The sequence below is a fragment of the Armigeres subalbatus genome, chromosome 3, assembly GCF_024139115.2.
Source record: "Armigeres subalbatus isolate Guangzhou_Male chromosome 3, GZ_Asu_2, whole genome shotgun sequence".
Taxonomy (NCBI): domain Eukaryota; kingdom Metazoa; phylum Arthropoda; class Insecta; order Diptera; family Culicidae; genus Armigeres; species Armigeres subalbatus.
In genome coordinates this window covers 159,781,619-160,813,222 of record NC_085141.1, presented here as the reverse complement: position 1 = coordinate 160,813,222, position 1,031,604 = coordinate 159,781,619, and the positions used below count along the sequence as shown (strand labels likewise).

The following is a 1,031,604-nucleotide window of genomic DNA, read 5'->3' as shown; positions in this document are numbered from 1 at the left end:
GTGGTATTTTACTCCTCATTCCTCTGATGGGTTGGAAGAGCATATCTTGCCGGCGAAGCAGAACCGATTTGAACCTGTGCTGAATAGTTCTGCGTTGAATGTCGTTGTGGATCAAACATTTCTGCCATACGCGGGTCGATCGCTTCATCTGCACGGATCTCGTTCGCATCTTGAACCCACTGCCTGACTCGATTATGGGAACCGCTGTACTCCGATCCGGACCGATTGTGAAACTGCTGAAGTAGTTCATACTTTTTCTCCAAGTAGGCGCGGTGCTTTGCAGCTTGCTGTTCCTCGAACTGCTGTTCTTCTTCTAGCCGCCTTAACTGCAGTTTTAGGAGGGAAAGACCAGATGACGATGAAGAAATCGATGATGTTTTCTTATCTTGATTGGAGACTCCACGGTTTAAGGTGAACTTCCCTTCTACTGGTTCTGAGCGCGTGTTACCGCGAACAAATTGTCCAACTCCAAGTGATGCTTTAGAGATGAGGTGTTTTTCCACTGCAGGTAGCTCCTGTCGTGCTCCACGATAATTCGATCCAGAGGGCGGGGGATTTAGGACAGAAGGCGTTGGTTGCTGGACCCCGGTTGTAACTGCACATTTGGGACAACTCCAGCTTTCGTTCGCAATTTCCTCAGTAACCCCGACGCACTCAAAGTGGATCCATCTGTCACATTTGTCACATTGGACCATCTGATCATTATCCGAATGCTGACAGAATGTGCAACTTTGCACCTGCTGATTTTCCTTCGGATTCTGCTCTTCCTCCGTGACCACCACTACCACACCATTGTCATCACTTCTTTCAACCACTTTTAACTGTCTGTCTTTCGACCGCGCACCTTTCGAACCGCTCTTGCCATCTTTTCCACTTTTCCGACCCGACATCGTTCGCGATAAACGAATTTTATAACTTGTCGATTAACGCTTCGACTGGACTGACAGGGGATTCTTCCGTATAATTAATCTCCAGAGCAATTTGTTTCACACGGCTCTTTATTTGGGAGATTATAAAATTCCTGTATAGCATAGGAGTTTGTGATAGTGATGGGAAATACATTTGAGATTTCATTGTAATATAGATGATAGTTATAGCATAAGTAGCAATAGGACATAGCATATTTTTGTAATTTGGGATTGTTTAAAATAAGGTAATTCGCACTTACGTTTACTTCCCCTAGTGTAATTCCCGAAGGGTCTTAGAAATTCCGGCGTAGTAGATATTTATTGGCAGCTGTAAGCAATGCTTATTTAGTTTCGAAGCTAATTTTATAGTTCACACTAGCAACCCTATAACCAGAGACCGGCGGAGTGAAAAACTGTCGAAATGGCAACGTATGAAAATGCATGAAATCGTGAAAATGATACTGGCAGCACTTGAACTTTTTAATTGCTTCTTATGGGCGCAAAAAGTAAACAAGTCGAAATGGAACCGCTTTTGACGGTTCGATTGGAAACAAGATGGCGTCTTCGCCGATCTCTTATTCTAGTATTTCTAGTTCACACTATCTTACCGGTTCTGATTCGGTTTCAGAAAAATAGGTTATATGCACTCTTTAGCGTTAAGTTATACGGTAGTTTAAGCACTAATTATAAGAAATTCAGTTAGTTTTAGGTACACATTTGTGACGAATTCAAATTACCTGGTATAATTCAATTTACTTAGATTATTAATTAGATTTCTACTTTCAAATAGGAGAAAACGACTATTACTATTAGCAACGTGTTGTGTAGGTACGCTTTAGCTCTTGTTTTCATCTACTCACGAATGTGACAAGCGGTAGCTATGTCACTCCAACACATTGCCGAAAGAGCAGCGAGCAGGGCTGTTCTTCAGGCACATTCAAAAAGGGCGCGTGCTGCTCTATGGGGCAGCCAACAACTGATTTTGAAAAAGGGATCAAACCCAAAATCGCCTTATTCCGGGCAAACGTCTATTTCTAAAGAAGGAAAAACATCCACCGATGCCTTATTCCGGGAAAACGTCTATTTTCAAAGAAAGGATCACATTCATCATCCAGGAGGAAACACATTAATCATTGCTTTTCAATGGGCAAACCATGATTTCGATGAAGTGTTGAGTTGATCGATATCTAAACAATACAACTCCCACACCCTCCCCTTTTCCATCCTTAACCCACTATTTTCGTCTCCTTAATATGAAGAATGTGTGTTCCAAATTTGATTGACATAAGCTAAGCAGAGATCAGAAGTTACACTGAGGTGATTGAGAGCTGAACAATGCCAGTCCCTCTACAACCTTCCCATTTTCTAAATATCATCCCTATCATCTTCGCCTTCTAAAGAAAAGAATGTTTGCTCCAAATTTGGTTGAAATCGGGCAAGGGGTACAAAAGTTATGCTGGAACATTGAATCATTGCATACCTTGCTTTTATTCATTAATCTTTAATCATAATCATGTAATTTTTATACCTTTTAAAATTTGGAATCGAGTAACCTGATTATTGATCACTATGCAAATCATTCAATTTGATTATTCATAATCAATAATCAGTGGCGTAGCCACGGGGGTGGTTTTGGGGTTAAAACCCCCCCCAGAGACAACATTTTTGGAAGAATTTTTTTTTTTTTTCGAAAAAAAAAATGTTCAGAAAACCCCCCCCAGACCAATTTTCTGGCTACGCCACTGTCAATAATCATTAATCATATCGATCGTTAATCATTAATCATGCACATAGTGTGTCAACATTTAACCACGATCGGTGATCATTATTCATACTCCAACGTTTTTTTTTTCATTATTCATAATCGTTAATCATTGTTAAAAATGAATTTGATTGTTAATTATTATCAGTCATCATTGTCAAAAATGAATAAATCATTTAATCCGGTTGGAATTGGTCCTGGAGGTTGGGAGCTACACTAAATTGCTCGTTTTCTAAAGACAACTCCTTCCCTCTTACCGTCCCTCTTTTCTCAATGACCATTTCACTCCCTTTGTTATCTTCTCCTTGGGATAGAGAATAGTGCTGTCCAATGAGAGCTTGAAGTAGCTCGAAGTTTCTCCCTGTCCTGCTCATGCCCATTTGTTGACAAAAAAGAACGAGCAGGACGGGAACAACTTCGAGCTACTTCGAGCTGCTCATTGGACAGCACTAATGTGTGTACCAAATTTGGTTGACATCGGTACAGGGGTTCATAAGTTACACTAAATTGCCCGTTTTTTGAACAATACCCCTCCCTCCAGACCCCCCCTTGTCCTAATTACCCTCCCGTACGATCGGCTCCTCATAGTGAATATGTGTACAAAATTTGATTGAAATCGGCCCTGTGGGTTAGGAGTTACATTGAGTTGCTCGTTTTCCAAAGACAACACCTCCCCCTATCCCTTCTCCTTTTTCCCAATGACCATCCCACCCCCTTTGTTATCTTTTCCTTATGATATAGAATGTGTGTACCAAATTTGGTTAAAATCGGTCCTGGGAGTTGAAAGTTAAAAAGAATTGTTCGTTTTCTGAACAAAACTCCTCCCACCACCCCTCCCCCCTTTCCAAATGACCATCTCACCCCTTTGTTAACTTCCTCTGAGGATAGAGAATGTGTTTACCAAATTTGGTTGAAATCGGCCAAGTGGTTCAGAAGTAGTTAGCGAACATACATACATAGATTGGTTTTTATATATATGATGATGAGAAGAAGAAGAAGATAGAGGTCCCAAATGTGAGCCCTGGGGAACACCGGAAGTAACTAAAATGGGTTTTGATCTATTGTTGGTAAATTTTATAATTAATTGGCGATCAGTTAAGTATGATTGGGTATACAATAGGCTGTGGGTATACAATAGTAAAGCACATGTGGAGATTGGACAAATCAAGCATCCGAAAGATATTCAATTTGCAAAAAAGAGAGCTAACCGCGGTGGAGGTTGGTACTCGGATTCTGATGGCTTTTCCGCAAACGTGACCTTTAAGTGGTCTTGTTGTGTAGGGGTTATCACGCCTATCTAGAGAGTAGGAGGATAAGGTTCGAGTCCCTCCAAGACACGTGGATTCTTTTTCACAAATTTCATATCAATTTGTCCATTTCGAAACATATGCTGTGCATATGCACAGCCAAGATATTTAACAAAAAAAGTTAAGTATGATTCAAGCCATTGAAGGAGTCCAGGCTCAATTCCAGTTTATTTTCAATTTGAATAGAAACATGGGTATATCTATGCGATCAAATGCTTTACCAAATTCCGTATAAAGAGCTTCAAAGTGGTTTCTTTTATCCATTATAAGACGCATTATTAAGTGCATTAAGCGTATAATCAACAAATTCAAGTAATTTGGTTGAACTTGAACGCCCTTTGAAGAAGCCATGCTGTTTAACTTGTTGGAATAATTTTTCGTTTACAATGGCCTCAACAATTTTTGGAATACAAGAGATAATGGCTATTCCACGATAATTACGTATGTCTGATTTTTTGCCAGATTTGAAAATGGGTATCAAAAATATTTTTGTTTTTTCTATATACATATTTGGGAATTCTCCAGATTCTAGTGACATTATTAGACAAAATAATAGAGCGGTTAGTTCCATTGCTAGGTGATGTATACCCACCTTTATAGTATATACTGTGGTATTCAATGTATCTACGAAACTGAGGAATATACATTTGGGTCGATCTGAACGAGCGAATCAGTTTTACATCAGACTGCCTAGAGTAAAGAAGTGTCTTCATCTCTAATATACCGAACCTCCTAAACTTCCAAACTGATACTTAATAGTGGCGACGAGACAAAGGCATTTTACCATTGTTCGCGTGTGAAGTTCAGTTTCGTCATTGTACTAAGTACAAGTGGTCATCACATTGTCTTTAATTGAATTAACAGCCATACTACGAGTGCAGTATCCATAGGCCGAGAAACAATAGAAGCGGCTGCTGAAACACGTGCTACGTGGCTATCGTTCGTTTCGCGCCAACGGATTGATTGGATCAAGGCTAATACTGCAGAGTGCGGATAAAAAAAAAAGTTGAGCAGTGTAAGCTTAAAAGTTAACTTTTCAATATAAATTATTAAAAAAAAAAAAAAAGCGTTAATACTAACTAGTACTAATGCGATATTAACAGACATTCATTTATACAACCTTACATGACACCATTTTGGAAAAAGTGTGATATATAGGTATATTCAATAGAGAGCGAGTGTAAAGAGCAAAGTGATCAAGCTAAACCAAAAAGTTGATTTAGCTGTTGAAAGAAAATTGCTAGTTTCTATTATTAACGGTTTCTTCTCTAATTCATCTAGGTACTGAAATCAAATTCAGGAGTATTGTTGGTAGTCCGTAAATCATCACGTTTAACTTCCAATCCAATCCAAGTGCTCACACCATTGAACCATCTCTGCCAGAAGGTAGATTGTCCTGCTGTTTGCGGCGAAGGTCGACAGCTTCTTCAACTCCGGTAAGCTCATTCCACTTTTCCCTTTTATTGGCCCTACCGTTGTAGAGAAATCAGATTGAAATCAATATGGCACAATCCAATGTTTCTTTAACAATAGAGCCATTTCGTAAAGGTAATTCCTTCGCTGATTGGATTGAACGCCTAGGATATTTTTTGTGGTAAACAATGTGGCAGAAGATATGAAAAAGCACATCTTATTACAATGAGTGGCCCAACCGTATTCTCCGAACTAAAACTTTTGTTTCCCAATGGTGAATTAAACAATGCGTCTTTTGAAGAATTAGTGAATAGATTGAAGTCGAGATTTGATAAAACAGAAACAGATTTAATTCAACGATATAAATTTAATAACCGTTTTCAGCAGCCTGATGAATCGATTGAAGATTTTATTCTATCTATCAAATTGCAGGCTGAATTTTGCAATTTTGCCGACTTCAAAAATTCAGCCATTAGAGACAGAATAGTAGCGGGGTAAGGGACAAACTACTCCAACAACGTTTATTCAATGAAGAAAATTTAACTTTAGCGTCAGCTGAAAAAATTTGTACAACGTGGGAAATGGCTGGGACTAATGCACGAAGGCTACAAGATGGTGTAAATTTCGCTCAAATTGCTCCGATAAGATCTCCTAACGGCTCCGCTCTAGAAAAGCTGGCGGCAGTTTATCGCTATAATAATTCTGGACAATCTGGTTCAAATAGAGGACCCGTGAAAAGTAGGTTGGGTTTTAATAGATCTTTTCGTGGAGCACAAACAGGAAGAGGTTTTTTGGGCAGAAATGAACAAAGGCATTTCAGGAGTAACAATAGTGTGAAGCCTATGGAGTGGAAGAGGAACATTAGTCGGCCTCATGCAGATCTAGTGTGTGATTTCTGCAGTGTGAGAGGTCACATTAAACGAAAATGTTTTTAGGCTGAAGAATATGAAGCGTGATGCAGTTAATTTTACGGGGACAGTTGACGAAGACGATTACCAGCAATCTAATCAGGATCTTTGCGAACGGATGCAGTGTATGAGGACGGATGACGACGATAATGACAATTCAGGTGAATTACAGTGTATGATGATGTCTTGTGTTAACAAACTTACTGACGCCTGTTTTGTACAGGTTGAAATTGACGGGAAATTATTTAAAATGGAGATTGATAGTGGGTCATCCGTTACTGTAATGAGTGAAGATCAATATTATGCAAATTTCAGAATACCTTTGAAGACTAGTGATAAAAAATTAATTGTTGTGAATGGTTCAAATCTAAGTGTTGAAGGAGAAGTAGAGGTCATTGTCAAACTAAGGGATAAATTGGCCAAATTACAGTTATTGGTGTTGAAAGGCAACTATGCTTTTGTGCCATTGTTGGGAAGAACTTGGTTAAATATTTTCTTTCCAAATTGGAAACAATATTTTAATGGTTCAAGTAATATCAATTGCATGATTGATCTTCAAGGCGGTGACTTAGTGGCACAAGTTAAGAGGAAATTTACAAAAGTTTTTGCGAAAGATTTTTCGACACCTATTAAAAATTTTGAGGCGGATTTGGTCATGAAGGAGGGTTCTCCTATTTTCAAAAAAGCATACGATGTCCCATATAGATTGAGGGAAAAAGTTTTAGAATATTTGACTAAATTGGAAGAGCAGAAAGTTATCACCCCTATTAAAACTAGTGAATGGGCTTCACCAGTGGTAATAGTTATAAAAAAAAATGCAGATATTCGTCTTGTAATTGATTGTAAGGCATCGATAAATAAAATGATTGTCCCAAATACGTATCCTCTACCAGTACCCCAAGACATTTTTGCTAAATTGGCGGGATGCCGGGTATTTTGTGCATTGGATTTAGAGGGGGCGTACACACAGTTGGCATTGACTGATAGATCGAAGAAATTTATGGTGATTAATACCATTAAGGGTCTATATATATATAATCGTTTACCACAAGGCGCATCCGCGAGTGCATCCATTTTTCAACAGGTAATGGATCAAGTGTTAGATGGAATTGAGCTTGTTTCGTGTTATTTAGACGATGTTCTCATCGCAGGTGTGGACCTGGAAGATTGTAAAAAAAAATACATATGGTTCTGCAAAGGCTAGAAAAATTCAACATTAAGGTGAATCTGGAGAAATGTAGTTTTTTTCGTTTCGGAATTACCTTATTTGGGACACATACTGAGCGAGAGAGGGCTAATGCCGAGTCCGGATAAAATATTGACTGTGAAGAGTGCAAAAGTGCCTACTAACGTAACTGAACTAAAATCATTCCTTGGTTTAATAAATTTCTATAATAAGTTCATTCCTCATTTATCCACAAAATTGCATCCTTTATATAATCTTTTAAAAAATAACGTTAAATTTAATTGGGATGAAACATGTGATAAAGCTTTTAAAGTTAGTAAGAAATCATTGTTGGAAGCCAAACTTTTAGAGTATTATGATCCAAAAAAACCCATAGCTGTTGTTACAGATGCTTCTGGATATGGACTGGGGGGAGTGATAGCTCATACTATAGCCGGTGTAGAGAAACCAATTTCGTTTACTTCGTTTTCGTTGAATGACGCACAAAAAAAATACCCTATCCTTCATTTGGAAGCATTGGCACTCGTTTGCACTATCAAGAAATTTCATAAATACTTATACGGTAAAAAGTTTGATGTTTTTACGGATCATAAGCCACTAGTTGGTATTTTTGGAAAAATGGGCAAGCACTCTATTTATGTCACAAGGCTTCAACGTTACATATTGGAATTATCAATATATGATTTTGAAATTCAATATCGACCTTCGGATAAAATGGGTAACGCGGATTTCTGTTCGCGTTTTCCTTTAGAACAAAGTATTCCTGAAAGTTTAGATGTAGAACAGATTGGTAGTATCAATTTTTCGAAGGATTTTCCGATAGATTTGAATGTGGTGGCCAAGGCAACGGAAGCGGATGAGTTTTTACAAAATATTATTTCATACACATTACAAGGTTGGCCAGAGAAAGTTGATAAGAAATTAGCAGATGTATATGCAAATCAACATGATTTAGAATTTATTGATGGCTGTTTATTATATAGGAACCGAGTTGTCATTCCATATACATTGCAAAAAGCTGTGCTTAAACTTTTGCACGCAAATCATTCGGGCATCGTAAAAATGAAAAGACTGGCTCGTTTTTCCGTATTTTGGTTTGGAATTAACTTGGATGTAGAAAACTTTGTAGCTAAATGTGACATATGCAATAGCATGAGAATAGTGCCGAAGCAGAAAATTGAATCTAAATGGATACCCACCACAAGGCCTTTCAGTAGGATTCATATTGACTTCTTTTATTTTCAAAGACATACATTTTTACTAATTGTTGATAGTTATTCAAAATGGATTGATGTGGAATGGATGCGTAACGGTACAGATTATGAGAAAGTATTGAGGAAGCTAATTGGTTTTTGCACGATTTGGATTGCCCGACGTGTTGGTATCTGACGGAGGCCCACCATTCAATTCCTATTCATTTGTAGACTTTTGGAAAGACAAGGCATTAAAGTGTTTAAAAGCCCTCCTTATAATCCGTCAAGCAACGGACAGGCGGAAAGGTCCGTAAAAACAGTTAAGGAAGTTTTGAAGAAATTCTTATTAGAACTGGAAATTCCAGAATTAAATTTAGAGGACCAAATCAATCTTTTTCTTATCAATTATAGGAACTACAACTTGACAGATGATGGAAAATTTCCATCAGCAAAGATATTCTCGTACAAACCAAAGACCTTAATTGATCTATTACACCCTAAAAGTAATTATAAAAATCAGCTCTCTTTGTTACCCGACAATGACGAATCAAATTTAAGGGACGATACTTTGGCAAATTCCAAAGTTGATCCTTTTGACAAACTGATGGCCGGAGATGAGTTATGGTATAAAAACCATAACCCGCACCATCAAGTTAGATGGCTAAAGGCAGTTTTTATAAGAAAATTTTCTCTGAACACCTTCCAGGTACAGCTTGGAAGCGCGGTCACTATGGCTCACAGGAGCCAACTGAGGATTGCGAAAGACTCTGAGACGAACGACAGACCCAACGTAACAATTTCTACACGACGACAAATGCAAACGATAACGAGGCAAAGGCCGGGAATCGAAAACGGATCGAATGGGTCGGGGGAACGCGATGGCCAGGAGTTTGAAGAAATGGTGGTGGACTCGGGAGCTTCGCCGTTGCCAGTCAGACGGAACAGAAAGCGAAAGCAAGTTGCAAGCGACCGGAGCGATTTGAATTTGAGACGTTCCAAACGTCTACGCAAATCGACTAGACAGGAAGAATTTTGGTACCCAAGGCCATTGGACAAGGACAAGTAATGTTTAAATAAGTGAACTATTATGGTGATTAATGTCACCTTCGAATTATAAGATGTTTGATGTTTTCTATTATTTTGAGTTTCATGCTTTCGAGCATAATATTAAGTATAGATCCTAAGTAAGAAAAATGAAATGAATGAAGTTTAACTTGAATGAAGTTCTCTGCTTTCCAAAGGGGAAGATCTGATGTATACCCACCTTTATAGTATATACTGTGGTATTCAATGTATCTACGAAACTGAGGAATATACATTTGGGTCGATCTGAACGAGCGAATCAGTTTTAGATCAGACTGCCTAGAGTAAAGAAGTGTCTTCATCTCTAATATACCGAACCTCCTAAACTTCCAAACTGATACTTAATACTAGGGTTTTCATAAATAGAGGATAAAGAGGAGGGATTCCATCAGGTCCAGGATCTTTCGAGGCGTCTAAACTTCAAAGGGGGGCCTCCTTAGCCGTGCGGTAAGACGTGCGGATACAAAGCAAGACCATGCTGAGGGTGGCTGGGTTCGATTCCCGGTGCCGGTCTAGGCAATTTTCGGCTTGGAAATTGTCTCGACTTCCCTGGGCATAAAAGTATCATCGTGTTAGCCTCATGATATACGAATGCAAAAATGGTAACTTGGCTTAGAAACCTCGCAGTTAATAACTGTGGAAGTGCTTAATGAACACTAAGCTGCGAGGCGGCTCTGTCCCAGTGTGGGGATGTAATGCCAATAAAAAGAAGAAGAAGGAAAACTTCGAAGGGCCTGCAAAATATCCTGGACTTGAAGCTTATTCACTCCAATATCATTTGAAAGGTCTAGGTAAAATGCAAAATAGTCACGGTCGCGATCATTTTCCGAAAATGATGAATAGATTTCTTAGAAAAAATCTACAAAAAGATTACATTTTTGTTTTCGAGCTATCCCCAATAATTGATGGAAATTTGCTAAATTTTCGTTTAGTTTTTCCGTAATTAAAGAAGTTCTTTGGACAGATCGCTCTCAGTTTTTGAATCGTAACCTTCAAAATCGTTACTGATAGCGTAATTCAGCTGATCGCATAAGTCCAGGTAAAATATTAAATTTTCATTACTTTTATGATTTTTGTAAATTTGGTGTGCCTTTTGCTTGCGATTTCTTAAGCTCGAAAGTTGCGAAAAAAATGAAATCGGCTAGGCAGCCCCCACTGAGAACTGGGAATCATATTTTTCACGCAGCTGTGTAAAACAAGTTGAAATGCATCATCAGAACCAATGCCCCCCGCGTTTGGACCCTTTTGAAAAAGATTTGGAAAGAAAGATGGGGTTTAGCCCATATATTTATCTTAAAACACCTACCTGCCTCCGTTCTGTTTGTTTCCTAATTGCCCTATAAATAAATTAATGAATAAAACTTTATGACGCAGGTTATTCACATTGGTCAATTTAGCACCTGTTCACGGTATTCAAAGTTCAATAACTGATTTTACATGCCTGCTGCCGAGATATCAAAAGGTATCTAACCGTTATCTTATCGAGTCACAATTTCGGAACTGCACTAATCATTGCATATGCGTTTTGTTTTTGGCAACAACCGTTAAGTGCAGTTTAATCACAACGATGAATCGTAGTGGCACCAGAAATCAACCTGAGGAAGCAGATATCCCTCTGCGACGTCGTAATTCTGAACAGCGGAACGACTCAAGTGATGGCGACGTGGAAAGGTTCGCGCAGAAAATCGACGTCCACAGCTACACAGGACTAACGACCATCCTGGCCGTCAATCTGCAACAGCTGTATCTGCTGTTTACCGTAGGATCCGACCTTGGTGCAATGTTTTATATTCTGACCACATTGTCTTCTATCTCTGCCATTCTTGTGGTACGTCATATGAGCTACACATTAGGGTGGCGCAAATTAGTATGGGAAAAACTTTTTTCAATTTTTTTGATTGGCCGCCCTCTTATTCGGTTCTATTCGATGCCTTGATGCTCTGGACAAAATTTCAGCCAAATCGGTCAACGTTTGGGCGGTGCTAAACTCGTTGGAAGTTTATATGCAAAAAAAATGTATGCAGAAACATCCATAAACAGTGAATAGCAGTTGGACGGCACAACTTACGATGAAGAACTATGATACTCATTCAGATTTTGAAGAATGTAATACAGAATGTTATGCAGAAAACCGCGAGAAGATTAGAGTTTGCCCGGCTAAGTTATTAGCATTTCTCTGAAGTGGGGTTTGAGCAAATTTCGTTTCTTTTACCTTTGAAAAGAAATAAATTTTTCCCTACAACACTCCAGTAAAATGCTAATATCTTTGCCTAATAAACTCTTATCTTCTCGCGGTTTTTAGCATAACTTTCTGTATTTAATTCTACAAGAACTGAACGAGTATCATGGTTCTTGACCGTAAATAGTGCCGTCCAACTGCAAATCACTGTTTTTGGTTGTTTCTGCATACATTTTTTCATATAAACTTCCAACGAGTTTAGCACCGCCCAAATGTTGAGCGATTTGGCTGAAATTTGGTCCAGAGCATCAGGGCATCAAATCGAACCGAATAAGAGGGTGGCCCATAAAAAAATTGAAAGTATTTTTTGAGCCACCCTACTACACATAATAATGATAAAAATCGTTGTTACCAAATGTTCTCTCTATTATTCAGATTACATTGATACCCATCCGATACGTTTTGGAAAAAGGAAACCCAGCCCAAATTCTGTACTACACAAGCCTGGCGCTCAATATTATAATTTTAGTACTCAATCTAGCCTTGCAAACTTTTGATCAAACCATTGAAAAATGCCAAGTGCTTCTGAATCAACCATTACCTCCAGTGCAGATTAGTGATAACATTCCAAAGAAGTAAACATTCATGTTTTGAAAGGTTATTAGTAAGGAATACACATTTATTGAACAATTTTAGTAAAAGTCTGTTGATTTTGGTGTAGTTTTGTTAAATTAGAAGCATGAATAAAATTATATAAAGAAGTATTCAGGGATACATAAAAACTTATAATTCAAATAGAATAATTGTCTTCATAAAAACGAGTGATTACAAAGAACACAGAACATTGCTTAAAACATACTAGAATTGTTTAGAATTTTGTTTTTCCTGACCTTCTGCATCTTGCAAGCATTCACCTGTGATGCAAACCTTAACGATTTCACGGTTTCGTTAAAACAATCCTGGAAAGGCGAAACATTGACGAACATAAGAGTTTTAGAGTTGCCACCCAAACTGGGCATCAGAAGGTGCGTGAGTTTGGAGTTTCTGTATGGGATATGTTCGTTCTTTTGCACCAAAGCCAGAATGACGTTGCTAAGTTCGCTGAGTGATCGATTGATGTTTTTCGTTTCATCCATTCTGGTGCTTGTCTTCGGGCTTTCAGAACCGGCCAAGTCAACCAGGTTGATGGAGCCAATGCTAAGTTCGGTCTTCTCTTTATGGGTACCGATCAGTTGAATTTTCGTAACTGCGTGTGACCGAGAAGAACGTTCGTTTCCTACCGTGCAGGCTGTGGCACGATTGGATTTCGCAACCGCCATAAGTTGACGCAAATGATTCTTGGTTTGTACGGTTTCCTCGATAATATTCGATACGTAAACATCGGTCTTGTTTTTTGCGTTAGCCATGCGGATTTCGAGTTCCTTTGTGGTTCCGGATGAATCCAACAGGTCATACAAGATTTCATTGTAGATTTCCAAGAAGTTTACACGAATCTGAAAGAAAAGTAGAAATATCGATATTGTACAGTCAGATATTGCAAATGCGCTTAAAAAAACTAAACAGTCATGTAGTTTCATCCTACTAATAAAGTGCTCACCTCGTACTCCCATCCGAGCCGCTTATAGTCTTCGACTGCATTGAAAATCAGATCCACTGTTCTTGGAATAACTCCCACGTTATCCGTCAGCCCGTCCATAGTGTAGGTTTTGCCACTTCCAGTTTGGCCGTACGCAAAAATGCATACGTTATACCCATCCAGAGCTGATTGGATTAAGGGTGCCACGTTTTCGTAGATATCCTCCTGCGTTGTTCTCGAGTGGAACACGTGGTCAAAGCTGAATTCCATGCGCTTGTTGCTTCCATCCGTGGCACCGATCTCCAGTGACTGCTCGTCCAGATACTTCCAAGCACACTCCAAACGATCTGCCTCGGATGCCAGTGGTGGCCGTACCCGGCAGAACACCCGAATATTTCCCCGCAAATCCATAATTGTGTTGTGCAAATCCTTCCGTTCAATGTTGGCCCGAAACAGTATCTCTGCCTTTCGGTCATTATCTTCTCGTAGTACTTCATTATGCTGCTCCAGTGCGGAGGATTTTTCCTGCAGAGATCTTACCAACTCTCGCAGCTGCTGCCGTTCTGTATCTGCCGTGTTGAATCGTTCTTTGAATAAGCGCAGCTCACACTCTGTTTCGTTCAGACTTGTGGAGAGCGAAACGTTCTTCAATTTCAGGCTGTCATTCTCCTCAATGACCGAGCCATATTCAACGTTTAGTTTTTCATGATCTTGCTTCAGTTTGCTCAATTCCTTAGCACAATCGTCATATTTTTGCGGAAGCGATTCCAAGTCTGAGTTGATTTGGCGGAGATTTTCAAATTTTTCTTTAAGACTCTGATGCTTTTCAAGCAAATCATGGAATCGAGCCTTAAAATCATACGCAGGGATACGTTTATTTATGACTTTTCTCGCTGCTCCTCCACTGGATGTGACGGATTTGGTACTGGATGTGCTAGAATTTGCTGAGACCGTCGTCTTAACGGGAACCACTTTAGTTTTGGATACAATCGTAGGTTTTTTACAGGGTGGCGCGGTACTGCTAACCGTCTTCGTAGCAAAAACCTTTCCCGTGGCACTCGCCGTACCATTAGTTTTGTTAGCCTTTGATGGCAATCCGGAAGTGACTGACGAAATCTGCCGTTTCATTTGAAGCCCGTTATTTGTGTTCGTTGAAAAATTAGTTGTGGGAACTTTCATGACAATGTCCCCAGCTGAAACGCTCCGTCGCAGGCTTGTAGGTTTGTGTACTTGTCTGACCAGGTTATTCTGAAGCATCTGCGAAATACCTGCCGAATTTAGACTGTTTTTCACCGAAGAAATTGGTTCCAAATTTGGCACAAACTTAGGTCGATGAAAGTTTGGCCTGCTTAGGTCGGTTGCCGAGCGACTACGACGCAACTTTCCTCGATTCAGCACGGCAGCATTAACAAGTTCCGGAGAGGCGAAGCGTTTTCCGCCGAAATCCAAATCTGCCGGAACATTTAGCAAATCTGTTAGAGGAAGTCGAGCATTACCAGGCAAACTGGTCATTCCCATCGGTTTTTTGATAAAGTTTGGTTTGGGTATTTTCGACTCCATCATGCTCCTTGCAAACTGTGAATAAAACCGATTTAGTTCGTTTGTGTTGATATCTACGCTAATCAATATTTTACTTACCAGTTCCTGTAATATTTGTTATCCAAACTACACTTGAAAACGTTATCTAAACCAAAAAAACTTGTTATTTAAGTAAGACTACAATATTTTTACGATTCTCCATGCAGATGACCGTTTTATTTTGCCAGTAGAAGCGTCGCCGAGGACGAGAGAAATCAAAATTCCGCGGTTCACTCATCGAGAGCAACCGTCACGCAAAAATATTACAGCCAGCGCTAACCGTGACGAGCACAGAAAGCAAAGCAGTTGAGTTCGGTGAGTTCCCATCACAAAAACAAAACTACCCAAAAGTAGATTGGAACTCAACTTTAAGTACAAAGTTCAAATTTTTAACTCAAAAGTACACCCAAAAAAATCTGAACGTTGTTTCCACCTGAAAAAGTACGTAGATCTTGTCCACCTGAAATTCACGTAACTTTCACTTGATTTTTGGATAGAATTTTCATTCTACGTGAAAATCAGGTAAGTTCTACCTGAGTTTTGGATAGAGTTCACCGGACACGTAAGTTTCACCTGAATTTTCTGAAGCATTTGCAGTTACGTGTGCACGTAAAATGTACCTGAAAATTCAGGTGGAAATAACACCCCTCTGGCGTCCTATACTATCACAAGGGGTTTGACAATAGCCACCATGTCCACACGGAAGAAAAAAAGTACCCAAAATTGAGTATTTTTAAACTTACTTTTGAGTTATTTTTTCTCTTCTCTTTCATCCACTCTTTCTTTTGTTGTCAAAAACAAAAGAGCCAAACAATCCAACGACGCCAGTTCAATACGGGAAGCCAATGTTGAGTTTTATTACCTGAGGTCGAAATTGAGTGAATTAAACTTAAATTTGGGTCAATAAATTTTCCGTTGGGTACTTTTTTAACATGGGAGTAAAGGCAAACTACTTCGACCCTGCTTACTCAATTTTGGCTTCCCGTACGGATGTTCGAGGTTGGGTGAATTAAACTCACTATTGGGTAGTTTATTTCTTCCGTGCACGGACGGTAGCTCATTACCGTCCGTTGTTATTGTACGAAAAGAAAACAACATGGTTTTGTTTACTATTTGTTTTGGTTAAATCTGAAAATTGTTTTCAAAATAATTTGCAAGAATTACATCTTTGACCATGGGAATTATGTTATTTGATGATAAAATATAATAAACTTACGAATTGGAGTGAATCGACAGGTGAAATCGAACGCTACACGAAATCATATTTCGTAACTTGTTCTCCCGCTCCGAATCAAACAAAAAATATTATTATTGTTTATACTGTGGTGAGCATCACAGTTGAAATGGTCCGGGGATGCAAATCGAACAACATTCATTAGTGAAATTGAAATGAAATAAATGGTACGCGGAAAGATGTTTTAGGATTATATTTAAATGCCCATAAAAGCTGGTATTATTTTCGATCAAATTAAAAATGTGTAGCCACCAATATTGTAGATAAGATCTAGTTGCTTGTAAACGCACGATTCGGGAGAAGTACTTTTCAAAATGTATGCTGGACATATTCATGAAGATGTTCGCTACGCTGAGAAGCATCTCTTGCCACGGGGTTGGGAAATAACGTTTAGATTATTTGGAGTGTAGGTAGTTTTCTCACTCCCTCTCATGGATGATATCACATGATATTATAAACAAAGAGGGCTGCATCGACCCAACGTGCGCTGTTCCGTGGAAAAATCCAAACTTGAGTTGTTTTCACCATAGGGCACTGCACGGACTGCTTTGTCTCTTTCTCGCTGCAAAGAAATTACCATTATCATTTTTACCCAATCTTTGCTGAGTTGCACAATCTAGGAGTGTTTGTTTTCCTTTTATTTACACGGTTAGAAAAAAGTACCTAATTTTAGGTACTTTTTTTCTCTTGCATCTCCCTTCCTCTTCCCTTTGTTGCACCCAAAATAATTGTCACGTTATAGCTACGTGAAAACATACGTGGATTTTTTCCACAGCATTTTTCACGTAACAATTAAGTGATTCGAAGGTGCAGGAACTCAGTTCCACTCAATCGAATGTCACCAGTATCCCACATGAAGGTTACGTGACTGCTTCATGACTTTCAAGGTTTTATTTGAAATGGTTTTATTTATTTTATTTTTTATTTAAAGAAATAAGAAACAAAAATATAATTCGTTTTCAGTTTTTATTTAAAGTAAAAAAGATATATTTATATAAAGGTATTTGAAATATTTTGATGAACTTCCATGTGGTAGGTTTTTTTTGTTGACCGGGAAACGGATCCGAAAGCAGGGGAAGCAGTTGAGAATTTGGGCAGTTCATATGGCGGATTTGCACATGACCGATGATTTTGCTGCAAAAGTATACGAAAACATCATTACACAACGGATATATAATTAGAAAATAGTACTAACCTTATGAGGAACTGATTTCGCGTAATGAACACTTAGGAAATTATTTTGTGCACAACAATGACTTGCAAATGTTTGAATGGTCGATTCTGACAGCTGAGTGAGTTCCCAGCCAATGTTTTAAAGACATGAAATTCACGTAAATCGTACCGTTTATTTTGGCGAATTTCAAGAAATTGTATTTGATGTTCACTGTATACCATTACGTTTTATAAGTATCAGGTGAAATAAATGGTGTCAGTGAAGTTTAGTGGTAACGTGATTTTTCACGTATGGTTGACGGGTTTATTATTCTGAGTGTGTCATAAAATGAAGAGCAAAACCACTCAACAAGGGCATTAAAGTGTGGGAACCCAACGTTGAGTAATCTCATGTTTACAATTGAGTGAAATTTACATAACTTTTGGTTAGTTTCTATTCAAAATTAAGTATATTTTGCGTAATATTAAGTGAATTTCACTTGATTCCAAGAAAAAATTACTTAATTTTGGGTTCCCACACTTGAATGAAAAGTACCTAATATTAGGTACTTTTTTCTAACCGTGTATATCCAGTTTTCCGCGAGTAAAGTAAAGAGCGAGTACTCTTTAATGGGTAAAAAAATACCCATTATGAAGTTAAATAGTTCAACTCATTAAAAGAGTAAACAGCGTTTACTCATTAATGAGTAAAAGGCCTATACGTCAAATTGAGGAGTAAATTTTATTCATTATTCAAAACGTCAAACTGCCGAGAATGGATACTTTTTACTCTTGTTGATAAACAAAAAATCATTTATACTTTCATTTAAGTATTATGTAATATTAAAACAAGCGACTCATTTACATAGGGTGCATGGAATAATCTTTATTTAAGTATATTTTAATAGTAGTAATAATATGGTTACCGGGCTCCGAGTCCCACACTAGATTTTTTCAAATTTTAAGACCAAATTTTCTTTATGAAGCCTCTCTCTTCCCGGTTCTACCACCGGCAGTCAAAGTACTCCCAGCGGCTGTCTCGACGGTTATTCCAGACAGTTGTGGTCAGTGCGAAGGTTATTCCCGACGTTATTCGATTGCTATAATATACAGGAAATAAGACGATCCCCACCAGTGCGTAAATAAAGCCAAAATAGCAACCTCTATCATGACGCGAACTCGCACCGGTCGTTGGTAAACGGGTTTGGGAAATGTAAACGCAACCTTCGGTGAATAGCGAGTTGGCAAATTTGGCGACCCGCTCCAACCGTTGCCAAACCATCACACGGAAATATAGAGTAACGCATAAATAAAAAATGTGCCGCCTTCTGAAAAATTGTTCGGTTATTCATCAACAAAATCATTGTGATGGAGGTCAGTTTAGTTTGGATTTCAACTGATTGGCGGCGCTAGTGCATACACATCAAAAACAAAAATTGTTTTAATAAGTATTTTGCCTTTTTGATTTAAAAAGCTTTAGATTCTCTTCAATATAAAAGTAGAATTGATTAACGTAAAAGTTATGCATTAAGATTAAAAGTGTTTTTCACCTACTTAGATTGTGTATTTAAAAGTTTTTCTTTTCAACAAAAACATTCTAAAATTGTCAAAACACTTATTTCGAATTATAATTTTTTCTGTTCTGACAGCGTCATTTACTGTGACAATGACAGTGTCATTATCGCTTGCCGGCGGATTTTGGCAGTTTTGACTTTTTGTCATAAAATTTCGTAAAATTTATTAACAAAAAGTAAAATTTTTCACTGATGTCTTACACTACAAAAAAACTAATATTTTTTTATATATGTAGCGACACATAAAACCACAAGAAAGCATAAACCATACATTTTATTAGTGCTTCATAAATCACATATTTATACAGTTACCCTTAATAAACCATCGTTATCAAAAATACTTGCACCCCTTTTCAAGAATATGTGTAGAGACTAATGGTTAAAAACCATAACACCTCACACATAAAATTGAACATGCGGGAATAATAAACTGATTTTTACGAACCATGCGAAAAAAGTAAAACAGAAAAATAAAAATGGTGAATCCAACGTGTGCGGCAACGACATATCTGGCGAAGATTTTATTTTTCGCAGTCTCGTTCTTAGGTAGGTAAAAGGCATCATATTACCAAACTGCTTTAAACATGAATTCCTGTTTCATTTTCTTCATTTTAAATAATACCTAGATGCAGCACCATGGAGGAAAGAGGCAACAGCAAGAAACTTGATCGTCGTGAAATTTTGTACACCGCGTCCCTTCGAAAAAAAAAAAAATCTAGAGCGCCTGTAGTTCGGAACATTACGAAAGTATGCCGAAGCTTGATTACCTGTTGCTCCTAACAAATCCGAGGATTCAACAAAGATCTGCTGGTTTAGTCAGGAAGAAACCGGAAGGTGAGCGGTGAACAATTGGCAAACAAGAGGTGTCCGGCGTGCTTTAAAATAATGTAGAGGCAAACCATCTACAGGACAAAATCTGGTAACAATCTGATCGAAAACATGCAACGTTTGCGGTTTGGAACATAACGGGTGTGCTGCAGCCCGCATCTTCACTGCTTTACACATTTTATAGCCAGGACTCAACAATATTTAGCTGGTTCGGAATGGAAGACACCGGAAGATGAGCACAATTTTAATCGCCAGTGAGAAAAGGCGTAACCAGGATGTAACGAAAAGTTTATGTCGTGGAACGCGCATCGCAGTGCTGCAGTTTTCGGTGGAACAAGGGAATTACCTTTAGGTAATTCGAGAAGAAGAACGGTTCTTGGTTCTGTATGCGTTTTCGGTGCCGAGTTCAGGTCATCTTAATCAAGTGCGAAAGAAAAATAATCTTCAAATCGGTGACGAAAGAGTGCTGCTAAGGGAAAGTGGTATCGCTAGAATACGTTTCTGTCCGGGAAAAAATAGGCGGAGGAAAAACATCAGAATCCAATAAACTGCTTCTCCAGCTGGCTGGAGGCGGGTGCAGTCGGGTGGCGGAGGAGGGCATGCAGCGAAAAATGGTAACGGAACCAGTCTACTGAGCTCAGGGATCTCACGACGCAATCCGGAGGACGAGTACGAGCCTGCTTGCTGCGGTTTACACATTCTATGGCCAGAATCCAACAATGAGTAGCTGATTCGGAATGGAAGAAACCCGAAGATGAGCACTGAAAATGGGTTTGCCAGAACTGAGATACGGAGATACTGCTTCGCTTCTGCTACTATTATCCCCAGTTATCCGCTTTAATGGTGTTACATATCTGCATTATGCGCTACGAACTTGTAAATGATAAATGCTAATAAAGTTTGCAAATAAATAAACTTCGACTCGTTTATTATTTATTACATTTCATTTCATTCTTAAAAGGTTAAATTGATGAATAATTTATATAAGGAAACCTCCTTCCAAATTATTAACAAGCGTAATAGAGTGTATGATTGATACTTATTAAGTTTTATGTGTGATCACAAATGCATTTCCTATATGGCCCACACATAAAATATATTGGTTTGATGTAATTGCAAATATCTATATCGGTCACACATAAACATTATATAGATTTTTTTAGCAGTGTAGTAAATCTGTGGTAAATCCTTACGACACAGGTAAGTGAATAATTATAATATTATACTGCATGATTAATTGTTTAGCATAATGCTTCATCGAATCATTGTTTGCTAATGTTTTGATATTTTTCTTTTCCAGGGCCAGATCTTTTATCATCGGATTTAAAATGCTCTTCAGTTTTGACGAGAAACATCGATGTGCAAAATGGTTTCGCAGAAATTATCTTTCTGGGCCTTCTGACTTACTTATCGCTTGGAAACGAAAGGTAGGTAATTTTTTTTAAGTTGCATGAGAAGCACAAAACGAAAGATATGGAACTATTTTTTCTCATCTTGGCAGGCAAAAACTCCTTCTAGATAGCAACGATGTGGACCCCGGATTAGGCGTTGCATAACATCTTGGGAGCATCCTTTCGTGTTTGCTATGTTATCGAACCCATAATGAACGAAATAAGAACATTTGAAAATAAAAACAAAAACCATTACGATTTATTTATTTAAATTAGAAAAAGATAAAAGGGGGGTTAGGATTAAGAGGTTTGGTTATATGGAAATTTAAACTACATTCTAAATAAAATCAATTCTCTCTTTTGATTTGACAATCCTACAATTTTATTTCGAAAGTTCAAACTTTTAATTTCAAAGCGGCATGCTATTCTTTAACACTGGGCGTAACAAAAGTTTACGTACTTTTATTTTGAACATACGCAACTCTCTACGAAAAAGAACCAACGCAACTTTTTATTTTTACCAACGATATTTTTAATTTTAATAATGATTTTTCTTTCTGTGTATGAAATAACCTGATAGGTTAGATATCTCGAAATCTGGAATTTTTAGAATATTGGCGTCTTCTACAAAGTTGTTCGGGTGATCAAAACCATCATGAAAAAAACAAGTTTAATTTGAAATACAACCGCTTGGCGGCGCTAGTGAATTGGAAATAACCTAAAAGGTTAGATATTTCGATAGTTGAAATCTCAAGAATATTGCCGTCTTCTACAAAGTTGTTCGGATGATTAAAACCATCATGACGAGAGCATGTTTAGTTAATAATACAATCGCTTGGCGGTGCTAGTGTATCACGGATACAAATTTCACTCATTTGCTTCAAAAATATACATGTTTATTTCCAAAATGGTAATATGTTTGAATCAAACATATTTATTTTTGAAACCAAATTAAATCCCTGTTTGTTTTATACATACACTAGTGGGCAGCCCCTCGCTCGCTCTTGCAAAAGTAAACAAAACTCGAGTTCGGATCGGATCCGATCGGAAGTCAGCAGAGGAGCAGGAGCAAGAGTGGAATCATATGCTTTCTTGCTTCCAAATTGATAATAAGGATGTTTTTCAGGTACAGAATGGTAAGTAAATGAAACATGAACGTTTGCAATTGTGAAATCTGGTAGTCAAATGTTACCAGAATATGAAAATTGGTAGAATTGATAAGAAAATATTATGAATGGTCGAACAAAAACAATAATATCCATATTTGCTTCAAACATTCAGCTGGTTGAAACAACTTGAAACGCACATTTGATTCAATAAAAAGTTTTCGTTCGCTTCAAATGCAACAATATGTTTGATCCAAACACATTTATGTTTGATGCCAGAACAAACTGAATTTATGTTTGGTTTTACCTAGAATATGTTTGTTTATAACGTAGTTTTTTCTGCGTGATTGGAAATAACTTGATAGGTCAGGTATCTCAAAATATGTAATTTTTAGAATATTGCCGCCTTCTAAAAAGTTGTTCGGGTGGTCAAAACCATTATGACCAACGCAGGTTTAGATTAAGACATAACCGCTTGGTGGCGCTAGTGTATAAGAAATAAACTGATAGGTTAAATATCTCAAAATCTGGAATTTTCAGAATATTGCCGTATTCTACAAAGTTACTTGCCATAAGACGATTTCGTTCAATTCCATTCAATTCCACCACTTGGTTGTACCTTTGACAGATACTTATTTCGACTTCTACAGTAAGGCCATCTTCAGTGTCTCGTACTTGACTCTATTCGACTCAACTGGAGCACCAACGAGTATTGCGGTTTCAAACTAAACTTTTGGTTTTGACTACCCTTTTAAATCTTACATAATAACCAACCTAACAGATAATTCGGAAAACTTTGTAGAAGATGGCCACTTTCTAACTCTAACAGATTTAGAAATATTTAACCTAATAGGTTATTTCTCATACACTAGCGCAGATATGCGTATGAATTCCAAACTAAACTAGTCTCCATCATAAATGTTATGGCTACCCGAACAACTTTGTAGAAGACAAAATCTTTCTAAGTCTTATAGATCTCGAGATATCCACCTCACTAAATTATTGCATATAAGCTAGCGCCACCTAGCAGATGTGTGTCTAACTAATCTTATAATCACAAAATGCATTACGCACATATTTATATTACAAAAGTTGGAGCGCGTTCTGAAAGATTTGAAAATAAATAATATTTTTTTCGTGATTTTATTTATTTCCGTGTTTGCCTCAATAGCAACCGGATATTCACCACCGGTGCGAAGCATGATTGCACTTCAACAACTTTGATAGAAACAACCGGTGCGAGAACAAGTGAATAAATAAAATATGAACGCATTTCGTTCCTATACTAGACACTCATTTGGATACACATCGGTGGGGATCGTCTTAGATTAGAAAAGCGATAACTGAGAGTATCACAATTACCTTGAAAAATTCATCCTCCGGATGTTGAATCACCAGAAGCCGGGTGATTAAACAAATAAGCACCGCACAGGATCTCCAGATTTGGAACCGAATGTAAGCAACATATTGATCCTATCACGGAGCGTTTTATAAGTGCCGGTGGATGTTCCGCAGCAGTCTAGCTTTTGTCCGAATCGCTTGGTACATACTTGCAACGGGTCTACCCCAATCCATTCGGGTTATGAGGCATGTGTACATAAAGGGCTCAAACTCCTGGTTCTTGACAGCGTTTGTGAACTGAAATAGATATAATTTATTTAAATATTTCAATTATTAATAGAAAAAACAAAAACTCTTACCATTCTTCCGCCAACAGCTTTTTCCATCGTTTGTTTGAAACTGAACTTGTTTTTCACTCATTAATGAGTAAAAACATGGAACATGGAAATGGGCATAAAATACGCATTATTGTCAAAAATAAATTACCCATTATTTTGACAGCTCCATATATCGGCGAAAAATGTTCATTTTTTACTCTTTAAAGAGTATTCCTGGGTTTAAAGTGAATGGCCGTCATTTTGCCTGCGGGTTAGTCTCTGATTTGACGACTGTGGAGGTCAACTGCACCCACCGCTCCGAGCATTCTGACCAATGCAGCATATAAAAAGGTGCTGATTCAGTGAATTCAAGCCTTCTTATATCCAACATTGATCAAAATAATCGAATGGTGGGTGCAGTTGACCTCCTGAAACGTCAAACCAGAGACTAAGGTGCCCGCCAGAGTAAACGCGACGAAAGCTGAATAAAAACCTTGTAAACGTGCTTCTGACCAGTCCGAACCTATTTTGGATGAGTGACGAATGTGTGAAATTGATGAAGTGTGCTCGGTTCAAAACCACCGTCTTGTCGTTTGGAGACGCGATGAATTCGATCACTCAAAGTCAGGAGTTGGCCCACGCGGAACTTAGAAAGGAGATAGGGAAGCAAGGTGAGCTAATTGCTCGTTTATCACGAGGAATCGTCCACTCAACTCCTATTCATCCTGGGTCTGGAGGGCGCCTGCGCCAACCACCACTGAAACGACCTCGTACAGATGGACTGCTACCATCCAAACCACTCGCTGTCGGTACCAAGGTATATAGTGTCAAATAATGACATTGTGACTGAGGTCATTACAGTACCTGAGCCCGCAGCGATGTTCTGGCTGTACCTCTCCCGTATTCACCCGAGCGTCAAACCGGAGTCTATTGAGAAACTGGTGAAGGACTGCATCTAGTGTGAAGATTCGGTCAAAGTGGTCCCGCTGGTGAAAAAAGGAATTGACATTAAAAGTATGAGCTTCATATCCTTTAAAGTTGGGATTGACCCCAAGTTCCGTGAAGTCGCACTTAATGCGAATACTTGGCCTACACGCTTAGTTCAGTTTACCCAAATATGGGTGAAGAGTACCTAGAATCACCAAAAAGTGCACATACCTAGATATGGGTGAATTGTCGTTTACCTATTTATGGGTAAACCCAGTTCACCCATATATAGGTACTTTAATAGGATCGGTTTATTGGTAAATTTCACCCATATTTGGGTAATGTTTTGTTTTTGTTTTTTTTTATCGAGAAAATAAAGAGAAACAAATTTATTTATAATCAAAGAACCATAATATAAATTTATTCAAAAAAATAAAAAATAAAAGTGAATAATTTAAGCGGACCGAAATATGAACGTATCGCTTTTAAATTCGGGAACACAGTAGCTGCATTTATTTGGATTGCTGCAATCATCGACGTACTGCCGGAACTTCCCCTCTGTTGCATGGATAGAACGGATGTCCAACACTTCGCAGTTCCACATCCGGTGTTCTTACGGCTGCAGCTGTAAATAGATGGAGAACTCATCATTTCTATTGCAGAGGTGCAGATCGTTATTGAAACTTACCTGAGCACGAAAAGGCGGGTACGGTGGCAGCTTATTAACAGGTTTCGCATTGTGGTTCAAAAGCAGCAACGTTCCGAGAGGATTCGGGGTCATTTGATGTGAATTCTCCACTAGCGTCATCATATTCGATTGATTCGTTCTTATAGGGACTATGGGAAGACCGAGAGGGCTGAAGGGATGTAGTCTGAAGTGAATTCTACACTGCTTCTTGGGTCGTTATTGCCGCTCAAAAATCAAGTTGCCAATTGCGGAAAAAGTTTCTGTTTGAAATTGCTTTGCTGTGGTCATCGGTTTCCTGAAAAACGAAATAATGAAACCATAGATATAAACAGTAATTCTTATAGCACTAATCATTTTTCTCCAGCATTACTTACCGTAATGAGATTTCGGAAAACTTGCTGGTGACAACAAATGGTGAACAGTAGGAACTGCACTTCTTCGGATACCGTCGGGAATTCACCGCTGACCGCCAGCTGAATGCATGCCGAATTTTCCCAGTTCCGGCACAAATGAGACTGAACTTCCGAGCAAGATTCGACTTGCACAGTTCCACGATTTCTGTCGTTCCTATAAGGATGACGAAGATAAGTGTCATTAGAAAGTAGGGGCGGATCATTATTTAAATTCACCTATAGACCGGGTGCGTGCATTATCGGCTGCTATTTCGACGGGTTTCCGTATCCGTTGACGGTGGAGAAGCGGTTTATCGTACACGTTCTTACTCTTCACTGCGTTGGAGTGAAGCTGATCCTGATTTCACTTGGCCAAAACTCCAAAATTATAAATTTCAGGGACAATATGACAAGCACTTCAAAACTGTGATTTGTTTGATCTGGTCGTGGTTAGGATGCAAATGTTTATTTTTTCATCCAAATATGAGTAAATAATTTTACTCATTTATAGGTTAAGTCATATTATCAACAATATCGGTGAAATTGACTGATTTTCTCAGTATATTTCACCCATATTATGAGTAATTTTTGTAATACCCAAATATGGGTGATTAAAGTACCTATAAATAGGTAAACTGATCTAAGCGTGTATGGTTCTTCTATTTCGGGAATTCGAGGATATCAGCTCAAAAAACATGTGGAAGCCGCTGCTAAATACTCCAACCGTCACAGTTTCTCCTGTTTGCGGAATCTTCCCGTTATCGACACCTACCTCTGCTCCGGAACCAATGAGCTAAATTCGGCAGCCACGATGCACGTGACCCTTCCACCAGGACGCACCGACAAAAGCATTTTGGGAGTCCCCAGTTCCGCTGCCAGCGACCAACAGCCGTCCCGGTCCTGCGTCTGAGTTGGGAGACGGGGTCTTCCGAAATCCTATAACCGGCAAGTACAATCAGTTACCAGTATCTTCTGTACCTGAGAGCATTCCGATTTCCAGTATTGCTACACCATCTCCACGCCAGTTCAACTCCATGTTACCGGATGTTTCAAATGATAGGCGTGCGGTTCAAGAATCTTCGAATGTATTGATATACTACCAGAACGTCGGCGGGATCAATAGTTCTCTTGCCGATTATCATTTGGCCCTTAGCGATGGCTGCTACGACGTCTATGCCTTCACCGAAACCTGGCTCAACAATAATACCACCGTAAATCAACTCTTCGACGAACCATACTGCGTTTATCGGCAAGATAGGTCATCTTCTAACAGTAACAAAAGCACTAGAGGGGGTGTTCTGTTCAGAGTGTAAAATAATCGAAATTTTTTGGTGACGTCCACCTCGCTTCACTTGTCAGCTCACTTCCAGACACATTCATAGTCGGCTCTGGACTGTCAATATTCGATTGAATATTAGTCATTGAATATTTATGTACGTTCTACAAATCGATAAATTATATGAAATCTGAACAAGTCTTAACTGAGTAAAGTAGTTTATCACATAGAACTGAATCCGATTTTCATTCACGAGGCACTTTCAACGGTAAATATCAATATAAACAATGCTAATTATGTTTTTTTCTGCACATAGTAAGCACATTCAGTGACAGCCGAATGAATGAGTTTGTGGAGCAGTCGTCTGACTATGTCATTCTATGTTTTGAATAATCATGCGATGTTTGTCAAAATTCGGACTGAAATTGTTTCATGAAGATGAATATTTTATGCTCTGGTTCTGTTAGCCGTTCGCTCCTGCTTCAAATCTTGCTTAGTGAGTCCTCCTGGAAACTCGTCGGTTGAGCAATTGTGGGTCGCTGTAACTACTGTTGATGCCGCTCTCTTCATCTGCGTTCTTTACATCCCTCCCGATCGAATCAATGATGCGGAGTTGATCGACAGTCACCTCGCTTCGCTTAACTGGGTGGTCTCGCAATTAGGTCCAAGAAGGGACAAAATGATTATCCTCGGTGACTTCAACTTGAGCACAATCAATTGGCAGCGCCATAAATCAGGATTTCTCTTCCCGATTGCATCGAGATCCCTGATCGGCCAGACGTCTCGTTTGCTGCTTGACGCGTATAGCACAGCTGGACTGTACCAGATGAATGATGTGGAAAATGAAAACAACCGAATACTTGACCTGCTTTTCATCAGCAACGAACTCCGCGGGAGCTGTTCGGTTATGCAGGCCCCATCACCGCTCGTCAAGATTGTCAGACATCATCCTCCCGTCCAGATGCAACTCAAGATAAAACCGCTCCATAACTTCCACGAGCCGTCTGAAAGCATTTCATATGACTTTTACAAGGCCAATTTTAACGGGATGAATGCCTTTCTTGCTCAGGTTGACTAGGATACGGCTCTTCGAGATTCTGACGTCAACCTAGCTGCTTCGACCATGTCAAACATACTACTTTACGCCATCGACCAGTTTGTTCCCGTGAGATCCACACCAGAACCGGTCAAACCAGCCTGGTCTAACGCTCATCTCAAAAATCTGAAAAGAGTCAAACGCGCGGTCCTCAGACAACACTGCAAGTATCGTACGGACTCTACAAAAGCTAGCTATATCAAGGCCAACTCCGAATATCAGCAACTCAACGATCATCTCTATAATGCCTTTCAAAATCGTTTGCAAAGTCGTCTCAGGAATAATCCCAAAAGCTTTTGGCGGTACGTCAACGAACAACGGAAGGAATCTGGATTGCCCTTAACGATGACTGACGGTTTATCTGAAGCCCAAACTACCAACGACATTGCTAATTTGTTCCGTACTCAATTCAGTAGTGTATTTACTAATGAGTATCTCGACCCGCAAGATGTAGTTATTGCCACTAGGAATGTTCCCAGTCTTCCTGTCGCTAGGCAGCCATTGGTCATCACAAACGATTCAATAATAGCTGCCAGTAAGAAGTTGAAATCCTCCACGGGATGCGGCCCAGACGGTATCCCATCGCTTGTTATTAAACGTTGCGCAGAGTCGCTTGTCAGACCACTTACTGCAGTATTCAACCTCTCGCTGACTTCCGGGGTGTTTCCGGTGTGCTGGAAGCAGTCATATGTATTTCCAGTTTTCAAAAAGGGGTGCAAGAGGACCGTATCAAACTATTGGGAACAGCTGCGCTGTGCGCCGTTTCCAAGCTATTTGAGTTGATTGTTCTTGGCGAATTGACTTCAAGCTACGCCCATTACGTTTCAAATGACCAACACGGGTTTATGCCCAAACGTTCAACGACCACTAACCTGGCGTGCTTCACTTCCTTTGTAATAAGACAAATAGAGAATGGCCATCAGGTGGATGCAATCTATACAGATCTTTCTGCTGCATTCGACAAAATGAATCACCAGATTGCCATAGCAAAATTTGACAAATTAGGCATAAATAACGCTCTGCTCAGCTGGCTTCAATCCTATTTATCAGATCGCAGTATGGCGGTGAAAATTGGAGATCACATTTCTTCACCGTTTGTAGTCCGATCCGGCGTTCCACAGGGTAGTCATCTTGGACCGTTTCTGTTTCTGCTTTATATGAATGACGTCAACTTTGTTTTGAAATGTCTAAAGTTATCGTACGCCGACGATTTGAAACTGTATTATTGTATCAAGCAATCTCAAGACGCAATGTTTCTGCAACAACAGTTTGAATCCTTTGCAGAATGGTGCCGTATTAACCGAATGACGCTCAATGTTGCTAAGTGCTCGGTCATATCTTTTGGACGCAAACACTCACACTTAATTTTTTTCGACGAGCTCGGTAAACGAATTACCGAATTCTCAACAGCTGAGCTCTCGGTAGTCACCTCAGTAAAAACATCACCCTTTTACGGACTGCTCGGTTCTGTGCGCTCGAAGGCAAAATGTCAAATATTACTGAGCATACCGGTAATCTTTACCGGGCACTCGGTGAAAAAGTACCGACGAATCTTCATTTAAAAGAACTGGGCTCGGTAATAAAAAATACCAACAAATTTCTCAATATTAAATAAAACATGAAGAAAAGTTTTACCCATTATTATTTTTGTATTTATTCAAAATTAGATATTTCATCTTATGCACACACTTTGATAAGTAAATTATCTCATAAAATTTTCTAACGGCTGCTTCTTCTTTTGCAAGCTGCTACCCCTATCGCAAATCTACCGCGTTCCACTAATGTTGTCTTCAACAGCTCTTTGTAGCTCTGGAATTCCGTTAAAAATTCTCTGCGCAATGTCTGGAACAGTCTTGCAATTTTTTTCAATCGTGCTGACAATGGCATGAACGGGTGTTAAAAACGCCATTTTCTCCATTGTGCTAAAAATTCAAAGAAAAGTTTTATTGTTCACATTAAAGACACTTACATTTTTTCACTCGATCTGGCACTCGAATCAAGCCACAGATTATCTCGAAGAAATATTATAGTTCGCAGAGCTCTAAGTATGGCGCCATATTGAGCGTCGCGTAATTCCCATTGGGTACCGAGACCTCAGTAAATATGCTACCGTAAGCTCAGTAAAACACATATTTTTTACTGAGTGACCGGTATTTTGTTTTTGACAAGTGTTGACTGATTTGGATTACCGAATGGCTCTGTAATTTTCATTACCGATGTATAGTATATAAATTAGATTTGCTGAGACATCGGTATAAATGGTATAAATGATTACAGATATCAGTAAACTCTAGAAAATGAACTGATCTATCAGTAAAAAAATAATTTTACCGAGTAAAATCTGTAAAAATTATTACCGAGCTGAAATTCTGGATTTAAGTGTGCTCTCTTCTCCAGCATGAATACGCTTTGGCAGATAAAAAGCTTCAACGAGAGTCGACAGTCAAAGACCTAGGTGTTTTGGTCGATACGAAAATGACATTCAAGGACCACGTAGCATACATTGTTTCGAAGGCATCTTCACAGCTAGGTTTCCTTTTCCGTTTTGCTAAGAAATTCCGGGATGTGTACTGCCTAAAATCATTGTTTTGCGCCACTGTTCGACCAATATTGGAATATTCTCGCTTAACTTTTCAAAAGGACCTAAGTAACATTCTTTTCATGAATTAATTTGAATAGCGCAATAGCGAAATTGGGTGCTAACTAACTTCGGAAGTGGTGCGCTGAATAGCGCTTAGCGATATGAAAACAGCGCACCACTTCCGAAGTTAGGTTTAACGTACGGATTGTGAGAAAAATCTAACTTCGCTATCCCCCAATTCCGGTTTTCAACTGGATTGAGAATATCTATATCATGGAATAATTTTCTTGTCCTCTTGTACCATACGGAAGCTCTCAAGAACCCATTAATGGGTACTTTCGTACCCATTTTGAAGAAAAGTGACATAACTCATTAAATGGGTTAACTCGATTTACTCATTAATTTGGGGACACACTTGTGGTATTCGTACCATGGTACAAAAATCTTGAAGTGAGTGCCAGAACAATTATTGTCTTCATTGAAGATAGCCTTGACATTATTTTCTTCCTGTCATAAGACGAGTTTATACCATCCCATTGAATTCCACCACTTAAGGTTGTATCTGTACAGACTCGACTTAGTCGACCTCAAGTACGAGACACTGAAGACGGCCTTACCTTTGAGGTCGAAATACGTATCTGTCAAGATACAATTAAGTGGTGGAATTCAATGGGATGGTATAAACTCGTCTTATGACAGGTGAAAACATTCCACTAAAAAGCTCAAAATAATTTCCTTATCATTATTTTCTTGTCGCCTTGTACCATGGTACGAATACCACAAGTGTGTGCCCCATATAATGCGTATTTCCCCTGAACTTCATATAATGGGTAATTTTTGTTCTTGAGATTTATTGGCAAAATGGGTAAATATGTCCCATTTTTCATTTTAGTAGATTCGAGGTTATGTTATTATAAATTCAGTAGAAAACCGAATTATAGCCGCTATTGAAATTGGATTTTTCTTAAAAAACCATACGTTAAACCTAATTTCGGAAGTAGTGCGCTGTATAGCACATCACCAAATGAAAACAGCGCACCACTTCCGAAGTTAGGTGTAACGTACGAATTGTGAGAAAAATCCAACTTTGTTAGCGGCTATAATTCGGATTTGCACTGAATTGATAATACATAAAAAATTGTGTGCGTAATCAAATTAACTCAGATTGGATTATACGAGCAGTATCGTAATTAAAGAATGGTACACAGAAAAAAATCCGTGGTAGAAACTACTATTTTGTAGACTACGCTCTGTTTTAAAAACTACCATGAAATTTCAGTTAATTTTACCATGGTTTCAGTTAAATTCACCACTGTTCCAGTTCATGTGACAACATTCCGCATAGGCCACAGTTGATTTTTACTGCGCGCATGGTAAAATCAAACGGGTTTGTTATCTGCTGAAAATCGTCGGTGCATATTCTTAAAATAACCCTCGGAATGGTAGTTTCGACTGCAATATTTGTTTGCGTGTAGGAATAAGTTAAGCATTTATTTCAGTTATAGAAACTTCTTCTTCTTATTGGCATTACATCCCCACACTGGAACAGAGCCGCCTCGCAGCTTAGTGTTCATTAAGCACTTCCACAGTTATTAACAGCGTTTCTAAGCCAAGTTACCATTTTTGCATTCGTATATCATGAGGCTACCACGATGATACTTTTATGCCCAGGGAAGTCGAGACAATTTCCAATCCGAAAATTGCCTAGACCGGCACCGGGAATCGAACCCAGCCACCCTCAGCATGGTCTTGCTTTGTAGCCGTGCGTTTTACCACACGGCTAAGGAGGGCCCGTTATAGAAACAATTTAATTAAATTTTGGAGTCGACAGCTGATCATGGTTTTCTCTCTTCTTCTGCAAATGGCATATTTTCCCTCATTACAGGCAGAAGATGATTTTGTTTCGTCGGGCTCCAGACTTGGCATCATATGCAAGACCATAATTCTCTGCAGGGGATAGTATTCCTGTTCACACAAATCCGGAACCGTATTTGCTGTAATGAACGGAAGAAATAATAGAAAAGTCTATTTATATGTTTTAGAGCAAGATTACCGGTGGTGAGTTTAAGCCGTTTGGCAGCGCACTATCCCCGAATAAAATGGAATTGTTCAACTATTTTTCTTGTAATCGTTTTTTGAGTATTGAATTATTTGAGGAATCATTTGAAATACCGTACATTAAATATACCACGAATGATATTTACGATAACCCTTAAAATATTTAGCTTTTGGATGATACATCGAATAGGTTGTTAAGTATCGTTACCATTCAGAAACACCAATTTTTCCATGCGTTTTTGCGAAGCAATTTTACCATCATTAGTTTATCTTCGTTTTTGTTTCGTGCGATCATTTGGGGTTTGATTATATACAATAAAGACGATGAATAGTATTATTTTTTGATAATTAAGCTATTCATCTAAATTAAACGCTGTGCTATAATTATTAAATTATATGATAACTATATTATAATATGTATACTATTTTACAAACCACAATATAGAGTAATATTTAAATTTGGGTGGTTCTCATTTTTCTTGAAATTAAGCCAACACAGGAAAGTTGCTATTATTGCTCCCAAGCAACAAGCAATTTTAACTAAAAGTTAAACGAATCGGTGGAATGGTTCACAGCTTAATTATTTTCCGGTCCTAGAGAAAGCTTTCCTTTTTTCGGCTCAATTTATAAACTACCGCAGCTGTCATTTCATGCTTTTTCTTTGTCGTTTTGCATGGCATACTATGATGACAACACCGAATATCTGATTTTTGTTTCAGTGTTTCAAAGATTTTCAAGCCTGCGGAAGAATTTTGACAGCTGCGGAAGAACTGTAGACTGCCAAAAATATCTATATAAGATATATGTGTCACCGTTATAATGTTTTGCAATAGCTCCACCCTAATATAATCGATATAGAACCACACATAAACTAAATAATTGCTTATTCGAGACCACACATAAAATTTATTTGGATATATATTTTATTAGTAGTTCGCGTGGAGAATGGTTATGTGTGCGCTGATATACATCATAAGTTAAATCTATGGATTTTTGCCAATAAATATGTGTGAATTTTTAGTAGTGTACACACTTAATTTTTTTTACAGGGATATCAGCAAAATGTTGAACTTTTACCGAGATTTGCACAGCCGTGCCCCAGTAAACATGTTTTTTGCCGAGATTTCTGTAGTTGCTGAAAATCAGCAAATAATTTGCCGAAAATCAGCTAACAAACCTCATTTTGCCGGAATATCAGTTTTTACCCTTCTTACATCCTAAGAAGGGTATAAAGATCGCTTGAAAAAACGACTTTTTATCCGAGGCTCGGAGACCCAAGTCGTATATACCAATCAACTCAGCTCGACGAACTGAGCACATGTATGTATGTGTGTGTGTGTGTGTGTGTGTGCGTGTGTGCGTATGTGTGTGCGTTACAAAAATGTTACATCAAGATCTCAGCCGTCCGTGGACCGATTTGCACGATTTTAACAATTAACGAAAGCTATGACTTTGTCATTGTACAAGTTCATTTTTTTTGCAATCGGACATTTGGTTCCAGAGATATGTGAGAAATACGAACATGAAGTGTATTTTCAGAAAACTAACAAAATAATGTCACATGAATATCTCAGCCGTCTGTAAACCAATTTACATGATTTTATCTTTAAACGAAAGCTATGCCATTGAACCCATTGTATTTTGTTTTTGCAATTAGACATTGGGTTCCGGAGATATCTCTGAAATACGAACATAAAGCATTAGACGTATCAACTTCACACATTGGTAAAATATGTCCCATCAAGATCTCAGTTGTCCTTGGACCGATTTGTGTGATTTTATCTTTAAACGAAAGCTATGTTTTTGTCATTGGACCCATTAATTTTTTTCTGCAATCGGAAATTCGGTTTCAGAGATATCTGTGAAATACGAATATGAGACATTGTTTCGTCCAGGGTGGGACGACCCTACGTTGTGTTTTTTCTTATGGTGATACTCTGGGCGACGATTAAAGAAAACTACTGCTTGATCGAGACTTCTGATTTATTGCCTCCGAGAGGCAGCGTGCCAACTCGGAGGTTACTTTCGAGACACTGTCCATTACATGACATTGAGAGTCGCCTTTTATAGGCTTTTACATAAACATTTAAAACAAACGGATTTTACATAAACATTTATTAGGGACGTGTGCACAACATTCAAATTTAAATTCTTATAGGACTAAACAGCGCGCCAAACGCTACGCATATAACGCGACCACTTGGCGCGAGAAGGGAGAACAAAAAATTACACAAATGAAAGGCAGCACACACGCTGCTTTGCTTTAATCCAGCAGCAGCTACGAGTGTAACGTTCGTGCCCGAACATACTGCCCCCCAAAACGAATGTTTTTAATGTCGTTTTCGTTTATTCCGAATGGTGTACACCGGCGGTGCAATATTTGCCACCGCAAATACGAACGGTTTGGGTGCAACTTTTTGACTGCCAACACATGTTTTCAATGGTGTTGGTGATGTCGTCAATCAAATCTATCAAATATCATATAGCGAGTAAATATTATTGAGATTTATATAAGGATGTAATATTTGTAAGGATGTAATATGATTATGTAATATTTTTGTCTTGTTTTTAATGTTTTTTTTTAATATCTACTGTATATTACACAAAGTATTACACAAATTTTGTAATTTAATTTTGCAAATTAAAAACGTATAGCATGAGCATGAGCATGAGCATGATGACCGTGCATATCGTAGTTGCTACTCCGTGATCGACCAGAACAATCGCAATTGCACAGGGAACCAATGGATGGAAGCATGGGATTTGCACTCCAACCTCAATGTGCACAGTCCGAGAGCTCTAGTATTTTGGAAGGTCGATAATGGCGCTGGCCACGTCCTCACGGTCATCGGGGATGGGAAGGAATTGATGATGCAGTCACTCGCCCACTGCAAGCCGAGAACACCTCTGCACTCGCCACGAGTTCCTGTGGAATTTTATTGGAATCTGGGGGTTAGGGTTTTTATGGCAGAGGTTCGTCTTGGTTAACGGGTTGCCAATGTGATAGTAATGAAAGGGTGGTGTAGTATTCTAATTCGATGCCGAAACGAACTTTTCGCTCATTTCGAATTCTAACAGTTACCTGCTAGAACTAATCAAGTTGTAGTTATAGGGGGATAGAAGATAGAAATGGTATGAAAGCCCATTTCCAGTTCTAGCGATTGCTAGAACATGAGAAATATATGAAAAGATACAAAGTAGGAGAATGGAACGGGCCTGGGATTGAACCCACGACCTCCTGCGTATGAGGCAGAAGCGGTAGCCATATGACCACCAAGCCCGTTCATTTTGCAAATTAAAAACGTATAAAGTAGTTTCTTATGCGTTTTGTTTATTGTTTGTAACATATTTGAATGTAGAAAAATCTTCAAAAAAAAAACAAAGGGCCCTTGTAGAATTTGATAAATTGTGAATGTTAGAAATTCATGAAATCTAGCCGTTTATATTTATTTGAAAACTATTTGAAACGAAGATCGATTTCAAATACCGCCATCGGGGGTGACGATGAGTTAAGAATGAATCATCGCTGTTACTGGCAGCCAAGAGGTCGATAACAAAATCGTTGGAAAACGACTGGGTAATTAGTTTTGGTTAATTAGTTTTCTTGCTACTAAAAACTTTTTAAGTTGTTGACAGTGACCTATTTTCAATCCCATTTGATTCTTTGTCACCCCCAATGACGGTATCAAAATGATCAATAGATTTTGAGTTTTACCAGAAAATAATGCAATACGAGTTTATTGCGCAGATTCCGCCTTATTAGACTCCTGCGCGAAAATTATTTGCGTGAATATTTTTCCCGTATCACACACACAAATGAATTGACACTGTTTATTGTTTATTTGAGTAAACAAAAACATGTGTGTTCGATAAATAACAACAACAAAAAACAATTACGAAGATAGTTTGAATGTATTGGAGTGCACGCTAAAAATTCGAAGTAAAACGAAGTTGCGCCAGAGTCTAAAAATTGATGCAACGGGCAATATGGACTTCAACATAAATTTTCACATCTCTACGTGATTGATTTAAAAAAAATCTAATACGTTATGTTACGGATTTACTTCAAAGCTGGTCTTTGGAAACTTGATATTTTTTCCTTTACTTCAATAATTTCATATGAATTGAACATATTATACAATTCATTTGTATTCATAGTACAAAATATCAAGTTTAAAAAAAGACAAAAACACTATTTATATCATTGCTATGAAAAAGTATTGATAAAAGCTAAATCAGAAGATAACCGGATATGGCTGAATCAAGAACCGCATATGTGTAAATTTAAATTATTTCTCGATTTAAAAATAGTTATGTAAATCGACTATTAATTTGAGATCAATTCCAGAATTTCACAGTCAAACCTTCCCGGATAAAAATTTACAGTAACTTGTATGACATAACCCATTGAAATACAATAGATTGTGTGGCAAACATTACAAACTATTGTATGCTTATTGTAAAATATTCACGGTTGTAAAAGATCTTTATTGTACGTACATTAAAATAACAATATATTTAAATGTTTCCGATATATTCTATTATATTTTTATTGTTCGCTTATGTTTAGTATTGCTCATCCAAAAACTAAACAAATTTTAAAAGTATTCGGTTTGGATGATCTGGAAATCCGTCTAATGTTATTGAATTAATATTTTGGAATATTTCATGGATTTATTATATAGATGAAATAACAATTGAAAACAATAAAATTACAATAGCTTTGTTTGTTAAATAAATAAAAATGTTATACCGATTCTCAAGTATATATTTTCATATTGCAGGTCTTGTTGCAGGTCTAGAAATGCTATGCAATAAAAATTTGATTTCAAAAAAATGAAAGGGAACAAAAACTTTTGCTTATCATTTTACTCGGAGAATGGCTGGATTCATTTGAGCGTGTACAGTTTTGTTTATAATTAGTGAAGAGTATTTTGATCACCCTCACTGTACATACTCTCATTTTAGATTAGTCACTCTTTTTCGCATCGGTCACTATTTTCGGTATTTTCGGTTATCATTTTGGTGGCTGCATTCCGTATCGGTGACGTTCGACGTTTGATAGTTTATCAAATAGTAGCGCTGTTATCGCGCTGTCAAATTTGGTCACCTGTCAGCTGCGCTACTGTTTTTGCAGCGCGTTTAGTAGCGACCGTTAAAGCACAGAGAAACAGACGTCTCACTCAACACATGTTCCATCGTTCAGCTTTTTAACGGTGGATTCAATTTTTTGTAGGTGGTCGATCGGGCACCGATGGCGCTTCCATCGGTTTTGTTTGTGTTTGACGTTTGCTCACTACCGCCATCTGGTTGCCGCTTGACCACACACAGGGTATTTAGCATTGGGCGATAATGTTTTCATGACGATGATTTTGATTGCATTTTGTTCTAAGTGAGACGTCTGTTTATCTGTGGTTAAAGTCTCAAGTAATGATACTGCGCTGACAAACGGTTCATGCTCACCATCGGTAATCGTAATCTTATACAACAAAAGTTCAAGGTACATAATGAACGCAGTGGTTCATCCCGAACAAAAAATAAATGAAAATTTTATCATCATAATACCTGATGACATGCCTGGTAACATGTATCCTTGTTCCTTTACAGAAATGAAGCTTATGATAAATAAAATACTGCTGCTTGCTGGTCACTGATTCAAGATCGTTCAGTGGCTACCATTGGCCAATCTCACCAACGGGATATAATAAGAACTGATGCAGGTATTTTTTTCTTTTCTTCTCGACGTATTTTTTCTAATAAAACTGACATTCTTTTATAATTTACATTTTTCACAGGTTTATATCTACAGTATCCCCCCGCTTATCCGGACCTCGCTAATCCGACGACTCGTTAGTCCGGATCTCGCTAATTCGGAATTTTCCGGATTAAAAAGTTTCAACACCCATTTAAACACATTATGCTGTCAGTTTTCAAATTTGTGCTGTGATTTTGTTTTGGTTCATTTGTATGGATTTGACAGTCGGATTAACGAGAGAAACCCCGATAGTCCGGCCATACATTTGTCGGATCAGCGGGGGTATACTGTATATGTATTGTCTATTCGGAACAAAGTTAGTACCCTTTTAAACCGATGTTGGATTTTTCTCCAGATACAGGCAACCCACTTAACTTTGGAAGTAGAGCGCTGGATTCGTCTAAAGATAATCTAAACAACCGGAGGAAAATAAAATAATTTGTAAAACAATTAATTGTATTGTATTTTTATTGTAATATTGGAGTATAATCACAGAGAACAGACGTTGAAGCTCTACTCGCCACGTTGTGATAACTTTTTACTGTTCATTTTGAAATTACTTTGGAATGTCGCCGTTATCTCGTGCATAATCAGCGCTAGCGTCATAAAAAAATGCCACTGTGCGCTAGTGTCGTTGTGCATGCAAGAGCATGCCAGCGCCATCGTGTTGTCAAAATGAGATTGTGAGTTGCAATGTCGACGTCGATGGCGTTGAGGTTCGGTGTGTTTGTTTACACATGTTTTGCAAGAAATTTTGTTCGAGCCTCCATGTCTGTTCTCTGTGGTATAATGTATTCTAAATCCTGTTGTATTTCTATTGTAAAACAATAGAAACAGTAATTGAAAACATTTAAAACACAATGTTTTCTATTGTTTTGTCGCTCGAAATCATCCCATTGAAGAACCGTAAAATCAATTGTTTTGCCCCGAATTTTGTATGGAAAATTTTCGATTTTTTTATTGTAAAGATACATAACAACCCCCCTTTTTAATTGTAAAAGTCCCATTTACCATTCATTTTATCGTGGAAAACCATTATTTCTCATGTGATTTTATTGTCAAAATTCCATTATATTCAATGGTAAAAATCATGTTTCAAATGGTGTTGTAACAATAAAATTTATGATATTTTAATTATATTTTTTATCCGGGTTGTTACATCATGTCAATATTCGTTTGAATAAAGTTAAAATATAATGTTGAGGAAAATGAACAAGTTTGTTCTATCTGACTATTCGATTTACTACATTATGAAAAGAAAATATATAAGTATTGCCGATTTCACCAATTTGAAGAGTTATGTGTAGATTGTGATTTGCCCGCTTCTTTTTCTCACACTCACTCTCATTTCGGGTTGATCGATTTTTGTTACTGAAATTTACCCAAATATAACCCATTACTCGTTAGTCACATGTAAGCGTGTACACTAAATCGATTCCCGCCAAGATTTGACGTCTTTTTGTTCACGCTAATCTGAAACAACCCAGTGGCCGGGTCATTTGTACCCGGATTTTTTCGATGTTAGCAGTTGTCATAATCTGGGTATGTCAACAAAATGGATATGAGTCAGCCGAACCCGAAATCTTGGTAAACGAGGACTTAAACATTTTCGGATATATCAACATGGCGTCGACCAGCGTCAAAGTCGCATGTTGGAAATAATGTTGGGTTTTTTAACAGAATTCAGCAAGAAACAGGTAAGAATAGTTGAATGTATCATGGCGAAGCATTGTCGGCACAGCCGACAAATGTTTTGCGTTGGGGAAATTGTTTTATTTAACTTTTTTAGACAATAATAATTTTCTAGAGCGAAAAAGCTGGGTACCGGTTACCCAGATTTTTTCGCTTGTACTGCTACCCAGATTTGAGTTAAGGTACCCGAACCCAAATTAGAGTAACCACGGTTTCGCTGAATCTGGGTCACTTTGACATAATTCTGGGTAGGTTCAGGTTAGCGTGTTTTCAGATTGAGCACTCACACACAAATATTATACACGGAAAATCAAAGTTTTTTGAGTGTATTGAGTGTGAGAAAAAGATGACTGTGAGAAAAAAAATCTCGCAGAACTCTTATAAAGTGCAAAAAGCGCAATATAAATAATGAATAGTTTTCTAACTATATAAATTTATTAGAATAAAATAAAAATAGAAAGGTTTCTCTCTCTTTTGTTGATTTTGATATATATATAATTGTAATTGAAAAATCCCCTAGCCAAGGTCACGGGGGTTGACGGTACTGAAGATAATATTCATCTGTGTATAATATCACATTTGGAGCACTTCAGTGCGCCTCTAACGATTCACAGTGGATCGGCTGCTTTGCAGACTGAGCCCCTGATCGTATGTCCCGGCATACTTATCAGGTATAGCTCTTTACATGGAGGATCCGCTAGGGCAAAAGATATTTTAGTTACTAGATAAAGATTGTCGCTGTCGTCGCTGTCCGGAACATCTTTGCTGGCGAGGATAGGGGAGCTAAATGTCAAAGAAGGAAAATCCATACGATTTGACAGGTATGTACCACACATGTTTCGGACAGCAGAACAAAGGGAACCGAAGCGACAATCTTTATCTAGTAACTAAAATATCTTTTGCTAGGGCTCATTAGCACTCTCCAAGGGGTCGGGAAATTAATCAATTTCTCGTCAACTGGAAGTAGCGAAGCCAACGCGTGGCCATAGGTAGGATAGGATAGGTTGTAATATAGATTGAAATTGAGAAGTCTACTTTGTATTTTAGAGACATTCAATTTTCAGAATGTTTTCAATTGGGAGTGGAGAACTATTTAGACTTATCAGGATTTACATCAGGTTGAAAAATTCAAAATAGTAATGTCATAGCAAACCAGAAATCAGCCAAGAAAAAACGTAGGATTAAAAAATAGATTGATCACAAAATGAAATAATAATATTGAACATTTTAGATTCAGTAATTAAACAGAATTTTTTTTTTATTTTTGTTTCAGAAATGGTTTAGAGCAGCCAAGGTAGAAGTTTACTGTACTATTGGATAGAAAAATATTAAATTGAAAATCTGAGATAGAAGAGAGACAGAAGAAAAAAGTGGAGGTTGAGATTATAAAAGAGAAAAAGAGATTGATAAAAGGAGAAATCAGATATTGATAGATAGAAGAAGGACATAGGATTTGTAAGGCAATACAGTGAACGTTCGCTAATTGGGGTTTTTCTAGTTGGGGTGCTTTTTAGTTGGGGTTCGCTAATTGGGGCGAAACCCAATTAAAAAGCAGCTAAACGTCAGAATGTGATGTCAAAAACGCGTTGACGTTTTGTTTCCGTGTTCGGCGGGATCGATATTTTCTGGCGCGTAAAATTTTCATTTGTTCAATGCAAAAAGTAAACAACATTGACGCTTGTCAAAACGCCCCAATTAGCGAACGGCATTCGCTAGTTGGGGTGTGGTCGTGCCCCAATTAGCGAACGATCACTGTACTCAACAATTCTTTTGTAGTTTTATACATACTGTATCTAACAATGACTAAAACACTAATAAGACAAAGTTATAAAAGACCTTTATGTTGAAACATAACAGACAGACAACCGACAACAACACAATGACAATAACAGATCTAAAATATAGAAGACAAGTAGTGTTTTACATTAATTATACAACTCACAATAATAGAAATGACTATCCAACGAGTAGTACATATTTTTAATGATGTTATTCATATAAATCAATGCTTCATAATCGTAAAATTCATTCATTTAGCTAGGAAATAGACGCAATGAAGCATTACCATACCATTGATAACTGAATCTTGGACCAGACTTTGAAGACTTGAATTTTGAAGAGCGGAATAGAACATGACCATTTGACTACTGAAATTTATGATATCAGACAGTACTGTAAAGGATATGACGCCATAATCTTGATCAACCGCCAAAATAATGGAAGCTCTCAGATTAATATGTCGATTTATTGCAATAGTACTTAAATTAATTTATTGTTTATTTACGATACCATTTAAATTATTCCATGTTGAAACAAAGTCCACTAGTATGATCCCATCACATTACATCAAAGTGTTATGGCTCGGCTGCGGTGGTGGGCGCGGTGGCGCGTTTTGACAGAGAATACAGAATTACTGTCAAGATGCGCCGTTGCGTTAATCGCTGTAGAACGGCCTTTACTTGGAGATGGCATCAGTACCACCCGTTGTCAACATAGACTACTATTCGGTATTGAATGTCGGCTCCAAGAAAACATTAAATCAACTTTACATGTTAATTATTCGGAAAACATTCATGCGCGTGATGAGCTTTCATTATTATTATTATTTGTTTTTAAACTGACAGACTGCGGGAAGGGAAATGTATCGGTATGATCACAATACGAACCCAGACCGCAGTGACCTAGTGAGCAACATAGCTTGAGTCGTCTGCTAGTATTGTGTATCACATGGAGAGCCCAGTCGAGATACCAGTCTATTAAAGAGCCCCGCACATAGCACATTGACGAATACATAGACCGAAATGTCCGGTACAAAGCCATCAGAAAATCGGGCACCATGTCTTCTTCTTCATTTTGAAGAAAATACCCCTCGTGGGTGACGAATTACATTATACATAAATATTTTACGAGCGCTGACTTACCCCTCTTGACGTTTTGACAGTTTGTCTGTTTGTTTTTCTGCCTTTCTGCCTCACCTTGCGACGTCGTTTCGGTTTTGCATCGTGCACAAATATTAATCCAAGACAACATTTTCAAAACGACTTGTCTACTTGTAAACAAAGATTCAAACGACGATTTGACGAATATATTTGCTCTCCACGCAAACCAGTACCATCAATAGGTAGATGAAGGTTTCCGCTACCTGTTGATGGTGTTGGTTTGCGTCTATCCGATTCGTCAAATCGTCGTTTGAATCTTTGTTTACAAAACAGATAAGTCGTTTTGAAAATTTTGTCTTGAATCCGTATCGAAAACATTACATGAGCGTGAGTTCGACCGTTTTGGTGCCATCAAAAAGATCGAATATAACAAAGGGGACACCCAGGCCTACATTCTGTACGATTATATTGATGCTGCTACGGCTGCTGTGAAGGAAATGCGTATGCACCGATTCACGAGCAGCTATCGAAGGCCGCCATCAAGCACTGTCGACGTTTACCCTGTCACCACCATAGCGGCTCCGGTAATGTAAGTAAAGTCAGATGTTTATTTTGATGATTTATTCATAAGTTCATCACTTATAGGTAGTTGTTCCCTCGTCGAATCGGGTTGCGAAATGCTGGAACTGACACTAACCGTCAAGTCGGAAAGCCCCAGGAAAACGAGGACGGAATCTCGGGCCACTGGAAGGGAAGACCAGTCACCCCCGCCAGCCAACGATAGGTCCCTCCATCAGGACAATCCAATAAACTGATTCTTCATGCATCCACCGAAGGCCGCATAAACTGCCGTCATCCGGTACTGGCTCGACTTTTCCCCGACTATTCCTAGCAGTTCCGTCGTCGGCTAGGTTGCTGAATGTTTATTCTGCTGCACGTACGTAATTTGTGATTTAATAGTGATATAAAAATCCTGATGATTATACCTTATTTTCAGGTCAATGCAAAAGGCAAACCTCCGCAACCAAAAAAAACAGCAGGAGACAGAATCTCGTGTGACGGAACGATTGCCGTAAGCTTGAGAACCGGGTGGAAACGGATCTACTCGAGGAACTCGACTTTAAGGGCCGGATGGAACTGTACTCCCAGTCTGGTAAATCCGTGAAGTTATCAAGCGCTAGAACACTTGGACACTGCGGAAGGTGGCCCTCGTCGTAGGAGTCTGGCGAGCAACGAAAGGAGTCAAGCAGAATATATTGAGCACGATAATGCTGGTACCACCAACGTATTCATCATTGGTTATACGCAACCACCGGACGACAGTAGCAATGGACATTAGTGCACACAATTATCACATGGATTACAACCGCTACGTAGACTGACCGATACACCACCAGCACAACTATCGCAATAATGTTAACGGCGGTTATGAAATGATGAACAGCAAGGATATGGCACTGGACTTCGGTACTGTTCAAGACACACAATGAGCATATAAATGCAATAATTATTTTTAAATAAATATGTGAATTTAATTGAAATTGAAAATGCACAAATCTTGTTATTTCGAAAGTTTCATTGTTGATTCTAATATAAAAGGCACATTTAGTTTTAAAAAGAAAATGTTATTTTAAAAAGTTAAATTAACGTTGTTTTGAGAGAAAACTGTTATTTTAAAAGGTTGGCTCTAGTTGAAGTTCATATCAAAGTAACATTTTTACAATTGTTATTTCAACAATGTTATACTTTCTACTGAAAATCACTAACTGATTTTCTTAATTTTAGCAACGATTCTTTCATTGTTACCAACGATTTTTTTTGTGTTCCATGGGTTCCTGTTAGGGCACCGGATCGTCGTATTCGTATCGATTTTGCTGATAACGGAACAACACCATCGTTCTCGAAGAGCAGTGGTAGATTAGTTGGTTGGTTGCTTGATTTGTTAGTTGGTAGAATGATTGATTGATTGGTTGATTGCTGCTTGATTTGTTAGTTGGTAGAACTGTTGAATGGTTGATAGTTGGTTGGTTGCCTGACTGGTTGATTGATTGTTGGTCGGCTGGTTAGTTGATTAGTTGTTTTGTTATTTGGTTAATTGGTTGGTTATTTGATTGATAGGTTGCTTGACTGGTTGGTTGATTGGTTTCTTGATTAGTTGGTCGGCTGGTTAGTTGATTAGTTGTTTTGTTGGTCGCTTGGATGGCTAATTGGTTGTTTGCTTGATTGATTGATTAGTTGGTTGGTTGCTTGATTATTGGTTGGTTGGTTGATTGGTAGCATGCTTGAATGGATGGTCGTTTGGTTGATTAGTAATTTGGTTTATGGGTTGCTGCTCGATTTGTTAGTTTGTAGAATGGTTGGTTGATTCGCTGGTTGGTTGCTTGATTGCTTGGTTGATTGGTAGCTTCCATTAATTGTTGGTTGCTTGATTGTTGGTTGGTTGCTTAACTGGTTGATTGATTGGTTGCTTGATTGGTTAGTCGGCTGGTTAGTTGATTAATTGTTTTGTTGGTTGCTTGGTTGATTGGTTAATTAGTTAATTGGTAGCTTGCTTGAATGGTTGGTTGTTTGATTAGTTAGTTGATTGATAAGTTGGTTATTTGGTTAGTTGGTTGCTGCTTGATTTGTTAGTTGGAAGAATGGTTGATTGGTTGGTTTCTTTTTTGTTTATTGATTACTTGATTGGTTGGTAATTTGGTTGATTGGTTGCTTGACTAATTGATTGATTGGTTGGTCGGCTCGTTAGTTTATATGTTGTTTTGTTGGTTGCTTGAATGGTTGATTAGTTGGTTGGTTGAATGATTGCTTGGTTGATTGGTAGCTTGCTTGAATGGTGGGTTGCTTGATTGCTTGGTTGATTGGTAGTTTGCTTGAATGGTTGGTTATTTGATTGATTGCTGCTTGATTTGTTAGATGGTAGAATAATTGATTGGTTGGTTGATTGCTTGCTTGATTGTTTGGTCGGCTGGTTTGTTGATTAGTTGTTTTGTTGGTTGATTGGTTGCTTGATTGGTGGCTTGCTTGATTGGTTGGTTGTTGGAATCGTTGACTAGTTAATTATTCAGTTGTTTGGTTGATTGATTAGTTGATTGGTTGATTAGTTGGTTGGTTGATTGTTGGTCGGTTGCTTGATGGGTTGATTAGTTGTTTTGTTGATTGCTTGATTGGTAGATTAGTTGGTTGGTTGCTTGATTTGTTAGTTGATAGAATGATTGATTGATTGTTTGGTTGCTGCTTGATTTGTTAGTTGGTAGAACTGTTGAATGGTTTATAGTTGGTTGGTTGCTTGACTGGTTGATTGATTGTTGGTCGGCTGGTTAGTTGATTAGTTGTTTTGTTAGTTTCTTGGTTGATTGGTTAATAAGTTGATTGCTAGGTTGCTTGATTGGTTAGTTATTTACTTGATGGGTTGGTTGGTTGCTGCTTGATTTGTTAGTTGGTAGAATGGTTGATTGGATGGTTGCTTCATTGTTGGTTGATTGATTGATTGGTTGGTAATTTGGTTGATTGGTTGCTAGACTGGTTGATTATTTGGTTGCTTGATTAGCTGGTCGGCTGGTTATTGATATGTTGTTTTGTTAGTTGCTTCAATGGTTGCTTGGTTGGTTGATTAGTTGATTCGTTGCTTGATTGATTGGTAGCTTGCTTGAATTGCTGATTGCTGGATTAGGCAATCAAGCAACCAATCAACTAAATAAACAACCAAGCAACCAACAAACAAAGAAGCAATCAACCAACCAATTAAGCAACCAGCCAACTATCAAGGAACCAACTAATCAACAGTTCTACCAACTAACTAATCAAGCATATTCAACCAATCAATCAATCAATCAACTAATCAATCAATCAAGAAACCAAAAAAAACAACTAATCAACCAATTGATTGTTGGTTGGTTGCCAATCCAACCAACCAATCAGGTTATTTGATTGATTGGTTGGTTGCCTGGTTGATTGATTGGTTGGTCGGCTGGTTAGTTGATACTGTTTTGTTCAACCGTTCAAGACGAGTTTAGGACTCTCCATTTAATTCCACCAATTATTTTGATATCTTTGCAGATACGTATTTCGACCACAGCTGTGTGGTCGTATTCAGTGTCTCGTACTTGACTCGATTGTTTTGTTGCTTGCTTGATTAGTTCGTAGGTTGGATAATTGATTGGTTGATTGGTTGGTTGATTGATTGGTTGGTTATTTGGTTGATCGGTTGATTGGTTGCTGCTTGATTTGTTAGTTGGTAGAATGGTTGATTGGTTGGTTGCTTATTTGGTTGATTAGCTTGTTGGTTGATTGGTTGATTAGTTAGTTGGTTGATTGGTTGCTTGCTTAATTGGTTGGTTGCTTGATTGGTTGGTTGGTTGGTTGCTTGATTGCTTGGTTGATTATTTGGTTGATTGCTGCTTGATTTGTTAGTTGGTAGTATGGTTGATTGGTTGGTTGCTTAATAGGTTGATTGATTGGTTAGTAATCTGGTTAGTTGATTAGTTGTTTTGTTGGCTGCTTGGTTGATTGATTAATAAGTTGATTGCTAGATTGGTTGGTTATTTATTTGATTGGTTGTTTGATTGGTTATTGGTTGGTTGCTTGATTGGTTGATTAGCTGGTTGGTTGCTTGATTGCTTGGTTGATTGGTAGCTTGCTTGAATTGTTGGTTGCTTTATTGTTGGTTGGTTGCTTTACTGGTTGATTGGTTAATTGCTTGATTGGTTAGTCGGCTGGTTAGTTGATTAGTTGTTTGGTTGGTTGCTTGGTTGATTGGTTAATAAGTTGATTGATAGCTTGCTTGAATGGTTAGTTGATTGATTGGTTAGTTATTTGGTTGATGGGTTGGTTGATTGCTGCTTGATTTGTTAGATGGTAGAATGGTTGATTGGTTGGTTGCTTCATTGTTGGTTGATTGATTGATTGGTTGGTAATTTGGTTGCTTGGTTGATTGGCTCGTCGGCTGGTTAGTTGATATGTTGTTTTGTGGGTTGCTTGGTTGGTTGATTAGTTGAGTCGTTGCTTGATTGATTGGTAGCTTGCGTGAATGGCTGATTGCTGGATTATCCAATCAAGCAACCAATCAACTAAATAACCAACCAAGCAACCAACAAACAATGAAGCAACCAGCCAACTATCAAGGAACCAACTAATCAACAGTTCTACCAACCAACAAATCAAGCAACAACCAACCAATCAATCAATCAATCAACCAATCAACCAATCAAGAAACCAAAAAACAACTAATCAACCAATCAGCCGACCAACCATTCAATCAAACGGTAAAGCAATCCATCAACCAAATAACCAGTCAATTAAGCTATCAACCAACTAATCCAGCTATCAGCCATTCAAGCAAGCTACCAATCCAGCAACGAATAAACTAATCCACCAACCAAGCAACCATTGAAGCAACCAACAAAACAACATATGAACTAACGAGCCGACCAACCAATCAATCAACCAGTCAAGCAACCAATCAACCAAATTATCAACCAATCAAGGAATCAATAAAAAAGCAACCAACCAATCAACCATTCTTCCAACTAACAAATCAAGCAGCAACCAACTAACCAAATAACCAACGAATCAATCAACTAACTAATCAAACAACCAACCATTCAAGCAAGCTACCAATCAACTTAATAACCAATCAACCCATCAACCAACAAAACAACTAACCAATCAAGCAACCAATCAATCAACCAGTCAAGCAACCAACCAACAATCAAGCAACCAACGAATCACCAATCAAACAACCAATGAACTAAATAACCAACCAATCCAGCAATCAACTTATTAACCAATCAACCAAGCAGCCAACAAAACAACTAATCAACTAACCAGCCTACTAACCAATCAATCAACCTGTCAAGCAACCAACCAATCAACCATACTACCAACTAACAAATCAAACAGCAATCAACCAAATAATCAACCAAGCAATCAAGCAACCAACCAACTAATCAAGCAACCAACCAACCAACCAATCAAGCAACCAATCAACTAAATAACCACAACCAATCAATCAAGTAAAGCAACCAAACAAGTAACCAACCATCAATCAATTAACTAATCCAGCAACCAACCAATCAAGCAAGCTACCAATCAAACAACTAACTAATCAACCAATCAACCAACAAGCTAATCAACCAAATAAGCAACCATCCAATCAACCATTCAAGCATCCAACAAACCAACTAATCAACTAACCAGCCGACCAACCAATCAATCAATCAATCAAGCAACCAATCAACCAAATAACCTACTAATCAATCAATTAGGCAACTAATTAACCAATTAAGCAAATAACAATTCAACCAACTAACAAATCAAGCAACCAACCAACCAACCAGTCAACCAATCAAGCAACCAATCAATCAACTAACAAATCAAGCAACCAACAAGCTAATCAACCAAATAAGCAACCAACCAATCAACCATTCAAGCAACCAACAAAACAACTAATCAACTAGCCAGCCGACCAACCATTCAATCAACCAGTAAAGCAAACAATCAACTAATCCAGCAATCAGCCATTCAGGCAAGCTACCAATCTACCAAACAATCAAGCAACCAACCAACTAATAATCAACCAAGCAACCATTGAAACAACCAACAAAACAACATATGAACTAACCAGCCGACCAACCAATCAAGCAACTAATCAATCAACCAGTCAAGCAACCAATGAACCAAATAACCTTATTAGTTGGTAAGATTGAGAACCAATCAACAATCAAGCAACCAACCAACCAAACAACCATTCTACCACCTAACAAATCAAGCAGCAACCAATCAACCGATCAACCAAATAACCAACCAATCAATCAAGCAATCTACCAATCAACCAATCAATTATTCAACCAACGAACTAATCAAGCAAGCAACAAAACAGTCGAGTACGAGACACTGAATACGACCACACAGTTGTGGTCGAAATACGTATCTGCAAAGATATCAAAATAATGGTAATAAAACTCGTCTTAGACGGTTGAACAAAACAGTATCAACTAACCAGCCGACTCGTCTTAGACGGTTGAACAAAACAGTATCAACTAACCAGCCGATCAAGCAACGAATTAACCAATCAAGCAACTAACCATTCAACCAACAAAGCAACCAATCAATCAAATAACTAACGAATCAAGTAACCAGCTAACCAATCAAGCAACTAACCATTCAACCAACAAAGCAACCAATCAATCAAATAACTAACGAATCAAGTAACCAGCTAACCAATCGAGCAACCTACTATTCAAGCCCACTTCCAATCAATCAAGCAACAAACCAATCAATCAACCAACCAATAAACCATTTAAGCAAGCTACCAATGAACTAGTGGGCCCTCCTTAGCCGTGCGGTAAGACGCGCGGCTACAAAGCAAGACCATGCTGAGGGTGGCTGGGTTCGATTCCCGGTGCCGGTCTAGGTAATTTTCGGATTGGAAATTGTCTCGACTTTCTTGGGCATAAAAGAATCATCGTGCTAGCCTCATGATATACGAATGCTAAAATGGTAACCTGACTTAGAAACCTCGCAGTTAATAACTGTGGAAGTGCTTAATGAACACTAAGCTGTGAGTCGGCTCTGTCCCAGTGTGGGGATGTAATGCCAATAAGAAGAAGACCAATGAACTAACCAACCAATAAGCATCTAATCAATCAACCAACCATTCAAGCTAGCTACCAATATGCCAAGCAAACAATGTACCAAGCAATCAACTAATCCACCATTCAAGCAACCAACAAAACAACTAACCAGCCGACTTACCAATCGACCAATCAAGCAACCAATCATTCAACCATTCAAGCCGGAGGGGATTCTTTCGGGAATCCTGGGGAAATTCATTCGGGATTATTCTTTAAAACGAGATAGTTTTTTTTCTCTGTACAATTCCTGAGCGTTTCTAAATTCCTTCCAATATCAATAAACCTAACTGCCAGCGGTTCCTTTTCGTGCTTTCCGATAAATTGCACACGCAAAACAACAAATTTACTTCGTTCCTGTTGGTGCAGGACATTCGAATCGTGCGTTTACTGTTGGAGTTGGTAGTAAGTCTTTGCAGGAAAGTTTTGCCGATTACGTTGGTGAGTCGCCTACGTTGGTTCCGGCAATGGCATATGTCGTACTGTTACGGGATCTGGATTGACCCGAGTGGGAAATCGATCGCGATGGAATATTCCTGGGAAATGCAACCGGTTGTCTGGAATAATTAACGGCTGGTGTAAGACTATTGAGATTCACCATGGTGTTATCCGTGATGGCATTTGTCTTTTCCGTCGAGGACGTCTTCTCGTACAGCGTCGTGGACCGCCTTGGCATCATGCCGCCAGTACTGGGCCCAACCGTCCGGTTGCCGTTGCCGGGGTCGAACTGGTGCTACGCGGTTTCGCCGGGATGGAGATCGATGAATTATCTGCCGATGTGAATGGTTTGGAGCGGTTTGGTTATGCTCGACGCCGGCCTCTGGTTTTGTGCGGCTAATCTGGCAGTGTTCTCCTTCTTCTGTCGTTTGAAATTACTGCTAACTGACATCCGCTCCGAGATGCCACTGCTGGCCTTCGAGCTGTGATTATTACTGCCGGAGTTGTCAACCGCCGTGGGACCGGGCCCAATGGCTGCCGATGCATCGCGTTGTTGCCACCGCCACCAGGCAGCGGTCACTGCTGCTGTCGGTCCGACACGTAAGGTTACACTGCCACTGGAGGCTCGTTTGATAGGTTTTGTGCTCGATGCAGATATTAACATTATACTTCGATGCACACCTCGGTACCTGGGACTTTGCTCTTGGGGGTAGCTAGCGGCGGCACCCTCATTGCCGGCGATATTACGTAGTGACAGAGACGATCCGGGCCGGGAGCCGTCGGACTCGGGGTCCGTACTCTTTCTTCCGAGTAGCAGATAAATGGTCAAAACATCAACAACGCTCACGACAAGCAAACACTTTGTTTAAATAAAATGAATAAAATCAACCGAAAAAGTTGTGGGAAAAACATTGAACTGTCATGAAAGATGATGTCATGATGCAATAGACTCTGATCGTAGCCAAAAACATATCAGAGGTAAACAAAAATGAAAATGACAACTGTTGTCAAACTGACGTGGTTCGAATTGAGGGGCTTCTCAATGGTCGAGTGATTGTAATAATTGTAATCCGTCACTCCCCAGGGGTATATAGTGGTGCCCGGAAAAATGGCCACCCCTCCGTCTATGTATTCGTCAATGCATAGCATACGTTTGCGTTGCGTTTGACACATTTCCCATGGGAAAACTGTCAAACGCAACGCAAACGTATCCTATGTGCGGGGCTCTTAATAAGACTACAACTGGTCAACTCTCGAAAAAAAAAATAATAATTGTAATTGAAAAATCACTAATAATTAGAATAATTCATTAATATTATAACAAATTGTACAATTATAGAAACTTCTTTGGATACAGATTCTTTGCAGCTTTTGATTCTACTTCAACAACATTGATAAACATTATTGAATATAATATCAATGAGGAATAGATATCAGCAGATAATAAAATAAAAACAAAGCCATCCGAAGAACCTAATAAGAAACGGAGTAGGAAACTTATGACAGCTCCGCATCGCATAAGTATTGGTACCACGCGGTGCCTACCCGCTACACTCGCTTCGGGTAGGGTGTAGATTTTTCTGCACCGGTGGCAAAAAGGTGCAAGAACGGAACTGCACCGTTTTTAAAAACGAACGATTCCAGTGCAAGTTTGCCTACACCGGTGCAAGCGGTGCGAATAAACGAAAACGACATAAATTCCGTTTTCTGATCATCTGCTGCGTTTGTGCTGCGCTGCTGCAGCTGTTGGGTGCACACAATCGATGGTCTTTGATAGGATGTGAATTGCGAAAGCGGCATGGCTGTTGATGGCTTATTGGTGTGGATGGATTGTTTGACGGTCTCGTGATACGGCGGCTACGGCCAATCGAGTTTGACGTACGGGCTCGAGTTTGATGCAGGGTCTAGCAATGCGCCGCTGGGGCATTTGAATTTGACGCTGTGGTCCGCAAAAATGACGCTGACTGTCCGAGTGTGACCACTGGGTCCGGATGTGACCACTGGGTCCGGGTGTGACCACTGGGTCCGGGTTTGACCACTGGGGTCCGGATGGCGCTGCGGCCGGGAAGGTTGACCCTAACGGTCCGGATGTGACCACTGGGGCCCGACTGTGGATGCAGGGTCCGGTTGTGACCACTGGGCTCCAAGTGTGGACGCTGGGTCCAAAATGGCGCAACAGCCGGATGGGATGACGATCCCTGGGGACGGATGGTACGCTCCGCTCCCCTAACAGCCCTGTAGCTCGGCACAGCAGCTTGGTGGCTTCTTCTTCTTCGGTGATTTGTAGCAGTCCGGCTGGAACGGCAGGCTGGCCGATTGGGATGCACGGCATCCGACTAGGCAGCACGGGTTCGCTGGGATGTTCTCCAAAACGATGAGCCGAAGAAGAGATGCGATCCAGTGTCCCACTGATGTCAGCAGCTTCCTTCTCTTCGAAGTCCAGAAATCCACTCAAGGCACCATCCTGGTCACGGCACCAATGTTTCGTCCAGGGTGGGACGACCCTACGTTGTGTTCTTTTTTCTTATGGTGATACTCTGGGCGACGATTAAAGAAAACTACTGCTTGATCGAGACTTCTGATTTATTGCTTCATTATTTATTTATTAATTTCGTCAACCGTCGTAGACTAGTACATATAAATATACATAATTTTCATTTCTTAATGCTAATATACATAAATTGTGAAGTATTTACCATATATTTATAATAACAAATTAACTAGAGATTAAATAGTACAGATAAAAAATGTTATATCTTTTGTCTTATGTGTTGCGATTTCGAATTCTATTAAAATATGTTTTAAGATTCTGCCGAGACATTGTAAAGTCGATAGCTTCGCAGTGTTGATTGTAAATGTTCATTATTCGATTCAAAGGTCCAAATTTGGCATAATTTGTTCGATGATAGTTTGTTATAAATAAGGTGCGATTACGAAGTTGCCTTGAAGGAATATAAAAGTTTAATTTAGATAAGATTTCAGGTGAATCAACACGTTGCGAAACGATATCATTTACGAAGGAAACCATTGCTATTTCACGCCGCTCTTTCAAAGTCTGTATGTCAATAAGCATGCAGCGTGCTTTGTATGATGGGAGTGGAAATGATGTCCAGCCTAACTTACGAAGAGCAAATAGTAAAAATTGCTTTTGTACAGATTCTAATCTCTCTTCGTGCGTGATTGAGAAAGGAGACCATACAATACTGCAATATTCCATTATTGATCTAACATAAGCTACATAAAGTGTTTTAATTGTATATGGGTCATGAAAGTTATAGCAGAAACGCTTTATGAACCCTAGCATGTTATTAGCCCTGTGAATGATTGTGTTGTAGTGGTCTACGAAAGAAAGTTTAGAGTCCAAGATTACTCCTAAGTCCCTTACTCTTTCACATTTTTCCACATTCTGATTTCCTAATGCGATTGAAATGTTTGGTATTGTTCTTTTTCTGCTAAATGATATTAAGTTGCATTTCTTTACATTCAGTTCTAATAGGCTTTTCTTGCACCATATGTAGAATTTGTCTATTTCATTGCGGAATACATTGATGTCGACTTCATTTCTTATTTCCATAAAGAGCTTCATATCATCGGCATAAATTAACACTTTAATGTTTTTCAGAATGAAGGAAATGTCGTTTACGTACAAGATAAAAAGAAGAGGGCCCAAATGAGAGCCTTGAGGGACTCCTGAAGTGACTTGAATTGGTTTTGATTTGTGTCCATTAAATTTGATAATTTGTTGGCGGTCAGTTAGGTATGATTCAAGCCATTGCAGGAGTCGTGGTTCAATTCCAATTTTGTGTAGTTTAAAAAGCAGCATCGGTATATCAATGCGATCGAATGCCTTGCTAAAGTCCGGATATAGAGCTTCTACATGGTTGCCGTTATCCATTGCATTCAATGTAAAATCTACGAATTGAAGGAGATTTGTTGAGGTCGAGCGACCTTTAAAAAGCCGTGTTGTGTGTCAGTTACTCTGGTTTTGATTTGCAAAAATAGCTTCTCGTTGACAATTGCCTCGAAAAGTTTTGGAATGCAAGAGATAAGGGCTATGCCACGATAATTACGTACGTCTGATTTTCGACCAGATTTAAATATTGGTACTAGAAAAGAGCTTTTCCATATTTTTGGGAAGATTCCAGATTCCAGAGACTTATTCAAAAGCCAATATAGAGGAGTAGTGAGTTCTTTTGCTAATTTTTTAATAAATACTGGTGGAATCGTGTCAGGGCCAGGTCCCTTCGAAGCATCCAAGTTCATTAGAGCGTCGAAAATTTCCTGGACTTGAATTTGATTTACACCAACATCTCTGAAAAATTCTGGATAAAACGCAAAATAATCGCGATCGCGATCTTCTTCCGAAAATGTAGTATAGATGTCTTGGAAAAAATTGGGAAATAAATTACAGTTTTTTCCCGAGCTATCGCCAACATTTTCGTCGAGGTGCATTACAGATGGAAAATTGTCTGATTTTAATTTTGTTTTTACGTAATTGAAAAAGTTTTTTGGACAGGACTTTATTTCAAGCTCAATTTTTGAATTATATTTTTCAAGTGCATTACTGATGGCTAGATTCAGTTGGTCGCAGATTTCCAAATATTTCGCTAAGTTTTGATCACTCTCTTCTTTCTTGTAGATTTTATGTGCTTTTTGTTTGCGATTTTCAAATTTTTTATTTGACTGTTGTACCAGCTTGGACTTTTTGTATTTCTTTGTCGTCGTTTTTCTTAAGTGGAATTTTTGTTCAATTATTTGCTGTAAAGTTTCGTTAAAAGTGTATGCAGCAGTATCGATGTTTCCTTCATTCCTTATAATTGACTGCCAATTAATACTATTTAATCTTAGTTTAATTCTTTCATAGTCTACTGAATGGTATTCGAAGACTTCCTCGTACTCATAGTCGTTGGGTCTTTGGTGGGCGTGAATGATTAAAGAATATTCGATTGCTGTGTGAAACGCTTCATTTTTCCACAATGGATTTAATGATTCAGTCACACAGAAATCTTCATATACGTTAGTTAATAAAAAGTCCAAATAGCATTGCTGTCTGTTTTTTATATGGTTAATTTGATTAAGCCCAAGTTTAGAGGTTGCCTCCGAGAGGCTGCGTGCCAACTCGGAGGTTACTTTCGAGACACTGTCCATTACATGACATTGAGAGTCGGCTTTTATAGGCGACTCTAAGTACGGATTTTATATAAACATTTATTAGGGACGTGTGCACAACATTCAACAACAAAAAATTACACAAATGAAAGGCGGCACACGCTGCTTTGCTTTAATCCAGCAGCAGCTACGAGTGTAACGTTCGTGCCCGAACAGACATATTTTCAGACTATTTATGAAGAATTGTCACACCAATATCTCAGCCGTCTATGACCCGATTTGAACTCTTTTGGGCTTAAACAGAAGCTGTAATATTGCCATTCAAGGCGGCAAATCAAATCTGCAACCTTTTTGTATTTTTTAAAAATTGTTAAATTTCCAGAAATATCCCTTTTTTATTTTGAAATCATACACTCAGCGAACTGGACTATCGAAATTCATAACTGGCGCCTTATGAATCTTAGACTGATTATTCCACCAACAGTGCTTCTTATACGCAGTTACCTTCCCAAGTATTCAAGCGTCGATGGGCGTGTGGTCTACATACCGGCCTCCCAAACCCAACGTCCATGGTTCGAACCCAGTCTGCCACGCTTAGCTTTTTTTTAAAATGAAAATCATCATTTATAAGGCAACATATTGAAATTCATACCGATTTCTTGTGGCAAATTTTCATAAGGCGTTTGATTGAAAATCATACGTCCATTTTCCTCAGTGTAGGTCATATGCATAGAAATTGTAATATGCACTGGGCACACACAACCATTCAAAAGTGTAAGAAGGGTTGCGTTCACTGTAGGTGGATTAAGTCGGGTTTTTTATTTTGCTGACGCACGGCTGTGCGGATTTTTGCCGAGCTGCAGAAATAAAAAAGAAATAAAGTGTGTACGGAATCCGTAAAATGGAAAAATTTCAAAAGATCCGCAATACATCAGCACGAATTGCGTCGAGACAGATTATAATTATTTTTGCTGTGTACTCAAAGTTGAGTTTATTAAAGAGTGAAATCAGGAGTGATTCAGTTTCATTCCAAATTTTCGACCACTATTCTAGTTTGAATCTGGAGCCAAATAGAACAAACTTGCTGGTTTCCCCAGCAGTGTTCTATTCATGTTTTTCAAATTTTCAATTAAATGAAATCATCATGTTGGCGCCAAGAAAGGCGCCGTAATTGCAAAGTGGATTGATCCGTAGATAAAATGACGCATTCATACACCAAAACAATTGGAAAATATTTGAATCTCGTGATTCAATCGTGGTTCAAATCTGCAGAAAATAGAACGGAGCGTTATACCAGTTTTATTTTTTTGACATTTGACTGGTATAAAAAATGAATCTAGAACAGCTGCTGGGAAAATGAATGTTTCAGATTCATATTCAAACTGACAGCCCCGAACGATTTGAATCACTGCTGATTTTACCCTTAATCTTTTTTATACACGTAAAAAAATTCAATGTTATTTATTATTAATATTTCTATTACTTTTTTCCAAAGCAGGCGCTTAATGATATGTATAAGAAAAAACTTATACATCGAATATACTTATACAGTCACATATACATTCGGAAATTTATACTTTTCATTAACTTATGAATGTTATTAGCTTTTTGATATTGGATCATTCATTAGCTGGCATAATGAAGAGTATTATTTTCGAATGGTTTTTTGCCATAACATACACGTAAAAAAATAACCTTATATGTTATGGCAAAAAACCATTCGAAAATACTTATACTCTTCATTATGCCACCTAATGAATGAGCCCGTATCAAAAAGCTAATAACATTCATAAGTTAATGAAAAGTATAATTTTCCGAATGTATGTGACTAATGCGATGTATAAGTTTTTTCTTATACATGTCATTAAGCGCCTGCTTCGGCAAAAAAGTATTAGAAATATTAATAATAAACAACATTAAATTTTTTTACGTGTATAAGGTTATTTTTTTACGTGTAGGTTCTTCATTTTTTCTGTGTATGAGTGCACAATGAGTTCCTTTAGTCCGTATCCGTTTAGATCTTTTTTTTCGTGTACTATTTGACATTCCGAGTCGAATCCTGATCGATGGCTACACTGTTTGCCATCGTCTGTCAGCATCCGAGCTTAACTTTTCACGTCCTCATACTTTCAGTCGTCTTTTCTAGTTCGCGTGCGAAAGGAATATTTTTATTAAATTTATACATATTTCACCGGTATTACGACCATTTGAAGCAGATCGCGTTGTTCACTTGAGGCGAGTGCTGATATCCAAAAATGGTACAGAATTGAGGGGGTATAATCTTCCGGTTTCACCATACATCCTGATCCTTGGACTTGCCTACCACTCCAGTTAGCGGACTAGGCTTGCCATCGGATTGCTGTTCAACCTCCCACACTGTCACCGTTGCATTTGGATTTTCGGAAGTGTTCCAGCATCGATCGCGATTGAAGCCCAAACACGGCTGCACCGTTCGGCACGGTGGCAACGTTTGCCCTTTTAGTTTTTATCATTTTATTTTCTTTTTGAGTTGCAATTTCAATTTTTGCCAAAATTGACGAGGAAACGCTGGATTCCATTGTCTTCGAAGCGATGGCTGACAGACTAACCCAGCTTCAGGACACGGTCAATCAGGTAAAACGTACTAAACTGTCTGTTCTTAATCCAATCCTAATTTGAATCCAAATATAATGCATTACTATTCAAATATGTACAATACAAATCAAAACCTTAAACAAACCAAATCTAATCCACTTGCTTTCAAATAAATTTTGAATACCTATATATCCTATTGGCTCATACATAAGTTAACGAACATTGTGCCTTATCGCTATAAAATTCTTCATCTAATAGGTAACACATTTTTTGTCTTATTTTCAGCAAGCGGAACATTTTTGCAACAGCATTGGAATACTGCAGCAGTGCTCGGTTCCGAGCAAATTTCCTGGTTTCGAACGAACTGGCTCACAAACTCCACAACAGAACCAACAAGAAGATTATGCGCAACTCTTTTCCACACTGATTTCACGATGCGCCAAGGACATCGACACACTTATCGAATCTCTGCCCAGCGAAGAAAGCTCCATCGAACTGCAGGTTCAAGCATTGAAGCGATTAGAAATAGAAAACCAGGAAACGGCGGAAAAGCTTGAAGAGGCGGTGCGGAAAGGTGAACTATTGCTGGAAAAAATTCAGGCTGCCCTGAGCGATATAGCGCAATCCCAGCTCGACATGCAGTATTCGTCGTCACCGAAGAAGCAATGACTGCCGGCCGCAACAGTTCTCAGTAACGACTGGGCGGAATGACTTACGGGCGCGCCCGGCTGCTGTACTGTCACCGGTACATCTAAGAGGATGCACCACGAAGGAAATCGACGAATGTTTAAGTTATTTTCAGCTTCTCTGTTGTTCGGTACTTTTCGTGTGCATCAAATGGAAACTAGTGATAATATTTACATTTAATGAACAAATGAAATAAACTACGGCTTAATCATAAGAAATGAATGAAAGCGTCATTTGAAACTGTTATACAAAATTAACTACACAAATATTTGTGGCGAAATACATCTGAAGTAACTTGCCATAAGACGAATTCGTACAATTCCATTAACTTCCACCATTGGATTGTACCTTTGACAGATACGTATTTCGACCCCAACAGTAAGGCCATCTACAGTGTCTCTTACTTGACTCGACTTAGTTATTGAGGTCGAAATACGTATATGTTGAAGGTACAATCAAGTGGTGAAATTAAATGGAATTGTACGAACTTGTCTTATGTAAAGCCATTCCACAAAAGCTCAAAATAATTTTCTTTTCTGAAGTACTTACTTAAGTTTAAAAAAATGTGTCATCTTTCTAATTTCTAATATTTGGTATCAGTTTTTGCATTTTTGCAAATGTCCGCTATACTGATTCAAAAGAGTTCACCCTCGATGTGCTGCTCCGCATATACCTATCCTATAATAAATTAATCGAAAGCTTAGTACATTATCACATTACCTTATACTATGCTGTAGCCACCTGAGTAGCAGTACAAAGACTACAAACAAGACTGCTGAAAAAGACTATAGGTTGGAATCCGTGTTCGATCTGGAAAATTGTCTCGACCTCTGGGGAATAAAGCAACATGGATATATGAACGCATAAATAGTGGGCCTTGGACCGGATTCCACAACCCACACTCACTTCCACCTAACGATCACTTCACATTTGTTGCCCCATTACCGTTACCATAAATAGTGAAGTGGATAAAATGAACTGTGTGAAACGAAACTTAATACTTTTAACGTAAAGTGACGCCCATCCCACGAAGTGTGGAATCGGTAATGACTCTGAAATGAACCTTCCCACTAAAATAAGGGTGACCACTCTAGTCGATAAAATAAATTCCCGGTTTTCCAAAATTTCCCCGGAAAAATTAAAATGTACCACCGTAAACCGTAAACAAAATTCTTGAGAAACAATTTTTTACATTTCCAATTTGCAAAGCTAAACTACAAAATTGTAACAATGTGTGCAATATAGAGAAGATATTAAAATACATCAAAAGCATGATAAAACATGACATAAATCCCAATAATAATTACGGTTCTATACTATTCCTTAGAAAACCGTTCCCCAGAAAACCATACCCCAGAATTCCATTCCCCAGAATGTACCATTTCCCAGAAAACCAATCGCCGGAATGTACCGTTGCCGTTCCCTAGAAAACAGAATGGGAGCATTAGGGACTATGTCCAAAGGCTTTACGACCCCTTCCCATGGCCTCTACGAGTTAGGGGGCTTGTCTAGGACGTAGTGGGGTTTGGCAGTGGACTCTGTTAAACCTCTACAAAAAGCTACATGTGTCCGCAAGCAGGCCCTATCAGTGTGCCGCTCAAAGCGCACATGAGCCCAGGGAGTGCCAATTGGCATGGGGAGTGTCCCTACTTCGGTAGGGAGGCGTGTCATAGTGCGTCTCCACATGCTGAGGCGTGTCGTAGCGTAGAATCGTTGATCCCTACATACCACTATTGACACCTCGAGGCATGCTAGTGGAGTGTTAGGGTGAGCACCCAAATAAGACTCACCAGAATGCAACCGTCACAAACGTCATACCCAGTTGCAATGGAATAGTTACAGTAGGACTGCTTAAATGCATCCATCCAAAATAGTGCAATGGAATAATGAAATGTAGCTAAACTATGTAATTAGTGATAGGGTTAGGTTAACGATAAGTACTCCTGTCAATGGTCGGAATGGAAAAAACATTCTGCACGTACCGATTTCTATTCTGAAATGTAAGTTCATTGGACAAATAGTCCCCGCTGGTTCTATACTATTCCCCAGAAAACCGTTCCCCAGAAAACCATACCCCAGAGTTTCATTCCCCAGAAAACCAATCGCCAGAACGTACCATTCCCCAGAAAACCAATCCCCAGAATGCACCGTTCCCCAGAAAACAGAATATATAGATGCACATGATTTCATTTTCTTGTATTCTTACAAATATCATCGCTAGACCATACATAAAATCATTTGTCTTGATGAGTTGGATGTGCAAGGGCCATTGTGGTTAGAAACTATACACCCATATTCTTGTTTACGTACAAACGCGCTTTCGAACGAAAGTTGAAGTGCATTCTCGTTTACGCCAGCAAAATCAAATGGAGGAACGGTTCGAACGAATCGCATTCGTTCGAAAGTATCGTTCGTCCATAAACAAGAATAAGGGTGATAGTTTCCAATACAATGTGCCTGTTGGCATAATGACCATAACCCAAACAGCATAATTGATGCAAATTTGGTTGCTGCGACTTATTTGTAACTGAATCTGGTCGTATAGATGTTGCAGTGATCTATTTGAAACATGGGTGCTGCTCGTGAAGGTGCCGCCAGAGTAAACGCGACGTGCGATGCGACGCGACCCGATTCACGCAAAGGAATAACAATTATTATCAATGAACTGTTAAACTGCACTGTCACGTCACGTCGCACCGCATGGTCACGGCTATTCTGGCTTAGCATAGCCATAGCATATGATCACGTCTATTCTGGCTTCACCCCAGAACAGGAAAAAAATTCTTTGAAGCACGCCTTGATTGGGGAAACAAATAGGGACCCAATCATTTACCCGTCGATGATTCCTTCTTTTAAAAAGCGCATTTCCCTGAATAAGGCAAATAAGTCTATAATTTATGTGTGCTACGCTAAATAAAGCACCAGAATATAAAAATTAGTAAATAATTCCTTCTCTAAAGGCACGAATTCGCCCGAAATAATGTTAACGAATGATTCCTTCTTTTAAACTACGCATTTGCTCGTAAAAGGGCAAATGAGTGATACATTCTTTTGACTCACACACTTGCCTGAAATACGCCTTCTTTCAAATCACGCGTTTGCCCGGAGTATAGCAAACAAGTGGATGATGCCTTCTTATGAAATATGAATTTAACCGCGAAATAAAAATCCACAGGTTTATTGGATAAAATTTAATTAGTTTTCAAATACTGTCGTTACACGCAAAACTGTCTTATGCAAGTAGTAATCCCATCAAATATGGGACAAATATACGTATGATGGCAGCATAGGAGAATCCACATAAAGGTTACTATAGGCATTTGCCGGGAATAAGGTAAATCATAATTGAACGCTCCTAGAAAAGCACACATTTGCTCAAACTTACTTTTTACAGCACGCGTTTAGTAGGGGAAAAGACGGCTTTGGCAGGTTTTGTTCTATTATTGGCAGGGGGGTTTTTGTCGACCGAGCTTTATGAAATTTGGCCACAATATTCTTTGATATGCGAAGAATGTTTAGGCCAAATTTTAGCATAATCAGTCATGAAAAACCCCCCTGACAATAATAGAACAAAACCTGCCAAAGCCGTCATTCCCCCTATATCATTGCAGATTCTACATTTGTTCTTGCAAAGTTCGCCTATACCAATTAAGAGTGACCATTCATGTAATTCGAAAATTGGCATGAATAATAAGGTCCATTGGTTTAGGCTTATAACGGGTGGCAACCCAAAAAAATGGAATGACTTCAATAGGGGTGGTGGGGGTAAATTGAACACCCTAAGAACTGCTGCTGTTTATCAAGTGCCTATCAAGAAATTTCATTTTTCAATGCAGGTGTGTCGAAGCTTATCTTATTGGTTAAGAAAGCCTGTTGTGGAAAAAATTTGAAAAAATATTTAAATATGTAATTTTGATCATTTAAAATTAGTCCAAAAAAGTTCAATTTTGTTTTGGGTGGGGTAAAATGGTCAGGCGGTGGGGTAAAGTGAACAATATTGTAAATAAAGCAAATAAGTCGATCAAAATATTTTAAACCAAATACATATTCTTAATAATATTCAAAATGTTACCTGACATGTATAAACCCTTCGTTTTATCACAGACAAGCAGACGTACCGGGCTTGGTCAAAATGATGGGGTGGGATTTTTTTTTCAATATTCAATTGACTATTGCTCAGTAAAATATTACCGGGTTCCCTTGGTTTTGGCATGGTTCGGCAGGAAATTCATCTAGTTTTGAAAAACGGGTTAAAAATCATGCTCTGGCCTCAGGAGAAATTCCTGATTTTTTGAGGGCATGTCAAAAATACTAGATTTGTGCGCTTATATTATTAAAAAGGATGAAATGTTGACCCTTGTTATACTCTTTTACATAAACTAGAGCTTTTATTGAGTTTAATGATATATGGATATCACAGATTGGATGACAAACATCTGAGATATGGATGTTTCTATTAACGAGGTGCGTTGTAAGGAAATATTCGCTCAGGAATGTAGAAATTGTACGAAAATGTGTGTGTGGAGCGTAAATGACCAGATTCCCCATTTCTTCACCCCTGATTGATGATTGTACTGTCAGCCGAACCGATTAAGGTTGAAATTTGAGCTAGTTTGTCTCTATTTCTCTGACAGAACATTGCCCACAGGCGACATGTCCAATTTACCCCCATAGCTAAATGTTTTTTCACATAACGCCTGAACTGAGAAAAAAATTAAAAAACGATCTCCATCAACCAGTTCCGCTTCATAACAAGCAAAATGAACGATGTGAACGATATTTTGGTTTAGAACTACTAACTCAAAGTTTTCATGGCTTAAATTCAACAGTGCCGAAATTACATCAAACTAGCATTTTGCGAAAGGGCGCAACATTTTGCTAAAATCTAGCTGTTAAATAGATAATTCATGGTTTGAAATAGTTCGGAGAGCATGAAATGCTTGATTTATGGTGTAGTATGGAAATAATATGAGAAATCCATAAACAGGGGATAAACAAGCCGTTACCCACTTTACCCCGCCTGTTCACTTTACCCCCGCTACCCCTACTTTTCTATCATTTTTTTTCTTTATTAAAGTGTTTTTTTTTCTATCAGAATAATGATGCTTTCACAGAAATATGACACACACTTTTACTCCAGCATTGCTTAACATGCCGTCGAAACAGAAAGTATTGCGGCGCGTATTGTACATGTTATCAAGCGAACCAAGATCATGGGAAAAGTGTATTATATCAGATTGAACCTCGGATTGAACTGTACTTCTTTTTAGTTTTTTTCCCGAGCCATTCTTTTCATTCCAGTTTTTTTTTTAGTTCCCAATTTTTTTTTTCTTCATTGCAAGAATCTTTTTAAATTATGAAAAAAAATTCTGGGATATGGTGCATTCGGGGGAATGTTTCATTCTGGGAAATAGTTTTCTGGGGAATGGTACATTCTGGGGAGTGGTTTTCTGGGGAATAGTTTTCTGGGGTATGGTTTTCTGGGGAATGTTATAGAATCGTCCCCGCTACATGGTTCCATATTGGAAAACGTTTGACGTATGAACACTACAGGCCTTAAAGTGGCACTAATGTAGCTGTTCCATTGCACTTAACGAAAAACAACATTGTGCATTCAAAATGCTATTGTAAGACTATGGCTCTCATGATTGCTTTGAAAATGCTCATTTAGAACAGCCAGGTTTTCGAAATGCTTATTTACAGCATGGAGCATATTCAATGCCAGTATAATGCTACTGTAGTGCTTACTTTTATGCTTATTGGTTACCTGGGAATAGGAGCGTGTTGAACGACGGGTGGCATTCGTGGCTGCTAGAGCCGCTCTGAAGACTGAGATTAGATCAAGCAAAAAACCTGCTTCGAGGGCCTGTGTCAAAATGTCAACGCGAATCCATGGGATGAAGCCTATAGGGTCGTAATGGTCATGACACGTGGGGCGATGGCCCCTACAGAGCAGTATCCAGATATGCTGGAGAGGACCATCGCGGGGCTCTTCCCACGTCATGTGGGTCAAAGAGTTACAAACTTTGTGAAGCTGCCAGGGGCCAGGGTGGCCAACGTGGGAAAAATAACTGTGGCGGAACTTGCGGGGATTGCACAGTCCCTTAGTGTAGGTAAGGCGCCATGACCGGATGGTATTCCGAACCTGGCCATCAAAGCGGCCATTGTTGAGGCTCCAGAGATGATCAAATCTGTCATGCAGAGATGCCTGGACGAGGGAGTCTTCCCTGAAGCATGGAAAAGGCAGAGCTTGGTGCTATTGCCAAAGGCGGGGGAAAACCACCCGGACCGAATATAGACCAATATGCCTGCTTGATACGGCGGGGAAGGTGCTCGAGAAGATCATCCTCAACAGGTTGTTGATACGCACGGAGGGTGCGGATGGTCTATCGAGTAACCAGTTTGGCTTCCGAAAGGGTAAGTCGACCGTAGACGCTATCTTGTCGGTTACCAAATCCGCGGAGATAGCTATCCAGCGTAAGAGGAGTGGAGATCGCTATTGTGCAGTAGTGACTCTCGACGTGAGGAATGCATTCAATAGTGCCAGTTGGGCAGTTATTGCAGATGCGCTCCTGCGTCTTGGAATTCCACAGTACCTGTACAAGATTCTAGGAAGCTACTTCCAGAATCGAGTACTGGTATACGACACGGAGGCGGGACGGAAGTGCGTTGACATAACCTCAGGGGTTCTGCAAGGTTCCATATTGGGTCCGCTGTTATGGAACGTCGTATACGACGGTGTCGTGAGGTTGAAGTTCCCGGAGGGCGTGGTAATCGTCGGCTTCGCTGACGATATTACGCTGGAGGTCTAAGGCGAATCGATCGAAGAGGTGGAGTTGACTGCAGCCCACTCGGCCGCAACTGTGGAGGAGTGGATGAGTTCCAGGAAGTTAGAACAGGCTCACCACAAGACTGAGGTGGTTGTTGATAACAACCGAAAGTCTGATCAACAAGCGGTGATAAGGGCAGGCTACTGCGCGGTCACCTCTGAACGCTCCATCAAACTCTTGGGGATAATGATCGACGATAAGCTCACCTTTGATAGCCACGTCAATTAGGCCTGCAAGCGTGCCTCCACAGCTATAGTGTCATTGTCCCGGATGATGTCCAATAGCTCTGCGGTTTGTGCCAGCAAGCGCAAGCTTCTGGCTAGTGTCGCTCTGTCCATACTGAGGTATGGGGGGGGGGCAGCTAGGGGCACGGTCCTGCGTATTAATTGCTACAGAACGAAGTTAGAAAGTACGGTTGTATGTCAATGCCCAGAATACCAATCCCCAGAATCAGTTCCCCAGAATGGTATTTCCCAGAATTCCATTTCCCAGAACGACCAATTCTTCAGAATGATATTCCCCAGAATGCACCATTTCCCCGAAAAGAAATCCCCAGAAAAAAACCCGAATGACCCATTCCCCAGAAACCAAAAACCCAGAATGACCCGTTCCCCAGAAAAAGGCATCAGTCTAAGAAACTATGTTACTAGATACTAAAAAACTAAAAATACTAGATACTATATTTATATGCAAAAATACTTATATTGAAGTACGCATTTGACCGGAATAAGGCAAAACGACATATGCTGCCTTATTTTAGAGCACGCATTTGACCGGAATGGAGCCCTTTTGATATGTTTGTTAGGGCTCACATATAATACGAAGGAGCGTATAATCCATTATACTCGTTGTTCATATTGGGGGAAGCCCATATGGCATAATACCATTTGGCATAAAGCCGTTTGGCATAATGACCATTTGACATAATCGTTGAAAATAGTATGAAATGCAATGGGGATTGGGAGGATTAGGACATTCTGGGGAATGTATTTCGGGGGATGGAGGCATTCTGGGAAATGTCTTTCGGGGGATAGGGGCATTCTGGGGAATGCCTTTCTGGGGATTGTGGTATTCTGGGGAATGGTTTTCTGGGGAGTAGTGCATTCAGGGGAATTAATTTCTGGGGAATCACTTTCTGGGCAACGGGTTTCTGGGGTATGACATACAATCAGAAAGTACGTATAGGCTCATGTGCCTAAGCGTTGCGAGCGCGTACCACGATGCACTTTGCGGCATCACCGGTATGATATCTATTGACATCGTTATCGGTGAAGACATAGAGTGCTCCGAAATGCGCGGCACGAGAGGCATCCGTAGGACTGTCAGGTTGGCCTCAATGGTCAAATGGCAGCGTGCGTGGGACAGTTCCACTAAGGGAAGATCCATTAATTACGTAACGCAAAAATTGACCATTTTCAACCCCCCCTCCCCCCTATGTCACACTTTTTGTATGAATCATTGAAAATTTTTGTATGGATTGTCACACTTTGCTCAACCCCCCCTCCCCCTCTGAGCGTTACGTAATTTGTGGATGCTCCCTAAGGGTACATGGACCCATAGGTTGATACCGGAGATAGGTACGTGGGTCAAGAGGTACCATGGGGAAATCACTTTCCATCTGACCCAGGTCCTCACAGGCCATGGTTGCTTCATACAGTATCTACACCAGTGTGCGCAGGTTTAGAGGAAACGGCGGAACACGTGATGTTCGTGTGCCCACGTTTTCGCACAATGCGTGAACACATGCTTCCCACATGTGGTCTGGACACTACCCCGGACAACCTAGTTCGGAGGATGTGTAAAGATGAAGTTGGCTGGAACGCCGTTTTATCGGCTATCGTCCAAATCGTCTCGGAGCTAAACAGAAGGTGGCGCGTGGACTCGAGGAATGACTAGTTCAGGCGCAAATAAGAGGTGGTCCAAGGGTTCGGAGTCGGCTTCATGGGTCATACCGGTGCCCTGTGGTCGAACTCGATCCTTTTATCGAACAAGTGGCCGCGTGAAGAACAACATGGTATCGTCGCTTTCGCGGCGTCAGTCAACCGGGCGGGTTCCGAGCCCGAGGACGGAAAGGGGTCCTCGTCAAGGCTGGGGCAGGCGTAGGTACCACGTCGGCAAGTCCCTCTGTGTATTGGCGAATAGGCCCTATCGCATAGAGGTCAATTTGGGGTGCACGCGGCATCATCATTCTTGATACCAGTCGTGCAGAGGGAAGCAGGCGTGAAGTCGACCCTTCCCACCTTCCGAGGACATAGGGCGTGGTAAGGCCACCTGGAAAGCCGGCAATGCGCTGGCACGATACCATGGTGTTCTTCTAAAAAATCGAGTCACGATGTTCGATGCTGCAAGGACACGCAGCTAACCTCGAGGGTGCGTTGTGCACTGGCCCCCCTTTGAAGCATTACTTTCTGGTTGTACCGAAGGGACGATAGGCTTGGCGGCAATGGAAACGGTTTAGCGGGTCGGGGATGTAGTCCTACCTCCCTCGTTTGCTGTTGGAGGTGGTCCCTAACCCCGCACTTCCTGGACAACCCAGGATGTGTGTTGAGCAGATTCCCCCTCCATTGCACACATACACACGGACAGACAGACATTTGTTCAGCTCGACGAGCTGAGTCGATTGGTATATAGACCCATGATGTGGTCTCCGAGACTTCTATAAAAAGTTCGATTTTGGGGGTGAAATGATGAAAGGATCAGGAAATGTTTAACACAAAATTATTTCCAAAGCTCGTTTCAAGAAATACGCGTCAGTGCCGTGAAATCTCAATGTCAATTGTACTTTTTGAACCAAATGTGAACTTAGCCTACGTAGATCTCAATTGAATAACAGGGATGTCAATTGAGAATTGAGTAGCCCCACTGGCATACAAAAACAAGGCACTATCGACACGTACGTAAACATCAATTGTCACTGTAAACAATTGACGTCACTGCTATCGCTGTTAATGACGAAGCAAGCCAACGCTCTACGATTGAGTTTGGCCTTCTTTTGCACTCGTTCATACTGCGATACCAATCACGTCACTTTTTAACTGTCATTTTCTTTACGAGCCTACCTTGATTCTGTATACCGTGGAGTAGCCCGATCTATTCAATTGACAGCAGCAAACGCATTCATACGATTAACTATTAGCGCATATCATGTCAGTTTGAAAATGAGCCGTGCATCAATTTAGGTTTACCACAATAGGCACACATATCAATTCGGCTTCAATAATACACTTGAACACTTGAAATCAGGAATAAGGAATATCAGTTCAATCAAAGTTAATTGGTTATGTATTAAACCACCCGACTTGGAAATTAATTTGCAATGTTCTGAAAACTCAGATGTGAATATGTACATTATGTGGAAGATTTTGATTTGAAAAATGTTTTGGAGGTAACCACTTTCCCTTCAATGGGACTTGAACCCACGATTATCAGTACGCTAGACTGGTGCTTTAACCAACTAAGATACGAAGGACCTCCGTCGGCCTTTTTGCAACATAGTGCAATGACAGCCGGTATCAACTGAAAAGAATTTGTGGCAAACACTTTTCTCTATTTGTATTTGATTACTCTCAATTTTAGCTAGTAGATATTTTTTTCATATAAAATGTTTGTAAGCTCTCAATATTGTTCCACGTTTCCTTCAGTTGCTTGTCACTAACCCACGAAGGCATTCGAAGAACTCCACAGTTGAAAACTACATAAACTGTTGGTTTAACTAAGCATAAATTGTTCCTAAATTCTGTTTCACAGGTTCTTAATCTAACTATGCTATACTGTGTTCACCAACCTCCCGCTCGATCAACATCAAATTTCTTTAATGAGCATTCTCGTTCTACGAAGAAATATAATACATACTGCGATGTCCCCGTCTTTCTCCGAACTTTCCTTAGTTGAGAGTTCCCCGGCAGCCTTGAGCACCGCAAAGACAAGGGATCTTCTCATCCTCCAGGGGGAATTTGTAGTCGTAGGTGATTTCCTCATTCACCCCGATCGCCTGCTTCGAGTAGATGACGATCTTTTTCTCGGACTCGATCGTGATAACTTTTGCGTAGCAGTTGGGCTAAAAGTAGATAACAATAACCATTATTAGTCTGAATTTATTCATACATTTAAATGCGTTACTTACATTGCAGCTGTGATTGATGAAGCGCGCCAGGTTTCCGCACTTGGTCGCATCGATAATGGTCTCCATATCGATACGGAACAGATACGAGCTACCAATACCGATAGCTTCGTATTTGGTCTCCCGAAGATCCGCCACCGAAGGCCTAACCATCTGCCCGACGTACTCGATCACCATTTCGTCGGCCGCTATCGGTTCCATAGCGAATAGACCCCAATCGTGGATGGCAGACTTGGCAAATTTGAGTTGCTTCTTTCGGAATTTTAGCTGGTTGAATTTTAGCAGCTCAGACTCGGTACTGGCACCAAAAGCGGTCAATAACCGGCGCTGGTTTGAGCGAGCTTCTCGGGAAAGACCTTGCATTTTGGTGACCGCTTTGGCCGTTTCAATGTTGTTCAAGTGGTTGGCAGCAGCAGTTCCTTTCAGATGATGGTATTTGTATTTCGCCTTTTCCCGTGGGTCAATTTTATAAAAGCCTTGGGTTCGTGCCGATCCAGTCGAGTGCTGTTTGATGTCCGACACATATTCTTTATCCTTTTTCCGCTTTTTAGCCGGTGGAGGCAGAAAACTTCGTTCCGTCGTACAATGATCCACCCAATGTGTTGCGTTCAGCCAATAACTGTTGGTGTCGTCACTGAGCAACAGTTCGTAACTTTGCTTTATATACTGAATATCCTCAGCGTCGATCCCCCGCGTTAGGAAATCATAGAATATGGCCATTCCGGACCGAATATCACGTTCGTAATACTTTGCCACCGGCACAAATGATTGCGGTTGACCCAAGGGGACCAACATTTTGGAAGCATCAGTAGCAGTGGATGCTCCAGTAACCGATGGAGTAATTGCTGCTTTGTCCTGCTTTTCGGACCGCTTCTTGTGTTTGGCTTTTGGGGTGCTGGGATCTTTTTTGGGTCGACCTACTGGTCGCGTTGCCGATGGTGAAGGAGCAGGAATAGAGGCTGCAACAGTAGTGTTAGGTACCAATGGAACGGATGAAAGTACATCTTGTTCATGCGTAGGAATCGATCCACCTGGTGTTCCGGGAATTGCACTGTTTATTACGTCATCGTTATTCGTGTACCCATGGTCGTGCGCTAAAACATCGTCGGATGATGGGGCGTATTTGTTGACAGATTTTGCGACCGGCGCGTATGAATCTGACTGTGGATGAGGTGAAGAAGACGATGGGGACGCTGATGGGGGAAGAGAATAACAGTGATCGAGAGCCACTTGACTAGCTTGACTGGATCCACCATCAGACGATGCAGGCGATGCTTTCGCTGCGCGGCGTGCAGCTTCTTCGTCAGCCGAGAAGAAGTCTTCCGAAGAGCTTAGCGGAGCTGTGCCACCAAGAGCAACTACACGAGGCGGCATAACCATAGTAGTAGGAGCAATGAGAGGAGGTAGAATTGGCGGTAATTCCACCGGAGTTGGAGGAATTTCTGGTGCGGGAACAACATTGGGTGGTACTCCGTTCGTATCTTTCGTTTTCTTGCCGCCCTTGGCTCTCGATTTGGCTGGCTTTTTAGGTGCTTTTTTACCAGTCGCCGTTGGGGCTGGGACTATAGACACGCTGGGTAGAACTGAACTGAGCGGATCTTTGACCATGTCCAGTATACCGGCACCAGGCGTCGGCGGCGGATGCGTTGTGAGTGGTGTACTTGGATCATCAAGACTTGGAGCTTTTTCCAACATTGGAATGGAAGTATTTTTCTTATTCGTGCGGGACCCCTTGGCAGGAGATTTTGTGATGGCAGGTGCTGGAGGCGCATTTGCTGCTGCTTTGGCTGCTTCCTCCGCTTCCAACGCCAAACGCGCCTGTTCTTCCTGGAACTCGCGCTCAATCTGTTCCAGATATTCTGCTTTTCGTCTTTGCTTTTCTTGATATTCACGTTCTTCTTCAGAATCACTGTAGATTCGATCCAATTCATAGAGAGACTTTTTGGGAGATTCGCGACCCGGCGTCCGTGGTGGTTGCTGCGGAGGGGGACTACCGTCCACATCTGGCGATAGATCTTCGTGTAATTGGTCGAGTGGCAGCATCGGTACTGTGGGTTTCAGTGAAGTAGATGGGGTGGGTGTTGTTCCCCGATCCTGTGGCCTGATAGAAACAGAACCCTCTGGACTTCTGCTTCGCGCTTTTTCGGTAGATACGGGTGGAAGAACTTCTCTGCGGGGCGGTTTATTCGATTCGTCAGAATCAGAATCCGAGTATATTTTAGCTTTGTTGCGTGATCCGGCGCTGCTGGATGGAAGTGAGAATTTGCTGCTCGGATGTTCCAGATCGTCGTCGCTATCGGAATCCGAGTATATTCGTTTTTCTTGTTTATCACGAGGTACTGACGATTGATGTTTTTTGTAGGGCATATCCACGTCGGTGAGCGACGCTGAATCACTACTTTCCTCCGATTCACTAGCACTGCTTTCTTCCTCACTTGATGAGGTGAAGAATGATGATACACTGGGCTTTCGTTTTTCCGTACGAGACACTGCAGATGTGGAAGACGTCCTGGACACGGCAACAGGAGCTGTGGATGCTCCTGACGGAGGAGGAGTTTTAGCTCTCGATTGTGATCCACTCGGTTGAAAATCAGTTTCTTTTTCGGAATCAGAACCATGCACCATATCCTCTTGATCACTGCGCCGTGAATCTTCGTCGTCCTGTGGAATCGGACTCGGTTGCTTTCGTATTCTCCTGAAACTGGGCATTTTTGGGATAGTGGCTCTTAACCCCAGCCCTATATAGCTGCTATTGCTGTCCAGGTTATCGTAATTTTGATTCAGCAATTGGTTGATGTCAGGAGCTTTATCTACCTTTGCTACGGTCAGCGGAGTTATATCGTTCATTACATCCTTATGTTTTCCTTTGCTCTTAAGTTCCTCCTCATCCCACCACGCTTCGTACTTTTTGTACGCGGTGTTTTCAATCATTTTCTTGTTGAAATCTTTCTTCAGAATTTGCTTTAGCTCAGCGGTGACACGTTCGATTACAGCAGCGATCGCGTCTTCATAGCGATCCCGTTTCTTTCGTTCTCGTTCCCGTTCTCTGTTCGAACTGGAATACGATAATCGATAACGATCGTCGTTGTAAGCGTCCTTTTTGTTTGTAGAAAAGCCGTAAGATTGGGATGACGGTACTTGATAAGGATAGGCTCCACCTGTGAAGCCCGCCATGTAGGGATGCATGTAACTGTTTTGGTAGTAGCCTGATTGGTATTGCTGATAAGAGCTTTGTGAGTACGTTTGAGAATAGTAATAGGATGGATCGGTACCAGGTGGAGCAGGGGGATATCCCATTCCAGGTCCAATGCCGGGTGGATAGACGTAAGTGAATGATTGAGTTGGTTCTGGGGGAGGGGGTGCATTTGGTGCCGGATCAGTTGGGAGTGGTGGTGCTGTAGAATCATCGTTTTTACCGTCAGTCGATGATAGACTAGAAAGCGACATCTGATCGTTATCACGTTTGATAATGTCTTCCATGTACGGTTTGGTCGGTAGAGGTGGAGTGCTTTCCTTAGCAAGAATGTCATCTTCGCTGGATGAGATATCACTTGCTCCTTCCTCTTTCGGTGGTTCCAACTTTTCTTTCTTTATTTGAACCTCCTCGACTGGACTGGGAGGCTTTTCTTCTTTGACTTCCTGCTTGATCAAAGTGTCCTGACTATCGTCACCCGTTTCGCCTTCTTCTTTTTTATCTTCCTCTTCGGCATCACTAAGTTGAAGAAACGGGGCACCTCCAAAGGTTTTATCTTTGAACATCATAGCGATCCTCGTGTCCAAATCTAGTGCAGATCCACTATTATCGTCATCTACGGCTGGTTCGTTTTTTGGTTCAGGAGGACCTGGAGGGGTTGCCGGTGGTTTGGGGGCGGGATCCGTCGTTTCCTCAAGATCCCACATGTCAGAGTCGTCCAACACGGTTTCTCCCCCTACATTTGATTTACTCGAAGGTGGAGGGGGAGGAGCCTTGGGCTTTTCATCAGGTGGCGGTGGAGGTACCCACGAGCTTGGAGTTGCCACATAGCTGCTTGTGACAGTTGTTGCTGATGAAGGAGGAGGAGGAGGAGGGTATCCATATGTTCCATAGTCAGAAGCTCCATAACCATATGAATATTCGTACTGTGGATAACGATTACTACCATAGCCGCCCATTTCACTCGTGTAGTTTCCTGACTTGCCATACCAGTAGCCTCCACTTTTACTTCGCTGTCTATCTCGATCCCTGCCGTAACGATCGCGATCTCTGCTGTCCCAATCACGATCCCTGTCACGAGGCCTTTCTCTGTCCCACTCACGTTCTCGGTCTCGGTCACGATCTCGATCCCGATCACGCTCTCTTTCTCTTTCGCGATCCCTATCTCGCCCGCGTTCATAGTCACGTTCGCGATCGCGATCCCTATCTCGCCTGTCATCCTTAAAATACTTCTTATCTCTGTCCTTACGATCGTAGTACTTGTCGCGGGACTTATCCCAACTTTTACTATCGTCTTCTCGAGCGCTTTCGTATTGAGATCCAGCTTTACTAGTTGAAGAATATTTGTCTTTGCTATAGGAGAACGAGTCTGCACTATTGCCAGCGCTTCCGGAATATTCGTCAACATCCCACATATCTTCTTCGGTTGCTAATGCATTTGAAGGCTTGGAAGAAGGAGGCGGTGGAAGAGGTGGAGGTGGCGCAACTTTTGGCGCTTTCTTAGTTGGAACTACTGGCGCAGAACTATCACAATCCCAATTGTCGTCATCATTTAACATCTCTGTGCCAGAACTGTTGCGACTACCATAATGGGATGCAGAAGATGATGCGGCTGGTGGTAACGGTGCTGGGGGTTTTACCGGCTTTACCAAAACCGGAGGGACTGCTTTATGTACGGGTGCAGGCGGAAGTGGCGGAGGAGGAGCGGGTTTTTTCTTCTCGGATGTTCTTTCTTCTATCGCGCGTTTGCATTCATCTCCGAAGGGATCCTTGAAAACGTTCAACACTTTGCCCATCACCGAGGTCCCGTTTAAGCGCTCCACACAGATACGTGCTGAACGGACGTTTTCAAACACGATTCGAGCAATACCGAGATGTTTGTTAGTTACAGGATGGTAGTAGATATAGAGCTCAGTGTATGTTCCGCATTTGGCCAATAGATCCGATAGGAAGGGTTTATCAATGTTGTCGTTAAGATTGGTAATTGTGATTTCAATAGCCGGCGGTTCTCCGATGTAGTGATCGTCAATCTTGAACCTGTTAATAAAAAAAATACAATTTTGCATTTGTTATAAATTTGACATAATTATCATACAACACTCTCATATGTGCATATTAAGGGACATAAATATTTTTAGATTTATAAAAATGAAAAAAATAAATAAATAATAACTTTGGGAGCTAACAAATATGCAATTACCTCGGGACAATCATGTCGAAAGGCTCAATGCGTGTCCGTATCCTGGCCAAAGGATTCCGAGGATCTCTCGGAATAACCGGTGGATACGTTGGATCCCCAGGAACAATACCATCGTAACGGTATGTCTTCTGAACGCCACCTTTGTGAATGAATGGATCCACAATTAGTTTATAATTTTTGGGCGCTTTGTGCAGATTATGGGAACTGGTAGTTCCTCCACCACCACCCCCACCGGAGGATGAAGATGATGATGAGCTTGTTGACTTTCCATCGTATGTTCCGTTCATATCTGAAAATAAATCATTTGACATTTTTAAATATAAAAGTTCTGTTTGATCGCATTAGCTTTGTTAAACATAAATAATGAACTCGGATTTCGAATACTTTCAAACATAAGTTACATTTATCTGCCATTAATTAATTATGTTGGATATACAAGAATGGCTCAAGACTAAGAATGACAACTTGTGTGCTTGTTTAAAATGATTTAAATAAACAAAATATACATTCAACAAATCGATGTGACTTAGATTTATACATTTTTGAACTGATGCTGATCGTCGAAAAAAATAAGAGGGTACTTTCCAGTCGAAATAATGATTTTCATACCTTTCTGGGCGCAAGTGGTTATTGATTATTGCATAAAAATCTGAGTACACACAGCGAGCCACATTCCACAATAATTGTGTGACTAATCAAAAAATGTCCTCCGATCAACTTCATGCAGGAATACAGGTTAATTCCATAAATATGTATATAAGTATGTAACTATAATCAATAATCTTTTTTTAATTATCAAAAATTAAAACAACACTATTACTGTCACCGGGGGATTTAGATGTTGCTTCTTCTTCTTCTTATTGGCATTACATCCCCACACTGGGACAGAGCCGCCTCGCAGCTTAGTGTTCATTAAGCACTTCCACAGTTATTAACTGCGAGGTTTCTAAGCCAGGTTACCATTTTTGCATTCGTATATCATGTCATGAGGCTAACACGATGATACTTTTATGCCCAGGGAAGTCGAGACAATTTCCAAACCGAAAATTGCCTAGACCGGCACAAGGAATCGAACCCAGCCACCCAGCCACAAAGCATGGTCTTGCTTTGTAGCCGCGCGTCTTACCGCACGGCTAAGGAGGGCCCCTTAGATGTTGCACAAAATAAATATCTGTACTGTTTTTAGTATTCTTTTTTTAGCTTCATATTTATACAAATGCTCCTGATTATTCCCAGAGATCTATAGTTGGAATTTCTAATTGTACTTAGAGGACACGAGATACTATTCGACACCAATCATGTTATCCACGGCGAAATTTCAAGACGGTAAATATGCATGCAAAAAATATTGACGAAGACATTGTTTACGTTTCCTAACCAGCTCTTTATGAACTAGTCAGGTAAAAAGTTCCAAAATTACTTGTGCGATTCAGAACAGAAAAGAATGATTATGCAGAATAATATATTTTTAATATATGCCGATCGCCAAAAAACAGGCTAGCAGTAGAGAAAAAGGTTTGCTAATTACGGAAGTGCAATCGTGCGAAGTTCCAAACAAAACATTGACTAATCTGGTCGCAGTGCAACCTAACCTTGAAATTGTGTATTTTGACAAGACTTGTGTCAATCTATCGAATCCTTCCAATCAGCCCAAATACGAAAAAACATGACAATTTTTTCAAGCATTTTTGGTTCCCTTATCTGCTAGAAGAAAACTTACCTCAAGATGATGCTTCAGTTTTTGCTGCTTGTCAATATACAGCACGGTTCATCATAGCATCAGTAAACTTCCTCCCAAAAACTGCGGTCCCGTTTCAGACGGCAAACATTGCTCTGCAGCTCGAACGGAATGACCCAAAAAAGAATTCAATTTTTCCGCAAGGATTCCGCCCGAAATCGCAAAACTCCAACGGCAACTGCTGCAGACTGTATCCGTCGATGGATTTTTGATGATTGTGTCCGATTCTGGGACACTTTTACTGAAAAATTTCACGAATAATAAACTATCAAGCTGGACTTGAAGGAAAAAATCCCTGTCGCAAGTTTTATGACCGATATCGAAACATCAGTGCGTCGGTGTTCGTGCAATCGTGTGTCATCAACGCGCGACTTTTGCTTTTTTTCCTTTTTCGATGATGAGAATGATGATCGATTGTGACAAGTAAATGATGATGTACACGGAAAACTGAAAATATGCTCTTTTTCGTGCACACTTACACGCTAATCTGAAACAACCCAGTGGCCGGGTCATTTTTGTACCCGGATTTTTTCGATGTTAGCTAACACTCATATTAGGGTCAAGTTAGAGTAACCTTCCTTGCTGGGAGCAGTTGTCAAAATCTGGGTATGTCAACAAAATGGATATGAGTCAGCCGAACCCGAAATCTGGGTAAACGAGGACTTAAACATTTTCGGCACAGCCGACAAATGTTTTGCGTTGGGGAAATTGTTTTATTTAACTTTTTTTTAGACAATAATAATTTTCTAGAGCGAAAAAAGCTGGGTACCGGTTACCCAGATTTTTTCGCTTGTACTGCTACCCAGATTTGAGTTAAGGTACCCGAACCCAAATTAGAGTAACCACGGTTTCGCTGAATCTGGGTCACTTTGACATAATTCTGGGTAGGTTCAGGTTAGCGTGTATACTAAAGACACACTGGTGGTACAAGTACCACGGTTAGGGTAAATGATATATTTTGGACATGTACATATTTTGGACAAGCCTGAGCTTCTTCGATCAATATTAGATAATGTGTAGGAAATTTTTTATCGAAAGTATGATCATTGCATACTTTTACCTCAACTCTAGCGGCTTCTGATGAGAATTCACAAATCAACTATTATTTATCTTTAAAATTATCTAAAATGTAAAGCTTTCTACCAAAGTGCCTGCTGGACGCCAGTATGCAGGAGAACATGCATTATAGGACTCTTCGTAACATGCACCTGAAACACGTTTAAATTGGTTCAAACGGCAATCTTGAGGTCCTGCGGCCAAAGTTTGATTGTAATTGAGATACTACTAACATATTTCAATCGCTTAACATGAACTTGATACGGATGAAAAAGGAGTGACCAAAATGTTATGTTTTATGCATCAGACATTTATTGGTCACCCCATGTACAGTACATGGATGAACCATTAATTGCCAACTTTCAGGCTGTTTTCAATGATATCGATAAGATTGCGAAACAATGTTAATTTCTGGTTTAATCTATGTCAGTTAAGCAAATAAATGCATTTAAATGAATGTGGATACGTGTAGGTAAGTCATACCATTGAGATCTGTATGTGGCCATTTTTAAATTAGGAGAAAATGACTCTGTCCAAAATATATGCAATTTCCATGTCGAAATTATATATTTGATGTCCAAAAAGAAAATATTTCAGTTCACAGTATATCACAGTTTACACCTAGTAAACGTAATTTATTCAAAAATTGGGCAATGGAGACAGAACCCGAATAAAAAATACAGTAGAATAACAATACAATTTATTGTAACACTACTATTAATAACATTAAATTGGCAATAGATTGTATTGTAAATGAAACCATAGAAATACATTAGAATGCATTGTTATGAACCATTTACTCAAATGTAAATGAAGTTTTCGCAATAGAATGTACGGGTTGTTAAGTATCGTAACTATACAAAATCTGAGATTTTTCCAAACATTTTTTTCGTCACACAATAGAGTGTATGGTTAATATATTGTTGAAATATCCGAACAAAACTGTTCAAAATACAATGGATTGTATTGTACTTGTATAGTAAAACAATACGATTTTTGATTTCTCAGTTGTGACAGCTTTACTGTTCAACAATGCAATTTAAAGGGAAAAATGCATATTTGGCGCTTTGAGGCAAATATTGTTATATAGTTTATATGCAATGTAAAGAAACGTTTCAAAAGTTATCAATGTATGAATCTTATGTACGAAAATGTTTAAAAAAACAATTGCAAGTATTGTTACATTAGTGAAATATGTTGATGTATTGTATCCTCAGTGTGGATACAATCTGTGCAACCATCAAGAAACAATATATCCTATTGTATACCGTACATTGTATGGTAATTCAATTGTTTACACAATTGAACCAATAGTACATTTTTATCCGGGAAGACTAATCATAGGTTATGTATTTGGATGAACCTAGTGGTTTTCAATTGGTTTATACTATTCGATCTCGATATATTTTCTAATGAATGTCTTGCGCTTGTTCAAGATACATCATTTACCCTATATACCCTACACTACTAAAAATCCACACATATTTATTGGCAAAAATCCATAGATTTAACTTATGATGTATATCAGCGCACACATAACCATTCTCCACGTGAACTACTAATAAAATACATATCCAAATAAACTTTATGTGTGGTCTCGAATCAACAATTATTTAATTTATATGTGGTTCTATATCGATTATATTAGGGTGGAGCTATTGCAAACATTTATAACGGCGACACATATATCTTATATAGATATTTTTGGCAGTGTATACACGCTTAGTTCAGTTCACCTAAATATGGGTGAACAATACCCATAATCTCGAAAAAGTGCACATACCTATTTATGGGTGAAATGCCCTTTACCTATTTATGAGTAAGCCCAGTTTACCCATATATAGGTACTTGGACAGGAGTGCTTTATTGGTAAATTTCACCCATATTTGAGTAATGTTTAAAATTTGTTTTTTCTGTAATTTATAAATGAAATGAATCACTAATTTATCAACAAATAATAAAACATTTATTGAATATAATAATAAAATCTTAATGGCTAATCGTACAATTCAGACCGACCAATATATGATTAGTCATCGACTGATTTTGAAGTCGTCGACGGACAGCATTTACAATCTTCAAACCGGGAACCGTCTCTTCAAGAGCCGCATCTGATTGAGAACAGCTGGTGTAAAGGATTAGTGTTCGATGTACTCCGCCTCAGGCTTAAGGTTTATCATAGCAAAGCAAGTTCTAGGTCCAAATCGCATGTGCATGTACGGACAACTGTTAATAGAGAAGAATACTTTACATGTCTATTGCAGATATAGAGGTCATAACTTAAACGTACCTGAGTGATGCGGTTTTAGTAACGGCTGTGGGAGAGCTAATGGGCTGATGAGATGTGGTCCGCTGTGGATTTTGCGCTGCTGCTGGGATCTTTGAGGAGTACACTAGCCATCCTAACTTGGCGACGTTTAAAGGAAGCAACTATATTTTGGTGTTCCGAAAAAATCTTGCTTGAGATAGCCTTTGTATCGCATCATTAACCGGTTTTCTAAAAAAGAACAAATTGAATATAGTAGGTTCTATGTCTAGTTCTAAAAATATTGCTCCCATATCACTTACCGTTATGCCGTTCCTCTTCGGTGTTTATTCCGGGGGGTTCTTGTGGCACCAGCTGGTTAATGGATAGATAGCTGGAAATCTGCTGGCCATATTGATAAACAGTAAATCAAAGACAGTACTAGCAGCAATTGCACCGGCAAATACCCATGAAGTTGACGTTTCACGGTGTTGGCTGCTCCTAAAAAAGTGAAGAAGATGAAACGTCACTGTGAAAGTTAGAGAAGAGGATCATTATTTATTGAAACTTACCCGATTGCAACGGATGCTGATTCCGTTCCGAGTACCGCTGGCTTACACATCATGCGGATCGTTGAATCGGCTGGGAAATGAACCGTATTGATGATCACACTCCTCCCAGGCCAGTGCAGTACTTGATCCATGATCCTGCTTCTTTAGTATAATCATGGGATCCGTCTGTCGAAGTAATGACCCCCATGTTTTCGCGACTGATTCAATACCAGCACTAATTGACCGTAAATCGACAACGATTTTAATGTTCTCTTTTCTGGTATTTACTTAATTGAATATAATAAATAATATAAGTTTTGGAAAAAACCATTTGCAACCTTTGGGGAAAACTGTAAACAACAAAGTCAAAAATTTTCACCCAAATATGAGTAAATTCATTTACCCATAAATTGGTAAGGCCGATTTACCGATAATATGGGTGAAATACTTAAAATGACGCCAGAAAACTGAAATTTGTTAAAAATGAGCTATATTTAGTACGAGTTGATTTATACGTGTACTCTGTAGGCTACGCTCAAAGTGCTTACAACCCAGCTTACAACCTCTCTCGATGCGATGGATACTTTACTTACTGACAGCTTACTTTGGAGATCTTTTGACATTCGTTTTGACTCTATTAACCTTCTCTATTAACAGTTGTCCGCCGAATAATCAAGCACATAGGATTTGTAAAAAAACATCGCGACATCGTGACATTTTTTTTTGCCGATGAAGCAAACTGTTTTTTTGCTGTACGTTAAGGTTGGTATCGTGTTCAAAAGAAATTTCTTTTTCTATCTCAATCACATGTTAAATTCCGTTCACTGAATCGGAAAAGTAAAGAATCGAAACAAAATTCTTACAGCAGTATCCAAATGAAAAGAACAAAAAACAAAATTGGCATTTGTAAGGTTCCCACGCAAAGTAATAGAGCTGTCACTTTACTTTCGGAAAAATATTCTGCTCGATTATTCCGTAAGTAAAAGTGACAATTTGCTCCATGCAGATCAGTTGTCAAAATTCCTCTTGGTAATATTGAACAAAATTCCGTAACCTCTCTACTTTTTAAGTCGATACTGGCCTTTAGAGTCGTGCCGGCGTGCGGTCAGGATTTGCATGAGATTTTTTGTTTCGGCTCGTGCGCAGCACAAAATCGAGTTTTATTACCTGTTAGGAGTGCGCTCCGTAGGTACTGATTTATTTGTTCTTATCTCTAAAATGAGCAAGGAGTAATGAAATGAATTTTTCCCACCAAAAACGGTTATACGTGTGAAATTATTGTACGAAAACATTAATCGTGGGGAGAGAAAATAGTAAAATCTTGTGCTGACTGTCATCTGCTTGGTGTGGCTGCTGCTGCAGCTGTCGTGGTTTTTGTTTTTATTTTTTTGCATGGAAGAATGAATGGTAAAAAGAAATGTCAACCATTCCCGTCCCTGCTCTTGAAGAGACGGTTCCCGGTTTGAAGATTGTTAATGCTGCCCCGTCGGCGACTTCAAAATCAGTCGATGATTAAGGGCCGATGTCCTCGTAGCGGTTTTTTACGCTGCGTGCACGTTCACGCAAGGTACCCAGCATCAAATGGAGCAATGCACACGTCAACGTATACACTAATGTTACCCTAACGCAGACGTTTGGAATAAACAAACGCCTAACACGATGTTGCAATATAGCGTAATTTTAGTCGAGGTTTACCCTAACGTGAATCATTTTCTTAGGCTCATGAGGTAACAGGTTACCCTAAAGTTCGGGTCATGTTAGGCTCATTCTCCTTGCTGGGTATGCACGACTACATTTGATGCTGGGTACCTTACGTGGACGCGGCGTGCACCCACCCAGAAAGGAGAATGAGCCTAACATGACCCGAACTTTAGGGTAACCTGAATTTGCGGATAAGTAAGTCTACGAAGAAAAAAATCTTGAAATGCAAGGCTTCTGAAGATAGAGATTCAAGCGATGACGAGGTATTAGCGTTCAAAGCCAAACGAGGTCATCGGCATGGTTGGCGAGGCGCAGCTATGGACAGAGCGAAGGGAAATGATGTTTTGTTGTACTGCACACCGTTTGAATAAATATTATAATAAAAACTACAGCTATTCATATTGTATGTCAAATATCTATAATTACCTACCTTAGCTTTGCCTGAAAACCGTTTGTGATACCACAACGGCGAGATTTCGACATCGTCTTTTGTTGAATCATTCGAGGGTGCCTTGGAGCAGTAGATTCCAATATAGCACGAAACATCTTCTCCATTACTATCAAGCAATACTATGTAGGTAATACAAATATCGTGACACACATTCCGTTTTTAGGCTTTCCCTCCCACTCACGATTCAAAATGCACTGATTGGACTTCCCATTAAGAACATTAAGCATGAGTTGGCTAAATCTTGCTCCGTCCGGCATATTTTAACCCAATCTCACTTACAGACACATTTCACTGGGTCTATCGAAACTGCGATATATTTGCAAATCGACTTACTTCGATGGGGGATATGAAGAGGGGGTTTGAGCCAAAAGGCTCTCGACTCTGAACCAGGTATACCCTTTTGTTTTTGACCCCTGCTATAAAACTTTATCTATAGATTACTGTATCACTTCTCAAGCACATATTTTCCAGGTAAACTTCATCCTGCCTTACTGCCCACACTTTTCACACTCCATGAATTTCTTTTCTGGAGATATTTCTTATCTTAGCTGCTAAATGCATTAGAAGCAGCGGTTCTATCGGAAGATAAACATGAAAATTAATTTCCACTTACGATTTCACCAGACACCTTCCACTGAAAACCGACCGGTTCGCGGATGAAATACTCCGCAACGAATTCATTTTTAGGACGCAAAATTATTTTCCACGAAAACCCATCACTTATCAAATATTCAACCATCGATCGATGCAAAAATTCACTAGTGAAATCAAATTTTGCGGAATAATTACTGGAGCACTACATGGCGCATTGGTGGAAAAATAACAACAAGGTTCAAACGCTTTAATCAAACGTTTGTTTTTTTATCCTCAGTCACTCACTAGTGCCTAACGAATGCCTCACGACTCACATTTTATTTGCTGGGCAGCTTGAGAAACCGCTACGTGGGCATCGACCCTAATCATATATTGGTCGGCCTGAATTGTACGATTAGATTTTAAGATTTTATTATTATATTCAATAAATTTTTGATTATTTGTTCACACGCTAACTTGAAATAACCCAGTGGCCGGGTCGTTTGTACCCGGATTTTTTCAATGTTAGCAGTTGTCAAAATCTGGGTATGTCAACAAAATGGATCTGAGTCAGACGAACCCGAGATATGGGTAACCGGGGACTTAAACATTTTCGGATATAACAACATGGCGTCGACGTCGTATGCCGGGGTAAATGCTAGGAGATTTTGCTGAATGCTGCAAGAAAAGGGTAAGCATGGTCAAATTAATGGCGGCGGGGCATTGTCGGCACAGCCGGCAAGTGATATGCGTTTGGGGAAATTGTTTTCTTTAACATTTTTTACACAATAATAATTTTCTGAAGCGAAAATAGCTGGGTACCGGTTACCCAGATTTTTTCGCTTGTTCGGTTACCCAGCTTTGAGTTTAGGTACCCGAACCCAAATTAGAGTAACCACGGTTTTGCCGAATCTGGGTCACTTTGACATGATTCTGGGTAGATCCAGGTTAGCGTGTATAAATCATTGATTCATTTCATTTATAAATTGCAAAAAAACAAATTTTAAACATCACCCAAATAATGAAATTTACCAATAAGGCACTCCTGTCCAAGTATCTATATATGGGTAAACTGGGCTTACCCATAAATAGAAAAAGGGCATTTCACCCATAAATAAGTATGTGCATTTTTTCGAGATTATGGGTATTGTTCACCCATGTTTACGTAAACTGAACTAAGCGTGTATAATGGGGTCAAAATGCTCTTTTCTTGTTGATAAAAATTTACCCATTATTTGACATTTCAGTATAGCCCTCTCCATCCCCATCAGTGTTGGTGCTGTGTTTACAAAATTTTCCTTTGTTTGCTGTTAGAACTGTCATATTTTTCTTGTTTGCTGTTAGAAAACAACAAACAATGCGTGGAAACACTAAGAAAAATATCGCAAATTTGAACTAGACATCAGGTGAAAATTATTTTCATTTTGATTCACTGTGCAGCAAAAAAAATCACTCTGTGATATACACGGTTAGATGACTTTACCCATTAATGGGTACTATGTTATTGTTGATATTATTCCCACCGTGAAAAAATCACCCATTTTCTTGAAAAAGCGCCACTAACCATTTTAATGGGTAGTGGCGCTTTTTCAAGAAAATTGGTGGATTTTTCACGGTGGGAATAATATCAACAATAACATAGTACCCATTAATGGGTAAAGTCATCTAACCGTGTAGTGTTGGAAAATCTGCTTGGATACCTCAATAAGGCAAAGACAAAGGTGCTGTTTGAACGAGATGGCGCCACAACATTTAAAGTAAAATGAATTTCCTTGTATGGACAAATCATCCGTTCTCATCAACTACGCATCGCATCAATATGAAAGCTAGGTCAAAAAGCAACAAATATTTTTTAGATTTTTTGTACCCACAACTTGTTTTACAGTTCTAAACAATAAAAGAGATTTCATTGTACCTCCATACTAAATTCTAGCTGTATACTTTCAATTTCTTCAAGACTGTTCTCCACCTCGTGTGTGTGGAAGGAACATTGAAAGCTTACGATATCGAACAGCAGATGTCGGTAGTGTATATGCAATATTACATTGATACAAACACGCAGCAACACCACCTGTCGCCTGATAATGGAAATATTGCATTTATACCATCAGGTGTAGTCGCTGTTGTTAAAATGTTTTGAAAGGGCCTCAAGCGGATTTTTTGCTAGAATGCAACTGACGATCTCCTATTGATGCAAAAAAATGGGTACATGAAATCCATTAAAATGGGTATTAACCAGCTTCCGTGTAGGTTTAAGCGTGTGTGGTGATATAATGATAGTAAATAATGATGAAAGAGAAGTAATGATTAGAATAAGTCATTGGCTGTCAAAGTAGCTGTCAAAATTGTCATGCAAAAATCGAGAACTGAGTTGAAATTTGTCCAGAGTTATATCATCACTTGGTATCGACTAGTTTTGGCGATTTTTTGGTAAAATACGTGTATATTTCCCAATTGATAGTCTAAATTGAGCTCTTTTCGTTTTGACAATAGTAGTTCAATTAGAAAACATCAAGCTTTGCTTTCAGATAGCGTACATAGTAACGTTTAACTTTTGCAGACTCGGTACTTCTACGGAGAACGATGGCTGCAAAACGATTCTGGGCATCCTTTTTCCCAATCGTGAAGGCTCAGGAAGAGGACGTTGTTGACCCACAGGCTGTGCTCCGGGTACGTATGCAGTTGATGTTGCGAATAATATCGGTTTATGAAGATAAATTATTTTTATGTTGCATACATCAAGCTCTATCTGGTAAAAGGGCGAATGTCGCAAGAGAGAATTCTCTTCGTCGACTTCCCCTGTTTTGAATAAAAGTGACAAGCAGAGGATTTCTTTGCAGTTTATCACCTCAGAATGCAAGTTCGCATTGTTTTCTATCGTGCTGAGGTGATAAAACACAAAGAAATCCGCTGCTTGTCACTTTAATTAAAAAGAGGGGAAGTCGACGAAGAGAATCCTCTCTTGCGACATTCGCCCTTATTCCAGATAGAGCTTGAAATGACGAAAGTAAACAAAAAATTAAATACATAAGTAAATGAATCCACCACAATTCTCCATCGGATATTGGCCGCCATGGAGTCAGATTTCTTATTTTCTATACATATATATATATATATATATATATATATATATATATATATATATATATATATATATATATCAAGCTCTATCTGGAATAAGGGCGAATGTCGCAAGAGAGGATTCTCTTCGTCGACTTCCCCTGTTTTTAATAAAAGTGACAAGCAGCGGATTTCTTTGTGGTTTATCACCTCAGCACGATAGAAAACAATGCGAACTTGCATTCTGAGGTGATAAACTGCAAAGAAATCCTCTGCTTGTCACTTTTATTCAAAACAGGGGAAGTCGACGAAGAGAATTCTCTCTTGCGACATTCGCCCTTTTACCAGATAGAGCTTGATATATGTATATATATATATGTACCTTCAATCCCACCTTTTTAAAACGCATGGGAACGAAATCCGTGGACCAAATTTCCGAGCTATGATGAGGCTACCTCAACACATATTCATAACTCTTGTGAACGTTCAGCGAACTTTGCCTCCGCTCCGGGCATGTTTTGACTTACATTACGTCTAGGGAAGAGTCGCATACAGGGTGACAAATGAAAATTTCCAAATTCGAGACCGTCACGAAATTAGGATAGATTTCAAACGCTAATAGCTCCTTTATCTTTGATGGATTTTCGAGATTTTATTATCAATCAAATCGGAAATTTCCAGCAATTTTTTATGCCCATTGGAACTATTGATTATTAATGTAAAAACATTGAAAATTCTAATTCTTCACAAACCCAGTAAAATTTCAGGGTTTCGTTACGGCCGCCATCTGGTGTGGTTGGTTCTTGCGCTCTACTTTTGTGCGGTGATTCGCACAAAAACTAGAACAAAAGAACCAAAGCCATGACCACGGTCGAAGCAAAAGAGTAATGTTTATGAAAAAGTGCTTTAGGTGCTGAACATGTTCTATTAAAATTGATTATTAACTCACTAATTAACCATTTGGGCAGCACCCCTTAAAATAACACTTCAAAGAATTTAATAGCCATTTATTAGCCAATTACCTTTGAGATGCATTAACCACTGTAAGTCAAATAATAGTCGAAGAAAGGCATCATCTCCACTGGGGAATGAATTTGGGTTTTTTTTGAGTATTTTGGACCACCAGTTCGATGGCTCATATTTTAAAGCACTGAGTGCAAATTCCTCTTAGTGGTCCAAAATACTTCCTTTACCCTAATTTTAAATTGTCGCATCCAATTATTTTCATATTTTGAATTTCATCAATTTTGTTCGAAATCAGCAGCATAAGTAATAAAAGAATTGGTATGCGAGGTATGCGATCGAATATGATTTAGATGTGCAGAACAGTCTCAAGACTTGCTTTATTTTGTTCTGCTTTGTGCGGTCGAAATAGTAGTTTGTGCAACAAGTTGCAAAAAAATGATAATTTTCAGCACGAGTTGTACGTGTAGTGCTGGAAAAATCGAGTTTTGCAACGAGTTGGACACGTTTTTTTTGCAATGACGAAAAATGGACTTTAATATGACAAATCTGTACCAAAATTATACTTGTACTTGTATAATTCCTTCTAGCATTTACTCCACATAATCATTCTCGATAATAAATTATGTTGCTGCAGAGATTCCATGTTGCCGTGCCACATTGCATAGTTCGATAAACCGTGAGGCGATAGATGAACTTGCTTTTGGAAATTTTTGATGATGCTAGTGCTGATTATGTAAGGGTTAACGGCGACATTCCAAAGTTATTTCAAAATGAACAGTAAGAAGTTATCAGGAATCGCAAAAAGTTAGGAGCTGTCCAGAAACCACGTAGACTCTTGAATGGGGGAGGGGTTTCGAAAAAGTCTACGTAAGTCTACGAAGGGGGACGGGGGGGTATACCAAAAGTCCACGTAGACTTTTTTTTGATAACAATTTGTGCAGCAGCTTTGTGAGAAGTTCACTTGTTTGATTTTTAAGTTTTTTTTTACTGAACTACGGCTTTAAATTACCATGTATTTCACATGGAAATTCTTCTATGTTGATAAGGAAAATTCTCTGAAGTGTTCTATAAAAACTATAGATTTTTTTTAAATTTCCTCTCCGATTTTAATGCACATTCTACTATGTAGAACATCTTTCGATTTTCGGCAGGAACTTCTAGGGAAACGACAAGTGATTCTTAAGAATTTTCACGGGAAATTATGTCGTACTGCAACGGAAAATTCTTTGGAATTTACAAAGGAAGCATTTTAGAATATCAAAGAAAAAGTCATTTGTATTTCCAAAAGACATTCTTTAAAACTTGTCAGAATTTCCATTGGAGATTTTCTAGTAATTCCCGGGATCCCGGGAAATAAATTTGAGCGCTTTGATAGACAGAAATGTATTCAAAATTATTATCAAAAATAAATTTAAGAGTTCAGGTTATTTCTCCTTATGTTAGAACTATTTTGAAACAGATTACACTGCTGCGTGCTCAATGTTGAAATACCTACATTACAAAAGTAAGAAATTTGCCAATTTACTTTTCAACAGGGGTTAGACAAAAAGGTTGATTCATGTTTTCCCAAAACGATGAATATATGATCTTCATTAAAGATATATTTTGAGGGCTGTAAGACTCTCTGGTCAATTTGTAGCAGGTTCCGGGTATTCTGCGAAAGTAAGTTTATTCAGGGTATATGGCATACGGAACTTCTCCATTGGCCAGGGGCCAATCTGAGGTTTTGCATGGAGACAGTATACTAGAAGAGTTTCCGCGACGGTGGTTCCGGTTTCATCAAAATCGGATCATTCTACGCAAAGTTGAATGAATGACAAAATTATTCAAGTATGCCGTATACTTTATATCCATGTTGTAGCATAAAATGTAAGTATTCCAATCTTTTGATAGATTTTTTAAGAAGTCTGAGAAGTCAACAACCAATCTATTTTAGCCACCTCGAAGTTTTGTCCAATTTAGTGAAAAAAAAATATGAAAAGCATATCTCATCATGCAAAAACGATTATGAGCAGACGCATAGAATCGCAAATATTTTTCGAAATCATGAATACGTCTAAAAAAATGGGAGCTTAGAAATAAAAAAAATCGAAGAATTAACCATATGACTAAAGATAAATACGAAACATAGACTTGAACGACTTTCACAGCATATAATTGCTGAAAATGAAAATAATAATAATATAAACATAGAATTGTTGACGATTCTGAATAAGTTTATCGTCCATATCCAAAAGCATTATCTCTTTTGCACCAGAGAATTTGGAGATTTCATCTTTATTTTGCAGATTCTAGCTCTTGTTCAAGCATAAGGTATGCGGTGTCCTGATCAGATCTTCTCTTAGGCCCATTGTCGCCTTCTAAAATATGACATATTCCTAATCGATCTGTGATCTGTGATATTGGAAACATGCCGCTCTGCACCAGCATCTGCGTTCTCAAAAACACTATTGCTTTATTCCGACTCCACCTAAAAGCTTCAAGATTGCATCCCACAAGTCATGTAACTCTTGTTATGCATGACTTCATTTCTTATCAATAAGTGGGGAAATTAAAAGGATTTTCATTTGTTTATTGGAAGAAGACATTTCCTCCATCAATTTTTAAGACGAAGTTTTATTAAGAGAGCAAATATTAGTAAAAATATAATAGATCAGTTCCTTAGATTAAGTTAATAAAGCTAATATTTGTATCAAATTTAAAACCCGTAAAAACATTTCCTGAGAAATAAGGGAAACTAATGTTCATATCCCGGGAAATCCTTCCTGATAATGGAAGCTCTATTTTCTAGGAAGTCCCTGGGAAACTTTTCTTAATTTCGGTAATTCTTCGGAATTTTCGCTAGGAATTCTTTAGACAGATAAGCAAAACTTTTCGGAATGTCCATAGGAAATTATTAGAAAATTTACGGCAATTTATTCAAGAGTTCTATGGCAAATTTTTTGGAATTATTGATGGAAAATCTTCGGAATTGCTGTAGAAATTGTTGAAAATTTCCACGAGAAATTATTTTAATTTCCCACCAAAAACTATGAGTTTCCACAAATAAAATATTTGCAATTTTCGTAAGAAAGCCTTTATCATTTTCACGAAAATGTATTCAAAATTTTTACGAGAAATTCACCAAAATTTCAACAGAAAATTCTTCATAATTTCCATCGAAAATTATTCTGAAAATTATTTGAAATGTGGAAATTGCTCCAAATTTGAAACAGAAATTTAAAAATATCGTAGGAAACCATTCTAAAATTCCACGGGAAATATTCGAAATGTTCGTTTAAACTTAAAATTACCTCGGGAAATGAATTTAAATTTTCACTGAAAATTACTAATAACGGGAAAACTTTTGGATTCTAGAAGGAAATTCTTGGGACTCAACTCGAAATTTTTCAAAGTTCTGAAAATTGTTCGGTTTTCTACAAATTTGAACCGTTCAGATGCGTTACAGATTTGAGGAAATGGCGTGCCTATGCAAAAGTGTTGGCGGTGCGGTGGTGGCGCACACCTCTGTGAGGAATCGAGTTCAACAGAAATTAAATTGGCTTTAAGATTTGGTTTCTGGAGCTATGTACAAAGGATTAAATTTTATTACGTTTTAAATTGATTTTTGTTTTGTTAGATTTTGTTCAGCTTAATTTTGTTTTTGAAATTCGAATTTTATGGTAATATTTACATACAGAAATTGATTTGAATAGCTGAATTGCTCAAAACGTGGTTGATCTCCATATTTTTTAAGCCGCATATGATATTTTGTAAAATTTAGAAAAGTCTACGTAGACTTCAAAGGAGGGGGGGAGGGGTTTCGGAAAAGTCTACGAAAGTCTACTAGGGGGGACGGGGGAGTTTGAAAATGTGAAATTTTGGTCTACGTGGTTTATGAACAGCCCCTTAATTACAGACGCCTTTCCACATCTCGATATTAAAGGGACCATCGAGATAAGCAGAGATCGAGGAATGGAACGAAAATTGAAATGGGTAGTAGATAGAAAACGAAATGTCATTTCTTGTGTTTGATGTGTTTATTATTGTCCTAAGGTTGTCTAGTAGACTAGAAACTTGAATATATCGACATAGAGAGAGTGAATCCTGGACAAAACATAATCAGAACACATCGAGATAGAGATACCGAGATAGGGAGGTTATCGAGATGCTGAAAGCAAAAATGTATGTAGTTCGGAGGGATGGAGAAAAGGGACATAGGGAGATATATCGAGATATAGAACATCGAGATGTAGAGTGTCGACGGTAATTGGTGCGCGATCGGTGCACAACATACTAGCGAAAATCAATTTAACACATAAAAGAATTACATAAATACCAATAATGAGCAACAATCCGATCGCTTCGGAACAAAAACTGTCTTACATATTAGGAAATATTCTATGAAGTCTTCGGGTTGACTATATTTAAAAAGTTAACAAAACGATCTTACACATAAGGGGCGATTTCTGCTCGTGCTCATGCTCAGTCAAATTACAACCAATTCAGTTAAAAATGTAGGAGGTTCATTAAAATAGCAAATGTTATAATTCAAGCATAGGGGAGCGAAAAAGTCAAAATTTGAATCACTCTAAGCTCATGCTCAAACCAGTGACATAGGCAATCAAGTGAATTATCTTATAATCTGTTTTACGTAGTTTACGTCGGGCGGTCGTATCTTGTATATAACCCTTCTGATTTTTTATTTCAAAGTACCTAAAGACGGGGGAAACCCATATGGCATAATGACAATAATGCAATTTGATATAATGATCATTTGACATTTGAACCGTTTGTTTGAGAAACTGCATATGTAACATTTTTGGCCAAAATGAGATTTTTATATTTTCTGAATCCTCGTCCAAAAATACATATTCTGGCAAAAAATACGAAAAAAATTTTTTGTTCAGGAATGTATGATTTTTTTCGTTTGTTTGAGAAACTACATATGTCCACGTACTTTGAAGAGCAATTGTGGAGTACTGCTTACAATTTTTGCACTGAAAATGCCCCAGGATGTTGAGTTTTGCCAAAAGCTATTGATCTGTATCGAAGAAATTGAAAGATTCGATGCAAATTTGTTAAAAAAAACAGTTTTTTGTTGTTTTCTCGAAATAGTGTAAAATGGACTTATGCAGTTTCTCAAACAATAATGATTCATTTGTGTTGGGTATTTATGTCGAGGCCATTTGGCATACTCGTTGAAAAGATGTATCAAATACAGTGGGCCGTTTGACATAATACCCACTGAAAAAAAATTCATGAATTCGATACTGTTGTTTCATAAGGGCGAAAGTCGCAAACATAAACAATGACTTTTTTTTCGCAAATTCCTCAATAATTAGGACTGCTGCTTGCTAACTACCATCGGAAACTGATAGAGCTCCGCGCTTTCTATGGAATAGAAGTGGAACATGAGTAGGCCACAATATTCTTCAAATCTACGAAAAAAATCATTGTTTACGTTTGCAACTTTCGCTCTTCTGAAACAACAATGCGATATGATTCCATTTTTAAAAGTATGTTTTCGCCCGGAATAAGGCAGAAGTATATATGACCCCTTCTTTAAAAGTACACATTTGCCGGACGAACGATAGAGAAAAGATTGTCGCTGTCGTCACTGGCGTCACCTTATAATGAATCGCCTGCTTTGAGCGTGCTAGGAGTTAACTTTCGGAAATCAGTAGGCGAAAAGAATCTAAGGTTTAATATCTCGAAAATAATCAACCTAATCGAAAAAATACTTGGTAGGCGTAGCTGCAGACACCTTCCTACATAATGATGATCCTTCCTTCCAAAGTACGCAATTGGTCCGGAATAAGCCGAAGGAATCATTTACCTTTTTATGCGTACGCTCTGAATAAGGCAAGCAGGTGATTCCATCGTTCAAACTTACATAATATCTCTTTAAAACGTGAAAGATTAATTAACACAAAAGCAGAATTATAATGAGTGGATTATTCTTCCATTTGAAGCACGCATTTGCCCGTAAAGTGGCAAAAGAGTTAATTACTACTTTTCAAAAAATTCGCCTTCGTCCTTTGTTTTTTCTCATATAAATCACGAATTTAGTCTGAATTTGTCGAAAGTGTAAATTATTTCTTAAAAACACGCAGGTGTCCAGAATAAAGCAATAAGGCAGGCTAACTCAAATTATTTTCCCATTTGATTTGGTGGTGTAAAATAAAAGTTTTTATAAAAGGGCTTTAAAAGCTTCTATGGAAAGTATGAGAGAGAAAGAGAAATGAGGTATTCTTCTAAAAGTTTTAAACTATTGAAACTGATCGATTGTTTTAAAAAAATAGGTGTTTCGAGGGTTGGCCAAATTAGCCCCTATAAGGTGGCCAAGACCAGTAATCTCCCTCACTCCCCTATTGGTAACTAAACTAAAAACATACCCTCAATGATTTATCTAATAATGCTCTCCACACCGGAATAAGCGCCATGCTCATACATTATTCCACAGTCCTGTAAATAGGAAGCTCTTGTGGAGGCTAGCGATATTGGTTTATTGTGCATACTTCGGGCATTAATGGTTCAACATTTGTTTTTTTATTTTTAGGAAAAGTGTGCTGAACACGGAAAGGCCCCACAGCTATGGGAAAAGTACCAGACCTGCAACGATCGCGTCAACGGACGATCAAATACTACCGAGACCTGCGTTGAAGAGCTTTTCGATTATCTCCACGAATTGGACCATTGTGTAACGCACACTTTGTTCTCCAAGTTGAAGTAAGCACTTTGAAGCACAGTGTGGAGGCTAACAACCGTTTATTTAGTTATACTATGGCCATCAAACGGAACAAAACTCTGGCGTTTCAAATAGTTGAATACCCCACTGAAATAGCCCCGTGAATAAAGCCTTCTATTTAATTCGTGGATATTTCGCATTGTATTATTTTGTTAAACATTACTAAGACAAGCCCTCCGTTATCACTACAAAGGTACATACATAGAATCATCCTATTCCCTATTATAGACAATTTTCAATAAAGATTGTTAGTTCGTAATACACCCCGACCCCAATAGACATTTCCCTTTAAATGTTCCGCTGACTCCACCTCGCCTACACATTCCGGGCAATCCGCAGATTCTGTGAACCCGAACCTATGCAAATACTTCTTGAAACAGCCATGGTTAGACAACACCTGTGTAAGATGGAAGTTGATTTGACCATGCTTTCTATTAACCCAACACGATAGGGGAACCTGGGGCAAGAAGGTCACCTTAAGAATTTGAACTATTGCATAGTATGTAGTCAGTACTGAAAAGCGTCGTGATCGTCATAAGACAGAGAGCAAAGCGCCTTTTTCTATTTCAGGCGACCAAACGAAAGAATCGTGGGTTCTTTGATCAATTTTGCTTGAAAGGCAGTCATGAAAGGATGTTGTGCTTTATTTTAAATTTAAAATTTCCAAGTTTTTTAAATAGATACATGCGAAAATAGTGACAATTCGATAAGTTAAACATACTCCTTTAATTCACCGAGTTGAATGTGGCAATTAACACAAAAATAAAGCAGATATTGCACACTTTCAGGCCGGTTCTTCAACTTCAGCATAATCAACGTCCATAGCCCACACTCCGGAAGCACTGATGATGATAAGGACGCATTCTACGCGCAGCTGGAACGTGAGTACGACAGCTGCCCAAGCCACGACGTCAAAATCATCATAGGAGATTTAAACGCTCAGGTTGGACGAGAGGAAGAGTTTAGACCGACTATTGGAAAGTTCAGCGCTCACCGGCTGACGAACGAAAACGGCCTACGACTAATTGATTTCGCCGCCTCCAAGAATATGGCCATTCGCAGCACCTACTTCCAACACAGCCTCCCGTATCGGTACACCTGGAGATCACCACTGCAGACAGAATCACAAATCGACCACGTTCTGATTGATGGACGGCAATTCTCCGACATTATCGACGTCAGGACATATCGTGGCGCTAACATCGACTCTGACCACTATCTGGTGATGGTTAAACTGCGCCCAAAACTATCCGTCATCAACAATGTTCGGTACCGACGACCGCCGCGGTACGACCTAGAGCGACTGAAGCAACCTGATGTCGCCACTGCATACGCGCAGCATCTCGAGGCAGCGCTGCCGGAAGAGGGTGAGCTCGATGGGGCCCCTCTTGAGGACTGCTGGAATTCAGTCAAAGCAGCCATTAACGACGCAGCGGAGAACAACGTCGGGTATATGGGTCGAAGTCGACGGAACGATTGGTTCGACGAAGAGTGCAGACAGATTCTGGAGGAGAAGGACGCAGCGCGGGCGGTCGCGCTGCAGCAAGGTACCCGGCAGAACGTGGAACGTTATAGACGGAAGCGGAGACAGCAGACCCGCCTTTTTCAGGAGAAGAAACGCCGCCTGGAAGAAGCGGAGTGCGAGGAGATGGAACAGCTGTGCTGTTCTCAAGATACACGTAAGTTCTATCAGAAGCTCAACGCATCCCGCAAAAGCTTCGTGCCGCGAGCCGAAATGTGCCGGGATAAGGATGGGAGCATATTGACGGACGAACGTGTGGTGATCGAAAGGTGGAAGCAGCACTACGAGGAACATCTGAATGGCGTGGAGAGTACAGGCAGTGAAAGTCAAGGCAGCGGAGGAGATGACTACGTCAGTTCAGCGGACGATGGAAGCCAACCAGCCCCCACCTTGAGGGAAGTTAAGGATGCCATTCAACAGCTAAAGACCAATAAAGCAGCTGGTAAGGATGGTATCGGAGCTGAGCTCATCAAGATGGGCCCGGAAAAGCTGGCCACTTGCCTGCACAAACTGATAGTCAGAACCTGGGAAACCGAACAGCTACCGGAGGAGAGGAAGGAAGGGGTTATATGCCCCATCTACAAGAAAGGCGACAAACTGGAGTGTGAGAACTTTCGAGCGATCACCATCCTTAATGCCGCCTACAAAGTGATATCCCAGATCATCTTCCGTCGTCTGTCACCTTTAGTGAACGAGTTCGTGGGAAGTTATCAAGCCGGCTTCGTTGACGGCCGCTCGACAACGGACCAGATCTTTACTGTACGGCAAATCCTTCAAAAATGCCGTGAATATCAGGTCCCAACGCACCATCTGTTCGTTGATTTCAAGGCGGCATACGACAGTATAGACCGCGTAGAGCCATGGAAAATTATGGACGAGAACAGCTTCCCTGGGAAGCTTACCAGACTGATCAAAGCAACGGTGGATGGTTTGCAAAACTGTGTGAAGATTTCGGGCGAACACTCCAGTTCGTTCGAATCGCGCCGGGGACTAAGACAAGGGAAGATCCATAAAGTACGTCACGCAAAAATTGGCGATTTTCAACCCCCCTCCCCCCTTCGTCACACTTTTTGTATTAAAACTCCAAAATTTTTGTATGAGTCGTCACGCTGCTCGAAACCCCCCCTCCCCCCTAGGAGCGTGACGTACTTTGTGGATGGCCCCCAAGGTGATGGACTTTCGTGCCTGTTGTTCAACATTGTGCTAGAAGATGTCATGCGGAGAGCCGGGTGTAACAGCCGGGGTACGATTTTCAACAGATCCAGTCAATTTATTTGCTTCGCGGATGACATGGACATTGTCGGCCGAACATTTGCAAAGGTGGCAGAACTGTACAGCCGCCTGAAACGTGAAGCAACAAAAGTTGGACTGGTGGTGAATGCGTCAAAGACAAAGTACATGCTTGTGGGCGGAACCGAGCACGACAGGGCCCGCCTGGGAAGCAGTGTTACGATAGACGGGGATACCTTCGAGGTGGTCGAGGAATTCGTCTACCTCGGATCCTTGCTAACGGCTGACAACAACGTTAGTCGTGAAATACGAAGGCGCATCATCTGTGGAAGTCGGGCCTACTACGGGCTCCAGAAGAAACTGCGGTCGAAAAGATTCGCCACCGCACCAAATGTGTCATGTACAAGACGCTCATAAGACCGGTTGTCCTCTACGGACATGAAACATGGACAATGCTCGAGGAGGACTTGCAAGCACTCGGGTATTCGAGAGACGGGTGCTTAGGACCATCTTTGGCGGTGTGCAAGAAGACGGTGTGTGGCGGCGAAGAATGAACCATGAGCTCGCCCAACTCTACGGCGAACCCAGTATCCAGAAGGTAGCTAAAGCCGGAAGGGTACGATGGGCAGGACATGTTGCAAGAATGCCGGACAGCAACCCTGCAAAGATGGTGTTCGTTTCCGATCCGGCAGGTACAGGGCTGGTAGCGATAAATGCCGTTCAAAATAGTGACTTTAGTGACCAACGATGACGAAAAAGTGACCAAATAGTGACTTTCAATTGCAGAAAAAGTGACCAAATAGTGACTCTTGTATGAAGTTGGGTAAAGAGCTACAAGTTGCATTAGCATTGTTACGGTATAATTCGTAAATTGCAAATTAAAGTTTTATTTTTGAAAGCGTTGTCTAGAATGCTATCAGAAATCAAGGGAAAAAATACTAGCAAGAATCCAGTGAGTGACACTCTCATAAGTACCACGGAGTAGGATATTGAGGATGGTATTCGTTGGATCAGCCAGAAGCTAGGAATGTGACCATGGTACCTCATGTTAAGTAACCCACCACGAGAAGGTACCCGGCGTCTCGGGAACGGGTAGTGAGTTACAAGTAGGGTCACAACATTATGTTGATAATTACAACAACATTATTGTATAGAATGATATAAAATAATCTAATAGGTTCCTAGACGATGAAATTTTTGGACTCACAAAACTTAGAAATCCTTTGTAGGACCATTTGTTTAAAAAATATAAAGTTATTAAAATAATGAAGAGATTTTAAATGTACGATTTGACCCGTTATTGAACTATGGTTGAAAAACAAATTTAAATTAAGCTTCTGAGATTTTGAGATCGACGTGGCATTCTGAGGAAAATTTTTGAAAATCCAATAAAACCATGGTCTTTAGAAATCCATAAATTTTAATAAACTTTAATTTCAAAATGTGTATTTTTTCAATGCTCTTTTCATAAATCTAGCAATGAAGCACGTGAAGTATTACCACTGGCGGGGTCAGTTATTGATATTTGATAGAGCACCACTTGGCGTAAGAACGCTCCATTTGTGAACTACAGCGTGCTTGCGACAAGTGGTGCCCACCTCTGGGTCTGCCCATCTTCAAGAATAAAATATGTTTGTTGTGTGCTGTGCGTATGATCTTTCTTATGTTAATCTTCATTCTTTGATTATTACTTACTAAATTTTCCGAAAAGATGTACTTTGTTTATTTACTTCGACTATATACATTTGCCATATTTTTATGTATTATTTATTATTTATTATTTATTACATTTGCCATAGGACAATATTAAAGTCCCCGGATAATGTGTTGTAATATCAAATGGAGCGGATCCAATATACCAAAATAACTACCGGTCTGATAAGCGTTTTGTAGATAGTCAATTTGGTACGGCGGCGATTACGGAGTCCAAAGTACGTACGTTTTCCTGCCATGATGCGTCTCCGAATTTCTCTGCTGGTATCGTTATCGGAGATCACGTGCACACGCATCCACGGAGAGTTGCTGTCATATATTCGTTTCGGCCATTCAGGGCTATCACTAAATAGTTTGAATGTGATAGATCACTGAACAAATAACATAACTTTTGGCAGTAGTGTTTTGTATTGCAGTTTTATTAGAATATGCGGATATTCGAAAATTGTTATACAATTATAAATACTCGAGTATATTCAATATAATAGAATTATAATATGTTCGCACAGATAACCGTACACACAAGTGTTGGCGTTATCAACGGTGCACGCAACTGCAATCAAAACAATGCAAAAATATCATCATATGTACTTCCTAATCGTTTTCCGATTATACTTTGAAGAACTCGTGTTTTACAACATATTAGTCAACAATCAGTATTTGTTATAGCACTGAAATTAGTTTATGGTTTTGCATCAATTATATATTCTTAATTAATTTGTAAATGTGTAAAAACTAAAATGGAGAAAAGCTTAAAACACTGTCTTAAAACTTACGTCCCGCTGCCGACTTGCAGAACTTCGAAGCAAACGCAACACACTCGAACAGGCTTGTTGATTCCGAACTTAATGATCGGGACATCGTTGTTGGAACAACGACTGCAGAGGTTCCGTCCACAATGACGGCTATGGGTGTAGTTTTAAAATATAAATAAAAAAATATACAATGTTCATTAAACGATGAATCCGCTAGGGTTACATAGTAACTTCTACTCACCAATGGTGCTTCCGCATAGTGAGGGTGAATTTTGTTCCACACTCTTGACACATCTCGGATGTAGCCCACTGAGATTCCTGCGGCAGCTCGTCTAGCAATCGGTGCAAAAGCTGATTGGTGGCTAGTTTAAAGCTGAAGATCGTCACTCCCTCCTTATTTTCCGCTCCCATACAGGCTCCATTCTTCACCAGAATTCGACAAAGTTGAGCCTGTCCTCGCATGTATGCTAGCAGGAGTGGTGTGTTTCCTTGCAAGTCAGTAGTATTGATCGGATACTTTGGCATACACTCCAGAAATAATTCTAGAATTCCGGCAGCGGTATTATCTTTCCCACAACGACAAAGCTCATGTAAAGGATTTCGGCCTTTCATATTGACTACTTCAGCATTCAGTTCGGACTCAGTCAGCAGTTCACGGACTACGGATATGTGGCCTTCTCGGACGGCAATGTGGAGAGCATTGTTGCCGTCTCCATCGACAGCGTCGAAGTCGGCACCATTTTGTAGCAAGGCGGAAACAGCCCCAATCGTACCGCGTTCAGCAGCAACGTGTAAGGCAGTTTTCTGGGTAGCATCCCTATCATTGAGGCGAGCACCAGCCAGAATAAGATTTCTAATAAGCATTTCATTTTCGGAACCAGCCGCAAGATGGAGGGGAGGTGTTTGATTAACGTCGTGTACCCGAGAGTTGACATCTACGTGGATCGATAGCAGAAATAGGACGGACTCCAGGTCATCCCTCATAATGGCCAAATGGAGAAAATTACGACCTCTCTGATCCATTTGCTCTGCAGCATTCGGCAAGCGTTCCAGAATATTCTGGGCGGCCTTATTGTTTCTCACTTGCAAGGCCGCCGCAAACGGCGTATTGCCAGATTTGTCACGTATTTTAAGATCAATTCCTGGGTGACACAACAGAATGCCAATGATTTCTTCGTGTTGGTTTTCGATTGCTACGTGTAACGGTGTTTTCAGATCACAATCGACAGCATTTACATTCGCTCCATGGTCGATTAATGTATGGAGAACGTTCCGTAGTCCCCACTGGCAACACAAATGAAGTGGAGATGCCTTATCTTTTGCTTCTTCGCCTCCTTGCCCTTGTGGGCCTAGTTGTCGAGGAGAATCGAGATCGCAGCCACTTCTAATAAGGAATTGAGCGGCCGTTTCCTTATTTTCATCAATGGCACGGTGCAACAGGGTATGAAGGCATCCGTCGGGTCCTGGGCCCCAGCAGTCAGTGTCCACGCCATGCCTGACCAACACAGATGCTATTTCAAATTGTTCTGATTGTAGCGCCGACCAAAGAGGACAGTCGCCTTTGTTATCCGGTGCACTGAAGGATACTCCTCGGATGCACAAAGCATCCACTACCTCCGGCAATCGACAGTGGATTGCTAATTGTAAAGGCGATTCTTGGTCTGCCGTTAAAGCATTCATGTCAGCCCCTTGGTTCAGAAGAAATACCGCGGTTTTGGAGTCTTCTTTTAAAATCGCTTGATGTAACAGAGTCATGTCTTGTCCGTTACGAGCGTTTAGGTCTGCGCCACCTTTTATTAGCAGAGGAACCAGTTCGTTGTATCCTAATGAAAGAGCTAGGCTGAATGGTGAATCACCAAGGGTATTTTTCAAGTTGAAGTCTACCCTATCTGTAGATTCTACCGCTGACTCCATGTATTCGATAAAGGCCGCTATAACCTCAGCACTATTCGCCTCTACTGCATAATGTAGAGCTGATTTCAGATCGGATACTACGGATTGTAAGTTGGGCGATGCTCCCTTTTCGAGTAAAGCACGTGCTAAATTCGATAGGCCTTGGGACGCTGCCACGTGAAGCGGTGCAAGTCCAGCTTTGTTAATGTGGTTCAAATTAGCAAAGTCAGCCAGAAACACAGCCGCTTCTTCCAGTTTACTCTTGGCCAACATGTGGATCAGACTATCGCCGGTATCAGAATTGATTGGATTGGGTCTTGCTCCCTTGTGCAGTAAACGTTGGGCCAAATCGAAAGGAGGGCCTTCGGTATGAGGTGGCATAAGAGCAAACTGCAAGGCACATTTTTCTTCCAGTGTGCGTATGTTGGTGTCCAGATTGGGAACTTCGTCACTTAGCAGTTCGTCAACCATATCCACATGCTGAGAGGTGATTGCGATGTGAAGTGGCGTGCTGAAAATGAGTTTGTATAGCGGGTTTTAATCAAAAACAGATAAAATTTAATATTTAATATAGTACAGGATGGTTAGCAAACGATATTTGCTTGGTTTTCGATAACGGAATCCTTTGCCACGATATGTATTGGCTCAAAAGAATCAATTGGATTCCTACGCGCTTAGTTTCATTCACCAAACTCGGGTATCTCGGTATGTATTCACACCATTAAAACTTAAACTGAGCTTCAGCTAACAAAATGCTAGTTAGCCCAGCAACAAAGAAAAATTAGCTGATCTTCAGCATTCGTTTGCTGAGCTCCCATTGGAATATAAATACTTCTGGGCAATTAGCTCTGCGAATTTCGGCCTATTGTAGCCGATATTCTTAAAATTAATTATGTACATCATCTTAGTAGACATTTAATTATAAATGCCGAATCTCGGCTAAAATAGGCAAACATATTATTTGATAACTTTGTTTCGATACACTGCATTTCTTTTTAGTGATACGAGGAATAGATGACAAGTGTTTATATTATTTTTGGTCGAATGGTTGCGCAAATAAAAATTGTAGGCTAGGACGAGGTAGGATGAGCACACTAAGAATGATACTTAATGCATTCTCAAGCTTGCTTTTCTATACAATACGAGTTTTTTTTAATGCATTCTATCTAACATCTAGACTAAAGCGCGAGTTTTAAAAAGAACGGTAATCTCGATAAATGTGAATTAACTGAAACACTGTTTTTGACTGACCCGTAATGCTGGGTAGACACCTTTACGTGGTGTGTTACGGGGTTAGATCTACCACGGTTACATTGCCAGCTACAGGCAAATCCTGACCCAACGAATACCTTCCTCATTATCCAACTCCGTGGTACTTATGAGGGTGTCGCTAAGTCGGTGGCCTCTCGTTAAGTAAGTACTACATCAACACTTCCTTCCTCTCCCTAGTTACGGTGAAGATGGGCGTGGCCAGGAGTAGTAATCCTCATGCTTTTGTTATTTTTGTTTAAGACTGTAATCAAGGACCACTCCCCTTCTTGATTTCTGATAGCATTCTAGATAAGGATCTCAAAAGTAAAACATGAGTATCACTAGTGTCCAATCTACGAATTACACCGTAACAATGCTAATGCTAATGCTAATGCTAATGCTAATTAACTGAAACACTGTTTTTGACTGGTTCAAATATACTACGGGGCAAGATGAGCATCCATACGGGGCAAGAAGGGCACCCTCCTAAAAATCAATTTTTCTAACTGATTATTAAATTATTGTATTATTAAATAATAGCTTTTAATGCGCATTGGCTAAATAAAAACAATAAAACTATTTTTGGGATTGTTTTTCATTGATACCATCAAAATCACATTGGATAACCGAAATCAGTTTAAAATTTCAGTAAATTTGATAATGCTCGTTACTCAACAGATTTAGCGCATAGCAGGGAATCAATTTTTCTTGGATGCACATGCAAAATAGGCGACAAAAGAGAACCAACGACAAAGCTTTGTTTTTGTCGGAGATAATAATGACAAAGATACGTAAAATTTTGTCAGCAACAAAAAAGAAGACAACTTTGTTGCTAACTTTTCATTCCGTTATTTTGCATTTAGTTCTACAGGAAATTTCGGTTTTATGCTATAGTAGTTTTTGCTTTTATGGAAATAGTCTAGAATCAAACTGATTACAAAAATAGCATCGTATTTTCCGGAAATTTCAGGGCATGCAAGGGAAATGATTCTTGTCATATTAGTGCTATTCAATGAGCAGCTCGAAGTAGCTCAAAGTTATTCCCATCCATCTCATGTCCATTTGATGACAAAAAAGAACGAGCAGGACGGGAACAACTTCGAGCTACTTCGAGCTGTTCATTGGACAGCATTATTGTGTTCGGGTTCTGATAAATACTTGTTGCGAGATGCGTTTGTCAGTAACAAAATCTGTTGACGACAAAGGGTATATTGTTAGACGTTGCACGAATATTGATTCCCTGGCTTGGCACATAGTACAGTAGACGTTCGATAACTGCAAGTCATTTAACTGCAATGCTTTTTAATTCGATAGTTGCAACAGTTTTGCAGTTATCGGACCGCTAAACTTCAAACTGATGTCAAACTCAATGACAGCTGCATTGCGCTGCACATTTAGATGCACTTTTATTGCATCTGACGTCGATTGACAACCGTTTGAAGTCTAGAATGCGTTGTAGTTATCGAACGGCATTCGTTTACTGAAAAGTAAACATTTCAAGCTCTATCTGGTAAAAGGGCGAATGTCGCAAGAGAGGATTCTCTTCGTCGACTTCCTCTCTTTTAAATAAAAGTGACAAGCAGAGGATTTCATCGCGGTTTATCACCTCAGAATGCAAGTTTTCATTGTTTTCTTTAGCTCTGAGGGGAAAAACCGTAAGGGGTCGTTCAACAATGATGTCACAGGTTTTAGGGGGGGAGGGGGTCTAAGATTTTGTGACACTGCATATACTAGGTATACAAAAAAGCGTGACAGAGCGGGGAGGGGGGGTCTAGAAATCTCAAAAAGTAGTGGACGTCATATTTGAATCGTCCCTAACGAAATCATCTACTTGTCACTTTAATTTAAAAGAGGGGAAATCGGCGAAGAGAATTCTCTCTTGCGACATTCGCCCTTATTCCAGATAGAGCTTGATTTTGCAGTTATCGAACGGCTACTGTAAATCATAATTGCAGGTTTTGCTAAAGATTTTTAATATTGAGTGTATTATTTGATTGTTTTAAAATGGGGTGCTCATCTTGCCCTAGTATTTAAGATAAATTATTCAAATCTAATGAATCGCCTGCTTTGAGCGTGCTTACAGCGGCACACTAGGAGTTAACTTTCTAAAATCAGTATGGCGAAAGGCATCTAAGGTTCGATTTCTCAAAATTAAGCACTTTAATCGAAAAAATATTTGATAGGTGTAGTAGCAGACACCTTCCCTCATAACCGGTACCAAATAGTTTTTCATGAAAAGTTCCTAATTTTGAGAAAACCAGCGTTAGATGTCTTTCGCCATACAAATTTCTGGCAGTTAACTCTTGCTGGCTATTTTGTGCATATACTATAGCGCCTGGATGTGGCTGCGGCGAGTAGAAAATTAGCCACTGCCAATAATTCATTAAGCATAGTCAAACATTTCACTGTACTTTTTTTTTGAGTGCCTATAAAATATTCTTTCAGACATATAGTAATTTGTGTAATTCGTATTAATTTTCATAAAAAATATCTATGTTTTTAAAAACCTTTTTTTCTAATGCTGATTTTTTAGAAGAAAATCCAAATTTACACCAAGAATTACCAACACCAACTTCAGATTCATTTTATTTTTATAATATTTTTTTTTGGTTGGACTATAGTTTAACAGTTATTTAGAAAGAAAAAGAAATAATAATATGGGTAAAATTGAAGGGTGCTCATCTTGCCCTGTCGTCCCCAAGGTAGTACTCCACTTTACTAAGCAAAACGAGACAAAATATTCGAAATATCGTCGATATTTAGTCGAGATTCGGCAAAGTTGATTTTTTGCCGAGTTCTCGGTAACGATTACTGATTACTCAGTAAAGTTTACCGAAACCTCCTTAAAAATTTTATCGAAATTCGTCGAAATTATTACCAATATCTCGGCTGTTGGATTCTGGCAATCAGTAAAATTAAGTGTGCAAGATGTCATTGTTTAGACTGTCTATTAGCATTAGCATTAGCATTTAGCAGTTCGCACACATTCGTAGGTGGTACAAGCCAAGACTATTGTATGAGAGTTGGATACCTACTTAAGAAAGATGCAGAGAACTCTACGACCTCTCATAGGTGCCACGGGAGGTATTGGGATTGTGTGGAAGGTTATAACAGTAACGTTTTGGTATAACGTGAAACACAGAAAGAACTAAGATAGAAATACAAAGTAGGAAAGGGACGAGCCTGGAATTGAACCCACGACCTCCTGCTTATAAGGCAGAAGCGGTAGCCACAAGACCACCGAGCTCGCCGTCGTCATTGTTTAGACTGTCTATAATCGCATATTAGTCCCGTATTTGCTGGTGTTCCTAGTTTCCTATAGGAAATCCAGCAAAGACGGGAGTGATATGCGATCATATGTAAATTATATATGCGATTCTAGGCAGTGGAAATCGGAACCGAAATAAAGCCTATAAATATGGAATACATACTATCCCCTGATGTTTTGAACATTCGTATCGGCTCGGCGTTTTAGCAGTTGTTTTCCAACGCTCAACATATCGCGGAATGTTTCGGGGTCAGTGCTCTTCTCGGCATAGGTGCACACCAAATGCAATGCTGTATCTGACGTATCCTTCGTAACCAGGTCGATGTTACAACCCTTGTCTAGAAGGAATTGTGCGGTGAATCCATCGCCTCTTTTGATGGCATCGATCAACAGGGTGCAGCCCTAGAATAATAAGGCATTGCAAAATACAGCCGTATAATGAAGGTTAGTTTTGTATGGTGACCAAGTTTTACTTACCTCTGAAGAGAAAGCGTTGATATCCGCTCCACCAGTTTCCAGCAGGGTCTGAGCAATTGCTGTACTACGACCCATGAGAGCAAGTCCCAGTGGAAGATGGCCTTGAGGTGACAAACTGTTCACTATCTCAGCGAGCTGTAATTGACAAAAAAAAACATTCACTTTATAAAATTGAAAAAAAGGGGTCCATAGCGTACGTCACGTCAGAAAAATTGTGATTTCCATCCAACCCCCTCTCCCCTTCGTCACATATTTGTATAAAACCTGGGTGGTACAACTATATTATAAACACTGTAGATTGCAAAAACTTTACTATAGTCTGTCCGGTACAAGAAACAAATCGATTAACATAGCAACGCCAGGGATCACGGCAAAATCTTCAAACCAACTCATGAGTCTAAGGCCGAAGACATACTCATGTGCATGCGCGAGAGCGTCCAAGACAAAAGAATTTCTCATGCTGATATTCTGCTTTACGAGTGCTTGAACGCGCTCCGCATCGCTCGACGCCTCAGTATGTCATCGCCCTAAGCTGAGCCTTTATCAAACAAACGCTCAATGTTTGTTGAAATCATTACTTTTTTCACATGTGATAATGCATCTAACGTTTGATTTCTCAGAATTAGGCACCTTTATCGAAAAAATATTTAGTAGGCGTAATAGCGAATACCTTCCTACACACTTGGTAGGAACCATTTTTTTTAAGTTCCGAATTTTGAATAAACCCACGGTAGAAGTCTTTCGCCGTAAAACGTCCTATCGTTGTGGTATGCCCTAATGTTGCGGTAGTGTTAAAATAGTCCATTCTGGATATAATACCATTAAAAACAATTGTGGGTACGCTAAAACTCTTCGGATTAACAACTAGAACAGCTTTTGTTTGACAAAATTCCGTTCAAAATGATGAAAATCAACATTTTAATTAAAAATTTAAATCATTTGAGCCTATTATTGCGGTATTGCTAAGGTCCTATTGTTGTGATATAGCTCTCCATAAGAAATACATGCAATACCGCAACAATAGGACTGACCTTCAACAAATATCGCAACGATAGGCAACTGCGTCCTATTGTTGCGGTAGTTTGATTTTATTGTGATAAAAACATAACAACATAAGTTCAGCACAATTGACGTAATATGTACGGAGCTATAGTTAACGAGCATCCTATTTAACTACTACAAACTAAAATCTGGCTGCCCATGCTAGCTATTCTCGCATATACCGTGAAGTGCCCTTACTCCGTTTTTTTTTTTTTTTTTTTTTTTTAACTAATTTTGTTTGCTAATTATCTAATACATGCATTCATCTCTTAGACTAGGTGTTCCGTGTTTTCTTAACACTATCATCCTTATTTGCTATGTTATATTTTTAGTTATTATTAATACATTTCAATTGCCTCTGGCAGTTAGGATATTTCCTCTGGTTGAATTAAACCGTGTAGGAATTACAATGTTTTCTACTTAAACTAAACTTAACCTATTTTATACTAAGGGTACAAGGAGTTAATCGTTGCAATAGAAGATTGCAACGATTTTTGTCTAAAATTGGAAATTATTTTGTTGGACATTTGTTTTTTTTTCCAAGTTCGTTTATTTGGTAGGCTTAGGCGTGTATAACACTTTACGGAGCCATGGTTCTTTGTGATATATACAATCAATATCATTTTATTTTACAGTTAATAAGAGAGGGGAAGGAGCCAGCGTACTCGTGGTGACTCGAGGTTAGTTTACAATGTTTAAGGATGGACGGGGCTTAGGATTTGGGATAAGGAAATTTCAGCTTCTCATCCGGGCATTTGGCGTCAGTGACGATGTGGCGTGTCGTCGAGGAATGGTTCGACTGGGAGCATCTTCCGGATGGCAAGAGCTATGGAGCTCTACGGAACAAAAAGGCAGAGACTAAACAAAAAAAACTTTGAAGAAAGAAGAAAAAAAACAAAATATTAAATTTTGATGTCAGAAGCACAAAGAAAACTATAAATGGCCTGCATATAGACAACATCACGATCTCCCAAAACACCTCGAACTTCCCTGAAGGGTTGTTTACCTCGGGCCACAAGGGTATCCAATAATTGCTCTCTGGAGGCGTCATTTTCCGAGCAGGACCAAACTACGTGATCGATGTCATCATAACCGGCTCCGCACCTACATAAGTTGCTATCGACAAGGTTTATTCTGTACAGATGTGCGTTTAGTGAATAGTGATTGGACATAAGCCTCGACATCGTGCGAATGAAGCCTCGACTTAAGTCCTCACCTCTGAACCACGCTCGCCCAGAAACTTTTGGAACTATGGAAAATAGCCACCGTCCAAGTTCGTTGTGTGTCCAATTCCTTTGCCAACTTTGAAGAGTACTCTGACGGACTAATGGGAAAAACTCGTTGCTCGAGAATTGTCTATCATAAACCTCACCTTCCTGTGCGCCCACCTTTGCCAGCGAGTCTGCCTTCTCATTGCCGTAGATTGAGCAGTGAGATGGGACCCAAACAAAGGTAATCTTGAATGATCTTTCGACCAAAACACGCATCTGCTCTCTTATGTTTGAAAGAAAGTAAGATGCGTGCTTAACAGGTTTCATCGACCGGAGTGCCTCGATAGAACTAAGACTGTCCGAGAAGATGAAATAATGGTCTACGGGCTGATTGGAAATTATCCCCAAAGCGAAGTTAATTGCTGCCAGCTCAGCAACATAAACCGAACACGGTTCCTGAAGTTTTTGGAAGGAGGTTGAAGCTACATTGAAAACACCGAAGCCAGTGGATCCGTTGATGCGAGAACCATCAGTGAAATATCTGTTGTTGCAATTGACATGTTCATATTTTTCAGAAAAAAGTGAGGGAATAGATATTTGTCGAAGATGATCTGGTATTCCTTGAATAGCATGTTTCATGGACAGATCGTATACAATTGAGGAACTGTCGTTGGTGAAGTGAACTCGAGGGGGATTATAACACGGAAGACAAAGATCTGACGATATGTAGTTGAGATAAACTCTCAGGAATCTTGAACGACAAGTTAGTTCAAGCATATTATCGAAGTTATCTAGAACAAGTGTGTTACTTGTTCCACATTTGATGAGTATTCTAAGTGAGAGCTCCCAGTAACGGTGCTTTAAAGGAGTGACTCCAGCAAGCACCTCCAGGCTCATGTTATGCGTTGAATGCATGCAGCCAAGGGCAATACGCAAACAACGATACTGAATTCGTTCCAATTTGATCAGGTGGCAATCAGCTGCTGAGAGGAAGCAGAAGGAGCCATACTCTAAAACAGAGAGAATAGTCGTTCTATAGAGTTTGATGAGGTCTTCCGGGTGAGCACCCCACCATGTTCCGGAGATAGAACGTAGAAAATGGATCCTTTTCCGGCATTTTTGTATCAAATACTCAATGTGGAGTTTCCAGGTGCATTTGGAATCAAACACGACCCCAAGGTATTTAGAAGATAAAGATTGGTTGATGTCATCATTCAACAGCTTGAGTTTCAGTTGAGCAGGATACCGCTTCTTAGTAAACACAACCAATTGAGTTTTTTGCGGTGAAAACTCGATCCCTAGATGTCTGGCCCAAACAGTCAGATTATCCAGGGTACTTTGCAATGGTCCTTGCAAGACAGCTGCACATGGACCTCTTAGAGAGACCACGGCATCATCTGCAAGTTGTCTGAGCGTGCATTGTCCTTCCAAACAATTGTCAATATCTTTAACATAGAAATTATAAAGCAAGGGACTTAAACACGAACCTTGGGGAAGGCCCATGTAGCTATTTCTGGAAGTTGTCAGAGTGCCGAGTGTGAAGTTCATTTGTTTTTCTGACAACAAATTGTACAAGAAATTATTCAAAATAACGGGTAATCCACTACTGTGCAGATTGCCTGACAGTACTTCTATGGAAACTGAATCAAAAGCGCCCTTAATGTCCAAGAATACTGAAGCCAATTGCTCCTTGTGCGCAAAGGTCAGTTGTATATCTGAAGAAAGCAACGCTAGACAATCGTTTGTTCCTTTCCCTTTTCTAAATCCAAACTGAGTATTTGAAAGCAATGCATTTTCTTCGACCCAATGGTCGACTCTTGAAAGGATCATTTTCTCCAATAATTTTCTCATGCATGATAGCATGGCAATCGGTCGGTATGAATTGTGATTAGACGCTGGTTTTCCAGGCTTTTGAATAGCTATTACTTTCACCTGTCGCCATTCAGGTGGCACAATGTTGTACTCCATGAAACAGTTGTACAGGTCAAGTAATCGTCTTTTGCGATATCTGGGAGGTTTTAAGAAGATTGAATTTGATGTTATCGCATCCCGGGGAAGAGTTATTCGATGAAAGAAGAGACATAGATAGTTCCAGCATTAAGAATGGTCCACCCAATGAACCGGGATCAGTGACTGATTCTCGAAATAGCGGTTCTGCTGGTACGGAATCTGAATATCCATCGATTGGAGTATTCTTCACTCTCGTTGGTGGAAATGCGGTTCCGCATGTTGCGGGCCGTTTTCCAAAGTGTTGTCATTGAGGTTTCTCGTGATAGTCCCTCGACAAAACGTCGCCAGTAGCTACGTTTTTTTGCCTTGAGAAGATTTTTGAGCTTTCTTTCGAGCCTCAAATACTCTTCAAAAAGCTCGGACCTTCCGTGTTTACGGAAGGCCTTGAAGGCATCAGATTTCTCGGAATACAACTTAGAACATTCATCATCCCATCCAGGAGTGGCTGGTCTTCTTATGACAGATGTACTTGGAACGCGTCGTTTCTGAGCTTCTAGTGCGCTTTTTTGAATCAACTCAGTAAGGAATCGATATTCATCCAAAGGTGGAAGAGTATCAGTTGATTCAATACCAATTTTTACCGCCGATGCAAATTTTGGCCAGTCAATGTTTTTCGTGAGGTCGAAAGGAACATTAACTGGCTCAGATTGTTGATAGCTACTTTTAATTGTGGTAACTATCGGCATATGATCACTACCATGGGGATCTTGAATTACCTTCCACGTGCAATCTAATGATAGTGAATTTGAACATAAAGACAGATCAATACGGCTTTGTTGACCATTTGGTCCTATTCGAGTTACTTCACCAGTGTTCAAAATATTCAAATTGAAATCGTCACACAAATCATAGAAAATAGGCGCTCTATAATCGTCATACGTTTCGCCCCATCCAATACCATGTGCGTTCATATCACCCAATATCAATACTGGAGATGATAGGAGGGAGACTGCGCTCCAAAAATGTCGACGATTAATAGAGGCATTTGGAGGAATGTACACTGAAGCTATGCAAAGATCTTTATTCTTCACATTTACTTGGCATGCGACGATTTCTAAGCCGGGAACAGTCGGAATGGAATTCTGTAGAAGGAGTAGCATTTTTGATCCCTAAAAGAACGCCACCATAATGATCATCCCGATCTTGGCGAATAATGTTAAAATCGTGGAAGTTGATTTCATCTTCAGAAGAAAGCCATGTTTCACAGAGTGCAAATATATCGCAATCGGAATTGCGAATCAAAAACTTGAACACGTCTAATTTATTTTTCAGACTGTGACAGTTCCACTGCAGCACAGTGATTGTATCTTCGGTGTTGGCCGTATTATCCATCGAAAGATACAATTTCTGCAAGAAGGGGCCATGAAACAGTCAATTGCTTCAGATAACTTTCTACTGTTGGTATAAAGAGGTCAATGATTGGCCTCAATGAATTCGGAATATTGATCAAATTCAAAAAACGGTCCACAAGGTCCTTAAAGGAGATCAATCCTCGCTTGGACGGAATACTTTTTCTAGAAGTGCGAATTTGTTTTTTTCTTTCGTTGATTCTCCTAGCCGGATGTTTCTTCGAAACATCGGATTTAGGTAATGGCGGGAATGCCTTACTGCAACTAGGATCAAAAGAAGCAGTAGGGACAGATTGCTTCGGGATTTTAAATAAACCCCCATTACCTTCAGATTTTGGCAAGCTTTTATGGATGACTTTTGTTCTCTTACGGCGCGATCCCGGGGAAGACGGTTGCTTCCTCTTTTCGGGCACGTGTACCTCCGCAGAATCATCCATGTCGGCTGCGTCAGAGTCCAATTCGTCAATTGATATGGAATCATAATAATCACTTACACGAACGGTGGCTGAAATAGCAGTCGATGCAGTGGCTGTGGCGGATGTGTCTTGCGACCTAACCATTTCCGCATACGACTGCTTGGAGCGCTGTACCAACGAGCGCTTCACTTTTTGGGTGCGCTTTTTGTACACAGGGCATTCTTGCAAACCATGGGGAGGGTTCAAACCACAATAAGCACATTTTGTTGCTTGTTGCCGGCAGAACTCCTCCCGATGTCTTTCTGAGCATTTGCCACAACGTGGTTTGTTGTCACAAAACTCGGCAGTGTGACCAAGTTGTTTGCAGTTGGTACAATTAAATACCCTTGGCACAAAAAGACGCACCGGAAACAACATATTTTCTATATCGACATACTTTGGAAGCATCGAACCGGCGAATGTCACCCGAAGCGAGCCTGACTTGGAATAAACCTTTTTGCCATCTACCGTGGCTGCTGAATGCAATTCCTTGCAGTCCAGAATATCCACGGTAGATTGCAGGGCGTTCTTTAGGCGACCTTTCCCTGCAAGCACATCCTTGCAAGTCAAGCTCGCTGCGTTGATTACGCCTTCTATCTCGACCTCCCGCGAGGGCACATAAACTAAATATTCAACATTGTACGCCCTGTCACCAGCAATTTCATTCGCCACCTGGTATGTAGGTGCGGTGATACGTAGTTTGTTCCTGTTGATTTGGCTGAATTCAAGCTTCGTAAAACGACGCGTCAAATCTCGTTTTATGCCCAGAAAATCTAGGCTCTTCACTTTCTGCCGAAAGTAAACAACCCAAGGCCCAGGCGAAGCCGCATGGTACAATCGTGTGCGCCCTGCATCTTTTGGAGGCCCATTGCCTTCCACAGTCTCTGTCTCCATTCTCACCCCGCAAGGTGGAAGGATGATTTTGCTTATGTTAACTTAAGACTAATAGCTAATCAGAAAAAAAAAACTTAAAAAAAAACTAATTTTATTTATTCTATCAGTCCCACTCCGAATAAAGCAGATGGGAGAACAATGAAAACGTTTCTACTTATCTGCCCCTGCTGCTGTAGGTAGCAGCAGTAACAATAGCCTGCTTCACTGGCGTCGCCAGAAGCAGCTACTTCACTCGCCGACAGCGATCGCCTTGGATCCGTAGGTACTTAGGCACCACACAATAGACTCGCACTACCGAACACAATCCGCGATGAGACACAGCACACACGTCTGGCTCGTTCGAACTATCGGCACGGAATGGGATGGACATTTGTTGCAATGTCTCAATATTAGAAATTCTATGAAGTTCATTGGTACTATACCACGGAGGCAACTTCAGAATCATTTTCAAAATTTTATTTTGAATCCTCTGGAGTGCCTTCTTTCTGGTATTGCAGCAACTAGTCCATATTGGCACAGCATACAACATGGCAGGTCTAAAAATTTGTTTGTAAATCAAAAGTTTGTTCTTAAGACAAAGTTTTGATTTTCTGTTTATAAGTGGATATAGACACTTAATATATTTGTTACATTTGGCTTGAAGGCCTTCAATGTGATTTTTAAAGTTAATTTTTGATCTAGCAGAAGTCCTAAATATTTAGCTTCGCTAGACCAATTAATTAGAACCCCATTCATAGTGACAATATGTCTGCTAGAAGGTTTCAAATAAGAAGCTCTCGGCTTATGTGGGAAAATTATAAGCTGAGTTTTGGAAGCATTCGGGGAAATTTTCCATTTTTGCAAGTAAGTGGAGAAAATATCCAAACTTTTTTGCAATCTACTACAAATGACACGAAGGCTACGCCCTCCCTTATTCCGTTTACCTAAGACAATGCGCTATGCCTCAAAACTCTAAAATAATAGCCGTTTAGTATTCTGAAGCTGCAATTTTGTTACATAGGGTAAATGGCTCAAACCTTAGCCTATTATGCTGCGGTTGAGCATATTTATTGTTGTACATCAGCATATATTGGAGCTCTAACCAATATTATGCCGTCAGGCGACTTGCCTACTTTTGGTTGTTGCGTTAAAAACAACGATAATTGCCCACAATTTATTATTTAAGCCACCAAAAGTGTCGAGCGATCGATCTTTTGACAAAAACAGTTTAATGATTAATTCCCCCTAAAGCGAGTTGAGAAAATCATTTTTCCACCAAAATGAGATGGACACGTGGGGTCTTCAGCAAAGCTGTAGCAAATGTTATTCTGAACATTTTTGCTGAATATGCCGATTCTTTATCTCTTATAAATAACAAACTTGAGACGTTTTATGTGAAAACCACTCAAAAAGAAAGTTACAATGTTGTGAAAACATGTATTTTTGCTTGTTTAACAACTTTGTAGAGGAAAGAAAAAATGAAAAAAAATCGTTGGAAAGAGTTAAAATGAAAAATATTTTTTTAAGGGATTTTCACGTACGAGATGAAACGGCCTAGGGCCTAGAAAATCTCGTAAATAAAGATAATATAATAAAAAAGGTAATTTATCATATGGTATTTTTACTGAGCAAGTGTCAAAACTATATAATAATAACATAACACATCTTAAGTGTGTTATATATATATATATATATAAGCGATAGAGACTCGGCATGTTCAGCAAAGTTGTTCGTAATAAAATTTGCTACAACTTTGCTGAAGAGACCTACTACTTATTCTGATAGAAATTTTTTTTTCTCAACTCACTTTTAGAGGGATTGATCATCAAACTTTTAGCCTTCAAGGCTAGTACGCTGCTGAAAAGTACTGTGCAAATAGATAGAATACGGAATGATTCAGCTAGAAGCGATTCAAATATGATGTCCACTACTTTTTGAGATTTCTAACCCCCTCCCCTTCTGTCACGCTTTTTGTATACCGAGTATATGTACTGTCACAAAATCTTAAACCCCCTACACCCTAAAACCTGTGACCTCATTTTTGAACGACCCCCTAATGAAATTCCGTGAGCAGTAGTAGTAGTAGTAGTAAAATTCTTCTTTATTTAGTCATTTTTTGTTCGTGATAGGCCGGCTGGCCCTACAACTTCGATTTGATTTAATTTTTTTTAATAAGTATTGTTATTTCAGTTTTAAGATATGATATATCATGACGGATTTTAGGAGGCGCTAGTGTGTTTTTAAAATTTGATAAACTAACTAATATGTACACTAATATTTACAATAAAAAATTGATAACCTAGATTGGAACTAGCGCCCCAATTGGAGCTTGATCCGAATGCAAGCAACGGACCATAAACTTTCCTTTACACTCACCAAAGCGTTCATGTAAGGTTTTTATCCCGGCCAGACGGTGGACCTCGGATGTTTTTGTCCTGGGAGGGGTGTTGAGGATCATCCTCAGGAATTTATTTTGGACCCGTTGATGTTTGAGGTGGTGGGTTTTAGCGCAGCTCTCCCACACCGGCATGTCGTATTCGATCACAGGGAGGATGCTTTGCAAGCTTATTTTTCAGGAACAATGACGACCGACGTGCTGACTTGCCTGAAAATAAGCTTGCTGTCGAGAGTCAAGCCAAGGTAGTCGGCCTCATTGGTCCATTCCACTGTCGTGCCATTGAGGATGATTTTACAGTCCCCAGGCGGAACATGTTTAGGGGATTTAGAGCGGGGATAATGATGACCAGGGTCTTCGCCGCGTTGATACAGATCTTCCAGCTGGTGAGGTACTCTGTCAGGGCATCCAGGCCTCGTTGGAGTTTTGCCACTAGCGCTCTGATCACTCTACCGTTGTAGACGATGAAGGTGTTATCTGCGAACAGAGACAGAATGCCGCCTTCTGGAGGTTCTGGCATGTCGGAGGTAAACAGATTGAAAAGCAGGGGCCCTCGCTCCGCTGATTGAGGCCCGGAATGTCCTTGCCGACAGGTAATTGTTAATTATTTTCACCAGGTAGCTGGGAAGATTGTAGCGCTGTAGTTTGTACACCAGGCTATAATGCCATACATTGTCAAATGCCTTCTCGACATCAAGTAAGGTCATGGCGGATGTTTTTGAGACAAACTTGTTCCGTCTGAGGACGTTGGTAGCTCGAGTCAGTTGGTGTACAGTTGACCGACCGGGTCGGAACCCAAGCTGTTCCTCGATGATGGTGAGATTTTCGTCAGACTCAAGTAACCGGTGATAAATATCTTTTTCGAATAGCTTGGATAATCCTGAGAGAAGGCTGATGGGACTATGACTTTTGGGAGAGGAAGGATCCTTCCCAGGCTTTCGGATGGGGATGACTTTCGCTGACTTCCAGGACGATGGGAAGTAGCTGAGCCGGAGACACTGATTAAAGATCAGCGAAAGGTGCTCAAAGAACGGAGCACTCATGTATTTGAGCTTGAGATTCAGGATCCTATCGAAGCCTGGGGCCTTCATGTTCTTCGATGATTTGATATAGGCCGTTGATTCGGGATTAATTTGCGATTTGGGCGTAAATTATTTTGTAAACAAACATTGATTTATTGATTGCGTAGATTGCAAGCGTTTTTCTCCAAAACTAATTCCCTTACCTGATAGAGGAGGGCCTATTCTATCGGATGCATACCGTGGTTTCCTTAGAAAATGCTTACTTTAGCAGGAATTCGCCTTCCAATGTTTGTTTACAAAATAAGTTACGCCCAAATCGCAAATCGGTCCCGAATTCGCCAGCTGAGATCTCCAACTCCTCCGAGAACTCGTTGGGAATCAAATGAATGTCACGATGCACGGGCCGGTATCGCTCCCAGCCGACGACGGTGTAGTTGATTACTCCGATCAGTTCCCTGAAGGAGATGGAGCCATGCTCCAGATGGACCAGGTAAAGCTGATTTCGGTACTTTCTGGCCTTGTCGTGGCGAGCGATTTTGTGCACGGCGATAGGCTTGAGTCCACTGCTTTCTAGCTCGGTGATAAGCTCTCCCGCCTTCATAACGTGGAGCCCTCGCAGCAAAGTCTTGAGCGGCTTCGTGCCGGGGAGGTTTTGAGTGTAAAACTCATACTTGTGGATCTGTAGGAACTCTACGATAGATTTGTGGTGATCTGGATTGGCAGGCATCACCTTGAATCCCTCACTGCAAAGCCGGAACGTGCACTTGAGGCGCTTTGCAATGAGCTGGCGGATTTTCGGCCGCAAATCCGGTGGATGCCCTTAACGAAAACAGGCGGGCACTTTTCCATCCGCTCAGTTTGCACCTGCGGCAGCAGCGATTGCTACTTCTTTCTCTTTTTCGGCGAATGGCGTCATCAAGCGGCAACGGCGAGAACATGTTGCTCTGCAAAAGCTGCTTGGAAGGGTTACCCGCGCCACAAAAGCAGTGCGCTTAGGCACTTTTCCAGTGACCGAGTCGGCCACCGAGTCTCCCATGACGGGTCAGGAGAAAATAACGCCAACGCAACGAAGCGAAAACGTAAACAGCGAACGAACGAGAAAAAACACTTGGAAAAAATGCGCGAGCGAAAAAAACAAGTCCGTACTTGCTGCTGTCTCGAACTGGGTTCTGGAATAAGCAGTACGAAGCTGACAAGTAGAGCAACTTTCGTAACGCTAATAACGCCTTCTGGGTAAAGTAAATGGAGCTGTCACTTTTTCTTACGAATAAATATTCCGTATCATCATTCCGAAAGTGACATTTATCCTATACTGAATCAGTTGTCAAATTTACTTTGGTAATTTGATCAAATTTTCCGTAAAGCCATTACGTATCAGCAGCGTACTAGGGTACTAGGCTTTCAGGTTCAGACACACGCAAAAAGTAACTAACTAAAACCCCACGACTGTGTAACACTGCTAAAAAAACATTTAAAGTTGGTCTACATTAGAAATACTAGAATAAGAGATCGGCGAAGACGCCATCTTGTTTCCAATTAAACCGTCATAAGCGGTTCCATTTCGACTTGTTTACTTTTTGCATCCATAAGAAGCAAGCAAAAAGTTCAAGTGCTGCCAGTATCATTGTCACGATTTCATGCATTTTCATACGTTGCCATTTCGACAGTTTTTCACTCCGCCGGTCTCTGGTTATAGGGTAGCTAGTCTACATGCTATTCATAATTGAACGCATTATGTTTGATATCGCATTTATTCTATTATATTCACCCTCGCGAATTAAGACGCACATCAGAGTGTATGTAATTAAGAGTGGCGACACTGTCAGAATGAATCACCCACTTTGAGCGTGCTTACAGCGGCACACTAGGAGTTAACTTTCTGAAATCAGTAACTTTCCGAAATCAGTATCAAAATTTTTCTTTTTGCGGAATCCGTAAAGTTCTTCCGCGGCTGTCAAAGTTCTACCGCAAGCCTGAAAATCTTCAATACACTGAAACAAAAATTTGATATTTGGCGTTGTTATAGTAGAATGCCATGCCAACCAGCAGAGAAAAAGTATGAAATGACAGCTACGGTAGTTTAAAAATTGAACCGTAAAGAGGAAAGTTTTCTCTGGAACAGCAATATAGCGCCTGTATATGACAGCGACGGGTAGAAAATCAGCCAATGCCAATAATTCATTGGAACATAATTCATCTGTCATTCCCATACAAATGCGTGTTCCAAACGAGCAGGAGACCTGTCAAATGCGGCACATGTCGCCACTCTTAATTACATACACTCTGACGCACATGAGGTCAATTATCTTTCTAACTTTTTGCTCGGGCTGCCCATTCAGGGTAGTATGATTCATTATCTGCAATATTATGTTAAGCAACACGAATCTGGTCCGCTTCTTCAAATATTTCCTTTTCTTCCGTTTTCTGTTAACTGATTCTCTCTTGCACTGCTTTTCTCATGCGGTTGACCGCCTCTTTGCTCGCCTTGTGTGCAGCATAGGGTAGGCAAGCAAACGTATTTTAGCCCTCGACGCAACGGCATCGGGCTATCGGACCCAACGATTGAAACGAACGGGGTACTGCGTTGAGTTTGAGTGGCAAGTTGTCTCGACCCGGCATATGTAGCAGGAACGCGCGTCTCAGTATCAACCTAGCATTCGAGACGATAACAGCCTCATTGGACAACATAACAGCAGTGTTTACACGCGTGTTGCGATCATAAAAGAAGCGAACATCAGCTGTGATCGGTTTGAAAACTTACGCGAAATTCCGTGTGTCATAGCTCTAGTCATAACAGAGAACACCCACGTGCGTTCAATCATCTGTGAATGTGTTTTATTAGTCTGAGACAAATCTTCTGAGCGCTAAGTACCGTTGATGATGATGAGCTAGGAGAAACAGTTTAGCGCGCCAATGATATTGTCAGAACTCCGTTATGGCTAAGTAATCCCGGGAAAGTAGATTAGTGTCTATCGAAGATTAGCAACAGGCATATGCAGGTGAAACAAATTAATTTTGCAAGCAATATTGGGTCACCGTAACAGTGGTAGTGCACATTGACTATAGATCTTATTCCGGGTGGGATGAGTGAGGGTGATTAATATGAGACCCTGAGTGCAGCACAAATTGAAGTGCAACTAAGAAAAGTCAACAAAAGGTGTGAGAAGAAATCGGGTTCATGGAGCAACGCTTTCTCTTGCGCGGATCACGGTGTTCCGGTAAACGGGTGGTGGTGGGTGCATAATGCGAGAAAGAAATCGTTTTGGGCAAATGAAAATAAAATTGAAGGAAAGGAAAACGAAAATAGGCGGCACACGGCATATGAGAAGTGTCTGACCTTGATTTTTGTTTCGGTCGTCGAATCAAATGGGCGGTTACTCGATGTGGATGGACGAAAAATTTAGATGTCGCGACTTTCGGTTCGGTTTTTATTTTTTGTGCGCTAGCCTGTAAATCATTAGAAAAGAAAAAGCGAAACGAAGCAGGGTGCCCTTAATTAAGTATTTCTAATCATTTTTTTGCCAAACAGAAATACATGATGCTAATATACAAAGCAATCGTTTGTTGAATACGTTCATTTAGCAATTTCGCCGAAGCCGAGGAGAAGTGTGGCAATTGGTTATTGTGACTAACGGGAATAAAACGGGAAATTACGCTACGCTTGCAGCCGCAGAAATCAGCAACGGGCATTCCCGTTGACTTGGTGCAGAACGTTTGGCCTGGAGAGATTCGAGTCGGACCAGTCGTTTGCAATGGATAAGCAAACCGTAGCACTGACCACAATATTTCTGTTGCTGGTGTTAGGTAATTATCTCGCTCTTCTTACTTCTACGCTAGGTATATGGTTAAAGGTGTATGTACAATGTGTACTTTTCATGAGATGTATTTTTACGCGTATGAATTCAATAAAAAAAAATGAAATTTTGTTTAAAGTTTAGTATCTATAAAAATATATATGCAGTCCTTCATAACCATGTGTTAAACAAAATTAAAAATCGTTGGTATAAAAAGGGCCTGCATTGCATTGGAAATATGTATATGTCATACCTACTCATAACTTATTTCAAATAATCAGGAAAGCATTAATTTTCATTCAGCTCTATTTATACTTGTTCACGGACTACCGAACTTTCGAACAAATCTGATTTGTTCGAATCATCTACTAATTTGATTTTCATACGCGAGTAGAAGAATAAACGATGTCTTCAGAAGAAGGTTAGAATAAAGAAAAAACGTTGATATAGACGATAATAGGCCATTTAGGAAGCAATCTGAAGAATAATTTTAAAAATAACATAAAAAAGTGGAATTTTGGCCTCTGATTATCTCGAAAACACTGCGCTGAGAACAATTTTCGAAGAAATCTAATTTTATAATTTTTCAAAAACATTTTGAAGTTCAGTGTCTAGTATTGTATGGCTGTATATTTGAAAGCACATTTGTACCAGAGTGTATGTAATTAAGAGTGGCGACATGTACCATATTTGACAGGTCTCCTGCTCGTTTGGAACGCGATTTTGTATGGATGAATTTTGTTCCAATTCTGACAGTGTCGCCACTCTTAATTACATACACTCTGATTTGTACGTAAACAAGAATATATTTTACCTGCTATTGTGAATGCTCAAAATAGAAACAATTAAAAAAAAACAAATTGCGCAAGAATAGTATACAATATGGTCGACACAATCAGAAAAAATGGGTCACAATACGTTATAATTAGGGGTGGTGGAAATTCGCGATTTCGCGGAAGCCGCGAAATTTGATGCTGGCCGCGAAATTTGATGCTGGCCGCGAAATTTAAACATTTTAGCGAAAAACCGCGAAATTAACCTTTCCCGACAATAATTTTATTCCATTCTATTGCCTCAGTCGATTTCTTGACCTAGTCAATACACTCGACAAAAAACGCATTTTTTGACGTCTCGAAAATATATATTTTTTAAGTGCAAAGTCCGAAATTGGTCGAATGTTAAGCCAAAATCAAATTCAAGAACAAATTTGTTTTTCTTTCAAATTTTAAAAATAGTTAGAGACGTAAAAAATATTGGTTCTTTAGGAAAGTTAGAGATTCTCAAAGGGTTACTACCAAATTGCATTCACATGACCTGCAATACTCACATTCTAGGATTGCTTGGCGAAGTTTAGAGAAAAAAGTCTCCCAACGTTGATCATCTCGTGGCATGTTTCAAATCTATTTTTCTCATTCGGCCTCTTTCCACTTTTCTCAGCTCTTCAAAATAGCGGTGAAATATCTGTCTATTCCTGGAAACTCGGTAGATGCTGAACGTAGTGTCTGCCAGTACAATTTAATCAACACTTCCCAGCGCCAAAAGTTGACGAAAAAAAATTTGGCTTTTGATCAGTAATGCAAAGAAATAATAAAATAATAATTTGAAATTAATAAACGCAACAATTTAAATAAATATGTAATCTACATTGTCTTTTTTATTTTTGGTACCGAAATACAGTTTACCTGGGAAATTGCCGCAAATTTTCAGATTTTCTGAATTGACTGTCCGCGAAATTTTGAAAATTTTGCCGCGAATTTCCACCACCCCTAGTTATAATCCACAATCGCATAACCGGGTGTTGCCGTTTATTGAATTATTAAAAACAATCAGTGACTGTTTGGACACAATAGGATGATTCGCTTGTGAGTTATGGATACAATGGCCACGTTATCCTATCGGTTTTATCATTTTCCAATTGTACCGGTAACTGCAAAATTAAACTGTCAATTTCGGACCGGGCCTGGTGTATACAGGTAGTAACTTATATTCATTAAATAATTATACATTATTTTTCCAGCGCTTGAGAAAGTAAGGATAAAAATAAGGAAAATAAGGATAGCAATTGGAGCATTTGATGAACTAAATAGTCAAGAAATTAGAAAATTAAGAGAGATGACCAAATAGTGTCTAAATATTCTCAATCATTCATCAAACATCAATTATCAGTTGATTTCTGTGGTCGTGAACTGCCATTACGGCCCTTAAAGCATCCCGGTTTCTTTCATTTAACGGTTGAGCGCTTGCATATTTACTTTGTTGGTTTAAAAATCTATAATTATGAGACATTTCTCCTAAATAATAGGGCGTGGATGGCACTACATGTTTTGCTAGATGAACAGAGATAGTCTCAAATGCAAAATGATTTCATCGATATCTATTTAAATCTCAGTTTGGTTAGCTAGTTTTCAATACATTTATAGTTAACGCGCTTGCTCTAATTTATACATTGAAATCATGCACATGCAGTAAACTGTTTCTCGTATGATAGTGTTTCGCTCCATATTAGAATTACTAAATATGCATGAGCCGTATTTAACTGAAGAAGGCTGACATTGCATGTTTTTATCTGCCTTTTTTCTCGGGTTTCCATGTTTTCTATCTTGTTCTATCAACCTTGCATCGTGCGCCGACACATTAGATAGCACGTAAATAGGTTAGCTAGCTGAATGATAATTTGTGGAGCACAGAGTTTCAAATAAGGCAGCTGATTGATTACTTACGTAGCCCATCAGATGATAGCGAGAAGGACTACTTGGGCAGCACCCAGTATTTTCCATTCCAACGTTTATTACTAAGCCGCATTCAATCCAGATGGCCTGAATTTTTGTTACATCACTAGAAACCTACATATAGTTTTTATGCACTAAACAAGTAGAATAATGCGTCCTACGATTCAACAAACCATTATTATCAGATATAGATTCAAATCTTATCGCTAGTTACACATATTGACTTGAAGAAGGTACGATAAGTCGATGGTTCGTGTGATGTAGTAATTTATGTTTCAGAGACGCTTTCTGATCTCTTTGAAAACAGGAGTAGATAATTTACGACGAGGTATGATTTTTCATATCGGTGGTAACTAGATCGGGGTAGTCAAAAAGTATGGTCTCAGTTGACGACCGAATATGGTATTTATTAGCAAAAACCCAGATTAATCCACCTAGCGGTGATGGTGCCTTTCTCATTTTTTTCGAGTGAGTAATTTCTACACACATTTTGTATGAAAAAAAAAGTATTTTGGCCATAACTTATGAGCCCATAGTCCGATTGGGGCAATTTTCAATACGAAACAATGAGACAAGATTCCGCGTCGAATGCAACTTGTTGCGAGCAAATAGTTTAAGGATAAGTGCCTGGAAAATGAGTGAGATTATTTTGCGCACACACATACACACAAACATACACACACACCAGTCGTGATACCAGTCGTGCAGAGAGAAGCAGGCGCGAAGTCGACCCTTCCCACCTTCCGAGGAAATAGGGTGTGGTAAGGCCACCTGGAAAGCCGGCAATGCGCTGGCACGATACCATGGTGTTCTTCTGAAAAAGCAAGTCACGATGTTCGATGCTGCAAGGACATGCAGCTAACCTCGAGGGTGCATTACTTTCTTGTTGTACCGAAGGGACGATGGGCTTGGCGGCAATGGAAACGGTTTAGCGGGTCGGGATGTAGTCCTGCCTCCCTCGTTTGCTGTTGGAAGTGGTCCCTAACCCCACACTTCCTGGACAATCCAGGATGTCTGTTGAGCAGATTCCCCCTCCATTGCTTAGGAAGAAAAAAAAACACACATACACAGACATCACCTCAATTCGTCGAACTGAGTCGATTGTATAACACTATGGGTCTCTGGGCCTTCTATAAAAAGTTTGTTTTGGAGCGATCATATAGCCTTTACCGTATACTTAGTATACGAGAAAAGCAAAAACAGGACTTGTACTGTAATAAAAAGTACAACAGTTTCAAAAATTGCACATTGCACACCTAGACTCTTGTCTCATTTTATTAAATTCAAATTAAATTTAAATTCTTAAGTAAGTCCTTAATTCAAATTAAACTTACAATAATTTCCTTGCTCACAGAGCAAGATTACTTTTGATAGATATCGAATTGTGTTTGACAGATGTCCTATTAGTTTTATCGAAAGGCACATGTGATTCTAATGACCAGGTGATGTTCAATTTTCGAACTGTTACAAATGTAAATGAAAATCATGTTATCGCTTTTTCAATGTAATTGTGCGTTGAATATCATGCACATAAACAAAGCACGAAATAAGGTGTATAAACACATTACCTTACCATTATAACTACACTCGACCGAAAACAATACCTTGTTCATTCTAAAAATTCAAAACCATTAAGTTTACAAGAAATAATGTGAAACGAAACAAAAGATGGCTACGCTTGCGACGTAGCCAAAACAACATGAAACTTTGAGGTCATGAGTAATGTAAAAATAAAATGAAATGGTAATTTCTATCGTTTATCATGCTCCAATTATGTGCATTGAAGTAAATTTACATGATTCTGTTGAACAGTTTTAGACGCTTCCTTATTTGGCATAACATAAGTGGAACTACGTATGTGACCGAGGACCTTTCAAGTTCTGGAATGGTAAAATTCACAATTGGTCCCTATCGGTATATTCTATGTGGTATGATGAAAATGAAAAAGGTATCGGGTGAGGAAATATGTATTGTGTTTTTTTTTCGTGTACTGTAAGGGGAGGCGTAGGTAGCAGACAAAGGCAGACATTTAGGGACGTCCATGTGAAAATTCGAAATATTATGTCTTTATTAGAGAAATATTCGGCCCGAGGCTGGTTCATCTCAAAATATTAGAATTTATGTTAGTGTATTCACATTGTCCATAAATGATAAACATAGTGTTATTTTATATGCATAAAATAAGCATAGTTACGGTGTACTTCGTTTGTCTTTTGAAATCTTCATTCAGATGGCTATTAAAAATCAAGGTGGATGTGGTCCTTGATTTCAATCTATCTATCTATCTATATATCACAAAAGCACGAGAATTACGACTGCTGGCCCGCCCAACTTCACCGTAAGTACTTACTTAATGAGAGACCCCCGTCTCAGCGACAACCTCATAAGTACCACGGAGTTGGATAATCTCATCTAACCAGTTATTCCTTTCCCGTGGCGGTCACAGATATGCAGAAGATTCCTCGATCTCTTGTAGCAATGAGTGTCGAACTAATTTTCCTCTCCTAATCCTACATTGACTGTGAGAACGTGGCCTGCATCGTTTTTCTTCTTCCTCCATGGCTCTATAGGCCTTGAAGATGTAAAAGAAGATCATGAACTTAAACTTCTTTTAATTTATTATCAACAAACATTTAGGTAGCTAAATTTTGTTTCGATTCGTAGAACTTGCGAAACAGAACCAGTTTGAGGAATAAACAGACGCCATGTGTAAGCAGTCATTCTAAAAATCCCTGCTAAATGGTATGTTAATTTATAAACCGGCTAACATACTCGATAATACATCCGCATGAATACAAATCAGTAATCCACTCTAGACAATGTGTTTCGCGCAAAAGTTGATCTCTCAGAAAAAATCATTCGAAATTGGTTTACATCGTACACGAATGCTACTAACTGAAGAGAGTATTAAATCCGCGCTTTCTTTGGGTTGCGCCCTTTGTTGTTGGTCGCAAAGCAACCGCGTAGCGGCCTAACAATGGATATGTGCCGCTAACGATTTATCGACTAATAGAAAGCGAAAGTGCAATTAATGCTAATAACGTGGTGACATTGTGGTTGCTTTTAAGCTTTGTTGTCATACTTAGACGCTATTATTGAATAATATACGCATTGTAGACAAACAGTTGCAACATTTGCAATAGGTTTTTACTTTTGTGATATGGCTTTGAAGATACAGAAAAAGAACGAAATTTAAAAAAAAAAACCAGGTTAATCCACCTAGCAGTGATGATGCCTTTCTCGTGCATTATAAAATATATTGAAAGAATAACAATAGAAAGTATATCTTTCTATATCTTTGGGTTGTTGATTTTTTTCGGTGAAAAACGACACACACAATTCCCGTTTTTTAATAACGTTTCGGCTTACTCCATTCAGCCATCATCAGATCTGCGAAAATGATTTATTAATTACTTTTAGTTAAATACAATTTTCTTTTTCACCCACTTACATTGAATGGTCAAAAAAGCTTTTTAGGAGAATAGATCACATTTTTTCGATCATTTTGCATGTTTTTACATTAGTTAAAATGCATCGCCACCATTTTGGGGAAATTTTTTTTTCCAAGGGGGGACCCTTGGAAAAAACAATGATTTTTCAATAATTCCGAAATGCTATGTCCGATCGAGCCAATTTTCAATAGCAAACAATGGGACCGCATTCCCCGTCGAATGCAACCTGTTGCGAGTAAATCGGATAATGCTAAGTTCCAAAAAGTGTGTCTACAAAATTTGTACACATACACACATACACACACACAAACATACATACATACACACATACAGACATCTCCTCAGTTCGTCGAGCTGAGTTGATCGGTATATAATACTATGGGTCTCCGGGCCTTCTATTAAAAGTTCTTTTTTGAAGCAATCATATAGCCTTTCGGTACAACTTTGTTGTACGAGAAAGGCAAAAATACATGGAACAGGATACATATGAAGAAACTTTCAGAATTCCTAAACATGATACAAATTTAATTAGAAACAGTTTGCCTTGTGGGGTTTTAGTCGTCTTTAAGTACTTTATAAACACTTATATTTTGATATCACAGTATATACGCATTATATGAAAAGGCCAATGTCGTACTGCTAATAAATTATAGCTAAATTTCTTCCAATTTTTTTGAAAATTTAACAATTTTCCTATATTTTATAGATAAGCCCTTTTTTGTTTCATCTCCTTTTCGCAACGTCAAATCGCCAATAGGCATGACCGTATCAAATTTTGGGCGCCGTCCAGATAATGAAAATTAATCTGAATGTTTGCTCCCAATTGACGCGATCGCGGTCGGCGCAGACACAATGAAGCACGAGATCACTTCCGAGCCGTTGATTGCAGTGGACAGCGTGCATTGTCCGCCCCGGAACGGAATGATGACATCTCACGAGACGAGACAATAAATAATTCAATTTGAATATAACGCAAGCGGTTTTCTTTCCGTATGGTGGACGCGTCGAATAAATAATAGGTACAGGATGTGCTAATAGCATCGAAGTGAAACATTTTCCAAGAAATTCGAATCACAACGATTCATGACATTGCTCAATTGTGATTACGATTATTGTTCATCCCATTTTCTTTCTTTGAAGAAAAAACAATTTCGGAAAAATATTTAAATCCTCATAGTACAGTAGTACAGTCAAAATTTTAACGATCAAAACCATTACTTAGGAAGAATATAAATATCATTTTTTTTACTTTGCTAATGTAATGCCAATAAGATGAAGAAGAAGAAATACTAAACTTTTATTGATATTGAGCAAACAGAAATCTTCAACTTTGACTATTATTCAAGTTACAATAACTGTGCAGATTTCCAAAAATGTTAGCATTGCTCAAAGTGAGAGATATTCTAAAGCCATTATTCAGAATATCCTTTCCTTCCCTACCGAAAACATCCTAGGACCGAGGATCGAACTTGCTATCTCTGTATTGGTAATCCTACGCCGTTGGTTGCAAGGCTAACTGGAGATCCATAATAACTTTACCCTGAAAATCGACTTTCTTCACCAACCCTATTGGAATTTCAAGTAGGGTAAGACGGTATACTATGACCCCCCCCCCCGTGAAAAAATGGATTTTAACAAGTGCCTGTGCTGCCGTAATCTGGAAAAGTGACGTATGCGCCATTTTACAACATACATGTTTTCCATTTTTCTGTTAAAGAGTACGATTAGTACTACTCGTTAACACCTTTTTGGAAAATGGCGTATACGTCACTTTACCAGATTACGGCAGTGTGCAAAACGCCCTACCTTAACCAAAAACGTTTCATTAATATTTTATGGTTGTAGGCGCATTATACCGTCTTACCCTAATTACTATTATGAAATTTTTAAAGTCTTACCCTAATTACTATTATAAAAATTAAATTAAGTATACTTTGTCGTACAAATACGAGGAAGGCAATAACATGATATCGAACGTCAAGATCTTTATATATGTGAGGTCAAATGACTTCGTTATTCTTCTTCTTTATTGGCATTACATCCCCACACTGGGACATTGTCGCCTCGCAGCTTGGTGTTCATTAAGAACTTCCACAGTTATTAACTGCGAGGTTTCTAAGCCAAGGTACCATTTCTGCATTCGTATATCATGAGGCTAACAAAAAGATATTTTAGTTACCAGATAAAGATTGTCGCTTCGGTTCCCTTTGTTCTGCTGTCCGAAACATGTGTGGTCAAATCGTATGTATTTTTCCTTCAATGACATTTAGATCCCTTATCCTCGCCAGCAAAAGATGTTCCGGACAGCGACGACAGCGACAATCTTTATCTGGTAACTAAAATATCTTTTGGCTAACACGATGATACTTCTATGCCCAGGGAAGTCGAGACAATTTCCAAACCGAAAATTGTCTAGACCGGCACCGGGAATCGAATCCAACCACCTTCAGCATGGTCTTGCTTTGTAGCCACGCATTTTACCGCACGGATAAGGAGGGCCCCGACTTTGTTAGTAGATAGGAATAACCATCGCCAATTTTTTAAAACAAAACACAATCTTCCACTCATTTTAACGACGCATGTTGTGCTACGCGTCGCGGCAGGCAATGTTTATTTGTTACGCAGGCAGATTGGAATGATAAGACAATGGATATGTATTCGATTGTGACACACTTTAAACTGACCGGGAAAATGGAACGAAGCATAATCGATGCCTTTGCCAAACTCAATAGTCAAAGTGGATTGACAATCCAAGATATTCGACCGGCGGTTTTAACATTTTGCGATCGGTGATGATGCCATTATTACTGTGACGACAGAACGATGATGAGTTTACATCTTTGTCGGCAGCATACAATTGAGTTTTATCAGCGCTTCCGGGATGGGTGCCGTTAGTGTTGGGCTCTAACGATGCTATATTATTAACAGTGCCGTTATGTTGCAGTTGATTGTAGGTTAATAGACTGCTTCTATATTAACCATAATAATCATCGGGATAATCAGCACATTTGAATAGCGTTTTATGTACGTTCGAGTGTGAATGTTTATACACAATGGTCATCACTGATTTTTGTTCATAATGTTATCAAGTAAGATTAGATTTTTAATTCAAAATGTGGGAAATTTTCGAGACATGCATTTCGACTCGATTTTGACACCCAAAAAAAATGTCATTCTTTTTATTTTCGTAAATAATACCACAAACAACATTGATTTTCATGGAATAACTTTCACCGCCTGTAGTTTATTACAAACGACTTCTAAGCACCTGCAAAATATTCTGTAAACAATTTCGACAAGAAATAACGGGTACCGTTCATGCATTTGGCCTTTCCAAGGCATACAATGGTTCATATTTGTGGAATGAATTAAAAAATTGGAAGTATTTTTTTTTTTTAATTTTGTCACATACCCTGTTTTATCACCCCAAAATTCACCACGGGTGTGATAAAATCGGGATATTACTGTACCACGTGGACCAGTTTTGGTCAGATTTAAATACCCAGCGTGGACATTTGCTCATAAAAATTTTCAAAAAAAAATATGGACATTGGACAATCGACATACTTCCCCTCCCCAGTAAACTGTCCACGTGGTATATGGACAGCCCTAATTAGTATTTGTTTAACTTAATTGATTTTTTTACAATTCCAGATCATAAAATCTGGTTTTATAGATCGTGTTTAATATTGTAATAATATTGTCCTTTATGTACCAACAAACCAACAACTAGTACCAACAGTCCGTCTTGTTAAAAATACGCGGAACAAGTTGCCTCATAGAAGTAGCTAGTTTTCGAAGAGCGCCAAAACGCAGCTTGCGAAATATAAATAGAAAAGTTTCCCATGTCACGTAGAAATCGACAATTGTTCAACATCCATCCCCTTTGAAAAACCTTTAAATTTGTAATATAAACGCTCTTCGGGATACTCATTCCATTTCAACATAAATTTTTAGATCGTCGTAATTATGGCAGAAAAAATGTTTCTGAAAAATAGCTTACCCCTTAATGAAGATATAATTTAAATTCATCAATCCCGGTACAGTTAATAAATCCGAGAGGACACATGATCTTCGCTGAACCTGGATATATGAGAAAGGCAAATCGAGCTTCACCGTGACTAAGCACAATATTGGCGATGCCAACAAACTTGTTTTTTGCTCAGTATGCTTCGGCGTTTCCAACTGTGCCAAAAAAGTTTGCCTTTCACAACATTTTTTGCGACTTGTTGTGTAATAATTACCATTGGCATCAAATACCTGTCATGATTTGGTCCTGCGAATGTTTTGAAATGCTTTGTTATGAATATTCATTCTTGCAAACATGAACTACTGAGCTGGAAATTATACAATTCGGTCAGGGGCTTGATTAGCTAACGTAACATTTATCTAGACGTTCAGAAATATGTTGAATTATGTGTTCCTAATTTATTGAGATAATAAGTAATGCGATTTTTTTTTGTTTTATTATGGACTCACATAAGAACAAAGAGCTATATTTCATTTACGCACCCCTGTTAAAATATGAAAATGATAATTAAAGCCAAGGATGTTTCCGATCATTTAGTAATCTGGGTTTGATTATCTAAGATTTTGTCAATAACTCATACCAGAGCAGGGCTGGTAGCGATCAATGCCGCTCAAAATAGTGAGTTTAGTGACACTGGCGAAAAAAGGGACCAAATAGTGACCTTCAGCTGCAGAAAAGTGACCAAATAGACTTTTCACACTTAAATCATTTCACAGATTTCGGTGAAATGAAGTAAAATTCACCGGGAACTGTTCACTGACAAAAATCTAATCATATTCATTATGTGTGGCACACATAAATTTTGACTATAGCATTTCTCACATAACGGCTATGTGAATTTGCATATCATATATGTGGAAACACACATAACCCTTATTAACTAATAACCTTTATGTGGATTCTCCTATAGCAGGGCCCTGTAGCATAATCGGACTAATAATATTAGCTACAAGTTACAAGTTACAAGTTAAAAAATTACAAGTACTTATAATTTGTGTTGCATAATAATGTTTTGCCAACTAATAATACCTAGTACTTCTATTATTAGTAAAGTTGAAATGACAAGTCCGTCATTTACCTGTCAAAATTCATCCGACAGTTCACTGTCAATGCAGAGGTAAACGTAAACAAATCGTTTGTTTGCTAAATTTGCCTGCGATAGGCATACACGGAGCACGAATTATCTTTCTCTTTGTAAATTTAATGATTCGGGTTCAGTCCAGTTTTGTGGTACATATTGGTATCCTTGACTAAGCCAATATGCACACTGGATTAGATTTTTACGTGATTTTTATAGGCGGATTTCGGGATTGACATGGGTTTTAATTTGATGTATACGTTACGTGAGCTTACCCTCCTTTAAAATTTTAATCCCGCTAAATTCGTACGACTCGTGTTTTTGAAGCGGATCTCAATTTAAGTGTATTGTGAGACTCATGCGGGTTTGGATTACAGTAAAACTTGACTTGACATATAAATCATCCTAAAATGAGGTTCAAATACTTTACTTATTTATTAGAATACCTATCCAATACAATTTTAGTCAGATTTTTTTGTGATTTTTCCTTTTTAGTTATTTTTTCAGTAGTTATGGGTTTCCATGTAGTGCATAATTGCTAATGAACTTAAGCGCTCCCCTTATTTGAAAACTTGATGTCAGCACTTAAAGTATTTCTGCTATCTCCAGAGTCATTTCATAATTTTCAGTTTTGTATTGGAACGAGATATTTATTCTTAGTGCATAGTATTACACACTATGGTAATTTGGAGCACTGTGAATACTAGTTTCTTTCTCTGATAAGTCATCGAAACCAATAAAACGATGCAAATTTACTTCTCATAGCTGAAATAATAAAATAAAAGCTACTTGTAAAATTATTTACAGCACCATTCATACTTGTACAAAAAACTACAAGTCAGCGCTAATAATTTCTACTTGAATTTTTTTTATGCAACATTCATTCATTCATTTATTTAGTTAACATCTAAACAGATAACACTGAATCAACAATTTGACGCCACAATGCACGGTTCGAGGCCGCATCTCTCCATCCTCGGATACGCCCCACGCTCGCCAAGTCGTTCTGCACCTGGTCTGCCCATCTCGCTCGCTGCGCTCCACGCCGTCTCGTACCTGCCGGATCAGAAGCGAACACCATCTTTGCAGGGTTGCTGTCCAGCATTCTTGCAACATGTCCTGCCCATCGTACCCTTCCGGCTTTAGCTACCTTCTGGATACTGGGTTCGCCGTAGAGTTGGGCGAGCTCATGGTTCATTCTTCGCCGCCACACACCGTCTTCTTGCACACCGCCAAAGATGGTCCTAAGCACCCGTCTCTCGAATACTCCGAGTGCTTGCAAGTCGTCCTCGAGCATTGTCCATGTTTCATGTCCGTAGAGGACAACCGGTCTTATAAGCGTCTTGTACATGACACATTTGGTGCGGTGGCGAATCTTTTTCGACCGCAGTTTCTTCTGGAGCCCGTAGTAGGCCCGACTTCCACAGATGATGCGCCTTCGTATTTCACGACTAACGTTGTTGTCAGCCGTTAGCAAGGATCCGATGTAGACGAATTCCTCGACCACCTCGAAGGTATCCCCGTCTATCGTAACACTGCTTCCCAGGCGGGCCCTGTCGCGCTCGGTTCCGCCCACAAGCATGTACTTTGTCTTTGACGCATTCACCACCAGTCCAACTTTTGTTGCTTCACGTTTCAGGCGGGTGTACAGTTCTGCCACCTTTGCAAATGTTCGGCCGACAATGTCCATGTCATCCGCGAAGCAAATAAATTGACTGGATCTGTTGAAAATCGTACCCCGGCTGTTACAGCCGGCTCTCCGCATGACACCTTCTAGCGCAATGTTGAACAACAGGCACGAAAGTCCATCACCTTGTCTTAGTCCCCGGCGCGATTCGAACGAACTGGAGTGTTCGCCCGAAATCTTCACACAGTTTTGCACACCATCAACCGTTGCTTTGATCAGTCTGGTAAGCTTCCCAGGGAAGCTGTTCTCGTCCATAATTTTCCATAGCTCTACGCGGTCTATACTGTCGTATGCCGCCTTGAAATCAACGAACAGATGGTGCGTTGGGACCTGGTATTCACGGCATTTTTGAAGGATTTGCCGTACAGTAAAGATCTGGTCCGTTGTCGAGCGGCCGTCAACGAAGCCGGCTTGATAACTTCCCACGAACTCGTTCACTAATGGTGATAGACGACGGAAGATGATCTGGGATATCACTTTGTAGGCGGCATTAAGGATGGTGATAGCTCGAAAGTTCTCACACTCCAGTTTGTCGCCTTTCTTGTAGATTGGGGCATATAACCCCTTCCTTCCACTCCTCCGGTAGCTGTTCGGTTTCCCAGATTCTGACTATCAGTTTGTGCAGGCAAGTGGCCAGCTTTTCCGGGCCCATCTTGATGAGCTCAGCTCCGATACCATCCTTACCAGCTGCTTTATTGGTCTTTAGCTGTTGAATGGCATCCTTAACTTCCCTCAAGGTGGGGGCTGGTTGGCTTCCATCGTCCGCTGAACTGACGTAGTCATCTCCTCCGCTGCCTTGACTTTCACTGCCTGTACTCTCAGCGCCATTCAGATGTTCCTCGTAGTGCTGCTTCCACCTTTCGATCACCACATGTTCGTCCGTCAAGATGCTCCCATCCTTATCCCGGCACATTTCGGCTCGCGGTACGAATCCTTTGCGGGATGCGTTGAGCTTCTGATAGAACTTGCGTGTATCTTGAGAACGGCACAGCTGTTCCATCTCCTCGCACTCCGCTTCTTCCAGGCGGCGTTTCTTCTCCTGAAAAAGGCGGGTCTGCTGTCTCCGCTTCCGTCTATAACGTTCCACGTTCTGCCGGGTACCTTGCTGCAGCGCGACCGCCCGCGCTGCGTCCTTCTCCTCCAGAATCTGTCTGCACTCTTCGTCGAACCAATCGTTCCGTCGACTTCGACCCATATACCCGACGTTGTTCTCCGCTGCGTCGTTAATGGCTGCTTTGACTGTATTCCAGCAGTCCTCAAGAGGGGCCCCATCGAGCTCACCGAGCTTTTTATGCAACAGTTACTTGTAAATTCCACTAATATTATTAGTGCAGCTTACTTGTAATATTAGACTTGTAAATTCATACTTGTGAATTTTTATGCAACGGAAAAATACAAGTTACAAGCTACTCTACTAATATTATTAGTAACATTTCGATTATGCTACAGGCCCCAGGTGGTTATTAACGCACACATAAAATTTATTTGTAAATTTCTTTAGATTTTTACCATTAAAAATGTGTGGATTTTTATTAGTGTTCGATTCACCAGCAGATAGTTGGGCTTATTCTACGAGTCGAGTGACGTGAAGTGAGTCGATTTTAGCAATTCTCACGTGAGGTGACCATGTTATTCAAATGGGGCTATACGACTCTTCTCACGTCATTCGAGCAATCTCACGTCACTCCACTCGTAGAATAAGCTCAAGTTAATTCGACACCGATTTTCTGGTATTTTTCTTATGTTCAACTATCAAAACCACCTAAAATATGTAGAAAATTTTACCGAACAGTTCTGCTGTTGGGATCTTGGTGAAATTACACAGAAATCTGCGATTTATTTTAAGTTTGTTAATTTGCAGTGGCAAAAATTTACTTATATATGAAATTAATAAGGTCCCTTATATCTTTTGGTCGAAAATTCAAATTTGAAGGGGCAACAAAATTAAAAAAAAAATGAGTTGCCAAAACATCATTCAACAAATCCGATGACATGGGAACTGTGTGGTTATTTAGTGGAATGTCTTCACTTTTCATGAATCATTTAATTCCATTACTTTGAAATCTTTACAAGTATACGTATTTTGACATCAACAGTAAAGACGTCTATAGTCTCTAAAGTCGATTCAACTAAGAAACAATGATCAAAGTTTGCAAAGTGATGGAATTAAATGGAATAGTCTTATGACAAGTAAGATCTGATAAGTTTGATTTATTTGATTCTTTTTGATATTTTTATTTTAAATATTTTCCATCCCTTCACCACTGGCAAAGCACAACTTTGAGGCAAGTCATACGGAATAATGTGCAATATGTAATTTTTATATGGATTCGAACTTATTCGGAAAATCTTTGCTTGTGTGTGAAAATGGCACTTTTTTATGATGGAAATTTATTTAAGTTTTAGACATAGGGGTAACGGCTCAAACCTTGGCCCATTATGCTACGGTTGAGCACATTTATCGTTATAAATCTTCATATATTGCGTTTCCAACCAGAATTATTCCACCAGCCGGCTTGCTTACATTTGGTTTTGACGCCAAATAGCAAAAAACGACGACGAATGTCCGCAATATCTCATTAAAACCACCGAAAGTCTCGAGAGAAATGGACAAAATGTCGGCATCCTTGTCCCTATCAAGTGGATAATTTTTCAGCCCACTTGGGACGAGTGATTGTTGATTTTGAACATACGAGAGATAAAGATGGGTTGCTGTTTATAGTACCAGTCATTTTGCTTGCGTTGAATAAAGGCAGCATGCAAACAAACAGAGAAAATCAAATCATCTTATTGAGCGTGAATTCTAATTGGTTGCATGTAAAATACTACCACATTGATTGTGATAGTGCGTTTCAGATTCCCCCTATAGCACGCTTACCAAGGACATGCTAACGAAAATACTATTATATGAATCATTTATTTCCCAAATAGGGTTTCTTACCCCATTCCCGGCCTAACATGCATACGACTGCATTATTTAATTGATATTTATGACAGGAAGCATTTTTTCCTCAATTTCGTGGGCCGTGCAATACTACAATGGGGTTCACTTCTGCTTAAAAATAGCTTTTCTTGGTAAACATCGTTTGAAAAGGCTTTTATTTGATTTAAATAAACGATGTCCAGCACTAATTTCAGTCATAGCGATTTCAAATCCGGCCCACTTCCAAACTAGTTCCCGGCCTAAGCAAAATTTCGCTCAATCTCTCAACATCTTACTCTCATCCTCTCTCGGGACGATAGAAAATGCGACGTAAACAAAAATATGCACGTTCAACGTCGACATGATGCCAGATGTTATTATTTATAATATTTTTTATTTGGTTGAAAAGATATATTCGCTCATTCAAATTACTTCCAAACGCTTAAAAACTATATTTTTTTCACTTTTTGTAATCGAGAGAATTATAAATAACATGATAGCGTCAACGTATTAGATAGTTTTCCTATGAACGATGAAGGATTTTTTTCATACTAAAAAAAAATCCTGGCCTTTTGGCAGCACGGTGCGGCTAGAAGTTCTTATGCCGAGGTGAATTTTTGTTTGGTTTGAGGATACATTTTCAAATGTATTCTAATATGTTTATATTAGTTCTAGTGAAACGAACAACTAGAAAAGATGAAAGTGCGTGAGTTTAGAATTATTGTGTGGTGATTAACAGCTTCAACCAATGATTGTATCGAGTACTGTGACGATTTCCAGGTAGGTGTTTATATGAAAATACTGTTTTGTAAAAGTGGAAAGATTCACTTCGGCTCAGTGGTGCAGCAACGGAGAGCGAATGTTCGAAATCTACATTTTTGTTTTCTATAATTGGACCAATTAGGAGTGAAATAAATGGTTAAAAAATATTGAGTATCGTGCGAAATAAACGGGAGACTTAAGCCTACGGCTTCCAAAAAGTATAAATCTTTAGTTTTCTGTTCAGTGAGCCGGGAATCGGGTCCATAGGCCCAAGTAGTGATTTACCCTATTCACCATATTTGCAAGTGAAAAAGTTTAGAAAAATGAAAACTGTATTAAAAACTGCAATTGCAAAAAGGCTACATGTTCTAGCCCTCATGGTGTGCCTTCAAACAAATTGCTTACGTTAATTATTGGCTGCCGCATAATTTTGAGATTTACTGCTAGTTGAAACCATGGCAGTTGTGTTGCTCTCGCTCTCGTAAACAATGCTTTAGATGGGGATGATGCATAACGCATTACTGAAGAAAGCCAATTGTAAAAATTATTCAAGGTAATTCATTGCATACTGTACTGTGCATAAACAGTCATAACTGTGCCAACTACCTGATATTATTACACAATTATTCATAAATACAATTATTGGATGCTTGTTTTTAACTCTGCCTGCATTGAAGTTTCATGATTGGTACGTGCGTTTGATTCTACTCCTCTCTATATCGATCAGCTGTTGTGAATCCTCTCAAAACTCGCACGTGTTTCAACTTCCCGAGTTGAGAGAATACTTTTTCGGTATCATTCTACAGATCAAAATACTTTTTGCAAGCAATAATAAATCTAAATTATGATGAAGGTATTTGTCAAGTAATTTGACTTGAAATTATTCCCATGAAATGATGTTAAAAGTTTATCTAATGAAACATACGATCCATTGTATCTTTCCATTATTCAATGAGAAATGGATTCGTGCGAAAGATGATAAAACCAAATATTCATACACTAATTGAATAATTTATTTGCGAAATTATGAAGAAAATGGTGTATCGAACCACGAAAGGTTGATGCTTGAATCGTGTTTGGAGGCCGTAAGGTAGGCAATTATTTTTGGTATGTTCTGCGAATGAAAGCGATTATATCGTGATTCGAGAAAAGCATCATGAGGGCCCATTTACAAACTACATGACGTTTTATGTTGTGGGAAGGTACTTGTCTGAGCGTTAAGGACTTTAACAATTTCAGGACCCTACCATACATGAAGCATTACTAGAGGCTTGGTGTGGGTTGAGCTTAGCGTTATGTTATTTGCGAATGAAACTTAACCACTGAGTAGATTAACCTGTTTTTACAAAAAATTCTTAGCAACCTAATCGCAAGCATCGGATATTCTATCTGCAGCTTTCGGTTATTTTCTCCAGTACGGGTTATTGGTGAGAATGTTTTGATTTTAGAGTTTCACCTATACTAACGTAGTGCTACAAATCGAAAGCGCATGTCACCATTTGGCTACGGGTGCCCCCAGTATTGTCCAAAAAAGTTTTGGTTAATTATGTCGCTATACTAATGGAAATTGTGAAATAAAAATGATAGCTGACATAGTGTGGTTGTTATCCATTCATCTGATGTGCGAAAGCAGGTATGTTCATTCAGAAAACTCTTTTATTGGGCAAAAGAAAAACTCTAGCACAGCCAGCCTGCATAAGTCAACAAAATATGGCTGCTAAAAAACCGAGTCAAAGTGATTTTTCACGCAAGATAATTGCTTTTTATAAATTAAGAAGTGTATAAATCTAGAGTTATGAAGCAGATATATGTTTGATACACTTTTCTAAAGAAGCAGTGGTTAATATGTCCCTACAAATCGACGTATTATCGCTAAAATATTGATTAATTTGCGTGATGAGCCAATGTTACATCCAGGGCCAACATTACCGCCGGTTACCCTAAATAGATTTATTTCGACTCACAAAGTTTAAAAATCTGAAACACAAGAATAATTTCGAAACCTAAATATTTTTCACAGGACTTTAAAAAGCCTAAACAAGATGTTCGAGCTACCAACCAACAAATTCACAATTTTTTCTCGATGAAATATCCAAAGTTTATGCAGCTTCAAATGTTTAAATTGCCATATTATGTAGTATTCATCAGAGAAGATGTCGAGAGACCATTCATTTTTCTCCCTACGAAAACATTTTGGAAAATAATCTTTCTATGGGGGATCCCTTACACACTTGGTTTTTATTTCTGCAGCTCGGCAAAAACCCGTGTGCCCTGCAAAATAAATACTGATATCCCGGCAAAAATGATCTTTGTTAGCTTTTTTTTGGCAAATTATTTGATGATTTTCAGTAACTTTGACAGAAATCTCAGCAAAAAGAAACATGTTTGCTGAGGCTCGCCTGTGCGTTTCTCGATAAAAGTTTCACAAATTCCAGAGATCTCGGTAAAAAAAATTAGGTTTGTACGTAGAAATGTTGCACCCCAAAAGTCCATTGCAGTATCAAGCAGAGATGCGAATTTTCTCATCTTGATTCAAAAATAAATATTTTGTTGAGCATTATAGCAAGTCCTTGCTCACTAATGCTTCCCAAAACAACAGTAAATGTATCTAAAATTAAAAAGATAAATCTGAATATTCAACAGTTCAATTGATAAAGTGTAGAGTTTAATAGTTTTTAAAAGAGATTTTGAAATCAACAGAGTCTGCTATTGGATATGTGAAAATATTTAGATTCTCAATCCTCTGTGCCCATCCTAAACTGCGACAATTGATCGCTGTAGAAAATCTTATAAGAACACAGAAGGTCACTAAGGTCACTAAGAAGTTTCGAACAGCTTTCGGGCCAAAAAGTACTAAGTGGTCATTTTTCCTAAATCCGTCATGAATAAAGCATCTTTCGACGAAGATTCAAAATTTTCAACATTTTTTCTCATTCCACGACGACGTTCCTAACAATTCATAGTAAAAAGTTTCAAAATAGTTAAAATTAGTGACTTTTTCCTAGAAAAAGTAACTTTAGTGACTTGAGTTCGAAAAAAGATACTTTTTAGTGAATGACCCGAAAAAAGTGACCAAGGTACTAAAAAGTGACCCGTTACCAGGCCTACATAGACTAAACTTCAAAATGTATGGTGGACTTCTAGTGGGCAGGTTTTTCTACAACTCTGCCTAATAGTTTGCTGTTTGAATTCCACTAACAACGGAGTTAAAGCGCTAGTTGCAGTAACTTTTACTAAGGGATAACGAAAAGTCACATTTCCAGCTTCAGACTAATGCTAACCCAAAACCACCTTCCTCAAGTTCCAGGTAAGGGGTCGTACACATATTACGTAAGTATTTTTTTCTGGGTTTTTTTGAAACCCCCTCCCCCCATGTAAGATTTTTTTCATACAAATGATTTTTTATTTATATGGTGCGTAAGAAAATGACGGACCCCCCCCAAAGTGCTTACGTAATATGTGTACGGCTCCTAAGTAGTAATCCACATGTATTTTTGCTAACATTGGAATCAAGAATCGTTATTCTTTATTTCTGATAGCATTCTAAATCTCGGGTACTTATTCAAAAGGACGTATGTGATTTTGTAAACAAATATTCCAACGTCGATTTGTCCAATCTGATGGCTCTCCCACGCAAACCGACATCACTAACAGGTAGCCGAAGGCTTCCCCTACCTGTCTGTGGTGATGGTTTGCGTGGGAGTGCTATCAGATTGGACAAATTGACGTTTGAATCTTTGTTTACAAAATCACATACGTCCTTTTGAATAAGTACCCGAGAAATATGGATTTCAAAAGAAAAATATGAGTATCACTAGTGTTCAATCTACAAATTAGACCGTTACAATGCTAATGCAAAATTGTTTCAGAAATTAGTGATCGTGTGTAACTTTTGCATCTTCCGTATTCATATTTTTGATGAAATTTATGTAACAAAATAAACAAATTATAGCCAAAAGTCCAAAATATATTCAGATGTCCGAAGTACCATCGTTACCCTTTGCACCTCTCTCCGAGTGCTCGACTCATCTATCTTTTATCACTAAGTGTACGTAAAGGCTATAGGAATAAGATCAACCAAGTTTTGATAGAAGGCCTGTAGATATATACTCTTATATACCAAGTGACTCAGCTCATTCATATAATCTAAAATCCACTAAAAAGTATATGGACAACGTTTCCTTACATGACAATAGAGTAAGAATTATTTTAAATATTCGCCTGTAGCATGGTATTGCTTCTAGCTGTGCACATTACTGCTGAGTAAGTCATTAAGATGATGTTGCTATGATCTGATGGATAAAGTCGATCTCCAGTCAATAGCAGGAAAAGAAGCACCTTTTGTCATGATTCCGCCACAATCACCGGTGTCGTTCAGAGTTCAGTCACCATAACAGCCCAGAGATCAAGTTGTTCGCAGGTCACTGAACCATACTGAGTCAGTATTACTGACTGAATGTAACTACGCCACAATTCATATGCCGACGTCGATGACTTTTGCTCTGGTTACGTTTACTGGACCGTCGCGTCGGTCGTGATTATTCTGGCATGAAAGCAAAAGAGTGCAGAATAATATCATCAGCAAACGAAGAATAACATTATCTCGACGAGTGCTTTCTTCGCCTGCGGCAGACTCCGATCGTTTTCAGCTGGCACAGCTGTCCGTTCGACGATGTCGATGAAGTGTTTCGAATGGTTATATTTTTGTCCGTCAAGGGCAATTTCGTTCAAAAAAACTTAGATTGATTTTTCGCCTTTTGCACAGTGAACGGGTATCAATTCCTATGTGGTGTTGACCATCTGTATGGTGGTCTTTCTTCAATTTCAGACTTGAAGACAACACTTTCTTTGTGGTTCCGTTTTTTTGCCTTTCTCGTACAACAAAGTTGTACCGAAAGGCTTTCATTCAAAGCAATTTGTGCTCCTGTTTTTTGTCTTCAGTAGCGGTAACCTACAAAGAAGACAGATAAAACATTGAAACAACATTTTTTTGTCCCAGAACAAAAGAATGCTCATAAAAAGTTGAATTAAAATATATTTTAATAAAAATTCATGCACAATTTTGATTAATAAAATAAACAACTAACCTTTTTGTATTGCCATTAAACACATTTTGTATCAACTCCTTTTACTTTCAGTTGTCCAACCAGGTATTACCAGTGATGCTATGATGGTTGCACAAGATCTGGACTGGAGCATAATGTTCTCATTACCGGACTATAAAGTTTGCGCCTACTATCCCAAATTATGATTGTTATTTTTGCCTTTCTCGTATACTAAGTATACGTAAAGATTTCAAAGAATAAGAATCAATCCAAAACCGAATTTTTGATAGAAGGCTCGGAGGCCCATAGCTCTATATATCGACTCAGCTCGGCGAATTGATGTAATGTATATAAGGACTGTTCAGTTTATTGAGAGGACACTTTTACATAACGATATTATACAGACAGATTGGTCAATTTCGATGGAGTTTGCTTTATCGTATACTAACTGTAATTTTTGAAAAGAGATAAAACAGTTTAGATCCAACAAAATGGTGCCTACTGTCAAAGCTTCACGAATTTCGCGTAAACATAAGCTTCCCAACAAAATTTTTTATAAGCAAAATTGACAGTTTGTAAGAAAATTCTAAATCGGCATGTCAACAAAATCATCAAGAAGATCGGAAAGAAACACACTGTCAATGATTTGTCAATAACTAGAAAAAGTAGAGCCTGTGGCAGCCCGAAAGCGGAATATAAACGGTTGAAGCTGTTGGAAATCCAATAAATTGAGATTGTTATGAATATCCCAAATTTCTGAGTTAGAATTGTTTCGTTGATAATTGGATTTCATTTCTAGAAGGTCAGATAATATATTCAACGAAAAGAAAACAGATTTCGAAAAAGATTGATGATTTAAAAAACATCGACAATACAAAGTGTCCTCTTTATAAACTGAACAGTTCTTATATGTGTGTGTGTGCGTACAAAACATGTGAGACACACTTTTTGGTACTTAGCATTATCCAATTTTCTCGCAACAAGTTGCATTCGACGAGGAATGCCGTTTTTCGCTAATGAAATTTGGCCCGATCGGCCATTGCGTTTCGGAGTTATTGTTTTTCTCCCGCTTTTTCCCAAGGTTCCCCCCTTAGAAAAGATAATTTCAAAATCGAATGAATTTTGAAATGCGCGAGAAAGGCACCACTACTACTAGGTGGATTAATCTGGGTTTTTAAATTAAGTTTTCATTAAATAGATTTCGCCTAGATTTCTCCTGAAGATAAAATATTTGAATTTCATTTAATAATAAATAATTAAATTTTCTCTTATAATGTGTTCTTCCGGTTAATGCTGCATGACAGACAAATCAAAAAACAAATTCTGTGTTTCACGACTAGGTTATTGGAGGTCTAACGAAGCTCGTCAATATTCACCTTAGCTATGTCTTTAGCACAAGTTTTGCATCCCGGTCAACAGCTCTAGACGTAGTACGACGCGCTCCTATATGTAACAGTGAACCGGGAAACATCCGTTCTTATTCCGAACAGATTGTTGGTGAAAAAAAAACCCGTTCGATGCTGCCCTTACAGAAAAACATTGAACTTGAAATTGTGCTGGGAGCGGGACTGTGCCAATCCAAGGACAGACAAGAGCGCCATCGTTCTTCGGATCCATTCCACCCATGATAGAAGTAGCACTGAATTGCATTGGGATGCACTCGTTGGGTGAGCACTTTAGAGGGCTTGTAGTTTTGCCGGTGAACTGGTTGGAATGCATCAGGAAGTGCGGTGTTTTTTATTACTTACAATGACAAATGTTTACCCAACCCATATTGACGTGTTGTGTGCTAGATTCAGGTAAAACAAATCTCGGTTAGTGTGTTACTGTTTACGAGACTTAAAATAGAATTTCATTTCAATATAATGCGTGGCATTTTGGCACGTTGAATGCTGCGCAGGGTGGATGCAATTTTAGAAATAAATTTGTGACCTAGATTTGGATTGGGGGCAAAGTAAAATAAAATCATAATCATGAGTTGATTTATGTTTGATACATTAATCGATCGGTTGCTCCCAACTTTTTATTCGCTATGTTATGAGCCAGGTTCAAGCTAATAGAATAAAATAAGGGGCAAAATAAGCATTATTAACGAGACGAGCCAGCCTTGGGCTGGAAGTCTCCCTAATAAGGATATAAAAAACATTCTTAACTTGATATAGGATACCGTGACCTGCCCTAATTCCGCGCATCGCCTAATACCGTGGTTTTTATAAAAAATCAGAACCTGGCTATCATGGATTTTTGATGAAAACCACGGTATTAGGCGATGCGCGGAATTGGGACAGGTCACGGTACTAACAGAATAGCAAAAAGTTTTATTAATCCACTTAACTTCGTTCGTGCATTAGAAAAGGCAAAAATTTGAGTACAAATTAAAACTGATAGTTACTATCCATCTGTCATATAAAGAGTTTCGTACAATTCCATTCAATTCCACCAATCCCTTATCATTTTCCCTTTTCGCCTTGCTTACTTCCGCCATATGTTCCTTAAACCTTAAATCTAATTTTTTTTTGTCTTTATTAGCGAGACTTTCAGCCCTGGGCTGGCTCGTCTCGAAATCTAATGGTCTTTTTGTTTGGTTTATTCAACATTTCTAAATAATCTGTCGTTAAACCCAATAAAGACTTGTTTTGGTTGCTTCTGCTGGAGCTGGTTGGTGATGTGTTGGTCATATGAGACCGAAACTCTTTTAGTAAAGTTGATGTCTTAATGTACGTTGTATATCGCTTCCAAAATCTTGGAATGATCCTTTCGGTTGATGATGCTGAAAAACGGTGAAAGCGGATATCTCATCGATGCTTTTTTCGTCTGCTTGTAGTAGTTTCCACGAAATGTGAAGTCCTTCTTCGTCATGCATAGCATTACCTGATTTAGGTACATATTCACCTTTCCCCGCGGAGCGTTTTTCACTGGAACGCTTGGGAAAAATGTCGCTACGTCGAATGATACCATTATGTCCTCTTCTCCGATGTGTCCTGATTCCAACAGCTTTTGGGCGAACTCCTGGGTGTTGATGACTGACCAGCTGGGGAATGGGTTCGGAATACTTTGGAACTCCACTGATCAAACTATCTCTCGCATCTCGTTACCGGGTTTATGGATCTTTGGCAATCCTTCAATCCTTGGTAACACCGGGTTTACTGTCTTCACTTGAGCTTTGCCGATGATCGCCTTTTGCTTTACATTCCTTTATCGTTTTCTCCGTTAGTCTTATTAATCCTGGTAGTGAATCTACTATCAAATGCCTGTAGGGTTCTCTTTTGATTTTCGTCGTCATCTGTACGTCTTGGTCGTGGTGGAATACAGCGAGGAACATTGTAACAGACGCCATTAAAGAAGGACAGATTAGATTTAAGGTTAAAGGTACATATGTATGACTGAAGCAAGTAAGGCGAAAATGGAAAATTATAAGGGATTGCATTACGAACTTTGATATAAGGTGTGTATAAGGAAAACAACTCTATACCGACATCAAATATTACAAATTTTAAGAAATGTCTTTTCACCGTGGAAACTTAATTTAGCTGAAACCTGGAAAATCTACCGGCCGATACAAACATCAACCCGGGCCCTAAGTCCTTCTTTTGTGGGCTTCGTAGCCGTGCGGTTAGCGACGTCAATAGTCTAGACGCATGTGCTGTAGAGTGTGGGTTCGATTCCCGCCCCGATAAGGAGAAAACTTTTCGTAAAGCGAAAAGTTCTCCACTGGTCCACTGGATGTTGTGTGAAGGTCCTGTCCGTTGTCTCATGCTAGATTTTAAGTGTTCAGTCTGTGCGACCTCTGGTCGAAGATGGTGATTCTGGCTTTTCAACTACAAGTCTCAATTAGGTCAACTTATATGTTGAGAGTTTTCATAACCCCCAATGTTTATGTCACCTCACATGACCCCGTTTTCGTTCCCTGGTATCATACTTACAGCCAAACAAGTTCAACTGCAGTGTAATCCGAAATAGTAGGAAAAACTGCAGTGTAATCCTACAGCATTCTGATTTTCATATGCCACTATTTGTCGATAATTCTGGTGATCTAATCAACAACTCCCAACGGGGGTAATCTGGCGCTCTTTGTTCCTTTAGCCATCGGAAATACTCCAGATTCGAATATATTTTTTGACCGAAGGAAAAATGGGGTGGAATCACGATCTTTTGGGGTACGGGTCAAACCATAACTATGCATATCTCAGGAGAGCAGCGCATTGGAATTTCCATCAGTTTGTCTACAATCTCCAAATGACCAGCGGATACCAACAGATCGTCTGGTTTCTTGGCAGCTCAGATTTACACCAAAACTTACCACGACGAAATGCGGGGGTGCATTATGCAATGTTCTCCCCCAATTTATACATACAATACCATTTTTACTGAAATAAAATACGCTGAAGCAGGTGGTCGTGGAATTTGTCTACTTTAAATCCTTGCTAATGGCTGATAATAATGTTGGTCGTGAAACACGAAGGCCTTTCACGGGTCCCAGAAGAAACTGCGATCAAAACAGATTCACATCCGCTATTTTAATATTTAAACCGTAACACAACCTTCAACCAAAGGGAGCGAAATGTTTGAGGATGGTCTAGAAGCATCCACAAAAATTTCGTCGATAGGATTATAAAAAAGGTGTAGAGGAGGACGATTACTTCCTAATCTAACATAAATTATGCAATATCAAATAAATACTCCATACAACGATGGAGCTCCGATCATTGCAAGCGGAAGAAGAAAACAGGAAGAAAACACCACACTTGGTGACAGAACTTAGAATTACTTAACTTAAATCTGGGTAAGTGAAGAATCTTGTCCTCAACACCTGAGTTACAACGTTTTCGTCGGGGAGCCATATTACAATCAAATTTAACAGACATACAAATAGACAATCGTCACAACAATCAACGAATTAAAATAGCAGACGTTCTCTCTGTGCCCGAGAGAAACATCCAATGTGTTGCCCATGATGCTGAAAACGGTGCCATCAGTCAAATCCCACAAATTCATTTGCGCATTGCTTTTTGTCTACAGCAATTCGGTTGCTGTATTCATAGCTTGATTTCGTTTAGGATTCCGATCCTATTTGGGCACCTCGATAGAATCGAAGCCACGATTGCCTACTTACAGGCTTTCGAATTCGATTCCAGACGCAGAACATTCGTAGTGTCACAAATAATGGTACAGTCTCACTTTAAGGTGATTATACAATGAAGCCAGAAATCGGCCATTCTGTAAACCACGTGCGTTTCCAATATTTTTTCTAGAGCACGAGATGAAAGAACCATAACGCGTAAGGGGTGAAATAATGTTTGATCGTTTGCTTAGTTATGCGGAACAATCATAATTTGATTATTCATAATAAAATCATAATAATAAACCGTAACACTGCACCAAATGTAGCATGTACAAAACGCTCAAAAGACCGGTGGTTCTATACGGAATCTAGGACCATGCTCGTGGAGGACTTCTAGCACTCGGGGTATTCGAGAGACGCGTGCTTGGGACCATCTCTGCTAGTGTGCAGGGGTAAGGTGTGTGGCGGCGAAGGATAAATCACGAGGTCGCCCAGCTCAGTATTCAGAAGGTGGCAAAAACCGGAAGAACACGATGGGCAGAGCATGTTGCAAGCAAGGATGTTATCGATCATTTAGTAATCTGCATTCGATCATTTATTAGTTTTTCAATAACTCATTCCAGACGCTAAATTTCAAAATGTGTTGTATGGTGGACTTCTAGTGCAAAGGTTTATCTACAACTCTGCCTAACAGTTCGTTGTTTGAATTTCATTAAGAACGGAGCTATAGCGCTAGTAGCAGTAACTTAGACTAAATGATTGCATATTTGGTTATCATTTAGTATAAGTATAGCAACTAGCACCGTAACTCCTTTAGCAGTGGAATTCGAAGATCGATCTGTTAAGGAGAGTTGTAGAAAAACCTTCGCACTAAAAGTCCACCATACAACACATTTTGAAATTTAGCCTCTGGAATGAGTTATTGACAAACTACTAAATAAACGAACGCAGATTACTAAATGATCGATAACATCCTTGGTTGCAAGAATGTCCTACATAGATGTTCGCTTCGGAGCTGGATGGAGCACAGCGAGCAAGGTGGACCAGGCACAAAATGACTTGACGAGCGTGAGGCCTAACCGATGATTGAGAAACATGGTCTGAGTAAACTCCTTGAACCGCGTATTTCATTTCTCTTGATTCCGGATTCCGGTTGATTTTTGTTTCTCAACTACTCTGCATGTCTGCACAAAGTTGGCACAAGCACAAAGTTGGCAATGTTGATGTTTTACATTCCCTGTGCTTGTTACATGCTGCTGTAATTGAATAGTAAGATCTCAATTAATAACGTTGTAAGTAAACCAAGAAAACCCGATTAAGAGCCTACAATACGATAATTGTCATAAGCAAGCAATAAGAGTGCAAGTGCTTAAACGAAGCAGTTTCAACAAAACAAATTAACGGACTGTTCAGTATGTACCAACTACTAAACCAAGGCCTAGATAGCGGTAAAGCGGTGTTCCTCTAAGTGTCAATGACATTCAAGCCATGCGTGCTTACGCCTCTTCCTGTTCTCGCTGTTAAAAACGCCTTGCAACCTGTCTCCGAAGCCATGTAGCTTCTTTAATTGTACATATGATATAAGCGTACAATAAATTTCATGATTGAAATCTCTCTACCGGTTCATGTCAATAAAATCTACTAACCCATTCATCTTAAAGATACTCAATGGCAGAAACAGTTTTCAATGCCAAATGTGCCATAACCCGATGTGACATCTCCGTCAAACTGAAAGTGTTCAAACTTCCATCTGTTAACCAAACACGTCTGCCCAACCATTAACCGGAGTGTATGTTGTAATATACTTTGCGTCCGGTTGTTATAGCACACGAGTTTCGTATTATGAACATTGGCGCTGAAAGTTTAAACAGACTCTCATCACAGCACACATGATAGGGCCACAAGATGGGAACAACTCTCGCCTCGTCATTGTTGAGACGCGTTTTTTTCGGTTACTCGAAGTTAGTCTGTAGCCCGAGCAGTGGGAAAAAATATATTCATTCAAAATGTATTAACGGACAAACGGTAGTGTATATAAAAAATAAAGAATAAAATATTAATGTAAATCATCTTCTGGTGCATTCTTTGTGCGTTATTAAACATTATTAAACATAATGCACAATAAAAAGGTAGAAATAACACTTTAGGGATAACATTTTATTACTTTCATCAATTCGCTTTTATTTGCATAAGAAACAAATGTTTAGTAATTTAACCAGAATACAATTACCAATATATTCAGTTTGCAATAGATAACAATGGAATCAAATTTACCCTCAAATGCAAGTTGTTGCGACCAAATCGGCCAAGGAAATATGCCCAGAAAACGAGTGCACAACACGTTCGTACACTCATACACATATGCTACTAAAAATCTACACACTTTTATTGACAAAAATCTATAGATTTATTTTATGATGTATATCAGCGCACACATATGACATAACCATTTTCTACGCAAACAACTAATAAAATATTTTTTTTTTTTTTTTTTTTTTTTCGAGAGTTGACCAGTTGTAGTCTTAATAGACTGGTATCTCGGCTGGGCTCTCCATGTGATACACAATACTAGCAGACGACTCAAGCTATGTTGCTCACTAGGTCACTGCGGCCTGGGTTTGTATTGTGATCATACCGATACATTACTCTTTCTATCTACAGTCTGTCAATTATAAACCGAACAAATAATGGAAGCTCAACATGTACATAGATGTTTTCTGAATAAGTAGTTAACATGTAAATTTAATTATTAGTTACTTGGAGCCGACATTCAATACCTAATAGTAGTCTATGTTGACAACGGGTGGTACTGTTGCCATTTCCAAGTAACAATTTCGAATAAAGATGTAATGATATCATTCTGGTAGGGTAATTTCAAAATAGATTAATTTAAGTACTATTGTAATAAATGGACACATTGAAGAGCTTCCCTTATTTTAACACGGTTGAGTATCGGATGTTTGTCAATACGTCGTCGAGTTAATTGTATCCTATCAATCACAGTAATGTCATATGTTAAAGTTTCAGTAGTCTAATAGTGATCATTATACAAAATTTCTGTCCAGTTGTTCCGTAATTGCTTTTTTTTGGTCAAGTTCTATTCCCTTTTCTAATATTCAAACCTTTATTATTTATTAAAATAATGAGGTCTAAAATTCAGTTATTCAGATTCAGGTTATACAATATTCAATATAATAGTGGATGAACGCATCATATGGTCTATCCTCATTTCCGTAAGTGGTCAAGTTATTAGTCTTGTAGCAATAATAGTGGTACTAATTATTCTCTATCTTGTGAGTGCAATGGTCTCAATTAACTATTCTAAACAGAACTCTGTCTCTTGTCTTTCTGTCCACCGATGGTCATGTATTTATTTTCGTTTTTTATTATTTATTTGATATCATTAAATTTCAGTCATTTATTTTACTATCGGTCATTTATTTTATTATAAGGTAAAGGTCAGCGAATTTGTCTTAATACGAGAAACACTAAGTCATGTCCCTTATATATCCGCTAATTTTTCTAACTAACCTAATAGAAGGAAGAGAGAAACAGTTTTTGCGTTGATCCATGCAGCTAGAGAGACTAAAATAAAAGATTATCGAGAAGATATAATAGATACATTCACTATCTCCAATGCCAAATTAGTAAATCTACAAATTCTACTTTTCACTACTAAAATTCTACTTCAGCTATAATACTGCCGTCATACGCATAACCGTCCCATGTATATAGGGAATCCCAGCAAACATGGGACAAATATACGTATGACGGCAGTATACGGGTACAAAATGAATTATTGTTAGCTACTACTACAAGTATAAATAGATGTATGCTATTTGGATAAGCGTTTGTTTCAGGGTCTTGTTAGTATTAGAGTTATGTTAGTTAGACCCCTACTGAGCCCTGCCGGCACCTCCAAATTTACCAATAGGCAGTTGTTGTTAGATCGTGCGACACTAACCATTAGTTAACTTGGAGGCATGGTACCTCAAGTGTTTGGTATAACTGTTGACCTTATTTAAGTAAGATGTGATAAAAGTTTCTCTACGGAGCTTATTTTCAAACCATTACCATTAAAATAACGATATTCTTGTGAAGGAGATATAAAAAATGGAAAAATATCTTAATTTTTTAATTTAGTGTTGAACTTAACCTTTGTTTGAAAAAAGCACTATTGAACAACAAAAATAAAAATAAAATAAAAATCTTTTTAAGACACTTGAAATATCAACGTCAAGCCCCTTATCCATGGACAGGGCAAACAACTAATAAAATATATATGCAAATAAACTTTATGTTTGGTTTCAAATCAGCAATAATTTAATTTATGTGTGGTTCCATATCGATTATAATAGGGTGTTGCTGTTGCAAAAGTTTATAATGGCGAAACATCATATCTAGATATTTTTGGCAGTGTATAGACATCAGAACATTAGCCATAAAACCACTGGCTATCTTTCAAAAGTTCCTTTTTGGGGTAATCCTACACTACTAAAAATCCACACATATTTATTGGCAAAAATCCATACATTTAACTTATGATGTATATCAGCGCATACATAATCATTCTCCACGTGAACTACTAATAAAATATATATCCAAATAAACTTAATGTGTGGTCTCGAATTAGCTATTGTTTAATTTATGTGTGGATCTATATCTATTATATTAGAATGGAGCTATTGCAAAAATTTATGACAACGACACATATTATCTTATATAGATATTTTTGGCAGTGTATAGCATTTAAGTACTTTTATAGTTGACAAGAAAAGCAAAAAATGTTACATATACCCAGCGCAAAAGATTTGTCATTTCCTCCGATTAGGGAAGAAATGCAAAAAACCGGTCCTTGCTCGACCGGCAAAGCGACTGGTCTTCTCGAAATTAATCCGCCTTTTTTTGGGATACGCAAACGTAGTCCGTTGATTGGCGTCGTCACCGACCGGTATGATGATGGGAACGCAATCGAAAGTGAAAGCGCTGCACACAGCTAGATCGGATGTTGACCTTTTATAGATTGAGCATTGACTGCTGCACTGTGCACTGTCGTCGCGGTGTTTGCCAATTTAAGTAGCTGCACATTCACTTTCATCAACTTTTATACGATGGTGAATTAAAAAAAAATCCAAGTCATTTAAAACCTGGATGATAAACATTGTGTAACATAGCTCATGTAAATTTATTACCGATTCAGAATTGGAAATAATAATGATAATGAGTACCTATTAGAAATGGCAGAGCAATACTATTAAAATTTTGTACGAGAAATTTTAATACAAGATACAGTGAGTCCAAAAAGTATTCGTCTAGCTGTGCATTTTCTACAAAATGTCAAAACTAGAATCTAGTAAGCTCAAAAAAATAAAACTGTCGATTACATTTTGTAACAAAATAATCAATTCATATTTATTGTTAAAAATCAAACAGAAAAATAAAACAATAACAAAAACAAAGGTAACAAAACACAACAATTCATTAAATACGGGCTCAAAAAGTATTCGTCTAATCAGGTTTAGCGCGCTTTTGAAACGAAAACAGGAGTTGTAAAATGGAATTCAATATTTCGTTGGATTCCCCTGTGTTTCTATGACGGGCTGTAGTTCTTGTGGCATGAAACTGACCAAATTAGCCGTAACGGGGGACGGAATATTCTTCCATTCTTCTTTCAACACTAATTTCAATTCGTTGTTGTTGGAAATATGATTTTCACGAATTTCACGAAAAGTTTGTCGTTCCGAACCTTCAAATGGAGTTAAATTGGATTCATATGTTGGCACTGAAGAGGCGTTTTGAGTTGATTGGGGTATTATAGAGTAGCTACAGCTTAGTACTTTGGGCTGTGTGCTCGAGGTAATTATCGCCCCGTGAGATGTATGTTCTCTGTAAGCCTAATTTCTCAGCAATGGAGTTCAAATTTTCTTTCAAAATGCGGATGGACATTTTGTGATACATAATTCCTTCAATAATGTGAAATTTTCCCACACCGGTTGCGCTCAAGCACCTCAGAGACCATGACGGAGCCCCCACCATGCTTTACTGCTCAAAAGAGATTCTGCGGCTGTATCTCAATATTCCTTTTCCACCATACCATACATCGGCCAGTTGATCCAAATATGATGTACTTGATTTCGTCAGATAACATGACTTGATTCCGAAAGTCATCCTTCTTCCAGCGATATTTTTAGCTGAAATCGAGCTGTTTTTGATATTTTGATGGCTCACTTGAATTTTCTTCCGTGATACTCGCCCATTATACCTATACTTTTCACAAGTATTTCTGTTCGTATTGGTTCATATCTGAGCACTTCTTCTCTCCAACTCACTTGCCTATATGGGTGAACTCGTTTTTAAGGATTTTTTTATTTTCCGCACAATAAATCGCTCATCGTTATCAGTTTACCATCGCTGATGAGCACTCTGCTATTTGTTTTGATAGATTTTTGTGGCGCTAATGCGACCAATCCCCAATTAAATGGTTGAATTCTTGTTACCCTTGGTCTACCCACATTTCATGCAAAGTCATAAGTCAACTTGCACTAATTATGCAGGCGTAGAATAAGTTTTTTTTTCATTGGGACTCATCTTTTTACTTTTCCCACCCATGGTGCTTCTGTTTTCCGCGCTAAGTTCAAACAAACAAACAAAAACATTATTTGATCTGTCATTGAGTATTGACAAAATGTTGCTAGACATGACTAGAATGTGCTACTGTAATTACATGCGAATAAAACTATTATATTCGTGTTTCGCCCGATTATTTTCTGAATAGACGAATACTTTTTGAGCAAGCGAAATTGACGAAATTTAGATATTCTCTACATACCAGAAAAAGTAATTGAAATTTCTATTTGTTTTTGAATAATAATCATGTGTTGATAAGTTTTCTACCAAATTTAGAAGAAAGTTTTTTGATTTCATTTCTATCACGCCTAAGTTTTACATCTTACTAAAAAATATGCAGCTAGACGAATACTTTTTGGACTCACTGTACATATTCATGTTATGCCAGGCATAGAAAAGTTTTCCATTAATAACTACCGCAATGCTTATAAAAGTTGAAGAGCAGGTAAAGTTCCAGTTGTAATGTAGAGGCATTGAAACAGGACGAAATTTGAATCTACAGTTAGAAACTATGTTATAAAAAAATTACATCTTATTATGAATACATCACATACGGTGGTTGGTTTTCTACCCGCCGCTGCCGTATCCAGGCGTTAACTGTTGAGAAAACCCGCGTTAGATGTCTTTCGCCATACAAACTTCAGGTGGTTAAGTGATGCTGGCTATTTTTACATATACGATAGCGCCTGGCGGGTAGAATACCAGCCACTGTATTGTGATTCATAGTAGCTAAAACATACAGCAATCTATTGAGATCTACTAATAGAAAAATCCAATGGTTGATCGATCCATACGTTAGGTATGACAAATAACCAACAACCAGAGGAGAAAAACATGACGAATCATAGAGGCATTCTAAATCTGATCGCCTTTTATGTGAGTCACACTTATGTATACGTTAACAAGTGGGTACGGAAATGCTGGTTAAAAGGGGTTTCTGTGATTCTAAATTACGAGAAGCACCCCGTGCTCCTCTTCTGTATGGAGAGTGCGACTGATGTAGTACCGTTCTCAACTTTTACAATGAATTCTTATCATCTGAACAATAGCATACCAATAAAATATAAAATCATTCGTCGGCGGTAGGCTACGTTGGTACATGGAAGAAGTTTTGAAGGACAGTTAACGGAAATACAGCAAAACCGATTAATTTTATACAAGCGAACCATCAGGGCAGAGGAAAAGATTAATTATATATATATTTATTCCTTGAAGCAATCGGTAATTCTGAATAGTCTATGTTGTATCTTTTTCAACTTTTTTTTAAATTTTGTAAAGCACTACTTACATTTAATTTTGTTTCATTTTATTTTGTAACAGTGAGTTATCAAAAAATCTAATTCGACTTTTTTACTTTCGCTTCTGCCGTTTCCAGAATCCAATACCGCCCTCGGAGTAAAGTGCTTCCGGTGCACAGTAGCACCGCCAAATCGCTACGCGATTAACAGTACCAAAACCCAGCTGTGTTCCAAGTTTGACCACTCCGATTACTACGCTGTTGACTGTCCGTGGTCAACGATGTGCGTGAAGCGAGTATACAAGATTCAGCTAATGAACCGGGAGCAGGAGACCATCAGCCGTGACTGTGCACAGCAGAAGAAAACCGAACAGGTATGTTGGTAACTAGTGACACGTGGTCACACCTCCGTGAATAACGCTAATTAATTACTTTGTAATGAATACATGGGAGCGTGAAAGCGTAAAATATCACTTCTTTGCATTGCAGATCTATAAAAATGGTAACTGGACGAAGGAACACCACATAGAGGAACCCTACGAAGAGGGTTGTCAAACGATAGACGACACCACGTACTGCTTTTGTCGGGGGTCGATGTGTAATGCGGCAACTAAAGTTGAGAAAAATAGTTATCACACGGACGCGATGGCAGTCATATTTGTGTTCAACGTGATGAAGTACATAAGAAATATAGAATACTAGCATGTTAGATAGGTTGTTCAACTTCCGTGAATTAGGTTAAGAGATAATAGACTAGGTATAACTTAATTGCTTATTTTTGACTGAAAACTCAAGTCACTAACGAGAGAATATTTTGTTAAAATGTTATTTTATGCTCGAAATCGATGTGATATAATAAATAAGTAGACATTATTATGGATTGTATGTTATTGTTGTAAAAGTACATTTTCAATTTCATCAATGCATGTAATTTTCCGAACAGTTTTATACAAAAAGGAAACCCTAAAAGCAAATCTGACCTACTTTGAAATGTGCTGTTTGAGATGACGTAAGTACTGCACGACATTCAATGGATGCAACGCAACAAGCATCGGCGTCACTGGAGTGCGAGTGAAGGGTTTTTTTTTCTCAGGCGCTATTGGTGCTTTGATGTTGCATGAAGAAGAAGATGCAGAAAGATGGTAACCGAAAAAAATCTCCACGGCAGTGACGGGAAATGTCATATCGATGTCATGGGACTAATTTGTTAATAACTTTTTTCACAAGTAATTTACAATCGTATGTTTTATATAAACATAAAGCACTCAAAGGATACTAAAAATTTGTCTAATAGGTCATTGCTCTAAAACTAAAATTGGCGGCGTGAGAGCCGAATTAGTGTCAAATGACATTAATGTCATGACATTCCGTGACATTTTTTTAAATTCGTTATCATGCCTCACACTGTATATTTGGAACAATGACCTGTTTGGCAAAGTTGTAGGATCCTTTAAGCATTACATGTTAATAAAAAAATCCGAATTGTAAACAACTTTTGAAAAAAGTTATTAGCAAATTAGTAATAGCAACCCCATGACATTTTTTTGACATCTCCCATCACTGCTCCACGGGAAAGCATACGGAGAAGTTTTTAAAAATGTTCTCAAAAATTCTAAAAGCAATTTAATTAAAAACGGTAAACAGTACGGGGTTAGACTTTTCTTCCAGAGAATTTTCTGAAGGAACTTCCGGATAAATTTCTGGAGCAACTTCTGGACAAATTCCTGATAAAGCTTGTTATTACTAATACTAATTTCTTCTGGATGGAGCTTCTAATTACTTCTGGAAGACTTCTGAAGAAATTTCCCGAGGTATTCCTGTTGGAACACTCAAAGGATTTATTGAAGCAACTTCCGGAGGAATTGCTGCAGGAATTCTTGAAGGAACTTAAGAAGGAATTCCGTTAGAAACTTTAAGATGAATTCCTGTAGGATTTTCCTGATAAATTTCTGTAGTATATTCCTGAGGAATTACTGAAGGAATATTGGGTGGCATTCCTGAAGAAACTTCCGGAGTAATTCTTGGATGTAGTTTTGGATGAAAGCTTCTTGAGGTATTGCTGTAGAAATTTTCGAAAAAAAATCCTAGAGGAAATTCGAGAGAAATTCCATAGTATACTTCCGGAGGCATTCTTGGAGAACCTTTCGGCGATATTCTTGGAGAATCTTCCAGAAGAGTTCCTGGAGAAACTTCCGAAGGAATTCATGAAAAAACTTCCGGAGGGATTCCTGGGGGACCTTACGGAATAATGTCTGGAAAAACTTTCGGAGGAATTCGTGGAAGAACTGCTGAAGGAATTCATGAAGGAACTACCGGAGGAATGCGGGAGGAACTTCTGAAGGATTTTTTTGATGTACTTTCGCAGGAATTTCTGGACGATCTTACGGAGGAGCTCCTAGAGGAAATTTCAAAGGAAAAATCCGAGAAATCAGAGAAATCCCTGAAACTTCCGGACAAATTCCTGGAGGAACTTCAGGAGGAACGATTTTTTTTGGAGAAATTCTTCTCTGAGAATTATTGGAAAAGATATGTGGTTTTTATGTCCTCTTGAGTACGTCATCAGTGACATGTTCAAAAGGACTTTTCCACATATACGCCCCCATTAAGATCACTGTTAGATGAGGTGTGAACAACAAATAAATGATTGATCGCCCACGGTTGCTACTCCAACAGATGAAGTTTGGGACTAACAATGTATAAGAACTGGTTAGTAAGGGTATGCGATAACACACTTTTTTCCAACGAAACGATACGAAACGATATTTGAAATGTCTATGTTGATTCGGAACGAAACGAAACGAAATACAGATTTACTTCCGAGATATCGAAACGATACGAAATCAAGGTCCATTTAATTCGAAATTTTTCGAAACGATACGAAATTTTATTTATTTTCCGCGGAATTTTTATTGAATTGGTTTTACATTATGCGCGCAATTCTGATTTCATTTTTTCAAAGTCAAATAACTTCTTTGCGATCAATAGAGTTATTGCCGAATTCCCGTGTATATACCATTGGCGATAAAGTAATACCCCATTCATCGTGAAGTATGGGCCCCCTAATCTGATCAATTTTATATCAGTTTAGTTTTATATCAGTAGGTATATAAAAATATAGAAATTGTGGGATTTTTTTGTGTTTGAATTCAAATTCTGTTAAAAACCTTATTTTACTTATATTGATTTTTGACTATAGGCTTGTTTGTCAAATCCATGAATTCAAATGAATATATTACTGTCATACACATACAAAATATGATTATTTGAAAAAAAAAACATGAACGTAGCTGCAATGGTAAGGACTGAAGTAGGGGTGTTTTATATATTTAATCTTAAGTCCATGAATAAACTATTTTCTCTATAACATGTTCACAAACCTCTCGCTTCAGTTACTTTCCCATGGAGGTCTGTTTCCTCTTTTTTCTTCCATGCAATTACTTGATCGATTATTAATTAAGCTGTTGCATTTGAGATAAAATCTTCAGATTTGCTGTTTATATCAATCCAATGTGGCTCCAAAATTGATGAAGCAGTCACTCATTCGACATAACAAGGATGGCCGAATTCGCTCTTTATTTATATTTCCGACGATAGACAAGAAGCCTAAAGTTTTTTCGATCATAACAAGACATGAAGAAAAATGCTCATCACCTGATACAAATGCGAAAAAGGGCAGAACAATATTTCCCCCACCGTCGTTGTGATAAAACGGTACATTCTATTACAATTGCCATTGAGGACCATGTGTAAAACAAGTAGAAATGCATAATCAGAACCGATGTCCTTACAATTGGAGGTTTTGTAAAGGAATTTATCTTGCAGAATATCCCCCTATAATCCATTAATTTCGTAACGCAAAAATCGACCATTTTCAAACCCTCCTCCACCAAACAGGTTCCGGAAACCCGGAATATCCGGTATAAAAGGCCAACATAGAATCACGGAATATATTGGTTTTCCGACAACTTCTCAGAATCTCATAAGTAACATAGAAAACACCATAGTTTCTTGCTAGGGTGAAACTGGCCATGCGATGGCCACGGAACAGGTTCCTGGAAATCCGTAATTTCTGGTAAAAAAGGACAACATAAAACTACAAAACAAACTGGGCTTCCGACACTTCAATCCTCTCAGAATCTCATGAGTAATCTAGAAAACGCCATAGTTTCTTGGTAGGGTATAACAGGCCATTCAATGGTCATGGAACAAGCTCCGGAAATTCGGAATTTCCGGTACAAAAGACCAACATAAAACCACAAAACAAATTAGTCTTCCATACATTAGTATACATATTAGCAAAGTTTTTACGGCAGCAGCTTGCCAGGTATGAAGAAATAATTTTCCCTTTCTCATACAAAAAGTTGCACAAAAAGGCTTCATTTCCTTCCAAATTAGACTTTTTTGTATAAGGCTCGGAGACCCACAGTCTTATAGATAATCAGCTCGACGATCTACTGTTAGGAGAAGAAAATTAGTTTGACACTCATTGTTATAACGTTATTGTAAACGTAATTATTTTGAAAACTCAAAAATGAAAACCGTGTTTCAAATCAATCCAACCCAAAATCAATGTGAAAGAGGCGCTCTAAAAAGACTTCACAAGAGCCCTAGCAATCAGCGACCGACACTGCTTTGCTTTTTTGACAAAGTCATACTGATATGAATCATATATCTAAATACATTTACACTCTGAGCCTGACGTATTCAATATTAAGTCGGATCACTTTTGAAAAAAAAATAGGATAGAATTAGTTAAAGATACTTTTCGTTTTCTGTTAGACATTTCTAACAAAACATTGAAGATGTATATTACATATAGACTCAGAAAAAGATTATGCAGTAAGCGTTCATAAAAAAAATGTATAACATTGAGTTTTGAAAAGAGCTTTAGGATTTTGTTCAGCGGCGTAGCCAAAATTTTGGATAATACACGACCGTTCGAGGCAGTATGATTTAGGTTTAAATTGCTTCCGAAATTCCGTTTAATTTCGTTAAAAGTTAGTTTTTTCTAGCGAAATTTTTGTGATTTTATGAAACGGAACGTAATCCAAAAATCAGATTTCGCCGCTCAAATTCCGCATGATATTGTGCAAGGATCCCATGGGTTTTAATTGGAATGAGGTCTGGGGATTGGAAAGGATGTGGGATCTTTAGGCCTTTAGCCATTAGTCAGCCTATATTTTTTGACGTAGGACTACGTCTGTGTTTTCTATATTGGGGTACACTTTACGATTGCGAAAATCGGGGACCGTCACGAAAATATGATAGACTTTAAACTTTAATATCTAAGCCGTTTCTCGATGGATTTTCAATTTTTTTGGACCATTCGATCCAGGATGAGTCAACGCTTCTTTGTATTTATTTGAAAATACTGATTTTTAACTATTTATTATCGAAAATTCATAAAAAGTTTGGAAATAGGTAAACTAACCAATCACGTACATGCATCACTAGCACAGACATCAAAAATCAATCACTTGCGGGTTTGGATCTAATCCTCAGTTTGAACAAGATTTCACGCATAGCAGACGCATCAAAGCGATCGTAGCGGAGCGGACACAGCATCACGGAGGCGCTAATAACATTTTCAAAGAAAATCCATCGCATTGGTGGTGGTGCTCGATGTGTTGCTGCAGATCATTCAACCTCAACGAACCAGAATTTCATACGGTTGAAGGAAAAGGTTGACCATAAAAATAGCACTGAGGCGATCCCGCACCGCCGATGCTGAAAATTTATTACAAATTGTGGTGTCAGTTAGTTGGAAAGGAACATTGGGAAAAGAAAATTGGTTCTTCTCAGGACCAACATTTTATAAAAAGAAAGAGTTAATTGCGAAAATGGACTGTTTCGGTGGCATCGGGTTTGGCGTGGTAGCTTGGTTGCTGTTAGTGATTCCATCCATTAATTTTTTCTACGTCATCTCCCTCCGACGCGCTATCAAATTCGCTATTTACACTGCCAAAAATATCTATATAAGATATGTGTGTCGCCGTTATAAATTTTTGCGATATAGAACCACACATAAATTAAATAATTGCTAATCGAGACCACACATAAAGTTTATTTGGATTTATATTTTATTAGTAGTTCGCGTGGAGAATGGTTATGTGTGGGCTGATAAACATCATAAGTTTAATCTATGGATTTTTGCCAGTAAATATGTGTGGATTTTTAGTAGTGTACGATTGAGTTTTGAACTTTAAAGAAAGTTTATTTCGAATCAACTTTCTTTTGTATAAAATCCATGAAGACGCCACCTTTGTGAAAACTATCTACCTACAGCAACTACCGATTAGTGAACGTCGCTTGAACAGACAGATGTCAAGAGATAATGTTTGGTAATATGAAGAAACTTCGTCTTGAGTCAAATTTCTGTTGTCATTCCTCGCAACAATACGCATCTTAGATAAACAACATCTCATAACCAAATTCAGAATCTTTCAAGAAAGTTTCATTGGATTCTTTGAATTCATAATTCACTGTGGAAACCCGATCGAAATGGCTCGCGCGCGCCGAAAAGCAGCTTTCTTATATCTAATGAAGTAATTTCATTAGCCCCGCCCCTTCATTAATCGTTATGAGTGCACTTTATATTTACACCATATCAGCTCACAAAGGGACGGGTATTACGGGTTTAATTTATTAAATACAAGAAAGCTGCTGTTCGGCGCACGCGAGCCAATTTGATCGTAATTCCGCAGAAGGCGGTTCAACATTCGATGCAGCGAAGCGGACACAGCAGCACGAAGTGGGTGGCAGTGTGGCAATGCTGCAAATTTACACAAGCGATTGGATGCAGTTAGTTATTGGAATGGGAATTGGGAAAAGAAAATTGGTTCTTCTCAGGGCCAACATTTTACGAAAGGAAAGAGTTAATTGCAAAAATGGACTGTTTCGGTGGCATGGTAGCTTGGTCGCTGTTAGTGATCCCATCCATTAAAATTCACTACATCATATCCCTCCGACGTGCTATCAAATTCGCTATTTACGATTGAGTTTTGAACTTTGAAGAAAGTTTATTTCCGATCAACTTTCTTTTGTATAAAATCCATGAAGACGCCACCTTTGTGAAAACTATCTACCTACAGCAACTACCGATTAGTGAACGTCGACAGACAGATGTCAAGAGATAATGTTTGGTAATATGAAGAAACTTCGTCTTGAGTCAAATTTCTGTTGTCACTCCTCGCAACAATACGCATCTTAGATAAACAACATCTCATAACCAAATTCAGAATCTTGCGAGAAAATTTAATAGGATTCTTAGAATTTGTCATTCTCCGAACGGTCCGTTGTCTGCGGAATCCCGATCGAAATGGCTCGCGCGCGCCGAAAAGCAGCTTCCTTATATCTAATGAAGTAATTTCATTAGTCCCGCCCCTTCATTAATCGTTATGAGTGCACATAACATTAACACCCATATCAGGTCACAAAGAGGCGGGGCTTACAGGTTTAATTTATTAAATACAAGAAAGCTGCTGTTCGGCGCGCGAGCCATTTTGTCTTTTTCTTGGAATTCCAGTTCGAGACAGCAACACGTACGGACGTGTTTTTTGCTCGCGCATTTTTTCGAAGTGTTTTTTCTCGTTCTTTCGCTGTTTACGTTTTCGCTTGTCGCGTTGGCGTTATTTTCTCCCGGACCCGTCATGGGAGACTCGGTGGCCGATTCGGTCGCTGGAAAAGTGCCTAAGCGCACTGCTCTTGGAGGCGCGGGTAACCCCTCCAAGCAGCTTTTGCAGAGCAACGTGTTCTCGCCGTTGCCGCTTGATGACGCCGGCAATCCGCCGAAAAAGAGGAAGAAGCAGCAATCGCAGGTGCAACCGGAGCGGAAGGAGAAGTGCCCGCCCGTGTTTGTGAAGGGCGATCCGCCGGATTTACGACCAAAAATTCGCCAGCTGATCGCTAAGGGGCTGAAATGTACTTTTCGGCTCTGCAGCGAGGGCGTGAAAGTGATGCCGGCCAACAGGGACCATCATCAATCCGTCGTGGAGTTCCTCGAGGTCCACAAGTATGAGTACTACACTCATGACCACCCCGGCACGAAGCCGCTCAAGGCCTTGCTGCGAGGACTTCACGACATGAAGGAGGAAGAGCTCCAAGCAGAGCTTGAAAGTTGCGGACTGAAGCCAGTAGCCGTCCACAAGATCGCTCGTCACGACAAGGCGAGGAAATATCGCGACCAGCTTTACCTGATCCATCTGGAGCACGGTTCCACTACCTGGAAGGACCTGAAGCTGGTTGGCGTTATAAATTACACCGTCGTTGACTGGGAGCGATATCGGCCAGTGCACCGCGATGTCACGCAATGCACCAACTGCTTCAATTTCGGGCACGGCACCAGAAACTGCCGCATGAAGCCGCGCTGCAACAAGTGTGGCGAACCCCATCCGACGGACGAGTGCGACAAAATGGAGGTGGCCGAACCCAAATGCGCCAACTGTGGCGACAAACATCGGGCCACCACAAAGGGCTGCCCAAAGCGAGCCGAGTTCCTGGAAATCCGGAAGAAGGCTTCCACCAGGACCATTCCGAAGAAGAACCGTGTTCCTGTAATCAACGAGGTGAACTTTCCAGCTATCCCGGCTCCCCGTCGTGTGATTCCAATACTCCCACCGCTACAGCCGCACAAGCGACTGGCAGCGGCAGCTGCATCGGTCCAAGCTCCAGCATCGTCGGCACCATCCACCAGCGAATGGCCCCGCTTCCTCCTCCTGGGTTCCGTCGGCAGTCGGAGAACGAAGCCGTCCCACCGGAAGAATCTGCCCCGCTGTACACTCCGGAGCAACTGATGCCGATCTTCGCGCAGCTCGCCACTCGACTGCGCGGCTGCAAAACCCGATTCGACCAGGTCTTCACACTTGGCATGTTCATCATTGAAAATGGCTGCTAGGGTGGGCCTGGTCAACTGGAACGCTTGCTCGCTAAAGAGCAAAACAATCGAGCTGAAGGATTTCCTTGAGGAGAAGGAAATAGACGTGGCGTTCATCACCGAAACGCACCTAAAACCGGAGGTGAACATCAACATCCCGGACTTCCGCATCGTGCGACTCGACCGGCAGACCAGGGGAGGTGGTGTGGCCATCGCTCTTCGCTACAACATCAACTGTCGTCTGCTTCCAAGTTTCCAGCTCAGTGTCATTGAGGCCATCGGTGTCGAAATCACCACTTCGGTCGGCACAATCGCGCTCATCGCGGCGTACTGTCCAACGCAAGCCAAAGCCGGCGATGGATCATCGGCTGCCCTTCGGAGGGACATCGTCAAGCTGACGCGGAGGCAAGGCCAGTATATCATTGCCGGCGACTTGAATGCCAAACATCAAGCCTGGGGCAACAGTCGCGGCAATCGAAACGGCACCATCTGGAGCAACGACATGGAGGAAGGCCACTACACGATCCTGAGCCCGGATTCCCCACTCGGCTGAGTCGGTCCGGTGCCCACGCAACGCTCGACCTCTACGTAACAAACCTGAGTGACCACGTCTCGCAGCCGGTTGTATACCAGGAGCTCAGTTCGGATCACTATCCGGTGGTGGCGGAACTGGGCTCCTCGGTCAATCGGCACCAGCAGTTACGGCGGAACTACCACCGAGTGAACTGGCAGCGGTTCCAGCAGTGCGTCGATAACACCGTCGACTACGAGGTGCGTCCGGAGACGCCGGAAAGTATCGACCGCCAGCTGTGCGCTATCGAGGAGGCGATCACGGCGGCTCGAGAGCAACACGTACCGACGGCTCGGCAGGTAAGCAACTCCTTAAACATCGATACACTCACCAAAGATTTGATTCGATTGCGGAATGTCACTCGCAGGCAGTTTCAGCGTACTGGACTGCCTGAGCTTAAGGCACGCTGCAATCGAATCACAAAAATTATCAAGGCCAGAATGGTGGACCTCAAAAATAACGATTTCTCGAATAAGATCCGCACTCTCCCAGATTATGCTAAGCCGTTCTGGAAAATGACCAAAATTCTAAAATCCAAGCCTCGGCCCATTCCACCTTTGATCCCACTAGACAATAATGGCTCTAAGGATCGCTTGATAACTCCTGCAGAGAAGGTCGCTGAAATAGGTCGTCACTTCGTCAGCTCACACAATCTTGGGCAGAACATCGTCAGTCCACACGAAGCAGCCGTCAACGAGCATGCTAACAACATCCATTTGATTCCCAACGACTTCTCGGAGGAGTTGGAGATCTCAACTGGTGAATTGACGGCCTATATCAAATCATCAAAGAATATGAAGGCCCCAGGCTTCGTCAGCATCCGTAAACTCTTTCTCAAACAAATGAGTGCGCCGTTCTTTGAGCACCTCTCGCTGATCTTCAATCAGTGTCTTCGGTTCAGCTACTTCCCATCGTCCTGTAAGTCAGCGAAAGTCAAATCCATCCGGAAGCCTGAGAAGGATCCTTCCTCCCCCAAAAGTTATCGTCCCATCAGCCTTCTTATCCAAGCTATTCGAAAAAGCTATTCATGACCGGTTACTTGAGTCTGCCGAAAATCTCAACATCTTGCTCGAGGAACAGTTTGGTTTCCGACGCGGTCGGTCAACTGTACACCAACTGACCCGAGTTACCAACGTCCTTAGACGGAACAAGTTTGTCTCGAAAACATCCGCCATGGCCTTACTCGATGTCGAGAAGGCATTTGACAATGTATGGCATGATGGCCTGGTGTACAAACTACAACGCTACAATCTTCCCAGCTACCTGGTGAAAATCATCAACAATTACCTGTCGGCAAGGACATTCCGGGTCTCAATCAGCGGAGCGAGTTCCAATGCGCACAACATCGTCGCAGGCGATCCCCAGGGCAGTATCCTCGGGCCCCTGCTCTTCAATCTGTTCACCTCCGACATGCCAGAACCTCCAGAAGGCGGCATTCTGTCTCTGTTCGCAGATGACACATCCATCGTCTACAACGGTAGAGTGATCAGAGCGCTAGTGGCAAAACTCCAACGAGGCCTGGATGCCCTGACAGAGTACCTCACCAGCTGGAAGATCTGTATCAACGCGGCGAAGACCCAGGTCATCATTTTCCCCACTCCAAATCCCTAAACTTGTTCCGCCTGGGGACTGTAAAATCATCCTCAATGGCACGACTGTGGAATGGGCCAATGAGGCCGAATTCGTTGGCTTGACCCGCGACAATAAGCTTATTTTCAGGCAGCAGGTTGACAAGACGGTGACAAAGTGTAACGTTTTGTTAAAACTACTGTATCCTTTGATCAACCGTCGGTCGTCATTGTCCCTGAAAAATAAGCTTGCTGTCTACAAGCAAATCATCCTCCCTATGATCGAATACGGCATGCCGGTCTGGGAGAGCTGCGCTAAAACCCACCACCTCAAACGTCAACGGGCCCAAAAGAAATTCCTGAGGATGATCCTCAACACCCTCCCAGGACAAGAACATCTGAGGTCCACTGTCTGGCCGGGATAAAAACCTTCAATGAACGCTTTGGTGAGTGTAAAGAAAAGTTTAGGGTCCGTTGCTTGCATTCGGATCAGGCACCAATTAGGGCGCTAGTTCCAATCTAGGTTATCAAATTTCTTATTGTAAATATTAGTGTACATAGTAGTTAGGTTATCAAATTTAAAAAAACACACCAGCGCCTCCTAAAGGCCGTCATGATATATCATATTAACACTTAAATAACAATGTAAACATAAAAATTTAAAATTGAAGTTGGAGGGCCAAGCCGGCCGAGCACTGTACATGTAAAAAATAATTGTAGAACAGAAAATGAAACAATAAAGAAGAATTTTACTACTACTACTAGCGAGCCATTTTGATCGGGATTCCACAAAGAGCGGTTTGACATTCAATGCAGCGGAGCGGACACAGCAGCACGAAGTGGGTGGCAGTGTGGCAATGCTGCAAATTTATTTCAACCTTTGGAGGCTTAGCGAAAAATCATCAAGTGGCGGTCGGATAGTTGCAACGCAAGGTGTCAACAAGCAATTGGATGCAGTTAGTTATTGGAATGGGAATTGGGAAAAGAAAATTGGTTCTTCTCAGGACCAACATTTTATGAAAAGAAAGAGTTAATTGCGAAAATGGACTGTTTCGGAGGCATCGGGTTTGGCGTGGTAGCTTGGTTGCTGTTAATGATCCCATCCATTAAAATTCACTACATCATCTCCCTCCGACGCGCTATCGAATTCGCTATTTACGATTGATCTCAACCAAATTCAGAATTTTGCGAGAAAATTTCATAGGATTCTTTTCTTAGAATTTGTCTGCGGAATCCCGCTCGAAAAGGCTCGCGCGCGCCGCAAAAGCAGCTTTCTTATATCTAATGAAGTAATTCCGTTAGCCCCGCCCCTTCATTAATCGTTATGAGTGCACATTACATTAACACCCATATCGGGTCACAAAGAGGCGGGGCTTACAGGTTTAATTTATTAAATACATGAAAGCTGCTGTTCGGCGCGCGCGAGCCATTTTGATCGGGATTCCACAAAGAGCTTTTCGACATTTAATGCAGCGTAGCGGACACAGCAGCACGAAGGCGTGGGGTGGCAGTGGCAATGTGGAAAATTTATTCCAAATTTTGGAGGCTGAGCGAAAAATCATCAGGTGGCGGTCGGACAGTTTCAACGCAAGATGCCAGCAAGCGTTTGGATGCAGTTAGTTATTAGAAAGTCGCATTGGGAAATGAAAAATTGTTCTTCTCAGGACCAACATTTTATGATAAGAAAGAGGTTATTGCGAAAATGAATTGTTTCGGTGGGATCGGGTTTGGCGTGGTAGCTTGGTTGCTGTTAGTGATTCTATCCATTCAAATTTACTGCATCATCTCCCTCCGATGCGCTATCAAATTTGCTAGTTACGATTGAGTTTTACACTTTGAAGAAAGTTCATATCGGATTGTCGGATCAACCTTTTGTATAAAGGCCTTTTTGGAGGACATCATCCTCAAAAATTGACGAAATAAAGGAGAAATAAGCAGTGGCGTGGAACCAAACGGGCATATATTTATTTGCAACGTTTGATTTTCGCCCGGGATGTAAGCGTACGTGGCAAAGTAAGGATTGTGATGTCCCCGACTGAAAACCAGTCGAGTGGCTTTAGCGGCCGATGAGTCATGTTAATTCCACGGTTAGAGACTCAAAGTCGATCCAACTGGGAACAACTAATCGACTTCTTGATTGAGTTGACCTCCGAGCAGTTTGCTCAATGTTAATAAAATGAGACAAATTATTATGGCAAATACCATCATTTTCGAATAGCTACGTAGTCCTACGTCACCTTTGCGTACAACCCGATTGGGCTGCACCTTTGAGTTTTTAGATGGGAAAAATGTTTTGTACCGTTGTTTTGGATTAATACAAAATTGGATCTATGACTCAATTGAACGGTGCTGGCTTTATCCTTCAAAATGTCCAAATGAATTAAACGATCAGTGCCGTTTGCACTGAAATCACCCCCAAACCATAGAATAGAGTGGTTAACGTCCGCAGAAATAATTGTGCTGCGGAATATTCGCAAGAACTCGCATATTTCTGCTAAAATACCTATACGAAGAATTAGAAAACTATGACGTTTTCATATCGATGAATGAACTGCTGACGCGAATTCACAATTTATTAAAAAAAATATGGGAAAATATTGTGTAATACTCATAAAAATTACAGTAACAGTTTATGATTTCTATACATTTCGATGAAGAATATGGTAGAATGGTGGTAGAATCAGTTTCAAAACAAACTGTCAAATAGATACAACAACGGTGAAAAAAGATGTAGGTCATCTTGCCACTGTACGCGTACAGCGTGATACGAAAATCATTGTGCAGAAATCATATGTCTGTCGATAGTATAAGCGATGTTTTTCGTTAGTGTTGTACAAAATACAACAGCGTGCGTGCTCGAGAGTTAAAGAGGATTACAACAATGGATCATTAGCAGTGGCTGATTTTCTACCCGCCGCTGACACATCCAGGCGCTATACTGCCATGAATCACATATTTGTCCCATATGAATAGGAAACCCAGCAAAGATGGGACAGGTATGCGATTCACGGTAGTATAGTATATGCGCAAAATAGCCAGCATGAGTTAACCACCAGAAAATAGTATGGCGAAAGACATCTAACGCGGATTTTCTTAGAGTCTTTTCATAAAAAACTATTTGGTACCGGTTATGTAGGAAGGTGTCCGCTACTACGCCTACCAAATATTTTTTTCGATCAAGGTGCTTAATTCTGAGAAATCGAAGCTTAGATGCCTTTCGCCATACTGATTTCAGAAAGTTAACTTCTCTAGTGTGCCAATGTAAGCATGGTCATAGTAGGGGATTCATTATTTTTAAATGCGATTTAAATTTTTTTGATTTTTTCAGTGAACTGTACGTACATTTAGTAGTTTCTATTCCGTGATTGACCAGAAAAATCGTGATTGCACAGGAAACCAATGGATATAGGCAAAGGATTTGATCTCCAACATCAATTTGCACAGTCCGAAAGTTCTTGTATTATCAAGAGTTAATAACTGCGCTGGCCACGTCCTTACAGTTTCTCGGAGATGGGAAGGAACTGATGATGCAATAACTCGCAACGAGTTCATGTGGAATTTTCTTGCAATCTATGGGTTAGGTTCTATGGTTATTGCAGTTTTTATCGGAATAGTAGCTGATGTATCTAACATTTTTCAATTTTTTAGTGAAGATAATGCTATGCTGAGTAAAAAGATTGAAATCCGATATCACCTACAAAACATCGTAAAGGTCAAATATCGAACACCAAAAAATGATACAGAATATCGAAAAATGGAAGCGAACATATCGATACTAGAATATCGTATCGGTATCGCTCATCCCGAGCAAAGTCTGAAAACATAATGAGAGCAAATTGGAATCATAATTTGTTTTCAAATATGAATCATCATGATTGATTACATATTTTGATATCATTTTGCCGTAGATTGCTAATTTGCATGATATGACATCAAAATGATGTGTAATTATTTATCATAATCGGCGATTTCAAAACATCAAAACAAGTATCAATTAATTATTGGCAGTGGCTGATTTTCTACTCGCCGCAGCCACATCCAGGCGCTATAGTATATGCACAAAATAGCCAGCAAGAGTTAACCGCAAGAAATTTGTATGGCGAAAGACATCCAACGCGGGTTTTCTCAAAATTAGGAACTTTTAATGAAAAACTATTTGGTAGCGGTTATGAGGGATGGTGTCCACTACTACGCCTACCAAATATTTTTTCGATTAAAGTGCTTAATTTTGAGAAATCGAACCTTAGATGCCTTTCGCCATACTGATTTCAGAAAGTTAACTCCTAGTGTGCCGCTGTAAGCACGCTCAAAGCAGTCGATTCATTAGCTTTGATCGGGATTCCTACCCGAAACATCAATTTGTTCGAGAATCCGGACTGATTTTACGATAACGACTCTTAACACGAAAAAACGGACACGAAGAAGAACATGGAACGTTTTAACCCTAGCCCAGCAGGGTAAATTGGCCCAACTTGCCAGTGGCGAACGCCGCATCAAGCTTAAGATCTTGTGACAGAGTGAAGTCCGTTGGCCAAACTTTGGAGAACACGGAATGCTGTAAGGACAAATTCTGCTACATTCTGGTTTACGAGTTGAACACGCGCCAAGGCACTTTACGCTTATGAAGTGGGAATTTTTAAGTAGAAGGGTAATCGTTGACAGATTTAAAACACGGATCCGAAACCTTAGTGTAATACAATGTTAGACGCCAACCGATGTTGCCTATCTGCAAGACAAAGAAAATATCTACAGCTAACTCAATGCCGTCGTAGTTAGAATTCCGAAAGGTGATATCAAGAATCAAGATCTGTATGGGCGACTTCAATGCGAAGATCAGATCGGACAACTTAAATCATGAACACATTATGGGACGCCATGGTCTCGGAGAAATGAGCAAAAACGGAGATCTGTTCGCAGAATTCTGTGGTAATAACGACATGGAGATCGCTCTTCCCTCATCAACCGGTTTACAAGGTCACGTGAATCTCCTGTTGTAGTATATAGATGAAACGTTTAGAAAAATAAACAAATTGTTAATAAAATTATCAAATTATAATTATTGAAAACTATGCCGGAAAAAAAATACTTAAACATCCCTTATTGCAAGTCAGAATGACAGCATCCCTAGCAAGAAAATGTTTAGTAAATGTTATTTCCCCTCCGTTCGTTCTCATTGGTTGAAGGGTATTCTGCCTCGCCTATAAAAGAAGGCGCATGGCACTGGTTAGGTCATTCTTCACTCGGACGCGATAGACGAAGCATCGCATAGGAGCTGCAGCGGCCTGGATCGGACAGCAGAACGGAACGGAAGGCATCTCGTGTTTCAACACGTCAAATCGTGTTGTGGGCTATTTATTCGATCGGCGGAGCGAAAGCGGAGAGCGGCGGTTTGGATCGGAGGCCAACAAGATGCGGCGTGGTGGTCAAAAAGTTGCAGAAAATTGTCCTTTTCAGGACTAAGAGTTAATTTAAATGATTCTCTGGCTGGTAGTGAAAGCCCTCTTATAAGATAAGCAGCGCATTCCTACCAGCAAGGTTAACAAAATTGAGCGTCAAATCACGACACCTGTGAAGGCTTTAGAAAATCAAATTGACTACATCTGCATAAGTCGAAAATGGAAACAAGCGAGAACAATTTGGGTGAATTGCGCACCCAGAGAAAACAAAGACCTGGAGGAAGATAGAGGAGAGAAGAGAATTCTAAGCCGCGATAGAGCGAACAAAAACCAGATGAGCCAAAGCCTGTCATTGATACTAGGCTCTGGAGAAGAAAGTGAAACGCTCATGTTGACGGGACAAGCGAGCATGGGTGGACTCTCTGGCCGACGAATGAGAGAGATCAGCAGAAACGGGGGACATTTGCCTCCTCTCCGATATCTCACGAACTTAAGCGGGTCGAAGATGAATGCGACGATGCCTGTGAAAGACGCGAGTGGTCAGTTATTGACCGACCCAACTGACCAGCTGAAACACTGTTTCGAGCAACAACTTCAACTTTTCGAACAACTTTTTCAAGTGCCAACCAGGCCACCGATGCATGATCTGCCTAGGATCCGAAGTATAAAACGCGTCAATACCGAAGCTCCATCACTGCTATAGAGATTCAAACAGCCCACTAAGGGGTTACTAGACCAAAATCCTGGCCAAAATTATTTTTCGACGTTTTATGATAGGTTTTGATTCTATGATGCAAAAACATAGTAACAATCAATTTTGGAACATTTCTGCTAGCGCAAATTCACCTACCAGTGATATATTACCTTTCCTGATATTTTCAAAAATTATAAAAGATTATTATAAACTGATACAGAAGAGACAGCTCCATGGCAGTTCATTTGTTCACTCGGTTTTGTTTTTCATAAACTTAGGGAATGTGAAAATTAAACAAATCTCGCGTAACATTTGAAAAGGGCCTATTACAGAACAGTAAACATTAAGCGATTCAAAACAAATCTTTAGATTTTATCTTCCTAATTCACATTCATTTCATTTATTTAGTTTATATTTCGATTTAACATGTCGATGATATTTTAAGCAGCTAAGGCTTCACCGAATACTCACGAAATGAGTGAATCAAAAGTCTGCTATTGTTTTTGCACTTATGTGGGTGCCTCTGTAAATCATCTTGTCTACAAAAGCATGGGATCGATTATGGTGAGAATTTTTTTTTTTTTCTATGGGTTTGAGCCGTTCACAATTCCGGAAATTTCCTGTTTTGGTCCCGATGTTTCGATTACAAGATTGCTTAATGTGGTTACTCTACTTAAGACAAAATAGAATGCTTATTGGACTTGTTACTATTTAACTGAATGTGGCACGTGCCCATTTAATCCTCTTCCCCTATTATATCTATGCCCCTACCTTCCTATATAATATCAACTATAATGTATTCAAGTTGTGGGTCTGCAGTTGGTCTTGCGTACAAAGGCGTAGGATTGCTAATCCGGAGAAGGCGAGCTCGATTCTGGATCCGGTCCAGGATGTTCGCGGGTGGGAAACATTCTTGACTCGCTGGGTATAGTGTATCCATTGTACTTGCCACACAAGATACTTACTATGCATTGGCGGGCATAGAAAGCATAAAAATTAATAACGGTGGAAATGCTAAGTTGAAACGCAGAGCATGTTCCAGTTGGAATGTAGAGCCATATAAGAAGAAAAGGATGAAGAAGAATGTATTCAAGTTATGTCGAGATTAATAAATATAACTGTTTTTAATGCAATCGCCAAAAGCGAATCAATTTAATTGATATTATGATTTTCTATGGGACTGGATATTGGGAAGGAGGTGAGAGAGAATAGAGCTTGAGCAATGCTACGGAAAGATTAAAGTATGTTAAAGCAGCTGGCACCCTAAAATAACATTATTGTATAAGCGTTAGGCTACAAAACTAAAAAAAGGTTTTATTTTCAAAAATCGGCTCTGTAACGCACAACAGCACTTGAGCCTTCGAATTGAACTAAAGAGAAACAAAAAATAGACACTGTTATCACTGCAATTAATTCCGCATATGTTACAAATGCTTAGAGAAACTAAAAAAGATATCTGCTGTAATTTTCAGCCTATACACAGTTAAAAACAATGACGGAAAGTATGAAAACAACCTATTTTGAAGTTACTCGCAAATTCGTTTGCGGACGAGTGCGGATGATCTTTAGCTTGCAATAGAAAGATGAAAACCTATATTTTTATGTGTATTCAATCTCGTAGCGCAGAGCTTCCCAAACCTTTGGGTATGCGACCCACCTAGCAAAATTCTATATGTCTCGCGACCCACCTATGAAAAAATGCATTTTACCAAGTAGTATTAAGCATTAATTGAATCAGAATGTCATCTGTTTCGGCTTCTTCCACATAAAAAATATTCACGTTACCTTACATGTACAAATGCAAAAAATGACGAACATGGTATTGTTTGTCAAAATGTTAGCGTTTTTATTTTACTTCATTGAGGGGACAGCTTTTAGGCATAAATGTTTAAATAAAATAGCGTGGTGATGGATATTTAAAATAAAATGCGGTTTGAACTTGAAATAATGTTCCTGAAAAAAATTATCAAAAGGTTCGGCATTCGAGCTGCAATTAATATTTGTTCTGCGCGACCCACCAACAATCCGCTCGCGACCCCCCTGGGGGTCGGGACCCACAGTTTGGGAAACCATGTCGTAGCGGAATACGAGGGAGTAATTGTACTTTTTTAATAACGAAGTTTGTCAAAAAATGTCAAAAACTCCATGTTGTTTATGTTCATGAAAAATTAAATTAATGTTAAGTTTCACCAATTTCAACTTATAGAGGAACAAGGTTGATGCATAAATAATGTTTTGTGTACTAAAAACCCAACATTATTTGTGTTGTTTAGATCTGGCAGCAGTCACTGATCTATGTCTTGCGGCACGCTATAAACATTGAATTAACATGATTTTTAATAGGATGTCATTAATACTAAAAAGCAATAAACGGAAAAATTTCAATGACACATAATGAAGAACATATTGAAGAATATTCTAAAAATATAATACCATGCTAAAGTTCAAAAATTAAAAATGGGGTTTTGGCCAGCCATTTTTTCTAGCTACTCCATCGTGCAGCCATCCAAACAAGCATCCAAAGTATAAAATTGAACAAAACCCCAGGGGTCGAACGCATATCAGCCAAAATGCTCAAAGCTGACCCCATGACATCAGCTCAACTACTGCATCGTTTATTTTGTAATATCTGGGACACCGCAGCTTTCCCGATTGACTGAATGCAAGGTATCTTAGTGAAGGTGCCCAAAAAGTGTGACCTGCTGTGTACCGTTCTCAAAGTTCTATGCAAAGTTATTCTAGCTCGGAGAAAATCGATGCGACCGAATTCCGTGCCGAAGATCATGTGTGGACCATATTGTCACTCTCCGTATCATTCTGGAGCAGGTCAACGAGTTCCAACAGTCCCTTTACTTGGTATTCATCGACTACGAAAAAGTTTTCAACCGTCTCAATCACGAGAATACAGTCAACTTTCACTCGTTGGGCTAAACTCGTAGCCCATCTTGCTTTCGTTAGTTGTGCTGAGATTTCATCTGTCAAATCAGGCGAATATAATAGGAGTTTAGAGCTCCCAACTACGAGAAAGACAAATTTCTAGCTGTTGACGTCGTAATTTGATGTCCAGCTTCGTTTTAATCGAGCTATAGCCCAACCAAATCGTAGCCCAACTAAAGATAGCCCAACGAGTGAAGCTTGACTGTATGTAGGGCGCCCTGAGACGCAAGGGGGTTCCTGATAAAATCATTGGCCTCATCGAGGCACAGTACGAGACCTTCTCGTGTAGCGTGCTACACAATGGTGTCTTGTCCGACCCTAACCGTAGTTGTTGTAAAACAAGGATATAGGTATTCTGTCACTGTTACTATTCCTCCTCGTAATCGATGAGATTATGGTAGGTGCAACTGACCGTGAACCAAACCGCGGGCTGCTATGGCAGCCTATAACCATGGAGCACCTAAACGACTTCGAATTGGCTGATGACGTTGAACTCCTCGCTCAACGGCGCTCTGATATGCAGAGTAAGCTCAACGACCTTGCCGAGCACTCTTCTTCGGCTGGTTAAGTCATCAACTTCAACAGAACCAAATCGTTGGATGTAAACACGGTGACCCCTTCTAGTTTCATAGTAGCCAAGCAATCAGTGGAACATGTTGAAAGCTTCCAATATCTTGATAGCCAAATGGCGTCAGACGGCGGTACCAAGATCGATATAGGCGCACGGATCAAGAAAGCAAGGGCTGCCTCTGCGATTTTAAGAAATATTTGAAAGAAACAGGCAGATAAGTGAACGTGCCAAAATACGAATTTTAAACTCTAACGTGAAATCTGTGAAACATGGTATGTATCAGTGGAGATTCAGTTGTGAGGCCACCAGGCCCGAATTATATATTGCATGCATCTGTTAATGAACACCTGCTGCAAGAATAGGGCCGGGTGATAATACATATCTGCCATTTTTTTATACAGCTACTTTCTTGTAGGTTATTATCAGCGTTGTATAAGATCCATCTCACATCTTAAAGTGTAATCAATGGGCAGGATCTCATTAATCCTACTCACAACTCTACAGACTAAAAGTCCTTAACATTATTTTGTGGTTCATCCACATAAAATAGGTCTCTGTTGTCTCAAACACTGTTGTGTTTTATACATTTTTGTGTAATCGAATGCCAACGTTTTTCGATGAGTAAATACCACATAGTGAGATATTGGATAGTTCGTCAAGTTGTGACCTTTCAGAAGCCTTTCCATTTGTTTCGATTGTAAAACAAAGAAAAATGTTGAGAAAAAAACTCCCTAAAGATTAGGGCCGATGTCCACAGCGTGCACGTAGTTTAAAAACACGCTACGTAGGCATCTGCCCTTAATCTCTGTTGCGGTGGCAAACGCGTTCAGCATCATGACGACCCGAATGGATTCTGACAGTTCAAAGCAGAGTCCGTGACGCATATCTGGAGTATGTAAGGCAGTAGGTACCGTACATATTGCGATTCGTTCTAGGTGTATCCATTATGCGATTTGCAGATGATATTTTGCAAGAAATTCAGAAAATGTACTTACCGAACCGTCATTTTCCACCAGGCACAGAAAAACAACGTCCTCGCGCAGCAAACGTACCGCAGCATGGAGTGGGTGTTTCGTCTTACTTTTCAGCATTTTGTACAACAGTGGACCTGACATGTGTTCGAAGTCTTGCGGCGTGAGATCGTCCCAGTGAGTTGAAATCAATCCGGAGCAATACTCTAGTAGATTGGATGCGCCCACATCCTCGGCGACACAATAGAACCGGACGCAGGACCGCACGGAAACTGATGAGACGAGGGCACGCTCGCAAAGACCCATTAAGCCGGGCAGCTTGAAATGGTGGGATGTTTTTAACAAATCTAGCGCAAGCGAATCGTGCTGTAGATCTACAACGTCGGTGTAGATCCAGCGAAGAAGTGCAAAACCAACGTCAGCGTCTAGATCAGACCAATCTAAAAATAACATATGAGGTTTCAGTCTTTTTGTTACAAGTATTTGTAAAATAAATAACTACCTAGTTCTGTTTTGTCCGCTATGACTTCCTCGCGCCATTCTTCACTGCGAGCATTCAGTACAAACTTGTGAGCAGGCATAGTTTTGTCCTTCAACTTGACGGTTACGTCCGAATATGTCCTTCGGCCAAACAACGTGGCAACAGTCATCACCAGGCGTGACGCAAAGCTGCTGAATTCTCCCAGGTCGCGATCATCGCTGGATGCGGCAGCTTTGCTGTACTTCCGTTCCAGTTCTGCATAATTCCTCTGCAACTTGGTGTATTCTTCCTTAAGTAGCTTGAGATGCTTCTCAAGCTTGATAGAATCGTTAACTGAGGCTAAAAGTAGATATAATTAAATTAATAATCAGAAATTCAATATAATGCTTAAATTAACATACAAATTCATACTGAAAGTGATTACAATTTACTTCCAGCTAACAAAAAATATTTCACCTGTCATAAGACGAGTTTAAACAATCCCATTGAATTCCACCACTTAATTGTATCCTGACAGATACGTATTTCGACCTCAACAGTAAGGCCGTCTTCAGTGTCTCGTACTTGACTCGACTCGTCGAGTACGAGACACTGAAGACGGCCTTACTGTTGAGGTCGAAATACGTATCTGTCAGGATACAATTAAGTGGTGGAATTCAATGGGATTGTTTAAACTCGTCTTATGACAGGTGAAAACATTCCACTAAAAAGCTCAAAATAATTTTCTTATCAAAAAATATTTGTAGTTTAGTATCGGTAGTCAATAATTCAATACGGCTGTTCATATATGTTATACAAACATACATAGCACTAGTTACTAGTCAACAAACGTCTACATATCTTGTCGGCCACTTCATATTAATAATTTTATTGCTTTTATATAAATAAAAATAAATGACATCACCACTAGGTGGATGAATTCCTGTCTTCAAACCGGCGAATGCTTGCATGTTTTGGTCAAACCAGTGATAAGATAACAACGCCAGAGAGCCTAAAGAGAGGCTAATGTTACGCTCGCATAATTCGTTAACACATCACCAGCATAAACGCCTCTCGTCTTTTCCTGCGTACGGGTGCGTGAACGAGGATAGGTGGGGAATCTGGATTTTTTCAATATCTGTCATGTGGAACGATTGACTATTGAACTATTTGATTTCTAGCATGTTTAGTTATTAGAATTAACAATCCGTATTAGAATTACCCGGTAAACACGCAAAATCTCCAAAAAATAATCATCGTAATCATCGCATTCAACTGTTCAGTTCTTTGGAAAGAATCAGTATTTTGGTCATTCTTTATACGTACCCATAATAAACGTGCAGATTCCAACAAACTTAATCGGATATACTGCAATCGCACACTTTTATCACCGAAAAGCAAGCAATTACAATAAAAACATAACTTTTTAATGCGAAATACACTTTTTGCACTTTTTGTTGTCTCCTGTGATCAATCACTGCAGCCTGCATCAAAAGAGGAAATAAATTAATGATGATGATGGAGAAATTTTTAAACTGTCACAAGAAAATGACGTTTCTAGCACATGCACAACCCAATGTCGACTTCACTCAACAGGTTGGTTTGTATACATGATACGCTACGTCGACTTCAGATGGCTGGAGCCACCTCTTGTTTGGTGTTTGAAGCTATATACGATGCAAGCGCACAAGGGCCATGCATAAATAACATAAAACGGGGATAAAGACAAAAGCAATAGGCAAATTTGAGTAAAGCTCATCGATCATTTCGACATCTGGTGGTCGTCACAAGAACCACGAAAAAAGTGTCGTTGGCCAAAAAAGTGCATTGGCAGCATACGGAGGGAGTACGATTTTCGCGTTTTCTGGTTAATCGAACTATTTATGAAAGCTGAAATAGTCGCAAATTGGAAGAAAATTCTGTTTTCTTTGGGATGAGCTTCCATCCGGTGGGTGGTTGCGTATGATTTTTCCCATTAAATAGCACATCTCTTGCAGTGCCTCTAACGCACTATCTTGGTTATAAATTCCCGGATTTCTAATTCGCGGCTTATTTGGGTAGGATTCATCGCCAACAGCTGCTTTAAGACTGTAAGAAGCCATTGTCAGTGGAAAACATGTGACCATATACCAAAAAGTGAAGTAAATTTGATGGAGAAAATTTGATTTTGAATGTAAATAATCGCTTCTGACGACTTTTCTCCCAAACTCTCGCAGCGCACTCTACCACTGGATCCTTCTCGAATTCGCCTATACCAAACTTTCAAAACGATTTATTGGATTTATCTGCTTTCCTCAACGTCGATTTGGCGAATCTGACTGCACTCCCCCGCAAACCAACACCATCAATAGACCAGTGCATGATGACGTAGGTTGACAGTTCACAGAGCTTTTTCGCCTCCGGCGAAGCTTCCGCTAAAATTGTTTCGTCATTTTATTCAAAAGATATTTTAGTTAACCAGATAAAGATTGTCGCTTCGGTTCCCTTTGTTCCTCTGTCCAAGGATGTTAACGATCATTCAGTAATTTGCGTTTGATCATTTAGTAGTTTGTCAATAACACATTCCAGAAGCTGAATTTCAAATTATGTTATATGGTGGACTTCTAGTGCGAAGGTTTTTCTACAACTCTGCCTAATGGTTCGTTGTTTGAATTCCACTAGTAACGGAGTTAGAGCTATAGTTTCAGTAACTTAGACTAAATGATAACAAAATTCCAATCATTTAGTTTAAGTTACTGCAACTAGCGCTCTAACTCCGTTATTAGTTGAAATCTAATAACGAACCATTAGGCAAAGTTGTAGAAAAACCTTCACCGCAGACAGACGTTCAAGTTCGACTCACTAACTTGTGTAAAAAACATGGCCGTTGGATTTCCAAGTAGCAATAAGCGAAGAGATGGCGCCACATGTCAAAACGGCAAACGTTATTTGCTGTTTTGTTTTGATTTTTGATTTCATCAAAATCTTGTAGTTTCTTGATCGGATCTGCTCGATTGGACTCCTTATAAAAATGCATGAATCACGCACACACGCGCTGTTCAAACATGAATCGAAAAATGGTCAGCACGCCAGAGATGATATTTGTTACTCAGAAGGGGTTATTTCATTTTTGATTCTTTTCCATGCCCTACTTGACTGGACAATTCGTTAGTTTTGCAATGAAAAAATCTACGATTTTCGGTCCAGGCACATGTTTTCAAATCACAATCGTCAAAACAAAAACCACGCATGTGAAAGCAGAACGGATCTAAAAGAGCCAACGCGAAATTTCCGAAAAGATGGTAACAGCATACACACATCACAATTCCTTTACTACATCGAGGCATGAACTGCAAGTAATTCTTTTAGCTACATTGTAAAAGTCAATTGTAAAGTCGTTCAGATAAAAATAATGTTTGCGGCCGTGCGGGGAGATTTTTGTTGAGTGTTTCTGTTTTGCTTCCATGATTCGATGGGTGGCAAACGCGGGTGGGGTAGAAGGCGATATGGCAAAACGTCAGTTTTCATGTAGCAATAAGTTGTATAGGCGGTGCTAGCTTGCTATGCAATTCCAACGTATTTAGATTTGAAAATTTACACAAGAAAATCGAATTCAAATGTATGAGCTTAAACGTCTGTCTGCGCCTTCACACTAGAAGTCCACCATACAACATATTTTGAAATTAAGCTTCTGGAATGTGTTATTGACAAACTACTAAATGATCGAACGCAAATTACTGAATGATCGTTAACATCCTTGCTCTGTCAGAAACATGTGTGGTACATAACTGTCAAATCGTATGTATTTTTCCTTCATTGACATCCCGCATAATCATGAACCATACGTAGAACGCATCTGTTATAATTAGAAAGAATAAGTGTTACTGGTGCGATGGTCTCACTAATAGTAGTTAACCATAAATGGACAGTCTCATATACTGTTTCAACAGTAGCTCAGATGGTAAACGGCCAAATGACCATATGAGTAATAGGCGGTTAAGTATAATTAACATTTAAATCCGGTCGTTTTTTCGAACAAAATTTTCGATGTACCATACATCAGTTGGTAGATGTACAATTGAAGAACTATATAATTACACATCGACAGCGTGGTATGTATTAACAGTAAGTGTTGATGTAGGGTTGGTATGGTAAATCAAGCTTAAAATTGTATGCTAACAATGAAGCGAATAGTGACAATATATCCTATAACGCATATGCAATTCTGACTGCATGGTATGTCGTTTTTCATTATGCGGGATGTAGATCCCCTGTCCTCGCCAGCAAAAGATGTTCCGGACTAGAAATACTAGAATAAGAGATCGGCGAAGACGCCATCTTGTTTCCAATCGAACCGTCAAAAGCGGTTCCATTTCGACTTGTTTACTTTTTGCGCCCATAAGAAGCAAGCAAAAAGTTCAAGTGCTGCCAGTATCATTTTCACGATTTCATGCATTTTCATACGTTGCCATTTCGACAGTTTTCACTCCGCCGGTCTCTGGTTATAGGGTTGCTATTCCGGACGGCGACGACAGCGACAATCTTTATCTAGTATTTAACTAAAATATTTTTTTTTATTCGCATGTAGACGTCCTCTGCGATTAATTTCATGCTGAATGCAAAGAATATCACTGAAATATTCGGATGACAGCAATTATGAACTAAAAATATGAATTTTAATTTTCCCCTCATCGTTTTTTCTTCTAACACCTTGTAAACAAGCTCTGTGAACAGTCAAAATAAGTGAGGTTAAGTTAGAGTTTGCATTGCCCCCCCCGCCCCCGCTCTTGTTTAGTGTCTAATACTAAAGACCCACTGGTGGGACAAGTACACGTGATACCACGGTTATATACCCTACACCACAGAGAACAGACGTTGAAGCTGCACTCAGTACAGATGTTCAGGTTTGAAGTAAACCACAACAAGGCAAATACAATACTGGTTGGATATCACAACGAGTGGAAAATAAACCTCTAAGTTGTTTTTTTTTGTGCGTATTTATTACCCGAAGGATCTAAAGCCTGGTAGGCTCGTAATGAATATTCAGCTACGAATTAAAAACTGAAATCAAAAGAATTGAGATAACGTACCTGATTTTTTATTTGATGTGCCAGATAGCTGCGGGAAAACAGAAGTTCTCTACATCTCTCCTTTTTCAATAATCGCCTGCTTTGAGCGTGCTTACAGCGGCACACTTGGAGTTAACTTTCTGAAATCAGTATGGCGAAAGGCATCTGAGGTTCGATTTCTCAAAATTAAGCAGCTTAATCGAAAAAATATTTGGTAGGCGTAGTAGCGGACACCATCCTTCATAATCGGTACCAAATAGTTTTTCATGAAAAGTTTCTTATTTTGAGAAAACCCGCGTTGGATGTCTTTCGTCATACAAATTTCTGGCGGTTAACTCTTGCTGGCTATTTTGCGCATATACTATAGCGCCTGGATTTGACAGCGGCGGGTAGAAAATCAGCCACTGCCAATAATTCATTGAGGCGTTTGAATAAGCCATTTCATAGAAAGCTCAAATGACAGGAGACCAAATACTAATATTTACATTTTACAAGGAACATTTGCGAAAATGAAATGAAATGATGATGATGATGACGAAATGATGATGGTTTACATGCAAATTTACCAAAACAAAGACCGAGCCCTCCACTCAAAATTTCGATCAGCTGTTCGAATCTGTCTCATAAAATGGCTTATATAAATTCTTTGGTCTCCCACTGGTAGGATTCTCGACAACATATTGAGGCTTCAACAGAGATGTCTGTCTATAGTTGTAAATTAGCTCTCAAGGCCGTGTTTCTTGAGTGGGCGAAAACCGGCCCCGGAATCTCATGGATGAACTCCTCATAGATGAGCTTCAATACCGGTTAGAAGAAATGCTGTGACTGAAATAAATAAAGTTAAATTAATCGATTTGATAATAATAACAAGAAGGCGTCTTTTGAGATTAAAATTCAGAAACATTTTCTTGTGTCTTTATTGGACAATTGTAGAAGTACAAGTATTTGAAATGGAATATATGAGTAAACCAAAGATCGCTAAATATTTTAAAACATTAAAACTGTTTAATTTAAATCCATAGGAAAATTACAAGACAAACGGACTCGGCTGATCTAGCGAAAGAATTAGAGGAAGAAAGAAAACGAAACGCGTCTCTGGTCATGAAATTAAAAAAAGCCAAATCGAACATAAAATCATTCGAAAGATCTGGAGAGTCAGGCAGTTTCGCTCGCTTGCACTCTACTATGCGCGATGACATTTCAGCTGAAGCTCACACTTCAGTACTTATGTCATCTATGAGTAATTTATCATTCGCGTCGCTTCAAGTACCGGAATGTAAGCCTGTGGATGGGGAGGAGGATGTTGATCGAAAGTGCTATGAGCAATGGAAATTATTATTGGAAGCCTCTATGCAACTAGCTGGAGTGGTAGACGAGACAACAAAAATGAATATATTCAGAATCAAGGCAGGATCCAAGTTATTGGATGTCCTCGTTATTGGACATCCAACGCGGATGCTCCCGACATTGCACTCTCCCCATATTCGAATGCGGCACATCGTTTGGACGCTTTTTTCGGATCAAGAGAATATACTTTCATGCAGCGGTAGAAGCTAAGATCGCTGACGCAACAACCCGGAGAGAAGGACGTTGCATACGTGAAAAGAGTTATCGCAGTAGCGAAACTCTGCGATTTCAGCGATGCTAATCTGGGAGAACAAGTGGCAGACACAATCCAGTCCCATGCGTTAAACCGAAAAGTTCGAGAGATCGGAAGGAAGATACTACGGAAAGGAGGCTCCATTGCAGACCTTTGGAAAAAGTGAGAACAGTGGAAATGGAACAATTGAACGAGGAAATATTCGCCAAGAGTCACGGAACAAAACAGGCCGAGGTCTCAGCTGTTGCCTATGGTCAGGCAAGAGATGATCAATCATGGAAAAACAACGAGAACACGACAAGGTATCGCCAGCAACAATTTTCACAACCAAGATACTTCGCGACTGCTTCGGGTAGCGGCGTAAATGCGACGAGGTACCAAGCGGTCCAAGAGCAAAGGAAGAGCGGAAACTTCAGAGGAAATCGAGGAGGCAGGGGATTCGATTGGCGACAATTCACCCGTAATACGACGACACGTATCGAGTGTTGGCGGTGCTTGAGCAGGTATCATCAACCATCCGAATGCCATGCTATTACCAAGCTATGCCGTAACTGTCAGCGTAAGGGACATATTGAGAGAGCCTGTCATCAGCGGCTATCGTCAGGAAATGCTAAACGTTGGAACAGCAACGATAATAAGGACACGCCACATTCGAAAAAGATCGCGATTGTTAATAAGGATGAGGACGACTCGGCCGATGAATCCGTAAGTGCCCCTAATACAGAATGATTTGATGCTCTAATATAAATTTGCTTATCATCTATATATAAGAATTGACTCGAACTTACATGTGAAATCGATTGCTTCATGATGCGTTTGTTATTCTTTTTGTTTTTTAACTACAAACTGAACTGCGTCGAAGAAAATTTTGATTTGTATCAAAACGTAATATTTTCTATTATTTTCATTAATCGATTATAGGAGAGCGGTTTACCAACACTGATTATAAAATCGGAGATTGAAAACGTAGAGCTTATTAGGCTTATTAGCTTATTAGCTTATTAGCAATCGTGTACGTACACGCACGTTTCACTCACACTTTTACTCGGTTTGTTTGCAACCACGAGCAGCTGTCACGGCCAAATCGAATGGGATTGTTTGCAACCACGAACCTGCGTTCGTGTTGGTGAGAAATGTCGGCGAGACCCTAATTGATGTTTGTAAACCCCAAGACAGAGAGTCATGTATTGCTAAAGAGACAGAAATAAACAAACAAGACAAATCAGTAAAATTGGAAAACTCCACGGTTGGTTAACTTTAATATTACAGTGATCGTTCGCTAATTGGGGCACGACCTCACCCCAACTAGCGAATGCCGTTCGCTAATTGGGGCGGTTTGACAAGCGTCAATTCGCGAATACGAAAGTAATGCCTCTACTCACTCTTATGGCAAAATCTCATTGCTATCTGTCAGACTGTGCGTGAAACATGGCCGCCAATCACCCATTCTTGTTCCTCCACAGCAAAATCCCATAAGGAACTGTCAGACTGTGCGTGAAGCATTTACCTTCGTAGTCGCGAATGTTGTTTACTTTTTGTATTGAACAAAAGAAAATTTAACGCGCCAGAAAATATCGATCCCGCCAAACACGGAAACAAAACGTCAACGCGTTTTTGACATCACATTCTGACGTTTAGCTGCTTTTTAATTGGGTTTCGCCCCAATTAGCGAACCCCCAACTAAAAAGCGCCCCAACTAGAAAAACCCCAATTAGCGAACGTTCACTGTATAATAGTATTGTGCGATTATTAGTTCTCATATGTTTCAGACAAACCCCAAACATATTCGAAACTTTCAAAATTCTTCATATATTGGAAAACCAGATGGAATCATAGTAGGCAGAATAGCAGGTGTAGAAGTAACCTTCCTAATAGATTCTGGGGCGGATGTTAACACAGTAGGAGCTGGTACTTTTGAAGTCCTCATGAACAAAGCTGAGTCGAGACAAGAATTGTTCTGTGTGCAAAACGGGAGTGATTTGCCACTCAAAGCCTATGCAACGTCGGCAGAGATTCGAGTATTGGCAACGTTCGAAGCAGAACTTGTCATTAGCGAAGACCGTCCTCGCTGCATGGAGAAGTTTTATGTTGTTCAGAACGCGCAGGCCCTTCTTGGTAGAAATACAGCAGTGAGGTACAGTGTACTTCAACTCGGATTAGATGTCCCTTTGCGTATGGAGACAAAATCCAATTTTCCGGGAGAAATGTTTTCATTAAACATTAGTAGGGAATTTCCCAAGTTCAATGTCGCCCCAGTGGTCCTAAATTACGATGAATCTATGGCTCCTTCACGAAAAATATTTACCAGCATTCCTCCATCGTTCCGAGCAGAGACAGAACGGCGGGTAAATGAGTTATTGCAATCAGGTATAATAGAGCATGTTGACAATACCATGGACAAATCCTACTGCTCGTCGCTTTTGGTCGTCCCAAAAGGGAAACATGATGTACGGTTAGTGGTAGATATAAGGGGACCAAACAAGGCCATTATTCGCAGTCCTTTTAAGATGCCTACATTGGAATCGATTATGATCGATCTGCTCGGTAGTAAATGGTTTTCCACAATCGATCTCACCAGCGCATTTTTTCATGTGATGTTGGATGAAAAGTCACGGCATCTGACGAATTTTTTCGCTGGTAACGGTATGTACCGTTTCAAGAGGCTGCCATTTGGGCTCACAAATGCTCCGGACATCTTTCAGGAAATTCTCCAGACTGAAGTTTTAGCTGGTTGCACAGGCGTCCGCAATTATCTCGACAATATATTTGTGTTCGGTTCGGCAAAGGCGGAGCACGACGAAAATTTGAAAGCTGTAATGGAAAGACTCAGCGAGCATAATGTGTCCATTAATAAGGAGAAAAGCGTTTTCTGTCGACAATCTGTCAAGTTTATCGGGTTCCAAGTTGGCCAAGATGGTTTGAAATTCGAGGAAGAGAAACTTAAGGCAATCCGTCAGTTTAGAAGAACGGAAACACAACAGGAAGTTAAGAGTTTTTTGGGCCTCATGAACCTTGACGAGAGGTTTATTATAAGCAGAGCCGAAAAAACTGAGAACCTGAGAGTACTGGCTAAATCCGACCATTTTTACTAGAATATGGACCTAGAGGAAGAATTTTGATTCATGAAAGAAAAGGCCTTGAAAACGATTTCCAAGCTAGGCCTTTTCGATATTCGTGACGAAATGGAGTTGTTCGTCGATGCTTCCCCAACCGGATTAGGCGCGGTTCTGGTACAGTATAGCAGCAATGGAATACCTTGAATAATTTCATGCGCATCGAAGGCACTGACTGTGACAGAACAAAAATACCCCCAAACCCAAAAGGAGGCGCTAGCAATAGTTTGGGGGGTGGAGCGATTCACCTTCTACCTGACAGCAAAAACGTTCGTGGTGCGGACGGACTCGGAAGCAAACGAGTTTATTTTCGGAGAAGGATTAAAGACAAACAAGCGATCAGTGTCCAGAGCAGAAGCATGGGCATTGAGGCTGCAAGGCTACGATTTTTCAATTAAACGAATTCCTGGTCACCTCAATGTGGCCGATGCACTCTCCCGCTTGATATCGAAGTCTCAGGTTGATGAACCCTTTGATGAACATGATGAAAGGCATTTGCTCTACTCATTGGACATTGAGGGAATGAAGATTACATGGCAAGACATCCAGTTAGAATCAGAAATTGATGTGGAAACTAGCGAAGTTCGGAGTTCCATGGAATCAGGGTTGTGGTCAAAGAAGCAATCACAGTACAAACTACATGAGAAAGATCTTCGGTTGCTAGGTTCGATCATATTCAAAGAGGATAAGATTATACTGCCTTTGAAACTTCGAGAAAAGGCGCTGCTTGAAGCGCACCAAGGACATATAGGTATTCCTGCGATGAAGCGTATTCTGCGTGAATACTTTTGGTGGCCTGGAATAAGTTCAGACGTGGAACAGTTTGTCAAAAATTGCATCACATGCGTAATAATCTCCAGGAAGAACCCCCCCATACCTCTGTCGAGCCGTCCACTTCCAGAAGGGCCATGGGAAATTTTGCAAGTGGATTTCCTTACCGTTCATGGATGCGGTTTTGGCGAATTTATGGTTCTAGTCAGTGGCGCCGGGAGTGGGTGGGACAAGTAGGACATGTCCTACGCATGAAAATACCTGGGTAGGACAGTCGAAGCATTGTCCTACCCATGATTTTGGTAAAAACATATATGGATAACTATAGGATCTAATATTATCAATATTGTTCTAGATAAAAAAATATCAGAGATTTCAAATGGTTTCCGTATGACCATAATTGTAAAAAAAAAAATCCGAAAGGCTCCTCAGAGTCTGTGAGGATTCCATTTCAAAAAATGCTCAATGATGTATTAAAATTTTCCAAGAATTCTTGAAGTTATTAATAGTTTCTGCTCTTCCATACAATTGTTGAAACATTTCTGCAAGTCAGGGAGGAGGCTAAGTGAATTTATTAAATTTTATGAGATATAGCGTAGCTTAATTTATCCTAGATGATTGTACTTCTCAATGCTTTCTACTCCGGAACTGATCAGAACTAGTGTAAATTGCATTACGATCCAAATGCAGTGTTGTCCTACACTCAGTGCGAAAAATTCTGCTCTTTGATTTTACTCCATCTAAACGATTTTAAAATCTTAGTTAAGTAAGTGTAACTAATAAAGGGATATTTGAATTTTCTAAATGTCATGTCAAACTATTGAAAAAATGACCACCAGAGCCTCAGGAGCGCGCGCACTGAAAATACACTGGAGTGTTTTCACTGGAGTGTATTTTCAGCGCGCGCTCCTGAGGCTCTGGTGTGAATTTTTTCAATAGTTTGACATGAGATTTAGAAAATTCAAATATCCTTCTATTAGTTACACTTACTTAGTTAAGACTGTAAAATTGTTTAGATGAAGTAAAATCAAAGAGCAGAATTTTTCGCACTGAGTGTAGGACAACACTGTCCAAATGCATAAAAATTGGGATCTACTATATTCTGGAAGAACACTTTTCAGCAGCCCTCAAATATAGAGCACTAACGAAGCCAGTAAGGTGGGAAAAGGAGAGGAATGTTAGTTTATAGTTATTGTTGCTACTAAAGACCGAGAATACTTGTGCAAACCCACGATATCACAGAAAGTTTCGTTATTTCGTTAATTCGATAGGATAGAGATCGAGTATTGACTAAGAAAAGTGATGTTTAGTCTATGCCACATTTTTTTTTCAAATAGGGACGAGCCTGGGATTGAGCCCACGAGCTCATGTCTGTAGTTACTAGACTAGTGAGCTCGTTTCCAAAAGCTCAAAAACGTATAAATATGCAAATATGAAGTAGTTTATGGTAATTGTAGCACATCCGGATGTGAGGTAGCAAGCCTATGAGAAAAACAGCTCTGGAAACTTCAAATAGTGGATTGAAATCTGTACAAAAACATAGGTATATACGTTTTCATGAAGTCTTAGAAGTTAAATATTTAAAATTAAAACTAACATAATTCTCGAGATTTCTGAAAATTTATTCAAACCTCTAAATAGTACTGAACACCCTGAAAGATTATTGATCGTTCTTTCCTGGCAAATCGTGCGGTTTTGACTCAATTTCCTCCATATGATCTTGCATTCTTTTGCAATCTTGATCTTCCGTACGATAAACTAACGAAATTATTAGTTTTAGGGTGCTGAAACGCCAGTGTTCGGAATATGAGTCATGTTCGGGATTTGAGTCAAAACGTTAGCAATGTTTTTGAAGGTGCAAATTCCTAGAAGTTAGTAATAATTGCTTAATGATTAACTATTTTATAAAATTTTCAGAAATCCTTAACCACTTCTAGGAACTTTTTTCAAATGGGCGTACATGATTCTAAGCTTGATTTTTGGAACGGCGACTGTGCTCATAAATGGAACTGTTTTGGTAAACTTATGTGCCTAACAGAAGGAATAGATTCCGATCTATCTGGTAGTACCGTTAGCTGAACGAAATATGCTGAATTAAGAGAGTATTAGCCATTTCAAATTTCAAGGTCAAACACAGTTACGCCTATTTGAAAAAAGTTCCTAGACTTCTAGAAGTTCACCCAAAAAACAGATCTTACAATAATTGTATAAAAACGTAGCATATACAAATCTGTAAGGTTTTTATACAGAAATTGTATTAAAATCTAACAAAAATTGTATATGCCCAATTATTATACAGTTTCTGTAAAGTTCTTATGCAGAACTGTATTAAAATCTGCCATCCGCTGGTTGGGTGTTAAAATGCTCGAAGATATTTTTTCTTGTAAATGCTCTATAAACTCTGGAATGCCTGTAATGTTGCCTGAGAACTTGCACAGCTTTGCTACTTACTAGCTAGCGACAGTCTAAAATAATGTTTCATCCATATTGAATAAGTTTTAAATCATTAGTTCAAATTTCATTTTTCTTTATGTCAGTAGGATATAGTTTCAACGAAACACAATTTGTATTATTGTGATCTAGAAAATGACATACGCGAACTTTTTCATTTTTATTATTAGAGTTTTTTGTCCTACCCACGTCTCGGAACGTGGCCGCGCCTCTGGTTCTAGTTGATACGTATTCACGATTTATATCGGTAGTGGAAATGCGTTCAATTGATGCAAAAACTACAAATGAAGCTTTACAAAAGATATTTTTCATCTGGGGCCTTCCTTTAGTCATTCAAAGTGACAATGGCCCACCGTTTCGCAGTACTGAATTTATTGAATTTTGGGAACAGAAGGGTGTCAAGATTAGAAAATCAATTCCCCTATGTCCGCAAACGAACGGAGCAGTCGAGCGCCAAAATCAGGCTATTGTCAAAGCCCTGACTGCAGCAAAGCTTGAAGGTGTAAACTGGAGAAAGGCGTTAGAGATATATGTACACGTGCACAATAAAGTTAAGCCTCATTCAAGGTTGTATGTTACACCGTTTGAATTACTAGTAGGCTGGAAACACAGAGGTACGTTTCCAGCCTTGTGGGATTCGAAACGAGAGAAGATAGACCGTGAAGCCACAGAGAAACAGACGTCTCACTTAGAACAAAATGCAATCAAAATCATCGTCACAAAACATTTTCGCCCAATGCTAAAACCACGGTGTGTGGCCAAGCGGAAACCAGATGGCGGTAGTGCGCAAACGTCAAACACAAGCAAAATCGATGGTAGCGCCATCGGTGGCCGATTGACCACCTACAAAGAATTAAATCAACCGTTAAAAAAGTGAACGATGGAACATGTGTTGAGTGAGACGTCTGTTTCTCTGTGGTGAAGCCATTCGAGAAAGAGATGCGCTTACAAAGCTTCAGAGTGCAACGTATGCTGATGCTCGCCGAGGAGCAAAGCATTTAGACATCACCGTTGGCGATGTCGTGATAATGGCCACCTCTAAGAAGAATAAGACAGATCCCTCTTTTTCTGAGGAACGTTATACAGTTTTAATGAGAAACGGAGCAAAAGTGGTCGTGAGAAGCAGTAGAGGAGTACAATACTCTCGTAATGTTCAAGACTGAGTACAGACAAGACAGTACTGTACTCCTACCGACTGCGCCATTGTCGGGTGACGCCATTTTATTTTATTTCACCACACTACTTCAATTTCACTGCACTTAAGTCTGTCCGCACTACTTAATTTCTGTCTTCACTTGACAACGATCATCTCAAATCTGACTCTGAATCCTTGCTGGCGTTTGCCTTTGCACAAGGCAACTCTCCAAAACTCTTGCTTGCTGTCCAGACATTAGAATCAGTTTACTCTCCGGAGAATGTGCAGTTTTGTTCATATTCTCACAGGTGGCGCATTCCTATGGTTTGATATTAAGAGCTTTCGTTATGTCAAGAGCTTTTGCCTTCACTCATATTCAAAGATATGCACACTGGTGCATGCCAGTATTTTTGAACTCCTAAAGTGACGAGATATTTTTATATTTATTTTATCTATCTCTTTATCTACTTACCTACAGCTATGTTGTGATAACTTTTTACTGTTCGTTTTGAAATAACTTTGGAATGTCGCCGTTATCCCGTGCAAAATCAGCGCTAGCATCAGCAAAAAATGCCGTTGTGCGCTAGTGTCGTTTTGCATACAAGAGTACACCAGCGCAATCGTGATGTGAAACAAAGTTTGTGAGTTGCAATGTCGACGTCGATGGCGTTGAAGTTCGGTTTGATTTTTTACACATGTTTTAGTCGAAATTTTGTTCGAGCCTCAATGTTTGTTCTTTGTGCCTATAGGCGAATTCGAGAAGGATCCAGTGGTAGAGTGCGCTGCGAGAGTTTGGGAGAAAAGTCGTCAGAAGCGATTATTTACATTCAAAATCAAATTTTCTCCATCAAATTTACTTCACTTTTTGGTATATGGTCACATGTTTTCCACTGACAATGGCTTCTTACAGTCTTAAAGCAGCTGTTGGCGATGAATCCTACCCAAATAAGCCGCGAATTAGAAATCCGGGAATTTATAACCAAGATAGTGCGTTAGAGGCACTGCAAGAGATGTGCTATTTAATGGGAAAAATCATACGCAACCACCCACCGGATGGAAGCTCATCCCAAAGAAAACAGAATTTTCTTCCAATTTGCGACTATTTCAGCTTTCATAAATAGTTCGATTAACCAGAAAACGCGAAAATCGTACTCCCTCCGTATGCTGCCAATGCACTTTTTTGGCCAACGACACTTTTTTCGTGGTTCTTGTGACGACCACCAGATGTCGAAATGATCGATGAGCTTTACTCAAATTTGCCTATAGGCACATATACTATATATACTATAGTACATATTATAAGTACCAAAATATGAAAATTTTTGATTCATTATATCATTGGAAAATTAACATTACTACATCATTTCCAAGCTCAGAATCATTGAACTATATTATTTCATAGGTGAATTTGGGCAAAAAAGTAAGAAAAAAGAGTATCTCCCATCACCTCCTATCTATGATCACCAGGCTTGCCAAAAACTCCTCGCCGAGTAGAAAATGAGCAAGAGCAAGAGTTTTTTTGAGGAGCAGGAATAAGCATCAAAACTCACAACATTGTGCATCAATAAACCCGAGCTTGTGCGTCGCAAAACAAGAGCGAGTCTATCTGTTCATCTTTTTCTTGTGGTGCGTCACTCTCTTACACTCACACTTAAAACAGCCTCCAAGATTTTTTCACATACAAAGCGTCGGTCCGGAGGCTCAATGAATGCTCTTTCGCCCGACGCCTCACTCACATGTGTTTTTATTTTGATTTGCCTCACTCTGCGTATTTGTACCTCTGATTTTTTACGCTTCCACTAAATTATGAGGATGCGAAGGCAGCATTTTGCTGATGATGATTTTATTTGACTCTAGCGAGGTTGAGGAGTTTTGTCAAGCCTGATGATCACATCAAGACTCATAACATATGACTATTCTTGTCTAGTTGTGCTATCGGGTATGGTTTGGAAATGTTTTGCATCGGTGCTATTCGAAAGTTTCTAAAAATCGTTTTTTACTCAATAAATAACCAAATAAAACATTTGTGAAACGATTTATTTCATTAATTTTTGTTCGGCAAACATTTGTCAATATCTGTCCAACACTTTGAGATAATGATATCAAGACTTATCTGTAAATATTACTATTTTTTTACAGAATACATGAAAATTGCACATAAAATGCACTTTGTGCTTATTTGGCCCCAAAATCCCTTAAATTTCCAACTTTTACCAACAAAATATATGAATTCTTCGCAAAATTCCCTTTTGAATAAGCTCTTGATCTCTTCTGTAAGTTGTTCGTGAAGAAAGTTATCAATTTTATCGGATTTCCACATTGTGCAAGTGTGTCATAAGTATTAAGATCGAAAATTTTTTGAAATTCGAGTTTTTGTGATCGTGATATCATAGGTCCAAATGGACCCCAATGCACAATGTGTCATTTTTTATTTCCAATGCACTAGGAAAATTAATCGGGTTAATAGGCTTACGCGAGACTGGTTTATCGGAAAAGCAGATCGGATTCAGTAAAGGCAGATCGACTGGGGATGCAATTAGGACAGTCATTGAAGGTGCAGAGAGGGCGTCCAAAAAGAAGAGGAGTGGCAATCAGTCATGTGTGGTAGTGACGTCAAAAACGCGTTCAACAGTTCCAGCAGGGAGGCCATCAACGCAGCGCTACACAGAATGCAGATACCCGACTTCCTATATAAGGTCTTTAGGAGTTACTTCGAGGGCAGCAGGGACTATGTCCGGCCCTCCGACGAGACAGGAGGTTTGCGCAGGCCCAATAAGCCGCCTAGAAAACCAATCATTACGAACAATATAAGAGATAATGCGACTCGATATAATCGGCAAAGACCTAGGCGACGAATACAGGATCACGATTGGAAGCTTGGAACATGGAATTGCAAGTCGCTAGGTTTCGCAGGTTGCGACAGGATGATCTACGATGAATTACATCCCCGCAACTTCGACGTCGTGGCGCTGCAGGAGATTTGCTGGACAGGACAGAAAGTGTGGAAAAGCGGGCATCGAGCGGCTACCTTCTACCAAAGCTGTGGCACCACCAACGAGCTGGGAACCGGCTTCATAGTGCTGGGTAAGATGCGCCAACGCGTGATTGGGTGGCAGCCAATCAACGCAAGGATGTGCAAGCTGAGGATTAAAGGCCGTTTCTTCAACTATAGCATCATCAACGTGCACTGCCCACACGAAGGGAGACCCGACGACGAGAAAGAAGCGTTCTACGCACAGCTGGAGCAGACATACGACACCGTATCGAATGACAACGGCCAGCGATGCATAAACTTCGCAGTCTCCCGCGGAATGGTAGTCCGAAGCACCTTCTTTCCCCGCAAAAATATCCACAAGGCCACATGGAGATCACCTAACCAAGAAACGGAAAACCAAATCGATCACGTTCTAATCGACGGTAAATTCTTCTCTGACATCACGAATGTCCGCACTTACCGCAGTGCGAATATTGAATCCGACCACTACCTCGTTGCAGTATGCCTGCGCTCAAAACTCTCGACGGTGTACAACACGCGTCGAAGTCGGACGCCGCGGCTTAACATTGGGCGACTACAAGACGGTAGACTAGCCCAAGAATACGCGCAGCAGCTGGAAGTGGCACTTCCAACGGAAGAGCAGCTAGGCGCAGCGTCTCTTGAAGATGGCTGGAGAGATATTCGATCCGCCATTGGAAGCACCGCAACCGCTGCACTAGGGACGGTGCCCCCGGATCAGAGAAAAGACTGGTATGACGGCGAATGTGAGCAGTTAGTGGAAGAGAAGAATGCAGCATGGGCGAGATTGTTGCAACACCGCACGAGGGCGAACGAGGCACGATATAAACAGGCGCGGAACAGACAAAACTCGACTTTCCGGAGGAAAAAGCGCCAGCAGGAAGATCGAGACCGTGATGAAACGGAGCAACTGTACCGTGCTAATAACACACGAAAGTTCTATGAGAAGTTAAACCGTTCACGTAAGGGCCACGTGCCACAGCCTGATATGTGTAAGGACATAAACGGGGACCTTCTTACGAACGGGCGTGAGGTGATCCAAAGGTGGCGGCAGCACTACGAAGAGCACCTGAATGGCGATGTGGCAGACGAAGATGGCGGTATGGTGATAGACCTGGGAGAACGCGCGCAGGACATAATTCTACCGGCTCCGGATCTCCAGGAAATCCAGGAGGAGATTGGCCGGCTGAAGAACAACAAAGCCCCTGGGGTTGACCAACTACCAGGAGAGCTATTTAAACACGGTGGTGAGGCACTGGCTAGAGCGCTGCACTGGGTCATTACCAAGATTTGGGAGGAGGAAGTTTTGCCGCAGGAGTGGATGGAAGGTGTCGTGTGTCCCATCTACAAAAAGGGCGATAAGCTGGATTGTAGCAACTACCGCGCAATCACATTGCTGAACGCCGCCTACAAGGTACTCTCCCAAATTTTATGCCGTCGACTACCACCAACTGCAAGGGAGTTCGTGGGGCAGTACCAGGCGGGTTTTATGGGCGAACGCTCCACCACGGACCAGGTGTTCGCCATTCGCCAAGTACTGCAGAAATGCCGCGAATACAACGTGCCCACACATCATCTATTCATCGACTTCAAAGCCGCATATGATACAATCGATCGGGACCAGCTATGGCAGCTAATGCACGAACACGGTTTTCCGGATAAACTGACACGATTGATCAAAGCGACGATGGATCGGGTGATGTGCGTAGTTCGAGTTTCAGGGGCATTCTCGAGTCCCTTCGAAACCCGCAGAGGGTTACGGCAAGGTGATGGTCTTTCGTGTTTGCTATTCAACATCGCTTTGAAGGGGTAATACGAAGAGCAAGGATTAACACGAGTGGTACAATTTTCAATAAGTCCGTCCAGCTATTTGGTTTCGCCGACGACATAGATATTATGGCACGTAACTTTGAGAAGATGGAGGAAGCCTACATCAGACTGAAGAGGGAAGCTAAGCGGATCGGACTTGTCATCAACACGTCGAAGACGAAGTACATGATAGGCAGAGGTTCAAGAGAAGACAATGTGAGCCACCCACCGCGAGTTTGCATTGGTGGTGACGAAATCGAGGTGGTAGAAGAATTTGTGTACTTGGGCTCACTGGTGACTGCCGAAAATGACACCAGCAGAGAAATTCGGAGACGCATAGTGGCTGGAAATCGTACGTACTTTGGACTCCGCAAGACGCTCCGATCGAATAGAGTTCGCCGCCGTACCAAACTGACAATCTACAAAACGCTAATTAGACCGGTAGTCCTCTACGGACACGAGACCTGGACGATGCTCGTGGAGGACCAACGCGCACTTGAGTTTTCGAAAGGAAAGTGCTGCGTACCATCTATGGTGGGGTGCAGATGGCGGACGGTACGTGGAGGAGGCGAATGAACCACGAATTGCATCAGCTGTTGGGAGAACCATCCATCGTTCACACCGCGAAAATCGGACGACTGCGATGGGCCGGGCACGTAGCCAGAATGTCGGACAGTAACCCGGTGAAAATGGTTCTCGACAACGATCCGACGGGCACAAGAAGGCGAGGTGCGCAGCGGGCAAGGTGGATCGATCAGGTGGAAGATGACTTGCGGACCCTCCGTAGACTGCGTGGTTGGCGACGTGTAGCCATGGACCGAGCCGAATGGAGAAGACTCTTATATACCGCACAGGCCACTTCGGCCTTAGTCTGAATAAATAAATAAATAAAGGAGTTACTTACAGAGCCGGATTCTGGTTTACGACACAAACTCGGGGCAGAAGTTTATCAGGGTTACGGCGGGCGTTCCACAAGGGTCCATACTCGGAACCAGTGTTGGTAAAATCATTCATAAAACTCACTCATCGAGCTCTCCCGCAAGAGCGAACTCGTTTGCGAATTTAAAGATTTGCATCACGCCTGAGTTTTTCATCCCAAAACGCATCATTTCACTCATTTGCCAAAAAATCATTTCGCTCTAAAAAGCGTTTAAAACCAATTTGCTGGCAATTTATTGTTTACACAAGCAAGAGTATTCATTGTTCTATGCGACGAACGTCAATTAACGGTTTTTAACGTAGGAGAATAAAAAAAAACTTACGATGATTCAAATGGATGATTCAACTCAGCCATGAGTTTTTAGGTGCTGAGTTGATGCGTTTTAACTCACTGTTGATTTGAATCATCCATGAGTTTTGAGATTTTGAGTTTTTCCCAACACTGCTCGGAACAACGTTATGGAATGTGATGTACAACGTGGTGATGACGCTGAAGTTGCCCAAAGGTGTAAAGACAGAGGCGTCGCGTCCGCATGTGCAACCTGTGCACTGCACATGTGGCAATTCTATCCCCAACATTTAAACTCTCGATAGATTTCTTGTCTTTCTAATCCAAACATATATTTGAATTATGTGCATTTGATAGATGTTTCATGCAAATTTGACTATTAGATACATAAACGGAAAATATGCATGCTTTTTATAGGCGGCATGTAATGTGAGGCAACCAAATGCTGCGATGGGGGCGCGTTATATTTTTCTTTACGATACCGAACCGACCCACCGACACCACATGTTGATTCAACACGGAGCTTCCAGCCGAAAACGCTTTGTCATGCATCATACACGCATTATTTTGTATGTGTGGATCATCTGCTGTAACCGCAATCGGCGATGTATAGGTAGTCAAAGCGTTCTTCGCTGGCAGTGCACGGTTTGGTGCCTATCGAGAACCGGTAAACAGCCCATGCGCGACTCGGTGAAGAGAGCGCGATCGGAACAAAATCGAAAGAGAAGAGTAAAGGCTCCCCCAAACACACGCGACGCGACAGTCGCGACGCGATTCTATCGCTTGGCGACAGCGATCCTGTCGCCTTTGGTGTGGAAGCGTAAATAGAACATTGCATGCAGCGATCCAACGATAGAATCGCGACGACTAGTTGTCGCCGTCGCGGCGATGAAATCGCTTAGGTCTGGGGGAGCCTTAAAGCGCGCGCAATTCTGCTCCTTCAAAGCGTTCCATGACGAAAGTTCCGCGTTTAATAAGCACCGCGAAGCAAAAGCGCTTTTGATATTTGATATTGAATGCGATGGCCAGTTTACATATCCACTAATCCTGGCGACAATGCACTGTCCGGTAATACTAGCGCGACATTAGCTCAATTGAAACAGAAATTTTCATCTCTAACAAGCGTTTGCAGTAAAGCCTGTTTACAAATACGCTTATTATATTCGACATTGAATGAAGTATCCAACAATATTAACATAATGTAAGACATTTCATCTTCTGATGAAAATCAAAATTACCGAAAATGAAACGGGTCAACATTTTCAAAGGAAATTATTTCTCAAGGTTTTTTTTTCGAGAAATCCAATATATTTAGTTAGGGAGGGGGGTACGTCAGATGTCAATGGTCCACACAAATTTAAGAAAAAATTTATGAGGAAATGTCCATGCTGATGGACGGAAAATTATTCGACATCTATCCAGTCCAGAATATTGATCAAAGAAATAAATTGTAAATAGAATAATTATTAATTGAGAAGAATTAAGGCTATGAACTTCATTGTTTATTGTATAGACTTTATTTTTCTGATGTGACATGCTAATTCAAGTTATTATTAGTAACTTCGCATGATTGATGTAGTCCAACTTCCTTTTCTCTATTTAAAACTTCGTCTTATTTTATGAAATAACTCAAATTAGATTTGAAAGTGCCAGCTCAATAATTTCCGAATAGATGTATGTCTTATTTGTCACATTGAAAACGATTCTGGTGATAGTAATTTTAAATTTTACGAACTATCACTTTTAAGCTTAGTTTAGTTTGAGTGAATTCAGAAAATAAGAAGTATTTAAGAACCAGTTAGATGCAACAAAATTAGCAAAACTTATTGAGAAATGCGCTGGAAAATAACTCGTTTATCATTTCAGGTACCTTTTATGTGTTTTTCTCGAAATATTAAAATAGTGCACAGGTTGAAGAATTGATCACGCGACGCCTCTGTGTAAAGATGGACGAATTCGCGGATGATGTCGTCCTAACGATAACCGGTTGTAACAGGAGAATCCCGGGTCAAGACCGAAACAAAACGATACGATACGCTACTAATGTTGCCAAGATAGTCCGGTGTAGTCTGTTACCAGATCCACCTGACTTTTGTAGTGCGGGTCGGAACTGTAAGTGCGAACTCTTTCCGTTGTCGGCGTAGCACCAACTTAGAATTCGGAAGTCGGGAACCGAACTGATCTTTCTTCCGAAGTTTTATCTGTCAAACTAATTGATGCGTTGTTTAGCGCATGTTTAGACGAATCCAGCACACTATATGTCGGACGACGATGGGCCGGATGGTATTAGCTAGGCAGGACAACAAGAGCATGTCAGACGGCCAATCGATGACGGTCGATAACGTGTTCGACGGAGGAGTCTCGTTTCAACCGTCTTCCAGTGCGGTTGGTTTTTGCGCTCTACTTTTGTGCGGTGATTCGGCTAAAAGTAGAACAATTGAACCAAAGCAGTGACCGCGGTCGAAACAAATGTGTAGTGTATAGAAAAGTGCTGCAGATCCTGAAGACGTGCGCATGTTCGTGCTTGCAAGGGCTGATCGATTGTTATCAAGGACAATGCCCTTGCTAATATTACGATCAAGCCTATGTAAATGCTCAAACATGTATAGCGTCAGAATTATTGAGGAGAGGTAAGGTTTTGATAAACTGTAAATTTATTTAAATACCTCGCACCCACACAAAAGCACACACACATTCACATATATATATACACACATTCATACATATACTGATGGACATGAGTATTCGTCATGTTTTCATAGTAATCTCTATTAAAACTTAACGAATACTTTTGTCTATCAGTGTACACATATAAACACACATAAACACTCATATACACACATTTAGATATACACATACAAACTCTTATACATCATACATACAACACGTACACGATTTTTATTATATACTAGCTTTATGTACCCGGCCTTGCTCGGAATTGCCAGTTTGGTTTGCAGTTTTCTTTTACAATCGGAAAATGATAAAACCAATTGATCAACAGGGTAGCTGTGTTTACTTATTCATACTTTATCATTTGATTAAAAGAAGGCTTTTGGAAACATTGACTGATTTTGAAGAAGGGATCGTGGGTTTGAAAGGTCTTATTCCGGGAAAACGTCTATTTCTAAAGAAGGAAAAACATTCATCGATGCCATATTCGGGCAACGCATATTTTTAAAGAAGGGATCACACCCACCATTGCCTTATTCCGGGCAAATGCCTACTTTTGAAGAAGCAATCACATCCACCATTCAGAAGGAAACACATTAATCATTGCTTTTAACTGGGCATACAATTATTCCGATGAACAACAATACCCAATCCCAATACCCCCCCCCCCCAACCCATTCCAAAAGTCCCTTCCAGCCTCTCTATAATAGTTTCCTTTGGGTAGGGATTACGTGCTTACGTGTTTGGTTTGAATTGACATATGCGATAAAAAGGTATACTAAACTGTTCGTTTAATGAATATACCCTCTCTCTCATTTAGCTATGGCACTCATACCCAGTCTGATATAGTCTTCCTTAGACAGATAATATGGGTTCCAAATTTGGTGGACATCGATAAATGGGTTCAGAAGTCATGCTGAATTGATCGATAACTAAACAATACCCTCTCTCCCACACCCTCCCTTTTTTTTAAATTACTTAACCACATCCACTTAAATCGCTTCCTTAGGACAGACAATATTTGATACAAATTTGGTTCAAATCGGTCATGAGGCTCAGGATTTACATTGAATTGATCGATTGCTAAACAATACCCCTCCCCCCATACCCTCCCTCTTTTGTAAAGAAGACCCCTCCTCCCACACCCTCCCTCTTTTCCAAAGAGCATGCCTAACCCCCTATCGTCCCCTTCTTAAGATAAAGAATTTGTGTTCCAAATTTGGTCGAAATCGGCCAAGGGGTTCAGAGTTTGCACTGCGTTGATCGATAATTAAGCAATACCCCTCCCCCATACCCTCACCTTTTTCAAAAAGCATACTTAACCTCCCTATCGTTCCCTCTGTAAGATAAAGGATTTGTGTTTGAAATTTGGTTGAAATCGGCCAAGGGGTTCAGAATTTACACTGAGCTGACCGATAACTAAGAAATATCCCTCCCCCACACCCCTTTCCTTTTCCAAAGAGCATGCTTAACCCCCGATCGTCCCCTTCTTAAGAAAAGGAAATTGTGTTCCAAATTTGGTCGAAATCGGCCAAGGGGTTCAGAATTTAAACTGCGTTGATCAATAGTTAAGCAATACCCCTCCCCCCATACCCTCCTCCTTTTCCAAAGAGCACACTTAACCCCCCTATCGTTCCCTCTGTAAGATAAAGAATTTGTGTTTCAAATTCGGTTGAAATCGGCCAAGGGGTTCAGAATTTACACTGAGTTGATCGATAACTAAGCAATACCCCTCCCCCACACCCTCCTCCTTTTCCAAAGAGCATGCTTAGCCCCCTATCGTCTCCTTCTTAAGATAAGGTAATTGTGTTCCGAATTTGGTCGAAATCGGCCAAGGGGTTCAGAATTTAAACTGCGTTGATCGATAACTAAGCAATACCCCTCCCCCCATACCCTCCCCTTTTCCAAAGAGCATGCTCAACCCCCCCTATCGACAATCCTTAAGATAAAGAATTTGTGTTCAAAATTTGGTTGAAATCGGCCAAGGGGTTCAGAATTTACACTGAGTTGATCGATAACTAAGCAATACCCCTCCCCCCACACCCTCCCCCTTTTCCAAAGAGCATGCTTAACTCCCTATCGTCCCCTTTTTAAGATAAGGTATTTGTGTTCCAAATTTGGTCGAATTCGGCCAAGGGGTTCAGAATTTAAACTGCATAGATCGATAATTAAGCAATACCCCTCCCCTCATACCCTCCCCCTTTTCCAAAATGCATGCTCGACCCGTCCCTCCTTAAGATAAAGAATTTGTGTTCTATATTTGGTTGAAATCGGCCAAGGGGTTCAGAATTTACACTGAGTTGACCGATAACTAAGCAATACCCCTCCCCCCACACCCTCCCCCTTTTCCAAAGAGCATGCCTAACCCCCCTATCGTCGTCTCCTCAAGATAAAGAATGTGTGTTCCAAATTTGGTTAAAATCGGTAAATGGGTTCAGAAGTTATGCTGGAACATACATACAAACATACATACAAACATACAAACATTGAGTTTTATATATATATAGAAGAAGATAGATAGATAGATAGATAGATAGATAGATAGATAGATAGATAGATAGATAGATAGATAGATAGATAGATAGATAGATAGATAGATAGATAGATAGATAGATAGATAGATAGATAGATAGATAGATAGATAGATAGATAGATAGATAGATAGATAGATAGATAGATAGATCAGGTATCTATATTATTGGAAGCGTTTGGTACGGGAGGTCCACGCTTTCTTCCTTTCCCCTCGATTCCAAGCTATTAAGTGACTTTAGGTATTCCTGAAGTTGCTCAATATCTAGGAGTCATCTCTGCGGTACATACTGCGTAGTTAGCCTGGCCATATGAAAAGAAAAATGACGGAATTCAGAAACCGTCATTTTCCAGGATGCTTTCAAGTATTGGCTACGCATGTATGAGATTAGATTAGATAGGACCCTAACGTGTTCGACGGCGTGGAGGTTGATAGTGTGCTCGCCTCGCGAGGAATGGTATGGCTGATGACTTACGATTCGTGGATTCCGGGTACCAACTTTACAAGCGTCTCCCTACTAGTTCACCACTGACGTCTTGAGACTTCTTAATTCTCACGTTTTTCGTACGATGTACGCCAAGGGGCGATAGCGAGTTTGGTGATTAGTGCACAAACCAGCACACGACACGAGCGTACGAGCGGCACCACAGCGCACTTGAAGAACGACGGTTCCGGGACCTTCGTAGACCGCACAAAAAAAAAAACCTTCACGTGAAGGTTTAGCCTTCAAGCGAAACACTTCCATAAGCTACTGAGCCACTAAATATCAAACCGACTATTACCTTGTTATTTTAGTTCGATAACCCGTTTGTATGTACTTTTTTAAGATCACTTGATTTACTTGCTCGTCTTCGACTACCGATCACTTTAAGTAAGAGGCTTTGAATCTTTATTCGTTTCTTTGTATAATCTACGGCATGAATACCCTAGATAACAAAGGGAAGCATTGGCCAACTGATGAGGCTTATCAGATCATTTTTAGTTTGTTTATGTAATTTGATATGCACAAAACTGTTATACGCGGCACGAGTAGGGTTGGTGTTTTAACTAAAAAGGGTACGCTAGTGAGCACTGAGCAGCTACCGTAAAGGTAGTGTTCATAACCGCCAACAATTACCATCAGTATCTGTGCTTTGTTGTGAACACAGCTTACCAAATCAAACTGTTACACGGTGAGTCGCCGGAGGAGTTGGAAATGCTGGTGGCGGAGGCGACCGACGCAATGGAGTTAAGCTGCAGGTGGCTCACCACAAAACGGAAGTTGACAAGGAACAAATGGTGGCAGACAATCTCATACGCATTTCAAAGTAGAAGCAATTGACCATGATTTAATACCTGAACTGTCGAGGTGTAAGCGGATGTAAGGTATGTTTAATCAAAAACCATTTCCTACTGTTCGAAGCAGAAATCAATCCTCGGTATTTTGCCAGTACTCTTGTGGAACTTCAAGCAGGCCTTAACATAATGCCATGTTGTTTTTAACATAATTTCATGCAAATACTCTCTCACTGGTATGCAGAATATTATAATCCTTTAATTTTTGCACAAAAAGTTTAGTTCCAAGAAGTTGATGAAACAATGCACCATGCATCTCCATATGCCTGTATGCTTATATGAAGTTTTGCTACATAATTTGTGAAGACACAAATTTCGTATACTGTAGGGGAAGAGGCCCCAAAACGCCCCCCGGGCACAACGACTTTCGGGTATTCACTTATATTTACCGTGTTTGAGATAGCTTTAGTAAAACTAGACGTGAAATTATGTAGGTTAGGCGAAACAAGTGTCAAAATAATAGATAGGAATGTAGGAAAAATTGAAATTTTCCACATTTTGATGAAACATCTAACATTTCGACGAGGCAAAACGCCCTAGTGGAACTATCCTACAATGTACTCGCGTCTCCATGCACTGTCCATACCAGAATGCTGATGTGCCGACGCATGGTACGTTGTTTCCTAAGAGCTGCCGGCTAAAAGGCGTTTTGCCTCATGAGTTTTCCGGGACGAAATATCACCACTTTTTTGAAATGTGAATTTTATTAAAATGATTGAGATTTTTTTCTAATTTTAATATGGCATCAGCTAGCTGTCTAACTGTTGCGTAAGGTAGAAACACCCATGAAAATCGTTATAGCTAAGGCATAAAAGCAGTCTATGCTTAGCTAGGGCATATTGCCCCTCCTTCCCCTAAAGTGAAAAAAATATTTTTTGCAATTCCTGATCATAATACCTGGTTTACAGTTGTCATTTGAGTGATAAAACGGCCTACTTTTCCATACCAACAGAATGGGTGCTTTAATGACCATTATGCAACTCAAATGGGTTGCATAATATTCATTATAGCACTCATTTGGGTGCTATAATGAAAAATCTACATTGAGACAGTAGTTACTTGACTACATTTAGCTGAATAAGTTTGTGTGAGTGTTTAAATAGTGTACTCTAAGCGTCTCGTAATAAATGAAATGGTTTGTTGGATATAACATCACAATTTTCCAAAGGCAATTGTATTCATCGCTTCATAGCTTTTCAAGCTACGCAATTTGGCACGATAAGATGGAATCTTATTCTTCTCTGCCGCAACATAATTTATTGGCATGAATGATCATGTGGAGTAAATTCGATTGTACAATTTTGGTATAGATTTATCTTATTAAAGCCCATTTTTCGTCATTGCAAAAAATAGCGTGTGCAACTCGTTGCAAAACTCGATTTTTTCAGCACTCGTAGTATTTATCCAACTCGGCAAGCCTCGTTGGATAAACGTACAACTCGTGCTGAAAAAATCATCTTTTTGCAACTAGTTGCACAAACTACTATTATTTCATCTCACTTTTAGGGGGATCTATTATTAAGCTGAATACTTCCTAAGAAATGTATTAATTTACTGATGAAATATCTGGAAGTCACTGTCGTATTTCAACGTGCCTGCACCAGCCGAATTGAAACAGATGATGCAGCCACTGTAGAAATAACAAGCACGATGCGTTTGCCTCAAAATCAGTCAGTAAACTGAAACCCAACCTTCGTTGGCTAAATTAGGCTAAATTGTATAACAAAAGTATTATAAGATAAACGCGCTAAAAAAACGATTTTCGCCACAGTGCATCGGGCAAGTCAGTGCAGTGCGTGTTTCAATCGTCGCGAAATGGTTGAGATACCAAATCAGTGAAATACGTTACACACACATAGCGCTTTCGTCTTTGCATCATTCTGAATATGGCGTCGATAAAAAAATAGTCGCTTAACATGGCGGATTACTAGATTTCGTTCCCAAATAACATTTTATGCAATGAGTGTTAAGCTAATTTTCCTCCCCTTATCCTAATTGACTGTGAGGACGTGGCCGTCATCGGCCTTCAATTAAAGAATCTCCAAAGTAGGGTTTCTTATCCCATTCCCGGCCTAACATGCGTACGACTGTATTATTAAATAATAATTAAATAATTAAATAATTAAATTTTAATGGATATTTATGACTGGAAGCACCTTTTCCTTAATTTTGTGGGCCGTGTGATACTGCAAGGGGGCTCATTTCTGCTTAAAAATAGCTATTCATGCTAAACATCGTTTGCAAAAGCTTTTATTTGATTTAAATTAATAATTAATAAATTCATAATTCAATTTATAAGAAATAGCACGTATACCGCTCTTTTATCAGGACAATAATCACGCAGAGTTTCATTGTCGCACGCTATAAAGCTGCAATTTATTAAGATTTCAGTAAAACACATATAGAATACAACTTCGGTGTTTGTTATACAAAACCGAAGAACGGATTACGTTCTAATTATAAGCACCCATTCTGCTATTTATCGCATCTTGTCAACAATATTAGAAGCAAAACACTAAAGCTAACATTTGGACGCATACAAACGAGATAGACATTATGTCAGGGGTTTACAACACAATTCTCACGTAATACAATTACCTTTTGAAGCGATTTTCACTCAATCTCTCAACCAAGATTTTTTTTATGTCCAGGTTATCCGACTTGTCAATATCCCCAACTCAGCCATCTTGGATTTTTGTATGGAATTTATGCTCGTTTGTTAACGTTTTGCACTGAAAATGTATGTTTCCCCCCCGCGCTGGTTATTCCCATTTACTGACGAAGTCGGATAACCTGTACATAAAAAAATCTTGCTCTCAACAACTTATGGGCCAAACACAATTGATACGTTTGCGTGCGTTTTGACAGTTTTCCCATGGAAAAACTGTCAAAACGCACGCAAACGTACCAATTGTGTTTGACCCATTAATCTCTTATTCTCTCTCGGAACAGTACACTGAACCAAAACTTCATCCCGCCAGCGACTGAAAACTGATTTGCTCACGCCCCTTAACGATGTGTAGTCGAAAACCGGATGACAGTCATTCACTCGGATTCAACCGGGATGATGATGGGTTGAATGAAATTCATCCGAAAAAAGGAGGAAATGCATTCCAGTTAGAATTAGCATCATACGGTAAACAAATGTAAATTTTACGACAATCAGCTGACACGTGAATTAGATTCAGAATGTTTATGTGTATGGAAAACAAATATTGAATAAATTAGATTTCTTTGATAAGATACAGTGATCGTTCGCTAATTGGGGCACGACCTCACCCCAACTAGCGAATGCCGTTCGCTAATTGGGGCGGTTTGACAAGCGTCAATGTTGTTTACTTTTTGTATTGAACAAAAGAAAATTTAACGCGCCAGAAAATATCGATCCCGCCAAACACGGAAACAAAACGTCAACGCGTTTTTGACATCACATTCTGACGTTTAGCTGCTTTTTAATTGGGTTTCGCCCCAATTAGCGAACCCCCAACTAAAAAGCGCCCCAACTAGAAAAACCCCAATTAGCGAACGTTCACTGTATAATCAAAAGACATTATAATGAGTGACACATTTTAAAGAAAATTTATTGCAAATAAATTAAATACGTTTATCACGTTTTTTACATTGTTGGCCTCAAACAGAACACAGTGAAAGGGCGATGAAATAGTCAATTGGAAAACACGTTCAAACAGTTTCTTTTATAACCGCTTCTGGCGCTGATTCGATGCATTCCGTTTGAGGTATAAAACTGTGCACTGATCTCAAGAAGCGTTCTGAGCCTTGTTCTAACCATCCTGGCCCTGTTGCGTTGCAGTAATCGAAACCAAGCAATTTTTTGTGATGCGTCGTTTGCCTGGGAAAAATAATGCAGTTTTGTTTATGCCGTATCTTTGAAATGCAATTGATTTGTTCGTTAAGACTTTTAAGAACACGAATATGAACTCACAATAAGACCAAAACACCTGCAACACTAGATTCCTCTAGAATGATAGCACCTGGAATGGTCCCGGCCCGACTACGATGTGTTACAGAACTTTATTCTTTAAATGAAGGTGTTTTTTGTTTTATTTCTGAAAAACAGAAGAATGGGATCTTATACTCTCTTGATGAGAAATGCATCCAAAACAATAATACTTACAGTTTTTCTTAAAATCGAAAAAAACAAACGCCAATCCAATGTTCCTTCCGCTTGGCTTTGAAATTTACAATGGCGATGTTCCATCCGATGAACCGTGTTCTCAAGGTGTATCTGGTGCATCGGGTGCAACTTTTGTTCATTCCAAAATCGAATGATTTTGTGTTAAGGGGCAGAATCAAAACAACAATCATTCGATTTTGGGATGAGAATCAGCCGGTGTTGAAAAGATTATCTTTCGAAAAAAGGTGGATTCTGCACATGATGAATTCATAATTTGAAAATGTATCCTTTCATTGTTAAAAGCTTGCGGTAATGATGATTCAGTCGTATTTAGGATTAGGCTTTAGTTCAGTGTAGAAAAGGCTATGTAAACAAAAATATGCACGTTCCACGACAACATGATGCCAGATGGTATTATTCATAATAATTTTTATTTGGTTGAGAAGATATATTTACTCATCCAAATTCCTTCCAAATACTTAAAAACAATATTGTTTTCACTTTTTGAAATCAAGAGAATTATATAGAATAACATGATAGCGTCGACGTATTAGACAGTTTTCCTATCAATGATGAAGGATTATTTTCATACTAAAAAAGGTTCCTAAAAAGGCTCTTTGGCGGCACGGTGCACAATGGCAAGTTGAGGATCAAAGGTCGGTTCTTCAACTTCACTCCGGAGGCACTGATGATAATAAGGACGCATTCTACGCGCAGTTGGAACGTGAGTGCGACAGCTGCCCAAGCCACGACGTCAAAATCATCATAGGAGATTTGAACGCTCAGGTTTGGCACGAGGAGTAGTTTAGACCGACTATTGGAAAGATCAGCGCTCACCGGCTGACGAACGGAAACGGCCTACGACTAATTGATTTCGCCGCCTCCAAGAATATGGCATTTCGCAGCACCTACATCCAACACAGCCTTCCGTTTCGGTACACCTGGGGATCACCACTGCAGACAGAATCACAAATCGACCACGTGATTGATGGACGACACTTCTCCGACATTATCGACGTCAGGACATATCGTGGCGCTAACATCGACTCTGACCACCAGCTGGTGATGGTTAAACTCAACAATGAACGGTACCGACGACCGCCACGGTACGACCTAGAGCGACTGTAGCAACCTGATGTCGCCACTGCATTCACGCAGCATCTAGAGGCAGCGTTGCCGGAAGAGGGTGAGCTCGATGGGGGGTGAGGACTGCAGAAATACAAAGCAGTCAAAACAGCCATTAACGATGCAGTGGAGAACATCGTCAGGTATGTGGGACGAAGTCGACGAAACGATTGGTTCGACGAAGAGTGCAGACAGATTCTGGAGGAGAAGGACGCAGTGGTCGCGCTGCAGCAAGGTACCCGGCAGAAAGTAGAATGTTATAGACGGAAGCGGAGACAGCAGACACCCGTTGGAACAGCTGTGCAGTCATCAAGAAACACGCAAGTTCTATCAGAAGCTCAACGGATCCCGCTAATAAGCATATGCGGTAAGGTACACTGGAGGAAGTGGAAAAGGAAAAATCGATAGTGCGTGTTTTAATTAGTGTAAAACCAGTTTAAATGACCTAAATGCGTTCAATCAAAATTGGCTATCAAAAACATTCAATTTTGCACCAAATGTGCGGTAATTCAAACCATTTTGGTCGCTTGAAATTTATGGAAATAGATTTTAAAATTAGGAGTCGTTTTTCCACTTACCCTAGTGGGATGGGGTAAGTGGAAACCTCATGTTACCTTGACCTTCAATAGTGATGAGTAGTTACATAAAACTAAAATCAATACGACAATTGCCTTGAGTATCTTTTGTGGAATAATTTCATTACCTTAACGGAATAGATCCTCAAGGGATTCTCGTAATAGCTAGGGGATGGCTCGTTTTGCCTTCTCTAACACTAAGTGTTCGTAAAATCTATATGTTCGCCAAAAAGATGAACTTTTTAAAGGAAAAATGGGACTTACAGGGTTATAAACTAATCAACTTAGTTTAACGAATTGAGATGATGTCTGTATGTGCGTATTTGTATGTATGTGTGTGCGCAAAGCACGTACAAAATTATCAGCTATTCGTAAGCATATGTCCTTAACCAATTTGTTCGCAAAAAAATTGCATTCAACGACGAAACTTGTTATGAATAAAAATTAATGTGAATTATAGAATATATTTACCTATCAGTGCTATTTTTACCTTTCTTACACATTTTTTTGACGTAGGACTTACGTCTCTCTTTACTATACCGGGTGTCATTTCAAAATATTCAAATCGACCGCGTTACGCTGTGTTGAAAGATTTTAAACGTTAATAGCGTTCGTCTCAGTGGACGAATTTCTGCGGTAAGCCCCTCAATCGACAGATTTCAAGTATGCCTTTCATGTCCATGCTTGATAAGACCCGAAAACTTGTTTCAATAGGCATGAAACTGTTTTCAATGAAAAACATTGAGATAAAGGGAACCTATAAATATGGGTACCGCATAATTCTTGCATCATTCCATTGCCACGTTCTGATTGGTGCAGACACCAGCGAATGGGCAGCCGCTGGGTCTGCCGAGAAGCCATAAAATAGCGCAACGCGATTTTTTCCTTTCATTCTGACCGGGACAAGCGAAGCAATCGCATCATCGATTGAACAGCACTCACACCTTTTAGCAGGGAATGAAGTCATCGAAACCACCATCATCAGCCGAAACCTAGCCAGTACAGCAGCAGTCCTACAGACCCGACAAAGCAGCAATGCTGAGCAGATACCGGCAGCAGCAGCAGAGTCGAGCCGAGACCGGCCGCGGCCGGCATCGTTGATGAGCCGAGACAGGCTGAAGAAAAGCCACATGATGCAGCATGTATGTCCAAAAAACAAACGGTTCTTCAGAGAGACAATAATAGAGATCAATATCAAAGCTTTCAATACCCTTCGGGATAGAAATTGTGCTTGGGTGCCAAATCCAATATGCTAGTGATAAAATTTTATGCGTGATTTTCATAAATAGCGTCAAAACTAACAGTGGATAATTTTTCTGATTTAACCGCGAAGTGAACGAAGGACTTCGCTTGACCTTGCCTAAACAAACATAAGATGTCCAAATCTCTCATATAATATTTGGATATTTGGATTAAAAAAACACCGATAACAGCTCAAATATTAATAAACTATTAATCGATTTTTCATCAAATGTTGGATTTTTTGGCATTGATCAAGAAATATCTAGATAAACATTGTTTGATACTGACCGCACACAAAGCGAACGTGACTGAATGATCGTCCCATGTTACAAATTCTAAATCTTATCACCCGAAATCCCATGTCCGGGTGTTTCCTTCCATCTACTACTAACAATGTTGTCTCAGAAAAGAACACGTACTTCTCACCTGAACTGCAATTCTAAGCTCGCTTGCCCGGCTTATTGGCCTGTATCAAGCGAAAAGTCCCGTTAGGAAATAGACGCCAGCAGCGAGCAACAAGCGTAAAAAAGAAGAAGCCCTTCTCGAACGTGTTGATGATGATGACGCTTTGGCTGACAAAGAAGCGGGATACAAGACACTGGCTTATTGGCCCACCAATTGGGAAGCAGAGAAGATTCAAAATAAGGTATAAAAGAAAAGTGCATTCGCTCGCAGAGCATTCAGTCTTTTTTATACCACCACTAGAAATTCGCGGTTATTTGAAAAGATCGTTTTCTTACTTTTTGGACTTAGCCGAAGCAAACAGCCTTTTTCAAGGCTCTAAGAGTTAAAAATAATGTTCTCCTTCAGTCGCTATCGCACGGATTAGGAGGCCCTACAACCCCTGCTGGGCAAACTTGTGGCTTATTTCAGGCAGTCCTTCAGTGGGAAGGTTGCCACTGTCGAGGCTAATATTCCGTGATCGGACAGATACTTCCGGAATTGTTTTTGATGGTTCTTGTTCGAGGTAGATTTGATTTCTGTGTCGGTTTGATGAGAAGATTTTGCCAAGGAATGGTATGCAACGCCGATTATTTATCCAAAATAGTTGATGTGAGAAATTTGGACATATTATGTATCTTAAAGGCATGGTCAAGTCAAGTCCTACGTCCACTTAGCGGTTATGTCACAGACATTACCCACTGTTCGTTTTTCATATGTAAAACATGTGAAAGTCATCAATACCGATAGGTGTATTAATTATGCATTTTCTCATTTATATTAGTCCAATCACCACTGGAATCACAATGATAACAAAAAAGGAACATATTAAGATTCACAGCTATCGAAATAAACCCTGGAGGGAAGAAAAAAATTTCGTAATTAGAACATTATCCACTTCCCCCACAGTGTTTGATACCTGGGGTAAGTGTAAAATCTTTGAATTAACAGCTTTCTTGGTACAAACAACTACCAATTGAATGGGATTAGTTTAATAGTATTATAATGGTCACCTGTGATACAAATTCCCTTGAAAAAGGGACAATTGATGCAAATGAGAATTGATTTTATGAATGCAAAAATCATCTTTTCGCGAAACCTAAAATTACAGTTCAAGCGTTAACCGTGTTAGTGTATGTATTATACAAATTTCAACTAGGGTGGTCGGTATTGGCCATTTTGGACAAATACCGGTATTCGGTATTTGGTGGAGTCAATACCGGTAATACCGGTAGAATACCGGTTTTGTGAAAATGTCAGGTACTAAAAGAAAAACTTTTGATTTGGACTTTTGGATGAAAAACAATATTTGTTGACAAGCTTCAGATGTTAAAATCATTGCTTGTTGAGCTGGGCAAAGCGAAACTAAAGTGGACATTACATTAGGGTGGTTCCAAAAATCGATTTTGCTCCACAGTGCTCATTTGATTCTTTACCATGTTCTGAGTGTCCTCTGAAAATTTGAGCTCATTTGGATTAAAACTGATTTAGCACAAGCCGTTTCAAGTTTGCATGCAAATTAGTATGGGGAAATATATTTTTTTATTATACTGTTAATGACGTTTCCCCATTAAGCGCAGGTTAAAAGAAAACCTACATAGCTAAAAGGGATACTCAACAGCTTTTACCCAACGAAAACCGCATGTTGATTAATCGTCCCAATAATTAGTAATCGATTTTAAGACAGGTTGCGAATCTTTAGTCATGATCATTAAACTTCTTTGAGGGCATCACTGAAATGTGCAGTGCAACATAGTAGCCTGAATTTGTGTGTGCTATCTTTCGGGCCACGAGCAGCAATGTTGCCTGTTGATGAGTTATGCAATTAGCTCCAGAAAACCACGGTATAAATTAAATTCGATTACTAATTATTGGAACGATTAATTGAGATGCGGTTTTCACTGAGTGAAAGCTGTTGAGTATTCCTTTTAGCTATGTAGGTTTTCTTTTATCATGCGCTTGATGGTGAAGCGTCATTAACAGTATAATGAAAAAAATAAATTTCCCCATACTAATTTGCATGCAAACTTGAAACGGCTTGTGCTAAATCAGTTTTAATCCAAATGAGTTCAAATTTTCAGAGGACACTCAGAACATGGTAAAGAATCAGATGAGCACTGTAGAGCAAAATCGATTTTTTGAACCACCCTAACATTACATACTAAGCGACTCATCTCCCAATCCGAATTGGATTTTGTTAGCAATGTTGCCAACTACTGAGAATGCCCTTTCTGGTTCAAACGAAATTGGATGAATGGTTCCAAGACCGTCAAAAAACAATGTCAAATACTTGCGCTTAATCCCTTCAGATTCAGTGTAGGAGAATCCCTTACAGATTGCATGCAAGGATCCTGGCGTCAACGTATTTGCCACCAGCAACTCAAGTGTTTTGCTCTGCCACAGTCTCTTCACAAGTTGTTCTTTAAACGATAAACCAGAAAAACTATCCATAAAGGCATCTTCTTCTTACCGATCGTCAGATATGGTCGTTGTCTCAGTTTCAACTATTGCATCAGGAATGATTAGACGCTTCAAAATCCCGTCCGCTTGATTAATCAAAGTAGCTCTGGATTCCTCGAAAAAAAAATGCCAAAATCGTTTCTGATGATTGCTTCACGGCAGAATTATTCAAAAAATCAAAAAGATTGGCGTATTTGGATCGTCTGTCTTGGATTCGCTCCTTAAAAGCATCGAATAAGTGGAAGAAATTTCTGTGGTTTGATTTAATATTTTTACCAACATAATTTGGAGCGCCACGTTGGCTTCATATAGAGTGCAGAACTCACTGAGGTGTAGTTCCACAGCAGCTTGAACCGGTCCGAGGGCTTGAATTATTTTACCAACCACCAAACAATCATCAGTGAAGTTGAATTTGTATTAAAGTTTCAACTCATGGACCCATTTGCGCATAGATAACATGTTATTCTATCGTACTATATTGCTAAATCAATTTTTTCTCCGAATTCAAAACGGATATATTTTTGCAGAAAATCATTTTTCAAAAGTGATCTCCGGGGAAGAACTATTACGGCTTGTACCTTTTTCATAATTTTATACATTGCGGGAAAACTCTCGACGATGTCAACTATGTTCATTGAAGAAAAAAGGTCATTCGTAGTTTGACAGATGGCTGAGAAAATGAAGCAACAGGTATGATTAATGACCATGTTGATCGATTTTTGTTGTAGTGTGAACGTCGTCAATAATGCTTACTCGGGCAAAGTATTTTTTTCACGATGAGTCTTTACTGCTTGTAATCGAATATTTGTGCCAGCTATGCTGGGTTTAATATGGGACAGATATGCGATTACAGGCAGTTAAGCTGATACATCTAGGTGAAAATTATTCGAGATTTTTATACTGACAGAAAGATTTGAAATACCGAAAATACCGGTATTTTCCGTCTCTAATACCGGTATTTTCGGTACCCAAAATTGACCGGTAATACCGGTATTACCGGTTTCGGTACTACCGGTTAGGGTCTGTTCACAAATTACGTAACGCAAAAATCCGAGTTTTTGACCCCCTCCCTCCCCCTCGTAACAAAAAGTAACATTTTTGGTACCCCCTCCCTCCCCCATGTAACGCGTAACTGTGAAAATTTTAAAGGCATTTTTTTTCCTTCTCTGAAGCATTTGGGTTTTGTTACACTGTTACTGTTAGAATAGGGACGGCATATGATCAAAAATCAAGGATATCAATGCAATCACAACCATTTACATACATAGTTTTGCGGAACTGTGGTGTCGAGAAATACAATATTCGCTTGGTATTTTCACGCATATCAGCAGGCTTGATTTCTATAATGACTAATATACGATAACGATAAACAGCAATTAATTCAATCAGTGATTAAAAAAAAGACATTCAAATAAATTTTTATTTGCGTTATGCGTAACATTTGGTAGTACCCACCTCCCCCACCTTTTAGTGTAACAAAGTATGACGCAAGTTGGACCTCCCCCCTCCCCCCAGAAGCGTTACGTAATTTATGAACAGACCCTTAGACCACCCTAATTTCAACATAGTATTAGTGTGAGCATCAAAGTATATTCTTGCATAATGTTATGATGTGGTAAAAACTGTAAAGTATTTACAATTCCAAGTATTTACAATCAAAAGTTAGCTTTTAACGAAATTAAACGGAATTCCGCGGAATTTCTAAACTAATTTGAACTCATATCATACTTCAAATAACTCAAAATTTTGGCTGCGCCGCTGAAAAAAATAATAAAGGTTATTTTTAAATATTTTTGACAATATATTGACGCCTACAATTTACGAAACCCCATTCCGAGTCGTTAAAAACGTATTTAATTTTCTTCTAGAAAACCTTCAGTGTTTTGTTGGAAATGTTCAACAGAAAACGAAAAGCATCTGTTACTTTACTTTTTGAGGTTATTCTATTTTTAACGAAAATGCGTCGAATTTAACGCAATTTTAGTACGTCAGGCTTAGAGTGTAAATCAGTAAGGGACGATTCATATATGACGTCCACTACTTTTTGAGATTTCCAGACCCCCCTCCCCCCTCTGTCACGCTTTTTTGTATACCTAGTATATGCAGTGTCACAAAATCTTAGACCCCCTTGTTGAACGACCCCTAAACAGAATTAGTTATATGTACTGAAAATTTGTCTAGCAGGCAAAGTCGTGGATTCCTAGCGCGTTTGACGAAGTCTTTTCTGGGCGCCTCTTTCGTACTGAAGGCCTTCACCTCCACTTAGGCCAGGTTTAAGCGTATGAGTAAGCACAGTTCAAGAATTAAGCGAGCATGAAGAAGACCTTAAGAAAAACAAACTGTGCAACATTTCACATTCAAACTACAATTTGAATTTCACCGAAAGTAAGAATAAACTTTTTAGAGGATGCTCCATGTAACTTATCTGTGATATAACAGTCAATATTCAGCGAATCTATTAAGCTTAGCTTAGACTGACTGTACATATCAATGGTTGCTACTCCGTGATTGATCAGAACTGGTGCAAACTGCACTACGATCCAAGTGAATAGTGGTTGGGGTTTACCATCTATTCTCGAAGTACACGTTTCAGCAGCTCTCAAATGTTGATCAATAACGGCGCCGGCCAAGTCCTTACAGTCAGTTGGGGAAGGGAGGGATTATTAGTGTGTGGTTATTGTTGCTACTAGAGACCGAGAATACCTCTGCATCTCCACAATTACCACGGGAAAGAAGTTGTGTTACTTGGGTGGGGTAATCAGTAACATAGATCGGGATTCACCATGGAAAGTGATGTGACTATGCAACTTCTATACTACAGTATTAGCATTTCATTGATTTGTTCAATTGTTTATCCTTCGCGAGAATAAACAATTAAAGAAACGGGATTTAAATTGAAAATAAAGTAATAGTCACGGCTGTTCAACCAAATTGATAGTAATCGGAAAGCTAATTATGTTATCTCTATTTGACGTTAAAATAAGAATGTTCAGCCAGACATATATATTTTGACAATATTCAGCGAATCTATTAAATACACATACAGTCCTTAAGAAGGTTTGAAATTTTGTCATATCGACTATTTGACGTCCAGAACGGATTGAACGATTAGTAGAATTGCTGAAAGTAAAGACACATGGTTGCCTTCAGGTTCAGCTCATACTGTCCATAGCAGCTGTTTCTTGCATTTAAGGGGGAACAAAGATTGGCATCAAACCACTACACAAATCCGTATTTTTTGAATGAGTGTTTGTGTTGCCCTACTGCAACACATTCGAAGGACGAAAAGAGACAGACGACACAACGTCGGTGGTAAATCATTCAGGAAGTACTATTCATCGTCCAACTTTTCTTGAACCTTAATTGAAGAAGTCGACGTACTTAATAGTACATCGAGGAGAAGAAAGCTTGAAAAACATGACAAATCGTGACAAATCATATCTCGCGCATAGTTTCATAAGAGCGTAACTGCATTGATCGATTTCCCTTCATAGATTTTTTCTTTCGTTAATAACGCAAAAGATTCAGAACTACAAAGCTACATCCATTAATTACGTAACGCAAAAAATTGACTTTTTCAACCCCCCTCCCCCCTATGTCACACTTTTTGAATGAATCATTTAAAAATTTTGTATGGATTGTCGAGCCGAAATGTGCAGGGATAAGGATGGGAGCATCTTGACGGACGTACGTGTGGTGATCGAAAGGTGGAAGCAGCACTATGGGAAATATTTGAATGGCGCTGAGAGTACAGGCAGTGAAAGTCAAGGCAACGGAGGAGATGACTACGTCAGTTCAGCGGACGATGGAAGCCAACAAGCCCCCACTTTGAGGGAAGTTAAGGATGCCATCCAACAGCTAAAGACCAATAAAGCAGCTGGTAAGGATGGTATCGGAGCTGAGCTCATCAACTACAAGAAAGGTGATAAGCTGGAGTATGAGAACTTTCGAGCGATCACCATCCTTAATGCCGCCTACAAAGTGCCGCCAGATAATCTTCCGTCGTTTGTCATCAACAGTGAATGAGTTCGTGGGAGGTTATCAAGCCGGCCGCTCGACAACGGACCAGATCTTTATTGCACGGCAAATCCTTCAAAAATGCCGTGAATGCCAGGTCCCAACCCACGCTCTGTTCATTGATGTCAAGGCGACAGTATAGACCGCGTAGAGCTATGGAAAATTATTGACGAGAACAGCTTCCCTGGGAAACTTACCAGACTGATCAAAGCAACGGTGGATGGTGTGCAAAACTGTGTGAAGATTTCGGACGAACACTCCAGTTCGTTCGAATCGCGCCGGGGACTAAGACAAGGTGATGGACTTTCGTGCCTGTTGTTCAACATTGCGCTAGAAGGTGTCATGCGGAGAGCCGGGTGTAACAGCCGGGGTACGATTTTCAACAGATCCAGTCAATTTATTTGTTTCGCGGATGACATGGACATTGTCGGCCGAACCTTTGCAAAGGTGGCAGAACTGTACACCCGCCTGAAACGTGAACCAACAAAAGTTGGACTGGTGATGAATGCATCGAAGACATGCTAGTGGGCGGAACCGAGCGCGACCGAGCCCGCCTGGGAAGCAGTGTTACGATTGACGGGGTTACCTTCAAGGTGGTCGAGGAATTCGTCTACCTTGGATCCTTGCTATCGGCTGATAACAATGTCAGTCTTGAAATACGAAGGCGCATCATCTGTGGAAGTCGGGCCAACTACGGGCTCCAGAAGAAACTGCGGTCAAAAAAGATTCACCATCGCACCCAATTCGTCATGTACAAGACGCTGATAAGACTGGTAGTCCTCTACGGATATGAAACATGGACAATGCTCTAGGAGGACTTGCAAGCATTCGGAGTATTCGAGAGACGGGTGCTTAGGATTATCTTTGGCGGTGTATAAGAATACGGTGTGTGACGGCGAAGAATGAACCATGAGCTCGCCCAGCTCTACGGTGAATCCAGTATCCAGAAGGTAGCTCAAGCCGGAAGGGTACGATAGGCAGAGCATGTTGCAGAATGCCGGACAGCAACCCTGCAAAGATGATGCTCGCTTCCGATTCGACAGGTACGAGACGGCATGGAACGTAGCGAGCGAGGTGGGCAGACCAGGTGCAAAACGACTTGGCGAGCGTGGGGTGCATTCGAGGATGGAGAGATGCAGCCTCGAACCGTGTATTGTGGCGTCAAATTGTTGATTCAGTGTTATCTGTTTAGATGTAAACTAAATAAATGAAAAATGAAATAGCAGCAAATTAAGCTTTTTCATGATTCCATTGGGCGCTTTTTAACTGCGCTGATGTACCAAGCGCCTCCACTCAATTTGAATTTGGCAACAAAGACAATTAGTCCCTCTTTATTTCATTTACTGAAATATGACCTCAATGGACGGCTTTCGGATACTTTTTACTACTGAATAAATTGTGGACTCGCTGAAAACCCGATTAAATAAAATTGGTAAAACTTTATTAATAGATTTGATTTGAGTAAAAATTGCATTAGAAAAAACGTTGTGCTATTTATTACTGAAAAAGGAATGGACCTATACTGCATACGATGGGTGCTTTGCATGTTTCGCAATTATACCGTACCTTAGCTGCTAGCACATTCAAACAACTATCAATGTAATTAGAAAAATATTGTCCACGAGAAAGTATTAATCTTTAACATAATAACAATTATTCGAAATTTATGTTACATTCTATTCTTAACTCATTGGTTGAATCACATTTCAATTTATTTCCATTATGTTTTTCACGTTTGTTTCGAGGATAACCCCTTCATGTTTCTCATATGGCGATTGAAACCCTCTCAAAATAATATTCGCATTTAGTAGGGCATATTGAAAGTCTTATTTACAGATCTTGCCAGCCTTGCAACTCGGGAATTTGGCCCACGGAAAACTTAGATTTCATTCTATAGGAGTATAGCAACGAATAGGCTGAATAGAATAGTAGAGGTTCCCAAACTTTTGGATATGCGACCCACCTAGCAGAATCCCATATTGCTTGCGACCCACCAGGTACCAAATGCATTGATTTTGTGAAATTAGATAAAAATGAGTTCGCGTTCGATTGGACAAATTATAATAAATTGCTTTAGGGGGAATGACGGCTTTGGCAGGTTTTATTCTATTATTGGCAAGGGGGTTTTTTATGACTGACTAGACTCAAATTTGGCCTAAACATTCTTTGCATATCAAAGAATATTGTGGCCAAATTTCATAAAATTTGGTCGACAAAAACCCCCCTGCCAATAATAGAACAAAACCTGCCAAAGCCGTCTTTCCCCCTATATCCCATCATTGTATTTGTCAAAAATTCGTCAATTTTTTTAATTGGATTTGAATGCAATTTGAACTGAATTTGGGTTGGATTTGGATTGGATTTGAAATTTATTCAGATTGGATTTGAGTTGGATTTCAATTTGATTAGGATTGGATTTGAATTAGAGTTGGATTGGATTTGAAATAGATTTGGATTAGATTTGAATTTTTTTTTATTTCTTTATTAAAGTGATTTTTAAATAATAAATAAAGTTCATCACTAGATTTTAAATAGATTTGGATTCGATAGATCGGATACGAATTGGATTAGGATTGGTTTTGGATTGGGTTCGGGGCTTACATTTGGATTGTATAGGACTTCTTTCTACTTGCCAAATATCGTATAACCAAAAAAAGCCGTTGACCTCGTCAGGTTTGTTGTTCTTTAATCATCCCATCATTAGTTAGATCCTTATTCAAAATATGGAATAGATTTGTGGGACAAAAGAATAACAAAGTCATGAATTAAGATTTTTCTTTCGTGACCCACCACTGAACAGCCCACGACCCCGCTGGGGGTCGCGACCCACAGTTTGGGAACCTCTGAGTACAAGTACGGTAGTACCGTTTCAAATTTGAAGGTCAAATACGATTTACAGCTATCTATTTGATAAAAGTTCATTGAATTCACTGTTTTGAATCTAGAGAAGATAAGTATTATAGCTGTAATACAAGCAGTAATTAGGGTTTTTAGTACTGACCCTTTTTGGTGAGTCCCGGTACTACGGTACTGAACCCATCAGTACCGGGAGCACCGGGAAAATACCGATACTGGAAGATTTTTTTTCGAAAATCATTAAAATCAATAAAAATACAGAATTAAATGGTAACGATTCAAACTTTATTCACTGCTTTGTATGTATTCAACACTTGTCTTGGAGCTTGTCCTTTTCCTTGAAATATGCTTTCAAAACGCACAGCATATGCAATGTTTCGTCAGACATAAGGGATCGTATTTTAGTAGCGAAGCTTCCAGAAACAGAGAAAGCTCTCTCTGAGTCTACAGAAAAAAGATATTTTAGTTACTAGATAAAGATTGTCGCTACTGTTTCCTTTGTTCTGCTGTCCGAAACATGTGTGGTACATACCTGTCAAATCGTATGGATTTTCCTTCTTTGACATTTAGCTCCCCTATCCTCGCCAGCAAAAGATGTTTCGGACAGCGACGACAGCGACAATCTTTATCTAGTAACTAAAATATCTTTTCTACAGAAGTAGGGCGAACTGTTGCTATTGAATCATGAAGCATTAACAAGTATTTTCCTTTCAGTTTTTTCTGAGTCGTTGTAAGTTAACTTTTGTCTTACAATCTTTACGAATCCTGGTGCAGTAATCGAACTTACAGGAACACTCTTGCCTCAAGCGGGGACGAATGGAAAAAATACTGATGAAGTGTGACGATTTTTTTGGATGTGACGATGTCGTTGCGGTTTGATTGTCTTGAGGTACGTCATCGGACGCCTGACGTTTGTCCTAACTGATTGTCGCTGTCGTCACTGGCGAAACATCTTTTGCTGGTAAGGATAGGGCACTAAATGTCAACGAAGGAATAATTAGTACGTTTTGACAGATAGGTAGCCAACATGTTTGGGGACGATAACAAAAAGAACCGCAGCGACAATCGTCCTCTATAGTTTATTACCTCTATTGTCAGGTGTTTGAAATTTTAGAAAAAAAAATTATATCTTTCTTACTAGCTGCTGCATTCAAAAATGAGGTTTTAACCATCGGAAGTTTTAACCAAAACTTTTTCCTTAGTACCGAAAATACCGGTACTTTCATTAAGCCAGTACCGGTATTTCGGTACCGAAAATTGGGCGGTATTCCCGGGAATTCCGGTACCGGTACTCCCGGTACTAAAACCCTAGCAGTAATCCACCTTACATTAGGGTGGCTCAAATTAGAATGGAAAAAATATGGACCGCCCACTTATTGATGCTCTGATGATATGGACACAATTTCAGACAAATCGGTCAGTAGAGAGAACAATCTGATGGAGCATTGTGTGAGGGCACCTACGGCAAACATTATTTTTACCAAAAAAAAAATCAAATAGTAGGTACGTATGTAATTTAAATGGTACCAACAATGTTGTTGTGTTGTTTTGGCCGGCAAAATCTAAATATTACTTTATTTGATTGCATGGAAGTAAAACGAAGGTTTCGCAAGCTTCAGAAACATTAATTGCGACTATGATGGTTGGTGATTATTTTGATTTTTATGGAGTAAACTCATTCTTATCTGTTGAACTGCGTGTGGAACATGACTTCTTTACTCTGCGCTTCTACAAGCAACTTTTTTGCGACATTTCCAGCAATTACCGATTAATCGCGAATGAGATTCATAGTTAAAAAAAATAGTGATGTTTCATACTTGCTAGGTTTGCCAAAATGTTCTCATGTGGAAGAAAAAATAATCATAACATTCAATTGAAGTCAAACTCTAGAATTGAGGTCAAAATCTACGTCGAGTTTAACAGAGTGTGAGTTTAAATGGTAAACTGCGAGCTCGTCTTCTTGATTTGTAAATATGTGAACAATTTGGAATCCAGGTTCTTTCTTCGAATTGTATTAATCTCTTCAAATGCTTCAAATCGAAAAACGGTCTGTTCTTTACTACCGCCTTTTTCGCATCTAATATACTTTGAACATAGAAATATGTCTACGACTTGAAGAGAAAACATTAAAGATTATTTGTGTACATTTTAAAAGTGTTCAGTAGAGATAACAATCGTAAGTATGCAAATAGAGTATGGGGCAATTGTTACATGACCATGGATCATGGATAAGCTCTTTACGAGAAATAATTGGTTCTAAATATTTGGAATTAGTACTCATGGACTCAAATAAAATATTTTTATTTTTGCACCATATTGTTCGATTTTAAACCCGATTTTTTTCTCCTAAATCTCTGTAAAGATATTCGAATGTAACATTCTGGTTGATATGCTTGATATTTTTTGACTGAAATGATTGGCCCTAATTTGTTTCCCTTAATTTTTTTTATCTTGCTCATACCTACCGAAACTCGTGATTGAAGGGGGTATAATCATGCTGACTAATTAAAGCTTCTAAGTGTTTTCTTAATGGTGTTTTATATACACTGTATAACAGAAATACAAACATTCCAAAATTGATTTATTAGTTTTGGATGATTTTTTCTACATAATGGTAAACATTTTCTACTCTTTCCTCGTTGTATTTTGAGTCTGTATATATGGGCTGGAATGATATATTTCGGCGTTAAGTAAACTGCATTTAGTTACTTCACTATAGTTTGATGGAATCAAAACCATTTGACTTTGCAGCAAATAAACACGGCCTTCGCTGCTAATTGTCCTGTCCTTGGGTTTGTTTATCCTTAAAAAATGCTAACAAGAATATTAATATTTGTTGCACTTATTACGTATATTTTAATTTGTATACACGTGTGAAGAATATTTCATTTTCAGATTGGATTTCAGAATCGGCAGTACACTGCTGTTATCCGCCAGACTATAGCAAAGTGACTGAAGAGTGAACTTTTACTTGTATTTTTCTGTTAAGTTGAAGTTCATGGATCATTTTGTCGATACAGTATTCCCCCGCTCATCGTCGATAATTCCCAGTATCAACACCCTTTTAAACACATTATGTCAGTTTTCAAATTTGTGCTGTGAGTTTGTTTTGGTTCATTTGTATGGCTTTGACTGTCAGATTAACAGTTGAACCATACATTTGTCGGATTAGCGGGGGTATACTGTATATGGGAAAATACTTTCTTTTTTTTTATAATATAATGTAGGATTACTGTTTCTGGATTCAATATCATGAACCCATACCGTTCATTTACAAAAACAAAGGGTGATAATAGCAGGGACAGCATGCCATGTCAGGGGGATAGACGAATCCTCTCTCTGCGAGCGGTGGAGGTTGCTCAGCACGTGGTTCATGCGAAATACATAGTTATTCAAAAAGATCGCTTGCCAATTATTTGGGCTGAGTCGAAACAAAAAGCATTTTTCAAGGATATAAGAGCTTATTAAGTCAAACCTCCATGAGTCGATATTGAAGCGACCATCGACGATCGGCGATTAAGAAAGACGGAACAAATTATGTAGATTGGGTAAAATCTTCAAATTTATAGATAGGAGTATATGACAAATTAAGATTTTCCACATTTGGATGATACATCAATCGTGGGAGAACGCCCTTGTAACATTAATGTCCCAACCAGCGGATGGCAGATTTCAGTACAGTTCTGCATAATGACCTTACAGAAACTGTATACAATTTTAGCATATACAATTTCTGAAGATTTTAATACAACCATTGTATTGAAATCTTACACGCTTGTATTATTTTAATATAGAAACTGTATAAAAATATTACATTCATTGTATTACAACCTTGTCGAATTGTATATGCCAATATTTTATACAATAATTGTAAATTTGTTTTTTTTTGCTTGGCATTTACAGCTTGCACACAGTGCATAATTGAAGCGGCAATTGCGGACGCACGGTACATTGTTCCTAAGACTAGCCAGCTAACAGGAGTTTTGCTTCCATGAGATTTTCGGGAACCAAACGACTTTTCAGGAGTTCTAGTTTTGTCTGTCAGTTTTACGATTTATGAAATCGAGTGCGCGATCAATTGTATTTCGTTTGGGACACGAAACATGTTCGGGATCCGGGTGATTTTGTTCTGTTTTGTGCGGTTATTGAGCAGAGTATTCAGTGCGCGATTAATTGTGTTTCGTTTAGGACGCGAAACATGATTATCGAGATCCGAATGATTTTGTTGTGTTTTGTGCGCGTGGTGAGCAAATTCATAATTGCGCGATCCATCTTGTTCCGTTCAAGACGCGGACGGGAATGGTTGAACATTTCCTTCTACCATCCATCCTGCCATGCAGTTAAAGAAAAAAATTACGGATTACGGCTATATTCTCTTCCCACAATTAATGTTTATGTAAAAAAAATTCACAACGTATAACTTTTATTTTTTTCTTAATTTTTAATGTTTTTTAAATTTAGAAATTAAGTTCAATACTAACATGGCACGAGACTCTCACGCAGCAGCAAACAAACAGTTTATCGATGAAGAAAAAATGTCAAAATGTCGTTTACATTTTATTTTTAATAAACTGTCTCAGTTTGTTCGGTGTCAATATTCAGTTTTACTGTACTTTTCTCAAAACTGGACGCGGAACATGTTTGACATCCGATTGGGTTTGTTCTGTTTTGTGCGTTTAATGAGCAAATTAATCAATGCACGATCAGTCGTGTTCGTTTAGGACACGAAACATTTTCTTCTGGTGAATTTGCTCTACTTTGTGCGGCTGCTGTGGCAAATTATTAGTACGCAATCGATCATGTTTCGTATAACAGAAAGCGAATTTTATTGTGCTCTGAACAGCATACAGAACGATTGCGCCATCTTCGAAATAATTTGTTCTGCTTAGTGCGGTCGGAAAGTAAATTAGTTATAGCGCGTTTTATTGTGTTTAACAGTACGCAGAACGGTCACATTATTATCCGAAATATTTTGCTCTGCTTTGTGGGGTCAGTAAGTTAATTAATAGTGGTTTGGTTTGGCACGCGATTTGAAATATCCTTTTTTACACATTACCCTTTCCCAAGACAATTGAGATGCAGGTGATTCATGTATGACCGTAATGACGTGGCTTGCGCTGTTATTGACTGAAAAGCTTCAGAAATATGTACATCGAGAAGAAATAGCTAACCCCAAAAGCCCCATTCATTAGGTTCTCTGTACAATTTCACAAGTTCTAGTCAATCACAGAATAGCAACTACGAATTCTACGGTCATAATACTCATGCTCATGAGCAGTACTGCAGTTTATCAATTTCAATGAGAGATACCACGTAATGTTTTCGTATCTGCTCCTCTCATTCTCTACAGAAACGCGAAGGATTAAAGGCATGCTACAAAATCTCACAACACGGGGGCGTGCGCACAGTAAATACAAATTGCTGTGCGCGCGCTCGCTTAGTTCCGGCGTGTATTATTTTGACAGATCGAAGTAACACTTAGAAAACTCAAATAAACATCTACTGGTTGCACTCACTGCATAAGTTTTATTAGATTGTTAAAAATTGGGAAAAATAAAAGAGCAAACTGTGTAGGACATCTCTGATAGAACATCACTACTTTTTAAAAATGTGATAGAATTCGATGCCGGGAATGGGATTGCTCTTCACAAAGTTTTTTTTTTCACTAGATAATCAAATGTGTATATTTGTATAGTTGTACCCGACAAAATGATCCATGCTAAATTGTTATGATAGTGTTTTTGTAGTAGATCCATGTAGACATTTTATAAATATGCGTGTGAGTGTGAGAAAGTGTAAATACATTGATTAGAGACAGAAGGCGTTTAGTGCATACGTGTACGTATGTGTTGCCTTATAGGAACGTGTTAAACAACTGAATGGTCCCGATGTATGATTGCCACTAATGGTGACGAAACTCAACGGTTCTCGTTTGTCAGTTCGCTACGATGCACTATAGCACTATGTAGGTATCATATTAAAGCTTAAGTGGTTGGAAATCTATCATCATGGGCTTTATCCTCTAGCGTTTCTTCCTGTTTTCTATATTTAACAGTTCTTTCTCAATTGGCTAAAATCGGATAATTGTCTTTTGTTTACATTGAATATAGTTGCTAGCTCAATTTATTAGGTTCATAAGAATCAAAGGGAAAGATTAGCCAAACAAGACACTATATCACAACTTGCCAGTGTTAGAATTATGTAAAATATAGGGCAATATTTTTATTCAGTTCTGATAAAACTTCAAACAGTCCTGGCAAGTTGTGATATTCACAATATGGATTGTTTACTGTTGTTAAAATTTTCATTCCAAAGTCAATATTAAATATTAATGTTTAAAGCGTGAAATTTCTGAATCTATGACTTAGAGCTCATTACTGCGGAGCTTTAAGTAATATCCAACTCTTAAGTAGTTAAACATTCATTTTTGGTCAAGAATTATGCATGTATTCAAATATTAGTTGACTTTTAAAAACATCTTTAATAGTTGAACTACGTGATAAAAAGGTCAAATATTGTAAATATATACACTGCTTCTAATCCTTCCTTTTAGTATCGACAACATTAGAAATATTCAAAGCTATTCATATAATGTTTGTTATTCATTTCTTTTGTCCACTGCTAAATGCAAAAAACCGTCAAAATTCCGTATGCACAATAAGTACAAGTAAAATCTAACAAATATAAAAAGTAACAACGTTGAACGACACTTCTTACGGGCTACTTGCTGTAATTGCGAGACGGATCTATTTAATGTTAATAAGAATTTTTTGAAAAACAATAGTGATGAATGAGCATAGCTAAGTTACACGTAGCTTGTCTCACCAATTGCTTTCGGTTTGAGAGTGTTAAAAATCTTTGGACACTAATCTAAAATCAGGAATCACTAGCATCGAATTAGAGCAGAACTTCTAAGTATGCACGATTTGGCAAATTCTAGAGTAGGAAAAAGAAAAACAGAGAGGGGAAGAAACAGAGAGAAAAAGAAAAGTTCGATTTGGTATCATTCTTTTCGAAAGGATAAGAATATAAAGCCAAGCTAGCGTATTTGCTACGCACTACCAAGCACCTCTAGGTTATAACGTCATCATTTACCATGTGGTCTGTGCTCTCCGGCTCTTCGACGATATCGGGCTCTGTCGCCGTTGCGGTATTGGAAGAATCCTGCGACGGAGTTGACACTATGCTGGGTACTTTGTGTGGTGACAACTGTTCAGGACTTTCTCCTGGGCTGGAAACGCCTTCCGTTACCGAGGGCAAAAGTGATTCGTTGGAGGGTTGTCTGGAATACAGTTATTGTTCAATGTTCATCCTAATATACTGATTGTCTTATTCTTACCTTTCTGATGTGTGGTAGTCTCCAGGAGCGGAGTTAGATCTCCCAGACCGGCTGAACCGCTCTATTCGGGAACCTCCCAATAGAGGCGTACGGCCAGAAATGCCTCTTGTGAATGGATTTAGGAACGAGTGCTTTTTGAGCATAGTTTTTATCAGTATTAGCGTATCTAGCTTTGGGATGCTCTTCACAACGGTTGTCATGTCTTCATCATTGATCTGAACAAGGCGACAGTTTTCTTCCTCGCTGGGCAATTGATACCGACCGAATTTGGTTACCCAACAGTGATCTTTGATCTGTGGTAGCGTGATTCGCAACTGTGGGTCTTTATCCAGCATGGTTTCAATCAGATCTCGTAGCTCTGGACTTATCGTGCTCGTAGGAGGAAACTGCAGGGGATCATTTTTAATCTTCTCATACACACCAGGAACCGAAGTAGCTATAAAAGGAACATTGCCATGGACTAGCGAATAGAGGGTGGCACCAAGCGCCCAAATGTCGGCTGCCTTGCCATTGTAGACATGCTGCCCAGGTAGTAGCGTTTCAGGTGCCCGGAAAGCCGGCGTGCCAGCCGTTGAGCCATTGTTCATTGCGGCGTCTTCCCCAAGGAACTCGTTACAAACACCCAGGTCGGCTACTTTCACACTGCCCGAGTCCGACATCAGCAGATTTGCCGGCTTCAGATCTCCGTGAATGATCCGCTGGTAATGGACTAAAATGGAAAATAAATTGAGCAATAAGTAAATCGCGAATTTCGCTCATTCGATTTCGTTTCAGTGTATATCGGACTTGTTGAATACTATAAGGTTCCTATAATGAGAGATATGCAAAAGCGGCCATTTCAATCCAATTGATAACTGTCGAAATGTGAGCCAAATGAACATTGCAGATAGTGTGGAATTGCGATTGTTATGAAAGAGATTTTAAGATAAGTATCATCGAATATGTATAACGGTTCTGCAGATTTGAAACACGAATAAATCACGAGATTCAAATATTTTTGCGTCATTTTATCTACTGATCAATCCACTTTGCAATTACGGCGCCTTTCTTGGCAGCAACATGAATAAAACTCTGCTGGGGAAACCAGCGAGTTTGTTCTATTTTGCTTCAGATCCAAACTAGAGAAGTGGTCGAAAACTTGGAATGAAACTAAATCACTACTGCTTTCACTCTAAGGGAGCTATGTGTTTCAAAAGCATGCATTGTGGATACGTTTAGCATATTGGCTTCTGAGTATTATTTCTGTTAAACTTCTCCATTTTCCAACTAGTGCAATAAAAAAGAAACAAGAAAACAAACGCTACTTACGATATTCGACGCCCAAGATAACATCCCGAAAAACATTCCAGGCACGTTCGTCACTAAGCGGACAGTCAGTCGGTATGCTGAGAATTTCTCCATGCTGCACCAGCTCGAAAACGAGATACAGGGAATCCTCTAGTGGATCGTCCAGCACCTCGACTAGTTTTACCACGTTGGGGTGGTCCAGCTATGAGGTGAAAAAGAAACAAATTGAAATCAATGTTTCATGATTGACTAAATATTAATCCATGTTTCGAATCAAATTTGTTTTTGTCTTATTTCGCCGTTTCCTACCTTCTTCAGTACTGCGATTTCGCGGTACACTCGGTCCAGTGGAGATGTTCCCCGTTTTGGTCCTCGTCGCATGAGTCCAGCTTTACGAAGTAGTTTACGCTTGGATAGGATTTTCATTGCGTAATGCGTCGAGTCCTCCTCGGAGTAAGCCAGCTTCACCAATCCATACGAGCCCTAGATAGAAATAAAAATGTTCAATCATTCGTAACAACCATTTAATCAGCACGATTAGTTCTTAGCAAGACAGATCTGTTCTGTGCGAATATACTTCTGCACTTGCCACGAGTTCATACGAAACTTATTGAAATTATTTTGGGTCAGGTTCGAGGGGCAGAAATTTTGTTTAGTAAACGAGCTGCCAATGTGGTAGATCGGAGAAAGCAATGAATGAATTATTGGCAGTGGCTGATTTTCTACCCTCCGCTGTCACATCCAGGCGCTAAAGTATATGCGCAAAATAGCCAGCAAGAGTTTACCGCCAGAAATTTGTATGGCGAAAGTCATCTAACGCGGGTTTTCTCAAAATAAGAAACTTTTCATGAAAAACTATTTGGTACCGATTATGTAGGAAGGTGTCCGCTACCATGCCTACCAAATATTTTGTTGATGAAAGTGCTTAATTTTGAGAAATCAAGCCTTAGATGCCTTTCGCCATACTGATTTCAGAAAGTTAACTCATAGTGTGCCGCTGTAAGCACGCTCAATGCAGGCGATTCATTGAAAGAATTTCTAACTGGATGCAGGAAACGAGCTTTTTTTCTAGTAATTTCTGCTAGAATAGTCAATTCAAAGGTATAGGATAGAAATTGAAACGGTATGGAAGAGCATTTTCAGTTCTAGCGATTGCTAGCGAACATGAGAAATATAAAGAAAGATCTAAAGTAGGAGAATGGAACGGACCTGGGATTGAACCCAAACCTCCTGCGTATGAGGCTGAAGCATTTAGCACATTTAGCCTGTATCAAAATGGTTCAGTCTGATTTACTTCACATGAAATGAAAAATCATGTTGCTACCGAAAACAATCAAATTTCATTACATTGTGCCACATTTCATAGCTCAACATACCATGAAGCCATAGATGAACTTGCCGAATCTATGACAAAAGGTCGAAAGATAAAAGGTCGAAAGAACAAAAAGTCGAAAGACAAAAGGTCGAAAAGACAAAACGTCGAAAGGGGCAGAAGGTCGAAAGGACAAAAGGTCGAAAATGACAAAATGCCGAAAAAGACAAAAGGTCGAAAGGCATAAAAGTTCGAAAAGGACAAAATGTTTGGGTATATTCCAAAAGAATTTGTGAAATGCATTTAATTTCAAGCAGAAATAACACACTAATCTCATCAATCAGAGTTGAAGAATGAGCAATTTTCAAAGAAGGAGTAATTACTATGAAACAATGTTATGAATGTCTAGATAGTTCTGTTAGAGATAAAAAAGATTGTTGATTCGGAAATGAATAAAAATTGTATTGCGCGAGACAGAGTTGTGCTATATAGTTGGCAAAAAATTGCTCTTTTATTCTTAAATATTTTTCAATAACTAAATTTAACACTGTTTTTAACAGTTAAATAAAAATCATTCAATGAGTGCAAATAATAGACGGATATCTAAGTTTTCTAAATGTCACTTCGATCTGTCAAAACAATGCACGCTGCAGCCACGTAGGCACGCGTTGTAAATACACCGGTGTGTAAAGGCTCCCCAGACCTAAGCGATTTCTTCGCTGCGATAGCTAGTCACTTTCATTTACGCATCCATACCAATGGCGACAGAATCACAGTCGCCTGGCGGTAGAATCGCGTCACGAATGTCTCGTCGCGTGTGTTTGGAGCGTTCGCTTTTTTTTAGAGAACGAAGTGACATTTAGAAAAGCTCAAACATCCATCTATTTATTGTTCTCACTGAATGAATTTTATTTAATTGTTAAAAATAGTGAAAAAGCAGAGTTTTGCCAGTTGTGTAGGGTAGCTCTAGTGCGAGATTGATTCTCTCCGTTTCAGTTTCTTGTCTATTTCGACCTTTTGCCCCTTTTGATCTTATTGATCTTTTGTTTCTTTCGACCTTTTGTCCCTTCGACCTTTTCTGCCCTTCTACGCATAATTGTCCCAAGTTAGTTTTTGAAGATTTTGACTTTTTATCACAGAGAGCCCGAATTTGATGTGTTTTAGATGTGTTAGAAAAATCAGTGAAAACAACATCAAGTCGATTTGTCCCATTGTTGAATTTCTACGCATATTTGTCTCGTGGGGAATAAATTGATCATTATGGCAGAATCTGTTATGTCGCCTTGCTTTATAGAAATGGTATTCAATTCTTAGTTCTGCGCTAGCTAGCGCAGTAGTCTACATGATCTATTGTTTGCTTGACATATTAACACACTATGCAAAGAGTAATAGTTGCGGTAGTGCTCCTATAGTGGTGAGTCCATAGAGGAACAATGTATTTTTGTCAATTCTTGACTCACCAAAACGGTTACAACTCTAACATTTCTCAACCGCTATTTGCAATAATAAAAATAGAAGCAGCTATATTAAATTTGGCCGCCATCTTGGATTTCTTTTTGAAAACTTTTGTTCCACCAGGTTCGCAACCACCGATTTTGAATATCAATACATCGATGGAAAGCTTAGCTTACATTGTGCATTGTGTCCAAAAATCTCAGGTGTATGTTTTTTTCTATCAAAAGTTATGTACGATTTACCAATACAAAAATTCTTGAATTATTTAATACAATAACTTGAATACGGCTCCGTTATGCTCAAAACTTTTGAGGCCTTCAAATAAAATACTGTTGTAGATATGATTTAAATTTTTTTCTAAGCCAAATAGTGTATGAAATCAAGGAACTGACGTCGTAGTATCATATTAATCATAAAAATAATGTTCGTTGATCAGATCGGCCTTCAAAAAATAATTTGGGAAATCGTACATAACTTTTGATTGAAAAAACATGCACTTGAGATTTTCGGACACAATGCACAATATAAGCTAAGCTTTTCATTGATGAGGATCTTATATTCGCCAAAAGCTTTTGAATGAACATAAATTTAGGAGTTTTTAAGAACCTCGTGCAAATAGTGGCCCGGTCTCAGCGAGAATTACTCATTTCTCGGCATTACTGTCCCGCTAAACTATTTTCATGAATACGGCCGAAAATAATATTTCTGAACTAAAACTTGAATCAAGTCATTAGAATAGAGCTTTCCCAATATTTTTTTTAATTATCTACTCGTATGAAGTCAAGATTAAAAATGTAGTTTTGTTCCAAATGCAATTTGCTCAGTTGCATTTTTTAAATTTGGTTCAAGTATGCGTAGAACGATCTTTCGACGTTTTAAAAAATCCCTTTTTTTTCATTTCACTGCAATTAGACGATTTGCGATTCGTAAGGTTTTTGTTCAATTCGCTAAAATAAACAAACAACCATGCGTTCAATATTACTTTCTCAGGAAATTAAGTAATGCTCATTTTAAAAACGTACATATTTCAAATGTGTATAGCCATATACATATAGTTAGTGTCATCAGGAAACTCTACAATTTGTGATCAAATCAAACCGAATGAAGAGGTGTTGTGTTTGCCAATATGACAATTCTTAGGTGATAATCAAACAAATTCAACAATGCGAATGAATATCAGTTTTCAAAAGAAAAATAGCTAGGTTCCTAGATATCTATTCATTCGCGTTCTTTGGTATCAGACAAGTTGTAGAAGGGTGTTGTATTTTCAATGAATCTTTTGCTTAGCAGTCGGTAGGGACCAATTGGTCATCCAGTAGTTCTGTCACGAGACACAATAATAATGTTCAATGGTTCATTAGTAACGCACAAGACGCCCCGATTCCAAAATTCATCTAACTAGGAATGTCTCCTATCCACGTAACTCAATAAATGGATGTTCCCTTTCTTCGAGTGCTCATTCGACTTCACCGTTTTCGCTCCAGCATCAGTCAGTGAATGTAGTGTAATGTGAGAAATCGCGTCAGGAGTGTAATAAAAGCAATGGAATGACTTCGTACTTTTCATCACCTGATTCGCACAAAAGGATGATATTTTCCTTTTCATCGTAAATGTTCCTTTGTTCATGAACAAGTGCATTTTTTGTGCTATTCTATATGTTCCCCGTATCTTCTGTAACAGTATATGCTGTGAAAAGTGAAAATTTAATTAAATGGAAACTATGCTCACCTGACCAATCTGGTCCAGCAGTTTGTATTGATTGAGCTGCAAAAAGCTTCCGGACTGCTCGATGGAAACCCGCCTGGATTCACGCAATGGCGTCCGCCGGCGGCCACTTCGCGGGCTGCCGTAGGGGCTGTTGTACGGACTGTACGGCACATTGGGATAAATGGGCCGCGTCTGATCCAGCGGTTGCAGTTTGGGCAGCACGCGACCTTTGAACGTCACCCCGGCCGTGTTGATTTCCAGCTGGGACTCGGTCCTATTGCTGGCCTCCAACAGGTCATCGTGGTCTACCAGATCTAGGGATTGAGTTTTCGGTAAGATTTTAATGTGTTGCGTCATGAACCGGACACTGTGGGAAGGGGACGGGTTGTTGAGACCGGATGTTTGTGGGTTATGGGGATGGCTCAGGTGGTGTTGGGAATGGAATTGGTGGTAGTTATGGTGCGGGGGTGGTTTGTTTGAGCATGCGGCGGCTGCAGATGCAGTGTTGGCGACCATGGCGCTTGTGGCAACAGCGGAAACGGCAGAGGCATCAACAAAAGCAACTCCGGTGACATCGTAAGGATGGCCATTGTTAGTCGATTTTTCAGTCGTATTTGAAGGCAAAGGTGGCTTAACAATTGGGTGACACATATCATACATGGTGACGGAGGGCACGGACGTGCAAGTCCCTTCGAATGGCTGAGTGGGTGGAGCGAACATGGATTGATGCTTATGGTTAGGATGGTTAGTTGAGTTTTCATGGTGATTAGTACAGAAGATGGGTTTCAATGGGTCTTCTGGAGTAGTCGTTATAATCGTTGGGGTCACAGGTGATGACTTCGTTGTATTATGTTTGCTGGTTTGGTTAGTTGAGGCATTGGTATCATTCAAATTGACGCACTGTTTCGCTGTATCGGTACCTGTTTTGGGCATTTTTGATTCCTTTGGAACTACGACTTCGGATGTGGCTACTGGCTGTCTATTAACGCTAGGTGAATTGGTTGCTACTTCATCTACTTGACTATTCTGTGAATGCTTGTCACTATTGCTATTAAAGCTTATGTTTTCAAAACTTTTGATTTCGCTATCTAGGAGATTGTGTTGTTGGCTTTGGATGCTCTGCTCGACTACGTAATCGAAAAGTAACGCAGGTGCTGTTGGTGGATCAGGTGGTCTGGTGAATTGCAAACATTTCATGCTAGTAGTATTATTATTGTTTAGGAACTTTCGATCCAGATTCACGTCTAAGCTGCCGCATTTTCGATCGGCATCTGTATTGGCGCTGTCCATGGTCGGTATCATGCTGTGCGATAGTGCCCCCTCCATTTCCAATGGCTGATGCCTGCAGAAATGTTTATGAAGATAAAAAAAACAAGCACATTGTACTCTCGGTAAATTTATTAATACAGAAAAAGAATGATTGGGTACATACAGAAAACCCTAGGAAAGATGGCTACCAGTTCTAGCGACTGCTAGATTTTCTAACAATTCTGTGTAATAGCCTACCAATACCTGTATAAGCAGTAGGGTGTCCCAAAATTGGACAAAGTCTGGGATTTTGGGGGCTCAACCTTCAAATGAAAGCTTAGGGTAAAACAAAAGAAAAATTGTTCTACGACAACTCTGGGAAATGACGTTTAGGGGTGGCCCCGACGCGTTTTATGAAAAAAGTGCATTTTTTATAGGTAACATCGAAAATACCGGTATATCGGAAAGAAATTCGATGAAACCCATCCATTTTATATTTTTTACATTTAACTTAAGGTCTATACTTTATGGTAAAACTTTGATACCGCATGTTTTAGGTCTATATATTTTTCACTGATGCTTTAAATGCCCAAAAATGATGAATTTTTCTTATTATTTTTTTATTAATGCATCCAAAACGGGTATCCATCATAATGCTTTTGGAACTAGTCATACATAGAAAGATGGGGAATTTTATAACGAATATTTTGCTAAAAATAGCAACCTCTTATCTCTATCCGTTTAAAAGTTATTCACGATTTACTGCAGCTTGGAAAAAGACTTTTTGAAATTTCGGATCATAATACCTGGATCATGTTTAAGTAAAAAAAACGCCTACTTTTCCATACCAACCAAATGAGCGCTTTAATAACCAATATAGTATTCATATGAGTTGCATAAAATTGATTTTAATACTTATTTGAGAGTTATAATGGAAACCCAACGATGGATCAGCAGTAACATGACTGACTACAAATTGTTCAGTTAGTCTGGGTGAGTGCTCAAATAGATTGATGAATATGGTTTCAAAACTACCCATAGGTAGGTTCAGTTTTCGTGTCATGGTTTGTCGAGCTGTGCAATGTTTCTCGATAACATGGAAATTAGTTGTTTTGTGACCATCTTGATTTTTTGCAAAAACGATCATGTGAAGCAAATCCAACTAGATCATTTTGATATCGATTTGTCATATTTTACGCCATATTGAAGCTCATTTTACGCCATTGCAAAAAATAGTGTGTGCAACTAATTGCAAAACTCTATTTTATCAGCACTCGTAGTATTTATCTCATTCGGCAAGCCTCGTTGGATAAACGTACAACCATGCTGATTAAATCATCTTTTTGCAACTAGTTACACAAATTACTGTTATCATTATTATTTTATAATGCATATTGAAATATTTGGCATCTACCATCTACGGAATCTCTGGAAATAAGAACAATCTACACTAATTACGGACTATTTTGCCTACCAATACTGAATACAATGATAAATTGATTGCATCGATAAATCGGGACCAAAATGATCCAGCCGGATTAATTTCACATGATCGTGCTGGTTGAAAAATCAAGTTGGTCAGAAAACAATAAATTTCCATGTTATCGTGAAACATTGCACAGCTCACCAAACCATGAAACGATAGCTGAACCTACCTATGGGTAGTTTTGAAACCATATTCATCAATCTATTTGAGCACTCACCCAGACTAACTGAACAATTTGTAGTCAGTCATGTTACTGCTGGTCCATCGTTGGGTTTCCATTATAACACCCAAATAAGTATTAAAATCAATTTTATGCAACTCATATGAATGCTATATTGGTAATAAAGCACTCATTTGGTTGGTATGGAAAAGTAGGCGTTTTTTTACTTAAACATGATCCAGGTATTATGATCCGAAATTTCAAAAAGTCTTTTTCCAAGCTGCAGTAAATCGTGAATAACTTTTAAACGGATAGAGATAGGAGGTTACTATTTTTAGCAAAATATTCGTTATAAAATTCCCCATCTTTCTATGTATGACTAGTTTCGAAAGCATTATGATGGATACCCGTTTTGGATGCATTAATAAAAAAATATTAAGAAAAATTAATCATTTTGGGCTTTTAAAGCATCAGTGAAAAATATATAGACCTAAAACATGCGGTATCAAAGTTTTACCATAAAGTATAGACCCTAAGTTAAATGTAAAAAATATAAAATGGATGGGTTTCATCGAATTTCTTTCCGATATACCGGTATTTTCGATGTTACCTATAAAAAATGCACTTTTTTCATAAAACGCGTCGGGGCCACCCCTAAACGTCATTTCCCAGAGTTGTCGTAGAACAATTTTTCTTTTGTTACACCTTAAGCTTTCATTTGAAGGTTGAGCCCCCAAAATCCCAGACTTGGTCCAATTTTGGGACACCCTAATAAGCACTGGGCATATGCAAAAATGCTAGATTCTTAAACAAATACTGTATAAGACCTTACAATTTTGCAAGCTTTTCTTACAATATTTGTTTGTGAGCTTACATTTTTTGTATAAGAATCTAACAATTTCGCATATGCCCAGTGCTTATACAGGTATTGGTAGGCTATTACACAGAATTGTTAGAAAATCTAGCAGTCGCTGGTTGGGTGTAAGAAAAAAAAACGTACTCGGCATTTCCTATTTGATATTATAATATAAAACTCAATTACATATATAATGTAAAAAATGCTTAGTATACGAGTACGAGAAAGGCAAAAACAAATCATAACAAACCTGAGACACATATTCTATCACATCTCTTTGTAAATCATGGAGGAGATTTCATAAATCCTATTTAAATCGTATCTGTAAATCTATTGATAGAATTTCTTTTTGCCTATGCATGCAAATCTCATCTTACAATTAATTATGTTATCTCAGTAGGTACTCAATGAAAGCGCCTATGTAATAGCCGTCTCCTATGAAATCTGTTCTTCTATAATCTGTGATTTACTAAGCCAACTGGTATTAGTGGCGACAGAGCGAATAAATTATTCGATTGATGTAGAATTTACTTGTGGGCTCCTTTTTGTGCGACAAGAAAAAGTTCGTCTATTTCTAATGTCTTACCTGGCAAGGTCTGCAATCCGTGTTGCACATTGATTACGACAGGTCCCGCCGTTCCCATGCCAATATGATGCTGGAAAGGAAACGAGAAGAACAAAAGTATATACGTTAACAAAAGATGGGTTTTTAAACGTCTTTATAAAGCTTTGACCATTAACAACTAGTCGCTGCGATTCTATCGCTGAGTCGCAGCATACTGCATGTAATGTTTCATTAACGCTTCCATACCAAAGCAAATGCGACAATCGCATCGCGTGTGTTTGGGGCAACGTATAATATAATCCTTGCAGTTGCTTGTTGGTTGTATATTAATTTACATTATTCTCAATCATACGTAGATTTGAGTCATTTTACAATTTTATAAAGGCAAATAAAAAATTTAAATAAAAGGCAAAAAAATCGACTTCAACCTAATTTAATTGACGATCAGCCCAAGTTTTACTTAAGCCTTTTGATGGTAAGCATTTAAAGTATTTGCTTTACAATATTGTAATTCAGTTGACATTTAATATTTCGTATCGTATACCTACTTGCGAGGTAAACAATATTAATTTGGAACTATATGTTGAGACTTGTCTTTTTGTAGTTTTATTCCATTATGGTACCGTATTACGGGGGGTACTTGACAAGTTACTCTTTTGTTTTTCTTCATTGTTTTATTGTCTTTCCTTCTTTATAGTTACTTGTTAGGACCAGATGTATGTTGTCTAACCTTCCCCAAAGTCCCGTAGTCTGCAAACGAAAACAAAATCCGCGCTGTATACTACTCTGATTCTTCCGGTGGCTTTATACGGCCATGAAACATGGACGTTAAAGGAGGCTGATCGGAGAGCTTTCGGAGTGTTTAAGCATAAGGTGCTGCGGACAATACTCGGCGGTAAACAGAAGAACGGTATCTGGCGGCGCCGCATGAATCATGAATTGTACCAGGTGTATAAAGGATTGGATATTATTAAGCTTATTCAAACGGCAGACTACTGTAGGCTGGTCACGTTGTTCGTATGCCGGAAGAACGTCAAGCGAAGATAATATTTAGTAGAGAACCCGGAAGAGGCCGCAGGCTTCGTGGAAGGTCGCGTACACGATGGCTTTTTGCAGTTAAAGAGGACCTGAGGGCGCTCAATGTTCAGGGCGACTGGAAGCGATTGGCCCAAGATCGAGTCCAGTGGAGAAGGATACTCCATTCGGCGTAGGTTCATCGAAGAGCTGTAGCCCATCAAGTATATCAAGTATAACCTTCCCCAAATGCCAATTCATTATTTCGTCTTGAATAGCGGACAAAATAATAACAACTATTGCCAACTATCACATTGATTTATTTTGTGAACATTCTAGTTAATTAAATTAAATTTCAAAAGAAATCAATACGATCCACTGAATAATTTACCCCAGTTTACGGTATCAAAGAGACTTCACAGTAAGCGAAATTTGATTAGCAGAGCTTCATTGAAATCGAGCGATAAATATCGGAGTTTATGAAGCAGGTCTCTTTCATTGTCATCCTTACCTGTTTTTAAAATTAACTTGTTTATTTATGCCCTTTTTTTCGCCATACTCAACTACAATGCATTTTTGTCAATGTACGAATATGGGTTCAAATTGGAGAACGGTCACTTCGTTCATTATTTTTGCTGAGAATAAGTTCAAAGGGTACAAAGATTCGTTCTGATTGAACGAAAGGTAAATACAGGAAGCAAATCTGGCCGCAAACTAGGTTGGATCCACTTATAACTTTTTCGAACTCAGAACATGAATTCGCTCATCACTATTCACTATATTTTCCAGCAGGTCCATTGAATTGTTATAAATACACGCAAATTGTCTTCCACCTGATCGATCCACCTTGCTCGCTACGCATCTCGCCTTCTTCTGCCCGTCTTTGACGCACCCATTTTCACCGGGTTATTGTCCGACATTTTGGCTACGCGCCCGGCTCACCGTAGTCTTCCGATTTTCGCGGTGTGAACGATGGATGGTGCTCCCAACAGCTGAAGCAACTCGTGGTTCATTCACCTCCTCCAAGTACCGTCTTCCATCTGCACCCCGCCATAGATAGTACGCAACACTTTCCTTTCGAAAACTCCAAGTGCGCGATGATCCTCCACCAGCATTGTCCAGGTCTCGTGTCCGCAGAGGACTACTGGTATCGGTATCGGAGGTCACCAGCGAGCCCATATACACGAATACTTCAACTCGATACAAACCCGTGGTGGGTGGCCTACATTTTCCTCTCTTGAGCCTCGTCCTATCATGAACGTCGTCTTCGACTTGTTGATGACTAGTCCAATCCGATTATCTTCCCTTTTCGGATTCAGATTGATGTAGGCTTCCTCCATGTTCTCAAAGTTACCAAATAGCTGAACTTCATGAAAATCGTACAACTCATGTCAATCCCTGCCCTTCGCATTCCTTCCTCCAAAGCGATGTTGAATAGCAGGCACGAAAGACGATCACCTTGCGGTAGCCCTCTGCGCGTTTCGAAGAGCCTCGAGAATGCCCCGGAATCTCAAACTTCGCACATCACCCGATCCATCGTCGCCTTGATCAACCGTATCAGTTTATACGGAAATCCGTATTCGTGCATTAGCTGCCATAGCAGGTCCCGATCGATTGTATCATATGCAACTTTGAAGGCGATGAATAGATGATGTGTGGGCACGTTGTATTCGCGGCATATCTGCAATATCTGGCGTTCTGTGGTAGAGCGTTCTGCGCCACGAACTCGCTTGAAATGGGTGTTAGTCGATGGCATACAATTTTCAGACAGCCAATCTCCTCCTGGATTTCCTGGAGATCCGGAGCTAGTAATTAGTTAGTTATTTAAGCTGCTGTTAAAAACAGGCCAATCTTCTGGATGGCTAGCGAAGGACGATAATCCGGAGCTGGTCGTTGTCGGTTTGTTTTCTGTGTTGATCATCCAATCGATCCATTTTCGCAATAGTTCGTATTTCTTACACAACCTTCTTTCGAGAGCTACTTCCACATCTAACTGTTGCAGCTTAAAAACAATTTGAGAGATGGAACGACGTATTTTTAGTACACTTTGTTCATCTCCAATTCGCAATAGGTATCGAGCTCGCTACTTCTATACAAGCGTAATGAAAGGCTGATTTGGATCCTCTGCAATCTAATTGGATGTCTTTCTTCATCACGTGCACGCATATAGGAAGCAATTCTTCTGTCGTTTGCATTGAAGATTTTTTTAGTTTGTTGCCGCGGGATTGTTTGGGAGCGCCAACATTCCTTCGTATCAGCAACAATTTATTGGCTTCGGCTGAAACCGGATCGAATTCACTTGATGTGCAATTTACCACGAATGTATGCTTGGTTGGAGTGTCGTTTTTTCTCACAGCGGGCCGCAGCACATATACAACATTTGTTTTTCATTTCATGTAGAATTTTTAAGCTTAATCAAAATGATTTTTAATATTTATTACTCATTTGAATAAAATTTGTTGCGATGAATCTTCTTCAAATAACATACTTGTAAGCACATTTTATTCTACGGATGTCATTTTGTCGCCGTAGCTGACTTTTGTGGTAGCGGACTTGACACGAGAAATATCTTTTGGCAACAACATGTTTTCAGCATAGTTTGCAGAGCATTATTGAGCTATTTTCTCAAATGATCATATTTCGTCCGATACTAAGATTTTGAATTTTTGTTGGAAGACTATTTTTTACTACAAAACAGTAACGATTCCTTAACCTCATTCTATCGGTTTAAGGATTTTAAATATGCAAAATTTATGCGCGTAACCTGGAATAAAAAGATTTTAATTAGCTTAATTGATTCTGATAATTTTATTTTCTACTAGCAGACCCGACGAACCTCGTGTCGTCTGAAATTGATTTATTCTTTGATTAGTTCTCGAATTATACAGACATTTCTGCAAAATGGTGGGTTGACCTCAAGTAAGGAGCGCTCAACAGAGCTCTGGTCCCCACAAGTTCCTATCTCACGCTTCCACGGGTCGATGACAAAAGACCGCCAGCTAAGGGTTGTGTACTTAGCTGGTAGTGCAGCTTGGGCACTGTTGTCCTTCTGACATCAGCTAGAGTGAGGAGGTACGGCTCAAACAGCGTCTGCCTGGTACCCAGCGGCTGATTAACGAAATGCTGTATCGCGTCAGCTATACCTAAGGTGGCAGCCCCACCAGCGCAATGTAGGTAACGCGACCCCGGTAAGGTAGCTTACTGAAGCCTTTCAAATACCACGAAAAATGGACATAGAAGAAAAAGAGAACGTTATTTTTGGCAACCGACCCGGCAACGAAATTAGGACTATGATTGGAAACTCGGTACCTGGAATGTCAGGACTCTAAATGAACCTGGACGAGTAAGCCTTATGGCTCGTGAACAGCAGAAGGTTTGAGTAAACGTGGCCGCTATTCAAGAAGTCCGATGGCCTAGATCCGGAGAACGTGAATTACAAGCCGTGGACCCCACGACCAACACTGCGTTCAAGTATGACATCTATCACAGCGGCGGCGGAAAAGCAGAGCATGGAGTTGGTTTCGTAGTGATGGGCAAGCAGATGAAGTGAGTGATGCGGTGGAAACCCATTAGCGAACGAATCTGTGTGTTAAGGATACAGGGCATATTCTTCAATTACAGCCTAATCAACGTTTACGCACCGACAAACGATAAATCCGACGACGTGAAGGACACGTTTTATGGATGTCTTGATAAAGCCTATGGAGAGTGCCCAAAGCATGACATGAAAATTGTTATCGGAGACGCTAACGCTCAGGTCGGTAGAGAGGACTTTTTCCGTCCCATAATTGGGGCCCTCCTTAGCCGTGCGGTAAGACGCGCGGCTACAAAGCAAGACCATGCTGAGGGTGGCTGGGTTCAATTCCCGGTGCCGGTCTAGGCAATTTTCGGATTGGAAATTGTCTCGACTTCCCTGGGCATAAAAGTATCATCGTGCTAGCCTTATGATATACAAATGCAAAAATGGTAACTTGGCTTAGAAACCTCGCAGTTAATAACTGTGGAAGTACTCAATGAACACTAAGCTGCGAGGCGGCTCCGTCCCAGTGTGAGGATGTAATGCCAACAAGAAGAAGAAGAATTGGTAGGGAGAGCCTTCACTCCGCTACCAATGACAACGGCCTACGCTACGGCTAGTAAACTTCGCTGCTGCCAGAGGGATGGCCATCAGTAGCACCTAAGTTTCACGAAAGAATATCCGAAAGCACACCTGGAGACACCCAAATGGTGAAACTTGTAACCAGATAGACCATGTTTTGGTGGATGGGCGCCATTTTTTGGATGTTATCGATGTACGGACATTCTGAGGTCCGAACATTGACTCTGATCACTACCTCGTTGTCAGTAAAATTCGATCACGGTTGTCAACTGTATCGAACGAAAGATCACAGCGAACGATGCGTTACAATATCCAGCGATTTTCGGCGGAAGGAGTATCGGCTGAGTACCGCCAGAAGCTCGACGAACGGATAAGTGCAATTAACGTTAGCGACAACATCAACGATCTATGGGAGTCGATCCATGGAGCGGTGAGCACAACAGCACGAGAAGTGGTAGGCACTGCACAGAGGCGACCCAGGACAGGTTGGTTCGATGTGGAGTGTCAGAGAGTGACAGACGAGAAGAACGTTGCCAAAAGCCGAATGTCGGGTACCCGATCGAATAACAAGGAAGCAAGAGCAGCCGAAAAACGAACACACAGCAGGAAGAAAAAAGAGTACGAAAAACAAGTGATTAGCGCCTCGCAGGAAAAAATGGAGCAGAACGATATGCGGAGGTTCTATGAGTCTGACAATGGCGTGTGGAGAAAGACAGCGCCTTCTTCTGTCATGTGCAACGACCATCAAGGGAATTTGCTGACAGATAAAACCGAAGTGGCTGCCAGGTGGAAGCAACACTTCGAGACTTTGTTGAATAGTGGAAGTGACGGTGCATCGGTGAGCAGAATAAATATTAGGGACTTGTCCATCTGTGGAGATGAGGTTAAAAAAGCAAAACGAAGTATATGGTCGCTGGCAATCAATGTGGGTTCATTAGTGGTGGTGGTAGCGAAATGCTGGATGGTGAAAAGTTTGAAGTGGTAGAAGAATTTGTGTATCTTGGAACATTAGTGACGTGCGATAATGATGTTACCCGCGAGGTGAAAAGGCGTATTGCAGCTGCAAATCGGGCTTATTACGGACTTCGTAACCAGCTTAAGTCTCGTAGTCTGCAAACGAAAACAAAACTCGCGCTGTATACTACTCTGATTCTTCCGGTGGCTTTATACGGCCATGAAACATGGACGTTAAAGAAGGCTGATCGGAGAGCTTTTGGAGTATTTGAGCGTAAAGTGCTGCGGACAATACTCGGCGGTAAACAGAAGAACGGTATCTGGCGGCGCCGCATGAATCATGAATTGTACCAGGTGTATAAAGGGCTGGATACTATTAAGCTTATACAAAACGGCATACTACGGTGGGCTGGTCACGTTGTTCGTACGCCGGAAGAACGTCAAGCGAAGATAATATTTAGTAGAGAACCCGGAAGAGGCTGCAAACTTCGTGGAAGCCCGCATACACGATGGCTTTTTGCAGTTGAAGAGGACCTGAGGGCGCTCAATGTTCAGGGCGACTGGAAGCGATTGGCCAGGATCGAGTCCAATGAAGAAAAACACTCCATTCGGCGTAAGTTCATCGAAGAGCTGTAGCCCATCAAGTATCAAGTAAGTTCTGGTTAATTTGTATGGGAGCCCCTCTATCTAGAAGAGAAAGGTGTTTCAAACAACCACAGAAACATATCTTGCTTTCATAAACTTCTACAGGTAAGATTTGGTTCTATTTGCTTGTTTAATTCTCGAGTTATGATGAAATTGGTCTAGAACCATCTTAAGAACCTTCCCCGGCCCCAAAAACCTCTGCATACAAATTTTCATGCCGATGGGTTCAGTAATTTCCGAGTCTATAAAGGTCACACAGACATAAATTCATTTTATATAGATTTGGATGGCCAAAATATTGAAATCTCCCAATTCTGTGTCATTAAACAGATATAAAGTGAGATTTCGAGACTCCACTAATCATCGTGAAAATCGAATCCACGCTTCATAGCCCATGCGTCTAGGCGATTGACGTCGTTAACCGCACGGCCACGAAGCCCACAGCCCTGCTATACTGTCTGCAAAACTTGCACGGGAGCTCAGTTGGGCAAAAAATAACCTTTCTCAGTGGTTAATCTATATATATATATATATATATATATATATATATATATATATATATATATATATATATATATATATATATATATATATATATATATATATATATATATATATATATATATATATAAATGAAATGGTCTGTATTCGTATCCGCATAACTCACAAACGGGTGGACGGATTTTCTTCATTCTTCAGCTGATATGTCCGTTATCATTTCCGACGGGTTTATATGATATTTCCTCATGCTGAAATCACGAGTAAAAATGAGGAAATAATGAAAAACTAAAACCAAGATTTGTATGGATATTTTGAATGGGCAGTTTACAACGCATATTTCCGCCTACTATGCAGGACAACGTCTGCCGGGTCGACTAGTATGGTATAAAATTGCTTCCATATAAAAAATGTAACGTTTTTTCGAAAATATGTTTCACTGGTCAAAACGCCCCAGTAAAGGCAAGACGTTATGCCCTTACCAACTGGGCACAAGCGCGGTGAGACCAGCAGCAGTTGCTTCCAAATGATATGGAAACTATTGAAATGAAATTCAAACTTGCTTAAATGTACTCATGTTTTTTAATGTCAGGTACATAGGAATTTTTAACCTTTTTAGTATGGGATAGATAATACCAATACTAATGAAGAGCTACGAAACGTCTTTGGTTAAGGTGGGGCGTTTTTCCCAGGCACTTGTTGAAATCCATCTTTTTTGGTTGGGTTTGGTTGCAGGCTGCATATCATACTCTCTGACCCTACATCCGTTCTAAAATGCTGGACATAGGTGATCGTATTAATGTACCATGCGTCCCCATATGCTCCTATGCATCGCCAACAGAGTTTGTTACTGACAAACGCGCCTCTCAACAAGGCTTTATCAGACCCAAACACAATACGACAAAAATCATTTGCCTCATTGAGCCTCTGGAACAACGCTCCGTATGTGAAAAAAAAAATCTTGGAGGCTATTTGGAGTGTGAGTGAGGGACGTACCACAAGAAAAAAGAACAGATAGACTCACTCTTGTTTTGCGACGCACAAGCTCGGGTTTAATGATGCACAATGTTGTGAGTTTTGATGCTTATTTTTGATTCTCAAAAAAACTCTTGCTCTTGCTCATTTTCTACTCGGCGAGGAGTTTTTGGCAAGCCTGCTCTTATATTCCAAGAACACGATGCTAATTTTGTAATCATAGTTAGATTCTCGAGAAACTCAAAAATCAAAGCCTAAAACAGATATTTGCTGTAGAGATAGTGCAAAATAACGGTATGAAAAGTTAGCAGTAAAATTGTCTTCTTTTTTGTTACTGACAAAATTGTTTGGATCTTTGTCAATATTATCTCCAACAAAAACAAAGTTTCGTCGTTGGTTCTCTTTTGTCGTTTGTTTCTCATGTGTTCCCGAGAAAAATTGATTCCCTGCTCATAGAGACATGATCATATCAGATTGTCGGAATAACTTCTATGAATATTTATGGTTTGTCCATAATCTTTGCGTGTAGAAAAAGTTTCATGAAAATCCAAGACCCTTCGACCCTCCCAACTTCTACGATATTAAAAAATCCCCACGTGTTTGTGGTGATTGGGTAGTCTTTTTTAGACCCCTAGTTAATTGTATTCAGTATTGTGCATTTTAACATAAAATTTTCAATTTGACAAATACATACATTCGAGAATAATATTCAGCATATCTGCTTCAAACAGTGTTTAGATTAAGATTCCGATCTACACAACGTAATTTTTGGAAAATGGATTAATGTAAGTAAATTTATTTTAATTGAAAACTGTCTCCAACCTCTGTTGTATTCTATAATCTGTATATATATATAAATTAAATTGTCTGTGTTCGTATCCGCATAACCCGAAAACGGCTGGATGGATTTTCTTCATTATTTCCGCTGATAATACGTTCGTTATAGTTTCCGACGGTTTTATTTGATATTTGAGTAAAGTTGAGTAAATCGTGAAAATATCGCATGGGCAGTTCACAACGCATATTTTCACCTATATTTTATATTTATTCAGACTAAGGCCGAAGCGGCCTGTGCGGTACATAAGAGTCTTCTCCATTCGGCTCGGTCCATGGCTACACGTCGCCAACCACGCAGTCTACGGAGGGTCCGCAAGTCATCTTCCACCTGATCGATCCACCTTGCCCGCTTGTGCCCGTCGGATCGTTGTCGAGAACAATTTTCACCGGGTTACTGTCCGACATTCTGGCTCCGTGCCCGGCCCATCGCAGTCGTCCGATTTTCGCGGTGTGAACGATGGATGGTTCTCCCAACAGCTGATGCAATTCGTGGTTCATTCTCCTCCTCCACGTACCGTCCGCCATCTGCACCCCACCATAGATGGTACGCAGCACTTTCCTTTCGAAAACTCCAAGTGCGCGTTGGTCCTCCACGAGCATCGTCCAGGTCTCGTGTCCGTAGAGGACTACCGGTCTAATTAGCGTTTTGTAGATTGTCAGTTTGGTACGGCGGCGAACTCTATTCGATCGGAGCGTCTTGCGGAGTCCAAAGTACGTACGATTTCCAGCCACTATGCATCTCCGAATTTCTCTGATGGTATCATTTTCGGCAGTCACCAGTGAGCCCAAGTACACAAATTCTTCTACCACCTCGATTTCGTCACCACCGATGCAAACTCGCGGTGGGTGGCTCACATTGTCTTCTCTTGAACCTCTTACTATCATGTACTTCGTCTTCGACGTGTTGATGACTAGTCCGATCCGCTTAGCTTCCCTCATCAGTCTGATGTAGGCTTCCTCCATCTTCTCAAAGTTACGTGCCATAATATCTATGCCGTCGGCGAAACCAAATAGCTGGACGGACTTATTGAAAATTGTACCACTCGTGTTAATCCTTGCTCTTCGTATTACCCCTTCCAAAGCGATGTTGAATAGCAAACACGAAAGACCATCACCTTGCCGTAACCCTCTGCGGTTTTCGAAGGGACTCGAGAATGCCCCTGAAACTCGAACTACGCACATCACCCGATCCATCGTCGCTTTGATCAACCGTGTCAGTTTATCCGGAAAACCGTGTTCGTGCATTAGCTGCCATAGCAGGTCCCGATCGATTGTATCATATGCGGCTTTGAAGTCGATGAATAGATGATGTGTGGGCACGTTGTATTCTCGGCATTTCTGCAGTACTTGGCGAATGGCGAACACCTAATATGCAGTATAACGTCTGCTGGGTCAACTAGTACTTGTAGGAAGTTGGGGGGTTGGCAGGAACTTTTCCATTGGGTGCTACACCTCCTCCTCCTCTTTTTTGAACAAATATTGTTTCGAATTTCATTCTCGAACATCATTCTCCAGAACAACTAAATCTTCCATGTAAAAGTTTTATTTTCACCCGTATTCGTTTGGGAAAGATTCTTCAATAGTTACTCATTAAAAAGCAAACGTGGTTTACCCAAGTCATGCTGCTTTTTTCGATATGATCACAATTGAGCTCCCATGTATAGAAGGATGAATTCTTTGCAAAAAGTGTTTTCTAAGAACATCGAATCCAAATTTGTCGTGATGATTTATATATTATACTAGCAAAGCAGACGATCTTCGTTTCGCCTAAAATTGATTGATTCTTCAATTTTTATATATTTGCATTTTATTTAGAAGACTTTTAATTATTTGATTGACCAATGGAGGGGTCTCCAACTTTAGAAACATTTCTTGTCTTCAAAATCATCCATATACAAGATTTGTTTCCGTTTGCTTGATTAGTTCTCGAGTTATGCAGAAATTTCTATTACATTTGTATAGGAGCCCCTCTTTCCAGAAGAGGGAGGGTCTTGAACCATCATTAGAACCTTCCCCGGCCCCTCGATATACAAATTTTCACACCGATCGGTGCAGTGGTTTTCAAGTTTATAAGGGTCAGACAGACAGAAATTCATTTTTATGTGTGAAGATTTTTATGTGTATATACATATATACATTTTTATGTGTAAGTGTATAACAGTTCTTAAGATAATTTTTAAAAATATCTCTCACACAATTACTTTTTTTGTCGAACACGGAATACTTTTGATAAAAATATTGATCACAGGTAAGGATTGAACCAATCCTTAAGTCTGAGTTTGATATATTCCAGAGAAAAAAATCAAAAATGTGTTGTAGGACGGTCTATTAGCTCGATGCTTTTTCTACAATTGTGTTCAATAGTAGGCTAATATTTACAGCGCTAGTATCACTTGATATTCTAAATAATTATGATATTTTTTTTTTATCTTTTAGTATATTGATTGAGGCTTGCGATCTCACGCTGAAAATATTCGACGTTGTCGTTCGTCTCCTTCAAGATTGGTGTCAGTCAAGAATGGAAATCAAAAGCGCTGGACCCATCAGTTTGGCCTTCTGAGATCGAATTTCGGGAGTTTGTAGAAACTAGCTCCACTGTTCGACATTTTTTGAAGCCGGGCCAGAGAACCGATCCGGTTCATCGAACGGTTTAGAAGTTCATCAACACCCAGCAACAACATTAGCACAGATCCAGCAATAACAGCCAGCACAAATTCGATTCCAGTTCTTTCATCCCCTGTGATAGCCTCAGATATTTCAACCTCGATTGCAGTGCCCCCCTCATCGGAACCGGAGCAACCCGCTCCTTTTCCACTGAAAGTGTACTATCAGAACGTTCGTGGTCTGAAAACAAAAACGAATACTCTGCTTCTGTCGTTACTCGATTGCGATCTTGACATTGTTGTTCTGACAGAAACATGGCTTCACTGTGACATCGCTTCCTCTAAATTTGCCAGTAACTATGTTATTTACCGTTGCGATCGTAACGCTTCCACTAGTAATCTCCGTAGAGGTGGCGGCGTACTAATTGCTGTCAAATCGGAACTGCAGTGTATTTCGGTGAACCTCGTCGATTGTGATTGCCTAGAACAAGCCACTGTTCACATTATTCTGCCTCAGTTTTCGCTTTACGTTAGCTGCATATACATTCGCCCAAACAGCTGCCCTGATATCTACACGAAACACGCGGATTCTATTAGCCAGATACTGAATCGTGCCGATTCCTGCGACGTCATTGTTTGCCATGGAGATAACAATCAGCCGAATCTAGTCTGGCATTTCGATGATGAAATTAACGGACACTTGCCTATCAACGCGTCAACTGAGCAGGAGCTTGCTCTATCAGAGTCCTTGTTATCCTCCGGTCTGCATCAGATCAATGATCTTCTGAACGCGAATGGCAAACTTCTTGACTTGGAGTTCGTAAGCGATCCATGCATCATAGATCTCTTTGAGTCGCCATCTGCTCTTTTAAAAATTGACCCTCATCACAAGCCATTAGTTTTAACTATTGACGTCCGTTCTCGTGATGAGAGATCAGTGCCAATGTCTACCGTTGACTACGACTTCAACAGGTGTGATTATCAAATCTTCAATGCACGGATTGCTGCCCTGGACTGGAATCATGTTATGAATTATGCCTCAATCGACGACTCTGTTACCGCGTTCTATCATACCATCGAACAGATCATCCAAGAAAACTTGCCGGTCAAAATTTGCCGACCATTTAAGAAGTACAATCAACCCTGGTGGACGCCACAGCTCCGGAATCTTCGCAATCGTCTGCGGAAATTCAGGAAGAAGTTCTTCCGAAACAGGATTGAAGTGAACGCGGCTAATCTGCGGTTAGCTGAAGAAGAATATACTCGTATGCAGCATTGTCGGTTCCGTGAGTACATGGAAAGCCTTCAAGTAAATTTGAAAAATGATCCTTCATCGTTCTGGGCCTACATTAGAAAACGGAAGGGGTCGAACAATAACCCTGTTAACGTCACTTATCGTACGCTTTCCTCCCGATCACCTGACGCAACAGCAAATTTGTTTGCCAGCTTCTTCCGCTCAGTACATGACGACAATCCTCCTCCATTGGATCAAAGCTACATCGAAAGTCTTCCGTCGTATTCCGTCCGGCTTCCTCAAATCACTTTCAGCAATGCAGATATTTTTGAAGCTCTCAGCTCGCTTGACACATCAAAAGGACCGGGACCCGATCACTTACCGCCCACTTTCATCAGACAATGTGCTTCATCGCTGGCAATGCCCATTGCTTCAATTTTCAATCGATCTATAAGCGATAGTGTTTTCCCGGAAGCTTGGAAGCTTGCTTCGATCGTTCCCGTGTACAAATCCGGTAACATACATAGTGTAGAGAACTACCGTCCGATATCAATCTTGAACTGTTTCGCCAAAGTTTTTGAGAGTCTTTTGCACGAAGTGTTATACCCAGCAGTACAGTCTATCATCTCCGAGTATCAACATGGGTTCATGAAAAAGCGCTCGACGACATCCAACCTAATGGCATTCACTCATACAGTGCTAGACGAATTGGAGAACCGTAGCCAGGTCGACGCTATTTATTTTGACTTTTCAAAGGCGTTTGACAAGGTGCCACATGCACTAGCGATAGTTTGACCGACTTGGCTTACCTACTTGGATCATTCGGTGGTTAAAATCGTACTTATCCTCTCGCAAGGCTTTCGTCAAAGTACATGGCGCCAAGTCTGATGTCTATGACATTCCCTCTGGAGTACCACAGGGCAGTATTCTAGGTCCGCTCATCTTTATTCTTTTCGTCAATGATCTGTGTAGCAACCTGAGCTTCGGAAAACAGCTTTATGCGGACGATTTGAAAATATACCGTGTCATAAAATCGCTCTTAGACTGTTGTGCTTTACATACTGATATTGTACATGTTGCAAACTGGTGCAAAATCAATGGTATGCAGATGAACCCGACTAAATGCAAAGCCATAACATTCACTCGTTGCCGATCTTCTATAACCTATGACTATTGTCTGAATCACCCAGCGCTTCAGAGGGTTACATCGATCAAAGACCTTGGAATCATTCTCGACAGTAAGCTTCGTTTTACGGAACATTTATCAGTTACCATCGCTAAGGCCAATGCTATGCTTGGATTCTTACGGCGGAATACAGCACAGTTCGATGATGTCCATGTTCTCAAATCATTATATTGTGCATTAATTCGGAGCATACTAGAGTATGGAGTGCAAATCAGGGCTCCGTATCATTCCGTTCACATTGAACGCATCGAGAGAATACAAAAACGCTTCATCAACTACGCCTTGCGCCGCCTACCATGGAACGATCCATCAAACCTGCCTCCATACCGAAAGCGTTGTGCTTTGATTGACTTGTAATCATTGGCAGACCGTCGAGTGATGCTTCAGAGGATGTTTATTTTCGACGTCTTAACGTGCAACATCGACTGCCGTTACATCCTGGAGAATGTTCGATTTCATGCACCGTCTCGTCTCCCACAGAAGTAATACTGAAAGGTAGTCCCGGGGGGAATTGTGCATTAGAAGAGAGGGTAACTCAAGTAACCTTCTGTTGCTTGGGTGGGTTTAGTGGGTCCGGCGGTCTGGCCTTCTGCCAACCGCGCCAACCCCACTCCCTGAGTGATAATTTCAGGTGTCTGTATGCAGATTTGCCTTCATCCCTCTATAAAAAAAAAAAAAAAAAAAAAATGCACCGTCTCGTCAACTCAGGAATCGTCAACTGTTATGGATCCGTGGCCACCGCAAACATTACGGTCAAAATAATCCATTGGACTTATGCTGCAGACTATTCAACGAAGTGTGTTGTTTTTTCGACTTTAATGTTAGCAAATTAGTTTTTAAAAATAGGATTAGTTCAAACAATCAGTCTGTGCAATTTATAAGTTGAAGACGATGTACAAATAAATAAATAAATAAATAAACAACATATATCTGATTTACTATATGACAAACTATGTCTGTTTGACAAATATGTGGAAAGAGCACCTAAGAGCGCTAAAAGTCTACCGTATTTCGATATTCAGCTTCTAAGAACGAGTTATTCGCAAATGAGTAAAACTTTGACATAATGATTGACTCAATTCTTGACACACAAATATGGAAGGTTTCATCGTTATCATCATTCATTCAAACTAGAACTATAGAATATTTGCGATATTTTATTAATTCAACCACATAATGTGATAAATTCTTTTTATAACGCATAGTGTTCATTAAGCATTTCTACAGTTAATTGTTGCAGGGCTTATGCCAAGTTACCACTTTCGCATTAGTATTTCATGAAGCTAACATAATAATACAGGGAGGCCTAAAAGCTACCTAGAGTGGACCGGGACCTGCAGCCACCTTGGGTATGGTCTTGCTTTGGATTTAAGCATCTTACCTTTAAGCTACGTTTTGACAGGACAAATGAATTGATGAATTAAAATTTACTTGCCAAAAGTTAAACATGTTCAACTTTCTTTTCGTCCAAGTGAATTAAACGAAGGTATTTAGACATTCAGTTCAAGCGACTTGTTCAATTCACTTGACCTGTCTAAACGTAGCATTAGACAATGAAGACCCCACTCAATTCAATATATGAATTTGCACTAAAACATTCAATTTTAGCATGTTTCATGTTCCTTATATATCTCTAATCGGCACTATGCTGCACGCAAGTACCTCGCATAAAGTTAGCATAAGCACGCGACACGTGGCAAACACAACATGAAAGCTCAAGGATCCCACCAGAAGCAATAAGCATGCGATTCACGTGCGAAGCACGACACGACGAGAGCCCTGCGTGTGTCAAGGATAGAACAGTTTGTGCCGTTTGCTGACAGGATTACAATACTGGTGATTTTCTGGTTCACCGACGTGAGAAACCCGACACCAATGAAGTGCAAAACCCCAACAAGCGGGTGTCACATTTTCTTACAATTTTGTTATTCAGAGGATGACGTATACATTAATACCGATGCATTTTTACAAAAGATTTTCACTATAGTTGTGATCATACTTTCTCCCTCTTTTTTTGTAGAGATATTCCAAAATAATCATTTTTCCAGAATGTAAAATGACTTAAATCCATTTAAAAAAAAACATTTGGCGGATGTTATCTCCCAACATGTTGTAGTATTGTCAGTCACTATATTTAGCAAAGCGCCGTTGAGGCTTTTAATATATCAATCGTCCGGTAAACCCAAATTTTGTCTCGAGTTAATCATTGGAAAAAGCACATAAATCGTTCCGTCTTTCGCAGTTATATAACGATATAAATATGTATGCTTCAACTGTCCCAATCCTTGCCCATGATTAACTTTGTTACGCTTAATTCCCCTTATTGCATTTCTCGGTGATTCACTGCTTTCATAATCACAGATTTCCTAAGATCAGAGGCTGGATGGTACGCGCAAAGCGATTTATAATGAGCTCAAATCGCCCATGGTCCTCATTATCATTCTGAGCGATGGACTGGAAATAAATTGTGCACATTTTCCGTTTTCATCCCTTTCGACTTTCCTCTGAGCTATCGTTCTGATCTCGATATAGGAACCGATCCGGTTGGAAAGGACTTCCCATTGCACTTTAAATAGAGAGTTATTCAGTTGGAAAAAAATGCTTAAACATTAACTCGTTTCATGCTCTAGAACTCGCGTGGGATTAACACCGTCAACGTTACTAATTACATTGATGGAAAGTTCTGCTCCTCGGCCCATTGAATGGAAAATTGCTCAAGCTCCTACTTCACACGGCGTGTCAGAAACAACGCTTCGTTGAATTAAATAGGACAGTATTATTTAATTTTGTCCTAATTTTGCAGGATTGTAGAAAGGGTTAGGATTCATATACTTATTTATTTATTCTCAGTCTGAGGACGGTGTGGCCTTTGCAGTATAAATAAATGTCGTCTCCACTCAGCTCAGTCCGTGACTGTAGGTCGCCAGCCACGCAGTCTAAAAAGGGTCCGCAAAAACCCCACACCCCCCTCCCCCTATGTCACACTTTTTGTATGAATCATTTAAATTTTTTTTATGGACTGTATGAACTCGTTGACAAACATTTTCTACTGTTCGAAGCAGAAATCAATCTTCCGTGTTTTGCCATTACCCCTGTGAAACTTGAAGTAGGCCTTAACCACATACCATATAGGCATCTTTTCCATGAAATGTGGTCCCTCCATGATTTTGGAAAACTAGTCAAGTCAAGCTTTACTGAACAACATGCAGCGCATGCTTTTCTGCCTCTTTTTTCGCCTTGGTTATATGGAAGAACCGTTCGTCAATTGTTGATACTTAAAGAGTGTAGTAGTAAAATTCTTCTTTATTTAAACATTTTTTTGTTCTACAATTATTTTTAACATGTACAGTGATCGGCCGGCTTGGCCCTCCAACTTCGATTTTAATTATTATTATTATTTTTATGTTGTTACTTAATTTTTTAAATATAATGTATCATGACGGCCTTCAGGAGGCGCTAGTGTGTTTTTTTTTTAATTTGATAACCTAACTACTATGTACACTAATGTTTACAATAAAAATTTGGTAACCTAGATTGGAACTAGCGCCCTAATTGGAGCCTGATCCGAATGCAAGCAACGGACCCTAAACTTTTCTTTACACTCACCAAAGCGTTCATGTAAGGTTTTTATTCCGGCCAGACGGTGAACCTCGGATGTTCTTGTCCTGGGAAGGGTGTTGAGGATCATCCTCAGGAATTTGTTTTGGACCCGTTGAAGTTTGAGGTGGTGGGTTTTAGCGCAGCTCTCCCAGACCGGCATGCCATATTCGATCACAGGGAGGATGATTTGCTTGTAGACAGCAAGCTTATTTTTCAGGGACAATGACGACCGGCGGTTGATCAAAGGGTACACTGCCGCTAACTGCAAGTCGAGCACATCTGTATATGGGGCTCCATATACAGATGTGCTCGACTTGCGGTTAGCGGCAGTACAGTAGTTTCAACAAAACGTTACACTTTGTCACCGTTTTGTCAACCTGTTGCCTGAAAATAAGCTTGCTGTCGAGGGTCAAGCCAAGGTAGTCGGCCTCATTGGCCCATTCCACAGTCGTACCATTGAGGATGATTTTACAGTCCCCAGGCGGAACATGTTTAGGGGATTTGGAGTGGGGGAAAATGATAACCTGGGTCTTCGCCGCGTTGATACAGATCTTCCAGCTGGTGAGGTACTCTGTCAGGGCATCCAGGCCTCGTTGGAGTTTTGTCACTAGCGCTCTGATCACTCTACCGTTGTAGACGATGGAGGTGTCATCTGCGAACAGAGACAGAATGCCGCCTTCTGGAGGTTCTGGCATGTCGGAGGTGAACAGATTGAAAAGCAGGGGCCCGAGGATACTGCCCTGGGGGACGCCTGCGACGATGTTGTGCGCATTGGAACTCGCTCCGCTGATTGAGACCCGGAATGTCCTTGCCGACAGGTAATTGTTGATGATTTTCACCAGGTAGCTGGGAAGATTGTAGCGTTGTAGTTTGTACACCAGACCATCATGCCATACATTGTCAAATGCCTTCTCGACATCGAGTAAGGCCATGGCGAATGTTTTTGAGACAAACTTGTTCCGTCTGAGGACGTTGGTAACTCGAGTCAGTTGGTGTACAGTTGACCGACCGCGTCGGAAACCAAACTGTTCCTCGAGCAAGATGCTGACTTCTAGGACGATTGATACATACTTTGGATCTTGCAGTTTGTTCTATGATGTCTATCTGTGTGCCTTAATCTTAACCTAAGTTGTTTTTAATCGTTGAACTTGATGTAAATATGCTCTCACTGGAATGCGAAATATTATAAACCTTTAATTTTTGCACAAAAAGTTTTGTCACAAGAAGTTGATGAAAAAATGCACCACGCGCCTCCATCTGCCTGTTTGCTTATTTGATGAACATGTTTAAAACTTGTAGGCATTAGCAATACATTTCCAAAAGTAATAAAATTACGAACTTACGAAGTTTTTCAGGAGAACTTCTGCAGTAACTTTAACTTTAACAAACCTTGTATGTTGTAAAGTGGAAAACATGTTTCTTCATCTCACTTTTAGGAGGATCGCTGCCAGGAACCGTATATTAGTATCGGGTACCCGGTTGAATAGAGATCGGTACAAGGAAACAAGAGCAGCTGAAAATCGAACCATCCACAGAAAAAAGAAGTATAAAGAATAAGTGATTAGTGAGGCGCAGGAAAGAATGGAGCAGAACGATACGCGGAGGTTTTATGAAACTGCCAATGGCGTGCGGAGAAAGATAGCGGCATGGCATCCCTCGCTTTGTGCAACGGCCAATGAGGGACAGCTAATACCGAATCGGCTGCCAGGTGGAAGCAACACTTCGAGACTTTCTTAAACGGTGGATGTGACGGTGCATCAGAATAATCATTTGCGACGATGGATAAGCTGTGAAATCACTTACACTAGATGAGGTTAGAAAAGCCATTAAAGACCGGAAAACAGGGGAAGGATCAGCGCCGACCATCTCAGACATGTCAGTGACAGCATTTGTAACCTTGGCAGGGTGATGTACTCTTGAATTTATTGTTCAGTATAGTGCTCGAGGGAGCGATTAGGAGAGCTTGTGTGCAAAGAAGCGGTCCCATTATCACAAGATCGCATATGCTCCTGAGCTTTGCGGACGATATTGATATTATCGGGATTTATCGTCGTGCCGTGGAAGAGGCTTTTGTGCCTTTTAAGAGGGAGACAGCGAGGATTGGACTCGCGATCAATACCAGCAAAATAAAGTATATGATCGCTGGCAGCCAACGTTCATTAGTGGTAGTGGTGGTGAAGTAGTTCTGGATGGTGAAAAATTGGAAGTTGTAGAAGAACTTGTGTACCTTGAACTCTAGTAACGTGGGATAATGATGTTAATGTCAAGATTTTTTTTATGTACAGGTTATCCGACTTCGTCAGTAGATGGGAATAACCAGCGCGGGGGGGAAGCATAAATTTTCAGTGCAAAACGTAAATAAACGAGCATAAATTCCATACAAAAATCCAAGATGGCTGAGTTGGGGATATTGACAAGTCGGATAACCTGTACATAAAAAAATCTTGGTTAATGTTACCCGTGAGGTGAAAATGCGTATTGCAGTTGCGAATAGGGCTTATTACGGATTTCGTAACCAGTTTAAGACTCGTATTGTGCGAACAAAAACTAAATTTGCCCTGGATACTATTCTGATTCTTCCAGTGGATTTATATGGCCATGAAGTGTGGACGTTAAAGGAGGCAGATTGGAGAGCTTTCGGAGTATTCAAGCGTAAGGTGCTGCAGACAATACTCGGCGGTAAACCGGAGAATGACATCTGGCGGCGTCGCATGAATAACGGGTTATACTAGGTGTATAAAAGGCTGGATATGGTTAAGCTTATACAACACGGCAGACTGCGGTGGGTTGGACACGTTGTTCGTATGTCAGTAAAGCGAAGATAACATTCAATATAGAACTCGAAGGCCGCAGGCTACGTGAAGGGCCGCGTACACGATGGCTTTTTGCAGTAGAAGAGGACTTCAGGGTGCTAAACTTCAGGCCGACTGGAAGCAATTGACCCAGGATCGAGTCCAGTGAAGGAGGATACCTTATTCGGCGTAGGTTCATTGAGGAGCTGTAGACCATCAAGTACGTACCTCCACAGAAACGCATTTAATTACTGATAAAATGCCTGGAAGACACCATTACGCTGAATCGCATTATAAAAGCAGGGAAAGGTGGTCGGGTAACTTTTGACACAAATCAGATAGGGTAGTGAGCTAATTCCCATCGTAGTAGGTAGTGCTTGGTTTTCAAATCTAATTTATACGCTAACCCAGCTACTGACTCTAACTAAGTTGTATGTGACATGTATTTTAGAGTTCCTAGTTTTCCTTGCGTAGTATTAGCACAATGAACAAATCATGGTTTATTGAGAATCGGCAATCAAAAATACCCTTCATTTTTTTTTTAAATTTGTCTTACGAAAATCTGTTTACGTTCATGAGAATTTTCATTCGTCCATTCCAAAATTCGATGGATTGCTGTCAAATAAATCTGTTGGTATTGGTTTGCTATTTCAAAAAGTACACCAAATTAGTTTTTTATGCGGTATGTATGTTAAATTAATTTAATATTGACCTGTTCTGAACATATTGTGTGTACATTATGGAAAATAGAAAAGAATATGTGTATGGAGGATGTTCGCGATTATCCAAGAAATTCCTGAAGTGGAGGCCTTCAAATCTACACGCGTAACCAATGATCTACAGGCCTATTTTGAAAGTTGTATGTGTCCGATGTGGAGCATATAATAAATTGAATATGTATATGAAAGATGTTTATGGTTATCCAAATCCCTGAAATATAACAGAATCTGCGTATGAAGACTAGAGTGGGGCGTCATTTTTTCAAATCAATGGTTTTTCGAAGCCATTTTGTGTCCTGAACAACTGTGCAGAATTTGGGACCGATTGGTTGCTTCCTCGCTTTCCGCATCGCGTTTGAAGTTTGTATGGAAATTAGTATGGGAGAACGTATATTTTTGTATTTCTACTACTAGAGGATTCAGTTCATCGTAAACCAAGTGGCACATTGCGTTAAAGTATAACCCAAAAGAAGCAGAAAAACTTTGCTGAAGAAGACACGTTGCTGGAACGTCCATGAAAAAAGTTATAACGCTTCGAAGATTGAGTGTTCAAACCATATGCAAAAAATCTTTTATTCTGCCAGCACTGCCAAACTACGTAAACCAATAATTTAACTGAGTGTTATTTCAAAATAATTGATCTTATAGGGCTTTGGAGCTAATGGGAGCTATTCGGAATCATTTCACACAGAAAAAAATCCGACAAGAAGAAAGTTGGGTTTTGCCCTTCGATAACCCTAGGTCGTCCGGTAGTGCTGGCAGAAACATTGATTTCCTGCATATGGTTTGAACAATCAATTTTCGGAACGTAATAACATTTTTTGTAGACCTCCCAGCTATGTACCTTCTTCGGCAAAGTCTTTCGGCATCTTCCAGACTATATGCTAACGTATTTAGTCACGTGATTAATGATAGTTGAAGCCGCTAATAGCAAACATGTAAAAAAGTACGTTTTCCCATACTAATCTTCATGTAAATTTAAAACGCGATGCGGCATGCGAGGTCGCAATCAATCAAGCCCATGTTTTGCACAGTTGATTGGGGTCCCAAAACGATTCAGAAAAACCTTGATCTCACTTAATCGGACGAAGTTTGCGTTTTTCCATACATTTCATACATTTTTCCATTTTCCATACAAGCCCCACTCTAATGAAGACGTTCACGTTTATCCAAGAAATACGTACCTAAAGTGAAGGCCTTCAGATCTACACGCGTAACCAATAATCTACACCGTTATTGATTGATTTTGTAGTCGTTTGATTGGAATGACGTCTTATTTTAATTGATAGTTCAATATAATTAAATTACTACACGTAGAACTAACGTGAACTTTTACAAACAAATTTTCAAATTTGATCTAGACTATCTTTTGAAAAGGGCCAAACTTTTTTTTACTCATTTTTTTCAAATGTATATAATTGACAAACGACGCATCCTACAAAAAGTGTTGTATGGGTAACTATCGCAAAATCAGTCAAACTTTTTAATAAAAACATTCGAAAAATTCTAAATAAGCCCTACACTGAAAAAAATCAGTTTTAAAAATTAAAAGTCAATTTGCGAAAAAATTTGAGCTTAAGCCATATCTTGGATATCTGGACGACCTATCTGTGCCCTTATGCAGAATAACTATCATGTCGGTCTATTTCGAAAAACAAATTTGAAACTTTATTTTCGGTTCCAGTTAACAAAAATTTCCAAGTGCAATCCCATTTCGACCGCATAAAAATGGTTTTGATTGTACTGCCATTCAGTTAAGTGCCTCAGTCTGTCAAACAACTAACACATAAGCTTAACATGTACGTGGATAGTGCTGCCTATAGATAGTAGAATCTATAGATGAGCGAAAGCATGGCTGAGTCGTTTTTTTGCCCGTGCACACGCGCATATCACAGCCCTTAACACACATCACACACAGCATCACAGCCCTTAACGTTTTCATTGAAATCGTGACGTCATGCTCGTTTGGACAGTTCGTTTGGAGACAGAGGATTTATCTTCGCTCATCTATATATTCCACTATCTATAGTGCTGCCAACAAATTTCTATTATGAAATTGTTTTTCTTATTTCAAACTTTTGGAATAGTGGAAAATTTTAGTATGAATGGCGAGTGTGTATGAAAATACATATTCGGAAGACTTTATTTATTATTACTCTTTATTATTACTTTAATGCCCCCAGTACATATTTTTCCGTTTTTATTGGTTTTCTGTGGGGTGCAGACAACCTACCACCTTTTTTCTAAACGGCACAAAATTAACATCGCACAAAATTATTTTTTAAATGTTTCTAATAGATAAAATAGATCAAATTTCTTCACCAGTTATTAGCTTGTGCCTATAGACTTCCATTGGTATGCAAATATCACCATTTTGTTCAATTTAGCGAATGTTATGAATTAAGAACAAAAGGGTGCCGACAACCGACCACTTTCCCCTACTATTAAATAAACGCCCTAAAACGATTTTCGCCACTATGCGGTCGGGAGATTCAAGCGTAACACTCCGTCGTACATGATACTCGATTCCTGTGGAAAACCCGCTGACACATCAATCGTCTGCTGACCAAGGTCGGTATCGTGTAACAAAATCCTGTTCTGAAAATAGCTTTTCTGAATCCTACATAGATAATCCGGGACTTGCAAGCGATATAGGGAGTCACCTATAGCTGCGTTATTAAATGCGTGTAATCAAGCCACAGAATACCTCGCTTATTTAGACCAAGCGCTATCCTAACCGTATCCGTTAACAACGGAATTTCCTCGGCCGTAGACCGGCCTTTACAGAAACCATACTGGTTGCTTGAAAAGCCACCAGCACACTCAGTATAGACCGACAATCTATGCTGGATGACCCTATCTAGAAACTTTCCAGTTGTGTCGAGTAAGCGAATTGGTCTGAATGCCGAAGGGTCTGTTCGCGTTTTCAACGGCCTGGGAAGTTTCCTTCATCCAGGCATCGTTGGAGGCTGCTCCTATACGGCGATTCGAAGCAGGCTCTCTCACTACATTCAATCTCATGGTTCAGAGTTATGCTCGCTGCTTGGAACACCCGGCGTCTTTCCAGCCTGTCGGAGTCGGTTCTAGCACATCGCAACCCTCTTTTAGCTCTAAGACAGATTCAGCGAAGATCGACGATCGTTCTTGTCCACCAGTTACCGGTTGACATAGTCCTCCTGGGCATTGTTACGTCACATGTACGTGTCTACGTGTCTACTACAAATCACTGTTTTTGGATGTTTCTGCATACATTTTTGCATATATACTTCCCACGAGTTTAGCACCGCCCAAACGTTGACCGATTTGGCTGAAATTTTGTCCAGAGCATCAGGGCATCAAATAGTACCGAATAAGAGGGCGGCCCATCAAAAAAATTGAAAAAAGTTTTTCCCACACTAATTTGAGCCACCCTAGTGTCAGCACATCGGATAACTCATCACCACTCAGGTATACAGGGTGTTCAATAAGTTCGAATACACTTTCAAAAAATGTTTAAAAATTGAGATTAAATTATTTCTTTTCCCGGTTCCATTTCATTGAAAGTATTGTTTATAAGGAACGTTTGTAACATTTCTTTTGGAATGACCTCTATTTTGTACTTCTTCACGAGCTTCAAACGTTTCTAAAACCCATCGCAAGCGGCACGCACGGTCTGCATGGGCATTTCGTTCCAGATTTTGATAATTACGTCTTGAACTGGTCGAAGTTACTGACCTCGTATTCGTACAGCTTTAACATAATAAAGGACCAAACAAGAAAGTAAGGAGGGTTCAACTCCGGGAAGCTGCACTCAGAAATATAACTAATCTATGAAAGGTTTAAAATTAATCTAATTTGTTATATTTTAAGATTATAAGCGCTTAGTATAAAAATGTATACTATTTATAATTAAAATTTATACTATGGCAGAATAACGCAAACTTATTTTGCTTTTGTATTCTGTCTGTTGATATTCTATTTTCGCGCTTGGTGTATTCCGATCTAGTTGCCGCATTTTTCGGTTAAATAATTAATTTATAAATAAAGTTTATTTGTTTATTTTGTTGGTTGTTCCTTTTTGTCGACCCCGTAGACCCGCCATTCGACGACATGTACAAACGGATATGAAAGTTTTTGCACGCTGGAAAACTTGAACGCAATCCAGTGGAAATTAAAAATGACCAGAAATGATCGAAAACGATCATCTCACCGGAGGAGATGCCTCGTCTGCTGTATCGCAAAATAAGAACATAAGTGTGCTCGTCAAGAGATTGGTGTTGATAATTCATTGTGGAAAGCAAGCAGGACGTCACAAGTTTTTCCAAGCGAAGAATCCCGGAAAAGACGCCAAAATCCGCAAAAAATATGCCGTCGTTTTTGCGGAATATGCAGTCTTCTTTGGGATTTTTCGGCTTGAAAAAACTTGTGTCGTTTCCCTTGCGGTGAAATAGCTCTGTAAGAAAATTTCAGTAATTAAAGCAGTGAATTTGTGTGGACTGAAACTCGAGCTAAAACTGCGGGAGGACTTCGCAAAATAGGAAACGGCTTTCAGAAGTGCAAAAATAGCGATGTTGATTCTGACCAATATGCGTTCCGAACGGAGGGAAGATAGTGCTTTGTGCCGGAAAATGTTTTGATGGTATATACCTTCATATGCCTTATTTATTGTATATAGAGATCGAAGTAGTCATCGCGTGTGGATGGCAGCTAATCAAATTCGCTGCCACAAATTTTCTTTTGCAGCCAAAGTCATCTCATTGTGAAAAATGGAAAAATTACAAGTCTTCGTCGTCTTCGTTAGTTCAATCAGCTCATCGATAATGCTTGCGGAAGAGAGTGCAGTTCCAGCTACTGCGAATGACCAGATGAGTAGTGTCAATGGACGTAAGAACAGAAGCAAGTTTAAATTCAAATGAGGCTGGCTATGCGTTGAAACTTCGTAAGATTTTTCCTTGTTGCACTTCTATGTTATCGAATAGGAGAATCTACATATATACCTTCATAATGTTATTTCAGCATAGAATAACAAATTGACACAATATAACAGTGGTTTCGGTATGTTTCGTTCGGATAACGATGTATTGGACAGATCACTCTATATGAATTACAATCGGACACCTATTTTTACAATTACGATTAAAATATTCAATGCTCAGGCTCATAAATAGTAACAAGATTTTTCGCTAACTTTAAAATTGAAAAAAGGGATCTTGAAAAGGTTCGAGACAGGAAACGTTTCCTTATTTACAACCTCAAACTACACGCTTAATTTTGAATAATGTTGATAACGTACACAATTCAAGCAAGACACTATCATTTATCGGAAATTATTTTGAAATTTTGTTATTCACAACGCAAGAATTTTGATCTGTGGTGAATAAGTGTTCTACACACCGCCGTAGCGCTCAATTGGTAGGGCTGGCCCCCGCCAAGGGTGTCAGCTTTTGGTGGGCGCCGAAATCCAAAATTACACTATGAGAAATGGAACATTGCTATTAGTTCTTTTAACATGGCCTTAAAAGGTGCTAATTTGTAACAAACCGACTAGAGATTTTTTTTATTACCACATCAACTAGTCTTTACGATTATTGTAGAAGCTAAAAGAAGCTTTTTGTATTGTTCTAATTTGATATTTTTTCCCGTTTTTCCTTATTTTTCTTGTAGTACAAAGCGTTTTATTTCTTGAAATTCTTTCTCTCCTTCAGTTTATAATTTTTCGTTATTTAGTGTTCTTCAAATTACAATTACTTTTGAATTTATCATAGAGAAATATGGAAAGGTATGGTTCCCTCACAGTCCTTGTTTTGTGGCCAGCATCGAGTGGCCAGTGGACTATACAATCGATCAAAAAGGTAATTACCGAAAAGCTATGATACAGTCCGCAGCTTCATTTATCGTCTACAACAAAATAAATTTTGCAGAGCCGTGAAAATACAAACAGGCTATCGCCAAAAAAATTTCACATGACATTTGAGCATAACTCAAAAAAAACGCCGATTAGTTTCATAAGACGAGTTTGTACTATTTCATTTGATTTCACTACTTTATTGTACCTTTGACAGATACGTATTTCGACATCAACAGTAAAGCCGTTTTCAGTGTCTCGTACTTGATTAATTGACTGATACTTTTGCTTAAATTAATCAAAATCACCTGATGATGATAAGAAATTCTAAATCACATATTGATTTTCATACACTTATGTTGTAATTTTGATACTGCCTAAGGAGGATAAGAAGTACAACACTCTGGATGAACTAAATTGGTGAGCGCGTTCCAGTTATTTACTTTTCGTTGTCTCATTGCTTCACCAATATAAAATGTTATAAAATTTTAAACTAAATACGCACAGGGCATCGTTTGCTGCTATTGCCGCGGATATTGTGGGAGTCCCAGGTATCCGGTTCACGCTTTAGTTAGCAACGGTGGCTCTTCTCGACCTTCTACTCCCTGAGTAGTTACTACGAATAAGGGCGTCCTTGTGAAGTTTTGCTGTACCTGTTATGAACAATTAGTACATCCCATTCCCTACACTTCTGAAGAAACCTTTCTAGCTTCAGAAGTGAATCCTTTTTGTAGTACTATTCTTCGTAACAAAAAGGGCACCATTACGGACCATGAGATCTGATCAAATTATTTGTAGTACTACTTGACCAACACCCCCAGCTGGGTGAGGGATAGAGGATGAAGCACACACACACACACACACACACACACACACACACACACACACACACACACACACACACACACACACACACACACACACACACACACACACACACACACACACACACACACACACACACACACACACACACACACACATACACACACACACACATATGCCTTATTTATTGTATATTTACAATTTGTAAACTATTTAATAAAAATGAAAATATATTTGTTTAGACTTTTATTTACACCATTAGGAAAATGAAAGAATGAAAACAAATTAACATAACCTGAAAATTTTGAATCAGATTTAAAATAAACTAAAATGCTATAAAGCTGACTTATACTAAATCACAATATTTTAAAGTTATACTATCCAGGTATTGTTGGATAAAATACGAGTTTGGGGTCAACCAGGCGAATAGCCATTTAGCATGACTTTTAATCTATTTGGTATAAATTTATTTCTGAGTGTGGGAGATCGCAAAGTTTTGTCCAAAAAGTCGATGAAATTGTCCCCATATAAGGCTTAAATCGCATTTTTCGTTTATAAAAGGTTATCGTCCTATTGGAACACGTAGGGCTGATCTCCGTCTTATCACCGGGCCACTAAGGGCATTAATCATCCCCAAAACCTCAGTTTTGTAGTACGCCGCAATGATTTCGACCTTCAAAAACGGCTATTTACGATGCCTCAATCCATTTTCAACGCGCGTAATAAACAAACAACAAGAGACAGAATGTCAACACCACACACATCTGTATATATATACCGCTAACGCTGACACCAATACTAATCTATATATATATATATATATATATATATATATATATATATATATATATATATATATATATATATATATATATATATAAGCAGTGTTGGGAAATGTACAGTAAAACACTGTGATTATGCGAATGTTTACATTTTATCCGGTCAAATTTCACGCACCGCACAAACCGAAACAGTTTTCCAAAAAAAATGTACGCCTCATTGTGACATTTTTTTACCGATGAGGCAAACTGTTTGTATGTTCCTGCCTGCTGCTGCGTGATAGTCGAGCCGTCGGTGCAGTCAGCAGATTTCTTGTTTCGGTTTGTGCGCAGCGCAAACAGAACAGAATCGAGTTAAATTGCCTGTGGCGCAAAGCCTAGAAAGAATGCTAGCCGTTGGTACTAATTCATTAGTTCTAGTCTCTAAAATGAGCAAGGAGTAAAGAAATAATCATTTACCACCAAAAACGGTCATGTCGTCGTGAAATGATCGTACAGAAACATTAATTGTGGGGAGAGAAAATAATAAAATCATGTGCTGACTGTCGTCTGCTTGCTCGTGGCTGCTGCTGCGGCTGCCGTGTTTTTGTTTTTCTTTTACTTCTTGGCAGATTGAATGATAAAAAGAAATGTCAACCGTTCCCGTCCCTGTATATAAGTTATGGAATATCGAACCCGCTACACCCGTAGCAACAGTACCGAACCCACAACCCACATGGTAACGGACATTCGACACGTCAATTGGAACACCACGGATACGCTGAGACAGCAGGAGCTCGAGGGTTCAACACCTGAAGAGGACAACGTGGCCGATCATCATCGACGGTATTGATTTTTGTCTACTTAGCAGGTAATAGTTTATAAAAGGGTTAGCGATAGGAATGCAAGCTCAGTCTCGATTCAGTGCTAGTTGCAGAGATATATCATATGTAATTAATTGTAATCCACCGAAGTTTAAGTAAAAGTGTAATAGTTAATAATTAAAGTGAAATAAATATTTTTTTATTATACCGCGGAATATCACGGCATAATTGGCGCAGTCTAACGGAGTTTGAGTGGCTAGAAGTGTTAAAAGTGTTTTTGGAGCGAACATCTAGGACAACTATAACGCATCTATAGCAAGAGGAACAGCCCTAAGTCGACGGAAGACACCGATGACCCAGCTTTAGCTGTTTCTGAGCGAATATCAGGAATTTGTGATCATCTGGAGGACTAATCCCGCCCTCGGAACCTACTACATCGACGCAACGCACATCGGACTCCCTGATGAAAGGAACCATCTTGTAAGTACCCAAATTATTTAATCCAACCACTACTAAAGCGGCTCAATTAGAAAAAGTGAATCATAGTAACAGGGTCAAGAGCTTTAACGGGTTATTATAAACATAAAAAGTGATCACGAAGCGTAATAATAGACTTACGCAGATCAAATTTTCACGCTCACATACCGAGTGAACGAACTAAGCAGATCAAATTTTTCTAAGCTCGATAGCGCATATAGAGAGCGAAACGAAAATGAACGATCAAGCCTCCCAGCAGAACGCTATGGCTAACTCGCCAGCGTCATCTCCTGCTGAACTTACGAAAGAGCAGTTAATCGCTCAACTAAAATCCCTTACGGAAACTCAAAGCAAAATGATTGATGTAATAAACGGACTCCAACGAAAGGCCGAGGATCCTTTCTTACAATTTAGAACACCCGACCCCATTAAGAATCTACCACCCTTCAGCCTGGGTGGAAGACGCGGAAACCACCTTGCAGTTATTTGAACCTTATCGGAACACACCCATGTACACTCAAATTGTGAGGGCAATTAAAGGAAAAATTATAGGAGAAGCAAAGGAAATTTTAATAGCCGCGGGTAATCCTTCTGATTGGGATTCTATTAAAACACTCTTTTAAATTCTTACGGCGATAGGAGAGACTTACCGTCCCACATCCTATCATTACTTTATGCTAGGCAAGGAAACGTTCTCTTACCGAGTACTATAATAAAATTAAATCTATCGACACGTCGATAAAAACAACTGTCGGATCCCTTGAAGACTACAAATTGGCTTTAACAGAAGTCAACAAACTCATTAGCCTTATGACTCTAACCAGATTTGTTGATGGATTGGGAGAACAGTTATCTATGTTTGTGAGGAGCCATAGGCCAGATTCTTTAGAAGAAGCCTATAACATAACTCTCCAGTACTCCAACGCGGCATATCGACAAAAACTCGATAAGCAACCGAGTGGTCAAATGCCTAGCTCGAGTAAATGGAACCCCAATAACGTGACACCTCCTGCCAAACAAGGCACATTCAACCACGATCCACGAAACAACGCAAAGAATCAGTCCGGTAAATTTAAACACCGACCCGTTATGGATGAGGACGCCTCAATGCGGACTCATATTTCGAAAATGCAGGTGAATAACCATTCACACAGAGCGAACGAGTTAAAGGAAGAATCTGACGAGGAGGAAGAAATTCAGAATGAAGTAGTAGAAAATTCTCGGATGGATTCAGAAGACGATGATTTTTTCGTGGGAGATGAGATAAATTTTCATCTTGCTCGAAAAGAAAGTCAAAGAAAATAATGAAGAATAACAACTTCCTGTCGTGACTCGTATTTTTTAATAATCGGACTTGATAAATAATTAACTTTTTTTTTTCGCACTTGTTTGGAAACACGTTTATTCCACTTCAAATCGTCCAACAAACTGAAGCTGATCTCCTAAGCCTGCTGCGATTCCAATATTTTTCGAATTCAATCACACCGATTCGTTTTCAAATAACCTATGCTTGCTGCGATTGAATTCCATTGTTTGAATTCTACTCGTTCATTCACACCATCTGTTTTTAAATATCCTACGCCTACTCCGATCTACCCCATTATTCTTTTATCATGCCCATTCAATTACACCATCTATTTTGAATACCTTATGCCTACTGCGATTCAAATGTATTCATCCATCATCCTCGCCTGTACCTGCCTTTTTGGAATAAATAATCTTTGTTCCGATTCTTCTAAATTATTATTATTAATATTTTTATATAATCTCATTTCAATCTTATTTTGAGAGTTTCTTATACGACTTCAATTCATAATATGTATTTATTTATTTTAATCCGTGCGCTTCCCTACATTCTCCCCCACTCCTACTATTCATGAAAAAATTCGGTATAAAATCATATCATTAAATTTGTTTGGTTTGCGAGACATTCTCTTCGGCCTCCTGTCGTCAGTCCTGTTGATTCCATCGTTGATGTTTTCTGACATCTCCCCTCGAATTGTTTCAGCATTATCCCCGGATACTTCCAAATTTCCAAATTTGTTCACTACATCATCCTTACAAGTTTCCTTCATCCCTTCAACAGCTTTAAATCTTGTATCTCGCTTTACGTCCCGTATGTTTCTTGCTATTTGTACACCACTATCGCTGCGTATAACAACCTTGGCTCCTTCTCTTGTCAAAACAGTGTATCTTTCCTTGGAGAAAGTGGGGTCCGTTTTATTTCGTTGAAACGTTGCGACTACTACTGTGTCTCCTACGGCAATATCAGATTCCTTCGCCCCTCTGTGTTGGTCTGCGTATTTTTTGCTGTTTAGTTTCGCAAGTGCATCATTCTCTCTAACATCTTCTCTATCTATTTCCTCAGCTGTTTCGGAGTCCCACAGACATGGAAAAGTTCCCCTGTATTTCCACCCTACCATTAATTCAAATGGAGTAATTCCTAGTCGCGAATGCTGTTTAAGTGTGTTATGAGGTTGGGTGTAACACTCTAATGCGTCCCTCCAGTTCTTGCCGTCCTGCTTAGCTCCTGCCATTGCCTTAATGATCCCCTGGTTTTGACGTTCGATTGATCCATTGGTTTGGGGACTTAGGGGAATGGCTTCACGTACCCAAACTCTTTTTGTTTCCCAGTACTCGATGAATTCATTCCCTTGGAAAGGTGGTCCATTATCACTTTGGATAATCAACGGCATCCCCAGGTGGAATTTGTTTTTACAAAGTGCCGCGTTCGTGGTTTTTGCATCAGTATGTTTCATCTCCACAACATGAAGATTCCTCGAATTTGTATCCACGACGACAAGGAAATGCCCTGAGCCATATCCATAAAGAGATAAAAAATCTATTTGCAAAATCTCCCATGGACCGTGAGGCAACTCGCGACTAGATAAGGGGATTGGCGGGTTTTTTATTGAAATCAGCAAACAGGTTTCACATTTCTTAACGAATTCTAGTGTTTCCTTACTCATATTAGGCCACCAAAAATATTCGCGCATAATTTTCTTTGTCGCACCACAACCGATGTGACCTTGATGGGCCGTCTTTAGTGCCTTGCTACGTAGACTCTTCGGAAGAACTATTTTATCGCCCTTGAAGACTATTGGTTCCAATGTTCTCAACTCTTTCGCTTGAGACTCATATCTCCGTAAATGCTCGGGCCATCGATCTGTATGTATAGCTAATCGAACTGCTTCCAATTCTACATCGACCTCGGACGCCAGTTGGATATCTGTCCAGGTGATATCCATTGTTTCCGCATCCAAGGCGTAAAGAACATGCCTGTCGTTTTCTTCATCAAATGCTTCGTCAACTTGAGTTTTGCTGATCAACCGTGATAGTGCATCAGCAATATTAGAATGGCCTGGAACTCTTTTAACGGTGAAATGCTACAGGAGCAGCCGCAGGGCCCATGGCTCTGCGCGCGTCATTGCCCTCTTACTAGTTCGCTGATTACTCCCAAAAATAAACTGATTGGCTTCTGAGTCCGTTCGGATAACGAATTGTTTGCTTGTGAGGTAGTAGGGGAACCTCTGTACACCCCACACCATAGCAAGTGCTTCCTTTTGGGTATGCGGATACTTCTGTTCAGCAATTGTTCAAGCTTTGGATGCACAGGAAATTATCCTAGGTACATCCTTTTTGTCGTACTGCACGAGTACCGCTCCAAGGCCGATCGGAGATGCATCTACGTACAACTCCGTGTCGTCAACGTGATTGAAATAGCCTAGCTTTTGATTGATTTCAGAGCCTCACTTTTAAGAAAAACGAATTCATCCTCTTCTGTTTTGTTCCAATAGAATGAGCTTGACTTTGCAAGTAACCTTAACCACTTTGTCTTATCAGCTCTATTCAATATGAAGCGCTCCGAAAAGTTTAGTAATCCTAGGAAGCTTTTCACTTCTAAAAGTGTTTCAGGAGTACGAAAATCTTGAATTGCTCTTAATTTGTCATCTTCAACGCTGATTCCGTCACGGGAAAAACGGAATCCTATGAACTTCACCGATTCCTTTCCAAAATTGCATTTCGCATCGTTCAAAACAACATTATGTTGACGAAACCGATCAAGTACTTTCTCCAAGTTTGCGTTATGTTCCTCCATAGTTTTACCGTGCACGAGTACATCATCTAAGTAGTTCAATGTTCCGGGGCACTCAGCCAGTACCACAGTTTGAAGAATCTCTTGAAAGATATCAGGAGCGTTACACAACCCGAAAGGCAACCTCTTAAACCGGTATGTACAATTTCCAGCAAAGAAATTCGTGAGGTGTCTTGAATTCTCATGTAATTCAACATGAAAAAAGGCACTCGAAAGGTCAATCGTTGAGAAGAAAGCCGCACCATGTAGTCCAGATATAATTGATTCTAATGATGGCATTTTGAAAGGTGTTCGTATGATACATTTATTAGGACCACGAAGATCCACAACTAATCTTATGTCGTTTCTTCCTTTCGGAACGACTAGAAGTGAGGAGCAGAATGACTTGTCCATATTAGTTGTAACCCGTTCAATGATTCCAGACGATAGTAATTCAATTAGTCTGCGCTCTGTCTCTTCTTTAAAAGCGGGTGGAATATTGGTGAAGACGTTCCGTGATGGAGGCATTGTTTTGTCATATGCCAGGGAAACTGGAGGAACATTGAATTTGGGAAATTCACCATCCGAATCCAGTGCAAAAACCTCGCATGGATAATGTTCAGCTTTTTGTGTCAAATGGTGTACTGGAAGAGCAAGACCTAATTGTAGTATGCTGTACCTTAGAGCTGTACTCCTTCCTAGCAAAGATCGTGTACTAGGCACAACGTAAAATTTTTCCAAATATCGTGGACGATCATCGGATATGAAGAGTTCAGCGACGAATGAAGCGATTACGGAAATTTCTCCGGGAGACGCATACGCTTTCAGCGACTTATCTGTTCCACTTCGTAGATCGTAAATCATTCGACTCGTCTGATCGCAATTCAACATCTTATCGAACACCTGATCACTAATCGTGTTTACTTCGGCACCTGAGTCAATTAGAAAATTAACAGCAAGACCCGCCACTAAACCAATAATGTTTTCCGAATTCATTTTGGGACTTGGAGAAAACGTCGTGTGATCTACGTGTAACTTGTCTTGGTTTTCCGTATTTATTCGGAAAACGGGTGGAGTAGAGCAACTATCCGCGGTATCGAGCTGAATGTTGCTATCCATCTTCTGAAAACCAAAGCAATACATTTCTTTATTTTTTAAATTTTAATTGAGAGGTCTGTTTCTGTACATGGCTGTTTTAATTCAGAGAAAATTTTATTGTTCGAAAATAACTAATTTAGGTTCAGATGTGATATTGTGTATGTGTATGCATAAAGAAAAGTATATGTTTACTGAGCACTCACAAAATCCTTTTCATCGATGGTTTCGTCTTGATCCGTCTCGCAAATTGCAGCGATCTTCCTTGCCTTTGACGGTGTAGACGATTCCGCGTCTTCTTGATTTGGTCGCTTCCTTGCAATGGTTTGTAGCTTCTGGCTGCATGCGCGTTCTATGTGTCCAATCCGTTGGCAATTACGACATACCTTGTTGATTGCATGACATTCATGGGGAAAATGATAGGTTCCGGTACATCTCCAGCATGGTTTTCGTCCAACACCATTACTTCGGTCCCATCCTCCACGTGCAGTTCCCTTCCACGAAAGCTGCCTGCCATTCTGGATTGGTTGAACATCGGCCCCTGTGGTTTACTTACGAATCTGAATGATGAAGACGGCCGGAATTTTCCGGCAGGATTGCGCTGCTCAGATGCAACGGTCGCTATTTGCTGATCATCAGATCTGTACTGCTGATGATTTTTCAAGAACGTCTGTTCGTTCAGCTTTTCAATTTCGTGTCCCCGAATTTTGTCAAGAAATTCAGTAAGTGAGCCGCCTTTTCTCATCACTTTTCGTCCTGCTTCACGTACTTTCAAATTAAGGGCATGTGACTGTACGACATCCGCAATGTTTTCCATCAATTGATCTTCACCATAGTCACAAAGTTTAGCGACCGCTGTTACTCGCTTGACATATTTCAGATCGGATTCATCTGATTGTTGAGTCATCGAGCGAAGTCTTTGCCGCTGTAGTAGAACATAGTCTCGAGAATTGAAGTACCTTTTCAATCGGCTCATGACATTTGAGTATGGAAACATTTTCATATCCGGATCATCGTCGCGAGTAGATGTACCGTCAAGTACCTCCATCAATTTACATCCAGCTTTGATTTTGAAGATACTGATTTTGGAGAACTCATCCTTCACCTTTGCAAATTGCATTGACGCTTCGAGAAGTTCTTTCCAGTTCTCGAAGGATTTCTTGTCAACCTCATCTTCACCATCGATTGGTTTGCACTCCACAATGTTCAGAGATGCGAATGACATTGATGTGAATATGGACGTATCATGGTCAATCTCCGATGAGCTTCCTCGGCTTGAACAAGTTTCAAGTAGCTTGGTCGAGGAATCACCGTCATCAATTGGTTCTTCACTCCACTCGAAAGAATGCTTCTTTTTGCAACGAGTTTGTTTGAGTCGAGCCTCCAAGAGAGCGTTTCGCTGTTTTTCCATTGCCAATGCTCTCGACAAGTCTTTGTTAGTGGTCTTACTCATTTTGCTAAATAAAATACCAATAAAACCATTGAAATTTGAAATCTATTTTTGAAACACGCATTATTTGCTTTCGTTCTTGCTTTAATTGATCGAATGTAACATTCAGTAATAATTTTTCCTCGTCTTCAACATTTAAGCGTAACTTTTATTGTATTCGTTTAAATATCAATCAAAAGAAGAGGCAATATTGCCTCATCTTCTAAGGGTTTTTTCTTTCACAGTTGCTTATTAATTTGTTTAAACATTTGACCAATCAGATTTCATATATTTCAATAACTTCCATAGAAAAATCTAGCTTTTTCAATTAAATGTTCATCCTCTAGTCAAAACTTTATTAATTCCCGTTTTCTCTACGTTCTATACATATGCTCTCGCAGGGAACTTTGCGTGCTATTGCAGGGGGCTTTTGAGTTGCTTCTTCTTCTTCTTCTTCTTCTTCTTATTGGCATTACATCCCCACACTGGGACAAAGCCGCCTCGCAGCTTAGTGTTCATTAAGCACTTCCACAGTTATTAACTGCTAGGTTTCGAAGCCAAGTTACCATTTTTGCATTCGTATATCATGAGGCTAACACGATGATACTTTTATGCCCAGGAAAGTCGAGACAATTTCCAATCCGAAAATTGGCTAGACCGGCACCGGGAATCGAACCCAGCCACCCTCAGCATGGTCTTGCTTTGTAGCCGCCCGTCTTACCGTTGGGCCCCTGAGTTGCTTAGAGGACTTGTATTTTCTTAGAGTTTACCCTTCCAGGAGACTATTCTAACAATACCCTTTCAGGAGACTTGACGTTTACATTGCTTACCCTCTCAGGGGACTTGCACTTTCTTTAAGCTTACCCTCTCTTGACTTTTGCATTGATTACCCTCTCAGGGGACTTGCATTATCTTTAAGTAAACCCTCCCAGGAAACTGTACTTGTTTCTACCCTCTCGGGGAACTCGAATTTTACATTACTTACCCTCTCACTAAACTTTTTTCTACTCTCTCAGGAGACTCGAATTTTATATTGCTTACCCTCTCAGGGGACTTGCATTTTTTAAGTTTACCCTCTCAGGGGACTTTTCTAATATCTACCCTCTCAGGGGACTTTATTTTTTTTTTTGCATTGCTTACCCTCTCAGAGGACTTGCATTTTCTTTAAGCTTACCCTCTCAGGGGACTTGCATTTTCTTTAAGCTTACCCTCTCTTGACTTTTGCATTGATTACCCTCTCAGGGGACTTGCATTAGCTTTAAGTAAACCCTCCCAGGAAACTGTACTTGTTTCTAGCCTCTCGGGGGACTCGAATTTTACATTGCTTACCCTCTCAGGGGACTTGCATTTTTTTTTATAAGCTTACCCTCTCAGGGGACTTGCATTATTTTTTAGGTAAACCCTCTCAGGGGACTGAACTTTTTTCTACTCTCTCAGGAGACTCGAATTTTATATTGCTTACCCTCTCAGGGGACTTGCATTTTTTATGTTTACCCTCTCAGGGGACTTTTCTAATATCTACCCTCTCAGGGGACTTTATTTTTTTTTTTGCATTGCTTACCCTCTCAGGGGACTTGCATTTTCTTTAAGCTTACCCTCTCAGGGGACTTGAATTTAACATTGCTTACCTTCTCAGGGGACTAGCATTTTTTTAAGCTTACCCTCTCAGGGGACTTTTTTAATATCTACCCTCTCAGGACACTCGCGTATTGCAATGCTTACCCTCTCAAGGGACTTGCATTTTCTTCAAACTATCCTCTCAGGGGACTCGAATTTAGCACTTACTCTCTCAGAGGACGTGCGGTTTATATGAGACCCTCCTTGGAGACTATTCTAAAGACTAATATCTACCCTCCCGGGGTCCCTCTCAGAACACGTTTGAATTGCTCATTCCATCCAATTTATTTTACTTACCATCCAACCTAGAGAATCCATAATTAATAATTCACTCGTTTTTATCCAATAACTAAGCATGTTGCCCATATTGTGCAAGAATTTGGTTAGGTTGGTAAATTATAATATAAATTTCTCTAGTAACTATTGCGTTCATTTCAGATGAGCTACAATCCATTTGAATTTTAGCCCAAATAGAAAATAACCAAAAAAGTATTCGACAGTATAGATTTTCTAAGGACACCATTTTCAGTGTATTCTTCGAGGAAACGCTTTTTTTTGCTACCGGAAAACGAAATTCAATTCATAAAGTGTATATTTGTTATGCCATCAAGTCTGGTCTACTTGAATTCAGGAATAGTTATTGTAATATTGAAAAAATCAATGAGATGCATCATTATGTTATCAAGTAAGCCGATTTGTGGATAGCTGTAAAATGATATGCATATATCTATCGATTTCACACAAATCTTTGGTGATACTTTAGTTATCGAGCAGAATAAAAACAAATAGCAGCAAATACACATTTTTTTTCAATTTCTATCAATTTCTTATAAGCCGCGTTATTTTTAAAAAGATATGTTTATTATTGCAGTATACTTATCTTGAAACCGGTTCCGTTGTCCATATTAGTATCAGGCATATTGGATACTCCTAAGCACTGTCCTAAACTTCTGCTTTCCTTTTTTTGTAACTTTAATTCATCATCGATTATCTCGATTAGCAAAATATTATATTAGCACTTTTGATAACAAAATTGATAATACACATTTTTCAAGAAGCTCTATTGAACTTATTTGGAAATCATCGTTTGATCATATAATTGAATTTTTATCGCTTCACTGTCACAATGCATTGCAACAATACGATTCCCAGAGACACAATTATCAGTAAAATCACTTTTTTTATCTGAGAACCGTAATAACACATCACATCAACAACGGTATACATCTTTTTTTTTTAAGTAATACATCTACGTTAAACATCATAAACCAATGCTTTTCAGATTGAATTGTATGTTAATAATAAACAGCCAAGCACTGAGACACTTGTCAATGAATAAATCTATAAAGCCCCAAACATAACTTGATATGTGTGCGTGAATTTGAACTATTAACTTTTTTTTAAAAACCGTTTCCCGTACACATCGTACACACATTAATGTAAATTATCGCACGTTTCATCTCACAAATCTTTGTCATTAAATCCACGTATCACCGGCATCAAAGAACACACCCATTCATCACCAGCACTTTTTCGAACAACTGAACATAATATTATTTAAGCTGAATTGAATTTCAACGCGTAAATTATGGCGGAAAACTAAAAAAACGAATACAAATACCGCTCACTACTTTTCGATCAAAATAAGATGACATACTATCGTTGATTTTCGAGATTACACACTTGCATTCCTGCATATGAATTGGTGTAAATGAATGAACATTGTTTCTCGCAATGATGGCAATGACGGAATTGACATCCGAATGAACTCAAACGGTAAATTGATCATTAGTGTTAGTGAAGTACTCTGTTGTGGCAGCTATGATTCGTAGATCAAACTGTTGTTCCAATACCGTTACTTGGGCAATGAAAAATGTTTGGCAATGAAAATGAAACAAAAAAATAATCGCTTCGAAGTAGTTTTATAATGAAACAATTCAACAGTGCTGTGCAACTGTGTATTTAGTGAAAATATAAAAATATACCGTTCACAGTTCAAAATGCAATGTTGTGTTTTCACGATGCTAAAAGCTAGTGTCGCTTCAACCATTAAAATATACAGTTGAGCGATTCATATACAACGTATTTCACAAAATGTCTGCGCATGAGCACATTTCGAAAGCTAGCACATGCTGTTTTTTTAATGGATCTTGCACAGTTCAACAATTAAAGCAGAATGATAATGGCAATTCGCACGTTATTTAAAATCAATTATCCCACTTACTTCTTTTTAGATTCCTCGGGAGCACTAGCGCCAATGTCGTGACTCGTATTTTTTAATAATCGGACTTGATAAATAATTAACTTTTTTTCGCACTTGTTTGGAAACACGTTTATTCCACTTCAAATCGTCCAACAAACTGAAGCTGATCTCCTAAGCCTGCTGCGATTCCAATATTTTTCGAATTCAATCACACCGATTCGTTTTCAAATAACCTATGCTTGCTGCGATTGAATTCCATTGTTTGAATTCTACTCGTTCATTCACACCATCTGTTTTCAAATATCCTACGCCTACTCCGATCTACCCCATTATTCTTTTATCATGCCCATTCAATTACACCATCTATTTTGAATACCTTATGCCTACTGCGATTCAAATGTATTCATCCATCATCCTCGCCTGTACCTGCCTTTTTGGAATAAATAATCTTTGTTCCGATTCTTCTAAATTATTATTATTAATATTTTTATATAATCTCATTTCAATCTTATTTTGAGAGTTTCTTATACGACTTCAATTCATAATATGTATTTATTTATTTTAATCCGTGCGCTTCCCTACACTTCCTACCATACATTTCAATATTGACCACAAAAGGCGAACTGAAGTTTTTAGTTGACACTGGAGCAAATAAAAACTATATTTCACCGAACCACGTGAATATTGAAAATTGTAAGGAAGAGCCCAATTCAACCATATCGAATACAAACGGAAAACATGTAGTAAACAAATCAGCTGCAATCGATATTTTTCAAATCAAAAAGAAACTCAAATTTTTTGTTTTTAAGTTCCATAAATTTTTCGATGGCCTTATTGGTTACGAATCGCTCCGTGACCTTAGAGCAATAATTAATACTTCAGATAACTCTTTGAAAATTGGAAAAAGAATAATCAAAATGAAACAGATGCTTCCAGAGAAACATAAAATAAATATGAACGAACATGAATTCCAATTTATTCACGTACCCGTAAAAAGAAGGATCATTTATGTTAAACCACGAAGTAGATTTGATTCATTTTCGATTCTACCAGGACTTTATGAAGGGAAAGATGGAAAGGCCTTTGTGGCAATCCGGAAAAATATGAAGAAAGAATCTCTTGAAATTAACGTAAACGAACTAGAAATAGGAGATGATTACTATGAAATCGAGAAGATTCCTTTGAAGAACAACGTTTTGAAATATAACGTTAGAGATGACCATCTCAACGATAAGGAAAAGCTTGCATTGTATGAAGCTTTGAGAGAGAATAAAGAAGTGCTATATTGTGACGATGACAGATTAACCTTCACTCACAAAATAAAGCATAAAATTAGAACAACGGATAATATCCCTATACACACAAAATCCTATAAATATCCTAAAGTTTACGAGGAAATTGTGAAAAATCAAGTGGATAAACTCCTTAAGGACGGGATCGTTAGAGAATCCATTTCTCCATACACATCTCCCGTATGGGTAGTGCCTAAGAAGTCAGACGCTTCGGGCCAGAAGAAATTCAGACTGGTTATAGATTATCGCAAGCTGAATGAAAAACTATCAGCGACAGATATCCTATACCGGAAATCACGGACATCCTAGACAAATTAGGTAGAACAAATTACTTTTCTACCATAGATCTCGCCTCAGGCTTCCATCAAATTCAGCTTGATGACGAAGACGTTGAGAAAACAGCATTTTCTGTAAACTCAGGCAAATATGAGTTTACACGAATGCCATTCGGGTTGAAAAATGCTCCAGCGACTTTTCAACGCGTTATGGATTGCATCCTAAGAGAAGAAGTAGGAATATGTTGTCTGGTATACATGGACGACATCATCATATTTTCACCTTCCTTAGAACAACACAAAATCGATCTTAAAAGAGTTCTAAATAAGTTGAAGGACGCTAACCTGAAAATACAACTTGACAAATGCGAGTTTTTCAGGAAAGAAGTTCATTTTTGGGACACACTGTTTCTGAGGACGGAGTGAGACCAAATCAAGACAAGATAGAAACGATAAAAAAATGGCCGTTGCCAAGAACAGAAAAGGAAGTTAGGCAATTTCTGGGAATTCTGGGATATTACCGAAGATTCATTAAAGATTTTGCAAAGTTAGTAAAACCCTTAACTAACCTACTTCGAAAAGATAACGAATTTATAATAACGACTGAAATAGAAGCTTGTTTCAACAAGTGCAAACAAATTCTCATGAGAGATCCGATATTAATTTATCCTGACTACTCCAAGGAATTCATTCTTACTACTGATGCAAGCGACTATGCAATAGGGCCGTTCTTTCTCAAGGACCCATCGGAAAAGATCGTCCAGTCGCCTACGCTTCTAGAACGTTGAACAAGACTGAAGAGAATTATTCAACAACGGAAAAAGAATTTTAGCTATGTATTGGGCTGTCAAACATTTTGAGCACTACCTATGGGGCAGAAAATTTAAGTTAGTTACGGATCACCAACCTCTAACCTACTCTTTGTCAAACACAAACAAACGGATATTTAGGGAAAACTAGAACTCGAAGGGTATGATTACGAATTGATTTATAAACCCGGCAGGCATAACGTGGTGGCAGACGCGCTATCCAGAATCAAATCAGACGAGATAAATATAAATTCGCAGGACGAATCAGGGAACGATGACAGGGATAGTGAACTAGATACCGTACACTCTGCCGATTCCAGCGATAATTATTATATTTAGTGTACAGAAAAGCCTATAAATTCTTTAAAACCAAAACTCTTTTTAAAATTTCAAATATAGATTCCGAAATTTATGAAGAAATTTTCATCAACCGTCGTCGAACGACGATTCCTCAACCGAGCTACACCGAAATAGATGTAGTTCAATTATTTGAAAAGTACCTCAACCCTAGGGGGGTAAACTGTCTTAGAGTTCCCATTGGACTAAGGCAACTTATTCAGGAAACATATAAAAGGAGGACGTTAGATTGGATTCCGAACAGGACAAGTTAGTCAAAGAGACACATGAATATGCGCATAGAGGTATAAAGGAAAATAAAGCGCAAATATTACAGAGGTATTATTTCCAACTCAATCGAAAGGTGCGTACTTTTATTGAAAGTTGTACCACATGTAAAAAAGTAAATACGACAGAAAACCTCCTCAATTAATCCAGAAAAGTATTTTCGGCGAGAAGCCTTTCGAACGAGTTCACATAGATGTATTTTTTTTGAAAGGACTAAAATGGTTGACGATAGTTGATTCGTTTTCAAAATACGCTAATATAATACCTTTAGAAACAAGAACAATTGTCGACATGAAAAAGGCAATTAGCGAACATATTAGAGTATTCGGAAGACCACAAACTATTGTCAGCGATCAAGAGCCATCTTTTACATCCATTGATTTCATGGGATTTTTGGATGACCTCGGTATTTCTATCCACCATGCCAGTAACTCCCAAGCTAATGGTATAGTGGAGAGATTTCATTCAACAATGATCGAATTGTATAGATCACTCAAATCAAAATTTCCGAACAAGCCCATAATAGAGACCATGAACCTTTTGACCGACATATACAACAACACGATACATTCAACTACTAAACGAAAACCAAGAGAAATCATATTCAATATTTCAAATTCTGCAAACGTACAACAATTACAAGAGGCAGCTGACAATCTACAGACAGCAGTTAAACTGCAACTTCAGAAAAACAAACAAAGACACGAAGAGAAGTTCGGAGACAGACAAGACCCACCTGAATTAAACCCAAACGACAACAAATACGTTAAAATCTCACAGCGACAGACAAAAGACAAAGACCCGTTTAAAATAGTTTCAATAAAAATGACGGCTTTCTCACGTTCAGAGACGCGCACAACGTCAAAATTCACAAAAACAGACTAAAGAAATGACCATAATCAAGTACATCCTTTCCAATTTCAGACTTCTCTTAATTCATTATGCATCCACAACAATCTATAGAGACGTGACGAACGACAATGGACTAACGGTATTTAAACTTGATACAGTTAGGATCAAATTAGGGTATGAACGAATTATAAAGAAGATCAGTATAAGCTCCATAGAATTGAACATTAACCATATAGAAAAAATAGCCAAATCTTTTACTATCAAAGATCATTTACACGAAACTCTTTCGAGAAAAATTACAACAGCCAGGGAAAAGCTAACGAGCCTGCAACCACACAGACAGAAGAGAGGTTTAATTAACGCATTAGGAACGGTAGTTAAATACATAGCAGGGAACCCAGACCAAGAGGACTTAGAAATCATTCAACATAGCCTAGGAACATTGCAAAATCAGGAAAATAAACTCGTTAATAACCAGATGAGACAAATCAAAATTAATAATAGCTTTCAAGACAGGATAAATAATGTTACAAACACGATCAGGAAAATTAGTTCACAAATATCAGCATTAAGCAACACGCTGAGGGAAGATGCTACACTAGAACAGCTAAACCTAATATTCAGTATAGATAACCTTATCCATGCTTTAGAGGACATAGAAGAACAAGTAGAATTTTCAAAACAAGACCTTATAAACAAAAACATACTTTCATTAGAAGATAAAAAATACATTTATCAGAGACTAGTCCATCAAAATCTGAAATTAAATTTCATAGATGAGATCTTTCAGTTTAGTTCAGGAAGCTTAACAATCAGCAAAGACAATATCGTCATCCTAGTGAAGATACCGATACTGGAAGACAACCCATACGAGCTGCTACAAATCGAGACGATCAACATAAACAAAACGAAAATCAGCACAGACGTAAAATTAGTAGCGAGAAGACATCAACGTATAATTCCACAACGACATATATGTCAAATCTGCGAGAAATCTACACCATTGGAAGACGAGTGTATCTACAGAATCCTAACGCACCAGAAACCGAGATGCCAAATACAGGAAACAGACGAAATGCCCAGCATAAAGGAAATCAGAAGAGGTATTATACTCATCGACACAACAGCCAACATAGAGGTTTTAGCTCTTGCGGCGATTCAAGAATTCTGTCCAACCCCACGGTAATCGAGACAGAAAACTGCACAGTGAATATCCTAAACTACACTTTTCATGGAGAGAATCAATTCGCGCCACAGGAAGAGTACCTTGTACCAACTTACAATAAACAACCTGAATTAGCTCAAAACGCCTACGAGGAGACCGAAGACATAAAGATTAATAATCTGGAGTATTTGAAGGAAACACAACTGATAATCAATCGACACCAGAAAATCACGATAGTCGGAGGGCAATCTTCATCACGGCATTAATCATTACAAGCATTCTTTTCCTTGCAACCAACATCAGGAAGAGGAGAATTTTACAGGTACAGGTAAAGGCGAAAGTCCACGAGAAGATTCTAAGGATTCAGATAATGGATCAACCGAAGAAGAACTCAAGGGAATAAGCTTCAGTAAACTGTTAACATTCAGCTCTCCAAAAGGTCAACCGAGGACGGTCAACAGTCTCAGAGGGAGGAGTTATGGAATATCGAACCCGCTACACCCGTAGCAACAGTACCGAACCCACAACCCACATGGTAACGGACATTCGACACGTCAATTGGAACACCACGGATACGCTGAGACAGCAGGAGCTCGAGGGTTCAACACCTGAAGAGGACAACGTGGCCGATCATCATCGACGGTATTGATTTTTGTCTACTTAGCAGGCAATAGTTTATAAAAGGGTTAGCGATAGGAATGCAAGCTCAGTCTCGATTCAGTGCTAGTTGCAGAGATATATCATATGTAATTAATTGTAATCCACCGAAGTTTAAGTAAAAGTGTAATAGTTAATAATTAAAGTGAAATAAATATTTTTTTTTATTATACCGCGGAATATCACGGCATAATTTATATATATATATATATCTTCTTATATATAAAAATGAAATGGTCTGTGTTCGTATCCGCATAACTCGAAAACGGCTGGATGGATTTTTTTCATTTCTTCAGCAGAAACATTCGTTATAGTTTCCGACGGATTTATATGTTATTTCCTAATGCGAAAATGACGAGTAAAATTGAGCAAACCATGAAAAACTTAAATTCTGATTCCTATGCGAACTTTGCATGGGCAGTTCGAAACGCACATTCTCGCCTACTATGCAGGACAACGTCTGCCGGGTCTACTAGTATATATATATAAATGAAATGGTCTGTGTTCGTATCCGCATAACTCGAAAACGGCTGGATGGATTTTTTTCATTTCTTCAGCAGAAACATTCGTTATAGTTTCCGACGGGTTTATATGATATTTCCTAATGCGAAAACTGCGAGTAAAGTTAAGTAAATCGTGAAAAACTAAAATTGTGATTCCTATGCGAACTTTGCATGAGCAGTTCGGAATGCACATTCTCGCCTACTATGCAGGACAACGTCTGCCGGGTCAACTAGTTCAGAATATATACATTGGGCTTGATCAAACATTTGTATTCGAACTTATTGAACACCCTGTAGAGTCTGATTTTCCCACCGTAATGATTCCTCTAGCAATTCTGGGTTTAACTGTGAGGTGCGTCACCATAGATCAATATCGACCCGCCTTGTGGTTCTGACCAACGTACTTCCTGATGGTCACTGGAAGTATACTTCTCATAAACCCTCCATTCAGGCTACACCGTGTCATGCGCTGCAGAAGGTCAGATCGATGCATAACTCACCGCGCGGTCCTCTGAACGTTGACGCTTGGCCCTCGTTCAGCAGGACTACTTTCATTTTCGCTAGAGACTCTAGCAGGATATAACCTCTAGCGTTAGTCAACCGGGATTCCCAGTCCACTGCCTACGCGTTGAAGTCACCTGCCACTACTAGCGGTTTGAAGCCAGTTAGCTATCGTGGAGGATAGTAGCTACAGAAGTAAACACCGTTTGCCCTTGCTATAACGAAATCTTCATCGTCTGGACATGACAATATCTCCTGGATGGATACCTCTCACAAGTTCAGATGGTCACTGTTCTGGACTTATCCGCAATCCAACTGCTGTTTCCAGCAGTGATGCGGTATGAATCGGGCAGCAAGGAAACATCAACTTTACACTCAATAACCGACTGTTGCAGTAGCATGTATCTACGAGGATGAATTCGGAGGGTTACATCGAAATCCTCCACGGCACGGTCCACATCAAGTGAAATGAACATAACTGTAAATTGTTTGAACGTCGTTTTGGGTATATGGATTTTTTCTCTTTCTTTAATGGTTCTACATTCCAACTGGAACTTGGCCTGCTTTTTAACTTCAGTATTCTATTAGCATTTCCTCGGTTATTAATTGAAAGCTTTTCTGTGCCCGGCCCGCCATTGCTGCATGAGTATGTATCTTGTGTGGCAAGTACAATGGATACACCATGTCCAGGTAGTCGAGAATGTTTCCAACCCGAAAACATCCTTGACCGGAACGAGAATCGAACTCGCCATCTCCGGATTGGCAATCCTACGCCTTTGCTCGCAAGGCTACTGGAGACTGGATTAAACCGTGTACTGTTTGATTTGGACATTTGCTATTCAGTTATGAAAATGGCATAAAAAAAATCAAAGAGGAGCAAAGCGTAAAATTTTTTTTCTCGCGCATCGCGAAAATCTGAATAACTCGCACGCCAAGTTGGCCAAAGCTGACTTCAAACGCTATAATGTGCAAACTTTTGAATCTATTCAAATCCTCGTATTTCAATGGCTAGTTTTCCACGGTCTAGCCCCACCTTGTTCTATGGAGCAGCTAATCTTATCAGCATTCTGTCATTTTCATTCCGGTACCCCTCGATTCTACGTACTACAAACTGCATGTACATCCATTAGTAGCAAGAACGTCAACTACGTCCGCGTTTCAAGCTTGAAATGTTGTCCATCCAGTCATAGACTAGCTTTCATATGGCAGGTATTCAGTCAGAATGAGCTAAAATGACATATTTCATATTTGAGAAAAGCACTAATATGTCGATTAACGACTAGACATATGTTTTAAGCATTTCTGATATCTGATCAAATTTTTATATAGCAAATTGATAGTTGGACCATTGGTTCCATTGACAACTTATTCATTTCAAATGTATGGAACTCAATCCGCTCTGATTAAATACCAACCATAGAGGGAACCCAATACATTCCTGTTGATACACGCTCCATTACCAAGCTGCTATTGAAGCAAGCTAGGCTACATGATGATCAAAGGACTGTGGATTTCAGTGAAATCTGATGCTGGGATATAACTACGTAGCTAAAAGTGATTGCAGCGCTGGCATCGTCATCGGGTTGCGATACTTATGGCAACCTATCAAACGAGGCCTGGAATAGGTGCTTGATGGATCGTGAAGGAAAATGCTGTTGTCAGTTCACATGGGTGATCACTGAATGAGTTAGTAATTTTAGAATGGTTTCTGTGTGTAATTGTCAAGGCCACATCGAATAGATCATTTGATATTTTCCAAACATTATTGAACCCGGAATGGGTTGGTTTTTAACAGATATTTATTTATGAAATGAAAAATAGTTTTGGATAATCAGTTTTTTTTGTCAGATTGATTTGTAGATGAAGGTCTACTTTTAATGATTAATTTGTGTTGTTAACAACAATGATTCCATCTTCCATTAAATCAGACCAAATTGAATGCATGTATTCAATATCTTTGTTCTCGGCAGATAGCGAAAAGGACAAAAGCGTTAGCTTCTTTTGTAGAATTTGTAATAAAAAATAGCCTTGAAAGATGGTTTCCCGCAAGCGAGTTCGTTCGCACACGATGGCTTGATTATTGAGATTTAATTATGATTTTATAAACACTTTCAGGTGGAAATCGTGGAAGGTTCTTCTTTCTATTTCTGTAGAAGCATTCTAATTCTGCTCACGGGTACCGGTAGGTGAACCAATTTATTTTTATTCAATCCCCTGCTGCATAAGGTGAGAGACTCAAGAGTCAAGATTGAATGTAATTATATATCTGATGAGGGATGATTGACTTTCTGGATACACATACCTGCCAAACATGCGATGTAATAATGAGTTTTACCTGGAACGAGAACAAATGCGAAATAAAATATTAATGAAGTAGTTCTATCAATTAAATTTTTATTCTTATGGTGCTAACTAGGATTGGATTAGAGCAACTGGAACTTCAAAGAGCTGTATTCCTAGCAGGAACAAAGTTAGGCCCTTGTCAAAAATTCTCACGAACATGATCACACGGTTGAGTTTAATCCCATTAGATTTTGTTCCACGTTTCTCGAAAATGAGTTGTCCCGACTAGTTAGTCATAACAAAATTATATCATAACTATGTCATTATGTGTTACAAATAACAATATCTGCAATAATTTTGTTATACATTCTCTGAACCGCTGAAGAACATAATATTATATAATCGGCATAACATGATTATAACACAATGTGATATAAAAATTATGAAAAGCAATACTTGTAAAACAACCAGTTATAACTTTGTTCTTCTCAATAACATAATTTGTTATTTTCATCACTTTCCATATAACAGATCCAGTTATATTTTTGTTCAATTGAAAACATATTTAGTTATATTTTTGTTAAAACTAGAATAAATTTTGTTACAATTTTTGTTATTTTTACTACTAATGGTACTTGTTTTATAACAACTTCTGATATGAAAAATTGCTGTAACAGAATAACAAGCTCTGATATAAATCCGTTACCACCTAACCCGACCATTACTTCCAAAGAAAATCTGAAGATGTGTATTGCAGAGCGCGTGATAGATCGTGTTTCCTCCAGCACGCAGAACGATCGCGAGTTCATCGAAATATTTTGTTCAATTGTATTTTTGTTTAAACTTGATCAAACTACATCCTACACCCGGCATATCTACCGTTTGCCCTGCTGCACTCCCTATCTCATATACAACACGTGAAAACAATACTATGTTAGTGATTTCTCGTGGATTTGCAGCTGCCATCAAAGTTAGTATCATGTTTCTTATCTATACCTTATATGACCCGCATTCGAGCACGGCCGTCTCTATTATTGCTTAGTTTTGGGTCACCAGTTCTTCGGCACGCATTGACAATACCATTGGTAGTGGAAATTGCTCTTATTCCATCGGTTGATTGGATAGTGTGGGGAACCATTAAAACCTACTCCTTCTTCTTCAGTCGACGAGCTCGGTGGTCTAGTGGCTACCGCTTCTGCCTTATAAGCAGGAGGGTTCAAATCTAGAATCGTCCCTTCCCTACTTTGAGAGGTCGTAGAGTTCTCTGCATCTTTCTTAAGTAGGTGTCCAACTAACCGCCCTTCCCCTTCCTCAGCATTCGCAAGGATGTGGCCAGGACAGATCTCGACCATTGGAGGGTGCATTGCTTCCATCTAAGAGATAGTGATTAGTCCCAAATCAACATCTGTGGTAACGGATGAAAGTGATGCTACTCTCATACAATAGTCTTGGCTTGTGTGGCGAATTTGTGCGAAATGCTCAATGCTAATACTCTTAAATGACTCCTTCCGTCCGTTCGTACTCCTTCCGTCCGTCCGTACTAAATCTTCCGTCGTTTGGCACCAATAGTGAATGAGTTCGTGGGAAGAAATCAAGTCGACTTCTTTGACGGCCGCACGACAAATCCTCCAAAAATGCCGTGAATATCAGATCCCAACGCACCATCTGTTTATCAATTTTAAGGCAACGATGCCCGTATAGATCGCGTAGAGCTATAGCAAATTATCGACGAGGACAGCTTTCCTCCAGTTTGTTCGCATCCGGCCGAGGACTACGACAAGATGATAGACATTCGTGACTGTTGTTCAACATTGCGCTAGAAGGTGTCATGCGAAGAGCCGGTTGTAACAGACGGGGAACGATTTTCAACAGACTTAGTCAATTAATTTGTTTCGCGGATGATATGGACATTGTCGGCCAAACATTTGGTGGTGCCGGAACTGTACATCCGCCTGAAACGTGGATGAACAAAAGTTGGTGAATACTTTGACGATAGTGTACATGCTAGTGGGTGGAACCGAGCGCGAAAGATAAACCACGAGCTCGCTCAACTCCACGTCGAACCCAGTGTCCAGAAGCTAAAGATGGAAAGATACGATGGGCAGGGCATGTGGCAAGAGAGCCGGACAACTAACCTGCAAAAACGTTGTTCGCTTCCGGCAGCTACAAGACAGTGGGGAGCGCAGCAAGCTTGGCGGGAGGACCAAGAACAATACGATTTGACAAACGTGGAGCGCATATATTCAGAAGAAATTAGGAAAACTGCAGAGAATTGCTACTATGTCCATCACAGGAGCTAGGCGTAGTACGCCTTCTAATGCACTTGATGCAATATTGAATCTATTACCTTTACATTCGTTCATAGAATTAGAAGCCGAGAAAAGTGCACTAAGATTAAAGAGAACAATAACGTTCTTCGAGGGAGATCTTAGGGGTCATCTCAGTATACTTAAGGAAATTAAAATAAATTCATTAGGGGTATACACTTAACGGCGTAGGTTGCTGCGTATCTGATTATAGAAATGTTTCACACTCAATCACTAGGGACATATTTCAAATCGCCTATGAAACATTTCCATAAACAGATACACAGCAACCTACGCCGTTAACTGAATCCCCCTATTATTTAATCATAAAGACTGGATGAATACGAAATACAACTTTGAACGACTATTCAATGTGACGGAGCCTAGTCGCACTGAGTGGGAATCAGAGGGACCTAGTATTCAACCAGGCTCAGTCATATTTTATACAGATGGATCAAAATTAAATAATAGTGTAGGAGCTGGCCTAACAGGCCCTGGAGTAAATATGTCTGTTTCAATGGGTAAATGGCCAACCGTGTTTCAAGCAGAAATACAGGCAATTATTGAGTGCACTACCGTTTGCTTACGACGTAACTACAGATATGCAAATATATGTATTTTTTCTGACAGTTTAGCTGCGCTAAAAGCGCTGAAATCAGTGACTTGCTCATCAAGATTAGTTTGGGAATGCATTCAATCACTCCAACAGGTGGCTCAAAATAATACATTGAATTTATTTTGGGTTTCTGGGCACTGTGGAATTGAAGGTAATGAAAAAGCTGACTTGTTAGCAAGAGAAGGATCTTCCAAACTATTTGTCGGTCCAGAACCATTCTGTGGCATTTCGGAATGTACTCTTAAAATGGAACTAAAGAACTGGGAAAAACTGAAAATAAATGAAATTTGGAATAATACAAGGACAGCACGACAATCAAGGAGATTCATAACTCCAAATGCAACAATAACTAAAAAGGTTTTGAGCTTATCAAAAAAAGACTTATGTACATTTAGTGGGCTAATAACAGGTCACTGTACCAGTAAATACTATTTAAAACAACTTGGGGAGCTGGAAGACGATATCTGTCGTTTCTGTAACTTTGAGATTGAAACTTCGGAACATTTACTTTGTGATTGTACAGCACTTTTTCATAGAAGTAGAAACATTTTTGAGAAGGGTTTTATTGAACCCTCGGATGTTTGGATAACTTCTCCCAACAAGACAATAAACTTCATTCGTTTAATTATACCTTACTGGGATAATAATCATAGTCAGTAAGTTCAAATCACTCTTCAATAGTGTTTTAGACTATCTGACTTCTACTATACATTACACAATAGATCAAATATCTGGTCGCAGTGGATATTGTACCCGACAGGAAAATAAAAAACGTGGAGCGCAACCCAGGATGCAGAGATGGGGCCTTAAATCGCGTGGCACCCAGTTGTTGATTTAGTATTAGCTGTTTAAACGACAGCTAAATAAATAAATAAAAACTTTGATAATCTAATGGATAAGGATTCAAAAAAATAAATATTAAAAAAATATATAAAAGTAACTTGCTCACCACTTGCTGTCCAATATCCAATAGTTACCATAAGAGCTCTCCGAGGACCTAAAGATAACATTTCTGTTAATCAATGGCGAAAGCAAGCATCAACGGGGCAACCATCACAACAATTATATACATATAGAGGTATGTTTAGTTTCGCCAATCTCCGACTTATTGGCTTTCTTGTTTTCTTATGTTTCAATCGAAACAGTCGCGCTGCTTGACGAATAATATACTGCTGAAGTTGGTGCATATTCCATAATGTCGCTTCCGCGAGTCCAAACACTCGGCAGAATTCGGAGAAGGTCGGATTCGTATCAGACTCAGGGCAAGTGCTGACTGTTGGTTTGTTTCCTTCATTCTTCACCTTGACCATTTACCCATCCGGCACTAGGCGCTGTCGTTCCGGAGGAAATGGAATTCTACTTACTTCCTGTCGAAGCAGCTGCTGTTTCTATGGACATTGCTGCCTACTTTGCATTATTATCCACATCGAGGCTGTTCTTGGAATTTTCGCTTCCAGTTTAGCGTAGTTTACTTCTATCTTCTGGAATGACTGTGCAATTCCAATTTTATTATTTTAGCCTATTAGGCCGATTTTTTTCCCAAAAATAAAATTGTGATGAGGCAACAAAAAACATTTCGGGAAATTTTGAGGATTTAAAAAAAAATCTTTAAGAAATCAGAGGAGTTTTTAGTTTTTTTAAATTTTAATATTAATTTTTTTTATTGTCCCCCTCCCTCTTATTAATCCAAAATGCGTAATAATTCGACGAATACATATTTGCATATTGCGTAGTAATTATATGTGTATAATCTATCATAATTATATACATAATCTTCTATCACAGTAGATGATTGCTATTCCTGTTATATTCAGTATACCAAGCTTAATGTTTTCTACTTGAGGCGATTCCATCCTTTCTCTTGCCAAAACATGTGCTAATAATAATTATACCGAGCTCAACAAAACATTGTGCTCGGATTTCCCCTGTGTCCTGAAGCATTTGCCTATCAATGACTATGACGCGGCGAAGTAGACGAATGCTCGCTCAGTTTGTGTGGACCAATAATCTGCGATTGTGGTGATGGTTGCTGTGGGGCTGGCTGCTCATCGGCAGAAACCGAAGCGTAACGGAAAATATTTGTAAAATGGAAATTAATTGCACGTATTTAACCAATTTGTTGTGGTCGATTATGATAATTTTATATCGGTAAGCATTTAAATCAATCTGGGCGTTGCACGAACGCTAAGTTGAATCGGCCTTTGGCTTATAGTCATATCTTCGATTCTGCCTTTATGTCGTCGTCGTCGATGTGGTTTGTGCCCGCGAGAGCAAAGATGGCAGTCAGACGGCGCTCCTCTACGGTGCACGTTCGATCTGTTAGACTTAACCACAGAGTGGACACATGTTTGGAGGCTATTTGCATATGCAGCTTCTAAGCACCACTGGTGCTTTCCTGATAACACTATGTTTACATTCAGCTGTAATCTGCGGTCACCGAAGTGAATAATTAGTGATTGAAAGGAGTATCGGTGGGGTGTTAGCTTAGTGGTGATTTGATCTGGGGAGAGCATTGACCGATTGTAGTTGATTTAAAAAAGGTAAAATGGGAAATAGTACAGTTCCTGTACGTATTAAGTACCTTTTATCTTACCAATAAACAATACTGAAATAATTTTTTGCATGCAGACGAATGAAAAATAGATCATGTTTCAGTCTTAAAGGTTTAGCAAATTGGTTTGAGCATTCTATAACTAAACTCATATTACAAAGTACCAAATAAATTGTTATAATTATATCAATTACTAAACAACATTTTTACTCCTAAATGCATTATCTACTTATATTTCCTAAAAAAACACATGAAAGCTTTTTTCACCATATGGTCTTTAAGATATCCTAGTACATGAGTATGAGGATCACGTAAGGGATTTAGATCCTCAATATCACAGCATTTTCATTGAGACTATGACGTGATTCTATAATGTATTATTACTCCCAGTCTGCTCACTAGTGGTAGACTGGCCCAGGAAATAACATGTTGACGAATTCTGCAGGGCACCCCCCAAGATTCCTTTGGTGAGCAAATCAATCTCTGAAATGCTCAATCGCTTGTAGCATAAGCTGGTGCATTCTGCCAAAACTCATAGGGAAATAAACCTCCGTCACTCTTTTGTTCTGGAAATTGGTTCGGCAGGCCCGAATGAATTCAAAATAGCAACAAAGGCAGTTGTTATGTCAAAGATGAATTTCACAAAACATTATATGATGATTGAACGAACTATTATATCGTTTTCGGCTGATTTATTAGGAGTTCGGTTGTGTACTCTGGAATTCAGCTTATGTAACAAGCTCCGTAGAATTCGACAACTTGTTTTCTCCCCATATAAGGCTGGACCAGTCTAGTGGTTCATGTCGCGACATGGTGTTTCCCTTTTTCATAGCCTTTCAAACGCTGTGAATGGAGTTATCAGTTTCCGTGGCTATTCACAACAAATAACATCGGAAATCCGTTCGTTTTCTAACAACACTTCTTTATCGCTCAGAAGCTCCACACCCCGTTAGGCATAAAGATAAAACTTCGAGCTTATGTAACAGTAAACGGGTGATAATAGAGAAAAGGTGGGAACATAAATTGTTTGATACCGACAGATAATTTTATCAAAAAACGGGTTGCATTTTGTTTGAGAAAATTTATAAGACGATACAACTTGGCAACGATGGAAAACCATTTTAATTAGTAAAGAATATTCTTTTCGCTCGGTATTCCAAGCAACCTGAAGCAGACTGGCAACAGACATTTCGGTTAGATGCGACTAAAACACTTTGCCCGAAGTAACCAACATTTTTGCTCAGAAAACAAAAATACCTACCTGTCCTATGTTTGGCGCTAGTAGATATCAGCTAGCTAGATGGTGGTCACGGTTAATGTTGCTTGGCGACCAGTTCACAGAGGGTGTTAAGGGTCGATTGTTTTTGCAACATTATCCGTTGAGGAGGTTACGCTACCATATCGAGCAGGTAACGATAGGTCTCCATTGACCGCAGAAATTGAATTATTCATATGCCTGATGGGCAACATAATGCCAGTCAGTGCCCAGTCCATGGAAGCGATGTGCAATCGAGAGATAACACTGCTACTGAGCGTACTACCCAGGAATTGATGGATGCACCATCAAGGTACCTGTTCTACTGAATCCACAAGAAAAAGGGTGGGTCTCTTAAACCACTTAATTTTCTATACACGGAATATGCAATCAACATGTTAGTGGGGATTTCCGCGAAATTGAGCGTCTCGTTTAACGGGATTCGATAGCAAATCTGTCTGGTAACTGCGATCAATCCAATATGTTTTATAGTACGCTGGAACGAGACTTGGCAGATTATGTGAGTTCTGTATTTTGGATTTTAAAAATAGTTTGGGGCTTTAAAAACATAGGTTCCTTAGGGAAGTTGAACTATAAAATAAGTGGAAGAATATACTGAGGCAATAATACCATATACTTTTTTATCCCGGTAAATTTATTGTGTTTTTTACTGTGGTAGCAAGGCGAAAAGCTACCACCATCCGGTAAAATAGGAAAACCCACTATAGGGGTGCTCAGAGCGTAAGCAAGAGTTAAGAGAGCTGAGTGAAACATGAGCTCAAGATAATTGTATATATGTGAAATAAACAGTTCTACTTTGACTTGTAACCAAACCAGTTGTGTCTGCCCTTTTACTCTTCATTAAAGAAGCCTTCTCAACCGAACAAGCCCAGAAGAATAATTAAGTGGTTATAACATTTACAACTTTTCATTAAGTTCGTATAGCAAAGATATATTTTGTCGATTTTAAGTAAAATATCAGATACGTCGCGTTATCAATGTACTACGCGTCTCCACGCACTGTCTATACCAGAATGAATGCGGCCAGATAAGAGGCGTTTTGTCTCATGAGTTTTCCGGCAATAAAATAACATCACTTTTTTAGGTCTCCAGTAGCCTTGCGAGCAAAGGCATAGGATTGTCAATCCAGAGTGGGAACATTCTCAATTCCCTGGTCGTAGTGTCTTCTTCTTCTTCTTATTGGCATTTCATCCCCACACTGGGACAGAGCCGCCTCGCAGCTTAGTGTTCATTAAGCACTTCCACAGTTATTAATTAACTGCGAGGTTTCTAAGCCAGGTTACCATTTTTGCATTCGTATATCATGAGGCTAGCACGATGATACTTCTATGCCTAGGAAAGTCGAGACAATTTCAAATCCGAAAATTGCCTAGACTGGCACCGGGAATCGAACCCAGCCACCCTCAGCATGGTCTTGCTTTGTAGCCGCGCGTCTTACCGCACGGCTAAGGAGGATATTCATGCAATGACAGGCATATAAATGTATGTCTAGTTGCTAGTAGAACACTAAGCTGAAAAGTAGGGTGAGTTCCAGTTGGAACTACATGCACCCACGATGAAGAGTATTCCGGAATGTGATCAGATCAGTTAAATGCCTTCTCCGTTGTAAACTAGTATATTGGATTGAAAATAATTCAAAAAGGAGTGCGATGATTCTGGGGCAATAAGCGCACTCGGAGATAAAAGGTCCTTTTGGGGTTTTTGAAGACAATTCGCACATTTTTCCACAGTTTCAATTGCAGCAGTGCAAGTAGTTTTTATCTCGGTAGTAAAGCAGTAAAGCTTCTTGAGAATAGAACTGAAACACCACTAAAAGCGCTAACGCAGTTTTCCCTACACCGCAAATAAATCATTATATGTAGGTTCATTTTACGAAAAAGGATCATTTAAAATTATATGACCTTTCCCCAATATTTTGATAATTTTAACTATCAGACAAAAATATTATGGAGAATCTGTTTGCGGAAAACTAGGGGAGCTGCACCGTTTTCCATCTCACTGAACATATATTCATCTCATCGCAAAACAAATAAATACACCACCATTTGCGCCACTTATTTTTGCTAACATGCGTGCTCACTGCTGAAAAAAATTACAAAAATAAGAAAGAAATCAAATTCCTTTTCATTGCTTTGTTTTTGATTGGATGAACATAGGAGCTATGAGATGAAGTGCCGAACCGTTCCCCTAATTGCTAGAAAGCTCTTTGGAAGCAACGTGCCACGCATCAAATAATCTCATTCTTGTGAATGGAAGCGCGTGGTACAACGTTTGCCTCGCGAATTGACCGCAAACGATAGGAAAACTCGAAACAATATGTGAATATCTTTACAGCATGATGTCGTTTTAGGGGCCTCCTTAGCCGTGCGCTAAGACGCGCGGCTACAAAGCAAGGGTATGCTGAGGGTGGCTGGGTTCGATTCCCGGTGCCAGTCTAAACAATTTTCGGATTGGAAATTGTCTCGACTTCCCTGGGCATAAAAGTATCACCGTGTTAGCCTCATGATATACGAATGCAAAAATGGTAACTTGGCTTAGAAACCTCGCATTTAATAACTATGGAAGTGCTCAATGAACACTAAGCTGCGAGGTCCCAATGTGGGGATGTAATGCCAATAAGAAGAAGAAGAATGATGTCGTTTTTACGAGTTTTTTTTACGCGGTTTTCAGAATTTACGCGGTTTCATGAATTTACGCGGTACATACCCATCGCGTTAAAACCGACTCCAGCACAAAACATTGTAATTATAGCAAACAAATTACAGATATCACTCCCGGTTCGACCGCATATCAGCCGAGATGCTCAAAGCTGACCCCATGACATCCGCTCAACTACTGCATCGTTTATTTCGTAATATCTGGGACACCGCAACTTTCCCGGTCGACTGGATGCAAGGTATCTTAGTGAAGGTGCCCAAAAAGGGTGACCTGACTGTATGCGATAACTGGCGAGGCATTATGTTGCTGTGTACCGTTCTCAAAGTTCTGTGCAAAATTATCCTAGCCCGGATTCAGGAGAAGATCGATGCGACTCTCCGGCGGCAGCAAGCCGGATTCCGTGCCGGAAGATCCTGTGTGGACCATATTGTCACGCACCGCATCATTTTGGAGCAGGTCAACGAATTCCAAGAGTCCCTTTACTTGGTATTCATTGACTACGAAAAAGCTTTCGACCGTCTCAATCACGAGAATATGTGGGGCGCCCTGAGACGCAAGGGGGTCCTGAGAAAATCATCGGCCTCATCGAAGCACAGTACGAGGCCTTTTCGTGTAGAGTGCTGCACAATGGGGTCCTGTCCGACCCTATCCGGGTCGTAGCTGGTGTGAGGCAAGGATGTATTCTATCACCGTTACTGTTCCTCATCGTAATCGATGAGATTCTGGTAGATGCGATTGACCGTGAACCAAACCGCGGGCTGTTATGGCAGCCTATAACCATGGAGCACCTAAACGACTTCGAATTGGCGGATGACGTTGCACTACTCGCGCAACGGCGCTCTGATATGCAGAGTAAGCTCAACGACCTTGCCGATCGCTCCTCCTCGGCAGGTTTAGTCATCAACGTCAACAAAACCAAATCGTTGGATGTAAACAAGGTGACTCCTTCCAGTTTCACAGTAGCCGGGCAACCAGTGGAGAATGTTGAAAGCTTCCAATATCTTGGTAGCCAAATGGCGTCAGACGGCGGTACCAAGATCGACATAGGCGCACAGATCAAGAAAGCAAGGGCTGCCTTTGCGAGTTTAAGAAATATCTGGAAAAACAGGCAGATAAGTGAACGCACCAAAATACGAATTTTCAACTCTAACGTGAAATCTGTGCTGTTATACGCTAGCGAAACATGGTGTGTATCAGTGGAGAACACTCAACGGCTGCAGGTGTTCATTAATAGATGCCTGCGGTATATAATTCGGGCCTGGTGGCCTCACAACTGGATCTCAAACAACGAGCTCCATCGTCGTTGTCACCAGAGGCCGATAACAACAGAAATTCGGGATCGGAAGTGGGGCTGGGTCGGCCACACTCTACGTAGGGGCGGAAACGAAATCTGTAAACAAGCATTAGACTGGAACCCAGCGGGACATCGCAGCAGAGGCAGACCCAGAGGCTCATGGCGGCGAAGCCTCAATAAAGAAATAAAAGAAGTCGACCGAAATCTAACCTGGCAACAGGTTAAAGCGATAGCCGGGCATCGCTCAGGATGGAGATCTTTCAAGTCGGCCCTTTGCACCACCGGAGGTGTACAGGATCCATAAGTAAGTAAGTAAACTCCCGCTAATAAGCATTTAAGGCTGCAAAATGGTGGGTTGACATCGAGGAAGGAGCGACCAACAGAGCTCTGGTCCCCACAAGTTCCTATCTCACGCTGCCACGGGTCGTCCGATGACAAAAGACCGCCAGCTAAGGGTTGTGTACTTAGCTGGTAGTGCAGCCTGGGCACTGTTGAACGAATCTGTATGTTAAGGATACGGGCAAATTCTTCAAGTACAGCCTAATCAATGTTTACGCACCGACAAACGATAAATCCGACGACGTGAAAGACACGTTTTATGAATGTCTTGATAAAGCCTATGGAGAGTGCCCAAAGCATGACGTGAAAATTGTTATTGGAGACGCTAACGCTGGACTTTTTCCGTCCCATAATTGGTAGGGAGCTCGTTGTCAGTAAAATTCGATCACGGTTGTCAACTGTATCGAAGGAAAGACCACAGCGAACGATGCGTTACAATATCCAGCGATTGTCGGCGGAAGGAGTATCGGCTGAGCACCGCCAGAAGCTCGACGAACGGATAAGTGCACTCAACGTTATCGGCAACATCAACGATCTATGGGAGTCGAGCACAACAGCACGAGAAGTGGTAGGTACTGCACAGAGACTACCCAGGACAGGTTGGTTCGATGTGTAGTGTCAGAGAGTGACAGACGAGAAGAACGTTGCCATAAGCCGGATGTTGGTGTCGGGTACCCGATCGAATAGAGATCGGTACAATGAAACAAGAGCAGCCGAAAAACAAGCCCACCGCAGGAAGAAGTAAGAGTATGGAGAACAAGTGATTAGCGAGGCGCAGGAAAAAATGGAGCAAAATGATATGCGGAGGTTTTACAAGACTGTCAATGGCGTGCGGAGAAAGACAGCGCCATCTACCGTCATGTGCAACGACCAAGAAGGGAATTTGCTGACAGATAAAATCGAAGTGGCTGCCAGGTGGAAGCAACACTTCGAGACTTTGTTGAATAGTGGAAGTGACGGTGTATCAGTGAACAGAATAAATATTAGCGACGATGGACAAGGTGTGGAGTCGCCTACACTAGACTGCGGGGAAGGACAAGCTCCCGGCTGAACTTCTCGAACATGGCAGTGAGCAGCTTTATGAAGTTCTGTACCATATTATGTTGAAATTATGGGAAGACGAGGAAATGATTGCTAACTGGTTGGAGGGCCTCATTTACCCTCTCTTTAAGAAAGGGCACAGACTGGAGTGCACCAATTACCGAGGAAAAAATACCTCAATTTGGCGTACAAAATTATGGCTCGTATTCTGTTCAACAGATTGAGACCGCTTGAAGAGTCCTTCGTAGGCGAATAACAAGCAGGTTTTAGTGAGGACCGATCAACGACGGATCAAATGTTTACCCTGAGACAAATCCTTGATAAATTCCGGCGGTTTTCCGGCGAAACTGATACGGCTGATTCGTATAACGTTGGACGAATCGAAATTAAGTGTAAGGGTTGCGGATGAAATATCGTCGTCATTTGTAAACCATTTGGATTAAAGCAGGGTGATGCACTCTCTAATTTACTGTTCAATACAGCGCTCGAAGGAGCGATTAGGAGAGCTGGTGTGCAAAGAAGCGGTGCCATTATCACAAAATCGCATATGTCCCTGGGATTTGCGGACGATATCGATATTATCGGGATTGATCGCCGTGCCGTAGAAGAGGGTTTTGTGCTTTTTAAGAGGGAAACAGTGAGGACTGGACTCACGATCAATACCAGCAAAACGAAGTACATGGTCGCTGGCAATAAACGTGGGTTCATTAGTGGTGGTGGTAGTGAAATGGTGCTGGATGGTGAAAAATTTGAAGTGGTAGAAGAATTTGTGTATCTTGGAACATTGTGCATCAACAGGAATCGTAGGAACATTGTGCATCAACAGCAGAGCGTTAATGAATAAAGCTTCCAATGAATGATTAAATTTGTTATGATTAAATCATTCAACTTTATGATTAAAGATTATGATTTATGATTTATTCATTTTTGACATTGATTTATGATTATGATTAGCGATTAAATGAATTTTTGACAATGATTAACGAATATGATTAATGAATGAAACGTTTGAAGAATGATTAACGATTACCGATAGTGATTAAATGTTGACACAATATGTGTATGATTAATGATTAACGATCCATATGATTAATGATTAATGAATATGAATAATCAAATTATATGATTTGCAATAATCAAGTAACCTTTCTACCAAATTATGTTATTAAAAAGGTATAAAAATTGTATGATTATGATTAAAGATTAATGAATAAAAGCGATGTATGCAATGATTAAAATTGATGATTAATGAATAGACTTGAAACAATCATGGATATGATTAATGATTAATGATTAAATGCAAAAATATGTGATTAACGATTAGTGATTAATGATTGAATCGTATTTTTTGTATGATTATGATTAAAGAATAATGATTAAAAAACCCATTTTTCATTAATCATGACTAAATCTATGATTCATCATTAATGCTCTGATTAACAGCTTGCTTTAAGGTGACACGGAAACAAGCATCAAATCGTCATCGTTTTCGTCATAGAATGCATAATTTTTTTTTTCTAAAACAAATATGATTTTGAAAAAGTATCAACGGCGCGTGCTTACTCGCCATCTACATGCTGATACATTTACACTTACATCAAATAACTGAAAACCGAAATACACCGCTCCAAAATTACGAGGTATAGTATATTCCGTCGAAAGAGATGGTAAAAATGAAATCCTACAATGATGTAATGCCTCTTTTTTAGTGAAATCGGTCCGATCACATGCCGTAGTCTATCGAGTATCGATTATAGGAAAATTTCAATAATGGCCATCCCAACAACAACACGAAGAGAAGCACAGCAGAATATGAGCGAAGGAATTTTAAGGAAACAGTAAACCACAATAGTAAAGTATACCAAAGTCGTGTAAAATTGTAATATTGAATGACAACAAGATATGTGAACCTAATTCTGCCAAGCAATGAAAACTTGAAGTGGCGGAGAATGCTCGGCAAGCCCTATTTTATATGGTGACAGACACATAATAGTCTCAATTTTGATTAGATGCACATTACCTGCACGAACGAATTGATGAATGTGCATCCTTCGGTCGAAAAGTTCAATCTTGATGGTCTTGGTGGTTGACAATACTATTTGTGCGATCTGCACCAAGAACTGGTTGTCAAAATTATCGGGTAAATCTTTTAATGATCAGAAAAAATATTTTAAGCTCTTTTTAGTGGAATGTATTCAACCGTCTAAGACGAGTTTAGTACTCTCCATTTAATTCCACTAATTATTTTGTTATCTTTGGAGATACGTATTTCGACCACAGCTGTGTGGTCGTCTTCAGTGTCTCGTACGTGACTCGACGTCTTAGACGGTCTTTTAATGATGTGAGTATCAATGCTAGCTATAGCTAAGCTTAATCAAACTCGACGAGTCATTCATGGGCCAATAATCAACTTTCCAGCTTGACTTGGAACTTTGTTTTGACTGAAACAAGGGTTTTTAGAAAAAAAAATATAGAGATTTTTGGAAGATTAGCCTGTTCTTCGAGCCCCCATTCCGGAGCCTTTGGTTTATTCTTGCTCGTAACTTTTATCAAATAGGTAAATGATTCGACAACATAAATGGTAATATTACCATATTACACAATATTTATTGTGTTTTCGTGAATGCTTGGAGCATTTCAAGCCGAACACTCTTAGAAAAATGATTATGTTCATAACATAACGATTTTTTGAAGTTATTCTAGAGAATGACTGATACTGTCATTACGAAGGACTTTATCATATGTTAAAGATGGTTTTTGCTAAAATATTAGCAAACAATGATGAAAAACTGAAGTGGTGCTATTTTTATTACGCACCTTTTTTCATGATTTTTTCAGCTTAAATGTAAATGGTCAGCATCAATGTAATGTACTGAAAAGTTTTGAAACAGAATGTGCTTACACTCTGAAGTTAAATTATCGTCATTTGTTCACAATTTCTTAAAATATGAGTGAAAAACATGGTGGTGCTATTTTTATTTCACTCAGTGTATGTGCCTTGCAGAACCGGGCAAAATAGTTTCATTAAACTTTACTTAGATTGCGAGATCATAAAGGATGTCCTCATTCGTGCAAACTGGCCCGAAATTGTGGTCTACTACAAAAGGATGAACCCGGTAAGCCTCATCGATATGCTGTTCCGCAAGACCAAACCGATGTCCAAACAACATTCTTCTACACGATAACGAAGTACCACGACTTGGCGGCTCAGTTAAGGCATCCTTAGGAGAGCTGGAACTATCTCATAACCTCCATAGCATCCAGAAGACAGAGGGTCTTGAAACCTTTAGCATTGTACGAAGGTTTCTGAATCATCATAATTATTATATCTGGTGCAAACGCCTATTACAGGATTTTAAGTCAATTCGCGAATGAAATCCACAGAGCATTTAGATGGCTTGGGGTAGCTGCATTTTTTTCTGGGGAAGTGCCAAAACTCTATAATAATAAGGCATACTTGGCATTTGATGTGGAAAGTGCAACAACTTGAAAGATAGGAACGGAGCAAAGGGGGAAGATGTAAGAGAACATTTGATAATTTATTATGTATCAAATGCAACTACATCCAACCAATTATTATTATTCTATTTAGCTTCATCGTTCGACCAAAGTCTGACTAACAATACGAGCCAAAAGGTGTAAGACATCAACAAAATTCAACTTGAATCACGCTGTACTGAAATAGAGATATATATTTCCAACCATGTAGTTGGTAGAGTGCACAGTGCACAAAAAGTAACAAGCAACGAATTCATAGCTAAGCTTTATTTCCAGCCAATATTCGTTCAGGCCAAATTTTCACTTACAGACACTGTAACACAATTCACTTTAGGTATCACGCTATTTCACACTGTTGCGCAGCTGTTCTTGGCAGATAGACGGGAGCCAGAGGGCAGTGGTTAACGTTGACCAGCATGGCACATCCGACTGCTGGCAGCAAGTCCAATTATAGGTAACTAGGTAGGGTGTACTTTACTTCTTTGGGTCGAATTGAATGCACGAAGCCCCATACAAAGGTGCACGGCCAAAAGCGCTCGAAGATGATGATTGGCAAGCGTGGAAAAATCAAGCCAAGCCAGCAGATCGCCTTTATTCGCACCTTTCGGGAAATTGCCATTTATAAGTGGCAGCGGAATTTATTACAGGTACATGGCCTCTCACGATTGTGCGGCATCAATATTCATTTCTCGAGCTGCTCTTTTGCCATGATTGGCAGTCAGTCAGCCAAAGTGTACGGGTTGCTATCTATTACAGTTCAATGAGTGACGGCCCCTTCAGGCCGTGTTGCGCTTATCAATATTTATTTATTCAGATTGACTTGTTTTTATATAAGATGAGATCGTGGAGCCATCATTAGGCTCGGGTTCAACTCATATGAAGGTTTAAAAAGAGCATAAACATTTATTCATCTGAATACAAAATAAGTTTTCTTCAATTGTATAAATTCTGACAAACATAATGAAAAATTCTAATAGAATGTCTCCGGATCCGAGGAAAATAACCAAAGCCTATTAGGAAAGTGTTGGCGGTTCGTGATCTCGATTACATGTTCCTTATCCACCAATTTTTGATAGTTGCTGATAAAAGACTTTAATCATAGTCCATCCATCCTCTTCTCTGCCGTACCGCATCACGAATGTCTTCTCGTGTTGTCCATTTTAATGTCTGTCGTTACCATTTCGTAAATCTTTCTCTTTTTGTTGTCTCAAAAAAAAAAGTGTGTTCGTCCCGTAGAACAGAAGTGAAATATCGTCAAGAATGTCAAGTATGTGAACATCAACATTGTTATTACTTAAGCACACTGAATTCCCACCTTTTCCTACTGTATTATTGTATTCCATAACCTGGAAGATTTATTTGCAATATCAATAAAATTCGTGAAATGTTTTGATAACATCTTGTGCGAACATGGGTTGATAATTAAATTATTACGCCAATATATTTTTAAATGGAAGTACGATTGAAACAGTCACATCCTTGAATTATAGACTTTGCGTTGCTAATTAAAAGTGTTAACGATGGAGTGGAATTCGACTGATCATAGAATGTTAACTACGTAAGCAAATATGGCCAACAGAATTTATGCCTACCAGTCTCAGGAAGCTAGGAGAACACTTTTTGCCGCCAGTAAACTTTGTTTAAGCAATGAAAGGAAACACAGGCAAATATGAGCAAAATAGATCAAGCGAGGGCTGCCTATATAAGCATACAGGTTGCAATGTGAGAACTACCGAGCAATCACAATCATTTGCACATTTCTATGTCAGTACGACTTTTCAACTGTTTGAACTCACAAAGAAGTACCTATTCATGTTTCAGCTTGCATCCAAGGTAACGGGCCATTGATGAAGAAGATAGAATCAGTTTGTTTCATTCTTCATTGTCATGTGGTGTAGTAGACCTTTTGCTCTTGTTGATGAAGCTAATTTGATTTCAAATTGTGCAGTATATCCAACTCGCCCTTCACTATATCGAGTAAGATATATGACATCGAAGACGAGGGTAAATCAGGCTTCGATTGAGTGCAATGTGCCACAATTCAATTGTGGTCTACTGAATAAACGTGTGGGTCTACGAAGCGGAGATATGGATTTGATTAAATTGGAGTGCATTTCTCTTTACTCTTTCCGATAGAGGGATAAGAAGTCAACAGTTATCTACACATTGTAGTTGGAATTTCTACTCTAATGTTCTGATCAGTGTTGTAAAATGGCATTAGAATTGATTGGCCTTACCCAATCAACATTTTGATACGTATAACTCTTGATATAAGTTATTATATAAGAACCAATTTATTCGTATATGTATAATGCACAGAATCGCTATTTACGTACCAAAGTGGAGGCGTTCTAGGTACCTACATACGAATTTTGTTATACGATTTCTCTGACTTCAGAAGAACAGTATTACGATTTGACATAATTAGGAAAAAAAACCGAAACACCGCACAAAACACCAAGTCTCGAGCTTGTGACTTTTGGATCTGCAGGCAAATATTTTACCACAGTACCGGAGTGGTCATCTTAAAGTAGAATGGATTTGTGTCCAAGATAACCTGTGTAATTTATATCTTTCCAACTTCTTGATACTGTTCTATGTCATTGAAATTGAAATTGTTTCAACAGTGTTATGATTAAAATAGACATCTATTCACACTGATATAGGGTATTGCAAAGTATATAAGCTGATACGAGTTTTTATTGACTGTAACTTGCAGCACAGCAAATACTATCGTATATGATGCATTAAATACAACTTCTATCGACAATAATCTGACAAAGCGCGATATACAATGCGATTTTGATTTTTGACTGACACAAATGCGATTTTGTTTGTAGTTTGTTATACGATATGTGGTTCTCTGGGTATTTTCTAAGAACTTTTTTCAGATACTAGATGTCAAGTCATGTTTTCTGACGAATTTTTTATATTATTACTTCATCATTATGATTTTTTATTCATAAAATGTTCGCATTTAATATCATAAGGGCGTAACTGCACTGATCAATTTCGCTGCATTGATTTTATATTTTATTTAAAACTCTATTTAATCGAAAATTATTGATGTGATTGGTGCTTCTTGTGCAAGATTCAATCGTTTTTCATTACATCAAATCATAAAATCATCGGAAAATTGTCGCAATTCCCAGCATTAATATGAACAGAACATCGACGAAGATAATTCGATCAATGTGGTTATGTACCTACGATACGAGCGCTGGAAATAGTTCTTTACGTTGAGGTAAGACGAATAAGTGGTACACAAATTTGCGTTAAATTGAACTAAATTTTTAATATGAAGCGTGAGACCCTACACTCCAAATAATCTAAACGTTGTTTCCACCTGAATTTTCAGGTACATTTTACGTGCACACGTTGCTGCAAATGCTTCAGAAAATTCAGGTGAAACTTACGTGTCCGGTGAATTCTATCCAAAACTCAGGTAGAACTTACCTGATTTTCACGTAGAATGAGAATTCTATCGAAAAATCAGGTAAAAGTTACGTGAATATCAGGTGGAAAAAATCTACGTACTTTTTCAGGTGGAAACAACGTGCAGATTTTTTTGGGTGTACAATTACTTATGTCAAATGCCACGTGATGCTTTGATCTTAATGAATTATTGGCACTGGCTGATTTTCTACCCGCCGCTGCCACATCCAGGCGCTATAGTATATGCGTAACATAGCCAGCATGAGTTAACCGCCAGACATTTGTATGGCGAAAGACATGCTTTGCGATGTGGGCGTAACTTATTTTGTAAACAAACATTGCTTCATGGATTCCGGAGAAGGCAAGCGTTTTCATCCCAAACAAATTTATTTATCTGGTAGAGGAAAGCTTAATCTGCCTGATCCATACCGTGGTTTCCTCATGAAATGCTTGTTTTAGCAGGGATTTTCCAACGTTTGTTTACAAAATAAGTTACGCTCAAATTGCAAATCGGTCCCGAATGAATTATTGGCAGTGGCTGATTTTCTACTCGCCGCTATCACATCCAGGCGCTATAGTATATGCGCAAAATAGCCAGCATGAGTTAACCACCAGGAATCAGTATGGCGAAAGACTTCTAATGCGGGTTTTCTCAACAGTAGAAGTTTTTCACGAAAAACTATTTGGTACCAGTTATGTAGGAAGGTGCCCGCTACTACGCCTACCAAATATTTTTTCGATAAAAGTGCCTATTTTCGAAATATTAAACATTAGATGCCTTTCGCCATACTGATTTACCAAAGTTAACTCTTAGTGTGCCGCTGTAAGCACGCTCAAAGCAGGCGATTCATTGGGAACTTTTCATGAAAAACTATTTGGTACCGGTTATGTAAAAAGGGGCCCGCTATCCCGATCAAGAATGCATAACAAAATTATAACAAGGGGAGTTATTTATTTCAGAAAAATAATGTTACAAAATGTGTTATAAAATTGGCTGGTTAGTTGTTAAAATAACAAAAATTATATCAGAATTCCCTCTAGCCGTAACATAATTATATCAGAGGTTGTTACCTTCATTTCAACATTATAACAACCGTTGATATGATTATGAGGTACAAAAATCTACTTTCATGGTAATTGCCTACATCACGTATATAAATGTGGTACGCTACAACGCCGGATTTCCATCCATAATGTAGGCAATTAACTTTGTACTAGCTATTATCATCGAAAACTGATTCAAGTTATACTGGAGGTGATTACCTCCGCGTTTTTTCCAATATCAAAAAATGTAGGCAATTATTTTGGGTAAATATACATAACTAATGTTGTTATAATTTTGATATGAAATAAAACTGGCCGAAGACATATTTTTATCGAATTATCTAATTATAACACACGTTGTTTTAAATAACAACCATTGATAGAATTGAGTTATAATTTTGTTATGTATTCCTGATCGGGTACTGCGCCAAATATTTTTTGATTAAGGTTATTATTTTTGAGATATTAAACCCTAGATGCCTTTCGCCATACTGATTTCCGAAAGTTAACTCTTAGTGTGCCGCTGTAAGCACGCTCAAAGTAGGCGATTCATTGTTTTAGTTGAACCAAGTGAGACAAAAACATTAAAATATAAATATTTTTGATCTCTGAAGATTTTTTCAAATAATATTTTGGTGGAGATCGTTTGTTGTTTTTACTTGTTTCGTAGAATATGCACTTGAATACAATAAAATATCGAGGCTGTTTAAGAGCTCAATCGGGTGCAAACACAATGAATCAAATACAGTGGCTGGTTTCCTACCCGCCGCTGCCAGCACCAGGCGCTAACGTATATGTGAAAATAGCGAGCATGAGTTAACCATCCGAAGTTTGTATGGCAAAAGGCATCTAACGCGGGTTTTCTCATCAGTTGGAACTTTCAATGAAAAACTATTTGGTACCAGTTATGTAGGAAAGTGTCCGCTACCATGCCTACCAAATATTTTTTAATAAAGGTGCTCATTTTCGAGATATTAAACATTAGATGCTGTTCGCCATACTGATTTCCAAAAGTTAACTCCTAGTGTGCCGCTGTAAGCACGCTCAAAGCAGGCGATTCATTATCATCAATAACTGCACTCTGGGGGCGTCATTTTCCGTGCACTACAAAACTACGTGATCGATGTCAACATAACCGCCCAGGGTGGCCAGTGAGTCGGGAAATCGGGAAATATGCATATATTGAAAGTCCGGGAAATGCGAAAAAAAAATTGAAATTACACAAAAAATCTGGAAAAAAGTCACCAGGTGCTCATTTCATTAAATCATGTTTAATTATTCTAGTGTAAAAAATTAAAAAAAAAATACAAAAAAGGCATTATTTTTTTTTATTTTTTTCCCATGAACTTTAACGCTTGTGCCATTTATGGAGAAATTCTCTGTTTTATTGCTTTTTTATTATTGAAGTTTTTAATATTTTGTGGAAAAAATATTTATTTTGTGGAAGATTTTGTTATTGTTTATTGGTAATATTGATTTATTTATGGAAATTTGCTCTTATCCTGATTTCTTTATTGGCATTTTTCCATGTTTTTGTGATTTTTTTTTTATTTTTTAGGGGGAGTTTTTATTGTAGTCTAAATCAATTTTAGGCGAGACGAAGGTCGTCGGGTCTGCTAGTGTATAATGAAAATGATATTAAAACCAGAGTTCCTTAACGTCGAGTCTAGAGCCCTTCTCGGTAGTGATGATGGAAACCAACATGCCACCTACGCTTCGACAGGTTTCTAAAACCAAGGATATCTCTGGGAGTCCGAGAAAAGCTAATTAGCATTTCGTTGCAGCTTGTGCATTCCTGAAGATGCTTTATCGATATTCTCTTGAAAACGACTCGAGTTTTGTCTAGAGACTTGTCGTCAATAGAAGAGTATATCCAATTATGTTCAATTCCAGGCACACATCTCAACAATCTCTGGTCATTCGTTGTTAACAACTTAATTTTATCACATGGTAACGCTGTACAGGAGAAGTGCTTTAGATTAATGAGCAGTGTTTGACCGTAAACCAGAGGATGAAGGAAAGACTGGATCAAATAATAAAGTATGATGCCGTAACGAGATGTGTACCAATAGTAGAAATAATCAAATCAATAAAACATGACCGATTAAGGTAAAATAAGTATCAAAAACTGAAAATGGATAATAACAATAATTATTATTATTAAAGTGGACTGCAGCAGTTTAAGGGATGAGCCAGCCTGGGGCTGCACATCTCTGTAATAAAGATAAAAAAAGGATTTGCAACCCTGGCTCTCTGAAAAGGTGTTGGAGGAGCTGGATACCAAAATATTGGTAGACGCAAACATGTTTATTCTTTCAACGGCTTCTTCACTTTATTCAAGGTTATCTGTAGACCAACATTTGAAAGGGCGTAATGGTCAATATATTATCCCCGGATCCTCATCTGCATACATAAAGCTTGATCACGTTAAATCTTTGACACCTATCTTCCAAAGCGATTTTTCAAAATTTTCACTAACCTCTATAGCGATTAATTCATATGACAGCTGAACTACCGCTATTCGCATAATTTTTCAAACTCGTTTTACATGGAGATTGCAATCTAATAAATTGGCTCAAATAATGCATAATTAATATTGAGCGTCTTAGGGGAAAACTTCCCTCTTCCATTTACTTCCGCTATATTCACTTTTGTATCAAACAAATACGTATTTCGTTTTCTACTTGAAAACTTTTTCAGTGTTTTGTTATCGACGTAGTAGGCGGAAATGCGTATTGTGAACTGCATAATCGAAACATCCATACGATTTACTCAACCTTACTTGTGATTTTCGCATGAGAAAATATCATATAAACCAATCGGAAACGATAACGAACATACTTACTTGCCGAAGGAATGAAGTAAATCCATCCAGCCGTTTTCGAGTTATGCGGATACGAATTCTTTAGAAGGGGTAAAATTTCATTCGGAATATGGAATAATTTCAAAATACGGTGCACAATGTCCTTAAAAAATATTAATCCTCGTTTGATCGGTATTCTTTTCTTGGAAGTGTGAGTAGCAGTTTACTGCTCAGTGATATTCCTAGACTGATGTTTCTAGGAAACATCGGTTTTAGATAATGGCGGAAATGTTTAAATGTTTTCTTTTATTTCTTTATTTCTGTAGCACGGGTAAAAAACAGACTGCTTCGGGATTCTAAATAATCCACCAACACCCTTGAAATTTTGGCAAGTTCATATGAACGACGTTTGCTTTCTTTTGGCACAACCTTGGAGAAGAGGGATTCTTCTTGTTTTCGGGCACGTGTACTTCATTAGAATCATCCATATCCGATCCGTTAATGGAAATGATTTCATAGTAGTCACTAGCTTTTACGGCAGCAGAAATAGGAGCTGTTGCGTGGGCTGATGCGGATGTGTCTTGCGACTTTACCGATGCAAGATTGTATTACAATCTCGCATAAATTTTACGCACCATTGGCATAATTTAAGACAAATGCACAGATTGTCAATATTGTAAGCCCTTGCATTAGCATTAGATTGTAGGTCAGGAGAAAATAAGAACTCGGAACGTTTTTGTATCTACATACATTCACCACTACCATTGAGGCATGGATCGTTGTTTATTTCTCCAACATTACTAACTTCTCCAGCTTACTAACAAGTTTGCCAAAGACGGGAGATGAACCTGGTCCCTTGGCTGACGATCTAACTATCTGAACTATATACTTGATGAGAGAATAAATGTCCAAATTCCGTCGTCGGGGTGACAATGGGTCAAATGGAGGTGAGAATGGGTGACTGTTTCAACCATTTAGAATGATTGTAGATTGGATTTAATGCATCTGAAGGCAAGAAGACCAAAATACTTATAAGATACCTTTTTGAACGATTTTGCTCTACGACCTACATTCTCACCCCCCAGACCCATTGTCACCCCCGATGGCACTGCTATAATAATCCACATTCTATATTATGTGGATGTGATAATTATTAATAATCTCATGTAGATGGGTAACAGATATAGCAATAGGGTAAAACGTCCTATCGTTGTGGTATGTCTTAATGTTACGGTAGTGTTCAAATAATCCATCGTGGATACAATAGCATCAACAACAATTATGGTTCCGCTAAAACTCTTCGAATCAACCACTAGAGCACCTTTTGTTTGATAAAATTCCGTTCAAAATGATGAAAAATCAACATTTTTCATTAAAAAAATTGCGTCCTTTGAGCCTATTATTGCGGTAGTGCTAATGTCCTATTGTTGTGGTATCGCTCTCCATAAGGGGCCCCATACACGCTCCGACATTTTGTACAACTTTGACTCCGCCCCTAGGAAATTTGGTTCGGTCGGCGTAAAGTTGGATCGTCTGTGGACAAGTTGTACAACTTTGACTCCGCCCCTAGAAAATTTGGTTCGGCGGCGTAAAGTTGGATCGTCTGTGGACAAGTTGTACGACTTGCTCACAGACGGTCCGACTTTACTCCAACCGAACCAAATTTGCTGGAGGCGGAGGAAAAGTTGTACAACATGTCGGAGCGTGTGTGGGGTCCCTAAGAAATACAGGCAATACCGCAACAATAGGACAGACCTTCAAAAAATATCGCAACGATAGGCAACTGAGACTTATTATAGGGCACTGCACGGACTACTTTGTCTCTTTCTCGCTGCAAAGAAGTTAGAAAACAACAAGGCCAGTAAACGTCAAAATTTATTAGGGACGAAAGAGAAAGAGATGTTTTCGTGCAGTGCCCTATTGCGGTAGTTTGTTTTTATTGTGATAAAAACAAAGCAACATAAGCTTAGCACAATTGCCGTAATATTTACGAAACTAGAGTTAACGAGCATCATATTCGTCTACTGAAAGGTGAGAAAAGATAAACAGTTCATTTTTAAAGAATTTTCGAAAACAATTTTGTTTTGACATGGCGCTCAACCCCTCCATAATAGGTCGTTTTACCCTAGGTGATGAAAATTGTGAATTTGTGGCTTTTTCCATTATCATGCAAACGGAATCGAGAAGGTTGTGGGGGTCAGTGTTATATTACTGTGCTCGAATCATGACGAGAAATGGCCAAGGAATGATTCCGCTACTGAGTACTGACTACTGTTACTTTTCCTTGCGAAAAAATATTCCTTTCCATTATCTCGGGAGAAAAAGTGATATTTTTCCCTTACTTGACTAGCTCTTCTTAAGAGCTACATACTAGGCTTATATGTTTTTATTGAAGTGCCTTTCAGTCCCGGACTGGTTCAATTTTTCCCGGGAAAAGTCATCTGAAATAATGATAACGCCAGACACAGATTTCCATTAAAAATCTTCATTACAAAAGTTTCACCCCTAAAACCAACTTGATAGTTATCGAGATTTTGATATTCAAACATGACCATTTTGTACGGAAATCAGTGCCTGGCGTTTAATTCCTTCCACTGCATAGCCATAAAATTAAGAGGACGTAACGCTTGAAGGATGATAAGACGGCCTTTTGTGAAGTGTGACATAAGACGAAGGGAGGTTTAAGAAGGCAAAGCATTACGTTCCAAATTGATATATCTTCTCATACCCAATAAGGCCTTCCTGGATAAGAATTTGTCCATTTGGTATTCCGTCGATGGGGGTGACATTGGGCCCAAGTGTGATATGTTCCAAGTAGATGTTACAATGGTCTGGTAGTAAACGTTGGAATCAAGTGTTAATTAGTTCAGTACGATCTTGAATAATAAATTTACAACTATGCGGTGAAAAAATTAATGAGGCAATATCTTTAGAATTAAACATAATTAAAAATTGACTCATTCTCATCCCTCAGAGGGCTTAATAAAATAAAGTTTTTTTTTTAGAACACGATTTATATCCTAAATCAGGTGTTCGATATGCAATAGAAATGAAGATATTGTGTAAATAGTATTTATACTTATAATAAGATATGTTCAATACACCAGTAAACTACATATTTTCTTTCTATATAAAATTATTTACTTTCAGATGAGAATAGCTGCTTCAAGAGAGGGAATCAACAGTTTTGTTCTCCCATTTTGCATGAGCATTATGACCGCACAATTCGTAGTTGCTACTCCGTGATTGACTAGAACTTGGGAAATTATACAGAAAACACAATAAATGGAGCTTGGGATTAGCTACCCATTCTCAATGTACACGTTTCGGGAGCTCAAATATTTAAAGTCAATAACGGCCATGTACTTACGGTCATATAGGAAGGGAAGGATTGTTAGTCCGACTCTCGTTGCTGCTAGAGATTGAGAACACCTCTGCATCTCCACGATTGTCTTGGGATGTGGAGTTGTGTTAGTTGGATAGGATATTTTATCTGGATTCACTTTGGTAAGTGATGCGATCTATGGGATGGGAAATGACACTAATACGCTGTCTCGCGACGAGTAAAAAGTTAAAAATGCATGCCTGGTGGCATATGAAAATTGAGGAGAATCGCGATTTGAACGACCAAACGGACGCTCAGCACTCTGTACTTACTGGCTCGATGGCTACTGCAAACTATTGAAGATCGCGCTTGTTTCGACCGGCAATACATGCGCATTAGCCACTGAAGACCAAATAGATATTTTATTATTCTCCCAACGCACTCCAACAGTTTTTGTAATCCCATTTTGGGAGAATAAGTGGATTTACTCATTCAAATGAGTAAATCCACTTATTCCCCCGAAATAGGTAAATTTTTCAGCAGAGAGAAAGAGGCAGCAGAGAAAAAGTCCCATTAATGAGTAAACAATTTTTACCGGATAGCCCAATCTCAACCCCTTTCAGTGTGCATGGCACGTTGCTTCGAAAAAATAGAAATACTTGATAGAATATTAACAAAAAATTGTTAAAATAACAACAGATGATCGAAACATGATAATCATGCATCCATTGATCTAAAACTGGAACTATTTTAATGTACGTTTCTCGATCAATAGTTTTACATTCAATTTCCTAGCAACTTATTGTCCAGTGTCTACCCATCATCTTGTTCTGTTCATATCTATCGCTACCCCTTTAGTATGTCTTTCTCTCGTTGTTGTCCCTCAAGAAAATGTTTATTTGTTCCGTTATAAATATGAAACATTGTAAAAAATGTGAAAATCAACATTATGATTACTTAAGCACCCTAAATTCCCTTCCTTTCCTATTGTATTCCCTAATCTCGAAAAAACTTTTTCGGCTTCCCAAAACTAACATTATGTATAAGAATCAAGATAGTGTATTATAAAACTTGATATCGGCTCAGTAACCCTTAAAGGAAAATGAGCTTAGAAAAAAAATTAAAGTCGAAAAAAAAAATCCTAGCATTATGGTACGATTACAATTAGCACTTGGATTTTTTTTTTGCGATTTGTTAGACGTGAATAATAATAAAAATAATAGTAGATAAGTTTTTTTTAAGATTCGTAACTGTTAAGGCTGAGATATTAGGAGTATCATGGATTAAAAACAAAGAGACGCAATGACAAAATTAGAAAAGCGCGTTTGTAATCAAATCGGTTGTTCCAGTCGTGCACGCGGTTGATATAGGTAGGAGGCACTTTAATTAAGATTGGAAACATTTTTCGTTTTTGGCTCAATCTCACCCTCAGGCCCAATGTTACCTCCGACGACGGTATTACTTTTTTCAATTGTTCTATAATACTTAGAGAAGCCCCTCTCGCGGCAGTCATCTCTCTTCGCATAATCCCGTCAGGAAGCAATTAGAAGCCAGACAAATATTTGTCCCCTCTTAGCCTCAGCGCTATTTATGGCTGGTGCCCAGGAGACTTTTCCATTTGAGAGTAAAATCAATTGAAGTGTGTGTTCAAATAGCTCCTTAAATGATTCTTAATTGATACCTGTACGGGTGAACGGCGTGGAATGCACACGCAATTACGAGCAAATTAATGTGGTGAAGCTTTCGGTACGAGACCGCGGCGATGTTTAAAATCCCATTAGCGCTTCTCAATATGATTGAAGCACGTGTAACGGGGAGAAAAAGTTGTCATTTGCAGAAACAGGTAGCCTGGTGTGTGCAATGCATTTTAATTTTTACATGATTTTTATCAACTGGTCTCACACAGCTGTCACTGAGATGAAGGCGCGATCAACGATTGGCAAACGCCACCACCGTTGCGTCGTATCGCATCGGTTGGTCGTGATTGCAGGGTACGTATTTTGAGTGCAAACCACGTTTCAATACGCCATGACGTATAAAGATCTTTTTACTGTAAAAAGAGCTCTAGCGTCCACAATTACTAACTTGGCCGAGATAATGGATCGCTTGGTGTCAGTTTGTTTTCTTGGAGTTTTCCCGTGAGCGTGCTATGGAAAATTGAATTTCGCTCATTGTTTGGTGGCTGCGGTTACCCGTGGGTGGGTGTCACATCAATTGCATGTCAGGCATACCGGGATAGCTGAATGGCAATTATGTCAGTATGATTGAATGGAAGAGTTAGTAGGGATTTGTCAGATTCATTGTGTGTCGTGTTTTGACTTCTTTTTATAAAGCATAATATGAGGACGATATCAATAAAATCTGTGGGTAATCAATTCCATCTAATTCGGTTCATAATTATTATTTTTAAACAAAAGCTATCAGATAAGCAGTCAAATAATATAGTTCATGTGTATCGTAGAATAACATCGTAATTTCGTATAATATCTTCTGTATTGAAATTTGTTAAAATAAATTGTGGAGAATCGAGCGAGCCATGATTGGCAACGCAGTTATGGTATGGTATTATTATCTTCCAATATAACCGTTACGAGATCCAATAACACCCGGCAAGCTTCTCATAGTTTGAAATGCAGCTGCAACAGTTAATATGTGTTCCAATTTTTTTGGAAATCGGTTCAGAAGTTGATTGATTTTTTTTTGTTTTCTAAAAACACCCCTTCCTTCACACCCTCCCATTGTATCAAAGATTATCTCACCCCTCCCCCCCTCCGTCGGCTCCCTGAGATAAAGAATGTGTGTTTCAATTTGGTTTTAAATCGGTCATTGCGTTCTGAAGTTATGCTGGAACATACATACAAACAAATGAATCATTCAATTTTGATGTCTCGCTTTACTTCAGAAGGCGTGTATCAGCAATATTAAATGAAATCGAATGTCTTATTATCATGAGACGACCAATATTATCCATATTTTGAATAACGATCATATATTAATAGATAAACAGGAGTTAAGCAAAAAGATTGAGATAGGCATTTTTTTTTGGAAATTCAAATCAGTATAACTTTGCATATAATGATGCGATTTTGATAAAATTGGGACCATCGGACGCCGACACTCTTCTAGTATCCTTTCCCCATCCAAAACCTCAGATTGGCTTTTGGTCACCGGAGATGTTCCGGGTTTTCCGATGGTATGTTAAAAATGCAAGTCGAATCTGCCCGATCCCGCTCGTTTTCTTTTTGTTCCAGTTCATTGCAGCGCCGCACTCTAAATCGACCTCAGTGTGATCGTGATTTTTTCAACAACAAATCAGTCCGTTGAATTTTCATGATTATCCTAATTTCCCAGAATAATTTTCCGCTCTCCCGTATATATATAAACACAGCTGATCCCAAGACAAATTGATCAGTGATGAAATCTTGAAAATCGGTCAACCCGTTCGTGAGTTTAATGCCTCAAAAGAAATGCAAAGGAAATAGATTTAATTCTTCAATTTCGGCCAACAACAATTTGAAACATTGCAAACCTGGATACGTTGTTCATTTTTTTAATGATGCTGCTTAATATAATGTTAAGCTAGAAAGCCAAAGAAGATCCCATTAATTGTCCCAGTTCAAATATTATCTGGGTATTTTAAGCTAATCGACAGTCCCCCATGAATGCCTCTTAAATTTGGTTCAACTCAGTGCGCTAGTTGATTTGAATATTTTTAAAGGTTCAGGCTTTCTATTATTCGCTGTGCCTAATTTACAATATTGTGTGACGCAGGCTACAAATTTCAACACGATTTTAAAATGTCCCAAGGCTATACTCAAGAAATATCCTCCCACAATACCGACTGAAAATCGATTCCACCCTCACCGGATTGGTAAATCCTCACCTTTGTTATTTGGGCAGAATGACGGGTTCACTTCCTTGCTAAATTAGATGTAAAATTGAACCACCCAGCACTAAAGTGCTTATGCTTGTTCAGACATTTCCTGGAAACAATTTTCGATGATTAATTTTCCACTAAAAATCCTGACGCCGTTCTTCAGTCAGAATAGGAAATCAGCACAACACGAAGTGCCAGTAGGACTCTAGCACAGCATAATAATGCGGTCTTAAATTGCTTTCTTTGCTTTCAATATTTTTAGCGGATTGATGTCGGGCAAAATAGAACACAAGGGCACCCGATGCCATTAGGCTGAGGGTGGACTTTAGAGGTGTGCTTGCTTTAAATTTACCCCAGCTGGAATCGAATATAGATTCTCTTTGTCAAGGGTGGAAAAGTGTTCATTATACAACGGCAACAAGCATAATATAATTCATTCAGGAGTACCTTTTTAGCTTCAAACCCGTAGACGAGAGGTAGTTTAGCTGGAAGGCAGCAATGCGTTTTTTTTAAAGCTTCGGAATGTTCGTTTCCCATGTTGCAGTGGAATGAATGGAGTTGTTTATTTACGCTGTGTTTGGACAAACCTCGATATAAACAGAAGGAAGGTATGGCTACTGATTTGAATTGAGTTATGGGATACAACATTGCGTTATTTCGTTCGGTGGATTTCCGGAGAGGAAGGAATAGCAAACACTAAACAGACAGACAGGAATAGGCGCTCTGTGGCGCTTGAGTGGCTGTAGACAACCTGTTGGAAAGTTGTCACTTCTGCAAACAGCGGAAGGTAGAGGCGGTTATTTTAGATGTTCACATTTCTAGTATTTGTTGAAGGAAAGATTTAGGATGATCGTAACAGAGTTAGCTATTTACAGATTAGATATGTTAAAGTGCTTTTGTGACTGTTAATACAAATTGATTGAGTGGTGTATCAATAATGAGTTGCTTGAACCAGGGAAGGCGCCAAACTGATATCGCCATTTGAGTCTGAGTACATAAACAGTAATTGTCCTTCATGGTTTCTTGAAGGAAAAAATCCTTAAGCTCGTTCATTTTCGCTCGCACTAGAGGAGTAGAAGCATCGCGGTCTTTAAGTTCCGAACAAAGTTTTTTTTTCAAAAGTGAAACGTATTCCTTCAAAGTTTGCCGAAGATAGCTGCTTATTTCGTTTAGTGCGTCTGACACCTTCACAATTCTCTTCATTTGCCGGAGTAGATATAGAGAAAAACCCAGATTAATCCACCTAGCGTTGATGGATCCTTTCTTGTGTGTTATAAAAATAGTATTTTGAGTGAGAAATTTCTACGCACCCGTTTTCGGTATGAAAAAAAATTGGCTATAACTTCTGAGCCCATACTCCGATCTGTCCAATTTCCAATAGGAAACAATGCAGGGGCGTCTCGTGGACTTTTGTTACACCTGTTCTACCATGCTGATAAAAATCATCAAGCTGAGTGGTTTCGAATGAAACTTGTGCATTTAATCTAATATTACAACCTTTTCTTGTACAACTTAACCAAATATTCGACAAAAAAAACAATTTAAATAGAAATGATTTACAAAACAATAAATAGCTTATTAATCTCTTTTGTTACAAAAATGTTTTAAATTTAGATGCACTTAAAATTTTAAACTCTCGCAAATCATCTAAAATCTAACTTGGCAACAGTTGGCAATAACTGGATATTGCTGAGAATAGAGATCTTTCAAATCGGCTCATTCCACCATTCGGGGTTCCATCGCCGCTAATATTTAAACTCTCGCATATTTTGTTGCTATAACATAAATGTCATTAACCATTATTAGTATAATAATTATAGTATAATAATTATAGTATATAATTATACAATTATTGTTTGATTGGACCCCAGATTGTGACGACCAATGAGTCACATTTGGAAGCTGAAATGTGTTCCAGTTATTTAATTCTTCAAATTAAGTGAAAACTATACCTTTTTCTCTATGTTGATTGATTTTGAGTATTCGTAAAAAAGCATTATTTAATGTCTCTTTTGAAAACGCAAACATTAATTTCATATTGTTCTTGATGCATTGCATATTCATCAGGAGAAAAAAAAAAACAAACTGTTTCCAATCATCGAAGTATGAACGAAATCGTGCGCGGTGCGCCTTTCGGCAAAGCACAGCCCGACACTACGATCGAGTCTAACCGAAGGTGCGTCGCGTCGTTGATTGTTCTCGCAGCGCGTCGAACGGGTTCGATTCCTGCTGCGCGCATAGCAGAACTTGCATCTAAACGTGCTTGCTTCGCATGCGAAAGAGTATGATGTGAGGAAACGGAGAAAGCTGGCAACGCTCACGCTGGTTCTCTGCGCGCGGAGAACGAGTGAGCATACCAAGGAGGAAATTATTTCAAATCATTTGTCATGGCGCAAAACTTTAAATTTGACTGCTGTTGGTTCTTCATTATGGATCGTACGACTGGCAAAATCTTTCTTTGTGATGGGGTGTGGTGTGTCGGGGAAACACACATTTAGCTGCAAATTGACTGTACGCCAAGCATGTGGCGTTAACTTGATCTGCCTACGAAATATTTTGTTTCTTTAGATGTTTAGATGTTAAAATCATTGGAAATATTACGTGAAACTTTGTTTAAAAAATTTACTGAGTAAATTATTTTCCCTAATAATTAATTGCCAAGACATTAATTTCCTACTTCTGACCTAGAAATGGTTACCTGATCCATGAACAGGTAGAACGTATGGACGAGTCGCCTCTGAAACAATGGGATAAGTTTCTGCGTCGAATGGAACTTCTTGTGAGCAAATCGGTTAATGATAGTTTTTATGGCAGGTTTTGCGCACAGACATACACACACACAGACATCACCTCAATTCGTCGAGCTGAGTCTATGGGTCTCCGGGCCTTCTATAAAAAAAATCATTTTTGGAGCGCACACATAGTCTTTTCTGCCATTTTGACACAAGCTTGTGTGAAGCAACGATCGCTCACTGGCAAGCCGCCGGTATCACGAAGCCATCGCCTTCGCCGGAAAGCCTACTGTTTTCGGCACCCGTCAGAAAGTCTACAGCCTTCGGCACTCCGCCAGAGAATCCTAAGTCTTCGGCACCCGGTCGGAAATATTACAGTCTTTGGCACCCCGCCGGAAAGTCAACGTCTTCGGCAAACCGCCGGAAAGTCTTCGGCTTCGGCACCCTCCGAAATTCAAGGTCGCCATAAAATCCTGCGTAGGTACGTGGAAACTTTTGTTACCATGGCCATGGGTGTAAATGTACATTCCTTCGGAAGTTCCTCCAGGAATTTCTCTGGAAGGTCCTACAGAAATTCTCCCGGAAGTTCTTCCAGATGTTTCTACAGAAACTCCTCCGGAAGTTCCACCAGAAGTTACTCAGGAAGTTCGTCCAGGAGTTCCTCCAGGAGTTCCAGCTCCACTGGAAGTTCCCCCTGGAATTCCTCCGGAAATTTCTTCGAAAGCTTGTTCAGGAATTCCTACAGGAGTTCCTCCAGGAATTCCTCCGGAAGTTCCACCAGAAATTTCTCCGGTAGTTCTTCTAAAAATTCCTCTAGAAGTTCCTTCAGGAATTCCTACGAAAGTTCCTCCACCAACTCGCCCGGAAGCTTCTCCAGGAATTTCTCTAGAAGCGCCTCCAGGAATTCTTCCGGTAATTCCTTCGAAAAATGCCAGGAATTCCTCCGAAAATTCCTATATGAATGTTTTAGGATGATTGCTCATTCTCCTGAAATTCTCTCTGGAGTTCCTCTAAGAACACTTCATAAATTACTTCGCAAACTCTACATAAATTACCACAAGGACACTTCAGATATGAAGATTGTGAAATCTATATTTAGAAAATCTTACGCGCATTACTCTGGGAATTCTTCCAGAAATTCCTACCCAGGGATTCTCCCGGAAGGTCGGTTACAAATAAATTATTCTGGAAATTATTTCTCCGGAAATTTGTTTAGGGATTCTTCCATTTTTTTTCCAAGAGCTTTTTCATAAATTCCTTCGAGAATCTCTCAGGCAATTTAATTGGAACCTCTCCAGAATTTCTCCACGAATTCGCCCAGAAAACCTAACAGGATTTTTTTCGGAATTTTCCCCTGAAAACTCCTCCGAAATACCATGAGCAAAATACTCCGAGAATTCTCCTGCTTTTTCTTCAGAATACATTAGAAATTCTTCAAGAATTCTCTCAAAAATGCCTACAAGAATATCCGCGAAAATTCCTTCAAGATTTTTTCCAGAAGTGGTCAATTTTCATACGGCGGCGGCGTGAGAAAATCGTCGGCGGCGGCGGCGCACAGATATACGCTAAATCATGGCGGATAGAGCTCAAATTTTGCGCAGGGGCATATTTCAAGGCTTAGGAAATGTTTGCGTAACCCCCGGTTTTTAAATTCGATGAAAATTGTTGTCGCCATAAGATTTTTTACAAAGTCCCAAAACAGTCAATTTTTTTCAAACAATTAGTTCTCAAAGTTTCATGTCCTTTGGCATCAAAAAACAAAAAAATTATTTCCACCTTGTGAGAAAAAAAAAGTTTTGATTAATTTTGAGCAACTTTAAATCATGTCCGATTTAGCTCAAATTTTGCAAAGGGGGATATTTTTGTCTACGAAAACGTTTGTGCATCATCCGGTGTTAAAATTCGATGAAAAAAAAATTCATCATCTGAAAAAAAAGTCCCAAAAATGTTCTAAGAGAAAAAATCGATTTTCTACTTTTCCTTTGGTGAGCAATGTCGTTTTTTGAAATTCGAAAATGTCATTTTCATTGGCACTGTAATGGCCATGAAATAGTTTCCCTTAGCTAGTACAGAAATTCCGTCCAACCCGAATGAACTCGTAAAATAATAAATTTGTAATTAGAAGTTCTGATAGTCAAATGATTTTATTTCAGCATTTCCGGGGGAACCTGCTGTTCTCTTTACGTTTCCGTTATTCCGTTGGTAGATTGTACCTCAGACTTCTATTCCTTTATTGGTTTTGCGTTTCCGTTGAGCGAGCTTAAGTGATTGAGAGGGTAACTGGGGCAAAGGATTGTAGTTTGGTTCTCCCAGGATTCCGCGGGTGATTTTGAACATTCAGCCAGCAATCGTTCAAGGATTTCCGCTGAGGAATCGTCAGGCAAGTCAACAGACAGCAAATTTTATTAATTCCTTCAGACAATTTGCGAACCGTTACAATATCAATTGGCTATTGAGTATTAGGCAGCAAATTTCGTTTGGGAGTTTGGCAGCATGCGATAGTCGTGCCTGCATAGCTGAACATCAGATTCTGATCAAAATAAACACGATACATTGACGAAGCTGTCTGCTGTGTGTCGATCTTCTTCTTCTTCTTCTTATTGGCATTACATCCCCATACTGGGATAGAGTCGCCTCGCAGCTTAGTCTTCATTAAGCACTTCCACAGTTATTAACTGCGAGGTTTCTTAGCCAGGTTACCATTTTTGCATTCGTATATCATGAGGCTAACACTATGATACTTTTATGCCCAGGGAAGTCGATACAATTTCCAACCCTAAAATTGCCAGACCGGCACCGGGAATCGAGCCCAGCCACCCTCAGCATGGTCTTGCTTTGTAGCTGCGCGTCTTACCGCACGGCTAAGGAGGGCTCCCTGTGTCGATCTAGGTGATAGTAAAATGAAGATTTCCGCCCTTGACTACGATATCATTTTTTTTTAAATAACTTATAGTATTAGAAAAAAATTAGCTTAGCTTCGTTTTATTAACTGTACATTTCGAGTGCTCCTCTACGCCCCTCAATCTTCCACCAGGTTGAATCTGTAATCCACTCCTTCTTCTGAGTGCGCAGCTCACCCAGATTGTTCTTGCTTGTTGCGATAAAGGTATTTTTGTTATTCTCTTCTACGCTGCCGGCTTCCAGAACATCCGCTGCCCGAGTTTAATGTTCCTTAACGATTCATCTCTTCACAGGTGTATCTTCGGGTCAATGCGTAATCGGATCTCGCCAATTTGACGCGATGTCAGCGCTGCGTTTATTCTGAACATCAAGAAGGCCATTTTTGGCTAATGCAGATGTGGCCGATTTGATTTTCAGTTTTTCCATCACGAGAGACCTACATGACTTTGTGTACTGTTCAAGGGGGTTGGGGAAAGAGCAATCCTCCAATCACCATGTCCTTATTGTCACATAATTGAAACAGCTCATTTTCACTCATTTCTCCAAGATTATGACGTCCCATAACTCGCTCATAGTCTGTGTTGTCGGAATCGTAGCATTGAAGTCGCCCATGTAGATCTTGATGTCACCTTTCCTTGTCCTTGTCCTGTAACTCGGCAACATCAGTTGGCACATAACATTGGATTATTGTGAGGTTCCTAATCCGTGTTCTGAATCTGGCAATGATTAATCTCTCAACGCTAAGCAGGAAACCAACTCCTCGGTGTCGGGGAGCATTGTTTCCTCGAACACCGATGGTAATTTGTGTGCTCCAAAGTTTGGCCAACAGACTTCACCCAGTCCCAGGATTCATACATTTACCGTATGATTAATTAAAAATTTAAAGTAAATATTTACTTTGCGTGTAATCTCATGAATCATAGAAATCTACAGATCAGAAAGAATTATATTCATACACCCAAAAAAAGGAAATCTTAAAAGTCGGAATATGATCTGGGCATATATAGATTCTGCAATACAGAAAAACAGAAATCTAATCAGCGTGAAAAAAATAGCATCCCAGAAAATTGCAATATTCCGAGCGGACATGATTTTTTTTATAAAACTGTATAATATCTGCTATCCGTTGGCTGGGTGTTTCTCTTCAATAATCAGCCAGCATTGCAAGCAGCATTGCCTAATAATCAGCCATTATTACGAGTTGTTTTTTTTTTCAGTGTATTTCGCTAAAACCTGACTCAACAAACAAAAAGTAAATTAAAATTAAACTAAGCTCTGATTCAAACCAGACGAGCTCCAGAATCAGAGCTCAAGTGTTTGCTTTTCCATTCTCGTGAATGTGGTTGGCTGTGCCACCGACATCGGATAATGGCGTGTAATTGTTACTAATGGAACCACTCCCTGAAATTTGTGCAAACCGCAATCTGATACCAAAAACAGTTGGTTACCAGCGTTCGTTGGGTAATTTCGAGTTGCCTTGGAAAAAAAATCATGCATAAGTGAAATGCTGTGCGAGCAGCGATAATCACAATTTCAAAACAGTGGCGTGCTGTATTGTCATTAGCATAAAAAATCAGTCTACGAATTGTGGTTTCTCTTTAGTATTTTACTCTTTACAGTCATAAAACAGCACAACATAAGCAATTTTCTAGGTCAACATCTGTTCGGGAAAGCTCAGAAAACCTAATCTCCAAAAACTTCGAAACTGGCAATTAATTTCCGAAGAGATGGCTTAAATATTCACATCATCTACCACATAGGAAGAATGGAAACTTTCACTGTTCCTCGAGCATGAAAAATGAAGCTTCTATGCGGTAATTTTCTTTTAGGTAACAGCCAAGGTAAAGGGTAACCTATCAAGGTGATGCAATCAGGGTGATACGGCAAATTGTTAGGGGGGTTATTTTGTGTATATTACTTCCAAAACAAATTGATTTTGTAAGGTTACTGTCCAGGTTCTTTATCTAGATTCCATATTCGTCTTGTCAAGAAGAAAGGAGAGAAGAATGGAAAGTGAATGGGGTTGTTTTTTATTTTAGAAATACGAATGATGAATTTGTGACTGTGAGACAGTAAATCATAGTATGGATATAGCTGAAAAAATAAATATTTTCGAAGCATTTCATATTGTTCTCATTTTCATATTTTTGTCATATCATTCAGGTTCTGAAACTACCTGTAGTTTACACGTTGTTATTTGAGTGTATTTTTTATAAATACTTATACCACGCCAACTCACCTTCTCTAATCCTTCCTATTAACGGAAGCATGAAAATTGAATTCCGACAAAAGATTACTTGCTGCCAGAGCAAGTCACCATGAACATAAACTATGTCTGGTTGTTTACTACTCTACTACTAGGGAGAAGGACAAACTCGTCATAGGGCTCGTCGTCTGCTCAGGTGCCTCCTCAGAATCTGTCTTTTTTTAGATATGCACAGGTTTATCATGAATGCGTTCGTTAGTGATTTTAGAGTTTTATGTCCAATAATGGAGGCCATTTTGAAAATGCCCGGAATTGATGGGTCTACCTTACGATGTCATGGAGCGAAACGCAATATAATTTGATGGAAAATTTGTTGTGTTCTCAATTTATCTTCCATCCGTTCGTCGTTCTTCTGAATGATGTTAGAACAGGGTCTACAGAACATCCACACAGGTAGGGAAAAAGTTATTTCTATCAAAGCGAAAAATGGAGCGGTGAAAACCGGAACGATAAAAGTTAGTGGCAAGTACCGCACTGATGGGGGTCAAATTTGACGAGTGATTGTGCTGATCGTTTGGTTAGATGGGTTAGAGCAGTTTATCTGAAAAATAACGTGTTTGGAGACGCGTTTTCCGACTTGACTTTGGGGAATTATTTCGTGTTCTCATCTATTCATGAACTTTCGTTGGATCTGTTAGCTATTATGCGTGAGTATCATTTCTAGAACGTCACAAATAAAAAAACTAATCAAATTGCTTTATATCTGATAGGATAACTATGCGGGCTGAGATGAGGAACCGGAACAGTAACACTATCTTATATCACTAAAACACAACGGTTTGAATATAAGCTGCTTTATTTATGTCGGATACGAAACTAACCTCGAGATTTAAATTATGTGTTTAGCAAACTGCATCATGAGCAAAGCTAACGGCATTCTACTATCTCCATAATTTTGGCGCACCAAATTTGAGAAATCAAAATTCAAAATAAATGAACTGGTAAATTTTCCAAATGATTTCCTATCATTGCTGTCAACTACGAAACAAACTGACAACCGAAGTATAATCCCCTGAAGCTTGCTGCCCTAAAGTGTTAGGTCTGAGAAAAGCTCACCTCAATTTCCGTCGTCATTGCCTTTGCTTTCTGCACAAGCTATATACCCAAGCAGATAAATTCAGAGTAGATGGATTTTCTTGGATTTGTGCTCCATTAAGTGCTCCATTTACGGAGGATGTAGCCAATGACAAATCGGATTTATTTAGTGCCGTTTGTGTAAAATGCATATCTTTAGCACGCTATATGGCTACGATTAGAAATATATGCAACTGTACATCTGTAGGGAAGTGGACCTGTACTTTTATTTAATATAATAATATAATAATAAGCGCAATCACTCTGGAATTCCAAGAAGCAAACTTATGTGTACGTATCCTAAAGGAGGACACGTCCTCTTTTTACATTAAAAATCAGATGTTTTTATCTTGCACTTTTTGGATATTTTGAGAAAACAGTTGAGTTAATAACTTTTTCTGTAGAAATCCTAGTTTACATACACTCATACCTAAAGATCAATCGTACTATTTTAAATATAAAACATGTAGGGCAGCGGTTCTGAACCTGGGGTACATGTATCCTTGGGGGTACCTTCACTGGCCCCAGGGGGTACCTCGGACAAAAATCCGTAATGGCGGACATATTACAATTCCAATCAATACTCAATTTTAAGGTTTTGATACTTGTGTATTTTTTCATTTCATAACTTTGCCTTAAACTTGTAAATAATATGCATGGCGATCAATAAATCAAAGTCAATGAGGGACCGACTGTTTACTTCGATGCCATTTACTTCTATCTGTGTTGTTAAACCTGCTACTTTATGTTTCGATATTTTCACAATTTTCACAAGGAGCTCATGAAAGAATGGTAGTTGGAAATCGATAAAATGTATGAGAAAATCAGGTATTTTGTAAATCTATGGAAAATGGTGGTGTTTTAGAAGAAAGTGGTGATTAGGAATGAAGTATGAGGTGAGGTGATTATCTCCTGCACTTAGTTTGCGCTGATCAGTAGTTTTATAGGGATGAAATTTTGATGTTACTACCATTGAAAAAACGCCATCTCCTGCATTAATCGTTTTGATTGCTACCTTATTGAATCCTGTCTTCAACAACCAGCACAGTGTAGGAGGGGCTTCGAAACAAAAGATCAAAAGGACAAAACTTCGAATTAACAAATTAAAAAAAACTCTTCAATGCAATCTACCTGATCGAAACAAAATGTTGAATAATATGTTAAGAATATGTTTCTTAACGGAAATCTAGAGTCTAAAGATTCGGAAAGGCATTGCGTTTGAAAGGCATGAAGGCTTTCTTTTTTTTTCGAATAACTTGGTTTTTTTTTCCAATTTCGTTTATTTGGTAGGCTCAGGCGTGTATAACACTTTACGGAGCCACGTTTCTTTGAGATATGTACAATCGACATAATCTTATTATTAAATTAGTAAGAGAGGGAAATAAGCCAACGTACTCGTGGTGACTCGAGGTTAGGTTTACAATGTTTAAGGATGGACGGGGATTAGGATTCGGGAATCAGGGAATCATCATAATCAAGGAATTTCAGCAGCTCATCCGGTCATTTGGCGTCGGGGACGATGTGGTGTGTCGTCGTGCTCGAAGAATGGTTCGAATGGGAGCATCTTCCGGACGGCTAGAGCTACGGCGCTCTACGGGACAGACAGACAGAGACAAAACAAAAAAAAAACTTTGAAGAAAAGAAGAAAAACAAAAGTATTAGACTTTTATGTCAGAGGAACAAAGAAAACTATAAACGGCTTGCATATAGACCACATCACGATCCTCCACATCACGAGAAACTTTTGGAACTATAGAAAATAGCCACCGTCCAAGTTCGTTGTGTGTCCAATTTTTTTGCCAACTTTGAAGAGTACTCTGACGGACTAATGGGAAAAACTCGTTGCTCGAGAATTGTCTATCATAAACCTCACCTTCCTGTGCGCCCACCTTTGCCAGCGAGTCTGCCTTCTCATTGCCGTAGATTGAGCAGTGAGAAGGGACCCAGACAAAGGTAATCTTGAATGATCTTTCGACCAAAACACGCATCTGCTCTCTTATGTTTGTAAGAAAGTAAGATGCGTGCTTAACAGGTTTCATCGACCGGAGTGCCTCGATAGTACTAAGCCTATCCGAGAAGATGAAATAATGGTCTACGGGCTGATTGGAAATTATCCCCAAAGCGAAGTTAATTGCTGCCAGCTCAGCAACATAAAGCGAACACGGTTCCTGAAGTTTTCGGAAGGTGGTTGAAGTTACATTGAAAACACCGAAGCCAGTGGATCCGTTAATGCGAGAACCATCAGTAAATTATCTGTTGTTGCAATTGACATGTTCATATTTTTCAGAAAAAATGGAGGGAATTGAAAGATTTCGAAGATGATCTGGTATTCCTTGAATAGCATGTTTCATGGACAGATCGTATTCAATTGAGAAACTGTCATTGGTGAAGTCAACTCGAGGGGGAGTATAACATGGAAGACAAAGATCTGACGATATGTAGTTGAGATAAACTCTTAAGAATCTTGACCGATGAACCAGTTCAAGCATATTATCGAAGTTGTGTAAGACAAGTGTGTTACTTGTTCCACATTTGATTAGTATTCTTAATGAGAGCTCCCAGTAACGGTGCTTTAAAGGAGTGACTCCAGCAAGCACCTCCAGGCTCATGTTATGCGTTGAATGCATACAGCCAAGGGCAATACGCAAACAACGATATTGAATTCGTTCCAATTTAATTAGGTGGCAATCAGCTGCTGAGAGGAAGCAGAAGGAGCCGTACTCTAAAACAGAGAGAATAGTCGTTCTATAGAGTTTGATGAGGTCTTCCGGGTGAGCACCCAACATGTTCCGGAGATAGAACGTAGAAAATGGATCCTTTTCGGGCATTTCTCTATCAAATACTCAATATGAAGTCTCCAGGTGCATTTAGAATCAAACACGACCCCAAGGTATTTAGAAGATAAAGATTGGTTGATGTCATCATTCAACAGCTTTAGTTTCAGTTGAGCAGGGTACCGCTTCTTAGTAAACACAACCAACTGAGTTTTTTGCGGTGAAAACTCGATCCCCAAATGTCTGGCCCAAACAGTCAGATTATCTAGGGTACTTTGCAATGGTCCTTGCAAGACAGCTGCACTTGGACTTCTTAGAGAGTCCACGGCATCATCTGCAAGTTGTCTGAGCGTGCATTGTCCTTCCAAACAAATGTCAATATCTTTAACATAGAAATTATAAAGCAAGGGACTTAAACATGAACCTTGGGGAAGACCCATGTAGCTATTTCTGGAAGTTGTCAGAGTGCCGAGTGTAAAATTCATTTGTTTTTCTGACAACAAATTGTACAAGAAATTATTCAAAATAACGGGCAATCCATTACTGTGCAGATTGTCTGACAGCACTTTTATGGAAACTGAATCAAAAGCGCCCTTAATATCCAAGAATACTGAAGCCAATTGCTCCTTGTGCGCAAAGGCCAGCTGTATATCTGAAGAGAGCAACGCTAGACAATCAGTGTTTACGAAAGGCCTTGAAGGCATCAGATTTCTCAGAATACAACTTAGTACATTCATCATCCCATCCAGGAGTGGCTGGTCTTCTTATGACAGATGTACTTGGAACGCGTCGTTTCTGAGCTTCCAGTGCGCTTTTATGAATCAATTCGGTAAGGAATCGATACTCATCCAGTGGCGGAAGAATATCAGTTGATTCAATACCAATTTTTACCGCCGATGCAAATTTTTGCCAGTCAATGTTCTTCGTGAGATCGAAAGGAACATTAACTGGCTCAGATTGTTGATAGCTACTTTTAATTGTGGTAACTATCGGCATATGGTCACTACCGTGGGGATCTTGGATAACCTTCCACGTGCAATCTAACGATAGTGAATTAGAACATAAAGACAGATCAATACGGCTTTGTTGACCATTTGGTCCTATTCGAGTTACTTCACCAGTGTTCAAAATATTCAAATTGAAATCGTCACACAAATCATAAAAAATAGGCGCTCAATAATCGTCATACGTTTCGCCCCATCCAATACCATGTGCGTTCATATCACCCAATATCAATACTGGAGATGATAGAAGGGAGACTGCGCTCCAAAAATGTCGACGATTAATAGAGGCATTTGGAGGAATGTACACTGAAGCTATGCAAAGGTCTTTATTCTTTACATTTACTTGGCATGCGACGATTTCTAAGCCGGGAACAGTCGGAATGGGAATTCTGTAGAAGGAGTAGCATTTTTTGATCCCCAAAAGAACGCCACCATAATGATCATCCCGATCTTGGCGAATAATGTTAAAATCGTGGAAGTTGATTTCATCTTCAGAAGAAAGCCATGTTTCACAGAGAGCAAATACATCACAATCGGAATTGCGAATCAAAACTTGAACACGTCCAATTTATTTTTAGACTATGACAGTTCCACTGCAGCACAGTGATTGTATCTTGTATGGCCGTATTATCCATCGAAAGATACAATTTCTGCAAGAAGGGGCCATGAAACAGTCAATTGCTTCAGATAACTTTCTACTGTTGGAATAAAGAGGTCAATGCTTGGCCTCAATGAATCCGGAATATTGAAAAGATTCAAAAAGCGGTCCACGAGGTCCTTAAAGGATATCAATCCTCGCTTGGACGAGATTCTCTTTTCGGAAGTGCGAGTAGCATTTTCCTTTTCATTGATAATCCTAGCCGGATGTTTCTTAGGAACATCGGTTTTAGGCAATGGCGGGAATGTCTTAGAGCAGCAGGGATCTGCAGTGAAGACTGGTTGCTTCGGGATTTTAAATAATCCCCCATTACCTTCAGATTTTGCCAAGCCTTTATGGATGACTTTTGTTTTCTTTCGGCGCGATCCCGGGGAAGACGGTTGCTTCCTCTTTTCGGGCGCGTGTACCTCCGAAGAATCATCCATGTCGGCTGCGTCAGAGTCCGATTCATCAATGGAGATGGAATCATAATAGTCACTTACTTGAACGGCAGCTGAAAAAGCAGTCTTTGCGGTGGCAGTGGCGGATGTGTCTTGCGCTTTAACCATTTCCGCATAAGACTGCTTGGAGCGCTGTACCAACGAGCGCTTCACTTTTTGGGTGCGTCTTTTGTACACCGGGCAATCTTGCAAACCATGGGCAGGATCCAAACCACAATAAGCACATTTTGTGGCTTATTGCTGGCACGTATCCTCCCGATGTCTTTGGAAACATTTACCACAAAGTGGTTTGTTGTCACAAAACTCGGCAGTGTGACCTAATTGTTTGCAGTTGGTACAATTAAATACCCTTGGTACAAACAAACGCACCGGAAACAACATATTCTCGATATCTACATATTTTGGGAGCATCGAACCGGCGAACGTCCTCCGAAGCGAGCCTGACTTAGCATATACCTTTTTACCATCTACTGTGGTTGCTGAATGCAATTCCTTGCAGTCCAGGATATCCACGGTAGATTGCAGTGCGTTCTTTAAGCGACCTTTCCCTGCAAGCACATCCTTGCAAGTTAAGCTCGCTGCGTTGATCACACCTTCTATTTCGACCTCCCGCGAGGGGACATAAACTAAATATTCAATGTTGTACGCCCTGTCGCCAGCAATTTCATTCGCCACCTGGTATGTAGGTGCGGTGATGCGTAGCTTGTTTCTGTTGATTTGATTGAATTCAAGCTTCGTAAAACGACGCGTCAAGTCTCGTTTGATGCCGAGAAAATCTAGGCTTTTCGCTTTCTGCCGAAAGTAAACAACCCAAGGGCCAGGCGAAGATGCCTGGTAAAACCGTGTGCGAACCTCTTTGGTGGCTCACCACCTCCCACAGTATCTGCTTCCATTCTCACCCCGAGAGGTGGAAGGACAATTCTGTCTTATACTAACTTAAAGCTATTAGCAAATAAGAAAAAAAATAATGAAATAAAAACTAATTCAATTGATTTCAATCAGTACCGCTCCAAAAAGGAGAACAATGAAACAAAATCTGCCACTTATCTGCCCTGCTGCTGTAGGTAGCAGCAGAAACAATAGCCTGCTTCACTGGCGTCGCCAGAAGCAGCTACTTCGCTCGCCGACAGTGATCGCCTTGGATCCGTAGGTAGGCACCACACAATAGACTCGCACTACCGAACAACACCCGCGATGAGACACAGCACACACGCCTGGCTCGTTCGAACTATCGGCACGGAATGAATAACTTGGTTGCCACGTTGCAAGAGGATTGGAAGCATCCTTCTACGTTTCTCGGAAGCCTTCTTCCAAGTATCTCGGAAGCATTCACAAATAAAAATATGTTGTGGTTTTTAATGTATTACCATGCACATATTTGGCGCATGCAAATAAACGTAACAATCAATCGATCTTACTGTTCTTTGAAATCGAAATAACGGAGACGAGCCAGCCTCGGGCTGAAAGTCTCCTTAGTAAAGAAACAAAAAAAAAATCGAAATAAATTTAAATTGTTCTTGCTTGTAAAATTCAGTCAAACTTAATTAAATTTCGAATGCAATTTTACATGTCGTTGAATTTTTAATACTATTTGCTATGTTCTTCTAAGCAGCTCGAAAGCTTCCTTTCAAGATACTCGGGAGCCTTCTTTCAAGAGTTTTGGAGGACCCTTTTCAATAGGTTCGGAAGGCTTCTTTCAAAAGGTTCGAAAGCTTTTTTTTTTAAAGGTACAGAAGTTTCTTTTCAAGAGGCTCTGAAGCATCTTTTAAAAGTTTCGGGACACTCATTTGAAGAGGCCCGGAAGCCTCCTTTCAAGAGGCCCGGAAGACTCCTTTCAAGAGGCCCGGAAGACTCCTTTCAAGAGGCCCGGAAGCCTCCTTTCAAGAGGACCGGAAGCCTCCTTTCAAGAGGCCCGGAAGCCTCCTTTCAAGAGGCCCGGAAGCCTCCTTTCAAGAGGCCCGGAAGCCTCCTTTCAAGAGGCCCGGAAGACTCCTTTCAAGAGGCCCGGAAGCCTCCTTTCAAGAGGCCAGGAAGCCTCCTTTCAAGAGGCCCGGAAGCCTCCTTTCAAGAGCCCCAGAAGCCTCCTTTCAAGAGGCCCGGAAGCCTCCTTTCAAGAGGCCCGGAAGCCGCCCTCAAAGGGCTCGGAAGACTTCTTTTAAGAGGATCAGGAGCTTTCTTTTAAAAGGCTCAGACGGCTCCTTTCAAGAGCCTCCTTTCACGTGGCACGGGAGCCATCTTCCAAGAGGCTGGGAAGCTTTCATTCAAGAGGCTGGGAAGCCTCCCTTCAAGAAACTCGGAATTCTTCATTCAAGAGGCTTTGAAGTGCAGAATTAGTTTTCAGATCCACCCTAGCAGCACACAAGTTCCACATAGGTAACTGCAATTTATATGTGACCAAATTAAGTAACAATCAAGTTGCTGCAACCATTTTTGTCTGACTTGTGCTGCTCGGGCATTTTCATGGATCTAGTGAGTTACGCTTATCATAATTTACGGATCAAGTCGGATCAAGATAATTACCTAAAAGAAGAGTGAGATGAGACATACACACAGACAGACATCATCTCAATTAGTCGAGCTGAGTTAATAGTGTTATATAACTATGGGTCTCCGGACCTTCTATTACAAAATCGTCTTGGAAGTGGTGTACAAGAAAGGCAAAAAGTTGGGGTGACCCAGATTTTTTCGAGAAAAACAGTGATATCTCTGCAATCCACCAATGAATTTACTCGGTTGTGTAACCAAAACGTGCATTTTTTATGCTCTAAAACTTTGTAGAAGACGTTACTTCGATAAAAATTAAAATCAAAAAGTTACAATCAAAATATTGATTTTTTAGGGACACCCTAACATTTTTATTTGAAATTATCGTAACAAATTATACAAATGACGTACAACTATGGTTTCTTCAGCAAAGTGTCTCAAAATTAAATAAAAAACAACTTTCTAAAACAACGTACAATGCTAAAATTAAAATATAGAAGTTAAAACATGTATCTCAAAATGTAATGGGACCACCCTAATGCAACAAACTTCAAAATAAAGCTTGAATCATAAGATTTGACTTTGCTGAAGACACTTTATTCCTAAAATATCATCTTCAATGTAAAAATATTTTTTTCCTCCTAATTTCCCGGCGTGGCCCGCCATGCTTGTGCTTCGTGAAGTCATGAATCTCGTTGACTCGCTTCCGTACCTCCATCAGATTGGACTTGGACCTCGCAAATTGTAGCTCCTTCGAAAGCACTACTTTCCGATTCCCTATTCTCGGATACTAGCTCCTGTTGGCCTGCCTGGTTCTCAGCAGGCTTGGCCATACAGCTGGTGCTCGCCACTGCTGCCTGCGACATCACTGGAGATCGCTGCAGCTTCCCACTCTTTGCGAAAACATTCACCCGCCTTCTTTGTTTGTAGAAGTTGTTTCCATGTTAAAAGGGGTCCTCCTCCGGGCCGTTATCTCTACCTGTTGTAAATAGTTGCCTCTTGTGATCCCATGGCTGCTTTTATAAACAGTGAGGTCCATGCAAGGGTTGACTCCGACCCAGTTCAAGTTTGGTGGTGTGGCAAAGTAAGCACATCCTAACGTCATTTTTGTTGTGAATTTCTCTGAAACCATGGTAAAATTTACTGAAATTTCAGGGTAGTTTTAAAAACAGAGCGTAGTCAACAAAATAGGAGTTTTTACCACGGATGTTTTTTATCTGTGTACAAACTATGAAAAAGATTTCTTTGCCGACTCGAAAATCGAAAATCTCTTCGAAACGAAAATTACTAACCCTGTTAAGAATTCCAGTTATTTATTTGCCAACATCAGTCTATTTTCTTCGACATTTCGCATTTTTTTTTTTTCAAAATTGTGAAAGAGACTTCAACGATTACAATATAATTTTTTTAAGCGACGAACCCTTGGAACATGAAGTTTACTTTTCTTGTTAAATAATTAAGGCATTTTTCAGCGAGATTGCGGGTTGGGTGGTTGTGATGTGCATCTATGTTACACGAAGGAATGAAGTGTGTCTATTATGTTCAAGTGTTTCCCATAAGAAATACCCAAGCTTTATATTACATTTATTTACATTCATTTACGTTGTTTACCCTCATTCGGGATTGCAAATTATTTCAACTTTATGTGTGGTGGTAATCGTGTCTATATATATTCTAGCAAAACTTTCCAGCAACTAGTTCTATATGAATTGTGCAAGAGTTAATGCTATGTCATGCTTCTAACAACTAATGTAAATTAAGCCAGGAAAATTCGTCAGTTGAACTTTGAGTTTATCAAATAAGGAATAACATAACAGCACAAAGAAATTGCGGTCGCTCCGGACCAGCTAATGCTGAATAGGTAATTTAAATAAGTGACGTTAACTTAAAATGTTAAATATTCAAACTGAAATTCCCAACAAATTATTTACATTTTTTGGAGTCCTTCAGGAGCCGTATTTTGACTACAGGTAAAAAGGTATTTAAATGTAGGCTCGTTAAATGCTATTTAATTCTTTTGCATCGACCATAATTCACCGCAAACACGGTGCCTGCCTTGTCTATGGTATGGTCTCTACTTCACTGCATCGTGTCATGTAGCTGGTATAAGCGATACAAAATTGGTATATTTTCCAGCTGTTGAATAATTCATGTATTCCTCGGTCAGGTCAATAGTGGCACTTTCCAAATTTATCACTTCTGATACGTAACGAGCAATAAAGTTCGTGGGTCAGATGACGGGCTGGAAAATAAAACATGTCTAATATGAAGTCTCTGTGTGACTCGAATAGTAATCGTTACCGGTAAAGCTTGTTTCGTTTACGCTTTTGATGTGCTGCCTGTAAATTGCAAGCAATCATCTAGGGAAATCATCTGCTTTGGAAATGTACTGTCGTACGACGTGGTGACTATATACACAGATAGAATAACAAGAGCTAAATAATAATTTGAATGAACCAATTTATGTTGATATATTTGGAGCATGACATTGACAATAAATGCGAATCTCAATAAGTCTTGTCATTTTAAATCGTTTATATTAATATTACATTATCTTCCCAAATATACTTTCATCATAAATAATTTTTTTTCCATATTCACATTTTTTTCGCTGTGTAGCTTCAGATGCGGGTAATGATGGTTGTTATTAGATTCCAAACGATTGCATTGCTTGAAGCGCGGTTTTGCTTCGTAGTGCACATAAAATCACATCATAGTGTCAAATGCAATTTTCAACTTCACTCTAAGTTCAACTTTGGTGAGCTGTAGAATGATAAATGTCGGCACGTTCTCCGATAACATGCTCCCATTGATCGAAGCTGGGCTGAAGAAGAGCAAACGTAAAATATTGCAGTGACTCTCAATTCTTTAATTCCAGTGGCCGTAGATCAACACTTTCTTTCTTTTGAAAATCTTTTCTTATTTTAGTTTGTGAAACACTGCTCCACTTCACAACATTATATGAACTCCTGAGGAAACCTGGTCGACAGAAAGTAAGCGTCGACTTTCTAACTTAAACTCAAACAGAAAATACGATGTATGAAGTTGACTTTCGACTTCCATCGTGCAAGAATGCACCTCTAATGACAAACCAATGTTCCTAGCCAAGCAACTGTTGGAAGCAAAATGGATTCTCCTCCATTTATCACTCAATTTGCGTGGAACCATCACACCCGGCAGGCACCGGATCAACACAGGAAGGCACTTGGGTCGGGCCGGAAAAGCGAAACTTTCAGCTACGAACGACGAAGGCGACCGTTCCATTCAGTACAGATAGTATTGAATAGAACGGAAAGATAGGGAAACATAATTGGGATAGTGAACGGTGGGGGAAATTCCATTTGTCCTGAGGTGCGATTCCATTCTCCTCAATTTATTCTTGATGCATTTATTGTTCTGTTGGATAATAAGATGTTGTTTGGGGAACTCGCACTGTAATTTCCAGCTGAAGCAAAGTAAATACAATTACGTTGGGTAAAATATTTACAAATTGAAAATAAATTTTGGAACATGGGAGTTTAGATCGAGTGAAAAGTTACCTACATACCAAGTATCACAGAAACATTTTGTGCTGTTCTTTCCCTGCCTTTCCGTACAATGAGTGTTACGTACACTGGAAGAAATGGTTCAGTAACAATAAAATAAATAGTAGAACTATTAACTCATGATTAAATTAAACGTGGAATAATGGTAAGGACTGTTCAGTTTATTGAGAGGACACTTTTACATAACGATATTATACAGATAGATTGGTCAATTTTGATGGAGTTTGCTTTATCGTATATTATAATACACTGTCAATCAACTGTAATTTTTGAAAAGAGATAAAACGCTTCAAATCCAACAAAATGGTGTCAATTGGCAAAGCTTCTCGAATTTCGCGTAAACATAAGCTTCCCAACAGATTTTTTTATAAGCAAAATTGATAGTTTATAAGCAAATTGTAAATCGGCATGTCAACAAAATCATTAAGAAGATCGGAAAGAAACACACTGTCAATGATTTGTCGATATTTAGAAACAGTAGAGCCTGTGGCAGCCCGAAAACGGGATATAAACCGTTGGAGCTGTTGAAAATACAACAAATTTAGATTGTTATGAATATCTCAAATTTCTGAGTTAGAATTGTTTCGTTGATAATTGTATCTCATTTCTAGAAGGCCAGATAATATATTCAACGAGAAGAAAACAGATTTTGAAAAAGATTGATGTTTTAAAAACATCGACAATACACAGTGTCCTCTTTATAAACTGAACAGTCCTTAGATCTTAACGGAACTTCCGGAAATACATATCTTGTTCTTCACAAATGAATTAAAAGCATTTTTATGATTTGTCAACCTGATGCGCGGCTACAAAGAGAGACCATGCTGAGGGTGGTGGTGGGTTGACGAATTGAGGTGATGTCTGTGTGTGTGTTTGTCACGCTCGGTTCTATCAACTAGCATTTACGTTGTCTTTGAAACATTCACCATAAGTTCAATTTTTGTTGCCTATCATTTCATTCGAGAGTATAAATTTCATTTCATTTATTCAGACTAAGACCGTGCGGCCGAAGTGGCCTGTGCGGTATATAAGAGTCTTCTCCATTCGGCTCGGTCCATGGCTACACGTCGCCAACCACGCAGTATACGGTGGGTCCGCAAGTCATCTTCCACCTGATCGATCCACCTTGCCCGCTGCGCACCTCGCCTTCTTGTGCCGGATCGTTGTCGAGAACCATTTTCACCGGGTTACTGTCCGACATTTTGGCTACGTGCCCGGCCCACCGCAGTCGTCCGATTTTCGCGGTGTGAACGATGGATGGTTCTCCCAACAGCTGATGCAACTCGTGGTTCATTCGCCTCCTCCACGTACCGTCCGCCATCTGCACCCCACCATAGATGGTACGCAGCACTTTCCTTTCGAAAACTCCAAGTGCACGTTTATCCTCCACGAGCATTGTCCAGGTCTCGTGTCCGTAGAGGACTACCGGTCTAATGAGCGTTTTTTAGATTGTAGAGTATAAATTTGCCTCATTTTCAAATGTTCGACGGATAATGACGATATCATCTGCAATGTAAACAAATTGACTGGATCTGTTAAACTTCTTACCCAGGCTGCTACACCCTGCTTTCCACCTGATACCTTTAAGCACAATAATTAACAGCAGGCAGTTTCGTAGTTTGTCATGATCCCATTGCCTTTACTTGCACTTAGTGTCCGAGAAAGGCAGACACGTAGGTACTATGAAACCTTATCTCCTCTTTTTCTTAGATAACTCGCAATAATTTATGGTTCACTTGAAAATTTAAAAGCGGATCTGGTTGTAGCAATTACGGCTGAAACTGTCATTTTTAAGTTATCTTGATCTACACCCAAACGGTGGTACACACTTAGCTCATTTTACAGATTCCTGTGAATATCACCGACTCCTCCGACAGCAGAACTTTTCGGACAATTTTAACAAGAACAAATTGAGGTTTGTCACGATAATACACGGCTGACAAGGGCACAATATTGAAGGCAGAAGGTCAGAACGGTGAGGCGTTCATTCAAGAGCCGGAAGTTTTCACCAGTTTTGAACAAGAGGCCACTTCCGGTCCGAAAGGCCAGGAAGCTGTTCCAAAAGTGGCTGGTAAAACCAAAGCGTGGTGTGATGAACGACGAGACTCACTTCAATGTGAACACAAAACAGATTCCAATTCAGGAGATTCACGTTCCTACATCATGGCTGGCTGTTTCTGAGGAGATAAGGAAGAAGAAGACTTGAAATCCACGTTGCGTTGCCATGAAAAAGCCAACATGCATCTTTTCAACGCCACGCCCACGCTGCAGTGCGCTGTGAGCACGCGGCATTAAAAATACGCTTTGTAAGCATTGGAACGCAAGTGGACGAATTTTAATTTTTTTTAATTTGTTCGATGAAAAAAGCTCAAACTCTTTTAGTGGAATGTCTTTACTTGTCATAAGACGAGTTCGTATAATTCCATTTAATTCCACCACTTGATTGTACCTTGACAGATACGTATTTCGACCGCAACAGTAAGGCCGTCTTCAGTGTCTCGTACTTGCCTTCTTATTTTTAAACCATTGCATTGATTAGAATATGATTAAAATCTAACTAGAACTAAGCTGGGACTTTGCGGCAACTGTACTGCAACTGAAACTTATACCACCTTAAACTAAAACTAAACTTTTCTCCACGCGTTCTAATGCTTATATGTTGATTATTTGTATTTGTGTTGTGTGTTGTTTATTGCAGAATGATGACGCGTGATATTATATGATGATAGCAGGGCTAGGCTGGTGCTATCTCATATCCAGTGGGAAGACAGAGTCCCTAGAACACCGAAGATGTTGGTGAACGAATCGATTTCAAAGAAAAAAATGCTTGAGTGTCGCAAAAGAAGTCGACCCCATCATTGGTTGCCCAGAACCTGATGGGTAGTGTCTATAGCATGGTTGGAGCATTGGAGTAAGGAAAAAATGAAACAAATAATTAAAAACCTAACAATAATGTTGTACCTAATTAAATTAACCATTCCAGCTTATAACTATAATATTATTATAATGGTACCCTTTTCTGCTCTATTTCAACTGAAATCGTTGATTAATAATTTGCATCAAATATATATGCGCTCTGAATATGCATATATTGTCACTTCAGGCTGACTGGTACTTGGATGGTTCAACCCCTGAAATAATTTGTTTTGCCGGTCATTTTTGTATGGTAATACATACATAGAAAACAGATACATTTAACCTGGTGGCTGGTACCTTTGTAAACATCTTAAACCGTTGTTTCTAATGTATTGAACATTAGGAACGCACTTGGCAATCGTTTGAAGATGGCTGTGTGTCATGAATTTATATTTATTTGAATTCTCGTTTGGCAGTGTGAAAAATGCTAAAACATTTTGAGCGCTAGTTGTGCTCGCAAAAGTGCTCAGTGCGTGGGAAAAATCGCTGAAATATTTTAAGCGAGTGGTGCTCGCAAAGTTGCTCAGTGCGTAACCAAATCGCTAAAACATTTTGAGCGCGAGTGGTGTTCGCAAAAGTGCTAAGTGCGTGTAAAAAACCACTTAAATATTTTGAGCGCGAGTGGTGCTCGCAATAAATCTCAGTGCGTATTCAAATCGCTAAAACATTTTGAGCGTGAGTGGTGCTCGCAAAAGTGCTCAGCGCATGTAAAAAACCGCTGAAAAATTTTGAGCGCGAGTGGTGCTCGCAAAAGTGCTCAGTGCGTATTCAAATCGCTAAAACATTTTGAGCGCGAGTGGTACTCGCAAAAGTGCTAAGTGCGTGTAAAAACCACTTAAATATTTTGAGCGCGAGTGGTGCTCACAAAAAATCTCAGTGCGTATTCAAATCGCTAAAACATTTTGAGCGCGAGTGGTGCTCGCATAAGTGTTCAGTGCGTATCTAAATCGCTAAAATATTTTGAGCGTGAGTGGTGCTCGCAAAAGTGCTCAGCGCATGTAAAAAACCGCTGAAAATTTTTCGCAAAAGAGCTCAGTGCGTATTCAAATCGCTAAAACATTTTGAGCGCGAGTGGTACTCGCAAAAGTGCTCAGTTCGTAATGAAATCGCAAAACATTTTGAGCGCGAGTGGAGCTCGCAAAAGTGCTCAGTGCGTTTTCAAAATTGCTGAAATATTTTGAGCACGAGTGCTGCTCACAAAAGTGCTCAGTGAGTATTAAATAGCTGACATATTTTAACCGCAAGAAGTGCTCTGTACGTATTAGAATCTGTAAAACAAAAAGTATCAACTTAAACAAAATACAAACCCATGGAAAATATGTTTGTTCTTCACTGTACCTAGTTTCTGTAACGAAGGATACGAACACAGTCGGCGGGAGGAAGACACCTCATTGAAAAGCAATTATGTGGATAATGACATGAACAGAATAAATACACAGAAAAGCTAGTTTGACTCTTTTGTCGATGAAGGAGAGAGAGAGCAGCAGCAACCAGGGACATTCACCCCATCTATGATATCTCACGACACTCAAGCGGGGCGAAGACGAATGCGACGATGCCGGTGAAAGACTCTAATGGTCAGCTACTGACCGACCCTGGTATGTTGGCGAGCACTTCGAATAGCTATTTCAAGTGCAAGCTAAGTCGCTTCCCCTCGGCATGATCTGCCTAGGATCCGATACTGAACCTCCATCACTGCTAGAGATTTCAACGGCCATTCAAAGCATGAAATCGAATAGGCCCTGGGGTCAAACGCATATCAGCCGAGTTGCGCATAGCTGACCGTAGGATATACGCTCAACTACTCAACAACAACATCAACGCTCAACAACATCATTTATTTCGTAATATCTGGGACACCGCAACATTCCCTGTCGACTGGATGCAGAGTATCTTAGTAAAGGTGCAAACAAAAAAAGAAAAAGGGTGGCCTAACTGGCGTAGCCTTAAGTTGCTGTATACCGTTCTCAAATTTCAATGCGAAGTTATCCTAGTCTGGATGTAGAACAAGATCGATGCCACTCTCTGATTACATGCCGGAAGATTCACTGTGGACCATATTATCACTCTCCGTATCATTCTGGAGCAGGTCAACGAATTCCAAGATACCTTGGGTTGCGGTCGTTACAATTTTGATAACAATCATTAGAAATAAAAATAGAATCTATCACAGTTTTGAGGAAAATTTTATACAATTTTCTAATCTGTAAGTATTTTCAACTTAAATTTTGGATCAATTTATGTGTGTAAAGAAATCAAATTATTATAATTTCGGAATGAAATCAAATTGCCATTTTGCTTCTTAATTATTTGTGAACCGTGAAATTTTTTGAAGACACATAATTTTTTTTTCGAGTTTGTTTGCCATGAATTTATATTTATTTGAATTCTCGTTTGGCAATGTGTAATATGCATAATATTCGTTGCAGATATCTATCTTATCGATTTTACGTCTCACGTGATTCGCCATACGCATCCGCGCCAACGCGGCACAATTTGAATTGATCGTCAGTAGGCTATGACTTACAACACGTTTGCAAAGCAATCAGTTTTTCCCCTGATTAATTACGGACGACCAGTGTTGGTAAAAACTCAAAATCTCAAAACTCATGGATGATTCAAATAAAGCGTGAGTTGAAACGCACCGAACTCAGCACCTAAAAACTCATGGATGAGTGGAATCATCCATTTGAATCATCGTAGGTTTTCTTTTGTTCTCTTTCGTTAAAAACAGTGATTTGACGTCTATCACATAAAATATTAGACACTCTTTTATGTATAAGCAATAAATTGCCCCCAAATTGATTTCAAATGCGTTTTTGAACCAAAATGATTTTTTAGCAAATGAGTGAAATGATGCGTTTTAGCATGAAAAAATCAAGCGTGATGCATTCTTTTAAAATCGCAGACGATTTCGTTCGCACGGGAACGCTCGTTGATTGAGATTTATGAGTGATTTTACCAACACGACACGTAAGAACTATTTTGTCCCCGACAAATACCTAGCGTATTCGGCTGGTCCTTTTCCGATGACACGAGGCCACTCAATGGCGTAACGATCATTGTTGTATGAAACGCCGCCCAAATATGACTATCAAACGTATTTGCTGCTCGAAAATTCACACAACATTCTGAATAAAATTTGTTCTAATTCAAATATCTGTTATCTGTATTACTTTCTCCAGTGCAGACTTTCCTTCCAAAAACTCAGAACTTACGGACTATCAGTAGATATAGGGCTGTTTGGAGACTACTTCTATATATAGCAGAGGCCAATCGAGTTTTACTCTGAATGAAAGGGCAGCTTGGTTGAAAAATAAATAAAAGTTCCTTACTTTGTGGGCGGAAACAGAATCAAAATGGTACCACTTTAGCAAATTAAACTTCTATAACCCCCGCAAAACACACATCCAGACTGAAGTTTGTTTCAAGTAGAGGAGGACAGAACGGAGAAAGTCACACGAATACTAACAAGTGCAAAAAATCATGATGCACTTCCAATTATCGTGGTCTGTTCATGTTTGAAGTACCCTTCGCAACTGTAAAGATGTTTCAAGATCTTTGTTTAGATACTACTAAACATAGACCTTCCAGTAAAAAAAGGCATAATAGATTCCGAGCACATAAGAATGGATTTTTTTTATAGAGGGAAAAAAGACTGTGCGACTCGGCACCCTTTTTTTAGCCCGAACATTGACCAATCCATCAAACCTTTTGTTCACCATTTGTACATTTGAAATCAACATTTTATCATGATTGAAGTCGGAGTCAATCCTTGACGGAAGGTTACTTTGTAGAATTATTGTATGTATATGTCAGAATGTAAATCAATAAGTATAATTAAATGGAATAGTATGAATTCCTAGACTTGTATAAACAAGTTCTAATCACATTACGAAGCTTTTTTGCCAGCGTTGTGCAAAAACTGTCGTTGTACTTTTTATTCAATTTACATCCTCAAAGGTCCTGTATTCATTAGTCACGAACGTCAACATAAGCGGAACTGTGAAACATTTCACTCTCATCCTGTCCGCTGTCAAGGGTTCTTGATTCGCTTTTTTTTCCTACTGCGGGTGGCTATGCATCTAAATAGGTTTTGAGTGCAAGAGCTAGGAGAGAACAGTCCATAATGCACCCCTGGGGCAAAATGGCCTCACCACTCATATAATCTGTCTATCCGGTCTAGACAATTTTCGGATTGGAAATTGTCTCGACTTCCTTGGGCATAAAAGTATCATCGTGTTAGCCTCATGATATACGAATGCAGAAATGGTAATTTGGCTTAGAAACCTCGCAGTTAATAACTGTGGAAGTGCTAATTGAACACTAAGCTGCGAGGCGGCAATGTCCCAGTGGGGGATGTAATGCCAATAAAGAAGAAGCCCAGGCCTATTTTCAAAACAATTTTTAAATTCGTTAGAAAGCCATGAAAATCTTATTGTTTTTAATAGATCATTGTCAAATGTAGCTGGGTTCATAAATTTTGCATCTACACTTAAAATGGTTCGGTATCATTGTTCATATTGGCGAAAACATCGGAAAAGTTCAAGGGGTGGAATTAGGACCGTTCTCCCCTACCTATAGTTGCCGATGGTGATGACTAACAAATGCATGTGCTTTTTTGTATGGGTTGCCATTTTAACCGCTTTTATATTTTATACCTTTTCCTTCAACAATATTGCTCAGAAAGGCTGAATATTCACTTCCAAATAACGTAGAAACACAGACAAACAGACATAATACATGGAGCATTAACTCATCAAATTCATAGTCGCGTAATAACGAGCAAACGTCAAACTCAAGCAAACCCGTTTCGCGCACCACGAGTGATCGATTGGCCAACTAACTGGCCAGTAAATCAATGTACGATGAACATTTCTATATCGTTATGTCTGTTTGTCTGTAATAGAAATATAAAAACCATGCAGAATTGCATACGCTAAGATTACACACAAAAATTGTAAGAGTGGTTTTTGGGCGTGTAAACTTCAATACACCCTTTCTGTATATCCTTGGTGCATACTTCTTATTACAAACGTTTGCGAAATAACATACTTCTTTGAAGAATTTGCTATGAAAGTTGTAATTTTTTTTTATTTTACCGAAAAAACTTAAACGAAAATCCTCCTCTTTTCGAATAATTGAAATTTTGAAACGACATGGGAAAATAGTTATTCTCCAAATGAGCCTGAATTTTTGAAATATTTTTCAGTTTTTCTTTCTTGGCGACATTCACACATCCGTGAGATCAGTTAAATAGAATAATGTTAAACCGGCAACAATGACGTATGTTAGCTGATTTATAAGCAAATTATTTACTGAGTTCATGAAACTGCAATATAAGCGATAGGATTCATGATATTTCTCCACAACTTTGGCAGAAACGATGTCTTTAGTCTTTATTATGTAAACTAGGTGAACAGTCGAAAAATCAGCTCATTCCCAATTCATTCGGTTTGTACTCCATTTACATCCGCGAACGAAGTAGTTGAGTGCATTTCTTGCACAGTATTGTGACAAAATGAGAAATGCATTCAACTGAGTAAACGGTACGACTTTTCCTTTGCATCCATTTGAGCGTTCTGCTTGAATGGCTGAAAAAAATGTTTCAAGAAGCTGTATTTATTATGAATACACACAGCTATGGAAACTTTGCCCTTTCATGCGTAGCTAATTCCGACTGATGACTTACAAACGGAAGTAAGTAAAGGCAATGCCGTTATACTTAAATTGTATGTTCTGCTAAAAGCGGGAAGCATGGTACTGAATGAATAGGGAGAGGGAAAATTGAGTATTTTATATTTCTGAATAGTGAAGTTATTATTCCATACCTAAGATATATGGATACCTGTAATTTGCATTTGACCCTAAAATTATTTAAACTCAAAATTCGTTTAATTTAGATTAAACTGACTGCATGGAGTGGCGAATGTTGGTCAGCGTCAGTCAATGCTGTTGCAAAAATATCGGCGGCAGCATCGGTGCACACCCCTATTCCGGTGTTAGTGAAGTGTACGCCTTCTGATTACTATATTTAAACATTTTGTTTTTGACTAATTGGGCGGGATTTTCGTTTTACAACACTTCTAGAACTGATCATTTGATCAGATTATTTCCAGCTTATTGTTCACCGTGGATGCGCAGTTCTACAAAAGTGAATAAATTTGGTGAGATTGTTCCGATATGGATTTACTACTTTACCATTGTAACGAAGTTTAAGGTGTATTGATACGATTGTAATTTCAAATTAAATACGCGCTGGATTGGAGAATCCGGAAGTTTGTTTATGGGCCCATTATCTATTTGATAATGGTAGCATAAACAGGCGGAGCTTATTGTAAGCAAAAGTAACCTCGGATTGGTCATGAAATACCAGGCAGTCTGAAACGGGTCACTGGAACTGCAATAGAGCAAACACTTACTAACTACCGGATTAAATCTGACTGTAAAATTGTAAAACAGACAGCTTTCTTCCATAACATCACTGCCAGACATTGGGGGTTTGTTTGGACACACACACTTCTAGAACTGATTTCCTCGTACAAATAGTATTTTTTTAAATGATGAAAAAACTTCAAATTCCGCTGTTTTAAAATATGTCTAGCCCAAGGGGCACCGTGCAAGCCGTGCGGTAAGACGCGCGGCTTCAAAGCAAGACCATGCTGAGGGTGGCTGGGTTTGATTCCCGGTTTAGGCAATTTTCGGATTGGAAATTGTCTCGACTTCACAAGTATCATCGTACTAGCCTCATGTTATACTAATGCAAAAATGGTGCCTCGGCTTAGAAACCTCGCAGTTAATAACTGTGAAATTGCTTAATGAACACTAAGCTGCGAGGCGGCTCTGTCCCAATGTGGGGATGTAATGCCAATAAGAAGAAGAAGAAGCCCAAGGGGAAATTGATCCCCCTTTTTCCCCATTCAAAAATACAGGAATTTGAAAATAGAAAAACAGTGATTTCTCTGCAATCCACCAATGTATTCAGTAGTATAACATAAACGTGCATTTTTTATGCTCTAAAACTTTGTAAAAGACATCTCTTCGATGAAAATTAAAACTAAAAAGTTACAATCAAAATATTATTTTTTTGGGGTCACCCTAACATTATTATTTGAAATTATCAAAACAAATGATACAAACGACGTACAACAATATTTTTTTCAGCTAAGTGCCTCAACATTGAATAAGGAACAACTTTCTACAACATCGTAAAATGAATGTTAAAATTGAAAATATAGAAGTTAAAAATTTTATCTCAAAATGTAGTGTGACCACCGGGAGAACCGGGAAATAACCGAGAATTCAGTTAAAATTTAAATTATTAAGCTAATTCAAAATGTTCAGTGTGCCAATTTAAATATTTCCGTAAAATTTGAGTTTTCTGATAGTTCTCAAAGGTTTTTGATTGTAATAATCCTTTTTTTTGAAAAGGAAAGAAAGTTTATTTGTTTTTGAAGCCTACAATGACACAAAATTAAAAAATAATGGCAAAATAAAAAAAAGTTCTTGCATGTGAAATAGCTGATTCTCATACCAGCGCACTGCAAATGCACGGGACGATCCTAACTACTATCAGCTTAGTCGCTCCTGGGTAGACGTTAGGCGGAATAGCATTTCAATTTCGTGTTGTGTTCTTCTGTGGCCCTCTGCTTACTTCTATTGTAGAATAATATTGCTTGAAGCTTTCGGTCTCTGGGTTAATCAAAACGACTATATTGAATGGCCCGACGTTTCGACAGGATGGGCTTTCCTTTTCAATATTTGTCAAATCGATTAGTTATGTTTTTTTAGGGGGTCCCGTAAGGTGGTCATTGGTTCGATTCTCAGCCCCTTCACCAAACCCTCGTCAGTTGCCGGATCCGCAGCCGATACTGTGGCGTTTGTGGTACGCGCCTTACCGTCACGGCTGCCTGATGACGATTGACAACTTGTTCTTCTCGGAGGCATTTCTCCAAAGTTACCCTGATAAATGGCAACCGAACGATGCAACGATCATTGGATTGACGACACGGACAAATGGACACAATGGACTCACGGTAAGATGGACCAGCAACGACAACAACAATGAATAATGAAAAATCTAAAAATAGATTATGTGTGGATTCTGGTAGCAGAATACCACAATAGATCTCGGCGCAGTAGCGGTTAAGTAAGCTCTGTGTGCCAAATAAAGAAAGGAATAAAAAAAATTTTGTTTTTTTTCGACATTTGCGCCTTTATATTCGCTCTTTTCAATGCTAAACCTATCTATCGTTTTCTGTTTTGTGATTTGTCATTTTCCAAAAATAGACTCCTTTGTCATCCTTTCAAAGAAATTGAAAATGTGGACCACAGGGACTTTAAAAAAACTGCTTATATACAAGAAGGCTTGCCGGTTCACTAATAGCTATAGAGTCCCAAACCATAGTTTTATAGAACACAGCTTTTGCAGTATTAAATCATACTCATTTTATTACTTTATAGTAGCAGCTGTGACGGCAGGCTTCTTAGATATCATTTAGAACAGGGTTTGATAATGCGATAAAAGGAATGTAAGCACAAGTGGAGGAATGTATACATGCTGGGGTTTGTTTTATAACGGATTTCGTCTACTTTTCCGACGTTTCAGTGTGTATTACTCCTTCTGCAGGAATTTAGAGGCTTTGTTGTACTCTAAATCTCTGAAGAAGGTGTAATACACACCAGAACAGGCAGCCACTTAGGACCACTTCTTTTCGTTCTATTCATAAACGATTTGTGTGAGCTAATTCAATCCGAAAAGTTGTTGTACGCCGACAATTTGAAAATATTCAGAAGTGTGCCCTCGTATTTAGACTGTTCTGCTATTCAACGTGACCTTGATGTGCTGCAAGAATGGTGCCAAATTAATGGCATGAATATAAATGCAGGGAAAAGTAGGATTATATCGTTTACCCGATCTCGTTATTGCATTACAGCATTACAGCGTGTAAGTTCCATCAAGGATCTTGGAGTTGTCATTGACAGCACAGTGAACTTTAACGAACATATCGCCACTATCACGTCTAAGGTGCCTGCTCTGCCTGCTAGAGTAGACGCGTCTACGCGACGCCGCGCGAAAATTGCACGCAAAGGAATAGAAATCAATAATAAGGAGCTGTCAAATCGTATGGACGCTTCGCTTCGCATTTCGTGTCTACTCTGGCCGCACCCTAAGGCTTTTGCGTTACTGGGGTTGACAAAGAGGATTACTAAATCGTTTACCGACATTCACGCTCTCAAATCGGTATATTGCGCCATAGTCCGAAGTGCTAGAATACGCAGTGCATGTTTGGGCACAGTATCACCATTGACGAATACATAGACGGAGTGGTGGCCATTTTTTCGGGCACCACTATATACCCCTGGGGAGTGACGGATTACAATTATTACAATCACTCGACCATTGAGAAGCCCCTCAATTCAAATCACGTCAGTTTGACAACAGTTGTCATTTCCATTTTTGTTTACCTCCTGTTTCTGATTCAAAAATCAATTCGGCATCAACATTTCAAAAGGGCGGAACTGACAATTGTAAACAAATCTAGTTTTCATTGTAATTAGATATAATACATCAAAATTAATAATCTAAATCAATATGTTTCATAAAAATATCTAATACTATATCCGCACTACGATTGAATAACATGTTATTCGCGCTTTGGTGTTATTCGGCCAATAACATGTTTTTCGAATGTAATATTCCCATACATTTCTGACAGCCGAACACCTTTGAATAACATGATATTGCGAATAACATGATCGAATTTGCTGCTCGACTGAAGGCCGAAGACCCTGCGCATTTGCTTGACGTCAGGTAAAATGTCATTTCGCGTGTCCAATTGGATTTTCGTCTTCTAGCTGCTCTTGAATCAGCTGAGTATCAACATTTTTCAAGTTTACAATTTTTTATTGAATAATTCACTAAATTTAATCTGTGCAATCAAAAGCTTTCATATTGGTCTGTTGATTGCGCTATTCAAATTAATTCTTGAAAAAAATGTTGCTTAGGACCTTTTGAAAAGTTAAGCGAGAATTATGTCAATCAAATCAATTATTGATTGTAGACTCCGTGATCAAAAGACATGTCTTGTAGCTGTAGATCTCAAGTCCTGAACTCCAGGACAGTTTGGATGACCACAATATCCCAAAACTATCTCACAATATCTGTTGACTACTCAGAAGATGTAATGAATATAATTGTATGTATATTGAAGCTTTGAGTACTGAAGAAAGATGTTTTTGTAGCTGTAGATCTTAAGTCCCGAACTCAAGGACAGTTTGGATGACCCCAATATCTCAAATATTTCTCGCGACATCCGTTGACTTCCCAGGAGGTGTAATGGATATAATGAAATGCTTATTAAGGCTTTGAGTGCTGGAAAAATATTTTCTCGTAGCTGTAGATCTTATCTCCAAAACTCAAGGAAAGTTTGGATGACTCAGAATGTCCATAGAATGCCTATCGAAGCTTTGAGTAACAAAAATAGCTTCTAACTAGCTGTAGATCTCAAGTCTTGAACTCAAAGGCAGTTTGGATGATCAGAATATCTCAAAGCTGTCTTACGACATATGTAGCTTACGATTCTTTTAAGACAATAGTACGAATAGTTTTGCTTAGTATAGTGCAGTAAGGAAAAAGAAAGTCCAAAGTCAAACTGGTTGAACAGGATTAAAGCAAATTTCATTTTGAACTCACCAGTTGATACCCATGATCAGATTTAATAAGATTCCACAAGTTGGAATTGATGATTTGATCACAATAGTTGGGCTTCTTCTGTTGTCTGGATCGAATTAAAAACGATGCTCTCCAGTTATCTAGCACCGTTGTCCATGGAGCATCGTTGTGCATTAGCCAATCGTAAGCATTCCTGGAAGTGCTGGACTCCGCTTCGCATATTTCTTTTTCAGATGAATTTTTATTACACAGTCCCAGTTCGTGCTGCTCGTCCTGCAGCTTGCGTTTTCTTGCCTTATTTTTTAACGTGTTGATTTTGTTCGCAATTTTTCCTCCGGGATTGCGTTTATCGCCTCCTCTTGGCAAGAAATAGGAATCCTGGAAAACATCAAGTTTTGATTTTTATTGGAATTGATTCTAATGAATAATGGGTTCGAATTCGAGAAACAAATATGGGTTCTTCTGATAAGTTTTCATTATTTAATCGTAAAAATCAACTGGACCCATAAAACGATGCACAACTTATGATGAGGAAGGTCCCTTCTTTTGCGCCACCAATAAGCGGAATAATTCCAACTTGTCCGTTAGATATCACCCAGATAACCATTAACACTATATTTCGCCTTTTCGGCTATATAGGGCTATTACAGAGCCAGTATAAAGTTTGCTAGTTCTGTGCTAGAATTATAGTTGCACGTACGGCTTATTTTAGGGCTTACGGTTACCTGGGTAGTTAAGTTTGAAATTTAACCACTAGACGGCCTTAATGTTAAAAAAAAATATTGGATTAGGTATTTAAGACAGGTTCAAGAATTTGCCATCTTTAAACGAAGTCAATTTTCAAAATCTATAAAAAATTACGAGATATTCAGTCTAACAAGTAATTCCTTACAAATTAGCGCCACCAAACGGTTGATTTCCAACTAAACTTGCCTCCATCACAATGGCTTTTACTACCTGAACGACATTGTATAAGATGGCAACTTTCACCATTCTCAAGCACCGCCAAGCTTTCTGAAAATTCTTCCATGTATGCTTAAATGTAAGCTTTGGAAAGAGTCGCTAAATATGCCATCTCTTTGTGTACTGTTCACTTTCACGAGATTTACATATATATGATGTATGCTCATCGAAAAACCAAACTCAAAGTTAAAATGCATAAAACTATTTATGTCCTTTACAAGTGGCGAAAGGTAACATATAGTCACATTGGGAGAATCACATTATACAAATAAATAAATTACCTGTTTCTTATTTATGAGCAATAACACAATTACACGGGATTACTGCTCCAAGTCACTTTCGTGAACCTTCTTGTGGTGTAACAAATGCCTATCCGCAACTATTTCCGCCAATTCCAGTTGTCTTCTTTCCGATAGGATTCCTTTTTCCGCTTGCTGGAGATATTGTTTCCCGTGACGGTTTCGTTGAGCAACAATTTCAATATATTAGGTGAAAACTCCAGAAATCCACTGGTCGTCCCGGCGTTTTCTTTATTCTGCTCACTACAGACGGACGAGGCCTGAAAATAACTAGCGTAAACTATCGTAATATATGAATAAAGCACTTAACTTACATTCAATATTGCTGGTTGTTTATTCGGTGATATCACACGGAGCGCTTGTGTCGTTGGTGATAAAACTGCTGGGGTCACTTCGGTTTTCGTTGCCTGTAAACAAAACCCTTTAATAAACTCATAATAAAAAACATTAAGTTAGTCTTACCGTTAGATCGAAAGGACAGTTTTGCTCTTCAGAATCTGGAGGATCCACGGAATCGTCACGGCTGTTCGTCACGGCTAGTAGCTGGTCACCAGATTCAAAACAGTTCCGATGCAGTTCACCGACACCCGCTCCTGATACCCCGCCTTGGTCCAGGATTCCTACAGGTTTGCATTCAAAAATATTGCTGTCCTCATTTCCATCCAATGGGACATGTGTTTCGGGATGGTTGTAGACAACGATGATTTGGTCATCGGTTTCCTCCACCGTTGCAACGCCCAACTCAGTGAGAAGCTTGATTGCTGCCGCCGGGTTAGATGGATCAATTCCGTGGCCTGAAAAAAACCTTTTTCATGCGCTTGTCATTAAAGATCAGTAACAATCAGTACTTACGGATAAGAATGCTCAATATTTCGGCTGGAAACGGGATCCTTCCTGCTGCGATTCCTGATGGGAGCTTGAATTTGGGTTATTCATTTTCACGCGCGATGAGTTTACTCGTGTTGACTATTATGACGCGTAGTTTTGACGTTTACACGCAGAAGCAAAACATTTCAAAATCAATGGATGAAAACAGTGGTGCCAATCCGAAACAAATTCATTATAGGAATAAGTGATTTCACTTTGAAAATTTTCGAACGATAACTCATTATGATCGGCATCAGAATTCTGTCCAAAATCAATAACAAATCACTTCAATTGGTAGTGTGGCTTAACAAATTGGGTTAAATGCAAAAACATTTGGATTAGACGTGACAATTTTTTATCGTGCAGTGCGGGGCTCGCGTACACTTCGTTTTCGGAAACTAAGGCCTGGATATTCTACCATTTCTCCTACAAATACGCTATGCAGCAGGGTAAGTTCAGGTTATGATTTTTCAACTTTGGAAATAATGTCTTTGTTTATGGTATAGATGTGCTGAGTCCCAATTGGCTATCGCAGAAACAACGCGTAGCAGCAGCGATTTCTCCACTACCGGTTGAGAGGATTATGGAGATTCAGCTGCGCAGGAAGCAGGACAAAGTCCGAAGGATGGAGACCAAATTGAGACTGGCGCAAGAGGTATACGAGCGGTATGAACAACAAAACAGACAACGATAGTTCGAGTTCGAGTACGGCTGCCACGATGAAAACAACAAATGGAAGGTTTACGTGGCGCCAAGGAACGATATTTCAGGTGGCATGGTGGTTTGGTCGTTTCGAGTAATATAGATCCGTTGATCAGTCAGTGGAACTGAAGGGCTTCAGGTATGTACAAAATCTTTTATTTATACATACCGTGCACGCACCATACTTTGCGCAGTTAAGAAAATTCAAAATTTAATCAACTCGTACAACTTACAGAAAGTAGCTATCCGCCTGAAATAGTTTTCATGCTGTAGTATTATTATCATATTATTGTTTGAGAACTAAATTTGGTACAAAAATATAAAATAAATAGTAAATTGAACTTCAAAGCAGACCCCTTATTATATGCCTAACTTTGCGCACAGAACTTGGAAAATTTCTAACACGAAGCAAGCGTCTATCATACAATTTTTCATCAAAATTTTATTTTTTCAACTAATACTACTATTACAAATGATGTTCATTTCATTTGTAGGCATATAGCAGCATATTTGAGAAAATGAGGACGCCCGGCTTTATTTTGTTATGATTTGACATACTTGGTATGTTTTCACGTCTGTTGGTGTATGTACAGCCTCATTTATGTACATTGAACACAGCTAACAAAAGTTCTTTTTGGCGCAAACCCTTCTCCGATGAGGTATATCATAAATGTTGAAAATATCTAAAAAATACGAATTGTGCGCAAAATTAGGTACACTATATTGAAAAATGGTTCCTAACATTGCGCATAATATATTTTAACGAAAAGTATAAGTATCAAACCAAATTCTCATTAGATGGCTTCAACAATATTATAATTATTGGATCTATGTGTAATCAGTTGTTACCGAACGTAAAACATTACAAAAAATACAGTTTTTCGGGTAGACCGTCACTTGTCTTTTGTGCTAAGAACACGCCATTTTGGTCATTTTCACTGTTTTCAGTACACATTTCAACTATTAAAATGAAAAATGTGTCATTTAACTGCGACAAAATGCATGCACTGTTATAATAACATGTATATTGTGCTGATACGTTGAAATTATATTTTAAAATTCAATTTAAACGCATTCTATAACAAAAGTAACCGCGAAATGCGCAAAATTAGGAGCTGCGCAAAGTTAGGTGCGTACACGGTATATTTATGTATAGCAATCTGATTTGTTTTATAGAATCGAATTGGTTAATTTCTTTGAACTGAACTTTTCTAATGTTTTATATTAATGAAATTATGGAGGATGTTGAAAATCTTCTCTGTTGTTATTACATCACCCAGAGGGACATTGCCTTCTCACAGCTTAATGTTGATGAAGCACTTTCTTAAGTGTTAACTCAACTGCAAGGTTCCCAAGGCACTTTAGTACATTGATTCTCATGTGACTAAGCGAGTCAAAACAATTTCCGAAAGGAACACTTTTGCGATTCCTAGAGATTCCTGAGTTTCGAAAAAAGTCCTACGGAATCCAAAGAGACCTGTTTAGAACTCCAAACTGAATCCTTCCTGTGATTCCAAACGAAATCCTTCTACGATTTATAACGGAATCTTCCTGCTATTTCGATTTGATCCCTCCTGTGATTCCGAATGGACGGACTGCTGAAACGGAATACTTTACTTACTTATGTGTACTGTACACCCCGAGTGGTGCAAGTGAAAGATCTCCATCCAGAGTGATGTCTAGCTGTTGCCTTAATTTATTGCCAAGTTAGGATTCGGTCGACTTCTTTTATTTCTTTGTGGAGGTTTCGCCGCAATGAGCCTCTGGGTCTGCCTCTGCTGCGATGTCCAGCTGGGTTGTACTCTAATATATGTTTACAGATTTCGTTTCCGCTTCTACGTCCGCTGGCCGACCCTACCCCACTTCCGTTCACGAATTTTAGTTGATATCGACCTCTGATGACAACGACTATGGAGCTCATTGTAAGTAAGTTGTAAACAGTTGTTCAAAAAGTATTTTTTTAGGATTCGAAAAGAAATCTTTTTGAGATTTGAAAAGGATTTTTTTTCAGGATTCGTAAAGGAATTCTGTTAGGATTAGGATGCTAACCTTTTGGAAATTCGAAAAGGATTAGGATGCTAACCTTTGTTAGGATTAGGATGCTAACCTTTTGGAAATTCGAAAAGAATCCTAGCAAAACGAAAGGAATTCTTTTGTTATTTTTCGGGTTCCTTCTGTGATTCTAAACGGAAGTCTCCTGCAATTCTGAACGGAATCCCTTGCGATCTGAGCCAAATTTTCTTCATTTCCGTACGGATTCCTTCTACGATTCCGAAAAGCAAGGAGCTGGGAATCCATAAGGGATTTGAAAGGGAAACCTTTTAGTATTTTAAACAGAATCCTCTATAGAATACCTATAGGTATTCCGAATCCTTTTGAGATTCCGAAATAAATCCTTTGTGATTATAAAAGAAATGTTTTTGAAACCTGGGAAATCATTTTAGGATTCTAAATGGAATCCGTTTGGAATTTGAAAAGGCATTCTCATAGTTTCTGAAAGTAATTCTTTTTGGATTCAAAACCGCATGAGAAATCGAAAGGGATCTTTTTGGGATACTGAAAGAAATTTTAGAATTTCAAAAAAAAATTGTCATTTAGAAATAAAATCTTTTACAATTCAGAAAGGAATCCTTTTGCAATTCCGAAAAATAATCTTGTGATTTCTCAAAGGAATCCTTTTACCATTCTAAAAGGAATTCTTCTGTTATTAACGAAATCCTTTTGCGATCCGAACGTATTTTTTGTGCATTTTTGAACGTTTTGGGATTTAGAATAAAAAACTCTTTTGGTATTTCAAACTGAATTATTTACTGCCGTTATACGTATAACTGTCCCATGTACATATAAAATCCCAGTAAACATGGGACAAATATGCGTATGACAGGCCTGGTAACGAATCACTTTTTAGTGACTTCCCAAGTAACCATGGAGCTATATATGCTTGTGAAATATACAGCATTAAAAGATGACTTGAAGTGGGAAAGGGCACTTATAAGACCGAATTAACCCTCCGGGACTCGCTTGATCCTGGACCGCTCACGCAGTCCCGCTTCTGTTGTGAACGAGAAGCCTGCTTTTTTCGAAGGTGTTGTACTTTTTACAACGGCGCGAGTCCCCGAAGGGTAATGGTTCATTACTTTGACATGTTGAAATAAAGCATCAGTAATACATCGCTGCTTTTTGCTGCTGATTTAGAGTATCTTTGTCTGTCAGTTTATAAATAAATGCAACTTCACATCGTTAAACCTGATTTAATGCAATTAGTATTTAGCTTTATGATTTATATATGTGCAATTTTGTAATGCTTGGTGGTACTTGGATTGGTCACTTTTTTCGAGTTAGTAACTAAAAAGTCTCTTTTTTCGACCTTAAGTCACCAGTCACTTTACACTCTGCCAGATTCCAATGAAAATTCCTTGAAAAAGGCTTGAACACCCACCTGATCGATTCTGTAAACATACTAGAGGTAATGTAAAAGCGTTGGGTAATCGTTCTTAAAGTCGATCAAACGTCCAATGCCATATAGACAATTTGAGTCAATCAATTTTCCTTTTGGCACTATTGTTTTATTTTAATATATTTAGTGAGGTTTTAAAAACTATTATCTATGAATTGATTTTTTGTGTATATGTGATCAATGTTTCAGAACAAAAATAAAATAACGTGTTTTTGTTGCTAAATAAACATAAAGAAATTATGTTAAATTAATAATTAAATTAATAAAATAATTAAATTAATAATAAAAACATAATCGACCAAACTACAACAAATCACTGCATCATTTTCCCTTTTTCTTTTAGGCACAGACAAACAGACGTCTCACTCAACACATGTTCCATAGTTCACCTTTTTAACGATTGATTTAAATTTTTGTAGCTGGTCAATCGGCCACCGATGGCGCTTCCATCGGTTTCGCTTGTGTTTGACGTTTGCTCACTACCACCATCTGGTTGCCGCTTGGCCACACACAGTGATTTTAGCATTGGGTGGCAATGTTTCCGCAACAATGATTTTGATTGCATTTTGTTCCAAGTGAGACGTCTGTTTCTCTGTGTTTTAGGACTCATTGGCAGGGGGAGAAGGCGGAGCACTGAATCCCTACCCCAACATGTGCGACATCTGGATTTGGTTCTAAACTGTAAACAACAGTGTTAATTCTCTACCACCCTTTTGTTATGGCGAGGCAATTTTTATGTACATTTTTGTTTTCGATATTTTATCAAAATTAAACACTCAATCATGCAGCAATATAACGATGTGATATGTTTGAGATACCTGCTAGATTAGGGACTTGAAAAAATAATTTATTTGCAGTAACTAACCGAATATAATAATGTTCACATTAACGATTGCGCCCTAACACCGGTTCTAAGCTTCGATGCAGAGTACACGAGCTTTGTTCGCCAGTGACAGGCGTATGAGGCCCTTGCTCATTGGTTGAACGACTACCCTGTGAATTCTGCCCTCGAATTTAGCATGTTGCGTTCATCCCGAGCTCATCTATGCTTGCATATAGGAGCTAAAACTGGCACAGTCGCATTGAGTCGTTGTTTGAGGAATATTCGATTACTCCAACATGAACGATCTAGTGGCTTTTTGTCTGCTGTTGAACGATAATGTCATAGAAGAAATCTGGTACTCTAATGGTCCACCAGACCTTGGGCTCCGTTTGGCCACTTTCAACCCCCCCCGGAATCTTTGAAAATTTTTGTATGGATTGTCACACTTCGGTCAACTCCCTCCCCCTCTGAGCGTTACGTAATTTGTGGATGCGCCCTAGAGACATTACACTAAAAGCTCAAAATAATTTTCATAAACTCCAGGAATTCCCAATGGAATCCTCTCTTTTATCGTTATCTATTGAGAGCGATTTCTGCAAACCCTGCTCCAGGGATTTACAAAGGATTCCTCTCTCTCCCAAAACGAAATCCTCCTGGCATTCCCAATGAAATTCTTTAATGGATTACCAAATGGAATCCTCCTGGGCATCTGAATTGAATTCTGCAGGGATTTCTAATAGAATCCTTCAGGGAGTCCCTGAAATCCTTCAGGTATTCTTTGTGGAATCTTTCAGGTATTCCCGATGAAATCCTTCAGAGATTCCCTTTGGAACCCAATTCAGGAATTCCCTGTGGAAGCGTTCAGGGGCTCCCGTTGGAACCCTCCAGGGATCTCGATGGGATCCTCCTGCAACGAGTTTAGTATTATTCAATATAATTCTGCCTAATCTTTACAGATACGTATTTCGGCCTCAACTGTAACGCCGTCTTTAGTGTCTCGTATTTGCCTCGACGGCACCATAAAAACGAAAGGTGCCGTGTTCGACAACTTTTGTACGATTTCATTTCCGTTGTCACCCTTCGATCAATGTTTCAAAAGGATCATTCTAGTTCTCTAACAAAATGTGAGCACATAACAGGGAGTTAGTGGCATCTTATCAAAATTGGCTATTTTATATGTAAATCTTTTGTCCAGTCAATTTTGCACCATAGTGTAAAACAAAGACATCACCTCAGTTCGTTCAGCTGAGATGATTGATATATAACACTATGGGTTTCCGGGCCATCTATCTAAAGTTCTGTTTTGGAGTAATACTTCCTATAGGCTCTCGGTTCAATTTTGTAGTACTAGAAAAGACAAAAACTCTGTTTACACTTTTATGTACTACGAACGATTCTGATGTTTTTTTTCTATTCAACAGATATCAGCGACGAGAGCTAAACATTGCTGAACGCCGTCTACAACGTACTCTCTCAAATTTTATGCCTTCGACTAATACCTATTGCAAGAGAGTTCGTGGGGCAGCATCAGGCGGGATTATGGGCGGACCAGACCCAGGTGTTCACCGTATGCCAGATATCGCAGAAATGTCTTGAATACAATATACCCACGCATCATCTATTCATCGACTTCAAAGCCGCTAACACACGAACGCGGATTTCCGGATAAGCTGATACGGTTGATCAAGGACGATGGATTGGCTGATGTGCATAGTTAGAGTTTCGGGAGCATTCTCGAGTCCCTTTGAAATGCGCAAGATGATGGTCTTTCGTGCCTGCTATTCAACAACGCTTTGGAGGGAGTCATACGAAGATCAGGCATTGACACGAGTGGTTTCTATTTTCACGAAGCCCATTCAGTTATTTGGTTTCGCCGACGACATTGATGTTATGGCGTAACTTTGAGAAGCCTACATCAGACATGATAGGAAGAGGTTCAAGAAAAGACAATAAGCCACCAACCACGAGTTTGTTCCGGTGGCGACGAAAATGAGATGGTATAAGAATGATCGAGTAGAGTTCGCCGGCGTACCGAACTTTTTTTACTATCTACAAAACGCTTATTTGACCTATAGTCCTCACAAGATCTGGACGATGCTTGGAGTTTTCGAAAAGAAAATGTTGCATACTATCTACCGTGGGGTGCAGATGGCGGGCGATACGTGAAGGAGGAGAATGAACCACGAGTTACATCAGCGAGCAAGGTGGATCGATCAGGTGATGTGCGAACCCTCCGTAGACTGCGTGGTTGGGGACGAGCAGCCATGGATCGAGTGGAGAAGATTTTTATGAACTGCTTGTAGTCTAAGAAAATAAATAAATCTGCGACGAGAGATCCGTTTGTGCAGGGATCTTACAAATGACATCTAAATTATATCCTACAGTACCCAGAGTTTGAAAAAGGAAAAAGTCGTGTATTTATTCTTGGATGAAGAACATATTCACCCTTATCCTCGTTTACGCCAGTAAAATTAAACGGGGAAACGATTGGAACGAACTGCATTCGTTCGAAAGTTTTATTCATCTTCAAACAAGAATAGGGATAATTGCCAATCGAATTAGTCCTTTCATCATCCTGGGCCCGAAAAAAAATACCTGTGGTTCTTAAAATCGATTTCGTAGGCTCTCGCTCTCATCGAAGCACACTATAGCCATTTACGAACCTCCTTTTATTGTGCAAGCATAAAGCCTGTCCACGTTAAATTTCGGATTATAATGCGATTTTTAAAAAGTTTCACAAACTAGTGAGACGATCAATTTACATGACCGCTGAATCTTTCTGCATTATGTAATGCTTTCAGCATGCTTTAAACACGCTCAAATTGATAAAATGACGACAAATCAATTGGACATTACCTAAGTGTCCGAAATTAAACGTGGACAGGCTTTAAATGTATAAGGTACCCCGGGGCAAGTGGGACCTAAAAAAACGCTAGTTCAGCAAAATTGTTAACGCATACTTATAAAACACGATATTTCAGAACATTAACCACGCATACATCATTATATGCTTCCGTTGTTGAAGTGTAGACGTGTTGTAAGCCATTTATTCGATTACAAAAAATATTGGTAGTGAAAGAAATAAATTCACCTGTAGGACCCACTTACCCCTTCAAACGGGGCAAGTGGGACCTTCTTCTTCTTCTTCTTATTGGTATTACATCCCCACACTGGGACAGAGCCGCCTCGCAGCTTAGTGTTCATTAAGCACTTCCACAGTTATTAACTGCGAGGTTTCTAAGCCAGGTTACCATTTTTGCATTCGTATATCATGAGGCTAGCACGATGATACTTTTATGCCCAGGGAAGTCGAGATAATTTCAAATCCGAAAATTGCCTAGACCGGCACCGGGAATCGAACCCAGCCACCCTCAGCATGGTCTTGCTTTGAAGCCGCGCGTCTTACCGCACGGCTAAGGAGGGCAAGTGGGACCTATTCTGTTTTATACTGTCGAACTAAACTAATTAAAGGAATCTACAATGTTCATGTTACTTCTGAGTCGTAGTATTTTCAGATCATGGATGGAGGTTTGTTGCTTGTCGGATTTTAGTTTTTGCTACAAGGAAGGGATTATAATTTTAGCAAATATGAACACCAGACAACAGCCGATTTACTGTTTAATTGGCTCTTGTTTTGCTCTTCAATGGGTTACTTTTGTACCAAATGTTTTAGATGGAAAGGATAAGCAATTCTTTATTCACCATTCGAGTGAATGTTTCTGTGTTTAAAGCACAGATTATTACATAAATCAGTACTTCAAAAGAAACGTTTTTATTCAAGCTATGCGCACTGCTATAAATTTGTAATAGAACGAAATTGCCAATTTATGTGTTGAGCACTTTATTTATCTGAAAATCTGTAAATTTGATGCGCAATTTGAAAATAACAAAACACAAGACAAATTTTGTTGACTCATCGTTGAACAAATAGATTATTTGCACTGTAAATGGAAAAATATCGCATTGTTATAACTATTGCGGGAGATAATTTTTAGAATGAATTTTGTATTATTGTTAATCAACTGTACAATACTATTTAACAGCGAAACCAACAATAAGCAAACTACATCTGATTCAGATCCATATGATATATGAGTGTCGAAGTTATTTTTCACTAGACAACGATTTAAAAACAATTAAAAGGGCTTTATCGAAATTGTTGTTCAAATATGTCGCACTTGCCCCATGTATGTTAAAACTAAAGGGTAAGTGAAAATTGCAAATTTTGGCTTAAATTAAAACTTATAAATCATTTTCGATGTCACACAATTATTTGATTGCTCAAATTATTCACCTTCCACATCAATGATAAATTTAAAAACGACTGTTATGGTGGAAATCCATTGAATTAAAATATAAGTAATAGATTTTCCCGGTAGTCTAAAGTCATGATCAAGCAATAGCATTAGCATGGTGCCTCAAATGGTTTTGATTCCAAATATTTTTGTGTGGGCTGTATTCGTTGATAGTCCTGCTTCATATTTCTAGAAGATTGTTACCACTAAAAACGTTTATCGATTGATCAGCAGCCATAGTACCCACTTACCCCGTATTTTCACTTGCCCCGGAGTACCTTATATGGTCGGTGATAGGCTAAACGACACTAAACACCTATTGCGTTGAGGAACATGCGACACTTTTTTGTGATTAATAAAGGAAGGATAGCTAAATATGGTAGTATTTCGTTGGTTTTTTTATTCGATTTGGTAGAACTCCGTTCGTACAACAATACACCCAGTTATTTTTTTACACGGTTGAGTTTTAGTCGATTATGAGATTTCGTTTTATGCTACTGATGATCTTCCGTCCTGTAATGTACACATACGATGTAATGATGTTCCGCTACCAAAATCTGCTCCGGGCCTTATCTCCCATTCCAGTTCGAGACAGCAACACGTACGGACGTGTTTTTTGCTCGCGCATTTTTTCGAAGTGTTTTTTCTCGTTCGTTCGCTGTTTACGTTTTCGCTTGTCGCGTTGGCGTTATTTTCTCCCGGACCCGTCATGGGAGACTCGGTGGCCGATTCGGTCGCTGGAAAAGTGCCTAAGCGCACTGCTCTTGGAGGCGCGGGTAACCCCTCCAAGCAGCTTTTGCAGAGCAACGTGTTCTCGCCGTTGCCGCTTGATGACGCCGGCAATCCGCCGAAAAGAGGAAGAAGCAGCAATCGCAGCTGCCGCAGGTGCAACCGGAGCGGAAGGAGAAGTGCCCGCCCGTGTTTGTGAAGGGCGATCCGCCGGATTTACGCCCAAAAATTCGCCAGCTGATCGCTAAGGGGCTGAAATGTACTTTTCGGCTCTGCAGCGAGGGCGTGAAAGTGATGCCGGCCAACAGGGACCATCATCAATCCGTCGTGGAGTTCCTCGAGGTCCACAAGTATGAGTACTACACTCATGACCACCCCGGCACGAAGCCGCTCAAGGCTTTGCTGCGAGGACTTCACGACATGAAGGAGGAAGAGCTCCAAGCAGAGCTTGAAAGTTGCGGACTGAAGCCAGTAGCCGTCCACAAGATCGCTCGTCACGACAAGGCGAGGAAATATCGCGACCAGCTTTACCTGATCCATCTGGAGCACGGCTCCACTACCTGGAAGGACCTGAAGCTGGTTGGCGTTATAAATTACACCGTCGTTGACTGGGGAGCGATATCGGCCAGTACACCGCGATGTCACGCAATGCACCAACTGCTTCAATTTCGGGCACGGCACCAGGAACTGCCGCATGAAGCCGCGCTGCAACAAGTGTGGCGAACCCCATCCGACTGACGAGTGCGACAAAATGGAGGTGGCCGATCCCAAGTGCGCCAACTGTGGCGACAAACATCGGGCCACCACAAAGGGCTGCCCAAAGCGAGCCGAGTTCCTGGAAATCCGGAAGAAGGCTTCCACCAGGACCATTCCGAAGAAGAACCGTGTTCCTGTAATCAACGAGATGAACTTTCCAGCCATCCCGGCTCCCCGTCGTGTGATTCCAATACTCCCACCGCTACAGCCGCACAAGCGACTCCGTCCAAGCTCCAGCATCGTCGGCACCATCCACCAGAGAATAGCCCCGCTCCCTCCTCCTGGGTTCCGTCGGCAGTCGGAGAACGAAGCTGTCCCACCGGAAGAATCTGCCCCGCTGTATACTCCGGAGCAACTGATGCCGATCTTCGCGCAGCTCGCCACTCGGCTGCGCGGCTGCAAAACCCGCTTCGACCAGGTCTTCACTCTTGACATGTTCATCATTGAAAATGGCTGCTAGGGTGCGCCTGGTCAACTGGAACGCTTGCTCGCTAAAGAGCAGAATAATTGAGCTGAAGGATTTCCTGGAGGAGAAGGAAATAGACGTGGCGTTCATCACCGAAACGCACCTAAAACCGGAGGTGAACATCAACATCCCGGACTTCCGCATTGTGCGACTCGACCGGCCGACCAGGGAGGTGGTGTGGCCATCGCTCTTCGCTACAACATCAACTGTCGTTTGCTTCCAAGCTTCCAGCTCAGTGTCATCGAGGCCATCGGTGTCGAAATCACCACTTCGGTCGGCACAATCGCGCTCATCGCGGCGTACTGTCCAACGCAAGCCAAAGCCGGCGATGGATCATCGGCTGCCCTTCGGAGGGACATCGTCAAGCTGACGCGGAGGCAAGGCCAGTATATCATTGCCGGCGACTTGAATGCCAAACATCAAGCCTGGGGCAACAGTCGCGGCAATCGAAACGGCACCATCTGGAGCAACGACATGGAGGAAGGCCACTACACGATCCTGAGCCCGGATTCCCCCACTCGGCTGAGTCGGTCCGGTGCCCACGCAACGCTCGACCTCTACGTAACAAACCTGAGTGACCACGTCTCGCAGCCGGTAGTATACCAGGAGCTCAGTTCGGATCACTATCCGGTGGTGGCGGAACTGGGCTCCTCGGTCAATCGGCACCAGCAGTTACGGCGGAACTACCACCGAGTGAACTGGCAGCGTTTCCAGCAGTGCGTCGATAACACCGTCGACTACGAGGTGCGTCCGGAGACGCCGGAAAGTATCGACCGCCAGCTGTGCGCTATCGAGGAGGCGATCACGGCGGCCCGAGAGCAACACGTACCGACGGCTCGGCAGGTAAGCAACTCCTTAAACATCGATACACTCACCAAAGATTTGATTCGATTGCGGAATGTCACTCGCAGGCAGTTTCAGCGTACTGGACTGCCGGAGCTTAAGGCACGCTGCAATCGAATCACAAAAATTATCAAGGCCAGAATGGTGGACCTAAAAATAACGACTTCTCGAATAAGATCCGCACTCTCCCAGATTATGCTAAGCCGTTCTGGAAAATGACCAAAATTCTAAAATCCAAGCCTCGGCCCATTCCACCTTTGATCCCACTAGACAATAATGGCTCTAAGGATCGCTTGATAACTCCTGCAGAGAAGGTCGCTGAAATAGGTCGTCACTTCGTCAGCTCACACAATCTTGGGCAGAACATCGTCAGTCCACACGAAGCAGCCGTCAACGAGCATGCTAACAACATCCATTTGATTCCCAACGACTTCTCGGAGGAGTTGGAGATCTCAGCTGACGAATTGACGGCCTATATCAAATCGTCGAAGAACATGAAGGCCCCAGGCTTCGACAGCATCCTGAATCTCGAGCTCAAACACATGAGTGCTCCGTTCTTTGAGCACCTCTCGCTGATCTTTAATCAGTGTCTCCGGCTTAGCTACTTCCCATCGTCCTGGAAGTCAGCGAAAGTCATCCCCATCCGGAAGCCTGGGAAGGATCCTTCCTCCCCCAAAAGTTATCGACCCATCAGCCTTCTCTCGGGGTTATCCAAGCTATTCGAAAAAGCTATTCATCATCGGTTACTTGAGTCTGCCGAAAATCTCAACATCTTGCTCGAGGAACAGTTTGGTTTCCGACGCGGTCGGTCAACTGTACACCAACTGACCCGAGTTACCAACGTCCTCAGACGGAACAAGTTTGTCTCGAAAACATCCGCCATGGCCTTACTCGATGTCGAGAAGGCATTTGACAATGTATGGCATGATGGCCTGGTGTACAAACTACAACGCTACAATCTTCCCAGCTACCTGGTGAAAATCATCAACAATTACCTGTCGGTAAGGACATTCCGGGTCTCAATCAGCGGAGCGAGTTCCAATGCGCACAACATCGTCGCAGGCGTTCCCCAGGGCAGTATCCTCGGGCCCCTGCTTTTCAATCTGTTCACCTCCGACATGCCAGAACCTCCAGAAGGCGGCATTCTGTCTCTGTTCGCAGATGACACCTCCATCGTCTACAACGGTAGAGTGATCAGAGCGCTAGTGGCAAAACTCCAACGAGGCCTGGATGCCCTGACAGAGTACCTCACCAGCTGGAAGATCTGTATCAACGCGGCGAAGACCCAGGTCATCATTTTCCCCACTCCAAATCCCTAAACTTGTTCCGCCTGGGGACTGTAAAATCATCCTCAATGGCACGACCGTGAAATGGGCCAATGAGGCCGGCTACCTTGGCTTGACCCTCGACAGCAAGCTTATTTTCAGGCAACAGGTTGACAAAACGGTGACAAAGTGTAACGTCTTGTTGAAACTACTGTACCCTTTGATCAACCGCCGGTCGTCATTGTCCCTGAAAAATAAGCTTGCTGTCTACAAGCAAATCATCCTCCCTGTGATCGAATATGGCATGCCGGTCTGGGAGAGCTGCGCTAAAACCCACCACCTCAAACTTCAACGGGTCCAAAACAAATTCCTGAGGATGATCCTCAACACCCCTCCCAGGACAAGAACATCCGAGGTCCACCGTCTGGCCGGAATAAAAACCTTACATGAACGCTTTGGTGAGTGTAAAGAAAAGTTTAGGGTCCGTTGCTTACATTCGGATCAGGCTCCAATTAGGGCGCTAGTTCCAATCTAGGTTATCAAATTTATTATTGTAAATATTAGTGTACATAGTAGTTAGGTTATCAAATTTAAAAAAACACCTCAGCGCCTCCTAAAGGCCGTCATGATATATCATATTAACACTTAAATAACAATGTAAACATAAAAATTTAAAATTGAAGTTGGAGGGCCAAGCCGGCCGAGCACTGTACATGTAAAAAATAATTGTAGAACAGAAAATGAAACAATAAAGAAGAATTTTACTACTACTACCAAAATCTGCTAGTGACTGGGGTCTACAACCTGAAGGCAAAGAGCAGCCATTTTACCTGCTCTCCACGGAATTGATTCGAATGCTCCTGATCGACGCCATTCATCATTGTCCCCGTGGTGCGGTGGGCCATCACGATGAAAACCGCCACGGAAACCACCACGTCCGCGGAATCCTCCACGGCCGCGGAACGGTCTTCCACCATAGCCGTACGATGAATTTTCCTCGTATGATGCACCGCCTTCCGGATATTCATAGTCGGGGCCGCGATACTCACCGCCTTCGTTAAAACCTCCACTGCGCTTTGAGAACGATGGTGTTGTTCCGTTATCAGCAAAATCGATACGAATACGACGATCCGGTGCCCCTAACGGGAATCCACGCATTTCCTTCACAGCAGCCGTAGCAGCATCAATAGAATCGTACAGAATGTAGGCCTGGGTGTCCCTTTTGTTATATTCGATCTTTTTGATGGCACCAAAACGATCGAACTCACGCTCCAACTGAGTAACGAAACGAACAAACAACAAACGAACCGAAACGACGTCACAAGGTGAGGGAGAAAAACAAACAAACTGTCAAAACGTTAAGAGGGGTAAGTCAGCGCTCGTAAAATATTTATGTAATTCGTCACCCACGAGGGGTATTTTCTTCAAAATGAAGAAGAAGACATGGTGCCCGATTTTCTGATGGCTTTGTACCGGACATTTCGGTCTATGTATTCGTCAATGGTATCACCGGACGCAGGAGGACCGCATCGAGCTTGTACTCGCTCGATCCTTCGTCCGGTATGCATTAAGAAACCTGCCGTGGAATGATCGGGTTAGACTCCCTCCGTATGAAAACCGGTGCAAGTTGATGGGACTCAGTACCCTGACATCGAGGCGTGTATTTCTACAGAGGGTTTTCTGTTTTGACCTGGTAAGGAATGTGATTGACTGCAAAAACTTATTGAGACAAGTAAATCTTTGTGCTTCACACCGTCCTCTACGACGCCGCGCACTGCTCTATATCCCCTCACGTCGCACCTAATATGGCCGTAATAATCCACTGCTTAGTTGCTGCAGACATTTTAATGACGTGAGCGACTGTTTAGATTTTAATATTAGTAAGACTACGTTTAAAAATAGGTTAAGGTTACTACTTTAAGTTACAGTCTGCGCAACAATTATATGTTGAAGACGGTGGACAAATAAATAAAAAGAACGTCGGAAAAGAAGACGCAAAACTCGTTTTAGCTTTAATTGCATATTATTCGGCAACTCGGCCGTACGAAAACCATTTTTTTGCTTGTCATAAAGACTGAAAGAGCCGAAAAACACCGTCGTCAATAAATAATCACAGTCGAAAGCAAAATTTATTTATTGAGGGACTTTAAAGCATGCACTATTTGCTTTATTATTGTTTTCATTACCACTTACAACGCGGTAATAAAGTGAAACAAAATTATTTTATCGACTTTTCATTGTTCTTTGAATACATCTGTTCAAATAAATAAGAAATTTTAATTGCAAATCAAAGCACAAATTCCAAATAAGAGGCCATAGAGCCACCATCTATTCATTGATTTCAAAGTAGCGTATAATTCAGTGAAAAGAAATGACTAGTGGCAGATAATGTCTGAACGTCGTTTTTCGGCGTATCTGAGTAGGCTTAACCATACCAATACAAAGTACATGGTTGCGGGTAGAAATAGAGGGATACCTAATCTGCCGTTAATCGCAAGTCAAGCACATTTTTATATGGATACCATAAACAAATGTGCTCGACTTGCGGTTAGCGGAAGTAGTGGTGTTGGTGTTGAGGTAGTGTATGATGGGGATGTGTTTGAAGTTCTTGAAGAATTTGTTCACCTTGGAATGCTAGTGACATGTGACAATGACGTTTCCTGTGAAATGAAAAGATTTATTGCCTTGTGTGGATTACGGAACCACTCCACCCAATTCATCGGTAGCCACTGTTCTCCGTTCAGACGAGGTGCAGACTGTAGTCAGTTGATTCAATAGTATAAGATTGCTTATGTCGTTCTGTCGTTCCTGTTCACGTAACTAACATCTATGGTTACTTCGACCTGGCAGCCAATGTACCGGTACTACAAGTGTCAAACCAAAGCACAATAGGAATAAAAATTGTCCATAACGCCAATAAATTCAATATCTCGGCTCGGTATGGATCGCGCTGAAATTTTAACACAAATCGTAGAACTTTCTGGGGAATCGTGCAAAGGTGGTAAGTTCACTGCACGAAGTTGCAAGACCTCATTTTACCCTAATGCCCCTAACTTATGCTTTTTGGAATTCCTTGGCATTTTGGGTAATAGTTAGAAAATAATATAACGTGGGGCAAAATGAGCAATATTTTAGCTTCTTTAGCCGTGCGATGGGCAAAAATAACTCTACTCGTTTCCTAGGAAAATTCTAGATCAGACTAGTAATGTGAGGTTATTAGTAAGCAATTTGAGGAATATGAGAACGTGGGGCAAAATCAGCAAGATCTCAATTCCCAACATCATGCAGTAGACAGAGTTGACATAACACGATTTTTGGCAAAAGTTGAGATCAAATGTGTTGTTTTGTTGATTATTTGTTATTCCGAACTTGAAATATTACATAACAAATATGGGGCATTAGGGTAAAACAAGGTCTTGCAGCCTCGTGCAGTGATCTTAACCACCATACCGAACCGAGATATTGAATTTATTCGGGTTATGGACATTTTTTTCCAATTGTGCAATGTTGGTGATGAAACCAAACATACACTACAACATGATGCAAAAATTCTGACCAATTGAAGCTTATTGAAGCATAATTTGGCAGAATAATTTGAATTACTACAGCGCCACTAGCGTACTTATGCTTCTATTCTGTAGTCACTCAGACCAGCAGCGACCACAGGATAGATTTGAATCGATTAGATAATTGAAGCTGATCTTCTTTAACGTACCCAACTACTGTATGTTAGATTTTCTTACGACTTCTATAAGAACCTGAGAAAATCGGTGAATAAACTGAGCATGTTACTCCTATGTTACCACAATTGTTGCAATGGTTTTATGTACTGCATCTTCTTCTTCTTCTATGGCTCTTCATTCCAATTGGAACTTTGCCTGCTATTCAACTTAGTATTCTGTTTACATTTCCTCAGTTATTAATTGAAAGCTATCTACGCCTGCCATTGCATAAGTATCTATCTTGTGTGGCAAGTACAACCGATAAATTATGCCCAGGGGGTCGAGAATGTTTCCCACCCGAAAACATCCTAGACCGGACCGAGAATCGAACTCGCCATCTCCAGATTAGCAATCCTACGCCTTTATTCCCAAGGCTAACTGGAGGCTGTCAATGATTTCATAGTTGACGTAACAACTATTCAAAATTTTAGAGAATTGGACTTACTTCCCTTCTACTAGGGTTATTCAACCGCTGTAACATCGCTGCGTTGCATGTTTCAAACCTAATTTATTTATGTGTTTAGGTTTTGAAATATTTTCGATTAGTTTGTTTGTCCTTAAGTCATTCCAAATGCACGCGAAAGTTATTACGTCAATTATGAAATCACAGACAGTCAAGTAGTTTATTTTCGTTTCCTTTTTCCTACTTCAAGAAAAAAAACACTACTTGCTCCAAATGACTTCATTATATTCCCATCAAGGCAACACTTTTCCATAGCCGGTAGATTACTCTTCTTGGAAACACCATCCGGTACTGCGTCAACTATACGTGGCAAATATCATCGGGTGGCAACAGTAGCAAAGCTCGTCTGCTTCTGTAGTGTCATCTTGTAACAGCCAGAAGTATGTGCAGTTTCGGGCTTTGTAGTAGGAGTAGTTTCTTACTGCATATAGTATTCATAAAGCATATGTATTTGCGGATGAATGCGGCGGGGGGGGGGGGGGGGGTGTATTTACATTTCTCTCATGAGCCAAAAAGCTGAATGATTCTTACAGTGCAGTGCCCCTATAACGCTTGCCTTAGGAAACCCGACTGAACCATTATTGGATACTGGAGGAAAAATAATCGTAAAACAATATCCGGTTTGCGTTGATAGTTTTTCCTGTCGTCAAGATGTTTTCCATCGCTGTCGATTTGATTGCATCTTTCTTTCCCCCTAACAACCGTTCGTTGGGTCACGAGATAATTCCGACAGTCTTTGTCATGATGCCATTCGGGATTGCTGTTGGCAGCGGCGGACGATGGATAATAAACTTTCTGCTGGTGAATGCAGACAACGTAGCTTGATGCACCCGTAATTTGATTTTGAGATCATTGATGAAGTATAAATAGGTAAAAATGTACTTCAGAAGAATATTAGTCATAGCTCCATAGCGACCTATTCAGTTGAAAATAAATTCAAAACCTAAAAGTTACTACACTGTGTAACTTCTTAGACACATGGACCGGGGTACACTTTCATTATCAAATGATTAGATTGATAAATTCAGCCTACACAGCAGCATATCTAAATAGGTAAAATGCCGGTGTACGGTGTAACTCAATAAACTCTTTATCGCTGAAAATCCACGCGGGAACGACGCTGAAATAAATCAGCTCTACTAAATTTGAAATGTAGAATTTCATCTCCTGTACCTAAAACGTATCATTATCTAAATTGCAGAATCGTGCTGACTTTGATTTAATTAACAGCACGTATGTACCTAATCGTTTTATGGCCTGCAAAAAAGTTTATGCATGCTTTCCTCTCCAGAGCGACAAGTCGCTAAGACAGATCCAGCACAGGGCGAATATATTTCTACTGTATGGATACCTATGTGGTGTTGCGGTTGCTGTTGCCTGGCTGTGGCATGCCGTCGTCACCAATTACAAATGCAATCAATTTGCTCTGCGCCGGAGCCTAGCAATTGTACAGCGGTTGTTCGCACTTCACTTGCCGCTCGTTCTCGCACTTCGGTAGGTAGCTCAACATTGAGCCAACCGTCAGTCAGTATTCGCCACCCCAAACCCGTAATTTGAGCAGTTTTATTGAAAAATTACAGCGCTACCCGATATCTAACTGTGGCGGACGGCGATTGCTGTGTAAGTTTGCATTGCTTTTGGGTTGGAAATCTCCACAAACACGAATCATGTTGTCTAGCTGTGCGATACACACTACTGACGAGTTCGGCCGCAAATGCCCGGCAGCACAAACCAGCAGCTCAGTTTGGTTATAGAGATCTATACAGAACACATGTGAATATTTTGTCTTTATAGGAGGCTAAAATTATATTAAAAACCCAGATTAATCCACCTACAGTGAGATTTTGACCCTTCCTTAATTATAAGGAATTTTTTTCCAGACTCCAGTATTTAAAACGAGATAAAACTACTCAGCTTCCCACGGCGATTTACCGTGAAAGTGACAAAATAATTGCCTACCCAAAGGCGGATGTCTTGGGTTGAGTGACAACTTAACGAATGATAACGTACTGTACTTCATGCTGCCTATCTACAAGGCGCACGTCGGATTGAATAACTATTGTGGCATGGTTAGTAACTATCGTAACGCTGGTTGCATATATTGTACTCGTAATTTCCAGAGACCTCGATATTAATTAATCCAGAACTAACTAAATCAGTCATTGATCTGAGCGAAACTCAATAGCGTTCAATAATAACATATATTTCACCTTATGGATGCCTAATTTGGTAAAACTAAACTTGTTCAATACCTTAAAAATGAGCGAGATTTTTATGGTAGTAAATTTCAGAATTTGCACACATACGCACACATACATGCATACAAGTGATCTATTAGTGTCTCAAAACATGCTCACATTTGCTATCTAGCTTCTACTGAAGAAATTTTGAAATCCTTTTCAATTTTTACGTTTTTGCTTTTCTGAGAAGATTTTTTGTATATGCTTCTATGTGTTCCTCAGTAAAAATCATTTGTTTCTTTGAAACATATCAGAGAAATAGGCATAATTCCATATCATATCATTTGTTATAATTATATTTTCAATGTCAAAGTGAATTTGTTTCAAATACCATACATTTTATTTAATAATTAACTAGATTTCTTGATAGATTAATACGTAACACACCTGCGTAACGCATACAAAGTGAAATTATAGACACTTCCGAAGGAAGGGTCAAAAATGTTGAATATAATTGAGATTAAGTGGCACTCGAATTAAAAAGTAATTAAAAATTATTTGCGAATCGTCCCATATTTTACAATAAGAATGTGGAAGATGACACACAGAAATTGATATGACTGGATACGACCACCATGGCCTAGTCCTAGAACATTCAAAATTCTTTACAGGAAAATCACTTTCAAAAGAATATTCAATAGGGGTGTGCGAAAGTATTTGTCTCTGGAACATCTGTACACTGGTTCTGGAGAATGTTACGGTGATCCAAATTCACAGATCAATTACAAATGCAACAAATAGTCAAACGCCATTCAGTGAAACACAAGACAAAAAATAAACCGTACAAAGAACTTTTTAAACTATTACAAACTTTGGAAAAGGTTTCGAAGGTGAAGTACTATGGAAATATATTATCACGTTAAAGAATGAGCAATTCTCATAGAAGGAGTAATTAATATGAAATTTTTTTTTTATCATGGATTAACAAAATGAAAATAATCACTAACTTACCATCAATCCCAGACAACCAGAATACATGCATAATAGAATTGTTTTTCTGTCATGCGATGCCTATGCGCACAAATTTCATCGCATATCAGTCGCGAAAACGCTTTTTACGTATAAAAGTGGAGGCGATATATGTGTATTTCTTATCCGACGTTGCACGGTAGTGTATGCAATATGTACGATTTTTAAGCGAGTTTGTTCATTATACATTACGATGTAGTTTGTGATAAAAAACTCTGTTTGACAGATAATCCGATTTCATTTGAGTTTGTTTGCAGGAATATGCGATGTCAACAAATGAAATTGGAATAAACTCGTAAAATAACCTACTGTGCGGGAAAATTTATAAATAAACTGATGAACTTTACACCTCAATACGATTTTGATGAAATTCAGCTCGGTAAACGATTTTAAGGTCACTCCTGACGGAATCCAAGTTTCAAAGTGCTCGCGTTTTCGGGGGCACACCACTCGATACAGAGGTAGTGCACAACTATCATTTTTGCTGATTTAGCTTTGCTGCGTCGTAGAATGTGTGAAACAATAAAAATGACAGTTGTGCGTTGCTTCTGTATCGAGGTTCTGGTTGTGGTGTGCCCCCGAAAACGCGAGCACTTTGAAACTTGGATTCCGTCAGGAGTGACCTCTAACGTGCATTCTTATGCGATGAGTGGTTGTCTGGGATGTAAACACTCACGATACCGTGAGAGACGTATTTCGTTCGTAAGTTGTTACGATAATGCACTGATTTGATGAGCTATAATGTTTCTAGCCTATTTTTATTTGTTTATAAGTTCAGAGAAAATATGTTTGCTTTTGCGTTACCCATCAAACTTTTGAATATATAGATGGTTCTTGAAGTTGAGTAAAACTGGTATCGTGCGAGGTCAATTCCATTCGTTTAAGTTTCTTGTCCATTTTGACCTTCTTTCCCTTTCGATCTTTTGCCCTCTTCGACCTTTTGTCTTTCGACATTTTGTCCCTAACTCCTGGTCGAGAAGGGTGTCGAAAGTCAAAAATCGAAGGTCAAAAGGACTTACTTATGGGTCCTGTACACCTTCGGTGGTGCAAAGGGCCGACTTGAAAGATCTTCATCCTTTGCGATGACCAGCTATCGCTTTAACCTGTTGCCAGGTTAGATTTCGGTCGACTTCTTTCATTTTTGCCTTTCTCGTACAATTAAGTTGTACCGAAAGGCTATCATTTCACTCCAAATTCGAACTTTTGATAGAAGTCCCGGAGACCCATAGTGTTATATACCATTCGACTCAGCTCGATGAGCTGAACAAATGTCTGTCTGTCCGTGTGTGCGTGTGTGTGTGTGTATGTGTGTGCACAAAATGTATGTGTGTGCACAAAATGCCATGAAAAACATTAGCCAAATTTTCACATAGAAGCTCTTAACCGATTTTCTTGCAACAAGTTGCATCCGACTGAGACTAAAACGCTGTTGATCACTATTGAATTTCATAATAATTGCAAATTGCAAAAAATAGATAATATTAAAATAGTGATGAGACATAGTCACATAGAACAATAATGTGTTATGAAAAATGCCTTGCATCTATGAATATTTTATCCGTGGCTTCCCATTAAGAGTTTCATCGCACTATAAAGATGCTCGTGTTGCACGCATTTAGGCGTAAGTATGCTATTCGTTCAGTTTCATAGTATTATGAAATTGACCGAAAGTCAAAATTCGAACATAGGAAATTCGAGAAACTTTTGGCAGCGCCATCTGTCGTCTAGTAGTGTAAATTTTCTATCATAACAGTAGACGGTGTAACTGTTTTGCCTTTCTTGTACATCATCGAGGTGTAAGCGTAAACTTACTTACTTACTTAAGGATCCTGTACACCTCCGGTGGTGCAAAGGGCCGACTTGAAAGATCTCCATCCTGAGCGATGCCCGGCTATCGCTTTAACCTGTTGCCAGGTTAGATTTCGGTCGACTTCTTTTATTTCTTTATTGAGCCTTCTCCGCCATGAGCCTGTAAGCGTAAAGGCTACATTTATTACCTTTTTGCGCGAGAAAGGCGCCATCACCGTTAGGTGGATTAATCTGGGTTTTTTATCGAGGCTTCGCAGCCATGAAACTCTGGGTCTGCCTCTGCTGCGATGTCCCGCTGGATTCCAGTCTAATGCTTGTTTACAGATTTTGTTTCCGCCCCGTAGAGTGTGGCCGACCCAGCCCCACTTCCGATCCCGAACTGCTATTGCTATCTACCTCTGGTGACAACGACGATGGAGCTCGATGTTTGAGGTCCAGCTGTAAGGCCACCAGGCCGGAATTATATACCGCAGGCATCTGTTGATGAGCACCTGCAGCCGTTGAGTGTTACCAACTGATACACACCATGTTTCACTAGCGTATAACAGCACAGATGTCACGTTAGAGTTTAAAATTCGTATTTTGGTGCGTTCACTTATCTGCCTGTTTTCCAGATATTTCTTAAACTCGCAAAGGCAGCCGTGCGTCTATGTCGATCTTGGTACCGCCGTCTGACGCCATTTGGCTACCAAGATATTGGAAGCTTTCAACATTCTCCACTGATTGCCCGGCTACTGTTAAACTGGAAGGGGTCACCGTGTTTCCATCCAACGATTTGGTTTTGTTGACGTTGATGACTAAACTTGCCGAAGAGGAGCGCTCGGCAAGATCGTTGAGCTTACTCTGCATATCAGAGCGCCGTTGAGCGAGGAGTGCAACGTCATCAGCCAATTCGAAGTCGTTTAGGTGCTCCGTGGTTATATGCTACTACAGCAGCCCGTGGTTTGGTTCACGGTCAATCGCACCTATCAGAATCTCGTCGATTACGATGAGGAACAGTAACGGTGATAGGCCGATGATTTTCTCAGGAATCCCCTTGCGTCTCAGGGCGCCCCACATATTCTCGTGATTGAGACGGTCGAATGCTTTTTGGTAGTCAATGAAAACCAAATAAAGGGACTCTTGGAATTCGTCGACCTGCTCCAGAATGATACGGAGCGTGACAATATGGTCCACACAGGATCTTCCGGCACAGAATCCGGCCGGAGAGTCGCATCGATCTTCCCTTAAATCCGGGCTAGGTTAACTTTGCATAGAACTTTGAGAACGGTACACAGCAACATAATGCCTCGCCAGTTATCGCATATAGTCTGGTCACCCTTTTTGGGTATCTTCACTAAGATACCTTGCATCCAGTCGACCGGGGAAGTTGCGGTGTTCCCGGTATTACGGAATAAACGATGCAGTATTTAGGCGGATGTCATGGGGTCAGCTTTGAGCATCCGGCTGATATGCGATCGACCCCTGGGGCTTTATTGGATTTCATGCTTTGGATGGCTGTTTGAATCTCTAGCAGTGATGGAGCTTCGGTATTGACGCGTGTTATACGTTGGATCTTAGACAGATCATGCCGATGTGGTGGTGTCCTAGCTGGCACTTGAAAAAGTTGTTCGAAGTGCTCAAACCAGCGTTTCAGCTGGTTGGTTGAGTCGGTCAATAACTGACCATTAGTTACTTTCACAGGCATCGTTGCAGTCATCTTCGCCACGCTTAAGCGTCGTGAGATATCGTAGAGGAGGCGAATGTCCCCGGTTGCTGCCGCTCTCTCGTTTTCGTCAGCCAGAGAGTCCGCCCACGCTCGCTTGTCCCGCTGACATGAGCATTTTACTTCCTTCTCCAGAGCCGAACATTGTTGGCTTGCTAAGGCTTTGGCTTCTCTTCGTCTCATCGGTGATCCATTGTTTTTTCTGAGTGCGCAGTTCGCCCAGATTATTCTCGCTGGTGGCGATGAAGGCATTCTCTGGTCCACTGGTCTTCCATGCTGCCACCTTTCGGAATACAGTATTGACACGATTTTGTCTACCCCTGATTTTATCACGTTTTCGACCCGATTTTATCACGTTTTCGACCCAATTTTGTCACCCAAAAAAAAATTTAAAATTTTAGTCATTCTTTTTATTTTCGTAAATAGTACCGCAAACAACTTTGATTATCATGAAATAACTTTCACCGGCTGTAGTTTGTTATAAATTTCTTCTGAGTACCGGGGAATTATTTTGTAAGCATTTTCGACAAAGAATAACGAGCCTTTTGCCTTTCCGAGGTATAAAATGATTCATATTTGTGAAATGAATTAAAAAATTTAAAATATTTTTTTTTCCCGATTTGGTCACATACCCTGTTTTATCACCTCAAAATTCACCAGGGGGGTGATTAAATCGGGATATTACTGTATCTGCAGCACGCGACTCCAGTTCTTCATCGTAGGACCGTTTTACTGTGGCAGCTTCATGTCGGCGTGTGTTGAACCGTCGTCCAAATCTTTCTTCCTGCCGACGCAATATCGGCACTACGTTTATTCCGTACATCAAGAACGCTCCGTTTCCATTTTCGGCTGATGCAGATGTGGTTGATTTGTTTTTTTGTAAAGTCGTCACGGGAGAACCCCGGTGTCTTGTGAACCCACGATCACCATGTCATTGTTAGGGGCAGGAGGGGCAATATGCCCTAGCTAAGCATAAATCGCTTTTATGCCTTAGCTATAACGATTTTCATGGGTGTTTCTACCTCATGCAATAGTTTAACAATATAGCTAGCTGATGCCATATTAAAATTAGAAAAAAATCTCAATCATATTGATAATATTCACATTTCAAACCAGTGATGATATTTCGTTGCCGGAAAACTCATGAGGCAAAACGCCTTTTAGCAGGTAGCTCCTAGGGAACAACGTACCATGCGTCGGCACATCAGCATTCTGGTATGGACAGTGCATGGAGACGCGAGTACATTGTAGGATAGTTCCACTAGTGCGTTTTGCCTTGCCGAAATGTTAGATGAGGGATGGAAGGGGGGGGGTTGGCGCTTTCCACAGAATTCTGTAAACAGTTAATCGTTTTCGCTCAGACATAAGGTCGAAAAAACAAAAGGACGTAATGGACAAAAGGTTTAAATAGACAATATACTGAAACGGAGAGAATCAATCAACGCATACTACAAGTTTTATTCATTTCTTAAATCACCCATCTTTTTGCCTTTCTCGTACAACAAAGATGTACCGAAAGGCTATCATTTCACTCCGAAAACATTTTTTCTAAAGAAGCCTCGGAAACCTATAGTGTTATATACCAATCAACTCAGCTCGACGAGCTTAGCTAATGTCTGTCTGTCCGTGTGTATGTATGTGTGTATGTGTGTCCACAAAAGCTAAGAAAAACAGATAACTTTCATATAGTAATCCTTAACCGATTTTCTCGCAACAAGTTTCATTCGACAGGGGGCAAAGCCTAGTTGATCACTATTGAATTTTAAAACGACCGTTGCGTTTGGACCTTTTGTCCTTTCGGCGTTTTGTCTTTCGACATTTTTTTATATGATTCGTTTTCAAGAATTCAAGTTCAAGAATTTATTATTATGAGCAACTCTTGTGAATTGACCAAAGATACAATGCGTTTTAAAATGCATTTTATATAAAAAAAAGAGTTTTTATACCCAAAATAGCTAAAAACCTTAATTATGTATCTATGCACAATATTTATTTTCTCATATTTTTTCTGTATCGCGCTGAGTAATATATAGTAGTGTCTGAGCCTATTTGACTGAGAAACAAGTTAAAAAAAACTTTAACTGTTGTAAAATATTCAAAACATATTGAAAAATCGAATTATTTTCTCACTCCCACCACATCCCACTTGATTTAATCTCGGATAGATTTGTTTGATTATAAAGAATGTAGTGGAAGCGAATTTGATTGCGAAATAAATATTTAATTGAATTTATTCCTTTTCTAGTGTATATAAGAAATGAAATTTGTTCGAATTACACATTAGAGATTTTCGGTTTGGTAATTTTCTTGACTTCCCTGGGCATAAAAGTATCATCGTGTTAGGGGGATAGGGATGTAATGCCAATGAGAAAAAGAAGAAGAATAAGACGATCATGTGAAGTAAGTTAGACAGTACCATTTTGGAACAAATTTATGATATTGAAGCCCATTTTTCGTCATTGCAAAATCACCTTTTTGCTACTAGTTTCACAAAGTACTATTTCCATACTAATTTAAGCGAGTCTTTGGGTAATTTAAATGGAAATCGTGCTTGTCTTCATGTTTATTTCCACCAGTGTGGCTCATAGATTGGCTGCCTTGAATTTTTGACATCGCAAATTTCAAAGTATCTCACCGTGCGATGTGTACAGCAAAACGCAAAACCTCGACTGTGTTTGCACTACTTGCGTCCATCAAAGTTGGCAGGCTCGCTTGAGTTGCCCGCGGGCTGTTAAAAAACTATGATCCGAAAAACTAACCAACGTCGTTTTGGGCTATTTTCCAATACCAACTATGGGAAACGAGAAACGGGGAGTGTACGTTTGTTGAATGTAGTTATCTGTGATTTCGACATCGTTGTTTGCTCATATCACAGCTGCTGTATATCGGGTATCAATTATGTACCACAGAAGCGCTTTGTTGAACTAGTAATAAGCAGGTTAAAAGCTTTTGCCATTTTCATACCATTCTACAGTTACAGATCTAGACAAAAAGTACTCTTCTATACGAATAATCATTCAAAATACTTCAATGACCTTCGTGAAAATTTTCAGGCTATGAACCATTCCACAGATTGTGTGTTTGATATTTAAAAGTCAAAAACTATTATCCCTTCAGGCTCATTTTTTTATTTAACAACTCTGTAGCAAACCATGCATAGAAAAAAAATTTAAGCTCCTTTTAGTGGAATGACGAGTTAAGTATTCTCCATTTAATTCCACCAATTATTTCGATATCTTTGCAAAGATATCTTTACAAAGATATCGAAATAATTGGTGGAATTAAATGGAGAATACTTAACTCGCCTTAGACAGTTGAAACCATGCATAGTTTTGACGTTTCAATAGAGAATCGATTTTGTTTCAAATAACTATCTCTGAGAGATTTCGATACTTTTAGGAATGACATCTATTTGCTTCGCTTTTGTAGAGTCACACCACTGTGACTGGATTGATTTCTTTTGCAATCTGCACATTTCTATACCCAGTTCATTAAACATACCCTCCGGGAACACCGGAACACAGCCAACACTAATTGAATGTTTTCCAATGTACGCACCCATTACCACGCATGTTATGACGAGTGAGTAAACCTATTTTACTCCATTTCATACGTTTCCTTCTGGGTGTTTCAATAACAATTTACAATTAATCAATCATCATTGTATGGTTTTCAAATTACTGCCCGGTAGTGTTACTACCAGTTCCACTGGAAATTAATGCATCCTGACTAGCTTCGGTCTGAGATAGGACGACGCGGCAGCCATATGCTGCGCATGTAAAGTACCCATTCCATCAGACAGATACCTATACGGCGTGTTTACATTGTCAGTCAATCTGTTTCGTCTGGATCAGACTGGTACAAGTAGTTGTCAAAAATGCGTTTCCTATATCTATAAAAAAAAATCTATCCCTGCTGAATTGTAAACCCAAACGCAATTAAGTTTGAATGACAATAAAATATTTTTTTTATCGATTTCTAATTACATTTGTTTAGCCCAGTCTAACGTGCGTAGCGTCAAGAAGTGGGCCCTAAGATCGCGTCCGGCTGGCTGTTCAATTTAATTATACGGTGACCGCTTGATCAGTGGATGTGCCGTGTTGCAACGGACCCCTTACATCTTTCGCACAAAGGCGCTGCTGAAGTTTGAGTTAAAAGGAGCAATCAGCGAAGCTAATTGACATGCAGAACTCGTTTTGATCAACCGTATTATGACAATAATCACCGGTGTTGATTGTCAGCGCAGTGCTTTGTTGTGAGAAATAAATTGATGCTATTATGTGCGGATGATACGTTTTAGACGCCCCGCCAAGGTTCAACTATCACAATGTGAGTTAAACTTTATAGTGTTATAATGATTACAGATAACCTGAGAGTTTTTGTTTTAGCAGCCTCACCACATGCTTTTATGTGTGTCCAGAATATGTAACGCATTTTCCTATCGGTGATGATACCTTTCTGCCTTGTGTTCTATAAAAATCCTTCTCGTTTGCTGAGCTGTATTCTGACAGAGCCTAAAACAAGTATTTCCTGGGAAATCACGGAATGTACTCGAAAAGCTTTCCTCTATCAATTTATGTTATGTTATGTATTTTCTGGTTATTTCTTGTTATAATATTTATTGCAGAACCCTTGAAAAAGATGGCATAGCCCATTGAAACGTCTTGCAAAGAAACAAACTTTTGTTTTCATTGCTAAAGTGACTGCAAACAAAGCCGAAAAATCCCCGGTGCTCTATCAATTCAGGGTATTACTTCTGGAGAGAAACATTTTGGGGTAGACGGGTCAAGATCGCCACCAGGGGCGATTTCCGTTCTAAATAACCCAGCACAATGTTAAACTATAGTCCAATAGAAGACATGACACAGAAAATTATTATAAAAATAAAATGTATCCAAAATACAGAGAAATTTGCAAAAGGTGCCCATTTTGCCCTGCCCTACTCTACTTGCGTGGTCCAGAATTGAGAAAATGACATTTAAAAGCTCAACTTCTATTGCTAGCGTCCAACTGGTAGGAAAATTGGGAACACAGGACTGTTAAGAAAGCTCAATTTCATTGAAATCAGTTTAATTTTTCATTTGGAAATAAAAATCAGTCACGGCATTTGCATGATTTGTTAATGTCTAATACGATAAACATATTTCTCAATGCGCCTCATTTTCATTTTTTTTTCACGTTGTGAAGTGATTAGATTAACGACGCGACGCGACAGTGCAATTTGAGAGCCTGTTGATAATTATTATTATTCTTTTACGTGCGTCACGGCGCATAGCTCGGCGCGTTTAAGGCTCCCCCAGACCCAAGCGATTTCATCGCCGCGACGGCGACAACTAATGTTTGATTTACGCTTCCATACAAACGGCGACAGAATCGCTGTCGCCAAGCGATAGAATCGCGTCGCGACTGTCGCATCGCATATATTTGGGAGAACCTTTACTCTGGCTTGCCCCTAAGTTGCCTTTATATTACCTTTGGCTTGGTTTGGAAGGTATAATAATAAAATACTATTCTAATAAGAGTCATCCCATAAAATAGCATCGTATGTAGAAATGGTAAATATTAATCTCGAGGTAAAAGAGTGTAGAAATTAAGCAATGGGACAAGCAGACTTGAAGTTATTTAAAATAGTTTTTCGAACAAAATTCGATATCTTCAAGGATTTTTGTAAAATATACTATAAGCAGTCTATTGCTTTGAGATAAAAAGCTCAAATCTACTAAAACTGACATAAGCCAATCATGCGTAGGAGAGCAAGAGGTTAAGTGTTTTCGAGTTCATAGTTGTGATATCACACTTGATACAGAGTATAAGAAAAGTCTAACCCCGTACTAAAGCCTAGATCATTCAGAGCATCATTAATGGGCGCGAGTATTTTGATCACCTTCGCAGCGCTGTTATTTTAGTTAGTCACTCTTTCTCGTATCGGTCTCTGTTTTCTGCTATTTATTTGGTTGCTGTGATCTCGGACATATTATAATATTCGTGGATAGAGCTTAAAAAGCACATCTATTAAAGTGTGTTACTGGTTACCATTGTTAAATTGATGCTGTTTGTCCATTTTTTTTCATATTCACACTATTTAAAACAACTGAATGCATATGAATTATATTAGTTATATTAGTTTTGGAAAGTTATATTAGTTTTGAAAATTGTACGAAGGAGTGAACAAATTCGAAATTTTCAGCGTTTTTGCGTAATTGGTGTGTGTTGAAATAGTTAGAAGACCTTTTCAAGTTACGAACGGGAAGTATAACAAGCGACTGTTATTACTTTGCCCTAGCCCTGGGAGGTTGAAAAAGGTAAGCTGACTCGGAATATAAGATCGTCTATGACGCAGACACATGTTCGTCGTAGATGGTAACCAGTCAGTGGCGCAGAGAGTGGGTGGGGAATTTCCAACGCTAGATCTGTTCAAATTAAAAAAAATCTTAAATTAGACCGGTCAACTGGTATTCACAATTCTTATGCTAAGATAGACTTCTGGTGAAAATTTCAGCTCAATGAATTATTGACAGTGGCTGATTTTCTACCCGCCGCTGTCACATCCAGGCGCTATAGTATATGTGTAAAATAGCCATCATGAGTTAACGGCCAAAAATTTGTATGTATGTAATAAGTAATATCTCATGAAAAAATATTTTGTACCGGTTATGTAGGAAGGTGTCCGCTACTACGCCTACCAAATATTTTTTCGATGAAGGTGCTTAATTTTGAGAAAACGAACCTTAGATGCCTTTCGCCATTTCGCGATTTCAGAAAGTTAGTGCCTCCTAGTGTGCCGCTGTAAGTACGCTCAAAGCAGGCGATTCATTGGTTAAAATTTAGATGTGCTTCAAACCGACAGAGTGCTTTCGGGGTGATTTTGCCCCTAAAAAATGGTTACACTGAGTAAGATGAACGAAATTCATTGCAACAACAACCAAATGAAAGCCATACATATCCTCGAAAACTTTGTAGAACATTGTTTTATAATCGGAACATATCTTCTATGTGTTTCAACAGATTTTGTCCTTCGAGATACCCAAAAATCAACAATTTTCGTTGATAAATACATTCAAAACATTTGGATTGAATTTGTCGGAAAATTGCATTCAATTTCTTTTTAGTATAGCCCTGTATTAAATCTCAAGCGGGTTTCAAATACAAATTGTTGAAAATTTAGAAGTGGATTCACATTTTAATTTTCTAAATAGATTGCCTTAATACAAAGACTTGCACTCTGGTAAGCATTTCCATCGAACAAGTTACCATTGCTTTTCAATGATCGTCATTAGATATTTTGGTTGGGACCTAAGATGTTAAAACAAAGTAATCATTGGTTCCTTGGTAGAATGTCATTCAACAATAACACCATGATCAACGGCAAGCATATTTGGTGCAGTTGGTAGGGCGTTCGACTGATAATCACAGTGCCATGAATCGAATCGCACAGAAACTTTCGTCCGTTGCTGATATTCATGATTTTTCTCATCAGCAATGAGCCAATATTTATTCTAGTAGCCGGAGAAATTATTATTATTATTATTATTATTATTATTATTATTATCTTTATTTGAGAGGCTTTAAGCACAAGACTGGCTCGTCTCTAACCGAAGAAATTTGTGTTTCTTGTATGATGAAATGATTCTTGCTTCAGTGAGATGAAAAATGGTGCAGTTCACCTATGTTTAGGACTTTTGAAGAAATTGCAATACATCTTAAAGAGCTAAACTTGTAATGGCCAAATAGCCAAAAGGAAAAAGTAGTAACCAAACATGTCATGTAGTTTTTACTGGGTGTATTATTATGAAATTGATTGTTTTCTTGTTTAGCCATGGAAATAAAAGGCAGAACCAAGTTACTGTCATAATTCATTTTTCAGTTAGGTAGACATCTTTTTTTTTCTTTAGAGCTTCAAATGTAAACACATTTCTAATTGACATTGGCTCTGCACTTCCAAATCTTTGCTTTTAATTTTAATCGATCGACAGAACACAAGACAAGTGTGTACTATTCCCCATAATTACATCTGGTGATATGTATTTTGACTTGACAGATTGTCTTTTGCCATCAACAGCAAGAATGCCACTCTTACATGTTACATGTTACATGAAGCGTTTGATATAAATACTTGTAACTAAATGGAATAATTCCTATAATTATATTCTTTTGTTGATTTACAATTTACCTGTTATACAGTGAGCCCAAAAAGTATTCGTCTAGCTGTAAATCACATTGTGTAGCAAATTAATCCATTCCTTTTTATTAAAATAAATCATACAGAAAAACAGAAAAAAATCGTGTTTCACACGATTCCCTTTCAAATAGACGCATACTTTTTGAGCGAGGGAAAATAAGAAAATATAGTCATTTCTTACTTGACAACAATAGTTTTATATTTTAGGAAAAATATGCAGAAAAATATATTAAGCTCTTTTAGTGGAATGTATTAAACCGTCTCGACTTCGTCGAGTCAAGTACGAGACACTGAAGACGACCACACAGTTGTGGTCGAAATACGTATCTGCAAAGATAACGAAAATTAACTGGTGGAATTAAATGAACAGTACTTAATTCGTCTTAGACGGAAAAATATGCAGTTAGACGAATACTTTTTCGGTTCACTGTACATCACTCTACGTGATTCTGACAAAGAGAAATTATTGCCACATATGCGTGATCTGTGAGGTTGCTGTCTGCTCTTTTTCTTTTAGACATATGCCAAGAAGAAACAGGACCAAGGCACTTCACGGAACATTATCACGCACATGCGGCTGAAATTACAGGGGCGCAAATCTATTTTACGCGATGTAGCATCACATTATCACCACGTTGTATGCTGCCGTTATTTACCTCGTGTCATCGTGGAGAGAAACGCTGAATGATGGTGGAATCCCCAAGCGCTCCTTGGCACATAAAATGTAATTAGGTTTATGTGGTTAACGTTAGCACGTTCTGTCTGATGGTGGCAGTTCCAAGCGAACCTACGCAGACTTGACCGACTGTTCGAGTTGGTAGCGACAATAAGGGACCACGATTTAAATTATCAAGTATGCTTCGGGTATCCTTATGCGCAAAAACAAAAACATGTGTCAGAACTTGAAGAGTAACCCTTTTCATCAGCTCTATCCAGTCGGAGTAAGAAAATCAAGGAAATGAACGAACAAACGCCCGTCACTATTGTTCATATAATTTAAATAAACCAAATTTGCTGAATTATGTTGCTAAATCTAGTTGCAAAACTAAAATAAACTTTAGAGTTAAAGTAGACAACAATATTTGTTAAGACTGCTACAAACGCAGTGTAGTACTCAAGTAACCTTAGCACCTAATATTACCAGTATGGTAAAATGTGTCCTTAGGTAAAGCTGAGTGAATACAAATTAGTTCAATTTGTACTAAGATGGGAATTGAAACACATATTCTATATGATGATTAGAATTCAATTGACAAATTTTTAATCACAAGTGCATTCCCACTGTACCACGGATAAGATCTAAATTAAAATTACAACCCAATCAATAGATAACAAAGAACAATCAATTTTCTTTACTTAAAGTAAATATTTCCTACATAAAGAGGAAATATTCAATGCATTTCACTGCTTGAAAAAAAAATTCAAATTAATGATGGTGGTGACCAGTAGAGGAAACTGGACACACATGATCCCCACATTTGGTTCGAATATTTCTCGATGTATTATGCATAGAATTATATGTTTTTAGATGGACTTGATAGAGAATTTAATTAGCTTTTCAAAAACATCATTGGAAACGATTATTTTTTCAAGAAATTCATCAAAAAATCGATTTTTCCGAGGGATAGAAAATTTGGCATTTTCAAAACTTATGGGTGGCTTGATCTCCATATCGGGGGGAATTGATTCCTCTCTGAGCTGAACATGTTTCAGGTTCTTTGAAGTCTAATGAAAGGCCAAGTTGGTTTATTTTCAAATACTAACAATTGATAATAGTCTAACCTAAAAGCAGTAGCTCGAAAATAAAATATTTTTTGGTATTAGGTAAGGCGAGTATTTTGATTTTCGATTAGAGTAACAGTTACAGATAGAATGTCTGGTTTTTCTGCCGATCATGATTTACCTGCAAGCAATCCACTCCACTGACAGACATTGGTCATATTACGACACCCACGTTGTTTCCAAGAGAATCTCTCTCTGTATCTTATACAGTTGTGGTACCAAAACTGATTGATCGACGAATAATTATATATTGATAATTATTCAATCTTTTTATCCTGTCTCTAAATTTCAAATTGGCCGCACAACAAATACTATGGTCAGGGGCAAATATCCCTGAGTACCTATTTTAGAACCAACAAAAAAATCTGTTATGCATTGAGGTCCAATACCACGACCGTGATCATACCAAGTTGAAGGCTTCATACATCATTGTGGTACCTACATGCATGTTTGAAATATCATCATCGTTTCTGAAGTTCGTGTTATTAGTACAAGAATACAATTTAGTCAATACAAGTACTGACTAAATGTGGTTGTATGAGCATATTAAAAAAATATTCAGGAAGACAGGACAGGAAACTTACGATAAAATATAATAGGGGTAAGGGGTATATTCACTTGACGACGTAAGTAGCTACGTATCTGTTTATAGAAATGGTTCACAAGCTGTTTGAAAAGGTGATTGTGCATGAAATATTTCAATAATCAGATACGTAAATATTGTGATTGTAAGTAAAATTACCCTAGACCAGTACTGGAATTTCTCATTTTCAATGAGAGATTTCACACGATGTTTACATATCTGCCCCTTTCAATATCTATAGAAACGCGAAGGATGAATGGCATGCTAAAAAAATCTCAAAAAATCTTTGTCCCGTGACAGGGCATGAAAGTGTGCAATATCTGCTTTAATTTTGTGTTTAGTGCCATTTTCAATCAAAAAAAATCAAAGGAACATGATTAATTAATCGACTAGTCACTATTCTTCGCATGTAACTATTGAAATAATTTAGAAATATTAATTTTAAAATAAAGCACTACATTCTTTCATGGCTGCCTTTCATGCGAAATTGATCAAAGTACCCACGATTCTTTCATTTGGTCGCTTGAAATAGAAAAAGGCGCTTTTCTCTCTGTCTTATGACGATCACGACCTTTTCCAGTACTGCCCTAGACGGAAGGGAAAGCACAATTGAATACCAGATCGATTTTACGCCCAGTGTTTACTGCCGTCATACGCATATTTGTCCCATGTTTGCTGGGATTCCCTATATCCATGGGACAGTTATGCGTATAACGGCAGTTAAGTACTTTCAAAGCTTAATTTATACCCAGTACTGCAATTTCAATGAGATTTTTTCAATGAGAAATGTCACGCGATGTTTACATATCTGCCCCATTCAATATCTATAGAAACGCGACGGATGAATGGCATGCTAGAAAAAATCTCAAATAATATTTGGTCGGGGTTCAGCCAAACCGCACCAAGCGACTTTTCGACTTTTGATTTTGATTGTACAAGGACAACGGAAATAGTTTCATATCAATTTAAGCGTATATTTGCAGTAGCATATATTCAGTTATGGCGTTAATGAATATCCGATACGATTTGCGATCAATTAAATCTGCTAAACGAAAGTTTTTTTTGGCACGGCAAATGCTGGGTAAAGCGTACCATTGGTACTTCGCGTACCTGAAGGAATAAAATAGACCCCATCTCGCGGTCCTTAGCCTCTTACCCAGCGACTCCTATCCCTACCTCCCCGCGGTGCTGGCCGGGATACGAGCAACCTTAGGGAAGATCGGGTAACCAACCCCGGTGGGAACTATGGTCGTATGCTGACAGGGAAGGGGGTGGTTTGCTCCTCTCCGGAGGTGCAAATCTTATTGAGCGTCTGTTCTTCATGTCAGGATCGGCTCACAACAGCGTCTGTTCTCCATGTTAGGGGCGGCTGATCATCGTCCGAGTGCCAGCGAGGGACTCTAAGTGAAACTGTGCACCATGGTCCACCGGAAATAAGGAGGAATTGTCCTCCGGAAATTTAGGGGGTTTGGTGTCAGGCCCTGCAAGCCATGCTTTAAAAAAATCATAAGCAACGAATAATCAACAAGAGAGTACGGACCGGAACCATCGGCGAAGACCACTGCGACGAAAAGGGACTAGCGATTGGAAACTCGGTTCGTGGAACTGCAAATCTCTCAACTTCATAGGGAGCACACGCATACTCGCCGATGTGCTCAAGGACCGTGGATTCGGCATCGTAGCGCTGCAGGAGGTTTGTTGGAAAGGATCAATGGTGCCAACGTTTAGAGGTAATCATACCATCTACCAGAGCTGCGGCAACACACACGAGCTGGGAACAGCTTTCATAGTGATGGGCGATATGCAAAGGCGCGTGATCGGGTGGTGGCCGATCAATGAAAGAATGTGCAGGTTGAGGATCAAAGGCCGGTTCTTCAACTCCAGCATAATCAACGTCCATAGCCCACACTCCGGAAGCACTGATGATGATAAGGACGCATTCTACGCGCAGCTGGAACGTGAGTACGACAGCTGCCCAAGCCACGACGTCAAAATCATCATAGGAGATTTGAACGCTCAGGTTGGCCAAGAGGAGGAGTTTAGACCGACTATTGGAAAGTTCAGCGCTCACCGGCTGACGAACGAAAACGGCCTACGACTAATTGATTTCGCCGCCTCCAAGAATATGGCCATTCGCAGCACCTACTTCCAACACAGCCTCCCGTATCGGTACACCTGGAGATCACCACTGCAGACAGAATCACAAATCGACCACGTTCTGATTGATGGACGGCACTTCTCCGACATTATCGACGTCAGGACATATCGTGGCGCTAACATCGACTCTGACCACTATCTGGTGATGGTTAAACTGCGCCCAAAACTTTCCGTCATCAACAATGTTCGGTACCGACGACCGCCGCGGTACGACCTAGAGCGACTGAAGCAACCTGATGTCGCCACTGCATACGCGCAGCATCTCGAGGCAGCGTTGCCGGAAGAGGGTGAGCTCGATGGGGCCCCTCTTGAGGACTGCTGGAGTACAGTCAAAGCAGCCATTATCGACGCAGCGGAGAACAACGTCGGGTATATGGGTCGAAGTCGACGGAACGATTGGTTCGACGAAGAGTGCAGACAGATTCTGGAGGAGAAGGACGCAGCGCGGGCGGTCGCGCTGCAGCAAGGTATCCGGCAGAACGTGGAATGTTATAGACGAAAGCGGAGACAGCAGACCCGCCTTTTTCAGGAGAAGAAACGCCGCCTGGAAGAAGCGGAGTGCGATGAGATGGAACAGCTGTGCCGTTCTCAAGAAACACGCAAGTTCTATCAGAAGCTCAACGCATCCCGCAAAGGCTTCGTGCCGCGAGCCGAAATGTGCCGGGATAAGGATGGGAGCATCTTGACGGACGAACGTGTGGTGATCGAAAGGTGGAAGCAGCACTACGAGGAACATCTGAATGGCGCTGAGAGTACAGGCAGTGAAAGTCAAGGCAGCGGAGGAGATGACTACGTCAGTTCAGCGGACGATGGAAGCCAACCAGCCCCCAACTTGAGGGAAGTTAAGGATGCCATTCAACAGCTAAAGACCAATAAAGCAGCTGGTAAGGATGGTATCGGAGCTGAGCTCATCAAGATGGGCCCGGAAAAGCTGGCCACTTGCCTGCACAAACTGATAGTCAGAATCTGGGAAACCGAACAGCTACCGGAGGAGTGGAAGGAAGGGGTTATATGCCCCATCTACAAGAAAGGCGACAAACTGGAGTGTGAGAGCTTTCGAGCTATCACTATCCTTAATGCCGCCTACAAAGTGATATCCCAGATTATCTTCCGTCGTCTGTCACCATTAGTGAACGAGTTCGTGGGAAGTTATCAAGCCGGCTTCGTTGACGGCCGCTCGACAACGGACCAGATCTTTACTGTACGGCAAATCCTTCAAAAATGACGTGAATACCAGGTCCCAACGCACCATCTGTTCGTTGATTTCAAGGCGGCATACGACAGTATAGACCGCGTAGAGCTATGGAAAATTATGGACGAGAACAGCTTCCCTGGGAAGCTTACCAGACTGATCAAAGCAACGGTGGATGGTGTGCAAAACTGTGTGAAGATTTCGGGCGAACACTCCAGTTCGTTCGAATCGCGCCGGGGACTAAGACAAGGTGATGGACTTTCGTGCCTGTTGTTCAACATTGCGCTAGAAGGTGTCATGCGGAGAGCCGGGTGTAACAGCCGGGGTACGATTTTCAACAGATCCAGTCAATTTATTTGCTTCGCGGATGACATGGACATTGTCGGCCGAACATTTGCAAAGGTGGCAGAACTGTACACCCGCCTGAAACGTGAAGCAACAAAAGTTGGACTGGTGGTGAATGCGTCAAAGACAAAGTAAATGCTTGTGGGCGGAACCGTGCGCGACAGGGCCCGCCTGGGAAGCAGTGTTACGATAGACGGCGATATCTTCGAGGTGGTCGAGGAATTCGTCTACCTCGGATCCTTGCTAACGGCTGATAAAAATGTGAAATACGAAAGCACATCTTCTGTGGAAGTCGAGCCTACTACGGGCTCCAGAAGAAACTGCGGTCGAAACAGTTTCACCACCGCACCAAATGTGTCATGTACAAGACGCTAATAAGACCGTTTGTCCTATACAGACATGAAACATGGACAATGCTCGCGGAAGACGTGCAATCACTCGGAGTATTCGAGAGACGGGTGCTTAGGACCATCTTTGGCGGTGTGCAAGAAGACGGTGTGTGGCGGCGAAGAATGAACCATGAGCTCGCCCAACTCTACGGCGAACCCAGTATCCAGAAGGTAGCTAAAGCCGGAAGGGTACGATGGGCAGGACATGTTGCAAGAATGCCGGACAGCAACCCTGCAAACATGGTGTTCGCTTCCAATCCGGCAGGTACGAGACGGCGTGGAGCACAGCGAGCGAGATGAGCAGACCAGGTGCAAAACGACTTGGCGAGCGTGGGGCGTATCCGAGGATGGAGAGATGCGGCCTCGAACCGTGTATTGTGGCGTCAAATTGTTGATTCAGTGTTATCTGTTTAGATGTTAACTAAATAAATGAAATGAATGAAACGAAAGTTTTAGCAGAAAAATCGGTAATTTTTCGTTAACTCTTGGTGCGATTTGGCTGAACCCCGACCATTTGTCCCGTGACAGGGCATGAAAGTGTGCAATATCTGCTTTATTTGTGTGTTTATTATCACTTTCAACTCGGTGAATTAATGGAATATGATTAACTTATCGACTAGTTACTATTAACTATTATAACGGTAAGACGCGCGGCTACAAAGCAAGACCATGCTGAGGGTGGCTGGGTTCGATTCCCGGTGCCGGTCTAGGCAATTTTCGGATTGGAAATTGTTTCGACTTCCCTGGGCATAAAAGTATCATCGTGTTAGCCTCATGATATACGAATGCAAAAATGGTAAATTGGCTTAGAAACCTCGCAGTTAATAACTGTGGAAGTGCTTAATGAACACTAAGCTGCGAGGCGGCTCTGTCCCAGTGTGGGGATGTAATGCCAATAAGAAGAAGAAGAAGAACTATTATTAACACATATTTATTAAAACAATTTAGAAATTTTAATTTTAATATAAAGCACAACATCCTTTGATGACTGCTTTTCATGCGAAATTGATCAAAGAACCTACGATTGTTTCATTTGGTCTCTGTCCTATGACGATCAGGACCTTTTCCAGTACGGTTTATACCTACTTTTTATTGAAAATTATGCCAAATTCAATAAAATAAGGCTGTTAAGAAAATCAAATTACACATGGATTGCTTAAATTATAAAATTGAAGAAAAAATATTCAAATTTATTTAAAGTTTTTAATCTGGAAAGAGTTAAAATACAATCAATGGGGTCGTACACATGTTACGGAAGCAATTTTTCTGGATTTTTCGATCCCCCCACCCCCCGTGTAAGATATTTTTGCCTTTCTCGTACACCAAGGTGTAACGGAAAGGCTACACTGCCAAAAATATCTATATAAGATATATGTGTCGCCGTTATAAATTTTTGCAATAGCTCCACCCTAATATAATCGATATAGAACCAAACATAAATTAAATAATTGCTAATTCGAGACCACACATAATGTTTATTTAGATATATATTTTATTAGTAGTTCGCGTGGAGAATGGTTATGTGTGCGCTGATATACATCATGAGTTAAATCTATGGATTTTTGCCAATAAATATGTGTGGATTTTTATTAGTGTATATATTCACTTCCAAGACGATTTTGTGATAGAAGGTCCGGAGACCCATAGTGTTTTATACCAATCAACTCAGCTGGACGAATTGAGATGACGTGTGTGTATGTGTGTGCGTGTGTGTATGTATGTGCGCCAAATAAAACCCACTCATCTTTTAGGCCCTTATCTTGATCCGATTTGTTTGCAATAAGTTGCATTCGACGGGGAATCCTGTCCTATTGTTTCCTATTGAAAATTGGCCAGATGGGATGGGATCTACAGTTATGGTCAAAATACGATTTGTATACAAAAAAAAACACGCTTAGAAATTCTCACTCAATTTTTTTCAGTATATCTAATGTACGAGAAAGGCACAAACACCGCTAGGTGGATCAATCAGGGTTTTATTTATATGGTGCGTAAGAAAATGACAGACCCCCCTCCCTCCATAAGTACTTAATAACTGCGGGGGATCCATGTTGAGTATTTATCTTGATTCATTTTATGCCTTTCTCGTACAACTAAGTTGTACCGAAAGGCTATCATTTCACTCCGAAAACGAACTTTTTATAGAAGCCTCTGAGACCCATAGTATTTTATACCAATCGACTCAGCTCGACGAGCTGAGCACATGTCTGTCTGTCCGTGTGTATGTATGTGTGTATGTGTGTGTATGTGTGTGCACAAAAGCTATAAAAAATATTAGACAACTTTTCCTATAGTAATCCTTTACCGATTTTCTCGCAACAAGTTTCATTCGACAGGAGACAAAGCCTTGTTGATCACTATTGAATTTCATAACGATCTGTCATTGCGTTTAAAAGTTATAAAGAAAATGGTACATCGGACCATATAAACCCCATGAAAGGTTGGTGTCTTAACTAAATGCGAGAAAGGCACCACCAACGCTAGGTGGATTAGTCTGGGTTTTTCTTTCAAAGTGAAATAAGCAATGATCAAATAAGTAAGTTCTTTCAACTCAGAGATCATGTGTGTCCAGCTTCCCCTACGAGAAAGGCAAACAGCATGTTACACCAATAAAAATCACTACCATTGGTCTGAACAAAACTAGGAAATTTGAATTTCCTAATGAATGCTTACACGCTATGTTTAAAGGCAACTAGTATGCAAAGTGAATGCACCTCGGATGTTAAGCCGTTAGATCATAGTTTTTGACCTCTAGTTTAAGGATCTGTGTCGATTAAAATATTTCATCGGTGAAATTTTGACTTATTTAATATTTTTAACCTAAAAACTTTTCCTGATTTTTTCAATTTTTTTTAACAAGTTATATAAAATCCAACCACTATTTTTTTTCCTGATGCTTTAAGAAACATTTTCATATAAAAACATTTTTCATATGATGAAAATAGTAGAAGTTATATTAAAATTACTGCCAGTTTTAAATGTTCTTAAGGTTTATTATGAATAGATCTGGAGCCTTCCTTAGCCGTGTGGTAAGATGCACTGCTACAAAGCAAGACCATGCTGAAAGTGGCTGGGTTCGATTCCCGGTCTGGTCTAGGAAATTGTCACGACTTCCCTGGGCATAAAGTATCATCGTAGCCCCATGATATACGAATGCGAAATGGTAACTAGAAACCTCGCAGTTAATAACTGAGGAAGTACTAAATGAGCACTAAGCTCCGATGCGGGATATGTCGGAGTGGTTGATGTAATGCCAATAAGAAGCAGTATTATTAAGTTTAAGAACATAATATCACTTTTTAACATTTCAAATCAACAAAAAATTAAAACTACGAACTAGTTCAAAGTAGTTGATGTTCTTTATTTTAAACTTGATTTGAATCTCAGTAGACGTTTACACTATGTGACCACTGTTATATGCTAGCACCTTGGATAACAGTTTACTTACTGTTCGTGGTTATCTGGCATTTTGCAGTTTTGCTAGATAGTATAGAAATTGCTGTGGATGGCTTCCGTTGTTTGCTCCGTATACTTTGCAAGGCTTCCCTGCGATGATTCACCAAATTCAAGAACATGGAATTACAAAATAAGAACTTTTTCGGTGATTGGTAGCCCGGCTGCTATCCAACTGTCACAAAAAGCTCGTATGGCGTCTGAATAGAGGTCCGACAATGTTACACTAAAACAGCAATCAACTACCTGTGGTAGACTCTCCAATACCTTATAATAACCATTGTATTATTTTCCTTTTAAAACACCCCATTTAATTGAAAGACTTCGGCAGTAAAGCATAGTGAAACCAAGTTGAACGTGATGGGTTGCGTTGACCTCAGATGTCCAGACTTCAGATTTGTCTTGATATTTTTTTGCTAGCATAGCATAGCATGGAACCCTTGCACAAATCGTAGATGGAGTTGCAGAGATAAGCATATCCACGGTCATTGTAAATCTGCCACAATCTACAATTAAGCGGACCCGATTTTCTCCACACACCTGGCCACGTCCTTACAAGTGTTTTTATTTTTTAATAGTCCTTAAGAAAGCGCTCGGAACCGAAACAGCTTTCACAGATGAAGGAGAGAAAAAAGAACGGCAAACATATATTAAAATGTTTGAGTTATTTTGAATTATATGATGATTAATAGTATAATAGTAATGAATAATGGAGTGCTATCCACCGATACAATTTCAATAGTGAACAAAAAAATACAACAACATTGGTTTGATCTCACCAAATTCCGTCTGAGACCCGATGAAAACCTTTGATTCGCATCCTTTAGAAACGGTTTATCCTATAGATATTTTCTGGATGGCACGGAAGTGCGTAAAAGTGGACATCAAAATTGCAATACTGAAACTTGATAAATCATCCAAACCCGGTGCACGGTGCCATCATCGCGTCTAGAAAGTTACTGGAGCATTCGTCCCATTTTGACGTCAATAAATTAAAGCAATCGTTGATTTAGATTTTTGATCAGCGGTCCAAATTTCTTCACGATGGCCTTGGAAAATAATTTTCTGTATTTGACAACTGTCTTTCTGCGCAGATTTTTTCGCGTCCATGCTCTGCCATGGCATCCCGGGCAGAAGCCAAGTAACAAAACATGATATGGGCTTGATTGATATAAGATAAAAAAGAACAGGGAACAATATCAAGATATCATTAATATCATTTAAATATCAAGATATGCTATGGATAAGAACAAACTAATGGCAATTGATATCGATCACTTATTACAAATAACATATCTTGACATCCTCATGATATTTTAGTGCAAAATATTGATATTGTCGTTTGATCTTTTATCTCTTATATCAATCATGTCCATATCTCATTTTGCTATCGGCGCGCCGCCGTTTAAAATTTGTCACAGAATTGGTCGTTTGGTCGAAATGGTCCTTTGGCAGAAAGCGCTATTTGGCCGAAATAGACATTGGGCCGATAGTGTCGTTCGGCTGAATAGGTCATTTAGGTTATTTTTAAAACATTAACGAAAGATTTTTTTTAAATTTCGCCTGAAAATCTCAGAAAAATATTTTAAGCTCTTTTCCGTCTAAGACGAGTTTAGTGCTTTCCATTTAATTCCACTACGTTTTGTTATCTTTGCAAACGGACATTTTTGACCATATTATCCGATCAGTAATTGACATTTGGCCATATAACACGTTGGGCCAAACTGCGAAACAGCATTTCGGGCTGATTTGTTAGAGAAAACGACGTATTTTGCCTTCAGCCAGTGGAATTTCCCAAGAATTTCTTCAGGACAATACCCTAGTCGTTAGATATCTGCAACAGCCCAAGTAACATTTTAGGTTTATAACGCTCTTGAAGAACAAAATTTACTCTACGGGAGTCTTATAAAAACAGGATAAAACCAAAAAGTTACTAGGGATGTTTACGTTTCAGTTAGCGAATGTTGTTCGATAACTGCAACCAATGCTAGACATCAAACGGTTGTTAGTCGACGTCAATGCAATGGAAGTGCACCTGTTTGTGCAGTGCAATGCAGCTATCATCGACTTTGACATCGTTTTGAAGCACAGCGGTCCGATAACTGAAAAATTTATACAACTATCGAAGTGCAGGTAAAAAGCCTTGCAGGTCATTGACTTGCAGTTATCGAACGTCTGCTGTACAAAGAATTTCAGAAACAATTCAAAGAAATTCCTTAAAAATACGGGGATAAAAATAGTGAAAATTTCAGAGAATTTCTTTTGCAAACTCCATAAAGTCTCCCGCGGATATTCTGAAGAATTTTCTGTTTTAACGATAGCCGTCTTAATTATTCTAGACTGACACACCGTTAACAAACCCATTCTACTAGCCGCACTCTTTTACAATTATGAAGAATTTACTGTGGAAATTTCGAAAAAAATATTTAACAGAAACTCAAATTTTGCAGTCGAAATTCGAAAGATTCTTCAGAAAAAAAGCAAAAAAAATCAAAGATACGTAATAAAAAATCGCCACGCCAATTCACGCCGCCGTCGCCGCTGGATAAAATGGCTTACGGCGTGACGCCACCGACCAAAATTCTGACGAACGCCGCCGCCGCAGAATATCGGACCGGCGCACACCTCTAGCTGGAGGAGGGGTTTTGTCTAAAATTGTGTCATAGTATCTCCTTCCAGAAGGTGATTATGAACACAATTGAAACACAGAGAAACAGACGTCTCACTCAACACATGTTCTATCGTTAACCATTTTAACGGTTGGTTTAATTTTTTGTAGGTGGTTAATCGGCCACCGATGGCGCTTGCTCCGATTTTGCATGCATTTGACTTTGGGCACTACCGCCATCTGGTTGTCGCTTGGGCACACAAATTATTTTAGCATTGGGCGACCGTGTTTCCGTGACGATGATTTTGATTGCATTTTGTTCTAAGTGAGACGTCTGTTTCTCTGTGATTGAAATATAATCGGGCAGCCTTCTTGACCTATCCAGCGTTAAGGTGAAGCGTTGTGAGTTTGTGACACTCAAATTGCAATGTGATTGTGTCATACACGCTAATCTGAAATAACTCAGTCGCTGGGTCGTTTGTACCCGGATTTTTCTGATATTAGCAGTTGTCAAAATCTGAGTATGTCAACAAAATGGATCTGAGTCAGACGAACCCGAAATCTGGGTAACTTGGGACTTTAAAATTTCCGGATGTATCAACATGGCGTCGACCGGCGTCAAAGTCGCATGCCGGAATAAATGTTGGGATTTTTCGCAGAATGTAGCAAGAATCAGGTAAAAAGTGTTGAACTTATCATGGCGCAGCATTGATATGCGTTGGGGAATTTGTTTTATTTAATATTTTTACACAATAATAATTTTCTCGAGCGAAAAAAGCTGGGTACCGGTTACCCAGATTTGAGTCAAGGTACCCTTATCCATATTAGAGTGACCATGGTTTTGTCGAATCTGGATCACTTTGACATAATTTTGGGTAGATCCAGGTTAGCGTGTAAAAATCATCAACCACGGATTTGTAGTGGTGGACACTTCCAATACCAATTCAGTAAGCATACACGTGGGATTCATTTTTTGTTAACATCCGACAACAGTAAACATTGCACGCATTCGGAAAAATTCAACCCAATTTAGAAGCAGTATTAATCAATACGGTATCTTCCCTAAATTAGCATGGGATTAACTGATGGAATTTGTCAGAAAAGCATCAGTTTTTCTTTGGTTTAGGTGAATATTTATGAATTATGTTTTAACGATGTTTATGTTTACATCCTCAACTGTTAATGCCAGCTGCTAAAACGCACCAATAACAAGATCATTTTTTGCCCCGATTTATCAATTTTTAACAATGCACCCCAAAACAAAATCAATAAGGTATTATTATTGCATCAATACATAATGCGTTAGGAAAAGATTGATTAATTAAATCGATATTTCACATGTTTCCGCTATGATTTCACAATAGTTCATATCGACATCACTATCTGCTGCTGATCAATGATTGCTTGCATACGACGCTACCGACGACGTGCAGAGTGTTGAAACCGGCGACGTCGTTGGCATACCCGGGTAGAGGTGAATAACAAACAAATAACATAATAATAACAAATTTTGTTATGATATCAGATTTAGTTATTCTTATGTTATTCATAAATAACATAAAATAACATTCCAACAACAAATTTTGTTATACATAATAGTAAAATAAGTAATTTATATGTTATTGTAAGAAGGAGCAGAACAACAAATGAAGAACACATTTTGCAATCTTAGCAAAGTTTGTTATTAATTTATCATTTGTATTTTCAACATCCCGGGTAGAAGTTAACAGCAAAATAATATCAAATTTTACTATTAATATGTGAATAACTGAATAGCAAAATCTGATATTAGTTTGTTTGAAATAGTTGCTAAAATAGCAAAAATAATAACAGACATTGCTCTAGTAAATAACTCATAAATAACTCATTTTGCTATTATAATAACAAACAAATAGCAAAATATTTGAATAAAAGAAAACATCAAAATAAGTTATTATTGATATGTTGAAAATGCCAATGATAAATAAATAACAAACTTTGCTATGATTGCAAAATGCGTTCTTCATTTGTTGTTGTGCTCTTTCTTACAATAACATATAAATAACTAATTTTACCATTATAACAAAACTTGTAGTTGGGATGCTTTTTATGTTATTTATAAATAACATAAGAATAACTAAATCTGATATCATAGCAAAATTTGTTATCATTATGTTATTTGTTTGTTATTCACCTCTACCCGGGATACCAATAATAACTGATTTTGATATTTTCTTTTCTTCAAATATTTTGCTATTGGTTTGTTATTATAATAGCAAAATGAGTTATTTGCTAGAGCAATGCCTGTTATTATTTTTGCTATTTTAGCAACTATATCAAACAAACTAATAGCAGATTTTGCTATTCAGTTATTCATATATTAATAGTAAAATTTGATATTATTTTGCTGTTTTCTTCTACCCGGGTACCCGGGTAGAGGTGAATAACAAACAAATAACATAATAATAACAAATTTTGCTATGATATCAGATTTTAGTTATTCTTATGTTATTCATAAATAACATAAAAGAACATCCCAACAACAAGTTTTTTTTTTTAACCATTTCATTTATTTGGTAGGCTCAGTCGTGTGTGACACCATGGGCGTAGCCAAGGGGGGGCAGGGGGGCCGTTGCCCCCCCCCCTAAATTGTGGAAAGATTGAACGGGTACTGAAGTGAATTCCTACAAACATGTGCACTTTACGATCCACTCATATACAGAAATAGGTGGTTGAAATTAAAAAAAATCCCAAAACTTATTAGGGTATCCAAGATCCATAATATATGAAAGTTTAAAACAACTGGAAACATTTCGGGCTCAATAATGGAAACTTTGAAAACCTTCTAGAAGCTACTCTGGGAGCTTCTAAATTCCTCTGGAAAGTTATCCAATCGTTCAAAAATCCGTCTCATGTAATTGTAATTCCCCCCCCACTATTTTTTTTAGGAAATTCACGAGGAAATTCCTTGAAGATATATTTTCTTCTCTCCAAGATTTACTTCTAGATATTTCTTCGGCTATTCTCTCTTCAGGAAGAATCCGGCATTTCCTTCCAGCCACCAGCCAATAGCTCCCGCAACAATACATACGGAATTTCTTCCCAAAATTCTACCAGAAGTTTCTTTAAAAATTTCTGACTGAAATCCTCCGATTTAGCTCCATAATTTCACTTGTAAATCTATAAGAAATTCCTTCGGAAATTCTTCTAGGAACTTCTCCGGCATTCCTCTCGGAACTCTTCCTTTAATTCCTTCGGGATTACTTCCAGGAAATTTTCGGGAATACTTCCAAACATTCAATATCGAAATCATCTAGCATTCCAATCTGGAATTCTTTTGGCAATTACTTCAGAATATCCTTCAAGAAATCCTCTAGAAATATCTTCATGAATTTCTCCTGGAATTCGTCCAAGTATTTCCCCAGAAATTCTCACAGGTTTGTTTTCTGGAGTTTCTTAAGGTACTTCTCCAGGAATTCCTTCAGGAATTTCTCCGGGAGATTTTCCACGTACACTTCCGGACTTCACTCGGAATGTACTCGGATATCTGCCAAGAGAGAAATTTCTTCGGAACAATCCGTAGAGATTTTCTTCAGCAATTAATCTGGGAATACTTTCAGGATTTAATCTGGGAATTTCTGCATTTATTCCTACTGGTATCAGATATTTTTTTTCGGAAATTCCTTTAGGAACTTCTCTAAGAATTATTTCAGGACAGGAATTGCACGGGAAATGGGATTTTGGAAGTTCCTTCAGAAATATTTTTTTATTTTCCTCTAGGGTATTCCACCGGATGTTCCTCTGAAGTTCCACCAGTAGTTCCTTCGGGAATTCAATCAGGCTCTCTTCCAGGAATTCATTTAGCATTTCTTTAGGCATTTATATACAAATTACTCTAGAAATTCCTCGGAGAATTTCTCTGGGAGTTCTTACGGGAATTCCTCCGGGAGGTTCTTTTAAGAATTCTTCCAGGAGTTCCTCCTGGAATTCTTACGGAAGTTCATTTGGGAGTTCATCCTAGAATTCTTATGAGAGTTCCTCCAGGATTTCCTACGGAAATTCTTCCTGTAGTTCTTCAATAAATTCCTCCAAAAGTTCCACCGGCAGTTCCTCCGAGAATTCCTCTGATAATTTCTCCGGAAACTCCCATAGATAATCCCCCGGGAGTTCCTCCGGAAATTACTCTGGGAGTTCCTTTTCAGAGAAACACCCGGAGAAACTGCAGGTGAAACTCCCGGAGGGATTCTCGTAGAAACTGCTGGTGGATCTCCCGGAGGAATTCCCGAAGGAACTGCCGGAGGAACTCCCGTAAGATCTCCTGTAAGAACTCCCGAGGAATTTCAGGAGGAACTCCTAGAAGAATTCCTAGAGGACCTCCCGGATGAGCTCCCAGAGAAACTATCGGATGAACTTCGGGGGGAATTTCCAGCTTAATTTCTGAAGAAAGCCTAAATGATTTCCTGAAAAAAGCCTGAATAGTTTCCTGGAGTAGCTTCTGGTGGAACTCCCGAGGGAATCTCCGGAGAAACTCCCGGATGAGTTGCTGGTGGAAGGAATTTTCTGGAAGAATTTCTGAAGAATGTTCCGGGAGAATTTTCAAAGGAACCCCGGGGAAACTACCAGAAGCATTCTCGGAAACAAGAGAATTCATCTTATAGACAAATGTCGTCTAGCTGAATCCTTTATTGGGGTTTGTAGCTGGACCATCATCATCATCAGAGGACCTCCCGGAGAATTCCCTAAGGAGCTCGCAGAGAAATTCTCGGAGAAGCTTCTGGTGGAAAATCTATATAATTTCCTGAAGAAGCCTAAATAAATTCCAATTCTGCCGAAATTCCCGGAAGAATTTTCAGAGGAACTGCCGATAGAACTACCGGAATAATTCTCGAAGGAAATCCTAGAAAAATTCTTGGTGGAAATGCCGGTGGAACTCCTGGAAGAATTCCAGGAGGAATTTTCGGGGAAACTCCTGGAGGATCTCCCAGTGGAAATCTTGAAGTTTCCACCGGAATTCTTTCAGGATTTCATTGCGAATTAATCTAGGAACTCCTACGAAAATTCCATTGTTGATTTCATTTTCAGTATAATTTCTGTATAAATTTCCGGTGGAATTCCTGGAGAAATTCTTTGAAATTTTCACAAGAAATTATTCGAAACAATTCACGGAAAATTTTATGGAATTTACACAAGAAATTCGAAGATTTTTCGTGAATTTCAACGGAATATTCTTATTCTAAAAAGTTATGGGAAACAGCACGAAATTATTTAAATTATTGCAGGAAATTCTGCAGAACTTATAAAGAAGTTCGTGAAGATTTTCTTGGAGTAAATAATGGTGGAATTTTCGGATCAATTCCCGGCAAAATTTATGGTGGAATTCCTGAAGACACTGCCGAAGAAGTTGCTGGAGGCATTCCTTAAGAATCCCTGATAGAATTTCGGATAGAATGCCAGGAGCAATTGTCGAAAGAATTCCTGGATAAAGCTTGCATATTGATTTTTCTGCCTATTTTATAATAAATATTATTTCAGAGAGGATTTGTTTAGAAATTCAGATGTATGGTTCTAGTTTTCTTAAACTTATGGAAGAATGCAGGATTTTTATAATAATTGTTATAGCCGATTTAATATTCTTTCTGAATACTAAGCTCGTTAATATTTTTCTCACTTTATTTAAAAATATCTGATGAGCAATAAATCACGCATTTTTAAATCCATTATTGTTTTAATCATTATTGTTTCGATTTGGTTTGGATTTGGTTTCATGTGTTAATATTCATGTGTTTTTATAAAACTACTATAAAACTACGATTGGAAGACCAAAAAAGTTGGCCCCCCCCTTCTCGAAATCCTGGCTACGCCCATGTGTGACACTTTGCGGAGCCGCAATTCTTAAGTATGATATCTTTATAATTTGTATCATCTTATCATTAACAGTTAGTAGGGAAGGGACATAGACCATAATACTCGTGGTGACTCAAGGTTATATTTTACTTAATTTAGGATGGACGGGGTAAGGATTTGGATTTAGGTTATTCCAGCTGCTCATCCGGGCATCTGACGTTAGAAACGGTTTGCGTGACGTCGTGCTCGATTTTGATTCATCAGGGAGCATCTTCCGGATGGCCAGGGCTTCGTGTTAAGCGGAACAGAAAAACAGAATCGAACAAGAGAAAAAATTGACAAAGAGATAAACACGGGCATTAGACTTCGATATTAGCCGAGCAAAGAAAGGCATAAATGGCCTGCATATAATCCACATCGCAATCTCCAAGAACACCTCTTACTGTCCTGTATGGTTGTTTACCTCGGGCCACAAGGGTATCAAATAATTGCTCTCTGGAGGCGTCATTCTCCGAGCAGAACCAAACTACGTGATCGATGTCATCGTAACCGGCTCCACACCTACATAAGTTGCTATCGACAAGTTTTATTCTGTAGAGATGTGCGTTTAGTGAATAGTGATTGGACATAAGCCTTGACATCACGCGAATGAAGCCTCGACTCAAGTCCTCACCTCTGAACCACGCTCGCGCAGAAACTTTAGGAACTATAGAAAATAGCCACCGTCCAAGTTCGTTGTGTGACCAATTCATTTGCCAATTTTGAAGAGTACTCTGACGGACTAATGGGAAAAACTCGTTATTCGAGATTTGTCTATCATAAACTTCACCTTCCTGTGCGCCCACCTTTGCTAGCGTGTCCGCTTTCTCATTGCCATAGATTAGACAATGGGATGGGACCCATACAAAGGTAATCTTGAATGATCTTTCGACCAAATTACGCATCTGCTCTCTTATTTTTGTAAGAAAGTAAGATGCGTGCTTAACTGGTTTCATCGACCGGAGTGCCTCGATAGAACTAAGACTATCCGAGAAGATGAAATAATGGTCTACGGGCTGATCGGAAATAATCCCCAAAGCGAAGTTAATTGCTGCCAGCTCAGCAACATAAACCGAACACGGTTCCTGAAGTTTTCGGAAGGTGGTTGAATTTACATTGAAGACACCGAAGCCAGTGGATCCGTTGATGCGAGAACCATCAGTGAAATATCTGTTGTTGCAATTGACATGTTCATATTTTTCAGAAAAAATGGAGGGATTAGATATTTGTCGAAGATGATCTGGTATTCCTTGAATAGCGTGTTTCATGGTCAGATCGTATTCAATGGAGGAACTGTCGTTGATGAAGTTAACTCGAGGTGGATTATAACATGGAAGACAAAGATCTGACGATATGTAGTTGAGGTAGACCCTCAGGAATCTTGACTGACGAATCAGTTCAAGCATATTATCGAAATTTTCTAAGACAAGTGTGTTACTTGTCCCACATTTGATCAGTATTCGAAGTGAGAGTTCCCAGTAACGGTGCTTTAAAGGAGTGACTCCAGCAAGCACCTCCAGGCTCATGTTATGCGTTGAATGCATACAGCCGAGAGCAATACGCAAACAACGATATTGAATACGTTCCAATTTAATTAGGTGGCAATCAGCTGCTGAGAGGAAGCAGAAAGAGCCGTACTCTAAAACAGAGAGAATAGTCGTTCTATAGAGTTTGATGAGGTCTTCCGGGTGAGCACCCCACCACGTTCCAGATATAGAACGTAGAAAATGTATTCTTTTCCGGCATTTATCTATCAAATAATCAATATGGGTTTTCCAGGTACATTTGGAATCAAACCAGACCCCAAGGTATTTAGAAGATAAAGATTGGTTGATGTCATCATTCAACAGCTTGAGTTTCAGTTGAGCAGGATACCGCTTCTTAGTAAACACAACCAACTGAGTTTTTTGCGGTGAAAACTCGATCCCTAAATGTCTGGCCCAAACAGTCAGATTATCCAGGGTACTTTGCAATGGTCCTTGCAAGACAGCTGCACATGGACCTCTTAGAGAGATCACGGCATCATCTGCAAGTTGTCTGAGCGTGCATTGTCCTTCCAAACAATTGTCAATATCTTTAACATAGAAATTATAAAGCAAGGGACTTAAACATGATCCTTGGGGAAGGCCCATGTAGCTATTTCTGGAAGTTGTCAGGGTGCCGAGAGTAAAATTCATATGTTTAACTGACAACAAATTGTACAAAAAATTATTTAAAATGACTGGTATTCCACTACTGTGCAGGTTTTCCGACAGTACTTCTATGGAAACTGAATCAAAAGCGCCCTTAATATCCAAGAATACTGAAGCCAGTTGTTCCTTGTGCGCATAGGCCAGCTGTATATCTGAAGAGAGCAACGCTAGGCAATCATTTGTTCCTTTACCTTTTCGAAAACCAAACTGAGTATTTGAAAGCAATGCATTTTTTCGACCCAATGGTCGATTCTTGAAAGAATCATTTTCTCCAATAATTTTCTCATGCATGATAGCATGGCAATCGGTCGGTACGAATTGTGATCAGACGCTGGTTTCCCAGGCTTTTGAATAGCTATTACTTTCACCTGTCGCCATTCTGGGGGTACGATGTTGTACTCCATGAAACAGTTGTACAGGTCAAGTAATCGTCTTTTAGCGATATCAGGGAGGTTTTTCAGAAGGTTGAATTTAATGTTATCGCATCCCGGGAAGAATTATTCGATGAAAGAAGAGACATAGATAGTTCCAGCATTGGAAATGGCCCACCCAAAGAACCGGGATCAGCTACTGATTCTCGAAATAGCGGTTCTGCTGGTACGGAATCTGGGCAGACCTTTTTGCGAAGTTGAATATCCATCGATTGGAGTATTCTTCACTCTCGTTGGTGGAAATGCGGTTCCGCATGTTGCGGGCCGTTTTCCAAAGTGTTGTCATTGAGGTTTCTCGTGATAGTCCCTCGACAAAACGTCGCCAGTAGCTACGTTTTTTAGCCTTGAGAAGATTATTGAGCTTTCTTTCAAGCCTCAAATACTCTTCGAAAAGCTCAGACCTTCCGTGTTTACGGAAAGCCTTGAAGGCATCAGATTTCTCGGAATACAACTTAGTACATTCATCATCCCATCCAGGAGTGGCTGGTCTTCTTATGACAGATGTACTTGGAACGCGTCGTTTCTGAGCTTCTAGTGCGCTTTTATGAATCAATTCAGTAAGGAATCGATACTCATCCAGTGGAGGAAGAATATCAGTTGATTCAATACCAATTTTACCGCCGATGCAAATTTTTGCCAGTCAATGTTTTTCGTGAGGTCGAAAGGAACATTTACTGGCACTGATCGTTGATAGCCACTTTTGATTGTGGTGACTATCGGCATGTGGTCACTACCATGGGGATCTTGGATTACCTTCCACGTGCAATCTAATGATAGTGAATTAGAGCATAAAGACAGATCTATTCGACTTTCCTGACCTTGAGGTCCTATTCGAGTTACTTCACCTGTGTTCAAAATATTCAAGTTGAAATCGTCGCACAAATCATAGAAAATAGGCGCTCTGTTATCGTCTCTAGTTTCGCCCCATGCAATACCATGTGCATTCATATCACCCAGTATTAAAACTGGAGATGATAAAAGAGAGACTGCGCTCCAAAGATGCCGACGATTAAGTGAGGCATTTGGGGGAATATACACTGAAGCTATGCAAAGGTCTTTATTCTTCACATTTACTTGGCAAGCGACGATTTCTAAACCATTAACAGTCGGAATGGGAATTCTGTAGAAAGTGTGACATTTTTTGATTCCCAAAAGAACGCCACCATAATGATCATTCCGATCTTGGCGAATAATGTTAAAATCGTGGAAGTTGATTTCATCTTCAGAAGAAAGCCATGTTTCACAGAGTGCAAATATATCGCAATCGGAGTTGCGAATTAAAAACTTAAACACGTCCAATTTATGTTTCAGACTATGACAGTTCCACTGCAGCACAGTGATTGTATCTTGTATGGTCGTATTATCCATCGAAAGATACAAGTCCTGCAAGAAGGGCCATGAAACAGTCAATTGCTTCAGATAACTTTCAACTGTTGGAATAAAGAGGTCAATGATTGGCCTCAATGAATTCGGAATATTGAATAAGTTCAAAATACGATCCACAAGGTCCTTAAAGGATATCAATCCTCGCTTGGACGAGATTCTTTTTTTGGAAGTGCGAGTAGCAGTTTTCTGCTCAGAGATATTCCTTGACTGATGTTTCTTTGTAACATCAGTTTTAGGCAATGGCGGGAATGTCTTACTGCAACATGGGTCAAAAGGAGCAGTATAGACAGGCTGCTTCGGAATTTTAAATAATCCCCCATTACCATCAGATTTCGGCAAGCTTCTAGGGATGATTTTGTTTTCTTACGGCGCAATCCTGGGAAGACAGTTGCTTCCTCTTTTCGGGTACGTGTACCTCCGCAGAATCATCCATATCGGCTACGTCAGAGTCCGATTCGTCAATGGAAATGACATCATAAAATCACTAACTTGAACGGCAGCTGAAATAGCAGCTGTTGCGTGGGCTGATGCGGATGTGTCTTGCGACTTTACCATTTTCACATACGATTGCTTTGAGCGCTGTATCAACGAGCGTTTCACTTTTTGAGTGCACATTTTGTACACCTGGCATTATTGCAGACCATGGGGAGGATCCAAACCACAATAAGCACATTTTGTTGCTTGTTGTTGGCAGGCCTCCTTCCTATGCTTCTCAAAACATATGCCACAACGGGGCTTGTTGTCGCAAAACTCGGCAGTGTGCCCCAACTGTTTGCAGTTGGTACAATTAAACACCCTTGGCACAAAAAACCGCACCGGAAATAACATATTTTCAATATCTACATATTTTGGGAGAATCGAACCGGCGAACGTCACCCGAAGCGAACCAGACTTAGAAAATACTTTTTTACCATCTACCATGGTAGCTGAATGCAACTCCTTGCAATCCAGAATATCCACAGTAGATAGCAGGGCATTCTTTAAACGACCTTTTCCTGCAAGTACATCCTTGCAAGTCAGGCTCGCTGCGTTTATGACACCTTCAATTTCGACTTCTCGCGAAGGCACATAAACTAAATATTCTACATTATACAGTTGGTCTTTTGCGATTGCATTTGCATCCTGATATGTAGGTGCGGTTACACGTAGTTTGTTCCGATTAATCTGATGAAAATCAGTTTTCGGAAAACGACGCGTCAAATCACGCTTGATGCCTAGAAAATCAAGGCTTTTCGCTTTCTGCCGGAAATAAACAACCCAGGGACCAGGTGATGTGGCCTGGTAAAATCGCGTGCGAACAACATTGTCTGTTGAAGGCGAATCGCCTCCACTCGCTTCGTCCATGTATGCGAAAAAAGCTTAAATAAATTTATTTAAGAAAAAAAACAATTTTTTGAACCAGGCTAATGCCCACTCTTTCTGCACTGCCCGATTTTTTCTGTTCGAGAAAAAGTGTAGCCAACTCCACGCTGTGTGAACAGAAGCGTGGTATGATATGCGAACAATGAAAAGCGTTTAGGTACTTAGCCTTTTCGTCGCTGCTTCGCTGCTACCTACGACCGTCCTCGTATGGTGATAGAAGCCAATCCAATAATATTCACGGCACTGCACTGATCACCGGTTGGCGATTTACCAAATGCAGCCCGCTTCCTCTAGCCGGCAGGATTTCACCTTGCGAAACTCGGCAATAAAACACACCGCGCCGAATAACAAAAGCGCACTTTTTCGAGTGATTCGCGTGAAGAGATACAAACTTTAACTTTTGCGTCTGACTCAGTCCAATGCCGCACTGGGAATGAACAACAAGTTTTGTTATAATAGTAAAATCAGTTATTTATATGTTATTGTAAGAAAGAGCACAACAACAAATGAAGAACACATTTTGCAATCATAGCAAAGTTTGTTATTCATTTATCATTTGCATCTTCAACATATCTATAATAACTGATTTTGATATTTTCTTTTCTTCAAATATTTTGCTATTGGTTTGTTATTATAATAGCAAAATGAGTTATTTATGAGCTATTTGCTAGAGCAATGTCTGTTATTATTTTTGCTATTTTAGCAACTATATCAAACAAACTAATAGCAGATTTTGCTATTCAGTTATTCATATATTAATAGTAAAATTTGATATTATTTTGCTGTTTTCTTCTACCCGGATAGTGCGCTACAGGGGGGAATTTTTTTACTTTGTGCACTTGTTTATATATCTTCCTTAAATTAGCGCTATGTGATAATATCATCATACCGCCGCATATATTGAACTTAGAACTAAGTCCAGACTTACTTTTTTAGTGAGAAGATGGTCAGAGATGTAGGCAATATATCAATTAAATTTATCTGTGCATATCGGGGTGGGTGGGGTGGATGATTGTTTGACTGTGTTGGTAAGCCGCAAGGCAGCCATTCTGAATGACATGTCATGAAGCCTTAAATTCTGTTTCTATGGTAACAAGTGCAGGGTTGCTGTTTTTTAATAGACTTGTATAAGATATGTAGTTGCACAAGAATTCGCTATCGAAAAGTTAAATATATGTTCGGTGTCAACAGTATTTCTAGTATAACTTCTACTATTTCTACTATTTCATATGAAACATGTTTTTATACGAAAATGTTTCTTAAAGCATCAGGAAAAAATAGTGGTTGGATTTTATATAACTTGTATCAATTTTTTTAAATCAGAAAAGGTTTTAGGGTAAAAATATTACCTTAAATAGTAAAAGTCAAAATTTCACCGATGAAATATTTTAATCGACACAGATCCTTAAACTAGAGGTCAAAAACTATGATTTAACGGCTTAACATCCGAGGTCCATTCACTTTGCATAATAGTTGCCTTTAAACATAGCGTGGCGCTTGGCGTTTTCGAAGATAAACAATACAAATTCTTCTAAAAAAAAATTTTGGTGGAAAACATGTATGTACTTCATATGTGTTCCATTTTACCCACACCAGAACGTGTCCATTTTACCCCACCATAATCCAACTTCCTAAAAAATTCTCAAAAAATCGAATTTTGAGAAAAAATCACGTACACGTACACAATTTTTAAGTAGACTAAGTTTGAGATACTCGAGGATCATGCGGATTAGTTTTTCCGATTTCTGTTTTAAAAGGTTAAATACTGCACATCAAAAATACATCACCATGACATTTCAGCCATAGTTTAAATTGAATCATTATTAGAATAGTATAACATGCCGTAATCATAATTTGAAACAAGCAATAAGATGCACATGATAGAGTGTCAAATTTGTAACGATTTCGGGACCCCTGTCCTTTTTACCCCCACCTCCCCTATATAACATCATGGGTCTCCGAGACTTCTATAAAAAAATCGATTTCGGAGTAAACTGACCTTTCGGTACAACTTTGTTGTACGAGAAAGGCAGAGGGATAATCAAATAATATTGAAGAGATTGAAAGTTGAAATTGAAATGTATAATTTTAATTGTCATTTCAAATTTTTATTACATAGCCGTGCGAATACCTGTTTAATTCACCAGTGTTGTCGTATACCTGAAATCGAAAAGAAAAAACAATTTCATTAGCACATTTATATGAGATCTTTATAAAGCATTATTTTTCTAAAGGCACCATTCCAATGTATTGGGTTGAAGCTATATAAAAGGATTGAATAAAACAGAACGATCAATTAGCATTTTAAGTCTGCAAGGAATTTATCAACTTGCTGACTGTCGTGCTCTTTGCGGATCATAATAATCCCAATCCTGATCACAAACCGCACAATTCAAATCACTTACTCGCACTCGAAACCGCACCACGTTCAAAATAGGTGTTCACTCGGCAACTGTTCTCCAACAACTCTCCGATACAGGATCTGCTTCACACCAGTGGTCGCTGGACTGGAGCAGGGTCTCGTGAGCCTGTTTAAGTCTTCCGGTTCGGTCTAGAGGGCAAATCCGCCCGAATTTGCCCTCTAGACCAGACCGGGAGACTGGAGCTTACAACAGACGTGCGACAGGTATGAAAGCCCACGGGAAGTCGGAAATTCAATATAAGAACAAACACATTCAACAATATCGAGGAGAAGGTAGAGCTTATTCGGCAAGGAATGTTACCTGATGCTGGCGATGTGACAGTATATATCATCGTGCTGATAAATGCTACGCGGCTGACAAGATTTGCAGGAACTGCGGTAGTCTAGGACACATACAAAGAGCGTGTCGTACAGCGTTCCCAAGAGCTGAACCGACAGTGGGATCGAAACGTCCGAAGCTGGAGGCCCTGTCTTCGGACCACTCACTCAAAGCGATTCGCTATCGCCGAAGAGGTCGTACAGGATAGAAATGAAACAGTGAGTGATTCATAATTTTTAACAAGTTCATTTTTAATTTTAAGCGAGTTTTACAAATGGATTCTTCATATAAATAACTCAAGTTCCTAAAATATGCTTTGTATATTTTTTTCGAAAATTTGTTTTATCAGTTTGTTGACCATATTTTAATAAAAAGTTGATGGATACACAAAAAACTATGAGCTACTTTTGTAAATTTTACAGGTCCCTGAGAATTGTAGTCTAATCGCACCGATCACGGCGATGACATCACCTAGGGAGGACGGGTGCATCAGGGCGGAGGTAGCTGGTATGGTTTGCGAATTTCTTATCGATTCAGGTGCGCAGGTCAATACCTTCACGGAAGCGCTATTCCGGTACATGGTGAACGACGACAGATATAAAAGCAAGATGTTTAACGTTCAAGAAGGTTCGGACCGCCCTCTAAAAGCGTACGCTTCTACGAAGCAGATCTTTGTATCAGCCACTTTTGAAGCCCATTTATTCATATCGAGCGATAGACCTTTATTCATTGAAAAGTTCTACGTAGTCGATGACCGTCGTGCCTTATTGGGCAAGTCTACGGCTATTCGATATTGTGTTCTGAAATTAGGTCTGAAAGTGCCTGTGCAAGATTTGTCCAGAAAATACGATATCAGGGAGATCTCAAGCGTCCATTCTGAGGATCCGTTTCCGAAGTTTAACATTCCGCCCATTAAGCTTAGTTATGATAAGGAGACTCCTCCATGCAGAAACATTTTTATGAATATTCCCCAAGCATTGAAACATATTGTTGAACAACGCCTGCGAAACCTTGCTATCACAGGAATTATCGAACCAGTATCTGATGGTATGAACACAGATTTTTGCTCTTCCATGCTCGTTATTCCGAAGGGTAAGGAAGATATCCGACTGGTTATCGACTTACGTGGCCCAAATAGGTACATCATGCGAACACCCTTCCCAATGCCAACTCTTGAAAGTATCGTAGCAGAACTGCATGGTGCCACTTGGTTTTCCACAATTGACCGGTCATTCTTGAAAACAGTACCTCCCAGGACGTATAAATTTTTCTTCTGAGCTTCGAAACTTTTCAAGCTTCGTGGCCAAATCCCTGTTGACACGGCCTCACATACTCCTTTAATCTCGGCATCTTTCTGCGACCATACTTCGATATCATCCCACGTTATCTCTAACACGCCCGCCTCCAACGAGTACAATAGATTTCCAGAATCCTCCTCTTCAAAAGGAACAGCTAGTTGTGTCTCGTCTATCAGCCGGGACAAAGCATCGGCTACATTTTGCTCACCAGGAACTCGTTGAATCGAAAAGTCGAAGGGCTGCAGACGCAGAGCCCAAGCTTCTGCGCGAGATACTGCTCGTTTCCCTAATCGATGTTGACTGTTAAAAATAAATTCGTTCGCTTCTGAATCTGTTCTAATAATAAATGTCCGTCCCAACAAATAAAAAGAGAACTGTTCTGCACCCCAAACCACTGCCAGTGCCTCCTTTTGCGTTTGGGGATATTTCCGTTCAGCTGGAGTCAATGATTTGGACGCACAGGCAATCACGCGGGTTTTCCGGCGGCATTCCATTGTATGAGGACTGCCCTAATCCAGAAGGTGATGCATCTACATATAGTTCTATCATATCTGTCACGTTATAATAACCGAGGGTTTTGATCTGTTCCAAAGCCGAGTTTCTCAAGAAGTTGAACTCTTGCTCTTCTGCGTCCGTCCAAAAAAAGTGATCAGCGGAAGCCAAGGCCCGCAATCGTACTGTCTTATTCGCTCGGTTCAGGATAAATCGGTCAATAAAAGTGACTAGTCCGAGAAAACTTTTCACTTCATTGCAATTCTGCGGACGTCTAAAATTCCTAATTGCTTGAACCTTGTCATCTTCCACTTGCCATCCTTCGGGGCTCAATCTGAATCTGATGAATTTTACTACCTGTGCGCCGAAAACACACTTGTCTAGGTTCAGTTTGACATTGTGGTCTTTGAGGCGAGCCATAACTTTTTCCAAATTAGCATCATGCTCCTCTTTGGTTATCCCGAACACTAACACGTCATCCAAATAGTTTACGAACCCATCGCAGCCTGCGAGAATTTTCCTTTGGACGACCTCTTGGAAAATGTCCGGGGCGTTACACAAACCAAAAGGCAATCGAGCGCAACGGAACATGCCGAATTCAGTATAAAAATTTGTCAAATGACGAGATTCCTCATCTAGTACTATAGCTTCGTGGCCAAATCCCTGTTGACACGGCCTCACATACTCCTTTAATCTCGGCATCTTTCTGCGACCATACTTCGATATCATCCCACGTTATCTCTAACACGCCCGCCTCCAACGAGTACAATAGATTTCCAGAATCCTCCTCTTCAAAAGGAACAGCTAGTTGTGTCTCGTCTATCAGCCGGGACAAAGCATCGGCTACATTTTGCTCACCAGGAACTCGTTGAATCGAAAAGTCGAAGGGCTGCAGACGCAGAGCCCAAGCTTCTGCGCGAGATACTGCTCGTTTCCCTAATCGATGTTGACTGTTAAAAATAAATTCGTTCGCTTCTGAATCTGTTCTAATAATAAATGTCCGTCCCAACAAATAAAAAGAGAACCGTTCTGCACCCCAAACCACTGCCAGTGCCTCCTTTTGCGTTTGGGGATATTTTCGTTCAGCTAGAGTCAATGATTTGGACGCACAGGCAATCACGCGGAGTTGTTGGAGAACAGTTGCCGAGTGAACACCTATTTTGAACGTGGTGCGGTTTCGAGTGCGAGTAAGTGATTTGAATTGTGGTTTGTTATCAGGATTAGGATTATTATGATCCGCAAAGAGCATGTATGCGAAAAAAACTTAAATAAATTTATTTAAGGAAAAAACAATTTTTGAACCAGGCTAATGCCCACTCTTTCTGCACTGCCCGATTTTCTCTGTTCGAGAAAGTGTAGCCAACTCCACGCTGTGTGAACAGAAGCGTGGTATGATATGCGAACAATGAAAAGCGTTTAGGTACTTAGCCTTTTCGTCGCTGCTTCGCTGCTACCTACGACCGTCCTCGTATGGTGATAGAAGCCAATCCAATAATATTCACGGCACTGCACTGATCACCGGTTGGCGATTTACCAAATGCAGCCCGCTTCCTCTAGCCGGCAGGATTTCACCTTGCGAAACTCGGCAATAAAACACACCGCGCCGAATAACAAAAGCGCACTTTTTCGAGTGATTCGCGTGAAGAGATACAAACTTTAACTTTTTGCGTCTGACTCAGTCCAATGCCGCACTGGGAATGAACAACAAGTTTTGTTATAATAGTAAAATCAGTTATTTATATGTTATTGTAAGAAAGAGCACAACAACAAATGAAGAACACATTTTACAATCATAGCACTTGTTGTTATTCATTTATCATTTGGAATTTCAGCATATTCATAATAACTGATTTTGATATTTTATTTTTTCTAAAACATTTTGCTTTTGGTTTGTTATTTTAATAGCAAAATGAGTTATTTATGAGCTATTTGCTAGAGCAATGTCTGTTATTATAATTGTATTTTAGCAACTATATCGAACAAACTAATAGCAGATTTTGCTATTCAGTTATTCATATATTAATAGTAAAATTTGATATTATTTTGCTGTTTTCTTCTATCCGGGTAGTGCGCTACAGGGGGGAATTTTTTCACTTTGTGCACTTGTTTATATATCTTCCCTGAATTAGCGCTATGTGATAATATCATCATACCGCCGCATAGATTGAACTTAGAACTAAGTCCAGACTTACTTTTTTAGTGAGAAGATGGTCAGATATGTAGGCAATATATCAATTAAATTTATCTGTGCATATCGGGGTGGGTGGGGTGGATGATTGTTTGACTGTGTTGGTAAGCCGCAAGGCAGCCATTCTGAATGACATGTCATGAAGCCTTAAATTCTGTTTCTATGGTAACAAGTGCAGGGTTGCTATTTTTTAATAGACTTGTATAAGATATGTAGTTGCACAAGAATTCGCTATCGAAAAGTTAAATATATGTTCGGTGTCAACAGTATTTCTAGTATAACTTCTACTATTTCTACTATTTCATATGAAACATGTTTTTTATACGAAAATGTTTCTTAAAGCATCAGGAAAAAAAATAGTGGTTGGATTTTATATAACTTGTATCAATTTTTTTTTAAATCAGAAAAGGTTTTTAGGGTAAAAATATTACCTTAAATAGTAAAAGTCAAAATTTCACCGATGAAATATTTTAATCGACACAGATCCTTAAACTAGAGGTCAAAAACTATGATCTAACGGCTTAACATCCGAGGTGCATTCACTTTGCATAATAGTTGCCTTTAAATATAACGTGCGCTTGGCGTTTTCGAAGATAAACCATACAAATTTTACAATATAAAATTTTGGTGGAAAACATGTATGTACTTCATATGTGTTCCATTTTACCCACACCAGAACGTGTCCATTTTACCCCACCATAATCCAACTTCCTAAAAAATTCTCAAAAAATCGAATTTTGAGAAAAATCATCAATTTAACACGTACACAATCTTAAGTAGACTAAGTTTGAGATCCTCGAGAATCATGCGGATTAGTTTTGCCGATTTCTGTTTTAAGTTAAAGGTTTTAGGTGAAATACTGCACATCAAAAAAAACATCACCGTGACATTTCTACCATAGTTTAAATTAAATCTTTATTAGAATAGTATAACATGCCGTAATCATAATTTGAAACAAGCAATAAGATGCACATGATAGAGTGTCAAATTTGTAACGATTTCGGGACCCCTGTCCTTTTTACCCCCACCTCCCCTATATAACATCATGGGTCTCCGAGACTTCTATAAAAAAATCGATTTCGGAGTAAACTGACCTTTCGGTACAACTTTGTTGTACGAGAAAGGCAGAGGGATAATCAAATAATATTGAAGAGATTGAAAGTTGAAATTGAAATGTATAATTTTAATTGTCATTTCAAATTTTTATTACATAGCCGTGCGAATACCTGTTTAATTCACCAGTGTTGTCGTATACCTGAAATCGAAAAGAAAAAACAATTTCATTAGCACATTTATATGAGATCTTTATAAAGCATTATTTTTCTAAAGGCACCATTCCAATGTATTGGGTTGAAGCTATATAAAAGGATTGAATAAAACAGAACGATCAATTAGCATTTTAAGTCTGCAAGGAATTTATCAACTTGCTGACGACCTTCATTCGACCGTATAGAGCAGTTTTGAAACGAGGGAGGTATGACGATTATCGTTGGGGTATGTACATAAAATGTGTTTTTACATCGTAACTGCAAAACACTATAATCGCATATAATTAGGACTTTCCCTTCAGCGGTAAACCATAATTTATAATCTCTTCACGCCAATGTTTACGTAAATCACCACACGCTAGTGGCAATAAAAATATGCCACCTACCGAATAAATAATCGGATTTGAGTGCGGTCCGGATTTGGCGATAATCAACACAGTGCTGGTCGACGCGACGGTGGCAGGGCCATAAATGGGTGCCATCCCATCGTCATCGCGGTCGTCATCAAACATGTGGGGCACAAATATTACCGATTATAATCAGCAAACATAGAGCCGCACCTGCTCCCTGCTCATCCACTGCTACTTCGCTACTGACATACAGCAGGGCCAGCTTGCCCCAAAAAATAACATAAATATCTGGTAATGTAAACCCTTACACTCTCTCTAGCTTACCGACGGGACCATGTGAAAGTGGCAAATGGTTCGCAAGAGAGACTACCCAGATGCCAGATCTATTGAACTGATACTCTATTGATCTAGGCACGGGGGTTAATTGGACTTTTCTTCAATCTTCCGCGACTCGCATCAACTTCCATAACACAAGAAGTCGCATATTGTAAAAAGTACAACAGTCCGAAAATACGATATTTTGAACACAGAAGTACACAGGATTCTGTTTTCACATGTTTTTTTTTTGCTCGTATTTTTGTTTGTGTGACTTCAATTTACCCCCAAAATCTTTGCAACATGTTTTAAAAAAAACGAATAAATCAAAGAAAAATCACTCGATAATTAATATGCGTTAAATACTTAGGATGAGTGCAAAATTGAGAAAATGTAAATCGTGTAAAAACAGAATCCAATGTAGAATAATCATCCCAGTAGTATTGGTGTATTGAAATGACAAAAACATATAAAAATGTCAACATATCACTTATTTATTAACGTTCAATAAAAACAATCTCAAGAATCTATTTTGTTACGAATTCGTTACCTAAGTCACAGATAGTTTATTTGTTTAGTGTAATTTTAACTCAGTCACTGAAATAAAACTAAAAACTTGCATCACTGTCGACCGATGACCGCGTCTGGATTTACCCGGCTTAACCAACAGACACAACATCGCCCGGTGCTTACGTTAAATACCCACATGATGCGTTAGCGAAATCGCACCATAAACACATCTTCAACGTTCATGCGACATGCATGGGCCAGAGGTATGGGTTTTGTGGAATATCTTCATCGCGTTGATTGGCATTCCAGCCAACGTTTGGGTATTCGATAGAACAACGTCGGAAAGTTCAAATAATGTATGCCATCAATAAATTTAGTTTTGTCTTGCTTGTTGCTAGCAGAGCTGAACGATTATCACAGGGTTCACCATCGGGTAAAATGCTTTTTTTCCTATGCTGGTAAAGTAAAAAAAATCAATAAGCTCATAATTGAAGCGATATTAACATTAATGAAAATTGTAAGTTTGTGATAGTTAAATCGACTCAACGAATATGAGTACCAGTCGCACTCAAAATAAAAACACATGCTTCTTATCACAGTATCCCCAACGCAATGCTAACAAAGTCTCCTTCGATGAGGTGGACCCTTACTGGAGGGTAACCTTCCCAGAAAGGATCTGAAAGTGAGTTTCAGTGCGTAGTCTGTAGGTTAGGTTAAGTACTTGAGATCAACAAACGGTCACGTAGCGCACCCGATTGCATATTTATAAGAGCATGGGTAGGTGAACTGATTGGCTGTCAATTAAGATAATATCAGCCCAAGTGGGTGTCATTCCCGGCCACTGTCCTGTCAATTAGTTGTTATTATTAGATTGATTGATACATTTCTTGTATACAATTATTTCGTGATGTGAATTATCAGACAGCGCATGTTCTGATCAATTTCGATAATTGGCTGGTTTTGTATTGTGATGCCATTTACAGCGCTAATGAATATGTTCATACGCTCATTATGAATTTCTACATTTCTACGTTTCTACTTTTACCTCCACTGACGTTTGTGATTTATGTTTCGAAGTGTTAACAACTTACCATTGACGGTCTTGGACGGTCTTTATACTTCATGTCAATTTAAATCTAAAGGTTGCAAATTAAATCTGGTACTATATCAATCTAAACGTATGCAACCGTTTCCATACATTATTATACTTTACTTTATGTTCACTATGCTATGCGATACTCAGAATGCCTTTGCCAGGATGATACATATCGCAAATGTTTTATTAAACATATTAAGGTTCATGATTGATTATTATTATTCATGAATTATGAATATTTGCGAAAATCCCTGTGAAGCACTACTTCTCATAATGGTTGAAGGCCTGAGTGAAGGAAAAAATTAAATTGCTGTAATTTCGTCAATTTTGTCGTATTGGCCTGATTGTGTCACTATTCTGCTGGTATCCCAGAATTCAGATTACAATTTGGGACCTGTGATGTGATCCTCCTATCTGGAGTTATTCCGGGGCAGTAAATTTGACAACTTTCTTTCTGGTGATATAAGTCCAACGACACTATGGGGCGCCAAGGCATCTATAAAAAGTTCATTTTTGGAGTGAAATGATAGCTTTTCATTACAACTATTTTGTATGAGAAAGGCAAAAAAGGTTTGTTTGCATTTTTTCATGACATGCTGAAAATATTAAACTATCAACGCTGCAAACATTGAGTTGATTTCTTAAACATATGGGGTAAATTTCTCAGCTCAGCATTCCTCAAAGTCCTGAGACCTACATAACTTTTACTTTCCTGAAAAATATAATTTCGCAACTACATGATATATGACTACAGAAAAATAGTTTTTTTTTCAATTGACTTTTCCCGTCAAAAATTTTTATTCGATTAATCGATTCTTTAATTAAATTAAGGCAAGAATTAAGATCAACTTGCCCAAAGGACTTTCATCGCCTCTAACTATTTAAAAAATAAAACAAAAATATGTGGCTTTGAGTCAACATCAGGAGAGCATCTATAAATTACGTAACGCTTAGAGGGGGGAGGGTTGCCCAAAGTATGAGAATCCATACAGAAATCTCAGATGCTTCATACAAAAAATGTGTCGTAGGGGAGAGGTGGGTTTAAAATTTGCCAATTTTTGCGTTACGTAATAAATGGATCTTCCCCAGGTGAATTTTTAGGCCGGTTCAAACATGAAGCACTTTTTCATGTTTTATTTTCGGTTTTAAAAATAGTTAGAGGTTTAAAAAATATTAGTACTATGGGAAAGCAGACCTTAAATAAGTCAAAGAATCGACTGAAACACAAAACGACACTATTTCTCACGGGAAAGGTCAATTAATTCCAAATGTTGTTCACCCTCTGGATGCTATTGTATGGAAACCACAAAATCAAAGCATCTAGTCGTTACCGAGTGTCTCATTGACATGAATGGTTATCTGCTCCAGTAAAATGATTCTGTTTTTTTTTTGTTTCGAGCGTTTCATACTTGCTGTCGATGCCAATCAAACACAGGCGGAGCTTTGGAGAGACTCCAAAAATGGAGCTTTCATGATCAGGCGAGAGCGCTTGGATTGACTGATGCCGACAACAGACGACAGTAGCTGCTGCGTTTGCGGTTAGTTAAATGGCTATGTGCAGCCCGTGGGGAGCTGTAATCGTTGAAAAACTGAATGTTTCAGCATTTGCAAGCGAGCTGTGGTTGTTATTCACAATTGCTTGCCAAACAGGGAAGTTTTCTGTTTTAATGGGCGTTTTTTAACAAGATCTGTTTCTTGGGTTTATGTCAAGTAAGGTTATACTTACTCATGAAAGCTCATTTGAAGTTAACATATAATGGAGTAAAACACCAAACACTAACATGCTAGCCAATTATTTTTCATGAATAGATTTAATTGGAACATATCACGATGTGCAAAAAATAACATTGAACATGGTATTTGATATTATCATTTACGCTCGAATTACACTTTGAGGTTAATTGTGCTTTAACGTTGTTGCTTAAGTCGTTTAAGAATTGCTTAACGGCGATATACGAAAGGACAGCTGAATGTATACAAGTAATCATTCATATTTTTCTATCTACTACGATAAGCATCATATGCATTGTATGAAATCAATGATGGTGCTGCATTATGATAAATTCATGATTGTGTTCATTCAGTCAATCGGCTTATACCTACATTAAATCTAGATAACTTCGAAACTTTTATATGCGTACGCTCCATGTACATTTCTATTTCCTTTATGAAACGCTTCAGGGAAATTCATAATAATTTGCTTTGCACCTTATTCATCCAAACAGACAACTTTTATCTAAGCCCCCTTTAAACATTATTTATGTAAATTTGTTTTTTTTTTGACACCAGATCCTGTTTGATGCATGTGACATCATGTAGACGAATCAAAATTTGAATATTTTTGATTCCTTTTTTTCAGTAATAACAAAAACACAACTCATCCATCTGAAGATAATTTTTATCAAGCTTTCAAATATTTTGTCATGGATTTCTCAAAACTCCGACAGCCCATAACAGCTCAACTCAGCTTCGTTTCCATTTCAAGAACTTTCCATTAGCATGGTATATAAATATTGCTATGTGTATATGGAAAAGTAAACGTGGGATTTCTTGGCAGAGAAGAGAAATTAAAAATATGGTGAGGTAATAACACGACCAGCTCGGTCGGTGCAATAGCATACAACGTTATGGGTGTGGGTGCGAAGTTAAAGCATAAAAAACATCCTTTGAATTTGCGTAGCGACGGATTTCTCTTATCTTAGTGCATAGGCAACGAGTTCGGTGTTATGTTTTTCTTTTTATAATTCAGCTTGAGGGCACTTGCGAGGCGCCTCTGATGTTGATTCAGTATACCAGTGGAGTAGTGATGCAAATATCAAAACGAAAAAAAAAAATACGACCTGCTTCCATTCCTATGCAGAATGCTTCATCTTCTGTCTCTTAGACATGCTCCTAGCTGGGTCGAGAACTTTCGGTATGACGGATCTCACATCATAGTTGCTGAGTTGTGGTTCGTTTGTTTTTTGGGGTTTCAGGCAATAAACTTCTTCTACAGTGTGGGCCTTCCTTACCCGTGCGGTAAGATGCGCGGCTACAAAGCATAATCATGCTAAAGGTGGCTAGGTTCGATTCCGGTCGAAAATTTTCTCGACTTCCCTGGGCATAAAAGTATCATGGTGTTAGCCTCATGATATACCAGTGGTGCTCACCATTTGGCGCGATTTTTTTTTTCTTAATTTGCTTCTCACACATAAAAAGTTTGGGATATTTTCGGGTCGGAAAATTTTTCGACTTCCTTCGCGTTAGCCTCATGATATACGAATGCAAAAATGGTAACTTGACTTAGAAGCCTCGCAGTTAGCATTTTGTGAAAGTGCTTAATGAATAATAAGCTACGATTCAGCAACGTCCCAGTAGAGGATGTAATTGCAATAAGAAAAAAAACAAAGAAGAAGAAGAAGAAGATAGTTTGCAATGTATTATGTATCGTGATTCCTGGCGAAGGTCCAATGTTTTTATCGCCCATAGCAGTCCCGAAGAGATACAGTGGAGATAAATTTATTTCGTGTATATTAACTAAATATTATTATTCAACTATATATTATTATTTTATATCAGATATGAAGAATCTATATGATCCTGCAATAGCTCACCGATGAAGCAAGCTTTTGCTACTTTACGTCTGGCTTTAAGTAGATCCAGATTCACCAATTTCCAGCAACTAGGATAACTGTCTTCTTCTTCTTCTATGGCTCTACATTCCAACCGGAACTTGGCCTGCTTTTAAAATTAGCATTTCATCAGCTATAAATTGAAAATTTTCTATGCCCGCCATTGCATGAGTATGTATCTTGTGTGGCAAGTACAATGGATACACTAAGCTCAGGGAGTCGAGAATGTTTCCCACCCGAAAACAGGCTAGACCGAACCGAAAATCGAACTTGCCATCTGCGGATTGGCAATTCTATGCCTTTGCACGCAAGGCTAATTGGAGACCCCCGGATAACTAGGTAGATTAAGTGTATTTCCCGAAACATCCTAGATCGGAACGAAAGTTATGCTCGTCATCTATAGAACGGAGATCTTGTGCTTTTTTTTTAACCTATATAATAAGGTAGCAGTAAAAACTAAAGAGAGAAGAAATCTGTAATTAAAATAAAATTTCATTAAATCTCACCTATGTTGATTGAAAATAAGTAAAATCCTTACAAAGTTTCTGTCCATCATAGAAGTAAACGAAATAATATAGCAATAATAACAGGAATAATATACCTTGCGCCTCCATATTCGATAATGAACGAGCACTCTTTACCTAAATTTGTTCATCGAGATCTCGGTTTCGTTTCCGAGGAGGTCATCGTCGCAGCCAAAAATGCCACAGTACGGTAGCGATGAGTTTCTTTACTGTAACCGGTCCCGAGTAGACAAAAATAGCTAAATAATATCAAATGATGATACAGGGGTTAGACAAAATGGTTGAGATAGGAAAAATTTGGTCGAAGTTCAAATCAGCATAACTTTGCGTAAAATTATCCGATTTTGATTAAACCGAGACTATCGGACGCGGAAACTCTTCTAGTATACTGTCCCCATTTGAAACCTCAGATTGGCCCTTGGCCACCGGAGATGTTCCGGGTTTTACGAGGGTATTTTAAAAATGTATTTTTTCTTCTGCTTGTCATTTTATATAACGTTTACTGCCATCATTCTTTACGCTTTCCCCAGAAACTAGAACTAATATGCTGGCCAATGCTGACTGTAGATCTGACGTAAAATCCGTTAGGTGTACGCAGAGATGTGGCCATTTTCGTGAAAATGGTACGGGATTGGCCATATTCCCTGAACAAATGTCACTTTCGCTGAACACCCGGAACCTGTTACAAATTGACCAGAGAGTCTTACAGTCCTCAAAATGTATCTTTAACAAAGATCCTTTATTCATCGTCTTGAAAAAACATGAATTTTGACACTCATATATGCATGCTTCCAGATGGCGTCAAAACCGGCCCCTCCTGGAAGGTTCTTGGAACCTGCTATAAGGGTGGCAGTGGGCATTATCGTTCTGGAAATGTTTCTGCAATCATCGTCTTGCGAAGCCATCAAATTAGATACTCATATTTGCATTGTTCCGATCTGTTATCATTTTATCATGTTCCCGGAACCGTTTTTACAGGAATGGCCATATTTCTGCGTAGTTTTGATGGATTCTTGATCTACAGCCACCATTGGTTGGCATATTAGTTCAAGTCTTTGGAGAAATATAAAAGATAATGAAAGTAAACGTCACATAAAATGACAAGCAGTGGAAAAAAAAGCATCTTGAACATACTCTCGAAAAACCCGGAACATCTCCGGTGGCCAAGGACCAATCTCAGGTTTTGCAGAATGACAGTATACAAGAAGAGGGTCCGCTTCTGATGGCCCTGGTTTAATCAAAATCGGATTATTCTGCGCAAAGTTATGCTGATTTGAATTTCGACATAATTTTACCTATATCAACCTTTTTGTCTAACCCCTGTATAACGATGTAGCAAAATGAGATATGGACATGATTAATATAAAAGATAAAAGATCAGACGACAATATCAATATTTGCACTAAAATATCATGAGGAGATCAAGTTACCGTGCAAACTCAAACTTTGGAAGCTTAAGCACTTTCTGATAAACAATCATCCTGTTTACTCACATATCAAATCACAACGTTCAAATCACCATTGCAATCACTAAGTATAGTATTCATCTTTGAACTATGTATTTAATATGACCAATATATTGCGAATAATGTTTGCAATTTATGAAAATGTCCGGCTTGTGTTCGATTCAAACCTCGGACACCGGCGGGGTTGGATTCATATTTCGGACACGAAGATTCAAACTTCGGACACCTGATTACTCAGTACCGGGAAGAATAATTGAAAACAATTCTCACTGACAGCTCAGACTGTCTTTTGATCATTTCATCGCATTGTTTTAACAAGTCGTATTATAATGTTACTACACTAAAATAATTATTAGTTATTAGTCCTTCCGATCCAGCTTGACGAAACATTTCGATGAAATATTTCATAAAATTTCCCATACGAATCGAAGTGTTCGAAGGTTGATTGTGTCCGAAATTTGATTATCCACGGTATGCTATTTGTAAGAAACGATCAATATCATGTGCCATTAGTTTGTGCTTATCCATAGCATATCTTGCAATTCAAATGATATTTCGGTGCAATTTTTTTTAAATTGTTGCCTGTTTTTTTATCTCTTATATCAATCAAATCCATATCATTTTTTGTTATTATATTCATGGCTTCTGCCCGGGGTTGCAAAGTCTTTGACAAGCATGGCACGTGCTTCGTCATGCAACCAAATTGTCACGACATTTCAGTTAATTTTTCTGAAAGCAGCAGCAGTAAAAAAAATGTGCATTACCACAGTTTCTACTAGGTTTTCGCTATTTGCTGTGTTGCAATCCGTCACTAGTTATCTTATTCTTTTTCTTATTGACATTACCTCCCTCACTGGGACATTGTCGCCTCGTAGCTTAGAGTTTGTTCAGCACTTCCACAGTTATTAACTGCGAGATTTCGAGCCAAGTCACTATTTTTGCATTCGTATATCATGAATTTCCAACTTTCCAGAATTTCCAACCCAAACATTTTCTAGACCGGACCGGGAATCGAACCCAGGCAGCATGGTCTTGCTTTGTAGCCGCGCATTTTACTGCACGGCTAAGGAAGACCCCGTCGCTATAGTTATAAAAGCTAAATAAATCAAATACGTGTGTACAAAAATCGCCTTACTGTGGGCGGCACGTAACATGAAGAAATCTAATAGGCCTTGCGTTTTTGAATGTGATGACGAAGTCTATATGTTTTCGCTTTCGTCATATGAGTATTTTTATTTTTGCCATAATGTCGTAAAGTGAAGTGCATCAGTTGTATTGCTGATCACCCTAGCTTTCCAAAGTGCTGAAGAAAATAGTGCATGGAACCAACATGTTTCGATTACTACTTTTTATTTGGTTTTATTTTTTCCAAGTTGTCTAATTATTGTGAAGGCATTATAGTTTAGAGCATAACGTTGAGGGATTTGCTCGATGGGGAATTCGGTCGCACTGTTTTCGATTGAATATTGGCTTGATCGGACATTACGTTCAGAAGTTATTGAGAAACCGCTGTTTCTATTTTCAGGAATCCAGTGGGAATAAAGGTTTTCTAATTTCCGGCAGTAATGTATGAATAAGTTCATTGCATGTAATTCAATTGAAATAATATGCCCCATCGTCCAAAAATGCCATTTTAAGATTTTTTCAAATAGATGGCATCAATCATTTTTTTTCTTAGAATCAGTTTTAGTTCTTATCCTTTATCCATTTGCACGCAAAGCATAGCATAGCATAATTACGGTGTACTTCGTAGATTGGACACTAGTGATACTCATGTTTTTCTTTTGAAATCCTTATACAGATTGCTATCAGAAACCAAGGTGGGTGTGGTTCTTAATTTTAATATAGGATAAAAATCACAAACTCTTGAGGATTACTACTCCTGACCACGCCCATCTTCACCGTAACTTGGGAGGGGAAGGGAGTGTTGATGTAGCACTTACTTAATGAGAGGCCCCCGACTCAGCGACACCCTCATAAGTACCACGGAGTTGGATATTGGGGAAGGTATTCGTTGGATCAGGATTTGCCCGTAGCTGACAATGTGACCATGGTAGATTTTATACCGCAACACACCACGCAACGGTGTCTACCCAGCGTTAGGGGGGTTATCCTTTACCCATTTGTACGCAATAAAGCACATCCAACAAGAAATTTCTCCCATTTTTGCCTTTCTCGTATACTAAGTATACGGTAAAGGCTATATGATCGATCCAAAAACAAACTTTTTATAGAAGGCCCGGAGACCCATCGACTCAGCTCGACGAATTGAGGTGATGTCTGTGTGTATGTGTGTGTGTGTGTGTGTGTGTGTGTGTGTGTGTGTATGTGTGTGTGTCTGTGCGCACTCGCCCAAATAAAAATGTCACTCATTTTTCAGGTACTTATCCTTAACCGATTTACTCGCAACAAGTTGCATTCGAAGCAGGATACTCTACCATTGTTTCCTATTGAAAATTGGTCAAATCGGACTATGGGCTTGGAAGTTATGGCCAAAAAACCAAAAAACCGATTTACTCGCAACAAGTTGCATTCAACGCAGTATACTCTCTCATTGTTTCCTATTGAAAACAGGCCAGATCGGACTATGGGCTCAAGAGTAATGGCCAAAATACTATTTTTATAATGCACGAGAAAGGCACCAACACCGCTAGGTGGATTAATCAGGGTTTTTTCCTATTGAGTCAATACGTTGAATAGCGCACGAAACGTAAATTTTGAAACAAAGAATTAGTTAGCAAGTAACAAGTTCGACGGACCGAATTTTAATTATTTATTCTCAAAATTTTCGAACCGAAATATTACAATATTACAAACGAATTCAAAGTTCTGTAGAAAGAATTACATAAGGCTAAAATGATTTTTTTAAACAAGTGTTCAGAATATGAGTGATGGTCGGAATAGGAGTCAAAATAATACTCATTTTTTTCTTTTTAAATTGATCTAAACTATCTTTTGAAAAGGTCAAGCTTTTTTTTTTTACCGATAAAAATTTTTCAAATGGATTTAATCGAAAAATTACAAATCCTACAAAAAGTGTTATACGGGTGAATATCCCAAATTTTCTTATCAATTAGATAAATCCAAATAGAATCCTACACTGAAAGACGGGTGGAAAGACACTGAAAAAAAGTTTCCATCTGGACAAGAAAAAGTTTTTGTGCCCAGCGATGTATGGACGGTTGTTAGGAAACATAATTACCTATCTCAAGACAAAATTTCGGTCAAATCTAAAGGGGTGTTTCTTTGCAAATCGTTTTTAAGTTTTTAAAATCGATTTTTTACAGTGTAGGACTCAATTTGTATTTTTTTAGCATGATGACCGTGCATTTCGTTGTTGCTACTCCGTGATTGACCAGAGCAATCGTAATTGCACAAGGAACCATTGGATGGAAGCATGGGATTTGCTCTCCAACCTCAATCCAAGTCCGAGAGCTCTAATATGCAGAATGATCGATAACGGCGCTGGCCACGTCCTCACGGTCTATCGATGATGGGAAGGAATTGATGAAGCAATCACTCGCCAACTGTAAGCCGAGAACACCTCTGCACTCGCCACGGGTTCCTGTGTAATTTTATTGAAATCTGGGAGTTAGGTTCTGTAGTAGAGGTTCGTCTTGGTTAACGGCTTGCCAATGTGATATGAAAGAAAGGGTGGTGGTACATTCTAATTGGATGCCGAAACTAGCTTTTTTGCTCATTTCGAATTCTAACAGTTATTAGCCAGAAATAATCAAGTTGTAAGTATAGGGAATAGAAGATGGAAACGGTACGAAAGCCCATTTCCAGTTCTAGCGATTGCTAGAACATGTAAAATATATGAAAAGATCCAAAGTAGAAAGAATGGAATGGGCCTGGGATTAAACCCACGACCTCCTGCGTATAAGGCAGAAGCGGGAGCCATATGATCACCAAGCCTGTCTAGTGTAAGACTCAATTTGAAATTGTTCTAAAACTTTCATTCAAAAATTTGACTGATTTTGCGATAGTCGCTCATACAACATTTTTTTTTTAAGTTAGTTACACACTTAATTTTTTACCGGGATCTAAGCAAAATGTTGAAATTTTACCGAGATTCGCACAGCCGTGTCCCAGCAAACATAATTTTTGCCGAGATTTCTGTTGCTGAAAATCAGCAAATAATTTACCAAAAATCAGCAAACAAACGACATTTTTGCCGGAATATCAGTTTTTTATTTTGCTGGCGCACGGTTGTGCGGATTTTTGCCGAGCTGCAGAAATAAAATCTAAGTGTGTATATTTCGTTTATATCCACATTAAAAAAAGTTTCGTTCTTTTTGAAATCTAGTCTAGATCAATTATGGATGAGTGGTTTTTTTGTAACAAAGTCTACATGTTAAGAAATCTTTCATTGAAATCTGAGTGGCTGCCAGCTCCGAATACGATTTGGCGCAAAACGCGTCCTTAAAAGCAATAGAATGAACGAGCTCGTTTAATATAGCATGATTTTTTATTAGTGAATAGCACACATGCTATCAAAAAAAAACAGATTAATCCACCTAGCGGATGATGCCTTTCTCGTGCATCATACAATGTATTGAAAAAAAATCACATAAGAATGGTCAAAAAATCCTTTAGAGAAAGAGGTCGCATTTTTTCATCATTTTACATGTTTTTGCATTAATTACTATGCATTGCCACCATTCCTGATTTTTTTGACGTAGGACTTACGTCGCTCTTTACTATACCGGGTGTCATTTCAAAATATTCAAATCGACCGCGTTACGCTGTGTTGAAAGATTTTAAACGTTAATAGCGTTCGTCTCAGTGGACGAATTTCTGCGGTAAGCCCCTCAATCGACAAATTTGCCTTCCATGTCCATGCTTGATAAGACCCGAAAAACTTGTTTCAACAGGCATGAAACTGTTTTCAATGAAAAACATTGAAATCAAGGGAACCTATAAATATGGGTACCGCATAATTCTTGCATCATTCCATTACCACGTTCTGATTGGTGCAGACACCAGCGAATGAGCAGCCGCTGGGTCTGCCGAGAAGCCATAAAATAGCGCAACGCAATTTTTTCCTTTCATTCTGACCGGGACAAGCAAAGCAACCGCATCATCGATTGAACAGCACTCACACTTTTTAGCAGGGAATGAAGTCTGCACCGACCGCTTTTTCGGCTCGACACCATCGAAGCCACCTTCATCAGCCGAAAGCTAGCCAGTACAGCAGCAGTCCACCCTACAGACCCGACAAAGCAACAATGCTGAGCAGATACCGGCAGCAGCAGCAGAGTCGAGCCGAGACCGGCCGGCATCGGTGATGAGCCGAGACAGGCTGAGGAAAGCCACGTGATGCAGCATGTATGTCCAAAAAACAAACGGTTCTTCAGAGAGCCAATAATAGAGATCAATATCAAAGCTTTCAATACCCTTCGGGATAGAAATTGTACTTGGGTGCCAAATCCAATATTCTAGAGATAAAATTTTATGCGTGATTTTCATAAATAGCGTCAAAACTAACAGTGGATAATTTTTCTGATTTAACCGCGAAGTGGACGAAGGACTTCGCTTGACCATGCCTTTAAAGATTCATAAGATGTCCAAATCTCTCACATAATCTTAATCAGTTCAAACATTAATAAACTATCAATCGATTTTTCATCAAATGTTGGATTTTTTGGCTTTGATAAAAAAATATGTAGATAAACATTGTTTGATACTGACCGCACACAAAGCGAACGTGACTGAATGATCGCCCCATGTTACCAATTCTAAATCTTATCACCCGAAATCCCATGTCCGGGTGTTTCCTTCCTTCTACTACTAACAATGTTGTCTCAGAAAAAAACACGTACTTCCCACCTGAACTGCAATTCTAAGCTCGCTTGCCCGGCTTATTGGCCTGTATCTAGCGAAAAGTCCCGTTAGGAAATAGACGCCAGCAGCGAACAACAAGCGTAAAAAAGAAGAAGCCCTTCTCGAACGCGTTGATGATGATGACGCTTTGGCTGACAAAGAAGCGGGATACAAGACACTAGCTGATTGGCCCACCAATTGGGAAGCAGAGAAGATTCAAAATAAGGTATAAAAGAAAAGTATATTCGCTCGCAGAGCATTCAGTCTTTTTTATACCATCACTAGAAACTCGCGGTTATTTGAAAAGATCGTTTTCTTACTTTTTGCACTTAGCCGGAGCAAACAGCCTTTTTCAAGGCAAGGATGTTAACGATCATTCAGTAATTTGCGTTCGATCATTTAGTAGTTTGTCAATAACACATTCCAGAGACTGAATTTCAAAATAGGTTGTATGGTGGACTTCTAGTGCGAAGGTTTTTCTACAACTTTGCCTAATGGTTCGTTATTAGAATTCAACTATTAACGGAGTTAGAGCGCTAGTTGCAGTAACTCAAACTAAATGATTGGAATTTTGTTATCATTTAGTCTAAGTTACTGAAACTATAGCTATAACTCCGTTACTAGTGGAATTTAAACAACGAACCATTAGGCAGAGTTGTAGAGAAACCTTCGCACTAGAAGTCCACCACACAACATATTTTGAAATTCAGCTTCTGGAATGTGTTATTGACAAACTACTAAATGATTGAACGCAAATTACTGAATGATCGTTAACATCCTTGTTTCAAGGCTCTAAGAGTTAAAAATAATGTTCTCCTTCAGTCGCTATCGCACGGATTAGAAGGCTCTTCAGTGGCTGTGGCTGAGATACAGTCTACATCCCCTGCTGAGCCAACTTGTGGTTTATTTCAGGCAGTCCTTCAGTGGGAAGGTTGCCACTGTCGAGGCTAATATTTCGTGACCGGACAGATACTTCCTGAATTTTTTTTGATGATTTTTGTTCGAGGTAGATTTGATTTCTGTGTCGGTTTGATGAGAAGATTTTGCCAAGGTATGCAACGCCGATTATTTATCCAAAATAGTTGATGTGAGAAATTTGGACATATTATGTATCTTAAAGGCATGGTCAAGTCAAGTCCTACGTCCACTTAGCGGTTATGTCACAGACATTACCCACTGTTCGTTTTTTCCGATTTGGATTTTTTTTCACCCTTGGGAAAAGGTTCCCTGGCCTTCTATCAAAAGTTCATTTTTGATAGAAGTAATCCTATAGCCTTTCGGTAGAAATTTGTTGTACTAGAAATGCAAAAATGATTTTAAAATGATAATAAATTATTTAAATGCGTTTAAAAATGGGACGACATTCCTACTTATTGAAATATTAGATTTGCGTTGACATATCTCAAGGAAAAAATGAGACAGGGGAGTACAGTACATAACGTACCAAATATATTATTTATTTATTTATTTATTTTTTATTAATACACTGCCCTTCATCAGATGGTAATCTGTTGCCTATCGTATGTAATGTGCAAAAATATTGTTTCAGCTTTGTCTTATAAAATGTGAGGTCAATCAAATTACAGTGTTTATTGTAAATAAGCATCATTCGGTTAATGGGCCCGAATTTAGCGTAGTTAGTACGGTCAAGTAGCACACGCAACATCTTCCAAAAAGCAATTTGTTTCTATTCAGTTTCATTAAAGGCATTGGAAAAACATCAAAGCACGAAAAAGTTGCATCAAGATGTCAAAAACGTTCGAGTTGTGATCAATGATTCATTAACATTGCAATGCAGTACGTGTTTGACATTTGGAAACAAACAACCAAAGAATACTGCATTATATGTTGCAAACACGAAACAAAATCATCAAGTTGCATATTTTTTACCATGTAACTTCAATGCGTCTTTCAAAATTTATTTTACAACTCACATTTATTCCGGTGATGATGCAATCAAGTAACAGAAAACCCGAATACAAAACTTCATGATCGTATGGTTTTTATGGTGAGTCAACATGCAGTCCCTTCGAAGTGTTGAATGGTGCTGTGGTAGAGTGAAGGACTATCAATCACAAGATCCATAAATCGAAGCCAGTTTATAGTTTTATTTTAATTTTTTTCACTGTAGTATTTCACTGTAGTACATTATTGCAATTTTACTGCAATCGAAGGATGTTTCCGTAGTCTCCACCGCGCAAGAGCTTTTTAGATGGCAAAAGAGTTATGTTTGATGGCACATACGCAAAGATTGTTCTTTCCAAGGGGCAAGAAACTCCAAACTTTGCGATAATATTATTCATTGCACCGCGATAGTATTTCGTGACATTTTTACTGCCGCTAACCGCAAGTCGAGCACATCTTTATATGGGGCTCCATATACAGATGTGCTCGACTTGCGGTTAGCGGCAGTTTAGTATCCATTATTTTCGTCAAACAATGAAACGGTTGCTAGATCGCATTATCATGACGCATGTTAGTTAGTTGATGAAACACAGTGCTCCCCCGTATTGAAAAGACCTGGTTTCTACCTTCTACAGATTCTATTCTAGAGAACTTTCAAACCACATTTTATATTTCTAATGCTATCAAACCAAAACGTGGGCCTCAAAGATTGCTTAAAAAGTTATAGTAATAGAAATAGTTGTTCAGTTATTTTTTAATATTTTTTATAGAGACAGAAATCATGTATTGTAAAACTGGGTGGACTGTATCGACTGGGTGACGTTGTGTTTTATGCTTTCCCAACCAGGGCTCTCTGATCAATTTACCGTAGATACTTCGAAGTTTTTGTAGTATTTGTTAGTATTACTGGATACTGACGAAAGTTTAGTGTCTCGTAAGTCTCTCGATGGTACTTAAAAGTTAAATTTCGGTAGGAGCTCATTTGTATCAACTTTATGTGAAAAAAAATTGTTTATGAATGATACCATTGTAAATTCACGACGTTCTTTCAGAGTTTCAATATTAATTAGCATGCAAGGAACCTTGTAGGCCGGTAAATGAAGAGCAGACCAACCTAATTTACGAAGTGCATATAACAGAAGTGCATTGTTAAGACAAAACAAACAACCATGCGTTCGCCATTATTTTACATGCAATAAATCGCCTACTTTGAGCGTAATTACGGCGGCCCACTGGGAGTTAACTTTTGGAAATCAGTATGGCATCTAAGGTTTAGTATCTCGAAAATAAGTACCATAATTGAAAAATTGAGTTTATTGCAGAAGAAGAATTCACTTTTCGGACAACAAAGCAACAGTAACAAAACTAAAATCAGTCTTGGGAGAAATTTTCCGACTGCTATTGAAATAATAAGTTTTTGCAGCGTCTCCATTCGAAGCGCGGTTGTGATTTTGCTGCCTTTCTGTCTTCGTGATTTTGAAAAAATACGCAGTGGTTTCTCTCATTTTTCTGTTCGATGAGAGAAACCAAAGCAAGCGTTATTCAAGCCCAGGTTGAATCTGTTTTCGTTATTTCTAGACCAACATTTGATAAGGGCGTAACAGTTACGCCCTTTTCGAATGATGGTCTAGATTTATCTTGCGCTCCTGAGATGAGTGAGCATTACGCACTCTGGTCATAGATATAATTATCAAGATGTTGAGGTCAGAGCAAATTAGTACTCATTTTATGATTTCTCAGTCTAAAACCCCGGTGGCTCGTTATAGAAAATCACATCGTGAAAGCTGGGCTGATAATGGCGTTTGGTGGACTTCCTATGGAAGAAGTCAGAATTGACGCGATAAATAAGTTTGATAATAATTATTATTCCTTCATGTGAGTTGCGTGGGACTTTGGACACATAGAAATCTGCAAAAACGAACCGAAGAAAGTTTCCTAGAACGCATCCACTGTAGCAGCGAAGAAGATTCCGAGCTTCTCTACTGGCATCATTAGACATATAAGCGAGAAGCTACCATCAAACATCCCCAAAGTTTTGAGAGAAAACGCGCTTGTAAGCTAGCAGAAACGAACTGCACCAGCTGGTGCAGCCCTGTAAGTTGCATTAATTTGACTTCTATGCTGGCTTGAGGTCTCCAGTTAGCCTTGCGAAGAAAAGTTCGGACCGGAGATGGCGAGTTCGATTCTCGATCCAATCAAGGATATTTTCGGGTGGGAAACATTCTCGACACCCCGAGCATAGTGTATCCATTGTATTTGTCACACAAGATACATATTGAATATTCATGCAATATCGGGCATATAAAGCTTTCAATTAATAACTAAATCAATGCTAATAGATTATTTTGAAAAGCAGGCCAAGTTCCAGTTGGAATGTAGTGCTATGGAAGAAGAAGCTTGCGATACACTTACGAGATTGACTGATTCACCGAAACCTAAACTGCTAAATATTATTATTATTGCTAAATTGTTAGCAAGTTTTCAATACAAAATATTATCATACCTAAATTTTGTAACACACTGGAGTCGGTTTTAACGCGGAGGATGTGGGCCGCGTGAATTAAAACAACGTAAAACCCGCGTAAATCCCAAAATGTGTCTAAATGGGCCATGGAAATCCCGAAATTCTTGTGAAAACAAAATTGCATAAAAAGCGAATCGTGTACAAAAACCGCGTAAAAAATGACTTCAATGTACATCGGTTATGAAGCGTTGACTCTTCCTTGATCGAATGGTCCAAGAAAATTGTAAATCCATCGAGAAACGGCTGAGATATTAACGATCAAAGTCTATCATATTTTCGTGACGTTTTTTGATTTTTCGAAATCGTAAAGTGTACCCCAATATAGAAAAGACAGACGTAGTTCTACGTCAAAAACGGGACAAATTGAGGATTTTCTAGATTACGACGGGACAGCACAATAAGGTCTAAAAAACGGGACTGTCCCGTTAAATACGGTACGTATGGTCAGCCTACATTAAGTCCCGATGCCCACGTAGTATCTTTTCAACGCAACGTGCACGCTGTGTTAAAATAACGCACTTGTACATCTGCACGGGGACGTTATGCACACTTTCGTCTTTTTAACGCCGTGTGCACGCAGAGTTGAAAAGACGCTTCGTAGACCTCGAGCCTTAGGACCAGTACTGCAAAAGGTGGTGATCGTCATAAGACAGAGATAAAAGCGACTTTTCTATTGTGTCGCCAGCACTAAATTGAATTCCGACCTCCGACGTTTTACTTCCGAACTGCCTTCCGACATCATGAACTTCAAAACAAAATTTGAGTTTGCCACCATTGTCGGAAGAACGTTCGGAAATGTGGAAATCAATTTCCGAACTTCAATTTGGTGCCAGCGACAAAACAAGCTCGATTTTGTGACAGATAATACCGCGCAGTGCTGCATATATATTTTATATTTCTGTGTGAATCTCGTCGGAAATGGGCCTTGCTGCCACTTCATCAGCGTCATACTAACAGTTTTAGTCTAAATGCACAATATTTCAGACGACCAAAAGAAAGAATCGTTGGTTCTTTGATCAATTTCGCATGAAAGGCAGTCAGGACGTTGTGCTTTGTTTTAAAATTAAGATTTCTAAATTATTTCAAAAGATATGTGCAAAGAGTAATGACTAGTCTATAAATTAATTATATTCCCTAAATTCACCGAGTTGAAAGTGGTAATGAACACAAAAATAAAACAGATATTCATATTGCATATTGCCTTGCCACGAAACAAATATTTTTTGAGATTTTTGTAGCATGCCTTTCATCCTCCGTGTTTCTATCCAGTTTTCCGCAAGCGGTAATGGCCGCCAGCTTGCTTGCGGGCTAGTCTCGGATTTGACGTTTGCGGAGGTCCACTGCACCCACCGTTCCGAGCATTTTGACCAATGCGGCATATAAAAAGGTGTTGATGAAGTGAATTCAAGCCTTCTTATATACCACATTGATCAAAATGTCGGTAACGTGGGTGCAGTTGACCTCCACAAACGTCAAATCAGAGACTAGCCCGCAGCAAGCTGGCGGCCATTACTGTTCGCGGAAAACTGGATAGGTATTGAAAGGGGGCAGATATGTAAACATCGCGTGACATCTCTTTACTGAAAATGAGAAATTGCAGTACAAAGACAAAGAAAAACCAACCCGAGCATAATCGAGCAGGTTCACCTAGTTTTAGATAAAGATGAATAAAACCGATATAAAGATGAATAAAAAATGTATGATGACACAAAAAGTGTGATAAACTTTTATAATATTTTGAAAATTTCGTAAAATAAAGCAATAAAAAATTCAAAATCAAACCGAAACCATTTTTGAGCAATAATGCCAACCTTGAAAACACGGTTTCTAAACAGTTGCGTTTGACGACTGAAAACTTTCAAAAAAAATGAATATTGCGACACTGAATAAGGGTTTTTAAATCTCTCACATGCTGAAAAATCGAATATTTTCAAAATTTTCAAAATATTATTTCAATGAATTGAAACCGGAAAAAAACAAAATTATAAAAATATAAAATGCAAATCAATATATTTAAGGTTTTTATTGCCCAAAATGTGCTCAGATTAATTTTAGAAAACTAAAATTTAGAGGATAGGTAGTCCTTCACTACAATATTCTACCACTTGCAAAAAAAATCAAATTCGTTTGTTGCAAAAAAATGACCTAAGCGTGATTATTGAGAATTGGCTGGAATTGAGTTTATTGCAGAAGAAGAATTCACTTTTCGGACAACAAAGCAACAGCAACAAAACTAAAATCAGTCTTGGGAGAAATTTTCCGACTGCTATTGAAATAATAAGTTTTTGCAGCGTCTCCATTCGAAGCGCGGTTGTGATTTTGCTGCCTTTCTGTCTTCGTGATTTTGAAAAAATACGCTTGTTGACTCAACCTTCTCTTGATTAAAATGTGGGTTCTGAATCGAACTGATTTAAAGATCACTAACGCGCCTTAAAGATCACTTACAGCATTTATGAAAAAAAATATCAGACTATCAAACCTTTTTTTTTCCATGAAATGCTGGTCCTGCCAAACGCCGATTTTCTTTCGACAATGCACTTTTTCTAAATAACAACAGTAAAATGTTGGTCCAAACCTTGCGTGAAAATTTAACTTGACTACTGCTGTTGGACTGGGGCCACTTGTTGATTCTTCCCCAAGACGTCATTATTTCAGCATCGCAACTTATGTCGCGGGATAGCAACCAACGCCATTTTTGCAATCAACTGTTGCTGTTTCCGCCAGCCACTTGATGGTTTACTTTCTGCTAGGTTCTGCAGTCGGCGAAGGCCAAATAAGTGATTATAATATTATTTCCGATGGAACAGCGCTGCTACAGGCAATATCGTTGCGACAGCTGCTGTGCGGTCCTCATATTCGCTCCACGTGAAGTTTTATTTGAACTGAGGATTAGAGTCTATCCCATAGGTTGCACGATTTCGATGTCTGTGCTTGAAATGCACACATGCCTGACAAATTTATTTTTTAATAGTTTAGCGCACATAGTCCATTGTTTTTAATAGTTAGGTAAAATCTTAAAGAGTACGTCGATCGATTGATACCAAAATCACCAAAATTCGTTGGAAGAATCCATACTTCCTGAGTACTTTTCGTGACAATCTCAATTTTGAATCTGCGGAATGACCCTCCTGTCTTCCCGAAGGACGTAATCCTACGTCAAAAAAATCTGTGCTACATTGACATCAACCCACCAAGCCCATCCATGTCCATAGAGTCCTTTGATGTAAGTTCTCCAAACTGTTTCGAAGTTTTTTTTAATCCTTTCTTTATTTGGTAGGCACTCTGTGTTTCTTAACCGCTACTGTGCCGAGATCTACTGTGGTATTCTGCTGTGCAAAATCCACACAGAATCTATTTTTACATTTCCATTATTCATTATTGTTGTCGTCGCCAGCCCATCTCATCGTGAGTCCATTGTGTCCGTTTGTCCATGTCGTGTATCCATGATCGTTGCATTGTTCGGTTGCCATTTATCCGGGTAACGTTGGAGGAATGCCTCCGAGAAGAACATGTTGTCAGGCAGCCGTGACGGTAAGGCGCGTACCCCAAAACGCCACCGTATGGGCTGCGGATCCGGCGACTGACGAGGGTTTGGTGGAGGGGCTGGGAATCGAACCCATGACCATTCGCTTGTTAGGCGAACGTGTAGCCAACTACGCTTCGGAACCCCCCTTGTTCCGAAGTTGAGATAAACTATTCTATTTTTTTTTGTTTAATTTCTCGAAAAGTTGATATGAAATTTGAGAAAAAAAATCCACGTCTCTTGGAGGGACTCGAATCTCCTACCCGAGCAGCACACATGTTGTAAATAAGTTCAAATTACTTAAATACGATCAAATTCAGTCATATATGCATTATAGCAACCAAAATGGTCTGTATTATGTTGCTGGGGTACTCTCTAGAAGAACGATTTTTGTATGGCCGAGTTTACAATTAATTAGTCTATCAGGCCAACTACGCTCAGTAACACACCAACGTTAAAACATCAAGCCCACATATTCCCAAAGATCCCTTGAACATTACTATTCATTCAAACCTAAACTAAGTATTCTAAGTTCTCCACACTGTTTACCATTAGTCCACCACGTCATCTTTGTTCTTCGTCAAACCGACGTCAAACCCAATTGGGTAATGTCCAAACCTGAAGTTCTCAGTCTGGAAATTTGTTCTGGAGTTAGGATCAATCGGTCAACCAGAACAACAACGCATTGAATAAAATCTTTATGTTTTGGTAACATTTTTTTACTTATATACATATATGATAATTACTATAATCTAAATGTCTATGAATAAATTCAATGATTACCTAATCGAAACAAATAACGAATCTGGCTTGATGAAGTGACGACGATGTGATACAGAACGTAGTTGTCCCGGTAGTTCAATTGATCTGAACTCCGAAACAGTTTGGAGAACTTAGAATACTCGATTCAGGCATGATCAAATACCAATTTATACCCAAAGGATTTATGGATATTAGTGGGCTTGATGGGATGATGTCGGTGTGGCGCAGAGGCCAGAGTGTAGCCAACCTGGTTGACCAATTGATGTGAACTCCGGAATAGTTCGGATAAATTAAAGCAACTGATACAGATATGATTGAATTGAAAGTTATAACCAAAGCCCCTATGAACATGTGTGGACTTGCTGGGTTTACGTGGCACAGTGGTTAAAATCCCGAAAAGCGTGATCGTCAGCTTTTTCGGTATGAAATCGTGTTTTAAATGGCATAGTATATTCAGCAAGTATGTTGCATATATCAAGGGGTATCATTTAAGATAATTTCATTTTTGATTAATTCACCTAAAAGTGAGATAGACATTTTTTTTTAATTTGTTGAAGCAAAATGGCGTCTAATTCTAAGTAATTAACTCTTCGTAATGATATGGAAAAGCTAATATCATCTTCCAAACTTAGACGTACATGTTCATGATAGAATTAGAGCTAGAGGCGAAAGTATAGTATTGATAGTTCCGTTAGGATACGGCAGGTATGAAAAATGTTTTTATAGAAGTCGATTTGAAAGCGAGCGGAGGGCAATATTTGTGATGGCACATATCGCACGGCCTTCCTTCTATTAAAGTCCCGTATGAAGGGGGAGGGAAGAATATCAGTTTGGAAGCTGATATATCTCCACTGGCAAAAGGAAGGTGGTTTGATTTGCTCAAATGCCGTCGCGTGCGGAAGGATTTTCTATCGATGAGTAATATCACATCAGCATCTAGTCGAATAGGATTTTTATTGCACAGTTCTGTTTTCTCCATGCGTCCTTCTCGTCGCAACCAACTTAGCTGCCTAGGAGAGAACAGCTGTTATTGGTCGACGGTACAGCAGCAGTGCCTTTCTCTACTTTGTTCTCTTGTAGGGAAAGCACCTGTCTAGCCTACTGGTTTCGTGGGATGAAACCTCACCGGAGGAAGTGGTTACCCTCCAATACATTTTTCGAACTAAATCTATCACATGATGTGCATATACATGAATCGAGTTTCAGACATAGTAAATAAGACCAGTTGATTTTTAACCATAAATCGACACCGTTGTTTCATAAGGGCCAATGTCGCAAACGTAAACAATGCCTTTTCCTGCAAATTCATCAACAACTAGGACCGCTTCTAGCTAACAACCACTTGGAACTGGTGGCGGTCCGCGCCTTCTACCAAATGGAAGTGGAAAATACCTCCAGAAGTCTCTAATGTTCCTGGAATCAGCAAAAGAAGTCAATGTTTACGTTTGCGACTTTCGCCCTTTTGAAACAACAATGTCGAAATATTTATTATTATATTATCTAAAATTGAGTCATATTTTGTTCATTTCGATAGATAGACCCGTAGTGTTTTTGACAAAGTTTTTCTCTGACAAACCCGGGTCGAGATCGTTGAAGAACTACCTGAAATAAAGCCATTTTAACGCTGTTTTCTTTTCCAATATAGTTGACCCTTCCAGAGGCTAGGGATGTTCAAAAAGTTCAAATGGCATTTCCTTATGGAATGGTAGTCAACTATGTTAAAATTTATTGAGTAAGCCAAATTTAACATTTTTTTCATTGACAGCGTCCTTACTCAGGAACAAACTGAACACCCCTAGAGCTTGAGCTTGAGCTTGATTGACTGCTCGTAGTTGCTACTCCATTATGACCAGATCAGCTGTTCTTGCACAGGGAACCAACAGATGTTTGCTTGGGACTAGCTCACATCTTCAATGTACAAGTACTGGTGATCTCATTTGTAAGGTCATACTGGCGCCTGCCACGTCAGAATGCAAGTCAATGTAGGGGAAGAGGAGGGAATGATGATGCAATCACTCGCCCACTGCAAGCGGAATATACCTCTGCACTTGCCACGAGTTCAATGCGCTTTATAGTTCGTTTCCAATTCTAGCAGATTACTGTTAGAATATTCAAGTTGAAGGTATAGGAATTCAGATGGAAACGGTATGGAAGTCCATTTCCAGTTCTAGCGATTGCTAGAACATGAGAAATATAGAGAAAGATTATTCAATTAGAATTCTGTTAGAATATTCAAGTTGAAGGTATATTGAGATGGAAACGGTATGGAAGTCCATTTCCAGTTCTAGCGATTGCTAGAACATGAGAAATATAGAGAAAGATACAAAGTAGGAGAATGGAACGGACCTGGGATTGAACCCACGACCTCCTGCGTATGAAGCAGAAGCAGTAGCCATATGACTACCAAGCCCGCTACCAGGAACAAACTGAACACCCCTAGATACGTAAAACAGTATTATGAAACTACATGAGATGGGTAGAAGATCGATAAAATAATTTAAAAAATCAGTCAACGGTCAACTAGGATATAGCGATTTGAACTTCAAGTTTTTCTCAAATATGATCTCGGTGTTCAACGTGTTAATAACTTGATAATATGTATGCCAGACTTCAGATAAACCAATTGTACTCAATTTTCTCCTACTATGCCCAGAAAGAAAATATCGTTTTCCAACTGTGTTGCAAATCTGAACAAATAATTCATCATCTCTAGATTTAAAATCCTAAGCCTTCAGTTGCGAAGCTTAGTGGAGACTCCTGACATGGCTGTAATATTATTGACAAAATTGCTACGTGAAGGTAAATATTTTATGCTCTGATTGAAAGGATTTCCTGACGGCTGTCATGCCCTACTCTACCTTAGAGTCACTGTGCGGTACCACGGTAGCACTTAGCAGTCGGTCCTATCCAGCGATGGGCGAGTGTTGCTCTTGCTGCTGGCATGACTTACTACTTTTACTACTCGGCTCCTGTCATCTCCTCATAAACGTTATTACGCACGTGGGAAGGCAAAGAGGACGGTGTCTTTTTGCTAGGGCAGTGACAGCTCTCGAAGGTAAGGAGCTAGCTTATGTCTAGTTTGGCAGCAAATTAAATTCTCAATGAAAATTGAGATTGTCCATAGAAATGCACTGCCACTGCAAGCATAAATGTCCCAACTCATATTGGTGAGGAATCAATTTCAATATGGGACCGATATGCTTGCGGCGGCAGTGCAATAAGTTATTATTTTTTCTTGTTTTCAATAGTAAGCTGTAGTGGTCAATTTAATCTACTTCATATCCTTACAGATAATCATTTCTGCCGGGTTATTTTCCGACATTCTGCTTACGCACCCGGCCCACTGCAGTTGCCCAATTTCCGCGGTGTGAACGATGAACATGATCACTTACCTAGGCTTCATATTCGTAGTTAATTTGTTGGGACGTTGATCGCAATTCATTTGAAAGGCTGCCTGTCTTGGTACAGTGAACATCACGAAACTACTCAAGCCGTTCTTGGCTGGACGTTAGGTGCAATAACAGCAATTTCAATAATGCTTGTTCTCACATATGGCCCTCTGCTAATCTTCAGTTTCTATTCATTTCACGCTTGATGCTCGCTTGCATCAATCGAATCTGTATCTTCATTACTTCATTACTTTCATCTACTCCATTTCGCTTTGAGTAGTATAATTATCACCGCCAAAGCCAATGAATTAATTTAGATAAAGTCACGCGGTGATCAAAACGATGTTAATTATAAAAAAAATTAAAAAAAACTTTTTCTGTCATTTTTTTTGTTCGTTGAATTTCTCACAACTACTTTATCGATTTTTTATTTCTATATTTTTTTATGATGCGTTTATATTTAAACCTTCTCGGTAGCAAAGTGCGAATGACCAACCATCCACCGCCAACGACGCCGACGGACAGTTAGTCAGTGTGTTTATCTTTTTTCTGTTGTCTCTGACTACGTTGTAGCTTCAAGTGGAAGGTTGTTGAATTTTTATGAAGACTGTGAAAGTTAAGTGAAGCATTATATCTCTCGAATGTTTAGGGACGTTTAATTAATGAATTTGTTGAAATTACTTGAAGGAAAATATTTGATCTGCACAAAATTGAGTGTTATCATAAATATAATAGCCCTGTTTGTCTGTCCGGTGACTAGCCAACCAGACGCAGCACGCGGGGAAATTATCACAAAAAATAAAATATTTGACACTATTCTTTTTTACTATCAGATGCAGAAAGCAAAACCAGTGACAAACTTAGACAACCAGACACAGAATTTGATGAAAAAAAAAATACGGGCGTTGAAAATTTGGATTTTTTGAAAAAAAAAAAAACACTTGCCACGGGCGCTATTGCGTCCACAAATAAACTAGTTAAAAATATTTCACATATTTTTTTCAGAATTAAAGACTGGAACCAATGAAAACTTTGCGATAGTATCGGATGCAAACGAATAAAAACAATAACATATAAGTATTCGGAAAAAAGAATAATGCCCAAAGATTACTATAGACGTCACTACTACAGTCGGGTGGTTAAATGTAAACATTGTAAAGGAAGAGGGTCCGGAAAATTACCTGATAATGGATCACGTCGATGATGCCTCGGTATGTTTGGAATAAATCATTATAAAGTTGGTTATAATTAATTTTGGGCATGAGATCGATGCGTGCCCAAGCGTAAACATCAAAAATGTATATTTTGCAATTCTGTCAAAGCAAATAGGGGGAATGACGGCTTTGGCAGGTTTTGTTCTTTTATTGGCAGGGGGGTTTTTTATGACTGATTATGCTCAAATTTGGCCTAAACATTCTTTGCATATCAAAGAATATTGTGGCCAAATTTCATAAAATTTGGTCAACAAAAACCCCCCTGCCAATAATAGAACAAAACCTGCCAAAGCCGTCTTTCCCCCTATCTATATTACAAAAAAAAATCCAGTTAACGATTCGTAGATGCTCAAGAAGTAAGAGAGAAATAAAGAAGTATAAAAGTCCCATCCAACAAACAAACTTGTACAATGTACATAACTAAGATTACATCAGAAATTATTATTATTACTAAACATCAAACAATATGTTGTGAGAAAGGACGAGTAGATTAATTATTTTCGCCTTCCTCGTACACCAAAAGGTGTAACGAAAAGGCTATATAAGAACATCAAAGACGATTTTGTGATAGAAGGCCAAGAGACCAATAGTGTTATATACCAATCGACTCAGCTCGACGAATTTAGATGATGTATGTCTGTGTATGTGTAATTAGGTATGTATATGCGCAAAATAAAAGTCACTCATGTTTTAGGAATTTATATTGAACCGTGCTTGCATTCGTTGGAGAATCGTTTTCCAGCGTTACCTATTGATGATCAGCCAGATCTGACATTGGGATCAAAAGTTAGCATAGCATATCATAGTTACGGTGTACATCGTAGATTGGCACTAGTGATACTCATGTTTTTCTTTTGAAATCCTTATTCAGATTGCTATCAGAAATCAAGGTGGGTGTAGTTCTTAATTTCAATCTAGGATAAAAATCACAAAAGCATGAGGATTACTACTCCTGGCCACGCCCATCTTCACCGTAACTTGATAGGGGAAGGAAATGTTGGTGTAGTACTTACTTAACGAGAGGATCTGACATTGGGATCAAAAGTTAGGACCAAAATACAACAAGAAATTTTCACCCATTTTTTTAGCATATCTAATGCACGAGAAAGGCATAAACACCGCTAGGTGGGTCAATCAGGGTTTTTGTAATGAATTTTTAACTAAATAGGGCATTGTGCGAACGAATCTCGTTCTCTTTCGTTCTTCATAAATTTTGACATTTTACTGGCCTTGTTGTTTTCTATTTTCTTTGCGGTGAGAAAAAGCAGCGCGTGCAGTGCCCTATAGTGGATATTTCAACAAAAAAATTGAAAATCCAGTGGTTACGAAACACCTCATGTGGTCTTCCTTGTCAACACGGGATAAGTAATGAAACGTTTTCTATTTTTTCAATCACTCGCATAAAGTCTATTTTTTTACTCCTTGATTTTCATAATGGATTGCTTAACCATTGCTCCAATGGATTATTCTTGTTGCCTGTCAAATAATAGCTATTTTCCGTTGCAGAGATCATACTGGTTTAGCATTTTAGCAGTATCATTACTAGTAGTGTTGTAACTCATTTTCAAAGTAATGCTATATTTTAAGGTTTATTCATTTTCAGTTCTAACATTATAGACTGTAAAGTAAGATGTGTACTTGAGGGTAAAGATGGATTTTGAATAATTTCATATTAAGCTACCACGCTAAATCATAATAAGTTAATTGATAATATAAAAAATCAGAACGTGTAGGAGCTAAAACTAAAGAGACAACGGCAGACAGCGACAGGGTTTCCCTGCTAATTACACCACGCCGTGTCTCATTCGATAAACTTCAATTCAACCTCATACATACAGTCATCTTGTGCAGGCCGATGCATTCCGCGTGCATCAATTAGCGGTCTCTCAAATCTCGGTGTTTCTTAAACGCTGCTGGCTCCCCCAGCGTGAATCAATTACTTGCACGGGGACCGGTTTGTCCACTTCAAGTTTTACGGTGGATGAAACCGATATCACATCACTGAACGGAACGCACGGCACCCAGCCTGATCGATCGCGGCCGACGGACAACGACACCGAAGACCGCTATGCAAAAATTTCCAACGCAACGCCAACGGAAGAGGATGGACGGCCGCCTTGAAGCGGGGTGAGCGTGAAATCTGCGCACTGGTGTGATGAACATATTTGCTGAATGACTTAATCTTAATTGAAATCTTAATAAGTGCGGTTCTTATCATCCTGCAGTTTGTATGTTAAAAGAGTGCCTTCGCCGGGGGATTATCAGTCGCTTGGGGGTAGAGAAAGGAACTGCACCATCACCCGGATGAAAGATCAGAGCACAAGTTGTAGAGGGCAAATACTGCAGTCAACAAAGCTCAAATAGTGTTACCCATCGTGCGTGGGATGGTTGACAAACACAAATTAAATGTGCAACGTTGCAAATTAATTTGGTTGATGAAGAGAATTTAATAAAAAATGATGCGGTGATATAACTGCAGCTTACTGGTTGTTCCTATGTAGAATGTTGAAATTTAAAACAGATTTTACTCTGCTCTGCTTTACTGGATATAAATTATGTTACAAAAAGCAATATAACAGATAAAGATATCTGGAACGGATGTTTTGAAAATATCGTTCAATTCCATCAAGCAAAAGATGTTTGAAAAAATATATAAATTCATAAGATCGATCTATTTAATAAATAATATCTTTCCAAACACAAAGTATCAGAGTAAATTTTTTGATTTAATCTAATATTTGTATCCTAAAAATCAACGATGGTGCCCTTCTCGTGCATTATAAAATGTAATGAGAAACGCAAATTATAGAGATCAAAATAACACACACACTTATCTTCTTCTTATTTACATTACATCCCCCGCTGCACTGGGACATTTCCACCTCGAACCCTAGTGTGTATTAGGCACTTCCTCCACCGTTGTTATTTGCGAGACTTCTAAGCCTAGCCAGGGTTGGGAAAATCAAATTTTCAAATAATCGAGGATGATCAAATTCATCCGCGATCTTTCTTTTAAATTGTCAAGTGATAAAAACTCGCCAGCGATTAAGAATCGTTAGAAAATCGTATCTTGATTTGAAGCACTTATCGTTACATTTTGAACACTTTTTCCTTACTATCATGAAACCATAACGCCAAATAGAAGATATAACGGGACTGTTGACAATTAGCTGATCATAGTAAAGATTAATGTTTGAATGAAAATTCTGTGTTTATTATGAGTACATAATTTGAGAAGTTGTCGCCGGCGACAACTCGCCTATTGTTTTCACGTAAAAAGTTTTCACATGAAAATTGCAATCTTTATCGTCTGAAAATGATTCAGCACAACACTGAGCCTAGCTACCATTTTTGCATTCGTATATGAGGCTAACACGATTATACTTTTAAGCCCAGGGAAGTCGAGATCATTTCCAAACCGAAAACCGCCAACAAACTTTTTTTTTTTGCGAATTCTGTGAATACCGTACCGTTAGGTAATTTAAGGATCGACATTTTTCGGTACCTTTTCTTGATAATAATGGTAATAAACAAAATTGATACACACAAACAAAGTTTTTGCCTTTCTCGTACAACTAAGTTGTACCGAAAGGCTATCATTTCACTCCGCAAACGAACTTTTTATAGAAGCCTCTGAGACCCATAGTATTATATACCAATCGACTCAGCTCGACGAGCTGAGCACATGTCTGTCTGTCCGTGTGTATGTATGTGTGTATGTGTGTGTGTATGTGTGTGCACAAAAGCTATAAAAAACATTAGACAACTTTTCGTATAGTAATCCTTAACCGATTCTCGCAACAAGTTTCATTCGACAGGGGACAAAGCCTTGTTGATCACTATTGAATTTTATAACGATCGGTCATTGCGTTTAAAAGTTATGAAGAAAATGGTACATCGGACCATTTAAACCCCATATAAGGTTGGTGTCTTAACTAAATGCGAGAAAGGCACCATCAACGCTAGGTGGATTAATCTGGGTTTTTGTTTTTAGTTTAGCTTTTTATTTTTTACATATTTTCGGACATGGTATATTATAGCAGGTATGGTATATTATAGCAGGGGCAGCATGGACTATGTCCAAGGGCTTGACGATCCCTCCCCAGGCCATCTGCGAGTTGTGGCGCCTGCCTAGGATGTGGTGGGGTTTGACAGTGGACCCTTTTAAACCTCTATAAAAAGCTGCATGAATCCGCAAGTAGGCTCCGCCAAAGCGACCGTGTGCCGCTCAAAGCGCACAAGCCCAAGTCCTGGTGTTAGGTGGGACGCTAAGCAGCCCTGACACGACGGCCATCCGACGAGACAGGAGGTTTGCGCAGGCCCAACAAGCCGCCTTTAAAAACAACTATTACGAACGACATAGAAGATAATACGACTCGATACAATCGGCAACGACCTAGGCGACGAATAAAGGATCACGATTGGAAGCTTGGAACATGGAACTGCAAGTCGCTAGGCTTCGCAGGTTGCGACAGGATAATCTACGTTGAATTACATCCCCGCAACTTTGATGTCGTAGCGCTGCAGGAAATCTGCTGGACAGGACAGAAAGTGTGGAAAAGCGGGCATCGAGCGGCTACCTTCTACCAAAGCTGTGGCACCACCAACGAGCTGGGAACCGGCTTCATAGTGCTGGGAAAGATGCGCCAATGCGTGATTGGGTGGCAGCCAATCAACGCAAGGATGTGCAAGCTGAGGATAAAAGGCCGTTTCTTCAACTATAGCATCATCAACGTGCACTGCCCACACGAAGGGAGATCCGACGACGAGAAAGCTGGAGCAGACATACGATGGATGCCCACTACGGGACGTCAAAATCGTCATCGGTGACATGAACGCTCAGGTAGGGAGGGAGGAGATGTATAGACCGATCATCGGACCGAATAGTCTGCATACCGTATCGAACGACAACGGCCATCGATGCATAAACTTTGCAGCCTCCCGCGGAATGGTAGTCCGAAGCACTTTCTTCCCCCGCAAGAATATCCTTAAGGCCACATGGAAAGCACCTAATCAAGTAACGGAAACCCAAATCGACCACGTTCTAATCGACGGTAAATTCTTCTCCGACATCACGAACGTCCGCACTTACCGCAGTGCAAATATTGAATCCGACCACTACTTCGTTGCAGTATGCCTGCGCTCAAAACTCTCGACGGTGATCAACACGCGTCGGAGTCGTCCGCCGCGGCTAAACATTGGGCGGCTACAAGACGGAAGGCTAGCCCACGACTACGCGCAGCAGCTGGAAGTGGCACTGCTAACGGAAGAGCAGCTAGGCGCAGCATCTCTTGAAGATGGCTGGAGAGATATTCGATCCACCATTGGAAGCACCGCAACCGCTGCACTAGGCACGGATCAGAGAAACGACTGGTATGACGGCGAATGTGAGCAGTTAGTTGAGGAGAAGAATGCAGCATGGGCGAGATTGCTGCAGCACCGCACGAGGGCGAACGAGGCACGATACAAACAGGCGCGGAACAGACAAAACTCGATTTTCCGGAGGAAAAAGCGCCAACAGGAAGATCGAGACCGTGAAGAGACGGAGGAACTGTACCGCGCTAATAACGCACGATATGAGATGTTGAACCGTTCACGTAAGGGCCACGTGCTACAGCCCGATATGTGTAAGGACATAAACGGGAACCTTCTTACAAACGAGCGTGAGGTGATCCAAAGGCGGCGGCAGCACTACGAAGAGCACCTGAATGGCGATATGGCAGACAACGGTGGCGGTATGGTAATGAACCTAGGAGCACGCGCGCAGGACATGCGACTTCCGGCTCCGAATCTCCAGGAAATCCAGGAGGAGATCGGCCGGCTGAAAAACAACAAAGCCCCTGGAGTTGACCAACTACCAGGAGAGCTGTTTAAACACGGTGGTGAGGCACTGGCTAGAGCGCTGCACTGGGTGATTACCAAGGTTTAGGAGGATGAGGTTCTGCCGCAGGAGTGGATGGAAGCTGTCGTGTGTCCCATCTACAAAAAGTGCGACAAGCTGGATTGTAGCAACTACCGCGCAATCACATTGCTGAACGCCGCCTACAAGGTACTCTCCCAAATTTTATGCCGCAGACTAACACCAATTGCAAGAGAGTTCGTGAGGCAGTACCAGGCGGAATTTATGGGTGAACGCTCTACCACAGATCAGGTGTTCGCCGTTCATCAGGTATTGCAGAAATGCCGCGAATACAACGTGCCCACACATCATCTATTCAAGGAATTTAAAGCCGCACATGATACAATCGATGGGGACCAGTTATGGCAGCTAATGCACGAAAACGGATTTCCGGATAAACTGATACTGTTGATCAAGGCGACGATGGATCGGGTGATGTGCGTAGTTCGAGTTTCAGGGGCATTCTCGAGTCCCTTCGAAACGCGCACAGGGTTACGGCAAGGTGATGGTCTTTCGTGTCTGCTGTTCAACATCGCTCCGGAGAGAGTAATACGAAGGGCAAGGATTGACACGAGTGGTACGATTTTCATGACGTCCGTCCAGTTATTTGGTTTCGCCGACAACATTGATATCATGGCATGTAACTTTGAGAGGATGGAGGAAGCCTACATCAGACTGAAAAGCGAAGCTAAACGGATTGGACTAGTCATCAATACGTCGAAGACGAAGTACATGATAGGAAGAGGCTCAAGAGAGGTCAATGTAAGCCACCCACCACGAGTTTCTATCGGTGCACAGAAGAGTAACTAGAACAAATTCGTGGCCAAAACCCCAATTTTTTTTTCCAGTTTTACACATTTTAATATTTTTTTTAAGTGCTCAGAAACATTTTGCATGCTGTGGCTATTTCTAAAATGATCTAGATAATTGCAAAAAAATACAATTGGGGACCGAAAATGAGATATTGGATTGAATTTTTCTAAACTTTTTTATGCAATATCAAGTAAATCTCCTTTTTACATTTTAGAAATGTCATTAAATGTATGTTATTCGTACACAATGAGTAAATTATAGTTGTATGTCTCTATTCTGCTTATTATTACAATCAAATTAAAATTTTTATGTTCAGGGTCACAACCAATTGAAAACTAGTTTTTTTTTTCATTTTTATGTGTTTTTCTTCAGAAGAAAAGTATATCTATACGGCAAGATCCGGCAAAGTGCATTATGTAGGGTGTAACTTCAGGATGTGAACTAAGCGTACCACATGAAAACTCGTCCGCAAACGTCCGCAAATTAAATTTTGAGCTATTTGAGTTGAATGCGATTTTTCATCGTATCTAATTAAATTTTTAACTTATGTTTATATGAATCAGGCAGCACGCATAACGAATTTAGTAAAAAAAACATAATGGTGTAGTGTAAGTGAACGTATATTTATCATAACTTAAAAGGCAATAATGGTTCATCCATAAACCACATTGATATATTTTTGAAAATCTCATATTTAAATCAGTTTCCCATAAATTCTGCATTGAAAGTAGAGAAATCGATTACCGCCTAGATTTTGGTTGAATCCGGGCCCATAAAAGCAATGAATTATTGGCAGTGGCTGATTTTCTACCCGCCGCTGTCACATCCAGGCGCTATAGCATATGTGCAAAATAGCCAGCAATAGTTAACCGCCAGAAATTTGTATGGTGGAAGTCATCTAACGCGGGTTTTCTCAAAATAAGAAACTTTTCATGAAAAACTATTTGGTACCGATTATGTAGGAAGGAGTCCGCTACCATGCCTACCAAATATTTTTTGGATGAAAGTGCTTAATTTTGAGAAATCGAACCTTAGATGCCTTTCGCCATACTGATTTCAGAAAGTTAACTCCTAGTGTGCCGCTGTAAGCACGCTCAAAGCAGGCGATTCATTGTAGTTTATGAACGACTCCTTATTATAATGAATCGCCTGCTTTGAGCGTGCTTACAGCGGCACACTAGGAGTTAACTTTCTGAAATCAGTATGGCGAATAGCATCTAAGGCTCGATTTCTCAAACATAAGCACTTTCATCAAAAAAATATTTGGTAGGCATGGTAGCGGACACCTTCCTGCATAATTGGTACCAAATAGTTTTTCATGAAAAGTTTCTTATTTTGAGAAAACCCGCGTTAGATGACTTTCGCCATACAAATTTCTGGCGGTTAACTCTTGCTGGCTGTTTTGCGCATATACTATAGCGCCTGGATGTGACGGCGGCGAGTAGAAAATCAGCCACTGCCAATAATTCATTATTATGTCATGGCATGCTATGGTATTTCGTCGCTTCAACTTGAGCGTGGTAAGTGATGTTTATTCATTTGACACTTTGACATCAGTTCCGCTAGTGAGCAGCAGTGCGTTTTTGATTCTAATAGATTCGTGCAAAATGAGCGTTGAAGGTAAGTACAGTTTTATTTGAAAACCAAACCACTATATAGTATGGGATGTGATACGATATAATTATATTAAGGTCACTCCTGACAGAAACCAAGTTTCACCCTGTCTTGTATGAGGTAGGGTGAAAATTTTAATTAACCCGGTTCGCAGAAACATTTTGGTGCACTTTTTTGTAAGTGATTATTCAAGTGTTACAGTTTTATCAAGCATCAAGAATGAATTATTGGCAGTGGCTGATTTTCTACTCGCCGCAGCCACATCCAGGCGCTATAGTATATGCACAAAATAGCCAGCAAGAGTTAACCGCCAGAAATTTGTATGGCGAAAGACATCTAACGCTGGTTTTCTCAAAATTAGGAACTTTTCATGAAAAACTATTTGGTACCGGTTATGAGGGATGGTGTCTGCTACTACGCCTACCAAATATTTTTTCGATTAAAGTGCTTAATTTTGAGAAATCGAACCTTAGATGCCTTTCGCCATACTGATTTCAGAAAGTTAACTCCTAGTGTGCCGCTGTAAGCACGCTCAAAGCAGTCGATTCATTGGTAATAGTTTCCGAAAAAAAAACCTTGACTATGATTTAATCAAATTACACAAAATGACATCTTACTACGTCGCTTGTAATTAAAATGTGATAAGTTTAATTATAAATTAATAAATCATATTAATAAGAAATAATAATAAAGATTGCCATAAGCAAGTGAGCTTCATCATCACTCATGAACGCTCTCCTACACATTATCGCTCTATCTTCGTTAGTAAGTTTTATCCTTTTCTCGTCGAAATACTTCATGATTGAGTACGAATCCAACTTGGAACAAGTTGATGGAACTTTCATCCAGTAGTGAACATCATCTTCAACAAGGAACGTACGTTCGAATGTATCCAAGTTCGTAAATAACTTGTTTAACTTTCCCGCTCAAATCCGTCTTATCCACCGGCAGTGTTTGCACCTCAATTACGCTGATGCCGCGTGAAATACCGTTTGCAGGAAAGTTTTGAGTTGACCTAGCACCTATGTTAGTATACTTTCTCCTTGCTTCCTCTCCTGTTCAGTAGCAATTCATACATAAGTATAATATTATGTATAAAGTCATAGTCGCTAATTGTGTACCTGTGTGCTAATTCAATTAATAAAATCAAGTCTGAACCTTCTGTTCTCAAATATGATTAATAGGGAAGTCTGTTATTAACAATCAAGCAATGTTGAAAATTGTATAAATGATTTTATGACAATCTTGCATGAATATCATGCACAGATTGCATTAAGCTGAGGCCCATGCACAGATTGCATCAAGTCAATATAGCAAGCCATTGCATTAGGTCTCTAGTTAGAGGCTTAAAAAAATATGGGTTCTTTGAGAAAGTTGACCTTAAATAAGCCAATGAATCGACTGAGACAATAAAACGAGATACATTTTTTGACGGGAAAGGTCAATTGTTTTCAAATCTGTGATAATATCATAATCCACGTCTATCCTGGAGAACTAACATAATCCTCGTTCTGTCTCATATGAATGTGATAGCAAAGGGAGATCTTAGTGGAATTGGCGCTATTCCTATCTGCGTCCTTGTCCGCTATCAGGTTGAACGGAGTCGGGAAGATTGTGTTAGTCCACAGATAACAGATATTGAGGCTGGCATCCGATACGTGTGTAAACATCGGCAGCCGTTAATTTAAATGTATTTTAAATTGGAACCGCGTTTGGCAATCAATTGGAGATGGCGCAAGGATCATTGTTATTGAAAACGCAGCCCGAATGCGGCTGTCAAATGCATTGGCTGCGTTCGACGATTGTAAATCAGCTGCTTCCGTATGTACTGCCGCAATCAGTTGAGTAGATGGCAGTAGTGGGCCAACGTATATCAATTCAAAAGTTTACTCAGGATTTTCAATAAAATTTGTTCTAGCCTGAATATCTGTTATCTGTGATTGCACTGAGCACTTTATGCGAGCATCACTCGCGCTCATAACAAAAACAAGCAACACTTGGTCGCACTGAGCACTTTATGCGAGCACCACTCGCGCTCATTACAAGATCAAGCAACGCTAAGTTGCACTGAGCATTTTTTGCGAGTACCACTTGCACTCATAACAAAAACAAGCGACACTTGGTTGCACTGAGCGCTTTATGCGAGCACCACTCGCGCTCATTACAAAATCAAGCAACGCTAAGTTGCACCACAGATAACAGATATTGAAGCTGGCATCCGATACGTGTGTAAACATCCGCAACCGTTAATTCAAATGTATTTTAAATTGGGACCGCGTTTAGCAATCGATTGGAGATGGCGCAAGGATCATTGTTATTGAAAACGCAGCCCGAATCCGGCTGTCAAATCCATTGGCTGCGTTCGACGGTTGTTAATCAGCTGCGTCAGTATGTACTGCCGCAATCAGTTGAGTAGATGGCAGTAGTGGGCCAACGTATATCAATTCAAAAGTTTACACAGGATTTTCAATAAAATTTGTTCTAGCTTAAATATCTGTTATCTGTGGTTAGTCGAAGTTATACTGCTGTACACGATGGTTGTATTTGTTGCTGGAGGAATCAACGAGAGCCGTTTAGATGTATTGATCGAAACCAAATGAACCGATTTAATGCAATAAGCTGCCGTAATAAATATAACATTCTCTGAGTGGTTTGCATGTGAGATTTTAACAAAACGCTTAATGCAAAGAATGTCAAAACTTTTTTGTTTTGGGTGTACAAACTCGTCTTATGACAAGTAAATACATTCCACTAAATGTTTTAAAAAAATCGTATCATTATACAAGTGTCTTTACAACCACAATTAATACTCGCAAAATTCGAATAATTTAGCACTCGTACTCATCCTACAGAACAAGTCTAGTTACATAAACGAACATGACCATGCTGTGATTATTTATCACTGATGTATTTTATACCATTCTCTTTCACTGATGTATTTTATACCATTCTCTTTCTCTCCGACAAGCTATAAAACACAAAATAAACATCTTAAAATTCACGTTTACCTAACCGGAACTGCGTGTGCTTCTTTCACTCCTGTTGAGCAAGCGAAGAAATGCCAGAAACTTTTCCGCATGAATGACTTTCCCAGCAATGAAAGCGACATCCTTCACATCCATTTTCGTCAACCTGGTCCACAGCCTCTCAGTGATGAGAACGACTGATGATGATAAAAAACGACTGTAAATACCACGGGTGGGTTTTAACCCTTTATAAGGTCTAGGCAATTAGACTCAGAAACTGAGTACTGAACTACAAATACTTTATTATTTTCCTAGCAAAAAGCTTCGCATCAGCAAGATAAAAGAAACAATTGTATTCATAACTGAGCCATCATAAAGTCATGGTTAGTATGATTTTGTAATAATCGAAAAAAGCAGCCTGAGAAGGGGAGACGCTGTTTTCCAACATTATCTGATTTTTTTTCTATGTTGTCGATTAGCTCAATAATCGTAGTGACAATATAAAAAAAATAGATTTTGATTAGTTTACACTTGCCATAAGATTTATTGACTGTTAACTGTAGAACATTTTTATATTATGCAAATAAAATGCTACTCCTATTTGTCTCTATAAAGTAGCATAACATGATCAATAATGGACCCCAAATAGATAAAGTCTGTTGCTATTCGTTAAAATATACACTTCTGTCCATCTGAATATGTCCAATAGTAAACTAAGCATAAAAGAAAAGCTTTGGAGTACTATGGCGTATGATCATCATTTTCGTATCGAAGAAGCATTACGCCCATCTAGATAGAAACCGAGAAGCCTTTTTTCTAGCAATTCATCATTTTTTCTAAGGGTCCTCAAGCTACAGAAACAACGACACAATGCTATGCTTATTGTTGGCGTAGAAATAGAAACATGAGTACACTGACCTCTCATGTATGTGTCACTTTGTAACAATAGTTAGATGCTTGTTGCATGTAAGCCAAATGGGTATGACTCATATTATTGTGTGACCCATGATCTTGGGGTCAGTGTATCACTTAAATCTGATTGAAGATAAATATGTTCGACCATAGAATTAATATGATAGACGATGTTTCTGGGAAGTTGTTGTTTGCCACTGTCTCAAAAAGGGTTAAAACTGCTGCTACCATAAATGGTGAACAGTATTATGAGATTTTCAAGTCTTTGTGAGCAGCATGTTTTGAGTGGGTGGAAAACATTTTGAAATTAGATAGAATTTGAAATCTGCTCCAGTCAGCACTCAGTCATCTTTTTAACCTCCTCACCGCAGTGTAGTGTAGATCTGTCTAGTGTGAATGAGTGAGGACAGGTGTACGACCAGATGCAAGTTCCTGATATTAGTAACGTCTTATTTAAAATATTTCTTTTGAGGTTTTCTTTTCCTTTATTGATAAAAACACTTTTCAATACACCTAGGTGCATTTCTCGTGCGTTTGAAAAGGTAGAATGGTAAAATGTATATTTATTTTAAGAATACTAGTCAAAAGCAACTATGTAATTGCAAGCAAATCAGATGCCCAAAATGTTCCCGAATAGTACAATTTTGACCGATTTGGATGCAACAACTCATATATGACTGGATTCGGTCGTACATAAGTGACAGCAGCTCATTTATGACAAGTGTGCTGTTTGGGTTATTTTGTGTTTTGGCCATAGCTTTTGAACGCATTGTCCAATATGGCCAATTTCAATAGGAAAAACAAAATTCCTCATCGAATGCAACTTGCCAACAAATCGGGTAAAGATAAAAAGAAAAATTTGCAATTCTTGACCTACGTTCGCGTCAAGATGATAATTGACAAAATGATAATTGACGGATGATAATTGACAAAAATACAACACATCTAATTATACCCCAAATTAGCTTCAAAATCTACACATACACACACATCGACATGTTGTTATATATGACCTACTGTATAAACTTGAAAATTAATGACTTGGCTTTGAAAACGCATATGCAAACCCCCCTGAAAGGATTTTTTTTACAAACATTTCTTGTGTTCATTGGGTTAACACCTGTTTTTCTTTGAAAGCACATGAATTTCCTTTAGCAAATACTAGAATATCGTTTTGAAGTCGTTTAGTTTAGAAATATTGACTCATGATGATGAATGAAGGCAGGCAGGATACTGCCTTTTTTTTCTCGATGATAGAAAACGAAGCTATATTTCATGCTCACTTTCTCATTTTCTTAGTACTATCAACATGAGAAGCATGACACGAATCTGATTATTATTTCCACCAACACTGCCGTAATCTGGCAAAGTGACGTATACGCCATTTTCCAAAAATGGTGTTAATGAGTAGTACTCATCGTACTCTTTAACAGAAAAATGGAAAACATGTTTGTTGTAAAATGGCGCATACGTCTGGAAGAAGACAGGGGTGGCATTGTGCATCTCGATTCGAACGTAATTCTATCGAGTCAAACATGTTTGGCATTACGGGTTTCGATTCGATCTCGAAAACGACTCATCGTTCGAGTATGCTCGAGGAGGTACAAGAATAACGAGATGTTTTGGCATTATGGATGCTCGATAGCACACTGAAAAACGACTCAAGTCGAATGAAAAACACTCGTCACCTTTTTAGCTTTCGAATGTTGTTCGAGAGGCATTTCTTGCTGAAAGTTTTTAATTATAATTTGTTATTTTTTCTCTACGAGAAGAGAATAAATGTTTTATTAGTGTTTCTTGAGGAAAACAATGTCATAAATATACCTACTTTTACAGTTCCCCGACAATATGCAATTTCTAATTATCCTGAAATCCGCGTAAAAACGACTTCAACTAAAATCGTTTTTCCAAGTTTTCACGTATTTCTTGACGATTTCGATAAACCGCGTGAAAAATCCAAGAGGAAAATCTGCGTAAAAACGTGTTTATTCCACAATCTACGTAAAAATAAATGAGTTAAATAAAAAAAACGCGCATGAGATGACTCAAGTGCATTTAACTAAAACACATAGAAACATCAAAGTAATTTATTATCGAATCCTTCTTTAGCTTTAAATTATTTAGCTCAAAATTGGATCTGTGGCAATTCGAATAAACATAAAACTTATAATTTGTGTCGTAACAATATCTCAATTTACAAAACATGTCGTATCGGCATAATGTTTTAATCGGTTGCAACTGCTCAATAAATAATATTGCTTTTTAAAGTCATCGAGCACAATTTGCTTGTTTATAAATTAACTGTCAATTCATGCCATGAAGGAGGCCTATCCAACAGGCAACATACTACACGCAGATGAAATTACTCTTCCCCATAAAAAATTTGACAGCTCCGAAATTTCACGATCACCCGATGAAATCGGGTGCCTTCCAAATCGTCCTATTTTTACACCGACGACGTCGATTGTCGTAGGCTACATATTTTCGTCGCCAGATTTATTGTACGATTAAGTCGCGAGTAATCGGTGCCTATTTCATCGGTTAAATAATCGATTGATTGTGTATTTGGTTCGCTCAATAATAAAATATAATAAATCGATTAATCACTCTACTTCGTCTGGTTTAATCACACATTATTTAAAAGGAAATTGACCTATTATTCATTCGACTTAGTAGTTATTAGTCTACCGATTTCGTTTAACGTCGCGTCGGATGGCTCCCCTGTAAAAATCCCATAAGGCTAGGTGAAACAATCTATAAATTCGTCGGGACTATCATCGGTCGATCGTACCGACGAAAACCGATTTAGTCTGGGGGAAAGTCGGGAGGATTTTTTATGGGGTTATTCTCTCTGTTTACTCACATTCGCCATGCGCTGAAGGTTGTCTCTCCTGCAGGCGGCATACTAAACACGGAGACAGCTATCTTTTATTCTCTCTGTTTACATTCCGTTTGACAGAACATACTCGATTGAAATAGTACAACACCATTCGAAATCTTGTACTGCGACTGAATGAAGTCGAACGAAATACATAATGCCGCAATTTTTTCGAAACGAATCGAAAAACTTACGAATCGAGTGATTCGATTCGAGATGCGCAATGTCACCCCAGTATTGATGAAAATTGAATTAAACAGGGACAGTTAAGAATGGAGATCCAAAAAAAGCTGCTATGTGGAATATATATATATATATATATATATATATATATATATATGTATATACACACTTAACTCATTTCACCGTATTCGGTAAATTTTACCGAAATCTCAACAGCAGAACTGTTCGGTAATTTATTTTACAGATTTTTTTGTAATTTTTTCCATTGCTCAACTGTCAAAATCACCGAAAATCAGTTAAATTATTTACCGAACAGTTCTGCTGTTGAGATTTCGGTAAATTTTTACCGAATTCGGCGATTTATTTTAAGTGTGTATACACAGCAAATAATTTTTAAAATTCAACGACGTGTAAAATTGCAACTGATCCCAACAAACGAATAAACATTCGAAATTCAATTTAATTTGATTGAATTTTACAAGCAAGCACAGTTTAAATTAATTTCGATTGAAAAGAAGACTAATATCGATTGAATTTTGCGTTTATTTGCATGCTCCAAATATGTGCATGAAAATACATTTAAAATCACAACATATTTTTATCTGTGTGTATATATATAATATATATATTAAATATTTGCGGTATTTAGTCAGCTTGAACATTGAGGTGTTTCCGCCCATCCATTTTCTCAGAAACTTAGATTTAGCAACCTGATAAGTGATTGGAATATATTCATTGTAAAACTTTTGATTGGTATGTTTGTTAACTCATCAGGTTAATAATTTGATGAGCTGAACTCAATCGCCTCACCGTAGCTAAGTGTGCTTGTTATGGTATCAAGTATACTTAACGAGTTAAAATTTTGGTTTCTTATTGGCATAATAAAAGCACCATGTTCATGTTCTGTCTTTTTTTCCAAAAAAAAACAATACAAATTATGTTTTTTTTTTTCGCAAAAAAAACTGAGAAGACGGGAAATGTGTGGTGGCCAAACTTCTTATAGAAGTCCCTGAGACCCATAGTGCTATATATCAATCGATTCAGTTCGACGAATTGAGGTGATGACTGTGTGTATGTATGTGTGTCTGTGCGAATAAAAGTCTAGCTCACTTTTTGGGCACTTACCCTTAACCGATTTGCTCACAACAAGTTACATTCGACTGGGAATCCTGTCGCATTATTTCCTATTGAAAATGAGCCAGATCGGACTATGGACTTGGAAGTTATGGCCAAAGTACAATATTTTTAAACCAAAAACGTGTAAAAAAGGTTAGCTCACTTTTTGGGCACTTATCCTTAACCGATTTGATCGCAACGAGTTGCATTCGGCTGGGATTCCTGTCCCATTATTTCCTATTGAAAATTGGTCGGTTCGGACTATGAGCTTAGAACTATAAATAAATATAACTAATATAACTAAATTATCTTACTCTACCCTGCAGATGGTTGAATAACTCGAATTGCTTTCGTTGGGGCTAAACTGTATGCAGCGGAAGTAACTTTTCAAGCAATTAGTAAGAAAAACCTCGGTGCCCATCGTCCTAGGCTGAACTGGTTGCTAGAAAAAAATCAAGTTAGGGGTTCAAATACGTGCTAACTCTTCATGAATTATTAACAATGATAGTAAGAGGAACACACGAAAATTCTTGTTACTGAACAAATTCTTTAGCTAGAAATGATTTTGTAGATAAATCCCGGGTTTTGTAGCTTTACTGGTGTTATTCTTGAAGCAAGGCGAGGATGTGGCTAGGGCATTCATCCAAGGGTTCTTTCTGAAATTACGTAACGCTAAATTTGGTGATTTTGGACCCCCACCCTACACCTCGTAACACTTTTTGTATGCAAGGTTTAATTATTTTGTATGGATCGTAACACTCGGCTTGATCCCCTTCCTCAGCGTTACGTAATTTGTAAAAGGCCCCCAACGTACCCGGATAAATGGCAACCGAACAATGCAACGATCATTGGGATGCACGATATGGACAAACGGACACAATGGACCCACGACGAGATAGACTGGCAACGACAACAATACACTAAGTACACTATTTTTAGTTTCTATTCTCTCAAAAATGGACTCATTTAGGCTTGATTATGTATTTACATTTTAACTTTAAATAAGATTATTTTTAATTCTTGCAATGAAATTGCCATAGCATCATTCCGTAAATGAGTATGTGATGACCCGTGTTATGATGACATTGCACTATGGTCCAGGATATAGATTTACGCGGAAAGATGCATTTTACGCCAAAACTATATTTTTTAGAAAAAACTGTTGTTCTACAAAATTGTTCGAAATAGTAAGGCCATCATTATGGTTCTACCAAAAAATAGGGTGGCGCATCATATAAAAAAAATTAGAAAATATTTTTTTTATTTTACGGAATATTGACATGTTATGTTCTACAAAGTTGTAGCGTAGCTTATTCCATTCAATTTTGCTAAAAAAAACTTTTTCTGTAGCTCTTAAGTTGGCTGATTTAGAGCAATTTTACCTAATTGGATTGGGGTGTACCTCAAAAAAACAGTATTTTTGATCTACTTTTTTTGTTTTACATTTCTCGAAAAAGACGTCTTCAGGTGACATTTAGAGCTCAAAAAAATGCAACTTTTGATGGGTAAACGTATACAATTAATCGTTCTTAATTCAACAGACTGATAAAGCCAAAATTTTAATAAGTTATAATCGTTTTTCTGTCAAAATTACATTTTTTTGATAAGTTGATATCTCCGGCTAGGACAGACCAAAAAAAAAATTAACACTTCATTTGAAAGAGAAATTAATATTCTTTGATATGTCAAAAAATTGGGGATATGTTATTTTTTTATCTCAAGTTTTATCAATTTTACTAAAATCATGTTTTTTCAAATAAATTAATATAACTCGACAACGGAAGAAGATACAGACGATATTCTTATAGCAAAACACGCGTTTTGAAAAGCTGAGATTCGTGAGAAATGAAAGATAAAAAATCTACAGCTAAAACACTTTTTATTAATTTTATCATTATTAGCCTTTTGCAAGATTTACGAGAAAAGATGCATTTCAGCTAAAACTATACTTTTAAGATAACAAATATGTTCTACAAAGTTGCACTGGATACTTGGGCCCTTGTTATAGAGTTAATGAAAAATAGGGTGGGCCATTTTATAAAAATGTAAATTTTTTTTTTTATTTTGCGGAAAATTGGCATAAAATGTTCCACAAAGTTGTAGCGCAGCTTTTTCCCATCAACTTTGCTATATGAACCTTTTATGTAGCTCTTAAGCTCACTTGTTTAGAGTAATTTTACTTACCATGATTAGGGTGTCCCTCAAAAAAGAATATTTATGATCTGCTCATTTCATTTTTTATTTTTTACGGATGTCATCTTCTGAAAACTTTTGGGGCTTTTAAAACGCGTGTTTTGCTATAAGAATATCGTCTGTATCTTCTTCCGTTGTCGAGTTATATCAATTTATTTGAAAAAACATGATTTTAGTAAAATTGGTGAAACTTGAGATAAAAAAATAACATATCCTCAATTTTTTGACATAATAAAGAATATTAATTTCTCTTTCAAATGCCGTGTAAATATTTTTTGGTCTGTCCTAACCGGAGATATCAACTTATCAAAAAAATTAAGAGCTACAGAAAAAGTTTTTTTTTAGCAAAATTGATTGGAATAAGCTGCGCTACAACTTTGTAGAACATAACATGTCAATATTCTAAGAAATAAAAAAAGTATTTTCTAATTTTTTTTATATGATGGGCCACCCTATTTTTTGGTAGAACCATAATGATGGCCTTACTATTTTGAACAATTTTATAGAACAACAGTTTTTTTCTAAAAGATATAGTTTTGGCGTAAAATGCATCTTTCCACGTAAATCTGTATCTTGGACCATAATGCATTGTAGCTGGCACTGGTGATCTTATGTAAATGTGCGGCTTAAGCGCCAATCCAATAAAGGAGACCGCACACCAAGTTTGTTTGCCCGGATGAGACTCAATCAAGGCGAGTCCATGTATAATCTTCGAAGAAGAATGAGATCGATCCAGTGTGACTACTTTCCCAAAATGGAACAAGTAGAAACCCCTATTGACGCATCAGCATAACTCTCGCAACATCAATCAAATTTAAAAATTCACGGTAAGAAGTCACGCATACTTATGACGACGCAACAAGACGTCATTTCATCATCATCGAGAGTTTACGCTTCCACCAGAGTCGCGATGGTAGCTAAAGGGTCGCGCAACATAAATTCAAACTCAAGACAAAATAATCAAACTAAAACGATTCCGAAGCAACGCAGAAACACTCAAAACATGTACGGTTGGCACAAAAAACTTCTCCGTGGCGTCCTCAGCGGACGCCACACTTCAAGCAAAGAACAATGAATCGCCTGCTTTGAGCGTGCTTACAGCGGCACACTAGGAGTTAACTTTCGGAAATCAGTATAGCGAAAAGCATCTAAGGCTTAATATCTCGAAAATAAGCAACTTAATCGAAAAAATATTTGGTAGGCGTAGTAGCAGACACCTTCCTACATAACTGGTACCAAATAGATTTTCGTGAAAAGCTCCTGCTGTTGAGAAAACCCGCGTTAGATGTCTTTCGCCATACAAATTTCTGGCGGTTAACTCATGCTGGCTATTTTGCGCATATACGATAGCGCCTGGATGTGACAGCGGCGAGTAGAAAATCAGCCCTAGCCAATAATCACCAGATGGTTACTGCTGATGTATCCTGCGCTGCTGATACTGCCGCTGGCGGTTGACGATTGAGGGCCACCACGTGGGCCAATGAATGGCGGTTGGCGACTTCCACGTGTCTCGAATGGCGGCTTGATCGATGGTGGCAATGGACGACCACACTCCCCACTAAAGCGATATGAGGACGAATCGCTTCCCACCGGACAAGATGACGGTTGCCGGGGTTTTTCGTCCGGGGGATTCCGCTGACCTGGCGCTTGGAAGGAAATATAGCCATCGGCTATTACCACAATGCACATATTTCTTCACATAGCACAAATTAACTAATTACCTGGCCTAGATCGGTTTTAAGCACACAAATCTAGCCTACGACGCACACTATATTGACTTGCACAATTCAACTAGGACTAAACGACCGTGATCCTCAGATTCAGTGTTGTGCTGAATCATTGTCAGACGATAATGATTGCAATTTTCATGTGAAAACTTTTCACGTGAAAACAGTAGGCGAGTTGTCGCTGGCGACAACTTCTTAAATTTTGTACTCAAACGATAATAAACACATAATTTTCATTCAAACATTAATCTTTACTAATATCAGCTAATCGTCTACAGTCGCGACCTATCGTTTTATAGGTAATCGATCATTGTCGTTATGCTTTTACTGGCCTACCATTTGGCGTACGTGAATTTAATTACTTTATGGAGAATGCTATGTTCCAAAATTAAAGGTTGTGTTGCCCATCATCTATTTAGCCTATTGCAGATTGTAGCAAATGCTACAACATGTTCAAATTTTGTCTGCTCCTGATTTTGTCTACAGCCGATTAGAAGACAGTTTTGATATAATTTATTCACGATCTAATTTTGCCACATTTTTTTTCTTAGAAAAAATACTGAAAACATCTAATGATTTCCATCGCCTGTTGCTTATTATGAATTATTTCAAGAATTTGGAAGTCTAAAGAATAATAAGAATTATTCCAAATGTTTTGGAAGTCAAACTTTATATTTATGCAATTTTGACCTATTTACAGTACTTTTATCGAATTTCTTATGAGTGAGTCGAGTCGATGAAGACGAAAACTAAGTAAGTCATTCTATATTGTGAATAATCATGCGACGTTTGTCAAAATTAGGACCAAAGTTGCTTTATGAAGGCTGAATATTTTTATGCTTCGGTAGAAATGGCATCGTTTACCAAGTCTAATGGCGATTATACGATATTCATTTCAATGGCTGTATAAAAAATAGACCAGTGACCTATTTTTTTCCAGAAAATGCTCATTGCCGCGGTTAGTTTACTCAGCTCTGATTCTAAGAACGCACGCATACGATGCGAACCGTTCGTTGGGGCGAATGTACACAAGCATCAGTCAGTTAGTAGCCCTCCCCATTCCCTGCAGCCACGTATTCAATAAACATAAATAGGGAGCAACCACATGTTGCTGATGCAGTTATTTTTCCATCAACCACTTTGCCGGCTGCGGGGTGTTGGCTCTGCTTACTAGGCTAGGAAGGAAGAGAGGAAAACTCCCACAGCCCACGACGGTTATCCTTATCGTGCTCTACTCAACCAACGTGCATTAGGAACGTACACCTACAGAGTTCAGTTGGTGAGGGTGTATAACATCGGAAGATTGTATTTGAAAGATATGTGGGTAAGTATGTTTCCTTGCTCTGCTGGTTGGTAAAAGGCATTCAACAAAAGCAGCCTGAAAAAGTCTTCCACTCTCTCGTACAAAACGTGTTGCTTTTCCATGTTATGCCAGTTCTCAACTTGTAGGATTGTGATGAATGGTGACGAATGTAAGGAGGGATATTTCTTTGATCAGTTCGGTTGAAATTATAATTATTTCCAGCAACTATGAGCATCAGCACTAGCATGGCCTTGCGCACTAAAAAAATAAAATGTTATTATTTCCCGTATCGTAAATCGAAGGTAAATTGGCCTACGGAGTGATTTTAAACACTCTGTAAAGGAAAATAAGTATTATTCGAATAGTTTTCCAATTTATACAAAGTGTAGTGTTTATTTCTAGTAAAAGTTAATTCTGATCTCAGTTAATATATTTGATAATGATTTCAATCGACTTCCTGGATCTGCTTCTGTTGCAATTTAATGCCAGTTTTGCACTTCATCGGAGAAATCGTCTCCATTCTTTTATAATGTGTGACCAACCCACTTCCATATAGGGGAAGTGTTCCGTTTTCCATCTCACTGAACATATATTCATCTCATCGCATTGGCATTGTAACGGTTTAATTCGTAGATTAGACACTAGTGATACTCATGTTTTACTTTTGAGATCCTTATCTAGAATGCTATCAGAAATCAAGAAGAAAAGTGGTCTTGATTCCAGTCTTAAGCAATAATAACAAAAGCATGAGGATTACTACTCCTGTTTTGTCTTGATATATTTGCAAAACCAAAAAATACAGCATCAATCTCGTCACTTCTTCTTGCTAACATGCGTACTTAATGCTAAAAAAATCACAAAAATAATAAACGAATCAAATTCCTTTTCGTTGCTTTGTTTTCGATTGGATGAATATGGGAACTATGTGATGAAGTGCCGAACCGTTCCCCTACGTCATAAAATTTCGGTTGGTATCGGTTTTCATGACATTGTCGATGAAGTTCAGCATACGAGATCCAGATGTGAACCAGACATGAATAACAAAACGTTGAAATCGTTTGAGGAATACTTGCAGCTTCTGCATGATATCTGCTGATACACACCAAATCTCACTGCAGTGTATCGAGATCCGATTGGATTTCTATACATTTCGTTAGCTCTTTAAAGCAGCCCTAGCCTTCTTGATCCGGGTTCCTATGTTGATCTTGGTACCGCTGTCTGCTGCTAACTGGCTGACAAGATATTGAAAGTTTTCGAAATCAACTGCTTGCTCGACTACCGTAATGTTGGAAGAGATGTTCGAGATCCAACGATTTGGTCTTGTTGACGTCGATGGTTAGAGCCACTCTTGGAATTCGTTGCCCTGGTCCAGAATGATGGGGCGTGTAACAATATAGTCCATACATCATTCTACGGGGTGGAAAACTGCTTGCTGCGGTCGGAGAATCGTGTCTATTTTCTTCTGCATCCGATTTAGGATGACTTTGCACGGAACTTCAAGAACAATGCACAGCAAAACGATGCCACGCCAGTTGTAGCACACATTCAGAAACCCTTTTTTCGGGAAGTTCAGTCGCCCGGAAAAGTAGCGAAGTCCTAGATATTGCAGACTAGTTGGTGCAACAATTGCGCGTCGTTTGCACTGTGTCCCAAATATCGCATAATGATTGATGGACTCTCTTAAACTTCTTTAAAAAGGTGCATGTATCCACCTGTCGATCAAAGCTAACTAGTCTAGCCCTGGTGTGGAAACTAATCTGACCCGACTGATCGATCATCTATTCATCAAAGAGATGCGGCTCCAACAGCGCGCGTCTGTTCTATCATCTAGCATCTGAATAAGAAATACTATCAATTGAACATACTCTTCCCGAAACTTAAAAAACCGTTCGAAAGACCAACAAAGATAGAACGAATCACGTTAACGAAAAGTCCTATTCTCGTTTTTACTTGAATAAATGTAGATGGAATAAAAAAATGAAACTGGCGAAAGAAATAGAAAATACTAATCTGACGAAATTTAAAATAACGGGTCATACTACTACATATATAATGAGGGTATATATCGTACGAATAAGATAATTAGAGCTTTGACAAAAAATGTAAATCAAAATTGCAGACCCAAATTTGGCCATCGTATTTCAGTGAGAGAGGACTAGATCAGATATGCTAATAACTCAGCCGTCTAACCGCATTGGAGATTTTGGTATCAATCGATCAACAAACTCTTTAACAATGAATCGACTGCTTTGAGCGTGTTTACAGCGGCACACTAGGAGTTAACTTTCTGAAATCAGTATGGCGAAAGGCATCTAAGGTTCGATTTCTCAAAATTAAGCACTTTAATCGAAAAAATATTTGGTATGCGTAGTAGCAGACACCATCCCTCATAACCGGTACCAAATAGTTTTTCATGAAAAGTTCCTAATTTTGAGAAAACCAGCGTTAGATGTCTTTCGCCATACAAATTTCCGGCGGTTAACTCTTGCTGGCTATTTTGTGCATATACTATAGCGCCTGGATGTGGCTGCGGCGAGTAGAAAATCAGCCACTGCCAATAATTCATTGAAAATAATGATTAAAAGACGCTTAACTACTGAAAATTCACCGGGCACTGTTGAAAATCGGTAAACCAACCACTCCCGTTCGTGCATCGCAAGCACAGACATCAATTTCGTGCTGCTTAAGGGCTTACTTAAGACTTCACGGATAGTGGACACGAGAGCCGCACAGCAGCTGTCGCAAGATGATACTGGTAGCAATGGTACCAGCGGAAAGAAAATCATCGATTGGCCGTAGTCCGGTTGCGGTCCCGCAACAGAAATGATGTCCGTTGAGGTTCCGCGACATCAGTGGCGATGCTGAAAATGGCCGTCGGACAGCAGCAGCAGTCAAGTGAAATTTTTACGTAAGGTTCGAAAAAACGTTCGGTTGCTGTTAGTGGTTTGAAAGGCACATTGCGGAATACAAATCGGTTCTTTTTATGACCATCGTTTTAAGAAAAGAAAGAATTAATTTGAAAAAATGGCTTCGGTTGCGATCCCGTGACAATAGTGGCAATACTGAAAATTCATTCTAAATGGTAGCCTCTTAGCGTAGAATTATTGAGTGGCCGTCGGATGAACAATCAAGATAAATTTTAACGCAAGGGTCTTTTTATTATTGGCATAACATGCCCCACTGCGACATTGCCGCCTCGCATCTTAATGTTCATTCAGCATTTCCACAGTTTCTAACCGCAACAGTTTCTAAGCCAAGTTACCATTTTTGCATTCGTATATCATGAGGCTAACACGATGATACTTTTATGCCCAGGGAAGCCGAGACAATTTTCAAAACGAAAATTGGCTAGTTCGGTACCGGGAATCGAACCCCGCCACCCTCAGCATGGTCTTGCTTTATAGCCGCGCATCTTACCGCTAGGCTAAGGATGGCACCGCAAGGTTCGGACCAATAATTGGTTGCTTTAAGTAATTAGAAAGGCGCATTGTTGGAAGAGAATCAACCTTTGCAGAACCAATATGTTGAGAAGAGAAAAGTTTGCTAGTTTGATTTGAAATTTTTTCTCAAGAATACTGTTAGTGGTTGGGAAGGCGGTTTATTGAAAATAAATCGGTTCTTTTCAAAACCACCATTTCACTCAAGAGAAGGTTGAGCCGAAACTAGCTTTCTTCAAAGTGTAAATTATAATCGTTCGGCGACTGCAGAAAGTTGCCATCGTCGGCAGTAGGGCACTTCACGAACGAATCTCTTTTTCTTTCGTTCAAGGCCCGTAAATGTAAATTTTGACAGTCAGAGGCCTTGTTGTATTCTATTTTCTATGCAGTGAAAAAGAAATAAAGCTCGTTTGTGTCAAGGAGTAGGATTGCCAATCCGGAGATGACGAGTTTGATTCTAGGTCCGGTCTAGGATGTTATTGGGTTGGAAACCCTTCTATGGGGCTGACAGCATCATCTCAGAATCAAATGAAACTTGGTGGGCATACAGATATGAAATTTCTAAGCCACTCTGCATACTTAGTTTTTCAAAAATTGTCAAGAGTAACATTTAATGAGGGCCTAATTTTTTTTTCATTGATTTTTTTTAAATCGATGTAGCTCTAGAATGACAAGACCTACAAAAAAGTGTTGTATGGCGGACTGTCGTGAAATTCCCTGAAGTTTTTTGGAAAAATATCCAAATAATAAAAAACCGATGTCGACACTGAAAAAAAATAGTTTTAAAAATTAAAATCGATGTTACAAAAAAACCTCATCTCAGAAATCGATGAAATTTTTTCTGCAAATAGGTATTTCAATTATCTAACTTTTCTGGGAATAACGTTCCTATGACATATTTAAAGAAAAAAAAATTCTAACAAAAACTTTTCCCAAGTCCATATTGAGTGAAAATTTATCAGCGTGTTTTATGCATACAGCGCCAAATATATATTCAGCAGCCAATCATCAACCAACGACACATTTTGAACGTATAAAAATAGGAAGCAATTTGGCATAATCTAACATAACTGAACCGTTTGTTTGAGAAACTGCATATGTAACATTTTTGGCCAAAATGAGATTTTTATATATTCTGAATCCTCGTCCAAAAATACGTATTCTGGCAAAAAACACGAAAAAAAATTTTTGTTCAGGAATGTATGAAATTTTTTTCGTTTGTTTGAGAAACGTTTGTTTGTATTGAAAATAAATCCGTTCTTTTCAGAACCACCATTTTGTGGAAGAGAATGTTGAGCCGAGACAAATTTTCTCCAAAGTGCAAATCATAAACCCTTGGCAACGGCAAAAATATGCCGTCAGCAGCAAATTACAGGCGTTCGTCGGGGGAGAGGTTGCAAAAACTTACTCGCATGGATGGCGTCAATAACAGTGATGTGAATTTTGTCCAAAGTTTCAGATTTTGGTTTTGTTGCTGTTAGTGATTGGAAAAGGTACTTCAACTTAGCAATTTTTACCCTTGGTAACACTTATTATTTTCATATTAAAGTGAGTTGACTTCAAGTTGTTTAGATGACTGGGTGGCTTCGATTCCCGGCAACGGTCTAGGCAACTTTCGGTTTGGAAATTGACTCTACTTCCCTGGGCATAAAATTATGTGATATACGAATACAAAAGTGGTAACTTGACTTAGAAACCTCACAGTTAATAACCGTGGAAGTGCTTAATGAACTGTGAAGCGGCAATGTCCCAGTGGAGGATGTAGTGCCAATAAAGAGAGCCCCTGATTAAAAATTATGCTTTGACAATGTTGGCTTGATCACTGATAAGGAATTCAATAAGTTTGAAAAAACAGATGGCGTTCGATTTGCGATTCGAGCGTAACTTATTTTGAAAACAAACTTTGGAAGGCGAATTCCTGCTAAAGCAAACATTTCACGGTATGCACCATACAGTTAAAGCTTTCCTCTATCATTGAGGATTGAGATTATTAGTTTTGAATAATAATCTCATTGGTTAATCAACAATCGTTTTCACTGCTTCTGTCGAACTTTGACAATCGCGTAACGGAATATGATATCGGTATATTGGTATCGCAGTCCCTTGGTATCTCCAATTATGATGTCGTAAATGTTACCAAGCTCGTTCCAAAGTGGAAGTCTTGCGAAGAAATGGAGTACATTTCCTCCAAGGTACTGCTCGACGAAAAATTAAGATCCGCCGCAATGAATGGTTCTGCATGGCCACAATCAATTAAACACCGAGACTTCATCTGTCGTCGTAGTAAACCCTGGTATCCGCCTAATAAATCGTTGTTATATGATTTAGTGAATAGTACAAATATGATTTTTTATTACTTGTCGTTTTGTAAAATTTGTATTGTGGTTTGTGGTTTGTTATGCATTGTTTGGTATTGTCCTATAAGAATGATATCGTTATATTTCTGTTAAAATTAGTTTTAGGATACATCATTAAAACAAAGTAGCCTGTAGATGATAATCAAATCAAATAAATAAATAAGGCTTGCATTCTAAGGAACCCGTAGAACAATCTTTGTTTACAAAATAAGTTACGCCTAAATCGCAGATCGGCCTCAAAAGATATTTTCCCTTATTAATAATATGAATAGTCAATGTTTTCGTAAAATTATAATTTATCCATCTACATTACATGAATACCCATCCGTGTAACCACCGGCATGCCAACGATGGATGCTACACAAGATGTGGCGGAAGAGATTTGCTTCTTCGAGACTTAGGATATACCTATCTACAACTCCGTATTATGGTTGAAGCGATACGATCGGAAAATTTTTATACATCGCCGCTTAAATGATAAGCATAAAACGCGATAGCAATGTGGTAGCCTGGTACGTGGGTAATACCATAAACGAACAAAATTCAAACATAATCATGGGCTTCCGGGATTGTATTACGCGAGTTTTACATTTTTCCAACTGGTGTTTGTGCTCGCAAATCCAATTCAGGATGGAATATTGACGATTGATGTTTATACAGATGTTGGAGTGAATGTTATATTGTTACTGAATTATATGGAGAAGCTCGAAAGACGTACATCTGAGAGCTTTGGATATTATTTTTTCCACAACAATATTTTTTCTAAATAGCTGAGCGCATTACAGATCTTGCGACGTCTGAAAAGATAATTTAACAAAGCATTTTCATGCCAAATATGAGGGCGAGGGGTATTCAAAAATCCGCATACATATTAAGGTCAATTAGCATGCCAAAGCCATATCGCAGATCGGGTGTGCGTGAGCAAAAGTTATCAACATCCCAGTTGGTATCCTATTAAAATGTGTTGGAATGTAAATAAGATAAAATTAACTACACAGAACTTTTGGCTGATTTGTTGTCTGACTTGGACAGCCTGACTATCGCTGTCACTCTCGAGGGGTAGATATGAAATGTATGCTAATTTAATTACAAGCACTTCCAACCTGGACATCCTGACTCGAGCGTTTCACTTTCCACTTTATCGAAGGGGTGGGCCAGGATGGTAGCTACGGGGAAGTAAAGTCGTAAAACGAACGGAAGCTTCTAAAATTAAGCTCGTAGGATATCAAATTCAGAGCGCTTGAGTCGAGTGTTTCAGCTTTGAGCATTGAAAGAATGGGATGAGTGTATATTTACCCTTCTACTTCAACTAGAGGACCTGATAGTCTACATGGCATTCGCAAGCTTCTGAACGTTTTAATTCGATTTTCATGACTTTTTTGTCCGGATCATTCACTTAGTAGTTCCTGTTCGTTTGTTAAGCTCTGGTGGCAGTAAAGATTTTTGTTTGCTAGGTATTAATTTGACTCGGAAGAACAAATGGTAGGGCGAGTAAACTTTATGAAGTCAGAGTTTATGTGCCATAAGAGAACAATTAAAACTTTGACAATCACGTTTGAAAGTATCGATACCATGGGGAATATGTACTAAGCAAATTGTTATGAGTCCTGAAGCTGCAGCCATCTTTCAAGTATTTTAAGGATAATTCTTTACTTTGCTTCAGCAAGTAGACCTGTGCGCCGCCGCGCCACGCCGCCGCCGCCGACACTTATTGACGTACGCCGACGCCGGTGAAGGTGTCGGCGGCGCGCCATACGCCGATTGGCTCCACGCCGCCGAATTTCGTATTTCACGCCGATGATTGGCCAACACAAAAATCACAGTATATAGTGTGTTTGCATCTACCGAACCAAGGCAACCTATCAGGCATTAACCCTCTCCCGCCCATGGTGTCTGTGGTGCACCATCAAATTTTGCACCTTCTAACCTTCATCGAATTGTTTCAACAACAAAAAGGAATATTGAACACATCTTTATGGATCCATTAGACCGGAAATATAATCAATTTTGAGTACAAATAGTGAAACTATTGAAAACAATCAATTAACTATTGATTTACAATCAAAAGCTTTTTTTGTTTTCCACTAATTTTGGCTATGCCAAATAACTTTTGTTCTAGCATTTTTCTCAAAGATGATTCCTTCCTATTGAAATCTTTGAAAAAAGTCGTGGGCGGGAAAGGGTTAATTAAATAGCTGTTATATCTTTAGCAGATTTGTTTTTATCTCTGTTACTTTTACCAGCATTGGCGTGTTAAATGCGAGGTCATTCAAGAACTTCTTGGCAACAGACCTACAAATCAACGAGCGTAGTGATGAACTTCTAATCTCATATGTAACTTTATGTGGAATAACCTCATTCTGGTCGGATTGGGTGGTTCATCATCTTTTTAAAGGTTTGAATATCTTAATTGATTTAGTGCTTATATTCGCGGCTAGTTACAAGTCAACACTATGAAAGTTGGATTTAGATTCCCAGTCTGGTAGGATTTTTTAAACTTCTCTGAGCATGGAGTATCAATGTGATTGCCTCGTGACATGCGAATACAAAAATGGTAACTTGGCTTCTGGAGCTGGAGCACGATAGGACACGTGATTCATCAAAATGAACATATCCTTCACTCCTCTTTGTACTTAAATTGCTAGAATCGCTCTGAAAAAAAAACAGGTTTCATTTATTTTGATAAAAAAATACTCAAAGAAATTTCTTGGTTTTCCTGAAATAATGTCCAAATGACATCCTGGAGGAAGTTCTGAAGGAATAATTGAAGAAAATTCTTAGAGTTTTGAGGAATTTTTGGATTTATTCCCGTAGTAATTTCTGAATGATTTTCTGATGGAATCCCTGGAGAAAACTCTGAAGGAATTCTTGGAGGAATGTCCAACAAAATTCTTGAAGAAATTTAAGAATGTCGGGAATTTCTTGAGGAGTTCTCTTGGAAATTGCTCTAGGAATTCATACGGAGATATCCGAAATCTCATCCTAGAATTTTGGAAGCAAATGGCGGAGAAAATTACAGAGTACAGACGCTTACGCGAAGCACGAGGGATAGAGAGAGAAATTGCTTGGAGCCTTGAGGAATTTCTGGATCCATCTTCGTAGTAATTTTTGGAGGATTTTCTGGAGGAAGCCCTGGAGAAAATTCAGGAGGAATGTTCAAAAAAAAATCTTGAAGGAATTTAAGAATATCGGTAATTCCTTTGGCAATTATATCTGATATCTTAAAATTTATTCTAGAATTTTGGAAGGAAATGGTGGAGAAAATTCCGAAAGAATTACTAGAAGAATTACCGAGGGAATGGAATGTTTTATGGAATATCTGGAAAAGTTTCAGAGGAATTGTTAAAACAATTTCCGAAGGAATTTTTTAAAAGTATGTGTATATGTACAGTTATCCATCATTCTGGCTTGAGTCTTGCTCTGCATGCGGCTCCACCCAAGGGGCAACCAACTCTAAACTTTAGGATAGTTTTACTCATTGCCCGCAATAATATTTCGTAGTATTCCTAGTATCGATGATGTTTTTGAACCGAAGTAGCAGTTGTTATATAGGTTGCTATGGGATGTGTATCGTTTGTTTGAGGAAGTGCATATGTAACATTTTCGGATAAAATGTGCTTTTGTACAACCTAAATTCTCATTCAAAAATACGTTCTCTGACAATAAAAACACGATACAATAACTTTCGTTAACTTAAATAAACTTTCTACAAAAAATCTAATTTGTTTGAGAACTAAACATGTCCATGCACTCTGAAGTGAAATTTCAGGGTATTTGTTGCAGCTTCTGAACTGCAAGTGTCCCTGGGCTTTGATTTTGTCTATAGCATTGTCATCTGCATCGAAAGTTTCGGTATTAATTTGTTTGAAACAGTTTTCTTGAAGTATGGATAGAAGGACTTATGTTGCTTCTAAAGCAAAAGATTCAATTGTTCGGCTTTCGCAATCACGGCTCTGTAAACAATTCACCAAAGAAACGGCGTAGTTTTCGCTAGTATTTGTTAGGTTTTTTTTTTGATATCACGGAAAGTTTAGAATTGGTTACCCTTGGCTCCACCCAAAATTACAATTGAATTTAAATGAACCATTTGTTTTAGAAACTACATATGTGACATTTTGGCCAAAATGAGATTTTTATATATTCTGAATCCTCGTCCAAAAATACGTAGGGTAAGACACCCAGAAATCACTCTCCCCTAGTTTTCGCCCACCCATTTTAAAATCTTCATTTCTCGTAAACTAGTTAAGGTTTTTCCATACAAGCATCAATCAATCATGAAAAAACCTGATCTTTATCTGTTTTCAACAACTAGTTGTCGAGAAATTAAGATTTTAAAATAGGTGAGCGAAAACAGGGGAGGGCGATTTCTGGGTGTCTTCTATTCTGGCAAAAAATACGAAAAAAATGGTTTGTCCAGGAATGTATGATTGTTTTCATTTGTTTGAGAAACTACATATGTATGTCCACGCACTTTGAAGAGCAATTATGGAGTACTGCTTTCAGTTTTTGCACTAGAAGTGCCCCAGGGTGTTGAGTATTGCCAAAAACTATCTGTATCGAAGAAATTGAAAGATTCGGTGCCAACTTGTTCAAAAACAGTTTTTTGTTGTTTTCTCGAAATTGTGTAAAATGGACTTATGCAGTTTCTCAAACAAATGATTCATATACAATTCTGCTTTCAATGCACTGCTGTATGAACGGCAAAAAACGGAGGCGGCATACCCGTAAGCAGAGACACTTACGCGAAGCCATCGGGATCTCCTTTCAACAGTGTAATCAAACAGACTAATAAATAGATTCGCAATCCTTTTGAGCTTTTCGAGGGCTGGCTTCTTTGAGGAAGGTGCGTCCATTACAACTGTGGAGAAGTGTACCCATCTACATGGGTTCTTTAAGTTCCTTAAGATAATTCTTAAGGTCCTAAGAAGTTCCGAAGCAATCCCTAAGGGAAATTTCAAAGAAAAAGTTGGTTTCATTTGTGGACGTTTCTTGAAGGAATTCCTAGAGAAATTCCCTATGGAATTCCTAACAGAATTTTTGAAGGTATATTAGAATGAGTTTCTTGATGTCTTACCGAATTAATTCCTGAATATATTTTCTAGGGAATTATTTAAGGTGTTTACGAAAAAAATCTGTAGAAATTTTCGAAGGAACTCCTGCAGTAAATTCCCAAGGAATTCTTAAATATCCGCAATCTCGATATTTTGGGAGTTTTTCTTGGCATGTAGTCTTGTTTCTAGAGTCAAACTGAGTTTGTTTCACTACTGTCCAGATTTTCGAAGAAATTCTTAGAGTATTATAGGAATTTCTATTTAAGTTCCAATAGCTATTTGTTTGGGACATCCACTAAAAAATCCTTTATTTAAAATTCTGTTCGAAAATCTTTTCAGGTTCTCGTTTGGTTATTCCTTCGAGAATAGAGTCGAAGTTCCTCCAGGAATTTCTTCAAAAATCTCTTTAGAAAATCCACAGGAATTAATTTGGACAATCCTCCAAGGATTCCTTCAGAAAACCTTCCGGGAAGGCCTTCTATTTATTTTACAGAGACTTCTTTGGAACTTCCTCCAGGAAGTATTTAAAAAAATCCTTCAGTAAACTATACAAAGTTTCTGCAGGAATAACTCCGGAACGAATCATAATATGGAGGAATTTTTAAAGGAATTTTCGAAGAAACTCCCGAGGGAATTTGTGTGTTAAACTTTTTTCAATTTAAAAAAAAACACGTAAACAACGATTTAAAAAAATATGAATGAATTTACAAACAAAATTTCCGAAGATTTTCCAAAAGAATTTCAGAAGAGATTCCCGAACAAATTCTTAAAGGAATTTTAAAAGAAATTTTCGGAGATCTACAAAAATATCTGGAAAAGTTGCCAAAGGAAACTCAGGAGGATTGTCCGAAGGAATTCCTATAGGAAATTTGGAAAGAATTCCTGGAGAAAGTTCTAAATAAATTCCAGAGGGAAATTTCGAGAGAATACCAAAAATATCTTCCTAGAATTTTAAAAGAAATTGTTGAGGAATTACTGGAAGAATTTTTATTAGAAATTCCAAAAACAAATTCCTGAAGGAATTTCTAAAAAAAATCCTAAATCAAATTCCAAAGGGTTTTTCCAAAAGGGATTTCCGAATGTATTCCTAAAACAGTGTCCGTAGGTATTCCTCTTGAAAGATTTTCCATGGAAATTTTCTAAGGAATTCTTAAAGGAATTTTCAAGGGAACTTCTAAAAAAGTTTTCGAATGAATTTCTAAAGAAATTCCCAAAATACTCCGTAAAGTAATTTCTAAGGAAATTCCTGAAGGAACTTTTGAAGAAATTTCGAAACGAATTTCCGAAGAAAAACCCAAATAAATTTTTAAGGGAATTCTTAGAGGAAGTTCTGAAGGAATTCATTAGGGAAATTCATTTTCGAATTTTCTGAGGAATATCTTAAGGAATTTCCAAACGAATTTCTGGATTTGTATTCAAATTACTTTCCAATAAACTTATGTGCTGTTATGCGGCAATATGCTAGTGGAGGATTTGATTTAAACTTTTGCTGTGGACATTACGGCAGTGTAGCTAGTAATTGTACAAACTTTTGCTGTACAAACAAGCTACACCTATTAGGATGTTCACTTCATCAGTCTGACTGTACTGTCGTAATCTGAAAAAGTGACGTATACGCCATTTTCCAAAAATGGTGTTAAAGAGTACTACTCATCGAGCTCTTTAACAGAAAAATGAAAAACATGCATGTTGTAAAATGGCTGTTACGCCACTTTTCCAGATTACGGCAGTGTAGCTAGTAATTGTACAAAACATAATAAAAAGCATCATATGGCTTGCTGCGTGAAACTTTTTTTCTCAACTAAAAATTCTTCACGCCGAATCGCGCCGCCGCCGCCGCCGCCGAACATTGCTTGCGGCGTGACGCCGCCGCCGCCGGTGTAAAAATGGCCTTACGCCGCCGCCGTTCACAAATACTTCGGCGCACAGGTCTATCAGCAAGAAGCTCAATCATTACATTGATGAATGAATAGCAGGATACGTCTAATCTTGTTAATGATAGTTAGATTCTTGTATATCTTATCTTACGTCCTTTAATTATAAAAAACTTATAAAATAATAACATGAAATAAAAAAAAATATAAAAATATTTGATTGTTGGGCAATTGTCCACGCTGGGGAAGGGGCATCGAGTACTAATCAAAACCGGTCCACGTGGCATGTGGACAGCCTCATACAGAATAGAATATTTTAACACTCCAATTCCAACTCAGGATGTTATATATTAATCTACTTAGTTCGATTAATTAAAGTGATGCCTGCGTACAACATCTTGCAATAAGTCCGACCATTGTACATCCTCTTTCCGGCAATCCTACGCTTTTGTTCATATTCCTAACTGTAACCAATCACGAATCTGCAACCCACAGATCAGCAAATCACATCAAGCTCATAAACCTGGTACATCAAATAAATCTAGCATTAAACACACCACAGATGACAACGCAAGTCCTAGTGACAAATTATGCCAACATTGTTTTGACAGCTTTGGTTACAGACAGTTGACCGGCGGATTAAGACCGGCATTCTCCCTTTGCTTCCAATGTGAATGGAAGAAAAATGACTAACTTCGTTAATAATGATGATTGTAATAGGGTGGAATTTATTTTTCCATCAGGTAGCTAGGGTACCGGCAGATGGTCTCGTCAGTATTCTTTACGCCATCAAAAGAAATAAGAACATAAGGAATTACATGTTTTCTCTTCTATTTGCTCATTTTCGACCATCAACACTTTTTGATTGTGTAGTGAAGGAAAATATTGATTTCATATGTTTTGCTACATGTCACCCTACTTTCCTTTTTATGATGAGGCAAGAATTATTGTGATGATATGCTGTGGCAAACACGTCCGTTAGAATAATAATTGAGATAAAACATTGAGCTTTTGTCACGTTAATGATATCATTCACCTTCAGTCCGCGCGCATTTCTGGAATACGAATTCACTCGTGCCGCACACAATACAACAGCGCAAGTTGGATGTCTTCAATCAATCAGTTCTTTATTGAATTAATTATCGATTAAGCTCTCACCATTTTTTCCGCTGATGTGGGTTCCAATTTTGTACCTGAAAAATAATAAGAATAGACACTTATTTAAACGAAAAACGTTATATTAAATGTTATGTTTCGTATGAAACATTAAACTATAACCTTTTTATAATTAATATAATAAAATATTATTTATCCTATAATTCATCCAACAATTGTCTACTTGAATAAACTTAAGTGGTAAAACGAAAATAACACATTGTAATGACTAATGCAAAATAAGAACAATTAACATACAAACGATACCACAGTCAGAATTTTCTTCTACGGATTTTGTTGGGAAACTTATTGGATGAGTTTTCAAACTCGTAATCTGCTTCTGATACCAAAAACACTCTAACCAAGAAAGAGAAAAACTCGAGGTATCTATAGGTGATGCAATGGTACCTTGGTTGCAGAAGAGAGGAATTCTTTAACGATCGCTGAGGAACTCGGAAATTCAATTTGGATAAAAATTCCGGGAAATCCACTTCGTCGTTCAAGAGCTTCGCGACGAATGTAGCCTGCTAGGCTACAACGTGTCCAAATCCAACAACAAACATCTACTCGTATATGGGGTGAATTATCCGGATCATTCCACGAAAAATTGCGTAAAGCTAGCCGAACAAATCTTTGCTGCACTCTTTCTAGACGAAAAATCAAGGTTACTTTATAGGGACATCATATGACTGATGCGTTTTCAAGTGTAGATCTGACTAGAGAGAAAAAGAGTGATTTCAGACAGTGAGGATTTATGACATCACACACTATTTTGGAAATAAATCCTAATTGGCGATAGGCCTTTTACATTATGGGTGTGTAGTGAAGACGAAAATCCAGTTTTGAGTCCAAAAGAACACAGAGATCAATGACTTTATCGGTTCTGCGTAGCGTATCACCGTTAGTTGAAGATGATTGGCTGTCTCATGCGATGAAAAGTCATTACCAAATATTTTGACATACTGATTGTCAGTTTATTACGATTACACCATTCAACAAATAGGTCAAGAAATCTTTGGAGACGGCAACAGTAATGAAATGGGAAATCTAATATCATCTTCCAAACATAGACGTACATGTTCATGATAGAATTCGAGGCGAAAGTTCAGATTTGATAGTTCCTACCTTAAATGCTGGTGTCATATGAGCAACTTAGAGCCAGAACTTGTCGATAGACACCCTTTCCGCACGCGATAATTTATTTGAGCAAATTAATCCAATTCAAATCCAATCCAAATCCAATCCAAATCCAATCCAAATCCAATCCAAATCCAATCCAAATCCAATCCAAATCCAATCCAAATCCAATCCAAATCCAATCCAATCCAATACAAATCAAAATTCAATCCAAATCCAATCCAAATCCAATCCAAATCCAATCCAAATCCAATCCAAATCAATCCAAACCAATCCAAATCAATCAAATCAATCCAAATCAATCCAAATCCAATCCAAATCAATCAAATCCAATCCAAATCCAATCAAATCAATCCAATTCCAATCCAATCAAATTCAATGCAAATCAATCCAAACCAAACCAATGCAAATACAATCCAAATCCAAACCAATCAAATCCAATCCAAATCAATCCAAATAAATCCAAATCAATCCAAACCAATCCAAACCAATCCAAATCAATCCAAATCAATCAAACCAATCAAATCCAATCCAAACCAATCCAAATCAATCCAAATCAATCCAAATCAATCCAAATCAATCAAATCCAATCAAATCAATCAATCCAAGCCAAATCAATCCAAACCAATCCAAATCAATCCAAACCAATCTAAACCAATCTAAATCAATCCAAATCAACCCAAATCAATCCAAATCAATACAACCAATCCAAACCAATCCAAATCAATCCAAATCAATCCAAATCAATCCAAATCCAATCCAAGTCCAATCCAAATCCAATCCAAATCCAATCCAAATCTAATTCAAATCCAATCCAAATCCAAACCAAATCCAATCCAAATACAATCCAAATCCAAACCAAATCCAAATCCAATCCACATCTAATCCAAATCCAATTCAAATCCAATCCAAATCCAATCCAAATACAATTCAAATCCAATCCAAATTCAATCCAAATCCAATCCAAATCCAATCTAAATCCAATTAAAATCCAAATCCAATCCAATCCAAATTCAATCCAAATCCAATCCAAATCCAATCTAAATCCAATTAAAATCTAATTCCAATCTATATACAATCCAAATCCAATCCAAATCCAATCCAAATCAAATCCAAATAAAATAAAATCCAAATCCAATCCAAATCCAATTTAAATCCAATTCAAATCCAATTCACATTCAATCCAAATCCAATCCAATTCCAATCCAAATCCAATCCAAATCCAATTAAAATCCAATCGAAATCCAATCGAAATCCAATCGAAATCCAATCCAAATCCAATCCAAATACAATCCAAATCCAATCCAAATTCAATCAAAATTCAATCCAAATCCAATCCAAATCCAATCCAAATCCAATTCAAATCCAATCGAAATCCAATCCATATACAATTCAAATCCAATTCACATTCAATCCAAATCCAATCCAAATTCAATCCAATTCCAATCCAAATCAAATCCAATTCCAATCCAAATCAAATCCAAATCCAATCCAAATCCAATCCAAATCCAATCCAAACCAATCAAATCAATCCAAATCAATCCAAATCCAGTCAAATCAATCCAAACCAATCCAAACCAATCAAATCCAATCGATCCAATCCAATCAATCAAACCAATCAAACCAATCCAAATCCAATCCAAATCCAATCCAAATCCAATCCAGATCCAATCCAAACTCAATCCAGATCCAAACCAAATCCAATCCAAATCCAATCCAAATCCAATCCAGATCCAATCCAAATTCAATCCAGATCCAAACCAAATCCAATCCAAATCCAATCCAAATCCAATTCAAATCCAATCCAAATCCAATCCAAATCCAATCCAAATCCACTTCAAATCCAATCCAAATACAATCCAAATTCAATCCAAATCCAATCTAAATCCAATCCAAATCCAATCCAAATCCAATTCAAATCCAATCCAAATCCAATCCAAATCCAAACCAAATCCAATCCAAATCCAATCCAAATCCAATCCAAATCAAATCCAAATCCAATCCAAATCCAATCCAAATCAAATTCAAATCCAATCCAAATCCAATCCAAATCCAATTCAAATCCAATTCACATTCAATCCAATCCAATCAAATTCAATCCAATTCCAATCCAAATCAATCCAAATCAATCGAAATCAATCAAATCCAATAAAAATCAATCTAAACCAATCCAAACCAATCCAAATCAATCAAATCAATCCAATCCAAATCAATCCAAGTCCAACCCAAATCAATCCAAATCCAATCCTAATCCACTTCAAACCAATCCAAATCCAAACCAATCCAAATCCAATCCAAATCCAATCCAAATCCAATCCAAATCCAATCCAAATCCAATCCAAATCCAAACCAAATCCAATCCAAATCCAATCCAAATCCAATCCAAATCCAATCCAATCCAAATCCAATCCAAATCCAAATCCAATCCAAATCCAATCCAAATCTAGTCCAAATCCAACCCAAATCCAATCTAAATCCAGTCGAAATCCAATCCAAATCCAATCCAAATCCAAATCACATCCTAATCCAAATCCTCTTAATAAAATTTAAAAACCAATCCAAATGTATTCCAGATTTAGTCCAAATCCAAATCCAAATATGATCTAAATTCAATCATTCTTCTTCTTCTTGCTTACTGGCATTACATCCCCACAATTGGACAGAGCCGCCTCGCAGCTTAGTGTTCATTCAGCACTTCCACAGTTATTAACTGCGAGGTTTCTAAGCCAAGTTACCATTTTTTTATTCGTATATCATGAGGCTAACACGATGATACTTTTATGCCCAGGGAAGTCGAGACAATTTCCCATCCGAAAATTGCCTAGACCGGCACCGGGAATCAAACCCAGCCACCCTCAGCATGGTCATGCTTTGTAGCCGCGCGTCTTACCGCACGGCTAAGGAGGGCCCCTTTAAATTCAATCAGGTCAACCCAAATCCAAATTTAGTGCAAATTCAATTGAGCTTCAATACAAGTCTCAATCTTATCCAAATCTAATTCAATACTAATCCAAATCTGGTTCAAGTCCTCTCCGAATCTAATCCAATATGAAATAAAATTGAATTTTAATTTGTTTCACCTAATTGTACGCACAAAACAACAACGTGTAGCAGTTCTAATTATTAAAGATTTTCTTTATCAATTAAATGCATTAATAGATGTAAATATTGCTTCATGTTCTTTTATATGAGTAGGTATCACAAGGCTGCCAAAAAGCCGCGGTTTGACAGAACCATTCATGAATTTGTTCCAATAAGATTTTAAATCAATATAAAGCAATATTTAATATCCAATATGTAATATATTTTTAGGGGTTAACCCGTTGTAGCTCTTTAATCACACATCAAAATATATCCTATGTCGCTAAATAATGGTGTCATTTACCAGAACGTGCTTCATGATTGGTGGTGTGCATCTAATGTGCCTTACATGCCATATTTTTCACTCAACCCTCACAGCTGACGAAAAGTTGGTGTAGTGATCGATGCCCATTGTCACGCTGGATACCGCATGGGACACAAAGCACGTGAGTCAATTTTATGTATACATATGCCTTGCTAGCGAAAAGGGAACTTGCCTGCTACTGCAACTGATCCAAGCCTGCAGTTGGTACATGTGAGACGACACAGCAGCTGGAAAATAGAAAAGTTTGCCACCCACTTCAAGCTTTTCGGTGCGGTAATTTTTGTTCTTGCCGATTGTTCGAAATTTGAAATTTTTCCATTGTAAAGCGGTGCTTTCACAGCAATTATCCGGAAATTGAATGAACAGGGAAGGGCTGCATCGTCGCTGATCTGAAGCCTGGAGATGGTGGGGACATAAATTTTCAAACGTGCCCTTCCATTTTCCGTTGTGGATATCTCCAAAAATAGATTATCGATTTGTATCCCCGCTTGACTTGGAGTAATCTGGTTTCATCGTTGGGGATACAATATCGAGGACCAGGAAAGCGAATTATTTCAATACGGCATAAAGTAGTGGAATAAAGCTGGTTGCCGCTTTTATGCTGAATTAAGCAATAGAGGTGAGAAGGGGTATGAGAGTGGATTATTTTACCGATACAGGCGGAGAATAAAAATATTTTTGTATTTCATTATGCCTCTGGCAGCAATAGTCGAGATTGGCGGTGCGTTGGGACCACACTGTTCTTGAAAATGCAGAATGGAAATTGATTACACAAATGAGCTCTAATTTGCCGATGGAATAATCAGTTTCGCTCAAACGATTGTACATTGAAATGCTGAATTGTTGCCGACAAACGCACCTCGCAACAAGCATTAATCAGAACCTGAACACAATATGACAAGAATCATTTGTCTTGGATGTTCTGACATTTCCGAGAATACGATGCTGTTTTTTGTAATCTTCTTTTAACCACCACTCGGTTACGATGGCTTTAAATAAATTTGAAACAAATCCGCACATAGAATCATTAAAAAAAGGCTCGAACCATAATAAAATCGAATGATTTTTCGAATCGATAAACTAGCATAAACGTCCTTACATTTAGAAAAATATTTGCTCGCTTAGTTGAAAGATCAGAATTTAGTACATACAACTTTGCTCTAATGCGCCAAATTTTATTTGAAAAAAAAAAGTGATATGCGTCAAATTTGAAGCTTTCGTTGCTTTTGAGATCGTTTCCTTACCACGCAACCGTATTGAAAAAAACCCAGATTAATCCACCTAGCGGTGATGGTGCCTTTCTCGTTCGTTCAAAAGGTTTGGAAAAATCTCAAAGAACACCAATATGTGGATTGGTCTTATTTTTCATATTTGTTTATATGCATAAAAAAAATTCTCGCCAAACGCAATTTGTTGCAAACAAATCGGATGAGCATAAGAACAAAAAATGGCATTTTATTTAGTAGTTTTAAAATTAGTATTTTCGCCATAACTTTTGACCCAATTGTACGATCCGGCCAAGTTTCTATAAGAAACAATGGGACAAGATTCTGCGTCGAATGCAATCTGTTGCGAGCGACCTAAGAAGCACACATATTGCACATCAATCAAGTAACTTATATATGACCGGATTCAGTCACAATATGGTTACTGCAACCAGATTTGTTGAAATTGTGTTGCTTGGGAATAGATGAAGTATAAGTGCTAAGAAAGTGAGCTAGACTTTTTTGAACTCTTTTTCACAATAAATAGTAATTTGACCATAACATCTAAGCCCATAGTCCGATCTGGCTAATTTTCAATAAGAAAATATGAGACATTCTGCGTCGAATGCAAATGCGAGCAAATCGGTTGAGGAAAAGTGCCTGAAAAATGAGTGACATTTTTTTTAGCGATTTTTTCATTAAAAAATGGTATAATTTTCGATCCCATAGTCCGATCTGGCCAATTTCAAATAGGAAACAATGGGACAGGATTCTGCGTTGAATGCAACTTGTTGTGAGCAAATCGGCTGAGGATAAGTGCCCGAAAAATGTGTGACATTGTTTAGCGATTTTTTCGTATGAATTTGTATTTTGGCCATAACTTTCGATCCCATAGTCCGATCTGGCCAATTTCAAATAGGAAACAATGGGACAGGATTCTGCGTCGAATGCAACTTGCTGCGAGTTGAGGATATAGTGCCCGAAAAAATGAGTGACATTTTTTACGCGATTTTTTCGTATGAATTTGTATTTTGGCCATAACTTCTGATCCCATAGTTCGATCTGGCCAATTTCAAATAGAAAACAACGGGACAGGATTCTACGTCGAATGCAACTTGTTGTGAGCAAATCGATTGAGGATAAGTGCCCGGAAAATGAGTGACATTTTTTACGCGATTTTTTCGTATGAATTTGTATTTTGGCCATAACTTCTGATCCATTCCCAGCCCCTCCACCAAAACCCTCGTCAGTCGCCGTATGCGCAGCCTATGCGGTGACGTATTAGGGTGCGCGCCTTACCGACACGGCTGCCTGATGACGACTGACAACTTGTTCTTCTCGAAGGCATTCCTCCAACGTTACCCGGATAAATGGCAACCGAACAAGGCAACGATCATTGGATACACGACATGAACAAAACGGACACAATGGATTCACGATGAGATGGACCAGCAACGATAACAACAATGAATAATGGAAAAATCTAAAAATAGATTCTGTGTGGATTCTGGCTGCAGAATACCACAGTAGATCTCGGCACAGTAGCGGTTAACTAACACAGAGTGCCTACCAAATAAAGAAATGAATAAAAAAAAAAAAAAACTTTCGATCCCATAGTTCGATCTGGCCAATTTCAAATAGGAAACAATGGGACAGGATTCTGCATCGAATGCAACTTGTTGCGAGCAAATCGGTTGAGAATTAGTTTCCGAAAAATGAGTGACATTTTTTACGCGATTTTTTCGTATGAATTTGTATTTTGGCCATAACTTCTGATCCCATAGTCCGATCTGGCCAATTTCAAATAGGAAACAATGGGACAGGATTTTGCGTTGAATGCAACTTGTTGCGAGCAAATCGGTTGAGGATAAGTGCCCGAAAAATGAGTGACATTTTTTACGCGATTTTTTCGTATCAATTTGTATTTTGGCCATAACTTCTGATCCCATAGTTCGATCTGGCCAATTTCAAATAGGAAACAATAAGACAGGATTTTGCATCGAAGGCAACTTGTTGCGAGCAAATCGGTTGAGGATAAGTGCCCGAAAAATGAGTGACATTTTACGCGATTTTTTCGTATGAATTTGTATTTTGGCCATAACTGATCCCATTGTTCGATCTGACCAATTTCGAATAGGAAACAATGGGACAGGATTCTGCGTCGAATGCAACTTGTTGCGAGCAAATCGGTAGAGGATAAGTGCCCGGAAGGTGAGGGGCGTTTTTTACGCGATTTGTTCGTACGAATTTGTATTTTGGCCATAACTCTCGATCCCATAGTTCGATCTGGCCAATTTCAAATAGGGAACAACGGAGCGGGGTTCTGCGTCGAATGCAACTAGTTGCGAGCAAATCGGTTGAGGATAAGTGCCCGAAAAATGAGTGACATTTTTTACGCGATTTTTTCGTATGAATTTGTATTTTGGCCATAACTTCTGATCCCATAGTTCGATCTGGCCAATTTCAAATAGGAAACAATGGGACAGGATTCTGCGTCGAATGCAACTTGTTGCGAGCAAATCGGTTGAGGATAAGTGCCCGAAAAATGAGTGACATTTCTTACGCGATTTTTTCGTATGAATTTGTATTTTGGCCATAACTTCTGATCCCATAGTCCGATCTGACCAATTTCAAATAGGAAACAATGGGACAGGATTTTGCGTCGAATGCAACTTGTTGCGAGCAAATCGGTTGAGGATAAGTGCCCGAAAAATGAGTGACATTTTTTACGCGATTGTTTCGTATGAATTTGTATTTTGGCCATAACTTCTGATCCCATAGTTCGATCTGGCCAATTTCAAATAGGAAACAATGGGACAGGATTCTGCGTAGAATGCAACTTGTTGCAAGCAAATCGATTGAGGATAAGTGCCCGAAAAATGAGTGACATTTTTTACGCGGTTTTGCGCACACACACACAGACATCACCTCGATTCGTCGAACTGAGTCGATTGGTATATAACACTATGGGTCTCCGGGCCTTCTATAAAAAGTTTGTTTTTGGAGCGATCATATAGCCTTTACCGTATACTTAGTATACGAGAAAGGCAAAAAGTAAGCTTGAATCTTCCTTGACAACACTGGTCCTATCCATTTTTATATTGTGAACAATAGCTCGCCCTTGGTTTGGAATTAATCGCGGTCTAAGACATGGGTTTCATAGGCAAATTATTATACGCTAAAATTGGCAACATTTATCCACCACTCATCCATCTAGAAAGGTTTTGTTTGGAAATTTTCAAAAGAAATTATTGGCCGTAACGCTTTGACAGACCGCCTCCCACTCCCCCAAAACATTACGTAATTGGTTAATGGTCCCAGGATGTATGTCTTGTAATCGTTCCCCCGCCGCCGAAAAGGCAAGCTTTCTAATAATGACAGTAAATCAAGTCAGCAATTCGTCTTTGGTGTTAACAAATCATCAATCATCTATCGAACACAGTAATAAAATGTTTCGTTTGGAGCGCTAATATGTTGATTGATGGTATGAAACTCCGACGTACAAGGGTGTCAATACAGCTGAATAACAGACCATTTAAATAATAATCTTCATAATCTGTTTTCGGCTTGATTGATGTTGTAGTTCAATAAGCATTTAGAATAAGGATATTAATCACTTAGTTGGTCACTGATGTTTGAGTTCAAAGAGGTGAAGCCAACCTGGATTCTGGAATTGGTTCTAATTCCATACAAATCTAACGATGTACATAAAAGTATCTACATTTCAATGTACTGGGTGTTCCAATGAAGTATTTTCTGAGTTAGATAGAGTTCAACAAACGTTTTTGCTCGAAGATAAAAAAAGATAAAGTGAACTTAATAAAGCATATGCGACCCGGGGCCATAACCCTGCAGGGTTATATTTTACCATATTTTACCATGATTTGAATGAAATCTGCACATAAATTAGAAACATTTTTGCAATGCAATATTTACATTAACATATTCCTATGAGTCCAAGGAATCCATTAGCAGATTATTTTTTACTTCTTACAGAAAATGTGCATTACACAATCTACAGAAAATGTGCAACATTCATTTGAAGCAAAACACAATGATCCAAGATTAAAAAGTGATGCATACATTGTTATGACTTGATTAACAATGAGTGAAATACCGATCCAAACATCAAATTTCACACAAATAAAGAATTAAAAATAGACTCACGTTATTAGAACGGGATATAAATAGAGGATCCATGACTCCGGCTTAAAACAATTCTTGAAATGACAAAATTTTGGGATTTTATGAATCTTGATTTTTTTTTCTCAAATCTCAGTAATCTCGGGTATATTTAAAATCAAACGAAAGCAAATAGGGTAAAATACAGCATTGACGGTGTGTGACCTTTGACAGCCCTAACAATGTTTGGGTAATTCAATAAATATGTGCAGATTATTAAGACTTGAACACACACTTTAAAGTATCACCCAACCAGAGGATGCTAGATTTTAATATATGATTCACATGCAGATTTGTTATTCCCTGTTTTTTTGTTATTACTATTTTTTTATTCTCTAATTTCCATTAATCAAATTTTAACAACAAATCCTGCTTCGCTTTTCGTGACCCCTAAGCAATGTTTAGAATTAGATTTCGGTGTCAATAATAACCGTTAATAACTTTCTTTAAAGGTTATTTCCAAATCAGCATTTTGATACGCTCCAGTCGTTTAACTTTTCAACACAGACAAACAGACATAACACTCGTAAAATTCTCATCGTTCACTGATTTACTGGTCAATTTAAATAATCATTAGTTGGCCAATCGATCATTCGTGGCCCGCGTATCGAATTTGCTTGGGTTTGACGTTTGCTAACTATCGCAATCTGTTTCGTGATTTGCCCAACATACTGAAAACAACAGATGTCGTTAATGTTTGTATGACAATGAATTTTATGAGTGCATGTGACATGTGTTATGTCTGTTTGACTGTTTTTTTTAATATATCTCTATTTCAGGAATATTTGAACTACTACTCTTTGAGTTACATATACAATGTAAAAGTAACTGCATATTTATTTTTTAAGAGAATTTGCAGTGCTACTACGTTCACCTGCTTTTTCTTCATTGGCATTACATCTCCCGCTGCCGCCTCGTAGCTTAGTGTTCATTAAGCACTTCCACAGTTAGTAACTGCGAGGTTTCTAAGCTAAGTTACCATTTTTGCATTTGTGTTCATGAAGCTAACACGATGATCCTTTTATACCCAGGGAAGTCGAGACAATTTCCAACCCGAAAATTTCCTAGACCGGACCGGGAATCGAACCCCGCTACCCTCAGCATGGTCTTGCTTTGTAGCCATATGACGGCAGTATGATATTCGTACACTCCGTGTTGTCCGGACCAAAACCGAATGTAATTTTCCTCTTCTTATTCGTTCTTGGCCCGCCAGTCTTCATTCTCCCTGCACTCCGGCTGCACGCGCATCTTCCTCGATTGCATACAGCCAGCGAGTGCGGGGTCTACCCCGGAGCCGACGTCCTCTTTCAGGTCTGGTGGTCTCTCTTCTAGGATACGCACTACATGTCCAGCCCACTGTAATCTACTTATTTTACCAGCCTTCCTATGTATGCATTTTTGTACACTCAGTACAACTTATGATTAATTCACTTGTCTGCGACGTCTATCATTTTCTACCACGCCGTCAAGTATTGAGCGCAGTCTTTTCGCTCAAACACTCCGAGAATTTAATAGTCTACATATGTTAACGTCTATGCTTCATGGCCTTACAGGGCGACTGGACGCATCAACGATCCGTACAGAGCTAGTTTTGTCAGCTTCCTAAAATTACCAAAAAATTTACTGGAGGAAATTTCAAAATATTACCCCGAGAAATTGAAGAAATTCTCTAGAAATTGCTTAAGGTAGTTTTGAAAGGATTTCTATGGGAATTTAAGAAAAAAATTTAAAGGAACTTGCCAAGGAACCCCTAGAGGAATTTCTAAAAAAATCCAATCCGTAAATCAATTTCTGAAGGAGTTCTTAGAGATTTTTTGAAGGAATTATGAAACAATTTCCGAAGGAAATCCTAAAACAGTTTCCGTAAATATTCCAAAAGGTATTTGCGAAAGATTTTCAGAAGGCATTTCCGAATTTCTGAACGAAGTCTTGAGTTCAAAGGAATTTTTGGAGATATCTAAGATTGTCGGAAGTTCATTTGGGAGTTACTTTTGAAAAATCTTACAGGAATTTCTTCGGGTATCCCTTCAGGAATTCTTAAGGAAATCTCGTCCTAGAACTTTGCAAGGAATTCCAAAAGAATTCTTAGAAGAATTTCTGAAGGAATTTGCGGAAGAATAGCTTACCGATTTTTCCAAGGTTTTTCTAAACAAACTTCTGAAGGAATACGTTGAGGAAATTCCGACCTGAGGGATATTCCGAGGAATACCCGAAAGAATTTCCGAAAGACATTCTGAAATTCGTTTCCGGAAGAGTTTTTTTAAACTCCTTGTGGCAATTTTCTTCAAAGGTGGCGGCAGCATTACGAAGAGCACCTGAATGGCGATGTGGCAGACGAAGATGGCGGTATGGTGATGGACCTGGGGGAACGCGCGCAGGACTTAAGTCTACCGGCTCCGGATCTCCAGAAAATCTAGGAGGAGATTGGCCGGCTGAAAAAAAAACAAAGCCCCTGGGGATGACCACCTACCAGGAGAACTATTTAAACACGGTGGTGAGGCACTGGCAAGAGCGCTGCACTGGGTCATTACCAAGATTTGGAAGGAGGAAGTTTTGCCGCATGAATGGATGGAAGGTGTCGTGTGTCCCATCTACAAAAAGGGCGATAAGCTGGATTGTAGCAACTACCGCGCAATCACATTGCTGAACGCCGCCTACAAGGTACTCTCCCAAATTTTATGACGTCGACTAGCACCAATTGCAAGGGAGTTCGTGGGGCAGTACCAGGCGGGTTTTATGGGTGAACGCTCCACCATCGAACCAGGTGTTTGCCATTCGCCAAGTACTGCAGAAATGCAGCGAATACAACGTGCCCACACATCATCTATTCATCGACTTCAAAGCCGCATATGATACAATCGATCGGGACCAACAATGCAGCTAATGCACGAACACGGATTTCCGGATAAAATGACACGGTTGATCAAAGCGACGATGTGCGTAGTTCGAGTTTCAGGGGCATTCTCGAGTCCCTTCGAAACCCGCAGAAGGTTACGGCAAGGTGATGGTCTTTCGTGTCTGTTATTCAACATCGCTTTGGAAGGGGTAATACGAAGAGCAGGGATTAACACGAGTGGCACAATTTTCAATAAGTCCGTCCAGCTATTTGGCTTCGCCGACGACATAGATATTATGGCACGTAACTTTGAGATGATGGAGGAAGCCTACATCAGACTGAAGAGGGAAGCCAAGCGGATCGGACTAGTCATCAACACGTCGAAGACGAAGTACATGATACGAAGAGGTTCAAGAGAAGACAATGTGAGCCACCCACCGCGAGTTTGCATCGGTGGTGTCGAAATCGAGGTGGTAGAAGAATTTGTGTACTTGGGCTCACTGGTGACTACCGAAAATGATACCAGCAGAGAAATTCGGAGACGCATAGTGGCTGGAAATCGTACAAACTTTGGACTCCGAAAGACGCTTCGATCGAATAGAGTTCGCCGCCGTACCAAACTGACAATCTACAAAACGCTCATTAGACCGGTAGTCCTCTACGGACACGAGACCTGGACGATGCTCGTGGAGGACCAACGCGCACTTGGAGTTTTCGAAAGGAAAATGCTGCGTACCATCTATGGTGGGGTGCAGATGGCGAACGGTACGTGGGGGAGGCGAATGAACCACGAGTTGCATCAGCTGTTGGGAGAACCATCCATCGTTCACACCGCGAAAATCGGACGACTGCGGTGGGCCGGGCACGTAGGAATTCCTGGAGAAATCTAGGAATTACTTCAGAAACACCTTTATGCATTTCCTCTAAAATTCTATTAGGAATTTCTTCATAAATTCCTTTGAGAATTCCTCCGGAAATTCATCGGATACATATCGTGGTTGCCATATGCCTTTCTTCAATGTTTGTTTACAAAATAAGATACGCTCACATCGCAAATCAGTCCCGATATATCAGATTGATATATACTTCTCTATGGTTTTCTTCTCAAGCCATTCTTTCCATTCCCGCTATTTAGTGGCCACTCGTTATGTGATAGGGTAAGACAGTATAATATTACGACCCCCCCTTTTCAACATAATTTATGCAAACTATGTTTTACTTGGTTCTCCAAAAAGTCGTAAAAGCATTGCCTGTGAGTAATGAAAATATTACAGAAAAGACGAAATAAAGCTTTTTTGAAAAGTCATGAAAATAGGATTTCAACAAGGGCCTGGGCAAAACGCCCCATCTTAACCAAAGACATTTTACACCCCTTCATTAGTATTTTATCTCCCCCATTAATGAAAAGGTTACAAGTCCTTCAAAACCAGCATAAGTCAATGGCAGCCCAAAAAGTGTCCAATTAAACAGATGAAATTGACCTTAAAAAATTGAAAAATGCTCCTTAAAAAAGTGATCATTTTTCCTTAAATTATCTAACAAATTACCTTGAAATATATAATATATAAAATGCTCCGTAAACATTCGAAAAGCGTACTGTAAAAACGAAAAAATGTACCGTAAACAATTAAAAATGCTCCTTAAGAAAGCAAAGATTCGCTACGTAATTAATGATAATTGCGCAGTATATTGACAAAAGAATTATTATAAAATAGTTCAAAAGGTACCTTGAAATTGGCTATCATAAATTAGAATCTTATGCACAATTGTATAGCCCCTAAAGTTTATTACTGATTGTTTTGCTTGGTAACCCTATTCAACCGAAAACTAAGAAAAATTCTCCTTAGGATGAATAAAATGCTCCATAAACACATAAATAATGCTCCTTAAACTAAGAAAAATGCTCCCTAAAATAAAGGGCATATACATATTTCATATCGATAGTAGTAGTTCACCAACAGTCTGTAGTATAACTAAATCGTTCCAAAAATTCTCTTATAGTATGGTTTCCTTGCTTTTAGATATATTAATTTCTTTATAAAGACATTCTAAGTTGTTGTAAGCGTGGCCTATTCTCACCCATTGCCATCTTCGATGACGGTACCTTAATAAAAGTTTTGCAATGGGAAACATATTTTCGAAAAACGCAACAATTATGAAGATGAAAGCAATTTTATATCATATTAACCACCGAGGAAAGTTATTTTGTTTCCTAACTGAGTGCTCCACTACAAGTTTTGCAGACAGTAGTATAGCAGCGTCGCTTCATAATGATGAGCAACCAAACATTGAAAGTTACATCAAATTTTAACTTTTTTTTTTTGCTATTATTTCCATTATGAAATTCCACATTCTCATAGTATGATGGTCTTACAATTATTTAAAGGTGCAATCCTTTAAAGCCTCTAAAACATTGGGATTCATTTTTCGCGTCGCCAATGTATATTGCTTGAAGACACTGTACTAGTCGCTGATTCGATCCGAGCTGGAATATTTTTCCGCTATCTGGCATCCTAATTACCAAAACGGTTCAGCAAGAATCGAATCTATTCAACACCGCTTCATTCGTTTTGCTCTTCGGTTGCTTCCATGGCGAGACACATTCCGGTTACCGAGTTACAGCACCCGTTGTCAACTAATTAATCTTGAAAGTCTACAATTGCGGAGGCACAATGCACGGGCCATGGTCATTGCTGATACGCTCTGAGGCAGAATTAACTACCCTGAAATTCTGGAATCAGTGTTCGACCTAGGGCACTGCGAGATAACGGTATGCTGGGAATATCTTTTCGTAGAACGAATTATAGACAACGTGGAGCGTTGGTGGGTCTACCTACAACGAGTATTTACCGAGGTTGCCCCAGGTATTGATTTTAATTTATTATGTTTTTACCATCCTGTCTTTTATAAGTATTAATTAGAATAAGCATCATTAGGACCTAAGTCGTCTGTTGATGCATCAATCAATAAATAAAACACAAGTGAAGAACTGTACAAAGGCATCAAAATTCACCGAAATAAAACGCAGAAAAAAACACACTGATCAGATTTCATTGTATCCTTCTTTTTCTTTATACAAGCATTCCACCCCCATTAGTGCACCACCGCCTCGCAGTTTACTACAGTAATATCCCGATTTTATCACCCCCCTGGTGAATTTTTGGGTGATAAAACAGGGTATGTGACAAAATTGGAAAAAAAAATATTTTCATTTTTTTTAATTCATTCCACAAATATGAATCATTGTATGCCTTGGAAAGCCCAAATGCGTGAACGGTACCCGTTATTTCTTGTCGAAATTGCTTACAGAATATTTTCCAGGTACTCAGAAGTCGTTCGTAACAAACTACAGTCGGTGAAAGTTATTTCATGAAAATCAATGTTGTTTTTGGTATTATTTACTAAAATAAAAGAATGACAAAAATTTTTGGGGTGACAAAATCGGGTCGAAAACGTGACAAAATCAGGACGTGATAAAATCGGGTCGAAAACGTGATAAAATCGGGGGTAGACAAAATCGGGGGTAGACAAAATCGGGGAGTGACAAAATCGGGTCAACACTGTATTACAATCCGAGGATTCTGATGAAAATTACCATTAATGCATTACCACTTTTTTGCCATGATTATTCGAAAAACCCCACTCGCCTTCATGCTTCATATGAGGCCCCATTTCAAACTCACGCTGTTCATTAATAGATTATTCAAATATGCGCCATTATCACACTCGCACAGATTCAAAATTATCCAACTTTCCTTTAGCACCAGCCACGACCACACACCCACCGCCAATTCGAGAATTAAATTGAGCATCCAATCGATACAATTTTCTTAACACATATTGTCCAGACGCGCACTCATTTCTGTTCGCTATATAATATGTAATAACCAGAATCGATTGCAACAGTTCGACCGGGTCGTTATGACTTCCATCCAGCTGACCGATGGACAATGCTGATACGCTACAATGTCACGATCAAATCATCGACAGCCGAGGTCGAACGCAAAGTTTGCAATTTACGCTGATCGAATTGTGGGGGCAGCCAGTCGTGGAGCAATGCCCGTCTGTGTGTAGTGTGTTCTCTTCCTCCTTCGTCAGGAATCAACCAACTGCTCTACGATGATGATTGGGACAGGGATTTAAATTATTCAAGAGTTGCATCGCATTTAAATTGAACTGGAATCGATATACCGATATACCTACATATAGCTCCACTGGAACTGGACACCAATGCAACGGATGTGAAAGGGGCTGAATTTGCATACATTTATTCATAATGCTTTTGTTCTGGTTGGTTTATTCGATGTTTCATTTATTAATTTAAAATTGATTTATGACTATTTGATTGCGTATATATGTGCTTTTCGATATAACTTTTTCATGTGATTATTTACCGAAAGAATAAACTTTACCCATGGTATACATGGCTGTGTGACATTCAATCGCACAGTTCTGCAGAGTGTAGATTTGATCTTTACCTTAGTCGGAACACTTTTAATAAGGAAATAATTTGGATGTTGCATGGTTTTTCGTTGCCCAGTATGATGATTTCTTCAATCAGCGTGTATTTACCTTTTGAATATATTTATTTTGTTCTTCAGTTAGCCTTACGAGTAAAGGCGTAGGATTGTTATTCCAGAGATGGATAGTTCTATTCTTCCCGACCAGTAGATAGTAACAGATTTATATCAGACCTTGTTATTCTGTTACAGCAGTTTTTTATAACAGCAGTTGTTATAAAACATGTACCATTAGTAGTTAAAATAACAAAAATTGTAACAAAATCTCTTCTAGTTTTAACAAAAATATTACTAAATATGTTGTTAATTGAACAAAATTATAACTCGTTGTGTTACATAAAAAGCGGTGAAAATAGCTTATACTATAACAAATTATGTGCTTGCAAAGATAATGATTATCCATAATGTAGGCAATTATCTTGTCCAGCTGGTTCAACTTTGAATGTAGATTCAAGTTATACTATAGGTGGTACCTCACTCTTTTTTCCAATTCCTATCTACCAAAAATGTAGGCAATTTTTTTTCTGGGGAAATAAACATAACACATTGTGTTATAATCATGTAATGACGATCATGAAATTTTATTTCCTTCATCTTTGGCAGAGAATTTATAACAAAATTATTGCAAGTTTTGTTATTTGTAACACATATTGATATAATTGTGATAAAATTTTGTTATGACTAACTAGTCGGGTTGGTCTAGGTTTTTTTAGGACGTAAAACTTACTCGACCCCCTGGGCAAATTGTGTATTCCTTGTACTTGCCACACAAGATACATACTCATGCAATATGGCGGACATAGAAAATATTTGAATTAATATTTGAGGAAATCTTCTTCTTCTCTTCTTCATTGGCATTACATCCCCCACTGGGACGTTGCCGCCTCGCAGCTTAGTGTTCATTCAGCACATCCACAGTTATTAACTGCGAGGTTTCTAAGCCATGTTACCATTTCTGCATTCGTATATCATCCCTAGCAGCACACATGTTCCACATAGGTTACTGTAACTCATATGTGACCAGACTTAGTCGCAATCAAGTTGCTGCAATCAAATTTGCTTGACTTGTGCTGATCGCGATGAGGCTAACACGATGATACTTTTATGCCCAGGGAAGTCGAGACAATTTCCAATCCGAAAATTCCTACACCGGGACCGGGAATCGAAGCCAGCCACCTTCATCATATGGTCTTGCATTGTAGCCGCGCATCTTACCGCAAGGCTAAGGAAGACCATCGTCAGCGTATCAAACTGAATATTGTATAACAATCAGCTATTATCATCCCAACAATCTATTGATCTGTACATACTAATTTGTACCTAGCTTATTTTTAATTACTTTATTACATGTAATGTCAAATAGTTTTTGGTGTGGTACACAATTACAAAAGGGTGCTCTTGAAATGTTCATTTCCTTTATCTTTTTTTTCGGGAATCATACCCTGAACCTTTTCATTATTTTATCAAACAGGTTTCTTCTCATTACGGAAAAGGTCCTTTCATTATCATTACTGTTCTACCTTCAATGAAAGAAGAAGGCTTCTTATTTTACATAACCGGTATGCTCTCCTTCCGTAATCAAATTATGATTTAATGTATCGCCATAAATTGAAACGGCTTAAATGTCTAGCAGTGGCAATATGATAACCACAAGCAGAATTCATATCTATAATAAGCAGCAAAAAAAATAACACGTTCATTGTTAATTCCCACAGATTATTAAACTAATAGATTTTTAAATATATAAAGAGGATCAAAGAAAAACTCGCATCGTGTTCTTGTACTCTGCGGTTGTCTGTCTCTTTGCTGAAGGAAGTTTTAATAGTACCCGAAGCTTTTTTTTTAATTTCCACAGTGCTTATCAGCGCTATTTTTACCTACTGATCCCATTGCGATCTTCGTGCCTTCGTTTCACGTTGAACCCGTTTGCTTAAGTAAAATTCCGACAAGCGCTGATAATCCTGCAAGAACACCGTTCCACAGTGGCTAAAATCGTGTTTTGAGCGCGTTTATTTAATAGTACCTTTATTATGCAATTTAGCGTATTCACAACATATAAGGTTGGATTTTTTATAAAAGATGTAGCAAAAGTTCTCCTGAAAAACTTTGTCGACGACACCAAGTTCGCAATTCCGTTACTTTTGGAGATTTTTTATGCTTTATGCTGACAACCCCTTAAAAATGGGTTTTTCATCATATATTTTTCATTTTCATTTCTACATTATTTGCATGTTCTAGAAAGTTTTAGATGATATTAAAATACGCCGTTGGGGGGTTATTATAACTTAAAAACTTAAAAAATAAAAATGTTATAACAGTTTTATTGGATTGCTTAGTCATAGTTGATTTAACTGCTACTTGACACCGGGAAAATTATGGCAGTCAATCTCATACACATAACAAAGTACAAACCATGAACTTTAAATTAATCCCTGAACTGCAGAGTTGTAAGCGAAAGTAAATAATGCTTCATCAAAAACCATTTCCTACTTTGCAAGATAGAAATCAATCACCCACCACAGAAAGTTGATGAACCAATGCATCATGCGTCTCCATATGATTGTATGCTTATCAGGGTTTGAATTCAAAGGAGAATGAGAAAATCTCTCACTTATCATGTCTGTAAAGGGTCATGCGCTAATTCGTCCATGGCGTCCATTCCCGTCATTCTATTTCATTAAATACTCGCGAGTGATCATTTAAATCAACAAATTATCACCTGGCGAGATAGATAAAAGTGTACACTATGATCTAAGCTTATTCCAGCCACGTTCCGGAGTTACTTTCATTGAAAAATTCTTCAAACAAACTTCACGATTCAGTATATTTGCAACATTACCAACCTTTTCCGTGCGACGAAGGAAAATCCAACCGCTTCCACTCCTAGCAAACCCGCGTAATATCGTTATCAAAATCGATGTATTTCAAAAACTTCCACTACACTTTCTCACCTTTTATCTCCGCTATGCACTAAATTAAAGGAATATCTTTCACTGAATTGTGAAATTATTCGAAAACACACTCTCGACAGGCGTTAAAACAAACTTTTTTTTCCAAACTTTGAAGATTTTTTTTTCTTTCGTTGCCTTGTTTACAAGCTGAGAACGCGTTGCCAAACTGACGATTTGAACTGGAATAATCTTGTATTACATATCTTATAAAACACCATGCAGTCAATAAACTTCGTTTATTCACTTATTTTCCGCTAGCGTAATAAAAGTGAGTCTTCCAAATACATTTTTGTTCATCCAAACTCGTCATGTATGTGACGTCATAGACGCATTCCACGCAGAATGACACATACATAACGAAATTTTAACATGATCGTCTTTAATTGTGGTGAAATTTTGCACATATCTTCGGCACAGCAGACTGATCATTTTCCACTAATTTAAAAAAAAATCGACCCTTGAGTAATTTATAAAAAGGTCGAATGTGTTTTCGAGCAAATTATTATAAACATATTCTAACATGGAAACCGATCATTGTACGAAAAAACTGTCTGAGAACGAAAAGGAGACTAAAAGGGCTTTATGGGGAAAATATTATACTAGTCAAAAAAATTATTTTACACTGCAAAAAATTGTTAACTATTGTAAAAATGAAAATATCTTAAAACCCCATCTTTATTTATTCACAAAATTTTTACCACAAAAACTTGACTTCAAAACACATTTTAACAACATCCTATGAAACTAAGCGTGAGAATTATATTAAAACTGCCCAGACAACCAGAATGCATGCATAATAGAATTGTTTTTCTCTTATGCGATGCCTATGCGCACAAATTCCATCGCTTACCTGTCGCGAAAACGCTTTTTACGTACAAAAGTGGAGGCGATATATGTGTATTTCTTATCCGACGTTGCACGCTAGTGTATACGATGTGCACGATTTTTATGCGAATTTGTTCGTTATACATTGCGATGTAGTTTGTGATAACAAACTCTGTTTGACAGATAATCCGATTTCATTTGAGTTTGTTTGCAGGAATATGCGATGTCAACAAATGAAGCTGGAATAAACTCGTAAAATAGCCTACTGTGCGGAAAAAAATATAAATTAACTGATGAGCTTCGCACAACAATGCGATTTTGATGAAATTTGCATCGGTAAACGATTTTGATCGTGCATTCTTATGCGACGTGTGGTTGTCTGGGTGAACAGTCAAAAGAGAAACGAAATCTAATTTAAATAACGGAGAAGTTGTGGTAGTATGTGACTTTTCAGAAAACTATTCGTTTGTACTTCAAGATGCCGCGCAAATTAGTTATTGGAATAATGATCAGGCAACATTTCATCCATTTGTTATTTATTATTCAGAGTCGGAGAAAGAAAGAGTCGCTAAGAAATTAAAGCTTCATTATTATTTCTGAGGTACTTGAGCATGATACTATTGAGGTTCAAGTATTTATTACGAAATTGATGGACGCGATTAGATAAAAAAAGGCTTTGTTTATGTCAGATGGAGTATAAATCTAAATACAACATAGATGCTGAATGGCATTTTTTGCCACCTCTCATGGGAAGGGGCCATGTGATGCGATTGGTGGAACATTAAAACGAATGTCTCGAAACGCAAGTGTATCTGTAGAACATGAACATCCAATTAAAAATGCAGAAGAGTTATATAACTGGGCTAAACAGAGAAGAAATGATTTTTTACTAAAATGTCATTTTGTTATGTTTCACTTGAAGATTATAAACAAGGAGTAACAGAGTGGAGCAATATATTTCAACAGACAAAGATGATTACTGGTACTCATAAATACCACTCATTTGTTCCCATTTCAGAGAATAGAATTGCTGAGCTGTTTTCAAATGACGATACCTCAATCATTCATAATGTATATAAAAATAAAATAAATAAAGCAAAATAATTTGATAAATAATCTGATTTGTTTTTTTTTTAATTTAAAGGTCAACAAGTGGGGACTAAATTTTAGAAATTTTATGTACGGATCGAGAAACCTAGCGTTGGTGATGGAGAATCGCGTGTAAGTTTTGAAAAGGGCGGAATACAAACATTTTTTTTCAGTTTTCAAAAACTAAATTTGAAATATCTCGAAAACGGTAATATTTAGGAAGACAATTGTTCTAAATCGGCTCAGGAATCATAATTCGGCGTCAAATACATGTGTTTACTTGGAAATAGTCAATGTTTTTAAAATAAGACAAAAATAGCTTCCACTAAAACTTTTTTATTTTTAACTTCTCCATTGACCTGACATGTGTATTTTGAAGTCAAATTTTTGTGGTAAAAATTTGGAGAAAATATAAATATGGCTTTTTAAGATATTTCATTTTTTTAATTTGAATATCGATTTTTTTCAGTGTAAAATATGTTTTTCACCAGTGTAATATTTTCTCCATAGAGCCTTATTAGTCCCCTACAGTTCGTTCTCAGACAGTTTTTTCGTACAATGAACGGTTTCTGAGATGCATTTTTTCAATTAATTTACTCGAAAACACATTCGACCTTTTCATAAATTACTCGAGGGCCGATTTTTTTTTTATTATTTTAAAATAGTCTATCTCCAATACCGAAGATATCTGACAAGTTTCAACCGAATGAACTATCATCAAGTTTGGTCGGTGTGTTATTCTGCGTGGAATCCGTCAGTCGAAATTTGATGGCAGCACTACCCACGTACATGCTCCGCTCTTGTGTTACAGTCGCCTCTCCACTAGCTTGAAAAAAGCTCGTTGCTATGAAAAACGACAACAAAATAAATGTCATCTCTTGATGTTCATGTGTTTGTTATTGACCAAAAATGGTCTAGTAGCCTAGAAATACGAATATCTCGGGTGCTTATTCAAAAAGACGAATGTGATTTTGTAAACAAAGATTCAGAAGTCGATTAGTCCGATCTGATTGCCCTCCCACGAAAACATTCACCGTAGACAGATAGGGAGAGGTTTCGGCTACTAGTTGGTGGTGTTGGTTTGCGTGGAAGTGTTATCAGATCGGACAAATCGAGGTTTGAATCTTTGTTTACAAAACCACATACGTCCTTTTGAATAAGTACCCGAGATATATCGACAAAAGGAGAGAGAATCCTGAACAAAATATGACCAGAACACATCGAGAAAGAGAGACATCGAGATAGGGAGGTTATCGAGATATGAAATGTCGAAGTGTATGTAGATTGAAGGGACTGAGAAAACCATCGACATAGGGAGAGATATCGAGATATAGAACATCGAGATGTGCAGAGTCGACTGTAGTTGTTTGACAGACTGATGCATTTTACAAAATAGAAGTACAACCAAACCTTTTTTATGCGAATTAAATTACATTGTACTAGGAATTTTTTTGAACTGGAACAAAAAGCTAACTTGTTTACGACTTTAGAAATTGACGGAAATGAGATTTTTTTTCGAACCCACTCGAAATTTAAAAATGTTCAGAAAACCCCTTCCTGGAGTAAGGTTTTCCGTTCTACACGCGTAACCAAAAACCAATTTGCCGTATTTTAATCTGGTACATGGTCTCTGTACTACAAAGAACAGGATGTGTTCAGAACATATGATTTTTTCCATCCAAGAGATTCCTGGAGTAAGGCCTTCCGATCTACACGCGTAACCAAAGATCAATTTACTCAATTGAAAAATGGTACATGCTTTCTGTAGTACAGCATTCAGCGAAATAAATCCCTGGAACAAGGCTTTTCGGTCTACGCGCATAACCAAAGATCAATTTAGGCTATTTAAATATGGTACATGCTCTCTGTGGTATAAACAATGGAATGTGTTCACAGCATATAATCTTGGTCATTCGAGATATCCCTTGGCCTTGAGTAAGACCTATCAGTCCACACGCGTAGTCAAAAATCAATTTGCTCGATTGAAGTATGGAATAATGGAAGGTTATTCACAAATTGTCTGCCATTGATATTAATACGATATTAACCTTTTGTCTGTGCTCTGGGGTCAATATGACCCCAGGCCACTTTGAGTGGCTGCCATTTTTTAAGTTTTCAACCGATTCTCCTAATTTTTGGTAGTTTGGTAAAACTCGCCGAGATCTGTCTTCTAGGTGCAAATTCGCTTGAAAAATCTTGAAAATATGCGCTACAGTGTTCTTTTTTCAAAAAACTTACGTTGTCTGTGCTCTGGGGTCAAATTATTTAAATTGAATTGCTATAACTTTTTTAATGTTTGGGCAATTTTGGATTTTTAAGGTTGTTTCGAAAGACAATTTAATCATCTTTCAGGTCGTTACCAAAGATTGACTATAGGTGGGCGGGTACATCACGGGGAGGGGTTTTCGTAAAAAAGGGTACAAAAACAGTGATTTTTATGCTTATTTTATTATATCTGAAAATCCTACCCATTTTGGACTGCATCTTTTCAAAAAGGTTATTCAAGAAGGCGTCTGCTTTGACATGAGACATTGATTAGTTTAGCGCTTGGTCGCCAGGTGGCGGTATATTTGAATTCATTATTTTAGACTACTCAAGTAACTCCGATGTATGGAATTTTCCTCATTGTAAATATTCTTATCGCACAATTTTGAAATTTGTAAAGATGACGTCTGTAACAAAGTTCGTCTGGTGGAAATAGACTGTCATGTGACGGAATAATTAATAAGGAAATTTACAAATAGGCGGCGCTAGTGTACTTGCAATATTCTTGCATATATGAAATATTGCTTTAGCTTGAGATCCCTCATACCTACACCCAAGTTGTATTCGACAACATTGTTCAGGATGTCTAGCACTACAAAGCGGTGCTCAATATAATGAGCACTTCCTCCCATTTTTTAATTTGTGCAATAAGAATATTTACACTGAGGAGAATTCTATACATCGGAATATCTTGAGTAGTCTAAAATAATGAAGTCAAATATACCAAAACCTGGCGGCCGAGTTCTAAACTTATCAACACCTCATGCCAAAGCACATGCCTTCCTGCATAGCCTTTTTTAAAAAGTTGCAGTTCAAAATGGGTAGGATTTTCAGATATAAGTAAAATAATCATGAAAAATCACTGTTTTTGTACCCTTGTTCACTAAAACCCCTCCCCGCGATGTACCCGCCCACCTATAGTCAATCTTTGGTAATGACCTGAAAGATGATTAAATTATCTTTCGAAACAGCCCCAAAAATCAAAAATTGGCCAAACATTAAAAAAGTTATAGCAATTTCAATTTGGGGTCAATTTGACCCCAGAGCACAGACAACGTACGTTTTTTTGAGCACAGACAGAAGGTTAATACCAAAGAACTCGCGATCCCGCGTTAAAAATTATTTGGCGAGATTTGCAAAATGAAATTAGAAACGTTTCGCAATTCTGAGAAATTCCAACTTTAATGTCTCAAAGTTGGATCCCAGTTCGAAACCCTTTTGGAAATTAACGAAAATTCTTAAAAACAAAAACCTAAAAAGCCAATTCCAGCGCTTAAAGAGAAACATAAAATTTTATTAACAAATGGCGAAAAGGCTCAAAAACTTGCTCAGCAGTTCGAGAGTGCCCATAATTTGAGTCTAGGTCTCACTAATCCAATTGAGGATCAGGTTACACGGAGCTTCGAAGACATTCTCAATCAAGAGAATTTTTTTGACCCTTCGTTGGGAACTAATTTGGATTAAGTGAAAGAGTATTACTAGAAAATTTTAAAATATGAAAGCCCCGGGTGATGATGGTATTTTCTACATACTTATCAAAAAACTCCCTGAGAGCTCTTTATCCTTTTTGGTTAATTTATTTACCAATTGTTTTCAATTGGCATACTTCCCAGGTAAATGGAAAAACGCCAAAGTTGTTCCAATTTTGAAGCCGAACAAAAATCCAGTTGAGGCTTCAAGTTATCGCCCAATCAGTATGCGTACTTCAACAAGCAAACTTCAATAAGCAAATTTTTGCTGATGAGCAATTTGGTTTTCGCCATGGGCATTCAACCATCCATCAGTTATTAAGAGCTACGAATTTAATTCGGCTCAACAAATCTGAAGGATATTCGACTTGCTCTTCTGGATATGGGGTGATTCAATTATGACGTCCACTACTTTTTGGGATTTCTAGACCCCCCTCCTCACTCTGTCACGCTTTTTTGTATACCTAGTACATGTACTGTCACAAAATCTTAGACCCCCTCCCCCTATAACCTGTGACATCATTGTTAAACGACCCCTATAGAGAAAGCATTTGACAGTGTTTGGCATGAAGGAAGGTTTGATTGTAAAATTGATGAATTTTAATTTTCCTCTGTACATCCAGAATTATTTAGCAGATCGCTCACTGCAGGTAAACTATCAGAATTCGAAATCTGATAGATTACCTGTAAGAGCTGGTGTTCCCCAAGGCAGCATGCTGGGGCCCATATTGTATATCATTTTTACTTCTGACTTACCTGATTTACCACCAGGGTGTCAAAAATCTTTGTTTGCAAATGACACGGGCCTTTCCACCAAAGAGCGAAGCCTTCGTGTCATTTGTAGTAGATTGCAAAAAAGTTTGGATATTTTCTCCACTTATTAGCAAAAATAGAAAATTTCCCCAAATGATTCCAAAACTCAGCTTATAATTTTCCCATATAAACCGAAAGCTTCTTATTTGAAACCTTCTAGCAGACATGTGACAATATATATGAATGGGGTTTCAATTAGTTGCTCTAGCGAAGCTAAATATTTAGGACTTCTGCTTAATCAAAATTTAACAAATATAGTAAGTGATTAAGATAGAAGATAAGAAGAAGAAGAAGTAAGTGATTATATCCACTTATAAACAGAAAATTAAAACTATGTTAACAACAAATTTTTGGACCAGCCATATTGTATGCTGTGTCAATATGGACTAGTTTCTGCAATACCAGAAAGAAGGCACTTCAGAGGATTCAAAATAAAATTTTGAAAATGATTCAGAAGGTATGGTATTAATAGTACCAATGAACTTCATAGAACTTCTAATATTGAGACATTGCAACAAATGTCCAATAAAATAATTTCCAGTTTTCGACAAAAACCGTTGCAATCTTCTATTGCAACGATGAAGTCCTTGCACTCTTAGTATAAATTAGGTTAAGTTTAGTTTAAGTTGAAAACATTGTAATTCCTACATAGTTCAATTAAATCAGTGGAAAAATCCTAACTGCCAGAGGCAATTGAAATGTATTAATAATAATAACTAAAAATGTATCATAGCAAATAAGGATGATAGTGTTGAGAAAACACGGAACACCTAGTCTAAGAAATTAATGCATGTGTTATCAAATAAAATTAGTTTAAAAAAACTATTTTTGAATAATAAATCAGAAATAAGTCGGGAATTATATGAAAATATGAAATGCTCTTAAGAAAATTATAAGTAGAATGTCTTCAACTGTCAAAAGAAGAGTTTAGTACTATTCCACCAAATTGTACTCTTTACAGATACGTATTTTGACCTCAACTGTAAGGCCGCCTTCAGTGTCTCGTACTTAACTCGATTTCATGAGAAATGCTCTTCCGGGAATTCATAACTATGGTGGCAACCAGGGTTGTTGATTGATAAATTATCGCCAATTTCGATGATGCTTCGTTGAACCATAACAATGCATTTCACCCAAAAAACCCCTCGTGGCTACTTGGCTTCTTAGACAATTTTAAATACCTGGCAGTGTTTTCCACTTTTGAGAACAAATATTTTTAAAAACAACGCCTATAATTCAGAAGTACACAATTCGCAGCTAGCGGCACTTTGGTGCTCTTACACTATTTGTTCGCGATCTTGCCTCTTATTTAGTGATGATGATTTTTAGAGTTCATCCACAAAGTCCGTCATGTGCATAAAAAAAGCGTGCTGATTTCTCGCTTAACTTTTCAAAAGGTCATAAGTAACATTTTTTTCATGAATTAATTTGAATAGCCCAATCAACAGACCAATGTGAAAGCTTTTGATTGCAGTACTCAAATTAATTCATGAAAAAAATGTTACTTAGGACCTTTTGAAAAGTTAAGCGAGATTTATACAAAAAAAGAGATTTATTTCGAAAAGCACGACGAAGGTAGGTAGTTAGCTTAGCAATCGCTCATTTGAAGAATATCCAAACTGAATCATCTCAGAAAAAAAAACAATTATTCCTTCCGGATTATAAAATTAGGTGAGTACATTTGTCTGACCTATTCTACAGGATTATAGAATGTTCAAAACGCAATGAATTGCACTTATCACTCAGACACGAACGCGTATCATAGAATTCCTTCTTGCCTGCTCGAACGTGTTATCATTGCTCCACACGTGGGTGTTCCATAACAGTTTCTGCTCCCTTGAGCTGTTCTCGTCCACTTCCAAGAATGCAGCCAACAAGGAAGCTTCATTTGCTGTGTACCTAGTCAGTAAAAATGATATCATCGCATGGGATCCGCAGACATTTAGTTGGATGCCGTTATCATAATGTACGTAGCATGTACTGATCAGAGAACAAAAACTTGCACGCTTACTGGATGTTCGTGACCTGGGACTTCAGATGGGTAATATTAACTCGCTTGCTGAACAAGGACACGATCAGTCACGTGAGTCCTAGTTTTTAATCGATGATACTGACAATATGAGCGTTAGTTATTAGGAAGGCATATTTGAAATATGTGTACATTAGAAATGCCGAATGATCGTCATAATGAGATTTGTAAATTTATTGATTAAAACTAGTAAGACTTAATAGTTCACACAATAACATCAACCCCCCATGCCTATCACAATTGTGTTGCATTAAATTATTCAAAACGATTATTAAATCTAACGAATATTGAAGCAGCTAATAATAAATAGGTACGACTTATGTACCATGTTTGCAACCGGTAGGATTGTACATGTGTCATGAACTATGCATTGTAATGGCCTACATGGAGAAGGCCACAGTCCTAGAGCTGGTAGAATGGTACATCAGTGTTGCATCAGATGAGGATGTATTATCATTAAATCCAATGGTAGATGCACCAGCAGAGGGACTTTATTTATCCGATATTATGACTAACAATGGGTGATTCTGAATCCATTCTTCCAATGCGAATTATCGATTTTCAGTTTCTCGTGGAATAATTTGATCAAATATGGAATTTGGTTATTTAAAGATTAAAAATATAATCGTTAATAGTGACAATGAATAAAATAACGGTAGTTTGAAGGAAATCAAGGACATGAAAAATATTTAAACTAAACTAAACTGCTAACTAAACTAAACTAAACAACGTTGGTGCCTTTCTTGTACGTACACTCAGAAATGTAAAAAATCATCTATAGTATAAAATCTAATCTTTTTTATAATTAATGTGATTTATACATAGCTTAGTATAAAGTGTATACTTTCACAGCATTGAAATTATACTAACACAGATTTACATGAATTTATTTTCTTTAGCATATCTGGGTTTGACAGTTTGCTTCCATTGCTACTAAAACAGCCTTAAAAGATTAATTTTTTGTTTTCAAAAAGTATTAATCAAAATATCCATGCTCGATGGTAAAAGGTAAGCTCTGCATTAAAATGCAACGGATCAAATCATACTAATAAATACCTCACATATTGTTCATTATAGGTAATGCTGGGAGATGTTAAATGTCGCCTCCGGAAACCAACAAGAAATAATATGGATAAACGGCGACAGGAAAACAGAATGTCGAATGTCCCAGACGTGGACTAATTGGGTCAGTAGCGGTAATGTACTGCTCAAGCAAAATTATTTGTTGAAGGCATTCTAAAAAGTGAACCATCTGAAAGAGTACCTGGACTCGGGTACATAGTTTCCGAAGCGTACGTGGTAAGTTACTTACATTACACATCGTAGGAGAAAGGTTTACGATTTTATTCTCTATTTAAATTATCAGTACCAAACGAATATGACACTTCTGGCATTGGAGCAGTTGGTGATGGTGGTCTGGATTATTACCCGCAAGAGCTGGCAGTTCCGCAGTACCATCGAATCAGAGAAATTGTTCCGAATGATTCTTAGAAAGCGAATGTACCATGGCACTATGTTCCAGAACAAATAGGTGTTTTATGTTATGTATGGATACAATGTAAACGCTAAATAAAGCTTATACTTAACAACATATTTTCACTTCAACATTTTAATTGAGCAAAACAAAACAGCTTTTCAGTGCAGAATCCATCTAATTTTCCAGCCGAATAAGATGAAACTAAAGATGATTAAACCTATCTTATACTATCTCCCAATATATCAAAGTTATACTAACGCAGTATAGTGCGAACCTAAACGAATTTGGGGTCAACCAGGCAAATAGCTCATTAGCGTAACTTTAAATATATTTAGTATAGATTTTTCTCAGAGTGTAGGAAAAATAGAAAATCATTTAAAAAATTAAAAATAACAATGGCAACACAATAGCTTATTAGGCTATCCATGAGGACATTCAGCGATGGGACTGACAATCGAAATCAAAACAAATAGAGGTTGCTGACGTTTAATCTTCTTTCTCTTTCAAGTGCATAGGAAGAATATGGTTTGTTTTCATCGGGAAACGTTTCCCGATGAAAACAAACCCTATCCTTCTTATGCGCTTGAAAGAGAAAGGTGATTAAACGTCAGCAACCCTTATTGTGTATGCAGTTGAAGGCAACTCATTTCTGGTGTAAACCGCGCTTAACAATTTCCTTTGGATTGTTCTGTCAGTCCGGTCAGAATCTGTCAAAAAATCAAGGTAAACAAAAATCGTCAGCTGATCGCAGCTGTCTCATGGATTGCCTTATTGCAAGCAAATCCGATGAGTATAAAAGTCAAAAGAGCCAATATTTCATATAATTAGTATTTTGCCCATAGCTTCTTAGCACATAGTATGATTCAGCTAATTTTCAATCAGGGCCCCCTATTCAAGACTCATTTTTGAGTAAAATTATAGCCTTTCAGTTACACCGTGGTGTATGGGGAAGATAACTTTATAATGAATATGGAAACGTAAGATACCAAATGATTCCCCTAATTAGTTTCTATTTAATTAGACAATCGATTGCACGAGCCGAATGTGAGCAGCCTAGAAGGAATCGATTTTCACGTCAAAGTTGCCCAATACTAATTATAACTTGGCGAGTCGGCAATGTGAAGAGTGTTCAGTAATCTACTGCCGGCTGCGGTGGCTTTGCGTGGGATGTTTGCAGCTGCTAACGATGACAACGATGATGGTACTCCGAACGGCTGTCTGCTGAGAAGTCTGAACGACAAACCCTTCTGCCGCCATACAGGCTTTATGCGGCACACGACATGGCATCATGGCCTGTGTGTATGCTTGGAATCGATTGTTTTCCACACTGCCCTTCAAAATTGATTGAGTTGGCTGGGCTGTTGCTGCTGGCGAATGTTAATTGATTTCGTTTAGCAATGTCCACGTTGTGGTGTTGGGGAATGATCCAACTAATGATATGATACTGACACGCACGGTGACGAAACGACCTAAAAGTGAGCTTGGCCTTGACGCGCGGAACTGTTAACGGCAATGTTTTGCCTGTTAAGCCAGAATGGTTTGGAGCAATTGGAATTAGATTGATAACTTAGTTTTCATCTTGTGCCTTGTGAACTAATTTATACACCATCGAAAGGGGCCATCCAGAAACCACGTGGTCATATTTTTGAAGATTTTCAACCCCCCCTCCCCCATGTGGCTTATCGTGGTCATTTGGCAGACCCCCCCCCCCTATGACCACGTGGTTTTTTCTCAAGTACAGAAATTTAAAAAAAACCTTATGTAACTAAAACATATGGTTAATCCGATCAATTTTGAAGATGGACAATTTCAACTGATTCAAAATCAAACTAAACCCAGCATGGAAATTATAAATTTTCATGAATTCGAAAATTTTGATGATGTTATCATGTTGTAATGTGTATCAGTTATTAGGATATCTAGAACTCGTACACCTTCGATGCATCAGGAGGATACAAAAAATGTGGACTCGCGAATATGTTATAAAAATTTCGCGAAAAAATTGTAATGGTTTAGAAATTTTCCAAAATATCCCTATATTATTAATTTTTTTTATCAGTGATTTTTTTAAATAATTATAAAGTTCATCACTGAATATCCCTATAGATTCCTAAGAGTATTTGGGACCTTCCGTAGCTCTGGTACTGGAAATTCTTAAGATATATTAACCTCAGCGAAGCATCTGAACTGAACTCTTACAACAAAAAGTTTATCAGAGAATCACAAAGTTAATATGTAATCTTAGAGATGCAAATAAAACCTCCTACTGTTGTTTCTTTTGAGTAGCATTCCTGTAGAAATTCCTGTTTTGCTTTCAGAATCATCAAATTAGTTTACATTCCAATATTAACAGGCAGAGCATGAAATATTCACTTTCATGAAGCACATTCGCTCCGAGTTTTGACAATCGTGTCTTGATTATTCAAAACATAGAATGACTTACTCAGTTTACTTTTTCATAGATTCATTCAATTGATTACCACTGAGTATGCTAACTGCGCGCGAAAAAAACATAACTAGCCTTGATTATACTGACATTTGCCGCTAAAAATGTTCCTCAATTGAACGTCGGGATTCGATCTATGCGTGTATCTATTAAAATAATCAAACATGTATTCTGTTTTACGATTATTTAATAATTTGTGAAATTCAAATAAATACTCACTGACCCATATTCATTCCCAAATTGACGGTGCAGAGCCGAATATGAATATATTTAGAAGCGAAGTGACAAAGAAGGCCGATGGGCTTCATAAAAAATATTCGAATATTTAAAGCTCTGTTAACAGGTATTAACAGGTTTCAGTATAAATTAGAAAAAAAAATCCAGCTTACTTTTTTTACAGAATCTCTAAAGATTTTTTTCAAAACCCTGGGCAACTTTATTGAATCTTCGAAGGAAATTCTTCTGAATTTCCAATGGAATTTTTTTTCGTTTTCCAAAAGAAATTCTTAGACATTTTCAGCAGTTTTTTAAATTTCCAAAACAAATTATTCGGAATATGCCTTAATATTTTCGATGGAAATTCCTAAGATTTTCCAGTAGAAAATCGAAAAAAGTTCATCTGAAACACCAATAATGAATTTCCCGAGGAAATTCCGATGTTTTTACAAGTGAAAATAACGAAAAAATTGTACTTTTGAAGGAATTCCTTAAAAAATTTAAATCAAAATTTTAAAGATTTTCTGATGTGAAAATTCCTTAAAATTTCTAAATCATTTCATGTGCATCTTTGCATGGTAAAGATTTAAAGCAATGTCTAGCTGAATCTACAAAGAAATCAAAATGACTTCCCGAAGAAGAATGAATTCCCGATGAAATTTTGGAAGAATTTATGGTACAAATTAAAAAAACAAGAATCTCGAGAATTCTAAAGATTCATTTTATGAAAATCCAAAGAATTTTTTGAAGACAATCCATAGAATCTTCCGTGGAAATTCTAAATAACCCTACGAATAAAAAAAAATTTAAAAAATGTGATAGAATTCACAAAGAGCGTAAAAAATTATTCCGAAAAATTTTCATTTCAATATTCCAAATTTGAAAAAAAAATCCAAAAACAAATAATCAACGGAAATATCAAAGTGTTTCATGTGGCATTGGCTGTTTAATATCTTTCGGAAATTCAGAAGAGTTTTTATTGAAAAATTTAGAAGTCTTCTTCTTATTCTTCTATGGCTCCATATTCCAACTGGAAGCTGGTCTGCTTTTCAACTTAGTATATTCTATTAACATTTCCTTAGTTATAAATTGAAAGCTTTTATATGCCAGAAATTGCACGATTATATATCTTGTGTAACTAATACGATGGATACACTATACCGAGAATGTTTCCCACCCGAACACATCCTAGACAGGAACGAGAATCGAACTCGTCATCTCCGGGTTGGCAACCCTACGCCTTTGCTCGCAAAGCTAACTGGAGACTGAACATTTTGAAGTGCACTCCTTAAAATGTTCGAAAAACTTCTTTTGGAAATAAAGAAGAATTTCTGGTGAAGATTCGAAAGAACTTGTCGTAGAAAATTTCATTAGAATGTAAAAAAAATATATTTGAAAATTTGAACATTTTTTTTCCACCGAAAATTATATGTATTTCCTACGGGACTGTTTTGAATTTTCAGACAGAATTCACATGGATTTTTTTTCGGAGTTTTAAGGAATTTTTTTCGAAATTTACTTCTTATTCGACTTCTCGAGTCAAGTACGAGACACTGAAGACGGCCTTACATTTGAGGTCGAAATACGTATCTGTCAAGATACAATTAAGTGGTGGAATTCAATGGGATTGTATTAACTCGTCTTATGACAAGCATTAAATTTTAATGATTTGTATTTTTTACACCGCTATTGTTATTCACCAAGAGTTTTTCGTGTAAAAAAACCACGTGGTTCGAGAGCAACACCCCCCCTCCCCCCATGTGGCTTATCGTGGTCATTTTTCAGGAGGGGGGCCCCCATATATGACCACGTGGTTTCTGGACGGCCCCGAAACAAGAGCTTGAATAAATCGTTATAACGGCCTATGGTGCGAGCGTGTGTTCGAATTTGCTTCGAGATGTCGTTTAAGTTGGGTTAACTAACGTGAAATTCAAGTCAGGATTCTCTTCGGATAATTATGCTCAACTTGGTATTTGAACTGATTTGTAGATTTTGGTTAGAGCATACATTCAAGATTAATCTCTTATGAATATACTATGTACTATGTTAAACACGACGTCCCTCCGATGTGACAGAAGGTTTGCGCAGGCCCAATAAACCGCCTGTAAAACCAATAATTACGAGCAATATAAGACATAATACGACTCGATATAATCGGCAAAGACCTATAGGCAACGAATAAAGGATCACGATTGGAAGCTTGGAACATGGAATTGCAAGTCGCTACGTTTCGCAGGTTGTGACAGGATGATCAACGATTAACTACATCCCCGCTACTTCGACGTCGCGTCGGGGCGCTGCAGCAGATTTGTTATACAGGACAGAAAGTGTGGGAAAGCGGACATCGAGCGGCTACCTTCTCCCTAAGCTGTGGCACTACCAACGAGCTGGGAATCGGGCTCATAGTGCTGGGCAAGATACGCCAACGTGTCATGTGCAAGCTGAGGATAAAAGGCCGTTTCTTCAACTATAGCATTATCAACGTGCACTGCCCACACGAAGGGAGACTCGACGACGAGAAAGAAGCATCCTACGAACAGCTGGGCCAGACGATGGATACCCAGTGCGGGACGTCAAAATTGTCATCGGCGACATGAACGCTCAGGTAGGAAGGGAGGAAATGTATAGACCAGTCATTGAAACGGATAGTCTGCACACCGTATCGAATGACAACGGCAACGATGCATAAACTTGGCAGCCTCCCGCGGAATGGTAGTCCGAAGCACCTCCTTTCCCCGCAAAAATATCCACAAGGCCACATGGAGATCACCTTACCAAGAAACGCGACCTCATTCTAATCGACGGTAAATTCTTCTCCGATATCACGAACGTCCGCACTTACAGCTGTGTGAATATTGAATCCGACCACTACCTCGTTGCAGTATGCCTGCGCTCAAAACTCTCAACGGTGTACAACACGCGTCGAAGTCGGACGCCGCGGCTTAACATTGGGCGGCTACGAGACGGTAGACTAGCCCAAAGATACATGCAGCAGCTGGAAATGGCACTTCCAACGGAAGAGCAGCTAGGCGCAGAGTCTCTTGAAGATGGCTGGAGAGATATTCGATCCGTCATTTGTAGCACCGCAACCACTGCACTTGGCATGATGGACCCGGATCAGAGAAACGACTTTTAAAACAGCGAATGTGAGCAGTTAGTTGAGGAGAAGAATGCAGCATTAGCGAGATTGCTGCAACACCGCACGAGGGCGAACGAGGCACGATACAAACGAGCGCGGCACAGACAAAACCCGATTATCCGGAGGAAAGGCGCCAGCAGGAGGATAGAGATCGTGAAGAGACGGGGCAACTGTACCGCGCTAATAACACACGAAAGTTCTATGAGAAGTTGAATTGTTCATGTAAGGGCCACGAGCCACACCCTGATATGAGTAAGGACATAAACGGGAACCTTCTTACGCACGAGCGTGATGTGATCCAAAGGTGGCGGCAGCACTACGAAGAACACCTGAATGGCAATGTGGCAGACGAAGATGGCGGTATAGTGATTAACCTGGGAGAACGCGCACAGGACATAATTTTACCGGCTCCGGATCTTCAGGAAATCCAGGAGGATATTGGCCGGCTGAAGGACAGAGCCATTGGGGTTGATCAACTAGGAGAGCTATTTAAACACTGTGGTGAGGCACTGGCAAGAGTGCTGCACTGGGTCACTGGTCAGACAACCTCGCTCGCTGCGCTCCACGCTTTCTTGTATACCTGCCGAATCGGAAGCAAAAACCATATATGCAAGGTTACTGTCCGGCATTCTTGCAACATGTCTTGTCCATCGTACCCTACGTGTACCCCTACGTGTCCACACACCGCCAAAGATGCTCCTAAGAACCGATTAATTCCGAGTGCTTTCAAATCATCCTCGAACATGGACCAAGTTTGATGTCCGTACACACTTAAAATTCTAAGTTTACCGACTGCCGAGAATCCAACAGCCGAGATATTGGTAATAATTTCGACGAATTTCGGTAAATTTTTTACCGAGATTTCGGTAAACTTTACCGAGTGATCGGTAATCGTTACCGAGATCTCGGCAAAAAATCAACTTTGCCGAATTTCGGCAAAATATTGACGAAATTTCGGTAAAGAAATTACCGAATTTCAGTAAAAAATATTACCAAGATCTCGGCTGTTGGAATCTCGGCAAAAATTTTGCCGAGGTCTACAAAATAATTTAAGTGTGTAGTGAACTACCGGTCTTATGAGCGTTCTGTACATGCAGTTTCTTCTGGAGCCCATTGGTATTACCAGGGTTTGAATCCAAAGGAGAATGAGAAAATCTCCCACCTATCATGTCTGTATACACTCTCGATAAGTAACAAACCGTGAGAGACGTTTTTCGGTAGCTGTTACGATAATGAACTGATTCGGGGGGCTACAACCCATGATAAATTTCTTTTAATGGGCCCCAATTGCGGGAGGCACCGATTCTGTGATGCATTTCAACTTATTTTACACAGCTGTGCGAAAAAATATGGTCCACAACAAAAAATGAGCGAGTACAAGACGTTTTATCAAACCCCCTTGTATACAAGTGTGATAGTTTTGTCACAGACAAACATACGTAACACTGAAGAAATTCCCATCGACCATCATTTCAACGGCCGTTTTAAATTAAATTGATTGCGAGTTCCACATCCAGAGGCGCTCTCATCATATATCTTCGTGTTTGACATCTCACACTAGCGTCTTCTGTTGACATTGTTGTACTAAACTTGATTTCGTGCAACCTGCATGCGAGATGGTGGGAGAGTAACTGACCGATGATTTTTTCAGGAAAATGTTCTAGCTCTTACGTCTGTTTGTCTGTGGTTTTGTTTTCATGGCTTCTTATGATTGGAAGGGGTTTTTGCCTCTCTTTTATCGTTGTTCGTTCTATTGAGAGCGATTTCTGCAAACCCTGGGCATTACATTCCCTACTGGGACATTGCCGCCTAGCAGCTTAATGTTCATTCAGTTATTCCCACAGTTATTAATTGCGAGGTTTCTAAACCAACTTACCAATTTTGCATTCGTATATCATGAGGCTAACACGATGATACTTTTATTCCCAGGGAAGTTGAGAAAATTTTTAACCCGAAAATTTCCCAGACTGGACCGGGAATCGAACTCAGCCATCCTCAGCATGGCTTTGCATCGAAGCCGCGCATTTTATCGCACGGCTAAGGAGGGCCCCAACACACAGGCTCTATGACAGCGATATTATTATACCAAAATAACACTTTTTTGCTCACCAGAGAATTTACGATGCCACTTGTTGAAACATGTCATGCCTCTAGATGCTTTCAAAGCTCTGAGGTCACCACCTCATCGCTTTGAACTTCGCAATATAAGCGGATATAAAAATTGTTATTTTTATTACTTGCAATATTTGCAAGTGTCAAAGCAAATCTATGCAAATTACTTTTACAACTTGGATGCGCATCTTGCGTTGCTAAATTGGTTTTGTCGCAGGAACTGGTACCAAATGGTTGTGTTGTGTATTCATCCTTCGCAACTAGTTGCACAAACAACTTTACAGCTTACACCAAGCATAAGCTCAAATTGGCACTTAACATGCAGACGGGAACAAATGTTTCATACTTATTAAAATGCAACAACCTGCTGTGTAAACAACACGACTCAATCTAAACCATCACCCAGCACCTTTACCATATGCCATATCGGAAGGGAGAAAAATAAACAAACGTTTTCTTTTACGAGATGTGTTTATAGTGAAATAAATTCCTTACTTGTTGTTGAAGCAGCAATCATACAGTTAGGTCCGCGATGTTTCGCTCTCTATTCTGTTTACGCCTGATGATGACGATTACCAACCCGTTCAAATGTGAAATCGTTTGTTCAACACCCACTTCCTTCTGAAGGAATGGGTTTTTGGTATCCATCAGGTTCAGGTTTGTAGGTACTTCGTTTGTGCGACCTATAGTAGATGGCGACAACAGCCTTGTACGATGCAAGGTAAACTTGGGGAAAATCCATTAATTAAGTAACGCAAAAATTTGCTATTTTCAACCTCCGTCCTCCCTATGTTTCACTTTTTGTATGAAGTATCTGGAAATTTTGTATGGGTCGCAACACTTAAGGCGAACCCCCACCTCCCTCTCTAAGCGTTAAGTAATTTATGGATGATTCCTCAGACACAATGACTGAAATGAGCAGCGAGTAATAGGAGCTGCTGCTAAGGGCAGTATTTGGTTTGTTGTTTGCTGTCGTCGTCATGATCAAACAATTGGAATAAACAGGGGACCCCTTCAGCAAATAATAGAAGCAGGCCACATGTCTGGACGTTGAAAAGGTTGTTTTGTTGGAGTGTGTTTATAGTTTGCGATTTGATATCCCTAACTTTCCCCCCTTCTCTTGAAGCCATAATTGAAGGACAACACATTTTTAATTTATTTCCAAGAACAAATGGTTCAAAGTAAGGAAATTGCGCATTTGGAATGGTACAAATATCAATAAATCGTAAATCGTGTACACTCCGAACGAGTGCAGATTGGACATACTGCATCGGAGTCATGCTGAAAAATAGTTTCCACGATTAAGGTGATTATACAATCAGTCCCGTGATGAATTTTATATTCACCATATGTTATTGCACTCCCATCTTCAATAGATAAAATGCGATATAATACTTTTCATACAGTGCTGAATCTGAAGTCGATTGTATAGAATCCCGACTAGAAGGTCGTATCAAAATTATATCTACATATGTTATTATGTTATATTAAATTTTTATAACAAAACTTGTTAGAAACATGGTGCAGGATGTTGTTAAAATATCTAAATTTCTATCAAAAATTACACTACTGGAAACAAAAAACTATCAAATTTTGTTACAATTTTATCAAAAAAATAACATAGGGTAAAGTGACCAATAGTGGACCCCCAACCAATAGTGGACCCTCCAGCCATTTTTTCAATATTACTGCACAATGCCAACATTTTGCTATGAAATTCTACCGCGAGAACCTACCTTACAGTCCTATGATTTGATTACATACATTGGAAATGTTATGGAAAGTAAATTATATGATTTTTACAATTCTATTAAAAATAAACACGAGAATATCCATTATAGGAATATTTTGGGGGGTCCATAATAGGCAAGAGGAACGTCCCGAAAAGAAACATGAAAATCAAATGAAGGCTTGACTATAGGGAAGCAATTTCCTATTATGGACCCCCAGGGGGTCTACTATAGGGCGAATTCAGTTAGACTTTAAAATGTTAATTTCAACGAAAAACGTCTCGTATTTGGGTGTTTTAAGTATGTACCGTGAAGAGGGGATGCAGGGCTTGTTGTTAGATATCAAGCAGAGTTAATATTTTGAAAATTTCTAAGCCGTATGACAGGAAGAGCAAAATTCCGGTACTAGGGGGTCCACTATTGGGCATTTTACCCTATTTTGTTGGAAATTTTTAACATAATCAGATACAAAATATATTGTTTCTTTGCAGTTGGAATTTTTTACAGGTCGTGATAGGTCTGCAGATTGTGGTCAACAATCAGATATTTTTGTTTTTGTCTGAACAAGAATATTTTTCAAAAACATGAAACTAACAACACTACAAAATAGGAAACCTTTTCAAATGATATCACTAACGTTGTGATATCTATGGCTGGTAGACTTTGCTACATCTATTTTAATTGCCTACTGTTGGGCAATTAGGTGTTGAGCATTTTTCAATCATATTATGATAATATCCTGTTAAAACATTTGAAAGATAATGGCTACTAATAACAAAATTGTATCAAAATAAGTTATAAATATCACAATATGTTAAAATTGTGTTCAGTTTCTGTTACGCTCTCCTAGTCGGGATAAGTAAGCAAAAGATTCTACGATTGTATCACCACTATCTGTGTTATAGTTCTCTTGATACGTGCTCTTGAAAATCGATTTAAAAAAGTACGTGAGTAAAGATGGCCGATTTATGGCTTTGCTGTATAATCACCTTAAGAATGAATTATTGGCAGTGGCTGATTTTCTACCCGCCGCTGTCACATCTAGGCGCTATTGTATATGTGCAAAATAGCCAGCATGAGTTAACCACCAGAAATTTGTATGGCGAAAGACATCTAACGCAGGTTTTCTCAAAAGCAGGTACTTTTCAGTAAAATCTATTTGGTACCAGTTATGTAGGAAGGTATCCGCTACTACGCCTACCGAATATTTTTTCGATTAAGTTGTTTATTTTCGAGAAATTAAACCTTAGATGCTTTTCGCCATACTGATTTCCGAAAGTTAACTCCTAGTGTGCCGCTGTAAGCACGCTCAAAGCAGGCGATTCATTGATTGCTCGCCTTGTTTCAAGGTTGGTTTTCAGATTGTTTGCCTTAGCCGATTTCTGTTGTATTTACTGTCTGTAATCGCATATCAGTCCCATCTTTGCTTGGTTTCCTATTCTTACGATCTGATATACCTTCACAGGCAATTTATGTGCATTAGTACTGTTGATCAAAAATTTGGTTGAATGATTATTCCTAACAACACCTCCCTTATACAAAAATCAATACAAAATTTAGTATTGAAATAGATAGTCAGATGAATAAATGGTGATGGCATATGGTTTATTGATTTTTTCAGCGCTGCGTTGCTTTAAGTGATATTGACACTTTTTTATTTTACACATTGCATTTATTTCATCATACAGTCGCCTCTCCACATCTCGACATTGAAGTGACCATCGAGAAAAAGAGATATCGAGAAATGGAAGGGAAATAAAAATGGGTAGTAGATCGAAAAAAAAACTCGTTGCTATAAAAAAACAACAACAGAACAAACGTCATCTCTTGTTTTTTGATGTGTTTATTATTGTCCAAAGATGGTCTAGTGGCCTAGAAATTTGAAAATATCGACAAAGTGAGAGAAAATCATGAACAAAGTATAACTAGAAAACATCGAGATAGAAAAGCTATCGAGATGTAGAAAGCCCAAATGTTTGTATTGAATTAAAGATTGTGAATTTTTTGATACTGGCCAGACGGTGGACCTTAGAAGTACGTGTCCTGAGAGGAGTGTTGAGGATCACCCACAGGAACTTGTTTTGCACTCGTTGGAGTTTCATCATAATAGCAGAGATAGAAAAAAAAAACTTTGCTCTTCAAAGTTGTTCCTAATGACCAGGGCTTTATTATGGACTTGATAAAAATTAGGGTATATTATAAAAAGTTGAGAATATTTTTTTATTAACAGAGATACAGGTACTGTCGTTGGGGGTGACAAAGCGTCAAAGGGGGGTAAGATTAAGTCACAGTATAAGAGACCTTTTTGAACGATTTTGCTTTACGATCTCCAGACTGCCGATTTGTCTAACTCCGCAAATTTGTAGCTGAGCCAGTTTAAAAAAAAATGCAACCAAAATTGTTTCTCTAGGTCTTAAATTGACAGAATTAGAGCAAATTTTTCAAATTAACTTAGGGTGACCCTTGAAAAACATTTTTTTTGCACTATTTCGGTTCAAATTTTTCAGCAATGTGGTGCTCAGACCACTTTTAGAACTTTACAAAGGGCAACTTTTTGTGAACATAGCTTTTCGATATTTCATGCGGATCAAAAGGTATTGAAGTTTTAAGGATATTTTTCAAATGGCTGTATCTATGATTGACGCTAACATTTTCTTAATCTGTTTTATCGAACTTATTTTACTAATTATTAATTTGAGTGTATTACTTCTACGTGAAGTAAAATGATTTACAATGAATGCTAATGTCATCTTCCAAACTTAGAAATTATAGTTCCGGTAGGATACGGCAGGCATGAAGAATGTTTTTATAGAAGTCGATTTGAAAGCAAGCGGAGCTCAATATTTGTGATGGTATATATCGCACGACCTTCCTTCTGCCAAACTCCCATATGAAGGGCACAGACAAACAGACGCAACAGCTTGAACATTTTTCTAAAATATCTATAGCCCAACTCCATCTTGCGAGCCACCATCTTGCGAGCATATTCCACGAATCAATGTTTCGTATGACATTTTCACCAGAAGGCGCTTAAGTAAAATGTCAAACTCGAAGGATTATGACGCTAGCGCTGTGTGAAACGCTCAATTAATCCAATTCAAATTAATCGTTGAAGTCATGATCGATGCTTATTTCTCCAGTGTTACGTCTGTTTGTCTGTGTGAAGGGGTTCCTAACGGAACTATCAATTCTATACTTTCGCCTTTAATTCTATCATGAACAAGTACGTCTAAGTTTGGAAGATAATATTAGCATTTCCATATCATTGTAGACATTGTATTTTACAACTCTCAGACTTTGTTATCGTGTATATAAATCAAGAGGAAATTTGAAGTTAATCCCACATTTATCAGATTCAAAATGTATCGTTTACTATGCAGTTAAAAATTTTCACAGGTCGTAATAGGTTTCCGGACATAAATTTTTATTTTTGTCTGAACAAGATTATTTTTCAAGAACATAAAACTAAACCCATTGCAAATTAGGTAATCTTTTCTAATTATATCAGCGTATGGTGATCTATATGGCTGGGAGACTTTGCTACATCCAGGCTTGCTTTTGAGTAATTTGCTGTTATTTTTTTCTTTTAAATCGTGTTATGATAGAATCTTGTTACATTATTTGAAAGATAATGGCTACAAAAAACAAAATTTTATCAAAATATGTTATAAATATCACAATGTGTTAAAATTATGTTTTTGTTATGATCTTTTAGTTATGAATCTACTTCAACAGAGTACGTTATGCTTGAAATATTTTACAATTTTTTTTCGTTATAATTTTGAGTTATTTTACCTTCTTTTTTAGTTTAGCATTCGCATGGGCTCTATGGACTTGCTTGGACAATCTGGGTTACTATAGGTTTGGTATCAGGCGAAGATGACCTGATAGTCCAATTGATCTGCACTCCAGAATAATTTGGAGAACCTGGAACATCTACTATGAACCTATTTTGACAATGATGCATTGATAAGGGCTCTAGTACCGGGGACATGCTGGATTACTGCTAGTTTCAAGTAGAAGATTAATTTTTGTTCAGTCTTTTTCAGCTGTAGGTTTTGCCCGATTAACCTCAGGAAGAAAAAAATTACAATATTCTAAGGAGTAAAGGAGTCGGATAAAATGAACAACCACGGTGGTCCGATCTTTACTGCATAGGATTCCGTTACACTGTAGATTATTTAATTCCGTGTTTATGTGCGCAAAATTCCAACAAAGGAAGATATTTTAAAAAGAGCGAGGGAAATTGGACCAATAGGATAATACACTTTCACTCAGTCTCTGAGTGATTTGAAACGGGCGTGTAGAAAGATATTTCAACAGACGAGCATCAAGCAAAACGGGCAACTGACAGTGGTTGCACATTACTTGATCTTCTTAATTGGATTCAGAAGACATTATTACAATATACAGCGCAGTTAATTTCAATCTTCTTAAATTTCGAAAACTGGATGATTTATCTGGTTACTGCTTTCTTTTTAATAACAGAATTTTTGGAAACTGGCTGAGCTACAACTTTTCAAAATGTGGCTCACCTTATTTTTTTTCAAACCCTAGCCATTAGGAACAGCTTTGTAGGACACAGTTTTTTTTCAATCTCTACTATTCTAGGATTGAGAAAGTTATTGCCATTCCAGTGCTACCTGAGCCATTATTGTGAATGACAAACCCACATATAAGCTTGAACTTAAATTCAAAAAGAAAAACTTTCTGCTTCCTGTTCATACATTGTTGCTAGAAACAACAAGGAAATCCTCAGTGGATGCCTTCATCTGTGGTTCCAGTTCAATCTAGAACTTAATCGTCCCTACCCACTGTTTCGGAAAGTAGTATAAACTGAACTCTAGATGACATTCACCGCACGAATGCACAAGTGCCGTATGGCACCTAGCCTTGACATCAAAGTGCAAAGCTGAAAACTCGTAATCGAGTTTACAAATATGGATGGACGGACGATGATGACCACCGACGCACAGGGAGCTGAATGGCTCTCGTGGGTTTCACCGTACGGTCAAGGCAACACGGTACTTCGTATGGAAATAAAACTTTTTCTACCAGAAGTTCTGCGAGCCGGCAGCAATAGGGGAAGAGGCCCCAAAACGCCCCCCAATGCAAAACGCCTTGGTTTCCCTCATATTTACCGTCATTAAGATGTTCGTAACAAAACTAGATCTCAAATTATGTAGGATAGGCGAAGAAAGTTTCAAAATAGTGCATGGGAAGGTCGGAAAAACCGAAAATTTCCACATTTTGAAGAAACATCTAACATTTTGGCGAGGCAAAACGCCCTAGTGGCAATAACCTACAAAGTACTTGCGTCTCCACGGACTATCCATACTAGAATGCTGATTCGCCGACGCGTGGTACTTTGTTCCCTAGAGCTGCCAGCTAAAAGGCGTTTTGCCTCATGAGTTTTCCGGCAACAGAATATCACCACTTTTTTGAAATGTGAATATTATCAATATGATTGAGATTTTTGACAATTTTTGAATGGCATCAACTAGCTATCTTGTTTAACTGATGCATAATGTAAAAATACCCATGAATAGCGTTACAAATAAGACAATAGAGCAATGTTTGCTTAGCTAGGGCATATTGCCCCCCCCTTCCCCTACCTGCTTTGCTATACAGGAGAAGAGAGGACAAGGAAAAGTGGGTGTTCAAGCGAGAATTCGCTCATGTATAGTTAAGCAATTCAAATCTGCCGGGGGGTTTTGGTGGCTTGTAACGAACGAAGGAATAAGTACATCAGGAACAGATGCGTCTACCGTATTTCAAAAGAAACTCGGTCATTCCGACCGGAGAGAAAGTATAATAATGTCCTTCTATGAAGATGGCGCGAGGGAAAGGTCAGCTTGTAAAGAAAAAAGAAAAATTCAACTGTTACTTTTAACATCTCCGGAAAACCGCAAAGTTGTGCCATTGAAGAAAGGTGAATAGAGTATAAATTAAATTGAATAACATGCCAAAAACAAATTTGGGCTTAGGTTATGACACAGGCCGAAGTCAATCCGAGATCATAAAAGTTTAAGATGAAAAAAAAACTAGGGGAGATAAAATGCACTGTCAGGTTTTACCCTTGGTGGGCGGTTTCAGGATTCTATTCTCTCGATATTCAAGTGTTGATATAATTCAGCTTTTCGGGACATTTGAGATACCTGGTTAGGGTTTCTTAATCTTCTTCTTGTGCTTCTTCTTCTATGTCTTCATTAAGGTTTCTATATTCGAACTGGAACATGACCTGCTTTTCAACTTAGTACCTACTCTGTTTAATTGAAAAAGTTTTTGCCGATAAATTAAATTGCATTTTTTTTCTCTGTCAGTTTCTCAAACGGTTAATATTTAGCTCTCTTGTTCTAATGAAATATATTGAAACAATCTCTCAAAAATAATCCATTTCCAGAACACTGAGCCACGGCAGGTTCAAAATCCATTCAAACATATTCCAAACATCCAGGTCATTATTAGGAAATACGACAGTAACGTCTTCGACATCAACGACATCATAAAATCATTGAACCACGTTACTGATCCTTGTAGTTGCTTCAAAATTTTGGCCTGAGTACCGGCACATAAGCTGCTTTATTTTTGCGAAAATAATTCATTTACGGATAGATAATTTTACACGTCAGAATAAAAACAAATTAGTGACAGAGAATTCTCTTTCAATCATAAAACCCTAACCAAACGCTTCCGAAAGATTGCAATGCAGTTATTTTTAATTTGAAACCTGCCAAAAAGCATGCAGTGGCAAGAAAATCATATTTCCCACACGAGCCACGACCTGTCGCACCGGAAAAACTACACCGCCGGAAACGCATCGTACCGTAGAAATCACTTTCACCGGAATACCGGGGCCACCACCAGCCGAAATGAACAAAAACCGCTGATGGGAGGATACATTTTTTTTCGGATGTTTTCGACGTCCACCTTCGCGAACAGTTACTGTACGATCCTTTTTTCAAAAGGTTAATCCAGATTCCAGGTTAACTCAGAATAATTCACATGACGATGGTGGAGCTCTTCTCGTTTTTATTTCCGTTAAGTACCGTGGGGCATCGAAATCCGTACACTTAAGCACCTTCGTATATGAAAAAGTCATTAGAAAATAGGAATAGAATGTAAATAGAACGTTTGTCATTGACACAGGCGCATGAAGGCTTCTACTTTTGAAGTTTTTCACATTTACTCATTAAAAACTACGAAAAACATGAAAAAATAATGAATTAAATCAACTACTCCTGACTCGAAATCCGTCCACTGTGGACGGATTTCGAATCAAAGGATCAAAATCCGTACAGCTATTTCTTAACTAAATATCTAAATTGAAACAGCCTGATTGACTAAACTACCACTGTAAATAGTTCGATATGCACATTGAGAAGCGATCCCGTCGATTTGTATTCCGCTTATCTTATGTAATGATTTGCAATTAGCAATTAAAACACAGTTACTTTTGGTGCAATTATGCTCTACCCGAAAACAAGATGGCGGCACAAACTCCGCGTTTGGTGGGTGGAGATTTGTTTTTGATTTTTGTGGTTTTAATTTCAAAGCCTTCTTTCCAATTCTATGCCCTAAAAGCTTACTGTCAAGTACCTGAACAGAATAGGATTAATTATTCCTACATTAATTACCTTTAACCTCTCTTAATTTATTGATATCTCATGAGGTGGACGCATTTCGGTGCTGTACGAATTTCGGTCCCGCACTGTAATTCAAATATTTTACAGTCACACAGATTGATTCCACAATATAGCTTAACTATTGTTAAATATTCTGTATCCAAACATTAAACGAATTTTTGGACAGAATAAAAATAAATTTGTGACAAGCATCTTTAAAAGAACGTAAACACAAATCAAAACAATTATTATAACCATAGTTTGTTCTGTAAAATGGGATCACAAATAACGATGAGTATCAAAATTTGCGTGGGGGACATTCCAACATACGAGCTTCAATAGCTCGGGACGATCATGATTCCCTATCCAGCTTTCCACGCTCACCATAATGGCGGATGCTATAAAAAAATGACATTAACTGCTTCCCGACACTGAACTGAAATTTTCATCTAAGCAAACATAGATATTCTTCGTTACTAATAGCAGCAAAAGAATTGTTTGTTTTCTATCAACAAGAAAATTCGTATAGAAATTTGATACATTCAATTGTTATTACTTTGATATCACTAATTTCTACTTTCTTTCAGATATTTTAGTTCCATTGTAACTTTGCGAAGCCTACACGCCTATCTATAGAATAGACCGTAAAAGTGAAATTGCTGCAATATTATTATTACAAAACGCTAATGCAATTTCATGCTTGGGATTTCATGAAAATTTCAAAACTGCACATTTGACACGGAGTTTATTTCGGTAATAAATTGTTCAGTTGTAACAGGCAAGGGTTAATGATAGGATAAAGTGCATTTTGAAATTGATCTGTGCATTAGGGCCTGTCGGTAAAAAGCATGAAAGAGGTTTTGGATAACAAAGCTATTGACTAGCACGTTTAGATCTGGAGAAACCTAAGGACTAAGCAATAACGAACCTTTTTCTAGATTGATGAACCGTGACAAGTTTCTCAAATAGCCACTATGAATCAATTAATCGCATTATAAAAATGCTCAACACGAACGAGGTTGAACACCGGGGTACCGAAGATCAAACGCTAACGAATTCTTCTCTTCGAAAGAAATCTTCGGCTTAGTAATTACTTCCCCGCTTTCTTTTTGAAAAGCTTCTTTTTCCACAAATTTCGTATAGATTTTTGACGAGACATTATACGAAATAATTGCGATTGAGATAAAAACTTATTAGTGGTACATATACTAGATTGTAGCGCTACTGCAGCAGTGCACTGCCTTGTGTATTTTTATTTGTTTATAGTGTGAACGGTAACACTCTGACGCGTCTGTCGACTAGATCTTGATAGAAGTTTTTGAGTGTTGGTTAATCAGGCTTGCTGGCGTTCAATCACCTTTCTCTCGCTATTGCACAGAAATAAGAGGACTTGTTTTATCGGGAAATGCTTGGGAAGCGTAAAACACATCTTTTCATTCCTACGCGCTTGAAAGAGAATATGGTGATTAATCGTCTGCAAACCTTATGTGGGTTTTGAGCACAGAGGCTTCTGGCAAAAAAGCCTCCAGTACTTTGCCGGAAAGACGCAGGGCTTTAATGCGGACCATGGCACACCTTAATATGCATATTACCCCTATGACATACGAATGTATAACTCGAATATCTTAGTATAAACACCTCATAGTTAATAATAGTCGAAATGTAGTATTATGTCCCACCTGTAGGGATCTTGAAGAAAACGCTAATAAGAATATTGTTGTAGGAAGACCGATTATGCATATTTTGTTTTGAAATTGAAGTTTAAAATCACATGCAGCCCAACTGTAAAAAAAACAATATTCTAAAGTCTACATCATTAATGGGTGACTGTAGATAAATAACATATATACATATGCAATGTGTGCTTTGAAATTTAAGTTTGAATTCCCTTTCAACTTCATCCTTTGTTTCAATGGCATTTGTAGATTATTATTTATTAAAATGGCCTCAAACTGCAACATCTGAAAAAAAGTAGAGCAGTTAAAATGTATTCAGATCTAAGAGGTAAATAACAGTCAATTTTTATACTCGTGTAGATTTTCTTTGTTGATGAAAAAATAACAAATGTTGGGTTGTCGTTAGTGACGAATATTACCAATGAATGCTTAGGCGAAAATTTCAGTTCAATGGCTGGAAGCAGTTAATGTCAAACTTTTTATAGCATCCGCCATTATGGCGAGAGTGGAAAGCTGGATAGGGAGGACAAAGATAGATGAACCGTTGCAAGAAAAAGTGCTACAAGAATTATTTTTTGTGTCAATTTTGAGTTTTTTTTTACATAAACTGCTTCTATTTGCAAAGACATAGCATTGAGATGATAAAACAGTTATTTTTGATAACTAAATCTGGAGTTTATGTACATTTCATTACCCGGAGAAAGTGGTAGGTACATGTACAGCAAAGAGCTAGACTTTACTAGTCTAGCTCATTGCATGCACAGTTCTACCCATCAAAATAGAATCTTGCACTGAATCGCCTGCTTTGAGCGTGCTTACAGCGGCACACTAGGAGTTAGCTTTCTGAAATCAGTATGGCGAAAGGCATATAAGGTTCGATTTCTTAAAATTAAGCACCTTTATTGAAAAAAATATTTGTTAGGCGTAGTAGCGGACACCATCCTTCATAACCGGTACCAAAGTTCTTAATTTTGAGAAAACCCGCGTTCGATGTCTTTCGCCATACAAATTTTTGGCGGTTAACTCATGCTGGCTATTTTGCGCATATACTATAACGCCTGGATGTGACAGCGGTGGGTAGAAAATCAGCCACTGCCAATAATTCATTGAAGAGAGGCATGGAAAAACTGCACGGCATGGAAAAAGAAAGGGGTTAAAAATGGCTAACTATTTTTACTATTCGGTGTTCAAATGATTGAGACGAAATTTATCAGAATTGGACCACTTTTACTGGCAACAATTTTGGGTTTCTGTTGCATGTTTTTCCCAGGAATAGTGCTAGGTACCTATATGTGCATTATTACGATCCGAAACATGAAATTTTTGAAGAAACTTTATATATTTCTCACTACTACTCTTAGACACATTACTCATTACATGTTGGTGCAATTGAGTTACAGAAAAATATTTAATATTTTTTTCAAGATTTCTCGCTTAACTTTTCAAAAGGACCTAAGTAACATTTTTTTCATGAATTAATTTGAATACTGCAATCAATAGCTTTCATGTTGTTCTGTCGATTGCGCTATTCAAATTAATTCATGAAAAAAATGTTACTTAGGTCCTTTTGAAAAGTTAAGCGAGATTTCTAGGAGAATGCTCCTTCATCAAAATTTACTCATTGTGACATGTACCACTTTCGCTAACACCAGGCGCCTGGCGGAAAGAGTTTTCAAGTTAATTTGCTTGCAACGACTTGAATAGAATGGGATGTTAACTGAAACGTTCCAACATAGCTATCACAAAGCAAACCCCATGAAGATCTTCTGAATTCGTTCAAAGAAACATAGAGTCCAGACCGGACAAATGAGCAGAAAAGTGCTTTAATACAGTAAACATCGCTTTAGCCGGCGGTATGACGACGGATAATACCCAGCACAGTGTAAAGGGTGTCAACAGTTAAATTGCAAAACTTTCAAAGATCGATAACAAAGGTCGCGAAGAAATGCCGCAGCGTATGTTATTTTTTGCAATTCCTGATCATAATACCTGGTTTACAGTTGACATTTGAGCGATGAAACGGCCTACTTTTCCATACAAATGAAATCGGTGCTTTAATGAACATTATGCAACTCAAATGGGTTGCATAATAGTAGTTTGTGCAACAAGTTGCAAAAAGATGATTTTTTCAGCACGAGTTGTACGAGTTGTGCAACGAGTTGCACACGCTATTTTTTGCAATGACAAAAAATTGACTTAAATATGATAAATCTGTACCAAAATTGTACAGTCTAATTACACTTCACATGATCATTCTTGCCAATAAATTATGTTGCTGCGGAGAACAATCAGATTCCATGTTACCGTGCCACATTGCATAGTTCAATAAGCCGTGAAGCGATAGATGTACTTGACTTTGGAAATTTTTGATGTCATGTCCACCAAACTATTTAATTTATTACGGGGCGCATAGAATACACTATTTGAGCACTTACCGAAGCTAATTCAGCAAAATGTAGTCATGTAACTACTGTTCTGATGTTGGTTTTTCATTATAGCATCCAAATGAGTGCTTTAATGAATATTATGCAACTCATTTGAGTTGCATAATGTTCATTAAAGCACCCATTGCGTTGGTATGGAAAAGTAGGCCGTTTTATCACTCAAAGACAAACTGTAAGCCAGATATTATGATCAGGAATTGCATAAAATCCATTATAGCACTAATTTGTGGCACGATAACATAGAATATGTTTGTTTCCAGCACCAGCATGATATTTTGACAAGATTGATCATGTGAAGTAAATAAAATTGTACCATTTTGGTACAGATTTATCATATTAAAGCCCATTTTTTGTCATTGCAAAAAATAGCGTGTGTAACTCGTTGCAAAACTCGATTTTTTCAACACTCGTAGTATTTATCCAACTCGGCAAGCCTCGTGGGATAAACGTACAAGTCGTGCTGAAAAAATCATTATTTCGCAACTAATTACACATGTTTGAAAATAGTAGTTTATGCAACTAGTTGCAAAAAGATGATTTTTTCAGCATGAGTTGCCGAGTTGGATAAATACTACGAGAGTTGAAAAAATCGAGTTTTGCAACGAGTTGCACACGCTATTTTTTGCAATGACGAAAATTGGCTTAAATATGATAAATCTGTACCAAAATGATACAATTTTAATTAGTTCACATGATCAATCTTGCCAAAAAATCACGTTGCTGCTGAAAACAAACAGAATCTATGTTATCGTGCCCCATTGTGTGCGCGACAGACTATAAATAAACCTGCCTTTGGAAAATTTGATGTCATGGCCATCATTCATTACGGGACACAGAGAATGCACTATTTGAACACTCACCCAAGCCAATTGAGCTAAATGTGGTCATGTAACTATTGTTCTAATGCTGGTTTTCCATTATAGCACCGAAATGAGTGCTATAATGGATTTTATGCAACCCATTTAAGTAGGCCGTTTTATCACTCAAATGCCAACTGTAAACCAGGTATTATGATCAGGAATTGCAAAAAATATGTTTCAAAACTTCTTTAGTGTAAAATCTAAATTAAAAAAAAAAGTACTAAAACCGTATTTTGAACTGATTTTTGTCATTTTTGGCCCAACATCAAACTTATCCTTCAGACCGGTTCACATTAATGATTTATTTTTATTTTTGGAATAGGTAGTTGGAAGCGTCATAAATATGAGTTGCTTGGAAAAGTTAATCTTTATTACGTCAAATAACCGACAAATGCAATAAAAATAGTTTTTTGAAATAGGTTGAAAGCAAAAAAATGTTCGTTTAAGTCTTGCACAAAATTTTATGATTTCATTTAAGAAAAAAGTTCATTTGTGTGTGTTGCTGAATTAATGTGAAATAATGTAGCTATACGTTAACAAAGATTATATAGTTATTTTAAGTCTTTGAAATTGTCTTAACAATCGATTGATAGACTATTTTTCGACGAGTAGTTCAAAGTATACGATTTAACTGTGGACACTCTCTATGCCTAGATGTTACGATGCTGATGTGTTCGTTGAATATCATCTTCGCATCGATGGTAACTCCTACGTCGCAAATAGAACTGACGCGTCCCGGTCCCAAGGCGTCCGATCCAATGGAATAATGATACAGGACAGCGTTGGCGAACGTGTAAGAATTATAACTTTGCATGCTTTTATTGTTAACGCGCACACCAAATCAGCAGACGATACACTCCCCCACAGTTATGGAACGCTTAAGGACATTCTCAACATTCAATTACTTCTATAACGCAACAAAAGCAACCAATAGTAGATGTTAATATATGAATAAGACCTAAGCTTTCGATCCGATATGTAATATCCAATCTAAAAAAGGGTTGGATTATGAACAAAATTCAAAACTTCCAATCGATGGCAAATAACCATATTATGGAACACTTACCCGAGCAGCACAAGTCAGGCATAAATGGTTACAGCAACTTTATTGTGACTGAATCTAGTCACACATGAGTTACAGTAACTTCTATGGAACATGTGTGCTGCTAGGGTAGTGTCCAAGATGACGACAAATATAAACAACGCTGTAATAATGCTTAAATTTATTACAAATTCGTTCATATTCCCAATGCAGGGGCCCTCCTTAGCCGTGCGGTAAGACGCGTGGCTACAAAGCAAGACCATGCTGAGGGTGGCTGGGTTCGATTTCCGGTGCCGGTCTAGGCAATTTTCGGATTGGAAATTGTCTCGACTTCCCTGGGCATAAAAGTATCATCGTGTTAGCCTTATGATATATGAATGCAAAAATGGTAACTTGGCTTAGAAACCTCGCAGTTAATAACTGTGGAAGTGCTTAATGAACACTAAGCTGCGAGGCGGCTCTGTCCCAGTGTGGGGATGTAATGCCAATAAGAAGAAGAAGATATTCCCCAAGCAATCGCTGCAATATAACATTGACCAACAATTATTGCTTTGGTCCTGGATGTCAATATGACAATAATTAAGAGGCAATTTATACACGATTTATACGCAATTATACGCAATTTATGGCACGGCAAATGCTGGGTAAAGCGTACCATTGGTACTTCGCGTACCTGAAGGAATAAAATAGACCCCATCTCGCGGTCCTTAGCCTCTTACCCAGCAACTCCTATCCCTACCTCCCCGCGGTGCTGGCCGGGATACGAGCAACCTTAGGGAAGATCGGGTAACCAACCCCGGTGGGAACTATGGTCGTATGCTGACAGGGAAGGGGGTTTGCTCCTCCGGAGGTGCAAATCTTATTGAGCGTCTGTTCTCCATGTCAGGATCGGCTCACAACAGCGTCTGTTCTCCATGTTAGGGGCGGCTGATCATCGTCCGAGTGCCAGCGAGGGACTCTAAAGTGAAACAGTGCACCATGGACCACCAGAAATAAGGAGGAATGGGCCTCCGGAAATTTAGGGGGTTTGGTGTCAGGCCCTGCAAGCCAGCCTTTAAAAAATCTTAAGCAACGAACAATCAACAAGAGAGTACGGACCGGAACCATCGGCGAAGACCACTGCGACGAAAAGGGACTAGCGATTGGAAACTCGGTTCGTGGAACTGCAAATCTCTCAACTTCATCGGGAGCACACGCATACTCGCCGATGTGCTCAAGGACCGTGGATTCGGCATCGTAGCGCTGCAGGAGGTTTGTTGGAAGGGATCAATGGTGCGAATCATACCATCTACCAGAGCTGCGGCAGCACACACGAGCTGGGAACAGCTTTCATAGTGATGGGCGACATGCAAAGGCGCGTGATCGGGTGGTGGCCGATCAACGAGAGAATGTGCAGGTTGAGGATCAAAGGCCGGTTCTTCAACTTCAGCATAATCAACGTCCATAGCCCACACTCCGGAAGCACTGATGATGATAAGGACGCATTCTACGCGCAGCTGGAACGTGAGTACGACAGCTGCCCAAGCCACGACGTCAAAATCATCATAGGAGATTTGAACGCTCAGGTTGGCCAAGAGGAGGAGTTTAGACCGACTATTGGAAAGTTCAGCGCTCACCGGCTGACGAACGAAAACGGCCTACGACTAATTGATTTCGCCGCCTCCAAGAATATGGCCATTCGCAGCACCTACTTCCAACACAGCCTCCCGTATCGGTACACCTGGAGATCGCCACTGCAGACAGAATCACAAATCGACCACGTTCTGATTGATGGACGGCACTTCTCCGACATTATCGACGTCAGGACATATCGTGGCGCTAACATCGACTCTGACCACTATCTGGTGATGGTTAAACTGCGCCCAAAACTATCCGTCATCAACAATGTTCGGTACCGACGACCGCCGCGGTACGACCTAGAGCGACTAAAGCAACCTGATGTCGCCACTGCATACGCGCAGCATCTCGAGGCAGCGTTGCCGGAAGAGGCCCTCTTGAGGACTGCTGGAATACAGTCAAAGCAGCCATTAACGACGCAGCGGAGAACAACGTCGGGTATATGGGTCGAAGTCGACGGAACGATTGGTTCGACGAAGAGTGCAGACAGATTCTGGAGGAGAAGGACGCAGCGCGGGCGGTCGCGCTGCAGCAAGGTACCCGGCAGAACGTGGAACGTTATAGACGGAAGCGGAGACAGCAGACCCGCCTTTTTCAGGAGAAGAAACGCCGCCTGGAAGAAGCGGAGTGCGAGGAGATGGAACAGCTGTGCCGTTCTCAAGATACACGCAAGTTCTATCAGAAGCTCAACGCATCCCGCAAAGGCTTCGTGCCGCGAGCCGAAATGTGCCGGGATAAGGATGGGAGCATCTTGACGGACGAACGTGTGGTGATCGAAAGGTGGAAGCAGCACTACGAGGAACATCTGAATGGCGCTGAGAGTACAGGCAATGAAAGTCAAGGCAGCGGAGGAGATGACTACGTCAGTTCAGCGGACGATGGAAGCCAACCAGCCCCCACCTTGAGGGAAGTTAAGGATGCCATTCAACAGCTAAAGACCAATAAAGCAGCTGGTAAGGATGGTATCGGAGCTGAGCTCATCAAGATGGGCCCGGAAAAGCTGGCCACTTGCCTGCACAAACTGATAGTCAGAATCTGGGAAAACGAACAGCTACCGGAGGAGTGGAAGGAAGGGGTTATATGCCCCATCTACAAGAAAGGCGACAAACTGGAGTGTGAGAACTTTCGAGCGATCACCATCCTTAATGCCGCCTACAAAGTGATATCCCAGATCATCTTCCGTCGTCTGTCACCATTAGTGAACGAGTTCGTGGGAAGTTATCAAGCCGGCTTCGTTGACGGCCGCTCGACAACGGACCAGATCTTTACTGTACGGCAAATCCTTCAAAAATGCCGTGAATACCAGGTCCCAACGCACCATCTGTTCGTTGATTTCAAGGCGGCATACGACAGTATAGACCGCGTAGAGCTATGGAAAATTATGGACGAGAACAGCTTCCCTGGAAAGCTTACCAGACTGATCAAAGCAACGGTAGATGGTGTGCAAAACTGTGTGAAGATCTCGGGCGAACACTCCAGTTCGTTCGAATCGCGCCGGGGACTAAGACAAGGTGATGGACTTTCGTGCCTGTTGTTCAACATTGCGCTAGAAGGTGTCATGCGGAGAGCCGGGTGTAACAGCCGGGGTACGATTTTCAACAGATCCAGTCAATTTATTTGCTTCGCGGATGACATGGACATTGTCGGCCGGACATTTGCAAAGGTGGCAGAACTGTACACCCGCCTGAAACGTGAAGCAACAAAAGTTGGACTGGTGGTGAATGCGTCAAAGACAAAGTACATGCTTGTGGGTGGAACCGAGCGCGACAGGGTCCGCCTGGGAAGCAGTGTTACGATAGACGGGGATACCTTCGAGGTGGTCGAGGAATTCGTCTACCTCGGATCCTTGCTAACGGCTGACAACAACGTTAGTCGTGAAATACGAAGGCGCATCATCTGTGGAAGTCGGGCCTACTACGGGCTCCAGAAGAAACTGCGGTCGAAAAGATTCGCCACCGCACCAAATGTGTCATGTACAAGACGTTAATAAGACCGGTAGTCCTCTACGGACATGAAACATGGACAATGCTCGAGGAGGACTTGCAAGCACTCGGAGTATTCGAGAGACGGGTGCTTAGGACCATCTTTGGCGGTGTACAAGAAGACGGTGTGTGGCGGCGAAGAATGAACCATGAGCTCGCCCAGCTCTACGGCGAACCCAGTATCCAGAAGGTAGCTAAAGCCGGAAGGGTACGATGGGCAGGGCATGTTGCAAGAATGCCGGACAGCAACCCTGCAAAGATGGTGTTCGCTTCCGATCCGGCAGGTACGAGACGACGTGGAGCGCAGCGAGCGAGATGGGCAGACCAGGTGCAGAACGACTTGGCGAGCGTGGGGCGTATTCGAGGATGGAGAGATGCGGCCTCGAACCGTGTATTGTGGCGTCAAATTGTTGATTCAGTGTTATCTGTATAGATGTAGACTAAATAAATGAATGAATGAATTATACACGAAAAAACATAGCTGTGGGAAAATATTGTCATGGTCACAATTATGGGACACTGATCGAATCAAATGTCTTCAAACAAATCAAATTTAAAGCATTCAAAGCAGTCAAAATTGTGATGGTTTGCTAGGTAGATATCTAATATTTCTGATATAAATTTATTTACCATTAGAAGTAGAGTGAATTTAATTGTAAAATTATGTTATACTTCTAAGCCCCTAATTATGGGTGTTCCATAATTGTGGGGAGAGTGTATATATATTTTTACAGTAATTTCTTTGCAATAATATCTTTGCATTATATACATTGCCATGCTTTCTGAAAAGAACAGATTAATCCTCATATCTAGAGCCTTTTTTGTGCAGATAAAAATAGCACTTGTGGGAGCTTCTCCATTTCCATTACTTCATATTTTTTGTAGGAGAAGCTGCCAGGTTGTGGTCATAGTTAGGTTTTTCAGCCATAACTTTGGCGAAATAAAAGTTTATATTGACATATGCATATCAATAGAAAGCTACTGAAGGAAAATTGGTTGATACTTTCAAAGTAAAAAAAAGTTGTGCAACTATTTATGAAGCAGTCAATTCTGAACACATTTTGTTAACCAGGTGATGCTACCTTTGATTTTTTTTTATTTAGGAATATTTAATAAAATAGCATCTCAAGCTGAATGCAGTCAAGTTTTGAGTAAAAAAATTAAAACGTCGTTTCTGAAAATTTGCAGATTTTGAGTTGTGCCTGTATTGCACGAAACCGTCGATAAGTGGTCACTGTTGTAAATGGAGCAGGGATGCGCACAACTGGGCAACTTCCCCTTCTCATTTAAAGGCAAGTAAGGCAAGCTTCAAGATAAAAGTGCATCATTTTAGCTAAACAGTTGAACGTTATTATTGCTTGAAATCTTTCGTCAAAAATCTCATAAAGTTTCCTAAAACGTCGATACCAGCTATAGAAACGAAATGTGCATCTAAAATCGATTCTATAAATCACCTGAAAGTTATTTTTTATCAAATAATTGTGCAGTCAAGTTGCGGGATCAAAAAAAAAAGAGTAATTGTTGGTCTGAAAGTGATCTATATACGGTGCGCCTACTTGGCGTGGGTTCTCACTGGAACGGAATATCGAATCAAAACAAAATTAGCATTTGTGGTTCTGCTCAACGTACAGTGTGGTTGCTACTGCTGCTACACATATGCTGCAACTATAACTCTCTTCTTCAGTGGTTGATGCGATAAAAGTGTCTATTATCATGACGAGACGCAACAAACCAAAAAGACAACTGAGTGATTCTCCGAATAGCTCATCATCAGCCAAACAGCACTGTGCTGATAGTGAGTCGCCGGGGGAAAGCAGTAGTTTAGGTGATGTGCATGACGAGTTGTCTCTCACCGATCTCTACAAGTTGATCAAGATTGAAATAACTAAAGCGAATGAAGACACAAAAACACGATTAGATGCAGTCTCAAATGAGATTAATAAATCAGTTTCGCTGCTGAGGTCGGACGTCGAGTCTATCAAAACATCACAAGAATTTCTCTCCAATCAATTCGAATTGCTCAAAACGGACATTGCTAGTAACAAATCCGCCTTAGTATCTCTATCTAAAGATGTCCGAATGATTAACACCATAAGTACAACGAACGAAAAACACATTGAAGAACTGAACTACGAGCTCAACAGTCTCCGGCAAACTACTATGGATGGACACCTCTTGATCAGCAATGTAATCAGGACAACAGATGAAAAACTTGGGGATATTGTTAGTAGCATTATGAAGGAGTTAAATGTACAGTGTTCTCCCGAGAATGTTCAGGGGATAACCCGCTTATCTTCATCTAACAGAACTGGAATGCAGCCCATCTTAGTTCGTTTTTCGAATGCTTTGTTTAAAGAACGTATAATGAAAGCGGCCCGGGAAAATCCGATTGACTGTGAATCAATAGGCCTAGGGGTCAAGCAGCGAATTTACTTTAATCATCGGCTAACTAGTGCTAATCGTATTTTAATGAACGAGGCTCGTAAATTCAAACGCACCCATAATTACAAATTTGCTTGGTATTCCAACGGTGTAGTCTATGTGCGTAAGGATGAAAGCTCAATGGCAATCCGTGTGAATGATGTTAGTGATTTATCGTCTATAGTATAAGACTTCCCAATTAAATCGAATGTTGATATGATGCGTATTTTCAATGACTGATAGTGGAACAGAATTGTTAAATGAATTAAATATTGAACACTTTCTAGAGGAAATAATTCTTTCTAGTGATAATCTAAACATACTGTACTTGAATACGAGAAGTTGTCGAAATAAAGAAGAGGATCTTGGTCTCCTTATAAATGATTTAAATAGTGAAATTCACGTAGTTGTTTTTGCTGAAACTTGGTTATACGAGAATGAAATCTTCGATCTGAATGGGTACGAGGCTTATCACAGCTGCAGAGATGGAAGAGGGGGTGGCGTATCTATATTCGTTCTATCATATTTACGAAGCCAATTAATGTTGGAAAATAACTCCATCGAAAGTAACTTTCTCATTGTTGAGCTTATAGATTATAATGTTAAAATTATGGGAGTGTACAACCCTGGTAGATTAGTGCCACTGTTTATAGACCAGTTAGAGCAAATGCTACATAGTTTTAAAAGAATGATTATTTGTGGTGATCTCAATATTAACTTACTTGATGTTAACTCTGACATTGTTAATAAATACACATGCACAATGGAATCATTGGGATATGTTATATTGAATAAGATTGACAAGCGCTACGCAACTCGGATATCTAATACAATTTCCACCGTTATTGATCATTGCATTACCGATATATTTGAATATGACCTGTGTTTATGTGTGAGAGATACCGAAACATTAATATCAGACCACAAGACATTAATTTTATCAGTGAAAATATCTAAAACTAGAAGAGATAAACCTGAAAGTAAAAAGGTTTTCATTAACTATGAAAATATTCTCAGAACTGTATCGCAAAGAAATTTTGATTCATGTCAAACATTCAGTGATGTCGTAGAGGAATTCAATGGAATTATTACCAATAACAGAACAGAAGTGTTCCCTAGTAAAAAAAGGCTGGGTATACGAAAGCCTTATATAACTAATGATTTGTTAATCCATATACGACACAAAAACGAATTATACAAACAATTTAAGTCAGCTCCTACTTCTTTGAGAGATAATCTATATCTTATATATGCGAGAAAACGAAACCAACTGGGGAATATGATAAAATTAGCTAAGGAACAATATTATAAACGTAAGATAACACAAAACATAAATAACTATAAAAGAACTTGGGACACATTGAGAGAAATAATTTTCCAAAAAAACTTTGACAAATCAAAACCACAAAATATCTCGCTAATAGGGGATAATGAGACCATTACCGAGGATAAACGAATAGCAGATTGCTTTAACGAATATTTTATAAATATTGGCCTCAATATACAGAGTAATAGTGGATCAGTAAACAATTGTTTAACTTATGTAAATACAAGACCTGACGTTCTTTTTTCATTTTCAACGATAGAACCAGAAAAAATCACTGCTGTTATAAAGTCTTTGAATTCCGGGGCAGCAGTGGGTGTAGATAAAATCTCAGTAAAATTTCTTCAAAAATGTACCAACATCATCACGCCGAAAATTACGGAGCTTGTGAATAATATGATTCATTCTTCACGATTTGAAAATATTTTGAAAATGGCAAAGATTGTTCCGCTTTATAAATCCGGAGATAAGTCCAAAAAAACAAACTACCGACCCGTTTCTATTTTACCGGCGCTTTCAAAAATCCCTGAATATATTATTAATGAACAAATAAAAAATTATCTTTTACAACATGATCTGTTGAATAGTAACCAGTTTGGTTTTTTACCCAAAAAAAGTACTGAGACTGCTTCACTGGAACTCTTGCATTTCATAGTGACTGGTTTAGATCAAGGAGAGTACGTAGGATGCATTTTCATTGACTTGCGAAAGGCTTTTGATTGTATTCCCCATGACCTATTGTTAACAAAATTAGATACGTACGGTTTCACTTCGTCAGCGGTAGATTTGATTAAATCCTACCTTTTAAACAGAGAGCAACAATGCCAAGTAAATGGCCACGTTAGCGAACCATTAACAATAAAGTCTGGCGTGCCTCAAGGGTCGATTTTAGGCCCCATTCTTTTCAATATTTTTATAAATGACATATTTAATGTGCCCCTAAGGGAAAAACTACAATGTTACGCAGACGATGCAGTATGTAAATATAAAGCAAAAGATTTAAATACTCTACAAACCACGATGCAATATGACCTTAACTTACTTCCACATTGGTTTCGTATAAATAAAATGGAGATAAATAGCAAAAAGTCTAATTTCATGATATTCACTTTAAAAAATGTCAATCCGTTTATTGAATTGTTCATAAACAATGAACCTTTATCTCAAGTTTCTGAAGTAGATTATTTAGGTCTTGTTATAGATAAAAATCTAAATTGGAAAAAACACATTAATAAGGTGAAAAATAAAATTACACCAATCGTTTTTGCTCTTGGGAAAGCAAGGAATTGCTTAAGTACAGCTAGTTGCTATTATTTATTTATTCAGACTAAGGCCGAAGTGGCCTGTGCGGTATATAAGAGTCTTCTCCATTCGGCTCGGTCCATGGCTACACGTCGCCAACCACGCAGTCTACGGAGGGTCCGCAAGTCATCTTCCACCTGATCGATCCACCTTGCCCGCTGCGCACCTCGCCTTCTTGTGCCCGTCGGATCGTTGTCGAGAACCATTTTCACCGGGTTACTGTCCGACATTCTGGCTACGTGCCCGGCCCATCGCAGTCGTCCGATTTTCGCGGTGTGAACGATGGATGGTTCTCCCAACAGCTGATGCAATTCGTGGTTCATTCGCCTCCTCCACGTACCGTCCGCCATCTGCACCCCACCATAGATGGTACGCAGCACTTTCCTTTCGAAAACTCCAAGTGCGCGTTGGTCCTCCACGAGCATCGTCCAGGTCTCGTGTCCGTAAAGGACTACCGGTCTAATTAGCGTTTTGTAGATTGTCAGTTTGGTACGGCGGCGAACTCTATTCGATCGGAGCGTCTTGCGGAGTCCAAAGTACGTACGATTTCCAGCCACTATGCGTCTCCGAATTTCTCTGCTGGTGTCATTTTCGGCAGTCACCAGTGAGCCCAAGTACACAAATTCTTCTACCACCTCGATTTCGTCACCACCGATGCAAACTCGCGGTGGGTAGCTCACATTGTCTTCTCTTGAACCTCTGCCTATCATGTACTTCGTCTTCGACGTGTTGATGACTAGTCCGATCCGCTTAGCTTCCCTCTTCAGTCTGATGTAGGCTTCCTCCATCTTCTCAAAGTTACGTGCCATAATATCTATGTCGTCGGCGAAACCAAATAGCTGGACGGACTTATTGAAAATTGTACCACTCGTGTTAATCCCTGCTCTCCGTATTACCCTTCCAAAGCGATGTTGAATAGCAAACACGAAAGACCATCACCTTGCCGTAACCCTCTGCGGGTTTCGAAGGGACTCGAGAATGCCCCTGAAACTCGAACTACGCACATCACCCGATCCATCGTCGCTTTGATCAACCGTGTCAGTTTATCCGGAAAACCGTGTTCGTGCATTAGCTGCCATAGCTGGTCCCGATCGATTGTATCATATGCGGCTTTGAAGTCGATGAATAGATGATGTGTGGGCACGTTGTATTCGCGGCATTTCTGCAGTACTTGGCGAATGGCGAACACCTGGTCCGTGGTGGAGCGTTCGCCCATAAAACCCGCCTGGTACTGCCCCACTAACTCCCTTGCAGTTGGTGCTAGTCGACGGCATAAAATTTGGGAGAGTACCTTGTAGGCGGCGTTCAGCAATGTGATTGCGCGGTAGTTGCTACAATCCAGCTTATCGCCCTTTTTGTAGATGGGATACACGACACCTTCCATCCACTCCTGCGGCAAAACTTCCTCCTCCCAAATCTTGGTAATGACCCAGTGCAGCGCTCTAGCCAGTGCCTCACCACCGTGTTTAAATAGCTCTCCTGGTAGTTGGTCAACCCCAGGGGCTTTGTTGTTCTTCAGCCGGCCAATCTCCTCCTGGATTTCCTGGAGATCTGGAGCCGGTAGAATTATGTCCTGCGCGCGTTCTCCCAGGTCCATCACCATACCGCCATCTTCGTCTGCCACATCGCCATTCAGGTGCTCTTCGTAGTGCTGCCGCCACCTTTGGATCACCTCACGCTCGTTCGTAAGAAGGTTCTCGTTTATGTCCTTACACATATCAGGCTGTGGCACGTGGCCCTTACGTGAACGGTTTAACTTCTCATAGAACTTTCGTGTGTTATTAGCGCGGTACAGTTGCTCCGTTTCTTCACGGTCTCGATCTTCCTGCTGGCGCTTTTTCCTCCGGAAAATCGAGTTTTGTCTGTTCCGCGCCTGTTTATATCGTGCCTCGTTCGCCCTCGTGCGATGTTGCAGCAATCTCGCCCATGCTGCATTCTTCTCTTCCACTAACTGCTCACATTCGCCGTCATACCAGTCGTTTCTCTGATCCGGGGCACCGTGCCTAGTGCAGCGGTTGCGGTGCTACCAATGGCGGATCGAATATCTCTCCAGCCATCTTCAAGAGACGCTGCGCCTAGCTGCTCTTCCGTTGGAAGTGCCACTTCCAGCTGCTGCGCGTATTCTTGGGCTAGTCTACCGTCTTGTAGCCGCCCAATGTTAAGCCGCGGCGTCCGACTTCGACGCGTGTTGTACACCGTCGAGAGTTTTGAGCGCAGGCATACTGCAACGAGGTAGTGGTCGGATTCAATATTCGCACTGCGGTAAGTGCGGACATTCGTGATGTCGGAGAAGAATTTACCGTCGATTAGAACGTGGTCGATTTGGTTTTCCGTTTCTTGGTTAGGTGATCTCCATGTGGCCTTGTGGAGATTTTTGCGGGGAAAGAAGGTGCTTCGGACTACCATTCCGCGGGAGGCTGCGAAGTTTATGCATCGTTGGCCGTTGTCATTCGATACGGTGTGCAGACTATCCGGTCCGATGACCGGTCTATACATTTCCTCCCTTCCTACCTGTGCGTTCATGTCACCGATGACGATTTTGACGTCCCGCAGTGGGCATCCATCGTATGTCTGCTCCAGCTGTGCGTAGAACGCTTCTTTCTCGTCGTCGGGTCTCCCTCGTGTGGGCAGTGCACGTTGATGATGCTATAGTTGAAGAAACGGCCTTTAATCCTCAGCTTGCACATCCTTGCGTTGATTGGCTGCCACCCAATCACGCGTTGGCGCATCTTACCCAGCACTATGAAGCCGGTTCCCAGCTCGTTGGTGGTGCCACAGCTTTGGTAGAAGGTAGCCGCTCGATGCCCGCTTTTTCACACTTTCTGTCCTGTCCAGCAAATCTCCTGCAGCGCCACGACGTCAAGTTGCGGGGATGTAATTCATCGTAGATCATCCTGTCGCAACCTGCGAAACCTAGCGACTTGCAATTCCATGTTCCAAGCTTCCAATCGTGATCCTGTATTCGTCGCCTAGGTCTTTGCCGATTATATCGAGTCGCATTATCTCTTATATTGTTCGTAATGATTGGTTTTCTAGGCGGCTTATTGGGCCTGCGCAAACCTCCTGTCTCGTCGGAGGGCCGTCGTGTCAGGGCTGTTTAGCGTCCCACCTAACACCAGGACTTGGGCTTGTGCGCTTTGAGCGGCACACGGTCGCTTTGGTAGGGCCTACTTGCGGATACATGCAGCTTTTATAGAGGTTTAACAGGGCCCACTGTCAAACCCCACCACATCCTAGGCAAGCCCCACAACTCGCAGATGGCCTGGGGAGGGATCGTCAAGCCCTTGGACATAGTCCCTGCTGCCCCCACACACACTAGTTGCTAGTTGCTGGCAACTGTATAATTCTTTCATTTTACCACATCTATCTTACATGATCACAATTTGGGGATCAGCTGCAGCAACCAATTTAAACGTACTGAAAGTTTTACAAAATAGAGCGATAAAAATTATTCGTGATCTTCCCCGACTTTCGCCTACTGTAACTTTATATTCAGCAGAAGTCCTGTCATTGAATTTGCTATATATGTACAACACTTTACTTCTTATATATAAAATTAAATGCAATATTGTTAAATCGAACATTAGATTAATTGAATTACAAGATATGCATACTCATAGTACGAGATCAAGAGGAAATTTCTATGTAGCTAGACCACGAACTGAACTCGCTCTAAAACATTTTTTCTATACCGGAGTAACTCAATTTAATGCACTTCCAAATTATTTGAAACTAGAAACAAATTTGTCATCTTATAAAAAAACCTCAAAAAGTATCTAAATGAATAATTGAATTTTATTATGAATTAAGATTTTAGTTTGTAAGTAGATTTAAGTAGTAGTAGTTTAAAAGCTTGCTCGCTTGAATTTGTGTAATACTTTTGGAGAGGCTGGACACAGTTAATTTTGTAACTTCTACAGCTGCGATTTAATAAATAAAGCAAAAAAAAAATGTTCGCTTTTCTGATCCTGTTGTTTCCCATCGGAAAACTGGCCAGACCTATTATTGGAACTATTTTGAAGAAATAAATCAATTATGTGTATAGCAATGTTTGTTCAGATTAATTTGTTTAAAAAACTCCAAATACATAACATCAAATAACAACTTTTGGTTTGTCATGTTTGAGTACTCTGATAGCTTAATTCTTGCAGGAGATCAAATGTTCATCAATATTAAATATTAAATTTTATATATTTATTTATTTGTTGATGCGTGTTAATCTACGTGCAATTCGAATGATTAAGAAAAGTCGTCTGTTGTATCAAAAAGCAACTATTGCATCGAAACATGCTGCTTTCTATTTTACCTAATGGGAGTGGGATCATTGTTCGTGTCATAGCTTAACATTTTTACAAATTGCCAGTTGTTATGGGTAAAGACCGGGGGTCATTTATTGGGGATTTTTTTTCGCATCACCTGTCATGGCGTCGTGCGTCGGACGACTCGGAAAGAAATAGTGAAAACACGCCAGTGAAATAAAGTACCTTACCATGACAAATCAAAACCATTGCAGGGTTCGTGCAGCACGAAACAATTTGTGTATGAGTATATGGATTAGCCGAGTTCCATTAATCAAAATTATCACGAAACGTTCACTCCAGAACGGGCAATGGCACGGGTCGCAATGGGCGACGTTCCTTCATATACACGGTATATCAAAACGGAACCTCGATAGACGCAGTGTAGTATGTCATTCTGATTGGCGCTAGTTATACATACAGAGCCAGTGGTATTCAATTGTGAGTCGGGTATGGGAAGGGGAGCACTTGTTCTATGCGGGTTGATTTATTTATATCCACACATTTATAGCCACCCAATACATCTTGATTTTTTTTGTTAGGATGATGAATTGGTTTCGATAAGATCGATAAACATCAGTACGCTGGACTATATTGCCAAATGTATTTCATTACGCTAAATTTGTGGCTTATTTATGATTCTCAATATACATCGCTAGAAATAACGATGTCAAAATATTGTCATTTTCTGAATCGATCGGCAAAGATTTGTTCGGGTTATGTTTCCGGTCAACTAAAAACAGTCGTTTCCAAAAAAAAATACGCGTTTGGAGTTTTGGGTGCGCGAATACCTCAATGAATACCTAAGCAGAACTCGGAATTCATGCATGTAGACATTCTTCCCGCCTTCAATCCTATAGTATATTTATTATTTCATAGTCTTGAATTTTGAGAAAGGCCACATACAGCTTCTTATCTAATATTCCTAATTCTATTCTTTAAAACACATCACATCAAAACACATCGACACATTAAAATCAAAAATGACACTTGCGTTATTTACGATCGAAAATAGTTTCTCAGCTGGTTTTTATTTCCGTATGAGGTCTTTTTTATTGTTGAATGGATTTAATGATCTTTTCTTTTGGATTTTAAGTTCATTTCGTCTTAGGGTCCTTTCCTTCTTGTTGATGATCGCTCGTATAGTCCTCTCCTGGTATACGTTGATCTTCGCTGTTTCCAAGATGTATTGTAGTTCTTTCGTTTTTCCATCTTCGTTCAGGGGTATCGTCTGCGTCCTGTGGATCATGTGATGAAATGCTGCCATTTTATGTTGATAAGAATGGTTCGATATATATATGGGATGACTCTCATGGTGTTCGTGGGCTTCCTGTAGATTTCGAGGCTCAAAGTTGTATTTGCTCCCCTGATGACCAGTAGATCCAAGAAACCTTCTTTTTCCTCCTCGAATGTAAATTTGATGTCCTTATGCACGTTGTTTATCGCTTCCAAAATGCTAGGTAGATCCTTTCGGTTGATGATGCTGAAAATGTCGTAATCGTACCTCCACCACTTCTCGGGTAGTATTCCTTGTTCTTGTAGGTTGTTCTCCAGATTCGCCATGAACAGTTCGCACAAAAACGGTGATTGCAGATTTCCCATCGGTGCTCCTTTCGTCTATTTGTAGTAGTTGCCACGAAATGTGAAGTAGTTCTCCGTCATGCATAGCCTTGCCAGATTTAGGTACATCTTCACCTTTCCTCGCCATGTTGTTTCCGTCCTTTCTGTTAGCAACCAATCCTCTAGAAGATTCAGAGCATCTTTCACTGGAACGCTAGGGAACAATGCCGCTACGTTGAATGATACCATTATGTCCTCTTCTTCAATGTGTCCTGATTCCAACAGCTTCTGGGCGAACTCCTGGAGTACATATACTCGTGTTGGAGTACATATACTCGAATGTATCAGGAAATGTGCCTAGAAACAAAATGTCCTAGGCTGATATATGTGCCCAAAAATATCTATGTGAGCACAAGACATGAAATCTTCGAGTTTTGAATAAACGCGAACTATTTCAGGGTCTCCAAAACATCCTGGAGCTCAGAACATAAGATCTACCCGATCAACCAAGTCCTAAACGATGTATCCGTGCATTGTTTAACATCCCAGCAGGTCCATTGAGCCGATAGGATTTAACTCCATATTTTTACAAGCTAGTACAGACCTGTTTGATACTTCAAAACGTCGTGGAGATCAGAACATACGATCTACCCAATCACACAAGTTCAAAACGATGTATTCGTGCATCGCTGAACATCCCAGCAGGTGCGTTGACCCGATATATTGAGCTCATCACTTTTACAAGCTACTACACACTTTTTCGGTTCTCCAGAACGTCCTGGACTTCAGAATATGTTATCTACCCGATCAACCAAGTACTAAACGATATATCCGTGCATCGCTAAACATCCCAGCAGGTCAATTGATTTATTTATTTATCATCAGACTAAGGCCGAAGTGGCCTGTGCTGCACATAAAAGACTTCTCCATTCAGCTCGGTTCATGGCTGCACTTCGCCAAACACGCAGTCTGCGGAGGGTCCGCAAGTCGTCCTCCACCTGATCGATCCACCTTGCCCGCTGTGCACCTCGCCTTCTTGTTCCCGTCGGATCGTTGTCGAGAACCATTTTCACCGGATTACTGTCCGACATTCTGGCTACGAGCCCGGCCCACCGTAGTCATCCGATTTTCGCGGTGTGAACGATGGATGGTTCTCCCAACAGCTGATGCAACTCGTGGTTCATTCGCCTCCTCCACGTACCGTCCGCCATCTGCACCCCACCATAGATGGTACGCAGCACTTTCCTTTCGAAAACTCCCAGTGCGCGTTGGTCCTCCACGAGCATCGTCCAGGTCTCGTGTCCGTAGAGAACTACCGGTCTTATAAGCGTTTTGTAGATAGTCAGTTTGGTACGGCGGCGAACTCTATTCGATCGGAGCGTCTTGCGGAGTCAAAGTACGTACGATTTCCAGCCACTATGCGTCTCCGAATTTCTCTGCTGGTATCGTTATCGGCGGTCACCAGTGAGCCCAAGTACACGAATTCTTCAACCACCTCGATTTCGTCACCACCGATACAAACTCGTGGTGGGTGGCTCACATTGACCTCTCTTGAGCCTCTTCCTATCATGTACTTCGTCTTCGACGTGTTGATGACTAGTCCAATCCGTTTAGCTTCGCTTTTCAGTCTGATGTAGGCTTCCTCCATCCTCTCAAAGTTACGTGCCATGATATCAATGTCGTCGGCGAAACCAAATAACTGGACGGACTTCGTGAAAATCGTACCACTCGTGTCAATCCCTGTCCTTCGTATTACTCCCTCCAAAGCGATGTTGAATAGCAGACACGAAAGACCATCACTTTGCCGTAACCCTCTACGCGTTTCGAAGGGACTCGAGAATGAACCTGAAACTCGAACTACGCACATCACCCGATCCATCGTCGCCTTGAACAACCGTATCAGTTTATCCGGAAATCCGTTTTCGTGCATTAGCTGCCATAGCTGGTCCCGATCGATTGTATCATATGCGGCTTTGAAGTCGATAAATAGATGATGTGTGGGCACGTTGTATTCGAGGCATTTCTGCAATACCTGACGTATGGCGAACACCTGGTCTGTGGTAGAGCGTTCACCCATAAATCCCGCCTGGTACTGCCCCACGAACTCTCTTGCAATTGGTGTTAGTCGACGGCATAAAATTTGGGAGAGTACCTTGTAGGCGGCGTTCAGCAATGTGATTGCGCGGTAGTTGCTACAATCCAGCTTATCGCCCTTTTTGTAGATGGGACACACGACACCTTCCATCCACTCCTGCGGCAGAACCTCATCCTCCCAAACCTTGGTAATCACCCAGTGCAGCGCTCTAGCCAGTGCTTCACCACCGTGTTTAAACAGCTCTCCTGGTAGTTGGTCAACTCCAGGGGCTTTGTTGTTTTCAGCCGGCCGATCTCCTCCTGGATTTCCTGGAGATTCGGAGCCGGAAGTCACATGTCCTGCGCGCGTGCTCCTAGGTTCATTACCATACCGCCACCGTTGTCTGCCATATCGCCATTCAGGTGCTCTTCGTAGTGCTGCCGCCACCTTTGGATCACCTCACGCTCGTTTGTAAGAAGGTTCCCGTTTATGTCCTTACACATATCGGGCTGTGGCACGTGGCCCTTACGTGAACGGTTCAACTTCTCATTTCTTTCGTGCGTTATTAGCGCGGTACAGTTCCTCCGTCTCTTCACGGTCTCGATCTTCCTGCTGGCGCTTTTTCCTCCGGAAAATCGAGTTTTGTCTGTTCCGCGCCCGTTTGTATCGTGCCTCGTTCGCCCTCGTGCGGTGTTGCAGCAATCTCGCCCATGCTGCATTCTTCTCCTCAACTAACTGCTCACATTCGCCGTCATACCAGTCGTTTCTCTGATCCGGAGCCACCCTGCCTAGTGCAGCGGTTGCGGTGCTTCCAATGGCGGATCGAATATCTCTCCAGCCATCTTCAAGAGATGCTGCGCCTAGCTGCTCTTCCGTTGGGAGTGCCACTTCCAGCTGCTGCGCAATTGAGCCTATAGGATTTCACACATTACTTTTACAAGCTACTACAGGCTTTTTTGGTTCTCCAAAAAGCCCTGAAATTCAGAACATGCAACCTGCCCGATCAACAAAGTCCTGAATGATATATCCGTGCATCATCAAACATCCCAGCAGTTCCATCGAGGGACTTCATTCATTTTTTTACAAGTTACAGTGGACCCTCCATGAGACGATGTTCTAAATCGAGTCGACTCATGGAGACAAATATAAAAGACAGAATCACGCATATGTCAGTTCTTCCAGCTGACCAGGTGAAATAAGAAAGTTTGTTCCAAAAAACTCGAAAAAACTACCAAGTTGTTTTGTAACATTAAGCAATAACACTGGAAAATTGTATTGGCGGTACGCCACGTGCTGTGTACAAAAATATTCGAAATTAGTTTGCATTAAAGTACCATGTATTGGAAATGTTTCTACCGAAGATTCAAACTGGATAAAGTGTTTGCGCAATTTTTGGGAATTTTTAGAAAGTCATTGAGATTTGCATACTTATGCATATCATAAACTTCATCGTTCCATTTCTCTCATGCCTACTTTTGTCGATTGTTACAAATATGCGATCATAGGCAGTATAGTGTACCGGATTGTTCTTTTCCTCATCTTTTCATATCAACAGAAATACAATAATACCAAATGATACATTGTTTGACTTAAATTACTTAATATTATAGAATAATCCTAATGGCCTATGCTAATGTGTGATACTGTTGGAAGCTGAGAGGAGTGTAGTAAACCGTTTCCGAAAAACACCCCGTGAAAGGTGAAAATCAAATGTGGTGGAGCAGCGATTGAAGATGCGACACATACTAGTGAATGGCTCATTTTTCGCATAGTTTGTCGATTGGATAAATATATGCTGAAAATAAAAACATTGCAAAAAGCCTTGATTAATCTGGTTGATATCATGAGCTGAACTCAAGAATGTGTTGCAGTACCTTGAACATATCATATCCAAGAAAATTCCCAAGCAGCACAAATTGTTTCACTTCTGAAAATTTCACTGTGTTGCAACTATTCGGAAAGAAGCAATCTTTGCGTATGTGCCATCAAATATAACTATCTTGCAAGCTAAAAAGCGCAAGAGGTGGAGCCTACGGAAACATCCTTCGATTGCAGTAAAATTGCAATAATGTTGCAAAATACTACAGCGGAAAAAATAAAATAAAAATATAAAACTGGATTCGATTTATGGATCTTGTGATTGATAGTCCTTCACTCTAACACAGCACCTTTCAACACTTCGAAGGGACTGCATGTTGACTCGCAATAAAAACTATACGATTATGAAGTTTTGTACTCAGGTTTCCTGTTACTTGATTGCACCATCACAGGAAAAAAATGTGAGTTGTCAAAACGTTGAAAGATTCTAAATTAAACATGAAGACACATTCAACTTATCTGCAACTTAATATAAACAAATAATAAAATTTTGAAAGATGCATTGAAGTTACATGGTGAAAGATATGCAACTTAATGATTTTGTTTCGTGTTTGCAACATGAAGTGCAGTATTTTTTGTTTGTTTGTTTCCAAATGTCAAACAAGTAGGAACACGGCAGGTATTTTCGTCTGTTCGTCATAGTCTCGAAAACCAATAAAAGAGACGCTTTTTTGTAAAACTCATTCATACCAAATCGTACGCTCAGGAGAAACGTTCTGCTATAGTGGAGTTCTACCAAATGTACGTTGCTTTCGTTGGTTTTAGCCCCTACGACGATGGACGGAAATACCTGCCGTGTCCCTACTGCATTGCAATTTTAATGAAACATTGATCACAATTCGAACGTTTTTGACATCTTGATGCAACTTTTTCGTGTTTTGATGTTTTTCCAACGCCTTTCATGAAACTGAATAGGAACAAGGAGCTTTTGGGAAGATGTTGCGTGTGCTACTTGGGTTGGGTTTACATGATGCGCATGTGTCTATTGGACCGGATTAAGTATATGCCGACGATAAGATCATCGCAAAAGCCTTGGTTGATCTGATAGATAACTTGGGTTGAACTTGAGGGCGTTTTGGAGTACATTGAACATCCTGTATTCGAGATAATTTAGTTTGTATGATGGGCATGTGCCTATTTGACCGGAGATGGTATATGTAAACAGTGAGAACAAAAGCTTTGGTTGTTCTTCTGGATAACTTGGGTTGAACTTGAGAACGTTTTGGAGTATCTTGAACATCTCGTATTCAAGAAAGTTGGGTTTGCATGATGGGCTTGTGCTTATTGGACCGGATTGGGTACATGTCGACAATGAGAACATTGCATTAGCTGATCTGGTAGATAACTTGGGTTGAACTTGAGAGCGTTTTGGAGTACCTTGAACATCTCGTATTCAAGGAAATTGAGTTTGCATGATGGGCATTTGCCTATTGGACCAGATTTGGTGTATGTCGACGGTGAGAACATTGCAAAAGCCTTGGTTGTTCTGGTAGATAACTTGGGTTGAACTTGGTAACATCTCGTATCCTTGGAAATTTGGTTAAATGATGCACATGTGCCTATTAAATCAGATTGGGTGTATGCTGACGATGAAAACATTACATAAGCCTTGATTGATCTGTTAGATAACGAGGGGTGAACTCGAGAACGTTCTGGAGAGCCTTGAGTATCTCGTATTCCTGAAAATTGATCACTGTCTCAACGATCAAGGTGACTAAACTGTTTAGAATCATCAAACAATGTGGTATAGGATCCAAACATTTCAGATTCATCTGCATCCTCTCAGAAGCGAAATCTTCCCAAGGTTTTGGATATCTTGGTCTTCAGTGTTTAGTCAAAGTTGACTTCCGATATTTTTTCTGCGAAGCCGACCTCCCGACTTAGCTCTCTTCTGTGATTTTTCATAAGCAACGCTGGGCATACATGACCTATCCGTCCTTAAAGAGTTAATAGCATATTGGATCAACTGATCGTTTTCAGTTTCCACTTAAATCTTAGAGTGTTTGGCTCCCATCTCAGAACTCCGGCAAACAGTGACGGAATGCACCCCTTTCTCGCTATATACACGACTCCGAAATGGATCCCTTGATGATCCCTAGACGTATGGCTCTTATATACATTCAATATCGCGGTTGCAGAACGTGACGTGGATGAATACTTCACCTCCACAGTACGGGGTAGAGTAGACAATTAGACTATTTCTAGCCAAGAAAAACCTCTAACAGGTTCTGACCTCTCGAATTAATGGCGCGAGAAGCTAATTTTTGCATTCATAAAATCAATTCTTATTTGCACAAATTGTTCCTTTTTCCGGTGAATTATGATTCACAGGTGACCATTCTAATACAATTAAACCATTTATTTATGTATTATCAGACTAAGGCCGGAGTGGACTGTGCTGCGCATAAAAGTCGAAGGGACTCGAGAATGCCCCTGAAACTCGAACTACGCACATCACCCGATCCATCATCGCCTTGATCAACCGTATCAGTTTGTTCGGAAATCCGTTTTCGTACATTAGCTGCCATAGCTGGTCCCGATCGATTGTATCATATGCGGGTTTGAAGTCGATAAATAGATGATGTGTGGGCACGTTGTATTCGCGTTGTATTTCTGCAATACCTGACGTATGGCGAACACCTGGTCTGTGGTAGAGCGTTCACCCATAAATCCCGCCTGGTACTGCCCCACGAACTCTCTTGCAATTGGTGTTAGTCGGCGGCATAAAATTTGGGAGAGTACCTTGTAGGCGGCGTTCAGCAATGTAATTGCGCGGTAGTTGCTACAATCCAGCTTATCGCCCTTTTTGTAGATGGGACACACGACACCTTCCATCCACTCGTGCGGCAGAACCTCATCCTCCCAAATCTTGGTAATCACCCAGTGCAGCGCTCTAGCCAGTGCCTCACCACCGTGTTTAAACAGCTCTCCTGGTAGTTGGTCAACTCCAGGGGCTTTGTTGTTTTTCAGCCTGCCGATCTCCTCCTGGATTTCCTGGAGATCAGGAGTCGGAAGTCGCATGTCCTGCGCGCGTGCTCCTAGGTTCATTACCATACCGCCACCGTTGACTGCCATATCGCCATTCAGTTGCTCTTCATAGTGCTGCCGCCACCTATGGATCACCTCACGCTCGTTTGTAAGAAGGTTCCCGTTTATGTCCTTACACATATCGGGATGTGGCACGTGGCCCTTACGTGAACGATTCAACTTCTCATAGAACTTTCGTGCGTTATTAGCGCGGTACAGTTCCTCCGTCTCTTCACGGTCTCGATCTTCCTGCTGGCTCTTTTTCCTCCGGAAAATCGAGTTTTGTCTGTTCCGCGCCCGTTTGTATCGTCCCTCGTTCGCCCTCGTGCGGTGTTGCAGCAATCTCGCTCATGCTGCATTCTTCTCCTCAACTAACTGCTCACATTCGCCGTCATACCAGTCGTTTCTCTGATCCGGAGCCACCCTGCCTAGTGCAGCGGTTGCGGTGCTTCCAATGGCGGATCGAATATCTCTCCAGCCATCTTCAAGAGATGCTGCGCCTAGCTGCTCTTCCGTTGGGAGTGCCACTTCAAGCTGCTGCGCGTAGTCTTTTGAGCGCAGACATACTGCAACGAGGTAGTGGTCGGATTCAATATTCGCACTGCGGTAGGAGCGTACGTTCGTGATGTCGGAGAAAAATTTGCCGTCGATAGGAACGTGGAATGTTGATGATGCTATAGTTGAAGAAATGGCCTTTTATCCTTAGCTTGCACATCCTTGCGTTGATTGGCTGCCACCCAATCACGCGTTGGCGCATCTTTCCCAGCACTATGAAGCCGGTTCTCAGCTCGTTGGTGGTGCTACAGCTTTGGTAGAAGGTAGCTGCTCGATGCCCGCTTTTCCACACTTTCTGTCCTGTCCAGCAGATTTCCTGCAGCGCTACGACATCGAAGTTGCGGGGATGTAATTCATCGTAGATTATCCTGTCACAACCTGCGAAGCCTAGCGACTTGCAGTTCCATGTTCCAAGCTTCCAATCGTGATCCTTTATTCGTCGCCTAGGTCGTTGCAGATTGTATCGAGTCGTATTATCTTCTATGTCGTTCGTAATAGTTGTTTTTAAAGGCGGCTTATTGGGCCTGCGCAAACCTCCTGTCTCGTCGGAGGGCCGTCGTGTCAGGGCTGTTTAGCGTCCCACCTAACACCAGGACTTGGGCTTGTGCGCTTTGAGCGGCACACGGTCGCTTTAGCGAAGCCTACTTGCGGATTCATGCAGCTTTTTATAGAGGTTTAACAGGGCCCACTGTCAAACCCCACCACATCCTAGGCCACAACTCGCAGATGGCCTGGGGAGGGATCGTCAAGCCCTTGGACATAGTCCCTGCTGCCTCCATTACAATTAAACCAATCACATTCAATTTGTTGTGGTTTGTACCACGAATGCAAATAGTTTATAGATTTTACACTTACCCCTGGTATTAAACACTACGGGGGAAGTGGGTAATGTTCTGATTACGCAATTTTTTCCTTCCCTCCAGGGTTTATTTCGATTGTTGTGAATCTCAATATATTGCTTCTTTGTTATCATGGTGATTTCAGTAGTGATTGGACTAATATTAATTAGAAAACGCCTGATTAATTCACTAATCGTGTTTTAGATATGCAAAAAAACCTATAAGAGAGATATAAAATAACACTGTAAGGTGAATAGATTCCGTTGAATGAAATTTGTTGTGAGCAAATCGGTTAAGGACAAGGTCTTAAAAATAGGCGATTATTTTGCACGTGTTTTGCGCACACACATACTTACAAACACGCACACACATACATCCTCTCAATTTATTAAACTCAGTTACCATGTCTGAAACTTGATTATGCATATGTACAACATGTGATAGATTTAGTTCGGAAAAGGTATTGGAGGTTAACCGCCCCTTCGGTGGGATTTGATCCCACGACCCCAGTTCGCATGACAGGGGCTTTCCCTACTAAGCTACGAAGGAACTCCGTCGTCCACCGCAGCTTAGCGGGTACTGATGAAACCAAATTCCCAGCACCAGGAACCAGCCGATCTCTCGCAATACATTTTCAGAACTAACTCTCTCATATGTATTTTTGTACAAATGCCAACCAAGTAGGATGAGTATTTAGTATTGTCCGGCTCCTACACACTTGCTTCATCAGCAACGGCGCTTAATGAAGTAGGGTTGTGTGAGGTTGTGCCAGTTTGGTCGTCAGATCCCGACCCGACCACACAAGCGAAGAGAGATCGCCACTCGAGATCAGTACATTCAAAGTTAATTGCCTATATAAGTTTATAACACTGTAAGTCCCATTCCTCCTATAAAAAGTTCACATATAGACTTCGTACACTTGGTTTTCGAAAAGGAAAAACGGCCCCCGTTGCTATTTTAAAAAGTCCTAAAAAGTCCTAGCCCTAGTCCTAGGGACCTATATTGTTAATCCAATAAAATTAATGTATAAAGGATACTCAGAGCAATTGCCGTTCTGATTTTAATTATATGCCACTACATATTTCATAAATTTCAAGTGACCAAAATGGTATGAATTATCGCACAGTTGATGCAAAATGGACTGTTTTTGAGAGTCTATAATGATTGATTACATTTAAATCATTTAAACTGGTTCGACACTAATTTAAACATGCACTATCGATTTTTCCTTTTCCACTTTCCCAATTGTACCTTAATGCAACTAATTTAAGTGCTACAATGGTCTTTGCTATGGAAAAGAAGCAATAGGGGAGAACGGTACAAAATGCACCCCTGGGGCAAAATGGCCTCCCGCATAAAATCACTCATATAATCTGTTGTAGTACGTTTATGAACGAATATTGCTATTACAATTCATAATTAGGTATCCATCATTGAGCTCCATTGGAAAAATCTAGCTAAATCCCTTCATATTCACTCAAATTTACCGATTTGCTATTCTTCAACCACATCCGTAAGATTGTAGTTCAATCCATTAAGAAAATACAAACAACCATGCGTTCATCATCGTCTTACATGCAATTGAGTCATTTTAGACTACCAGTTTTAAAACATTTTTTAAATGCGTTAGAAAGTCATGAAAACCTTGTTGTTTTGAATAGGAGATCATTGTGAAATAGAGCTGGGTTTGTAAATTTTGCGCCTATACGTTGAAATGGTTGGGTATTTTTGTTTATAACGGCAAAAACATCAAAAAAGCTTAAGGGGCGCATTTTGGACCGATCTCCCCTACATCTCATCAAAATGGTATTTCGACCTTTCTGATGTGCGCTTCTCATCACATTTCATAGTGCATGAGAAACACGCCAAGACACAAAGACGCCGTTAAGTGGATTAATGTGGGTTTTGGGTCATAACTCCAATTTTTATTCGAAAATATAAATTTTTCAACTAAATTTTAATAGGTGAGGTTGAGCGTGAAGTCACATTGCCCTCATTATTTACAAGTTCGTTTCTACTGTTTCCAATTTTGCCAACTTCTAAGTTAAACACGCTATCAATTCCAACGACCGCACTCCATAGGGAAAATAACAACAAATCCCAACATTGAATATAACAGTTTACAGAAAAATACCCAACAGGCGTAAACAACGCCAGAAGTAAACATCCATTCCGATCCGGCGCACGGGTCGGCAATAATCCGAACCGAGTGGATGTTTTCAGCCGAGTGCACGTGATTGATAAAGACTGAGCGTCAATCTCTCCGCTACGGCCAACGCGCGTGCGGCGTCATCGAAACCGTGTCGATTAAAAAGTTTCAACACGGATCATCGATGACCTCTCCTCCGTTGATTATCACCCAGTCGGTGGTGGGTTTTGTTCTCGTTTCCTATTAAATGGAATGAGCACCACCCTGAGCTATATCGCATCGGTCGGTGGCGTACTCGGATTCCAGGACACCCGATAACGATTGACAAGACATGTGGATTCATTGTCTTCTGCATTGAATGGATTTGGTGCTCAACCTCAGTACCTCTACATATACAGATACCATTTTTATTCTAGAACAAGCGAGAGAAATTCAAATGGCATATTGATTTTTTTATCTTCACAAACGTGTTGTCATATTATAGTATATGGCAAGATTGAAATATTTTGAATACGTAATAACACCTTAATTCTTCTGCTGTCCGGCATTCCAATAAACAGTATTTCGTTGAAATTCCGTCGAACATCAAATGTGTTTAATTGCATCATTTCTCGAATTCTTCACCTTGGGGTGAAAACAACAAAAGCATCGGGGGCATCGAGCTGCAGTGGCCAAACAGCAGGGGACTTTCTTTATAGTGCATCTACGCTACGAGTAATCATATGGCAGCCGTTCAGCGTAAGAATCTACAAACGTAAGTATCAAAGGTCGTTCTTTCAACTAGACTCTACAGCATTATCAATCTGCACTTCTTATACAAAATAAGAGATAAGAAAATGAAGCATTGCTACTTTTATGTTTATGACTCCAATATTCGTCATTATGAAAATAAAATACGGGTCACCACAATAATGTATTCAGTAATTATAATAAAGTACAATCAACAAGCTGTACGTACGTTCTCTCGTGCATTAATCTGCATCTTAGACGTCAAAAGGACGTCAATTTCCATGCCAAGTATGTATAAGTAAGGTCAAAATTACAAAATGTCCTCTTGTTGAAGTTGTTCATTACCCAGTAGTAATACTCCATTTCTCATAAAAAAGCATCCTTTGGTTCGGCACATAATTGTTTGAACGACGTCTGAATGCTATCACCTTCACCCCCAATGAGATTTTATCCCATCACTAGCTGTATGTACCTGGATGTAGGAACTTCCGGAGGAATTCCTGGAGGAACTTTCGGAGGAATTTCTGGAGAAACTTTCGGAGGAATTTCTGGAGGAACTTTCAGAAGAATTCCTGAACAAACTTCCGGGGAACTTGAGGAGGAATTCCTGGAGGAACTTTCGGAATTCCTGGAGGAACTTCCGGAATTGCTGGAGGAACTTCCGAAGGTACTTCTGGAGCAACTTCACGACGGAACTTCTGGAGGAACTTCCGGAGGAATTCCTGGAGCAACTTTCGGAGGAATTCCTGAAGGAACTTCCAGAGGAATCCCTGGAGAAACTTTCAAGGGAATAACTGGAGGAACTTCTGAACGATTCCCTGGAGAAATTCCGGAGGAATTCCTGGAGAAACTTCTAAAGGAATTCCTGGAAAAACTTCCGAAGGAATTCCTGGAAAAACTTCCGAAGGAATTCCTAAATTTGTGAAAAAAATGTATTCTTCAACACCCAACCTGGGGATTGCAGCTTTTAATACAGTTCCGCATAAAAACCACGAAAAACCTGTATAAATTTTTGATAAATACAAATGCGTAATATTTTATAAAGGCATTTTTTTAAATTGCTTACCTATATATTTTTGAAATTACCAAAACTACCTGGAGTACGGTTTTAAATGAAACCAATCAATTTATTTGCTTTACGGATGATATGGACATTGTCGATCGAACATTTGAAAAGGAAGCAGATCCGACCCACCCCGTGAAGCTACAGAAGTGGTGGTGTCAAAGACGAAGTGCATGCTCGTGAATAAAACCGATAACAAAAAAAGGGGACGGACACGGAAAGCGGAAAGGGTAAGAGTAAGAGAGACACATTAAATGTAAGGAGTTGACTGTGATTGAGGTTTTATAGACAGTTCTCGGCTTTCAGTCTTAATAAGGATCGCAAACGGATAGGTGTTCCAGGAATATTTTCAAGAATGTTTACAAATGGATTGGTAGTTTGAGATCCGAACTACATGCGCTGCAGTAAATACGCTGGAAAAACTGCCGAAACTATACTCAAAAATGCCAAAGGGGCGTTTTGTCCCGGGGGTGCATATTACCCATATTTCACCTATCCGTTCTAAAGGCTCCCCCAGACCTAAGCGATTTTATCGCCGCGACGGCGACAAGTAGTCGCCGCGATTCTATCGTTGGGTCGCTGCAGGCAATGTTCCATTTACGCTTCCATACCAACGGCGATAGAATCGCAGTCGCCAAACGATAGAATCGCGTCGCGGTTGTCGCGTCGCGTGTGTTTGGGGGAACCTTAAATCTGACGTTTTGGTACAATAGATGAGATGGATACGAAGATCAAAGTATGAGTGCTTTCCGACTTTCGGTCAACGAACTTGATAATTAAACTGTTCCAATGTACCATGAACCATGGCGACATAACTAAGTTAGCTATTTTCCGTACCCTTTTTTATTACGTTACACTTTTTCTATGAACCATCCTAATAGTTTTTATAAACTTTTACTTAAGAAACCTCTCACCTCTCTTTGAAAATTTCGTAAGTTGTAAAGGGACGATCCACCAATAACGTAACGCAAAAATTGGCAATTTATGAACCCCCGCCTCCCCCCTAAGTGACACTTTTTGTATAAATTTTGTATGGGCCGTCACACTTCAGACAACCCCCCTACCAGCACCTACCCCTCTAAAAAACTGAATCACGTAAAAAGGATATTGAAGTCATTCTATTCTTATTTTGGCCCCAACAAGGAAGGCGAGCGGTATAGGGTAAGACGGTATAATGCGCCCCACCTGGCCAAAACGCCCCCCTTTGATTTCTAAAAAACTATAACTATTTAAGGGTCAAAATCAGTTGGTATCCATAAGTATTTGAAAACCCATCATACTATGTGAATGTGAATACAAAAAGTTATAGTTTTGATGTAACTTTTAATGTTTGTTTGCTCAACATTCTGGAGCGAATCTGGCATACTGTCCGCAAAACTTGCACTGGAACACTCAGTTGGGCAACAAAATAACTTTTCTCAGTGGTTAATATAATATAAAATTGTTTCAATCTTCAAAAATGTAACGATTTTCGAAAACATGTTTCACTGGCCAAAACGCCCCAGTGTAGGCAGGACGATATGCCCTTACCAACTGGACACAAGCGCAGCGAGCCTGCAGCGGTTGCTTCCAAATTGTATGGAAAATAATGTAATTCACACCTGCTTAAATGCACCTATGTTGATTTTTTAATGTCAAGCGCATAAGGATTTGTAGCCTTTTTGTTATGGGATTGATAAAATACTAATGAAGGGCTTTGAAACGTCATTGGTTAAGGTGGGGCGTATTGCCCAGGCACTTTTTGAAATTCATTTTTTCACGACTTTAAAAAAGCTTTATTACGTGTTATCTGTAATATTTTTATATGACTTCTCACGGGCAATGCATTTGCGACTTCCTGGACTACCAAATAACACAAAGTTTGCATAAATTGCGTTGAAAAGTAAAAAGTTATCGAGGAGTTGCCTTAGGGGGGCATATTATACCGTCTTACCCTATTGCTTACATCACACACTGCTGGCCAATATTTATTCTTGGGAACGATGCCAACGTGTCCCCGTTTCCGGAATTGCATCTATACATATAATGGTCGACAAATGTTCCAGACTACTGGTACTGTTCATTTTCGCTACTTTTCGAACCGTCAACGGTGCCAAATTGAGTGGGATGACAGTGTTCTGCAGAGGCGGATGGCTCCGGTCGGGATTGGTTGGATTAACGAACATCACACGACGCGCTGAAGGACGGAAGCGTTAGGAAATTGCTAGGATTAAAATATAGGTCGAGGTCAGTGATGGATCGTTTATCTTCCACTTGGGGGAACGGTAAGCTGTAGGTGGAGTGGGTGGATGGACATAACGGAGCGGGTTAGTTTAGTATATTGTGGAGAAGATCCAGATCTGAACCAGCGCGGTGCACTGCGAGAACAAACCAAGCGTATGAACCGATGGTGGTTATGAATTTATGAAAACATCCACAATGTTGGAAATGCTCAATATTGCTTGTTCAAACAGAGCACCAAGAGTGGAAAGTACATTGCGAAAATTTCATAAATTCTGACAGAATTTCTGCCGTAGGTACCAGCCTCTCGTCCAAGCGCGGATGAAAAGTGGTTTCGACGAAACTGCGCTGCAGGCGCTCCCAGGTCGAACGTAAGAAGAAAGGGGTTTGCGCCGTAGCTTTGTTCAGAATTTATCGTCGTCCAGGACTGAGACCAGCTGGGGATGAAGCCAGCGTCTAAACGAGTACTAGAGCACTAAATTAAATTCAGCGTTGGCGGTTGATTGCAGATAGTTCACGCTGCAGCGAACATCGCAGCCAGTGCCAGTAGCGCGGATAGAGAATTGCGTCCGATTTCAAAAGATTTTGTTCTCGTTGAATCAAATTACGCTCACCTACCGGTGCTGAGAAGCATACATTAACGTTCGGTTATTTGCGTATTAAGTATTCATTGCCCCGAAAGATTTATCATATAGTGGCTTGTTTATAAAAGTAGAAAAATAGACGAAAATATTGTGCATTTTTGCTTAAATACTGTAAACAACTAATAAAACTGGTTAAAGAATACTTAATCATTTGATATCCCGCCGGAATCATCTCCCTTAAAATCCGTTTGATCGTACAGGCTTTTTGTGATTCCCGATGTTGAAAAAAGTTGATGTTGACTGTACTTTCACAATAAGAGTTATAGATGCAAACACCAGTGCTGCATAGGAATGTAGTAAAAATTAACGAAGTAGCGTAGGATGGTAAAAATTTCACATAAAAATGTTATTGATCTTCTTTTTAATAGATCCATCTTTTTTTTATTATTCTTAATATGAATTCCCACTATTTAAAGGGTCAGGAAGATGAGTTATCTAACTTACTAACAGTTCATAATGTGCGTATTGTCGTTATAACTGAAAACTAACTCAAAAACCTGTACTCTCCATCAAAAGAGATTCAAATTATTTCAGTTAAAGAAATGATCCTCTTGACAGCGTCTGTGGTGGGATGCATTATCATTAAAAGACGAATCAAACATACATTTTCTTTACTTGAAACCAAAGTTTTTGAAACCTTGGGTGTTTCTGCTGAGACAAATTTTGGAAAATTCTCGTTTATAGCTGCCTACTTGCTTATTCAATGCAATGCCCGGGCAGAAGCCATGAACAGAATAACAAAACATTATATGGACTTGATTGATACAAGAGATAAAAGGACAGGCAATAATATCAAAAATTTGCATCGAAATATCATTCAAAAATCAAGATATGTTATGGATAGGAACAAACTAATGGCACATGGTATTGATCACTTCTTAGAAATAGCATAACTTGATCTCCTCATGATATTTTGGTACAAAATATTGATATTGTCTTCTGACCTTATATCTCTCATATCAATCCTGTCCATATCTCATTTTGCTATCTAATCAATATTTGATATTATTGAGTTATTTTCGTCTACTCGGGTGAGTAGCAAAAAAATTAGCTGAGAGCTGTTTTTTAAAATCGAAATAATTCGTAGTTGGTGACTTCAATGCTAAACAAAGTTCATGGAATTATGCGCAAAGCAATTCCAATGGAAATATTTTATTTTCTGTGGGATAATATATGTAGGGGGAGATCCCCAGTGCCGGACACATAAGCCATTTAACGAAAAACTTTCTGACTTTCCGGATTATGTTTAATGGTATTTGTCAGTGATGAACTTAAAATCAAACTTGTGATAAGACGAGTTTGTACAATCCCATTGAATTCCACCACTTAATTGTATCTTGACAGATACGTATTTCGACCTCAACAGTAAGGCCGTCTTCAGTGTCTCGTACTTGACTCGACTCGACTTGACTCGTCGAGTCAAGTACGAGACACTGAAGACGGCCTTACTGTTAAGGTCGAAATACGTATCTGTCAAGATACAATTAAGTGGTGGAATTCAATGGGATTGTACAAACTCGTCTTATGACAAGTGAAGACATTCCACTAAAAAGCTCAAAATAATTTTCCTAATTAAAATCAAATTCAAAAAATCATTCTCATATTTTTAAAAGAATAAAAATTATGTTATTTTATATACAAAGTTTCTAGTAACATGTCTTAATCAAACTTCGTATTAATACCACCTTTTTCAACGTCATCTTTTATTTTTGTTTCAGCTTATATCTGTTGTTTGCTGATACCTTAGCAAGAAGAAACAATAGAATTGAAGTGAATTTAACAAAACAGGTGTAAAGAATGGCCATTTGGTTACATAAAACAGGGGGGAACAGCTACCGGATACCGCAATCGATTTTGCACCACAATTACATAATGTAGCAAATTGCAAATTATCCGTACAGATTTTAACAGTTGGCTTCTACAGAGCAAAATAAATTACTAATTGACTGACTCAGTAGCTCTGTGGCCATCACAACTCAGCCTAATTTTCTACCTAATGTACTTTCTGGCAATACTATGCATTAGCTCATGGACAGGAAAGACTATTAGTCTTTGTGGATGATTATTTCCGGGTTTATTGATAGAAAAGGGATGACCTCGCAACTCACCGGATTTAAATCAAATTCATCATTAAGCATGACCCATTTTGAAAACATGAGCCAGCACCGAATATATCACTGAGACATTTGAATTCATTTCACAATCATCTGAAATATCAGAGAAGTATCCGAATGCAACGTGCAACCATCGTAATATTTTTCCGATACGTTCGAAGGTGTGTAGCTCAGGATATGGGGATAATTTTTAAATTTTCAAATCAAGCTTGTTTCAGGCAATCCTAACATAATGATATGCTAGGCATGTTGGTTTTCTATTCTGTTTAGAAATATAATTGAGGGGCTGTGACAAAAGCTTAGTTTCGAGAAACAAGGGTGCAAAGATTTTCTATATATTCTATATTTTCTACATTCATCAAAAACAACGTACAACATATCGCCGGAAATCTCTAAAAACCAAAGCATTTTTTGCTGCAGTCAACTCAAATTTGACTAAAATGTCACTTACATGCCTTTCCTTTACTTCTAACCCCCTCAATTGTAAACCTATTTTGTTGTACGGATATTTTGCAGACATCCTGTATATCTAACAAATTTTGATTGCTATTTAAAATATGGTTAATATAGACCATTTCCACATAGGGGAACTTCCATCTCACTGAACATATATTCATCTCATCGCAAAACAAAGAAATACAGCACCAATCTCGTCGCTTCTTTCTGTCAACATGCGTACTCACTGCTGGAAAAAAATCACATAAATAAGAAACAAACCAAATTCCTTTTCGTGTGTATGTGTGTGTATCTTCAATCTAACCCCCACTGTCCGGCAGTGGTATTATGGAAGAAAGCTGTCTTTAATACAGTCAGGTTTAGCCCGGGAGTTAGAAGGTGCTAGCTCTACTGCAGCTCCAGTGACCCATTTCAGACTGCCTGGTAACTCACGTCCAGTCCGAGGTCACTTTCACTAGCAATAAGCCCCGCCTGTTTATGCTACCATTATCAATTGGATAATGGATCCATAAACAAACTTCCTGATTTTTTTTAATCCAGCGTGCATTTAATTTTGGAATCATATAAAAACATATTGAAACAATCTCACCAAATTGATCCAATCACTTCCACGAACAATTTACTTCACTATTTCAATCTCTGGTATTATCACACAGCCACACATATTTCACCAAAAACATCCCCGCACCGCATACACAAACGACTTCGCGCACTCAATTAAGAAATACATTTTATTAAAGGTAAATTCCAAACTTCATAACACTTTTCTAGTACATGCAAAATATAAACATCAGCCGAATCTGTAACTTGCGCGAACGAACAAAAACGTGACAGCAAATTCAAAACCAACCATCCACACGCATGGCTTGCTGCGATCTCCAGAAACAAACCAAATTCCTTTTCATTACTTTATTTTTAATGGGATGGAAATATGAGCTTTGAGATGAAGTGCCGATTGCCGAACCGTTTCCCTAATTCTTTTAATCTCAATTTTTGTAGAAAGATTATACCATTTAGACTCAAATTCCAAACATGACTCATATTCCAAACACTCGCTTTTAAATTGCCATTTTGGCTTTACTCGTTTTTTTTCCACAGGAACTAGAATTCGTTTGTAATTTTGATCCTCAGTACGGAAAACCGATGAAAGTTTTAGTTTTTGGGTGCTAAAACTAAAAGTTTTCGAAATATGAGTCATGTTCGGGATTTGAGTCAAAACCGGTAAGAAGAGGATCTGGTATTCCATGCAGGCAATGGACTTTTAAATACCGTCGTGCGGGGCTTCTTTTGACAAATCAGGGGCTACTTTGGACATTTTGAAACAAGAATTATAACGAAAAATACTATAAAATTGTCATTATCACCAATCGGTTGTCTTGTTGATAGTTGGATGGCAACTTTCTGTTTCAAATTTGGTGTTTTTTCTCTTTAATTTAAAAAAAAATCAAAAATCCAAAGTAGCCCCCTGAGTCAAAAGACGCACGACGGTAGCTTTTCTTGTACTGCATATGATGCTAGAATGCAAGGTACAGTGAACGTTCGCTAATTGTTTTTTTTTCGTTGGGGGTTCGATGATTGAGGCGAAACCCAATTAGAAAGCAGCTAAACGTCAGAACGTGATGTCAAAAATGCGTTGACGTCTTGTTTCCGTGCTTGGCGGGATCGATATTTTCTGGCACGTGAAATTTTCCTTTGTTCAATGCAAAATGTAAACAACATTAACGCTTGTTAAAACGCCCCAATTAGCGAACGGCATTCTCTAGTTGTGGTGAGGTCACAGACAAACAGACATAACACTCGTCAAATTTCCATCGTTCATTGATTTACTGGTCAATTCAAATAATCATTAGTTGGCCAATCGAACACTCGTGGCGCGTGCATCGTTTTTTCTCGAGTTTGACGTTTGCTCGCTACCGCCATCTGATTCGTGATTTGCCCAACTAACTGAAATCAACAGATGTCGTTAGTGTTTGAACGACGATGAATTTGATGAGTAAATGTTCAATGTGTTATGTCTGTTTGTCTGTGGTGAGGTCGTGCCCCAATTTGCGAACGATCACTGTACTACAATTTTCGTTTTGAGAAGTGTCCGGTGTTGGGAGGTGTCCGACAATTCTCTCGTGTCCTTAACAAATTTAGTTGTCAAATTAAATTCAATCGAATGTCAAATTAAATTCAACTTAATTATTATTGACGGCGATCTTCAGCTACTGATCTGTCTCAAATGTGAGGCGTAGGCAGTACCAAAGAACTCGTGAGCCCGCTTCAAAAGTTATAGGTATAGGATTCGCGAGCTGGATTACAATCGATTACTAATTATTGAAATGATTAATCAAGATGCGGTTTTTGTGGTGGGAAAGCTCGAGATTATTTCTTCCAGTCATAAAGGCTTTCACCCTGTCTTGAATTGGGAAGTGCTATAATCATGTCAATGGAAAATTTAAATTCCCAACACTTGAAACGGCATGTGCTATGTCAGTTTTTATTCAAATCAGCTCAAAGTTTGGGAGGACACTCGGAACATTAGGCAGAATCGAATAAGCGTTATAAAGCAGTATCGATTCTTTGTAACTACCCTAAGGGATATTGTTTATCCAATACAACACGGCAGACTACGGTGTACTGGACACGTTGTTCGTGAGTGGGAAGAGCGTCAAGTGAAGATAATATTTTGTAGAGAGCCCGGAAGAGACCGTAAGCTTCGTAGAAGGCCACGCACACGATGGCTTTTTGCATTTGCAGTTGTAGTTTTTGCAGGACCTGAGAGCGTAGAAGCTCAAGTCCTGATGTTAGGTGGGATGCTAAACCGGCCTGACACGACGGCCCTCTGACGAGAGAGAAGGTTTGTGCAGGCCCAATAAACCGCCTTTAAAAACAACCATTACGAACGACACAGAAGATAATACGACTCGATACAATCGGCAATGACCTAGGCGACAAATAAAGGATAACGATTGGAAGTTTGGAACATGGAACTTCAAGTCGCTAGGTTTCGAAGGATGTGACAGGATAACCTACGATGAATTACATCCCCGCAACTTCGACGTCATAGTGCTGCACGAAATCTGCTGGACAGGACAGAAAGTGTGACATGCGCCAACGCGTGATTGGGTGGCGGACAATCAACGCAAGGATGTGCAAGCTGAGGGGAAAAGGCCGTTTCTTCAACTATAACATCATCAACGTGCACTGCCCACACGAAAGGAGACCAGATGACGAAAAAGAAGCGTTCTATGTACATCTGAAGTAGACATACTGCATAGACATACATATCCCCACTGCGGGACGTCAAAATCGTCATCGGCGACATGAACGTACAGGTAAGAAGGGAGGAAATGTATAGATCGGTCATCGGACCGGATAGTCTGCATATCGAACGACAACGGCCAACGATGCATGAACGCTACAGCCTCCCGCACTTTCTTCCCCCGCAAGAATATCCACAAGGCCTCATAGAAATCACCTAATCAAGAAACGGAAAACCAAATCGACCACATTCTAATCAACGGCAAATTCTTCTGTGCGAATATTAAATCCGACCACTACCTCGTTGCAGTATGTCTTAGCTCAACACTCTCGACGGTGTACAACACGTGTCGGAGTCGCTATCCGCGGCTTAAAATTGGGCGGCTACAAAACGGTAGACTAGCCCAAGACTATGCGCAGCAGCTGGAAGTGGACTCCCAATGGAAGAGCAGCTAGGTGCAGCGTGTCTTGAAGATGGCTAGAGAGATATTCGATCCGCCATTGGAAGCACACAGAAAATAATAATGAAAAATAAACAGCGCGTAAAACTTGACATGCGGAAATTTACGCAATTGAACGCTGAAATGATCCACTTCCTAACAAGATTGCTTACAACTTGTATGCAATATTGACGATTCATGTCAAATATTGTATACATTTAGGCTATATCCCGTCTGGAATTACGCTAATAATGGCGTTCCATTTATGTGCATGATTTTTAGCGTAAATTTCAGTGGATTTTTCTATCTGTGCACCGCAACCGCTGCACGGTGCTCCCAGATCAGAGAAACGACTGGTATGAGGGCGAATGTGAGCAGTTAGTGGAAAAGAAGAATGCAGCATGGGCGAGACTGCTGCAACACCGCACGATAGCAAACGAGGCACGATACAAACGGGCGCAGAACAGACAAAACTCGATTTTTCGGAGGAAAAAGCGCCAGCAGGAAGATCGAGACCGTGAAGAGCAAGTGTACCGCGCTAATAACGCACGAAAGTTCTATGAGAAGTTAAACCGATCACGTAAGAGCCACGAGCCACAGCCCGATATGTGTAAGGACATAAACGGGAATATTCTCACGAACGAGCGTGAGGTGATCCAAAGGTGGCGGCAGCACTACGAAGAACACCTGAATGGCGATGTGGCAGACAATGGTGGCGGTATAGTAATGAATCTGGGAGCACGCGTGCAGGACATACGACTTTCGGCTACGAATCTCCATGAAATCCAGGAGGAGATCGGCCGGCTGAAAAACAACAATGCCCCTGAAGTTGACCAACTACCAACTACCAGGAGAGCTGTTTAAACACGGTGGTGAGGCACTGGGTAATTATCCAAGATTTGGGAGGTTGAGGTTCTGCCGCAGGAGTAGATGGAAGGTGTCGTGTGTCCCAGCTACAAAAAGGGCGATAAGCTGGATTGTAGCTACTACAACCGCGCAATCACATTGCTGAAAGCCGCCTACAAGGTACTCTCCCAAATAATATGCCGCCGGCTAACACCAATCGAGAGAGATCAAGGCGACGATGGATCGGGTGATGTGCGTAGTTCGAGTTTCAGGGGCATTCTCGAGTCCATTTGAAACACGCAGAGGGTTACGGCAAGGTGATGGTCTTTCGTGCCTGCTATTCAACATCGCTCCTATGCCTGGTGTATTGTATTGCATTACACATTGTATTGCACAAGACTAGTGGGAAGATCTAAAAAAAATACTGTGAGGAAACCGCCAACAAGAGCCATAATGTTACAGTAATTTTCCTATAACTTTCATCGTCCAGTCGTTTGAATGTCAAAGAGAAAGTTTTTGGGATATCCATGTATATTGAGTCTAAGGGAAGATTCATTAATTACGAAACGCAAAGATGGACATTTTCAACCCCCGCTCCCCCCTATGTTACACTTTTTGTATGAAAAATCTGAACATTTTGAATGGATCTGTTTGATGAAGCATCTAAAATCACTTATAAAAAATGGCGTATTTTCATATATTTTTTTGACATTTATATAAATCTAGACCAACATTTGAAAATGGCGTAACTACAGTATTTCAAATACATTGATATCGAAAACACATACGCCCTTCTCAAAAATTACTATCGAATCCAAACAACAATTTACTAATTTAGAAACATTTAAACCATTTGTTTGAGAAACTGCATATGTTACATTTTTGTCCAAAATGAGATTTTTGATATACTCTGAATCCTTGTCTTAAAACACGTATTCTGGCAAAAATACGAAAACAAAAATTTTGTTTGAAATGTGTGAAATTTGTTTCGTTTGTTTGAGAAACTACATAATTTACACGCACTTTGAAGAGCAATTATAGAGTATTGCTTGCAGTTTTCGAACTAAAAGTGTCCCAGGATGTTGAGTTTTGCCAAAAACTATTGATCTGTATAGAAGAAATCAAAAGACTTGGTGCCAATTTGCTAAAAATCAGTTTTTTGCTGTTTTCTCGGAATTGTGTAAATATGCAGTTTCTCAAACAATTCTAGACCAACATTTGAAAAGGGCGTAACAGCCAAAAATTATTCCTTCTGATTCTTTGCCTACATATACAGCTTTATATGCAGACGAGGAATCAGAAGGAATATATTTTGGCCCCTTTCAAATGTTGGTCTAGAATTTATACTGTTATACTGGATTTGTCTGCATCGTTTTGCACAAATCCAACATACTAAAGCTTTGGTATTTACCACTTTGGCGTAGAACTGCTCTATATCTTCAAAGTAATGTTAATCAAAAAATCTATTTTAAATAGGAACTATCTTTACCATCACGAGCCGATAAGCACAAAAATGAACCCCCTATTATTTTATGTATTGTAGGTCATAAAATGCAGCAAGCACTAACTACCTGAAAAACGTGCCGCATCACAATGATTACACAGAAAAAATGAAAATTAAACAGCACGTGATCTTGAGATGCGGAACTTACGCTATTCTTCTCTGAAATGGTCAACTTCCTAACAAGTTTTCTTATAGCTTGCATAGCACACGGGTACGATATAAAAGTTCAATTAATGGACGCAATTAACCACTGCAGTGGATCATCCCGAACAAAAAAAAGATATGTATGGTTTGCATGCAATATTGACGAGAAATATTGTATACATTTAAGCTACATACATCCCGCGTGAAATTACGCATTTATGTTTCTTGACGTGAATTTCAATGGATTTTTCTATCTGTGTATTTCGAGACATTTCGCCACTCTCTGTTGTTAATAGCCTTCTTATAACGGAAAGTCATATTCCCAAGAGAACCGCCTCTAACTGACCAGCCTCAGCGTCACCATTGTTGACACTCCATGGCTGGCTTCACGACAATCTAGGCAACAGGACATAGAGGTAATAAAACTGGCTTCCATTTCCACTCACCTGAATCAATAGTTGCCATCGACGGCGACGGCGACGGCGGTGAGATTGGCGGCTGATGATTATCACTACATCGGTCGGCCTGTTGTTGCTCCGTTTCACTGGACTCGCCGGTATCAGACACTTTTGATTCCTTTATGCTACCCTACGCGCTTCCAAGTTGCGCCACCCACCGGAATAAGCACCTTCCACCCACTCGGCTCAAGACTGTGCAAATACACTTTTTTTTCTTGTGCTCTCTACCTCCACTCCACTCTAGGAAATGGAAATTCTCACAACTGCCACACTAAGTGATTCTGCCACCGTATTCACCGGTGTCTTACACTTTGTTCGCGCTAAGCTCCTTCCTTGACGGTCGTCCGTGGTCCGTGATCTTGTTCAACAATCGTCGCCGGGAAACCCGATGTCACTCAAGTGCAACTTTTTCCGCTGCTCTGACTTCTTCAATTAAAAACTTGGCACTTGATCATATTAACAATTTTATTCTCTTTTTCTCTGTGCTGTGCTACTTGGTACAAAAAGATAGGAGGAATTCATTCCACTTTATTACAACTCGGCGGCACCAGTTGTTGTTTTATCACTTCGGTATGCACCTTAATTTTTTGCAACCCTAATTTTGCTTTGATGTACTGAAACAGTAACTGCCACTGCCAGAAATTTATTTCAATTATCCAACCACCTGGTTGCGTTTAACGAACATCGCTGCTGTTGGCTGGACTGGGGCTGTCAACGGGAAGACAGCACGGAAACGAACAAACAGGTCTCCCCAGCAACGTGACACAATCGCGCGAAAAGTTATAAGCAGGTACGGAGGATGATGATGATTTACCAACTGCCCAGCAACCGCAGAAACCCTGCGGGAACAAGAAGAGGAGAGAGGAAAACAACATTAGAGAAAAAATTGCTGCTACTGCACTTACACTCCCAGTCATTGGTATTATGCGATTCGAGGCCCATGCAGGCCCTCACGAGCATATCACATTTGATCGATAGTCATCTCCGGGGGTTGGATACTGGGTGCGCTGAGATATTGCGCTATAATACTGCACTAGCTCGCAAAAGCACTGGTGTGAGCAGGATCGGGTATTGCCAACCAAATAATAATACGAATCTCAGTTGATCAGAAATAAATCAATATAGAAGATCTATTGGCTACGACACGGTTAAAATGGCAATCTCATAAAAAACCTCATAATGAACTTCTAAGGTTTTATATGGATCGTCAAACTTCCGCTGTCTTCACATAATTTAGTTGCAATGTAATCGGTTACTTTACCCCATTGCGATACAACAAATGAAACAATTTCATTTGAAAGATCCATCTAAGCTGTGTTTTTTGTTTAATCCTCTACAACCCAAATTTTTGTTTTCGCTCTAAATCTCTATTTTGCTTTCTAAAATCGACCTAAACACGGTTTGGGCATTGAAAAATTTTAATTCGTGATTTTTTCAATTTCACAGTTTGATTTTTAGAATTTTGTTTTTCAAGTTTTTCATCCAATCAAACAATTTCTTGAATCTATTAATGTTTTTTTGATTTTTCAACATATTTAGAGTTTGAAAATTCTTATTCAATGCTTACTTATCGCAATTTTTAAACTTTGAGAGTTAATTTTTTATTTCCCGTGTAACGAGTTGGATAAATAATTTAGAGTGTAATATTCACAGCTATATGTAACCTTCTTTTGAATAAGGATAATTGTAGAAAAATATTAAACTACAATTATTTCACTCTTTAAAGGTATACGAGCGATAACACGAAGGAACAAAATATTACTCAGTTTTCAATATTTTTCTTATGAATGTGTAGAACTTTGAAAACTAACTTTAAACCATATTTAAACATGCATTGAAGTTTATATTATTGATTGACATCATCTGAAATCTGATCAGTTGAAAAATTAAAAAAATAATCTAACTGCCCCGTCTAAAGGCGGTCTTGAGCACTAGAGGGTTAATGATCAATTTCTTCTAGAAAGAAAGAAAGACAGGATCGCCGTCTTCGACCAGAGATCGAACCTACTGAATACTTAACTCCTAGTATTAGACAACGGACATGACAATTCACAAGACACCAAGTGGAAGTGGAGAATTTCTCACCTTACGAGAAGTTTTCTTCTAACTAGGGCGGGAATCGAACCCACAATCCACAGCACGCAAAAGTGCATAAACGACTGTTGCACGGCTACGATGGCCCAACGTGATTTAATTATAAAATTATCGCATGAATTCCCGTTCGTGGCTTTTATTACTCATAATCTAGACAAATAACCAAGTTAGTTTCCAAGATGTCTAACCGTTTTGCACCAGTAAGACAAGCAAACAAAAAGAAAAATTTGCATATGTATTACGTATACTGCAGACGCCTATGTTCCACTAATGATAATGATCATTATAAATTATTCAATTGCGCACATACAGGGCCACATAGCCCATGCTCAGTGTAATCAACTTTCACCTCAATCCCGACAAGCAGAGGTTCAGCTAACTCATTCACGACAGATGAGCAACACCAGCGGCAACAGCTGAAGCCGGTACGATGTGTATGAGACAGCAACAAATGTGCATGATAAATGTTCGGTTCCCTTGCCCAGTAGAATCTTTTTCGGTAACACTTGTTTACCTACATAAATTTTTCTGTTGCTTCATGTATGGAAAAAATATTAATGTCTCGCTATTCAGGTGTCAGTAAGCACTAGAAATAATGACGCAATTAATTATTCATTGGATCTGTGCCACATACGCCAATTGATTAATGTAATAAAATCGTAAGAATGCCAATCTGGCAAAGGTAGATTCGATTCTCGATGCGGTCTTGGAAGTTTTCGGTTGGAAAGTATTCTTGATGCCGATGGTGAGCAATAAGCCCTAGCTAAGCAAAGACTGCTTTAATATATGAGCTATAACAATTTTCATGTAGCTAGTAGATGCCATCTTCAAATTGTTGAAAATCTCAATTATATTAATAATATCCACATTTAAAAAAAAGTGGTGAAATGTATTTTGTTGCCGGAAAATTCATGAGGCAAAATGCCTTTTATAGTTGGCACCTCTTGGGAACAACACACCACGCGTCGGCAATTCAGTATTCTGGTATAGACAGTGCGTGGAGACGCGTAGTATATTGTCAGTATGAACAAAACCTGTAAATTTCCGTTCAAGTAGATGTAACAAATCTGCTCCGTGTTAAATAACATAAAGTTATAGGTTGTTTTAAGTCTACGCGTGCTGGAATTTTACAGTTCTCATTCTTATTGGAAAATCGAACTTTGGTCCTCAGAGTGAGAGCCTAACTTGTTGGCCTCTCGAGTATTTTCGCTTCATGATATCGAGTCGATCAAAGTGTAACAGGTTAAGCGTTTTGGTGATTCGATAATTCTTCGTCAGGCTGCACGATAGCTTAAATTTACATGACACGGAAACTCCTTCGAGACGCAATCGTTTGAGACTCAGTAAGCTGAACGCATCACAGATTTCTCGCCGAAATGTCCGTACATTGTTGAGTTATAGCGATGAAATGCTGCGACAGGACCGTCATCTTATTGGGAAAATATACGAATATATACATTTGGTAAACGCTTATGTGAATAAAATAGGTTCCAGCTGCGGTTTGCATGAAATTAAATGGGGTTTGTTTTGATTTGTTTTGACAGCCACGTGTTTGTTCACCAAGGTTTCCGATAGAATCATGTAAAATTAAGATACATTGAATTGAAATTTCAATGACTTTATCATTTACATCACAGAAACTTAAATTTATGATCTGGGACACATTATGTTACCAAAATTTTACATTAAATTGTGAATTCCGTCGTGCCTAATTTTCATAATATATTTTACTGTGTAGGCTAGCCCTACTAGGGCGTTTTTTCTCGCCGAAATGTTAGGTGCCCGACTTAAAAAGCATAACAAAAATTGAACACAATTTTAACACATCATTGTGATATTTATAGCATATTTTGATAAAATTTTGTGCTTAGTAGCCGTTCCCTTTCAAGTGTTGTAACAAGATTTTATCATAATATCATAATATGAATTACCCAAAAGTAGGCAATGAAAATGGATGTAGCAAACCCGACCAGAGGGTTATATCAAAAATATATCATCATATGTTATTTTTATAACAAAATTTGTTAGAAATATGGTGCGGGATGTTGTTAAAATATCTATATTTCTATCAAAAATTACACTACTTTAAACAAAAAACTATCAAATTTTGTTACAATTTTATCATAAAAATAACATATTTTGTTAGAAATTCATAACATAATCAGATACAAAATATATTGTTCACTGTGCAGTTACAGGTCGTGATAGGTCTCCAGATTGTGATCCACATTTAGAAATATTAGTTTTTTAGTAAATAGGAATATTTTTCAAGAACATGAAACTAAGAACATTATGTACAAATTAGACAACTTTTTCAAAATATATCAGCGTTTGTGATATCTATGGCAGGAGACTTTGCTACATCTATTTTAATTGACTACTGTTGGGCAATTCGATATTAAGCATTTTTTAATTCTTATTATGTTAAAATCCTGTTACAACATTTGAAAGATAATGGCTACTAAGAAAAAAATTGTATCAAAATAAGTTATAAAGATCACAATATTTTAAAATTGCGTTAAGTTTTAGTTATGCTCTTCTAGTCAAGTCTTCCAGCCATAATTATCACAACGCTGATATAATTCGAAAGGGTTGCCTTATTTGTAATGGGATACTATTTATAATAGCCCTGTTTGTCTGTCCGGTGACTAGCTAACCAGACGCAGCACGCGGGGAAATTCTCACAAAAAATAAAAAATTTGACACTCCAATTCTGTTTTTTACTATCAGATGCAGAAAACAAAACCAGTGACAACCTTAGACAACCAGACACAGCATTTGATGAAAAAATCACAGACAACAGACGTTGAAGATTTTGATTTTTTTTCAATGCATGAATTAATGAACCGTTTACATTGAAAAAAAAAACACTTGCCACGGGCGCTACAGCGTCCACAAATAAACTAGTGTTTTATATTCTTGAATAAAAAATCTCGTTCAGACAAAAAAGAAAAATTCTGATTGTTATTTACAATATGGAGACTGCATAGTAAACAATATACATTGTGTCAGATTCTGTTATAAATCTGTTATTTTTGCTTTAAAATTTATAACAAATTATGTTATTTTTGAGATAAAATTGTAACTATTTGAAAGCTTTTTGTTACAACTAGAGTTATTTTTGATATAAATTTAGTTATTTTAACAACATCCTGCACCAAGTTTATACCACATTTTGTTATAGAAATTTAGTGTAACATAATAACATATATTGATATTATTTTGATATGACCTTCTAGTTGGGTGTTTCATTAAAATGTGGAAAATTCGAGTTTTCCTACCTTCTTATAAATTATTTTCACGCTTTTTTTCGCTTAACCTGCATTATTTGACTAGTGTTCATACGGTAAATATAACACTATGGGTCTCCGCGCCTTCTATTAAAATTAGACTTTTGGAGTAGGGAGCTGTTAAAACTTTGTTGTACGACAAAGGCAAAAACGTAACTCGGAATCCGTTCATTGTACGAAAGAACTGTCTGAGAATGAATTGTAGAGAACTAAAAGAGAGAAAATATTTCACTGGCCAACACAATTATTTTACACTGAAAAAAAAGATCAAAAAAAGATCAAAACCACAAAAAGTTAACTCAAAAATACACATTTCATCAGGTCGATGGGGAAGTTAAAATTTAAAAAAAAAGTAGAAAAAGACATTTTTGGACCATTTTTAGACTATTTCCAAGAAAACACCTGTATTTTATGCCGAATTATGATTCCTGGAATAATTTTGAGACAAAAAAGCTGTTATTTATTTTATTTTTGAGCATAACCGTTTTTAAGATATTTCAAATTTAATTTTTGGAAACTAAAAAAATTATCTATTCTGCCCTCTCAAAATTTACTCGCGTTTCTCCGTCACCTGATTTTCCTGATCTCACGTCACCATGAGATCGTTGGCTCCTAACCCTCTCTTTTAAACTTAATGATTAGATGATATTGATTGTTATTGATGGTTAGATGATATATAATTGTGTTATTTTTTGCAAAGAGCAAGAGTATGAGCATGATGACCGAACACTTTGTAGTTGTCATTGAACACACCAGAACAATCGTTTTGCCCAGAAAACGAATTAATGTGGCATGGAATTGTGTAATTTGCCGCTAAGACGCTCTAAAATAATTATTTATAATATTCTTTAACTTGTAAGTTCAAACATTTAATATTGTTTCACAATTAATCTAATAATGTTTTTAAAGTTTTGTGGACTACATGAATAGTAGTATTCATAATTTGAACCGATACCAGCGAAAGTGGTACATGTCACATTGAGTCAATTTCACAAGATACGCATTTTCCCAAAAAATTCGAATAATAAATTCAAATTTACAATTTTCTGCAACTCAACTGTACTAACATGTTATAAGTGATGTGCCCAAAGATAGTAATGAAAACTAAGTAAAGCTTCTTGACAAATTTAAGTTTATTGGAACAAAATGTACATGTACCATTATTAAGGTCACTCCTGACGGAATCCAAGTTTCAAAGTGCTCGCGTTTTCGGGAGCATACCACTTGATACGGAAACAACGCACAACTGTCATTTTTATTATTTCACGCATGCTGCGACGCAGCAAAGCTAAGTCAACAAAAATGACAGTTGTGCGTTGCCTCCGTATCGAGTGGTGTGCCCCCGAAAACGCGAGCACTTTGAAACTTGGATTCCGTCAGGAGTGACCTTAATGGGAACAAAATGCAACAGAAACAAAAACATTGTTGCCAGTAAAAGTGGTACATGTACATTTATAAAATCATTCTAAACGGGAGCTAACCATCTTAAAATTCAAAATAGTGTAAGAATCTGTTGTGGAAACTCCCATATTGCCAAATTTTCTGCATATGTACCACTTTTTCTGGCAACGAAATGGCCATTGTGATGTATTATGTATTATATGATATGTATTATCAGAAATTAAAATGTGAAATTGGACGTGTTTAAGTTTTTAATTCGCAACTCCGATTGCGATATATTTGCACTCTGTGAAACATGGCTTTCTTCTGAAGATGAAATCAACTTCCACGATTTTAACATTATTCGCCAAGATCGGAATGATCATTATGGTGGCGTTCTTTTGGGAATCAAAAAATGTCACACTTTCTACAGAATTCCCATTCCGACTGTTAATGGTTTAGAAATCGTCGCTTGCCAAGTAAATGTAAAGAATAAAGACCTTTGCATAGCTTCAGTGTATATTCCCCAAATGCCTCACTTAATCGTCGGCATCTTTGGAGCGCAGTCTCTCTTTATCATCCCCAGTTTTAATACTGGGTGATATGAATGCACATGGTATTGCATGGGGCGAAACTAGAGACGATAACAGAGCGCCTATTTTCTATGATTTGTGCGACGATTTCAACTTGAATATTTTGAACACAGGCGAAGTAACTCGCATAGGACCTCAAGGTCAGGAAAGTCGAATAGATCTGTCTTTATGCTCTAATTCACTATCATTAGATTGCACGTGGAAGGTAATCCAAGATCCCCATGGTAGTGACCACATGCCGATAGTCACTACAATCAAAAGCGGCTATCAACGATCAGTGCCAGTTAATGTTCCTTTCGACCTCACGAAAAACATCGACTGGCAAAAATTTGCATCGGCGGTAAAAATTGGTATTGAATCAACTGATACTCTTCCACCTTTGGATGAATATCGATTCCTTACTGAGTTAATTCATAAAAGCGCACTAGAAGCTCAGAAACGACGCGTTCCAAGTACATCTGTCATAAGAAGACCAGCCACCCCTGGATGGGATGATGAATGTACTAAGTTGTATTCCGAGAAATCTGATGCCTTCAAGGCTTTCCGTAAACACGGAAGGTCCGAGCTTTTCGAAGAGTATTTGAGGCTTGAAAGAAAGCTCAAAAATCTTCTCAAGGCTAAAAAACGTAGCTACTGGCGACGTTTTGTTGAGGGACTATCACGAGAAACCTCAATGACAACACTTTGGAAAACGGCCCGCAACATGCGGAACCGGATTTCCACCAATGAGAGTGAAGAATACTCCAATCGATGGATATTCAACTTCGCAAAAAAGGTCTGCCCAGTTTCCGTACCAGCAGAACCGCTATTTCGAGAATCAGTCACTGATCCCGGTTCTTTGGGTGGACCATTCTCCATGCTGGAACTTTCTATGTCTCTTCTTTCATCAAACAATTCTTCTCCGGGATGCGATAATATCAAATTCAATCTTCTTAAAAACCTCCCAGATATCGCAAAAAGACGATTACTTGACCTGTACAACTGTTTCATGGAGTACAATATTGTGCCCCCAGAATGGCGACAGGTCAAAGTAATAGCTATTCAAAAGCCTGGGAAACCAGTGTCTGATCACAATTCATACCGACCGATTGCCATGCTATCGTGCATGAGGAAATTGTTGGAGAAAATGATCCTTTCAAGAATCGACCATTGGGTCGAGCAAAATGCATTACTGTCAAATACTCAATTCGGGTTTCGAAAAGGTAAAGGAACAAATGACTGTCTAGCGTTGCTCTCTTCAGATATACAGCTGGCCTATGCGCACAAGGAGCAACTGGCTTCAGTTTTCTTGGATGTTAAGGGCGCTTTTGATTCTGTTTCCATAGAAGTACTGTCGGAAAATCTGCACAGTAGTGGATTACCCGTTATTTTGAATAATTTCTTGTACAATTTGTTGTCAGTAAAACATATGAACTTTACTCTCGGCACTCTGACAACTTCCAGAAATAGCTACATGGGCCTTCCCCAAGGTTCATGTCTAAGTCCCTTGCTTTACAATTTCTATGTTAAAGATATTGACAATTGTTTGGAAGGACAATGCACGCTTAGACAACTTGCAGATGATGCCGTGATCTCCCTAAGAGGTTCATGTGCAAATGTCCTGCAAACACCATTGCAAAATTCCCTAAATAACCTGACTGTTTGGGCCAGAAATTTAGGGATCGAGTTCTCTCCGCAAAAAACTCAATTGGTAGTGTTTACTAAGAAGCGGTACCCAGCTCAACTGAAACTAAAGCTGTTGAAAGATGACATCAACCAATCTTTATCTTCTAAATACCTTGGGGTCTGGTTTGATTCCAAGTGTACCTGGAAAACCCATATTGATTATTTGTTAGAGAAATGCCGAAAAAGGATACATTTTCTCCGTTCTATCTCTGGAACTTGGTGGGGCGCTCACCCGGAAAACCTCATCAAACTATATAAAACGACTATTCTCTCTGTTTTAGAGTATGGCTCTTTCTGCTTCCTCTCAGCAGCTGATTGCCACCTGATCAAATTGGAACGAATTCAATATCGTTGTTTGCGTATTGCCCTTGGCTGTATGCATTCAACGCATAACATGAGCCTGGAGGTGCTTGCTGGAGTCACTCCTTTAAAGCACCGTTACTGGGAGCTCTCACTTAGAATACTGATCAAATGTGGAACAAGTAACACACTTGTATTAGGAAACTTCGATAATATGCTTGAACTGGCTGAACCTGCGAGTCTATCTCAACTACATATCGACAGATCTCTGTCTTCCTTGTTATAATCCACCTCGAGTTCACTTCGTCAACGACAGTTCCTCAATTGAATACGATCTTTCCATGAAACACGCTATTCAAGGAATACTAGATCATCTTCGACAAATATCTATCCCTTCCATTTTTTCTGAAAAATATGAACATGTCAATTGCAATAACAGATATTTCACTGATGGTTCTCGCATTAACGGATCCACTGGCTTCGGTGTTTTCAACGTAAGTTCAACCACCTTCCGAAAACTTCAGGAACCGTGTTCGGTTTATGTTGCTGAGCTGGCAGCAATTAACTTCGCTTTGGGGATAATTTCCAATCAGCCCGTAGACCATTATTTCATCTTCTCGGATAGTCTTAGTTCTATCGAGGCACTCCGGTCGATGAAACCTGTTAAGCACGCATCTTACTTTCTTACAACTATAAGAGAGCAGATGCGTGATTTGGTCGAAAGATCATTCAAGATTACCTTTGTATGGGTCCCATCCCATTGCCTAATCTATGGCAATGAGAAGGCGGACTCGCTAGCAAAGGTGGGCGCACAGGAAGGTGAAGTTTATGATAGACAAATCTCGAATAACGAGTTTTTCCCATTAGTCCGTCAGAGTACTCTTCAAAATTGGCAAATGATTTGGTCACACAATGAACTTGGACGGTGGCTATTTTCCATAGTTCCTAAAGTTTCTGCGCGAGCGTGGTTCAGAGGTGAGGACTTAAGTCGAGGCTTCATTCGCACGATGTCGAGGCTTATGTCCAATCACTATTCACTAAACACACATCTCTACAGAATAAACCTGGTCGATAGCAACCTATGTAGGTGCGGAGCCGGTTACGATGACATCGATCACGTAGTTTGGTATTGCTCCGAAAATGACGCCTCCAGAGAGCAACTATTGGATACCCTTGTGGCCCGAGGTAAACAACCCTTCCGGGATATAAGAGGTGTTTTGGGAGATCGCGATGTGATATATATGCAGGCCATCTATGCCTTCCTTTGCTTGGCTGACATTAAACTTTAATGCCTATATTCTTCTCTTTCTCAGTTTTTTTTCTTGTCCGATTCTGTTTCTCTGTACCATGTACCCCGATGCTCTGGCCATCCGGAAGATGCTCCCTGACGAACCAAAATCGAGCACGACGCCACGCAAAATCGTTTTCAACGTCCAACGTCAAACGCCCGGATGAGCAGCTGAAATAACCTAAACCCAAATCCCTACCCCGTCCGTCCTGTATTAAGTTTTTTAACCTTGAGTCGCCACGAGTATTATGGTCTATGTCCCCTCCCAACTAACTGTTAAGATAAGATGATATACCATGTATTCATATCATACTTGAGAATTGCGGCTCCGCAAAGTGTCACACACGACTGAGCCTACCAAATAAATGAACTGGTTAAAAAAAATTATTAAATTTCTATTTAACAGGCTTTAAATGTAGGCGTTCATTCACCTCTGACCAAATGTGCATATTTAAAGATATAGTTATCAAAGAATAGCTTTTTCGTCATTCCCTTCCTTTGCAAATAGAAGTCGTTTATGTAAAAAACTCAAAATTGACAAAAATGGTTTATGTACCACTTTTTTTGGCAGCAATTCAAATGTTTCTAGTAGATTCGAAAATTTGATGAAGTTCGAACTTCAGTAGGACATTTTTCTATAATTTGCCAAAACTACAAACCGATTAATCCATAATAGGAACGTATTCACTAGTTGTTGCACTATTCTTAATTTTGGTTCCCAATTTGGCAAATCCCTCTGTTTTTTTATGGGATTGGCCAAATTGGGATCACTAGTGCGACAACTGGTGCAAAGCACGTCAAAATTAAGCAAAATTATTTTTTACAATTATGCTTTGCTTGTTTTGGAGGAGATCAAAGGTGTTATCGTGTCATATGAATATGCTTTATTGATCTGAACTTGTTTTGTGGTGATTTAATTGGTCATTTGGTATATAAAGCACTAGTGCGACAAATGGTGCTATAGCCACGACTGGTACATCTAGCCTACTACTACACTCTGACTCTACACATCTAGAATATTCTGAATAGTTAATGATCAACAGATGATGTGCAATGGAGCGATTCCAGTTTAAAACTAAGGCCAAGACCTTGTAGAACAGTTTACTGACCACAAAGACTTTTAAAACCTTTACTCGTAAATAGTAGTGTAGTAGATGTCCTGGGAATTTTGTGACAAAGATAGTTTGGAGTATCGATTGAACGCTGATGGTCAGCGAATACTGAAATTAGTATATAATCGTTTCTTTCAGTCCTAAGTGTTTGCGGTCTACTGTCAAGAATGGCGGAGGCGATACTTTACCAACAACCAACTGAGCATGACTTTGACTTTGACTGGTAGAGTCCTGAGGTGGGGAGCTATGGCTGCATCCGGCGTTGGAAAACTTGAGTTCATCGATGGAATCATGACCAAAGAGACTTATTTGGACATTTTGAAACGAAAACTCCCAGCGTCTGCACAGAGTTCAGTTCTGCTTTGCGCGGTCGGTAATAAAAATCAATTCAGTGCGTGATTTCTCTTGTTTCGGACAGCAGAACGATGGCGCGATCGGCCGAAATATTGTGTTCTGCTTTGCGCGGCCGGTAATAAAAATCAGTTCAGTGCGTGATTTCTCTTGTTTCGGATAGCAGAACGATCGCGCGATCGGCCGAAATATTGTGTTCTGCACTGCGTGCCCGGTAGGCCGGTAGATAGTTTGTTCTACTTTTCGCGCCCAAATCATGGCTAGATAAAATCACTGTGTATAAAGAATGGCACGGTCGTATCGCTTATCAGAGTGAATCCAGATCCAACGATGCCTACCAATTAACTGATAATCCTTCCTGTGGTTTTTGTGGAGACGCAGAGAATAGCAAAAACCAACTACTAATATTCCTTCCTTCTTCCTAACTGACTACAAGGACGTGGCCGGCGCCGTTATTGATCATTTGAATTTTAGAGTCACTGAAACATGCACACTGAGAATGCTTGAACAATCCCAGTCAATCATTCAGTTGATTCTTTGGGCAATTTCACTGATTCTGGTCAATCACGGAGTAGCAACCATAGATATGTGTAGTCAGTCAAAGCTAAGCTAAGCTAAGCTAAGCTGAAAACTCCCAGCGTCTGCACAAAAGCTAAAGTTAGATCGCAAATATATGTTCGAACAAGACGGAGATTCGAAGCACACCTCAAAGCTGGTTTTGCAATAGTTCAAGGAAAAGCGTATCGAGGTCATGGAATGGCCAGCACAGTCTCGCGACCTAAATACGATCGAACCTCTGTGGTTTTAAAAATTCTAAATTTCTAAGGTCCAGAATCAAAAACCAACAAACATACAGCAATTGCGGCAGGTAATCTTATCTGAATGGGACAAAATTACCCCGGGAATAACTGCTAAGCTTATTGAGTCGATGTTTTCATAATCAATAATAATAAAATCTCACGAAAAGAAAAAAAAACGCCGTATTCCTAATGGTATTGTGTTAAATAAACATAAATTGATAAATCATGGAGGAACACTCATGAAGTTAAAATGATTAAAATAGAAAAACAAAATATTGAAATTGGTAAGGAAGTGGATAAACTTTTTTTACATACCGTACCTATGATGCTCAAAACTGGTACTGAACTGATCCATCCACATTTTCTTTAACATATGTACAAGAACCCCAATAACAACAATATTCTCCCATTCATTTATGATTATTTACAAAGTTATCGCAAAACTTTGACCGCCTTACAATAATCATCCTTTCTTGCACTTCTTTCTTTCTTAACGAGCTAATTTATTTAACCCTTTAGCTTCACGATAACTAAATACGATTACAAATTGAAAAGTTTGCCTCGATGTATCAATGTTCAAACCACTTGAGGGCCACATAATTGATGTGTTTATCTTGTCTGAACTTTTCCTAATTAAAATCGCGAACGACGCTTCTGGGTAATCATGTCCGGGGGCAACCCATTAGGGGGTCTCGTTGAAACTACGCTCGTTATTCACAAATTCCACCCGATATGGGTTTGGCGGAAGTTCAAAGCACCTCGGTAATTCTTCATGTTCTCGCCGAGTGTGGGAGGGTTTGGCTTTGATTTATTTTTCTTGCGCTTTCCGTTGGATTATATTCGTGCTTTGTTTGCTGTGCTGCGAACAAAAGTTCCACAATACTTTGTCTGGTAGCTTGAACCATTTTTTTCAGAATGGTATTTTCTCTATTAACAAAACTTTTCCGGTCGACTTACAAAAGTATCAAGAAAGCTATTTCAGATGGTTTTATTCCCCGCAAGAAATGGAATGTATAGATCACGCTTATTTTATTTCAAATAATAAAATAAAAGTATGCGTCTTTTGCATAAGACTAAAAGTAGGTCGTTTTCACGCGGCTTGTTTTTTATTGATTGTATAAATTATACGAAGGAATAGAAAAAAAAACATTTCTATAATCTTTTTTTATATATTTGGAAGGCTCAATTGCCGTGAAGCGTTACGGAGCTGAAATCAAGTTTAATAGTACATTTCTTGATTATTATACATAGTGTATAATAGGTAGGGGTAGGGAATTTAGGATGCTTAAGTAATTATCATGCTGATGTTCACATTGTTGACTTTCTTGGCGATGTTTCACATCTGCAATGAAAAAAAAACAGACGTTTTCTTGGGAGACAACAAAAAGAGGAAGACATATACCTACTAACTAAATCAACGCTCCAACTTCCCATTCACAGTAAATCCCTAGCGGCAGACATGTTCCACATATATTACTGCAACTTATATGTAATTAGATTCAATAGCAAACAAGTTGCTTTAACTGTTTTCGTTTGATTTGAGCTGAGCTTTGGTATGAACATGACTGGGAATAGTAATTCTCATGTTTTTGTAATTTCTGCTCAAATTGGAATCGAGATTTATAACTCACCTTATTTCCTATCGGCAATCTGAATAGGTATTTCAAAAGCAACTTAAGACTCGCTAATATCTTGGTACTAATCTTGAGGTTTATATTAGTTTTCAGAAGGGGCAGTTTCCTAATGGCTTTTTTTTTCGCTTGAATGTATCTTGGCATAACAAACGATTATATAGCTGGGCTGTGCCTCGTGGCGCTTCAAACGTTTAAAGCAAACAATAAATCATTCCAATTTCATCTATACACGTAATTATAACTACAACCAGAGATGGCAAGCATAATTTATGTAGCCGTTAACTAATCGTCAAAATTCCCTGACTAAGGTATCGATCAGTCTTGCATACCTCAACAAGCCAGCTATTTATCAACGAACTGTCAACGGGTTCAACACCTAATTTTGGAAAAGTAAAAAATAAACACGAACAGTTTATTGCTTCAACAGTTTCTAGCAGCAACACTTACTGCACTCCATCGTCAATTATCTGGCACCCTCTACACCACATGCAACAGCTAAGCTAGCTTCGCACAAAAGTGGTGTTGCAACTCGTCAGTGAGTTCCTCCGCAAAATAAATCACTACATTGCCGGAGGAATGTGTCACGTCGCACGATTTACTGCAAAATCAGCTTGTTTTTCATACACTTGGCTATAATTTTTTACCAATTTAATCATCAGCCAAAATTGCCTGCCCGCCGTATCACATTAACACGTGAACACGCGATAATGTTCGGTAGCAAAGCCGGTTGGTTAATGTAATTACAGGAAACCCGATTAACACCTCCACCCGATCAGCCAAAATTGCTCTGACAATTTTTCTCAGAAGCATCATGGATGGATGCTTCTCGGCTACTGGTAGGGTTTTTATGACCCTGGAAGATTCATGTTAAACTGAATTGAGGACGAACTCCATTACCGATATATCAGATTACCCGGAGACTAGTAATGCCGCGATTAAAATGTCTATTTGAAGATGGACGTTTAAATACAGAACATTTGGTAAATTTTGAAAACAAATATTCTCAAATGTTATATACATAATAAAAACTCTAAATAAATGATAACTTCCTCGTGCATGACACCGTCATGATAACAAAAGCACACAAGGGGTCGTACACTAATTATGTATGCACATATGTGGGAAGGGGGTGGGGTTGCCATTTTCCTGCGCTCCATATAAATAAAAAATGATTTGCGTGGGAAAAATTTTACTGGTGGGGAGGGGGGCTTATGAAAACCCCAGAAAAATGCTTACGTAATAAGTGTACGGCCCCAAAGAAAAATAAAAAATACCAGTTTTAAACAGTTCTTTTCAAATAAATTTAACTGCAAAGGGCCAACTCGGGAATTTTTTTCTGGTTGGTTAATGAGTTTTATGGACACAGCGAGTAAGGTGCATCAATCAGGTGGATCCGGACCCTCTCCGTAGATTGTGTAGTTGGCAACGAGCAGCCATGAGCCGAGCTGATTGGCCACTTCTTTTATATACCGTAAAGGTCACTTCGACCTTATTCTGAAAAAAAATAATATTAATAAATGCACTAATGCGACATTCATAGGGGCCCTCCTTAGCCGTGCGGTAAGACGCGCGGCTACAAAGCAAGGCCATGCTGAGGGTGGCTTGGTTCGATTCCCGGTGCCGGTCTAGGCAATTTTCGGATTGGAAATTGTCTCGACTTCTCTGGACATAAAAGTATCATCGTGTTAGCCTCATGATATACGAATGCAAAAATGGTAACCTGGCTAAGAAACCTCGCAGTCAGTGGCGCCGGGAGTGGGTGGGACAGGTAGGACATGTCCTACGCACGAAAAATTATGGGTAGGACAACCTGAGCATTGTCCTACCCATGATTCTAAAGAGATAACAAACAATAAATGAAACAATCTGCACTATGTGCTACATTAATAGCTGCTTCCCATTTTTAGGATAATTTTCTATCTGCTGACACTAGCACTTGCTTTCAAACGTATGGTTTGTCTTCATTGTCAGTGACATCATTCATTTCAAAGCAATTCGAAATACTTTATTCTCTTGATCTTCCCTGAGAAAATTTTAGATTAAGGGCAATTAAACGTTACCTACTTATTACAGTTTATGTATATCTTGTCAATCATCTGTCATGAAGAACATGTTAGCGCCTTTTTTTAAAACTCCTGGCAATTTTTTTTTTCGAGTTTCCAGCAATACATTTTAAAAATTCCTACAAAATAAATTCAGAATTCTCACGAAAACTTGTTCAGAATTTCCATAGATTTTTTCAAAATTTTCTTTGGAAACTCTTCGGAATTTCCTCGGGACATTCTTTGAAATTTCGTCGAAAAACTGTCCGGAATTTAATTCGAAATTTCTTTAGGAAACTTTTCGGAATTCCCTCGGGAATCGCTTCCGAATTCTCTGGAGAAACTTTCCAAAATTTCCTTTGGAAACGCTTCCGGATTCTTCCAGGGAAGAGTCCCTCCGGTAAAAATCATCGGGAAACTCTTTAAATTTTCTTCAAACTGTTTTCGGGAAACTCCTCAAAGTTCGCTCAAAGAACTCTAGGAATGTGCTCGACTCGTCGGAATGTTCTATAAAAACTTCATCGGGAAACCTTTCGATTTTTTTTTAAACTTTTCGAAATTTTCTTGGGAAACTCTTCCAAATTCCAAGTAGAAATTTGTTTAATAATTATTTGCGAGGTTCTAAGGGGAAAATGTTACACGGTTTGAACGACTGTTGTCTTCTTTGTCTTCTAAAAGGAAAATTTGTGAGAAATTTGTTCCTTGGAAAACCATCCGAACATTATTCGGGAAGCTCTTAGAATTTATTTTAATATATTAAGCTCTTATAATTTATTTACTTGAGAAACACTTCGAATTTTTACGGGAAAATCTACGGAATTGCTTTGCGAAACCATTCCTTTCCTCGGGAAATACTTTTAAATTTCCCCGGAAAAATCCATGTAATTGATTTGAGACACTTTTCAAAATTTTCTTGGGAAACTCGTCGGAAATCTCACGGAAAACTGTTTGAAAATTCTTCAGGAAACTCTTCGGATCAGATAACTATTCAGTTTTCTTTGAAAAACCTTTCGGAATTTCCTCGAGAAACGATTCCGAATTTCCAAAGGAAATTTTGATTTTCTCCTTTAAAAAAACTCTACGAAATGTCCTCGGGAAACTCGTAGAGATTTTCTCAAGAAACTCTTTGTAATTTCCTTGCCAAACTTTTCGGAAGCTTCTCTGAAAAGCGTTCAGAATTTCCTCGAGAAACTTTTTAGAATTTATTTGGGAAACTTTTCGGATTTTCCTCGGGAAACGCTTCCAAATTCTCTGGAGAAACTCTTCGTAATTTCTTCAGGAAACGCTTCGGACTTCCCAAGGGATTTTTTTTTTCAGAATTTTCCAGGAACTTCTTCGAAAAATCCTCATGTAACTCTTCGAACTTTCATTGGGAAATACTTCGAAGGTTCCTCGGTAAAATGTTTAGAGTTACTTTGAGAAACTCTTCGGAATTCCATCGAAAAAATCTACGTACTTAATTTGGATAAACTCTTTACAATTTCATCGGGATGCCTCGAAAAACTCCACGAGCTGGTTGGAATTTTCACGAAACACTCTTAAGAAATCCCTCGGGAAAATCTACGTAATTAATTTTGAAAACTTTTCAAAATTGTCTAGAGAAACGCTTTTAAGCTTTCTCGTAAATTCTACGGAATTTTGTCGGTTAACTCTGATCATTATATGATAATGGAGGATATTTGACTGAACACAGATAAATTCGATCAGGATTCAGAGCTGTGTGTGAGACGAACTCTATTAATGCTTCGTTTCAAAATTGGGGTTTTTTTAAATGATCGTTGGAGCAAATTTTGTCCTACCCACATCTTGGAACTCGACCGCGCCTCTGCTCGCAGTTTATAACTGTGGAAGTGCTTATAGAACACTAAGCTGCGAGGCGGCTCTGTCCCAGTGTGGGGATTATTTATTTATTTATTCAGACTAAGGCCGAAGTGGCCTGTGCGGTATATAAGAGTCTTCTCCATTCGGCTCGGTCCATGGCTACACGTCGCCAACCACGCAGTCTACGGAGGGTCCGCAAGTCATCTTCCACCTGATCGATCCACCTTGCCCGCTGCGCACCTCGCCTTCTTGTGCCCGTCGGATCGTTGTTGAGAACCATTTTCACCGGGTTACTGTCCGACATTCTGGCTACGTGCCCGGCCCATCGCAGTCGTCCGATTTTCGCGGTGTGAACGATGGATGGTTCTCCCAACAGCTGATGCAATTCGTGGTTCATTCGCCTCCTCCACGTACCGTCCGCCATCTGCACCCCACCATAGATGGTACGCAGCACCTTCCCTTCGAAAACTCAAGTGCGCGTTGGTCCTCCACGAGCATCGTCCAGGTCTCGTGTCCGTAGAGGACTACCGGTCTAATTAGCGTTTTGTAGATTGTTAGTTTGGTACGGCGGCGAACTCTATTCGATCGTCTTGCGGAGTCCAAAGTACGTACGATTTCCAGCCACTATGCGTCTCCGAATTTCTCTGCTGGTGTCATTTTCGGCAGTCACCAGTGAGCCCAAGTACACAAATTCTTCTACCACCTCGATTTCGTCACCACCGATGCAAACTCGCGGTGGGTGGCTCACATTGTCTTCTCTTGAACCTCTTCCTATCATGTACTTCGTCTTCGACGTGTTGATGACTAGTCCGATCCGCTTAGCTTCCCTCTTCAGTCTGATGTAGGCTTCCTCCATCTTCTCAAAGTTACGTGCCATAATATCAATGTCGTCGGCGAAACCAAATAGCTGGACGGACTTATTGAAAATTGTACCACTCGTGTTAATCCCTGCTCTTCGTATTACCCCTTCCAAAGCGATGTTGAATAGCAAACACGAAAGACCATCACCTTGCCGTAACCCTCTGCGGGTTTCGAAGGGACTCGAGAATGCCCCTGAAACTCGAACTACGCACATCACCCGATCCATCGTCGCTTTGATCAACCGTGTCAGTTTATCCGGAAAACCGTGTTCGTGCATTAGCTGCCATAGCTGGTCCCGATCGATTGTATCATATGCGGCTTTGAAGTCGATGAATAGATGATGTGTGGGCACGTTGTATTCGCGGCATTTCTGCAGTACTTGGCGAATGGCGAACACCTGGTCCGTGGTGGAGCGTTCGCCCATTAAACCCGCCTGGTACTGCCCCACGAACTCCCTTGCAGTTGGTGCTAGTCGACGGCATAAAATTTGGGAGAGTGCCTTGTAGGCGGCGTTCAGCAATGTGATTGCGCGGTAGTTGCTACAATCCAGCTTATCGCCCTTTTTGTAGATGGGACACACGACACCTTCCATCCACTCCTGCGGCAAAACTTCCTCCTCCCAAATCTTGGTAATGACCCAATGCAGCGCTCTAGCCAGTGCCTCACCACCGTGTTTAAATAGCTCTCCTGGTAGTTGGTCAACCCCAGGGGCTTTGTTGTTCTTCAGCCGGCCAATCTCCTCATGGATTTCCTGGAGATCCGGAGCCGGTAGAATTATGTCCTGCGCGCGTTCTCCCAAGTCCATCACCATACCGCCATCTTCGTCTGCCACATCGCCATTCAGGTGTTCTTCGTAGTGCTGCCGCCACCTTTGGATCACCTCACGCTCGTTCGTAAGAAGGTTCCCGTTTATGTCCTTCCACATATCAGGCTGTGGCACGTGGCCCTTACGTGAACGGTTTAACTTCTCATAGAACTTTCGTGTGTTATTAGCGCTGTACAGTTGCTCCGTTTCTTCACGGTCTCGATCTTCCTGCTGGCGCTTTTTCCTCCGGAAAATCGAGTTTTGTCTGTTCCGCGCCTGTTTATATCGTGCCTCGTTCGCCCTCGTGCGCTGTTGCAGCAATCTCGCCCATGCTGCATTCTTCTCTTCCACTAACGGCTCACATTCGCCGTCATACCAGTCGTTTCTCTGATTCGGGGGCACCGTGCCAAGTGCAGCGGTTGCGGTGCTACCAATGGCGGATCGAATATCGCTCCAGCCATCTTCAAGAGACGCTGCGCCTAGCTGCTCTTCCGTTGGAAGTGCCACTTCCAGCTGCTGCGCGTATTCTTGGGCTAGTCTACCGTCTTGTAGCCGCCCAATGTTAAGCCGCGGCGTCCGACTTCGACGCGTGTTGTACACCGTCGAGAGTTTTGAGCGCAGGCATACTGCAACGAGGTAGTGGTCGGATTCAATATTCGCACTGCGGTAACTGCAGACGTTCGTGATGTCGGAGAAGAATTTACCGTCGATTAGAACGTGGTCGATTTGATTTTCCGTTTCTTGGTTAGGTGATCTCCATGTGGCCTTGTGGATATTTTTGCGGGGAAAGAAGGTGCTTCGGACTACCATTCCGCGGGAGGCTGCGAAGTTTATGTATCGTTAGCCGTTGTCATTCGATACGGTGTGCAGACTATCCGGTCCGATGACCAGTCTATACATTTCCTCCCTTCCTACCTGTGCGTTCATGTCACCGATGACGATTTTAACGTCCCGCAGTGGGCATCCATCGTATGTCTGCTCCAGCTGTGCGTAGAACGCTTCTTTCTCGTCGTCGGATCTCCCTTCGTGTGGGCAGTGCACGTTGATGATGCTATAGTTGAAGAAACGGCCTTTAATCCTCAGCTTGCACACCTTGCGTTGATTGGCTGCCATCCAATCACGCGTTGGCGCATCTTACCCAGCACTATGAAGCCGGTTCCCAGCTCGTTGGTGGTGCCACAGCTTTGGTAGAAGGTAGCCGCTCGATGCCCGCTTTTCCACACTTTCTGTCCTGTCCAGCAAATCTCCTGCAGCGCCACGACGTCGAAGTTGCGGGGATGTAATTCATCGTAGATCATCCTGTCGCAACCTGCGAAACCTAGCGACTTGCAATTCCATGTTCCAAGCTTCCAATCGTGATCCTGTATTCGTCGCCTAGGTCTTTGCCGATTATATCGAGTCGCATTATCTCTTATATTGTTCGTAATGATTGGTTTTCTAGGCGGCTTATTTGGCTTGCGCAAACCTCCTGTCTCGTCGGAGGGCCGTCGTGTCAGGGCTGTTTAGCGTCCCACCTAACACCAGGACTTAGGCTTGTGCGCTTTGAGCGGCACACGGTCGCTTTGGTGGGGCCTACTTGCGGATACATGCAGCTTTTTATAGAGGTTTAACAGGGCCCACTGTCAAACCCCACCACATCCTAGGCAAGCCCCACAACTTGCAGATGGGCTGGGGAGGGATCGTCAAGCCCTTGGACATAGTCCCTGCTGCCCGCGTGTGGGGATGTTATGCCAATAAGAAGAAGAAGAAGAATGCGACATTCACAAGAATTAGCAAATTTTATATCCGTGAAATTTAACACTAATTGCTAGTGCTCCACCTATTTTTTTCATGGCTTCCAAAGTGTTTTTAACATTTTATCTGTGCTCTTGGGTCAATATGACCAATAGACTGGCCCAGATTACTATGGGGAGAAAAAACGTTGTCGAATTCCAAGGGGCAGCCCCCAGAATTGTGTCTTTGGGTGAGAGAATCAATCTCTGAAAATTTCAGCTCAATCGCTTGTTGCATAAGCTGGCGCATTTGATTTGAAGTTTGTATGGGGATTTCAGCCGACATGTATAGGAAAATACACCTCCGTCACTCATTCGATCTGGAAATTGGTTCTGATTGCTCGATTGGCCTCAGAATTGCAAAAACGGAAGTTGGTATGCTACAGAACAATTTCACAGAACATTGCATGATGATTAAATGAACTTTCATATCATTTTTCAATATTCGACAAATTTTGATTTTTTTTAGATTTTTCGAAAGATACTTTAATCATCTTTCAAGACGTTATTCATGATTGATCATAAGTGAGCGGGTATCTCAAGGGGAGGGTTTTCCGTAAAGGAGGTACAAAATCAGTGATTATGTATGATTCATTAGACTGGCACAAATATTTTAAAAGAATTATGTCTCCCCTCCCCCCTCCTTGGGTTTAGGGTCATTTGGCCGAATGTCGTTTGGCCGAATGCCATTTGGCCGAAAGGGTCATTTGGCCGAACGCCGTTTGGCCGAATGCCCCTTGGATATTTGTCCAAAAACAATAATTTGAGAGGGCAACAATAAAACTACGAAAATATTTAAGGATTTACAAAACATTCTTTAACAATTTCGAGGAGTATTTTATATTTTTTTCGTTTCTATATTTATTTCTTATAAGCCAGACCTCCCCCCCTTTCGGAGACCAATAGGACATAGTTTTTATTAAATATATGTAACGGTATTACTTATAAATATTTGAAAATCTAGACCATTTTGAACCGCGCTTTTTCAAGAATGATTTGACATTTGACAATTATTTGTTTATTCACAAGATATTATGATATATGGAATATACTCAATTGTCAAAATTATTATTGTAAATATTTGAGATTTGTAAAGATGTTTTTTTAGCAAACTTGTTCAGGTGGGAATAGACTGTTTTGAAACGGAGAAAGTTCTGTTCAATGTTCTTGAATGTGTAAATTACTGCTACAGCTCGAGATGCTTAGTAACTACGCTTAAGTTATGTTCGACAAAGTTGTTCAGGCTGTCCAGGACTATAAAGCGGTGCTTAGTATAATGAGTACTTCTTTCAAAAGGCGGCGCTAGTTAGTAGGTATAGTTGAGTATATTGTTTCGCGTGAGATCTGTAGTATTATGTTTCGTAGTAGTTTAGGCAAACTTGAATGAGGCGGTATAGGGTCTTCCAAAACTTATATTTGTAGTCAACCTCCTCTAGTGATGCAAATAATATAATGCGTTCACAGTATATGTTGCATATGTAAAAATACAGTCTACCTGTAGCCTCACACCTCGGGAATTTGGTCTGCGGATTTTTCCCCATGTGCTTTTACATATGCGATGTTTTCGGGATTTGGCCACGGAAAATCATAATCCCCATTTAAAATGCACGGGGATCAAAATCCGGCAGAAATTTTTCCTGAGGTGTAGTGTAGGTGTAGTAGCCTTAAAGGCATTATCGCATATGTAAATATACTTGGAAAAAATTTCGCGGTCCACATTTCCGACGTGTGAGGTTACCTTTAAGACCTTTCATCCAAAAAATCCGCCATCCAGTTCCACATATGATACATGCTCTTAGTGATATAAAGGTTTGTATTCATACCAGGAACAGCTATGCCAGCAGAAGCCACGAGCTAATGCTGAAGGCAAGTTTTATGTTTAATTAAAATGTTTGCATATGTACTGCAAAACCTCTTTTTGCGCCCAAAACGAGGGAGCGTAAAATGATACGAACTTTCTTCTGGAAGGAGATTCTCTATTCATCCCGTGGATTCGCATAAGTGAGTTCAGTGTGTGATCTCTCATGTTTCGGACAGCAGAACGATCGCGCGGTCGACCGAATTATTGTGTTCTGCATTGCGCGGCCGGTAATAAAATTAATCAGTTCAGTGCGTGATCTCTCATGTTTCGGACAGCAGAACGATCGCGCGGTCGGCCGAATTATTGTGTTCTGCATTGCGCGGCCGGTAATAAAATTAATCAGTTCAGTGCGTGATCTCTCATGTTTCGGACAGCAGAACGATCGCGCGGTCGGCCGAATTATTGTGTTCTGCATTGCGCGGCCGGTAATAAAATTAATCAGTTCAGTGCGTGATCTCTCATGTTTCGGACAGCAGAACGATCGTGCGGTCGACCGAATTATTGTGTTCTGCATTGCGCGGCCGGTAATAAAATTAATCAGTTCAGTGCGTGATCTCTCATGTTTCGGACAGCAGAACGATCGCGCGGTCGGCCGAATTATTGTGTTCTGCATTGCGCGGCCGGTAATAAAATTAATCAGTTCAGTGCGTGATCTCTCATGTTTCGGACAGCAGAACGATCGTGCGGTCGACCGAATTATTGTGTTCTGCATTGCGCGGCCGGTAATAAAATTAATCAGTTCAGTGCGTGATCTCTCATGTTTCGGACAGCAGAACGATCGCGCGGTCGGCCGAATTATTGTGTTCTGCATTGCGCGGCCGGTAATAAAATTAATCAGTTCAGTGCGTGATCTCTCATGTTTCGGACAGCAGAACGATCGTGCGGTCGACCGAATTATTGTGTTCTGCATTGTGCGGCCGGTAATAAAATTAATCAGTTCAGTGCGTGATCTCTCATGTTTCGGACAGCAGAACGATCGCGCGGTCGGCCGAATTATTGTGTTCTGCATTGCGCGGCCGGTAATAAAATTAATCAGTTCAGTGCGTGATCTCTCATGTTTCGGACAGCAGAACGATCGTGCGGTCGACCGATTTATTGTGTTCTGCATTGCGCGGCCGGTAATAAAATTAATCAGTTCAGTGCGTGATCTCTCATGTTTCGGACAGCAGAACGATCGTGCGGTCGACCGAATTATTGTGTTCTGCATTGTGCGGCCGGTAATAAAATTAATCAGTTCAGTGCGTGATCTCTCATGTTTCGGACAGCAGAACGATCGCGCGGTCGGCCGAATTATTATGTTCTGCATTGCGCGGCCGGTAATAAAATTAATCAGTTCAGTGCGTGATCTCTCATGTTTCAGACAGCAGAACGATCATGCGGTCGGCCGAATTATTGTGTTCTGCATTGCGCGGCCGGTAATAAAATTAATCAGTTCAGTGCGTGATCTCTCATGTTTCGGACAGCAGAACGATCGTGCGGTCGACCGAATTATTGTGTTCTGCATTGTGCGGCCGGTAATAAAATGAATCAGTTCAGTGCGTGATCTCTCATGTTTCGGACAGCAGAACGATCGCGCGGTCGGCCGAATTATTATGTTCTGCATTGCGCGGCCGGTAATAAAATTAATCAGTTCAGTGCGTGATCTCTCATGTTTCGGACAGCAGAACGATCATGCGGTCGGCCGAATTATTGTGTTCTGCATTGCGCGGCCGTGCGTGCGTGATACTTGTTTCTTCAATACTTGTTTCGAAGCGGGCTTGGTAGTCATATGGCTACTGCTTCTGCCTCATACGCAGGAGGTCGTGGGTTAAATCCCAGGTCCGTTCCATTCTCCTACTTTGTATCTTTCTCTTTATTCCTCATGTTCTAGCAATCGCTAGAACTGGAAATGGACTTCCATACCGTTTCCATTACTATTCCTATACCTCCAACTTGAGTATTCTATCAGTAATCTGCTAGAATTGGAAATGAACTATAGAGCTCGTTTCCTACATCCAATTAGAAATTCCATCAGTTACCTTCTCTTATCTATCACATTGGCAGCTCGTTAACCAAGACGGACCCCTGCCTCTCCAACCTAACCCATAAATTCCAACAAATTCCGCATGAACTCGTGGCAAGTGCAGAGGTATATTCGGATTGCAGTGGGCGAGTGATTGCATCATCATTTCCTCCCCCTTCCCTACATTGACTTGCATTCTGACGTGGCAGGCGCCAGTATGACCTAACAAATGAGATCACCAGTACTTGTACATTGAAGATGTGTGCTAGTCCCAAGCAAACATCTGTTGGTTCCCTGTGCAAGAACAGCTGATCTGGTCATAATGGAGTAGCAACTACGAGCAGTCAATCAAGCTCAAGCTCAAGCTCATCCCGTGGATTCGCATAAGTGTTTCTGCTTATGGAACCACCAAACCCATTTTTGGCCCTCCATACAGGAGTTTGATGAAATACAAACAATAGTGTAATCATGATCAAATCGTTTGTCAGATATGGCCAGTGCTATCGGCAGGTGCCTTGCTACAATAGATAGGTAGTATCATCATCATCAAAATGAGGGAGCGTAAAATGAATCAGAGCGTAAAAAGAGGGAGCGTTATTTCTAATTTAGGGCGTAAAAAGAGGGAGCACTATTTGGAATTTGGAGCGTAAAATCTTTTAGGTAAGGAAAATTTGATATTTAATTTACTTTCAGTCTTAAGATCTGTCTTTTACCAATATTAGGATCGTCCAAATTGTTTTCGTTATCATGGTCGTCCAATTGTTTGAGTAATGAGGTTTTAAGATGTCTTTGGTACGCCAAGAAATCAAGAAAGCATAAGTGGTGCAGATCATTAATGACGCACATCATCATTTGCAAGTATTTGAAGCTTTTCGGGAACCTCCTTAAGCTTGGATCTGTGTTTTGTGAAACATAGAATAGGAGGCATTTATTGCATAGGTTCATGGCCATCCAAAAAAAAACTGAAAAAAGCCTTAAGATCTACACGCGTAACTAATGATCTTTCGGATTATTTCAAAAGTGGTATATGCCCTTTGTGGTTTCATTGCATAGGTTCAAGGTCATCCGAGAAAACCATGGAAAAGGCCTAAGGATCTACATGCGTAACTAGTGATCTTTCGGCCTGTTTCAAAAGTGGTACATGCCCTCTTTTGTATATAGAATAAAATGCGTGAATTGCATAGGTTCATGGTCATCCAAGAAAACCCTGGAAAAGGCCTTAAGATCTACACGCGTAACTAGTGATCGTTCGGCCTGTTTCAAAAGTGGCATATGCCCTTCGTGGTACATATAATAGAAGGCCTTCATTGCATAGGTTCATGATCATCCAAGAAAACCCTGGAAAGGCCTTAATCTACACATGTAACCAGAGATCTATCGAATTGTTTCAAAAGTGGTACATGCCCTCTTTTGTATATAGAATGGAATGCGTGCATTGCATAGGTTCATGGTCACCCAAGAAAGCTCTGGCCTTAAGATCTACACGCGTAATCAGAGATGTTTCGTTCTGTTTCAAAAGTGGAAACGTATGGAGTAAGACTTCTAGGCTTACACGAGTAACTAGAAGGTCTTTAACCTGTTTTAAATATGGTACACGATCTTTGCGATATAGACCCGCTTATTCCCCTTACACTCTCGGCTTGAAGTTGTCTCGTTCCAATTTATTCACATTTTGCATTTCCAAAGAATAAACAGTCTTGCTGTAGAGATATGAATGAAGTTTGTATACTACCTAGAACGTATGATAACAAGAACTACTTGGAATGCACATATATCAAGATGAGGTTAGTAAGCCTCTTCGACAAGAAATCTGTCATATTTTCTATTTTATCACCTCAAAATTAACCAGGGGGGTGATAAAATCGGGATATTACTGTACCAAGAAGGGGTCGCACAAAGTGTTTAATGTTCAATAACTGCCTCCATTGCGAAGCCCACGACAACATAAAGAACTACTTAAAATACGAACATATACCAAGGAAGGATCACAAAGCATGTTTATTTTCAAATAACTTCGATAACTGTCTTCATTACGGAAGTTGATCCACACACCTGGAATCTATGGAGCTCGTGGACTACCTGGAACTCATGACAACAACAAGAACTACATGAAATACAAACATATACCAAGAAGAGGACACACAACTTGTATATTCCTCAATAACTGCTTCCATTACGGAGGTTGATCCACAGATCTTGACTCTATGGAGTTCTAAGACTACCTTACACCAATGCCATCAACAAGAACTACTTGGAATGCAAACATATATCAAGAAGGAGTCTACCACTTGTTTATTCTTCAATAACTGCCTCCATTACGGAGGTTGATCCACAGACCTTGACTCTATAAAGTTCGTAAACTACCCGGAACTCACGAAAACAACAAAAACTACTTGGAATGCAAACATATACCCAGAAGGCGTCACACAACTGGTTATTCTTCAATAAATGCATCCATTACGGAGGTTGTTCCACAGATCTTGACTCTATGGAGTTCGTAGACTACCTGGAACTCACGACAACAACAAGAACTACTTGGTATGCAAACATATACCAAGAAGTGGCCACATAACATGTTTATTCTTCGATTACTGCCTCCATTAAGAATATTGATCCGAAGACCTTTGCTGTATGAAGTTCGTAGACTACCAACAACCCATGACAACAGGTAATACCACTTCGCATGCAAGCGTAAATTCTGTTCCTAGAACATCCGCAGTACTTAGATCATCTAAAAATAACCTCCGAAACTAAGATATTGTATCGCTCATACAAAAATCCACTCCTTCACTTATTTTTAATAGCAACAAAATATGAGCGCCAGATAGTCGCCTAATAAAAACATACCTCCAGGAAAAAGCTACTTCGATGTTTTTGAAAATTAAACCGCCACTGAATGCTTTGATAGCACGTGCTTTTTGCACTGTGAATACATTTTTCACATCTATGAGAGCCATGGAAAATGATCACGAAACTTGTAATTTTGTTGCAAGGCACAATACAAGTTGCTAAGTTAGTCCAGTGCTCTTGAACAGTGTGCAATGTTCAGAGCGTTTTGAACACGAATACGCGTTCTCGTGTTCAGATGCATCTCTGCGAAAACATCCTAGACCTGACCGAGAATCGAACTCGCCATCTCCGGATTGGCAATCCCACGCCTTTGCTCGCAATGCTAATGGAGAACCCGAGTAGAATGTAACAGTATAAAATGTCCATGAATAGATGCATATTTATAGTACGCCACATGTCTCCTTTCTCACAAGTTCATTGATCGATACAACATGATAGCAAAAGTAAACCAGGAACAAAATTGGATAGAGGCCGATGACACTCTGAATAGAATGTGATGGGAAATGTGCGACCAAGTGCTGTAAGAACGCATCAGAGGTAGATTTTCAGCCCAGCGCCACATGTCGGTGCATAACGAGATTTAAGAAGTGACCAGAAATTGGAACAATGGATGAAAACCCTCCACGCTGACCGTAAGTACGTATTACAAGAAGTACGCAGGATTGTGAGATCATGTTCAGACGTCATAACAATATTAAAAATGATTCGAATTAGACCGTACGGCAGTTAATCGAAAGCAGTAGCTGTTTTTTTTATGTACAGGGTTGGACAAAACGATCAAGACAGGCAAAATTTTATCAAAATTCGTATCACCATGACACATCTAAACATCAAACTATTTCTTGAATTGGTTCTAGCAGAAAATTTATCTAGTATTGGAAAACTGGCTCAAATTTGCAACATTCAACAATTTTTTTGTGAAACAGAAGTTCAAATTTCTGACGCACAAGTTTTGAAACTATTTAGCATCAAAGCAATATGCAGGACCATTATAAACACCAACGACACGATTTGATTCATTCTCAATGTAAATCGTCATGTCACGCTTAGGAAACAGTATGAAAAAAAAACAAACTAAAGTGCGACTAAGTCATGCTCTATTATTCGCAGCGTTAAGGTTATTCCCATCCCCACAAAGACAACAGTCGTGGTTCCAGATATTATGACACCATGGTCTATATTTATATTTCAGAACATTCAATTCATTTGCTTTCAGTTGATTCCGACGTTTGTTCGAAATGCTTTTCGTCTCCACTTTCCGGTCCAGCTTGGCTTGCGCTGGGGGAGCTTTCAGGACCGTCATGCCGTCGCGAACATTCCGCGAAGCATAATTTTTTTTTGTTGGCAAATAAATCCAATCACGAACCGGGGCACGACAGTTTGACTACCTACTAGTCAAACAGCCGAATAAGCATCATCATAATAAACATGAGTGGGGTTCATCGACTGCCGTCGCCACCACCCGGTTTGCCGACAGGTTCAAAGAAGAGCGCGCAAAATTTATGATTCATTAAAGGCTCGTGCGGTCGAAAGACCGTCGAAAAACTCATTTATAAGCAATCATAATAACAGTATCAATAATAACATTTATAAGAACTAATCTAAGGCTCTCGAATCTAAAGGAGCTTGGAATGATGATATAGGCTAAGTTTAATCACAAAACGCTATAATGTTTCAGATTGGAAAACTTACTTAATTTATTTCAAGGGATTTTTGTTAAATGAAACGTATCGTGTATGATGTGCGTCACATAATTTCACATTAGCAATGTTCATTTTTTTCTCTGTGGTCGTAAACCATATAATAAAAAAATGACAGCAAGACATGTTGTATATTACCTACTACTTTACAAAGCCGTTAGCTGCGTCGGTAATTCCCCAGACGGTCGCCGCAAAACAGCTTTGCTTCACATGCCGTATGATAGTTGATCTACTTCCTCTCTAACGATGTGTGTAGGCACATGCACCGCCCTTTCAAGTTCCAGCATCATTGGGAACCAACGTTGTGTATCACACTTATTGGCTTCGTTCCATTCAATGAACACAATCCAGAAGCTTTTGATTTACCAACAAATACACTAGACGCCAATATGAAAGCCTTTTGCGGTTCATCCTTTTGTCATAGTATGTTTAGTTTCAATGCTTTTCAATACACCCACTAGCATTGCAGGCCGCAGAAAAGAATTTCAAACGGATTTTTTTGCCACTATTGATTCTATGCGCGGAGTTCTACGAGTCTTCCAAACGAATGTTTTTTTATTATTCGTTATCCTAATGAGCCTCCAGTCTACGAGCTACATATATCACTTGGTATAGCAAAGCTTGACATGAGAAGTCATATCTAGGAACTTTTTTCAAATAGGCGTAACTGTATTTGACCTTGAAATTTGAAACGCATCATACTCTCTCTATTCAGCATATTTCGTTTAATTGACTTTACTAACAGATAAATTGCAATCTATTCTTTCTGTTGGGTGCATTAGCTGACCAAAATGGTTTGAATTAAGAGCACAATCGCCATTCCAAAAATCAAGGTCAAAATCAATTAGGCCCATTTGAAAAAGTTCCATGCATTATTTCCAGTGAAAACATTGCACATATCTCGCTCGTCTGTCTTTTCGATTCACTTCAGCAAGTTGAAACTTTGAAAATATATTAGCAAGGTTTAAGTCCAGTATAGCCAATGGTTTGTATATACATATGTTACAGCAATGCTAAAAACTGAAGGAAATTTATTTCTAACGGGGATTGAGTTCAACTAGAAACGAGTCCTTTTAGATATATAAGTGAGTTCGGAATTTTGAAATTCTGCAAAACCGTGCATATGTGAGCTTCGTGGCCGTGCGGACAGCGGCGACAGCGATTATGTGCCATGGAGCGTGGGTTCGATTTCCACCCTAGTAAGAAGAACAAAAATCGTAAAGCGGAAAATTCATCATTGTGTAAATGTCTTGTCCGTTGTCTAATCCTAGGTATTAAGTATTCAGTATACGCGATCTCTGCACAGTGGTGCGTTTGGCGAAAATAGTAAACTTTGTTCTTTACAACTTTAGCACAAAACAGATAGGCATCATAGAACTAACTGCAAGTTTTAAAGTGTATATCAACAATCGACGAACGGCGCACCCGTATATCCAAGGTAAAAGAGAGAGAGAATGAAGCACGCGCTGCTGCTCTGTCTTATGTTCGTTGTTTAGTAAATCTTTGGCAAAGTTGCAGTGTATGTTTGCATTTCTTTTGAGGAACTATAACGCACGAACGGATTCACCAATTTGCACGACTTTTGCACGGTACGAATCGTTCTGAAATAAGCTGTGTTTAGGGTGGGTGTACCAATTGTCGCCATACATAAGAACAACTATTTTTGACGTAGGACTTACGTCTTTCTTTACTATACTGGGTGTCATTTAGATTTTTGGAAATCGATAGCGTTACGCTGGAAGGGAAGATTTTGAACGTTACTAGCGCCTTTATCTTTCGATGGATTTTCAAGATTTATATATTAATCGACTCGGACACTCTCCACCATTTTGCCTATTTCATTGAAACTTAATATTATTAACGATGAGCTATTGAAAATTTCAATTCTTTTCAAAGCCTGTAAAAATTTCATATGTAACCAATCCCGTGCATTCCTAACACGGACATCAGAATGTGGTATGTCACGGGCCTTCGGGTCTACTGTAAAATTTTCTTTGTGTATAAAAGAAGCAGTGCCTGCCGTGTGCGAGTCATTACAATTTGTGACAGCAGCGCGTACTGACGTGGTTTTTGCTCGCGCAGTTTTCGTTTCGTTCGTTCGTTCGTTCGCTGTGTTCACTTACACAGCGACAGCATGCAGTCACCAGCGGTAGAACTGCCGGTGGGTCTGCGAATATGCATGAAAGAAGTGGGTGCATTTTTTGTCATTCTGTGTTTGATGACGGTCGGATGCAGTGATGTCGGTTGCGATGGATGCAATCGCATCGCTCGGAGTTCACGGCTAGAGGCCGATGATGATGGCTGAGGCAGCGAGGGCAGCGGTGGTGGATGAAGAAGAATAAAATTAGAGAGATTTGGTCTGCTCATCCAGGTGATTGGCTTCATAATCTACAGGATCCCGGGATGGGTATGGTACCATATGTTGAGTTGAGCTTGGTAATAAACGACATTAAAACATATTTATACTATAACAGTTCTGATTCCCCAGCAAAAAAATCAACTACACTGATAAAAATAAAAATTTGATTAAAATAATTACTTTCATTTATTTGCAGAAGGCATTAGCAATTAAAGATGCACAATCAGCAATAGTGTTAATATTCATTTTAGTTTAGAAAATTTCGCTGTATTACATGTAAATGTTATAAAAAGTCCTCAAAAAATAATTTCCAGAAGAATATTTAAATAAATACTATCTTATTCTTTGTTTTTTTTTTGCTGAGAAATTGTATTATTAAACTTGACGTAGACTCGGAGTTTGGAATCAAAACATCAAATAATTTTTCGTTGACGTATTAGCAGTACCTCCTCTATTTTAGTAGGGTTACTGCTCCTTGACTTGTTTCTTATTGTTGTGATTTTTTTTTAGCAGTAAGCACGTATGTTTGCAAGAAGAAGCAACGAAATTGGTGCTGGATTTATTTGTATAGAAAACGGGACAGTTCCACTAAAATAGCACATTTTGCCCAAATCTGAATATTTTTTAAATGGAATTTTAAACCTTCAAATACCATTATCAATAAGAAATTTATAAATGTCCTACATTTGCTTGAGTAAATAAGGGCTTAATAGTTAGAAACAAAGCAATTCTAATTATGTATTTAATTATTAGCTTTATTTCCAGAAGTTTTAAATAAACAAATTACCAATAATTCTACACAGCATGGAAGTTGTCGTTTACAATATCAATACCTACACACTAACTTTTTCTATTTCGAGCTCGGCAAAATTGGGCACCGCCGTAGCTCAGTAAATTTCAAAACTGAACTTCGGCAGAAAATTTCGTTTATTACTGATTCTCAGCAAAATATTTGCTGTATCTCAGTAACCGAAACGTCACTTTTACTGAGATCTCGGCAAAAACCATGTTTGCTGAAACTCGGCGGTGCCCACCTCGGGAAAATAAACAAAAAATTCTGAGATCTCGGCGAAAAAAAAATAAGTGTGTATAATCAAACTCCATAGATCCAAAAGTTAGAAGTTAAATGTAAATACGTTACGTTTATAAAAGTCCTACGTCTACTCGCGGTTATGTTAAAAACATTACCCATTGCTCGTTTTTAACCTCATCTAGTGTAGGTGACTCCACAGCTTGTCCATCGTCACTAATATTTATTCTGTTCACCGATGCACCGTCACTTCCTCCATTCAAAAAAGTCTCGAAGTGTTGCTTCCACCTGGCAGCCACTTCAGTTTTATCTGTCAGCAAATTCCCTTGTTGGTCATTGCACATGACGGGAGATGGCGCTGTCTTTCTCCGCACGCCATTGACGGACTCATAAAACCTCCGCATATCGTTCTGCTCCATTTTTTCCTGCGCTTCACTAATAACTTGTTCTTCGTACTCTTTTTTCTTCCTGCGGTGGGTTCGTTTTTCGGCTGCTCTTGCTTCCTTGTAATGATCTCCATTCGATCGGGTACCTTACACCAACATCCGGCTTCTGGCAACGTTCTTCTCGTCTGTCACTCTCTGACACTCCACATCGAACCAACCCGTCCTGGGCCGCCTCTGTGCAGTGCCTACCACTTCTCGTGCTGTTGTGCTCACCGTCTCGTGTTGTCATCCGAGTATTTGTCTTTTATTTGCATCTCAAATTCAGACATATGAGATGTTGAAGGATCTCCAAATTGTACTGGAGTTTGAATCAAATAGTCTACCGTTTCAACCACGTCTTCCATGATGTCCCCAACCACGGGATCAACCTCATCATGCCCTCCAATAATTTGTCTTTCATTTGCGTCTTAAATCCAGGCATATGAGATGTTGTAGGATCCCCAAATTGTCTCGGAGTTTGAATCAAATGGTCTACCGAATCAACCACGACTTCTATGATGTCCCAAGCCACGGTATCAACCCAATTATGTCCTCCGAGCATTTGTCTTTTATTTGCATCTTAAATCCTGGCATATGAGATGTTGTAGGATTTCCAAAGTGTCCTGGAGTTTGAATCAAATAGTGTACCGAGTCAACCACGACTTCCATGATTTCCCCAGTAAGGTGGAACGCTCTTATATGAAAAAATTCAAAATCATTTTTTGAGACGTATATGAAATTAAAGTGTTTTGATCCCAGGAGCTTCTTCTTCTTCTTCTTTAATGGCTCTACATTCCAGTTGAGCTGCTTTTTAATTGCTTATAAATAATGTCATTGCTAACTCACGCCTATTATTTTTTTTAATTTTAAGAGAGAATGTAGGGTATTTTTATTTTTTTTTAAGACGTAGGATAAGTCATTAATAAATATAATGGATAGTAGAGGACCTAGGTGTGAGACCTGTGGAACTTCAGAGGTTTGTTTCCATTGAATTTCACTACTAAATCGCGATCGGTCAAATGTGATTTAATCCATTTATAGAGTGCTAGTTGGAATCCCATCTTTTTTAATTTGAAAAGAAGCAAAGGTATGTCAACGCGATCGAATGCTTTACTGAAATCTGTGTATGGAACCTCTACATGATTAGCTTTATCCATTGCTTCCAACAAGTATTTAAAAAATTCAAGCAGATTCGTGGTAGTAGAACGATCCTTTCAAGAAACCGTGTTGAGTAGATGTGATTCTGTTTTGAATTTGAGGAAATATTTTTCTATTTACAATTGCTTCAAAAAAATTAAAAGATAAAAGAGCTATACCACGATAATTACAAACACACGATTTTTAACCAGACTTAAAACTAGATGTCAAATAGGATCGTTTCCATGACTTAGGGAAGACTCCGCTTTCAAGGGACACATTGGAAATATTAAATAACCACAACAATGGAGCAGTGAACTCAGGATCAAAAAAGCAAATCGAACAGGAACGTCAACAAATATTAGACGAGGAAATGCTGGAGAGAACCATCCTCAAAGAGAAGTTCGCTCTTTTGGCGATGCACGAATCGAGTGAAAAAGGGAGCATAGCTAGCAATAGGAGTCACAGGAGTTATCGCGAGAGCATTCTGCAATGGATGATGGATGACGGAACAAGGCAGTACACCAATTGAACCGTTTGTTTGAGAAACTGCATATGAAACATTTTTGGCCAAAATGAAATTTTTATATATTCTGAATCCTCGTCCAAAAATACGTATTCCGGCAAAAAAAAAACGGAAAAAAAAATTTGTTCAGGAATGTATGAATTTTTTTTTCGTTTGTTTGAGAAACTACATATGTCCACGTACTTTGAAGAGCAATTGTGGAGTACTGCCCCAGGGTGTTGAGTTTTACCAAAAACTATTGATCTGTATCGAAGAAATCGAATCGTTGCCAATTTGTTCAAAAACAGTTTTTTGTTGTTTTCTCGAAATTGTGTAAAATGGACTTATGCAGTTTCTCAAACAAATGATTCAATTGGTACTGCTACACAGGTACCAAATCTGGAAACCATCCAACGCAGAATCGGGAATGAAGTGAGAAATTGAGTTTTTTCTTTCACCCAGGGTAATCCAGCTGCACCACCTCCGCAGCCTGTTGCTTCGAGTAGTCATATCCTTCCCGCAGTAGAATTTAAGCATCGATCCAACAAGCAATTCATCGTTCCAAACAAAAGATATTTTAGTTACTGGATAAAGATTGTCGCTTCGGTTCCCTTTGTTCTGCTGTCCGAAACATGTGTGGTACTAAACTGTCAAATCATATGTATTTTTCCTTCATTGACATTTAGATCCCCTATCATCGCCAGCAAAAGATGTTCCGAACAGCAACGACAGCGACAATCTTTATCTAGTAACTAAAACATCTTTTTTGCAAACACAGAACCGTTCCCAAGCCACGCGTTGCAGCTCCTCAACCTCAACCTCGTATACGTCGTTCTGTACACCACATCCCTCTTGCACCACCTCTTAGCGCTGAAACGGATGACGCCAGCATTGATATCCCTCCGTACACTCCTTCTGATTCATCAGATGTTAGTGTATTTCAAAATCATAGGAGTGGCGCCAGAGTCAAGCGAGTAGCTCCACCACTTCAAAACACTCATTTGCCGACGCTAACACACGAAGTGACATTCCAAATATAATGTAGCGTACGACATATCGAAACAGACCGCGCCGGTGTGAACACGAGAGACGATCTTTCAATAAGCGAGGGTCCAACATCCACCCAGATCGCCGTTCGTCGTGTAATGACCCGCGATCTACCTGACTTCGATGGACGCACGGAAGATTGGCCTATCTTTATTGGCCAGTTTGACATAACTACGGAAAATTGTGGGTTTATTTTTTTATTCCTTCCTTTATTTGTTAGTCACTCTGTGTTACTTAACCCAGAGTCTATTATATAATAGACTCTGACTTAACCGATACTGTGCCGAGATCTACTGTTATATTCTGATGTACAGAATCCACACAGAATTTGTTTTGTCGTTGCCAGATAAAATTGTGGGTTTAGTAATGCTGAAAACTTGATAAGACTTCAGCGATGCTTGACAGGCAAAGCTTAGACAAAACTTTTGTATTTCGCATCTTCGAGCAGCTGTACTTAAAACGGCGAAAAGTTGTCAGAGGTGTAAAATCAATAAACCACAGACGGATACACCAAGGATGGCAACTTTGCCTGCAGCTAGATTAGCATCATTCGAGCGTCCTTTCTCGTACGTCGGAGTTGACTTTTTTGTCCCGGTTCACCCTTGGAGGTATACACTGATAATGGCACTAACTTCCAAGGTGCTGAAGGTACTCAGACAGCAAATCAGTAGCGGGCTAGCGGAAACCTTCACTAACTTAAATTCAAGAAGCGGATGGTACGCTCTGTTAAGGCAGCCATTATGAGTATCGATACCGGAAGGAAGCAGCACGACGAAGGTTTTTCAACGCTACTTACTGAAGCTGAAGGCATCGTCAACACTAGACCATTGACTTATTTATCACTAGAGTCGGAAGAACAAGAGGCTTTAACGCCGAACCATTGTTTGCTGGGACGTGTAGTAGAAACCCAAACGGGATCAGATGGACGGGTACGACGCGCAACAATACAAACGAGTTCAGGATTTATGAGAAGACCAGTTAGTAAGTTAGCCGTACTTGATGTTGATAGCCTGGGTAAAACTGCTCCGAGCATGCAGTGTTACGGGGGTGGGAATGTTGCTGCACTTCCTGGCAACGCTGCACCAATCACTGGATGTGTATGGCGTACCATCACCTGGGCAATATAGTGATAGGTAATTAGAATTAGAGGCCTCTAATTAGAAGGTTCTTAACATACATAAAAATGAATTTCTCTCTGTCTGAACCTTATAGACTCGGAAACTACTAAACCGATCGGCCTGAAAATTTGTATGCAGAGGTTTTTGGGGCCGGGGAAGGTTAAAATGGTTCGAGACCCCTCTCGCTTTGGAAAGGGGGGCTCCCATACAAATTAAACATAACTTTCTGCATAACTCGAGATCTAATCAGAATAAATGAATTTTAGGCGAAACGAATTTCGTCGGGTCTGCTAGTTATATAATAAAGGTAAAAAAACCACTTGGAGAAACGACCAAACGTGGATAGAGTTCAGCTTCCACATAGTGAATTATTAGATCAAATTGCCTTAAACTACAAGAAATTATACTAATATTTGCTTGTACTAAATTTATCTTTAATACTCAGTGAATTTCTACAAACATCAACGTAAGTTTTGAAATAATATTGAAAAATCATATTGAAATCGTAACCTAAAATTGATCCCTAATAGCTCTAAGATATGATCAGGATTTCAGGGTATTATAATTAGATCTTGTTGGCTAAATTAGTTGAGTGCAGCGCGAGTAAAATTGAAATGCTATACAGTTTTCGAAAATCAATTGAATTTACAACTTTACATGATTGCAGTTTGTATCATTTGGAGAAACCATAGGTAAAAATCTACTTGTGAGAAAAGAACCCTACACTAAATTGTATTCTTCCAATAACAAAGAGAGCTTTGCCTGATTAAGAAATATAATTTTAGCTTAAGCTAGTCACGAACTAAGAGTTTCTAACTGCTGAAAAAAAGTGTAATTACGTGGTATTCTCGGACAGCATGTGTTATCAAGTCAATTTTCAATTTCAATTTGGAGTTTATATCCCATCAAAAACAAAGCCATGAAAAGGAAATTGATTTGTTTTTCATTTTTGTGATTTTTTTACAGCAGTGAGCACGTATGTTATCAAAAAGCAGCAAGATAGGTGCTGTATTGTTTTGCGATGATGAATATATGCTCAGTGAGATGGAAAACGGAATAGTTCCCTTAATTAAAAAAGTGTCTAGGATTAGATTTAGATTTTATTTCATTCTCAATTTTAAAGTTTTATTCATTCAAAGCCATTTTAATTGCTGAATTGAGTTGTTTTATAATATTTAGATATATGTCCATAGTTTCTTAATTATTATATATTTATTTATTATCAGACTAAGGCCGAAGTGGCATGTGCTGCACATAAAAGTCTTCTCCATTCAGCTCGGTACATGGCTGCACTTCGCCAACCACGCAGTCTGCGGAGGGTCCGCAAATCGTCCTCCACCTGATCGATCCACCTTGCTCGCTGTGCACCTCGCCTTCTTGTTCCCGTCGGATCGTTGTCGAGAACCATTTTCACCGGATTACTGACGATTTTCGCGGTGTGAACGATGGATGGTTCTCCCAACAGCTGATGCAACTCGTGGTTCATTCGCCTCCTCCACGTACCGTCCGCAATCTGCACCCTACCATAGATGGTACGCAACACTTTCCTTTCAAAAACTCCCAGTGCGCGTTGGTCCTCCACGAGCATCGTCCAGGTCTCGTGTCCGTAGAGAACTACCGGTCTCTATTCGATCGGAGCGTCTTGCGGAGTCCAAAGTACGTACGATTTCCAGCCACTATGCGCCTCCGAATTTCTCTGCTGGTATCGTTATCGGCGGTCACCAGTGAGCCCAAGTACACGAATTCTTCAACCACCTCGATTTCGTCACCACCGATAGAAACTTCTTAATTATTATGTTACTTGTAAATTTTATGAGCTTTTTGCTGTTTCAAGTTTTTCATCCCCCTAGTAAACTAAACCGGATTTTTCAAATGAAATTGCCATATACTCATATTTCGAACATTCGCCTTTAAATGGCCATTCCAACTTTATTCACGAAATTCTTCCATAGGAAACTGAAATCGTTTGCAATCTTGATCGTCCGTATCTAAAGTTTCATTCCAAAATAAAGTTGGCCAGTTTACACTGCTTAGTTTTGATTTGGTATTAACAAAATTTGCTGAAGGGTAATCAAAGATTACCTCAAATGCTCAAATTCGTATTCCGAAAGTGATTTTTTATTATGTTTGAAAAACTTCATTTTTTCATAAAGGGCTAACTAACACAGAAGTCTTCAAAAGTATTTGTTAGAAGAAAATCGAGGTAACAATTTCGTTGATTTTTCACATACTTAACATTATTGAGTCTAAATTAGAAATTTTATCAAATAAACGCTGTAACACATCCCTGGACTATGGATTATAATTCTCCAGAAGACACATATGGTGGGGATCTTTCTGTGTTGCAGTCCGTTTCATGGATCATTGAATTTCAGTCAATGTAATTTGTTATAAACATCCTTCAACATGATCTTCAATGGCTCTATGGTGATTGAGTAATGCAGAATGGTTCATCGGCATGGTTTTGCTACGGGAGAATGTAATTCTGTGCTGGTAGGATTGTACGAACAGGGGCTTAATTGAAACCCATCTAGTACCGTAGATAGAATAATGTTGTGTAAATTTGGAAATTACATTGAAGGTTCGTACTCTCCTATACGGTTTCCTCAATGACCAACAGGGCGCGTGCTACCGGTCGCGGATCGAAGCTAAGGGAGGTGGAGTATAATTTGACTGAATTTATTGAATAAAGTGCCTTTTAATAGTCAGTCAGTTTTACTTAGCCTCCTATTGTGTTGTAACTGTATACTTCCAAAGGCGATAAACAGCTGATACAAATTTTCAAACACCTTATTCCACAAGTTAATTTCTCTAGAGTTCTTCTTCTTCTTCTTATTGGCATTACATGACAACACTGGGACAGAGCCGCCTCGCAGCTTAGTGTTCATTAATTTTAGCATTCGTATATCATGAGGCTAACACGATGATACTTTTATGCCCACGGAAGTCGAGACAATTTCCAATCCGAAAATTGTCTAGACCGGCACCGGGAATCGAACCCAGTCACCCTCAGCATGGTCTTGCTCTGTAGCCGCGCGTCTTACCGCACGGCTAAGGAGGGCCCTATCTTTTGAGTTATATAAACTTATTTAAATTGTCCTACACGATATAGCTTAAAGGAAACACGTCAGCTGATATCAAAACTTGCCGACTGCTACCAGAATGTAACCGGTCCTTATTATGAGTTGGGACTTATTGTGAGTTGGGTTAATGTTTAAAATGATTTGTTAACTGGGGTGTACGATAATTTTTTGCTAAATCAGTTACAACACAACGTGGACCACATTGAAGAAAAATTATTGTATATCGATATTGTCATCGCTATGCTGTTACAAAGACATACCTAATCATAAATCAGGGACCATGTTACAAATCATGCACTGATCAAACAGTAAAATGAAGGGGGCTTATCAAAACTAACTAAAACCGACTTAAGCATACAACGACCAAACACATAACTTACAAACAAACTTATATAAATATAAATTAACCTGAACCAATATTTAGGGAAAAAAAAAATCGTTGGATAAATAAATTATTCTAAACAATGCATTACATGACACCTATCGTAACTTACACATATGACGTCCCGAATAGCAATTAACTAATAAGCCAACAAACCATCATAGCTAATGAAATAACTTCCACTAATACAAATTTTGTTTTGTTTCATTTCTTCAATACCGATAATTGTGAATGGCTTCGAAAATACCAACGATGACGAGACAAGTGTATCAAGACCCTAATCACATCCGACTAATATAAAGTTGAACGGTGGTGGTGAGTAGTTAAAACAAACTCATGAAAAGGTAAATCAAAATAACTTATACATTTTTAAATTGTATAAATGCGGAAATGTGTATCACCCTTTGTATCACCTTACTTACATTTAAAATTAATCCCTTATGTGTGTGTATGTGAATGTTTGTGTATCTGCATAATTCATCAACTTGATAATTCATCAAAACTTGTAAATCTGATTAAAGGCATAAAACATAAATTGAAAACAGAACATTGACACAGCATTAGTGGAAAAAACTCTTAATTTTACTGTCTCATATTTATAAAACACGGTTGCATTAAAACTTATAGTCTGCTCAGACTGCGGGTTTTATCACTTGATAAAGAGTGTCTTGATGTTACAGCTCACGTAACTTATTGTTATTTCATATGATATTTATAAAACATTCCAGCTTTAATACAAATTATAAAAACAAATGATAAATAAATATAACTATATTAAATACACAAGTAATTTTCGGATAACGGCGAGAAAAGATAGCTAAAGCGAAAATTGAAGTGAAGTAAGAAAGCAAGTGGATGTACAGAAATAATAATAGTGACAATAATAATTATACATAATTGTACTGATATGATCAAGATAATAGAGCGATTCCAAGCAAGGGTTCATTCACAAATTACATAACGCTAAAATAGACCATTTTTAACCCTCACCCACCCCCTCGTAACGTGTTTTGTATGGAAGGGTTCTAAAATTTGTATGGGCCGTAACGCTCGGACAAACACCCTCCCACCCCATAAAGCGTTATGTAATTTGTGAATGGGCCCCAACAGCATCAACATTTAAGAAAATTTTTAATTCATGTTTTTCTATTGAGTTGAAACTTTGCACAGTTTTTCAATTTCATCTAAATCGTCATTTTTCGATATCAAATCTTCACATTGAGTCACGACTAACTTTTCAAAAGGGTGTATGTGAAAATGGTTCAAAAATATTTAAAAAGCTGCACAGCAAAAACGGAATGTTCGATTGTTATGATTTTTTCAGCAAAGTTAGACAACTAAATGGTGATTCTTAAGAAAATGTGCACAGTAAAAAAAAAATTGTTTTGCCTTTAAAGATATCATTTTTGTCACAAAAACTCAAATATCTCAAAACCCTATCTTTTTTCGAACGTATTTTTTTTAGGGAAAACGGTCCATTAAATTAGCTATCTACCATAAAAATTTGGTGATGGTAAACTAATAAACAAAAAAGTTATGACATTTCAAACATTTCACAATTTTCACATATAGTAAACAAAAAAAAATTTCCGTACATTTTTTTTTTCAAGAATCGCAGTTTGATGCTGATTTTATTGTAAGGGCCTTGCGTGAGTTAAACAAGTTGTTTGTATGATATTCCATATTTATGTATTCATCGATATTATGTATATTATATGTATAAATATTATATGTATAAATAAATAAAAATGAATTAATATTATCCTAAGTATTAAATTAAATGTGGCAGTTACACAATGTTGTTATAGAAACTCTAAGAGTTTTGGGTTTGAATTTTGGTATGGGTAATGATATCATGAAAACAGTTTATTAATACTTATTTTTTATTTATTTTTATTCAATGAAACAGTGAAATTTTTGGGTTCCTTGGATCGTTTTCGTGTTATTAAATTGCTCGCTGAGCTCTGAAGCCTTTATTTCGTACTCTTCAGTAGTAGTAAAACAAAATGATAATTTGGTTAAATCTTTTTCTTTTCTACGATTCGCCCAATCAAAAATTTCTTTCGCAGTTTTAATTGGATGCTCTCGTTCTTTGGCTTAACTTGCTCTTGTGGCCATGCGCTTTATTGTTCCTCCAATAGCATCACAAGGACCTTTGCCATGTGACGTAGCAAAAATGCCATTCTGCATCTATTCCGTACATTGAATTAAATTGACATAGACTCGAAAAATTCTTACGATTTTTGTACTGCGACGCTGCTCCATCAGACATGGATATATCTTTTTGACTACTTTATTCTTATTAACGCGTAAAAAGTTAATCATTTTGGCAATGAACAAGTTTACGGATACTGAATCGAATCTTAAATCTTCGGAAATTATAATAAAACTTAAGTGTTCAATTTGCGTACTTCCATTAAATTAAATAACGAATGGATGAATTGTAGCTTGTTGTACGTTCCAGTGATGGGACTGCACTTCATCTTGCAATACAAAGCTGTAATTTTCAGAAAAATCACAAATGACTAAAAATTCACCATTTTGTAATGTATTTTTCGTATTTTTAAAGCTGGATTGTTCTGTTTTAATGAAATCGTGAGGGATTAAACTTTCTAATTTCAAGCAAAATATGACACAAACTCATCTACAGGTTTTACAATAGTTTCTATGTCACACCTATCCGTGGTCACCCATTGCTCAAATGATAACTGATCAATATATTTTTCTTCAAACTCAGCGAATAAAGTATTTTCCAATGATGAAGAATCTGGACAATCCGAACAAGATCGTAGATAGCAATTTGATGTTGTATTTTCACACAAAAGACTACCAGTTAACATTTTAATATCCTTTGTTAAATTGATTCTTTTCAAACTATGTAAAATAAGATTAATATTCTCATGGGTTGTGCACACACACATTATGTGTTCCTGAATTGGAAAGAAGCTTACATTGCCTTGGCCGAAGGCTTGCAAATGAGGAAAACCTATTTTAATATTATCATGAATTTCCTTGAAGCGTGTGTACGCTTCTTTCAAAGTCGTCATCATTAATCGTTTTGGATTGCTTGACGCTTTCCATCTTTTTTACTGATACATAATCTTTTGACCAGGCATAGCTCGACTTACTTCATCATCTTCAAAATATTGAACTACTATTTCTTTTGTCTCATCTGTTAATGCAGTACTAGACCTAGTATTTTGGTTGAAAGACAGTTATTCTTCAATTGTTTTGCCTCTTTTACTGTATTTCTATTGGTTTTGAACTCATCAATGGCATCCTGAATAGACCACGAACTTGGCAGCATCGACAAAATCAATAATTTTTCTTTCCTTGTCGTGGCTGCATTCGAGAACCTTTCCTTCATATTTATAATTACCTCATCGTAGTCTGTATTTTCCACATCATCAGGTCCTAATTTGAAGAGGTTTCTTCGTACAGCTTCGTTTATTTCACGGTATTTTTCTCCGGGTAATAAACGTAGTCCATCTTACTCCATTTAATCGGAGGTCACTTTTATCCCAGCTATGCCCTCGTTAAAGCGTTCGATGTTGACCTTTTGGATACACTCATCTTCCGATTGATTTGTTGAAACAGATTTCGCTGATGGTACGGTGGCAAGGCTCTCAGCACTTAATACTTCTGGTAATTCCTCAGTTGTTGTCGATACATCTGGCAATTCCTCAGTTGCTGTCGTTTTCGAACTTCCTGCGCTCTGCTCAACCGATGATATACAGATTGCTCTTTTGTCAACGTTTAGACGGCAGGACGTGCAAATGCGTAAATTTGTATTCAATGTGGACATTGGAGCATAACCAGTCGCTTTCAGTTTATCTATGGTGCTTTCGGTGAGATTTCGTAACTCTTTTGAACACTTTTTTTCCATCAAACGGCCTACAACAGTTGAGAAAGCGGCTACTCATGTTGTTCGTAATATTTCAATAAACAAAATCACTTTTAAGTTTTTACTGACTAGTTTGGTGTCATTTGCTTGACTGAAGAAAAAATTACTATAAGATCTTTAACAACCTTAGTAGTAGTAATTTTTTTGCTTTTTCGTGAGCATTGTCATGGTATGTACCTATCATGCATTTGTTGTTGTTGAAGATACCCGTTTCCTCCCGATCATAAAGTCTATTCTCTAAGAGGTATATTTTTGCAGGTAAACTATAGACGTACACGTGTATATAAATCTTTGATTTTGCAGCTTTTGTCTTAAAAATAACATTTCTGATATGTTTCTATCAACGTTATTATCAACAGGTTTCAACACTATTAAAAGAATTTTTCGCCAGTCACGTGCAATGAAAATTATGACACTATCAATACTTTTGATCACAACACTGGATCGTGTCTAAGTTTCTTATAGATGCTATGAATAATTAAATCAAAATATCATGAAAACAACTTGTTTAAATCACGTCCCTTAACAATAAAATCTGCATCAAACTGCAATTCTCGAAATAACTTACACAGAAAAAATTTTTTTTTTACTAAATGTGAAAATTGTGAAATGTTTGAAATGTCATAACTTTTTTGTTTATTAGTTTACCATCACCAAATTTTTATGGTAGATAGCTAATATAATGGACCGTTTTACGTTCGAAAAAAGATAGGGTTTTGAGATATTTGAGTTTTTGTGACAAAAATGATATCTTTAAAGGCAAAACAAATTTTTTTTACTGTGCACATTTTCTTAAGAATCACCATTTAGTTGTCTAACTTTGCTGAAAAAATCATAACAATCGAACATTCCGTTTTTGCTGTGCAGCTTTTTAAATATTTTTGAACCATTTTCACATACACCCTTTTGAAAAGTTAGTCGTGACTCAATATGAAGATTTGATATCGAAAAATGACGATTTAGATGAAATTGAAAAACTGTGCAGAGTTTCAAATATTTTCGAAATGGTCGCTCAGGATCGACTGACATGCCCCCGTGGAATGCCTCAATTAGTGAAGTGATGAAGATAATATATGAAGAAGATAAATGTGGCGTGGTTATGAGTATTACATTGAAAGTGATAAATGATAATGATATAAGTGATAATGATAAAGTGATAGTGATATCGTATTACATTGAAAGTGATAAGTGATAATAATGATGGAGGTGGGATCTTATTCTACAAATCTATTCTTTTATCAACACGTCCTCAACAGTGACCACATGAGCAACATTGCTTAGGAATGTCTGTGTGATGATGAATAGAAGCTCATAGAAGCCAATATTTGTGGGGTGCAGTGTAGATTAATAGCAAGGGACAGCTGCCATTGTAACCATCAAGAAAAAAAAACACTGTAACACATCATTTTCTCCTACTTTAACTTTTGGAATAACTTTTGGCTAAAATAATGTACATCAAACGAACAACTTAAAATTTTGTTTTGAATTTCAGAAATTTTAGCAGCGCTTCTTATTTGATTAAAATTTTTACAGTATGTATACAGAAATATCGATTACAGAATGAGAACGGTGAGCAAAAGTTGTAGTAGCTAATAAGAAGAAAGCACTCAACAGTAAAGCTGCTGAGAAGGTCGAGATCCCGGTTAAGCTTCTCAAACACGGAATCAATCAATCAATCCACCACATTATTCAGAAAATATGGGAGAAAGAAGAACTGCCTGCCGGCTTGTTGGATTTCCTCATATGCCCAATCTATAAGAAAGGGTATCCTGTTTTACAGACTGAGACCGCTTGAGGAGTCCTTCGTCGGCGAATACCAAGCAGGTTTTCGTGAGGGCCGATCAACGATGGATCAGATGTTTAGCCTACGGATGATTCTTGATGAATTCCGGGAGTACAACTTGCAGACTCACCATATTTTCATTGATTTCAAAGCAGCGTACGATTCAGTGAAAATAAATGAGTTATGGCAGATAATGTCCGAACATGGTTTTCCGGCGAAACTGATTAGACTGATACGTGCAACGCTGGATAGCTCGAAATCAAGTATCCGGATTGCAGACGAAGTGTCAACCTCGTTTGTGACCTTAGACGGATTGAAGCATGGTGATGCACTTTCGAATTTATTGTTCAACATTGCACTAGAGGGCGCTATTAGGAGATCTGGCGTGCAGAGGAACGGCACTATCATCACACGGTCGCATATGCTCCTGGGCTTTGCGGACGACATCGACCTCATTGGAATCGATCGCAGAGCAGTAGTGGAGACCACTGGCGGAGCCAGCTATTGTTTTTTAGTGGGGCACCACTAAGCGCAAGAACAATAGCCTTCGAGAACAATGGTGTGATTGCATCGCGTGGTGCCCCACCTCTGTCTCCGCCAATGGTGGAGGCTTTTGTTCCACTGAAGTGGGAGGCGACGAGGATAGGCTTAATCATTGAGGAAGACCTAGTGGTGTTGGTGCTGAGGTAGTGCTTCATGGGGATGTGTTTGAAGTTGTTGAAGAATTTGTTTAGCTTGGAACGCTTGTGAAATGTGACAATGACGTATCCCGTGAAGTGAAAAGACATATTGCTGCTGCCAATAGGGCCTTTTACGAATTACGTAACCAGCTTAGGTCTCGCAACATGCAGACGGAAACGAAATTTGCTCTATACAAAACTCTGATTCTACCAGTGGCCCTTAATGGACATGAAGCATGGACATAATAAGAGGCTGACCGGAGAGCTTTCGGGGTTTTCGAGCAAAAATTACTGCGTAAAATACTCGGAGGAAAACCAGAAAATGAAGTGTCAAGTATACAAAGAAAATATTGTGAATCGTATAAAATACAGCAGACTTCAGTGGGCTGGTCACTTAGTGCGAATGTCGGAAGAAAGAATAGCGAAAGCAATATTCAACAGAGAACCAGATAGGGGTCGTCGACTTCGTGGAAGGCCACGAACACGCTTAACGTTCGGGGAAACTGGAGGAACATCGCCCAAGACCGACGATTATGGAGCTCTACAATACGCAAAGCATAGGTGTATTGACGCTGTAGCCAACCAGGTATCCTGGTAGGTATCCATCTTTAGGTTCGGAATTTGTTATATTTTGTAAAACACCATGATTCTTGAGTACAGTCTATACATTGTCATATTTATCCTATACAAAATTCGTCAGTGGTAACGAATGCGGGTTCATTCCCACCTCAGTCCCAAAACTTTTCATAAGAAAAAAGTGCTCGGCTGGTCCGTTGTCTAGTGTGGTGATTTCTTCAAAGAGCAAAATGCTCACTGGAAGCATTAAAACGTGCAGTGTCTTTAAAAAAAAATGAAAGCTTTTCTATGCCCGCAATTGCATGAGTATGTATCTTGTGTGGTAAGTACAATGAATACGCTATGCTCAGGAAGTAGAGAATGTTTCACACCCGAACATTCTAGGCCGAACCTAGAATCGAACTCGCCATCTCCGGATTAGCAATCCTACGCCTTTGCTCGCAAGGCTAACTGGAGACTTTTTTCAACTCTACACTAGGGAAAAGATTCAAAAAGCATTACAACGATTTCTCATCCCCTACCCATTGGAAACATTGGAAGCTAGAAAAGCACTTTTTTTCAGCAGAATTAATCTACCTTAGCTAGGATACTTATTCAGCTTAAATTGTTTGATGGGTATGGTGTGGCCAGGTGTGGCTCTAATTACATAGTCGCATTGCAAGCAAATGACTTGATTCTTGATCATTTTAGTCCTGAACCAAGTGTTGGTATGGTATGCGGACGAGTAATAAGCATTGAGGATAGTAATAGAAATGCCGCCCTAATTCAACCTACATCAATTTTAATCAAAAATAAGTTCACATCATAACAAACCTGGCTTTTTTTTATCAACGAAAGTCAAACTTTTTTAACCCCCGTCTGTCAAATGTTGCAAAATTTCAATCTGTGAAAGCTACCCACATGCATAAGTAATTTGTATCCACACCGTAGTTGAACCCGCCTATCTCCAGCCAATATCTCTTAACAGATTTTCGCGTCAAAATAAACACGTTCTAGTCTATTGCCTTCTTCATGCATCACCTTTTTTTCACATCGTCTGTCGGTCTCTGCTCTTTAGTCTGCGGTTCTCGATCATAAAGCATCATAAGAAAATGACAGCATGATATGTTGTATATAACCTACCACTTTATAACGTCGTCAGTGGTGTCGGCAATTCGCGAGACGACCTGCAAGCTAACTTCGCTTTACTTGCCGTATGGTCGCCGGTCCACTTCCTCTCCTACGATGTGTGTAGGCACTTGCACCGCCCTTCCAAGTTCCAGCATCAATAAAAGAGAACGTGGTGTCTCACGCGTATTGGCTTCGTTTCAGTCAATAGACGCAATTGAGAAGCCTTCTATTACAAGCACATTGAACTGCACTACGCCAGTGCTCTGTATCCGTACTCTGCCGGTTTTGTCCAACTGCACTAGACACACTATCACGGCCCTTTTACGGTTCTCCCTTCGGGCAATGATTTTCCATCACTTTTCAAAGCTCCCCCAACATCATACTAACGATGCAGCTCGCAAAAATATAGGTCAAACACTTTTCGATCGGAAACTGGTTTTGACCGCGCTTTAGAATTCTTTGCGTGCTTTAATCGATCTCAAAACTCGGACGAACACTGTGACAGACATCAAAACGCGGATAAGATTATCCGAGCTGGATCCGAAGATGTTCACGTTCGCTTTACATAAAATGCCCCAAACTCAATCAAAAAGACATATCAAAACAATATAATATCTCGCTACATCCGCTTGGGGGCTCCCACACGTAGATATAAGCAAATTCTGCTTCAGTAGGTATATCAGCTATCGTCAACTAGCCTTCAATGTTAAAGTTATGCTTTCTTGTTAAAGTTGTTTTATAGTTGTTATTGCTGCTGTTGCTGGCCTGCACGCTGTCGGATCGCGAAAAGACCGAGACAGCTGAGCTTCTATTACACATTACACACTCTGCTCCACACACCGGGATCCGTTGGCGGTATATTGGAAGTCTCTTGACTGTGCCTTCAAAGTGGTTCAATGAGCGCGCGCGTGTCTGTTCACGGGTCGATTTCCATGACTGGCCTCGGCGAAACTCGAAACTCGACTGGTTCGAACGATGTCGGATTCATCGAGTATTATTGAACTCTCAGAACATGCAGCAGAAACAACAACACTTATGGGTATGAACCCGAATCGAACCTCAGTTGTTCGCGGAGAAGATGCTGTTGAAAGTTCGCGCGGTAAGATTCTCATTCAATCTCCGCGTGGTAAGGTGCATGTGCTTTGGCTCGGCTACTCTCGTCGCGCTCTTTATATGCTACCTGTGAGAGAATATTTTCAGCACAGTTTTCATGTTTATGAATCGGGGAGCTTTCATTATGCAGTTAGTTACACGCGTTAACCGCTGAAGGCCCGGCATAGCTTAATTGAATCATTTTGATAATTTTATGTGATTGAAGGATCTCAGCTTGGGCACGTTTAATTCTGTGCATCACTTATTATTTTTTGCTCGCTATTCACATGAATTGAATATTTAATTGTACTGAAAAGGTATTATTTCATTCAAAAGAGTTTTCGATTTGTCTAATAATAATATTCTTGAATTTACTCAGATTCAATGTCATTCTAATAATAATGTTCCTACTGTATTTTCGCTTTCAGACCAAAATTGCAAAAAAAGTTAATTGTCTGTCAACTTTAGTAAGCGGCGTACTGTATGAGAAGAATGGTGCTAAATGCACCCGTAGGTCAAAAAGGCCCAGCACATAAAATCTGATCCAATGTTACAATACGGAACAATCGGCAAAGACCACAGCGATGAAATGGGACTAGCAATTGGAAACTCAGTTTGTAGAACTGCAAATCTCTCAACTTCATCTGAGCACACGCATACTCGCCGATGTGCTCAAAGACCGTGGGTTCGACATCGTAGCGCTGCAAGAAGTTTGTTGGAAGGGATCAATGGTGCGAACGTTTAGTGATAAATTACTAATCTATCTTCTAGAGCTGCGGTAACACACACGAGCTTTCATAATGATGGGCGGTATGCAAAGACGCGTGATCAAATGGTGGCCGATCAATGAGAGAATGTGCAGGTTGATGATGAAAAGCCGGATCTTCAACTTTAGTATAATCAGTGGCCATAGCCCACACTCTGGAAGCACTGATGATGATAAGGACGCACTCTACGGGCACCTGGAATGTGAGTACGACAGCTTCCCAAGCCACGACGCGACGTCGAAATCATCATAGGAGATTTGAACACTCAGGTTGGCCAAGAGGAGGAATTTAGACCGACCACCTATTTAAAAGTTCAGAGCCCTCCGGCTGACGAACGAAAACAGCCTACGACTATTTGATTTCGCCGCCGCCAAGAACATGGCCAATCGCAGCACCTACTTCCAACACAGCCTTCCGCATCGGTACACCTGGAGATCACCACTGCAGACAGAATCACAAATCGAACACGTTTTGATTGATGGACGGCACTTCTCCGACATTATCGACGTCAGGACATATTGTGGCGCATATTGTTGATCCTAATGATTAGAAAGGCGCAAATTGAAAACAAATCAATCCTTGTTCTGACTAGCACTATATACAAGAGAAAGTTGAAGGATTATTTCCAAATTACAAAACACAACCGCAGAGAATTCATGACGCCTAGTGATGAACACACATTCTCTTTCTTTAATAATAACTCATGCAGAAAAGCCCAAGACTGTAGTTCAAACGCAACGATGACATTGATAGCGGTGTGGTAGGGTAGTTCACATGTCAAACAGGTTCTAAAACTCCCATATGTCTATCAGCTTCTTTTTGGTGGTCTATCAGTTGGACTTCGTCTAGACGCATGTGCTAGGGAGTGCAGGTTCGATTTTCGCCCCGGTAAGGAGGAAATTTTTGGGTGTTATGTGTCCTGTCCGTTGTCTAATACTAGGTATTAAGTGTTCAGTTTGTCCTGTGGTTAAAGACGGTGTTCCCGTCTTTTTTTTCTTTTTGATGATTGGGAGTCCTAGTAAAATTTCAGTTAATTTAGAGGAGGGGTGGCGCAAAGCCAATTTATGTTTATATGGAAATTTATATGAAAAAAGAATGCCTGTTACAACGTGTTTCTGCTCAGTAAGCAGATAGTTTGCGCGGTCCGATCAATCTGTGTCTGTTACTGTTTTGATGTACTTCAAACGGTCCTGGAACGGATGGAATCCCTCCTACATCTTTTGAAAACCCTAGCAATAGAACTAACCTCTCCATTATTTTGGCTAGGTCACTACCCAACAAACATTGAAAGCTGATGAAAACAGTTTTTTTATCTTAAAATCTAGCTTATTAAGCCCTAAATTGTTTGTCCAACAGGCAAGGATGTTAACGATCATTCAGTAATTTGCGTTCGATCATTTAGTAGTTTGTCAATGAAACATTCCAGAAGCTGAATTTCAAAATATTTTGTATGGTGGACTTCTAGTACGAAGGTTTTTCTACAACTCTGCTTAATGGTTCGTTGTTTGAATTCCACTAGTAACGGAGTTATAGCTATAGTTTCAGTAACTCAGACTAAATGATAACAAAATTCCAATCATTTAGTTTGAGTTACTGCAACTAGGGCTCTAACTCCGTTATTAGTTGAATGCTAATAACGTACCATTAGGCAAAGTTGTAGAAAAACCTTCGCACTAAAAGTCCACCATACAACATATTTTGAAATTCAGCTTCTGGAATGTGTCATTGCCAAACTACTAAATGATCGAACGCAAATTACTGAATGATCGTTAACATCCTTGCCAACAGGTAAAAAACCGAATTACAGACGCGCAGCATGTCTTCTTTAAAGGGCTTTCAAGTTAAACTAATCTTTTGAATTTGCTGATTATACGCTGAATGCAATGGATAAAGGAAACCACGTTGAAGCTCTTTATTAGCTCTCATTTGATCGCATAGATATACCCATGCTTCTATTCATACTGAAAAAAACTAGAACTGAGTCGGGACTGCTCAAATGGCTTGAATTCTACTTAACTGATGGCCAATTGACTATAAAATTTAACAACAATAGATCAAAGCCGACGTCAGGTCATATCGTGGCGCTAACATCGACTCTGACCACTATCTGGTGATGGTTTAGCTGCGCCCAAAACTATCCGTCATCAACAATGTTCGGTACCGACGACCGCCCCGGTACGACCTAGAGCGACTGAAGCAACCTGATGTCGCCACTGCATACGCGCAGCATCTCGAGGCAGCGTTGCCGGAAGAGGGTGAGCTCGATGGGGCCCCTCTTGAGGACTGCTGGAATACAGTCAAAACAGCAATTAAAGACGCAGCGGAGAACAACGTTGGGTATATGGGACGAAGTCGACGGAACGATTGGTTCGACGAAGAGTGCAAACAGATTATGGAGGAGAAGGACGCAGCGCGGTCGGTCGCGCTGCAGCAAGGTACCCGGCAGAACGTGGAACGTTATAGACGGAAGCGGAGACAGCAGACCTGCCTTTTCCAGGAGAAGAAACGCCGCCTGGAAGAAGCAGAGTGCGAGAAGATGGAACAGCTGTGTCGTTCTCAAGAAACACGTAAGTTCTATCAGAAGCTCAACGCATCCCGCAAAGGCTTCGTGCCGCGAGCCGAAATGTGCCGGGATAAGCATGGGAGCATCTTGACGGACGAACGTGTGGTGATCGAAAGGTGGAAGCAGCACTACGAGGAACATTTGAATGGCGCTGAGAGTACAGGCAGTGAAAGTCAAGGCAGCGGAGGAGATGACTACGTCAGTGCAGCGGACGATGGAAGCCAACCAACCCCCATCTTGAGGGAAGTTAAGGATGCCATCCAAGACCAATAAAGCAGCTGGTAAGGATGGTATTGGATGCTGAGCTCATCAAGATGGGCCCGGAAAAGCTAGCCACTTGCCTGCACAAATTGATAGTCAGAATCTGGGAAACTGAACAGCTACCGGAGAAGTGGAAGAAAGGGGTTATAGCGCTCACCATCCTTAATGCAGCCTACAAAGTGATATCCCAGATCATCTTCCGTCGTCTGTCACCATTAGTGAATGAGTTTGTGGGAAGTTATCAAGCCGGCTTCGTTGACGGCCGCTCCACAACGGATCAGATCTTTACTGTACGCATCAACGCATCATCTGTTCGTTGATTTCAAGACGGCATACGACAGTATAGACCGCGTAGAGCTATGGAAAATTATGGACGAGAACAGCTTCCCTGGGAAGCTTACCAGACTGATCAAAGCAACGGTGGATGGTGTGCAAAACTGTGTGAAGATTTCGGGCGAACACTCCAGTCCGTTCGAATCGCGCCAGGGACTAAGACAAGGTGATGGACTTTCGTGCCTGTTGTTCAACATTGCGCTATACGGTATCATGCGGAGAGCCGGGTGTAACAGCCGGGGTACGATTTTCAACAGATCCAGTCAATTTATTTGTTTCGCGGATGACATCGACATTGTCGGCCGAACATTTGCAAAGGTGGCAGAACTGTACACCCGCCTGAAACGTGAAGCAACAAAAGTTGGACTGGTAGTGAATGCGTCAAAGACAAAGTACATGCTTGTGGGCGGAACCGAGCGCGACAAGGCCCGCCTGGGAAGCAGTGTTACGATAGACGGGGATACCTTCGAGGTGATCGAGGAATTCGTCTACTTCGGATCCTTGCTAACGGCTAATGACAATGTCAGTCGTGAAATACGAAGGCGCATCATCTGTGGAAGTCGGGCCTACTACGGGCTCCAGAAGAAACTACGGTCAAAAAAGATTCGCCACCGCACCAAATGTGTCATGTACCAGACGCTAATAAGACCGTTTGTCCTCTACGGACCACGATGGAGTAGCTAGAACAAATGGCTGGCCAAAACCCCATTTTTAATTTTTGAACTTTAGCATGGTATTAGATTTTTAGAATATTCTTCAATATGTTCTTCATTATGTGTCATTGAAATTTTTCCGTTTATTGCTTTTTAGTATTAATGACATCCTATTAAAAATCATGTTAATTTTATGTTTATAGCGTGCCGCAAGACATAGATCAGTTACGACTGCTGCCAGATCTAAACAACACAAATAATGTTGGGTTTTTAGTACACAAAACATTATTTATGCATCAACCTTGTTCCTCTTTAAGTTGAAATTGGTGAAACTTAACATTAATTTAATTTTTCATGAACATAAACAACATGGAGTTTTTGACATTTTTTGACAAACTTCGTTATTAAAAAAGTACAATTACTCCATCGTATTCCGCTACGAGATTGAATACACATAAAAATATAGGTTTTCATCTTTCTATTGCAAGCTAAAGATCATCCGCACTCGTCCGCAAACGAATTTGCGAGTAACTTCAAAATAGGTTGTTTTCATACTTTCCGTCATTGTTTTTAACTGTGTATAGGCTGAAAATTACAGCAGATATCTTTTTTAGTTTCTCTAAGCATTTGTAACATATACGGAATTAATTGCAGTGATAACAGTGTCTATTTTTTGTTTCTCTTTAGTTCAATTCGAAGGCTCAAGTGCTGTTGGGCATTACAGAGCCGATTTTTGAAAATAAAACCTTTTTTTAGTTTTGTAGCCTAACGCTTATACAATAATGTTATTTTAGGGTGCCAGCTGCTTTAACATACTTTAATCTTTCCGTAGCATTGCTCAAGCTCTATACTCTCTCGCCTCCTTCCCAATATCCAGTCCCATAGAAAATCATAATATCAATTAAATTGATTCGCTTTTGGTGATTGCATTAAAAACAATTATATATTTTAATAATCTCGACATAACTTGAATACATTCTTCTTCATCCTTTTCTTCTTATATGGCTCTACATTCCAACTGGAACATGCTCTGCGTTTCAACTTAGCATTTCCACCGTTATTAATTTTTATGCTTTCTATGCCCGCCAATGCATAGTAAGTATCTTGTGTGGCAAGTACAATGGATACACTATACCCAGCGAGTCAAGAATGTTTCCCACCCGCGAACATCCTGGACCGGATCCAGAATCGAGCTCGCCTTCTCCGGATTAGCAATCCTACGCCTTTGTACGCAAGACCAACTGCAGACCCACAACTTGAATACATTATAGTTGATATTATATAGGGAGGTAGGGGCATAGATATAATAGGGGAAGAGGATTAAATGGGCACGTGCCACATTCATCTAAATAGTAACAAGTCCAATAAGCATTCTATTTTGTCTTAAGTAGAGTAACCACATTAAGCAATCTTGTAATCGAAACATCGGGACCAAAACATGAAATTTCCCGAATTGTGAACGGCTCGAACCCATAGAAAAAAAAACAATTTCTCACCATAATCGATCCCATGCTTTTGTAGACAAGATGATTTGCAGAGGCACCCACATAAGTGCAAAAACAATAGCAGACTATTGATTCACTCATTTCGTGAGTATTCGGTGAAGCCTTACCTGCTTAAAATATCATCGACATGTTAAATCGAAATGTAAACTAAATAAATGAAATGAATGTGAATTAGGAAGATAAAATCTAAAGATTTGTTTTGAATCGCTTAATGTTTACTGTTCTGTAATAGGCCCTTTTCAAAAGTTACGCGAGATTTGTTTAATTTTCACATTCCCCAAGTTTATGAAAAACAAAACCGAGTGAACAAATGAACTGCCATGGAGCTGTCTCTTCTGTATCAGTTTATAATAATCTTTTATAATTTTTGAAAATATCAGGAAAGGTAATATATCACTGGTAGGTGAATTTGCGCTAGCAGAAATGTTCCAAAATTGATTGGTACTATGTTTTTGCATCATAGAATCAAAACCTATCATAAAACGTCGAAAAATAATTTTGGCCAGGATTTTGGTCTAGTTACCCCTTAGTGCGGACATGAAACATGGACAATGTTCGAGGAGGACTTGCAAGCACTCGGAGTATTCGAGAGACGGGTGCTTAAGACCATCTTTGGCGGTGTGCAAGAAGACGGTGTGTGGCGGCGAAGAATGAACCACGAGCTCGCCTAGCTCTACGGCGAACCCAGTATCCAGAAAGTAGCTAAAGCCGGAAGAGTACGATGGGCAGGACATGTTGCAATAATGCTGGACAGCAACCCTGCAAAGATGGTGTTCGTTTCCGATCCGGAGGGTACGAGACGGCGTAAAGCGCAGCGAGCGAGATGGGCAGACCAGGTGCAAAACGACTTGGCGAGCGTGGGGCGTATTCGAGGATGGAGAGATGCGGCCTCGAACCGTGCATTGTGGCGTCAAATTGTTGATTCAGTGCTATCTTTTTAGATGTAGACTAAATAAATGAGAATGAGATCAAAGCCCATTAAAGCCACTTCCGGTGTCCCTGTGCACAGGGCTCTCATTTGGGGCCTCTATTATTCCTTATAGGGGAACCACTCCTTGAATTCATACCATGTACGCAAATCAATACCATTCGAAAACAAAGAATTGATGCGCAAATTTTTTTGTTTCTCATTTTTGTGATTTTTTCAGCAGTAATCACGCCGGATAACAACAAAACACGACACAAATTGAGCCTAAATAGCCTGTTTTACTAATGTTATTGATATAGGAGCATGTTATTAATAATGGAACAGATACCCTATATGTAAACTACATTTCCTTGATACATTTGTCTTGTCTTATTAAACTGGTTATCTATGCAGATAACACGAAGCTCTTTTTAGAAATAGGGAATAAATATGACCTCAACATATTCCAATATGCACATTCTACGAATGGTACAATAAAAGCCAATTGCAACTGAGCGTAAAAAAATATAACTTTATATCATTTAGCAGAAAAAGAACATCATCAAATGTATCAATTGCATTAGGGAACCAGGTTGTAGAAAAATGAGATAGAGTTGGGGATTTAGGAATCATTTTAGACTTCAAAATAACGTACATCGACCACTACAATACCATTATTCATAAAGCAAATAATATGATAGGTTTTATAAAACGTTTCTGCTATAACTATCATGATATACACAATTAAAACATTATATATTGCTTATGTAAGGTTGGTACTAAAATATGGCAGCATTGTACGGTCTCCATTTTCAATAACACACGAAGAAAGATTAGAATCAGTACAAAAACAATTCCTATTAAAAGGGACAACATTCCCTCTTCCATCATATGAGGCACTCTGCAAGCTTATAAATACTCCCAATAATGTAGTGAAATTGCAAAGAATTCATTAATTATTTAAACATAAACGTTAATATTTAAACATAAACATATAGTTTCGTAGCGTATGGTATCGATTCAACATATACATTTTATCGAAAATTAAATTTCTACATACATTTCCGACAACTGCGTCAACGAGATACATTTTCAATCAATCACTAAGTCGGTTGACGAAATCTATCTTCTTCTTCTATCTATCTATCTATATAAATAAAAATTAATTTAGGTTCCCTTCCTGACGATTTAACTCACGAAGAGGTTAACCAATTTACAATTTTTTTCCCAAATCGTTTCGTCTTGGGATCTGTTTGGTTTGTATGTACAAAAAGTTGGTTAATTTAACAAAGAAAGGTAGAAAATCAGTAGAATACAACTTTGAATCACTGGTTAAGGGAAACAAAACAATATCACGCAAATTGATCTAGAGTGCGGTGCTGCAAATAATTCAAAATATGACATTTGCATCACAAACATCCAGGCAAATCTGGGTATTTTTCGTTACTAAATAAATAAAATAAAATAAAAACATTTTTTGAAAATAATGAACATATAGAGCTTGCTGACGTTTACTCATCGTTCTCTTTCAAGCGCATCGGGAGGATAGAATTTGTTTTCATCGGGAAACGCTTCGGAAGCGTTTCCCGATGAAAACAAATTCTATCCTCCCGATGCGCTTGAAAGAGAAGGATGAGTAAACGTCAGCAAGCTCTATAAGGCTTGCTGACGTTAATCATCTTTTCTCTTGCACGCGCACGGAGGGGATAGGATTTGTTTTCATCGGGAAACGCTTCCGAAGCGTTTCCTGATGAAAACAAATCTTATCCCTTCTGTGCGCGTACAAGAGAAAGATGATCAAACGTCAGCAAGCCTTATAATGAACAACGATTAATTTGGCCACAGATGAGTAGAAGTCGGCGAGGTACTGATTATAATCTATATTAATAAAAATGAAATGGTCTGTGTTCGTATCCGCATAACTCGAAAACGGCTGGATGGATTTTCTTCATTCCTTCAGCAGATATGTTCGTTATCGTTTCCGACGGGTTTATATGATATTTCCTAATGCGAAAAACACGAATAAGGTAGAGCAAAACGTGAAAAACTATAATTAAGAATTGTATGCAAATTTTGCATGGGTTGTTCTCAACGTGCACTTTCGCCTACTATGCAGGACAACGTCTGCCGGGTCGACTAGTTTGTTTAATAATATTTGCACTTTAACCAATACCTAGATCAATTTGTCATAATCAATTTGTGAACAACAATCGATTACCCCGATTCCGAAAAATATTTTCAAACATAAAACACAAGCCCAGAATGCCCAATGCGTAATCGAGAGCATAAATACGAAATTAACCGCAAGAAAGCGTCATCCAAATCAAAACAAAGGCACTCACGAAGCTCGCCCAACGACAGTACTCTCACAATCACAAAAGGCGCAATTCCTGTCTTGACTCCAAATCCTTTGCAAACACGCGTGGGTAGGTACATAACTGAACATAAGATTTTCGCTGCATCAAAGTGCCGCATACACGCTTACTCGAAGATTATGGGTGGGCTTCGGGTGGAATGGGAGACAATCGAAAGAGAATTGTACGCTTGTACGCTTATGATTACACAGACAAAAATTGCAATTATGTACACACCATAGTTACTGAAACTACTTCATTCATAATTAGTTATCATGTCCAGAGAAGGGTTTACTGTTTAGTAGGCTACGTACTAATTATGTATGCATAATGCACTTAGGGAAAGTTTATAATGCTTAACACAAATATTAGCAGAAAATCTCATTCTGAACTGTATGTTGATACCTAAAGTATGTACAATGAATTATTGGCAGTGGCTGATTTTCTACTCGCCGCTACCACATCCAGGCGCTATCGTATATGCGCAAATAGCCGGCAAGAGTTAATCGCCAGAAGTTTGTATGGCGAAAGACATCTAACGCAGGTTTTCTCAACAGTAGGAACTTTTCATGAAAAACTATTTGGTACCGGTTATGTAGGAAGGTGTCCGCTTCTACGCCTACCAAATATTTTTTCGATATAGGTGCTTAATTTCGAAATATTTAACATTAGATGCCTTTCGCCATACTGATTTCCAAAAGTTAACTCCTAGTGTGCCGCTGTAAGCACGCTCAAAGCAGGCGATTCATTATTTTACTGTCGAACGAACATAATAATTATGCTCGTTCGACAATAAAATAATTGTACATATTGTAGGTATCAACATTAGTAGGTATCAACATCCGCAATTATTGCGGAATTTTTGGCGTGCCTTTATTTATGAGAGATGTGGGAGAGTAACCAGCCACCGAGAGAAAGGGGTGGATAGTGACCGAACGTCAACAAATCAAAAGCTCGGGACAATGAGAGAGTAAGTTCAAGTTTATTCAAAACAGTTGTAAAAGCTTTTCACACATTCATACGTAGGTACAACATTACCAAGCGGCAGAAGCTTTCATTCGCTTTTATTTCAACGATTAGGCCTGATGAAATGAAAATGAATTTCGATTAGCGACCATTCGCCTCCACTGAAATTAAGATCTGATAACTAAGGGTTGAATCAGCCAGGATTAAGACTCAAATTGTACGAAGGCAGTGACCCCGGGAGTGGGTAGGACATGTAAGACATTTTGAAAGAAAATTATTATTAAGCTCTTTTAATGGAATTTTATGACATGTGCAAGTAGGACATATGCTACGCATGAAAGCATCGGGATGTAAAATGAATCGCCTGCTTTGAGAGATGCTGGATAATAAAAAATAAATCTTGACCAACATTTGAAAAGGGCGTAACAGCCAAAATTTATTCCTTCTGATTCTTCGTCCACATCCACATATTATATTTAAATGGTTTTTACTGAAGCTGGACCATGTTTTTGTGATTCTCAAGAAACCCAGTGAATCCGATATCCAGATGGATTTGCCCGGTGAGTCTGTTCCACGATGGAATGCTTCTCTATTTTATATCAAAGTGCGCACACATATACATTTACTAGCTAAACATGCCTTTGCTTTTGAGGAAAGCTCGTTCTACTCAGGCCCACTAAATTATTGAAGGTGGAAAGAGTTTTAATATAAAATGTCTTTAAATCAAATTTATAGAGATAGAACGTTCAGCTTTTTATGACAACAGATTTGAAGAAAATGCCTTTAGAGTTAAAAGGCGCCTAGTAAAATGTAGTTTCGTGGAAAGGGGGAAAATTGTTCGTCCAAATGTCACTGAATATCTAAGTGTTATTTTTAAATCCCCACCATATATTGATTTGTCTTTTAATAATACAAATCGTTGAACCGAAATTATTGGATCCAGTGGTGACATGGAGGTTTGTTGCAGATACTGAACATCTCATGCGGTGCAAAGAACCCGCAATCCATTTAAATCTATCGCGCAGCTCTCCACAGTAGCCGTTGACATAGTGACCAATCACTATCCCTAATTGCAGATTAGTGCAAAGAATTGATTGAATTTGCTCCTGCAAAGTTTTTTATGAGTTTGCCCCGGTTTGTGCACGGCCGAAGTACCATTACATTTTAGCTTTACGAGATTTTATTTGTGGATAGGGTCAGGTCTTAAAACGGTCGAACATGAATGAACCCTTTAAGTTGTAGTTAATGTGTAATCCAGATAACGATTGCAGGTAAGACAAATATGAAGCTATTGTAAGTATCTAATACGGTGTATATTAATGGTCTTAGGATTTCGTTTGTTTTTCATCGCTTTATTCATTCATTTTTTTCTTTCCAGAGGGCGAGTAAGGCGGAAAAAAATCGTCCCCTCAAGTTAAAATTTTATCATCTATTTTTGCATTTTCTTTTTAATATGTAATTTTTAATTATTGTACATTCATTAATGATTGATTCATTAATGAATGATGGATGATTGAAGATGGATTGGAGCAAGACAAATCCGATTTACGGAGGTTCATTTCAAAATATTTTTATTCTGGCCTTTGCTTGCCTTCTATTTTGACTATCTTCAAATCTTCCATCACAGTGCCTATTTCAAATATATTTCTTTTGTCAACTACCTTCCTCGCTATCCATTTTTTAGTAGAAAATACATTTAAGTCTAAAACATAGCTGATTCATTGAAGAGTGGTAAAAATGCTAGGTTGGTAAGAAAATAGATCAGAGTGCGTTTTTATTAGATACTAGTATAGACACTATAGGTTCCATAGACGAGCGCAGGCACGGTTGGGTTATTTCGATTAAGTGTGTTTTTCTACTTTTTCACAGTGTACCACGCGAATTTGACGTCACACGCTGCGTTGCTTGGGTTGACGTCATGCTCGTTTGGCTACACTAACTGACAGTTCGTTTGGCTACACTCGCCTTCGCCTCAGCTCATCTATGGGACCTATAGTGTCTATAGATACTAGCAGACCCGACGAACTTCGTTTCGCCTGAAATCGATTTATACTCTGATTAGTTATCGAGTTATGTTGAAATTTCTGTATCATCTGTATGAGAGCCCCCCCCCTTCTTTCCAAAGAAGGGAGGGGCCTCGAACCATCTTAAGAACCTTCCCTGGCCCCAAAAACTTCTGCATGCAAATTTTCACGCCGATCGGTTCAGTAGTTTCCGAGTCTATAAGGTTCAGACAGACAGAAATTCATTTTATGTATATAGATGCAGATTGTTCGCGAGAATCAGAAGCTTTTGATCTGCTTGTGCGCTCGATATGTGAATAGATTTAATTAATCGCAATGCTTTACTTAAAAACATACCTTAGAGACGTTTATTTAGTAGTATAAAATCATGTTTGTTTGTTGCTTGAAAGCCAAATGTTCAGTATTCAGAGGTAACGTACAGTCGTGATTTATTTGGTAGGCAGAACGACCGGCCGGTCATCACATAATTTGTTCTGCTTTGTGCGGTTAGCAGAACGATCGCCCGATCATCGGAATGTTGTTCTGCTATGTGCGAGTGAGTAATTCAAATAGAAAGTGAAGATTCAGTTCGCGTTAGTAAGCAGAACGATCGGCTGGTCATCGAAAATATTGTTCTGCTTTGTGCGGTTAGCAGAGAGATCGGCTGGTCATCTACAATTTTGTTCTGCTTAGTGCGGTCGGTAATTAACATAATTAGTGTTCGTTCAATAATGTTGTGAATTAATCAAACTACACGCTATACACGGCATACCGTTTACCAAAATGAACCCTGCCACAATACCTTCCCCATATATCCAACATCCCAGTGATTTCTCGTGGAAGTGCAGATGACTCGTCGGCTTCTATTAAAGCGAGTATCATGTCAACATTTTCCTACCCATTCCTTAATTGACCTGCATTCGGACACGGCCGGCGCTGGTATTGCTTAATTTTGGGTCACCAGTTCTTACACATTGAAGATGATGTTAGTCCCAAACTTCATCTGTTGGTTCTCTGTGTAATTGCAGCTGACCTGGCAATAACGGAGTAGCAACCGTGGGCGGTCAATCATGCTCATGCTCATGCTCATGCTCATATTGGGTAGACAGACTTAACCATGTACTGCATATCATAAATGAATACAGAAATAATAAGTGAAAGATTTTTTTTATTTCGGTTTGAACAGGGATTGCGGAAATCGCTCTCAATAGTAGAAGCATAAGTAGTAGAATGCTAGTGGCGCTGTAGTCATTTAAATTATTTTGTCAAATTATGCTTCATTGGTTGTTAATTTATGCATCTTGTTGTACCGTGCGGGACCGAAATCCGTACAGCATCGAAATCCGTCCACCTCGTGAGATATCAATAAATTAAAGGAGGTTAAAGGTAATTTATGTATGAATAATTAATCTTATCCTGTCCAGATACTTGACAGTAAGCTTCTAGGAGGGCATAGAATTGGAAAGAAGGCTTTGAAATTAAAACAACAAAAATCAAAAACAAATCTCCACCCACCAAACGCGGAGTTTGTGCCGCCATTTTGTTTTCGGGTAGAGCATAATTGCACCAAAAGTAACTGTGTTTTAATTGCTAATTGCAAAGCATCACATAAGATAAGCGGAATACAAATCGAAGGGATCGCTTCTCAAGGTGCGTATCGAACTATTTACAGTGGTAGTTTAGTCAATCAGACTGTTTCAATTTAAATATTTAGCGAAGAAATACAGCTATTTCTTTTTGATCCTTTGATTCGAAATCCGTCCACGGTGGACGGATTTCGAGTCAGGAGTAGTTGATTTAATTCATTATTTTATCTTGTTTTTCGTAGTTTTTAATGAGTAAATGTGAAACACTTCAAAAGTAGAAGCCTTCATGCGCCTGTGTCAATGACAAACGTTTTATTTACATGCTATTCCTATTTTATAATAGCTTTTTCATATACTAAGGTGCTTAAGTGTACGGATTTCAATGCCCCACGATAGTGCACATTTGGTTTGATCACCAACATCGGTTTAACACTTGTAGTACCGGTACTTTGGCTGCCAGGTCGAAGTAAACTAGATGTTAGTCACGCGAACAGGAACGACATTAGCAATCTTATACTTTTGAATCAACTCTCTCAATAGATAATGAACAAAACGATAAAAGAGAAGCAAAAACCTCTTCGAACCATAACAAGCCATGAAAACAAAACTATCGCACTTGTAGGTATTACAAGTTGGAAAAAAATGATTCGGATAGGCAGGCCCCACCGAGGGGGTTTGATAAAACGCGTTGTTCTCGGACTATATTTTTTTCGAAATGCATCATCAGTACCGGTGCACCCCGCAATTGGGGCTTATTAGAAGAAGCCCCCCCAATCAGTTCATTATGGTAACAGCTACCGAAAAACGTCTCTCACGGTATTCTACCTATCGAGAGTGTATACAGACATGATAAGTGAGAGATTGTCTCATTCTCCTTTGGATTCAAACCCTGGGTTTGAATTCTATCCCTGACAATAAACATGTTAAACACTTACCTTGGTACAATCAATCGCTTCACAGAAGCAATAAGCAGCTTATCAAGGAAAACCCCTTTTTAGTGCAGTGTCTAGGTGTGCAGGAGTATAGGTTTGGAAAACTTTTAGCTGAAACCCGAGGAGATGTCAACGAATCCAAAAGACTGTAGTATGATAGATGCTCATAAGGGATTAAGTTATTAAATGAAATGCAGATTATTTGTTAATTGTCTTGCTTTTTATTCTAGCGAACTTAAATCAATATTGTTACTTGTATTCGTTTTTTTAGGAGAAGAATAAGTGTTGCATTTGTGGTGGTGGTGATTTGGATGCCTTTGCTATCAGTTCGTAAGTGTTAGTGTTTAAGGTAATGGGTATTTAATATATCGTTTTTTTCAGCGGGGACTACTCTTAACCATAGCTCCGAGGAAGGATGCGTGGTTGAAACTACTTTAGTCGGTTTGGTTTGGTTACACGATGTTTCTCATTTGCCTGTCTGCTGCTCGGAAACTATACTATTTACATTATCAGTCAGATGGCCCATCCCAGGGTGGTGGACGATCTTTCTGTATTGAATTTGTGTCTTAATTGCTTTCTTCTACTCTTGTAATGATTAGGAAACAGAAGTATCACACAAAAGTTTCAGAATTTCAACGTAAATTTAAAAAGCTTTTATTTGTTCCTAAACATACAGAACGAAGCACTGAATCTGTTCTCCGGGAGAGTAGGGAAAATTATTTTAACTTATACTTAGTATCAATCTCATTATAGTAGTTTCTTTTCTATTCTGAATAGCTGAATTCAAGTATAATGAGCAGTCGTCGCAAAATGGTTCGTCTTCTGGTTTATTTTGGCCCGAGTTGTTCACCGTTTTGTCATTTTTAATCACTCACTTCTTTCTTCATTCAATCATTTAGCGGGCACTTTACACCTATTATTTATATAAGCACATAATTTTCAACAGGACAAATGTGTGATTGATTTCCTGAGTGTTTACTCTCTGCAGCAAGCATGACCCTTTCTCGTCAATACCTTTCATTCTCTTAGTGTTTTCTTCTTCGTCATGATAACCAGTAGCATAGCAGTCGAATTAGAAAGAAAGAACGCAGAATCCGATCTTCCCCAAAGTATGTCTGTTGATTGATTTTGGTACCATCTGCTGAATGTTCTTCGTTCAAGCCTTGTTGCACTGTTGGTTTTTCCTCCGTCTTATGTTTCTCTAAATCGAAATGATAACGAATCAGCTGATAACTTTTGACCATTTTGGATAATTTCTCAACTGATATGCAGAGATGATTGTGTCAGCGTGTGAGGGGACTCCCATTAGCATCAATCGAACTTCAAGCAATTGCCCGTAATTGTTTCATACAATATTACAGAATGGCCAAAAAAACTGAAATCCCATTTTTGGATTGGTATATTATTGTAGAATACTAATGATAATTCAATTCTATTCTCGAAGTATGCAGTAAATGCGGAACATCATATTGCTACCCTGCTATTGACTGAGACCGATGACAAATGCTAGTGTAGGATTATAAATAGTCAAATTAGATAAGAATCGTCCTTGTTAAAGAGTTTGAAAATGATGTAGAAAGGATTAAATTTGATAACGAAATGTTTCAAAACTCAAATTCTCTTGTTTAATCATATCTAGTCTAGTCAGCAAATGAAACTCCCCCCACACGCTAAAGCATAATAATGAAAACAATGAAGAAGTTAAAAATTGCCTAGTTTGGTTTTATTTTCAGCAAATAAAGACACTGAAATAAAAATTATCACTCGATTTATCTGCGAAGCATTTTGCATTGGACAATATTATATTACTAAAAAATTAGTTTATGTTGGAAAAAATCTTTTATGTATTCGGGCTAGATAAATGAGAATTTGGATGCAATTTTATTTTTAAAAAATTGAAGAGCGTTCGTCGGCATATTTCGTTGCAAAAAAAACTGAAAGCCGCACTCGCACATGCTTGCATCTTTTTTCATGATTCCGAGGAAAGAAAATCAATCGTCGATATTGCGTTTAGCAATCATCATCAATCGATCACCATTTAGCATCAAGCATCGTTATTCTTTCCTTTCCTTTTTCTTCATTATTATAGTAATATTATATTAATTAATTAATAAATATAAGACATTTTTTTAAAAACCCTACTAACAATCCTCTTGACTCTTCCGAACACACCGCGCCACTTTCCGCTTGAATTCTGGATACGCCTCCCGCCACTCCTTGGCCGCGTCGACGTTCGCAGGCGACTCATCGTTGGGATCTGCCAGCATCGAGATCACCGATATTAGGATCGTTTCCACAGTGTGCACCGGCAGCCAGCGTTCGGATGCCTTCTCGTACCCCCATTTATCATCGCCGGGTTCGTGCAGAATACTGATGCACACGTCTCCGTTGCGGTCGATGTTCGGGTGCCAGATTTCTGTGACGAACTTCATGCGAGGAGGCCTCAACGGGTATTCCTTCGGGAAGTGCAGGTGTGCTTTGAAGAAACCGCCCTCGCTGTGGAATTGCAAAGAGAAAGAATGGCTTTAGAATAATATTTCTACAATTTGACATCTAGAAATAAAAGCATGTCAATGCAAACCATTGTAACACTTTTTGTTTTGTCAATATCTGGGAAACAATTTAATGAATAGTAACTAACTGGATTGTAGGTGATAAAGGATATCTAGACGATTATATAAATAATATGAATTATGGAATATGACATTTAAACTGGCCAATATATCAAAAATAAGCACTGCTATTATTTCGAACAATATGACCTAGTATGCCATTTTTCAACAATTTGTTCGATAAATTTGATATATCGTGTATGTCAATTTCAACATATTTGTAGTTCACTGCTAAAATTTCACCTCACATGGTCATCGGGAAACAAAGTTACAGCATGCCCAAGTTGGCTATTTTGTAAGAAAATCGGCCTTTGCTGCTATTATTCCGATCATCACTGTTTAACTCTCGCGCTTAGTATCCTAAAGGTGGAAATGCGATACTCGATTTTTCATCATATTTTTTTTTCATTCGCTAATATAAACTACTGAATTAAAAGTTACAACCGTGATTATTGCCACCGGTGCAAGAGGCAATCATCATTTACCACGCTAAACCATCACAAACTGTCGAAATTCGCTACTTTTTCCGCTAACATATTTCTCCTTACTATGGGCAACAGGGACTATGTCCAAGGACATGGCATTCCCTCCCCAGCCCAACTGCGAGTTGTGGTGGCTGCCTAAGGTCTGGTAGGGTACGACAGTGGGCTCAGTTAAATGTATATAAAAAGCTGCAAAAGGTTTGCGCAGGCCCAATAAGCCACCAATAAAGCCACAAATTACGAACGAAATAAGAGATGATACGACTCGATATAATTGGCAAAAACCTGGGCGACGAATAAAGGATCACGATTGGAAGGAACTGCAAGTCGCTAGGTTACATACTGGCAACTTCGACGTCGTGGCGCTGTAGGAAATTTGCTGGACAGGACAAAAGGTTTGCAACAGCGGGCATTGAGCGGCTACCTTCTACCAAAACTATAGCATTGGGTTACAGCCAATTAGCACAAGGATATGCAAGCTCGTTTTTTTAACTACATAACTGTCCCATGTACATAGGAAATCCCAGCAAACATGGGACAATTATGCGTATGACGGCAGTATATCATTATCAAAGTTCACTGCCCACACGAAGTACGACCCGACGACGAGAAAAAAGCGTCCCATACAGGGTTGGAGCCGACATATGATGGATGCCCACTGCGCCACACTTCATCTATTAATTATAACGACTGTGATTCAATCGATCAGGTTCAGCTATGGCAAGTAATGCACGAACTCGGATTTCTGGATAAACTGAAACGGTTGGTTAAGGCAATGATGGATCGAGTGATGTGCGTAGTTCGAGTTCCAGGGGCATTTTCGAGTCTATTCGAAACGCACAGAGGGTTACGACAAGGTGACCCAAGTAACCATTAGCACTATATTACGCCAAACCGCCATATAGGGCCATTATACGGCTATTTAAAAACTTATAAGCAATAAAGTAACACTATATTGCCGTTTGGCGAAATATAGTGCTTATTGATTACTTGGGGATGGTCGTTCGTGTCTGCTATTCAACACGCTTTAGAGGGAGTAATAGGGCAGGGATTGACACGAGTGGTACGATTCTCACTAAGTCCGTCCAGTTATTTGTTTTCGCCGACGACATGGATATTATGGTACGTAACTTCGAGAAGATGTAGAAAGCCTACATCAGACTGAAAAGCGAAGCTAAACGGATTGGACAAATCATCAACACGTCGAAGACTAAGTATGTGATAGGGAGAGGGTCAAGAGAGGACAATGTGTCCCACCACGAGTTTGTATCGGTGGTTACGAAACCAAGGTGGTTGAAGACTTCGTGTACTTGGGCTCACTGGTGACCTCCGATAACAATACCAGCAAAGAAATTCGGAGACGCATTGGGAGTACCATTCACCGTTCACACCGCCAAAATCGGAAGACTGCGGTGGGCCGGGCACGTAGCCAGAATGTCGGACAATAATCCGGTAAAAATGATTCTCGACGTCGGGTGACGGGCACAAGAAGGCGAGGTGCGCAGCGAGCAAGATTGCTCGATCAGGGGATGTGGTTAGCCCAGCCCCTTAAGCATTTGGTTCATTGATGGCAAGCTTAAATTTATATAATCTGTATCCAGTTCACGTCTAAACGTCAACAAGGCTAGAGCGATTGTTTACACCATTTACAAACACTTGCTTTATTTTTTTTCTCGAAGTATAATCCTAAAAACCGTGAATTCTGGGTAAACGCACCACGGTCGGTTCGTGTAACGTTGCGAGTTCGGAATGTGGTACCAATGGACCACATAACATAATGATCCGCAAAAATTATGACAAAAGCAAGGTTCGCATAAACTCAACTCAACCAGCGATCAATTATATGATCGAGAGAAACCTGCAAACTGCAAATGCTCAGCAAAGACGCCGTAGCAACTCAATGGGCGATTGCACCGTGCAGCACCCAGATCCGACAAATAGCAGACATCAATTCGCATCCCAACCGATGGCCGGTTGTAGTAGTGTCAACACTGGTAAGTGGTAGCAGTTCCCAATGTGCCAACTGTAAACGCATACGACTCACTGATGGATGTTGACAATGTTCCCACCAGTTCGCACGAAACGGGTGCAACACCACAACCCACTGCACGGATTCACTGCCCACCAATATTTGTGCAAAATTCGAACGTGATTGACATCAACAAGCTTATGTCCTCATTAGAAGTAGGTAAAAAAATTACTCGCAGAAGCAGTGTTGGTAAAAACTCAAATTCTCAAATCTCATCCACGATTCAAATCAAGCGCGATGCAACTCTCATCCGACTCATGGCCCAGAGAATCGTCCACGATTCAACTCGCGATTTGCATCATTGCGTGATTTTTGTGTGTTCTTATTCGTTAAATCCATCGGAATAACTTTCTTTGCTTAAAACAATGGATAACAAATCCATACATAAACATAAAATGCGCTTCGATTGGGTATAGACACTTTTTGAAACGAAATCATTTTTCGGCAAATGAGCGAAACGATGCGATTCTGCGTGAAAAACACATGCTCGATGCTCTCCATACAGAATCGCAAGCGAGTCAGCTCGCGCATGAGGCTTCGGTGAGTGAGCTTTGAGCATGATTCTACCAACACTGCGCAGAAGATCACCAGGGATGGAATCCGACTGCAAATTAACGAGAAGGCAAAGTTCGACACAGTTGTTGCTGCTCTCAAATCAAACGATGTGAAGTTTTTCACACACAGCACAAGCGATGAGATCCCGATAAGAATAGTTCTAGCTGGCCTACCGACATTCAACTTGAAGGATGTACAAGAAGAACTACAGTGCAAAAACATTTTTCCGGTGGAGGTGAAAATGCTACACTCATCGAAGAAAGGTGGTTCCGCTTTGTATCTTCTCAATTTTCGCAAGGGCGCGATAAAACTACAGGAGCTACAAAAACAGAAGGCCCTTTTCAACGTCATTGTTAGCTGGCGTTATTTTTCGTCCAGTGCTTCCGATGCCAACAGTTTGGCCACGGCATGTGGAACTGCAATATGCAAGCCAGGTGTGTGAAGTGCGGCGAGTTACATCTCACGAAGGGCCGATGCCCACGTAGCGTTTTTTCAACGCTGCGTGCACGTGGCGTTGAAAAAACGCAGGTGTGCATCGGTGCGGCGACGCTGCGTTGCCACTTTTTCCCGATGCACACATGCGTCCTTTTAACGGCGCGTGCACGCAGCGTTGAAAAGACGCTACGTGGGCATCGGGCCGAAGGATTGCAGCATACCTTCACGCTCAACTCCCGACGATCAATCTTCCCGATCGAAGATACGGTGCGCAAAATGTAGCCAGAACCATTCATCCAGTTTCAAAGGCTGCGACAGGAGGTGACGGAGGAGAACCAATGACTCGGAACTTTTCTCGCTCTCCGAGTTCCGAGTTCACATGTCAATATATCATCAAAACTACACGTGCGTCCGTTTAGACCGTTCCACTACGATAGCAACTCGAGGCGGTGGCGTTGCAATTTTCGTGCGTAAAGGTATCAAATTTTCCCAAGCTGATGGACTAAACACCAGTGCTATCGAGGCTATACAGATCACTGTCTACACCGAGTCCACTCCAGTCCACCTGATTGCCGCTTATTTTTCCGGATCGGCGAGCTCAACTATTCTCAACAAGTTTCAGAGATTTGCAGTGCCTTACTCGTCTCACGGAACCATTCTTTGTTATTGGCGACCTTAATTCCAGACATAGTTATTGGAAGTGTAATCGAATGAACAAGGCGGGTAGAGTACTATTTCGCGAATACGAGTCTTCAATTTTTTTCATACACTTTCCGGATAGCTATACACGCATGTCTCCCAACGGAAAAACTACTTCCACCTTAGATTTCTCGCTTAACTTTTTAAAAGGACCTAAGTAACATTTTTTTCATGAATTAATTTGAGTACTGCAATCAAAAGCTTTCATGTTTTTCTGTTGATTGCGCTATTCAAATTAATTCATGAAAAAATGTTACTCAAGTCCTTTTGAAAAGTTAAGCGAGATTTAGTCCTATCCAACAATCTTATTGGAATGTCGGTTCCAGAAACGATTCACGATCTCTCTTCGGATCATTTTCCAGTTCTGTTCACTATCAACGCCGATACACCATTCAAGGATGAGGTGAAGAGATTCAGAAACTATAAACGTGCCAACTGGTCACTATTCAACAGCTCTGTTTCAAGAAGACTCGACCTCACATCACCCTTAATCAACAGTCTGGATTCAACGGAGAAAGTCGATGCTGCTCTCGAGTACCTTGAATCTGCACTAAATGCCGCCGAGAACGATGCAGTTCCTGTCGAAATCGTTACTCCTCGAAAATATCAGCTCCCTGATCAAACGAAACTTATTATTCGATTAAGGAATTTGCGACGAAGACAGTTTTGTCGTTCAAAAGATCCATTACTGAAAAGAATCGTAGACAATCTTAATATCCGGATTCGAAACGATTGTGGGGCACACAAATTCAAAAACTTTGGAACCACCATCCACAATTTAACAAACGGTAGTTCTAAGTTCTGGAAAATTAGCAAAAATCTTCGAAATAAAATCAAATAGGTACCAACCCCCTCTTCGTAACGATTGTTACTGACTGGTTGTTACCGACACAGAAAAGGCAAATGCTCTGGCGGAAAGTTTTGCACGAGCACACAACAATCAACTAGTTAGTGATCCCGAAACAACTCTTGAGGTACGGCGCTCGATGGAAGACCTCGTGAACAATAATACCATCAACATTGACCCTGCTACATACACAAAACCCAGCGAAGTCAAGAAAATCATACATCGATTGAAGGAAGGAAAGCACCAGGACATGATGGAATTCGGAACGTCATGCTGAAAAGGCTACCTCGTAACGGACTGGTCTACCTAACGAAACTTTTCAATGCGTGCATCAAGCTAATGTATTTTCCCGACAAATGGAAACACGGAAAAGTAATAGCTATCCCAAAATCCAACAAGACGTCACTCTTCCTACAAACTAACGCCCGATTAGCCTTTTGAGCAGTTTGAGTAAGATTCTTGAGCGACTGATCCTCAACCGCTTGGAACGTCACCTAGAAGTCAACCCTGTGATCCCCAATGAACAATTCGAATTCAAGACTGGCCACTCAACGAAACACCAGCTTGCCCGTATAACAAAACTTGTGAAACAAGGGTTCAACACAAAAAAATCTACTGGCATGATTTTATTGGACGTGGAAAAGGCGTACGATTCTGTTTGGCAAGAAGCGATAATTTTCAAACTACACAAAGCTAACTGCCCTCTGTACATAGTGCAGCTAGTGAAATCTTTCCTTCTTGATAGAACTTTCGCCGTGTCTGTCAATGGCTGCAAGTCGGAGTCCCAGAAAGTATAATGCGGCGTTCCTCTGGGTTCTGTGCTGAGCCCCACACTCTACAATATATTCACCAGTGACGTGCTAATGGTAGACGGAGTCACCTATGCCTTTTTCGCCGACGATACTGCTTACCTTTCAACCGACGAGGATCCCAAACCATCACCTGTAAACTTCAGCATGCTCAGGATAAACTCCAAGAATTTCAGCATAAGTGGCGAATCAAAATCAATGCTTCTAAAACCCAAGCTATTTTCTTCAGTCGAAAGCGCTCACCGAGATACTTTCCTACAGATGAAATCGCCATCAATGGGAACAACGTCCCTTGGAATGAAGAAGTAAATTACCTTGGACTTACTCTGGACAGAAAACTACTTTTTGACAAGCACATCAATCGAACAATTAAAAATATCAACGGTTTATCACGCTCGCTTTACTCACTGATCCACCGAAGAGCGTCCCTCCAGTTATCCAACAAGCTGCTTCTCTACAAATGTGTTCAGACCTGTTCTCACTTATGGTTGCCCGGTGTGGCAACAATGTTTAGACGCATCTTAGACGATTACAAGTGAAACAAAATAAGCTTTTGAAGATGTTTCGACTTCCATGGGCATAAAAGTATCATCGTGTTAGCCTCCCTGGCTTAGTAACCTGGCTTAGAAACCTCGCAGTTAATAACTGTGAAAGTGCTTAATGAACACTAAGCTGCGAGGCGGCTTTGTCCCAGTGTGGGGATGTAATACCAATACCGTGGACCCCCGATAATTTGAACGCTACCTCATTCAAATTAACGGGGTTCATTTTTAATTTGAACTTCTGGTTACTCTATTTGCATCAGGAAAACTGGTTTCTGGCTGCTCTCTTTGCTGGTTTGTTTTGATTCTGCGTTCCGTTTCACGATGCTTCATTTTTCTTTTCTCGATTCCACGTGGTAAATGACGTTTGAATCATTTTTAATTTGAACGATGTTCAAACGAACGGGGTTCAAATTAAAAAGTGTTCAGATTAAAAGCGGTCATATTACCGGGGGTCCACGGTAAGAAGAATAAGTCGATCAACATATTTTAAACCAAATACATATTCTTGATAATATTCGAAATGTTACCTGACAGGTATAAACCCTTCGTTTTATCACAAACAAGCAGACGTACCGGGCTTGGTCAAAATGATAGGGAGGGATTTTTTAATATTCAATTGACCATTGCTCAGTGAAATATTACCACGTCCCTTTAGTTGTGGCATGGTTCGGCAGATAATTCATCTAGTTTTAAAAAACGGGTTAAAAATCATATTCTGGCCGCCGGAGAAATTCCGGATTATTTGAGGGCATGTAAAAAATGCTAGATTTTGTGCGCCTATACCGTGGACCCCCGATAATTTGAACGCTACCTCATTCAAATTAACGGGGTTCATTTTTAATTTGAACTTCTGGTTACTCTATTTGCATCAGAAAAACTGGTTTCTGGCTGCTCTCTTTGCTGGTTTGTTTTGATTCTGCGTTCCGTTTCACGATGCTTCATTTTTCTTTTCTCGATTCCACGTGGTAAATGACGTTTGAATCATTTTTAATTTGAACGATGTTCAAACGAACGGGGTTCAAATTAAAAAGTGTTCAGATTAAAAGCGGTCATATTACCGGGGGTCCACGGTATTATTAAAATAGATCAAATGTTGGCCCTTGTTATACTCTTTAACAGAAACTACAGCTTTTACTGAGTTGATTGATATATGGATATCACAGATCGAATGACCAACATCTGAGATATGGATGTTTCCATGAACGAGGTGCGTTGTATGGAAATATTCGCTTTGGAATGTAGAAATTGTACGAAAATGTGTGTGTGGAGCGTAAATGATCAGATCCCCCTTCTCTTCATCCCCTGATTGATGATCCCACTGTCAACCAAACTGATTAAGGTTGAAATTTGAGCTAGTTTGTCTCCATTTCTCTGTCAGAACATTGCTCACTTTACCCCCAGGCGACATGACCAACCAGTTCCGCTTCATAACAAGCAAAATGAACGATGTGAACAATATTTTGGTTTAGAACTACTAACTCAGAGTTTTCATGGCGTAAATGCAACAGTGCTGAAATTACATCAAACTAGCATTTTGCGAAAGTGTGCAGAATTTTGCTAAAATCTTAAAAATCTTAAAATTAAATAGATATTTCATGATATGAAATAGCTCAGAGAGCATTAAATGCCTAATTTATGGTGTAGCATGAAAAATAATACAATATATCCATAAACAGGGGATAAACAAGCCGTTACCCATTTTACCCCCGCTACCCCTACTTGTGAAATAACTTAACTTAGACGAGGTATTGATTCGGCATTCAATGTCTCTCGAATACCTGATGTGGTTATTATCATCAATGACTACTGTTAGAATTATTATGATAGAATTCATCATTCATTTGTTTGCGTAGTATATTCTTGGGTTAATATTATACCTATGGTAAATGTGGAAAACTCTATACAATAGAGCATTGACCAACTCCCAACAGGTCATTATCAGAAATGGTTTAGAAGAAAAAAATTGGTCTAGGACGAACTGTACAAAACGACCATTTTCCCGAACGTTCCAGATTTGCCACAAAGGGCGTCTGGTAGCCAACTGCGGCCATTGCAGAGTACGAACTGTGGGTGAACACTAAGATCATCGTCAGGAATGGCTTAGAAAAATTGCGCTGCTCTATAGGACGAACTTCCCAAAATGACCTTTTCTACAGTCGTTCAGGATTATCCGAAAGGCCATCTGGTGGCCACCTGCGGTCATAGCAGAATAAGAACTGTGTATTAACTTGATTACCAAGATTGCTGTCAGAAATGATGTAGAAGAAAATGCGCTGCTCTAGGGCAAACTTTCCAAAATGACCATTTTTACGGACAATCCGGAAGGCCGTCTGGTGATCGCCTGCGGTTATAGCTGAGTAAGAACTGTAAATTTCTTAAAAATCACCGTCAGAAATGGTTTAGAAGAATTGCGCTGCTCTAGGATGAACTTCAAAAAAATGACCATTTTTACGGATGTTTCGGATTATACGGAAGGCCATCTGGTGGCTACCTACGGTCACAGCAGAGTAAGAACTGTGCATTAACTTGAAGATCATCGTCAGAAATGGAATAGAAAAAAAAATGCCCTGCTGAAGGGCGAACTTTTCAAACTGACCATTTTTACCAACGTTCCTAGTTTTCCGGAAGGCCGTCTGGTGGCCACATACAGTCATAGATCAGTAAGAACTGCGAATTAACTCCAAGGTAATTGTCAGAAATAGTATAAAACAAATCGCGCTACTTTAGGATGAGTTGTTAATGAAATAAATAAATAATTTATTACTAGTCACTTTTCCCAGTGCATTTGAGACTTTTTTTTAGCTATATTCATCCGAGCCTTCTATCAAATTACATCTATCTTCTCAATCGACGGAGAACTATTTTTTTGGGGAATACATGTTGGTTTAGTGCAAATTGGTCAACTTTCTAAAAAGATATCTCTATTTTACTTAATGTGTTGTACTTTTTACCCGGAAGGTTAAATTAACTAAGTTTTTCCAAATTCAATCTAGAATCTTTTGAAAAGAGCCAAACTTTTTTTGTTGAGTTTTTCAAATGGATATAATCGAAAAACAACACAACCTACAAAAAAGTGTTGTGTGGGTGACTATCGCAAAATCAGTCAAACTTTCTAATTAAGATATTGGAAACAATCCAAATTGAGCCCTACACTGAAAAGAAATCAGTTTTGAAAATTAAAACTCGATTTGTGAAAAACGCACTTTTTGGTTTGAATGAAATTGAGTCTCAAGATAGATGATGTTCCCTACCAACCATCCATACAGCTGGGCACTTGGAAAGAAAAAAAAGTTTTTCTAACAAAAACTTTTTCTTGTTAATCCATCTCAGAACCCCAAGCAACTCAATTTTTAGGATATTTTGCCTATTTTAGCAACTAAATACAGTTTTTTTTAATTAAGTGTAACATTAAAAGGAGTTTAAATCTTCAAAAAAATATTATATTCCTTTATTAGCTTATTTGGTTGCGACCAGTTACGACCAAAACATTGTACTCTGCTTGACTGTAGGGGAACAAGGGGCCATATGGACACCCTAAGGTTTTAATCAATATTAGGTGATTTAAATTGAATATAATTCGGATATTTAGCAATTTCATTATACTATTACTCGTTAACTACCAGTTATGTTTTGAATCGTACTGAAAATACGGCAGTTTAAATCAAATAGGACGATTTTGTAATAGTTAATTTTTCTCTCTCTCGGGAAGGTAGCGGAGCAGATTGGACACCCCCATGGGGCAGTATGGACACCCTTATAAAATATGAAGAAAATTATCTTACTCGTGATTATATGCTATCGTAATCTATTTTATTCATCATCCAACCAAAATATTACCTAATTGTTCATCTTCCTGTCATGTTTTTGTATGAGACACCTAAAATTGTGTTTGGATCATCAACATCCGAAAATCTATTTCCCTCGTCTTATGCGAGGTCATATATGGTCGTTTTCTATTTTAATTCCATGGTGAATAGAAGAAGATTGGTTACGTAACGCAAAAATTTGCCACTTTCAGCCGGCCTCATACACGTAAGTCGAACTTTTTGTACACACTTAACTCATTTTACAGTATTCGGTAAATTTTACCGAAATCTCAACAGCAGATCTGTTCGGTAATTATTTTACAGATTTTTTGTAATTTTTTTCATTGTTCAACTGTCAAAATCACCGAAAATCAGTAAAATTATTTACCGAACAGTTCTGCTGTTGAGATTTCTGCGATTTATTCTTAGTGTGTAGGAAGCATATGATTTTTTTTAAATGGATCCTCACACTTATTGCAAGACCCCTTCCCAATCGTCTCTCCTCTAAGCATTGCATAATTTATGTATGCTCTTATCCACCCTACTGGCATAGCCAATCCTTCCAATGGGTTATACGATCAACTTGCCAACGAGATTGCCAAATCTATACAAAACACTTCCTTTTTTTGTTGCACTTTCAGCGACTTCTATGGTATATATGTCATGTACTGGAACTTTTATAGCGATTTATAATTCCGCACCATGATAACACGAAAATAACACGATATGAAAGCTCAGTTCTATGAATTTGAGGTTATGTTTTTAATTTTTAGGGTGTCAGGTCTACCCCCATATAAAGTGTTCAGTTTGCCCCAACAGCTGAACATATTCAAAAACTATTGGAAATTTTGTAAAAATCACGGAAACTTGTCACAAACCACGGAAACTTGTCACAAATACATGCCAGAGCATTGTAAATAACAGAATTATGCTATGGGATGACTAATAATTGAGAAATCTTCTTCTATGGTAAAGTAAAGCTTATTTTATGGGAGGTGAAACTTATTAAGGAGACTTTCAGCCCGAGGCTGGCTCGTCTCCGGGGGTGAAACTTATTCTTTTTAATCATTTGGAAGACATTCTAACTTTTTTTGTCAAATTTATGCGCTAAGAAGATAAACCAATGACTTCTACGCTATAAATTAGTTGTTTGTGAAAGGACTATAGAGTTCGCTGCATTGAAAATAGAAAAATGATTGAATTCACAAGAATATTGGGGGTGTCCAATCTGCCCCGGGGGTTCATAATGCCCCCTGGTCCCCTATGTACATGTAAAAACCACTGACATACCTTGACACTGAAAAAATCAATTCCGACAAGGAGTTTTTGCTATAATTTTTTTCCCTTAAAAGAGCCAAGCTTGCGATGTATGGACGGTTGGTAGGGACCATAATCACCTATCTTGAGACAAAATTTCGTCAAAATCAAAAAGGTCGTTTTTTTTTCAAATTGGCTTTTAATTTTTTAAACAGTCCTACACGATTCTATAACATTCCCCAGAAAACCATACCCCAGAAAACCATTCCCCAGAAAACCGTTTCCCAGAAAACCACTCCCCAGAATGTACCATTCCCCAGAAAACCATTTCCCAGAATGAAACATTCCCCCGAAAACCATTCCCCAGAATGCACCATATCCCAGAATTTTTTTCATACCTTTAAAAAGATTCCTGCAATGAAGAAAAAAGATTTTGGCAACTAAAAAACTGGAATAAAGAGAATGGCTCGTTCAGTTATGATTTACCTTATTTCCGGCAAATGCTTATAGTAAATGGGCATTCCTATGTACATGGGACAGTATTGGGCAGTATTTGTTTTTTTTTTGTTCAATGAAACTGTAGATTTTTATTAGGGCGGGTAAATTTATGTTTTAAAAGAAGGCATCATCCACTTGTTTGCTACACTCCTTGCAAACGCGTGATTTGAAAGAAGGTGTATTTCAGGCAACTGTGTGAGTCGAAAGAATGTATCACTCATTTGCCTTTTTCCGAGTAAATGCACGATTTAAAAGAAGGAATCATTGACTTAATTGCATTATTCCGGGCAAATGCGTTGGTCCCTATTTGATTCCTCAATCAAGGCATGCTTCAAAATGAGAATTTTCTGTTGTGGGGTGAAGTCAGAATAGACATGACCATATGCTATGCTAAGCCAGAATAGACGTGACCATGCTATGCGACGTGACGCGACAGTGCAATTTGACAGTTCATTGATAATAATTGTTATTCCTTTGCGTGAGTCGCGTCGCGTCGCATCGCACATCGCGATTAGGGTGCGGCCAGAGTAGACGCGAAATGCAGTGCGAAACGAAGCGTCCATACGATTTGACAGCTTCTTATTATTGATTGTTATTCCTTTGCGTGCAATTTTCGCGCGACGTCGCGTAGACGCGTTTACTCTCACAGGAACCTTACTCTGGCGGGCACCTTATGGTCATTATGCCAAAAGGCACATTGTATTTGAAACTATAGTTTCTAATAATTACCACAATGGCCATTGCACATCCAACTCATCATGACAAATGATTTTAATTATGGTCTTGTGATGATCTTTGTAAGAAAACAAGAAAATGAAATCATGTTTATCTATATATTCTGTTTTCTGGGGAACGGTACATTCTGGGGAATGGTTTTCTGGGGAACGGTGCTTTCGGGGGTTTAATTTTCTGGGGAATGGTACATTCTGGCGATTGGTTTTCTGGGGAATGGTACATTCTGGGAAATGGAATTCTGGGGTATGGTTTTCTGGGGAATAGTATAGAACCGTCCTACACTAACTTAATTTAGAGTTTTTCTAAAAAATATATTAGAAAGTTTGATTTTGCGATAGTCACCCATACAACACTTTTTTATAGGATGCGTCGTTTTTTGATTAATCCATTCGAAAAAATCAGTAAAAAAAAACTGGAACAAATTTGGAAAAACTAAATATGTACCTACTTTGTTTTTAAAATATTGAACAAAAAGTCAACATAAACAATCAGAACGATCAGAACAGTTGCATGTCCCCAAAAAGTTCTATTTTGGCTTCATGCATTTTTATTACATTTATAATACAGCAAAAAGCCATCAATTTCCGCTATATGGATTATTCCATTGCTGACGAGCGTTGATTTCGAACCAAAGACCGCCTAGGTCAAGTGATCATCACGATAGTCAAGAAGACACGGATATGACAACCACAACATCAGGAAAGTTTTCCTATCATTCATGCTGGTGATCACAGGCAAAAGAAGTGAAGACATGGTGAGTGGCCCAGCGCCAGCTGCTAAAATGTCACTTTCATGGTAATCGTTACACCAGGCATGCGAGATCCCCATTTGAGCATCACAATTGAGTACTTGACACATGACCTGGATTATCTCACCCGAACAAATTAAACATTAACTATTTTTTTTTTTCAAGTTGAGCTAAATTTGCATTTATTGTTATATACGCAATACTTACTAGAGAGTATCTGGAGGTCCGATGATAAGTACTTCCCATCTGAAGATATCATTGTCGTCGATTAGTCCTGCCGAAAATCCTTCAACGGGATTTTTGCTCAACTCTAAAATAGAAGGAAAAAACAATCAAAATCAACAATTAAACCATGTGATTGTACGACATTAAGTGATAAACAATTCTGTATCTCATTTGCTGCCGCGATACGCACACGAGTCCGATGTCAATTTTTGACGATTTTGATTTTCTTTCAGAAATAAGCATAAAATAAACTCATCTTTAAGAAAAACTGATAAAATGATAGGCTTTGTTCTAGAAATTTGAAAATCAAAACCCACTTGTGTTGTCCCATCTTGCTTATTTATTCGCATAACAGTCACATTCCAGATTTTGATACACTCTCGCACAAAACATCATTGTAATTATGGTCCATTTAATAGTTCAATAGCAATGTAGGGGTAACGGCTCAAACCTTGGCCCATTATGCTACGGTTGAGCACATTTATCGTTATAAATCTTCATATATTGCATTTCCAACCAGAATTATTCTACTAGCCAGCTTGCTTACATTTGGTGTTGACGCCAAATAGCAAAAAAACGGCGAAGAATGTCCGCAATATCTCATTTAAACCAGCGTAAGTCTTGAGAGAAATTGACAAAATGTCGGCATCCTTGTCCCTATCAGGTGGATCATTTTTCAGCCCACTTGGGACGAGTGATTGTTGATTTTGAACATACGAAAGATAAAGATGGGTTGCTGTTTGTAGTACCAGTCATTTTGCTTGCGTTGAATAAAGGCAGCATGCAAACAAATAGAGAAAATCAAATCATCTGATTGAGCGTCAATTCTAATTGGTTGCATGTAAAATACTACCACACGCATTGTGAGAGTGCGTTTTTGATTCCCCCAATAGCATGCTTACCAAGAACAAGCTAACGAAAATACTATTATGAATCATTTATTTCCCAAATATTTACCATATTTGCAAGTGAAGAATGAAAGAAAAATGAAAACTGTATAAAAAATTGCAATTGCGAAAAGGCTACATGTTCTAGCCCTCATGTTATGCCTTCAAACAAATTGCATACGCTAATTATTGGCTGCCGCATAATTTTGAGATTTACTGCTAGTTGAAACCATGGCAGTTGTGTTGCTCTCGCTCTCGCGATACTCTCAAAGAAACTTTTTTCCAAAACTTAACAATGCTTCAGGAGGGGATGATGCATAACGCACTACTGAAGAAAGCCAATTGTAAAACTTTTTCTATGCAATTCCTTGCTTTGTACTGTGCATAAACAGTTATAACTGAGTCAACTACCTGATATTATTACACAATTATTCATAAATACAATTATTGGATGCTTGTTTTTAACTCTGCCTGCATTGAAGTCTCATGATTGGTACGTGCGTTTAACTCCACTCCTCTCTATATCGATCAGCTGTTGTGAATCCTCTCAAATCTCTCACGTGTTTCAACTTCCCGAGTTGAAAGAATACTTTTTCGGTATCATTTTACAGATCAAAATACTTTTTGCAAGCAATAGTAGATCTAAATTATGATAAAGGTATTTGTCAAGTAATTTGACTTGAAATTATTCACATGAAATGACGTTGAAAGTTTATCTAATGAAATATACGATCCTTTGTATCGTTCCATTATTAAATGAAAAAATGTCTGTAGTATTCGCGCGAAAAAAGATATTCATACACTAATTGAATCATTTATTTGCGAAATTATGAAAAAAATGGTGTATCGAACCCAAACGGTTGATGCTTGAAACGCTTTCTCTGGAATCGTGGTCGGAAGCCGTAAGGTATGCAAGTAGGTTTTGGATTTTGTGCGAATGAAAGCGATTATATCGTGTTTCGAGAAAAGTACCCACCCATTCACAAACTACATGACGTTTTAGGTTGTGGGAGGGTACTTGTCTGAGCATTAAGGACTTTATAAATTTCAGAACCCTACAATACATTGATCATTACTAGAGGCTTGGTGTGGGTTGATTTTAGCGTTATGTAATTTGTGAATGAAACTTAACCGCTGAGTGGATTAACCTGTGTTTACAAAAATTCTCAGCATCTCAATCGCAAGCATCGGATATTCTATCTATCTGCAGCTTTCGGTTATTTTCTCCAGTACGGGTTATTGGTGAGAATGTTTTGATTTTAGAGTTTCACCTATACTAACGTAGTGCTACAAATCGAAAGCGCATGCCAACATTTGACTACGGGTGCCCCCAGTATTGTCCAGAAAAGTTTTGGTTGATAATGTCGCTATACTAATAGAAATTGTGAAATAAAAATGATAGCTGACATAGTGTGGTTGTTATCCATTCATCTGATGTGCGAAAGCAGGTATGTTCATTCAGAAAACTCTTTCATTGGGCAAAAGAAAAACTCTAGTACAGCCAGCCTGCATAAGTCAACGAAACATGGCTGCTAAAAAACCGAGTCAAAGTGATTTTTCACGCAACATAATTGCTTTTAATAGTTTAAGAAGTGTATAAATCTAGAGTTATGAAGCAGGTATATGTTTGATACACTTTTCTAAAGAAGCAGTGGTTAAAATCTCCCTACAAATCGACGTATTATCGCTGAAATATTGATTAATTTGCGTGATGAGCCAATGTTACATCCAGGGCCAACATAACCGCCGGTTACCCTATACAGATAAAGAATATTAAGCCCAATTTTCAGAAAGATAATACTGGTTTCATCGATTTAATAGATTTTTTTAAAATTTCTCCATGTAAAACTAGTCGGAAAAATTCAACGGCATATTTCTCAAGTTGAAGAAAACTGACATGGGACGCTCATGTGAATAGCAGCAGTTTGATCGTATGCATATTTCCGCGGTAAAACAAATCGCGGTTAGTATCCTAGTGTTCTGGGGTCGTACACTAATTACGTTTGCACTTATGGGGGGAGGGGCGGTCTGCCATTTTCTTAAATAAAAAATTATTTGTATGGGAAAAATCTTACATGGGGGTAGGAAGAGTTGAAAAACCCAGAAAAATTGCTTACGTATTTATTGTTATTAATTGTCTCAAATAAAAATTTCAAAGGATGATTAAATCCCATTAAAGCAATCAGCCTTTGAATATGGATAGGAAACCCAGCGAAGATCAATATGGGACTGATATGCGATCATAGGCAGTATATAGGTTTTGTTACAAGGGTCGTATTACGTAAGCACTTATGGGGGAGGGGGGTCGGTCAATATCTTACGCTCCATATAAATAAAAAATCATTTGTATGAAAAAAATCTTACATGGGGAGAGGGGGGGGTCGAAAACCCAGAAAAATTGCTTACGTAATAAGTGTACGACCCCACATCACAAAGAACACAGAATAATATTGTTCCATCTCCACCTCATCAAATTCACACAGTTTGATATGTAACATCAAATAATCCTTCCTAGTGCAGGTAGGCAGTACCTACATATTAACCCTTTATAAGGCAGACGAATCTAAACAATAAATTAACAAAAACAACAATAGGACACAATGTTGACATGGTATTAAACTCAAATGTATGTTTGTTATACATTAAACAGTTCAGAAACATTGAAAAATTGGTGGCAATATAGTTGCCACTGCCCGCCAAGCGGTAAAACATTGGTGGCAATATAGTTGCCACTGCCCGCGAAGCGGGACAGCATTGGTGGCAATATAGTTGCCACTGCCCGGCAAGCGGGAAAACAGGCAACAACAAAAATATAAAAAGATTTTTAAAAATTTGGTTTTACGTAGAACCAGTCAAATCAATGTACGTTACATTTTTTAGTGAAGAGTCCTAGTCAAAAAACGCAATATAAGTGAAAAAAAAAATTTTCGCGTTTTTTCTCCCAAGGGGGGACCCTTGGGAAAAAACACAATTTCGTCAAAAATACAAAAACCAAATATACAGAAAGGCAAAGCTTTTTTCACGATAATCACGTAGTAATCTAACACAGGAGATTCAAATAATTGACACCAACGGGAAAAAATATATCTTTGTCGTTTTTTTAACGATTTATAACTGAAAATCCTTCTTCCACTCGAAACTTACGATCTGTTCGTAAAAAAACTGTTCTCAAATTGACATTTCAATTTTCTCATGGCTCAAATTCATCTGGGGTGTTACTAGGAAGCAAATAAAGTCACTACATGTGAAATAATAAGTAGAGCTCTTGTTAATAAATAGAAAAACATATTATTTGTTGGTGGCAATATAGTTGCCACTGCCTTATAAAGGGTTAAACAGGTAGGTAGATACATGACCAAAGGATGAGTAAGCAACGAATGAATAATGCTTGACTGATATTGATTTTTATTCTGCTTCTGCTGCAATCTTTTCCGTTTTCATTGTTGTTGACTTTGCTATTCTGCACTTTTGTTGGTTTTCAACATCTCCACAATCTGTCAGGCTATGCTCATAAATAAACGACAAGATGTTGACCCTTCATTATATTGACCACGGCGCGGCTGCTTCTGGGAAGGCTTTATCAATTTACTTATGGCTGGAATGAAGCTGTTTGACACTTGTAAGCAGGTAGGCAAATGTGTAAATTGGGGATCAAATTATCTATGAACCAAAAATTATTACTCTTGAAATGAACAACTTAATAGACCTTTTTGATAAAAATCGGTAGATAGGCACACGGTGGTCGACACGAAAGTGATACATGAATCATTTGTGAAAACTTGCAACAATATTTCCTGTACATTGGTATCCTTCTACTTTTCTACTGCTAAATTTATTATAGGCCGCCGTCCAGTGAAAACATCTTAAGTTCGTAAAGATTGGTGATATATATATATTTTTGATAATCTCTGGAATGGTGAAAAAAGTCTAGTTCATTTCTCTGGCACTTAGCTTCGATTTCCTTGCAACAGGTTGCATTCGATGTGGAAAATTGGCCGGATCGGCTTTTATTTTTGACATAAACGTGTAACTTTAGCACTTATCCTTATTCGATTTATTCAAAACGGTTTGCAATCGAGAAGGAATTTTGTCCTATTGTTTTGTCGTTATAAAAGTTTGTCAACTTGGACTATTTATTAGCTCGTAAATGTGATTAAGATACTATTTTTCAATGTACCATTATGATTAGGTGAATTAACCAGTTTTTTTTACCGGCTGTAAGTTAATATAGTGCTAATCCGATTTTGTCCCTCCTCGATTTTGTCTACCGTTGATTATTATGTTTTCGGCCCGATTTTATATAACGTTTTGGACCCAATTTTGTTAGCACCAAAATCCAATTTTGCCTTATTCCCTGTTAGGTATCCACCACAATTCATCTAGGGGTGAGGATGATAAAAGCGGGATATTACTGTAATAATTATTGTTATTGCAAATCTCAACTGTCCACCTTATTTTAACAAACTGTGAATATGCAATGTGGGGGATTATTATTCTAATCTGATGGAATCGATAAACAACAGGCCGAGATGACTAAATTGTAATAAAATTATATTCGATTATCATTTTCATGCTATCCTTTCTTGATCCACAAAGAACCATAATCAAGTATACGACTCCTGATTATTTTTAGCCATACAAAGAGGACTAAACTAGGCTTCAGAGACGAAAAGAAAAAGGTCATTATGCGCAAGAAAAATAAAGTGAAAAAAAAAATTGTCAGACATCTCCACTGATTCCCTTCCACACCGTCTTAGCCCACTCATGACCACTCTGCCGTCTTATTCCGTCATTGCTCCGGAGTGATACCCGGTATCGTCGCTTTTCTTACCTGCTAACTGTTTTTTCAGCAGCAACGAAGACTGAGGTTCTGACATTTAAATTGAATGCTGGTCGATAGCTTTCTCCCAAGATAAAAAAAAATATATTCACTGAACACAAAAAAATGTCTAATGGGCGACGGTTTCTTTTCTGCGGCTTTCGCTTTCGGATGCTGATTGCTGGTGAATCCTGTTCTCGCTTAACAAAAGCACAATTTATTTAGTTTTTTTCGCTCAACACAATGCACGGGACGCGCGCGATCACGAATCGGTGTACCGAAAACGGATAACTATTGGCTATTTGTCTGCTTTTGCAGCTGAAATTTCCCGAAAATATTTTATGGCTGCCGAATTCTTTTCTTCACAGCCAAACGAACGATGCGAACTTTCAGTGTTCACATTTGTTGCCGTCAAGTTGGTAGAACTGAATGCGGCTTCCGGTTTCGATTCATCGGTCACCGGCTTTTCAAAACATCAAAAACATTCCGCGATGAGCTGTCAAAATTTGACTTTTCATCCAAATACCCGGTCATGAAAATTCAATACACGGAAAGTACAATCTATTACAGTATCCCCCGCTCATCCGGCTCTTGCAACGCATTCGCCCAAAAAAGTGCACGCGGCGCTCCCCACAGGAAACGACATCGCATCGCACTTTTTGCTGCCCCACCCAAAAAAATCTGCACGTTGTTTCCACCTGAAAAAGTACGTAGATTTTTTCCACCTCAAATTCACATAACTTTTACCTGATTTTTCGATAGAATTTTCATTCTACGTGAAAATCAGGTAAGTTCTACCTGAGTTTTGGATAGAATTCACCGGACACGTAAGTTTCACCTGAATTTTCTGAAGCATTTTAGTTACGTGTGCACGTAAATTGTACCTGAAAATTCAGGTGGAAACAACGTTTAGATTATTTGGAGTGCCGTACACTGCTGGAAATAAAATAAGGATTTTCATAATTCTTGCCTTATGAAACCACATGAGTTCATTAGAAATAGGATCCATAAGTTTCTTACGAAATCGATATGTTTAAGTATATATTTCATAATGTGCCTTATGAAATTCATTGGTGAATATTGTGTGAAAACATAAAAGTCCTTATGAAACTAATTAGTATTTTTGGTCGAGTTCATTTTCTTCCTTCAAACCCAACTATCTTTTTGTTGTTCATTTGTGCTCGATTGATTCAATTTTCATCCGTGATTTTCATGTGGCAAATCAGCAATCTTGTCGTTTATTGATAACCGGTGTCCTGTATCTGTATCTAGGTCAACTTCCGGTGCGATACAGAGAAGATATGGATAGATAGAAACCTCGACTGAAAAAGCGACGATGTCAAAATTATACAGCGGAAATCATGTGGAAACTCGGACATGTAGTCACATAGAAAGGCAAGTAAAGTACGGTAATCCTAAGAACCAATTTACAGGTGGAGCCGGCGGTCTAATTCACGGCAAAGTGCACCACTAAGTAAAACCAGTATGGATAGACTCAAGTCAATAATTGTTTCACGTGTCAGTAATGTTTTCCGTATTTATTCACAGATGGAAGATCTCTTCTGTAGCAATGCTATCATCCGAGAAGTAGCGGCAGCAGATCAAAATACCGGCATTGTTGCTAATGATTCCAGTCATTGCTTAAAAATTGGAACCCACCCGCAGAATTTAGATGGAGCAACCAAATCAGAACCAAATCGCCACTCAACAAACAATTTCTACGTGAAACAACAACACTAGCACAAACTAGAAACACTTCCAAGATCAACCAACTGGCACATAACTTCCATCGTGAACCGAATAATCTAATCACTTTCCAAAATAGCTTGTCGGAACTGGCATAAGGAAAGAACATAATGGTCCACATGACTATGGCCCTGGAGGCCGGCGGCGATACCGGTACCGGTGCTACCAGTCAACAATCTCGCCTGAATGTGGAAGTTGACACCAACTGATTTCTCTTGTGCACCTGGAACAACGAAAACCATACTTTCTACTACTGGATCAAACGGAAGTGATTAAAAGGAGATAAGTGAGTATTCCCGAAAAAGATATTTTAGTTACAAGATAAAGATTATCGCTTCGGGTCCCTTAGTTCTGCTGTCCGTACAGAACTGTCAAATCGTATGGATCTTTTCTTATCCTCCCTATCCCAGCCAGCAGATGATGTTCCGGACTGCGACGACAGCGATAATCTTTATTGTAATTAAAATAATATTTTTTAGTCCCGCAAACCTAAACAATGCAAACAATAAATCCCAATCATTTTTATAGCACTTGGTCCACCGGTCATGAAAGAATTGGAGACGGATGGCTAAATTCCTCTACCGATACGGCAAGTAAAGATTGGCCCGATAGGAAACCCGTGAATGGTTCGTATGCATTTTGGTAAACAAATTGAAATTAATTATTCGTTATATTATTTTAGGGAACCCAAATGAAAATCGAAAAAAATCCGAACATCACACCAGGAAATATTGCTCGTACCTTACGCCTGCATCTATATTGTTTCGGCAGAGGATTCGAAGTTGTTAGCAAAGTTGTTATAAAAAAAAATACTTCGAGAAGCCTTTGACTTATGTGGTTTTGGCAGCGGCACTGGTGGTGGCAAAACTCCTCATGGCCCTCCATCAGGATGGTTTGCCGGTGATTTTTTTTTGGATCCAACGGATGGAACCAACGTCTGCAACAATTAGTCCGCTAGAGGTAATGGTGGTGGTAGAGGTAATACTGTTTGCATTATTGACATTCATATTATTGCAGATCGATGGACCAACTACCTGTACGCTGTGCATGCAGTATAGTCTGTTGCAATACTTTCATCTTTACCTGAATCGTATAACGTATTAATTACACTCTACAATTATCAATCTCGCAAAGAAGGCAATAAGGTGCAAATGGCACTGAACAATTGTGTACCAGGCGATAGGCAACACATCCATTTGCGCCGAATCTCCCACGGATAATGAAGTGCAAACTGTTTTGCAGAACTTGAAATTCCGGGAGGCCACAACAATAATAATAATAGTATTAAAAGTAATATGAGCTCCGCTGATGAGGAGATGGAGGTGGCAAACAAAAATTCCCCACAGTGGTGCATCAATGGTTTTAGCAGCCGAATGTTTAACGGGTATGTATATAGTCTTTAGAAAAACATTGGGAATCACTTAAAAAGCTTCACTTCAGAAGGTTAATAGTCGATTCTACTAGGCTACTTGTGACAAGCATGCAAAGCGCTTTCAGAAATTATTTTAGAAATAAGATCTTTCGAAATAATGCAGTATTTGAATGACAAAATGGCCCCAATTCCACATGATTATTTTTGTAGTTTCTACCAAACGATCATCATGCCAAAGTATTGCAGTATTAAATAAAATTGTGACAAGTCCACTAGTTTTAGTTACGTACTTCATATCAATTGATTGTAAACTGGATCACTCATGGAGTATACATAGTGCATGATGTTCAACCAGTGCGCTATTTGATAGTGTCCTCGAAACTTAATATCTTAATTTCAAGTCCGTAGTACACGCTTGGTCCTTTAATGGCACATATTTGCCAAGTTCATTCAGACATTTTGCAGAATAATTCTCGGACTAGCTATATACGGATATCCGTATCAGGAACACTTGACAAATACGTATTATTATGACGACAGTACTGATATCTTTCTACATTTATTCTCGAAGTCATTTTATATATTACATGAGAGGCTCTAGAACAAAATATGCTTTTAAATCAGATCATTATACGGATATTAACTCGGATATTAAGTAAAGTAAAATGGTGAAATGGTTGAATTTTCTTATACGCTTCTGTACTCCGGAAATGTACTAATACGGCTAGATGAATTAATCAAAGATTTTCTTTGTATATTTCAGATATAAGATTCTGCCACGACCGATGTATACCAAATCCGACGTAGTGGGATATATTAATGTAAAAATATTGCTCCGAGTATTACTTTGGAAAGCAAAAAGCAAAAGTTTTAAATTTTCACAGAATTATTTTCGCTATTTGGAGTGATCCTGTTGTTCTACCAACCACTGTCGTACCTCAACATCGATATAGTAATTGTAATTTGTAATAAAATTCATAAAGTATTAAAACCATAGTTATATGTATAATTATTCACTGAAATTACTTTATTTTTTAATATGATAAATCATGAGTAAAAATATATATTGATATCGTAAGAATTTCATAAAGCAAACATATAAAATTTCATAAGGTTGCTCAATGAAATTAGTAAGTCAAACATAAGATGAACATAAATGTTCATTATGGACCTGGTTCATCTAAAGTTCATTTTGGTTCATAAGGCTACCTTATGTTTTTCAAACCGAATCCTTGTGGCTAATTTTCATAAGGTAAACTTATAAACTTTGGAAGGTTTTTTACGGCAGTGTATACTCGATTCGGAGAGATATTTAACATTGAGGCGTTTCCTACCATGCGGTTGTTACTTTCGAATGTGAAACGCCGCGTGGAATCTTGTGCAAATGCGCTTTTGGAAACTGTTGGGAATTTGCCAACTTGCACAGGATGATTTCCGAGATAATAATACAGTAAGAACGACCAGGGGATGGGATTTATGTTCGTGATCGGAGTATTATTATTTTCCTGTAATTGTGTATCATAATTCATGTTAATTTTACAAACATAAGTAATAATTATTACTACTAACGAATCTTAATTTTAACCATTTTCTACTCACGTTTAGTCCCGTTGTGCAGGGTTTATGAGCAGAAACCTATTGAGCCGATATGGTTCGATAATCACTAATCTCGGTGCTAAAGTACACTTCCGTACTTTCTACAAATATCCGTACTAAAACAATTATTATAAGTTTCTTGTACATATTTTGGATAAGTGAATGATTACCTTTGCATGTAGGTATGTATAGTATAGCGTAGCGTTTAGGTTAGACTAATTCAATAGATGTAAGCCAACACTAATATAGGAAAGATCAATAGTTCAATAATTTCAAACATCACTTTTTAGATTTAAACTGTTACCTAGTATAATACACACTATAACTTTTAACTATAATCGTAGATATTTAAATAACAAGGGGGTTTGCCTGCTGTGCACGGTATACAGTATTATCGACTCACAGTGTTTGTCTTTTTGCCAAGCATGACGTTCGGCCAACTCTCTCGATGGAAGGGTTATACTGTACCTATTCGTGTTGGTATGGATTAGTCAGCAGGGTTGGATCGTGAGGTGCGCAACTACGCCATGGGCGTACGTAACACTCCCCCCGGGTACGCCGAAACTCCGGTCGGCTTACAGATCGTCGCGCCGTACATCCAATACGGCCAGCTTGGCTACAGGGCGCTCGAGTATTCCGTTTGCAGTTTTCACCGTCGCCGCCCTGATCTGGTGGTCCGTTTGGCTGACACTAGTTCCGATGACCTTGCCTTTTGGCCAACAGTTTCTCGGCAGCTTCGGGTCAACGATGATGACTACGTCGCCGATCGCTATTGGCTTGGTATTCGCATACCATCTTGTTCTGCGTGTGATCTCCGGTAGATAGTCGGTAAGCCAACGTTTCCAGAATAGGTTGGCCAACTGTTGAGACATTCGCCAGGATCTCCGCAGAGTTGTTCCGCTATCGTCAAGAGCGCAAAGTGGTTTAGAGCCGTCGGACGACCCCAGGAGGAAGTGATTAGGGGTAAGAGCAGGTGCGGATTCGTCGTCGACTGGGACGTGTGTCAGCGGCCGAGTGTTAACGGTGTTTTCGATTTCGGCCAGAAGACTTCGAAGCATCTCATCGTTTGGCCTGTGTGGAGGGCTAATTGTCATAAGGTTCCGTTTGACTACACCGACGAGACGTTCCCAACTACCACCCATATGGGGTGATGATGGCGGGTTAAACTTCCAGGTTATCTCGGCACCGCTGAACTCTTTCATCACCTCGATCTGGTTGATTGTCATCGCTGCTTCTCGTAATTCGCGGCTTGCTCCGATGAAGCAGGTTCCACGGTCGCTGTAGATGGTCTTGGGTGTACCTCGACGTGCTATGAAGATGCGAAGTCCCATAATGCACGAGTCGGTATTTAAAGTGTTCACAACTTCTATATGGATTGCACGGATTGTCAGGCATGTTATCAGCATACCCCAACGTTTCTCCACTCGACGGCCCACAACGACTTCCACTGGTCCGAAATAATCGATTCCAATATGCGTGAAAGGTCGAGCGTAGGCGTCTAGTCTCTCGGACGGCAGGTCGGCCATTATGGGTGGCCGTGGGGTGGCTCGTTGGTTTTTGCAGTGTTGGCAGTTGTATCGTACCTTCGCATATGTCGTTCGTAGTCTAGGAATGCAGTATTTCTGTCGGATTTCATTTATGGCAGTCTCATGGTTTTGGTGGTGGTACTTATTGTGATAGTGTGTGATTAGAAGATCTGTGGTGTGGTGGTTGCGTGGGAGGATGATAGGATTTTTGGCATCTTCGGTGGCTTGGGTACAAGCGTTGATTCTGCCGCGCATTCGCATGATTCCGTAGTTATCCAGCCAGGGCGTCAACTTGAACAACGAACTGTTCTTAGAAATGCTCTTTGATGATTCGTTCGTTGGTTTCAGAAGAATGTCTGTTTCATCTGGGTAAGCTTCTCGTTGGGCTTGACGTATCACATATCTCTCGGCGACCTGTATTTCTTCAGTGGAAGGGGGACCACACAGGATAGGCTTCTTCTGTTGCTTCAGACGACAGTTTTTTGGGAAACGGTGTACAAGCGTAGCTACCTTGACCATCTGCTTCCAGCTGGAGACATTGATAGCCGGGTCAGGTACGGTGGAATGGGTTAATAGATATGGGCGGAGTTCAGTATCGGTCTTGTTGGCTTTCGACGGTTGACGTGGCCACGCTTCTTCCGGAAGGCGTAGGAATTCTGGCCCGATGAACCACCTGGATTCAGGAGTCATGTCGGGAAACTTCTCCCATTTTGTTCCTTCATCCGCGACATTTAGCTTCGTTGGAACCCAACGCCACTGGATTTGCTCCGTTGATTCCAGAATCTCGCTAACTCGACAGGCAACGAATGGTGTGTAACGACGATGGTCCGAATATAACCAGCAAAGCACATCCCGAGAATCTGAATGATAGAATTGCTTATTCATATTAAATGACAGGGAATCGACAACCGTTCGGGATAACCTCGTGCCGATAACCGCTGCCATAAGCTCCAGTCGTGGGATTGAGTGATATCTCAAAGGAGCAACTCTTGTTTTGGCGGCAACTAGGTGACACCAGACAAATCCATTTTGCATGAATCTTATGTAGCATGCAGCGGCCATGCCGTTTTCACTCGCGTCCACGAATGTGTGAAGTTGAACTTCGTCGTACCTAGAGGCAGCCTGAGAGCGGAAGCATCGTGGTATGTGTACTTCCTCAACTCGCGGTAGGACTTGCAACCAGCTACGCCATTTGGCAAATGCGTCGTCGTTGATATTGTCGTCCCACTGGATGCCGCTACGCCAGATTTCCTGTAGAAGGATCTTGAGGAACATTAGGAACGGCGCAATGAGTCCGAGAGGATCGAAAATCGTCATGAGGATCCGTAGTACCTCCCGTTTTGTGGGATGACGACATCCGTTCCATAGGTTGCAGTCGTAGCGGTTCCAACTGACCCTGAAGGTGAAGACGTCTGCAGATGTACACCACCACATCCCGAGCACCTTTTCAGCTTCCGTTTCTGGCGAGAGATTTAAGCTTTTTTCCACAGCGTTACTTCCACGAAGGGTTGCTAAGACACTTTGAGAGTTGCTAGTCCAGTTACGGATTTCAAATCCTCCCTGCAAATGAACAAACCTTACTTCCTGGGCAAGTTTGATTGCTTCTTCTTCGGTATTAGCGCTCACCAACATGTCGTCAACGTAATGTCGTTTCTTAATTGCCTCAACGGCGGCTGGATGTTTCTGGTTGAAGCGCGAGGCGTTCAGGTTCATGGCGTAATGAGCGCTACTAGGGGAGCAACAGGCGCCGAATGTCATAACGTTCATTGCATAAACTACTACTTCTCCGTTCTCATCCCTCCAGTAGAACCGCTGGCACTGTTGGTCTTCTTTCCGGATTTGAACTTGGTGAAACATCTCACGTATGTCACCTGCCAAGGCTACGGGGCGCTCACGGAACCCGATTAACACGGTGAACAACGACGAAAGATGATCGGGACCCTTCAACAGGGCAGAATTAAGCGATACGCCGAACGCCTTGGCCGCTGCGTCCCATACGATCCTCACTTTACCCGGTTTGTTTGGATTCGTCACCGGAAATATCGGAAGATACCACACCCGCTTGAATGGTTGCTGCAGCTCTTCATTAGACAATTTTCGTATGTAGCCCTTATCTGCGTAGTCGGCCATTTTTTCCTTTAATGTTTTGGAGAGCACTTCATCCTTCTTCATGCGCGTTTCAAGACACTGAAACCGCCGTTGGGCCATTTTTTGGCTGTCCGGTAATCGGATGTTGTCGTGACGCCAAAGGAGGCCGGTTTCGTATCGTTCTCCTGTGAACTTGGTCATTGATTCAAGCAAATACTGTGCTCGTTGATCGTCGACGGAGAGAAGGGCCTGTTGTGGCTTCATAACTCCCAAGCTATCCAGTGAAAAATAGTCCTTGATAGTTTGGTGTAGGTCTTCGTCCATTTTATAATCGTCTTCGCAAGATCCGATGTGGTAGACAGAGTGCACTGGACTAGTTGCAGATTCCGATGTTCCTCCTCCACATACTGTCCAGCCGAGACGAGTTTTGATGGCAATGGGGTCGTTCGGCTTGCCTTCGCGACATTTGAGGGAAAGGCTGAGATGCTGGTTCTTTAGTCCGATGAGAATACGTGGTCGAATATTGTGATACGATACGATCGGAAGCCCCTTTAGATGGGAATGCAATGAACACAACTCTTCTATGTCCATCGTCTGATACGGAAGAAGAAGCTCGTTCACCGTGCGCGCAGCGCTAACTGTGAAGGTTTTGGCTCCACTATGCACTCCAGCGATCCCAAACTTGATGATCCTTGACATTGTCTCTCGTCGCTGTGTACCACCGGTCCAGTGAAGGCAAAGTGATCGAACTTCTCCACCCAGCTCGAGCTCATCAGCCAACTCTTCATCCAGCAGCGTAAGATCCGAACCATCATCCAGGAATGCGTAGGTACGGATTGACCCACGTTCTCCGTGTAGAATTACTGGAACGTAGCGGAATAGGATGTTGCTTGACTTGGTTTGATGCGTGTGGCATCCATGCGCTGTCGAGTCAGCGTCTGCTCTAGGAGGATCCGTATGCCCAACTGTACGGGGCGTTATTCTCATGTTTGCAGACGTTGCTGGTGTTGATGGCGGTTGATGTTTGTGGTCGTTGTGCAGCAGTGCATGGTGCTTGAACTGACACCCATTCTTCCCACAAGGCTTGGCTTGGCACTCTTCATTGTGGCGACGGAGACAGCGGCGACAAAGTCCGAACTCCCGTACTATGGCCCAGCGTGAGTCCCGGGAGAAGTCCAGAAAGCGCTTGCACTTGTCGACCGCCTGGCATGCTTCCTTACAGACAATGCATTCGTCGTTGGCACTGGGATTCTTCCAGCTAGATGGTTTGGTCGCCGGGGGCACCGGGGAAGCATTTCCGGAATGAGCATTGACGAAGACATGTCCCTTCTTCCTTTCGCTCCGAATGGTCTTTTCATTTGTGGTTTCCGGAATTATCACGGTGCTTGCTGCCTCAGCAAGAGAGTACATCCAGGTACTGAACGCTGCTAGGTTGACCCCTGGGATAGATATCCTGTACTGCGCCCAGTTCAGCTTGATGGTTGGAGGTAACTTGCTCACCAGTTGATGCAGAAGTGAAGTGTTGTACAGGTATTCATCCAGGCCGCATGCATCCACCGTCGCGCAGAAATTCTCCACACTCACGGCAAAGTCCACTAGGGTTTCTAGCTTGTCTTCTCTGACGGCCGGCAGGGTGTGGATTTTTTCAATGAGTGTATGAACGATGGCTTCAGGCTGTCCGAACATCATCTTTAGTGTCTTCAAAATACCTGGCACATTCGAGGGATGTACCAAACGGCTTTTCACCGCTTCGAATGCTCGTCCTTTAAGACTTTTCTGAAGTCGAAAGATATTCTCATCATTGCTGAAGCCGCACATGGCTGTCGTATTATTGAAGGTTGCCACAAAGAGTGGCCAATCCTCAGGATTGCCGGAGAACTGGGGCAGATCCTTAGCAACGGCTTGCCGCGCAGCTAGCTGTTTCTTAGTTAGCGGAAAGAAGTCTTCTTCACGTTCCGGCAGACGGCCGACGTACGGTGGGCCTTCGCGTCGAATCTCCTCGAGTATGTTACGTGGGCCATCGATGAGTGCTCTAGAGCGATGATTGGAAAATTGGTCAGCGACGGGGTGGAGGGATTCTTGGGCCACCGAACTTTGATCTTCCGGTTGCGAATGGTGACTTGATTGCGCTTGAGGTAGCCATCTTCTCACGACATCCGATTCACTGTTCGTATTCGACCCGTCCTCGCTTGCCATCGCTTCCAGCAGCCTGTATTTCTCCTCCAAGTACACTCGTTCTTGTTCCATCTTCTTCGCGTTTAGGATCCGCTCTTCTTCTAGCTTTTGCAGCTTCAACTTAACAAGCGATTGCGAGGATCTACTGGATGCCCGACTGGATACATGGGATACTACAGACTTCGCCTTTCCAATGCTTATCGGTAGATTCTTGTCGGTTTCCGTTGGTAGTGCCTGGTTACTACCCTTGGCCGACGGTTTATTGCCTGCTTTCGACGGATTCTTGTCGAATCCCTCTGCCTGCAGTCCGCTGGGTTTTTTCAGCTCCTTCTGGTCCGTCGGTCGTTGCTCAGATCCCGGATAAAAAATATAATTAAAATATCATAAATTTTACTGTAACATCACCATGTAAAACGAAGGATTTACCATTAAATATAATGGAATTTTAACAATTAAATCACATAGGAAATAATGGTTTTCCACGATAAAATGAATGGTAAATGGGACTTTTACAATAAAAAAGGGGGGTTGTTATGTATCTTTACAATAAAAAAATCGAAAATTTTCCATACATTTTTCAGAGCAAAACAATTGATTCAACGGTTCTCCAATGGGACGATTTAGAGACACAAAACAATAGAAAATAATGTATGTTAAATGTTTTCTCTCACTTTTTTTTATTGTTTTACAGTAGAAATATAATGAAATTTAGAATACATTTTACTCTAATATTACAATAAAAATACAATACAACTTTATGTCCTACAATTTATTTTAATTCAATTTAATTTTATTTTAGTATAGGCTTAATGTTCAATCTGTTTGAACTTAATTTTACTTTAATTTCAATTCAATGTGATTCAACAATAATTTTAATTTTAATTTAATTCCAATTTACTTTAATTTTATTTGAATTCAATTTAAATTTTGTTTTAATCCAGTTTTTGTTCGATTTCAAATTAGTTTTCATTCAATCCAAAATTTAATGTGTTAGTATTGTTGTTTGGCGCTTTGCTTTTACTTAGTCACTGATGCATTGACGTTAAAATCAAATGCGCCGATCATGCACCTCGCTATACTCGCTGAGCACGGTGTAATTTCAGCCACCAGGAAAGAGAGCTCGATGTCTCCTATAGGACAAACATACGACTTGTTTTTTCTTGAGTGGGTGAATCGAAGTTAGTCGTTTTCTCTAACACATCAGGTTATGTGTGAACCTGTAAAAAATGTAAATTATAGAAGCATGTCAGTTTTCTTATATAAAGTACTTCGAAAAAAGGAAAAGTTACCTGTATCAGTTATTATTGTATCTAATTGGTAAGATAGGCCAATAATAGCTGCCGAACGATATTCAGTCTTACGTGGTTTTACCACAAACTTTCTTCTGAAAAGGAACAAAAATGTTCCGAACTGCTTCGGCGGTGGAAATTAAGAACCCCTTCCTAAAGGTACTTTTAAAAGTTCTCCCGCATCAAAATCATCCGGTATTATGATGTTAACATTATAGATACTCACCACGCCACAGCAGCCTATGATCCGCCGTTTGCCCACTCCTAGAATCCGTATAATGAAGGGACACTTCTTACACCACAACATCAGTTTCATTTTTTCATTCCACTAATCATAAACAAAAAGTACACGCTCAAATAAATCCAGCCAATCTCCGAGTAAAATGTTATGCAAAAGTTTTCGTTCCTATTTATATTTTTAATTCAACCTGGTCATAACATGAATATTTCAACACCTGAAATAAAAAGTATTTATTTAAAAATCGATAAAACTTTTTTTCATTTAATTATTAAACCTTTTGTTACTCTATTGTATTCATTTGTTATTTCATTAATACAGTAAACAAATTAAATGTTTAAAAATTATATAATTTTTTCTTCAAGATGGATTTTCTGATCACCCAGTTAGAATACTTGTATAATATATTTAGTTTTGGGATGAGCAATACAAAACATAAGCGAACAATAAAAACAAGATAGAATGTATTGGTAACAGTTAAATTTATTGTGCATTTAAAGTAAGCACAATAAAAGATTTTTATGACCGTGAAAAAACTACAATAAACGTGCAATAGATTATTTTGTTTACCATACAATCTATTGTACTTTAATGGATTATGCCATACGAGGTACTGTAAATTTTTATCCGGGATGTTTTCAATTTTTCCTTCGCTGCCGTTTTCTTCCCGTCTGCTTTTGGCTTGACCTGTGATCCCACCTTACAAGCTTTCGACGTTTTCGGGGTTAGTAGATCACCTGGCTCTTGATGGGCTGGAAGGTTGAGTTTGTCACTATCGTGTCCGGCTGCCTGCTTCTTCTTAACCCCACCGGTAGGAACGCCACCATTACTTCGATTTAATGACCCTTCAGGAACTAGCATTGATTTTGTACAAGCTTCGCAGCTCCAAGGTTCGTCCTCGATGGCTTGGGTAACTCCCACGCAAGTGAAGTGAAACCATTTCAGACACCTATCACACCTCACCATACTATCCGTGTCCACCGTACGACACACTCTGCACGATTGACCGGGAAACGAATATTCAGGTTCCACTGTTACGTTGGTAACCACCACCGGAATACCACCAATTGCACCACTATCACTACCACCGGCTTCATTGCCTTTTCTTGACCGACCTTGACTCGACATGGCCGAAAGTGACTGCGTTAATTCGTCAATAAACGAAAATAATAAGATGTTGGGAATTTGCCAACTTGCACAGGATGATTTCCGAGATAATAATACAGTAAGAACGACCAGGGGATGGGATTTATGTTCGTGATCGGAGTATTATTATTTTCCTGTAATTGTGTATCATAATTCATGTTAATTTTACAAACATAAGTAATAATTATTACTACTAACGAATCTTAATTTTAACCATCTTCTACTCACGTTTAGTCCCGTTGTGCAGGGTTTATGAGCAGAAACCTATTGAGCCGATATGGTTCGATAATCACTAATCTCGGTGCTAAAGTACACTTCCGTACTTTCTACAAATATCCGTACTAAAACAATTATTATAAGTTTCTTGTACATATTTTGGATAAGTGAATGATTACCTTTGCATGTAGGTATGTATAGTATAGCGTAGCGTTTAGGTTAGACTAATTCTGTAAATTACGCGTTCAGTGAGCTAACGGGCACAGCAGAAGCACCGTCACACCAACTCACCTGTCGGGGGAGAAGGACCAATGTAAATTACGCGTTCAGTGAGCTAACGGGCACAGCAGAAGCACCGTCACACCAACTCACCTGTCGGGGGAGAAGGACCAATGTAAATTACGCGTTCAGTGAGCTAACGGGCACAGCAGAAGCACCGTCACACCAACTCACCTGTCGGGGAGAAGGACCAATGTAAATTACGCGTTCAGTGAGCTAACGGGCACAGCAGAAGCACCGTCACACCAACTCACCTGTCGGGGAGAAGGACCAATGTAAATTACGCGTTCAGTGAGCTAACGGGCACAGCAGAAGCACCGTCACACCAACTCACCTGTCGGGGAGAAGGACCAATGTAAATTACGCGTTCAGTGAGCTAACGGGCACAGCAGAAGCACCGTCACACCAACTCACCTGTCGGGGAGAAGGACCAATGTAAATTACGCGTTCAGTGAGCTAACGGGCACAGCAGAAGCACCGTCACACCAACTCACCTGTCTGCGGGGAAGACTGTACGATTTCAGGATGTTGCGCGTCGGGGTGGAGCCTCAGGTTTGGCCACATTCAGGATCCCGCCAACGACACCGGACACTCACAAACCTCACAGTACAATACCACAAAGCTAACAGACAGGCACTTTACTATTGGCAATTTCTCACCTTTTCGCTAATAATTACTAACTTATAAGTTTTACTATACTATTTTATTTTAGAATAAGTTAGATTAAGTACATTTAATTTGCTTCTGGATGGCTTGAAGTTCTTGATAAAAGTGTAGATTTTTCTAGATTTTCATGCATGGCATACTTCGATGGTTGTTGATTTGATTACCATGACGACACGTGGATGCGGCAGACGTCGACGCCGTGGCAACTTTTATTTCGGACGCCTATGACGTCACAGATGTTCTCGCTGCTGCAGTGTTGGCAACATTCTCCGGCCCAGGAACCGAGGTGATGGCTTCAAGCAACACGATTTTGCTGACAGGTCGCTTATAGGTTGATTTGGAAGTTTTGATTTCAATAGTTCTTATATTTCCATCTGGTCCACGATAGATTTTTCCACTACACCCTTTGGCCAATTGCCACGATGTAATGATTCTTCCACAATCATCACAAGGTCACCAACTTTGTATTCGTGATACAATTTGTTGTCGGGCCACTTGCGACTCGGATGAGCTCCGGACGGTACGCTGCTACCCATCTGCGCCAGAAACGGTCAGCAAATATCTGCGAATGTTTGTAGGCAGCACGACAGTCCAGATCCCTTTCGTCGAAATCGTGATCAAACTGAATTATATTGTTACGTCCCAGTAGTAACATGTTTGGCGTTAACGGTTCCGGATCCAGGGGGTCATCGGCAACGTGCGTTAGCGGTCGATTATTGACAATATTCATTGCTTCGCACAATGCTGTTCGAAGCACTAAATCCGTAGGGTGTTGTTCCCGCAGCATCGCACGAAGAGCGGTTTTGATTGAACGCACTAGTCGCTCCCAGCAACCTCCGAAATGCGGAGCGCCAGGCGGTATAAATTTCCACTGCACACCCCTAACGCTCAAGGAACTTTCGATCTGCGGCTGATCGAGTGTTTTTACCAGTGTCTTCAACTCTTGGTCAGCACCGATGAAGTTAGTCCCATTATCGGTCATGATGAACTGCGGTAGACCACGGATAGCCATAAAACATCGTATGGCCATTAAACAGCTATTCGTATCGAGTGACGGCACAATCTCCAGGTGTACTGCTCTTGATGTCATACAGGTAAACAGCACTATCCATCTCTTCTCTAGATGACGGCCGACCTTCACAGATAGCGGTCCGAAATAATCGATTCCGGTACAGGTGAACGGATACGCGAACGGAGTCGTTCTTTCCGGTGGTAGATTTCCATTTGCGGAACTGTTGGTTTCGCTCTCAGTTCTCGACACCTCACACAAGACAGTGCATACTTCTTTACTTGCGAACGGATCTTCAGTATACGGTGGCGTTCCTTGACGTTATTGATGACAGCCTCCAACCCCTGATGCGCGTTCGCGATGTGATACATACGAATGATCAATGTTGAAAACGGATGATTGTCAGGTAGAATCACGGGGTTGTTTACTTCGAACGACTGGTTGTTATCTTGAACACGACCTCGCATGCGGATGATTCCATTGTGGAGAAATGGAGAATACGTTCTTAATCGGCTGTTAGCTTTCACATATCCTGTCTTCTTCAGATTAAACAGCTCTGACCCAAAGACTTCAGCTTGTACTTTCTTGTACCAATTATTTCTAGCGTCGGATATTTCTTGAACAGATAACGTCAAACGATCAGGTTTCTCGGATCTTGGCAATACTAACAGTTTTCTCATTTTCAGGTAGTATGCGGTTGATCTGATCAGCCTATTGAAATCTGAGAACCTTGAAATGTCGGGCAGCTCAATCGATGCTTCTTCGTGTACAGTGTAACACAACAGATTGGTGCTACTATCGACGATGATTTCAGATTGAAAATTTACCAGCTCTGCAGTAGACATCGCCAATGGTTCCTCAGTAGGCCAGTACATACTGTCGCGATGAAGGAAGTCTGGACCTCGCAACCACTCATGCATATTGCCAAACTTTGAACATTTCGTGGCCAAATCAGCCACATTCAGCTGTGATGGAACCCAGCGCCACAAATCGGTTCCGTGTCCATTTTCTTTAATCCGCATCACACGTGCGCCGACGTACGCGGTCAGACCTGTCTTCAGCCAACTCAAGCAGATCTTAGAGTCGGTCCAGAAGTACACCCTGGTAATATCCACCATCATCTCCGTTTGTAGTACGCTCACCATCTGACTTGCGAGAACACATCCTTGTAGTTCCAGGCGTGGTACAGTTTGTGACTTTAGGGGCGCCACTCTTGACTTGGCATATACCAGGGCCACATGAACTTTACCTTGACTACGATGAACCATATATACCACGCAAGCAAACGCCTTGTCACTCGCATCACAGAAGGCATGTAATTCCACATTGGAAAAAGACGAAACCGCAGGGTAATAGTACCTTGAGAAACGAATTTCGTTTAACTTCCTAGTTTCGACCAACCAATCCGTCCATCTGGGAACCAGTCCGTCGGGAATTTCATCGTCCCAACCGGATTGCAACCGCCACAGCTCTTGGAAGATAATCTTCAGTTGTATTGTTATTGGACTGAGAAAACTAAGTGGGTCAAAGATACTCATCATGAACCTCAACAGCTGCCGTTTTGTTGGAATGGCTTCGCCACTTTGGAAGCGCTCATCCAGGTTTGAGAAAGTCAATGGAAAAACAAATTCATCGGACTGCAGATCCCATCTAATTCCTAGAACGCGAACCTCACCTTCTCTACAGCCGGCCACAATTTCAGGATCGAGCGAGTCGATCACAGTTTTGGAATTCGAGGAGAACTTCGCCAGCTTGAATCCGCCTTGCTCGTGAACATTTATCACGCGTTGGATCAGTTCGATTGCCGCTTCTTCAGTGTCAGCGCAGTCGAAATAATCGTCGACATAATGTTGTTTAACAACTGCTCGTTCGACGCCAGGATGCTTTTCTTCCAGTTCCTTTGCATTGAAATTCTTTATGAATTGTGCCATCGATGGGGACGAAACCGCGCCAAATATCATAACCTTCATCACGTATACATCTGGTGGAACCGTGCGGTTCATACCACGCCATAGAAAACGTTGGGAATTTTGATCTTCAGGACGGATGCGCACTTGGTGAAACATTTCCCGGATGTCAGCTACGAAAGCTATCTTCTTCATCCTTGCTCGTACCAAGATTGCGATCAGCGGAGGAACGAAATCCGGACCCTTCAAGAGCAGATCGTTCAAAGAGAATCCATGCGACTTTGCTTTCGCGTCCATGACCAAACGAAACTTCTCTCCACTCACCACGCTGAAGTGAGGCAGATACCAGGTGTTAGATTTTCTGACAGTTCTTCAGGCTCGAGTTTCCTGGCATAACCCTTATCGATGTAGTCTTGAATCTTGCTACAGTATTTTCTGCAAATTCAGGGTTCGAGTCCATCTTCTTCTCAATGGTTTGAAGCCGGCGCAGAGCTAGAGGTTTACTATCCGGGAAGACGAAATTGTTGTATCTGTAAATCTGCCCTACCTCGAAGCGTTCCCCTCGGCGTGTGATTGTGCGATTCATGATATCTAGTGCACGTTGATCTTCATCAGCCATTACCGTCGACTGACCAGAGATACCAAAGTCTTCTACCTTATACATCTGCTTCACCAGGTCTGTAAGCTCGATGTCATCGTTATCGGTACACAGCAACGCATGTTGACCGCCCGATCCAGCAACGGCAGAGTCAATTACTCCATGTACAGTCCATCCCAGGTGGCATCGTGTCAACTGTAAACCGTTGAGCGAGTATTGCACAGTCTTCAGAGGTACGATCAGACCCGCGTTGTTCGACCCAATCAGCATACAGGGACGAGCACCTTGAATTGCAGCTAATTTGTCCTCATCCAGCATTGGATACATTCGTTTTACTTTTGCCATGTCGAATTTCAGCGGAGGTAAAGCTATATTGTTAACCGTTTGAATATTCTTCACTTCGTACCACTTCGCTTGTTCCGATGGTCCAGATATACGGAATGAAAGCAGCATCGATTGCTCCTCCTTGTGCAATATTCCGTTCGTCCATCTGTACGTTACGGGTGCAATCGGTCCTCGTAGTCCGATATTCTCAGCAACAGCAGCATCCATCATTGATAGCGAAGAGCCTTCATCGAAAAGCGCGAACACTTCCTCTACACCTTTTGGTCCTCGAATTTTTACCTTGCCGACGCGGAGCAGTGTGTTCATGTTCTTCCCATTCACGTTACATACGTTCTCTTGATGTTCGGTCCGATGGTACCTCGGACTTCTTGTGGATTCGTCGGAATGTACTAGCTCGTGATGATTCTTCTTACAGATCGAACACTTCTTATCGGACTTGCAGTTCCGTCTGGCATGGTCCGACTTCAGGCATATATAGCAAACCTTGCAGGAATTTGCTGTAGATCGACGCTGAGCAACCGACAGTTTACGAAACTGTTCACACTTCTCCAGACCACAGTGAGAACTTGCTGAGCACAAGGGACATTTTCTGGTTTCTTCGTTGTTGCGACTGGTAATGTTTAGTACCATCGGTTTTTGCTTCGGTTGGTAGCTGGACTTTTGGCCTTGAACACAGGGTTGAGACTTGCAAGTTGGTTGTCCATCTCATCCTCCAACCAACGAGAGAAAGTTTTGAACTCGATGACTTCGCCTTCTTTCATCAAAGCGGCCTTGTGTCGAACCCACATCTGTTTGCTGAAAGCAGGCAGTTTATCAGCCAGGTGACAGATGAGCTCGGGATTCATCAAATAGTTATCCGCCTTCGCGTTTGCCATCGCAATCTTGGTACCAATTACCGCGTTGTAAAAGGTACGAAAGGATTCTATGCTTCCCTCCTTAACGTTCTCCAGATTTCTCAACGCTTCCAGTCGCGAGGTTCCGGATCGGTTTGATATTAATCCAGTTTTAGCATCATCTTTTGCGGCATCGGATACGACCGATTTGTTCTCCGGCACATCGACCTGATCTCCTGTAATGGTCGTGGTGGCAGCGACGTCCATGTTCCGGTGGGTATTCAGATTCTGCTGGTTTGGTGGAGTACGAAGCATCTCACCGAGTTTCGGTATCTCGACGACGTAATTGTCTAACCGTTTGGGTGCAATACCACGATTCTTACGACTAGAGCAACGTACCTGTTTTTCCATATAAGCCGGTCGGTGGCTTTCGAAGGACCAATGTAAATTACGCGTTCAGTGAGCTAACGGGCACAGCAGAAGCACCGTCACACCAACTCACCTGTCGGGGGAGAAGGACCAATGTAAATTACGCGTTCAGTGAGCTAACGGGCACAGCAGAAGCACCGTCACACCAACTCACCTGTCGGGGGAGAAGGACCAATGTAAATTACGCGTTCAGTGAGCTAACGGGCACAGCAGAAGCACCGTCACACCAACTCACCTGTCGGGGGAGAAGGACCAATGTAAATTACGCGTTCAGTGAGCTAACGGGCACAGCAGAAGCACCGTCACACCAACTCACCTGTCGGGGGAGAAGGACCAATGTAAATTACGCGTTCAGTGAGCTAACGGGCACAGCAGAAGCACCGTCACACCAACTCACCTGTCGGGGGAGAAGGACCAATGTAAATTACGCGTTCAGTGAGCTAACGGGCACAGCAGAAGCACCGTCACACCAACTCACCTGTCTGCGGGGGAAGACTGTACGATTTCAGGATGTTGCGCGTCGGGGGTGGAGCCTCAGGTTTGGCCACATTCAGGATCCCGCCAACGACACCGGACACTCACAAACCTCACAGTACAATACCACAAAGCTAACAGACAGGCACTTTACTATTGGCAATTTCTCACCTTTTCGCAACTACCCATTCGGTGCGACCGAAATTGGACTTCAGCATTCTCAAGATTTGATTCACATTGTCGGGAGACGAGAGCAGGGCTTCTACGGTCTTACGTGCTTTTCCCTGCAACGCTTTATTCAATCGTCTCAGATTGTCACGATCAGTAAGCTGGAACTCCTCGGTAGACGTTTTAAATTCATTCTCAAATACCGTCCACTCCATAACATCGCCTGTAAAGAATGGCAAATCTTTCATATTTCTGCTTTGTAGTGCTTTGAAAGCTTGGGACAAAACGCCATTCACGTCAGGTATGGCGACTTGTGCTTGATTAGCGCCGACTGCTGACACGTTCCTCGCTCCAGGTGGCGCACCAGATGCACCACGTGTTCCATGAAACGGTGGATCCATTCGATAGGGTGACTCATCAACGTCCAATGGTTTGTCCCTCTTTGTATCAGCAAGCCAATCCACAATACGTCGCGATGCATTGCTATACATACTCGTTCCGTAAGTGGTGTTCGATCGATGACTGGAGGTCGACTGCAGCTCAATCTTTCTTATATCACGTTCCATCTTTCGCTTTTGGAATTCAGCCTTCCGTTGTTCCGTCTTCAATGCCAGATCATGTTGAATCTGCAGCTCCGCTAGTCGTTTTTCTGCTTCGATTCTGTCTCGTTCGATAGAAGCTCGCAGCTCAGCCACCTCATTTTGCTCTTCCAACTCCAAGATCTTGATTTGACTGTCAGTTTGCTGCTTCGCGAGGTTCCGGATCGGTTTGATATTAATCCAGTTTTAGCATCATCTTTTGCGGCATCGGATACGACCGATTTGTTCTCCGGCACATCGACCTGATCTCCTGTAATGGTCGTGGTGGCAGCGACGTCCATGTTCCGGTGGGTATTCAGATTCTGCTGGTTTGGTGGAGTACGAAGCATCTCACCGAGTTTCGGTATCTCGACGACGTAATTGTCTAACCGTTTGGGTGCAATACCACGATTCTTACGACTAGAGCAACGTACCTGTTTTTCCATATAAGCCGGTCGGTGGCTTTCGAAGGACCAATGTAAATTACGCGTTCAGTGAGCTAACGGGCACAGCAGAAGCACCGTCACACCAACTCACCTGTCGGGGGAGAAGGACCAATGTAAATTACGCGTTCAGTGAGCTAACGGGCACAGCAGAAGCACCGTCACACCAACTCACCTGTCGGGGAGAAGGACCAATGTAAATTACGCGTTCAGTGAGCTAACGGGCACAGCAGAAGCACCGTCACACCAACTCACCTGTCGGGGAGAAGGACCAATGTAAATTACGCGTTCCGTGAGCTAACGGGCACAGCAGAAGCACCGTCACACCAACGCCCCTGTCGGGGAGAAGGACCAATGTAAATTACGCGTTCAGTGAGCTAACGGGCACAGCAGAAGCACCGTCACACCAACTCACCTGTCGGGGAGAAGGACCAATGTAAATTACGCGTTCAGTGAGCTAACGGGCACAGCAGAAGCACCGTCACACCAACTCACCTGTCGGGGAGAAGGACCAATGTAAATTACGCGTTCAGTGAGCTAACGGGCACAGCAGAAGCACCGTCACACCAACTCACCTGTCGGGGAGAAGGACCAATGTAAATTACGCGTTCAGTGAGCTAACGGGCACAGCAGAAGCACCGTCACACCAACTCACCTGTCGGGGAGAAGGACCAATGTAAATTACGCGTTCAGTGAGCTAACGGGCACAGCAGAAGCACCGTCACACCAACTCACCTGTCGGGGAGAAGGACCAATGTAAATTACGCGTTCAGTGAGCTAACGGGCACAGCAGAAGCACCGTCACACCAACTCACCTGTCTGCGGGGAAGACTGTACGATTTCAGGATGTTGCGCGTCGGGGGGTGGAGCCTCAGGTTTGGCCACATTCAGGATCCCGCCAACGACACCGGACACTCACAAACCTCACAGTACAATACCACAAAGCTAACAGACAGGCACTTTACTATTGGCAATTTCTCACCTTTTCGCTAATAATTACTAACTTATAAGTTTTACTATACTATTTTATTTTAGAATAAGTTAGATTAAGTACATTTAATTTGCTTCTGGATGGCTTGAAGTTCTTGATAAAAGTGTAGATTTTTCTAGATTTTCATGCATGGCATACTTCGATGGTTGTTGATTTGATTACCATGACGACACGTGGATGCGGCAGACGTCGACGCCGTGGCAACTTTTATTTCGGACGCCTATGACGTCACAGATGTTCTCGCTGCTGCAGTGTTGGCAACAAATTCAATAGATGTAAGCCAACACTAATATAGGAAAGATCAATAGTTCAATAATTTCAAACATCACTTTTTAGATTTAAACTGTTACCTAGTATAATACACACTATAACTTTTAACTATAATCGTAGATATTTAAATAACAAGGGGGTTTGCCTGCTGTGCACGGTATACAGTATTATCGACTCACAGTGTTTGTCTTTTTGCCAAGCATGACGTTCGGCCAACTCTCTCGATGGAAGGGTTATACTGTACCTATTCGTGTTGGTATGGATTAGTCAGCAGGGTTGGATCGTGAGGTGCGCAACTACGCCATGGGCGTACGTAACAGAAACATTACAACATCCGCGCGGTGTATCGTATTGACAGCACCCTACAATAATCAAACGACTCCCACTTCGGTGGCATGACGCCATGTTTTTGTAGCCAACATCTCAGTGTAAAATTCATGATAGTGTTTTGTTTACAAACATCACATTTGATTCTCATTAGGATATAAAAATGGCAGTGGGATACGGTAGCGTAATGTTGGCTACAAAACAAACCTATTGTGTGGGATAGGGATGCAACCGGGCTGACGACTCTCCGCCCCGCATAATCTTATGAACCATACAAATGAAAATCCACACATTTTTATTGGCAAACATCAAAAGATATTTTAGTTACTAGCAGGGCTTGGATGAATGAAGCAATGAAGATGAGGACTTATGCATCGGCACCAGATATACTCCCGAGGAAGGTAGCTTCATGATAGAACAGTTTCAAAGTGCTTAGCGAAGAATGCTTCCTCGCTCCATATGGCACTGCTGTACGAAACAGTTGGAGAGTGAAATCAAGCACCCGCTAGTGCAGAGAATAATAAACTCTCTTGCCTCACTTATATTGAGTTGCGCATTTCTGTTGGAATGAATGTGCAAATGAGAGGTATATAATGCATTCTCTCTTTCTCGCCAATATGGTTTTGTATTTACACAACACTCACTCGCATCTGAAACACTGCCGTTGAACGAAGGAAGCATCCTCATCGTGAAGCTGCCACGTTCAAAACTCCCCTCTTTCAATGTACAAAACGAATGCTTTGTATTTGCCTCTTCCCTTGTTCGTGCAGCAAGCAGCACATCATCGAGCGAACATCAATCGGTGCACAGAAATTAAAACCTCACTGTGGGCTAAAAACGAAGCATTCGTTCGTTTTTGAACGAATTTTCCAAGGCCTGGTTACTAGATAAAGATTGTCGCTTCGGTTCCCTTTGTGCTGCTGTCCGAAACATGTGTGGTATCAAACTGTCAAATCGTATGTATTTTTCCTTCATTGACATTTAGATCCCCTATCCTTGCCAGCAAAAGATGTTCCGGACAGCGACTACAGCGACAATCTTTATCTAGTAACTAAAATATCTTTTCAAACATCTAATGAAATTAACCATAAAATTTTATATGTGCGTCAATAATCACCCGTTGCAGGAGAATCCACATAAAGGTTATTAGTTAATAATGGTTATGTTTGTTTCCACATAATATATTATGCAATGCATCCCAAGATAAACACTCAGATCATAATTATCCCAATCAGCCTCCGTCGAATCGCGCTGGAGCGCGCCCGCATTTGCTTTACACACGGCGCCATTTCAGCTATGGCAAGCCCATTCGACGGCTCATTAAATCTAACAGCACAGACACACACACCCTGTGTACAAACTTATGGGCGCTCTGCTGCGCAATCTTTGCTTGCGCGTTACTAGGGTAAAACTTCATATCGTTGTGGTATGCCCTAATGTTGCGGTAGTGTTAAAGTAGTCCATTCGTGATATAATACCATTGAAAACAACTTTGGGTACGCTAAAACTCTTCAGATTAACCACTAGAACAGCATTTGTTTGACAAAATTCCGTTCAAAATGATGAAAAATCAGCATTTTTCGCAAATCAGCAAATTGAATCTTTTGAGCCTATTATTGCGGTAGTGCTAAGGTCCTATTGTTGCGGTATCGCACTCCATAAGAATTACATGCAATACCGCAACAATAGGACTGACCTTCAAAAAATATCGCAACGATAGGCAACTGCGTCCTATTATTGCGGTAGTTTGTTTTTATTATGATAAAAACAAAACAACATAAGTTCAGCACAATGGACGTAATTTTTACAAAACTATAGTTTACGAGCATCCTATTCAACTACAGTATCCCCCCGCTTATCCGGACCTCGCTAGTCCGACGACTCGTTAGTCCGGATCTCGCTAATTCGGAATTTCCCGGATTAAAAAGTATCAACACCCATTTAAACACATTATGCTGTCAGTTTTCAAATTTGTGCTGTGATTTTGTTTTGGTTCATTTGTATGGATTTGACAGTCGGATTAACGAGAGAAACCCCGATAGTCCGGCCATACATTTGTCGGATCAGCGGGGGTATACTGTACTACAATGTGGAAATCGACCAACAGGTAATTTTTGAGAATTTTTGTAATCAACTTTGTTTTTACACGGTGCTTAACCCCTCCATAATAGGTCGTTTTACCCTACCTCGAAGAGCTAAGCGACTCACGTAGAAGAAGAACAATGAAATCAACAGGCTGACAAATTGAACTCGCGTTTACTCTGGGCGATGGATTTTTAAACAAATTGTTCTAGCTGTTACGTCTGTTTGTCTGTGGTCCGGCCATCAATTTCAATACCAAATTTTCAAAGCGACTTATCTGCTTTTGTAAACAAAGATTCAAACGTCGATCTGACGAAACTGATAGCAATCCTATATCCTGTGTATACACAAACCAACACCATCAACACGTAAGTGAAGGCTTCTGCTACCTATAGGCCTTTCCATGTGACACTGCCGAGACTGCACTTGTTTACAACCGCTGAACAGGCCCGCAAGTCCGAAGCTGTCACTTTCATAGAAGAACTGTCAATTGACGGTAAAATCAGCTGTTTTTTAACGTCTCGTGAAAAGGCCTATAGGGCACTGCACGGACTGCTTTGTCTCTTTCTCGCTGCAAAGAAATTAGAAAACAACAAGGCCAGTAAACGTCAAAAGTTATGAGGAACGAAAGAGAAAGAAATTTCGCTTAACTTTTCAAAAGGACCTAAGTAACATTTTTTTCATGAATTAATTTGAATAGCGCAATCAACATAAAAACATGAAAGCTTTTGATTGCAGTACTCAAATTAATTCATGAAAAAAATGTTACTTGGGTCCTTTTGAAAAGTTAATCGAGAAATGTTTCCGTGCAGTGCCCTATAGGCCTTTTTACGAGACGTTTAAAATCAGCTGATTTCTCGCGTAACATTTGAAAAGGGCCTACAGCCAAAACGTAAACATTGAGAAAATGCCGTTCGAAAAAAATGCATCACAATTTCTATTCCTATTTCCCAGGTTTATGATATTTTAAGCAGCAAAAGCTCCTAAAAGCACATAATCAACACTATCACACTAACTATCCATCCATAACCTTAATTGCATTGAAAACATGCAAAAATGTGTCGAAATCGTTAAAATAAAATGTTAAGTCTATTTTCATTTGTTTCTCCGGAATAGGCCTTCTTGATAAGTCATTCTGCATTTGCTTGTCATTCATAGACCCTTTATTTATGGCATTTTTCGAAAGTAAACACGGGATAAGGCTTTTCGGGAGGGGAAATTTTCTCTCTCCGAGGTCGGGCCGATGACGGTTCGGAAAAAATTCCCATTATCGGCCCGAAGTTGGAGAAGGCTTATCCCAGACAGAAAAAAACGAGTGGCTTGGCCGTGTTTTAGGGTGGACCTACACATATTTTGAAAATAACACGTAATAGCCCCAATCAAAAATTAGTTTTTTCCAAGTAATTTAATTGAAGATGCGGAACATTTTTATATTATAAGTAGCTATTAGAGGATGCTATCGAAAGGTGTTAAAATTGAATTTGTTTACTTTTCATTGTAGGCCCTAATCAATTGTTAAGCGAGATTTTACCGTCAATTGACAGTTCTTCTATGAAAGTGACAGCTTCGGACTTGCGGGCCTGTTCAGCGGTTGTAAACAAGTGCAGTCTCGGCAATGTCACTTGAAAAGGCCTATTGATGGTGTTGATATGAGTGAGTCAAATCGACGTTTGAATCTTTGTTTACGAAAGCAGATAAGTCGTTTTGAGAATTTGGTATTGATTTGTCGGATTAGCGGGGGCTATACTGTAGTATTTGAGGTTTAATTTCAGTACCGGGAAATTATTTTGCTTTTCGCAATTTTTCATTGCTTCGCGCTCCCAGTTTGCGGGTTTCGGCACTTTCTGAGGATTTAAAAATTCTTTCTAAAAGTTTATAATATAGGACTTTAGTGGAGGTGCATTTCTTATACATATTTCAGTGATTGAAGTGAAGTGTTGTTCCTATGACTTCGGAGCTATTCGTTTTCTACGATTCAATAGATTCGCTTTTTGCGCGAATCACCCAATCTTTGCTATCCAACCGCATCCCTGGATCGTCCAGTTCTAAATCTGAACATTGTGAGTACCGACTGAAACATAATAATATTATTGATTTATATAGATAGTTAGCTGACCCGGCGGATTTTGTCCCTTCTATTATTGTGTCGCCAGCACTAAATTGTATTCCGACTTCCGACGTTTTACTTCCGAACTTACTTCCGACATCATGAACGTCAGAACAAAATTTGAGTTTGTTACCAACACATCGTCGGAAAAGCGTTCGGAAGTGTGGAAATCGACTTCCGAACTTCAATTTGGTGCCAGCGACATTGTCAGCGACAAAACAAGCTCGATTTTGTGACAGATAATTCCGTGCAGTGCTGCATATTTATTTTATTTTACTGTGTGAATCTCGTCGGAAGTGAGCCTTGCTGCCAGTTTATCAGCGGCATACTACCAATTTTGGTCTAAATGCACAATATTTATCGCATGCAAATACTTAAAAATCGATTCAGTGATCGGATTCACCCATTAATATCGTATATGATTACGCCATTATACAGGGTGGCCACTCACCCGGGAATCCGGGAAACCTGGGAAAAACACAGGACTTTGAAATCACCGGGAAAACCCGGGAATTTAAACATGTTACCGGGAATTTCTTCAAATTTACATTCTTTCAATTTTTTTTATCAAATTTATATTTTAAAAGTATGTGTTACTTCTTCTGTTATGTATGTGTTACCCTCTGCCTATACCATGCGCTCCATGCTACCTGGTATTGTAGATCCAGTTGAAAACCGAACTGAGCTCTCGCGACAACCGCATTTTCTCCTATTTCCGGATGTCGCAACTGCATCGCGAGTAGTGCGCATCTATGCCATAGCCGTGCGCCATCATGCGCACCACTCGCGATGCAGTCGCGACATTCGGAAATGGAAGAAAATGCGATTGTCGCGAGAGCTCAGTTCGGTTTTCAACTGGATCTACAATAACGGACTCGAGGCTTCAGCAGTACGTAGACTTGCTGGAAAAACCTGGATTTTTGGAGCACTAGGTCGACACACATCACTAAAGCAGGTATCGGGTTGTGTAACGGCTTTTCCAGAATGGCGTTTATGGGAAACCACCAGGGGGTTTTTAAAACAAAAACCGCAAAGTCCTGGATGTTCAGTCTTTTACACTAACTCCTTTTAACCTTCTCTTCTACCAACTTCTTCAATTTTCCAAAACCGCGAAGTCCTGGATGTTCAGTCTTTTACACTAACTCCTTTTAACCTTCTCTTCTACCAATTTTTTCAATTTTCCAACTTCTATAACTTTTCTCTGCTAGCTTAATAACTTTTTCTGCCTCTAAAATCAACCGTTGACCCGTTGTCGCCCTTGAATTCCGCCACATGCTGACCCCATTCGATGTCTTTCTAGGCGTCCCTGGTGGTGAGTAGCGGTATCACTGTCGTCCTTTCATGGGACAGTGTAGTGTTGGCTGCGTTCGTAGGGTTTGTGGGAGCAGGGACATTTTACACCTACTACGATTGGGGCTCTCCTTAGCCGTGCGGTAAGACGCGCGGCTACAAAGCAAGACCATGCTGAGCGTGGCTGGGTTCGATTCCCGGTGCCGGTCTAGGCAATTTTCGGATTGGAAATTGTCTCGACTTCCCTGGGCATAAAAGTATCATCGTGCTAGCCTCATGATATACGAATGCAGAAATGGTAACTTGGCTTAGAAACCTCGCAGTTAATAATTGTGGAAGTGCTAGATGAACACTAAGCTGCGAGGCGGCTCTGTCCCAGTGTGGGGATGTAATGCCAATAAGAAGAAGAAGAAGAAGACGATTATTTTCCTTTTTTTATGCAATTTACACAAATACAAAACGCGTAAAATCTCACCAATCTTGGACAACACACTAGCACTTTTTACAATCGCTAGAACAGGAAATGGACTTCCATACCGTTTCCATTTCTATCCTACATCTTCAAATTGACTATTTTAGCCGTAACTGCTAGAACTGAAAATGAACGGAATGCTAGCTTCCTATATCCAATTAGAATTCCATCAAAAGCTTTCTCTCACCACACTGGCAACTCGTGAACCAAGACAAACCTCTGCCCGCCATCCTCACTCAAAAAAAAATTATATAATTCCGCATGAACTAGTGGCAATTGCAGAGGTATATTCGGCTTGCAGTGGGCCAGTGAATGCAACATCAATTCCTCCCCTTTCCTAGCAAAACATCTGTTGTTCTCTGTGCAAGAACAGCTGATCTGATCATGATGGAGTAGCAACTACGGTCAGTCAATCAAGCTTTTTGGACGAAGCAGCAGTTAGAACTTAAAGTCTTTTGCAGCAGTCTGTTAGAATGTTAGGGCCGGTGTACCAATTGTCGCCATACATAAGAACAACTATTTAAAAAAATAAGTACAAGGCATGTGGGTGGACTTTATATCAAGCGAAAGGTTTTACTTCCTTCTTCTTAGAACAGCTGTGAAAACCACAATACAATTTGTTATTATTGTATTAATATTAATTGTATTATTATTAAGGCACGGCAAATGCTGGGTAAAGCGTACCATTGGTACTTCGCGTACCTGAAGGAATAAAATAGACCCCATCTCGCAGTCCTTAGCCTCTTACCCAGCAACTTCTATCCCTACCTGCTGGCCGGGAAACGAGCAACCTTAGGGAAGATCGGGTAACCAACCCCGGTGGGAACTATGGTCGTATGCTGACAGGGAAGGGGGGGTTTGCTCCTCTCCGGAGGTACACATCTTATTGAGCGTCTGTTCTCCATGTCAGGATCGGCTCACAACAGCGTCCGTTCTCCATGTTAGGAGCGGCTGATTATCGTCCGAGTGCCACCGAGGGACTCTAAGTGAAACTGTGCACCATGGTCCACCGGAAATAAGGAGGAATGGTCCTCCGGAAATTTAGGGGGTTTGGTGTCAGGCCCTGCAAGCCAGCCAAAAAACTCAAGCAACGAACAATCAACAAGAGAGTACGGACCGGAACCATCGGCGAAGACCACTGCGACGAAAAGGGACTAGCGATTGGAAACTCGGTACGTGGAACTGCAAATCTCTCAACTTAGGGAGCACACGCTTACTCGCTGATGTGCTCAAAGGCCGTGAATTCGGCATCGTAGCGCTGCAGGTGGTTTGTTGGAAGGGATCAATGGTGCGAACGTTTAGAGGTAATCATACACGAGCTGGGAACAGCTTTCATAGTGATGGGCGATATGCAAAGGCGCGTGATCGGGTGGTGGCCGATCAATGAAAGAATGTGCAGGTTGAGGATCAAAGGCCGGTTCTTCAACTTCAGCATAATGAACGTCCATAGCCCACACTCCGGAAGCACTGATGATGATAAGGACGCATTCTACGCGCAGCTGGAACGTGAGTACGACAGCTGCCCAAGCCACGACGTCAAAATCATCATAGGAGATTTGAACGCTTAGGTTGGCCAAGAGGAGGAGTTTAGACCGACTATTGGAAAGTTCAGCGCTCACCGGCTGACGAACGAAAACGGCCTACGACTAATTGATTTCGCCGCCTCCAAGAATATGGCCATTTGCAGCACCTACTTCCAACACAGCCTCCCGTATCGGTACACCTGGAGATCACCACTGCAGACAGAATCACAAATCGACCACGTTCTGATTGATGGACGGCACTTCTCCGACATTATCGACGTCAGGACATGTCGTGGCGCTAACATCGACTCTGACCACTATCTGGTGATGGTTAAACTGCGCCCAAAACTATCCCTCATCAACAATGTTCGGTCCCGACGACCGCCGCGGTACGACCTAGAGCGACTGAAGCAACCTGATGTTGCCACTGCATACGCCCAGCATCTCGAGGCAGCGTTGCCGGAAGAGGGTGAGCTCGATGGGGCCCCTCTTGACGACTGCTGGAATACAGTCAAAGCAGCCATTAACGACGCAGCGGAGAACAACGACGGGTATATGGGTCGAAGTCGACGGAACGATTGGTTCGACGAAGAGTGCAGACAGATTCTGGAGGAGAAGGACGCAGCGCGGGCGGTCGCGCTGCAGCAAAGTACCCGGCAGAACGTAGAACGTTATAGACGGAAGCTGAGACAGCAGACCCGCCTTTTTCAGGAGAAGAAACGCCGCCTGGAAGAAGCGGAGTGCGAGGAGATGGAACAGCTGTGCCGTTCTCAAGATACACGCAAGTTCTATCAGAAGCTCAACGCACCTTGAGGGAAGTTAAGGATGCCATTCAACAGCTAAAGACCAATAAGCAGCTGGTAAGGATGGTATCGGAGCTGAGCTCATCAAGATGGCCCCGGAAAAGCTGGCCATTTGCCTGCATAAACTGATAGTCAGAATCTGGGAAACCGAACAGCTACCGGAGGAGTGGAAGGAAGGGGTTATATGCCCCATCTACAAGAAAGGCGACAAACTGGAGTGTGAGAACTTTTGAGCGATCACCATCCTTAATGCCGCCTACAAAGTGATATCCCAGATCATCTTCCGTCGTCTGTCACCATTAGTGACAAAAATGCCGTGAATACCAGGTGCCAACGCACCTTCTGTTCGTTGATTTCAAAGCGGCATACGACAGTATAGACCGCGTAGAGCTATGGAAAATTATGGACGAGAACAGCTTCCCTGGGAAGCTTACCAGACTGATCAATGCAACGGTGGATGGTGTGCAAAACTGTGTGAAGATTTCGGGCGAACACTCCAGTTCGTTCGAATCGCGCCGGGGACTAAGACAAGGTGATGGAATTTCGTGCTTGCTGTTCAACATTGCGCTAGAAGGTGTCATGCGGAGAGCCGGGTACGATTTTCAACAGATCCAGTCAATTTATTTGCTTCGCGGATGACATGGACATTGTTGGCCGAACATTTGCAAAGGTGGCAGAACTGTACACTCGCCTGAAACGTGAAGCAACAAAAGTTGGACTGGTGGAGAATGCGAAGACAAAGTACATGCTTGTGGGCGGAACCGAGCGCGACAGGGCCCGCCTCGGAAGCAGCGTTACGATAGACGGGGATACCTTCGAGGTGGTCGAGGAATTCGTTTACCTCAAATCCTTGCTAACGGCTGACAACAACGTTAGTCGTGAAATACGAATTTAATTTTATTGAAAACAAATTTTCGATTTTCCATCATACACACTATTTCCTATCATAAACTTAGAACGCTTTTTATACCGAAGTTGGGTTTTCTCCAGATACAGGCAAATCACCAAACTTCGGAAGTAGTGCGCTGGATTGACATAAATATGCGCTAAACAACGCATTATTTAGTTTGACAGATTAAACTTCGGAAGTAAGTTCGGTTCTGAATTCGCGAAGTCGAAGCAAATTCTGCTCTTCCCTCCTATGGGAAATCCCATTGCTATCTGTCAGAGTTTGAGTGAAACATGGCCGCCATCTCCTCTTCTCTGTTGCTCTACTGTAAAAACCCATAAAGAACTCCCGCATAATTATCAACTATATGCGAATAATAACTCAAATTGTTTGTGATGATAAATAACATTACCATTACAATTTGGATTGTTATGTGTAAAAACAATAAGTATACCTCTTCATTTGTGGTTTCAACATCATGATATATTGTTTTCGTCGAATCTATTATTTGGGTAATGGGCGGTTAAGTATAATTACCATTCAAAATCGGATCATTTTCAGTACAAATTTTTCATCCTACAGCATATGTTGTAGTTGTAGTACAATCCTCGCTCCCATATGGAAACAGTAGCGAATGTAGTAATGGTATAGTTTTGACCGTACAGAAAAAAATGCTGTACCATATCCTTTGATGTTTGTCACTTTTATTCTTTTTTATTATTTTCTTTGTGATATAAAGATTCAGTAATTAGTATTCCCGAAAACGATTTATTTGTTAAAATATATGAAATATGTCGTAGTTATTGTGAGAATCTGTTCTACACATCAACATTGTCTTGGGGACTCTCCGTGCACATTCTCCTCAGAAATCGAAGTTTGCTGTAACAAGCGTATGGTGTCAAATTTAGTTCCAAAGATCAGTTTTATATATTTAATATACATAATATACATACCTAGTTATCGTTTATGGAATATGCTGATGATCGATTTCGAGGTTCCCTGAAATTTCCGGCCGTAAAGTTTGCAAATTTCCATTACAGCTATTATTGTGTCAATACAAAGAATTTATATTCACTAATTTCACAATTTATTTGACTTACTTTTGTTTGTCGAATCCAAGAGAACATGCCTTTATATGTACAAAAAAACTATATTTTATTAAACAAATCAGTAACATGATTTTAAGTCAGATACAGCGGCTGCGTTGTTGTTTTTTTAACTGCTGTTATGGCTACGGCTCGGGTTGTAAAATTATACATTCGACACATATACTTCTTGAAGAACATTAATGCATGTCGTAATTTTATCTTTGCAAGATATAATTTGGTGGTGTATGCGTCAATCCGCGATGAACTTCTGTTTTCCGTGCATGGTAATCCATATGCGATGATGCTATTACCACGCAGTACCATACTACAAACAGTTTCGTTATGTTTTTGTGATGTTTGCTCATTAATTCTGTTCTAGTTTGGAAAATAAGGGATTGTAAAGAAAGAACATGTTGTATGTTAACAACTAGTAGTATAGGTTGCTTGAAGTTGGGAATAATACGTGCTTTTAAGAACATGAGGTTACAGCATAAATGGACAGAAACATGAATTGTAACAACATGACTTGCTTCATATAAATAATATCGACCAATCTACAAATGGTTTTTTATTATGCGGGCTGTCATTGTTTGTGTGAAGAATTTTGCTTCGACTTCGCGAATTCTACACGCTCATTTTGATTTTACTCAACGGTGAGTAGTTTTTTTTATAGATAGTGGAATATATAGATGAGCGAAGATAAATCCTCTGTCTCCAAACGAACTGTCAAACGTGTCTCCAAACGAGCATGACGTCACTATTTCAATGGAAATGTTAAGGGCTGTGACGTCATATGCGCGCGTGCACGGTCAAAAAAATCGACTCAGCCATGCTTTCGCTCATCTATAGATTCTACTATCTATAGTTTTTTTTATTGCTGTCTCTTTTTTTTCCACAGAAATTTTACTCACTTTTTGAAAAAAAAAGTGGAACCACTCAGATTTTGAGTGGTTTCACTTTTAATAAAAAGTGAATAAAATTTCTGTGGGAAAAAAGAGACGGCAATACAAAACTACTCACTATTGAGTAGAATAAAATGAGCGTCTATGTTGGTGCTACGCCGACAATAATCTCATGTTTACAAGAGTTAAAGTAAAATTTACCTAACTTTTGGTTAGTTTCTATTTAAAATTAAGTGTATTTTCAATTTTTCAAAAGGACGTATGTAACAAAAGTAAACAAAACGAGGTTTTTAATACAATATAACAATCAAACGCGACTTTATATAATACACATCGATTTTACTGATTTTAGATCTTAAAATTCTTTTTACGATCCGACGTAATGTAGAAATTTCTATTTTTGAAGTCTCACTGTTACATACGTCGCTTTAACATATGGGAACTAAGAGTGACCTATGTAACAAAAAAAGCAAAACAAAACAAAACTGCAGTTGCGTCAATTGTGCACTATGGAATACCGATACAGCGACGTATGTGTAGCATACCGGTGTATGTATAATTTTACCGTGGAATTTGTATAACTTTAATAAGGAATGTGAATGAACTGTGCTATGATGTGAAGCACGCTTATTACGTGTCATGTATTGATGCATGCCAATGGAAAAAAATATTGTAAATAGATTTAGTTTTAAAACAGTTTTTGAAAAAGCTTTGCCAACTTTCTGCAAAGGATTTCTCGAATCCTTATAATTGTTGCATACGTCGTTATGAAAAATGATGCTTGATTTTACTTATTATTATTATTATTTCAGACTAAGGCCGAAGTGGCCTGTGCGGTATGTAAGAGTCTTCTCCATTCGGCTCGGTCCATGGCAACACGTCGCCAGCCACGCAGTCTACGGAGGGTCCGCAAGTCATCTTCCACCTGATCGATCCACCTTGCCCGCTGCGCACCTCGCCTTCTTGTGCCCGTCGGATCGTTGTCGAGAACCATTTTCACCGGGTTATTGTCCGACATTCTGGCTACGTGCCCGGCCCACCGCAGTCGTCCGATTTTCGCGGTGTGAACGATGGATGGTTCTCCCAACAGCTGATGCAACTCGTGGTTCATTCGCCTCCTCCATGTACCGTCCGCCATCTGCACCCCACCATAGATGGTACGCAGCACTTTCCTTTCGAAAACTCCGAGTGCGCGTTGATCCTCCACGAGCATCGTCCAGGTCTCGTGTCCGTAGAGGACTACCGGTCTAATGAGCGTTTTGTAGATGGTCAGTTTGGTACGGCGGCGAACTCTATTCGATCGAAGCGTCTTGCGGAGTCCAAAGTATGCACGATTTCCAGCCACTATACGCCTCCGAATTTCTCTGCTGGTATCATTTTCGGCAGTCACCAGTGAGCCCAAGTACACAAATTCTTCTACCACCTCGATTTCATCACCACCGATGCCAACTCGCGGTGGGTGGCTCACATTGTCTTCTCTTGAACCTCTTCCTATCATGTACTTCGTCTTCGACGTGTTGATGACTAGTCCGATCCGCTTGGCTTCCCTCTTCAGTTTTATGTAGGCTTCCTCCATCTTCTCAAAGTTACGTGCCATAATATCTATGTCGTCGGCGAAGCCAAATAGCTGGACGGACTTATTGAAAATTGTACCACTCGTGTTAATCCCTGCTCTTCGTATTACCCCTTCCAAAGCGTTGTTGAATAGCAGACACGAAAGACCATCACCTTGCCGTAACCCTCTGCGGGTTTCGAAGGGTCTCGAGAATGCCCCTGAAACTCGAACTACGCACATCACCCGATCCATCGTCGCTTTGATCAACCGTGTCAGTTTATCCGGAAATCCGTTTTCGTGCATTAGCTGCCATAGCTGGTCCCGATCGATTGTATCATATGCGGCTTTGAAGTCGATGAATAGATGATGTGTGGGCACGTTGTATTCGCGGCACTTCTGCAGTACTTGGCGAATGGCGAACACCTGGTCCGTGGTGGAGCGTTCGCCCATAAACCCGCCTGGTACTGCCCCACGAACTCCCTTGCAATTGGTGCTAGTCGACGGCATAAAATTTGGGAGAGTACCTTGTAGGCGGCGTTCAGCAATGTGATTGCGCGGTAGTTTCTACAATCCAGCTTATCGCCCTTTTTGTAGATGGGACACACGACACCTTCCATCCACTCCTGCGGCAAAACTTCCTCCTCCCAAATCTTGGTAATGACCCAGTGCAGCGCTCTAGCCAGTGCCTCACCACCGTGTTTAAATAGCTCTCCTGGTAGTTGGTCAACCCCAGGGGCTTTGTTGTTCTTCAGCCGGCCAATCTCCTCCTGGATTTCCTGGAGATCCGGGGCCGGTAGAATTATGTCCTGCGCGCGTTCCCCTAGGTCCATCACCATACCGCCATCTTCGTCTGCCACATCGCCATTCAGGTGCTCTTCGTAGTGCTGCTGCCACCTTTGGATCACCTCACGCTCGTTCGTAAGAAGGTTCCCGTTTATGTCCTTGCACATTGATTTTACTTAATACATATTAAGTGAATTTTACTTAATTTCAAGAAAAAACTACTTAATTTTGGGTTCCCACACTTTATCTTAGATTTGAGTGAAAAGTACCTAATATTAGGTATCTTTTCCTAACCATGTAGAGATGTAGAGCAGCGGCTCTCAACCTTTTTCTTGAGAGGTATCTCTTCGTGTTTTTGTATTAATTAAGGTACCCCCTATTTTAATAAGCGCATTTCATAAGATTTTCTTGAAAGTGTGCTTTCGTACCTATTGAAAAGAGACTTTTGAGCATCTTGAAATGGCGTTTCTGAACATTTTGAAATTAGGCTTCCAAGCTTCTTGAGCTTCTTCCGAGCCACTCGAAGAAAGTTCCCAAGCCTCTTGAAACTGGGTTTCCGACCCTTTTGAAAAGAGGCTTCCGAGCTACTCGTGGAGGTTGGCTAACATTATTCTGAGCTCCTCGAATGGAGGTTTCTGAGCCTCTTAAAAGGGGGCTTCCGAGACTCATGAAAGAGGTCTTTCGAGCCTCTTCAAATGAGGCTTTGGGCATCTTGAAATGACGTGTCTGAGCCATTTGAAAGTTGGCTTCTAAGCTTCTCGAAGGAAGAATTCCGAGCCCCTCCAAAGGATGTTTCCGAGTCTCTTGGAATGGGGCTGTCGACCCTTTTGAAAAGAGACTTCCAAGCCACTTGAAAGGGGGCTGGCTGAAAAAATAATTCCGAGACCCTCGAAAGTAGGTTTCCGAGCCTAATGAAAGGGGTCTTTCAAGTCTCTTGAAAAGAGGCTTTGACAATCCTAAAATGACGTTGCTGAGCCTTTTGAAAGTAGACTTCCAAAGTTCTTAAAAGAAGAATTCTGAGCCCCTCTAATGAAAGAGGGCTCCTGGGTCTTTTGAAAAAGAGCATCCAACCCTCTTGAAAAGGGGGCCTGTGGCCCTCTTAAGAAAGGGGGCATCTGAGCCTCTTGAATGAGAGCTTCCTATATTTTTGAAAGGGGCTTCTGAATCTCCTGAAAGGGTGCTTCTGACTCTTTTGAAAAGAGGCTTCCGAACCACTTCAAAGGGATCTGGCTGAAAGAAGAATTCCGAGCCCCTAGAAAGGAAGTTTCCGAACCTCTTGAAAGGGTGCTTCCGAGCATGAAAGAGGTATTTTGAGGAAGGCATTGATCATCTAGAAATGACGTTGCTGAGCCGTTCTAAAGTAGCCTTCCAAACTTCTTAAAAGAATTCCGTAGATTGCTTTTGAAGATGTGTTTGATCTTTTGTCCCACAGCCCTTCATACACTGTGTTGGCTGTGGTGGACATGATTCGATATGTTTAGATTTACTGATTGCTATGCATATTATGTACAATACAAAGTCTTGCAATATAAATTTATACATTTATTAAGACTTTACCAATAACTTTTTATTGGAATTGTAATACGTCATTACGCCATTACGCATTTTCGTCCGAGGTACCCCCTGGGGTCAGCGAAGGTACCCCGGTGTACATGCACCCCAGGTTGAGAACCGCTGATGTAGAGCAAATATTGCACAAATTTGCTCTTTATGGTGATAAAGTATGAAAAGTAGTTTACATACTTAATTTGTCGTGTCATACACAATAAAGAGGAGAAACAGACGATGCAAAAAAGTATGTAAAAGTTTGCTATTCGTGTGTTGCTTTCTTGGGTGATGCAATAATGGCAAGGATTTCGCAGGTGCACATTTGCTTCGGTGATTAATTCCTCAAATATTTCTACTTTTACACAAACAACTTATTCAAATGAAATTGTGTGATTAGATCAAAATTATGTTCATAAAGTAGTGTATGTTTGCTGGAAAACACAATTATTATTGAGGGTGCCAACAACTGTCACATCCTGCCGATGCCGTATTCTACCCTATGTATCAGTACATTCAAAGTTAATTTCCTATATGCCGGTTATTAAGCCACCCGGAGTGGAAATTACTATGTCTGAAACTCGATTATGCATATGCACAACATGTAATAGATTTATTTATTTATTTATTATTTATTTTAACAAAAATTTAGGAAGAGGGAAATGTCAGAGATCATGTTCTTTGAGTTAATTCCTTTCGAATTCTTTCTCAAAAAGGCACAAAACCTCTTCATCTTTTCAAAAAAACGTTATAATAATCATTACAATAAATAAAATATATATATATATATATATATATATATATATATATATATATATATATATATATATATATATATATATATATATATAATGAACGGCTCATCCGGAAGAAATCCATATCGGAGCCAAATCACACCAGGACGAGATACGAAGGGGGTTCCTTTAGATCAAAAATCTGAAATAAAATAAGAACAAGGGAAACAAAAGAGTATCAAATATTATAAAAAATATCACTGAAAAAGACTAATATATGTTTCATTATCATTATATTTCTATGAGCAAGGACGTCGCGAATGGAAGTTGGAACAGAATAGCCTAAGTTAGTAATGTTATCAATGAATTTTTTCCTAGGTAAAACATATCGGGAACAAACAAGAACTATGTGATCAATGTCTTCATATGCTATTCCACAATCACAAAGATTAGTGTCATTCATATTGATACGATATAAATGACTATTGCATATATAATGGTTAGACATAAGTCGTGAAAATATGCAAATGAAATTTCGTCCAACAGGCAAATTTTTAAACCAAGGAAAATGATATACCTTCAGACAAATGGAATGGCAATTGTGTAGCTTGCTGCTGCGCCAGGAAATCACCCATTGCGCATTATTGCACTCGGCGAAGGTATCGCCTTACTCGGATCACTGTTGGACTCTGACTGAGGGAGAACGATGCTTGGCTGCTTGCTTGTCACAAACACCAAGACGGCATAAACAGCATATAATATAGAGTGGTATACAACAGGGCTGTCTCGCCCCACACATCCCCCTTTCTCTCCGGCTTTTTTATTAGTCTCTTGCAATTATAACTTGTCCTTGATTTTCTCTTTTATTGTAAATGTATTATTGAGCTTATATTTAATTAAACACTCGATGAAAATACCACTACAAAGATTTATTCGCCGAAGGCACCATTCAAAGGCCAAGGAAATCGAAAACCATTTTCTACGGAATATTGTCTTATATTCAGGCAACGAACAGATATTTCCGGTTTGAATAGATGAAGTTTCCTCCAACGGTTGTTCATTCACCTCATTCATATGCTCCAAGATTCAATTTGTACGTTGGTCTTCCTGGTCTTCAACCCATAGAGGGCCATCGCACTTTATAGGTGGTTGTAAGTACGATTTTCTACTACAATTTTGGCACGTCAATCTCCAGCTGCTGAGCGAAGCAGATCAACTCAACACCACGACCTCGTACCAAATATTCCACTCTCTTATCTGTCACTTTCCCACCTAGGGCTAATGCTAATGGCTTATATATATGCCCTTTATTCGGTTTATGTCATTTACCATGCCCGTCTCAATCGCTACAAATGCGTCTTCGTATTTCACGACTAACATTGTTATCAGCCGTTAGCAAGGATCCAAGGTAGACGAATACCTAGACCACCTCGAAGGTATCCCCGTCTATCGTAACACTGCTTCCCAGGCGGGCCCTGTCGGACTCGGTTTCGCCCACAAGCATGTGCTTTGTCTACGATGCATTCACCACCAGTCCAACTTTTGTTGCTTCACGTTTCAGGTAGGTGTACAGTTCTACTACCATTGCAAATGTTCGGCCGACAATGTCCATGTCACCCGCGAAACAAATAAATTGACTGGATCTGTCGTCGCTGGTATTGATTCCGTAGATCTGCAGTCAAACAAAGTACGCGAACACAATAACCGCCCTAGTTTCAGCTCCGAACTTCTTCTGAAACGAACTTTCTCTCGGAGTTTGACCTTCAAACTAAATGATGCGTTTTTTAGTGCATTTTTATGAGAATCTAACAAACTTTGTCCGAAGTTGGGTTTCTAGCCTATATCTTGCATGCTATGATGGCATAAATACCAGCTATCTCGCATCGACAAAACACGCTAGCAGTGCACCACTATCTTGTGCATCTTCGCATTCGTTCAAAAGCCTTCATTCCTTACACAAGCAAAATTATCGGCCACATATAGACATTCTCTAAAAATAGTGATCGACATCACTATTTGTGCCATATTCCGAGTACTGATCAAATTTGACACGATATTTTAGGGAGCATCAGAGCTAGCGAAATATCAAATTCTTTTTTATATGAAACTGTATCTGAATGATAAATACATCAAAAGACAAGACTGGCATCACCATCGATGCAAACTCATGGTGCAGCTACATTGTCTTCTTTTATGTCTCTTCCTGTTATGTACATCGTTTTCCAGGTGGTCATGACTGTAGCAGGTTTCCTCTATCTTGTCGTTCCGTGTCAAAGTACCAATTCCGACATTGCTAAACGGTCCTTATACAAATCATACTAATAGAGTTATTCCATACCAAAGCGTAACTCTCTGAATGTTCCCGAAAGGATCGAAAGCGTTCATGTAATTTGAAATACTCGTTTTTCCCCTTTCCAACGTCGCTTTGACTAATCTTGTTAGTTTATCCGAAAGTTCACATTCGTGCATTAAATGCCATAGCAAACGAACATAACAAAACAATACAGATTTATTTTTAGTATTCTATTCTGTAGTGTGCTCATAACATGTAAGGGAAGGTAATCATATGATAATTACTTCTGCCTCATACGCAGCTGATCGTAGGATCAATCCCAAGTTCAATGCTCCTTTTTTTCTCTCCATATATTTCTCATGTTTTAGCAATCGCTAAGATTAGAAATAGACTGAATACCGGGCCCATCTTCTATTCTTTATCTACAACTTGACTAATTCTAGCCGTAACTGTTAGAAATCGAAAAGAGCGAAAGAAAGCTCGTTTTGGCATCCATTGCAACCTGTTAATCAAGATGAGCCTCTTCCATAGAACCTACCCCCTAGATTCCAATAATATTCTCGTGGCGAGTGCAGAAGTGTTCTTGATTTACAATGTGGCGAGTGACTGCATCTTTTACATCTACGGTAGCTCGAAAGGACGTGGCCAGCGCCGTTTGTTAACCCTCCTAGAGCTTTTGAACTGAGCACATTGAGGTGCTCAGCGCAAATCCCATGTCCTAGCCACTGGCTCTCTATGCAATTACGATTGTGCTGGTAAAACACTGAGTAGCAACTATGACATGTAAGGTTATCATGCTCATGCTCTACTTTGTTAATGCAGTTTTCTTCTCATAAGACAAGAACCTCGACTAATTCTATTCGCTTTTGAAGCGAAACATCGTGATTTCGCATAAATTAAAACTCAAGCATAATCCATTTCCTCAAATTTGCGAGCAAGTTATCCAAAACATTTGGACTCCAATATTAAGATCTGGGCAGGGATCTGGGTATTATTTAACCACCATGGTTGGAGATACATTCAATATTATTCCTGATATTCGATATTAGCTGCACCAAGTTGGGGTCTCCAGTTAGCCTTGCGAGCAAAAACGTAGGATTGCCACTCCGGAGATGGCGAGTTCGATTCTCAGTCCCAGTCTAGGATGTTTTCGGGTGGGAAACATTCCCGATTACCTGGACATAGTGTATCCATTGCACTTGCCACACAAGATACATACTCATGTAATGGCGAGCATAGAAAACTTCTAATTAATAACTGAGGAAATGCTTATAGAATACGAAGCTGAAATGCAGAGCCATAGATGGGATATCACAATTGCTAAACATGACTTTATTTGCCAATTTGAAATCAAGGCTCTTCAAAAGCGTCATTGCGGCATCCACAACTTCAATATTACTTTCTTACAACGTGCCTTTGCAGTTTTTTTAATTCGCATTTTTTTTATCCGGTGGTTCAGCAGAATCGTGGACATTAGAACGCTAGCACCGTATTCATCAGTTTTATCAAACCATGCTACAATAAACTGAATTTGGCCGATTATTATGCATTATGTTGTAGTGTGTGTTTTGTTTTATCACCAACATCGATTTGGCACTTATGGTACCGGTACTTTGGCTGCTAGGCTGAGGTTAACTAGATATTTGATACGTGACCAGGTGAGTCATTGGTAATCTTGAACTTAGATTACGCAAGTGAATTGAGCAAGTCGCTTGACTTGAACGTCTAAACTCCTCCGTTCAACTCACTTGCACGAAAAGAAAGTTGAACATGTTCAACCTTTGGCAAGTCAAATGAATTTTACTGAAATGATCAAAATACTTGCCTTGTCAAAACCTCGGTTAAAACATAGCATGATACTTTAGGATCAACGCCCCATTGTTTCCTCAGAAACTTGCTTTGTGTTTTTTAGTCCTTTTAACACACCATTGAGTTTTTCGTCATCAAACCATTTCAACTATGAACGGACCTTTCAAATCGCCCACGACATGTTTTGAACTGTGTTCTCACTCGCAAACCTTCAGCTATTCAATTTATCTGGCTGTCATCATAACTCGCATATCATTCCAACTTTACTTGGCGGTCTTCCCAACACGCCATTACGGCTCTCAAAACACGTAAAAAATCTCAACTTTTCTTGGCGGTCTACCTAACACGACATTTCAGTTCTTTCACACGCAAATCACTCAAGCTTCACTTGGCGAGCTTACCAATACGCCATTATGGTCCTTAAAACACGCTTATCATCAACCGTCTAAGATGAGTTAAGTAACTCCATGTAATTCCACCAATTATTTCGATATCTTTGCAGATACGTATTTCGACCACAACTGTGTGGTCGTCTTCAGTGTCTCGTACTTCACTCGACGACGCTAATCATTTTTACTTTGCTTGGCGGTCTTCAAAACACGCAAGTCATTTCATCTTTACTTGGCTATTCACTAAACACGCCATTGCGGTACTAAAACACGCAAATTCTTTCATCTTTACTTGGCGGTTCTTCAAACATGCCACAGCAGTTCTTAACACACGCAAATTATTTCATCTCTACTTGGTGGTCTTCCCAACACGTCATAGCGGCCCTCAAAAAAAATCATCTTTACTAGGCGGTGCTCCAAACACGCCATTGCGGACCTCAAAACTCGCAAATCATTCCATCTTTATTTGGCGGTCCTCTAAACACGTTATTGTGGTCCTCAAAACTCGCCAGTCATTTAAACTTTTCTTGGCGGTCCTCCAAACATGCCATTGCGGTCTCCAAAACTCGCAAAACAATTATTCTTTTCTTGGCGGTCCTCCAAACTCGCCATTGCGGTCCTCAAAACTCGCCAATCATTTCATCTTTTCTTGGCGGTCCTCCAAACACGCCATCGCGGTCCTCAAAACTCGCAAAACAATTCATCTTTTCCTTGGCGGTCCTCCAAACTCGCCATTGCGGTCCTCAAAACTCGCCAATCATTTCATCTTTTCTTGGCGGTCCTCCAAACACGCCATTGCGGTCCTCAAAACTCGCAAAACAATTCATCTTTTCTTGGCGGTCCTCCAAACTCGCCATTGCGGTCCTCAAAGCTCGCCAATCATTTCATCTTTTCTTGGCGGTCCTCAAAACTCGCAAAACAATTCATCTTTTTCTTGGCGGTCCTCTAAACTCGCCATTGCGGTCCTCAAAACTCGCCTATCATTTCATCTTTTCTTGGCGGTCCTCCAAACACGCCATTGCGGTCCTCAAAACTCGCAAAACAATTCATCTTTTCTTGGCGGTCCTCCAAACACGCCATTGCCCATTGCGGTACTCAAGACACGCAAACAATTTCGATTCTTCTCCGTTTAACTTACTTACGCAACCGCGTCTCTCCCAATTTGGAGCACCGGTCCCCACGTAAACACTGCAAAAAGCAAACATCCTTCTTGGTTGAGGAATTTACCTTTTCGTCTGAGATTTCGCAGTGGGTGATTTCCATGACGCAGTATTTTTATCAGGCACATTAGTATTAACATTACTCCACTTGATACTAACAAAAAATGAGCAGTAAAACCTGCCACTGTCGCCAAATGTAGCTTGCTGCTGCGCCAGGAAATCACCCATTGCGCATTATTGCACTCGGCGAAGGTATCGCCTTACTCGGATCACTGTTGGACTCTGACTGAGGGAGAACGATGATTGGCTGCTTGCTTGTCACAAACACCAAGACGGCATAAACAGCATATAATATAGAGTGGTATACAACAGGGCTGTCTCGCCCCACACAGCAATAACGTCCTTTATCACTACAATTCCATGAAATTTGCCAGTTATTTATCGATTTTTTCTTTAATTTGGAAAAATATTCATCCGGAAATATATCCCGAATAATTCCACGAAAAACGCCTAAATTTGCCAACGCATCAGCTTGTTCGTTGCCATAAATATTGCAATGAGCAGGAATCCACACAAATTTAATAACAAAACCTTTGGAATATAAATTGAATAGTAATTCTTTGAGCTTCAAAATAGTACGATTAATTTTGAAGCTGAAATTCATTGAATCTAAAGCATGTAAGCTACTTAAGCTATCATGATTTTAACTTATAAAAATGAGCTAAATGATTATTATATACACCAAATCCAGCAGTATTTCTAATTAAAGAACCATCTGTAAAATAAAATTGGTCAGAATTGACCCCAATGAATCTCCGTTCGAATAATGAATTAGCAAATTTTGAATAAAGATGATTAGGAATATACTTCAGTTCTTCAAATAAAGATAAATCTACATATGGACGATATGAATGAACATTTATACTTAATTTATAAAAATCATCACAAGAAATTGGAACAATGTTTTCAGCGGAACAATGTAATAGATTTAGTTCGGAAAAGGTATTGGAGGGTGACCGCCCCTTTGGTGGGCTTTGATCCCTGTCTACAGTACTGGGGTCGTGGGATCAACTTCCAACTCGAGTCGTGACTTCGAAGTACGAGAAGTACTTCGAGTCAAGTACGAGACACTGAAGACGACCTCACTGTTGAGGTCGAAATACGTATCTGTCAAAGTACAATCAAGTCTCGCGTGATTTTTGAAAACATCGTAAGTCCAAAAGAGAGGCTCTCTTTGTTTACTTTCTCTTTCGATTATTACAAAGCCATACTAACATTTACATTGGATTTTCCAGCACCGATTTGAAGAAAATAGCTTTGTCTAGTGTGCTGAGGTGAAAATATTGCAACAAATTTTAAACTAGCCTAGATAATAGCAAAAGAGAGCGTAATAAAAGAGAGTCTCTCATTTCCACTAAAAAGCTCAAAATATTTTTTTTTTTAACAAATTAGGGGTTCAAATACGTACTGACTCTTCGTGAACTGTTCTTTCTTATTACCGTACACATTTTTTAGCTAGAAATAGTTTTGTAGATAGAACTAAATCCCGGGTTTGTAGCTTTACAAGTGATATTCTAGAAGCAAGAAAAAGATGTGGCTAGGACTCCGATGCATGGCGAAATAACAGTATTACTGTTCTGTTTTTCTCACGAAAGGATTGATTTCCTATTGACAAGAGGTGCGCCTTCAATGGGATTGCTCTCTGTGAAGGGGCTAAATAGCGGGACCTCCCAACTAACAATTTTGGTGCTAAAAGCTTCAACTTCTAGCCTTTGGCTGTATAATATTTTAATAAAAGCAGCCAATGCTGAATAAAAGAAAAGCCTCCGCAAATAATCCCTTGAACTTCAACTCAACTATTACCCAAATATCTATCAGCTAGTCAGTTTGTGTCGAATATATTTAATCTCTTATCGTTTATGCAGCTTTTATATAGTCATAAAACAGCTCTGTCTGAATTAGCAATCCAGCTTATCGGCTAAGAGCTCATGTATCCAATTGTGTTGCTTGTTAGCAACTTCCCATATTACGGTGAGATGCATTCACAATGAAAACGTTTTCGCTGTTGTTATTGCACTAACAATATAGCGTAATGGCGATATAAATGAACCAACGAAGCTATTAGGCAACTTCTGCATCTTTGAAGATTACACAACGTTTAAGTAAACCTTATACGGCTTCTTTTAATAGCTTATCAGTATGGAACGTCAAAACCGCAATGTTTACATTTGATTTTTGTTGCCGGAGCTGTGTATGAGCTTATTGATTTCTGTAATTCAGCTACAAAGGTATTCACCTGCTCTTATAGCAACTGACAAAGCGCTGTCATTAATGCTAGCAGTTAGTGTAAGAAAACAAGCCATTTAGAAGCGATATTTCTGTTGACGGCTACTGTTAAACGATTAGCAGCAGAGTAGCATCTATACAGATCGAGAAAATGTTGCCTAAAAACAATTTCAGCGATTGATGATGCATAAAAGTTAGCCAACAGAGCATGCTGATAGATGTTTGAATAATGGTTGAAATAATGCTGAAAGCATAATTTTTAAGCTTATGTGCTGAAAGCAGCATGTAGGCCTCTTTCTAACGTTTATACAGCATGAATCTGAAAATAGCGTTAGTAAAACAACCTATGGGGTATTCGAAGAAGCACATCCATAATTTTCTTTGTTATTTACATATGTCAAAGTGACGGTGATGACAGAGCAGCGGCCATTGAATCAGGAGATCAGGAGTTCGAATCTAGGTAGCAACAAAATTGATATTTGAGTTTTCATAAAAAAAAAACATTAAATAAACTCCGAAATTTACTCTCCTCTCAAATAATATTTAATCAAATTGAATTCAGTGGCTGTATAAAACTTATTTAACAGATTCAAGAAATCTGAATAAGCGCCATTGAAGCAAATTATATTACTATTGTGTCGCCAGCACTAAATTGTATTCCGACTTCCGACGTTTTACTTCCGAACTTACTTCCGACATCATGAACGTCAGAACAAAATTTGAGTTTGTTACCAACACATCGTCGGAAGAGCGTTCGGAAGTGTGGAAATCGACTTCCGAACTTCAATTTGGTGCCAGCGACATTGTCAGCGACAAAACAAGCTCGATTTTGTGACAGATAATTCCGTGCAGTGCTGCATATTTATTTTATTTTACTGTGTGAATCTCGTCGGAAGTGAGCCTTGCTGCCAGTTTATCAGCGGCATACTACCAATTTTGGTCTAAATGCACAATAAATGGTTTAGTAAAGATTGGGAAAAAATTGTGTAACATGCTGTAAAGTAGTTGTGGTGCAGGCACGTCAAAAACAGCTGAATAGATTCGACAGATTTGCTGGTAAAATCATTGAATAGAAGTTCTTGATCATATGTATAGCACACATATTCAGCTTGAAGCCGTATAGACGAGTTGAAATAACATTTACATTGACATTAAATGTTAGTTGGGCTTGTCATTATGCTCTTGAAAAAAAACAAAACAAGAACTGTATCGAAACCGATACTGTATTGCTTCTCAATAGTAATGGAGAAATTAGACATGCACTTATACACTAAGGGCACGGTAATAGTACAATAGATCTAATAACAGGTCGCAGTAGAACATCCGAACAGACTCCATCTTGTGATACTCACCTAAAATAAGTGTTTTAATGTAAAATTTGAACTTTTGTTAAGAATGTATAAATTCATCTTCTACAGTTAAATCATGTTTGATTTGCTTATGATGTCGGTGTTCTCAATAAGTAAACAAGGTAATCAATATTTGTATGATGTAAAGTAATTATTCCAATTATAATTCTATAAAAAGTGTATAGTATTGCCTGTAATAACCTGTACTGAAAATATACAATAAGCAGAGACCTAAGTACGGTTCAAATATTTACAAAATATAATCATTTCCATAACAAGAAAACATTAGTCTCTGTTAAATATATTAAAATACTGATTCTGCTTCACTGGACGGAATTGGATGATCATTTGATTCGTTTTGCCATTTGACCGTTTTTTACGCTACACTACACCAAAATGCACCACCTTTATGTTGGGCATTTTTCTGTTGTCATTGTCGACATTTTCCTGCTGCGGGTGTTGCGGTTGTTGCTGGTCATTGCTATTACTGATTATATCTGCAGTGGCAAATTGTTTAAAAATTAAATAGTATACATGATTATTGTTTTTCTAAAATACGAACCTTGCATGGGGGTAAAATCTTTCAGATAGTCATCATTCGGATGGCACAGGGGTAAACTTTCGGCCAATTCTCGCTTAGGATCGGCAATCATTGAACTGTAAGGGGGTTTGCGGACTTTCTCGACCAATTTATCCTTGCGAGGAATTTCCTGATATATAGAAAACAAAAACTGTCAACTACCAATGGAAAGTTAATCATAATAGGGGAAAGTCTGAATAAGTTGTTGTATGAAGAAAGTACAGTCGTTGTTTTAAATGTACGTATGGTTTTCCTGTAAAACTTATTGGGCTGATACAATTACTACAAACATCTCAACTTACCGGTACGACGGCAACCGTAACGGTGTCGGAGAACTTAACCTTATTTTTCTCGCCGCTTTCCTTCTTGGTGGAGGACGACGACGTGGAGCTGCCCGGTTGCGGAAATCCGGACGACGAAGATCCAGCAATCGCCAGCGAGGAGTTTGTACTGTTGGACAGAATGGATGCCGCAGGTTCCTTTCGGCGGGGCAATCGTAACCGGTCGATGACTTCCGGAGGTTGTTGGTTGAACTTCGATTGAAATTTGGATGGAATGTTGCCCGAGATGAGCGGATATTGATGAATTACCGTCCGTGGAGCATTGTTCACGTTGGAGGGGTTCGGAATGCTACGGAACTGGGGCTGTGTGGCTTGCGAGGTGAACCAAGGTTTCCGAGATCGTCGGGCGAAATCCGGCTCGTCTTGTACTAGAGGGATACCGATCGTTTGATCGAGTATATTGGTTGGCGGATATTTCAGTGCGTTTGGAGAGCCAATCGGTTTTGGTACTACGTCAATGACGACATGTTGGCCATTAGGAGGAGGTCGAGACGCAGCAGGGTTGTCCACAAAATCTACGTAGAAAGGTTGTCGCGTACTTCGATTTGATATGTCTAATTGTTCCATCGACAGACTGCTAGCAGGGGAAGCATACAGTTTGGCAGCCTTTTCTCGAGGATTCAACCGTGCTCGGACATTGCCTCTTTGTATGGATGATCCAAAGTAAGGAGACGTGGTTTCCGACATAGAGAGCAAATTACTTGAACTTAACGACTTTCCTTTCAATCTGGTTTGTGCTATTCTGGATTGTTGCTGTTTACTTAACTTCAACGCCATAGCCGTTTGACTCCTTTGCATGATGGTGGTTGGTGCTTTTTTCGGAACGTACGGCAATGGAGGACGATCGTTATTGAATTCTTGCTTTGGGCGAATGTTGGATGTTGACATTCGTGTAGCTAAGCTGCTACTGATGTTACTACCTTCCGATGTTTTGGGCAACGGAGGGTGCTTTAAAGCTCCGTTACGTATTTGTGACGATTTGGACGAACTCGACGAGGTAGAATACGATTTGAAACTGACGGCATCGGTGCTGGTAATTTTAGCTGCACGTGACATCTGTACAGATGTTTCTTGTTCTGATCCTTCATCCTCGTCATCATCTTCATCAAAACTTTCTGCACACAGAGAACACGAAGAATTGGAGCACAAAGAATCTGGAATATTACCATTTATAGCAATTGTTTGTATTAGCACTAATCAATGTTGAAATACTTACGCTCGCTATCGCTCCTGTCCGTGCATATCCGATTGATGACATCTACCTTCTTGAGTGCCTCTTTAGCAAGCTCCATATCACCGTCGGTTTTCGCCTTGTCGTGCAACTTGAGAAACAAGTCCGCATCATTTATGTCAATGGCCAAGCTGAACGCTTTGTTGTAGGACTTGTTTCGCAACAGATAGTGGAAGAACCGCAACGTTATGTCGTTGACTTGGTCGCCAAACTCCACTTCAGTCTCATAGCACAGTGGTTTCACAGGTACCAAAAAGCTTCCCAAGGCTTTCTGTAGTTGCAGTTCCCTCTCTGTACCCAATGGCTGCTTGAAAATGTAATTTGCTATTCGATGCAGCGACAGCAGGCACATGGCGCCGTACGTATCCCAATTCAGACTAAGCAGTATGTTAATTGCTTTCTCCACTTGATTTAGCGAGATGTATTTGTGAATCAGCACGTCAGCTGTTAGTCCGGAGGTGTGGATGTCGCCCTTCAAGCCGGTTCCACCAACAAACCGAACGCATCCTAGCGGCCCGTTTTCGAAAGCCAGAAGCAGGAAACAATCGGTGATGGCGTTCTTCTCAAAATGTTCCGTTATTTCGGGCTTTCTACTCCAGCACATCTTAGCGAGATTTAAGGGATGCGAGAAGTAGTTGGACAGGTCTAGAATGCTGGATGGGACCACATCTTCGCTCATCAACTGGGCACGTACGCAGGACAGAGCAATATCGAAGCACTGCAGCTGACCCTTATCGTTGGCGATCATCACGATTGATGAGTCACTGTGCCACGTAACGAAAGTGGGGATCTGAAAGAAAGGAATGTTATCTACTTTTAGTAAATGCATCAACTTCTAGGTCAGAGCCCAGCAAACTAAAAAGAAGAGCTTAAATGGAGAGAGCCTGGGTTATCAATGTTTTAAAGTTAGTTGCCTATTTTTTCCGTTATTGGACATTAAGTTACAATGCTTTGTAACTCAAATGTGAATATGTACATTATGTGGAAGAATGAGTCCGAAATTCCCAAATCGGACGGATAGTTGAAGCATTCACAATCCACTTCCCAAACCAAGGCTTCCACAGTGTGTAGAACACATTCACATTAGAGTGAGCATATGAGTATTTAGAATGTCTGGTAGCTATACACATTCTTTATACTTTTCGTAGTTACTAAATACTCCGTGAGTGACCTGTATAATCATGTGGAAACAATCGATGGATATGAGATTTGCATTCCATCCTCAAGCATTACACCCCGAGAGCTAACGATTTTTTAAATGGTCAATAACATCGCTGGTCACGTCCTTACTGTCTGTCGGGGATGGGAAGGAAATGATGTTGCAGTTACTAGCCCACTGCAAGGCAAGAACACGTCTTGCAACTAGTTGATGCGTATTGTACATCAAGGGATAGGTTTTATAGCAGAGGTTCGTCTTGGTTAACAGGTTGCCACTTGTAATAGGAAAGAGTTATATTCGGTACATAAACGAGCTTTCTCGATTGATTCACCCGTATCCTCTGAGAAAAATATACATCACACGTCGGTTCCCGGTTTTTCGGAAAGCACAAACTTTCAAAGTTCCACATTCCTATAAAACAATACCCGCCATCCAAAGGCGTAATATTTTGGCTTGGTTGTACTTACAAACGCTGCTTTCACGAGATGAGTTATTCCTCGGCCTTCGTCGAACAGCACGACGGATCCATCGATGCATCCAAGCATCAGCTTCTCATGGTCCGGACTGAATGCATTGCAGCAAACCTGTGTCTGCAGAGGAATCGAAGTGACCGCTACACGCCGCATCTTCGTTTTATGAATCTGATATATACAGCTATCAATGGTCACATCTCCCTAGAAGCAAACATCACAGGTTTGTTAGTTAATAGTGTTCATAAGGGTGCCCCACTATCATTAATTATGATTCCAAGATTATGGTAATAGGTTTTTTAATTTGCACCCAATAAAAACGTCCTTGTAAAAATCTCCGAGAAAATTGAACCTTACAGCCCCACATCATTGTGCTGTACTGAGCGTGGGAACTGCATATTTACCTTTTTGGATATTTTTTGCTCCACTGAATGAACCTGAAAGCCATTCATGAGCGAAAAATCTACCGAAATTGGATCGTACTCCGTCCAGTAATAGCATAATAGCTCCATTTTGGCTCCGTTCAGTTTGTACACATGCAGATTGGCCCGGTCCTGGTCTTTCACCGTTGGCCGCCAAGGATAGACCTCGTTTTTGGAGGACTTTGTCCACACAACTATCATTTCCTGTGAACTGCTACACACCATGTGTTTTGGAATTTTCCGCGCTGTGGGCCCTCCTATTATCACATTATAGATCTTGGGATCCATGAGGCCGACCTTCTCAAGGTTGTTCCTCCTGGCGGTCGGTTTCTGAAGGTGCACGAAAGTGATCTGGTTCTCATTGTACGATATTAGAACGTGCGACTGGGTTATTATCACGTCAGTGATTTGCTCGGATATTAATTTGCCAATGAAGTATTTATCAAAGTAGATGCGATTGATGTCCCCATTAAACGGATTGACAAAGATGTGAATAAGCAGCCCATTCGAGAGCATAATCTGCAAGATGACATTGTTCTTCCACTTGCAGAAGACGATGCGCCGCTGCTTCAATTCCTCCTCCAGCAGTTTTAGCGCATTCCGCAACCGGTTGGGCTTTTTATTGTCCACGTTCCATTTGCAGCCTCGCGATTCAAAGTACTGCCTCTTGCCGTCCGAATATATCGTTTTCGCATTTTCCGACTTCTTCTCAAAATACCTAAAATGAATGCAAAAGCATCAGAAAAGTGACATAATGAATATCGTTAATACGGTGTTTATCGCTATTATTTGCTTTATGGGGATCTGTGAGAAATGATGAGCGACCATCACGAAGAGAAGGCAAATAAGACAATAGGTGAGAGCCACTGCTGATGGGAAAGATTTCGTGTAATCGATTAAGAAATCTCGATCACTTCTGTTGTCTATTCTATGTTCTGATGCACTATATGTAATCATCTTGATAGCAAGCCCCGCCTCTTTTGTCCCAAATGCAACTCACTTAACCGCTCCCAGATCGGTGTCCTTGATGAGGATATCCTCCTTGGTAGACCAGAAGCGCAGCTCGCTCAGCAATGTTAACATTTTCCGAGGCGTAAACAGCGTAAAACACTTGTGGCAACATCGAAGCACTGATTCATAGATTTCCTACGCCAGATTCAGGATTACTGGACACGTTCGTGTGACCACTTACGGAACTGATCGCGGGAACCGAAAACCAACCGAAAACAGCCACGAACCTACATTTTCTTCGACGAAGAATACAAATCAACAACACGGGTGGACCAGCTACCTGTTGAATCAAGGGGCCATCTTTGCTTCATTTACGTTGTCTACCTTGTCAATGATTGCTAAAGCGAAAGGAAGACAGAGCGAAAATAATAAATGAATGAGAGAAAGGGGAGACAAATACCTGCAGTGAAACGTTCTGAAACGCTTTGCTTGTGTTATATTTTACATCTCATGTTGTTTTCATTTTTAAGCGTGTATATTTCAATCTGTTGGCTGTCGGATCGAAATTAATCAAAACATCTCAGATCAAAACAAGAAAATCAATAAAATATGGATAGATTCAATTATAATCATTAAATATTTTACAATTATGTTCCTATGATTATTAGGAAATTCACGTAATATAGGACTAAACATGTCTGTCGAAGAAAACAACCACAAACAGAAGAACGCCAAAGAAAAGCAATACAAAAATAGTAAAACTCCGAATGCCCCGCGACGAGCTGGAAATCAAACCAACAACAGCAATGGCAAAAAACATATGAAACTGTGTCCCGGACGAGACATCTACGAGCGAATGAATTTCCTGTATCAGGCATCGATGCTGATGGCTGACACCGCACCAGCTCTATCCGGCAATTACGGGAAGCTGATGAAATCTATCGGGAAGAAGGCGACATTGAGGATGTGAGTATAGTTCAAGTGTGTTTGTAACTGTGTGGGATATTTAACAGGTTGTTTTGTGAATTCACTCGTCAGAGGCATGGCAGCTTAGAAAACTTCTCTCAGAAGCTTGGAAAATTTGTATTGTATATTTTTTGGGAACACATATTGCCTTCAGTTTATAAAAAACAGACTGTGCTCTAGACATTTGAAAATCCGATCAGTTTCATTGCTAAATTTTCTATGTTGCCAACGTAGTCATATATTTTAAGAGCTTAATGAGCAACGTTGCAAAACAGTTTTCCACAAATGTGACTGTTTTCATAGTAGGGGAAGATCCATAAAGTACGTCACGCAAAATTTGGCTATTTTCAACCCCCCTCCCCCCTTCGTCACACTTTTTGTATTAAACCTCTAAAATGTTTGTATGAGTCGTCACGCTGTTCGGAACCCCCCTCCTCCCTAGGAGCGTGACGTACTTTGTGGATGGCCCCTAGGGGAACAGACGGCTTTGGCAGGTTTTGTTCTATTATTGGCAGGGGAGTTTTTGTCGACAGAATTTTATAAAATTTGGCCATAATATTCTTTGATATGCAAAGAATGTTTGGGCCAAATTTGAGCATAATCATCAGTCATAAAAAACCCCCTGACAATAATAGAACAAAACCTGCCAAAGCCGTCATTACCCCTAATTTTCATACAAACTTAAAACTGCGTGTGCTCAGTGTAGTTTCATTCAAATCAGCTAAAAATTTAGGAGGATTAATAAAACAATAAATGTCATAGTTTAAGCATTGAGGAGCGAAAAAGTCAAAATTTGAATCACTACAAAATTTTAATTCACTACCCGCTCCCGTGACGCCCGGTAGATACTTTTTCGTGGTGTGTTTAATATGAGGTATCACCATGGTCACATTGCTAGTTTCTGGCTGATCCAACGAATATCATCTTTAATATTCAACTTCGTGGTACTTATGAGAGTGTCGCAGTCCCTGACCTCTTGCTTCCATCCTCTCCCTCTTTACGATGAAGCGTGGCCAATAGCAGTAATCCTCATGCTTTTGTTGTTTTTGCCTTTTCTTGATTTCTGATAGCATTCTATAAAAGAATTTTGAAAATATAACACTAGTTTGCTATCTACGAATTATACAGTTATAGTTACGTTGTCATGAACGTGATAAAGTTTTCAAAAAATAACTCTAAGTTCGATTCACATTCACTATTTATTCGTATTCGTTATACACTTGATGTTTTACAAATTTTTATTATCTGCGCTTGGACGTGTTGTCCCTATCGAATGCCGCACTGAACTGATTGCCCTGACTGGAGCTTCCTAGTTACCTGGCTATGGCCACCTAACTGGAAATTGCTGCTTCAGCGGAATTCCTGGTTCGTCAATTGGGTACCAGTGGCTAACCTTTGGCTGGTAACCAAATAGCTGACTAGCTTTCTGCTAGCGCGTACTTTGCTGACGTCTGTGCGACGTACGCAGGCCTGGTAGTGAGTCACTTTTTAGTGACTTGGTCACTATTTTTAGTCTAGTCACTAAAAAGTTACTATTTCCATCCAAAAGTCACTAAAGTCACTATTTTTCGGAAAATGGACACTAAAGTCACTATTTTTCGGAAAATGGACACTAAAGTCACTGTTTTTGCATTGGCTGTTGTGAAAAAGTTCAAAATAGAAATCATTTGTACCTCAACCAATCGAATGTGAATCTGATAACTATATATTAAATTTGATAAATATGCACTAAAGAAGTTCCAAGTGTGTTGTGAAAATCGTGAGGTTATTTCCGATTCATGTCAACTATGATCTTTTTCTTCACGAATGGAATTTGTTAAATGCCAAAGGCTAACCTCAAATAAAGAGTACATACAGAATTGAGGAGTATTGGAACCAGAACCACGTCTGTTGGTGAATGTTAAACCTACCACAGTTTCATCACATGATAATGATGTTTGATGTTTCTCAACGTCAGGGGGAGTAATGAACGATAAGGGCGTCGATGACAGAAAGTATATTATGATTGTTAAATTGTTGTTGAATCCATTTATTTTATTTTTATTTTATTTTGGAGCAGGGAAAAGCCCCTGGGAGTGGATTTTGGTGTACTTCCAGTGAGAAATATTCTTTTTTAAGGAAGTACAATAGTTCATTTACAATTCACATAATAATTACTAAGAACATATAAACTATACTACTATTACGCGTTGCAAGAAAAAGTTGGATTAGTGGAAAATCCAAACCGCATTGAGTGGATATTTCCGTAGTAAATGATCATAGACAGCTATGCCTAACTATAGTAACATTGTTTACTTTCAATGTGTCATTCAGTGAAATAACTGCACAAAGTTGACCGAAAGTGAATAATTTAGAAAATGCTAAACATAAACGTAATCGCTTCTACTATCGAGAATAGTTCAAATCCTCCGTCCCACTAGAACATTGCCGCCTTGCAGCTTAGTGTTCACTAAGCTCTTCCACAGTTACTAACTGCGCGGTTTTTAAGCCCATTGTTCGCTTAGTCGGACTGAGTAAACGCAAAACTTTCCGAACTTCAAGCCAAACCTCCTAGGAACAATAATCTGTTGAACTGCAGATCAATCAACTTGTCAAACACGAATTTTGAAAACAAGAATTGAATTCAACGCATTCTTTGTTACACTTCTTCCTTGCAGGGATTACTCATTGCGCGTTATTTCCGCGGAGCCATCCAAATTTTTCTTTTTTTCCGTAATAACATGATTGTTAAATCCGCCTTGCGACCATTCGAGACAAGTCTCGAAAAAAAATGTTCTGCAAGTTATGCCAGAAGTAATTCTGGCACAAGCCACTAAATTCAAAACTTTTTCATTGAAATTATTTTAGAAATATCACATTTTTATAAAAAAAAGTTTCTGTATATTAACAATTAAGAATAGATACCCAAAAACTAGTGTGAAGGTGAATGAATTGGTCGAATTTTTGAAATCTAAAATAAAACATGAAACTATAATTAGATTTAAAAGATTTTTTTAACTCAAGATTGTTTGACCACCCATTTTTAATCAACTTTAATACTAAAGTCTGCCATTTAGAAATTAAAGTTTATTAGAAATTCTGGATGTCTAATAAGAAAACATGTTTTTATTGAATTTTCAATATCAAAAATGTCACGTCTAGCTCAAAATCTCAGAAACTTCATTTCAATTTGTTATTAATCCATACTTTAATAACAGGTAAAATCGTATTTTAAAAATGTCTTAACTATTTTAATTACTTTATATTTTTCAAACAAATTGTCTTACCAAAGATTTGTAAGCTTTGTGAGTCCAAATAGTTCACCGTCTAGGAATCAATTAGATCATTTTACACAACATGTAACTAACTACCCGTTCCCATGACGCCGGGTTTATTACCTAATATGTTTGCTTCTGACTGATCCAACGAATATCATCATTAATATCCAACTCCGTGGTATTTATGAGAATGTCGCAGTAACTGGCCCCTTGCTTCCATCCTCTCCCTCCTTTTGATGAAGTAGCGTGGCCGCTAGTTGCAATAATCCTTATGCTCTTGTTGTTTTTACCTTATCGTGATTTCTGACAGCATTCTAGATAAGGATTTCAAGAATAAAACACCAGTTTGTAATCTACGAATTAAACCGAAACAATGCTAATGAAACTTGTAGCTCTATACCCGGTTCAAAACTTCATATAAAAGTTACTATTTGGTCACTTTTTCTGGAATTGAAAGTCACTATTTGGTCACTTTTTCTGGAATTGAAAGTCACTATTTGGTCACTTTTTCGTCATCACTGGTCACTAAAGTCACTATTTTGAACGGCATTCATCGCTACCAGCCCTGCGTACGCGATAGAGGCTGTAAGGATGCGTACATAACTCTATACCCGGTTCAAAATTTTATACAAAAGTCACTATTTTGAACGGCATTCATCGCTACCAGACCTGCATTCACTACTACATTTGAATGAGCTTCCATAAGAATCCGTGCAAATATGTAAGTCACCATTCTTTGTTTACATTTTTCATCATCCTCTAAGGAGTCGTATACTAATTACGTAAGCACTTATGGGGGGAGGGGGGATCTGCCATTTTCTTACGCTCCATATAAATAAAAAAGGATTTGTATGGGAAAAATATTACATGGGGGGTTGAAAACCCAGAAAATTTGCGTACGTAATTAGTGTACGGCCCCAAATCACTTGTATATTGGTCTTCTTAGTATCTATTCTAATTGATTAGCAACAGCTTGTTGACACCATATGATATGTGCAAAAAAATGTCATCCAACAAAGAACGAATCGCGGCGTGCATTCATCGCAGTGCGAAAAATCAATCATCGAGATGGCAATAAATTATCCTACTCGGTTGGCATTGAACAAAACATTACGTGTGAAAGAGTTGGTTTTGAAAATAGATCGCCAGAGTTCAGCCATGGCGTGCTATTGGAAATTTTAACTAATCAGTAGACTTCAGAGCTGCGGAGGACGATGAAGGTCCTTCGTAGTTTAGTAGAGAAACAACCTGTCTAGCGTACTGGTTTCGTGGGATCAAACCCTGGTTACAAACATGGTTACCCTCCAATACATTTTTCGAGCTAAATCTTTCACATGTTGTGCAATTTCATAGAGTTTCAGACCACAGTAATTAATTTGCACTCCAGGTGGCTTATACCCAAAATATAGGCAATTAACTACGATAGTACTGAACTCGAGTGGCGATCTCCTCCTTCCTCGCTTGTGTGGTCGAGATGGGATGTGACGACCAAACTGGTACGATCATACAGCCCTACTTCTTTGAGCGCAATTGTGATGAAGTTGTGTGTGGATGAAGGACATAACTACTCATCCTACTCGGTTGGCATTGCACAAAACAATATGTGTGAAAGAGTTGGTTTTAAAAATAGTTTGCGAGAGTTCGGCTATGTGCCTGGTATTGGAAATTTAATCTCATCAGTAGCCTTCTGAGCTACGGAGGACGATGGAGGTCCTTCATAGCTTAGTAAGGAAAGTACATGCCTAGCGGATTGTATGTCATACCCCAGAAACCCATTGCCCAGAAAGTGATTCCCCAGAAATTAATTCCCCTGAATGCACTATTCCCTAGAAAACCATTCCCCAGAATACCACAATCCCCAGAAAGACATTCCCCAGAATGCCCCATCCCCGAAAGACATTCCCAGCATACCATACCCCAGAATGCACCATTTCCTAGATTTAACTAAATACCACAAAAAACTTCGTATTAATACTAAATATGAACGGGGCTACTCGTTTGGCATAAGTCCATTTGGTATAAGTGCGTTTGGAATTATGCCATTGGGCATAAAAACCATTTGACATAACGACCGTTTGACAAGAAAAATAGTCATAATGATTTTAGAGACATTTAGCATAACGACCATTTGGTATAATGACAATTTGGCATACAAATTGAAAAATTCATAAAAACTCTACTGCCTTTATACGCATATTTGTCCCATGTTTGCCGGGATTCCCTATATACATGGGACAGTTATGCGTATAACGGCAGTCTAGGCAAAAGCTAATACTGGGTAAATTTAAATTTCATTTTTTTAAATGAAGAAATGATTTGCTAATTTGCCTTATTTAAATTTAAATTTTTTAAATGAAGAAATGATTTGCTAATTTGCCTTATTCCAGAAAAATTGTGATTTTAGAAAAAAAAAAAACTGTCCAAATGCGTACTTTGAATGGAAGAATGATCTACTCATCAGATTTCTTCCAACCAAATGCGTGCATGCTTTCTCGTTATAAGGAGAAATCGTGAGCTTTAAAAGATGGAATCATCAGGTCATTTATCTTATTCGGTTCTTTACGCGTAGAAAAGAAATCATATACATTTTGACTTTTGCGATCTTCTAGTCTTCTGCCTTCTTTCGGAAGAAGGCGTACTTTTAAGCGGTCATTTACTCTTTTACCCTTTTCAGGGCAAATGCATGCTTTTAAAGAAGTCATCTACTCTTTTGCCTTTTTAGGGCAAATGCATACTTTTAAAGAAGGGTTATCTACTCTTTTGCATTATCCCGGGCAAATGCGTACTTAAAAAATGAGTCATTTAGTCTTTTGCCTTTTTCCGGAAAATGCATACTTTTGAAGAAGTAATTATCTACTCGTTTGCCTTTTTCGGGCAAACGCATACTTTTAAAGAAGGAGTCATCTACTCTTTGGCATTATCTCGGGCAAATGCATACTTTAAAAAATTAGGAATTTATTTTTTTAACTTTTCCGGGCAAATGCATACCTTTGAAGAAGTAGTTACTCGTTTGACTTTTTCTGGGCAAACGCATACTTTTAAAGAAGGAGTCATCTACTTCTAAGGGTCTGTCTCATTTGGAGAATTAAACTTCAAAGTGACAGTTCGAGAATTAAAAAATCACCCCGTTATAAGAATGGCTGGTGCTACCCAGCAATTCCAATAGGACATCGATGGAAAATGATTCGATATCTGTCAAAAGTAATCTTGCTCTGCGAGCAGGGCTGTTTGATGATTATTGAAATGTCACTTTTAAGTTTGATTTCAGTTTAATTATCCAATTGAGACAGACCCTAAGAATGGAAATCATATATTCTTACGACCCATTGCATTTGATACTTTTTTCAACGAATATGCCAAATGGCCTCGAGGTACCCAACAAATTATGCCAAACGCCCTTTAGACATTTAAGTCGTTATGCCAAATGGCATTATACCAAACGGCATTATGCCATATGGTCTTCCTCCAATATGAACAATGAACATAATGAAATATATGCTCCTTCGTATTATATGTGAGCCTTAACAAACAAATCAAATGGGCTCCATTTCGGGCAAATGCGTGCTTCAAAAGAAGGCAGCTTATGTCGTTTTGCCTTATTCCGGGCAAATGCGTGCTTCAATATAAGTATTTTTGGATAGAAATATAGTATCTGGTATTTCTAATTTATAGAAATGACAGCGGAAGACATAGTGGGAACGGGTCATTCTGGGTTTTTTGTTTCTGGGGAATGGGTCATTCTAGGGATTTCTTTTCGGGGAAATAGTACATTCTAGGGAATATCATTCTAGAGAATTGGTCGTTCTGGGAAATGGAATTCAGGGAAATACCATTCTGGGGAACTGATTCTGGGGATTGGTATTCTGGGCATTGACCTACAACCGCCTAGCGTACTGGTTTCGTGGGATCAAACCCCACCGAAGGAAGTATTTACCCTCCAATACATTTTTCGAACTAAATCTTTTACATGTTGTGCAATTGCAAAAATCGAGTTTTAGACGTAGCAATCAATAAATGATGGCAACACCGTGGTCTACTCTTCATGAATCAGAATACGCAAAGTACCGCTGCTGCTGCTGATTCTATCAAATGCTGCAAATATTCAACTCCCCCAGAGGAAGAAAATACGTTGTCCACGAACCATAGCGTATGGAACGAGTGTTTCGGATATCAAAAATACTAAGGTGTTATTTAATATCGACTGCTCAGAATACAAATTGTGGATAAATGATGGTACCATTAGGATGCAAATAGTTAACAAGGAACACGTTCTTACTGGTGGTAGAAACGAAAACAAAACGCCAACATTCAGTTCTACACTCTATACAGCGGTATAATTGAGAAGACCACGGACGCTGTTCAATGTTTCAGATACAAACAGTTCGGCCACGGAACTTGCCGTGTGCAAAGTTGCCTTAGGATTGACTACCCACGAGGCCACGAATGGCACGAACGTACATTGCCGCCCGTTTTACCATGATACTCTTCAGGACTGTCCTGACCCAACGAATACCTTCCCCAATATTCAACTCCGTGGTACTTATGAGGGTGTCGCTGGGTCGGAGGCCTCCACTAAGTAAGTACTACATCAGTACTACTTCCTTCTCCTCCCAAGTTACGACGAAGATGGGCGTCGCCAGGAGTGATAATCCGCATGCTTTAGTGTTTTTTATCCTAGATTGAAATCAAGGACCATTCCCACCTGGATTACTGATAGCAATCTGAATAAGTATTTCAAAAGAAAAACATCCAATCGACGAAGTACACCGTAACTATGCAATGCTATGCTGAAACCACTGTGACCTATTTCCAATTTCCGTACCGTGACCTGCCCTAATTCCGCGCATTGCCTAATACCGTGGATTCTATCCAAATTGATGAATATAGAGGTACTGTCTGTCATACACATCACATTCTTTGGGGAAATACACAAATATATATCAGAAAATGTTAGCAAATTATTATTGTGGGTATTTGTGACGTAAATTAGGCGCTAAAAAATAAATGTGAAAATGTATGAGCCGACCAGCCAAAATTTGCATCCGCTTAGCAAAACGCTTAAAATTATGGTTATATTTCCAAGTCTTGTAACTTGATTTTTAAATGATATTTACTTCCAATATCTCATTGAGCCCAGTTTTACAGCTATAAAAAATGAGCTGGGTACTGAAATGGTATTTAAATTTCTTGTTTTTGCATTTTTATTGATAAAAACAATTGTCGCGGTATTAGGCCATCTTCTTCGCCAGTAGTGCCTAATACCGTGACTAGGCTATGCCGTGATGTTGATACTCAGAAAAATAAAACGTAACCATCACATTGAATACATAGACCACTAGACAATATCGTATAGGTATTGAAACATTCATACTAAATAAAATATCTACGACATTTTATGCGTAGGATTACTAGGGAAGCATCATTCAGATGAATTACATATTGCAATATGTATTATTCCAATACTTCCTCAAAGAAAAACTTCTGTTGGAAGACTTGAAGATGGTATACATCTAATGAGCATACAAATCGTCTTTATTGTGTCGCTCAGCACATACGAATACAATATCATTTATGCGATATTTACCACAGACTATAGACGTAAATATTTTTCCTGTGCAGTGCAGTTTCCTTTAGAAATGAAGGTAGAGTATTTTTCATCTGAATACAAATCCTCCTATTGTCTTCAAATCTACTTAGACACTCGATTGGATATCATCTATCTAAAACCTAAAGAAATGTGAAGTGAATTATTTGAAAAAATAATGAACGCTTTTAAATCGTCAATATTGAGAAATTGCTAACTTCCCAAGGAAATGATTATTTTCCCAGTAGGTATCTGTGTAAAATAGTTAATTTTTATGACGTTTTTTAGTATGTATGACCTAATAATTTAATTGAAATTTGTATATGATTCAATTATTTACACATTTTATTGTAAATGTGCTCTTAAGCTCATCTTTTGAGCTTGTTTGATAGGGCACGGTATTAGGCAATTTTCTGCGCGGTATTTGGAATCTTCTTCGGAATGTACGCGGTATTAGGCATATTCATAAGTCAAATGTCGAATACTATTTTCTTCATTTTTTTATGAGTTGAAGTACAAAACATATTTTTCCCTTCAAATGTATTTAATATTGATTAAAGTGACATAGTTTTCAAAAGTGATTGTTACAAATTGAATTTTATATAGCGAATTTATTGTGGACACGTCCTTAACCCCACGGTAATAGGGCATGTCACGGTACTATTTCAAAGTTTTTAAAAATTCACATTTCATAAACCTGTTAAATACCGATACACATAATTAACGTCGCGGTTATTAATAAATCGCTTCCCAATTCAGCGAACCTGCGATCAAACGAACCCTGTGCCACAGATGCGGAGTCGCATTGATACCTACCAACACTGCCGAATATAGTGACCTTCGCAAGGAGAATCTATGCTTCGTGGAAGTGACCTGCAAAGTATGTAACTACCGTAAACGATACCGTAACTGGAAGGGCCACAAAATCCATCTGGAAGACTCAAATTTTGTGATAGAGACATTAGCCTTTGATACAAAACCTGAATAAAGTAAATTCACAATCGTTTTCTATAAAAATATACTCTTTATTTCAATCTCAATAATTTACACGATGAATACAGAGTGTCGCATAGTCAAATCTTGACAGTAAGATCCTACATTATGGCACTTTTCTTCCTATAATTACACTTCTTTCTTGTCACCATTCAACGCAAATATTTATAACTGAGTGAATAACAATCACTTTAAATTAGTTCCCCCTTAAATATCCTTACATTCAACAATACAACTTACAGCAAGATGATAAGAGCACTCATATCTACTAGTCACATAACCTTAGCCAGAGCAGATAATAGTATTGCTTTACCTTATGATTTTGTTTAGAACAGTCCTTCACAAGCACTTGAAAGAAAGACCTCGGGTTCGGGTTTCTACAGGCCGTCAACCCTGGTCACTTCTCGAGAAATCGCCATTGGCAAGGAATGTGTATTGCTGTAAAACGGATTGCCTATATGACTAAGCTGAGATTATTCCCTGATCGAGTGCGATTTCCCTGAAAACGAGCAGAGTTGTGTTGCCTTCTAATTTCCCGTACTTTCTATTCTCGCGAGATTAGTTAACAGGGTTTGGTTCTCGACTATATATCGTGCTTCTTTTTTTTTCTAATGTTTTAGTTACTTCAGTCTTTAGCTTTACACATAGAACATAAATTCAAATTAACACATTTCGTTTGTTTCACATGCTTACTGTTAAAAAATACAACTACGCGCAGCTGTTTTAAATCTACGTGGAACAGAACAATATGTTATTTTATTAATAAAACTACACATACAAATAGTAATAACTTATAGGCGGCGAGATTTTTGAAGATTACTGCGCTCAAAAAGGACGCCTCTTCAACAAGTTACGCCTGTTTGTTTGTGTTTAACATCTAAAGAGCAGCTCTTTGAGCAGTCGTGAGGATCAACTAATTAGAACAACAATTAATATACTACGTTATAATCAGGCAAGACTTAAATAGGATCAAATCAACAATCGCATGTGTTCTTGGGTGTGTGTGTTCTAGGAATATAAAATCGTGTATTTTAAAATAGTCCATGCTAGCATGTTTCGATAGGTTTAGCGAAATCGTTTCACTAAATAATAATTGGATAAAATCATGGGTTTAGGGCAATATATCGTTTTCGTTTTAGAGCTCATTGTCGTTTATGTTTTTCTGAGTTATGTGTTTGATCGGTGACTCCCATCATTGGGACAGTCCGAATAATTTCAGCGCATTGAAAGCCGTTGCCAACCCGACGTCTTCGGGTTTCTTGTTCATGAATGCAGCAATCATTTCTACAATAGCCGGAAGGCTACAAGGTTCGTTGCGTTGGAAGGTACAGTAGCGGTGCAAGTAGAGCAGTGATCGTTCCGTTAGACCCGTTTTCACGTGCTGCGGCAGCTTGGAAGCCCGTGTGTTGGGATACATGAACGGCGAATCGGTTTCCACCAGGAGGCGTTCCAGAGGGAGCCGACCATCCTCGAGTAGTTTGCGAACGCCAGTGTCAGATTTGTCCTGTAGAAGTATAGGATAGGGTTATTTTTCAGAATAATATTTAGCGATCAGAATTTGTACCTTGCATAGATAACCCGTTAGTGATATGTAGTAGTCCCTTTGAAGATATTTCAACGCTTCTTCAGTCGTGCCCATGAAGCCTCTGATTATAATCTGCGGGGTAGGTTGGAATCTGAAAGAAAGAAATTGATCAAATTATTGAAGAACACAAAAAAAAATTTTGCGGCAACTTTATAGTGACTAAATCTGGTCACATAGGAGTTGTCGTAACTCATGTGGAACACGCGTGATGCTCTCTTAATTTCAATTCAATTGATGTCTGCAGAGTGTCCCGCGGAACGTCCCACATTTCTTATATTTAGGAAAGAGTAAACTCTGGCGTCCTAAAAAATGTGATTTCATGAATATTTTTGAAGACATCTTTATGAATGCCAAAAATAGAATACATATGTGTTTATTCTACAAAAAAAAATATGTTTTGGCCGACATATCTCACGACGCCTGGGTCGTGCAAGGATGAATCCATGGATACCAATGAAAAACGCGACAGGTCAGTTACTCATCGACCCAACTGATCAGCTGGAACATTGGTTCGATCAATTCAAGCAACTTCTTCGAGCGTTGACCCCTGACCAACCACCGTCCACAGCTCGTCATGAGCCGTTGGGTGACTAAAACCTGAAAAAAGTGCTGGAATTATTAGAGAATTTCTGACACAATCATGGAAATTTCAAACATGAAAAACAATTCAATAACTGAACACTTGTGGATCGTTGTTCCGATCTATGGACAAAAAAAAACGTTTAACCAGCTTCAAAGGAATTCCTAGATAATTCCCGAAGCAATACCTAAAGAAAGCTACAGGCCTTGTAGCGGGTCACTTTTTAGTGACTTGGTCACTTTTTTCGGGCAAGTCACTAAAAAGTCTCTTTTTTCGACCTCAAGTCACTAAAGTCACTTTTTCTCGCAAAAAGTCACTATTTTCAACTATTTTGAAACTATTGACTATTTTTGAATGAAGCTTTATGTATAAGTCGGATGATGCTTTGTTCACGGCGGAAATGAAATTACGGATCTTGGAAAAATGATCGCTCTGAAACTTCGCCAGCCATTTTACTCGATGCTCTTATTGGCATTTCACCAGTAGCTAATTGACCTTTCCCGTCAACATTTTTTATTTGCTCAATCGATTCTTTATTTTATTTAAAGTCAACTTTCCCAAAGAACCCATATTTTTTGACGCCTCTAAGTATTTTTAAAATTTAAAACAAAATATTAAAAAAGTGTTGTTTTTCAAGATTGGGCTAACATCCGCCTGATTTTTAACGAATGAATCTTTCAGACTGGTTCACTCGTGCAGCATTTTTTCAACTTTTGTTTTCGATTTTTAAATTAGTTAGACGCTTGAGAGAGAGAGTTGAAAGATAGAGGAAGAGAATGAGACAATCAAACGAGATGCAATTTTTGACGGGAAAGGATAAAGATATTATATAAAGGGAATAAAGTCTCCCCAATTTTGAAGATTGCATGCGCTGAGATACATCGAAAATGAGAAAAGTAGATCAAGTCTGCCCAGTCTCCCCTATCATATGCACTATTGGCGGTTCAGATTAATCTTTTCAATTTTAGATATTCTTCCCGGTGCTTCAGGGAAACTAATAGTTGATTAAAGGCTTGTTATTTAGTACATACCTAAAACAAACATGCTTATCAGTTTTGTTATAACAGAAAATTGTTTTATCACAAAGCTCGTACTTTGAATCATAGGGGCGTAACTGCATTAATCCATTGCTCTTCGTCGATGTTTTCTTTTTATTATTGTAGCGAATTGCGGTAGTTTGCTGAAGATTTAATGGTTTGTTCTTTGTTGTGATAAAGGGTGATTGTATCTTGCACCAGACGCAACAATCACGGTTCTAACTGTTGAGTTATTAATGAAGTTATGATTTAGCGCGTGATATTTTGGTAGAATAAACATATTTATTTTCAAATCGAAATGATATTTGCATCTATGATTGTACTGCAATCGAATTAAAAAGGCGATACATTAAATATGTAAGGGATCCCCAAAGTAATTTTGCTGTAAGAACATGATAAAATAGAAGCCGTTTTTTCCTTCCAACATCCACTTCGCTCAATATTTTGGAATTTTTCAAAATATATTGTGATAATAATTTATACATTTGATGTGTAAAATTATTGAATGTAAAAGATTTCAATCGTGATTTTTTTTTTTAGATTTTGTTAGATTCGTTATATTTTGATAACTTTTAAATTTTAAGACGAGCCCGACGGTCCTGACTTATAAGCAGGAGGTTGAGCGTCCAATCCCAGGTTCGTTGAACTGAATTTTCATAATTTTTGTTTCGTTTTCTACCAAAACGATCCGTTCTGATGTTCCTTTCGCACTAAAAGTTCCAAAAACTACCGTGGCACCTATAGCAAATTTGCATTTTTCTTAGGTAGGTTTTCAGCTAATCCAATGATCGTAATTTTCACACATTCTCACGAGAAGAGAATGTTCATTCACGCAGATTTTTGCCTAGAAATCATTTTTCGGGAAAGAAAAACAGGTCTTATGAGTGATAGATAACCATGTTTCCTCACTTCCAGTCTCACAAACATTTGATTTTCTCGCAGGACTACTCATATTTTGAGTTTTGACTGATATTTAGTAAAATTTCCTTGGGATAAAAAGAGAGGGCAAAAGTTAGCGTGCACGATTTTCGTTTCTCTTTTGAGTTCGTTATGAGAGAGTGGTGAGTAAAAGATCCGCCACAAATTACGAAAAAAAAATTCTCCCTCGACCCAAAAACACTAAATTTTGTCTCATCAAAATTTCAACTGAAACTGAAAGTCACTATTTTCTCACTTTTTCTGCAACTCAAAGTCACTATTTGGTCCCTTTTTCATCAGCTTTGGTCACTAAAGTCACTATTTTGAGCGGCATTGGTCACTACCAGAATCACTCAATGCATGTCCTAGGAATTATAAGCGCAATTTTCTGAATTATTCCTAGATGAGTCCCCGAATAGAGATGGTCGGGTTTCACATTTTGTAAACCCGAACCCGACCCGAACCTGATTCATAAATTCCTTTCAAACCCGAACCCGCACCGTACCCGACAATTTTTAATTCAACTATTTAAACCCGAGCTGGACCTGAGTTATTTTTTTGCCGGAAATCAAACTAGATATTTTAAATTTCTCTTTACCTTAAAAAGGATATAGGCCCAAATAACTAAAAAGCCTCAAAATTACCAGTAACGAATAAAAAAATATTCTTTATTTTATTTTTCGAACCCGTATTCGACCCGAACCCGACATTTTTTTCATCTCACAAACCCGTGCCCGACCCGAACCCGACATTACACCAATTCCCCAAACCCGACCGCCTCTATCCCCGAAAGAATTCCTGGAAGAATTTCCGAAAGGATTCTTTAAGGAATTCCCGCAGTAGAACTTGAAGGGATTTTCGAAAAAATATTTAACGGAAACTGCGCAGGATTTTTGCTAAAGGAATTCTCGATGAAATTCCGAATGGATTTTCAAAAGGAATTCCTAGAAGAATTTTCAAAGGGATTTCTAAAGGTATTCTCGAACGAATTCTCAGAACAAAAATTTCAAAGAATTCCTCAGAAGGATTCCGAAGTGAATTTATGAATAGATTCCCGAAAAAATTACGAAATTAATTACTATGGAAGTTTTAAACGAATTTCCGCATGTTCAAAGATTTTTTGTAGAAGAAATGCTGAAAGAAACGCTCTAGAAATGACCGAAAAAAATCCGGAGAAGTTACTGGGGGAATTTTAAAACTAAATACCGGAAATAATCCCCTCTAGGAATTCCAAAAATAAATTACAAACAAAATTCCTAAAGGATTTACCTAATTAAATCGATCGAATTCCAAAGAAATTTTAAAAGAATATCTAAAGAAATCTCCAAAGTATTTTACGAAGGAGACCCTAAAGCAATTTCTGTATGAAATTATGAAGGAAGTTCCGAGGAATTCCTGAGGGAAATTGCGAAGCAATTCGTAGAATGCCCTCTTTGAAGGAATTTCCGATTTCATTTCCTGGAGGAATTTTCGAAGGAACATCTTTAAGGAATTTTTGATTGAATGATTGAAGCAATTTCTGGATAAACTTGTAAAAGAATTGTTGGATGCATTTCCTAAAGATTTTTTACTTACTTTACGTAAAAGGTACTTTACGAGTCAGGGCCATAAAGCAAAACCATGCAAAAGGTGGCTGAGTTTGATTCCCGATCAGGTCTAGGAAATTTTCGGGTTGGATTTTGCTTTGTCTTCCCTGGGCATATAAATGTGTTAGCCTCACAATGTACCAATGCAAACATGGTAATTTGTCTTGGATAAACCTCGCAGTTAACAACTGTGGTGCTTAATTGACAGTAAGCTGCGAGGCGGCAATGTGCTAGTGGGAGATGTAATGCTGTCAATAATAAGATGTCGAGACAAAATGTTTTGAGACCACCAATAATTTCTTTTGAAAAACGTGTTTCGCAGTATTTACTGGTTTGAATTGGTTATTTTGCTGCAACAATCTGTACATGGCACGTTTGTTTTTACTAATGTAGAGCACCTGAACAAAAAAAATTTAAAAAAATCAGGTAATCTTGTTTTTTTTTACAGATTAGTAGACACCTTGTTCCACTAATACTCAAAAGTTATAAGTGAAATTTTCACGAAAAATGTTCGGTATTACAACGGATAACTTTTCGGAAGGATTTATTTTGGATTTCTACGGGAAGTTCTTCGTATTGCCCATAAGAAATTCTTGGAGAGTTCCATAGCAAAATATTTAAAACAAATAACTTCTGATCAGATGGACTTCGGTCAAATGATCTGATCGGTCAAACTACATATTCGGCCTTGCGGCTTTTGGGCAAATTACTTTCTATTGTTTGTTCTAATCACCGCGTTTATTAATTAATTATTCCGCTAGATTAATTAATCAAATTACTTTCTGCCAAACGACCCTCTTAGGATTAAAAATTCTATTTCAGCGAGAAATTCTTTGGACACACGTTTTTCTTAGTTCTTACAAAGAGATTTTTGGAATTTTTACTGTAATTTTCACGGAAATCGTTGGTATTTTCACGAATAATTCTCTGGAAATCCAACGTGATTATTCATGAAATTCGACTGAATCTTCGAAATTCCCACGGAAAATTCTGCAAACTTCTTCAAATTTGAATCGGCGTGGAGGGGGCAGACCGCTGTATTCGTTGGACAAAACCTTTAGCACTCTCTGTAGACGTTCTATAGTTTTTTTTTCGCGGGTGATTTTAAGCTTCATTTTGATGAATTTTATTTTTATCTAGATAAGTTAAAACTTACCTAGATAAATGTTATATTTTGATAGAAACGAGATAAAGCAAAATTTGCTTCTACAAAGTTATTTGTTTCGACATTTTGGACTTATGCTTCATAGACACCTATGCTCTAAAACCTAGGTAGATGGCGCTGTACGTTATTTCCTTGAAAGCAGCTATAACGTGGTTTTCTTCTCATTTTTTTCGCGTAAAACCTCTGGTATTTTTTTTGTGGTATGCTTTCAAAGGAGAATGATAATTAATCAGATCGTGAGGTCTTACCAAGGTTTTTAAAAGCGTTATTAGTGAATTTCTTGAAAATAAGTTAAAAAACACTGTTTAGAAAAATATGAATAATATACGAATGGGCAGATGGCGGCAGCTGAAAATTTGTCTGAACGTAGTTCAAACTTATATCTTTAATAACGAGAAGAAAAAACCCAGATTAATCAACCTACAGTGAGATTTTGACCCTTCCTTAGTTATAAGGAAATTTGTCCCAGACTCCAGTATTTAAAACGAGATAAAACTACTCAGCTTCCCACGGCGATTTAACGTGAAAGTGACAAAATAATTGCCTACCCAAAGGCGGATGTCATGGGTTGAGTGACAACTCAACGAATGATAACGTACTGTACTTCATGCTGCCTATCTATAAGGCGCTCGTCGGATTGAATAACTATTCTGACAAGGTTAGCAACTATCGTAACGCTGATTGCATATATTGTACTCGTAATTTCCAGAGACCTCGATATTAATTAATCCAGAACTAACTAAATCAGTCATTAATCTGAGCGAAACTCAATAGCGTTCAATAATAACATATATTTCGCCTTATGGATGCCTAATTTGGTAAAACTAAACTTGTTCAATACTTTAACAATGAGCGAGATTTTTATCATAGTAAATTTCAGAATTTGCACACATACGGTCACATACATGCATATAAGTGATCTATTAGTGTCTCAAAACATGCTCACATTTGCTATCTAGCTTCCACTGAAGAAATTTTTGAAATCCCTTTCAATTTTTACGTTTTTGCTTTTCTGAGAAGATTTTTTTGTTCATGCTTCTATATGTTCCTCAATTAAAATAATTTGTTTCTTTGCAACAAATCAGAAAAATAGGCATAATTTCATGTTATATCATTTGTTATAATTATATTTTCAATGTCAAAGTGTATTTGTTTAAAATACCATACATTTTATTGAATAATTCACGAGATTTCTTGATAGATTAATACGTAACACACCTGCGTAACGCATACAAAGTGAAATTATAGACACTTCCGAAGGAAGGGTCAAAAAGTGGAGACATGTGGAGCTTTTTGTCTGCGATTTTTTCAAATTTGGTATTAATATGTATTGAAAATCAACATATTACAGAAAGTCCGAATGAAACGGATGTACGACATCTCCGAATATGTACTGCAATATATGGTAGAATCACAGACAAACAGACATAACACATTGAACATTCACTCATCAAATTCATCGTCATTCAAACACTAACGACATCTGTTGATTTCAGTTAGTTGGGCAAATCACGAACCAGATGGCGGTAGTGAGTAAACGTCAGACTCGAGCAAATCCGATGCGAGCGCCACGAGTGATCGATTGGCCAACTAATGATTATTTGAATCGACCAGTAAATCATTGAACGATGGAAATTTGACAAGAGTTATGTCTGTTTGTCTGTGGTAGAATCGTCCCTTTCCGAAAATTATTAGACTTGTCTGTTTTGTTCCGACACAAGGGTGGCTAATTTCGGATAGGGTGATTTAAAAAAAATTACGTTTTTTTCATAAAACAGTTATTCAGCCTAACTTTTGAAATACTGGTTCGATTTTCAATCAATAGCTATGAAATTCTTTCTCCCAACTTCACATATTATATAAAAATAGAGTTATCGGGTGAGCCATTCTGGAGATAGTATGTTCACGAAATAAAGTATTGATTCGCCATACAAACAACATGGTGGGTAACCATGCGTCTCCATATTCGTGTGGTTTATATTTACAGGGGTTAGACAAAAAGGTTGAGATAGGTAAAATTATGTCGGAATTGAAATCATCATAACTTTGCGTACAATAATCCGATTTTGATAAAATCAGGACCATCAGAACCATCAGCCTTTCTAGTATACTGTTCCCCTGCAAACCTGAGATTGGTCCTTGGCCATCGGAGATGTTCCGGGTTTTCCGGAGGTATGTTCAAGATGCATTTTTTCCACTGCTTGTCATTTTATGTGACGTTTACTATCATCATGTTTTATGCATTCTCCAAAAACCAGAACTAATATGCCGACCAATGGTGGCGGTAGATCGAGAATCCGTCAAAACTACGCAGAGATATGGCCATTTCCGTAAAAATGGTTCCGGGAACATGATGAAATGATAACAGATAGGAATAATGCAAATATGGGTATCTATCTTCATGGCTTTGCGAGACGATGATTACAGAAACATTTCCAGAATGATAGTGTCCACTGCCATCCTTATAGCAGGTTCCAAGGGCCTTCCATGATGGGCCGGTTCTGGTACCGTCTTGAACTAAGCATATATGGGTGTCAAAATTCATGTTTTCCCAAGATGATGAATATAGGATCTTTATTAAAGATATATTATGATGACTGTAAGACTCTCTGGCCAATTTGTAACAGGTTCCGGGTGTTCTGCGAAAGTGACATTTGTTCAGGGTGTATGGCCAATCCCGTACCTATTTTATGAAAGTGGCCATATCTTTGCGTATACCTAACGGATTTTCGATCTGCAGCCCGCATTGGTCAGCATATTAGTTCTAGTTTTAAGGGAGAGTATAAAATCTGATGGCAGTAAACGTCAGATAAAACGACAAGCAGAAGAAAAAAAATGCATTTTTAACATATCCTCGGAAAACCCGGAACATCTCCGGTGGCCAAGGGCCAATCTGAGGTTTTACAAGGGGACAGTATACTAGAAGAGTTTCCGCGTCCGAAGGTCCCGGTTTCATCGAAATCGGATTATTTTATGCAAAGTTATGCTGATATGAACTTCGACAAAATTTTGCTTATCTCAACCTTTTTGTCTAACCCCTGTATATATGAATTGTGTACCGGTACGCCAACATCTTTAAGTGCGACGAAATGATCAGTTTCAGGATGGGTATAGCTGCATTCTTCTGTTAATCATATGTTGTATATGTTTTTTCATTGCACGAAGAATACGCCAGGCAATAGAGCTTCAATTGACAAAATTTACGTGTCGAAAATAATGCATTTGTTTGTCTCTCTGTGACATGGTTGGCCATTGATTGGATTTAATTTATTTTATTGGATGAGTCAGTTTACAACTGAACTTTCACTCTATAATTCCTTATCATATAGCATGTAGCTCATATAATGATAAGAACTTAAATAATGCAAAGCAAGCTTATTCGTGTTGCACCTACTCATCATGACATGAATCATGTCAGAACGTTAATTACTTGCTACCGATAAGGCGATAACAAATACTAAACTAATTTAATATGTTCACTTACTTCGAGAGTATTTCCAACACATCCTCCTGAGCAGATCGTTCGTGTATCAGTATTGGCTTCTGCAGACTGCACGCCAGCTTCAGCTGCCGCTCGAAGATGTCCTTCTGGGTGCACGGCTCGCTAAAATCCCGTTGATAGTCAAGCCCGCACGGTCCGATAGCTACGCATTCCGGCGCACCGGCGATTACCTCAAAGTCGTGCCACGTGCTCGGTTCCTCGATGATGGACTTCGAATCGTGCGGATGGATCCCCGCCGTCGAGTAAATGATGCCCGGGTAGATGCGCGTCAACCGAAGGGCCTCTTTGCTCGACTTGACCGACGTGCCCGGTACCATGATCTTTTGGACGCCTGCGGTGAACGGAGAAGAAGCAAGAAGAATTATGTGCCGTGAAAAGTACATTTGACATTGAAATTTTTATTTATAGCGCTTTAACCGCTGAATGTTCAAACATGTTTAGTGAAATCTTGTCCGTGGTTATGGTTGCTTTACCGCAGTAGCGTAAATACCTGTTCGATGTTGATAATGCTTTTCATATCGTTGATTTCCATTATTTATATTGTTCAGTGAGTGATCTGTAATATGTTCTACTATTCTCGAGATGTTTGTTCAGATTTATGTTACCTCTGCTTGGGGAAACAAGAGAGAAATATTACGGGATTTAAGAATAAGGCACATCACTATGCAACTTTGTAACTAAAGCACGTGTTTGTCACTGTTGAATCATTGTCTTGCGATCGAATTCGCTCAATTAACGACTTAGGACCAATTATGTCCAGCAATAAAGCCCACACCCGAATGCCTTACGCGAGGAATTTGCTTCCCTTGGTGCGTATCGTTTCTGGCACGCTCTTAATCGCAAACAATTTTTCATGCCTTTACCCATTAAATCCATTATCACTTCCTCCAATCATTGCCGCCCGTGCGGCGATGGCTCGTCACGATTTGGCTCGCGAGTCCGTCAGCATTTTTATATGCATTTCCCACCAGGTGCAGAACCGCGCAACCGATTCTCACGTAACCAGCACCAGCACCGAATTGGGGTGGTTTGCCATTTTCTTCCTATATTGTTTGGATCCCATTTGAATTATTAGTAATTATTATCGATTGGTTGGTTCCAATTTTCGATGGCCGATTGTATAACAAAAAAATCATGTAAGTTTGCCGGCGCTCATTTGTGTTTTCGATCATGAGGGTTTCCATACAAGACGGCCTATTGATAGTGGAGCTAATGAAATGTTATCATCACCATAAAAAAGATCATGGTTTGTCTTATTTAATTACTGAAAATAAACTGAATGACATAATTCCCCTTTGGTGCAGCTATCTCTACTGAAAATTAATCACCATTTCAGTTTCGACGCAAGCGAAAAATTGTGACAATTTTTTATCATATTTGCTGCGGTAAAAATTTAATGTTCCTATAGAATTAGCATAGAGGCAATAACAATTCGATAGTCTGTTTTATTTCTCTTATATTCTTATGAAACAATTAAACACTATGGTACGAACTTCCTTCAAAAATACTTTCATTTCTAGAATTTCTCCTGGAATTTCTTCAGAAACTCTTAAGAAATTGATTAGAAAATGTTTTCTAGAAGTCCATCAGAAAATCCAAACAATTTGTTTTTATTTTTTACTAAACATTCTTCCAGAGTTTCAACCAAAGAATTCCTTCGCGAATTTCTCCAGGTTTTTTTAATCCTCCAGGAATTGCTTCAAGAAATCTTTTAGGAACGTTTCGTATATTCCCTCAAAAATTTCTTCATGGATTCTTCTTGAAAAAGGAATATCACGGAGCAGTTCCTGGATGAATTTTCTGGGGAATTTCTAGTGTAATTTAAAGATGAATTTACGGAAGGTTTCATGGAGAAATTTCCAAAAAATAGTTGGATTTCTAGAAGTATTCTTTAAGTAACTTCTGTGGAAATTCTTGTAGATTTTTTTTGGAAAAATACTTGGAAGAGTTCTTGGAAGAAAAGGCGGGAAGATTTCCGAGTAAATTTCATTAGGATATTCCGTTGGTTTTCTGGTTGACTTCTTGGAGACATTTTGGTAATGTGACCAGCAAGCGTCCTGCGAAATGCGAGACACCTATCTGGATTACGTCACTGGCTTGAAAATGAATACGACAAAAATGTATTCCGCATAGATTTTGGCCCAAAAAAATATATAAAAATAGTTGTAAGGTTGCATAAATTGGTATAACTTTGAAAAATTAAGTTGAAAAATGCAGCGACGTCTGGTCACATTAGATTTTGGGAAGGATTCTTTTTAATCGGTGTATAAAAACAATTCTGTGCTAAGTTCATTCTTGAAATTTTGATCACGTTTTATGTATCGTCAGATAGAACAACATTTTGAGAAAAAAAACGCAATCGCAAAGCTTTGAGTTGAGGTTGAGGAAAAGTCCACGCGACGCCTCTGGTTGATAATCTTCACTAGGGGCCGATGCCCACGTAGTGTTTTTTCAACGCTGCGTGCACGTGGCGTTGAAAAAACGCAGGTGTGCATCGGTGCGGCGACGCTGCGTCACCGCTTTTTCCCGATGCACACATGCGTCCTTTTAACGTTGAAAAGACGCTACGTGGGCATCGGGCCTAAAGGTTCGAACGCAATGTAACAGAATGGCGGCAGGAATGAGGAATGATAGCCATATTACATTTAGACAAAACACTTTCTGTCTCCCTTGCGCTGCACTATTGCATGTCTTCCATTCTCTTCATACGAAACATCTTTCCTGCAACTGCTGTGGAGGTGCAGAGATGTTCTTCATTTCTAGAAAATGAGGAAACTGTCTACGTTATTCCCACAGTTTTCATCGTGTTCAATGGTATTTGTCTTTATTCAATGATCAGGTTGATCATAAAACAACAATCTCCAATAAAAAGCACTTAAATTTCACATTTTCTTCCACATGAAAATGGAACTTGTTGCTCCCATCCAAAATCAAGTGATACGGCGATGCCACAGTAGAGTGCCAACCGGTCAACAATGCGGATGATCGGGAAACCGCATCGAGTCCCGGCAGCTTTTGCTGGTATAATAACACAGACGATCCCGCGAATATATCGTCGCACCGCGAAACCGTACTTTCACCAATTATCGCCAGGCTGCAGTTGAAGCGAAAGTTTATTTTTGGCAATAATGTATATTTTCGTACCAAAGTATAATTGAACGTTTCCACCGGGGCGCGCACCGCAACTTTTTGGTCGATGATGTTTCAAATGGCTTTGAATTCGATTCGATCTTGACGCTGTCAGAGATGCCTTATGGCTGCGTGTATTGTGTTTTTATTTCCAGCTGGATATCCAGCCGCTTGCCGGCACATCGAACGGGTCGTTGCTTTTCGACACAGTCGACTTGTGATGCTCGATTATATATGGTTACGCGATAGCCAGCCAGTCCGAGTCAAGTGCTAATTGTGATTAATTTAGTAACGGATGATTCGTTTCGACAGCGAACGGACGCATTGCTCAGCTGAGCCAATTTTCCTTTCTTATGAATAGGAAAGTAAAGCAAAGCAATTGATTGTTTGTTTGGTTTATACAGAAAAGATAATGTTAATTGTTTGATCAAGATCTGCTTCGTATCGATGCGGTGGAAGCGAAGAATCAAGCAAAGGCAAGAGATTAACAACCCCTTAGATCGAAGATTTGATTCAAATTCGATTTCAGTTCGATTTTCATTTATAAATATGACGTTATGGGGATTTTATAGCTGGTACCACAGTTATTAACTGCGAGGTTTCTAGGCCAAGTTACCATTTCTGCATTCGTATATCATGAGGCTAACACGATGATACTTTTATGCCCAGGGAAGTCGAGACAATTTCCAAACTGAAAATTGCCTAGACTGGCACCTGGAATCGAACCCAGCCACCCTCAGCATGGTCTTGCTTTGAAGCCGTGCATCTTACCGCACGACTAAGAAGGGCCATTTCGTCTAAGTCGAAGTTTGGAAGATGATATTAGTATTTCCATATCATTGTAAAATGCGTTTCACGCAGAAGTAACACACATCTCATTAATTAAATAAAATTCAAGGTTTAGTTCATAGCTTTTTGCTGGAAAATTCTGTTCAAAATGTTTCTATCTGTTACTCAAGTTCCATTTTAAATAATCTCCTGCGCGAATTTATTCAGAAATTCTCCCAAGGAATTCTCAAACAATTTACGCTAAATTCTTCGACAAGTCAGATGTTATTCTGAAAGTAATATTGATCAATTTTTGGCGAGACAAAGTTCGCCGGGTCAGCTAGTATTTGTATAAAAATGTATCATTTTTGCATATGCCCAGTTCTTATACAGGTTTTTATAGGTTCTTGTATTGTATAGAATTGCTAGAAAATCTAACCATCACCGGTTGGGAGTAGAGAATAGCTGAATTTTATCTGCAGTGGAAATTGCAGCGTATATTTAATTGATTTACCGACAATCCTCATGCATTATTCCTAAAAGTTACTTGTTCAATATCCTCAAAGAATTTCAGAACAAGGACTTCTAATAGGGAGCGGGACCATTTGGGCAGCACTCCATATTCCCGTCCGCAATAGAGGGTGCTGCCCAAATGGTCTCTTAAGCTTTCTGCCGAATACAAGTATTTCTCCACACCAACAATTTCCTCATAAGTTTGGTCACCACTTCTTCATTTTAGATATTCTGAATTTCCTTAAAACTCTTTCTGGTTACATTATGTTCTTGGGATATACATCAGACATTATTCTTGAAATTCTTTTTTTTAATATTAATCAAAGTTAGTTTAGACTTTAGATTTTTATGAATATACTTATGATGCTAATCAATTTCATTCTGGAATTCTTTTGGATGTTGCCTGAGATTTTTTTTTATTATTGCCCGCCACAAAAAGCTCAATTTGGGCCTCCTGGTAATGGCCGCAACTAAAACTTTTGACAACGCTTTCCTAGGCTACAAAAATGTAAATAAAATTTTATTTGCTACTAGCGGACCCGACGAACTTCTTTTGGCTTAAAATTGATATATTCTCTGATTAATTCTCGAGTTATGAAGAAATTGATGTTTCATTTATATGGCAGCCCCCCTTTCCAAAGGAGGGGGAGTCTCGAACCTTCTTAAGAACCTTCCCCGGCCCCTAAATCCTCTGCATACAAATTTTCACGCCGTTCGGTTCAGTAGTTACGTCTATAAGGTTCAGACAGATAGAAATTCATTTTTATGTATATAGATAATGTAGAGGTTTGGCATATTTCATTTGCTATAATGTAGAGGTGTGGCATAGCTACATAATTAGTTACAACACACATACAAAAGAATCCAGTGGAAATCGTTTTTTTTTAAGGATTCTTAAATAAACAACAATGATTGAATGTTATTCTTTTTTATTGTAAGTGCAAATTAATAATTAGATTGGAATAAAGAGTAATTAATCAAACTAGAAAATCATGAATCGTAGCTTTATGGTGTTGTTTCAATTTTTCTTTGAATCCCAAGTAACCAAAAGTTCCTTTAAGAGTACGTTTTTCGCTTAAGCAGCTTCAATGAGCTGCTTAAGCGAAAAACGTACTCTTAAAGGAACTTATGGTTACATGGGATGTGAATCGGTTATTAATTTGTTTTAAACTACCTGGAAGGAAGTTGTACTTGAAAGGACCGAGATAAGAAAACTTAGTTTGTCCGAAGCTTGTTCGAGCTCTAGATTGTTGCAAGTTATTGGCTTGTTGAGTACCATGACCGTGACTTATAACTGGAATTTCAAATTCCTCAAAGAAAATCTTCAATGAATTTTTGTTTGAAAGAAGAAGTTTACTCGCTATTTTCTTCCTGAGATAGTATGTAAGTTGTTATGTAGTTGTGAGTTGTCATGTAAGCAGGGTTCGGATTTCTCACTCACTCACCTCTCAACAGATTTCTCTAGCATCCACTTTATCCGGAGAAATTAGAGTGCGATAAACTCCGACACTAGCGATGGTGCGAAAAATTGATATCCATCTTCGCATGTACCGCAAAAAGCACAGTTTCCTCTCCAAACTGATTGCATTTAACGATGCGTCACGATAAGTAGTAGGTTCAATACAGCCATTTATCTGCTTGCTTTCAATCAGTTCGTGTGGATGTGTGGTTATAGTGGGTGCGCTGAACATTTTTCAATTGTTTTGGGTTCGAATCCCGTCGCGGACCTACATTTTTGTGAATAGTTTGTTAAGCTTATCTGGAGAAGTGGCGAAATGGAGAATAGGAGGCGCAAATTAAATTATTCGTCGAGCCGGCGCTCCCGAGTTTTATCACCCGTCTTTCTATCCGGATAAAATATTGGTTGAGAACACGTGCTCACAGAAGAACATGGAAAAATGCCACTCCGCTGTGTGATTCAATCCAGGGTTTTTATTTATATGAGTGAGAAATTCGAAGCCTGCATGTAAGTTTTTTTTCCTAATTTTGTTTGCTAATTATCTAATATATGCATTCATCTCTTAGACTAGGTGTTCCGTGTTTTCTTAACACTATCATCCTTATTTGCTATGTTAAATTTTTAGTTATTATTAATACATTTCAATTGCCTCTGGCAGTTAGGATTTTTCCTCTGATTAAATTGAACCATGTAGGAATTACAATGTTTTAAACTTAAACTAAAGTTAACCTAATATATATTAAGGATACAAGAAGCTAATCGTTGCAATAAAAAATTACAACGATTTTTGTCTAAAATTGGAAATTATTTTATTGGACAGTTGTTGCAATGTCTCAATATTAGAAATTCTATGAACTTCATTGGTAGGGGAGGAGGTTCGGTTGTGGGCACCCTTGAAAACATAGCTAAAAATTAAGAAGCATGAATAAAAACCACCCAGATTTAAAGACAAGGAATAGTTTATTCATTCTAAAAGCCAGGAGACGCTAAAAAACTCAAATCAATTCACCTAGCAGTGATGATGCCTCCCTCGGTGCATTAAGGAGGATGTTGAAAAAAATCACATAAGAAAGGTCTAAAATAGCACTTTAGGTAAATGGGTTTCGACATTGGGCCTCAAAATAGATTAAATTTACTGTGTAACTACGCATTAGAACTCACTTTTTTAATTAAATCCTTTAATTTATGACACTTTGAAAAAGCCAAAAAAAACTTTCGTGATGTTTTTTTTGTACGAAAAATTTATTTGTTTCTAGTTCAAAGTAGAGATGCCCATCCGGTTTGATATTGAGCACAAAACATCATGCTATTATAGCAAACAAATGACGGTTGTCAGAACGACAGCATCTCTTATCTGTCAAAAGATACATAGGGGTGCCCATAACCGAACGGTGCCCACAACCGAACCTCCTCCCCTACTACACCACGGGAGCAACTTCAGAATCATTTTCAAAATTTTATATCGAATCCTCTGAGTGTCTGGTTTCTGGTATTGCAGCAACTAGTCCATATTGACACAGCATATAACATGGCAGGTCTAAAATTTGTAAATCAAATTGTTCTTAAGACAAAGTTTTGATTTTCTGTTTATAAGGGAATATAGACACTTAAAATATTTGTTACATTTGGCTTGAATGCCTTCAATGTGACTTTTAAAAGTTAATTTTTGATCTAGCAGAAGTCCTAAGTATTAAGCTTCGCTAGACCAATTAATTGGAATCCCATTCATAGTGACAATATGTCTGATAGAAGGTTTGAAATAAGAAGCTCTTGGCTTATGTGGGAAAATCATAAGCTGAGTTTTGGAAGCATTCGGGAAAATTTTCCATTTTTGCAAGTAAGTGGAGAAAATATCCAAACTTTTTTGTAATCTACTACAAATGACACGAAGGCTTCGCCCTTTGGCTGAGAGACCTGTGTCATCTGCAAACAAAGATTTTTGACACCCTGGTGGTAAATCAGGTAAGTCAGAAGTAAAAATGTTATACAATATGGGCCCCAGTATGCTGCCTTGGGGAACACCAGCTCTTACAGGTTATCTATCAGATTTAGAATTTTGATAGTTGACCTGCAGTGAGCGATCTGATAAATAATTTTGGTTCAGTTCAATAATCTACAGAGGAAAATTAAAATTCATCAATTTTACAATCAAACCTTCATGCCAAACACTGTCAAATGCTTTCTCTATATCAAGAAGAGCAACTCCAGTCGAATATCCTTCAGATTTGTTGAGTCGAATTAAATTCGTAACTCTTAATAACTGATGAGTGGTTGAATGCCCATGGCGAAAATCAAATTGCTCATCAGCAAAAATAGAATTGTCATTAGTATGAACCATCATTCTATTTAAAATAATCTTTTCAAACAGTTTGCTCATTGAAGAAAGCAAACTGATTGGGCGATAACTAGAAGCCTCAGCTGGATTTTTGTCCGGTTGCAAAATAGGAACAACTTTGGCGTTTTTCCATTCATCTGGGAAGTACGTCTAAAATTATGGGCACTCTCAAACTGCCGAGCAAGTTTTTGAGCTTTTTCGCCATTTGTTAATAAAATTTTATTTCCCTTTCTAAGCGCTGGAATTGGCTTTTGGGGTTTTTAAGAATTTTCGTTAATTTCCAAAAGGGCTTCGAACTGGGATCCAACTTCGAGACATTATTCTCAAAGTTGGTATTTCTCAGAATAGCGAAACGTTTTTTAATTTCATTTTGCAAATTTCGTCAATTAACTTTCATCGCGGGATCGCGAGTTCTTTGGTATCGCCTTCGCCTCACATTTAAAGGACGGATCAGTAGCTGAAGATCGTCGTCGATAATAATGGAGTTGAATTTAATTTCCCATTTAGGAATTGCAATGCCTCTGGCTTCGACAATTAAATTTCTCAAAAATACGGGAGCATTATCAATATCACTTTTGGTATCGAGAGGAATATCAACATCAAAATTACTATCGATATACGTTTTATATAAATCCCAATCAGCTCTATGATAATTAAAAGTAGAGCTGATTGGATTGAGGCTTCTTGTGAAATTTCAAACGTCACAGGAAGGTGATCAGTGTCAAAGTCAGCATAAGTTACCAATTGGCCACACAGCTGACTTGAATCCGTTAAAACTTAATCAATTGTAGGAGGGTTTCGACTGGGAAAAAAACAAGTTGGTCCATTGGGATATTGAATACCTAGTATAATACCCCGCAGAACGAGTTAGAATTTGAAGATCAGCTCTCAACAAATTCCATTGCACTGGAATGACAAATAGGCAGCAATAAAAGAGAATTGTCCAAAATATGTTTTAACAGAAACTCCCAAGGTTTCGAAAACTTTGGTTTCAAACGAAGAATATAATTTATGTTTGATACGTCTATTAAATTAGGAATTAGGATTGGTCACTTAGTCCCGGAGTTATTCCGGATTGTACTAGGGTAGTTTTTTTCCTGGTGGGTATTACCGACTGAAACTTTAGTCTAGGCTGTTAAAATGACCTAATACTGTGATTGGGTAACTCGGAACTTTGCAAAAGTTCCAAATATGGCTTGCGACACATCCTATGTCATAATTTTGGGATCAGGAGCTCGAGAGTGACCTCCAGGAATTGATATGGCCTAATCTGGCCACATTGACATGGTCCCAGGGCATCCGGAATCCGGTCCCGGTGGACCAATTTTGCGAAAGCTCCAAATATGGCATGCGACACATCATGTGTCATAATTTTGCGATCAGGAGCTCGAAAGTTACCTTCAGGTATTCAAATGGCCTAACCTGGCCACATTGACATGGTCCTAGTATGACTTGCGACACTTCATATGTCATAATTTTGCGATCAGAAGCTCGAAAGTGACCTCCGGGAATTGATATGGCCTAACATGGTCACATTGGCATGATCCTAGGGTCCCGGTCCTGGTGGACCAATTTTGCGAAAGTTCCAAATATGGCTTGCGACACATCATGTGTTATAATTTTACGATCAGGAGCTCGGGAGTGACCTCCAGGAATTGATGTGGCCTAATCTGGCCACTTTGACATGGCCCTAGGGCATTTAGAATCCGGTATCGGTTTACACCCTTTGCGAAAATTCCAAATATGACTTGCGAGTTATAAAAGAACATCTTGGAATTTGAATGACATTTGCAAAAAATACAAATATGGCTTCCGATAATTTATATGACTTAACCAAACCACATTGCAATATGTTTCAACGCTAAATTTTCCTAACCCGGACCGAAAATGATGCCCTGGGACCATACCAATGTGGCCAGGATAGACCGCGGTGTGCTTTTCAAAGAGAATTTCCAAAGAGAATACACGAAAGTATTGGTTTTCCTCTTAGATCATATCAATTTCTGGAGGTCACTTTCGAGTTCCTGATCGCAAATCTCCGGATTGGCAATCTTACGCCTTTGCTCGCAAGGGTACTGGAGACCCTGGAGGTGCGTGAAAGGTAAAAAATGTATCAAATGTATATTATTGTGAACAAACTTCGCTTGCTTTGAATATGAACAAGAAAGGCACTAACAACGCCAGTTGGATACTTCTGCGATTATTTATTTGAGATCTCTAAGTACTGCATTCGGCTAACAGCGTTTTGTCGTTCTTGGTCTGCTCTCTATGGCATTCCGATTCCGTTGGCTACTCGCAATGCGCGTACAGCTTTATGCATTCCTCTGGTCGAATGTCACGATCTTGATTGTATTTAATTTAGCAGAACCTTTTCTCTTCTATATCACTTCAACATCATCAGAGGTGTGCAAGACTGATGGAAAGGGATTAAGACTTAACGTATTATTAGGATTATTCAAGGTCTTTTTAATAAAGTCAATAAATTAATGTTAGCCCATACGACTTATTCTGTGCTGATTACATGATTTAACCAAAAAACGAAGCAGATGTTGCTATTTGCCATTTTAAATGGCATGAATTATATAATGTTCTAATCTAGATAGGTACACAAAAATGCAATTCACAGTTCAAGCACGCCTATGCTTTTTACTGCTGGTTGATGGTGGTTTAGCATCTTATACGAAAAAAAACGAAAGCGATCGCAAAAGTAGTTCATTAATTTATGAGAATTTATCTCACAACGCTACTCTATATTTAGAGCAGTCCGCGTAATTTGTCCTACTCGTGGTTCGCACAACGCACGATTGCCACTGAACTTTGTGCGAATAAACACAGCCAGATCACCCTTTGTGCATATGCCAGCAAGCGAAATGCAATTTTCGGCAGATTATCCTCCGACAGAAAGCGAGTCGAATTCCTCACGAAAAAAAAACGAAATTATTATGTTATGGAAACTCCCCAATCCATTCGCGAAGATAATGTCCACGGGGAGCAGCGCCGCGCCGGGCAACAACATGTGTGCGGCGTAACTTTTTTTACGCGTCGATGATTGAACGTGTTTAATTTTAGAAATGCGATCATATGCTCGATTGAAGGGGCCACGTACATATCGCGCCAGGAAGGAAAACAAATTGTAAGCGAAAATGAAAATTCACGAAAAACAAGGCCGCAGCCCCATCCAATGCAATATGGATGAGGCGTCCACGCGGTACGAAGACGAATGGTCTATCGAGTGACTCAGTTTGGTAGAGAAAACGTTGAATAATAACTGAAAGTTGCTTGTAATTGTGCATATTACAGCAACACTTACATACAGAAGGAATCGTGCTGTTCAAAGATTGATAAGAAATGAAATTACACAAAAAATGGTACTGCGTGACTCTTAGCTCTTAGGGGAGACCAGGGCTGGTTGTCCTAGTGGATTTTGTGAAAAGGATTTTGGGCGCAGTAGCTACATCTATAGTGGTTTTGGTGGGATATTAAGGTTCCGTACAGTCGTAATTTCAGGTGTTTTTGTTTTGTTCTGTTTATACAGGGGCAAATTTATTGCTTTTTTCGACTCTAGTTAGTAAAATTATGTGTATGGTTAAGTAACATTTCTAACACGAATCAATAAACGTAGTACGCTGGAAAGGTTATTCAGAATCCTACGATATGGTATAACGGTTTCCAGGGTAACTTTGCGTTTGAGCTTGTAAATTGTGATTGTTCATCGTAACTTGTGCCGCCCAACTACAATTCACTGTTTTTGGATATTTCTGCATACATTTTTGCATATAAACTTCCAACGAGTTTAGCACCGCCCAAACGTTGACCGATTTGGCTGAAATTTTGTCCAGAGCATCAGGGCATCAAATAGAACCGAATAAGAGGGCGGCCCATCAAAAAAATTCAACGATATTGTCATTTATTTCTACAATATTTCTCAATTAAGAGAGCTTATCAACGGATTCGCACATGCAAGTTTTCCTCTCTTTTAGTTTTTTTCCTGTTTATTTATTTCTTCTAAGTAGGAACTAATATTTTCTGAAAGATTTCTCCTTAGTTACGGACATCTTCGTTTCATGAAAAGAGGTAATAAATCATAGAGGAAGATTGTTACTACGTTTTCCTTTCTCCTACGTTTACCACCACTAAAGGAACAGTGTACCCAGGAACTTCCACATAAGGCTGAATACAAAAGGCTTAAAAAGAAAAATCTTAATAAGACTAAAATAACAAAAGACTTTTTTTTGTCTTTATTATCGAGACTTTCAGCCCAAACAAACAAAAGACTGAATATTACGAGAAATATATTTGGAAGAATTCACTTTTAAAGTAAAAGAGGACACTAACGGAAATGAACCGAAATTGCATTTGGTATTTTATTCGGGCCTAGATTACTTCTATATTTTTTATGTTTTATTCTTCCTTCTTTTTTTCTTTTTTCTTCTTTTTTATTCTTTCCTCATCCGTCTTCCTTTTCCCATCTTTGTTCTTCCCTCTTCTATCTTCCTACTCCCTTGTTCCTTATTTTTTCCTTCCTTTCTCCTTTGTTCTTCCTTCAATCTTTCGCGCCTTTCTTCTTCCTTATGTCTTGTTTCTTCTTCCATGTTTCTTCTTCTCTCTTGTTTCTTCTCTCTTTTTTCTTCTTTCTTTCCTCTTCCTTCTACTGTCATCTTTCTTTCGTCGGACCTTTTTTTCGGACCTTCTGTCTTCCCTTTTTCTTCTTCATTCTTACCTCCTGCTTTCTTCTTTTTTCTGTTCCGTGTTCTTTCATCCTTTTTTTCTTCCTTATGTTTTTTCTTTCTTCTATTTTCTTCCTTTTCCTTTCTTCCTTGTGATTTCTTCATTTTTCCATCTTTCCTTTTCTCTTTTCCGCTATCCATCTATCTTCTTTCTTATTTTTCCTTTCTGTCCTGTTTCTTCTCACCTCTTTCTTTTTACTCTTTCTTCCATTTTCTTCCTCTTTTTTCCTTCTTCTTTTCCCTTTCTTTCTTCTTTATTCATCCGTCTATGCAGATACGCATAGAATGATTAGATTTTGATTAGTTAAAATGACTCTGATATTTTTTTTCATTTGTGCTGAAAAATATCATTTTTTTTATTTCTTGTGTCAGTGCACAGGTAGTAGCTACTAATAGCTTCACTATTGGTACCGTTACACTATGAAGTCCAGTGTCATTGTGTTACCCTCAGAGGTATTTTTGTTTAAATAATCAATAAGGTTAAACTGCATCATTCTTTTATAGGTACTTAGGTACTAAATACTTGATACTCAATGGGCGGTCTCTTTTTGGTGTGCCTACGCCTATTGGGCACCTTTCGCCAGCTGTAAAAGCCATCATGTACATGGCCTTCGGCGAAGCCTACGGCTGTTCCGGATTCTCTACTTGATGCTCTTCTGACATACGAATGAATTTAGTATGCCGTGTGTTTTAGAATCTCCATAATTGATGTTCCAAATTCAAGTTTTTTGGAAAATGTATTGGAGGTAACCACTTTCCCTTCGATGGGACTCGAACTGAACTTGAGTTGCGTGCTCTTGCCTACGCAATGCGGTCGGGTCTGAGCTTGACGACCGACTGGCAAATAGCTTACACAACCTCACTTGATCAGTACCGTTGCTGATGAAGAATGTGTATAGCCGCCAGACATTCTAAATACTCACGCTCCTCTAATGTGGACGTGTACAATACACATGTGGAAGTATTGGCTTGAGAAATGGATTGCGAGTGATTTGACTATGCGTCCAATTTGGGAATCTCGAGCTCGTTCAGTAGCCGCTAGGTTGCGAAGGCCGACGGAGGTCCTTCGTAGCTTAGTTGGTTAAAGCACCAGTCTAGCGTACTGTAGGGTCATGGGTTCGAGTCCCATCGAAGGGAAAGTGGTTACCTCCAATACATTTTCCAAATCAATATCTTCCACATAACGTACATATTCACATATGAGTTTTCATAACAATGTTTTACTATATGATTTCCCGCATGTTATGAAAGGTTATGAAACAAGCTTTAAAAAACTGTTTTAGGAGTCAAAAAAGAGTGATTGTAGCCGAAGATATTAACAGTTGAATAATGATCTGGTTCTGATGCGTATCCCGAGCAGGAGAAAATAACTCTCGCTTAACTTTTCAAAAGGACCTGCGCTGCGCAACTCGCCTTCGTTCCCGTCGAATAATAACATAATACCTAATTCAGTTATTAATACCCTATAGGGTATACACGCCAAATTCCAGTTTTTGTTTCCAGCAAAATGAATAGCTGAATCGTGTTCAGCAAAACACATTTTGCTGAATGAACAGTTATGGCCCTAAAAGTTGCTGGATGTTCTGTAATTGGATACATTTATGATGTTCCATCTATTTTTTGAGCTGTCAAACCTATATATCGCTTTTGTGCACTCGTCGTCTTCGTCAACTCTGGACTCTGAACTGGACAATTTATTTCAGGCGGAATTTCTTTATTTCATTCGAGGAATTTCATTATTTCATTACGCCTATTTTTTCGAAAAACGTAAGGGGAATGACGGCTTTGGCAGGTTTTATTCTATTATTGTCAGAGGGGCCTTCTATAGCTAATTATGCTCAAATTTGGCCTAAACATTTTTTAATTAATTAATCCGCTAGATTGGCTTTTCTCGGTGATATTTTAAACTTCACAGCATTATTTTTCGTGACGCGTTTCGGCTTACTGACCTTCAGCCATCATCAGACGTAACGTGCTGGATGTAACCTTTCAGCTTGGTCAGTCAAATTACACTCTTGTGTATTTTTTGCAATGACGCTATTTTTTGCAATGACGAAAAATGGACTTTAATTTGATAAATCTGTTCCAAAATTGTAGTTTAATTTTCTCCACATGATCATTCTTGTCAATAAATTATGTTGCTGCAAAGAAGAATCAGATTCCATGTTACCGTGCCACATTGCAAAGTTCAATGAGTCGTGAAGCGATAGATGTACTTGCCTTTGGAAATTTTGGATGTCATGACCGCCAAACTATTTAATTTATTACGGGGCGCATAGAATACACTATTTGAGCACTTACCCAAGCTAATTTAGCAAAATGTAGTCACGTAACGACTGTTCTGGTGTTGGTTTTTCATTATAGCACCCAAATGAGTGTTATAATGAATATTATGCAACCCATTTGAGTTGCATAATGTTCATTAAAGCATCCATTTCGTTGGTATGGAAAAGTAGGCCGTTTTATCACTCAAAGACGAACTATAAACCAGATATTATGATCAGGAATTGCAAAAAATAATTATGATTTTATGTGTTTATTTTATTTAATTGTTTAAATTTTTGATTTAGTATTAAATACATATTTGCCCTTGAAAGTGCTGAACAGTTGTTCTGCAAAAATTCCTGAACTATCAGCGTACTTTGACATTGATATTGACATTTTTTAGTATAGAATGAATTGCTGAGCTTTCAGTAGAAGTATTTTGCTGGATGATAGCTGGTTTTACAGCACAGGAAATTCCAACAAAACTGCTGATTTGCAGAGAAAAAAACTTAGTGTGTAGGTTGAATTTTGATTGGATTTATTTTGCAAGCAAACTAGCGTGCATGTGTATTAAAGGATAGTTGGGCACTGTACTGCGAAAGAACACCAACCATTCGAAAAGATAGCAAACGTACGATTTTACAATACGCCCCTTTTCCATTGTACTGAGATCATGCGCTATCCTAGAGAACCGATTATATTCATGTAACATAATTCGTGCAGTAAATGTTAAATTACAAACGATGTACACAAAGCATAACTAGCCCAAAACACACATACATCGCATTTCCAATTAGAGCAACGTCTTATTCAGCCTCAACCTGAACCTTGCTAACAAGATGCTCATGCTTTGCACATGCATTCCTGCTTTTAAATGCTGTAAAGTGCATCCACGCATGAAGTTCCCTATCTCCATCAAAAGGTAATCACTTCATTTACATCGCCCGATACATCGGGCTCTCTCTTCCTAGTCAGCTGCTGCTGCTGCTCGACATGTGAGTAACTTGATAGCTGCTCCAGTACGGTTTTCATTAACCCATAATGCACTGATTCAAGATTTGATCATGTTTCAGGTGTATAGGTACTGGTACCATCCATCGTTAAACTAGAACGACAGAAAAACGGATAGTCCATAAAAAGTGTCAATATAATACCTGAAAAAAACCAACTGAACAAAATTATTAAATCTTTTCGTATTTAAACCACAAAATATTTATTTTTAATATCATTTTCCATAAAAATGGATTTTGTCTATAAATGAATCTGCTCTAGCAATAATTTATTATGAACTTTGTTTATACGAAAAGTACGGTTGAAGAGCTCACAGAGTCGATAATAACGTTTAGCTTTATAGCCGAAACAATAGTCTATGTAGAGGGATATATAAAAGTTTACATTTTGAACCGGGTAGTAATAAAAGTAAATGGGGTAAATTAATGTTATTGCCACTAAATAAATTAACAGTAATATTTTTTTAAATATTTTTATTTAGAAATTTTAAATTTTCTACGAAACGTTTTTATTTCAGTCACGAGAATCGCTGCCAATAGAAGTTGCCAATCCGGTTAGTTGATCATGCGCGGCAGAAAATGTCTGGTGTCTGGTCTGGGTTGTACGAAATATACCAAAACAAGCCATTTCCCATAAACGGCACACCTTATTTCTGCAAGCTTACAATCGACGATCTTTCCGCTGTTGGGTGGTTTCATGCGCTCGCTCGGCAACTGGAAGGCAAACATTCGTAGTTTTCTACGTTAGTTGAAGCGTGAAACGATAACGTTAAGACAACCCAACAAATGGAAGCAATCCTAAAACGGGTGCTGGTGGCTCAGGTGTGCATCAGCTACCAGCGAACGATTCGAACAATGGACTTTATTAAGCGATCGTGCACGTGGTTAATCGCATTACATATGGAGATTCCGTATCAGCAGGGATATCCGGAAGGTGTGAAAAATTTATTTTCGTCACTCTTTAAGGCAAAATATTAGCTTATCGAAATTCATTACGTAATTTACAGGGTTGTTCTAAATTTAAACATGAGGCCGGCATAATAGCGGCTTATTTTTTAGTGAAAATTTTTTTGCTTCGAGGCACTAGTCGCTACATCTCACATAAAAACTACTATTTTTATTCAACTACATATAGTGCTCATCTATAAAACCATGCGCTTGGATCTTGGTACCGTTGCCTAAACTACACAATCAATGCTTCAGTTCTGCATTAGAGGTTTTACTGATCACATTGTTCTAAGAATACCTTAATATTATTTAAAAAAAAAGGTGAAGTATTTAGATATTACATATACTCATGAATCATTATGCTTTTCTCGACATTGTATTTGTTGTAAAGAATAACGGATTGAGAAAAAATGTGCACCTGGTGTTGATTTGCATTTCCCTTTCGTAAATACACCTCTCTACTGTATGCTTATTAGCATAGTGAGAAGCAGGAAAGAGTTTATGCCTGCCTTCGCATAATTTGGTGTCTTTTACGGCATCCATAATAAGACATTTTTCATAATGGTTTTCTGAATTCGAAAAGATCTTAGACTTCTAAAGCTATGTCCAATTAGAATCCGGAATCATTTATTATATTGCAGCGGCACGGAAAGCCAGATTTGGCGAGTTGCCACTACAGCCGGGAAGTCATCCAGTGGTACCGCGATAATAACGAAGATTTCATCGATAAAAACATAAATCCACGCAACTGCCCACAGCTCCGGCCCATCGAGACATGTTGGGCAGTAATGAAGCGGAAGCTTAAGAAAAGTGGAAAAACATCTCGGGACGCGACTCAGATGACCAAAATGTGGAACAAATGTGCCAAGGAAGTTGACTCCGGAGGTGTACAAAGATCATTTGATTCAAAATTTGGCGGATCAAAAAATGGGATTTTGTCAACTTGTATTGACTGGGTTCTCTTTAGTTAGCCTAGTGGTTAGATGTGCACAAAACAATACCAAATTGAGGGTGGCAGGGTTCAATACCCGGTGTAGGATATTTTCGGGTTGGAAATTATCTCGACTTCCCGGGTAAAAAATGATAACTTGGCTTAGAAACCTCATGGTAAATAACTGTGGAAGAGGCTTAACCTTTTGTCTGGCTGGTCTCTGGGGTCAATATGGCCCAGGCCACTTTGAAAGGCTGCCATTTTTTTAGCTTTCAACCGGTTCTCCTAGTTTTTGGTAGTTTGGTACAACTCGCCAAGATCTAGATGCAAATTCGCTCAAAAAATCTTTATCGAAAAACTTACTTATTTGCATCGCTGGAGCAGGTTCAATATAAAGAAACCTTTTGATAGACTCTACCATAACATTCATGTTTGCCAAAAATACTAAGCATCAAATACATCAGATCTCACATGGAACAAAATCAAATATAACTGCTCACTAGCGCCGCTTCTTGGAAGAAGTGCTTATTGAACTGAGCACCGCCTTGGACATCCTGAACAATTTTGCCGAATACAACTTGGGTGTTGGTACGAAGGATCTCAACTTAGAGCAATACTTCACACATGCAAGAATATTGCAAGCACACTAGCGCGGCCTATTTTAAAAATTCCTAATTATTTTATCCGTCACAAGACAGTTCATTTCCACCAGATGAAGTTTGCTGAAGACATCATCTTTACACATTTCAAATTTGTGCGATAAGAATATTTGTAATGTGAAAATTCCATATATCGGAATATCTTGAGTTAGTCTGTCTTAGAGTCTAAAATACTGAGTTCATATATATCACCATCTAGCGGCCAAGTTCTAGAATAACCAATACCTCATGTCAACCCACACGCCTTCCTGCATAACCTTTGTGAAAAGATGCAGTTCGAAATAGGTAGAATGTTCAGATATAAGTAAAATAAGCATGAAAAATCACTGTTTTTGTACCCTTATTTACAAAAACCTCTCCCTGCGAGGTAGGCGCCCACCTATGATCAAGCTTGCTTAGGTTACGTTACGATTAAATTATCTTCCGAAACGTTCAAACAAATCAAGAATTGGCCAAACAATAGAAAAGTTACAGCAATTTCAATTTGGGGTCAATATGACCCGGTCTAAGAATACAAAGTTGAAAAGCCGGCCAAGTTCCAGTTGGAATGTAGAGCCATAGAATAAGAAGAAGAAGAAGATGATGACCCGTTCGACTGGATGCAAGGTGAAGGTGCCCAAAAATGGTGACCTGACTGTATGCGATAACTGGTGAGGCATTATATTGCTGTGTACCGTTCTCAAAGTTCTATACATTATCCTAACCCGGATTCAGGAGAAGATCGATGCGACTCTCCGGCGGCAGCAGGCCGGATTCCGTGCCGGCCGTCTCAATCACAAGAATATGTGGGACGCCCTGAGACGCAAGGGGGTTCCTGAGGAAATCATCGGCCTCATCGAGGCACAGTACTTGGCCTTCTTGTGTAGAGTGCTGCACAATGGGGTCTTGTCTGACCCTATCCATGTCGTAGCTGGTATGAGGCAAGGATGTTTACTGTTCCTCATCGTAATCGACGAGATTCTAGTAGGTGCGATTGATTGTGAACCAAACCGCGGGCTGCTATGGCAGCCTATAACGCTCAACGGCGCTCTGATATGCAGAGTAAACTCAACGATCTTGCCGAGCGCTCCTTGACGTCATCAACGTCAACAAAACGGATCAAGAAACCAAGGGCTGCCTTTGTGAGTTTAAGAAGTATCTGGAAAAACAGGCAGATAAGTAAACGCAGCAAAATACGAATTTTCAACTCTAACGTGAAATCTGTGTTGTTATACGCTAGCGAAACATGGTGTGTATCAGTGGAGAACAGTCAACGGCTGCAGCTGTTCATCAACAGATGCCTGCGGTATATAATTCGGGCCTGGTGGCCTCACAACTGGATCTTAAACAACGAGTTCCATCGTCGTTGTCACCAGAGGCCGATAGCAACATAAATTCGGAAACGGAAGTGGGGCTGGGTCGGCCACACTCTACGTAGGGCGGAAACGAAATCTGTAAACAAGCATTAGACAGGAACCCAGCGGGACATCGCAGCAGAGGCAAACCCAGAGCTTTATGGCGGCGAAGTCTCAATAAAGAACAAAAAAGAAGTCGACCGAAAACTAATCTGGCAACAGGTTAAAGCGATAGCTGGACATCGTTTAGGATGGAGATCTTTCAAGTCGGCCCTTTGCACCACCGGAGGTGTACAGGACCCATAAGTAAAAAGTAAGGGTAATATGACCCCAGAGCACAGACAACGCAGGTTTTTTTAAGCATAGACAGAAGGTTAATGAACGAACCCTAAGGTGCAAGATAGAGATGTCCCAGAAGAGGATGTAATGTATACAATGGAATATACTTAAAAAGATGATTTCCAGTAATCTTGTGAACAAAAACGTGAGATTGCCAATCTGGAGATACTGAGTTCGATTTTCGGTCCCGTCAAGGATGTTTGTTGGTAGGAAACTTCATTGCTTTTTATCGTCCCAATTACGACAACATGTTGGGTGCCATGGATTCTGGTGGGTGCGTTTGGTCGTTATCCATGGCAGCCTATAACCATGGAGCATCAACCTGGCAACATATCCCATTTTCTATACAATTCCTTTTGACTACCTCTTGCTTGCGCCCAGGTCATCGACTAATATCAGGTCAATCGTTATTAATATGACTTTTCTTCTTTCTTAGTTTTAAGATGCATTAACCATCCTCTGGCAGTCATTCGCCTCTGGTAGTAGAAAAAATCTCGAATACTTTCTCTTCTTTGCTACTGTAGCTGGTTGGTTGGTTTCGTCTTCGATGGCTTCTTTTTTTTCCTGTTTCTCCCGCTTACCGACCCATTTTTTTATATGACTATTTGGAGTAGCGTGGTAGCATGACAGTCAGTGTAGTTAACATCGATCAACATGGTTCGCTGCTAGACATTGAACAAAAGGTTGACATTACTAGCAATTCACCTCCTGTTGTTGGGGGATTTGAACGTGCACCACCCGGTCTGTGGTGGTCTGAGGTCGGATCCACGGTTTATCGTCTTGTTGGAAGCACTCGAGTCGGCTGAGCACTTAATAATGGTTCACCCATCTTTTTCAACGACGACGAATACGGTCGACGGCCACTGTTAGTCAGTCTCTTCCCCCTGTTTTGTAGTGAGAAGTATCTTTCGAACTGTTTGGGAGTAACTGGCAGTCGCATGTGTCTGAAGAGCACCATCAAATTTTGCACCTTCTATTATATAACCTTCATCAAATTGTTTCAACAACAATGTTGAATTAATATATAATAATTTTGTAAATATATCAATTTTGAGTACAAATAGTTGAACTATTGAAAACAATCAGATAACTATTGATTTACAATCAAAAAAATTTGTTTTCGTTTTCCACTAATTTTAGCTATGCCAAATAACTTTTGTTCTAGCATTTTTCTCAAAGGTGTTTCCTTCCTATTGAGATTGAAAAAAAGTCGTAAGCGGGAAAGAGCTAAGAACAAGTCACCCGGAATTCAGATTTAAATCTACTCGCGTTTTCAAGGGCACACCACTCAATACGGAGACTACGCACAACTGTCATCTATTGATTCCAGCTCTGCTGCGTGAAATAATAAATATGACAGTTGTACGTTGCTTCCGAATTGGTGGTACCTTTATCTGATGATGGTTAATCTATCCGTCATCAACAATGTTCGGTACCGACGGTCGCCTATCAACGACCAAGAGCGACTGAACTAACCTGATGTCGCCTTTGCATACGCGCAGCATATCGAGACAGTGTTGTCGGAAGAGGGTGATCTCGATGGGGTCCTTCCTGAGGCCTGCTGGAGTACAGTAAAAGCAGCCATTAAGGACGCAATGGATAAAAACATCGGGTATGTAGGACGAAATCGACAGAACGATTGGTTCGACGAAGAAGCGGGCTTGGTAGTCATATGGCTACTGCTTCTGCCTCATACGCAGGAGGTCGTGGGTTCAATCCCAGATCCGTTCCATTCTCCTACTTTGTATCTTTCTCTTTATTTCTCATGTTCTAGCAATAGCTAGAACTGGAAATGGAGTTCCATACCGTTTCCATTACTATTCCTATACCTTCAACTTGAGTATTCTAACAGTAATCTGCTAGAATTGGAAATGAACTATAGAGCTCGTTTCCTATAAAGACACTATAAACAAAGACGGAAAATGTTCCAATTGGAATTCCAAATTTACTGTCAGTGCATTCCAATCGAGCAGAAGACCTGTCATTCCAAAAAATCACGCAAAACATTTAGTAAGGGCTAATTTAACTTCCGCAAATAAACATGTTTAAATTATTGTTGTAATATTTTTGGATCAATGTAGCATAATAAACCCCTACAAATAGTAGAAAATGACTCTCAACTTGTTTATATTGTATTTGCTATCTGATTCGCTTGGGTATAAGCGTTACTAATCATTTTTTTGAAACTAGGAAAATCACTTACACCAATTTGAAAACTTTATGCAATATGAGCAGTGTTGCGCATTCAGGGTTGCCTGTCGAATTATTTGCTCAGGGATCAGATTTCGCGTCTTTGTATATAGTGTCTTTAGTTTCCTACATCCAATTAGAAATTCCATCAGTTACCTTCTCCTACCTATCACATTGGCAGCTCGTTAACCAAGACGAACCTCTGCCTCTCCAACCTAACCCAGAAATTCCAACAAATTCCGCATGAACTCGTGGCAAGTGCAGAGGTATATTCGGCTTGCAGTGGGCGAGTGATTGCATCATCATTTCGTCCCCCTTCCCTACATCGACTTGTATTCTGATGTGGCAGGCGCCAGTATGACCTAACAAATGAGATCACCAGTACTTGTACATTGAAGATGTGTGCTAGTCCCAAGCAAACATCTGTTAGTTCCCTGTGCAAGAACAGCTGATCTGGTCATAATGGAGTAGCAACTACGAGCAGTCAATCAAGCTCAAGCTCAAGCTCAAGAACGATTGGTTCGACGAAGAGTGCAGACGGATTCTAAAGAAGCACGGGCGATCGCGCTCCAGCAAGGGACCCGAACGTAGAATGCCAACGACGGAAGAAGTCGCCTGGAAGAAGCTAAGTGCGAGGAGATGGTGCCGTTCAAAAGATATACGGAAGTTCTACGGCGACAAGTTGTGATATCCCACATCATCTTCCATCGTCACCAATAGTGAACGAGGTCATGGACCCAACGCATCATCTGTTTATCGACTTCAAGGCCACATACGACAGTATAGACCGCGGAGAGCTATGAACAATCATGGATGAGAACAGCTTTCCCGGGAAACTTACACGACTGATCAAATCTACGATGGATGATGTGCAAAATTGTATGAAGATTTCGGGCGAACACTCCAGTTCATTTGAATCCCACCAGGGACTTCGACAAGGTGATGGACTTTCGAGCCTGTTGTTCAATATTGCGCTAGAAGGTGTCAGATCCAGTCAATTTGTTTGTTTCGTGGACGATATAAACTGATGAAACAGATTGAAAACATGTGTTTGTCAAACCTAGCCTATATCCAGCTGTCAGAGGAAGTCGCAAACAAAACTCTTGGCAAAAAAATGGATCTTATCAAGGAATGTAATTGTCGCTGAAAAATGCAAAAAAACAAGCAACAAAAGAGAAAAGCGATAAATCTTTGTCATTATCTGCAGAGGATAAAGACAATGCTGCGTTTCATTTTATTTGCAACAAACATGGAGAGATAATTGTTGTAAACATTTCAAACTGCGATAACTTGTATATTTTAGAAGTAAAACACAAATAATGTTAACAGATGGTTTAGTTCTGTTAAGTTTATTTTTAACGTAATAGAGGACAACCTTCCTCTATAGTTTATTCTAAACATTGATAACTGATACTTATTTAACCGAAAATATCGTCGAAAATCGACTACTTCTCTAAATACGCGGAAGACGATCATTGTCCTATTCTGTTGCAATTTGGGGCAAACGCTTATTGCGAGTTGAGTTTGTCCCAACATTTACTAGAAAGGATAATGTTGTTGTCATTGGCAATGTGGTTGTTTTACATTCCCTGGATCTAATGCTACTTTTTGATCTCTTGAGCCTCTAAATTGATTAACTTGGTTGAATCAAATTGACTTGCCAAAAGTTGAACATGTTCTGAAAATGTTTCAGGCAAGTGAATTGAACGAAGATGCTTAGACGTTCGTTTCTCATTTAATTCAAGCGACTTGCTCAATTCTCTTGCCTTGTCTGTCTCATTCAGGGATGCCAGGGGATATTTTCAAATGTCTTCACAGTCGAGTAAAAATGTCTTCAAATGCCTTCAATATCAAAATCAAAAATTTCAATATCAAAAAATTTCAAAATCCAACAGGTTTGTTATTTCAAGCATCTCCTTGTTTTTTGAGCATTTATTTTTCAACACTCAAATTGTTAGAATTCAAATTTTCACGAGTAAGGGCGGATTTTTTTAACTGAATTTCCATGTGAAGTTCTTCTGAGTTTCTTTTTTAAGAATTTCCTGGATTCGGAAAAATTTACCGTGAAATACCTGAAGAAACTTCCACAAGATTTTCTGAAGAAATTTCTGGAAGAATTTTTGAAGAAACTTCAGGATAAACTCATGATGGATTTTTCGGAAGAATTCCTAAAGAAACTCCTAAAAGGTACGGAGGAATTGCTGTTGGAACATCTAAAGAATTTTCTGAAGACTTCCAGATAAACTTCTAAAGGAGCTTCCGGATGATATGCTAGTTCCATTAACATGGAACTTGCGGAGAAATTGCAGGAGAATTTTCAGGAGGAATTCCGGAGAAATTTTCTGGAGGAATTTTTCTTCTTCTTATTGGCATTACATCCCCACACTGGGACAGAACCGCCTCGCAGTTTAGTGTTCATTAAGCACTTCCACAGTTATTACCTGCGAGGTTTCTAAGCCGGGTTACCATTTTTGCATTCGTATATCATGAGGCTAACACGATGATACTTTTTATGCCCAGGGAAGTCGAGACAATTTCCAATCCGAAAATTGCCTAGACCGGCACCGGGAATCGAACCCAGCCACCCTCAGCATGGTCTTGCTTTGCAGCCGCCCGTCTTACCGCACAGCTAAGGAGAGCTCCGATCCGGATGAATTACTGAAGGATTTTCCCGAAGAATTCGTGAAGGATTTTTCTGAGGAATTCCTAAAGGATTTTCCTGAGCAATTACTGAAAGGATTTGCAGTGGAGCTCCTAAAGAAATTTTTGAAGAAACTTCCGGAGGAGCTTCTGCACAACTTTTTGGAGGAACTTCCTGAGGTACTGTTGCAGGAATTTCCGAAAGAATTCCTGGAGGAAATAACAGATAAATTCCGGAGTATAATTTCAGAGGTATTATTGGAGAATCTTTCGGCAGCATTCTTGGAGAATCATCAAGAGGAATTCCTGGAGAAACTTCCAAGGGGATTTTTGGAAGAATTTCCGTACGAATGCCTGCAGTAGCTTCGAGAGGCATTTCTGGAAGAACTGGTGGAGGAAGTCGTGAAAGAAACAATTTGTGTAGGAACGAGGTATTTCCGACGAAATTCTTCGAGGATCCTACGGAGAAATTTCTGAACGAACTTATGGAGGAGCCCCTAGAAATATTTCTAAACGAATTTCTGGGGAAATTTTCTGAAAAATCTCTGAAGGAATTTGCGGACGAATTCCTGGAGGAATTTCAAAAAGAATTCCAGATAGGGCTTTACTGCAGAAATTTTCAGAAGGATTCCCAGATAAAAATCTGGAAGAGTTTCCAAAGATATTTCTAGAACATATACCAAAGTAATTCAAGGAAGAATTCACCGAGAAAGTGTAACGAGTGTCTCCTCAACTTTCTACTGAGTCTTTAAATAAACTCTGGCGGATTTGTTTATGAAATTTTTCTGATTTTTTTTATCAAATAATTTACCGTGGCAATTGTGAAAAAAAGCCATTCGACACCAGAACAATTTCAATTTCTTGTCGACATTCGTAATAATTTTTGATCTTGGAAACTAAAGAAAATTTACGGAGAAAATAATTTCCTGTTGAAATTTAGAACTTTCTGTAGAAATGTGGTGTATGGAAAATCCGAAGAGACATCCCTAAAATTTCTAATACAAATCCGGAGTACATCCCACGAAAATTTAGACAAATTTCTTGTGGAAATGAAAAAGAATTCATTGTCAAAATCTTGTGGAAATTGAGATGAATATCCGGTTTAAATTTTGGAGTAATTCCTTTATTTGCCCGTACGGAAATTATTATAAATTTCCAAGATAATTTGAAAAGAATTTTCAATTTCAATTTTCTTGAATTTTTACGAGAAATTCCCCAGAATTTTCATGGGAAATTCTCTTTATTTCACGAGAAATTATTTTTTATTAGTAATATTTAAATTCTCTGCATATAGAAGTCGCAAAATTTATAAGCTAGTAATCAAATTATATTTTCTATTCACTGGCTTATTTATTGTTTTTTCTCCTTTATTTAAATGATTTTTAAATTTTTAAATTATGTTCATCACTAGCTTATTGATTGTCTTCAAGTACCTTTAAATAGAAAGATAAGTCTTCAAATATTTTGAAAAGTCTTCAAAATGTCTTCATGAAATAAATGTCTTCACAGAGATTCAAATGTCTTCAAATTGAAGACATGTCTTCAAATCTGGCATCCCTGATCTCATTTGGAAAATAAACTTAGGGTCTGTCTCAATTGGATAATTAAACTGAAATTAAACTTAAAAGTGACATTTCAATAATTATCAAATAACCCTGCTTGCAGAGCAAGATTACTTTTGACAGATATCAAATCATTTTCCATCGATGTCCTATTGGAATTGCTGGGTAGCACCAGCCATTCTTATAACGGGGTGATTTTTTAATTTTCGAACTGTTACTTTTAAGTTAAATTCTCCAAATGAGACAGACCCTTAAAAGTGAGGGTTCGAAAATTAGAAAATCACCTGGTCATAAGAATGGCTGGTGCAACCCAGCAATTCCAATAAGACATCGACGAAAAATGATTCGATATCTGTCAAAAGTAATCTTGCTCTGCGAGCAGGTTTATTCGATAATTATTGAGAAGTTTAATTTCAGTTTAATTCTCCAAATGAGACAGACCCTTAGCATAATGCTCACTCGTATTCTGGTTTACAGATGAACGATACTTTCGAAAAACTAAACCGTTTTGACTTTCTCATACAAAAAAGTTGTACCGAAAGGCTATCATTTTACTCCAAAATCGAACTTTTTATAGAAGTCTCGGAGACCCATGATGTTATATACCAATCGACTCAGCTCGTCGAGCTGAACAAATGTCTGTCTGTCCGTGTGTATGTGTGTGTTTGCACACGGAAACCAAAAAACATTAGCCATTTTTTGTATATTAATTCTTAACCGATTTTCTCGCAACAAGTTGCATTCGACGGGGGACAAACCCTAGTTGATCACTATTGAATATAATCACGATCGGTCATTGCGTTCAAAAGTTATGAAGAAAATGGTGTGTTGAACCATATACGGTTGGTTGGTTGTTTGCCTTACAGCGTTTGCAAGAGCCGTAATGTAGGCAATTATTTATGATGTGTATCACACTAAGGCAAAACCAAGGGATTGAATCGAGAAAGGCATCGTCACCGCTAGGTGGATTAATCTGGGTTTTCCTTTTGATGTTACTGGCGTTAACCAGCATGCGCATTAATTTTTGATCGAAATTGCGTTCGAACGTAAACAAAAATATGAGTGAATATAACATCAATGCCACGCAGAACAAGATTTATTTATTATCAAAATTATTTATTTGATCACTCCGAAAACAAATTTTTGATAGGATGCCCGGGGACTCATATTGGTATATACAAATCAACTCAGCTCGACGAACTTAGGTGATGTCTGTATGTGTGAATGTGTACAAATTTTGTAGACACACTTTTGGGAACATAGCATTGTCCGAATTACTCGCAACCTGTTTCATTATTGTCCCATTGTTTGCTATTGAAAATTGTCCCGATTGGACTATGGGATTAGAAATTATGGCCAAAACATTATTTTGATGCGCAAAATACGCTAAAAACACTCATTCATATTTTTAGTTTTTTTTTGCACGAGAAAGGCACCTACACCGCTAGGTGGATTAATCTAGGTTTTTCTTGTTTAAAATTTACTTGTTGACTGACGACAGTATTTATTTAATTTGCTGTGTAGTTTTGAGAGCTCCCTCCCAAGGTTAGGGTTAACGGTTTTCTTGAATTTACGGAAATGAAAAATCGCTGTGCTCTCTATATAAATTTGAGAGCGTGCTTGCGACAAGTAAAACCACATCTCATTTTAACTTATATAGGTGCATATATAGTAGCAGGATGTGAGAATTCAACAGCTGGATACGATTAAGGTGATTATAGATAAAGCCAGAAATCGGCCATTTTGTACACCACGTGCTTTTCCAATATTATTTTCGAGCGCACGAGATGAAAGAACCATAACGCGTATGGGGCTGAAATAATGGTAGATCGTTTGCTTAGCTATGCTGAATAATCATAATTTGAGTTTCGGCACTGTACGAAACCTATTACGCCAGATTTAGGCTTTTGGAAATGTATGTAAATAAACGTGTGGTGAATTTGAAATTCACCACGGGCTTCATTCTATAATCACCTTAAGTAATATTTCCATATATTAGGTATTTATAGCTATATAAAAGAATACGCTTCAGTATTGTGATCAATACTATATGGATGACCTAATGAACACAATATGAAACACATTTGTCATCCCACAAATAGATTAGTTACGACTGAAGAACCAGTCCACTTTAGCACAGTTAGAAACTCACCAGAATCTTTTGCGCGCTGTATCACCGAGTCCAGGTCACGGATGTACTTTTTGTTGGTCAGATTGGCGCCAACGTCCACGACGATTAGATTCTCATAGCAGTGTTTCATCTCATCCTCGATGATATCAGCCATTCTGCCCGTCGAAGTTTCGTTTGTTTGTTTTGTTAATCGTTGATGAGAAGCTTGGCGTAGCGGACGTGTGCTCGAACTCTACCTAAGATCGAGTAATCGAGTAGGTTGTATTTTCCAGCCGCGGTATTTAGCGCAGAACGCCACCAACAAGGTCGATTATGCGGTTACGTGCGAAGCTAGTGGCGAGCAGTCAGTCTACTACGATCGAACTGCGCACCGGATTAAGGTGACTCTAGACAAAGTAACCGAACGTGAACGCCGTCGACGATATCGTTGAACGCATAGAAGACTGCAAGCCGCGTGTTTACTTTCGACTTTGTGTGAATATATTTATGTTTTATTTTTGCCAGCGGTCTTCTTCAATGTCGAGTTTTACGCTTCCACTTTTTTGCTGCGATGTAGCTGAGGCGTTTTGCGTTCTGTGGCTTTCCTACACCATTATGTGCTGTATTTTGCACCAGAAAATGAAATTATTTTCCTTTCTTTTCGTCGGTTCACTTACACACAGGTACCGGTGTAAATGAAAGGAAAATTTATTTGCAATGTGCGCGTATAATGCAGATGCAAATTTTCGAGGGTTGAGATTTTCAAAATCGTTTCCTGCCTTATTGCAAGGGACGGAGCGCGCCTGTTTTGCGGAGGCGTTGGGTGATGATTCGATTTTCTGGCAGACGAGATGCACCAACACGTTCAGAGTCGTAATGCACTGTGCATGCACGCAGTTCGAAGTGAATTGGAGTGACGTTCGTCCCAGAGCAGACTACGTAAGCTAGCTCTTCCTAACGTGTTCGCATTTGTCCGCGATCCACACATTCATAAATCAATCAGAATTTTTATTCCACTTTTGCCAACTTTTCTGACGACTATGGCAAAGTCACGACTAAGGCCAAGACGGTGAAACGATGATAATTTTTGGAAGCTGAGAGTAATAACCACTACTACAACACAAGTGAGAACCTTAACATATTATTTGATCCAAATTGACTGAGTTCAAGACCTCAAATCAGTTGCACATGTTGTACAAAATTGATATTTTCCCACAGCACGTATCGAAATCTTGGTTCTTTTCCTTCTGATCGAATTGGTTCACTTGCACTGAATGATTTTGCTACTGTGTACTGATATTTTCAAACGATTTTAGTCGCACTGCACCATCTAAGACTAATCACTCGCTACTCGGCATTATATTCACTCAAACAAAATTCTGAAGAAAAAATAGCCTCTTATCTGTTTGATAACAGCCTACAATACGGTATTCCTTGTAACCTTTCACGCATTTGTCACCGTGCGGCGAATTGATAACAGTGGAATTGTATGTTCTAGATCTATAGACTATTCGCCGTATACTCTAATTGGAAGCGATATATCTATGCGCTGCGATATATACACACACGGTCGCGTCACGTCCCAGTCGTCAGTCTTCTAGTCTTGCTCTGTGTCGAATCTCAACTGACGGCCAGGCCAAGTGGAAGCAGGTTTCGTTGATTGCTCCTGCTCCGATTCGTTCGTAGATACCTACACCTAGCGCTCAACCTCAACTACAAATACCGAACTCCGCAAACCTACAGAGCAGGGCAACCAACAACCACATGATTGTTGAATATAGAGTGTGTATCTACGAACACATGTCTTAGCATCCCCTCGTGTTATTAATGTGGTACAAAGAGGAACGTCAAAATAAAACATGATGCTCGATGTCCGTTGGTCGTGTATGTGTGATGGCACACGAAATATGCTATTCGCCGAAATTTATGCGCCACGCTAAGCATAGCGATTCCCATTGAAAGTGACGGAAAAAAATATGATGGAATTTAAAACGCCATGTGGGCTTATACCTACTTCGTTCAGATATCATGATACCAGCCCCGTATTCTATACGGTGTTTGATGTTATTAGCAGATAAAGCTAATGTTAACGATAAAATATGTTGATTAGCGTCTCCTTTTTTGGCTAGTTGAAGTGTTTTCAAACAATTTGAATACATTGTTTATAAATTATTTATTCATCTGTTGTTTTGATACAATACACGTTTCAATGAGTTTCAGTGGCATAGCTAAGGTGAAGCCCCAAATGGTGTTTACCCTGTGTACTGGTGTTTTTTTTTTTCTTCCTAAACAATGGAGGGGGAATCTGCTCAACAGACATCCTGGGTTGACCAGGAAGTGCTGGGTTAGGGGCCACCTCCAATGAGGGAGGCAGGGCTGCATCCCCGACCAGCTAAACCGTTTCCATTGCCGCCAAGCCCATCGTCCCTTCGGTACAACCAGAAAGTAATGCTTCAAAGGGGGGCCAGTGCATGACGCACCCTCGAGGTTAGCTGCGTGTCCTTGCAGCATCGAACATCGTGACTCGCTTTTTTAGAAGAACACCATGGTATCGTGCCAGCGCATTGCCGCCTTTCCAGGTGGCCTTACCACGCCCTATGTCCTCGGAAGGTGGGCAGGGTCGACTTCGCGCCTGCTTCCCTCTGCACGACTGGTATCAAGAATGATGATGCCGCGTGCACCCCAAATTGACCTTTCTGCGATAGGGCCTATTCGCCAGCACACAGAGGGACTTGCCGACGCGAGGCCTACGCCTGCCCCAGCCTTGACGAGGACCCCTTTCCGTCTTCGGGCTCGGAACCCACCTGGTTGACCGACGCCGCGAAAGGGACGATACCATGTTGTTCTTCGCGCGACCACTTGTTCGATAAAAGGATCGAGTTCGACCACAGAGCATGACCACCGGTATGACCCATGAAGCCGACTCCGATCCCTTGGACCACCTCTTATTTGCGCCTGAACTAGCCATCCTTGAGTCCACGCGCCACCTTCTGTGTAGCTCCGAGACGATTTGGGCGATAGCCGATAAAACGGCGTTCCAGCCAACTTCGTCTTTACACATCCTCCGAACTAGGTTGTCCGGGGTAGTGTCCAGACCACATGTGGCAAGCATGTGGTCACGCATTGCGCGAAAAAGTGAGCACACGAACAACACGTGTTCCGCCGTTTCCTCTAAACCTGCGCACACCAAACACTCGGGCGAAGCCGAGCAAGCCAGCTGCTTTACCTGCACTTTGATTTTGCAAAACGCTTAAACGCCGGGCACATCAGGCCCCCATGGGTGCTTGCTGTTCACAGCTTTGCTGGAACAAATCAAACAATTGGGAGGGTTCGTGCAGCATTGTGCCTTATGTCCCTCCAATCCGCAGCGTCGGCAGAGATTGCTTCTGTCAGGGCCTTTGTAGTCCCATTGCTTGTGCCCCGGTTCCGAAGCAACTTCGGGTTGCTCGTATATGCGCACAGGGCATACCGACCATCCCACCTTGACGCTCCCTAACTTGACTACCTTGGAGGCGTCCGCTGCAGATAGCCGAACCAATGCTACCTGCGTCCCTGCCGGACCTTTCCGTAGCCGAACGGCTGCGGTGGGCGTCTCCACTTCACACTGTCGCCGCAGTGCCGTGACGAGCTCTTCGACTTCAGTGATCTCGTCCAGGTCTTTAACCCTTAGATTCACCTCCGTCGTGAGTGCCCTCACCTTGCCCGTCTCGCCTAGGACCTCCTCCGCCAACTTCTTGTAGGCGGCGCCCGTTTGCGAGACGCCCCGCTTCAGCTCGAGTATCATCTCGCCCATCCGGGTACGTCTTATTCGACGTACGTCGGCGCCGAGTTCACCGAGCTTGACGTCACTCCTCATCGCCTTCAAAACATCCGAGTACTTAGCCTCGTCCGCCGTGATGACTAGGGCATCGCCCCTGGAGCGATTGGCGCCTACCCTAGACTTCTTGCTACCCTCATTCGCCTGGGCCTTCTTTTCGGCCCTTGACGTCTTCGGTTTCCTCTTGTTCTTGACCAGGGTCCAGGAGGCGTCATTCCCCTCTATTTCCCTGGTCTGGTGCGGCTGAGAGCTTTCAGCCTGCCGTAACCCCTTACCACCGTCTTGCCTGAGTGGACGGACCTTTCCAGGTCCTTCCTCCCCCGGTTTTGGAGGTACCTGACCGGGGTTCAGCTTCCCAGCCCCACTACCCTTGTTCGGGGTAGTAACCCTCCGCGTTTGGAGCGGCCCCCAGGAGCTCATCCCCTGGAGACTGTCTCCCCGTTTTTGTGTCTGCTCCGTTGGAGTAGTCACCCCCGACGTACCCGCAAATACTTGAGCCTCAGTCTGGGTAGGCTTTGGCACCACCGTCTTAGCTGGCACGCCTTCGGTCGACTCGACCTTGCCCGAGTTCGCGAATGCTTGGGCCTCAGTCTGGGTAGACCTCGACTCCACCGATTTCACGGGTTTACACTTGGCCGTCCCGACCGCCCTCTCCAGCTTGGCGTCCAGCATCGACTTTCGAAGTTTCTGCAAGCTCCTCTTGAGGTCCTTGCTGATATTATGCTTCGATGACGCAAAGTCGATGATGGCGTCCAGCTGTTCCGTCGCCACCTCGAAGGCCGAAAGCCCATCGCGTTTGCGGTTCATCGCCTTCACAAGCCATGGGCCGTCGAAAACCCCTTCCGGCGCTTTTATAGCCGAGAGGAAGGTTGAGTGACCCACGCTGGCGCTGCGCACTGAGCTGCCGACTATTGCCTCTGGCCTCCTAGGCGGAGACCTGAACAACCCACCTCTTGCGAAGGGGTTGTCGCCTACACTACTACCACTAATTGAAGAATTGACTTGGTTTTCCATTTTGGTCCCACGAGTTGCTCGGGAAAAGAGGTCCACCACGCCAGAGCCCAGCATAACGCGGTAAGGGACAATTACTGTGGAGGGTGCCCAGGTACCCCACAGGCTCCGTTAAAGGCCTAGCTTATTATTTCACCCCCCTGGCCATGCATCCCCTCGGCACGGGTCACTTGACGCCTTGGGATTAGGGGTTAGGGACGATGGTCCCGGTCTAACTCGCAGTGTGTGTACTGGTGTAGCAAGCGCCAGTATTGCGAATAATACACAAAGGAACTACTATAGCATTTGAACACTGGATTAGAGAATTTCGAGAATTCATTCATTTGTTCTATTGATGCCCTAGGCAACTGCAAAGTTATGGCTATACGAGAGTGCTGACCATCCTAATCTGGTAATACCAGAGTTCCGACCATGTTCTAACATACGCAAACATGTTTTAAATTCAAATATGAATTTTTCATTCACCTGAAAAAAGTTATATCTACAAGGTTTTTGTTAGCACTATTATTATTCATTTTCTCATACTAAGACCGGAGTGGCCTGTGCAGTACACAAGAGTCTTTTCCATTCATCTCGGTCCATGGTTGCACGTCGCCAGCCACGACGTTGTTAGCACTAATAGAATACAAAAAAATCTTTTTTCCTTTTTCGTACAACAAAGTAGTGCCGAAAGGCTATCATTTCACTCCAAAATCGAACTTTTTTCTTAAAAGCTCGAAGACTCATGATAGTTTAGGTATACCAATCGTGTGTGTGATGTGTGAAATTGTTTATAGCAATTCTTAACCGATTTTCTCACAAGCTGCATTCGTCGGAGGACAAGCCATAGTGACTAAAGTGACCGCATCCCAACGCCATTTCTATTGATGTCCTAAAGTCTATTCAGATAAAGTCTTCTTCTTCTTCAATGGCTCTACATTCCAACTTGGCCGGCTTTTCAACTAATTAGACTGTTAATAGACTCAGTTATCAGTTGAAACCTTTTCTATGCCCGCCATTGCATGAATATGTATCTTGTGTGGCAAGTACAAAGGATACACTATACCCAGGGTGTCAAGAAAGTTTCCAACCCGAAAACGTCCTAGACCGGACCGAGCTCGCTAATAAGCATTTACATTGTGCTAATTTCACGCTAGTATTGTCGGATAGTGCATTGTCCGCTAGAACTAGCGAATATGTAAACGGGCCAACACCGAATTTTGGTCCTATGATGGCGATGTTTAGAACATAGTGCGAGAGATACTTTCCTATTGGAAATCATGTGAAATGAGGAAAAATAATATTGTTGGGTTGTTGCTAGTTTACATGCAAACAAAATAACCGGTATTTTTGTTAATTCATTTGTAGCTAACGATTAGACTGTTTTAAAAATGTATTTTTGGTAACAAACTGTATAATTTTGTTAGATTTCATGAATTCTAACTTATTACTTTTTCTCATATATTTTCCAGTATTGAAGGAGCATCTTCTTGAGCTCGAGTCGCTGTTCGGTCGTGGTTTGCTGGGGCGAGCACTTGCCCTGGTACACGGAAAGAAGCCAATAAAGTTACTCCGGACTCCTAACGGTTTCGGAAGATTGTACGAAGTGCCCGGATCCAAATTTGCTGTAGTGTACAAAATCTTCCCTGGTATTAATTTCTGTACGTGCGAATCGTTTCGCTACTGGGTCCATCAACAGCGTCACCAAGCAACTTGTAAGCACGTACTGGCCACTAAATTGGCCCAAGCAGTTCATCTAATCGAAGAGGAAACAATTCCCGAGAAAATCTACCTTCAACTCTCGGCAGAACTAATTAAGGAACGCATCAATAGTACGCCCACCAAGCAGCAGACCCATCACTCCAATCCAGCAGGAGAAGGACCATCCAAATAAGATCGGCTCGGCGGCCGCCTGTGGTCCCTGGTAAATGCAAAATACGAAACTCCTACTCGAGAGAGGTATCTTACTGAATCGGAAGATGCTAACCCAGTCGCAGTTTTCGCAAATTCATTTCTCGGCTGTGCTGAACAACTATGCCATGTTCTACAATGTGGCCAGAGCCATCAGCTTTGTCGATGTAAGTGCACCCGAAGAAGGTAGGATAGTTTAACGTTCGTCACTGTACAGTACGCATTTCTATAAAATTGCTAGATGCAGGGTTACGCGGTTTAATTTTTAATAACTATTAACACGAATTTTAGCAATTGTTCGTCGTTCTGCTAAACCGCCAATTTTTTACGCAAAATTTAGTAATGAATCGCATCGAATGTTTCTCCACTTAGTAGGTAATATTGAGGATTATGAGCAAAGTGTCAAATAGGACATTGAATAAGGCGTTTAACGCGGTTTGGTAGAACTCCGAGCAATTATAAAAACAACTTGAATTTAATAACACTCAAAGATGGAAAGCTCCAGTCAGGGCCGGTAGCAGGTGACTTTTTGTGACTTGGTCACTATTTTGAGTCTAGCCACTAAAATGTCACTATTTGCATCCAAGGGTCACTAAAGTCACTATTTTTGCACCGCCGATTGCAACAAGTTAAATCAAACCGCTTGTAGTTTCAGTCAGCGGGTTCGCAACGGTCTACATTTAACACATAAAAAATGTCCTTCTTACCGCATACCGCGAAAACCGGGTGAACCGTGCTTCTTTTTACCAATTTATAAAATTTTATTGGCTCAGTCAAGAAGTGTAATAATTTCAAAGTCCCAGTAAAAATTTAAAACTCGAACATTTAAATTTTATGTTCTCCTTGCCAACTTTTGAGACAAAGAATCTTAGTACATACACGATATAGTAGTAGATATAAAAACATCATAAATTATCAATTATTCAATTTTATATTGACTTTGCTTGACTGCTATTAAACCGAATATAGTTTCGGTAAAGTTGCTAAATTCTTAGTAGATTTTTTTTTATATGTACTGTTAAATAATTTCGCTGCTATTTTTAAAAATTACTTCCAAAAAGAAGAGCCACTCATACATTTAATGCACACTGATCTGATCAGGTTGGTGTGAACCATTGCCGGTCGAGTTTGTAAGCCCAATGTGTGGTCCTCACTAACTTCACTTCCAAAGGACATTATGGACAACATAGAGACCGCTAAATTGGAGGATATCTTTAAACTCCACGCTTTCAATAATGCAAAGAAGCATTACTTTGCTGCTGTAAATACGTAATCAAAAAATCTGGTTGAAGAATCGTTTATAACACATTGCTAATGCCTCAACCCGCCAGCCGTTGCATCCAGTGTAAGCTCCAAGTATATTGTGGACATATTCATGTTACTTTCGTTTCAAATCAGCTATGATCTAATTCTTAGCAAATGGAACTTGTTAAAAATCTAAATGCTGATCTTAAGTACAGAGTCCATAATTGAGTGTATTAGAACCAGTTTTTTTTATTAAGAGTCACCTCCGGTGACTATGGTATGAAAAACATCTTTAACCTTTTATAAGGCAGACGAATCTAAACAATAAATTAACAAAAACAACAATAGGACATAATGTTGACATGGTATTAAACTCAAATGTATGTTTGTTAATGTTATACATTAAATAGTTCAAAAACATTGAAAAATTGGTAACAATATAGTTGCCACTTCTCGGCAAGCGGGACAACATTGGTGGCAATATATTTGCCACTGCCCGGCTAACGGGAAAACATTGGTGGCAATATAGTTGCCATATATAGGCAACAACAAAAATAAATAAAAGATTTTTAAAAATTAGGTTTTACGTAAAACCAGTCAAATCGAGGCACATTACATTTTTTTTAGTCTAGTCCTAGTTGTAAAACGCATTAGAAGTGATTTTTTTTTGCGCTTTTGTTCCCAAGGGGACACAATTTCGTCAAAAATCCAAAAACCAAATATACAGAAAGGCAAAGCTTTTTTCACGCTAATCACGCCATAATCTACCAGGAGATTCAAAATAATTGATACCAACGAGAAAAAAATATATCTTTGTCGTTTTTTTAACGAATTATAAATGGAAATCCTTCTTTCACTCGAAACTAACGATCTGTTATTAAAAACCCTGATTAATCCACCTAGCAGTGATGGTGCCTTTCTCGTGCATTATAAAAATAGTATTTTGGGCATAACTTCCGAGCTTCTATTCCGATATTCCAATATCCGATGGCCAATATTCAATAGGAAACAATGGTAGAGTATCCTGCGTCGAATGCAACTTGTTGCGAGTAAATCGGTTAAGGATAAGTGCCTGAAAAATGAGTGACACTTTTTTTAGGGTGGGTGCGCACAGACACACACATACACACAGACATCGCCCCAATTCATCGAGCTGGGTCTCCGGGCCTTCTATAAGAAGTTTGTTTTTGGAGCGATCATCTAGCCTTTACGTATACTTAGTATAAGCAGCTAACCGCAAGTCGAGCACATCTGTATATGGCGTCCATATAGGTTAGACCTCTTCATGTTTTCAAAAAGTATCAAACATTCAATCGGTCAGCCCAGCATCACAATTCTTATGCTAAAATAAGTCTCCTGTCAAATTTTCAGCTAATTCGGATAAAATTTCGAGGTGGCTCAAGTCGATTTAGTGTTTTTGGGCTATTTTCAATTTTGGAAAAAATCTAACAGGAGATATAAACGTCGAAAACTATCGCAACAACCTCCATACGAAAGCTTTTGGTGTGCTCTACAAGTCTTGTGAACATTGCGATTCGTTCCGTTCACGTTTTGTCCATGTTAAAGTGATTTTCAAGCTTTTAAGTGCATAAAAATACTGTTTCACCCAAAAGTCGTTGTTTTACAAAGTTCTTGAGTTTATGACAAATGATTGTTAATTTATTATTTTATTATTCCTCTGTTTTCCTATATTATAGGTACATATGTGCTCGCAGCTTAGCGGTATTTAAAGATGTATGTCATGCTTCTTGGAAGGCCTTAGTAATTTTGGGAAATATACGTCATGAAAATCGAAGAAAATTTATGAAAAGTTATGTGAGTATTCTGTCAGCAAAAACTTTTCAAGTCCTGATGAAATATTTTTAAGCTTTCAGCGGCAGTATAAGTAGAACGCGCATCGATTTTCCAACACCAGAACTGTTGCTCAAATCGGAGACAAGCTCGGTGCTCTAGTGGCTACCGCTTCTGCCCACAAGCAGGAAGTCGTGGGTTTTGTTCTTTATTGTTTTGTATGCCTTAGTTCGTCATGCGTTCCCTATTCTACCATAACAATTCCTACTGTTATACCTTCCATGCATGCGCCTATGAAGGGTCGTAGACTGCCGTGAATCGCATATTTGTCCCATCTTTGCTGGGTTTCCTATTCATATGTAGAGTTCTCTGTACTTTTTTTCACTAGGTGTCCATCTTTTCCCCTGAAATATTCGCGATCACGTGGCCAATATAGATATCGACTATTGGATAGTGGTAACGGATTGAAGAAATGCTACTCTCCTGCTACAGTAATGTGGTGATGTGATGATAATGATAATGATAATGATGTGATATTGTATTTATATTTTTTCAACCATCATTGGGGCTGTATCAAGTCTGTTGATGTAATAAATAAATAATAACAGTAAAAGCTTGTAACGCCCACGTGCGAATCATTTAAATCTAAAGCTTTCACATTTGTCCTACCCGCGACTTGGAACGTGCATGCGCCTCTGGTTTCATTGCTTTGTTTTTGATGGGATGGGAATAGGAGCTATAGGATAAAGTGCCGAACCGTTCTCCGAACAGTATGTCGGGGGGGCCGTGGCCCTTGGCCCTCACAAATCTTATGTACCAGAACCAACCTTCCCCGAGGGTCTCTTCCGGCTAAATCCGGCCCTGAGAGCGGCTATCAACAGCGTCTGTTCCCCATGTTAGGGGTGGCTGATCATCGTCCGAGTGCCAGCAAGGGACTCTAAACTAAACTGTGCACATCATGCTGCATCATGTCAGCATTGAAAAGGCAGCCCCTCCAACGCAAAAGTAGAGCAAACGGATTGATTCAACGGCAACAGAGCCGGCAACGAATAAAGGACAACAATTGGAAAGTCGGATCTTGGAACGTGAGAACTTTGAATGAACCCGCACGTGTTGGGCTCCTGGCTCGTGAGCTGCAGAAGGTCGGCGTGAGTGTGGCAGCAATCCAGGAAATACGGTGGCCCAGAACTGGAGAACGTGAATTTCGGGCGGTGGATCCCATAGCGAACACTTCATTCAAGTACCACATCTACTATAGCGGCGGTGACAGAGCAGAACGAGGAGTTGGCTTCATGGTGATCGGGAAGCAGATGAAGCGTGTTATCCGGTGGAAGCCGATAAGCGACCGCATTTGCGTGTTGAGAATGAAGGGCAAGTTCTTCAACTATAGCCTGATCAGCATCTATGCCCCAACGAACAATAAGCCTGATGACGTGAAGGATGAGTTCTATGAGAGCCTTGATAAGGCCTACGGAGAGTGCCCAACACACGATGTAAAGATTGTCATCGGGGATGCAAATGCGCAGATCGGAAGAGAAGGTTTCATTCCGCTACCAACGATAATGGTCTGTGACTTGTAACCTATGCTGCTGCTAGAGGGATGGCAATAAGCAGTACCTACTTCGCACGTAAGAATATCCGCAAACACACCTGGCAACATACGAGTGGAGACACTTGCTCGCAGATAGACCACGTGCTGGTCGACGGACGACATTTCTCGGATATTATAAATGTAAGGTCATGCAGAGGTCCGAACATCGACTCGGATCACTACCTTGTAGTTGCAAAAATTCGGGCGCGACTCTCCAGCGTCACGAATTCACGAAACAAGAGAACGATGCGTTTCAATATCTAACGCTTCTCAGTTGAAGGAGTTGCTGGACGAGCGGATAGGAGAAGCCACCGGACCTGGCGACGTCAACAGATTGTGGGAAAATAACCACGAAGCTGTGACTACAACAGGACATGAAGTGTTAGGCACTGCACAGCGACGCCAACGAATTGGTTGGTTTGATGAGGAGTGCCAGAAAAGACGAAAAAACATGGATAGAAACGATATGTGGAGGTTTTACGCAACTGTCAATTGCGCGCGGCATAAGACTGCGCCAGTGCCCGCCATGTGCAATGACCGAGGGGAATTTGCTGACAGACAAGACTATGGTGGCAGCCAGGTGGAAGGAGCACTTCAAAGATTTGTTGAACGGTGAAAATGAAAGTGTATTAAGTAGCAGGATGAACATAGTCGGCGACGGTCAAGCTGTGGAACCACCAACGCTGAACGAGGTTAAGAAGGCTCTAAACGAGCTAAAACACAGTAAAGCTGATGGGAAGGACGAGACCCCGGTCGAGCTTCTCAAACACGGAAGTGAGCAGCTGCATAAATCAATCCACCACAGAGGAAAGGCATTATCATCACACGGTCACATATGCTCCTGGGCTTTGCGGACGACATCGACCTTATTGAAATCGATCGCAGAGCAGTATACTATAGTGGAGGCTTTTGTCCCATTGAAGAGGGAGACGGCGAGGATAGGCTTAACCTGCAAAGACGGCTTCTTTTTCCTTGTTTTAACACTTGTTCTTCTTTTCTTCACAGTTGATCATCGATTCTCAACTGGTCGGGGTTCAGCCAAAACGCACCAAGCGCCAACGAAAAATTACCCAATTTTCTGCCCAGACTTTCGTTTACCAGATTAATTTAATCGCAAATCGTATCGGATATCCCTCAATCCAATAAATGAGGATATCCTATTGCAAATGTACGCTTGAATTGATATGAAACGATTTCCGTTGTCCTTGTACGAACAAAATATCACAAGTCAGTCAAAAAGCCGCTTGAGTATTTCACCTAAATCCCGGGTAGAATCTTCGGAGCACAATAAAAGTGTTTGCAATTTACGGATTTTTATAATTATTTTTGTAAAGATTTTCCTATCGGGAATAAAACACGTATTCATAACTGCTCAATATTAAGCTGTCCGGCAATTCTAGAATACTTTCCAAAGTGAAAAAGTACTTGTAAAACAAAATCATTCTGAATACTTTTTGAGGGATACTAATACTTTCACACAAAAAGGTGCTGGTTGCATCTGACAATTCGTGACAGCGCTTGCTGGTTGCAGATGAAGTTACATTTTTTCCTCTTTGCAAGTCCCGTCCCATAGGCCTTAACCAATAACTCCACCAAGACAAAGTACATGGTGGGAGGTAGAGATAGAGGAAGACCTATGGGTGTTGGTGCAGAGGTAGTGCTTGATGGGGATGTGTTTGAAGTTGTTGAATAATAGTGCTGTCCAATGATAGCTTGAAGTAGCTCGAAGTTTCTCCCTGTCCTGCTCATGCCCATTTGTTGTCAAAAAAGAACGAGCAGGACGGGAACAACTTCGAGCTACTTCGAGCTGCTCATTGGACAGCACTAAACGCTTGTGACATGTGACAATGACGTTTCCCGTGAAGTGAAAAGACGTATTGCTGCTGCGAATTACGAATTACGTAACCAGCTTGGGTCCCGCAGCATGCAAACGGAAACGAAATTAGCTCTATACAAAACTCTGATTCTACCAATGGCCCCTTATGGACATGAAGCATGGACGTTAAAAGAGGCCGACCGGAAAGCTTTCGGGGTTTTGAGCGAAAAGTGCTGCGAACAATACTCGGAGGGAAACTAGAAAATGCGCAGACGCATGAATCATGAGCTGTATCAAGTATACAAAGAAGAAAATATTGTGAATCGTATAAAATACAACAGACTTCAGAATAGCGGAAAAAATATTTAACAGAGAACCAGATAGGGGCCGGCGACTTCGTGGAAGGCCAAGAACACGCTGGCTGCACGTGGTGGAATCGGACCTGGAGACCCTGAACGTTCGGGAAAACTGGAGGAACATCGCCCAAGACCGACGATTATGGAGCTCTACAATACGCCTGAGCTCTACAATATCGACGCTGTAGCCAACCAGTAATCCAGGCAGGGAGACCATAACAAGCGTTTTTATGTTTAGAGAAAACCGTTTTTCGTTATTTTCAACGAGCTAGCGTTGGAAAATGTAATGTTCAACTATATGGGTTTTCTTTAAATTTGCACAGGGAATGAGACGTCTAGTTTAGTTGGTAGTCAAACTATTACAAGATGTTTATTCATCTTAAACTCAATACATTGATCACTCAGGCGCAGTTGGAAATGAGATCCCAACCAGTGGGATTTACCTTTCTACCGAGTGGACTTTGCCACTACAATTCCTTCCTCCTTTAAAAAGGAATTATATGTCGTTAACTAGAACAGTGACTAAACTGATAATTGACTTTTGCGCAAAATACATCAACAACAAAATAAAATCAGACGGCAATATTACAGAAGCATGCCTTAACAAAATTCAAACATGGATTTCCAAACTTATATGCAAACTATCCGAAAATTCGCTTAATTCAATAATACACAAATTCTTGTTTCCTACGCTTCTTCAGATTTCGTTTGCTACACCTGGGCTGCGGAGCATCCTGTACTTCTCGAGCATTCCCTTCCGGAGTGAACTCTTGGTTCGTCTGATGGTTGGAACTCGAAGCGGCATCATTTGATCCTGCAGTTCGAGTGGATTGATCATCCAAATGCGGCATGCGTGGAAGATTCTCCTCAAACAAAAAGGAGTCAGCAGCGAAACCGTAAAAATCCGAATCGGAATCATCGGACGCTTCCTTGTTGTCTCTTTTTCGCTTGCCGCTGCTTGAATAAATGCTGTTGCTTGGCTCGATTGAAAGCTGTGTCGGACTCTCTCCATTTAAAACAAAACGATGAGAAAATCGGTGGCGAGAGTCTCCAGTGATTTTGATCTGCCGCTTATGCGCAGAAACGGTCCTGCCACCCAACGAGATCTGTTGACACTGCAGTGAAAAACAAAAATCACCGCTTAAAGCGCCGGTACTCAAAGTCCAGCAGAAAAAACTCCGGTAAGCAGGCAGCATACAGCAAAATGCACCGAATGCACCCAGCAGCAACAGCAAGCAACACGGCAACCACAGCAACAGCGATGAATCTCAGCGAAATGGTTGAACAGCAACCGGCGGGGAAAGTCACTTTCACAAAATCCGCTCAACCACCACGATATACACGGAAGTCATCAGCTGATTAAGGTCGATGAACTCTTTATGCACCATCAACGACTGGTCTTGTCGAACGAAGCAACGATCGCGTCAGCACTTAAGCAAAACAAAATGCACTCCAAACTTGTCAACTGATGCACTTTTCGGCATTATTCACTTCCTTCTCGAAAACGTCAAATTCAGTGGAAGTGATGATTTTACCGCGTGTATGCCACAGTTGACCACGACTAGGGTGCGTTGCAGCTGTATACTTCGTGATTCAGGTTCACCAAAATCAACTTAGGCCGATAAAATTCACGCCAAAAGTATAATGAAACCGGCGGTCGTGAAAAGTACGGGAAGTTGAAAAAAATATATTCTTCCTCGTCGCCACTGTAATGTTCAACTATATGGGTTTTCTTTAAATTTGCACAGGGAATGAGACGTCTAGTTCAGTTGGTAGTCAAACTATAACAAGATGTTTATTCATCTTAAACTCAATACATTGATCACTCAGGCGCAGTTGGAAATGAGAACCCAACCAGTGGGATTTACCTTTCTACCGAGTGGACTTTGCCACTACAGAAAATAAACAAAAATCATATCTCTCACATGAAATTCTTTCTCCGATTCGTAACTTTTTCGTCTCTTTTATTATTCGCGAGATTTATCGTCGAACAATTTTGAAAATTGTAAATCCGCGACGGGATTCGAACCTAGAGCATTAACAATTAAAATGTATGTATGTGATGCGCTCACTCTAGTCATTCCCTTCTACCGTTTGTAATGGTGATGACACGAAAAGACTATAAACCATAGGAAAATTTTCGCGGCAATCTAAGTGTACAAAAAATGCGATGTAAGTGATTATCCTGTGCTCCTGAGATTGAGTGGACATTACGAACCCTGCTAAAGGCTGGTTTTGGAAAGCGTGTCACAGGATTTGATCCCCCATGCATTTTTAAAGGGCGTTTAAAAGTTATGAAGAAAATGGTACATCGGACCATATAAACCCCATATAAGGTTGGTGTCTTAACTAAATGCGAAAAAGGCACCACCAACGCCAGGTGGATTAATCTGTTTTGCCTTTCTCGTATTTTTATATTTATTAACAAGCACTCTACTTATTATTTTCCATGAAGTGGCTTTATTTGCTACCTAGTAACACCCCAGATGAATGTGACCGCGGACAGTCCGGCTTATAGCACTTTTTGCAGATGGGACACGGAAAACCTTTTATCAGCTTTCATTCTCTTCTGTGGCAGAACATGCAGCGCCCAATCCATTTTTTCTGGGCCTATTCCAGGGGCTTTGTTGTTTTACAGCCGGTTTCTCTAGAAATTTTACACAATGTAAAAATCTTATGTAACCCGAGTAAAAAGGCAAAACGGAATTATTAAACATTGTAACAGCATCATTTATGTTTTATTTTTTTTTAGAATTTATTTATTTTAGCAACATCCTGAACCACGTTTATAACAGTCTATACGAAAACCACCGAAAACTGTTGACACAAATGTGTTATTCCCTCTAACTTGGTAAGCTTATTCATAACAGAAAGACAAAATTGCCAAAAAACTACATGGGAGTTTTGTGCGCATTGGAGTTATTGGGAACGGACATAATCAGTGAATTTGTTTCCAATGAGCACGATAGGGGATTATTTGCTAGGGATCTTAAGATTTGCGCTGTTCTTCAGAGGTTTGTAGACCATCATTCGCAAGCCAGAATGACCCAACGCCCCCTTATGGCTAACTAACTTCAGAGAAGATTAGTATCATGCTTCAAGGTGCTTTGAGTAGGTACCAGAGGCAACAATTCTAAGCTTTTAACGATCATTTATCATTTGGAATTGTTCTTACATTTTATCTAGTCAGTGGCGTAGCCAGGGGGGTGGTTTTGGGCATAAACCCCCCCCCCAGAGACAAAATTTTTAGAAGAAATTTTTTTTTCCGAAAAAAAAATGTTCAGAAAACCCCCCCCAGACCAATTTTCTGGCTACGCCACTGTATCTAGTAATAGCATAATCTGAAACCCGTATTCTATGTATACTTAGCCGCCGTTTAACGTTTTACAGAATGCAACGGTTCAGCTCAGCTCTGATGGCGTGAAAGTAGTCGTCGAAGATTGCAAAAGTGTTCAAGCCACGGCATACATTACGAAAGCCTGCTTCTCGGAGTACAACATTTCCCAACCGAAACGCAAGCTGGCCACAATGGATGCTAACGAAGAAGTAACCGGTGACGACGAGCCGTTAACCTCGTTCGGTTTGAATTTAAAGGTTTTCACTGACTGTTTAAGTATGTTTATGGATGGCGGTTACGACTCCAGTATGAAGATGCTGTACAAAGGCGATGGTGCCCCACTGGTGGTGATTCTAGAGCGACGTTGTGAGGACGGTCTGATAACCGAATGTTCGGTAAAAACGATGGAAGCGCTGGATATTTTAGATTACGACTTCGAGGAGGATCACGTATGCAGTAAAGTTAGCATTAAGGGTCAGGAGTTCTTCGCTCTGCTTTCCGAAATGGATCGAAACTGCAAAGAAATTGAGATACTTCTCTCGCCAGACGCGCCACATGTCAAGTTCTCCACGTTCGATGAACTGGGGTCGGAATCAAGCTTCGAAATAACCAATAGCAGCGACATGTTGATTTCGTTTCACAGCACCGATACTACCTCGAATAGGTATCAGTTTGCTCACTTCAAGTTGGTCATGAGGACATTGGCCCTAGCCTCAAAAATTGCACTGCGAACTAACAAGGACGGACTACTTGGGCTGCAGGTAATGATTGAAAATTCCGATAGTTCCAATATTTTTGTAGAGTACTTTGTGATGCCTCTTTGCGATGGGGACGCAGATGATACTGCCATTTCGTGTAACTGAAACATTGTTTGTTTGAATAGTAAACTGTTGAAGAAAAAACTTTCGAATTCATTTTCCCAGTCCATGATTATTTTAAGATCAGAAAGAAAAATCCTTGGAGGAACAATACGCACTAAGAGAATTTTTTGTCCTATAAAAAAAAAGAATCTACCAGCAAGTTATTACTGCAAAAAAATAAAATAAAACGAAGTCAAATTTATTGATTTATTCTATTCTATTTTACCTGGATTTGACAAAAATATTAGTAAGCAGACAGTCAATTATGAATCCTCCTGCTATCTTCTCCCACGATATTCATTTCTCCGATTGTTATTTCCACCCCCTCCCCGGTTGCGACCATTGCCTCTATCTCTAGAGAATAGCTCACCATCATTGTTCCGGTCTCGGTTGGAATAGTTATCGCGATCCCTCTCACCGCGGTCTCCTCTATCCCGATTGTATGGCTTCTGTTGCTGGTGCTGTTGGCGATCATTACGATTCATTTTATTCTGTTGCATGTGCTGCGGTACGTGGCCCATATTGGCCAGCACCTGCTGACTCAGTTGATTGAGCATTCCCTGCATCATGTGGTTCATCGCCCCCGGGCTCATGTTGGCAAATTGCAGTTGTCCTAAGTTGGGCATGTTCCCTGGACTTTGCTGCTGCGGCTGACCGCCACGGTTTTGTTGTGGGTTGTTCACCTTCGGAGAACCGGCGTTCTGACCATTCTTACTCTTCTTGTGCAGTGTTAACTGTCGATTGAACAATCTAGTGCCGTCGAAAATATTGATGGCATATTCCACCGAAGCACCATGGGTGTAAGTGATAAATGCGAATGATCGGGGCCGTTTATCTTTGTCCTGTGGAATCTTTACCATTTCTACGGGGCCTGCCTATAAATTAAGTTAATTTATAGCCGAATTGGTTCCATCAACAATTGAACCGATAGTCCTACCTGCAAGAATAATTCGTACAGAAGTTCCTCCGTTACTTTCTCAGCAAGATTCCCGCACCATAGCGTACGTTCGTCTTCCTCGCTCATTGCTGTGGTAAAATTTAATGCAATTGCTGGATAAGATCTGTTGTGTTTTCTGGCGTTGGGAGTAAAACAAAACTGATATCCACAACCACTCAACAAACAACCAAACTGATGTGCGCTGCGCACACAGAACCGATTTGTTGCAACAATGACAGTTGTTCGGAAGTGCGATGTTTTTGATGATTTCGCTTGCTTCGCTCACTTTCCTGCAGGATATAAAATCTAGACCAACATTTGAAAAGGGTGTACAGCCAAAATTTATTCCTTTTGATTCTTTTGGTCTGTCTCATTCGGATAATTAAACTTAAAAGTGACATTTCAATAATTATCGAATAACCCTGCTCGCAGAGCAAGATTACTTTTGACAGATATCGAATCATTTTACATCGCTTTCTTATTGGAATTGCTGGCTAGCACCAACCATTCTTATGACCGGGTAATTTCTTAATTTTCGGACTGTCACTTTTAAGTTTAATTCTCCAAATGAGACAGACCCTTTGTCTATACGTATATAGCTATATATCAAGACAAAATTTTTAAAACGACTTATCTGCTTTTGTAAACAAAGATTCAAAAGACAATTTGACGAATCTGATAACTCTCCCACGCAAACCAACACCATCAATAGATAGGTGAAGGATTCCGCTATGCTATAGTCAGACAAAAAGAAGGCAGGCTTAAGTTCACTCAAACCTGCTTGAACGCAGGCGAATGTTAGGCCAAACTGAAAAAAACAGCACTTTTTCGATTTTTTTATCCTAAATTTTTTTTTTATTTTTACACATATTCTGAGGCGCCAAGAAATACTATGAAGAAATAAGGATCTGTCTCATTTGGAGAATTAAACCGAAATTAAACTTAAAAGTGACGTTTCAATTATCAAATAACCCTGCTCGCAGAGCAAGCTTACTTTTGACAGATATCGAATTATTTTTCATCGATGTCCAATTGGAATTGCTGTGCAGCACCAGCCATTCTTATGACCGGGTGATTGTTTTTATTTTTGAACTGTCACTTTTAAGTTTAATTCTCCAAATGAGACAGACCCTAAATAGCTAAAAAATCGAATTAAAAAATTATACTCGCGTTACATATGATTACGGCTTATAAACCAAAACCATGATTTTCGATTTTCTAGTATTAACGATTGTTTTGTTATTGAATCTTTATGCTAGGTAAAACTCCGATCTTGATATTCCTTGAATAACACTTTTATTGCTGTTTTGAGTGAACGTCTCATGAACCTTTTGCACCATAGTGGTTTTTAAGGATCTGTCTCATTTGGAGAATTAAACTTAAAAGTGACAGTTCGAAAATTAAAAAATCAACCCGTTAAAAGAATGGCTGGTGCTACCCAGCAATTCCAATAGGACATCGATGGAAAATGATGCGATATCTGTCAAAAGTAATCTTGCTCTGCGAGCAGGGTTAAGGCTGCCTCACACCTCGGGAAAATTTTCCAGCGGATTTTGAGCCCCGTGTATTTTAAATGGGGCCGGGATTTTGATTTTCCGTGTCCAAATTCCGAAAACATCGCATATGCAAAAATGCATGGGGAAAAAATCCGCGAACCAAACTCCCGAGGTGTGAGGCTACCTTTATTCGATAATTATTGAAATGTCACTTTTAAGTTTAATTTCAGTTTAATTATCCAATTGAGACAGATCCTAAGTCCTTTGTTTGGCGCCCTTAACTACCATGTTGAGGGTTTTGCTTTGGTTTTTAGGACGTTCACTTTTTATTGTTTATTTGAAAATCTGGTTTTAAGTTATTTTAAAATGCATATTCTTGCTAGATTATCAATATATCGCATAGCAGAAGTGCTCTGGCCAACAAATCTAAACAAATCCGATGCTATTACTAGCTTTGAGCGAACGGTTTAAAAGCCAGACGAGCTGCCGGTAATGCGAATAAACGGCGCGGTTTTTGTTTTAGCTGAAATTTTGTAGATTTCGAATAGTGTTTCAATTAATCTAAATTTACTGTTATAATATAACCATTATTTACGTATAGCATTGACATGTTTTTGGCAATGGAATGTGTTTCTACTTCAATAAATGAATTAAATTAGTCATAGAAAACTTGAACCTCATTTTTCTCGATTCAGTATTGTTGGCTTTTCGGCCGTCATCATATGTAGAGATGTCATAAATTAATCGATTACTTCGATTAATCGATTCATCGTTGTAATAATCGATTAATTTTGAATCGATCATTACCTAACGATTAATCGATTCAATAATCGAGAGTAATCGATTTGTTACTAATCGATTAATCAGGATTTTACGACATCATAAGGATGTCGCAAATTAATTGATTACTTCCATTAATCGATTCATCGTTGTAATAATCGATTAATTTTGAATCGATTATTATCCAACGATCAATCGATTCAATAATCGACAGGAATCGAGAGTAATCGATTAGTTACTAATCGATTAATCGGGATTTTACGACATCTCTAATCATATGTTGCTCAAGATATAGCGTCGTATAGTGAATTTCTATTCGGGGTGTTAAAACCGTTTAAATACTACGAAATTCTACACGGAAGCTCTCAAGTACCCATCAATGGGTACTTTCGTACCCATTTTGAAGAAAAGCGGCATAACTCATTAAATGGGTAAACTCGATTTACTCATTAATGAGTATATCCCCTGAACTTCATATAATGGGTAATTTTTGCTCTTGAGTTTTATTGGCGAAATAAGTAAATATGTCCCATTTTTATTTTTGAAGATTTGAGGTTATGTTACATAAATAATGGTATGCGTATTCAAATAAGCTCAGATTGGATTATACGAGCAGCATCGTAATTAAAGACTGATAGGAATAAGTTAAACATTTATTGCAGTTTTAAGAAACAATTCAAATAAATTTTGGAGTCGACAGCCGTCAATAGTTTTATCTTTATTTGGGAACGATCCTGCCTCCACCTTCTCCTTCCGCAAGCGGCATATTTTCTCTCATGACAGACAGAAGATAATTTTGTTTCGTCGGGTTCTAGACTTGGCCTCATGTGCAAGGCCATAATTCTCTGCAGGACAGTATTCCTGTTTACAGGAATCCGGAACCGTATTTGCTGTAATGAACCGAAAAAATCATAGAAAAGTCTATTTATATGTATTACGGATAGAAAAACTTACACAACAAATTCCTTTCGCTGAAGTTATCTTTACTTCTCGACCGCAACCATTTCTGAAAAAGTGCACTTCTTGTAAATAATTCAGATGCTAATTTCTTTGAGATCAAACTATTTTCTAAAAAATGATGCCGGAACTGAACAAATATTTTCGCGGGTAATGTTTACGCATTATTATTATCAGAAGAGATAGTATTTAATGATGTTAATTTACCCATTTTATGTTGTTATAAAAATGCCCAATTTTTGACATCTCCATACTGATTAAAAAATGGGTACTCTGGACCCATTTAATGGGTACTTACAAATGTCCGTGTATGTTTTTCTACAAAGCTCGTTATAACTGGCTGGGTAGTGGCGCTTTTTCAAGAAAATGGGTGAATTTTTCACGGTGGGAATAATATCAACAATAACATAGTACCCATTAATGGGTAAAGTCATCTAACCGTGTATACACGGAAGCTCTCAAGTACCCATCAATGGGTACTTTCGTACCCATTTTGAAGAAAAGCGGCATAACTCATTAAATGCGTAAACTCGATTTACTCATTAATGAGTATATCCCCTGAACTTCATATAATGGGTAATTTTTGCTCTTGAGGTTTATTGGCGAAATGGGTAAATATGTCCCATTTTTTATTTTTGATGATTTGAGGTTATGTTACATAAATAATGGTATGCGTATTCAAATAAGCTCAGATTGGATTATACGAGCAGCATCGTAATTAAAGACTGATAGGAATAAGTTTAACATTTATTGCAGTTTTAAGAAACAATTCAAATAAATTTTGGAGTCGACAGCCGTCAATAGTTTTATCTTTATTTGGGAACGATCCCTGCCTGCACCTTCTCCTTCCGCAAGCGGCATATTTTCTCTCATGACAGACAGAAGATAATTTTGTTTCGTCGGGTTCTAGACTTGGCCTCATGTGCAAGGCCATAATTCTCTGCAGGACAGTATTCCTGTTTACAGGAATCCGGAACCGTATTTGCTGTAATGAACCGAAAAAATCATAGAAAAGTCTATTTATATGTATTACGGATAGAAAAACTTACACAACAAATTCCTTTCGCTGAAGTTATCTTTACTTCTCGACCGCAACCATTTCTGAAAAGTGCACTTCTTGTAAATAATTCAGATGCTAATTTCTTTGAGATCAAACTATTTTCTAAAAAATGATGCCGGAACTGAACAAATATTTTCGCGGGTAATGTTTACGCATTATTATTATCAGAAGAGATAGTATTTAATGATGTTAATTTACCCATTTTATGTTGTTATGAAAATGCCCAATTTTTGACATCTCCATACTGATTAAAAAAATGGGTACTCTGGACCCATTTAATGGGTACTTACAAATGTCCGTGTAGTTTGTGCTTTGCTTTCATGAGAATTAAATTTGCAAAAGTTCAAAGTACGCCAACTGGAAAATCAAGAAAATTGGTGCATTCTTCGCCTCAAGCATCATTTTAGTTTTACCATTTAAGAAATATGGAATGTACTGAAGACGATGCGATACATTCGATATGGGTAAGTCCAACAAATAAATTGGAAAGTAATAGAAAAGAATCGGATTTTATCTCGTGCTTTGCAGGAGGAAGCTCAAAAAGAGGTTTCCTATGAAAACCAGTTGGAACAGCAAAAGGTGCTTCTGCTGACCCGGAAAGAAATAGAAGACTGGAAAAGGATCGTTTATGGTATGTAAAAAATACGGGTTCGTTTGTAACAAGGAAAAACATCTATTAGAGGCTTTGCAGCGTCTGTATGTAACCTTAATCTGGTGACAGATTAGTAGTTTTTTCTTGTTAGACTCGGGGGCAGAGGGCAGCCAACCAATCACAAACTCGAACCTTATCGGAGGCAGTAGACCCACCCCCTTGGCACGCTATGCTATAGTCAGTCAACGCACTGAGGAGTATTTCAGTTCGAATCCTGGACAAAAGTCAAAAACCAAATTATCTATCTATCTATATATATATATATATATATATATATATATATATATATATATATATATATATATATATATATATAAAAGTGAATTCCCTAGCCAAGGTCACGGGGGTTGACGGTACTGAAGATAATATTCATCTGTGCATCATATCACATTTGGAGCACTTCAGTGCGCCTCTAACGATTCACAGTGGATCGGCTGCTTTGCAGACTGAGCCCCTGATCGTATGTCCCGGCATACTTATCAGGTATAGCTCTTTACATGGAGGATCCGCTAGGGCTCATTAGCACTCTCCAAGGGGTCGGGAAATTAATCAATTTCTCGTCAACTGGAAGTAGCGAAGCCAACGCGTGGCCATAGGTAGGATAGGATAGGTTGTAATATAGATTGAAATTGAGAAGTCTACTTTGTATTTTAGAGACATTCAATTTTCAGAATATTTTCAATTGGGAGTGGAGAACTATTTAGACTTATCAGGATTTACATCAGGTTGAAAAATTCAAAATAGTAATGTCATAGCAAACCAGAAATCAGCCAAGAAAAAACGTAGGATTAAAAAAATAGATTGATCACAAAATGAAATAATAATATTGAACATTTTAGATTCAGTAATTAAACAGAATTTTATTTTTTAATTTTTGTTTCAGAAATGGTTTAGAGCAGCCAAGGTAGAAGTTTACTGTACTATTGGATAGAAAAATATTAAATTGAAAATCTGAGATAGAAGAGAGACAGAAGAAGGTTGAGGTTGGTTGAGGTTGAAAATCTGAGATAGAAGAGAGACAGAAGAAGGTGAGGTTGGAGGTCAGGTTGAGATTATAAAAGAGAAAAAGAGATTGATAAAAGGAGAAATCAGATATTGATAGATAGAAGAAGGACATAGGGTAAAGGATGTATTTTGGACCACCCTTACGGGGGTTCTTATTTTGGACCACCGAGAGTAATTTGCTCTCAGTGGTCCAAAATAAGAGCCGTCGAACTGGTGGTCCAAAATACCTCCCTTACCCTAGGATTTGTAAGGCAATACTCAACAATTCTTTTGTAGTTTTATACATACTGTATCTAACAATGACTAAAACACTAATAAGACAAAGTTATAAAAGACCTTTATGTTGAAACATAACAGACAGACAACCGACAACAACACAATGACAATAACAGATCTAAAGACAAGAAGTGTTTTACATTAATTATACAACTCACAATAATAGAAATGACTATCCAACGAGTACATATTTTTAATGATGTTATTCATATAAATCAATGCTTCATAATCGTAAAATTCATTCATTTAGCAAGGAAATAGACGCAATGAAGCATTACCATACCATTGATAACTGAATCTTGGACCAGACTTTAAAGACTTGAATTTTGAAGAGCGGAATTGAACATGACCATTTGACTACTGAAATTTATGATATCAGACAGTACTGTAAAGGATATGACGCCATAATCTTGATCAACCGCCAAAATAATGGAAGCTCTCAGATTAATATGTCGATTTATTGCAATAGTACTTAAATTAATTTATTGTATATTTACGATACCATTTAAATTATTCCATGTTGAAACAAAGTCCACTAGTATGATCCCATCACATTACATCAAAGTGTTATGGCTCGGCTGCAGTGGTGGGCGCGGTGACGCGTTTTGACAGAGAATACAGAATTACTGTCAAGATGCGCCGTTGCGTTAATCGCTGTAGAACGGCCTTTACTTGGAGATGGCATGAGTACCACCCGTTGTCAACATAGACTACTATTCGGTATTGAATGTCGGCTCCAAGAAAACATGTTAATTATTCGGAAAACATTCATGCGCGTGATGAGCTTTCATTATTATTGTTATTTGTTTTTAAACTGACAGACTGCGGGAAGGAAATGTATCGGTATGATCACAATACGAACCCAGACCGCAGTGACCTAGTGAGCAACATAGCTTGAGTCGTCTGCTAGTATTGTGTATCAAATGGAGAGCCCAGTCGAGATACCAGTCTATTAAGACTACAACTGGTCAACTCTCGAAAAAAAAATATATATATATATATATATATATATATAAAAGTGAATTATGTCTAGATTCACCTCCGTCGTGAATGCCCTCACCTTGACCGTCTCGCCTAGGACCTCCTCCGCCAACTTCTTGTAGGCGGCGCCCTTTTTCGAGACGCCCCGCTTCAGCTCGAGTATCATCTCGCCCATCCGGGTACGTCTTATTCGACGTACGTCGGCGCCGAGTTCACCGAGCTTGACGTCACTCCTCATCGCCTTCAAAACATCCGAGTACTTAGCCTCGTCCGCCGTGATGACTAGGGCATCGTCCCTGGAGCGATTGGCGCCGACCCTAGACTTCTTGCTACCCTCATTCGCCTGGGCCTTCTTTTCGGCCCTCGACGTCTTCGGTTTCCTCTTTTTCTTGACCAGGGTCCAGGCGGCGTCATTCCCCCCTATTCCCCTGGTCTGGTGCGGCGGAGGCCTTTCAGCCTGCCGTAACCCCTCACCACCGTCTTTCCTGAGTGGACGGACCTTTCCAGGTCCTTCCTCCCCAGTTTTGGAGGTACCTGACCGGGGTTCAGCTTCCCAGCCCCACTACTCTTGTTCGGGGTAGTAACCCTCCGCGTTTTGGAGCGGCCCCAGGGAGCTCATCCCCGGAGACTGTCTTCCCCGTTTTTGTGTCTGCTCCGTTGGAGTAGTCACCCCCGACGTACCCGCAAATACTTGAGCCTCAGTCTGGGTAGACTTTGGCACCACCGTCTTAGCTGGCACGCCTTCGGTCGACTCGACCTTGCCCGAGTCCGCGAATCCTTGGGCCTCAGTTTGGGTAGACCTCGACTCCACCGATTTCACGGGTTTACACTTGGCCGTCCCGACCGCCCTCTCCAGCTTGGCGTCCAGCATCGACTTTCGAAGTTTCTGCAAGCTCCTCTTGAGGTCCTTGCTGATATTATGCTTCGATGACGCAAAGTCGATGATGGCGTCCAGCTGTTCCGTCGCCACCTCGAAGGCCGAAAGCCCATCGCGTTTGCGGTTCATCGCCTTCACAAGCCATGGGCCGTCAATAACCCCTTCCGGCGTTTTTATAGCCGAGAGGAAGGTTGAGTGACCCACGCTGGCGCTGCGCACTGAGCTGCCGACTATTGCCTCTGGCCTCCTAGGCGGAGACCTGAACAACCCACCTCTTGCGAAGGGGTTGTCGCCTACACTACTACCACTAATTGAAGAATTGACTTGGTTTTCCATTTTGGTCCCACGAGTTGCTCGGGAAAAGAGGTCCACCACGCCAGAGCCCAGCATAACGCGGTAAGCGACAATTACTGTGGAGGGTGCCCAGGTACCCTACAGGCTCCGTTAAAGGCCTAGCTTATTATTTCACCCCCAGGCCATGCATCCCCTCGGCACGGATCGCTTGACGCCTTGGGATTAGGGGTTAGGGACGATGGTCCCGGTCTAACTCGCAGTGGCCATGGGGAGGGGTCGTCAAGTCCCTGCTGCCCCCATATATATAAACGTTTAAAACTCAATGTTTGTATGTTTGTATCAGAGTGTATGTAATTAAGAGTGGCGACACTGTCAGAATTGGAACAAAATTCATCTGTCATTCCCACACAAAATCGTGTTCCAAACAAGCAGGAGACCTGTCAAATGCGGCACATGTCGCCACTCTTAATTACATACACTCTGATTTGTATGTATGTTCCAGCATAACTTATGAACCCATTGACCGATTTCAACCAAATTTGGAACACAAATTATTTATCTTAAGGAGACGACGATAGGGGGGTTCTTTAAAAAAAGTGAGGGTGTGGGGGGAGGGGTATTGCTAAGTTATCGATCAACTCAGTGTAACTTATGAACCCCTTCTCCGATTTCAACCAAATTTGGAACACACATTCTTTATCTTAAGGAGGCGATGATAGGAGGGTTAGGGATGGTCCTTGGAAAAGGGGGAGGGGTATTGCTTAGTTATTGATCAACTCAGTGTACTTTTTGAACCCGTTGGCCGATTTCAACCAAATTTGGAACACACATTCTGCATCTTTAGAAGACGACGATAGGGGAGTTAGGGATGCTCTTCGGAAAAGGGGGAGGGTGTGGGGGGGGGGGGTTATTGCTTAGTTATTGATCAATTCAGTTTACCTTTTGAACCCCTTGTCCGATTTCAACCAAATTTGGAACACTCATTCTGTATCTTAAGGAGACGATGATAGGGATGTTTTTTGGAAAAAAGGGGTATTGTTTAGCAATCGATCAACTCAATGTAAGTCTTGAACCCAATGATCGATTTGAACCGAATTTGTATCATTGTCTGTCATAAGGAAACATTTTTGATGGATGTGGGTAGGTCATTTTAAAAGGGGGAGGGTGTGAGAAAAGTGTATCGTTTAGTTATCGATCAATTCAGCCTAACTTTTGAACCCATTTACCGATGTCCACCAAATTTGGAACCCATATTCGCTGTTTAAGGAAGACTATATCAGACTGGGTAGGAGTGTCAAAGCTGAATGAGCGAAAGGGTATATTTATTAAACGAACAGTTTAGTATACCTTTTTATCGCATGAGTCAATACAAACCAAAATTGTAAACACATATACTCTGCCCAAAGAAAACTATTATAGAGAGGCTGGGAGAGACTTTTGGAATGCGGGAGGTTATTGGGGTTGGGTATTGTTTAGAAAACGACTTAATTTAAAATCCCTTCTATTTAGTTCATTCGAGGTTCTTTGACATTGTACAATTCTCCGAAAACAAATTTCCCGAATTCCTCAAAAATAACAAATCCTCGACAATAACCCGGTAATAACATTTCCTCAAAAATGACTAACGAAAATGATATTTCCCAAAATTGATTCTTAGCGATAGACATATCCCAGACATTTCCCTGAATGAAGCAGGCCATTAGCATAACACTATTTGCCCTAAGATCATTCAACATGAAGGGCATTTGGGATAATTATGAACAGCATCAGAAAATTCTTTCATAGAAAGCATGCATTTGCTGGGTATAAAGCAATGATAATTATTTCCCTTCATTGGAATCATGGTTTGCCCAGTGAAAAGCAATGATTAATGTGTTTCCTTCTGGATAGTGGATGTGATTGCTTCTTTAAAAGTAGGCATTTGCCCGGAATAAGGCAATGGTGGGTGTGATCCCTTCTTTAAAAACGCTGTTTGCCCGGAATAAAACATCGGTGGATATTATTCCTTCTTTAGCAATAGACGTTGGCCCGGAATAAGGCTATTCAAGATCAGTTCTTCTTCAAGATCAGTCAATGTTTCCACAAGCCTTCTTTTAATCAAATGATGAACTATCAATAAGTTAACACAAGTACCCTGTTAACCGATTGGTTTTATCTTTTTCTGATTGTGAAAAAAAAAACTGAAATCCAAACTGGCAATTCCGAGCAAGGCCGGGTACATAAAGCTAGTTTTATATATTATTTCCATATTATTTTTCGTTTCTGTATTATCAAATTTGTAATTTTATTGACGACTAGTCGACCCGGCAGACGTTGTCCTGCATAGTAGGCGAAATGCGCGTTGTGAGCTGCCCATGCGAAACTCCATATGAACCTGAAATCTAGTTTTTCACGATTTACTCAACCTAACTCGTGATATTCGCATGAGGAAATATCATATAAACCCATCGGAAACTATAACGAATTTAACTGCTGAAGCAATGGAGAAAATCCATCCAGCCGTTCTCGAGTTATGCGGATACGAACACAGACCATTTCATTTTTATTATATAGATTATTGTACACGGTAACTTGTTGTTAAAAATATAACATTAGCTCATGTCAAGGAAGAAAGAAGGATAATATAAACGTAGGAAAAACAAAGTGCTCAACATTTTTTTACAGAATCTACTACTATTGTAATCACTGGCTAATTCGCTTCAACGCCTCCTTGAAGGTCGTCGCTGATGGTGCCGACCGCACTGCTAACGGTTCGGGCACGGCATACAAAAAAAACAAGGCAGGCTCAGCACGTATGTATAAACATTCAGTTTCAATGTAAACATGTGTCGTCACTACTATCTTCGCACAAGCTGAACCGAGACGATGCTCTATGGTCTCAGAATGCTTACTTTTGTACTCTAACATGTGGTCGGGGTTCAGCGATATTTTGATATTTTGTTCGTACAAGGACAACGGAAATCGTTTCATATCAATTCAAGCGTACATTTGCAATAGGATATCCTCATTTATTGGATTTGCGATCAATTAAATCTGCTAAACGAAAGTTTGGGCAGAAAAATGAGTAGTTTTTCGTTGGCGCTTGGTGCGTTTTGGCTGAACCCCGACCATGTGGCGATAAAATATATAAAATATGCGTCATTCTTGAAGTGTCATTTTTCTTACGAGCCTACCTTGTCTGTATACCGTGGGTTCGGGTAGTTACGTCAAAGGCATAGTGTAGAGATTCAAATTTTGAGTTAATGAGAGGAGGCGACAGCCGAGGATTCAGCGTCGAAAAATACTGAAGACTCGTTTCCAACGGGTTCGGGCCCAACCAGTGCAAGAGGCTTTAAAGTTGTCACGGGAATTTCTTTGAAATTTTTACGGGAAATTGTTTAGGAGTTTGTCTATGCCACTGGGCATGCATGCTTCAAATTTAAAAACTGTTTCCAACGGAAACTCAACTGGATTTTTTACGGAATTTCTTTGGATTTCTACGTAAAATTCCTTATGTTGCCTATTAGTGATTCTTCGGAAATTCTACGAGAAAATTTTCAAAAGACGAAGGGTCGTTTGGTCGAAAGTCATTTGGCCGAATAACACGTTAAGCCGAAAGCTATCTAGCCGAATTCCATTTGTACGATACGGTTATTATGTGGAAAATGGTTTGGCGGTACGACCAAGTTAGTCATTTGGCCGAAAAAGCCGTATGCCCTAACAGGTCGATTGGTCGAATAGGCCTTGTCATCGAAAATCATTTGACCGAAACGGTAAATTAGCAGGGAGGGCAATTTGGCGGAAAATGTTATTCGGCTTATCGGATTCTACGGCGAAAAACGTCGACCAACGCCATTTTCGAACAAATGAGCTGCCGGAGCAAACGTCTTTTTCGGCCAAATTATCAGTTTGGCCGTATGATCTTCACCCGTACGTCGCAAACCGTTTTCGACCTTATGTCACCTCGTCCGGCCAAGCAGCATTTTCGGTCAAACGATTTTTTTCGGCAGCTCGGGCAAACAACATAAATGTTCATTTTGGCCAAATGGCTCTTTTCTACCAAACGACCATCTAGGCCTTTTCGGCTGAATGACCTATTCGATTAGACGACTTTTCAGTCAAATGATCTGTTCGGCAGAACGACATTATCGGCCATATGTCTATTTCGGCCAAATGATTCTATGCCAATCGAGTTTTGGATTAATGACATATTCGGTTAAACAACAAACGGCCCTTCCCCTTTATTATTGTATCTCTGGTACTACCCTTGAGAGAGTGAATAAAATTAAGGATTTAGGAGTCACACTGGATCAAGACATGACAGTCAAGCCGCACTATAACGACATCATCGCAAAAGCTAATCGGCAACTCGGATTCATTTTCAAACTATCTGAAGACTTGCGGGACCCTCATTACCTAAAATCTCTGTACTGCTCTTTAGTTCGTTCTATCCTTGAATTTTGTGCTGTAGTTTGGAGCCCTTATCATAGCGTCTGGATCTCAAGGCTAGAAACCGTGCAGCGTAGATTCGTGCGTTATGCACTTCGGCACCTACACATGAGTCACAATGTCAATGCTGTACTCAGAATGTGCATACGAATGCCTAAAAAAATATCGGTGCTTTGAATTGAAATTCATAAATTAGCAATTTTTATGAATGTTCTTGATTTCCGTTCCCTTAGGGTTTTTTTTTTCACAAAATTCGTAACGCTGAATTTGATAATTTTGATACCCCACTCTTTTTTATGGAAGGTTTAATTTTTTTGTATGGACCGTAACGCTTGGTCCGACTTCCTTCCCCTCCTAAAGCGTTACGCAATTTGTAAACAGTCCCTTAGGAAAGCGACAAAGGCACTATCATTACTACACGCAAAAAATATACACGCTATTAAAAAGTGTTTTGCACTTTGATTTGCCCTACTGGTCAAACATGTGGAACTCGAGTGCAAAACACTTTCAGTAAGTCATCATGTCAAATATGTATTGATTTCAACAGCAAAACATTTCGGCACAGATGTTTCATACTTTGAGAAAAAAAAAATTTCACATTGAATTCTAAATGGCGTTGTAATGAAATCAAAAAGTATTATTTATGAATTTCAACAGAATAGCTTTGAAAGTGAAGGCTGTTCTTGTTCGATTGCCATATTTTGAATATTTGAATTTAAATTCTTATTCGTAAATGATAAAAAAAACGTGTTTTAATAAGATCATTTAATTTCATATTGTTTTATTTAAATCTAACTTAATTGATCGCACGCTGCACTTGTATGTTGATCTCGAACATTTCTATGAGGTTCGAGATGATAATTCTGCCGGGTTCTATAAAGAGATAGAAAAAGTAATGTATTGTAACGTATGATAATTATCTATTTGAATGAATTGCATTCACCTTAAATCCAAGCTATATGTTCATTTCCTGCAGGATCATGCTATGGTTCTTCCTATACATTATTTTACATTTATATTCGTTTCCTACAAAAAAAGGAAAATAATAGCAAGATATACAAGCAAATATTTATGATAATTTGTTTTTATGGATTACATTCAGGGAATCAATATTCGAGCAACGCCTAACAATATACTCTTTGTCATCAACAGAGTTTGTTACTGACAAACGCACCTAGCGACAAACCTTTATCAGAAACCGAACACAATATGACAAGAATCATTTACCTTGCATTCTCTGATATTTCCGAAAATATGATGCTAATTTTGTAATCATTGTTCGATTCTCGAATATTTCAATAAAAGCAGAAACTAGGATACCATAAAACCGAAATTTGCTCTTGAAATAAGGCAAAATAACGGGATGAAAAGTTAACAACAAGATTGTCTTCTTTTTTGTTGCTGACAAAAATTTTCGGATCTTTGTCATTATTATCTCCGACAAAAACAAAGCTTTGTCGTTGGTTCTCTTTTGTCGCTTGTTTCGCATGTGCATTCCAAAAAATGATTCCCTGATTACATTTTATCAAATCTACTTACTTCCTGATTGACAGACCCCGTTTTGCTCATGAGAACGTGGTGCGTTCCTTGATACGTTCTTTATGCTCTGAAGCCACTACCGTAACACAAGTTACATTTTTTCGAAGCGAAACATACTTTAATAAAGTGTAAAACACTTTACATTGCAAGAATATTACTTTGATAGACTGTTTCAAAATACACTTCGCTGTCAAAAACAAAACGCTCGAAAAGAAAGTGTTTTACACTTCGAAGTCACTGTTACTGACCAGAAGGGCCAAATCCAAGTGTATTCCACTTTAATAGAATAACCAACACACTTGATGTCGGAGAGTGACTCGAAATTGAGTTCTCAAGTGTTTTAGCTGTTGAACTCAAAGGGTAAAAAGGTCAATTTGGAGAGATACACGTTTGGAATCCAATAGTGCACCTACTTTGAGATTCAAGTGCAAGGATTCTTGGATCGAGCGTTTAGATTATTTTCAGTGATAGGTGTCTTGCTAATATTGGATACGTTACGGATAACTGATAATACATATTTCTATTTTTGTAAGTTGGGTAAAAATAGTACTCCGGATAATCGAGCCCGGCCTGTAGATAAAAAAATGGTCGCAGTGATAAAAATACCCAACAAGGAAAAAAATATCAATACATTATCCAGGGACTTCAACATTATCCGATGACATATTTATACAGTCTAAGTGAATAAACCAAGTATACATCTTTTCGGAAAATTTAGTAAGTAATGATTAAAGAATGAAGATTAACATAAGAATCATTCTATTAAGAAAATTGTTTTGAGCTTCTTAGTGGAATGTCTTCACTTGTCATAAGACGAGTTCGTACTATCCCATTTAATTCCACCACTTGATTGTACCTTGACAGATACGTATTTCGACCTCAACAGTAAGGCCGTCTTCAGTGTCTCGTAAGTCGAGTCAAGTACGGGACACTGAGGTCGAAATACGTATCTGTCAAGGTACAAGCAAGTGGTGGAATTAAATCGGATAGTACGAACTCGTCTTATGACAAATAAAAATCATACTCAGAGTCAGAGGTGGGCACCAGAGTCTATTATATAGAGTTGCGCAAAGAGGATCTTCTTACACTTATTCTGAATGATCCTCTTATTATTGTGTTTGCAACTTTCATTTTTGTTCAACCCTTAAAGTGACTTCACCACGGGAGTGTTCACTCATAAAGCTTTTTAATTCGATAACCAAGTCACCCACATAGTGCAAACATGTGAGTTTCTTGTTGCTACTTTATTGGGGGTGTATTGAAGTATTTTTGAAGCTGTTTCTAGAACCAATCTAATACATTTCAATTCATGCGTTTTAATTCACCATAAAAATCATTAGGCGATAACAATACTTCCGCAGAGTTGGCATACAGACACCATTCTAGTCGGACGCGTTTTTCACTTCTTTCGTCACATTTGCAGTCCGTTGAAAATGAGCAGTGTACGTAAAAATACGCTTGTTATAGATTTTAGTGTTCTTCCAATTCGTCCAGATGCTAGCAAAGTGAAGTTGTTTCTGGACAACGAGATAAAAGTTCAATATAGTGATGTTAAAAGCATACAGTTGCATAATGCGCGCAACTGTGTGCTGATCAAAATGATTTCTAAAGAAATTGTGTCGCGCTACCAAGCAGATCACAATTGGAAGCGAACAATGCTTTGTGATAATTGTGAGTTTCGTATACCCGTATATGTTGATTGCCATGCGGTGACCGTTCAGGTGCATGATCTACCTTCGTCGGTAAATCACTCCACCATTGCCGACTTCATGTTGAAGTTCGGAGAGGTTATTTCGATAAGAGACGAAATGTGGAAACACTACTTTCCTGGAATACCAAACGGCGTACGAGTGTTACGGATGAATCTACTACAGCATATTCCGTCGTTCATCACTATCGAAAATGAAACTACAATGGTGACATACTTGAATCAGCCCAAATCCTGTCGGCAATGTGGCCATCCGGTCCATCGGGGAAAGAAATGTCATGAGTCATTCGCCGCAACCGAGAATAAAACACCTTCCATACCATCAACATCGAAACCAAGCGACGAATTGTTCACTCAGGCTGATTTCCCTCCGATCACCAACGAACTGCAAACACCATCAACAATCGAAACGAACGAATCTACTGTTGAAGAACGGAGGCAAGAGAAGGAAGACGAATGGACCGACGTAGACGACAATATATCGAGCTCATCTGCCGACTACAATGAGGTGACGCACAAGCGGCGACGGGCAAAGCGAAAGGATGAAAGTGAAACCAAAAAAGTTTGTAGTAGCCAGTGTTCCTCAAACACGGTTCAGAATGATAGAATTTCTAATGTGCGAAAAGAAAAAATTACGTTCATGAAAAATAAAAGCGGGACGGGATATACCAGAAAATGGTAAATTTCTCAAGGATTTTGGCTCTGTAAAGCTGGGTACGGCGAGTGAGCCTTTAAATAAACGAATTGAGTAAAAAAAAAAACAATACTTCCGCCTTACCAACAAGCATTTGTTTACTTTGCTCGATAGGTAGACGGTTTGACAGTTCAATAGGTAGATTTGGCTTCACTCTTTGCGTAACTCTACACTGCAAAAATTCCACACATTTTTATTGGCAAAAATCCATTAATTTAATTCATGATTCTTATTAGTGCACACATAACCACTCTCCACGCGAAGTACAAATATAATCTATAATCAAATAAAATGTAGTGGTCTCTAATATGCAGTTATTGAATTTATGTATGGGTACAAATTGCATATATTTGGGTCGCCAAATTGCAAAAATTTATGTGTGCGACAAATATATTCAATATGAAGAATTTTCTCGGTGTATATATAATAGACTCTGGTGGGCACCACTCGTCGCAAGCACGCTGTAGTTCTCAAAGGCAGCGTTCTTGCGCCAAGTGGTACTCTATCAAATAACAATAACTCTGATTCCGCCAGTGGTCATATTTCTCTACTACATCAATACAAAGAGCACAAAAACAAAAAAAAAACGTTTTGCTGTTTATTGAATGCATTTACAGATGGCAACATGATTGACATAATTTTGGCCACGCTTCTATACTAGGTACTTCTATGTGCATTAGGGTGGCTCAAAAAACACTTTTTAAGATTTTTTTATGGGCCGCCCTCTTATTCGATTCTATTTGATGCCCTGATGCTCTGGACAAAATTTCAGCCAAATCGGTCAAAGTTTGGGCGGTGCTAAACTTTTTGGAAGTTTATATGGAAAAACGTATGCAGAAACATCCAAAAACAGTTATTTGCAGTTGGACGGCACATTTTACGAACAAGAATCATGATACTCATTCAGTTATTGTAGAATTAAATACAGAATGTTATGCTGAAAACCGCGAGAAGATTAAAGTTTATTAGGCAAAGATATTAGCATTTTACTGGAGTGTTGTAGGGGTGAATTTATTTCTTTTCAAAGGTAAAAGAAACGAAATTTGCTCAAACCCCACTACAGAGAAATACTAATAACTTAGCCGAACAAGCTCTAATCTTCTCGCGGTTTTCTGCATAACATTCTGTATTAAATTCTTCAATATCTGAATGAGTATCATAGTTCTACATCGTAAGTTGTGCCGTCCAACTGCAATTCACTGTTTTGGTTGTTTCTGCATACATTTTTGCATATAAACTTCCAACGAGTTTAGCACCGCCCAAACGTTGACCGATTTGGCTGAAATTTTGTCCAGAGCATCAGGGCATCAAATAGAACCGAATAAGAGGGCGGCCCATCAAAAAAGTTGAAAAAAGTTTTTCCCATACTCATTTGAGCCACCCTAATGTGCATTGGTCAGATTGCACATCTTGACCAATGGTTGTATAAGTTTGAAAACTTGTTACAAAACTTAGAAAGGGACGGCGCCAGGATTAAACCCACAAACTCCTGCTTACAAGGCAGACGCGGTAGCCATTCAACCACCAAACTCGTCTTTCGAACAATGGATATATTATTTTAAAAAAAATTACTCTGTTCCACTAATATTATTATTTTTATGTTTCTATTTTAGGCACCGAGCGATTTCGCAAACAATACCTCAGTGAAGAGCGCTACGCTAGGAAGAAGGAGAAAGAGTTATATAAACATCTTGAACGACTCAGTGAGCCACATCTAGACGTTATCATTGCTCAAAATCTGGAAAAATGGATAAAAGAAGATGGTAAGCCAATCGATTATCAAGCAGAGATCGAGAGAATGCGTGCGAAAATCAATCGTATGAATCAGAGAGTACTGGCATACGAACAGTCCTATGAACAGATTCAGAAATCTAAAAGTCATCAAATGGTCAAAGAAGTGTCACGAAAAGTAAAATTGGAAGAGCGCAAAATTGAGGAACGCCAGGCGGAGATAAACGACTTCTGGAAAGCAAGACGCACAGAAGCTAATGAAGAATGGGAAAAAGAGAAAAAGGTTTACGTTGGAATCTCTGAATTGTACACAGAGTTTGGGCAAATGGAAATGAGTCATGAAGCTACCTTGCAAAATAATGAAATTAAAAGGGCTAAAATTGTGCAGCTTTATGAAGAGATCAAATTGGCAAAAATCGAGCAAGAGGAAGAAACAAAGCGCCGGGAGATTGAACTCAGTGAACGTCTTCTGATTCCGGGTAGAATCCAGCATATGACTTTCGGAGAAACTGTTTTCAAGGATCCCAATGATTTTCCTATCCTCATTGACAAAATTGAAAGCACTCGCAAATCATACGAGCAAATGTTTAAGCGACCCGGGTATATGGATTTTCGCAAAATGAGGAAGAACAATAGAAAAAATCTGAACAAGAGTTCAGCTCAATTTGCACTGCTTTTCGGCGGTATTAAACGCAAGAACAAATCAAGACGAACCGCTACTCAATCGATGGTTTCCTCGAATGTTTCGCAATCGAATGAAAAGACTGTAACTACAAAGTTGTCCGTTTCAGAACAAATAAAGCCAGAGCAAACGATTGTTTCCGTTAGAAATTCTGTTCCATTAAGTCGCCCAGAACCAGACGCAGTTCCACTGAACCGAGATATACCCCAGGGTGTCATACCGGAAGTCAGTAAGTCTAAATCCGTTGACAATATTGAAACGAAGGTAGTTGAAGAACATCAGAAACCAGTTTGCAACGTACAGGGACAGCAGGTGAAACAAACTTCAACCGAGCCGATGTCGCAACCTGTGGTTCTCGCCGAAAACATCGAAAACCCCATGCCGAATGAGGAGTCAAGAAAGCGTCCTTCATTTGATACTTGCCTTCCAGCTTCTGCTCCTCCATGTGTGGAGGATACTCCCAAGAAACCCCGTAAGATACAGCAGGTTCCACTCGAACCAAATCGCAATACAAAGCCTAACAAGGTCTCCGAGCAAAATCGAGAAATCGAGCCCAAGGACTCGCCATTTGAATTCAATAGCGATTCGTTTTCTTTCTCGCCGGAAAAACCAAGTCACAAAACGAAAACAACACACCATGAACAGAGGACATATCCTGCTCCATCGAATACAAAATCTCAAGCTACTACGGAAACGATGGACTTCGAACCTGACCCTCACCAAAAAACAATCGACGATGATAACTTCTCGTTTGGCAGTGCCTCTCCTCCCCCAGGGGATTCCCGTCAGTCGAAAGATGACTGCGATTTCCTGGATTCGGTTAGTCTCAGCGGTGGTAGCATTTCGTCGTTCGACATGGAAGATCGTGAGAGTGGCAGCGATTTAGGGTTCGACTTGTCACCCGTTGGCTCGAGATCTAATAATCGCAAACCCGGCGGATGTGGCGCCAGCAATGAAGATGATTCCGACTTTGATTTTTTGGCAAGCCCGCCAAAGTCGGGTGGCCAGTCGGGAAGAAAAGGCCGGGACAGCTTTGATCTGATGGACACTGACGACAGTGGAACCGGGTTTGATTTCTTCTAGAGGAAGAAAATCGTTAGCAGAAATCTCTGTAATCTATGGCAAGCATAGTTTTATTTGAAGTTATTACAGCACATAAGATTGTTTGAATTCAGTTTCATATGAATGAAATACTACTATGAAAAATTAAATAAATACATAATTTCAAGCGTTAATCATCATTCAACGTTATTATCCTTTTGCTACTAGGCGAGGTGTTCTTATTCACAGCGTCTTTACATCTATATCAGGCTCCATATTTTTGGTCTTGAGTGATGTTTCTCCTTATCCCGGATACTGCCCGAATAGATACACACCTTGTCCAATATATTCTGAGCGCAAGCGCGACAAGGTACAGTGACATGCCCTATTACCGTGGGGTTAAGGACGTGTCCACCAGAGTCTATTATATAGAGTTACGCAAAGAGGATCTTCTTACTTTTATTTTGAATGATGCTCTTGTTATTCTGTTGCCAAATCTCACTTTTGTTCAACCCTTCAAGTGACTTCACGGGAGCGTTCACTTCCAAAGCTTTTAATTCGATAACCTAGTCACCCACAGAGTGCAAACACGCGAGTTTCTTGTTGCTACTTTATTGGGGAATGTATTGATGTTTTTTGAAGCTATTTCTAAATCAAATCTAATACATTTCAATTCATGCGTTTTAATTCGCCATAATAATCTTTAGGCGATAACAATACTTCCGCCTCACCAACAAGCATTTGTTTACTTTGCTCGATAGGTAGACGGTTTGACAGTTCAATAGGTAGATTTGGCTTCACTCTTTGCGCAACTCTATATATAATAGACTCTGGTGTCCACAATAAATTCGCTATATAAAATTCAATTTGTTACAATCACCCTTGAAAACTATGTCGCTTAAATTAATATTAAATACATTTGAAGGGAAAAATATGTTTTGTGCTTCAACTCATAAAAAAATTATAATGATATGGCCACACTGTTACGATTGGTCTTTTTTTTTGTCGTGATTGTGTATGCGTGAATTAATGTAGAATGGATGACATGTGTGTGTGATTGTGCAAAGGATGGAAGATACTAGAAACACGAAAGAAATCTCCACCGCAGTGCAGTTCTAAATCAGCTACCGACGTGTTCAGAATAAAAAACATCAATGTACAACCTGAACCCTCTCAGAAAAGTTATTTACGGAAAGCGGAAGAATCCCTGAATCAGCCCGGACCCATTACAACTTCAGAAGTGGGATACTTCTCAACACCGTGGAAAATTTGATCTCCAAATCAAGTGTCGGAATTATTGAAAATGGCGAGTGCGGACCGCTTAGGAAAAGCCGAACTGATTGAGTGGCTGCGGGGCCGCCATGTTGAGTTTCCGCCTTCCGCTACCATTCGACATTTGCGGACTCTATACGAACAACACGTGATGAGGGAGCAAAGTGATCAACAAGATGGCGACGACGAAAACAGTTCAAACGACGACAACGAAGAAGAACGCGAACTGGATACTGAAATACGCGTACTGCAGAAACGAAAATTAGTTGCTGATTTACGTCGACAAATAGCACCCATTGAAGCTGAACTGCGTGCTGTGAATGTTGCCCCTGTCAAACTACCAGATTTCCGAGACATTAAATATTCCATTGCCACCTTCGTGGTGGCAAATCGTATGATGCGGAAAAAATGGATCGACGATTTTGAGCAAGCTTGTGATGCCATTCATAGCGATGACGATTTCCGGCTTATGTGTGTTCGGCGAATGATAGAGCCTGGATCGGAAACGGAATTATTCCTCAGAGTCGACCGATCGAGAACATATCAAGAATTTCGGGTCAGTTTATTTGAGAACTACAGTCATGTGCATTCCGTATCTGAGGTTATTGACAAAATGTAGAAAACAACATTCAGCGCGGCGAAGACTTCGATCATGGGATGCATATTAAGAATCAGTGGTGCAATTTATCAACAATGCCTGCTGAGTGTGATTCTTTTGTTTTGTATTTTTCTCTGCTACTCTTTGCCTATGACGGTGCCTTTCAGTCAGAACGACAAAGCAGGAGTAGCTTAACAAACTCGGTTTGCCAACAGCGGGCTGAAGCTGATGATCATTCGGCACAAATTTCCTGTCATTGTCTTTCAAGTGATAGTATTCACCCATGCATTTATATAGGGCCGTCGCATTCACACAGCGGCGAGTGAAATGAATAGACTGTCAGTGCGGGCTGCGTGTGCAATGAGAAGAGAGGTCTTTTGTTTACTTTATCTCTGATTGTTGCTGCTAACCATTTTCAGTTTTCACTGCTAGGAAGTGAGTGTGAAGAGGGAATGGTATCAATATCCAACAAATTTCAGTCACTGAGATTGAGAAATCGCACCCCTGTTAAGAATGCAGGACATTGCCTCACGAGCGAATATCGATGAAAAGCAAACGGTGCAGTTGATTGTCGACGGGTTTCGCGACCGATCTGCCAATATTGCGGTGCTGTATCCAGCGACAACGATTGTGCAGCTGAAACAGCTGGCTCATCGATACTCACAGCTAAGAGAAATGTACTCGGCTACTCCGATCCCAGTTAACAAACCAAAGACAACAACCAAAGGCGCAACAAAATCCCCGGCAGCTGATGTTCGTTGTTTCAACTGTTCTGGTGTAGGACATTTTTCAGTTGCCTGTCCAGAACCAAAACGGGAAATCGGATCTTGTTTCCGGTGCGGTTCCAACCAACATAAGCTTAAGGAATGTCCAAAACCAGCTCCCATTCGTCAACAGATCGCATTGGTGGATGATTTCCGTCGTGGGTCTTCGTCGGTGAACAACGACAACTGTGGTCCAAGTGGCGGAATTATTCCGGAGGTTAATGAGGTAAGTGTCACATTCCTGAAAGATTCAAAAGTGCAACTAAGTAAGACGTTGATATCTCTTTTTGACACGGGAAGTCCGATTAATCTCATAAGGAGATCGGCTGTTCCAAGTCAATATATTCTTACAGAGCAAAAACTTTCCGGTTATAAAGGAATTGGAGGTTTTCCTTTGTGCACGTACGGTATAATTCCTGTCAACGTAACGTTTCGCAACAGAGCTAAAACTCTAAAAATTTATGCAGTACCAGATCATTTCATTTGCCATCCCTTGCTTTTGGGGCGAGATTTCCTCGCAAGTTTTGGGATTACTTTATGCGACAATACACTTATAAATGATTTCATTAAACCTCAAATTAAACTTTGTAACGAGAACGAAATAAAAATTTCTGGTGAAATACTGCATTGTTTATACAATTTGTCCAAAGACGATTCCGATTCCGAGACGGTAAAAGTGTGTTCGAATTGTCGTCACCTTGCTACTCTGTGCGAACCTGTAACACGCGATCATTCCGTTCCGGCTATATTTTCCATCGATATAAGTGATTCCGAACCATACAACATTGATTGTGCATTAAGTTCCAACATTCGAAATAAGCTCAGGGAAGTTATAGAACAAGACTATTTGAATGCCGCTAGTATTGCACCTTTGAAGCATGATTATGAAATGAGGTTAAGATTGACATCAGATGTCCCTATAAGTTTCGCTCCCCGACGACTTTCATATTCCGACAGAAAAGATGTGGACACTATTGTGGACAATTTGCTTGCTGAAGGTGTCATCCGACCGAGTAACTCTCCATATTCGTTTCCTATTGTTTTGAGAACAAAAAAGTCAGGAGAAAGACGATTGTGTGTCGACTACCGAGCTTTGAATAAAATCACAGTACGTGACAGTTACCCAATCCCATTAATTGATGACTGTTTGGAGCGACTCGAGGGCAAGCAATACTTTACTGTATTAGATTTGAGAAATGGATTCCATCAAGTGAGCATGGCTACTGATTCCATTCCGTATACCTCATTTGTGACTCCGAGCGGTCAGTATGAGTACCAAAGGATGCCATTCGGTCTACGAAATGCTCCAGCAGTGTTCCAGCGCTTTATCAATAGGGTGCTCGAGCCGTTCATCAAAGAGGGGTCGGTGGTGGTTTATCTTGATGATGTCACTTTAGCTACTTATACAGTAGAAGAACACATAATTCTACTGAGGCGCGTTTTGAGAAGGCTAGCGGAGTTTAGATTGGAACTAAAGTTCAAAAAGTGTTTGTTCGGTTATTCTGAGATCGATCTTCTGGGTTTCACTGTTAGTGGAAAAGGCATTCGTCCAAATGGGTCACATTTGGAAGCTATCAAGTCTATGCCGCTTCCGAAAGATGCAAAACAGTTGTCGAAGGCACTTGGATTGTTCTCTTACTTCCGCAGGTTCGTTCCGTCTTTCTCTTCTATTGCGAAGCCATTAAGAGAATTGTTAAAACCCGAGGCTAAGTTTATCTTCGATGCACAATGCGAACACGCATTCAACATACTGAGGGACAGTTTGATGGGTGCTCCTGTATTAGCTTTATATAGCCCTCAAAGAGAGACTGAATTACATTGTGATGCCAGTGTAGATGGTTACGGAGGAATACTGTTACAGAAGCAGGACGATGGAAAATATCACCCTGTAGCTTATTTCTCACAACGAACTAGCCCTGCAGAATCTCGTTACCACAGCTTCGAATTGGAAACATTAGCCATCGTTTACTCCCTTCGCAAATTCCGGATTTATTTGGAAGGAATTCAGTTTCGAATAGTGACGGATTGTAATTCAGTTACAATGACTTTGAACAGAGCAAATATGAATAGGAGAATAGCTCGATGGGTGATGGAATTGGAAAATTACCATTACGTTATCCAGCACAGAAGTGGTAAACTAATGAGCCACGTTGACGCACTAAGTCGCCTTCCTTCTGTTTCTATCCAGTCAACCGAAAACTCTGAAACAGTTGTAGCTGTCATTGATCCAGAAGATATAACATTTCAGCTTCAAATCACCCAAAATCGTGACGGCGACGTTGCTGCTCTGCGGGAAAAATTAGAAAAAGATTCTGTGGACGGTTTCGCGTTGGAAGATGGCTTAGTTTATCGAACCATAGATAAAGATAAGCTCCTGCTTTATGTCCCCAAAGAGATGGAAGCCAATGTGATACGTCACGCTCATGAAAAGATTGGTCATATGGGTGTCACCAAATGCATAGAACGAATAAAGATGCATTATTGGTTTCCAGCTATGAAAGAAAAGGTTGAGAAATTCATCCAGAACTGTATTAGATGCATAATGTACTCCATTCCACCAGCTAGCAACTACAAAACCTTACACAGTATTCCTAAACGACCCCTTCCGTTCGACACCATTCACATCGATCATTTTGGACCATTGCCATCTGTCATTTCGAAAAGAAAGTACATACTTGCTGTCGTGGATGCTTTTACAAAATTTGTTAAACTTTATGCGGTCAACTCCACCAGTACCAAGGAAGTGTGCGCATGCCTTGAGAAGTACTTCGAGCATTACAGTAGACCACGACGCATCATTAGCGACAGAGGAACATGTTTCACATCTCTCGAATTTAGTGCTTTCCTGCTGGACCATAACATTGAGCATGTGAAAGTGGGAACCGCTTCAGCCCAAGCTAACGGGCAGGTAGAACGGGTAAACAGAATCATCAAGTCTATGATTGGTAAGGTATCTGAGCCCATACAACATTCTGACTGGTCTAAAATGCTAGTAAAGGTTGAATATGCGTTGAACAACTCCGTGCATTCAACTACTCGTCAGACCCCATGTATGCTTCTTTACGGGGTTAACCAGCGAGGTCGGGATATAGATAGGTTAGCAGAATTCCTGGAAAGTAAGCAAGATGGTAACGTTTGTAGGGATTTAGATATGGTGCGTGAAGCTGCAGCGACACGTATTCAAGACTCACAGGAGAAAAGTGAGATCCTTTTCCAGAAAAAACATAAACCTGCGCTAAGTTATTCAGTCGGAGAATTTGTAGTGGTTCGGAACATTGACACAACAGTTGGAACGAACAAGAAATTTGTCCCCAAATACAAAGGCTTTTATCGGATCCTCAAAGTCCTCCCGAATGATCGATATGTTATAAGGGACATTGAAAACGCACAGATATCTCAAATACCGTACGATGGCATAATCGAAGCTTCCCGATTGAAACGTTGGGCCGATTGGAGAGACTCTTATAGTTCAGACGATTGAGTTGCACTTGAACGAAATCTGTAGGACATGTGGCACTTACTATATTTAGTCTTATCCCTTTTCCCTAATATTGTACCCCTACTAACCCCGAGTTGGTCACGAATGTTTGGCCTAATATTGTACCCCTACTAACCCCGAGTTGGTCACGAATGTTTGGCCTGTCCCCAGCTAATATAGTCGTATGTATATGCATATCAGAATATTTTCTTGATCGAGACGGTCAGTAGTCAGGATGCCCGAGTTATAATGATATGGCCACACTGTTACGATTGGTCTTTTTTTTGTCGTGATTGTGTATGCGTGAATTAATGTAGAATGGATGACATGTGTGTGTGATTGTGCAAAGGATGGAAGATACTAGAAACACGAAAGAAATCTCCACCGCAGTTCTAAATCAGCTACCGACGTGTTCAGAATAAAAAACATCAATGTACAACCTGAACCCTCTCAGAAAAGTTATTTACGGAAAGCGGAAGAATCCCTGAATCAGCCCGGACCCATTACAAAATGAAGATAATAGTATTCGACATTTGACTTATGAATATGCCTAATACCGCGTACATTCCGAAGAAGATTCCAAATACCTCGCAGAAAATTGCCTAATACCGTGCCCTCTCAAACAAGCTCAAATGATGGGCTTAAGAGCACATTTATAATAAAATATGTAAATAATTGAATCATATACTAATTTCAATTAAATTATTAGGTCATACATACTAAAAAACGCCATAAACATTTACTATTTTACACAGATACCTACTGGGAAAAGAATCATTTCCGTTTATTAATTTTTCAAATAATTTACTTCACATTCATTCAGGTTTTAGATAGATGATATCCAATCGAGTGTCTAAGCAGATTTGAAGACAATGGGAGGATTTGTATTCAGATGAAAATTACTCTACCTTCATTTCTAAAGGAAACTGCACAGGAAAAATATTTACGTCTATAGTCTGTGGTAAATATCGCATAAATGATATTGTATTCGTATGTGCTGAACGACACAATAAAGACGATTTGTATGTTCATTAGATGTATACCATCTTCAAGTCTTCCAACAGAAGTTTCTCTTTGAGGAAGTATTGGAATAATACATATTGCAATATATACACTGAAAATAATATACACACTTGTTTAATATTCTTCTACACACGAATCGAACGTGTTTCATCATTCATTACTTCCATGGGCAATCCACGTTAAACGAATAAGAAATGTACTTAATCTTAAACCACTTGCAAAAACATTACAATTTAACGTGTTTTGAACATTGTTTTCATTTAATTCAATTTGTGAACGTAGCAAAATCTTAACACAGAACGTTAAGATGTGGAGCAAGTGTGATGGGCAATATTACTCCGCAATAAATAATTTCAAAAATGAAATAATTGCATGTTCTGATAGTTTTATTGATTACAAAAGGGAAATGGTAAGTAGTTATTCAAATTTTAACGAGCTATCATTTTATACGTGAACTACATTACAGGTTGAATTATACAAATCGTTTCTGCGAGGCGACCTCGGAGGCGAAATCCATCATCATAAAACAAGCATACAGGTGGTAATAGAACTAAACAATTGGGAACTTCGATCTAACAAAGCCAACACCAAATGACCCATGTTATAACAATTATAACAAAGGTCTGCATTATGGCCATACAATTAATAATATTAAATAAACGTTTATTTCATTAAATACACCTAGTTTTATCATTTTCTTCGCCTTTGCCTGTTCCAATTCAAAACAAATCTTTCAGTAGGATGTGTACTGACGTTCCTTCACACACGATCCATGGAAATTCAACGTGTTTTACTTATCGCATTAACATGTCGTCCAACTATTTTGATCGTGTTGATTTTTGACATTAGAGACAGGAAAAACACGTTACTTTCACATGGCTTACAACTGGTGAAAATTCATGTGTAAAAACATTAAGTTGGTCGTGTAGAATATTTTCAGTGTAATTCATCTGAATGGGCTACACTGAAACTAAGTGTGAAGTAATTTTAACCATGGTTATGTAGTAAAAATAACAATTTCGAAAAGTTGTTAAAAGAAATAGATTGATTTTTGAAATAACCACATTGTTATCAAAAATACTACAAACTTTACCGTACCCATGGTAAAAATAACAACTTATGTTTCTGTCGTCTTTTCCTTTAAGCTTTCAAGTATATTTAGTTCCTCTGTTATGAATGTTATTTTTCTTCAGCTCTCGAGATAATATTTTGGGTCTCCGTGAATTCATTACAATTACGTGAAGTGGAAGTTGAACTCATCGATGATTCGTTTATCAAATGGTAAGATTCATGTTGTGTTAGTTTTTTTTTAATTCAAGTGAACTTTTCGTAGGACATGAAGTTATGGTGGCATGATTAGGGTAAAGTGACCAATAGTGGACCCCCAACCAATAGTGGACCCTCCAGCCATTATTGCATTATTACTGCACAATGTCAACTTTTCGCTATAAAATTCTATCGGGAGAACCTACCTTACAGTCCTATGATTTGATTACATTCGTTGGAAATGCTATGGAAAGTCAAATTAGATGATTTTTTACAATTCTATAAAAAATAAACACGAGAGTGTCCATTATAGGAATATTTTGGGGGGTCCATAATAGGGAAGAAGAACGTCCCGAAACGGGACATGAAAATCAAATGAAGTGTCGACTATAGGGAAGCAATTTCCTATTATGGACCCCCAGGGGGTCTACTAAAGGGCGAATTCAGTTAGACTTTAAAATGTTAATTTCAACGAATAACGTCGTGTATTTGGGTGTTTTATGTATGTATCGTGAAGAGGGGATGCAGAGCTTGTTGTTAGATAACAAGCAGAGTTAATATTTTGAAAATTTCTAAGCCGTATGACAGGAAGAGCAAAATTCCGCTACTAGGGGGTCCACTATTGGGCATTTTACCCTACTATGGCGAAGCGATAAATGATCGACATTTTCAGCCATGAGGCAAACTACTACGAGAAGATGAAAACAATATTTATGGGAAAAACTTTGCTCGTACTATTGCGAACCGCTGAGCAGCAATTCGCCCGTATGCTGTATCTTTGTTACATCGGCAAAACACAATCTCCTGGATACTATATCAACTTATATCAGAAAACCCAAAAATTGTTGCATTTTTATATTCATGTTCTCCTTTATTAAAATATTCAACATGCTTGATGCTTCCGGAAATTGCTCGATAAAGACAATAAAGATTTAAAATTTCAATTTCTGTGAAATCTATTCATTTGACAAATGAGCCCAAAAGCGCAAAAGTACTACATAACACAGTTAAATTTACTACATACTTAAATGCAACAAATAGTTCAATTTTTAACTACAAATTTTAGTTCGGTTGACCATGAACTATGGTAATTTTGACATTTGTTTGTTTGTTATGTATCCATGGTTAAAAATACTACACATATTGTTGAAACAAACACAGTATGTAGTCTGCACAAATCAATTGGTGTTGTGCATTTAATTTAAACTATCAAAATGGTAATTTTTACTACAATACTGTTTTCAGTGTAGGAGAACCGGATGAATTCTGTCATCAGAGAAAAATTAGAATCACTAAAATTTACCACGGAATATATACGGTATAGCCAACGGAATTCAAAATAATTTTAAAAATTACAAGCTGATTTTTTTTCGAAAAAGGTTTATTACACGAGATTAGAAATTCAATAAACATCAAAAATAGTACCTTTTCCGGGATCAATTAGAGAAAAACATTTATTATCATGAACAATCAAATAAATATATGCATAATGTAGATAATCAAAAGTCTAACCCGGTCCTTCAAATTATTTTCAAATACACACAATTTTGAAATTTTTAAAATTATTTACAGAATTGCATCCCATATCTTCCTGTGGAATTTTTTTCGTGATTCTACTTTTTCTTTTTTTACATTTCTCCTAGCGTATGATGCTTCCTATAGTAATCCTACACACTTGAATCATTTCACAGATTTCTGTGAATTTTGCTTCAATTCACCGAAATCCCAACAGCACACTGACAAAAATCGAATCATATCCATTATGTGTGGCACACATAAATTTTGACTATAGCATTTCCCACATAACGGCTATGTGAATTCGCATAGCATATATGTGGTTATTAACTAACCCCACGGTAATAGGGCATGTCACGGTAATTAACATCATGCTGGATGTTTTGGTTGAAAAGAGAATAATCCGTTCTGAAGCGATTTGTTACGCTTTCAAAGTTTATAGTGAGTAAGGTTAATGTGTCCCGGATTGGCCCAAGAAAGTTCTGGTCACTGTAATTTAAAATAGCTTGGGTGGACCCTCTCGGCGACGAAGGAGAGAGTAAGAGAGCTGCAGCAAGGTCTTCTACGATATCTAACGACGCTTAAGAGGGGTGAAGATGAATGCAACGATGCCTGTGAAAGACGCGAATGGTCAGTTATTGACCGATCCAATTGACCAGCTGAAACGCGAACAACTTTGTCGAGTGCCCGTCAGGCCACCACCACCTCGGCATGATCTGCTTAGGATCCGACGTATAACATGCGTCAATACCGAAACTCGCATAGTCGATCGCATATCAGCCGAGATGCTCAAAGCTGACCCCATGACATCCGCTCAACTACTGCACCGTCTCGTAATATATGGGAAACCGCAACTTTCACTCGACTCGACTCGACTTTCGGTCGACTGAATGGAAGGTATCTTGTTGAAGGTGCCTAAAAAGGGTGACCTGACTGTATACGATAACTGGCGAGGCATTATGTTACTGTGTATCGTTCTCAAAGTTCTGTGCAAAGTTATCCTAGTCCGGATTCAGGAGAAGATCGAAGCAGCCCTCCGGCGGCAGCAGGCCGGATTCCGTGCCGGAAGATCCTGTGTGGACCATATTGTCACGCTCCGTGTCATCCTAGAAAAGGTCAAAGAATTCCACGAGACGCAAGGGGGTTCCTGAGAAAAACATCGGCCTCATCGAGACACAGTACGAAGCCTGCTGAGTGCAGTAGATTGAAACCCAGCGGGACATTGCAGCAGATATACACCCAGAAGCTCATGGCGGCGGAGCCAAAAGATATTTTAGTTACTAGATAAAGATTGTCGCTGTCGTCGCTGTCCGGAACATCTTTTGCTGGCGAGGATAGGGGAGATAAATGTCAAAGAAGGAAAATCCATACGATTTGACAGGTATGTACCTGTTACACCCTCCGGGTGCAAGAAAACGATCTCAAGTGGGTTGGTGAACGAACTCAACTAAAAATATATTTTCATTATTACTTAAACATATAAACAATACAATAAACATACAATCTAGTTTTCTCCCACAACAACAAACCTCTTCCTGCTATCTACCTCGCACCAGCAACGATCTACAAATCACAAATTACATCAATAATACATCATACTTTTCCTCACTCAGAAACATTTACAATGCTCAACACATTTCAAAACAACTCATTCACAATCATACAAAAGACACCATTTCATTTTTATGGAGAAACAACCATCTTCCTTCTATCTTCATTCCCAACATTAACAATCTTGTTGTGGCCGTCTCGCGCTGTATGAGCTGCGGCGACGCTAAACGACAACAAAACGAAACACGTTCGCCGCATCCTACGTCGGTCGCGTTCGCATCATTCACCCTTTCAGGGCCGTCGGAATTACCCACGGCAACAGTACCACACATGTTTCGGACAGCAGAACAAAGGGAACCGAAGCGACAATCTTTATCTAGTAACTAAAATATCTTTTGCGGAGCCTTAATACAGAAATAAAAGAAGTCGACCGAAATCTAACCTGGCAACCTAACCTATCGCCTAAGAAAAACATACCTTCAGAAAAAAATTCTTTGATATTTTTGGAAATTCGGTCGCCACGTGTTGGATTGTGATGAATGCTCTGATAGAACGTGCTATTTGTACTGCGGATAAATTTTGCACATCTATGATAGTCTTGAAAAATGATCACGAAAGTTGTCAGTTTGTTGCAAGGCACAATATTTTATTTTTCGCACATTAACCAATTCAACTCACCTTTTGAAATAAGCGTCAGGATCTAAAAAATAAACCGGCAGTATCGCCAAATGTACGACCCCAAATGGCCGGAGCGAAATGCGATGACAGCAGCTGCTCGTGAGTGCGCGTGCACGATCTGACTGGAAGAGGCCGAGTCATGGCTTGCTGGTGAAGTTTAAATATATAATCACACGCTGATGGTAACTTACTCAAACCCCACAATTTTCACCCCGAAAATTTCCTAGACCGTGCCGGGATTTAAACTCAGCATGATCTGCTTTATACTCGAACACATTATTAAATATCTTCCCATCAACTACGGAAGGTTTCTAACAGCTTAGGAGGAAGCTATAGCTTCTATAGCTATAGTATCTGGTTGGACGAAAATGACCCTACCTACGGGTAGTTTTTCATCATCGCCAAGGCGATAAACCTTAGCATCATTCTCCATCTTAAGCAACGGGAACTGATCATGTTATCAATCCATTTTTATTTCAGTTCATTTAAATTACAAATTCGAATATCGAAGAGATAAAACAAAATGTGTAACATATTGAAATCAATTGTAAAATGAGACTGTAGCCTCATGCTTACCAAAATCGAGTTTTCTTCAGAAGTTGATTCAAACGGAGCGACTGGAGCTTTGAAAGGTGGTCGATATCATCTCCCGATTCAGCAACCGTTATAAATTGCTTGTAGTTCTTTACGCAAGCCACATTTGCAGCCACTAGCCGCATACAGTTCCTCAGTGTGGTGGAATCAATGGTTGACTGTTTGTCGCCAGAAATCATCGAATCTATGCGGTTCACCATTTTTCTAGCGAAGGTCACCATTTGTTGAAAAATGATGGACGCTTGTTCTGGTGGTTCCGATGCTCCGACGTGGAAAGTGAATAACATCAAATAGGAGATGTACTAGAAAGAGATGTTTTGAGAGTTGGGTAAAAACCAAAATGTTCAAATTGTTAGATAAGAACTCTACCTGATTATGCGCAACATGAAAATTCTCAAATTTTTCAATTTCTGAGATGAACAATCGGACGAGTTTTTTGGTCCAGCGATGGAAACGTCCTTTGTTCTGTTCAATGATGTCCTTCCACCAGTCAGTGGAATTTAAATCAATTTTCTGCATCTCGTTCATTATCACCAACGGGAAATACATCTCATCTAGGCTGTATTCCGTCACAGAAGCATCCGGCACTACTTGTAGACTTTCGTGGTCTATGGAAAGCAGTTGCAACAAAACGTCCATAAGCGCCATCGAACATTCTACGGCATTCGACTGTTTCAATCCTTTCAGTAGGATTTCCACCATTTCATCGGCACGACTAAATTGAGTGAAGTTCGAAATCAGCGTCATCAATTGGTTCCTGTCCACCTCAAGTACCCTCACGCATTCCAACATCCCCGTCAGCATCACAACACACGCCTTTTGAATTCTCTCATCGCCCTCGAACAAACGCCAGGTTTGTCTGTTCAGTTCCTTGTAAACCATCTCGTAGTCCACCAGGGAATGGCCTCGGGCTTTGTGTATGCATTCCTCCAAAAGCATCACGCCTTTAACGAACAGCTGAGGTCGTTTTGAGTGCATCAATCGGCAGCAAATCCGCTCGATCAGTTCCATGGCATTCCGATTTATGTAGCTCATATCTTGATAAAAGTGAACCAAATCCCATACAAAACCACAGAAACTGCACAGGTCTCCAAACTGATAGTACCATTCTTCTCCAGTAAGCATTTTTCGGTAATAATTGAACAACCGGGAAATCAAAATCTCGCTGGTGGTCATCAGCATGAGCTTATCCCAAACAAACTCATCCCGCAGAGTATGTAGTTCGGCTGCTAGTTCCTCGGATAGGATGAAAGCTGTGGATTCGTAACAGCAAGCTATGAATGCTACCTGAAACTGAACAAGACAAGGATTTACTTTGCTGGAATAGGAATAGGTAAAGTGCACGAAAATAAATTAGTTGGTGAAACGTCGGGGATCTACATCGAACGATACTGCAAACGCCTTTAGAGATGAATCGTAAAATATCCATTAAAGTACTTACATCGAGTACATCTTTTTCCTCAGATTCCTGCACCAGGCGGGACGGGTCGCAATCCAGTAGGAGTTGCAGTTTTCGCAAATCGCTTTCATAGGTCGGAGCCATTAGTTGTAGTTCCGAGCGGGTCGGCCAAACCGATTCGCAGCTCTCAACCAACGGAAGCAGTTTCAAGTGTGAAATAAGTTCTGGTAACATTATTGACGGCTTGTTTGTTTAAAAACTGTAGAAATGGTAGAATCCACTAGGTATTTTTTAATTAATTCGTTTTTGTTTAAGTTGGCCTACATCTATGAAAATTATGAAAATATGAAAACGTACACAAACCGAGCGCGAGCAATATCAAAAGATCAAAAAAGCTTTTGGAGCAGGGTAGGCGTAACGCTTGGGTAGGTGTAACTTACATATTAGCGCATTTCTTGCCAAAATGGCTAAAAATTGATGATTGAAAAACATCGCACGTCATGGCCCGAAGTGTGACAGCGGTGACAGCTGAAGTTGCTCGTCGCGCTGAAAAATCCGAAAAATCGCACGATCAGCAGCAGACAGCAGTCACATCAAAGACACGAAGCTAACTTCATTCGTCATTCTTACAACAACGTACAGGAAAATCTTTGTGTTAAAAAACTTTAGTTTGCAGTTTTATCTGTACATATTTTGTGAACATTGTATTACGTACTTTCACGGTTCCGCGTTCGACTAAATTTATGTCTGTTTGGATGTCGTTTCGACGACAAACGACTACGAAGTACTCTGATGTGGCCCCACGGGGCAGCGCAGCACCTGTGTGTCTTGTGGATTCAGCTGAAGATCGTATGGGGCTCTGCCACAAAGGTGCGATAAAAGGAGTTGCCTCATGTTCGCAGTGAGGAGTGCGGGGGACAGTGGTCCTACTGGTGGGTCAAGGAGATATGGTGCCTAGCTCAAGTGTTTTTGCCTATGCAGGAATTTGACTGCTTTTTGTGTTCAAAGTGCGAAGATTTAATGTTGATTTTTTTTTGTGGAGGATTTTGGCAGATTCAGAACAGCCAGCATAGCTGAGAATAGGTGGGTATTCCTTGCGAAAGAATATCGGAGAACGAGGTCATTCATACTTCTGGTTCTGAGACCTGTCAATTGCACAAGGTTGTTCCATGTCAAATTGGTAAAAAAAACTTAACTCATCATTGTCGGTAATCATCCTTGCGTCATCGCAGAAAGCAAAAGATGAGTTAACTATTTTGGTTCTTCATCCTATAGCACCCATATTAATTGTAAATGTAATTGTCTTTAGTCATAAATTGTAATTGTAGCTTTAGGAAACAGCTAGAAACAGGTAATACAGTAATGTTCCATTTTTATCAATCCCTGATGAAATTTGGAAAAATACTATTGGCGATTAAAGGTTGCATGAAGAAGAAGAAGAAGTCGAAGGATGATATTAGAAAAATATTGCACGGGGAGCATACGGGAAGTTTTTTAAAACTCTTCTAAAAAATTCTAGGAGCAATTTAATTAAAAACGGTTAACAGTACGGGGTTGGACTTTCCTTCTACTGCATAATAAACGCAATTTTTCGATTTTAAATTTTATTTTATGATATCATACTTGATACACAGTATAAGAAAAGTCCAACCCCGTACTGCTTTCCGTTTTTAATTTAATCGCTTCTAGAATTTTTGAGAAGAGTTTTAATAAAAATTCCGTATGCTTCCCCGTGCAATATTTTTCTAATATCATCCTTCGACTTCTTCTTCTTCATGCAACCTTTAATCGTCAATAGGATAAATTGAAAAATCGGGACATTTTTGTGTTTTATGTGTTTTGTTTTCTTCTACGATAGATTATTTTTAATACTGTAAAATGTATTAGGAGGTACATGTTTTTGTTTGTCACATAGGCTTCCAAAAGTATTGACAGACATCTTGGCATGATTTAAACTGAGAGATTTAAATACATATAATAAACATCAAAAGATGATATTTATCTTCTTCTGCGGCTCTACATTCCAACTGGAACTTATCCTATTTTTCTTAGACGATCCCCTCCGATGTGTATCCAAATGAGTGTCTAGTATAGGAACGAAATGCGTTCATATTTTGTTTATGCACTTGTTCTCGCACCGGTTGTTTATATCAAGACAAAATTTTCAAAACGACTTATCTGCTTTTGTAAACAAAGATTCAAACGATGATTTGACGAATTTGATAGCTCTCCCACGCAAACCAACACCATCAATCGGTAGGTGAAGGATTCCGTTACCTGTTGATGGTGTTGGTTTGCGTGGGAGAGCTATCAGATTCGTCAAATCGTCGATTGAATCTTTGTTTGCAAAAGCAGATAAGTCGTTTTGAAAATTTTGTCTTGATATCAAGGTTGTTGAAGTGCAATCATACTTCGCACCGGTGGTGAATATCCGGTTGCTATAGGGCACTGCACGGACTGCTTTGTCTCTTTTTAGCTGCAAAGAAATTAGAAAACAACAAGGCCAGTAAACGTCAAATTTCATGAAGAACGAAAGAGAAAGAGATTCTTCCGTGCAGTGCCCTATAGGGCACTGCACGGACTGCTTTGTCTCATTCTCGCTGCAAAGAAATTAGAAAACAACAAGGCCAGTAAACGTCAAATGTTATGAGGAACGAAAGAGAAAGAGATGTTTCCGTGCAGTGCCCTATTGAGGCAAACACGGAAATAAATAAAATAAGGAAAAAGTTATTATTTATTTTCAAATCTTTCAGAACGCGCTTCAAATTTTGTAATATAAATATGTGCGTAATGCATTTTGTGATTATTAGATTAGCTAGACACACATCTGATAGGTGGCACTAGCTTATATGCAATAATTTAGTGAGGTGGATATCTCGAGATCTATAAGACTTAGAAAGATTTTGCCTTCTACAAAGGTGTTCGAGTAGCCATAACATTTATGATGGATACTAGTTTAGTTTGGAATTCATACGCATAGCGGCGCTAGTGTATGAGAAATAACCTGTGAGGTTAAATATTTCTAAATCCGTTAGAGTTAGAAAGTGACCTTCTACAAAGTTATCCGAATTATCTGTTAGGTTGGTTATTATGTAAGATTTAAAAGGGTAGTCCAAACCAGAAGTTTAGTTTGAAACCGCAATACTCGCTGGCGCTCGAGTTGAGTCGAATCGAGTCAAGTACGAGACACTGAAGATGGCCTTACTGTAGAAGTCGAAATAAGTATCTCTCAAAGGTACAACCAAGTGGTGGAATTAAATGGAATTGTACGAACTCGTCTTATGGCAAGTAGCTTTGTAGAATACGGCAATATCCTGAAAATTCCAGATTTTGAGATATTTAACCTATCAGTTTATTTATTATACACTAGCGTCGCTAAGCGATTGTGTTTAAAACTAAACTTGCTCGCATCATGACGGTTTTCACCACCCGAACAACTTTGTGGAATACGGCAATATTCTAAAAATTTCAGTTTTGGAAATATCTAACCTAGTAGGTTATTTCTTATACACTAGCGCCACCAAGCGGTTATATCTTAATCTAAACCTGCGTTGGTCATAATGGTTTTGACCACCCGAACAACTTTGTAGAAGGCGGCAATATTCTAAAAATTCCAGATTTCGAGATATCAAACCTATCAGGTTATTTCATATGCACTAGCGCCGCCCAAACCCGTTTACCAACGACCTTCAACGTTTACTTCAACCACCTCGATTTCGTCACCACCGATAGAAACTCGTGGTGGGTGGCTTACATTGACCTCTCTTGAGCCTCTTCCTATCATGTACTTCGTCTTCGACGTGTTGATGACTAGTCCAATCCGTTTAGCTTCGCTTTTCAGTCTGATGTAGGCTTCCTCCATCCTCTCAAAGTTATGTGCCATGATATCAATGTCGTCGGCGAAACCAAATAACTGGACGGACTGCGAGAAAATCGTACCACTCGTGTCAATCCCTGCCCTTCGTATTACTCCCTCCAAAGCGATGTTGAAGAGCAGACACGAGAGACCATCACCTTTTCGTAACCCTCTACGCGTTTCGAAGGGACTCGAGAATGCCCCTGAAACTCGAACTACGCACATCACCCGATCCATCGTCGCCTTGATCAACCGTATCAGTTTATCCGGAAATCCGTTTTCGTGCATTAGCTGCCATAGCTGGTCTCGATCGATTGTATCATATGCGGCTTTGAAGTCGATAAATAGATGATGTGTGGGCACGTTGTATTCGCGGCATTTCTGCAATACCTGACGTATGGCGAACACCTGGTCTGTGGTAGAGCGTTCACCCATAAATCCCGCCTGGTGCTGCCCCACGAACTCCCTTGCAATTGGTGCTAGTCGACGGCATAAAATTTGGGAGAGTACCTTGTAGGTGGCGTTCAGCAATGTGATTGCGCGGTAGTTGCTACAATCCAGCTTATCGCCCTTCGACACCTTCGACGACACCTTCCATCCACTCCTGCGGCAGAACCTCATCCTCCCAAACCTTGGTAATCACCCAGTGCAGCGCTCTAGCCAGTGCCTCACCACCGTGTTTAAACAGCTCTCCTGGTAGTTGGTCAACTCCATGGGCTTTGTAGCTTTTCAGCCGGCCGATCTCCTCCTGGATTTCCTGGAGATTCGGAGCCGGAAGTCGCATGTCCTGCGCGCGTGCTCCTAGGTTCATTACCATACCGCCACCGTTGTCTGCCATATCGCCATTCAGGTGCTCTTCGTAGTGCTGCCGCCACCTTTGGATCACCTCACGCTCGTTTGTAAGAAGGTTCCCGTTTATGTCCTTACACAGGTCGGGCTGTGGCACGTGGCCCTTACGGTTGAACTTCTCATAGAACTTTCGTGCGTTATTAGCGCGGTACAGTTCCTCCGTCTCTTCACGGTCTCGATCTTCCTGCTGGCGTTTTTTCCTCCGGAAAATCGAGTTTTGTCTGTTCCGCGCCCGATTGTATCGCGCCTCGTTCGCCCTCGTACCCACTTATGTAAATTCTTAATGGGACTGGTATGCGGGTACATTCAATATGGGACAAGGTTAGTTTGGTATTTTTTCACATTTCTCCCGAACAAAGTCTCATTTTTTATCATGTTATGTGGAATCATACTTGAAATTAAATTAAATGCTATTCGCGGTGTTAACTCTAAAGTGTCGAAAACCGAAATGGGATTGATATGCGAGTAGCGGCAGTAAAGCTCGTTACATTTCCTTGCTTACGGTTACAACATATTTGGCGACGAGGAAAAGTTTGAAGACCCTCAAGCAAGGATGTTAACGATCATTCAGTAATTTGCGTTCGATCATTTAGTAGTTTGTCAATATGTAACATATTCCAGAAGCTGAATTTCAAAATATGTTGTATGGTGGACTTCTAGTGCGAAGGTTTTTTTTACAATTTTGCCTAATGGTTCGTTACCTATTAGAATTCAACTAATAACGGAGTTAGAGTGCTAGTTGCAGTAACTTAAACTAAATGATTGGAATTTTGTTATCATTTAGTCTAAGCTACTGAAACTATAGCTATAACTCCGTTACTAGTGGAATTCAAACAACGAACCATTGGGCAGAGTTGTAGAAAAACCTTTGCACTAGAAGTCCACCATACAGCATTTTTGAAATTCAGCTTCTGGAATATGTTATTGATAAACTACTAAATGATCGAACGCAAATTATTGAATGATTGTTAACATCCTTGCCCTCAAGAAAAAAGTCTAGAAAATGCCCGACGCGGATCACAAAAACGCTTACAAACCTCATCATGAGGCAGCAGCAGCAGCAGCAACAGATTGAAAATCTGGAAATTCAAGGCAATCCAGCTGCCGACAGTAAGAAGATTATCGAGTCTTTGGCAACGGAATCCAAGACTTTCAATATGATCCGGATGGAGCAATTTTCTTCGATGCTTGGTACGTAAGATACGAGGACTTCATTACACAGGATGGACAATACCTGGACGACGCTACCCGTGTGAGGTTACTTATTCGCAAGCTCTCCTTCGCACGACAAGTATGTGAACACCATTCTACCAAAGCATCCCCCAGAGTACACCCTGGATGAGACCGTTTCAAAGTTGAAGAAACTGTTCACCCCCCCCGAACCAATTTTCTGGCTACGCCACTGCAGCTTAAGAATCATTTCCCTGAGGTATTTCAAACCACATTGCGTAGGTGCACCAAAGCGCAAGTGAAGCTCTACCTGAAGCCCGAGGCACGCCCTTCCTACTGCCCAAAACGACCAGTGGCGTACGCTGCACTTCCCAAGGTAGACGAAGAACTCGAAAGGCTCCAGAACAACGGAATAATTTCTCTGGTTCGGTTTTCGGACTGGGCAGCTCCGATAGTCGTAGTACGCAAGGCAGACAACTTATCGGTTCCTGTGTGTGGTGACTATTCAACGGGATTGAATAATGAATTGGAATGTGATCGTCATCCCGATGACCTTTTGCGGAATTGGCTGGGGTGCGCTACTTCCAACACCTTGACTTGGCTGACGCATACTTGCAGGTCGAGGTCGAGAAGGATTCACGAAAGCTACTCACGGTTAACACTCACCGTGGCTTGTTTCAGTACAATCGACTTCCCCCTGGAGTTAAGTCAGCACCCGGCGCTTTCCAGCGCATCATCGACTGCATGGTGGCTGGCATTCCTGGTGTCAATCCGTATTTAGACGACATCTTTATCGCTGGTCGCACCAAAGAGGAACACGATCGCAAGCTTTACGCTGTCCTCGAACGTGTGCGTGAGTATGGTTTTCATTTACGCCTCGAAAAATGTCGTTTCGGACTGTCGCAAATTGAGTTCCTCGGACATATCGTAGACAAGGATGGTATTCGACCTGACGCTGCAAAAACGGAAGCCATTTCCAAGATGCAGCCGCCGAACGATGTCAAGCAGCTCCGGTCCTATCTCGGCGCAGTCAACTATTATGGTCGATTCGTCAAGCAGATGAAGCAATTAAGGGCTCCTCTAGATAACCTGCTCAAAAACGACATCCCATGGAACTGGACTCCTGAATGTCAAAAGTCTTTTGAGCAGTTCAAGACCATTCTACTCTCAGACCTACCACTTACCCACTACGACTCGTCCAAAGAGATCATAGTTGCAGCGGACGCATCAAAGTACGGTCTTGGTGCTGTAATTATGCATCGATTCCTAACCGGTGAGGTGAAGGCAATCGCTCATGCCTCTCGCTCACTCACACCAGCTGAAATGAACTACGGCCAAGTAGAAAAAGAAGCATTAGCGCTCATTTTTGCGGTCACCAGTTTGCATAAGATGCTGTACGGATGCCACTTTCTCCTGCAGGTTCAAGGAAAGGTATTCCGGTATACACTGTGAACCGTCTGCAGTGCTGGGGCTTGACATTGCTGCTTTATGATTCTGACATTAAGCACATTTCGACAGCCAACTTCGGTTATGCAGATTTCCTATCCCGATTAATGTCAACCCAACGTAAACTGGACGAAGACTACGTAATAGCCTCCCTCTACGTCGAATCCGAAGCCAAAGCCATTCTCGACGACACCATCAGCAATCTTCCAATTACACATAAAATTGTGGGTGTGACTGATTGTGGCTGAAACACGAAAGGATCCAGTTCTCCAGCAAGTGGTAAATTTCATCAACGAAGGTTGGATAGCACATGCAAATCAAATCGACATTCCTGACGTAAGAGGATATTTTGCTAGAAGAGAAGGACTTCAAGTCGTCGACCACTGTGTTATGTTCGGCGATCGAATCGTCATACCCTTCAAGTTCCTCATGCATATTATTCGTCAACTTTATCGTGGACACCTAGGAATTGACCTCATGAAAGCTCTGGCCCGCAGTTACATCTACTGGCCACATATCGACGACGATGTAGCTAGATTTGTTCGTCAGTGCACAGCGTGTGCTGAAGCAGCAAAGTTTCCGAAGAAAACAACATTGGAATCGTGGCCTTTCGCAATCAGGGCAGGGCAAAGTGTACACATTGATTTTGCTGGCATAATGATGGGTACTACTATTTCGTCAATTCCCTCAAGCGTGGCCTCAAAAAGCTAGGTAAGGAGGAAGGCTCACCTAGATTAGAGCATTTGCACACATTCCTTTCAGTGTATCCACTCCAATTAAAAATACACCGAAATCGACGTCTCCAGCAGAAGCGTTTCTAGGAAGACATGTGCGCACCAATGCGCACCACGTTGGATCTTTTAAGAAAACCTGTTCCTGCTACTACTCCGGTTGAAACGAACCACAAGCAAAATGAGCAGTTTAATCGTCGGCATGGCGCAGTTAAAAGAAACTTTGAAGAAGACGATCTGGTATATGTCCAACAATATTCCCGGAACATCAAGTCCTGGGGCCTCATTGCGCACCTCCTTTCGACAGCACTTTCGTACGATAGTTTGCATGGTTTGCTCGTTTCGAGTCGAGGTGCGCAATCCCACCCCTGGATGCCCGGTCGAGTCATCGAACGAAAAGGTTCCGTACACTATATCATATCCTGAAAAATTAATAGAAGACAGAAGATGGTAAAAGCGCATGTCAACCAAATGCGTCCTAGCTACTTTCCTGGCATTCCAGAGCAGAAAATACAGCAGCTGCCTTGGGAAATCAATCCTGCTCGAAGAAATGCATTTTTCAATCGTAACAGATGCCGGATAATAATGAAGTTCATGTTCCCGCCAGAATTCATATACAGTGATGACCCGATTTTGTCACTCCCCGATTTTGTCTACCCCCGATTTTATCACGTTTTCGACCCGATTTTATCACGTCCCGATTTTGTCACGTTTTCGACCCGATTTTGTCAGCCCAAAAAATTTTGTCAATATTTTTATTTTCGTAAATAATACCAAAAACAACATTGATTTTCATGAAATAACTTTCACCGCCTTTAGTTTTTTACGAACGACTTCTGAGTACCTGGGAAATATTCTGTAAGCAATTTTGACAAGAAATAACGGGTACCGTTCATGCATTTGGCCTTTCCAAGGCATAAAATGATTCATATTTGAGGAATGAATTAAAAAAAAATATTTTTTTTCCAATTTTGTCACAAACCCTGTTTTATCACCTCAAAATTCACCAGGGGGTGATAAAATCGGGATATTACTGTATCAGTCCTTTGACCCAATACAAGAACCATCTTCTACAAACCCGTTTCCACTGATCGAAGAAGTAACTGAAAAAGTTCAGTCTGAACCAGTTTCCAGCTCCATGCGTGAATCAAGAATCTCAAGATGGCTATCATCGTATGACATTTCCAAAGAGGGGAGATGTAGGAGGCTTATCAATGTAGGCTTATTATAACCGGCAAGAGCGACTGAGGTAGACGGAACCGAACGAAGATACTCGCGGAGGAACGATTGGTTAATTAAATTATAATAAATACTTGAAGGGTTTCGGAGCTGTTGTAAAAGGAGATGTTACTCGCTTGGTGGTTCGTGTTGAAAGAGGCCGACAGTCGCCGGACCATTTATTAGAACGGTATCGGTCATTACCGTTCGCTATAAATTATGTTACCATAAAATACACGGAATGTACATTTAAATTATTTTAAGGTACACATCAATCCTTCCCTTTTTCAAGACTTTCGATAGTCTATAAGACTTGAGAAGGAAACGTAACTTTCAAATATTTACCAAACAATTATTCGATCACATCTGATATAATTTCTTCTTTTCGAATACCTTGGCAGGCCATCGAGCGCCAAATTTGATTTACTTATTCTTCTTTCGATGCGGCTTGACCGGCGACTGGAACCCCCACAATGCTCACTCCGAGAATCCCCGGAAAGGCTTTTCGCTGACTCCTCATCGACACGCGTTCCTCGTTGTGGTAATGGATCGGGATCATCGACATAGGGATCGACATGTACCATCATCGATTGACATCTCCGGACGTGCGCATCGCCAACGGCCTTCATTTGACTTCGGAGTGCCGTGGCAGTCATTCCGCCTCCAACTGTAGTCTGTAAAATATTTTTACAAATACGTTTACGAAAATTAGCATACAACCATTTATCCTGAGGGTTACTGTTCCTGTACCATAAGGCATCATCAGCCATCAGGCTGTCCAAAAGATCTTTTCTATGCTTTTTGCCAATATCATCATTAAATCTAGTAATTAGTTCATCAATGAGATAATCACAGCTAATTAATGGTACTTTACTGTTATTGTTGTATTGCTTTACATTAATCATATAGATTAACAATTTGAAAGTATAGCCTAAAACCTTCTGAGAAGAAATAAATCCTTCCATCGTCATATCATTTTTAAAATTTATTATAAATAGTCCAATTAGATCCTCCAGTTTTGCGTATGAGCATTTTGGGTCAAGTAGAAACATTTTCATTACGTCCGTAACCATACGAACTATTCTCTCCGCCTTGCCATTAATAGCAAGATTATACGGAGGACTGTTTAAAACCCATATTCCTTGCCTCTCAAAAAAGTTATTGACATCATGAGGATTGAATAACGGACTATTACCTGACATTCTGTCTGAAACCCAAATTTAGCAAAATATGCTAACAGTAGTTTTATCAATTTTTCACATTCCTTTCTATTTTTCATCCATTCAACTTCCATTTTATTTGAAAAGCCATCAACGTTCAATAAATGAACGTGATGTTTGTAGTAGAAAAATCCTTGGTGTATTCTACCAAAAAGTTTTGTGGAAGGAATCCATTTCGTATTAATCAACTGTTTTGGTTGCTCTGCCATAACAGCAGAAGTATCACAAGCACTAAAATTTTTGTCCAAATCAGCAACTGACTGCTCCAATGGGAATCGCAAACAAATATCGGCACTATTATCCCTTAATGCATTGGGAACGTCAAAAGCTTTCCTATAAATAGGTGTGTCAATTTTTAAAACAAATTCGGTTTTATTACCTTTAATAGGAGTCAAAAAATCTTTAATGAAAACATCAGACAATTTAGTCTTGACATAAATCATTAAGTCGTTGCTCTTGTGTTCAATTATTCTGTTTCCAGTTACTTGTTTATCAAAACTATTACGCCAGTTGGGAAAGAAAACATCCAACCAGGTTCTCCCAAATAAAGGAACAAAATCATGATTACTATCCAATACTAGAAGTTTCAATTTTGCCTTCATATTCCGAAATACAACCGAAACAACAACTTCCCCAGCAATTTTCAAACTGGAACCGTTTACCACTATTAAATTTCTAAAACTTTTCTGTAGGGGAACATCGAAATTAGCCAAAAATAGCTTTTTTCCAATCACGGAAACGTCAGAGCCACTATCAATCTCCATCTGCACATTGATGCCTTGAATAGCTAGTTCTAGTAAACATGGATGACTTTTGTTAATGGAGGAAACATGCATGCACTGTAATTCACCTGGATCCGAATCATCACTCTTGTCTTCCAAACAACTCATCATTTTCGACAAATTATCGTCATTTTTCGCACAGATTTTTTCAAAGTTGATGTTGTTGATCGGACTCCTCTTGAAATGTTCCAGCTTCGGGCATCTCCTTCTGACATGTCTTCGAACTCCACAATAGTAGCACACTCGGTGGTCGTTTACTGGTTGCTCATCGCTTTTGAGTTCCACCGGGTGAACCACTGCATATTGTTTTCGCTGTTCCTGGAGTCGCATTTGGCTGGCCTGTCCTGTCTGCGAACGATGATTCATGCGATTATTGTACCTCTTGTAAGGTTTTGCGTTGCGTTCGTCATCACCTGAAAAATGTCTATAGCCTGTTCGGCCCACTGGACAATACCCTTGATTTGAATCTGCCACGCGTTTACCACGTCTTCCAACAATAGAAGCGATTTGTTTAAAAGAATTGTCTTGTGTTAATATTTTTGCATTAGAAGCAGCTAACTCCCAAGCAGATACAATTTTCTCAATTTGAGCTAGATTCAATTTGTCCCCATCTTCCGCTAATAACTTTTGTCTCAAAGCGTCATCCGACAAGCCAATGAGTACGCGATCAAGTATACGATCCTGTTTATCACCCTTGTAATTACAATACTCAGCTTGGAGTTTAAGCGAAAAAAGAAATTCACTGGCTGTTTCACCAGACTGTTGTACTCGGGACCCAAATTTGAAACGTTGGATTAAGGCTGAATCCATTTTGTCCAATTTTCGCTTAAGTTTTTCGATTAGCTCTTCAAGTGGTGCTTCATCAAGCAACCGCTCACTAAAGTACAAATTCTGAGCCACTTCAAAAAGATAATCACCTCCAAGAAGGAACATGTGGTCTTTCTTGTCGGCATCTGCTACTTTGTTGATACGAAAATGGTACCCTAACCGCTTAAACCATGATGCAAAAGATTGTCCCTTACGGTACGGATCGATGTTTGATGCTACGTACGACATGATTTCTATAGCTATTAAAACCAACCAATAATTCAAATTTAATAAAATAATAAACCCAAAATAATTTGGATAAATGTTTCAAAATAATTTGTTAAAATGGTACGATATAAGCACCCTAAATTAAATATCTCAATTGGTTTTAAATAATTTGCGCACAATTTATCAAAAGCAACATACTTCCATTGATCATCAAGAAAAATAAAACCGAAAATTTCACCAAAAAGGGAGAAAAAAATAAAACAAATAAATCAAAACCGCTTCAATTTAAGGCGTATCCGCCATTAATGCGATAAACGGCCTTTTGTCTAATTGTTACTCAACACAATGCACTTTTTCACGAGCAATGTATACCAAAATAAAAAAATCACTTTTCTCACTATTTAAATACGAATTTCAAATAAAAGAAACAATATCACGGAAACAATATCACAAAACAACTTACCACAATCCAATAATACCAAACCCGAAAATTTATTGTGCTCCGGTAAATACCCTTCCGCGGACTTAAGTTTCAAAGGGGAAAACCTGTCCGCCGGCAATCACCGCTATCTGTATGGAATATAAAGAAGAAAAACACTTATTAATCACTAACTAAATAGTTTTAAAAACTTTTCACTTTTCTTTTGTTGTTCCAATCCTTTGTTACAAAAATAACACAATAGGCGTAGTTTTAATTAAGCATAATTATCTCATAATCAATAAGAAAAATAAATCTTTTTCCACTCAACAAAAATGTTTTTCAAAACTTTGTCTTTTCCGTGTTGTCGTTTGTTTTGTTTCGATGAAATTAAATCACTATTATACACCTCATACACAACAAAATGGTGTTTCACTAGCACAAAAACGTGCTTTCATTAGCTTTTTCAATCCCTTTATACTTCACCAATACCGCTTCTCCGGAAAATCCCAGTCGGAAATGTTCCGATATCTACCACCTGCTCTGCAACCAGTCTAAACTTTTTGTACCGCTGCTGTTTAAATCGCGCTCCGTCCCGGAGGCAAAACTGCACACTGCCTATCCGGCAATCGCCCGGGGAACAGCACTTTTTTTTCTCACACGCGCACTTTTCGTAGATTTTCCTCGTCGCCAATATTATAACCGGCAAGAGCTACTGAGGTAGACGGAACCGAACGAAGATACTCGCGTAGGAACGATTGGTTAATTAAATTATAATAAATACTTGAAGGGTTTCGGAGCTGTTGTAAAAGGAGATGTTACTCGCTTGGTGGTTTGTGTTGAAAGAGGCCGACAGTCGCCGGACCATTTATTAGAACGGTATCGGTCATTACCGTTCGCCATAAATTATGTTACCATAAAATACACGGAATGTACATTTAAATTATTTTAAGGTACACATCAGGCTGTGCCTTAAATAAAAGTTTGTTTATTTTGAATTCGTACAGTTACAGCTGGAAACGGCTTAGAGTCCATATCCAGTTCTAGAGATGGCAAGAACATGAGAAACTTATGAGAGATACAAAGTAGTAGACTGGAATGGGCATGGAATTGACACCACGACCTTCCGTAGTTAGGTCGATAGTCATTGAATGAAAATGCTTTTGTTAAAATGCCACTTGGCCGAATAGGTAATTTGGCTAAAATGTTCATTTAGAAGGAAGTGCCGTTTAACCGAAAATTTTATTATCTGAACGGGTCATTTGGTTGTTTCTACTAAACGACGACCAAACGGCATTTTCGGCCAAATGACTAATTCGACAAAATGTCCATTTCAGTCAAAGGGCCCTTTCTGCTAATTGGCATTTTCGGCCGTTTGTCCTTTTAGGCTAAATGACTTCCGGATTGCCTTAGAGTTGCATCACTTCTCGATTCACGCCGAAGGTATTTTCTTCCTCTATCATCGTTTAATTTGACGGCCCATATCAGTATTTGTTTTTCTATTTATGATTATGGTGCGCAACGTTAGCAACCATTTTGTCAATACAGTGTACGTTATTTTTGCGCACAACTCGTATCTGCAATATTTTCTTAATTGTAACAAGCGCTATACTGCCGTCATACGCATATTTGTCCCATGCTTGCTGGGATTTCCTATATACATGGGACAGTTATGCGTAGAACGGCAGTATATGGCTCATAAAAAAATATGAAGTGGTGAATTAAACTTCTAAAAAAAAGTTAGCATTAACAAGAAAGCAATTCAGTCTAATAGCCGAGATGGCTCTGTCCTGGCCAGGGTTGTAAATATTCGGCAGCACTGGATGAAGGTGATGTTTTTTTATTTTCTTCCTGCTTTGAAATCAACCTCACATTCCCGGAGAGGCAGAAAAGTAAACAACAGAAATCACATCACCCACTGCGCCGCGAAGATGAAATTTACCACAGCAAAATGTACACATTCACCCAGCAAATTGAAAAAATTCACCACGCGTTTAAATGGGCCACTCACAGTCATACGGTAAGGCGGCGGGGGGGTCCGTAGAGTAGTTGTCTACACGTCTGACTCTAAATCAGATGGTCATGGGTTCGATTCCCACCCCCTCCACACCCTTTAATATAAAGGGATTAAAGTCTATATGACTATAAACGAATAGAAAAAGTCTTCGGACGTAAAATCAAAAAAAACAAAAATACTTACCACTGTAAGACACATTTAAGTAACATGTTGTCATGTCGATAAAGAAGAGCTCATGCAATGATTGTAAACTCCACCGGAGTATAAAATAGAGATAGGTGGACATATGGCCTGCGATGCCGGTCCAATTAGGTGGGTGTGTGCACAAAAGAAAGCACCACCCAAAAACAGAAATAAGAAGAAGAAAATAAATACGGTAAGGCGCGAACTGAGCAGCATGTCAGAGCGACTTGTGAGTGGCTGAATGCGAAATTGAATGGTCGGTGTTGGAAATGATTTTTCGACTGCACCCAGTCCCACTCACCACGGCGGCGATGAAGGCGACTTCAGATTATACTGAGATCCATGCTTTTCACTGCATTGACTGTGAAATATTTCTACCCTGGTCCTGGCCACATCTTCGCGAATGCCGGGGAAGTGGAAGGATGGTTAGTTGGACACGTTACTTAAGACAGATGCAGTGCACTCCACGACCCTCTCATAGATAGGAGTCACAGGAAGTTTTGGATTTGTTAGTGTGGAAGGTTGTAACAGTAGGATTCGTTTTATTAGAACGTTAAACACAGAAATAACTAGAATAGAAATGTAAAGTAAAACAAGGACTAACCTGGGATAGAACCCACGACTTCCGGCTTTCAAGGCAGAAGCGATAACCACTAGAACCCTGAGCTCGTCTTGAATTAAACTTCTAAAAAAAAGTTATTGACAAATTACCCCAATGACATCTTCTTCTTCTTTTGTCATTACATCTCCACACTGGGACAGAGCCGCCTCGTAGCTTAGTGTTCTCATTAAGCACTTCCACATTTATTAACTGCGAGGTTTCTAAGCCAGGTTACCATTTTTGCATTCGTATATCATGAGGCTAGCATGGTGATACTTTTATGCCCAAGGAAGTCGAGACAATTTCCAATCCGAAAATTGCCTAGACCGGCACCGGGAATCGAACCCAGCCACCCTCAGCATGGTCTTGCTTTGTAGCCGCGCGTCTTACCGCACGGCTAAGGAGGGCCCACTGTCATACGGATGTAAAATATCCCAATGAGATACGGATGTAAAATATCATCGATACTGCTTGTTATAAGATTTTTTCAAGTCGAGTCAGGAACGAGGCATCACTGAGAAGGCAATCTCACTCTTAAAGTCGAAATACGTTTGTAAAGTTACAATCGAGTGGTGAAATTTTGTGAGCAACAACAACAACAACCCATCTTATGAAAAGTGACTTTTTTTTATCAATTTATTCATTTATTCCTTCGTTTTTTTTTTTAAAGTATAGAACAAATAAAAGAATTATTCAATTATCAAGGGAATTATTATTCATTCCGGGCTTCTATATATAAAATGGGAACCATGTTTTAATTTAATACATTTTAACATATTTCAAAATTCTTCTGAATTTAGTATTTTTATGAGATTTGAACTTGGGTTAACATTTTGACATTATATTAAACCGTACATATTATTTTCTTCGTTGTCCGATTCGACATGGAACAACCTGCAACGGATAGTGCAGTTCTCCGCGACGCTATGTGGCTAAATGGAAGTTGTGCAAGGAGGGTAATAACACTGTGCCAACAAATTATTGATCCATTCGAAGGACATTCGAGAATGCGAAGTCGAAGCAGCAGAACGTGAAGAAAAGCCAACCCATAATCATCTGCAGCATCGCGCCTGTGGTACGATAACGACGACGACGCGGGGTAGTGTTAACAGCCGCGAAGACCAACCCATCCAACTTGACCACCCATCGATCCGATGGCACAACTGCAGCTGCAACAGCAGCAACACCGCCAGCGAGTAGTAACAAGATTACGTAATTTTTTGTTGATGTTTTTCTTGGGCTGAAACTGTGCGAAGTTCTCGGACTGAATCACTTGCTGTTGTGTGTGTAGTGAACGGGCAAACAAGTGTTTTGGTTGAAAGGAATCCCCCAACAGCATCCTATAGTGAAGTGCAATCAATCTGCAAGACGCAGGTCAGAAACAAAAAGCGAGAACAATGGCTCGCAGCGGAGGAAGCAAATGCCCGCATTTGGAAAATGTTGTCCATCTATCGTTGGTCGAGCTGTGCAAACTCAAGAAGGTAAGTGCATTCAGAGAAATGATGTTACTAATTTGTTTAATTGTTAGCGTAACTAACCTTCATATCTGAGACCACATAGCCTATAGATATTCAATCGACATCGTTCCTTTAACTGCAAACCCAGAATTGGATGCTTTCCATGCTATTCCACGAATGTTTTCGATAGTTTGCGCATTCTTAGTTCATGATAAATTTGAACATAATCCTCCACTTATATGACACACTCCATGTAGTTTGCAAAATTCCTTTGGAAATTCTCTAGTAAATAAATTTGTAGTACAGATTGCTACATATATGTACCATTTTTTTATGTGTTCTATGACACTAATACTAAAGACACACTGGTGGTACAAGTACCACGGTTATATACCCTAGTACATATTGTACCATGGTTTTCCACGTTGTACCAGCATGGTACAAGGTGACACACTAGTGGTACAACTTGTACCATGGTACGAATACCACCAGTGTGTCATTAGTATAACCCGAATGTCACTACCCCGAACGCCAGTACCCCGAAAGGTCACTACCCACAACTAACTGCTAACAATTATCCTAATATTTGAGCCGGGAGCGCCCGGGATAATGCGATTCCAGAGACCTTGCCAGAGACGGTGCTTGAAAGGAAATCTGGCTTCACGAGAAATTTGTGAAAACGTGATGTGACTTTCAGTATAAGCAATAAGACAAAGACAGGGCAAAGACAATGGTGCTGTTTGAACGAGATGGCGCCACAACATTTAAAGTAAAATGAATTTCCTTGTATGGACAAATCATCCGTTCTCATCAACTACGCATCGCATCAATATGAAATCTAGGTCAAAAAGCAACAAATAATTTTTAGATTTTTTGTACCCACGACTTGTCTTACAGTTCTAAACAATAAGAGAGATTTCATTGTACCTCCATACTAACTTCTACTTTCATGACTCAAAAAGAAACAAAAAGGGGATTTTTTGTTATTTCATACCCCTGGCTTACAGATTATGATCTATTTTTATAGATCCACGTTGAAAAGCTGAATTAAAATGTTACTGTTTTGAGGCATTCAGGGTTCGCCTTAGATGACCCATCTTGCCCCATCATACCCTACAGAGATGATAAGTGAGAGACTTGTTCTTTCTCTTTGGGATTCAATCCCTGCTTAAGAACAATAAATTGATTCCTACTTACCACATTTTTTTTCTTTTTAGGGAGAACCATGTACGGAATGTGACGCCAACGGTCCCAATCTATGGATTTGCCTACAGAAAAATTGTCTGCACATTGGGTGCTCGGAGCAATACAACGATCACAGTACAACTCATTTCCAGACGAATCGCATCCATTGCATTCACATGAACTTGTCGTCGCAACGGATATGGTGCTATCTGTGCGAGTTCGAGGTGTTCCTGGTACAGCAGCAACAACAACAGCAACAGCAGCTAAGACGTACCTCAGTGGTTAGCAACGATTCGAGTGATGCCAGTCGGTATTCGACCAACAACAATAACGAAAAACTACTAACGTATGGTGACAGATTCGCAGGGGGATTTGGGGGTGGAGAATCCTGTGATAGTAGCTGCGAAGAAGATGAGTTTGAAAGGCATGGCAAATGGAACGGCCTGGTTGGTTTGCAGAACATAGCGAATACTTGTTATATGAACTCGGCCATACAAGCTCTCAGCAATAGTCCACCGTTGACGGGATATTTTCTTGATTGTGGTTCGATCATAGAGACCGATTTGCTAGGGAATCAAACTGTTTCGAAGCCTGGTCTTGCCAAGCATTACCATAAGTTGATTAAGGAAATGTGGTGTAAGAACCGGAGATACGTCGTACCAAGTGGCATTTTGTATGGCATACGGATTGTTCATCCCATGTTTCGAGGCTATCAGCAACATGACACTCAGGAGTTCCTCCGTTGTTTTATGGACCAATTGCATGAAGAACTTAAAGAGATAACTCAACCACCACCAAAACTATTGTCACTGCACGGTAAAACTAACGATGATGGTGACAATCATTCGCCTTGTCCATCACCATCACCATCACAATCCGAGGCGGAATATGAAACATGTGACAGCGGTGTTTCCGAGCAATCAAGTCTGTCAGATGATATATCCGTGAACAATAAACGGACCCGGATGATTTCCAGATCACCTAGTCCCAGTACAAACCAAAGAAGTGCAAACAGTCGACAACAATCGCCGATAGGAAGTAATCGAAGTAATTCTAGCAGCAGTGCCAGTATGTCCTCAATGCAGCAGCAAACTGGGTGTACTGACCAGCAGCAACAGAAACCAACAAAAGATAAACTGCCAGAAAGGTCCATCATTAGTGACATATTCGACGGGAAACTGCTTTCATCTGTACAATGCCTCACTTGTGATCGTATTTCTACTCGCGAAGAAACATTCCAGGATCTCTCGTTACCCATTCCAGGCAAAGATCATCTGGCAGTCCTGCACCAGAACCACCCGGGAATGCCTCCACCCTCGTCGCATCCTCCGCCTCCGGTGGGTGGAAACACCAGCGGAATCACTTGCTCCGATGCAGTCTATCCTGTAAGCAGTGACAGCTGGATGTGGTGGTTTTGGAATTGGCCTTTCTGGAGCTGGATAAGATCTTGGTTTTGGGGACCTGCTGTTACGCTGCACGACTGCATGGCAGCTTTTTTCAGTGCAGACGAGTTAAAGGGAGACAATATGTACAGCTGTGAAAAATGTAACAAACTGCGCAACGGAGTTAAATTTTCCCGCGTTCTTGCCCTACCGGAAATGCTTTGTGTTCATTTGAAACGGTTCCGACACGACCTGTCGTATAGCTCGAAAATATCCAGTCCAGTTAATTTTCCACTAAACGGATTGGATATGAGGCCTTATTTACACAAAGATTGCAAATCGGAAGTTTCTTCGTACGATCTTTGTGCGGTGATTTGTCACCATGGCACGGTTGGTGGCGGACACTACACCAGCTTTGCCAAACATGACCCCACGGGAAAATGGTTTGAGTTCGATGACCAACTGGTGACGCAGGTTAGCCCGGAAGATGTTCAGAACTGTGAGGCTTACGTATTGTTCTATCGCAAGAACAACAGCAAAATGACGACAATTCGAGCTCAGGCTAGTGACTTGATCAGTGTCCAGGAGCACGCTTCGGATATTCGGTTTTACATTTCTCGTAATTGGTTACACAGGTGAGTTGTGCGTATTTAAGAAGTACTTAAGGTTTATTGAACAAAAACTTGTCGTAATTCAAGTTTGTAGTGTTCCATTTATTTTGTAACTGTTTTATTTGCAAAAATAGTTTTGACACGTGTAAATTAAATTAATATGCATTTATGGATATTTTAGATTCAACACATTTGCTGAACCCGGGCCAATAGACAATTGGACGTTGCTCTGTCCGCATGGAGCATTTCCGCCACACAAAGCACCGTACTTTTCCAAATTAGTGGTGCCAATACCGCAAATTTTGTGGGACTTTCTGTACAAAAAGTTTGGTGGTGGTCCGGTTTGTAACCACATCTTCCCGTGCCACATTTGTAAGAAAGCCGCTGAATCGTTGTCTCGTCGACAACGAGCCGAGCTAGAAGATTTCACTGCATGTAATGACGAGTATCAGGTAACGTCTCGCGACTGTTTTTTATTATTCCTAGAATTAATTTCAACTTTTCATAATCAGTACAACGAAACTCCAACCACCATCTATGCAATCTCGATGGCATGGTTCCGACTGTGGCAACTGTTTGCTCGTGGTAGTACCACCGAGGAACCCGGCCCAATCGACAACAAAACCATCGCCATTCCGGGTGACACCAGTGTGCCGCTTCGAAGCGTTCGCCAAGGATCGGACTATGCCCAAATTAATTCAACTTTGTGGCACTTTTTCCATGGCATATACGGTGGGGGACCGGAGATTGTACTTCGTGGTAATCCTGTTCCACCACCAGAAGTGAAGAATCCGAAAACGGCCAAGGTTAGTCATATTTACATTTCGAATATGTCAATGCGATATAATGAAGAATTCTTTATATTTCAAGGAACGCGAAATTGAACCTATGGAGGTTAGCGAACCAGCTCCAACAACAAAATCCAACACAACAGCAAGTGTAAGCCAGCAGCAGCAACAACAACAGCAATTGAAGGAACAAGCAGTCGAAGTAACCATAGTGGAGCCAACCCCAAGTACCCAATCGGCAGCCAAACCGCAGAAAAGTGTTTCCTTCGAAGATAACGAAGGTTATCATGAAAACGATGTAGATCATGAGGAACCATCCCGATCGGTGCAGCTGAAACGAAAGCAATTGAAACAGCAGTCCAAGGAATCGAAGAAATCCGAATCGGACAGTGCCGAGGGCATGGTGACCTATCTGCGCCGGAAGCAACTCAAGCATCAACAGCACGTGGTTACAAACCAAACGGCGAATGGAGATGGTGGCTCCGAACCGTTGGAGATTGGTAACAGAAAGGTTCGAAGACATCGGAGCCGAATGAAATCGAATGGGTTCTTTGGAGCAGAAGGTTAGTGGAGCATTAATGTTATTGATCATTGTAGATTTTTAGTTTTTGAAAAATGTGTTCATTCATTTAACACCTCACATGTAGTATTTCCCGAGGCTGTTGAACTACATACAGTTTTAAATGAATTTCCCTTCCTTCTTTTCATCAGACACAAATAGGCATCGCGGCGGTACCCTTGGTTGGACCGCGAACGGAGCTCCTCAAGCTCCTTTCTTTTCCGGTGTTGAACTTAATCAAGAATTAAAAAAAACACCTTAACAAAGAAAAAAAATTAAAATGAATTGCAGTTCTATCATTATAACTACGCATTTGTTCAGTTCAATCAAAGTTAATTGACTATTTCCGGGGATTAAACCACCCGATTTGGACATTAATTTACAATGTTGTGAAAACTCATATGTGAATATGTACATTATGTGGAAGATATTGATTTGGAAAATGTATTGGAGGTAACCACTTTCCCTTCGATGGGACTCGAACCCATGACCCTACAGTACGCTAGACTAGTGCTTTAACCAACTGAGCTACGAAGGACCTCCGTCGGACTTCGAAACCTAGCGGCTACTGAATGAGCTCGAGATTCCCAAATTGGCGATTAAAGGTTGCATGAAGAAGAAGAAGTCGAAGGATGATATTAGAAAAATATTGCACGGGGAAGCATACGGAAATTTTTTTAAAACTCTTCTCAAAAATTCTAGAAGCGATTTAATTAAAAACGGAAAGCAGTACGGGGTTGGACTTTTCTTATACTGTGTATCAAGTATGATATCATAAAATAAAATTTGAAATCGAAATATTGCGTTTATTATGCAGTAGAAGGAAAGTCCAACCCCGTACCGCTAACCTTTTTTAATTAAATTGCTCCTAGAATTTTTGAGAAGAGTTTTAAAAAACTTCCCGTATGCTTCCCCGTGCAATATTTTTCAAAGATCATCCTTCGACTTCTTCTTCTTCATGCAACCTTTAATCGTCAATTGGACGTACAGTCAAAACACTCGCAATCCATTTCTCAAGCCAACACTTCCACATGTGTACATTACACATGTGTACCACACGTTCACATTAGAGGAGCATTTGTTACTCGTCGTGACTCTCATTTGGAAACCTCGCGACTCTCATTTGGAAACCTCGTGAAATTTTTTTTTTTATTCACAATTAGCAGACCTGACGAACTTTTATTTTTTGCGTTCATTTAATTGCGTTGCAGCAGCTTTTGAAAAAAAAATCGTTTAAAAAATTCCAATTTAAAAAAAAATTGGAAAAAATCGAAGAAAACCATTATTTTTTTTAATAACTTTGGAACGCAATGTCCGATCGGTCTAATTTTCAATAGGGTCTAACTAGGCCACAATCTGCGTCGAATGCGGATAATGCTAAATACAGAAAAGTTTGTCTCACATTTTTTGTACACATACACACACATATACATACACACATACAGACATCACCTCAATTAGTCGAGCTGAGTCGATTGGTATATAACACTATGGGTCTCTATAGCCTTTCCGTATACTTAGTATAATACGAGAAAGGCAAAAAAAAAAAAAAACTCCTCGGATTTTTTTGTTAAATATCTTGGCTGTGCATATGCACAGCATATGTTTCGAAATGGACAAATTGATATGAAATTTGCGAAAAAGAATCCACGTGTCTTGGAGGGACTCGAACCCTCAACCTCCTACTCTCTAGATAGGCGTGATAACCCCTACACAACAAGACCACTTAAAGGTCACGTTTGCGGAAAAGCCATCAGAATCCGAGTACCAACCTCCACCGCGGTTAGCTCTCTTTTGCAAATTGAATATCTTTCGGATGCTTGATTTGCCCAATCTCCACATTTGCTTTACTGTTGTATATCCACAGCCAAGCGAGTGCACATTGTTTATTAAACGAGAGGATCGCACTCCATGCCCCCAGCAACGGACTGGGCGGGAACGGTATAGAATGCGAATTCAATCGCACTCTGCTGTGCCAAAAAGGCTTGCTTGGCTAAAGCATTTGATGAGTTTGATTGCCTTTACGTAAACGGTCGCGTGTACTCAGACGACTAATGACGGTGAAAGACCGACACTTGATTACAATTAATTGCATATTATTCGGCAACTCGGCCGTACGAAAACCATTTTTTTGTTAAATATCTTGGTTGTGCATATGCACAGCATATGTTTCGAAATGGACAAATTGATATGAAATTTGCGAAAAGAATCCACGTGTCTTGGAGGGACTCGAACCCTCAACCTCCTACTCTCTAGATAGGCGTGATAACCCCTACACAACAAGACCACTTAAAGGTCACGTTTGCGGAAAAGCCATCAGAATCCGAGTACCAACCTCCACCGCGGTTAGCTCTCTTTTTTGCAAATTGAATATCTTTCGGATGCTTGATTTGCCCAATCTCCACATTTGCTTTACTGTTGTATATCCACAGCCAAGCGAGTGCACATTGTTTATTAAACGAGAGGATCGCACTCCATGCCCCCCAGCAACGGACTGGGCGGGAACGGTATAGAATGCGAATTCAATCGCACTCTGCTGTGCCAAAGGCTTGCTTGGCTAAAGCATTTGATGAGTTTGATTGCCTTTACGTAAACGGTCGCGTGTACTCAGACGACTAATGACGGTGAAAGACCGACACTTGATTACAATTAATTGCATATTATTCGGCAACTCGGCCGTACGAAAACCATTTTTTGTTAAATATCTTGGCTGTGCATATGCACAGCATATGTTTCGAAATGGACAAATTGATATGAAATTTGCGAAAAAGAATCCACGTGTCTTGGAGGGACTCGAACCCTCAACCTCCTACTCTCTAGATAGGCGTGATAACCCCTACACAACAAGACCACTTAAAGGTCACGTTTGCGGAAAAGCCATCAGAATCCGAGTACCAACCTCCACCGCGGTTAGCTCTCTTTTTTGCAAATTGAATATCTTTCGGATGCGCCTATCTAGAGAGTAGGAGGTTGAGGGTTCGAGTCCCTCCAAGACACGTGGATTCTTTTTCGCAAATTTCATATCAATTTGTCCATTTCGAAACATATGCTGTGCATATGCACAGCCAAGATATTTAACAAAAAAATGGTTTTCGTACGGCCGAGTTGCCGAATAATATGCAATTAATTGTAATCAAGTGTCGGTCTTTCACCGTCATTAGTCGTCTGAGTACACGCGACCGTTTACGTAAAGGCAATCAAACTCATCAAATGCTTTAGCCAAGCAAGCCTTTGGCACAGCAGAGTGCGATTGAATTCGCATTCTATACCGTTCCCGCCCAGTCCGTTGCTGGGGGCATGGAGTGCGATCCTCTCGTTTAATAAACAATGTGCACTCGCTTGGCTGTGGATATACAACAGTAAAGCAAATGTGGAGATTGGGCAAATCAAGCATCCGAAAGATATTCAATTTGCAAAAAGAGAGCTAACCGCGGTGGAGGTTGGTACTCGGATTCTGATGGCTTTTCCGCAAACGTGACCTTTAAGTGGTCTTGTTGTGTAGGGGTTATCACGCCTATCTAGAGAGTAGGAGGTTGAGGGTTCGAGTCCCTCCAAGACACGTGGATTCTTTTTCGCAAATTTCATATCAATTTGTCCATTTCGAAACATATGCTGTGCATATGCACAGCCAAGATATTTAACAAAAAAATGGTTTTCGTACGGCCGAGTTGCCGAATAATATGCAATTAATCCTCGGATTTGTTAAAGAATGTTTTGAAAATTCTCAAAATTATCCGAATTTTATTTCGTTGCCCCCTTAAAATATCATTTTTAGGCAAAACAAATCTGAGGGACATAATTGTTTTTAAATATTTGTATCGGAATAAAATTACACACAGACAGGTAAGTTTATTGCCCCAAGCGAAGGTCACGGGGGTTTACGGCATTGAAGATATTATTCATCTGTGTATCATATCGCATTTGGAACACTTCACAATTACTTATGGCTGAAATTCATCTGGGATGTTACTAGTATATCCAATCATGGTTTGAACCAAATGACGGGTTTCAGATGAGCCGTCAAAACAAAGTTGATTTATTTCATTAAAGAGACATGTTACAACTGCAATTTATAGTTTATATGGAAGCTTAGTTCATTATCTTTCTAAAAACATCATGGGTGCACATATTTATGCTTAGTTTCATTGAAAAAACTTAATAATTACATAACTTTAATTCGTACCATGGTTTGAACTACACTGTTCATGGTTTGAACTAAATTCATGGACTGCATTTACAAGTTCAAACCACGATACATTTTAGTTTAAACCATGATCAGTTTTTACCTTGTATAAATGTTACTATTCTAACTATTTAAAACTGTTTCTCAATTGTATGATGATGTCAATCGATTGCAGATAAAAATGGCTTTTTTTTGATATATTGATCTCACTCCTGGGTCAAAAAATGCGCCCTTCATGAGCTTTTTGAAATTATGCCACTTGTTGGGGGGGGGGGGGTCATTCAAGCCATTCATACTGTTTTAGTTTCATTTCCTGCCAATTAGATGCTAATTTCTATTGATTTGAAAATGGTTCAAACCATGATACGCTTTTCACTAGTTCAAATCATGATTGGATACCCTAGGTAGCAAATAAAACCGCTACACTGGAAATAATAAGTAGAGCCAAGGATGTTAACGATCATTCAGTATTTTGCGTTTGATCATTTAGTAGTTTGTCAATAACACATTCCAGAAGTTGAATTTCAAAATATGTTGTATGGTGGACTTCTAGTGCGAAGCTTTTTCTACAACTTTGCCTAATGGTTCGGTTCGTTATTAGAATTCAACTAATAACGGAGTTAGAGTACTAGTTGCAGTAACTTAAACTAAATGATTGAAATTTTGTTATTACTTGTTCGCATATTTATTAGGTAGGGCCTAATATCTTGCTCTGTGCAGGTATGTCCATATTGCTCCATAGAGAGTGGTTCTGGAAAAACTATATGATTGATTCAAATATGTATCAGAACAAACATGTGTGCACAATATTCAATTATAATAGATCTTATGATTGTTATATAGTTTTGGCCTGTATTTTAATCAGTGTTGTGTCAAAACCCTTTTTATAAACTTCAAATCTTATAATAATTCTGCCTGTGCAGTGAAAATTGAAAAGTGAAAACATTTTCAAGTGTATTTTCATGTTCGAATTGGATGTTTTGTGAGGTTTCCACATTGAGGCATGTGTGGAGCATTCTCTAAAAGATCATATACCTACCTTTAACATGATAAAACTAGTCAATAAGCTAAAATTGACTAAAATTGGTTCATATTGCCCCTACTGCCCCTATTAGACTTATTTGTTTTAAGTACGTTCTGGGACTGTGGATGTTGATGTGCACACATTTAAAACTTAAAACTGAAATTTATGAATTTTCGCCGATAAATATGTGCTCAGTGTAGAAATCACCTGATCAAACACGTAACGAATTTCAAATTTCACGTCATTAGTACTGGAAAATCTAGTCAGATTCACCTGATAAATCCCGTAACTCAACGAAGCTAAATTTTGTTTGTTTGTTGTCGATTCAGCTCGATGAGCTGAGCAAGTGTCTGTCTGTCCGTGTGTATGTGTGTGTGTATGTGCACAAAAGCTAAGAAAAATATTAGACAACTTTTCATATAGTAATCCTTAACCGCTTTTCTCGCAATAAGTCTCATTCGACAGGGGGCAAAGCATAATAATTATTGATCACTATTTAATTTGATAACAATCGACCGTTGCGTTTGAAAGTTAGAAAGAAAATGGTACATCAAACCATTTCAGCGTTATGTGTGGTTGGTGTCTTGGCTAAATGTGAGAAAGGCAGTGTCACTACTCGGTGAATTAAGTGGGGGGTTTTCAGGTTAATATGGCGTGATTTTTCAGAGTGTTGTGATATTGCCAATTTTGAAAAGAAAAAGAGGTAGTTCAGAATATTAATCGAGAACTTTCAATAAAAGTTTCCGCGGAAATTTAAAAAAATCGGGTTAAAATTCAGAGGAATCTTCTGTGAAAATTTGGATGAATTTTCTTCACAAACTTAGGTTTCCTTCTCGACGAAATTTAGAAAAGTCAGCAGGATTCATAGAGAAAATGAATTTCTGAGGACATTTCGACAATATCCCATCGAAATTCAGAAGATTCTTCCGGTAAATTTTAAACGTTTTTTGAGAGCATTATAAAAATGCTTAGAAAAAACCATTTATGTCTTCTACTGGAAAAATTAATAAAAAATATGATCGGAGTGATTCAGAAGAATATTGCATGCATATACATTTTTAAATTCGTCAGTTTTCTCAAAGAATTTTCTATGTAAGTTTAAAATGTTATTGTTTTTTTCAGTAAAAAATAGAAATCCTTACTCAAGAAGGAAATAATAAAATTTATTCTTGCCTAATAAGGTCCAATGTTAACATGTTTTACGGGATAAATTACACCATAGTTTCCTAAAGGGCTCTACTTATCACAGAGGTGGTAGAAAATTTGTCCGTTCAAGTAAGACTACGGACTGAAGTTTTCTGTTAAATATTGGTGTAAACCCAATATTTTAGTTAGTATTCAATAATTTCTCGGTTAACCTGAACTTTCACAGCTTTTTAAATACCACCTGAATTTGCTTTGATTTTTTGTGAATTTTTCCGTGGGGTTAACTCATAGTTTGATTGACGCTCAAGGTCTTAATCGCCTAAAACAAAAGATATTTTAGTTACCAGATAAAGATTGTCGCTTCGGTTCTCTTTGTTCTGCTGTCCGAAACATGTGTGGTATCTAATTGTCAAATCGTATGTATTTTTCCTTCATTGACATTTAGTTCCCCTATCCTCGCCACCAAAAGATGTTCCGGATAGCGACTACAGCGACAATGTTTATCTGGTAACTAAAATATCTTTTCCTAAAACCCAACCATACCGTGTAAAAAACGAACTGGTTGTACTTAAATGTTTTTGCCTTTCTCGTATACTAAGTATACGTAAAGGCTATATGATCACTCAAAAATCAAACTTTTGATAGAAGGCTCGGAGCCCCATAGTGTTATATACCAATCGACTCAGCTCGATGAATTGAGGTGATGTCTGTTTGTTTGTATGTATGTATGTGTGTGTATGTGTACAAAATTTTGTAGGCAAACTTTTGGGAACTTAGCATTGGCCGAATTTCCTGCAACAAGTTCCATGGGACTGAGAATCCTGTCCCATTGTTTGCTATTGAAAATTGGCCATATTGGACTATGGGATCAGAAGTTATGGCCAAAATACTATTTTATATGCGCAAAACACGCTAAAAACACTCACTCATATTTTTAAGTTTTTTTTTGCACGAGAAAGGCACCAACACCGCTAGGTGGATTAATCAGGGTTTTTTCTTCCAATTATCAACACTAAGATTTTCATACGACCAAACTTATGAGAATGTTTTATAACAATCGAACTATAAAAATCCTAAGATCTCATTTCGGTCAAATTTATCTTTTTATTGGATATCCAATTAATTGAAGCGTCGATGGGCGTGTGATCACACCCGTCTCCTAATCACGACGTCCATGGATCGAAACCAGGTTACACTTTTTTAAACGACCTTTAAATATTTCATGAGATTGTCGTATGAAATGCATTCCATTAGTGTATCGTATAAAAATCAATACATTTTCTTGTGGCGAAATTTCAAAAGAGAATCGTATGATGAACTTACGACCAGTATCTCAGTATACTTCTGCCTCTAATTCTATCATGAACATGTACGTCTAAGTTTGGAAGATGATATTAGCATTTCCATATCATTGTAAATCGTTTAACTTCACGTAGAAGTAATACACTCAAAAGGTTATATGACAAACTGCGGAATGGCATTCCGCGGAATTTCATTTTCGCGGAGTCTGATTCCGCGGAATGCGACATATCCCGGAAAATCATTTCGCGAAATGTACATTGCGCGGAAACTGACCATTTCGCGGAACTCCATATCGCGGAATGACCCATTTCGCCGAAAATTTAATTGGGACTTAATTTTTTAGCTGAGTTGCAAATGCCATCTCGTTCGTACTTTGTTTGTAGGGCTATCGAGGTTTTTCACAGTCTAATCTCAAGCCCCAACTATTGGTTTCTTGTGCAATTTCGATTGTTCTGATCAATCACGGATTAGCAACTACGAATTGTGCGCTCAAGGGCTGTCGAGTTTTTTCACAGTGTTTTATTTGCCGTCAGACTATGAGCCACTTATAATACTTGATATACCGAATGTTTAAATTAAACGCCATATGCATTATTTCCAGTGAAACCTGGAAAATGAGATGTAAGAACATTTACATCAAGTTACTCTATCAAGTGATATAGCTCGTAGTCTGGGCGCCACATTAAGGTAGCTTCACACCTCGGGAATTTGGTCCGCGGCACATAAAATCAAAATCCCGGCCCCATTTAAAATGCACCGGGGACCAAAATCCGGCGGAAAATTTTTCCGAGGTGTAAGGTAGCCTTTACATAATATTAGTGATAAAGCGAACCTGACCATAAACTTTGCCTCTTTGCCTTCTTAGCATGTATGCATTTTACCGACATACGACAAAACACTGAATTCACCCTTCTTTAAATGCGCGTATTTGCTTATAACATGCACGCGTTACTTCGGTATAAAGCAAACGACGAAACGGGTTCTGGGTTTCTTGAAATACTGCGTTTTTTAAATGAATGCATTTGAAAAAACAGAAAAGACAGAACCACTTAACATCCTAGCATGAAGACAACCAGTGGAAAACTTTCACTTTACGAAAAGTTTTCTCGTTACCGGGGCGGGAATCGAACCCACACTCCACAGCACATGCTGTCTAGCTAGACGATTGACGTCGCTAACCGCACGGCTACGAAGCCCACGTGATTGGCCTTCTTTGCATACACGCGCTTTCTCGATACAAGACAAAAAATGGGTTCTGCGTTTTTTAATGCACGCATTTGCCCGGGTGTACGCCGTTTGGCATATAATAATTTGTCATAATAGTCGTTTGGCATAATGGTCGTTTGGCATAATTAATTAAATATAATAAATTACAATTCTTACAGAATAGTTATTATTGGCACTTATAAAAGTTATATTTCATTATGATTTTTTCCTCCATTTGCACATAGGCTCTTCTTCCAGTTTAGATGGCTACGCTTTAATAATTGATATTCTTATCAACGATTTACTGCCTGTAATCGCATAACTGTCCCATATAGGAAAACCAGAAAAGATGGGACAACTATGTGGTTACAGGCAGTTTAGATTCTTCACAATTTCCCAGAAAACTGTCTTTCGAAAACCGTATACCATTTGAATATTTTTCCCAGATAACATTTACTAATGCCGAGGAGACCATTCCTCATAACGTATTATTCCCCAAAAAGTGAAAGTAAAAGTAGTTCTATTTTATTGATTTTTTGTTCGTAATATTACGCGATTGCTCAGGATAATGCAAAAGAGTTGATGATGCCTTCTATGAAATCATGCGCCTTCTTTATTGTCAATATCAAGAAGTCTATGTTGAAGTCCAGCTTTAAGTTTTGTAAATAATATGATGATTGAAAATAAGATCCTTTTTATTGCGTATGCTAAGCGATCATTATGCCAAATGACATTCACACTTAATTTTTTTTACCGGGATCTCAGCAAAATAGTCCCCAGTCGTGCCCCAGCAAACATGTTGTTTGCCGAGATTTCTGTCAAAATTGCTGGAAATCAGCAAATAATTTGCCGAACATCAGCTAACAAACATCATTTTTGCCGGAAAACCAGTTTTTTATTTTGCTGGCGCACGGCTGTGCGGATTTTTGCCGAGCTGCAGAAATAAAAACTAAGTATGTTCCTTGAGAACCTTGAGAATTCAGGAAATTACAGTATTTTATTCGTAAATTTGAGATTATTACACGCAGAGAAATGTTTTTTAAACTCAATGATATTATGTATAAAAACAACAAAAATAATTATTGTTCCCCGGCTAACAATTTGGTTTGATGAATTCAACAATAAATCAGATTTGATTAGACGAAAAATATTGTTGTTTCTGCAATGTTCCAAAACAGCACTCAAAATAAAAATTGTTGAATTTACAATATATTGTTTTGTTTATACAAAAAATAAGGTTTAAACCTAAAAGGAAAGTTTTTGCTTTCAACAATATTTTTTTTAAATAATAAAAAATAAATATTGTAATCAAAAATTTATTTTAAATGTTATACATATAAACAGTCTTGTGATGATCAATTATTTTATTGTTGGTTAGGCTTCGTGTGAAAAATATAACCTCAATAATTATACATATTTGTAATTTTTTCAAATATTTACTTCACAAACTAATTTATTATATACTGTATTAATTTATACTGGATTGTAGTAGAAAGAACAATAAAAATTTTCGAATTAATTATATTTTAGTTTTGATTTTAAAAAATATTTCAATAATTTTATTTTTTAGTTCAAAAAGGTAGATTTTTTCTGCGTGTATGATTTTGGAATCTTGTTTAAATTGATTATTCGTTTCAAGCTTGCATAGTTATTTGCATATACGGTAGTTATTTTAAAATGGCGGGATAAAAGCGGAGCTCGTTTACCTTTGAATAATTTCATTCTCTCTTAATTTCAGGCAAATATCAGCCAAGTGCCGATTCCACCACTGGCAGTATCCCGCGAGCGGAATCATTTACCCAATCAACGTCAAATGGAACCAAAGTTAATTATAATACCATGAGTAACTCTTCATCCGCTATGGCTTTTTCCCACTCCGTGGATGACTCTCACTGTGCCAACGTAATTGAACCCTCTGCCGGGGGGCATCCATCCAAGTCAGTGGATGAAATAATGCCCCTGCTGAACCAAACCAGCATTACCAGTACTTCTGTTGACGATGATGCACTTGGTGCGGACGAAAGCGACACCAACGACGGGTCATTAACCACGAAGGAACGTTCCCATCATTCGGGTCACAATGGCCACCACGGTCACCGGTCGGCCCACCATCTGTCCGAATCGGAGAACAGCCACAGCGGTGAACGACGGATAAACGATATCACGAAGAAGCTAAAATCCAAATACATGAAGAGTAAAGCGGCTAAAGCCGGAATCGTGCTGGACGGAGCCAGTGGACAAATTATCAGCAATGTCAACGCTGCCAGTGATTGTGAGAAATGAGTAAAGCAACCGCTTCGTCGCTTCCGTCTTCTGCCATTCTATTGAAAGTCTGTTCTCTCTTTTGCAAAAGGTTTGTTCGAGAACATTGTAAATAATCCCTTAAATTTATGAGCAGCATTTTCATTTTTTATGTTTCGAGCAAGGGCTAGCCTAAACAGTTTACGACAGATATTTCCACCCAGGTTTCATTTTTTAGCTCGAACATTAATGAGAGCAACATGATTTTGAAATAATTCAATCCGGTTTGTATAATGACCATTTATGATACAAAATGTGCCTCATCAAAATTTCTACTACGTAAAATATTCGGTAATCGGGGGGTGGCAAATCGGTGTAGGGGTGTGTGGTTATTTAGTTTTCGGTACTATAAAGTACATTCAATTTATTTTACAGGCATTCTAAGTTGTTTAAACAGTTCCCATTCTCACTTCCATTTGGCCTATTACCACCGATGACGGTAACCTAGCAGATTTCATTCCGTCGCTATGCGTCGCCAGGAATTATTCAAAATAGAAAACTATTCGAAGCTTTCATTAGTGAGAAGTCTTCACTTCTCATAGAACAAATTAGTACTATCCCACATAATTCCACCACTTGATACGTTTTCAAAGTGATCAGGAATTAAACAAGATATGTTTTTTTTGCGATAGGTGTTTTTGTACATATTAGTAAGGGTAATTCTACGACTAGAGTAACATGACGCTGCGGAAATAAGGTGAGAATTGTCGAATGTTCATATTTAAAAGATCGATTCGAGGGATAATAGTCGAAATCATTTAAGGTTACTCGTAGAATATATCCAAAATATATTTCTACCCTACACGCCGTGTATGTGAACGCCGGCATGTTATGATGCACCAGCTAGGTACTATTGAACGAAAATAGTATGGAAAGCACCGGTCTAGCGTACTGCTTTCGTATGGCCAAACCCCACCGAAGGCAGTGGTTACCTCCAATGCATTTTTCAAACTAAATCGTGTCTCAGACATATAGTAATAGAAAATTGGAACCTAAATGGAAATACCTGATGTAATCCTATTTTTTTTATTATTTCGGAGGGAGTTTGTCTTTTAAGATAAAAGGTATTTACACGCAATACTTGGCGAATGGATGTTGTTTATTTTTATTATTATAGGTACCATTAATATGTTTGACTGTTGGCTGTTATATTTTCTATTGCAAGTAAAAGTGACACAATTGTATCGGTTTTATGAACAATTATTAATATTATTGAGTCTATTATGATACCGCGATAACACCAGACTTGTTATTTGGGAAAGCATTCGGTATTTGAGATATTTAAAAATAATCATAAATTGAAGTTGACTACTATTTCTCGCAGACACAAGCACTGCGGTACATAACTCTAAATAAGAAAGTCATTCAATTATATTTCTAATCATCGACCTATTGTATGAGTAAAATATGTTTTATAGTTTTCATACTTCATCAAAGGATTTAAAGTTGCAATCATGTTAGGTCAATTCCAGTTAGAACGCAAACACAGTGGGATAAACCATGCGTTTTTAGTCTTTTGGCACCACAATTTTCTTTATGATAAATTGATGTTTTCACTTGGAAAAGGAAAATATAAACTTGTCGCTCCTAAAATAGAGCTATCATCATACATAACTGCTGTTACTTTAGGAATGAAATAGAGAAATACTCCTTGAAATTATGATACTTACGTGCATGAAGTATTATGGAAGTTTGTCTTTCCTAGTTCTAAGCTTGTGTTAACTGCTGATTGGCTGAACTAGGCGGATGTTGCCGCTTGGGATCACGGCGATCAAAAAGCTCGTACGACGATTGGGTTACTCCTATGTTGGAATCAACATGGTCACTCCCGGAATACTATAACTGTCAAAGTCGTGTGGAATAATCTCAATAATAATAATCTCAACAAGTGATCCTGGTCTACCAAGTTCCATTGATTCTCATACAACGGCCGTGGAGAAGCGGCCATAGGATGAAGTTACATTAGAACTTGTCAAGGTCAAAATGCTCAACGAGGTTCAGAAGCGGAGCGAATATGTATTAACTGGATCCACAGTGCTAAAAACAGTCAGGAAAGCAAAGGGTGTCGTAGGTCATTATTGCCAGAGAGTAGGACACATGAAAATAAACTGCAAGATTTGGCTAAAGGAACAAGAGAGATGTGATAGGAGTCAGAAGCTAAATCGTACCAATGCTGAAAGAAGTATGAGACAGCAATCTGACACTGCGATGAACTGAATTGTGGAGTTAGAGCCTAGTTTGCATAAGCAAAAAGAAAAAGGTTTTTCATAACTCTGTATGTGAACCAATCAATACGGTAACTCCAAGTGGACGTCAATATTACCCCTATTCAACCGTGTACCTAGTTATATGGGAAGTAAGAAACGTTTGAAGAATTGAAGGATTTTGTACAGCAGATAAAAACGCAGTTTGGTGGTCAGATCAGATCAGATCAAGGCGGTGAGTATTTTGGACGAAATGACGAAAATTGAAACTCTAAAAAATCTAAAAATTGAATCTCTAAAAAATCTATCAAGATAACTTTTGTTGTACATTCACATCAAGATCAACATAAGACGTTTTATCGATACAGCAACGAACAAAATAGTATTCAGCAGAGATGAGATTTTTTTGCTTTCGAAACACCAGCCACAGTATAGTTTCTAGCCAAAGAAATCGAGACAAATGATATCGTAGAGCTTCTGTTATCACCAATGGCACCTACACTGCCCTGAATCGCATATCTGTCCCATATGACTTTTCATCGTTTTTTAGTTATATTTAAAAATGAGCATATTATGTATTATATTTTATAATGCCATCATAAAATTTAACTATTTGTTCTACAAAATGTGAAAAAAACATCAGGTCGTTTTGTCCCATCTGAAAAGTAACCGCATATGAGTCCCATTGTGACAAAGTCATTAATAATTGTTTGTAACAAGAACTTTGAGTTACTACTAACAAAACTGCGGGGGATGGGCGATATAAAATATGAGTTTTTAAGAGAAATACCAATTTCCAAAAGAATTTCCGGTGTATTGTTTTCAGTCGTAACAATTTCATCGTAGATATTATAGTAAAAATTATACATGTAATAACTGAATTTCATCGATTACAAATGAATTATAAAGTGAAGGCAACAATAACAAATCAAACGCAAAGGCATGGCTTTCTATTTTACTTTCAGCCAGATTGAGGCAATTCATTCCAGAATTCCTTTTTCTCATCCTCCACCAATGGCAAAATAGTTTTTAGCAAATCTGCTTTTCTCTCAGCGTCAATGCCTCGCGGTCCGTTGTGTCTTCTTAGATGCTCATCCAGATCAAAATCATCAGCTAAAATAAGCTTTTCTTGCTTGTCTGTAAATAACTTGCAGCATTTTTGGCTTCGCCGTCCACCGAGCTACTGTAGTGAAGATTGAAAGATCCCTTTTTCACGACAATTTGTCTAATTTTGTCCATGTATGGACGAGGTTTTGTTTTATTAAGCACGTACTGCGAAATATTAAACACGCTAGGGAAGAAATGTTCTGGCAGCATATCCAACACCTCGACCTGTCGCTTTGCAGTTTCAACGACCGTTTTAAAATCAGGGAAGGTAATTGGTGGACTGCGTCCCATGGCACCTTCGACGGCAGCGTGAAAGCTGTCTGCCGCCATAAAAGTGTGTCCAGATTCAAAACATTTGAGAATCAATTCCTTCATCTTAATGTTTTTGGAATTTACCAAAAGAATGAGATGAAGGAACAGATTCCAATTTTTGTTCTGGGCAGCACAATTATCGAGCCATAGAGTGAGCTTTACATCGTCACTGAACCGTGTAACAACCCGATGGAAGCATGATGAAATATCACTGGAAGAACGACCGCTCACTGCTTCGTTTCAAACACACGCAACTACGGGTGTAGATTGTGCGTATTTGCCTACTGGGGCGAAAGTCTCGTTGAATGCAATTAGACGTTGACTGAAGACGATAGTTTTCAGCCCGTCTAGTCGTGGCAGCTGTATAACCTGAAAAACGAATTATATATACTCAATATTAATTAAAAACGTTATAACCTGATATTAAACTTACTTTCTGTAGGTCAACTGCCAGCACCACATGTCCAGGCGTCACGGACTCTCCATCCTGCTCGTACTCCACACGAGCTTCCGTGTATAGCCGCCTATGTTCCTTGAAGTCTCTGCATATGGCACAACTTTTGCTTGATGCTAAATCCTCTATCGAATGCCCCAGCGTTTTTTGATGCAGCTTAGCCGAAATACAAGTTTCGCACTCCTCGTGTCCCAGTTTCACCATCGCAATATTCAAACTCTTCAGTGTGCGACCGTAAAACTGGTAACTGACACCCGGCTCGTGAGTTTCATTGTAGTTCTTGTGCATTTTAATAATCGATAAGTCCGTTGGCAGATACAATCTATTTGGGGCGTGAACACGACGATAATGCGAGATACACGAATTGTATTTAGCGATGTGTGCTTTGACGGAGTTCCGTAGATCAGAACTACGCTCGTATTTTCCGCGTTTAAGGGTACTTGGTTCAGCTTCTTCGTCATCCTCAGTGTCATCAATCATCCGATATACGATATTTCTACAACAATTACAATCATTGTGTGTGTTAGCTTATAATGTTGATGGAAACTTACCCGCAGTGTTCTCCGTATCCCAGTGTGTTGAGGAAGAACTTGGCGCTGTGTCGCTTGTCACGGTTCGAATATGAAAGTCTTACAAATGACGTTTCCGCAGATTTTCCTTAGTAAAGCGATTGCGACTGCGTGTTTGCGCAGAACCCGTTTTCGGATGAAATACATTTTGCCCGCCATGTCCTAGCTCCAGGATGTTTTATTCATGTTTATCCGGTCATCTCTGGGGACCAAATTGCCACACTCTTTGAGGCATCCGCAATCGTTTAATAATTGCGCAAGTCGCCTGTCTGCGCCGTTCCGCAACGTCACGTTTCCGGATTTCTTTTTTTGTAGTACTTTTAGTTATTTCTGCATCCGGTGAAACCACTTCCTTACCGAAGAAGCTATCATCCGAGCCTTCGTCTTCCCTTGTGGAAAATGGGATTCCGCCTGATGGAGAGTGATTACTTTGCTCTTTATTCAAAACCGGTTCTATTTCCGCAGCGTAACTACTACTATCCGCTTCTTGTTCCGCCGACGCCAATGAAGCAAAATACGACCGGAAACTTTCAATATTTTCCGCATCCTTGCACGGGAAGGCACCGTCTCCAGCTTGCTCATCGAATCCACAAAATTCTCCGTCTGAACTATCATCACTGGAACCGTAGTTTACACCCAAAAAAATCTGCACGTTGTTTCCACCTGAAAATTTCACGTAAAATTCACGTAACTTTTACCTGATTTTTCGATAGAATTTTCTTTCTACGTGAAAATCAGGTAAGTTCTACCTGAGTTTTGGATAGAATTCACCAGACACGTAAGTTTCACCTGAATTTTCTGAAGCATTTGCAGCTACGTGTGCACGTAAAATGTACCTGAAAATTCAGGTGGAAACAACATTTAGATTATTTGGAGTGCGCAAAAGAGCATACACTCAGGAAAATCGACACATACTTTATGGCAAAAATTCATGTATTTTGAAATATGCATATCATGAGTCGGCACATACTTAATTGCATATAAATTCACACATGGATAATATGACCCACATGGATAGTATGTGTGAACACTCATGCAATGCATGTGGGCGCATGGAATATATGTGTCGAAACTATGGAATCCATTTCGCAACCCCCATTGCAAAAATCCATGTGTAAACTCATGAATATAATGCAGAGTTTTTTGTGAGTGTAGCTCTGATAGAATCTGTAAAACTAACCGACTAGCCTCTGTGCGAATCTACTTTGTTTACAATAAAAATAACTGAAAATAGACAGCTAACTACCGTGGAGTGTTAGGTCCAATGCACACGAGTGATAAAAAAGACTTCGACATCGCGTTTGTGCTTTGATAAACATCTACTTAAACTCAGTGGGACTGATATGCGGTTACTTTTATGTTTTTTGGGCAATGTAACTGCATAAACTGTCCCATTGCATTTTTTGGCAAAACATTTAAATATTTCCTTGTTTTTGGATACTATAGTAAAAAAGGCAAGGGATTAAATGGAAAAGATCGAAAACAATTGCAAAATCCCAAGCGCAACGAGCTACATCGAGAAATGAATGCTTACAACTTTGATGCATGTTTTCTCCGTTCGTTGGTTTTCCATATGGGACTGATATGCGGTTCAGGGCACAGTTGAAGATGAACGTTTGGGAAGCGGGAAGTAATAACCAGGAGGAGATGGTTGATGTACAGAAACGCTATTAATAGAAGAACGGTTCATCAACTGTCCAGTGAGTCGCGATACTGCCAAGCTATTGGTTGTTAAGAGATGATGTCCTGGATGGTGGCCATGAAAGACGCTTAAGTCACGGGAACAAAATGATGTTTGGGAACAAACAAGAAAGAAAGCAATTGGATCACGTTGGATTTATAGGAAGAAAGAAGACGAGTTTGGAAACATAAGTTATAAAGCGCGACTGGTCGCAAAGGGCATTACATATCTTTATGGATTGGATTATGATGCAGTTTTCGTGCCTGTGACAAAAAAGCAACGTTCAGAGTGATGTTGACCATTGCCGCCAGATAGAAAATGAAAAGACGAGAAATTATAGCGTAATCCAAACGAGCATGACGTCACGATTCTAATGGAAACGTTAAGGGTTGTGACGTCATATGCGCGTGTGCACGGGCAAAAAAATCGACTCAGCCATGCTTTTGCTCATCTATAGATTCTACTATCTATAGTTCTGATCAATCATGGAGTAGCAACCATTGATAGTACAATCAGTCTAAGTTAACCCTTTCCCGCCCACGACTTTTTTCAAAGATTTCAATAGGAAGGAATCATCTTTGAGAAAAATGCTAGAACAAAAGTTTTTTGGCATAGCCAAAATTAGTGGAAAACGAAAAAAAAAGTTTTTGATTGTAAATCAATAGTTAATTGATTGTTTTCAATAGTTTCACTATTTGTACTCAAAATTGATTATATTTCCAGTCTTATGAAACCACAAAGGTGTGTCCAATATTCCTTTTTGTTGTTGAAACAGTTCGATGAAGGTTAGAAGGTGCAAAATTTGATGGTGCACCACAGACACCATGGGCGGGAGAGGTTTAAGCCTCCTTCCAAATCTCGATAACTGCCCAGCGGTTCTCAACCTTTTTCTTTAGTGGTACCCCTTCAAACTTTTTCATTTATTGAGGTACCCCTATATTTTTTCGTAAATAAAAAATAAGTTTAACTCTCAAGATGTATGCAAAACGGACCTGAAAACAAACGGGATATATGGTTCTCCAAAAAGTTGTCTGAATGTTCGTTATTCCGTGAAACTTTTAATTTCAAATTACAAATTCAAAGGAGGTTTTCAAGCCACTCGAAAAAATAATTCCAAAACTCTTGAAAGGAAGCTTCCGAACCTTTTAAAAGTAGGCTTTCGAACCTCCTGAAAAGAGGCTTCCGAGCCTCTTAAAAGGAGGTTTCCGAGCTTCTTGATAAGAGCAGCTTGAAAGCAGACTTTCAAGCCTCTTGCAAGAAGATTTTCAAGCCTCTTAAAATGTGGCGTCTAAGTATCTTTAAAGGAGGCTTCAAGTATCTTTTAGGGAGACTCCCAAGCCTCTTAAAGAGAGCCTCTTGAAAGTAGGCTTCCGAGCTTTTTGAAAGGAGACTTACGAACCTCTTGAATATAGGTTTACGAGTCTCTTGAAAGGAGGCTTCCGAGCCTCTTGAAAGAAGGTTTCCGAGCTTTTTGAAAGGAGACTTCAAAGCCTCTTGAAAGAAGAATTCATAGCCTCTTGAAAGGAGGCTTCCAAGCCTTTAGAAAGGAGACTTCCGTGCTTCTTGAAACAAGGCTTCCAAACCTCTTCAAAGAAGGTTTCCGAGCCTCTGGAAAGAAGCTCTCCCAGCCTTGAAAGCTGACTTCCGCGCCTTTTGAAAGGAGACTTCCGAGCCTCTTAAAGGATGGCTTCCGAGCCAGTGGTGCAATTTATCAACAATGCCTGCTGAGTGTGATTCTTTTGTTTTGTATTTTTCTCTGCTCCTCTTTGCCTATGACGGTGCCTTTCAGTCAGAACGACAAAGCAGGAGTAGCTTAGCAAACTCGGTTTGCCAACAGCGGGCTGAAGCTGATGATCAGTCGGCACAAATTTCCTGTCACTGTCTTTCAAGTGATAGTATTCACCCATGCATTTATATAGAGCCGTCGCATTCACACAGCAGCGAGTGAACTGAATAGACTGTCAGTGCGGGCTGCGTGTGCAATGAGAAGAGAGGTCTTTTGTTTACTTTATCTTTGATTGTTGCTGCTAACCATTTTCAGTTTTCACTGCTAGGAAGTGAGTGTGAAGAGGCAATGGTATCAATATCCAACAAATTTCAGTCACTGAGATTGAGAATTCGCACCACTGTTCCGAGCATCTTAAAATAAGGCTTCTGAGCATCTTTAAAACAGGCTTCAAAGTCTCTTGAGGGGATACTCCCAAGTCTCTTAAACAGAGCTTTTTGAAAGGAGGCTTCCGAGTTTCTTTTGAGTAAGCTTCCGGAATTTTTGAATGAAGGCTTGCGAGCCTCTTTAAATGAGATTTCCAAGCCTCTTGAAAGAAGAATTCTCTTGAAGCGAGACTTCCGAGCCTCTTGAAAGGAGGCTTGCGAGCCATTTGAAAGTAGGTTTACGAGCCTGTTGAAAGGAAGTTCGGAACCTCTTGAAAGGCGGCTTCAAAGCCTCTTGAAAGAAGAATTCTGAGCCTCTTAAAAGGAGGCTTCTGAGAATTTTTAAAGGAGGCACCCAAGTCTATTTAAGAAAGGCTATCAAGCCTCTTGAAAGTAGGCTTCCTAGGCTTCCGAGCCGCTTGAAAGGAGACCTCCAAGACTTCCAAGCCTCTTGAAAAGAAGCTTCCAAACCTCTCGAAAGGAGGCTACCGAGCCTTTTGAAAGAAGCTCTCCGAGCCCCTTGAAAGGATGCTTTCGAGGCTCTTGAAAGGAGGCTTCCGAGCCTCTTGGAAGGAGACTTCAGAGCTTCTTGAAATGAGGCTTCCGACCGTCTTGAAACGATGCTTCCGCGCCTCTTTAGAAAGACTTCCAAGCCTCTTGAATGTAGGCATCCGAGTCTCTTGGAAGGAGGCTTCCGAGTCTTTTGAAAAGAGGCTTCCGAGCCTCTTGAAAGGAGGCTCCCAAGCCTTTTGAAAGGAGGCTCCTAAACCTCCCCGACTAGAAGGTCATATCAAAATTATATCATCATATGTTATTATGTTATACAAAATTTTTATAACAAAATTTGTTAGAAATATGGTGCAGGATATTGTTAAAATATCTAAATTTCTATAAAAAATTACAGTACTCGAAACAAAAAACTATCAAATTTTGTTACAATTTTATCATAAAAATAACATATTTTGTTAGAAATTTATAACAGAATCAGATACAAAATATATTGTTTACTGTGCAGTTACACGTCGTGATAGGTCTCCAGATTGTGATCAACATTCAGATATATTAGTTTTTTCTGAACAAAATTTTTTCAAGAACATGAAACTAAGAACATTACAAATTAGACAGTAGGCTTTGCTACATCTATTTCAATTGCCTAAAGTTGGGCAATTAGGTATTAAACATTTTTTAAATCTTATGTTAAAATCCTGTTACAACATTTGAAAGATAATGGCTACTAAAAACAAAATTGTATCAAAATAAGTTTTAATTTACTGAACGCCATGCATATTATGTACCGTGCAAATTCAATCTTCGGACGCTTAAGCACTTTTTGCTATGAAATCAGTCTGTTAACACACATCTTAAATCTCACCGTTCTAATTTCCATCACAATCATAAAGCATATCGCTTATCTTTGTAACACGGGATTAACATGTACGAATTATTGTGTAGAATCCATGAGAATCATAAAAATATCCGGCTTCAGTTTTACTCAAACTCCGGACAGCAGCAACATTGTATTCATATTTCGGACACAACGTTTCAAACTTCGGACAACAAATTACACAATATTGAGAAGAAACATTGCAAATAATTAATACTAGATAGCTCAGAATGACATTCAATTATTTCTTCACATTGAATTAACATGGATAACTAGACTAAAACTATCCTGAATAAAGCTAAAACTATGAGCCCTTTCAATTCAGCTGGATGAAATATTTCAATGACATATTTCTGAAAACCTCACATACAAATTGGAGTGTCCGAAGTTTGAGTATGTCCGAGTTTTGATTATCCACGGTACAATACAAGGCCTTAGAATAAAAAATTACCAGAACTCTATCAAAAAGTTTTTATTGAAATTTTTACACATTCGCCATTACGCATTTTGGTTCGAGGTGCCCCCTAAGGCCAGCGAAAATACCCCCAGAGGTAAATGTACCCCAGGTTGAGAACCGCTGCTCTAGCTAGTGCTTCGCCGTCGTGTTTGAGTAGCTCTCCTGGTAGTTGGTCCACCCCAAGGGCTTTGTTGTTTTTCTGCTGGCCAATCTCCTTCTGGATCTTCTGGATATTCTGAGCTGAAAAACGTATGTCCTGCGTGTGCTCCCAAGTCCCAGGTTTGGCACCATACCGCACACATGGACTTGCTGACCATTTATTAACTCTGCAGAGTTGTTTATCATATGCGCGAATCAATAGGCTACTGCGACCAGCTAGGACGTATGTATATTAGACTTCTTCATGTTAAAAAAAATGCCGATAATCATCCTAGAATAACATTTCTCATGCTCAAATAAATCTTTAGTCATATTTTCAGTTGGATCAGGTGAATTTAATATTTATGAACTTTTTCCAAACTACAATCTAACAAGAGTTATGGATCATAAAAATCATCACAACAAAATAGTAACGGAAGCTTTTGGTTAGTTCTACTACATGTCTTGTAAAGTCTACTTTAGATTAAAACAATTTTCAAGCTCTTGAGGGATTAAAAATACTGTTATGCTCAACAAAACTCTTGATTTCATTATGAAACATATAGCAAATCCTTGTTTACGTTCAAATGCTCTAGAGTTTAGCGAGCACGTGGTTCACCCTTCGCCGCCACACACCGCTAAATCATTTCAATTAAAATCTCCCGAGTATCACGATTAATTAAGGCTCTGTCTCATTTGGAGAATTAAACTTAAAAGTGACAGTTCGAAAATTAGCAAATAACCCGGTCATAATTATGGCTGGTGCTACCCAGCAATTCCAATAAGACATCGATGCAAAATGATTCTATATCTGTCAAAAGCAATCTTGCTCTGCCAGCAGGGTTATTCGATAATTATTGAAGTGTCACTTTTAAGTTTAATTTCAGTTTAATTACCCTATTGAGACAGACCCTAAATTCTCCCGAGTATCAAATCACTCGCAATCTATTTCTCAAGCCAACACTTGCGTGCTCTTGCCTACGCAATGCGGTCGGGTCTGAGCTTGACAGGGGACTGAAGAGGTGGCTTATTCGTCTACCCGTTATTTAAGCAACATATGGCGAACAATATTTTTGTTATTATTCCGTTTAATTCATGATAACAAAACTTCAGACGTATTGACGTGCTATTTTTCGACACAAAATAGGTATATAAACACAAATGGCTCGATAAATCCCCACTGATAGCAAGTTTTCGCCACGAAAAGTTTATTGCCGACAATAAGCATTAACTACGTACTAGCCTATCACCCAACATGAGCAGCTGAATTAGGGTAAACCACCTAGAAATCGGGTACCAAAAACCAAAGTACCAAAACCGATGTTGGGTAGAGTGCTATTGTACCGCGGATGACAAGCGTTTCACCCTCCTGGAGCTTGACGACCGACTGGCAAATAGCTTACACAACCTTACTTGATCAGTACAGTTGAGTTGCTGATGAAGAGTGTGTACAGCCGCCAGACATTCTAAATACTCACGCTCCTCTAATGTGAACGTGTGCTATACACATTTGGAAGTGTTGGCTAGGTAGCCGCTAGGTTGCGAAGGCCGACGGAGGTCCTTCGTAGCTTAGTTGGTTAAGGTCACTCCTGACGGAATCCAAGTTTCAAAGTGCTCGCGTTTTCGGGGGCACACCACTCGATACGGAAGCAACGCACAACTGTCATTTTTGTTGATTTAGTTTTGCTGCGTCGCAGCATGCGCGAAAAAATAAAAATGACAGTTGTGCGTTGCTTCCGTATCGAGTGGTGTGCCCCCGAAAACGCGAGCACTTTGAAACTTGGATTCCGTCAGGAGTGACCTTAAAGCACCAGTCTAGCGTACTGTAGGGTCATGGGTTCGAGTCCCATCGAAAGGAAAGTGGTTACCTTCAATATTGTACTTCCAGTTGAAAACCGAAGTGAGCTCTCGCGACAATCGAGTTTTCTCCCGTTTCCGTTTGTCGCAACTACGTCGCGACTAGTGCGCATCATGGCGCACGACGGTGGCATAGATGCGCACTAGTCGCGATGCAGTTGCGACATCACGAAATAAGGAAAAACTCAATTGTCGCGAGAGCTCACTTTGGTTTTCAACTGGAAGCACAATACATTTTCCAAATCAATATCTTCCACATAACGTACATATTCACATATGAGTTTTCACAACATTGTAAATTAATGTCTAAGTCTGGTGGTTTAATCCCCGGAAATAGGCAATTAACTTTGATTGAACTGAACTTTAATAAAGTTTGAAAAAATGCGTTTAAAATCGAAGCTATAAGGGTTGATGTTCACGTAGCGATTTTTAAAGCTGCGCAAGCAGGGTGTCGACTACCTGAAAAACCTGGAAAGTCAGGGAAAGTCAGGGAATTGCAATTTGGACCTGTAATGTCAGGGTCAGGGAATTTTGATTGAGGTCAGGGAAAAAAATCCCAAAACCCAATATTTAAAATTTATTATGATTTTTTTTAATTCAAGCTATAAAGCTTTTTTTTGTATAACAGTTGGCAGTCTCTAGACTAAAAGTCTACTCCGGCCCCATTTCACGTTTCCCATGATAATCGAGTTTCTTTCTTTTAATCTCCAATCAATAACAGACCAAACTCACGCTGCTCAAATGGTCATTGTTCAGGCCTGATTCAAATAGTTTTTAATAAAAAGTCTCCTTTGATATTTTAGTTAATTTATTTGAGTGGCTTTGTGTCGGAGTAATTTGATTTTTTTTTTGGCAGTCTCCTCATCAGTAGTGTTTAAGTCAGGTTCCCATTAAACAAAAGAGGTTCTAAAAAATCGTTCAAATACTTAATCATTAATCGCGAGAATCAGTCTTCAATAATAAATTTAAATTGCTGACTATATTGCAAGTACTCAACTAGAATTAAAAAACCTAAAATATCACTTTACCTTTTAATGAACAAAATTTTCTAGTGAAAGCAATCGAAACTAAATCAAATGGCTGAAATGGGCCATAGTTCAGAACCGTGCAATAAACAATCATCAACATGTTTAACCTACAACTAGATATTTAGAAGCTTATTTAAAGAAAACACCGAATAGGGTAAATCACTACTTGGGCCTATGGACCCGATTCCCGGCTCACTGCACAGAAAACTAATGATTTATACTGTTTGGAAGCCGTAGGTTTATGATTGATAATTTTTAAAAAGTCTCCCATTTATCTTTCACAATATTCAATATATTTCAACCACTTGTTTTACTCCTAATTGAACCAACTGTAGAAAATAAAAATGTAGATTTCAAAACTTTGCTCTCCCTTGCCACACCACTGAGCCGGAGTGATTCTTTCCACTTTTACAAAACGGTATCATCAAATAAACACCTACCTGAAAATCGTCACAGTGCTCGATACAACCATTGCTTTAAGTTGTTAATCACCACACCATCATTCTAAGCACACGCACTTCATTTCTTCCTATTAGTTCGTTTCACTAGAACTTATTTAAACATATTAGAATACATTTGAAATTGTATTCTCAAATCGAACAAAAAATCACCTCGGCCCAAAAACTTCTAGCCGCACCGTGCTGCCAAAAGGCCAGGAGTATGAAAATGACCCTTCATCGTTAACAGGAAAACTGTCTAACACGTTGACGCTATCATGTTATTTATAATTCTCTCGATTTCAAAAGGTAAAAAGAATATTGTTTTTAAGTGTTTGGAAGAAATTTGGATGAGTAAATATATCTTCTCAACCAAATAAAAATGATTATGAATAATACCATCTGACATCTTGTTGTCGTGGAACGTGCATATTTTTGTTTACGTCTCATTTTCTACCGTCCCGAGAGAGAATGAGAGTAAAATGTTGAGAGATCGAGTAAAATTTTGTTTAGGCCGGGAACTGGTTTTACGTGTGCCGGAATGGCAAATCGGTACGACTGAAATGAGTGCTGCACCTCGTTATTTTAAATCAAATAAAAGCTTTTTTGAACGATATTTAGCACGAATAGCTATTTTTTAAACAGAAGTGAACCCCATTGCAGTATTATACAGCCCACAAAATTCAGGAAAAGTTGCTTCCTGTCATAAATATCAATAAAATAATGCAGTCGTACGCATGTTAGGCCGGGAATGGGGTAAAAAACCCTACTATCTTTGTGGATCTATGACGGCACTCCACAGCATCGGTCTCCAAACAAGATTCTGTAGGTATTGTTTCAAAAACATTTCGTGAACTTCCATTTGATGATGGGCTTATAAAGTGGTTGGTCGATCCTCACGTCCTTAGTTGGTCAAATTATAGGTCATGTAGAGAGAATGATGTTTGATAAAATTCGGTATGATTCGGCCTTTCGTATGGTCTACCTCATGTGCAAAAGTGTCGATGGTCTCAATCAAACGTTACTAGATACTCCATAGCCATACTCGGACGCAAGAGGAGGATAATGTTGTTGTCTTGGCAATGTTTCAGTTTAACATTTGCTGCGTTTGGTGTTTATAAAACAATTTTATTAGGAATTTTCTGGTTGATGTTTGAGAATTTTGTCCAGAAACTGCTTCAGTGAAAATGCTTTAAAATATCTTCCGAAGATAATTATTCCCTTCACAAAATTTTCTAAATTACTTCAGAATTCTCCATGAAACATAAAACAAATCTCAAACGATTTCCAAAAGCTCTCTCGATAGTTTTTATCCTGGAGCTCCTCAATGAATGTTCAGTAGATGTTTTCAAAAGCTCCGCTTCAAAAACTTGATAAACTATATGTTATTTACTCAAATTAGAATTATTGGCAAACAACTAAAAATCGATAAGATAAATGGAGTAGACGTAGCTTCCCATAGCATTTGAGACTAGTTATGCCCCTTCTTAACAAACAAGACCTATTTTTTTTTTGATATTTTTTTATATTGTTTCATGTAAATCGAAGGTCACAATCGACAAAAAATAAACGACCTGAGTGTATTCAGACCAAAATATTTAAAGAACTGCACTACCGTCATACGCATATTTGTCCCATGTTTGCTGGGATTTCCTAGCTATATGGGACAGTTATGCGTATAACGGTAGTGCAGTGGTTAGAATGTTTTCCTGGGCTCACTGTAAGTGCTGCATGGATTTATTCGAAATTGTAGGGATTGAATTCTTGATTATCTGGAAGATTGCAAGCAGTTCGTGACTATTTTTAGAAGTCCATAGACTTCACAGAGAGTGAATAAGAATTTTTACTCCGTGAGTATACTTGAGAGCCAATGGAGGTTTCTTTATCTCACACAAATTTCCAGAAAGATAATGAAAACTTCAACAATTTGAAGAAGTCCATCAGTAATGTTGAAGTTCTATTGTGACTCCAGAGAGTTCGTGAGAATTCCCGATGGTGGATGAAGGCGCCAGAAAGTTTATAATACTAATTGGAACCAAATAAACCTTCCAGGAGTTCTGCGCATTTACTTTAATCTTTGTGAACGACCAGAATCACCTACGATTTTCTACAAATCCTTAATGTACTGCTCCCAGAAGTGATAAGGCTTTCCAGGAACTCATATGGACTTCAAGGTTTCATACATGCAGATATTTTTATATTTTTCCAAAAATTGAAAAAAAAATTCCGTACCTGGAATTTTTCGAGAAATGGTCTGGAAAGTCAGGGAATTTCATTCTCAAATTTCAGTCGACACGCTGGCAAGGTACTCAACATTAAATGGAGTAATGCACACGTAAACGTGTGCACGGCTACATTCGATGCTGGGTACCTTGCGTGGAAGCGACGTGCACGCAGCTTGAAAAGCGCAACATGGGAATCGGCCCTGAAAATCAAACGTATGAAGTATGCAAATAATGTTCGCGAGACAAAGTAATTGATTGCTAATGGTTTTATGAAGCGTATTTATTAAAAGCTAATTTAAATAGGAAACACTCCACTGTTTTGTAAATTCACTGTTCCGTTGGACCTGCGACGTCGGGATGGGCTGGGTACCGGCGTGATTGGCCTGAAGGGATGAGATTAGGCTTGGCCGGATTTGGGAACCTGCTTTACGATGTCGGCTTCAATACCGAGAGGCTTCACCGTGAGCGAAGAGGCAATTACGGACTTTTAAGGACTGTTTTGTAACGTACAATCTTGCTCGACCTTCTGGGAGGCGTGCATTACGTGGCTGGCTAACGTTCACACGTGATAACAGTTTCACTTTTAGCTACCACTACTCAAGGCCGCCAAAAACCTCTTTTACGATTAGTACTTTCAAACACTTTTGGAAAATAAACTTTGTCTAACTTCACTGCACACTATCCCAGGATTAAGAGAGTTTTCCTCCCTTGGGATGGGACTTTTATAGCTCAGTGGGCGCTGGTCAGGTTGAGCCAATCGTTCGGTTCGTCCACCCCGATCGGGTTCGGATCTTTGCACGCTTCGTTGTTTCGAGCAGTTGGATTTTGGGGTGGATTACAGTGGAGCAATATTAGATCTTCGTACTCCATACGAATTTCGTTAACGTTCAACTTTTAGCGCATCTTTGCCCAACTAGTGCACAATGTTCGCAACCAGATGCGCTATACAGCGCACCAGATGCGCAGTAATAAAACTAATAGGAGAAACATTGATTGCCGTGATTTCAAAAATTCGGTTTTGAGCTGCACATATAATACATCGTTGTAAACGGTTATCGTTATTGACTGCTTTGCCAGTCTATACCATGGACGTTTACAAAAATTGCGTACAACATGAGGCGTACCACTTCGAACAACCACCAAAGATGTGTTCATCCACAATGTACAATCTTCTTACAACCATATCCATGCATGCGTGCAACTCTCCTTCTTAATACTATGATAATAACCATCACCATTAGCTCTCTTTGATTTCAGTTTTCATTTCTCGCACACGTGCGTGCATTTGCGACGCATACTGTGCAATGTTAACATTATTTAGTGATGAATGTTACAATATCACATAGAAATATCTGATAATATCTGACAGTCTAATAATGCATATATTATTTAGTTTTATTTGTTTTAATTTATTTGTTGTTTTCTTTCGCATTAGTGTTAGAAAACCCAACAAAAAAAGTCAAATGCAAATTGCAAAAAGTTGTTTGAATAAAATATCTATATCAGCGCATGGAAAACATAAAACATTTATTCCATTTTTCTGATGTTTGTTGTTCTATACTTCCTAATTAACATAATAAAATGTTTAATATAGTCAAATGAGCGAAGTTGCCTTTATTACACAATTCGCTAGCTCAGCATGTGTTACTTATTTTGTTGCGAGTCTATAACTTGAAGAAATGAAATTGATTTCGAATCCCGTACTTCTTATACAATGGCTCTACATTCTAACTGGAACATGGCCTGCTTTTCAACTAAGTGTTATTTTTCCATTTCCACATTTATTTATTGAAATCTTTTCTTTTCCCACCATTGCATTCATGGTTTTAAGACAGTTTATCTAATTTTATGTTTAGGCAATAAATTTGAAATTTATTATAATAATGCATATTCTTAGGTGAATTGATAACAACTATTTACCTGGTGCGGGGTGTCGTAAAAAGCAGTATCCAAAGCTGTAGTTGTAAAAGTTGCACGAGTGGATTCTCACGCTTGTTAGTATCTAGAAAAGTTTACTTGGAAAGCAGTGGTACAAAGTGCATAAAGAGATTTTATTCAATTTGCCATCGTGCATGGTGTGACCCTTTTCTACGAATGAATGATGTTTGCAAGTAAAAAAATCGACTTTGTAACTTTCGAGAAGGGCATAAATAATTTTAAATGATTTTTATTATTTTGAAATCATGAGTTTATGTATTTAAGTTTATTTCTTCATCATTTGCGTATGTAAATTCTGAGAAATCCAATATAAAAATAAATATCAAGTAAGACCGAATTCCTTCTTTTGTCCTGTTTGTCGTTGGATAATGAAGAGGGTGCGAATTAGTGGGTGGGTATTTGTTTCGTCCTAATTACAAACATAGAAAAGCGTTTAAATATTAAACTATGCTAATCCTTACAGACCACTAAACAGGCCAAATTCCAGTTGGAATGTAAAGCTATGGAAGAAGAAGAATAAAAAAGTACAATAACTTAAGATGACATTGGAATAATCACTTTAAGTTCAGTGCTTCTTTATCTTCTTTGGCTCTACTTTCTAACTGGAACTTGGCCTGCATTTTAACTTGTTATTCAACTATAAGCATTTCCTCAGTTAATAATTCAAAGCTTTTCTATGCCTCCCATTGCATGAGTCAGGGGCCGTAAAAAATGACAGATCCCTCCTCCCCCCGTAAGTGCTTACGTAATAAGTGTACGACCCCTCAGAGGTAAACCAGCCAAGGGCTGAAAGCCTCTTTAATAAAGAAAAAAAAATACATGATTGTGTTTCTTATTGTGTGGCACTTACTATGTCCAGGAAATCAAGAATGTTTCCCACCCGAAAATATTCTGGACCGGACCGAGAACCGAACTAGCCATCTCCGGATTGGCAATCCTACGCCTTTGCTCGTACTTAGGTGCTTCCATTATACAGAGGCCGATTTTTGACATACTTCCATATCTGGCCAATTTGTAAAATGTGAAATATCTATGAGAGATATACCAAGCTGTTGGGTTTCTGTACTATTGAAACAACTTAAATTTTGAATAAGGAAAAATGAAACTCGTATGCAAAGATTCCCTTTCTAACAACTTTTTTTTAAACTTTTGTTGCGTAGTCTACCATGTGAGCGCCTTCGAATACACCTACTGATAAAGCATTTTCCATTTATCCATCCTGTACTATACTCCCCTGCGTACGGCTTCACACGATAGTTGTAGCTGTATAGGCCGACAAGGGTCTACGAGAAAACGAGAGAATCCCGCGCTCGTCTGGTTCGCCAACAAGACTCCAATTGCAGTGTGTCGGAAGCAGGAGATTTCATTCATCGATTCGTAGCTGTACGACTCGGGAGTACATTGCCAAGTCTTCTGCCGATTTTGCTACTTTGTTCAGTGTTCATGTTTTACTTTATGTGAGTTAAATTTTGCATCACTTGTGCATTAGTTTCTGGCAGTAAATCCGGAACCGGGAAGTTCGCTCTGTGTCTGATTCATCTTTGTGGCCATCGTTCGAGTCGAAAGTGTGTCGCGAGCTTCGCACCAAGCCAAACTGGATCCGCCTGTTTTGTTCCGATCGATTAATCGACCGTCGTCATCCGTGTGATGATGGTTTCCATGTCGTCGCGTTTTCACAAGGTGTGATACGTTTTTGTTTCGTGTTATTATTTTTCGGTTTTTACGTTTTCGGTACTTGTTGGGTCGCCATTTGAGTCTCCTGAGGTTAAGTCTTTGTGTGCAACATATTGGTTGAGTGGCGTGTGCTTCGGGTTTTCCGTAGTAGGTTCCCGTGGGTTGTTGAAATCGCTCATTGTCATCAAACAGCATCGGGTGAAAGTATGAATCTGTGAGAGTGGAGACCGCTTGGTGAACAACGTGGTCTATCTTGAAGAGCTAAAACCAAGCAAGTTTCGTCATCGTGCAGCGGATATAGAGTCCATTTCGGCCTTCAGACCCGTTAGATCGTCTGATTCTTGTACCACGACCTGCTAATTGACTATCAAGGGTAAGTTGAAAATATTCCGCCAAGCAACATTCTAGATCACACCAGAATCATTTATCGTCAGGGGTTGAATAGAAACAGCATCTACAGAGTGGAAAGTGTGAAGCAGTTTGGCGTTTCAATATGTCTGTCTTCATTTATCGTATGTTTCGTGCATGATAACAGTCCCCTTAATACAAACGACCCAGGCATGCATTAGACCCCGGATGATAACATACAACTCAAAATTGCCATTACCTGCGATACAGAACAGGCAAACTACAAAGAGCGTAAACGATGGTGGGCAGTGCGAGAGGTAGCTAATAAACTCATACAGTCGCACAAATATCCATGTATCTAACATTTATTTTGCACCGTTTGCACATGATCTGTGTCAAGTGGTGGTGGTGGTGAGGACATTCGTTGTTTGTATTTTTTGCAACCCTGGTTGGCACCGTAAATTGTACAGTCGCCGCATTTCCTTTCACATATCGGAGCAATATTCTTTAATTTATTTAATTTGTTCGCTTTTGGATTCCAGCAGCAGTTTAGGTTCGAACAGTTTTCTTTCATCTGGATTATATGATGCGGATCTGGTTTGAACATAGATGCTTGGTATACATTATTATAAATGAAAGCCGTCGGTGAACTACAATCTTTGCACGCATGTGAATATGAAAGCTACGGCATTGGGCAAAGTTTCTTGAAAGTCTCAGCTTAGTCTTAGAAAACGCACTGACAATAATAGACAGAACCTTCCGAAACCGTCGTTTGTGAATGAAACCTTAATCAATCGAAAATTTGATTACATTTTATATATTATATATCCTACATAATTGTTTTCTTAACAACCATGCGTCCCCATTAGATTAACTGCTCTGGAATTCCTGGAGCTGTTATGCGAACTTGTTTTCCACACTTGTACCTCTAGTTTTTTACGCGGTTTGATTTTAGTCGATTAAGACCTTCAGCTACAATGAAACAATGAGTTGACCCCACAAAACTATCCCCATAAGTATGAGAATCAAAGTACAAGCGTTCCAGTTCTTTGTTTTGGATTGTTAATTATATGGGTGCATACTGCATAGACCTGTGTGCCGGTCATATAATCAGCGGCGGCTGCGTGGTGGTCACTTTTGCCCCGGCGGTGGCGGCGTCACGGTGGTGCGCCGTTATCTTATATCGGCGGCGGCGTGAACCGGCGTGGGCGAAAAACTCAATGGCTAAAAAACTCAATTTTAACGCGGATTTTTGGATTCACACCGTAACAAAATCGACTTCAGTTAAAATTGCAATATTATACGTTTGCCGATCTTCAAACAGGATGTTCAATAGTCAATTGCTAACGACACTAATTAATACCTGATTACAAAATGTTATTAAAATTAAAACTATTTTATTATTCCCTGATTTTGATGAATTAAATTCTATCTATAACATTCTGCTTCACTTTTCGTGACCCCAGCAGTGTTGAGAATTAGATTTCGGTGTCACAGGACTAATTTGTTAATAACTTTTTTCAAAAGTTATTTCCAATTCAGGATTTTGATACACTGCCGTCATTTTGCTTCTTAATATATCCAAATTTCAGAAAAAAAATCGAACTTCTATTTTTAAGTATGGCAAATGTCAAAATGACCACATTGTTTTGAAACAACATTGCGCATTTAAGGGTAAATACTTAATAAAACGGGCTTGGTGGTCATATGGCTACCGCTTCTGCCTCATACGCAGGAGGTCGTGGGTTCAATCCCAGGCTCGTTCCATTCTCCTACTTTGTATCTTTTCATATATTTCTCATGTTCTAGCAATCGCTAGAACTGGAAATGGGCTTTCATACCATTTCTATCTTCTATCCCCCTAAAACTACAACTTGATTAGTTCTAGCAGGTAACTGTTAGAATTCGAAATGAGCGAAAAAGTTCGTTTCGGCATCGAATTAGAATACTACACCACCCTTTCATTACTATCACATTGGCAACCCGTTAACCAAGACGAACCTCTGCCATAAAACCCCTAAAACCCCAGATTCCAATAAAATTCCGCAGGAACTCGTGGCGAGTGCAGAGGTGTTCTCGGCTTGCAGTGGGCGAGTGACTGCATCATCAATTCCTTCCCATCCCCGATGACCGTGAGGACGTGGCCAGCGCCGTTATCGACCTTCCAAAATACTAGAGCTCTCGGACTGTGCACATTGAGGTTGGAGTGCAAATCCCATGCTTCCATCCATTGGTTCCCTGTGCAATTGCGATTGTTCTGGTCGATCACGGAGTAGCAACTACGAAATGCACGGTCATCATGCTCATGCTCATGCTCATGCTCAACATTGCGCATTTAAGGGTAAATACTTAATGAGCTACAGCTTCTCCTCGATGAGCCAACGCCGAATGGAGTATTCTTCTCCACTGGAGTTAACTTGTATAACACGTGGCTCATGCGACGGACGCCGCAAAAGGCCGTTCTCCTGTTTACTTCCGAGTATTGTCCGTTGCGCGTTACACTCTACTATTCCGATATCTCTCCGATCAGCCTCCTTTAGCGTTCATGTTTCATGGCCGGAAATATCAGGGTAATTTACAGATTCGTCTTCGTTCGCGGGTGACATCATTATTGCACGTCACTAGAGTTCCAAGTACAGAAATTCTTCTACTACTTCAAATGTCTCATCATTCAGCAACAATTTCACAACCACCACCCCTAATGAACCCATGTTGATTGCCTGCGACCACGTATTCCATTTTGCTGGTGTCGTGAATCCAATCGTCGATGTCACTCTCTCTTTCTTAAAAGGCACAAAAGCCTCTTCCACGGCACGACGATCAATCCCGATAATATCGTCCGTAACACCCAGGGACGCATGTGATCTTCATGATAATGGTACCGCTTCATTGCACACCAGCTCTCCTAATTGTTCCCTCGAGTTCTATTATTCATTAAATTCGAGAGTGCATCATTCTGCTGCTTCAATCCATCTGAGGTTATAAATGATGTCGAAATTTCATCCGCAACCCGTACGTTACACAAATCAGCCGCATCAGTTACGCCGGAAATCCATGTTCTAGCATAATTTTCCATAATTCACTTATATGCAACTTTGTGTTGGCTGGGGGGTCTCAATCTGAGGAATAGAACAGGGGACATTCATTTGTACTCCGAATTAAGGAGGGCTATTGATAATAAGCGCACTCCAGTTTGTGCCCTTGGGCAGTTGAAGAGTGAGCAAATGAGACCGTCTAACTAGCAAGCAGGTAATTCCTCGTCTTTTCATATTTACGACATAATATGATGCGGAACTAGGGATCTCCAGTAGCCTTGCGAGTAAAAGCGTAGGATAGTCAATCCGGAGATGGCGAGTTCGGGTGGGAAACATTCCCGGCACCCTGTGCATAATGTATCCATTTCACTTGTGCCACACAAGATACATACTCATTAGGGTGGTTAAAAAAATCGATTTTGCTCCACAGTGCTCATCTGATGCTTTACCATGTTCTAAGTGTCCTCTGAAAATTTGAGCTCATTTGGTTTAAAACTGATTTAGCACAAGCCGTATCAAGTTTGCATGCAAATTAGTATGGGAAAATTTATTTTTTCATTATACTGTTAATGACGTTTCCCCATTAAGCGCAGGTTAGAAGAAAACCTACATAGCTAAAAGGGACACTCAACAGTTTTCATCCAACGAAAACCGCATGTTGATTAATCGTCCCAATAATTAGTAATCGATTTTAAGACAGGTTGCGAATCTTTAGTCATGATCGTTAAACTTCTTTGAGGGCATCACTGAAATGTGCAGTGCAACATAGTAGCCTGAATTTGTGTGTGCTATCTTTCGCGCCACGAGCAGCAATGTTGCCTGTTGATGAGTTATGCAATTAGCTCCAGAAAACCACGGTATAGATTAAATTCGATTGCTAATTATTGGGACGATTAATTGAGATGCGGTTTTCACTGAGTGGAAGCTGTTGAGTATTCCTTTTAGCTATGTAGGTTTTCTTTTAATATGCGCTTGATGGGGAAGCATCATTAACAGTATAATGAAAAAATAAATTTCCCCATACTAATGTGCATGCAAACTTGAAACGGCTTGTGCTAAATCAGTTTTAATCCAAATGAGCTCAAATTTTCAGAGGATACTCAGAACATGGTAAAGCATCAGATGAGCACTGTGGAGCAAAATCGATTTTGACGTAGACTACGTCTGTGTTTTCTATATTGGGGTACACTTTACGATTGCGAAAATCGGGGACCGTCACGAAAATATGATAGACTTTAAACTTTAATATCTAAGCCGTTTCTCGATGGAATTTCAATTTTTTTTTACCATTCGATCAAGGATGAGTCAACGCTTCTTTGTATTTATTTGAAAATACTAAATTTTAACTATTTATTATCGATAATTAATAAAAAGTTTAGAAATAGGTAAACTAACCAATCACGTACATGCATCACTAGCACAGACATCAATAATCAATCACTTGCGGGTTTGGATCTAATCCTCAGTTTGAACAAGATTTTACGCAGAGCAGACGCATCAAAGCGATCGCAGCGGAGCGGACACAGCATCACGGAGGTGCTAATAACATTTTCAAAGAAAATCCATCGCATTGGTGGTGGTGCTCGATGTGTTGCTGCAGATCATTCAACCTCAACGAACCAGAATTTCATATGAAGAAAAGGTTGACCATAAAAACAGCACTGTAGCGATCCGGCACCGCCAGTGCCGATGCTGAAGATTTATTACAAATTGTGGTGTCAGTTAGTTGGAAAGGAACATTTTATGAAAAGAAAGAGTTAATTGCTAAAAATGGACTGTTTCGGTGGCATCGGGTTTGGCGTGGTAGTTTGGTTGCTGTTAGTGATTCCATCTCCCTCCGATGCGCTATCAAATTTGCTAGTTACGATTGAGTTTTGCACTTTGAAGAAAGTTCATATCGGATTGTCAGATCAACTTTTGGCGTGAATCCAAATGGAAATATATTTATTTGTTACGTTTGGTTTTCGCCCGCGATGTAAGCGTTCGTGGCAAAGTAAGGATTGTGATCAGTACTGGAACTGCTCATATTCAATAAGAGATGTCACGCGATGTTTACATATCTGCCTCTTTCAAAATCTATTGAAACGCGAAGGATGAATGGCATGCTACAAAAATCTCAAAAAATATTTTTTCCGTGACAGGTCATGAAAGTGTGCAATATCTGCTTTATTTTTGTGTTTATTTTCACTTTCAACTCGGCGAGTTAAAGAAGTATGATTAATTTATCGACTAGTCACTATTTTTCGCATGAATCTATTGAAATAACTTAGAAATTTATATTTTAAAATAAAGCACAACATCCTTTCATGACTGCCTTTCATGCGAAATTGATCAAAGTACCCACGATTCTTTCATTTGGTCGCCTGAAATAGAAAAAGGCGTTTTGCTCTCTGTCTTATGACGATCACGACCTTTTCCAGTACTGATTGTGATGTCCCCGACTGAAAGCCAGTCGAGTGGCTTCAGCGGCCGATGAGTCATGTTAATTCCACGGTTAGAGACTCAAAGTCCATCCAGCTGGAAACAACTATTCGACTTCATGATTCAGTTGGCCTCCGAGCAGTTTGCGCAATGTAAACAAAACGACACAAATTATTATGGCAAATACTACACAGAAAAAAATAATATTGTGTCATGGAAAATGATGTACTTTCTACAGGAAAAGTGTTCAATTGTCTTCAAAATAAAAGTTAAATAGTGCTAAATGAAAGTTAAAACTCGAATTTAAAAGTGTTTTCAATTTTGTTTGAGTGTTGATTTAAAAGTTCCTCCTTTCATCACGAAAATTGTTAAACTGCCAAACCACCTAACTTCGCGTTGACTCTCGGCAACTGACAGTTATCAGATTTGTTTTTATTCTTCCCCATCCCGCGCGCGAGTTATTTCACGAAAAGAATTCATCTTCAACGTTATCTTGGGCGTTTTAGTAAAATCTATACGGCAATGCATGGGCGAAAAAGGAAAGGCAGGGCATTTTGTCGATTATACTATCCTGATTCCTGTTGACATGGCTGCTCGTCATAAAGGTAAGTGCCTTGCATTTATTCAAACTATCAGAATACGATTAGGCTATCATATTGTACAGGGTTTTTTGGTGTATTTTTCTCTAGATAAAAACAGAAAAAGAGCAGAGAGATGCCGGCCTCGACCGAAGTCTCCTCCAGCGGCCATATAACCAGCGGAAAACAACTTTATTCGGCTATCCGTGCGCTACAAGCATGGCCAATTTAGTTTAAAATATGTACCCACGTTAAAAAATAAAACTAGTAAAAACAAAGGCAATTACGATTTAATCATCTTTGAAAAGAACACAAATTGTTGTGGCTTGGGAGATTCTATTGAGGCAAAATAAAATTCAGTTTCTAAATGTAAAAATCCCATCATTTTCATAATTTAACCCAGGGTTTTACCTTTTCTAGCTGACAGTTGTACAATTTAGTTTTGAAAGTTCAAACTTTTAATTACAGAGTGGCATGCCACTTTTGAAACATTATTGATGCAAAAGTTGCTGTACTTTTATTTTAAACATATCGAACTCTCTACGAAAAAGAACCAATGCAACTTTTTATTTTTACCAATGGTTTTTTTAATTTTAATAATGGTTTTTCTTTCTGTGTACGTAGTCCTACGTCATCTTTGCGTACAACCCGATTGGGCTGCACCTTTGAGTTTGTTGAACCACCCTATTACTCAACCACCCAAAACCCAAGTAACATTTCAAGTTTTATAACGCTCTTAAAGACCATAATTTACTCTTCAAGAGTGTTATAAAATCAGAATAAAACCAAAATGTTACTAGGGAATTATATTGCCGTCTCTTTTTTTCCCACGGAAATTTTATTCAATTTCCGTCAATAGCGTGACTATTCATAGTATTAAGTTATCATGCTGTGGGGAAAAATAGAAGGCAATTCAGGACGGGATTTAGGGGGGTCCGGGGCCATGGCTCCGGGCCTCAACAAATCTTATGAGCATGAGCAGAGCATGATTGACCGCCCACGGTTGCTACTCCGTTATTGCCAGGTTAGCTGTAATTACACAGAGAACCAACAGATGAAGTTTGGGACTAACATCATCTTCAATGTGTAAGTACTGGTGACCCAAAAATAAGCAATACCAGCGCCGGCCGTGTCCGAATGCAGGTCAATTAGGGAATAGGTAGGAAATTGTTGACGTGATACTCGCTTTGATAGAAGCCGACGAGTCATCTGCACTTCCACGAGGGTTCGTTTTCGTAAGCGGTATGCGGTGTATAGCGTGTAGTTTGATCGATGAAAACAATACTAATTTTTTTTAAAAGGCCGCACAAAACAGAACAAAATTTCGGTGATCGGCTGATCGTTCTGCTTACCGCACAAAGCAGAACAAAATTTTGATGACCGGCCGATCGTTCTGCTTACTAAAAAAAACACATCTGGACGCGATCTTCGATCGTTCTACGTCCAATACAAAACACGAACAAATCTGCACTGAACTGATTGTTTCACTATTCAATTTACTCGCCCACTCAGCAGAATCAGACATTTTGATAACCGCGCGACCGTACTGCGTCCAACACAAAACACGAACAAACTTGCACTCTTTACCTCCATGGTTTTGCGACAAAGAGAAAAGAAAAACTAATAGACGAATCCAAGTAAAAATAAGAAGAAGACACACGACGGTGTTAACTTTGACAGATCCTACAGTACAGCATAGGGATATAATTTTAAAATGCTTATTATAAATTCTAGACAAATTGTAATTAAAATCTGATTGAAGTATGATACGGAAAAAGTTCTGAATTACATATTCGGAAGCTTATCTCAATTTTTTGAATATTTTCCAAAAATGTATCTATCATACAGTTTGGAACTTTTTCCGTATCATACTTCAATCAGATTTTAATTACATTTTGTCTAGAATTTATTATAAGCATTTTAAAATAATCTTCCTATGCTGTGCTGTAGGATCTGTCAAAGTTAACACCGTCGTGTCTTCTTCTTATTTTTACTTGGATTCGTCTATACAATGCAGGCTTGGTCGCTTCTGCATACTGAGAATTGTGTTACTCCAAATCGACGCGCACTAATGAAGCACGATTTATCAACTTATATTTATTCCGTGGATTATCTTGCGACGAAGAAAAATTCTCAAAAACCGACGCGCACTTCAACACGATCTCTACATTTTGTATTGAAAAATTGGAAGCTCTTACCAAGTGTCTTAAGCAGTCCAACTGTTTCATAGCACTGCACTTAATAACATCACGACAAGAACATCTATACACTAATCATGAACTTTCAATTCAACTTAAACCGCCCGAAACTTTCATCGCTAGATTCCTGAACTATTTCAACTGATAAAAGCAATAAACTTGTGTGAAAAATCACTTTGACATATGGAAACGGAGCAGCCATCAACAGTAAAATATGTGGTTTTCCGATAGATGTAGCCATACCGAGTACAGCAATATAAGCATGGCCATGACTTAGACGATCGACTGGACTATTTTGAATTCCGTATTGTATGAGAAACAAAAGAGATGAAACGTCTTGTTACAATTAGAAACTGGATTCTTAAAGTTTAACGAATGCGGCATACTAGTTTCACATAATTTTTTTTTTCAACTCTCTATATGAATAGAACATGGGATAAATGACGTACCAGATTACTGATATTCCAGTTTTGTATTTATAGGGATTGTAGGGTATGATATAAACAAAAGAAGAAAGCATATACGATGGTCATCCAATTAGAACCACTTTGCTTGAAGCACTTGAAACATATTATTTTACAACTGAACTAAATTAATCATCAATCAAAAGGATTATGTTTAATTAAAAAGGAACTAAAAAAGCTTATCAAAAATATATGAATTGATATAATTTTGACAAAAGCAACCACTCCGGGCCCTAACAAATCTTGTGTACCAAAACCAACCTTTTTTGTACATTTCGGGGCCCCCACAAACTGTCAGCCCCGGGGCCCCTTCCGGCTAAATCCGGCCCTAATTTCAATAAAAATTTATTAAATTTTGGGTTCCCACACCAAAAACCCGATTTGTGCAGGGTATTTTTTCTAACCGTGTAGGACAGCCCCATAAAGGGTGTACGGAATCAAATTGCATCATTTTCAAAGGTCAATTACATTTCGCCTTCTGGGTTGATTATACTTAACAAGTTTATTTGTGGACGTATTTCGTCTGTATTTAAAAAATCAAAATTTTCAAAGTCTGTTGTCTGTGATTTTTTCATCAAATGCTGTGTCTGGTTGTCTAAGGTTGTCACTGGTTTTGTTTTTTCCATCTGATAGTAAAAAGAGAAGTGTCAAATATTTTATTTTTTGTGAGAATTTCCCGCGTGCTGCGTCTGGTTGGCTAGTCACCGGACAGACAAACAGGGCTATTATATATATGATGATATGATGAAATTGTGTCAATCATTATTGATTTATTAGCATTTATCGGTGAATACAACATCTAAAGCTCAAAGTAAAGAGGGATTGCAACAAGCGCAGCGAGCAAGCAAGCGAGCGACAAATATGAAGCGAACAGAAATTGAATTTTTTTAGCAGAAGGCCAGTTGTGAGAACAGCATTGTTGAAATCGCTGTTATTTTGGCTAACGTCCACCCAGGAACGGCTTGCTTCCACCAGAACCCTGTCTTGGTAAGAGTAGTTACCATGCTGCTACCCAAGCTGTTCCTGGGTGGACGTTACAAGACACTTGATTCCAACCAGATGATCTTTGCTAGACATATTTTTTTACAAATTTCAAATTTGTGCCATAGGAATATTTACAATGAAGAAAATTCTATATATCGGAATACCTGAGTTAATCTAAATTAATGATTTCAGAAATACCACCACCTAGCGGCCAAGTTCCAAACAAATTAATACCTCATGTCAAAGCACAAGCCTTCCTGCATAACCTTTTTGAACAGGTGCAGTTCAAAGTGGGTAAGATTTTCAGATATAACCAAAATAAGTATAAAAAATCACTGTTTTTGTACCCTTTTTCACGAAATTCTCTCCCCACGAGATATCCGATGATTAAATTATCTTTCGAAACAGCTAAAAAAATCAGAACTTAAAACAATAAAAAAGTTATAGCAATTTCAAGTTGGGGTCAATATGACCCCAGAGCACAGACAAAGTAAGTTTTTTTAGCACAGACAGAAGGTTAAGAATTTAAGATTCAAATCGTAACCCGCTACCTATAAACTGGGAATTGGAATCAGTCAATATTTATTTACCAGTACAACATGAGTGACACGAGTTTCGAAACATCCGCTTCGGTTTTTACGCATCGTAGTAGAGTTTGCGGTGTGTTCTGTATCTGTTAGCCGTTTGACCTAGCCAGGTTTTCCGCCCCCTAAAGATATTTTTGACTTTCGACAATGGACAAATGGGTAATGCATGTCAAAAACGTCAATGAGTCAATTTTAGAATGTCTGCCTTTGTCAATAACTCGCGATATGGGGAGCGGGTGAGCAGAAAATAGACATATTGTTGATTTACTACATTGCGGTGCTTAATGGCTCCTAAAAATAGCTGTTCAACGAAGATTTGTTTTATTCACAAAGGCAATCGGCTGGCGGCTGCTTTGCAAAAAATACTATTTTACACAAATGCGTATTTCAGTGCAAATAACCTTGGTAAACTAGTTTAAAGGCACTTTGATTATCCATTTTTGGTTCGTCAACGTCAACGTAATTCGAAAGTTTCATCTGCAATCTCCTCATCCAATACAATTCAGCGCCCAATATACTCAATGCGACTGCTAGACCGATTCCCAGAAAAATGTACAGAGATCGCAACTCATGCAAACCAACCGAGTTAAACGCAGCGACTCCGGACTCGCATTTTGGTTTCTGGGCAACCCAGATCATATGCGTGCGGTGTATAATTCCGACCTCCATCTGCCATATAAGCCGCTGACGGAATAGGTTTCGATACTTGCTTCCCTTTTTAACAGGGATGGAGAAGGGCGCTACCTTAATCGCTTCCAATTCATGGATCTTACAGGTGTCCTGTGGAGTGAACGTCTCTTTGATCAGGTGATAGGCTGCATTCACCTCAGTCTGTGATTAGAGAGAAGTTTGTTAGTGGTTAAATCAATCAACACATAATAAACTAAGCCACTCGTACCTGAAATGCATATAACTCATCCTTAACTCGTTTCATTCCAACTTCAGCTTCGATGAGGGCCTTCTTCCCAAAAGGTTTGATCTTCTTGCGGAACAGTCTCTGCACTTGAGGATCCTTGCTTTCGTTGAAGTAAACCCACACGTAGACAACATCCATGGCTCCGACTTTCAATGGTGAAGCCGTCAAGTCATCGACCGATGTGATGGCTTTGCTAGGACTTTGAAGCAACGCTACGATCGTTGCCGAATAAGCAGTAAAAATGAAGAAACTTGCTAGCTTGGCTACAAAGAATAGGAATTTTGTTGAGTTGAAGTAAGAGGCCAGATCGATACTCTGTTGACACATGGTTCCGATGATGAAGGTTAAAGAGTCTGCCGGAGTTAGGAGTTCCAGCCTGGAAATGAACCTGAAGCTCATCATCGTTATCCAACAAGCGATTATGAATCCCAGACAGCTGAGCCACACCTCACCACTGAACGGTAACTCAAAGATGTTGGAAACCAGTGATAGTGGAGGTTGTTTGAAGATAACGCTGGTCTTCAACAGTAGTGTTACAATGGTAAAATCTACCACTTCCATTCTTTCGGACCGCATTAGGTTACCCATTCCTGCAAGCTCAACGGTTCGGTTTTGGAATAAACCCATCAGTCCGTTGAAGGTGCCATTTGTTTTCCATCCACCTTGGTCAACCTGAATCATGTTCAGAGTGAAGTTCATATCGTACATCAGCTCCTTCACTAGAGGAAAATTAGCTTTGGCAAACTGATCGTGGATGGTATCCGAAGTGTCGCTGATCCCAGTGTGGGTTTCGGGAACGGTGATCTGTAGCGAACCCAAGTTTTTTTTTGTGAAGGTTGATGAGGAAGGATTATAGACGACATACTCACCGCTACCCCTGTAGGCATGGCGTATCCGCGTAAGTTCTTTCGTTCTTTTGAGTTCCTATCGAAACGACGCAATGCGTGATGCATGTTGGTGAGGTTTGCCAGATCTCGACCACGGTAGCATACTTCTATGAATACCAGGTCACCCTTACTATGTTTTTTATGCACATCGAATATCATCCAAGACGACTGGAGTATTCCAACAACTGCATTGCTTCCAGGCAAAACTTCCACATGTCTTAAGTCTCCATTGTATCGCGTTTTAATTTCCTCAACGAAGCTAGGTTTATCGTCAGCAGATTCTTGTGCATCGATAAGAAACATCCAGAAAATGTGAGTCTGCATGAACTCATTGAGATAACTGATTCTCAGTAAAGTTCTCAATTTATCCTCACATGAACCATCTACTGCAACTCCGCTGTTTCCATTCCACGACACATTGAAATTGTCAAAATCGTTCAGTAAATGCACAGTGAATCCGGCCTCCAGATACTTTTTCATCAATTGAAAATTATCCTCTGCATAGAAACAATTTACCACAGTTATCAGCTTAATGTGCCGCGCCTGAAAGTACGAATTAGATATTTCGTAGAATTGTACCCAATCAAATGATTGGATGGCAGAGCTGAACAAAAAGAAGATCCACATGCAGAACAGTTTTCTCACTTCCATTGCGTGTTTTTTGATCAGTTCACGAGTCGGGGCCCTAAATTTATAGACTTGTTTGCGATATGACGTTATGCAAGGCAGTCACAAATTGCTATAATTTATTCAATATGCAGGTGGTCCTAATTGAGTTGTTGATCAGGGCAATGATTGAATATTTATATGACTGCATAACTTCATAACTCGCCAATATGAACGAGTTGTTCAATCTTCATCCACAAAGAGCCGAGGAGCCCAAGGTACTGATTGTTTTTGTACGATTGAGTACAAGTTGGATGGAAATGATTCTGGAACACTATTGTACAAAGCTCGAATCGCAAAAATAAATGAATAATTTTAAAGACGGAACAAGAAGTAGAATTTGGGCTCTGGGAAAAGCTTATATGTGTTCTTGATCAAACTTCTGGAATTGGATCTATACTCTGCAGCATTCAGCTTGTCGTCGCTAACCAAAAAGTGATGAAGCACACACATTTATTTAGATTTTATAGATTCCTCGTACTATTTTCAGATTTTCAGTTTTAAAGTTTTAGAAAGTGTCTTATTATTTGTGTTATGAAATTTTAGGGTTTATTTCCAGATTTTAAACTCGTTTTGAAATTGAATGATTTTCTCAGGTGTGTTAATTTCGTTCGTTCTAAAGCTTCTTTTTTTTGAATAACAGAATTGAATTTCAGAAAATTTCCTAATTACTGAACCTCGTGCAAAGAAAGTAAAAACTTTGCCCATAACTATGAAGTATATTTTCCTTTTCAAATAACCGTCGTCTAAATTTCCGTGATAGGTTTTAAATACCAATGAAAGCGACACTCATTTGTATCGAAACAGACTCAGAATGTAAGTTCTCATACGCTGCATTTATAACAAATGCACGTTACTTCGGTTAAGAACCTAGGGTGTGAAGAAATCATGGACGAAAATCAGTTTCTCTTGTTGTCGCTTATCAGAGAACATGTTGATTAAACAGAATGCAAAGCAAATTCTTTCCAAGATCGTCAAAGGCATGACGTAAGAGTAGATTGAAATAATTGACAAATTCCGCGCCAAATTGACGACGGTCTAAGCGCTGCCAATTAGGCGAGGAAGGCAGGTTTCTTTTTAAAGTTGACAATCTTCTTGTATTCGTTGAAAAAATGCTCGTGCTTGTCACAAGATATGTGCGCCGTTGGACCGTTTTGGATTGATGTGACAGGACCTGACGCACGTTGTAGAATAGCCTTAACTCAAGTATGTACATTGTACAATATACATGATATGGTCACAGGAAGATCACAGCCCGGAATGATGGATCAACCCGATATGACCTAAGTCTCACATTGGCTATATCCAGTACCGTTGAAAGCAGACGGTCACTCGGATGGAAAGTAATGTCACGACAAAAGCACAAAAACACGAAGCAGCGATTTTGCAGGGGCCTGTTTTCATCACCATTTATCCCGGTTGAAGAATAACAAATCTCGTGACGAAGATGGACAGAGAACAACCGACCAACGATTGTTGAGTGAGACACTTTTCAGCATTTTCAGCACGTCCCGAATGGGGGGTTGGTCTCATTCGTTAGTCGGCTGGCGTACGGAAAACCTCGTGGCTAAATTTCACAGCGACGCGTCTGCTCTGTTCTAGTTACATTTCCACTCGAGGGTTTCCCGATGTGTGCGGAACGTGATTCGCCGTGAATTATCGTGTCTACCGCGGGTGTTTCGTTTGAGCAGTCTGACCCGGTCTGTATACTGCATCGTTAAATGGGTGACGGAAACTTTGCACCATGTGGTTAGTGTGAGAAATAAAAAAAACTGTATGCGAAAACGTGACTGAGATTGTTCTCATTCGATAAGTGAAAGGAACACTTGGACAGTGAATTTCTCTAACGATCTGGTAAATTCCAGAACCACAATTGCGGCACTGCATGGAAAAGTGAGTTTTTCCTTCAATGGTGCGATAAATAAAGTTTGACGAATACGGCATCGCATTTGATGGCATCGTATGTAGATACGGTACAAATATTGCAATCTGGGTCAACTCTCGTGAAAGTTTAAAACAGGGTGTTGAAAGGAAAAGCCGGAACGCTGTAAAAACTAGAGCATTAAGAAAAGTGTGATATACCTATTATACATTGCATAAAGCTGACAATATACACTGTACGTACTGCATTTAAGTATGTTTATGGATCACATTTGGGTAAGTTATATACATCGGATTCCTGGAGAATCTGACAACAAAACCCATCAACAAGGAATTGGCATTTGACCTTCAATTCTTCTTCTTCTTTTTATGTGCATTACATCCCCCTCAGAGACATTGCCGCCTCGCAGCTTAGTGTTCATTCAGCACTTCCACAGTTATAAAGTGCAAGGTTTCTAAGCCAAGTTACCATTTTTGCACTCGTATATCCTGAGGCTAACTTACTTACTTACTTAGGGATCCTGTACACCTCCGGTGCAAAGGGCCGACTTGAAAGATCTCCATCCTGAGCGTTGGCCGGCTATCGCTTTAACCTGATGCCAAGTTAGATTTCGGTCGACTTCTTTTATTTCTTTATTGAGGCTTCGTCGCCATGAGCCTCTGGGTCTGCTTCTGCTGCGATATCCCGCTGGGTCCCAGTCTAATGCTTGTTTACAGATTTCGTTTCCGCTCCTACGTAGAGTGTGGCCGACCCAGCCCGACTTCCGATCCCGAATTTCTGTTGCTATCGGCGTCTGGTGACAACGACGATGGAGCTCGTTGTTTGAGATCTAGTTGTGAGGCCACCAGGCCCGAATTATATACCGCAGGCATCTGTTAATGAACACCTGCAGCCGTTGAGTGTTCTCCACTGATACACACCATGTTTCGCTAGCGTATAACAGCACAAATTTCACGTTAGAGTTGAAAATTCGTATTTTGGTGCGTTCACTTATCTGCCTGTTTTTCCAGATATTTCTTAAACTCGCAAAGGCAGCCCTTGCTTTCTTTCCGTGCCTATGTCGATCTTGGTACCGCCGTCTGACGCCATTTGGCTACCAAGATATTGGAAGCTTTCAACATTCTCCACTGGTTGCCCGGCTACTGTGAAACTGGAAGAAGTCACCGTGTTTACATCCAACGATTTGGTTTTGTTGACGTTGATGACTAAACCTGCCGAAGAGAAGCTCGGCAAGGTCGTTAAGCTTACTCTGCATATCAGAGCGCCGTTGCGCGAGGAGTGCAACATCATCCGCCAATTCGAAGTCGTTTAGGTGCTCCATGGTTATAGGCTGCCATAACAGCCCACGGTTTGGTTCACGGTCAATCGCATCTACCAGAATCTCGTCGATTACGATGAGGAACAGTAACGGTGATAGAATACATCCTTGCCTCACACCAGCTACGACCCGGATAAGGTCGGACAAGACCCCATTGTGCAGCACTCTAGACGAGAAGGCCTCGTACTGTGCCTCGATGAGGCCGATGATTTTCTCAGGAACTCCCTTGCGTCTCAGGGCGCCCCACATATTCTCGTGATTGAGACGGTCGAAAGCTTTTTCGTAGTCAATGAATACCAAGTAAAAGCACTCTAGGAATTCGTTGACCTGCTCCAGAATGATGCGGAGCGTGACAATATGGTCCACACAGGATCTTCCGGCACGGAATCCGGCTTGCTGCCGCCAGAGAGTCGCATCGATCTTCTCCTGAATCCGGGCTAGAATAATTTTGCACAGAGCTTTGAGAACGGTACACAGCAACATAATGCCTCGCCAGTTATCGTATACAGTCAGGTCACCCTTTTTGGGCACCTTCACTAAGATACCTTGCATCCAGTCGACCGGGAAAGTTGCGGTGTCCCAGATATTACGAAATAAACGATGCAGTAGTTGAGCGGATGTCATGGGGTCAGCTTTGAGCATCTCGGCTGATATGCGGTCGACCCCTGGGGCTTTATTCGATCCCATGCTTTGGATAGTTGTTTGAATCTCTAGCAGTGATGGAGCTTCGGTATTGACGCGTGTTATACGTCGGATCCTAGGCAGATCATGCCGAGGTGGTGATGGCCTGGCTGGCACTTGAAAAAGTTGTTCGAAGTGCTTGAACCAGCGTTTCAGCTGGTCAGTTGGGTTGGTCAATAACTGATCATTCGTGTCTTTCACAGGCATCGTTGTATTCATCTTCGCCCCGCTTAAGCGTCGTGAGATATCGTAGAGGAGGCGAATGTCCCCGGTTGCGGCGGCTCTCTCTCTCTCGTCGGCCAAAGAGTCTGCCCACGCTCGCTTGTCCCGTCGACATGAGCGTTTTACTTCCTTCTAAAGAGCCGCGTATCGTTGACGGGCTAAGACTTTGGCTCCTCTGGTTTTCGATTGCTCTATAGCGGCTTTGGCTTATCTTCGCTCCTCTATCTTCCTCCAGGTCTCATCGTTGATCCATTGTTTTCTCTGAGTGCGCAGTTCGCCCAGATTGTTCTCGCTGGTGGCGATGAAGGCATTTTTGATGGCGGTTATCGCCACCTTCTGGGAATCTGCAGCACGCGTCTCCAGGTCTTCAACGAAGGACTGTTTCACCGTGGCATCTTCCAGTCGGCGTGTGTTGAATCGTCGTACAACTCTTTCCTCCTGCCGACGAATCCGTGCAATGCGCAGGCGTATTTCGCCGATGAAAAGGTGATGATCAGACGCGATATCGGCACTACGTTTATTCCGTACATCAAGAAGGCTCCGTTTCCATTTTCGGCTGATGCAGATGTGGTCGATTTGATTTTCTGTAAAACCGTCACGGGAGACCCACGTAACCTTATGAACCGGTCGATGATGGAAGAGCGATCCCCCGATCACCATGTCGTTATTACCACAATTCTGCGAACAGCTCTCCGTTTTCGCTCATTTCTCCGAGACCATGGCGTCCCATAATGCGTTCATGGTTCGAATTGTCGGATCCGATCTTCGCATTGAAGTCGCCCAAACAGATCTTGATATCACCCTTCGGAATTCTATCTACGACGGCATTGAGTTGACTGTAGAAGTTCTCTTTGTCTTGCAGGTCGGCAGCATCGGTTGGCGCATAACATTGGATTATAGTAAAGTTTCGGACCAGTGTTCTAAATCTGGCAACGATTATCCTTTCACTTATAGGTTCCCACATCATAAGCGCAGAGTGTGCCTGAGCGCTTAGTAGTAAGCCAACTCCGCGATGCCGGGGAGCGTGTTCACCTCGTAACACCCCTTAGTGGAGGTAGCACCAATAGTGGAGGTAGTGGCTAAGATATTAAAGCTGTAAATTTCCCATAATTATCAATTTAAAAAAAATATTTTCTTTTGTTGAACTACTAATACCTCCACTATTGGTACCGTTACCCTAGATGTCATTTAACATCAACAATTACCAAATATGGCGGTAAAAATTAATTTTGGTTCTAATAGTGGTACCATTGGTTTCTTATGAGACTCGCCACATTGGTACAGTTGCACCACTATGAGTGCAAGGGAGTCAATTTTGTTAAGGAAAATCATTGTTTTCAATAGTTTTTCAAGCGAAATCTTAAGATAAGTTGTATTTAACAGGATATTTAAAGCACGACGCATCAACTGAAACCATCGTAAAGTGTATAAATATGATAAATCTCATTAAAATCCCACTACCTCCTATTGGTGCTACCTCAACTAAGGGTACGGTTACCCTATATGTTTCTCAGAGAGTCTGTGCGAAAACCGGGTAAATTTATTTATTTTTGGCAGTGATACATCAGAAAAGAGAAAAGGAGATCAAGTCTACTGAGTCTTCCCGTGTTTAGCGTGTCTCGGGAACAGTCATTACAAACAGATTTTTTTCTTCAAAGTTTCGATATTCAAAGCATAGCTATTTAACAGATTATCAAGTTCTTCTTGAGTTATTAACATAAAGAATTATAATCGACTATGCCGGGGTGGAGGTGCCCGTTGACCGTTCCTTACTGAACGATAAGGAATTAAATAGAATTGAAATAAGAAATTACTACAGATTGCTTAACGTTGTTTCATACCACCAATAAGTTTGTTGCATTATGTATCCGGTGTGTAATTCGAATTTTTTAATGTGGTCAATAGAAGTATTCTTTCAAATTTTACCCAAATTTGGTTATTCGTTCATTCATTTGTATACCTAACCCAGTCCGCTGAACAAAACCAGAATTTTTCAATGTATTAAAAATATACGATTGGCATTTCTAGTAGAGGATTATAAAAACATAAAATTATATGTTGGGTAGACAGATATACATTCCTGAGATACTAACGAATTTACCCGGAATATACCCCAACTCACCATCTCATGGCACCTAGTACTCGGAACATTTCTCCTAGTACTCACGAGAATCAACATCGCAATCCAGGTCTCCAATCCGCCGTTTCAAATGACTCATTCTTGTATATCATGATGCTCATTCATGTTGGTGAAGTTTATACACGATTTTAGAGATTTACGGGATATTTTTACGCGATTTTGGAATTTACTCGGTTTTTTACGCTTTTTGGGAATTAGGCGATTTTTACGTGGTTTGACTGTGAAGTGAAAAACTGTACTGTACTAAAAAACTAATTAAAAATAGCTCATCGTGATCCTCCTCGTGAATGCTGTTTCCTTCAATGTTTCCTTTCGAAACCCTTGCACATCTTCCTCGCAATAGCTTCATCCGCAAAATAGGTTTGGCTCCAGCTCCGTGCTTGATATACACCCGATTCTTTTTTTAAACGGATTATTTTCACACGGATTTTTTTACACGGCTTTTTTTACACGGATTCTTGAAATAACACGGATTTTTTTGCACGGTTTCTCGAAATAGCACGGATTTTTTTTACACGGATTCTCGAAATAACACGGATTATTTTTACACGGAACGCATCCCCCATATTTACAAAGACCCGGTTACTTTTTTTACACGGATATTTTTTGCACGGCTTTTTTTACACGGTTTCTCGAAATAGCACGGATTTTTTTGCACGGATTCTCGAAATAACACGGATTATTTTTACACGGTTTCTCGAAATAACACGGATTATTTTTACACGGATTTTTTTCACACGGCACGCATCCCCCGTGTAAAAAAAGAATCGGGTGTATCTAACGAATCACTACTACTTCCAGCTCCATCTTTTCAATAGTCCAATTTGCTTCAACATTCAACATAGTTCAAAATTTCTATAGTATTCTGAACTTCTTCAATTCTGATTCGCGGGATACACTTAGTTATGAATAATGAGTTTGATCACTTTGATGGAATTGAAACATTTTGGAAAAGACATAAGCGGTGAAAAAGAACATTTCATTTCGTTTCACAAACCACCATTGCCTACCAAAAGTTTGTTTACTAATCCAAAAAAATGCTTGTTCCTAATAAGTTTGCTATCAAGAACTATGCCAAGTTATTTAACAGTATTTGGAAGATCTAAACGCTTATTTTTAAGCTATATATCTCTTTTTTTGTTAACATCTCGTTAATCCAATCAATAGTGCATTTATTGAGGCCACGATTTTGACAAGCTTTAAACATTTTTGAAAACTATCACAAGCAGCACGCATGTAGAACTAAGGTACACCGGGGCAAGTTGAAATGCGGGGTAAGTTGAAACAGAAGCTGTTATTCAGAAAGGAAATGACCGAATGTTCTGATAATTTTTTTCAACAAACTACTCGCCTAAACGCTTCTTCTGACTGCCATTCCCGAAAGATTGCAGCTTTCAAAAGCAATCCCTGCCATTGTTTATTTTTCGCCCTTTGCAAAATCCAAACCAACTATTTGACGTGCCAATGAAACAGGTCTCAAAACGATGTGTGGAAGAGTTTTTTCATCAAATTTGCACGGGAGGTAATCATTCAATGTTGAATAAGCATAATGATTATGAAAAATCGATGAAAGACCCGTTGTAATTTTTGTATTTTGGTTGTTTGATATTGCTCTGCATGTTCAACTCATCGGGGCAAATAGAAATGCGTGGTGCGGGGCAAGTTGAAACAACGATTCAAAACGTCACCCTCGCAATTAAACGTATTTTTTTTTCAAAATTCAACATGGTCCGTGAATACATTCAAAAAACATAAATTTGTAAAAACATGCAAACTTCTGAACATAAATTTAATTAATTTCCGCCCATTCTGTCATGAATCTAACCTTCCCACAATCTCCACTAGAATAAAAAGGGGTCATGTTTAAACTGCAGTTTTGAGATTCTCAATCTTCTGAGCACTGACACTCAGAAAAGAAAACATAGAGTATGTAAACATTTCGTTAACTCCACCTTTCACTTCCCCAGCTGCCTATTTCTGCAATCGAAGAGTTTATGAGAGATATGATGGCTGGAATTAATGTGCATTCATGAAGAAGCCACAACAGAATTAATCAACTGCGTAATATACAAGTGAACCAAATAATGAAGCATCCTGAATAGTAATCCGAGTGGTCACCAGTAAGAGAAAATCAATTTGATAAATTCAGACCGCATCGTGCTTTCGTGCTGTGCGGTTCTTTCTCTTTGCGGAAGGAAGTTTTTAATACTACCCGAAGCTATTTTAATTTCAACGGTGCTTCTTAGCGCTATTTCTACCCACTGATCCCGTTACGATCTTTGCAAGGACCCGTGCCTTCGTTTTACGTTGGACCCGTTTGCGGAAGTAAAATTCCGACAAGCGGTGGTAATCCTGCAGGGACACCGTTCTGGGAAAAACCTCTTAGAAGGTCACGTCTCCACGCTCAGCAATGAGTATTAATAAAAACAAGAGGAAGGGGAGTCTCTGAATTCTCCACTTCCTTCAAAGAAACAAGGTTTCAAGACCGTCCTGCCCAAGCGCGGAAAAATAGAAGGAAGCTGGAGACTTCAGATATTCCTTCTAAATCTAACGTTGACATTATTTCTTCTCCCATCGAACTGAGCAATCAGTTCGATTTGATTAATAACGAATTTGAGGAAATCGAATCTACCTCTAGCCCAGGTGATTCGATTCATGCGAAGAAACAACGGATTCCGCCAATTGTGGTATCTGTTGCCGAGTTTTCTGGCTTTCGGAATGAAATCTTGAGTAACCTTCGGGGGATCAAGGTTTCATTTCAGATAGCTAGGAAGGGTGACTGCCGCGTTTTGCTGGGATCCTTTGACGATCGCAAACGTCTTCTCCAGTATTTAACTGAGAAGCGCCATAAATTCTTCACATACGACGACAAAACTGAGCGATTGTTCAAAGTCGTCTTGAAAGGTCTGCCCAGTGATGACAAATCACTGGATGAGATTAAAATTGAAATTTCTGAATTACTTGGATTTTCACCAGTCCAAGTAATTAAGATGAAAAAGAAATCCCACTCTGGTACTTCCCAAAGGGGCATTTCTCAAGAATTTTATTTAGTTCATTTTAACAAAAGTGAACTAAATAATATGAAAAGTTGGAAAGGCCTGTATTATGTCCCATGTCCGTGTTACATGGGAACATTTCCGCAGGCCTGGAGGAAATTTCCAAAATCCCACTCAGTGCCGTAAGTGCCAAAAGTGGGGTCACGGAACCAAACATTGCCACATGGATGCTAAATGCATGATTTGTGGTGGAACCTCTCACGCCAAGGACGCTTGTCCTGTGAGAGAAGATTCCAATAAATTTAAGTGTGCAAATTGTGGGGGTAATCATAAATCCAATTTCTGGGAATGCCCTTCACGCAAAAAAGTTTTGAATTCCAGTGCAAAATTGATGACGGGAAATTCCAATCGGATCCCAGATTCGACGGGTAGAAATTTTTCAAACGCTCAAATTTCGAAACCAGTTACCGGTCGAGCAATTCATACCCACCACAATTCACAAACAAATTTTGCCGCTCGTCAACGGGTAGCAAGCACTTCAGTAAATTCCAATTTTCGAATGTACCTACGTATGCAAACATCGCTACTGGTAGACAAAATTTCTCTTCTCAAAATGATGTTTATACCCATGTCCCAACGGAAAATAACGATCATGTTGCCGATTCAGGTAGCATGACTGCTTCCGATTTTGATTTTTAACTGAACAATTGCATCACATGATTGATGCAATGTTCAAAGCAAATACCATTCCAGAAGCTGTTCAGGTTGGTATAAAGTACACACAAAAATTGTTATCGGACTCCGTTTCAATGGATCCAAATAATTGTGTGAAAGTTCTAAATTGGAATGCCCGCTCTCTAAAGGGTAAGGAAGATGAATTATTCAACTTCCTAACAGTTCATAATGTGCATATTGCCATTATAACAGAAACCTATTTAAAACCAGGACTCTCCATTAAAAGAGATCCAAATTATTTTATCTACAGAAATGATCGTCTTGACAGCGCCTGTGGTGGGGTCGCCATTGTCATCAATAGACGTATCAAACATAAATTATTTTCTTCATTCAAAACCAAAGTTTTTGAAACCTTGGGAGTTTCTGTTGAAACAAATTTTGGAAAATTTTCCTTCATTGCAGCTTACTTGCCTTTTCAATGCAATGGGCAGCAAAAGAATTTGTTGAAAGCTGATCTTCAAATTCTGACTCGCAACAAATCTAAATTCTTCGTAATTGGTGACTTCAATGCCAAACACCGTTCATGGAATAATGCTCAAAGCAATTCCAATGGTAAAATTTTATTTGAAGATTGTTCTGCGGGATATTATACTATTCAATATCCCAACGGACCAACTTGTTTTTCTTCCAGTCGAAATCCTTCTACAATTGATTTAGTTTTAACGGATTCAAGTCAGCTGTGTGGCCAATTGGTAACTCATGCTGACCTTGACTTTGACCTTGACGTTTGAAATCTCATAAGAAGCCATTTATAATCCAATCAGCTCTACTTTTAATTATCATAGAGCTGATTGGGATTTATATAAAACGTATATCGATAGGAATTTTGATGTTGATATTCCTCTCGATACCAAAAGTGATATTGATAATGCTCTCGTATCTTTGACAAATTTAATTGTCGAAGCCAGAGGCATTGCAATTCCTAAATGTGAAATTAAATTCAACTCCATTATTATTGACGACGATCTTCAGCTACTGATCCGTCTTAAAAATGTGAGGCGAAGGCAATACCAAAGAACTCGCGATCCTACTTTAAAAGTTATTTGGCGAGATTTGCAAAATGAAATTAAAAAACGTTTCGCTATTCTGAGAAATACCAACTTTGAGAATAATGTCTCGAAGTTGGATCCCAGTTCGAAACCCTTTTGGAAATTAACGAAAATTCTTAAAAACCTCAAAAGCCAATTCCAGCGCTTAAAGAGGGAAATAAAATTTTATTAACAAATGGCGAAAAGGCTCAAAAACTTGCTCAGCAGTTCGAGAGTGCCCATAATTTTAGTCTAGGTCTCACTAGTCCAATTGAGGATCAGGTTACACGAAGCTTCGAAGACATTCTCAACCAAGATAATGTTTTTGACCCTTCGTTGGGAACTAATTTGGATGAAGTGAGATCTATGACTAGAAAATTTAAAAATATGAAAGCCCCGGGTGATGATGGTATTTTCTACATACTTATCAAAAAACTTCCTGAGAGCTCTTTATCCTTTTTGGTTAATTTATTTAACAAATGTTTTCAATTGGCATACTTCCCAGATAAATGGAAAAACGCCAAAGTTGTTCCAATTTTGAAGCCGGACAAAAATCCAGCTGAGGCTTCTAGTTATCGCCCAATCAGTTTGCTTTCTTCAATAAGCAAACTGTTTGAAAACATTATTTTAAATAGAATGATGGTTCATATTAATGACAATTCTATTTTTGCTGATGAGCAATTTGGTTTTCGCCATGGGCATTCAACCACTCATCAGTTATTAAGAGTTACGAACTTAATTCGGCTCAACAAATCTGAAGGATATTCGACTGGAGTTGCTCTTCTTGATATAGAGAAAGCATTTGATAGTGTTTGGCATGAAGGTTTGATTGTAAAATTGATGAATTTTAATTTTCCTCTGTACATTATTAAACTGATCCAAAATTATTTATCAGATCGCTCACTGCAGGTAAACTATCAGAATTCTAAATCTGATAGATTACCTGTTAGAGCTGGTGTTCCCCAAGGCAGCATACTGGGGCCCATATTGTATAACATTTTTACTTCTGACTTACCTGATTTACCACCAGGGTGTCAAAAATCTTTGTTTGCAGATGACACAGGTCTCTCAGCCAAAGGGCGAAGCCTTCGTGTCATTTGTAGTAGATTGCAAAAAGTTTGGATATTTTCTCCACTTACTTGCAAAATGGAAAATTTCCCCGAATGCTTCCAAAACTCAGCTTATAATTTTCCCACATAAGCCGAGAGCTTCTTATTTGAAACCTTCTAGCAGACATATTGTCACTATGAATGGGGTTCCAATTAATTGGTCTAGCGGAGCTAAATATTTAGGACTTCTGCTAGATCAAAATTAACTTTTAAAAATCACATTGAAGGCCTTCAAGCCAAATGTAACAAATATATTAAGTGTCTATATCCACTTATAAACAGAAAATGAAAACTTTGTCTTAAGAACAAACTTTTGATTTACAAACGAAGTTTTAGACCAGCCATGTTGTATGCTGTGCCAATATGGACTAGTTGCTGCAATACCAGAAAGAAGGCACTTCAGAGGATTCAAAATAAAATTTTGAAAATGATTCTGAAGTTACCTCCGTGGTATAGTACCAATGAACTTCATAGAATTTCTAATATTGAGACATTGCAACAAATGTCCAACAAAATAATTTCCAATTTTAGACAAAAATCGTTGCAATCTTCTATTGCAACGATTAGCTCCTTGTACCCTTAGTATAAATTAGGTTAAGTTTAGTTTAAGTAGAAAACATTGTAATTCCTACATGGTTAAATTCAACCAGAGGAAAAATTCTAACTGCCAGAGGCTAGAGGTGTGCGCCGCCGCGCCACGCCGCCGCCGCCGACGGTTTTTGGCACGCCGCCGCCGCCGACATTTTTGCATCGGCGCGCCGCCGTTTAAAATTTTCCATGCCGCCGATTTATAATTTTCCACGCCGATTCAAATTTGAAGAAATCCGTAAAATTTCCAGTGGAAATTCCGAAGAGTCCGTATAATTTGCTAATAGATCTTTACAACAACACGTTAATTGATCACAAATCATATCGTAATCCCTCAACCCCATAACTGAGGATATCTTACAACAAATGTACGTATGAATTGATATGAAATAATTTCCGTTTTTCTTTCACGAACAAAATATCACATGTCAGTCAAAAAGCCGCTTGATGCGGTTTGGCTGAACCCTGACCATATGCTCTCATTATGTTTTCAGACTTTACTATGGTATACAGCCCAAAGTTATTTGGCCAAGAATGTCATTTGATCGAACAGTTCCTTCGGTCGAATGTGTCGTACGGCTGAATTGGTCATTTAGGAATTTCCCCAGAAAATTCCTCAAGTTTGTTCAGAATATTCATTTGGAAATTATTTTCAGATTTTCCACGGGAACTACTTTCAAGTTTCGAGAACTCTTTGGAATTACCAAGAGGAGCTCTTTGGATTTACCAAGGGAAATTGTTGGGAATTTACATGAGAATCACTTCAAAGTTTTCACGGGAAGTTGTTCCAAACTTCTACAGGAAAATATTCCAAATATCCATGGAAAGTTCCTATTGAGTTTCTGTTGAGTATTCTTTGAGATTTATACAGAAAATTGTGACTGGTAAAACAGATTTTATGACAGCTTTTATGTTGACTTCCTCAATCTAGATTACTTAAGATGCCTTGTTTTTATTATCATTTATTAGAGTGATTTTTTCGCAGAGATAAGTTCATCACTAGATGACTAATTTGGCATAGCCAACTTTAAAACAGCGGAATAATGCTCGGAATGTTTAAGGATTCTTTTGGATTTCTTAAGAAAAATCTTTCTATTTTCGATAAGAAATTCTTGAGAAATTCCATTGACCGAAAGCGACAGAATGGGCCATTTGGCCGAAAATGTCATTTTCATGTCAAAAATCTAAATGTCAATGAGTGAATAATATAATAATATGGTTAAAAATGGTCACTCTAAGTCGATACTGGCCTTTAGACCAAAAGACATCTAAGAGCATCATTATCGGTCGCGAGCATTTTAATCACCCGCGCAGCGCTTTCATTTTAGTTTCGTCACTCGTTTCCGTATCCGTCGCTATTTTCGGCTTTCAATTTGGTTGCTGTATTCCGTACCGGTGGCGTTTGACAGTTTATCAAATAGCAGCGCTATAATCGCGCTACCAAATTTGGTCACCTGTCAGTCGCGCTACTGTTATAGCAGCGCGTTTAGTAGCGACCGGCTAAGTGTCAAGTAATGATACTGCGCTGCCAAACGGATAATACTCGCGCCCGGTCGTCTTGCTCTAACCAAGTACTATTTAGCAAAACTAAACGTTTAACGGAAACTGGTTTGACCGAAAATATAGATTGGCCGAAAGCAACGTAGAGCCAAAAGGAACATTTGGCCGAACTTGTAAAAAAGTTGTTCATCCTAACAGGTAATTTGGCTGAAAATTCCGTTCGGCTGGAAAAGTCGTTTGACCAAATAGATCATCTGACCAAAAATGTCGTTTGACCGAATAGATCATCTGACCAAAAATGTCTTTCGGTAAGAATTGTCATTTGGCAGAAAGAGCCATTTGGCCCAAAAATGTCCTTTCTGCAACCTTCTTTGAAAAGTGTCGTTCGGCTGAATTGATCATTTTGCCAAAATGACGTTTAGCCGAATAGGTCATTTGACAGAAAATGCCGTTTAGCCGAAAGGGTTGTTTTGCAGAAAGGACATTTCTATCAAATTCTTATCCATCAAATGATCTATTCAGTTAAATGATTTTTTGGCCAAATTACCAGTTCGGATGAATCGACTGCTGTGGAATTTGTTTAACAATAGCTGGATCTCGAATCATTGTGCCAAAAGGTGAAAGAAGTTGGCATTCTGTTGGTCATGGTCGATGGTTTCGGACTTGGAATCACACCCGGAATCCCTTCTGCGATCCCTTCTAGTTGATGTGGGTGGGTTGAAAGCAGAAATGGAGAAAATGTGAAATTCAAGAGTCACTGACAAATCGAATGCAATCAAGATATCCCGACGAAGAAAAATGGTTTTGATAGTGATCAATCGTGTCCCGTCTTTAATGTCCATAACGTCTTGAACGATTCAACGGAAATGAAAAACAAATCAAGGACTTAAACATTTCATTTTATCGAACACTTTCTGATTTCTGTGCCTTTCAAGACATTTGCTCAAAACTGAAGCATTCTCACAAAACACTGGTGTGAAGAAAGGATCTCGTCCACAGAAATTTGGTGAGAGAATTCCATTATATACAATTACATTATATCCCATTATTTATATAAAAAAAACGACATTTTCGGGCTAATTACCTATTCGGCTAAACGATCATTTTGGCCAACTGTTAGGGAAAACGAATTTTTCGGCCAAATTACCAGCTCGGCCGTATGTCGTTTTCGGCCAATATAATTTCTCAAGAATTTCTTATGGACAATAGGGGAAGGTGGGTAGACTTGATCCCCGGGGAGACTTGATCACCCCTGTTTTATCGAGAACTAAAGTAGTTTTGTTCTAGCGTATTTTTTAGTATAGATCCTCTAGACAAATGACCTTTATGTGGTGAGTTATTTTTTGGATTGACCACCTTATTTATTCTGCAGGGCGGTTTGTATGTTTTGACCTTCCTAAAGATTTTTTATTGGCCACGCAAAATTTGAACAACTTTTCATAACAATGACCAAATGCTTTCGTTTTTTCACAGCACAAAGCCATAAATGTGCTTAATGATTTGTACTGATGAAAATGTCAACATTCCATCAAAGTTTTAGGATATTTGGATTTGAAGTTATTGCCTCAATATGGGGACATTTGATCCCCCATTAGTCACCCATACAAAAATTTGGCGAAAAAATTCAAAAAATATAAATCTGTTCTCAGGCTTCTAATTTTTTGTAGATTTGACAGATTTGATGAAGGGTTGGCAGGAAAAATTATTTATTGCGTAGATATCATAGAAAGGGGATCAAGTCTCCCCAAATTTTAAAATCGGATGTGCTGTCGAATTCAATAACAAAAATCGTTCATGTATACGTACAGCAATTCGAAAATTGCGCGTATTTTGAAGGAAAAATATTTAAAAAATCTGAGGCCACCTTTGTAATTTTATCAAAGCAAGTTCTTGGAGAGGGATCAATTTCCCCCTAATATTTTAAAAGTAGATTTTTGACAGCACTCTAAAAAATCGATTGTGTATCAATAACAACAATAATTTAGGGACTGTCATACATTAGTAAAGTTAAATACTATATTCCTTAGAGAGTCTGTGTGGAAATCGCGTATGTTTATTCATTTTTGGCTGTGATACATCCGAAATCAGAAAAGGGGATCAAGTCTACCCAGTCTCCCCTACAGTAGTCGTTTGATAACTGCAACATGTTTTCGTTTCAGTTAGCAAATGCCGTTCGATAACTGCGACGCATTCTAGACGTCAAGCGATACTGAGACGACGTCAGATGCAATAGAAGTGCACCTGAATGTGCAATACAGCTATCATCGACTTCGACATCGTTTTGGAATTCAGCTTTCCGATAATTGCAAAACTGATGTAACTATTGAATTGCAGTTAAAAGCATTGCAATTAAATGGCTTTCAGTTTTCGAACGTCTACTGTACAAAGAAATCCAATGATTCCGAACAATTTTCCGTTGAAATCCAAGGATTTTTTTGATTGAAATCTACATTTTGAACAATCCTCTACGGAAATTCTAAAGAATTTTCTGTTAAAGTTCCGGAGAATTTATCGTGAATATTCCAGAGAATTATAAATGACTCACCCGTGGAAATTCTTAAGAACTAACTGTTTTATCGTTGGCCATGCCAAACTAGCCATCTTAATTATTCTAGACTGAGAAAGCCAACGTTAAAACACCCATTCTACCAGCCGCACTCTCCTACAATTATGAATAACTGTCTGTGTAAATTTCGAAGCATGCTCAGCAGAAACTCAACCGGAGTTTTCCCCGAATTCCCGAAGATTTTCTTGTAGAAGTTAAGAACAATTTCTCGTAAAAATTGTGAAGTTTCTCATGAAAATTGCGGCGATTTTTACGCTTCCAAACCAAATTTTATTTAAGAATTCCAAAAAGCTTCTCTTGGTAAATACAAAGAATTCTCAAAACTTCAACGTAGTTCCCGTGGAAAATCCGAAAATAAATTCCAAATTAAGAAAAAACTTGAAATTTTTTTGGAGAAGTTGGATTTTTCATGCGAAATTCAATTTTTTTTTTTGAAAATGGAAATCTATATCCCGAAAAAATGCATTTTTTTTAAAGAAACGTAATAAAAAAATTGCCACGCCGGTTCACGCCGCCGCCGCCGCCGGCTAAAATGGCTTTCGGCGTGACGCCGAAAACGCCGCCGCCGCCGACCAAAATTCTGACAAACGCCGCCGCCGACGAATATAGGACCGGCGCACACCTCTACCAGAGGCAATTTAAATGTATTAATAATAACTAAAAATATAACATAGCAAATAAAGATGATAGTGTTAAGAAAACACGGAACACCTAGTCTAAGAGATAAATGCATGTATTAGATAATTAGCAAATAAAATTAGTTAAAAAAAAAAAAAAAAAAAAAAAAAAATTTGATAAATTTTCAGCGTAGTGCATTCTCCAGAATTTTGTCTCTGAAAATACGCTTGTTACTATGTTGTACACTGCCCTTATTCGCATAAGAGTCCCATGTCACTTTCGCCGACTTGATTAATATGCCGTTGAATTTATCAAACTTGTTTTACATGGAGAAATACAAAAAAATCTAATAAATTGAAAAAAATAAATGGTATCTTTCCAAAAAATTTACATTATATTTTTTATCCGTATTTATTGCTGTGGGACAATTAGATGAACCATACTTAAGTTTATTTTTTGAGTAAAAGACTACCTATCAAAATCTGGAATCTGATTTTTATGCGAGTAAATATCAAGATGAGACAACAAAAGTGGGATTTCTTTTCAAATTTCTAGAACAAAGTCTACTATTTTATCAGTTTTTCTTAAACAGGAGACAATTTTAAACTAATTTCTGAAAGAAAATCAAAATCGTCAAAAACTTACATGGGACTGTTATGCGAATCCTGACAGTATTATAGTCCCCTTTACAACCTCGTGCTTATTGAGTCTCACTGAGTACATACATTTTGTTATTAATACGGAAAAATTAGCTTACGTCTGAACATAACGCAGTGTTCCAACTTGCCCCGATTCGCGGGGCAAGTTGAAATGATGCATATAAAAAAATATTTTAAATATAAAAAATATTTATAAAAAAGTTTGTTGAAGTTGTTTATTTTTTATGTATAACTAGCGAAAGACACCCAGCTTTGCCCGGGTGTTGCAAATGTTACAATAAACTAATTGTAGCACCGCACTCTAGATCAATTTGCGTGCGTTTGTTTTGTTTTTCTCAACAACTGACCCAAAATAGTATTCTTATGATTTTATACATTTCCCCGTCAAATTCACCAACTTTTTGTATATACAAACCTTACGGATCCCAGAACGAATCGATCAGGGGCTAAATCTTGCAAATCGGTCAACCCGTTCGCGAGTTAAATCGTCAGGAAGGAAGTCTCAACTCATTTTTATTATATAGAAGATATTTGGCCCGAACTAGCAAACACCGCAAACGGATTCAAAATATATCAAAGGGTGATTTTTTTACAGCACTTCGAATTTCAACTTTGAAAAAACCGTTTCAACTTGCCCCGGTGTACCTTACGACTTTAAAGTGGGCCATAAAAGACATTTTACTATCCGACAATTGTTGATCAAAATCAGTGTTTGAAAAGCTACATCGGCCTTCTGAAACATGAAATCGACGTTTCTGTACATTTTCCCTAAGTTTAGCCCAACGACATTCTGTAACAGCTCCATTTTATAAAAGAATCCTCTCCGTCGACATTCGCCCTTATTCCATTTAGAGCTTGATCTTTGGTTTCGCGGTCTCCTTTGATTGAATTTTAGTCTACGTGGAGTTTTATGTCTCGGTAGGCTGACTTGAAACCTTTGTTTGACGTTCGAGGTTCATTCTTCTTAGCAACGTCTGTGTTTGTAGTGTGGCTAGATTTGCGGTCCTAGGATTTGGACAGATTGATCGCACCTAAATAAAGAAATAATAGGGGAAGGGGGGGCAATATGCCCTAGCTAAACAAACACTGCTCTATTGTCTTATTTGTAACGCTATTCATAGGTATTTTTACATTATGCATCAGTTAAACAAGATAGCTAGTTGATGCCATTCAAAAATTGTCAAAAATCTCAATCATATTTATAATATTTACATTTCAGAAAAGTGGTGATATTCTGTTGCCTGAAAACTCATGAGGCAAAACGCCTTTTAGCTGGCAGCTCCTAGGGAACAAAGTACCACGCGTCGGCGAATCAGCATTCTAGTATGGATAGTCCGTGGAGACGCATGTACTTTGTAGGTTATTGCCACTAGGGCGTTTTGCCTCGCCAAAATGTTAGATGCTTCTTCAAAATGTGGAAATTTTCGGTTTTTCCGACCTTCCCATGCACTATTTTGAAACTTTCTTCGCCTATCCTACATAATTTTAGATCTAGTTTTGTTATGGACATCTTAAGGTGGTTATACAACAAAGCCACAAATCGGCCATCTTGGAAACCACGTGTTTTTTCTAGTGATTTTTCAAGAGCACGAATTGAGAAAACCTCAATGCCCATGGGTATGAAACATCCGTAGATCGTTTGCTTACTCATGCTTAACAATCGACTTTAATTTCAGCATTGTACGAAAATTATTACGCTAGATTTGAACTTTTGACAATAGGAGTAGAAAATCGTGTGGTGAATTTGAAATTCACCACATGGCTTGATTGTATAATCACCTTAATGACGGTAAATATGAGGGAAACCACAAAAGGCGTTTTGCATCGGGGGGGGGGGGTTTGGTTTTGGGGCCTCTTCCCCTAAGACAGGTTGATCGACGATCATCTTGTCATCTCCAGTTTTCCTACCTTCTCGTTGATTTTTCCTACGCAATTTCTTCCTCAGCATTCGCAAACTTAAACCACTCTTCTGATCATCATTCGCTCGCGTCGAAGAGTGGTTTAAGGAGGAATTTCATAACACAAGAACTACAAGAATATACATATATCTTTTTTAAAAGCCATAAACAGCTTTCTTGAATGGAAAACATTTAATATTTCACATTATTACAAGAAAAGTTACAGATGGGACTGTTATGCTGCAATTTATAAGATGGGACAAAATGACTTGATATTTTTCTCATGTTTTGTAGAACAAATTCCCTCTTTTTATCAATTTATCATAAAGTTTAGCATAAGTTATGACGATTCCAACAAATAACTCAAAATTGGTAAAAAGTCGAATGGGACAATTATGCCGCACATGGCAGTGTATAGCTGCTGGAAAAAGTATCAGTCAGTAGCCCTCCATTGAATGGTATAGGGGAATCTAATATTTTTTGTGAAGGTGTTCTATTAACTATCTCCGTTATTTTCATGTCTGTTCCTCTCTTACTAATTTAATAATAAGATGATATCGGTTGTGCACCACAAAGAATCTTGGCTCCACATACATGCCTGAGCCTACCAAATAAACGAACTTGGAATAAAAACTCATGTCTGATGGGAGGTATAAAAATATGATATAAGTTTATCACCTAAGTTGGGTTTCGCGTTCAAAACAAATAACTTTTGTAAGAAGAAAAATTACACTGTTTGCGAACCGGAAATGAAATAGTATTTTTTGTCCCGGGTATCCCGGGATTTACGGGATTTCAAAAATAGTATCCCGGGAATCGAGAAATCCCGAATTTTCTTAAATCCCGGGATGGAAACTATAGTTTTCGAGTTAGTGCAATAAGTTGTGGTAATTAAGAATTCATCATATATATATTCCTCGTTTCCAATAGCAGTCGTTGAAGTATAACAACATTAATCTTAGGAGCTGAAGCAAGTTTCCAAGAAATTAGCTAAACACCTCGGTGTCCATTTTTCTAGGCTGAACTGATTGCTAGTAAAAAATCGGGTTAGGGGTTTAAACACGTACTAACTAACTCTTCATGAACTGTTAACAATGGTAGTGAGAAGAACACACGGAAACTCTTGTTACTGAAAAACTTCTTTAGCTTGAAATGGTTTTGTGAATAGAGCAAAATCCCGAGTTCGGTACTTAACTGGTGATATTCTAGAAGCAAGTCAGGGATGTGGCAAGGGATCCAATGCATGGCTAAATAACATTACTACAGACAAAGAAGGATTGATTTCTCATTGATACGGGACGCGTCATTTAATGCTGGAAGGGCAATTTTTTTCTTTAATCTAAACGTTAAAAATCGCGATTTTGATCCCTAAACATGACCATTTTGTATGAAAATCAGCGCTGACGTTATAATTATTTCCGGGCCTGTAGAGGTGTTGAACCCGAGAAAGAGCTGATCGACAATAACTGAGGAAGCCAGGGTCGGGGTAACAAACGACGATGGAGCATACACTTCCAATTCGGAGATGGTGTTTCGGTTCATCATGGGCAACGAGAATGTATACGAACAAATATTTCAATGTTTTATTTATCTTGATACGTTTGGTCTCGTGGTGGCCTGCGGCAACGTTATTTCTCGTGAGCCGTCTTGTATTTACTGTTTGGTCTTTGGAGGAAACATTGGTTGTTCTAATTTTAATTGCACACACTGCTGATAATCAGGGGAAGTCGCAATTTCCATAGTTTACTTTTTATCATGATAATTCTTATGACGCACGTGCTTTTTACATTTTTCGGTGTCGAATCTTACCGCTGGGTGTAGTCAAATGTTCATTGGCATACTGAATTGTCTGTTTCGAATACTTTATTCGGGTGTAAGGCAGCGTAACATGAATCCGATTCTTATATATCAGAGGTTGAATTCAATAAAAACTATTTTGCTCGTAAATATCACGTCGAATGCTAATTCCCAGCAATCAGCTAGCAATATTACATCAATAATGCCTAGCGATGCTTGTCTGTTGCCGTGCCTCTCATCATTTCAAAAAGGTAAACAGGTGAACTTCCCCTATACTTCCGGTTACCGGCAGAGTTGGCATTGAGTTTGTTTATTATAAAGCGTTCAAGGGCACCGTTGATAGCGAATCGATAGGGCTGAAAGGGACTTAAGCCGTTTGGTTAAAGACAGTACCAAGACGGTAATATATTCATACTAGAGAGATAGTTCTAGAGAAGTTTAGTAAAAGCTGTTGTAATTAGATATCGCCTATACTGCCGTGAATCGCATAGCTGTCCCATCTTTGCTGGGTTTCCTATTCATATGGGACAAATATGCGATTCACGGTAGTATATATGCTAAAGTAGGCGTATAACCTACAAAATATTTACTAAATTTATTCTAATTTAGATTAGGAATCAAAAGATGTAAAAAATGAAATAAGAACTAGGTTATGTCTGTTGTCCGAAAGACATTTGCTATCTACACGCAATAAAATGTTGCGGTCGAGACTACCATTCCGAGGGTTAATTTAAGAATACGCACCGACGATTTTCAGCAGACAACAAACCCGTTTGATTTTACCATGCGCGCAGTAAAAATCAACTGTGGTCCTAGTGAAATGTTGTTACATGCACTGAATCAGTGGTGAATTTGTTCGAATGCATGGTTAATTTAACTGAAAATTTGTGGTTGTTTTAAAAACATGGCGTAGTCTACAAAATAGTAATTGTTACTATGGAATTTTTTTCTGTGTATAGATGTATGTATATCATTATCAACACAAAATAAAATATCAAATGTTCACGATAAGATAATGAATTTAATCTAATATTATTTTATTTTGCTATTTTGTTTCAGATTCCATCCTTCGTAGCTGCTTACATTTTGAACCGTTTCATTTAATACCGTCAAAATACTACCAACAAGGAAAATGCGTCCCCGTATCGAGAGCTCTATTGGCGGTAAGTAATAACTATTGAATTAATATTTCAGGAAACAAGCATCCCAACTATCCAACACATCAGTTTCGTTAAGCTGAGTTTTGATTTAAAGTAAAGTTTAATGAATATTTTCCTATCGCTCTGAAACTAAATTATATCAATGAAATTTATGGTTTGTCTATCTTATGATTCTCGTGCTGATATTTGTATGCATCAAGAGACGAAGTCCTTTGTTTGGAAAAGGTTATTTCAGCGAAGATTGTAACAAACATGTATTCGATAGAGTGAGGACTGAGGAAAACTCCCGCCGTTTAATATTCATTGAGTCAGTCTGTATTCCAATGATAATGATTCTGCTCTGTGCACATGGTTGATAACTGAAAAAGCCCAGTCGTAGTCGAGCATAGTATAGCACGTATAAATCGAACCGAAATGTAAACAAATGGTGAACGAAACGTTGTTTATTAGTAAATAATCCAGATTTTGGCAGCGTGGTGAAAATTTTTAATCTCGTGCAGAACAATCGCTATGCGTGCTTCGCTCCTTGAACATTGGTTTAATTTTTTTAGTATCGGTTCAACCTTCGTTATAATTCCGCATCATTCGTAATTTGGAAGATAGTGTTTATCTTTCAAATTGGATTGGCAGAAAAGGATTAGAATTAAAAATATGTAAATAAAACACCGATCAGTAAAACGAAACAAGATTAAATTATTAATGATTAGGGTGGGTGTACCAATTGTCGCCAATATTAGAAATTCTATGAAGTTCATTGGTACTATACCACAGAGGCTACTTCCGAATCATTTTCCAAATTTTATTTTGAATCCTTTGAAGTGCCTTTTACCTGGTATTGCAGCAACTAGTTCATATTGGCACAGCATACAACATGGCTGGTCTAAACATTTGTTGGTAAATCAAAAATTTGTTCTTAAGACAATGTTTTGATTTTCTGTTTATAAGTGGATATAGACACTTAATATATTTATAACATTTGGCTGGAATGCCTTCAATGTGGTTTTTAAAAGGTAATTTTTAATCTAGCATTTTTAGCTCCGCTAGACCAATTCATTGGACTTGGTAGGGTTTGGGTCACCGTGAACTTTTATATCGTTAATTTGTTGATATTTTTCACCGAAAAATATAAACAGATTAACGATATACAATTCATTGGAACCTTATTCATAGTGACAATATGTCTGCTAGAAGGAGGTTTCAAATAAGAAGCTCTCAGCTTATGTGGGGAAATTATAAGCTGAGTTTTGAAAGCATTCGGTGAAATTTTCCATATTTGCAAGTAAGTGGAGAAAATATCCAAACTTTATTGCAATCTTCTACAAACGACACGAAGGCTTCGCCCTTTGGCGGAGAGGCCCGTGTCATCTGCAGACAAAGATTGTTGACACCCTGCCTTGGGGAACACCAGCTCTTACAGGTAATCTATCAGATTTCGAATTCTGATAGTTTACCTGCAGTGAGCGATCTGAAAAAAAAATTTTTGATCAGTTTCATAATGTACAGAGGAAAACTAAAATTCATCAATTTCACAATCAAACCTTCATGACAATGTTTCCTACAAAGTTTTAGAGCATAAAAAATGCACGTTTTGGTTACATAACCGAGTAAATACATGGGTGGATTGCAAATATGTCACTGTTTTTCTAGAAAAAAAATCCGTTATTTTCAACATTTTGTGTTGGCGTTGACGAATTGGGCGGAATTTTCGTTAAGAAAATTATTTTGAGCTTTTTAGTGGAATGTCTTCACTTGTCATAAGACGAGTTTGTACAGTCCCATTTAATTCCACCACTTAATTGTACCTTGCCAGATACGTATTTCGACCTCAACAGTAAGGTCGTCTTCAGTGTCTCGTACTTGACTCAAGTCGAGTCAAGTACGAGACACTGAAAACGACTCTACTGTTGAGGTCGAAATACGTATCTGTCAAGGTACAATTAAGTGGTGGAATTAAATGGGACTGTGCAAACTCGACAAGCGGAATTTTCGGTTTTACAACACTTCTAGAACTGATCATTTTGATTTCCTCATACAAAAAGCCATGGTTTTAAATGATGAAAAAACCTCAAGTTCCCTAGTTCCAAAATATGCAGAGCAATCCTTAGCTCTTGCTCTTCCTAAATCAGGGAGAAATGGATCCCCCTTTTTCACCCATTCAAAAATACAGGCATTTGAAAATGGCGGATTTTATTTTCAAGAATAGCAGCGATATTTCGGTTATGTAACCAAAATCTTGATAACTGATGAGTGGTTGAATGCCCATAGTGAAAACAAAATTGCTCATCAGCAAAACATGTCATCAATATGAACCATCATTCTATTTAAAATATTTTTTTCAAACAGTTTGCTTATTGAAGAAAGCAATTTACAATGAACCTAGCGGCTACTGAATGAGCTCGAGATTCCCAAATTGGACGCGTAGTCAAACCACACGCAATCCATTTGTCAATCCAACACTACTACATGTGTATAGTACACGTTCACATTAGAGGAGCGTGAGTATTTAGGATGTCTGGCGGCTACACACATTCTTCATCAGCAACTGTAGGGGAGACCGGGGAGACTAGAACCTCTTTTCTGATTTCCGATTTATCACAGCCAAAAATAAATAAACATAAGCGATTTCCACACAGACTCTCTAAGAAATATAGTATTTAACTTTACTGATGTATCACAGTCCTTAAATTATTGTTGTTATAGATGCACAATCGATTTTTCGGAGTGCTGTCAAAAATAGAACTTTTAAAATATTGGGGGAAAATTGATCCCTTTCCTTTTTTTCCTTCAAAATACGCGGAATTTTCGAATTGCTGTGCGTATACATGAACGATTTTTGTTATTGAATTCGATAGCACATGCAATTTTAAAATTTGGGGAGGCTTGATCCCCTTTCTATGATATCTACGCAATAAATATTTTTTCCTGGCAACCCTTCATCAAAACAAATTAATATTATGCAACCCATTTGAGTTGCCATAAAGGTCATTTGTCATTATACTAAAAAATACGCTAGAACAAAACTACTTTAGTTCTCGATAAAACAGGGGGTGATCAAGTCTCCCCACCTTCCCCTACTGATCAAGTGAGGTTGTGTGGAAGTGTTGGATTCACAAATGGATTGCGAGTGATTTGACTATGCGTCCAATTTGGGAATCTGGAGCTCATTCAGTAGCCACTAGGTTGCGAAGGCCGATGGATGTCCTTCGTAGCTAAGTTGGTTAAAGCACCAGTCTAGCGTACTGAGGGTCGTGGGTTTGAGTCCCATCGAAGGGAAAGTGGTTACCTCCAATACATATTTCAAATCAATATCTTCCACATAATGTACATACTCACATATGAGTTTTCACAACATTGTAAATTAATGTTCAAGTCGGGTGGTTTAATCCCCGGAATAAATGCAATTAACTTTGATTGAACTAAAGAAGATATTACCAATTGCTGTCTTTTGTATAATGTGCCTTATAACATGATTACCCATATTCTTGTTTACATACGAATGCTCTTTCGAACGAAAGTTTATACGCATTCTTGTTCACACCAGCAAAATCAAATGAGGAAACGGTTCGAACGAATCGCATTCGTTTGATTTATTCTTTTATTCTCTGATTAGTTCTCAAGTTATGCAGAAAATTCTGGTTCATTTGTACGGGAGCCTCCCTTTCCAGAAGAAAGAGGGGTTTCAAACCACCACAGGAACATATCTTCCCTTCCAAAACTTCCACATGCCAGATTTGGTTTCATTTGCCTGATTAAATATGGAGTTATGATGATATTCGTGTTTCATGTGTATGGGAACCCCCCTTTTCCAAAAGGGGGAGGGGTTTTGAACCACCACAGAAACATATCTTCCCTGCCAACACCTCCGCATGCAAGATTTAGTTCCTTCTTCTTCGTCTTCTTCTTATTGGCATTTCATCCCCACACTGGGACAGAGCCGCCTCGCAGCTTAGTGTTCATTAAGCACTTCCACAGTTATTAACTGCGAGGTTTCTTAGCCAAGTTACCATTTTGCATTCGTATATCGTGAGGCTAACACGATGATACTCAATGCCCAGGGAAGTCGAAACAATTTCCAATCCGAAAATTGCCAAGACCGGCACCGGGAATCGAACCCAGCCACCCTCAGCATGGTCTTGCTTTGTAGCCGCGCGTCTTACCGCACGGATAAGGAGGGCCCCTTTAGTTCCATTTGCTTGAATAATTCTCGAGTTATGGAGAAATTGGTGTTTCATTTGTATGGGAGCCCCCTTTTCCAAAAGGGGGAGGGGTCTCAAACCATCTTAAGAACCTTCCCCGGCCTCAAAAACCTCTGTATACAAATTTTCACACCGATCGGTTCAGTCGTTTCCGAGTCTATAAGGGTCAGACAGACAGAAATTCATTTTTATGCATATAGAAGAAGAAGAAGAAGAAAAGAAGAAGACTAGATAGAAGATAGATAGATGTTGCATGTCTCACTACACTGCCGTCGCAGCATAACTTTCTAATATTGATATGAAATCCATATCAATATGGGACAGTTATGCTTGCGACAGTGATACAGCTTTGTTATCAAACATGTGGATTTAATATCTGAAATTGAGATTCTATGTTCCCTCGTGTGTTATTTTTATTAATTTTATATTTCGTCCAAGTAGATGTGATTAATCTTTTCGGATTCTTACATGTTTTGCACGTTTCGACATAAGACAATGACAAAGTTGACGACCCAAACGTCAGTAGATTTAATCGGGACCAATAAATTTCGTTGATTGTTTTAGGGTAGAGCGAGAAATGTTGATCTATCCTATGCGCCACAAGCGCGGTCGGTCATAATTGTCAAGTGAAGGTGATCAAGCCGGCTTTCTACTGTTGCTGGGTAACCTCTATTTAGAATATAAACGAGGAAACACATGAAGCTGGTTTGACGACAGTAGTTAATTGTCATGTAACCTATCCCAATAATGGACTGAAACCTACGTGCTGTTAATGTTGTCGAGCGATACGTGATCGATTGGTTTCGATTTGTAACAGAGGTATGATTCACTTTGTTTTCTTATGTCATACCTACCAGATGCTTAGAAATGTCACCGTTTCTATCTGTAAGGTTTTTAATCCAAGTAACCTGTGTCACGCGAGTCACACAAACAGTGGAACTTTCCGCACCACCATAACCTTTCGCGGTGAAGAGGCCTAATAATACCTCTTACATTCTCTTAAGCTTGTTAGACAGAAATCGATTGATAAACAGAGAAACCTTGATTGGGTACAGTCCAGGGAGGTGTCCCATTATGTATGAGGAAGGGGTAAAATACTAGATATGTGGATTCATGCATGAGTCATTAGTCTTGTCTTATGGGCAGGTTGAAGTCGCTTGAAGTTTCTCGCATCCTGCTCGTTCTCTCTTGTCAATAAATGGAAACAATCGGGATGGGAGTGACTTCAACCTGCTTATTAGACAGGCACAGGCAATGATGTGACTTTTAAGGATGAAAAGATAAAATGGAGGAGCTTGGTAGTCTATGGATTTTATCTTTTCCACTTTGAATTTAAAATCAATTTAATTTAAAATCCAATAGAAGTTCGGGGTCTCTAGTAGCCTTGCAAGCGAAGGCGTAGGATTGCCAATCCGGAGATGGCGAGTTCGATTCTCGGTCCGGTCTAGGATGTTTTCGGGTTGGAAACTTTCTCGACACCCTGGGCATAGTGTATCCATCCATTATACTTGCCACATAAGTACATACTCATGCATTGGTGGGCATAGAAAAGCTTTCAATTAATAACTGAGGAAATGCTAATAAAATAATAAGTTGTAAAACTGGCCAAGATCCAGTTGGAATGTAGAGCCATTGAAGAAGAAGAAGAAGAAGTTCGATTAATGCTTTTTAACTGAACTTCAATAGGTGAACCTGAACCGCTAAAAATAAAAAGATGGCAAATTAATTGTGCGCTGCACAATCAAATGTAGTTTTATTGCATCTGACGACAATTGAAAATCGTTTGACGTCTTAAATGCGCTGCAATCGACATTCGTTACTTAGCACGTAGACATATGTTGCAATTAACGAAAGGCTTGTCTACAACCAAGAACACGAATTCACATAACCATTAGATCCATAGTGCTGGAACAATGGTCGATCATTTCCTGGCAGTTGAACGAAGTTTTGCCTTGTCATACGCTAATATGCACGATTTCGACAGTTGAAATGTGAGCTGTTGGCCACGTAATGGAATGACGTCCATCACGAGTTGAATTCCATATTGTACCCCTATGATATAATTTTCCAAAGATCATTCTTGGATTTGTTTTCGAGTTTCCTCATATTCCGGTTGCTGGTCTTATTTGGTAGATTTGAAATCAGAAAACAAAGATTAGCATTTATTTAGCAACTTACGTGTTGATAGACACGTGGTTTCCCATAATTTTCGCACTCCAATTTGCACTACGATGAAGCCCTGATTCTTTTTGGTTCCGAGAGTCTGCTAACTAAAACCGGGCGCAGTTTACCCGGACATGATAATTTATCATCAAATATAAAAAAAGATGTCATACCTAGTTCATTCAGATTTCCGAAGCCACTGAAACGAAGAATGGTTGGAGAACGTGACTGATTGCCAACACATTCATTCGATGGCGAATCATAGCCAATTTCGAACTTATTGGAAGCGACACGCAAATTTTGTCTGTGTGCTGGCCATTATTATCTTATAATCCAATTTGTGTACGATTTGGTCCCTATCATATTGCTGTGTGGTGTCACCAGCACTCTTCTTTATTCCTGCTGAGCTTGTCGTCACTGTGTAATGTGTATATTCCTTACCCGGCATTGCTGACATTGGATAGATAAAAGTGTGCACCGATGTAGAGAGATAGCTGTTCGAAGGATGTATGCTCTGCTAGGTACGTAAATACACATTTCAAACCCATAGAAGCGTAACAGCTAAATCGTCGTGAAAAAATCGATAGCTTATTGGCCAGGGTTCCCTAATTATTTCCCGAATGGGAAATCATTTTATTGTAGTACTTATTAAAATGTCTTATAGCACAGCATGTTACATATGACTTGTTCTATTACGGGAAATTAAAATGATTATTGAACGAACATTGTAAAGCAAATGTTTGAATATATTCAGTGGAAAAGCCGAATTGTGCAAACTAATAAATTTCAAGACATTTTGTCGAAATCTCAGAAATTTGAAAATTTACTTTAATGAAGGAGAGGAAAAAATCTCAGAAATTCAACAGATGTGAAATCAAAATATTGACGAATGTAACACAGACTCAGATGAATTGATATTCCGATGTCTTTTAGGAATTCGAAGAATGAAACTGTTGGTAATCAGTAATACTGAAAGGATTCCTAGTAACATGAAAAACTATTGATAGAATAAGCTGTTGACTAAAAAAGCAAGGTTTGAAACTTTATTCTGTTGAGGAACCCATAAGTCGGTAACTAAGCTGTAAACCTTTCTATTTGCATTGCTGGTTGCGTTCCGTTATCACACGGGTTGTTACGAGCAACGTTTCCGCCCATTGCTGTACAGCCACACCGTAGTAACCCCCTCACTACGACACTGGAAGCTCCCAGTCCCAATCCGAACCGTTTACGTTCCCCATTGCACCATGGTTGTTCGCTGTTCATTGGTTGCGCGATATCGAATGAAACCCTACGTTTTCACTGTTTACAACAAAAATTTGCAAATCCCCGGTGCTTGTTTGCCGGTGTGACGCGGCGGGAGAAGATAGCTCCGCGTGCTCTTGACCTCCCGTGCAACCATTTCGCTGCGTTGCAAGAAAATCGTTAGGAGAGAATGTTGTGGAAGCGGTCGCGTCCTCACACCCCCGAACCGCTCGTGGCGCGCATTTACGGTATCACATGGCGCGGTCACCACGATGCTTCCATAGATATAGGTATTAGGCAGAGGGGTAGTTCAGATAACCCAAATGAGCACGCCAATAGTCAGTCGTCCATTGGCGATTGACGGAAGAGAATCGACTTGGGGTAGATTCTTGGAACACTTGGTACGAGGCGAAAACGTCGTGATTACGCTCCAAATACAGGGTGCTCAGAGGAATCGGTTGTCCCCGGCTGAAAACCAATGCCAAACGTCAGTCGATATTTAGACACGCTATGGAACGGAAGCGACGACAGCAGCATATCCTAGTGGCGGTGGTTGTGTTGATATCCTCCCTGCTCAGGAGGCGAAGCAGTTATTGCGAAAGTGACTGTCTTTTCTGGGGACCGCTACTACCGGGAAGTACTACCAGAGCCTAACATTCACCTTGAACGTGCTAATTCCGCAGGACGGGGTGCCGTTTGCAGGCATCGATAATTGTGATTTACCTTCAAGATTGCAGCGCCGGATTGTGGCTCGCAATAGTCGTTGGGAGTCCACCCGAAGATGAAGCTCTAAGTTATAGTAATAGTAGTAATATAGTGCAATTATATTTATTGTGTTGAACTTGTTTGGCGTCAAACGTCGATATTCTGTGATAAAAGAACATTTACAACAAATCTCTAGTCAAGATGACGCGTAAACACGGATATAAGATATCGTACGATAGCGGTGAGTAAACCTAATAAATTCCTAATGTATGATGGGTATGGTAATTGTTATTTACATTGCAAATTCTAAATGATTGAACACTTCTACCTGCATATGTTCTATCTACCTACGTTCAGTATAATATTATTGGTATCGGTGGGTAAAAAAATCAATCTGCGAAAATAAATATGAATTTATAAAATTTCGAAAAATACAAACAAGTTTGATTTGTTTAAGATCGATTGGGAATTTTGCGTAAAGCGAAAGAGTTATTTTTACTATTTTTTGCATAAATTGTAAATACAGTGTTGACCTGATTTAGTTTCTTCCAGATCTTGTCTATCTCCGATTATATCACGTTTCCGACCTGATTTTATCACGTTTTTTACCCAATTTTGTCCCTCCATATTATTTTGAAAATGTTTTATTCTCGAACAACGTTTTATTATCGTAAATAATACCGCAAACATCATGATTACCATGAAATGACTTTCATCGTCTGTGGTTCATTATGAAACATTTATGAGTGTTTGTCAAGGCTTTTATGAACCTTTTCGACTAAAAATAACAAGTACTGTTAAGGCATTATGTCTTGCCAAGGCATAAACTGCTTCATATTTGTGAAACACATTCAAAAATTGTTATTTAATTGGATTTTGCCGCATTCCCCATTTTATCACTCCAAAATCGGGATGTTATTGTACTTGCATCTAAAAATATATTTAAAAATACTTTAAAAAACACAGATTAATCCACCTAGCAGCGATGATGCCTTTCTCGTGCATCATAAAATGTTTTGAAAAAATCACATTAGAAAGGCCAAAAAAACACTTTAGGAAGATAGATAGCATTTTTTCTATAATTTTACATGTTTTAGTATTGATTAATATCTATTGCTACCATTTTCGAAAAAAAAAACGAACAGTGGGTAGAGTAGAGTGGGGCAAGAGTACGTACTTAGTTTTCAATCGATCATGTGGCCCTTATGAAACAAGCTTCTGGATATCAAATCAGTGTCGATGATTCATATACTCTTCCTTTATGTTACCCAGTGGAAAAAATATTGAAATTATTGAAATTCGTTTTAGTAGAACCCTTATTGCAAGACAAGTGAAAAACGCACTCTTACCCCACCGGTGGGGTAAAAGTGCGCATCGGGTGGGGTAAGAGTACGTATTTATCCAATCATGTGCTTTAAGTATATATTAACACAAATAAGAGTTACTAACATTTAATTGATGTTTTATAAGCATATATTAGGGAATGTTAAAAGATTACGTAACTCTTAAAGGGGGAGGGGTCCTAAAAATGTGCACTTTCATACGAAAAACCATTGTTTTTTTATATATACAAAAAACTACAGAGGTAAAAATATAGATCAGGTTTCGCGTGGCATATACAAAGGCATTTTCCTTAAAGAAAGTCCACCAATCACGTAACGTAAAATTTGGCTCTTTCATCACCCCTCCCCCCTATCTTACACTATTTGTATGAATCCTCTAAAAATTATATGGATCGTCACACATCTCGCAACCCCTCCCAGCTTAACGTTGCGTAATTTATGAATGTTTCTTTTGATTAAATGAAATTATCATTTAGATCAATCTGTGTTTTTGTACTATGTTTAGGTGTACAACAAGTCCTAATACAATTTCATTATTTCACTTCAGTGCTTTGTTCGCTAAGTCCTTTCTAACACCGAATTGCTTCAACTTATCCTAAAAACTTGTGATAATTTCGAATTATGTCCCTTTTTTCTTAGTTGTGGATTTTTACGCTTTGGAAGAAGTCTTATTTCGGCCGGAGATACGGGTTTGACATCATAACTTGAAGATTCATATGCGTACTCTTGCCCCACCGGTTCCTGCGTACTTTTACCCCACAGTCCCAAAAATTATTCAAGTAATGGTTTTGACTTCTTAGAAAACCAACCGGATTGGTGTTCTTTACCATAAAGTACTCTATACAATAGGTTATCGAAATGGTATAATGTTCACCTGATTGAACGTATATATGGTAATGAAATACTAGTTGCGGAAACCCAATTATTTTTAGCAAAATGACCAAAAAGTTATCTAACTCCATATCTCCCTTGTTGTTTATTCAAATCGTTTACAATTACACATGATAATAGTTGGCCAGAATAACTGTCAAACTGATGCAGTGCTGCTAGTTTATCTTTTTTTATTACTTCAAAAAATCGAAAACGTACTCTTACCCCACGCGCACTCTTGCCCCACTCTACTCTAATGTCTGTGACATAACCGCTAAGTGGACGTAGGACTTGACTTGACAATGCCTTTAAGATACATAATATGTCCAAATTTCTCACATCAACTATTTTGGATAAATAATCGGCGTTGCATACCATTCCTTGGCAAAATCTTCTCATCAAACCGCCACAGAAATCAAATCTACCTCGAACAAAAATTATCAAAAAAATTCAGGAAGTATCTGTCCGGTCACGGAATATTAGCCTCGACAGTGGCAACCTTCCCACTGAAGGACTGCCTGAAATAAACCACAAGTTGGCTCAGCAGGGGATGTAGACTGTATCTCAGCCCTTCCATTGAAGGGCCTTCTAATCCGTGCGATAGCGACTGAAGGAGAACATTATTTTTAACTCTTAGAGCCTTGAAAAAGGCTGTTTGCTTCGGCTAAGTGCAAAAAGTAAGAAAACGTTCTTTTCAAATAACCGCGAATTTCTAGTGATGGTATAAAAAAGACTGAATGCTCTGCGAGCGAATGCACTTTTCTTTTTGTACTTAATTTTGAATTTTCTCTGCTTCCCAATTGATGGGCCAATCAGCTAGTGTCTTGTATCCCGCTTCTTTGTCAGCCAAAGCGTCATCATCATCAACGCGTTCGAGAGGGGCTTCTTCTTTTTTACGCTTGTTGCTCGCTGCTGGCGTCAGCCCGGTGGCATCCCTATCTCACACAATAGGTTTGTTTTGCAGCCTACATTGCGCGACCGTATCCCACTGACAGTTCTGTATCCTAATGAGAATCAAATGTGATGTTTATAAACAAAACACATACTATCATGAATTTTACACTGATATGTTGGCTGCAAAAACATGGCGTCGTGCCACCCACCTGGCTGGCGTCTATTTCTTAACGGGACTTTTCGCTTGATACAGGCCAATAAGCCGGGCAAGCGAGCTTAGAATTGCAGTTCAGGTGGGAAGTAGGGTGTTCTTGTCTGAGACAACATTGTTAGTAGTAGAAGAAAGCAAACACCCGGACATGGGATTTCGGATGATAAGATTTAGAATTCATAACATGGGACGATCATTCAGTCACGTTCGCTTTGTGTGCGGTCAGTATCAAACAATGTTTATCTACATATTTTTTTATCAATGCCAAAAAATCCAACATTTGATGAAAAATCGATTGATAGTTTATTAATGTTTGAGCTGTTATCGGTGGTTTTTTATCCAAATAAGATTATGTGAAAGATTTGAACATCTTATGAATCTTTAAAGGCATGGTCAAGTGAAGTCCTTCGTCTACTTCGCGGTTAAGTCAGCAAAAAATATTCACTGTTAGTTTTAACGCTATTTATGCAAATCACGCATAAAATTTTATATCTAGAATATTGGATTTGGCACCCAAGTACAATTTCAGGGTTGTTACAACTAAGCGGATTTCGCGATTTTCGCGGATTTTGCGGTTTTCGCGGATTCGGCGCGGATTTACATAACGATTTTAGGACTTTGTGCGGATTTAGTTTTACGAGTATGTCAACAAATGAAATTCTATATCTAAGGACGTTTATTTGAAAATTAGTTTTATGTCTATCTAGATGTGCTTTATTCTCGTTAGCAAATGTTTTCGAGAACAAAATTAACGTTTGTAGTTATTTACTAACATCAATTTTCGGATATTAACAAACCCTGTTTGAATTCCATGGTTACACTCTTGAGCATTGATTAAACAAATGTTATGAGGAGAGGGGCGCCAGTTATTGTCATTTTTAAACCATTGTGAAGCATGGCGCATTCAAATCATGTCTGTTGAAGGACATGAACACCCGTCTTTTAAGTGCTTCCGCAGAAATTGTTTTTGATGTTGATCTTGAAAAAAAAAATTGTTGAAAATTTTTAAAAATGTTTTCCCGGAAGAGTTTTTGCAGAGATTCCCAAGAAATTCCCGCAAGAATTCACGTTGCGATTTCCTTCGAAGTTTATTTAGCTATGATCACAAGAATTTCTGTGAAAAATCCTGAAAATTTAACAAAAGATTTTCCGGAAGTTTTTCAGCAGGAAGTCACCAACCAATTTCTGTTAGAATTTCCCAAGCGATTTCCGTAAGAATTAATTAGGGGTGTCCACATACAGTTTCCGAAAATTTCCTGCATGTTGCTTTTGAGGAATTCACAAAAATTTATGAAAAAATGAAATTCCGCATAAATTTCCGGGGAACCTTTTGCAAGAATGGAGAAATTTCCACAGATGTTCTCGGAGAAACACCCGCAGACAATTTTGGAGCGACTTCTTCAGAAATTCCAAGAAGGACCATCTAGATGAGTTGTTATATCAACTGCTTTTTCCTAAATCCTATTTTTATTTTGTACAAACATGTGTAACGTTGAAGTTAAAACATATACTTAAAATCAGTAATATTATAAAAACGAACTCGAAAAAAGACGTTCACTAAATTGTTGTAATGTTCAGCGTAATATTTAACATTGATATTCAAAGTGTATTTGCTTAGAATTTTGTTTTGGTTCGCGCGGAACGGATTTTCATGTCGCGCGGAAATGGCGTGGATTTGATTTTAGTCGGCGCGGATTTGGCGCGGAAAATATTTCAGGATCTCCGTAACAACCCTGCAATTTCTATCCCGAAGGGAATTGAAAGCTTTGATATTGATCTCTATCATTGGCTCTCTGAAGAACCGTTTGTTTTTTGGACATACATGCTGCATCATGTGGTTTTTCTTCAGCCTGTCTCGGCTCATCACCGATGCCGGCCGGTCTCGGCTCGACTCTGCTGCTGCTGCCGGTATCTGCTCAGCATTGCTGCTTTGTCGGGTCTGTAGGGTGGACTGCTGCTGTACTGGCTAGGTTTCGGCTGATGATGGTGACTTCGATGACTTCATTCCCTGCTAAAAGGTGTGAGTGCTGTTCAATCGATGATGCGGTTGCTTCGCTTGTCCCGGTCAGAATGAAAGGAAAAAATCGCGTTGCGCTATTTTATGGTTTCTCGGCAGACCCAGCGGCTGCTCATTCGCTGGTGTCTGCACCAATCAGAACGTGGTAATGGAATGATGCAAGAATTATGCGGTACCCATATTTATAGGTTCCCTTGATCTCAATGTTTTTCATTGAAAACAGTTTCATGCCTATTGAAACAAGTTTTTCGGGCCTTATCAAGCATGGACATGAAAGGCATACTTGAAATCTGTCGATTGAGGGGCTTACCGCAAAAATTCGTCCACTGAGACGAACGCTATTAACGTTTAAAATCTTTCAACACAACGTAACGCGGTCGATTTGAATATTTTGAAATGACACCCGGTATAGTAAAGAGAGACGTAAGTCCTACGTCAAAAATACTTTGGACACACAGAACCCATTGTCGTTAATAACGTGGGAAAACCCTAAAAAACCAAGAGAGAAAAATTATCCCGTGAAAATTCATAACAATTTTCTTTGAACTTCAAGTTTCCTCCAAAGTTGAAAAAAATTTACCATAGAAATTAAAAATATTTTTCTAAGAAATTCAGACTCAATTAAACTCAGAAGGCTTTTGAAAATTCAGAAGATTTTATTGGAGAAGTTTGAAAGAATTTTCCGTGCAATAGAATGTTCTAGTAATTTTCCGAACGTTTATCTGAAGATATTCAGATAATGATTTATGAGGATTTTCCTTACCAAATTTAGTAGATTTGACCGCCGTCGCCACAGACGATTTTCAGACCGGCGTACACCTTTTTGTGATTTATACATTTGCTCAGAAACACTGGCGCTGCCTACGAGAACAAAAGCGTGCATGCGGCAATTAGTAGAACCACAACCATGTGGCATCAATATATCAATCAACTCAGGAAAAGCTCTTGTTTCTGCAAAAAATATAAAAATGGCCAAAATTTTACACAAGTGATAAATACAAGCGCTCAAAAAATAGCATTTTCGACATGCCCTCAAATAATCCGGATTATCTCCGGTATCCAGCGGACTGAACATAGTTTACCAGTTTACCAAAACTTGATTAATTTTCCCATCGAACGCTATCAAAACCAAAGAAATCGGTTGATATTTCAGCTTGGCAAAAGGCAGAAATAGTTTTTGAGATCAACTAGCGGGCGCCCAGCCCATATGTATGACCCACCTGTGAAGTTCGACACGATGATACTCCATGTCCATAGAAGTCGACGAAATTTCCAAGCCAAAAAATCCTCTCGACCAGACCTGGGTTGAATCCTTTACCTCAGAGTTGATAACGTCGTATCTCCATCGACCAGGCTATCTCAAGCCTCCCTGCTATCATGGCCAATTGTTTTGAATTGTTTAGTTATGAAATACTTTGTACGGATTTCGATTGAAAATCCTATTTGAAATTCGTTTGATTGAAATTTGAAATTCGTTCACGACACATGTATTTTATGTATTACACTGGCGTCGCTTTTAACACCACTTTTTAGACGGATTTTATAATTTACGTGGTTTACCACAAAAAAAAACGATTTTTTTTCGGGATTTCCGCGGTTTTTGTGATTTACGCGTTTTTTACACGGTTTCAATGTACGCGCAACGTATCCCTCGCGTAAAAACTGACTTCAGTGTTGGGACCATGGGATTGAATAATACAACTAGTCACCACTTATTTTTGTTGCCAATCTAACGTGCAAGAATCATTGTACAATTGATGCACACCTGACAAAATGATACTGTCAATATTTTTACTATTCACTTTCATGGCTTTCATCCCAATCATATACAGTTTCTACACAGTCTACACAATTAGTCAACCTTGCTTAAGATATTGGCAAACTGATCATCAACAAAAAATGTGAAAAAATGACCCATTTCCACAAGGTAATTAACAAGCCGGACGTACATGTCTCGTGGCGAAAACTGGCAGCGTGACTTGAGGCATTCAATGTAATTTAAATTTTGACTATGAGGCTACTACTTCAGTTGAATGATTCTATTTTTGGCAATTTAAGAAGTAAAAATCACATTCATTCATAAACATTTTCCTACATCGTGCAATGTCGAGTACTACACCTGCTGTCTCATAGGTTCCGGTCACAGATATGCGGATGTTTATCGACTAACAATATTTATTAGAGTTCATTGGCAAAAAAAACACTAACATCGAATGATTAGTTGAATAATTGAGCATGACCAAACTATTGTTTTCAACGGCTTTCTTGGATTTAGAGCAAATTATTTTTGATAATTAAAACTGGTTGGCGATTTCCGTCTGTGGTCGACTTTCGGCAGCTGCCGGCGTATAAATCAAGAATTCACAACAAACTCTTGACATATGTGCGCGTGCCTCTTTTGGAAAAGGAAAATTTATTTGGACATTGGCATTCGGAAAACCCGTCCGTGTTGTGTAGCAAGACACTTAACTGATGGAATATAGTAATTGGCTGTGTGTTCATCGGTACTATCTGTCTTTTGGGAAGTCTGCCGATAAACTGTTCTGACGGATAGGGAGGGGGGATGGATCGCTAAAGGAACACAAAATGACAGTAAAATTGCTTTTTCGGTCACCTTTACCTTTATTTAAGTGACTTGCTGTGTAATTAATCGGGTATCTTGTTCATAATTATTAGCTCACTACTGGTATCTTGTCTAGCAGAAATATATACCTAGTGATTAGCCGTATCGTTAGTCAATATGTTTTTTTTTCTGATGATGGTGGCTATTAGGAAACTCGCATGTGATTATGTGATGCCACCCCGCTGCTGGCCATGTTATGACGGAATCGAAATTGGCCCCACTTGAGACATCATCTATCTTCAATAAATATCAATTTCATCGTGTGCGTGCATAATTGAAACAAAGCTGCTGGCGGGTTGAGCGGAGAAAGTCATATCAAATTACCTACTGGAGTTTCCAGTTACTGGCCGGAGTGGGTGGCAGATTCGAATACGCAGTACGAGGACAGTTTATTACATTCATTATCGGGTTATTCCTAGTAGAGCTATTTAATAGCTTAGCACTTTCAGATGCGATAGATATCTAATTTCACAAAGGACTTAGCAGGAGAACAGAAGTCACCTTCAACCATTTTCCTAATTATTCATTTAAGGGATTGCGTGTATATATTCCTTGTTTACCGGACGGAATGCTTTCGAGAAACATTTCCATCGGTTTGGCATCTAGCAGATATCTGGCGTCCCAGTGTTTAGTGGCTTCTACAGGTAGCAGACATTTAGTTGCAGTTCTCCTTAGGGTCTTAGAGTAGATTTCGAAATGATTCTGGTGACTGAAATATCAAAAAGTAAACAAGTCGAATTGGAACCGCTTTTGACGGTTCGATTGGAAACAAGATGGCGTCTTCGCCGATCTCTTATTCTAGTATTTCTAGTCGTAATGTGTTTTTTTGGGTATTAGGTTCTGCAGCGTCTGTATCTAACCTCAAACTGATGACTTAGTAGTACTTCGCGTTGGACTCGGGGGCAGCCAACCAATCACGAACTCGAACCTTGTCGGAGTCCTCGTCGGAGTCAGTGGAAAGTACTACTGAACTGTCAAAAAAGTTCATTTGATAAGGACCGAATTCATTCGTGACGTCATGCTGCAGAACCTAATAGTAGTAGTAACTGTTCTCTTGTCTGCTTTGCCGTTCATTCGTCATCGGAATGACAGCCTTCATTATGCGAAGAAATTCTTTGGTTATTCAGTACGGGATGTGGCTGTTGAATATAAACCGATAGCACGGCTGTCATGAGCGAACGAAGGCGCAAGTCTTCCAATGACTGTTATGATGCGGTACGTTTGGTATGTTTGTTTCCGATATGATTTTGCCGCTCGCGATCCCGATACAGCTTCACTGTTTTCCAGCAACTGGTCGAACACATAGGGGAACTGTTCCGTTTTCCATCTCAATGAACATATATTCATCTCATCACAAAACAAAGAAATACAGCACCAATCTCGTCGCTTCTTTTTGCTAACAAGCGTGCTCACTGGTGAAAAAATCACAAAAATAAGAAGCAAACCAAATTCCTTCTCATTGCTTTGTTTTTGATGGGATGGAAATATGAGCTATGGGATGAAATGCCGAACCGCTCCCCTATTAAGTCGTGCTTCAAAGCTTCGATATGGCGACCGATTTAGACGATATGGCGACCGGACACGATATGCTCAATCGTCGCTCCAACTGAATACCACTTCCTGCAGCGATCCTCCGCGCTTTCGTACAATAAAGCCGATAGGTTCTTCGCCGATCGAAGAGTACGCAGCTCACGAGAGGACGCATTTTATTTTCTGCGCCATTTCTTGGTGCGGCTGATGAGAGCGAAAAGTGGCCAATTTGCAGATCGGTGGCGGATGAAGTGCTTTACAGAGTAACGGTCCCAGCAGTAGCGTTCTCAAAATGTGTGTTCCACATACAAAAAAATGTGACAATGTCAAAAGATATATTGGAATGCTGTTTCGGGCGGAAACCTCAAGTTCAAGCATTTTTGAATAAGTAGGAAGCTGATGCAGATCCGATGAGGCAATTTCAACGCGCTGCGCTGGATTAAAAAAACCCCAAAAGTTCGGTTATGGTTTATTGATAGCATAAACAGGCGGAGATTATTGTAAGTAAAAGTGAGCTGCAGCAGAGTTAGAGCACTTTTGAACTCCCGGACCTAATCTGATTATAATGGCAATACAGTCAACTTACTTCTATAATGCCACTGCCAGTCAGTAGGGGTTGGATTGAACACACACATAGTGCCGATAGTTCTTCGTCACAATTATCCGGTTCTGGATGGCTACTACGTATCTTTCTGTTTCTGAGAAGAGTTCACTCCGCACAACTCCGTAACCGGATCCTTGCAGGTGCATTGTATTGCGTTGACAACTTTCATATTCCTCGGAGATAAGGTTGTGGACGACGTCTCAACAGTTCTGTACATTCTTCGTTAGTACCGTTATTACTCGAAAGACACGTTACTAGTGTGTACTTGACTGGGTTTAGTGTGCCGATCCTGCCAAGGCTGAAGATAAGTGATACCCTCAGTATTTAATTCTGGCAACTGCCAGGGGTTATCGAGTACCATATTGAAACCGTTGCGACGGTTTTCCTTGGCTAGATTGGAACTTTTTTGACAGCAGTGTCCATTACCCACAGCTTCAAAGCTGAATTTTATTTCTTGAAACTTAATATATAAAGTAACTTACAATCTAGTTCCAGTTCATTTCGCAAACCACCGTAACCACCGCAACTGCAATCCAATCTAAGTGCCTCAGAATGAGAATACGTTTAACTGACAGTGTTGGTAGTTTCACTGAACCAACCAACTCACCTTAACAGAAGCATTCCCCCATCTTTATTGTTTGATTCATCAACAGACAACTTAGGTCCTAATGATGCTTATCCTTATTAATACTAATAAAAGTAATTATAATAAAATCATCGTTAATTATGAAACATGGCAGAATAAGCCCTTGTAAAATTACGACGAATCGTCTGTCTGGATAAATTAAAATCAAAACATGGGGCAACCTCGTTGAATGCCCGCTGTAGACCCACCATCGCTCCACGTTGTCCGTAATTCGTTCTTCGAAAAGGTATCCTCAGCATTCCGTTATTTTGCAGTGCCCTAGGTCGAACGTTCAAGTTTACTTATTCCAGAATTTTAGGGCAGTCGATTCTGCCTTGGAGCGTATCAGCAACGACCATGCAATGTGCCTCAGCAATTGTAGGCTTTCAAGATTAATTAATTGACAACGTCTGCTATAACTTGGTAACCGGAATGGGTTTCGCCATGGAAGCAACCGAAGAGCAAAACGAATGAAGCGGCGTTGAACAGATTCAATTCTTACTGATCCGTTCTGGTAATTAGGATGCCATACAGCGGAACAATATTCCAGCGTAGATCGAACCAGCGAACAGTACAGTGATTTCAAGCAATAAACATCGGTGAAACCCTTGGCGACGCGAAAGATGAATCCTAATGTTCTAGAAGCCTTCTCAATCACGTAAGAGACATGATGCTTGAATGTTAGCTGCGTATCTAGAATAACACTAAGATCCTTTATACAGTTCACACGTTGCATCACAATTCCATTGAGCTCGTAGTTGTAAATTATTGGCTGATGTACACGAGTGAAAGAGATCACGGAACATTTGCTAGGATTGACAACCATCCGGTTCAATGTGCACCAAGCCGAAGCACATTGTTTACATCGTTGAAATACAAGAGGAATATCAAGGGGTCAAGGCTTCCCTGAGGAATGCCTGAGGTTGCCAAAAATTCAGTGGACTGAGAATTGCCTACCGTAACAGACAGTCTCCGTCCGGTGAGATATGAATGGAACCAGCGCAAAAGATAACCAGCAATGCCAAGTCTTTCCAATTTCGCAACCGTGATAGCGTGGTTAATTTTATCGAAAGTTGCAGATAGGTCCGTATATACAACGTCCGTTTGTGCTTTCTGCACAAAGCTGTCGGTAATGCTCGAAGTTAGGCACACAAGATTAGTGGTCGTAGATCTGCCTGAGATGAACCCATGTTGATCGGCACTCAGATGTTGTTTACAGTGAGATATGAGTGGTTCTGTCATAACTAGTTCGAATAATTTGGATGCAGCGCACAAGGATGAGATGCCGCGATAATTGTTGACATCTTTTCGATCGCCCTTCTTGTACACGGGAAACATTGTAGCGGTTTTCGACATGGACGGAAAAAGTCCACTGGATAGCGATTTGTTAAAAATCAGCAGAAGCTCGATGTGCCTTTTCAAAAACGCGGACGGAACGCCGTCCGGACCTGGATTTATGGACGATTTTAACTGCGACTTCACTACGGATCATTTCTGCATCTACGAAAAACGTGGCCCAAGTGATCCCGACTGCAGGAACGTTGTTAGCAGCCTCAGCGATTGTGACATCAGAGATGACTTCGTTACAATAGGTGCTCACAAACTTGTGGGCAAATAGCTGACAGATGGATTGGGGTGTAGAGGCCACTTCCTCGTCCAGAGTCATTGTTGTAGGGAGCCCAGCTTGTTTCCTTTGTTCATTTATGTACTTCCAGAACGTTTTAGGCCTGGTCCTCAAGTTTTTTTTGTATATTTTGCTGATTTTGAGAAACACAGGCGGCTAACAATCTTGTACGCATAGTTTAATTTTTTGTAGTGCTCATGCAACGAGGAGGAACCGTGTTTGGAATAGCGATTGAGAGTAGCTCTTTTGGCAGCTTTCCTTCTACGACGCTGACGGGTCTGCCAAGGACAACTATTAGGAGCGATGATTTTCTTAGGTACGTGCCTTTCAATCACGTGTCCAATAATATGCGATAAAGTCAATGCCGCATTCTCTGCATCACATCCGCCAAGAATGTCAACCCAGTCCAATGTAGCAAAGAACTCAGCAATGCTATGATGATCGGCGTTATGGAAATTGTAGATTATGGGCACGATCGATGCAACAACATTGGCTCGCGTGTTGTTCAGCTTAAGTATCAACGAAGGATGATGGTTAACTACTTTAACTAACGGTGATGGAGCATGCAAAATTAGCGGAGCAGCGTCCTGAGCGCTAACAAAACACAAATCCAGGCTGCGATTATTTTTGTTAGTAACGTGATTGATTTGACATAACGTGGCTGTGCTGTAGTAATCGAGGAGTTTGGAGGCGTGACTGTGTAATGAAGATCGTTCCATATCTATGTGAAGGAACCCGTTGCAGGAGGAACTCCACGAAATTCCTGGCAGATTGAAATCGCCGATAATGATGATTTCGTCCGAAGCATTCGTCATTTCGATCACTGACAAGACTGATTGTGTGTGGGCTTCGATCAGTGTATCATCGCGAACACGATCAAGAGGTATGTGTACTGCACGCAGGAACACCGAACGATGGGAAAGCTGGAGGCGCACCCATACTTGCTCGACACATCCCCATAAGTTGTTGTAAATAACTCTTGCTTTTCGTTTTTTATTCACTGCGATTAGGACGTCTCCTCCAATTGATTTGCGACTATTCATGGGGCCACGGTCGCTGCGAAAAATTTCGTGTTCAGGCCCAAAGACCGGACTAGATAGGGTACGGGAGTCGAGCCAGGTTTCAGCCAACACAATCACATCGTAGCAATCATCGGGCATGGCAAGAAGATATTGTTCGACATCGCAGTTTAGTCGACGGCGTTCTGATAATATATCAACACTTCGTCAGCGCAAACGAGGTTGAAATCCACAAACGGGGCTCTAGAAGTTTAACGGCATCAGGCCAGGCCTGAGTACTTGCCTGCAATAGCAGGTTGGGAGCTCCCGATCTACATCTAAGTTCAGGGCCAGGACGACTTCGAAGAACGTTGGCTGCAACAGGCACGACTGAACTAGAACAACCGGAAATTCTCCCAAAATGCTTTTCATGGGGCGTCCTGGAGATCCAATGGAAGCTTGTTAACTTGCGTTGTGAACCAACAGAGAGGAATGTGAATCTCGATGGAAATCACCACCGGGTGAGGTGCTGGAATTTTGAGCAGCATGAGGCAACGAAGGTGGAGGTCCTGGGTCCTGGGTGGAGGAAAAATCGTCACGCAGAGAAGAACTACAATCAGAAGAATACTTGCCTGTGCAAGCATGGTGGAAGCCCCTTTTCTACCACCAATCTCAGGACCCAGACGGCTATGATGATCGGAGGCAGCAGAGAGCGGGACTGGATTGGGGCAATCAGGGGCTTCCAACAAGCTTTCTATTGTGCGTCTGGGTGATGCGGAGTCTTCAGGAGAGGTGATTTGGCATCGTACGGAAGGACGTTGGGCGGTTTCGCAGTGGATCCTGTCCGGAAGTGGTGGTCAGAAACTGGGAGGCGTCAGAAACTGCCTTTCGACAACTGAGCGATCTGATTTCCCTGCTTTACGATTTCCGCTTTGAGTTCAGCATGGGCGATCTCATGTCTCTCGGTAATTGCCTCGATCGTGTTACCGAGCGAAGAAACAGTAGACTTGAACCGTGCACATTTCATGAGTTTCGCGCAAGCGTCGCACATCCAGAACAAATTGGAATACGAGTTGAGAACATTTACGAAGGTCTTCGTTAATTTAATGCTAGAGCACCTCAAATGGATCATTCTATCGCAGAATGCCATGCAAGAGATGTATTCTTCATCGTCTTTAACGGGCTTGGCGCAATGATCACAGGCGGATTCCATAATTAGTTTGGTGTTATTCTGCTTTATGAATCAACGGTGGAAATGCTCTAAGCACGGACAGTTTGAAAGTACGGTCGCCGAAAAAGTGCAGCAAGGGAACAGTGAAGCGAAAGATGTAAACACAACACCGTGATCGACTAATCGTTTTCACAATAGTTTATTATACACTTATTTATTATACACTTAACATCCACGCACGATTTCACAGTAATTAGTTATAATCGAAACGGGAAAAATAATAAAATCGAATCGGTTTAACACGAAAAACACAGTTTAAAGTTGCGATACGGAACGTACACAGACCATCGACTATGGTACACGATCTATCCATGAACCGCTGTGAGTTTTTTTTTATATCAGAAATCTCCGGAAGTGCTTTGCCAAAATCAATATTGTCGATTTGGATGTGGTTGTAGAACGCTTTATGGTTAACCTTCGGTTTTGCTCCTTCCTCTTCAAACATTCTCCATAACGTCGCAATCGTTTAGTAAGAGCACTCAACCGCAACCGGTGGCGAGGACTCCTGTCGTTATGGCCTAGTTGAGATCATGCAGTTTTGTGGGTTTCTCAATTCCAACAAAGTTCCGAACGAGTCTCGTTGATCTATTACATCTCTTGTACTATGTTAATCGACCAACCTTTGACCGTGTCGTGGCGATGCGAGTCTTTCGACGTCGCATCCACGAGGATTTTTGTGTGTCGGGGCGTGCGCTTCCTTTACTCTTGCCATGCGCATTCGCAATCACAACGGCTTTATAGCAACTAATAATCGTCATATCCTGAGGTTCTCCATGGTTTTCATTTACAGTGGGAAAATATCCTGATTAAGATTGCAAGATTGCTCTGATCTGCCTCCTGGCCAAGAATTTGAAACCAATCTTGTTCAATATTACAGCCGTTTGGCGCTAAGAAAGTGCCGCAGGAACAAAAAGCATCGCAAGGGATTGAAGACGGCGGGAAGACATTGGGTTATTCTGTACAATATGGATATTGGTGAATGCGAAAAAGATACAAGAAATGTTAAAAAATGGATGCTTGTCTCTAGCTCCAACTGGCTAACCAAAGTTTCATCTCTCTGATAACCTTGGTCGGAAACCTTACGCGTCTATCCATCAAGTTGCGCCTAAATGCACCAATCACACCTTATGGTTATGTCTATATGGTTAGCTAATTCGCCTCTTAATTGCTGTCGTTGCAAATTTCTGTTGGTTCCGCGGAAGGGGGGGGGTGTTGGTTCGGTTGAAGCAACGTCGGAATGTCTGTGGACAAGTTGTACGTCTGTTGAAAAGTAAAAATGGCCTATAGACGGTCCGACTTTACTTCAACCCAACCAAATTTCCTGAGGGCGGAGTCAAAGTTGTACAACATGTCGGAGCGTGTATGGGGCTCCTTACGATTGATGCACCAACCCAACAGAATTTCTACTCAACGTATCCCTCGATCGTGCCTCCTTCTCCTCTGCTAGTTTCCTCTGCACTTTTGCAAGCTGGGAAAATCGAAGTGACTAATTCTATGTGTACACCCAACCAGCGGATGGCAGATTTAAATACAGTTCTGTATAAGAACTTTACGGAAACTGTATAATAATTTGGCATATACAATTTGGGAAGATTTTAGTACAATTGTTGTAATACATCATCTGTATAAAAAGCTTACAGAATTGTATATGCCAGAATTTTTAACAATGATTGTCAGTTTTTTTTTGGGATTGGGGTGAGTGTATTATCCTTGAATAATTGATTAATTTGCGTGATGAGCCAACGTTACATCCTAGGCTAACATTACCTCCTGTTGCCCTATATTTTTCCGGTTAGTTCCAGAACTCTACGGAAGCCTTCAATTCTTTTGTATACTCTATGCAGGAATCGTTTCCTAACTATGTGAATGTCGTTTGCTTTTTGGGGCGTTTTGACAATCGAAATAAAAAATATTGCTTGTCCAAGGCTCACATGTTTTGAAATTCCTGCTGCTCGTTGATTCCATGAAACTTAATAAGTTTGAAAAATGGTTTCTTAGTATTGTAAAATCTTTTTTAGAAATCCAGTGTTTCTATAGCTAAGTGAGTAAATTCTGTTCCATTATAAAGTAGATATCTGACTTTATCGATCTTGTATCATTTATTTTATCCAGAGCCCATCAATCAACGACTTTCTAATCGCTTAAGATGATTGCGTTTTCCCCATTTCCTACGATTGCGTTTTCTAGCGAGAAATGAACTTCACATTGTGATGTATCTCCCTAGTTCAATCGTGACAGATTGGAGTGGACTTCGATCAGCAGCGCGCAAAATTATTTTCCTTAGGGTCAGTGTTGTCCTACACTCAGTGCAAAAAATTCTGCTATTTAATTTTACTCTATCTAAACTGGAGTGTTTTCACTGGAGTGTATTTTCAGCGCGCGCGCTCCTGTGGCTCTGGTGTGCATTTTTTCAATAGTTTGACATGACATTTAGAAAATTCAAATATCCCTATATTAGTTGCACTTACTTAGTTAGGACTATAAAATCGTTTAGATGGAGGAGCAGATTTTTTTGCACTGAGTGTAGGACAACACTGCTTAGGGTGATTGCTTTTAAAATGATTTTGAGTTTTTGAATAAAAATAAAAATTAAATGTCACTATTTTTCGCGAATAGCTAATAGGAAAACAATGAACTTTTTTAAATTTGTCACCATCGCCTTTAATAACATTTTAATAATGGCAGAACATTTTTAAAACAATGATACTAATTAAATTATAGATTTTATTGATTTAAAAAGAAAAAAAAATATTTTTATTGATAGACATTATATTGACAACCGCAGCTTAGTGTTCAATAAGAATTTTCACAGTTAATAACTGCGTATTTTCTGAACCAAGAAGCCACGATTTTTTTGTATTCGTGAATATTAGGCTACCACGATTAAATTTTATGCCCACGAAATTGAGAGAATTGTTTAGGCCGGGAATCAAAAACCTAGCTACCTTCAACATGACTTTGCTTTGTAGTGTAGTTTTGATAAGAATTTTTTTTTAGCTTTTAGTGGAATATATTCACTTGTCATAAGACGTGTTTGTACTATCCCATTTAATTCCATCTCTTTATTGTACCTTTGACAGATACGTATTTCGACCTCAACAATAAAGCCGTCTTCAGTGTCTTCTTCTTGCTTCGCCTACGTATACGTAACGAAATACATATCTGTCAAAGGTACAATAAAGTGGTAGAATTAAATGGGATAGTACAAACTCGTCTTATGACAAGTTTGTAGTGTAGGTTATGGAAATCCGCTAAAAATATTAACCTCTTTTCAATAACCTAGCGTTGATGGTGATACATATACAAAATAATTACCTACCTATCTTACGGCTTTTGCAAACGCTTCTGAGCGTATCAACCAACCTTATATAATTAGATACACCAATTTCTTCATAACTTTCAAACACAATGACCAATCGTGATCAACTAGGGTTTTACACTCTTCGAATGTAACTTGTTGCCAGAAAATCGACTGAGGGTTACTATAAGAAATGTTGGTTAATGTTTTTCATGTTGTGTGCACACCCACACATATACGCACATACACACGGACAGATAGAGATTTGTTCAGTTCGACGAGCTGCGTCGATTGGTATATTACAGCATGGGTCTTCCATCCATCTCTAAATAGTCCGATTTTGGAGAGAAATGATAGTAAGAAAAAAGCTAGAATTTAAACCAAATTGAGCTATAAATCAAAAAGAAATTAAAGCAAAGAAGCTAGAAATAAAATCGAAGAAACGAATATAACACGTCTTTAAACGTAAAAAAGAACAGTAAAACCAAGATCAATAAAGGGTCCAACCGCGAACAGGGTTGCATGTCAATGAGCGGTAGCCAGTTCAGATAATTGACGTTCTTGTAGTTGTCGTAGGTGCACGTGCTCCACCATTGACAGTTGATTGGTTAGTAGAACGCTACATGTGAGGGGCCTTACTGCTGTGTCATGTAATTCCCAGAGTGTAGCGTGATGATGCAAAGTGTCCCTGTTATTGGTGCACTTGACAATGATAGCCTATCACTTCGTGTCATTAGTGGGTGGGTTTTTGAGCTCTCTGTTTCAAAGTATTGATTCACGCTTTTGTAACTGAAGTGCCTTTCCCTTTGATGGCTTACAAAAAACATTGGACTTCGCGTGTAGATTGTAAATTTAAACAGCAAACATTTCGAACGAATTTCTTACAATGTGTTTGAATGATTCGTGTTGTTTATTTTTGAATGATATTCAACTTTCAAGTAGGCTAGGTGTACCAGTTGTGGCTATAGCACCAGTTGTCGCACTAGTGCTTTATATGCCAAATGACCAATCAAATCACAGCATACCAAGTTCATATCGATAAAGCATATTCATATGACATGATAACACCTTTGATTTCCTCCAAAACAAGCAAAGCATAAATGTAAATATTGATTTTGCTTAATTTTTAACGTCCTTTGCACCAGTTGTGGCACTAGTGGTCCCAATTTGGCCAGTCCCATAAGAAAACAATGGGATTTTCCAAATAAGGAACCAAAATTAAGAATAGTGCCACAACTGGTGCATGCGTTCCTATTATGGATTAATCAATTTTGAGAATAATTACAGATTTTATTGTGGTTTTCACAGCTGTTCTAAGGAGCAGGATGTAAAACCTTTCGCTTGATACATAAAGTCCACCCACATGCCTTTTACTTATTTTTAAAAAAATAGTTGTTCTTATGTATGGCGACAATTGGTACACCGACCCTATATATTCCTGATAGGAAGGGCAGACCTTACGATTATAATATCTGTTGTAATTGTTTCTCGTTATATCCATTTACAAAATCATTATTGAATGAATCACTTTTTAGTTGAATCAAATGTTACTGACAGAAGTGTTTGGTCAATAATGGTTTCAAAATTATCCCGGAGATTGCATCATCTTTGGAAATGCAACATTTTATCTAATCTTTCGTTTTTTTAAATTCAATTTCAAGCAATTGTTGTGAAAATTTAAACTCATGCTTTTTCACCTAGAAGAGTCTTCTACATTAAACTGTCCAAGGTGTCGAACAAAGGGAGCGTCAAACAAAAATTAAGTCCCTAATCTGCGTTTCTGGTACTTTTAACAGCTTTCCTCAAGATAGTGTGCAATCTATTGATTTGATAAGCGTGTGCTCATCTTGCATCGCTGTCCTTCGAATAAATTGTATATATCGCTCCAAAAGCGTAAAATCAATCGATACGACTGGATTCCTCGTCACGGATTATATGGTGATTATAGGAACCATTCGAGCGATTTTCAGTCCATAAAATAAAATAGTACCCTTGTATGTGCAAAGATCTGGCCAATGACCAATTGTTTGCAAACAAAAAGTGAACTCCATACTCACTATCGCAATGAGAAGGTACACGATAACGGGGGTTGTTGCATGTTTGCATGTTTATTCCATATCTCTCCATTCTCTGAGCAATCCAAGTTTTAACAGAAGCCTCAGCCAGAGTACACACATCGGTCAGCGACGTATCACATGTGTACGTCTATGTGAACTGTTTCCAAAAAAGAGAACCGGTACATTTATTGTGTTTATCTGTCTCCGCAACAATCGTCATAAAAAGCAAGTGTAATCATTTCCTGACATACGGTATCGCCATGTGGATTGACATGTGATGAGCAAGTACAGTACGAATTTGCGCATTATTCCGTATCTGCAGTGAATCATTCCACAGGCGACTGTTTTGGTCACAAAGCCGGTCAAAAGTGAAAGATACAAATTAAATCAAACATTGCCTTTGCTAATATCTAATACTATGGGTATATACAGCTAATGGTAGAAATTTATGAATGCAACGAATTTTGTCTAAAGTTAGGAATACTTTATGTGATGTTTGTTTTAATGTTTGAAAGTAAATCATGCTTTTCATTGTTGTGGATATTTTCGATTATTAATCTACAGGGTTCGGCAGAAAATAATGCGAAAATGATTAAATTTGAATATTGGGTTAATTCGAGTAGCTAGTGACTAATTTCTGTTGAAAGTATATGTGTTTATGTTTACTTTTAAATGCTTTTGAATGCTGCACCAAGAGATTGTAATGAATCGTGTGCTTTGAGCGTGCTTACAGCGCCACACTAGGAGTTAACTTTCTGAAATCAGTATGGCGAAAAGCATCTAAGGCTCGATTTCCCAAAATTAAGCACCTTAATCGAAAAAATATTTAGTAGGTGTAGTAACGGACACCATCCTTCATAACCGGTACCAAATAGTTTTTCATGAAAAGTTCCTAATTTTGAAAAGACCCGCGTTAGATATCTTTCGCCATACAAATTTCTGGCGGTTAACTCATGCTGGCTATTTTGCGCATATACCATAGCGCCTGGATGTGACAGCGGCGGGTAGAAAATCAGCAACTGCCAATAATTCATTGTTTTATGGCAAATTTCTAAAAATGTACGCAAAATAAGTGGCTACTAGTTTGTTGCCTGTCCAAAAGATACCGAATGAGATTGCTCTTGGTGGTAGGATGTCTTTTGGCCATCGCCTTAAAACGTCCCTGCGGGATGGGTCTAAGCAGTGGAATGGAAGCCGGGAAGTGAACGTCCATGCTTTGCATGTATGCATGTAAACGTGATCAAATCGGCTCGTGGAAAGATTGCTCGCAACCTGGTGCATTTCATAAAAAAAACTTGCCAAGAAGAAATCCATGCGAGAACTATCAAAGAAGACTTGCATGTACCTTCCAAAGCTTGAGTGAAACGCCACTTGACTGCGGACCGGGTATAGGAACTACGAGTGACTCGTTCAAAAAGATTGCTTTCTTTCTTGAAGAAGGAAAATAGTATGATCCTGTTCTCCGACGCGAAAAGCTTTTCAGCATCGATGCTGACGCCAACGGCCGCACGGACTGGTGCATTTCACCGAAGAAAATTGTGGATGTTCTGGAGAACATGAAGCTTAAATTCCAAACCAATCCGGCTGATGTCATGATGTTTGGCTTGATGGTTTGAAACTGCTGCTTGTTTTCATTTATGTTGGGTTTAAAATCAATACCGAATTATTTATCGGTATTTTAAAGGACCAAGGACCCTGGGCGAAGGCCATATTCTCCGATGATCATAACGTTGTCGTACAGCATGATGGAGCGCCATGTCACACGGCCGATCGACCCAACAATGACTGAAGAACAACATGAAATTTTGGTCGAATGATTTGTGGCCCCCTAGCAGTCCTAGCAGACAGTGGTCTATCTGCACACTGTGCCCGGGACTATTTTTAAGCAAAGAGCTTTAAGGTAGCCTCACACCTCAGGAAAAATTTCCGCTGGATTTTGGTTCCCGTGCCTTCAAGGTAGCCACACACCTCGGGAATTTAGTCTGCGGATTTTTTTCCCTTGTATTTTTACATAGGCGATGTTTTCGGGATTTGGACACGAAAAATCAAAATCATGGCCCCATTCAACCTCAACGAACCAGCATTTTATGTGAAGAAAGAGCTGATTACAAAAATGGCGATTGTTGCGATCCCGTCTTATGCAACGTACACACCAGTCAAGCAGTTTGACGAACATTGACTCCACCCCCAAGAAAACGCTTCGGTTGCTGCTTTGTTGGAACGTGTGTGAAGTTGTTCGAACAACCATTTGACAGTTGGCGGCTCAGTTGGAAAAAATTAAAACGGTTTGATTTTGGTTTGAGTTGTCAGGGGTGGAGTCAAGGTTCGGCGAACATGTTTGAGCATTTGTAGTGAAGTTGCACAAACCTCCATATATTTTTTGAAGGTTGGTGCTCAAGTTAGCGCTTCGGTCGTTCGTTTGTGATATTGTTGGTCGAATAAATTGATTGTTTGTGCCGCTGTTGGTAAAACTTGATGGATGTTTGAACAAACGAGAGGTGGAGTCAATGTTGGTCAAACTGCTTGACCGTGTGTACGTTCCATTATGCAACGTACACACCAGTCAAGCAGTTCGACGAACATTGACTCCGCCCCAAGAAAACGCTTCGGTTGCTGCTTTGTTTGAACGTGTGTGAAGTTGTTCGAACAACCATTTGACAGTTGGCGGCTCGGTTGGAAAAAATTAAAACGGTTTGATTTTGGTTTGAGTTGTCGGGGGTGGAGTCATAGTTCGCGGAACATGTTTGAGCATTTGTAGTGAAGTTGCACAAACCCCCATATATTTTTTGAAGGTTGGTGCTCAAGTTGGCGCTTCGGTCGTTCGTGTGTGATATTGTTGGTCGAATAAATTGATTGTTCGTGCCGCTGTTGGTAAAACTTGATGGATGTTTGAACAAACGAGAGGTGGAGTCAATGTTGGTCAAACTGCTTGACCGTGTGTACGTTCCATTAGCGAAAGGCATCGAGTGGCCGTCGGACAAAAACAGCACGAAGTGAAATTTAGACGCAAGATTCCGACAATAAAATTGGCTCTCAGGACCAGCATTTTATGAACAAGAAAGGGTTGGCCATTCGAACAAATTTATTGCCTCATCTCCCTCCGACGCGCTCTTGTGATTTTCCTACCGAAGGGCAACTATCTGTGGTCGCCAAACGATTAAGTTTCGCACTTTATAGAAAATTTATCTCGGATCAACTTTCTTTTGTATAAAAAGACTAACAGAAACAAAATCAAATACTCACATAAACAGATCCAAAGAATCTTGCCAGAAAAGCTCATTTCTTCCGAGAACAGCCAATCGATAAAGACGCTACTTTAGAGGAAAATTTCTACAGCAACCACCCGCCAGCGACCGTCGCTCAGACTGACAGACGCCAAGCGATTATGTAAATTTTGTCTTGGGCGCAATTTGAATTTGTTAATTTTTTTAACAAAACGTATTTTGATTCATTAACATTTTAGAGGATGCTTTGAATTTCCTGTCTCTCATGCTTCGGGACCGCTCTCTGCGGAAACCCGAACAAAATGCTTTTGCGCGCCGGAAAACAGCTTTTTTTGTATCTAATGAAGTAATCCCATTAGCCCCGCCCCTTCGTTAATCGTTATGAGTGCACATCATATTTACAACAAAAACAACAACAGAAAACAATCGCAACTTACACTATTTATACTACGCCAGGTACCTAATCTAATCTGTTTTCTTCAAGTCGAGTCAAGTACAAGACACTGAAGACGACCACACAGTTGTGGTCGAAATACGTATCTGCAAAGATTCGAAAATAATTGGTGGAATTAAATGGAGAGTACTTAACTCGTCTTAGACGGTTGAATACATTCCACTAAAAGCTTAATATATTTTTCTGTACAAATGAATTAATATGAAATGATGTCCGTTTTCTTTTTTCGAACAAAATACCGCCAATCAGTCAAAAAGCCGCTTGGTGCGGTTTGGCTGAACCCCGACCAATTGTAGTCATTGCTAATTGCGCCCAGGAAAACGAAATCCATGCATATTGACTTGCAAATGACACATGCTTTTATTTCTCCAAGTGATACCATTATATACTATGTTTATCTATGTATGTACTGTACATTCAAATATAGTTTGAAACATTGTTTGTGCTGTTATAAAGTTTGACGTCAACAGCTAGCAGCGCCCGCCTATTGTTCCACCCAACTACGAACCACTATCATGCGGGAAGGGTAGGCGATTTAATGATACCAATCAAGTTATTGATTAAACATTTCGAATTTCCATAACTCATTGCTTATTGCGCCTTGCTTACGCTTTTGCAAATTTGTTATTTCTTCGCAAAAAAAACAAGGACTTCCTCCCGCCCAATTCTGTGTGGTTGAAGCTTTCGCAAATGTGTTGAACATAGTTCTATGCAGCCTTGTTTGTCTAATAAAACGAACTTTGAAAATCTCACAATCACGTCGACGGACCGTCCAAGGTTAACCACCAAAATCGATCGCATTATCCGCCTAACAAAGATCGACATCAGCAACGTGTTTCCCCCGTGCCCCACTTTTTCCCTGCAGGGTGAGCTGTGAACCAGTTTTAGAAAGTTCCCGACCATCCTACTCAGTTACGCCTTTCGGTCTGCTTATCCGACAGTTTCCGCATTGATTGCGGTCTTTAATTGTACTTGTCGGTTGGTTGGGTCACAAAAATTTCAAAAGATCTCGACCTGCATGTGCGTGTGATTATTTTTAGTAGCCCACCGGCTGAAACATTCTACATCTAGAGCAACCCAGACGTCTAATCCAACACGTTTATCTGTTTCTATCCGTTGTTTTCAGATGATGCCATGGAGAGCTGCGGTTATCTCAGGTTTACCGACGAAAGTATGAAGTCCAACTTCCTGCAAAGCTTAAGTACCATGCGCCGCCATCGGCTGTTTTGCGATGTAATACTCTTGGTAAGTAGCCCCCGTATTATATGAGCCAATGGATTAAGCAAGTTTTTATCAGAAACCGGAAAAAATCATTCGATGATCGTTTGTTTGGCTCACACTTTATGTGTTGAGTCATGTGCGCGCCCGGGTTAGTTCGCCATTCATTAGCTTATAAGCAGATGCATAAATGGAACCAAGACATCTCGACTGTTTTTTTGGGTAGTGCGCAGAGCTGGTCTGGTCGTTCACCTTTTTGATTTCTTTTACATCGTGAACCACAGGCCGGTTTGGTGCAGAAAAGAGCAACCAAATCGTCAACTAGTTTCGTCGAGGGAACATGTGATGCTGTCGACGTTGATGAATAGAAGCACGCTTCTACAACCACGTGAGGGAGCGTGGCGTGATTTGAATTTGTCGAATATTATTTTTCATTCGTTTTTATTGTACAAAAATATCATAGGGGAACGGTTCGGCACTTCATCCCATAGCTCCTATATTCATCTAATCAAAAACAAAGCAATGAAAAGGAATTTGGTTTGTTTCTTATTTTTGCGATTTTTTAGCAGTGAGCACGCAGATTGGTGCTGTATTTCTTTGTTTTGCGATAAGATGAATATATGTTCAGTGAGATGGAAAATGGAACAGTTCCCTTACTTGGAATCTGTATGCTTCACATGGTTTTCAATAAATTAGACAAGTTAACGTTTGGTTGATTGTGTGAAGAGTTGTTTAAAAACCGAAGGCAACAATTTTACAGTTATTCGCTGCAACAGATTTTCAAGCCAGTTAGCAGTTCACATTTCAAAAATGTTCGAAAGCAAGCATCTTTTTGACAATTTCAGTGTAATTTTGATTGGTGGCGACAAGGTTTTGATCCGATTCGCGAATTAAAATCAATTTAAACTATAAAGTAACAGTTCAATGTGGTTCAATAATTGTCAAATAATTATCCTCACAGAGCAAGATTACCTTTGACAGATATCGAATATTTTTTGATAGATGTTTTATTGGTATTGCTGGGTAGCACCAGGTATTATAATGACCGGGTGATTTTGTAATTTTTGAACTGTGACTTTTAAGTTTAAGGTACAGTGGGGTAAATGGGTACATGGGGTAAGTGAAAAAAACGCAAATATTTCACTGATGAAGCACAGAATTATTCAATTTCACTTCACAATCATACAAGGCCATTTAAATCATAATAAGTGAAACATGAAATAATGAACCTTAGCCCTACCTAGAAAAAAAATTAGCCCCTTCTAGGAATTGAAAAGTTAGTTTACAGTGATATCAATTTTCAACATATAGCATAATGAATTACTGAAAAAGTTTACAGAAGAAGAATTGTTTCCCATATTCAGCCTATCATAATGAGATGAGTGGAAGATAAATGAGCTTGTTTCTGATTTCTGAGAAAGATTCCTGTGTAGCAGTGAAACTGCACTTGGTATTCATTATGAAAGGCAATATCTAAATGATTTGAAAGCATCAAAATAAGCTTGATATGAACAACAACGGAAAGCCACCAAAATATCAATCAAAGCAATCGTGGTACCTCTCCTGCAGTCAGAGATACGTGGATATGTGGTCAATCGTCACGGACTGGAGGACAGTTTATCAGCATACATCCGCTTGCCTAGCAGCATGATAATCTCCACAATTCTCATCAGCGTTCGAGAAGGATTCTCATCAGAATCCGAGCGGAATACTCATCAGAATCCGAGAAGAATTCTCATTGAAATTTCTAAAGAATTCCTTTCAGAATCATCGAAGAATTCCAAACGGAATCCAGGTGAATTCACACAGGATTCCTTTTGGTATCATTGAAGGATTACCATGGGAATCTGTGGGGGATACCCTTCATAATCCATGGAAGATTTGATTCACAATCACTCGTTGATTTGCTTCGGAATTGCTTCGACGAAGTCGTTCGAAGATTTGCTTCTGAATTCCTTGACTATTTCTTTCAGAACACTTCGACGATTTGTTTCGGAATCCCTTGAATATTTAATTCGGAGTCTCTCGACGTTTTGCCTTGAAAATCATCAATAATTTGCTTAGGAATTCCTCGACGATAGGCATACCTCTGACGATTAGCATCGAAATCCCTTCAAAATCCTTCGATGATTTGCTTCAACATCCCTGGAGGATTCTTTACGTAAGAATTCGACAATTTGTTTCAGAATACATCGATGGTTTGCTTTGGAATTCCTCGAAGATTTAGTTCGGACTCCCTCGACGAATTGCTTCAAAATCCTTCGACGATTTGTCTTGGAATCCCTTCAATTGCTTCAACATTCCTGAAGGGTATCCTTCGCAATCACTGGGGAATTCTTTACGGAATCATTTGATGATTCGCTTCATAATACATCGACGGTTTGCTTAGGAATTCATCGAAAATTTAGGTCGGACTCACTCGACGATTTATTTCGGAATCCCTCGACGAATTGCTTCAAAATTTTTCGTTGGTTTGCTTTGGAGTCCCTCAACGATTTGCTTCAACATACCTTAAGGATTCCCTTTGGCATCACTGGAGGATTCTTCACGGAATCCCTGGAGGATTAATTCAGAGTCACTCGACGATTTGCTTCGGGATCCCTCGACAGATTGCTTTGGAATCCTTCAACGATTTGCTTCTACATTTCTGGGACATTGCCTCCGAAATCCTTGGAACATTCACGTTGAAATTCCTGAAGAATTTTCGACGAAGTTACTGGAATAATTCCGTTGAAATTCCTGAAATATTCCCCTCGGAATTCATGGAGGATTCCGTTCAGAATCTTTAGAAGATTCTCATTGGGATCCCTGAAATATTTCCGTCGGATTCTCTGGAGCATTCCTATCCGAATCCCTGAAACATTCCCGTTCAAATTCCTGCAATATTCCCGTCGGTATTCCTGGAGGTTGGAGGATATCTAGAAGATTCTCAATGGAATTTTGCGTCTGACTTGTGCTGCTTGGGATGGATGAGTGTAATTGATCTGCAATCGCCTTAGGTGGTTGGACCGGATTTATCACATTCTTTTCTTCTTCTTATTGGCATTACATCCCCCACTGGGACATTGTCGCCTCGCTACTTAGTGTTCATTCAGCACTTCCACAGTTATTAATAGCGAGGTTTCTAAGCCGAGTTACCATGTTTGCAATTGTATACCATGAGGCTAACACGATGATACTTTTATGCCCAGGTCAGTCGAGACAATATCCAAACCGAAAATGGCCTCGACCGGCCCCGGGAATCGAACCCAGCCACCCTCAGCATGATCTTGCTTTATAGCTGCGCATATTACCGCTAGGCTAAGGAGGGCCCTATTGCCACTAAGATAACTTAATGAGGTGGTAAAATGTTCGAGAGTTTTTAAAAAGAATCTCAAAATATAGAAAACTGATGAAGGGGCTATAACTATTCATTTGCATGAAAGATATGAACAGAAAATGTGTTCTTATATTGAAAAATCCACAAGAAGTGAAAAATTCAAACAGATTTTTTGGATTTCCCTAATATTTTGTATCCTAATAGTATTTTTCAAAAATCTTGTTCGCAGGCATATAAAGATGGGATAGATGATTCGCTATGTCATAAATATGATCAATTTCAATATCATTTACCTGGTGCTACCCAGCAATACGAATAAAACATCTATCAAAAATTATTCAAACCTGAGTAATCTTGCTCTGCGAGCAGGGAAGAGATATTTTAGTTACAAGACTGTAGCGTCGGTTCCCTTTTTTCTGCTGTCTGTCCGAAACATGTTTGATACATTGAAATTTAGCGCTCTATCCTCGCCTGCAAAAGATGTTCTGAACAGCGACGACAGCGGAAATCATTATCTTGTAACTAAAATATCGTTTGAGCAGGGTTATTTGACAGACAAACAGCCATAACACTTGTATAATTTTCATCATTCACTGCTCTACTGGTCAATTTAAATAATCGTTAGTTGGCCAATCACTTATTCGTGGCGTGCGTATCAGATTTGCTCGAGTTTGACGTTTGCTCACTATCGCCATCTGGTTCGTGGAAAATAACAAAAGTCATTAGTGTTTATATGACGACGCATATGATCAGAGAATGTTCAATGTTATGTCTATTTGTTTATTTCATAATCATTGAATTATTACTTTTAAGTTTAGTTTGCGTTTAATTCGGGAAATGAGACAGTCCCCAAATAGTGCACAAAAGGGGGTTTATGTTTATATGGAATATTGTATGCGATTTTTGTTTGTGTCTTTATTATAGAGATTTGCAGCCCTATATTTCGAGGGCAATAGTCTATAATAAGCTGGCTCATCTCTGGAGTTACGTGAAAATATAACAATAGCGTAACTGTCTCAGTTTTGACCATGTTACTAAATTGACCCGTTTCTCGCATAACTCTGAAAATAAAGCAATTTTCGTTGATTTCAAACGCGATGGTTTCCATTCTTACTAAATATTATATTTCATCGTCATCAAATCTTTGGCGTGAATTGATTGCCAAAAGATATGATAATAGAGATATGGGAGTAAAATCATTCAGATTTTCTAGTCCGAACTGGGATTCGGAAACAGATACCTGAATGTACATTGTCGGTATAGCACCAAATTAGAATTCGGAAATAGAGACTTCCGAACCGAAGTTTTATTTGTCAAGAGCAGTTCTCCCGGAAATCACGATTTTTTTTTCAAAATTTCGATTTTGTATTTTTGATATAACTGAAATTTTGCTTATACATCCTTTATGGCCAAAAAACATAATCTGCATCATTGGTTTGCCATTTTGACTCCAGTGTAACTTTGAGAATGGCCTAAGCAACACCTTTCAAAAAACTACAACTCGAAAATGGCTTGTCGGATCGTTTTGATGTCTTCGGCAAAGTTTTATATAATAAGCCATGTGAAAAAAAATATACACTGTGAAAAAAAAATGTTCAAACATTGAAAATAAAACTTAAAAATCGATTCTCTCAAACAAGAATTTTTCAATATTTTGCATATTTTTTTTAAATATTTCATAGCAGATAATATATGTATTATTTTGCACTGTGGGGCATAAGGGTGAAATAATGAAAAAAAGTTATATTTTTTAAATAAGTTGGTTTTTCAAAAATGGTTGAAACATTATTTTTACGTTTTTATCAATTCGATTTTATTAAAGTATGTAAAATTTCCAATTGAAAAGGCATACGATATTTTTTTTTTTCTAAGTTCTGTCATAAGGTAATGATGAAGTAGAATTTGGAAAAGTAAGCTCTAGGCATATTCTAACTGAATTTTCAGTCTTGCATTCAACCTGCTCTGAAATCGAGTGTGATTTAGTGAATTTAGTTCGTGTTCAAAAATCAGTTGATCAATTAGCAGCACTTAAATATAAATAACTAATTAGCAATTCACAAATATAATCCATTTTTCATTTTCCACACCCAGGTTGGCAGTACGGAAATTCACGCCCACCGCAATGTGCTGGCATGCGTCTCTCCTCACCTAATGGAACTGTTCAGCTCGGATGTCGTAAGTATCGTTCCCTAACTGGCCCCCGACATTAATGTTTTGCGCTTTACTCTCTTAGGATTTCAGATCCTGGCTTATTGGTTCGACTCTCAGGCAAGCGGAGGAACAATGCGTTCGCCGTGTTGTGCCGACAATGTTCGTCTAATGTTCATGAGCCATTTCTCTCTTCTCTTTTTCTGCCGATTCCTCTCGGTCAATTTCAGGGAAACGTAAACGTTTCGACTAACGAAGGGAAGATCCCTTGCTACCGGCTGAACGGTCACATCACCACCCAGGGGCTCAAGTGTCTGGTTGAGTACGCTTATACCGGATCACTGGAGTTGCCCAACGACATGGTGAGTTTTGAGTAAATAGAACGAGAGAGACTGAGGGCGTCCCTTTTTCTTAGACGCGCAGCGCCAGTATCTCCTATCTTGTTGTGTGTTGTGTTCCGAACAGGAACAGTTACCGATAAAAATTTTCTAGATACGCGATGTGTATCTGGCAGCATGGCAGTTGAAGATCGAAACGGTGGTAAAGGAATGCGCGCGTTACATGGTGAACGACTTGGAACCGGAAACGTGCATCGACACTCGCTCCCTGCCGGGCATCAACCGTAACAAGGCCTTCGTACAGGAAGTGAATTCCTACATTGCGAAGAACTTTACGGAGATTGCACTGCAGCCGAGCTTTCTCCAGCTTCCATGCATCCTCATAGAGGTGCTGTACCAAACGAAGCTGGAGATGTCGTTAGTCACGGAAACTTCATTGAGCCGGTTAGTAGTCGACTGGATCCGTCGACAAATGACCGAGGATGGAAATACGGTTAGTTATACTTAATCAGTTAGGAAAACCCAAAGTCTTCTTTCAACCCCTAACAGGTTCCGAACCTGATGGAGCGCTCACATATGCTGTACTTGGCCCTGGATAACTCGTTGCAAGATTGCTCTGATCTGCCCCCTGGCCAAGAGTCAGAAAGCGATCTCGTTCAAGATTATAAACGTTTGGCGCTGAAGTGTCCCAGCAACAAAAAGCATCGCAAGGGATTGAAGACGGCGGGAAGGCCTCGAGTAATTCTCTACAATATGGATATTGGTGAATGCGTCGAAGATACTAGAAAGGATTACGAATGGACGCTTGTCGCTAGCTCGAAGCTGGCTGATAATAGTTTCATCTCATTGATAACGTTGGATGGAAACCTTACGCGTCTATCTATCCAGTTGCGCCTAAATGTGCCAACTACGCCTTCCCCTATCAATACGCCGGACACGATCAGTTCCAGCGCCAGTAATAATGAAGATTTGGAACATTCGATCAAACCGGAACTGTTCTGTGAGGTAGCTACCATGTCCGGCCCGAAGTGTGGTTTGGGCGTTGCCGAATTGGAGGGCAAACTCTTCGTTTGCGGTGGCTATGATCGAGCGGAGTGCTTGCGCTCTGTCGAGTCCTATTGCCCAGACACAAACAGCTGGATTCAGGAAAGCAACATGGGCGAGGCTCGAGGACGAGTACAAATTGCGGTCATCGATGGGGCGGTGTACGCCGTGGGTGGCTGTAATGGTACGTAGGAATATAGCAATTGTTTGACTAAGGGTTTTTCAATAAATAAGCCTCTAATTTTAGGAACCACTGAATTGGATACGGTAGAATGTTTGTCGAAGACCGAGAAGAAATGGAAAAAGGTTTGTAGGTTGCCATTGGCACGAAGTAGTGCGGGTGTTTGTTCTTTGGACGGTAACATTTATTGCGTTGGCGGATGGAACGGTCAGAGCGGCATTCGGCAGTGTGATGTGCTAAAGCCGGAGGAAAACAAGTGGTACTCGATTGCACCACTCAATACCGGCCGCTACCAGGCAGGAGTGGCCTCGTATCATGGATCGCTTTGGGTTGCCGGTGGTAGCGATGCATGGAACTGTTTGGGATCAGTTGAACGATATGACCTGGCCAGTAATCAATGGACCTTCGCGTCGTCCCTGTTGACACCAAGGTAAGTTTTGAAAAAAAAAATCAAGTTTATTTGATAACATCGGTAAAATGCTGGGTTCAATAACATAAAAACGTAATTGAAAACCTGATTTCTAGAGGGTTTGGTAAATATTTGTCTTCTCTGAATGGGTTTATGTGAAATATAACACCTTTCAAGCATTTTGCATCCTACAAGCGGTATCTAGCTTCGACTGGATGGCCTGACCGACATAAAATTAGTTTAATTGAATTGATTTGCACTAAAAACGAGGCACAAAAATGATCATTTTGATTTTTTTTGCCAATTCGGATCATAACACGCTTGATTTTCTCCCGGATTTTAATCCCCGCGTATTCGTAGGCCGCCAATCGCCAGTCTCTGCAAGCTTCGAGACTTTAGATGACTACGCAAACCATAGTAAAAAGTATTACTTGCAGTCGCAACACAAATTTTCACCTCTCCGCTAGCATCATTATCACATATAACGAGTGTTCCAAGGTATATGAATTCGTTGACTACTCAAATCGAATCCCATCCCCTTTCACTTCTTGGCCAACACTGGACTGTCCTGTTCTATACCAGTCACCAGATATTAAGCTTTACCAGATCTTATGATCAGCACTATTCTTTAAGTTTGCCATTTAAAAGTTACGAAGCCTTCTGGACGGCCGGTTTTTTTTTCTAAATACTTCGTTAGTCTGCGGTTCACTATCACCCAACCAGCAGATGGCAGATTTTAATACAGTTCTGCATAAGAACTTGACAAAAACTGTTTAATGATTTGGCATATACAATTTCGGAAGATTTTAATACAATTGTTGTATTGAAATCTAACAGATTTTTTCAAATCTTTTGTTTATTTGAGAGGCTCATTTGCCGTAAAGCGCTACGGAGCCGAAATCATGTTTCTAGTACAATTTTAATCTTGATTCCCATAAATAATGTTAGTTTTGGGGAACCGAAAAACTCGCGGTTTGGTCGAGATTAGGGCATACAATAATACAAAGGGAAAGGAAAGGGATTCAAGGTATTGACTAATTACAGGGTTGTTACGACTACGCGGATTTCGCGACTTTCGCGGATTTCGCGGATTTGGCGCGGATTTACATAACGATTTTAGGACTTCGCGCGGATTTAGTTTTAGGTAATAATTGAACAAATAAAATTCTAGATCTAAGGACGTTTATTTGAAAATTAGTTTTATTGCTATCTAGATGGGTTTTATTCTCGTTATGTTATGTTTTCGAGAACAAAATTTGCGTTTGTAGTTTATTACTCACATTGTTTTTCGGATATTAACAAGCCCTGTTTGAATTCCATGATTACCTCCTGAAGTATTGATTAAACAAATGTTATTATTATTATTTTTTTTTACAAGGGAGAATGCATTTACACACTAACCCAGTACACGTGCATTGTAGTTGCCAAACTACCACACGGAAGTGTACTGGAGTGTCGGACTCGACCATACCGGTAATACCGACTAAACTCCCTTGGGCTCCACCATCGTTTCCCCAGGAACTACCTCCCAGTACTACTTCTGGGGATGGCAGTACTAAACGTACTCGCTCATTATCGCTCACACAGGCACCCGTCCCATGCGAGACTGACTTGGATGCTCGCACACCATTCACTCCATTTGAGTCTTACTTGGATGCTTCCCGGGCGCTCCGCTGCCATGCCTCGAGGTGTCAATAGCGGTAACTGCCTGGGCCTACAGATATTACGCTACGACACTCCTGCCTCAGCACGAGCAGATCAATCACACCACTGCCGAAGCAGACCACACGCTACCCTGCCGAAGCAGGGACACTCCCCATGCACCACATGTGCACAACTGTAGGTGTGTGGGTACAACCCACTGCTACCCTGCCGCCGAAGCAGCTTCTCCAAAGACCATTCGCTCCATGTGACCCTTTTTCGGGTGCTCACTCTAACACTCCACTGCCATGCCTCGAGGTGTCGATAGGTACCTCGACTCCTACCTCAGCATGTGCAGTCCATACTCAGACTTCTGCTGCGCTTCGAGGTGACAATAGCGGCGACACGCTATGACACTCCTGCCTCAGCACAACCAGATCACTCACTCCCTGCCGAAGCAGCTCACGCGCTACCCTACCGAAGTAGGGACACTCCCCAACTCACTCTAACACTCCACTGCCATGCCTCGAGGGGTCGATAGCGGTATGTAGGGACGAATCAACGATACTACGCTACGACACTCCTACCTCAGCATGTGCAGTCCATACTCAGACTTCTGCTGCGCTTCAAGGTGACAATAGCGGCGACGCGCTATGACACTCCTGCCTCAGCACAAACAGATCACTCACTCCCTGCCGAAGCAGCTCACGCGCTACCCTACCAAGGTAGGGACACTCCCCATGCCAATTGGCACTCCCTGGTCTTGTGCTTTTGAAGCGGCACACAGTCGCTTTGATAGAGTCTGATTTCGGGCACTTGTGGTTTTTTGGGAGGGATTTTAGCAGAGTCCACTGCTAAATCCCACCACGCCCTAGGCAGTTCTCCCTGACTCACAGACAGCTGGGGAGGGGTCGTCAAGCCCTTGGACATGGTCCATGCTGTCCCTGCTGCCCCCAAATGTTATGAGGGGCATCATTTGTTGTCGTTTTCGAATCATTCTGAAACATGACGCATACAAAATATGTCTGTTGAAGGACATGAACACCTGTTTTTTTTTTATCCCGGCAACTTCGTCGTAATTCCGAGATATTTGTCAGTTTCTGATTAATTATTCCTTTTACGCACACTTTTTAATTATTCCACAAGCATGATATTTCATATCAATTTTCGATACTTTTTTTTATTTTTTAGCTTTCATTTAGAAAAAATAAGGGTTACACAACAATAGTAAACACAAAAATGATTTTTGATTTTATGCAGATGTGATGTGATTTTTAAAATATGTTTCTGAAAAAAAAAAAAATTTCCAGGAGCATTTTTGCGAAACTTTTTAGAAATATTTTGGAGGAAGTTTTGGGTCGCGCGGATTTGGCGCGGAATGGATTTTCACGTCGCGCGGAAATGGCGCGGATTTGGCGCGGAAAATATTTCAGGATCTCCGTAACAACCCTGAATTACGATTCTAATGGTTACATGGTTTAGATGCTTAACGATGTTTCATCTGTAACGGAACAAACAAATATTTTCTCGGGAGACAACAATAGGAGAAATACTAAAGAGAATAACGACAGACATTGATGAGCATCAAGAAGAACACATTCGTGATTTTCTGAATTCTGCGAAAAGATCTGTCAGAGGAAGTACTCCCGCAAGAGTCGAATTCATACAACCCAACGCGATACGGAGACAGCGGTACTGAATCCGTTGAAGTTTCAGCATGTGAGTTTTCGACGCGGACTGGAAGCAGAAGCTACCGTATTCGAGAACCGACAGAATTGTTGTTCGATACAACGTGATGAGATCTTCGGGGTGCGCTCCCCACCATGTTCCAGTCATTGTTCGCATGAAGTTAATTCGTTTCTGGCATTTTTGTGTCAGATACACAATGTGCTTCCCGAAGGTGCATTTCGAGTCGAACCAGACCCCGAGGTATTTAGAAGACATGCTATGAGTGATTGTCTTTCCCATGCGTTGAAGCGAGAACTTAGCCGGCTTATGTTTTTTTGAAAACACAACCATCTCAGTTTTCTCCGGGGAGAATTCGATACCCAGCTTTAAAGCCCAAGTTTTTACAACTTGCTGATAACATGTTAATTTTTGACATTTGTTTGGTTATTTGATATGTTTCGGCTTGTATTCTCACAACATAAAACATGTCTACAGGAAGATTATACGAACAAGGTCATAACATGTTCATTTTTTGACATTTGTTTTGTCAGAATAAATATCCTAATGATAGCAATTTAGCTAAAATATGCATTTTGAACATAATTTCAACATCTTTTAAGATCAATGCAATGAACGTTCTTCGTCGACCCTGTTGTTTATCGAGTTCTCCATATTGATTTTCTTGTGCAGATTCGAGAATTTGGTTATATATCAATTTCAAAATTTTGCTTCCTTCACGCTCTGGTGTTACAGTCGTCTGGCAAATCAATAGCGTCGAGCACGAGAACATACACTTTGAAACGTTCAGGTGCGGGTGTTCGACGATAGAGACCGGCGTACCGTCACTCAGTTTGTTCATGCCAAAAAGCTTCCGAAATTGCGCGATACTGCGTACTTTGAGTGCGTGCGAAGCACCGCGGTTTTCTTTATTCGCTCTGTCAAATGTACCGCCGAGGAAGGCCTCAACGGAACGTCGGATCAGGAACGGATTGCTTGGTAGAGGCTTGTCGATGCCTTGTAGTCGCAGTGTATATATGTAACCTGCAACCCGTATGAACGCCGTCTCGGCGATTCACGATAGTGCCATTATCGGGGCCCCCTGGGTCTCCTAGGCGATTGGAGTGGCCCGAGGCCATCTCCATATTCCCGCACTCGCGGCGCCAACCGGCACGAGCACAAATTGACATTTGCTTTGCAAAACGATGCTTCCGGGTTTGGTTCCGAAACCATCAAAAAATGGCATTCGAATTTCTCTCAAAAAATCTAACTGACGACCGAACCGACAAAAAAGTTCGTTACTCCTACCGCGCAAGTCACTATTTGGGTCACAATGACGACCATGCGTCTCTGCCACCCGTACGAAATGGTTCGTCTCACTCCCTCCACGCAAGTCACTGAATGGTCTTCATGCGGGTGGTTTTCCCCCTTCGTCCTCACTCACGAATCAGCCGCTATGCGTCTCCACCACCAAGCGTCTCCACCAGACCGAACGGGAAAATGCGACTATGCGTCTCCAGCATTTTTTCCCAGACCGAACGGCTGAAAAATAACATCTCTGAGTCTCTTCAATGTCAAAAAACAAAGGTTCACCGAAGGTCTGGAGTGTGCCTTCCTACGGAGAGTTCACTTTACAAGCAGACTTAATTTGCACTAGAGAGTGAAAAAAGTTAAACACCTGGTTTTTGCACCCCTTTTTTCGCCCTCGAAAGTCACTATCAGGACGAAATGCACTGTCCAGATATTCTTCGGAATGTCCGTCACACAACTGGAGTGTCCTGAGACCTACCCACCGCACGGAGAGGGTCTGACCACCACGGTTCAATTCCACCTCTCTGTGAGGGGAAGAACTGGTCTAAATGGCCGAAAAGGAAAACGCTGTATCTTCGGATCCCGTGATCGGATCGGCTGACGATTTTGAACAGGTCCTGACCACACTGACTGAATTTTATCCGCCAAAGTCCACCCAAAATATCCAAGGCTTTTTTTCACCGAAAATAACCAAATGTCTCGATTAACGCAACTCGTAGTGGAAAAAAAAGTCCGCTCACGAAGCAAGGTTGATCTAAACTGAAAAATTCAGTTGTTTTTCAACGAATTTTGAAGACATTGGTACAGTCGCCTCTCCACATATCGATATTGAAGGGACCATCGAGAAAAACGACAACAAAACAAATGTCGTTTCCTGTTGTTGATGTGTTTGTTATTGTCCAAAGATGGTCTAGTAGCCCAAAAATCTGACCATATCGACATAAGGAGAGTGAATCCTGAACAAAATATGATCAAAAGCCATCGAGATAGAGAGATATCGAGATAGGGATGTTATCGAGATGTAGAAAGCCCAAATGTATGTAGATTGAAGGGACTGAGGAAACCATCGACATAGGGAGAGATATCGAGATATAGAACATCGAGATATAGAACATCGAGATGTGGAGAGTCGACTGTATTAATCGATTCGTAAGGTAAGATCCATTAATTACGTAAAATTATATTTCTTCGATTTAAAAATTATATTTACTGTAAGGGTGAATTCGCCACTCCCTCGAGACAAGACGAGCAAGGTACATAAACTATTTGAAAAAGGGTTTGAATTCTAAATAAAAATTAGGTATCATTTTTGAACTTCATGAGATTATGCACGAATGATGATACTTCCAAAATTGTCGTTTTAAATGTTGATCTTGTCGTCAAATTTGACTGAGGCTAATTTTTATGTTAACTTTATATCCGTTGTTCTAAATCAACTCTAATTTAAACCCAAATTATGCTGGTTCTTTTGTGAGCACTTGAGGATGCATTGAGGATTTGTATTTCACTCATTACCTTTAAAATCTTTCTCTACCACAATTGGCAGTATTACCCCATGTTTTCTCTACAGATGGTCCGGCCGAACCAAATTTCTTTGGGGCGGAGTCAAAAACACATCTGAAGTATGGGTCAAAAATTGGCTCAGTTGGGTATCAGTTTTAAGGTGTCGTGCGGAGATGTGCAAAACGGTCAGAGCGGGCTAAACCACGCACGGAGTAGGAAGAAAAAAACATTGTTTTGTTATAAGTGAACCGGAGTGGAATGTATCGCAGAGAGCTTATTGCGTCAATGGCACTTTTCAGTGCAACTTATCTTCTCTATAAATTTCTTCTTTTAACAATAATATTTGTTACAAATCATTCTTTTGAGTTTAAAAACAGATTTTTTTTTTGTAATTTTTTCAGACGCGGGTGTGGTTTGGCAGAGTTTAACGGCAAACTGTACGCTGTCGGGGGTAGTGATGGGTCGCATTCGCTATCTATCACTATCTAGGGTCGCATCTCGCTATCACCCGTGATCGGATCGGCTGACGATTTTGAACAGGTCCTGACCACACTGACTGAATTTTATCCGCCAAAGTCCACCGAAAATATCCAAGGCCTCTTTTCACCGAAAATAACCAAATGTCTCGATTAACGCAACTCGTAGTGGGAAAAAAACGTCCGCTCACGAAGCAAGGTTGATCTAAACTGAAAAATTCAGTTGTTTTTCAACGAATTTTGAAGACATTGGTACAGTCGCCTCTCCACATATCGATATTGAAGGGACCATCGAGAAAAACGACAACAAAACAAATGTCGTTTCCTGTTGTTGATGTGTTTGTTATTGTCCAAAGATGGTCTAGTAGCCCAAAAATCTGACCATATCGACATAAGGAGAGTGAATCCTGAACAAAATATGATCAAAAGCCATCGAGATAGAGAGATATCGAGATAGGGATGTTATCGAGATGTAGAAAGCCCAAATGTATGTAGATTGAAGGGACTGAGGAAACCATCGACATAGGGAGAGATATCGAGATATAGAACATCGAGATGTGGAGAGTCGACTGTATTTATCGATTCGTAAGGGAAGAACCATTAATTACGTAACGCAAAAATTGAGCATTTATTTAGCACACTTTTTGTATGAAACACCTGAAAATTTTGTATGATTCGTCACACAAAATTGTAAAATTATATTTCTTCGATTTAAAAATTATATTTACTGTAAGGGTGAATTCGCCACTCCCTCGAGACAAGACGAGCAAGGTACATAAACTCAAGACAAAATTTTCAAAACGACTTATCTGCTTTTGTAAACAAAGATTCAAACGACGATTTGACGAATCTGATAGCTCTCCCACGCAAACTAACACCATCAATAGGTAGGTGAAGGTTTCCGCTACCTGTTGATGGTGTTGGTTTGCGTGGGAGAGTTATCAGATTTGTCAAATCGTCGTTTGAATCTTTGTTTACAAAAGCAGATAAGTCGTTTTGAAAATTTTGTCTTGAACTATTCGAAAAAGGGTTTGAATTCTAAATAAAAATTAGGTATCATTTTTGAACTTCATGAGATTATGCACGAATGATGATACTTCCAAAATTGTCGTTTTAAATGTTGATCTTGTCGTCAAATTTGACTGAGGCTAATTTTTATGTTAACTTTATATCCGTTGTTTTAAATCAACTCTAATTTAAACCCAAATTATGCTGGTTCTTTTGTGAGCACTTGGGGATGCATTGAGGATTTGTATTTCACTCATTACCTTTAAAATCTTTCTCTACCACAATTGGCAGTATTACCCCATGTTTTCTCTACAGATGGTCCGGCCGAACCAAATTTCTTTGGGGCGGAGTCAAAGTTGTACAACATGTCGGAGCGTGTATCGGGCCCCTAACGCATACCAAGTGAAATTATAGACACATCTGAAGTATGGGTCAAAAATTGGCTCAGTTGGGTATCAGTTTTAAGGTGTCGTGCGGAGATGTGCAAAACGGTCAGAGCGGGCTAAACCACGCACGGAGTAGGAAGAAAAAAACATTGATTTGTTATAAGTGAACCAGAGTGGAATGTATCGCAGAGAGCTTATTGCGCCAATGGCACTTTTCAGTGCAACTTATCTTCTCTATAAATTTCTTCTTTTAACAATAATATTTGTTACAAATCATTCTTTTGAGTTTAAAAACAGATTTTTTTTTGTAATTTTTTCAGACGCGGGTGTGGTTTGGCAGAGTTCAACGGCAAACTGTACGCTGTCGGGGGTAGTGATGGGTCGCATTCGCTGAACAGTACCGAGTGTTACGATGAGACCAACAAGTGTTGGGTTGCTGGACCGAACCTAACTTCGCCGCGATCGAACGTTTCCGTAGCCGTGGTACAGAACCGTTTGTACGCGATTGGTGGCTTTTCGGGCAAGACCTTCCTGAATACCATCGAATATCTGGATGCCACCTCCAATGAGTGGACCACCTTTGTGCAGCAGAGCAATCCGAACATTGACAACCTATTGGAGAGCTCGCTGCGCAACGGTATCAACGGAAGGGCTGGCTCGTCATCGACGTCCTCTTCGCCAGATAACCTGAGCAACCAGAATGGCCCAAGCGAACACACATTCAAGCCCATCAGAACGCCTCAGGAGAATGTGTACAACTTAGAGAAGTCCAACAACACGAAGGTCTCCGCGAACGACAAAGAAGTGACCCAAATTTTAGCAGGATCCGAGTGCTTAGGTCTGAAGAAGCTTGCCATCAACGACGAGGACAGTGAGGAGGATGTGAAAACTAATGGTACAAACAATGCAAACGATAGCAGTATTAAACTACAGAAAATTTTAGCGAATAGTTGTGCGGAAATTGCGCCTGGAAATGGACACTCCAGCTAACTAACGGTGGAGCCAACGGGAGCAGATGATGGGATGAAAGAGGAAGAAGAAGATGCCGGCCAGCAGCAACCGGCTTCCCTGATCTCAGTCTCGACGACAGAGTCTGAGCTGGACTGAACAACATATTTCATCCACTCGAGCGAGCCCGTTGATTTGCAAGACATATGAACATCCAGCTGCGCATATAATATGTAAGTGCATATTGAATGGGGTTGTGGGAATAAGAAGCAAGATTTCGCGAACTTTTTTCAGTGAAGCACATGGAGAAATTATATTATAGCAAACTCAATATATTTGATATAAGTGATCTTTTTTACTACTGTTAAGATTAAAAATAATATGGTTTACACACTTCTACTAAAAATATTGTAATATGACACATAAATATCTGCAGCATCATGTTTAGCAGCAGAAAGAGAAATATTGTAAAACTATTATTGTGGTAAATGTATTTTAGACAAAATGTAATGCTATGAAAGAACTTTAGATCAAGTATTGATCATCAACGGAATGTGTTTACCGTCATATACTGCGATGTGGCAGGCATTTTCCGATTTTTAAATCTCTTAAATCACTATTCATACAATTTCAATAAATATTCATCAAAATTATTCCATGTGTATTGAGGATAGCATCATATTGCCTAACCATCTAAAATATTAAGCTTATAAGAGCATCTATAATGGAGATAGTGGATGCACGAACTAGGTTTATAATGAGGCTTGTTTCCAGATTTTTGTTTCATGTGCAAATGAACAACTAGCCGTAAGTTTATTTTGATGAGAGTTATCACTTGAACATTAATTCTGGGAGAACAATACTTACGATATTCGAGTTGAATACTTTCATCAATTTAAAATAATTTGGAACAAACTCACTGAATTGCATAGGCTAAGTTAGAAAAGTTTGAGGAACAAGTCGCATTTAACAGTGACCCAATTTTGATGAATATAGAATAATAAGTACATATTTAAACGATATTGTATCGTTTATACAGCATACTACATGATCCGTCAAACGTATCCGATTTTGAAGTCGGATTTTACTGTTTGAACCCCCCCTTTTAAACATAAAGACAACACAGGAGTGCGACCTGGACGCATTTTTTAGGGAATTATTAAGTAATATACACTAACGTAGTACAGTCTAGAATCTAGATCTTGTATTTTTCGGTTAACTTCTAGTGGAAGTATCATTTCCAGAAGCAACTAACAGCAAGGATCTGTTGAGGTCGGCTTGCACACGCTATTTGCACTACCGTTATTTGGACCAAGAGATCCGCGTTAGCCTACGCTCCACAATTCACAAGCCACACAATACAAAACCACCGTATCCGTTTTCATTGGCGAATCTTAACTATGGGTTCCAAGCCAGCCCAGAAACGAAACATTTTTTACTAAATAGACTAAATCAGTCTTTTTATGAACTGAGCAACGGTAATATTGTGAATTTTATTCTTAAGAAAGAAAGGCAAACATATGCAGTATAAAATCAAATATTTGCATGTTTTATACACAGCTCATACCTCTACATTCTATATCAATTGAACTCTAATTTTCATTAACAAAAATTACTCGGCAATTAGCAAATTTAGTTATATCACTGGCTGTATGAAATATTTTAGAAAAATACCGGAACTTACTTGTAAGCAAATTTATTTTTTATCTATAAACATTAAAAGAACAAAAAGAAACGAAAAAAAAACTTTTTTAAATTTTCATTGTGATTCCATTTATTTTCTTTTATTATACACTAAGATGACTACACCTTAAAACCAAATAAATGGCACCACGCGGTAGGTTTCTATTTATGCGTGGATTTCCAATCTTGTTGTCCGACTAACACCTCCGCATGTAGTCTGTGCCAGTTAGGAAAGTTAACCGTAAATCAGAAAAAAACCTAACTGCTAAAAATAATATGTTAACGTTTAAGAAACAAGCAGAAATTAAAGAAACATAAAAAGTAAATATTCGATTGACCAGGATGGTTGACCTCAACCATCTATGGTGGGTGCTGAAGCAAAGAAAAATTAAAAAGGTGATTGTACAACAGCTTATTTAGAAAAGCTGTGGGTTCGTTGACATTGAAAATAAAGTTTAAGAATACAAGAAATATGCGTTAAAGTCATTCGAAAGAAAAATCAAAAGACATGTAGGGGAAGAGGCCCCAAAACGCCTCCCTGATGCAAAACGCCTTTTGTGGTTTCCCTCATATTTACCGTTATTAATATGTCCGTAACAAAACTAGATCTAAAATTATGTAGGATAGGCGAAGAAAGTTTCAAAATAGTGCATGGGAAGGTCGGAAAAACCGAAAATTTCCACATTTTGAAGAAACATCTAACATTTTGGCGAGGCAAAACGCCCTAGTGGCAATAACCTTCAAAGTACTTGCGTCTCCACGGACTATCCATACTAGAATGCTGATTCGCCGACGCGTGGTACTTTGTTCCCTAGGAGCCGCCAGCTGAAAGGCGTTTTGCCTCATGAGTTTTCCGGCAACAAAATATCACCACTTTTTTGAAATGTGAATATTATCAATATGATTGAGATTTTTGACAATTTTTGAATGGCATCAACTAGCTATCTTGTTTAACTGATGCATAATGTAAAAATATCCATGAATAGCGTTACAAATAAGACAATAGACCAGTGTTTGCTTAGCTAGGGCATATTGCCCCCCCTTCCCCTATGCGTAACTGGGCCTTGGTGTTTCGTGGGACTCTAAACAGACATGACACGGAAAGATAGGAGATTTGCGCAGGCCCGATCAGCCGCCTGTAAAACTAATTCTGACGAACGACATGAGAGATAACTCGACTCGACACAATCGGCAGCAACCTAGGCTTCGAATAATGGATTACAAATGGAAGCTTGGAACATCATGGAACTGCAAATAGCTAGGTTGCAACAGGATAATCTACCATGAATTACGTCCCCGCAACTTCGACGTTGTAGGACACATCTTTTCCGACTCTAGATCTCCCAGAAATCCAGGAGGAGATTGGCCAGCTGGAAAACAACAAAGCCTTTGGGGTTGACTATTATTCATTCATTTGTTTTTATTTTTATTTAGATCTTTGGTTTTACATTGAATTTTATTTACATTTCAAGTAGGCAACATTTTTGTTATTCAGACTTAGTTTTTCCTGAGCCTTTGGCTGGTTTGACTTTGTATTTTTGCTATTCTACAATGTGAAAAATTATTGCTTCTTGTTTATTTTGGTATTGGTATTTGGAATTTGGTATTTATTCCATCTGGCTTGAAGTCTTAATGAATTTTTATTTTTTTTTATGAGGGAAAAAGCCAGTTTGAGTTGGCATTGTTGGCCATGCTCAAATTGGCGTAAAAACCTCATATCTTTTCTTGAACGAATTTAACATGCAGTGCACAAATATACAAACAACACATTCTAAATAAAACATAGCATTCTGAAACAATTATGTCTCTACTAACAACAAAAACTTATTACTGACGATGATTGTTACGAAGTTGGACTAATAACTCTCTTCTAATTCTATTCCGGAACATGGTGGACGAAATGCCGTTGAAATCGAACAGTGCGTAGAACTCGTTGAAGCGTGCTAAGATAAACCGTATGGGGTCGTGCATGCCATAATTGTATGCTCGACCTTCTAGCTAGAGTATGTTCCTGGACCGGAGTGTCTGCTCCGGGGCATAAAAGTTCAGTTGATTCAGGATTTCAGGGCAGTCGGTCTCGTCGGTTAAAATTTTTGCAACGAACACCGCCTGAGTGATAGATCGCCTTTGTTCGAGGGTCTCTAGACCGAGCAACTGGCAGCGTTCTTCATAAGGAGGGAGGTTTGTTGGATCATTCCATGGAAGATTACGTAAGGCGTACCGAACAAATCTTCTTTGAACGGCCTCTAATCTTGTAATCCAGGAAGAATGGTATGGACACCAGATTACCGAGCCGAATTCTAATATTAACCGAACAAGTGAGCAATATAGAGCCTTAAGGCAAAGAGGATCATGAAGGCAATTTTAAAAATAAAACCAAGTTGTCTGTTGGCTCTTGCGACGATATCTACATAATGCTGCTTGAAGGACAAACTGGAATCCGAAATTATACCCAGGTCACGTACTCTGCTGGTACGCTGCAGATTTGTATCATGCCTCACGTATTGATAGAGTACTGGGGTCTTTTTGTGGTGGAAGGTAATAACATTACACTTGTGTACACTCAGTGTTAGGAAATTTGTAGAACACCATTCCTTGAACTTTTTTTACCAGATTCTGGAGTAGTAGGCAATCTTGGATACAGCGTATAATCATGAAAATTTTGACGTCGTCAGCATAAAAATAACGGAATCCTGGTGGAATAGTGAATCCGACATCATTCATGAATATGGGAAATAGTAAGGGTCCTAGGTTACTGCCTTGGGGTACACCTGAGTACACCGTCATTTTTTCAGCAGGGAGGAAGGAAATCCATCGGGTCCAGGTGAATTGGAGAACTTTAGCTTCTTTATAGCCGAATCGACCAGTTCCGGGGTGACGGAGATAATGTTGAGGCTGATCAAATCTCTGGGCGTATTCAGAATCGCTAAATCTACTTGAGACGCTGATGGCGAGAGGTTGCTGAAGGTGTGCGAAAAATGGTCGGCTAGGAGATTACTTTTATCTTCTGGTGTGCGGGCTTGACGTTCGCCAAGGAAAATTTCAGTAGGTAAGCCATCTTCATTCTTTTTTGTTCTGACGATACTCGTTGCTGGCTCGAGTATTGCGAGAACAGAGAAAACTTCTAATTTTGCGGAGCAAAGAAGAAGAAGAAGACTGAGTGTCGGAAACTTTAAATGCACTGTGCGAAAAGTGTTGATATTCCTTGATATCAAGAATATTCGAGAAGTCTAAGATGTTTCAAAATCACATAAATACGTTCCGAAATGCCTTGAAAGAACCATAAAACTTATTTAAAATATATAGCGGCATGTAACACTCTTTTAAAGTTACATATTTTCTTTGATTTCAATAATCAACATTCACACCGAAAAAAACAACCAACATTATTTTCCGTGCATCAAGTGATTTGACGTTTGCGGAACAATATATAACTTTCCGACGGTCGACCGTCGGACCCTCGTTCGAATTTTTCTATTTTCTCGCAATAAATAGTTGCTTGGAGAACGGATTGCGATTTTGGCTATATTTTCTGAGTGCCGCTGATCTAAATCGTTTTAATTTGCAAAGTCGAGTATTTGCCCACGCAGGTTTTGGAGGCGGTCGACGCAAAGGAACGTTCTCAATCTCAATGATTGCCATGTTAACCACACTAGTGAAATATTCAACAGCTTCATCCACGTTGGTTGCCATGCGAATAGGCTCCCAGTCCATTTGATCAAACGTTCGTTTCAATGCAACTATGTTCGCTTGACGAAAGTCCAAACTGTTCACTTCATCAAATGTTTCGAATTGCATTGGGCTCGGCAGGTTGATGCAGGTTTCTAGCGCAGGATGATCGGCATCGATATTTATCAAAGGTTCGACAGCTTCCTGTACCGAGCATTCGGAAAAAGCGGGTTCATTCACAAGGATGAGGTCTAGTAGTCGACTATTCCTGTTAAGTACGTGATTTACTTGGACAAGACCATGTAGGCTGAAACCATCCAGTAGAGTAGAGCAGGAATCTGAGATGCTTGAACGAAGTGCGTCGAGTGATGGTGGCTTGTTGGATTGTGAATTCCAGACCAAATTAGGCTGATTGTAGTCGCCAAATACTAAAGCGAAATCATTCAAGCTTAGTTTGGAGAAAACAGTCCCAATCGAGTTAATATGATTTTCGATGCAATTCAAATCAGATTTACAATCCGGGGGGAGATAAAGCACGCCGACGCTTACCGACCTTTGTTGTGTTTTTATCTTTACCCAAATCTGTTCGAGAGAAGGATTGACAGGGGCAGGGTCGAGGCAGCAGTTCAAACGCCTATTTACTGCGATCAGTACACCACATCCACGTAATTTAGAACTGTTTAGCCGGTTGCGGTCATTCCGAAAAATCTCGTATTGGTGGTTGAACAGTTGTGCCGAATAGATTCTGTCATCCAACCACGTCTCCGTAAGAACTATAGCGTCATAGTTTGAGTCGGTAGTTGACAAGAAAAAGTAATCGATTTAAGTTCGCAGGCCTCGGACATTTTGATAATAAATGCGTAAACTGCTGTCGGACAATCGAAGGTTGCAGGATGCGGAAGTATTTCGTACTTAACTACTTGAAACCTTACTAAGTCTTGTACAAATTAAGATTTCTAATGTGTTCGTGCTCGGAGCGTAGAGCTCTATAGCTTCGTGCATTCTGGCTAGTGTGATCAGTCTCATGTTGGTGGGCTCGAGATTTGCCAACCGATGAACATCGATCGTACGTGTACGCGCTGGTAGGTTCAGGATCATTTTCAGGAACTTGTTTTGCATAACTTGGAGCTTCAACCTATCTGTTTGAGCGCATCCCTTTCACACCGGAGACCCATACTCCAGCATGGGCACAACAATCTGCCTGTAGACAGTCATCTTGTTGACGGTGGACGCTTTGGACCGACGGTTTAGAATGGGGTACAGTCGTTTCAACATTATCGTGCCATTGTTAACTCGGTCTTCCACGTGCTACCGGAAGAGGAGCTTATTGTCGAACAATAGGCCGAGGTAATATGCTTCGGATGATCAGTCAATTTATGTGTTTGAGATCCTTATCTTCGACGCAGGTTTGAGTCGATCGGTGTTACGGTACGGGAAAAATAGTTTGCGTTTTGGCCGCATTCACACAGATTTTCCAATGCCTGAGGTGAGGGACTTCATGTATAGGCATCCAAACCCTTCTGGAGCTTTGATACAAGCATGCGGATTATACGTCCTTTGTAGCTGATTGTCGAGTCGTCGGCAAATAGCGATAGAAAACCACATTCCGGAAGAGGTGGAACGTCGGAAGAATACAATTTGTATAATATTGATTCCAGGATGCTACCCTAGGGTATTCCTGCAGAAATGAGACGTCCTACCGTCGAGGTAGTTTGGGATTGCTTTCACCAGGTAAAAAGGGGAGTTAGCGCACTAAACCATCGTGCCACACGTTATCAAACGCCTTTTCAATGTCCAGTAGCGCCATGACCGTAGTTTTCGAGACAGACTTGGCCTGGTTGACCATATTCGATACCTGTTTAGTTGACCCACCGTCGAATGCCCTCTGCGAAAGTCGATTTGCTCTTTCAGGAGTATTTCATTCAAGTTGGTGTGTCCAAGGAGTCTGGCATAGATCAATTTCTCATACAGCTTGCTGATCGAAGAGAGCAGACTGATCGGTCGATAGCTTGACGGAAGAGTCGGGTCTCCTCTCGGCTTCAATATTGGCACCACTTTGGAACACTTTCAAGCAGTTGGAAAGTAGCCGAGCTCCAGACCAAGATTTTTTTATGTACAGGTTATCCGACTTCGCCAGTAGATGGGAATAACCAGCGCGGGGGGGGAACATACATTTTCAGTGCAAAACGTAAACAAACGAGCATAAATTCCATACAAAAATCCAAGATGGCTGAGTTGGGGATATTGACAAGTCCCAGACAAATGGTGTTTGCTTTTTCAACTGGGGAAATATAAACTTCGTTTGCTACCCTGAGGGGAGGGATGGGTTTTGGCTGTCCGGAACATCTTTTGCTGGCGAGGATAGGGGATCTATATATCAATGAAGGAAAAATACATACGATTTGACAGTTAGATACCACACATGTTTCGGACAGCAGAACAAAGGGAACCGAAGTGACAATCTTTATCTGGTACCTAAAATATCTTTTCCGATTGGCCAAATAATGATTATTTGAATTCACCAGTAAATCAGTGAACTATGGAAATTTGATGAGAGTTATGTCTGTGAGTTTAGTAAACTTACATGTGGTCAAGGTTGTGGGAATAAAACGTCTTTCTGCTTCGCCGATATCCTCAGAGAGGGCATGGGGAAGTCAGTTGATGATATCCGTAGACTCAAGTGCAGAATTCTCGTCCACTCGATCTTCCACGAACCGCTGAAGGAGCAGCCAGTTTGCGCGTTGGTAGTTACGACGTCGAGACAGCTGCTTCTGCTCAATGATTTGGTCCACCTCAAACACCACCGGGAGGTGATCAGAGGATAACTCGGTGATAGCACGGAGTATGGAGTAATCATTCGGCATGTTGGTGAGAACGATGTCGAAAGTAGATGCAATACCACGTGATAAGTAGAAGGTAAGCGAGTCTGGATGAAATACCACGTAGTGTCCCGACCGGGAGTCATTGGACAACACTGTCCCGTTCTTTTTACGCTTCTGATTCCTCCAAATCGAATGTCGCGGATTGAGGTCACCGATAACGATAAACTTACCATTTCGACGAGTCACTACACTGTGATGGACAGTAAATGGCTTCAATGAAGGATAGGCGGAAGTCAGGAAGCATCCTGAAGTGTAATTTCCATCTGACGGTAATGGCAACACCACCCCACCCCCTGTTGGTTGGGCTCGATCGAGCCTTATTATTGCGTGGTTGGGAAGGCTGAAGTTGACTTGAAGTGTGAGATTCGTCTCCGTCAAAAACGCAACGTCGATTTGATGTTGTTGCATGAAGTCAATGCAGCTTTTTGCTACCCACAGAGTGGACATTCCAATTAAAGGCTAGTACGCTGCTGAAAAGTACTGTTTATTCGAAACTTGCCCGACTTCCCCAGAAGCCGGGTGGAGAGTTATTCGATCCGCCTTGTATCGAGTTTCCATAAAGAAGTTTTCGGATGGGCAAACTTAATTAAAGAAAGAAAAAGCTCACGGTTTTAACAAGAGAACAATAATAAAACGTGTATTATATGGTATAGAAAATAAACGGTAGTTTTTCTGTCAAGCACCGCCCAGTGGTGCGTGTAGTATATTAGACGCGCATTACCGTACAATTTATGATGAAATGCACAATATGTAAACAGTCATTAAATGTGTAGCTCTTGCATTTGTTATGTGTTCGGCAACACTGGTCATGATGATGATTGCTGTTGAGATGGTGACAGCTCAGTCTTATTTAGTCGCAGCCGCGGGCGGACGCGATCTCACAACTGGCGACGAGGATGGGATCGTAAAAGGTAAATATTGCAGATTTTCTTCGAAAAAAGAACCAGTGGATACTGGTTAGCCGTTATATTACGAAAGTAATGGTTTCGTTTGAAAATGTTGGAACCAGTGGAACCTTTTTCTTGGTTGGATTTTGCGGAGTGAAAATGATAGTTTCACTGCCGACTGGATGAGAAAAAGACGAGAGAATTTGCGAGAATTCTCCGTGGGCGAACTTTGCGAGAATCAGAGTGATTCTCTTGAGTAGGCGGAATCTGAAGGATTCCCTAGTATTAGATGCGAGAATTTTAAGAATTCTCCAGGGGCAAAGTTCGAGAGAATGTTTGACATTCTCGTGGAGAAGCGGAAATATTCAGTATTTCCCAGATGAAGCAAATCTGGCAGAATCTGTGGATTCTGAAGGTATAGAGAAAATGTTTGGCATTTTCGCGAAGCAAGCGGAAGTTTACAGGATTTCCCGGACGATGAGTTGTCAGGCGGAATCTGTGTATTCTGCAGTAGTCATTGTTGTGCGGAGAGTTTCCCTGAAATGTGAGAGGGCGGAAGACTTCTGGTTTTCCGGATGAAGTTTCGTTGATTTGGATAGTTGTTGTTTTTCTCAGAGAGCGCGGAGTTAATGAGATTTACTGAAACAGGAAAATGTAAAATTTTGATGAGAATGACATGCAAATGTTACATGGATTTCCTCTGAGGAAGTTAGAGGAGTAATACATGTTGATGACAGTGAGTGTCGGCCTCGGAGAGAAAAGTAATAAAATAATGAATGAATTATGATAAGTGGAGGATCAGTATTCATACGGAAAAGTTCATTGTTGGCACTACAATGAAAATGAAGAGATCAGTATTTAAAAGATGCTCCTGTTGCATAACATAAGCCTTCTTGACATTTGGTTGCATTTAAGAGGAAAGATTAGTTGGAGGTTAAAAAAAGAAGAGATGGCAGAGTGTGCAGAGGTGCACTCATGGGTGTTTATCGGTGTGTTTCGCAAAGTTCTGTTCTAAGGTATTGCCGAGCATCGAATGCTAAGAAGCTAAATTTTGGAAATTTGGAGAAAATATGGTCATGAATTGACAGTGATGTATTCACTTACTGAAGACCAATTTTTAGTTTGGTGCATAGTAGACATTATTTGATTTGGTGGAGAGTGTTGTGCCGTGACTAGTTGCTTAAGAGCGATGGTAGCTTTGTCGTCGCAGTAAGATAAGTGGATTGGAGGTGCATGATTCAAGATGCACTTCGGAAGTAAAGTGATATTTAGATTAATCGGAAGTTTCTCGACTGAGTATAGTCTTTATTGAGACCCTCGGAACTTCGCTTGGATTACCAGTAAGATGTATGGCTACAACGTTGAATGTGTTGAAGGCGGCTGGATTCTATTACGACCCTATCTTGAGATTTGTGAGGTTGGAAATTATCAAACTCTTGACTATCACCATGTAGATATCTGAAAAGTGCTGGAGGCAACGATGTCCCGGTTTGAGATGTAAAGTCATTAAAGTGGAAAGAGGGAGATTGCGCTTCTTCTTTGGCTGAGGAATATGATACGCAGCTGCAATTTGCGAGTGGGCGGTGTTTGATTCTTGTTCCGGTGTAAAGGATTCCAGAATGATAGATTCATCGGTGGGTAAAGGTAGAGTCCTGTAGGAGCAGGAAGAGTACTGACATGTGCCGCATTGGACAGGTCTCCTGATCGTTTGGAACACAATTTCGTATGGGAATGGACGATGAATATTGTTCTAATTCTGACAGTGTCGACACTTTGTAATACACGCTCTTCAGGTAAAGTAATGCCCCATCGTGTAGGCTGCACGATGAGTGTATGTATTATAAAATCAGGTGAATATCATTATTTTGCAATACCTTCATGCTTGGAAATTGTGGAAATACTTGATGAGGACTGGGTTTCGATGGGAGTGGCTTCAGTTGAGCATTTCAACGAGACGGTTGATACATGGCGTTGGTAGGTGTGATAAGGCATGCTGATTTGTGCGTTTAGAGTTCTTTTCCGACTATGTGGCTGGTCAGACTGGTTTTATTCTAATTGAAAATTCAGAAGATGTAGTGAAACAACACAGCCTTGCGAGCGAAGGCGTACCGTTCCCAGTCCGGAGATGACGAGTTCGATTCGAAACATTCTCGATCCCTGGGAATAGTATACTCATTGTGCTCTCCACACAAGATACATACTCATGCAATGGTGGGCATAGAAAAGCTTCCAATTAAGGATGTGCAGATAGAATACTAAGTTCCAGTTGGAATATTGAGTCATTGAAGAAAAAGAAGAAGAAGAAGTGTGTTATAAGATGGGTTGTGATGTAGCAACGAAGAGGCTAGACCTGACTATTTGTGATTTAATGTGATCTTTGGATTCGGTAGTTTCACATGAGAGGTACATTTTTGTTGGTGGCTGTGAAGAAGACAGTTTCTGTCTACAATTGCATGAGCCCTGTAGAAGAAGGGTCGAATTCTTTATCCAAGGCCATTTGTCATAATATAGTAAAGTTTCTTTTAAAATACGTGGAACTGTATATAATGAGAGTCGATGCATAAAAATTCATAGTAGTTCGAACCGGTGTGTGGTCGTGGTGTAAGGGTTAATTTGTAGTATGTTGGAGGTATGCCCGCTGGTGTTAGTATGATTATGGTTTGTTCGTCACAATTTACTGTTTTGCGCTAAAATTCACTAATTGCCACTCAGTTCTGGAGTTTCTTGGTTTGTGTAGTATATACCTACACAAGTGTTTCGTTAATAATGAGATTGAATGCCGGGCAGTTCACGTTAGCAGGGGATTCATTCCAATATTGGCAAGTATTCTATAAACACTTGTTCACCATGTTTGTTCGTGTATAAATCGGTCGACATAAGAGGAGCTAAGGAAGAGAGAGATTACATCGGTCGAGTACGACTTTTGAACGGCAAAGTTAGGGTTAAGGTACGGATTTACTTCATATGACCGGAGGTTTAGAGGGAGGTTTAGGCTTGATGTGTGCGCAATGTAGGTGGGAGACTGTTATTAAATCCATACCCTTGACGATTTATTGTGTGATAGGTTGACGAAACGCACTATTCGAGGAGGATAGATATGAAGTTGTGAAGAGGAGGTGTTTATACTTGCCCTTGAGTTCGCCCTGAGGCGAGCATATTTTCACGTTGTGCTATGTTTGTGTATAATTATTAGGTCATCAATAACTTGAAATGTGGGTACAAGTTTAAATGTCGAAGACGTTGCATGAATCGTTTGCTTCATCAGAAGTCCTTTCCTTTATATCGAATCAGACTACATTGGATACTGTTTGGTCGAAAAGTGGTCTGCGTTGGATAGCGCTTTTGGGTTCATACCTAGGCAAGATAATCACAAAAAGCCGCATATACTGATATGTTTTGAATGCTATTTACGGTTTTTGTAGAAGTACATGGAAACATGCCAGGTATACTAGTACTTATAGAAATAGTTAACAATATCTGGATTAACAATATTATGACCATTATTGATTGGATTGTGGTGAGCGGTGAACATTATTGATTAAACTATGATGATTTATATCACAAGCAGGCTTATGTAGCGAAAGTTGAATAATTTCAGAAAAAGATTTGAAAGATCCATTCGAAAGTTTCATCTACAGCAATAGTGCAGGAATCAGCATCTGGGCGCTTCATGAGACATTCAGATGATGGGGTAATTCTCAAAAATAGATGCTAATTGTGAAAAATCACCGGACATGGTCGCTAATTTCGAAAGAAGAGGAAGGAAGGGCAGCAGCAATAGGATTATACTGTAAAAGGTGGATATATAGTGCCAGTCATTCATGGCATAAGGGTTGGTAAAATTAAGTCGTGACTAAGACAGTTCTTGTTTCGAAATTCAGTTGGTGATTTGAAGTGAAGCGAAGTTAAAGATTGAATCTATTATCAAGACACTGAAATTAATTTTGAAATCTTTGTGGGATTGAAGTAATGATTAGAACGCGTGCATTGTAGTTTATTCAAGTCTGTTTGGACTATAATAATGTATCATATGGTAACAAGTTCAATCAAATGGTGGTGAATTTATACTAGAGACGTTTACCACATGACAACAGTTGATACAATGACCATTTACTTAAATTTAGCCTGAAGTTCGTCTGGCATAACTTGCGATGATATCTTGAGTTGGTGTGAAACCGTTAAGTAATTCAATATATATAACTCAAACATGTTGGCCATTTTTATATCAAAAGGGGGATTGTAGTATATTAGACGCGCATTACCGTACAATTTATGATGAAATGCACAATATGTAAACAGTCATTAAATGTGTAGCTCTTGCATTTGTTATGTGTTCGGCAACACTGGTCATGATGATGATTGCTGTTGAGATGGTGACAGCTCAGTCTTATTTAGTCGCAGCCGCGGGCGGACGCGATCTCACAGTGCGTAAATTGGTAGGGGCACACGACGTGCAGTGGTTGCCATCTCAACACCCCTGCTCAAGCACAGCACGACTCCAATCCTAGCTTGGACCGAAGTACCTTGAAGACAGCTGCCGGTAGACCCTTAGTCATGAGGTCTGCCTGTTGGTCTGCAGAACGCACGAACTTGATTTCGATCTTACATTGTTGTACCAACTCACGCAGAAAATGGAACTTGATATCGACATGTTTCAGCCGCTTGTAGTCCTTGGAATCCTCGGCGATCTTGATCGTGGACTGGTTATCCTCATAGATTGGGACAGCTCCATTCAACGGTTTCGCCAAATCTGCAAGCAACCGCACCATCCACATGGTGTGACACGCAGCAGTGCACAACGCCGCTAGCTCCGCCTCCGTCGAGGACAATGATACGGTCTGCTGCTTCCTTGTAAACCAACCGATGGTACTCCCATACAGCTTCACCACGCAGCCGGAAACCGAACGGCGATCATTAGGATCGTTCGCCCAGTCCGCGTCACAGAAGACTTGTAGCAATGGTACATTTTCTTCCACCTTGAACACTAGACCAATGTCCGACGTTCCCTTAATGTAGCGGAGAATCCGTTTCAGGTGGATCCAGTGTTCTTCATTCGGACACGACTGGAACTGGCTAAAAAAATTTACAGCCGCCGCCAGATCCGGTCTCGTTGTGATCGACGCGTACATCAAACACCCCACCAGCTCGCGGTACGGCTTCGACGTTCTCTGCTTCTCATCTCCCTTCTGCAGCCTCAGCCGGTTCTCCATCGGCGTCGAAACGGGTTTGCAATCCGTCATGCCGAAGCGTCGCAACAGTCCTTCAAAGTAGTCTCGCTGACTTATCTTCAGAACACCTGCTTTCCGGTCACGATTGACTTGCATACCGAGGAATTGCTTAATCTCCCCTTCGTCGGTCATCTCGAACTCCTCAGCCAACTTGCGTTTCACCGACTCCAGCATCTGCAATGACGAGCTGGCCAGCAAAATGTCGTCGACATAGATCACAAGGATCATCTTCTCCTTCCCAGTTCCATGCGTATAAAGACGCTTGTTTCAACCCGTATATAGAGCGGTTCAGCCGACAGACCAGCTCATTCCCCTGCTGGAACTCGTCCGGCTGAGTCATAAAGATTTCCTCTGCTAACTTGCCGTTTAAAAACGCGGTCTTGACATCCATAGTGTGAACTAACATCCGGTCCTTGTTGGCCAACGCAAGTACAGCCCGCAACGTGTCGAGCTTCACAACTGGAGAATACGTATCTGTATAATCAAAGCCTTGCTTCTGTGTAAAGCCTCTCGCAACGAGCCTCGCCTTGAAACGATCCGCCTTCCCTTCACCGCAACGCTTCACTTTGAAAACCCATTTACAGGTAATCGCCTTCCGCGCAGGTGGCAGCTTGACCAACGTCCAAGTATTATTCCGCTTCATGGAGCTCATCTCCTCGTCCATCGCAGCCTTCCACTTTGGCCAGTCATCACGCTGCTTCAACTCAGCGATTGAATTCGGAATGTCCTCAATGAAGTTCATGGCGTTTAAAGCGAAACTGGCATATTCCACATCGAAATCCTTATGCCATGCAGGGGTCGACCGTACTCGTTGAGGCCGTCCGTCTCCAGCTTGACCCGAGGCTTCACCATCCAAGTTGCCACCATCAACTTCTGCATCATCAGCGGAATTGTATTCTTCGTCTGAAAGGTTTTCTTCCTCAGGACCAACCTCGCAGTCATCGTTGGTCTCCTCCACACTCGCCGGTTCCACTTCAATCAACTGCTTGCTGGCATCGATCTGCTTCCGCTGTGGACGCCCTGTCTCGACGAAGTCCACATCGCGCGCTGTCACGATCGTTTTCTTCACAGGATCCCAAACACGATACCCATTGTATGCATAGCCGACGAGGAGTCCCTTCCACGCCTTGGGATCGAGCTTCCGTCGCAGTTCCTTCGGCACGTGAACGAATACATCACAGCCGAAAACCCGAATGTTTGAAACATCAGGCTTTCTCGACTCCCACAGCTCGTACGGAGTTTGCTTCTTCTCTAGCGCTGCAGTTGGACTTCTGTTGATTAAGTAGGCCGCCGTCAGCACAGCTTGCCCCCAGAACCTCTTGTCCACCGCCAAATCATCCATCATGGCCCGCGCCTTCTCAACGAGCGTCCGATTCATTCGCTCGCTCAACCCGTTTTGCTCCGGCGTATATGGTACCGTCCACTCTATCTGAATACCTTTGCGTTTACAAAACATTTGGAATCGCTTACCTCGGTATTCGCCGCCGTTGTCGCACGTCAGCCGCGCGATCGGTCGCTCAAACTTTGCCGTGACGAACGCCTCGTATTCTTCAAAACATTCCGCTACCTCATCTTTCGACTTCAACAGATACACCACCGTGAAGTGGCTCCAGTCGTCGATGAACGTCACGAAGTATTTTTTTCCGTCAAGTCCAACCGGCGTCACCGGCCCACAAACATCCGTATGCACAAGCTCAAGCACTCGAGAGGATCGACGTTCTTCACGAGACGAGAAAGGCTTCCGCGTTTGTTTACCCACTACGCACGATTCACAAACGATGATATCACCGGTCGCACCGGTTGCATTCAACTTCAGTCCCGATACCATTTTGTTCTGCACCAAACACTTCAAACTTCGTTCGTTCAAATGTCCATATCGACGGTGCCACAGTTCAAAGCCTTTCTGCACTCGACCGCACGTCAACATTGAGGCATCATCCGCACTATGCCTTTCGGAATAAAAATCCAACCCATACAACTTGTTTTGCAATGAACCGCACGCAACGATTTCCGAACCACTGTAAATGTTCACTTTCCCAGCTTCGAAAACGACGCGCATTCCAGCCTGTTCAACGCGCAGCACTGAGAACAAATTGCAACGCAACTGCGTAACGTACAGAGCGTTTTTATTTGTGTAGTCTACAGGTTTACCTCTGATCATCGCTACCACCTTCACTGTGCCGGAGTATTTCGTTCGAATTGTTTCGCCATCTTTGGCCCCGCAATCTCGATGGGCTTCTTCAAACGATGCAGCTTACAGAACAATTCCTTGTCGCGCACAAGATGGTCCGTCGCTCTCGAGTCGATGAACCACTGCGTTCGGTTCTTCTCGGATAGGTTCACTCTACTGACACTCACAAAGCACACACTCTTCCGTTCGCCAGATTCTGCCATATTCGCCTTTGAATTCTGCTTCTGCTTCCGAGTTGACTTGTTCTTCCTCTCTGGACACTCGGCCAACTTGTGGCCTTCCTTCTTGCAGCCAAAACATTTCAGCTTCCTTGCCGGCTTCGACCCGTAGAACGCTGCCTCCGATTCGGAGTGCGATGACATATCCATGCCTTTCTGCTTCGTCTCTTCGTCAAGTAGGCGGCATTTGACGAATTCGAGAGACAAGTTCTCCTCGGGCATGGTCTCCAATGCCGTTACAACACCGCCGTACGACGATCCCAGCGTGAGGAGCAGGTGGCACACAATGTCCAACTCGTCCAAAACAGCACCAGTGGCACGGTACTCTCGGACCAACTTGTCAAACAACAGAAAGTGATCCTGCAGCTTACCTCCTTCGAACCGCATCGTCAACATTTTTCGCTTCAGGTGCATCCGGCTGGCGATACTGCGACGCTCGAACACCCGATGGAGTGCATCCCAGATGCTTTTCGGAGATTCTTTGTCATGGATATACTCGAGCTGTGAGTCGTGTATCCTCGAGACGAGCAGCGATTTGCATCGACGATCCTTCTTGAGCCGTTTTTCCAGTGCCTTTTTCTTTTCTTCCTTCTTCTGTTGCGTGTCGCCTGGCAGCTCCTTCAGCTCGTCCAATTCCGCGACGTCTGTTCGCACACACTCCAGAAGCTCGTGCTCCTCCAGGAGTACCACCATGCGAAATTTCCATGCCGCGAAATTGGAGCCATCGAACAGCGGCAATAGCAACACGGATTTTTCTTCCATTATAACGCCCGACGAAACCGATAACTACTTTTAACGAACACGCGAAATGTGACCCGGGCCCAAAACCTAAAGAAGTTTTCGGATGGGCAAACTTAATTAAAGAAAGAAAAAGCTCACGGTTTTAACAAGAGAACAATAATAAAACGTGTATTATATGGTATAGAAAATAAACGGTAGTTTTACTGTCAAGCACCGCCCAGTGGTGCGTAAATTGGTAGGGGCACACGACGTGCAGTGGTTGCCATCTCAACATTCCATTGGCTTGCCCTTCGGGTTGGAACTTTGGGGCTCGTGCTCTTGGAGGGGGAAGTGGAGGGGATTCGGCGAGCAATGAGTTCGACCCGTTTGCGGCATGTTCGACTGGTCTATGTGTGCGTTCTCGCAGTTGACACATGTTGGCTGCTTGGTTGTCATGTCCACGATGCAATTGGAACGAGCAAGCTGACCGCCGCATTTGACGCACCGGGATTTCATGTGGCAATTCCGTGCGCCAGATTGGAGCTCCTTCATATTCTTGGAACCCCCAACAAAATGTACTTACTACAAAATTGGTCGCGACACTAAACGGCTTGGTTGTGCCGTTGGATTTTGAACACCTTCATAGGTTGAAGGTTGTTGAGCTTAAGTTCCGCCTCCAGCTCAGTGACAACAACTTCGTAGAGTCCACGCATAAGGAGGACTTTGCACGGCTTTTTCGACGGAATGTCGTGAGTGATTTGCCACCGATTTGTAGTGTTCCGACGAAGAAACGGTGATTTTCACCCCAACTACAGATGCGAAACTCAGCTCGCAGGCCTTTGCGAATTTGTTCGTTAAGTTTAGGAGAGAAGCTCTCTTGGCTGTCCCTTCACGTAGAACGGAGGAAGCTTCTCCTTTTACTCAATAATTGTTCTACACTCATCGGAAAGTAGAGCGGTTGTACCGGCAGCCGTTAGCAACTTTTTTGCCCGGTTGGCAACAACCGCGCAATCACATTGCTGAATGCCCCCTACAAGGTACTCTGCCAAATTGTATGCCGTCGACTAACACCAATTGCAATAGAGTTCGTGGGGCAGTGTCATGGAACGTACACACGGTCAAGCAGTTTGACCAACATTGACTCCACCTCTTGTTTATTCAAACATCCATCAAGTTTTACCAACAGCGGCACGAACAATCAATTTATTCGACCAACAATATCACACACGAACGACCGAAGCGCCAACTTGAGCACCAACAATCAAAAAATATATGGGGGTTTGTGCAACTTCACTACAAATGCTCAAACATGTTCGGCGAACCTTGACTCCACCCCCGACAACTCAAACCAAAATCAAACCGTTTTAATTTTTTCCAACCGAGCCGCCAACTGTCAAATGGTTGTTCGAACAACTTTACACACGTTCAAACAAAGCAGCAACCGAAGCGTTTTCTTGGGGGCGGAGTCAATGTTCGTCAAACTGCTTGACTGGTGTGTACGTTGCACCAGGCGGGATTCCTAGGCGAACTCTCCACCACGGACCAGCTGATCGACTTCAAAGCCACATATTGTTGGAGTGCGAATAATACAAGCTGCTGGGCTCTAGTTGGAAGTGCAAGTTACCACACTATGATGCTACTATTTTAATTCGTACCTGTGTTCAATCTATTTGATCGTTATGTAATGTTGTTATTGTTGTCATCAGTTCTGTAAATAAAGATGTCGGTGTGTAGTCGTATGCACATTTTAATAGACGACAGTTTTCATTCGTTTTATCCGCGGCATTCATATTTGGTTTTGTGCCCAGTATTCGCGCTCGCGAGTTCGGCCACCGCGGGCCAGAACCATAAAACATGATACAATCGATCGAGATCAGATATGACAGCTAATGCACGAACGTGGATTTCCGGATAAACTGATACGGTTGATCAAGGCGCCGATGGATCGGATGATGTGCATAGTTCGAGTTTTAGGGGAATTATCGAGTCCTTTTGAAACGCGAAAGGGTTACGAAAAGGTGATCATCTTATCTGCTATTTAACATCGCTTCGGAGGGGGTAATACGGAAGTCATGGATCGACTCGAGTGGTACAATTTTTACTAAATCCGTCCAGTTATTTGGTTTCGCCGACGACATAGATATTATGGTACGTAACTTTGAGAAGGGGCCCTCCTTAGCCTTGCGGTAAGATGCGAGGCTACAAACCAAGACCATGCTAAAGGTGGCTGGGTTTGATTCCCGGTGCCGGTCTAGACAATTTTCGGATTGTCTCGACTTCCCTGGGCATAAAAGAATCATCGTGTTAGCCTCATGATACACGAATACAGAAATGGCTTGGCTTAGAAACCTCGCAGTTAAAAACTGTGGAAGTGCTTGATGAACACTAAGCTGTGAGACGCCAATGTCCCAGTGGGGGATGTAATGCTAATGAAAAAAGAAGAAGAACTTTGAGTAGATGGAGGAAGCCTACATCCGACTGAAGAGCAAAGCCTCGAGCAAAGCTTTAACTGGTTTGGGCTAGTCATTAACACGTCGAAGACGATATACAAGATAGGAAGAGGTTCAAGAGAAAACAACGTAAGCCACCCACCACAAGTTTGTATCTATGGTGACGAAATCAAGGTGGTCGAAGGACTCGTGTACAAGGGCTCACTGGTGATTGCCGAAAATGATACCAGCAGAAGAATTCGGAGACGCATCGTGGCTGGAAACTGAACATACTTTGGACTCTGTAGAGGAGTGCAATCACACCCAAACAGCTGAGCTGCCAGCCAGGCTCAAGCTGATGGAAGAAGGCACAACTTGTGTATCGGCCGTTGAAGCAGCACTTTTGTCATCGTCTCAAAGTCACACTCCGTACGACACCAGCCGGATCGGCATGCACCTTCGCCACTCGGGTTGAGCTTTGTCGTTCTTCACCAGAACGTTGGGTTCCACTGTTCGTCACTTGTATCTTGGCTGGAGACTGTAAAGGTATAATAAAGGCGTTATTAACGTTCAAAATCTCACATATGTCTACGGTTCTCAAATTTGAAATTTACGTTTTACACCCCGTATCCGAGTCTTCTTCTTATGCCCGATGCCCACTTAGCGTATTTTCAATGCTGCGTGCACATGGCGTTAAAAGGACGCATGTGTGCATCGGGAAAAAGCGGTAACGCATGCGTCGCCGCACCGATGCACACCTGCGTTTTTACAACGCCACGTGCACGCAGCGTTGAAAAAAAGCTACGTGGACATCGGGTCATCGCTGCTCTCATTTTGGTTACAAACTTTCTGCAAAATCTTTGCAATTCGTGTTTTGGCAGAAATTTGCAATACAGTCATGATTCGCTGGTTGGGATCCTATTTTTGGGTCATGACCCAACTAAAAAGCAATCATAAGTCAAAATGCAATGGGTGTTAACAAAAGGGGATTTGGCGTCACTGATGGACATCATTTGTTCAAGTCGAAAGAAAACGAATTCATTATAGAGATGAGTGACGTTTAACGCTCGCACACTGATGTGCAATTCGGCATGTGTAAATACATGTTTGTTTTCCTTCTGCTCATAACCTCAAAATTGATCGAGTCATCACGATGGTTGCGAAGGAGTCAAAAATTATATGGAAATATACTCATTTTTACCCAAACTTTGCTGAGTAGCACCATCTAGGAGTGTTTGTTTTCCTTTTATCGCCACTCACACATTCGGGCGTGAGAATCTCAATACACAGGATTTTGTTTTTACGCGATTTACATTTTCTCAAATTTCCACTCATCCTAAATGTTTAACGTATATTAATTACCATGTGATTTTTCTTTGATTTATTCTGGATTTTTTGAAACATGTTGCGAAGAGTTTGGTGGCAAATTGAAGTCACACGATCAAAAATACGAGCGAAAAAAAATCGTGTAAAAACAAAATCCTGTGTAGTTGGATTGAGGTTGTAGCCCAACAAAAGATATTTTATGTCGAATTCGTTTTTAAAAAGGTCCAACCTAGGTTGGAACCAGTTCCAACCTAAGTGCTGTCAAAGTGTTTTTTTATTCGCTCAGGTTGGAACTAGGTTCGCACTAGTTCCAACCCCAAAGCTGTCGGGTTCGCACTGTGTTGTTTCACGGTTTCGCACCGGGTTCACCAATACAACTACTACAACTGTCAAAACCACATGGGTGGGTGGGACTGGGCGGAATAAACAAGCAGAAGGGAGAAACAAGCAGAAGGGAGAAACAAGCAGAAGGGAGAAACAAGCAGAAGGGAGAAACAAGCAGAAGGGAGAAACAAGCAGAAGGGAGAAACGAAATTGTCTGTTTATTAAAATAAAATGTGCGTTGAAAATCTTTTTTCCTGGAATTTTGTGATATTTGTTATTGTAGTTTAGAATGAAATTAATCCGGTACTGTTGTCTAGATTCAGTTTAAAAAAATTGCTAGGGAAGTTATGTACTCATAAATTCATTCAGGTTTTCCTCACAGGTGGTGTCCTAAATTAGGTCGGTGGATGGAATAGAGCTTGCTGACTCATCCTTACTCATCCTTGAAACCCGTTCACAAAATCCGCTAAGAATTGTCAGAAAAATATATTTGAGGAAAAAAAATATATTTGAGGAATACCGACTAAAATTATTTCTTATGCAGAAATTCTTCCAAAAACTCTTTCGTGCGTTTCAGAATTTTCTTCGGGAATTCTGCCAGAAATTACTTCAGAAATTCTTTCTTAAATTTTGGCCGATATCTTTCAGGCATTCCTCCATAGAGCTTGCTGACGTTTAGTCATCTTTCTCTTGCACGCGCACAGCAAGAATGGGTTTTGTTTTCATCGGGAAACGCTTCCGAAGCGTTTCCCGATGAAAACAAATCCTATCCTCCCGATGCGCTTGAAAGAGAAGGATGAGTAAACGTCAGCAAGCTCTATATTTTTTCCAAGGGATCCTTTCGAGATGAATTCCTTTGAAAATTCTCCTAGGAATATCTTTGAATACTGTTCCAGGATTTTCTCTGAAAGTTGCTCCAGGAATTAATTAGGAAATTCCTACAATATAATTCCTTCAGGAAATCCTTCTAGAATACAGGAACTTACTCGAAGTATCCTTCAGGAATTGCTTCGCAAGTTTCGTACATAAATTCCCCCGGAAGTACCTTGAGCAATTCCTCCGGGAGATTCTTGAAAATTAAAAATGCACGGGGCTCAAAATCCCGCGGAAAATTTTCCCGAGGTGTGAGGCTACCTTTATCAGGAGAGGTAGCGAGAAAAAAAAATTAGCGAATCCTGGAGAATTTTTATTACATGCTTCTGAGTGTTCTCCGAAAAGAAAACTTTTGCAGAAATAGATGAATTTACGGAAATTTCGGAATTCTTGGTTTAAAAATGTGCACGGGATTATTGAATTTATTGATTGAATATAATTAAATAGGGGAACTGTTCCGATCTCCATCCCACTGAACATATATTCATCTCATCGGGAAACAAAGAAATGCAGCACCAATTTCGTCGCCTCTTTTTGTCAACATGCGTGCAAAAATAATAAACAATCCAAATTCCTTTCCATTGCTTTGTTTTTGATGGGATGAATATCGGAGCCATGAGATGAATTCTAGGAGCAGTTCATATCTACCGAAAAGTAAATTCCACTATCCGCAAAAATCAGTTCACGCACTTAAACATATTTATTATCAACGCCAACGCACTGCTAGTGCACTGGATGTCCTGGATCATATGTTTCGAATCAAAACAAACACGATGCTACGCACACCAACATATCCAATGACAGATGGAACTGAAAATGTTTTTTTATTCAGGGTTCGGGTTGGCACTGACCCAGGTTTAAAAACGAATTCGACATTAGTTACCAGATAAAGATTCCCGCATGGAAAGATGTCTAAAAGAGAACAGGAATCTACCTGGATAAGATGCAAACCATCCTTAGCCATGCCTCAAATTTATCTTGCGCTCGAACCAATCCCTTTTTAGCGTGTGTGCTCAGCGGTTCACCCATACTGCCAAGCAAATGAAGCGGTGCAACTGTCAAAACATGCGCGCTTTTTTCGTCTCCCTCGCGGCTCGCCATGTTTTTTCACCAGTCCAGTTGACTGCCCTTTGGTTCGGTCGTGACAAAAATTCATCGTTAAACAACTTTCCCCCATAAGCCATCGGTATCAAGCAGCCCTTACCGTTCTGACCGAATCGTATACTCCTGATTCGGAGTTTGTAAGTATTTTATATGTTTTTTTTTCACTTGAATTCTATTTCTTTGTTTTTTAGCGGCGCCAATTGGCTGGTGGTTCTCCTTTTGCGGAAACGATGACGCGGTTTCGGGTTTACGACGCTTGGCATATTCTTAGGACAGCAATGTTCATAGTAAAGATAATTTCGAGGCGAGATGGACATTGATGGACCGTCTGGCAACTGATATCACAAAGGAAAAAAAAATATTTCGAGTGAGAATTTTATGCATGAGAGGGTTGCGATAAGGTCAGCACTTTATGGTGGATGTTATCCCGGCTATGAGGAGCAGAAGTCAAAATCTGCAACTGAATCTATCGTCTCTTGCTAAAAGAAGTGCATGGAAGTATATCAAGGCTTCGGTCTGATCCAGCGATAGACTTTGGTAAATAGTCATTTTGTGTTCGTCGACGTCATCTTTCCAACACTTTCCAACCTGAAGGGAATCGACCGATTTGATGAAATTGTGATGGCATCGTACGGTTTGGAGCAGATTTTCAGGGTTATGGATAGTCACCGCATCGCAAGGTGTTCCGCATGCTACCACGATTCCGGTGACAGACGTTCCATGCCATTTTAATTTTATCATTATAAACATAAAAAAGAAATATAAAATAAAAAAACTTAATAAAACAGCTTCGAAAAAGAAAACAATCCGAAAATTTCAAAACAAAAAGAAGAAGAAAAATAAAATTAAATCTCCAAGATATCTAGGAAAATTCTACTAGAATAGTGGTACCCATATCTAAGAGGTATCTAAGAAACATCGAAGAGATTCTAACTGTCAAATCCCAACCGGTTTATCAGTTCCAAATTTGAGGTAGAAACGGTTGTTGCATTTGAGGCGGATTTGAGGTCTGACAGGTTCTAGACATCGAAGAAAAATATCTAGGAGACTCATTTTTTTGTCTCAGAGATATCACGGGTGACATCTAGAAGATCTTTCTGAGCGGGTTGTCGCTTCGGTTCCCTTTGTTCTGCTGTCCGAAACATGTGTGGTACCTAACTGTCAAATCGTATGTATTTTTCCTTCATTGACATTTAGATCCCCTATCCTCGCCAGCAAAATATGTTCCGGACAACGACGACAGCGACAATGTTTATCTTGTAACTAAAATATCTTTTGGCCCAACCAGCGAATCGGGATTGTAATCATTTATTTGCGTAACATCAAAACATTTTTATTTTCATTGCCAACAACACTGGTTGCCAGATTTTCAAGCTTTCTTCAACATTTGCTAGCCAGATCCCATGCATTTTGACATTCCATAGGCCTTTTCATGTGACACTGTCGGGACTGCACTTGTTTACAACCGCTGAGCAAACCGTTCAAATCAGACGCTGTCACTTTCATAGAAAAACTGTCAATTGACGGTAAAATCAGCTGCTTTCAAACGTCTCGTGAAAAGGCCTTCTCATGTGACACAGCCGAGACTGAACTTGTTTACAACCGCTGAACAGGCCGCGCAAACCCAAAGCATTTTCATAGAAGAACTGTCAATTGACGGTAAAATCAGCTGATTTTAAACGTCTCGTGAAAAGACCTAAATTATGTATCTTAAATAATTTTCTCTGATTTTCTTTCTTGAGTAGAAGTAGAAGAAAAGTCAACCCCGTACTGCTTACCGTTTTTAATTAAATTAGCTTATAAAGAATTTTGACTCGGGACGCTGGACGCCAGTCAAATGACTTTGCTTTGTCGCGCTACATTTTTATTTGTCGCTTCGCATCGTTGCGCGGGCTTCTCATGTTTCTCGAGTTTTGCTGCACCGCCTGTTCGCTGTTTCCACTTGTACGGTGCGGTTGCGTCTCTGCGGTCAGTGTCTGCAAAAGTAGTGTTCTCGGAGTGTAAAACCGAATATTTACAGTGATTTATTGTTTATTAGAATCTCAAAAACAAGTGGTAGATATTAACTTTAAATTGTGAATGTGTATTCAATAATATTGTAGTGTAAATTAGATGCGACGGGTATATACATTTCAGATTGGTACGCTCATGTCACAGCAACAGCCCCAATCCCAAACCTTTGTTGTCACCATTTTCAAAATAATTTCCAAAAAAATTGTTATTGGAACTCATATGTAGATATCTATTGGAAATAGCAAATTGGAATTATTTTGGTTCCTACTAAAATGTTGACAAGATGTTTAGGACAGTAGCAAATTACCTTGTAAACGGTCTGAAAGACATTCAAAATAAAAATTGCTCTCGAATGCTTAGCATATCTCAGCATTAAAAATGTGTCACAGATATTTTGTTGCACATCTTGCTTTAGGCTGGTTCGTCATATAATTGATACTACTGGTACTTCAACGAACTATTTCCGCTATTTTCTGAAAAAAATTGTAAACCGAGTTGTTTTTATTCACATGAGGGGTACCCACAAACCAAGTGGATATGTTTCGTGATCGTACAACTCAATCTTGTTTACTACTAGATAATATGTTTTAAAAAATGATTGCCTTTATTAACGCTAAAAATAACATTCAAAATGGAACGTCCACAAATTACGTAACGCTTAGAGGGGGGAGGGGGGGTTGAGTGAACTGTGACGATCCATACCAAATTTTAAGAAGCTTCATACAAAAAGTGTGACATAGGGGGGAGGGGGGGTTGAAAAAGTCCAATTTTTGCGTTACGTAATTAATGGATCTTCCCAAACATCTTTGATAGGCATTTTGCTATTGTCCTAAACACCACGTTCGGCTGTTGGTGGTTAAACACGATATTATAAACACAACAGCGCCACAAATATGGTAAATGTGTTGCTTTTTTGGTATGTAGTTGTTCAACTATGGGCCCTGATTGGTTATGAAACATATCCCATAAAAACAAGATTTGTTGTAGGTAAAATATATTTGGAAGAATATAAATATTACATTACATGTCTTCAATCCTGAACATGAAATTTGCTTACGACTTTTGTGGTTTATTTTTCTATTTGCCTATTTTCTTCTTCTATCTATATACATAAAGAATTACTGTCTGTCTGACCCTTATAGACTCGGAAACTACTGAACCGATCGGCGCAAAAATTTGTATGCAGTGGTTTTGGGAAGGTTCTTAAGGTGGTTCGAGACCATTTTTTTCAATACTCGAAAATTAATCAAGCAAATGGCGAAGTGAAGATATTATGTTTCTGTGGTGATTAGAAACCCTCCCCTTCTGGAAAGATGGGCTTCCATACAAATGAAGCATACAATTCTGCAAACCTCAAGAACTAATCAGAGAATATATCAGTTTTAGGCGAAACGAAGTTCGTCAGGCCTGCTGGTAATATTGTAAGCATTATTTTTGAGCAAATAGATGGCACTCCTCATTTTAATTGGTATTCGACGTGACCTAAACCACTTCACGACGTTTATCACCGAATTCCAATTTATAGCCCATAGTTTGTGGAGTCTGGTTGGGGTAGTTGCTGTGTATTAGTCGGTCGTGACTAGATACTGGGTGGTGCTGCTGCATACTGTTGTTCAGATATTTTGTAGCTTTCGATTTCATCGCGTGCTAGTTTTTCGGCTCTTGTATACGTTCCGCGTCGAACCTCGAAGTAGATTTGTCTAAGCTGTGCTTGCAATTAAAATGTGTGAAATTTCAACGCAAAATTACAGCAACAGCTGCTAGTAGTGAGTAAGCATTGTGTTTTTGACGTCGTCATCGTTGTGAGAAATATATATTTAAAAGTGCGTTTTGCTTATGCAGCAGCCATGTAAAGATAAGATAAAGCCAGCAGTGTTGCAGCATATTTATGTGCGTTGATCTCCCCGAAAATCTGTTCAACCAAACTTGGCAGTGAATCAAAATAGTGTGCTGTATGCAAAAGATAGCAAGTGGGTTCAATAACCAGCTTCGAGAACCAGGAAGTGACGGGAGAAGTTTCTTCGTGTGTCTGCTGCTACTGTGCCAACATTGACGGGCGCACCTGCTGCTGTTGCTGCGGTTGGGAGGCGTTTTTGGCATTTCGCCTGTGTACCCCGCTTGGAATCGTTCGACAGCTCTGGAAATTTTACATGAGTAATCAAGTGATCAGTCTTCGAGTTGAGCAGGTGAGTTTAACCAAACACACTTCATGAATAAAACCATAAATTATCGACTTGTGGTTCGACTTTTTTTAAATGATGAACTCATTGCTTTGGCTTCGAACCAGTTCTGCAATCGATGTGGGGATGTTTTTGTGGTAAAACTTTTTTGTTTTTATACACGTTTTAGTAACGATGGTTAGCATTAATTATTATTTACTGATGTTTTAGTTCCTAAAATATAACACCAACAGACTATCCCCACCTTTACGTGGTGTATCTTGGAGAAAAATCGCTACGCTAGATCTTTACTTTTGTTAATATTTATGAATGTTTATCGGAAAGAGAAATTCTTCCTGAAGCTCATACAGGAAATCTTCCAAAAGTTTCTTCAGAAATTCATCCGGAAGTTCTTTCAAAAATTTCTCCAGAAGTTCCTCCTGGAATTCTCTCGGAAATTCGTCCAGAAACTCTCCCGTAAGTTCTTCCAGAAATTCTTCCAGAACTTCTTTCAGATGTTGCTCCAGAAGTTCAGTAACTTCCAGAGAAACTTCCGGAAGAATTCTTGAAGGCCTTTCCAGAGGAATTTCTGGAGGGACTTCCGAAGAGGAATTCCTGAAGAAATTCTGGTGGAACTTTCGAAGTAATTTCTGGAAAAATTTCAGGAGCTATCCCTGGATGAACTTCCGGAGGGTTCTTGGTGGAATTCTTGGAGGATTTTCCGGAGAAATTCCTGGAGGAACTTCCGGAGGAATTCAGGGAGCAACTTCCGGAGGAGTTGGAGAAAGTGCTGACGAAACTTCTGGAGGAATTCGTGAATGAACTTTCGGAGGAATTGCCTCAGGAACTTGTGGAGAAACTTCTGGAGGAATTCATGGAGGAACTTCCGCAAGAATTCCTGAAAAAACTTACGGATGAATTGATGGAGGGACTTCCTGATGAATTTCTATAGGAAGTCCTTAAGGAACATCTGGTGAATTCCTGGAAGAACTGTCTCACACTCATTTATTACACAGATTGCGATTTGGTCAAGACATCCGCCATTATGTGTGAACATTATTCATGCGATGTGTAAGTGACGTTTAGCAAATACGCTTATTTTCATGAGTGCCCAAGCAACCAGAAGTTCGGATAAGAAGGGGATGTTTTAGCTAATCAGCTCACATTTTAGGTAATTTTTGTATGGTGGGAGCGCAAAAGTGAACTTTGAAGTTCCGGTAAGGTGCTTGGATTGGAAATGACTGTGAACCAAAAGTGGACCAATCGTTTCGTTTAGGAACAATTTTAAGTACAATCTGCACTTCTGATTGCTTGGGTGATGCATTTCTGGAAATTGTTTACACCCGATTCTGTTTTTACACGGCCGTGTAAAAAAAATCCCATACAAAATTTTTGCAAAGTTGCTCCACTTTGCATGATTCGTCGAGAAATCATAAAACTTTTTTTACACGGATTTTCAAATTTTGAACTGAAAACTTTTTTTACACGGAACGCATCCCCCGTGTAAAAAAAGAATCGGGTGTATTTCAGAGTGACTCCAAACTTTCGAACGATGGGATTCTCTTGAGACACAAAATTTGAAAAATGCTAGAAAGGAGCTATAAACACTAGGGATTTTAAGACTACCCGCCCCAGAAAAGAATTGATTATGTTTTTATGACATCATCCCCTGAGTATTGAATCCTAATTACTAATATTTGTTTATGTTTCATAAACTACAAAAATAAAAATAAAATAACTTTCTGTTTTAGATGATCCACCTAAATTTTTATATTTCAAACATCAAACGCTTTGCTGTATCATAAAACATTCGATGGAATCGCAAACTATGTATGTATGGGGGCGTTTTTGGAGCGTTTTTTTCTAATTAAAGAAAATAAAACTAGTGCCATGCCATTCGTTTCAAAGATGATGCCGTCATAAGATCCATGCGATGCTCCACTTGTTTCCAAGGACACCGTCTTTTCGAGCAGTCTTTTTATCCGGTTTAACTATGTAGCGTAATAAACCGGTGCTGCCATCAAGTGAATCATAGGGTTATAGCGTACAGCCAAACATCTCTGCTTAATAGCTAAAAAGTCCGATAAATCGTTGGTTTGGATGTGTAGATCGTTTCTACTGGCTGTTGACCTAAGGGCGGTTCCTTCACCAGTGCTGCCCCCTAGAAAATACTTGAGAAAAAGTAGAAACATGGTAATTTAACATGGCATAATATAGGAATTGAGAATTAAAATGCCTTAAACGTTATGAAATTTTTTTAGTCAAACTATTTTTGGTCTGTATGGTTAAAAATTCAACAGTCTTAAGAATAATCGGCTTTTTTAGAATAGATTATTTTGTGTCCTTTCAAAATTTTAACCCCTTAAACCAACAACTTTGTGAAAAAAGATCTTTAATTTTTGTAAAACTACTACATTTCCTAACCACGCCGTGTGAAACTTCCATGAATCTACTTTTTCTCTCGTTAACAGCTGGCGGTCTTCACCTCCCTTATTTTCGAATATCATTCACATGTCTCCATGCTAATTATTGTAATCAGTTATGACAACACGAGCAATAGCTTGCGATAAAATTATCTATATTTTGGCTCAACATCGCTTAAAATGTAACTTTTTGTCTTTGTAATTAAGCATTTAAGTCTTACAAAACAATATATTTGAAATCCAGGCTATACTTATGTTCCTGTAAGAAGAGTGCACAAGGTTCGCGTTCCAATTTCGTATTTTCTTCTACTCTCACTGGTACCGAATGGTTTACAACGCCGAAGATTGAAAAATACGTGAGAGAAACTTACGTTTCTTGTCTCAATACCCCTAAGTAAACACCCATATTGCACAGGAAGCATTTTGTGGGGCTGTGTTGTTCATCAAGTTTCTCGGCTTGCTACGATGGAACACGATCGAACGAATATCGACCTCTTGAATTGTTGCGAGGAACGTCCGACGATTGATCACGTCCATGCTGCTATCGGTTTGCACATGAACCACATTGGAGGTCGAAACAAGCTATGGAAATCAAGTCACGCGTGGAAAGCAAATGAGCGGAAAAGCTGAAACAACTTCACGCGGAATTTGGACTTTTTTCATTTCTCCAACTAGTATGACGCTGCACTGGTGGTTAGCCGGTATGCTAATTGGTAGTGAAGTGACTCAACTCTTTCCATAGGAAAGAAAATCGAAACCACTTTCTATGCTTTATGATTGTTTTTTTTTGTCAGAATCTAGATATTGACATGCCTTCGCTTCCTAATTGTTGTATAATTTCCTCATTGGAATAACATCTGCTTTTCTAATAAAAGTCATGCGATTTTACATAACTGCGTTTGCAATTACACGCCCGGAAAATTAAAAAAAAAACACCATCAAAAAAAAGTTTTGTATTTGGCTCAAGTATAAGAAACTCGACTACTCTGGATTCAAACTACATATAATAGAACAATAGCAATAAGAACGCTGAGCAACTTTGTCTGTATGCTAAACATATATGTTTATAAGATCACAAACATTGATTTGACACTTCAAATTTCAAAACAAGTACCTACTTTGGTTCTCAAAACCCTGATTAATCCACCTAGCGGCGTTGGTGCCTTTCTCGTGCATAATAACTAATGTTTTGGCCGTAATATCTGATCCAATAGTCCGATCTGACCAATTTTCACTATAGGTCACCGAGCCTTCTATCAAAATTTCTGTTTTGGAGAACATATAGCCTTTACGTATACTTAGTATACGAGAAAGGCACATAGTAGAGGAATGAGCAATCTTATATTTATGCCTCAATTGTCAATACCATCCATCATTTAACCTGAATTCCTGTTGAATGATAACCACATCAATCAAAGGTATTCATAACCGATGAACATAAGTGTGCAAATCATTAAACGCAAAAACACACGGTGATCACCAAATTCACACATTTCCTCACGGTCACCACCACACTACCGTTAGCTAATCGAATTCCGCTCGCCCATTTAAAGATATGATAACCTTTAGTCAAGTCGCGACTCGCTGTACGCGCATTCGCAACAAAACGCTACCAAGTTTCAAAACATTTAATCCAACTACGGGCGGATCAACCGCGCTGCCTCTGCTGCTACGGTAAACGCATCATATGATCGCGTCAAGGTCGTTCATGCCGCCTGCGTTGTCGGTCACCTGCCGTTGGTTGTTGTTGGTGTGTTGTGTGATATGGTGGAATACCGGACGGAGCGAGCAGCTGGACTGGAACTAGATTAATTTCGCCGGGGAACCCCGCTACTAGTTGCAAAATTGTCGTCACAGTGGCCGAATATTGGATCAAACCTTAACGGTTTTTACAAGTTTTCTTTAGACTTCTTTTTTCTGGACATCAAGGCACAGAGATCTGAGCTAGGAAAATTACAATTGAAGAGCTGTGCAAGAAGTTATTGTATGATAAATAAGCATTGATAGGCGTCTGAAGGTAGCATTGTATGCTGTTGAACATACATTTTTGACATAACTGAAAAGACTCGGAGTTTCAAAAAGGTACCCCAAAAATCTCTGCATACAAATTTTCACGCCGATCGGTTCAGTAGTTTTCGAGTCTATAAGGTTCAGACAGACAGAAATTCATTTCTATGTATATATAGATTTATTTATTATCACCAGTGAGCCCAAGTACACGAATGCTTCAAACACTTAGACTGCGTCACCAAAAATACAAACTCGTGATGGGTGGATTGCGTTGCCCTCTCTTGAGACTCTTCCTGTCATTGGGGGCAGCAGGGACAGCAGGGACAGCATGGACCATGTCCAAGGGCTTGACGACCCCTCCCCAGCTGTCTGTGAGTCAGGGAGAACTGCCTAGGGCGTGGTGGGATTTAGCAGTGGGCTCTGCTAAAATCCCTCCCAAAAACCACAAGTGCCCGTAAGCAGACTCTACCAAAGCGACTGTGTGCCGCTTCAAAAGCACAAGCCCAGGGAGTGCCAATTGGCATGGGGAGTGTCCCTACTCCGGTAGGGTAGCGCGTGAGCTGCTTCGGCAGGGAGTGAGTGATCTGGTTGTGCTGAGGCAGGAGTGTCATAGCGCGTCACCGCTATTGTCACCTCGAAGCGCAGCAGAAGTCTGAGTATGGACTGCACATGCTAAGGTAAGAGTGTCGTAGCGTAGTATCGTTGATTGGTCCCTACATACCGCTATCGACACCTCGAGGCATGGCAGTGGAGTGTTGGAGTGAGTTGTGGAGTGTACCTACTTCGGTAGGGTAGCGCGTGAGCTGCTTCGGCAGGGAGTGAGTGATCTGGTTGTGCTGAGGCAGGAGTGTCATAGCGTGTCGCCGCTATTGTCACCTCGAAGCGCAGCAGAAGTCTGAGTATGGACTGCACATGCTGAGGTAGGAGTCGAGGTACCCATCGACACCTCGAGGCATTGCAGTGGAGTGTTAGAGTGAGCACCCGAAAAAGGGTCACATGGAGCGAATGGTCTTTGGAGAAGCTGCTTCGGCGGCAGGGTAGTAGTGGGTTGTACCCACACACCTACAGTTGTGCACATGTGGTGCATGGGGAGTGTCCCTGCTTCGGCAGGGTAGCGTGTAGTCTGCTTCGGCAGTGGTGTGATTGATCTGCTCGTGCTGAGGCAGGAGTGTCGTAGCGTAATATCTATAACTCCCAGGCAGTTACCGCTATTGTCACCTCGAAGCGCAGCAGAAGTCTGAGTATGGACTGCACATGCTGAGGTAGGAGTCGAGGTACCTATCGACACCTCGAGGCATGGCAGTGGAGTGTTAGAGTGAGCACTCGAAAAAGGGTCACATGGAGCGAATGGTCTTTGGAGAAGCTGCTTTGGCGGCAGGGTAGCAGTGGGTTGTACCCACACACCTACAGTTGTGCACATGTGGTGCATGGGGAGTGTCCCTGCTTCGGCAGGGTAGCGTGTGGTCTGCTTCGGCAGTGGTGTGATTGATCTGCTCGTGCTGAGGCAGGAGTGTCGTAGCGTAATATCTGTAGGCCCAGGCAGTTACCGCTATTGACACCTCGAGGCATGGCAGCGGAGCGCCCGGGAGAGCATCCAAGTAAGACTCAAATGGAGTGAATGGTGTGCGAGCACCCAAGTCAGTCTCGCGTGGGACGAGTGCCTGTGTGAGCGATAATGAGCGAGTACGCTTAGTACTGCCATCCCCCAGAAGTAGTACTGCGAGGTAGTTCCTGGGGGAAACGATGGTGGAGCCCAAGGGAGTTTAGTCGGTATTACCGGTATGGTCGAGTCCGACACTCCAGTACACTTCCGTGTGGTAGTTTGGCAACTACAATGCACGTGTACTGGGTTAGTGTGTAAATGCATTCTCCCTTGTAAAAAAAAAAAAGAGACTCTTCCTGTCATGTACTTCGTCTTCGACATGTTGATGACTAATCTAATCCGTTTATCTTCGCCCTTCAGTCTGATGTAGGATTCCTCGCTTAACTTTTCAAAAGGACCTAAGTAACATTTTTTTCATGAATTAATTTGAGTATTGCAATCAAAAGCTTTCATGTTTTTCTGTTGATTGCGCTATTCAAATTAATTCATGAAAAAAATGTTACTTAGGTCCTTTTGAAAAGTTAAGCGAGATTCCTCCTTCCTCTCAAAGTAACTTGCCATGATATTAATGTCGTCGGCTAAACCAAATAACTGGACGGACTTTGTGAAAATCGTACCACTCGTGTCAATCCCTGCCCTTCGTACTATTCTCTCTGAAGCGATGTTGAAGAGCTGACACGGTATTTGGTTGTTTACTGTTGCATTGTTTTGCGTTTTTCCTCTGCTGTTAATTTCAAATTAGTACGTGTAATACCGGTCTGTAAGTGGCGTGTTTTAGCTTTATCGCTAACGATTACGTGCTGCATACTAGTGCAGTAAAGAATCACGCGTAGTGAATTTGGAAATTGAGAAAATTCATCAACAATCGACGGGCGAGAAAAGTTTTTTTTGCTTTTGCATATACTGCGATCACGGTACAAGTGATCCGAAGTCGACTCGATTGTGCGAATTGTTTACTCTCGATCATAGTAGTTTCTGTATGTACGGTTGTCGGGAGTGCGAAAGTTCAAGCGCAAAATACGACAAGGTCCGCGTCCTCGAACACAATGTCTCTAGTATGCAGTTCCTGCGCAAATGAGATTTTTCATCCCCGTTGTTGTGGTATTGCTGCTGATGCGTTTGAGGAAGTTATGAAAAACAAGCAAATTTTCTGGATGTGCTATTCGTGTACTAAACTGATGGATGACTTACGCTTCCGAAATACGACACGGGCGGCTTATGAGGTCGGACAAGTGCATGCGCTGAATTCTCATAGCGATATTATGCAAAACCTGAAGTTGGAGATTATGGATGAACTGAAAACCGAGATTAAGACGAACTTTGCCAAGCTGATAAACTCTAGCTCATTCACTCCGAAGTCTTTTAAGCCCACCGACATCCATCCTAGGTTTACCAAGGGCAGGAGACTATTTAGAACGATCGATAACGCTGAACCTACTCCGAAGCCCTCGCTACAAGTTGGAACTGGAAGCACTCCGTCTCCGTCAATGGGGATAGCTACTGTTCCGCCTTATCAACCGAAGTTTTGGCTGTATTTATCCCGTATCGCGAGAGATGTGTCCACAGACCAAGTTCGCGCTCTCGCCATGAAACGCCTTGCGTCAGATGACATTCAAGTAATTCGACTGGTTGCTAAAGGAAGGGATATAAATACTTTGTCGTTTGTCTCGTTCAAAGTCGGTATGAACCTGGACCTGAAGTCCAAGGCTCTATCGACTTCTACGTGGCCGAGAGGAGTAGTTTATCGGGAGTTCACCGACAACAGATCCGGAGCAAATTTGTGGCGACCAGGACCTGCTGCAGTATGCGACGATCCATTGAGCACATCAATGGACGAAGTTATATTGATGGAATAAGTGATATGATAGATGGCTTCAGCTCTGCTCCGGGACGCACACTTGCCTCTACCCTCAAGGAAGTCCCTATCCCCTCATCGTAGTCGCGCCTTTCCGCCAGCGGCCAGCAGTCGTCCCGGCCCTACGCTTGAGATGGGAGACGGGATCTTCCGAACTCCTTCTACAGGCAAGTATAGTTCATCACCGAGCATTTCGCACCCTGATTTTTCCAACGTTTCCAGCGTTTCTCCAGCTAAATTCCAGTCTTTGCATTCAGTCAACAAGATACTACAAAACGATGTACGCGTTCCAGGACGCACAAGTGCCACAAGTATAGAGGAAGCCCCTAATCCACTCAACACAGTCGTGCCCTTTCTGCCTACGATCATCAGCCGTCCTGGTCCTGTGTTTGAGATTGGAAACGGGGGCTTCCGCACTCCTCTTTCTGGCAAGTATCAACCATCAATGAACGCTTTTCTGTCTGAAAGTTCTCCGGTTTTTAGTGAAGCCATGAATGATTCCACTCTCCCGTCCGAACTGCCGTTTAACTACACATCTAGAATCCAAATAATCAACCGTTCACCGGGATGCACGCCTGCTAGCTCAATGGAAGCCCTCAATCCGCTCATTGCAGTCGAGCCACTCCAGCCAGCGCTCCGCAGTCATCCCGGTCCTGTAATTGAGTCTGGCACGGAGGGCTTCCAAACCGTTATTGCAGGCAAGTACAATATCGTCCAGAACAATTCTCTTCCGGTAACATATGTTACTTCCAGTATCCAGCCAGTAGACGCTGATTCCAACCCCGAGCAGCCTGCCATATCATCCAACGTATCTAACAATTGCCTGCCGGTCAGAGGATCCATTACGTCTGGTGAATTACCTGCTCATGCCTTGCGCATCTACTACCAGAATGTGCGCGGCCTCCGTACTAAGGTGGACTCTTTCTTTCTGGCTGCTAGTGAATGTGACTACGACGTAATTGTTTTGACGGAAACTTGGCTAGACGAACACATCCTCGGCATACAGCTATTCGGTCCTAAGTTTGCTGTTTACCGTACAGATCGTAATTCAGCTAACAGTACTAAGTCTCGCGGAGGAGGAGTCTTGATAGCAGTCTCAACACGCTGGAATAGCTACGTTGACTCTACATTGACAAGTATTGCATTGGAGCAGTTATGGATTAGAATTTCTACGGCCGATCGATTGGTTAGCATAGGAGTATTATATCTACCTCCAGACCGGCGTAGCGACATAAATTGTATTCGGGATCACATGAACTCTTTTAGCTCTATTAGTTCCAACCTGGACTTCAATGACTTCGTCTTGCAACTAGGAGACTATAATCAACCGAACTTGGAATGGGTTGCATCGGAAGACGGGTTTATGCATGTAAACCCTCAATCTGTTTTGTCCACCAGTAGCTCCGCATTGGTCGATGGTTTTTCGTTCAATTGCTTGACTCAGCTTAATGGAGTGGCTAACAGAAATGGTCGGTTTCTGGATCTCGTCCTCGCCAACGATGCAGCTAAATCTACTTGCACCGTTTCCGAAGCCACCTCTCATCTACCTGGATGCTGACCATCCCGCTCTGGACATAGTCGTCAACCTTCCGGGCCTGTTTACGTTTGACGATGCTTCTGACGTGCACCAAATGTACGACTACCGCCGAGCTGATTATGATAGTATTTGTGATGCTATCTCATGTATTGACTGGTCACCCATCGAGATTGACGTCTGTGTAGATGATGCTGTTAATTATTTCACTCGCCAAATTCATCGTATAATTGCGGAGCACGTGCCCCTGTGTCGCCCGAAGCCTAAACCTCCCTGGTCGAACAGTCGTCTGCGTCAGCTAAAGCGAAGTAGGGCAAAAGCATTGCGACAGTACTGCAAGAATCGCACGCTGATTACGAAGCAGGAGTTCAACCGTTCCAGTACTGCATATCGTGTATACAATCGATTCCTTTATCGTCGTTACGTGCTTCGAACACAATCATCACTCCGTAGAAACCCCAAACGTTTTTGGTCGTTTGTTAACTCCAAACGAAATGAAGTTGGTCTGCCTTCGTGCTTGCATCTGGGTGAAGAAATCGCCAGTTCTGAGCTGGAAAATGTAATTTATTCGTTCGACATTTCCTAAGTACATTCAATGCCACCAGGGCCACCGCCGATCAAATAGCTGTTGCAAATCAATTCACGCCTAGAAATGTTTTAGATTTACATGCGTTTATAATCGATGAGCAGACCGTTCTGTCAGCCATCAGAAAATTGAAAAGCTCGTACATTGCCGGCCCGGATGGTATTCCGTCTTCTGTGCTCAAGAATTGTTCGAACTCGCTGGCTACCCACTTAGCTAGGATTTTTACACTGTCGCTCCAGGAGGGAAAGTTTCCTGATGAATGGAAGATGTCGCACATGAAGCGACAAAAGGAATGTACAAAATTACCGAGGCATCACATCCTTATGTTCTTGCTCCAAAGTATTCGAGATAATCATGAATGACGTTTTATTCAGTGCCAGTAAAGCGTACATCTCTACTGCACAGCACGGCTTCTATCCAAAGCGATCTGTAGAAACGAATTTAATAGAGTTTGTTTCGCTGTGTGTTCGCACCATGGACTCCGGTGGTCAAGTTGATGCAGTTTATACGGATTTGAAAGCAGCGTTCGACCGCGTCGACCATGGAATATTGCTTGCAAAGTTAGAACAACTTGGAGTTAGTCGCCATCTAGTGTGCTGGTTCAAATCATATCTGTCGAACCGATTGCTTTCTGTGAAAATCGGTTCTTCACAGTCTGAATACTTCTCCAATACTTCTGGTGTACCACAAGGAAGTAATCTGGGGCCTCTCTTGTTCACGCTGTTTATCAACGAACTCTCCCGACTTCTACCTCCTGGTTGTCGTTTGTTTTATGCGGATGATGTTAAAATGTTTAAGATTATCAACAGCATCGAGGATTGTGAAGAACTGCAATCGCATGTGGATAGAATGGCGAACTGGTGTTCTGCTAATCTCCTGACGCTCAGTATTCAAAAATGTAATGCCATTTCCTATTATCGGAAACACAAGCCGATAGTTTTTGACTATTGTATCTCTGGTACTACCCTCGAAAGAGTGAATAGGATTAAGGATTTAGGAGTCACACTGGATCAATACATGACATTCAAGCCGCACTATAACGACATCATCGCAAAAGCTAATCGGCAACTCGGATTCATTTTCAAACTATCTGAAGACGAACGAAACTATCAGGGATCCTCATTGCCTAAAATCTCTGTACTGCTCTTTAGTTCGTTCTATCCTTGAATTTTGTGCTGTAGTTTGGAGCCCTTATCATAGCGTCTGGATCTCAAGGCTAGAAACCGTGCAGCGTAGATTCGTGCGTTATGCACTTCGGCACCTTCCATGGAGGAATCCCGTTCATCTTCCCGCATATGAGGATCGATGTAGACTACTTGGTATTGACACTCTTCAAATGAGAAGGAATAGATCGCAGGTTGCCTTCGTGGCCAAAATCGTGACTGGTGAAATTGACTCTCCGGAACTTCTCATGAGGTTAAATCTTTATGCTCCGGAACGAACAATGCGTCAACGAGATTTCCTGCACCTTTCTCCGCGTAATCGAATGTATGGCATGAATGAACCTTCCCGTGCTGCTGCGGCTGCTTTTAACAACATTTATAGGCTATTTGATTTTAACTTACCATTGACCACTTTTTTAAGAAGATTGTAATCGTTTAATGTATATTTGTTTAAATTTACTATATTCATTAAGACTACCAAATGTCAGATGAATCAATACAATAAACATAAACATAAACACTCTAGAATAACCCTGAAACTCGAACTACGCACATCACCTGATCCACCGTCGCCTTGATCAACCGTATCAGTTTATCAGGAAATCCGTGTTAGTGCATTAGCTGCCATAGCTGATTCCGATGGATTGTATCATATGCGGCTTTGAAGTCGATAAATAGATGATGTGGGTAATTATCTCTTCAAATCAACCACAATTCAAAATATTAAATAGCCCCGGTAGATATTCGTTTTTTAACGCTTATCAATCGGCTTTGATGATCAGACAGCAAATTTGGAATGGAAGTTTGGCAGCATGCTGCGAGATATTCGTGCCTGCATTGCCGAACGTCTGATCAAAACATACAAGTCAATGACGAAGCTGTCTACTGAGAGTCGTTGCAAGTGATGGTAAAACGAAGATTTTCATCCTTGTCTGGGAAGAACTTCCTGAAGAATGTCAAGACGAACTTATGTAGGAATTTTTGGAGGAACTTGCCAGAAATTTCCTGCATCAGGAAATCTCCTGCGGAGAAGTTTCTGAAGGAACTTCCGAAAGAAGAAATTCCTAGAGGAACTCTCGGAGGAGTTCCTGAGAGAACCTCCGGAGGAGTACCTGGAGGAACTTTCGCAAGAACCTCCGGAAGAGCTTCCGAAGAAACTTCCGGAGGAATTTCTGAAGGAACTTTCGGAGGAATTCTTGGAGAAACTTAACGAGAAATTCCTGGAGGAACTTCCGGAAAATTTTCTGAAGGAACTTTCGGAGGAGTTCCTTGAAGAACTTTACGAAGTGCTTTAGAAGAAACTTTCGGAAGAAATTATGCAGGATCTCCCGGAGGAATTTCCAGAGGAATTCCAGAGATATTTTTGGAGTAACTTCCACAGGAGTTCCTTGGAGAACTTTTAAAGGACTTGATGACTTCCGGAAGGGTTAGGGGTGGACTTTCCGTAGAAGTTCCTGGGCGACCTTCCGGAGAAGTTCCTGGGAGACCTTTCTGAGGAGTCCGTGGAGGATCTCCCAGATGACTTCCTGGAGGAACTTATGAAGGAATTTCAGGAGGAACTTCCGGAGGAATTCTTGAAGGAACTTGCTGAGCAATTCCTAGAGGAACTTCTGAAGAAATTCTTGGAAGAACTACCGGAGGAATTCCTGGAGGAACTTGGGATAATTGAAGATAATTAAAGTTAGTAAATTTCCAGGAGATTTTAGAAACATACTGAAAATCCAAGAAAATCTGTAAAATTTTATGTAAACAAATGCTAATACCAATGAATTCTCAGGAATGTTTTTAGTTAGTACATCTCTTAATTATTCACGAAATTTTGTTAATTTCCAATGTCCAAAAACTCCTTAAAATATCCTGAATACTTCAGAAGTCACCTTAATTTCAATAAGAAAATTATTTAGAGCTTTTTAGTGGAATGTCTCCAGTTTGTACAATCCCATTGGATTCCACCACTTAATTGTATCTTGACAGATACGTATTTCGACCTCAACAGTAAGACCGTCTTCGGTGTCTCGTACTTGACTCGACTAATTTAATGTCAAAATAAATCAAGGAAATTAACATACTTTGATTGATTAACTACAATCCGGATCAAATTTAGAACAAACCGCAAACTCATCCGCAACCCGTACAGCATACAGAGTGCGCCGGCTTTGTGCTCACAGAAATGATCGAGAGATTGTCTTCTTACTCCATGCATTCATTATATTTCTCCATACATTTCTTGCGAATTCGTAACTTTTGCTCAGATGGAGTTCGGAGTTGCGCCTCTGTGGTACCCGACCACATTCCGCCAGATTGCGTTTGCTTACATTATACACACATTGTTACCCGATTGATTATTTATAGATAGGCTTAGGTCTCCATTACTACTCCATAACAACTTGAACAGTTCATGCTATACATTTATTGAACGATAAACAAACGCTGGAGGAATGTTTAACGTGAATAAATATTTATCAAGTTTGTTTTCTTCTTGTTACAGCCGATTTCTTACCGCGAATCACAGCGTGGTGAGAGGAAACGACTGCAGAAAGCCACCGAATAATTAACCCACGAATTGGGTCTGGGAAAATCGAACACGACACCGAATGGCGAAAAAATGTTCAATGGAGCGGTGATGCTGCTCAGACACGTGCACACATCAGCTAATTTGGGTTCGCCAGAGGGTAACCGGAGGTAGGCCCCCGTCAGCAGAAACTGCCAGAAACGATGACGGAGGAAGAACTGATCGAAAAACGAAACCTGCTGGAGCGTGCGAATGACGAACGGGAAGCAATTTTCAAACGATACGACCGGGGGAGAAAGAACATAGACATCGATGCGTGGGACGATCCGGCCTTCGAAATCTACACGCAAGCCGATCGGTATGGCTTTTTGCAACCGGAAAAGGAGCAGAAGTTTCGGGACGATCTGGAGGTGGCACGACGAAAACAGATCGAAGTGGAACGGACGAAAAAATGGCTCAAGATGAGAGATAAATGGAGTACCGCGGAAACTAAGGAACGACTACAACGGAGAGTCATGAAAGGTATTCCGGATCGGTTGAGAGCGGCTATCTGGAAGCTGTTCCTTAATCTTGATCAAACGTTAAGGGAAAATGTCGGCGTGTATGATAAGATGTTGAAGTTCGCGCGGCAATACAGTCCCGACATTCGGCAGATAGATTTCGACGTGAATAGGCAGTTTCGCAACCATATAAACTATCGTGAGCGGTACAGTGTGAAACAGCAGAGCTTGTTTCGGGTACTGGCTGCGTATAGTATGTACAACATGGAGGTTGGATATTGCCAAGGCATGTCGACGGTTGCCGGCGTGCTACTGATGTACTTTGACGAGGAAGATACGTTCTGGGCGTTGAACGCGTTGCTCTCCAATGAACGCTATGCCATGCACGGGCTGTATGTGGAAGGTTTCCCCAAGTTGATGCGGTTCCTGCAACATCATGACAAAATCTTGACGAAATGTATGCCAAAAGTAAAGAAGCATTTAGACAAACACGGAGTAGATTCCGTGCTGTACTCGTTGAAGTGGTTTTTCGTTATCTTCATTGAAAGGGTGAGTAGAAAAAAAGAATTTGTTTCATGATAGGATAATTATTCAGCCGAAACTGAGCGGATCATTTTTTTTTAATTTTTGTGACGCAATTTCACATTGAGATTTGACCCTTTCTTCCATAGATACCGTTCAGTCTGTGCCTACGAGTATGGGACATCTATATGCTGTACGGCGAGCGTGTTCTTACGGCAATGGCCTACACCATTCTCAAGATTCACAAGGTAAAGCTACTTCGAATGAAGGACATGGATCAGATCACCGAGTTCCTGCAGACGATACTGTACAAAAGTTTCGGCTACGATGACGATACTGTGATAAAGACGCTCCAGCTCTCAATGCTTGAGCTGAAGAAACTAAACCTGGACAAGCTGCCGCCTGCCCCGGACAACGAGTTCCCCAAGGTTCCGTTTGGGCAGTTCATCGAGCCTAGTTTAGATGCCAAGGTAAGAAAAAAAAAGAGTTAAAATATCAAATTCTGAGTTTGCCAATTTCATACCTTATATTTTCCAGATCGGACACCGGAACGAGAAGTTCACCGAACGAGAGACAGAATTGAAGGAAACGGTACTGTACCGAAGCGAGTCGAAGAATGATGAAGATGACGAGGAGGGAAACCACGTGGGTCAGAATGGCCATCGCAATGCGGACGGTGACGATGACGATCGAACCGAGCGGGACTGTGATGATATCACCGAGGAGGACGATGCTTACAGTAATCTCAATACAGGTACGTCTTTCACTTCTGTGCGGACACTTTCCACAACTGGAGGTAGCTATTTAGAAAGCCATTTTTAGCTTTTTTCTATAGTGTGTAGTTTTTTGCCGCAGCATGCATTTGATTTTTTGATATAGGTTTTCATTATTTTAAGATGACGTAACATTCTTTTCTGGATCTGTGCTATATTATATTACGACAAATTTTAACCATCCTGAAGTGTGCTTGAGCATTGTATGCGATAACTGTTTTGATGTTCCATAAACACAGTGAAATTCAGTTGTAAATAAGGTTGGTAATGGCGTGCACATTCGTTCTAAACATCTGTTTCGTTATTGCGCAAATTGATCTCGGTGGACCCTTCAGCCACACTGCGTTTTATTGGTCAAAGCATATTCACACTAATCAATAAATAATACTTCATCCACTATTATCACATTTTGATAACTCATACAGAAAAGGGAAAAACAATATCAACAAAATATACACTCATTATGTTATATTCGGCTTGTATACGATCAATTCATTGATAATAGCTCTAGACATACAATTGAAAAATCACAGATACGTATTTTTACTAACAGTAAAGCCGTTACACTTACAAAATTTTACACTATTGTTTATAATGTTGAAAAATGGGTTCGAAATTTCCTTTTTTTTTAATCTTTATGTGTGTCGAAATTTCCTCTGTCTGACCCGATATAAGGTTGCCCAATTTTGTTCAGCCGGAGTTTTCGCAAAGTATTTGGAATAAATAAATCAGAGCGAGAGGCCCTCCTCAGCCTGGGGGATATAGGGGAACAAGGGGCAATATGGACACCCTAAGGTTTTAATCAATATTAGGTGATTTAAATTGAATATAATTCGGATATTTAGCAATTACATGATACTATTACTCGTTAACTACCAGTTATGTTTTGAATCGTACTGAAAATACGGCAATTTCAATCAAATAGAACGACCTATCTAACCACGAGGTTAGTGTCAAATGTTTTCCAGCGAGTTGGAACGCACAGTGTTAAACTAAAAACATATTGATTTGAGATATATCGGGTTTGTTGGTAGATGTCTTTAAAAATTTAGGAGCGTTTATTGCCTTTCTCGTATACAAAGTATATGCAAAGGCTATAGGATCACTCCAAAACCGAACTTTTGATAGAAGGCTCGGAGACCTATAGTGTTATATACCAATCGATTCATCTCAACGAATTGAGGTGATGTCCGTATGTGTTTTTTTTTACACAGGATTTTGTTTTTACGCGATTTTTTTTCGCTCATATTTTTGATCGTGTGACTTCAATTTACCTCCAAAATCTACGCAACATGTTTCAAAAAATCCAGAACAAATCAAAGAAAAATCACATGATGATTATTATGCGTTAAAAATTTAGGATGAGCGGAAAATAGAGAAAATGTAAATTGTGTAAAACAGAATCCAGTGTACAAGGGAGAATGCATTTACACACTAACCCAGCACACGTGCATTGTAGTTGTCAAACTACCACACGGAAGTGTGCTGGAGTGTCGGACTCGAACGCACCGGTAATACCGACTAAACTCCCTTGGGCTCCGCCCTCGTTTCCCCCAGGAACTACCTCCCAGTACTACTTCTGGGGGATGGCAGTACTTAATGTACTCGCTCATTCTCGCTCACACAGGCACCCGTCCCATGCGAGTCTTACTTGGGTGCTCGCTCTATCGCACCCTCTAACACACCCTACATGCTCTGTCGCACCCTGTGAGTCTGACTTGTATGCTCACCTCTATCATGCCATGTGGGTCTGACTTGTGTGCCCACCCTTCTCATGCCATGTGGGTCTGACTTGTATGCCCACCTTTATCATGCCATGTGAGTCTGACTTGGATGCTCACCTCTTTCATTCAGTTCGCACTAACACATACTACTCTAGTCATTCGACCTAACTCTCGTGCTGGCATCCCTTATGGGACATTTTACTTTGGTACCCACTTCAGACATACCATATGAGACTAGCTCAACTCAAACATACCGTGTGAGACTGATTTGTGTGCTCATTCCTTTCGTACCATGTGAGACTGACTTGGATGCTCACCCACACTCCTCTGCCACGCCGCGGGGTATCAGTAGTCATAGGAACCAACATTCCTGCGCTACTCCCAGCACGGCGTGTGCAGTCCATGCATACACCTATTCATTCACACTTCTGCCATGCTTCGAGGTGACGATCTCGGTTGCCACCCGCTGCGCCATTACCTCTGCATGGGCAGACCATTCACACACTTCTCCGCGTTCGGCACTTTTCGCTCTAACTAACCAATCACAAGTTAGTACTGCTTGTCGATTGCTGCTCGGCGCGACAGATTATCTGCAATCTGAGGAAATCTGTGTGGTTGCAGTCGAGACTGCGTTCCATTTCTCCACCGCTTGACACATCCTCTGGATAAGGTTATCCGGAGTTGTGTCCCGGCCGCAAACGTCTAGCATTGCTCTTCTTTCGACGTCGAGACGAGGGCCTACGAACAGTATGTGCTCTGCAGTTTCGTCAACACCTGGGCAGTCAGGGCAGACGGGGACCTCCGCGTGCCCAAACCTGTGGTGGTACTGTCGGAAACAGCCAGGAATTGTGTCAGATGGAAGTGAACTTCCCCATGGGGTCTCCCCACCCAGCTTGATATGTTAGGAATCACAACTGCATGTTGTGCCGACTTCGGTTACTGACGATAACCCCCTTCGTCTTATGTTGAGCGAGCTCAAGGCCTCTCGCACTCATCCAGTCCTCCACAGTTCTGATCGCGTGTTCTGCGGTTAGTTCTACTTCGGTGATGGACTCCCCGTAGACCTCTAGGGTTACATCGTCAGCAAAGCCGACGATCTTCACACCAGGAGGGAACTTTAGCTTCAGAACCCCATCATACATTAGGACCTACTAGGTCTGACGATAGCCTGTCGATCATCTAGTTGAATTGTTCCATTTGCCACCTTTGTGGGGCGTAGCAGCTACAATAGAACACACCATTAATCTTGGCTATCGCGACACCCTCCGCGGAGGAGTGTACAACCTCTTGAACCGGGTACCTTCCCGTTGTGCAGATTGCCGCCGACCTAGACCCGTACGCCACCCAGTTGCCATTGTCGGCAGGGACGTTGTACGGGTTGGACAGGAGGGCGACATAGGTCCTCGACTCCGAGACCGACTGCCACAGCAGTTGCTGGGCAGGTGCACAGAGGTTCAGGTTCAGCTGTGTTACTTGCACGGCTTTTTCCGATTGGCTTCTCCGAAGGGACACGCAGGCCCACCCATAACATGGTTCCGGGCCTGCTTCTTACTGGCGCAGATTAGGCACCTAGGTGCCTTGTCGCATTCCTGCGCCTTGAGTCCCTCCTCGCCACAGCGACGGCACATCTTGCTTCGGTCTGGGCCCTTGCAGTCATAAGACTTGTGCCCGGACTCAAGGCACCTGTAGCACCTGTCCACTGAAGGTGGCTGGAGCACGCTTACTAGGCATACTGACCAGCCGATCTTCAGCTTCCCTTTCTCAGTGACCTTTTTGGCGTCAGCCACCGGTAGTCTGAGATAGGCTACCTGCGTATGTCTGTATGTGTGTACAAAAATGTGAGACACACTTTTTGGTACTTAGCATTATTCGATTTACTCGCAACAAGTTGCAGTCGACGTGGATTGCGGTCTAGTTGTTTCCTATTGAAAGTTGGCCTGATCGGTCATTGCGTTCCAAAGTTATTGAAAAAACATTGTTTTTCTGCCAAGGGTCCCCCCCCCTTGGAAAAAAAAAATCAAAAACGAAAAACAATTTTTTTTCAAAGATTGCAGCAATGCATTCAAATGACCGCAAATGCATATGAATTGATGGAAAAAGTAAAATCTATCTAAAGTGCTATTTCGACTTCTCTTATGTGTTATTCTCATTTTTTTTAATGCGCGAGAAAGGCACCACCAACGCTAGGTGGATTGGTCTGGTTTTGCCTTTCGCGTATACTAAGCATACGTAAAGGCTAAAGGTTAACTTCAAAGCCGAACTTTTAATAGAAAGCTCGGAGACCCATAGTGTTATATAACAATCGACTCAGCTCGACGAATTGAGGTGATGTCTGTATGTGTGTATGTATGTATGTATGTATGTATGTGTGTGTGTGTGGGTACAAAAAAATGGGAGACACACACATTCGACGTGGAATCCTTCCCAATTTTTCGCTATTGAAAATTAGCCCAATCGGCCATTGCGTTCCGGAGTTATTAAGAAAACATCGATTTTTTCCCCATTTTTGGGGAAAAAAATCAAAATCGAAAAAAAAAATTTCAAAAAAAATCTGCAATGCATTCAAATGAACGCAAATTTCTGTTGGTATCCGTTTCTGATGGCATCGTCGATGGAGCTCAACATTCGAGGTCCAGTTGTGAGGCCAACCAGGCCCGAATTATAAAATGTAGACATAGTTTGATGAACACTTGCAGTTTCTACGTGATCTCTGCTTATTTATACACACCAAGTCCCACTGGTTTTTAACTACAGTGAAACCTTCATGAGTCGATATTGAAGGGATCATCAATTCATGTAAATATCGAGGAGTGGAATAGAAAATCGTTGGAAAGCTGTTTGAAGGGACCATCACAGTAACCCAGAAATAGTTTTTAGTATGGCATAATTTGCTTCCATGAGTCGATATCAAGTCATAGAACATCGACTCATGGAGGTTTGACTATATACAGATTAATTATTCGAAATTTGGTGCGCTGACTAATCTGATTAGATCTCCATGTATTTTGTTAACCCGCAAAAGCAGCCTAAGTTCCTATGTCGATCTTGGCTTCACCGTCCGACGCTAACTGGCGCCCCACTCCAGCGACTATCCGGATGGGGTCAGACAAAGTTCCGTTGTGCAGGATTCTGCACGTAAAAGCTTTATACTGCGTTTCGATGAGACCGACGATTTTTTCCGTAACTCCCTTGTGTATAATGGCGCCCCATAGATTTTCGTGGTTCAGACGATCGGAAGCGGAAGATCGAAAACGGGTAGTGCTCAAAAGTTCCCTCTCCTTTAAAAAGTCCCTATGCAAAATGTTAGCTCAATCGGACTTCGTTAAGGGTTTGACCAAAGCGGTCAAAGTTTGACTGTATTGAAACACGAAAATTTCCTAAGGGGGGAGGGTTCGGGAAAATTCGAGAAATCGATTTTTTTTATGCCAAATGTCTTAGAAATGCATGAAACGTCGAGAACTGGTGTTAGGTCGAATTTTTTTTTTTTTGAAAAAGATGACTTTTTGGGACTTGAAAATTGTTGGAACTAAGAAAATTTTTTGAAATTTTTTTTTTCTATGCCAGATGTCCTAAAAAAGCATGAAACGTCGAGATCGGGTGTTATCTCGATTTTTGTTCAAAATGACTTTTTGGAATTTTTGGAAATTATTTTTTTTTGCCTAATGTCTTACAAATGCATAAAAAATCCCAAAAAGTATTTTTTTTCTATTTTTTTTTGTTTTCGAGGTGGGGAAAATTATGGCTTTGGCAGGTTTTGTTCCATTATTGTCAGGGGGGTTTTTGCTGACCAAATTTTATGAAATTCAGACTCAATATTCTTTGATATGCAAAGAATGTTTAGGCTAAATTTGAGCATAATTGCTTATAGAAAACCCCCCTGACAATAATAGATCAAAACCTGCCAAAGCCGTCATTTCCCCTATGTAACACCAGATCTCGACGTTTCATGCATTTCTAAGACATCTGGCATAAAAAAATCGATTTCGAATTTTTCCCGTAAAGAATATTCAGGTGGTAGGTTTGGTTAACCGAGAAGTAATGAATTCCAAAAAAACTGGGTGTATTATTTCTCTGATGGCATATGTAGAAATGACCACATCTATTTGCTGACAAAATTTATCTTTCCCCTACTATCATCGACAGTCGCTTATTTGCTGTTATTATTAAATAATTTTCTCATATATAAATCATCGCTTATAGTGCCAGCTAAAACTCCATATGACATTTCACTAACAAAATACATTTACCAGCATTCACTGTCATGTAATGATATGATGGCTCGTGTCGTTTTTTATTTCTAACGATAATTTTCTTCCCTTTTTGCATGGTTTTCCTGTTTGGACGGGTTTGGCTTTTGGTTTCGAGTAGTTCCCCTAACGCCTCGGTTTCGGAGATTCCATCCCTTGACCAAAGGTACAGAACATCATCGCTTTTTTTACAGTTTATTAGATTATAGTTGAAAAGCTTTAGTTAGTGTTCAGTAGGTACAGTTTATGATTTGTTGTTTCTTTTTTCTTCTTTTTTTCTCCCAACTTTCTTCTGTTTCTGTTTCTCATCTGGATTGGGATGCGGCGTAATGCGTGTTCATCGTGCTCGGCAACACACACCCCATCATTACACAAACCTCGCCAAACCGCGCGACACCCTGCGGCACATTGTCCTGTGTGGTCCACCGCCGGCTTTTGGCCAATAAATCGTTAAATAAAATTTAAACAGGTGTTAGCATGTCATCGCTCAGAACGATTCAGAGCTTTACCACGCTCGATACCAGCACGTCATTAGCGACCAGCCTTAACTCACTTGTAATAATCGATTCGTTCGATGAGAATTGTGATAATATGATTGAGGAAATTACTAGACTTTAGTTAGTAGGATTACACGAGGAGTAGTATTTAAGATATGTACGTATTGAATGCGTCAATAGTATAGGAATTTTTTTTAACTGTTTCCAAAAGGATTAGTTAATCATGAACAGCGTGGTAGGTCGTCTTCTGCTCGGGTATTTGTTAGCAACATCACAATTACTTTTGAACGCCGCAGAAAGATAGTCAATAAGGTAAGAAATGAGATAGGAGAATGTTCACTAATGCTAAATGGATTATGAGATTTTTTTCTTTAATTTTATAGTATGTTTAAGGTTTCTGTTTTTGCAAAAGGTCATAAGTTTGCTTCCAGACTCATGCCCTAACTTTGTTTCTTAATAACTTAGTTACTACATAATCCTTTACAAAATGTTGACCAATTCTTTATATTGAGCATTTATATCACATCTTACAAGCAGATCATATAGAGGTTGACGATCTGTTTTATTAGATTATTGAATTAGGCCGGTTCAATTGGTGTTGATCAACTCACCCAAAGGCTTCATTATGATCCAAGCCCCATTATCGTCTCGATTCTGTTTTATATTTTGGCAGATAAACTGCAAACCCTCTTAGCAATTAATTATCGAAAATTAATCCATTCAAGTTGTTTTAGAACTTGCTCTAATGTAAGAACGCTATTTTTTTTCTTTTTCGTGATCTTGATTCTTACCATATTGATAGATTTTTCTCAATAGAAAATACATGATCTACACGTGTTTTGAATAACAACCATGGTTTTGAACTCGCGGGACATTTTCGTTCCATAAAGCAAATCAGGTGCACGTACCCTGTCGCACCTACAAAAAAATGTTTGAAAACTACGTCTAGTAGCCATTGTTGATTGCAGTTGGCAACGCTTGGCAGTGAGTGAGAGATTTTTTTCATTACCTTTCGGCCCTCCGTAGAGATCGGTAGTTATTCAGTTTCTTGGAAGCTCCAGATCAAGATGTTCAAAATTATTAGTGAAGCAACCAGAGGTATCTCGGCGAAGAACCTTGAAACCGCCGGGAAGTTGGTGCGGCCTTTCTCATCATCGTCTAATAAGGACCGTGGTTTGACCGACTTCAGCGGTAAGAAAGACTGCCAGCAGAAGGCCTGTGGCGAGCGCTCCACCAAGATGCCCCCCAAGGAAGGACCAAAATCGAGCTGTGACAAGCCCGTTAGTCCGAAAACGTGGCGCACCTGTCCGGAACCTCCGAGTCCCAAGGAGTTTTCTTGTGCCGACACAATTCAACAGAAGGTTCCCCAAAGGAAAAAACGACAGGTTGCCTCCAGACCGTCTTGTGCCAAGCCGGCGCCCAGCCTTGCGGCTCCGGACTGCGTGAAAGTAAAGAAAGAACTGTGCCCCCGTGCGATGCTGCCCGGGTGTGGAAAGGCCAAGATCCCACCTCGCTGTGATCCGAAGAAAGTGGTTCGTGATTGTGTCAAGCTACATTCGCCGGTGGCTTCATTCTCGGATTGCTACAAAAACCCATTCCCTCCGCAACCCCGTTCGGAGTGCACGTGTCTAACAACTAGGAAAATCTGTTCTTCGAATTCCCGTGCAGAAGCCTAAACGACCACCACTAAGTTGAGATCCTTTTCTTCTGAACAAATGAAATACAAATCCTCTAACGTAACGGAAATCTATTTTTGATATTATTCCTTTAGGAACCCGAACTATTCGAATGTCATTCCAGAGCGAGAATTCCTTTTCAGTATCAATACCCATAATCTTATCGATATTCCCCAAATTGTAGATGTAGTTTTTTAAGGTTTGTGTTATCAGAGCTATGAAGCGGAGCAGTAAGTTTTAGATTTTTGTAATGTACAAATAGCGAAACAAATTTGGAATGTTGCATTTTTGATACAATACAAATTCGATGTAATGCATGATTGCTTGTCACCTTCTTTTTTTATTTTATCTTCCGAAAGTTCCGCCTAGTTTATCGCTTTGCACGTATTTAGCATGTTAACAGGTAAGATGATCGCAGGACTTCCCTCAATTGATTGCTATTGTAAGTGTTATTGTAAGAACTCCATTGCATTTTTTTTTGCATTTTCGTATTGTTGAAGCCATGTATTTTATATTCTCAAAATGCTTTATGGTTCATATTTTGCTTGACTTCTTCCCATGCTTCTCGGTTGAGAAACTTCTTTCTGGTCCATAGTCGACGTGTCGCTCTGCGACGTGTGACGATGTCAGATTTATCGACTCGAACAAGGATCACAAGGAGTTGAAAATTAGAGCAACTGGCTTTAAAGGGAATTATAAAAATATCGGAAGTCAAGTTGGACTATTTTCCGTCAGATACAGACTATAGATAGTGGAATATATTACGGAGAAAAAGAAAAATTTGGATAGCTCCGCGGAAATAACGCGCAGAGGGCAATCCCCGCATAGAACAAATCATGCATAGTATGCGTTGAATTGAGCTCAAATTATTAATACAAATCAACTGTCATGCAATCCAATCATTTGAATGGCGTACATCAATATCAATTTTAACGCAGTTTAGTTCTTTATTGATGTTCTCTCCACAGAAATTTAATTTTCAGTGGATCAGTTACTTAGGGAAACTAATCAATGCAATATTTTATATAACCTCGACTTCATATCAAATTAGAAAGAATGCTTCCATATTACACGTCCCAAAACGCTTACACTGTTCGTAATAATTGGTTTGATCGGCGGCCTATTGAACCTTTCATTTTGCCCAAAAGTCTTCGTGTCGGGTCTATTAAGAGATCCACCAATACCAAGATTTTGACTAGTGCGTGCTGAGCTAGGTTCTAAGCGAAACGGTATCGCTTTAGTTGAGCCAGTTTTCAGATACATACAGAAACACCTTGCCAAAGGGTACCAGAGCCCACAGTCAAACCCTGCCGCAAATCGCAATGATTCTGCTGAACCCTGAGACACACAGCATTTCAAATCTTTTCAACATTTCATTGAATTATGTGTTTTCTGTTTAGGAATGCATATTTTCTAGGAATGTCATAATTATAAATATAAACAAACCATCGCAAATCTAGCATTAGCTGCTTTGATCAATAGCCTGGAAAATATTCATTGGATTCGCTTTGGATTTTCCAGGGTTCCAAATTTTTCTTGCAATGCGTAATATAGATGAGCGAAGATAAATCCTCTGTCTCCAAACGAACTGTCAAACGTGTCTCCAAACCAGCATGACGTCACGATATCAATGGAAACGTTAAGGGCTGTGACGTCATACGCGCGTGTGCACGGGCAAAAAAATTGACTCAGCCATGCTTTCGCTCATCTATAAATTCTACTATCTATAATACAGATATCCAAAACATTCGAATGATTTCGCTTCTAAGAGCATGTAGCTGAATCTGGATTGTTCGAATCCTATAATATACCACATTGTATGATAATTCTGAACACTCAATCAAGTTTAGTTACCCTGATCGTTATGCCATTGACCACTTTCCAGGAATACGAGTTGCTTAAGTTTCTCCAATGCGTTCTTGAGTTCACCTCAAGATATCTACCAGGGTAATCTGAAATTTTTGGTTTGTTCTCATAAGCGGATCTAACCAATCCCGTCCAATAAGTATATGTTTATCATCCGAACCCGATGTCCCCGAATAGGTGATGTTCAAGGTTCTCCAAACAGTTCTCGAGCTCTCGCATATCACATCCTATTGATAACTACAGGGATTGCCTTTGTAACTTCCAGTTTTCAACAGCAAAGTTTTTCAAAGCTGATGCAGCCTTCTCCTGGCGCCGATATATTTTTCAGGATTTCGATCCCTTTGTCCTGTGGTATAATAGGCTAATCCACGATTTTACTTTATAATTTTATTGTGGTTAGGTATTTCAGTTTCTCCAAAGTGAGGATCTTGCATCTTTTTTCATAGAATGTTTCGTCCCGTCGTCGACAAAACTTGCTTGGAATTAGTGAAAATTCCGATTTCTTCAGGATACTTTTTCATTTTATTCTGTATTTCCTTTTAAATCTCTGAAACGTCGCCGCCTTTTTCTCAAACGTAAGTTGTTTTATCTAGACCAACATTTTGAAAAGGGCGTAACAGCCAAATCAGCATTTCAGCAAATAATCATTTCAGAATTCTTTATTTGTCCATGAGAGGTTCACCCTTGTTATCGCATTTCTAGTCACCTCATGCCCAGTGATTCGGGTCACCTTCTATAATCTACAATAATGTGGGTAATCGCTTTATTAGTTCCCATATGCTTTATTGTCCATTTCCAATGTTCCCAACCTTTTAGATTATGGAAATAATCGCTATTGGAGCGTTCATGGGGTCTCCTGAGCCTTGCGAGCAAAGGCATATGATTACCAATCCAGAGATGGCGAGTTCGATTCTCGGTCCAGTATAGGATGGTTTTGGGTTGGAAACTTTCTCGAAACCCTGGGCATAGAGATCCATTGTACTTGCCACACAAGATACATACTCATGCAATGGCGGGCATAGAAAGGCTTACAATTAAAAACTGAGGAAATGTTAATAAAGAATACTAAGTTGAAAAGCAGGCAGTCCAATTGTGTGTAGAGCTGGGAGCGAAGATGAAGAGATGGGAGCGTTTATAAGGTAATCATGTACAATCCTAGGGTTCATATAGAGTTTTCTGAGCAATATACGATAATAAAAGAAAATAAAGAAAGCAATCATATTGGGGAGGTTCCTGCATTTTTTCTGCTATTTCGAGTTCTTAGACGATACTTACCGAACAGATTCATATATTATCGCTTTTACAGACTACGACGATGGCAGCATAACGAAGTATTCGCTGACCGGTACGTCGGTTACCTCCACCAACGATGTCAGTATTACTTCCTACGAGCGTACCTGTGATATCTTCCGTTTGCAGCAGAATGGCGGAGGCAGCACTGCCGCCATTCTGGGCAGTGCCGGGCTGGTGGACGACAGCGTCAGCATTATATCGCTGCAGACCTTGGACGGGGTTGGTGATCTGCAGCGGTCGGGTGAACAGTCTATCGTCGTTGTAGTGAATGATCAACCTGAAGGAGACTGTGTCGCCAACAATGGCGAGGAAGACGACGACGATGATGATGACATCACTGAAAAGCAGCTTTCTTCCTAAGGATGCTTTGAAAGGCCACTACATGATCAAGAAGAAGATTGTAGCGACAATCAACCGTCCCAATATCAGAGCAAAATAAAAACTGCCAGCCAAACGCCTCACATTTTTGAAAGAATTAAGTCAATAGCAATAATAATCATTCATTAAACATGAACGTGTTTTTTGAACACTCGCAGGATCCTTGCCAGTTGTTTACCAAGTATCAGAAACGTGTATGATAAGAAAATAATCGTAAGTATGTTTTTTTCTGTAACAGAAATCGTGGAATTGTGTGTATTAAGATTTTATTGCGTTAGATTATTTTGTTACAAAATTATGGAAATGTGTTGTGGTTGATTGGATGTGAATGCTCATTTTTCACTTTAAAAAGAAATAAAATATACTTAAATACAATGTACTTAAAAAACAACACTCACTGTCATTGATTTTCTTTGATATATCACCGCAAATTTATTTTTCTAATACTAGAATTAACGAAAACACCCACACACACACATTAGTTTGGCTTGTAGAAGGTTTGGATCTGGTGATTTGATCAAGATGTTTGAGTAGTCAGAGCCACCTCCAAATCGATACTGTTTAGCAGTTTGTCCCAGTCGACTAAGTTTCCGGTGACCCGATACGGGGTGAAGTAGCAGACGTCGTGCTTGATATTGAGCGGCTGTAGTGGCCTACAGGGCACCTCAACGGGGTTTAACATGTTTAGGAAATCTTTCATTTCAATCTCTCCACGGTCGTTTCGGTTTAACCTGAATAGGAAGTACATAAAATATATTAGATGTGGTGATGGTGATGGAGTATCCGACGCTTTCGAAAGAAATTCGAGATTTTTTCGCTTTCTAAAAAGAAATCCGATAATTTGACCATTATCACGGAAATCCAATGAATACCATAAATTCCCAAGAAATTATCTTATTCCCGGGGAATTCTATGATAGAATGGAAACTCGGTACCTGGAATGTCAGGACCCTAAATGAACTTGGATGAGTGAGCCTTCTGGCTCGTGAACTGCAGAAGGTTGGAGTGAACGTGGCCGCTATTCAAGAAGTCCCATGGCCTAAATGCGGAGAACGTGAATTTCGAGCCGTTAACCCCACGACCAACACTGCATTTAAGTATAACATCTATCACAGCGGCAGCGGAAAAGCAGAGCATGGAGTTGGTTTCGTAGTGATGGGCAAGCAGATGAAGCGAGTGATGCGGTGGAAGCCCATTAGCGAACGAATCTGTGTGTTGAGGATACGGGGTAAATTCTTCAATTATAGCCTAATCAACGTTACGAGGACTTTTTACGTCCCATAATCTGTAGGGAGGGCCTTCACTCTGCTACCAATAACAACGGCCTACGGCTAATAAATTTCGCTGCTGCCAGAGGGATGGCCATCAGTAGCACCTACTTTGCACGAAAGAACATGCACGAAAGAACGAGACACCCGAATGGTGAAACTTGCAACCAGATAGACCATGTTCTGGTGGATGGGCGCCATTTCTCGGATGTTATCGATGTGCGGACATTCAGATCACTACCTCGTTGTCAGTAAAATTCGATCACGGTTGTCAACTGTATCGAACGAAAGATCACAGCGAACGATACGTTACTATATCCAGCGATTGCAGGCGGAAGGAATATCGGCAACATCAACGATCTATGCGAGTCGATCCATGAAGCGGTGAACAGAACAGCGCGAGAAGTGGTAGGCACTGCACAGAGGCGACCCAGGGCGGGTTGTTTCGATGTGGAATGTCAGAGAGTGACAGACGAGAAAAACGTTTCCAGAAGCCGGATGTTGGTGTCGGGTACCCGATCGAATAGAGATCGGTACAAGGAAGCAAGAGCAGCCGAAAAACGAACCCACCGCAGAAAGAAGAAAGAATATGAAGAACAAGTGATTAGCGAGGCGCAGGAAAAAATGGAGCAGAATGATATGCGGAGGTTTTATGAGTCTGTCAATGGCGTGCGGAGAAAGACAGCGCCATCTCCCGTCATGTGCAACGACCAAGAAGGGAATTTGCTGACAGATAAAACCGAAGTGGCTGCCAGGTGGAAGCAACACTTCGAGACTTTGTTGTAGTGGAAGTGACAGTGCATCGGTGAACAGAATAAATATTAGCGACGATGGACAAGCTGTGGAGTCGCCTCAAACATGGCAGTGAACAGCTTTATGAAGTTCTGCACCATATTATGTCGAAAATATGGGAAGACGAGAAATTGCCTGCTAGCTGGTTAGACACAAAAGAAAGGGCACAGACTGGAGTGCGCCAATTACCGAGGAATAATCCTCCTTGATTCGGCGTACAAAATTATGTCCCGTATTCTGTTCAACAGATTGAGACCGCTTGAAGAGTCCTTCGTCGGCGAATACCAAGCAGGTTTTCGTGAGGGACGATCAACGACGGATCAAATGTTTACCTTGAGACAAATCCTCGATAAATTCCGGGAGTACAACTTGCAGACACATCATCTGTTTATTGATTTCAAGGCGGCGTACAATTCAGTAAAACGGAATGAATTATGGCAAATTATGCTTGAACATGGTTTTCCGGTGAAACTGATACGGCTGATTCGTATAACGTTGGACGGATCGAAATCGAGTGTAAGGGTTGCGGATGAAATATCGACGTAATTTGTTACCTTAGATGGATTAAAGCAGGGTGATGCACTCTCGAATCTACTGTTCAATATAGCGCTCGAGGGAGCGATTAGAAGAGCTGGTGTGCAAAGAAGCGGTACCATTATCACAAGATCACATATGCTCCTGGGATTTGCGGACGATATCGATATTATCGGGATTGATCGCCGTGCCGTAGAAGAGGCTTTTGCGTCTTTTAAGAAGGAGACAGCGAGGATTGGACTCACGATCAATACCAGCATAATGAAGTAGGGTTAGGTGGGGCAAGATGGGTCACGGGGTAAGATGGGTCAGGGCCGTTTTTGAGCATCGTGTACATTTTAATGTGGAGATTATGACTTTGTAGGAGGAATAATTTGGTTCTACTTTATTATCACTCGATTTGATGAGAAAATTTTATTTTGGTAGAGTATGGCAAGGTAAAATATTTGTTTCTTATGCAAAACACACTTTCTATAAAACGTGTAATCTCGTCGAGCAATGTAAAATTTAAACATTTTTAGTAACATAGTGAACGTATTATAAGTAATGTAGGTGATGTTATACTAACTGCGTTGAAATAAATAAATTTGATCGAAAATTAGACATTCTAACATGAACTTACGAATGGGGCAAGATGGGTCAGCACATACTGAAGGGCATAGTTCGTATTCAAAACATATTTTCCATTGCTAGTTTAATCTTTTTAAGGTTACTTTTGACATAATGATGTTAATTTGTTTATTGAAAATGTCTATTTTTTGTTTTTAAGAAAGCAATACTTAGACGGCTTGTTTTCATAATAATTTGCAGACATTTTAAATGTAGAGCCATTTCTTCATCCAAGGCTAAAAAATTATGTTTTATTCAATATAATTAATGGCAATTCAGCTATCTATCTATGTGTAATTCAATATTGGGAATAAAAACAATATTAATTGCAGTATTTCAAGGTGACCCATCTTGCCCCGCTGTTTGACCCATCTTACCCCGCCATTTTTTGATTGACAGAAAAATAGACTTCTACTTAAATGACTCGAAATGGAATAAAAAGCGGAGTTTTTGTTATTTCATACCCCAGGCTTACAGATTATGAACTATTTTTATAGATCCATGTTGAAAAGTTGAATTAAAATGTTTCTGTTTTGAGATACTCAGGGTTCGCCTTAGGCGACCCATCTTGCCCCGTCATACCCTACATGGTCGCTGGCAATCAACGTGGGTTCATTAGTGGTGGTGGTAGCGAAACGGTGCTGGATGGTGAAAAATTTGAAGTGGTAGAAGAATTTGTGTATCTTGGAACATAAGTGACGTGCGATAATGATGTTACCCGCAAGGTGAAAAGGCGTATTGCAGCTGCAAATAGGGCTTATTACGGACTTCATAACCAGCTTAAGTCTCGTAGTCTGCAAACGAAACCAAAATTCGCGCTGTATACTACTCTGATTCTTCCGGTGGCTTTATACGGCCATGAAACATGGACGTTAAATGAGGCTGACCGGAGAGCTTTCGGAGTGTTTGAGCGTAAGGTGCTGCGGACAATACTCAATGGTAAACAGGAGAACGGTATCTGGCGGCGTCGCATGAATCACGAGTTGTACCAGGTGTATAAAGGGCTGGATATTGTTAAGCTACAACACGGCAGACTACGGTGGGCTGGACACGTTGTTCGTATGCCGGAAGAACGTCAAGCGAAAAGATAATATTTAGTAGAGAACCTGGAAGAGGCCGCAGGCTTCGTAGAAGGCCGCGTTAAACGATGGCTTTTTGCAGTTGAAGAGGACCTGAGGGCGCTCAATGTTCAGGGCGACTGGAAGCGATTGGCTCAGGATCAAGTCCAGTGGAGAAGGATACTCCAGTCGGCGTAGGTTCATCGAAGAGCTGTAGCCCATCAAGTATCAAGTATGGAAGTATCAAGAACCTGGAAGAGGCCGCAGGCTTCGTAGAAGGCCGCGTTAAACGATGGCTTTTTGCAGTTGAAGAGGACCTGAGGGCGCTCAATGTTCAGGGCGACTGGAAGCGATTGGCTCAGGATCAAGTCCAGTGGAGAAGGATACTCCAGTCGGCGTAGGTTCATCGAAGAGCTGTAGCCCATCAAGAATCAAGTATGAAGTATGTAAGAGGAGTTACTACCATCCCTTTTAATTCCACCACGACCTGAGTCGAGTCGAGTTTGAGACACTGAAGACGGCCTTACTGTAGAGGTCGACATACGTATCTGTTAAGTAACAATCAAGTGGTGGAATTAAATGTAAATAAATCGTTTCATGACAAGTGAAGATATTCCACTAAGTAGTTCTGAATATTTGTCTTATGATTTTTAGATTAATCCAATGATAATCATAGTTAATCTTTTCGAACATATTCCTAAAGGAATTTGGCAATACTAAACTAAAGATTTCGTCGATTCTTAACGAATCTTAAAATAACTTGTTGATTTCTGTTAAATTTTAATACTTACACCTCCAACATGGCATCTATCAGCGCTTTGTCCAATGGAATTCTACACGCCTTCACCGTTACCACTATATCCCGTGGACTCATCCATTTTTCGGCAATGGGATTCAAGTGATACATGTGCTCCTTTGTACGCTCCAAATCGTTCCATAGTTGCCGCGTCAGCTCACCGTGTATGGCAGATCGAACCAACTCCTTATCACAGCTGACGTCCTTCTTGGACTCAGCTGAAAACTGCCGGCACAGGGTGACTATTTCCTGTTCCACTATCTGATCGTTTAATAATTCCAACAACATATCACGAAGCGCTTCGTACGTGACGGTAGCCACACTTCCATCGTCCACTTTTTTGTGCTCCACTTTAGCCATGTGCTTAGCAACATATTCTTTGTAGATCGGCCGCAAAGCATTGCGTATTTTCAGGACGATTTTGGAAACGTTTGATAGCGGAAACTCTTCACAATGTGCTTCCATGAACGACAGCGCATATATGTCGGCATTCGTAACATTGAACTTGTGATCCTGCAGAACGACCATTGCACCAAGGTAAAAGTCTTGAGCAGCGAAGTACTGTGGCCTGGCAGGCGTGAAGATATCTTGTTTTGGTAGAAGAATTCTTTGGCGTTTCATGAATTCACCTCCCTGTAATATGTATTTTCGATATTTTCACTCTCTATTACTCTAAATCAGTGATCCTCCGCATATTGGACGTTTTTTCTGCCTCTGACAATAAATATATTTTTTTATCTTACAAGTTAGTACTGCTAAGGGTATTAAATCGCATATTGGTCTGAAAAACACTGGTACAACTAATTCAAAGCAAAGTTTTCACGCGACACCTCTTTTGGCTTTGATCATGTTACACGAAGTGTTTTTAATACCCTTGCTGCTGGATATATTTATAAGCTTTCGTTTGAGTACTAACTTGTAGGATACAAATTTATTTTTATTTTCTGAGAAGCAAATAAATAAAAATAATTTAAGGATAAAAAACGTTTCTGGGGATCACTAGTCTACATATACATCACTGTAGTATATCTTTAGTAGTATATAGTATACGTACCATGAATCCGGAATTTCTTATCATCAGCTCATACACAGATACGGTATCGTCGCTCAAATAGTACGTAATCACAAAAAATCTATCATTGTTTTCTTTAATATTTGAAATCATGCGAGCCCCGAAGCGAAGGTTGCACCGATCGTACACTACAAACTTGCGGAAGTCGATCTTCGGAGGCGTTGGCTCAACTGTAATGCAGTTTCCTTCTGAATCTTCATGCGATCCCCATCCGTTGTAGGGTGGCAGTTGACGTTCCCTGCGATAGCGACGCTCAAACTCGTTCTTCGTTACACTGTAACCTGATATGGGAGTGAAATCTTCGATGCCAAACTAGAATGAAACATATTTCATTTATATCTTGTACTGCGATCGTAGTTACTGTCATGGAGAGCTACCTTAATTCTATAGTAATCACTTGTGGAATGATCGCATCCCGTCAAGATTACCCGTCTGCCGTACACGTTTATGACTTTTCCTATTGCCAGATCAGCATCCTTATAGTAGTTATCATCGACTCTGCCGATCCCGACACAATCCGTCAGGTAACGACCGCCTTTCAGTCCACCTCCAATCACGTTGAGCACGGTAACTGGAGTGCTCTCGCCCATCACCGGTAACCGCTCGAAATGTTTCGGTAGGCGACCTCTCCGCAGAAACATGCCATTCGAGTCGCGGCCGGAGTTCAGCGGCAGTTTCTCCTTAATTTCAAACGTATCATCACTCAAATGGTAGAGTACCTCCAGTTCGTGTACGTCCCCAAATAAACTGGAGCGGTCGTCCCAGAACCCTTGGAAGCGCAAGACCTTCCGGTCAAATTCCAAGAATTTGCCCAAGGTATCTATCTTGTAGGCTGGTCTTTTGGCTAACTTGGCAGCGTCTTGCTTTTTACGTAGTTCAGTGCTTGGGTCGCTGTAAATAGAAGGAATAATAATTATAACTAGTGCTTTTTATACTTTTATCGCGAACATAAAACGTTGCATTGGGTTCTGTAATGCAAAACTTTTCGTGTAAATTCAGTATTATTTAACGTAGACAGGGTTCGTATCGCTCACTCAATCTCAGGAGCACAGGATGCTCCCTCACGGGGAGAAATCGCTTTTCGGGAAAGAAAAACAGCCTGGAGAGTGATAACCATTTTTCGCTCACTTCGATTGCCGCCAAACGTTAGTTTGCTCTTTTTCTTTCATATTCGAGTCTTTTCGTTGCGTCTTCAATGCAGATGGTAGTAGGTTATGTAGAACAAATAACTTAATGCTTTCATACAGATAGCGTGCGTGGTGGTGTGGCTAGAGTAGGCGCATCCCTACGGCTATTATTGTTACTATTCTGGGTTCGAATCCCGGCGCGGCCATACAATTTTGTAATTGTTCTGCGATAATTCTCGCGAAAAGTGAGTGAGTGGGTAAAAGTGATGAAACGAAAAAGGATTTTCATCTAATAGGCAAGATTTTCGTTTATCATCCAAGGGGCGATTCAAATATGACGTCCACTACTTTTTGGGATTTCTAGACCCCCTCCCCCCCCCCTCTGTCACGCTTTTTTGTATACCTAGTACATGTACTGTCACAAAATCTTACACCCCCTCCCCCCCTAAAACCTGTGACATCATTTTTGAACGTCCCCCAAGGCTAATTGCAGAGAAAGATTAATGGGTGAAAGATGATCCTCAACATAAACAACGAAAAAAGATTCTCCCTCAACATAAACAACGAAAAAAGATTCGAGGATAGACACTTGCTTTGAGTTTCACTGGAAATGTCTCTTGAATAATTCCAGTCTTTTTTTTAATGTCAGCCATGAAACTTAACTTCCAAATTTCAATACAATTCCGCGTGATCTCGTGGTAAGTGTAATGGTGTTGTCGGTCCGCAGCAAGCAAGTGACTACATCATCATTTGGTTCTCATCCCCGATAGATCCGTTAGAACGTAGCCTGCGCCGTAATTGATCATCAACAATTTTAGAGCTGTACACATTGAGGTTGGAAAGTAATTCTCATGCTCCATCCATTGGTTACCTATGCAATTACGATTGTTCAGGTCAATCATGGAGTAGCAACTTCGAAGTGTATGGTCATCATGCTTATGATAATGAATTAATCTTCTTCTTCTACGGCTTTATATTCTATAAGCATTTCCACAATTATTGATTGAAAGCTTTTCTATGCCCGCCATTGTAAGTACAAGCAAGTACACTATGCCCAAGGAGTCGAGAATGTTTTCCACTTGAAAACATCCTAGACCGGACCGAGAAACGAACTCGCCATCTCCGGATTGGCAATCCTACGCCTTTGCAAGGCTAACTGAAGACTGGAGGAATAAGGAATGACGTAGTAATAGTGTAGGTTTTTGTTGCGTGTTGCTCGATAGATTAGGCTAAAGATAAGTTGTTGGGGATGGTTCATTGGGGATGGTGATCGGGTAGACTTCTGCAAATATTCCTAACATTTTTCCTTCATGTCATGTCAGTTCTGTCACTTCGGTAACATCTTCGCCCATCTCCCGGATTCGTTCATACCACTTGTTCCTTTTACCAGCGGTTCCCAACATTCCCGTCAACTATGATTACTAGCATAGAGGTAAGACGTCTTCCAATCACTTTGTTTATTGAGTAATGGTCGAAGGGTACCATCGCCGTCAGAATTCGTCCAGTGTGTCTTAAATCAGGTTCCAGATGCTATGGACTATAGCTTATTCGCCAATAGTTTTTTTTTAAGTTGATGTACTTCGGTACAGCTGAGAAGAAGAAGTGATTTGGCATCAGCAGTGAGTCTATGATATTGAGGTCAGTGGTCTACAGTTTATAATTGTTTCCATCTGAACATAGTGCAGTGCTGATCCTGCGTACGCACGGTTGGAACGGCTCATAGGGCGGTCTTTACTGAAGCCACCAGTCTTACCCAGCATCCGCCCACCCTATGTGCAGTACCGACGGAACATGGCCCCGTAAAGTATTATATACGCCTCAGCCTACCAAATAAACAAAATTGAAAAAAAAGCACCGAGCTGCGGCAGACCACACGAGTTTCAGAGGTCCGTGATCGATCAATGAGAGAATGTGCAGGTTGAGGATCAAAGGGCGGTTCTTCAACTTTAGCATTATCAACGTTCTTAGCCCACACTTTGGAACACAGATAATGATAATGGCGCATTCTACGCGCGGCTAGAACATGAGTACAACAGCTGCCCAAGCCACAACGTCACCATAGTTACCATAGGAGATTTGAACGCTAAGAGATGAGCTAGCCTAGTGCTGAAAATCTCCATAATCTCCACTGCACATGCGCGGAATCTTGAGAAAGCGTTTCTGGAAGAGGGTGAGCTCGAAGTGTCCCTTTCGAGCACTGCTGGAGTACAGTTAAAGCATCCACTAGCAGAGAGAGAGAGCAACTTCGGGTATGTGGAACGAAATCGACGGAACGATTGGTTCTCGATCCAACCTGCCTTTTTCATGAAAAGAAACACCGCCTGGAAGAAGCGGAGTGCGAGGAGCTGTGCCGTCATCAAGAAACACCCCGAGCAAAGCTTCAGAGCAAAACGATAACTCGTTTTGATGTTGTGAAATCGCCGAATATGATTACTTAATTTGATATATTTTTGGTCGTTTTAACGGTTAAAATAACAAAATGTATAGCAAAAAAATCTTACTGTGACATCAAATCGAAAACTATTCCTGCTATTGATGAGAGCAAATCGAAAACGATATTGGTTCCGATAACAAAATAAGTACACAGTTTGATGTCAGATCATACAATTTAGAAATCTACAGCAAAATGAGATCAAAGTATGTAATCAATCATAATGATTCATATTTTTTTAAGGTTTACTGGCGGGAAACTGAATAGAGTAGAAACCTCTGCACCAGGCCTTTGATGATACCGTTGCATAATTCCTTTCGAAGCAGTTTGCCAGCCGTACACGGAACATGTCGTCCAAGAAGACCGCTTCGCTGTTGCAACTGAATCAGAGGGAATTACGTTCATAAATAGTCAGACAGGTCTCATGCTAACTAACATCGTAATAGTTTAAAGTCATTTTTGTAATTTTTTTGTCAGAGTCAAATTATTTTGTCAGTTTTTATGCTATTTAGACGTCTATTGTCATTGTATGCACTCAAAATCGACCGAAGCAGTTTTTTCGACTCACATGGAACATGTTGCCCAATGCTTCATTGTAGAAACTGAGTCGGAAGTTTTTCTTTTATCAAATATAAGAAAGTGTTCAATCCCCGATTTATAAAAATGACAAGTTAATAACTTTTGAAGCAGTTTTCCAGTCGGACAAGGATCATGTCGTCCATTAAGACACTGTTGAGCTGGCTCAAAAGACATTATATTTACAACTTTAATAAATATTCTCTCCCATTATTTCATTCTTAATCATATAGATTGATCTGTACGATGTCATTCTTGTCTTTATGGTCAGAAGGTATGAAGTATGCGTTAGTTAAATTACTTTGTTTGCCTAAGTTACTGGTTCTTCATGGTTTTTGTTCTATGTCAATACTATCAAACTCAATGTATGTTATGTCTTGTAAAAAGTGGAAACTGTTCGTACATTTAGTCTGTTTTATTGTCATTCCTTTGTAACGATAGTCTAGGACTTTAATAAGTGGCTTATTCGATTCCAAACTAACTGTTATTATCTATAATGTACTAATGATTAGTTATGAGTCATCTATAGGATTCACTTTTCGGTGGCAAAGTAGAGTTTCATCACGCCTATTCCCTAAATATTAGTAAAAATTATCGAGAATGAAGCCGTCATAAGATTGATAATATACCATCATTATAATGTGTGGTATTTTTTATTATGGCTCTTCTAAGTGAGACATAACAAAATAACACTAGCACCACGTTCCCAGATTAAAAAAAACTTCTACTCAGTAAATCCAGCAGTCAATTCCCTACGAATGTCTTGAATACATTGTTTATCAATTAATACCTAGCTAGCTAAATAGGGGAAGTGGGGGTAGCACGCCCATAGGGGTTAAAACGCGCCACCCCTGAATAAAGTTAAATATCCCCATTTTGATTATTTTCAATAGTCTATACGATAAAGCAATGAAAAATATTGCCATTGGATACATATATTTCATGATTTTTCTCTAGTTATACATGAAAAACTCGAAAAAACGATTTTTGCGTGTTTTGATGCAATTCTAGCTCGGTGGAATTTAGTCTTTCTGTCGCTGTTATACATTGATTTTTTTTTTTTTTTTTTTTTTGTGGTGGTTACAATGGCAGCTGTCCCTTGCTATTAATCTACACTGTACCCCGCCCGTATTGGCTTCTAGGAGCCTCCGTTTTCATCATCACACAGACGTTCCTAAGCGATGTTGCTCATGTGGTCACTGTTATGGGCCGTGTTGATGAAAACAAGGATTTGTATAACAGCCCACCCCTCATTATAAGCACTTAGTATTGTCAAACTACCATCACTAATATCAACATCACTCTTTTCTTCTTCTTTACCTTTACAAAAGTATATAAGTTTTTCTGCCACTACGAATCATTTCACTCAGTATAAGCAATGAAATCACGCATCATATTTACCTACTATCATTACGTTAATGTTAACATAGTCATCATGATCACCGAACATTATTGCGGTCACTATCACCGTATCGTTCTTTCTTCACATTCACAACTTCTCCACTATCCTAACTCCCTTAAGCAGGAAACCAGCCTCAGAAACGAGTCACCGAAAAATCACCAAACGGTCAAAACCAAATTACTAAATCGTCGGCACCATCTTTGTTCATAATTCCGTTCAACCTTTCCAAATTCACGTCACGACTTATACTATGTTCTTACTAGGGCCTTGTAACATGTTATTCGGCTATCTTGATGAGCTTTCTTTTGTCGATAATTTGAATAACATGTTATTCAGGCCGTAGTGCAAACATAGTATTAATAAGTATATAAGTCACTGCTTACGATTTTGTTGAACATATATTGCAGTCGTGTGTTTAATGATGAGTCGATTCACTTAATTCACTTCACGCCAACACCGCTGCATCAATTTTTACATCAACTATATTTTGCACTTCTCAGTAACCATCCTAAACAACACTTCAACATTATTTTCCACCTATTTCCTAAATCAATTCCTAAATCATCTATTTCCTAAACAATTGTTTTGATATAATATACACACACTCACAGAAATATATGTACGTTTTTCACAAATGTGCATATATATAAACAAAGTACGGTTATCATTTACAAAGTAAACACATATGATATATACATTTACGCAATGGAATAAAAATATGATAAATTTATAAGTTATTTGCACTTACCATGTATGTATTCTTTCTATCTACTTACCACTTATTAGCTTTAATAAGTGTTTACCAGATTTCAGATTCTTCCGATTCCTGACGATATTAGTAGGATCATGCTGCATTTGGTGTTGGCTCGGAGTCTTCTCAATTTCGAAGCTCCATCATAATTTATTATAGTTGAGATCGGGTTAGATAGTGACGAAAATAATGAAAAGAATGGATATTAGTAAATGTAATTTTATTATTTATGAGGTTCTTTTAAATGGGATTCTCAAATTAGTGTAGTGTTATATTTAATATCAGTCGGATTTAATTAAGTAGCTTGTTTTTTCTAATTTCAGTTAGAGATTTATATAATAAGTGATTAATTTGTTACAGCATAGCTGGGCCTTTCGACAATAATATCGATTTATTGAATAATTTTTCCTCAATGTGGTCCACGTTGTCTTGTAACTGATCTAGCAGGAAATAATGAGCACTCCATTTTATAACTTATTTTTAACATAAACGTTGACTACGATAAAATTATGAGAAGTCTCTTCTAAAGTAACTCTCTAGTACAGGATGCTAGACTTGGATCAGCTAAATAGTATCTTCAAAAATATGTCACATAGGACATTAAGCTATGGAGCCAATGTTGAATACATTCAAATGAATTATAGATTGTTGTGAAAAGAGGTGTCTGTATCGATTATCTATTTTGACATTATTCAGTTACAACACAATAGGAGGCTAAGCACAATTGACTGACTATTAAAAGGCTCTTTATTCAATAAATTCAGTCGAATTATACCACACCTCCCTTAGCTTCTATCCGCGACCTGTAGCACGCACCCTGTCGGTCATTGAGGAAACCGAATAGGAGTATACGAACTTACAATTCAATTCCCATAATCTACACCACTTTCTTCATGTGTATTCAAATAGATTTCAACCCCAGTTCGTAGACTCCTACCAGCACAGATTACAATTCTCCTAGAATATATCAATATTTGTGGGGAATTATAATCCAAAGCCCAGGGTTCTGTCGCTGTTATACATTGATAAATTAATAATTGAGCCATGAGCCATGCTGCTTACTCGTGTTCTTTATGTTCCACACGAAATCATCGTCAAAAATGGTTTTAAAACGATTTTATGGGCCTTCAAACTTCTGAGGTCGGTGTGGGGCATTACGCCCATGCTCATTTCGTATGACCGAAACAGCTGAAACATTCGGTTAATTGCCTTAATGTAGGCAATTAAAATGAAAATCAGTACGATAAGCACATGCGCGTTTTAACCCATCCACTGGCGCATCTCACCCCGCATGGTTTCAAAATAATTTTTTTTCGGGTGCTTTTAAAAAATCAAATTTCTGTGCAATAAAATGGACAATTAGATATCTGTTATCGGTAGTCAGTCGCAGATATGCTGTTCTTCAGTATGCGCTGATGAAAACTGGCTGAAATGGTGGTTTTCATTGATAAAAATGGCATTTTCCTTAACGTGGGCGTCCTACCCCCAGTTCCCCTATAAGCGTGGCTACGACTCATCGTCATAGGGAACGCATCAGAAAAGTATAGCCGAGAATAAGAGAACTCACATCATTATCACTGATGAAAAAGGCCTCTGTCTGACTGCACTACCATTCAAGGCTCCAAGACACGATGTCCGTTGGATCAAATGCACATTAGGGCAGTTCACATTTCAAAAATGTTCGAAAATTCCAACTCCCATATGTCTATTAGCATCATTTTGATAATTTGGGAGTCCCGGCAAAATTTCAGGCAATTCGGTTGCCATTTAGGGGTGGCGCAAAGTCAATTTATGTTTATATGGAAATTTGTATGGAAAAAAATTAAAATTTATCCCCCTACAACTCTTAAATCGTGATGAATTCAAATAAATATCCCCAACCTCCATTTTTGGAGTCTATTTGAGCTCAACCAGTGGATAACTCATTAATTTTGATTTATATTTCCACTGCTACGTTGAGGCTAATTACACCATTTTATCCATTTATCTCATATTCACACTGTCAATAGAACCGTTCAATCCACTCATAACTAATGTGTTATCCGGAGGTCTCCTTTATATAGATTCCAAAAAGGGAGGTAGGGGATGCTTATTTGAATTCATCCCAATTTGACAATTGTAGGGAGACTTGAATAAATTTTTAGTTTTTCCCATACAAATTTCCATATAAACATTAATTGACTTCGCGCCACCCCTAAATGGCCACCGAATTGCCTGAAATTTTGCCAGGACTTCTATATTATCAAAATTATGCTAATAGACATATGGGAGTTGGAATTCTCGAACATTTTTGAAATGTGAACTGCCCTAATGCACATGCGTTAAATTAGTGCGTCATTGCTAGATATGTAACGCGGCCAGGGTTTGCAGAAATCGCTCTCAATAGATAACGAGCAACGATAAAAGAGAGGCAAAAACTGTTCCGAATCATAACAAGCCATGATAACAAATTTATCAAACTTGTATACTGCCGTTCTACGCACAATGGTTCCATGTACATAGGAAATCCCAGCAAACATGGGACAAATATGCGTATGACGGCAGTATACAAGTGCGAAAAAACATAATCGGATAGGCAGCCCCCACAGAAAAATGGTGATTCTCGCTTTGTTTTCGCTCCTTTCGTGTTGGTTACTGCACAGCTGTGTAGAACAAGTTGAAATGCATCATCAGAGCCATTGCTCCCCGGATTTGGAGCTTTCTAAAAGAAATTTATCATGGGGTATTAGACTGGCCCAAAACGCATGAAATCCTGAATTTCAAACCTTGCACCCTTGAATGACAGTTTGGGGGTCCCAGAAGCTCCCCTGAAAATTTCAGCTCATTCGGTCCAGTGGTTGGCGTGCGCAAATGGCTCAAAGTTTGTATGGGAAAAGTGATCGAAATGTATGGGGAAACGCAACCTTTTCAGTTTTTTGCTTCTAGGTGGCGCTGTAGTCGACAGATTCCTGTTGTGGACAAAATGTAGAACCTTTTTTATATAAGGAAGCGACTGGTGAAGACCGGATGTAAATCCCTTTGAAATTGGCCAAGTTATAAGCATCCAAAGTCGAGGGTTTCAAGCGTGTCCCCCAGGGGTGTTTAAAATGAGAGCAACGTACCACCGACCATTGCGGCGGCGATGCAGGCGTATTCGGTGCCGTGCGAAATTAAATGCATGATTATCACGCAATCTAGCGAATTTTTATCCGATTGGTAAATACTTTCCGTACAGTAGTGTAGCTAGAAAGGGAGGGGGTGAATAAGGGGGGGCAAGGGGGGGGATCTTTTTTTTAGTGGAAAAACACATCCGGGATATTGTTCGATGTTTAATCTCGCAATTTTCTGGCGTCGTTTTATCTTCGAGCTGACACGCTAAAAAAAATTACTCAAAATTGACATAAACTGAAGAACTCAAAATTGGTGTAAAGTTGCCTTCAAACGGTGATGTGCTTGGTCGGATGCGTTTTATAATGAAAAATCAACACTTGAGTATAAAACCAGCTGCTAAAACTGTAGTAACTGAACTTCAAATTTTTTGGGAGAAATATAGAATTCCTCTAATGCAACACTACAATGCTGTTGTTAAGCTCCTAAAATTATTTAACAAAATGCAAGCAATTATCTTCTCACGCGGGAGATAAACAGAAAGAGCAAGAGCCTAGTTTCATTAATCATTTGGATCGATTGTTTCACATTGCTCGACGAAATGCATTAAATTCGATTAAAAACGATAAGGATATACAGTTCCTTATTCTGCAAAGGGAAGTTGGAAGGCCTGGATCTGCCTTTGCGAGAGTTAAAAAAGGCAAAATCGAAGAAGAACCAACAATGGAACCAGAGCCTTCCTTGGAATCTCAATCAGCTACCAGCGTTTTTACTATTTATGGAGGAGGTAAGAATATAATCAAATAAGATGATAACTTCTACTATATGTCAATATTTTTATGTCTTGCTTCCAGATGAGAAACCCTCCACTGAAGCACACCATTTGATTGAATTTTTAAAAAACCAACTCAATATTCAACAGCAACGACAAGACTATAAAGAGTAGCTAAATTTATCTTTAGCATTTCTTGGTGTGAAAAGAATTAAATTTTCGCCACCAGGAGCACATAGCAATGCCAGATGGATGGCGAAAGCAATATATTGTTTTAAAATATGGCTGTTTAAAGGCCAATTTGACATGACCGATGATGAAAGGCGAAAAATTCCAGTAATGTGTGTACATTTGGTCTTGGTTTAAAGCTCCTTAACCCTCATCAGCAGCACGAAATGATCTAAACCTGGCAAAAAAATTGATAACTTTCCGAGATGCTTTCCCTGATCAATCAAGCAATGTGTATATGGCTGCGGCTTAAAGATTTGCAAATCATCTATGGTACTTGAGTGAAGAACTAGTCGCTCTGGCTTTTATCGACCCAGAAATATCTACTGATGAGAGAAAAGAAATGGCACACGATTTAAAATCTTGTAAGGGTGATGAAGTAAGAAAAATAAAATTGAAAGTATCTACGATCGATAAGTTGACCTCTTGTACGCCCTCGGATTTTGTTTCTCAAAATACGATGAATTTTTTGAAATTTCTGGAATATCTGCAAATTTTCTCAAAGAAGATCCTAGTATATGGGATGAATTGGAAGAATTTGTTGAAAGTAGAAATAAAATTAATTCATTTTTGGTAGTGAATGACTGTGCTGAAAGAGGAGTTAAACTAGTTCAAGATTTTTGTGGAAAACTTACAAAAAATGAAGAACAGCTTCAATATCTTCCCAAAGTTGTTCAACAGCATAGGCAAAATTTTCCAGGTTGCACTCGCTCTGTTATAAAGGAAGGCCTAGCAGTTGAAATAAATAATAAAGGTATAAGTGTTGTTTGTTGATAACTTTGTTGTTTTATACAGTTAATAAATTATGCTATAAACATTAAAACTGTTGTTTGACAAATATATAACTTATATAATATCCCAGGTCTCTCTGTCTTTCTGTCCTTCTGTCCCTCTGTCTGTAACGATTATATCATATCGTTCTAAAATTGATGCAACGGGCATCACGATGTCCGAAAACAACTCGTTACAAATATTTCATGAATTTTGTCTCCCCTTAAAAACTTCAGCTCGTTGGCTTCAGTGGTAAGTCACCCCCTCCCTCTCTAGCTACACTACTGTACAGAGCACGGAAAGTATTTACCAATCGGATAAAAATTCGCGAGATTGCGTGATAATCATGCATTTAATTTCGCACGGCACCGAATACGCCTGCATCGCCGCCGCAATGGTCGGTGGTACGTTGCTCTCATTTTAAACACCCCTGGGGGACACGATCGACACCCTCGACTTTGGATGCTTATAACTTGGCCAATTTCAAAGGGATTTACATCCGGTCTTCACCAGTCGCTTCCTTATATAAAAAAGGTTCTACATTTTGTCCACAACATGAATCCGTCGACTACAGCGCCTCCTAGAAGCAAACAACTGAAACGGTTGCGTTTCCCCATACATTTGGATCACTTTTCCCATACAAACTTTGAGCCATTTGCGCACGCCAACCACTGGACCGAATGAGCTGAAATTTTCAGGGGAGCTTCTGGGACCCCCAAACTGTCATTTAAGGGTGCAAGGTTTGAAATTCCAGACTTTTCACTTTTTCCATATAAGCTTGGGCCACTCTAAGGCTCTGTCTCATTTCCCGAATCAAATTTAATTTTACTTAAAACTGACAGTTCGAAAATTTAAAATTCACCCGGCCATAAGAATGGCTGCGTGCTACCCAGCAATTCCAATAAGACATCGATCAAGAATGATTCGATATCTGTCAAAAGTAATCCTGCTCATCCAGCAGGGTTATTCGATAATTATTGAACTGTCACTTTTAAGTTTAATTTGAGTTTAATTATCCAATTGAGACAGACCCTAATGGGGTATAGCATCCCGAATCAGCTCTCTATCATGACAGCTTGCGAAAAAGGTCTCTCGCGGTATGGCACATATCGTATATGTATACAGAGATGATAAGTGAGAGACTTATTCTTTCTCATTAGGATTCAATCCCTGAACGCGGCACCAAAGAAAAATAGTTAACATGTGATACCACCACGACAGGATATGTCTTTGGTTGTCATATCAGTGCTAATGGCGTAAGCCCACCCATCGCGGCAAGATCACATATCCAAGGGGAGGGTAATCAATTATAATGATTCATGTTTGAAAAAAAATTATGATTTCAATTTGATGTCGAAATCAAAATGTGTTTTCTATATGCTCTCATTATGTTTTCAGACTTTGCTCGGGTAAGCATCTATAAAATGTACCTCTTGAAATAAAAATGTTGGATAATAGTTGAATCATTTGTTTGAGATAATGCATATAACTGGGACATTGCCGCCTCGCAGCTTAGTGTTCATCCAGCACTTCAACGGTTATTAACTGCGAGGTTTCTAAGCCAAGTTACCATTTTTGCATTAGTACACACTTAACTCATTTCACAGTATTCGGTAAATTTTACCGAAATCTCAACAGCAGAACTGAATCATTTGTTTTTGAGAAACTGCATAAGTCCATTTTACAAAACTTCGAGAAACAACAAAAAACTGTTTTTGAACAAATTGGCACCAAATCTTTCGATTCCTTCGATACAGATCAATAGTTTTTGGCAAAACTCAACACTGTGGGACACTTCCAGTGCGAAAACTATTAGCAGTACTCCATAATTGCTCTTCAAAGTGCGTGCACATATGTAGTTTCTCAAACAAACGAAAAAAAAATCATACATCCCCGAACAATTTTTTTTTGTTTTTTTGCCAGGATACGTATTTTTGGACGAGGATTCAGGATATATAAAAATCTCATTTTGGTAAAAAATGTTACATATGCAGTATGCAGTTTCTCAAACAAACGGTTCAACTGTTCGGTAATTGTTTTACAGATTTTTTGTAATTTTTTCCATTGTTCAACTGTCAAAATCACCGAAAATCAGTAAAATTATTCACCGAACAGTTCTGCTGTTGAGATTTCGGTAAAATTTTATCGAATTCGGCGATTTATTTTAATTGTGTATATCATGAGGCTAACACGATGATACTTTTATGCCCTAGGAAATCGAGCCAATTTCCATTTCCGAAAGTTGTCTAGACCGGCACCGGGAATCGAACCCAGCCACCTTCAGCATAGTCTTGCTTTGTAGCCGCGCGTCTTTCCGGTAGGCTAAGGAGGGCCCCTCAAAAATTACAACACCATGGCATTCCAGCCATAGCTTACATTAAATGAATAATAAACAGAATAGTTTTCATTATTTGAAGAAAGTAAACAAGATGTACTCATACTTTGAAACAAGCAATAATATTCACATAGTGTGCCAAATTTGTAACGATTTAGCTCAAACGGGACCCCTGTCTGTTTTACCCCCACATCCCCTACTAATTTCACCTAGACAGTCCTTCACCCAGTCTTCTTTGTTGTCGTACAGGAAACCAGACCCGTGATATCATTGACTTTCTGATTCAAATGAAGGGCCTTTTAGTTTAGTGGGTTCGTCAGTTGCCATTGAGTTTTGTGGGCACCCATCGCCACTCTGCTACCAATGGGCAGCTGTGCGGTTATCACTGCCATGCGTCGGCATTTGCTTGCTGTCAAGTGTGGGTTCGTATTCCGCCATATTGAGGAGAGCATCTTTCTTAAGTAAAAAAAATCTCCACTGGTCCACTGGGTGTTATGTAAATGTCCTGTTTGTTGCCTAATGCTTGTTGTTGAATATTCAGTCTATGCCACCTCTGATCCGACCTATGGGCCTTTATTTCCAGCGACAGTAAATAATCCATGAAATCTTCTCATCCCAATTGATTTCGGCCCTCCAGACGTGCTGGGCAAGAACCTTGCCATGGTTAACGAAGGCTGTCACGATATCCTAAGGGTCGAAGCCACCAGCTTTTTCCGACCTTGGTGTTCAGGTTCTTTTGATAGTCGCTCATCTCAATCGTTTTTCTGCCAATTTCTGCCAGTAGTGTTTCCATAGGAGTCCTGTCTCGATTCTACTGCTCAGTAGTTCGTTCCGAAACTCTGCGGGCTCGTTGGTTGTCGGCTCTTTCTACCAACGTTATTACAAGGATTTCAACTTGCTGTGCTGGTGATGCCTATAATATTTCTGCGTTGACATTCGTTAATAGTCCAACCGATACACGTTTTCGTAGCTAGTTCGGAAACTAGAAGTTTGAGTGTAGCCAACATGTGTGAGTTGGTCAGACCGATCAACACAGTTGGCACTGCAGCGTGAAAACTTTTTATTGGCAAAGTATTCTAGGCGTCTGAATCTTGTCGACATCTCGTTGAATTCTAACGAGTGTTCTGGAAATTCAATGCTTTTAACGGTGTAGACTTTGTTGAGTTTGAAACGCTGATTACTTCCGATACAGATTGTATCCTTAATCTATTTTCTACATCTCCAGTTCAGTAAATGCACAAAGATTCTGTTGGCCAATCCACTACCTGTCCGCTAATCAACGATTGATCGACCATTGTGACTGAGGAACCTTTATCAAGAAACGCTGTTTCCACTTGATCATTCTTACCGTATAGAGCTAAGTAGTACAAATCTCGTCAGTGGTAATCTTGGTGTGTATTGACGAAAAAACTCTGTACATTATTAACTCTAATCTGATCAACTAATCTTAACGGCATAGCGAAAACAAGTCACATGATTTTTTGAGTTGAAATTTGAAAAACATACATTATAATGAAAAATCAAAGGATAGTATCGGACTTTCCTTTGTGTACATTTTAAAACTGTGCACTAAGCCCTTTTACAACAACGGTTGACAAGGCATTTAGGACTACGGTATAATATTTAATTGATTGGATTTAGACTTGAATAATCGCTGCTAGAATGATGTTATTTGTTTCCTTAAGAATTGGATCAATTAGGGGAACTGCTCCTGGAATTCATCTCATGGCTCCGATATTCATCCCATCAAAAACAACGCAATGGAAAGCAATTTGATTTATTTTTTTATTTTTGTGTGTGTTTTTTTTCCCAGCAGTGAGCAGTTGAGAAAAAAAGCGACAAAATTGGTGCTGTATTTCTTTGTTTCGCGATGAGATGAATATATGTTCAGTGTGATGAAGATCGGGACAGTTCCCCTTTAACAATATTAAAATTCCAACAAACTTTTAATAATATAACTTTGTATACTCACATCGGAGGTTCGATGGACTCCTGCACCGATATTCCCTGCCGGTTTAAAAACTTTCGCGTAAACTCATCGCACCCGGTGATAGTGTACACGCGATCAAACAGCTGCACTGTGTGGTTTATGTTCAAATCGAGCAGCGAGGTAAATTCCCCATCGTACGGCGGCGGTCGGGGAATGCGTTGCCGTGTTACCAGGCAACCCTGCGGAATGCCGGAATTCATGGTGCGGGGCTCGCTCACCTGCATGGTATCATCCTCCAGATAGTAGAGGATTTTCACCTTCCTAATCTGATACGGAATCCGATCAATTTCGGTCAGCGTTTCCTGGAAGAAGCCGTGGAAGCAAAGAACCTTCCGGTCGTATGTTAACCAGGATGGTAGGAGGGGTCCTTGACGGGGTGGATACAACGACGGAAGGCAATACTCGGGTCCGTCGGTTGGCGAGTATTGCTTCCCGCCGATTCCGGGACGTTTCCGGTCGGCCAGCATACAGATGTTACGCCATCGATCAAAGTGATGCGATTTGTTGAATTTTGTTTGGCCAATCTGAATGAAATGGTTCGATAAGCTTAAATTTGGAAGTACTTAGACGGCTAATTGGGTATCTTCTACTTACATCGGGAAAAGTATTCCCCGGGAGGAATGGAAGCCCCGAACAACGAAGCATAGCCCTAAAATTTTAAAATGCGTTAGAAAATATAATATTTTATTAAACCACCACTAAAATATTCGTTGAACTTGAAATCACAACGCTTGTGTTCAACGAAACAATATCAACAAAACAGAAGCCATTACCTTGGTTACTATTGGTATCCACGATTCCTACGCATTATGCGTAGTTATTTCACCATTTCTACTAGGTACCTAATGCCATGCTTTCATACAATAATAAGAAATTTTCATAACTAATTGCTGCGCATGTCTATTTCTTGATCGTACCTTAGTTTTTTCAGCATTAAAATCAATCTTTCAAAAATTGGCGCAATTTGTGATATCTACTATATTACATCCATCAGTCCGTGTGTAACCGTGTTTCGAGCGAAAATTGAT

The 1,031,604-nt window shown here is 39.7% G+C and overlaps 30 protein-coding genes and 8 long non-coding RNA genes across 75 annotated transcripts; 19 read left to right on the top strand and 19 right to left on the bottom strand.

Moving 5' to 3' along the window:
• Positions 1–5,281: 5,281 nt before the first annotated feature.
• Positions 5,282–9,925, top strand: LOC134227465 (uncharacterized). Of its 2 annotated transcripts, none has more exons than XR_009983685.1 (2): positions 5,282–5,413; positions 9,384–9,925. XR_009983685.1 is itself a non-coding variant. In XM_062708980.1 (2 exons), the coding sequence occupies exons 1-2, from the start codon at positions 6,436–6,438 to the stop codon at positions 9,741–9,743; spliced, it is 384 nt and encodes a 127-aa protein (XP_062564964.1). In that variant the 5' UTR covers positions 6,328–6,435; the 3' UTR covers positions 9,744–9,925. The 2 variants fall into 2 exon arrangements, 1 of the variants encoding a protein (XP_062564964.1); XM_062708980.1 differs by lacking the exon at positions 5,282–5,413 and adding an exon at positions 6,328–6,459.
• A 1,164-nt stretch (positions 9,926–11,089) lies between these two features.
• Positions 11,090–12,588, top strand: LOC134227606 (uncharacterized). Of its 2 annotated transcripts, XM_062709198.1 has the most exons (3): positions 11,134–11,222; positions 11,315–11,588; positions 12,375–12,588. In XM_062709198.1, exons 2-3 carry the CDS (start codon positions 11,328–11,330, stop codon positions 12,576–12,578), a joined length of 465 nt encoding a protein of 154 aa, XP_062565182.1. In that variant the 5' UTR covers positions 11,134–11,222; positions 11,315–11,327; the 3' UTR covers positions 12,579–12,588. The 2 variants fall into 2 exon arrangements, with proteins under 2 accessions (XP_062565181.1, XP_062565182.1); XM_062709197.1 differs by having other exon boundaries at positions 11,090–11,588.
• Positions 12,588–15,353, bottom strand: LOC134227605 (protein claret segregational). Its single transcript, XM_062709196.1, has 3 exons — positions 15,154–15,353; positions 13,537–15,090; positions 12,588–13,432 (listed from the first exon to the last, which is right to left on the bottom strand). Exons 2-3 carry the CDS (start codon positions 15,076–15,078, stop codon positions 12,788–12,790), a joined length of 2,187 nt encoding a protein of 728 aa, XP_062565180.1. The 5' UTR covers positions 15,079–15,090; positions 15,154–15,353; the 3' UTR covers positions 12,588–12,787.
• A 5,692-nt stretch (positions 15,354–21,045) lies between these two features.
• Positions 21,046–21,520, top strand: LOC134224921 (uncharacterized). Its single transcript, XR_009983107.1, has 3 exons — positions 21,046–21,081; positions 21,182–21,308; positions 21,383–21,520. It is a non-coding gene; the product is annotated as an uncharacterized LOC134224921 (long non-coding RNA).
• A 3,896-nt stretch (positions 21,521–25,416) lies between these two features.
• Positions 25,417–27,544, bottom strand: LOC134220763 (uncharacterized). The gene is made up of 4 exons (XR_009982046.1): positions 26,281–27,544; positions 26,026–26,218; positions 25,652–25,946; positions 25,417–25,588 (listed from the first exon to the last, which is right to left on the bottom strand). It is a non-coding gene; the product is annotated as an uncharacterized LOC134220763 (long non-coding RNA).
• A 15,764-nt stretch (positions 27,545–43,308) lies between these two features.
• LOC134224325 (uncharacterized) lies at positions 43,309–44,252 on the top strand. Its single transcript, XR_009982905.1, has 3 exons — positions 43,309–43,553; positions 43,714–43,969; positions 44,026–44,252. It is a non-coding gene; the product is annotated as an uncharacterized LOC134224325 (long non-coding RNA).
• Positions 44,253–58,621: 14,369 nt separating this feature from the next.
• LOC134226719 (mediator of RNA polymerase II transcription subunit 21) lies at positions 58,622–60,043 on the top strand. The gene is made up of 2 exons (XM_062707675.1): positions 58,622–59,168; positions 59,415–60,043. The coding sequence occupies exons 1-2, from the start codon at positions 59,127–59,129 to the stop codon at positions 59,796–59,798; spliced, it is 426 nt and encodes a 141-aa protein (XP_062563659.1). The 5' UTR covers positions 58,622–59,126; the 3' UTR covers positions 59,799–60,043.
• Positions 60,044–70,347: 10,304 nt separating this feature from the next.
• LOC134223886 (histone-lysine N-methyltransferase SETD1-like) lies at positions 70,348–78,225 on the bottom strand. The gene is made up of 4 exons (XM_062703112.1): positions 77,880–78,225; positions 76,160–76,448; positions 70,770–75,996; positions 70,348–70,703 (listed from the first exon to the last, which is right to left on the bottom strand). Exons 2-4 carry the CDS (start codon positions 76,444–76,446, stop codon positions 70,530–70,532), a joined length of 5,688 nt encoding a protein of 1,895 aa, XP_062559096.1. The 5' UTR covers positions 76,447–76,448; positions 77,880–78,225; the 3' UTR covers positions 70,348–70,529.
• A 3,024-nt stretch (positions 78,226–81,249) lies between these two features.
• Positions 81,250–82,088, bottom strand: LOC134221081 (uncharacterized). Its single transcript, XR_009982200.1, has 3 exons — positions 81,771–82,088; positions 81,522–81,699; positions 81,250–81,450 (listed from the first exon to the last, which is right to left on the bottom strand). It is a non-coding gene; the product is annotated as an uncharacterized LOC134221081 (long non-coding RNA).
• Positions 82,089–86,752: 4,664 nt separating this feature from the next.
• On the top strand, positions 86,753–95,362 carry LOC134226433 (cytochrome b-c1 complex subunit 6, mitochondrial). 2 transcript variants are annotated; one of them, XM_062707198.1, is made up of 3 exons: positions 86,753–86,904; positions 87,035–87,144; positions 95,042–95,362. In XM_062707198.1, the coding sequence occupies exons 2-3, from the start codon at positions 87,058–87,060 to the stop codon at positions 95,213–95,215; spliced, it is 261 nt and encodes an 86-aa protein (XP_062563182.1). In that variant the 5' UTR covers positions 86,753–86,904; positions 87,035–87,057; the 3' UTR covers positions 95,216–95,362. The 2 variants fall into 2 exon arrangements, with proteins under 2 accessions (XP_062563182.1, XP_062563183.1); XM_062707199.1 differs by having other exon boundaries at positions 86,785–86,915.
• Positions 95,363–100,093: 4,731 nt separating this feature from the next.
• LOC134225946 (rabankyrin-5) lies at positions 100,094–179,657 on the bottom strand. Of its 2 annotated transcripts, none has more exons than XM_062706404.1 (7): positions 179,488–179,657; positions 178,204–178,521; positions 177,726–178,141; positions 107,340–107,474; positions 107,026–107,264; positions 100,692–102,854; positions 100,094–100,600 (listed from the first exon to the last, which is right to left on the bottom strand). In XM_062706404.1, exons 1-7 carry the CDS (start codon positions 179,489–179,491, stop codon positions 100,468–100,470), a joined length of 3,408 nt encoding a protein of 1,135 aa, XP_062562388.1. In that variant the 5' UTR covers positions 179,492–179,657; the 3' UTR covers positions 100,094–100,467. The 2 variants fall into 2 exon arrangements, with proteins under 2 accessions (XP_062562388.1, XP_062562389.1); XM_062706405.1 differs by having other exon boundaries at positions 178,204–178,515.
• Positions 120,219–156,994, top strand: LOC134219429 (uncharacterized). Of its 4 annotated transcripts, none has more exons than XM_062698162.1 (4): positions 120,219–120,694; positions 121,278–121,499; positions 156,260–156,495; positions 156,611–156,994. In XM_062698162.1, exons 2-4 carry the CDS (start codon positions 121,448–121,450, stop codon positions 156,821–156,823), a joined length of 501 nt encoding a protein of 166 aa, XP_062554146.1. In that variant the 5' UTR covers positions 120,219–120,694; positions 121,278–121,447; the 3' UTR covers positions 156,824–156,994. The 4 variants fall into 4 exon arrangements, with proteins under 4 accessions (XP_062554146.1, XP_062554148.1, XP_062554149.1 ...); XM_062698164.1 differs by having other exon boundaries at positions 121,225–121,499; XM_062698165.1 differs by having other exon boundaries at positions 120,219–120,913.
• A 4,344-nt stretch (positions 179,658–184,001) lies between the features above and the next one.
• On the bottom strand, positions 184,002–623,382 carry LOC134220856 (calcium/calmodulin-dependent protein kinase kinase 1-like). Of its 4 annotated transcripts, XM_062700014.1 has the most exons (11): positions 622,437–623,382; positions 573,053–573,903; positions 480,684–480,718; positions 239,152–239,221; positions 235,736–236,157; positions 234,837–235,129; positions 230,651–230,824; positions 230,363–230,543; positions 229,055–229,763; positions 228,811–228,997; positions 220,268–228,651 (listed from the first exon to the last, which is right to left on the bottom strand). In XM_062700014.1, exons 5-11 carry the CDS (start codon positions 236,139–236,141, stop codon positions 228,613–228,615), a joined length of 1,989 nt encoding a protein of 662 aa, XP_062555998.1. In that variant the 5' UTR covers positions 236,142–236,157; positions 239,152–239,221; positions 480,684–480,718; positions 573,053–573,903; positions 622,437–623,382; the 3' UTR covers positions 220,268–228,612. The 4 variants fall into 4 exon arrangements, with proteins under 4 accessions (XP_062555997.1, XP_062555998.1, XP_062555996.1 ...); XM_062700013.1 differs by lacking the exons at positions 220,268–228,651; positions 480,684–480,718 and adding an exon at positions 184,002–184,034; XM_062700012.1 differs by lacking the exon at positions 480,684–480,718.
• Positions 208,432–209,144, bottom strand: LOC134225743 (uncharacterized). The gene is made up of 3 exons (XR_009983318.1): positions 209,000–209,144; positions 208,808–208,931; positions 208,432–208,714 (listed from the first exon to the last, which is right to left on the bottom strand). It is a non-coding gene; the product is annotated as an uncharacterized LOC134225743 (long non-coding RNA).
• On the bottom strand, positions 274,356–279,552 carry LOC134219106 (uncharacterized). The gene is made up of 3 exons (XM_062697800.1): positions 279,435–279,552; positions 274,551–275,621; positions 274,356–274,503 (listed from the first exon to the last, which is right to left on the bottom strand). The coding sequence occupies exons 2-3, from the start codon at positions 275,615–275,617 to the stop codon at positions 274,356–274,358; spliced, it is 1,215 nt and encodes a 404-aa protein (XP_062553784.1). The 5' UTR covers positions 275,618–275,621; positions 279,435–279,552.
• LOC134224905 (uncharacterized) lies at positions 353,263–354,373 on the bottom strand. Its single transcript, XR_009983103.1, has 4 exons — positions 354,021–354,373; positions 353,631–353,962; positions 353,483–353,575; positions 353,263–353,428 (listed from the first exon to the last, which is right to left on the bottom strand). It is a non-coding gene; the product is annotated as an uncharacterized LOC134224905 (long non-coding RNA).
• Positions 623,383–638,544: 15,162 nt separating the features above from the next.
• On the bottom strand, positions 638,545–660,774 carry LOC134224287 (ubiquitin-conjugating enzyme E2 G1). 2 transcript variants are annotated; one of them, XM_062703623.1, is made up of 4 exons: positions 660,347–660,774; positions 654,611–654,713; positions 640,493–640,842; positions 638,545–639,547 (listed from the first exon to the last, which is right to left on the bottom strand). In XM_062703623.1, coding segments are annotated over exons 1-4 (501 nt in total). In that variant the 5' UTR covers positions 660,393–660,774; the 3' UTR covers positions 638,545–639,545. The 2 variants fall into 2 exon arrangements, with proteins under 2 accessions (XP_062559607.1, XP_062559606.1); XM_062703622.1 differs by having other exon boundaries at positions 638,969–640,842.
• Positions 660,775–661,886: 1,112 nt separating this feature from the next.
• On the top strand, positions 661,887–664,430 carry LOC134220901 (uncharacterized). Its single transcript, XR_009982096.1, has 5 exons — positions 661,887–662,366; positions 662,609–662,706; positions 662,763–663,040; positions 663,098–663,464; positions 664,216–664,430. It is a non-coding gene; the product is annotated as an uncharacterized LOC134220901 (long non-coding RNA).
• Positions 664,431–665,051: 621 nt separating this feature from the next.
• LOC134224840 (uncharacterized) lies at positions 665,052–666,422 on the bottom strand. Of its 4 annotated transcripts, none has more exons than XM_062704446.1 (3): positions 665,353–666,422; positions 665,219–665,288; positions 665,052–665,164 (listed from the first exon to the last, which is right to left on the bottom strand). In XM_062704446.1, exon 1 carries the CDS (start codon positions 666,377–666,379, stop codon positions 665,624–665,626), a length of 756 nt encoding a protein of 251 aa, XP_062560430.1. In that variant the 5' UTR covers positions 666,380–666,422; the 3' UTR covers positions 665,052–665,164; positions 665,219–665,288; positions 665,353–665,623. The 4 variants fall into 4 exon arrangements, with proteins under 4 accessions (XP_062560430.1, XP_062560431.1, XP_062560429.1 ...); XM_062704447.1 differs by having other exon boundaries at positions 665,052–665,149; XM_062704445.1 differs by having other exon boundaries at positions 665,219–666,422.
• A 25-nt stretch (positions 666,423–666,447) lies between these two features.
• LOC134222097 (uncharacterized) lies at positions 666,448–671,266 on the bottom strand. The gene is made up of 3 exons (XM_062701242.1): positions 671,243–671,266; positions 666,632–671,185; positions 666,448–666,495 (listed from the first exon to the last, which is right to left on the bottom strand). Exons 1-3 carry the CDS (start codon positions 671,264–671,266, stop codon positions 666,448–666,450), a joined length of 4,626 nt encoding a protein of 1,541 aa, XP_062557226.1.
• Positions 671,267–675,808: 4,542 nt separating this feature from the next.
• On the bottom strand, positions 675,809–677,884 carry LOC134222096 (uncharacterized). Its single transcript, XM_062701241.1, has one exon. The coding sequence runs from the start codon at positions 677,882–677,884 to the stop codon at positions 675,809–675,811; it is 2,076 nt and encodes a 691-aa protein (XP_062557225.1).
• A 9,164-nt stretch (positions 677,885–687,048) lies between these two features.
• Positions 687,049–724,080, top strand: LOC134220860 (ribonuclease P protein subunit p21). 2 transcript variants are annotated; one of them, XM_062700021.1, is made up of 3 exons: positions 687,049–687,185; positions 713,925–714,222; positions 723,823–724,080. In XM_062700021.1, the coding sequence occupies exons 2-3, from the start codon at positions 713,951–713,953 to the stop codon at positions 724,049–724,051; spliced, it is 501 nt and encodes a 166-aa protein (XP_062556005.1). In that variant the 5' UTR covers positions 687,049–687,185; positions 713,925–713,950; the 3' UTR covers positions 724,052–724,080. The 2 variants fall into 2 exon arrangements, with proteins under 2 accessions (XP_062556005.1, XP_062556004.1); XM_062700020.1 differs by lacking the exon at positions 687,049–687,185 and adding an exon at positions 708,182–708,224.
• Positions 708,235–713,614, bottom strand: LOC134220855 (WD repeat-containing and planar cell polarity effector protein fritz). The gene is made up of 7 exons (XM_062700011.1): positions 713,306–713,614; positions 712,288–713,023; positions 711,881–712,087; positions 710,240–711,044; positions 708,985–710,177; positions 708,665–708,812; positions 708,235–708,599 (listed from the first exon to the last, which is right to left on the bottom strand). The coding sequence occupies exons 1-7, from the start codon at positions 713,386–713,388 to the stop codon at positions 708,484–708,486; spliced, it is 3,288 nt and encodes a 1,095-aa protein (XP_062555995.1). The 5' UTR covers positions 713,389–713,614; the 3' UTR covers positions 708,235–708,483.
• On the bottom strand, positions 724,068–765,050 carry LOC134220858 (3'-5' ssDNA/RNA exonuclease TatD). Its single transcript, XM_062700017.1, has 4 exons — positions 763,391–765,050; positions 734,412–734,760; positions 725,621–725,732; positions 724,068–725,560 (listed from the first exon to the last, which is right to left on the bottom strand). The coding sequence occupies exons 1-4, from the start codon at positions 763,521–763,523 to the stop codon at positions 725,249–725,251; spliced, it is 906 nt and encodes a 301-aa protein (XP_062556001.1). The 5' UTR covers positions 763,524–765,050; the 3' UTR covers positions 724,068–725,248.
• A 4,888-nt stretch (positions 765,051–769,938) lies between these two features.
• On the top strand, positions 769,939–781,116 carry LOC134220857 (cell cycle checkpoint protein RAD1). The gene is made up of 2 exons (XM_062700016.1): positions 769,939–770,233; positions 780,256–781,116. Exons 1-2 carry the CDS (start codon positions 770,084–770,086, stop codon positions 781,063–781,065), a joined length of 960 nt encoding a protein of 319 aa, XP_062556000.1. The 5' UTR covers positions 769,939–770,083; the 3' UTR covers positions 781,066–781,116.
• A 139-nt stretch (positions 781,117–781,255) lies between these two features.
• Positions 781,256–782,227, bottom strand: LOC134220859 (RNA-binding protein 7). Its single transcript, XM_062700019.1, has 2 exons — positions 782,000–782,227; positions 781,256–781,937 (listed from the first exon to the last, which is right to left on the bottom strand). The coding sequence occupies exons 1-2, from the start codon at positions 782,084–782,086 to the stop codon at positions 781,341–781,343; spliced, it is 684 nt and encodes a 227-aa protein (XP_062556003.1). The 5' UTR covers positions 782,087–782,227; the 3' UTR covers positions 781,256–781,340.
• Positions 782,228–785,661: 3,434 nt separating this feature from the next.
• On the top strand, positions 785,662–802,394 carry LOC134219313 (uncharacterized). Its single transcript, XM_062698033.1, has 4 exons — positions 785,662–785,679; positions 786,596–786,756; positions 786,821–786,923; positions 800,360–802,394. The coding sequence occupies exons 2-4, from the start codon at positions 786,718–786,720 to the stop codon at positions 802,240–802,242; spliced, it is 2,025 nt and encodes a 674-aa protein (XP_062554017.1). The 5' UTR covers positions 785,662–785,679; positions 786,596–786,717; the 3' UTR covers positions 802,243–802,394.
• A 1,796-nt stretch (positions 802,395–804,190) lies between these two features.
• On the top strand, positions 804,191–805,500 carry LOC134223489 (uncharacterized). The gene is made up of 2 exons (XM_062702649.1): positions 804,191–805,060; positions 805,135–805,500. Exons 1-2 carry the CDS (start codon positions 804,584–804,586, stop codon positions 805,141–805,143), a joined length of 486 nt encoding a protein of 161 aa, XP_062558633.1. The 5' UTR covers positions 804,191–804,583; the 3' UTR covers positions 805,144–805,500.
• A 9,297-nt stretch (positions 805,501–814,797) lies between these two features.
• On the bottom strand, positions 814,798–816,734 carry LOC134226727 (uncharacterized). Its single transcript, XM_062707684.1, has 3 exons — positions 816,381–816,734; positions 815,309–816,232; positions 814,798–815,241 (listed from the first exon to the last, which is right to left on the bottom strand). The coding sequence occupies exons 1-3, from the start codon at positions 816,570–816,572 to the stop codon at positions 814,918–814,920; spliced, it is 1,440 nt and encodes a 479-aa protein (XP_062563668.1). The 5' UTR covers positions 816,573–816,734; the 3' UTR covers positions 814,798–814,917.
• Positions 816,735–816,892: 158 nt separating this feature from the next.
• On the top strand, positions 816,893–849,098 carry LOC134224234 (ubiquitin carboxyl-terminal hydrolase 20). Of its 3 annotated transcripts, XM_062703551.1 has the most exons (7): positions 816,895–817,421; positions 832,861–833,345; positions 834,539–836,523; positions 836,681–836,951; positions 837,012–837,305; positions 837,370–837,850; positions 848,446–849,098. In XM_062703551.1, exons 2-7 carry the CDS (start codon positions 833,262–833,264, stop codon positions 848,988–848,990), a joined length of 3,660 nt encoding a protein of 1,219 aa, XP_062559535.1. In that variant the 5' UTR covers positions 816,895–817,421; positions 832,861–833,261; the 3' UTR covers positions 848,991–849,098. The 3 variants fall into 3 exon arrangements, with proteins under 3 accessions (XP_062559533.1, XP_062559534.1, XP_062559535.1); XM_062703549.1 differs by having other exon boundaries at positions 816,893–817,421; positions 836,681–837,305; XM_062703550.1 differs by having other exon boundaries at positions 816,893–817,421; positions 832,777–833,345; positions 836,681–837,305.
• Positions 822,087–824,256, top strand: LOC134222095 (uncharacterized protein K02A2.6-like). Its single transcript, XM_062701239.1, is given in 3 exon segments — positions 822,087–822,234; positions 822,399–822,764; positions 822,767–824,256. Coding segments are annotated over 3 exon segments (1,413 nt in total). The 3' UTR covers positions 823,666–824,256.
• A 3,773-nt stretch (positions 849,099–852,871) lies between the features above and the next one.
• On the bottom strand, positions 852,872–881,291 carry LOC134222094 (uncharacterized). The gene is made up of 7 exons (XM_062701238.1): positions 881,025–881,291; positions 880,138–880,959; positions 879,641–880,070; positions 853,973–854,317; positions 853,637–853,742; positions 853,065–853,581; positions 852,872–853,000 (listed from the first exon to the last, which is right to left on the bottom strand). The coding sequence occupies exons 1-7, from the start codon at positions 881,199–881,201 to the stop codon at positions 852,872–852,874; spliced, it is 2,526 nt and encodes an 841-aa protein (XP_062557222.1). The 5' UTR covers positions 881,202–881,291.
• LOC134223283 (influenza virus NS1A-binding protein-like) lies at positions 868,306–954,657 on the top strand. Of its 2 annotated transcripts, XM_062702435.1 has the most exons (9): positions 868,306–868,997; positions 904,505–904,608; positions 937,641–937,759; positions 943,143–943,226; positions 943,430–943,561; positions 943,692–944,030; positions 944,087–944,765; positions 944,829–945,192; positions 953,482–954,657. In XM_062702435.1, the coding sequence occupies exons 2-9, from the start codon at positions 904,578–904,580 to the stop codon at positions 954,149–954,151; spliced, it is 2,418 nt and encodes an 805-aa protein (XP_062558419.1). In that variant the 5' UTR covers positions 868,306–868,997; positions 904,505–904,577; the 3' UTR covers positions 954,152–954,657. The 2 variants fall into 2 exon arrangements, with proteins under 2 accessions (XP_062558419.1, XP_062558417.1); XM_062702433.1 differs by lacking the exons at positions 868,306–868,997; positions 904,505–904,608 and adding an exon at positions 912,592–913,152.
• A 22,830-nt stretch (positions 954,658–977,487) lies between these two features.
• LOC134220853 (uncharacterized) lies at positions 977,488–977,987 on the top strand. The gene is made up of 2 exons (XR_009982085.1): positions 977,488–977,780; positions 977,835–977,987. It is a non-coding gene; the product is annotated as an uncharacterized LOC134220853 (long non-coding RNA).
• A 1,571-nt stretch (positions 977,988–979,558) lies between these two features.
• LOC134219737 (USP6 N-terminal-like protein) lies at positions 979,559–1,009,370 on the top strand. 19 transcript variants are annotated; one of them, XM_062698582.1, is made up of 7 exons: positions 979,616–979,764; positions 981,274–981,422; positions 981,499–981,842; positions 995,478–996,550; positions 996,673–996,993; positions 997,061–997,277; positions 1,008,613–1,009,370. In XM_062698582.1, the coding sequence occupies exons 4-7, from the start codon at positions 995,705–995,707 to the stop codon at positions 1,008,957–1,008,959; spliced, it is 1,731 nt and encodes a 576-aa protein (XP_062554566.1). In that variant the 5' UTR covers positions 979,616–979,764; positions 981,274–981,422; positions 981,499–981,842; positions 995,478–995,704; the 3' UTR covers positions 1,008,960–1,009,370. The 19 variants fall into 19 exon arrangements, with proteins under 19 accessions (XP_062554560.1, XP_062554565.1, XP_062554575.1 ...); XM_062698584.1 differs by having other exon boundaries at positions 981,481–981,842; XM_062698585.1 differs by having other exon boundaries at positions 981,274–981,426.
• Positions 988,898–989,707, top strand: LOC134222091 (uncharacterized). The gene has a single exon (XM_062701237.1). The coding sequence runs from the start codon at positions 988,898–988,900 to the stop codon at positions 989,705–989,707; it is 810 nt and encodes a 269-aa protein (XP_062557221.1).
• LOC134219739 (uncharacterized) lies at positions 1,004,767–1,005,760 on the top strand. The gene has a single exon (XM_062698599.1). The coding sequence runs from the start codon at positions 1,004,832–1,004,834 to the stop codon at positions 1,005,438–1,005,440; it is 609 nt and encodes a 202-aa protein (XP_062554583.1). The 5' UTR covers positions 1,004,767–1,004,831; the 3' UTR covers positions 1,005,441–1,005,760.
• A 108-nt stretch (positions 1,009,371–1,009,478) lies between the features above and the next one.
• Positions 1,009,479–1,031,389, bottom strand: LOC134219735 (EF-hand domain-containing family member C2). 2 transcript variants are annotated; one of them, XM_062698573.1, is made up of 7 exons: positions 1,031,350–1,031,389; positions 1,031,171–1,031,225; positions 1,030,559–1,031,100; positions 1,015,484–1,015,997; positions 1,015,089–1,015,418; positions 1,014,030–1,014,667; positions 1,009,479–1,009,708 (listed from the first exon to the last, which is right to left on the bottom strand). In XM_062698573.1, exons 2-7 carry the CDS (start codon positions 1,031,219–1,031,221, stop codon positions 1,009,495–1,009,497), a joined length of 2,289 nt encoding a protein of 762 aa, XP_062554557.1. In that variant the 5' UTR covers positions 1,031,222–1,031,225; positions 1,031,350–1,031,389; the 3' UTR covers positions 1,009,479–1,009,494. The 2 variants fall into 2 exon arrangements, with proteins under 2 accessions (XP_062554557.1, XP_062554556.1); XM_062698572.1 differs by lacking the exon at positions 1,031,350–1,031,389 and having other exon boundaries at positions 1,031,171–1,031,329.
• Between the last annotated feature and the right edge of the window lie 215 nt (positions 1,031,390–1,031,604).

What these genes read in the sequence shown, in the direction of transcription:
- LOC134227465 (XM_062708980.1), top strand. Translation starts at nt 6,436, where the DNA reads ATGACGACGATAATGACAATTCAG. An exon ending in CGACGATAATGACAATTCAG is followed by an intron (nt 6,460 to 9,383) that starts GTGAATTACAGT and finishes AACACCTTCCAG; the next exon opens with GTACAGCTTGGAAGCGCGGT.
- LOC134227606 (XM_062709197.1), top strand. Translation starts at nt 11,328, where the DNA reads ATGAATCGTAGTGGCACCAGAAATCAACCTGAGGAAGCAGATATCCCT. An exon ending in CTATCTCTGCCATTCTTGTG is followed by an intron (nt 11,589 to 12,374) that starts GTACGTCATATG and finishes TCTATTATTCAG; the next exon opens with ATTACATTGATACCCATCCG.
- LOC134222097 (XM_062701242.1), bottom strand. Translation starts at nt 671,266, where the DNA reads ATGGTAAATCCTTCGTTTTACATG. An exon ending in TAAATCCTTCGTTTTACATG is followed by an intron (nt 671,186 to 671,242) that starts GTGATGTTACAG and finishes CCGGGATCTGAG; the next exon opens with CAACGACCGACGGACCAGAA. An exon ending in TACGAACGACATATGCGAAG is followed by an intron (nt 666,496 to 666,631) that starts GTACGATACAAC and finishes ATTTCGGACCAG; the next exon opens with TGGAAGTCGTTGTGGGCCGT.
- LOC134220859 (XM_062700019.1), bottom strand. Translation starts at nt 782,086, where the DNA reads ATGAGCGAGGAAGACGAACGTACGCTATGGTGCGGGAATCTTGCTGAG. An exon ending in TGTACGAATTATTCTTGCAG is followed by an intron (nt 781,938 to 781,999) that starts GTAGGACTATCG and finishes CTTAATTTATAG; the next exon opens with GCAGGCCCCGTAGAAATGGT.
- LOC134226433 (XM_062707198.1), top strand. Translation starts at nt 87,058, where the DNA reads ATGGCTGCAAAACGATTCTGGGCATCCTTTTTCCCAATCGTGAAGGCT. An exon ending in ACCCACAGGCTGTGCTCCGG is followed by an intron (nt 87,145 to 95,041) that starts GTACGTATGCAG and finishes TTTTATTTTTAG; the next exon opens with GAAAAGTGTGCTGAACACGG.
- LOC134222096 (XM_062701241.1), bottom strand. Translation starts at nt 677,884, where the DNA reads ATGGACGCGAAAGCAAAGTCGCATGGATTCTCTTTGAACGATCTGCTC.
- LOC134226727 (XM_062707684.1), bottom strand. Translation starts at nt 816,572, where the DNA reads ATGTTACCAGAACTTATTTCACACTTGAAACTGCTTCCGTTGGTTGAG. An exon ending in AGGAAAAAGATGTACTCGAT is followed by an intron (nt 816,233 to 816,380) that starts GTAAGTACTTTA and finishes TGTCTTGTTCAG; the next exon opens with TTTCAGGTAGCATTCATAGC. An exon ending in TTCATGTTGCGCATAATCAG is followed by an intron (nt 815,242 to 815,308) that starts GTAGAGTTCTTA and finishes ATCTCTTTCTAG; the next exon opens with TACATCTCCTATTTGATGTT.
- LOC134219735 (XM_062698573.1), bottom strand. Translation starts at nt 1,031,221, where the DNA reads ATGCTTCGTTGTTCGGGGCTTCCATTCCTCCCGGGGAATACTTTTCCC. An exon ending in CGGGGAATACTTTTCCCGAT is followed by an intron (nt 1,031,101 to 1,031,170) that starts GTAAGTAGAAGA and finishes CATTTCATTCAG; the next exon opens with ATTGGCCAAACAAAATTCAA. An exon ending in GAGTCCATCGAACCTCCGAT is followed by an intron (nt 1,015,998 to 1,030,558) that starts GTGAGTATACAA and finishes TTCTATTTACAG; the next exon opens with CGACCCAAGCACTGAACTAC.
- LOC134220857 (XM_062700016.1), top strand. Translation starts at nt 770,084, where the DNA reads ATGCAAAATACGAAACTCCTACTCGAGAGAGGTATCTTACTGAATCGG. An exon ending in GAGCCATCAGCTTTGTCGAT is followed by an intron (nt 770,234 to 780,255) that starts GTAAGTGCACCC and finishes AACGTTTTACAG; the next exon opens with AATGCAACGGTTCAGCTCAG.
- LOC134220855 (XM_062700011.1), bottom strand. Translation starts at nt 713,388, where the DNA reads ATGTTAACATTGCTGAGCGAGCTGCGCTTCTGGTCTACCAAGGAGGAT. An exon ending in ACCGATCTGGGAGCGGTTAA is followed by an intron (nt 713,024 to 713,305) that starts GTGAGTTGCATT and finishes CATTCATTTTAG; the next exon opens with GTATTTTGAGAAGAAGTCGG. An exon ending in AGCAAAAAATATCCAAAAAG is followed by an intron (nt 712,088 to 712,287) that starts GTAAATATGCAG and finishes GTTTGCTTCTAG; the next exon opens with GGAGATGTGACCATTGATAG.
- LOC134219106 (XM_062697800.1), bottom strand. Translation starts at nt 275,617, where the DNA reads ATGAGTAAGACCACTAACAAAGACTTGTCGAGAGCATTGGCAATGGAA. An exon ending in AATGTCATGCAATCAACAAG is followed by an intron (nt 274,504 to 274,550) that starts GTATGTCGTAAT and finishes ACGCGCATGCAG; the next exon opens with CCAGAAGCTACAAACCATTG.
- LOC134225946 (XM_062706404.1), bottom strand. An exon ending in TGGTGGAAAATGACGGTTCG is followed by an intron (nt 107,475 to 177,725) that starts GTAAGTACATTT and finishes TGTCAATTACAG; the next exon opens with CTCGCTGAGATAGTGAACAG. An exon ending in GTTCAAAACATCAGGGGATA is followed by an intron (nt 102,855 to 107,025) that starts GTATGTATTCCA and finishes ACTCATTTTCAG; the next exon opens with CACGCCACTTCACATCGCAA.
- LOC134219737 (XM_062698576.1), top strand. Translation starts at nt 995,705, where the DNA reads ATGACGGAGGAAGAACTGATCGAAAAACGAAACCTGCTGGAGCGTGCG. An exon ending in TCGTTATCTTCATTGAAAGG is followed by an intron (nt 996,551 to 996,672) that starts GTGAGTAGAAAA and finishes TTTCTTCCATAG; the next exon opens with ATACCGTTCAGTCTGTGCCT. An exon ending in AGCCTAGTTTAGATGCCAAG is followed by an intron (nt 996,994 to 997,060) that starts GTAAGAAAAAAA and finishes TATATTTTCCAG; the next exon opens with ATCGGACACCGGAACGAGAA.
- LOC134219429 (XM_062698162.1), top strand. Translation starts at nt 121,448, where the DNA reads ATGGATAAGCAAACCGTAGCACTGACCACAATATTTCTGTTGCTGGTG. An exon ending in ATTTCTGTTGCTGGTGTTAG is followed by an intron (nt 121,500 to 156,259) that starts GTAATTATCTCG and finishes TGCCGTTTCCAG; the next exon opens with AATCCAATACCGCCCTCGGA. An exon ending in AGCAGAAGAAAACCGAACAG is followed by an intron (nt 156,496 to 156,610) that starts GTATGTTGGTAA and finishes TTTGCATTGCAG; the next exon opens with ATCTATAAAAATGGTAACTG.
- LOC134224234 (XM_062703549.1), top strand. Translation starts at nt 833,262, where the DNA reads ATGGCTCGCAGCGGAGGAAGCAAATGCCCGCATTTGGAAAATGTTGTC. An exon ending in AGCTGTGCAAACTCAAGAAG is followed by an intron (nt 833,346 to 834,538) that starts GTAAGTGCATTC and finishes TTTTCTTTTTAG; the next exon opens with GGAGAACCATGTACGGAATG. An exon ending in AGAATCCGAAAACGGCCAAG is followed by an intron (nt 837,306 to 837,369) that starts GTTAGTCATATT and finishes TTATATTTCAAG; the next exon opens with GAACGCGAAATTGAACCTAT.
- LOC134220856 (XM_062700012.1), bottom strand. An exon ending in CGGATTGCAGACCTTGCCAG is followed by an intron (nt 236,158 to 239,151) that starts GTAAGACATTAG and finishes ACATTTCTGCAG; the next exon opens with GCATCAGCCATTGGAAATGG. An exon ending in TATCTTGGGCGTCGAATATC is followed by an intron (nt 229,764 to 230,362) that starts GTAAGTAGCGTT and finishes TTTCCATTTTAG; the next exon opens with TCCATTACCAGCGGATCATT.
- LOC134222091 (XM_062701237.1), top strand. Translation starts at nt 988,898, where the DNA reads ATGTCTCTAGTATGCAGTTCCTGCGCAAATGAGATTTTTCATCCCCGT.
- LOC134223283 (XM_062702433.1), top strand. Translation starts at nt 913,113, where the DNA reads ATGACGCGTAAACACGGATATAAGATATCGTACGATAGCG. An exon ending in TGACCGAGGATGGAAATACG is followed by an intron (nt 944,031 to 944,086) that starts GTTAGTTATACT and finishes AACCCCTAACAG; the next exon opens with GTTCCGAACCTGATGGAGCG. An exon ending in TCGTCCCTGTTGACACCAAG is followed by an intron (nt 945,193 to 953,481) that starts GTAAGTTTTGAA and finishes TAATTTTTTCAG; the next exon opens with ACGCGGGTGTGGTTTGGCAG.
- LOC134219313 (XM_062698033.1), top strand. Translation starts at nt 786,718, where the DNA reads ATGGAATGTACTGAAGACGATGCGATACATTCGATATGG. An exon ending in ATGCGATACATTCGATATGG is followed by an intron (nt 786,757 to 786,820) that starts GTAAGTCCAACA and finishes CGTGCTTTGCAG; the next exon opens with GAGGAAGCTCAAAAAGAGGT. An exon ending in CTGGAAAAGGATCGTTTATG is followed by an intron (nt 786,924 to 800,359) that starts GTATGTAAAAAA and finishes TTTCTATTTTAG; the next exon opens with GCACCGAGCGATTTCGCAAA.
- LOC134223886 (XM_062703112.1), bottom strand. Translation starts at nt 76,446, where the DNA reads ATGAACGGAACATACGATGGAAAGTCAACAAGCTCATCATCATCTTCA. An exon ending in TTCGACATGATTGTCCCGAG is followed by an intron (nt 75,997 to 76,159) that starts GTAATTGCATAT and finishes TTTTATTAACAG; the next exon opens with GTTCAAGATTGACGATCACT. An exon ending in TCATCAATCACAGCTGCAAT is followed by an intron (nt 70,704 to 70,769) that starts GTAAGTAACGCA and finishes ATCTACTTTTAG; the next exon opens with CCCAACTGCTACGCAAAAGT.
- LOC134223489 (XM_062702649.1), top strand. Translation starts at nt 804,584, where the DNA reads ATGCAGGACATTGCCTCACGAGCGAATATCGATGAAAAGCAAACGGTG.
- LOC134220860 (XM_062700020.1), top strand. Translation starts at nt 708,194, where the DNA reads ATGATGTCGGTGTTCTCAATAAGTAAACAAG. An exon ending in GTTCTCAATAAGTAAACAAG is followed by an intron (nt 708,225 to 713,924) that starts GTAATCAATATT and finishes TATGATTATTAG; the next exon opens with GAAATTCACGTAATATAGGA. An exon ending in AAGAAGGCGACATTGAGGAT is followed by an intron (nt 714,223 to 723,822) that starts GTGAGTATAGTT and finishes TTCCCAATTCAG; the next exon opens with CGAACCTGCGATCAAACGAA.
- LOC134226719 (XM_062707675.1), top strand. Translation starts at nt 59,127, where the DNA reads ATGGCTGACAGACTAACCCAGCTTCAGGACACGGTCAATCAG. An exon ending in TTCAGGACACGGTCAATCAG is followed by an intron (nt 59,169 to 59,414) that starts GTAAAACGTACT and finishes TCTTATTTTCAG; the next exon opens with CAAGCGGAACATTTTTGCAA.
- LOC134219739 (XM_062698599.1), top strand. Translation starts at nt 1,004,832, where the DNA reads ATGTTCAAAATTATTAGTGAAGCAACCAGAGGTATCTCGGCGAAGAAC.
- LOC134224840 (XM_062704445.1), bottom strand. Translation starts at nt 666,379, where the DNA reads ATGGGACTTCGCATCTTCATAGCACGTCGAGGTACACCCAAGACCATC.
- LOC134222094 (XM_062701238.1), bottom strand. Translation starts at nt 881,201, where the DNA reads ATGATATTCGATGTGCATAAAAAACATAGTAAGGGTGACCTGGTATTC. An exon ending in GGATGCAGAAATAACTAAAA is followed by an intron (nt 853,743 to 853,972) that starts GTACTACAAAAA and finishes CGCTTTACTAAG; the next exon opens with GAAAATCTGCGGAAACGTCA. An exon ending in TGGCAGTTGACCTACAGAAA is followed by an intron (nt 853,001 to 853,064) that starts GTAAGTTTAATA and finishes TTCGTTTTTCAG; the next exon opens with GTTATACAGCTGCCACGACT.
- LOC134224287 (XM_062703622.1), bottom strand. Translation starts at nt 660,392, where the DNA reads ATGTCAGAACCTCAGTCTTCGTTGCTGCTGAAAAAACAGTTAGCAG. An exon ending in GCTGAAAAAACAGTTAGCAG is followed by an intron (nt 654,714 to 660,346) that starts GTAAGAAAAGCG and finishes CTTCTATTTTAG; the next exon opens with AGTTGAGCAAAAATCCCGTT. An exon ending in GGACCTCCAGATACTCTCTA is followed by an intron (nt 640,843 to 654,610) that starts GTAAGTATTGCG and finishes GCAATTCCACAG; the next exon opens with CGAGGGCGGTTTCTTCAAAG.
- LOC134227605 (XM_062709196.1), bottom strand. Translation starts at nt 15,078, where the DNA reads ATGATGGAGTCGAAAATACCCAAACCAAACTTTATCAAAAAACCGATG. An exon ending in GGCTCGGATGGGAGTACGAG is followed by an intron (nt 13,433 to 13,536) that starts GTGAGCACTTTA and finishes CTTTTCTTTCAG; the next exon opens with ATTCGTGTAAACTTCTTGGA.
- LOC134220858 (XM_062700017.1), bottom strand. Translation starts at nt 763,523, where the DNA reads ATGGCTGATATCATCGAGGATGAGATGAAACACTGCTATGAGAATCTA. An exon ending in ACAGCGCGCAAAAGATTCTG is followed by an intron (nt 734,761 to 763,390) that starts GTGAGTTTCTAA and finishes CGTTCACCGCAG; the next exon opens with GCGTCCAAAAGATCATGGTA. An exon ending in GTGTTGGAAATACTCTCGAA is followed by an intron (nt 725,733 to 734,411) that starts GTAAGTGAACAT and finishes TCTTTCTTTCAG; the next exon opens with ATTCCAACCTACCCCGCAGA.